General features: G+C 41.0%; 3 protein-coding genes, 1 non-coding gene and 1 pseudogene across 4 annotated transcripts; 2 read left to right on the top strand and 3 right to left on the bottom strand.

Annotated features, from left to right (window-relative positions):
• Positions 1 to 65,097: 65,097 nt before the first annotated feature.
• On the bottom strand, positions 65,098 to 66,054 carry PRPS1L1 (phosphoribosyl pyrophosphate synthetase 1 like 1). The gene has a single exon (XM_075557587.1). The coding sequence runs from the start codon at positions 66,052 to 66,054 to the stop codon at positions 65,098 to 65,100; it is 957 nt and encodes a 318-aa protein (XP_075413702.1).
• Positions 66,055 to 200,453: 134,399 nt separating this feature from the next.
• Positions 200,454 to 200,986, bottom strand: LOC142456439 (ATP synthase F(0) complex subunit C3, mitochondrial pseudogene; annotated as a pseudogene).
• A 30,281-nt stretch (positions 200,987 to 231,267) lies between these two features.
• On the top strand, positions 231,268 to 822,232 carry HDAC9 (histone deacetylase 9). The gene is made up of 12 exons (XM_075558328.1): positions 231,268 to 231,388; positions 624,475 to 624,537; positions 725,401 to 725,642; positions 731,888 to 732,038; positions 733,084 to 733,210; positions 734,282 to 734,403; positions 770,418 to 770,549; positions 776,923 to 777,038; positions 786,824 to 786,943; positions 790,284 to 790,494; positions 790,931 to 791,148; positions 819,489 to 822,232. Exons 1-12 carry the CDS (start codon positions 231,367 to 231,369, stop codon positions 819,801 to 819,803), a joined length of 1,839 nt encoding a protein of 612 aa, XP_075414443.1. The 5' UTR covers positions 231,268 to 231,366; the 3' UTR covers positions 819,804 to 822,232.
• Positions 822,233 to 901,241: 79,009 nt separating this feature from the next.
• LOC142456038 (histone deacetylase 9-like) lies at positions 901,242 to 1,152,959 on the top strand. Its single transcript, XM_075557334.1, has 13 exons — positions 901,242 to 901,254; positions 902,192 to 902,325; positions 912,745 to 912,865; positions 920,081 to 920,091; positions 921,414 to 921,449; positions 955,310 to 955,417; positions 991,002 to 991,057; positions 991,303 to 991,390; positions 997,578 to 997,697; positions 998,012 to 998,109; positions 1,049,120 to 1,049,238; positions 1,133,046 to 1,133,179; positions 1,152,828 to 1,152,959. The coding sequence occupies exons 1-13, from the start codon at positions 901,242 to 901,244 to the stop codon at positions 1,152,957 to 1,152,959; spliced, it is 1,170 nt and encodes a 389-aa protein (XP_075413449.1).
• Positions 1,012,264 to 1,012,390, bottom strand: LOC142457634 (small Cajal body-specific RNA 15). Its single transcript, XR_012786334.1, has one exon.
• Positions 1,152,960 to 1,153,433: the final 474 nt, after the last annotated feature.

Below are 1,153,433 nucleotides of genomic sequence, written 5' to 3'. Positions count from 1 at the left end.
CTACAGTGGGCTAAGATTGATAACACGCCACATAAAGATTGCTAGGAAACTGAGGCACAGAAACTTAAAGAGAGAAATACCTTTCCTCAGAGCCAACAGACAGAAGGAGTCTTATCCTGGAGCCAGGGCCCTACATTCCGATTTCCTAAAGTCACTCACTTGTGGTGTTTCCATTAATGCAACACTAGATACCAGAGGCACCAGGGACCTCCAGGGACCTCCAGTCCAAGAGAAGGAGCTCACAGGAGGTGAGCAAAGTAATTAGACATTGAAAAGCTCAAGATGAAGTACACAGAAGGCCCAAAATGTACCCCAATGTCTCATTAAAAGAAAGTAAGCAATTAATTTTAAGTTTAAAGTCCTCTCTCTCTCTTCTTTTCCCCAAAGTTCCATCACCTTCCCCAGCTCCAAACCTTGTCACTACATTATTGCCATCAAGTCGATTCCAACTCACGGTGACCCCGAGTGACAGAGTACAACTGTCCCCCTGAGTGGCCGGCTGTGGCACTCCAGATCTCCCTCCAATGGACAGCTGGGTGGGTTCCAATCATGTCTTTCAGAAAAACTGAGAGATTAACCGTTGTGTCATCCAGCCCCCAAGGATTATCACCAGTTCCTCTCCTTTCAATTGGAAAGTCCCTGAAAAGAAGAGAAACGAGTAGACAAGGTGAGGGAAAATATGGACGTCAGAGTTAGTGAGGGAAAGGAACATTTAAAATATCAGTGTGAAAATGTGATAGTGGTAAAATGATATTTTGGATTTCAAATGTTTAGTTGCATAACATTATTTAACAGACAATGGCTTGGTTTTTGATCGTAGAATAGTTATGAAAACATCAGGAAATGACAAATGAGTTAAATTGCTTGCCAAAAAATTTATTCAGCTACAATTTCAAAATCAGATTGGCAAAATTTCAAACGGCTGTGGGAAAACAAACCCTCTATATTGCCAGTACTTTTGGTTTCAAGTCTAAATACTCTGACTAAACTTAGATGCAGATTTTTTCATTTCCCCCCTATATTTTGCAGTTTAAAATTTTGCATGTAACTGATATACTTTGAGTTAATATTTAATTATTAATTGAATTAAATTAATAAATAAAATTAATATTTTATGTTGGAAAGTTTAGGGTGAGATTTCTTTTTTTGAACCTGTGTGTGTGCATTGCTCTATCAATTTTCAACAAACGTTGAAAGGCTGCTCTTCCACCATTGAATTGATTTTGTATTTTTGTCAAAACTCAGCTGAGCATATTTCTGTGGTTCTATTTCTGGGTCTCCTGTTCTGTTCCATTCACCGGACTTAATCTCTTTGACAGTATATTATGCAGTCTTGACCCTTGTAACTCTACAGTACATTTTAATGCAGGGGAGAATCATTTCTCCTACTATATTCTTTTTGCTATATTTCTTTTATGTTGTTGCTATTTTATGGCCTGTAATTTTCCACATACATGTTTAGGTAAATGTGTGTGTATGTCTACAAAAAACAAAACACTTTCTAATATTTTCATAGGACTTGCATTAAACCTATTGATGAAGTGGCGAGGGTGGGCACCTCCATTATGCTCAGTTTTCCAATCTGTGAGCACTGTTTGTCTAGGTAGGCCCTTTATAAAAAATTTATTATGTCAAAATCCATAACTTTCAGCATATGTGTCCTGTTCATAGTTAAATATTATGCTAAATTTTAAGCTGCATTTCTCACATATTAAAAATTAAATTAAATTAAAGGAATTTTACAAATTGTATTGACCAGAATATAAACAGAAACATATGAACTTAACTACCTATCAAATTGATTTTATATCGTGGATAGAAAAGAATTCAAGTAACATTGCAATATGCATCCTTTAGTCAAAGGATCCCTTGTAGCACAATGGGTTAAGTATGTTGGCTCCTAACCACAAGATCAGCAGTTCAAATGCACACACAGCTCCTTAGGAAAACAATGAGACTATCTACTCCTTTAAGATTTACAGTCTCAGCAAACTTAGAAAGCAGTTCTACTCAGTCTATAGAGTTATTATGAGTCAGAATTAACTCAAAGTCAGTTGAGGGTTTATATACAGTCTAAGTTAAGCATGAACTACAAAGAATTCTTGACTTAACAAGATTATTCTTAGTGATGGTATTGATTGGTAGGGTAACTCTTAACTGTATGTTGTGTATGTTGCATAGAAAGAAAAAAAATGAGGATACTGCTTTCTTGGGAAACAGATTTCTTTATTTTTTTGGAAACGGATTTTTAACTGTAGAAGGGAAATACAAAAAAATAAAGAAATAAGGAATATACTCATATTTTCTAGCTCTGATGATCCCTGGTGGCATAGTGGCTATTCACTCAATGTGCTGCTAACTACAAGGTCAGCTGTTCAAACCACCAGTTTCTCGTCCAGAGGAAGACAGGCTTTCTACTTCCGTGAAGAGTTAGTCTCAGAAACTCACACAGGTAGAACCACCATGTGCTACTGGGTCGCTATGAGTCAGCATCGACTAGATGGCAGTGAGTTTGGGCTTTTTTTTTTTTTTTTTTTGGTTGAGTTCACTAAACAGATTTGTAAGCAGTAACATCCCTGAAGCAGTGCCTACCCTTACCATTCAAATTGTTATTTTAAATTGCCGGTTGCCAGTAAAAAGACACAGGTCCCTTTGAAGAAATCACTAATTCCAGAGCCCAAAGCAGTGAAGAGCTGAAAAACACCTGAGTCATGTCAAAATGACACAGACGCTGTCTTCCAAAGAACTCTCATAATGGATCTGTGTGGCACTCATCTAATTGAACCAGGGCACTGTTGAGAATAAATGATGCCGCCATTAATAATTATGCCGTACTAGCTGTCTTAAACCAGAGCGTGTGAGTGATCACCCTTATGATACCCTCAGCTGAACAACAACAAATCTCTGAGAGAAAAAAAGAACATCATGGAGGTGGGGGATAGAGAAAAGAGAAGTTTCTTTTTACTGAAAAAAAAAATCAGCTAATACATGTAGAAAACAATGATAAGTTCCACAATTTCAAAGGTGTCGAATTGACGCATGCAAATGAATGTTAACATCAATGGATGGCAACTGCTGGGCGGGGACATTTACAGGTCCTCACACCTCAATTGCTTGCTAACCACAAAGGGGAAAATGTACCATTACAACCAAAAGTTGCAATGATCACCTTTACCAAGTTGGCAAACAGTATGATCAATACTGGGATGGACTAAATGAAACAACTTTAAAATATTTAACCCCCCCCAAAAAAATGTAACCTGAATTTCACCATAAGGAAACTGTCAAATCCAGAATGTTTAGTAACCTAGAAGGCAACTGGCTGGGTCTCTTCATTAGAAACAAGAGACAGTGAAGACAATTGATGTATGAATGGATTGTGATCAGAGTTGTACGAGCCCCTAATGATTTTAAAAAGAGAGAAAGTGAAGAGACTGTTCTATATCAAGAGGCTAAAGAGAAACACGGACCAAATGCGATGCGTGAATCTTGATTCCGTTCTGTAAAGACAAAGCTATAAAAATTGCTTGAGGGTCGGCCTGGACTGGCCCCCTAGCTCAATTTTCAGCCGAACCATAGACGGAGCCCAAAGGGAAATCATACCAGTGAGGAGCGTGCATCTCAGAGCAAGCAGCCATTTACGATCAAAGTCAGTATTTACCAGCGAAGACATTTCGGAAGGATTAGGAAAGAAGGAAGAAGGGAACCAGGAAACACAGGGAGTACGTGAGGCCAGTGAGAGTTCCAGTGAGGGGGCTGCGCAGAACAACACGAAGCAAGAGTCAAACGGGCTATCTGCTGGGTACGCTTCACCCAACTTCACAGTAAAAAGGAAAAGAAAAAAAAAGGAAATTTCTGAAGGATAATTGAGTAAATTTGAATCCACACTGTGAATAATGATTGTAAATTTTTGGTGTGATAATATCTATATAAAAGAAGACCTCTTTCTTAGGAGATAGTTATTGATGAACTCACAGTTGCAGTCTCACAAAACCTCACATAACTTTTAAAGGGACAACACAGAGAGAATGAGAGGGATCATGGAGGGAAGGAGATGAGAAGGGAGGAGAGGAAGAAAGAGCAGAAAAACTTGCTGACAACTGCAGAATCTCATTAAAGGGCATCCATTTAAGCGTGTTCACTGACTAAGCTAGCGATGTTTCCATGGATTTGAATATTTTATAAGTAGAAACCATCCCCAATTATGATGGTGTTCTGCTTCACTGACTCCGTGCTATCGCTTCTGATATTAGTCAAGCGCGATCTTTTAGTTTCATAGCCTGCTATATGGCAGTGTTTGGAACAGTAAACAATAACAGTAATCATGTACAAGGGAACATCAATTATACACTGCAATATTGTACATAGTACATATCACTGACGATATACTAGATAACAACAGATGATTTTAAGTGTGGTTCCTCATAACGCTAATACATCACACTTATAGGAATTTTGAGGAAAAAAGAATTGAAGAAAGAAAAATTAAACACCTCCACTTGAGTTGCTACATCCCTGTAGCTCGGTATCTCTGGGGGTTTTGCTGTACAGTATTACATTTAATTCCCCAGAACTAGAGAGACATAAACTCTTACCTTCATTTCACAGGGAAAAATGAAGGAAGTCTCTGGGAATTGAGGTGAGGGTCGCAAACAGCAGCCTCTGACTTTGGAGGCCCGTTAGCTGGAAGAATGTTTTAGTGAGGGGTTGAGTCTGTCTTCTGCAGAGTACAGAGACCTGGTCAGGAGGGTCTGGGATGAGCGCTGCAGCTACAGGAGGAGCATCTTAGAGATGTCAAGCCAGGCCTGCCTGCCCTGGACGTGCAACCCGCTCTCGCTCACAACTCTGAAACTCTGCCTTTGTTTGTCTAGCCGGTACTCCACCAAGACTGGAGCATCCAGCTTGCCCTATTGATGCCCAGGCTACCATCTACTACACTCCTCCTAACAAAGCACCCTGCCCTATGCCCTGAGAACTCATCATCAGATTGCCATCCAAATGCCTTCTTCCAATATTTATGGTTTGGGGTATGCACAGCTGTATGTACAGTTTTGTGCACAGACTCCTCAGTTTGCCTGCTCTCACTATGATTATTGCACAAATCATGACTCCTCTTAGACCCGAACCTCGACTTCTTTCAGCTTAGCTCTCTGACTACGGATGTTACTGATCTGGCTTGGATAGCATCTTAGCCAGCAGCAAAGTCACACCTCTCCATGACCCTTTTCCTACCCAGTCGTGCCTCTCTCTCTCTCTCCCATGCGCAGTCCTTGTTGTTAGACTTAGGTACTACTCATGCCTCTAAACCTTTCTCCAGTCACCAGTCTCCCCCCCCCCCACCCCATTTTGCTTGCAGGAGCCATTTAAGTGCTCGCCTGTGATGTCAGTTCTCTTTTCACTCTTGAAACATAGTGCATGAGGTTGCTCTCTCCACCTGGGAGTTCAGAGGTACTGTCTTAGGGGTGTTTCCTTGACGCTGTCTTTAAGACTATAGTTTATGGGCTAGTGATTTATTACTAGAGTGTTCTCCAAGGAGACTAGCAAGGAAGTGAGGAGAAAGGGATGGGAAAGGAGTCCCTTTCAAGTCACAGTGACCCTAGAGGACAGGGTAGAACTGCTCCATAGAGCTATATGGAACAAGAGTATAATCTCAGGAGCAAGTCACACAGAGGGCAAGCTTTAGAAAATTCTGGGATGTGAGTGAGGCCTCCCAGCAGTCCTAATCTCCGACAAGGGAGCTAAGTCTGTATCTTTGCACAGGGCAATCTTTGATAACGGCCGCTTGTGTGTCTGTGTGTGCAAACCCAGGTGTTTCTGGTTCCATGTGCAAAGGGTTCCAGGAGGCAAAGGAAGCCCACAGAATCAAGGTCACAAGTGTGGCATGAGAGCATGTTGCCTAGGGATTTGAGTCACTTAACCCAAAGACGAATGTCATTTCTTGTGAGAAATGCTTCAGCATGTTTTCTGCGGTCATGCCGACCTAGAAGTTCTCCTCCTTCAGGCACTGTAGCTAGAAGCCGGTGGAACTTTGTCAGTCTGTGTCCTAGAATTATTGGTACAGACCGCCCTCTGGTTTGTGTTGGACACTTATATTAGGTGAGAAATAAACGTAGATGTGTGAAATCTCTCTGATTTGGGGGTTGTTTGCTACTCTGTGATGTTCTACCTCCTCCTAGTGTTCATACATTTATTATTTATCCATTCTGCATGCAGAAATATTTGCTAAGGAAACAGAGGAAAGAGAGAGGAGGCAGAGGGCATTTATATAGGTCTAGATAAAGACATATACATATGCAAATATATACATGAGGATGGGGAAATAGATCTATGTGCATATATTACTAAGGTTAGTATTAAGGCAGCAGAGGGACATTGGACCTCCACTCAAGTACTCCCTCAATGCAAGAATACTTTCTTCTATTAAATTGGCATTCTATGATGCTCACCTTCCCAACACAACCACTGAAGACAAAGTGGGTGAACAACTAAATGTGGTGAAGAAAGCTGATGGTGCCCAGCTATCAAAAGAGATATCGTCTGGGGTCTTAAAGGCTTGAAGGTAAACAAGTGGCCATCTAGCTCAGAAGCAACAAAGCCCACATGGAAGAAGCACACCAGCCTGTGTGGCTAAGAGGTACTGAAGGGATCAGTTATCAGGCATCAAAGAACAAAAAATATTGTATCATTTTGTGCTCACCTCCCTGATATGATCGCTGAAGACAAATGGGTGCATAAGCAAATGTGGTGAAGATAGCTGATGGTGGCCGGCAATCAAAAGCTATAGCATCTGGGGTCTTAAAGGCTTGAAGGTAAGCAAGCAGCCATCTAGCTTAGAAGCAACAAAGCTCACATAGAAGAAGCACACCATCCTGTGCGATCACAAGGTGTCAAGGGATCAGGTATCAGACATAATCAGAACAAAAATCTTAACATAGTGAATGAGCATGGGAGTGCAGAGTGGAGACCCAAACCCCATTTTTTGACCACTGGACATCCCCTTACAGAAGGGTCTTGGGGAGGAGACAAGACAGGGTGCCACGTAGCAATGATCAAAAATACAACTTTCCTTTAGTTCCTAAATGCTTCCTCCTCCCCACCCCCTCCACTGTCATGATCAGAATCCTACCTTGCAAGCCTGACTAGACCAGAGGAGGTACACTGGTACAGATGAGAACTGGAAACACAGGGAAGCCAGGGCAGATAATCCCCTTAGGACCAGTGGAGTGAGTGGCAATACTGGGAGGACATAGGGAGGGTGGGTTGGAAAGGGAGAACCTATTTCAAAGACCTGCATTTGACTTCCTCCCTGGGGGACATACAACAGAAAAGTGGGGGAAGGGAGACGTAGGACAGACCCAGATATAACAAAATAATAATTTATAAATTATCAGGGGTTCATGGGGCAGGTGTGGAGGGAGGGGAAAAATGAGGACCCAAGTCCAGGGGCGTGGGTGGAGAGCAAAAGTTTTGAGAATGATTAGGGCAACAAATGTACAAATGTGCTTTACACAATTGATGTATGTATGGATCGAGATGGGTGGTGTATGAGTCCCTAATAAAATGACTTTTTTTAAAAAGAAGCAGTGGAAAGTGGAAAGATGCCATTATATTTTAATTCATTTTTCTACACTTTAAGAAAAATCCCCTCAGATTATACTTAAACTTAAATAATACATTGTTTAATGGTATTTTTAAATATTATATGCCATCTATGTAAAAAGAAAGAAAGAAAATGTTTTGAAACCTACTGTGGTAGCAATTGTACAATACTGTTTTATGTGATTGATGGAATGTTATGATATATGTAAGAACTCCCAATAAAATATATTTTTAAAATTTTTTAAACACTTCCTGGATGCTGGACCTTGTGCCAGAGAACATAAAGACAAGGACGATTGCTTTTCGGGGGTCCTTCATGACCCCACTGCTCCCCCGTGGTTCCTGTTTGAAGCCATGGATTTGGCTCTTACTCACAGAGACCCAACGGAGAACAGAATGACACACTGCCAAGTCCTGCACCATCTTCACAATTTCTCTTACGTTTGAGCCCACTGTCGCAGCCCCTGCGTCCGTCCATCTTGTCAAGGGCCTTCCTCTTTGTCACTGCCCCTCTGCCTTACTATGTATGACATCCTTTTAACCCTGGCACTGTCGTCTCCCGAGTAGGAGAGTAAGAGACTCATTCTGACAGCAACGAGAGAAAAGGCTCCTTGTAAGAGCTACCACATGAGTGAAGTTATAGGACATGAGTAGAAATTGGTTGGATAATAAGTGGGCCGGAGATAAAAAGGGCCTCTTGGACAGTAAGGACATGACATAGGAAGCACAGATTTATGAAGCATAAGATGCATCAATAATGCATTAAGCCCCAACAACATGCATATTAGTAGTTTGCTAATTGTAGCTGGGTCTATCAGATTGAAATGCAGACCAGGTAAATGACAGGAAGTCAATCCAAATGATGACTTAGTTCATGACCTACAGAAAATTACTGTTTTACTTCTCTGCGTCCTGTCTGCCTACTCTGCAAGATAAAGGCATGGCCTGTTTATAGGGATGCTGTTTAATTAGTAACCTGGGTTGCTTTTGAATCTTCATTCCCTTCGCAAAGGCGAAGAACGAATACAACTGCCTTGGAAGCTGGGCTGATTAAAGACTTTGGATTTTAAACCTTCAGACTGACTCAAATCCAATGAAGAAAATAATTATTGGCTCCCTTTTGTCAGTACCAGAATATTTTTTTTACTGCTGTCTCTTAAATAATTTTGGCTGAAAGAAAATGGTAAAGATATGATCATTCCATGCACAGGTCAAACCACTTCATAGAAGATGGGAAAAATGTTAATCAAAGTGACCATCACTTAAGTGGCTTCCAGATAATCTAGTCAGATGGCCTACTTCACTCTGTGACGTTTAAAAGTAAATGATGCTGATGCTGGTAGCTGAACTTAATGAACAAATAGTAGATGCTGGAACTGTTCAAAGTGTTTGTACATATATAATTAAAAATAATTCTCCAGGCCACACTATGCCCTAGATTTATTATTAGCTGTATTACAGATGAGGAAATGAAGGCACAAAGAGTCTTTAGTCATATGGCTGGGGCCACTCAGAAACACTGGGAGCTCAAAGGTCTAGCAGTATTTCCCGAAAGTGATCATCTGCCGTGGTACATCTTTTTGTGGTCCCAGTTTCCCTGTAGTTCTGGGCAGAATAGTATCCTTAAGGTATTACCACCTTAGAGAAAAAGAACCTCTTCTGCATGTATGAACTTCAAAGAGTTCACGGAGAGTTCCATTTTCCACAGATTTTTTTCTTAAATCGTTCTTTCAACAAGACCAGAACCTTTTAGTTTAAATTAGCCAATTAATCATAATTCCATGCTGCATTTGAGATTATTTTGATTAAAAATGACATGTTTCATAATTAACCAAAGTATATTTCAACTACAAGTTCATTCATCCAAGTAGTAATAAAGAATAGACCACAGTATAATAGCTCCCCTAACCTAGGAGTCAGCTTTTAATGACAAAGTTCAATGCCAGCAATGGGCGTGCAGGTAACCATCAAAAAGTTGTCCATACAAATCTCCAATTGCTTCTATATGCTGAAGTGCCCTTTGTTACGTCACAGGTATAAAAATGGGGCATTGGCATGGACTATGGTCATTATGATCCATGTTATCATCTAGTGGGCTTTCTACTTCACTGGCACCATCTTCAGCATCCAACAGCCAACTGTTTACCGAGAAGGTGCAAATCTGGAAGCCAAGAGGGCACTGTAGTTTTCCACCAGAAAGAAACCAGTTGTTTCCATAAAGTGATTTAGTAAAAGCTATAGAAGGTCAATATAATCCAGAGAAACATGAAAACAATAAGCAATTGACAATAGTGCTCTGGATATGTTTCATGACCTTTTTCCTTTTATATAGCCCTTCCCTAAAACAGTCATTTCTATCTTTATTTCTATTTTCCTAACCCAGGGGACGGGAATAACAGAGCGCCAAACATCCATGACTCACATTGGTACTACTGCATCTGGCAGGGCATCTGAAGATGTTCACTGGGAAGAGATGGTGGAAATCAAAAGCCAGCACCAAACCCCAGCTTTCCCTCTTCGATGGGGGCTCATGGCATGCCAGAAGGGACAATCTGTCCTCCAAATGCAAAGACAAATATTGATAGGAGGAGAGAGGAGCAGACAGGAGAGAGAATACTCTAACAATTAATACAACAGGTCCCAGACCCCCTTTTAAAAAAATCACTGTAATTACTCTTGGTAGGAACATTTCACATTCATCTTTTTTCTCTACTTTTTTTATTCAAATATTATCTACTCAATTTTTAAAAATGCCTTAAGTAACATAATTATCTCAGATGATACATGATTTGTCACTTAAGTTTGTTTAGCCACTAAGGTATTAATAATGGGTTAGGACCAATGTAATTTATGGTAAATCTCTATCGTTTACTGTATCTCAATATAACAGATGTTTTGCTCTTCTCATGAATATAATCTCATTGAATTACTTTTCAGTTCACCAAGGTTCATGTCTCTCACATGATCTCGGCTACCCTCAAATATATTTCTTCTTAAATTGATGGGGGCAGGGGTGGGTGCTGGTGGCTCATGGGATGAAGGAGAAGGGAAAAGTTAACTTTCATATTCTGCAAATTCAGTGGTTATCCTATTATTTGCCACCAGGGCGGGTAGGTGGGGAGTTAATTAAAACAAAACAAAAATAACCTAAGCCTAAAATTACAACATATACAGAAATTAATTTGCAAAATGAAGGAGGAAATTAGGTGTGGGGTAGGGATGGGAACAAAGGTAGTGGCACCAACTGAAGTCAAAAAGCCCACACTGGAACAAGAACATGTCACTTTGGTTCCTGAAGTTGGGTCACAAGAGGAAAGAGGCAGAAAGAAAAAATGTAAAGAAAAATGGCACATGGGATTCTTTTATTTAACGAATTTTTAAATGATCTAGTTATAAGTATAGATTATTATTCTCTCCTCTATACATGTAACAGAAGTCAAACAACTCACTACCACGAAACATTTGAAACAGACTCTTTCCTATTTGGTTTTTAAAATCATTTTATTAGGGGCTCATACAACGCTTATCACCATCCATACATACGTCAATTTTGTAAAGCACATCTGTACATTCATTGCCCTCATCATTTTCAAAACATTTGCTCTCCACTTAAGCCCCTGGCATCAGGTCCTCATTTCCCCCCCTCCCTCCCTACTCCTCCCATCCTCATGAACCCTTGATAATTTATAAATTATTATTTTGTCATATCTTGTACTGTCTGACGTCTCCCTTCACCCACTATTCTGTTGTCCGTCCCCCAGGGAGGGGGTCACATGTAGATCCTTGTAATCATTTTCTCCATACCAACCCACCCTCCCTCTACACTCCCAATATCGCCACTCACACCACTGGTCCTGAAGGGATCATCCACCCTGGATTCCCCATGTTTCCAGTTCTTATATGTACCAGTGTACATCCTCTGGTCTAGCCAGACTTGCAAGGTAGAATTCAGATCATGATAGTGGGGGTGCGGGGTGTATGGGGGAGGAAGCATTTAAGAACTAGAGGAAAGTTGTATTTTTCATCGTTGCTATATCGCACCATGACTGGCTCATCTCCTCCCAGAAACCCCTCTGCAAGGGTGTCTCCAGTGGCCGACAAATGGGCTTTGGGTTTCCACTCTGCACTCCCCCTCTCATTCACTATGGTAAGATTTATTGTTCTGATGATGCCTGATATCTCATCCCTTCGATACCTCGTGATTGCAGAGGCTGGTGTGCTACCTCCATGTGGACTTTGTTGCTTCTGAGCTAGATGGTCGCTTGTTTACCTTCAAGCCTTTAAGACCCCAGACGCTATAGCTTTTGATAGCCGGGCACCATCAGCTTTCTTCACCATATTTACTTATGCACCCATTTGTCTTCAGCAATCGTATCATGGTATCATGGTGGTGAGCACACAATGATATAATTTTGTTCTTTGATGCCTGATAACTGATCCCTTCGGCACGTCGTGATCACACTGGCCAGTGTGTTCTTCCATGTGGGCTTTGTTGCTTCTGATCTAGACGGCCACATGTTTACCTTGAAGCTTTTAAGGCCCAAGACGCTATCTCTTTTGACAGCCGGGCACCATCAGCTTTCTTCACCGCATTTGCTTATTCAGCCACTTTGTCTTCAGCAGTTGTGTCGAGAAGGTGAGCATCACAGAATGCCAATTTAATAGAAGAAAGTATTCTTGCATTGAGCGAGTATTTGAGTGGAGGCCTAATGTCCTTCTACTACCTTCATACTAAATCTATAAATATATGCACATAGATGTATTTCCCCATCCTCATTCACAAATATATTTTCATATGTACATGTCTATATCTAAACCTCTAAAAATGCCCCTTTGCCTCCCAGCTCTTGCCTCTATTTCCCTTGACTTTCCTCCTGTCCCACCAGCATGCTCAGTCCCCACCAGGGTTTCAGCAATTCCTCTCAGTTACATTACCCTTGATCATGCCCAACCAGCCCTCCCACACACTCCTCACCACCAATTTGGATCACTTGTTATTCCCTTGTCCCTGGGTTTGCTAACACCACTTCCTTTCCACCCTTCCCCTTTCTCATGTCCCCCCGAAACTGTTGGTCCCATTGCTTTCTCCTCCAATAGTTCTTCCAGCCTATCTTATTTAGACAGACCTGCAGAAATAATAACATGCACAAAAACAAGACAGAGAAAAACCAAGCAACAATATGCAACAAAACAACAACAATCCAATGACAAAAAAACAACAACACAAGGAAGAAAAGCTTGTAGTTAGTTCAAGGATTGTTTATTGGCCTTTAGGAGTATTTTCCAGTCAAATCTATTGGGCACCATGCCCTGGCCCCAAGTCCACCTTCAGCATTCCCTGGGGACATTGTCACTGTGTCCCATAAGTCTTAGTACATCATGTGCTCATTCTCGTTGGTTTCTAGAAATTTCCTAATTTCATCTTTGATCTGTGCCAGTACACACTCCTTTTGCAGTAGAGAGTTATTCATCCTCCAATTGTTTGCTCTTGTTTTCTTCATCTTCCTTTTGTTGATTTCCAGCCTTATGGCACAGTGGTCAGAGAGAGAGGTCTATATGATATAAGTGTGCTTAGATTTATGTAGATTCGCCTTATCCCCCAGCTTGTGGTCTATCTTCGAATATGTGCCATATGTGGATTGGGGAAGAATGTGATATTTTTTGTATTTAGATGAAAAACTCTGTAAATATTATAAGGTCAAATTGTGTAATAGTAGTGTTAGATCTCTAATAGAGATAATCTAGATAATAATTAGACAATCTCTAATAGTTAGATCTAATAGTTAGATCTAATAGTTAGATAGTTAGATCTAATAGTTAGATAGTTAGATAGTTAGTTAGATAGTTAGATAGATAGTTAGATAGATAGTTAATAGTTAGATAGTTAGATCTCTAATAGTAGGTTAGATCTCTAACCTCCTGTTGAGTTTCTTTCCCCGTGATCTGTCTTTCTCAGAGAGCGGTGTGTTGAAATCACCCACTGTAATTGTTGAGGCTCTGATTTCATTTTTAATCTTTCAGGAATGTTTGGTTGATGTATTCAGCAGGTCTCTCATTCGGGGAATATATGTTTACAATGCTTAGTGGTTCTTTCTCTACCATTCCCTCGAGCATTATATAGTGCCCCTCCTTATCTCTTTTTATGGTTTGCACTTTGACGTCTATTTTATCCAAGATTAGAATTGTAATCTCTGCTTTTTTAGAACTGTTGTTTACTTGGTATGCCTTTCTCCAGTCATTGACTCTCAGCCTATTTTTGCCTGTAGCCTTAAGATGTGTCTCCTGTAGGCAACAGATTGATGGGTTCTGTTTTCTAAGCCAGTCTGTAGTCTCAGTTTTTTAATGCCTGAGTTCAGCCCATTGATATTCAGGGTTCTTATCTCCACCTTCAGACTCTGTGATGTCATCTTACATCTTTTGTGTTGAGTGTTTTCCTACTTTCCTTTCTCATTAGTCTGTTGTGCATGTGTGTGTGTATCATTCTTGAGTTCTTTCCATCCTTAAGCCAATTTTATCTTGAGGTCTGCTTTCCCTTTGTTGCTCTCTGGGTGAGGTTGCTCTATGTGGTGGGCTCTTATTTATGCTTGGTGAGTGTTGTTCTTCTGCCCATACTGGGTTGGCAAGGATCTTTTGTAGGGCTGTGTTTCTTCTAACGTATTCTTTGAGTTTTTTCTTGTCTGGGAAGACTCTTATTTCTCCATCGACCTTGATCAATAATTTGACTGGGTAGAGAATTATTGGGTTTGCATTGTTTTCCTTCAATTTTTGGAATATGTTACTCCACTCTCTCCTCCTCTTCATAGTTTCTGTTGATAGGTTGAAGCATATTCTTATTTGGGAAACTTTATATGTGATTGCTTATTTTTCCCTAGCCGCTCTCATGATTTTCTCCTATTCCTCAAAGTTGGATAGTTTAACTATTATGTGCCTTGGTGATTTCTTGGGATTCAGTCTAGGCTGGTGTTCTTTCAGCCTCCTGAATGGTTGCCTGGTTTTCATTCATTAAGCTGGGGAAGTTTTCCTCCAAGAATTCTCTTACTATTGTTGCAGATGACTTCTGTGTTGTGTCTTCCTTGGGTAACCCAATAATTCTAATGTTCTGCTTCATAGCATCAGACATAGATAGCTCTTAGGTTTTCTTCAGCTTCTCTGATATTTTATTAGATTTTTGTTCATGTTTGTTAAAGTCTACTTGGCTGTCCTCCAAATCACTGATGTGGTTCTCGGCTTCCTCTAGTCGATTCTCGAGGTCCGTGTTTCTGCTACTGGTTTTTGTTATCTCCTCCCTAAGCTCCTGCATTTCCTTTTGGTGTATGGTCTTTATCTTCTCTATCATTTAATCCTTTTTTGTGTATTGCTAGTCTCTCATATGCTGTATGACTCCAAGCAGCATTCTGAAAATTTCTTTCTGTGGAAGCTCAATGTCTGCTTCTTCTATGCATGTCGTTATGTTTGGGACATCTTCTGCCATTGCCTTTTGTTCCCCCCCCCCCTTTTTTCCCCGTTGAGGTTATTGGGGATGATGGCTGTTTGTGTTGCATTGTTTTAGAGGAGACAGGTGCCATTTCCAGGGAGTCGAAGAGCACTGGCTCTTTCTGGGAGACTTGTAGGAATGCTTCTTCGAAATGCCTACAGCTAATTTCACTATGGAATTAACCTAAAACTTTATCTTCCTGTGGCTTCCCTCTCAGGGGAGTGCAACAGAAGGCTGGTGGGTTGCCTGCTTTGGTGTTGCAGAGGTTGGGCAGAGGTTCCTGCAGCAGCTTGGAATGTTGACGAGTGTTGGCCGAGCTACCTTAGGACCCCAGGCACACAGGCAGGAATTCCCCACTAAAAAGTTGAGCATAGTATCCCCTGGAGAGAAAGCAGGGCTTTCTCTACCCTTGAGCTAGCTTCACAGGGTGGAGCTCACCTAGCTCGGTGTGGTGTATGGGTAAATGCGGTAGGCTAAGGGGAGTGGTCTGGAGGTCAGCAGTGGAGTGTGTGAGAACAGGAAAGAGACAAAGAGAAGAAAAAAATTAAAAGCAAGACTGCTTAGACTGTGGGGAGGGGGGATATAGAGATGAGGGAAACAAAAGCAACAATGTAGCTGAGTCAGATCTCAGCCAGTGGAGTTTCAAGTGTTTAATCTCTGCTCGGAGGCTGTGCAGGATGGACGAGGGAAGAAAAAGCCCCTGCACAGACCTCCAGGACTGTGGGGGAAGGGAGAGCAGAGATGGAAACAAAAGCAACAATGTAGCTGAACCCCTATCCCAGCAGTGGAGCTGCAAGGGTCCAGTCCTTTCCTTGAGGCAGGTGGGTGCAAACTCAGCTGTGTTGATACCAAGCCCCCGACGGGTTCCAAATAGTCCAGGCTCTGGCAAAGACTGTGGTGGGGGCCAAGGTCAAGTCCCATCCGGCTTCCATTGAGTTAAGCCAAAAGCCCCAACCCCTTCAAAACCCTGTGGGTCTGTGCCTACTTATCTTTATGATGCTCCTCCTGTGTTCTGACAGTGTTGAATTTTCCTCTAAGCAACTCTCCTGGGATGATTCTGCGGAGTCCCTCTGATATGTTCACTCCATCGCCATCTTCCCGGAAGTACCCACTATTTGTTTAAAAAGGGAAAAATCACATACTTTTCCCTTCTTTCAGTTCACGTTCTGAAGTGAAATAGTACATGCAACAATAATGGGTCATAGCTTCTAAATAAAGTTAAACCAAATGTAGTCCCATTGCCAATATATGGTGTTATGTAATTTCTATCACACTTGCCTTGGATTTAGGCATGGGAAAAACTCCTCAAAGCACCTCACAATGCACAAGCCAGGGGAAAAGAAAGCCAGGGTGGAGAAATCAAGCCCGACTGGTAGTTGAAACACATGCTCTGAAAACTCGCATGTGTCTTTGGGAAATGTCCCAAAGGGACAATGAAAGGGCTCTGCTACAATGAAGGCAGTAAAAATAAAATAAAATGCAAACCTCAAGCATGGCAGATGGCCTGGATGGGCTGTGTGCCACAAGATGGAAGGCCAGTCATTCAGTCCACAGGTTCATTTGGACCCAAACAACCGGTTCATTTCCATGTCAGAATTCTTTTTTTGTTGTTGTTACAATTTTCTCTTAGTTGTCTTCAGGAAGTAATGTGCTTTCCCCTTCCATGTTATAGGACCATTTCTTACAAATCCTGAAAAGAGAAGAATTTTTCATGTATTAAAAGACTTATTTTAGCAATAAATCCCACATGTTAGAAGCACAACAGCCTGTGTCATCAGGAGGTGTCTAAGGGATCAGGTCTCAGGCATCAAAGAACAAAAAATCATATTGTGTGCTCACCTCCCCAGTATGATCACTAAAGGCTGATGGGCGCATGAGCAAATGTGGTGAAAAAAGCTGATGGTGCCTGGCTGTCAAAAGGTATAGCATCTGAGGTCTCAAAGGCTTGAAGGCAAATAAGTGGACATCTAGCTCAGAAGCAACAATGCCCACATGGAAGAAGCATACCAAGCTGCGTGATCACAAGGTGTAGAAGGGATCAAGGAACAGGTATCAGGTATCAAAGAACAAAAATTCATATCAATGTGAATGAGGGGGAGTGTAGATTGGGGACCAACAGCCCATCTGTAGGCAACTGGACATCATCTTACAGAAGAGTTGTGAGGAGGAGATGAGCCAGTCAGGGCCCAGTATAGCACTGATGAAACATTCAACTTTCCTCTAGCTCTTTAATGCTTCCTCCCCTCCACTATTATGATCCCAATTCTACCTTACAATTCCAGTTAGACCAGAGGATGTACACTGGTACAGACAGGAACTGGAAACACAGGGAATCCAGGACAGATGATCCCTTCAGGCCCAATGGTGAGAGTGGTGATACCAGGAGGGTGGAGGGAAGGTGGGGTAGAAGGCGGGAACTGATCACAAGGATCTACATATAACCTCCTCCCTGGGGGATGAACAACAACCTCCTCCCTGGGGGATGAAGGGAGACATCGGATGGTGTAAGACATGACAAAACAATAATAATTTATAAATTATCAAGGGTTCACGAGGCAGGAGATGGCAAGGAGGGAAGGGAAAAAGGGCTCAAGTAGAAAGCCAATCTTTGAGAATGATGATGGCAACATATTACAAATGTGCTTTATACAATGGATGGATGTATGGATTGTGATAAGAGTTGTATAAGGCCCCAATAAAATGATTTTTTTAAGGAGGTCAGATGCATTTTTCTATGTAGTTTGCCCCTTAAAATAACTATTCATGTAAATCCAGAAATGCCATTGATCATGGCAGGTAAAGAAGCAATGAAGAGTAACCATCACCACTGCTGCCACCGCCTCACAATCTTTATTCCATTTTCTAAATGAAGTCTTTAAAAAAATCATTTTATTGGGGGCTCATACAATTCTTATCAGAATCCATCCATCCATTGTGTCAAGCACATTTGTACATATGTTGCCATCATCATTCTCAAAACATCTGCTTTCGACTTGAGCCCTTGGTATTAGCCCCTCATTTCCCCTCCCTCCCTGCTCCCCCTTCCCTCATGAACCCTTGATAATTTATAAATTATTGTTATTTTGTCATGTCTTACACCATCTGATTTCTCCCTTCACCCACTTCTCTGTTGTCTGTCCCTAGGGAGGAGATTATATGTAGATCCTTGTAATCTGCTCCTCCTTTCTCCCTCACCTTTCCTCCACCCTGCTGATATCACCACTCCCACCACTGGTCCTGAAGGGATCATCTGCCCTGGATTCCCTGTGTTTCCAGTTCCTATCTGTACCAGTGTACATCCTCTGGTCTAGACAGACTTGCAAGGTAGAATTTGGACCATGATGGGGGGAGGGAGAAAGCATTTAGGAAGTAGAAGAAAGTTGTGTTTTTCATCGTTGCTACATCGCACCCTGACTGGCTCATCTCCTCCTCGAGACCCTTCTATAAGGGGATGTCCAGTGGCGTACAAATGGGCTTTGGGTCTCCACTCCACACTCCCTCTCATTCACTATGATATGATTTTTTTGTTCTGATGATGCCTGATACCTGATCCCTTCAACACCTCGTGATCACACCGGCTGGTGTGCTTTTTCCATGTGGGCTTTGTTGCTTCTGAGCTAGATGGCTGCTTGTTTACCTTCAAACTTTTAAGACTCCAGAGAAAGATGTGACTTTCTACTCCTGTAAAGAACTACAGTCTGAGAAACACATATGTGCAGTTCTCCCATGTCTTATAGGATTACTTTGGGTCAGAACTGGCAGTGAGTAAGTGAGTGAGTTCAAGTTTCCTCTCATAGAACATAGTCCAGGAACCTCATTCATAGCATAAAAAACGAATAGAGGTCAAAATGGAGAGAAATCACATCTAGTGACATGAGAACAGTATGATCGGTTAGTTCAATCTGAAGAGATACAGTTATGAAAACTGAGTTGTGGCCACTTCTCAAGTGGACATGCTATATTAGTTTTGTTTGCTCATGATGCTTTCTATTGTCAAGCAATAAACTCATCTGGATGGCAGTAAAACAAGCAATGCTAATACATGGTGGTGCTGTTAGGTTCCATTGGGTTGGCTCCTACCCAGAGCAACCCTATGCACGATAGCATGAAACTGCACAGTCAAGTGCCATCCTCAGACTTATTTCTGTGCCTGAGCCTATTGATGCAGCTACTGTGTCAATCCATCTTTTTTTGTGTGTGTGTGTGTTTGTGTGTCAGTCCATCTTGATGAGGGCTTTCCTCTTCTTCTCCGTTTCTCCACTTTACCACACATGATGTCCTTCTCCAGGGACTGGTTTCTCCTGACAATATGCCCAAAATATGTAAGACACCGCCTTGCCATCCTTGTTTCTAAAGAACACTCTAGTCTTACTTCTGCCACTGCAGAACAGTTTGTCCTTTTTTTTGTTAATTTTAACAATTTATTAGGGGCTCATACAATTCTTATCACCGTTCATACATATACATACATCAATTGTATAAAGCACATCTGTACAGTCCCTGCCCTAATCATTTTTTTCTCCTATTTTCTTTTTTTACATTTTATTAGGGACCCATACAACTCTTATCACCATCCATACATATACATACATCAATTGTATAAAGCACATCCATACATTCCCTGCCCCAATCATTCTCAAAGCATTTGCTCTCCACTTAAGCCCCTTGCATCAGGTCCTCTTTTTTTCCCCCCTCCCTCCCCTTTCCCCCCTCCCTCATGTGTCCTTGGTAATTTATACCTCGTTATTTTGTCATATCTTGCCCTATCCGGAGTCTCCCTTCCCCCCTTCCCTGCTGTCCCTCTCCCAGGGAAGAGGTCACATGTGGATCCTTGCAATCAGTTCCCCCCTTCCAACACACTCACCCTCCACTCTCCCAGCATCGTCCCTCACACCCTTGGTCCTGAAGGTATCATCCACCCTGGATTCCCTGTACCTCCAGCCCTCATATGCACCAGTGTACAGCCTCTGTCCTATCCAGGCCTGCAAGGTAGAATTCGGATCATGGTAGTTGGGGGGAGGAAGCATCCAGGATCTGGGGGAAAGCTGTGTTCCCCATCGGTACTACCTCGCACCCTAATTAACCCATCTCCTCTCCTAAACGCCTCTATGAGGGGCTCTCCATTGGCCGACACTTGGGCCTTGGGTCTCCACTCTGCACTTCCCCCTTCATTTAATATGGTATAGATATGCATATACATATACACATATATACACACACTTATATCGTTGTTGTTTTTTTGCATGATGCCTTATACCTGGTCCCTTGGCACCTCGTGATCGCACTGGCCGGTGTGCTTCTTCCATGTGGGCTTTTTTGCTTCTGAGCTAGATGGCTACTTGTTCACCTTCAAGCCTTTAAGACCCCAGACACTATCTCTTTTGATAGCCGGGCACCATCAGCTTTCTTCACCACATTTGCTTATGCACCCATTTTTCTTCAGCGATCTTATCATGGAGGTGTGCAGTCAATGATAAGATTTTTTGTTCTTTGATGCCTGGTAACTGATCCCCCTGGGACCACTCGATCACTTCCATGTGGACTTTGTTGCTTCTGAGCTAGATGGCCGCTTGTTTATCTTCAAGCCTTTAAGACCCCAGTCACTATCTCTTTTGATAGCCGGGCACCATCAGCTTTCTTCACCACATTTACTTGGTCACCCACTTTGGCTCCAGCCGTTGTGTCGGGAGAATGAGCATCATAGAGTTCCAATTTAATAAAAGAAGGTATTCATGCATTGAGGGAGTGTTTGAGTAGAGGCCCAAGGTCCTTCCACCACCTTAATACTTGACCTATAAATATAGACACATAGATCTATTTCCCCATCCTCCTATATATATTTGCATGTACATGTCTTTGTCTAGACCTCCATGAATGCCCTTTGACTCCTAGCTCTTTCCTCCATCTCCCTTGACTTTCCTCCTGCCCTACTACCATGTTTCATCGCCACCTGGGCTAGTGTATACCTCTTCTCATCAGTCCATGGTACCCTTAATATTCTTCTCCAGCACCACAATTCGAATGCATCTAACCTTCTGCAATCTTCCTGGTGAGATGTCCAACTTTCACATGCATATAATGCAATAGACAATACCACGGCTTGAGTCAGGCACACCTTACTCCTCAAAGTAACCTCTTTGTTCCTCAATACTCAAAAAAGGTCATGTGCAGCAAATTTATTTAATGTTTTTGATTTCTTCACTGTTGCTTCCATGAGCATTGATTGCGGATCCAAGCAATTCTTGACAACTTCAACCCTTTTCTCCACTTTTCATGATGTTACCTCTTGGTCCAGTTGTGAGAAGTTTGGCCTTCCCTACACTGACTTGTAGTCCACACTGAAGTCCACAATCCTTGATCTTCCTCAGCAAGGGCTTCAAGTCCTCCTCACTTTCAGCAAGCAAGGTTCTGTTATCTGCTTTCCACAGGTTGTCAACAAGCCTTCCTCGAATCCTGACGCCACAGTATTTTTTATACAATGTAGTCTCTCTGATGATTTACTCAGGATATGGATTGAGCCAGTATGGTGAGAGGACCCAATCCTGATGCACACCTTTCCTGATTTTAAGCCATGCAGTCTCCCCTTTTTCTGTTCCTACAGAAGCCTCTTGATCCATGCACAAGTGCCATGTGAGCACAGTGAAGTGTTCCAGAATTCCCTATCTTCCCAGTGTGATCCCAGTTTATTGTGGTCCACAGAGTCAAATACCTTTGCGGAGTCAATGAAACACAAGTAAACCTCTTTCTGGTGATGTCAGCAATGATATTCCTTGTTCCACGCCCTCTTCTGAATCCAACCTGATCCTCTGGTAGTTCCCTGCCAACGTATTGCTGCAACCATTTTTGGATGATCTTAAGTAAAAGCTTACTTGTGTGCGATATCAATTATATGGTTCTATAGTGTGAGCATTCTATGAGGTCGCCATTCTTATGTAATGGGCACAAATACGAATCTCTTCCCATCAGTTGACTAGGCAGCTGTCTTCCAAATTTCCAGGCATAGATGAGTGCTTCCAGTGCTTCTTCAGCTTTCTGAAATATTTCCTTGGCATTGCATCAGTTCCTGGATGCAGTTAGAACTTCTTCCTTCAGCACCATTGGTACAGAAGTCCTTGTAGTGCTAATACTGTATATACACATGTATATGCTGAATTTTCCAGCACATTTTAATGCAGCTTTTGTGGTAAAATTGGGCGCCTCGGCTCATACTCAGGTCGGCTTATTCACAAGTATATAGGTATGTCTTAAGCACTTACTGCCCAGAACTTTGCTAAGCATTTCGTTTGCATTGTCTCAGAGGAGACACCCCTAAATCTCTGACCCATGTGGTTTACATACTATATGCACTTATCAGTACACTAAGCTAGAAAGGGCTGCAAAGAATTCATGGAAAAATCCATTTCTTTCCTGTTAAAAAAATCATTTTATTGGTGGCTCTAACAACTCTTATAACATTCCATACATCAATTGTTTCAAGCATATTTGTATGTACGTTGCCATCATCATCTTTTGATTTTGTTTTTCCATGACATTTTTAACCCTTTTGTATACAGCAAAATGTGTACACGCTCAACTTTTTCATTTTGCAGACTTAGCAGCTATCTGAAAAGTCTGATTTCACGATGACTTTCAAAACTTTTCCAGTCACCTGTGAAGTTCCGTCAGTTTTCACTTATTTACTATAGGAAACTATCCACCACTCTCTGGGGCTTACTTATTACATTCAGTAAATTCTATCAGAATATCTGCTCTGTCGTTTAGTAGGATGAAGTGACCACAGTGAACAATTAGGACAGATTAGAAAAAGAAAGATTTAGTCTGAGGCTTGAGACTTTTGTCAACTTCATACAAGGCAGTTCAAAGAAAGTATTAGGTTCGGAAAGACATAGGTAAGAAAAAAAGATGTTAATGTTGGATGAGAAATATAACACCAGATAAAAAGATCCTCATTCCCATTTCACACAAGAGGAACTTGAGAGAAGTCAATCATATCGAGTTACAGGTGGTTGAGCTAGTAATCAAATCTGTTTATTTGCTTCCAAATCCTGCCTAACTACCCCAAACTCTGCCTCTGAGTTGGTTTGAACTCCTAGTGATACTGTTGGGCAGAGTAGACCTGCCCTCCAGGGTTTCCAAGGTTGTAAACCTTTAAGGAAGCAGAGTACCACTTCTTTCCCTGAGGAGCAGCAGGGACGTCAGTCTTTCAGTCAGTGGTCAAGCAAGCGTCTTAGCCACTTGCCACCAAAACTCTTTCCTTTCCACCACCTTTCAATTAACCATCAGTACTGCTTGCTTCCTCAGTGCTTTCTAAGGAAATAGTCTCAGGTGAGTTCACCTTCTAAGTCCCTTTTTCAGGCAACCAAAGTCTATGTTTTCTGAGTTCTTCTGAAATCCATGGCTGTGGAAGTAGTTTGGAAGGAAAGTTAGAGAAAAGTGCTGAGACATGGAAGCATGTGTTATCTAGTGACTACGTCTATGAACTCTGGAGCCTAACCTTTGCGGATCACACGCCAGACTTCTTACTGCCTGTGTCACATTGGCAAAGATAATTAAGCTCTTTATGCTTTTGCTTTATTATTTGCAAAATGGAGATAGTAAGAAAAACACCTAACTCACAGGGATTTCTGAAATGAGATAAATGCCGCAAGCACATATAATACTGCCTCTTATTCAGGAAGTGTGCCGTACATGCTGCAGGACAGTTCAACAGAAGTGGGGAGACACAGCATTATGATCGGACACGGTGCTGGCAGCTATGACGCCCTGAGGCCTGGCTTCCTCTGAACTAGACTCACTGCCACCCACTGTCACACTCACAGCGACCCCCTGTGGGTTTCCAAGACACTAGCTGTTTATGGGAGTAAAAAGAATAGAAAGCCCAGTCTTTCTCTCGAGGACCTGCTGGTGGTTTTGAACTGCCAACAAGGCATATCACAGTCCACCGCTTAACCACTACACCAGCCGAACTAGACAAATATGGCTTTATGAGGTGGAGAAGAAAGAGAGAAGGCACATGGCTCCTGGTAGGCTATCTGGCCAAAGGACTAATGAGAAGTCCAGCAAATGCCACTTAAAGAGGCAAACATTGCTACAAGTGAGGAGGAAGGCCCCCTTGCTTCTTTTTTGGCTGATTGTGTAAGCACTGGGGAGACAGCTGCATAGAGGCAGCCCTAAGAGAGGCAGGCATCAGGGGCATGCTTGAAGGCAAGGAGGGAACCCTACGAGACAGTACTCAGCAGGTTTGCTCACAGTTGACTGGGTACGGAAGCCACAACTAGATAATGGCAATAATGGGGAAATGAGTTTTGACAGGGAATTTTATGGAGGAAAATGTGGATAATAAATTTGTGCTGAGAATGTAGGTAGGGAGAATAAGAATGAGGAAGTACAAGGGTGGGAAAAGGAAGTAGAATATTATCAAAATCAGATAAAATCAACAACACCCTATTCTCCATGCACCAAGAGAAACCAGGATCATGGCCAAGTTTGAAAAGGGAGGGGAAGCAGGTGAAAAGCTATTCATTCAATTTGGTAGGTCAAAATGAAAAATGACTCACGTCATTGAGTTGATTCTGCCTCATAACAACCCTAGAGGACTGGGTAGAACTGCCCCTGTGGGTTTCCGAGATTGAAACTCTTCACAGTAGAAAGCCTCATCTTTATTCTCACAGAGAGGGCTGGTGGTTTCAAACTCTGGACCTTGAGGTTAGCAGCCTAACACATACTACTAAATCACCAGTGCTCCCTTGATAGGCAAAAGGTTACCAATTTCCATGGAGTAGATCTAATTCACAGGGACTTCAGTGTGTCTCAGTAAAACTGTGCTCCATAGGACTTTCACTGGGTGACTCTGGGGCAGTAAATCACCAGGGAGTTCTTCCTACACACTTCCAGTTGGACTCAAACTGCCCATTTTTTTTTCATTTTGAGTCCAGCACTTTATGGGTTGTACAATCCTGCAAATGATTTTAAGCACTAGCTTCATTTCAAGCCCTCATCTCATAGATCCACTCAGCTGGTCCCAGAAAATTTAAGCTCCTAGTATAAAGCACATACAGTGAGACAAGACTTCATCCATGTTGCACATGGACTTGTCGGGGTATCGAAATCCTTTTGAAATTTGTGGGGTGTCCCAGCTCCGTCCTATTAGGACTGCTCCAAGGATTTAACGTGTAACTCAGACACGATTCGAGAGCAGCTTAGTAAAAGGAGTAAAAATAACGGTTTTCCAGACCTTAGAACAATGAACCGTCAAGTGTAAATTTAAATCATGCAGATGATACCGGTTCTTGAGGGCAGTAAAGCCACTCCCGTGGTGTCTGTAAAGAAGGCAGGATGGTGAAGAGGCTATAAATGAAAGAATTGGGTTGACTCCATTTTGTTCTGGAAATTTTTAATGTAAGATATTTAAAATAATTTAAAAATTTTATCTTTGGAATGTGTATATATATATATTCCCAAGATAAATAAAATGGGCAATGGATAAGAATATGATCTAGATCTAGATACAGATATCAATATAATTATATCCCTGGGGCGTGGTGGTTATGAGGGGGGCAGCAGTTTGAAGCTACCAGCTGCTTCCAGGGAGAAAGACAGAGCTTTCTACTCATGTGAGGGATCACAGACTCGGAAACCCACCAGTGCAGTTCCTTCCTGTCCCACAGCATTGCTATGAGTCAGCATTCACTCCAAGCCAGTGAGTGTAATATATAAATTAGTTTTGGGGGAAAACATTGTATATATAATTTATATACTAATTTTCTTTATTTTAAAAATCATTTTATTAGGGGCTCATACAACTCTTATCACAATCCATACATACATCAATTGTGTAAAGCACATTTGTACATTCATTTCCCTCATCATTCTCAAAACCTTTGTTCTCCACTTAAGCCCCTGACATCAGCTCCTCATTTTTCCCCTCCCTCCCAGCTCCCCCTCCCTTATGAACCCTTGATAACTTATAAATTATTATTTTGTCATATCTTGCACTGTCCGACGTCTCACTTCACCCACTTTTCTGTTGTCCATCCCCCAGGGAGGAGGTTATATGTAGATTCTTGTAATCAGTTCCCCCTTTCCGCCCCACCTTCCCTCCACCCTCCTGGTATCACCACTCTTCTATCTGTACCAGTGTACACCATCTGGTCTAGCCAGATTTTATACACTATTTTTAATGCATATAATTAATGAGATTAACATATTGTACTTAAAAAAAAAAAGGTTTTTTTCCTCGTAAAAAAAGACATTCAACTTCTCACAGAAGTTGCAAGCCTACTGCTGCATGGATTTTCAGAAGGAAAGGCTTTCCATGTACGTGTTACATATGGGAGACCAGGGAATGTTTCTGGCTGCCGTGGACGCTTTTGCATTTTGAATGGAACTCAATCTCAACTCTAGGTGGCAGTTTACTCCATCGCTTCCTTGTGCTCACTTAACAAGCAGTAGATTCATTCACAGTTTTTCCCTGAATGCATAATTTTGGGTAAAAATTAGTTCCTGGCTCTCAGTAGCTGTTAAAAATAGATTTGGTTTGAGGAATAAAATCATGGTTTAGAATGTAGGATTTCCATAAGTCTTGTCATCTTTCATTTCATTGAGTTTCTGGGCATGAAGCAAAAGGGAAGAGATAAATGTGAACATTATAACCAGATTTTTGAGGAATGTCATTGAGGAAATGAGGTGGAAGCAGCTACATCTGACTTCACTCAACTAGAGAATGGAGAGAGAGATGCCAACTCTGGTCTGCTCAGAGATGATTCCTGCTTCCAACCTGCTTCATCCTGTTCTGACGCCAATGCCAACCATCCCTCCCAGGGCACCCTGCTTCCCTGCTGGGCTCGATAATTTGATCTCTCATCTCAACGACCACACAGAACTCAGACAGTACTCATGAAGACGGCTTTTCCTAGGGAGCTAACAGGTTACAAATGATTAAGGACACCGTTCTTTTGTCCATAGTGCCTCTTCTCAGCCTTGCTGGCAGGAATCTCTCTCTCTCTGGTCCTTGGAGTCTCGACCGTGTGTGATCCCTTGACCTCTGGCATGCTCCTGTAAGTGCGGCAAAATGTCCAAAGGGCAGCCCACTTCGTAGCCAGCTTCCTGCAGAAAGAAACCCGATTGGCTCATTATGCAGGCTCAGAAACCCACCACTTTGCCTCACGGTCTCAATGCTGCTCTTTTGTTCTGGCTCATGGTCTCCTCTCTCCCTGAAAGGATCTCAGATGCGCTTCACTTCTGGTTCTTTCTGCTGGCTGTGGTTTCTGTTCCTGCTTCTGAAATCACCCAATGTCTACCCAGTGGAACAGCAGTCCTGACCAATCCCCTCTATTGGTTTTGCACACCTTATTTGCATGGACCGACTCTATCATTTCATGGGCGTTTCAAAAGACTATGGGTAGAAGGGTCATACCAAGTGATATCGCTTCACCACAGTCATCTTCTGAAATCATGACAATACCTCTATGCCATGACAATACCTCTATGCCAAGATTTATACTCAGCCTAGGCTTGAGTATAAATAATTTTTTTCATAAAGACATTAATTTACAGACATATCAAGGATGTCCAAGACTGAATTTTCTGAGACTTTTTATTTTAGGCTGTCCATTTAATTTTTAAACAGTCTTATTAAAAAGGTAAATGATGCACATCTGTGTTTCTTTACACCTCATGGAAACAGCCAAGACTAGCATTTAATTAGACAGTGCAGGACAAAAATACCCACAGTACCTAATTCAAAGCAACTCTTCCTCCCACCCACTCACCCCAAACAGGTCCCTATGAGGCGCTTGTTTCCACATGTAAATTCCCCGATAAGGGGATGTGCAGAGCAATTCCCCGTCAGTTACTACACAAATAGCTGGCTACACTACATGAAGTCCACATTTTAAAAAAATCTAACTGAAAGGAAATTAATAGAGGGTTTAAACTTGGTCTTAAAATCAGGTTTTCTATAAAATGGCCAGAATAGGCCAAGCATAACACTAGCGCTTGCTTCTGAACTGTGTGAGCATGAGATGCACTTATGTCTGTGCACAATGACTGCCACCTAGCATCGCATGCAGGTAGTTGCTCTCATAAGGCTTTTTTTTTTTTTTTTCAATTGAGAGAATCGCATGTACTGGGGTCCATTTGACAAACTCGTGAAGAACTTTCATTCATGACACGCTGCGCCTTTGGGATCCCGTCCCCGCCCCAGCGCAGTCCCCTTCCCATTGTCTACATGTAAATGGAACAAATGAGGGAGCCATATGGCTTGGGTGTTAGGGATGAGGCTATTAGTCATTGAAATGTGGAAAGTGACAGTTTCTAAAATGTACCTATTTGCCTAGAAAAAATGGGTACGCAATTATATTTGACAAAAATGAATTTCTGCCTTTCACTCATGGGGGCACATGAGTGCATGTGTGTATTACCAAAATTAAAAGTATACATCACCCCAAATAATGAAAACTTAAACAATACGGATTCTCCTCTGCCCCGCACCCCACCCCCCTCCCCGCTTCTTTTCTTTCACATAAATGGGCTGCTAACCACAAGGTCAGCAGTTCAAAACCACCAGCAACTCCATGGGTGAAAAAGGAGGCTTTCTATTGCTGAGAAAACTCGGAAACCCAGGGGCCAGTTCCACGCTGACTTACAGAGCTTTCTGAGTCGGAGTCCACAGATATGGAGTCGGGAAGGAGATAGCTGACTGCTTGTAGAGGCGCTTGGCTTTCTTTAGGAGCTCTGGAAGCGCAATGGTTAGCGTTGGGCTGCTATCACCAAACACACCTGGGGAGGAAGACCAGCTTTCGACTCCCATGAAGAGTTGCAGTCTCCGAAACCCACAGCGGCGCTTCTAGCCTGTCCTACAGGGTCCACATGAGTCTGAATGGCGGCGGGGAATTCCCCCTCGCCCCCTCTGGGCTTCCTTTGGCATAAGGCTCCAACCCCATGATTCAAGACAGCTTCCATGTAACCAGCATGGAGGGAAAAGGATGAAAGGAGAGCATCCATCCCCTTTGCACACGAAGGGCCCTTTCTGAAAAGTTATGTGCACCACTTCCACTTAGAGGATTGGATTACATGTTTAAATCAAGAACCAAAGCAGCTAAAATATGCAGCCTTGCTTCCACACGGCCATAACCCACTGCCAAGAAGGTGATTCTAAGCCCCGTCCACCCAGTGCACACACCACACACACACCATACACATGCAGCGTCGCTGCTAAATTGAGTCACGTCTAACTCTTAACAGCCTGCGAGACACCAGTGCGTTTCCATAGCTGTCCATCTTTAAGGCAGCAGAGGACTCCTCGGCCGTCCTCCTGAAGCAGCCGCTGGCTGATCTTCTGACTTGATTGGCCAGCTAGTTGCTGAGTCAGAGCAGAACTGTGCACCATGTCTCTGTGGTTGTTTAGATTGAACTTTAAAAAAGAACAATTTTGAGATATAATTCACAGACCGCAAAAGCCGCCACCCACCTAAACGGAATGATCTGCGGTTCTTAATACATTCCACAAGGTTTTCAGTGGGCGATTTTCCAGTCCTTTATCGCGAGGTCTTTTCCACCTTTTGGTCAGAAGTTTGGCTCATTAACCATATAACTGGTCCAATCAGATAGCTGCCTGGAGTGGAGAAAGGGAGAGAAGTAAGGTCCTGGAGTTTTAAGTGAATTTTTACTAATGTGAAATCCTAGCATGTAATCACAAAAACTCAGGTCAGTGCATCGTTGTGTATAAAGCTGGGAAAAGAAAGCCCCAAGACACAGGTGAGACGTTAAACTCCCACACATTCACCGAGTAAATACATTCCTCTTCCACGGTTAGAATTTTCAACCTCCAAATTGTTTGACAAACTTAGGTCCCCATACAAGTATTTTGTGAGTTTCAGTGTGTGTGTGTGTGTGTGTGTGTGTGTGAGGGCCACTTACATATTTGATTGTGAGATCAATTCAAAATAATTTGGACTAATGTGAAATATTTCTTCAGACCTTTAGCACTTCTTTATACCACTCTGGCATTGTTAGTGACTGTTGAACTGAGCTCCATTCACACTGATTCCCACATGTAATAGAACAACATGTTGCCTGGACCTATGGCCCATTTTAACTGCGAAAATTCAGCACTATATTCAGCATATTATGTTGTGACCTAAGAGGGACTTAGTTGGCTAGTTTCCAGAAGTAAACCACCAGTCCTTTCTTCCTCAGTTGTCTAGACTGGAAGCTTCTCTGAAACGAGTTCCCTGCGGGTGAGACTGCTGATATTTGAATTGCCAGGGGCAATTCCACAGTGAAAATTAAACTCAGGCCACCACAATAGGGCATACTGACAATCAGGTGGTGGAAAACCACTCAACTAAAGTTCTTTTTATGTACCCAAAACAAGATACCTCAACTTAAAGAAGAATCCTGAATTTGTTGTAAGTTGCATAGTTACAACTGTTTTAAATGATCAAGACTATCTCATGAGGAAGTTATAAGAGAAACAGAAACCTCTTTCTCAAGGTACCAGCTTATTATTTTTTTAAGTCCTTGATTGTCACCAGGATACCTGTCGAGTATTGAACCTTAGGTCCATTTTGGAATCCTGCCAGAAATTTGGATCAAATTGATAAAAGGATGTGGAACAAGGGATAACATTGCTGATGCTAGATGGATCTTGGCTCAAAGCAAAGAACAGCCGAAAGATGTTTACTTGCGTTTTGTTGACTATGCCAAGGCATTCAACTGTTTGGATCATACCAAACTATGGATAGCCTTGAGAAGAAGCATGGGAATTCCAGAACACTTCATGGTGCTCATGCAGTACTCGAACATGGATCGACATACAGTTGTGTGAACAAAACAATGGACAGGGCATATTTTAAAATCAGGAAAAGTGTACATTATGGTTGTATCCTCTCACCATATTTATTCAATCTGTCTGTTGAGCAAATAATCAGGGAAATTGGATTATATGAAGAGTGGGGCATAAGGATTGGAAGAAAACTGTGTTAGTCCAGGTAGAGTAGAGAAACAAATTCATGGACACACATATGTGTACAAGAGAGAGTTTATGTAAAGGGTAACTGTACATTAAGAAAGCAACTCAACCCAGTCCAGTCCAAACCCATAAGTCCTATATGAGTCCATATGTCCAATACCAATCTACAAAGTCCTATTCAGACGCATGAAACATAAACAATGATGCTGAATGAAGGATGATCACAGGCAAGAGGATAGAAAGTCTTTGGATCCAGTGGTGTTGTAAGTAACTCAGCACTGGCAAGGGTCTCCACAAGGCTTCTCCAATTTTCAGGGATCTGGTTACATCAGGGTACGTCCATGCGGCTTCTCCAGATCCCAGGGCATAGCGCCATGTGTCTTGTCAGTAGAGCATCTCCAGGGGAGTGAGCAGAGTTAGAGTCTGTCTCCTGCCTCCAAGGAGAAAATTCCAGGAATTCCCAGATTTCTCAGGAGAAGGCCATGCTCACACAGACACTCCATTGACTATAATCCAATTGACAGACTCGATTCCACTCCTTCACTCTTAATCCTATCAAGTCCTGAATTGACACCAGATTATATAACTACCGCAGACCACCCCTTGTCAATTTGGCACTTTCACATAACTCTTTAGCCATATATAATTTTCAAATAAATAATAATAAAAATCATATCTGCACCTACCAGGATAAAACTAAAATGGATATAATTCATTGTGTGCCATCCTCATTTAAACATAACATTCTATAAGTGAACAAAACAAAAATATCCTATGCCCAACAATCACACTTAAGTAGCACCTACACCTTAAACTTATAATCCTATGATATATTCTCCCACCTATGAAAGTTTATAAGTCAACCACTTCATGCCTCTATTCTCCCAATTTTGGGTATCCAATTTCTATACTGCCCAACCCAGTTCTCTGAGAAGATAATTATATTCTTTGACATGAAGAATCTTCATTCCAGTTGGAACCTTGTGAGTTACATCCGTAAGCAAAGTCAAATCAGGACAGGCCATCCATAAAGTCTGCAGCAAGATGCACCAGTTCACAAGTTCAAAAATCTTCTGTTCATCTCGTCGGGTACTGGTCAACTCAATGTGGGTTGCCTCACTTAGCCTAACCAGGGTGCATAGTGGTTGCCTTGCCTTTAGACCAGTGATTCTCAACTTTCCTAATGTCGTGACCATTTAATACAGTTTCTCATGTAGTGTTGACCCCCAACCATAAGATTATTTTTGTTGGCACTTCATAACTGTAATTTTGCTACTGTTAGGAATTAGGCGACCCCTATGAAAGGGTAATTTGATCCAAAAAAGGGGTCATGATCCGCAGGTTGAGAACCACTGCTTTAGACCATGGTCCCATTACAAATTCTCAACAAGCCTAGCCTCCTTGTACTAGGTCATGAACTTCAGACTAGTCAACCAACTCTCATCTTCTCTAGTCTCAGTGAACCAGTTCCACAAGTGTCAGTGTTCAGATTCAACCCATCTCTTTATTGCTGAATTTATCCCATTTTCATTCAACAAGTGGATCCAGGTGGTCACCTAGAAAGCATTTCAGCCTGCTCATGGGCTTCCTTTAAAGTTCATCCCTAGAGAGGAGTTTTCTTCATGGTCCCAGATTTTTTCCAGCTTCTGAAAAAAGCTACTAGAATTCAAACTTTAAATCCAAAAACTTCCCTTTTTTTTTTTTCTTCAATCTGCCAGTCTTTCCCCCAGGGAAGTCTCTTGGAATGCAAATGTCCTGAGTACTCCAAAACACTGGGTGGGGCTTATCTTTTCAAAGCTTTCTTTGCAGGGGTGGCCTAAATTCATCTAAAGATCAAATTTATGGCTTGAGACAAGTGGGCTTACAAGCTCTCTATTTTCATACTTCCCAAAATCATTTTTATAAATCCTTATATCCATAATAATACACAGAAGAAATCAGTATAAACAAAGTAGAATCAGATACTGAACTCAGTTCTTAAAACAATCGAGTTCAATCCTTATCTAGCTTATCTAACTCCTTTTCTAATAGTCAATTGATACAAAAATATGGGATTAGGCCTCTGAGAGTAGGAGGACTTGAATCACTTGCTGATGAAGACAAAGGATTGTAGCCTTCAGCATGGATTATAACTTAATAAAAAGAAAACAGAAATTTTCACAACTGGACCCAAAGGTAACATCATGCTAAAAAGAGAAAAAATTAAAGTTGCCAAGAATCTCAGCTTGTATGCATCTACAATCATTGCTTATGGAAGCAGCAGTCAAGGATAAAATGACTCTTTGCACTGGGTGAATTTGTTGTGTATGACCTCTTTAAAGTGTTGAAAAGCAAGGATGTTACACTGAGGACTCTAAGGTGCATCTGACCCAGGCCGTGGTATTTTTCAATCACTTCATATGTATGTGACATTGAATAAGGAACACTGGTAAGAATTGATAGATCTGAATTTGGTACTGATGAAGGATATTGAAAGAATTACGGACCACCAAAAGAACAAACAATAAAATCTGTTGGGGAAGAAGTACAGCTAGAACATTTCTTAGAAGGCAGGATGGCAAAACTCTGTTTCACTTATTTTAGTCACACTGTCGGGAGTAAAACAGAGTGGTAGCAAAAAGAGAGGAAGACCTTGACAAGATGTATTGATGCAGTGACGCCAACATGGGCTTGAACATACCGATCACAAGGAAGGCTCAGGATCACACAGTGTTTCACTCTGTTTTGCAGAACCTCGCTGGAGGCAGAACCTAGGTGACAGTCCCTAACACCTGCAATCCATTAAAAGCAGACTTTGGAATATTAAGAGGATAAATATGACTTTCCTTCTTGTCCAGAGCATCTAATTAAAGCATGCCAGTCATCAGAGAGACAATAACTCCAAGCTGTACTGCAAGCAGCCCCTGAATGCACAAGATGCATGGTTTCATACAGATTTTTCGAGACGACTGGCATTTAAACAGTACAGGGGCTTCTTCTTTTCTAAATCGTTTTATTAGGGGCTCATACAACTCTTATCACAATCCATAAATCAATCAATCGTGTAAAGCACATTTGTACATTCATTGACCCCTCATAATTCTCAAAACATCCGCTCTCCACCCAAGCCCCTGGCATCAGGTCCTCAGCCTTCCTTCCTGCTCTTCCTTCCCTCATAAACCCTTGATAACTTATAAATTATTATTTTGCCATATCTTGCCCTGTCCGATGTCTCCCTTCACCCACTTTTCTGTTGTCCGTCCCCCAGGGAGGAAGTTATGTGTAATCGATTCCCCCTTTCTACCCCACCCTCCTTTCACCCTCCCAGTATCGCCACTCACACCACTGGTCCTGAAGGGATCCCTGTGTTTCCAATTCCTATCTGTACCTGTGTACATCCTCTGCTCTAGCCATATTTGTAAGGTAGAATTGGGATCATGATAGTGGGGGTGGGGTGGGGGAGGAAGCATTTAGGAACTAGAGGAAAGTTGTATGTTTCATCGTTGCTACATCGCACCCCGACTGGCTCGTCCCCTTACAGGGGGTTCTTATAGTTGAAGTTGATAGGAATTTTCCAGTTAGCAGCCAGTGTTCTAAATGGGCATTTCCCATTTTTAAAAACCAATTTAACTTACAGAATAATGAAATTTTAATGCAGGTATGTCCAATTCTGGAAAGTTTGCTTGATACCACATCACATTTCTGAAAGATGTATATCAGTGTTGTTTATGCTCATAGAAAGAAATCCTGAGAGGATTTTTACTTTTACAAAACAAGGGGGCATGGGGAGGCAAAACTATCATTTGGAGTTCATTGCGGCACAGTTCACAATTGCAAGGAGTTGGAAACAACCCAAATTTCCATCAACAGACGAATTGATTTAAAAACTGTGGTACATACATACAATGGAGTACTACCCATCCCTAAAAAGCAGTGATGTGCATGAAGCACATCACCTCATGGGAAGAACTGGAGGAAATTATGCTAAGCGAAGTAAACCAAGCACAAAAGGACAAGTACAGCATGAGTTTTCTGAGGTAATTTAAAAAAATGCAAAGGGGACATAGAGAAAAAGCAAGCTACTATATACAAACATTCCTGGGGTGAGGTCCAGGTAGTATGACAGGGGCCAGAACAAATAGAGGGATACACATGGTAGCTTACTAAGAAGGAGGGGGGAAAAAGAAAAGGCCATGGGTAGTGGGGGTGCACTAACCCACCCAAGGGAAGGTATTGTTTATATCTCTTTAGAGAAAGAGGGACCAGACTTCAACCTGGCGCTCCAAGATGTGAATGCAACATACTGACATGAAGCAGGTCTGAGGGGCCGGCCCCAATCCCAACTACATGGACAGTCCTTCCATCCCCCAGAAGAATTTACTTTAGAGGACAGCACTGAAGCTATATCTTCAGGAGAGGGACATGTCTCATCAGAGCACACAGGAGCAAATGAAGGGGGAGGAAGATATTGTGGAGCATATCCTGGCCCACCAAACCTTGAGGATGATATCTCTGCTCAGAGCAGCCAGTGCACAGAGAGTACCATATGGCCAACCCCACTATGAGACACGACATCCCTCACTGACCCATACCGTACAGGAGACAACATTGGAGACACAGTGAGGGAATTGGGCCTGATCTGATCCCACCACACCAAGGCAAAATACTAAAGGCGTGCAACAGAACAGCAAGGGGAACAGAGCAATGAAGTCCCGAGGGAATACCAAAAATAGACTTTGGGACAGGGTGTGACACCTCATCAGACTTGACCGGAAAACATTCCTAAAGGAAAACACTCAAACCGACCTTAAACTATTTACAAGCTTTTCTTCGTTTTCTCATTGCTTTGTTGTTGTTGTATCTTCTGTCTGAAATTGATCAAACATATGATCAAGATGCACTGAGAATTACTGGTGATTAGAATGCAAAAGTTGAAAACAAAGAGCAAGGAACAATAGTGGGATATATGGTCTTAGTGATCAAAACAAAGCTGGAGATGGCATGATTGAATTTTGCAAGACCAAATACCCTTCTCAATGACACAAATGGTGACTATACTGGTGTACTTTGCCAAAGGCAAACACAGAAATCAAATAGACTATATCTGTGGAAGATAAGATGAAGTTCAATATCAGCAGCTAAAACCAGACCAGGGGCCAACTATGGAACAGACTATCCATTGCTCAGGGGTCAGTTCAGGCTGAAACTACAGAAAATTAAAACAAGTCCAAGAGAGCCAAAAGACAACCTTGGGTCTATCCCACCTGAACTTCAAGAACAGATATAATATATTGAGCAGCAGTAACAGAAGGTCTGAGGAGCTGTGGTATATAACCAAGAACACAAGAACACCATATATAAAGAACGCAAAAGGTCACTAAAAAGACAGGACAGAAAGAATCATGCAAACATATATATATATGTGTATATATAGGTGTATATATATGGGTGTGTGTGTGTGTATGTATATATATGTGTGTGTGTATGTGTGTGTGTATATATATACCATAGTGAATGAAGGGGGAAATGCAGAGTGGAGACCCGAGACCCAAGTGTCGACCACTGGAGATCCCCTCTATGAGGAGAGGAGATGGGTCAGTCAGGGTGCGATGTAGTACCGATGAAGAACACAGCTTTCCCCCAGATCCTGGATGCTTCCTCCCCCCAACTACCATGATCCGAATTCTACCTTGCAGGACAGGATAGGGCAGAGGTTGTACACTGGTGCATATGGGAGCTGGAGGCACAGGGAATCCAGGGTGGACGATACCTTCAGGACCAGGGGTGTGAGGGGCGATGCTGGGAGGGTGGAGGGTGAGTGGGTTGGAAAGGGGGGAACTGATTACAGGGATCCACATGTGACCTCCTCCCTGGGAGATGGACAGCAGAGAAGGGGGGGGGGAAGGGAGACTCCAGATAGGGCAAGATATGACAAAATAACAATCTGTGGATTATCAAGGGCTCATGAGGGAGGGGGGAGCAGGGAGGGAGGGGAAAAAATAAAAGAGGACCTGATGCAGAGGGCTTAAGTGGAGAGCAAATGCATTGAGAGTGATTAGGGCAAAGAATGTACGGATGTGCTTTATACAATTGATGTATGTATATGTGTGGATTGTGATAAGAGTTGTATGAGCCCCTAATAAAATGTTTTTTTTAAAAAGAAATGATCAGAGTGAATGTGTGAAGAGATTTTAGAACTTGTACTTGATCTTAGAGAAACTAAGGCAAATGGAATTTCGGATGAAGTCAAAGGGCTGAAGAGAAAATTTCCAAGGGCATCTTGAAAAGACAAAGTTAAATAGTATAATGACATCTGCAGACAGCTAGGGTTGCTGCTGTTAGTTGGCACAAAGTCCATTTTAACACATCGAGACCCTAGGGCACTTCAGAAGGAAACACCGCCCTGTCCTGCTCCACCTTGAGCCCATGGTTGCAGCCACTGTGTCAATACATCTCCTCAGGGGCCTTCTTCTCTTTCACTGTCTCTGTACTTTACCAAGCACGATGCCCGTCGCCCTTCTCCAGGGATTGGTCTCTCCTGACAACATGTTCAAATTATGTAAGACAAAGCCTTGCCACCCTTGCCTCTAATGAATATTCTGGCAGTATTACTTCCAAAACAAATCAGTTTGTCCTTTTAGCAGTCCATGGTATATTCCCCTCCTTCAAACCATTGTATTGGGTGCTAATAGAGATATAATATCATTCCATAGTTCAATCACATCAAGCATTATTATACAATTGCTAACACAGTCAGTTTCAATATTCTTCTCCAGCACCTCAATACAGAGCCATGGATTCTTCTTTGGGCTTCCTTATTCAATGTCCAACTTTCACATGCACATGAAGCAATTGGAAATACCATGGCTTTGGTCAGGCACACCCTAGTCCTAAAAGTAACATCTTTGTTTTTCAACATTCGAAAGAGGTCTTGTGCAGCAGATTTATATAATGCAACATGTCTGTATTTTGATCTCTTGATTGATTTTTCCATGAGCTTTGGTTGTGGATCCAAGCAAAACAAAATCCTTGAAAACTTCAATCTTCTCCATTATTCATAGTCCAGTTGTGAAGATTTGGGATCTTCTTTACATCGAGTCAGAATCCACTTCAATCCTTAATCTTCATCAGAATATGCTTCAAGTTGTCCTCAATTAAAGTAAGAAAACCCAAACTAAAGAGCATGCTCAGCATATCCTAACCTCAAAGAACTGAAGAAAAACTCCAACTCTGCAATACTGAAATCATTTATGGGCAAAATATTGAGCATCAAAAGAAGATGGAAAGAATACAGAGTCACTGTACCTAAAATAACTAGCCAACATTCAGCCATTTTAAGAAGTACGTTGTGAGCAAGAACCAATGGTCCTCAATGAAAGAGTTCAAACTGCACTGAAAGCATCAACCAAAAACAAGGTTCTAGGAGTGGTTGTAATACTAATTGAAATGTTTTAACAAGCTGATGAAGCACTGGAAGCACTCACTAGTCTATGAAATTTCAAAGGCAGCTACTTGCCCTACTGACTAGAAGAGATCCATATTTGTACTCAGTCCAAAGAGAAGTGACACAACATAATGCTCAAATTATAGAACAATATCATTAACATCACATGCAAGTAAAATTTGGCTGAAGACCATCCATCAATGGTTGCAGTAGTATGTAGACAGGGAGCTGCCAGAGGGTTAGGCAGGATTCAGAAGAGGATGTGGAACAAGGGATATCAATGCTGATGTCTGATTGTTAGCTGAAAGCAGAGAATACAAGAAAGATGCTTAATTTTACTTTATTGACTTTGTCAAGATATTCAACTATGTGGATCATAACAAACTATGACTAGCCTTGAGAAGAATGGAAATTCCAGAATGCTTCATTGTGCCCTGCAGAACTTGTGTATGGATCAAGAGGCAGTTGTGTGAACAGAAAATGGTAGTAATTGCGTCGTTTGAAATCAGGAGAGGTGTGTGTCTTATTTGATCTCACCACACTAATTAAACTGTATGTTGAGCAAATCAGAGGAGCTGGATTATATGTAGAAGAATGTGGCATCAGGATTGGAGAAAGGCTTATTGAAAACTTGCAACATGCAGATGACACAACTTTGCTTGCTGAAAGTGAGGAGGACTTGAAGCATTTGCAGAAGATCAAGAATTGCAGCCTTCAATATGGATTACACTCAATGTAAAGAAGACCAGAACCTTCACATCTGGACCAATGGGTAACGTCATGATAAATGGAGAAAAGGTTGAAGTTGGCAGGGATTTCGTCCTGCTTGGATCCACAGTCAATGCTCATGGAACCAGTAATCAGAAGTCCAAAGGATGCAATGCATTGGCATTGGCTAGATCCATTGCACAAGATCTCTTTGAAGTGCAAAAGAGAAAGATGTCACATTGAGGACTAAGGGGAGCCTGACCCAGACCACGGTATTTTCAATCACCTCAGATGCATGTGAAAGTTAGACACTGAGTAAGGAAGACTGGGGAAGCATCAGTGAGTTTGAATTAGGGTGCTGACAAACAATATTAAAGTACCACGGGCTGCCAAAAGAACAAGCACATCTGTCTTGGAAGCAGTGCAGCCGGAATGCTCTTTAGAGACAAGGATGGAAAGTGTTTGTCTCACTTATTTTGGGCATGTTGTCAAGAGAGACCAGTCCCTGGAGAAGGACAGCATGCTTGCTAAAGTAGAGGAGCAGCGAAAGTGAGGAAGGCCCTTCATCAGATGAATTTGAACAGTATCTGCAACGTTAAGCTTAAGCATAAGAACAACGGTGAGGGTAGTGCAGGATTGGCCAGTGTTTTGTTCCCTTGTACATGGGATCATTGCGAGTTGGAACTGATTCAAGGACATCCAGTAACAACAAGAACATCAAAAATTTCCTTTGTAGCTCTATGTGTGCTCTGAGGCCCGCTTTAGTGGCCAGTATAGTGACTGCCCCTAACATTCTGACCTACCCCTCCTCAGGCCAAATTTCAATTTCCTCCCTACAGCCTGTCTTTAAGAATCACAAAGAAAGCAAGCTGATTAAGTTAGTTCGAATTCTGGTACCAGAGAGTAAAAGCATCTTAGTAGGAGCCCAGATGGTGTAGTGGGTTAAGCGTTGGGCTACTAACCACAAGATCAGCAGCTAGAAACTACCAGCTGCTCCTGGGGAGAAGATGAGGCTTCCTACTCCCATAAAGAGTTGTAGTCTGGAAACCCACAGTTCTTTAGGGACACTTTGATTCAGAATTGGCTTGATGGCAGTGAGTTTCGTTTTACTTTTGAGTTGTGCTGTTGGTTGTCATTGAGTAGATTCCAATTCATGGCAACCTCATGTGCGCAGAGTAGTAAGTCAAGGCACTTTCAAATGTGTGACTTTTCAGAAGCAGATTAGCAAGCCTGTCTCCTATGACATCTCTGGGTGAGGTTTGCATTACCAACATTTCTGAGCTAGTAGTTGAATGATTAACCATATGAATCACCCAGAGATGTAGCTTTCAGCAACTCTAGTTATTTATATTATTAAAGGAGAATGCTTGCTACCTAATAAGAATAGTCAGGACTAAGAAGAGAAATAAAATATTATTGTTACTGCAAAATGAGGGAGTTAAATCGGATAACCTTTAATGCCCCTTTTAGCCCTTGTGCTTTACTTTTCCAGCTCCATCAGGGTTGTGCAGAGGAAGGTATTTTTGGCCATAGACTCTCCAGGTCTGGTTCTCAGATTCCAAGCCTTCTTCCTCCCACAGCTGGGTTTCTTCCAGGCTCAGCTCAACTGTCGTCTTTAGGAACAATCTGGATTTTAGGTTGGAAACATTTAAGATGCACTGGACCAGGAGGACCCACCACATTTAAAATGTGAGGGACATAGGCTCTTATCACAATCAATGCATGCATCCATTGGGTCCAGCACATTTGTACATTTGTTGCCATCATCATCTTCAAAACATTTTCTTTCTACTTGAGCCCATGGTATCAACTCCTCATCTTTTTCCCTCCCTCCCCACTCTCCCTCCCTCATGAACCCTTGATAACTGATAAATTATTATGATGTTTTCCTGTCTTACACCGACTGATGCCTCCCTTCGCCCTTCACCTTTGTGTTGCTAGTTCCCTTAATGACCCTCTTAAGGTAGGGCCCTTTCAGCTCCTTTCTCCATGATGCTCAGCACCATTTCTGACCTCTATTTGCCTTTGTCTTGTTTCCAAGACCCACTTCTCAAACTGGACCCTCGATCCTTGTTTTAGTTTTCCTATGTGGAGTCTTAAGTTAATGTTTCATTTCCCGTAGGTCCCTTGCCCTGTTAGATTTTCTTGCCAGCGCTGGAATTCTCTCTGCATAATTTCACCCAGGAAATGCTCCAACTGCCAACAGACTTCTTCAGAAACGGTTGTCTGGCAGTCTAGGTACCCGGGCTAATTCTTTTAACCTATGACCCCAAGTAAGTTCAATAATAATAAAACACTAACAAATAAAGCCAATCCAGCCATTACCACTATCCAACTACCATCATTATACAAAGAAGACCCACCTCCATAATCCTCACACATAGAACTTTCCTCGATTCTGTCATTGTGCTTCGTTGCCCACTGGATGTTTTCTTCACACCACCTTAGGTTTCCTCTTACCAGTGGTTTGCCTCTACTCCCACCCATCGCCTCCCTCTATGCACTCCAGGTGCCGAGGGCTGAAATAGAAAGCACATTTTTAGAAAACAATAATGGTAGCATATGTACAAATACGCAGGATACAACTGACGTATGGATTGTTATAAGACCTGTAAGAGCCCCGATAAAATGATTTTTTTTAAATTTACACGGTCTTGGAAACCCAAAGGGCAGATCTATTCTCCCCTATGGAATTGCTACGGGTCAGAATTGACTCAGTGGTAGTGAATTTGAGTTACCTTTACTATGAAGAGCCCTTGTGGCACTGCCAAGGTTGAAACACACCAGCCCCCTCCTTGAGTAGAAGACAGGGCTACTTTCTCCTGTTGTCTTGGGAAAAGTACAGCCAGAATGTTCCTTAGAGGCAAGGAGAGTGAAACTTCTTCTCATGTGCTTTGGACACGTTATTAGGGGAGAGAAATCCGGGAAAAGGATATCACGGTTGGTAACGTAGAGGAGCAGTGGGGAAAGGGAAGTCCTTGACGTCGACACAGTGACTGCAACAAGGGGCTCCAACGAAAGAGCACTAGAGAGGACGGCACAAGACAGGGCAGCGTCTCATTAGGTTACACATCGGCTCGCCGTGGGTTGGAACTCGCTTGACATTAGCTAACAACAACATTTCCTCCTGTAAAGACTGACAGTCTCAGAAACCATGTATAGTGATGATGTGATGAATCAAAAACGTTTTGGCAGTGCTTTTGTGTGTGTGTGTGTGTGTGTGTGTGTGTGTGTGTTTCTGGCGTGCTTACCATCTTTTATGCTTCTCCATTTTCATTTGATTTAGGCAGCTCAGACACCACTGGGACGATCTACACTTTTTTTTTTTTTAAAGCTAGGAGCCTTTGAATTACTCTTTGCTCTTTTTATTCTCCAACTTTAATGGATTATCTCATTCTTTTTTATTTCATCAACTATTTCTCTAGGCTGTGAAATTTCTCCACTGTACTTCTCTTGCAACAATAGTACATACGTGCTTGAAATTTCTGCTTGGAAAGTAAGTGTTTAATTCACTGAGAGGAGAGAGGAGAAGGACTGGGAGGAAGAAAGGAGAGAAGCAAGCAGAAGGGAGAAAATTCTTTTGAAATGACAAGAATAAGAGATTTCTACTATCATTTCTGCACATTTGAACAATGACTACACATTTTAAACTTACTAAATTCAACTGCCAAAGTGATAAACTAGTTAATGACCCAGTGTGTCTCCCATCTTCTATGCCTGTCATCAGCAGAGATGTTCTGCTTCACACACATGAGATGAAAATCGTGCCATCCTTCTTGCCTAAGGCCAGTCAGCAGGAGGGATGCTGCACCAGCCCATGGTGATGCTCTTTTGAAGACACCATGGCTGTCAGACAAAGGCAAGGAAGAGCAGGAAGACCCACTGTGGTCGCTGTTGTTAAGCAGGAATTAAGCCCCGTTCTAAAGGAGAATCTGAAATGAAGAATTTTACTGGAAGCCTGGGGCAGGGAAATAGCCAGAGCAGGATCCCCAAGAGAAGCCTTACAAACCCATTGTGGTATGGCGACAGAGTAGGGGATCAATGCTCAGTGGCCAGAGAGAAGGCCCTTGAGTGTTGTATGCTAGTAGATTCGGAGAGAGGCACTGTACAGGAGCTAGACTGAACTCTAGAGAGTAGCAACTGGGAAGTTGACATTATGTGAACTTGGTTCTCCTATGTCAAGCTCTTTCTGGACTAGTCTTATTGACTTTTAAAGGCATACAGCACCCATCTGAACAGATCTTTGCAAGGATCTCTAACTCATGAGTTACTCCTCTGCATTCTTACCAACCAATGTCTTCCCCAACTTCTACCTTCTTCTCTGTTGCCCTTCAACCTCAAGCATACCTTCATTCTCATAACACCGTCACTTGTGTTTGATAGCTGCCCACTACTGTGGCTTCTCTACAGATCCTGTTCTTCATGGTACCTGACAAATCACCTCTCACTGGCATCGTTAAAGGTTCTTTGGCTATCTCTGCCCTGAACGCTCTGAATTGATTACCTAATTTGTTCTTTTTCTATTTTCCTGTAAAATTAGGCTGCAAAGCACAGTTATCAAATCTATCTTCCTAACTATGCATGATGGAATCATTCCAAACCCTTGTATGGATTACTCAATCTCGGTAGGCTTTTAAATATTGTATTAAAATTCTACAAAACACGTCATGTGTTGATATAAATCGCAGTAAGTTTTAGGTTAGGGTTCAAAATTTTCTCTCTAACTCAATAAAGTGCATTTTAACTACTAAGCGAATCTACAAACTTCTCAAACAACTCCACTCCTCAACCCCACCTCGCCCCCACCACCAAATCTGTCCCTTAAATGAATTCAAGTTTCAGCAACCCTTGAAGGCAGAGCAGAATGGCCCAGAGGGTGTCCAAGACCCTCATCTTTACGGAACAGACTTTTTCCCTTTCCCCCCAAGGAGCAGCTGGTGGGTTCAAATCACTGGCCTCTCGGTTGGCTGTTGTGTTTAACTGCTGCTCCATCAAAATCCTGCCATCTTTTCCTGAAGTTCCCCAGGACTCCCGCTCTTCCATCGTTTTCAGAGTCTTTGTTTCTCATACCAGTCCCGGAGTGGAGGTCCTAAGACCAGAGACTCCTTCCTCTGCCTTTTGTACCACTTCTATCCATCCCAATAGAAATATTGATTCCAACTTCCTTGACTTTTTTGGTTAAGTTCTACATGAGCATTTGTTCTCTCTCTTCTTCAGTTTTAACTTATTTTTTGACTCTTTCCTCACAGACTATAAAAATGGTCTAACTTTTCTCATGTAAAACAAACAGACTTTGCCATTCCCTGTAGCTACCTCCGTATTTTATTTTCACAGTTAAAGTCCATGAGCAAATAGGGCCCCCCATGGCAGTGGGATCTGCATTGAGCTGCTAACTGCAAGGTCAGCTTTCTACTCCCTTAAACATTTTCAGTCTTGGAAAACCCACAGGGCCAGTTCTACTCTGACCTACAAGTTGCCGTGAGTCAGGAAATCACCTGCCGTGCTTTAACTCAATGGCAGTGAGTGTCCTACTCTCAATTCTTAAGATTATGGTGCCCTTAAATCTAGAGAAGCTGTCTACCTTGCATATTCCTCCACAGCTCAGCTAATGCTAAACATACCTCCTAACTTAAAGGTAACTTATGAAAGTGTTATTAAATTAATAAATGGGTGCATGGGAAAATGGAAGAAATGATAAATTCTCCATCTTTACCAAGTTCCTGAAAATGCTATTAGGCTTATTCATCTGGAACCAAACTCATGCCTACATCTTCTGGAATAGCTTCCTTTTCTGTATATTTAAAGCATATTTATATCTGCCTACCACTCCTCTTCTTTAATACTTTCTATAGGGATAATCTTAACCCTGCCCCTAAATAGAATCTAGAATAAGGTCCATGATTTTCTGTTCACATTTAGTGACTAGCTACACCACAGCCTTGAAGGCCCACTTACTGATCAAAAGTATTCAGACAGCTAAAGTAGCTTTTCCCATAAGGAGGATTTTCTGATCTACAGCTGAATAACAAACAAACATTAATGCATGTTGTTCTATCCGGGCTTTCATGCTATATTCTTAATTGTGTGGCATCTGACTTCTTTTCACTCCTATCACTCCTTTTAATGTTAATTTCCCTGCAAGACACCATTTCCCATTTGTCTGCTTTTGCTATGTGCATCCAAGACTATCACTTAGTTCCAATCCATTTCCACTTTTAATCATGAAATAAGTAGGCTCTGCTCACCTTTAAAAGAGGTGTGATTTCCACTCATTCGGGAGCTGGAATCAGGAAAGGAAGGAATTGATTCCAGGGCGCTGGGTTACTAGGGAAGGGATCACACTTGTCCTAGCCCTATCACAAGGCAAACCACTTTAACTGCCTTCCTGCTGTCACAATGCAATTCCTCTTTCGTTTCATTATCTACTTCCGCTACACCAGAAATACCAGCCGTGATGACTTTAGCAAACGGAATCTCCCTGTGCCCCCTGCCCCCTCTTTTAGGAGCCTTAAGGCCCAAATTCATGGCGTTGTCTGTAGGGGACGACTTTCTCCTCTGCATCTTTAAGCTTTTGCTCCAGGGTAATCTCATGTGGTTTGGCAACTCTCTTTTTCCATCTCTGCTTCCTTCACGTGGTTGTTTAATTTCTTGTATAGCACAAGAGGTTGACTTAAAACACATTGACACTAATTATGTCTCATTAGCATGACAAAGACAACTGTTTCCCAGTGGGATTATAACCACCACGGGCATAGAAGTTAGGATTTATAACACATGTTTTTTGGGAGTTCACAATTCAATTTATAAAACTATTCTCCACATGTTCTTTAGGCAGGACCCAATAAGATAGTGAATCCTAAATTGTCAAGCCATATATCTTATGTCTAAGACATCTGAAGCATGAAACATAAGATTGCATTATAATGAGGTTATCTACCTCCTGGTCTCTGCCATGGGGTGTCACAAATTCAGGACCCAAATCTACAATGATCAAACTCTGAGTTTCGATATTAGAATTGTGTGCAGTTTCCCCCACCCACTGCTGGACTATCTTCTTATTCTTTGCCCAGGGGCCTCCCCCCGCCCCGCCCTGTTTCTAAATCCTTCTTGTCATTCACTTTTTGGCATGAGCAACTTGGCCTCTGTTTGTGCTTGGGTTCATTATGTGGCAGCTGTTTTCATTACCATCTTATTATTTCACTGAAGGGGCGATGTTTCCATGGTGATGCTGAACTGCATAAGGAGAGATTTTACTACATGGAACTTTTATCTACTTAGTGTACTTTGTATCATTTAGTTCTACCAATTGAGGTAGAACCTTCCCAGTAGGAAAAGGGATTACAAATCTCCAATAAATCTCTGCCTCCTATACCTGGCATTATGTTTTTTCCAGGAAAATATGTTGTTGTTATGAGTTCTTAACAACAGGTTCACTTTGATGAAGAAAAGCACTCATTTTTGTTTGTTTCTTTTCTTGTTTTAAAAATTCTAATTATAACTTGCCCTTTAATGCTCATATATCCATGAAATCTTCCAGAATAGCCTTACATAGGACATTTGACAGGCACTATTAATATTTTCCTAGACACAACAGTAAAAGATCATGTGAGGACCCTGGAAAAGTTCAGGAAAAAACTGGGTCCAATTTCTAATTGTCTAAGCTTTGACTGCTTCCAAATTCATTACCAAAGATCACAACAGCATTGAAATCACTATTTAATACTTTCCTCACATGTTAATGAGTGACACCCAATTTTCATTCATGGCTTTGAAGTTAATCCTACATTTGCAGGGAGATATTATGAATGCATTACCTCTTACAAGTCTTCCATAATTCGATATTCACTGAAAGCAAATCCATGTATAAAAGCAAATCTTTTTTATACCATTTTCTTTTGGAGTTTTACCTAAATCAAACTTCATTTGTTTAACACATAAGTTCTTCATTTAATATAACAATACTGTAGTAAAGGCATATTAAATATTTCCAAGAACATCATTGACCTTGACAGAATTATTAAGGGCCTTCTGATGGTTAAGGTTTTACATGAACTTGACTGGGTCAGGATTCTCAGTGGTTTGGCAGTTAAAGCCTAGCCATCTTCCAGGATGAAGACTAACATAATGTAATCATTTCCATGGTGAGACCTGCTAGGAGCAGCCAATCAATTATGAGGACGTTTCCTTGAGATTTTAGCCTACTTCCAATATAAGTGGACACTAGAGAAAAGCTTGGAAGACAACTACTTGGCCAATTGGTGAGAGAGATTCTTATTTGTACCCATTCTAAAGAAAAATGGCCCATTAGAATGCTCAAATGATAGAACAAAATATTATTCATATTGCATATAAGCGAATTTTGCTGAAGATCATCCAACAATGATTACTGTTGCATTGATAAGGAGTTGCTAGAGGTTCCCGACAGATTCAGAAGAGGATATAGAACAAAGAATATCATTGTTTATGTCAGCGCAACACAGATGAAAGCAAAGAATGCAAGAAAGAAGTTTACTTGTGTTTTATTGACGATGCAAGGCATTGACCTGTGTGGATCCTAACAAATGATGGATAACCTTAAGGAGAATGAGAATTCTAGAACACTTCATTGTGCCCCATGCAGAACTTGTGCCTGGATCAAGAGGCGGTTGTGTGAACAGAACATGGGAATACTGTATGATTTGAAATTGGGAATAGAGTGTGACAAGTTTGTGCCCTCTCACCATAGTTATTTGCATGCTGAGCAAATACTCAGAGAAGCGGAATTACATGAAGAAGAATGTGGGATAAGGATTGGAGGAAGGATTATTAATTACCTTCTATATGCAGAGGATACAATCTTGCTTAATGAAAGTGAGGAGGACTTAAGGCACTCGCTGATGAAGATCAAGGATTGTAGCCTTAAAGATGGACTAAACTCAATGTAAAGAAGACCAAAATTGTCACAACTGGCCCAATAGGTGGCATCATGATAAATGGAGAACAGTTTGAAGTTGTCAAGGATTTTGTCTTGCTTGAATCCACAATCAATACTCATGGAAGTAGCAGTCAAGAGATCCAAAGATGTGTTGCATTAGGTAAATTTGCTGCACAAGACATCTTCAGAGTGCCGAATACCAAGGATGTTACTTTGAGGATGAAGGTGTGCCTCACTCAAATAAATATCTAAACCATGATATTTGCAATCACTTCATATTCAAAGTTGGACATTGAATTAAGAAAACCGAAGAAGAATGGATATGTATGAATCATGGTTCTAATGAAGAATATTGAAAGTGCCATGTACTGCCAAAATAAACAAATCTGTCCTGGAGTAAGTACAGCCAGAATTCTTCTCAGAGGCAAAGATTGTGAGAATTGGTTTAACATACTTAGGATATGTTGTCAAGAAAAATGTGTCTCATTGGGCCTCTACTCCAGCACTCCCTCAACGCAAGAACACTTTGTTCGATGAAACTGGCATTTCATGATGCTCACCTTCTCAACACGATCGCTGAAGACAAAGCAGGTGCATTAGCAAATGTGGTGAAGAAAGCTGATGGTTCCTGGCTCTTAAAGGCTTGAAAGTAAACAAGCGGCCTTGTAGCTCAGAGGCCCCACATGGAAGAAGCACACCAATCTGTGTGATCACGAGGTGGTGATGGGATCAGCTATCAGACATTAAAGAACAAAAGATCATATTGTGAATGAGGGAGAAAGCAGAGTGGAGACCCAAAGCCCATCTGTAGGCAACTGGACATCCCCTTACAGAAGGATCACAGGGAGGAGACGAGCCAGTCAGGGAATGGTACAGCACTGCTGAAACATACAACTTTCCTCCAGTTCTTGAATGCTTCCTCCACCCACTATCATGATCCCAATTCTACCTTACAAATCTGGCTAGACCAGAGGATCTACACTGGTACATATAAGAACTGGAAACACAGGAAATCCAGGGCGGATGATCCCTTCAGGACCAGTGGTGTGAGTGGCGATACTGGGAGGGTGGAAAGAGGGTGGGTTGGAAAGGAGGAACCGATTACTAGGATCTACATATAACCCCCTCCCTGGGGGACGGACAACAGAAAAGAGGGTGAAGGGAGGTGTTGGACAGTGTAATACATGACAAAATAATAATAATGTATAAATTATCAAGGGTTTTTGATGGAGGGAGGGTGAGGGAAGGCGAAAAACGAGGAGCTGATACCAAGGGCTCAAGTAGAAAGAAAATGTTTTGAGAATGATAATGCCAACAAATGTAAAAATACACTTGACACAATGGATGTAGGTATGGATTGTGATAAGAGTTGTACAAGCCCCCAATACAATTATTTTTAAAAAAAGAAGAAGAAGAAAGATGCATCCCTAGAAAAAGACATCATGCTTGGTAAATTACCATGGCAATGAAATAGAGGAAAGCCCTAGATGAGATGGACAGACCCAGTGGCTGCAAAACGGGACTGACAAATAAGAACAATTACGAGGGCGGTGCAGGACTGGCAGTATTTCATCATGTTGTACGTGGGGTCGCTATGAGCCAGAATCGGCTTGCTGGCACCTCACAGCAATAGCATGGAAAAGCTTCCTTGCTATGTACTAGGTCTGGGTCCTCTGTGGGGGCTGTTGTCTGATCTCCAGATGTTTGGCCCTGAGGCAGCTGCCTGCTCTACCGTCAACACTTGGAGGAGTTAGCCGTCTACCATGTTACCTGAAGAGCTTAGGTCCATTCCCCTTTCTTACCAGTGCCTATTGTCTGACTTGCCAATCTTGGTTTCAATAGCCTGTGCAGCTTTGGGAGTTAAGATAGACCTTCAGCTCTCCAACTGTATGAGCCATTTCCTTGATATGAAGCTCATTCTATATAAACTGGGCACACCATGGCATTTTTAATCACCTTAGATGCATATGGATGTTTGACATTGAATAAGGGAGACTAAAGAAGAATTGATACATTTGAATTATCTTACTGGCAAAGAATACTGGCAGTACCACGGGTCACCAAAACTGCAAACATAGCTGTCTGAGAAGAAATAAGTACAACCAGAGTGCTCCTTATATGGGGGATAGAGAGACTCTTCTCATGTAGTTTGGACATGTTATCAGAAGAGACCAGTCCCTAGAAGAAGATATAATGGCTGGTACAGTCGAAGGGCAATGGACAAGAGGAAGACCTTGCATGAGATCGATTGACGCACTTGGTAAAACAATGGGCTCAGACATCAGAGCAATTGTGAGGACAGTGCAGGACCAGGTGGTGATTCATTCTGTTGTATGCATGTTGTATGTTGCTACAAGTGAGAACTGAAATGCCAGCACCTATACAAAGCATATAAGTTTCATTGGTTTTGCTTATATAGAGAACCCAGTGTTAAATAAATGCATCCCCTCCAAAAGTACACTGACATAATCAAGTCAATTATGACATAGAATTCAGCTTAATACACTTATATTTTGCTCCAGTCCCATCCAGTGAACCTTGAGGATCAGAAGACAGTTGTTTTCACTGAGTTATTGTGTTCGTCTGGGTATTTTAGAGAAAAAAATCCACAGAAACTCATGTATAAGAGAGAGTTTTATATAAAAGGTAAAGTGCACATCAAGAAAACATCCCAACCCAGTGCTGCCCAAGCCCACAAGTCTAACATTAGCCCATATGTCCGACACCAATCCACAAAGGCCTCCTCAATCTCACAAAACACACACAATGCTGCCAACTACAGGAGGAAAGCTGAATCAGTGAGTGTGTAAGCATCTCAGCGCTGACAGGGATCTCCACGTGGCTGTTCCAGCACCCAGGACTGCATCGGGGTAGGTCCATGTGGCTTCTCCTCAGGGATGTCTTGCAGGAAGTCCGCCTTGCAAGCTGAAGCAGGGAACTGGCTAAGGCAGCTACACCCTGGTACAACCATCACAAAGCAAAAGCCCTGAGAACTAGAAAGGTGAGGCTCATCAGGCCATTTATCTCTCTGCCCTTCAATTAACCCCACATGTTTATTGGCTAGGTTGGCACAATATACTAACTCAGTTACCATCACGATATTTCTACTGAGGTTTTCCAAACATGGCCCATTCTCACTACACAGTAAGCAATAGATTGTACATTGGGATTCAATAACAGCATTTCCTGAGTAATTTTTGTATGTCGAATTTTGTATGTATGGTGGTGTAGTGGTTACACACTGTGATGCTAATCACGAAGTCAGCAGTTCAAAAACCACCAGCTGCTCCTTTGGAGAAAGCTGGGGCTTTCCCCTCTCATAAAGAATTAGAATCTTGGAAACCCACAGGAGCATTTCTACCTACCCTACAGGGTTGCTCTGAGTCCGAATCAATAAGATGACATTGAATTTAATGAGTTTTTGTTGTGTGTAGACACTGCGATATATATTTTTTCATATGTTATAGAGCTTGTTTTTGCTGCAACTGTCAGAGGATATTGTTATTCCCATGTAAATGAGGGTGACACCAAGCTTGAAGGGTGTAGGTAACGTGTCAACATCAAGCACACAGTCTGCATTAGGACTGTGATTCGAACGCCAGGGGGCCAGCCTATTGTTTCTTCAACCCCAATGGCAGTGATTATGGAATTACAATAGTCAACATCAGTTTCTAAATTAGCTAGGAAAGGTTTTTTTTAGAGGCGCTATCTAAACAATTATATGGTGAGGACGTGATGGAGAAGCACAGATAGTTAAAATCCAGCACAAACCCCTATTTTGATAAAAATATTTTGTTTTAAAAAACAGCATTTAGCAATTTCTTGGACACTGAAACCACTTATTAAAAAGTGAGGATTAACTGAGGGGCCATTCAAGTGTTAGTGCATACTCTGTCCTTCCGATGAATCCTTTTTTCAAGTAAAAGTGCTTTAGAAATGTTCATCACGATTCATTGTATGCTGTTTCTATTTCAGACCAAAGTTACATTTTTAAGAGAGAAAAGGGTCTCTTCTCTAGTGTGAAGCGTGTTCAGCTATAACCCAGAGGATTCCATCACACGTACTTTTAAAGCAAATGTAGAGTCAAGACATGATGGTCTTGCCTTAATATCCCCTTTGGCATTCAATGTTCTATTTCATTAACCTACTGAGCTAGATTAAATTCCTTATTTGCTTATGAGAATGTTTGTATTTATTTACATCCCTTGAATCCCCCCCTCCCAACATTAAATCAAAGAAAAAATTTGAGTCAGGGGTTGGGATGAGGAAAAGACAGGCTATCCTCTGGGAACGATAGCTCTAAAATATACAAGATGCAATTAAAGGAAGCAAGTGTTCAGACAAATGTTTGTGAAATCGAGTCCTTTGAAAATTGTAATTATAGTCAAAGCAGAGCTCCATTTGACTGCTAGCCAAGTATCACCTGGTACTATTTTTGTACAGTCTATTATTATCAAGAAATGTCTTCACAGAGAGGAGAAGCATAATGACCTTTCAGCCCTCCTAATGTGGACGAGGGCTCAGTGTCAGAGTGCACTGCTGTGCTTCACCACATTGCTAGAAAGAAAATTAATCAAAATTTTATGTGTGCAGATGGAAATGCTTAAGCCAGTTTTACAAACCAATTACTGTTCAGTTCCAAAAACCTGCACCTTGTTCGAGATTTAATGTGCACTAAGCAACCTCAGAGCTCCTTGAAGAAGAATTATTCAAGCTTACTGTAGAATGTAAGTTGCCAACGACTTCTGGGTTCTTCAGTGTCTGTATATTTACACTTAAGGTAAGCTATAATTCAGGGTCATGCAGGAGGTGTGTTCTTTTATAGAAGATTTGTTCTGTGGATTGGCTTTTTTTATAAAGATTTATTCAGAAAACTTTACAGATACATCATTATAGCTGTTATGGGGCCTGATTCTGCACACCTTGTTCAGGAAAAGTGCTCTGAGATTTAGGATCAAACAGAAAGGTTTTATTTTAATATTTGTTGCGGTTGAAGCTCTAAGAGTACAGTCAATTAATCTAATTCTGCAGGAATTTGTCATTTTAATTATTTGTGTGGTGGGTGCATTTTGCTTGGTTTTGTAAAGATGTTTATAACCAGACTAAAATAGACTGTACTGTGTCATTTTAACTAATCTTTTAAAAAGTGTAAATAATATATGGTCGGGGTATGAAAATGAGCAGAAATATATAATAAAAGTAAAACCACTCATGATTCTACCACCCAGAGATATCATTGTTAATATTTTAGTGTTTAACATTACTATTATAATCTTATTAGCATATCTAAATAATAAATCGATTATAGTAGTATTATATTAATAACCAAGCATAGTATATAACCATTAGTTGCATTCAATTCTTACCAGAAGCATATGTTTTAAAGGCATACAAAAGTTTAACCCCTCCAAAAGTCTTTAGTTTGATTCTATCTCTACAATAAACACTAACATTTTCATAGGCAGACAGAAGTGACAGGCAAGTAGTGCTGAGAGCATAACACAGACAGATAGTGTTCAACCCAAACCTCTTGCTTATTCGATTCAAAACCAATCCCATGAACACAAAGTTTTAAAGAAAGTCGGCTCCCCATTGTGCTACCCTGACATGTTTGTCTGTAATGTAATGTGTAGATGCAGCTCTCGTGTCTTGTGGAAAGTTAGGCCCAAATTACTGGTTAATATTACTCTGGAAGAATCGTGTTCATTTCAGCGTGCCTTTGAACATGCTTGAATGTACTTATAGTTGTCCTTCAGTTTATGATGCTGAACATATGGCTCTCGGGTCCTGTAAGAAAATAACAAAGATGAGATTGCCTTGTAGTCTCATTTAGACAGTTAATTTTATCTTTGTTTTCTCAAGTCACATTTCATTGTGCTTCTCGGTGGTGCAAAACTAATTGGCTCTTATCACAGTTACATTACCTTCAAAGGCAGATAGAATTAATGCAAAGTAAACGATAATCACAATCAGAGATCTCTGGTTCAAAGGGAGACAGCCTTGCATAAAGTAGCTCCACAACCCACAGAGGACTCGGGCAGAATAATAAACTACCACTTCCTCCAGGTTATCATCTTGTGCTATAATTCATTATTTTGTTTCATTTGTTTTAACCTTGGATTGTCCCGACTGCATCTGCTCTGCTGTGATTAATTCTGCTGATGGAAATCCTGTCGAAGGGCACCGTCGTATTGCATGACTAATTAGCCTACCGAATTATGTCCATAAATTAACATTTTGTTTTTATTCATTTAAATAAATCAAACTTGTCCATACTTATTTTATCGAGATCACTCAAATATCAATTTATTTTTGTAACCTTTTACTTGTATCAATTTACTTACTACTTGGTCAACCAATTCTTAAATGGTTTCTTACACTAACTTTTCAAAAACTGAACCCAACCCAACCCACTGGCACTGAATTGTTTGCATTTCTTAGAGACCCCAGAGGACAGGGTACAATCACCCCTTCGGGTTTCCCAATCTGTAATCTTTATGCATCTTCCTCCCATGGAATGGATCTTCACTGCCAGTTAACAGCAACGCTTCACCCACAGCATCACAAGGGGTTCTCAAAAACTACTAGGACTTATTGTGCATTTGAGGAACAGAGAAGACCGTCTGAGGTAAGCTGCCCTCTCCACTAGGTTCCCGGTAGGTAGCTCACTTTCAGTCCCACTCCCTCCATGCTGGAATCCCGAGCTACCGCCCCTATCCTCTGCCCCGAGTGCTTCTTGACCCTTGTGAAAGACTGCACTCTTTCCTCAACAATCCGTAGACAACTCTTTCTTTTCTTCAGAAACACGCTAGTGTAGAACCTTTTTCACTGATGTTTGTATGCCTTCCCCCAGAGCAGTGGCTGGCACCAAGCAGGCTCTCAGTAAACTCTGAAAGTCCTGTCCAAATTCTCCATGAAAGCATATTATTAGCTACAAAAGTGGGATTATTACAAGAACAGAGAAGACCATGGGGCATGTTTCTATATATACTTCAACATCAGGTTGCTTGTCTCCAAAGACTATTTGCAGAATAGGACTGTCTTGTTGAAACCCTCTTTTATTGGTTATGTTTCAATAAAACCAACCTGGCTGTTCTCCATAAGGGATTCTTGGCTTGTGACCTCAGAACACTGAATATGAAAGCCGTTACCAGCCTTCACTCACTTCAGAAAGTACTTATAGTGGGGTTTTCCGTGTGTGTGTGTTTCCCCAGGCCTATATTTCCTTTTTATAAATTACCCCCTCCCCCAGAGGATTAGAACGACTCCATATGACCTCACAAACATAACAAAAGAAAACCCTATCTCCTATCAGGGTCACATTCACAGGTCCCACCCCAAATCATGGCCACGTGCTGATTCCCATCATCCCCAGCCTATGCAGAGCTTCCAAGGCCGTCCATCTTCGCAGCAGCAGTGAGCCGCATCTGTGTCTGGAGGAGCTCCTGGGTAGTTTGAGCTGACAGTCTGTCGCTTAGCAGTCCACTGCTTACCAATGAGGTCAACGGGGAGCCTTATCCACAGGGTCAGAGGTAAGGATTTCAATTTCTCTTTCTGGAGTAAGGGCGGGGGAAGAGAGGACGCAATTTAAAACACAACAGCTGGGCTAAATTGTCAGTAAAGAAGAAATGATGACATAATTAAATAATCAAGACAATTTACTGGGCCTCCACATGCTCACAGGACTCTTTTGGAAGTGAGCAGACCCTGCAAGAGCAGGGGAGGAAACAGTGGTGTTACACCGAGCACAGTGGCTGAGCATCTAACTCACAGAACAATCTCAGGAATGAGAACCTGTAATGTAAGCTTTTTTCATATTTTAGCCTGTTGATGGAGGTTTTGAAAATGTATACATGCCTAGGAAAAGAAGAAAGGGAAAAATTTAGCACAGCTAAGAGTGACAATAATGATCAGGAATTGAACTACTCTGCTTCACTTGAATTTTGAATTATCTGAGAATTACTTAGAAAATTATTTGAGGGCTTCAAAAATTATGGAGGGCTTCAAAAAGTTCATGGAATTAAAAGAATGAAATCGTTTCACGAGCTTTTTGAAGTCCTTCTGTGTGTGTGTGTGTGTGTGTGTGTGTGTGTGTGTGTGTTAGGTTACCTTCCCTGCCTCAATATGGGGTAAGCAATATTAGCTCATTACTACCTAATATCTCTTCAGTCATTGAAGGTTACACATAAATTATAGTTGTTATTCTTTGCCAAGAATTAGAAGTGTAATTTTTAGATAATTTTTTTATTAACTCCAGGATACTAGGTCAGCTGCATCTTTGCAAATCAGGTCCAAGTGAGCCTATTTACTAATCAGCTGTCTGTGAAGCTTCCATAGATCATACACAAGGCCTATGAGGGATCCAGATAGTGGAAGAGACTATGATTCTATGATTTCCTTGCATATGGAGGGCATATAACCATATATATTAAAAATGATTAATTGAAGAATTTACTTGAGTACACACCAACTGTTGAACTTTGAATAAATCATATTTTAGAGCATTTCTTAAAATGTCCATGTTCTACTGTGAAAATTCTGTTACCTAGTAGAGAAACACAGGAAAATGTCTCATAAGCAGGTCTATTAATAGAGAGGAATTTGCATTCCAAGCAAAGGAAAGAAGGAAATCTAGGCTTTATCGAGCGCACACAATGTGATCAAACTGTTCGAACTGCTCCACAACGTAGTCTCATGACAGCACGCAATCACGTGAGGCATCTTGTCTCCTGGAGAGGAAGAGTCAGAGCTTCAAAGACATATATAACCTGCTCAGTAAGATAGCTGATAAAGAACACAGGTAGCGTTACAATTAAAGTCTATCTAGCCCGGAATCTTCAATATGTTTTTTATACATAACTTTTCTTACTACTATAGTCAATCTTCCTCCTGCTCAGATATCACAGTTGTGATATCAATATAATTAGTGAGCCAATAAGGAACCATAGGAGTCAACCCCAAATACATTTTTCCTATGTAATAATTCAATATTAAAGGATCCCTGGAGGTATAGTGGCTAAAACTGCCAGCTGAAAGCTCCCTGGTTCAACCCCACCAGCTGGGCCTCAGTAAAGATATGTGGCATTCTGCTCCCGTAGAGATTTAAAGCCTGGAAACCCAACGGGGCAGTTCAACTCTGTCCTATAAGGTAACTGTGAATTGGAATCAACTCGAGGATAGGAGGGTTTTTTGTTTAATTCACTATCGCCCCAAATAAAAAACCAAAACTAACTAAACGCACTGCATCTGAGTTGGTGCTGACTCATAGAGACCAGATAGAACTGGCTTTCTAACACCCAAACAAAATTCACCTTGAAAGTCCTTCTGACCTACAGAGAGCCTCACTCCCCACCCCACCCCCCAAAACCATATAAGTTTCATATTACATGCCAGGTCTTATCAAGCGGTCATGACTACCTGGACTAAGGGAGTCTGGGGCCCATTAACAATGAACACCTCCGTGATGGGAGAGGAAAGCGCCGGCTCATATGCTACGCATCGACAGAACGCTCCCAAACAGTAGTGTGGGCTTTGGAATGCATCACTGCCAAGCTGTCTTCCTTCCCTCAAGATCCCCACCATGATTTCAGTGGTAAAGGTGAGTGCCTTCAAGTTTCTCTGATGATAAGAATCACCTAAGCTATATTTTTGTACACTGTTTTTTTAACACTACTTTTAAAAATCCTGTTTCCTGGGTATCTTTTGGGTCAAAGTTATAAGGGCAAGAAATTTATGGTCTGGAAAATCTGGGAATCTTCCAGTTGCTACTGTATTCAGAAAGTCCCTTTGTAGGACATTCTCTTACTAATCTGTAATAAGTCATGACATAATTTTCTGAGAAGATATGAACACTTATAGGATAGGGTCAAAGAAAAAATCCTATCTACTGGTGACAGATTAGTGTTCCCATAAGTTCTGAGCACGTGAATGCTACCAACCACACCACCTTATAAGATCCTGCTCAACTCCCTGACTCTCATGCTGCTAACCAGTCAGCATCAACAGTTGATTTTCAGCTCGTCATCAGGCCTTTGCATATTTGGAGTGCTTTAAAAATAATTGTATTGGGGATCGTACAATTCTTATCACAATCCATAGATATATCCATTGTGTCAAGCACATTGTGTATTTGTTGCCATCAGATAATACTTATTCTGATCTGAAATGATTGTATGGATCTGTTTACTATGCCTCTCCCCTTTTGCGAGAGCAGAGGTGCCAAGACTTTTCTGTCTTGTTCACCACTGTCTATTCATGTCTTACAGTAGCTCCTAGCACATGGTGAAAAGGAATTGGCACCAACTCATGATTGCCCCACGCGAGCCAGCAGAGAACTGTGCTCCTCAGCATGTTCAATGGTTGATTTTTGGAAAGACACCTCCAGGTCTTCTCTGAGGGGAATTGGGCCGCTAGTCTTTTGGTTGTAAGCCAAGTGTATTAACCATTTGCACCATCTAGGGACTCCTTAATAATTGTGAAATACGTTCCATTCAGAGCATAACTGAGAGGCATGTGGGTAAAGAGAGTCCAGCGAGCACAAACATAGCATCCCTGAGGTCAAGAAGAGAAGTACGGGAGAGGACGCAAGGAAGAGAGTTGGGGAAAGTTGGACAATGTAAGATATGACCAAATAGTAATAAATGATAAACTATCAAGTGTTCATGAGGGAGAGGAGGTAGGGAATCTGCTCAGTAAATTCTGACTCTGCAGTCAATTCAGCTTTCTCTGTCTCCAAAGGTCCATTAAAGAGTCTTGGCTAAGTCTCTGATAAGTATTTCTCAGTCTGATGTTTCTATTCTGGAATGGAGGATGTTCAAAAATGAACTGTGAAGCTGTGTTATGAAAACTAAAGAGTGGAGACATTACCTTAATTTGCAAGGAAAATTACTTAAGTGAGAAAATATTAGTTTCAAGTTTTCCCATTAATTTCTTTTCTTTTCTTTTTAAAATCATTACATTGGGGACTCGTACAACTCCTATCATAATCCATACACACATCCATTGTGTCAAACACATCTGTACATTTGTTGGTATCATCATTCTCAAAACATTTTCTTTCTACTTGAGCCCTTGATTATCAGCTCATTTTCTCCCCTCCCTCACAAACCCTTAATAATTTATAACTTATTTTTATTTTATCATGTCTTGCACTGACCAGTGTCTCCCTTCACCCACTTTTCTGTTGTCCATTTCCCAGGGAGGGGGTTATATGTAGATCCTGGTGATGAATTTCTTCTTTCTACCCCATCTTCCCCCTTACCCTCCTGGTATGGCTACTCTCATGATTGGTTCTGAGGGGTTTATCTGTCCTGGATTCTCTGTGTTTCCATTTCTTATCTGTACCAGTGTACATCCTCCAGTCTAGCCAGATTTGTAAGGTAGAATTGGGATTATAATAGTGGGGAAGAGGAAGCATTAAAGAACATTGGGCCTCTACTCAAGTACTCCCTCAATGAAAGAACATTTTGCTCTATTAAACTAGCATTCCATGATGCTTACCTTCCCGACACGATTGCTGAAGGTAAAACGGGTGCATAAGCAAATGTGGTGAAGAAAGCTGATGGTGTCCAGCTATCAAAAGATATAGCAGCTGGGATCTTAAAGGCTTGAAGACAAACAAGCAGCCATCTAGCTGAGAAGCAACAAAGCCCACATGGAAGAAGCACACCAGCCTATGTGATCACAAGGTATCGATGGGATCAGGTATCCTTTCTTTAGTGCTTCCTCCCCATAATTTCTTTAATTTTGTCTCTTTTTTCCCCCATTAATTTCTTTAAAGTGTTCTGCTGCCACTGCTTATCATATTGTTGTTAGACGTCATTCTATTAGCTCCTACTCATGGGGATTCTGTGTACATGTGACCATCCCCATACATTTACTTTCAATTTAACATCTAATACTTTCCAATGCTCTCTAAGTGAAATAAGATTTTTAAGAACTTTTCACAATATAATTTAAAATTTCTATCTCAATATAGTATAAAAAGAACATTCTGAAATATATCCTTGCAATATTTTAAAGCAATCATAATCATACCATTTTAATTTTAAAATTTTATGAAGTTCTTATTAAAACCACCTGAAACTCTTGCACTATTTCAATAATAATAACAACAGTTCTTAGCTGTACCCATAACTGAGAAAGTATGAAGATGCTTCCAAAGTTCATGGAAAATTCCACTATCTTTCATTTACCACAAATTTTTCCAAGTGCTCTGTGCAATAAATTCAAATTTAGTTTTCTATGAACTGTAATGGGTTCGAAATGGCTTGCCCGAGTGTACACAGACTTGCAGATTTGCAGGGTGCTCAGACTGGAAAAAAACCATTACAAATAAGTGGAGAGGTCAAGTGTGTATAGCTTCGCAACACAAATAATTTAAGAAAGAGATATAGTATCCAGATTCTATGTAATGATGCATTTTCTGTTATAGAAAATATTAATCACAACACACTTTTTTACCACTGATGATAGCTGTTTGGAAAGATAGATACAAGATTTATAAAATACTACCCGATTCTGTGGCTTTAGAGCTAGACCGTTCATCTCGTCTCCTGTATTTTATAGTAACAGGGGCTTAAGCATATAGAGAATCATTTCTCTCACGTACCAAACAATTTGGTAGTAGGAGTTGTGAGTTCAGAGGCTCACCGGTGTCTCTAGGACATAATCTTTTCCTATATTTCTATGGTATTATCTTCAGTATATTATCTTTTCATTCTTCTATTTGTGAAATTATTGTTGCAAGATGACTTCTCTGCGTTAGGCAGTACATTCACCCACAAGTTAAAAAAGAAGGAAAGAGTGACTTCATCTGAATCATTGATAGGAAAAGCAAACACCTGTCCAGAAGCCACTTGAAATATTTCCTCTTAGGAATCTTTTAACCTGGTTCATCAAGCCAACCAAGACCAATGCCTGGCAAAGTCACTGCAAATGTTATGTAATGACTGGGAATCTCATTTCTTAAATCATAGGTGGCCTCTGCTTGTTGGATAAGCAGTGACTAGCGTCTGTCTCATGGGATGAGTAGCGGGCTTTCCTTTGTCCCCCTAGCTTACTCTTGGGATTGTTCATTGAATAGCCTTACAATGCCTAGCCAAAACAAAGGAAATCAGGATGAAAAATAAAATCATGGGTTTCTTACAAAAGACACAGAAGAAAGGAAACAAAATAAAAAACAAAGAAGAGGCAGTCATTAGTTGTATAATAATTAAAAACCTGGCTAAAATGTGTTATTGAAACCCATTCAGCCACTGATTTACCTTTTCTGTTCTTGAAGGATACTCAGAAGTATAACCATCTGACTGTATCTTTGAAAGAGCATTAGAATTGGGAGGCATCTTAATAAACACTAACTGAAGCTACTCTGAAGAAAACATCATTAATCATGTCATCTGATAAGAGATACTGTCAGCGCTATGCTTGGACATTTATACTCAGACTGAATTTTAGTAGACAACCTCACTGTGCATTAGGGATTATGAACATGAGTTCTTCTTTGTTTATTATGAATCTTTAAAAAAATACTGTGTAGACCTAATTCCTCAAAATGGAACCTACCCCAACACATTTCTTCTTCTTACTTTTCTTTGTGCTGTGGGTGAAAGCTTACCTACAAACTGCTTCTCCATTCAACACTCCATACAGCTTTGGTCCTGTGACTCTGCAGTCCTTCCACTTCTTCCCACTTCCTCCACATGCTCACTCTCCCCTCTGTCCTTCTACCCTGCTCCTTCTTTCCCTCTGAGCTGTATTCCTGGGACTTTGTTCTCATACTCACATCGTTGATTCTTCTACCCCTGTCTAAGTGGGTACCTATCATCACACGGAGAGCAACACTATACAGGAGCTGATAGTCTCAACCTTTCCCACCGAGCGGCCGTGTGCGTTTGAACTGCCTACCATTTGTTTCACAGCCCAAGGCATAGCGCACTGGGTCACGAGGGCTTCTATGTTCACCTTGTGGACATTCCTATTGTTTGGTCTGAAGTTGATCCATGGAGGGAGTTCAGTTCTTGGCTTGAAGGGTGACTAAGGCCCATAGGGGCTTCTTTGAAGTCCCACCTAGACACATTTGATCTCCCAGTGGCAGACTTTTCTCAAATTAGTTTATTTTTGTGCAATGTTACAGCACGCTCACCTGAAACATCTTTCTTATATTTTATCAGCCACGTATTGAGAAAGCTACACAGACTTCTCTTTGCATTTTTAAATGAAAAATTCTTAGATTGATATTTAAGATGCCTACTTATCAAATGCTAAGTTTAGTGGCCAGTGTGATCATTAAGCAAAAGGCGCTCTGGTGGTGTAGTGGGTCACACGTTGAGCTGCAAACTGCAAGGTCAGCAGTTTGAAACCACCAGCTGCTGTCCCACGGGACAAATACATTTTGAGGTTAGGTATAATGGCTATAATAAGAGATTGCCAACTGATTCTAAAGGAGCTAACAGCACGGGAAATTCCTAGAGGTAAAAGATCCTGGAAAAAAAAAAACCAACTTCCACAAAATAAAATTAAAAAAACATACAACTTTCGATCCAGTTCTGATTCCCAAGGGCCCATTCTGTTGCCGAGCAGACCTCCTCCATGGAGGAGCCTGTAATGTTCCTGGAAGCAGATGGTGAATTCTTCCTTCTGTGGTGTCACTGTGCAGACTTAAACCTTCTCCCTTTAGATTCATAGTCAAACACAAAGTGTTTATGCCACAAAGAGACCTCAGGGGATAAAATATTGGACCCCCAAATGTGGTTAAGGAGCCTTGGTGATTTAGAGGGTTGTATGTTGGATTATTCACCAAGGTCAGCGTTTTGAAGCCACCAGCCACCCCAAGGGAGAAAGATGAGACTTTGTCCTCCCATAAAGATTTATAGGCTCAGAGACGCACAGGACCTAGTGTACTCTGTCCATGGGGCTGTTATGAGTCAGAAGTGACTCCAAGCTTTAGTTCTGAGAAATGAGGTTATGGAGAAAATTTTTAGTACAACTCCACAGAGGCATTTAGCATGGAGAAAGGGAACTGTGTATGAGAAATTATTGAATTTTAAATAAAATTCCTCAACTTTTAGGCCAGTGAGTTTCAGAATTTGCCACAAAAGAACATTTGTGAGTACAAGTCTCAGAAATCTTTGTCCCAAGGGGAATTTCAGCATTGATTTTGGGGCTTTAGAAATTGTGTATTACCCAATTAAGTTATGAAACACCCCCTAAATAGGATATCCTTACCCCCAGAAGTCAAAATATCCATATACATAGAGGAAAGACATCCTGCTCTGCTTCCTTATCTCAACTATTGTGCATTGCAGTGGCATAATTCTAGAAAGTAGAAGAGTTTATAAATTACTATCTTCACAGGGAACTGGGATATATGACTAAAATTAAAATGATGGCAAACACAACAAAAACAAGAAACTTCAATGAAAAGAAATGTCATATTGGAAAATTAAAAAGATGGTTTCTGGTCCTGGAAAGAAATTAATTGGTGTCAGTAACCTCTCTGCCAAAGTAGAAAAATATCCTTACTATATTTATGCAAATGCTTCCCTGACAACTTCCCATGTTCTGTGGACATCACGTTAATTTCCAGATTTAAAAATAATTATTTTATGTAGTAACTCCATTTTTATGTGAATGTTCCCTGAAATGTCACCAAATTTTTAACCATTATTTCTTGAACATGTATATCACTAAGTTTTACTTCATTATTTTTGCTCACTATTATTTTTTCCTTTTGTTCCTCTCTTCAAGTAACACTTTTAGAAATATTCATAGTTTCTGAATATTTTACTGTACAAAATGTCTTAATTTTGCTCTCAAATTTGAAGGAAAGTTTGAGTGAGGCCAGAAATATAGGTTCAAAATAATATTCCCTTAGAACTGCAAATATTCCACTTTGCTGATTACACAGATGTTCAAAGAGAAGTTTGATTGCAATCTGAATATTGTTTTTTTAAAGCTATCCTGTTTTTATTTTACCTTTTAGAGAATTTTGGGTGTTCTTAATATGCTTGGTTATCAGAAACTTCACATGTCTAGGTGTGGAATCCCTTCCCCCTCTGCCCTACTTTATAGATACTTTCTTAGTTTCCTCCAAAGAGATAATGACACCTTTTTAACAGAAATGCCATTTTGAAAAGCCAAAACAGATCCAAGGGAGGAAGATGACAATAAAGTTTCTAATCCAAATGAACTGCTCCCCCAAATCTGTTACTGTGGTGGTAGTAAACTAAGGAAGATGCACCCAAATAATCGAATGCAAATGTTCAATATTTAGCAGTACACAAGCGTGCTTTCTAGAAATGATTTTCAAGAGTTGATGTGGCCAGGAAACCATCAAGCTGGCTGCAGGTAATGCCAACTTCAAAAAGAACTGGTTCAAAGGAGAATTCCAAAAAAAAAAAAAAACGTCTCCAAGTAGATGACTGGTTCATCTTTCTTCTTTCTCCCAAGAAGCATTTGTTCTATTGTGCTGCCTCCTATTCTGAGCTCACCCAGCGACTGCTCGACTGCTCGGGCTGAAAGCTTGCTCCTGCCTTAGGATGAGATCATCAAGAGGACTAGGCTTGGGGTTGCCTAGGACTCTAGCTATCATTGAGCATACATCTTGGGAGACTGGCAAACCATAGGAAGAATAGGAAGTTGTGAGCTGCCTTTGCTGCTAGTTGTTCTGAACAAAGAACATTCTGAAGTTTTCATCATTTCCACCAACCGTGGTCAAGCACCTCTCCACAATACCCTCAGCAGTCTATTTTGCAGCGACAGAATGGTAGTCTCCAAGCTACCTTGTTCCCCAAATCAGCCAAGAAACCAGATTGAGCCAATGCAGGTAGCACACCCCAGTAATTACACCCAATATGCCTGTCCCCAATTAAAGATAACTCCGATATACCTGAGCCAGTTTGGGTCTTCTTGGACCGGGATTTTCATCAATTGCCAAGGAAAAACAAAGAGCAAGGTTGGTTTTATTTTTATTTTAAAATCAAATGTAACAACTCAGCAATTATTCTTCATAAAGGGACGTGGCTGAACAGGTAAGAAACCGATTCCCCATTGTGAGTTCTCCTGATGGCTTCGGCGAGGATCATGGAGATGTCGATCACCTGTATTTTGGGGCAATGCTTCATCTTCTCATCCTGAGGGATGGTGTTGGTGACGACCACTGCGTCAAAGCACGCATTGTTGATGCGGTGAATGGCGGGGCCGGAGAAGATCCCGTGAGTCAAGATTGCACACACGCTGGTGGCTCCAGCCGAGAGGAGTTTGTCGGCGGCGTGACAGATGGTACCGCTCGTGTCTGCCATGTCGTCCACGAGGATGGCCGCTCGGTCTTTCACGTCCCCCACTAGCACCATGCGGTCCACTTCATTGGCCTTCTGCCGTTCTTTGTGGATCAAGGCGAAGTCCACGTTCAATCGGTCTGCAATGGAGGTCACTCGCTTAGCTCCGCCAGCGTCGGGTGAGACGACCGTGCAGTTTCTCCACTCGGCAATATTCTCCCTGATCCACTTCAGGACAGCCGGCTCGGCGTACAGATTATCCACGGGAATGTCAAAAAAGCCCTGAATCTGGGAAGCATGCAGGTCCATGGTGATGATGTGATCCGCGCCTGCGATCGACAGCATATTTGCAACCAGCTTGGCGGAGATCGGGGCCCGGCTCTTGTCCTTCTTGTCCTGCCGGGCGTAGGGGAAGCAGGGGATCACGGCAGTGACGCGGCTGGCCGAAGCGATCTTGCACGCATTGATCATGATCAGAAGCTCCATTAGGTTGTCGTTGATTTCCCCGCAGCCGCTCTGCACGATGTAGACGTCCTCTCCACGCACGCTCTCGCCGATCTCCACGCTGGTCTCCTGGTTGCTGAATTTCTTAGTCACCACCTTGCCGAGCTCCAGGCCCAGGCGGTCGGCAATCTTCTGGGATAAGTCTTGGTGGGAGCTGCCGCTAAAGATTTTGATATTCGGCATCGTGATGAAAAGCGGAACAAGCCCTTGGCAAGGCCACCCCCGCCGATGCCGAGATTGGCACCTGAGCTAACGGCTCCCGGGCGTTGCTCCTCCGCGTCCCGCGCCGCCAGGCTCTCAACGGCCGCTGGCTGGTTTTGAAATTCCCTGCTTGGCATCCACCGGACACAGTTAAACTAGAGAATCAAGTCTTCCTTCGGTTCATGGAACGTCCCTTCGGCTTGTATTATGATCCTAGGACTGACTGCCAGAGCAGATCCGTACTTTAGGTATGCATTTGTTTTATGAAATATATGTCATTGGTATATTAACTATAAAATAAGGGGCAGCTACAAGGCAAAAAACACAAACAAACCCAAACCCCGAAGATTTAAAAGAAAGTTACAGATTAGAGAGAATGTGCTCTCTCTCTCTCTCTCTCTCTCTCTCTCTATATATATATATATATATATATATATATATATATATATATATATATATAACAAAATTCCTTCGATGGGGTGAGAAAAAGACAACCAAATAAAAAAAGTTGGAAATGATATATCATCACAGTAGGGGGAAAAAAAACAAGCAGCCCTCAAACATAATAGTAATCAAGAAAATGCTAGTTATTTTCATTTACCAAGTGGTCAAAATAATATCAGTAATAATTTAACTGGATATGCTAGAAAGTGAGGGTTGATTTTGTAAGAGAAATTTAATATGTAGCCTTTGATGTTGCCCACTTCTCAAACTCTTCAAGAAAAACATTCACAAACATTCCAAAAATTTATTGATAGGAGTGGTTGATGCTAGGGAGCTATTTATTCAATAAATACATTCTAAGTGATCATTATAGATCAACCATGGTACTGCTTTAAGAGTATGATGTGGTGAATGACAGGTAGTAACTGTTAGAGAATTGTTAGTAAACTAAAATCCAGAAATCAACAAATATTCATCAACAGATTATAAAATAATTTATTGTATTTATACATGATGCCATTAACAATACTGATTTATGTATAATCACATGGATTTTCCTTAGGTGAAGAAAGCCAGTCACAGAAATATTCATAGTATGACATTTATATATTTAGCAATACGTAAGACTCAAAGAGTCACATTATTATTGGAGTCTTATTATGACTGTCTTTGTGGGTAGGGTGTTGATAGGGAGGAAGAGGAACATTTTACATGCATCAATTTGTGAAGAAAAATTTTACTATCAATATTATTATAATTAAGAAACAGAAAAATGCACCTTCTGATTAAGTACTTATTTAGAAATTTTAAATATAAAGCTTCAACGGTGCACAGGGGATTGTTGCAGTTGGGTGGGGAATGGAAAGGACCATAAATACATACTAACTTCAGCAGAGAATTGACTGTGTCCTAAAAATTATGAGGGTAACAAAAAACAGATGATATGTTCTTACCTGATTATTGGCATGTCTGACAATTGCATACTGTGGCATTTTGACTTAGTCTAAAAAGCAAATGATCATATTTTGAAATTATAAGAATTTATTGAAAACATTTTCTCACCCACTTCTGGGCTTTCCCAATTGCATCATGGGTGGATTGACCTCATGGGAAGCAAAAACTCAGGTAGGAGGTAATGAATTAGGTAGAAAACAGAGCTGGGTAAGATTCATTAATGTTTCTGAAGCACTATTTTATGAATAGGGTTTATGTATTTTTATTTACCAGTTTTATTGACATTTAATGAACATATCATACAATGCAATTGTTTAAACACATTAAAGAGTTACGCCATCACCACAGTCAGTTTTAGAATATTTTCTTCTTTCTTGTGCTAGTTATTCTTAGCTCATTTCCCCCCATGCTACCTTTTGTGACTACAATAAACTATTAATCTGATTATTTCTTACATAGATTTACCTGTCCTGGATTTCACATTTAAAAAAAAAAGCACACGCAGAAAAACAAAATTAAAAAAAACCATCTCAACAATAACAAAATAAAACATAAAAACCATTCAATTGAAAAGATAACAGAAACGAAGAAAAGTAAAACAAATTCAAAATGGGAGAACAAATGATAAGGTGCTAAACTTTAACCTAATGACATCTGCAGTAGTCCACTCTCGAATGTGCTCGAATAGCAAGGTTATTCACTTCACTACTCAGGGTCAGAGGTGATTAATCTACATGGGGGCCCTTTTAGTGGATTATGGGCAATCATTGTTATCCACAGACCTGTGAAAACTGAGTATTTAGATTTAAGCTCTAATATCTTTTCCTCCTCTGGTCTTGGATTTTAGTATTTACAGTCCTTGGATCATTTATAGGCTGGTGTACTTCTTCTTTGTGGACTTAGCTGACACCTCACTTAGATGGCTGCTTATTTTAAGACAAACTTTTAAGGCCACAGACACTACTATATAATAAATGTACACTTGTGACTAAAAAGCCATAAAGGGAGACAAGATGGTGGTTTCACCATGAGAGGACCTGTCAGGGGATGAAAATAGATGTACCTGGAAGCAGATTTTGAAAACAGTTTCTCTTCATCACATTTTTTCCCATATCATCCGATAACACGCATCTTGATCCACCATGATGGCAGCAGCAGTGAAATGGGCACTATCAAACAGAACTGTCCCGTAATATTTATTTCCTATTCAAAATAGTTTTATACAGTGTTTGTCATAAATGTATACAGTCTCTCCCAGATGACTATAATTGCAAGGTAGAGCTTGCTTTGACATCAGATGGACATACAAAACCTATCCCTCAGCCAGATCCGATCCATAACGGTGAAGAAACACATGACCATGTGCTGAAAACTTGATGAGGAGTGAAAGCTGAGCCCCTGTAGCAAGGACCTGTGACATAACAGCTCACCAAAGTGTTCTTTACCACAAAGCACCATAGATATCTTCATGGGCAGTACCACAGACGTCCTGAGAAAGTGTATTCTCCAAAAGACAGATGACCTTGAGGTTCTCTTTAGGTTAGGCATCAGAGAGAAATGTTATATTTTGCCTCACTTGCCACTTGAAAAAAAATTGAAGTAGTCCCTACTATGGTATATAGTAATCATTTTTTAAAAAGCCATAAAACAGCTATAGCCAAACTCTCTCTGCTAGGAAAGCAATTTTGACTCAGGGACCATCCATTGGTCAAGCACATTTGTACATCTGTTGCCATCATCATTTGTAAAACATTTTCTTATTACTTGAGCCCTTGTCTCCCTTCACCCACTTTTCTGTTGTCCATCCCCCTGGGAGGGGATTATATGTAGATTATTGTGATCAATACCCCCTGTCTCCCCCCACCTTCCCCTTACCCTCCTGGTATCTCTACTTTCATTATTGGTCCTGAGGGTTTATCTGTCCTGGATTCCCTGTGTTTCCAGCTTTGATCTGTACCAGAGTATATACTCTGGTCTAGCTATATTTGTTTTTTTCATTTGTTTGTTTGCTTGTTTTTAAAAAAAAATCCTAAGATTTTTCTTTATTGTAAATACCTTTGTTTTAATTTTTCTTTTTTTAATTGTTTTATTAGGTGCTCATACAACTCTTATCACAATCCATACATACTCCATACATACATCAATTGTGTAAAGTACATTTGTATATTCATTGCCCTCATCATTCTCAAAATAATTGCTCTCCACTTAAGCCCCTGGCATCAGGTCCTCATTTTTTGCCCCTCCCTTCCTGCTCTCCCTCTCTCATGAACCCTTGACAATTTATAAATTATTATTTTGTCATATCTTGCCCCGTTTGACATCTCCCTTCACCCACTTTTCTGTTGTCTGTCCCCTGGGAGGAGGTTATGTGTAATCAGTTTCCCCTTCCTCCCCCACCCTCCCAGTATCTCCACTCACACCACTGGTCCTGAAGGGATCATCTATCCTGGATTCCCTATGTTTCCAGTTCCTATCTGTACCAGTGTACATCCTCTAGTCTAGCCAGACTTGCAAGGTAAAATTGGGATCATGATAGTGGGTGTTGGGGGGATGGAGGGAGGAAACATTTAGGAACTAGAGGAAAGTTGTATTTTTATCTTGCTACATCACACCCTGACTGGCTTGTCTCCTCCCCGAGACTCTTCTGTAAGGGGATGTCCTGTGGTCTACAAATGGGCTTTGGGTCTCCACTCCGCACTTCCCCCTCATTCACTATGGTAAGATTTTTTGTTCTGATTATGCCTGATACCTGATCCCTTCAACACCTCGTGATCGCACAGGCTGGTGTGCTTCTTCCATGTGGGCTTAGTTGCTTCTGAACTGGATGGCTGCTTGTTTACCTTCAAGCTTTTAAGACCCCAGACACTATATCTTTTGATTGCCGGGCACCATCTGCTTTCTTTGCCACATTTGCTTATGTACTTCAGCAATCTTTTCATGGAGAGGAGCACACAATGATATGATTTTTTGTTCTTTGATGCCTGATAACTGATCCCTTCAGCACCTCCTGATCATGAAGGCTGGTGTGCTTCTTCCACGTGGGCTTGGTTGCTTCTGAGCTAGATGGCCACTTGTTTACCTTCAAGCCTTTAAGACCCCAGATGGTATATCTTTTGATAGCCTGACACCATCAGCTTTCTTCACCACATTTACTTATTCATCCGCTTTGTCTTCAGCGGTTGTGTCGGGAAGGTGAGCTTCACAGAATGCCAATTTAATAGAAGAAAATATTCTTGTATTGAGGGAGTACTTGAGTGGAGGCCCAATGTCCTTCTGCTACCTTAATACTAAACCTATAAATATATGCACATAGATCTGTTTTCCCACCCTCATATATAAATATATTTACTTAGGTACATGTCTTTATCTAGACCTCTATAAATGCCCTTTGCCTCCCAGCTCTTTCCTCGATTTCCCTTGACTTTCCTCCTGTCCCACTATCATGCTCCTGTCCCTTGATCATGCCCTACCAGGCCCCCACACCCTCGCGTATTGTTCCCTTGTCCCTGGGTTGCTAACACCACTACCTTTCCCTCCACCTCCCCCTCTCCTATGTCCTTGGAACTGTTAGTCCCATTTTTAACTCCTCCAGGTTGCTCATCAAGCCTATCTTATTTAGACAGACCTGCGGAGATAATAACATGCACAATAACAAGACAGAGCAAAACCAAGCAATAATATACAACAAAACAACAACAACGACATACCAATGACAAAAAACAAAACAAAGCACAAGTAAGAAAAGCTTGTCGTTAGTTCAAGGATTGTTTGTTGGCCTTTAGGAGTGTTTTCCAGTCCAGTCTGTTGGAGCACCATGCCCTGGCCCCAAAGTCCACCTTCAGCATTCCCTGGGGACCTTGCCATTCTGTTCCCTTGCTGTTCTGTTGAATCTCCTTAGTGTTTTGTCTCCGTGTGGCAGCATCAGATTGGGTGCAATTCCCACACTCTGTCTCCAGTATTATCCACTGTAGGGCTATGGGTCAGTGAGGGGCATCATGTCTCATAATAGGGCTGGCCATGTCGTCCTCTCTGCGGACTAGCTGCTCTAATTGGGAATATCGTCCTCAAGGCCTGGTGGGCCAGGATGTGCTCCACATTCTCCTCCTCCCCCTTCATTTACTCCTGTGTGCTCCAATCAGATAGGTCCCTCTCCTAGAGCTTCAAATTCAATGCCATCCTTTGAAATAAATTCTTCTGGGGGAGTGGCAGGTGTCCACTTAGTAGTTGGGATTGGGGCCGGGCCCCCAGGCCTGTCCACTGGTTCCCTACTCCATGGCTGAGACAGTGGCTAGGGTCAAACCCCAGCCAGTCTCTACTGTGGTAAGCCCAAAGCCCCCAGCTTCTCAAAATCTAGGGGATATGAGCATCTTTATGATGCTCCTCCTGCGACCCAGCAGTGTGGAATTTCCCTCATAGTAACTCTCCTGCACTCATTTCTGTGGAGTCCCTCTGGTATGTGTTACTCAGTCGCCATCTTCCCAGAAGTGTCCCCAAAGTAAATCTTTATAAAGCACATGGTCTCATGGATCTCCACTGGAGTGACAAGTGAGTTTGAACAACTACTACCATTTTGGTCACAGCCCGCTGCTTCACCCACAGCCACATCAAAATACCCTGAAGATGATCCACAAATCTCTTCCCCTACACCAAAATGTATTCCTCTCACTTGAGACTCCTTCCTCCTTGTTTACAGAACACACTGGTTTGGTTATGTCCAGAGCCTTACATTCATGCTCTTTCCAATTGGAAAATCATTAGACTGTCCTGTACAATAAAATTCTCATCCCCAGTCAGCCTACATACAGTAAAGGAACTGACCCACCACACCACATCCAGAAGGAAGCTGAAACAAAGGAAGGAGAAAGGACGTAGTGGATTACACCTGGGCCCACCAAGCCCACAGGACAATAGCCCAGCTCGAAGGGCCCATCGTACAGAGAGGACCATACAGCTGGCCACACTGCAAGACGTGACATCTTGCACCAACCCATAGCCTTACACGGGACAGCACTTGAGACACAGTGGGGGATGTGTGACTGAGCTGACCCCATCACACTGAGGCAATCACTGAGGGCATGCAATGGAGCAGCAGGGGAAGCAGAGCAAAGAGATCCGAGGGAGTATAAAAGATGGACTTTGGGGCCAGGATGTGGCACCACACAAGTTTCATCTGGAAAACACTCCTAAAGGCCAACAAATAGACCTTGAACTACTAGCAATTTTTTTTGCTATCTTTTTGTTTTGTCTTTTTTTTTTACCTTGTAAATTTTGAATGTTAGTGGCTTTTCTGATTATCAGTGTGTTGGTGTTGCTGCTGTTGAAGCCATGTTCATATGTGCCACTTGGGCGCTGTCAAAGTCATCTGCATTTGTATGCACATGATACTGATACTATATCAGCAGGTCCACCCAGACAAGATAGGCTGGACAAACAATGAGAGAAGAAAATAACGGCACCATCAGTCCTGGAGGGACATGAGAGCGTGGGAGGTAGGGGAAGGGAGGAGGTGTCGCCCAACACAGGGACAAGGGAACAACGAGTGGTTCAAAACCAGAGGAGGGAGGGGAGGGGAGGACTGGTAGGGAGTGACCAAGGGCAAGGAAACTGAGAGGAATTACTGAAACCAGAATGAAGGCTGAACATGGTAGTGGGACGGGAGGAAAGCAAAAGGAAATAGAGGAAAGGAGTAGGAGGCAAAGTGCTTACAGAGAAGCCTAAATACAGACATCTACATATGTAAATATATTTATGATTATGGGGGAAATAGACTTATGTGCATATATTTATAGGTTCAGTAGTAGGGTAGCAGGTGGACATTGGGCCTCCTCATGCACACTTCCTCAATACAATAGCACCTTGCCCAGCTAAACGGTCATTTCATGATACCCACCTGCCCAACATGATCACTGAAGAGAGACGTGTGTATAAGTGGTGAAGAAAGCTGATGGTGCCCAGCTATCAAAAAGATATAGCGTCTGGGGTCTTAAAGGCTTGAAAGTAAACAAGCGGCCATCTAGCCCAGAAGCAACAAAGCCCACATGGAAGCAGCACACCAACATGTATGATCATGAAGGGCAGAGGGGACGAGGTCTCAAACAACAAAGACGGGGGTGGGGTGGGAAAATCACATCACCGTGAATGAGGGGGAGTGCGTGATGGGACCCAATGCCCATCTGTAGACAGCCGGATATCCCTTGCAGAGGGGTAGTGGGGAGGAGATGAATCACTCAGGGTTCAGTGTAGCAACAATGAAACTCAAAACTTGCCTCTAGTTCCTGAACGCCTCCTCCCCTCCCAATTATCATGATCCCAATTCTACCTTGCGGACCTGGTTAGGCCAGAGGATGTACAGCAGTGCAGTAGGGATCTGGAAACACAGGGAATCTAGGACGGACGAACCCCTCAGGACCAGCGGTGGGAGTGGCGACACTGAGAGGGAAGGGGGTGTCAAAAGGGAGAACCGATCTTGGAGATCTATGTGTAACCTCCTCTCTGGGAGATGGGCAATGGGAAGGTGGGTGAGGGGAGACGCTGGGCAATGTAAGATAAGATAAAATAATTATTTATAAACTATTAAGGGTTCAGGGGGAAGGGGGGAGTGGGGAGGGAGGGGAAGGGAAAAAAAGGAAAACGATCTGATTCCAGGAACCCAAGTGGAGGGCAACTTTTGAGAATGACGAGGGCAACGAATGTATAAGGGTGCTGTGCTCAACTGATGTATGTATGGATTGTGATAAGAGTTGTATGAGCCCCAATAAAAAGATTTATTAATTAAAAAAATAAAAGAAAATTCTGAGCTTAATTTAGAAATTCTTAATTACTTGCATCTTTGATTAAATTAAGGAGGCTTGGTGGCATAGTGGTTAAAGCAGTTCACTGGTAGCCAAAAAGTTCAGCACTTCGAACCCACCAGCCATTTGGTGGGAGAAAGGTGTGTGAGCCTGCTTCTGTAAAGGTTTATACCCTTGGAAATCTTTTTTCATTTTAGAACTCAGCAAAATAGTATTCCAGTTTATTGTTGGACAACATTGCATCACACATACATCAACCAGGCCAAAACAACAACAGCAACTTCATAGACAATAAAAAGGAAAAAAGAAGAAACCGTCATCTTTGGCGGATTTTACCTTCTAATAGAAACCAACTACTTATAGTAAGTACATAGAAAAAAACAGTTACTTGAAAGCCCGGAATAAGATTGTATTTTTTTGTTGTTGTTTTTGCTTTTTGTACAAGGTTTTTTTTTTCTCCTTTGAGATTATAATGCACATGGTCACACCACCAGGAAAGTCCGACGTAGGACAGAGAACGCTCCAATGGCTGCCGTGACCATCCGAGATCATTAAAAATGGCCGACCCCTAACAATAGGTACGAAAATGTAAATAAAAAATACAAACAAATTTTCCTTTTAAAAGTACATTTAAGAAAAAAAAGAGGGGCCCAGAAAGTCTGGGTTATTTTTGCTTCCCTTGTTGCAAAATCACGGTGTGGGTTTGGTGGGATGGTGGTGAGTGAGTGTCTGCAGGGGCGCAGCCCGAGGTGGGCAGGTGGGACTCTTACTGGAAGGTGACCACGTTTAGATTCAGAGACGGGAAGTGGAGGGTGAATAGGTCACGGAGGCCTTTGTGTTTCAGTTCGGTTGTTTAAGTTGAACTTTTCCTTTTGCTGTCTAGTCGTCCTCGTCAGTCTTCTGCTTCTTGCTGTCCACATCGTCATCCTCATCATCTTCAGCTGCCCGTTTGCCTGGAGCTGCCTCAGCCTCCTCATCCTCATCCTCTTCTTCACCATCACCGTCCTCCTCTTCATCCTCCTCTTCCCCACCTTCTTCCTCTACTTCGTCCACCTCATTGTCAGCCTCCTGTCCCCCATGTTCCTCATTAGCGTTCCCGTTAGCGGAGGGCTTCTCTCCCATTCTCTGCCTCCTCCACAACCTCCTTCTTCTCCTTGAAGTCTTTGCTGGTGATCTCGGCTCTGGGGTCCACGGCCGCGTCTGACGTGGTGGGGCACGCTGGTGATCCGGTCCAGCGATGACAAAGAAAGCGTGAGTTCCAGGTCTCTGGCGAGAGAGCTGCTGCAATTCGCGACAGCGGTGACTGCGGCGAGCGGAACCCAGGAACAATGCAAAGATGGTTTTTCAGAGCAGCCAGTCCACCCTTGGAAATCTTGTGGGCAGTTGTACTCTGTCCTGTAGGGTTGTTATGAATTAGAATCAACTCGATAGTCATGGGTTTATGGTTTCAATTGATTTTTCTTTTCATGTTGTCAGAGTGTCACACATTTTTCAATTTTTAAATAAAAACAAAACAGATTTTAAATAGACTTAATATTACCTAAATAGGACCGACTGCTAATGTAAACATTAAACACGCATGGTGCACTGCATTTTGTTGAGGTGCTAAATGGAAGCCATTTTTGTCTTGCTGCTATTTTTGCTCCAGGCTCTGGCTGCTGCTATACCTCATAGTTCCAGGGATTTGTCTAGAATCTTGAAACGTTAAAAATGGAAATGGCCTAGGAGATTATCTTTTTAATACACTAATTCACAGACAGGTAACTGAGGCTCAGATAAATGAAGCAAATTCATGATCTAACAGCTAATTAGAGGCAGAGTGTGCATAAGAATGTGGAATTCCTGAATTGTCCATAGATTTTCATGTTTGTATGGTGTTTTGTTTGTTTTTAAACATTTTCCTTTTACACCACTTTTAAGCCCTAGTACCATACTTGATTGTATGTTAGGCTGTCAACTGCAAGGTCTTCAGTTTGCAACCACTAGCTGTTCCTCAAGAGGAAGACCAGACTTTCTAAGCCTTCTCCCCCAGGACCCTGAACCTGCCTTTGATGTTTACTTAAATGATGGGAAAAGTAAGCAAGTAGAAGTCCTTGGGTAGTAAGAAAGGCTAAGCACTCAAGTACTAGCTGAAAGCTTGTTTGTTTGACAATGGGCCTTGGGATGTGCTTTTGAATGGTCCCAGCCCGGGAGCAGGCTATAAAGCAGTTGTACTCTACACACAAGAAGTTGCCATGAGTTGGAATCAAATTAAGAGCAGCTAATGACACCAGGGCAGAAACAATCATGCACAAAATCTTAGCTGATGCCAAGGGCTCAAAGAGAAAGTAAATGTTTAGAAAATTATGATGGCAACATTATGATGGTGCAAATATGCTTGATACAACTGATATATGGAAAGTTATAAGAGCTGTAAGAACCCCCAATACAATTATTTGAGTAAATAAAGAGCGGGGGGATGGGGGGAGGAACTTTCCCTTACCAAACAACTACAACAAAGAACAAAGCCTCAAACATGAGACTGATTGTATTTTATTCTTTTACTTTAAAACTATTTCAGAAAGTAATGAACCATTAGTAACATAAGGGATGGATGTATCTTTGTGATTTTGACATGTTTGGTGTATGTGTCCATTGCAAGTAGGAGGAGTTAGCTCCTGTTGTGCTTTGGTTTTCGTAGACCGAGAGAGACATCCCACAGGAAGCCAAAAGACATTGCTACTAGGGTGTTAATTCATACATGCATGGGTTGATTTCAAGAACATCTGTTTAAACATGTCTCTGCGATCAGTAGATGGCTGCAGACAAGTCCTCTCAACCACACACTTATCCTAGTCTTAGTGCTTTAGTGCCATTGAGTGGATTCCGGCTCAGAGCAAGCCTTAAGCATGAAGAAAGGACCAATGAAACAGTGGCCAAGGAGGGAATCTGCTGGGCCAGTTAAGGTCAGAGCACCGAGGGAAGCTTCGAAGGCCATGGCAACAGGTTCTTTTATTATTATTCTAAAGAGGCAATTTTGATAAAAATTTTCAGAGGACATAGGACAACCATGAGGGTTTATATTAGGAAGGAATTTTTTTAAATGTATAGTTGCCCCAAGGACTCCCCGCCCCACCCGGATGTTTTCATGAAGACAATGCACCTGCTCATCCTTCATGGGTCGAAAGAGCTGTCCTACAAGAATTTTATTAGGAAGTCTTACTTCATCCAGCCTATATCCTTGAACTTGCCCCTTCAAACTCATCCCTGGCCCCCTCTAAATATGGTCATTATGTAGTATGAACTTTTTTAGGGGGCAGAGTTAGATAGATGGGTTCACCACCTTTAGAAGCACATAAACCGAGATGGAGAACACTTTGAGAAACAACAGCATTAGTTTGGCATTTTTATTTAATAATGGTTTCTGTGATTTTCTAGCAATGCTTTTTTTTTTGACCCTCATATGCTTTGTCATTGTCTGCTTCTGACAAAAGCTACAGGCAGGAAAATGATGCCTATTGAAAAACTGTGTGTTTTTTGTGCTGAAGACATAATTTTACATTTGAGTTTTTTGAAGGATATAGAATTTTTTCGCTTAATGATGCAGCACACAATGCTGATGATATATATTCACAGATAACTGTTCTCTTTCATTTACATTCAAAAGATTGGCGAATCCAGAAGAATTCCTGTAATCATTCTGTGGAACATACTGTATCAGTATTTCAATAGCTGATTCTAACCCAATTCTAAGGATCTTCATTATGTTGCTTGATGAGAGAGACCCACAGGAAGACTCTGGTGCCTAAGGTCAGTCCAACTTTCAGTCCATCAGGTTTACCTTTGGTTAGCTCCTGTATGTAGACCTTTGACCTCTCTGAAAGACTGCCAAGGAGCCCAGAGCAGGGAGCCAGGTGCCTGGAAAAGGGGTGCAGTAATGCGGGCTGCGCCATCTTGCCAACCTGGTTCCCTATGACATCATTTTAAAATAAATTACTTTGGAAGCGAAAATCATGATATACGGAAAGTTTTATATCTTTTCCCTTTTCAAGGCAAGCAAATTTAAATGTCATTGCTACAGATTTGTGAGCATGGTCGTATTTTGAAGGTCTTTTGAGTCAGTACCCATAAAGTGTATTACCTTGGTTATAGTTTCTTGCTTTACCGCTTATTCTTTCACCCTTCACAATTCCAACACTAATAATTCAAAGAGTTCTGATGCAGTTTGATCAGCTAAGGAGAAAGGAAATGCAGTAAGTTCTTTGTGAAAAGTGGAGAAAATGGTTGTTGTATTTAAAGTGAAATAAATGCTTTCACTAAACATTCTTGCAGTTGACAAAATGCTGGATGTTTAGGTGGCAATTATAGTTCTTTGATAAACTGTCAAATCTTGTCACAACACATGTTACAAACAAGAACAGATTTAGATGTCCTTTATGACAGCTTTGTGTAGGTTGAGAATGTTTGGCAGTTAATTTCAGACAAGGAGCATATTTTTCTTTCCAGCAGTTATCTGCTTGTTTATTAGGCAGGGTTTCTTTGTGTCTTTAATCTTCCTCTGCTGGACTCACAGTTTCAGATCATTATTGTAACATTACCTTACCTCATTTATTTTGTTCATAATCATCAAGCACAATACATGAAGACAACAATTTCCCACAGAGCTACATATTGGTAGGAGTACTTTAAAGTTTGTTTTGTGACTGTTTACAATTAAACTTGACTACTGTGTGTCTTTAGGGAGCTTTTAGTTGGAAATCTGTCATTTTAGACAAAGGATCGATAGACAGTGACTAGGTAAATGAAGCTGTGTGAAACAAAGAGAAGTAAAGGATAATATTGTGTGATTTAGAAATGCAGTTTTAAATCTGAGTTTTTGATAGACAGGTGAGTGTACTTTTGAAACACACATTGAAGTAAAACAGAAAAGTCTGGTGACCTTAAAACCAGATTAGTAAAAAAATAATATGGAAATTAAAATGAGGTAATATATGCTGAATATTAATTATATCCTTATAATGAGAAACATGGAAGTTCCATGGATTATTATGACTAGTAAATTCAAATAAGAAAACATTGCCCTACTATTTATGTGAACTATTTCTAAGTATTTGGTCATAGGTTTTAAGAAAATCAGTAAAACGATAACTCATGTTACTTAGATTTTCATCAATTTTAAGCTATATTTTTGTAATTCAAATGTCTTTTAAAGATTTTATTTTCTCTTCTGACCATTTGGTCAATTTTCTTAGTAAACACCGAGTACTGTTTATTGATGTGAAAATTGACAGTAGTGTGTCTCCAAATGCTTCAGGACCCCAGGAGGGCTTGTTAGAGTCAATTCCTGAGTTGAGTCTGTAGACTTTCTAATCAGTTGTTAGCGGCCCTCAAATTGGCCCTTGATGCACAGTGATCCCATGATAAACTACATAAAACACTTTCTAATCCTATACCATTGTTAGGACTGCAGCTTGTTTTATTGGCTAGTTGTTTGTTTGTTTTTTACAGTCGATTGCTAGGCTATTTTGTTCTAGTCTGTCTTAGTCTGGAAGCTCCACTGACACTCAATAAAGGATAAAATCCAGGATTTTTTTTTTAACTAGACCCCAGGTGATTCTGGTGCTATTGTTGCTGGTGACTATGTTTTTGAAGGCCATTGATGTCTATCAATCTTCATTTTGTCTCCCTCTTCATATTCTTCTCCTTTTTTTAAAAAACATTTTATTAGGGACTCATACAACTCTTATCACAATCCATACATACATCAATTGTATAAAGCACATCTGTACATGCTTTGCCTAATCCTCATATTCCTCTTTTCATATTTTTTGTTTCTCCATATTATTATTCATATTCTTTTCTGCATATTAATATTGCTGTCAATGATCACATAATCCTTTAAGAATCCTACACATACAGACTTCAACTTGAAATTCTGAATGACCAGGCACGCTTTGACAAAGATGTGTAGAATGTGAACTTTTGCTATTGTAGAGTTTCTAAAAATCCATCAGACATGTGGTGAATATCTCAAAACTAGTTTCTAAATACTACCCATCTACGAGTAGTACGGGAGGTAAGAGGCCCTCCAGTATATTACTCCATTGCCCCCTCATTGAGTCTCTTAGTCATTCACTACTGAGAAAGAGTCTCCGGATGTACTCTTAAAGCCACTTGTATGTCCCTGATGACACTCAGTATTGTACAGAGTCAATATTTGTTAGTTTGATTTGCTATTGCTTTCTGGGAAGACACATTGTATTATTATTAATAAACCAGTACAGGAGGAATAAAATGAAAAAAGTGTCTATTCAAGTGATTTAGAATAAATAGAGCCATAAAGCTTGCACAAGATGCATTTTCAGGAAATCTTGGCAATTCCTGCCCCTTTGTACTTCTATGTAAAATCTTGAGTCAGTTCCAAGCTCCATGAAAATTTGTGTTGGTGCTTTGATTGGAATTAAGTCTATAAATCAATCAAGGGAAAGTGGGTATCTTTAAAATATGTAGTCTTATAATTCACAAAAAGGATATTTCTCTCAGTTGATTGCTTTTTAAAATAACCAAATGTTTTTCTGAAGAACTCTTGCATGGACTTTCTTATATTTGTTTCTAGATATTTAATTTGTATGTGGTTTGAGTGGTATCTACTGAACATAAAGTTTTCTAATTTCTATAGGACAATAGTTGATATTCTGGGAATATAGTTGATATTCTATATGCTTATTAATTCCAAAAATTTATGTTTGAATTTTTAAAGTTTATATATCTGCTATTATATCATCAGAAAATAAATTACAATTATGATCCCTCTGTTCCTGAAACTTTTCTTGCTCCTTCCTTGTAGTGCTGATTTGGGTCTTTAATTTTAGGTTCGTTAGAAATGGGGTTGGGGATAGCATTGCCTTATTTCTAATCTCAAAAGGGAAAACTTTCAGTACATCTATTTAAAAGTTTGTTAATGTTATTCAGGTGAAAGTGTACAGATCAAATCATTTTTCACTCTCCAATCATATACTTCTTGCTCGTGATATTGATCCAAGTCCATAATATGACACACTATTCCTACTTGTTTACCCTTCCCTTCAAACTTCTTTCCTATCACTTCGTGTCTTGAGAGCTTTGTTCCTGGGAAAGGGGTATTCTTTAGTTTTGATTTTGGAATGGTTCTCAATGAGCAGATGCCTCCCTGATGTTCTTGCTCACTGTTTAGGCCGGTCTATTATTGTTTTGCTTACATCTGAGCCATTTGGTTGAGTTCAGTTCTAGACTTAAAGGGTGGCTAAGGGCTATAGTCTTGAAGATGCCATGAACCTCTATAAGACCAATAAACCTGTTTGTTTGTTTAAGGATTTTGAGTTTTGCTCCTAGTCTATCCAGGATCTTCTATTGTGATCCTTTTCAGAGCAATTGGTAGAGATAGCTGGGCACTAACTAGTTCTCTTGATATTAAGCTATTTGAGGCTCAATGTCCTGTGATCTGATAGTCCTTTGGACCAATTACTTCCAAGCATCTTTGGTTTTCTTTGCTCTTCATTGTTTTGGACATGAAAAGACTAATAGTTTGTTCCTTAAATGACTGCTCACAAGCTTTTAAGATACCAATTGTAATTCACCAAAGATAGCTGTAGAACAATGTCTCTATAGACTGGTATACTGTGGTAGTTACATAATCTGAGACCGAAGAGTGAAAGAGTGGGTTTTGCCTGTCAATCAGGTCACAGCTTGATGACCTCAGTTGGAGACACTAAGGAGATAAATAGCTCGCTGGAGGCGGGACACATACTCAGTCCCTGTGAGACATTACTGATTATGAGCCTGATGGAGCTATGCTGATGCAGCCAGAGCCCTGGAGCTGGAGGAGCTACATGGAGACCCATGCCAGTGCTGAGATGCTTCTACTGCCACTGCATCCACAAGACGTTCACCCATTGGCCTGTGACCTTCCTGCATTCATCAGCATTGCATGTGTTTTGCAAGCCTGAATAAGAATTTATAGACTGGCATTGGACATATAGGCTAATATTGGACTTATGGACTCAATCAGAACAGGGCTAGGATGTTTTCTCAATATTTAATTGCTCTTGTATATAAAGCTCTTTCCTATACACATATGACTGTCTATGAATTTGTTTCTCTAGTGAACCCGGGCTAACACATATGCCAATTAACCTTGATGTTTCCCAAGATTATGATCCACAGTCCCTAGGTTCAGTTACTTGTCGGGAGCCATGAGGCCCAGCCATAACCTTGCCTGTCAGGAGCCATGAGGCCCGGCCATTGTCTTCATCTTTATTGCCTGAGCTCTGTAACTTTCCACAGGAACTGTTTTTTTCTGCGGTCGTTGTACTCAGGGAAACACCTGCGGTTTGCTTCCCCCATTTATTCTCAGGGAAACACCTGTGCTTGTTTCCCTTTCCCCGGCCTTTATAAGCTGTAGCCTTTTACTCAATAAATGAGACTTGATCAGGCTACTGTCTTGTCTCCATTTCTCATGTCTCTTGTTCCCCCCCAATTCCCACTCCCTCCTCCAGGGTCCACGTTGAAGTTCCCGTGGGTCGGGACAGTGACTTATTCAAGGTGTTTTAGTTAAGATGAAGTAGCGTTTATAACTTTGCATTCTAGATTCTCTACCATATTCATGACACATGGCCTCTTCCCCTACTCCCTGCCCACGAAACAAAAGTAAACAACTCGGCTATCATCAAGTCCAATTCATGACAGAGTAGGATGCGAGCTGGGGAAGCGAGGCCATGGTAGATGTGAGCTGTAAGCCACTACCCCACCCGAGCCACTCGTCCATCTATAGCTCCCAGAAATACATACGTAAAAATAGTCTGTCAACCTATATATATTCCTGCGCCTAGTCTGCATCCGCTTCCCACCCCTGTTCAACTTCAGTGTCTGTCTGTGTTCCCACGTTTGCATTATCGCTACTACTGTGGTAAAGGACCGTGCACTTGTCTTTAGGGCTGTGCTCTCCCAGCGTCTCCCCTCGCCTTGAGCATGTGGTGCTGCTCTCCCTCTCACCGTATGTTGCCTTTTCTTCATCCAAGTTCATATTGGCTATCTTCTAGTCCTTGACTTATCCCACACCTGGTAGCCATAAAAAATGTTTGTGTAACCCTTTTCTCGACTTTTTAAAATACTAGTCTCATAAAAATATTTGTTCACTTGTGATTGACTAATTTCATTCAGCATTATGCCTGTCATGTTATTAGGTATTTTGCTGATATACTATTATTTTTTTAACATTGTACAATATTTGTGTGTGTGTGTACCATAGATTTGTTTCTGTATTAGGGCTTTTAGTCTGAAACTTTCAATGTCTTACCGCATGTTTACTGTTTGGTGTAATTTATTAGGGAGTAATATTAAAAGAATTGCTTTCCTTTTTAAAAAAAAGATCATTTTATTAGGGGCTCTTACAGCTCTTATAACAATCAATACATCAATTGTATGAAGCTTATTTGTACATATATTGCCATCATTATTTTTTAAACATTTACCTTCTATTTGAGCCCTTGGTATCAGCTCCTCTTTTCATCCTCCCTCCTCCCTCCCCTCTCGTGACATCTTGATAAATTATAAATTCTTATTATTTTCATATGTTACACGGACCACTGTCTCCCTCCCTTCCCCCATGGTTTCTTTCCCCCACCACTCCCCACCTTCACCCTACCCTCCTGGTATCACTACTCCAATTTCTGTTCCTAAGGGATTTATCTGACCTAGATTCTGTGTGTCCTGAGCTCTTACATGTACTGTTGTACATGCTCTGGTCTAGCCTGCAGTGAAAGGCAGGACTGGGGTCATGTTAATGGGGGGTGAGGAAGCCTCAAGGAACCAGAGGAATATTGTATGTTTCATCAGTGCTATACTTCACCTTGGTTGGCTCATCCCTTTATTGTCACCCTCCTGTGAGGGGATGTTCCATTGTCTACAGGTAGGCTTTGGGTCTCTGCTCTGACCCTCCTCATTCTCAACAATATGTTTTTTGTTTGTTTCTTTGTTTGTTTTAGGTCTTCTGATGCCTGTTACCTGATCCTGTCAACACCTCATGATCACACAGGCTGGTATACATCTTCCATGTAGGCTTGTTGCCTCTCTGCTAGATGGCTGATTATTTAACTTCACGTTTTTGAGACCCCAGACACTATGTTTTGATAGCCAGGCACCATTAGCTTTCTGCACCATATTTGCTTGTGCATCCATTTTGTCTTCAGCAATTGTGCTGGGAGGTGTGAGCATCACAGAATGCCAGGTTGTTAGAAGAACGTGTTCTTGTGTTTAGGGAGGGCTTGAGCAGAGGCCCAAAGTACATCTACTACCTCAATGTATTGCCATATAAATATACGTACCTATGTGAATACCTCTATTTTTAGGAATTAGTATATTCACATAAGTGCACACTTATGTTTATACCTCTATCCATAGTCTTGCTTCCTCTGTGCCCTTTTACCCTCCTCAATCCCCACCATCACACTAAAACAGGGATGATTTTTTTTTTTTTTACATTGTTAGTTTGTTAAAAAAGGAGCTCTGATGGCATGGGGTTATCCTTTGGGCTACTAACTGCAAAATCAGTAGTTTGAAACCACCAGCCATTCTGCAGGAGAAAGACAATTCCTGTTCTAGTAAAGATTACAGCCTCAAAAAAACTCACAGGGGCTGGTTGACTCTGTTCCACATGGTCTTTATGAGTCCAGATTGACTCGTTGACAGCGAGTTTGCTAACATTTTCATTTTAAAGATAAAGGATAGGAGTTGAATGACATCAAATCAGTGTTCTTCATATATTGAGCTTATATGCTTTCTCTTTTTTTAACCCCTTAACATGAAGTAAATTGATTGATTTTCTAATATGAAATGGACTTTTGTATTCATGTGACAAATCTAATTTGATCATGGCATATAACTCTTTTTACATATAACTTAAGTATGCTCAGTTTTATTTATAATTTTGCACCTATCATTATGAAAATGTATGGACTGTAATTTTCACTTCTTGTCTTTTCTTGTCAGGTCTGGAAAGCAAGATTATATTTGCTGAATATGAGTGGAAATTGTTTCTTTTATACCATGCAAGAGTTTTTTAAGATATGATATTAGGTGAAATATTTGAGCTAGAAGAATTTTGACTATTGTTTTGACTGTGGCTTCTCTAAGGCGTGCATATTTTATTCTGGCTATAGGTTGGTAGCTATATTCAGATTTTCTGCATTTTTGTTAAGATTTATTTCGTCGATTTTATTTAGATGGAAATTCTATTTTGAAATTTCTTGGCATGATGTTTTTCAGAATATCCTATAATGTAATGTGCAGTATAATATTCAGAGATATTATGTTTAATATCCATAATATCATTCATATATTTCCCTTTTTCATTTCTGACATTGGATCCTTGTGATTGCTCTTTTAAAAAAATCCATTTTATCAGAAATTTATTAATTTTATCAGTCTTTTCTGAATAAGCTAATACTGAAATTGTTGATATACTGCTTATTCTCATAGACATTAAAGTAATTATATTATTTCTTTTTATCTCATTTTAAAATTTATTTTACTCTTCCTTTTCTAAAGTCTTCAGATGGATGCTTAGTTTATTATTTATTAGTATTATTCGCATCAGTGTTTTGGTATTTAAAGCGATATATATTTTTTCTTAATCATTTTATGAGAGCTCTTAGAGATCATAACATTCCGTACTTCAAATGTATGAAGCATAATTGTACATTGCTACTACAATCAGATTCAAACATTTTCTTTCTTTTTGCACTCTTTGATATCAGCTCTCCTTTATCCCTTCCCTTCCCCAACCTTACTCCCACCCCAAAAACCCTTATTGTTGTTGTTATATATATTATTATTACACTATTATAATTATTCTATTATTATGATCCTATGTATTATTATGATGCACTGTATCTTACCCCATCCAATATATCCATGCACCTATAATTCTTTTATTTGCGCCCCTCAAGTGGAGTTATACAGTCATCATTGCTATCAACTGCCCATTGGGAAATCATTACTCCCGTTGCTTTTGGAAAGCGTCTTCCATCCTGGCATTCCTACATGGAACGATCTTAATTATACAAATGAACACATGTAAATTTAACAATATTAATGAGGTGAAATATAGGCCTCAATAGTAAGGGGAGGAAATATTAAAGAACCAGAGGATAGTTATCAGTACTACCAGACCCTGGATTTATCACTCCTTCTGTGTGGCCCTTCTGAGAGGTTGGTTTTTTTTTTTTTAATTGATTTAGACTCCATTAACTTTTGTGCATTATGTTTTTTGATATTTAAGTGAAGCTGTTTTCCACTTCTAGTTGTGATTTCCTCTTTCCCAGGTTTTCAAGTCCTCACGATGATTAATAGCACATCAATTTTATCAGAGAGTTCTGTCTTTTGTATCTCAGTAGGTCTTGTGACTTACCAGTTATTGACAAATTTAAAATGCTACAAATTTTTGATAAATTGAGATATTATATAATAGCCTTTTTGTCTAAAAGTCTATTTTATCTAGTAATTATATGGTTATATACCTTTTTGTGTTAGTGCTTGATCTTTATTTTATCATGGATCCTATTCTGTAAAGTAAGTTCCAAGCTTATTTCATATTTATGTTTTAGATGCATTGCTTACAAATCTTATATCAGAACCAAAACCAGATCCAGGGAATTGATTCCAACTCACAGTGACCCCAAGGACAGAGTAGAACTACTTCTTTGGGCTTCCCAGGCATTAGATCATTATGGGAGCAGATAGCCTCATTTCTCTCCCCCATAGCTACTGGTGGGCTTGAACCACTGATTTTGCTTTTAGCAGCTCATTGTGTAACACACTATGAAACCAGAGCTAGTTAGGCTTTATTCTGTCTGACCTTATCAAATTCTTAAGTTAAAGACGACCTTAACTAGCCTTGACGGTGTAGTTGATTACAAGGCACTGGGCTACTAACCACAAGATCAGCAATTCAAAACCAGTAGCCACTCTGTAAGTAGAAAGATACCGCTATGAGAATTCTATAAAGACATAGGCTGGAATACTGTCAGGGACAATCCTGCTCAGTCCCACAGGTTTAATGTGAGTCACAATCGACTCTCCACGGCAGCGATTTGAGTGAACTTCCCTTGCAGCTCTGACGGTGCCATGTTCAAGTGCTTAGCTGCTAACCGAAAAGCCAGTGATTCTGACCCACCAGCTGGCAGTGTGCTTCTGTAGTATTGTAGCATAGGAAGCCATGTGGGGTAGTTCCACTCGGTCCTGTAAGGTTGTTATGACTCAGAATTGACTCACACAGGTGGGTTTTGTTTGTGTCTAGTAACCACCTTCTCAGAAAATTCAAAACTCTGGGGGACAGGTCATTTAATTTTATTTGATCCCATCTTGATCTATACATTTTAACAGCCAAGTATTATCATTTGGTTTTAATTCTTCTTTCTCTCTTTCCTTTTTCTTTTCATAAGCACATTATTACTGCTTTATAATAATCACATTACTATGACCATCTTTTCTTTCTATAATCACATTACTAATACTGCTTTATATAATCAATGTCCATTTAGAGCAGGGGTGTCAAACTGGTGGCCTACAGGCTGCATGCAGCCCTTTAGGTAATTTTTTTGTGGCCTGTGATGCTCTGAAAAACAATGAAAATAGAAAAAAATTGTTAAGAAGAAAATAGTGCTTAGGGGAGATCAAGGCAATACTGTATACACCACTCCCTCTTTACATTTTATTTCAGAACAAAAAATTACCTCAGGGCCTGCATGCAGCCCTGGGGCCACCAGTTTGACACCCCTGATTTAGATATATCAAGATAGATCTCTCTCATTTGTTTCTATTCTTCTTCTTGCCTCAGAAAGCCTCCTTTAGGGTCACGTAGCTTCTACTAGAAGCATGCCTTTTCTTAGAATTCCCAAGATATTGGTGGTGAAAACTCTGTCGCTTTTTTACTTTTGAGTCTTTTCCCATCTTCATATATCACCGTCATTCTTGAGAGACCATTTTGCTCGGTAGAGGACGCTAGGCTGTTAGTTGTTTTCCTTCAGCACACTGATAACATTGTTCTTCCCGCTCATGGGTTCATCATTGCGATGGAGAACTAAGCCATTGGTTTGTCACTCTTTTGAAGATATTAGACTGTTTATTCTGACTCCTTTTAATTTTTTTATACTTTAGAAACCCACTCTTACATATCTAGGCATGGAATTGCTTTTTGTTTTGTTTTTGTTTTGGAATTGCTTTTAAGTGATTACATACTTCATTTGGTTTCCTGCATCTGTGTAAGGGCACCAAAAAATCTTATTGTCTCTCCAAGTATTGCCTCTTTCATTTCTTTCAACTTCCCCTGAATGAAAGTGTTATGAAATAGACTCTTTATTCTACTGCCCAGGACTGCTAACGCTTTATTTCCTCCCTCCTCCACCTTGCTTCCATCTTGCTGTATGCAGTGATTATATCTTCCCATATACTTCTTTTCAGCTGGGCCTATTAAGTATTGTAGTTTTTAAAATTTGAAGACATTTTGTTTCATCCTTTTTCAGTTCAGTTCTGGAATTTTTAGATTCATTATTTCTTGCAAATATTTTCAAACTTTTCCTTGACTTTGTAAAACTTACTTGAATGCTATTTGATTATATATGTTTAGTGATCCTAATGTCTGATGATTTTGGAGTCAATATCTCCAGTTTGTTTTTTAAAAATGATTTGTTTTGTTTATTTTCTTTCAATATGTAACTATTTACCTTCACGAAGTCTGTTGGCACTGTCAGGTAAGCATTGGACTGCTAACCACAGTATAAGCGGTTCAACCCAACAGCCACTCCTAGGGAGAACAAGGAGGCTACCTATCCCTATGAAGATTTACAACCCCAGAAACCTTGTACCGGGAAATTGTGAGTCAGAATAGATTGCATAGCAGTGGGTTTGGTTTGGGTTTGATGAGCTTCATGGTAAATGAAGATTTACTGGAGGAATTCTGTAATGTCTAGGTTGGAAATGTTTTTTAGAGAGAATGTACTTCTGATTCCTGTTTGATGTTGACAGGTGCTTCAGCGTTGATTCTGACCCAGCAAGCCCAGGTGCAGCAGGAGGACTGTTCCGTCTTGTACCTTTGGCACAGTTATCACGTATTGGAACCCAGTGTTGTGCCCCTGTGACATTCCATCTTACTGAGGGTCTTCCTCTTTTTAACTGACTACTAAAGAGACAGACTGGACATCGTAACTCCATTTTGTTAACCGACTGGTAAGCAGTTCCTCCTTCCTCACGCTTCATGGAAAGACTCACTGGAGGTTGTTCCCAGAATGTGTCCCACAAATCAGGATGTTATGGTTAATCTCACTATTCTTGCTTTGTTATTCTGGATATTATAATCAATCTTGCTATTATGGTTGGTTTTTTTGTAACAATGTACAATGCTTGCTTTGTAGAACATTAATATTTATTTTGCTATCCTTGTTTCTGTCACATGCTTGCTTGTTTTGCAGGAAAATCCCTAACAATTGAGCCAAATTATTTTTTGTGGGTTTTGCCATTATAAGCTTGCTATTAATTTCACTCGGCAGCAGCTAAGGAGGATGCTTTGGTGCCCTGCAGCATGGCTTGCAGAGTAAAGACTCTTCTAAATGTTTGGACATTATAGTGGTCATAATTTATTTGAACCCACAACATTTGGGGGCTCATATGGAATGGCAAGTGTGTTCTGAAAGTCTCCTCCTGGTGATTGCTCCTGGGAGAAGGGACCTCTAGGGGATATACCCCCTGAAGATGGACCCCAGTCTCCTAACATCCCACTTGAGTGGCCACCCAGGGACGCATAAATTTCAGCCTGAGTTTTCAGGCTGAGTCTCTCATTCCTCCAGAGGTAAGTTTGGGATTGGGTTCTGTCCTCTAGTTTGGCTGGGGAGGGGATGGGACATGATCTTATCTCTCCCCAGTCCCTTCTCACTGGGATGCCGCCTGAGGAGCCTGGTAACTTGCTTACCTTGCCTGTTTGTCATTTATACCACCATCTGAGAACTTGGATTGCCCTTTCTGCTGTCAATCCTGAAGCCTAGAAAGGACAAGCCTCAGAAACCCCTCCTTCCCATTCCAGAATTCACCCGCCCCCACCCTAGAGCCACCAAATCCCAAGCCAAGTCACCCAATGTTACCACTTCCTGTCTCCTTGAGGTCCCCTGTCCTTCCCCTCATCACGCGGTGGGACTCCCTTAGGAAAACCTGTTTGATTGCCCCTATGGAAGTTCCCCCTACCAGTGGGGATCTAAATGTGTGTCCCCTTATGGTGTATGCCCCCTTTGTGACAAGTGAGTTATACAATTGGAAAAACCAACACTCTCCCCCACCGCCCCCCAGAGCCACAAGCCCAGGGATACTAGAATCTGTTTCTCAGACCCATATGCCAGCATAGGTTAATTGCCAACAAATACTGTTTGTATCATTTACTGCTGAGGAGAGGTGACACATTTGGCAGAAAGCTCAGAAAACAGTCACAGGTCCCCTACAGGAAACGGAAGAAGAAAACAGGGCCAGGATTGAGGAAGTATTTTTTTTAAGAGGCCCAATTGGGACCCTAATACTTCTGAGTGTGTACCGTCATTGAAAACTTACCAACACCATTTATTGGCTGGAATCAAGGGGCAGCCCAGAGGCCCACCAACCTCTCCAAAGTCACTACTGTCATTCAGCAAATTCCCTGATGCCTTCCTGGAAAGGCTGATCAAGGCTTACAAGACCTACCCCCCCCCCACTCCCTCCCATTGATCCTGAAGCCCCAAACTGGCATTTGTAACCCAATCAGCACCAGGCATTAAAAGGAAATTGCAAAAATTAGAGGGATTTGAGGGAAAGAATTAATCCGAATTGGTTATAATAGCCAGAAAAGTTTATAACAATAGATACGCCCTGGGAGGGGTGGGGAAGAAAGCTTTGACTCAGGCCTTTGTGGTGGCCCTCTGAGCAACTGAAAGACCCCCAAGAGGGCTAATTGATGGAGGCAAATTTAAAGCTGCTTTTAGTCCCATTAGTCCTTGTTAACCTCTCTGGCTAATAGTTCCTGCCCATAAAGAAGAGGGGTCTTTGCCAAAAGGTCTCCCTTGACTTGTTTCACGACTTTTGGGTAGCACCTTTTGGCTGTTCTGTGTCTCTGACTTCTGTACAAGGAAGGGCTTTCTGCCACTGAAAAGCACTTTCTCAGCCATCTGTGGTTTAGTGGCTCTGGTCCGGTTCCTGCTCTTTTTACCTCTGTCCCTGCTGTGCTTCTCCCACAGGCAGCAATCCCCCTTCTCTCACCCATGGAGAGCAAGAGCATTCACAAGCACAGACTCCCTGCTCTGCAGTTAAGTCCCTGCTCTTTTTAAACCTACCCTAGTGACTATGGAGCCAAGTTCTCCTCCAACTACTTCCACACTTTTTGATTGAAGTCTGTGTTTCAAACTCATCACCCCACTTGGAATGATTGCCAACCAGTACTCAGATAATTTGTTCACAGCTAAAGAAAGAAAGCAGTAAAATGTATGGGTGTGCCAGAATGTGAAACATAATAGAGCTAAACTTGAGATTATGCCATTAGTTGTAGAAAGCTTGAGGGAAAATGAACTTTGCTTGCCTTGGTTTTAAAAAAAGTCAGGTTGTTGTCTTTTGTTATTCCTGTTTAAAATGGCAAAAATGAATGTAATAAATGTAAAATTTAAGCTAAGAGGGCAAAAAGGCCCCTTGAACCTCACTTTGGCAGAAACCATTCTGCCTAATATAAATGGCTGAGAGAAGGCCTTGACCTGGCTTGACATAGTCACAGGCCGAAGGTCATATTTTGTATCAGTGGAATAGTAAAAATAAGGATTAAGATAAGTTAGATAAAGATTGAACTTGACTGTTTTAAGAATTGAGTCTAAGATCTGGCTGTACTAGGTAACAGTTTTCTTTTGCCTATTATTATTGATGCAATGATTGATAGAAATAATGATTGGGAAGTAAAATTAGAGAGTAAACCGACTTGCCTTCAGCCATCAATTTGAATCTTTATATGGATTAGCACAAACATGCAAAGAAGGTTCTAAAAAAGATAAGCCCCACCCAGTGTTTTGGAGTACACAGGGCATTTGCTTTCCAAGAGCCTTGCCTAGGGGGCTATTGTCAGAATGAAAAAATAAGAAAAGAGAGGAAAAAAGGGAACCCTTTAGTTTGATGAATTTTGAGCTAGTAGTTTGTGTCTGAAGCTGGAAAAATTTGGAGCTATGAAGGAACTGTCTTCTGTAGGACTGAAAGTTAAAGGAAGTCTACGGTCAGCCTAAAATACTTGCTAGGTGATCATCTGGATGCACTTGTTCAGTGGAAGTGGAAGAAATGCAGCAATTAAGAGACAGGTTGAATCTGGCCACTGAAACCATGGACCTGGTTCACAGAGACTAGAGAAGAAGAGAGCCGGTTGGCTGGTCTAGCCCAATGGGTTGTTAAAATTTTTGTAACAAGGCCCATGGTCAAAAGGCGAGACAACCAATGGGCACCTTGGTTAGGCCAAGTAAGGTGGCTCACATTGAGTTGACCAGAGCCCTCCAGATGAAGATAAGATTTTTGAGCCTGTGGATTGTTAGATATTTCAACTGAATTTATGGATGGCTTGTCCTAATTTGACTTTGCTTATAGATGCAGACTCACAAGGTTCTAACAGGAATGAAGTGTCTTCACATCAAAGAATTTGCTTCTCTCCTTACAGCACTAGGTTGATAAAAATTGGATACCCAAAATTAGAGGCATAAAGTGAAGCCAGGCATGAAGTGGCTGGCTTACAAACTTTAATAGGTGGGAGAACATACTCTTTGAAATATAGAATTATGGTAGGTGTTCACATAACTACAATAGTTAAATATAGAATATTTTTGTTTTGCTATAGAATATTATGTTTACACTAGGCTGGTACATTTCAAATTGTATGCGTTTTAATTTTATCCTGTTAGGTTTATTGTCCTTATTTTAATTTATATATAATATATGTAATATATATATATAATAATATATAAATTAAACACAGGACCCTTCATTGCTCCAAGGACACCCACAGGCACAAATTCATTATCATCATGGACATAAGTCCCTGCAGACTTCACAGATTGTCCAGCACCAACTTCACAAATCCTTGAAGGGAGTACCCCAGGCACCAGTAAGCTGCCTACCTGTGCACAACTCAAGGTGAGCAGAATTGTTGCCTGATCCATCAGCCCTACGGCTGGAAAGGTAGACAGAGTCACCTCGTGGGTCCACCACCCATACCTAACACCTGCACCTGCAGAGGCAAAATGGTGAGTTTCCAAAGATCTGGACCAGTCTCTCAAGTTAAGACTGTCCCTTTCTCCCAAATGACGTGTTTTATGTGTGTATATTGGGTTGTAGGCAGCTGTTGAAAGTCTCCCTGCCCCCTACCCCATTCTCCTCTCCCCCACACACCCCCACACACGTTTTTGTGGACAGTTTCTGAGGGAACAACCGGGCGAGTAGCTCCTAACTTGGAACAAACAATGTAGGCCCTTCCGTTTTCAAGTCAACCTTCATGTGCTGCTGAGCCCCTGGGTTGATAGTAGAGCCCGATGCTTTCACTCTTAATCCAGGTGACCCAGAACGTGCCTCATAAACCCCCACTCACATGGATGTGGCACATGTTTCTAGAAAGAAACCTGTAAAAAATTGAGATTTACATTTGTCCCAGGTCACACAGTCAAAGAACTTGGCGGTGCAATGACCCAAGACCTTACTATGGCCCTGAATGGGATTGTAAGCCTATTTCTACTGTATATTTAAAGCAATAAGATAAGTATCTCTAGATCCAGCATCTCTCTTCCCCTTTGTCTTGCCAAACCGGCAACTGCTTTCTCTTCACCTAAACTTGGGTGATTTGCAAGGACCAGGGGATTGCTTTATTTCACCTCACTATAACCTATCTCATTCCAGGTTTTCTGTATATTTTAATCAGTACTGTTACAATGTGTTACAATGGGTCACAAGTGTATTTTTTGACCCCTCCAGAAATGTGGTTTTCTTGTTCTTTTGGTTTTACCACCTGCTTTTCTACTTATGTGTATATTTCAAAATCCCCAGATCTTTGTACCTTAGTGTATATTTTGCCTTGTATTGATATATATGAATACCAATATCAAGGACCAAGTCTTAGCCCTGATAACCACTCCTGAATACCCTATGGGCCCTTATATTAATCCCCTTTTTAATAGAATTAGGTATTGCAGGTTGTACTGCTGTAGATATTTCTGCATTTGCCACCCAGGGTCATGGCCTAAATGACCTCTCCAACCTTCTTAGTACAGACATTAGCAGACTAGAAGCCACCACTTCAGACTTATCAGAACAAATTCAGTCCTTAGCCAAAGTAGCCTTGCAGAATAGATGAGTTCTTGATTTATTATTCCTCAACCAAAGTGGATTATGCACTGCCCTTGGAAAAGAGTGTTGTTTTTATGCAAGCAAAACTGGTGCTGTGTGAGAAACTCTCGGCTTGGTCCACAGAGTGTGGAGAAAAGTGGTAGAAAATGGAATTTACAGGCAACGGTTTCCCTGGGTCATGACCTTAACTACTGGTCTTGCCAGTACCCTAGTATTATTAATACTGGGACTCATAATTGAACCATGCATCATTAATGCTTTAGTAAAGTTCATTCAAAACTGCATAGGGGCTGTCAAGTTTATGGTATTAAGAACTCAATATGCAGCCTTAAATCCAGAGGAAGTTGTGGATGAATTAACAACTTCATTCCCAAAGAAGAATTGGAGGGAATGAGACAGACTGGCCATAGCAACTCCACTTTGGTAACAGACCAGTAACCTGCCCCTCCTCCCTCTTCTTTCTTGGAAGCCCCATTGGCGGTTTTTCCTGGGATGTGCCTACCAATCAGGATGTTAGGATTAATCTCACTATTCTTGCTTTTTAAAAGCAGGATGTCATAATCAATCTTGCTATTAGGGCTTTTTTTTTTTTTGGTAACAAATGTACCTCGTAAAGATTGCTGCTTTGTAGAATGTTAACATTAATTTTGCTATTCTTGCTTCTGTTACATGCTTGCTTGCTTTGTAGGAAAATCCCTAACAAATGAGCCAAATGCTTTTTTGTGGGGTTTGCCTTTGTAAGCTTGCTAGTAATTTCGTTTAGGGGTGCAGCTAAGGAAGATGCTTAAGTTCTATTCAAATGACTATTCAAAATTAAGTTCTATTCAAATGACTGACTTTTGTTATTGCACAGGTTCTAGCTGATCACAATTATGCATTCTGGAATTACCAAGCTTTGGAATGACATCCCTATTTGTTATGATCTGCACAGTTGAATCTCTTTGTCTAGTCAATAGAACACAAGTAAATGTATTTCCTGTATTCTCTTTTTAGCCAAGATCCATCTGACATCAACAATGATATTCCTCATTCCACCTACTCTTTGAAATATGGCTTGGATTTCTGGCAGCATTTTGTTTTCTTTTTAAAAAAATAATTTTATTGGGGGCTCATACAATTCTTACCACAATCCATACATACATCCATTGTGTCAAGTACATATGTACATTTGTTGCCATCATCATTCTCAAAACATTTGCCTTCTACTTGAGCCCTTAATATATGCTGCTCATTTTCCCCCTCCCTCCCCACTCCCCCCACCTCATGAACCCTTCATAATTCATAAATTATTATTATTTTGTCATATGTTACACTGTCTGACATCTCCTCTCATCCTCTTCTCTGCTGTCCATGCCCCAGGGAGGAGGCTATATGTAGATTCTTGTAATTAGTTCCCCCTTTCTACCCCACATTCCCTCCACCCTCCAGGCATTGCCACTCTCATCACTGGTTCTGAAGGAGTCATCTGTCCTGGATTCCCTGTGTTTCCAGTTGCTATCTGTATCTATGTACATCCTCTGGTCTAGCCAGATTTGTAAGGTAGAATTGGGATCATGATAGTGGGGGGGGAGGGGGAGGAGAGGAAGCATTTAAGAACTAGAGGAAAGTTATGTTTCATCGTTGCTACCCTGCACCCTGACTGACTCATCTTCTCCACACAGCCCTTCAGTAAGGGTGTCCAGTTGCCTACCAATGGGCTTTGAGTCTCTACTCTGCACTCACCACATTTACAATGATATGATTTTTTTTTCTTTGATGCTTGATACCTGATCCCTTCAACAGTTCATGGTCACACAGGCTGGTGTGCCTCTTCCTTGTGGGCTTTGTTGCTTCTGAACTAGATGGCTACTTGTTTATCTTCAAGCCTTTAAGACCCCAGATACTATACCTTTTGATAGTCGGGTACCATCAGCTTTCTTCACCACATTTGCTTATGCACACGGTTTTCTTCATTGATCGTATCAGGAAGGTGGGAACCCACTGATATTATTTTTAGTTCTTTGATGTCTGATAATTGGTCCCTTCTATACCTCGTGGTCAGACAAGCATTTTCTTGATGTATTGTTGAAACAATTTATTAATTATCTTCAGTTATACTTCACTTGAATGTGATTAATGATATTGTTAGATAACTTCAAAATTCTGTTGAGTCACTTTACTTTGGAATTGGCATATATGTATATTTTTTTCCTGTTGGTTGGCCAGGTAGTTTCTTGGCATAGATGAGTGAGTGCTTCCTGTGCTTCATCAGTTTTTTGAAGATATTAATTGGTATTTCATTTATTCCAGGAGCCCCCCCCCCCACTTTGACTGCAGTCCAACTTAGACTTCTTCCTTCAATTGGTTCTTGATCATATGCTACTGGTTCTTGGTTCTTGATCATATGCTAACTCTTGAAATGGTTGAATATCAACCAATTCTTTTTGGTACAGTGACTCTGTTCCTTCCATTTTATTTGATGATTCCTGATTCCTGCTTTGTTCAATTTTTTTCCATGTAATCTTTTTTTTCCATATAATCTTTTAATAGTGCAACTAATAGCTTGAATTTTTCTTCAATTATTCCAATTTGAGATGTTGAGCATTTTTTTCTTTTCTATTTTCTAACTCAAGGTCTTTGCATATTTCATTATAATACTTTGCATTGCCTTCCGGAGCTTCCCTTTGAGATTTTATGCTCCTCTCCTTACTTCATCAGTTCTACCATTTACTTCAGCTGCTCCACACTCCAGGTACATTTTAGACTCTTCTCACATCCATTTCACCTTTTCTTATTTTCTTTAATTACTGTTTGCTTTCTTCAAGTTTGATGTTCTAGATGTCATCCCACAACTCCTCTGGTCTTTAATCATCAGTGTTCAATGTGTTATTGTCTGTTTGTGTTATTGTTTAAATAGTGTTCAGCACATTAAAATGTTCTTAATTAAATTCAATTGAGGTATACTCAAAGATACTCTGTTCCGTGTGGAATTGTTTTGATTTTCCTCAGCTTCAACTTCAGCAGCATATAAGCAATTGATGGTCTATCCCACTTTGTCAGTCCTTGGCCTTGGTTTTAACTGATAATACTGAGCATCTCTATCATTTTCCCGCACAGCTATAGATATGTATTTTTTTCTGTTGCCAATTATGTTGTTGAAAAAGGTATTTGCAATGAACAAGTGATTGGTTTTGCAAAATTCTACCATGTCATCTCCAGATTCACTTCTATCATCAAGCCATATATTTCTCTACTATAAATCTTTCCTCTTTGTTTTAAACTTCCATGTTTCAATAATCTGTAATTATCAATGCATCTTGATTACATGTTTGATCAATTTTAGACAGGAAAAGTTGGCAGACTTCTACAATTTCCTCATCATGGGCTTTGGTGATTGTTGCATAAATTTGAATAATGATCATATTAACTCATCTTCCTTTTGACATGTGGTTATTATTCTATCACAGACAACACTATACTTCAGGAGAGATCTCGAATTGTTCTTTTTGATGATGAATGTGACATATTCCCCTTGGGTTTGTCTCTCCATGCACAATAAACTATTTGTCAGATTCAAAAAGGACAGTTCATTTCAGCACAGTAATATCTATGATATCAACCTTTTTTCATTCCATTACGTTTTTTTTCTTTTCTTTAATGTCTTCTGGTTAGCTTATTACTAGCCTGGAACTCCTTCAAATACAGAGCTAGAATTTTCCCACATCTTCTCTGGGATGCATCTATGGGATATTCAGACTGCAAAATATGCAAATATGACATGCGGGCAGATCTTCTCTTGGATTTCTCTCTCCTCCCATCACTCTTGCAACCCTGTCCTGTATTGTGCTTACCTCCCTCTCTGCGATGGTAGATGGTTTACTTCTGATTCACTATTACACTGAGGATAGAGGTAGTTGTGGTTCCTATTTAAGGAGTTGGAAGATTGAGTTGTTAAGGGTTTCATCTAGTTTGGACTCACAATTGATTCTCAGAAAGAAGTAGCCAAGAGATCCAAGGACATGGGGAGAGTCTGCTGTGCAAGCCCTCTCTAAAGTGTCGAAAAGCAAAGAGGTTCCTTTGAGGACTAGGTGAGGTTCCTTTGAGGACTAAGGTGCACCTGACACAATCCATGCTATTTTCAATTGTTTCATGTGCATGCGGAAGTTGGACATTGTATAAGGAAGCCTGAAGAAGAAGGGATGCATTTGAATTATGGTGCTGGTGAAGAATACCGAGAGTACCATGGACCACAGAAAGAACAAGCAAATCTGTCTTGGAAGAAGCACACCAGAATGCTCGTTAGAAGCAAGGATGATGAGACTTCATCTCGTACATTGGACTCTTTGTCAGGAGAGACCAGTGCTTGGAGAAGGACATCATGCTTCGTCAGTAAAAAAGATGAAGTAAAGGGGCAGTAAAAAAGATGAAGGCACCTGACCAACTGGATTGACACAGTGGCTGTAACAATGGGTTCAAGCATGAAACAATTGTCAGGATGGCACAAGACTAGGCAGTGTATTGTACACGGAGTTGCCGTGTGTCGGACCTGTCCAGGGACCTAACATCTCCCTTGAACCTTAATTCCCACTTCACTTGATCCATGGCATTTACAAAACTAAAATCTGGCATCACTGTCGCTAGTCTCAGCACTGTTATGGACAGTTCTGAATGGGATTGTGTTCATTTCCTTTCCCAGCGGCAGAATGATGGTGAGAGAGAATGACGAGTGCCACTGGCGAGGACAGGCCTGCGGGGGGGGGGGGGGGGGGGGGGAGGGGGAAGTCACCGCAGAGACAGCAGGGGCAGCAAAGGCTGTGTTGTGGTGCCATGCTGGGGAGGCTGGAGTGGGACCATGGGCGGTCTGTATGTCTGTAACAGAAACGAATGGTCTGAGAGCATCTCAGAAATAGCTCGTGTTTTTCAATTTGCTGATCTGGATTGTGCCATTGTACTTGTATTTTATAGTTCCTACCTGTTATCTCTCTGTCTCGTAGCACCTTGGGAATCTGTCTCCGGGATAACAGAGACTAAATGCACATAATGAATATAGATTCTCCATACCACCTTCTAGTAATTTGTCATTTAACATGTTACTTGTGATTGTTGTTGACTTTAGCAGTTTACTTCGCCAACAGTCACTCTTTGTGTAAATACATTCTGCTTCATATCCTTATATGTTAATTTACTTTGTATCAATTCAATTCGTGAGCTCCTGTTTCAAATAAACTACGATGAAAACAAGAAGCAGCTTATTAGTGTCAATCTGCTTTCTTCCTCTCCAAACATGCAGAAAAGGGGGTTTGCCTGTGATTAATGACTCTTTGGCCATCGCTAGTATTTTATTTCTTGAAAAAGCAATGTTTTCTGCTCATTAAATTTACTTTCATTGTTTAGATAACTTCCGGGGGTCTGCGGTCAATAAAAATGGTAATGAATGGACTTTTTAAGTAAGTGAGAAAAATGGGACTTACTTTTTAAGTAAGTGAGAAAAAAGTTGACCTTTAATTCCTGCAAGTTTATTTCAACTGCAGAAGGGCAGTTTTGTTTTAAGAATATGCACTCAGACTTAGGTGTTAGAGTGCATGGGATGAACTCTGCCTTGGGAGCTTAATATCTGAGTTACTTTGGACAGTTTACTTATGTATCTTAAGCTATGTTTCCTCATCTGTAAAATGAATGCTGATCATAGTATCGGCCTCATAGGGTTGTGAGATTGAAATGAGTGAAACAAATACAATCATTAGGGAAAGCACCACATATACTTGAGTATAAGCTGAGTTTTTTTCCATATATATATATAAATCATTTTATTGGGGGCTCATACAGCTCTTATCACAATCCATCTATCCATCCATTGTGTCAAGCACATTTGTACATTTGTTGCCATCATCATTCTCAAAACATTTGCTTTCTACTTGAGCCCTAGATATCAGCTCCTCATTTTAGCATATTTTTATTCTGAAAAAGCCCCCAAGTTTTTTGTGGTAAAATTAGGTGCCTCAGCTTATACTCCAGGATAGATGGTACTTCCTGGATTTTGCATATGTGCCCAAGTGTATCATATGTGCCTAGGTGTATCATATGTGCCCAGGTGTATCATATGTGCCCAGGTGTATCATATGTGCCCAGGTGTATCATATGTGCCCAGGTGTATCATATGTGCCTTCTCTATGGTAGCTGTCTGGGGTATGGGATGCAGATAGGTGCTGTATCCTAGGTGCAACGTGCTAGCAGAGGGTTTATCTGTGTGGGCTAGTGGTAACTACTCCAGGTTCTTTTTTACTGTATCTTGCACTTGGAGGGGAAGTAACAGTGTAGTAAAACCCAAACCAAAGCCACTGCTGTCGATTGATTCGACCTCATCATGGCCCTGTGTAGGCTTCCCAGAGCTGGACATCTTCTGAGGCGAATGACCTTCTCTTTAGGTCACGCTGCTCATGCTGGGGAAAGAGGGTGAACTTTGGAATTCAAAGCAGGCATTGTGTGACCTGAAGCATGGAATTCAGATGTCCTGGCTAGTGTGTGTGCTAGATTGAGAGGACACTCTGGAGATTTCCAGCTGGGGGTAGCCCTGAGGCCTACAGGTGGAGCAGGATTTTACTGAGGTACCTATATGTGTATTTAGATAACTCAACGTTTCATGCTGATTGCAGATGCTCTCCACACATATCAAGAGAGTAAGGTCACTAACAAAATAAAAAGTTTAGTCATAAGGTCCATGTGAAAATTTCTAAGTTAGCTCAAAGAAGATGGTTTCTTATTTTCCTCATCTTACATTAGAGGGATTTAAGTGTATGCTTTTCCACTCATTATAAAGTCCTCTGCATATTTTAATATTTACGTCTTATAACCATATATTACATTTTGATTTTTAGGATATCTTATAGCAGTGACTGGGTGGTTGGGAAACCTGATCTTTCTATTCTAAGGTTCTGTGATAGTGGACTATTCCTCCCAGCAAGACATCGCTGAAACACATTGAACAAGGAAACATATGCCTTATTTACAAATATCTCCGGGGAAGGAAATTCCACAGACCCTTTTGACGATTTGTTCTTTTTAAAAATATAACTCATTTGGGGAATTCTCTTACATCCCACATAAGTCTACTTTCCTAAAGGCTAAGCTTATTTTTCTCTCAATAAAGATGATATCATCTTCTTCAATAATAACCCTCCTCAGACCTGAACATCATTACTGAAAAAATACCTTTGCCAAATCATCTCATTTTGTCCATGGCCTCATTACTGGTCCTATTTTTAAACCCTTTTATCATTTTTACTGCTCACCTCATATCTCTTGAATCTCTGAATCTAAACAATTGTGTTCATGGGGATCTGTTTGTTTATTATTATACTGGACTTGTTACCTCACATGCCTACATGCACAACTACTATTTATACATACCAGTATCACACTTGCTGTCTTAAGGACAGTAAAGGCATTTCAGTGGAGCTGCTACATTATCTCTTAGCATCTATGTGTCACTGATAAATTAGGGCCATTTGATAATAAACACCTCCCTCCACACTCAAAAAATAAAAAGGAATGCATCCCCATTGCAAAAAGTTTCTAATGTAAAAGCTTTTTGACAATTAAAAAATAGCACTATTTTGGAGGGATGAATTACAATTTACTACATATTAACAAAAAAACACAGGATTTAAAAAGCTAAAGAATGAATATTTTAGAGTAAATGGACTTAGATTTCTTTAACAAGCCAGTTTGTTCAATATAAACAAATAGATGTCTGACCAAATTGAAAAAATTCACCCATTTTTTTTGTCCTGCTGGCGTGGAAGTGACTCTTTGAGAGAGTGCTTATGTTTGAAGTTTGCATATGTCATCAGTACAGCCAAATAAAACGGAAATCATTACGTTATGAATCTGTTATGAAACCCAAGATAGGCAGTGACATAATGAAATTGGAAATTCCCTTGATTATTTTATTAGCCTATTAGGGTATTTGTTGGACTTGTGACTGGACCAATCCACAAGTGGACATGGCACAGCTTTCTTTCCTTTTTAACTTTGTTTTCTTAAAGAACAACAGGTTAATGCGGTTGCGTTGTTTGGCGCTAGTGTTTCAGTTTCTTCTTTCACTGTGGCTGTATGATCTGACTCGATGGCAGTGAGTTTGATTTTTTTGGATTGGTGTGTCTTTAAAGAGTCTCAACCACTTTTATAAAAAAGACGGCAATCAGAGAAGATTTCCATTAACCCGTATATTTACATTCTAGTTTTCTGGGTGAATTCTTTGGAGAAATATACTTTTCTTCGAAAGGTTTAGATTATAGCCACACATGCACCTTATATTTATAATTCAGAACAAGATAAAAAGAGTGAAACTTAGCACTTGAAAGGATCCATATGTTTGCATGTGCTTAGGTGATTATTTCCCCCTATTACTAAGTTTCAAGCGACTGAAATGTAACTTATGTGCGCAAGCACTGCATGAGAATTCATGAATATTCAGCGCTTTGTTTCCATTTCTAAGTCTGTGAAGTTTCATAAATCAGCACTCTTTTTGCTTGGTTGCTACATAACTGCCATTTTTTTGGTGCTGGCTCTTCTGTATTGTAAAGGCTGACTTTCATACAATTTTCATACAAAAATAATTCCTTGTAAGTGAAAGGCAAATTATGTTTGCTCAATGTTGGAGATGATGATTTCAGTAAAATTGCATGGAGCATACAAATTCACAGTCCTCCTTTCATCTCAACGCGTACACATTGTAGGCCGGTGAGTAGGAAACTGTTTCCAATTTCCTGATCCGGAATCCAAAGAGATTACAATTATTTGCTGATTGCTCCATTGGCAAATTTGTCACCTAGCATAACTATCAAACGTGAGCTTTTGGCTATATTATTCATTTGTTATTGCCTGTTCTACTTAACAAGTGATTCCCAAAACGGCCAATCACTGGTATCATGTGGGTCATTTTTGAAAACACAGATACCCAGACTCAGCTTCAGAAAATTCTGTGTACTCGATTGCGTTGTTAGGGGTTGTCAAGTCAATTTCCATCCTATAACAACCTCACGTAACGAGAGCAGAACTTCCTCCAAGGGGTTTCTGTGTTGTAATCTCTTTGAGAGCAGATCACTAGGGAAGTTGTGTGAGCTCGAAGCACCAAATCTTTGGTTGGTCACTGAGTACTTACCATTGTGCCATTAGGGATTCTTACCCCAAAATATTCCACCAGTGATCCTCAACTTCAGTTGCATATTGAAGTCACTCTGGGACGCTTTATTGTCTCATTCCCACTCCCCAATCAAAGGAAAGATGGGTGGTTTGACCCCATCAGCCTCTCTACTTGGGAAAAATTAGGCAGTTTCTCCCATCAATATTTGCAGCCTTGAAAAGCCTCTGGGCAGTTGTACCTCTGATCACCATTGTCTCAAGGGGGCAGAATCAACCCAATTGGTTGTAGGCTGTGCCTTCCTGAAGACAGCGTCTGCTAGAATAAGGCTTCTGTGTTTACATGCTGCTGTTTGCTGTTGGACTCATGTTCTGTGGAAAGTACAGCCACAGAAGACTTAGAGTAAAAGGACAGGGAAACATGACGAGGCAGGGAAGCAAATGGTGCCAGTATTTAACTTTTGTAGGAGTGTGTTGTTCAGATCCTTTCATAATAGTAGTTTTTAAGGAAATGGGGAACAGGAGAGCCTGGTGGGAATAAGTGACTCGGATGGGGAGAGAGGCTCCTACCAAAGGGACCCTGCCTGCCTCCTATTGGAGCACCAGAGAATTACCCGCGACTTTAGTGTCAGAATTATTGTCCAAGGGATAAATAATAAAATTAGTTGTTGATGAAGGAAATGCATTCATGATTGTTGCATTGCTCAGGTATGTGAGGCACGGCCAGCGGGACAGCCCAGGTTTTATTTATGAAGCTTGTCTTTCACACACATTTCTCTGTACTTTTTTCTCCAAGTCGCAATTATCCTTTCTAGCACTTTCTGCATTATCTTTCCCCTAGGTTAGCTATTACAGTGCAATACTACTTTTTATTAGGTCATGGTATAAACCAGCGCATCTCTTTTTGATTAGGGCCCAGGAGAGGCACTTCTCTTCTGGAAATGTTTGAGTGTTAGCAACATTGTATGTGTTTTCCTGAGCTACTTTATTTTTTTCCCCCTTACTTCTGTCACTCATTAGCTGGAAGTCTTGGATTATTTATTAAACCTTTATGTGCCTCACTTACTCATTTGAAAGGTGATGCAGTATTTATCTACCGCATCAGACTGTTCTGTAGATTATGCGAGTTAATCATACCTGGCGACCGAGCACTGTCGCGGAGATGCTGTCATCGACTGTAGCAGGTGCTCAGTGGGAAGAAGACCGGCTAACCAAAGGTCACTGGCCAGCCCCACCAGTTGTTCCACAGAGCAATGATCTGGTGGTCTGCTTCCCTAAGGATCACACCCAGGAAACCTTATGGCAGCAATTCTCAACCTGTGGGTCGTGGCCCCTTTGAGTATCAAATAACTAACCCTTTCACAGGGATCACCTGATTCATAACAGCAGCAAAATTACAGTTATGAAGTAGCAACAAAAATAATTTTATAGGTGGAGGCCACCACAGCATGAGGAACAGTTTTAAAGGGTCGCGGCATTAGGAAGGTTGCGATCCACTGCCCTGTGGGGTAGTTCTTCTCTAGTCTATAGGGTTGCTATGTATCGGAACTGGCGTGATGGCAACCATGTCCTCAACAGGTGTCGCTTGGTAGTGCAAATGTCTAAAGCAATCAATGCTAAGGGTGGATTTTGTGTCTACCCAGAGGCAACGCAGAAGAATGGTCTGGTTATCCAGGGCAAAAGAAACCCCTCAGAGTTTAGCGGGAAACTCTCAATCAGTTTTTACTAAGATCACCTAAGAGAACTAACCTTTCCACACCTATATATCAAGCCCAATCCTAGGACGGTTTTTATGCCGTGTTCTCTGCCTAAGTCCCTGGGTGTCACTCCTGGATCATTCTGCATGCTTAACATTATTCACTTCCCCAATGTCTCTGAAATGAACATGGCTTTTCATTCCTTTGTGCTTTGCACATGTTGACCCCCCTCTACTGTACAGGACTTATCTTCAATTTCTGGGGCCAATTCTTAGACCCTCTGTGGCAATGGTTCTCAACCTATGGGTTGTAACCCCTTTGGGAGTCAAATGACCCTTTGACAGGGGTCGCCCGATTCATAACAGTAGCAAAATTACAGTTGTGAAGTAGCAACGAAAATAATTTTATGGTTGAGGGTCCCCACCACACGAGGAACTGTATTAAGAGCTGCGGTGTGAGGAAGGTTGAGAACCGCTGCTCTTTGGGGGAATTTTATGCTACTGACTGCCCTAGGCAGAATCAGGTCAGCTCACGTTTCTGAGTCCGCCAGACCCCACCCACATCGTGTGGTAACACACTGTGAACGCTGTCCCTTGTTGTGATGCTCAGGCAGTGTGCGATGATGGCAAAGGACCTCATTTTGCCATCAGTCAAACCTGGGGTCCACTCTTTAGGTGTTGTGCCTTAGCCTTACGTACTAAGTCTCCCTGAGAGCTGGGTTACCTGGTTTGAAATGAGGGCAGTAAGAATTATCTAAAGGGATTTGTTGTGAATTTAAATTATGTAAATGTGTAAAGATGGCGTAGGCGTTTGGTACTCAGTCATGAAGAAATAGTATGGGTACACATTAACTCCAATCTATTTAGAATTATTGGGAGGTTCTTACCAAAATGAAGATCAAGTAATTAGGTCTGAAAAGATGTTAAGGAAACAATATGAGTGTTCATTCGCGGCAGCTGACAGGATTAGAATTGTCTTAGGGTGATACGTGCAACACAAGGAGCGAAAAGGGTGTCTTTTAACTTCCTTTCAAGCAGCACACAGGCCTCGTGTGCTAATAGACACTTACTAATGAATTTGCTTAGTGACCAACCAGTTATTTACTTCCCTTCTCCGCCTCTCCTTGAGACGGTGTTACAGAGTCAAATTTCAGAATGATTTGCATGATATTAGAGCAGCCGTGCTCCACAGCCTTACCATAAGCACTGGCTTCCAGATGAGACTATTCTCGAAAGACTTAATTTAAGCTTTTCCACTTAGCATTTAATGTGACTTATTTTGTACAATGACAAAGCTGCAGGTGTTAACAAAATCTAAGAGTTTAAAAATGAGCCTGTGGTATATTTAAAGTGACCAAAATAACTTTTTTTTTAAGATTCAAAAATAAACTGTTGACATAAATCACAGAAATACCACTGCTTGGGGAAAAGATGTGTTGCATATCATCATTTTAGCTCAGCAGAAAAGCCCTCAGTGATCCAATTCCAGTGTACCTTCCAGGCACATCCAGAGCCTACCACCTCTCTCAAGACCCTACACTCTGGGCAGTCGCATCGTGGGATTTTTTGGCCTGCTTTTGATTTCTTCATCTCAGACTGCCGTTGAGTCAATTCTGACTCACGGGGCCTCTCCATAGGGTTTCTGAGGCTGTAAGTCTTTTCATGGACAGGATAGCTTTATCTTCCTTCAGCCGAGCAGCTACTGGGGTTGCGCCAGTGATCTTGTGGTGAGCAGTCCACCATTTACCAGCTCAGGCACCTGGGAGTTCTCCTTCACCTGTGGCAGATTGTCCAGCAGGAACATGATTTTTCCACCTTTTCATTCTAACTGAACGTGCACTTAGGACCTCAGAACTCATCTATTTAGTGAAGGATGACTCAAAGAGAGGCCTATGCTGGTTGATAGGCTGGAAACAGAAGCATTTACTCCTTTCTGCAAGAGGTGAATGGAGGGCCCCATAGGCAGGGAATGACTAGAGCTTTTATAGTAGATGGCTGGTCTTCCTAAGTTGTAAAATAATAAAACTATGCCCCAACTTATGTAGTTCACACACTTGGCCTAAAGAAAATGGATGGAGATAACACCATATAACATTTAAGCTGTTCCTTAAGCCTAGTTCCTCTCTTTCCAAGTCCTCTTCCTAGGAATTGTAGCAGGGCATTAGGAAAAGGAATCTTACTCTTAAAATTGAGGAAATTAGAAGTTCCATGGGAGCTACCAGGTTGGTATTGGACAATTGATTCCTTTAGTAAGTGCAGACCAGACAACTCTTGCAGCCTTTAGTAAGAGATGACTCTTCTTGGGGGCGTCCCAGTTGCATAGTTGAATGGTCAGTGCTGGTAGCAGCATAATACTAGTGATCTAAAATTGATGGGGAGGAGGGTGTAGGAGGCCTGGTAGAAATTGATCAAGTAACTGAGGAATTACTGTAACCCAAATGAAGGCTGAAGATGACAGTGGGACAAGAGAAAAGTGAAAGAAAATAGAGGAAAGGGCTAGAAGGCAAAGGGCATTTATAGGGTTCTAAATATAGGCATGTACATATGTAAATATATATGATGGGAAAATAGATCTATGTATATATATTTATAGGTTTAGTACTAAGGTAGCAGATGTACATTGGGCCTCCACTCAAGTACTCCCTCAATGCAAGAACACTTTGTTCTATTAAACTGGCATTCTATGATGCTCACTTTCCTGACAATCGCTAAAGACAAAATGGGTGCATAAGCAAATGGGGTGAAGAAAGCTGATGGTGCCTGGCTATAAAAAATATGGCATCTAGGGTCTTAAAGACTTGAAGATAAACAAGCAGCCATCTAGCTGAGAAGCAAAAAAGTCCACATGGGAGAAGCACACCAGCCTGTGTGATCCTGAGGTGTTGATAGGATCAGGTATCAGGCATTAAAGACCCAGAACAAAAAATCCTATCACTGTGAATGGGGGTGAGTGCACAGTGGAGACCCAAAGCCCATCTGTAGGCAACTTTGCATCCTCTTACTGAGGGGCACAAGGAAGAGATGAGCCTGTCAGGGGGCAGTATTGACGATACCTGCAACTTTCCTCTAGTTTTTTAATGCTTCCTCCCTCTCACTATTAGGATCCCAATTCTTCCTTACAAATCTGGCTAGTACAGAGCATATACATGGGTCCAGATAAGATCTAGAAACACAGGGAATCCAGGACAGATAACACCCTCAGGATCAATATTGATAGTAGTCATACCAGGAGGGAAAGGGGAAGGTAGGGGGAGATAGGGGAACCAATTACAATGATCTACCTATAATCCCTCCCAGGGGGATAGAAAACAGAAAAGTGGGTGAAGAGAGACATTGGTCAGTGTAAGACATGAAGAAAAACCAATACTTTATAAATTATCAAGGGTTCATAAGGGAGGGAGGGTGGGGAAGGGAGGGGTAAAATGAGAAGCTGATACCAAAGGTTCAAGTAGAAAGAAAATATTTTGAAAATGCACAAACGTGCTTGACACAATGGATGCATGTATGAATTGTGATAAGAGTTGTATGAGCCCCCAATAAAATGATTTAAAAAATCGAAAACCTCAAATAATTTATCAATTTTCCCTACCACCTAATTTCTCATGCTTCCAAACCACTAAACCTAAAGGCATTTCTAGAACTTGACAATTTCGTAGGGAAACAGAAATCAAAGTGCCAGAATTTAAACTCCTTATAAGATATTAGCTCTTGGAGGGCCCCTCACATGGTAGAAAACAAATGCAACGTTTTATAAATATCAGAGATTTACTGCCTGCGAGGGCCTGGGAGGCACCCTGCTTACTATTTTTGTTAGTGATGTTCTCCGTCTGTACTAAGGCTCTATTACGCGGATTCAGTGGGGTAAGAGTTGGGCTGATAACCAAAAAGTTGGTGGTTGGAATCCACCAGCTGTTTTGTGGGAGAAACATGAGGCACTTTGTTTCTGCAAATAGCTACAGCCTCCCAAACCCACGGAGCAGTTTCACTCTGTCCTATGTGATTGCTGGGAGTCAGGATCGGCTTGATGGCACTGGGTGGTTAGTTAGTGGGCAGTGCTTTATTACGCTGTGCACAGGTTTGCCATGAGTTTAGCTGACTTAATGGCCAAACAAGCACCAGTCCTTGAGAAAGAGACTCCCCCCAAAATCTTCATAGGAGCAGACTGCCTCATATTTCTCCTGAGAGATGTGTGGTGGGTTTGAATTACTTTCGTAGCCCACAGGGTCATCAGATTCCTTGGCTAAATTCACCAAGTCCACTATTTATAAGGAATGGCATGCTCTCATTCTAGCTTGGTGAGTATATGGAAAATAAACATGTTAAGGAGCGGTTTTTGTTTACTTTGTCTCCTACCTGCATAACTTAATTTCCCTTCACCAAAAAGATACTGGGGAATAAATTAGTAATCGTTTAAGAGATTGAAAATCCAAAAATTAATTTGTTTGAGGTTACACCATACAGCACTCTCACCACCAACTCCATGTAGAATCGAGCTCATAGAAATATTGTGCCCATGTTAAAGCAGGCCGTTTTTGTTAGGGGCCATTGACCCAGTTCTGGTGCACAGTCAATGCATCTAGAACAGAAGGAAACAATGGCCAGTCTCACCCCATCCTCATAATCCTTCCTACATCACAGCAGAGTGCCAATTCATCTCACTGAGAGACTTCCTCTTGTTGGCTTTCTCACTTTTACTTTATGAAGCATGGCGCCCTTCTCCAGAGATTTACCACACCTGATTAACACATAGGATACAAGGTATTTCCATCTTTCTTGTAAGGAACATTTTGCCTGTACTTTTTCCAAGATAGACTTGTGAGTCCTTCTGGAAATCCATACTTAATATTCTTTGCCAGCACTATAATTAAAATGCTTCAAGTCTTCTTTGGTCTTTAAAAATTCATTTTCCAGCTTTCTCATGTACATGAGGCCATTGGAAATACCATGGTGTTGGTGTATGTGTATTTTTTAAAACTTAGATAAGGAAAATAGCTTACACAAGTATACAATAGAGGCAGTCCATGTGCAGGCAGGTTCCAGGTCTGTGTGTCAGATGTTAAATGGGAAGCTTCTCCTGGCTGCTCTAGTTTGATTAACCCAGGACCACTAAGAACATGACAGGCCGATGGCCACTGAGCTGCATGAGTCCAAGGCCAACATTCCAGACTTGTGACTAGAGACGTGAAAGAGTCCAAGATTTGTAGGTCAGATGGCAGATCAACTAGAAGGCCACCGATAGATCCCAGGATCGGCAGGCAATATGGAGAGAGGTTGACTAAGGACCAAAGAACTGGAGGTCAAGGGTCCACGTGCAGAACCCAGACCCAGCAAAAAGCAAAGGAAATTTTCTACATCATTCACTTATATAGGAAGCAGGACATGCCCCCGACGAAACTTCCTTCCAATTGCATCAGGGTTGTGACCTGCGTATAGGGATGGAATCCCACCCCAATCTTCTTAAAACTGATTGTTCATAATCTATCCTGTTATGGTGTTTTGATTACTTTGTGTTCTGTTAGGTCATGGGGGATTGCTTGGTGTTAATTGCTAAGCCACGGAGACTTCTGGCTCAGCGAAGTTGACAGAAAACCGAACGACTATAGCCCTCAAAATGACATCTTTGTTTTTAACACGTTAATGAGGACTTTTGAAGTAGATTTTCCCAGTGCAATATGTAATTTGTTTCCTCGACTGCAAGTTCAATGGGTGTTGATTCTTGTCCGAAATCCATGACAACTTCACAATATTTTCTCCATTTATCATAATGTTGCTTATTGGTCCAGTTGTGAGAATTTTTATTTTATTTGTGAAGCATAAAGAAACTATTTTATTGGCATATCTAGGTGCAGATGCTCACTTGCAATCTAAATCTGAAAGCCCCATGGTTGCTGAGTTGATTCTAACTCATGGGGACCCCATATGTTACAGAGTGGAAAGAGTCCATAGAATTTTCTTGTAATTGTTACAGAGAGCAGATATCCAGGCTTTTCTTGTATCGTGCTGCTGGATGGATTCAAACTGCCAACCTTTAGGGTAATAGTGAACACAATCTCTGCTAGAAGTAAATGATGACTACATGAAATACTTTCCCTAATCATAGTCAAACACCATCTACTTCGTAAAATTCACTTTTATTCTTGCATCTGTGTCTCCTCTCTACGTATTGTCTCCAGTTACAGCAGCATCTTCTTGTTAAATCTCTTAATTTAAAGCATCATTCTTTAGCTATTCATGTGACAATGCTTTAAGGACACATTATACAACTAGTTAGTCTTTCCTCAGAGACTTGGTCTGCTAACCACTGTTTTATTCATATTTGATTTGGTCAATGTGTTAGTTAGAGTTGACTAGAGAAACAAATCCATATGTGTTTAAGAGAGAACTTTATATCAAAGGGTAATTGTATATTAATAAAACATCCCAGCCCAATACAAATCACGTCCATAAGTCCAATATTAGCCCATGTGTCTGATAGCAGTCTATAAATTCCTCTTCGGTCTCATGCAGCCATGCAATGATGCCGAAAGCAGGAAGATCACAGGCCAGTGGGTGGAAAGTTTTGTGGATGCGTTGATGGTGGAAGCCTCTCAGTGCTGGCGTGGATCTCTACATGGCTCCTCCAACTCCAGTGTTCTGGTTCCATCAGCACAGCTCCGTGTGGCTTGTCAGCAGGAAGACAAGCAGAATGTCCGTGTGTCTCTTGCTTTCAGTCAGCTATTTATCTCCTTCACGCCTCCAAATGAGGTCATGAAGCTGCAACCTGATTGGCAGGCTAGACTCCACCCTTTCACAAATGAGAGGAGATTATGTCACCGCCACCGACAATGATGACAGGGTAGTCCCAGCATCTGGGAATTGGAGAGCTGTACTCAAAGCAAAGGGATTTGGGTGTAGAAATATTTAAGTGCTAGTTTGAACATCAAAAAGTTGGTGGTTCAAACCCATGGGTCTGCTGCTTCTGTAAAGATTGCAGTCCTGGGAAGCCTACAGGTCAGTGCTGCTTGGGCCTGTTGGGGTGTTATGGGCAGAATCAGCAGGGTTAGTTCAAGCAAGAGTCTTGAGATTATTTTCAAAAATGAATAAATGAATGCTTGGTAGAGAGTACCTGTCACAAACATCATTTGACACATTAACACTGAATTGCATAGTTGTATAAAATACACAGCCATGCAGGTGCCAGTGGGTATTTTTCAACAGTGAACATTAATTCCTAATACTTTGATATGGGGCCCCATATTTTCTGCAAAGCTTTGTGTTTATTTGTTTCTTATTATTAAAGTAATAAAACATTCATTGTTGAAATTTTGAGAGTATGAAAAAGTATAAATAAATAGAAAAAGTCACTCAAAGTTCCATTACTCCATTTTGCATATTTTCTGCATATTTTTACATATTTGAAACTTTATCATAGATGTCATTTCATATCCTGCTATTTGCATTTGATATTACAGTAGAAAGATTTCCCCCAGTCATTTAAAACACCTACCAAGCATAATTTTAACAGAAAATTGGTATTTCTTTGTTCCCTAATCTCATTATATGAATAATTCATGCTAGCTATAAAAATTTCAAATAATACATAAGTGTGTGTAGCAAAAGTAATCCCATGGCACAGAAACAACTGCAGTGAAATTTAGTGTATATTCTTCCAGTGTTTTGCCCATGTGTTTAAACACATATTTGTATACATATGTGCAAATGTAAGTATATATTTAGGTAAATAAACAACATTGGAATCTTACTTTGTATATAGTTGAGCCACCTAAATTTATCACTTGATATATTTTGGATGACTTATCCTTTAGCACATACTTATCTATTTATTCTTTACCCTTTTAAGCTGATGCATACTATTGTATCATTAAAAGAATTTTAATGATTGCATTGAATTACATTGAGTGGATTTACTACAATGTGTTTAATCATTGATGGATAGTTGGTTTATTTCTTAAAATTTAGAATTAAGAATAATTCTAGTTAAAATAATTCTGTGATCGATAAGCATCCTTACTCCAAACTAACTGTCTATATACCAAAGTATCTTCTTCATGTAAATCAAAGCAAGCCACTGCCCTCCAGTCAATTCGGACTCGTAGCCAGCCTGTGTAGGATTCCCAAGGCGGTGAATCTAGATAGGAGCAGATAAGTCATCTTTCTCTTGTGGAGTGGCTGGAGGGTTTGAACTGGTGACCTTGCAGTCAGCAGTACAACAATTTCATAACAGCATCATCCAGGGCTCCTTTTCCTTAGTATATAATATCCCACATCAACTCAATGGCAGTGAGTTTGAAGGTTTTTTTATTGTTGTTGCTGTTTGCAATTATTGATTCAAATGCACAAAAGCCCAAAGTTCTTGATGAAATATTATAAATTTCTTTGGGTTTAATGGAAAAATGTATTAGCTATATCTTAGTTTATGTAAAATTCTTATATCTACATACCTTTACCTTGTAATACATGATATCTTAAAAACCATTTAAATGTAAACTTGCAAGATCTGTCATTATAAGCAAAGTTATTAGGCATGCTTTTAAGAAATTTATTTTGAATTTAAGGAAGACAACTGGGTAGATGGCTGTGTGTGCGAAGTGTGCTTGCAGATCTATGTGATCATAGTGACCAGCCCTATCTACCTGGTCTGTCGTCAACCCCACTGAGAAACTGTATGATTTACATGCACGGTAGTGGACCAAGAAACATGAAATTGGCTCTCATAAACGGCATTATTTGCTTTTATTCTGGATATTTCCAAATGTAAGGTAAGGTTGTACTCAGGAAAGCGTTCAAGCCTGAACTTCCTTGCAACTTACTGGGAAATATATGCAGTTAGAGTGAAAATTTCCCGAGCACTTTGCTCAAAGAATTACTTTTCACATCAGTTCAATATTCATTTACTTTACTTGTAAGCAAACAGAATGTAGCAATACTATTTCTATCCTGAGAACATATGCATGTTGTTCCATTAGTAGTAATATTTTCATCAGAACATTGTTGAACAGTAGCAAGTGATAACATTTGTAGGCAGTGATCAGAGCCGTGACAGCTTTCTTCACCACTAACATTCTTCCTTCTAGGAGGTGAGAGATGTAAACTGAATAGAACACTTCAGGAAATGATTATTAGCTGATGTTTACTCAGATACCAAGTGGAAGCTGAGGTATGTGTTTAAAAAGACACAATGACCTGATGTTGTGGTAATCCTAAGCTCCACCTTACGGGTGGCAGTCAAAATACAGAGGAGAATGAAAGAGAACCCCGTAAAATTTCTTCTCTCACACAGAGAAAATAACAGTTCGCATCCCTGAATTTCTTCAGATCCTCTTAGCAGCCTGAAACTTGCCAGCATCCATGGCATATCTTCGTCCTTCAATCGGGTACGAAGGCTTTGACTGTCCGTCTAAGTAGTTTGTAGTTTTAACACAGTTGGTTTTAGTTACCTTAAATATAAAATTAAAGTGGATGGTCATTGATTTAAATCTAAGGCATTCTCCCCCTCCTCTCTCCCCTCTTTCGGCCACTTACTTCTCCTGACTGCCATGTTGTGGTTGTTGGGAGCTATGGGGTCAGTTCTGTGCTATGATGTACAACAGTTCCCGGGCTATCCTCAGAATGTGCTCTTGTGTTTGAGTCCAAGGTTGCAGCCACTGTGTCAGTCCTTACTAACAGAGCATTAGGCATATTTCTATTTGACTTCAAATAGTCACGACGATAGCTCTAACCTTTGTGTAAATATCAAAAAGGCATTTCTCTGCATTTAATATGAAAAGGCTTCAGCTACATTAGAGAAGTCCGTGTAAGGCATTTAAGCAATCCTGGTGACTTACTCCACTGATCATTGGACTGCTAACAGGGTTGGTGGTTAAAACCCCCGGGCTGCTCCACAGGACAAAGACTGGGCTGTCTGCTCTCAGAAAGATGTGCAGCTTCAGAAACTCTACGGAACAGTTGGACACTGCCCTCTAGGCTAGCTACGGGGTGGAATGGACTTGATAACAGTGACTGTAAGCTATTTGTTCTTTTTTTTTTTTTTAACCTCTTTTTAAAAAGGTACTGCAGCCGGCGCTGAGAGGCCCCTCCGCTGACGTGACCCTTGCTGCCTGGGTCTGCGTCAGTATATCGACATGATTTCAGCAGACAGTAACAATGAGCCACGAGGAGACAAGTCTTCATACACACTTCGAGGTGCTTGAAAATAGTGCCCTGAAATAGTGTAAACGGTTTTTTGTGAAATTGTATAAAAACGCTCATTTACGTAAGAAAGCCATGCTGTAGAGGTCGTCTGGCCTTCTCCTGAGCAGTTACCAATTCAGCCGTCATGGCGGGTGAATTAAAAGAGGTATGGTTGGCTTTCCAGTGCTGCTCAATTCAATGGGAAACATTAGGGAGAGTGTTTCATTCCTTTGAAACGCCGCCTGGTGTCTGGGAGCGGCCACGGCGGGCACTCACTGAGTGAGCACACAGATGAATCCCACAGGTGTGTTTCCTGGTGCCCACAGTCCCCTTTGGCTGATAAAATCACAGAAAATGGAAGCCACTTTCACAAAAGAAGAGAAAAAAACTCAAAGATTTGGTTTGGAGCATCTTAGATCTCACCCCCACCCCCCTCCCGGTTGTTTCAGAATTTCCATTTTTAGATGGATTTGTCACTGGTGTGAATTTATGAAAGGCAAATTAGTCTTCTGGTTACAACTTCCAATGTTTTCTTGTCAAGCTCCCCGCTTGGTTTTCCATTCCACCTTCTCCCAGTGATTCCATCCTGTTAGCAATGTTGCGTGCCACTCGCTGTTTACACAGAGACGGAAAGAGAGGGGTTGGGACTTGGAGCTCAGACCCCAAGCGTTCCTTCTGCTGCCCCTGAGCATGTCCACACAGTGAAATGACGCTCAGCAGGTAGGTCGCCTTAACAGCACACCGGAGTGGTGGGCCTTAAAGGAAAAATACTGGGCAGCGAATTTGTCAAGTGAAATCCTTCCATTTGCAATTCCTGCACGCCTTCAATGTTATGTAGAAATGATACATCATAAAAAGGAGTGACGAGGAAAGCTTTAACCTTCTCAGGGGCCCAGGGTGTAAATTAGTTGATTAAACTCATTTACATTATCCATTTCTGTCCCTTGCCTACTATGTGCTGACTGAATAAAATCTCTGACCCCATGGAGGTGACAGCAGGGAAGACAAAAGGCCCAAATAAGCGAGGAAGACATACAGAACTCACCAGGCGTGCTGTACAAGTTTGTGGAAAACCTCTGTTCTCTAGTTCCGTTTCCCGTGAAATTCCCTCACATCGTAAACGGAGATATGTGCCATTGGAAAACTGAAACGAGAAAAGTGTACCAAGTGGTAGCATGTAAGGAAGTGGGAATCACACTTTTAAACCGGCGACTTAGGAGTTCATACTAAAGTATCAGCGGGGATGTGTCATGCCTGCCTTTGGAGAAAGAGCATTCCTGCTGAGGAAACAGCAAGTGCACATTGTCTGGGGGTAGTAGTGAGTCTGTAACACACCCTCTCTTCAAACTCAACACTAAGGGATGGTTCTGATTCATTGTGACTCTGTAGGACAGTGAACCTATAGGACCTGGTAGATCTGATCTGAGACTTTAAATCAGTGGTTCTCAATCTTCCTAATGCCATGACCCTGTAATACAGTTCATCATGCTGTGGTGAACCCCAACCATAAAATTATTTTTGTTGCTACTTCATAACTGTCATTTTGCTACTGCTATGAATCGTAATGTAAAGATCTGATATGCAGGATGTATTTTCATTGTTAGAAATTGAACATAATGTAAACAGTGATTAATCACAAAAACAATATGCCATCATCTAGCGTGGAATATTTATTTCTAATGACAAATAAATGAAATTTTGTCTTGAAGCCTGGCATAGTATGGGAAACAGTCTTTATGCTGGGTACTCATATGTGGGTGTATCGGCATGTGGGCGGACCCGCCTGGAGACGGATAGAGGAGCCGTGTCTCAGTTCCTAAAACCATCGGAAATATGTGTTTTCCGATGATCTTGACTTAGGCGGCCCCTGTGAAAGGGTCGTTCAAACCTCAAAGGGGTCGTGACCCACAGGTTGAGAACCGGTGCTTTGAGTGTTAGTGGGAGTAGTAAGGCTCATCCTTCTCTCTCAGAGAGGCTGGTGCTTTTGAACTGTTGATCTTGCAGTTAGAAGCCTAACACATAACCCAGTATGCCACCAGGGTCCCCACATCCTCTCTAGAGTTCTTGAAATTGGGGGTGTTTTAGCCTTTGCCTTCTTTTCTCATCACAGACTCCTGTCTGTCATCACTCATGTTGCGGCAAGCTGAGATAGTTCGTTCATTGTACCAACCTGGCTGATAAACACAAGTGGGATTAATTGAAGGGCTGAGAGATAAATGGCTCGGTCAGCCTCGCCTTTCTTGTCTCTCGCTCTTTGATTATCATACCAGTATTCCGGCTGCCTTGCTTGTTCTGTGCCTCAATTTACAGGCTACACTACCTGTGGGATGCCTAGCTGGTGGACTGTGTCACTGAAAGTTGAGGTCCTTTTAAGCCCACATGATTGGAATGTACATCTCTGGAGCTGGGGACCGACAGTTGGTGACAGTTGGTGACCTGCCTTGCTGTTTGCTGCCTGGGTATATATAGCCCAGCTCTCTCTACAGAGGAGGAACTGATGGCTCTCAAGACTTAAGGAGAGGAGATGGGTCAGTCAGGGTGCGATGAAGAACACAGCTTTCCCCCAGATCCTGGATGCTCCCTCCCCCCAACTGACGTGATCCGAATTCTACCTTGCAGGACTGGATAGGGCAGAGGTTGTACACTGGTGCATATGGGAGCTGGAGGCACAGGGAATCCAGGGTGGACTATACCTTCAGGACCAGGGGTGTGAGGGGCAATACTAGGAGACTAGAGGGTGAGTGGGTTGGAAAGGGGGAACTGATTACAAGGATTCACATGTGACCTCCTCCCTGGGAGATGGACGGCAGAGAAGGGGGGGAAGGGAGACTCCGGATAGGGCAAGATATGACAAAAATAACAATTTATAAATTATCAAGGGCTCATGAGGGAGGGGGCATCGGGGAGGGAGGGGAAAAACGATAAAAAAGAGGACCTGATGCAAAGGGCTTAAGTGGAGAGCAAATGCTTTGAAAATGACTAAGGAAAGGAATGTACGGATGTGCTTTATACAATTGATGTATGTATATGTATGGATTGTGATAAGAGTTGTATGGGCCCCTAATAAAATGTAAAATAAATAAATAAAAACCTAAAAATTAAAAAAAAAAGACTTAAAGGACTGCGAGTGTCTCAAAACTCACGGGAGTGAGTTACACTGAATCACTTGTACTGCTTTATAATTTAACTGTTCATTTCTTGTATTATGGATCTATCTGTATATAATTTAACAGTTCATTTCTTTTATTATCTATCTTTATAAATATATATAGAAAATTATTAGCAATCTGGTTTTGTCTTTTTAGAGAACTCTGTCTAACACACGGGCCATTCTGTGAAGCCTGCTCTCTCCCTTCTGGGGAGGACACTAGTGGGATAGACACCATTCCCTTAAATGGTCTTTGTTTTCCACATCACCACCAGGACACATCAAACGTACAGAAGCATTGCAGGCAGCAGTAAAACCTGGGGAAGGCAGAACCTGGGGAAGGTGGAAACTGGTTGAAGAAAAAGAATTTTTTTCCCACCGTGTCCAAGACAGAAAATTTGCAAGGCCCAGAACAACAAGGCAGTGCTGTCGAGTTCCAGCTCTTCTGACTCCCCTCAAAGGGTGAAGGAAGGAGTGAAAGAAAAGTCAAACTCATCATTGGGGTGCCCTCATGAACCCCCATCAGGCCTTTATTACATTCTTTATTTTCAAAATCTCAACCTCCCCTCCCCCCCCGCCCCCTCGCCCCCCCCCCCCCCCCCCCCCGGGCACTGCTTTCTTGTAACATCCGGAATGCATTCCTGTCTTCCTTGTTTGGGGAATTCCACCCTCAGTCCATTTCTAGGGGCCGTTTTGGGGCACCAGACTCCTGTTCTTAGAGCCCTGGCATCCACTGCACAGTACCACACGGTGCTCCAGGCGATCCTCCTGTTGGGTCTAGTTATCAATGCCAGGTGCGGGTCTGTCGCCTCAGTTTCCCTTGTCATCCAGTAAGTGAAGATGGGTCCATGAAAACCATCAGGGCAAGGATGCAGTCCCCCACTCTACACCGTCAGCACCATAGCCATTAGGTGCTTGCAGCTCGTGAGAATCTGAACGGCTGTGCATGGTGGCCCTGGGATACTTCAATTCTTGTCCCCCCTCCAGCTCCGTTTTTAGAGCTGTTTGTTACTTCCAATTCTTGAGCTAGTTGCGAGAGGACTTATTTTGGGGTTTAGCTTTTTCTTGGCTGCTAAATCACTTACCATTCATTCACTTGTTTTCCAGACTCTACAATTTGATGCTGTCATCTTCGTTCCCATTCTTCTCATCTTTACAGATTTACGGTGGTAAGAAAAGCTCTTTATCGTTACTTTAATGAGATGTGAGAAGAAGTCAGAGTGAACACATACTCCATTCATTATATTCAACACAAGGTTCCAAAAAGATTATTCTGAGTTAAACTTCTGATTCACAGGCCCTAGATCTGGAGCAAAATGGATAAAAGAACCATTGCTATGAGACATAGGATTAAGACTTTAATATAGTATCTGTTGTACCGCAAATATTCTTGATTAATAATATTGAAATAGAAGGAAAGAGGATTTTATAAAATTTCATAGGCAATAGATGAAAATACCATTTCAATACAAGTCTTGGGGAATGCAGCCCATTCCTTGTCCTAAAATGACTTACTCCATTCTGAGCAGATAGCAGCCTCAACCTTTTAAACATTCGGAGGGAGAAAGCAACAAATGGGACAAGATAATTGGTTCCCAGAGAGTTGTTTTCTTAACATTAATTTATGTCTCCAGTGCCATATTATTACTTCAGTTACAGACTGGGAAACTCACAGAGGCAGGTCTACCCTGTCCTACAGAGTCGCTGTGAGTCCGTATTGAGTCATGGCAGTGAGTCTGGTCTTTTGGATTTGTCGTTAGAAAAAGTAACATATTTTTAAATTCATGGAGGGGCTTCATATTTAAATATTACAAAATAGACATTAGTTATCAGTACAATAGAAAAAGAAAACTTTGTTCAGGAGTAATCAATGGGCAGGATTCCACAATGCATGGGTCAGTGGTGAGAGGAGGGTAGATACTTCAAGGGTTTTCTGATAGTAGAAAACGTCTGAGAACAAAAGATCAAAGTCTCTTTCCAAGAGTAGGAAGGTGTTGATGGTGGTAAGGGTCTATGAAGTTCATTCGGAGAAAGTCAGTTTCTTTCAGATATGAAGATGAAAGCATCCAAAAGAGGTACAATGCTGGCATTCTCTTTAAAAAACTGGGGGTGTCGTCACGAGCAAATTTAGTCCCCAAATCCATGGAATAGCTTTAAACTTTTTTTTGTTGATTCTCTTTGAAATAACTAAAGCCTATTCTTATTCATTTATTCATTAGTTTTTCCAACTAATTTCCTTGTTTTAAACCAGCAGTTTGGACTTGAGCTACCATGATGCAACGCTGGATTCAAACACAGCAACCGTATGAGGTGGTTCAGCAGCAGGCCTTGCTTCCTTCTCTTGTTCATAGAACAAACACGCAAACACATACACTCACTGCCATTGAGTCAATACAGATTATAGCTATCCTATAGGACAGCGTGACACTTTCTTTGTGGATTTCTGAGATGGTAACTGCTTACAGAGGTAGGATGTTCCAGCCTACTCCTCCCTTGGAGAAGGAGGTGGTTTCAAACGTCCAGCCTTCCAGATCACAGCCCAAAGAGTAACCACTATGCCACCAGGTCTCCCGATTGTCCGTGGCATCATTCTAAGTCCAAACTGACTCGATGGTCTCAAACAACAATACCCAAAGGGGAATATTGCTTGTGGTGCGAAACTCTGGGTTTTCAGGCCTGAGATACACATTTCACTCAGCTAAATTTCTTTTAGTCAAAGCTTGATCTTTCGATCTTTTTCAATAAATATAACCTTTCTTATATCATCCTATTGATCTTAAAAATGTCTTTTTCTGAGCTGTTTTGACTATTTCAAGAAACGTATGAAATTTTTGCAAGTAATCCAATAAACGGTTACAGAATATATACTTTACCTGGATTTGGTGACTTGGCGCTAAAATGTTAGGCGGTTTATTTGTTTCTCTCACAACTCTCAGTCTTGCTTCCTTTGTTTTCTCCATTCAATTCTCAGAAAACTGCGGTGTAGAACTTGGTGTTGCTGGTTAGGATATGAGCCTGGAGTCAGATGGCTTGTGTCTGAATTCAGGCTCCATAATTCATTAGCTCCCGAACTGTAAAAGTCATTCAGTTTGCTCTGTCTGAATGTTCTTTTATTCAGAATGGTCATAATGAATAGTACCCAAATTATGGGGTTGCTGTAAAAATTAAGTAAGGTAATCTACATACTGGCACTTCGACTAGCACCTGATGTGTAAGCAATCATTAATATAGATTATGGTAACATTATGGTCAGCACCGCTTGAACTTCCTCCCATGAGACTTGGCTAAAGGACTCCCTTTAGCCAAGGAAACACAGGGGTGGGTGTGGGGGAGCGGCGATCTCTGCAACTTTGAAGCAGAAACCGAGAGCCAGGGCGTCATAACTTGGCTCCTTTGGCTGTGAGAACACCAAGGGGTTTCAAAAAGTTCATGGAAAAATTCCATTATCTTTTCATTTCTTTTTTGTCTGTGAAGTTTCGAAGTGCACGTTTCTAGATAGCTGATGCTATAGAATGGAGGCATAACTTTTAGGTAGATGTACTGATCCCAGATTGACGACTTCATAGAAGAGACTGGTGGCTGATCTGCCAGGACAAGTTTCATGGCTATGAAATAAACTGTTGTAGTTTTAAGATATCGAGGATTCGGGGGTGGCAGGTACAAACAGTTACGCACTCTACTACTAACCGAAAGATGAGAAGTTCAAATTTACTCAGAGGGACCTTAGAAGAAAGGTGTGATCATCTATTTCCAAAAGATCACAGCCGTTGAAAAAATCTACAAAGCACCCATGAACTTTGCTATGCAAGGGGCGGCCCTTACTTGGACTTGGTGGAAACTGTTTTAGTTTTTTGGTTTTTTTTGGAGGGGGGCTTGTTACTGTATATAACTCACGCCATCGGAATTCAGACTGTTTTCTGCGGTGGTAGTTGCATAATCTCGTGTCAGTTTGAGGCTATTAATAGTGGAGTCTAGTCTGTCAATCAGGTCACAGCCTGATGATGCCTCCTGGTGGGTGTGGCCTTCTCTTGAGGATTCTGGGAACTTCCCCTCTTTCTCCCCGGAGTTGTGCGACTGCGACACACTCTCTCTGCTTCACATTCCTGTTGAAGAGGCACCCTCAGAGAGCTGGAGGACCCAGGAGCTAAGTGGGGACCCACACCAGTGGTGAGAGGCTCCCACTGCTACTAGATCCACGAAACTTTGCACCCACTGGCGGGTGATTTTTCCTGCATTTTGCATCATTGCATCATTGCATGTGCTGTGTGAGTCTGAAGAGAGATTTATGGACTAGTATTGGACTTATGGGCTAAGATCAGACTTATGGACTTGATCTGGACTGGATTAGGATGTTTTCTTAATATACAATTACTCTTTGATATGAAGTTCTTTCTTATACAAGTGTCTATGCATTTGTTTCTCCAGTCAACTGGGACTAACACATCTGCTAACTGACTTTACATCTGTGTGCTTTTGTTAAAATGTTTACTTTTTATAGAATTCAAGATATATTCTATTCTTCACCAAACCCCCAAATACTCATTGCCACTGAGTTGATTCCAACTTAAAGCCACCCTATGGGACAGAGTATTACTACCCCTTTGGGTTTCTGAGATTTTAATCTTCCCAGGAGTATATCTCCGTGTCTTCCTCCCCTAGATTTGGATAGTGGATTCGAACCTCTGACTTTGTGGTTAGTCTCTTAATGCATATTCTGCTAGACCACCAGAGCTCCTCTATGCCTCATAGAAAACTTAAGCAATTGGGTAGTGACCTCTGAAGAGTGCCACTGTTAAAAGAAGCTCATGCTACCCTCTTTGGGATTTCCACTATTGTCATGTGTATTGAATCCAACAAGAGTAATTTATGAAAGTTTGGTTATATAATCTTGATAATTAAATAATTTTCTCTTGATGATTCTCAATTTAAAAGCTGTTTATTGCTATTCTTCTGTTTGCAAGAAATGAACATATACTTCAAACAGAAATCACATTACCATGAATTATTAAAATAAAAACCCAGACAATATCATAGTGGTAATTAATTTTCTTAATGTCTTCATGGACTTTACAGAAGGTTCCCATATTCCCAATTATGCTTAAGAGTACATTATGTATTTTGTTGATAAAAACTTGTATAAAACAAATAATCACTTCTCAAACTGATTTATGTTCTAAATTTGTATTTTCTTGGGTCGATTCAGAGATGTTGCCTGTCTTCTTAGGCAGATACAAAGAAAAACAGAGGAGTGTCCATTCTTTTATAAGTAAATATAATTCTCTATAGAGGGTACAGTACATTCTAATGATATTTGCTTGACGTCCAGAAATAACCATTTCAAAGTGAACGAAGATTTAGAGCAAGTGCGGCAGAAGCCCTCCCGTGCCCCGCCACCGAGTCAGTTCTGACTCCTGATACCCTGGAGGGTTTCTGAGGTGGTGCATCTTACAGGAGCAGACAGCCTCGGCGTTCTCCCACCAGTGGTTGGCGGGTTCAAACCGCTGATCTTCTGGTTAATAGTCCAACACTGAGCTTGCAGTGCTACGGCGGCTCCTAGAACAGAACAGGAAGGTTATAATGTGAGGGATCATTCAATTCTGGTCAACACACCAAATATGTTGGAAAGTGTTTACCAGCTATTTGGAGTTGGAGCTTGATGAAGGGAGTACATTCAAGAAGGATGAGACATATAAGCTTCTTTCCGTAAACTTTATTTGTTAATTTCTTAAAGAGAAAAGGCAGAAAGGGCAAGGGTACTCTGGGCAGAGGAGGCTGACATAGAGGGCTGTGTTAGTTCAGAAGGGGCTGTGGCACCTGGAACAACTAACACTTGACTATTTAGTCATGTGCAAGTCACTAAAACTTTGGAGTCTTAGCACCCTCATCTCTAAAGTTGAGTTGGATTCATTACAATCAGATAATGAACTTTAAAATTCTATGGAATTCTCTAATAAAGGACCAAGTACATTCTTTATAATAAGTTGAACGATAAACTATTTCTAGTAGAGTCCATGCATGAAGTTTTGCAATTTAGGGAATTTAAATTTTGCAGATGTTATTAGTTGGTTTACTTACTCATTTCAATCTCATTTCCTTGCTTTTGAATAGCACAGGGGTGGCATGTAACAGAGCTTTGGCCAGAAAGATCCATATAGAACTATGTTTAGTACTTCTGGGAAAGTCTTTCCTTTCTAGATGCATTTGTTCCTCTTTTAGCTTGTCTCCTCTTGCCTTTTTCAATTATCTAGATTTTTTCTAGAAAGTAGATTGGATGGCTGGAACTCAACAGCCACTTTGTGATCATGAAGGAAGGCTATAAAAAAGTGTGTGTGTGTCTAATTCCACTCTCCTTCCCTTTCCATACCTGTTGAGCATGTTTGTCTATGTAAACACCTACTTACAGATGCCGGTTAGTGCAGGACAGTGTGTGTAGCAGTGCCTGCCTGTTACCTTTAACTACTGCACGTCTCCCAATGTCCTTCCCTGCGTCCATCATTGAGTGATAACCTCCTTCTTGTTGTACCCTGCCTTCTCTTGCACCCCAGTTAAAATTTGTCTGCCCCTATTCAGTGATTTCCCCTCCTTTCTTGTTAACCTTTAAAGAAAGCTTTTTTAGTGTATGCAAAAACTGTGCTTGACTTTTTACAATGTTAATCTCATACAATATTTGTCTTTTTGTGACATATTTACCTAATTTCACTCAGCATAATACACTTCAGGTTCATCCACGTTATGAGATGTTTCACAGACTCATTGTTATGCTTTAACCTTGTGTAAATATTCCACCGTGTGTGGGTTCCAAAGTTTGTTTATACGTTCTTCCACCAATGAACATTTAAAGTGTTTTCCTCTTTTTGCTAGTGTACATAGTGTTGGGATGGACAGGAATGTACATATATCTATTCATATCACAGCTCTTATTTCTCCACAATCCATAACAAGCAGAGAGGTTGCTACATCATGTGGTATTTCTATGCCCAACTTTTATACTTATTTGAAGAAGGGGCATAGCATTTTCCACAGTGTTTGCCCTGTTTCACAATACCATAAGTAATGTATGAGGGTTCCCGTCTCCAAACTTTCACCATCATTTGCTGTTTTCAGCTTTTTTTTTTTTTTAGCTTTGCTGTGAATGCTGGGTTGAGGTGATATCTTGTTGTTCTGATTTATATCTCTCTAAGCCATTGTTTATTTAAATTTCCTCATTTGAAAACAAGCTGTAATTATAATAAGGACTGAAAAATACATTCCTTTAAAAAGGCACCCTACAGTTTGTGCATGTTTATTGATCTAGCAAATAGCATCATGGAGCTGGTTGAACACCCCAAGTTCACGAGGCAACATTAAATTCATACTTAGAATCAAAAGGTAATATTATCCAAGAACTGAAATATCTTAATGAGTTGTTCAAACATGTAGAAAAGCAACTCACAAATGCCATTTATTTATTGATGTTTTTCTCTAATGTAATTGCATAATCACAATGTTTTCTGATAAGAACTTAATATTACCTACAGAGATGATATAAAAAGACATATATTTGTATATGTACAAATCTTTATGTATTTAAATCTTTCCTTTCAATGTAAGCTGATTAGCTGCATATTTCAGTTAGTTATATGGATCACCTTACAATGAAATATCTATAAAAATGGATAAGAAAGCTGTTCTTTAGCAGAGAAACTCACCCTGAAAGCATGTTTGTACATGCAAAGGCTTTCCTTTGATTGATAATTCAAAAACATAGATGATAACAGCAGTTACCATGTATATGTGGCTATTTGCAGTGCAGAGTATTTTATAGGTGAGCTATGGGTTGTGATTAAACCTTACTATGACACATAAGAAAGAAATTATTAAAAAGATAGGCAGCCTATTCATCCAGTCTCCATTCAAAGTTTAGAGAGGGAAAGAAATCCTTAATGGGTCACATTACAACCTCTATTATTGCCCAAAGCGCTTCCTTCCATGGGAAATTCCAGAACAGATGATGAGTAGTACAATACCCATTGTTGCAGACCTAGAAAAGAACTTGATTAATTGGGAAAAGCGATCACTTAAATTCCTAAACCAAGTATAATCAGCCACCATGAGAAAAAATTATTTTGCAAGGGGAATAATTTGAGGAAAAGTGATGTCAGCAAAAACTGGACCTTTTATGAACAGTACTAATCACCTTCCCCAAATGAAAGTTCCACGATGTCAAAGTGCAGGAGTGGGCCGTTGAACACTGGCCTTCATGGTGGGTCATGCCTGGGTTCAGGGAGCTCTACCAAGACTAGATACACCCTCTTCCTGGTGATCTGCTGTGATAGAATGGCACTTTATTTCTGTGGTCCTCCTCCCCCAATCTAATCATGAGGGAAAGATCAAATTCTAAGAGATAAATATCCTACAAAATAGCTGACCAGTACCCCTCAAAATAGTCATGGTCATTCAAACACTAGGAAAGTCTGAGAAACTGTCCTAGTTAAGAGGAGCCTAGGGAGACACGGCCACTAAGTGTAATGTGATGTAGCTGGAGGACTCCTTGGATGGCAGGGGATATTAGGTAAAAATGAAGGATCTCCAAATAAACTACGGATTTAAATAATGAGTAAGTTCTAGTCCTTAGTTATTAGCAAAGCATTGGTATTGGTCTATTAATTGTAACAAATGTGCCATGCTAATGTAAGATGTTAAGGAACCCTGGTGATTCAGTGGTTAAAATGCTTGGCTGCTGAGCAAAAGGTCAGCACTTCAAGCCTACCAGAAGAATGTGACAATCGGCTTCCTTCACGCCTTTCAGCCTGGAGTCTCTAATGGAGCCGCTCTACTCTGTCTGACATGGTGGCTGTGAGTCAGATGGAACTCGATGACAATGGGTTTGCTTTCGCGAATGCAAGATGTTAATGTTAGGGGAAGCTGGTGCAACACATGTGGAAATCCTGTCCCTGCTCAAGTCTCTGTAGACCCAAAACTGTTCTTAAAGGTCTATTAATAAAAAGAAGAAGAAAATCCTTACAAGTACGAGTGAAAGCATTATCTACATCTTCCTTTAACTTAGTTGAGGAGAGAATAAAGTCATACAAATGATAATACAGCGGCACAAACGCTGTCATCCGAGTTGGAAGAGGGAGTCCTGAGAGGCACATTCAAACGTGCTTCCAACTTTTCATTGCGAATCTGGTGAAAGTCTACAGAGCTGATCATTGGTTTGACATTCAACAAGTCATCCTCGCTTTGCTTCAGCTCACCGACTGCAGGCCCACATGCTATCATGCAGTCCGCCTTCTCCCAGCGTTTCCTCTTTCCTTTCCTCCTTTTCCATAACCCTCTGGACTTTAATGTTGAGTATATGATACCCTTTTGATATTAAATGGTTGATTTTTTTTAAAAACATAGGGTGGGTTCAATTTCAGACCTGAAGGGTAAGTATGGGCCACGGTCTCTTTTGATCAGCAAGTCCTGTCTTTTATGATTTTGAGCTCTGGTCTTCATTTCTCCCACGCTGTCTGGGACCTTCTAATATGATCTTTTGCAGAGAAATTGGCAGTGGTAACTGGGCACTACCTAGCTCTCTGGAGTCCTGGGTAGCACAGTATTGGTTACCCATTGGGCTGCTAACCATAAGGTCAGCAGTTTGAAACCACCAGTTGCTATGTGGGAGAAAGAGAGGCTTTTTGCTCCTATAAACAGTCTCAAAAACCCAGAGGGCAAGCCTACCCTGTCCTATAGGGTCACTATGAGTCTCACTCAACTCAATGGCAGTGAGGTAATTTTTCACAGTCTAGGTTTTCTATTGCTAAGCTTGTTAAGACTGATGTTTGTGTGGCCCATTAGTTCAGTGGGCTATTGTTTACATATATCTTCTGATTTTCATTACAGAGAGACTGATGGTTTCAGCCCAGCCCACAAGCTTTTAAGACCCCAGTCATTGCTCATCCAAGAAGGATGTAGACCATTGTCCTTGTGGGTTATGTTATGTTAATTAATCCTGATGTCCCCTGAGACTGATCCTGATCCTGATCCCCTCGGCCCAGTGACTCTCAAGGAGTTTGGCTTTGCCTATAAAGTATTCATAGTTATGTGTTTGATGAAAACTTTTAAGAGAAACCGTTTTTTTCCCTATGAACATACTTGACTCTCCAGTAGCAACCAGCAAGGACCTTTCTCAAAGTAGATGTTTAAATATCAAGGAGAATGATGAGGAATAAAAATCCTTACTATAAAATGCCTCAGATATGGTGCTGTTGATGATGTCAAGGGCCACAGAGTTGGTTCCAAGCTATCGGGACCCCGTATACAACCAAAACACTGCCTGGATCTGTGCCATCCTCACAATGGTTCCTGGGCTTGAGTCCATTATTCAAGTCACTGTGCCAATTTCGTTGAGGGCCATCTTCTTTTCTCCACTGACTCTACCAAACACAGTGTCTTTCTCTAGGGATGGGGTTCTCCTGAGAACATGTCCAACTTATGTAAGACGAGTCTCACCATCCTTGCCTCTTAGCAACATGTTTAGCTGACCTTCTTCCAAGCATGTTTCTCCCTGGTATTTCCAATATTCTCCAGCACCAATATTCATCAAACATAGGGATTCTTTTTCAGTCGTCCTTGTTTAATATTCAACCTTCATAAACATATAAGGTGATTGAAAGTAGGCATGGCAGTTGTAAGTTGAAATGTGAGCGATAAGAGGTTAGCTACTCCCTGTATCACTTTTCTAAAAGGCAAAAAGCAAGCTTCTAGTGAAATTTTGTGACACACACTTTTACTACACAAGCATCTGTTTTGGGGTGATGACTAGGGAATTCCCAGGAATTCTAGGTACTTAAACTGCACTTCAAATGAAGGTTTTCTTGATAGAGGGATATTTATTTATCTTAGAGACTATGTTAGTCCAGGTTGACTAGAGAAACAAATTCAGAGACACTCATAAATGTGTAAGAGAGAACTTTATATCATAGAGTAATTATATATGGGCTAACATATCAAGTCCATACGTCTGATATTAGCCCATATGTCCGATACCAGTCTACAATTTCCTCTTCAGACTCATAAACACACACAATGACGCTGAATCCAGGAAGATGGCAGGCCAGTGGCGGTGGAAGCCTATCAGCACTGCTGTGGGTCTCAACGTGACACCTCCAGCTCCAGGACTTTGGGTCCATCAGTGTAGCTCCATGTGGCTTGTCAGTAGGAAGACAAAGCAGAGCCTGTATCTGGCCTCCAGTGAGCTATTTATCTCCAAAGCACCTCAAAATGAGGTCATCAAGCTGAGACTTGATTGACAGGCTAGACTCCACCGCTTCACAAGTTGACAGGACATTATATAACTGTCACAGAGACTGAGGTGGACAAAACCACATCCTTGCTCAGTCCCCCTATCCGCCCCCACCCTACACATAGTGGCTGGATATAATTTTCATAAGATTCAATTCTGAAAACCAAAAGGTGAAAATCTCACTAGATGCTTGTACCTACTTATACCAAGTTCTTAGGTAAATGAGTAATATCACTAAAATATTTTAGTTTTACCTGATTTCACCAGTGAGAGGCTATTCATTAAGATAGCCAAAGCGTAGGACCAAAAGCCTCTTGAGTGACTCCTTTCTAATTTGAAGGTAGGTGACCACTTTGGAAGGATCCCTGCTAGTACAGTGGGTTTAACATTGGACTGCTAACTGAAAGGTCAGCAGTTGGAACCCACCAGTTTCCCTGCAGGACAAAAATGAGGCTGTTTGCTTCTGTAGAGATTTATAGTCTTGGCAACCATAAGAAGCAGTGTCGCTCGGTCCTATAAGATCACTGAGACTGATAGACTGGATGGGATGGCAGTGAGTTTTGATGACTACCCCAGAAGTGGGAATTCCTAATTAAGGCAAAACAAAAATAACAACAATCCCTGCTAGACAGTCAATTCCAACTCATTGCCGTCCTTTATAAGGTTTTCAAGACTGTAAATCTGAGTGGCACCAGTCAGCTTCAATTTACTCCTTTGAAGAGGCTAGTGGGTTTGAACTACAGACCTTGCAGTTAACAGCCAGATGCCTAACCCCACAGTGCCACAAAGGCTCCTTAGTAAAGTAGTTCAATCCAGCCATCACATAGGTCCCTGCCACGTTTACAATTTAATTACAGACACCACCGCACTCCTGTCCTCCAAGTCATCTGGTATCCTGATACTGCTTTTCATTTAAACTCGGTGGGGACTGTGAGACCCTGGGCAAGTCCCTTTGTCCCCTCTATGTCCTGGTTCCCTCCAGGGATAAAGAAGACACTAGGTAAGGCTTCTCTTGCTCTTTCCAGTCTTTCAGCCAGCAGTGTTTGGGTTGACCCGGAGAAAGTGATTGACATGCTTAACAATGACCAAACACAACCCACTCACCTGCCCATTCCCTCACAGACACCTTATTAACAGACAGAGCAGAGCTAACCCCCACGGCTTCCTAAGGTCGTACATTTTTACAGAAGCAGACGGTCACATCCCTACACGCTCTCCAAGAGGCTTCTGGGCGTGAACCTCTGACTTTCGGTTCGCAGCCCAGCGTTTTGGCGATGCCATCCCCCCTCCCCCCTTTTTTTAGTGCTGTACACTTTCTAAAAGGAATCTAGGGAGATTAATAATATTGGTAGAGACTTAAGTTATGGTGGTTAAATAAAGTACCTACAATTTAAGATCACCTCCTAAATTCTCAGATCAGACCCCCGTCCTTTAGATCACTGTTGGTTTTGGAGCGGTGGGCGCTTCTCGCGTTAAACCGCCACACACCTCATCCAACCTTCCAATGCAGTCACCATATTGATCCCATTGGGTTTCCTATTCGGTTCTTCAAAAACACCGAACGCAGCATTTCCCTTAGCGTTCCTCGGAAGGACTCTTTAAGCTCAGCAGTAGTGGGCACCAAGCTCCCCGCGGGTCCCTGGGCAGTAGCGACGCGAGCAGGGGCCGGGCGGGCTGGGGGTGGCGCGCACCTGAGCGGCCAAGGCGGTGGCCGGCGCCTTGCGCCCACCCTGCTTCGAGGGCGTTTAGGGCCCGGCGGGGGTCGGCGCGCTGGGGGAGCGACCGCCCCGCACCTGGCCTTGGAGTGTGTCCCTTTAGAAATCCCGAGTCTCGTCGGGCTCTCGGGGCCCTCCGCGGGGGAGAACCGCCGCGCGTCCCGGCCGGAGCTCCGGCTTCCCAGCCACCTCACGCGGCTGGCCCTGCCCTTCCCCGCGCTTCGGCCCCGTGCCCAGGTGTCCCCGCACCCTGGGGCCCTCGGCCCGCGCCCCCCGGCCCTCGGGGTCCCCAGCGCCGGGGTCCCCGCTCCCGCCGCGAGCCCGGCTTCCCTTCCCACCTCGGCCCCGCCCAGGCTCCGCGGCGCCCGAGCTCCCAGCCCGGCCTCGGCGTCTTCCTCCCACCTCCGCCCCCCACCCCCTCCCCAGGGTTGCTATTTTTAGCAAATCCTCCGCGCGCCGCCACCGGCTCGGCTTTGCAGCGCACTGCGCCCGCTGCCGCCCTCCCAGGCCCGCCCCCCCGCACCGGCACGGCGGCGGCGGCGGCGGCGGGGGCGCGTCCCGCACAGCGCGCCGCGCGCACGAGTCAGCTCCGCCGCGCCCGCCGCCGTCTCCACCTCCCGCGTCCGCCGCGGCCGGTAAGTCCCCGGCGGAGGAGCCGCGGCAATCCCCGAGTCAACTTTCCATCCTCTCCCGCCCCCCGTTGCTTCCTGCTTCCCCATTCTCTTCCCTGGAAGATGGCTGTTGGTAGCTGGGGGAGAAGTTAAGGGGTCGCCGGCGCGGGGCTTCGGGGGGCGCGATAGTCGCAGCAGGAGCCCGAGGAGGTGAGTGTCACCGTCATCCGGCCCCCGGCTGGTGATGGGGAAAGCCGTGGGAATCGGGGACCCTGGGTCCCCCGGATGCGCCGCTGTATTCCCTGCCCGGGTCCTTGGTGTTATCACCGTCTCGGTCCGGACCAGACAACGGCTGGCCAGGCGTCTTGCAGCTCAGAGGTTGGTGGGTTGAAAGAGACGCTTGTCAGAAGTTTGGTACCAGGGGATCTTCTGGGTGCAAACCCTGATCTTCGGCTGGGCGAACCCGCGGGGGGCATCACCTTCCCTTGCTCCCCACCCCCACCCGGTTCCTGTTGGAGTCGAGCTATGAATGAAAAGTTTGTTCAGCCAACGTGTTGCTTCAGGGGAGCAGTACTTCGTGGGGGTACTTTTGATATTTCGTGGGGGACTTCATTTCCAAGCGTGTGAATCAGAATATTGGGGTTTCAGAAAAGTTCAGGAGCCCCGGAGATGGGAAATATAGCAGTTCCCTGGCTAGTCCAAGGTGAGGGATGAATCGTAGCTTATTAAGGTAAACCGGTTAAAGGACACCCAAGGGTGTCACGGTGGGACTCAGGGAGCAGAGGACGGGGCCTTTCCTGAGTGCTTAATGGGCAGCGTTGTTTGGCTTTAAACCCGTCGCCCACTTGTCCACAGCTAGAGGTGCTGTTGTCAAAAGCCTGTGCGTCCCTGGTGTGCTGGAGCAGGACCAAGCTGCTCCCCAGATCCACCCAGAGGAGTGGTTGTCAGGAGAGGAGGCCTGCAGTTGGAACTGAGGATTTAGTTCCAGAGATGTGGGCTTGGAAATTCTCTCTTGAGTCTGTGCACTCATTTTCAGGAGGATCTGCCCGGTTTGTTTTCCCTCCCAGGGATGTGTTTGTAATCTCCAAGATTATGTTAACTATGCGATTTTGAAATCTGTGAGAAATGGGATCTCTCTCTCTCTCTCTCTCTCTCTCTCTCTCTCTCTCTCTCTCTCTCTCTCTCTCTCTCTCTCTCTCTCTCTCTCTCTCATCCCATTAAACTTGTCCTTGCGGATGTGTAAAATCCAAGGGTGGGGTAAGAAGAACTTTGAAAGTTTAATTTTTACCAGGAAAGAAAACGAACTGTTAATTTCTTCCTGCTGGAAAACCATGAGCGCTCCTAAAACTGAGGATATATTGGAAAAAGGATGTAATTTCAGTAATGCTCATAGATTGTTGACGTTCTCATAAAGGGGTAAGATTCAGGAATTACAGAGACCAGGCGCACAGTCATGCTTCCAAATCTTGCAGACACTGAAATCTAGGACAGGGGAGTAAGCACGCAGCTATTTCAAATGCGCAGAATTTAAAGTTCCATGCAAAGAAAACCTTTTGACATTTGTAAAGGTCTGGATGTTATTTTCTGATGCTTTAGCAATCTTTTTAATCCCATAATTAATAACAGTGCAAAGTAAGTAGCGTTTAATAAATGAAGACAATTAAAATCATGTCGAGGAAGACATCATTTGAGCTTTTTTGTTTTTAAAGTCGTTTGTGTATTTATCATAGAGAATCTGATGACTGAATAGTACACTCACCTTTACCATAGATAGAACTAGAAAACTAGTTCTCCTCCTCCTTTTAAACCATTATTGCAGCTTGGATCAATTTAAATGCCTTCCTCTTTACATTTTAATGAACCCAGTACCAAGTGGCTTGCCTTCTGGAAACCATTCATATTTAAAATGTTTAATAAGACAACTATATTTTCTGAAAGCACAAATGACCAAATCAGTTGTAAACTTTGCTTTAAAATTTTTCTTGTCCATTTTATTTGAATGGGGCAGATCTCAAGTAAAGTAGCCTCTTCTGGGAATATATATCATGTATGTTAGAGCGAGGGAAAAGGCTAGTGTGTCCATATGTATTTTAATTACAGAACAGGTGCATGTGAAGTGGGAATCCTGAGTCTGACCTTTGCTTTCAGGCTTCCCAGCCAGAGGGAGGGAGATGCCCCCCACCCCATTCCTACCCCAAATTCTTCTGAATTGATATTTCACCTTTGATCAATATGAGCTTGTTCAGGGTAAGTTAAGGGTTTTATTATTAAATCAAGTGTCAGTTTATGGAGAGAGGAGTCATATGCTGCAGATACTAACCGGCTAGTTGGAGGTTAAGTCCACCATAGGTCATTCAGAATAAAGGCCTGGCCACCTGCTACTGAAAGACCACGGACATGAAAACTCTCTGGATCCCTGAACTACTTTGCAGCACATGTGGTTTGGCTAGAGAGTGGTTGGCATTCTAACCTATTCAAAGGTGAGGCATTAGAAAGCTATCTTTTTGTACTTCTAGATTTTTGTGATTCTTTTATTAAAGATGCCTAGTATTATAAATTAACCATGCACATTATTGTAGTAGGCAGAGTTTCTTTATGACATTATCTTTGCAATACAAACAATGACATTTTAGACATGTTGGAGAGATAGACTAACTCCTGTTTGATAATTTAAAGAGCTTCATATTTTAAAGCCATTTGACTAGATAAGCACCTGTTTAGTTTCATTTTAAAAATGGTCCACACAATTCATATTTTTGCTCATCCCTGCATGTAAGGATATTTTCAGGTTATATATTTCTAAGAACTATATTATTAGTTATACATACTTAGTTAATAAATATATATTATTTTATTAGAATAGCTTCTCTCTTGAATTTATATAACTGTTGTAGCATATTATAGTATAATTTATAACCACTCAGTGGGGAAGGTGTAGGTTATTCTTGAGCAGAAAGATGGAGAATTAGCTAACAAGGAGAGTCGTTTGAGAAACATATGGACATAAAATCCGTTTGCATGTAGCATCTGTACCTTCTCATTAGTGAAATATTATAGTCATGGACATTTTTTGTTATTGTATCCAAATGTGGTTTTAAAAATGTTTGCTTAAATGCATTCTGTTTTGTTTTAAAATGCACTTTATGTTAATGGTTCATTTGATGGGGGCTTCTTATTGCTTAAAGATCTTTCCATTTAATAAAGATATCATACTTAATTGCTAGTGCACATACACATGGAGAGGAGCCCTGCTGGTTTAGTGGGTTACTGTTTGTTAACCACAAGGTCATCAGTTTAAAAACACCAGCTTCTCCACGAGAGAAAGATGAGGCTTTCTACAACCATAAAGATTACTCATTTAAGCACCTGCACTGTCCTGTGGGGTCGTTTTGAGTCAGAATTGACTTGATGGCAGTGAGTTTGTTTATTTTGGTTTTTATGCACATATATGTCCAATTATTCTCTAGTTTTTTTAACTTGTAATTTTTTTGGTGGTCCTCAAATATTTGGGAGGCAGGATGCCCCATCCTTCCTCTTTTGAGAAGGACGCCACAGGTGATGGACCCAAGTTCACATCTCAGTAAGTCAGTGTGAAACAGAGGATACTATTTTTAATTCCCCTATCGTAATCACAAGTGCAAGTTGATTCTCTTGCTTGTCCTTAACATGACCATTTCATAAATGTTCCTAGTACTAGATTGTTAGTGTTCCTGTGTGTAGTACAGGTTCGGATTTGAAGTCATTCAGTGTAATCATTAAGGGAATGAGTCCTTACTGTACTCTGTAGATGGCCGAGGACTATGGCTCCAATACCAGGACCACTGCTGGTCACCACTGACTTGACTTTGACTCCTGGTGACCCCGTATAGGTCAGAGGGGAATTGTTCTCCACAGGACAGTCAGTAACTGGTTTTTCAGATACATCATGAGACCTTTCTGCTAAAATACCACTGGTGGGCTGGGACCTCTAATCTTCTGGTTAGCAACTGAGTGCATTCGCCATTTGCACTACCTAAAGGCTCAGCTAAAGGGGAAAAAAGGAACCCCCCAACTCCCAAACCAAGGGAAAAACACACCAAAAAGAGCTCAGCTTCCTGCTGCTGACTCCTGGAGACCCCGTGTGCTGTAGGGCGGCGCAGTCCTCGGTGGCGCCTTTAAGGCTATGCCCTCTCAGAAGCGATGGCCAGGCCTATCTTGAACCTGCAGCCTTGTGTTCAGTAAGTGAGATTTTAATGGTTTGCAATACTCAGTGACTCTTAGAGATTCCAATCCAAACCAAACCTACTGCCATCCAACCAATCCTGACTCATATTGACCCTGTGCATAGGTTCCCTAACTTACTTGGCCAACCACCTCATTGTGTGTGTGTGTGTGTGTGTGTGTGTGTGAGTGAGAGAGAGAGAAAGAGAGAGAGAGAGAGAGAGAGAGAGAGAGAGAGAGAGAGAGAGAGAGAGAGAGAGAGAGAGAGAGAGATTGATTGATTCAGTGGCTCTCCTGGCAATGATAACTTTTGTGCTATCATCGCCACAACCACGGCAAAATGTAGGTATCTAGTTATCTGCTGCAACAGGACCCTGAATGATGCTAGTGCTTCCCAGGCGGCAGTATCGCTGACTTTTGGAAACACTGTTAGGGTTTGTGAGGCTTCATAAATCTTGAAACGAGCAACTCAGCTTTTTCCTTTGGAGTGGGTCGTGGATTTGAACTGCTAACCTTGTAGATAGCAGTGCAACACTTATCTGAGAGCACCACCAGGTTTCTTTAGGACTAAGACAAACACACAAACAAAACTAGAGCATATCTGCTTTTGTAGTTTTCCTAAACTGTAACTCGACACCAGTAGAAACCCTCATCTTTCTGTGTTTGGTTGCCAACCGCTGACCTTGTGCTGAGCAGCCCAATGCATTACCCAGAATGCCACTAGGGGTCCTCTAGGACTCTAGTAGTTAGTGCCATCTCTCTCTCTCTCTCTCTCTCTCTCTCTCTCTCTCTCTCTCTCTCTCTCTCTCTCTCTCTCTCTCTCTCTCACACACACACACACACACACCTTTTATTAGTTCCAGTTGCCTTAGAAACATATTAGTGTATTGTTGAGCTTGAGGATCTTCCGAATCACAGTGAGAGAAGACCACATCTGAGTTTTAGGAAGAGAATTAAAAAAAAAAGAAGAGAGAAGTTTGACAGAGGACAGTAAAGGAGTGTCCATTCTACTGTCTGCAAATATCGGCTTGGGAGAATGCAGCTCTCGGCGTCAGGACACTTTTTTCTTATTATTTCTCCATTTTGAACTGAATTTTTAGATGTCTAAGGGTCTTCTATAAATGATCTTGTCATTTCTGCCATGTAGACTTCCTAAATCAGGCTTAAGAGAAAGAAAATGAACAGCAAGTTGCTCTGGAGAGAAGACACCCTGATGACTTTTTGTTTACCCCCACAATCCCAGCCCACCGAAGTTTTCAGAAGACCGTATCTACTCGTGTATAAGCCGAACTGGGGTTTGTCTTATCCATGGGTCAGTGGCATGAATGGATGTCATCTGGTCAAGCCCGACTAACACAAGGAGGAAATCTCATGAAGCCTGACATAGAGTTAATAGCAAAGTGGGTTCGAGATGCATGGGAAGACATTCCAGAAGACATGGTGCGACATGCCTTCCAGAAATGTAGTATTAGTCATGCTATGGATGGCAGTGAAGACTGCGCTTTGTATGAAAATGACAGCAGAGATGGTGATGACGGTGATCTCAGTGAGGACAGCGTCTATGATGACCTCACACCAGCTGAAGCTCTGCATTGGGATGGGGATGAGGAGGAGGAATCCAGTTTTGAAGGACTTTAACTCTTTACATTTTAGCTTGGTTGCTGATTGAGCTCAGGGAATAGTACTCTTAAGGTTTCATTGTTGATACCTTATTGTTTTGTTGAATCTATGTTCGACTTACTGTGCTGGTTTACTAATGTTAAATGACTTGTTGTCCTTTTATTTATGTTTTTATTTAAAATAAATATTTAAATGCATGATTCCACTGATGCCTCAATTTTTAGTAATTTTATTTTCATTTGTTTTGATTATTGAAACTCACCAATAGCTTCTGCATTTTCCATCCTAGGCTTATACTCGAGCCAATCAGTTTTTCTGGTTTCCCAGGTAATAATTAGGTACCTTGGCTTCTACTCGGATCGGCTTATATTCGAGTATATACGGTAATTACCTGTGTGATTTGTGAAAGTTGAGGTGATAGACTTCTGATGTTGTATTGTCAGATTGAAAATTGGGATGGATATTATTTAGGGTGCAGCTCCTAGTGTTGTAAACCCATAGAAAATGGTAATATGTAGGTTAAGTAAGCTCACACCTAAATGGAATACTTTTAGCAATTTTGAAAGATCAACTGGTATTAGGAGCCTATTCCAGTAAGCTCATATATATTTTTACAGTCATATTCTTGAAAGGTATAGTTGATAGGCGCTCACCCAATCATTTTAAATGTGAAATGCTAAAAATGAAATGCGACTGGGGAGATTCAGACTAGAGTCTTAAAAGAGAGCAAAACTCCCATTCAATATCTCCTTTCCTGCACCACACAGAGAATATAGCAAGTTGGAAGCCGCTAGGCAAATGAAGGAGAGTTAATGCAGCTGGGAATGGTGCCATGTTTTTTTTGGAGTGGTTGTCAGAAGGGAATGGTTGTGGTCCATTCTGGTTTGAGTGGCAGAATGATATGAGTGCGATTTGAAATGGCTACTGAAAGAAGGATAAGATTTGGGCCCATAGTGTATGTGTTGGTCTCAGTTGACTAGAGACATAAGTCCAGAGACAGTTATATGTGTATAAGAAAGAGCTTTACAGAAAGAGTGATTGTATATTAAGAAAACATTCCAGCCCAGTCCAGATCAAGTCCATAAGTCCGATATTAGTCCATATGTCCAGTACCAGTCTATAAATTCCTCTTATGCCTCATGCAACACATGCAACGACACCAAGTGCAGGAAGATCACAGGCCAGTGGGTGGGAAGTCTTGTGGACCCAGTGGAAGTACTGGCGTGGGTCTCCATGTGGCTTCTTCAGCTCCAAGGCTCTGGCTGCCATCAGCATACCTCCATGTGGTTTGTCAACAGGAATGTCTCGCAGGGAGTGTGTCTGCCTGTAGCAAGCTATTTATCTCTGTAGCATCTCTGGTTGAAGTCATCAAACTGCTACCTGATTGACAGGCTAACCTCCACCCTTTCACTTGAAAGTCTCAAGTTGACAACAGATTCTGTAGCTGGCACAGTGTACAACTACTCAGGATATTTAGTTGCAAGTCATGGGGACGAATTAATTCTAGTTAATTTAATCTTCACATTATTAGAGAATATTTACTCTATGCATTTTCAATTTTCACTAATTTAGAGTGTTGACACAATGAATATTTATCTCACAGTTTCAATTGGATCCTAGTTTACGCATGGCTCCACTGGTCATTGTTCTTGCCAGACAACAGTGTGGACCTACATTGTGGTGTTACCAGAGGCTAAGCTGGGGAATGATCTGTTCGCAAGCCTTCTTAACTGTTTGGCAGAATTCATTTCCTTCTGTTTGTAGGACCAAGGTCTCCTTTTTTATTTTTGGTGTCTGTTGGCTGAGATTTCCCTTGGTGCTTAAGGCTACCTAACTTGTGCTTTGCGGCTCTCTTCCAAGCCCTCTTATAATGTGGCAACTTGTACCATCAAAGCCAATAAGGGATGCTTTCATTCATTTCAGTCTGATAACTCCCTCCAAGTAAACCCAACTGAAATCTAGTGCTGCTGAGTCCCATCCACCCCATGATCACCCTGTAGCATCCAGGAAAACTGTCTCCGCAAGGCTCCCGGGGCTGTACATCTGCGTGGAAGCAGACTGCCATGCCTTTCTCATGTAGATCTGCTGGTGGGTTTGAACCACCGCTTAGCGTCTGAGCACCAACACGACTGTGCCACCAGACTCCTCAGTCTGATAGGACCGCCTCATATGTAACTTCACGAGGGACTGACAACCCATCCTCTCTGCCATGTGGCATAACCAAATCAAGGGAGTGACAGCTGTCGCTTTTCTCATTTTCTAATGGTGAGAAATAAGTCACAGCTTTCACTTGAAAAAAATCTTCTCTTAAGGGAACAAGCCACTCACTGTCATCTACTCCATTCCAGCGCAGAGTGACTCTAGATAAGGTGTCCGTGGCTGTAAATCTTTATGGGACCAGATAGACTCCTCTTTCTCCGATGGTGGGCTTCAATTGCTAACCCTTTGGGTTGTCAGTCTCACACGTTGCTGTCTGTGCCAACAGGGCACAGTTCTGTCTCCTTTTGGGGTTCACAAAGTGCACTCAGATATGCATCTGTTTTACAAATATTTTATTGTGTTTAAGGTGCAAGTTTGCCCCGAAAGCCAGGTTCTCATTCAACATTGTCTACACCAATCGTTCAGTGATATTGGTTACATTTTCCACCACGTGCCGGCATTCCCTAACTCTCTTCTGGGTGTGCGTCTCCCGGACTCCAGTTTCCTGCTCCTTCCCTTCTCACTATCTTTCCTGGAGGGTCCTTTGTGACTATTTGGTTCCATGGAGGTGACTTTAAAAAGGAAATCAATTCTGCCAACACATGGGCGATATTCGCTATGTTCTCAGATCATCTGTGTAGCTAAAAGATGACTTCAAGGGATACTTTTGGCTTGTGTTTTAAAGAGTACTTCAAGGAGATGTTGTTGTTAGGTGCCGTTAAGTGGATTTCTTCTGATACCGACCCTACGTATGTGCAACAGCACAAAGCTCTGCTGGCTCCTGTGCCATCCTCACAAGGGTTTCTATGTTTGGGCCCTCAGTGCAGCCGCTGGCAGTCACTTGTCAAAGGGCTCCTCTCTTTCACTGCCCCTCTACTATACCAAGCATGATACCCTTCTCCGGGGAATGGTCTTTCCTGACAACATGTACAAAGCCTGTGAGACTTTGTCTCACCATTCTTGCCTCAAAGTAGCACTCTGGCTATAATTTTACAAGACAGATTTGTTTGTTCTTTTGGCAGTCTGTGGTAATTTAAATATTATTCACCAGCACCATAATTCAAATGCATTGACTCTTCTTCTGTCTTTCTTATGAGTGTCTAGCTTTCACAAGCATAGGAGGTGATTGGAAATAGCATCGTTTGGTCCGGGTGCACCTTAGTCCTCAAAATAATTTCCTGGTGTTTCAACACTCTAAAGTGGTCAGGTGCAGCAGAGTAACCCAATGCAATTTCAGGGAGAGTTTCAGGCAGTTATTTAGTCTAACTGGTCCAGTAAATCTGGAGTTTTCAAGAAATTAAATTCTGTTCTGCAGTCTACCTCCCCCACCTCATTCTATCAGGTTCTATCTATTATAATCCTGATCAGATGCTTGGTAATGGGAGCCAGGCACCATCTAGTTTTTCTGGTCTTAGAAGAGATGAGGCCATGGTTCTTATAGAGTCTGTAACATAGACAATAAGTCTGTAGATTACCTTCCTCTCAAGTGTAGCTTGAGATGAGACCAATAGTTGTATCTTAGATGAACACTTGCAAGACATTAATACCCTAGATACTGTTCTTGATAATGGGATATAAAACCCAACTTTACAAAGAATATTATGCCAGTTAATTGAGTTGTTACATGAGACTTGAGTCCTGAGACTTCACATGCATAAAATTAATATAGTGATTTATTAGTAATTTATAGTGATTTACAGTGAGTTATTAGCTTATTTCTAAGTATCCATAACTGTGTCTTCTATGTGGTTTGCTATTATGTCTCATCTGTACATTGGCCTACAGATAGATCCATAAGTGCACACATGTATATCTACACATTCATACCTGTACACGTGACTATATACACATATTTGTGTAATCACAGGCATGTTTTTGGTTGTTGCTGCAAAGTTATATTTGTTATATCTTTTACCAAAAATGTCCTTTTCTCCTGTGCACTTTTCGTTCTTGTTCGGGGCCTTTGCATGGACTCTTAGTGACCTCCTGGACAACAGAATGAAATACAACTTGTTCCTACTGTATCCTCTGGATGATGTTTGAGCCCCTGTTTGCACCCACTGGGCCCATTCATCTCGACGGTCTTCTCTTCCCTGACCCTCTACTGTACCAAGCATGCTGGCTTTCTCCAGGGTTAATGTGTATGTCCAGCGTTACCATTCTCACTTCTAAGAAGCATTCTGGCTAGACTTCTTTCAGAATATGTTTTCAAAATATGCTTGCTCTGGCAGTCCATTGTACTTTTAATATTGTTCACCAGCATCATAATTTAAAGCTTCACTTTCCCCTTATTCTTCCTTGTTCATTATCTGACTTTCACATGTTTATAATGCACTTGAAAATATGGCTTGGATCAGGATTACCTCAGTCCTTAAAGTGACACCTTTACTCCTTAACCCTCTAATGAGATCTTGTTCAGCAGATTTACCCAATACAACACGTTATTTAATTTCTTGACTGCTGCTTCATTGAGCATTGATTGTGGATCCAAGCAAAACGAAATCCTTAACAACTTCAATCTTTCTCCCCTCCCACTATCATGATCCCAATTCTACCTTACAAAACTGGCTAGACCAGAGGATGTACACTGGTACAGATAAGAACTGGAAACACAGGGAATCCAGGACTGATAAATCACTCGGGACCAATATTGAGCATAACCATACCAGGAGGGTAAGAGTAAGGTGGGAAAGAAAGGGGTAACTAATCACCAGGATCTACATATAACCCCCTCCCTGGGGGGTAGACAATAGAAAAGTGGGTGAAGGGAGACATCAGACAGTGTAAGCTATGATAAATTAATAAAACTTAATTTATTACCAAGGACTTGTGAGGGAGGGGCTCTGGGAAGGGAGGGGAAAAATGAGGAGCTGATACCAAGGGCTCAAGTAGAAAGCAAATCTTTTGAGCATGATGATGGCAACACATGTACAAATGTGCCTGACACAATGGATGGACGTATGGATTGTGATAAGAGTTGTATAAGCCCCCAATAGAATGACTTAAAAACAAAAAAAAACAAGTTCAATCTTTATGTACCATGATATTGCTTATTGGTTCAGAGGTGAGGGTTTTGGTTTTCTTTGCATTGAGTTGTAAGTAACATTGTAAACTGCGCTCTTTGATCTTTGTCATTAAATGCTTCAAGCCCCCCTCAATTTCAGCAAGCAAGGTTATATCATCTGCATATCACAGGTTGTTAATGAGCCTTCTTCCAATACCGATGACTCGTCTTTGTCATATAGTTCAATTTCTTAGATTATTTGTTAGCATACATGTAAATAAATATAATGAAAGGGTACAGCCATGATGCACTTGATTCCTGGTTTCAAATCACCCAGTCTCCCCTTATTCTGTTTGCCTGCTGGTCCAGGTGCAGCTTCCATATGAGCAAAATCAAATCTCTGGCGTTCCCATTCTTTGCAGTGTGCTCCACAGTCGCACACCTTTGCATCGTCAATAAAACAAAACAAGCATCTTTCTGGCAGTCTCTGCGTGCAGTCAGGGTTCGTCTGGTGCAGTAGTGTGTCCCTCATTCCATGTCCTCCTCTGAATAGGGTGTGAATTTCTGGCAGCTCCCTGTTTATATAGATTCTGCTATAATGGTTTTTAAATTATCTTCACCAAAATTTTACTTACCTGTGATGCTAACATTCCATAATTTTGTTGGCTCACCTTTCTTAGTGGTCAAAAATATGGGTCCAGTTATAAGAAACACTGACATCGGCACTCTGCCAATTTCTGTAGCCTGTTTTCACTTATGCCTTCAATGCGGCTGGTGCTTTTCTTCATCACTGCCATCGGTTTTGGACCATGTTAACTCCTGAAACGGCTCAATGTCAACGGATTCTTTTTGGAACAGTGACTATGTATTTCTTCCATCTTGTTCTGATGCTTCCCACACCATTCAATAATTGGCCCGTAGACTGCTCTACTGTTGTTGCTTGAGGCCTGGAGGTTTTCGTCAGTTCTGCCAACCTGAAATGTGCTGTGTGTGCTCTTCTCTGTGGATTTTCTAATTCCAGGCTTCTGCATACTGCCTTTCCAAAATTTCTGTTCAGCTCTTTGACTTCATCCTTTCTTCCCTTTGCTTTAGCTACTCTACATTTAAGCGCAAGTTTCAGAATCTCTTATGGCACCCACTTTGGTCTTTCTTTTCACTCTTTAACCTCTTGCTTGCTTTCTGTATGGTGTTATTGATGTCATCATATATTTTGTCTGGGCTTTAGACATTCATGGGAGTGTGTGTCAAATCACTTCTTGGTTTAGTCTCTAAATTCAGGAGGGATATACTCAAAGCCATATTTTGAATCTCATTGACTTATTTTAATGTTCATCAGTTTCAACCTAACTCGAATATGACCAATTGATGATCTGTTACGTAGACAGCCACTGCGCTTGTTCTGACTGATGATATTGAGCTTCCCCATCATCTCCTCCCAAAGATATAATTAATTTAATTCCTCAGGTGAGATCGCCTGTTGTGCTGCAGAATAAAAGTATTTGTAATTAAGAAGTTGTTGGTCTTGAAAATGTCTGTCATGAGATCACCACCTTCATTTTTGTCACCAAGACTAGATTTCCCAACAACCCTTCCTTCCTCTTTGTTTCTAATTTTCATATTCCAATCTCCAGTAATTATCAACACATTTTTGATAGCATATTTGATCTGTCTCAGACCAAAACATTTGTACTCTTTGGTGACATCATGGATCTTGGCTAAGCTCTGTGCAACTCACCCACATTTGCTACTCTACATGAATTTAAGGTATAATGACTATACAGGGACATGAGACTAGAGGTCATTGTAGGTTGTGTCTACCATATTGACTATGCCACAGAATGTTTGGCATAATGAGTGCAGCTAGTGTAGAAACAACACACAAACTCACCCGTCAGAACCAGGCCTGGGAGAGTTCAATGCTTTCACTGTGGGCAGAGTGTCTGTAGTGGAAGGTGGGCTCTATATAAACTGAATTCTCTATATACACGGAGACTTCAAAAAGTTAGTGGAAAAATGGAACTGAGAGATAATGAAATCTTTCCTTGAACTTTTGAAGCCTCGTAATATAATAATGAGGTTAAGTTGCTCATAACCAAAAAGAATAACAAGCGTCCGCTGCTGATGGAAAGAAGAGAAAAATCATGTCATCGTATGACTGAGTAAGGAAATCTTTAGTTTCTTGATTAGGATAGCCAAGATAACTCTTGGGAATTGGAATTGAATTGGAATGTGCCCAGAATCACAACATTAGAAGAAAGCTCCTCCAGGATTTAGAATGATGTAGTGAGGCCCCAGTTGGAAAGGGTGGTGGTAGGAGATGCCTTTGAAAAGACTAATCACTACCACATGTACTTGTCTATGAATTGACTTATTTCTGATATATTCTTCATTGAAACTCAAGCAGTGGCTACCAACATAATAATGGAGAACCATCAATATTATTTGAATTGGCTGAACCATTGGGAATGAAGCTATGTCAGCGATTCAAGCCTACCATCCCCTCTGTGCAGGGCGGGGAAAGGATCTGTCTGCTCCTGCATAGATTTATAATAAATCTTGGAAAGTCTAAGGAGAAGGAAGCTGAGCAGCATGCCCTCTCGTTTGTTTGGAGGGAAGAGACTCCTGGCCAATCGCAGAACCATGTGGTACAGGGATTGCGTGGCATTGGGTAGGGGACTAGGGATCTGTTAAGCCCACTGCTATGCCAGACACAGCTCACATACTTTGCAGAAATGATTTTGTCTGATCGATAACTTAACTCTGGCCACTTAGTCTTTCTCCAGGGTTCCTCTTGCCCCCCAACACACTCATGTTCACAGAGACGTATGTTACTCTGCCAGGGGCCATGCAGCAAGTAGTGGCACCAGAAGCGGATTCCAGCACCACTTCAAAAACTCATGTTCTCACATTACACACACCAGCTCCACCGGCAGGGAGGCATTGCCAGGGGACAAGTCTGTGATTATGACCGTGCTACAAAGTCTCTTATGTCTCATCATTGTCTGGAGACAACTGGATATTGGAAGATGAGGGTTAAGTAGAGGAGTGAGAAGGAAAAGTGTCCTGTTTCTTATTTTATTATTTTTAAGCAGGCCATACAGATGACAGGTGTCTGCTTGATCTCAAGGTACGAATGTGGAATTGGAGGCTTTGTATTTTATTTCGTTACCATATCTTAGAATTTTGGCAGAAATCAAAGCTTTGTAAACCCTTTCTCTCTTGTATGTAGATTTCTACTATTGAATTCTCTCAGGAAACAGTTTGAATTCTCCTTGTCTCTTTGGCCACGGGGTTCTTTCTACAGGTTTTTCAGTAGTTGCCATTGTTTTGATCTTCTTGAAAAGTCTATTGAGACATTCTTCCTTTGTTCTTCTATTACATGATTACCATTGCTTCTACTATCCTTTTTACTCTGTGGTGTCTCCAAATGCTATTCATAGTTACCTGACTTTTCCCCCTTCTGTTTTATGTACTTAAATCTCTTTTTTGAATGGACCTAGTCCATTGATCCGAATCCCTTGCCCAGATCCTCTTGATGCTCCACAGTAAAATACAAGCTCAGTGTGGGGCCCCTGTGGGCTTGCCTGTTTTCTGCTAATCGTCCTGAGTTGTATCTTATATCTCATCATGGCATGAGGAAGCCATTTCTTTGAGTACTTGAGTGTCAAAATGTAGACATTTTAAACGGAATATCCCAAGAAAATTAGATTACCTTTTGTTAGGATGTTTGATCTTTGCACCCTTCAACTCTGTTCAGGTGGCACGGTACCTGTGTTACTTAACTCATCTTCTGTTGTAGGTCTGTTCACACAGAAGAAATGGTGAGCTCCCTTAGGCCAGTGGTTCTCATCTTGTGGGCCGCGACCCCTTTGGGGGTCAAACGACCCTTTCACAAGGGTTGCCCAGTTCATAACAGCATCAAAATTACAGTTATGAAGTAGCAACAAAATATTTTTATGTATTAAAGGCTCACGGCTTTAGGAAGGTCGAGAACCACTGCCTTAGACTGTAGTAAGTTCTACAAAAATAACTTCCCGAGCAAGGTATAGCTGAGGACATCTTCAAATAAATATATGTTTCCATGTTGTTGTTAGGTACCATTGAGGTGGTTACACTGCCCAGTCCCGTGTCAGCCTCACAATTGCTGCTGCATTTGAGCCCAATGTTGTAGTCACTGTGCTAATCCATCTTCTTGACAGTGGCTCTGTTTTTGGCAAATCCACCACTTTGCTAAGTATGATGCCCTTTTCTAGAGACCTGTCTCACCCAATAACATGTCTAAAGTATGAGACATGAAGTCTCACCATTCTCACTTTCATGGAACATTCTGAGTGTGCTTCTTTCAAGATTGATTTGTTTGTCTTCTGTGAGTCCACGGTAATTTCAATATTCTTCCCGAGACATTAATTCAACTGCATTAGCGTTTCTTTAATCTTCCTTATTAATTGTGCAACTTTCACATTTATATGAGGCAATTGAAAATACCTTGGCTTGGGCCAGGTGTCCCTAACTCTTCAAAGTGCCTTCCTTTGAAAAGCTCTTCAACACTTGATCTTGTGTAGGAGATTTGTACAATATAATAGTTCATTTGAGTTCTTGACTACTACTTCTGTGATCATTGATTGTGGATCCAAGCAAAATGAAACCCTTGATAACTTCAACATGTTCTTCATTTATCATGATTTTGTTTATTGATTCAGTTGTGGGGATCTCAGTTCTATTTACATTGAGTTGTAATCTGTACTAAAGCCCTTGATCTTTATCAGTGAGTGCTTCAGATGGTCTGTTCTTTCAATAAGCAAGGTTGTGACTTTGGCAGATTTCAAGTTGTTAACCACCTTCATCCAAGCCTGATGCCATGTTCTTCAAATAGTCCAGTTTCTCTGATGATTTTCTCACGGTATAGAGTGGATAAGTGTGGTGAAAGGATACCACCGTAATGCATACCTTTCCTGATTTTAAACCATGCAATATTCCATTGTTCTGTTCACATGACTGCTTCTTTTCCAGGTATCGGTTCCCCAGGAGCACAATGAAGTGTTCTGGAACACCCGTTCTTCTCAATGTCAGCCACAGGATATTACGATCCGCACAGTTAAATGTGTTTGCTGAGTCAGTAAAACACAAGCAGTCACTTTTGTGGTATTCTTTGCTTTATCCAAGATCCATCTGTTGTCAACAATGAACCTTCATTTTGTGCCATGTCCTCTGAATCCAGTTTGAATTTTTGGAAGCTCCCTGTTTAAACTGCTGTAACTGTTGTTAAATTATCTTCTGCAAATTTTGTGTGTGATATTAAGGATATTTTTCTTTTATTTCCCCATTATGTTAGGTTACCATTCTTTAGAATGGGTATAAATAAAGTTCTCTTCCAGTCTGTTGGCTAGATCTTCTCAGAATAGACGATTGTTTCCAGTGCTTCATCAGCTGTCGCAACATTTCAATTCCTGGAGCCTTTTGTGTGTGTGTGTGTGCGCCCTTCTTTTCTCAGGCCAACTTCCTCCTCGTGAGGCTTCCTCTGATCGCTGCCATACTCCAGGGTCTGTCTCCTTCCTGAAAAGCTACAATAGCTGCAGACTCTGGCAATGGTTCCTATAGCACATACAGTTGATTTTAGCATTGATGATTAAGAAAATCCATAATAAGGTAGACTGATACAGAAATGTGTGTGTGGACTCTTTGTAATTCCTCTGTAGCCCATTAGAGACCCATGCCTAAAGCAAAAGGAGGCTGGAGATGTCACAGCTTCCAAATGGACACTCTGTCCAAATGCAATCCCAGAGGAAGACTCATTTGGTATTGTTTAACATTGCTGTTCTGTAGAGTGCAAACTAGCATGATTTCTATACATCCTTGTATTTAAAGATGTAGGAGTGTAACAAAATTTCAGTGCCTTTACTTCTTGATTTTGTAAATATAAAACTGAAAGCAATTTATTAAATGCTGACAACAGAACCAACGCAATTAGAGTGGACAGCATTGAATTATACGACAAATGATGTCTTGCTGAGATTACATTGCCAGCATTGGGCATAAGAGTATGGAGATGTAGCCTCAGGTCTTGTCCTCAGTGAATCTGTTTCTATGTTTTATATTAATATGAATGCAGAGATGTCCTTTCAAAGAATAGATGAAATAAAAAACATTAATTCAGAAGCTGTATTTGCTACATAAGATAATCAGACTTTATACATGACCAAAACTCTACCAGTAAATAAACTTCAAATGTCAATTTTAATGAGACATCACCTGAGAAATCCATAAAGACTTTTTGCTCCCTGGAAGATGTGATTAGCATTCAGAGCTATTTAAATGTAAATAAAATATGTAAGTCCTATCCAAGGATTGTTGGGATGGAGAACAAAGATAGGAGGCGTGTATCACCTCCGCTGTCAATATGATAGTTTTAACCACTATCGTGAAGGCACCCTTGGATGCCTATAATACCATGTGTTCTTTAATGACTCAATTCATCTTCACCTTTTCTCTAATAAGACTGTGTTTATTCAGCAATCTGTTATTTGGCCTTCACCTAGTACATTTATAGTAGAGACTATCAACTGCAAACATTGAAATAAAAAAATTGTTGACAGTATTTCATTTCAGAATACTTAATAAGAAATTAAGTAGAAAAGAAGAGAAATTAAGTAGAATATATTTATATTTACTTATTAGATAACATCTACATGCAAACCCAAGATGGAAAAAATTCCAAATCGAACTCATGGACCCCCGCAGTACCTTGTTTACATATTAATTTGGTATTGAAATAATTTTGCCTCTTACTATGCCATTGTCTGTCCTGGTGGTGTAGTGGATTAGCCATTGGGCAGTTAGCCACAGGCCAGCATTTCAAAACCCCCAGTTGCTCCGTGAGAGACATTTTAGGCCCTCTGCTCCGTAAGAGTTACAGTTAGGAATCCCACGGAGGCTGCTCTCTTCTGCCCTATAGGGTCGCTGTGAGTTGGCATCAACCCAATGGCACCGAGTGCACACATTGTCAGTATCTAGATTATACGCTCTTTGAAGGGTAGTAATTGTGTGTGGATTCACCAACTGTAACAAAGGTTGGGAAGAGCCTGATCTGATCTTTTCTGGCTTCCCTGTTGCCATGAGACACAGGTGTGAGGACTCTCCATTTTTCTTTACCATATTCTGACAGTGATTCTTTCTCTCACAGCAGTCTACTTCTATCTGGGGTTTGATATTTTGGTCCAATGGCCACACAGAACCCACAGACAATAGTCACAATTAAGTGGGCTTATTAGAGGAGATAACACAAGCCAGGGTCAGAAAACATTAATGATGTTGTCATTGGTCCCCAAGGATTCCTCGGGTAGCAGTCAAGTTTCCTCCCAGTCTTCAGCCTCTCAGCCACATGGAGCTTTGGTTTCTGCCTCCCTGGGCCAGAAAGCCAGCCCTCTGCTCTGCACACCATCTCCTAGTCTTGGTGTTGCTCATGTGTCTCGTGGTCTCTTTTACCTTGGCCTCTGATGCCTGTGGTCTCAGCCTCCATCACTTCAGACGAGTGTCTCTTATGTTGATGGTCCTGGGTTTTCTGTATCTTTCTCCGACAAAAGTGGCTCATCATTATTGCCAGGGAGATAGTAACTAAAACTTATCAGTTCCTTCTAGTAGTGTTAGACGCATGCACTCTGATTCCACAGTCCCACCCAACCCTTGGGTGAAACTTACATGCCTAGAAAGGCCATATTAAGACACTTCACTTTACCACATCAACTATTTATTTGTCGTTAACCTGGTAACACAGTGCCTAAGCCATCATCTGAGATCCAAAGGTTAGGGGTTAGAGCCTACTATCCATTCCAGGGGCGGACGATGTGGCTATCTACTTCCATAAAACGGATCGCCTTGGAAGCCTGATGGGACAGTTCTAGTCTGTTCTATAGAGTTGCTATGTGTTGAATCAACTCATCCACAACAGGTTATTTTCTACTGTGCTATGACATCTCGAGGAGAGAAGCTAGTTTCTTTTTTAATATGTAGACTGTGAATGCCTAGCACAGCACCTCTTGCATGAGTAATGCTCAATAAATATTTCGAATGAAAGGATAGATGACCATCGAAAAAGGATGGATGACCTTGTTTGTTTTCTTTTATATCTCATGTATCATCTAAAGGTCATAGTTTGTCTAGATAAGTGTTTTCCAATACAGTTTTCTGCTTTGATGGAAATAGTCTATCTGCGCTCTGATTTGATAGCTACTAGGCACATGTGACCTTTGAACACTTGACATGTAGCTAGTATAGCTGAGGAACTGAATTCAATTATTTCTGGAAATTTTATTCATCTTGTTGATATTGATATATGCAGAAAAACACCCACCAATTCAACTGTTTCTGCAGGGACAGCGTGGTGACATTGATTATATTTTTAATTGAGCAACCACTTTTGCTCTCCTTTTCTGAATACTTCCTCCTTCATTAACAAAAAGGCGCTGCCCCTATGGCTCCTGGCTAATCTCTTGAGTTACTGTTTTCAATTTGACCCCGTACAGATAGCTCTTAAAAGATTATAGTGTTCAAGGAAGGCCTTTTTTCCCCTTCATAATTAGTTAAGCAAAACTATTGTTTGGTTTTCAAGAAAACTCAAGGGAATAGCATTTTCAAGAGTTCATCCACCCACCATAATGTCAGAAAGTCTTGAGTCCATAAGATTTTGAAATTCTTTTTTGCATTTCCCCCTTTTGATCAGGATTATTCTATGGAATCTTTGACCAAAATGCCCAGCAATGGTCTCTCTGTACCATCCAGTTCTTCGAGTGTCCAGGGCAAAGAAGGCAGTTAATCCTGGAGGCAATTGGCCATATATTCTATATCCTCCTCTCAGCCCCCCCCCTCATTTTTCTGCTATTGTTTGCAGTAAATGAATAGAGACCATTTGTTGCACCTTGAATGGCATGTTGTGTTTGTAAATTTTTAAGACTCCAGGGACAAAGTAGGAGATAGAATAGAGACACTAAACTTGTTATTAGATCAATTGACTGCGATATACCTTGAAAGCATGACTCTAAACTTCCAAACCGAGGCACCATATTCCATTAGAATTTGAAGAACATCCTTATTAGTTAGGGTATGTGTGTGATTTTTGTAAATATGTTCATCACACAACTTTTTCCCATTCTACTTTTTATAAGTATACAACATATTGACATCAATAACAGTAATTGGGCATCTTTACCCTTAATCAGTACCTTTTCATCACTATTAAACACTCTTTCCCCTCTTATTCACCCTCAGTAGCCATACTAAACTTTGTTCTCTAGACATTTGCCTTTTTATTTTTTCCTAGGTGAAGTCATAAAAAAGCCATTCTTTTATGATTGGCTTCAAGTTTCATCCATATGGTAGTATTCATTGAGATTTTATTTGACTGAATAATATCATATATCTATTGACTCAGTAATATTCTATCATATGTTTGTGTGTATATACTGCATCTGTTGATGAGAGTTTAGTTTCCCCCCCACTTTTGGCTACTCTGACTAGTGCTGCAATGAACATTCATGTACAAGTAAGTTTCTCTTTCAACTCAAATCTCAAGGCTTTCAGTTACGTATGTCAGAATGGAATTGTGGGTAATATGGTCACTGGACAATGTCTGAGGAACCACCATGGTTGCTTCCCAGAGCCCTGCTTCATTTTGTACGCACATCAACAAGGGATAAACAACCACAGCATCACCCTATCCTGACCGACATTTGTTATTTTCTATTTTTAAAGAAAATCTCAACCAACACACTGGGAGTGTGTTATCTTCCTGTAGTTTTGGTTTGAGTCTGTCTGACGGGCAGTGATGTTGAGCATCTTTTCATGAGCTTGATGGCCACTTCAATGCCTCTTTGGATGTCTACTTCAGTCCTGCGGATGTCTAATCGAATGCCCATTTTATGACTGGGTTGTCTTTTTTGGTTAAGTTGTCAAGGGTTTATATATATAGTTTAGATTCTTGTAGGATATATGGTTTCTGAAGATATTCTTCAGATGGTGACTTGTCTTTTCACATTTTTATAGTCTTTTGATGCATAGGTGTTTTTAGCTTTTATAAAGTCTCAGTTATTTATTTTGTCTTTGGCTGTTTGTACTTTTGTTATTATACTAGGTAATCCATTGTTGAAAGCTAGGCATGGCAGCACTGGCCCCGCTTGTTCCTCAATGAAGGTTGTGGTGTTCGTTTGCGCATTTAGGCCCTTAACCAGTTTTGAATAGATTTTTGTGTATGATGTGAGAACTGAACATAGACTATCCTTCCATTTATTTAAGTCTTCGTTAGTCTCTTTCAACAATATTTTACAATTTTCAATGTATAATTTCATTGTACAACTTCCAATTTCCAAGAACCATTTATTGAAGAGGCACATTTTCCTCATAGAACTGACTCAGTGGGAGAAAGATGAGGCTCTCTGCTCCAGTAAAGATGTATAGTCTCTTAAACTATAAGGGACAATTGCACTTTGTCCTGTAGGATCAGTATACATTGGAATTGGTTCAATGTCAGTATGTTTCTGATATGGGTTGGGTGTTTAGAAATTCAGCTGATATTTGCTTGTTAACTTTATATCCTCTCGAGAAACGTGGGGTTTTCAGACTCTCATAAACAGTTACAGTCTTGGAAACCCACAGGAGCAATCCTACATTGTGCTGTAGGGTCCCTATGAGTCACCATCAACGCAATGGCAGTGGGTTTTGACCTTGTACCATGCAACCTTTCTCTGTTCCTCATCTTATTCTGATGAGTCGCTGGCAACTTTGAACTGCTGACCTCGTGGTTAGCTGTCCAATCCTTACCTCTTGGCATCACCAGGGCTCATTTCCCACACATCAACAATGAGAAAGAAACCTTAAGAGGAAATTAGGAAATAATTCTATGAAAATAGCATATAAAAATATGAAATACTTAGGAATAAATCTAGCTTAAGGATGGGAAATAATTATGCAGTGAAAATTATAAAACGTTGAAAGAGATTAAAGAGGACTTAAATAAGTGGAAAGATGTTCTATGCTCACAGAATGAAATACTTAATATTGTTAAGATGTCACACCTACCCAAAGCAGTTCAACATAATTCCAGTCAACATTCCAAAAGCCTTCTTTGCAGAAAGACAAGGAAAACCATTCTTCAACTCAATGTGGAAAGGCAAGAGGCCCTGAGTGCCTAAAACAATACTGCAAGCAAAGAACAAAGTAGTACCCACACTTCCTGATTTTAAAACATATCATACAGCTCCAGCAATCAACACAACTTTAGAGTGAAATCGCAATGGACACATCTAGCAATGTAGCAGAATTGAGAGTCCAGAAATAAACACACGCGTCTATGGCCAACTGACTTTTGAGAAGGGCACTTATTCCATTCTCTGGGGGAAAGAAGTGTATCTTCAGGACATGGTGCTGGGCACACTGAGGCGGGCACATCTGAGATCTGTAGCGAAGACGGCCGACTAGGAGCTCGGGCAGTGTTTGTTGGAGTAGTCTCGAGGCAGGATTTCTTTTTCTCCATCTCTGGGAAATGTTGGTGTTTGCGCTTAAGGCCTTTACTGCTTGGGTGAAGCCAACTCACACTCTAAAGGGTAATCTCTCACTTGAAGGCACCTGATTGAGTTTGTTAATTGGGTTGGGCCCATCTACATGCCTGAGGAGAATCTCTCTTTGTTTTCTTAAACTGAGTGAAGATGCTTATGCCATCTACCATCAAGATCATTACTCAGATGTCCCCTGTTGTTGTGAGGTGCCTGGAATTGGCTCTGAGCCAAAGCAGTCCTCTGTCCAACACAACACAACAAGACACCGCCCGGCCCTAGGCCATTGTTACAATACTTCCTAAACTGAGCCCAGTGTTGTAGCCACGAGATTCCAACTCATCTCATGGACAGCCTTTCTCACGGAAACTGCCCCTCCACTCTTCAAGGCTCCACGTCCTCCTGACAATATGTCCAGAGCACGCTCGCCATCCTTGCCTCCTAGGAGCACTCTGGCAGGATTCCTTCCATCGCAGATCCGTTTGTCCTGTTGGCAGTCCATGAAACTTTCAATAGTCTTTCCCTCAATTCAAATGCATCAATCCTTTGCTCTTCCTTATTCACTGTCCGACTTTCACAGGCAAAGGAAGCAATTGGAAATACCGTGACTTGGGTCAGGCACACTTTAGTCCTCAAAGTAAAATCCTTTTCCATACACTAAAAAGGTCTTGGGAAGTAAAATTACTAATTCAACACGCCCCCGCCGCACCCTGCTTTTTTTCCCAATCAATCACTGAAAGTGGAGATAATTTTATTTTAAAAAATCATAAATGCAAAAATACATCCACTTATCATGCAAGGCTTGGAGGCATAACTTATTTAAATTCAAATGAACATAAGATTATGTTTGTGGTGGATTGATGATCAACATTTTTTTCTTCAAGTTATTGTGTTCTTACTTTTAATAAATCATTTTATTGGGGGAGCTTACAGCCATCCATACATTAATTGTATCAAGTACATTTGTACATATGTTGCAATCATCATTTTCAAAATATTTTCTTTCTACTTGAGCCCTTGGTATCAACTCCTCCCTCACTTACTCTCCCACCCTCATGAACCTTTGATAATTTATAAGTTAATTTTATTTTCATATTTTACACTGTCCACGGTCTCCCGTCACCCATGTTTCTGTTGTTTGTCCCCCTGGGAAGTGGGTTGTATGTCGGTCATTACGATCAGTTGTCCCTTTCTCCCCCTTCTCCCCCCCCCCACCTTTCCCCTACCCTCAAGGTGTCGTTACTCTCGTTAGTGCAACCCTTCCTTTGATCCCTTGACTCCTGCTTCCAGGGGCCTTGAGACTGTGGATCCAAGCAAGACAACAATTCTTGACCACTTGAACCTCTTCTCCATTTGTCCGGATGTCACCTATCGGTCAGGCTGTGAGGATTTGGGTCTTCTTTACATTGAGTCATAATCTATACGTACTAGAGGCTGCTCATGTAACGAAGGTTGCAACTCTTGATTTCATCAGCAAGTGCTCCAAGGCCTCACTTTGAACAGGCAAGGCTGTGTCATCTGCATATCACGGGTTGTTAATAAGCTTCCTCCACTCCTGATGCTGCATCCACATTCTCCATGTGAACCAGCTTCTCTGATGATCTGTGTGGCATAAAGACTGAACAGGGATGGTGCGAGGATATAACTCTGACACGCACCTTTCCTGATTTCAAACCATGCAGTAGTTCTTTGTTCTGGTCACACAACTGCCTCTTGATCCATGTATAAATTCCCCACGAGCACTCTGAAGTGTTCTGGAACTCCTCTTCTTCTCAAGGTTATCCACAGTTTATTATGGCCCACACAGCCGAGTGCCTTTGTATAGTCAATAAAACACAAGTATACATCTTTCTGGTATTCTCTGCTTTGGGCCAAAATTAGCACCCCCTGGCCAATAAAACCCTTTCTTCTAGCCACAAATCCAGGATGAAGTGAAGGTCCCTTTTGCAGCTCTCCTGGATTGTGACAGTGCTCCATAAGGGGCGGTGTCATCCACTTGGGGAAACACTGACCTACATTAATGCGTGATTAAACAACTGGGCATCATAACCAGCCTGTGGGGAAAGATGAGGCTTTTTACTCTTGTAGATATTTAGGGTCTCAGAAACCCATAGGGGCAGTTCTGCTTTGTCCTATAGGGTCACTATGAGTCAGAATCAATAGCAGTGAATTTGGATTTTAAGATAACCCAGCTAAGTTGCTATATAAGACTAGTTATGACTAATAGTTATTTTTGTTTTTAATTCTCACTAGTATTTAAATGGGGTGGTTCAGTGGTGCAATTTTAGCCTTCTACGTGGGAGACCCAGGTGTACTTGTTGGCCAGTGCACCTCAGGCAGCCCTCACTTGTCTGTCAGGGTGACTTGCGTGTGGCTGTGATCCAAGTCAGTGTTCATTGGAGCTTCTAGATTGAGACAGACTTGGAAGCCAGCCTTGGTGAACGACTCAGGAAAACCAACCAAGAGAAAACCACGTGGGTCATGACGGTCCTGTCGTGCTGTGCGTAGGGCCACCATGATTTGGAGGCCAATTTAATGGTGGCTAAAGTATTATTTTTTAAATAAAAATTAAATGATAAACCAGGGCTGTGGATAGTGTGAAACCAGTGTTGAAATGCAGGAGCACACATTGGTATAGTGCATACGTCGTGTTGCTTCAAGAGTTGTCTGGCAGCCAGGCCGCGATTGACTGTTATAATTTAAAAGAATACTTGAGGTGGTACAGTTCCATATGCTGTAGGAATATGTCAATGATTTTTTTTGTAATTTGAGTTTTTAATGTAGTCTTTTGAAAGCTAGTTGTTAAGCATGGAAGAAGACCAGAATTGCTTTAAAATTCTTTAGGAAAATAATTTTGTAAGAACAAATTAAAATTAACTTTAACTTTCTTCTTCAGCACTGTCATAAATACCAGCACCATGAAGCCAAAATTGTGGTGATGACACATTGCTGTGTTTCCAATATTTAAGCGTAATGGTTAGGCCAGATTTGAAGCTGAACAAAAATAACTTCTTTGTAGACTCTGAAGAATACAATCTTTCAAATCGATTACCATGCTGTAGGTGGAGACTGCTGGTTATTGCTTCCCTCTGTCCCCATTTATCCTTGGGCAGAGGGCCGTGGACTTTCTGCCTGAGATCGGTGTTCCCCTTGGAGAAAGAGGTAATTTCTCAGCATCCTTTGCAGCTAGGAATTAGGTCATGCGCACAGATCTGACCACAGGCTGTAGGAAGTGATTTTGACAACTTCCAGATGGATCCTTAAAGGACAGGGGCATGCTTTTGCCGTTCTCTTCTTAATTGCTGGGATGTGGATTTGATATGCACTCTCTTAGAACTTGCTCAGAAGATAGCATTTTTAGGATATGGCAGATCAACAAAATTAAAACCCAAAAGGAAAAACCCATCTGGTTCATCAAAGTATGAGTGAATAGATCAAACACTATATACCACCCCCCCCCACACACACACACAATGGAATGATTCAATCATAAAAAGGAATTAAATGCATGGTATGGTATGGCTGAACTTTGGAATCATGTTAAGTGGAGGAATCCAGGCATAAAAAAGTGTATATTATATGATTTATTTATATAGAGACAAAGTGGATTCGAAGTTTCTCTGGGCTGTGAGGAGGTAGGGGATGGGAGATTTTGCCAGGTGAATACAGCGTTCCTGTTTGAGGGAACGAGAGAGCTAAAGGAAATACATAGCAGTGACTATTGCATGATACTGTGAATACACCTCGTCCTCCTTATTGATGATCTCATTGTCTGACATTCTGAATTTACAACAATAGTCAAAAGTCCACCTTCCGCCAACTTTATTCGCTTTGAGGATGCGTTCCTGCCAGTAACTTACACCGAAGTGGGAGGCGAAGTAACAGTAGCAACACTGGTTCGGGTATGTGTCAGCTTGCCTAGACCAGATTCTCAGTGTGTTAACAGCTATATAAGGATGTACTGTGGGAGTCATATAATGATGTAGCTTTGTCGTTAATAATGTTGTCATTTGGCAGTTATATATCGACAGAGCCATCTTCTAGTTAGTGAACGGATGTGGCCATCCATCATGTTTGCATACTGACCTGGCCTTGGGGTGATCTGCAAAACAAGCAGTTGGAAGCCATCATCCACTCCGTGGGAGAAAGACAAGGCGTTCTACACCTGCGAAGACTTGCAGTCTGGGAAACTCATAGGGCCACTTCTACCCTGTCCTACAGGGGCACGATGAATTGGCATCAATGTGAAGGTAATGAATTGGAGCTTTTGGAGAAACTGGATCATTGGAACCTAGCTACTAAGTGGGTGCATACTTAATGACTGACTTGTAAACTTAAAAGTAGTCACACAGTTTAGTTGTATTTATTTACCACAGTAAAATTGGAAACCAACAACCAAGAGGCAGGAATAAGGGCGGAGTGGCAGTGGGGCAACAGGAAGGTAAAAGGAAACAGAGGAAGGACCAAGGAAGCAAAGCAATGGATAGAGGCATAAACATAGCAGTGTACATATGTAAATACATTACTCCACAAAAATAGAGGCATTGGCCCTTGTACATATATTTATAGGGCAATACACTGAGGTAAGAGGATGGACTTTGGGCCTGTGCTCATGCCCTCCCTCAATACAAGAACCCTTTGTTCTAGCCAGGCGGCAGTCTGAGATGTTCACCTTCCCCACACAATCGCTGAAGGGAAAGCAGGTACATAGGCAGATGTGTTGAAGAAGGCGGATGGTGCCTAGCTATTGAAAGATATAGCATCTAGGGTATTGAAAATCTGAAGTTACACAAACCGCCACTCAGTATTGAAACAAATCCACATGGAGGAAGCGCACTGTCGCTGTGATCACGAGGAGTCATAGGGACCAGATAATAGGCATCAGCAGACACATAACAAACAAAAACATACTGTTGAGAACGAGGGGAGCTGGAGGGGAGATCCAAAGCCCATCTGTAGACAGTGGAACAATCTCCCCACAGGGAGGGGATGAGTTACCAGGGTGCATTAAAGGATCGATGAAACACACTATATTCTTCTGGTTCCTTGAGGCTTCCTCACCCCCCCCCAGCCCCCCACTACCATGACCCCAGTGCTGCATCTCCATTCGGACTGGACCAGGACATGTACACAGGTATAGAAAGGCATGGGAGCTCATGACACAGAATCCAGGAGTGGGAATGGTGATGCTAGAAAAGTAGGGGTTAGAGGGGGAGAGGAAGGGAGAAAGGGGGAATCAGTCACAATGATTGACTCATAACCATACACTCCTCTACAGGGGGAAGAACAACAGAAAACATGGGGGATGGGAGACAGCGGTCGGGGTAAAGGTGAAAATAACAACAATGTATAATCTATCAGGGGATTATGAGGATGGGGTGGGGAAGAGCTAGTCCTGAGGACTCAATAGAAAGCAAATGTCTACAAGAGAATGAAGACAACATGTGTACAAACATGCCTGATTCAGTTGATGTATGGATTGTGATAAGAGTTGTACGAGCCCCCAATAAAAGGATTTTTTTTAAAAGGCAGACTCTAATAAATTGAAAAAACAAAACAAACAACAAGATCAACAAACAAAAACCCTGGGCTAATGATGATAACGCCTTGATGCTGTGACAACTGAGAGTCTTATGTGAGCAAGGAATAAACTTGTATTTTGCTGAAGCCACTGTTATTTTAGGTCTCTGCTGCACACAGCCAGCTCCATCTATATATACTGCTCCCACAATTTCTTATTTATGGTATAGTTGCTTTTTAATACTGTAAGCTGAAAAGACCAGGTGGTCATGCATCGTAGAGACCGAAACTTCATAAGTACTAAATAAAAAAACCAAAATTGAACTGGCTCACTGTCAACTGAGGAGGACAATACAGTCAGACCCATCTGACCTTCACTGAGAAATGTCAATAAAGGTTTTCCTGGGGAGTGGGGTGGGCATAAAACAATATTCATTCTCCAGCTGACTCTTGAAGATGGTAAGATGTAGAAAGGAAGAGAAAACACGTATTCCACATTCTACTATGCTCACAGCCACCAAATATTTTTCCATTTTCTTGTGTCTTGTATTTTATAGTTGTCAACCTCAAAATCGGCATTTCCCTCACCAGTCTGGCATGGCTCCCTGTGGCAATCTATACAGCTAAGTGCTTACTCTTCCAGAAGCGATCGTTCCTGAGCCTTCGGCACGTCCCCCTGCAGGCCCCTCCTCTTGTCTCTGGACTTTCTTTAGTTTCCTTCATTGGATTGTCTTTGACGCTGGGCTTACTCGGATCCGTTCAGTCTAGGAAGAGGCCGTCATAACCTGGCAGCTCAAAGATATTCTTTGCTCCCTTCACTCAAAATGCGAAGAAATGAGTAATTGTTTGGCATCATCGATGTATCAGAATGGTTGACATCAAATCCAGATTTGGGCTCTTACTGAGCAAGCCAAAGACCTGACAACATTGCAACATGGCGTTAGATGCCCACAGCTGAGTTACTGCTGCTCCCCTTACGAGATCGGCTCTTTTTTGGTTGCAGTCCCCACCACTCCCAATTGCTCACATCTTGTGTGTTTTATCTATTTTCATTACTTACTTGTGTATTTTGTTTATTTTCATTACTTACTGATCTTTTAGGCATTTAAGTTTTTGATTCTCATCTTCCTGGGTGATTTAAGTTTTAAATGAAGCCTTTCTAAAAGCTATTTCCTTTCCTGCCCTTTCGTTTTCAAAGCCAATTCCTCCTCTCCATCCCTACGGCTAATATCCTAATTAGGCAATCATGTTGTCTTAACTGGTTTACTTGCTGTAGAATCTTAATGGATTTTTATGCCTCTTATCACATATCCTCTAATTATCCTTTATACAGCTTAATTTCTAAAATTAAAATCTTAATATGTCTCTATCCAGCCTCAAGACTTTTAGTTGCTCACCTGTCTCTGAAATGACTTTAAGCTCCCAAGCATTGGTGGGAATGTAAACTGGTGTAGCCACTTTGGAAAGCAGCCTAATAGTTCATTAAAAAGTGAAAACATAGATTCACCATGTGATGTGGCAATTCCAATCCTAGGTTGATAGCCAAGAGGATGGAAGACATTATTTTTAGACAATATTGCGTATTTGAATGATCCTAGCAGCTTAATAACCTCAAAGTGGAAACAACCCACATGGCCATCCATTCATAAATGGGTGAGCAAAATGCTGTGTACCCACACCATGGAATGCTTTTGGGGCCACAATAAAGCAAAGAAGTGTACTGATCCCCGTGACAGCATGGGTGGACTTTTGAAAATATCGCTCTAAGTGAAAATCCAGACACAGAAAGTCATGCCTTGTAGGAGTCTATTTATACGAAATTCCCAGAGACCAAAAGTAGTTAAGTGACTGCCAGGGGGTGGGGTGAGATGGGAGAAGGTGACTGCTAAAGGATATGGGTTTCTTTTTGGGCAGCTAATACTGTTCTGGAATTAAATGGTCTGATGTCTGTGTGACTGTGAACGCATGTTTTTAAAACATCACTGCCTTGTGCACTTCGAAGGGGTGAATTCAATGGAATGCGGACTTGATCATATAGAGAAAGGTAGAGCAGGAGTCTCTGTGGCCTAGTGCTCACCCGCTGGGCTGCTAACCGTAAGGTCAGCAGTTTGCAACCAGCCGCTTTCCTCGGGAGACAGACGCGGCCTTCTGCTCCCTTGAGGAGAGGCAGTTTTGGAAACCCCCGAGGGCCGTTCGCCGCTGCCCTGTAGGCTGCCTCTGAATTGGAATCAACTACATGACCGTGACTCTGGGGTTCCCTTCTGGTATAGCAGTGCTGGCTTACTTGCGAGTCACGCGAGAACACCGTCCTGAATAAAAAGATAACTTTGATTGAGTTTACCCAACAATTGCAATCAGGAACTCCTGAGGAAAGCTGATTTTGTTTTTTTAATCATTGTATTGGGGACTCATACAGTTCTTATCACAATCCATCCATCCATCCATTGTGTCAAGCACATTTGTACATTTGTTGCCATCATCGTTCTCAAGACATTTTCTTTCTACTTGAGCCCTTAATATCAGCTCCTCATTTTCCCCCTCCCTCCCCACTCCCCCTCCCTCCTGAACCCTTCCTAATTCATAACTTATTATTTTGTCATATCTTACACTGTCCAACGTCTTCCTTCCCCCACTTTTCTATTGTCCATCCCCCAGGGAGAAGGTTACTTTGTGTGCATCTACATATTGTGCTCCATAGTGTGCGTGTGTGTTTTTGATTGAAAAAAAATTGATAAAATAGTATAGGTTGCGTGTAGGCATCCATGCAAACGTATAACAAACATCACACCAGTCTTAATCTACCTCTCTCTCTGAAGCCCTCTCTGGGTTAGCAGCATCTTCTCTGTGTCCCCACCACACTCTGGGCACCCCCTTTTCCAGTCTGACTCACCCCAGTGCTGCTTTTCAATCTTTCCGCCAAACCTGCGATCTGGCGCACAGGTCTCGCGTCTCCCGCTTTTTCTATCTGTGCAACTTAATTTCAGCAAATTTCCATAGAACAAATGAGTGGACCTCCTCCGTGACCAGACAATGTAGGAATACGATGGAACTGACCTAGATTTTCTCCTCTGAAGATCGATGAAGAAACGCCATGGAATCAGACGATTTTGTTGGAACACATTCTGATCTCTCTTTTTTTCCCTCTATTTTTCAAACACACACCCTTTAGAAAGCTATTTCAGAAAGGGTAGAATAAAAAGAAAGTGAGAATTTTCACTTTTTTCCACCTATGCACCTGAGGAAGGTGTTAAATAGTAAGGCCTGAAATGTGTATTAAAACTGCATGTTCCCCAATATTTTTAAAAAGTGTTTTCTGTGCTTTTAAAACAGTCTTTTGTGTGTATCAGAAAACTCTTAAGCTAAAGTTCACACACTAACATTAACTCCCATGTTGGATCTGTTCCCTGTGCAGTGGAGAATAGTGGCTGGTTAGTGTTTCTCTTTGCAAAATGCATTCTTCTCTGTTTGTTACATATAGACTGCACACTCACCTTTCACTTATAAAACAGAACGTTCTTTTCTATCCTCTCTTGTCTCATCTGGGCTCCCAGATTCAGGCGCCTTTGCAACAGTTCGCGTTCAGCTACTTTACTTAGACGGTGAAGTAAACATGGAGTAGGGGAGATAGCACGGTAAACCAAGCTATGGTGTGATCAGCTGAACTGGGGAAGCTGTATAATTCGTACCTTCAAGTTCTTGACCCACGACCCAAGGGAGTTTGGGTATTTTCCCACAGCAGGCAGTCAACCATTAGTTGAGGGCTGTTTCCAGGAGGTGTCACTCGCCACAGCATCCAGGCGCAGAGAAAACTCCTGGACAAAGAGGAACAGTGTTGCCGTGGGAAGCCTGTGGGCATGCAGTATACTCAAGTCAGGAGGGCTCAGGAGTGTGGGTGGACATTGGCAGTCTCTGCTATAGGTAGAGATGGCTTTGGCGCTGTAGTAGGAGCAGTGCTAATGTGTGACAAGGAGCAGAATTTAAGTCGCCCGTCAAGTAAGTACCTACTATGTACTACGCACTGTGCTCGGTGCTATACTAATTGGCTTGGAGAGACAACTGGTGTTTTAAACTCAGATTCTTCACTTATAAAGATAACTTTCAAGGCTTAGAACCAAGTGAGAACAAATTTTAGCAATTTCTTTGAACTGTTTGCATTAGGTTGGATTCTCTAGAGAAGCAAAAGCAGTGACATTTGCATGTGCTGCATGAGAAAGAGATTTCGCTCAAGAAATGGCTTATACACTGTTGCAGAAATAGGTAAGTGCAGCCCAGTTCAAGTCATTCTTCTCCGGACTCATGGAAGCTGAAAGACAGGAAGCAGAATGACAAGGCGGAGGCAGTAAGGGGCGCAGGCTGGTGGATGCCGAGCTAATGTGAATCTGAAGTCTGTGGAGTGCATCCACTGTCAGTAGACTGCTGACAGCTCCTGGGCTGGGCAGGCCACACAAGACTGAGATACCAGGCAAGCTCCAGCTCCAATAGAAGGTGAAGGGCCACAGAGAGACTGCTTGGTCTCTGTCTTATACCAAAGCCACACCCAAGGAGGTGTCATTAGGCTGTGACTGATTGATAGGTAGGGTTCTGCCTCCACCCTTACCCAGGAGTATCTAGTTGTTATAATCCCTAACCGTAGCACCGTTTTAGCATGGTCTCAAGTTCATTATTAAGCTACCCTAACTTTAGTAAATTACCTAAATTTATTGTTCAGAATGCAAGGAAAACCAAAAAAGTTAGGCCGTATACTCATTCTTAGCCGGGGAATATGTGCACCTGTCCAACACTGTGTTTCTTTAGCTGTGTGTACCCAGCCTCTTGTGTGCACCTTCGAACGGTAGTGAATTATAAACTCCATACAAGAGATAGGGTGTAGGGTTAGTTGTCTTTCTACCAGGGAGGCAGAAAGTGGACCTTAAAGGCCAGTGTCAGAACGAGCCGAGTGAAGCAGGCTATTTTGAAGGAACGCGCAGGAGAGTTTGAGCGAAGTTCTTAGGCTGTGTGGGCGAGAGCCCACTCAATGTAGAGTTTTAGCAGTTGGGCCCTTGGCCAGAACAAGGAGGCTAATTTGTCTCTTGAACATTAACTAGCTTCTGACCTCTGAGTGGTTATTTATCCTTTCGTCCTTAAGTCTTAACAAAACTCGCTGCCATCTAGTTGATTCCAACTTACAGTGATCATATATGGGATTTTCAAGACTGGAAAATTTCATGGGGAGCAGGCAAACTCATTGTTCTCTCTTGCAGTGGTTGGTGGGTTGCTGTTTGTATCCCAGCGGTTATCTCACAACTGGAGATAATTAAGATTGTACGTGACCACACTGATATCATGCTAGCATTAAAGAGATACGTGGTGAGAAGCAGTCTGAGCAAAATAAATTCTCATTAGCCTCAATTGTGACTTTTGCAATCAGTGTAGCTTTCCATTGTAAGCCATGCTATATGTAAATACACCCAGTTCCAAGTGACTCAAGGTTTCTCAAAGCTCATGGAATGTGAACCTCACGACGTCTTCAGAAAGCAGGTATTCTGAGAAACCTCGCGTACCAGTGAAGAACCTCCTGTAGACTCGCATGAAAGCTCTGATGCCGCTCACACTTCTATGAGTAAATAAATGTTTCAGACTTTGTCTAATGCTGCGTGTCAACGCTCTTTAATCATTTGTCTCTTTCTTTTTCTCTGTATACGATGCCTGATCACACTGGACACTTTGGGAAATGCTATTTAAATAACTTCATGTGGTGGGCTTGGAAGTTGCTTAAACATTGACATTAATTTTGTAGATAAAAAATAATCATACTCAGCAACTGCAAGTGCCTTTAAATCATAAGATTTTGCTTCAAGTGTTTTTTGAGATTCTCCCTTTAGTCTTGCCCTCTATGCTAGTTATTTGTTAACCCGCCACTGGTCATGTTTACATGACTTTTTACACATTTCAGCCCTCGTTTTTTACAATTAATTGTATCATGAGCCCGATTATTTCTCTAAGACCTATGATCTGTTCAGAAATATGTTCTTCTGGCCTCACCTGGGATAATTTACAGATTATTTCCAAGACACTTCTGGATAACTTACAAAAATACTGAGAGTTATGTACCATTGTTAGACTAAGCAAACAGCATTCCAGGTGAGTGGTTTTAAAGGAGATGTGTATGTTTTACGTTGACTAAATGGTTTACCATTATACTGTCACAGAAGGAACCCTGATTTCCTACTGTGTGATTTGCCCTGTGAGGGGGACAGTCTTTTTTAGATAGAAGTTAATAGTCTAGTGGGGAGAAATAAAGGTTCAAAAATAACTGTTATCATTTTGAGTTCTCTTCCCCATTTTTCTACCATTTTACCCAGGAACTTCTAATGTGATTTTCAGAGCAGTTGGTGATAGCTGGGCACAATCTAATTCTTGCTGTTTCCAAACTAAAGAAACTGATGTTTGCATTGTCACTAATCCAATGGACTAACTATTTCCACCGGTATTTGATATTCCTTGCTTTTCTTTCCTCTGGACAGGGAGAGACCAATAGTTGCATTTAGGAACTTTTATGGCTCCAGTCACTACAGAGCATAGTAGGGTGTGGAACAGACCAGGCTTACTAAATGAACATAACAGAATCTATGGCCTTTAGTCATTCTTCAAATCTGGAAATGAACTCTGCCACATCCTATAGGTTAGTTTTCACCCAAACAGTGTTGGTAGGTGCCAAAAAGCCAGTTCTGCAAAAATCATATCTTTGTGAATGAGGGGCGGTGCGGAGTGGAGGCCCAAAGCCCATCTGTAGGCAACTGGACATATCCTTACGGAAGGGTCGTGGAGAGGAGACGAGCCAGTCAGGGTGCAGTGCAGCAATGATGAAATATACAACTTTCCTCTAGTTTTTTAATGCTTCCTCCATGCCCCCCACCATCATCATGGTCCCAATTCTACCTTACAAATCCAGCTAGACCAGAGCATGTACACTGGTACAGATCGGAGCTGGAAACATAGGGAATCCAGGACAGATAAACCACTCAAGACCAATAATGAGAGTAGCAATTCCAGGAGGGTAAGGTGATGATGGGGTAGAAAAGGGGGAACCAATCACAATGATCTACATATAACTGTCTCCCAAGGGGACAAACAACAGAAAAGAGGGTGAAGGGAGACATCAGACAGGATAGGACATGAAAAAAAAGTATTAATTATCAAGGGTTCATAAGGGAAGGAGGGGAAGATGCGCCGATACCAAGGGCTCAAGCAGAAAGCAAATGTCTTGAGCATGATGATGGCAACAAGTGTACAAATGCACTGACACAATGGATGGACGTGTGGATTGTGATAAGAGTTGTAAGAAACCCCAATAAAATAATTAAAACAAGATAAAGCAAAAACGGTTCTGACTCACTGAGACCCAGCGTTCAACAGATGGAAACACTGCCTGGTCCTGCACCAGCCCCACAGTTGCTATGTTTGGGCCCAGTGGTGTGGCCACTGTGTCAATCATCAAGCCAAACAACAGGTATGTTTTTAATGGGAACAATAACACTCATGAGGTATCAGTACCGTAGAATAATAAAAATTTTAGCTCAAAGGGGCAGCATTTACCTAAAGATACAGTTCAGAAGGGCTAGGGAAGGAAGAGGCAAGGAAACAAGATAAACAGGGAGAAAGTGGGAGAAGTGGTGTTACATTGTGGGGATGGCATTGCAGTGCATGAGATGAAGCAAAATGTTGGGTTGTTAAATTAAAAACTCGTCTTCCCTATAATTTTCAACCATCTCTTCTCTCTCTCTCTCTCTCTCTCTCTCTCTCTCTCTCTCTCTCTCACACACACACACACACACACACACACACACACACACACACACACTTACATAGAGTCTTAAAAAGTGATTGTAGGAGATAGGATAAAGATGGTCATAGAGGTATCAGGAGAGAGCCTAACTCTGTAATCGCAAGGGTATTTATGAAGCAAAGGCTATTCCAGGCAGAGAGAAGTACCTGTGCAGGAACGGGGGGCGTAAAAGGGGATGTGGCACTATGACCACCTAAGTACGGCCAGAACACGCACCCTTCCTTCTTGGGAAAGCGGATGGGGAGGAGGGCGAGGAGCCAGGTGGCATCCTGATCACAAAGGATTTTATAAGGGCTGGGCTAAAGAGCTGAATCTATCAAGTAGGCAGGAGAGGACTACTGATAGGCCGTTAAACACAGATAGATATAAAGCTATGAAATTTTAAAAGTATTGCGTTGGGGCCCTTATGTAGTCAGATTAGGATGAGAGTGAGAGGAGGCAAAGAGCTTGGACATGAAGCTACTGTTGTCCAATCAAGAGTGAGCTGAAATGAAGGTATTTGTGTCCATCGTGGGTAAGAGAAAGGGAGTTTGCAAGGTGTATAGATGCTCTGGTGGGTAGTCATAAGTGACTGGTTAGGACTAAGAAGAAGGGCGAAGTCACAGATGAGGCTTGGTGGTGGATGCTGGTACCAGGATATATGATTAAGGTTCAAAAGAGAAACACATTTTAGGGAAAGTTAATGAGTACTGAATTTGTTGATTTTGAAATGTTTATTGGTTATTTATTTGTACCTTCCCCAATTCTTAGAGTAACTACTTTACACTAGATAATGGACTAGATTTTGAGGATTTGGCAAGAAAAGAGTCAGAATGTTATATGTGAAACTTCCAGCCTAATGGGAGAGACAGACATGAAAAAGCAATTACCCAATTTATATAATTGACCAGTATACAAGATTCCAGAAGGCAGTCTGAATTCCGTTCTAGTTCTTTGCAGTAGTCTGGCCTACTGATTGTGATTTTGGAGTCATTAGTAAATGGTTGGTAACTGGGGGTGTTAGTGCGATTGCACAAGCTGGGTGTACCAAATGAGAAGCGAGGTTAGAATAGCATCAATACTTAAGGAGAACAGTGGAGGAACAGGGTCCTAACATGAAGCTGGAAACAAATGGCAAAGTAGTTGGAAGGCCTATGAACGGGGCTGGGATTGTTGCAGAGAGATTCAACAAGGTATGCAAAAGTTCCATTAATCTGGAAATGGAAGTCCACGTGTGCTCTGAGTGAGGGGAATGGAATGGTAAGGATACAAGCCACAGGCAGTGATGTGCTGGAGTTGGCTGCCATAGATTTGTGAGAACTGAATGTTAAATTTTCAGGAATTTTGAAAACATTGTTAAACACAGCTATTATTGCAAATTAAATGACATATAATGAAAATAAATGTAATAAATATTAAATGTATCCTCCCTAATGTATCCCTTATATGAATCCTTGCCTAGTGCTTTGCTCTTGAGGTTGTATATGTATCTAGATGTGTTTTTTCTGAGTGGCAGAGTACTGTGTAATGGCACGCTACTGGACTTCTACTCAACTCTACATGCGGTGACTTCCTGTTGGGAGCTTGAAGTCAGCCATGGGCCGTGAAGTGGGCAATGCTGCAAGTCAGAGCTTTTGTTGCCTGGAAGTAACAGCGAACTGGAAACAATGTGACTGCAGATGAAACATAGAAATGCATGGGCTCTGTTACAGTTACATTATGAGTGGAAAAAAGGGAGAGGACAATCTTACAATATTTGGAAACTATTATCTAATCTAGCAGAGATCTTGCTTCCATTATTACTACAAAGAAGTTCTGACATATTCTTGTACATTTTTACTGTCACCTTACTTATTATGCAAAAGAAAATATCAAACAATATCCATGTCAGAGCTAAACCTCTTTGTCAGCGACACACATACACACGCACATGCACACCTTTTACCCTTTTATCTAGAGCTGGTTGGTAAATAGTTACCAGCATATCATAACTGAATCTATAGGCTGTATGTAAATGGTTAGGAGTTACTGTTTTGGGCAGTGATGATAGAAGGTCTCTAAGTACTTGAGGTTTGGGGGCACTTCCCCCCCCCACTCCTATTTATATTTCTATTGAGAAACACACTAATGGGCTTCTTTACCCAATAAACCTATTGCCATCAAATACATCCCAACTCACAGCAACCTTCCGTAGGCTTTCCAAGACTGTGAATCTCCATGGGAGCAGACAGCTTCATCAGACAGACGGTGAGTTTGAACTGCCAACCTTACAGTTAGCATCCCAATGCCCAAGTAATGGATTTATAACCTGGGGAGAGAGCCAGGAGAGATACGGAGAACTTCGATGGAACAGGGAAAGTTAGGGATAAATGTTGTTAAAAAGATGCAAAAGGAAAAACCAAGAAAAGAGATGCAGAACATGGTAACACAATTAACCGTGAGACAGAGAGGGCCCTTCGTTTTTAAAGATGACGAATGAGAAACTAAAATGTGATACATTCGACGACATGCACATCATTATCAATTTAAATGAGTGAATTGCAATTTAAAAAGTGGGCAGGGTGAACTCAAGAAAAAAAGATCCCAGTTTTTTATGAATAAATTCTAGAGGGAGAGGTGAGTACTGTGATTGACCAGGGCAAGCTTTCTCAGTGATCGAATCTCTGAAATATTATGCTATATTTATAGCCTGTTTTCCTGAGCTGAGATATTTAAGTCAAAACGAGAGGCAATTTAAAAGCGCCTCTTGCATCTAAATGCCAAGTATCGCTTCCTTTCCTTAGCACTACACCGCAATGCTGTGCGTCCCTGGACCCGGGCCACGCTCCCACCAGAGAATATCATAGGCTGGGCATCGTTTGAGGGTGGCTGTCAGGCGTTCATTGCAGGATGGATAGTTTGAACACAAGGTAAAATGTTATCCAGACTGCTGAAGAAAACAAGTCTTATTTTGGAACATGACTTTCTTCAGCATTATAATTCATGACTTTTTCTCTGGGCTTCTTGCTTTTAACAGACTCATATTTATATATCTACTTCAATCAAAGAAATGCATAGCATTTTGTGTGCACTGTCTCAGTTCTATTAGTTTTCCACTATTAAAATTTATAGTCCTAACTTTTCTTTCCTTTGAAATATGGTAGGGTAGTTGTTTGGTACTGTCACATTCCACATTTTCTCAAATGTGTATTAAGTAATTACCGAAATCAACATTCAGAGCTGCTGGTACCAAGGCTGCCAAAGACAGACCTGGCGCTGCAGTGGTCACGCACCGCTGAAGCCACGCTTGGCCCCTAACCCAACCATCGAGGGTTCCATTGAGCAAGATGCGGGGCGTCTGCTCTGTAACGACTCCGGCCTCGGGAACCTCATGGAGCCATTCTGTGTCCTGTCAGCTGCTGTGAGTCGACATTGACTCAATGACAACAGCAAATGAAATGGAATATGACGCTTACAACACGGCAGCAGCTCGTTTTTGAGTGGATGACTACCGCTCAGCTGTCTAACAGCACCTCCAACATCTGTGGAAGGATCTTCTGCTTGATTTTCAGAAGCATAATCCTTGACTCTGCATTCCCGTCATTAGAGTCCTGCTGTGGCCGTGCCCAGGCAGCAGATTCTCGTGGTTGTCCCTGCCCAACGCAAGTTGCATACAATGGACTAGTTGGAAGTAGGAAAAGACAGAGTTGCACTGGGGAAGACAGGGTAACAGTAGCCACTTGATCCCACAGCAAGCTTCAGAGAAACCTCCTCAGCTTTGTTGTCCTGGGGCATCCAAGCTACAAGGGCATTTGGAAAAGGGAACAATCATCTTTCTAAGGTTGCTAGCAGCAGCAGCGGCAGCAGCAGCAAAGTATAACCCACTGTCCTCAAGTTCACTTCTCACTCATCGCGCCCTCTAGGACAGAGTGCAATGGCTCTAAAGTTGTATGGCAGTAGGTGGCCTCATCGTCCTTCTTAGAAAGCTGGTGCATTTGAACTGCTGACCTTGTGATTAGCAGTTTCAGGCTTGGATGACAGCATTATCAGGATTCCTTGCAGCAAGAGAAGGTGGTAGGGAGTGGCTTTTGAGTCACCAGTTAGCAATGTTTATCAAAGCAGAAACAAATCAGTCTTTGAACAAGCGAGAATGCTCCTTGGAGACAAAGATGGTGAGAGTCCATCTCATGTTGTCAAAAGACACCAGTGTGGTTGAAGTAGAAGACCAGGGCAAAGAGGAAGACTTTGACAAGCTGGTTACGGTGGCCGATTGATGGGCCGAAAGAGAAGATGGACCAGGACCAGGCAGAGTTTCAGTCTGTTGCACACAGGAGTGTTATGAGTCGGAACCAACTGGATGCATCTGACAACAACAATAGCAACAAAAGGGGCAGTACAAGTCCCGTCTGCTGCCAACCCTTGTTTTCCTGTAACACACAAACCTCAGGCAGTCTTGACCAGACAGCAGTCTTTTAACATCCTCGTGTGTAGTCCAAGAAAAATCGTACTAGTTTCCATGTGAACTTTACGTTTAATTAGTAAGAATAGTCAAATGGTGTTGGCTTGAAAGAGATCTTTCTGAGTAGAGCATCCTCTCCTCGGTGTCAGTGCGGGAAGAATGACACAACCTGGACGTGAAACGGCCCAGTGTCAGCAGCCAGCAGGGTTTAGCTCCGCTGCAGAGTGGATCCTGTTAGAAAGGTCAGCCAAGAGGAAGGCAGTCTGTAAATGGGACGGATAACAGGTTGGGCATCTAAGCGGCTTACGCATGCACAGCTGCGTGCCTTACAGGCTGGTATAGGGACTGTGCATTAAGAGAGCTTGTTTGAATGATGCCACTTGCTTTCTCAGATGCTAAAAATAATAGAGGAGTGTGACATTTATGGAAACTGTTTGCTTACCCTGTGGGATCACTGAGAATGAGAATTAATGAATACAGTTCTAAAATCTTTTGTTTTGATGAAAACACGATATTCCTGACCCTCTAGGCACAGAATACTTATCTGACTTACTTTTAGGAAGGTAATTTGTGAGATAAAAAAAAGATTTGTAGTGCAAATATTAACTGATTTCCCAAATTAAATTCTACTTGGAAGATATAATGGGATTGTTTTCTGAGACTTTTCATGCATTTTCAGTGTTGGGCTGAGTGATTGATTCATAGGTGGTATATTACTTTATGTTCACGAGGCCCCACTTTTATTGCCCCTGAATTGATTATGACTCACAGTGACCCTATAGATTAGAGAAACACTACTCCAGAGGCCTTCTGCCTGGCCGGTGGGTTTAAATCACTGACCATGAGATTCGCAACATATTGCTTACCTCACTCCACAACTACAAACAAACAAACAAACAAACAAACACCAACAGAAACCCTCCACCTGGAGTCAATTCTGACACATAGCAATCCTACAGGACAGAGTGGGACTGCCTCTGTGGGTTTCCAAGAGTGTAAATTTGTATGGACGTAGAAAGCCTCTTCTTTTTCTTAAAGTGGTTTCAAACTAATGACTGTGGTTAGCAACCCAACGGGTAACCATTATGCCACGAGGGCTACCCACTACACTACTAGGACTCCTTAATCTTGAGGTAAAAATACTGGACTCGGAGAGTTTAAGACTGAGATAGTTAAAGTTTATTGTGCCAACCTGGCTCATAAACACATGTAGCATTAATTGAAGGGCGGAGGGATAAATAGCTCGGTGAGCCTCACCTTTCTAGTTCTCGGGTCTCTTGCATTCTATTCTGATGGTCGCACCAGGGTGCAGCTGCCTTAGCCAGTTCCCTGCTTTAGCTTGTAAGGCTCCCTGCACGACATCCCCAAGAAGAAGCCACATGGACCTACTCCGATGCAGCCCTGGGTGCTGGAGCAGCCGTGTGGAGACCCCTGCCAGCGCTGAGATGCTTACACGCTCACTGATTCGGCTTTCCTCCTGCAGTCGGTCAGCATCATTGCGTCTGTTTTGTGAGCTGGAGGAGGGTTTTGTGGATTAGTGTTGGACATAAGGGCTAATTTTGGACTGCTGGCTTGGGCAGCACTGGGTTGGGATGTTTTCTTGATGCGTAGTTAACCTTTATATAAAACTCTCTCTTATACATGCGTTTCTGTGGATTTGTTTCTCTAAAGTACCCAGACTAGCACAAAGACCTTAAACACACTTCTATCCAGTCGAATAAAATTCATAAGTTTTGGTGGTACTGTGAATTAGGTGTTGGGAGGCCACTCCCCAGGTCAGCAGTTCAAACCCATCGGCCACTCTGAGGGAGAAGGATGAGGCTGTGTGCTCCCAGAAAGAGTTCTGGTCTCAGAAAGTCGGTGGAGCAGTTCTGTTCTGTCCCATAGCATCGCCATGAGTTGAATAAGCTCAATGGCAATGAGCTTGGAACCGCATGATGACACGCAAATATAAGGTAGACGAGGCACTTAGCCCAGTGCCAGAAATGTTCCAAGAGTCTCAGAAAACTCTATGAAAGTCATGATTGATTCTTTAGGTAGCTACTATGATTTCACCATCCACCCCTTTAAAACAAATCACTCTTTTGAGGAATCTGATGCTCAGAGGCATTAAGTAGTTTGCCAAGGCTTCCATGCACAAATTTCATAGTAGCTGTGATTTGAAACCAGGCAGTTTGCCATACCTGCCAGGTGTGGACCTGTGGTCTAATAATACTAATAATTAGGCCCTGTGCCAGAGATTTTAGAGTCATTTAGTTTAATATTCATTAAAATCCAAGGTGCTGGCACCGTGGCTCTCAGCTCTGTTCTACAGCTGAGACCACTGAGAATTAGAAATTCAGTAGCTTTGTCAATTTCTCAGTTTCCAGGCCAAGCTTTGCTTCCGACACAGGCAGCCTTGCCTTCTAAGGAGATCCCAACTGTTCCATGGACTGCTTGCTTGCAGTTAGTCACATGCTTGACTTGCGCCTCTGTGGTATTCTATAAAATGTTTATTTCTGAAGAAAACATTTATTCACTGTATAGAATTACCGGAAAGTCCTCTCCCACCAGTTCTCAATGGGTACATACTGTGAGGCCATTTTCCCAAGCTAGATCCAGTATGTCAGCGATTTTTCTGGTGCACGCGGACAAAGGTTCTATTTGGATTGCTTTGGTTCCTGCACATATTATAACCAGAAGCTGAAATAGTGCATTGTTTTCGTTGATTGTGCAAATTGTTCCTTATTTAACTAAATTTATGTTAGAAAACTTGGTTGAGCTATCCTGACACCATTCCAGCTTTGATAGAAAAATCAGAAAACAAACCCAACAAGCAGAAAGCACCCAGTGCTAGTGAAGGTGTGCGGAGAGACTGCCGCTCTTCTCATCCACTGCTGGAGGGACTGTAAAACGAGAGAACCATTGCAGAGTGTGGGACAGGCTTCCGAACCAATTGGGGAATGTAAATAGCAGATGGCCCTGCAAGCTCCCTATTTGGTATAAACCAACAAGAAATAAGAGTTGAAGCACTGATGAGAGATGCAAGCACACGTTCATCACAGCACGAGTCACAACAGCAAGAAGAGGGAGACGACCTAGCTGCCCATAGTTGGAAGAATGGATTAATACACTGGTCCGTACACACTGTGGTATAACACACAACATTAAAGATGAATGATGAATCTGTGAAACACCTCACCTGAAGGACATAATCCCGAGTGAAAGTAGCCCAACAAAGAAGGACAAGTGTGGTATGAGACCACTGTTATAAAAACAAAACAAAACAAGAAAACGTTTCCAAACTCAAAGAAACAGACCTTCAAGGATGGTTCTCAGGGAAGGAGGGCAAAGGAGGGAAGGGTAGACAGGATGTAACTTGGAAGAAGGGGAAGACACTGTCCAACAAGAGGGAGATGGGCAAAATACGATGGAAACTGGGGAAGGCGTGGGGAGGTTTGATAGGTTGTTGAATTTAAAATGGAAGATCTGCGATGTCAACCTTGACCTAATTCATGATAGACAAAAAAAATCTATCAGCAACAAAGAAGAAAGGCTAGAAAACTTTCCTACTGATATTTTCTGATTGGGGTACGGTGATCAGATTTGTTCTTCAACTATTACTTTGTCTTAAAGACTATTGATATGAACCCCTGAGAGTGTCTGTGAGTTATGAATGGAAAGAAAATGTGATTGTCATTTCAGTCTCACAAAACAATTTCCTCATTACAGAAATATTTATATAAGACTCTAGTTCATTTTAGTGAATATTTAGAACATCATAATAATTTGGTGCTCTGATTCAAATATATAAAATATAATAAAAAATTTCTATACCGCCCCCCCCCCCACCCTGCCCCAAATCAGTTTTCATTCAAGGCACATTTCATCGCCACCCCCACCCCCCTCACTACTCCTTTTACCCTACCTTGAGTGGTTAATTTTATAGTGATTGACACTCTGGAGAAAATCTGTGACTTCTATCCTGTTACCTAACCTTGGAGAAAATTGGCTTAAATATATGAAAGGATATTTCAGGCGTTTACTTGGACTAAATAAATGTGCTAAATTTGATACCGCGAGTGGGAAATTTTTCTCAGAACATGCAACTGCTAATGAGCTGGGATGTAAACATGGTTAAGTAGCATAGTTGCTTTTTTGCTTCAATAATGTAGATTGGTCCAATAGCCTGGATCTCATTTCATTGAACTCCACATTTGTAGCTTTCGGACTGGCTAGAAAACAAAACAAAAACAGACTAGACCGTCTGGTGGTGATGTGACTGAGAATGGAGAGATGGTGAGGAGAGTTTGCATGAGTGCTAATGCTCTGGGGATTGCATTCTTTCCTAGTTCCTTCGGAACTTCCTACCCCCATGTCACTACCATAAACATTACTATAAAGAGAACTGGGGTTTGTTTCCTCCTCTGTTACTTACTTACCTTTGCAAGATTACTCAATTTCCCTGGGTCTCCTGTGCCACGCTGTTGAAGTGAGGATCTCAGACCTTTCGGAGTAGTCGTAATGAGCATCATTGCGAAGCCTTTCCCCATGCCAGGTCCCAAACGGAGTGCTTAGTGTGCAGGAAGTCCCATGATCCCCGTATGTCTCTACTCTGCACCTGAACCAACTCTTGACATTTTTTTGGTGCCTTCTCATGTTTTCTTTATTTGACTTTCTAGAGATTTGAATATGGGAGACAGGGTAGAAAAATTGTAGTTCCCAAGTAGAAAATGTTTTGGAAATATGATAGCAATATATGTACAAGTGTGCTGAATATAATTGAAGGGTGGATTTTCATAAGAATTTTAAGGGCCCCCAATAAAATGATAAAAAGAAAGAAGGAAAAATTGAAGTCCCTCTGAACCGGTTGGAGGAAAAGGCAACATCGAGACGCCCGAGTTCAGCAGGCTACAGGGGGTGGGGGGGCAAGGTGTGGCCATTGGAAAGGGATGTTATGACCTTGTGATGCATTCACTTTGGCCATGCCATGGGTTGGTCATGGCAGAACAATGACTCATACAATGGAACCTGTGGTAACGGAGTGCCATGCGACTGCCCGGCTTTTCCGGGCATGAGAAGTTTCCACCACTGACCGTACCATTTTTCTACCTTACCCTTTAAGTAGAAAATAGTTTAGTTTTCCTTCTCTGACAGGTTTCAACTTACGTGGGCTCTAGCTTTCAATAGTTTTATTCTACTTTCTTCTTTTTAACAATTAAATATTTAATAAAGGTTTCTTATTTCATAGCTTACTTGATAATGTCATTATTGAAGCTGTTTCAAGTTAGGATGTATTGCGGGTGGGGTGGGCTGTTAGTGATGTTGTTACATGGTAGGTGCCTTGAAGTCACTTCCTAGCGCCCCTTGAACAGCAGAATCACCTGCTTCCTGGGCCCGTGACATTCCTCACACTAGTTGTCATGTTGGAACCCATCAGCACAGCCATTGTATCAATTCATCTCTTTGTTGGCTGAGCTCTTTTCTGCTGACCCATCCATATTTACCCACTATAATGTCCCTCTCCCGGAACTAGTCTCTCTGGGGAGCATGCCCAAAGTATGTGAGAGAAGTCTTGCCATCCTTGCTGCTAAGGAGCTTCCTAATTGTATTTCTTCGCAGGTGGATTTGTTTGTTCTTCTGGTAGTCCATGATACTCTCAGTATTCTTTGCCAACACTATATTTCAAATGCATCAGTTCTCCTGTGGGTTCACGATTCTTTGTTCAGCTCTCACATGGATACAAAGCAATTAAAAACCCCATAGATTGCTTGGGTCCGGTGCCCATTAGTCCTCAGAGCAACATTGTTGGTCTTTAGCAATATAAAGAGGCCTTGGGCAGCATATTTTCTCAGTGCACTATCAGTTCGTTTTCTGCTGCCTGTTTCATGAACACTCCGTGTGGATCTATGTAAAATGAATTCCTTGACAGCTTCAGTCTTACCGTCCATTTGTGAGGGTTTTGGTTATCTTCACATTTAGATGCAAAGCATAACAAGCAAGCTTGAGTAATCTGCATGTCACATATTGTTAATAAACCGTCCTCCAAGCCGGAGATCGTATTCTTCTTTGTATAGTCCAGCTTCTTGAACGATTTGCTCAACATTCACCTTGAATAAGGATGCACCTGGAACAACTTTCCTGATTTTAATGCATACGTTTCCTACTGGCCTGCTCACACAACTACCTTTTGGTTGTGTATGAGCCCAGTGAAGTGTCCTGGAATTCCTGTTCTCTGAAGCGCTGTCTGCAGTTTATGATTCACACAGTGTAAGACCTTTGCATCGTCCATAAACCACAAGTAAACCTCTTTCTGGTTTCCTCTACTTTGAGCCAGAATCCATCAGCAATGAAATCCCGTATTTCACGCCCTCTGAATCTAGCTTTAATTTTTGGCCACTCCTGTTTATATACTACTTACTTCCTGCAGCACTGCATTATCGTCAGTAAAACTTTACTCGCATGTGACATTAATGATTTTTTTTGATAACTTACAAAGTTAGGGTTCTCCAGGCATCACGCTGAGTGCAGCATATGATAGACCAGGGCCATCTTATTGCCTGTGCTTAAGTGTGACCGATCAAAACTACTAGTGTTCAGATCCTTGCCTAGTCTGCCTCGAGAACCTATTTTTGCAGTCTTTCTATGGGATGTCGTTAGCATGACAACATAGACTAATTTGCCAAATTAACGATCAATTTGGAAACTAGATGTGTATCCTGGCCCACTAAACGGGTACTGAGCACCAGAGGTAAGTGTGCAAATTCAAGAAACCTCTGAAAAGAGTGTATTGAAAGGAGGTTGCCTCTGTATGGATATGGGACACAGTAAGGAGACCACAAGACATCGGCCTGGAGATTGCGAATTCTTTCACAATATTCTCTCGATAGTTGTTTTAGAATTGGGGTGAGGCCAGTATTGGATATTTCCTCCTTAACTTTTAAGCTGCTTGTAGTCGGGCATTTAAGAATTAGGCCATGAGTTTTACACTCCATCTCTAAATCAGCCCTTTTAGAAAGCGGGTTATAACTCAGTAACAGAAAAGAGAGAATCTCCGAAGCCAGACGCACGGGAATTCACTCCATGCTGTTTGCTTGGGAGCCACACAGGTCATGTCAAATGCCGTTAATTCTAAACGTTCTTGGAAAATACAGCAAGAAGTAGTGCTTGAGAAGGTCTTAGAGGCAAAATGGATCGGACTAAGGATTATACGTTGGCTAAATGAAACATGAAAGACAGTCTGGTCTGTCTCCGCGAGGCTGTTTGCCACAGAAAATGTTTGCTGTGGCAGAGCGAAGGGACGGAACCTACTATTTTTCTTGCTTTCCAAACTTGCCACGGTTAAATTTGTTTTCTGTCAACTAGACCCCAGAGAACTGTCAGACTTGTGAAGAACAGGGCAGTCCAGGGAAGGGAACAGGAAGAGAGTTTGCGGTGCTCAGCCAATTTACCAGAAGGATGTAATGGGGCAATGCACTTGGACAGCGAATAGACACTGGAAAGTCTGAGAGTCTCATTTGGATTTTCCCTATATATCTGTCATGGTGAAGTGAAATATCGGTTGGACTGGGAGTGTGTCAGTATTTTGGGCACAGCTCTGCTACAAATTAACTTTATAACTGGAAAAGTCATGCTTTGTGGGCATAACATTTTTCATGTGTCAAAGAGGTGGGTTTTTAACATTCTCTCTAACTTCTTCTTTGCCTATAAGACCATAGGTGTCATATTGATAAAGGGTTTTATCAAGTGTTGAGAAAGCTGGAGGACACTTGTCACCAAATTTGAAATATATATATATATCTCAGAGGTGAAACGTAGGAAGGTGGAAATGACAATTATACGAGAATTTTTGTATGGCAATCAGGGTCTAAGTATGATGATGATGCTCACTCTCATTGAGCTGCAGCCGACTTATAGTGACCCTATCCGACAGGGTAGCACTGCCCTTGGAGGCTTCTGAGACTGTCGCTCTTCATGGGAGTAGAAAGCCTGGCCTTTTTCCTGCCATGCAGCTGGTGGTGTAGAACTGCTGACCTTGTGGATCATAGCCCAACCTGTAATCAGGACTCCACCAGGGCTCCAGTATAATGACAACAGCGTCTAACGTTTTAAAGACCTTACGATGTGTCATCTCCTTTACTAGATACTTTGTATCAGTTGTCAACAGGGGAAGATACTGTTTTCTCTGTTCCCACAACCTGGGGCGGGGAATCTGATAATTCTGTAGAACCTTCTTTTTTTTTTTAATCACAAGAGTGAATGTGCCAGTGACCCAGAGCGGTAGAGGCTGGGCATGCCCTGAGACAGCCTACAGTGCGCAGGGCCACCCTGTCACACAATGCCCTAGGTCCAGGTTGAGAAACGTTACACCCAATCTTGCTTGCTTAATGTACATGCTGAGCACAGTAGATTTAACTCTCTGATGGCTGACGTTCACAAAGGTTAAGTAGAATTGTAAATGTAGCCCAGGTTGTTAGGGAAGGCCAGAATTTTAATCTACTCTCTAAAGATGCTCTTGCTCATCTGAGAAATGACAAGCAAAGCAAACCTTTTCTGCTGTCCCCCCTTCGGAAGTCTCCTTTGTCTCATTGTTCGCCTTTGAGGTGATTTGCTCTTTTACCTAAAAGTTAGTGGACGCATATTTTGGCGCAGATAGGCAATGGGGAAGGAAGATAAGGAAGTTACAGATTTTGAAAGTAGAGGCAGCATACTTAAATGTAATATTTTTGGCAAAAATTTGTAGTCATAAGCAGTGTGGGTGAAATACAAATGTATATTTAGAGTTTAGTGTGGCTCATGCATATGCATTGTTTTTTATTAAGAATGAGAGCTTTTAGTTTTTGCTTCTCTTTGAACCTTTTCAAAAGCAATTTGATTTGCTCTTCTTTTGGGCATGGTGGTGATTAGTCGAGTTTGCCTGTTTGTCTAAGTAGCTGCTTGTTGATGAATCAGAGATCTTCGCAGGTTTCCAAGGATGAGTGTCTACTTCCTTCCATGCTGGCAGTAAGATTTTGATGGTTTTGGACTGAGAACATAGTAGAATATATTCAGAGACGTGAGAACGGCCACATCTCACACTGGGGAGAGGACTGTGAGGAGCCCCTGGGCTAACTGTATTTTATTTGCTTTTCTGGCCACCGATCCATCTCTTTTTAAGATAAAGTCTGGCAAATAAATAGTATAAGTGTAAGAAAAGGGGACATTTCATTTAAATGATTTTATTACAAAATATATTCTTTTATGAATGGAAATAATGGCTTAAGGAAATGGACAAGGCTCTCTCCTTTACATTAATGTTTTGGAAATAGCTGCCTTTTGAATGGCATATTTTGGATTCATACAGGGAGGATGATAGAAAGCTGTTCTGTGCAGGGCTAGAATCGCCACGGTAATTTCACGCGTGCACAGTCAGCTGATCGTCTGGAGGCCTGTGGACGCACTTTTAGTGGCTCTGCCCAGTAGCAAGCACACAGAGCTAAGGGACCTCCTCTTAGGATTTGCCCGGGCTCAGTCTCATGTGTTAGGCTTAATAAACAGAGAAGGCACAGGGCACGCAGCCAATGCTGCCAAAGTAAGGCAAGCACCGAAGACCCCACCAATGAAACGTCAACCTGATCTCTAGAGGAATTGCAAACTGCCGTTGCTGAGCAGGAGTTCAAAGCGGAACATTTGTGGGGAGCAGTACACCGGGAGATGCGGAGTGTGGCGGTCAAGTTAACCAGAAGAGTAAGTGCAAACCTCTAGTTTCAAAACGGCACGGAACCACAATCACCGTCACTTTCACAGACACTCACTGACTGTGGCCATTGCAGTTTACTTTTAAGTGAAAAGTTGTCATATGATTGAGAGTAGTCATTTTTGAACACTCTGAAACTCAACAGTTGCTAAGAAAATGACACACGGAGGTGTCTTTGAGAAAAAGAGGAAATGTTTTCAGACCTTGCTTTGAATTGCCATCGCTGATTTTATGCTTCCTTTTCACCCTTTCCGAAACAAAGCATCGTTTTGTTTCTTCAATGCAACAATTTCCCAGAAACCAACATGAAGATCCCTACTTTTAGCAGAAATTAAATATAAATTGGAGTAATTACCGTATGGAAAAGCCCTTTGAGCATTCAGTCATGATACTTTATTTAAGGCAGGGATGAGATAAGTTGATTCATTTTCAGAAGCAGTTGAAAGCATATTTCAGAATTCATTTTCTTTATAGGACATATGCATTTGATATCAGTAGAGTGGACGCCGGTTGTCAGTTGTGTGCATAGACTGGTGAGCATTCGGCTCTGCTCTACAGCCCCAGACACTGAAGAGAGTTGGAGAGTGATGGGACCAGTGTGGACTTGAGTACTTTCTGGGGTCCAGACACTGTGTTGAGATGAGTATGTGTCATGAAAATGTCATATTTCTGGGGACCAACATGGCATTACCTTCATTTTATAGTTGAGGAAATATATACAAGAGCCACAATCATTAGGAAGTATTTTAATATATCCCGATTCATAGCCAGCATTTACATCAAGAGATTACTTTAGGGGAGTGGGGGAGTGGGCAGACCATTTTATAGTTGCCTTGAGCACAAAATTCTGAGAATGATCCTTAAGTATCACAAAAGTTGTTTGATTTTTTCCCTTTTATTTTGAGGAAATATATTTATATTTCATTGAAATGATTGCTTGAAGTGTTTCCCAATGGCTTTTAGGAGACACTGAGTATAATGACAGATTTTTGGCAAATTGGGCATCCATTTCCTAATAAACACGCCCCTTCTACTTTATTTGTGGGGCAGTCCATTTTGTCACAGAAAATGACATAAATAGGAGTCAGCAGGTGCTTTTCTCTTTGACTTTGCATTGTGATTTGAGAGATGCCACGGTGCCCTTTATTTTAGGGCTGTTTTATTCAAAATGGCAAAAAATAGTTATCAATTTAAAGTCAGAAGTCTACATGCGATTTTTGCAGCGGTTAACTCAGTTTCGTCCCTGTGTATTTTGATTATAAATAAATATGTAACCTTCCCATTTAAAACAGGTTGCATTCAAAAGTGCATTTGGAAGAGAGTTGCTTGGAATTCGCAGCATTTTTCCATAGAAACAACATGAGGTTTCCAGGCCAACCCACACAAGCCGACTTAAACCGGATTGAACAGTTTCTCTGCTCTAAAATCATTATGGTGCCCACACAACGTATACAATAATGTTTCTAAGTGGAAATCCATTGGAAATTTATCTTGGAATTGCCTAGAGCTTCGATGGGGTTGCTATGAACTGTGGTCAAGTTGGCTCCAATCTGACTCTTGGTGACTTTGGGAAGCAGAACAAATGTTGCTGACCTTTGGGCCACAACAAGGCGCTCACACTTGGGGCAGGAATGGGCGTCGAGTCTTCCTGCCATCTTGGCAATCAGAATCAGCCGTGTTCTTCAATTGCTGTTTCTGGTCCAACAGTCTTTTAAGGGTTCAGTCACTCTCAGCATGCTTTCTGGTGTTCTCTGCTTCCTGGAAGACCCACCTGTCTCAGCGGTGCTAGCCCTCGCGCCAAGTTCCCTTTTGAATCTGGCTTGTGCGGCTGCACTGGATTTTGAATTTTTATGTTCAACAACACTTCACTTGCATATGATTTTTAATGATGCTCTTCACTAATTTTCACATACTGCTGAATGTGAATGTCCTTTCCTTTGGAATGCCCACAAATAGGGATCTCTCTGGTCAGTTGGAGAAGTAGTTATCTTCCAAGTTTCTTGGCAGGGACAAGGGAAAGCCTGCAGCTCTGCGTCTGCGTGCTGAAGCATCCAGTTGGCATCCTGTCAGGTCCTAGAGCCAATGCCTGCAGTGAAGCTTGCACTCTTTCCTTCAGTGCCATTGGTTTTTGATCATCATGCACTACCTCCTGAAGTAGTTGACTGTTGATCGGTTCTGTTTTCTTTGTCAGTGAGTCTGTGTGTTCTTTCCATCATCCGGGGAAGATTCCTGTTCCATTCAGTTTCGCCCATAGAATCCTTCAACCGTGCAACCCCCAGGGCTCACAGTTGACCTCTAGTTCTTCCAGCTTGGGGTATGCTACGTTTGCTCCTCCCTTTCGCCTTTCTCACAGGTCTTTTCACATTTCATTATAATATTTTACTTGTCCTCTCATGTTGTTCTTGGAAATTTAGCTCTTTTACTTCATCTTTTCTTTCTTTTGCTTTAGAAATTCAGTGTTCAAGAATCAGTTTCAAAGTCTCTTCTCACATCAAGCTTTGTATTTTTCTTCTTTAATTTTTAATGACCTTTTGATTTCTTTATGTATGATGAAGAAATACATGAAGATCACTGATGTCATCTTCTGTCATTAGAGTTCAATTTGTCAAGTCTATTTTTGAGATGGTCTTAACATTCAAGTGGGATATAATTAAGATAGCACCTTAGCCCTCATGGCTTGATTTAATTTTTTTGCTGAATAAGAAGAATCGGATAGCTATATATTATTGTTTGTGAGCCATATCCTTTACTGCAAATCAAGTGTTTATTCCATTCCGAACTTAATTAGCAGCTGAGAGCTTTGTGCTTTGTATTTTAAGGAAGCATGTGATTCGTTCATTAGTTCAAAAGCAGATTAATTATTATATCTTTAGTCACCATCTGTAAACACATCTATATTAGTGAGCTCTCTCCTGCTGAGTTACCTTGAAATGCTCCGTGGTGTTTTATTAGCTTCCAATTCTGTGTTTATTACAGTTGGCTGAAGAATTTTCAATTTAGTTTATTGGCCACAGAAAACCCAGTCCTTCTGTGGAAACTACCCGTTTCTGATGGTGAGAGCTATATTAATACTAGCTATTTAGTTTGTTATAAACATCATCCCCAAGTCAGACTGTGTTTTCTGTTTAGATTAACGATATTAGTAGTTAGATTATAAGCCAAGATTTTAAGTACCCTACGTCTGGGTTCTAGAAGGAATAATTGTGAATAAAATTAGTAACTGCAGAAAATATGTTTTCCTAGTCTGAGTCACTCCTAGACAAAAATACGAAGACCATAAGGGTAAGGGATAAATTTGTAGTTATTGATGTGTAATAATTTTCTTATTTTGGCATGGTATCAACCCGGTCAGAGTCCAAGTAGCTGTCAGAGAATTGAAAGAACTTGGGGAAGGTCAGCCGTGGACTTGAACCAGAGTTAGTGCTTTTCTTCTTCAAGTCAGTATGGCTCTAGCTTGTGTTGCCAGAGTCTAGGTTGCTGCATAAAACACAGCTTCCCAGTAGCCCTTGTACCTTACATGATTGACAAATAAATTTATTGTAAACCAATCAACCAACCGAAACCATCGCACTGGAAACGTCTGTGGTTGATGTTTCGCTGCTGGTGACCCTTCATGTTCTGAGAAGAACTTCTCTGTGGGCTTCTGCGCTTCATCTCCACAAGAGTGGATCGGCAGGTCTTCTCTGAAGGTACTGCTGGGGGGCTTCAAAATGCCTTTCCTGGGAAACAGAGATAGACTTAAGCTCACACATTAGCATTTTAAGAGGAAAAATACAAGTAGTCAAGCGCAGACCATTGGTACCACGCTAGGGATATCTGGCTTTTAGTTTAAGTGTGTGCCAAGTGTTGCATGCGACATATAATACAGACCTATTTCTTGTTTATCTGAATTATTGTGATTAGCAAGATCTGGCAGAACTACTGTGTCCTGTTTCCTCTCTAGTCTCAGACTTTGGCTTATTTACCACTCTTTATTGACTTAGATTGAAGCTTACCTGCTCTGGACTTTAAACAAAGGACCTCATTCCCTCTGTTTTTCAAAGTGTCAGATGACTAATCTGTGGGGGACCGGGGTCCCCACAGCCATAGGAGTCCAAGGGGAGGTGGTGTAATTGAGGGGTAAATCAGAGAAGGTAAAGCATCCAATGACTCACCTCTCAGTCATGACTTCAGGAGCCAAGTCCAAGCAGAGAGAGGCATAATGTAATCTCACAAGTTTACATAACGTTGGGCACACAGGCCACAGTAAGCACATACGTAACAGGAAGGGGCTCTACAACAGGCGTACACTCACCAGGAGAGGGATGAAGCTCGGGGTGTACATGCCATAGGAAGGGGAGGCACTAGAGGCACACATGTGACAGGAAGGCATCCACATCACAAGAAGAGTGGACATTAGAGTCAAGATGGCAGCCGAGCCTTGGTTTGACCTGAGGTGTCTTTGGGCTCTCCTTCATGGGAGCAAACCATTATCCCTATCAGAAGGGAGTGGACCCTACTTCGAGTGGGACAGACAATAGGGTCTGGTGGCCTTAGATGGCTGTCAACCTTCAGGCAGATAACCTTCAAGCCGTTGACCTCCAAGTGTATAGTCGGTGACCATGTGTTTGCAAACAGCACCTTAGATTTAGCATTATGAGGGGACATCATGGAGAATAACTTTTCCATAGGAGAATGTGAGAGGGGCGCATCTCTAACCCATGAACTTGAAGGTTTCCTCCAGGGACCCTTGGCCTCCAAGACTCCTTAACATATGCATGTTGAGAGTTTGTGTGCTCTCTCTCTCTCTCTTCCCAGTTCAGTTTCCCACACTAGTCTGATAACGCAGCGCCTCTGATGCCTTTCTCTGCCTCTTACGGCTTCGTGAGCTTCCCCTTCCAGATCGTGTATTTCTTGACCATGACTGGCTGCAGCTGCTGCAGAGTAACTGCTAAGCGAGACCGGTAGATGCTGTGCCCAAACTGGGGGAAGAGTTTTGAAACCCATTTTCTTAATTATTCTGGTAGTGTAGTTTCCCTGTTAGTACCTCAATTGGTGTCTTCAAGTATATTTTTATTTCATCTGAAATTTAATTACTATAGCTAATGCTGTTCTTTCTTTTGATTCTTGTGTATTTTACACATTGTAAAAAATAATTTTAGTCCCTCTTTTTTTCGTTTTCAAAACCAAATGTTGTAAATACATTTTTAAAACAGTTCAATGGATAGTTGAAATCACTAGCAATCCTGAAACTGCACTTTCTCTTTTACTGAAATGTAAGATTTAGTAAAAGGTAAATTTAGTAAAATTTACAATAAATTTCATTTCTTAAGGAATCACGTGGGAAATGTTAGAGTTTTCAGCATCCAACCCCACCTCCCTTAGCCATCTGCCAAGGTGGTAACAGACTGGCCTTCTCAGAACATCCAGTCCAAGCCAGCACTTTTTATACTCTGCCAAAACTCTAGGAAAGTTGTGTCTTTACCAAAAAACTCTCCATGGCTGGGCTGGAAAACCACTGGGTTGTTGAGGGGGGTAGTTTTATTTAGTTACCATGACAAATTTAATTGGGGGCCTCTGCTTTCCCTGGATAAATAAGTGGAGGTGGACTGTTTTGATAGTGGTACTATGTATGGGCTCAGTTCATCTTTCTGGGTCTGTAACATAAGGTTGAGCGGGAGCCGGAGCTGGTGGATCGCTGAGGTCATTATTACTGATTCCAGTGTCGTTATAAAGCCTGGAACCCAATCAGGGTTCTCCAGAGGCATCTGTGGATGCTTTAGGATAACTTGAGTGATTGCATGAGTCACCCCAACTTGGAATATTGCTTGGAGTAGAAACAGTGGAACTGGAAAGGTTGTTTCTGTTTGCCAAAGACTGGAATGGACTTAGATTTGACTCTAGATGGATCCAAACCCCAAACAAAACACTGCCACTGCATTGATTTTGACTTAGCGTGACCTTAGAGGACAGCGTAGAATTATTCTCTAGGGTTTCTGAGACTGTAAATGTTTTTTTTAATCATTTTATTGGGGGCTTGTACAGCTGTTATCACAATACATACACACATCCATTGTGTCGAGCACATTTGTACATATGTATCCATCATCATTTTCAAAACTTTTTCATAGACTGTAAATCTCACAAGAGCAGAAAACCTTATCTTTCTCCCTGAGAGTACCCAACAGGTTTGATCTGCTTACCTTGACCTTGTGGTCAGCAATCCAGTGCATAGCTCCATGGATAACCCACCATGCCACCAGGACTCCAGAGACCACAGACTTTGAAAGAGTTTTAACACGGTTCAACGACATGCTTTCATTAAAGGGTGGGTTCATTGTCCCACGTGCCTTTGTGGGATGACAGTTAACCCTTGTAAGTGATGCATCCGAATCGTCTGTCTTTTCTTTTTCCCTTCTATTCCTTCTTCTGTCTTTCTTTTCTTGGTTCCCTTCGTTATTTCCTATCCTAATAGGAAATAATATCCTAATATTTCCTATCCTAATAGGAAAGAAAATCCTAATATTTCCTATCCTAATAGGAAATAATATCCTAATATTTCCTAGCCTAATAGGATATAAACAGCACGTTTAGTTCTTGACTATGTACTAACAAAACAAAATAAGCACGCAGACAAAATTAATTATGAAGAGTGGACTATTAGTTCAATATAACTCACCCCTACTCACCCCCACCTCACTGCCATCAAATTGAGTCCCACCCATACCCATTAGAGAGGGAGAGCAGCATGGGGGCAGAAAGCCTCATCTTTCTCCTGAGAATCAGTTGGTGGGTTTGAATCACTGACTGTGTAGTTAGATGCCCAGCATTTCATCTACTGCACCAGGGGTACATCGACGTTGGGAAGTGCATATCAAAGTTCGGAAGAGAAAAGGGTAAGGAGGGCTCAAAGAATTGGGAGGGAAAAATGGGATCAATGGTATAAAGAGAGGTGATGATCTGTAGAGAGCCAGCTCTCCAAATATTTTGGTCTCTTACTAAATTTCTTCCTTCCAGTTGCTTCTCTTGGTGTTGGATTGCCCAGCAGCCTCATATGCCTCCTTTTGCTTTGTGTTTTTATAACCGGTCTAATGAGGTAGAATTTACACAGCACACAATTAACCCATTTGGAGTGTACCAGTCCCCGGCCTTTAGCATTCTTGCAGAGTTGTTCCTCAAGCATCACAACCATTGTTAGAACCTTGTCTTTACTCCAAAAAGAAACGGTACCTTCTAGCCATTACCCCTTAACCCCGTGAGCCTCGTTCCCCCGACCTAAGTAACCACTAATCTCAATCTATAGATCTGCTTTTTCTATGCATTTTACATTAATTGCATCATATGATATGTGTACTTTTGAGTCTGACTTTTAAGAAATGTTCATTTCTTGTGTGTTCATTTCCTCCCCTCCTCAGCTCCTAACTTCCTAAGAGTCTCAGTAAGGGTCTACAGTGTGCCAGTTTAACTAGTAGGTTTTCTTGTCCTGAAAATTAGCGACTTATAAATTGAAAAGAGTTCCTAGATTATGAAATAAAATGATAAAATTCTCACAGATGGAAGAATTTTTTTTTCTTGTTACTCATTATTTAGGAATAGATAGATCACTAATTGGTTTTATTTTATCTTACTATCCAAATCTGATTTCTTTAGCCGAAAAAGGTTCTGAATCAGACGTGAAACATTCACTGTCATGGACACGCTGCGCAGAGCTTCTCTGATAAGAGGCAAACGTGGGCAGGGAGCCTTATGATGATTTGTATGGTATGTGGCAGGTACAGACACTTAACCCAAACCAGTGACTTAAAGGTAAACTAGATCAGTGATAATAGGCCACCCAATCATATTTGTCAATGTAACTTAATACATATTGATTGATAAGCAACGGCACTACTTTGTGGCTAGTTAGAGCGTCGTCACAATCTGTTGCAATTCAGAACCGTGTGGTTGGAAACCTAGCTCGGTGCTCGCAGTGAGAATTCCTCACATGCTGGGGTGTTCGAACGTTGCTCCTTTTCGAGCTAAGAGGAGCTGTGAGGAGGAATGGATCTTTCTTTCCTTTTGACGAGACCCTTTGCAAAGTGAAGGTGGGGATAAAGCGGAGACTGTTCAATGCAAGTGGTGTGGCAAGCCTCTTGTGAAGCAAAAGAAGAGTCAATATCCCTCCTGGGCCAAAGCCTTGGACACTGTTATCACCACCCTACGAAAAATGCGATAAGAGGAATTTATGTGCAAAGAGGGAGGGTGAATACAAACGCTGCCATTGTACAGAACTTAGTGATTTAATCCTAGAAAAAGACTTTAGAACTATTCTTTAGAGAAAGTAGGTCAGGGAAACCTAACATGCTCACTCATCTGAGAAATAAGAAGTGAAAAAAACTGTTTGCATTGATAGGTCTTGGGAGTCCAAAGTAAAGGGTAACCTCCCCTCCCACCCCTCCTTACAGTCTTGCTTTGGGCAAAGAAGAGCCTGGTGTCAAGTATGTCAGAGCTCTCTTAGCTGAACAGCAATGAAGAGACTATAGAGAATCACTGCTTGTTCTTTGGGCCAGGTCAGAATGACAGACTCCGAGAAATGAGAATCTCTCTCTCTCTCTCTCTGAAACATTCTCTGCTTTGTGTTCACTGGCTTCCTTCTCTTTGCTCCCTAGTCACCGCAGGTAGGGGCGTTTTCTTGCCTCCAATGTGCCAACGTGTCCCAGTGATGTTGTTTGTCTTTTCTTCAGACAATTAGTAACTTCCAAAACCCACGACAGTCTTCAAATTGCTAACTGCAGAAGTACAATCTAACTACCTGCAAGGTGTTTGGAAACGCTCGTGAGATGGTAGTAATAGAAGCGCCAGTAGGCAGAATATTTTCCCATGATTGAGTATAGTCACAGTGGGGATTGAAGCTTTAAGGGTATTCTTTATAAGGTCTGAAACTTACGATTGCTTTCTGAATTAAGTGGAAGAAATGAATCATCCACTAGAAGACAGCATATTCCTACAAGAAGGTATTTTCCGAGAACGACACAGAATTACTAAAGGACCTTGACTTAGGCCCTGCACCTGCGAGGCCTTAGCGTTCTCTGTGCAATCAAGTTTGGTCTACATGGTCTTCAGTGAGGTGGGCCTGACAATGGGGAGAAGCTTTCTCAATTGTTGCCAGCTGTATGAGCCTCCCAACGCGCCCTGCCTTTCCTCCCCAGCCCCCAAGTCCAGGGACTTTATTTTCATAGTGTCCTTGGTGTCACCGAAGGGTACTGTGTGGGCTAGTGCGTTCATTGTTGGGATACAAACTGTTTGATGGCCAGTGGGTTCAAACTCATTGGCTTCACCTTGGGAGAAAGATGAAGCTGTCTTCATCTTTAACGATTTACAGCCCCAGAGACCCTAAGGAGTGATTCTCTTCTGTTGTAGCGTGTTGCTATGAGATGGAATCAATGCCACGAACGGGTTTGGGCTGAATTTTGTTCCAGTGGCACAGTGGTTTCAGCACTTGGCTTCTAGCCCCAAATTCTTGGCTTGAACCCACTAGACACTCCTTGGGAGAAAGCTGTGGTCGTGTATGTCTGTAACGATTTCCAACCTTGAGAGCTATGAAGCTGTTCTCTTTTATACAATTGGGTTGCTATGAGTTGAAATCAACTTATTGGCTTGAGCAAAAAAAAGCTTAATGACTCTTTTGAAATAACTCAGAATTACATCCACTGGCTATCAACTTTGCACCATGGCCCAACCGAGTCTTTAGGCCTCCATCGAAGATGGAAGGGATCACCATGGAAACAAGTGACATGGTATGTTTGTCAAGGAAACCCAATCTTATTGGAAATTAATAACACAGAAACACAGAGATATGAACTCTGGTTCAAATCAGAACAAATTCCACCCAAATTACCCATGACATGTCACTTAAAAACAACAACAACAACACAAAACCCAGGATTAATCAAGGAAAATAATTATAATCTTTGAGCATATCACAACCTCATCATATATTTAGAATTTTTCTCACCCTCTCAAGGAAAAGAAAAATCCAGTGGGCTTTTAGTTAGACAGTGGGAAATTTGAGATGACATATGAGAAGACTTGTCAAATACCCATGACTTGAAACTGGAAACAGCCTGACTTCTTGTCACTTTAGGGAAACTTAGGAGACAAGTCTGGTAGCCTTGGCATCGGCTTATTTTTAGCAGAGGTGTGAGGTCTATTTTTTCCTGGTTGTTATCACTGGGCTCAATCTTGCAGCCAAAGGATACACATGCCAGTCAGCAGATATGAACATTTCCACTTTGAAAACTCTTCCTCTGTGAATACGTTTTTAATGAAAGAATGGACTCAAATTTTGTTGGTTAGATGTTTAGAATGGTAATTGAGGAAGGTATTCAAAGGCATCAAGTAGAAAAAAAAGAGATGATTCTAGAAAAAGCGAGGAAATGGCATGGGTCTGTAAAAGCTTTTGCGTAGCTTGCTCAGAGAGAAACATTTGACTATTGAGAGTTGCTATGGAAAAGCATGCAACATTTCTGGGGTTTTTTGGTGGCATTTCATAAACACAAATGCATTGTGCTCTTATTTTTTCTTGTTTGCTTGCTTGATTTTATCCTTAAAACGCACACAGAGACATCAATTGTTGCTGTTTTTGCAAAGTTAATTGCAGCTCATAGCAATGCCATGCAAGCTGCATAGAATGGAATGCTCTGTAGGGTTTCAGAGTTGCGACGTTTCAGAAGGAGCATTCCAGTCATGTTTCCTGAGGCACCTCTGGGGGTGGGTTCAGTCATCCTTTAGGTTAGCAGTTGAATGCTTAAACCCTGGTGCCTCCCAGGGAGTCCATATAGATGTGTATGCACACCTTCATAGAAGACAGAAATGTGTGTGTGTGTGTGTGATCTAAAATTGCTTTTGTGGAATGCCCATGGGCCCTTCCTCAGTCAGGGTCAAAGGCATGAAACTTAGCTGTGATTATGCTTACCCTCTTGGAATTGCTCTGCTCTAATTACTGCGTGAATGACCTTGTGGAGGTTTGTGCGGGCTCCTTGGCACTATGGTATGCTCTGTGTGCATGCAGTAGGACGGCTTTAAAATTCAAGTCTCCTTAGAGGCTGTCTATCATATCTCTGAGACTAGGTTGTCTTATGACTGAGTATACAACTTAGACCTTCTGTATTCCTAATTCTTCTTGGAAAATAACATACCATTTTTCACTCAATTCCAAATCATAGCGACCCTAAGGGTCACAGTAGACTTCTCCAGAGAGCTTTCAGGGATGTACATTTCTCAGAAAGGAGCTGCCATGTCTTTCTCCTGTGGAGGGCTTGGGATTGGTGGGTTTAAACCATGGACCTATTGGTTAGCGATTGATCGCTTTACCATGGCACCATCAGAGTTCTTTACTAGTGTCCTAATTAAATCAAACTTGTTTCTGTGAAGTCCATTTCAACTCACAGACACTTTATAGTGCCAGGTAGAACTCCCTATAGTTTTTCCCAGGTTATAATCTTTATAGAATCAGATTACCACATCTTTCTCTCTTAGAGTGTCTGTTGGATTCAAACCAACAACCTTTAGGTTAACAACTGAGTGCCTAATGATTCTACTACCAGTGTTCCTTTTATTAATCTTATACCCTCTCCCTGTACCCTACCCATGCCCTTACCCCAAATCAAACTCACTACTGTCGAGTTAATTCTGACTCATAGCAATACTGCTTAGGGTTTCTGAGACTGAACTTGTTGACAGGAGCAGACAACCTCATTTTCCCCCCTCAGAGGTCTGGTGGGTTTTTACTGCCAATCTTGTAGTTTGAAATCCCATTCTTCTTTCACAGCATCACCAGGACTAGTGTGTCTTACTGAAAGAACTGCTAGGGAAAGAACAGAGCTATAGAAATGCCTTTGTCGCTAAGATGGAATGGATTTATATCAAGACCAGTGGAACTAGCGGTTGATTTCCACCATTAACTGTACTCATGCCTGTCTTTATCAAAGCTCATGGGCTGAATATAGCTCGGAGATTCTCATGCATGACTCTTTTTTGAAGCAGTAAATATTGCTGATGAATCATTAAAGGCAAAATTTAGTCACAGGGACTGCATAGAATGAAAGGCGCTCAATTGTAAGTGAGTACCATTAGTGAGTAAAATGATTGCTTATTCTTAAGCACGATGAGTGTGATTCTGGATCAGATTTCTCTTTCACCTTCTAACTCTCATCTCCATGCTTATCCATCTGTACTCTCAAGAACATCAAACTGATACTATGAATATCCCTCTCTCTTGACTCGTCACACTAGAGATTTCAGAGAGAATTAAGTTCACCCAGAGGAAAAATATTAGGCCAGCTTTGAGAAACTAAAAATACAGATAAGCAAAATTGTTTTCAGAATGGAATTCGCTGGCATTTATTTTTTATGCATGACAAGCCTTGAGAATAGAGTGCTCACCTCAATGATTTTTATAGCCCAATTAAAAATGTTGACTGTGGGTTTTCCTATATGGATGTGACTTCTAAGGAGCGTTGTTGATGTAATGAGTTATGCATTGAGCTACTAACCAGAAGTTTGGTGATTAATATCTAAAGAGTTCTGATATAAATCTCTGAAGCAGTTGTGATAACAGTGATATTTATTTAGCTCATTGTATGTGCCACACATTGTGGTTAATTATTTTTTCTTTTAATTCTCAGGATTCCTTTTCGAAATGGGAAGTAGTAACCACATTTGAATTGTTACAAGTTGGAGAACAGGTCTTGTGTCCGTTTAACAGGAAACCAACCTTTTATTAGGAAGTGAAATATGTTTTACTACAAAGGTTTCTTGAGGCGGGTTGTGGGAGACCACGAGTCTCGTGCCTCTCTGTATCTCTATCCATATCATTTGTTTCTCCTTCCTTTTCATTTGATTTTTAATCCCTCTGATTGTTAGTGAAGGTGTGTGTCAACTTGTCTGGGCCACGGTTCTTAGTGGTTTGGCAGCTATGATGTGCTCATCGTCCATGATGGGATATGGTATGAGAACTCAATCAATTGAAAGGGGGTTTCCTCAGGGCGGTGGCTTGCAGCCACTATATGAGGATGCTCTGGCAAAGCTCACTTGCTTCTTGCTGGATCTGGATCCTGCATTTGGTTTGTCATCTGACCTTTGGTTCTTTGGAATTGAGCCAGTGGGCAACCATTTTGCCTACTGATGTGTATCTACTGCCCTCCAGTTTATTCACCTCTTAATCGAGCAGCCTGCGGTCTGACCTGATGAGCTTAGGCTCATCATTACTGACAGCATGTCAGTCAGATGCAGTTTCCTGCCTGTTATCTGATCCTTGGAATGGGGCAGCCTCTACCACTCTGAGAACCATCCATCACCTTACAATAAATCTCTCTGCATACACACACACACACACACACGCACACACACGTTTCATTGGCTTTGCTTCTCTAGAGTACCTAGCCTAGGACATCTCCTGTATATTTACTATAATTTGTGGTAATAATTTCTTTTATAAGAAATAACACCACACTAGTGGAAAAGACTTGGAGATTAATGATGTCCCAATTGTGCAAGTCTTCTAAGATGTGGGTTCTCTCCATTTCCCCAACGCATCCCACAGAAATTCACTAAGCTTTGAGGAAGTGTCTCATGTGATGGTGGGTGCAGCTCAGCCCAAAATCTGAAGTTCAGGCAGGGGTGAGCCAAATATAGGTTCCAGAGCAAGAAGCCACAAATCTCCAAAAATCACAGCAGGTCTTCTGGATTCTACGAAAGTTCAGCCAGGAAACAGAGGTGTGGCTTTCCAGGTGAGCTCATGTGTATGGTGAATGTCATGGAGAAGGAAAGTGACAAGTTGTATTAAGATGGTTTGCAAAATATTGGACTGTATCAGAAGGTACTTGTTGGTACAATGTTTAGGCACTTGTGTACTAACCCAAACATTAGCGATTCAAACTCATTCAGCAAATCTGTGGGAGAAAAACAAACAAAAATTTTAAAATCTAGGAACCCTATAAGAAAACCAAACTTACCGCCATCAAGTCAGTGTTGACACATAGCTCACAGTTTCTGAGACTAACTCTTTAAGGGAGTAGAAAGCCCTATAAGGCAGCTCTATTCTATCGAATAAGGTTGCTATGAGTTGGAACTGACTCAGTAGCACACAACAAGGAGACACCTGTGAATGGTGTCCTGTCACACGGTGTTAGTTGCCACTGGGTTGGCTTTGGCTCATGGTGATCTTATGTATAACCATGAAACACTGACTAGTTCCATGTCATGCTGATGTGATCAAATTAAGGATGCCGATTACACTGAGGTGTGATTGAAATGAGGGGAGTGCATTCTGGATAATTCAGGTAGAAAGGAATTGAGGGTGTGTGTCAAGGAGTAGAGAAACAAATTCATAGACACGCATATGTGTATAGGAAAGAGCTTTATAGACAAGAGCAATTGAATATTGAGAAAACATCCCAGCCCAGTCCAGATCAAGTCCATACTTCCAATATTCGCTTATATGTCCGATACCAATCTATAAAGTCCTCTTCCGACTCATGAAACACATGAAATGACACCAAATGTAGGAAGAGCACAGGCCAGTGGGTGGGGAGTCTTGTGGATCCAGTGGCAGCATAAGCATCTCAGCACTGGCAGGGCTCTCCACGTGGCTTCTCTGGCTCCAGAGGTCTGGCTTCATCAGCCTCTCCCCATGTGTCTTCTCCACAGGGATGTTTCCCAGGGAATGAGCCTGTGTCCCACCTCTAGCAAGCTATTTATCTTCTTAGCGCCTCCAGATGAGGTCACCAAGCTGCGACCTGATTGAAAGGCTAAACTCCACCCCTTAGCCCTTAATCCTCCAATTGACACCAGATTGTGCAACTACCACAGGGGGAGTTGACACACTCAGAAGAGGAGACGATGTAACCTCAGAGGCAGAGATTGGAAAGATGCAGCCATAAACCAAGATATGATGGTAGCTTCCAGAAGCAGAAAGGTCCAAGGAACAGGTGCTGTCCACAAGCTCTATACCCTGTTGATATCTTATGTTCAACCCATTGAAACTGATTTCAGACTTCTACGCTGAAGGCCTGTGAGAGAACAAATTTCTGGTATTTCAAGTTGCCAGATTGGTAGTAATTGTTCACAGCAGCTGCAGGAAACCAATATGCTACCATAGAGAATCCATGTTTTGACGAGTCTTAGTCTGTGAAAATAGCAACAGCAACACATCAGCTTCTTTCCCGAAGTCACAGCAATAATCGTCCAGATAAAATCCACATCTTGCTAAAGCACGGTCACAAACACCTGGGGCCGTGCCATCTGAGGAAGGGCCTTGGGCGGCATGCCAGCGGTGGTGGGACCATTCCCAACGGGGGATTGTGGGCAGCTTGCTATTGCTTTGGTTCCCTCAGTAAAAGACAGAGTTGTTGTAAGGAAGAGCTCAAACATAAGGAATCTTGTTATTTTATTAAAATGAAAATACTAGTATACAAGACATTTTACAGGTTTCTCTTTGAACTCATCAAAAAAATTATTAAAATATGGCATCTTTCCAGGAACTGAAGTAATTATACACCACATCTTGAATAACTCCAGATTTCCTCTCATCTCTTATTGTTTATTTTCATTTAAATAAACACAATTAGGAAACTCCATCAATACTTTGCATTATGTAGGAAAAATAATTCATAATTATGTTTAGGCAATTGATTATTCAACATTTTTATGTGGTTGAGAAAATAACCATGAACATCTAGTTATAATAATTTAGACTTTCTTTTTGAGCTCTTGTTTGATGTGTAATACTTTGGAAAAATACTTTTTTCCCCCTTGTCAATACCAATGAGTTTAACTCAGATACCAGTGCCATGCATCTTGTTATTTAAATTCTTAGTAATAAAATATGAAATTAAAAACAAAGAACATTGAGCAGTTATGCTATATAGTTCCTTTCATTTGGAGGTGATTCAAATTTTGAATGGGAAAACAATTTTAATTAAAAAAAAATTCTACTGGCCACCATGGAAGTTGGCTTCCTGTCCTCTCATAAAGCTGAAATTCTCAATGAGCAGCAATTTTCTTCAGAATAAGCCAGCCAGGATGAAAACAAGCTTCTTCAGCTGGTGAGAAGTTGTATGCCCTGATTAGCAAGCAAAGCGTACTGGGCTTCAAGCATTTTAAAATTGAACTGAGGGCCCCGCCGAAGCACAGCTTCTATTGTTCGGTAATGAGTATTTTGCAGAGGTCTTTCAAAAGTAAACTGTATTGTTCCCTTGCTAGTTTCAGTACATCTGAGTTAGGTGATTATGGTTTCTTAAAAAGCACTTTCAGAACTGCAAGAGCATTATCTGTTTGAAAGAGCTCCAGCCCCCCACCACCCTTCTCCATGTGTGGTGATAAATTTAAAAACCTTGAACATTTCATGAACACCCTACCAAGTGGGGAGGGGGTTAAATTATCTGAAAATCCTGCCTTTGATCCCAGGTGTAATGGAGTCTAACAACCCATCGGAGCCTATCGGCGGGACTCCACTTCCTGAGGTGCTGGTTGGACAGGAAATTTTGCATAGCAAATGCTTTAAAACTTTGCTATTCTGAAGAGTATTAAGGTCAGGAGAAGGACTAGCATCTTTGGAGAAGTATAGCAGATTTTCATAACTCCAGGGTTCTTGTGGTATAGATATTGAGACATCCTAGTCCATCGTATACAATTTAAATCCGTTCTGCTATTTGGCGCTTCTCTGAATTTTCTGATGGTGTGACTCTAGGGCTATCAGAATTAGAGCTCATGGTCCTCCGGGACAGTACGTATTGAAATATGTGCGGCATCGACTGTGCTTGGAGCACAGAGGGTGAGCACTAAGTAGGGCGTAGAAGACCCTCTCGGCTCATGGAGATAAGGCTTCTCCTCACACATCATTGGGTTCTTAATTTACTGAATTGGCCCTAAGCCTATATTGTTTTAGAATTCCAGCTGAGTAAAAAGTCTTATTGGAAGGACTTTAGGGTTCTTTTTGTCTCAGTCTATGCAGCTGAGTTATTCCTGCAACGTTCAGGAACGTGAGGCCAAGTAAGCTGCAATGTGTATCCCTATAAGGATCGTTAGTCTAAGGTAAGCACATTTTAGGAATATTATCACTGAGTCAAACCTACCGTCATCCAATTGGGTTCCACTCATGGTGACCTGATGGGGCAAAGTAGAACGACCCCTTGCTTTTCTAGGTGCCAGGTCTTTTCTACTATGTAGCCCTGGCATGTTTGAACCATGGACCTTCCAGTAAGCAGTGACATATTTAACCATATTCTCTGAGCATTAATTAAAAACTATACATTGCACTATTGTGAGCCTGAAAAGGACAGGTAGGTCAGTACCCAGGTGCGACACCCCCGCCTCCTATCATGTAAGGGAAAATGCTCAAAACATATCAGCAAAACTAGGCACATGAGGTTAGAAGGGAGAGACAGAGAAATAGATTTATAAGCAGCAGAGCACGACAACAGGTTATCGCTCTCCCAGCGTGAGGTGAACAACACTCGCTTCTCCCAGCACTGGGGCTACTGGGTTTCTTGGGCCAGCAGTCGTGCCAGCAGCGTCCCCTCACTGGAGGAAGTGCTGCTAAACATAGCTCTCAGAAGCAGTGACCTTCGAGACATTAGCTCGATATCTGCCCTGAACTGGTAACATGGACTCTTTGACTTAATATTTTATTGCCTAGGGGATTGGAAACTGTAACTCCTTTGGGAGTTCAGTGGAGCCCGTGCTACACGAGCGGTCTCCACTAGTAGCCTGCCTGGAGAGGGCTTGAAGGGTTTGTATCTTAATCTTAATCCCTGTATGCATGTGTAACTATTGATCACAGTGAATACAATCTAAGCATTACAAAACAAATCAGTGTCTTTGTATATATTTTTTAATTTAATCATTTTATCGGGGGCTCATGCAATTTTTTTTAAAGTTCTCATCTTTAATGAAATGACTTTGGGAAGAACATACATCTCTATGACACCAACACTACAGTTCTCGGTCAGTTAGATAGACAGAATTATATCCATTCCGTAATTAACATGAATGCCAACATCTTTAGCCATTCATTTTTGTTACATGGCAAACAAAATCAAGAAAGCAACCATCAAACAGAAGAGACCCATAGCTTCAGACAAGGCAAATCCCAGGATAGTGTATGAGAACAGCTGCTGCTTCAGCGAAGGGTTTCTGGCATAACCAATGATGAGGCTGCCAAAGACGGTTCCAATACCAGCACCAGAACCAGCCACTCCTACTGTTGCAGCACCTGCACCAATAAATTTGGCAGCAGTATCAATGTCTCTGCTGATTGCACTGGTCTGAAACTCCCTTCAGATTAGTGAAGACACACCAGCCTGGGCCCCATTAAACACTGCTGAGCCCTCTCCAGTTCTTGCCTCTGGTCGATATAATACTGATGCAGAAATTGGTCTGTATGCTACTCTGGATCCAGCTCGGATCAGAGCGGGGGTGCAGGCGAGCTTGGTGCAGGCGAACATCTTCGAGTCTTTAGGGAGGCGCCGCTGGAGGACTCGGCTGACAGGCGGTGTGGGCTCCTCTCCCGCTTTCTTGCTTTCCCGGCGGAGGCACCAGTGGCAGAGGTCAAAAGAGTGGGCGGCTCATACAATTCTTATCACAATCTATACATCCATCCATTGTGTCAAGAACATATGTACATTGGTTGCCGTCATCATTCTCAAAACATTTACCTTCTACTTGAGCCCTAATATCTGCTGCTCATTTCCCCCTCCCTCCCCACTACCCCCATCTCATGAACCCTTCATAATTGATAAATTATTATTATTTTATCATATATTACACTGTTTGATGTCTCCCCCTGCCTTCTTCTCTGTTGTCCCTCCCCCAGGGAGGAGGCTGTACATAGATTTTTGTAATCAGTTCCCCCTTTCCACCCCCCATTCTCTCCACCCTCCAGACATCACCACTCTCACCACTGGTCCTGAAGGAGTCATCTGTCCTGGATTCCCTGTGTTTTCAGTTGCTATCTGTGCCAATGTATATCCTCTGATCTAGCCAGATTTGTAAGGTAGAATTGGGATCATGGTAGTAGGGGGAAAGAAACATTTAAGAACTAGAGGAAAGACTGACTCAGACTGATCCTGTGACACTGAGGCAAACCACTAAAAGCCTGCGGCAGAGCAACTGTGGGAGCAGAGCAGGGAGCCCCTGAGGGAGTACAAAGGACAGACTCTGGGGCCAAAGCGTGGTACCCCATTGGACCTGACAGAAGGATACGCCTAGAGATAAAAAAATCAGACCTTGCTCTATTTACAGGTTTTTCTTTCTTTTAATTAAATTATTCTTCTATGGGTAATTGGTTTCCTTTTTTTGTTGTCATAGCTGTGTTCTCACTCATCGCCTGTCTTGCTATGACTTGATTTTTGGTGCATATTATTATCTCTACAAATCTATCTAGATAAGAAAGACTGGATGAATAGTGTGGAAGAGAAAACAATGGGACCAATGGTTCCGGGGGACACAGGAGAGGGGGATGAGGGGTCAAGAAGGTGGCACTGACCAACCCAGGGACAGGGGAGCCGCCATAAGTGATCCAAAATCAGTAGCAAGGAGGGTGTGAGAGGCCTGGTAGGGATTCAGCAAGGTCAAGGGAACTGAGAGAAATCACTGAAACACAAATGAAGGCTGAGCATGATAGTGGTACAAGAGGAAAGTAAAAGGAAATAGAGGAAAGAACTAGGTGACAAAGGGTATTTATAGAGGTCCAAAGACTGGAATGTACATATGTAAATATATTTATATGAGTGTGGGGAAACAGATCTATGTGCATTTATTTATAGGTTAATTACTAAGGCAGCAGATGGTCATTGGGCCTCCACTCAAGCTCTTACTCAATGCAAGAAAACTTTGTTCTATTAAATTGGCATTCCAGGATGCACACCTTCCTGACACGATTGCTGAAGAAAAACGTGTGCATAAGCAAATGTGGTGAAGAAAGCTAATGGTGCCCGGCTATCAAAAGATATAGCATCTGGGGTCTTAAAGGCTTGAAGATAAACAAGCGGCCATCTAGCTGAGAAGCATCAAAGCCTACATGAAAGAAGCACACCAGCCTGTCTGACCACAAGTTGCAGAAGGGACCAGTTATCAGACATGAAAGAACTAAAAATCATATCAATGGGTGCCCACCTCCCTGATATGATCAATGAGGACAAACGTGTATATAAGCAAATGTGGTGAAGAAAACTGATGGTGCCCAGCGATCAAACGATATAGTGTCTGGGGTCTTAAAGGCTCGAAGATAAACAAATGGCCATCTAGCTCAGAAGCAACAAAGCCCACATGGAAGAAACACACCAGCCTGTGTTACCACGAGCTGTTGATGGATCAGGTATCAAGCATCAAGGAACAAAAAAATCATATCATTGAAAATATGGGTGAGTGCAGAGTGGAGACTCAAAGCCCATTGGTAGGCAACCAGACACCCCTTACTGAAGAGTTGTGGGGAGGAGATGAGCCAGTCAGGGTGCAGGGAAGAAACGATGAAACATATAACTTTCGTCTTTGAGTATTTTATAGGATTTGCTTAAAACATCATTGTACTTCCAGAGACTTTTATAATGGGATTAGAATGATCTTAATTTGACCCAAATAGACCCTACCCTTAAAATACAAAATTCTTCCAAATAATCAATTAGAACAGGGTAAGCCCTTAAAGTTTTGCTGCAGACCATCTAACAATGGCTACAGCAGTGAATTGACAAGGACATGCCCGAGGTTGAGACCAGATTCAGAAGAGGGCATGGAACAAGGGATGTCACTGCTGATGTCAGATGGCTCTTGGATGAAAGCAGAGAACATCACAAAGATGCAAAGCTAGTCGACTATGTGGATCATAGCAAACTATGGATAGCCATGAGGAGAAAAGGAATTCTAGAACACCTGATCGTCTCATGTAGAACCTGCACAGGATCAGAACAAGGGACGACTGCAGGGTTTAAAACCAGGAAAGGTGTTCACCCTCTCGGGGTTGTATCCTCTCAGCATACCTATTCAATTTGAATTTGAAACACAATTAGAGAAGTTGGATTATATGAAACACGAATGTGGCACCAGATTTGGAGGAAGGCTTATTAATAATCTGCGATATGCCGATGACCCTACTTTGCTTACAAAGTAACCTTGTGTTTCTGGTTCTTATCTGTATCAGGGGACATCCTCTGGTCTAGCTGGATTTGTAAAGTAGAATTGGGATCACGATAGTGGGTGTGAGGGAGGGAAGCACTTAAGAACTAGAGGAAAGCTGTATGATTCATTATTGCTATACTGCCCCCTGACTGGCTTGTCTCCTCCCCGTGACGTAAGGGAATGTTCAGTTACCTACAGATGGGCCTTAGGTCCCCAATCTGCCCTCCCCTTCATTACAATGATATGGTTGTTTGTTGTTTGTTCTTTGATGCCAGATACCTGACCTCTTCAACACCTCGTGGTCACACAGGTTGATGTGCTTCTTCCATGTGGGCTTTGTTGCTTCTCAGCTAGATGGCTGCTTGTTTACTTCAAGTTTTTAAAACCCCAGACTCTATATCTTTTGATAGCTGGGCACCATCAGCTTTCTTCACCACATTTGCTTATGCACACATTTGTCTTCAGCGATCAGGTCGGGAAGGTGTGCATCATAGAATGCCAATTTAATAGAACAAAGTGTTCTTGCATTGAGGAAGTACTTGAGTGGAGGCCTAATGTCCATCTGCTGCCTTAATACTAATCCTCTAAATATATGCACGTAGATTGAGAGATCTCATTCTTATCCCTGCAATTCTTTTCCTGGTTGGAAACATAGGAACATCTGGTTTGAAGATGGCATTTGCTAACATCTTATGCATGGCCAGATTTATTATGGAGACCTCTTTTTTTGTTTTTGGGATGAGGTCAACATCACCACATAGAACTTTGTTATCTTTCTTTTTTTTTAAGAGTACTAGTCAAAGTTCTGTTAATTCCCTAGAGGTTTCTTGCTTTTGAGCAGAAAGGGCACCTGGCCAAGTTATTCACTCTCACTGGCATTGAATTGATTGTGGACCCATAAGAACCTTATAAGACAGGAGAACTGTCCCTTTGGGCTCAGGAACTTTTAAATCTGTGCAAGAGTAAACAGCCTCATCTCTCTTCTTAGGAGCAGCGGGTAGGTTTGGACTGTTGGTCTCCGATGCATAACCCACTATAGAAGCAGAGCATTGCCATTTGGGGAGCAGTTCTTCTCAGGCAATTAGGTAGCTTCTTGGTGTATCCTCTCCCAGGCCCTTATCCTCTGGTGACCCACAGGGCTGCAAACGTTTACTTCCATTGAAATGAAACACAGCCCTCTTCAGTGTGTGTGGGGGCGGGGTTGGCAGGTCAAGAATGTGCTTATCCATAACTATCAAGTTGATTCTGACTTTACTACATAGGATTTCTGAGGCTATAAAGCTTTACCAGAGCAGATAGCTTCATCCCATGCCTGTGGGGCAGCTGGTGGTGGGTTTGAACTTATGATTTTGGGTTTAGCAGTCCAACGCTTTCCTTACAACCTCATGTTGATGATAGCCTATGACTTCGCTTCTGGACCCTGCAACTCTGTAGCGAACCCACAGCAGTAACCATTGCACTAAGCAGAGGGCACCTTTCTCCTTACAATCTTCCATTATAGAATGCCATCCATGGAAGGATTAGACTTAGTTGTTAAGTACATTTGGTCCAAGTGAAGTTCTTTGGTTCCACTACATTAGGCTTTCATAACCTAGTTGAGCTACTTCTAAAATACCCTCTTCTTCTGTCCCTCACCCAAATGTAAGTTTCTTAAGGGCATATTTTTAACAGATTTCCTCATTTAAAGGAATGCCGTGGCTCCGTGGCTTACGTGTTGGGCTGCAGCCAGAAGGACAGCAGCTCGATCCCCCACCAGCTGCTCCGCTGGAGAGAGATGAGGCTCCCTGTGTCTGTAGATTTACAGCCTCGTCCACCCAAAGTAGCAACTCTGCTCTGCTGTGTACGGTCACTAGGAGTTGCAATTGATTTGATGAAGTGAGGTGCTTTTTGTTGTTGTTGTTTTGGTTTGGTTTTAGTTTTTTAAAGTGGTGCATACCACACACCTCCGCCTATTGTCAAGTGCCTTGACAAGCTCTGTGATGACATAATTTCAATATGGAACAAATACTAGCAATACTTCTCACCTGCACTTGGAAAAACAAGACAAAGCAAGCAAACAAGCTATATGCCATAGTAAACTGTGAGGAGCACAGCAGCCTGTGTGATTGTGAGTAATAAAATCCAAACCTGAAGGAGGGAATGGTATCAGAACATACATTTTGAACACCCCGTTTTGCAGAAGGCTGTGGGTGACAGTGGAAACCCAGAATCCATGTGCAGGGCCCCCGCCTGGATTGAACCTCTAGGAAATGCCCTGACCATGGTCCAGGCACATGAACAGACTTGCAGCCAGACAGAGAGCCTTGTCAGTAGATGATAGCAGGCGTGTGGAGGGTACATTGTGACATTTAATCATCAGATCTCCTCTCTTTGGAGCCATCTTAAAGTTGTTTCAGTTTTTCATCTGTTTTCTTCTATATTGAACCTTTTCTCTGTTTTGTCATTGTTGTTGGATTTTGTTTCTTTGCGTCCTGTGTTTTTTACGGTTTTCTACATATGGAAATCATGAGAGGTAGGTCTACAGAGACGGCAACTGACAAAAGTTACCTAGGCGTATGGCAAGGGAAGTTAGGGAGAAAGGGGAGCTAATACCAAGGAGCATAAGAAGAAAATGTTCTGAAATTGATGGGGTGATGATGGCATAACTTTTCTTAATGTGACTGAACAATTACATTGTGTGATATGTGACTGATAAGCCAGTAAACATTTAAAACACAAAACATGCCACAAAGAAGTAACAGCGACAGCTCCTGAAGCTGTTAACCCGTCCTAAACCACTGACTAATTTGAGGCCATTTTGATGAAACTCCTTGGGTTTCGCCCTTGAAGTCAGTCTGTTTAAGAAGGAGACAAGTTGTGTTTACTGAAAGGGCAATGGCACATCTGTCTGAATGACTACGTCTAGATACTAAACCTGTAAATAAGAGGCATTGCTGCTTTAAAGAAGTGAAGATCCAAAGCAACTTCATAAATTAAAGGGAGGGAGGGAGGATCCCCTTTATTGCGCTCGTTAATTTGGGATGGCTGCGCGTGACACAGCCTTATAGGACCAGTACACACATGCTCCGTGGCATGTGGCAAATAATCTCCTTAGAAGAAGAAAATGCCCAAGTTGACGTGCGTCACCTGGGAGTGTGACAGTCTTCAGTTGCTGGCTATATTTATATAAAGAAAAGAAACCTCCAAATCTATCACTATGCCACAACTGATTTTGATTTTAATGTTTTTTAAACTTTTCACTCTAATGAACCCAATTTTATTCAAATTTTTGAAAATAAAAATGTTTTCTGACTATGAATAATACACACCTATCTTGGAAATTTTGAAAAATACTAAAAAGTAAGATAAAGAGTAATATGCACTATACTTACTCCTCACGTATCAACTCTCTGATTGTTTTAGCATTGGGCATTCATGACAATGAATACAGAACTGTGCAGCGATACTTTCCATAAACAATGTATGTCTGGCAGTAACAAATGCAGAACTGCCAAAGCAAACCTAATTCTAGCTGGGATGGTTGACTGGACAGTGATGCTCAGTGATTTGGCAGTAATGTAAAGATAGATGCAGTCTTCCTCCATTTCACGAGTGGTGTAGTTTGTTCTCCATATTAATATAACATGGCTTTTCCCATAATAACCTGATTCTTGCACCGTGGAGGAGAGGGTATGCATATGAAGCTGCAATAGGTAATCTGTGGGTGTTACCATTCTCAGAAGTTCATTTGCAGATGTTCAAAGATAAATTTATAAATATAATGATAATATAAGGCAATAATGATGGGGAAAATGCGCTTAGCTTTTTCAGAACCAATTTGTGACTGAAAGATCGAAATGCAATCCCACTGTATGATGGGGGCCAGTTGTATTTTCTCTCCTCAACCCATAACAGCTGTAGACTGCTGAGCTATATTTGTCTCATTTGAATTCTTAAGTTCCTGTGACTGGTTCCCCCTGGTGGTTCCCCCACTGAGAAGTCTAGGGGTCATCCTTGACTCTCCTTTTTCTACCCTGGTCATCATGTGACCCTACAGTCCCTCCATCCTCCAGGATGCTTGCGTTTTAGCCCAGCTGGTCCAGCCTCACTTTATTGTTCTTGTTCAGTCTCCCTTCAGACCCTCTTCTGCTTGAGGCACTTCTACACGACCAGCATGTTTTCCCTCTAAATGCAAACTGGACTGGGCCGTGTGCTCCTTGGCATGCTCAACCTCACTCCTTGCCTTTCTCTTACTGACAGCCCCCTCAGCTATCACCCAGTCACCTAGACCATCTTTTTTTCTCCATGATGCTCACACATGCTTTGCCTTGTACCTGTAACCCAGTTTTTCTAACCCTCGGTGGTCTTAAACTGTCCCCAGGTCTAGAAATGAAGCCTATGGCACTGGACATTCAGTATAAGTAAGCATTTTGAATGTTTCTCCTCTAGAACTCAACTTGCCGTCATCAATTTGGGAGCACTTCTTATCCAAAGACTAAATTTAACTTGTGTCCGCTCTTGATGTCTAGTGTTTATGCATGGCAGGATTAGATCAGTCATGATCCTGTATATTTACCTGGGATTAACATTCCTGGGGAGCAATATTTTAGATAGATTTTATTCAAACAGCAATATAAATTGTTATATGCCAGGCCCTTGTCTCTGATTCCTGTGAATTAGACAGACATCTTTGCTTTCATGGAGTTGGTAGTTAGTAGGAGATACACATTCAATAAGAATTCATTTTACATGGAGATAGAAAACTTGATGCGATGAGATTGGGAAGGTGTTGGGAAGAATCAAGGGTCTCCTTGGAGAAGGATTCTTTCTGTTGATTTGGGAATATTGAATTCAGTAATGCTTTACATAAATGCATGGTATCAATTAAAGCAGTGGTTCTCAACCTTCCTAATGCTGTGACCCTTTAATACAGCTCCTCGTGTTGTGGTGACCCCCAACCATCAAATGATTTTCATTGCTACTTCATCACTGTAATTTTGCTACTGTTAGGAATCGGGCGACCCCCGTGAAAGGGTCATTCGACCCCCAAAGGGGACGCAACCCACAGGTTGAGAACCGCTGAATTAAAGGGATAAACATGGCTGTGATATTCATAAAGACACTATTTCTTAGGTAAAAGTTCTTGTTCATTAGTACCCTGAACCTTATTCTGTCAATTAAAAGCATCCAGAATAGAATGTTTATCTTTTTTTTTTTGTTTTTGCTTAGTAGTGGGACAAGTCTTTTTAATCGTCAGAGTTGTAGATGGAGCCATGGATTTATTTGGACTCAGGCTTGGCTTGGTCAGGAAAAAAAGCAAAGTAGTGTGTTTTTCTTCAGATCTGCTATAATTGCCTTTCATGTTGTGGTTGGCGTTTGGCAGGCACAGGTATTAAATTGTATGCCACCCAGAACTAAATATAATTAACTTAGTTTTCTTAGGCTTTAAAGAAAGAGACCTTGGCTTCTTAAGCAATTTCGCAAGCTTTATTTGAATAACAATGGACTGCAATACAATGCTTTTACTTTGTTTTACTTTGATCCGTGTCTAGTGGTTAACTTACATTTCTTAGGTTAGTCTTATGTTCATTTTTCCTTCTAGCAAAGACGATTTAGTGCCAGTGTTTTAAGTTATAGATGTTTCCTAGGAAAAGATGCAACATTTTCCAATTGAGGAGACAAACCATCAAAATGGAAAACCTCTCATGTTTCATAGTTCCCCCAAAGCAGAACAGTCATTTCCTAATCTCCTATTGCTTTGGGGGGCACTAAACAGACATTAAAAAGTAGACATAAAACATTACTTGAAAAAGAGAAAATAGAAATGGCAACATATTTGATAGAAGTATTAGTAATAAAGAAAATATATTAAACCATAAAAGGTAAATTTACATTTTTATATTAATAGCTAATAGGTTTATAAGTTTTCACTAATGGGTTTGCTATGTAGACTGCTATGTAGACTGCTAGTCTGGCTTGCAACTTATTTCTGTGGCTAAATGAACAGTGTGCCCCTGAATAAGCGGAAGCCTGAGTGGCAGAGTGGGCTATGCATTGGACTGCTAACTGCACACGTCTCCCACTAACTGCTAACCCACTAGCTGCTTCTTAGGGAAGAGATGAGGCTTTCTGTTCCTGTAAAGATTGATAGCCCCAGTTTTCCCCTGTCCATAGGGTCCTTGTATATGGCAGTGCGTATGTTTGCTTTTGGCTTAGATCTTACTGCCCACTCAACACATAGACCTCCCTAACATGGGTGTGTCTCTTTGAAGACCCGCAAAAGAAATCATCTCAACGTGAAATACTTCTTGACTTTTCAAGCTCGAGATGTAACAACTCTTTAAAATAAAAAAGAAACATTAAAAAATTATTTATTTCAGTGTACCTTTGGAAGGTTAACAAAAATTGGGTTAAATATTGATATTTGCTCTTTGGTATTTTTGTCTTTTACTTGGCAAGTTAATGGGAATACTTCCTTTGGCAAGTTTATTATCTGTGAACTTGAGAATAATAGTCCTTTTTGCCTGTGAACCCGGGGAAAATGTCATTTGAGCATATGTTGTTTACCTTTTTATCATGAAATATTTCAGTAACATAAAAATAATACCCTTAATCAATATCGTGTATCAACCATTCAGCTTAGTCAAAGTTGTACATTTTGTCATACTACTTCAGGACTTTTGTTTTTCTTTTAAAAACTGAAGCATCTCCGCTATGCAATTCACTTCCCATTCTGAGAATGTTCTCTATTGTCTCCACCCATGTCTTCTTTAACTGCACATATTTTCATTTATATATGTTACATAATCTCACTTGTATGTTTTTTAAAGATTTACATAAATGCTTTATATATTATGCTAACTGTTTCTGGCTTGTGTTTTCATTGCTATTGTTACTGTCAGTCAGCCTCTGCCCTGACAATCCCATGCACAAGGGTAGGAAATACTGCCCAGTGCTCTGGGCCACCCCTATGGGTTGATTTTCAGAAACAGATCGTCAGGCTTTTATTATCTAGGCCATCTTCGTCTGGAGGTTTGGCTGAAACCTATTCAGAATCAATGTCACACTCAATTTTCCACTGACACATGGGTAACGGCTGCACATGATTGTCATCCATGGTCAGGATAACTCCCGGATCTTCTGCATGGAAGGGGAGACTTTAGCACATTAGCACTGAATCACCGCTGCCTCCCTCATTTCATTAATTTACCATTATTATTATTTTTTTTAATCCATCCATGTTGACATCGATATAGCTCTTAGATCTTTTACTGTAATTGCTGTTTGGCATTGCGTTATATACATTTCTACAATGATCAGAATCCATTCTCCTCTTGTTGGGCATTTAGATTGTTTATGAAATTTCTGTTCTAAACAGTCTTGCTGTAAACATTTTCATGATTGCCTCCAAAAGGCCATATGGGGAAATTCCCCAGGATTATAATATTGGGTCTTATACTTGTTTCCTGTGCCAGTGAAACAAATTACCCCAAACTGGGTGGCTTGAAATAAGAAAAACAATATGTTTTAGCTCTGTAGGTTAGAAATCTGACATGAGTCTCACTGGACTGAAAGCAAGGGGTTGGAAGAAGCATATTCCCTCTGGAAGATCTAGGGGAAAATCCATTTACTTGCCTTTCCCAGTTTCTAGGAGTCATCTGCATTCCTTGGATGATGGCCCATTCTTCCACCTTCAAAGAGAGTAACCTTGCTTTCATTTGACTGCTATTTCACAATTTCCTTTCACTCTGACTTTCTCTTCTGCCTGCCTCTTTCATGCTATAAGGATTCTGTGTGGCACAGTTTGTGCTAACTACTAACCTAAAGGTACTCAGTGGTGTAAAGGATACAGCCAAGAAAACCATGTGGAGCTGTTCTATTCTATAACACACGGATTCACAAGCTTGGGTCTATCTACATCTATCTATATCATTCTGCCTATTATCTATCTATCTATCTATCTATCTATCTATCTATCTATCTATCTATCTATCTATCTATCTATCCATCTATCCATCTATCATCTATCATCTCTTATGGTTACATTGGGTCCACTTGACAGATCCAGAATAATCTCCCTATTTTAAACCCATTTTGTTAACAGCCTAATTCCACCTTCAACCTTAGTTCTTTTTCCTCATGGATGATAACATGCTCCTATTACTGGAGATTGGATCTGGGAATCTTGCCACCACAAGCCATAGAGGATTAGTTATCTTGCACTATTTCATGTAGTACATGCATCTATACCTTCATTGAAAGTGGAGGATGACAGTTCCACATCCTTGCCAACATTACACAAAGACTTTCAACTATTATCTAATCTGATAGGTGGGATTTTTCTATCTCACTGTTACTTAAATTACTGTCTCGATTCTCTTTGTATGGTCTGTTGATTGCAGAAGTTTTCTTTTGGGTTTATTGCTTGTTTTTTTTTCTTGCTTTATTTCTAAATTATTCTTTTCTGTTTTATTTTCTTAGTGATTTATTTAGTTACTCTCTTTACCAATAGTTGGTTGATTATTTGTATTGCAACATTTTCTTTTTTAATTCAGTGTGATTTAGACACACACACACTGACATATAATGTATAGAGAAAGAGAATGTGCATATTTGTTATACAGTGACTTTAATTTCAAAATCAACAAATTGTGTTTTCTTAGAAGCCATTCCCTTCTTGATATCATGAAGATATCCCTAATTATATTTATTCTTCAAAGAACACATTACACATTTTAATAGTTTTCTTGGTCTCATCCATTCCCTACTTGATGTCATAGAGATTTTCTAATTATATTTATTCTTCAAGTATATCTCCAACAGAGCAAATTATATATTTTAATAGTTTTCTGTATCTCGAGGTATGTATGTTTATATTTCTTTTTGTGAGATGTAACAGCCAAAACTAACATGATTTATTGGTTTGGCTTAGTTTTATTTAGGCAGAAACTGAAAACTAACTGGTTTAAAGATTGATGGTTTTCTGAAATGTTATATCTGGGAAGCGCTTTAGAGTTGGGCTGGTCCAAAGCTGAGGTTCGGAGAGGCCGAGAGTAGTACTTCTAAAACTATCTATTGACAATGCATTGCAGAGATCTTGCATTATGTTATCTTCATTGACTACGCACGCTGCTTCGCCTTGAAGGGAAATTTTATAGTACCAGTAGAGAAAATAACTCTTGGGTTAAGGAAAACAACGGATGCTGGTTTACATCCAAGAAGGTAAACAATGTTTACATTCAGGAATTTTCCTCAGACGAGCAAATCACTTTATATTTTTGCTATCTAGGGAAAATAAAAAGCAGTATTGAGAACAAAGAGGAGTTGATTGCTGCGATGGTAGCTCCTTTTCCTCCTCAGTGATGAGACTGTGACTATAAACATCATAACTAGACATCCGTCGTGCCGAGAATCATCAGATTATGTTCTGCCGTTTGTCGCGCCTCAGTCCCAGTCGTGCCTCTGCTGCGTGCTCCTGCGAGACAGGGCCCCAAAGGACAGCTGACTTTACTTAGGGACGTCCTGCCACTTTGCGATTGGTACACCACCCAGGACGCACTGCCTGCCCTCCGACTCCTTCAACCTGCTTTGTTTTCTCAGCGTCACTCAATATCAGACTCTTTAAGCTCAAGGATAAAATTAAGTGCATTTCTTTTGCCCAAAATAAGCATCTCCAGATTTTTCCTTAAAGGCGTGTTGCACAGGAGCTTAAGAGTGAGTGACACTTGACAGAGATGTGGTTGCCCAGCAACTGGCAATTTAAATAAATCAGGAGTTGAAATGATTAACCAACTTGATAAACAGCAAGGACTTCAGTACAACTTTAAGGACTGCTACAGATGTTGCATTGAACTATTGAGATGCGTTGACCTGTTTTCTTCCAGTGTGTGTGCGCGTGTGCATGGTTTTCAAAAAGTTTGTCGAAAAAGAGAATTAGAAGATAATGAATTTTTTCCCACAGACGTTTTTTTCTCCCCACAGATATTTTGAAGCCCCCTTCGTGAGTGTGTAGACATATATGTTCATACATATACATACATGCATTTATATACATATATCAAAAACCCTCTCAAACTCACCGTCATTGAGTTGGTGCTGACTCATAGCAACCCTTTAGGACTGGGAAGAACTGCCCCTGTGAGTTTTCAATACTCTAACTTGTACAGGAGTAGAAAGTCATTTCTCCTGAGCACCTGTAGTTTCGAACTCTTGACCTTGCTGATTGCAGCCCAACATGTAACAACTATGTCACTTTATATGAATTTATGTGTAAATTGGCAATGTATATGTTAGATATATATTTGTCAAACAGGACTATAATGCCAAAGGCCTTATCTATTTTGGGAACAATGAGTTAGCATATCACACCCATTAGGTTCGATACTATTTTGAAGTAGTAGGTGGTATAAAGTTGGCAAATCTCTGGAGCAACTAGGGTTTTCCAACACTTTCCTAGAGGTTCTCTGCACTAAAATGATTAGCTTGACTCCTCCTTGTCTGTCTACCAAGTCTACTCTCAAAGGGCATGCATCCTCTGGATTGAGTGCTGGTTTGATTTTGAATTCTGAGAGTATATTTTTATACTTAGTAATTGAAAATACCTTCTTTTTGCAGTTTTATAATTGGAAATTCCTCTCCATTCTTAGAAATGGAGCAGTACCTTAGTCTTCATAAGGATATTGATGTTCAATAGGATTCACTTGTAATTAGTTTGCTTAATTCCTCAGTTTGTTTTGTCAATAAGGTTCATCAGGATTCTGGAACCTAACCCGAGCCAGCTAAGCCTCCTAGCACAGATGCATCTCTTTCTCTGCTAAGCGCTGTTCTGGCTCCTGTCAGTGCACAGGACGATCAGTGAAGCTTGCATGTTTACCTGGTGCAGAACAGGTTTGACCAGAACTACACTAAGACAGACTAGACAGAAACTCCCCACCTTTCACTTTTGAAAATCAGCCAAGGAAACACTGTGGGTCAGAATGATCTGCTGTGCAGCCATTCGTGGGGGCAGACACCGAACCAGGTAGCATTTTCATCCTATCCACAGAGGCTCACCATGAGTGGGGGGTGATGTCTCCGGCAGGCAACAACAACAATGTACTTGACAATCACTTTGTGTAAAATCCTTCCATCTCACTAAGATTGTGCTTATACAACAAACTGGCAACTTCCTGCTACTAGCATGGTACTTGAGATAATATGAGGATACTTTTTAACATGAGAATGCAGAAGTATCTGTATTGTTTAATCACATAATTGATGGAGTAAACACAGCAAGGCAATTCTTAAATTGGTACTTGTTGTTTCTAGAAGTTACTTAACAGTTCACTGAGGTTTGGACTTTGGGGAATTCTGGGATAGGGATTTTTGAGAGCTAGGCATCTTTGAATAAAATTTAGTATCTTAAGAGCTTTCCTTCTGTCTCTCATCAGGGAGAAAATTCCCTTGCCCGAGCCACTGTAGAACATGTGCTGTCCCGTGCCTTTGGCCTTCTAGTCTCTGCCACGGTGGCACCGTTGGACAACGCCTGGGAGGTTTTGCAGCCTCCTTACAGCGCAGTAGCCCTTACCAGCCTATTGGAGTCTTGTGTTTATTGAGGGCTGTGAGTCAGAATCAACTCAATGGTGGTGAGCTGCCGAGTCTTTGAAGTATATTGTCACCAATCCCCCGTGACCTTGCAAGTAGATATTATAGCTGACTATCAGGAGACTGTCAGCGAACCAAAGCGGAACCATACAAACAAGGCGGCAAAGTAATTTGCCTGTGAAAACTGGAAAAGTGAGCTTTACCGTAAGATTCCTTGGGCTGCAAAGCCATTGTGTGCTTCACGGTGTCACTTTCTATACTCTGCCTTTGTTATTTTTCTTAACTGCTCATATGCCTGTGTTGTTTTCCCCATGAGTAGCCTGCCTTAGCTTGGTTAAAAATCACTTTGGAGGCTTGTTTAAAATGATGCTTCTGGGCCCTTCAGAAATTCTGATCCAGGAGGTCGCAGATAAGTCCCAAGTATTTGAATTTGAAAAGCCCCCCCCTTGACCCATACTTTGTGAATCAATCATTCATGTGGAATCTGTGAGGCACTGCCTTACGGTCCTCACAGCTCTGCACGGAATATCCCTAGCTGTCACTAAGGCGATTCCAACTCAGAGCGACCCATGCGCAGCAGGAGGAAAGACTGCCTGGCCTGCCCCATCTTCACAACAGTCGGTCCCGTGTGCCCCCGGTTACAGTCATTGTGTTGGTGATCTTGTTGGGGGTGGTCTTCTCTTTGCTCCTCCTCTTCTTCACCAAGCATGGCCTCCTTCTTCAGGGACTACTCTCTTCCCATAACACATCCAAAGTCGGTGAGACAAAGTGGCGCCATCCGTACGTCAAAGAAGTATTCTGGCTGAACTTTTTCTAAGACAAATTTGGTCATTCTTCTGGAAGGCTGTGCTGCTTTTTTGATATTATTCGCCTACCCTATAATGCAAAGGCATCCATTCTTTTCTTAAGTCATTGTATTGGGGGCTCGTACAGCTCCTATCACCATCCATCCATCCATCCATCCATCATCCATCCATCCATCCATCCATCCATCCATCCATCCATCCATCCATCCATCCATCCATCGTGTCAAGGACAGTTTTACGTTTGTTGCCATCATCATTTTCAAAACATTTGCTTTCTACTTGAGCCCTTGACATCAGCTTCTCATACCCCCTCCTTTCCCCACCCTCTCTCCCTCTTGAACCCTTGATAATTTATAAATTATTATTATTATTTTTGCATGTCTTACACTGAGGAATGTCTGCCTTCACCTACTTTTCTGTTGTCCATCCCCCTGGGAAGGGGTTATAAATAGTATAAATAGATCATTGTGATCAGTTTCTCCTTTCTCCTCTCACCTTCCCCGTCCCCTCCTGGTAAGGCTACTCTCATTTTTGGTCCTGAGGGGTTTATCTGTCCTGGATTTCCTGTGTTTCCAGCTCTTATCTGTACCTGTGTACATGCTCTGGTCGAGCCGGATTTGTAAGGTAGAATTGGGGTTATGATAGTGGTGGCAGGGGGAGGAAGGAAGCATTAAAGAACTAGAGGAAAGTTGTATGTTTCCTCGGTGCTATATTGCACCACGACTTGCTTGTTTCTTCCTTGTGACCTTTTGGTAAGAGGATGTCCAATTGTCTACAGATGGGCTTTGGGTCTCCACTCCTCATTCCCTTTCATTCACAATGATATGATTTTTTGTTCTGGGTCTTTAATGCCTTTAATGCCTGATACCTGATCCCATTGACACCTCCTGATCACACAGGCTGGTGTACTTCTTCCATGTGGATTTTGTTACTTCTCAGCTAGATAGCCACTTGTTTATCTTTAAGCCTTTAAGATCCCAGATGCTATACTATATCTTTTGGAAAATGGGCACCATCAGCTTTCTTCACCACATTTGCTTATGCACACATTTGCTTATGCACCCATCATGTCATGAAGCTAAGCATCACGAAATGCCAGGTTATTAGAACAAAGTGCTCTTGCATTGAGGGAGTACTTGAGTGGAGGCTCAATGTCCATCTGCTACCTTAATACTTTCCCCTGCCCCTGTGTCTTGCCCCAACCATCAGTCCTATTGTTTTCTCCTCTGGATTGTTTATCCCGCCTATCTTATCTAGATAGACATGCAGAGGCAATGATAAGTACAAAAACAAGACAGGTCAAAGCCAAACGAAAGAAAACAAAAAACCAAAACAATAACAAAACCCAATGACAACCCCCCCCCAAAAACCTATAAATAGTTCCAGATCTTTTTGTTGGCTTTTAGGATGTTTTCCAGTACATTAGTTGGGGTGCCACACTCTGACCCAAAAGTCTATTTTGGGCATTTACCTGGGACTTCATTGGGTGTTTCCCTTGCTTGCTCAGTTGCATGCCCTTAACATTTCGTCCCGGTGTGGTATCAATCCCTTTTTCCCCAGCTCTTAATGCATATGAAATGATTGAACTTGCCATTATGCTTTAAAATAACATATTTGCTATTTAACAATTTAAAGAGGTCTTGTGCAGCCAATTTACCCAGTGCGATATACATGGTTTGCCTTTTGACTCTTACTCCCATGCAAGTTGATTGTGAAGCCAAATAAAATTAAACCCTTAACAGCTTCCGTCTTTTCTGCAGCTATCGTGAGGCTGCTTATTAATCTATCTTTATTTTCCACGTGTTGCAGTGTATGTTATGCTGGGTTCTCCAGAAAAGCAAAGCAAAACTATATCTATATATTCTCAACATGGTGGCTTACACCATTGTAGTTGTAAGTTCAGTCTGGTTTAACAACTTGGGTCAAATGGTAAGCTGGAGGCTTTTCTTGATTCATGTATCTGCTGGGTGTGATGAACCAGGAAGCAGAAGGGCCACAGGGTCTTGGAGGTAGAGGTAGATAAATTTAAGGTCAGCAGGTCAAGCTGGTGGCTGCAGAGTTAAATGAATCCAAGGTCAACAAGTGATATGTCAGGTCTTTGATAGCTCCCAAGTTTGGCAGGCAGTATGGGAAGCTGCTGGCTGAAATCTGGATAACTGGGGCTTGGTGTGATAGATTCAGGATCCCATTGGCAAGAAGACAGACAAGCTTTCCTATAGAATTTGCTTAAATAGGAGTAGCCCCAACACCAGGGAAGCTTCTTTGTCATTGCAGCAGGGTCATCCCCTGAGAAGAAGATGCACTCCTCCCTAATCCTTTCACAGTCACTTTGCTGCTAGTAACAGATTCCCTCATGGAGTTATTTGCATTATATTACGTCACGGGGCAGGCCTTGCCTGCAAAATACGGAGAGTTCTGCCCAGCCAAGTTGACACAAAGTCTGTCACAGAGTATAATCCATACTGAGTTTGGACTCCGTGATTTTCATTAATTGCATTATATTTTCTTCACTTTGCGCAGGCAAGCCTGTGTGATCTGCATATTGTGGCTAGTTAAAGAGTCTTCATCCATCCTGACGACGCACCAGTCTTCTCCCCTAAGTCCACCTTCTTCATTATTGGCTCAGTGCACAGTTTGATAAACACAGTGAACAGATCCAGCCCCGGCACACATCTTTCTGCATTTAAACATCGTGTCATCCCCTAGTTTAAAGGCTCATGGGAAAATGGGGCCAAGAGGGTGATGAAAGTAAAAGTCATCTTTATTCTGTGACAATATGGCTCTTGTTTGGGACAAGGTATCGTGGACCTCACATCTTTGACCATGGTTCTTCCTGGTCTTCTGTCCACTCCCTTGTACAGGTGCCTGTTCTGCTCTGACTGTTGTTCCAATGAAGGAACACATTTCCATGCCAGCAGATCTGCCTCAGCTGGGCCACCAGCAATAGAAAGGGCAGGTAGTCGACAATTGCTCTCTATCGATATTCCCAAAGGCACCTCTCAACCTTATAACTATTGTGTCTGAATCACGGAGTACCCATGTGTGTGTTAGTACAGAGTTGGGTCCCAGAAGCGTTTCAATGGCTAACTTCGTAGAAGGCATTTGCCAGGCCTTGCTTCTGAAGTCTCTCTGGGTCGATTAAAAAGTCTAGCCTTTCAATTAGTAGCTAAGTACCTTAACGGAGTCTCCATTAAGTATATAGAAAAGTTCTTTGTGGACGGCTCTGTAGTAGTAATAGGACAAGGGAATGATCTATTTCCGGTCTCTTTTTATGCTAGCACAAAATGATAGTTGCTACTCCTATTTTTGTTTTGTTTATATCTATCTCTACCATCTATATATATCTATATAGCATCTATATCTATATCATCTATAGCCCTATGTTTTTCTTTCCAGGACTACCTAAGTGATTTTTATTATGTTCGTCGCAGCAGTAAAACAGTAGAGCAAACGTGGCACGTCACAGGTAAAGCGCAGCACAGTCTAGTCCCTTACAGGACACATGTGCCTTCTAATGGAAAAGAAAGGGAAAGAAAAGTGCTCTCGTGATTGGATCCCTAGCGGAGGGAGAATGATGACTAGCTAGCTGCGCTGCAGGCCCCGTGCTCTGGTGAGAGGTACCCTGCATAGCTGCTTTCTCCAGAGATGAACTTGATCCGGAGTAAAACCCGATGTCTCTAATAATAACGCTCCTCATAACTAACATTCGAGAGTACTTTCTCCTCACCGATTGCTTCATATTTATATCCTCCAAGCCCTATAATAACCTAATCAGTTAAATAATTTATGTTTCAGGTCACTGAGACTCCAGAGAGGTTAATTGACTTCCAGAGAACGCAGCCAGTGAGGTGTTTTCCATGGCATTTCGCTGCACGTAGGAATGAGCAGAACTTGAAGAGGCCAGTAGTGCATTAAAGAAATCACAGGGTTGGTTTTTTTTTTTTTTATGTAGACCATACGGAGGTTGAAAAAGGAACAAGGTGCCAATTTAAATCGCACTGCTAGAAAAAGGTCTTTTGTGTTTGGCTAGTTAACCATAGCCTGTGTCTTCGCTGGGGAAGTCGGTGGACCTGGGGCCAGCTTCTTTTAAGCATGTTGGCTCAGGCAGCTTTCCGCAGGGAAGGTCACAGGGCACCATTTATAAAGCCCCCCTACGACACAGCTATCACAGGTCGTCTGCGGCAAGTTCCTTCACTTCAGCTTTTGCTTCCTTTTCACAATTCTATTTTGGACTTCTGCCCTTGTGTATTCACAGATAGACAAAGCTCTTTTTTTTTTCTTTTTTAAACGACCCCCGTGTCGTGACTGTGACAAGGAGCCTTGTGCATCCTGGAGTGGCTGGGCATTGTGAACTTGGCTTTCAGCTCACATTGATGATCGTGGTGCCTGTGACTTCTTGTTAGCTATCCAAGGAGAGAAGCTCCAGGGAGAGACCTTCAAAGTTTATCCCAGTAAAAATCAGTGTGCTGAGACTTCCTGATAAAATGATCTTTTGAAGTCTGGAGTCTGTTGGAGATCTGCCTTCGCTACTGGATCCCCTGGGGCTATGTCCAAGTAGTTTAAAAACCAAGACTAACTTCTCCCCGCTGAGGCCGAGTGGAGTCCGACTCTCCGGGACCCCAGAGGGCAGAGTAGGGTTGCCCAGGCAGCAAGGCTTCCAGGAAGCAGAGTTCCTCATCTCTCAAGGCGGGTGGGTTTGAACGGGCAACTTTTCAGTCACCAGTCCAATGCTTAACCCACTGCACAAGCACTCTGATACGGGGTCCTTTTGTTAGGGCAGGTACGGTCATTGGCAGGGTTGTGTCTTAGGAAATGGAATATCCATCAGGCCATTCCTGATTAGGTTCTATATTTTTAGATGTTACATGAAGTTGTATTTATAGTCTTGCCTCCCAAATCCAATCTTAAATATGCAAAATATATGCATAAGTAACCTCCCGAGCTGCGTCGCCGGCTCTGGATTACACCCCACAGTGCGGCCTGTGCCTACATGTGCCTTCAACATGCCTGAGAATTAAGCTTGGTGCGTGGCTTGTCACGTGTGCTCAAGAGAGCGCCTGCGAGGGGTGTGTGGCCCTCTCGGTGTCACTTGCAGCTCCATTCGTGGCACTCCGACAGTGAAGCCGGCAAGCCCCTGGCAGGACGGGCACCGAGTGAAATCAATAGCCTTGCCTGGAAACCCCCCCGGGAGCCAGAGGGCGTGGGAAGGAACTGATCCACACGGGTCTCTGCCTGTGTTCTCGGGGCTGTCACTTTGCACAAGAGTCTCTGGCTGTGGCCTGGTCTGTTCCGCTCCTGCTGACCCCTGAGTAGAACTGCCGCTAGGGTTTGATGGCTGTGATCCGCCCAGAAGCAGATCGCCAAGTGGTCCTCCTGTGGAGCCCCTGGGTGAGTTTGAGTGACAAGCGTAGGTTAGCTGAGCTCCTCCTTCACTCTCCGCGGCACCGTAATGTCCCTGGTTGTATGTGGTCTTACACCACGAAGAGCCTCCGGTCCATTGCTGCACAGCTAATTCCCACTGGCGGTGAGCGCTCTAAGACAGAGTGGAGCTGCCCCGGTGGGTCCCCAAGGCTGTGGACCTTAGCAGTAGCAGCCTGTCACATCGTTCTTCCCGGGCCGGGGGGGGGGGGGGGGGGGAGGGGGGGTGTGTGCTGGAGGGGTTCAAACCCCACTGATCTTTATGTGTCATAGTTGAATGTTTGATCAATACGCTACCAGGACTCCTGTGCATGTGTGTGCGGCACACACACACACACACACACACACACACACACACACACACACACAGTCATTGAGTCACTTCCGATTCTTAGTGACCCTCTACAGGGCTGCGAGCCTGTAAGTCTTTAAGGGTGCAAACAGCCTCATTGTCCAGGCGTGGCTGCTGGCTTTGGCTCCCCAGTCTTGTTGTTAGCCGTCCAGCAGCAGCACCACCGGGGGTCCGAGATGGCTCCGGTTAACCCTAAAAGGCCAAACTTACTGCCAGGGAGTCAATCCTGCAACCGTCCGGGGCAGGGTAGGGCTGCTGCTGTGGGCTCGCAAGACTGCAACGCTTTATAGGAGTGGAAGCCTCAGCTTTCTCCCCAAGAGCGGCTGGTGTTTTCAAACTGCTCACCTTGCAGTAAGTTCAACACTTCACCCACGACGCCCCCCCCCCCTCCGGGAAGACTTCTATTGGGGAGGATCATTGGATCATTGGTATGGCTGTCACCAAACCTGCCGGTTTCCCAGTCTCCACAGCCCCAAGAATCCTATTGTTTAATGCAATGTAAGTATTGTCAGGAACGTGTGAGCACAATCCTGTTTCAGCTACGAAGGTTGAAGGGAAACAGGGATTCCTAGACATCTGCATTCCATTCGCCTGTGTCGCATGAATAGAGGTTTGTTATTTTGACGTGGATGTTAATTTGAGGAGCTCTTCTATTCGTGGGCTGGGAGAACTGCAATTGTTAAGGGGGCAGAATGCTCATCTTTTCTATAGTTCTGGGAATTCACTTCAATTTAAAGGGCTAGGATTTGACTTTTGGACAACACAATTCATGGGTGAATTTTGGTTGGGGTGTCTGGTGTTTCCCCTCCACCCAGGTCTGCTCTTACTGGATGGTAGTACGGACTTCGAGAAACTTCTCTTCCTTCCGGTCCAAACCAGGAATTATATTGGAGTCTTTCAGAGCCCTGTATGAGGAAATTAAACGAATGATTCTGCCCCGAGTCAGGAAACCACACATTTATTGGTTTAATCCTTTCCCTCATTCATTCCTTCAGCAAGAATTTCTTGAGCACCTGCTGTGTACCAGGCGTGGTCAGTGCAGGAGTGACCGAGATGGATACGGTCTTTGAACCAAGGAACTGCAGGGGATGATGTAGGTAAAGCACCGCACCAAGGGGTTATTATCTGGCAGCTGCCGTTCTAGGGATGGTTCAGAAATGAACCTTTTTTGCTTTGTGTTGGGAATTAGGAACTCTCGTTTCAATATGTTCTTCAAGAATTTGAGTTGGCAGAGAAGGAATAGAAATAGTATCCTTCACAGCGAGAGGCACAAAAACATGTGAATGTGATGGCGCCACCCATGAATAATCAGGCGAACGAATCAGTTGGCATTACCTCGTACAGCCACCATGCTGCTCACACGAGAAGTGCTCACGGTGGTTAGCTGGTGCCGAAACCTCGATGCTGTCATTGCGTTAGGTTGCTGGAGTGGATTGTACCTCGGTTCTTTGCTGTGCATGCTGATAGAATACATGCGGACCATGTTTTGTAATCCAAGTGAGCTTTTATAGAGGACTGGCAAAGTTTCATATTGTACAGTCTCAAGCGGGTATGCTGTTTCTGGAAAGCATGCCAAGCTGCGTGGAAGCCGTGCTTGGTTTCACCGCTGGGCATGAACAACCACATGGAAAAGAGCCCCCACATGTATGGAAGTGGGGAATCCTGGGGACCTGAGAGGTCAGGAGAGCAAGTGAGCAAGGGGCAAGAGGGCAAGAGAGCGTGCGGCTGCGTGCTCCCTGCTTTTATTCTAGCCCACACCCTGGCTGGGAGGCGTGCTGGACAGTATTGGTTGACCTCCTTGGCTGAGTTAGGCCCACTTGGGTGATATCAAGAGTGTATCCCAGGTGTATCCCACCTGGCTTGGGGGCTTATGTAGGAGCATGCTCAGCTCTGGGTATCTCCCATTGGTGTGTACTGGGTGCTGACTGCTTTCCAACTTCCCCTGTGAGGGCCTTTGCAGGCATGGGAGGGATAGCCCCCATCTCCAAATCAAGCTACCTAACATTTGTTCTTAGATGTGGCTGAATTGGTGCTGACTCATAGCAACTCAGTGTGAAACAGAACGAAACACTGCTAGATCCTGAGCCATCTCACCTTGGTTTTAGGTTTGAGGCCATCAGTGCAGCCATTGGGCCTATCCATCTTGTCGAAGGTCTTCCTCTTTTGCGCCCGTATCTGAAGAGGAGGTAATTTGTGGAAGGTCACCCTAGGAATCATGCCAGACTCCCTGGAATGTAGGGATTGTTCATGGAAGAGTACGTGGAGTGGGAGGAAATGGGTTACAGAGGAACTTGACCGTCAGGTAAGGAAGTTGCAGGTCATCGGATTTCGCTCACCCTGCCATGCGTTCCCTTGCTCCCTAAGTGAGGGGTCCCAGGCAGAAGACCGCGTCAAGACTCCGAAGCAGCAATTATTTGAACGAGTGCAGAAATGGGAAGGAGGAATCAGCTGTGAAAAGCAATTTCAAGAAGACAGGGTTCTGGCTATGGGGACTGTCTGTGTGGAATGTAAGACACAGGGACATGAGATAGAATTTGTGTTTTCCGTAATGGGGAATGGAGTGTCTTTTATGTACTTAAAAAGGTCTCTTGAATGGCACTGAATGTTGAGGGCAATTTTCCGAAGCTTTTATCTAAATGTGAAATGACGGCAGGATCTCGTATCTTCGGCGTGACCGTGGGTCTGATGAAGCTCTGTGTGCTCCCTGCCCTGCCATCAGTGGACTTCTTCCACGGTGAGCAGGATGAACCGAGTCAGTCCATGAGGGCATCTACGTTTAGGAACTAGGGGCTAACGGTTGCATCTGAAAGGAGAAGGACCTGCAGGTGAAAGTGAAGGGTTACGTAGACTGAGCTATTGATTACAATTTGCCTAAATCTGGAAGCGATATATTAAAGATAAGGGGTTTTGTGTGTTTGTTTTCTTTTAGCTAGCTGCATGGGCTCTGAAAGTTCCTGCTGTCCTAGTAAAACAGTATAAAAATAATGCTAATTGGCCAAAAAGAAAACTGTAATAAGCAGCCCAGAATATGGTTTAAAAAGCAAGAGAAGAATTGTGGTATCCAGGGAACCTGAAGTTTAAATCCAATTTTAAAGCTTAATGCTGTGAGACTTCATGTAGCTGTTTCTTCCAACTTTTTGATTAATTTCTTCATCCTTTGTGATAGAATTCAGTTTCTTCGATGGCTACCTAGAGTCTTCAGTTAATGAGTCATTATGGAAATTGTGATTACTAGGTAGAAGGGTCTTGATCGTCAAGCAACTCAGCTCGAATGGCCTCCAATTCAACTGATGGCATGGAAAGAACACTGAGCTAAGAATGAACAGACCAGGCCTCCTATTTTACCGGTCACCTGTCTGTGAACAAACCCCGTACATTCTCTAAGCCTCACAGGGGAATGATATCGGTTACTCAGCACCGTATCAGCAAGGACTCAGCCAATTTGCCATGCTGTTGGATGGGTGTAAATGGATGACTAAAGAGCCTCTGGAACCACCCCCTCAAAGACGGTAACGAGGGTAATGATTCCAGGAGGGTCAGTGGCTCCAGAGGCGATGCAGTGACTGTGTCTGCTCTTGCCCTTATTCGGGTACAAGCTAGAAATTGCCAGAGGACCCCTTCTTGGGCTGCTGCCTTGGCATTACCCATGTACACATTATAGCTGTAATTTATTCACAGGCAGCTGACTAATTTATAGACAGAGATGATCTTTTTGAAGCAAAGGTCCTTTGTTGCTTATTGAGGCTCCAAGTAGTTCGAGGAGAACAATCCAGGGGCAAAGCCACCCTCCCTGGACCCCAGCAGCGGAAGGATCTGCAGCAGCAGTTTGATCTTGCTGTCCGCATGCTTACTTCCTAACCGCGCAGCTGCATGTCCTAACGCCTGGACAGACTAATGTGCACATTTTAAAAATTATTAATTGAAAGCAGATGTATTTCTCGTGTGCTTTGAAATTCCACTCAAGGAAGCAAGGTGCATTATTTTTCTTTCCGCTCCTGTCTGTTTTACCTACCCACTGGAAGGCCAGCTTCCTATTTTGTCGACTTCAGGCTTATCAGAAAAATGGCTAATATTCTACACAGTTTTTTCCTTGCAGCCTATGTGGGGAGAGAAGTGTGGGAGGATTTGAGCATAAATTGTCCATTCTCGTTGACAGATGTTCTCCACCCGCACCCCACCCCCCTTCTTTCTCCCCATGCAGCTAAAAATGGTCATCATTTGTTTAAAATTCGTTATCAACTTTTTCCCTAAAAGGTGTGAAGAAGACTGCTGCCAGTCTGTTGATTTTGTTGTGTGTAGCCTGTGATGAACGCAAGCGAGATGTGTGTGTAAGAGCAGAACTGAAGAGGATCGATACCCTTGCTTGAAGCATTTCGAAGAGCTCATTTAGTGAAAATATCCTAGTTGGGCAGATGTAATTAGAGTGAAAACTTTGATTTTATGTGGCTGATTGGAAATGAGTGTTCGGTCCATAAGCACAATAAATAGAAACAAGCATGAATGCCTATTCATTTTCTCTATAAAAGTGTTTAGGTAACAAAAGTTTCCAAAGAATATGTCATGATTGGAAGTCATTAAAAAGGATGGATAGGAAAAAATGGTTTAAGTGTAAAAAAGATACTCCATATTTGTATTTTGGAAACAAAATTCATGTTTCCATTCTGGTTCACCTTCAGACACAAGTTGTGTGCTGTCACGTTGATTCCCACGCTGCATGAGAGAGCAAATTTTCCCCTGGGTTTCCCAGGCTGGGATCTTTATGGGAGCTATTGGTGGGCTTGAACCACTGCCTTTTCGTTAGCATTGAGCACTTAATCATTGTACTCTCACAGCTCCCGGCAGTGATCTAACAGCCACACATCTCTGTGGCTCGTCCTCACGGCTAGTCATGGACCTTTCTCACAGCAGTCCAGTGGTAACCTACTCTACCACCATGCGTGCTCTTGTGTGTATTGTTTGTGGAATTAACCTGCAGGAATGCGTGGAAAGAGAGAGACCTCATAAATTTAAATTTTGGTATAAGAGGTGAAATTTAGTCATTATTTCCACTGTTAAGCTTAAAAATCTTAATTTCCTCACATGCCATGAAGAGGAGTTACAAGCTACCTATTAACAGGATTGTTGTGAGAATGGTATACATCCTATACATCCAGCTAAGATCATTTCTTCACTTGTAAAGAGCTATGCAAATGTATTACTGTTGAGTCAACACAACGTTGAGATTTTAAAATTTAGAAGCTGTCTTAGTTACCTAGTTCTGCTACAACAGGAATACCCTATGTGGAGGACGTTAAGAAACACAAATGTATTCTCCTAGTGTTGTTGTAAGGTACCATCAAGTAGTTCTGACCCGTAGCCACCTGATGATGCCCCACAGAGTGAAACACTGCCTGGTCCTGCTCCATCCTCACCATTGTTCTTATGCTTGAGCGCCCCCCCCCTTTCAAAAATTAAATCATTTTATTGGGGGATCGCACATATATTATGGCAAGCCATATATTCATTATATCAACCGGACATGTACAAATGTTGACATCGACAATTTTAAGACATTATCTTTCTTCTTGAGTCTTTGATATCAGCTCCTCTTTTTCTCTCCCACCCCAACCCTGCAAACTGTATATATTATGTATTGTTATTAGTTATACACGTCTTACACTGCCCATTCTATCCCTACACCTACTATCCTAGTGTTTGTTCCCCTGGGGGTGGCAGTTATTCTGCCATCATTGGTATCTGTTCCCCTGACCCCCGTTCCTCCCTCTTCACTTCCCCTACCCTTTTAGAATCGTTACTCCCATTATTGTTTCTAAGGGGCTTTGTCTATCCTGAATTCCCTATATTGAAAACTCTTTTCTGTACTAGTGTATGTACACCGGTCTAGCAGGATTTGCAAGGTAGGACTGAGACCATTACAGCGGGGGGAGGAAGGATTAAAGAAGTAGAGGAATGTTCTGTGTTTAGTCAGTGCTAAACTGCCCCCTGGATATATGTTCTCTTCCGTGCAGGCACTCTGCACGGGAATATCCAGTTATCCCCCTGTGGGCCCTGGGTCTCTATCGTTACCCCTCTCCTTCACCTCGATGAGATTATTTTTGAACTCATGATGCCTGGTCCCATCAACACCTCATTATCATGCAGCCTGGTGTACTTCTTCCATGGGGGCTTTGTTGATTCCCTGCTAGATGACCGCTTGTTTGGCGTCAAGCTTTTAAGCCCCCCAGTGCTGTATCTTCAATAGCCACGAGCCCTCTCTTTTGTTGCTGTTGAACACGACCAAGCATGATGCCCTTCTCTAGCCTCTGCCCTCTCCTGCCACTTGTCTAAAGTACGTGAGACCAAGTCTCGTCATCCTTGCCAATAAGGGGCACTCTGGCCAGACTTCTTCCAAGACCAGATTGTTTATCCTTTTAGCAGACCGTGATTCTTTCAGTATTCTTCGCCAGCACCAATTCTTCTTCAAACTTCCTGTACAGTGTCCTCCTGTCACACGCACATGTGGCAGTGTCAGTACCACGACTTGGGCCAGGAGCGCCTACTCCTCAAAGTAAGATCCTTGGTTTTCACAACTGCAAAGAGGGATTGTGTAGCAGATTTACCCAATGCACTTTGTCTTTTGATCTCTTGACTGCTCTTCGATAAGCATTGATTATGGATCCAAGCAAGACAAAATCCTTGACAAAATCAACTCTTCTCCATTTTTTATGATGCTACTTATTATTCCAGTTGTGAGGATGTTGGTCTTCTTTAGAGTGAGTTATAATCCATCCTGAAGGCTACTGTCCTTGATCTTCTTCAGCAAGTGCTTCAAGTCCTCCTCACTTTCAGCCAGCAAGGTAGCCTCATCTGCCCATCACAGGTTGTTAATAAGCCTTCTTCCAATCCCGATGCAGAATTCTTTGTCACATAATCCCCTTTCTCTTATTATTTTGTCAGTATACAGATTGAATAAGGATGGTGAGGTGATACAACTTTACACACACCTTTCCCAATTCAAAACCATACAGTTTAGGGAGACTAAAATTCCAATGCTGGATCCAGGAGCAGGCTTTATCTTACTGTCCCCTCTGGGAAAAGGTTCTTATCTCCTCTCAGCATGCCTCACAGAACTCAATCTCTGCGTGCATGGGCACCAATCTTCCTGGACCTAGGAACTTCATGATACAGTGACCCCTGGGCCCAAGGACCCACTCTGCTCCTTACTCTTCTCTCTCTTGGTGGTGGTAGTAGTTCTCTTGATCTTTGGTCGTTTCTTTCTGCCTTTATCTCTTGTCATGTAGCAAACTCTGTTTGCATAATGGGTTATGGATTGGACTGCTAACCATAAAGGTCAGCAGTTGGAACTCACTGGCCGCTCTGGAGGAGAGAGATGAGATTTTTTGGCCACCCAAAGACGTACAGCCTCAGAAACCCAAAGGGGCATTCCGACTCTGTCTCGAGGTCACAGTGAGTCAGAATGGCCTGGATGGCAGTGAGTGTGGTTTGGTTTGGCTTTTGGAAGATAAAAGGTATTATGAGTCGCAATACCAGGGGAAGGCTCCTCCAAGGGATTAGTTTTATGATAGTTTTAAAGGTGTTGCAGGCCACCCTTAATCCTCTCATTAGTTTATGGCATCATGAGAAATCATCACATCCCTGCCAAATTACTACCAGACCCCAGAGAATCATGGCCTAGCCAGGTAGGCACAACGTTTGTCTCCCACGACATAATTTGTCCATGATAAAAACCAACATAGGACTGTTCATTTCCTGATGCAAAAATTAGAAGAAAGAGTTTTCTACTGCCCATTCTTCATTTTCTTTAAATAGAAATACTGCTTTCCTATTTCCACAAAAATTATAATTCTGGAGATATTGCTAAAAATAAATACATCGATAGAATTATGAAGGAAATTGATGAAACTGTACTTTTAATTTTGTTAATCAAGTCTTAATCCACATTGAGTACTAAAGATGCAGCTGAGAATTTAGCCAACTTAAAACTGAAGTTTCTATTCGACCATTTTTAATAACAGTGTAACTTATTTCTGGTGGCATCATGGTTTACGAGTTTGGGTTCTAGCCACATAGTCAGCAGTTCAAATATACCAGCCACTCTAAAAGAGAAAGATGAGGCTTTCTACTCTCATAAAGATTTACAATCTAGGAAACCCACAGGGGAAGTTCTACCCTGCCCCATAAGGTTGATGAGAGTCAGAATTAACTCGGCAGTGAATTGAGTTTGAAGATATTTCTACCTAAAGACCATTACACATGCTTTTATTCATGTTATGGAACCCTTCGGGGCACATGTGTATTTATGCCATGCTTTCCATATTTGAGCAAAAAAATATCACTTTTAAAACACCAACTGGAAAGCAAGTCACAATGAATATGATGGAGTCTCAAGATAAAGAGATGTACAATTTTCAGAGTTGCAGTATTCTGTCTATAAATAGTGCAATTGGGATACACTATCTTAGTGAGAAACTCATTAATTATAACTTTAAATGCTGCGGCTTTTTAAAAAAACTTTGACATTCCAGTAAATTGTTAGAAAAATATCCTTTCAATTACTTCTCGTCTGCCCCAGTATCTGGCAGTCAGAGTGCATTGAAAGGAAAAGCAGAAAGTCCCTTAAATTCCTCTCAGGAAGCTCATCCTGTTACCACCGCTCCTAGGCACAGTCATCACGGCGGCTGCTCTGGCTTTTGGCAGGAGCAAGGCTTCAAGAAAGAAAATGCAAAATTTAGTGGGACTTTTCTGTCATGCTTATAGTTTATGACTTATTTATTCCTTTTTTTAGTCTATGAAAATATTTTATTGTTATTTTCCCAAGAATTTCTGTCTGTAGAAGGATATCTTTCACCATGATAGTGGAAAATACCATGTGATGAGTTACTTACATAAAAAAGGCTTTAAGATAAATAAAATAATGACAGTAGCAAACAAATTATATTGAATAAGAAAATAATAATTATAAAGAATAAATTACTTTCCCAATTGTAGATTCCTTCCACACCTATTATTTATATCACAATTTTCCTGTGGTATAAACAAGACTGGTAAATATCCTGACCCATAGACGAATCCTCAGAGACCTGGGACATTCTTGTGAGTGCTTCAGAGACCCATCCTCCAATGCTGGCTGAGGCGAGACCGCTCAGGGCCAGCTCCCTGCGCTTCATTTCTGGTTTGACATGACGTGTGTCGTCTTGTTAGCCGCATGGAGTCAGCAGCCTCACTCATGACAACACCAGGCATGCTCAAGCAAAATGCTACCTGGTTCTACGCGGTCCCTGCCATCCGTTGTAGAGCAGATCTAGGGGGTCCATGAATATTTTATTGCCTACTTTTCAGGAGCAGGCTTCTCTGGTTTTCAGAACTTTTGCCATGCCTTCCTTCCTGATCCATCTTAATCTGAAAGCCCCACTGAATTGTCTCAGCTTCTCAGCAGCACCCAAGCTTCCACTGACAGGCAGTTGGTGGTGGCACCTGGAGTACACTGATGAGGAATCGAAGGCACTTCTCCCTCGGAAAGCCCCCACTGAATCATCAGCGTCTCCAGCTTCTGTCTGACACATTGCACTGTGCTTATGTTCCAGGTCTCTCCCTTGACAACGCCGTGTGGACCAGCATCACCAGCTGAGGAAAGGCTGTGAATCTTCATCGTCAGCCCGGGGTAGCCTGCTGATTCCCGTGATGAGCTCACCAGTGCAGCCTGGTCAGTCGGTTTACTTTTTCAACTGTTGATGGAGGTTTTTGCGCAGTGTGTTGGTTTGTGTTACTTCACAGCAAGCAGTAGAGTTATGAAAGGAATTTTTTCCCCTTGACCAAGATTGTTTTGATATAGTAATGAATTCAAAGTTTTGTATTTTGTGTCTAATCCTCTACGGCTTGACCCCTTTTACTTTCTGAGGAACTCGTTTCACTTGTGGGGTTGCCTGAGGAATGAACTTTAATGCTTCTTCTTCTCATGTAGTATTAAGGTGTAATTTCGTGAAGTTATGAATATTTACTGAATGTGAAGAACGCATCTAATTCGCATCCACCGTCTTTCTGGCCTAATGGGCATCTGCATGCTTTTTCGCCGCACCCGTCAGCCAGTGGAAGGGCTCTGGCCGCTCTCTCTGGCATCCAGGAGGGAGGCTTCACCTCCCCACAGTTCTGTGCGCCACTGCGGTTTCCGCTAAGAGTATTGACTGGTGCTCTCTGCACCTGCTGCCTTCAAATACAGAGTGGTGTGGGTGGCTTGTGGAGTGGAATGATCAACACAGCCAACGCCCTTCCCTCTAGGAACAAGAATCTTTTTGTTCTTTGAATAAAACAATTATTGACGTGTCTTACAATTCCGCAGTTCAATCATATTGCGAAGGACAGTTCAATCATTGCCGGCGTCAACTTTGGGGCATTTTCTACTTCTTTTACACATTGATATTAACTCTTCCTCCCTCCGCCCCTGGCTGTGCCCCCAGGTAATCACCAATTCCTTTACTGTCTTTGCGGTACCACCCACTGTACTCTCCCTGTACCGACAAACTTTCTAGAGTACAGCAGAAAACAAACCAGGAACCATGGGCAATAGCCATATAAAACTGACAGAGATCTCATTTAAGAGAATGCAGAGGCTATTAAAAATTTAGAATAAATTCACATTGGGTCCATAAGGGGATCCAATTACAAGATGTTACATTCTAGTCGAGGTACAGTCGCTAAAATCCACTTTCCATTGCTCTTTGAGATTTGGGCTGTTGGTGGCCCTAGCCTGCGTGCATTGGGGATTTCACTGGCCAGTACCGACCCTCCAAATGGATTTGGGCCCGACTGTAGTCTATAGCTTTCCTCAATCCAGGGATTTAGACACTGGTACCATTCCCGTTTCCAGATTTGGATCTCATCATTAGCTACCTTTGGATCACACAGACTGGTGTGCTTCCTCCATGTGGATTTAGTGACTCCTCATTTAGATGGCTGCTTGTTTTCAGACGGGAGCACTGATTATGTAGTAGGTACACATTGGGCTGATAATTGCAAGGTTGGAAATTCAAAACCACCAGCTGTCCCTCAGGGGAAAGATGAGGCTTTCTACTCCCATAGAGTTACAGTCTCAGAAAATCGCAGGGGCATTTCTACCCTGTCATACAGGGTCGCGAAGAGATGGAATCAGCTCGATGGCATTGAGTTTGGAAGTTTTGGTTTGTTTTGCGACAAATCTTTTAGACTCTTATTCATGATAGCATGACACCATCTGGTTTCTTCGCCACCCGTTGCTATGGCGCTCCAGTGATCTCTTCATGAGGGCAAGCATCAGGCGAGACCATGCTGTAAGAACACATTATTTGTAGATTACAGTGACAATCAAGTGAGAGCTAAAAATCCATTCTTGTAACTATTGTTTTGTGAGGTCCTGGTTCCATATAAAGATATCACTGTCATGTTATTGCGTGTGTACATGTGTGTGTTCGGTGGCATCCAGGTGGTTCCAAACCATAATGACCCTGAGCACAACAGAGCAATGCACTGCCCGCTCCTGGACCATCCTCACAATTGTTGGAATCCATTTTTTAGCCACAGCATCAATCTATCTCGTTATGGGTATTCCTCTGTTTTGCTGCCTCTCTGTTTCACCAAGCATGATCCTTCTCTAGGGAATGATCTCTCCGGATAACATGTTCAAAGTGTGCGAGACACAATCTCACCATCCTTGCCTCTAAGGAGCATTCTGGCTGTACGTTTTCCAAGTTTGTTCTTTTGGTACTCCATGATACTTTTCATATTCTTTCTCCAGCACCTTGATTATAATGCATCCATTCTTCTTCCATCTTCCTTGTCCAGTGTCCAGCTTTCACTTGCATATGAGGCATTTGTTGTACATCATCAGTCATCCCATGAGTTTCATAGCAACTCTCTTGAGAGTAACATTATTTTAGTCAGTGGTATAGCATTGTTGAACAAAGAATTTTATACACAGGTAGGATTTGTCAGGCTCCATCACATGAACAGTTAACTGGTATATCTCTAAGGTATGGGGGACTATATACTACACTCACAATTGTGAGGGTTTGCCTGTTAGTCACCCTCATCTGTGAGACCATAGGCCTGTCTGGTAGACTTATCATTTGTCACATAAATCAGAGAGACTGTAAAAATAGCAAATATATGGTGGTTCTAAGTTGCTATTAGTTGGTCCACTTCAGAGCAATAGGTCCCGCCGACCATACCCACAGTCCAATGAGTCTCATTCCTTAACCTTGGATAGTGAGCGTCTGCTTGCTCTTCCAGGCTTTTCCGTTCTTGTGGAACACACTTTGGGAACCACGGGTTTGGCTTCTTATATATTTTTCTCCCACCCCTTTCTAGAAAGTATTACTGGTAACTGTATTTCTCATCACAATTATAATATAGCATTATCATCCTTTCTGTTGAGATAAAATTAAAGTCATGTTTGCATTTTGTATATATACTTAAATGTTCCAATCAAATCCTTTACAAGAATGACCAGGTCATTTTCTACCCCTCCCCCCTCCCGGGTAGAATAAACAGAAATAAATGATCAACAGTAACAAAAACCACACTAAAATCAATAGGAACAAATGGGTTGGTAAGTACAGAAGTGGCAGCAAATTCCCTGTACTTCTAAAATTTTTTGTGTATAATTTACATAGAAGTTTTTTTTTTAATTTTCAAGACCAGAAACTTTGCTTTTTATATCTTTTAAAAATAATGGTCCATGTATCTTTATTCTGTCCTTTTCTCCTTACCTCCTTTTAAGTAAGCATGGTTTGTTTACTTTCCATTTTAACTTCACAGGAGTGCTGGGGCAGCTTGATTAATGGAGAAGATAAAATTTATGGCAAAGGCAGCAACTACATCCAAATGAAACACTTGATAAGGCCATGTAATCATGGAATGGAAATAAAATACAAATGCCTTGCTATGTAATCAGAGTGGAAATGAAATGCAGACCCCACCCAAGCCAATGAAGGATGAAGCCACGCGGGAACTACTTAAATCCAAGTTATAACATTTAAATGGTGCAAGTCTAGAAATTTGTCTATCTGGTCTTTATTTAGCATCTTTCTAATCTATCTAGACTTGTACCATCTTGGTTTTCTAATATTTCTTAACTTTATGTGAATTGGGAGAAGGCTTACTGAGCCGATCATCAGTTTTATATTCAACAATTCATACATATTTCATTCATGACAATCCCCTCAGTGTACCATCATTTAACAGTATTATTAATCCCTTTATTTATGTGTCTATTGTGTCCGACAATTGAGTCAAAGGAAGGAGTTTTGTTCCATTCCTGAAGGGTAAAAAGGAGCTAGTTTGATGGGTGCTCCAGCAGTCGCTACTGACCAGTAAGCATGATCTCTTTTATGATTTGGGGCTTTTCTGTATTTTCTTCCACTAGATCCAGGACTTTCTAATGTGATCCTCTTCAGAACAGGGGACCACCTTGTTTGTGATGAGAGGTATACAATCCCATTAGAACACTCTTGTAAGTGGTTAGATTCTCAGGTAGTCCTTCAAATTATATTTAAAGGGTGGCTAACTGCAAGCTTGGAAGTTCAAACCTCTCAGCCGCACTATGGTAGAAAGATGAGGTTATCTATTCCCATAATGGTAGACAGCCTCAGAAAACTGTACACAGTGTTGCTTTGGGTTGAAATGCAACCGAAGCAGTGGGTTTTGGTTTTTGGGTAGTTAAAAAATATTAAATACATCTAATAAAATTGGTACAGACATATTTTGATAACCTTGTAATCAAAAAAAGCAATACAGTGTAATAAGAAACATTATAAAATGTTGCATACTTAAGGAAATGTAGACCAAATGGGGGAATATAAATAATGAGAAATATTATAGTGATACTAAGCGTGAAATGTGGGCACCTTCATGAGGTCTGAGGTTGGTCTGCATTACTGGTGTTTCCGTTTTCATTTTAGAGTATTTTTTAGGTAGTTGAAATGGGGGATGAGCTCTTATTTTTATCATCTTATAAATATAACACAAGGATGGACTGCTTTAGGTTAAAGCCATTTGAGCAAAACCAAACCAAAAAGAACATTGAGTGCATAGGTAAAGAGCAGATAAGCAGAGGCACAATTTACTGAACTTTGGTGGATAAAAAGAAGAAAAGCTGTGTTCATATAACCAGTTCTTCCTGAGGGGAAAGAAGGGAAGGTTATGATAGAAAACTTAGGGCTAAATGGGAGTCATATTGCCCATCCACAATAGGGCGTTGACGGAATGTAGACATGGATGCATGTTGGCTGAATGTAGACACTGAACACCTGTTTCAATCTACATACACAGAAGGACAGAATAGTGTGTTTAGTTCACCTTTTTCTATCCAAGATGACAGCAGTTTATAGTATTTTTAAAGTTAGAAATCCTAAATATATTTTAATACATATGTTAAGTAAATGACATTATCATCTTAGAAAAATAAACCGGAACCACGCCAGCTCCTTTGGTTAATTTCACATAGACCTACTACTGGGTCATAACTGGTAATCTTTGGCAATTAAAATATGCACACACACCTCATGCATGGATTACAATTTCTTTGCACCAACATAAACTTGTATTAACTTTTTAAAACATGTATGGACAGGATCTAGTTTGAGGCACGGAGAAGGAAAAGACATCAGTTTGCAAAGAGCCCCTATTAAAACTACATGAATTCTATTATAATTAAATTAAAAGCAAACATTGAATTTATAGTGAAGCTTGAGTGGAAGGATGGTGAAATAATTTGTGCTGCATGAAAAGTTTATGGGGACAATGCCCCAAATAAATCAACAGTTGGCAAGTGGATAACTCATTTTAGGGATGGGGAATCTGATGTTGAAGACGAAGTCTGCAGTTGAAGACCATTCACAGCAATCTTATCTGTGTTTGAGTTGAAGAGGACCTATGATTAACAACAAAACAATATCCCACATCAATAGATATCTTAGTTGAATCAGCTTACATAATCCTGACTGAAAAATTAAAGATAAAAAAATTTCTGCACAATGGGTGGCAAAGCTGTTACTCCCAGGCAAGCTGTACACAAGGGCAGAGCTTTCCATGGAGATTTTAAACAAGTGGGATAAAAATCTTGAAGCCTTGTTCAAAAAGTATTAACAGGACATGAAATATAGCTGCAGCAGTATGATTCTGTAAACAAAGCACAATCAAGCAATAGCTACCACAAAAATTGCTGTAGTCAAAGTAAAATTGGAGCAGTCAAGAGCAGAAATCATGGGACTCGTTTTTTTGTTTTGTTTTTTTCTTGTTGGGTGATGATGCTGAAGAAATTTTCCTTGGTGCCTTTCTGGAAGACCATAAATATTATCTTCTGCTTATTATGATGGCTTATTAAGTTAGCCAGAGCTATAGGAGAAAAGCACCCCGGAAAGCTTCGGCGGAGAATCATTCTCCACCACAGCAAAGCTTCATCACAACAATGACTTTCCTCCATCAAGGGAAACGTTGCCAGAGTTTTAATGGGGAGCCATTAGACATTCACTATAGTCTTTTTGTCTCCTAATCTTACTAATTATTTAATGGATACCTATTTGTCTTCGTGACAGAAAGATGAGACTTTCTACTTCAATAAAGAGTTACAGTCTCAAACACCACAGGGGCTGTTCTACCCTGTCCTGTAGAGTCGTGCCACGAGTAATAATGGAATCCTGAACTGGATGGAGTTTCTATGGAGAATTAAGGGGAGTCCTGGAGTGCTAGTGGTTACGTGTCGGGGTGGCATACTGTTCGGAACCACCATCACTGAGAAGGAGAAAGGCAGGGATTTCAATTTCCTTAAACAGTATCAGAAACTCACAAGGACTCAAACTGTCCTTTGGGTCACTGTGAGTGGACAACGACGAGATGGCAGTGAATAATATTGAGAATTGAATTGTACATATTTTATTTTTACCTTTTCATTTTACCATGAGTTTTTTTTGAAGTCCCCTTGTACAATATTAAGATATCTGTTGGACCTGTTATTTTGTGAAGTACTTTCCAAGCCATAATTGCTTGGTAAATGAAAAACAAAATAAACTTACCAACAAATCAAGTTAATTCATTGCTGTGGTGACCTTATAGGGACCCTATAGGGCAGACTAGAACTGCCCTGGTGGGGTTCTGAGACTATAAATCTTTATGGAAGTAGACAGCCTCATCTATCTCCAGGAGAACAGCTGGTGGTATTGAACTGCTGACTTTGTAGCTAGCAATCTGGTGCAAAATCTACTATACCACCAAAGATCCTCAGAATTGCTTGATTAGGGGCAGGGAGAGAGTACAGGGTAAAGATGAGGAACACAGAACAAAGCTTCTTTGACATTCCCTCTTTCCCTGCTGCCCAGTCAATTGCAACACATAATGACCCTATAGGACTGCGTAAGACTGACCCTTTCCATTCCCAAGACTACATTCTTATGGAAGTAGATAGCCTCATTTTCCTCCAACTGAATCATTGACCTTTGGGTGAGCAGCTCAGTGTGGAGGCTACGCTGCCACCAGGGCTTCCTGTCTGGATTCATTAAATTTTCTTTGGGTTATTTCATTTTCTATAAATAATGCAGCTGTTGACAACAACATTTTATGGAGGTCTTAGTTGACTTTGAGAAGTTTTATGAATGACATAGAAATTGAAGACAGGCAGAAAATGAGATAGGTTGGTGGGAGGCTCTTTATTTATTGCAAGTAGCAAACTATGAACAGAGAGCTGAAATGAACTTTACCAGGAACATAAAATCAGTCTGTTGCTGCATTAACACTATCTATATTCTATTCACTTAGAAAAAATGCTTCTAATAAAACCTGTATTTTTTATTAATCTATCTGAAAAGAGAACTACATTGGTCTCATACAATCACTATCCATTTATCTTCCTGTTTTTAAAAAAGGATGCTAAATATGATACTATTTACGTTCTCACAAAAGGATACAGTAGAAAGAAATAGACTCACTCTAGCCATTCCAGAAATTCTTTAATAGTGTCTCAGGGAGCATTGATGTTTATCATGGAAACTGGCTCTAGGATAGTATGGATTCCCCCCCCCTTTTAAGCCATTAGCATATTTATTTGTATAAAGAGTAAACAAGTGCATATAGAATGGCCACAGGTTTGACATGAACAGAGACCTTGGTGATGTCGGATCATCAAACAAACTTAAGGGGCAAGTTTCCTGTTGCTGTTGAATTAATTCTGAAGAAAGCATGGATTCTTGTTTACTCAATGTATTGGCATCATTTTCAGGAAGGTTTACCATACATATTCAGCTGCACTTGATGCCAAGTGCAAATTATAACCGTCTTCGTCACGTAAACTGTGGAAAAGTTGTTAGGTTGATAGGTTGGATGTGATCCCTATCTTCCTATAGGTTGGCACAAAATCTAACTACAACAGTTGCCCTTGAGTCAGTTCTGACTTATGGCCACACCCCCTTGTGCAGAGGAGAGCCCCTCCAAATGGTGTTTGAGACTCTGACCTTTCAGAAGTCGATAGCCAGGCTGGTCTTCATAGTCTGGTTGGGTAGGTTTTGCCTCGTGGCTGATTGCTACACCTTTGCAGCTCTAATCTTATATGCAGGAGCCATTGGCCTTTGCTTCATCCTTTCAGTAATGTTCTCAGGTAGAACTGAGGGGTCTCAATGGCGGGAAGACTCTCGGTATAGTGGACAACCAGCTGCCGCAGCTTAGACGTCCTTTCCTCTGTTCATTCATGTGGTCAACACATGTTAAGCTTTTATTTTGGGCCAGGCCTTCTTTTCTCCAGCAGGGACCCAAAGAGGACTGAAACCTCGTGGTCGATAGCCATTAGTGGGAGAGACAGAAATGCAAATCGTTTTAGTCCATGCAGTGTGTTCAATGTTTTTAATTTCTTTTGTATAGTAAATAATATGAATGCTGTTTCGAGTACCTTAATTTTTATTAAGACTGACACATCTCAGAAGGAAAGATTTTAGGACTTGTCTAATATAGCATTTTTCCAAACATAAAAAAGCACCAGGGATGCTGGTTGAAGATACGGATCCCCGGTACCCCCTCTTGCAGAGTCTTGTGACACAGTTCTGGAAGAGGGTACTAGATAACATGATGTTCGTTCACTGTCACCTGGCAAAATGCAGAAATGTTCTTTGAATCCCTCTCCAGTACCTGTTTTGAGGCTCTGTTGCTGTTGTGTGTTTTGTTCACTTGAGACTCTGAAAAATTAAAATAGGTGACTAAATCCTATTTCTTTGTGGGTGTTTCTCCTATGAGCTGGTGCTGTTGAAACCTAGAGGAGTTCATCATTTGTGGTGAAAAGTCTCTGGCTTACATGTATCCTCTTCCTAGCCCATCCTGTGGCAGTAAAGCAAAGTGATTTCTTACAAGTAGAGTACATTTTCCCTCCTCCAAAGCAGCTGAAACTACTTTATCCCAGACTAGGTTTTTTAGTATAGTCTCAAGATGATAGGAAGTACGATTTGAGTCTGAACACATTTAAGAGGAACTGTAGGGGGCTGCCTTGATCTTAAAATCATCCCAGGGTGATGTTTGTCAGTTATTAGACAACGATGTCCTCCTCGGTTAGGTGGTGAGAGACAGCCGACGAAAACAGAGAGAGACTGAGCCAGACGCAACAATGGACTCAAAGATGCCAGGCACCGTGACGATGGCACTGGCCCCGGCCACGTTTCCTTCTGTTGGATGCAAGAGCATCATGAAGCTGAGCTGATGGGATAGCAACTGACTAACCCACCACCATCAACCACCTCACATTTCAGGTTGCGATTTTGATGAGAATGCTCCCAGAGGACTTCTCCAGGCATGGACCACCGTGGACATGAGTGAGGTCCCCTGGCCCCGTGCAGCGCTCTGGTCTTCACCGACTTCTCGCGGTTTCAGAAGGCAGAGTGGCCCCAATCCTTTTGCAGAGTCCTGTGCCGTCAGTTTGCAAAGGCACCGGTGTAAATGTCGGTGATTTCTTCTTGTCTTCCCCGTTGTGGGACCGCTTACTGCAACTGCTCCACCCATATGGAAGGAGAGGGCAGGCTATTTGTACAAAGTAAAGGTTTGTGGCAAGACTTGTATTCTAATGCATTTTCTTCTCTCGCTGGCCAATCCTAGTCAGGTCAGAGCTTTTCTCCTCATCCCCATGCTTTGCCAAACAGCTGAATTCCCTGATAGAAATGTAGAATAGGTTTAACTAATGATCACAAACTTCTCTGAAATATAAATGGTTATGGAAATGCGAAGTAGTGTAAACAATCTGAGGGCAGGCATTAATAAAACCTTCACTGCAAGCATTTTTACGGAGGACTAATAAAACTTCACAGCTCAATTAATACCGTGCAACATTGAGTTTTCCAGGAGCACATGGCACCCAGAAGGCCTGCCCCTGTTTTTAAAATTTATGAACTCTTTAATGATCCACCACTTCTATTCCAGTGCATGACCCACTGTGGTGCCGTTTAGTCATGAAGGAGAAAACTAAAATCAGGACAAAGCCACAAACGAATATCATCGTGTCCAAGTGGGTATTTTTCTTTAGTTGGTTCGCAATATGTTACCATTAAAAATGAGTGCGAAATTAAATGGAGTCATAGGACAAATCAAGTAGGTTATGGCTTTCCCAAACGAGTCTGATCCGTTGACTTTTTAATGAAATACGGGTCAAATCCCATTGCAATAAGCTCCATGCCCCTAAAATATGTCCAAGCTTGCAGCCAGCCATCTATTTCAAATAGTATTAACTGTATTCTACCAAAAGGTCAACAGTCACAAGCAAAGATAAGGAGGCAGGGAAAGTAGAGTAATGGAAAAGGAACACACTGAACATAATAAAGAAGATGTTGGCACCTTCTGACAAATGTAAATGAGACAGCTGGACAGTGTGTGTGGACATTGTCACAAAAAGAAACCCAGCGTGCTATGCAAACAGTCACAGAAAACTCAACAACATATTAAACAAAAAGGAATTTGTTTCCAATCAGATAAATTAGTCCCTAAACTCCTTTGACGTTTGTTGTAACAAAATGTAATCATACGATGGGTTGTTAATGGATCCAATACAAACTACATGCTGTATTTTTATGCCTAGTTTTTGTTACCTCTTTCTTCCCTACTTTGCCTCTCCAGGTAAGTGATCCATTCTTTACTATTTTTAGGTTTAAACTTCTCAAGTCATATTCACGTTTGAAACATAACCTGAGAGAACGTTTATTCATTGTCCAGTTCACGAGGACCGCTCTGCTCCCAGCACGTTGAGGTCGAGTCCTTTTGTCCCATATTTATCCTTACGTTTGCTCCCCCAGTTAATTTTGGTGGTCGATCCATTTGCATATTTCTTCTTGTGTTCCTTCTGGCAACAGCACAAACAAGTCCCCTCAGGCAGTTCAAACAAGCGCATCTCTTGTTCACATAAAGGCTAGGCATCTCTTCCACAGTGGTGGATTGTTCTTTTATATCGACTCACAGTGACCCTCTAGGACAGAGGACTGCCTTCCTGGTTTTCCAGAACTGTAAACCTTTATGGGAATAGAACGTGTCATCTTTTCCCCACCAAAGGGCTGATGGTTTTGAACTGCTGACCTGTGGTGAGCAGCCCGGCACTTCACCCACTGTGCCGCAGACGGAGGGACTCAACGGCAGTGAGTCTGTCTGAGTGACTGGGGACCCCTGACAGGGTTCAGTGTGGGGCTCTCCTTCACCAACCTCTGACCTGAGGAGGCGCATCTCCTTATCCGCAGCAAGGCAACCGAGGGCAAGGAAGAAGTGAACTGTGTGCGGACAGTTGCTACACTGAACTGGTTAGCATTTAGTCATCTGGCCACGAAGCTGGGGATACATGTAGTCTTATAGCAATCGAGGAAGGGGAGGAAACTGGTGTGGTATCTAAAACTGGCCAGTCTCTATGACCTTGTCTTCAACGTTTATGTCTCGCAGTACAAATAGGATATAACTGTCCACAAGAGGCCAAGTATTTTAGAATTAATCCTGACAAAACAGGAGTCTTTTCATATTTTCCCTTTACGGTGTAAAGTTTTATCCTTAGAGGTGCCAACACAGTCATATTCTCTCTCTCTCCACATTTAACTATTTAACTTGTAGGGCAGATAGAAATTTATAGAGTTCTGCAACCTGTACAAAGAATCCAAAAATATTTTGTTTTATATGATTGTCTATATATTTAGTCATTTCTATCTGTTATATTTTATAAGATTGTCTGTATATTTCGTCATTTCTATCTGTTATCTTTGAGAAGGTCACTGTATAACACCATATACCAACCTTCTCTTATCATTATTGCCTTTCATGTGTTATGGGGTTAGAAAACTAATAGCTATGTTAAGTAAAGTTATAAGATACATTTTGAGAAAATGTCCACATGTCTCTTTTCTGAGCAAAGTCCATGTGTTTATTCTTTATTTTATATTGTAATTAGATTTCAGCTAGCTTCCTATCCTTTCTTATTTTGCTGGTTCTTTCTGCCTTAGCTGCATAGATTTCAAAATTTCTGGGTTGCCAACAAGTAAGATAGTGCTGTGATTTCCACAGTGCACATTTATGTGCTGACGTGTTGCTTTGGAGTTACACGGACATTCAAAGTAAAGTATATCTAAGCTATCACAAGGCTTTCTTGAAAACATTTGAATCCATTTACCAGAAACAGGGAATATGAGTGGTCCGTGAACCTAGTTCTCTTTTTTTAAGACCATTTTCTAGCATTTGATTATGTCATCTTCTTTCCTTTTAACATTAGATGGCTACTCCTCAGATAACTTTTAACCTGTTGCCTCAGACTCTTGCAACTCCCAAGAAGACATCCTCTTGATATTCCTATTGCCCTCCCGCCGGCAGCGTGGTGAGCCGAGCAGTCAACGGAGGACTGGGGGCTCCTCGTTCTCGCTCTTCTCGTTGGCTTTCCCTGAGTCCCGAGAGAGAGCAGAATGATGTGGAGGATCACCTCTTACCTTTCACTCTCCGAGGATGTTATTCTTCTGCGGGACAGATGGACTTGATGTAGGGACAAAGTATTAGTAAGCAACACTAGTGATGCTATTTGCACACTAGGGGAATGTGAGCGTGTTTTGTAGGAACGAGGGTGTCTTTGGGGTTGTCTCCGACTGAAAAACGACTTCAGTTCCTCACCTGTATTTTTTTGTTTCCATCTCAAGATTCCCAGTGCATTTTAGAGATACAAGACTGCTACATGAACTCACAAAGACACAACTTTATCCTGAAATGTCTGTAAGTTCTCTACTTGGCAGAACTGTGTCACTGTCCCTGGGAGGCTTCATGACTGCCCTGTGTGCTCATGGGCGTGGGCCTTAGGGAGAGAGTTTCCTGTCTGTCACGGTATACTGCTGTTGAAAAAAATCAACAACCTTCTCTGATTATATATTGCCTTAAAATGAGTATGATTATATATATATATATATAAATGACTTTAATAAGAAAAATGCATCTTAGCTTACTGTAATTGCTATAAAACTTCATTTAGGTAATTTTTGTATGATTGTTCCATCTACCTATACTGGTATGTGTATTATAGTGCTTCATTTTTTTAATGAAGGAAGACTAAATATAACCGTACTTTAGCTTCATGTCTAAAGCAAAAAAATAAATTGAAAAACAGATTTTAAAGATATCCGTGCATCAATAACAGGACAGATTAATAGAGAAAAAAATCAGAAAGCCAATTATAGGAATGGGAAAAGTAATGTATACCATAACTTTTACTAGGTAATGTGTGATATTGAATCTCCGAATTTCAATAAAGCATGTCAAAGTAGGTTCACTCTCCCTGCTGTTGGCAGAACGGATAATCTGTCAATCCATCTGCCTTCCTACCTCTCTTAGCTGCCTTTCTGGACTTTTCTTTTTTCCTGTACAATTAAAAAATGATTTGAAATATATATATATATATATATATATATATATATATACTATAATAAAATAAAGTAAATTATGTGGAAGAAGTGAAAATGAAGGAAGGAAAATTGAGCACAGTAAATAGCCCTTAGTACATACACTTAAGCTCTGTAAAGTTTCTAGAACAGGCAGATTTAAGCGGATGCTTCCTTATTCCAAATGCACTTTCTACTGCAGGATTAACCTGCATTCAGAAGAAACCTGGTAAAGAAATCGGATATCCCTCTCCTCTACCTCAGGTACACAGAGACTCTGGAACCGGCTCAGGTTCTGTCCTGCTCAGTTAAATCTCTCTGGTCACCATGTGCTGCTGTGTGTACGCCTCAGGATCTGCTTTTCCCAACTCCACTTTTAGAAAGACATCTCTTGACCTTCCTCTGCGAAGTCTTCTTGTGAACATTGGCCTCCTCCAACAGTCACTGCCTCTGCCGCCTCGGCATCGGCGTACCGCCCAGTAGGGAAAGGGCATCTCGATAAGGTTTCCTTGCGAAGCTGAGTAAACGAAGACAGAAGGGAGCGTGGTGCGCCGTCTGGTGCTCATGATGGCAACATCTGAACACCCTGCTCTGCTCAGTGTCTGGGGAACCTTGTCCTCATCGGTTGGCTTTCTAGTCTTTCCAGCTCTTCAGAATGACCGGCCACCGGGAGGCTTCTTCGTGCGTTTGTTTTTCTGTCTCTCTTTAGTGTAACCTACGGAATCATTTTTGTCTTTTTAAAGGTGACTTATTTGTGTCCTGCATGAACAATGTCATCGTTGTTGTTGGATGGAGAACCTGAATACAACAGAAGAAAATTCTGCTTGGTTCTGTGTTCACATTGTGATCATTGGTACGCTTCAGTCTGTCAGGATCCCTGGTGGCATAGTGGTTACTTGTTGGGTGGCTAATTGAAAAGAAACTGGTTTGAATCCACCAGCTGCTACTTGGGCGAAAGATGAGATTAGCTACCCCGTATGCAATTGCAGTAGAGTTGCAATGAGTTGGCAGTGAGGCGCCGTGTGTGTGTGTGTGTGTGTGTGTGTGTGTGTGTGTATGCTCCTAAGAGAGGCATCTCATCTTCTAGCACTGCATTGAACAATATTTTGTTGTATCTAGATGGTTTTCATTGCCTAATTTCCAGAAGCAGATTGCCAGAACTTTCTTCTATTGTGGTCTGGAAGCTTTATTAGAATCCATCCACCATGGAGGCCTTGCCGGTATTTGAAATACTGGTAGTATAGCTTCCAGATCCTACCCACACGCAGGCCATCACAATGCACAAGCTGAGACATGCATGGATGTCTTAGGTATTTAGTGAAGCTTTATAATTTAACAGAAATAACTTTGACACTTTGGGACAAGTAATTGTTAACTTCAGCATCTTTAGGCTTGATATCCCTTGGAGATATCCATATGTTTTCACATGTCTCTCTTTGAGTCTGGGTGGTTCACAGTGTAGGGAACCTGGGTCTAAATGACATGCTCTGCTCTCAACTCTTCTTTCTTGGAGGTGTTGAAGTCCTGCTGATCTCTACTCCCTTCTCGATCTTCTTCTCAGTTGTATGATAAAAGGTGAAGCAGGCCACAACACAGGGACACTGTCTTTAGTATCTGATCAGCTGTGACCTGATGAAGAATATCGCTTTTCATCCTAGTCTTGTGTGGGATCGTGCAGCTCATGCAGATCACATCATGGGGGATGACCATATCATTTCATAACTGCCACGGTAAATTATGACCTAACTACCAAACCATGGAAAATCGTCTACCAAATCGACACACATAGTTTTAGGTGTTACAGTTCAATCCATGACAATGGCATATTTGAACAATAGACAATGACAATCATTGCGTAGTGCCTTAAATGTGGAGAAACCGCAAGTTTGCAGCCACTTTTGCTAGAACAGTACTAGCCTGTCCCTCCTTTGTATTTAGTAAGTTGGACTTCTCCCTGTTTCACCCACTATAAGCTACCCTCCTCCCCATAAAAAAAAATACATCCTAGTCTTAAGAATACTAGAAACAGTAAAATGATCCGGGATTAAGGTTAAGCAGAGAACAAATGGTTTTAAGTTAGTCTAGAATTCAGATATAGCATCCTTTAAAATCAAGCTTTGAAAATCAATGCATTTTGTATGTTGTATTATTTCCAGAATTATTTTAAATATATCATGTTTCTGATGACCATATGCAAATATAGATATAGAATGGGGAAAAGGTGATTTGAAATTTTATGATTTCTCACTCTATATTTTCAAATTTTTTTAATTCAAAATGATTAACTTACAGATCATAAATACTATCGTAGTACTTGAAACCTTTATGAAGATGAAATCAGGGCTGTAAAATTCCATGTCTCCATTACAGATTGCTTGGGGCGTCATTATTTGGCAGAATGGCATTTGTTTGAATGGGGAACGTGATTGCGTACTTTGTGACTGCCTGCTTAAAAGGGCTTTCTTTCCTCTCAGTCCAGGAAGTTCATTTTTAAAAACGATCATGGAAAGAACAGCTGTGGAACAGGCGAGCACTGCATGTCTTTCACTCAGAGCTCTCTGGGGCATCCCTGTAAGTAGGCTTTTGTTTGTAACGCACATAATGAGTAGATGTCCCTGCCCTGGATGATGCAACGGGCCAGCCTCCTGTGGGGTCACATCCACTAACAATGATGCCTTAACCCATTAGTTGATTGCAAGCTCCCTGAATCCTCAGGGACTAGTCCGTCTAAATGAGTGACTAATTCTTGAACTACAAGGTAAATGCTGACATGTACCGTGGGGATTAGAGACATGTTAAGGCTAGATTGTTTGCTTTGCTTGTTATAAAGTGTAGGATGATTAAGGAAATGCTTACATCCTGCTGCAGTTATATATTCTTAACCAATATAAGCGGTGGAGGGGGATTGATCGTCTTTTTTTCTTTTGCTTCTGTTTCCCGTATGTCCCTTCCCATTCTCCATCCCTAGGAAATAAATGCTCACATTCATTGGGCCTACGTTAAACCCACACCGCTTGAGTTGAAAATTTTATTACCTTATCTATGTATTTGGAATTGAGAAATTATACAAATGCATATTTCCAGTTATTACTAAAATCCTAATTAAACACATCCACGTACCTGCCCTCTCTTTGTTTCTCATCAAATCTCCCTCACCCAGTTTTTTCATGTGGGGAATAGGAAATTGTGACATCAATTATGGCAGTGAAAAATTTAAGATAGGTAGCTTTTTGCCTCTTCTTCCTCACTTTGACCTTTAATGGCCCCGTAGCAAATTCTACTCGGAAGGCTGATGTCCTTGGCTCTCTCACATTGGCGTGGGCAATGCCCGGTGCCCTCATGCTCAGTGTCTCTCACAATGTCCAGTTCTCTCTCATTACTTCCTTTTGAGCCCCTGAAGCTCTTCCATCTTCTTCTGCATTGCATGCCAGCCCCCCACTCCCCCCAGGTCCACCAGTGGCTGACTTTGTAGTGCTACTTCACCTTTGGGGAGTGTTACACCATGTCTCATGCCCGTATGTATTTTTAAAGTGCCTCCCATCATTTGCCTTGTGGGCATTTGCTATTGTGGATCTATTAAATAGGACTTAATGAAAACAGTTTCCCTGGGTATCTTTCTGTGCCTTTTTCCTAGCAACTTGGTCTTGCTTTTCTTGTCATATGACCATAGCTTACAGAAATGTCACTGATAAAATGGATAGATATGAGCGACTTGTCATTTTTCATGCTTTCAACCCCATCGTATTAGAAGAGGTTCCATTTAGTGCCAGATATGAAAGACTCACAGAGGTCTGTGGGCTCCGTAACAAAAAAAACCAAACTCAACTGCTATCAAGTCGATTCTGACTGTGGCGACGCTCCACGGCGGGGTCGAACTGCCCCTAGACTTTCCCAAGACGGTGACTCTGAGGAGTAGAAAGGCCCGGTCTTTTTCCTGTGGTGTGGCTGGGGCTTCTGAACTGCTGACTTTCCAGATTACAGCCCAATGTCTAAGTACCACCTCCCCAGGGCTCTGAACACATCACACGGAGCTCACGAAAAGGGCAGGCATCAGGGCATCTGTACTGGCAACCCAACTTTGACCTGACTGATGTTGGGTACTCGGACAAGTTAGTTTACCTCGGTGGACATCATTTTCTTGTATCCGTGTCCGGTGGCTGCTGAAACAAATTACCACACGCTTTTTTTTTTTTTTGCCATAGAAGTTTATTCTCTCGTAGTCTGATTCCAAGAGCCTAAAATCCGCTCCTTTGGGCCAAAGTCAATGTGTTGGCAAAGTTTAGTTCTCCCAAGGTTTTAGGGGGTGTTTTGTTCCGATCCTCTTCCAGGCTCTGCTGGCACCCTTGACATGAGGCTGCATGACTCCAATCTCTGCTACATTGTCTTCTCCTCTGTGTGCCCCAGACCTCCTCCTGCCTTCCTTTATGAGGATAAAACAAACAGAAAACCAAACCCACTGCCGCTGAGTCGCTTTAGCCTCATAATTTTTTCTCACTGTTGTCAAGTAAACTCAAACTCACAGTTACCCAGTAGGACTTCCCCTGTAGGTTTCTAAAATGGTAACTCTTTTTTCATTACAAAATCATTTATTGGGGGCTCTGCTTTCTAATGTAACTCTTACAGGAATAGAAAGTCCCCTCTTTCTCCAGCGGAGCAACTGGTGATTTTGTACTGCCACCCAGTGAGCAAGCTACTGTACCAAATGGGTTGTTAATGATCTTTTATGGGTTTTTCAGCTGTAAATATTTATGGGAACAGACAGCCTCATCTTTCTCCTGTAGAGCATCTGGTGAATTAGAGGTTCAGTGTCTAACCCCCAGTGCCATTAGGTCCTCTGTGATTATATGTAGGACCCATCTGGATCATCCAGAACAATCTGCATCTCTGAGATCTTTAACTTAATCACATATAGGTGGGGAAAACCTTTTTTATGCCATGTAAATAACATTCACAGGTTCTAGATATTAGGGCATGAATATCTTTTGAGAAAGCTACCATGCATCCATAATAATTTTTGAAGTCCATTTAGCTTGTAGTTTATGTTTGTATTTTTTCTTGTTCATTCATTCATTCATTTGTCCCTCCATTCATTCACTTACCCACCAAACTTTTATTGAATGCTCACCATGTGCCAGACACTGTGTTATTAGGTGTTAGGAATGACACACTGACCATGCCTTTAGTAAGGGATTATGTTATCAGTGAGTTGAACTACACAGGATAAATCCTGGGGGGTGGACTGGGTAAGAAAGACAATCTAATTAAAACCCTGAAATCTTTGTGGCCTTTTACAGAGGTGCCCGGTAAATACCTATGCTAGGTATTGGGCTACAAGATTAGGCGCTTAAAGCAACCAGCCATTCCTTGGGAGAAATATGAGGCTGTCTGACTCTTTAATTAAGAAAATCAAAGATTCGTGTTCTTATATAGGGCAGCTATGAATAGGGAGCCCCGGTGGCATAGTGGGTTGCACATTGGGCCATTCATCATGAGGTCATCAGTTCAAAACTATAGGCTGCTCTCAGGGAGAGAGAGATGAGATTTTCTACTCCCTCAGAGGCAGTTCTACTCCTATGGGGCTGTTGTGTATCAGCATTGCCTCAATTGCAGTGGGTTGAGTGGGGTGATGAGTGGAATTGGCTCAATGACAGTGGGCTTAGGCTTTCTGTTTGTTTGCCATGGAATCTCCTTTTGCATAATCTTAAATACAAGCCACCATCAGTACGGTCACATCATTACAGTGATCACAGGGATTACATGCAGCCTGTTGGTCAGAAAATGTTTTGTGGGTGTGTGTGTGGGAGGGGGGAGTATCATCTTATGTTCATTTCAAAATGCATATTGAGTATGCTTATAAAAATAAGCCTAGACTTTGTTCTTTAAGGGAATTGCAATCGTTCACAATTCTTCCCAGCCCTGGGGACACATTGGCATCAAACACAGAACTTTACAAAATACTGATGCTAGTTCTCTCACCCTAAATTCTGCATGGTTTTCTGGTGGAGCCCAGAGGCCTTTTTTATTTTTTAACTCATCAGTACATTATTCCATGCTGCGAGCGTTGCACACAGAGAACTCTGATCCAGTAGAAGCCGAGGAAAGCAAATGCGCCGGTCCTGATAAAAATGCAAGCCAAGTTCCGTTAAGCTATACAAAACGTTGTACTTTGGGTACGCAGGGCATGACGAGATCATTATTGGCACCGGGGCATGTGGAGGAGGAAGCAGTGAGGTGTCCTTGATGGATGGTAAGATTTCAACAGGCTTGAGCTAGAGGAAGATGATGGGCGGAGTATTTGAAGGGGCTGCAGCTACGACTGGAGGTTTGGGCCTGGGGTCAAATTCTTAGTGTCAGTTCTCCTGCTGAGATTTTCTGGCCTAGAATCCTCAAGAATATGAACATTCTAAATTTATACTCGGCCTTCACGATTATGAAGGTTTATATTTTTTCCCCAGGTTGTGCAGATGCATATTTTCCAAAGTAGCTATTGTTAGCTGTTGTTGAGCTGATCTCTGACTCCTGGTATCCCAGTGCACAATGAGAATAGACCATTGTGACTATGGGGATTTATGGTTGATTTTCATCAAAGAGCTAGACCTTTCTTCTATGACAATCTTAATCTAGAAGCTCCATTTGAAGCTTGTTTAGCACCATCGTCTCACATTAGCCCCCATAGGTGATAAATCTTTAAGGTGTTGTCACCGGGATTCCAGCCCGGTGTCTCCCGTGGAAGATAAGACTTCTAGCCATGAACCACAGCTGCTATGATAGTGAGACCTCTGTACTTCTAGTCTAGGAAAGGTGAATATGAAGGGCACACTTCAGTAATTGAAGTAAAAATGGAGAGAAAGCTTATGGGAACTGACTGGAAGGCATAAAACCAAAGCTGAGTAACAAAGGTAATTTTGAAGTTTCAAGAATGATGGTAGATCTAGTAACACTGAGGAATATTGATTAAAGCAAATGGCAGTAACCATCTACTGTTCTTGTACAAGTCAGAGGCTTTGTTACTACATTTCCTTTATTTCCTTGAATTTGCTTTACAACCTTTGAGTTAAGTACAATTATTTTTTAATCATTTTATTAGGGGCTCCTACAACTCTTATCATGATCCATACATACATCAGTTGTGTAAAGCACATTTGTGCATTAATTGCCCTCATCATTCTCAAAACATTTGCTCTCCACTTAAGCCCCTGGCATCAGCTCCTCATTTTCCCCCTCCATCTTTACTCCCCCCTCCCTTATGAACCCTTGATAATTTATAAATTATTATTTTGTCATATCTTGACCTGTCCGACATCTCCCTTCACCCACTTTTCTGTTGTCTGTCCCCCAGGAAGGAGGTCACATGTAGATCCTTATACTCGGTTCCCCCTTTCCAATCCACCTTCCCTCTTCGCTCCCAGTATCACCACTTACACCACTGGTCCTGAGGGATCATCCGCCCTGGATTCCCTGTGTTTGTGGTTCCTATCTTTACCAGTGTACATCCTCTGGTCTAGCCCGACTTGCAAGTTAAAATTGAGACCATGATAGGGGGGCGGGGGGAGGAAGCATTTAGGAAGCAGAGGAAAGTTGTGTTTTTCATCATTGCTACATCCCACCCAGTCTGGCTCATCTCCTCCCCGAAACCCCTCTATAAGGGGATGTCCAGTGGCCTACAAATGGGCTTTGGGTCTCCACTCCATACTCCCCCCTCATTCACTATGGTAAGATTTTTTGTTCTGATGATGCCTGATAACTGATCCCTTCGGCACCTTGTGATCACACAGGCTGGTGAGCTTCTTCCTTGTGGGCTTTGTTGCTTCTGAGATAGCTGGCTGCTTGTTTACCTTCAGGCCTTTAAAATCCCAGACACTATATCTTTTGATAGCCGGGCACCATCAACTTTCTTTACTACATTTGCTTTTCACCCACTTTGTCTTTAGTGGATGTGTCGGGAAGGTAAGCATCATAGAATGCCAATTTAATAAAAGAAAGTATTCTTGTATTGAGGGAGTACTTGAGTGGAGGCCCAATGTCCTTATGCTACCTCAATACTAAACCTATAAATATAGGCACATAGATCTATTTCCCCATCCTCATATATAAATATACTTGCATATATACATGTCTTTATCTAGACCTCTATAAATGTCCTTTGCCTCCAAGCTCTTTCCTCTTTTTCCCTTGACTTTCCTCCTGTCCCACTATCATGCTCAGTCCCCACCAGGGTTTCAGCCATACCTCTTTGTTACATAACCCTTGATCATGCCATATCAGGTCCCCCACACCCTCTTCACCACCAATTTAGATCACTTGTTGTTCCCTTGTCCCTGGGTTTGTTAACACCGCTACCTTTCCCCCACCTCTCCCTCTCCCATGTCCCCCGGAAGTGTTGGTCCCGTTGTTTTCTCCTCCAATTGTTCATCCAGCCTATCTTATTTAGGCAGACCTGTGGAGATAATAACATGCACAAAAACAAGACAGAGTAAAACCAAGCAACAATATACAACAAAACAACAACAAGAAACTAATGACAAACAAAACAAAACACAACAAGAAAGAAAAGCTTGTAGTTAGTTCAAGGATCATTTGTTGGCCTTTAGGAGTGTTTTCCAGTCCAGTCTGTTGGGGCACCACACTCTGCCCCCAAAGTCTACCTTCAGCATTCCCTGGGGACCTCACTGCTCTATTCCCTTGCTGCTCCATTGCACCCCCTTAGTGTTTTGCCTCGCTGTAGTAGAATCAGATTGGGTGCAATTCCCACACTGTGTCTCTGGTATTGTCCTCTGTAGAGCTATGAGTCAGTGAGGGGCGTCATGGCTCATAGTGGGGCTGGCCATGTGGTCCTCTCTGTGGACTGGCTGCTCTAATTGGGGTCATTGTCCTCAAGGCCTGGTGGGCCAGGATGTACTCCACTCTCTCCTCCTCCACCTTCATCAGCACTCAAAAGTGCTCCGATTAGATATATCCCTCTTCCAGAGCTGCAGATTCAATGCCTTCTTTTGAAATAAATTCTTCTCAGGGGAGGGGCAGGTGTCCACTTTGTAGTTGGGATTGGGGCTGGTGCCCCAGACTCTCCACTGGTTCCCTACTCCTCGCCGGCATGTTGCATTCATATCTTGGAGCACCGGGTTGAAATCTGGTCCCTCTTTCCCCGTGGAGATATAAACAACACCTTCCCCTTCTGTGGGTCAGTGTCCTGTGCCCCCACTACCCATTTCTGTTTTATTGTTTATTTTTCCTTTCCCCACCTCCTTTTTATTTGTCTACCATGTGTATCCCTGTATTTGATCCAGGCCCTACCTGGTACTCACCCCAGGAATGTTTATATATAGTAGCTTTTTTCCCTATGCCCATTTTGCATTTTTTAAAAAGCTTACCTCAGCAGGCTCATGTTGCGAGATAAGTACTATTATTATCACTAAGTTATAGATAAGAAAATTGAGACTTGAGAGATTAAGTATCTACCAGTGCTCCCAGTAAATTGAATGGAAGAGTTACCCTCGTTCTAGAGTTTGTATTGTTGTCCACACTTTCTTTGTTGTCAGAAAGCTAGCTTGGGGGTAAAGATGATGATGAGTAGGGCGTAAAGATAAAGGTTTCAGGATTAACTGAAGGGAGGTCCTAGTGGCAACATGGGACCTGTCAATTTAGCAGGCATCACCATAGCATCCATTAAAAGCTAGAAGAAAGACCAAATCTACAAGGACAAGGACTACATTTTTTGAAAATTTCATAGATAGGGTCTTAACTCTCTCAATGGATCCCGATCACTACCGAATAATTCATTAAAATTTTTTTTCTTGAGTATTTAATGCAAAAATGAATCACTACATCAATTCTTTTCTCAAATTCTGATGCTAGTGTTTTTAAACTTGGTTCAGATCTTTCACCAGCCTTTCGACTTCTCCCTATGGAAAGGTCACACTAGTGAGAGAACATTGGAAGAGCAACTCAGTGTTTTCAGCATTTAAAAGTGCGTGTAACCTAAGCTACTGGAGAGAAAGCAATACATGAATGGGCACGTTATATTCTCTTTCTAGTCCACTGAGAGCTTTGAACTTCATTTCATTTAAAAATTCTCACAATGAGTATGCACAAAATGGAATCTTGAAATAACCCAGAAAAATGAAATTATTCCTTTTGAAATGTTCACATTATATTCTTTTATCTACTTGCCAGTAAAGCCAGATCGCTTTTCCGATGCGTAACTTGTTCTCTTAACCTTCATTGTTCTACAATAAGATAAGCACATTCATGTGAAGAGTTCCAGGCAATAAAGAAAAAAGGATTTCACAATTGCTGTAGAGAATATTCCAACCCTATGCTGCTTTATTTTTTTTTTGTGCTGGATTTTTTTGGAACCAATTTTTTATTTGTCACTGAGAATTCATAACTTCAACTTTTCCAAATTAGGGTCTGACCAAAGAAGACATGTTCAGGTGGCCAACAAGTGCTTGCAGAGATGCTTATGATCATCCACCAGGCTCCCCGCCATCAAGTCAACTCTAACTCCTAGTGAACTTACAGGACACACCCTGCAGGGCAGACTAGCATTGCTCCTCTGGGTTTCTGAGACTGTAACTCTTTATGCGAATAGAAAGCCTATCTTTCTTTCAGGAAGTGGCTGGTGGTTTTGAACTGCTGACCTTGAGGTGAGCAGCCCAGTGAGTTAACCAACTACGGTACCAGAGCCCCTCTCATTAGCTGCTGGAGAAATGCAAATCAAAACAACAGTGAAATGTTTTCTCACCTTGGTAATAATAGCAGTGATTAAACAATAGAAAACAACAAATGTTGGTGAGGAACTGGGGTGATCAGAACTCTTGTACATTTACTGCTGGTGGTGATATGAAATGCTTCAACCTCTGTGGAAAATGGTTCAGTGCTTCCTTAAAAAGTTAGAAGTAGAAATGCTATATGATCCAGCTATCTCATGGCTAGCTCTATATACTACAGAAATAAGAACTGTGGCATGAATATACCCAGCCATGTTCATTTCAGCATTATTAACAGTAGCAAAAAGATGGATATAATCTAAGTGTCTATCCATGGATGGATGGATAACAAACTGGTCCGTGTACACAGTGGGGTACAATGCAATGCTAAAGAGCAATGCTGACGCCACACAATATCTCACATGACAGATGCACCTGAAGGACACTTAGCTGAGTGAAATGAATCCGTCACAATAGGTCAACTATTGTGTGCTAGCACTCTTAGATACATACTCAAGAAAAGGTTTATGCACAGAATGAAGCATGATGTGATGGTGACCAGGGACGGGAGGGTGAGGGAGTACAGGGAAGTGAAATGACACGGTACGGCTCTCCTATTCACGGTCCTTATAAAAGAAGCAACAAAGGACCGTGCGGAAGCTTACAAGTAAGGCGTGGGGAACACTAATGAGGGAATTGGAAAGTGTTGCCATTCTGCTGGGTATAAAAGGAGCCATCATAGAAGCAGAAGGCGAGAATCTCACCGGCATCAGCAGGAAGAATCCTGAGAGTGCTGGAAGATGGGCCCGTAGGATGAGACAGAGCTTCCTATCGCAGGAAATGAGTACAGCTGCATGCCTTTGGAAAGAGGCTGGCCTGCAGAACGAAGTGCCCTTTGAGTATTTATCAATAATCAAGGATCGTTGATCAAAGAACTTTGTAACACTTCCCCAGGCAGGTCAGAGGCCTAGGGACCATTTGTCTGAGGGCTTGGTGGACAACACAGTGGCATCCTTCATGTTTCATGCTCCGGACTTGTTACAAGCTGTGAATTTCAATAAAAATTTGCCAAAACAATATTTTCTGAGTTCTCTGTAGCCATTATAAGGGATTCTTGAATCCAGCCGAGAAGTGGGGTACCCTGGGAAAGTAGCAGAGTCCTATCAAGAAGGTTAGAGTGTAGGGACATGCTGACCTCTGCCTCAGACAATAGCCTAGCGCTGATGTGCAGCTGGATTCTCCTTCCCCCGACCGCTTCTAAAGAAAATGATATGAGGAACTCCGTGCTTTTCGACAGAGAAGGAAAGTCACTATGTTGTTGGTAGGTGTATCAATTTGTTCCAACTCATGTACAACAGAACAAAACACTCTGGTCCTGCGCCATCTTCATAGTGCTTGCAATGCATGAGCCACTGTGCCAGTCCATCTGATGGGGGCCCTTCCTTTTTTTTTTTTTTTTTAGCGGACAGACATTCAACCAAGGATGATGTCTTTCTCTGAGAATGGACTCTCTTGATAGCATGTTTTAAGTATGTTAGATCAAGTCTTGCCATCTTAGTGTGTAAGAGCATTCTAGGTGTACTTCTGGGATAAATTTATTTGTTCTTCTGGCAGTCCATGAGTTAATAATCTTTGCCAAATTCATCTTAGGTTTTTCTTATTCATTGATCAGCTGTCACATTCTTATGACTGAAAATACAATGACTTGGGTTAGGTGCACCTTAGTCCTCAAAGTGACACCTTTATAGCACTCTAACGTGATCTCGGGCAGCGATGTGTCATTTGATGTATTGACTGCTGCTTCCGTGAGCAATGATTGTGGCTCACAGTAAAAAGATGTCCTTGGCAAAGTTAATGTTTTTTCTGTTTATCCTGATGTCTAGTTGTGAGAGTTTGAGGTGTGTGTTTCTTTCTATTGAGTTACAGTTCATACCTGAAGTCTGCCACCTTTCATCTTCATCAACAAGTGCCTCAAACCTTCCTCACTTTCAGCCAGCAAAGTAGTGTCACCTGCATACCACAGGTTGTGAAATGAGCCTTTATCTAGTTCCAATGTTGCGTTCTTCTTCATATAGTAAGTTTCTTAGATTGTTTTCTCAGCATATAGATCGAATATATGATGAAGGGATACAACTTTGACATATACCTTTCCTGATTTTCAACCATGCAGTGTTCTCTTGATCTGTTCAAGCTTCACGTGTGGGCTCTACATGAGCATAGTTAAGTGGTCTATAAGTCCCATTCTTTTCAAAGCTCTTTATAGTTTGTTATGATCCACACAGTCTGATGCCTTTGCTTAGTCAATAAAACACAAATCAACATCTTTCTGGCATTCTCTGTTTTCAACCCCAATCTACTTGACGTGTGCAATGATAGATATCCCATGTTCCATATCATCCTTTGAATCTGGCTTGAATTTCTGGCAGATCCCTTAAGAAAAATTTTATTTGCATGTGATATTAATGATATTGTTCTAAAAGTTTTATATTCTGTTGTGTCACTTTTCTTTGGAATGGGCACAAATATGGATTCCTTCCAATTAGTTAGCTAGGTAGCTGTCTTCCAAATTTCTTGATATAGACAATAGTGCTTAAAGCCCTGTAAAAATATTTTAATCAGTTTTCTGTTAATTCCTGGAGCCTTGCTTTTTGTTGATGCCTTCAGGATAGCTTCAGTCCCACTGGTTCTTGATCAAATGGTACCTCTGGGAATGGTTGAATGTTGACCAATTCTTTTTGGTGTTGTGTGTCTTTGGACTATGTGTGTTCCTTCTGTTTTGGATGCTTTCGGCATCATTCAATATTTTGATCATAGAATTCATCAATATTAAGAAATTCTTGGTTTTTCTTTAGTTCTTTCAGAGTGGGAAATGCTGAGCCTGTTCTTCCTTTTGGGTTTTCGAACTAGATTCTTGCACGTTTCACTACAATATTTTAGTTTGTTTTCTCAAGTTACCCTTTGAAGTTTTCTGTTCAGCTGTGTACTTTATCATTTCTTCCATTTGCTTTATCTAATCTTTGTTTATGAGTTAGTTTCAGATTCTCTTCTGATATCCACTTTGGTCTTTTTTTAAAAAACATTTTATTAGGGGCTCATACAACTCTTATCACAGTCCATACATATACATACATCAATTGTATAAAGCACATCTGTACATTCTTTGCCCTAATCATTTTCTTTTCTTTCTTTCTTTTTTTTCCCTTTTCTTTTTTTATATTTTATTAGGGACTCATACAACTCTTACCACAATCCATACATATACATACATCAATTGTATAAAGCACATCCATACATTCCCTGCTCCAATCATTCTCTAAGCATTTGCACTCCACTTAAGCCCTTTGCATCAGGTCCTCTTTTTTTTTCCCCTCCCTCCCCGCTCCCCCACCCTCATATGCCCTTTGTAATTTATACATCGTTATTTTGTCATATCTTGCTCTATCTGGAGTCTCCCTTCCCCCCCTTCTCTGCCGTCCCTCTCCCAGGGAGGAGGTCACATGTGGATCCCTGTAATCAGTTCCCCCCTTCCAACCCACTCACCCTCCACTCTCCCAGCATCACCCCTCACACCCTTGGTCCTGAAGGTATCATCCACCCTGGATTCCCTGTGCCTCCAACCCTCATATGTACCAGTGTACAACCTCTGCCCTATCCAGCCCTGCAAGGTAGAATTCGGATCATGGTAGTTGGGGGGAGGAAGCATCCAGGATCTGGGGGAAAGCTGTGCTCTTCGTCGGTACTACCTTGCACCCTCACTGACCCATCTCCTCTCCTAAACCCCTCTATGAGGGGATCTCCAGTGGCCGACACTTGGGCCTTGGGTCTCCACTCTGCACTTCCCCCTTCATTCAATGTGGTATATATATATATATATATATATATATATATATATATATATATATATATATACACACACACACACACACACACACACTCACACACACACACACACACACACACATATTCTCTCTTTTTTTTTTTTTTTTGCACTGGCTGGTGTGCTTCTTCCATGTGGGCTTTTTTGCTTCTGAGCTAGATGGCCGCTTGTTTATCTTCAAGCCTTTAAGACCCCAGAACTATCTCTTTTGATAGCCGGCCACCATCAGCTTTCTTCGCCACATTTGCTTATGCACCTATTTTTCTTCAGCGATCCTATCATGGAGGTGTGCAGCCAATGATATGATGATTTTTTGTTCTTTGATGCCTGATAACTGATCCCTTTGGGATCACTCGCTCTCTCAGGCTGGTGTGTTCTTCCATGTGGGCTTTGTTGCTTCTGAGCTAGATGGCCGCTTATTTATCTTCAAGCCTTTAAGACCCCAGGCACTATCTCTTTTGATAGCCGGGCACCATCAGCTTTCTTCAGCACATTTACTTGCTTACCCACTTTGGCTTCAGCAGTCCACTTTGGTCTTTTTAAATGATTTTTATATAGTCATCTTCATATGTGATGCTTACATTGTCATTTTACAACTCATCAAGATTTCTGTCTTCGGTGTTTGATAGGTCAAATCTGTACTTGAGATGTTGTCTGCATTCAGGTGGAATAAACACATGACCATATTCTAGATTTCTCCTGCTTCAACCTGAAGTTACAGAGAGAAACTGATGGTCTATTTCACAGACAGCCCATACCCTTGATTTGGCTGATGCCTTTGGGTTTTCCTATAGTCTCCTCCCACAGATGTGGTCAATTTGATTACAGTTTATTTAATCTGGTAAGGTGCATGGGTATAGTCTGTGTGCTTTTGAAAGAATATGTTTTAATGAAGAAATCCTTGGTCTTGAAAAGTTCTACCATTTGTTTCCATCACCAAAGCCATATTTTCCAACTACTAATATTTCTTCTTTATTTTCTATTTTTATATTTCAATCACCAGTAATTAAAAATTCATCATTACTGCATGCTTGATCAAATTTAGACTGACAAGTTGATAAAAATCTTCATTTTCTTTAACAATGGGTTCTGTGGTTAGGGAATAAATTTGAAAAGTAATTATATTACCTGGACTTTCTTATATATGTGTAGATAGTATTCCATCACAGAAAGCATTGCACTGAATGATAGATCATGAACTGTTCTTTTTGATGATGAATACAACACTGTTTCTCTTTCCAGACAGTCATTCATACGATTGTCCAACTTAAAACAGCCAGTACCAGTACAGTTTAATAATGCCCAGAAAGTGATCTTTATGCATCACTTTGCACAAAATGCATCATTTTTGATGACTGCTAATTTTCCTAGGTTCATAGGATGTCTGTATAACTTTGATGAAGGTAAAGGTAATATACAACAAGGAGAGGAGGTCAGCACACATGACCAAAGCAGAAGATTTCACTGGGAGGCACTTAAGAGTAAAAGGCAGCAATGGTGAATACTGTTACATGTGCAACACTGAAATAAAAGTAATAACAATAATTTATGAGTGTTTGCATAAGTAGCTATGTCAGCTGAATGGTGTATGAGAGTACAGACAGGAGCATATATAGGTCTGAAAGACAATATTTTAAAATTTGTCTTTGTATGTGCTGCAAATATATCCAGGCATATAATAGATCATGTAGGAGGCAACGTTATGCAAAAACTAGTTAGGCATAACCAAATATCTTGAGTGACTAAGTTAAGGGATTTGAGGGTGTGGCAGTTACCTAATCTCCTGTCAACTCAGGAAGGAGAGGAGTCTAGCCTGTCAGTGAGGTCACAGCTTGATGGCCGTATTTGGAGGCGCTAAGAAGATAAATAGCTCACTGGAGGCCAGATACACACAGTCTCCCTGCAAGACATTCTTGTTGACAAGCTGCATGGAGCTACGCTGTTAGAGCCAGAGCCCCGGAGCTGGAGTAGCCACGTGAAGACTCAGGCCATCACTGAAAGGCTTCCAGTGCCATTGGCTCTATAAATTTTCCACCCACTGGCCTGGGATCTTCCTGCATTCAGCATCATTGCATGGCTGCATGAATTTAAAGAGGAATTTATGGAGTAATATCAGGCTTATGGACTTGATCTTGACTGGGCTGAAATTGCTCTTTGATATAGTTCTCTCTTACACACATATGAGTGTCTGTGGATTTCTTTCTCTAGTCTACCCAGACTAACACAGAGGGCATAGAAACATAGTCTCTGGGACATCAATATCCATTAACATGAAGGCAATATTCTTTATCCTGATTTGGGAAAGTAATGACTGGGGTTTCAAAAGGACAAGTATTGGCTGAACTTATTACTGTAAATAGTCAAGACAAGGATATCACATTAAAAGAAACATTCTTTGATGGTTACCAAGGTTCAGAGGGGAAAAGGGATAGAAAGTCAATAGCCAGAGAGTATCAAGCAAGTATTAGCTCGGGTGAAGAGGAAAGAAATATAAAATAAAGAGTTCAATTAAAAGACTAATAGAGGCAGAGGAAGGCATTGGGAGGTTTCCTGGCGTAATGGTTATCTACACTCAAAGATGCGTGTATAGGCATGTAAGCCGAACAGTTCTGGGAATGAGAGTGGCAGTACACACACACACACACACACACACACACACACACACACACCTCACAGAGGATATTTGTTGATCTGTATTTACCATTGCTGTAAACATATCCGTGAATGTGGTAGAATATATAATTATGGAAAATTTTCAATCCTAACCAAACACCTTGAGAAAATGGGGAATTGAGCCTGGAGGTTCAGGACCCAAGTATTGTGGAACACCTGCCATACGCAGATGACACAACCTTGGTTGCTGAACACGGGGAGGACATGAAGCACTTGCTGACACAGATCAAGGATCACAAAGATCAGTATGGATTCAACTCAATGTAAAGAAGGCCCAAGTCCTCACAACTGCACCAACAGGTGACATCGCAATAAATGGAGAAACAGAGTTGGCCAGGGTTTTGCATTGCTTGGATCTGCAATCAAGGTTTATGGCAGCAGCAGTCAAGAGGTCAAACAATGCATTGCATTGGGTAAATCTGCATCACAAGATTTCTTAAAATATTGAAAAGGAAGTTACTTTGAGGACTGTCTTGTGCTTGATCTAAGTCTTGGTAGGTTTAGTTGCCTCATATGCTTGTGAAAGTTGGGTATTGAATAAGGAAGATCAAAGAAGAACTCATGCATTTGAAATGTGGTGCTAGCAAAGAGTATTGAAAGTACCATGGACTGCCAAAAGAACAAACTAATCTGTCTTGGAAGATGTACAGCCAGCGTGCCCTTAGAGGAAACGATACCAAAGACTTAGTTTCACATGCTTTGGACATGTAGTCAGGAGACCAGTCCCTGGAGGACATCGTGCTTGTTGGTTAAGTAGAGAGGCAGCGAAAAAAGAAGGCTCTGGACCAGATGGATTGACACAGTGGCTGCAACAGTGGGCTCAAACATAAGAACAATTGTGAGGATGGCACAGGGCCAGGCAATGTTTTGTTCTGTTGGCTTGGAACCAACTCAATGGCAACTACCAAAAACAACAACCTAGTTCACAAAGTTGATGCTCTGCATTCAAGCTTGAAGCGGACTGACTGGGGTCTTGGAAGTTCATGAGCAGCCAGCTAAGGCGCAACAATCACTTTCTCCCTAGCTAGAGGAAAGACATGTCAGGAAAATCAAAAGACCTACAGGAATAGTTAGTCCAACAGACTAATAGATCATGAAAACATCAGACTCCGCACTCCTGAAAGCTGAAGAACTAGATGGTGTTTGGCACCACTACCAACTTCTCTGAAAAAAGATCCTATTAGGAAGTCTTGGATAGTGTTCTGGGGAACAGAACTTAAAATGGTAACTCTAAATAAAACAATGTTTTTTTCCAAACATAACAAAACACTTCATAAAACGAGTTATGTTTTCTAGCCAGAATATGCATTCAAGACAAACAAAATAAAACAAGGCAAAATAAAAAATACAACGAACAAAAAAACTTTTACTCTACATGAATATTTAAATTAGAATGTCCTCACCAAAATATTTGGACTAACTCTTACTTCCCCCAAGTGTTCAAAACCCTTAGGCATTTAAGCAATCTCCAAGTACACCAATTACTGCCTAATAGGCAAGTCCCATGATCATTATTCAGTCTTCAATAGACTTGTACTGGTAATAATACTTCATCTAACAATTACATGGATGCTCCCAAAAAAGTTTGTGGAAGAATTCCATGACATTTTAGTTCCATGTTTTCATGAAACTAAAGGGCTTTTTGAAAACCCTTCATATATACTGAGTCTTTCTGTGTGTCTGGAACCGTTGTAGTCTTTGAAAAGAAAAATCAGTGCAAGTAAAATCAGACAAAATGAGACTGTGTGTTCCTTAAGTGGTACTTACAGTCAAATTTAATGTTAATAGAAATCCTTCAAAAAAGCTTATCATAGTATTACTTTGTGAAAGAGTTTCAGGCATGTGCAGCACCTTATAGCAAGGATAGAGAATCGGGATTACAGTTTGACTTTACTCACACTTTACACTTGCTAGAATAGACACTATTACCACAGAAAGTGTACGTCTCGGGGAATTGGAGCACTGCTGTATTACGAGAATGCAAACTGGCGTATAGTTGTGACAAAATGCTAGAATTACTGCATTACTCAGCCATCAAGCCATAGGTACGTGCTCAAAGGAACTGAAACTAGACCACTCAGGCTGATACTTGTCCACCAGTGTTCATTGCTGCGGTATAGCCAAACAACTCAAGCGTCCATAGAGGACTGGCTAAACAAAATGTGGCACATACACCAAATGGAGTATCTTAAATAGAAATAGAATCTAATGCTTCCTTAAAGACGATGAGCCCTGGAGACATTTTCTGTGAAGTAAGCCACACACAAAGGTCAAATATTGTAGGATTATGCTTATAAGAGATGTCTAGACTAGGTTAAATCAGGGAGACAGAAAACAGACCAGGGGCTCAAAGAGGCTTGGGAAAGAGAGGAATAGGCATTTCAGGCATTCCCCACCTAAGAATTAGATCTATTCCCAACTGCGTCACTAAGAATTTGTTGGCAAATTGGGACAGGTTCATATAGTGCAAAAGGCGGTGCATGTTTGTTTATGATCTTGCTAAACAGACCTGGAGCCTTTTCAGGGGGTTAAAGACCGAGTGCAGCACCGAAGGTGATTGTGGGGAGGGATTTGCTGTCAGCAGGAAAGTTTCGATCATTCTGAGGGGAAGGGCACTTTCCTTAACAGTAAAGGACAAGCAAGAGTTGTACAATAATCGGGAAAAGGATGTCAATAATGGTGTACAACACCAAGAGTATAATCAATGCCACTGAATTAGACATATAGACATTGTTGAATTGGAGAATGTTTTGTTGGGTGTATTTTTGCCATTATTAAAAAAATACACAAGTAACAGTGAGTACAAGGAAGAAGAAAATGTTCTAAAATTGATTATGGTCAAGATTGAACCGTTTTTCTTGATAGGATTGTATAAGAAGTGGATGAAGTGCCAATAAAACTGTAAAAGAAACAAAAGGAGTTGTCCATGCGTGTGACTTTTATTACCCAGGAACTGCCCGTGTTGCCTAACAGCTGTGAATGCAGTTTCTAGTTGGAGTGATGATGACATTTTAGCAATGAAAAGTGATGGTCACACACATTGTGAATATAATTATGACTGAATTGCACACTGAAAATAGTTCTAAGGGCCAATTTGACCACAATCAAATCAACAGGTCCGACCTTCTTTTCTCACAATCAGTATTCCTCTTGAGTGTTTATTCATTTACACATACTGGTATATCACTGAATTTAAATTCAACTCTCTCTTTTTATGATCATTGCAGTTATCTTCTGAGTTACTCACATATGAAACCATCGTGCCATTTTCCCCTCCACTTCTCTCCAAAAGGAGTCTGTTTGATTCTTGATTGGCTGTAGCCTTCGTTACTTGCTGATACTGATAATTCTGCTGCTTTCCATGTGGATAGCATTAGCCCGAGCCCCCTCCAGCAGTAGATTATCAAGCCCTTCCTAGTCTGTCTTAATCTGGAAGCTCTGCGGAAACTTGTCCCACATGCATGACCTGCTGGTATGTGAAATGTGTGTGGCATAGCTTCCAGTGCTACAGCAACACGTAAACAAGCACAATGTTGCAAACTGTCACACGGGTGATGAATTTGTTAAGACTTTAAATTTACTAGCACCCACATCAGTGCCATCAGGAATCTAGCAGGATACTGCACAGCTCAGCTGCAAATGATATCTTTTAAGTTTTTATAAAGCAAGGCATCACTTTGGGATTTAAGGTGCCTTAAACCATGCCGGGGTATTCTCAATCACTTCACGTATATGTGAAAACTCATTCACTGCCCTTGAGTCAATGGTGACTCACAGCGACCCCGTGTGGGTTTCTGAGACTGTAACTGTTTATGAAAGGGAAAGCCCAGTCTTTCTCCTGAGTGGCTGTGGCTGGTTTCGAACTGTGGACTATCACAGCTCAACTTTGAAATATGTGTTGGCAAAGAATATTGAGTATACCATGGACTTCCCGTGGGATAAAGATGAGTGGTTTTTTTTTTTTTAACTCCTGTGGAGAGTAACCATCTCAGAAACGCCTAGGGGTAATTCTACCCTGCCCTCTAGGGCCACGGTGAGTTGGCATCTCCTCGGTGGCAGTGAGTTTTATGGCCTTCCAGAAGAACTAATAAATCTGTCTCGGAAGAAGTACAGCCAGAATGACCTTCAAAGCGAGAACCGTTTCATTGTATTTACCTATTTTGTTTATCCGTTTATCTGTTGGTGGGCATTTGGTTGTTTCCATTTTGGGGGTACTGTGAATGGAATTACAGTGAACATTAATGAGTAAGTCTCTTTTTGAGTTATGATAAGATTTTAACTAAGTTTTCTGCTAGGCTCTCTGGCTTTCAGTTCAACCTGTATAGTGTGCTTACTGAATAGTCGTAAAGCAAAAATAATTTCTTTCTTCAAAATAGTTATGACTGGTGTGGCCTACAAAAAATGTCCAATGCTCACGAAGTATTCCTCATGTTCAGAGTACAGTGAAAATTGTACTTTCCGCCTTCTCCTTCAATGTGTTCCTTCCCATAAATGTTATCATTGGTTTTAGGACTTGCTTGATAGCAATCACTTGGGGCTCATTAGTACCCAAAGGATCAGGTCTCGCGTGCATCCTCAGGGATTTCCTTCAAGGTCTTGCGGGCACAGACAGGCCTGTCCTCCACAAAGGGGCCCCGACAAGGCCTGGTGTAGACTGGGCTCTGTGTTAGCCCTGTCCTGACATCTCGTGCTACTGAGAGGTGCCCAGATCAGCCGGTGGTGCCTAACATGATGACATTCGTCATACCGAAGTTCTCCTGTATGACTTTCTTGCACATCATTGAGGTGCAAACCAAGTGCCAGGAAAAACAAACAAACAACTCTGAAGACATATCAATTAAAGCGAATCCTCCAAGAGGTGGTATTTTTCTCACATTTGTATGAACATGAGATACTTTTTCATGTGAACACAATATGAAACACATAAAGGAATTTAATTTGTAATAAATGTTTAGCTAATATGAATTTTCTGTTTCAAGAATTTACATATGAGGGGGTAACCCCCAAACCCAGAAATTTTTTGTTTTCAAAGCTAGCATTTAATTTTGTTTTTTATAAAACAACCTTATCACCTTCAAAGTACTCTCCAGTACACACAATACATTTGTCAAATCTATGATTCCATTCTTGGATGCATTTTTCAAATTTATCTAGTTTTTTCTTCTCCTCTGCTCCATCATCACCTTCATTCACAGAAACAAAACAAGTCACACAGCGTGAGGTCAGGTGAGTAAGGTGTGTGGGGCAAGAGAGGCATGCTGTTTTTTTGCCAAAAATTGGCGCACTGAGATGGCTGCACGAGCAGGTACACTGTGGCAAATCCAGTCTCCTATCTGCCACAAATCAGGCCTTTTTGCAATCTTTTCAGAACTTCTAAATAAAAGGTTGATTAGCAGTTTGACCTGGTGGAACAAACTCCAAATGCACTATCCCCCTTCACAAAAAGAACAAAGAAAAAAAAAAGAGCATTGTCTTGATCTTTGATTTCACTTGACAAGCTTTTTGTGGGCAAAGTGACAATGGCATCTTCCACTGGCTTGATTGCTTTTGCCTTTGGAGTAGGAATAGAGCCGTGTCTCCTCACCAGTAATGACCTTGACAAAAAAGACTAGGTGGCTTCAGAGCTGTTCTTTCAAAGCACGGCATGTTTTCACTCAACACACTTCCCCCAGTCAGTTTGACGCGTGGGACACATTTCGCAGAGACCCTTCTCCTTCCAAAATCTGCGGTTAAAATTTGCTCAACTGAATGAACTCCAAGATCATCCAGATAATGTCCCTGTGTCTTCATTGGTCCGTCATTATCGGTCTTAGCGCACAAGTGCATGGGTTTTGTCAACATTTTCATCCTTTTGGGAAGCTGACGGACGTCCAGAACAAGGTTTGTCATCATTGACATTTCACCATTTTTTGAATGAAAAAACTCGTAAATTTGAGTTTTCCCCCCAAAAAGAAGCATTTGAGCAAAATTGCTTTTACAAAAATATTCACTGTGACCAGAGAGAACCTTCCCAGGTGATGCCATGGGGCGCACTAACTCAGAGCGAGTAGCTAGATGCTCGCCTAGTGGGAACAATGAGGTAAGCTCTGCCCAGGTGAGCTTTTTCCATTCTGGGGGGTTACCCCCTCTTATATACATGTAACATGTGTATGTACACATGAACAGGTAGGTATATACACTTCCAAACAAAATGTAGCATATGATTAAGTACAGGTATTCATGTTGAAAAACAACATGTGTGTGGGGGGGGGTCGGTTTGGGTTGGGGGTGTGCCACATCTAATCTCTTCTGGCTTCCCTCTTGTCATGAAGCAGAGGGCACGCCTGCCTCCACGCTCCATCCTTCTTTGTCCTATTCTGACACCACACATTTCTCTTGGGACATTCTGCTTTCTGCTAGTTTGATAATTGGTTGTGATGGCCACACAGAACTGACAGCCAAAAATCAAAATTATGGCAGTTTAATAGAGGACTTAGTTGCTCACCACAAGCCAGGATCAGTGAACAGTAATGATACAGTTATTGGTTCACAGAAATGTTTCTTGTCAGCCAGGAGTCAAGTCCTTTTCTGGTTCCTAGTCTCTCAGCCTCTCGGCCAAGTAGTCCCTTAGCAAGGAAGCCAATCTGCTGTTCTTCCTCACAGCCTCACATTGTCAACGCTGCTCCTCTGTTGTATCTTTTGGTTTCCCCACTGCAGCCTCTGGTCTCAGCCTGGCTCCTTTGCTCCACCCCCGTGTCTACATACTGTAGCCTCTGATGCTTTGGGCGTTGGCCTCTGCCATGAGGATAGAGAGCTTGCATGTGGGCCTCTGGTGGCTTTTCTTCTGATGCCCCAGAGAATTATCACTCTGTGTTCCTGCTTCTGAGATGACTCATTCACGATTTTTGTCTTTCTGTAGACCATTCTCCCAGTGCAACAAAACGTGGTGACTTGAGTTACAGCCTCTATTAAATTGGAGACTCAGAATATATCCCGTCTTAATCCTGTAACAGAGAGCTCCCTGCAAAGTGGGATTACAACCACAGGCAAAATCCTCAAAACTCATAGCCATTAATTTGATTCCAACTCATAGCAATCATCTAGAACAAGATAGAACTGCCCCTGTAGGTTTCCAAGATTAAATCTTTACCAAAGTAGAAAACCTCCTCTTTCCCACAAAGAGAGATGGTGGTTTTGAACTGCTGACCTTGTGGTTAGAAGCTAAACATGTAACCCACTACGTAACCAGGGCTTCTTAGCCACAGACATAGGCACTAGAGTTGACAATACATTACAAAAGGGAGAATGGCTAGAAAGGTCAAATGAATAGACTACATCTCACATGTGAAGCTCATATATGTAAGAAGGCCACCAATAATTGGAACTTAGTTGCCAATTATTGACAACAACCATACAGCACATATGCATGTGTGCATTTGTATGTATGTATGTGTGTGTGTGTGTGTGTATATGCCTTGATTTTCTCTTCAAAAGAGAAAAATTGGAATAAAAATTGCCCAATCTGACTGGTAAAAGACATTAAGAGGAAATAACATCAGAAAGTCAGAGATAATAGATGAATTTTTCTGTAAGTTTTTCTACATTATCATTTGAATTGGGTGGCAAATGATATGTTAAAATAAACATAATTATCGTTACCTTCTTCCTAAATTGGACCATAGATAAGTTAAAATTAACTAGTTTCCATAATCTCTTGGCTTTATTACACTATAAACTTAAGTTTTTGGATTCTCAGTCATTTCCATTTCCCTGAAATTACTTTTTAATATTGCATCTTTCTAAACCTAACACTTTAAAAATTACCCCAAAAGGGGGGGGGGTGTCACATGTTGTTTTGTTTCTGAAAGCAGGAAATACTTTCTGCTGTTGGTTCTGTCTTTTGCTTATGAGGCAAAAGAAGTATAGAAATGTTTAATAGGAAGGTGAAGGAATCATATTAAAATTATTAAGAAAAATAAGATATTGAATGATACATTTTGAATGTGAGTAAGCAATGTGAATACTAATCCCATCTTTCCTCTCTGTCTGCATACGTGTCCACGTCTATCTGTCCACATACATTTGCTAAGGATCTACTGCACACGTTGTGCCGGTGGTCTGGGATGATTCTGTTGTATGTGGGGTTGCTATGAGTCAGAATCACGCAAATGGCACCTAACAACACCAACATAGACACTAGGGTTCCCTGGTGGCACGGTGGGTAATCACTAGTTTGCTAACCCAAGGCTTGGTGGCTCCACAGGAGACAAAGCCTAGAAATTTGCTCCTGTAAAGATTCAGCCCAGGAAGTGGTATGGGCCAGCTCTGCTCTGTCCTCCAGGGTTCCTATGAGTCAGAATTCACTTGGTGGCACACAACAACGTTTACAGTTCCAGAACAGGCGTATATGCTAAAACAAAACAAAATGAAACAAGACACTACACCTGAAGTCTTACTCTTCACTAACATTGACCCTCTCAGATCTAAGCAAAGATAGATGTGTGTCCACAGCAAGAGGTTGGGACATTGAGCCAATGTTGCCACCAGAGCTCCTTCTGTTAATAGGGCAGAGCATAAAGGGGACAATATTAGGAAAACTCCATTGACATAGCCAAACACCACAAGGGAAGGACTCTCTGGCCCACGGGTTCAGGATCGCAGTGTTGGAGGTTCACGAGGGCACGTGGAGTAACATGGTTCATGGACAGTGTTCTACAGCAGGTTCACGAGGTCACATGGAGTAACATGGTTCATGGACACTGTTCTACAGCAGGTTCACGAGGGCACGTGGAGTAACATGGTTCATGGACAGGGTTCTACAGCAGGTTCACGAGGGCACGTGGAGTAACATGGTTCATGGACAGGGTTCTACAGCAGGTTCACGAGGGCACGTGGAGTAACATGGTTCATGGACAGTGTTCTATAGCAGGTTCACGAGGGCATGTGGAGTAACATGGTTCATGGACAGTGTTCTACAGCAGGTTCACCAGGGCATGTGGAATAACATGGTTCATGGACACTGTTCTACAGCAGGTTCACGAGGGCATGTGGAGTAACATGGTTCATGGACAGTGTTCTATAGCAGGTTCACGAGGGCATGTGGAGTAACATGGTTCATGGACAGTGTTCTACAGCAGGTTCACCAGGGCATGTGGAATAACATGGTTCATGGACACTGTTCTACAGCAGGTTCAAGAGGGCACGTGGAGTAACATGGTTCATGGACAGGGTTCTACAGCAGGTTCACGAGGGCACGTGGAGTAACATGGTTCATGGACAGTGTTCTACAGCAGGTTCACGAGGGCACGTGGAGTAACATGGTTCATGGACACTGTTCTACAGCAGGTTCATGAGGGCACGTGGAGTAACATGGTTCATGGACACTGTTCTACAGCAGGTTCACGAGGGCACGTGGAGTAACATGGTCATGGACAGGGTTCTATAGCAGGTTCATGAGGGCATGTGGAGTAACATGGTCATGGACAGGGTTCTTTAGCAGGTTCATGAGGGCACATGGATAACATGGTTCATGGACAGAGTTCTTCCTTTTACTTTAATAACTACTTGGACCTTAAAAGCTTATGATTGGCTTTCTAAGGTACAACTATTGATCTCTCTATGTTTGGAACAAAGAAGTATGAAGAAAATTAAAGATCAATGAAAATAATTAATCCCAAAACTAACGGATCACTGAAACCTAGCCTCCATAGCCCTGAAACCAGAAGTAGGTGGTATGCAGCTACTACTGTGGACTACTCTGTAAAAGGCTGCAATCGAAGATTCTAGAGAGGGGGAGTGAAATGTGGAACAGGACTCTAAATCCTAAGGAAGATCCATCAGTGTCCATGTGATAGGCTGGTGGAATCTGGGAGAGCAGACCACTTCCATCCTGGAAGTGAACTCGTCCCTGGAGCTGAGGTATCAGCCCAACAGTAAACAGGCCTCTAAGGCCAACCATAACACCTGGGAGCTACAAACTCCTTTTGAGAACCAACCAGATGACACTGTAAGGTCCATATTTGCCCAGGGGGCAAAGTTCTGCGAAAGCAGGCATGGGTAGGAAGGACTAACTGAGGATACACAAAGGGAGGAAGTGGGAAAAGGCAGCTATATTGTGGGGGTGCCAATCAGTGTCACAAATCATTATTATTTAATGAAAAACCAATGTGTTCTGTAAAGTGTCACTCAAGCAGAATAAAAGAAACAATACTGTCTTGTTATGTAAAGAATGCATGCACTGTACGTTTATATTTTTGTTTAACAACTACAACCTCCCCGCAAGGCACTTATTTTTTAACCACACCCTCTTTCATGTGCAGAATACCTTGGTGGGAAGATGTGGTTGGTAAAAAATAATAATGTGTAAGTGATGTGTTGTTTACATTGAAAATGATATGTTTTAGCAAAGAAAACCCTTGAGACAGTTATCTCAACTGGGTTCCTAGGAGTTAAAAATCAGCTCAATAGTATCTAATAACAACCACCTGCATTTTTACTCTCCTGTGACTCAGCATTTTGAAGTGTTTTTGACAATTATAGTTTTATAAAAGTTTTGACAATGAGATCAGTGTTTCTGTGCACTATGCAATAGAATGCCTTTTTCAAGATGAGGCAGGGTAGTTAGAATATGTACTCTTAATTAGGTCCCTAAATTAAAAAAACACATACTTCTATTGTTGAAAAAATACAAAGAACATAGCACTCTTAATTAGGTCCCTAAATTAAAAAAATACATACTTCTATTGTTGAAAAAATACAAAGAACATGGCACCCAACAATTCAGCCTACTTTATGTGTATGAGGCAGTAAAACCAATTACATTAACCATGTTGTGCTACGTTCTATTCACGTCTTAGACAAAAGGAAGCTTGTGTGCCTACTGTGCTTGCAACTGCTCTTGGGATTGCTGCCTCTCTTGGGGGAGAGGGCTAGGTCTTGCGCAAACCTGAAGGGCAGTGGAGCAGGCTGGTGCTGACCTTGCCACTACCGTCCTATTCTCATGGAAAGAGACTGGCGCTTGAAGTGAGATATACCCCTACTTCACTGCACTCTCTCTTTCTCCTCGTTTTTGCATCTTGGACAGATGATCATTTCCGAGTCTGTCTCCACATTTGTAAAACACAGAGAGGATCATCAATATTTTGGATTTTATCCACTTTCATCTTGATTCCCATCTGCTATTAATAAATATTTGTCAAATACAACTAAATACTATTTTTTAGAATTAAAAATTTCATGTATCAAATGAATTGTGTTTTTCTAATTGGGCTTCTTGACTACCTCCTTAGAGCTATCATTTGCATACTTACTCAGAATTCCCAATATTTAACATGTTTTTATTGGTTGTCATCAAGTGGACCACAGCTCTTGGTGATCAGATACCCAATGGAATAAAAGGTGTGTTACTCTGGGTTGACTAGAGAAACAAATCCATGGACACTCGTGTGTGTGTAAGAAAGAGCTATATATACAAGAGCAACTGAATATGGAGAAACCATCCCAGTCCAGTCCAGATCAAGTCCATAAGTCCATTATTAGCCCATATGTCCGATACCAGTCTATAAAGTCCTTTCAGACTCACAAAACACGTGCAATTACGCTGAATGCTGGAAAATCACAGGCCAGTGGGTGGAAGGTCTTTGGATCCAGTGGTGTTGGAAGCATCTCAGTGCTAGCAGGAGTCTCCACGTGGCTCCTCTAGCTCCAGAGCTCTGGCTCCATCCGCTTTTCTCCATGTGTCTTCTCCACAGTGACGTCTTGTAGGACTGAGCCTGTGTCCTGCCTCCAGCAATCTCCTTATCTTTTCCGTGCCTCCAAATGAGGTCATCAAGCTGCGACCTGATTGACAGACTTAACTCCACTCCATTCACTCTTAATCCTCTCAAATTGACAAGAGATTATATAACTACCACAAAAGGCTACCTTATACTGTACCCACCACATGATAGGCTGCAGAGCAGACCACTGTTGGCTGACATTCAGTAGGTCCACAGGCCCCTTTCCTCTCAATCTGCCATATTCTAGAAGCTCCATTGACACCCGTTTAACGTCATCGTTGTTGTTGCTGTTAGGAGTCATCGAGTCAGATCTGACCCATAGTTACCCTGTGCACACAGAATGAAACACTGCCTAGTCCTGCTCCAGCCTCACTTTTTTCCAATGCTTGAGCCCATTGTTGTATCCACTGTCAATCTATCGTGTTGAGAGCCTTCCTCTCTTTTGCTGCCCCACTACTTAACCAAGCATGATGTCTTTCTCCAGGGACTGGTCTCTCCTGACAACTTGTCTCGAATCTGTGAGACAGAGTCTTGCCACCCTTGCCATCAAGGCACACTCGGAACATACTTCTTTCAAGGCAGGTTTGCCCGATTATTGGTCCACGGCCCATTCCATATTCTTCCTCATCACCATGGTTCAAATGCATCAATTTTTCTTAGGCCTTCCTTAGTCAGTGTCCAACTTTCACTGCATTTGAGGCCATTGATAATAATTATGGCTTGGGTTAGGTGCAACGTAGTCCTTAAAGTAACATCCTTCACTCTCTAACGAGGTCTTGTGCAGCAGATTGACCTAATGCATTGTGCCTTTTGATCACGTAACTGTTGCTTCCATGAGGTTGATTGTAGATTCAAGAGAAAACTTTTGACAGCCAACGTTTTCTCCATTATTCTTCATGTCATGCAGCTTCTCTGGTGATTTGCTCTGCATAAAGACCGGATATGCACGGTGGGAGGACACACCCTGACACACACCTTTCTTGATTTTAAGCCATGCAGTATGCCCTTATTCTATTTGCTCTTCTGCCTCTGCTCCATGTAAAGGCTCCTCATGAGTACAAGGAAATGTTGTGGAATTTTCATGCTTTTCAAGGCCGTCCACAGTTTGTTGCAATCCACACAGCCGAATGCCTTTGCACAGTCAGTAAGACACAGGAAACATCTTTCTGGCAGTCTCCTCTTTCAGTCAAGATCCATTTGACATCAGCAATGATATTCCTTTTTTTTTTTTTTTCCTTCTTCTGAATTCAGCCTCAACCTCCGGCAGTTCCCTGTGGATGTACTGCTGCAACTGATGTTGAATGATCCTCAACAAATTTTACTTGATGTGATATCAATGATGTTGTTCTATAAGTTGAGCATTCTGCTTGGGCACAAATATAGAATGAATACAAATATGGATCTCTTCCAGTCAGTTGACCAAGTAGCTGACTTCAAAATTTCTTGGCAAAGATGAGTGAATGCTTCCAGTGCTTCATCAGCTTGTTGAAATATTTCTATTGGTATTCCAATTCCTGGAGCTTTGTTTCTTACCAATGCTTTCAGTGCAGCCTGAACTTCTTCCTTTAGGACTATGGGTTTTTGTTCATACACTACTTCCTGAAATGACTTTTTTTTGGTACACTGATTTTGTGTATTCTTTCCATCTTCTTTTCATGCATCATTCAATATTTTGCCTACAGAATATTTCAATATTATAACCCTAGGCTTGAGTTTTTTTCTTTGATTTTTTTTTCATTTGAAGATATGCTCTGTGCGTTCTTCCTTTTTGGCTTTTTAATCATAGGGAGAAAAAAATTCTACCACGATGTGTGTGTCTTAATGGTTTTAATTCCAGTTCTGCTGTTTATTAACTATGTGCCTCAGAGAAAGTTATTTAATCAAGCTAAGTTTATAATTTTCTTTGAAAATTGATCTAACCATTAGATGAAATCATTTGATCTTAAAAAATAAGGGTTTTCTGTAGTTATAGCACACTTACCATCATCTTAACCATGTTGCCACTATTTCTCAATTCCCGAAGGGTGATTTTAGTTTGACTCGGAGAACTCCCATTGTGAATCTCGTTCTTTGCTTGTGGTAAGATGTGATAAACACCTGTGGCCTAGTCAGCTACTGACTGAGGAGGAAGTGAACAGTGCTTGCTTTTCCTTCAAATAGAGTAGTTCACCAATAAAAAGGCAAAATATGCCTTTCCATGTATGGAAAATACATGGAACGGCTTGGTTCAAGGATTACAATGGATTTTGTTTTTTGGCCTTGCATATCTTTGATATTTTGAATTGAAGTGCTTTCTACATTTGAAATGTTCAGAGGTTAAATTTTATCAACTATGTTGATTGATATGTCTAAATAATTTCATATATTTGTAAAATCTCTCCCTTTTTGACTTCACTGCTTCAAAAACCAAGAGAAAGTTTAGAGTGAAGTCCTCTCAGATGGTTGACCAGCACAAGTGGCTTTGTTAGGGATCTACGGCAAGTGTTCCTTTTGAAGAAACAGTGTGTCAGGCGCTTTCAACGCTCTAACAATAAGGCTCTGTACTTTCTCCCCCGCTGTGGACTGAAAGTAAACCGATTTTGCCTGTGAAGGATTGCTTGACACAAAAGAAGGTCCTTTCCCATCAGAGCATCAGAAGTGCCCGCTGGTTCAAAAGGGAAAGGCTTTACTCAAGATGGCAGAGAGGTGAGACGGGTGGGAGGGTGTGCCCGGGAAGGCGGTGGATTAAGAAAATCCAATCCAGGAACAATAGGCACTGTTCTGGAAAGTAGAACATTTTTATGTCATAAAACAAATTTTGTAGTTTAGAATCAAGGGAGCAACTTTTTTGAAATGTCTTTAATTAAATGCAAGGAGTATCATTTTGCATGAACATCATTTTGACTTTTGCTTAACTTTCACCTTGTGGCTTATGAATTCTCTAAGATGCTTAATTACATAATGGGCTGGGCGGGGTGGTGATGGTGGTGGCATTTCTTCAGACAGGTTTAATTTGTAATGGCAAAATCTGTAGTGCTTACTTCTGTGAGCTTGGGCAGTAGCCAGGCACAGTGAAGATTGTTTTGCAGCCTGTTGAGTGGGAAGGATCATGGGTATTTACCGTCCGAAATCGAGAAGGCAAAGATGTTTGAGGAATTATGTCATTTCACCCAGGGCTTAGCCTGGGATGGTTATTGAAGAACTAGAACTTGGAAGTGGCAGATCGTTTTAGATGACTTTTAAGTAAAACCATGGTTTTCACTTTATGAGCTGGAAAGAAACATCTCGACCTGTGTTTTCACGCTCATGTCATGAATTTAATTTAGTAGGTCGCATTATAAACCACAACAGAATAAAATAGACTATAATGTAATGTATCAGAGTGCACTCATCAGATTAATCTGTGATACTTTCCTTTAATTTTGGCATCAGCACATGCGTTTCTATATGGGCACATAGGCAGCATTTCATATCCAATGCCTGTCTCAGTATAAATCGTAGTCCCCAAAGTTTAAAAGCCCCTGATGTAGACCCTGAATCTTTGGCCGGACGAGGCTCCGAGTTCATTTGTGTAGATTTCCTGGCGGCCTTCACACCACCAAGATCCTCTCATTAGAATTTTTTGTTTTGATCACATATGTATCTTACTGTCTTTCATCCGTGCTTTAAAACTTTTAGATTTTCATGACCAGGAATTGGGGCACGCATGTTGATTCAGGCTCTGAGCCAATGTGGTGGTGCCTTTGGTTTGCAGCAGAGCACCGTAACCGCCACTTTAGCCAGAGCTCCACCAGCTGCTCGCATCCTCATTTACCCGAATGAATTCGGAGATAATGAAAGTGTCCTTTGCCCGCGCCTTCCATAGGTGTGGACCATCCTGGCACTCGGTGTTTTGAGGATGTTCATTTGCCAGAGAGAAAAGAGACTATTTAGCTCCTTGGGTTATACCACAGTATGTCACTTCCAAATTCTGTTAGCGCCCTCCAGAAATGTCCCTGACATTTAGAACTTCTTTACCTCGTCAGGAGGTGCTGCAGCGATCAAGTTCACATGGGATGTTTTTACCTGGTCTTTGCTTTCGAAATGCATTGATTTTATTGAATGCTCTCCCTGTTGCTATTTGCACAGGGTCAATTCCACACTAAGAGCTGATGAGTGTTTGTTTTGTTTTTCTCAGACAACCGGAGAGGCAGGACAGCAGGACCAAAGGGAATTATTGTCTGGGGGCCCCTACAGGGATCGGTGGGGCGTGGGGGGTACTTTTTGGTTCCACATTATTAGCGCTTCCTGGTGGCTTTCTCTGTGACAGCTCCTTCAGGAGGCCATCTGTTTTCTGTCTCTCCTTTTTTGCTTTTAAAGTGCGGTATATCACCTATGGCTCTGTTTGTCATGGGGTCATTGTTGAGCATTGGCTCAGTCAGTCATCACTGGACGGATCCGTGAACAGAGCAGATGGCACCATGGGCCTGCTTTTCCTTCACAGTGTCAGGACAGAGAGCAATACCCAAGCTAAAGGAGGGGGACTTGGCGGGGGGTGTCGGGGGTGGGGGTGCTGTATATACAGAGCCCGATTTTGTCACAATAAAGGTCAGCCTCGTGGATGGTCCCCTAGTTATTTTTCTGAATCCAAACTTGTCATGATCATTGTTACCTATGAGATGCATTCAGACCTTCGATAAACCAGTGAGCAGCCGTTCTCCTCGGGCCCATCTTGCCAGGCATGCAGTTTTGTTGACTCATCACCGTTCCTCTGCTTTTTATTAAATCAACTGGCGTTTGAAGCCTACCTCGCTTGCCGGGGTGGTCTTGCCCGCTGTGCAAGGAAATTAGTTTTCTATTTGAATACACAATTCCAGGAAACGATCTATTAAGGTTATAGGCAGCAAAGAAAACATAATGCCTTTTTTAAAAAACTTTTTTGGGGTGGTGGTGTCAGTCTCAGCATTAAGAGGGAGGAGGCAGTGTGCGTGTCACTCAAAAGTCATCCTCTGTTTTAACAACATACCTCTCACGGACTCTGGGGACTTTTTTTTTTTAACCAGTAGAAACATTTTTGTATCTAACTGAATCTCTGGACTCACCAATCTATGGCCTATAGAATTTTATCTAAATTCTTTAGGACCAGGTGTGTTTTGAACTGAAGCATTTACCCAATTTTATGAACATAGAATTAAGGATACACCATGTATGATCATTTAGAATCTTTAGTGGGTTTGGGGATAGCTCCTCAGGATTAACCCAGTGAATATTTCTGCAGAGACACTTGTAGAAATTAATACTAAGTTAGATCAGTAAAGATCATCATTTGCTTCATGTCCATTGAAGCCATTTCTTAAAAATCCACACCGGGACTTACGGGTTTAAAAGGCCAAATAAGTTGTGAAATCTTTTATTCTTTAATTGTGGATAATGGCTTATAGACCAAAACTTTAATGAAAAATTTCCCCTCTACTTTAGACTTCTCTACGGCCCTCAGCAAGAAGCAGATTGGCTCCATTGTGAAGCCTTCCATCCAACGTTCAGCTACTTGCCCGCAAGCCCTTTCAAACCTGCACTGAGAGCTCTCCGTGTCTGTGTTTTTCCGGCTCTGTGCCTGCTACTCAGTGATTCAGCAGATTCATTGAATCTCTGTTTCATTTGCTCTGCATCTGAGTTTGATCCTTTATACCCAGTTTGTTTGTCATTGTTTGTGCTCTAGATAATAACATCTGTTTTGACAATTATTTTTGTTTGTATTCAGACAGACGAGACAATTATGTGTCATAGTTTAAGGTCTTTGACATATTTATTTTCCCTAACCCATTTATCCCTGAATTCTTACCTGAGGGCAGATGTACTTTTTGTAAAAATTAAACTAGTCCACTTTTTAGAATTATGGTTTTGTCCTAAGTGGCAGACATTAATACCGACCAAGCCTCCTCTTTTATCCGAAGGATTGTGCTAACTTGGGAGTGCTCATTGGGACTTCGTTCCAACGCTCCAGAGCTCTGGATATTGCATTTCTTGTTTTATCTTGTGATGATGACACCTCTTAAATGAAAGCTGAAACAGGAATTTGGATTTTTCTGCTCCAATCTTGACTTTGCCCTTCAGAACATTTATAGACTCAAATTTGATAGTTTCTAGGCCTTTGCCTTTCTTTTCCAAAAATGAGAAGGTTGAATTAGAGAACTTTTAGAATTTCTTTCAGCTTAGAAACTCCGGGCAGTGGGTGTCTATCTGCCAGGAGATAGAAAATAGATTAGTAGTTGTCGTGTGTTTAGAGGAGACGAAAATTAGGACTGATTGCTGATGGCTATTGTGAGATCTTTTTAAGTCAGAGAAACATCTGGGTTAGAGGTGATCACTTCACAACCTAGTGATTAAGGTAAATTCTTATGAATTTTACAACTGAAAATGATAAAACTATATTATGTGAATTATTTCTCAATGAAACAAAATATTTTGCATGCACAATGCTTCTTTCTATTTATTCACATTAGGTTGTAAAAAAATCTGTATCCCCCCCCCCAACTTTTTCTAAGTAGTGGATAAGAAGCAAAAATGGCCTCAGTTAAATCCAGAAATACAAATCAAATTTTACAGCAAATATTTATCCTCATCTCTTTTCCTGAAGCTTTTGTTAATTTATATTATAACCAAGTGAGTTGAAGAGGCTACTGTGCCAGAATGCTCATATTATCTTGCCCAGAAAGCAGCATTGTGCCCAAACTTTCCCCCCAAAATATTAGAAACAATTTTCTCTTAGAGGGTCTGTATCATTATAAATCCATCTATTGCTGTTAGAAAAACCAAGGGTAGAAGAAGCATTTTCTTTAATTCTCAAAAAACACTTTTTTTTTCAGATTATGAACTTTAAAAAAAAACATTTTATTAAAGATCTTTGGGTCACTCAGCTTGAAATTCCTTTGCTCTCATGTGTTTCTTCATCTGTGACAACATGGCATAAAGTCGCCATTCCCACTTTTCACGCACTTTTCCGGAACAATTTCTGTTTTCCTGAGCAGCACTTTCCTATATGGTTAGAGCAGTGCACACCTCTGCAATATCACTTTGTGTTACAGATGAGTGTATGATGTCTAAATGATCACCTTTACCTTTAAACATGTTTTCCCGTGGCTCATCCTGCGATTTCCATTTTGGTACATTTCCAAAAATAGGCTGAAAAAAATACGACCTCCATTTTCAAAATATATAGTATATTTGGTGATATTTAACATTAAAAACCAGATGCACAAACTTTAATGGGCAGGTATTAAAGTGTTAATGTTGAAACGTATCATGCTTTAACTTAAATGGTGTCCCAGAATATGAATTGTGTATTAGATACATATTGTCATTCTAATTGCCGTCTTTGTCCATTTTGTTTGCAAGAAGGCCATTCCGGCTCAGAGATCACTTCCATCTACAAATAGTCTTCTGCCTTGAACCAACAATGTACTGATGTTGCTCTCTGGTAGCCTTTCCTTCCTATTGTATTTACTTGGAGATGTCCTCACTGTGGATAATTACATCTCTGGATTTCTGGGAAGGCAGTCATCTGTCCCTGAGTTCGCCAGGCCTGTACATTGTTCAGCATGTATCTTAATTCTCAGTTGTGTTGTGTATCCATTGAGGCTCTGCCTTTACTGTTTGTTTTATTTTGGAAAAAAATAGATCAGAGACAGAAAGCAATGCAATCTATATATTCAGGAACATACCAAAGGATTAGTAAAACTTTTGTGATAACTTGGCTCCCTTTATAAGTCACACTAATGACTGCTTTGCCTCTCAGTAATTTTCCATTTGTAACACTTTATACCTGAATACACAGATGTAATGCAATTGAACAAGAAAACAATTATCTGTCTGGTGGAAATAATGTACTTATCTCATTGAAACAATTGACTTGTTTAAAAATATGCACAAGTCTCAGTTCTGCTCAGACTGTAGTTACCTGTAATTTGTAAAGAATTTCCAGGAAGGATGAAAATCCTCTCAGGTAATTGGGTCAATGATTGGCTCCGTTGATTCTGAATGATACATTTGCATGAGTTATTCTTTCCTGCAAACCTTCAGTTGGAGCCATTTTCGATTTGAGTGCTGGCCTTTAATAATCTATGTGTCTTGGCGAGGCTTCTGGAAAATTGCCGTGTCTTCCAGGGAAACTTCATGTTGACCTGTGTGTGGTTTCTGTGTTAGCAGAATGGTTCAGCCCTTTACTGGCCTGGCTCACATGTTTCTTGGCATTTCCTGGGGAGTCTGTTCTAACCACCTATGGCAGTGGTTTTCAACCCTCCTAAGGCCGCCACCCTTTAACACAGTTCATGTTTTGGTGACAACCCCCCTCCCCCCAACCATAAAATTATCTTCGTTGCTACTTCATAACTGTAATTTTGCTGATGTTATGAATCAGGCGACCCTTATGAAAGGGTCATTCAACCCCCAAAGGGGTTGCTACCTGCAGGTTGAGAATCGCTGACCCATAAGATCACATTAGATTCCAGATAAATGCCCAAAGCTGTCATTCATCTGCAAGCTAAAATGGGATTTTATTGGGTTTGGGTAGTGGGCTAACACCACTACACCATTTGGGTTCGATTTAAAAATAAAAATGTTTCCAAGGACATACTTGCTTAAAAAATAATACAGTCTGTTTTTTCTTCAGCCCTGCTCTTATCCTGCATCTAACCTTTGTGCAGAAGTCCCTGTCCTATCTTACTTCTTTACGATCATTGTTTCCTCCTTAAGCTGCTGCTAAAGCTCCTGAAGATGATCCACGGCTTTTCCTTTGGTCGTAAAGAGCGCTGGCTCTGGGCCTTGCCTGGCATTGTTTTCTGAGGTGGGGCTGCTGTAGAATTTCATTTTCACCTCAAAGGTGTTGGCAACATCAGTTATTTTTAGTGATAATGTCATAACAGAATAGACTGTTGGTGCCCATGGGTACCCAGAGGTCTCTGTGCCCAACCTCGCCTTTCACACAGGATGCTCCAGGCCCAGCTCCCCAGCTCCTACAGGAAATGCTGGGCCTTCATTAGCCTGGGACTTGGGTTCATCTCACCTAAAAGCAGGTCTAGAGAAGCGCTTTAAAGGCTGACTGACCTCTGTCACAGAGATTGTACGTTTGTGTAGTTGTCTTCTTTTTCCCTAAGGATTTTTAAAAAGTTAACTCTCCAAAGTGTGTATTAATTTGGAAAGCGCTGCACGAGGTTCCAGCCTGTGACCCATATCCTTTTTTGATTTATTTGGAACCAACTAGGATATAAATATGGGGAGGGGAAGGGAGTGAACCATCACAGTTTTCTTACAAATAATGCTGGATTTGATAGCACATGACGGACCCAAGGCTGAAGGAGGCTTCTTATGTTTGTCCCCAAACCTGAATGAACGTAGTCACCCAGTCACAGATCCAGAGGTATGAACCTACTGCAGTTCTTAGTCATCCCCCCCCTGTAGAGTTGGTCCCAGCCTGCCTGAGTGTCCCTAGACCCTTGGTTCCCTGTTGGTGGCCTTTTCCCAATGTAGACCGACAACGTATCCCTTTCCCCTTGCAGAGGGGGTAGCGCATCTTCGCAGCTGCTGGGTTCCCTCCGAGGTGTTCATCTTCCACTCTTTCTCTCTTATTTCCATGCTCTATCAGCACCACAACACCAATGTCATTTACTTTGATTTCCCTGCAAGATAAATTATCTCCTCACTATTATTTTGACCAGGGTTGAAAAGGCAAACATAATGAAATCAGGCTAGGCAGCTGATTATTTACGATTGAAGAAAATAAATGGGAATTATGTGCCTGATAGTGAGAGGTGGCACTCTGCTCGGTGTTCACAATGCCTCACAGTAATGGGAAACTGAGAACGCTTCACTCTCTCAGCCAGATTGTTTGTCAGACATTTTTTAAGAAGAGAAAGCTGGGGAGGACTTTTATCTCCCTATTTACCAGCTTTTTGTGAGCCCCAGACTCCTCCCAGCATCAGCTATTCCATTAATAAGAATTTCCGCATCCAGTTATAAAGCAGAACCTAAAGTACTGTTTTGTCTTGTTTTCCTCTGGGTGTGCGTTAACTGAATTCTGTGCATTCCAAGAACCCTCTTGGAGTTTCTCACTGACCTGGACTGGTTGGTTTCTACCAGGTGTGCCTCCTTCATTTTATTTTGGGTCAGATATTTTTAACTGATTATTTCGTTTCCTTTTATGTCATCAGTCTATGAGACATTTACTGTAGCAGAACAGAGGATATTTAATTTTCCTTCCTATTAAGGGGGTTTCCCCTAGAATTTCCTGCCTTATGAAACATGCTGCACCTGGGTGCAGACACGTGTACTTAATTCGTAGATAAATTAATAAGTAATTTAAAATTATAATGTCCTAGATACTCGCAGCCCCTTCTCTGCTGTTGTGCTGTTGCTGGCTAGACTTTGCTTCCTCTTTTCAGTTTCAAGGCCGTTTAGAACAAACAATACTGGCACGCAGATTCATAGATTTAAGACGATGCAAACTACTTGTAATGAAATCTCTCATCTCTAAGAAGAACTGTTCTTCAAGAGTGTGTCATGTGACTTCTCGGAATTAGTCTTCGTAGTGAGGTTCAGTGGGCTCAACAAGTGTCGTGCTGTGGGGAATAGGGAGGTAGAGGGCACGTAGGAGCTAGCGCAGATCTAGTCACCGTGAACAGCAGATGGCCCGCGGGCAGCAGAGAGGATGGTGTGTGTGTAGGGGGGACGGTCATGAAAAATTAATCTTTCTCTTTCGGGTTGGTTGTCTGCACAGTGGAAACAGTAACTGATGCCGTCAAAGGGTTTTTGTGAGAATACATGAACAATCCACGAATTAGTGCCCATTTGAATTGAGTTAATGGATCATGACTTGACTAGGTTTTTGGTTTGCTTTTTTTGTTTGTTTTTAAGTATTTCTCTGAGTATACGGTAACTTAGGAAAACTAGACTGGAAAATGGCAGTGCACAACAGGAAGATGCCTGGCTTGTAATTATAAGGGTCAACGGTGCATCAAGGAGCTGTGAGCCTTCTTTGTTCCACTAGGTGAAACATGCTGTTGAAGGTGTGGAGAGATTAGAACCCTCAGACTTTGCCTCTGACTGTGTCCACTGATGTAACCACCGTGGAAAGTAGTGCGGTGCTTCCTTCACAAAGCTGGACATAGAGTCACCTCTGACCCAACAATCGCACTACTAGGTATAGATCCTGATGAAATAGGAGCCAAGACATGGACTAATCACTTGACACTCACATTCCTGGCAGCGTTATTTACAATAGCAAAGTGATGGAGGAAATGTAACACCCATCAATGGATGAATGAAAACCAATTGCGACACATACACGGAATGGAATACCATGCGGTGTTCAGGAGTCACAAAGGATCCTCCGAATACCTTATAACATGGGTAAGCCTGGAGGACAGTGCGCTGAGTGAAATAAGTCAATCACGAAAGGACAAATACCGTATGAGTTAAGTATTATAAAAGGTCAGGGATAGGTTTACACACAGGAAAACCACCACCACCACCACCAACAACAAACTTTGATGGGAGGAGAGGAAAGAGGAGGTAAAATGAGATATGAGATAGTGCCCAAAACCACTCACCTGCTACCAGCCCAATCCAACCCATGGCAACCCTTTAGCAGCGGTTCTCAACTTGGGGTCGCGGCCCCTTTGGGGGCGGGGTGGGGTCAAACGATCCTTTCACAGGGGTCGCCCAATTCATAACAGGAGCAAAATGACAGTTATGAAGTAGTAATGAAAATGATTTTATAAAAAATAATTTTATGTTTGGGTCACTATAACATGAGGAACCGTATTTCAGGGGACACGGAATTATGAAGGTTGAGAACCACTGCTTTATAGGGTTTCTGAAATGGTAAATCTTTATGGGAGCAGAAAGTCTCATCCTTGTACTGATTCACATATTAATTTGGGTAACAGGAAGGTCGATATATATTAAAGGAAGTAATCACAAAAGAAAATGAAGACACAAGAAGTGTACAAGCATTGTAGACAGTAAAGGCAAATACGATGGCACACACAATCCTGCATTATCAGAAGAAACAAACATCAATGTCCAAGTGCATGTCTGGGCAGGCAGGCAAAACGAGTAGATATGAATAAGTGAAGGGACTATAGCAGTGTTTTCCAAAGTGAGTGTTTAGCACCCCCCTCCCCACGGGGTGCTGGAATGATCCAGGGGATCTGCAAAAGCAGATACCTATACCTTATCTTGGATGATGGGCTATAGTACCAATGTTTTCCATTGCTGGGGGTTGGGGGGCAGGGGAGCATTGAGTTTTTCTTGGTTCAAAAGGGGATGGACAGTATGCCAAATAAGTTTGGGAACCTATGGAATACTTGCTGGTCATATAGGTGTGCCAGACAGCATTTCCACATACACATTTGAATGAACAGCACATACAGAGGCAAAGGTTTGCAAATTTCTTAGCATAACCAAATCCCTTGAGAGAACTGGTCACCGGATCTGGAGTTAGGACCATGGCTGCAGGGAACAGGAAGGCCAGTTGTCAGAGCATTGTCCACAAAGTGAGTGTGCCGAATCCTACTCTGGTGAGCAGCTTCTGGGTTTGTAAAAGCTTGAGAATGACTATCAACGTCGCACATGCTGAGCTCTCCTTAGCTGGACCCAAGAAGAGGGAAGGAGGTCAAACTTGAGTGGAAAATTGTTCCCAGGGAATAAGGGGACCCCATGACTCCAACCACCCCAACTGTGAGACCAGAAGACTAAATGGTGCCTAGTTAGCATTGTTGACAGCTCTGAAAGGGCTCACATTAGGTCTTGTGTGGAACAGGAGAATATTGTGGAACAAGGTCCTGACGAAGACTAGACTTTCTGGTCTGATAGAGAGGCCTGGAAATGAACTCCCCTGTGCTTCAATTTCCAGCTGAACAAGTATCGTGGTTAGGTGCCGTTGCGTCAGTTTCCGTCTAAAGCAAGCCTGCGCACAGCAGAAGGGTGTGCGTCACCCTCACAATCCTTCCCAGGCCTGAGCCCATTGTTGCAGCCTCGGAGTCAGTTTGTCTCATTGGGAGCTTCTTCGTTTTCGCTGCTGCACCATGGGCAAGCGGAGTCACACATCCTTAACAATAGAAGAGCAACCGCACAATTCAAGTGGGCAGCATTTGCCCCAGGACAGAGCTCAGAAGGCAGGAAGGGATAGCAAGGTAGGCCGCCTGGAAGTAGGAAACCCCCAAAGTAGAGGGAGGGACACTGTTCCATTGTGGAGACTGCGATGAGTGCAGCACGAAAGACAATGTGCTTGAGCTATTGAATGGAAGACCAAGGGGCTTTGCAAACCTGCGATCCAGTCACAACACAAAAGTAAGCCAAATAACTACAATTTCCAAGTAAACTGGGCTCTTTGGTAGACTCTGGGAACTATTGTTGATGGCAGCCCACGCATCCCCATGGCCAACATGTAGACCGGTTTTGCATGGTTGGCATTGGTGCGGCACCAAAACGATCCGCGTTCACCTTTCTCGGACGTGACGGCACATGGTGAACGGATGAACCCTCGAAGCCGGAGACAGAGGCCATCAAGGCGAGTCTGAGTCCTGAGAGCTGTGCTGCTGCCAGGTGCGACCATCTACCGTGGGCCTTTCGGATCAGGTCACCCGGCCTTTCTTCTGCGGCACCTCTCCGTGGTCAGAAGTGCACCCCTCGAGCAGCCAGGCCCTTATCTGCATCATCCAAGCAGTCTGACGAGAAGCGCACCATCTCTTTGTTGACCCAAAAGCAACAGAAATAACACTACTAGGCATTTCTGAGGACTGAGGGTAATCTCATAGCCGGTGCCATCGCTCCTCAGGAAAATTCCACAGTGTGACGTGTGTGTGTGCGTGTGTGTGCACGTGTGTGTGTGTCTATGTGTGTGTGTCTGGGGCCATGTCAGTTTTCTCATGTAAAGACAATTGAAGGACAGGTTTTGAGGGAATCTGAAAATTTTACTTCGATTTGTGTAATTAACTCGGCTACATAAATATCAAGAGGAATCATTAGAATAACAGATTATGTTGAATGCCTAAGGAAATCTGTTTGACAACTTTTCGTTTTCTTTCCTCCCACACACCACTTCCTCGTTTGTTTCGGGCGTCGCAGATGCGTCTGCATGGAGTGGCTGTGCGGGCAGAGTTGTGGGAACACCTGTGCGCGTGGCATAACGCGCTTTCTCATTTGGGTTTCAGTTAAGGAAGCCCAAAGTCGAAGGAGCTCTCAATTTTACAGAGGATGCTGAAAGGATACTAGTAGTGACTCTAAATCTCCGTGTCAGGGGTCTCTTTGAAGTTAATATTGAAGTGCGTGTCCCCAGGGTGAGTGTTCCGGACTGAAAGCGGAGTTGGAGCCCTGCCTTGTACGGCCACACACCCGCGCACTGCCGTGGGGCGAAGTGATGTAGGGGCCACTGGTAGACAGAGCAAGACAAAAGTGGTGCCTGGGAATACAATTACAAAAATTTATCTTCTTCTACTCCCTGGCTTCTCTAAATGTGTAAATCAGTTTGTTCTTGATCAGCTGGACACCCACCTTGGTTCTTGGTGATGATGGAGAAAATTGACCTTTTTTGGGGGGAGTGAGGGTCAGGCATTTATGAAAGGGCTTCACAAATTTGTGGAAAAATAGAGTGCAAAGGCCAAGGACTTCATAGAATTTCCCCACAACGTGTTTGAAGTCCCTTCGTGTTTTCTCTTTCCTGCACTTACTCACTATTCCCAACCTGTTCTTTTCCTGTTTTGCACCCAGGCGTATGCCACGCCTCAAACGTGAATTTCTCTCATGGAACTCAGTTTTGTTTTCAGGCTTGGCTGTGTTGTTGTTGGGTAAACAATGCTGGACTGCTAGCCACAAGGTCAGTGGTTCAAACCCACCAACCACTCCTAGGAAGACTGATGAGGCTATTTGCTCCGGTTGTCAAGATTTACAGCCGCGGACACCTTATGTGCGTGCTCTGTGAGTCAGAATGAATTCCGTGGCCAGGGAGTATTTTTACCACTGGTGATTTAGATAATAATTTAAAAATTTTCCCTCTTCACTATTAATTACCGAACAATGTTCCAATAAAAATGAGATATGCCTCAACATAACAACAAATTACCTGCTTCCTTTTCTTTTCAAGTCATATTCACTTTCATTTTATATTGCAGTCGTACACTTGTTTCATCGGTAATTTACTTAGCCGTTCTTCCCACATGGACGATTTAGATTTGTAATGGTTGTTGTTATAAATTCAGTCACTGTAAACATCTACTTGCATACACCTGTTTCCTTTCTTTTTTTGAAAAATTATTTATTTGATAAACATTCTGGTCTGAAATTATTAGGTTGAAGAATTTGGATCCATTTTAAGGGTAAAAGTGTATGATTTTTCTAAAATGGCTTTCAAAAGAAGTCTTATATTAACATATTTGTTTTCATTTTAAAAGTGGGGAGAAAAAATAGTATGTATTAACATCTTGATGTACTTTTAAAATCGTGTAACACTGAACTACACATTTGTATCAAAATATGTTTGTCCTGGAGTCAGACACTGTTTGGGGCTACACGCAATGCTCAGTTTGCACAGGAATGTGGGGCTACCGTGACTTTTGAAAGTGCTTGATATCTTTCTCATGTAAATTGCCAACCATCCTGAAGGTGTTTTACTGATTTTGCCTTTGCCAGACTCTACAAAGTGGTGGATGTAGTTGAAGTCATGTTTCTGTACTTATTCAAAAAATATAAAGTGGTAAATAAATGCAGTGCTGTTTTAAAACATATATTTCTTAGGTAAATAAAACCTTTAAATTTTTTTCTGGATGCATGCTTGTTAATTTTATTTCATTTTTGTGTGGCCATTTTCCTGACCAACTAATTTTTCCTGCATTTCACGTTTTTCTGTCAGATTGTTTATTTTCTCTATATAAAATGAGAATCAACTTTTTTTGCCTTGTATTCAATAAACATATTCCTGCAATATGTTGTTTTTATTTTTACCACAACTAATCTGCAATATGTTATCTTTTCTTTTTTCCAGGATTATTAATTCTTTAGTATTAAAGATTAAACTGCTATACACCATTTACACATTTTTGTCTTATATGGATTTAAGGTTTAAGAAGTTACTCCTTAAAAAGATACTCATTTCTATTGTATTCTAATTTATATTAATGGAGAATTTTCAGTGATTAAGCCTCAGCTGCTAACTGTAAGCTCAGTGGTTCAAATCTGCCATCCTCTCCTCAGGAAAAAGACGTGGCATCTGCTTCTGTAAAGATTAAAAAGAACACAAAACTGTTGCCATCACATTGATCCTGGTGTATAGAAACTTGTGGGTTTCCAAGACTGTATAAGTCTCTATGGGAGTAGAAAGTCTCATCGGTAGTTTCAAACTGCTGACTGTGCAGTTACCAGCCCAGTGCAAAACCACTATGCCACCAGGACCATGGGAACCCTCTGGACAGTCCTACCCTTAGCCTAAAGAGTCACAATCAACCTGAATTTACTTGCCAGCGGTGGTTTGTCTATTTCTATCTCTATAAAGAGACAGAGACGAAGAGACAAGTGTATTCATAGTGTATGGTGTACATCTTGGTCTGTTTTTCTCTATTGATCTACTTAAATTACTACTAAGCAGTTACCGCAAAATGATTTATTAAATAGCATTCCAAAATTGTTTTAAATATTCATTGTGTTATTATATTCATATATATAGCTAGATATTTTGCCAAACTTTACATTCTTATTTATTGATATATTCCAAATTAGATATAAAAGTCAACCCTGATTTAAATAATTACTAGATTATTTACATTATCATTGCTTTAATATATGACATATAATTCACATGTCATACACTTTAATGCTTTGAACATGTTAAGAACATTTGTGCAATAATCACCACAGTCAGTTTTAGAACATTTTCTGGTCCTCATTAACATTAGCTTCCTATTTCCTCCCAACTTCCCTTGCCTTAACCCTAAATAAGTATGATAGATTTACTTACACTGGTTTTAATATAAAGAAAAGAGTACAAAACAATAACCATATTATCATTAAAGTTTATTAACAGCCAATTTTGACACCAGCAATAGGTCAGTGAAAACTTACTGTCACAAGAAAGTCATGTTCTTATGAATACCTAGCTAGAAGTGTGGAACACAGACCATGCTTTATAATAGTGGATCCCTGTGGCCGATCAATTTAAGCCTGCGAATTGCAGTTTCTATCATCGCAGGTGTTAATTGGCAGCAAGGAGGGGTTAATCATGTATAAAGCTGTTTTGAAAAATAAAATGTAAACACACCTCAAACAGTAACCAGGTCTGGAATTCTGGTGACGTGAGAAGTGTAAACCTCACTTTTAAAGTCCAGAATGAAAAATTATTTTGGTGCTGTAGTTCTTTAAACTTTGCTTCATTTCCAACTATTTTTGTATTTGCAAATTAGGTCAGGGGTAAGCAGAACCTTAGTGACGTCAATAAAACAAATCCCAATGGATGATTGTCTTTCTACTTTCTCTTTGTGTAGTTCTTTTTATATACAAGAACACTTTTCTTGGCCAGGATCCCATTATTGAAAAACAAAACCACCACCCTCCCCCCCCCCCACACACACCAGCCCACAAGATAGGGGGGTGGGGGTGTGTGAGAAGATAAGTATCCCCAGGGAAGCTCTTGAATTTCAGACTCTCCGTGGCTTGATTATTCCTGAGGCTGCAGAGATGAAAGTCACTGGTTTCCTATGCGAATTGCAAGAGATGGTAAGGAGATACACAAGGCTGTTGACTTGAATAAATGGATGGTCTGCTTCCTATTTTTTGCCTGGGGCAGATGATCTTTTTGGACAACACTGAAATAAATCCAGTGCTCATGTTCCATGTCTTCATAGAAAAAGTTCAAGTGCAGCATGGAGCATCACCGACACCTGAACAATTTTTAGTCTTTGTCTTATTTATGCTGTGCTTCCTGAAAAAAATGATTGAGACATCATTTAAGAACAAATTCAATTTAATAATGAGGGTAGGTATATACAACAAAAGATTCCTCCTCAGGAAAAAATATAAATAAGGTACAAGCCTTAGCTAGAAAAAAAATAAAATTAATATTTTACGGCCTAGATTGTTGTTTTGATTGTTTGTTTATTTTGACTCCAAACTTCCTATTATTCCAAGCACAAGAGTATACACATACATTTATGTCACCATTAATATATTTATTTCACCCTACACACATGCACATGGATTTACACATATTATTACTGGTTAATGATAATTATTTGCTTTACTTTTTATTAAACATTTCTATTGCTTGAAAAATTGATTTACAGTCATATTTCTTTTAAAAAGCTGCAGGAATTTCTACATCCTAAGTGAAAATTTGCAAATAGGCCTTTATAGAACATGTACCAAGTGATATGCTTATGGTACTATTAAATGGCTATTTTTAAAGAATTGGAATGCCTGCTTGGAACTTTCGATTAACCAATTCAATATTTAATGTAAGAATGGGGAAATTAAAAAAATGCCTGGGAGAGAGGAACATAGTAATCTGATATAGGAAAGTGATTGGATTTTCTTTTTCTTGTCTTGTGACACAACTTTACAAGTTAATAGGTTTATAAGTTAGGGGTGAGCGCCCTGCTTGTCACTGGGTTTGATTCCTAGACAGCTCCCTTGAAAGTACAGAGCCTTGGGAGAGCAAAGGGGTCATTCTGCGCTGTTCTAAAGTGTTGGCGTGACTAAGTATTGGCTCAGTGGCAGTGGGTTTTCCAGCAGTTGTTGGATCATCATCTTTCAAAATAGCGTCCACCCTGGCACCACCTGCAGCAAACAAATGAACACACACACTTCTCTCCATCTGAAAATCTTTTTAAGGTGTGGATGGTCAAGATCATTTGCACTCAATCCAAGACTTTCTGCTACTCTAAAATTGTAAACAGCATCATCATTGTCAAGATAGAGGATAGGAGGAAAGCATATTTGTTTTAGGTATCAATAAGAAAGGACCAAGACACTGAATAATAAACTAGATTGGCACAGGCAAATGAAAAAGAATGAGAGACTGAAGATTCCATATAAATTATGTGACTTGTAGGTCATGAATTAGTGTCTTGAAATATATCAATCCAGAAAAGGACTCCTGCCTTACTCAGGCATGCGTTTTTCTTTTGTTTTTATTGAATTAAACATAATTGCCCTTGGTTAAGTCCAACTCATTAAGTAAAGCAAAATTAAGCATGTCATTATTTTTAATCTTTCTCAAGTCCTTTTAGTTATTATTCACACACACATTGTAGGCATGGACATTTTTGATGGAAAGAGCTAATGGCATTTTTGGTTGATTGATCTTTTACATGCTCATTTAAGAACACACGCCCCAAACCCCATCATTGATCATCTACTTATATACCTGACATTATAATAAGAGCTTTCCATATCTGATCATACATTATTTCCCATAATAATTCTATGAGATGAATCCTTTATTGTCCTCATTAGATATATGAGAATACTAAACTTCGTGAGACTAGGATATTACTAACCTAAGGTCCCATTACTAGTAAGTATTGAAATTTGGCTCAAATTCAAAGTTTTGACCTCAAAGTCCCTTTTCTTTCCACAGCCATGCCTCTTGCTAAGCTCTTCTGACATTTACTTAAGACATACTCTGCTCTCTGTTTGTGAATTACTCTGTTGTGAGAAGTACAATTTTCTATTAAGGAAGCTGACTGTAAGGCTACTATTGTGATCTGGGCCAAATTGCGGGATTACAGCACTGAGAAGTCCCAGTTGCTGTTGACCGCTCAAGTGTTGTGAGGGAATGTAAAATAACACTTACCTTGGTGGAATAAATTCAGTGCCATTAAATTGACTCCCACTTCTATCAATCCTTGTGTGGACAGAGTAGAACTGCCCTTTGAGTTATGCCTTTATGGGAGCAGAGAACATCTTCCTTTTCCAGAGCAGCTGGTGGATTAGAACCTCTGACCTTTCCTTTAGCAGTTTAATGTGCCTGTTAAACCATCAGGGTTCCTTTGAAGGAATATTTAAAATTGTTTGACACTGATATAGGTGTTCTTTTCAACTAGCAAGGACAGCATTAAGCAAGGCAAACAATACATTTTCTGGAGTAGTAAGGAAATTGAAGGGCACAGTAGGAGTTCTATAAAACTCAGTATGTTTGCCATACCTTTATCGAGCATTTAATATAACCAAGACATTTGCTACATTGGGTGCTACAGCTAAATAAGACATAGCTCTGGCTTTCAAGAAACTTAGAGTCTAGTAGAGGAATTTTGGCTTCGTGATGAGATTGCTAATTTGTAATTCAAATACAAATTCAATAAATTGCTTTCTAGGATCATTAATTTTGAACCTTTATCACTAACCTAATGGAGAACATATGTCCCAGTTAAGGTTTCCTGTTTCAGGCAGCGTAGGGCAAACTCAATTGTATCATCATTTGAAACCTTTTTCAAGTGCAACTTACATTTTACCTTTAGAACCAAGAGATGCTGAGAAGAGTCCCTGACAATGTAATTGAGTCGCTTACCAGGCCTATTTTAAGCCAGTCGTTCCCTCTTCTTTCTTTGTGCCTGTGACGCATGCATTTCCAGAATGGGGGAGCAGTGTTTTTGTTTTCAGGGAGCTGCTATGTTATGTGGAACCCAAACGAATGGGGTTTTTTTCAGCCCAAGGTATTAAATGAAATTGAAATTGCCTCCTCTCTCCTTTTGCATTTGCACAAGAAGTATTTTCTCATGTTATAAGCGGACCATTTTAATTTACTTAGAATGAAACGGTCACTGTTATCTGCACCCAAGTCCACCCTTTAAATGCGTAATCCTCCATGGCAGTCTGGAGGAGAGGAAACTGGCAACTATTTATTAGGCCCTGTTTTTACCATCGGAGGGTATTTATTTGTAGAGAGAGCGTGCAGTGATGTCAGGGATCAGAATGAGGCACCTGCTGACATTTTTTTTGTATTGGGTTGCCTTTCCTTGGGAGCCATGTTGTTAAATATGACTATAATTATACTTAAAATGGGTGATGGGTGTGAGAAGTTACCAGTCAAAATGTGCCATGCCTTGAGGAAGCCCTAACACATGTAATTATAGCTATGGAAATCTAATAATAAGAGGGCAAAATTGGCATTCTTGGGTGAGAGATTCGGGAATCTCATCAGGAAGTATCTACTAAAGTACATCTCATCTGCTTCAAATCAGCGCGACAGAGCTCTTGTTGAGTCATGCTTGATCAACGGGGTGTTTGTGTGATTGTTCAGACCGGTTTTGGGTTTGTATGGATAGCCACTCATTTGTAATCCTGAAATTAGACAGGTAAGAGCGTTAAAAGGTGATGTTGTCAGGCCCCGATGCTATGGGTGGATGGAGTATAGCACAAACGAGGTGCCTCTGTGGTGGTGTCCATGTGGGCCCTGAGAGACCTGTGAGTAAAGGTTAATCTGAATGACATCTGAAACGATTGGATTCTTTGCCCTTTCATGTATGAAATTGCTGATACCTTCATAATTTCCTTCCAAAATAATCTTAACATTTTATAGTTATTTGAATTGATCTTGTGCTAGAATCATCAATGAATTTGTGGATATTGATCCCTTCTGGTAAAGATTACAGCCTAGAAAACCCTACAGCGAAGTTCTGCTCTGTCCCATTGGGTCTCTGTGACCTCAAATCAACTCGACAGCACCTAATAGCAACAACTTAATTGATGATGAATAAGAATAAAGCTCTAATCTGGAGAGACCCAGGGACATTGGATATTCAAAGTTTATACCTGGAATGAATGGCTCTGTGGTCCTGTATTCAGTGATCATTCCTGCCTCCTGGTCCTTGTGCTAAGCAGAAATGTACATGGAAGTCCTGAACTCCAACATAGTCTAGCTAGAAAACATAGATAGGTAATGTCTAAAGTCTATCTAGCATTGGTCAGTTAGTGTTCAGAATGCCAGGTGTGATTATGTCCGTCATGGTGAGCATTTGGAGAGTGTATAAGGAGAAGTGCTGAGTAAAGCCTTGTTGGAGGAGAGGATGTCTCGCTGAGGAGGGTTTGGAAGAGTGTTGGAATCGTCTAAGCGGTCGGAAACGTGAGGAGAATTTGAGGGACAAAAGGCTACTGTGAGTGAGCCAAGGCCAAGGCAAAGGTGACCTGAGATAAAGATTAAGGTTCAAGAATTCTGTTGGGAGGCAGTCTTGGGTTAGCAAAAGATTGAATTGTGTGTTCAGCTCAGTGTTTCATAGTCGGGCTTCCTTGGGCAGAAGCACATATAAACTAGAATTAACATCAGGGCATTGCTGGAGGCGAGCATCCAGCAACTCACTCTGAGTTAGTGCACCCAGTGGCATCACCTGGAAAGGTTCTCTCTGGTCACAGTGCATTTTTTCATAACGACAGTTTTGCTCAATCCTCTTTTGTGTGATGACCGATTTAAGAGAACAGTGTGCAGCGGTGAAATTTTGTTTCCTGCTCAGAAAAATGCTGCACAAACTGTTGTGATGTTGACCACAGCTTACAAGGACAGTGTTATGGGAAAAAAAACTTGTGTATGAGTGGTTTTCTCATTTAAAAAAATGGGAAATGTCGGTTGATGACAAACCTCATTCTGGACATCCATCAACTTCCCAAGTGGATGAAAATGTTGACAAAATTTGTGCACTTGTGTTTGAAGACTGACAATGGACCACTGAAGAGATGGTGAAGTTATCTGGACTCTCTTGGAACTCTGGTCAGTGAATTTTAGCATAAGACTTGGGAATGAGAAGGGTCTCTGTGGAATTTGTTCCTTAGGCTCTGACTGGCCAAGAAAAATAGTATCAACTAGAAACATGCCGTGCTTTGAAAGAACAGCCCTGAAGTAACCCAGATTTTTTCCCCAAGGTCACTAGTGGTGAGGAGACATGGTGCTCTTCTTACGCCCCAGAAAACACACATCAATCAAGCCAGTGGAAGAAGCCAATGTCACCTTGCACCACAAAGAACTTGTCTGATGAAATGAAAGATCAAGATGATGCTCATTTGTTTTTTTGATATGCCTTTGAAGTTTGTTACACTAGGTCAGACTGTTAATCAAGGTTTCTATTTAGAGTTTCTGAAAAGATTGCATAACCGTATGTGACAAGAAAGGCCTGATTTGTGGCAAATAGACTGGTTTTGCCACCATGACGATGCACCTGCTCCCACAGCCATCTCAGTGCGCCATTTTTTGGCCCCAAACATCATGCATTTCTTGCCCCAGACACCTCACCTCACTCACCTGACCTCACTCTATGCGACTTCTTTTTGTTTCTGGTAATGAAGAAAGACATGAAAGGACAGCAATTTGATGACATAGAAAAGGTGAAGGAAAAAGCGAGGGAGGTGCTGTCATCTATTCAAACCGATGAGTTTGAAAGGTGTTTCCAAGAATGGCATCGCAGATTTGACAAATGGGTTAAGTGTAGCGGAGAGTACTTTGAAGGTGATAAGGTTGCTTTCTAAAATAGATAAATAAATAGTAGATTTGAAAAAAAGGATGCTTTTTATGGTACCCCTTGTGTGTGTGTGTGTGTGTGTGTGTGTATGAGCAGTATGTTTTCTACTCTGAGGGTTTTCCGCATGTTTCTACATAGTATCCTTGATCTGATTCCGCCCTACTTTGGCAGTGAGCAACACCACTATGCAGAATTAAATTTGAAGGGAACGTTTCCTTGTTTATTATCCATCATCTTTATTTAATTGCAAAATGCATTTCTACAGTGTTCTAATATATTTTTCCCTCACAATTTTTGATGATCTCTTTATTATACAGTGTTACGAAGTGTTATTACGAGACCATGCGTCATTAGCATGGATTCATATCCCCGTCATCATGAGACAGGTGGTGAAGCCCTTCGGTAGGGGCGCCGGTTACTGGCCATTTTCCATCGAGTGTTTGCTTGAGCTTCCCTTGTCCTTTGCTTCCTCACCTGTGGAGCGGGCTAATCAGGGGCCAGCCTCCGGGGCTGGACATGAGACACTTGTCAGCTTTCGTCACATGACTTGCCCTCGGTTCTTTCTGGCGGCAGAGGACAAGCCCTCCCTGCATCTCCTCCTTGTAACGTGGAGACGGGAGGAGCCAGGTACCAAGAGACTGGGCTGCCCACTGCTGCCGTCAGCTCGCAGACCACAGCTCCCGAACCCAAGGTGTTTGTTCACTTGCTAATGTAACCGCCCTGTGCCTTGCGTGGATGAACCCTAAAAATAAACTTAGGGGGATAAAAATAGATCACTGGGAGTTCTGAGATGCTGCTTAATCAGAACCAGCTGCAAGCTGTCTAGAAAATGCACGTTACAGGAGGCAGATGGCTTTTGCCCTTTTTGCTTTAGACAGCATGCAATTTGGATAACGGCACCCACAGGAACGTGCTTTGCCAGTCACACTGTTTGATAAACATATTTGTTGAGAGCAGCCACTTCCAATTAGAGATCCAGTAAAATGTTAATTTATTTTGGTATTTTTTCCCACTTGGGTAAGACAAAGAATACTTTTTAGCTGAAATATTTGTTCAGAGGAGAGAGTACTGTGCCCCACATGCACGGCAGTGGTTCCCTTCTAGATGTGGCATTTAAATGGGCATCCACGCGTCCTGGCCTTCATTTCCTCCGTGTGGTTTATGTTATAAGTGAGGGTGAGGACTTCCTCCATCTTGTGATTATATTTTCCTGTTAAAAGATGATCGACTCAATTTTCAGCGTTCGCCCACGTATGTTAACTACTCTAAACCTCGGACAGTAGTTGTTGGCCTACTCTTGATGTACAGATTGTCATTAATGTGGTGTTTCTGGGGTGTTTACGCTTATGGCCAGGTTATTTGAGAACAAATTTTCTCTTTAGAGTGCTGTGACTGAATTTGGTTGACCTAAGGCAATGCCAAACTCAGGCCCTGAGATGGGCTGGGCTCTACTCTCAGCCAGATCATAATCCGATCAGCTGGGACCTGTGTTTGCTGCCATTGAGTGGGACTTACGGGACCAGTTGCAAAGCCTAACGAAATGCCACCACTCCTGGACCCCCTTCACAATACTGTCATTGACTGATACTGAGACTGGATCTCCAGGGCTTTCTTCCTCATCCTTCTTTGTCTGTAAACTACTGAAACCAGGTCAGCATCGTAGCAACACACAAACAACCACTGGGAGGTGGGTGGCAATTGTGGACGTGGGGCATTGGCTAGAAATGGTTCATCGATCTCTCACAAGGAGCAGGGGAATTGTGCGTCGGATCTGCCCTGCACCCAGAGACGATCTTAGCGAAGCACAATGTGTGGGCCATTCACAGCTCTAAGGCCGAAACTTGGTGGTGGCTAATTTTTGAAGAGATGAAATGCTGGCAATTATACTTTCCCTGGTGGCACCACTTCTTAGAAAAGCTTTTTTAAGTCATGGCCTCCCGTGTCATGTGAGGAAGTATTCTGTATTTTGTTTCTTGAGACATCTGCCCGGAAGTAAATAACACATTGGTCAGCACCTCTGAAGGATCCTCTCGTATCGTAGTTCCCCCGTGAGTCCAAGCTTTCCACACGCAGCCTTGTAAATGCAGTGGCCTTCTACCTTGTGTTCCCTCTCTTTAGCCAGCTGAAAGAAACGCGTACATTCCATCTGCAGGAGTAATGATTTTACAACATACCCTTGGTTATCTTCGTGGCCACAGGTTGTTGGCCGCTTCGTCTCGCACCAGGAACTGTTCTCACCACTCTCCGTATAAGACTGAGCCTCACAGCAGCCGGGCACAGTGTGGTTCCATCCGTCTGAACAGATGCAGAAGCAGGGGCTTTGAACACAATTGCTGCGTGACGTATTCAACACCACAGTGTCAGAACCAGAATTGGAAGCTGCTCTTGTTTCAATGGTCTAGCTGACTCATGGCCTTTAATTCCACTGATTAAGCTGTGGAAATTGGCATTTGACTTAGCCAGAGCTGTGTTTTCAGAGGTAAATGCATGCCTCTGTCCATCTCAGAATCACAGTGACGCTTCTTGGGAATTTATTTTAAGCTCATATTAATATGTGAAAAGGCCTGGCCTCTCTCACCCCAGCTTGTTAGATTCATTTTAATTGATGTATTTCAGAAGTAGTTTATATCCACAGGGGACATGTCTCACTTTAGTGCCTTTTCAACACAGAGTTAAGAGTGATTGCCAATGGGGGAGGGTGGGGAGGGGCTGCTTGGAGAAGCTAGTAAGCATATGAGTGGTACGAAATGGCACGGGAGGTGTGTATTCGACAAAGAGTACCGAAGCGACAGCCCATTATGACACCCTCATCAAGCACACCACATAATGAGTACAAGTACCCTGTAATGAATGCAGGCTGTTCAATGACATACACTATGTCACGGCCGCAGCGATTACAGCACCAATTCATGAAAAATCACTCGTTAGTTATGACCTGTCCGCCGGAGCAAACGAAAGGGTCACCCACGGGGGTTTCGTGCTTCAGGCTATCTTGGAAGGTTATACTATTGGCATTATTCTCATCTAGAACCATACCATGCTTCTTTCTGGAATGATAAAGTAAATCCATAAAAATATTCTGATTTGGGTCCCCAGTCTTCACTCCCGCTCATTCACAATGATATGATTTTCATAGGCAACTGGACATACCCTTACAGAAGGGTCCCAGGGAGGAGACGAGCCAGTCAGGGTGCACTGTAGCAACGATGAAACATACAGCTTTCCTCTAGTTCTTATATGCTTCCTCCCCTCCATCCCCCACTATCATAATCCCAATTCTCCCTTACAAATCTGGCTGGACCAGAGGATGTACACTGGCACAGATAGGAACTGGAAACACAGGGAATCCAGGACAGATGATCCCTTCAGGACCAGTGGTGAGAGTGGTGATACTGGGAGGGTGAAGGGAGGGTGGGATAGAAAGGGGGAACCGAGTACAAGGATCTACATATAACCTCCTCCCTGGGGGATGGACAACAGAAAAGTGGGTGGAGACATTGTAAGATATGACAAAATAATAATTTATAAATTATCAAGGTTTCATAAGGGAGGGCAGAGCAGGGAGGGGGTGAAATGAGCTGATACTAAGGGCTCAAGTAGAAAGTAAATGTTTTGAGAATGATGATGGCAACAAATGGACAAATGTGCTTGACACAATGGAAGGATGGATGAATGGATGGTTGTGATAAGTGTTGTACAAACTCCCAATAAAGTGATTAAAAATAACGAAATAAAGTAAAGCATTACAAAATCTGATATATAGTATTATGGTTTAGTACAAGGCAGGTGATGAGCTGGTGTTATTTGCTTTCTGAACATTCCAAGGGCAGAAGCCATTACTACCTAAGAAATTGAATATTTTTATTCTGTTATAAAAAGTTGTATTGAAATTTCCTAACCCCCTGTATAAATATTTTACCTAATCTCACTTGATTATGATACAGATTCGAATAGGAAACCTGATATACTCTTGAGCCCATAGGAAAAACATCACATCATTAACAGAAAACAAAAATGAAAAATTCTTTACCATCTAGTCAGTTCTGATTTCTGAAAGCTCTATGCATTACTGAGTAGGACACCCTTAGACTTGTCTTGCTGGTGACCTTTCCAGTAGCTGATTGTCAGCCCTTTCTTCCATGTTACTGCTGAGTTGGTTCAAATGACCAACAACTGAGTAGTCAAATGGAAACTAGAAAAAATTCACATCTTCCGCAGCTCGTCTCTGTCTTTATATGAAGAGATTTGACATGGAAGTCACCGACAAGGAAGGGTTTATTTAGCCAATATTAGCTTTCAGTTAATGTGCAAGATCCTGCGTGGGGTGCTGTGGAAAGAAAAGGGGTGTGTGGATGTATTGTTCCCATTCCACCACTGACCATCTAAAGCAGTGGTTCTCAGCCTTCCTAATGCGGGGACCATTTCATACAGTTCCTCATTCTGTGGTGACCCCCCTCCCCCAACAATAAAATTATTTTTGTTGCTACTTCATCACTGTAATTTTGCTACTGTTATGAATCGGGTGACCCCAAAGACGTCTTGACCCACTGGTTGAAAACCGCTGATCTAAAGGTTTAGGAGCTAAATAAATAAGCTGTTTTGTTTGAGTTTTTCACTAAAGAAACGCTGAGCATGTAAGGAAGTTACAATGTCTTGGTCTTCCAGGAACTCTTGTGGTGTCCTCAGAAGGGGATATTGTTCTTATGCGCCTTTAAAGGTGGCCCCGGAAGAGTGTGGCTTTGGAGGTCAGCGATCATGAAGAAATCCAAGTCGAGAAGGGGAAACTTTCCTTCTATTCAGTTCCTCGCATTCGGGTGCCTTGCTATTCCTGACGAGCATCTGCAACGTACGGATGCTACATACCCTTGGGCTCCACTGGCATATTGCAAGCTGTATTGTCAGTCATAAAAATACATATTTAGACAATTTATGAGACAGTTTTCTTTCCCTGAAAAGAGAGCAGTCACTCATCATCAGATTAATATGTAAGATGACTTTGTAGAGAGGTGTCATTTCTCCACTACGGCTGCTTTTTGTCCTGTACCTCTTCTAATTTTTGTTGTTTTGGTAGCAGGTAACCCTCGTTTAATTCTTCCTAGCAGTGTGATGTGTGTGTATGTGTGTGTGTGCACGCCTGCACACGCACACATGCACACACACACACACATGTGAGAGACTTGTGAGGAATTGATGGAGAGACATTGAGTGATTCTTTGATTTGGGAATATGAATGGCCTTTTCTCCCCAATGATTCCTACTGTTCTTGCAGTGTATTTGGAATCCTGGAGCCGTGGTGGGATACATTTGTTAAGATGACCGCAGTGTGTGTGTGTGTGTGTGTGTGTGTGTGTGTGTCTATACGTGCGCATGCGTGGGTGTGTTGTTCTGTTTAAGCTGCTTTAGTGGTTACCCATTGGGCTGCTAAGCACAAGACCAGCTATTTGAAACCAGCAACTTCTCTGTGGGTGAAAGACAGGCTTTCTGCTCTCAGAGTCTTGGAAACTCACAGGGATGGTTCTACCCTGTCCTGGAGGGTCACTATGAGTCCACGTGGACTCGATGGCTTGGGCATTGGGAAGCTTATAAAAGTTTCATTACTCCACATGGATTTTGAATGACATCTCTTGTGTACTTTTAGAGATAATGGTCCACATTATACACTGATGTTTCAATATTTGTCAACCTTTTCTGTTTTATCAAAAAGGACAGACCACCATTTCATGCTACTAATAGTGATTACTGTCGGTCTGTAATATTTTCAAAAACAAATTGTTTAATGTTTCATAGGGTGTTGACTCTAGGTTAAAGATAAGGAGTCTTTAGGATATTATTGAACTATTGCACAAGTTCTACATTAATATACTCTGGACATTTATTAAAATGACTGCAGAGATCACGTGGTCTCGATAGGATCAGGTATCAGGCATCAAAGAACAAAAAAAAATCATATCATTGTGAATGAGGGGGAGTGCAGAGTGGAGACCCCCAAGTCCATCTGTAGACAACTGGACATCTCCATACAGAAGCGTCACGGGGAGGAGACGAGCCAGTCAGGGTGCAGTGTAGCAACAATGGAACATACAACTTTCCTCTAGCTCCTAAATGCTTCCTCTCCTCCCACTATTATGATCCCAGTTCTACCTTACAGTCCAAAGGATGTACACTGGTACAGATGAGAGTTGGAAACACAGGGAATCCAGGACAGATAAACCCCTCAAAACCAACAATGAGAGTTGCCATACCAAGAGAGTAAGGGGCAGGTAGGGGAGAACTGATCACAAAGGTGGGGTAGAAAGGGGGAACCAACTACAGGGATTTACATATAACCCCTCCCTGGGAGATTTACAACAGAAAAGTGGGTGAAGGGAGACATCAGACAGTGTAAGACATGAAAAGGTAATAATAATTTATAAATTATCAAGGGTTCGCGAGGGAGGGAGTGTGGGGGAGGGAGGGGAAAATGAGGAGCTGGTACCAAGGGCTCAGGTAGAAAGGAAGTGTTTTCAGAATGATGATGGCAAAAAATGTACAAGTGTGCTTGATACAATGGATGGATGGATTGTGATAAGAGTTGTGTGAGCCCCCAATAAAATGATTTTAAAAATCTGTAAAATGACTTTAGAGTGTGTTTGTGTGTGTGTTGTTCTCTTTTAGTTGTTTCTTATATATTGATGTCATCAAGCTATAGTTTCCAATATCAAACCTACTAGGATTCCTGAAATAAATCCAATAAGCACATTTTATTATTATTTAATACAATTAATTTTAATAATGGGGTTGATGTAGATTTCATTTAGCATTTTTGCTTCTATAGTCATAAGTGATAGAGATGCATAGTTTTCCGTTTGTTGACTCTTTTTCAGGTTTTAGTGTGAGGGTTTGTAGGTTCTTCATTTGTGATTGTGGACATTGAAGATTTCCTCCTATAGTTTTGTGGACATGTATAGTTATTATGACAGTCTTACTGAGGAGGGCAGTAATGTAGCTTGAGGAAGGGACCTTTTTCTGACATACAGACTTGGAATATTATCTAAAAGAAATGTGAGTGTTACTTCATATTCTAAAAGTGAGTTTAAAAAAATCTTTATAAAGGTCTGGCAAATTTATTTACTTTATTTTTATTCTTGATCTATTGATCTGCTTAGGTATATGTTCTATGCTTCTATCCTTGAGTTTATTTAGATTTCCTTAGAGGATATTTTAGTTTCATTTAAATTCTAAAATTCCTTAGCACCAGACTGTACACTGTACTCTATAAACCAGGATTAGTGATTTTTTTATCCCATTTTTGTCTTTTCAATTTTTTATCATTTCATGGTATCTTTTTCTTACTAAATACTTTTGTTATGTATATATAGATTGTGTTCTGTTGGTGACACTTACCAAACTTGACATTGTGTGGGAAGTTTCTGCACAAAGATGTGAACGCTAGTTTGGGGGATCATGGAATTATCTTGAAGGTTAGCCAGGACCTAGCCTCCTGTATGTGAAGATTGCTCCAAGTTGATTATAGAGTACTGTCCATCTTCCGATGCAGACATGGCCTTGAACGTTCCAAAAAGCAAATTCGTTTATGTCTCTATATATTTGTTATCTATATGTATATATAGATATTTACACACATATGCATATATGTAGATATATAGCCTGGTAGTGTAATAGTTATAGTTATGCACCGGGCTGCTAACTGCAATCGGCAGAACAAACTACTAGCCTCTGTGAAGGAGAAAGCTGAGACTTTCTGCTCCCACCAAAAGGTATCGGCTTGGAAACCCACAGGGGCAGTTCTACACTGACTTGGATTCAACTCAGTGGCAAGGAATTTATTTATTTATAGATTACTCCACCTTTTATTTTGCACTGCCTAGCAGTTCATACATCTTTTTGATGTTATAAAATAATTTCCTAAAATATTACTTTTTAAAGTTACATGTGAATTAGGTAGAGGTTTACAGGGCAGATAATCAGTTTTACATTTAACATGACATGCACATTTTGTTTCAATTTATTCTTAAATGTTGGATTGTATTTATTATTTCTGTGAGCCAAAGTTTGTTTATCCATTCCTCCACTGATGGGCGTTTAGGTTGTTTACATTCTTTGACTGTTGTGAATAGTGCTTTCCTGACCGTCAGTGTACATATGTCTAATTTGCTCACGTGTTAGCTCTTCTTTCGTAGGGGTTTGTTCACTTGGGGTTTCTAGTACCCACTTTTTGAGGAGTACCATACCGCTTTCCCAGGGCCCCCCACCATTTTGCCCCTGAAGTTGTGTGTTTGTTGTTGTTGTTTGTAACTGGGCTATTTATGCTGGAGCGCATTGGTATCACATTGTTTTGATTTTCAATTTGCGTCTCTTCAATGCCTGATGACTGAGTGCTTCTTCATGTTTTGTTTTGTTTTTTTGTCACCTGAAGGTCATCTTTGGTAAAATGCATGTTCATGTCTTGTGTGCTTTTAAAATTAGATGATTTGTCTTTGCCTTGTTAAAGTGTTAGCATTTTCTATAATTTCCTAAGATACTGTTTTAAGATATCTGGCCAGTATTCCATTGTGTGGCCATATATAATTTATATTGCCTATCTCCTAATGCTCTTTCAAGGCACTCTGGTACTCCGCTGGCATGATGGATAGTTAAGCTGTGGACTGCTCACCTTGAGGTTGGCATTCCAAGGCACCTGGCTGCTCTCCGGGAGCACGTTGAGACTGTGCTCATGGGAAGGTTTGCGGTCCTGGAAGCTCAATGGAGTAGTTTACTCTGCCCTCTAGGCTTGCAATGAGTTGCAATTTATTCAGCGGCAGTGAGTTTTTAATGTGAATTTAAAACTCAGCTGTTTTGAGTGTTTTACCATTATACATTTTCAAGAAAAAATTCTTCTCCTAGCATTTACTTAAAATTCACTCCTAGAAATGTAATTGCTGTGTTAAGGAATACAAAGGTTTTAAGACTACATGCATGTTATCAAAATAATATCTAGAAATGGCTATCACAGTTCACTCTTACTGGCATAGTAGGATCATCGAAGCATCCCTGCTGTCTTATGCCATCAGCAGTGTGGAGCCCTGTATCTCCATGGTCAGATAGTGCCACACTGTTAACGTTTTCATTTTGGGTTTACTAACGGAGTGCAGGAATTATCCTTGAAGCCTGATAACTGAATCTTTATACGTTTTCCTTAGTGTGTTCACTCAAAGCATACCTTCCTCATCGGACTTTTAAACGTCTAAAAGTTATCTTCTGAAAAATGGTGTTTGTTTTCTTGGAAAATATATTTCATTGGACTTTTCCACTTTGGTTACAGCATAGAACTTTTCTGTCATCGACTTGGCAATGTTGGGAAATGATTGAATACTTTAAACCTTTCCAAAATACTCATCAATTAGTTTAACATAGTGTACTAATTTTTTTATTATTTGCATCTCTGTTAGAATTCCCAAAACCCAAACTCGCTGCCATCCAGGCGATCCCGACGCATAGTGACTGCACAGGGCAGGGGAAAACGGCTTATGGGTTTCTGAGACTGGCTGTTCACAGAAGTAGAAAACCACCTCTTTCTCCTGTGGAATGACTTATGGATTTGAACTGCCCACCTTGTGGTTAGCAGCCCAACATATAATTCACTACACCACCAGGGCTCCTAATAGCTAGAATAATGGGTTAAAAGGATGAGAAGATGTTTTAGCTTTTTTTTCTTTGCTCTCAGCCATCTGCCAAAATATGGTGAGTGTTGAAGAACATTTCTCAAGTGCTAAAGGCATAATTGAGAGAAGTTTCCCAGTTTTAAAAAAATAAAAAGAAGAAGTAAAAAGCCTTCTCAGTGTTCTCATACTGATAGGGACCATTATTCCTTGAACATTTTTCTTCCCCAGCACTAGCTCACTGCTATCTAATGTGCAGTAGAGGTTTCCCAGTTGGAAAACATAAATTTTGATATTTGCAAAATAATTATTTTAAATTGGAAATATAATTACATTTCAGAGATATTTAGCAGAGGTAGAATATGAACATGCACATTGTCTAGGAAGGCAGGAACCAAGAACAATGGACAAACGTTAGCATCTAACATCTTTATATATTCTCTGTCACTTACTTGCTTAGTGAGTTTGACATTTTTTCGGCCTTAACATATTCACCTAATAGGACTGCAAATGCCTCCTCGGCCATATTGTTTAGAAAATTTAGTGTTGTATGTAGACATAGTGCCAAACACACAGATACATGCATGGAGCACAGGGATGACTATGGAGAAGTGCATTCTTTGCACAAATGATTGCAAGGTCTTTATAGGACTTCAACAAATGAAATTTCAGTTATTTTTCATAATTTAATCAGTAATGCTGACCAAGAGTTTGTGTGATGGAGGAAACACTTTTTGTACCAGTGAAGCATTTCACTGTTATTATACTTGTATGAAAGCATTCTAAACCCAGACCTATATTACATGGTGCTTTGATGGACCGAAGCTAGAATAAAGAATCTGTGTTTGGGATTCAAGTTGAATTGGTATGGTGTGATTAAAATATGGAGCACAGCCACTCTCAGGCAGAACAGAATGGCCACACAGTAGAGCATCACTTGAAGCTTCGGGAACAGGAGAAAGCGAGGGCTCTAGTGATGGAGGGGATTAATCCAGGAGAAGTGATCTCTGCCACCATCGAATGCGAAGATGCGCTTTGAAAGCCGGCTCTGCAGCTCAGGAATGAGAGCCCGCCATTCCAGACACAAAGCAAACAGGCTCTAGGATGCTAGGTTGCTCACTATTTAATATAAAAGGCAAAACAACGACAACAACAAAAACCATGAAAAATTAAAACATGAGAGTTAGTAATCACTGGTTTTTAGTTGATTTCACTTTAAAAACTAGCATGTTAATTTTTCAAATCAAGGAAACACATATATGAAAATTATAGAATTATAGTTGTGTAGTCAAAAATATTGTATAACACTTCACTATTTTATTCCTTTTTTCATGTATTCATAATGAATTATCCTGGCTACGGACAACACTGGAAAGCATGAGCATTTATTGAGCCCCTGTGTTGTATTAGAAGGAGTCCACAAGCACTGTTGTGTAAGCATTGGACTGATAACTACCAGGTCCAGAGTTCAAAGCTACCAGCTGTTCCATGAGACGAAGATGAGGCTATCATCTCCTATAAAGATTTATAAAACTATGAGCTAGAGTTGGCTCCATGGCAGTAGATTTGGACTATATTAGATTGAGGTCCCTGGGAGAGAAACATGACTTTTTTTATTACTAATCTAAAGGCAAATGATTTTTTTTTTCACCTAGCAGTGCATCAAAAGAAATCTCTGGCCAGCTGGTCCCATAAAGATTGCAGCTAAAGATTACATATAGAGCAATTCTACTGTCACATCTGGCATGGTGATGACTTGAAATTGACTTGATGGCCATTAAAATAAATACATTGTAGTAGAAGTTCCCTGCATAGAGAATATGGTTTTATTCTCAGCTATTAGTAGAAAGGTTGGTGGTTCCAATCCCTCAGCAGCATCACAGAAGAAAGGCCTGATGCTCTCCTTCCCTAGCATCAGTGCTTAAAGGAAGCCACAGCCAAGAAATCAAATGATGTACGGCATTGGTGAATCTTCTGTGCAAGATCTTTTAAACACATTGAATAGCCACGTTGTCATTTTGAAAATTAAGATGCGCCTGACCCATGGTATTTCCAGTCGCCTCATATGCATGTGACAGTTGTACAGTAAGTAGGGCAGATGGGAGAATAATTGATCCATTTGAATTATGTTACTGGTGAAGAATATTTAAAGTATCAGGAATTTTAGAAGAACAAACAAGTCTATTTTCAAAGAAAATACAGCAAGAATGCTCCTTAGGAGCATGGATGGCGAGACGTCTAACATTCTTAGGGCATCTTTTCAGGGGAGACCAGTTGCTGGAAAAAGAACCCCATGCTTGGTACAGTCGCTGCCCAGTGTAAAAGAGAAGACCATCAAGGAGACAGATTGGCACAGTGGCTGCAGCCAGAGGCGGAACCACAAGATTGTGAGGCTGGCACAGGACCAAGCAGTGTTTAGTTCTGTTGTGCATAGGGTTGCTATGAGTCAGAACCAATTTGATGGCACCTAAAAACAACAGCAACAACAACAACAGCGTTACCTGATGCCATTTGGGTTGACTTTGAAGGCAGATGGCCAGGCCTTGCTTTTGCGGCACTGCTCGATGGGTAAATCTCCCATCACACTTCATAGCTACTGAAAACCTTTGGTGTGGGACTCCACTCTGAAATAAATGGGGTTGCCGTTATTCAAAAACAACTCCACGCCAACAGATTTATGGAATTTGAGTTTTATATGGGCATGTTAGCCTCAGAATCCCATCTAAATTTCACAACATTGTTATAAAGCAGGTGGAGTAACGCCATTTAATGGCTGTGGACACTACAGCTCACTCAGCGTTAGGCATCTCTGTAACGTGACGCTTCTTGAGAGGTCCTGGATACCCCACAACTTCTGGAGGAGAATGAGGAGGAAACTCAGAACGCTGTGTTCATTCCTTTGCCGGAGTCCTCTCCCAGAGGCTTCCAACTTGGTTATTTCCGAGGCACGTACCAGCTAGTCAGAGCTGGTCTGTGTTTCCAAAGGAAATAGAATTCTTCCCCTGCGGTAAGTTAGGGGGTAGCTTTCTGTGTGTAAATAAAGTCAGAGCTTGCTTGAGTTGACATACTAAAAGCCATGACATATGCAAAATGTTTACTCTCAAAAAGATTCTGCTGGCCTTCTGGAGATCTCATTTTATTTCTGCTTTAATAATCATGACTGTCCCACATCACCACATCTTTCCAAAAGGAAAGAATTCGGTTCCCTTTAAAGGTAAGTGGTGACATTTTCTCTTCTGAACACTGAGGAAAAGACGGAGGGTCCCTAGGATGCAAGGAACTTTCCAGTTTTCAAAGTCTAAAAAACGTGCTGGAAGTCAAATTAAATGGAACCCATTCCTGTTATTAAGATTTCTTTAGAGGCGCTGCCTGATAAGATTTATAATTCTTGGTTTCAAGTACTAATGGAGATGTTACTTACAAGCTAAACCCTGAACTGAAAAAACATGCTTGTGAATTCCTTCATCAGTGACTCTTTTAATTGTAGTTCCTTTAGAAAGGAAGCCAGCACTTAAGTATGTATTAATCCTTGACAAGGACCTTATTAAACCCAAGCAAAACGTGTTTTCAAAAGGCAGGTAGCTGTTAGCATCATGCGAGAATCTGAAACATGGAGAGTAATTAGTATGAGTGCCTTGATCACTTTTCCCCCCAAATGGCAATGTCTTTATTTTTTCTTCTTATTAAAGTAATTGTTGAGTGTTAAAAGTGTTCAAACAATACCAAATGGTATAAATTAAAGAGTGAAAGTTTCCTGTGATCTGACTCCACACGGAGGACTGCCAGTTACAGTTTCACATATGCTCTTTCAAAACCTTTATTTGCAAATGTAAACCTCTACTGCGATCTAGATACATTTAAAATTGGGTTTATTAGTCTCTGTCTGTTAATCTGAACTTACTTTCAATTGAACACTATCGATGAGTTATTTGTGCTTCAGAAATCACAGCCCTAACTGCTGGGCTGTTGGTTTATTTGTTTTGCTATTTTAACACATATTGGAGAGTGACCTCTTTTGTATACTTTTTAGAAATAACTTCTGTTCCCCGTAGGCTAAGTCTGTAAAAATAGAACTCTTAAAGGAAAGATACTTACTACACATTGATAATGTCTGTACAGCTTCCCAAAAGCAAACCTTTACTCTCACGTTGAACCTGGTTTGTGGCCAGCCGTGTGCTACTGCGTCGACCGGCTCCAGAGGGGATTTTTGGTTGTCATCTTTATAGCCAGACCTTTCTTCCTGACCACTACTTAATTGGTGGGTTTCAACCTCCAATCTTTATGTTGGTAGCCAGTGGCAAGCCATTAACGCCACTGATATGACTCCTCTCTTCATTTCGTCTCACTCTCTTACAATTCTGTGAAAAGTCATTTTTTTGCTCATCTGATAAGGAAACAAAATCACCTAATAAGAAAAACTACATTTAAATATTGGCATGTGGGAACGTGTGTGTCTCAACGGCCTCTTCATGCCAGTTACTCATGGTTGTGAGGGGCGCTTGCTTTTCACTTTGATGCAGCAAGCTTCTGTCACCTCCTTATTGTGTTGTGTGTACATGTGATGTAAACAGCTGTGTTCATTTCTCTTTTATCTTCATTGTGGTAATTTTACAAAATTTGGCTGCATTCGAGTATGATGTTCTTTTTTCATATGAGTCCTGGCTTTTGTCTCCCTGCTGAGAAAGTTATCTGCTGCTGATGCGTGTTGGACATCCTAGTTATGGATGTGCAGGCTCGTGGGCGCATCTGGGGGTCCTCTCCCCGCTTAACGCCCTAAACTTCATTGTAAGGAGGACAGGCAAGTAACTTATCCAAAGTGATGCCAGCTGTCCTAAATGATAGGGTCATGTTCATGTACAAGCAGTCCGATTCCTATCCTGCCTGCAGATGACTAATACAGGCAAATAGCACTTTCTTTACTTTTGGACTTTTGACGTTTCTTTGAATAGACATTTATGCCTATTGAGAATTCATCTAGAGTAGTGGTTTGAGGTAAGGATCTAAATCTTCAAATTCACTTTTATCACATAGAGAATTATTTTTATATACACTCTTTTCCAATCTGATTGTCAATACTCTCATCAATAATAATAATCACACTATTTGCCAGTAACATATTTTAAAGGTTATTCTACTTTTTTTGCATCTAAAGGAAAATCTCCTTCATTAGTATTTTGTTGAAACTCCTCTTGACTATTCCTACACGTTTTTCTTCCAGAATCAATGCTGAATTCAATGGATAAAATTTCCTTTCAAAATGTATTCTACTTACATTCTTTTATAGGTGAATTTGAAGAATTCCCCACCTTGTAGTATGGCTCCGGGACGCCTGGTGGCGCTGTAACTGGGGCATTGGACTGTAATCCGCCAGGCTGTCCTGGAGAGAGATGAGGCTGGGGTAAAGGCTTACAATCCTGGAGATCCTAAGGAGCAGTGTCACGCTGTCCCAAAGGGTTCTTTATTGGCATGAAGTTAATTGGAATGGGTTATAATATTGACCTCTCTCCTCAAGAAAATGATCTGCCATTCTGTTAATATTCTTTAATTAAGTTGTTCATTTTACTTTTTATCTTTTGGGCATGAGGTTTTAAATATAATAACGAGCGACCTCTTGATTAGGCTGATTGACTCATGCGCTCTTTGTATTCCACGGAGGGACAAGCGCGGGAATAGTTTCAGTGCCGTGATGGCCAAACACACTCGGCCTGCGATTAGTTTCTGAAAGCTCACGTACTTACTGCGTTGTCTGGAACACCTTTGTCTTAAGTTGCTCGTGGAGGTTCTAATATTCGTTGCAATGGCTACATAGAACTCACGCAGAGAGTAGTAATGATTATAGAGTTTATTAAAGAAGGTAACCGGTTATAATGCACGTGAGAAATGCTGAGGATACAGTTGTTCATCGAGACAGGTCACACAGTTCTCTCAGTTCTTCTAATAAAGACCCAGTGAGTGTACAACTCTGCTGCCTCAACCCACTTTGTGGGTCAACAAACCCAACTCTCAGAATTACCGGTAAGTGCTCAGAAGCACCCCATTTCAGTAAGCTGTACCTCCATGGGTCAGCAAGTCCAGCTCCCCCGATTAAGTACCCAGGGGCTCCCTATTCGACAAGCCAGCCTCCAGCTTCAAAGCACTCTTGGGTTGAGAAGTCCACCACTCTGCCTCCTGCTTCTGCGGTTGCTTCTCTGATGTCACGGCTGTCTTCTGGGTCCAGGAGGTTCTCTGGCAGTGAGGTTTCTTCTGCTTCTCAGAGGGCTCGCTTTATACACAGCAGGACCGCATTCTAGGGAATCCTGTTCACAATGACTTATAGGTGAATGCTATCAGAATCGTCCCCACCTTCTATCGCATCTGTACAGGAAATGGTCTTTGGTGAGTGTTTGAGTCTTTCACTAGAAGAGCCATATTTAATAATTCACTGACCTTGCACTCACCCTTACTGGGTGAATTGAATTCTGTGTCTCCATTAAGCAACATACTTGAAGGGCACATGAATGAAGCCAACCTCACTTTGATCGACTAGATTTTTGCTTCTAGGCCCCTAAAGGACATAGTAGAATTGTCACCATAAAATGTCAAAGACTGTACTTAAAAAAAAAAAAAAAACATTTTACTGAGGACTCTTACAGCTTTTTTAGCAATCCATCCATCAATTTTATCAAACACATTTGTAGACCTGTTGCCATATTTTCTAGACATTTACTTTCTATTGAGCCCTTGGTATCAGCTTCTCTTCCCCCCGCCCCACCACACCTCGTGGCCCCTTGATGAGTTAAAAATTATTATTATTTCCATATCTTACATGACTGCTGTCTCTCTTCCCCATTGGTTTCTGTTGTTCATCCCCCTGGGCAGGGGTGGTGGTGGTGTAGTTATGTGTCGATCATCATGATCGGTTCCCCCTTCCTCCCCGCCTCTCCCCACCTTCCTCTTGCCCTCCTGGTATAGTCAATCCCATTCCTGTTCCTGGATTCCATGTGTCATGAGTTCTTATGTCTTATCCGTACCTTTGCACATGCTTCAGTCTAGCCTGCTATGAAAGGCAGGACTGAGGTCATGACAGTGGAGGGTGAGGAAACCTCAAGGAACCAGAGGAAGATTGTTTCACTGTTGCTTTACTGCAGCCTGATTGACTCATCCCTTTTCTGTGACCCCTTTGAGGGGATGTCCCATCATCTACAGATGTACTTTGGGTTTCTGCTCTGTCCTGGCTTGTTCTCAACAATATGGTTTGTTTGTTTGTTTGTCTGGGGGAAGACTACATTTTTATAGATGCCGACTGCCATGTTTTTCTCATGTAATGGCTGGATGCTGGCTTCAAATCATTGATATTTTCATTGGCAACTGATTACTTAACCACTTGCCACTAGAGATTCTCTGAAAGTCACATGGGAACAAAAAGCAAAATTAAAACAAAACCAACTGCTATTGAGAACCCTGTAGAACAGAGTGAAATGACACCTCAGTACGGAAGCTGACTGCTTCTCTCCTACACAAAGTGCGGGGGGCTCGAGCCATTGCCCTTTCAGTGAGCAGTCCAGTGCTTAACCACCACCACCTCCAGAATTCCTCCAGCAGCTCACAGCCCTATAGAAATGGGCAGATGTTAAACTAAAATGTTAGCTTTAATGGTTCTATAGGAACAAGTTTGATGCCCCCATTTGAGGATGCTTCTGTTACTCGGGTTGGCCCTGGGAAGCGCTTGGCACCCCTTTGAGATTGAAGGGCACGGTGACAACACACTGTAACCTTATGTGGAGGCTCTGGGCATTTGCGCTTTTGCTTTATGTGTTACATAACCAGCAGAAGGAGGCCTTGGTTTACATTTTCTTTCCAGAGTATGACCAAGTACTTAGATGTCATTTAGGGTGTTACTATAAATTCATTCCCGGCATTCCTGGGCAATGTAATATCATTCTAAGAGAATACAATGTAATATCATTCTAAGATACCATAAGCCAAGTCCAAAGCTGGAAACGGATCACAGTAGTCCCACAGACGTGCAGAACCCTCAAGAAGAAGAAAGGAAAATGAGGAAGGGAGGGTGGTAATGAAAAGGTGAAGCACATTGAGGTTAAGGGGCTGGGGGGGGTGCTAAGAAGAAAGAAAAGATATTAAAACAAACCCAAACCCCAAACCTTGAGATGAAGTTGGAGAATATTGGAAATAGAGGACTGGTGTGGTGGTTGTGGCTGTTGTTAGGCGCCATAGAGTCAGTTCTGGCTCACACCGACTCTGTGTACAAGAGAGGAAACTGCCATATCTCGTGCCAGCTTCACAATCGTTTTTGTGCTTGAGACTGTTGTTCCAGCCGCCGTGTCGACCCATCTCCTTGTGGGCCTTCCTCTTTTGCTCTGCCCTTGGACTTCAGGGCACGCAGGGTGTTCCGTCCTCACCACATGAGGCCAAGTATAGTATATTAAAAAGTATTTTAAAATACCGTGAAGTAAAAATGATGAAAATTTAGTAAGACAGAGTAATATTTGTAGATAGGTTGGCTAAAAAGCAAAGCCCCAAACCATTCATCACGTTAAACGTCTTAGCTGTTTTAAAGTTGCTGCTTTCTTTTTGGTGAGTCATTTCAGTCGTGCAATCTGAAGATTTCTTCATGGAACATTAGGATATTTTACTACCTGACCGAGAGTGAATAAACAGAACCGGAGGATTTCTGCTTTGCACATTTCTGAAGCTTGATTATATCCTTATATAGGTAAAGAGAGAAGTCACACTCTGCGCGTGCCAAATGACCACATGCTTCACACTTGCACTACCTCTTTTTATGAAGCTAAATTTGGAGTTTTCAAAACCTCCTGTTTAAAAATATATCCCCAAAGACTTCTGCTTATTGCACATTTTGTTCCTGCCCCGTACTACTTAGATCTTCAATTTTCACAATAAGTCCTTTTGGAATTTTTTCCCCATTTATAATAACATAAAGGAAAGATATTGGCATATCCTCCTTCACTATCTGAATGCAGTAGCATCATAATTCCAAAATTGTGACAAAATAGTTTATTTTTCTTTCAAGTAAAGAGCAAAATTTAAAAAGAATGTTTAATTATGCATATGCATAAATCTTACATATTATTGAAAGAACACAAATTAAGGTTAGTTTATGCAGACTTTCTTCATTTAAAATAACCTGTGCTGCCCAGGTAAAACAAAAAACCATTTCTTGATAGGTATTTTTGTTATATGATTTAAATTTAACTACTAGATTTCATGATACAATTGTAGTTTTGTTCTACGACAGAAAATTCTTGTCACTTTGTTCTATATAAGTTGTATCTATATAAGCTTATATATTGAAATGTAGAAAGTAATGTTAGAAAAATAATTAGTAAACCTATCTTGAATATTGCTAGCCAGTTTTCATTATGTTCAATAAAACCCCCAACAACAAAAGCGTTAAGGTGGCCTTGAATCTGACTTATGGCGACCCGTCGTAGAATGGGACTGAATGCCGTAGGATTTTCAAAGCTCAGCTGGTTTAGAAGTCTGTGGACAGACATTCTTGCACGGCACTTCTGCGTGGGACCCCACAGCTAACCTGTCGGCCATAAGTCAAGCCCTTACTGCTGGGGTTGCACAGAGACTCTGTAGATTCTGGAAGACAGTTCCATCAACGATGGAGCTATCAGGCATTCAAACTACAGTAAGCACTCTCTTTCTCCAAACTTTACTAATAAGATAGTTTATTAACCGATCGGTCCACTCTCTCAAGTGCTCACTTGACTTTTTCGGCTATATTCAACTAGACTAAATCCACACATGTTTTTAACGTTTTGCTTATCCTTGGAAAAATTAGTTTTGAGCATGTGAGGTTTAGGGATGACATTTGCGAACTTGCTGTTGAACTTTTAAAAAGATGTATTATTTTCCTACCGTGAACTCATAGAGGACAGTGATCTGAAAACTAGGTTAGGGTTTAATTAACGTAGTTATGGCACCATTAATAGTATTTAAAATTATATTTTAAGTGTAAAATTGAAGCACAATTTAAAATTTTTAAAGTATATCAGATTTATATCAAGAAAATGTGAGATGGAGTTTGAAAATAAAAAAGTATATTATGGGTGATTACCCAACTAAATTGGAACCATAAGCACTGGCAGAATATTGGGTAGTAGGGAAGCATAGGATATAATTACTTAGGCACTCATTCAACAGCAATATAATTACTATCTTGCAAAATGCTTGCAGGGTTACAGTGGTATATGACAATGACATACATTTCTCTACCATTTGAACTTACAGATATTATCAAAGACAACACATAGTTATCTATAATTTGGGGCTTTAAGGGATCCCAGTAAAAATCACCCCTTATTCTTTAATGATTTTAGAGCAATATGAGCAAAGAGAGAATGGAGATTAAGCAAGTGAAACAAAACTCTCAGCGTCATACTGATATAGTTTTTATTGGACAGGTGGGCGGGTTGATGCAGAACCCCGGGATGAGAGGGATGTACGCACTCAGCCCTGAGAAGGGTGGGCAAGGGCAGCTTCATGACAAGGAGAACAGCTGTGCCCGTGAGACACGCAGCATTGAGGAGAAGAGCACAGACTCTGTGCGTCAGCTGAGCCCCAGGGAAAGAGAAGCAGGTGGCAGTGTGTGTGGACAGGGTTAGCTACACCTTATTCTTTCAAAAAACAGCTGGGTAAACCACTCCGCCTTTGCGGAAGAGTACGCGTGTTGCACTAGTCATGTTCCTTCCATGTGTAAGACACTTCAGAAGTGGAGCAGAAGCACGCCCCTTACGAGTAATAGTAGGCACCAAATTCGGGTGTATGCAGCTCGCGCACTCACTGCCATCAAGGTGACTCTAATCACACCAACCCTATAGGATAAGGCAGATCTGCTCTGTGGATTTACAAGGCTTCCTGAGAGTGGAAAGCCTCATCTTTTTCGCACAGAGTGGTCCGTGGTTTCAATCTGCTAACCTTAGGTTAGGAGCCCAGTGATTAACTGACCACCAGGAAATTCAGGTTTATGAAGCAGGAAACATGACATACCAGCTTGGTGTGGTGGTTACAGTTTGGGCCGTGATCTGTATGGTCAGCAGTTCAAAACTACCAGTAGCTCTGCAGGAGAAAGACTAGGCTTTCTACTCCCGTGAAGAGTTATAGTCTCAAAAACCGCCCTGTGGCCTCTATAAATAAGAATTAACTCAATGTCAGTAAGGTGTTTTTTTTTTTTTTTAAGAAAATACCACCTAGTATAGGGGTCATGTTATGTAAGCTGAAGTCATAGAGGATTATGTTGGGGAAAAGGTGTTTCAGACTATCTAAGAGTTCATGTCATGTCTTGACCAACTCAAATCCGCTGCCATGAAGTCAATTCTTACTCATAGTGACCATTCAGGGCAGGGTAGAACTTCCGTTATTCAAGACTGTTATTCTTTTTTTTTAATTAAGAGATCATTTTATTGGGTGCTCTTACAACTCATTACAATCCATACACCAATTGTATCAGACATATTTGTACATATGTTGCCATCATTCTTTTCTAGAAATTTACTTTTTATTGACCCCTTTATATCAGTTCCTCTCCCCCTCACCACCAACCCTCGTGACCCCTTGATAGATTATAAGTTATTATTATGTCAAGACCATAATTATTTACAGAAGCCGAAAGCCTCTTCCTTCTCCCCACAGATCTGGCTGGTGGTTTTGTTCACAGCAACTCCATCTGGTTGATCACAGCCTCACCTGAGACAGACAGAGGGCACAGGGATGACTCAACCAGGGGCATTGACTGAACCTTGGTGTGTATTATGCACCAAGTCCAGGTGAATGAAGGGGAGTGGGAAAGAGTGGATGACTTCCAAGCAGAGGGAATCATAATCTAATGTGTGTGGGCTTGGTGGAGATTGGAGATACAGGCTGAGGGGAGGGAGACCTGTTTGTGGAAAGGAAGGAACCAGGGTCAGGGGAGAGGATTATAGACTTTCCCAAACTGACTTGGCCTACTGCTTCCTTTTTAGGAAAAAAAAAAATCATCAGCACCCCCTGGCAATTAAAAGCATTTGCACAATAGGCTACATCCAGGAAAAGTGTAGGCACCTGCTTTTGTAGCCTCCCTGGATTATGCTAGCACCTTTTGGGGACACACTGGTATAGTTCATGTACTTTGGCCTTGAAAGTCAAGGCATTTAAGTAAAACCATCTAGAAGATTAATTGGTTCACGCACATGAACATTTTATGAATATTTGGAATAGAGTCCATTAAATTTGTGATGCCAATCCACTGCCATTGAGACAATTCCAGCTCACAGTGATCCATGTATATGGTTTCTGAGACTTTGGAAACTTTTACAGGAGCAGAAAACCCCATCTTTCTCCCTGAAGCCGCTGGTGGGTTTACCTGCCCACTTGGCAGTGAACAGTCTGGTGCTTCCAGGACGCTGCCACCAGAACTCCTGATGTGAATAAGCCAAGGCAGATGTAAATTTGGACTCTTCACCCAATGAGAAAAACCTTCTAATGTTTTTTTTTTTTTAGTATTTTCCTTAGCTTTCTAATGAATCCAATTATTTGAATAAAATTAAGTAAACTATTTCAGAAAGAAGATGTAACATTTTCTTCCACTGGCATCATTTAAAGAGCTGGGTTAATATGGGAGGGGAAAATAGAGAGGCTAGCATTCTTTCTTTGGGAAGACGCATTTTCATTGAAATTGAACTTCCTAAAATTACAAAGCCATGTCAACATGCTGTTAGACCAGGTTGACCAGAAAAGCAAATTCATTGACACTCATATATGTGTAAGAAAGAGCTTTATATCAAAGAGTAATTGTATCTTAAGAACACATCCCAGCTCAGTCCAGATAAAGTCTGTATGTCTGAAATTAGCCCATATGTCTTGTACTAGTCTATAAATTCCTTTTCAAAGTCACACAGCACATACAATGATGGTGAATGCAGGAAGATCACAGGCCAGTGGGTGAAAAGTCTTGTGGATCCAGTGGTGGTAGGAGCATCTCAGGGCTCTGGCTGAGAGAGAGAGAGAAGGAGAGACAGAGAGACCTGCCTCCAGGGTAAAAGACAGGAAGTTCCCAGAATCCTCGTGCAAAGGCCATGCCCAGAGAGGCATCCTCAGACTGTGACCTGATTGACAGGCTAGACTCCACCCCCTCCACACTCAAATTGACAGGAGATTATATTAAAGGCTGCATTATTTTAAAAGACTGTAATTTGTTGTCAACCGTCTCTCTAGGTATAAATGAAGAGCTATATATGATCACACGCTTCCAAGTGTACTGAGAACTTTCTTGGCAAAAATAATCATCCCTTACCTACGCCCCTGAAACATCACTGTTTAATGCACTCTTTTGCCTGCTATCATTATTTTATCTATTAGAATTATTACAGCACTATTTGTTCAGCTTTTGTGAAATTTTATAATAGCTTCCAAAGAATTTCTCCTAATATTTTGGAACTCTGTGTTTGCACTCCTGATTGAAAACAGTGTGCCCTTTTAGCGTTCATGGAACCGCTTCTATCCTTTGACTGTCTCTTTTCTAGGCCCCTGTGCTAATACAGTTTTCATTCACCTTCGTAAGCCACTGGCCTAACGCAGTTATTTATTTATTTTTCTACGCCATTGCACCAATACGTTTTTTTATTCATTTTAACTTTTGTTATAATAATGATATTTATGTCTCCTGGCAATCTCCTTAGTTTATATGTACTCAAAAGATTTATTTGCATTTCTCTCCTGAATAAATCAAAATAATTTTGCTGGAAATGGCCTCACTGCTATTTTGTCAACATCTGCTTTTTTTATGATAAGTGATCTCCTTGCAGTAGATAACTTCCTTGTTAATGAAGCAGGTGATTTTATTGAAAACGAAGGCTAAAATTCTGTGACTGTGGTAAGTAACGTTTCTGTGATTCAGCATGATTTCAAGCTCCATCTCCCCTGAAACACAATTTCCCTCATCCAAAAGCTCTGAAGTTGTCTGTCACCATTGTAAAGGAAATCTGTGATATTAGAGGGTGATATTTCTAGAGGAAAATAAAAAAAGATAAGTACTGTTTCCTCCTCCCCCAAGGAGGCTGTCTAGAAAGTTCTCCCGGCTGTGCGCTGGCACAAAGAGAAGTGAGAAGTTGTAGAAAGGGGAGTAAGTGGTCTAATGACGACGTCCTTTAGCATGCAATGTTCTCTGCGCTCTCTGGTTCTCGTACCCACCTGACAGTCCACGCATCTCTTTGCTTTTGCCTTTATGCTCGCAACAGGTGAAGCCTGCACTGAGTAGGACGACTCTGAGCTCAGTAGTCTAAAAAGAAATGTGCAGCCTTTGAAACGAGTTCTTTACCCGTTACCCACCCATGTGGTAGTCAAATGAAACTAACATTCTCTGAAAGCAGAGTTGTCTGAGCCCACCGATCTGAAGGGCTTCTCTCTGGTGAGCAGTCAAGTATTGGGATGGTAATCTGGGCATGGGTGGATACAAGTTTTGTGGTCTGTGAGATGTGCAAAATTTAGGGAGACACTTTTTAAGAAAAGGGATATAAAGTTATGAATATGAAAGTAGTTGAGAGGGCTCATTCATGTACAGGACTCCACACTTATACTTTATTAATTTACAGTAAATCTCCCGGTAGTCTCATCTATAAACCTACATCTATTAGACCAAATTCTGAATTGACAACAAGGCTAAATATTTTTTAATCCATTTGAAGGTTATTTTCTTGAGGGGAACTTCCAATTCTTTCCTTTAGAATCTCACCATGTCACTTATGAGGAGGCAATTGTTTCCTCACTTCTTGGTATTGTAAATCGGAGTTTCGCGATGCTTCACTGGCCGAGTCCTCCCCTTACATGAGGGAGACCCAGGCTCAATTCTTAACCATTGCAAATCAGCCATGACCAGTGGAGGCTCAGCTGTTGCTATGATGCTGAACATGTTTTTCTCACACAGACTATCAGGGAAGTTCAGGAGATCGCCTTCTAAAAGTCAGCTGGTGAAGACCCACAAATCACAACCCTCCAGTGAGATCCTGATATGCACGATTGGCTTGTATTGGGGATTAACTTGAGAGCAGCGAACCACAACTCACAAACACACAAACCTCACTGCTATCAACTCGATCCCAACTCACAGCAGCTCTGTCGGGCATGGTAGAACTGCCCCTTGGGGTTCCAAGGCTAGAGCTTTTTCCAGAGTAAAAAGCTTCTTCTTTCACCAGCAGTGGTTTCCGGCTGCTAAATGCGCTGCCTGTAGTTGTCCAGCAAGTGACCCCCTATCGCCCCAGGGCTTCGTAACAACAGCAGCAGCAGCAACAACAACAACAACAACAGCATTATTGTCCACTCGATTCAAAGCTGCAGGCAAACTGAGAGTCTTTCCCAGTGATGTATTTCCGGTGTCTAGCACTGTGCCTGGAAAACTTTTTAGCCACAAAAAAAAATTGTCTTTAGCAAATAGACTGACAAAACAATTTGCTTTCCCCATTTCAGTATATTTTATTTGTTGTTAAAGCTAGAATGGAGGGATGGCCAGGGTAATGGCTTTCCCCACCACATTTCAACAGCTGCCCTGGCCCTGCACTTGCAGGGCTAATGGAAGCCTTTGGAGCGATTACAGGCAGCGCTCTCATCAATCATGTGGACGGCGGCTGCCAAGGTTTATTGTGCTGAGTGTGCTGTGCATGGGACAGAGGTCTGTCAACTACGCACAGCCATTTAGAGCAGGCTAGGAGTCCATCCGTGGTAGGAGGGGTTGATACAACAGACCTGAAGGTGGACTAGCAGTAAAAAACAACTCACTGAAGATATTTTACTTCTCTTTGAACACATTTGGGTGTTTAGTTCCGAGGGAAACAGGTTCATTGAAAGCATAATTCTTCAGTATGATGAAGTTACACTTCACCTAGCTGGGTAATGTACTTTAAACCAGAAGTCTAGTTGCACAATTTAGAGCTAAGATGTTTGACCACATACACACACACACACACACACACACACACACACATATTTAAAAGCTTTCCTGTGTCATTTCTGGTGAAAGGCGCCTTAAGCTTAAATATGTGAAGGATAGCAGTGCTGGCTTTCCCGCCGAATAGGAGAATTCAATTATTGCTTGAAGTTCAATGTTTAGAAGATTTAAGACTGGTAAAAATAGAGGCATACATATCTATGGTGGATCATTTTTTAAACTCAGCAAAATGCAGTGTAAATTCTGCAAATATATTTCCAGTTCCCCAAACAAAAATATCCTATAACAAGAAATTCAGGGACTGCTATTAAAAATTGACTGCCTGAAAGATGTCATGGCTACATACATGAGTTTTGGTGTCCAATGCAAAATAAAAATAAGACTCCTTTTAAAAAATATATGATATTCAGCAGAAGTTAGTAATGAGACACTTGTACATATGCACAGGTCCCATGCACGTCAAGCTTGAGGAAGCAAAGATACCATTGTGGTGTTTATGAATCTTACCTTGAAAGTCCTTATGTACAACATTGTCTGGTCAATGATAACGATTCATGTCACAAAGTTCTCTCTGATCTCAAACCAGAATAATATCCACCAGCACAATTGCCAGATTAGAAGGCTGTGATGGGGTGGCTTGCGCTATTACCAGAGTTGTGTGTTGAGTTAGTCTGGGTGCTTTAGAGAAACAAATCCACAGAAAGTCATGTATGAGAGAGTTTTATATAAAGGGTAAGTGCACATCAAGAAAACATCCCAACCCAGTGCTACCTAAGACCCCAGTATAACATCGATCCATATTTCTAACACCAATCCACAAAGTCCTCCCCCATCTCACAAAACGCACTCAATGACACCGACTGCAGGAGGAAAGCCAAGTCAGTGAACATGTAAGCATCTCAGCACTGGCAGGGGTCTCCACATGGCTGCTCCAGCACCCAGGGCTGTAGGGGGATAGGTCCATGTGGCTTCTCCTTGGGCATGTCTTGCAGGAAGTCAGCCTTGCTAGCTGAAGCAGGGAACTGGCTAAGGCAGCTGCACCTTGGTGCAACCATCAGAAAGCAAGAGACCCGAGAACTCGAAAGGTGAGGCTCACGGAGCCATTTATCCCTCCGCCCTTCAACTAACCCCACACGTGTGTATTGGACAGGTGGGCACAGTAAACTTTCTAACTCATGTGTGCTCACACGGGGTCACTCTCCTCAGCATGGGGCTCGGGTATCATTTCCTCTGAATCTTTATTTGACTTTGGTTTGTATGCAGCACTAATGGGTTTTGGCCCTTTGTGTGTTAGGTCACCTCAAATCTTTTCTTGGAAGTATATAAAGAGCATAGATCCACAAAACCCATAAACGTGGTTTTAGAGCTTGATTTTTCAAAGTCCTATTATCGTCCACATTATTTTCTGGCTTCAGTAATAGCTCTATTATTGAAATTGATGAATTCCAACAGCATAATTACTACCGACCTTATAACCACAGAGGGAAAGAATCTGGGAAGAGGAGGAATGCATTCCTGAGGAGCAAGAGACGCTTTAAGCATTCTACCCATATTTAGCCCGAAGCAAAGGGTTAATCTTAAGTCTGAGTGAAAGAGCTGAAGGGTAAAGCTTAGTTCCTGCGTGGGAAAGGACAATCCCCTGGGGGTAATTTTAGAGGGAAGAGCTCTGCTGGCAGATAGCCCTTTTCTAGGGTGATGTAGGCTCACTTCAGAAGATGTGACATATGCGCTCTGGGTCCTGAGAGTTTCCAGCAGCCTGAGCCAGCATCCTGGTTGAGCAATGAGCCAGTCTGATTTAAGGAGTCTGCCTCCCGAGTCATGCTCCAAGACTTAAACTGAATTGCTTGTCAAGAGGACTGCCACGGTCTTAGGCCAGGTACACATTCAGTGGGCAATGGGCAAAGGCCTTACATCCCTCCCTACTTTTGATACTCAAGCTGAATCCACCCAGAATGCACCCCATATGTGTTCATGTTTTCCCACAATCCAAAAGTTCAGGAGTTGCGAAGGTGGAAAAATAACCTTCCTTGAACTATTGCTGTCGGTTGGCCTCACATCAATGTGAGCACATGTCAGCCCTACCACGTATGCAGAGTAGAACGGTTTTATAGGTTTGTAAGGTTGTAACCTTTCAGAAGTAGATTATCTGGCCTGGAAAACGGGGCCACCTCTGGGTGGGTTGAAACGACCATCCTTTGATTAGTAGTCCAACACTTAACTGTGTGTGTTATCAGACCCCACCACCACCAAAAACACCTGATGTTGTCAGCTCGATTCTGCTTCCTAGTGACCCCAGAAGACAGTAGAACTGTTCCCGCAGAGCAGGGGCGCTCAAACTATGGCCCACGAGCCACATCCTGCCCGCCGAGGACATTTAGGTGGCCCGCCGGGTGCTTTTGCCATCACTGCCTGACCTGCTTAGCAGCCGACTCGTCCAGTGTGCATAGGAATCTGTTCATAGTTTGTTTGTTTGTTTGGTCTGAGGGACAGTGAACTGGCCCCCTGTTTAAAAAGTTTGAGGACCCCTGCAAGAAGTTTCTAGGCTGTAATCTTTCCAGAAGCGTTGTAATACGTAATCTGACTAGTGCATTTTTCTCCATCCAAACTGCTGAGGTGTTTCTGTTGGCTGCCAAGTGCTTACCTACTTGACTACCATTCTCACTGCCACTGAATCGATTTGGACCCATAGCGACCCTAAAGGGCAGGGTACAATTGGCCCTGTGGCTTTCTGAGACTATATCTTCCAACAATATTAGGATGTATAAATACTGGTTAAATTGGAATGGTCAAGATTAGTGATTCGTGATACCAAGGGCTCAAGTAGAAAGTATTTTGAAAATGACGCTGGCAACATATGTACAAAAGTGCTTGACACTATGTATGTGCGGATTGTGATAAGAGCTGTCAGTGCCCCAAATAAAACGATTTAAAACAACAACAAAAGAGTAGTGATTCTTCACTTTTTGGCAGGATGATGGGATGGGAGGAGACAGAGCTCTCTCAGTTGAGACAGGGTTGGGGGTGGCAGAATGGATGCAGAAGGAAATGTATGTAGTGGTCTTTTCTTTTACTATATTGATTTTGAATTTAGGTACTTTCTCAACAAGTTATTGTATTAAAGTACTCTGATTTGAGTGTATGAGTATAGACTCCTAAGTTTTTCTAACCACTTAATTATCAAAAAATTTTATGTATAGTCCATTGTTAACACTAATTAGGAAAAAAATCATGCACGGACAAATGGAAAGATACAGCTGATAAATTAGATAGCATTTAAAATGCAAAGAAAGAACAAGTTAATTTCCACCGAAGGTAAAATAATGAGCACATTGTCTGCTTGCTCATCATAATTATGAGATATGGCATTTACACCCATAGAAAATGAGACTTAGCCTGCACTTCAGCTGTGAAACACTAATAAACTACATAAAATCTTACAAATCGTTGGGATTTTCTTTCTCTTTGATGACACTGGGCAAATTTTATCTTCTCCCAGAACACTGCCGGTGTGAATGCCTTCTTCCACAATGTGTTGAGTCTAGCCAAGCAAGTTCCTAGAGGGCACAAAACCCACAGCTCCCAGGGATGCAATGTAACCAGTGCTTCTCTTCGTATTTTGGGTCTCTGAACACTTCTGCAGGTGGAGCTTTGCACCACTGTCCCAAGCTTTTATACTTCAGGAAAACGATAGACTCCACATTGTTGTGAGCTTTTCTGTGAAGCCTTCGCCGATCTTCAGTTAGAGTTAATCACCTTTCCCTTGTGTTTCCAGAGAACTTTATATTTTACTCTGCTATTATAGTTCCATCTAAACATATCTATTCCCCATTAGACTTCAAGTTCCCCGAAAAAAATTGATTCTAATTAGTCCTTGTTTTTCTGTGAGTATTCTTTACGATATTAGCAAAATACCTTATAGTTAGTGCTCAAAAAAAGTTACTGAATTAAATCAGATGAATTAAAGTATTAGTTTATATATTAAGAATATAGACCCAAGTTATTGCTATTAGAGGGTTGAGTTATTGTTAGCATTCTTTTGTTTCTGCTTATGGCAGAATAGAAAAATTTCCATGTTTTTCCCTACCACTGAGAAATCAGTAAGTTTCATCATTTTCTATTGCTCTTTCTGATGTGGTTTGCAAATACACGTAATTTCCAATTATATGCAAAATATAATATTTACTATATATAATATATGTTACACTTCGATAGCTGTGCTCAAAATAAGAAGCCCTGGAGGCACAGTGGTTCAGTCCTTGGCTCCTAGCCAAAAGGTTCATGGTTCAGATCCACCAGCTCCTCTGCAGAAGAAAACACCTAATGCTCTGCCCCTGTAAGTAAACATTCCAGCTGAGGGAACGCTATGGAGCAGTTCGACTGTGTCCTGTCGAGTTGCTGTGAGTTGCAATCAACTGGACAGCACACACCACCACATGTTCAGAATGTTGCCTTAAAATCAAAACCCACTGCTATTGCGTCAATCCTACGCACCGGGACTTCAGAGTAACCTTTAATTCCAAGAGCGGCATGTCTAGTAGCTTCTCACCAAGCCCCAGCATGCACATGAGAAATGTACGAACGTTTCTAATAGCAGAGTCATGCATCAGAGGTTCACCACAGTTAATAGGCGTCTTAATAATTTGCGATGAAATTCCAGTTATTTTACTGGAATGATTCTGCTTCTTGGTGGATCAGGCAATTTATTTTACACCTTTACTCATTGTTTTTCACTTTTGAAAACTTAAATAGAAGAGACAGGACGACATGGGAGTCCTGTTTCATCTCTTGGACCATTAATTATGCCGTGACGGTTTCAGTATTGATGAAACCCCAAGAGAAATGAATCTTGTCAGGTCTGACTCAATTTAAAGAATTTCATTCTTTACACGTCAAACAAGTTTTCTGAGAAAACCATTAATCACGAAACTATGGATTAAATAGTGACAATAATGGAAATATAACCAACAACAAATTGTTCATGGTTGGCTTCTCCAAGGATTTGACAGCTAATTTATAAAACAAGTTATTTTTATACAGAAGGACTTTTGTGACTAAAGTAATATTGCTTTGACAAAATGCTCGGCATTTTCTTGTAGTCTGTGGAGGGACAAGGAGCACACAGACAATTATTCTTCTTTCTTGACCCTTTACCTGAACACTGTTCACAAAGACTTCAATTTGTACCCCGGCCCTAACTCATTGCTAGCAGTCACCCTTGAAACAATTAGTGTAAAAGGCAGTAGAATCCACTTTATCTTGTCAAAGCGTGCACGTTGAAGTGCGGTTTCCCAACTCAAGTGATATTGTATGGAACTTGGCAAATGGGTAGCACACAATCTACTTCCCCCTCTTACGGTTAGTAAAAAATGAAATCCTTTCATAGTGATCTGAATCAGTTACGTACCTAATTGTCATACTTCAAAAGATCCACAACATAAAGCTCACAAAGGACACAGGATTGCTTTATCAATTTGGGAGTTTTCGACCTTTACTATCTTTGAAGCTTTCCAGTACAGTGGCTGGGTTTTATTTGATGAGCAAATGCGGAAGAGGACCTTTCCCCATCCCGATGTCCGTCAGCAGGGCAGCCGTAGGTGTGGGCTGCTTCCACACAGGCTCTGGCCCCGGTGGTGCAAACGTTAACGTGCTCGACTGCTAGTCAAAGGTTTGGAAGTTGGAATCTACTCACAGGCCTCTCCAAAGGAAACAATGCAAAAGGCCTAGAGATACACTTTTGAAAAATAGCCATCGAAGTCTGCCCAGAGCACTGTTCTCTGACGGACATGGGTTAGCCAGGAGCTTGAGTTGAGTTGACTTAACTGCGATTGGTTTACTGCACATACTAAGCCTAAGTTGGGCACAGTGGGACTAAATATATAACCTCATTGCTTCCACTGGAGGGCAGAGGGATAGCTGGAGGTCTTCAGCTAGTACGTTTAAAGTGGTAAATCATAGTTAAAAAGTACGCCCTCTTGCCACTGAGTCAATTTCGACTCGGGCAGTCCCATGACCATCAGAGTAGAACTGTGCTCCATAGAGCGTTCTCAGTGGTTGGTTTTCCTAGAACTCCAGCTCTGAGCCTTTTTCTAAGGCACGTCTCAACCCTCCAACGTTTCTATTCGCAGCGGAGTGTTAATCATTTGCACCCCTAGGTAACTCTAAAATAGCATGATGGATAACAATAAAATATCGGTTAAAGTGACTAAATCTTATGGGATCAGGTAGGCCAGATTGGCTCAGCAAGTTTTGTTTTTGTTATTTGTTTGTGAGCTGGACCCTGCCTCATGGAGATGTCTATAAACTAGGGGATCAGACTGTTGTGACCCACAGCCCTTTCAAAGTGGCTGACTTTTAGAAATGCATGACGGCCAGGCATGACTTTCTAAGTGGTCTTAGCCTGTAACTCTTTTGAAACCTGTTCAGCATCATGTCAATGTGTAGACTGTCCCTTGCTGATAAGGGCTGCCTGTGCTTGAGGTAACTTGGCTTGTAATTAATCTCATTCATCCATTCATTCACTTAATAACTTTATTAATAACTTGCTTATTTAGTTGTTTGGGGGCACCGAGAATTCTGTGTATCCACTCACTATGTCTGCTGTTATTTTGCAGGTTAGGAAACTGTAGCTTAGTCTTTGAGTGTAAGACCAGTGAGCTTAGGTGATGCAGTGTCGAGGGCTCACCAGCAGCTCCGTGGGAGGAAGAGGTCGCAGCCTGCTCTGTAAACATGGTAGCCTTGAAAGGGGCAGCGCTACTGTGTCCTCTAGGGATGCCAGGTGTTGGAATTGACCCAATGGCAATGGATTTTAGACCAACCTGTTATTCAATGGAAGTGTCAGAGATGTCCAGCCAGGCCTCTTGAGCAGCCCGTCTTACCTCTACCATTTGCTGACCACCTGCCTGTCAGGTTCTCAGAGAAGGCAAGGGACAGAGAGATGAGTGACAGCAAGTTTCTGCCTTTCAGAAACTGGACCCTCTGAGAAACAACTAGAATAGGGCTGCAGAGGAAGGAACAGACCAAGTCGCTTGTGGCAGGAGAGTTGGGGCTAGCTTCGCCTTCCAGACATCCATCGGGAAGCAGCTGGAGCTGAGGAGAGGGTAGTTTGCAACGAGGTGCGAGAGGGAAAGCAGGCTGCAGGTTTGTGTTTTTTCCCACTGCGCCCCATGCTATGGGAGCATGACCTGTTTGGGGCCATCCACCTCCCAAGTTGGTGAGGTATGTCTCTTCTTCTTCCCAGGCCTCTCCATTCAGAGCCCTGGGGGTAAGACCTTTCATCTTCAGTCTAAACAAGTTCTCCGGGTGCTTCTGCTCCCACTTTCCATCCCAGTCCCATGGGGGAGGGAGAGTATATGGAACAGCATCATATTAATGTGCATTTTCTTATGTGGTTTTAAAAATAACCATTTTATGCACTAGGAAAAAGAGAAGGCAAATATATGTACTTACCATCGTATCAGAAATACTGGAAATAGGCTTTTGAGAGGTTCAGTGTATCCTATAAACCCTGGTATGCTGGTAAGTGTTTTAATAACCCATTATCAGAAAAATGAATAAATACATAAAATAAAAACCAGCCTTATTTGTAGCATTTGCTGATTACTATGAAGTACCTGTTCTCCTCATGGCCAATTTCAAGCTGCCAACTTGGCATCACTAAACAAGGGGTTGAGAAGAGCTGTATGGAATCGGTTCCAGTTCATTACTGCCTGTCGGTTTCATCCATGACTGACAGCACCGGGAAAAGTTGAAAACTTTTTTCTAACTGTTGTTTTGTAAAAAGAACTACTTAGCCTGAGAGAAAGTTCTGTGTAGCACCACAAGTATTTTGGTTTGCATATAACTATTACATCTTTTCAGAGCCTGTTCCACACTGCCTTTGGGCTCCCCAGCCACTCAATGTGCTATAAGATTGCCAGGGCAAGAACCATAACACCCGTCCCTCTTTGCGGATGAGAAGACCGGCAGGTGGTTAATTTGAAATTTGTATTGAAAGTCACATGGCTATGTAGTGGCAATGCTTGGCTTATCGGTGTCTAGAACGGCGGTCTCGTCGTTTCGGTGCGCACTGGATCGTTACTGCTGAATGAGATATAAGCGTGCTGGGGATACTCTGTGGACAGCGAGGAAGCAATGGCACTCTGAATGTTGCAAAATGACGACTCTAAAGCACAACCCAAGCTCCTCCGACTACTCCACAATTTCCCGTGTTGAACCCCTGAGTGATCTTCAGATCTAAGTAGGAAGGCCTGCAGCTTCATTGGCAAATCTTTGCTTGCCGTGTGGAAAAAGGTCAAGCACAAGGGGATTTAGACCAGAGGAGACTGATGGGGAGCTAATGTGCCCTCAGAAGAGTCCCAAGCCTAGGCAGCCCCTGTAGCGGTAGCTTCGGCATTATTTGGGAGCATATACGTAGGTTATGCAAATTACTGGGCCCGCCCTGCACCTGCTGAGTCAGAAATTGTGGATAGTCTGATCATGGCTTTGTGACAACCTCCCAGGTGATGGTGATGTCTGGGGATGTTTGAGGACCAATGCCCTTTGACCTTTTCCTCAAAGGCATAAATCCTAGAGAAGAGTAAAGCATCCCAGAGAGAAAAGATCTTGATCTTATGCCAAGTTGACAGAGTACAAATCAGAGAAATCACTTACTTCAAGTGACTCACTTATGGTTTTGGCTGTTAGCTGGAATTAGGATTTGAGGTATAAATTCAGTTCAGCTAACGGGAAAGTAAGAGAAACTCCATACAGGCCTGAGTTTGTGACTAATGAGATAGTCTTTGGTGTGTGCACTTTGGCTCAACTTGGAACAGCAGACTTGGGTGCTTCTTGCAGTAGCAGATGGCTCTTCATAAAGTCGACTGAAGTAAGAGTCATATGTACAGTCACTGGGTCTGCACAGGATGAAGACAAGGCACTGGACATCACAGACTGTGCCAAATTAAGACTTTTCTTGGGCTCTTGGTACTGTCCCTGACCAGATTGTACTTCATGCTCTTCCTTCAGCTCAACGAATATGACCAGGGCTTTAATTAGTTGGACCAATTTGCCTGACGTTTTTCCAGGAATTCAAAGGAATGCTTCTCTTAGTCCCAGGCTGAAAACAGGCGCTAGTTGGTTACTGGTTGTCACTGAGCTGATTCTGACTCAAGAGGACACCACTTGTGTCAGGATAGACTCGCGCTTGAGGCTTTTCAGCACTGAGGCTTTGAAAGAAGATACCACTGTTATGGTCTGAAGTAGCTTAGGGTAGACTCAAACCGTCAACCGTTTGGTTGAGCAGCCAAATATCCTACCGTTTGTATGACCCAGGGACTTCTGATCATTTCACGAAATTGACTTAACAGCATGACTGGGCATTCTAGTTTGCTTTTTCCCCAGTCTAGGCTGACTCATCATTCCTGGTTGGCTGAATGCCACACTCTCTGTTACTCTTGTGGGTCTCTAAAGCAGCTGACTACTGAGGAATTACTGTGAAATAACCACTTTTACTTCTTGTACACATAACTAACACTTGTGGAAGGCATGATTGGATTTTTGCATCTTGTTCAGTGAGTTTTCTGATTTGGAATTATCCAGGGACATCTTACTGTTACAGCCAGAATACTAATCACAATTTATTACAGGTTGGAAACATTTTGCTGTTGAGTGAGTTCAATTAAGCAAAATCACTCAAGATGGGATTTTAAGACATGGCATGACACTGGGGTAGTGACTGTGATGAGTGAGATCTGAAATGGGTTTTACGTAAAATTAATTCTGTCACCTGTGGGATATGAGGCTATTCTGCCCTCTGTGGAATATCAGCCACCTGCTCCCCGAGACAAAGATGAACTTGTACGTTCCCATGGAGATTTAGAGTCCAGGAAACTGCATACAACGTCACTGTGAGTCAGTATCAACTTGATGGCAGTGGGATTGGTTTTGGGGGGAGTTTTCATCAATGATGTCCTATTCACTCCTCCATGCCGGCTAGTACTCCACCAATAACTCCTGTAAAATGTCTTCCAGTAATTCCAACTCTTGTAGAAGATAGGGAGTCTGAGGCTCTTGCTGGCTCATGAGGAAGCGCACTGTCTAGACTCAGTAGATGATAAAGCTGTTCTAAACAGTTAATACAGGCGCCTCATTGATGTAATAGGTTTAACATTGGGCTGCTAACCACAACTTCAGTGGTTCATAACCACTAGGCACTCTGCAAGAGAAAAATAAGACTTTCTACTCCTATAAAGATTTACAGCCTCAGAAACCTAGAGAGAGCAGTTCTATGTTCTTCGACAGGGTGGTTATGAGTCGTCATTGACTTGATGGCTGCAAATGAATGTGAGTGCGACCATTAATGTTTGGAATACAAGAGTTAATGCTTGTAATTATTGGAAGACATTTTACAGAAGTAATTGGTGGAGTACTAGTATGGGTGGAGGAGCAAAGGGACACCATTGATGAAAACTCACCTCATACCAATCCCACTGCCATCAAGTTGATACTAACTCACAGTGACCTTGTATACACTTTCCTAGACTCTAAATCTCCACGGGAATGTACAGGTTCATCTTTCTCCCAGGCAGTGGCTGGTGGGTTTGAACAACCTACCTTGTGGTTAGCTGCCCAACACCTAACTTAAAATGTAACAGCCAGGTCTACATTTAGACAATTGAGATGAAATCAATTTTAATGTCAGATGAAAACCTGGAATGACCAAGATTCTAGAAAGTTGGGAGTTGGAATTAAGGCATGGGAAAGAGACATAGGCAGCATATGCCTGCTCAGGTCTTCTTACCAGAAGGGATGCTGGAACCCTCACAGGTGCAGGAGCATCCTTGCGCATAGGAGCCGGTCCTAAGTCATGCCAATGGCCGCAATGCTCTACTTCCTCCTCTATAGACTCTGATGCTATGTCATAACTTCCGTTCAGAGTTTTATGAAGATTCCTCCCATATTATTTAAACACTAGAGATTTCAGTGAACCAATTAGAACAGTGAACTGGATTGTACATGCTAATGAATGCCATCTTAATATACACTTTAATAAAAAATGTCATAAGGCACTCAAGAACTTGTTTATTTTTGTGATGAAAGAAGAAACCGGGGTTTGAGAGTACTAGCAATGAATTTCTATAGAATTTTGAGAATTTTCAAAGCATGTCTCCATGTCTTCCTTCCTTTACTGCTCACCAAACCCCTTTGAGGGAGGTAGGATAACCCCCGATTTATTGATGATGGAACTGAGCCTCAGACTGATGGCCCTGCTGCTCCAAAGGCAAAGAAAAAAGACAGCCGAGTTGGGTCTACTAGTCTTTTGACTGCTGTCGCAGTTTGCACAGCTTCCATGGTCACGGACAGTCACTGCAGGGTAACTCCAGTGTTTCGTGGCTGCCCCAGTGTGTCGCCAAGACTTCAGAAACTTGCGAAGGCATGTCTTCATTACTCCCAGGAAGCCACCGTCCCTAAATGCAGACGCTTCCATTGATCAGTCTATCTGCCACCGCTTGAAGACTGCGCCACCACAACTTTCAGATGCAGTCAGCCTCACCCGAACTCAAGGGCACCATCAGCTTGATGGAGGGCAGAAGAAGGCTGAGCCAATTAACGGAAAACCCCGGGAAGCCAGGCTTAAGTAGCACAAGACGCAGATGAGTGAGCTGATGAGATTGCACCCCTAGCTGCAAAGCAGCACACTTGCAGTAAAACCATAGAGCGTTCGGCTAGCTTTTAGCCGTGGGAGTTAGGTAATCTAATAATTAATTGTCTGTAGCCTCCAGGCCCATTAGGGAGGTATGGAACACACAGACACCAGAGGCAGAACTCAGCTTCTGGAGCGGTCAGGAACATTGCCTTAAGCACTCAGCTTCTTCATGGTCAGGCTGACGTGCTGTTTCCCAGTACCTTTAAACCCTGGGCACAATCCTTTTCCCGTTAATGGGCATCTTAAAGATTTGTCCTGGGCCTTGCACCCAACAGTTGGAAATTGCCTAGTTTGCCCCAGTAAGTGTCAAAGTGTTAAAACTGGCACTTGGTGGGTGGGGAGGGTTGTCCCCACCCCCTGACAGTGGTTCTCAACCTTCCTAACGTGGCAACCTTTTCGTACAGTTCCTCATGTTGTGGTGACCCCCCTCCCAACCATAAAATTATTTTCGTTGCTACTTCATAACTGTAACTTTGCTACTGTTATGAATCAGGCGAGCCCTGTGACAGGGTCGTTTGACCCCGCCCCCCTCCCCAGGGGTCACAACCCACAGGTTGAGAACCGCTGCCCTGAGAGATAATGCCCCAAATATAAAGTGAAATTATATCCACAGCTCACAGGAGAAGAACTAAGACTGTGTGCCAAGAGAAGGGCATATCCTTATAAAAATAGTCTAAGTGGTCGTTAGAAATAGAGGAACCCCGTTTTATCTGAGCTCCTTTGAAAACTTGCCTCTCTCCCACGGAGGAGAAACAGGACCGGCCATCGCGGTCTTTGACAGGCTCATGCAGAGGAAGAGCTCAGACACTGGGGGAGAGGGGCCGTGAGCGGACAATGGCTCTCACTCATTAGGGACCCTCATTTTGATGTCCATGAAAGCTGACCAAGGACTTTGCGAAGACTTTGAGCTGTCGTGCTGACCACCTCGGTTTCTTTCCTTCACCAAGAGATCAGCATCTCTGAGAACCAGTTCTTTTCATGTGGCAAAGGAAGTTAAAAATAACGTTCTATTTTCGATGTACCTTTGATTTACTTCAAACACTCTTCAGATGATAGGAAAGGAAAACACAGTGATAAATTTTAGCTGAGATTTGGCAGGGTCATCGTATGGTTTAGTAAAAACGGGCTCAGCCTCAAATATCTTAAGTTGCCATAGGAGAATGAGACGTTAATGTTTGTGAAACGGTTAACAAGTTCCTGGAATTTTAATTAACTTTCATCTTCTTTTATCATAATATGGGCTAAAAGTTTCAAGGTAAGTAGAGAAAGAATGAATTTTAAAAGAGCAGAAGTCTAGAGCATTTAAAAAGATGTAAGCCTCATACCTCTCCTAGTACGTGTAACGCACAGTCTGGACTTGATCCACAATGGCTCATCTTAGGCGTTCAGGCTCTCCTGTGTCTCTGAAAGTCACTCACTTCTTATCACTGTCAGAAGGGGTTAAGTTGAAACGTTGACGGAAAGTATCATATGAGATGTAGATGCCTTTAGAATAGAATCTTTGGAAAAATATACTTCTTAGATTTATAACTACAAATGCTATACAATTATAAATGCGTGGCATTTTCCGTGATTTTTCCTAATTGGGACTTGATCAAGGCCTTACTCAAAAGTGGTTGGGTTAAGATCACGGACTTCGGCTGTGATCTGAAATGCTTACATTTGTCATGCTGTATCTGCCTCTCCTTTATTGAGCCTTATTAAAGCATTGCAGTTATTGGTAATTAGTACTGCTCTAGCTATTCTGGTTTCTATTTTTAATGTACAAATACAAAGGACATCTTATTCTTTTCTTTGCATAACTCTTAGGGAAATTTTCTCTGAGAATAATACCTGCCTGGGTACCGAGAGAAACCTCCTAGACTATTTGTTCTCTCTTGCCCCCATATAGTTAGTACTTTGTACAGTAGCTCCAGTGTGCCTATGCAAGTCAGACCATTCTACTCCAACCATCCAGGGGCTTCGCATCTTATCCAAACAAGATGTAGATTCCTTCTTTCTTCAGAGGTGCAGTAAGTAATGGGCACCTTTGTATCCAGGTTTGTTCTAGCTCCAGACCCTCCTCCGTCTCATTCTACTGGCCACTGGCCCCTCTGGCACACAGGAAACTCGGGCCTGCTTCAGGGTCTTGGCATTGCGCTCTGTGTGTCTCCCTCTGCCCCTAAGTGTTTGCATGGCGCGCTATTCCTCTTTTCCTGTGGACTTCAGCTCAGAGGGCTCCTTTTCCCTGAGGACTTCTTGGACCACTGGAAATGGAATGGCACTGCTACCAGTTCACACTGCTATAGTTAAACGGTACAGGGTCTCATGCAGAACTTTGGTGCCATGAGTTAAAAGAAATCTTTGGGATGTATAGAGCTTCCCAGGGCCTTGAGGAGGCGGTCTTATTTAACTCGCTAGGGCCAGTAAAGTTCTGGCTAGCAGAAGGATAATCTTATGTCACAGATACTTTCTCTCCCAGCTCCACACTGTGTTGTGATGTGGTTTGGCAATTTAGGTGGTTTTCTACTTTACAAAACTAAGTACATAATAAAAATTCAGAGATCACATGACCTCAAATATGAATATGCATGGAAAAGTTGGACAATAAAGGAAGACCATGGAAAAATTGATGCATTTGAATGATGATCCTGAAAAAGAATATTGAAAGGACTGGAGACTTCCAGAGAAACAAATACCATATATACTGGAGGATAAGCCAAGCTCAAAATCAGCCAAGGCACCTAATTTTACCACAAAAACTGCATTAAAAATGTGCTGAAAAACTTGGCTTATACACGAGTATAAACATTAAATCTGTCTTTGCCAAAGCACAACCAAGATTCTGCTTAGAACAAGGATCTACATATCACCTCCTCCCTGGGGGATGGACAACAGAAAAGTGGGTGAAGGGAGATGCTGGACAGTGTAAGATATGACAAAATAATAATAATTTATAAATTATCAAGGGTTCATGAGGGAGGGGGAGAGCGGGCAAAAATGAGGAGCTGTTATCAAGAGCTCAAGCAGAAAGCAAATGTTTTGAGAATCATGATGGCAACCAATGTACGAATGTGCTTGACACAATGCATGGATGTGTGGATTGTGATAAGAGTTGTACGAGCCCCCAATAAAATGTTTAAAAAAAAAAAAGAAGTGAGCAGGGCAAAACTTGATCTTGCATACTTGGATCATATTATCAGAAAAGACCAGTCACTGGAAAAGGACGTCATGGTTGGTAACACGGGCTCAGTGAGATGAATGGACACAGTGCGCACACATAACAATAGTGGGGATGGTGCAGCAGAGCCTCTGTCTTGTTCTGTTGGGTCACCGGGTCACTGTAGGTCAGCCCTGACCCAATGGCACCTAACAAAAAGATGTTCCTTTTTTGGGAACTCCTTCTTGGGAATGGCTTCTTATTGGCATATTTGGGTTTATAGACTTCCCTGGTGTGAAAACAGAAGAACTCATCTTCTCTCACCCCTCAGGGGCTCTTCTCTGTATTGTTTCTCTCCTCCTCAACCTTTGCCTTTTTCAAATGTTGGGCATGATGGGCTCTCTGAGGTAAAGGGTGGCCTCTTCACCTAGCAACTGCATTGTGGTTTCCATGGTGACAAGAGATGAGATAAGACAAGACTCTAGATGACAGGGCAGTTAAATAGCTGCCATTAATCATTTAGAAGACAGGGCCATCATTCAATTAAAAGTCCAAGTCAACTATATGTTAATCATATTTACCTAAAATTTTTTGGTCACTTGTCACACCCATGGCTATATGCCAAATTTCATCATTTCCTGACAGAGAAACCATGGGAATATCATCCTGCTTGTATACACAGCAATACACCATGCTGTTTGCAGTAGTATTGACATGCCTGTAATTAAGAGAATAGGGGAAATCGAGTAATACTTGAGTTACAGAATGAAATGCTTTCAGGTTTATAGCATAAAGTTGTGTGCAATTATATGGAGGATGAAAGTAAAACAGCATGGCTTTGTATAGAGAATGGATTTCCCCCCTCATATCATTACGCTAACCCCATTGTAGTATTTTAGCAAACCTTGGGGATGCCAGAGCTTGAGTTTCAGGTTCCGGCCTTTGATGAGCTGGCAGATCCTCCAGGCTCTTCGGTCTTTTCCAAGTTTCTTGTAAGTAGGATATCATTGGTTTGTCTGCTTTTTTCTTCTTAATTACATTATTCTCTGCCACATGCTCTAATTTAGATGGTGTCTGATCACCAATTTCTCCCATGAGCTTGATATTTTTGAGGAGCTTTCTGAGAATATACTCCGGTCTAAAGGCATTTCATACATTTTTATGCAGAATCAGAATTGAGGGGCTGGTACTTATTATTGTCTTGTCATTAATCCCTGTACTATTTTGTACATGTGAAAGAATTATCAGGTGTTATAAATACTATATCACTATAGAGCAGGAATCCCGTTGATTTATTCTGAGAGAAGTAGAGAGGAAAACTAAGGATAAGGATTTCAATTAATATCCTTGACATCATCCCTTGAAAATATTTTTCCAGTCGACTTTTCTGGTACTCTTTATTTTCTTCTATCAAGGAGCATTTATAACATCTAAAGAAAACTCTCTGCCATCATGTGGTATCCAACTCATAGAGACCCCAAAGGACAGAGAAGAGGTGCCCCTGTGCATTTCCAAACTGTGACTCTTTATGGGGGCAGAAAGCATCTTCACATCTTCTTTCTCACAAAGCAACGGTTGGTAATCCATAGGAATGAGGAGCTACACGAATATATGTTATGAATTGTAACGATGAACTATATGAATATCATTTATAACATATTCATAATATTATATATTCATAATCCCTCATTATAATAGATTATGTCCTCTACCACCCGCCCCCCAAATTACCCAAACGCTGGAAACTTGATTGTGACTCATAGCAACACTATAGAACTGAGTCGAACTGCCCCCCAAGGCTTCAAAGGTTGCAAATCTTTCCGGAAGCAGGCCAACCCCCATCTCTCCCAGACTGCACCTGCTGGGCCTGGACCTTGAACCCTGGCTCTGTAACCCAATTCCTGACCCAGCATACCCCGGGCTCCCCTGCTATGGATTAAGGCCACCATGAATGATTGTGTCTCCACAACTTGCTTCAGAGTGCCATGGGCGGGAAATTATGCTTAACTTGGGTCATACTGTTTTTATATTTTTGCTTTCCTGGCTTCTATTTTTTTCCTAGTATTTCTACTTTATACTTTTTTCCCCCATATTGACTCCTAGTTTCTGCACTTGAGTTTCTATAAATCTCTTAGACTATTATGTACCTTTAGAATGGAAGGTCCTTGTTAGAAAAAGTAAATTTATCCAGGTCACTGTTGACTGACAAGACCTTTATGGTATAGTCTTTAAGTAGCAAATCATAGTAGATGGTGGGTACTTCAATTAATATACATATATAATTTTTGTCTTCATATTTTCTAATTTTTATATGATTAATATGAAAGACAAGTCCTCTATGGGAACACATAGATAAAGACAAGCTCTGTGTACATAAACAAATGTGCTGCCTCAAAAACGGTCTCACAGCTGGTACCGTAACACTTTCTGCATTTCATTTGACTGACATGTGCATACTTAAGCCAACACATGCACTTCACTAGAGCATTGGCGACCATGTCTCCTGTCATCCACTCAAGACAGGATTGTCCACTGTGACAGAATGAACACAGAAGGAACCCCCTTTGGGATCTCCAAGGAGATCCCTTGGAGCTTTATCTGGCCACAAAGAAGGCCCATTTCAACAGTGACAACTTCTAGCTGTTCGTAATTTAAGTGAAATGGTGATGCTTCTTCACAACACCTAACTCGGTTGGGACACTTGCATTGCTGACCCTGAAATGCCCCCTGTAGAGTAACATAGCAACTCTATTCTGAATAACACTGCCAAGGTCAGAATATAAAACTGGGGACAAAACTATGCACCTAGTGTAGAGCTGTTCCCCCCACCTCCCAACCCCGCCATGCAAGCCTTGTTTTGTGTCCTTGGATGAAATACGGAGCTATTTTAAATTCCTGTGTAAAACGATGATATCAATAAAGTGCAGTCTAGTTAAAGTGTTTTTTTTAAAATTTTTTCCATTTGTGGTTACATTAAGCTTCCGTGAAAATGGAACACCCCAGTTTCACAGCAGGAGAGAATGGATATAGCAAGATTAGAGAGGCAAGATGTTCCGGATTAGAAGGATCTGTATGGCTGAAAGTGAGGTAATGATAATGATATGCGATAATAGTACTGTTGTGCTGTTTTATGAGGCAGTAATCCAGCTCCCAAAGCAGACAAACCATGGGGTGAAGGCTGAGTTTATCCCACGGAGGGGATAGGTTGTTGCTGAATAGCCCAGCGGGACAGTAGGGTCTTTTCTTTTTTTGAGGCAAGGCCCCAAAAGTAAAATTTTAACATGAAATAAGCTAACTCCCAAATATGAGCAATCGAACAGCCAAACAAGAGGCCAAGGAAAGTGAGTTTTGTGGCAAGCTAGGGTTGGGAGGGGGGTATGGATGGGATTCCTTAGTTTTAACAAAAATTGCAGTCTTCGTGGTAGGAGAAAAAACCCAAAACAAACAACATCTTCATTTTCAAAAGCAAAACATAAAACCCCAGCAGCATGTATATTGGCAACGTAGATAAAGTATTTTTCAAGAAAAAGCATGAAAGTTTTACCGCAAACTACAAACAGATTTGCATTCATCTCGTTTTAAATCACTGTTCATTCATTTCTTGATGAGTTGCTCCATGGAAAGGATTGCATTCATTACAAGGGAGGTGACAGACAAATGATACGTTTCCCTTGTTTTTTTATGAACTGACAGACCAGTATGGCTCAATAAAATGTTGGAAAAGCTAAATCTTTGGTTTTCCTTTGGTGGCTCAGATTGTGTAGAAAGCAAATGCCCTTTCTTGAATATAGCCATGAGAACTCCAAAATGTGTTCGGTTCTAGAAAACAGGCAAGTGGTGGGGCTTGTCCTATCCATACTGGTCGCTCCTGTGTTTCATGTGGAGTTCATTCAATTTGGGTTCCCCAGTGGCAGCTGTTTTCTCTCTGAGGCAGCTGGGAAATTTCTGCTTTCGTTCCCAAAGCGCCAGTGTAAAAGCCAAGGAGGCCTAGTGCCGTGGAGTTGATTGCAATACACATTGACGCAGGAGGACTGAAAACACTCCACAGGGTTTCCAGCACTCTCAATCTTGATGGAGGCAAAGTGCCTCCTCTTCCTCCAGGAACAGCAGGTAGACTCAAACTGCCAACCTTAGGTTAGAGGCCAATGCAAAAGCCACTGTGCCAGGAGGGCTGCTTAAAGCTATTGTGTTCAGTACTAATTCTTTATCACTCAAAGGCTTCCAGCAACTATAGCATCGTGGAACTGTCACCTCAGAAGCTACATGTTCCAGTGGGTGCGTAGGCTTGGCAGTGCGTAGAGTTGTAATTCCTAGCTCCTGTAAGTATCGTGAACCCATCAGTCTCATGGCAAGAACTGTTTCCAACACTGAGACCTCTAATACTCTGTCTTCAAACAAGAACTTGAGCTCTGTAACTCCTGGGTTTTGGCCTTTCCATGCAGAGGCCCATTTAGGATTCTCTTTGAGGCGAATGTCCGGCCCAGAACTTATGTTCATCCTAATTACTCAGAAAGGTCAATTTCAAGGACACTAAATTCTTGACACCTCCTGGGCGGGGGTGGGGTGGGGTATTGTGATGGGGGGGAAGTAGCTTTTCCTTCTCTCTGGTGAGGCTAAATTTGAGGAAAAGAAGACAAACTTAAACTATCAGGACTTTATTTTATATAAGGTCTCTATTATATTTCAGAAGCAGATTTTGTGTGTGCCTGCTTGTTAATCATCACATCCTTAACATCTAGAAAACCTCCTGACCCATAAACAAGACGAAACAAAACAATACAAAACTCATTGCCATTTAGCCCAGATGCTGACCCCTGGCAACCCCTAGGACAGGGCAGAACTGCCCCCTGTGAGTTTCCAAGACTCGATCTTTGTAGGAGTAGAAAGCCTCATTTTACTCCCTAGCAGCCACTGGTGTTTCAAACTGCTGACCTTGCATTTTGCAGCCTAATGATTAACCAATAAACCACCAGGACTCATAGTAATCCTGTTATATATATATTTTTTATTAAATAGTGAATGAATCAAGCTAGTAAATGGTGTTCAGAAGTTAGTTACCATGGATGGATCCATTGTCCATTTCTGGGAGAACTTTAAGAATGCATATTTGTAAATATTTGCAGACTACCCAAACACTAGGTATTTGATCTGAGCCCTTGGATCCATTACTGAGCGTAATAGACAAAGACTCATGCCCTCTTGGAGATGGCTTTCCATTTTCACAAGGAGACGATAGCAATCACTATATTGAATAAGTAGATTGTTTGAGTATTAGAAAGTAAGTGTGGGGAAAATAAACTGTTGGGAAGGTGAAGGCTGATAGCAGAGTAAATAACAGGCTGCAGGATTAAAAAGGTTGAGAGAAAAGGGAGTAAAAGTTCACCCCAATAATGCAAACCTGAGAAATTTGAAGCATGAAGTTGACACCAGCTAAGACAGGGAAGCTGGGTCTGGAGCAGCAGATTTAGAGGAAATATTAGGAGTACAAATTTGGGTACATAAAGTCTGAGAAGCCTTTCAAGATTTCAGGTAGATGAGATGAATGCATGTGTCTGGATTTCCACAAGGAGGTCTTGGGTAAAGGTAAAAATGGTTTTTTAGTCAAAGCAATAGACAAGTTCATCCGAGGAATGAGTGTGAATAGAGAGAATAGAGATCTAGTACTGAACATGACGCCTGGTACTAGGGGGATCTGGAGGAGAAAGACAAGGGAAACCAGGTAGGAGGAATCACGTCTGTGTGTCTTTTGCTTTGGAAGGCATGCAAAGAGAAGAGGGGGAGAGAGTGGTTAGCTGAGTGAGATGTTGCTGACCTGATGCATGGATGTACCCATTGGTAGGGCATTTTCAGTGGTATGGATAGGTTGAAAGTAAGGTGGGGTTTATGGAAAAGAGGAGTTGGACAGAGTGAACGCAAGTTGTTTTAGGTTATTTTTCCTGAGAAGGGCAGAAAGAAAAGGAGGCTGTATCCCTTTCTCATCTCTTCTGTTTCACTAGAAATCTCATTATCTCTGAATTTTTACGCTAGATTGTGTTAGTCCAAGTAGACTAGAGAAACACATCCAGAGACATTTATATGTGTTTAAGCAAAAGCTTTATATTAAAGAGCAATTGTATATTGAGAAACCTCCCAGTCTAGTCCAGATCAAGTCAGATCTCAGTCAGTATGTCTGACACTACTCCATAAGTTCCTTTCAGACTCACACTGCACATGTGATGATGCTGAATGCAGGAAGATAACAGGCTGGTGGGTGAAAAGCCTTGTGGATCCAATGCTGGTGCAAGCATCTCGGTGCAAGAATGGGGTTCTATGTGGCTCTTCCAGGAAGGTGAAGCAGAGAGAGTTTGTCCGGCCTCCAGGGAGAAAGAGAAGGAGCTACCAGAAGCCCCATGAGAAGGTCATGCCCTCCAGGAGGCATCAGTAGGCCGTGGCCTGATTGACAGACTAAACTCCACCCCTTCACTCTCTTTATCAAGTTGATATGAAATTACGTAACTATCACACAGATAATCAAATAGGTAATTCTTGTAAATAGCACTTTTATTTGAAAATTTTTGGGAAAAAGTTTCTTTTTTTTCTTCTCCACAAATTTATAGGACAATTCCTATTATTTAAAAAGAAAGATTAAATAAAAGGAAGAAGAAGGAAGCTCAAAAGACCAGATAGGACATTAGGGGGAATCCGCAACTGATCTGGGAATTGATTCACTTGCTTAGTAACAAGCATAATATTTCATAAACTAAAAACCTTCAAAAACTATTTCTGTAAAAGCTTTATTTACTCCTTTAGCATTGTTGTTACGCATTGGGTTACAAACCCCAAGGTCAGCAGTTCAAAACCTCCAACTGCTCTGTGGGAGAAAGATGAGGCTTTCTACTTCCATAAAGAGTTACAGTCTCTGAAACCCGTAGGGGAAGTTCTACCCTGCCTTACAGAGTTGGTTTGAGTCAGAATTGACTTGAAGTAAGCTTTATTATTTTTATTACTTAGTTTTGGTAGCCAACCTGTAACTGTTTCATAAAAACTAAGACATATTGGAACATTTAAATTTGGGTAAATTTTGAAACCAGGAAGCAGATCTTCGACTCTACCTAACTCCTAAAAAGAAACGCCAAGAAAATGATAAAGTAGTAAATTGTATACTATGATTATTTGTATATAATTTGCTTGATATAAATGTTTTACTTGGATACATAAAAATGTATTCTATACACCTTAGCTAATAAAGTTATGACTGAGAATATTAAATTGTGTAAATAGGAGAGATTAATAAAGCAGTTACAAATTTAATAATTGAATTTGTTTTTTGATGCTTTTAATTTCTTACTCACAAATGAGGTTCAAAAGGTTCTGATCTTTATGGACTTGAACATTTCTTATATGTTCCAGTATTTAAAATATAATCACCTAACAGTCATCATCATTAGTATTACAAGGAAATTCTATTTTAACTAGTTTGTGCTATGACATTAAATGTTTTGGGGTTTTCTGACAAGCAGCTATAAGTAAAGGGCAGGGTAGCCTAGCAGTTATTGGATGTGATATCTTTGGCATAATACTTGGTCAGATTTGCATTTTTGAGTGTCCACAATATCGTCCGGTGCATTGTTTCAGACTTATCTTCCAAAACTCATTGTCATTGAGTTGGTTCGTACTCATAACCACCCTATAACTATGTAGAACTGCCCCTCTGGGTTTCTCAGGCTGTAAATCTTTTGGTCCAGCAAGCTCCATCTTGATCAGGAAGAGCAAGAAGTAGGTGTGAATTTCTGACCTTGAGGTTAGCAGCCCAAGGGGGAAACTACCCGGGATCCTGGCCCTCTATCTCCAAATAAGTTCCAAATTAATCTTCATCAAAGTAATGGGAATCTGCTGAGTTCCCTAAAAGCTGAGGATTACTGGATTGAGGTATGAGATCTAGGCTTTCAATTGACCTTGATGTTACTGTTGAGTGTCTTGAGTTTGGGCAAGGCTGTGTTAAGAAGTTAGGAAACAGCTTTTTTTTTTTCTATTGTGATGTTTCTCTGTTTTTGTCTAGTCATCATTGTTGTTTGTTTGCTTCCTGTTTGTGTTTGGTATGATTTTCTGTATATGTAACCCAGGTGGTAAATCTACAGAGACAGGTATTGGACTAATTACCTATGAGACTATCGGGGAGGGTGGAGGGAAAGGGGAGCACACATGGGAACAAAAAGAAGATGTTCTGAATTTGACTCCTGTGATGATTATACAACCCTTCTGACTATGGCTGAACGGTTAAATTGTATGACATGTGAAGTATAGGCTAATAAAACTTTATTGAAATATTTTAACATGGAGATTGGCTTCTTTCATACATTACGTACCATGGAGGAGAGTGAGATCTGCGATGCAAAAGAAGTCTTAGAAAAGAAGTTCTCCAAAAGACCTCTCATCATGCTGTGGGAGGGAGCATCCATCCATCAAGCATTTATTGAGTCCTGCCAAGCCTTGTGCTAAAGGTTCTTGTAGAGAAGAATGAACAATTACTCCTGGCCTCAAAGCACTTACTGTCATTGTGGTCTTAGATGAGAAGTAGATTAATTCACTCGATAATTATTAACTCTAATAATTTGACCTACATTGATATAGAATGATTTGGATTATTCAAGTAAGCAGCTAAAAAGTTATTTGTAGTAATTGAAAATAGACTATAAGATTTATTTTGGCTTTGTAGTTACACTGCTTCAGTGACTTTGCTGCTTGCTAGTTCTTACATTTCTTGTTTTGAATTTTACTATTTGAACTCTTTACAGTGGGAATCTTAGGAATACAATTTTGGAAAAAGCCATTATATCTATTTATTTCCAAGTTCATAAGAAAACATTAATTTGAAATATTCTATATTAAATATATTATTTCACATTTGATTTCTTAGATTTCCTTCTCCTGGAATTTTTTTAATTGGGCGAAATTTGTGATAAAGTATCAAGTAGTAGGTAGTAAGAATATTCTCATAAAATCCTTGAAAAGTATCTGCTTTTCAAGTGCCTAGTTATTAAGTGAGAGGTTATTTCACCAAGTTCCTTCAAGTGGGCAGATTTACCACCAAATTAACTCTTCCTTATCAATGAATGATCTTTTTATATTTCTCAGGGAAAATACCAATTAGGTAATTAGGTACTTAACACCTTTAAATTTTCTACTACCTGCTAATCTTCCATTTAATGAGTAGCTTACCTCTATTTCAGGTAGAAAAGTAAGAGCAATAGTGAATATTTTTTTAAATAGGGATTTAATTCTGTTAAAAGGTGCTGCTAATTTTAGGCCAGGTTCTGTCCTGGCAAGTCGAGGAATGAAAACAGAACTAAGATGTTTTTCCTTCTCTGAGGAATAATAGAGAGAGTCCCAGTCATTGAGGTCAAATTTCATGAAGAAGAAGAAAAAAGGCAAAACAAAGAAAACAAAAAACAACTCTGCCAGTTAACTGAGTGATGGGGGTTGTCAAGGGCTATCAAAATAGCAAGGAACTTCATACCGAGGCTTGATTGTAATACTTGTGTTTAGATTGAATACATTATTTTCTGTTGTTTCTCTGGGTTGCACTGTTATTCAAACTGGGATGGACTTGTGTAAAAAGAATCAAAAGAGCCAGCAGTGTGGGGTCCGAGGAGACATCTGTAGGGAAGTGATTATTTTGGCTCACATAGAAAGTAGTACTGTTTCATTAAAGGAGAGCACATTCCATGAGTTTTCAAACACATACTTCTAGTAGAGAATTAATCTTCACCTTTAAAAGAGCAAGAGAAGAAAGGTTCTCACAGAGAAATCCTCCAGTATTTATGTCCCCAATGTCTTCATTACATATTGTTGATTGCTAAATACTGCTTTTCCATCATTTCACTTCTCCTACACAAAATTATGGACTTAATGCAAATTTTCCTTGAAAATATAGCAGCGACAAGAGACTACACCATATACTCTATTATTAGAACACCTGTTGTATACGAGGTGGTACCCCCAAAACAAATAAACAAACAACAACAAAAACACAGCCTTGTGCTGGGCAGAGTGGAGTTTTCGTGGTATGCATTTTTCCTGTTAGGCAAGCATTGAGCAACTCGCTGTGAGTTAGTGCACCCAGTGGAGTCGCCAAGGAAGGTTCTCTCTGGTCGCAGTGAATTCCTTTGCAGCTGTGGAATTTTGTTTCCTGCTCAGAGAAAACGGCCCAGACATTGTTGTGATGTTGCGCACAGCTTGCACAGACCGCCCTCTGGGAAAAACTCAAGTCTTCTGAGTGGTTTCCTCATTCACAAAAGGTGAAATGTTGACTGATGACAAACATCGTTCTACATGTCCATCAACTTCCCGAATAGACAAAAATGCTAACTCGTAGTGCATCTGGAGTTCGTTCCAATAGGCCAGAATGTTAATCGGGCTTGAGGTTCTGAAAAGAAAGCATACACTGTACAATAAAAAAAGCTTGATCTGTGGCAGACAGGGGATTGATTTTGCCACCATGACAATGCACCTGCTCATGCAGCCATCTCGGTGTGCCAGTTTTTGTCAAAAACCAGCATGCCTCTCTTGCCCAATGCACCTTATTCACCTGACCTTGCTCTGTGCGATTTCTTTTTGTTTCCATGGATGACGAGGGACAGACAGGATAGCAATTTGACTACATAGAAGAAGTAAAAAAACAAACAAACGAGGGAGGTGATGTCAGCCATCCAAACAAATGAGCATGAAATATATTTCCAAGAATGGAATTGTAGATTTGATAAATATATTAAGTGTAATGGAGAATACTTTGAAGATGATAAGGTTGTTTTGTAAAAGAAAAATTTAAATGCCTAGCTAGGGGGAGAGGGGATCCTGTTTGGGGAGGGTGTACCCCCTCATTTATTAGCACCTAGCTGAGGGCCTATGCTACAGTCAGCGCTCATAAATATGAAGTGGGTGACTTCTTATAAAAATATCAAAGCCTTTATTGTATTAAAGTCTTGGTTGGACATTGGCTATGTCAGTTTCTGACCCAAAACCCAAAGTTATTGTGATTGCATTGGTTATGGCCCATAGTGACCCCATAGGACAGAGCAGAACCGCTCCAGAGGGTTGTGAAACTGTGAATCTTTATGAGAGCCACAGCCTCATCTTTCTGCTGCTGAGTGTCTGGTGGGCTTTGATTTCTGACCTTATAATGAGCAGTCCAATACTTAATCCACGGTGTTGCCAGGGCTCCTGCATAGTCAGTTACCGTGATTCTGAAATTCTGGGGTAAGAGCAGAATTAGTGCAGCTAACTGATAATGGAACTGATCTGAAGAATATCGACCGGGTTGCCAAAAACTGGGGAGCATTTCGCCCACCTCCTCTGTTATTGTGCGTTATTAAAGTGGTACACATTGTGCCTATAAATCTTAGACTCTTCATATTCATGTAACAATCAAAGATTAATTTAATTACAGATGCTGTGTATCCAAAAGTGCATGGCACATGGTCAAGATTGACACCAGAAATGAGAGTTAAAAATAATGTTGCCATGTTTTGAAAATAAAGGGCTTTAGAATTGTATACAATCCACTAGCTAACACTTTAAATTTATCTCTTTGTCTAAGACAACTTAACACAATAGCACGTTCATAAAAGCATTTAGCTAGTTAGAAATATAACATAGGGGAATTTGTACCTGAATTCACATACCTTTATTTATAAATTGCTAAAAGAGAAATGAAAAATTGCTCACTAATGTTTATATTTGGTCAAGAAAATGTAACTAATAAGGCTCAATTATCTATAAGTTAATACAATAAAAAATTGCATCCAAAGGTGCATTCTTCCCATTTGAGTTAGTGTTGCTGGTACCGGGGTAAGTCTCAGAAGCCTTTTCTCCACCAACCCATCCGACTTCTTCTGAATGGTTCCACTCTCCCAGAGACCTTTGTTGGTCCTTGCCTGCCACCAGGGAAGGAGAGTCTATGGGAAATTTAAGAAGATGATGCTTCATAGCCTGGACCTGGAGGGCGAGGCATCACTTCTGATCACTTTCCAATGACCATGGCCTAATCTCACAGTTCCACTTCATATAAGGACTCCTAGCAAATGTAATCAGACCTTTTGCCCTGGAGGAGAAGGATGGAGAACTTGGAAACCAGCTTCACTGTCTCACCACAGAGTTTAAACGTGGTATATTGATTTAACATCTCCCGAGAGTTTCAATATACGTAAAACATGTACAACCCAATGTAAAATTCATGGATCAAAGGAACAAGAAATGTTCTAGAAAAGTAACAATAAGACACGTCGGAATAGTCAACCAGTTTGGAAGCAGGTATATTTCAAGGAATGGTTCTGCAAAGACAAGTCAAACTGAAATGGAAGATGACTAACACATTCAGTGCCTCAAACCTTAGATTCAGTGGCACCGGGACAAGAGTCTGGTCTTGGGCAGCACAATTACTGGCTGAGTGTGTTTGAGCCGGTCATTTGCTTCATTAGGAAATGGAGCTAACAATGATAACTCTTTTCCTTCTTGCTGTGAACGAAGCTAACTAACCTTGCACGTGGTGGAGCTTGGGGGCAGGCCTGCGGTGGTTTGTAACTATAAATTGTGAAACACGTTTTATACTGGGCTAGTTGCATTAAGAAATAATTACCCCCAGAACTTACCTGCTAACTCACCCAGCACTCGGGAATTTTCAGTTGGCATGAGAGGAGCAGAGGAAAATCTTTCAAATGTTGTAAAATTAAGGTTTATCTGAGGTAACCTTTGCTGCTTGTTGGAATATGTGGCTGAGTAATGGTTTTAAAAATAGCAAGTTATTTTGAGGAAGAACATATGTTCTTTAACAAATAAAATAAGTGTTCTAAAAAGATATTTTATAGCATTTTTAATCATACACTTCAGATAATTTTAATCCTATAATTTTGAGCACTCTGCATTTTGATATGAATCTTTCCAGTGTTTTATTAGTGCAGTATTACCAAGGCCAGTGCAATTATGTGGAGTTGTATTTTATGAGTATCTCTTAACAACTTCTGTAAGCGAAAGGCATTCTGTGAATGATCAAAATTAGAATGCACAGACTAAACATTTTAGATATTTAATGTGGCTTTAGAAAAACCATATATATCTTTGTTGGATGATAAATGTAGATGTATGCACCCACATAGACAGGGATATCCTTTTGGGTGACCTTGGCCACCCATGTACCTGTGATCTGGGGCACCCGAGTGTCTGAGAGCCAGTACGTCAGACACTTCTCTGAAGGATGGAACCCAATTCTGCCTGACTGCTGCCTGTTTCCCAGAAGCCACCTAATTGGTTGTGGTGGGCGTATAGGCCCCACTACGAACGGGGTTCCCTTGGCTCCCACAGCTTGAAAGGTCTGGTCCAGCAGGTAGCCTATTGTGGTTCTGAGCACCAATGGAAAAGCTATGCGTTCCAGCCATCCCAGCCCTGGTACTGTTGACCCCCTCTTGACCTGCACCCCGCCTCCCCCGCCCCAGGCAGCTTCTCATGACTGAGCTGGCCTTCTGTACAGTGATAGCCACATGTGACCTGGATGAGCCCTCACGGGAAGGGTCTGCAGGAGGAGGGACCAGACTGAGGACACACAGCCTCTGCCCCCACCCCCCGCACCCCTGCCTCACCCAAGGAGAGTGTTCATAGGAGCTCCATGCCTCTCACACAGGTGCTAACAAAATGCACATATCACTTAAGGTCCCAGTTCACAGATTATATTGTGGATGCTAAGCAATTAATTCCGATATATGACAGGGCTTCAAATTTGATGGGGGGGGGGAATTCCATTATCTTTTGAGAAAAGATGGGAGCCACATGGGGCTCCTCTAGTTACACCAACTCAAGTCTATTTACCACAAGACAGAGGCCAAACCTGCCTCTACCCTCCATCCCTCTCTAGCCCACCCCAAACGAACCATTCCTCTGAGGGCTTCCTATCCCTCTGCTGCGTTCAACAAGTAAATTCAATGACCACACACAACTCACAGACAACAAGACAACACTCAACATTAGGGAGGTCGATTAGGGAATTGAACAGGTTACAACATGACAAGATCAGAAAACATTAAGTCATTTGATTATAGCTACATTTCTCCTCAGCCAGCAACCAAGTCTCCCTCTCCAGTCTGCAGTGTCTCAGCCATGTGATGCCTTGGTTTCTGCTTCTGTGACCCATGAAGCCCTCCTGCTGCTTTGCCTCTCAACCTGAGCACTCGTCCTCTGCTCTGACTCAAGGTCTTCTTGCTTCAGCCTCTAATCACAGTGTGGCATGAGCTGTCACCTACCCCGCTTTAAGCAGGGAGAGATCGCAAATGCACACGACTGGTAACTCTTCTTCCTTGATCATCCCAGGAAATTTCCCTCCTTTCCTGCTTCTGAGATGGCTCTATTATAGACAGGGAATGGCAAACAAAATGGACGAATCCCCTGTACTGTTTCTTCCCACACCCTGTTTGCATGGTCCCACCTCATCATTTGATGGGGGGGTCACAGATACATTGAAGAGCCATGCTAAGAAATTTCACTTCCCCACATCTTTCAATTCCATTTTCTATGAATTTTAAAGTGCCACACACACAGGCACATACACGCACACTCGAGTACATGCCATCATATGAGTACAAGCGGACACACATGTTATGTGGGAGCTGCCACTCCACAGGAGAGCCTTCCTTCCCTGCTCTCACAAGGTGACCGTGTGCAGTCTTACCGCTTCTCGGTCAGTTCACTAGTTGTCATCCTCTGACCAGTTGCTGCCTCACGCAAGTCTGTCTATCACCAATTTTACTGTATTTATTGTCCGTCTGGCGGAGACATGTTTCACAAACCTCCCGACCAAACAGCCTTCTCTTTGCTTTGGGCATGTGTGCTATCTACTCGGGTATAGCTCCACTAGGAGGTTGTGCGTGGGGTCACTCAACAGACATTTGGAGCCTGGGTGGTTATAGAGATTGTTGTTGTTAGGGGCCATCAAGTCGATTCCAACCTGCAGTGACCTGATGCACGACAGATGAGACACTGCCTGGCCTTGAGCCCGTTGTTACATTCACTGTGTCATTGCCTCTTCCTGCAAGCCTTCCTGTTTTTCACTGCTTCCCGCCTCACCAAACATGTTGTCCTTCTCCAGGGGCTGGTCGCTCAGGACAACATGTCCAAGGGATCTACGATGAAGGAATAGTCTGGCTGTATTTCTTACAAGACAGATCGGTTTGTCCTTTGAACAGTTCATTGTACTGTCGATATTCTTCTTGAGGACCAGAATTCAATACATCAATTCTATTTTGATCTTCCTTATTCAGTATCCAGCTTTCACATGCGGATGAAGCCATTGAAAAGGCTTGGGTCAGGCGCACCTTAGTCCTTAAAGTAACACCCTTGAGTTTTAATACTCTATAAAGAAGTCACGTGCAGCAAATTACCGTCGGTGTTTTCAGAATATAAACAAAAACTAGATCGGGCTTCTTTTGGGAACTTAACTTGTTAGCAGAAATAATCAAAAATCCAAAGTCACTACCATTAGTTTGATGGGACCCACAGCCACCCTAGAAGCCAGGGCAGCACTGTCCCTGGTAATTGCCATGGCTGTGGCTGTTGACAGGAGTAGAGAGCTCATTCTTCTTCCCTCGGAAGGTCTGGCGATTTCAAACTGCAAACCTTGCACAATGAATAACCACTGTGCTCCCGGATAGAGCTCCTTTCAGGGGCTTAGCAGAAAAAGGCAAGACGAAAGAAAGCCATTAAAGGCAGTCCTTAGTACAGGGATCAGAAATAGGGGCATTTTATGACCATGACAGAGTGAGGTTCTTCCCAGATTGGGGACAGAGAAAGATAATGTCATGGTTGGGGAACATTTTCCATCGATCCTTAAAGGATGATATTTAGCTATGTGACAGGAATCTGAGTGCACCAAGTACACATAGTGTAAGCACTGGACGGAGATCTCGAGCTATTGAAGAAAAGTAAAATGTCTTATTTGTCTAGAGCAGCGGTTCTCAACCTGTGGGTCACGACCCCTTTGGGGATTGAATGACCCTTTCACAGTAGCAAAATTACAGTGATGAAGTAGCAATGAAAATAATTTCATGTTTGGGGGGCTCACCACAACATGAGGGACTGTATGAAATGGTCACAGCATTAGTAAGGTTGAGAAACACTGGTCGAGAGAATAAGACCCCTAAGTGAATAATGGAAAAGTACATGGTTTGGAAACGTGGGCTGTGGCCAGATGGCTTCATGGAGCGCTTGGACATGCCGCTAACAGGTTGAGACAGGAGAATGACAGCAGTGAGGTTTGAAAGCATCTTGAAAAACTCAAATTGGTTCGGATTACAGTTGAGGGTTTATGAACTTTGCCATCCTAGCAAATACATAAATATTCATTTCTGAAAGATTTACAGGGATAATTATCTTTGCCGAGATTTTGCAATTTTAAATTTTTATCCAAGAGTATGATGAAATAGCTCTGATTTTCCATTGTCTAAAGTGAAATCATTAAAATCCTCTAGCAAGCAAGCAGTCATACTTGATTCTGACTGAATGGCAAGAAGTAAGTGAGGGCTAAGTGAACAAAGAACACACACTACCAAAGCACGACATCGCAATGATGCAAAAGACTGAGGGCACTTCCAGTTGCCTTTCGCTCGTTCTCCCTTGTGGTGATCGCGTACGCACCCAGCAGAACTTTTCTCCCCGAGGGTCTTACTCATTGGGGTTTGGAAGTGGATCTGCAGTTCTTTCTTCTGAGTTGTCCCGGTGTGGATTTGGACCTGCAACTATCTGGTTAGAAATGGAGCATGTTAACTTTTGCACTACCTAGGGATTCTAGATAGCATTGAGAGGGAGAAAATTAGTATAGAACAGAAGTTATCAAAAAATAGAGGTTCCCTAGAAATCCAGAGCTGGGGTTGGATTTTAGAGAAGGTTAGATTGATGTTCAAACTTCCTGAAGCCTCCAGTCAGTCAGTCAATAGGAAGCATTTCTTACATCTCCTACCAGTATGCATGTGCCCTTGCTGTAAGATTATTCATATATTATCTATTCCCAATATTGGGAATGATGTTAATTCTGAAATCGGTTTTCTTAAAAAATAGTTGCATGTCAATTGGTAAGGATTTTAGTTAGGTGCTTTGTAGTTTAATAATGTCATCATCACGGAAGAACCCCGGTGGTACAACGGTTATACCTTTAGCTGCTAACACAAGGTTGTTGGTTCAAATTCGCCAGTGGCTCTGTGGAAGAACAGACCAGGTTATCCACTCTCGTCCAGCCCAGGAGAGCCTGCAGGGACGTTCTGTTCTGTCCCAGGGGATGCCGTGACTCTGAATTCACTTGGTGGAACGTGACGACAACAAATGGTGAAATGTTTAAGAACAGTGACAGATGTTTTCTAAAAATATCCTCTTTTTCCTTTCTTACCTCTCATGTTTTGAACAAGATCTTATATCTGCTTAAATATATAAAAATAATATTATTCTAAACTGTAGGAAAATATGGGCCAGGGAAAAAAATAAAGAAAAATTTAGATGAATTATTTAAGGTGAGGTTGCACATACAAACCAGGTGTTAAGATCCTGCCATTTTCTTTTGACAACTGACACACCTGTCCGGGTGGTGGTACTTTGTACATGTTGTCAGGAGAGACCCGTCTCTGGAGAAGGACATTATTCTTGGTTAAGAGAAAAAGAAGACCGAATGAGATGGATTGATGCTGTGGCAGCCACCATGGGGTCAAACAAGAGAGACGATGGCACAGGGCTAGTCGGTGTTTCCTTCTGTTGTACATAGGGCCGATACAGGGAGCGAATCAACTCCAGAGCACCTGACAACAACAACAACAACACAATCTGTCTCTGAAAATCTGGAGAAGCATTCCGTTTTACAACAAACATTTTGAAGCTCCCACACACAATTAAAACAGCTGCTTCGAGGGAGGACAACTTGACCTATTACCAAGTCCAGCAAGAAATCTCTCTGGTTCTTTCTCAAGAAGCCCCAGAGAATGGGATGAATAATGAATGGTCTCAAAAACATCCTTGCACGTAAATAGAACAAAACTTTCTTAATAGGACAATGCTTGTTGTACAACTTTTTACTAGTGCACTTTTCAAATGTTTTTGACTAGTTGTGTAATATGCAAAAAACCATGCTTCTGGAACAGATTCTCAGGGAATGATTTAGTGCTGCATCACTCATGAGATTGTAGACCCTATCTCAGATTTATTGATTTCAAATCTTTAGGGGATTGTTGAGGAATGCACCTGTCGAGGATCTAAGATGGCATCGGGCCATGATGCGTCTGAATGAACTCAACAGCGAAGAGAGAAGATGGCACCAAGAGTACCGGTGACACGGGGCTTAAAGCACTGACTGCCAACCACAACGCTGGCAGTCCAGACACACCAAGGCACTCCTCGATAGCAAGCGCTGGTGATCGGTGTCTGTGAACGTGTCAGCCTGGGCAACCCTAGGGGCCACGGTACGCATATAGGGTTCTTGTGAGTTAGAGTTGACTCCATGACAGCTGGGTTAACCAATTAAGAGGAGAGAAAGCGTTTTAAATCATGGTTGCAGCTATTTCTTTTAACTGAATGTTGGATCAACATTGTTTAGTAGTGAATGTGAAAGTTGTCTCCATGACAAAGTACCTGGCATTTAAAATTATATTTATAATAGTAGGCTTGAAGCTTTTGCCATTACCCAAGCCAAGGTAAGGGAAGCGGTAGGCGTGTGTTGTTTGACTAGGTGCTGACTCAGAGCCTCCCTCTGTAGCGAGTCAGTTCAGACTCATGGAGGCCCCGAAGGACAGGCCGAACTGCCCCGTGGTGCCTGAGGCTGCAGCTCTGTAAAGAGTAGAAAGCTATCTTTCTCCCACAGAGCAGCCAGGGCTGAAGGTGCTGTCAGTGGCCAACCAAGGTGCCTGTCAGTTACTGACTGCTCCTTTAATATGCAGAAATAGTGTAGTCCTTCGGCCCCACCCAGAGGTGCCTCAGGAAAATGGTCGAATAACATGTTTCTTCTTGTCCGTGAGGTCCCTTGGCGCACTGGCACCCTACTGCACCCGGTCACCAGGAATTGGAAACGATGCCCCCTTTTCCGGGAGCAAAGTCCATGCAGGGGAGCTGCAAAAGTCTGTGGAAAGTTCCCATGATCTCGCCATTCCTTTTCCCCTGAACTCTTGAATCCCCCTCACATGAGGTGCTCGGAGGATCAAGGAGGAACCAAACATCTAGTGGAGCCGACGAGTTAATAATAAAGTCAGGACTACAAGGTCCACACAGGGGCTCCGACAGTTACTCCTATTTTACAGCTGAGGAAACCAGTTTGGAGAAACAAGTTGTCCGAGCTTGCACAATTTATATGAATCTGTTACAAATTTATGGTCTAAACTCATGGCTTGTGTGATTCCTTTCTTAGAAAGCAAGAGTGGGTGAAAGAAAATCATGTAAAATAGGAGAGAAAAATGTCTTATAAGCAATTGGCGTCGACATCCAACTATATTATTTCAGACAATGCTATCCTTTTGTCTCAGATCTTCTAGAGCAAATGCTATTTGGGGTAAATATAAATTGAGGTGAAGCCTGTGGTTTTCCTCAGGAGGTAATTAAGTAGGGATTAACATTTTGCCAAACTAGAGAGCCTCGTGATTGCAGTTTTGTTTTATTTTAAGATAAACTGATATGAAATCATATTTTAAAAAAATTCTTGAGGATGGTGTAGAGTTCAGTGGTATGCATATTTAGTGCATACTAGGTGTGCATATCATTTGCTAAAATATTTTAATGTTTACCCTTAGAGATTATCTTTGGAGCCGGAGTTTACAGAGCAATGAATGGAGGGAATCCAAAGAAGGCATTCAGAATGAAAAAAAAATTCTCATTTGCTTTAGAAATATTTTAGAGTGCGTGAATCCTCCATGACAGATGGAACCTTCCGCACTGGCCTCTTGTCTCCACGGCATGTGGCTGGGTGCATGTGTTTTCTCCCGTAGCAGTGGGGGCTTGAAGGTGGAATCTTCTCATTTCCCTTTTCTGCATAGAACCTACTCAGGTATGTATACTCAGGCAATGCATAGTAAATATTGATAGCAGAATTAATAATAATCTTTAAAACATTCTAAGTCAAAAGTCATCTAGCAACCTATGCCTTTAATGGGTGCTTAATGACTGCATTTTAATCTTCTAGTACCCTTGCTAGTCAAAGAAGTTCCTCCACACTGCATCTCAAGCTTTCTAGTAATGCTAATGTGAATGCCAGCATTCCCTTAGTGCTTCTGCTGACTAGGGAACCCTAGTGGTCCAGCATGTTAAGTTCTGGGCTGCTAACTGTGGAAGATTGGCAGTTCAAACCTAGCAGCCACTCTGCTGGAGAAAGATGAGGTGGTCTGCCCCTGAAAGGTTTACAGTCTTAAGCCAGTGCACAGAGAGGACCATAGGACACGACAAGACCTCCCCACCCTCCACACACACACACACAAGACACGACATCCATTACTGACCCAAAGTGCTACAGGGGACAACATGGAAGACACAGTACAGAAATTGTGACTCCACCACACCAGGGCGAAACACTAATGGTGTGAAACAGAGCAGCAGGGGCAGCAAAGCAATGAAATCCTCAAGAAATACCAAAAATAGACTTTGGGGCCAGAGCATGACACCCCATCTGATTCGATCAGAAAACATTCTTAAAGGTCAACAAAGAGACCCAGAACTAGTAATAGGCTTTTCTCTTTTGGTCGCTGTTGTTTTGTTTTCTTTTGCTCTGTCTTGTTTTTGTGCTTATTTTTGTTGTTACATGTTTATCTAGATAAGATAAGCAGGATAAACAATCCAGAGAGGAAAACAACGGAACTGATGGTTCTGTGGGGGCATGAGAGATGGGGAGGCAGGGGAAAGGAAGGAGGTGTGAATCAACCCCGGGACAAGGGAACACCGAGTGATCTAAAATGAATGGCAAGGAGGGTATAGGATGTCTGGTGGGGCTTGATCAAGGGCAATGTAGCCGAGAGGAATTACTGAAACCCCGAATGAAAGCCAAACATGATAGTGGGACAAGAGAAAAGTAAAAGGGAGTAGTGGAAAGAACTAGGAGGTAAAGGACATTTATAGAAGTCTAACTACAGGCATGTACATATGTAAATATATTTATATATAACAATATGGAAATATATCTATGTACATATAGTTATATGTTAAATATTAAGGTAGCAGATGGACATTGTGTCTCTACTCAAGTACTCCCTCAACACAAGAACACTTTGTTCTAATAACCTGGCATTCTGTGATGCTCTCCTTCCAAACAAAATTGCTGAATACAAAATGGGCGCATAAGAAAATGTGGTAAAGAAAGCTGATGGTGCCTGGCTATCAAAAGATATAGGGTCTGTAAGGCTTGAAGATAAACAAGTGGATATCTAGCTGGGAAGCAACAAAGTCCATAGGGAACAAGCACTCGGGCCTGTGCGACCACGAGGTGTCGATGGGATTAGGTATCAGGCATCAAAGACCCAGAACAAAAAAATCATATCAATGTGAATGAGAGGAAGTGTAGAATGCAGACTCAAAGCCCATCTATAGACAATTGGCCATCCTCTTACAGAAGGGTCATAAAGATGAGCTGAGCCAGTCCGGGTGCAGTAGAGCACCTAGTTCTTTAATGCTTCCTCCCCACCCCTTGCCCCCACTATAATAATCCCAATTCTATTTTACAAATCTGGCTAGACCAGAGCATGTACAGTGGTACAGATAAGAACTGGAAACACAGGGAATCTAGGACAGAGAAACCCCTCAGGACCAATAATGAGAGTAGTGACACTAGGAGGGTTAGGGTAAGGTGGGTGGAGAAAGGGGGAACCGACCACAATGATCTACATATAACCCTCTCCCAAGGGGATGGACAACAGAAAAGTTGGTGAAGGGAGACATCGGTCAGTCATTGTAAGACATGGAAAAATATTTATAAATTATCAAGGGTTCATGAGGAATGTAGGGAAGAGGAAGGGGAAAATGCGCTGATACCAAGGGCTGAAGTAGAAAGCAAATGTTTTGAGAATGATGATGGCAACAAATGTACAAATGTGCTTGACACAAGGGATGTATGTATGGATTGCAATAAGAGCTGTATGAGCCCCCAATAAAATGATTTTAAAAAAAGATTTGCAATCTTAGAAACTGAAGACAGTATAACTCTGCCCTCTAGGGCCACTGTGAATTGAAATTAACTTGATGGCAGTGGACTTGCTGCTGCTGCTTTTGTGTGTATGCCTTGGTGGCAGTCCACTGTTAGCCAACAGAACACACCAGCCATGCCACCGGAGAAAGATGTGGAAGTGTGCATCCATGTAGATTACTATCCTAGAAGCCTTGTGGGGCAGGTCTGCCCTAGACTATCGAGTGACTGTGAGTCGGAATGAAATTAATGGCCATGGGTTTGTGACGAGTCAGTATTGGTCCCTGTTTATAGAACTTTAAAAACATTACTTCATTTAGACAACACAGCAGTTGTAGGAGGAGCTTTTATTGTCTCCACTTAAGAGATGCCAACACTGAGGTTTATAGGGACTGAATTTGAACAAATTGAGGAGCTAGGGTAGTGGTGAAATGGGGATTTAGATTTGTTTACTTGGTACAGGGTTGGAATAAAAGCCTGGGAGGTAATAATGAATAACCAGGCCACCGGTTCTGAAACAGCATGAATATACAAAATGAGCAGATTTAGGGCATTATAGTTAGTTTTCCCCACCAAGTGACTCTGGTGCCATGGCTGGGCTCGTGCATGCATAGGATGTAATCAAGAGCTAGAGCTACAGTTGTGTATAGACTTGTATCTGGTCAGTCAACTAGACCTGCCTCCGGATGGGTACTTTATGGCTCTAAAGCATAAATGCACATGGTGGATTACTTCATAAGGTTTTCTGATATAACAAAAATGTACCTAGAGTGATGGATACCAAGCTTTCCTGAAGTCAGTACTACCCCTCTCTCCAACTCATTTAAGATGAGATCTTATGACTATCAAAGCAGGTCGTAGCACCTTCCCCTGTCCCTGAGGTCAGAATGTCATGGAGCAATCACACGGAAACTACCAGGCTATAACTCCAGGGTAAGAATGGAAGGGTCCTATCTTCATTAGCAATCCAAAATAAGGATTACTCTCTGGATCTAAGCTTTAATAGAGAGCAGCGACACAAATGTTGGTGGCTTGCATGAAAAATGTAAGCATGGGAGAAATAGGTAAGGCCTGAGAAGTTTCACTGACACCACGCAGAGAGATTTTGTTTGCTTTGTGCTGATGCTTAGAAAATTTTCAGAGTAGAATTTGTGTCGTTGAAGGCATGCTCCCTTAGTTTCTGATGTTTTGACAGTTTTATTGGCACTTTACCACTTACACAATTTAATAGTTCAGTCACATCAAGAAGAGTTGCACACTCCTCACCACAATGAATTTTAGAACACTTTTCCCTCCTGTACTCATTGTTATTCATGCAATTCTAAGTAAAAAAATCATTTTATTGGGGGCTCATACAACACTTTAAAAATCATTTTATTGGGGGCTCATACAATTCTTATCACAATCCATATAGCTATCCATTGTGTTACATTTGTTGCCATCATCATTCTCAAAACATTTGCTTTCTACTTGAGCCCTTGGTATCAGCTTCTCTTTTTCCCCCTCCCTCCCCCCACCCCCTCCCTCATGAACGCTTGATAATTTATAAATTATTATTATTTTTTCATATCTCACACTGTCTGACATCTCCCTTCACCCACTTTTCTGTTGTCCATCCCCCCCAGGGAGGAGTTTATATGTAGATTAGTGTAATTGGTTCCCCCTTTCTACCTAACCTTCCCTCTACCCTCCAGGTATTACTGCTATTACTACTGGGCCTGAAGGGATCATCCGCCCTGGATTCCCTGTGTTTCCAGTTCCTATCTGTACTAATGTACATCCTCTGGTCTAGCCAGATTTGAAGGTAGAATTGGGATCATGATAGTGGGATGAGGAAGCATTTAAGAACTAGAGGAAAGTTGTATGTTTCGTCATTGCTACCTTGCACCCTGACTAGCTCATCTCCTCCCTGTGACCCTTCTGTAAGGAGATGTCCAGTTGCCTACAGATGGGATTTGGGTCTCTACTCTGCACTCCCCCTCATTTACAATGATTTGATTTTTGTTCTTTGATACCTGATCCCTTTGATACCTTGTGGTCACACAGGTTGGTGTGCTTCTTCCATGTGGGCTTTGTTGCTTCTGAGCTAGATGGCAGCTTATTTATCTCCAAGTCTCCAAATGTGTGCATAAGCAAATGTGGTGAAGAAAGCTGATGGTGCCCAGCTATCAAAAGATATAGAAATTTTTATTTTTTAATCATGGCCAAAATATACAAACAAAACATTATCCAATTTAACAACTTCTACGTATACAATTCAGTGCCATTGATGCTACTATTTGTGTTGTACAGCCATTATTGATATCCCTCTCCAAACTGTTCCACTACCACTAAATTAAACTCAATTATTCTTAGTACTGAAGCAAACGAGTGAAAATACGAATGGTTTTCCGGGTACATTGTGGCTTTGTTGTTATTGCTAAGAGTTGTTGAGCTGATTTCAACTCCTGCAATACCATAGAACCATAGAACCTCTTCACAGAGTTTTCTAGGGGCTTTGTGTTGTGAAGACAATGGTTGCATTTGAATCTCTGAACTTTAGCTAGCAGCTGAGCCCTTAACTTTGTACCTCTGGGGCTCCTTGTGCATCCAGGGAACGGAAAAATAAAATCAATACAACTAAATGATTTTTTCCTTTGAATTCCATTAGTACCATGATTTATAAGTTATTAATGCAGTTTCACTACAGGAAATTATCTCTAGCCAATCAGCTTGGCTTTAGCCATAATACTGACACTTCTTCCAAAGTCTTTAGCTTACTAAGGTTTTCTTTTAAAAAAAACCAAGAAGGACCATTTATTTAAAAGGAATAGCACGAAATACTGTCAATTGCTTATTCTGTTATTTAACACAACAAAACAAGGCAATTAACTGCAAAGGGCAATAATAACCCAACTTGAAGTTTTCATAATTAAATATAGGTAGTCAAGAATTTCAGAAGTTAAATTCTCATAGAAACATTAATTCCTCTGTTTCACCTATCCTTTATTAGACTGTACATTTAATTGCCTAATTAAGTACATATTAAGTTTAATATAACATTAACTTTTGCCTTTTGGGGGTCCATTAAATTTACATTTATACTTGAGTAAGTGATCTTTTCACATTTAGAATACCCTTTTCACAGAGTTGAAATAGGACCTAATAATAATGCCTTCTTATCGTAAATCCATATCATTTGACACAAGCTATCTTACTTATTTTAGAAATTAAACTTTTTGCCAGATTTAATAAATCTTTTTAAAAGATCTGTTTTATCCAATTTTGACCATTAGTCCACAAGTTCTAAAGATTTTATTAACTAACAGTTTACCTACAGTAAGTTATCAACTAACAGTTATCTACACATTAATTTTTAATTAGGCTAAATATAATGCAATGACTCTCTTTAAATTGTGGCCTGTTTTGATGGGTACACTGATTTTATCATGGTAAGGTCCAAGAATAATTTTTATTTGGTAAGCTTCTTCTTATTTGGATATATCAGGGAGTTAAGTGCAAAGATGACTGATCCCAGAAATGACTAATACAAAGTCCATCAGGCCTTTGAGTGATGTAATGCACCAACAAGATGTTCTCTGGAAGTATCTTCACAAGATATTACATTGAGAAGGTTTTCAGTGAAGTGAAAGTTTTTAGATATGACTCCCCCGCCCCCCCCACCCCGGCCCATTGCCTTGGTTGTTGCTGAGCTCTCTGTTGCAGCCACTGTCTGAGTCCATCTCCTTTAGGATCTTCCTCTCTTTCCAAGAATTATGTCCTTCTCCCAGGCCTGTCTCTCCTGATGGCCTGTCCAAAGTATACGATACGAGTCACACCATCCTTGCCCCTGGGGAACATTCTGTTCAGACTTCTAAGAAAGATTCCTTTGTTCTTTGGGCAGTCAGTCCATGGTACCTTCAGTATATTTTACTTGCACCATAGTTTTAACACATAAATTCTCTAGTCTTCCTTATTCCACACCCAGCTTTCACATGTGTACAAACAATTGAAAATTCTTGGTGAACATTGCTTGGTCAGTTGCATTTTTATCCTTAAAATAACATCCTTGCTTTTGGACATTTTTAAAAAGGTCTGGTGCAGGAGATTTACCCAATGCAACGCATCGTTTGATCTGTTTACCACTGCTTCTATGAGTACTTATTGTGGCTGTAAGCAAGAAAAAAATCCTTGACAGCATCAATCTTTTCTCCATTTGTCATGTTACCTATTAGTCCAGGTGTAAGGATTTGGGTCTTCTTTACAGTGAGTTGTAATCCATACTGAAGTCTACAATCCTTGATCTTCATCAGCAGGTGCTTCAAGTTCTCTTTACTTTTAGCAAGCAAGGTTATGTCACCTGCTTTCAGCAGGTGGTAAATAAGCCTTCCTCCAATCCTGATGCTGTGTCATCATTCATAGTGAAGAGCTTTTCTGGGTAAGTGTGGTGAGAGGATACAGCCCTGCTGCACACCTTTCCTGATTTTGAGCCATGCAGTATCCCTGATTCTATTTACGCAACTGCCTCTTGATTCACGTACTGCAGTGGTTCTCACCCTTCCTAATGCCGTGACCCTTTAATACAGTTCCTCATGTGGTGGTGACCCCCCAACAGTAAAATTATCTTCATTGCTACTTCATAACTAATTTTGCTACTGTGTTAGTCTGGGTACATTAGAGAAACAAATCCAAAGAAACTCATAAGTATAAGTGAGAATTTTATATAAAGGTTAACTGCACATCAAGAAAACATCCCAACCCAGTGCTGCCCAAGCCCACAAGTCCAACATTAACCCATTAACCCATATGTCCAACACCAATCCACAAAGTCCTCCTCCATCTCACAAACCAGACACAATGATGCTGACTGCAGGAGGAAATTCAAGTCAGTGAATGTGTAAGCATCTCAGCGCTGGCAGAGGTCGCCACCGGGCTGCTCCATCACCCAGGGCTGCATCGGAGTAGCTCCATGTGGTTTCTCTCAGGGATGTCTTACAGGAAGTGAGCCTTGCCAGCTGAAGCAGGGAACTGACTAAGGCAGCTGCACCCTGGTCCGACCATCACAAAGCAAGAGACCAGAGACCTAGAAAGGTGAAGCTCACCGAGCCATTTATCCATCCACCCTTCAATTAACCCCACTGTCTTTATGGGCCAGGTTGCCACAATAAACTAGCTAACTCAGCTGCTGTTGGGAATGGGCAACCCCTGTAAAAGGGTTGTTCAATCCCCAAGGGGGTCAGAACCCACAGGTTGAAAACTCCTGATGTACAGGCGCCACATAAGCACAATGAAGTATTTTGAAATTCCCATTGTTCTCAAAGCTATCTGTAGTTATGATCCACACAGTGGAATGTTTGTATATTCAATAAAACACAAACATATTTCTGGTATTGTCTGCTTTTTGCCTAGATGCATCTGACATCAGCAACCTTATTTCTTTTTCCAACTACTGATCCTTCCTCTTTGTTTCCAATATTTCAGTCACTAATAGCTATCAATACATCTCAGTGCATATTTCATCTGTTTCCAACTAGAGTCATTGGTAGAATTCTTCAATTTATTCCTCACAAGCTTTTGTGGTTGGTGCATAAGTTTGAATAATAGTTGTTTGATAGGATTTACTTGAAGGTAGATAGAGCCCTATCACAGACAGTGTTGTACTTCTACATAGATCTTGAAATATTCTTTGACAATGAATGTGACTCTGCCATGCCTCTTGGTTGTGTCATTCTTGATTTCAGTCTAGGAACTAGGAATCCTCCTTAGGCAGATGTGGAATTAGGTCTAGTCAGAAGGGGTGAGACATGGCCCCTGAAATATTTCTTGGAGTTTTAATTATAATTTCATTGGAAAACCTGGACTAAGCTTCTGAAATCACTCTTTGGTTATGAAAGCTTGTCTGTACATGACCTGTTAGTGCTGAGCAAGTCTAGAAACCAAGAAACACCTGACTGGGGAGTGGGGTGCTGGAAGAGATGCTGATCTTGGGAGTTTTATACAACTGGTTTGAATTTTAATTTGAGGAGAGAAGCACTTTGGTATTTCTGAACACTATCATCTTTATAATTTTATTGAAATATGCAACCTTTGTAACAATTAGACTTTTAATGCTTGGATCAGCTTTTGTGTTTTTAACTCATCTGTAATATATGCAGAGATAACATTGTTTTGATGAGCACAGGACCATGATTCACCTCAGAGCCAAGCAGAGACATAATGATTAATGGAAAGGGACATCACCACAATCAATTTGTGTCATTTGATAAGAAATCCTGTTTACAAAACTTGAGTGTTTTCCTTTGTATAAAAATTGAGGGTTTTTTCCCCTGAGTTTATTTTAGGGAAGAGATACGGGGATTTGAAAATACCCACAAAAGATCAGAAAGGGCTCTCATGGTTCCCCTCTGGCTGCCTGTGGCGCTGCACATGTAGAACCACATAGACGTCTTTCCCACAGACCTCCTCAGTAAAGGCTGGAAGACTTACTGACTTAGGGGTTTAAGTAAATCACGTCTGATCATTAGCTGACCTCGAAGCTAATCACGTAGAAATATGAGTAGACACACATGACAGAAGTGATGTTTTTGTTGTTGTTAGGTGCCATCAGGTCAGTTTCAACTCATTGAGCCCCAGTGCACACAGGACGTAACATTGCCCCATCCCGCGCCACGCTCAAGATCGTTGGGTTTGAGTGCACAGTTGCAGCCACTGTGCTAATCCACCTTGTCAACACCCTGCCTCTTCTTCACTGCCCTTATGCTTTTCCGAGCCTGGGGTTTATTTCCCGGGACTGGTCTCTCCTGTTAACTTGGCCATCCTAGTTTCTAAGGAACGTTCCCTTTGTAGTTCCTCTAAGAGAGAGTGGCTTGTTCTCTGGCAGTCTCTCATGCTCTTTGCATTCTTCAAGGGGTGGAGAAGGTAGCCCACACAGACATGCACGGCAAGACAGCTGGAGTGGCTACACTACCCCGCAAACACAATAACCATCGAGACAATTATTTTACTAGAAACCAAAAAGGAGCATTTTAAATGATAAAAGGGAAAATTAAATTAGAAAACATGATTTTTAGAAACATATATGCACCGTTCAACAGCAGAACTTACAAAAAAGAAGGCAAAGACTGACAGACTTCAAGAGAGAAATATGCCATTCAAGAATAATTGTTCGAGATGTCGAAGCTACACTTGTATTAATAGGCAGAATAACCAGGCAGAAGACCAACACTGAAAGAGAAGACTCGAATAGCACGACAAAACACCTAAAGCTAACAGACAGCTGTTAAACACACCACCCAGCAGGCTAATACACGCACATTTTTTTTCAAATGCAAATGGTATATGGTCCATGATACATCATAAATTAGGCCATAACATATCAATAAATGTAAAAGGATTAAAATCACACAAAGTATGATCTCTAAACTCAGTGGATGAAAATTTGCGATAAATACGGGAGAAAATTCTAAAATCTGTGGACATGAATTAAGCACTACACTTCTAAATAACCAAGGGGTCGAAGAAGAACAAAGCAAGCTAAACATCCATCTGCAAATATTGTGTAATGAAGTAAGGAAATTGTAAACAAATACAACTTTTAAACTATATATTTCACTTTTATATAAACAAAGAATTTAGTAAAAGTAGGTACTCAGAGATTTTGGGTTGCTTGTTGCAGGGAGAACAAGTTGTTTAACTTGCCTAGGCATTAAGTGAAGACTTCATCCTGTAGTACGGATTGAAGCTCCACGTTAAGAAAAGCAATGTTCTCACAACTGGACTAATAGACAATATCATGATAAACTGAGAAACAGTTGAAGTTGTCAAGGATTTCCTTTTGCTTGGCTTCATAATCAGTGCACATAGAAGCCACAGTTAAATCAAACAATGCCGTATTACTCTGGGTAAATTTGCTCCATCAGACCTGTTTAAAGTGTCGCAGAACAAGGATGTCATTGCAAAGACTAATCACTTCAAGGACGAAGGTGTGCTTGAGCCAGATCATACCATTTCCATTTGCTTTATTTGCCGGCTAAAGCTGGAAAGCGACTAAGGAACACCACAGAACTGATGCACCTGAATTACAGTGCTGGTGAAGACAAACACATCTGTCCTGGAAGAAGTACAGCCAGAAGGTTTCTTACGAGGATGGCAGGCCTTCTTCTCACTTTTTGGGGGGATGTTATCAAAAGAGATCAGCCCCTAGAAAACAGCATCAATCTTAGTAGGGGTCAGCACAAACGAGGCGCATCCTTGAAGAGACGGATTGGCACGAGGACTGCAGCCTTGGGTTCAGCCATGCCAGTTGTCAGGAGGATGCAGGGCCAGGGAATGCTTCCATCTATTGCACACAGGGCCACCAGGAGCTGGAGCTGATGTGCCTGCACTACCAGCAGCAGCAATAACAATGGTCATGTATATGAGGAGGCTTCAAAAAATTTATGGAAAAATTACATTTGCGGGGAACAAACTTTCTTTACTTCCCCCTCATAAACTCTTTCTGCTAGAGGGACACTAATTCTGAAGCCAGTGATTCACTGTGAAGGATAAAAATGTTCCTATTTGAAAACTCCAAACTCTCTGGAATTGAGCGGTTTCCAGTGCATGCTGACTGTACAGGACCGGGTAGAACTGCCTCTGTAGGTTTCCAAGACTGCAGCTATTTACAGAAGTAGAAAGCCTCACCTTTCTCCCATGGAGCAGTGAGTGGTTTCCAACTACTGACCTTGTGTTTACTAGCCCAACGTGTAACCTACCACATCATGTGGGCTCCTTGACCACATCTAAAATGGTATTAAATAGGGCACATCTTTTTGTGTTGATTTTTTATATCCATATTAATACCACCATGCAAAACTATTTATGAGTGGCTGTAGAGATGTCCAAGCATTCTTCCCAGAAAGTTTTAATATGCTCATCATAATACATTGTTAAATTTATAGCATCTGTGCTTAGGAATCTTGATACTGGTTGAACAAGCAGCAAGGGGTTTTATTACTAATATAGTATTTCATTTCATTTTAGTATGTGAGGTGGTGAGGAAATACACCCGCGATTCTTCAACAATTGTTTATCATTAGAGCAAGGATATGTCAGTATTGGGTACTTCAGACAATTGGATGGATGTACTTTCAATTTCAGACTATCTCTTATTGTTGAAGTCCAGACCAAAGTAAAAAGCAGGATATTTGCAAAAATGTTACTAGAAATAATATAGGTTATAACTGTCATCTGTTCAAGCTATTATTTTCATAGAAATTAAATGTTGACTTTCAGACATTTATTTTTAAGAATAACAAAATACCCTCCCCAACCAACTCAGCAAAAAATAAATATAATATCAGATCACAAATAGTTTTGTTTTTTAACAAAACATCTGACTGTCAAGCAGCCAGAAATTAAGAGTAGGGGGTCAGAAAGAGTCTACATACATTCCTTTAGTCTGGGAGCTGGTTTTTCCTATGATATCCAGTATAGTCTAGTAAGTGGCTCTTTTATTGTATGTTTCGTACACAGACACACAGACCCAGGGAAACACAAGCAAAGATGGTTGTGCCCAGGGCTCTGGTTCGTATACACCCAAGTTTATCCCAAACAATATGTGTTCAAACCTTCCTCTGCGGTTATTGGATGGCACCGACCCATTCTATCAGTAATACCCTTGTCTTAATTTCACGGGCCGTCTTTTTTGGAAAGTGCAATCCAAATAGTAGCTTCTGAGGAATTCTGCTGGGGCAGTTAAAGCTAAAGTCTAGAAGTTAGCTCAGAAAATATAGCGGTTGCTTTTGGAATTCCAACGGGCTAATCCTCATATTTCCCCCTTGCCCCCAAAGAACTCCAGGCCATGAGAGAACTTCATCATGAAGAGCTAGAGATGGGAAGTCTGCGCTCAGAAGTGTGTGGACCCAGGTGTAGAGCATGTTGAGAAGCAGGAGCTTCCCGTCTTGATGCTTTTCCTTTAATAAAGATTTCTTTGATTTTATAGCAACATTTTATTACTTACTCTTGTATGTACGCACACATGGTATTAATTTTTAAATATGTGTGTTTCTTGCTTGTCTCTTACGTAACTATGCACACGGTCGGCAATACATAGCAGGTGGACACAAATGTATGTGGAGCAGTTCTGACAGTATCATGTTGCTAGTTTTACTCTCTCGGAATAGAGGGGATAGGAGGCTGAGCACCAGATGAAAAAAGCAACCATTTCCGGTTCCATCAATCCTGCTGACAACTATTTTGGAATAATTCAAAAGGGGCACCTCTAGATTAGTTAATAATCATTGGATAGCTGAGTGACTAATAACATATAATACACCAGTTACACTTCAGAAATCAAAGAGAAAAGAAGAAACTTTACAAGACTTTGAAAGTATTTGTCTTATTTATGTCACAATAATTTTCAAAGATTTGTCAATTTTAATGTTTCAACAAAGCCCATAATTGATGTATAATGAATAACTTGAGCTTATATCTCTTTGATGATGAGATCTCATATGTGCCCACAGCATTTAGCACCAAGAAAATGCTCTCCCCAGTTTGTTGCTTATGTTGAATCTTATGCCACACTTTGTGGAAGTTTGTGTTATAAGCATGGCATTTCCAGCTGAGTAGTTGAAGAATTTTCAAACGTCTGAGAGGTTGCCAGAACTGAAGTTTAAACTTTGGGTTTTTTGGTATTGTTGTTGCTGAAAATCCTTTCATAGATTTTATTGTTTTCAAATATTGCTTGATGTTAATTAAAGTTGAAAGAGGAATGAAGCCATTGGAAAGATATTGGAACTAAATAATTCACTTCTGGTGAGTAGGGAGTTTGCTGTTTGAGTCAATGGTGTTCGTTACACTGATTAAAAGCAGTGAGCCGTTTTGCTTCTTTTATTCTCCAAACCAGTGTTTTCAGTAATGGTGAATGGGTGGTATTTGATGTTTTGTGTGATGAGATATTTACTAATACGGGTTGCTTTGACTCTCCTACTTAAAGTGATAACCACTTGAAACAAATTAATCAAACAGAAGAACAGAGTCTATGTTTTCAAGCTGCACCATTTCTTCCAAGTTCAGACAGTGAGAAAGCCATTGCGTAACTGTTATTACCACCAGCTGGGCTATGGTTATTTGAACAAATGGGAGATTAAAGGAATTGTACAATCTCATTATATACAGCATGAAACAAAATCAGAATCGTTTTGCCAGATATATATTGCAATTGTTGCTAGGTTGTTAAGTGCTGTCCAGTTGGTCCTGCCTCAGAGGGACCTTATGTCCAACAGAACACTGCCCTGCCTGTGCCATCCTTGCAAGCATTACTGTGTTTGAGGTCATCGTCCCAGCCCACGGTGTCATTCTCTCACTGGGGGCTTCCTCTCTTGGATGGATGCGCTACTCTGCTGAGCATGATGCTCTTCCCCAGGGACCAAGCCCTTCAGATATCAAGGCCAAAGTATAGGGAGGTATCAAGCGTTTCATGGAAATATTACATCATTTTCTGTGAACTTTATGAAGTAGCCTTATGTGTGAAATGGAGTCTTACTATCTTCACTTCTGAAGATTTAAGCTTTACTTCTTGCTCACTCTTCTTGTACATGGTGTAGTTAACTGTTCGTCCTCAAAGCCGTCGTTTCAATGCAGCAGTGCTTCTTCGGTCAATCTTACTCACTGTTCAGCTTTCACATGCATATGAAGGAACTGAAAGCACCATGGCTGAGTTCACGTACACGTACTTTATACTGATCGCTTAGTGCCCTGTTGCAACGTTAAGTTTGTTGCCTTTTGAAAGTCTATCCAAAGTGACTGTTCACATAAAAAAATGTTAAGTGACTGCTCTAGAATTTGGAGAAGGTGCTGCTTTGGGTTTGCTACTAATGCAGTTATTTTTCTTGCGTATATGTATGTGTATTTTCCAAAGTAAACAGCTTGGAAAATAAGCAAAGGGTCTAGACTTTGAAGAATTACATTTTCTCACAGAGGAATTGTAGTGATTAATATCACTTGAGTACTCTAGGGCTCTGGGAAAAATGAGAAGTGGGTGTTTAAATGTTTTAAGAGGTAATTTTCCACGCAATTGAGCAGGTAGTTAAAAATACCTTATTTTCATTTCCTTGCCTGAGAAAGTTCTAAAGTCTAAGGTTGTAGCAGAGAGTAGAAGAAACCACGTTGAATATGGCCTAAGTGCATGAATCAGCTGTAACATTTCCATACTCCCCAGACTTTAGACTTTATCGATCCACTGTGTGGAGATGGCATGTTTGAATGTGAGTATGAAAACAGAGACTATCTTCTGGTTGGGCTATTTCTGTTGCCCTAGATACGCAGCTTTCTGGTGAATGCTGGTTTACTTGTTAATTTTTATAACTGATTGCATGTTATCACCAAAGAAAGGGACCACTTGAGGATTCGTCAACCTCCCAGCTACTGGCGTGTTGGGTTGAATCATTGTTTGTTGTGAGACCTGTTAAAATGGTTAATATCAAGCCTGGTGTTTACCCATGAGATACCAGCAGCATGCTTTCAAAAATGTCTCCTGGAATAGCCAGATGTCTCCCGGGGACAATTTATCCCTGTATCCTCAGTGCTTATCCAAGAGCCTGCTATATGGTAATACCTCATGAATGTTTGCAGAAATGAAAAAAATTAAAAGATAATATAGGGAAAAGAGAATTGATTTCTTTACTACTTTCTCTGCCTTTGTCTTCCTATAGTATTAATAGAATGGGTATAGGATGATACTGTTCAGTGCTCCATTATTTATACAGAGTAAGCTATTAAAATGTGGATGTGTAATAATAGAGAAGATGGCTAGATTAATATGAAACTTTTTGGACATATTATATACCCATACAATAGGATGTCTACCACACTTTTAAACAGTGGGGCTTTGGGTATAAAAATAGACGATAAATTAACACATATCTGATTTTGAAAATATCTTTTACACACCTATGTGTATTCCCAGCGTGATGAGGTCTTGATGCATCCTTTGAATCATTATTGTGGAAGATGCTTTCTAATTTACCCAGGAGGCTTTTATAAAAGCTAAATTAAATAAATACAAAAACAGCTCAAACTGTGTGGATTTTACACATTTTTCTGAAATTGTATTTTGTTTGTTTTTAATGAAAAGAGAAAAATAAATTACAGGCTGTAGTTACTATTTTTGAAATTAAGTTACCAAAGGTTTTCTCTAATTATATTATTCAATTTCTAGTGCAACAATATTATTTGGCAGGAACACATGTAGCATTAAAATTGATTCAGTATACTAAATATACCCTAGAAAGAACATCAGTGTATTTAATTACTATTATGTGGAGGTTTCTTAAAGTGCAGGAGATAAAATTTCTACAAAGTTTATCTATAGTAAAAACAGTTCAGAGTAATATTGAGAAATTCTCACTGTTTTGCCTTTCCATTATTTTATGGTGAAATTTTCTTATGTACATGATAAATTGGAGATGGAATGTTGTTGCAAGTGCACAATGGGTGATTTTAAAAGAATCACACCTTCGCGATCATTAGATTGATTTTAATATGCCTGTGTGCATACTTTGAAGGACTTTGTGCAGACACATTTGTAAATTAATCCCCAGACTCTTGCCTTAAAAGAATGCTCGCTATATGCATGCTTTCTTAAGCATTGTGAGCTCTGGTTTTTCTGCTTCCCATCACGTTAACTCTGAAAGTCAATGTAAGTTATATATATTCAAGCTTCCATACAAGCGACTTCATAACATTTGCTGAAAAATTGAATTGAAAGTTAATGAAATTTCTTATTGAGTTTTTTGAAACTCTCTTGCCTAGCAGTTATGAGTTGGGCTGCAGTCCGAAAGGTCAGCAGTTCGAAACCATGAGCTGCTCCATGGAAGAAAGACAGGGCATTCCACTCCCATCAAAATGTACCGTCTCAGAAACTCACAGACCCAGTTCTACGCTATCATACAGGGTCACTGTGAGTTGAGATTGACCCAGTGAATTTGGCTTGGTTTTTGTACGGTAGGCTGAATACATGTCTTTCAGACCTTACATCATGGGAAGGAGCTAGGTTTACGAAAAGGATCTCTCCTTGATCTAACTGGATACAGTTACTCTGTTGATACTGCTGTTGGGAGCTATCAGGTTGATTCTGACCCAGCAGTAACCCCATGAGAGAGAAGAACTGCCCTTGGCACAGTCTTGATGGGAACAGAGTGCCAGCTCTTTCCTCCGCAGAGGGGATGAGTGAGGTCGAACCTCCACTGTTTCAGCTGAGCACTTACCATAACCATCGTAGCTCTTGGGCCCCATAGAGGAACTTAGAAGGTAGAAATGTCTCACGCTTGCATTTTGTGCTCCCCAGAGGCGCGCTCCTCTTTCTGACACTATTTTTTATTATTTAAAATTTTTCTTGTATTAATTTACAGAGCACTTCCTTTGAATGGAGAATACATTATGCTTTCTCTGTTAGGTCTCCTGTTTTGCTCATAGAACCCTACGCCTTCCTTGCCATATACATAATGCAATATGATGCAAACACACCTAAGTCCCCCCCCCCAAACTGTCCCCATAGACATCAAATTCCAATGCACAGTGGCCCCAAAGGACAGAGCAGACCTACCCCAAAGGGTACCCAGAGTTGTAAACCTTTACAGGGGCAGACTAGGCACCTTTCTTTGCAGAGTGGCGGGTAGGGACAAACTATTGACCTTTGGGTTCGCAGTCCAGTCCTAACCCAGTAAGCTTCCTTGAGGGCAGGTATCAAGCATGTTCCATTGGTGCACTGACTTACAAATTGAGCTTCTAACAACAAGGCCCGCAGTTTAACCTAACAGTTGCTCTGAGGGAGAAAGAGGATGGCTTCTACTCCCACAGAGATTGACAGCCTCGGAAGCCCTGAGCGACAGCTTCACCTTGTCCTTTAGAGCTGGAATTGACTGGATGACAGTGAGCTTGGCTTTTTGACTTTTGCTCCAGTAAACTGCCTAGAGGACAGAAATCAGGCATATTTCATTTGTTATTATCTAACAATGTATTAGGCACATAAACAATATTCAGTGAGTGGTAAACGAATTAATGTTGGTCTGAAGGAAGTAGGAATTATAATTCCAAGCTCCCTGGGGAGACAAAAAAAGGAGAATCAGGAACAATGATCGGATAATTTAGAGTAGTGTAAGACTTGCTGAACAATGTCAGAATATTAAAAGTTAATTTTTTTTGCTCATGATTATTATCCTTAGAAAACTACACATTAACACAACAATGAGATATCATCAGCCCCAATATTAATAGCAAAACAAAAACAAAGAAAAGGAAAAAACAGGACACAACAAATGCTGGTGAGGATGTGCGGAAAGACTGGAAACCTTATACACACTTCTTGGGCTGTGAAATGGTCCAGCTACTGTGGAAAATGACACTACCCTAGAAAACTGAAAGTAGAAATACAATGTGATTCCGTAATCCCAGTACAGGTCTGTACCCTAGAGAAGTATGAGCCATGACTTGTACACTTATTTCATTGCAGCATCATTCAAAATAATACAAGGATGAAAAAAAACCCTAATTGCTCATCAATGGATGAATGGACAAACATGCATAATGGAATAACAACCAATTTACAAAACCACTAGTAAACTTGACTGAACTTTGGGGTCGTTATGTTAAGTGATATCAGTCCATCACAGAAGGACAAATTTTGTATGGGTCCAATACTGTAAAGAGTCAAGAAAAGGTTTATACTCAGAGAAAAACATCCTTTGAAGGTAAGGAAGATAATTTACTAGGTAGGAAGTGTGTATATTTTAACTTGTGTGAAGGGAAAAGCAATATGAAATAATGGGAAGATCAGCACAAAATTATCAAGGCAAAAGGAGGCTTTGGATCAAGCAAAGAGTTTAGGGCAGCAGAGGTAACTGTAGTGACAGGCACATTCCTGCAATGACAGTAATGACAAGGATCTCCATGGAGACACTTCGGCAGCACTCCAGGGAGGCAAATGGACCACATCCACAATTGTAGGTAGGTTTGAAAGAGGATCTCTCTAAATGTGCATGGATTTATGTGTTCTGTAAATACATTTATGACTATGGTATGGCAGCATAATTATTATGTGGGCAGCAAAATTATTAAAACTTTTCTATAATTAAGCACCTTGAAGGAATAAGTCACTGGGCCTGGAGGTTCAGGATCATGGGTCATCAGTCAATTGGCACAACATCATTTGCAAAAACTGACTAGAGACTGAGGCCGTAAGAGCTCGTGAGTAGCTATGGAAGGCCAATTACTGGTCTATCCCCATTTGAAGAACAGGATATAAAGTAAAGAAAATTAAAGATGCAAGGAAATAGTTCAAAGGGCTAATGTCACATGTGAACCCCAACCTCCCTGATCTTGAGAGCAGAACCACTGTTGACCGCCCTGAGAGAGCTCGTCCTGGGAGGTTGTGAAGAGAAAGGGAGAAAACTGTAGAACCGTGAAAAAGTCTCAGCTTAACGGTCTGAACGAGCATACTTGCAGCATTCCCGAGGGTGTGTCTTTAGACGCCCTTCCAGCCTGTCACTTTGCTCACTCGCGTATCTCAACTTGCAGAGTAATGGTCTAGAGTCGTGTATTGTAGTCTAAAGAGCTGGCCTGTAGATGTATAGGTATGTCTGTAGCCTTTCCTTTCCACAACAGTCATTTACACTCTATACAAGTGGCTAAATCAATGTATCATCAATGCTATTATGCCATGAGGATGATTTTAATGTTCCCCAATAAAATGATAATACTGTCTCCAAAGTGAACCAAGGACATACATAGGAACCCAGATAAATGAATGGGGTTTTAGCTCACACTTTATCAAAACCATAATCTAAGAATAGTTAGTTCTAACTTGGCCCTAATCAACATTTGTCCTCTTGAAGAGATCGTCGGAAGATGTGGGTGCTACAGCAAGTGTGGGGAAGACATCAAATCGTGCTTGCATGTCCGAAAGGACAGGATCTGATGTCGTAGCCGCTTGTCTTAAAGCAAGCAGTCATCTAGTGAGGTGTCAGCTAAGTATACACAGAAGAAGCACCCCAGCCTGTGTGACCCAAGGATTGTGAATAATAAAATTTAAGGCTGAAGGAGGGAAGAGTATTAGAGATTAAATGCTTAGCACTCGTTTTTCAGAAAAGTATAAATGACAGTGAAAGTCCCAAATCCATTGGCATGACCCCAAAGTGGATTAAGCCTCTGATGAACCCCCTCTGATGTCCGACCAGGGATGTGATTAGGTTTGTTATGTAAAGTGGATTGTTGCACACGTCATCCATTTGTTCTCCTCTTTCACCATTTAAATTTTATTCTATTTTTAATATCTTATGCGTTCTTTTGCTTTGAGATGTTTCTATGTTCTATTTTTTAATTGTTTTGGGGTTTCTTTATATGTTTTTCTGTACATGAAATCCGGGATGGGTCAACCAATAGAAACAGTAATCAGATTGATGACTTCCTAGGGGTGTGGCAGAGGAAGTTGGGAGGAAGTGTGGATCTAATAACAATGAGTACAAGAAAGAAGATAATGTTTTAAAATTGATTGCACACGATTTAGATTATGATTGAGCTATTGAGTTATGTGACATGCAAATTATATATGAATAAATCTGTTAAAAAATTAAAAATCTAGTTTCAAGAATAATTTAGGGTATATATGTCATGCATATGTAACATGAAAAATTTTAGCTTTGCTTTGAATCTACTTTATTTATTTTTTTCATATATATTTTTCCGTTATTCCTGGGTTTTACCTTTCTTCCCTCGCTATTACCTGGATGACTGTTTCTTGCATTATTTTTCCTTTTTTTAAGGCATTTCTCTTTAAATGGGCCTCTAAAATTTTGGATAATTCTTAACAACATACATGATCACTACTTTATTTAAATAAAATATTATCCCAAATTACATTTATAATTAAATACCCTTACAACATTTAATTTCTATTACAATTCATAGTATTTTGTTAATAAGAGGATTAGCTACCTGGTCACTCATTTATTTATAATCAATATACATACAAGGAGCACAAAACATGCGATAAGATGTGGATAGAGGAGCAAGAAGATATATTAGCACTATTAGGAAACAAAATTTAAACTATCTGTGTCACCAACAAAAAAATGAAAAGTTACCTGAGAATACATTTATATATTTATATAAAATACAAATGTTTTTCCATCCAATTTTTTTTTTTTACTCAGTTATTGGAGAAGGTTGAAACAACTGGAGGGAGGCGTCATGGCCGTACAGGGAGCCCTCAATGTTATACAGCTGTTAATTATCCCCAAATTGTGCTATGGATTCAGTGAAATTTTTATAAAGATTCTAATGGAAATTTTTAGAGTATGGCAAGCTAATTCTCACATTTATACAGAAGATAGAGTTTTGAAGGCAAGCAAACAAAATGAGAGGAATAACATTATGACATCTATAACCAAGTAGCATTTGTCACCATATTAACTCCATTTCAGGGCACCTCCATGTATGTCAGAGGTGGGACCATGTCTGTTTTTAAAGAACTGATTGATGAAAGGGGTGGGTTACTTAACAAATGGTGCTGGGCAAAGAGCTACTGTTATATCCCTGCGTCACGGTATCCTCAACCCAATTCACTGCCATCAAGTCAGTTCTGACTCATAGCGAACTGCCCCTTTGGGGTTTCTGAAAGGGACTCTTTCTGGGAGTGGGAAGCCTCTTTTTCTCTTGATGAGACTGCAGTTAGCAGCTCAGCAGGTCTAACCACTGTGCAACTAGGCCTCCTACTTCATATTAACACAGAAGCAGTTCCAGTTGATTAAAGCACTCAAATTTCAACTGGAAATAGAGAAAATCTTTATGATATAGGAGAAGGAAGAATTTTCTTAAAAAGCACACACATAAGGCATCAGTAATGTTGTTTGAAAACCATGATCATGTTGAACAATCAGTAGTGTATTAGCTTCCTAACTGCTGTAACAAAAGTACCACACATCGAGTGGCCTGTAAGAACAGACGTGTACAAAAGTCTCACACATCAGTGGCTTATAAGAACAGACATGTATTGTCTCACAGTTCTGGGTGCTGGAAGTCCAGATCTGGGTACGAATGAAATGTTAATTTCATCGGAGGGTTCTGGGAAAAAGAGCACATGCCTCTTTCTAACCTAGCCTCCAGTAACTTCAGACATTCCGTTCCTCTGTTTCTTATCCCTGCATCTTACCCACTTTATCAGGACAGTATGCATATAAGATTAGGAACTGCTAACATCTTAAAATACCCTATTTCCAAACAAGGTCATATTCTTTGGTGGCAGGAGTTAAGAATTCAGCATATTTTCAAGGATTGGAGTCAGTTCATGACAGTTTTGTAAAATTGAAATTGGGCAACAAAATATAAAGAGCAAAGATTGGAGTAAGAAACATATGGCAAATATGACAGAGTTAGCGCTCCCAATATAAAAAGAAAGACAATAACTCTGCAAACTGAAAGAAGGGGATGAGGAAGAGGAAGGAAGAAGGGGGAGGGGCGAGAAGGAGGAGACATCTAAATACCCAGGACGCAACCAAAATAGTGATGAGGTGGAGGCAAAGTAAAACTACAATCACATGTAGTTTTCACCCCTATCAGATTGACAGTAGACAAATTATAGTAAGGAATACTACCAAGTGTTGAGGATATGTAGCAGTAGGAAATATTACGATACCCAGGAGTATCAATTGGTGCCACTTAGGAGAACAATTTATCCGTACATATGTATTCAAGTTGTGCATCTTATCTGGCCCAGCAATTCCACTGGGAGGTCTACTCCCTAGAGGCACCTTTTCACATGCACACATAAATACATGTACAGTAATGTTTATTTTAGCATTTTTAATACTGAAAAATTAGAATAAAATTAAGGAAAATAGATAAATTGAGGACAATCAGAAAGGAAATCATCATAAGGAAAATAGATAATAAATAACTTGAGGAGGTTTGCCCATGGAAATACTTTGTAGCTTTGATAATAAACCAGAGGTACATGTATTATGAATATATTATTAAAATGTGATTAGAAAAGAGTTCATCACAGATCATTATGCATATATTCATGTTTATATAAAATTAAAACACATGTAAACACTACTTTGTATTGTTTAGGGTTACGTAAAAAGGGGTGCCCCCCCCAAAATAGGAATTTTTTCGAAGCTATGTATTTAAAATTTTTTACAAAACAGACTTATTACCTTTAAAGTCCTCTCCGTTCCACTTAATACATTTGTCAAATCTGTGATGCTATTCTTGGAAACATTTTTCAAAGTCCTCTGTTTGGATGGCTGACAGCACCTCCCTCATTTTTTCCTCCATCTCCTCTGTTACTTCTTATAATCACTGTCCTTTCATGTCCCTCTGCATTTGTGGAAACCAAAAGAAGTTGCAGGGAGCAAGGTCGGGTGGGGCAAAAGAGGCATACTGTTTTTTGCCAAAAAATTGGCACACTGAGATGGCTGTGCATTGTGGTGGTGGCCAAACCAGTCCCCTGTCTGTCACAAATCAGGTCTTTTTTGCCACACCCTGTTACACAATCTTTTCAGAACCTCTAAATAGAAACCAGATTAACAGTCTGACCTGGTGGAATGAACTCCAAATACATATCCCCCTCACACCCGAAAAAAACAAATGAGCATCGTCTTGCTCTTTGATTTCACTTGAAGAACTTTTTTGGTCCTTCCACTGGACTGATTCATGTTTGCTTTGCGGTTCTTAAGAATAGCACCATGTCTCGTCACCAGTAATAACATTGGGAAAAAAATCTGGGTCACTTTGGAGCTGTTCTTTCAAAGCACGGAACGTTTTCAATCAATCTTCTCCTTCCTGGTCAGTTAGAACCCAAAACACAAATTTTGCAGCGACCTTCTCATTCCCAAATCTGTTAACATTTGCTGAACCGAGCTCCAAGATAGGCCAGATAACCTCCCCTTCTTTTACAATAGTCCGTCATCAGTCCCAAGCACAAGTGCATGACTTTTGTCAAAATTTTCGTCCATTCAGGAAGTTGATAGATGTCCCGAATGAGGTTTGTCATAAATCGACATTTCGCCTTTTTTGAAATGAGAAAAACACTCTTCAGTTTTCCCATAGTGCTGTCCTTGTGAGCTGTGTGCAAGCAATATCACAACAGTTTCGGTGACGTTTCTCCCAAGCAGGAAACAACATTTCACAGACGCAAGTCGTGCTCTTAAATCGATCATCACGAAAACCGAGGTTCCAATGGAGCAGCTTTTACAAGAAACTCCCTGTGACCAGAGAGACCTTCCCAGGAGACATCACGGGGTGCACTGACTCAGAGGGAGTTGTTGGATGTTTGCCTAGGTGGGGGGGGGGGATGCCTACTACAAAAGCTTCACCCAGTGGAGAGTGTTTCCTTTTTTGGGAGTGGGGGGTTACCCCCACATACATATGTACTAAATATCCATGACACACATATGTAGTTAACTTTGAGGATAGGATGCATGGACACATCTGGTGTATTTGTAAATATTTTTTTAAAGGTGGTAGATTTGAATGGCATTCGTGTGACAACATTAGTATATATGCTAGAAAGACATCTTTAGTGAATTTAGGCATGCATATCCAAATGTTTTGATAGCATTTTGAAAAGTAATATGACCAGATGACCAGACTAAACTAGTGCTTCGCAAAAACGACTCCTCTTAGTCTTGTCCATCTCAGATAATAACAATTTTAATCTTATATTTTCTGAGATCAGAAACTGCAGTCCTTCTTCAATTCGTTCTTTTCTCAAACCACCTAAATTAAATGCCGTCTATATCTTTGCTTGCAATTCTGAATTAGCCTGGTAGTTCACCTCTGCTTTCGGCATAGTAGCTCCACTCTCCAGTGTCAACTCAGCGACAGAGTGGTCTGGTTAGCTATGTCATATCACGTTACAACTCTGTGTAAAACCCACCGGTGACTCCCCATTTCTCTCAGTTATATTGCTGTCCCCAGGGAACTGTGGGATACAGAGCGTACCTCTCTGTCTTCGGGCCCTCTGCTTTTTCCCTCATTCATATTACTCTGGGTTTACGGACCTCTCTGCTGGGCATGGAACATGTCTGCAGTCTCCCTCTAGGTGCATTGCTGTGTCTGAGCTGCTCCTGCCAATTGCATGGTTACATCCTTTCAGTGTGTGTTTAACTGTTCCCTAGATTCCTCATGGATTTTCCTGAAGGTGGCTTTTTGGTTGATGCTACATCGACCACTCTTCTTCACAATTGCAGCACACTCACGCCTTATTTCCCCTCCATAGTTTTGCGTGTTTATATTGCTCTTATTATCTTCAACCATACTTTATCAACCACCTATGTGTTCTCTGTACTTTTTCTTGTCTGCCTCTTGATCCTAGAATAAACAAACTCCTTAAGAGCAGGGGTCTTTGACGGTCTGTTTATAATAATTACCAGGAATGTCAAGAGTGCCAGGTATAGCAGCTTCACAGATATATGCCGAATTAATTAATTAATTAATTAATTAATGAGAAGACAGTTCTACTCATCACAAAATGTTATTCTATCCATAGCATAGTAATCTAAAGAAATATGTCAATGGGAAAGTAATCATAGCCCTGTGGTACATGCAGAAAATCATTACAAAATACAATAGGCATAATAGGTTAAGCATTGGACTACTAAGTGCAAGGTTAAAAGTTTGAAACCACCAGCTGCTCCATAGAAGAAAGATGAGGCTTTCTACTCTTAAACAGTTAAACTGCAGGGGCCCTCTGAGTTGGGCTTGACTCAATGGCAGTGATTTTGGTTTTGCATTTTTATTTCTTTAGTATACATTAACTCTACCTTTAACCTTTGTGAAACTAGAAATGGAATTAATAATAGAGCAAGCATACGTTAATGAATGGATAACTCACTTCCACTTGTCAAATGGAGTCTGCCTCATGCTGACCCCTTTGTGTCAGAGGAGAACTGTGTTTCACTGGGTTTTCAATGCCTGAATTTTTTCATATTGAAGTTCATTATCAAACCTTTCTTCTGACGTACCTCTTTATGGGCTTGAACTTCCCACCTTTTGGTTAACAGCAAAAAATAAACACAAACAAATAAACCCTTTGTACCATTCAGGGACTCATTTATCGTTTGCTTATAGCAGAAGGGGATTATGCCAAAGAACCAAAGACAAGCTTCCCCAAGAACAAGTGTAGAACTTGAATAGTGTTTTCTTAAAAAAAAAAAAAAAAACCAACAAAAAACATTTTAGGCTCTTATCTGGGACTTCAGTAAAATAAAAATCCTCTCATGCTTTACCAATCCTGTTTTGAATTTCCTGGCTAATGCAGTCTGCTTTTATCAGCTTCTTGATATTATTTTAACACATTTTCCTGTAATTGTTTTTAAAGTGTGGCACTTGAGTTTTCAGGAAAGTCTGCGTTGTGATTGATCAGTGTGCATGCATTTTGAATAGGGACATCTGTCTCTGGAGCACATTATGTCTCCTGACATGCCATTTCTCAGCATGACAGTGCAGCTCTAGAGGGCATGGGTTCTCATATGAGAGAATACATGTCTCTCTGTCTGTCTGTTTCTCCTGCAGAAGTGGATGCTGTTAAATTTTCTAATGTAATAACGAAGAGTTGGGATGGCAGTTATCCTCATTTGCTTTTCTTTGTGGGTCGTCAAATGAAACATTAAAAATCATGCCTATGCATTTTAGTCTTTGTGATAGTCTCTTTGAAATTTGCAGTAGGATATACACTAAGTTAATTTTAGTCGTAGTAAGCAGAGACAACAGTGGCTGATCCCTTGTTTTTCCACCTCCATTTTTGTTCTTGCCTTCTTGTCATTTTTATTTTATTTATTTATCTAATCATTTTATTAGGGGCTCATACAACTCTTATAAAAATCCACACATACATCAATTGTGTAAAGCACATCTGTACATTCATTGTCCTCATCATTCTCAAAACATTTGCTCGCCACTTAAGCCCCTGGCATTAGGTTCTCATTTTCCCCTCCCTCCTGCTCCCCACTCCCTCATGAGCCCTCAATACTTTATAAATTATTATTTTGTCATATCTTGCCCTGTCCAATGTCTCCCTTCACCCACTTTTCTGTTGCCTGTCCCCCAAGGAGGAGGTCACATGTAGATCTTTGTAATTGGTTCCCTCGTTCCAACCCACTCTCCTTCTACCCTCCCAATATCACCACTCACACCACTGGTCCTGAAGAGATCCCTGGAATCCCTGTGTTTCCAGTTCCTATCTGTACCAGTGTCCATCCTCTGGTCTAGCCAGACTTGAAAGGTAGAATTGGGATCATGACAGTGGGGTGGGGGTGGGGTGGGGGTGGGGGGAAGCATTTAGGAACCAGAGGAAAGTTGTATTTTTCATTGTTGCTACATCACACCTTGACTGGCTCATCTCCTCACCTAGACCCCTCAGCAAGGGGATCTCCAGTGGCCGATAAATGGACTTTGGGTCTCCACTCTGCACTCCCCCCTCATTCCCTATGGTAAGATTTTTTTGTTCTAATGATGCCTGATACCTGATCCTTTCGACACCTCGTGATCACACCGGCTGGTGTATTTCTTCCATGTGGGCTTTGTTGCTTCTGAGATAGATGGCTGCTTGTTTACCTTCAAGCTTTTAAAACCCCAGATGCTGTTCCTTTTGATAGCTGGGCACCATCAGCATTCTTCGCCACATTTGCTTATGCACCCATTTGTCTTCAGCAATCTTACCATGGAGGTGAGCACACAATGATATGATTTTTTTGTTCTTTGATGCCTGGTAACTTATCCCTTTGGCACCACGTGATCACACAGGCTGGTGTGTTCTTCCATGTGGGCTTTGTTGCTTCTGAGCTAGATGACCACTTGTTTACCCTCAAGCTTTTAAGACCCCAGATGCTATATCATTTGATAGCCAGGCACCATCAGCTTTCTTCACCACATTTGCTTATTCACCTGCTTTGTATTCAGCGGTTGTGTCGAGAAGGTGAGTAACATAGAATGCCAATTTAATAGAAGAAAGTATTCTTGTATTGAGGGGGTACTTGAGTGGAGGCCCAATATCCTTCTGCTACCTTAATACTAAACCTATACTTATAGGCACATAGATCTATTTCCCCATCCTCATATATAAATATATTTGCATATGTACATATCTTGATCTAGACCTTTACAAATGCCCTTTGCCTCCTAAAGGCCAACAAACAGGCCTTGAACTAACTACAAGCTTTTCTTTCTCGTTGTGTTTTGTTTTGTTCGTCACTGGTTTGTTGTTTTGTTGTATATTGTTGCTTGGTTTTACTGTCTTGTTTCTGTGCATGTTATTATCTCTGCAGGTCTGTCTAAATAAGATAGGCTGGATGAACAATCTGGAGGAGAAAACAACGGGACCAACAGTTCCGGGGCGTGGGGGGTGGGGGGACATGGGATAGGGGAAGGTGGGGGGAAAGAAGTGGTGTTAAGAAACCCAGGGACAAGGGAACAACAAGTGATCCAAATTGGTGGTGAGATGGGTGTGGGAGGCCTGGTAGGGCATGATCAAGGGTAATGTAACCAAGAGGAATTGTTGAAACCCAGGTGAGGACTGAGCATGTTAGTGGGACAGGAGGAAAGTCAAGGGAAATAGAGGAAAGGGCTGTGGGGCAAAGGGCATTTATAGAGGTCTTGTCAGTTTTAATATGCTAAGTGTTTCTTGCATACTATCGTATGAACTGACTTACTTTGATTTTGACACAAGTTATGGTTTTCTTTTGCAAATTTTAAATGTACTTGATAACATTTTAGACCAGTCACTCAGTAAGCAAAGCACACTACTAGTAAAAATGTAGGTGCAAAGATGATATACGAGCTTTATGCTGACTGTGCCCTTGAGGAGGCCCCAGCGATATGTGAAAAGCAGATGAAAGCACCTTGGCTGTGACAAGATGTGAGCATTCAGGCAGATGCAGGAGCAGCAGAAACCGTGACAAGCTCTGCTTGGGTGGAGACACTGGGCAAGCTGACAGAGACATTTGACCCAAGTCTAAAGAGCAAGTGTCAGTTTGCCATCAAAGGAGGTGGGGAGAAGAGCAGGTAGGTGGAATTGCCAAGGTAAACGGGCAGAGGAGTGAAAGGTCCCTGCCTGCTGCTAGAAAGGTGGGCAGTTCCCCTCCCTTCAGCAGTTCAGGTGTGGGGAAATCAATGAATCTGGAAATGTCAGCTTTTCATTTCTACAAAGCATATAAAGTCGTTTCTCCCATGTTGGTGGTTTCTGCCAGGCGATCCCATCTTGTGCACTCCTTACATCTGACAGCTATTTGAGAAGACCCACTTGGAGTTATTTTTTTCTAACTCATTTCCTCAGTTCCTCACAAACTTCTTTAAATTGTCTTGATTAATTCCCAAATATGGGAATTGATTTCAGCTACCATAATCCAAGGATCTTATTAGAAATCTTACCTTTGATTCAACTAACTGGTTAGCAACTTTCTTTTTTAATCGAGAGGAGATACTTGATAATCATAGTTAACCTCCTAACAACCTAAGTTTTTGCTTGCTTCATTGTTTAAGGCAGTGGTGCTCAACCTTCCTAACGCCAGGACCCTTTCATACAGTTCCTCATGCGGTGGTGACCCCAACCATAACATTATTTCTGTTGCTACTCCATCACTGTCATTTGCTACTGTTATGAATTGGGAGACCCCTGTGAAAGGGTTGTTCATCCCCCAATGGGGTTGGAGCCCACAGGTTGAGAACCGCTGGTTTGAGGGTTGGAAGTAGTAAGTCTAGCTTTCTGTGTAGCTTTCCCATTGTGCAGTGTTTATGATGTCTGTCTCTTCATGTGGCTAGCTAGAGTCACTCTGTCTCTCCATTTGCATAACTGAGCTTTTCTCTTCGTGTAATGACATCAATACCTTCACCCATAGGCAACACCCTAGGAACAGCATGGAGCACCATCTGCTAGAAACTCATGCCCTTTGAAGTCTAGTAACAATTACTTAACTAGCTGATTCCCAGTTTGAAATAGTTTCCTCAGATTTCTGAGCACTTAAAATCCTGAGTGTGACTCCTTTCAGCTACAGGGCCTTAAAGTGAAAGTTAATAAAACACTTGAAGGTGTTACCTTCCTGTCCAGAGTCACTCTTTATCTTTCTAAGATAGGTTTTGTTTGACCGCCTTCAACTATTTTTTAAAAAAATTGAGTGCACTGCTTTATAAAAATAATAGAAGAGCTTGGTAGAGGAAGAACTCCCAAGGAAGAGGTTAAATAATAAAAATAGCTCTGCTGAGAGTGCAACAAAGTTCTCTATTGTGCTGTTGCCCCAGCAGCGCCAATAATTCAAAACAAGGAAACGGAGTCTCATGTTTAATATAATACAGACTTTTCCCTAGAACTTCTGTGGTCTAGGGTTTTTCAGGGATCGGCATGTTTATCTACACATGTCTAAATTTAGCCATGGCTTTTATGTAACACGGTAAAAGAGAAGTACTTGAAATTCTATAAGATGCAGCTATTTCTTAAGCATATTTTTGTTCCAAATTGACTTTCAAACATCAGGAATTTTCCATGCTGAAATAATGCCCCAGGACATTGTGAATATGTGCAGATGAAGAGAGACATAATCTTTTTTGCATTTCATTTCCAATTTTGAAAGGTCACTTTGCAAAGTATGAAGAGATGTTTGGTAATTCAAGAAATAAAAACGTTTTCTTTAAATTTTCTTTTTTGCTATTCAGCTGTCACTGCTTTGGAAGTAGGGACTCTATTCTCAAGTCAGATTTCGAACTCAAAAAAACTTGGGTCTGGAACTTTTGTGGATGAGTTTAAAGTAAACGCTATGTCATTTTAGAAATAAAATGGAAAGGTACTGGACTCCAGTGTGAGGCAGGCATAAAACGTCAATTTGCAATTCAATACAGCACAACCCCACCTCCACACAAAGAATCTCCCAAGACACAAGGGACATTTATTTATAGAGCAGTGTTTGTTGGTAGCAAACCTTGTTTGTTTGTTTATTGAATGCACCTGCCACCACACAGCTCTCCTTTAAGATTTCTTCTGTTCCAATGTTAGCTACTTCATCTCACTGCTGGCCTGGATTTCATGTTACTGATTTTCAATTTCTTCCTAATTAAAAAAAAAGTGAATCAATCAGAAATCATCATCACTGTGTTCTCACTGCCGTTGAGTCCCTGCTGCGGGTGGTCCAGACCCTAAGGGTTTGTGAGAGCAGAGAGCCCGGTCTTTCTCCTGGGGAATGGCTGGTGGGTTTGAACTGCAGGTCATGGGGCTCGCAGCACAGCGCAGAACCACTACACTGACATATTCATGTTCAGAGCTTTTCTACTCATTTTCTTTATGCTGAGAATGATCGTAAAATATGAATAAAATATAGTTGTGTCCCATGAATATCCACATGTAAATGTGGGGGGTGGTCCCCCAAATAGGAATTTTTTCAAAGTTATGTATTAAAAAATTTTTTTTTTACAAACAACCTTATCACCTTCAAAGTATTTTCCATTACACTTAATACGTTTGCCAAATCTGGGATTCTATTCTTGGAAACCTTTTTCAAACTCATCTGTTTGGATGGCTTACAGGACCTCCCTCGCTTTTCCTTCACCTCTTCTACTTCTTATAATCACTATCCTTTCATGTCTCTCTGCATTAGTGGAAACAAAAACGGCGTCCTATGGAGCAAAGTCAGTTGAAGAAGGGGAGTAATGTGTGTGGGGTAAGAGAGGCATACTGTTGTTGTTTTTTTGGGGGGTTTTTTTGGCCAAAAACTGGCACACTGAGATGGCTGCGTGAGCTGGTGCATTGTGTGGTGACAAACCAGTCCCCTATTGGCCACAAATCAGGCCTTTTTCACTTTACACTGTTACGTATTCTTTTCAGAATCTCTAAATAAAAGCTTGATTAACAGTCTGACCTAGTGGAACAAACTCCATTTTCATCTGTTTGGGAAGTTACAAATACTAGGAAACATTTTTTGGTAAATGCTTCAGTTATGTATTCTGCGCAAATTGACTAAAAGCTATTTCTTCCATGAGAGTTCTATAAAGGGATTCTGACATTTTTCAGATATCTCTTCTTGCCTGAATTCAATGTTGGGAGAGGGATTCTCAGATGTTCAGGAAAATATTTATGAATGACTATGAACAGTGATGAAAAAGTCTACATGTAACTGAAAATGTACTCATTCATTCAGCACTGGCTAAGGACCTTCTCTCTGTTATATTGCCAGTCATTGTACATGACGTTTTGAAAAAGTCAAGATAAACTCTTGGATCTTCTTTGCAATCAATACATGAAGAGAAGATTAAGGTGAAAAGATAACCTACTGAGATTTAAAATATATATTATTTTAATTTCTCCTCTCATCCACTTACTCATTCAGGATATATATATATATATATACACACATGATCATATAAAACTAAAGTCCTCCTAACTGGACCAAGAGACAACATCTTGATACATAAACACGATACTGAATTTTGTCAGGCATTTCATTTTACCTGATCTAAACCAATGCCGATGGAAGCAGCCAATAAGAAATCAAAGGGCATGCTGCATTGGGCATCTCTGCTGCTCAAGACCTCTTTAAAGTGTTGAAGAGCAAGGATGCCACTTTTAGGGTGAAGGGCCACCTAACTCAAGCCATGGTATTTCCATGGCCTCTAAGTGCATGTGAAGCTGAGCAATGAGGACAGAAGACTGCAGAAGAGCTGACGCATTTGAAATAGGGTGTTGGCAAGGCTAGTGAAAGGGGCATGGGCTGCCAGCAGACAGACAACTCTGTCTTGGAAGACCCTTAGATGCCGGGATAGTGAGGCTTTGTCTCATGTTCTTGGGAGAGGAGATCTGCTTAGTGAAAGCTCAGGGGAGAGGGAGCGCCGTGGCAGGATGCAGTGACACAGGGGCTGCCACCATGGTGTCAAACGCAGTAAGTGTGAGGCTGGCACGGGACCAGGCCGTGTTTGCTTTTGTTGGTTTTCTATGATTTTGGAAGCAACTCCAGGGCACCTAACAACATGTCAACCATTTAATTATGTCCCATAGAGCCTTTTGTTATTATCTTTTTTTTTTACAGTGAAAGGTTCCATACCTGTTCCAATTTCTCCCTAAAGTGTACAATTTTAAATTAAGTGTACTTCATGTGTGACCTGAAACCATAATCTGGATTATTTATTATTCTTTTGTTATCTCTGCCTTCTGTCGTCATCTCTACTCTCTTGAAACTTGACTCCTGTGAAAATATAACTGAAAGCAAGAATAAGATATCAAGTTTAACATAGCTCAGTCTACGATATGAATGCAAGATCAAAATGTGAAATCTGTTTCCTGGAGGGGGGAAAACGCCTTCTACAAGGTTTCCCTGTTATTGTGTGTGTGATGTTAGAGAGCAGGATAATTAATAATCCACTACTATTCACAGATTTTCAAGAGAGCTACAGGAATAAGCTGTGGGCTTTGTGGTCATTCTTCCTGTTCAGACTTCCCATGCTTTGTGGAGCGTGCTTTTATACACATTATCTTTAATAGACAGAGAGAAGCTACCAGGACTTCCAGTCTTTCAAAGATCAAAATTGAGTACCTGGCAAAGACTGTCAGGAAACCACGTAATCGACTCTCCTTTCAAGTAAAACGTATTTCAAAGAAATGTAACCTAAGATTTGACTCCACAATCTTCAGTGGATATGAGACGTTCTTCTGGCTGAACTATACAGTGAATGCTCAATTACCGTAGCTTCTACTGAACCATATTCTAAACACCTTCCTTTGTAACCATCACCTTGTGCAGAAGTCTATATTTTTAGCTTTTAAGCAGAGCTCAAGCACTGCATTTAGACATCTGACTTGAAGACTAAAATTTGCTCAGTGAGCAGAACAAATGTTCAGAAAATAACATTTCAAGGTTAGAGTCAGTGTCCTGAATAAAATTCATTTTCTTCTTTTTCCTCCCTATTGAATATAACATAAATAATGTACCTGACTAGCTTTCAAGATTCAAAATCAGAGAATAACTGTGAACTTGGAGAAGAAAGGGGGAATAATTAAAAATTGAAAGGGTTTCTGTGGAACAATTGTTTGCTTGAAACTAAGTACATGTTTTAGTCCCAAATCAGTAGGATTATGGGTCGTCAAAGGATTTAAAATAATATATAGTAAAGCTTTTAGAAAAAAAGGGCCAAAGTGAACTTACAAGTACCCTTAACAATACTGAAAGAAGCACACAGACATACTGCCACACACACAGTAATTATAATGTCCCTTTTCCAATAGAGAGGAAAAATTATTTAAATATTGTTTATTACTAATTGCCATAATTACAGCTAGTAGTTTTGACCATGTGGAATATGCTAGTCACAGTGTTACGAGACCTTGTGGCATAATGGGGTAAGGGCTGGCATACTAACCACAAGGTCTCCAGTTCAAAACCACCAGCTGCTCCAAGGAACAAAGATGAGGCTGTTTGCTTTCATAGTAATGGTGTCCAGTACAGTGTCTGAAACCAAATGAAGCACCTCTACTCTGTCCTACGGCGTCCCAGGGCCAAAGTTAGATTCAGTGGCAGTAAGTTTGTTTTTGTGGTTATAGTCATTGTGCTAAAAAGGACCTTATTTATTTTGAAAGCATTCATATGAAATAAATATTGTTTTTCTTTCTTTGTATAAGAGAAATAAAGATCAAGGCATTCAATAACTTTACAAAAGTGATACAGGTGCCGAGTGGTCCCATGTGTTGTTGTTATGTACCACAAGCTATGTCAAGGTCTCGGGACTTTCCTGAATGAGAAGTTGCATATTTGCAGTGCGGGAGAGGAAGTAATGTTCTATGTCTGTTTGTCTGTCTGCCTGCCTGTCTGCCTGCCTGCCTGCCTATCTATCTATCTATCTATCTATCTATCTATCTATCTATCTATCTATCTATCTATCTATCTATCTATCTATCTATTATCTCACCTCCTCAAAACTTCTTTAAGGGCTTAAATTAAAGCATTGTGCGTGGATTGGTAAGAATTCATTCCTTTGTAATTTTCGACAGGTTAAAATGCTTGGCTGATAACCAAAAAGTCAGTAATTCAGACCAGTCTGCTTCCATGACAGTTTACAACCTTGACAACCTTATAGGGCAGTTCTGCTGTCACAGATGATTGCTGTGAGCTGCAGGCAACTCCATGGCAGTGGATCTCTCAGGGAAAAGAATGCTTGGTTGCATTTTAGTGTGGATCTATAACTTGCTCCCTGAAAAAAATGAATAAATGCGCCTGGCACATTATCCTTTCAACACTGGTAAAAAGCATGTCGTCAGTCAGTATAGCCCGGTCTCTATGTGAACAGAACCTATAAGAACTCAGGGTGGGTTCAATGATCAACAGTTCCCTTTCTTGGAAACAGAGTTGTATGAAATCTTGGAAATGGTGGATATTTTTTAGGCACTGCTTTTAGAAGACAATAAAATGCATGTGAAGTTAAACTGGCTCTGTCTCACCCACAAATCACACCTTTCTACAGTAGAGTACTGGAATAAAGAAAAGGGAGCAGAGATCAAAGGCGACTCAGAGATTTGTTTAGTTTTCATAGTCTTATATGTAACCAAAATGCAGTTTTAACTGTGGTTCCGTGTATAATTCGGTGACATTATGTACACTTACCATTCACGTCAATTGCGCCACCACTAGCTATGTACAAATGTTTCTGAAGATCCCACACAACAGCTCAATCTTCCTTAAGCTCTAAATTCCCGTATCTTTCTCCTTTATGCCCCCTAGCAAATCACTAGTAGACTTAGAGGTGTATGCAGGTGCCTAGTTTAGAAGCTTACTATTAAGGGTCGTCTAGTGTTGTTCTTGTGAATCAAATTTGCTTTACATGTTGTTAGGTGCCACTGAGTTCTGAGGATTTTTAATTTCTGTACATTGTGTTGTAATCCATACTGGAGACCAAAATGTTTGATCTTCACCAGCAAGTGCTTCAAGTCCTCCTCACTGTTACCCAGCAAGGTTGTGTCATCCGCACATGAAGGCTGTTAAAAAGGCTTCCTCTGATGCAGATGCTGCATTCTTCTTCATATAATTCAGCTTCTCCAATTATGTGCTCAGTATACAGATAGATTATGTATGGTGACTTAAAAACATGCAGTATTCCCTTACTGTGTTAGCACAGCTGCATCTTGATCCTGGCTCAGGCTCTGCATGAGCACGCTAAAGTGTTCTGAATCTCTCATTCTTCTCAAGGCTATACGGAGCTTGTCTTGGTCCACGCAATCAAATGCTTTTGGATAGTCAATAAACACAGGTGAACATCTTTCTGGTATTCTCTACTTTCAGCACCAGCCCATCCGACATTAGCAAGGATATCCTTAGCTTCATTTCGTCTTCTGAATTCAGCCGGAACCTCAGGCAACTCCTTGGGAGTCTACTGCTGCAACCATTGTTGGATGATCTTCAGCAAAATTTTACTTCCATGTGATATTTAGGATATTGTTCTATAATTTTTGCATTGTGGGTCACCTCTTTTTGGAATGCATACCAATATGGGTCACTTCCAGTCCATTGGCTTAGTCAGTTTACTTAGCACAGTGTTTTAAAATATATACTCATTGCATGCATCAAAACGTGTTTCTCCATATGTTCTTTCAATATTCCATTGTGTGGGTTTACTAGATTTAGTTTATTGTGAATAATGCTGTTATAAAAAATCACCATACAAATTAGGTGCATGAGTCTCGGCTTTATATCTTTGGCTACTTAGTTGTTGGATTCTATGATAATTGTATTTTACACTCGAGGAACTGCTAAAGCCTTTTGCACCGTGATGGCACCATTTTACATTTGCACCGGCAATCCCTGAGCGCTCCAATATTTCTGTGATCTTCCTGTTTTCAGTTTTTCTGGAAATATATAAAGTGGTATATAAAAAGTGTTTTCTGACTCTGATTTTGGTTTTCATTTCCATATAGACCAGTGGTTCTGAACCTTCCTAATGCCGTGACCCTTTAATACAGTTCTTCATGTTGTGGTGACCCCCCAACCATAACATTATTTTTGTTGCTACTTTGAAACTCTAATTTTGCTACTGTTAGGAATAATAATGTAAATATCTGATATGCAGAATATATTTTCATTGTTACAAATCAAGCATAATTAAAATAGTGATTAATCACAAAAAATGTGTAATTATATTATGAAATATTTATTTCTTATGACAAACAAGTGAAATTTTGTCTGGAAGCATGGTGTAGCATGGGTAACAGTCTTCATACGGGGTACTTGTATGTGGGTGTATCTGCATGTGGGTGGACCTGCCTGGAGACGGTTAGAGCAGCGGTATCTTGGTTCCTAAGGCCATGGGAAATAGGTGTTTTCCGATGGTCTTAAGCGACCACTGTGAAAGGGTCATTCGACCCCCAAAGGGGTCACAACCCACAGATTGAGAACCGCTGATATAGACTAATAGACTCTGATGGTACAGTGGTTAAATGATCTTCTTGTACCTGAAAGGTTGGTGGTTCAAACTCATGAGCTGTTTGCTGGGATAAAGGTGTAAGTATGCAATACTGAAGATGACAGCATGAGAAGCCTACAGGGTTGGTCCCACTCTGGCCAATAGGAGTCATTGTGAGTTGGTAGCAATAGGTTTAAGGAGGGAGTAATGATGAGCATCTTTTGTGTGTTTATTGAGATGAAAATATCTGAATATCTTCATTATAGAAAGGGTTATTCAAATATTTTGCTAATTTAAAAATTGTTTTCTCTCTTTTTGTTATTTCACTGCATAATTCTTCATATACTTATAGTCTCTATACTGAATCCTCATCAGACCTGTGATTCCTTCAAATTGTGTACCCATTCTGTAGACTGTCTCTTCACTTTCTTGATAAACCTTTGAAGCTTAAACTTTTTCAATTTTGATTAAGTCCAGTTTATATTTATATATTGTTCTTATTTTGTTGCTTATGTACTTGGTGTCATATCTATAAATCTATAAATTGGCCAAAACACATCCCCGGAAATTTACTTCTATGTTTTTATCTAAAAATTATAGGGCTTTCACCCTTATGCTTACTTCATGGATCCCTTTTGAGTTCATCTTTGTAAATGGTGCGATTTTGTGTACAGCTTTACTCCTTTGGGTGAGATTGTGTTGCCCCAGAATCATGTGTGGAAGGGAGTTTTCTTTCATCGTTGGAAGGGCTAAGCACTTTAAGGAGAATCAATTGACCATATATAGGGGTTTTTTAATTACAGGAACTTTCTGTTATTTTTATTCAATTTTAATCATATTTTTGAAATCTGCTTGCATGCTTAAGGATATTTAAGAATTCTGGTTTACTTCATATGAATTTGGCTACCCTTGTGTCCGCACCCACATGGTTTTCAGGACTGGCTTTTGCTACATTTTGAAATCTAGGAATGTGACTCCTTCTACATTGTTTTTCCTCGGGATCATTTCAGTTACTGGAGCCCCGGCAGTTCAACGTGAATTTGAGAATTGACTTTTCAATTCGTGCAGACCCTTGATAAGAATTGTGTTGATTATCTGACTGTTTGGAACATGGCATGCCTTTCCATTTATTTTAGGCTTGTTTAATTTCATGCTGTGAAGTTTTAAAATTTTATTGTACAAGTCTATCACCGTCCAGGCTGATTTTATTTCTAAGTGTTTTTTTTCATTTTTAGGTTCATTGGATATTGTTTATTAGTAGTTTTTCTGGTTCTTTGTTGCTGCTCTGTAGATGCACGTCTGAGTTTTGTGGGTTGACCCTATATGCTGTACCTTGGCCAGGTTCACTTACTACCTGTGTTAATGTCCCGGGAGATACTTGGGGTTCTCGACAGTTAGGCTATGCTATCTGTGACTAGAGATAGTTTCACTTTCTTCTGTTTTGATTTTGATACCATTTAATTCTTGTTCCTGCCTAATTGCTTTGTCAAGAAGCTCCAGAACACTTACCTTTTCTTTGTTGGTAAGTGCCATCCAATTCACACTGAAGGATAATGGAAAGAAACATCGCCAGGTCTGTGCCCTCCGCGTAGTGGTTATGGTCCAGCCCTTTTCTGCAGCCGTTGTGCCAATTCATCTTGTTGAAAGTCTTCCTCTTTTTTGCTGCCTCTGAATGTCAAGGACAGCTTGACTACTAGTGGCAGTAAAAGGAAAATGAGGAGCGATTCCAGGAACCCCCCAAGCGGAAAGCGAATTTTGAGAATGATGAGGGCAACGGATGTATAACTGTGCTTAACACACTTGATGTATGTGTGGATTGTGATAAGAGTTCTATGAGCCCCAATAAAATGATAAAAAAAAGAAAGCATCCTTGCTTTGTTTCCAATCCCAGGGGTAACTGTTTCTGTCCTTCATGATTGAGTATTGATTTTAGCGTAGTGTTTTTTTTACAAATACCCCCTTTTCTTCTTGCGGGAAAGAGATTTACTTTGAGCCTTAGTGGATTGGCAGATTTATGAAACAGAATGTATAATAGCAAATGACTGTTATTTGATGAACTAATTATTATCCCTCTTTGCTTGATTGTTGTCAGTACACATAGCCAAAAATGGTATCTTAATTCCTCATTTAAAATTCTAAATATTTGCAATTTATTTTTCAGTGTAAGACATTGTGTTGCTCTAAAAAAAGATTTTTAAAGGAAATAAAGTATGCTTTCAATTATTTTTCATTAATTTTTTTCCAGAACTATTGCACATCATCACAATTATTTATCTGTTTATTGATAATTAATTCTGGGAACTGAAATGAGTTATTTAAGGGGACAATTTCAAATGACCTAATCACCTATCCAATTTCTTGTGTTTTGGAAAAAATACTAAAAATAAATTCAAACAACAAACCCCTCAGCTTTTGTATTTGTAGAATATTATTCCCTTCTCTCCATCCCTGCATACCAAACAATGGAATATAAAGAGTATTATGTAGTTAAGCTTTGCTTCATGTCACTAGGAGTGTAACATGGGCAATATACCCAACTTTAATTTTCTTAAATACTACTATAGTTTTATATATGTGTATAGAAATCATAAGAGAGGTCATTACAATTTTAACAATGGTGATTTTTGTAGTAGGGGATCCAGATGCATTTTTTACTCATGCATTTTGTTTTCCTTTATTTTAATGATCATATACCACTTATGTAAAATTAGGAGTTGTAAATTCCTCTTTCAGGTTGATACAATTCAGAATTGTTTGACAATAATAAGCATGATAGTGATCTAAAAACCTCTTTCTAGCACACATATACCTATGTGCCTATACATCCATGTGGCACACACATACCTATGTGCCTATACATCCATGTGGCACACACATACCTATGTGCCTATACATCCATGTGGCACACACATACCTATGTGCCTATACATCCATGTGGCACACATATACCTATATGTCTGTACATTCATGTGTGTGATCATGTATTTGGTATGTATGTTTATGTATATACACAGACATGAGTATGTATATCTATATATGTAGGGTTACAACTCCATGCATATCAATCTGTGGGTATATATATATGATATATGAGATAAATAGAGAGAGATTATACATAGACTATACTTGTATATACATGGAGAGAGATTTGTTTTTTGTATGTCTGTGATTTTATTTTTCTGCACACCCCCTGACCCCCCATAGTCTATAGATATCAAAGCCTATATTATGGCTACATGAAACTGTGGAGCCACTTTTTCCCCAAATATTTTGATCGTGTGTGTTGACATTGGATTTGGAAAGATGATCACAGCTACACCTTCTGCTGTTTTGTTTGATCAATTCTGTGTTAGTTTTTATTTAGTCATCTACATTATTAGCTACAGAGAAGGAAACTATGCTTCATTCTTAATCCTATTTATTTCCTACTCTTCAAGATTTTCTTTGTTAAGTTGTGTTAGTTTTACAACTATCACAGATGAACTGTGGATTCCACAAGAGACACCTGTGCATATTGCTAAATGATGGGTTTTAAGGTTAGCATCATCTGAAACAATGCCATTAATATCACATAGCTACAAAAATGGCTATTTTTGTAAAAGTTTGCTGAAGATCAGTCAACAATTGCCAAGTGAAATGTTGCTGAAGATTAGCCAACAACCATCACAGGAGTACATTGACAGGGAGTTGCCAGAGAGTCTGGTTGGCCTCAGAAGAGGGCGTGGAACTGGGGTTATCATTGTGGAGATCAGATGGATTTTAGCTGAGAGCAGAGAACACCAGGAAGATGTCTGTCTGTGTTTTATTGACTTTGCAAAGTTACTCATTACTGTGTGGACTGTAACAAACTATGGACAACATTGAGCAGAAATGGGTTTCATAACACTTCATTATACTCAGGTGGAATTTTTACGTGGATCGAGAAAGTTTTGCAAATAGAACTAAAATACTGTTTGTTTTAAAGTCAGGAATGTGTGTGTCAGGGTGGTATCCTCTCAGCATACTTATCCAGTCTGTATAACGAGAGAATTATCTGATCAGTTATATGAAGAGGCGTGTGGCATCAGGATCGGAGGAAGGCTTACTAACAACCTGTGACATGTAGATGAAGACACAACTTTGCTGGCTGGAAGGGACAAGGACTTATAGCACTTGCTGAGGAGATCAAGAATTGCAGTGTTCAGTATGGATCACAATTCAATGAAAATTAAACAAAAGTCTTCACAAATGGGCCAATAGGTAGCCATATGATTAACCGAGAGATGAAGTTGGCAAAGATTTCCTCTTTCTTGGGTGCACAATCAACACTTACGGAAGCAGCATTCAAGAGATCAAACAATGCATTCCATTGGGTAATTCTGCTGCATAAGACCTCTTTAAAACATTGAAAAGCAAGGTTGCTTCTTTGAGGATTAAAGTATGCCCGAGCCATCATGGCATTTTCAGTTCCTCACATGCATCTGAAAGTTGGACATTGAATAAGGAAGGATGGAAGTGAATTGATGCATTTGGATTGCCGTGCTGCGGAGGAACATTGAAGGTACCACAGACTTCCAAAAGAAGAAACATCTATCTTGGAAGAAGTATGCCAGAATAGTATTAGAGACACAAGCATGGTGAGACTTTATCTCACATATTTGGACATGTTATCAGGAAAGACCAGTCCCTGGAGCAGGCCATCATGCTTAGTAAAGTAGATTGCAGCAAAGAAACAGAGGTCGGACGTGGGCACGATGGGCTGATGCAGTGGCTGCAACCCTGACTCAAGCATCGGAAGAGAGTCAGGGCGGCATGGGACCGGGCATGTGCCCTTCTGTTGCACACACGACTGCTAGGAGCTGGCACCGACTCTCTGGCACCTAGCAACAGCATCTGTAACTAATTCTAGTTCACCTCACTTCACCGGCCCCCTCTCTTGAGTACATTCGTCTTCCCTCTCGGTAAAATAAGTGTCACAATACATAACCCTCAGAATTGTTGTGACAGAAAAATGAGTTAAAATTTGTTGAGTGTCAGGAATTGTTGAGACCAGTTAAAAGAACACTTTTTCTTCCTTTATTTAGTTACAATCCAATATTCATTGTGTTACTTTCCGTCCAGCTAGAAATGTGCATCTTAATTGTGCAATGAATTGGATCCGACTCTTAGCAATTGGTTTTTCAACGTAGTTGAGTATTTTGCAAGTAAAAAGATGGCTGAAGGGTAATCCTGTTCCTATTAACCTGTGGTTGATTTCATCCTAAATCTTCTGGGTAACCAGGCAAGCTTTATTACAGGAAAAAAAAAAGCAGAAAGCACAAAACGTCGAATTTAAAGGGCCTAGTAAATGATACTATGACAACAGGAAAAAATCCCACCACTCCTGTAGAAGTGATTCAAATCTTTTTAGTGTCTTTGGAGGTTGGTGCCTTTATGGTTCTGAGAAGCTTTGTGGTGCCGTAGTAGTTGTGTTGGGCTTCGATCCACGTGGTAGGCGGTTCCCAGCCACCAGCAGCTCTGGGAGAGAGAGACTGGGCTTTCCACTCCCGTGAAACAGTTACAGTCTCCAGACCCACAGGAGTTCCCTGTGAGTCAATATTGACTGCATGGTGGAGACTTTGGTTTTGCTATATTTAAGAAGGACTTTTTTTTCCTTCTGATTTTCAGTATAGAGAACTTGGCATAAAGAAAAGTTCGAGAGACAAGTATTAAAATCATCTGTAATTATACCACAGAGAACATCCCTCTTAGCTTTCTGGATTTTGCCCGGGCATCCTATTTTATCTTGCATCTGTGGGTGAGTTGTGAGAGTGATGGGTAAGGTGTGACTCATGGTTATTTCCTCTCTGTGTTTGCGTCCCAAGATGTTGATCATATGCATACATATTCTTGACTCTTCTTTCATGCTAAAGGATAAATCACCGATTAGAGTCATTATAAATTATTTTATCATTTCCCTTGTACTGGCCACTTAGTTTAGTTGAAGTTGCCCAGTGGCCTTTAAAATAATAATTGTGATGGATGTTCGTTACATAAATCACTATTCACACACTTGGTGTTTTTATCCTTAGAAATGATTCCTAAAATAAGAATCATTCGCAGAAGTGTAAGCTTTTTTTTAGGCGTGTGAAATCTCGCGACCATCTTCCGTCCAGGAAAGCGGTACCGATGTCCATTCAATCTGCAGACTAGAGAGGGAGGCTTTCACGCCGTGCGTGCTCCATCATGCACGAGCATCAGTGAGTAGGCAGACCATCCCCCTTTAATGAATGTGTTCATTTTATCACCAGTGAAGTCTTAGCCACTCAACCATAGTATTCAACCTCATTCATAATTAAACAAATGCAACTTATTAAGAAGTTAGATTTTTTAAACCTACCAATTAATGGCAATCCTCCTGAGTTATACATAAAACCATTCCTCTGATTTATACTCCATTTAATATATATATGACTATGTAGTCATGTTTTTTTTTAATTTTCAGCAAGTAATTAGATGTCACATTCCAATGGCAGATTTCTAAAACTTTTGAGTATATGTCAATAAGCAACACCTGGTCTGAAAATCATCATCTTGCAGAAAGCTCAGTCAAATGCCTAGAGCATTTTAAAGAGATGACATTTTGGGATGCATTTCTCAGATTGATATACTGCATGATATCATGCTGAAAACTTTTCAATCTCCTTGTAGGCTGGGCAATGGGTAATGCTGTGTGCTTCCCCTGGGCTCACCAATGATATGGAACTAGCAAATTTCAAACCAGCAAGCATCTGCTTTAGTCATCAAAGTAGAGAGCTACAGCTGAAAGGCATGGTGTAGTTCACAAACTGTCTTATCCTATTCCACAGATTTGAAATGAATGAGCCTTACAACATGGGGAAGGCTTTAAGCTCTTGGCAGCACATCGGTGGTGGCAGTAGAGCGGGTGGGCTTTACTTTCAGGTTGGTACTTCCATGACTGTGCTCACCCCACGTGGACCATGACTTCCACACCAATCACACATGGTTCCACAGGATCCCTTCCATGTGGTCTGATGGCCATGTTTTATAAATTTCCCACACCCCCCCCGACAAAAAATTAGTGAATGCAAAATTTGTGATGTTTATAGCTTTTGTGTTTTAAGAGGTGTGAGTATTTCAAGCTGTTGCTGTGTTTTAGGATGTTTTCGGTAACTATGACATTTCTTATTAAATATTTCTAATTTGGGGGGAAATTATTTTTTATACGAGTTAAATGTGATCCAAGTCTTCTGCAGGTTGGAGGGTTTATAAGAGAGTCTTTTATGAAGTATTTTTTAAGCCATAGAGGAAGTTAATAAAGCAGTTTTATTGGATTCAAACATGACTAATCGTCTAAAATTAAATGTATAAATAGAAAAGGTAATTAAATTATGAAAACACCTTCATTTGAAAGGTTAACTTTAGTTTGATGATGATTAATTTTTTAGCACAAAGGTAAATTTATTTTCTTTTACCTCTTTTTAAACCCAGGCCTTTAAAAAAAATCTGTGTACAATTATTTGGGTGTTCTCTTATGTCACGCTTTTAGTAGATGAAGATCCTGCCACTGTGGACTCCCTGACTGTCTCCTAGAGGGGAGCAATAATAAATACCTGTGACTTATCGCTGTGCTTACCCCTTGCACACAGCACTCTCCCGCTCTGTGTTCACGTTTAACGTCACAGCTTGTGTTTAACCAGTGCTTGCAGTGAAGCAGAACGCGGCGTGCTCTCTAAAGGCTGTAATTTACTTGGCCGCTTTAATTGTGGTCGTTTCTAGATGTGTCCACAGACCTTTGCGTAGGTATCCTCCTCGCTACGCTTTATCACAGTGAAGTTGTCTCTCTTACCTTTTGCTTAAGTCAAACCTTACGTGTTTATCTGTGGATAAAAAGGAAATGAAGAAAAGTACATAGAATGATGAAAAAAAAGAAATCGCCATTGAAATCCTGTTTATTGTACATGATGAATACATACTGCTTTGCAGAATGAGATGAAAGCACCTGGTCACTTGTATGTTGCCCGAAGACCGTATGGTAAACATAGGATATTTCTTTTCCAAATAATTTTAAACATTGCCTGATTTCCACATACAGGTTCAACCTTTAAAATATTAACCATCTGTTGTCTAGAACAGAAATCATGCCAACTGGCCAATGTATTCTGTTTAGCCCGTCTTTTAAAACCATACTGCAGATACAATTCTGCATGTCTCCTTGATATTGGTAGATGAACACGGTGGCCACAGTCAGAGTCAGAATCCTGCTTGACCCCGGTTGTCTGGAGTTGTGTGGCAGCTGCCAGCTTCAGTTGAAGTAGGTGTTGGGGCAAGTTCTCAGCCAGCCTCCCTCCCTCCTCAGTGTTTGCTACCTGACTCCTGAATCCATCTGAGTGCGTGACCCATCTCGAAGGTAGTGGTCTTCAGTGAGGTAGTACTGGCCTCTTGGGGCGGATTGGAAATGGGTGAGAATAGTTTTTGTATGCCATTTAATGAACAAGCTTATAGGGGTCCTAAAAAAAACCCAACTACACCAAACCTAAGCAAAATTCACTGCCCAAACTCACCTCCGTGGAGTGAGTTCTGGTTCATTGTGACCCCACAGGACAGGTCAAACTGCCCTGGTGTTTTCCTGAGACTCACTCCTATTTAAAGGAGTAGAAAGCTTTATCTTTCTCCTGTGGCATGGCTGGTGGTTTCAAACTGCCGATCTCGTGTTTTAGGGTAACCACTATGCCGCCATGGCCTCTGTCAGGGGTCCTAATGGTGCGGGACAGCTCTGTCTCTGGAAGATTTTTGTTGTGTCTTCCATTCTCAAGTATCAGCATCTGAGCATAGAATCTAATTCCATCAGATAGAAATTAAATATCTTTTTATACTATGTTCACGCACATTGAATATGCTAGGACTACACTACCATTTAGTTTGAGGTGAAACAGCCTGGATGTTGTTTGAGCAAAGCTTTACTACGGATTGTTTCCCACTTGGAAATCCATGTGACTGACAACAGTATGGCTCATGATATTTGAACACGTCCAACACCACCATTTTATCTGTGTACGAGTTCCTTCATTCAGTGTAGAAGAATGGAGACTTCAGACGCCTTTCAAAGGTTTTCCTGTGAGAAAAAGGTTAGTTACTCTCCCTCCCTGTTCGCTTTGCTTCCCAAGTTGACAGTAAGTGACAATTAATCATGGCTATGCCCCTGCTCGTTCTTCAAGCGTAGCAAGGATTGCCCTACAAGACTTTTGTTGGGAACCCTTACTTAATCTCCCCTACTACCCTAATCTTGCCCCTTCAGACTTCATTTTGTTCCCCAAATCCAAAGGACATTTCAAAGAGAAGACAGTTTAAGCTCTTGTGACTATTAAATCTGCAGTGTTGACCTTGGTGTAACATGACAAGTGCAGAGCATGTTCGAGAAGGTTCCCTCGCTGACTTGGAGTGGATTCTGACTCACAGTGGGCCGAGAGCTCTAGAGGGCAGAGTAGGGCGCTGACCCCATGGCTTTCTGAGTCTCCTACTCTTTGTGGAGCGAAAGCCTCTACCTGGCTGTGGGTCTCCAGTGCTCCCCCCGCTGCACCACCTGGATTCCACGTTTGAGGAAGGAAGGAAGGGCAGAAACACTGTCTTTGGAATGTATAGATGTAAAGGAGGACAGGCCCAGAAATAAGCATTTTGCATTTCAATGTTTTTGCCTATTATCGGTTTCTGTGATTCTGCAGCAACACTTTTCAGTTAGCCCTCGCACCATACAGACTCCAGTGAACACTCTTTTTCTTTTATTATATTCCGAAAACTCGATTCTAGTGCATAGCTATGCATCTGGTTTCCTAGTTGAATGCTAGGTTTCAGCGTCTCGCTGACCCAGACTTTCAGTTCTTCGTTTTGCATTTTTTCTTTCAAAGGACTGAGTTTTGATTTCTTCTCTCTAATCCATACATACTGGTTGGTTGTATTGAAAGCATCAGAGGGCTTCTTTAAATTGTAACACTCATGCCTGGAGGACTTAATTGATTTCTTAAATACTGTATAGAATCTGTTATATTTCCCATACCTTTCATTTTAGGTTAGTCTTAAAGAAATATCAGAAAATGTGTATTTAAAAGAGGGGAATTTTGCATATGATTAGCTTAATCCTCTTGGTGAATACAAAAATCCTCAAGAAGTGTACAGGTTTTTAGAAAGACATTAAGTAGAATTGTGGGAGTGTAGGCAAGGGGGATGAAACCCCACCCACCCGGGATTTCTGGGCGGAGCAAATTGGTGCATTTGCATGAGGGAGGAGGGCATCTGAAGGAAGCAGGGGCAGTCACTGCATCTGGGAAGAAGGAGAGGCCAGGAAGGCTGTGCAGAAAAGACAAGGAAGGGACAGTTTTCTCTTTCATGGTTTCCAACCCGCCTCTCTTTTCTAGCAGTCTGCTTTACTCTTCCTCTCCTGAAGATCGAACTGCCACATGTTGAAATGAAAGGGATGAAGGCAATTTGGTCCTGGCTGTGAAGGGTTGACTATTGCTATTTGTCACCACTTTCAACTGGGAACAACATAAGGAGTTACCGTCCAGGCTTAGAACTGTGCAATTAGTTGTTCTAGAAATTAAGAGGTGAGATCCAAGAGCAAGGCACCAGAGGGTTTTCATGTCAATAGAACAGGTTTTCTTACAGTGAGTCTAATTAGGGAACATATACATAGAACTGAGAAACAACTGCAATAACTCTTTAAAGCTTTATTTTATTGGATGGGTGCTATTGAGTGGCATGACCATTGGGAGGGGAGAGAATGGTGAAGTACTAGTTTTCTAACTTGGCTTATGTTTCCAACTCTGGTTCTTTAAATGCCATAACCACATGTTAACGTATGATAAGCCATCAGGGCTGCTCTCAAATGGCATTTTCAATGATGTGGTCATTAGGTGTTTTCTGAGAATGCCCTAAGCCTTAGAGGTGTTGCCATCTTTCCAATAGATCAGAAAATTGCACAACACAGCCTCCTGGTTTGCCACAGTTTATGTCTTGCATACTTTTTGAGTGGACAGAAATATTAAAAGCACTTAATTTCATTACGTCACAGGCTCTTTAATTTCTTCTCTTTCATTATGTGTTTATACCTAGGAAAGAGTTTATTGCCTTCTGAGAATGGTGACTGTCTATCTCCCCCACCCAGAGGCACCCCCACCTACATTGCCCTGTTTTAATTGCTAAATTCCAAAGGCAGAGTGTCTTTCAAGCCAGGGCCCCATGTTATGGAAGTTTCTATATCTGGCACTCTGGCTTTGTTCCAGGGCAGAATAATTTATCAACAAATGAAACACCAGCCACTTCCCACACGTCCTCTGAATTCATTAAAAAAAAACCCTCCCCTTCCCACCCAACTCCCTGCGTTTGCTCGAGTTTGGAGCTGACAGGCAGTCCCTTCCTCCTCCTCATTTTGTTGAATTGCTGGCTCCTGCACTCTATCAGGCTTTTCATTAATAGGAATAAAATGTTCATTCATTAACTGTCCCATATCTACGAATCAGCCGTAGCCACTCTCATTGCCGCCCCCCTACCCCCCACCCCACCCCCAAGCTGTGCTCTCACCATCCAGCAGTGCTGTCGCAGGGAAGTGAGCTGGGAAACTGATTTTGCGTCTGTAGCATCAGGTACTATTTAACCAGTGGGAGGGACTGATAAAATTAGCAAGTTGACTAACCACTTCCCTTCCTTGTGGCTCTTTAATATTATAACGGATACAGAAAAGTTCAGAAGGACTGGGCTGCTTTTCGAAACCACAGCACACTTGTCTAAGCGGAATGCACAGCAGAGCGGGTAAGTTTCTTTCTCAATATGTTAAGAAAACTATGAAAAGGACACGGGGTAGAGCTGGGGGAGTTGTTAAGCCGGACTATGCAAATAGTCTTCAGTAGGCTGTGGAAAGGGAAACCTGCCCAGACCAGGGAGGCAGGAGGGTTTCCAATCAGCAGCAGCAGCAGCAGCAGCAGCAGAAATCAGAGTGGGAGAAGAACATCTTTCTTACTCTCAGTAAACAATGCTCCTGTCTTTTTCTTTGGTGAATACTCTTGAATTCGCATTCATCTTCATAAATGAGATCGGGTCCTCGATATTCATGAAGTCCGGACATTGGAATTGTTGTTAAAGGCCTCTGTTCTTGAACCTCAGTGGATCTCTGGATCCTGAAAAGGTTTCCGAATAAGATCTTCAGTTGTGTGCTGTGTAGTTGAAATCGTTCTGGGATGTTTCAACCCCTCCCAGAAGTAGGAGGATGTGAGGACTCCCCATGCCGGTCATATAGTTCAACAGCTGTGAACTCACAGTGGTTGCTGAACGCTCCCCTGCCGCACTCATACTAGAGCTCAATGGTGCTGTTTTGCAATGTGCCTGTTTTGACCACTCGATGAAAGAGACGGAGAATCTCCTAGGGCAGTGGTCCTCAACCTGTGTGTCGTGACACCTTTAGGGGTTGAACGACCCTTTCTCAGGGGTCACCTGATTCATAACAGTAACAAAATTGCAGTTATGAAATAGCAACAAAAATAATGTTAGGGTTGGGGGCAATATGAGGAACTGCATTAAAGGGTTGTTGCATTAGGAAGCTTGAGAGCCACTGTCCTAAGGACTCCTCGCTGCTCAGTAATGTAAGCTGTAGAGAAATACCACTATAGTGAATGAAATGATGAGTCATAGAAAGAAGGACCAAGTTTCCAGTGATTGTTTTACCAGGGGGAGTCCAGAGACCTTGCACTGTGAAGCCAGATTGCTTGCGGCTTCATTTTTATTCCCTTGTGTTTAGTCTCTTGGAGGGGCTCTCTTAACCTGCCTGTGCTTCAGTCTCCTCACCTGCAAGGTGAAGATACTGATACACCTGCCCCTCGCTTTCCGACTCTCTTGTCGTTCGAAATTTTGTACGTATGGATAGCCAGGAGGGGCTTTCTGTTGTACACATTGATGGCACCTATCTGGAAATAATGAATGCCGAGGCCCCTTCTGTGATCCCAGTCCGGTGGACCTCATGCACACAAAGAAAGGAATCTCATTGCATAGCCTTTCACCCCTGAGTGGAGAGGAGGATGCTGGGTAGAGAGGGGGAATGGCTGGAATGGGTCAGGTGGGGATGGGATTCTGCCCAGCAGGTCCCGGGCATCCTCAGAGGACTGAGACTGGGGCATCAGCCGTCTGTGTTCTGAAGGTGAGTCGTCGCCCTCGGTGTCAGGGAGGAAGCAGAACCCCAGGATCTGGACCCATCTTTCAGCTCTGAAGGAAGGCAGCCCTGGCTGGGCTCTGGTCAGAGGAGCCCTGAAACCAGCGACTTGGATTCCTAAAGCCTGGGGGACCCCATGTCAGCTGATTGGTAGCTTTGAAGGTCCTTGAGCTTTTTCACTGTCTACCAGCCCCCAGGAGTGCAGAGGTGAGGCCAGGACAGGCAACCTAGATGGGGATCAGCGGGAGAGTGGTCAGCAGCAACTGCTGTTGAAAGGTGAGGGCAGAGTGGGGCCTGGGCTTCACTGCCTGGGAGGAAGCACTGGATCTTTTATTTCCATGAGGGTATGGGGACTACAGAGAGGAGGGGTGCTTATGTCAAGTGTCAGCAAGGGGACCCAGTGAGCAGGGTGTCTCCTTCCCTGGCTGCACCAGGCCCTCTTGCCCTGCACAGAGAACCCCTTCCCCTTGATGAAGCCACCAAGCATGCGTTTGGGTCATGAAGGAAATTATCTGGAGACATCTCTGAAAATACAGTGAAGGAAGGCAGGGCAAGGAAAAACCCTGGCGAGGAGGGCAGGGCTGCTGGTTGGGTCACCCTGGCTCTAGAAGACTGGGGAACCCTCGCCTGCCGACAGCAGGGGGAATCAGCAGTGACCAGGGTCAGTGAAGTGAGGGGAGCAGTGTTGGCAGCTACATCAGGGTCGCTGACAGAGAGAGGCGGTGAGGTGATGTGGTCGTCCTCCATGGTTCTATATTGCCAATGTGGAAATAGGGGCCTAAACGTGCTAGTCAGTGGAAGGCTCACGGAGGACCAATCTTCTGGAGAAAGAAGAACTTGAGGCCACACCCATCAAGAATGCCACCTATACTCCAAGAACCTAGAAGGGAGTGTGCCATAGTTGTTGGCCAACCTTATTAGAGCCATGTTAGGGATGAGGTTGCTACACCTGGTATCTAAGTGGGATGGTTGTCTTCTGACCACTGCTTTCCTCCTGATTATTTGGTCTCTTTTTAGACCTCTTGTTTAATCCCAGGCCCCCCAAAACTACCTTTGTCCTTTCTCACCAGCTCTGAATTGATTCTCAGAAAAATAAACAGGGCTAGAACTCTCTTGTCTGTTCTTTCACCTTGAAGATGAGAGAACAGAGCAGGGTCTAAGCTCACAAAGGAGGAGTGGCGGCTGGACTGTGTGGGGATGTGCCCACCCGGAGACTTGATCATAGCCTAGTTCTCCTCTTGCCCTCACAGAGACGGGAGTCTTCATCACCCTCCTCCTTCCATGACTTCAGGCTACCCAGGTACTTTCTCTCCTTAGCATTGAGTATGAAATTCTGAGATGTTCAGCCAACGGGAGGTGAGAACTTCTTTCCCCTTTGCCTTATGAATCATCACAGAAATGAGCCCATGTGTGGAGTGTTTACTATGTGGTAATTAGCAAGTGAGTGGTGGCTTTCTCACCTTCCACGTGAGAGACCCGTGTTCGGTCCCTTGCCCCTTCTCAAACACAGTCCGGAGACACAGCACAGTCACTTTTGTGTGCATCCTGCTGTGCTGTTGATCAGATTTCAGGGAGCTTTCAGAATCAGATTAGCCAGGAAGAACTTCTTGGTGAGCGACCTCTAGCAATGAGCCCTGAAATCCCTTTGAGTCACATAATGGAATCCCGCTGCGTGTGGACTGCATGGATTGGGACAGATCTCAACCAGAGCTCCTAACAACATGTGTGTGGCTCTGGGCTGCATGGCGTCCTCATGTTATCCTCCCCAGAGCTCAGTGGTTCTCCACTGTCCTCAGGCCGCGGCCCTTTCATACAGTTCCTTACATGTGGTGGTCCCCAATCATCAAAGTACTTTTGTTGCTACTTCTTCACTGTAATTTTGCTTCTGTTATGAGTCATAATGTAAATATCTGATGTGCAGGATGTATTTTGCTTGTTACAAATGGAACATCATGAAAGCAGAGTGATCAATCACAAAAACGATATGTAATTATGGATTGTGAAATATTTCTTTCTAATGACAAAGAAATGAAATTTTGTCTTGAAGCATGGTGTAGCCTGGGTAACAGTCTTCACACCGGGTACTCGTCTGTGGGTGCATCTGCATGTGGGCGGACCCACCTGGAGACAGACAGAGGAGCAGTGTCTCGGTTCCTAAGACCATGGGAAATAGGTGTTTACCGATGGTCTTAGGCAACCCCTGTGAAAGGGTTGTTCGACCCCCTGAGGGGTCACGACCCACAGATTGAGAACCGCTGCTCTTTGGGATATGTACTGTGCATAGCTTCATCTGATTGATAAGGAAGTTGCAGCACAGAGAGGGTAAGCGACTTAACTTTAATTACCCAGCTAGTAGGATTTATTTGTATATTTAATATTTGGCATGTCTTAACCCACTTTTAGGCGCATTGGTCTGTAAGGAATTGCTTTATTCAGACGTTTGCAAGAAAAAGAAATGATGCATCCAGCATTTTGATTCTTGCCTATTGGAAAGTAAAAGTCATCAGTATTTCTTTGCAGCACGCTGAATGGAGGAAAAAAGGTTTATCTCACAAGATATTTCCCATAGTGAATTTTTTTATAATGTCTAATTATAAATTGGAAATTTGTCACCCATTCCGAACACATCCAGGGGCTGGTGCGGAATGGGGAGGGGTGTGTGCAGTTCGCACTGTAATGAAGTAAATATTGAACTGAGCGAGTGAAAGAGGAATGCTCTTTGACTAAATTAACCATGTCTCCGCAGTGGATTTTGTTTTTCAGGCCATTTGTCTCTCTTGAGCTTTTCGCAGACAGTGGGAGAAATTCATCTCAGTCAATTTTCAGGAACATGCAGTGCTGTTGTAAAACAAATGATAAACACGATGTGCCGCAGGAGACAGGCACGGAGCAAGGAGCTGGGTCTTCTGGGAGGGGCCGCCGAGAACTAGGACATGCACAGTCAGACATTTTAGAAACCTGGAGTTGGCGTTCACTACATTTGTACTTGAGATTACTGGTACCATTGCAAAAATAGAACTGAATGTGTGAATGAAGAGAGGTTAATTTCACAACTTTGGGGGATTTTTTCCCCCACTCTTCCAATGGAGTAACAGTGCTTAGGGAAAATAAAAAAAAGAGAGAACCCGTCATTGAAAGGGACACTGTCTGGAATTTAGAGGTGAAAATAAGAACATCAGATATGAAATGATTGCCTTCACCCTCTGATATAATCGATAATCACTCATCTTTCCTTTATCTGTCCTTCATGGACTTTACAGTGTTTTTGTCATTTTGATTGTGTCTGCACACTTTACCTAAATAAACATGGAAAGCGATCTGACATAAGTTCTCTCATCTCTCTCTCTCTGTTTGCAGAGAGGGGGGAGAGATCAAGGGAGCAGGAGCTGCTGTTGGGCAAGGGAGGGAGGTGGGCCGAGACTCTTACAAAGCACCTCCGCATGTTGAAAGCGCAGCAAGGCTCTTGAGGATGGGCAACTGCGAACCATTTCCTGGATTTTTTTCATCACTTCTGTTTTCTTTTTTCCTCTAATGTCTTTATCTCACAAAAACACATCATTCACACCTCATGAAGCAGGATCCAGGGCTGGAATTTTCTGTCCCACCATCTGTGGTTAAAGACGGACAGTGAAGTGCCCTTCTGTCGGTCAAGGTCATCTTCTTTTGTGTCTCCCAGCACTGCCACAGTGGCTTCAACCCCTGCAGCCTTCCAAGCGTGCTTTTCTGTCCCAATCTTTACCTTTCATCAATCATTCTAGGACATTGCTGCTTAGAAATAATATGCTTTACTGAACGTCTTGAAAAAAACTACAGCATTGTTCTTCCTAGGGACGGATTTTCTCTTTGTTTATTCTGTCATTCAGCCACATTTTCACAGTATCTTTAGGACTAGAGATTCTAATCTCTGGATGGCACACATTGTGAGGCCTTGACTCTTACTGATCAAGAGATTTGTGGTTTGAACCCACCCAATAGGCACCTACTAGGAAACACCTGGTGATCTGCTTCCAAAAGGCCACGGCCTTGAAAACCCTACAGGATGCCCTTGGCACTGCCACCCATGGGGTCTCCATGAGTCTGGGCCAACTCAGGGGCACTGGTATGGCTTTGTGGGTGGAGCCTGAACATTCAGAGAGAAGAAAGTTCACAGCGTGGTAGGCGATACCATGTATGGAATGAGTGAAGCTGTTGTTCATGGAGCACGTTCTGCACACCTTCCAGTGGGGGATGCGGGGTGGGTGTGCACAGGGAAGAGTCCAGATTCTGGGATTATACAGCTGAGGTTCACCTTGGGTCATTGTGGTTCTGACTATCTGAACCAACTGTCCTAAACCTTTGTTTCTTCACGTGAAACACGAGACCGAGCCCTTAGGGTCTCAGAGGATGCTCACTGCAGTACCCAGGCTGATCCTGTTATTGCGAGCCTTCCAGTTGATTGCCGTTCACAGGGACTCCACGGCACAGAGCAGAATGGCCTCTGCAGGGATTCCAAGGTTGTCAGTGTTTATGGAAGCAGACGCCACATCCTCCTCCCACGGAGAGGCTGGTGGGCTCCATCCAACGGCTGTCCTTTCACTTAGCAGTCATGCGCTTTAACCACTGTGCCAGTGTGGCGCCTTATTATATCAGATGCCAAAACCCACTGCTGGAAAGTCATTTCTGACATAAAATAACCCGGTAGGACAGTGTTCTGTAGGTTTTCTGGGACTATAAATCTTTACAGGGGCAGACTGCCTCATCTTTCTCCCACAGAGTGGCTCATGTTATACATATACACATGCACACATATACATATATACATATGTGTTACATATCTACTTAGATATAATACCTATTATACCTAATATGTTATATTCAAATTAGGTATATTATATATTTATATATTATAATATTTATATAATACTTACTTTGAGGATTGGAATATATCAAAGAAAATTTTACTTTAAACAAACTAAATGATAGTGAGAGATTCTTTGAATCATAGGAAACAACAAGCGCCTTTGTGTTAGACCGGGTTGACTAGAGAAACAAATCTAGGATGCTCACATCTGTGTAAGAGACAGCTTTATGTAAGAAGTAACTTATACCTCCCAGCACAGTCCAGATCAAGTCCATATCTCCAATATGAGCCCATAAGTCCCTCTTCAGACTCATGAAGCCACATGCAATGATGCAACATGCAGGAAGATCACAGGGCAGTGGGTGAAAATTCTTGTGGATCCAATGGCAGCAGAAGCATCACAGGGCTGGCGCAGGTCTCGATGTAGCTTATAGGCATAAAGGTGAAGGTGAAGGCAGAGAGAGGGGGTGAAGGTACCCACGACCCTCCTTATGAGAAAGCCATACCCGTAAGGAGGTACCATCAGGCTGTCATCTGATTGACAGCCCTACACTTTTATATCTTCAAGTGGACACGAAATGATGTAACTACCATAACATCTTTGGGAAAGCAACTAGAGGCCACAATATGTGGCTGGCATATGTGTAAAAAGGGAAGAACATTGCGTGGAGACATTTCCAGACTCCAGAGCAAGCAGGCTGCATATTCTTGTGATAGGCAACCAGAAGCGATTTCAAGGTTCACTTGGAAGTGAATTGCAAAGGCGGGAATGGATGTGTGAGAAGCAGGGTAGTCACATGGGAGCATGCCTAGAAACGATGGACCCTGACCTAGGCCCTGGCAATGGCCATGAAGGCAGTGAGCAGAGTTCCAAATGTGAGGGCTTAACCTGCAGGATCACTAACGAATTGGATGTGTGGGGGAGTGTGAGGCTAGGTACCAACATGATGTTCTGCTGTGAGCAGCAGAATCTAGGGAGATGGTTTCTATGAAGATGGGCAAGCTGGGAGAGGCCAGACTTGAATACACTTGAACTCTACTGAGATGTTTTTTAAATGCTCACGGAAGGAGTCATGTTGGTAGTTGATGGCATGTCAAGCCGTAGAAATGGAAGTGATCATCTTGGAAGAGGGTATATATATAGAAAAGCTGGAGCCCAATATATAACAACCTTGCCAAAGCTTTGTAGGTGGAGAGAGAGGAATTGGTCAGTAAAGGAAGTGGGAAAATAGAAAAGGGAAAACCTGAATGTTGGCATCTTTGAGGAAGACATGAGAAGCTTGCCTATTCAGGAGAAAAGAGAAGTTAACCATGTCCGATGCTAATTTAAGCTAACCAGTGCTCATAAAGCCAGCATGGGATTGGGTGATATGGAGCTCATTGACACAACATACACAGGTGCACATCTTAATTTCTTTAAAGTATTATTGCATTTTGACATACTGATTCATCAGTTTTATTCTGGGCTAATTGTATAAATATATGACAGCTACGTAAAAACTGTGTTATTTTCTCAGATGGCATTGTATTTATACATTTTCTTATTTTATTTACGAGTAACCAGGTAGTTTCCAAAGAGAAAATGATAGACCTGAATCTATTTCTCCTAAAACCGAATCATTTCATCTCTGCATTCCATATTTATATTCTCACTATCAAAGATGCTGGACTTTGTCCAGGGGGTCAATTCTGAGAGGGACCATTCATAGATCATTGGCTCTCAAATGAAACAGGTTTATCCCCCAAGGGACATTTGGCAGGGCCTGCACACGTGTTTGAACTGCTGTCGGTAGCCGTAGGTGCAGTTTCCTGTCCTACAATAATCAGCGGAGCCCCACACAAATATTCATCCTAAGTACCATCAGTGTTGTGCCTGCGAAACTGACAGAGACTGCCATTTGGACTTGCTCAGTGTCCACCACAGCTGGGAATCAAGGATCTTCACTCCAGCTTTTGCCTCAGGAAATAGAGAATCTCTCAGTGTGGTTTTCTTAAGTGCTAAGGCTTTGTGGCATAGGTGAGTTTTGAATTTAGTTTTCAGATTCAGCTTTACTGGCAGAACGAAGTAAAAGAAAAGCAACAATGCTTTTAGATGCAACAGTTGATCCGACTCAGAGTGACACTAAGGGACACTCTGGAAGGGCCCCACAGGGGTTTCTAGCCTCTAATCTTTGCGGGAGCATATTGCCAGGTCTTCTCACCCACCTGAGTCTGACCCTCTCCTACTGAGTTCAAACCATTGTCATGCTTTACCTCCAAAGAATTGCTAGCAGGCTACTTGTGCACTGAGAAACAATGCAGCGCTTCCCTCTGAGCACATCGGACTGCGTACATCAGAGCCGGAACATTCATGTAGAATTTGTTTGTTCCTAGGCTAAAGCACATATTAGGGAGCGTTTATTATTTACTTATTTTAACTTGGTTATGTATTGGGCTGCGAGCCTCGAGGTCAGAAGTTCCCAACCACCAGCAGCTCCCCGGGAGAAAGAGTTGGCTTTCTACTGCCATGAAGAGTTACCATCTTTAAACTCAAGGGGCAGTTCTACCATATTCTATAGAGTCACGATGAGTTGGCCTAGACACAGTGGCAGCTCATAGATACCTGTCACTTCTCTCCTCCTGTGAACAATGAAAGCATCAATTCCAGCTCACGGTGACCCCAAGTTCTTCACAGTACAACTGTGATTTTTATGCTTGCAGCCTTTGCCAAATAAGACCCTGGTGGCCACCCTTGCGTGGATTTGAACCACCAACCTTTTGATTAGTGGTTACATATTCTATAATATTCAAGACAGTCCAACAGCAGATGTTTACCTGACTTCAGGTAACATCAGTACTGAGAGCTGGTCTCCCATGGGGACTCACTCCGTGCTCAGCATGAGGCCGTGGCCATCGTGGCTCGTCACTGAAGTTTTTCTGTAGGAAAATGAGGGATATCTTAGTGTGGTTTGCGCGATCTACATTGAAACACTGTTTGTGCCATGCAACAGCCTCAATGAAAGGTGCGACCCATAAAAAAAAACAAAAAACCCAAACCACCTCACTGTCATACAGTTGATGCTGACAGCTCATACATCTAAAGTAATACATATGGATGTGTGGTGGCATAGTGGATTACATGCTAACTGCTAACCTTAAGGTCAGCAGTTGAAAATCACCAGCTCCGAGGGAGAAAAATAAGGCTTTCTACTCCCACAAAGAGTGTATAGTGTGTCAGACACGCACAGGGGCAGTTGTGCTCTGCAATACAGGGTAGCGTGGGTGGACTCTCCTCGATGACATAGCTACATGGCCCTGTTTCTCTCGCTGTGCAGGCATGTGTCACGGCACGTTCCCTTGGGCAGTGGTCATCCCAGATACACCTATGATCCTATGAGCTTCTGTTCTTCTCTCTTTTTCAAAGAGAATGCAGCTCTCCTTTTGTTTATGATAGCTCCCCCCTCCGCCCCCACTCCGAGAGCCCTGGGCTGTAGTGGTTGTGCATTGGGCTTCTAACTGCAAAGTCACTGGTTCGAAACCACCAACCGCTCCGTAGAAGGACTAGGCTTTCTACTGCCACAGAACTATAGTCTCGGAAACTCGCAGGGGCAGTTCCGCCCTGTCCTGAGTCAGCGTGGACTCCATGGCGGCGAGTGTGGTTTCTAGGAAATGAAAGTAAAGCTCCCAAACGCAGACTCTCGCAGCACTGTGCCACTGGAGGGGCGCGGGCAGGGGAGGCTGAGGGCCTGGGCCTTAGCCTTTGCCTCAGAGACAGGGAGGCGGTGGCGGTGGGGACCTGCCTGAGTGAGCTACTTTTGTAGAACTTCAGGTGGGACTAGGCATCATTGCTCCCTCGCCGGGCTTCATCTCCCTCCGGCTCCTGCTGTACCACAGTTGCTGCTGCCCATTACCCCTGCCTCTGCCAACCGTACTGGCAGCGGCCTTAGTGGAGACCAGGACACCCAGAAGTGGCCTCCCACTAGCATTTACTATGGTTTCCACCATTTTCAAATCACACAATACCCTAGTACACTCGAACCCCAGTACTCGACCACATCAGTCCTCGACATAATTGGATTGCAATGCAAAACGTCGAGAAAATGTTGCATCGGAACTCAACAACATCAGAATCTGACACATGTGATTTTTATAAACAGAAGCAGTTCATGTTTCCATCACTCAGTGTTAGTTGGCGTTGTTAGTGTGCGTTGTTTAAATCTTTGTAGCTGTGTTCCAAGCGTTTTGCTATAATTTTCTTAGTTTTGTGGCTTTTTATACAGTTGTTAGAAAAAAAAAAACATGGGTTCTAAGAAAGAGGTTTTTTTGAAAAGAATCATCATGATAAAGAATTGGTTCACTGTGTTACCGATGTTGTTGATAATTTAGAAAACTATTTTATAAAAGTTAAGGAAACGCCAACAACAGACCACAGTAGACAGATTTTTTTTGTTTCAGAGAAAAGCAACCAGGTCCTAGTGATAAAAAAGGTAAAAAAGGGGGAAACTCCTGAAAAGCCAGTGGATTTGATGGAAGGGGATCCCCTTCCGAACAGTGCCTCTCTCTCCACACCTCCTCTCCACATCCGTGTCCGCAGAGCCAGAGCCTCATCAGCTTCTAGGTATGGGCCACGTACTAGTGAAAACCTTTGTTAATGTTGTGTCTCTTATTTAAATTATATTATTTAACTCTAAGCTTATTTACTTTGACATTTCCGTGTCATGTTTTGTATAAAAAGGCAAGGTTAGGGTCAAAACCTGGTGGTTGAGAATGGATTAACCTGTTTTCAATTATTTCTTGTGGGAAAAATGGATTCAGAGCTCGACCGCATCGCATCTCGACGCTCCTTCTAGAAGGGATCAGCATGGAGGTCCGGGGTTCTAGAACACAGCATGGACATTAAGAAGTGTGTATGCGGTGGGGCGGGGGGAATCATAGCACAGTGAGTTAGACTGCAATCCGAAAGGTCAGCAGCTTGAAGCCACCAGCAGCTCCACGGCAGAGACAGGGCTTTCTGTTCCCAGCAGCAGTTATGGGCTCGGAAACTCCTGGGGCAGTTCTTCCATGGCCCGCAGGGTCACTGTGACTCAGCATGGCCTGGGTGGCAGTGAATTTGAGTGAGGTACTCCTAAGGAGTAAGGATTTTGAATTTAATCGTCATCATTGGAACCCTGATGTGAGTCTCCCCACCCAGCACTGAGGGCAAACACAATTCTGAGATGTGTGTTGACTGCTTTCTTACTTTCTGTTAACTCCTTCCTCAAACCTCGTGCCTTCGAGTCGGTTCTGACCCAGAGCAACCCTGCACGTCACTACGAACGCACATCCCTAAATCAGGTGTGCATTTTCAAACGTGTCCACGTGGTGGCCTGGCAAGCGGAGGTGTGGGGAGGTGGGGAAATGAAACAGGGCTGATGGCTCTGAGACATGGTAAGCATGTGGCTGAGTGGCCTCCCGCCCAGAGACAAGCAGCAGGGGGCCCGGGCGCATGCCATTTTGAGGAAGGATCAGCCATTTGTTGTGTGCTCTGCCCATGGGTGAAGAGGTTCCTGAGAGTAAGGTGAGAGTGTTTCAGGCACAGGGGCCAGGGGGAGGGTGCATTAGCAGACCCACAGGAGGAGGACCTTCTGCCCTCTCAGGAATGTACAATCAGGGTGGTGTTTCCTGCCCTGGGGCATCATCTAGGATAAGGGTGCTTGGGAAGTAATAGACATTTGAGAGGCTACAGTGTGGGGGTGAGTTAAAGCCAAATTGAAGAGCAAAAGGCACGGCAAAAGGATATGAAGTTTGGGGAATGCCCACAGGCAATGAGGAATCAAACAAAAGAAACAAATTGTGAGTTTTTCTTATTGCTTTTTGCTTCTTTTTGAAATCCTCTTGTCTTTCCAGTGCATCCTCTCTGCAGGGATTCACATTCAAAAGTGGGTTGAGAACTTGTGGCAGTGCCCATGCTGTGGTTTGGTTGGAGTTGTATAAGAACATGAACAACTTTTTTTTACCCCTGATGCCAAGGAGTTTAATTATCCGAAGAATTGCAAGTGGTCTCTGAGCGAGAAAAAAATTGTGACATCAGCACAGTGTTTCTAGGGCTTCCGTTTCCCTTCTTGTTGGTTTCTTTGCTTCTGAGTTTCCTCATAGTCAAAACAAGTTGTTCTAAAGAAAGCGTAAAATCACCTTCAAGTTAAAAAAAAAAAAAGAAGCTTTTCTAATGTTTTTGAGCCTCTCCCCCCTCACCCGCCTCCTTCTCACCTGTGAAGAGGCCATGCCTGAGCGATTTCACTCCACTCTCTTCTCTCACACCAGAGTATTTATAAGTTACGGTTCAAGTTCCCTTTTCTTGCGGCCTTGCTAGTTCCTACTGCTACTGTGCCAAGTCTGGATTACTCACAGAAACCCACAATCAGTTATTACTGGCCCGATGGATGCAGTTGCATATGGCATCTTCACTGGGGCTCCATGGCCGGAACCTAAAGCAGTCTTAGTGGTGGGCTATACAGGTACCACCACAGCTGTGGTGGGCTATATTCTTGTTAGTTATTTTCACAGATGATTAGATGGAGACCCTATTTAACTAACCCTTCCTTATAACCATAATATTAGAAACTGAAGACCCAATCTTTTTTTTTTTTACATTTCTTTCTTCTTTGAAATTATCTTCATGAATCCTTTTACTGTGGAATCGTTCAACTTCCTTTTAGTCAAGTTGGACTTGAATTTCTGTTGGCTGACTATGTTCTCTGGTCAAATTTTTTGGATACTCTTAGACATACGATACAACTGTTAACTGTTTTAAATATTCCCCATGTGAAAAGGTTATTTTTAAGCTGTAAAAATGTTAAGTACAAGTAATAAACCTGCTAATGTAGATTTACCTATTAAAAATGGAAATTGTACTTAATTGCAAAGCCAGAATGTGGTGGTTATGCACCAAGTCTTTCAATGGAAACTTAGTGTGTACCAGCAGTTTATATGTACAGGTAGACTTGCATCTGTTTGATTTAAAACGTTGTGTTGGATTTTAAATTTGTGGGTAATCAGATTTTTCTAGTACTTCCTAATGAATAAAGATATTTATGTAATTCAATTCAATTTATTATTAAAAACTGAATGAAGATGACAGTGAAAAAACAGCCTCAGGTGTATGACTTTGTATTTTGAAGTGCTATATTTAATGTTTATTCAAGAATAAGACTTTTGAAATATAAAATTTTAAAAAGTGATTAGCACATTGGCTGTACAGTTCCTAAGTTTTCTTTTTTGTAACACTGCATACAATTTGGAGCCTTTTTGCTTCAAAATTTGACCTACTTAGAAAAGTTCTGATAATTCCAATGTAATATATTCCTCCGGTTTTGTAAGCGCCTTTGGAGAAACAAGTAATCTCATCAAGGAATGTAATGGACCCTATCACATTTCAAGATATATTTTTTCCCCTACTACTTCTGCTTCAAATCTAGTTCTGTGTTTAATGATACTACACTCTACTGGCGAGGGTACTTTTCCAGTAGTTTAACTCTCTTTGCATACAAATGGTGTTTGGGGTCTGGCTGCCACTGCAGATCTCTTCCTTGAATTGAGGTGACATCCTTGGATTTCTTTACAGTCAGAAAATAAAGTTCCTGTTCACTTTGAGAAGTTAGAGAAAGCAGGGTTGTCACTGAGTGAAACACGTGACTTGCCACCATCACAAAAATGGGTTATTATCAGGTTGAGATGGCAGAGGGAGCTCTTGTTGGCTGACAAGTTTGGCCGCCTGAGACTAAAGGAGGCAACTGAGTCACCGAGGGCTCTGCAGTGGAGACGCAACACTGCACCAAAGAAGGGCCCTGTTCGCCAGCACCGGAGCAAGCAACTTCTTTGCTTCTTGGTTCCAATAATTTGCATAATTTAAAGTCTAACATGGGTGTTAGGTTTTGAGGGCTCCTGAAGAGGGATTCTTGACAAGTAAAATTCTTGATAATTATCGTGATTTTTAATCATGAGACATTTGACGCCCCAAGAGACAGTCAGTCAATTTTTCAGGAACTCAGCCATCACCACAAGGTCCTCCTTGTCGCTGAGCTGCCTTTTTGGGTAGAATAACTTTTCCTCGATCTGATTTCGGTTTATTCCACTATTTGTGGAAGGCTTGCTCAATTGTAAAATACCAAGTTTTCTTTGACTTGCTAATACCTAATAAATAATGAATTAAGAGACATCTAAAAAGTTATTATATACATACACTTAAAATTGATAAAATATTCTTTCTATATAAAGACATAGGATAATTATATTTGTAAGGTATATAAAAATTGATTATTTGCTAATGTCTTAGTTTATATCTTAAGTAAATATCCTGATAAAAGTAAAGTTTATATTTTTTAAATATAAATGTACAGATTATTAGAATGTTGCATAAATATAAATTTATACAATCTAAATATATTTTATAACATGATTCTGTTTCAGTTGTATTGAGTCTTATCTTATCTATACTTCCTAGAGAAGAAATTCCAAATTGTATTTTGAAAGATAAAATGATTTCACATAAATAATTGACCAAATTACTTTTGTGGGAACCACAATCATTTTCTTAATGGTTATGGAATAGCAATTGAAAGCTTTGAAATCTTGAATGCTAGCTAATATAATAAATAAGAACACAAGCTATTGTTTATGAGGCATGTTGAGAAAATACTGTCAAATAAAGAACTAAGTAGGGTAAGAAAAATTAATCTGTTTCATTGAAAGTAAAGTTATGAAATGCAAACATTTTTGTTCTCAAGGTGAAGACTTATTCCTGTCATAAACTTAAAAAAATTAAATCTTTATTGTTTATAGGTTGTATTAGTGTGGGTACTTTAGAGAAACAAATCCAACGAAACTTATATGTAAGAGAGAGTTTTATATAAAGTTTAGGTGCAGATCAAGAAAACATCCCAACCCAGTGCTGCCCATGCCCACAAGTCCATTACCCATATGTCCAACACCAATCCATAAAGTCCTCCTCCATAGCACAAAACAGACGCAATGATGCCGACTGCAGGAGGAAAGCCGAGTCAATGAATGTGTAAGCGTTTCAGCGCTGGCAGGGCTCTCCACACGGCTGCTCCAGCACCCAGGGCTGCAACTCGGTAGGTCCCTGCAGCTTCTCCTCAGGGATGTCTTGCAGGACGTGAACCTTGCCAGCTGAAGCAGAGAACTGGCTAAGGCAGCTGCACCCTGGTCCGACCATCAGAAAGCAAGAGACCTGAGAACTCAAAAGCCAAGGCTCATGGAGCCATTTATCCCTCCGCCCTTCAATTAACCCCACATATATTTATCGGCCCAGGTTGGCAACATAAACTAACTAGCTCATATGTCTTGATGGGCCAGGCCATTTTCACTTTGTATGGCATTTCTTAAAGTTTAAACCATAAATGGATATTTCCTTAAGGCTTAACTCTTAGTCTGTGCTTTCTCCCACCTCAACACAGCCGGTAAACAACTGCAATCTGGTTAAGTTCAATTCACAGCTTCCCTATGTCATGTAGAACCGTGGTCTGTTGGATTTCCAATGGCTGGTCTTTCCAGGCTGATATTCTGAGCTTACCTCTGAGGCTCCCCTGGGTAGACTTGAAAGTCCAGCCTCTTCAGCTAGTGGCTGAGCACGCTAGCTGTGAACACCACCTAGGACTTTCATGTGACAAACATCAGAATTATATTTTATCATCATCATATCCATGGGCTATTGTCTACGTGATATGAAAATGTAATGTCTGTATTCTCAGATGCAGCAAATTAATGTCGGTGTGGCAGTTGAAGTTTCATTTTCTGATCAATCATGAAGTTGTTATCGTCTTTAACCTTACACTGACTATAATTATAGCAAAAAAAATCTAGACACATGAAAGATCCTTTGCATAAGTAATTTAATCCTCTATTTTATTACAGAGATTTATTTAGCTTTCATCTAATATCCCACTGGGATAGTAAATAGCCTAATACTTTCTTTACTATTACTATCCAAGCATTTAAATGTAGGAATTGAGACAAAATCTTTGATGCCTACTACATTTGAACAGATTAATTTACATAGTTAAAGATATCTAGTCATAAACATGTTTACAAAACATATCGTTATAATATCGTTATTCCTAACTCATACTGAAGAGGTCTAGAGTTAAAATAGATAACCTCAAATCAGGAATGGTAGCTTGTCCATCAGACTGAAAATCCAAACTTACTGCCATCGAGTCACTGCTAAGTTATAGCGACCCTATAGAACAGGATAGAACTGCCCCTGTGAGTTTCAGGGACTGGACCTCTTTACAGGAGTAGAAAGCCCCTACTTTCTCCCTCCCCATGAGATACTCAGGTTTAATGACGAGAGTGAATGAATTATCTAATGCAAGAGACAGGTTTTGTTAATTTGATGTTGCCCTATGATAAAGCATGCCCCTCCATTCGTGTCAGTTCTGAATCTCACAGAATTCAATAATTATGAAGACGGGTACTGTGCAAGTATCACATAACCATCTTCGTCAGCTGTACCAAGGGGTTTCCAAAAGTTCATGGAAACGTCCCATTCTCTCTTCATTCCATTTTGAGGCTCCCCTCTAGCTCACAGAGTAACTAGCTCAGTGGTTAGTGATTCTACTGCTTTTGAAGTCTTATGCATAGTTAACTGAAATGCAAAGTACATCGTTGTGAAGAACAAAATCCCATCCTCAGCTGATTTCCTAAGGTAAGTTAAGAGCCCAGCTTATATGACAATGACGTTGAAAATGGTCCTGTGGTGAGTAATAGGCCCCAGTGTGCGTGCTCGTTTGCACTCTTGGGTCAGTGCTGCTGATTTTGTGCACTTACTTGCCACTCGTGCCCTACACCTATGTGCACAGTCCTGCAATCATGGCGCCTATGGTGACTCAGTTGGCCTGTGCAGGTTCTGTGCGTCCGTGTGGTCAGAGAACGCGCGGAGGCTTTCTGGCTACGCAGTGAAGGGTGCAGTGTCCTTGGCTTTGGGGAAGGCATCGTTACTTAGTACGGGAGTGGAGTTGGAGCTGGGGAAATGTGCATCATAGAAAGCTGTCGGAGCCAAGCAAATCTGGGTTCGAATGCACCTCTATGATTGACTTGCTGAATGACGTTTGCAAAGTGACTGTACTTTTCTGAGCTCCATTTGCAGGGAAGGCAAATGAAGCCATTTCTGTAAAGCTAGAAACTAACCTCTGGAAAGCATAGAGAGTGTCCAGTCTCTAGTTCATGGTTAAAGGTACAGACTTTTTTTTTTAATGAATTAAGACCTTGGATTAGTACAGGGGCTTAACAGGTGTGAGTTGTATGTTCCCCTTTCCTGGGCTCTACAGCCGACCGTTACTAGCAGTTAGGACTTCAGCTCAGAAGCTCATTCTTTTAGGTCCTCATTCCCCACATGGGCACTCTCAAGCATGTGTGTCCCTTCGTCTTCCTCGTGATAGCATAAAGCAACTGTTAAGAGACATGTAACTTCTCTTCGAACGGGTAGAACACAAATTATTGTAATTACTAAGAATGTGGTGAATTCTTGCATTTATCTACTCTCCTGTGGCATGGTCAAGCCATCAGTGTAATATGCTGTCAAGTTTTCAGAGGTTGCAAAAAGGTAGCGATGGAATGAGACCTTGCTTTCTTTATGTTGACAAGCGTCGTGCGGGATCTATGACAGATACTGTTAGCTGTCTACCCAACGTCCCACACTCTTTGGAACCAGATACTTCTCTGTCTTAGAACCAGTAAGGAACCGGCAGGATGTCTCTTAGAAGCAAGTGTGGTGAGACTTTGTCTCACTTACTTTGGACGTGTTATCAGTCAACACCTGTCCCCAAAAAAGAACATCATTCTCAGAATAGTAGAAAGTCGTTGAAAAAGAGGAAGGCCACCAGGGAGATGGATTGGCAGGGTGCTTAAAACAATGAGCTCTGACATAAAAACGATTGTGAGGCTGGTGCAGGCTCAGTGTTTGTAGCTGAGCACACAGGCCACTAGTCAGGCCCCAGGTGTAGCCCGATGAGTAAGTGCTTCTGGATCTGGCCTGTGAATAACGTTTGTTTATTGTTCAAGCCGACTCATGTTCCTGGTGGATCAAACATAGATGATTTTGATACAGCATCGACCACGTGGGGCCTAAAGCGCTGTTGGTGTTATCGGGGCCACACAGGGGAAAACGAACCTTGGTGGATGAAGGCCCCACCAATTTGAAATGTTACACAAGAGAGAAGTAATAAACTTATCTGTTTTTAACCCACTCTCTCAGTGGAAACTCTGGCTAAAAGAGAATCCCACTGAGTTTGGTTTGAGCTCTGCTCATCGTGAGCCATGGGATCTGAGTCGCCAAGCCTCAGTTCACTGGGGTGTGTGTGAAATGGTTAACACTGTGACATTATTTAAGAGTTAAAGTCAGCATGTATAATATGCCAGGCACGGGGCAAAGTACCTTACACATGCTGTCAACATAAATAACTGAAAAAATGAGATTGTATTCATTTTCTAGGTAGGAAATTGGAGGAATGACGATTGCAAATGACTTTTTCGAGGGTCTAGAACTAGTGGAAAGGAGCCTTTCTGGGTCGTAAGCACACCTTGCTAACTGAGACGGTTCCATTCCACAGGAAAGCATTTTTGGTGAGTTCCTCTTGTAGAGAACTTAGCCTTGGAAACCCCGTGGGGCTGAGCCAGAGTCAATGTGACACCGCACAACAAACAACAAGAGTTCGAAATGGCCGAACCAGGTCTCACGTTTTGGTCACAGCAGAGCGCATGTTCTCAAGCCAAGAGGAAATAGCTTCACTATGTCAAAAACAACAGCAAAAACTAGACAGTGGGTCCCTGACTTGGAGAACCAGGGCATCTTCCAGGAGGAGCTCATGGGCTGTGTCGCATCTGTTTATAGTCAATTACCTTAATATTTAGTCCTTGAGGTGCATAGAGGTGACATAAGAAAAGAGTTTTACTTACGTTATAGTGACTATGTTTTGAGGTTTCTCCAAAATAATTTTTCAAGCAGAACAAATGGATGTACTACTCCGACTACAAGATGTATCAGAATGCGCTTCTGGAAATTAATATATGCCCAGACTCCCTTCTCCTCACTCTTGAAGGTCTACAGGTCTGAATAATTCTTGTTATGATAAGAAAACAAATATCAGTGTTTTACATGTTTATCCTTCAGGGCGAGTCTTCCATGACCAGTTTCACACATGTAGCTCTCTTCCCTCCTGGTTCTCTGTTCCCTGTCTTTTTGATAGTAACCTCACTCTTCTGGTTTCAAATTGTGTGATAGATCCGTGTGTGTGTATGTGTGTGTGTGTGTGTTTCACTTCTGAATCGTCTCTCTCCTCCCACACTCACTTTGGCTCTAAGTGCCAGGAATGCTGCAGCCATCTTTATCCCAAGAGATCTAGAACCCAAAACAAAGAAGCTCACTGCCATCGAGTCATCGCTGACTCCCAGTGGCCCCTGGTGAGTTTTCCAGACTGGCTCTTTACGGGACTAGAAAGCCCAGTCTTTCTCCTTCAGCCCTGCTGGTGGTTTCGAACAGGTGCTCAATAAGCAGTTGTTGAATAAGGAACTAAAGGATGATGTTGGGTTCAGTGTGACTCACACTTGATTCCTATGTGGGTTCTTAGGAATTGACTAGTAGATTCTGAAGCCTCCATGCATACATAGGTGCTCCTCCCCCCGCCGCCCGGCTTACGTTACTCTTCCACACTCAAACAAGTGATTGCAGACCACTGCCCTGCTCACGGTTCTTGGATGGATACACGTGCTGGGACATTCATCCTTGACGTTCACAAACGCAAGAACTGTTTTTCAAGCTTCATCCGTGTTTCTGATTCTAAGTTCTTCAGTCAGACTTGCTTGCTTCTCTGGCTTCTTTTTAGCTGTGTTCTTGCGGACACATGAACTCCCACCTCCCCCTCCCCCCCCCCCCCACACACACATCCCGCTTACTCAGATTGCTCCCATTCTCCATGTTTGCTCCTGGTCTCCCTCGTTGTCTTCACGGCACACTTCATAGCGCGATATCGAAATGAAATGAAAACCCAACCAAACCCGGCTGCTCTCAAGTGGATGGTGACTTGGCGTGGCTCTTGCAGACAGGGTAGAATGTGGCCCTGGAAGTTTCTGAGACTGTAAGTCTCTACAGGAGGAGAAAGCCCCCCCTGTCCCCCCCCCGTCTGCTGAGCAGCCAGTGATTTCGAACTGTTGACCTTAATAGCCCAACAATGTGGCTTCTCTTTATTAGCTTGAATTGTTTCTCTTTTGCTATTTAGCTCATCATGTGTTTATGTCTTGGCTTCATAGTTAGTTTGTGTATTCGCCAAGAGGACAGTTCTAGCGACAACCTTGCTGAGTCCAGGAGGACTAATATTAACCTTAGTTCCATTTATGAACTGTGTGGCCTTGGAAAGTTCTGCAGGGGCTTTTATGCAAAAGGATTGCACCTCAATGAAAGTGCTGCTTAATATCTGCTGGAAAATAGAGACCCAAACCTGAGAATCATCTTGAATTTTCACATTAAGGAGAATAACGATAATTGTTGGCATTAAAAAAAAAAGTTCCACTTCTTCCAAGGCTGGTCTTCTTACCTTGCTATGTTTTAAAATTAAGCGGATATCTTTAGATTCTCAAGTAGTTTGCAGCACGTAAAACTATAATGATCCAAAGCCTAGTGACACTTAAAATAGCTATCACACATCTATAGGCAACATACATTATCGAATAGCAACAAAAATGAATGTGGGAAAAGGGAGTTATGTGCATCTACGATTCTCCATCTGGCCAGATGTACTTTCTAGGTAACAACAACAACAGAAAACCCCCCAAATCTGAAACCAAGGTAAAAATAGAAGAGAAAATTTTCTGAGACCTACAGGTACTAAGGTGGCTTTAAAAAGCTCATGGAAAATGGAATGAAAAGGTAATGGAATCTTTTAATGAACTTTTGAAGCCTCTTTGTGTGTGTGTCTGTGAGTGCGTGTGTGTGTGAAAGGACCATTGGGATTCATACACAATTACAGATTTATAGAGGGGTTTTCAGAACGTTTTTGCAGAGACTCCATTATTGTTTAATTATATTTCCCATCAACTTTTTGAAGCCTCTTCAAGGACTGAAGGCAGGTTTCCATCACTCAGCCATAACTCATGACCATGCCATCCTGAGTCACAGTACCAGGACCCCAACTTTTAGAGAGCCTGCAGCTGTCTTTGGTAAATCAGAAGGAAACACACAGGGGAGTTCCCAGATTCTCTGTTCAAACCTGAGCATCCAACGACCCCTCCCTGGCCTCTCCCTCAAGTACTTTCAAGCACATTCTGTCTGGGGCACCGCTGTCACTGGCCTGCTCAGGGTCAGAAAGAACTGGAATAAAGCCAAATGGAGCTAGGACTCACTTTGTAAAGCACCATCCTTAACCTTTAGGATTTAAGCACTGATAGAATAACTCAAACAAACAAAGGAAAACAACCCTCCAACTCACTACCATCAAATCAATTCCTATCTAGGGTGACCCTGTAGGTTAGGGGAGAACTGCCACTGTGGGTTTCCAAGTAAGCAGCCTCCTCTTTTGCGCTCAGAGTGGCTGGTGGTTCAAGCTGCTGACCTTGCAGTAAACACTGTTACCCAGGCTCCTTCTAATACAGTACAAAATATTTAAATATTAAAAAGATTTTAAAATGTCAGTCAGTAGATTAACTGCATTTCTTTAATAGTCACGTGGGTTTGCTTGTCTCTACTTAGTAAAGGACAAACACATCAAAAAAACAAAACAAAACTTCTCCCGATTGGAATAGTTGCATTCTGACCTGCAGTTAGCTTTTGAAGCACTTCAACTTCTTCTGATGCAATGCATCGAATTTCCTCCTGAAGTGATAGTTGGCTGAACTTAGCACTTGACAATGGATTTGACTTTTTTTTTAAGACTTGCAAAAAATTTGATATTGTCCATAGATAATTCGAGATGCACTATGCTGGGGGAAAATTCTAGCTACATATGTCTGACCTGAAACGAATGTTTTTAAAACATTTTTCTTGTTCCAGATTTATAGCAAAAAGGAATGAAGAAAACATAAAGCCAGGATAAGCATTATATTGTTGGTGTATTACAAATATGAAAGGTTGCTAGACGTTGTTTTGTATCTGCTTCTTGACTTGTTTTAATTAAAACCAAAAGTCCAGGAGTTAATATGAGTGCTTATGAAAACACATGCAGGTGGGAAAATAAAGTCCGTAGTGCCAACAGCTAATTAAGTACTCGATGAGGTAGAAAGATGGGTAATTCGAACCACCACCTATCAGAGCTGTGTTGGTGCTCGGGTTGGGCTCGAATCACCAACCACAGACACAGGGCCAGGGCTTAAAACCACCAGCTGGTGCTCCAGGGAAAGATGTCTTCTCCAACATGAACTGGCCGGCCGTTGTACTCCTGTAGGGATTTACACTCTTGGAAGCCCCCTGTGAGGTTGCTATGAGACTTGATGGGCAATGGGTTTTCCTTTTAGAGGTCTGATGGTACGTTTCTGAAAGACCACAGCCTTGAACTCTGGAGGAAGTGTTCTTCTCTGAGCCTTGTTGGTGCCATGAGTCAACTCCAGCTAGTAATCTCAATGCCTCTTAGTACCTGTAGGTCCTGTAGATTTCAAACAGGCTTGATGTGGAGATACTGAGGCCCAGGAATACTGGGAAACCGCTCACGGGGAAGAGAAGTTAGCATCAATTTCTGCCTAATTGGAAACCCACATTCCTGCCTGTACTTGTTAAGGTCTGTGTATCAGTTTACATGGTTCATATTTCCCAGCAGGATTATAATTTTCCCAAGGCTTTGACCAGCATTATTTGTAAAGCCGGGCTTGGCTTGTGCTGTCATGGGAGAATTGAGGCATGCCACCCCAAGGACAACGACACAAGTACTCAGCCCTTTAGGCACTATTCATGCCCCTATGGCCATTGACAATTCACCTTTGTTTCAACGCCCATTTTCTTCAAGGTCTCTCTAATGGGATTTAGGCAATCTCACCCTTGACTAGGTTGTATCCTTGACAGCTTGCTCACCTTCCTTACATAGTTCGAGGAACTGCTTGTTTAAATTTAGATACTGTCTCTGATGAAATGTTTTGACAACGTAATACCAGCTTGATACTATTTAAAATATTTTGACAGATGGGAAAATTGTTTCAGTCTGAGTTGAGCAATACTTTCCTGCAGTGTTTTGTGAGGTACGGAAAAAAGGTAAAGGTAGCCCGACGGTTTCCGAAAATAACATCCTTTCCTTCTTCCGGAGTAGAGACAGGCGTCCTCGTGCTGCCGTAGATTACAATATGTGCGCTGCGTATGTTAGGGACGCATGCCGTTTAAATAAGAGGGATCATTTGGAGAGTATTTCCAAACAGGGAACATTTATTGTTCTGTAAGCAAACAGAACCTCGGGAACTCTAAGAAATATTTGCTTCTGTAGCACTCTAATAGAATCTTCCTCTTCCCCTATGAAGTTGCTCTCACACAATGAAACTAAATCAGTATGATTTAAAAACTGCTTGGTAAAAAGAAAAAAATTCTTCAGACCTGATTTCTTAATATCCAATTAGTTATTAGGTGCCTTACAAATTAATTAATAAGGAATACAATACAGGGGGCACTGTTTTAGTGATACTAAACGAGGGCATTGAAGAGATACCACAGGGCATTGAGTTTCAAAAATGTTCCTGAACCACCAGAAAAGGCGTCACCTGGGAATTTACGAGAAATGCTAATGATCAGATTTCGCCTCCCGGGCCTAGACACCTGGCTTTTCATATGCCCTGCTCATCCTTCCGGTGACTGCTGTTGCTTGAGCAGTGATGCACTTAATGTGGTTCTTCAGGTCAACGTCCCACCACTCCTCCCTTCTCTTGCATGGGCCTGGGCAGGAAGGCGAGGAAAGGCACCGATAGGATTTGCCTGTGAGCCCTTGTGAACAGGATGAGGTGGATTGCCCTGCTGCTGGGTTAAAAACGAGTCTTCTCTGAAGCAGGAGTGGGCATTTCACCGCTAGCAAGAGCCGAGTGGAGAATGACCTCTGGTCCCCAAGATCCATGTACAGTGGCCCTCCTGGTTCCAGACGACAGTTGTGATAGCAGAGGAGCAGCAGGACCAGGAGGCAGAGTAGGAGACAGAATGGTGCCCTTCCCTGCCCACAGATCAAACGGAGTACTTTGGGGGCAGGAAGCTGGCTTATGGAATGGGTGCCTCTGGGCACTTAATTTGGGCATCTGACCACAGAGCTTGAGCTGAATGCCTACTGGCCGAGGCTTACAGCAGAGTGGTATGCCATTTGGGCATTTATCAGCAACCCTGAAAGAACTTTGTAGCAAGTCCTGAGTGAACAGCATTTCTCACGGCATTGTAGCCTACTAACTTCCTTAATAAACTCTTTAATCATGAATGTTGCCTGTGAGCTCTGGGGAGCCATGGCAATGGCTTCTCGGACGGAGCAGATGAAAAGGGAGAGTGTTGTGGAGACAGAGCTCAGCAATAGTCTGACACCTGCTGAGCCAGAGAGACTGCATGGAGCTCCTTCCTGGTCTGCCAAGTGGAAGGAGGGACATGAGAGGGATGTGGTCAGCAAAGTGGCATCGCCTTTGTTTCAACTAGTTGTGCATCACGTTCTATGACTACATGGAATGCAGGACACTGCCCATCGGGTAAGGTCTTTATCTGGGAAAGAACATTGGTGGCTTTTTGAAGACTTGACAAAGCGAAAGCATCTCTTACTCTGTCCACATTTTTAGCCATGTGAGTCCTGAAACGGTTTGGTTGGTCAAGCAAAAGTGGGTCTGTGTCTCTGCGGCAGCCTCGTCATGCTCAGACTCCCAAGGAAAACCTGCGCAGAGCACAGAGCCAAGGCAAAGAGCACTGCTGCCAAGTCAGTTCCAGCTCATGGCGACCTGAGGTAGGGTTCCAAGGCAGCCAATCGTTACAGGAGTAGAAAAGCTCACGTTCCTCCCCCGAGAAGGTGGTGCACTTGAACCACGATCTGTAGTTAGCAGTTCAGTGCTTGACAGCACGCTCACGTGTTCGTATTGTTAATTACAATAAGAGGCATAACCATAACCATTACATAGATACTCATGTTTAACTCTTCCTGTTTCTTCTTCCTGTGCCCGGGTTTAAACTTGTGAGCAGGCTATCTTTGTCCAGGCATTGGATTGACAATTATTCAAACCCTTACTTTTCTCCTATTGCTGCACATAGAATGTGGGATTACTATGGTACCATTGCAAAAGGAGCCCTGGTGGCAGAATGGGGTCTGAGCTGGGCTGTGAGCTACAAGGTCAGCAGTTTGAAACCACCAGTCATACCTCAGGAGAAAGACAAGACCTTCTACTCCTGTAAAGAGTTGCAGTCTGCTGGGTCAGTTCTACCCTGTCCTACAGGGGCACTATGAGGTACAGCTGACTCAGCGGCAGTAAGAGGATGACCTGTCATTTGATGGAAGTGAGAAAGATTATGACTAGAGGAGCCATGTCATGTAATTCACTGCAGCAGCAGCAGAACAAACACACGCACATGCACACACACGCGCGCACACACACACAAGTTCATCACTTACGATACTGCACTGAGCTGCTAAATTCTATCTCTGACCTAAACTATACTACCTAAGCATGCTATAATATTGCTTTCACTTTGGTTAAAAAAAGATGTTACCACTGACAATTATTTTCTTAAATATATTAGGGTCATTAATCACTTTACCATTGATTATATATTGTTTTTATTTATCTGTGAGATCTGCAGATGACAGCAATTATAATTTTTAAAATGATGATGAAAAACCATGATTCTAATAAAGATCATAGCAACTGAACTGTGAATGCTTATTAAGAGTAGGTAGTATTCTTAGTATTTTGTCTTCATTAATTCCTTTAATCTTACTAGTCAACCTATAAAAGAAACATTTAGGCATTTGAACATGACCCACAATGAGAAATTAAGATTTAGTACCCTATACTTTATGTATGCATATATTGTATTTGAATTAAAAAATGTCCTGCATCGACTTACTTTTATATTATTACTTATGTTTTCTATTCCATTCCATTTTACTACCGAATTCCATTTTTAATAAATGGTAGTTGACACATGGTCAATTGATCCCATTACTCATGGTAATAGGTTACAACCTGCAGAATAAAACCAGGCTTGCTATCGTATAGGTCATGCTATTATCGATAATTCTGCAGAGGAGGCATAAGGACAGACAGGTTAGATAGAAGTTGTCAAACTTTATGTAATAAGTGGCAAAGCCAGCGTGCAAACTTGTCAGTCTGTCCCCCAAATTCGTATTTGTTAGACTGTTTTTTATCTAGCCTGTGCAGTGCCTTCAGTTTGTACCAGCTTCAAGAAGGGGCATGCTCAATAGGGGCTGGGGCGCCCTGGTGACAGTAGCTTAGGACATAGGCTGCTGACATCGAGGGCACTCCAAGGGAGGAGAAAGGCTTTCTCTTCCTGCAAAGGGTTAAGTCCTGAAAATGCCCGAGGTCCTTCTCTTGCCCTTGTAAGGTTGCTTTCAGTCTTGTCCAATCAAGGAGAGTGAGCTTGGCTTGGCTTTGGGGACATGGTAGTGGTGGCCTCAGAATTAAATAGAATGGTTAGTGACAAAGGTGGCACTGGAACTGGCACCGGAGCTGTCCTTCCATGATGTCTACCAGTTTTAGTGCAGAATAGGTGTTGGTTTTGAGTGAATTTGTAAAGCCGCTGATGGAGATTTTGCCATCAAACACTGTCATGGTTTGACTCTGGGAATTGGCTTTAAATAGTCCAAGAGCAGTAGTATGTGGAAAAGACTCCCCCAAATTTGGAACATAGTCCTTTGGAGCTTCTGGGTGAGATGTTATGAAGACATGGTAGTAGTTTGAACATAGTCTTGTTTTTAGCCCCCCATTCCTTCGGGGACCTACATTTGGATGTGAAGGGCTGCTAACTTGAATGCACATTCGGGGACACAGGCAATATTCTTTCCCTTATGCTATATAATTAAATATTAAATAAGACTTAAAAATAAGATTTAAATATTAAACAAGATATAAAATATGCATTCGATGCACAAGACAGAGAATTTAAAAACAGGAAAGTCATAGAATGGACTGTCTTTCGCTCTCTCTTGCTCTGCATCTTGCTTACCTGTTTCCTGGGTAGTGTCTAGAAATGCTGTGCTGTGTGTAGCGAATATGAACATGATAGAACACATTTCGTGTGGCTCGGTTTTCTGTTTGTTTCCCTGGCAATACTCCCCAGAGCTTGTTGCATATGAGCTGGAATGGACGTGATGGCAGTGAGTGAGTTTGATCCAATGTTTCGGATTGATTTTCTAAAATTTGGGTTAATAGCCTTTTATTAAGACACATTATTGCTGTAAGGTTCCATCAAGACGTTCACAACTCAAATCAACGTTGTGTACAGTAGAATGAAACACTGACGGGTCTTAGGTAATTTCAAATAACTTACATCCCTGATTCTTTAGAAAGACCAGTTGCCTTGGGGCTTCTGCATCCTCGGGGTGCTCTCATATTCTTAGCAGTATCTTCGCAATTCTCTGGGTCTTCTGAAGATCAGATTCTTGAATTAGGTCACGTTTGTGTCAGGAAGTTGCTTGATCTCACTTTTCTCATCTGACTATTTTTAGCTTCCCAGCAGTAATCGTGGAAAGAAATCTTTGGGTCTTGCCCTCGACCATCTTGTCTTGGAAGATTAAAGTGGGCCCCTTCAAGAGTTCAAGAAATGTAATTTGCTAACAGTTAAGTGGTTTGGTAGAGAGTTTGAGCATTTATTTTAGGAGGAGGAAATCTTTGTGTTTTGAAATTTTTATCTGCTTTATCCTCAGTCATTCAAGCATTCCAAGATTTATTGTCTTGTGATTCACAGCAAATTGTAAAATTATGCATGAGAAAATAAATTTCATGATTTATTGTCTTGGAATTCATGGATATTTGGAAAATTATACATAGGCCTACATGTTTCTTTGAAGACAGTTCTTTTGGTTCACTTTTACAAAGAAAACATGTGCTCACCCCCTGGATTTTCTGTCATCCATGAATTGTAGGAATGCTTTAGTAATTTCCGGGCGGGAAGTATTCAAAATTAGTAAGTGATACTTGTTTGAGAAATGGTGTCAGCAAACAATCAACTGGAAAGTTGTGGAGATGTGCGGCTCAGTTATCTGGTCCATTCTATGTTTTTCTGACTCAATTATTTTCAGACCAACTCAGAGATAACGAAATTGGTGCTGTGCAACAAATAACCTGAAGAAAATAATGCCGTGGATTCCTTAAGAAGTGATTTCAGAGTTTAATATTCTCCTGTCAGGAGATTTATGACCTGACATCGAGAATTATCAGGACTCAGATCCAAATACTTAGTTCATTTGCTCTTGCTCAGCATCTAGTCAAGATGTGGAATCCACTAACCAGATAATGGTTAGCCACGCTTTAGATTCAAGAATTGATATCCTTGTCACCACATGTGAACTTTGGAATATTTGGATTTTAATATATGCAAATACTCTTATAATGTGTGAAGCACTAGGTGACAAATTATTATACATGCCAACAATTTAATTTAAAATGCTACTGCTGAATATTTTATGATCCACTGAAATAATAACAGATCCTTAATGAACATCAGAAAGTTTCTGCATTCCTTATTTGTGAAATTGTGTGGCCTCATTATGTTTAATACACTACCTCTGTGCCCCATTTTGTGTTGGAGATTTTCCTGTTAAAATAGAGAAGAATCAACAAAGCAAATTGGACTGCAATCACATTCACTTGGGGAATTTCATTTGAAGGCATTCGGTGCAATTTCGGGGGCAATTTTAGGGATACGCATTGGTTAATTTGAATCTATAATTTGGTTATTATAAAGTTAATCTAAGTGGACAGAATCAGTACCCTTCAGGATTTAATTAGGTGGCCAACATCCAAGCCAGCCAGAGATTAGTCTTTTCACTACCCTCCCATCCTTTTTTAATTATGCTTTACAGGGTGAAATAATTCTATTGCCAAAAGTCTGTTGGACCGTTCCTTGGTGACAGGTTCTATAGAAACTCCAAGCTATATTGTTAGCAATCGGAGACCGCAGGAGGGGAGCAGTGGGCCAGAGACCATTGTACTCTGGAGAAGGTCATGTCCACGCTCTACTCCACACCACAGTACAGTCACGGAGACAGTGTCGCGGTCACAAGGGAACCAGCAGAGACTGTTTCTAAGCCAGAGTTGTAACACAGTGTGTATTTCCTTTCAGGCCAAAGGATTCCAGAACAGAAGAGCAGGAAAAGTGAGAAAATAAATGATAAATTAGACTGTGTTTGCAGTTTGAGCATCCCAGTGTTTAATGATAGAGTTGATAAGGGTGTCTGGAAACGTGGCGGTAAAATGAAGATCTTATTGCAGGCAGCATCTTTGCTGGAGCATCTGTAAGGTACTTCTGGGGCTTTAGAAAGCCTGGAGGATAGAACGTTCATCTGTCTTCATGTCTGAAGCCAGAAACAGGATTCTATGTTATCGAGGAATAAGTTGTTTACAATATTTTAAGAATGTGATTTGACTTCAGCCCCATAAGCAACTGAGCTGATTTTTACAGTACATTTTACAAAATTACTTGACTAGGTAAATGCCTTTTTAGCAGTGAATCCACAATAGGTTCAGTAGCATGCAAGATGCATGAAGATATGTCCAATGTTGTGAGTTTGCTTTTGTAAGTAAATACATTCTAAATTTGTTTTTAACGATTCTGCCCTTTATTGCTTATGTTGAATCATCATCAATACATGTATGCTCAACTAAGCACAGTGGAATGTGCGAAGAAATAATCTGGATCTCAACAATCTAGATAAAAAAATGACAAAAACAAAAAACAACCAGGACAAATATACGTGAAATCAGAAGTAATGAAGATAGGATCTTAGTATAGGTGTGACACAAAGGGTCACAATGTAACACACTGTATAAAACCCAACCTACACCAGTTTCCTTTTGTTTCCAAAGGCTCTGATCTCTTGGAAGTACAGCCTCAAGCGCTGGCCCAGAGAGCCTGCACCGCGTGTCAAAAGCTGTGTGCACTTGTGCCTCCTCAGCTCACTCAGACCTTCTTCCTGGGAAGATCTTTTTTTTTAAAACAGTTTTATTGGCACTTCATCCACATATCATACAACCCAATAGTTCAATCATATCAAGAAGAGTTGTATAATCATCACCACAATCAAGTTTAGAATATTTTCTTCTTCCTGGTACTCAATGTTACTCATGTAACTATTTTTCCCAAATTGTGGCACAAATGCACACAACAAAACAGTTTCCAATTCATCAACTTCTAAATGTGCCATTCAGTGCCACAGATTATATATACTCTTTGTGTTGGATGACCTTTATTGATCCCCCTTTTCAAATTATTCTACCGCCATTAACATAAACTCAACGCCCCCTAAGCAACAACACTTCCTCCTTCACCTATGGTAATCTTGGTCAAGTTTGGTTTCTTTCCTTTTTTTAAAAAAGTAGTTTCCTTCACACAATATTCACACATCATAACGACCATAGTTAAATCAATTTACAAATAGTTCTGTATTCTTCATCACAATCAATTCTGGCGCTCCCTCCCCTCTCTGGCATTCACTGTTTTCTCCCACCTCCCTTTCTCTACAAACCATTCTTTGGTTGCTGTTTCTCTGCATGAGCTCCTTCTGTGCCTCTAAACTGGGAAACTTAACAGGAACAATGAAGGCAAACCCAAAATGAAACAAGGAAGAAAATAATGATATAAAGATAAAAATAAAGACTACAAAAGATAGGATCACCAACAGTAGTTAAAAAGTCAGAGAACTTTTTGCCGTGGAATAAGTGAGAAATCTGTCAGCCAAGAGAAAAGTTAGGTTGGGTCTAGAAGGAGGGCTACTGAATGGGTATCATATTATACTATGATTCAATACACCATAATCAAGTTTACAGTCATCTCTGTAGGACTGTAGAGCTGTTCAAGTCCCCCCTCCTTTGGCCAGAGGGGATCCACCAGAGGCTTAATCTAACTACATACCCTACAGATGGATTTTGGGCTCCCAGTGCCCTCCATAGCCTTCTACAAGTTGGATGTCCGCAATTTAAGCTCTGATACTTGTCCCTTGATCATATTTGGATTTTGTTATCACCATCTTTGGATCACACCTGCTGATGTGTTTCTTCAATGGGGACTTACTTGACACCTCACTTAGATGGCTGCTTGTAATGAATACAATCCTTTAAGACCCCAGTCACTATTCCAGTTGATAGCTGGGCACCATCACCTTTCTTCACCACACTTTGCTGTAGCACCCTTATCTTCAGTGATCTCTTCTTGAAGGTGAGTACCGGGCAGAGACATGTTTTAAGAGCTAAGTATTCTTGGATGGAGACTAGAGTTAATTGGGAGCCTCGAATCCATCTGCTTGTCCATGGGACATGGTTTATGCTGCCAGTCATATTATGACAAAAAGAAAGCCCTACAAACACAACAACAAAAACCAAAACCAGGAAATGAAACAGCAAAATATTATCAATCATCCAATAGGGGTATACGATGATTACACTGATAACATCGATAATTTATCCAACGCCATAGAATTTAAGGTGCTGCTGATGTGAAGAGTTTATTTGAGCATAGCCCATCTGTTAGCTGCAATCCATGAGTTGTTGCTTTGTATAGCTTGAGTTCTTAATTGATTGAGCCCTGTTTATGTTGCGCATGGAAGTTGGTGCTAGGAGCAAACGCCCTGTACCATTTCTTAAAAGGGCAGATCCTTGTTTATCGGATTAATACCTGTCATATTAATGCAAGGGGAGCATTGAGGTAGTAAATATATGGTGGTTCTGGGTCTAATTGCATTGGACACCCACCGACCCAGAGGTCCCACCTGAGGTCCAATGACCACCATGTTCCTATTGGGGTGGCCATCCTTTGCTTTCTCTCTCAAGTCCAAGAGTACAGGTGGTTTTTAGGTAGGGCCCAGGTCATTCAGTTGGGCTTCTAAGTCAAGTCCTCCTGCTGTGTCCTTTGGGCGATGCCATGTTCCCTGTAAAACCAGCATCTAAGGTCATCACAGTGCTTAGCCCATGGTGTGGTTCACTGAGGGTTGGGTAGAAACATTCAAAATGCCTACCCAGGAACATGGCGTATTCTCTCCTTCAGTTCCCTACAATTACTGGTTAGCATCCCTTTGCGGGGAAGATATTTTGCTGAGATGTGCCACAGATCACATGAGACTCAAACATAACCTCTTGGATCCATGCCTTTTGCAAAATACATGAGAAACTCTGAAGCAGTATAACTCTGGCCAAGGAATTAATCGAAAGATTACATTTTGTGTGCGTTGTAATCTAATAGAAACAAAAACACTGTGACTAAGTGCTTAGCTGCTAATAGAAATTTGGCAATGTGATCCTACTCAGATCTCCTCAGGAGACAATGCTGGTTGATCTGCTCCTGTATAGATTACAGACTAGGCCGTCATACGGGCAGTTCTGCTTTGTCACACAGGCTGGTTCTCAGTTGAAATCTACTTAGAAAAAACAATACTAGTCTTTGATCTTCAGCAGTAAGTGTCTCAAGTCCTCTTCTCTTTCAGCAAGCAACCAGTTTAAAAAGCCAAATGCAAACATTGGTTGTTGGTTATATATTGTTGAATGTTGTTGGTTATATGTTGATCCTGTCGCTTACTAGTTATAAATCTGTCTATTCTTCATTTGTCTCATTTGGTAGACGAGGCTAATGCTGCCTGTATTATAGGGTGACTTAGAAGGTTAACTCTGAGAGCAAACAGATTGGTCGTAGACGTACAGTCAGAATGCTCGTTAGAAGTGAGCATGGTGAGACTTCCTCTCATGTCCTGTGGGCATGTTTTTTAGGAAGGGCTTATATGTGGACTAGAACATTATACTCGGTAAAGTAGAAACCAATAATCCCATTACCGTTAAGTTGATCCATACTCATAGGAACCCAATACAGAGTTTCAGAGATTAAATCTTTATGGAAACAGCCAGCCTCATATTTCTCCCATGGAGCGACTGGTGGGTTTAAACTACCTGCCTTGCAGTGAGCAGCCCACACTAACCCACAGCACTTGTAGGGATTCTTGGTAAAGTGGTATGATCAATGAAAGAGAGGAAGATGCTTAATGAGCTAGATAAACAAAGTGCTATATGAGTGGGCTCAAACACAGCAATAACTATGGGGATGCGTAGGCCTGGGAAGCGCTGCGGTATGCATTAGGGTCTCATTGACAGTCAACTTGCTGGTATTAACAGTAGCAACAGTGACATGGTGAATTGGAACCGATGCATTGTGGATCAGCAGGTTGTTAGGTAGCATTGATTACTGATGACAGGAGATAGGCTATGAATTATCTTGAACAAGGTGTAGAGCTTGGTTTCAAAGATACCTGGGGTTATACATTGATCCTGTCATTTACTAGTTATAAATCTATCTATTCCTCGTTTGTCTTATCTGGTAGGTGAGGATAATGCTGCCTGTATTATAGGGTGACATGGAAGGTTAACTCTAATAGCACATGCCTGGTAGAGTAAGGCTCAGTACTTTAGAGACCTGGATACTCAGAGCCTCGTCTGCTGAGCAGCGACACCAACGTCATCCCAGGGAGATGGTGGAAATGTAAATCACCCAAACAAAGCAAGAAACCCAAACTCACTTCAAATAAGTCCGTTCTGACTCCTATCAACCCTATGGCGATAGGGAGTACTCTTGTCCCCGTGGGTTTCCAAGGCTGTGAATCTTTGTGGGAGTAGAAGGCCTTCTTTCTCTTCCTCAGAATGGCTGGTGGTTTGAAGAGTTGGCCTTTCTGTCAGCAGCCTGCCAGGTACCCACCCCACCGTGCCTCCAGGGCTCCATGAAAAAAATCACAGTGCACATGAATCCCACGGTGCATTCTCACAAGATTCCCAGGCTATTCTTATGTAAATTAAAATGGGATAAGCACCCGCGTGCACAGACATTAAACGTTTTTTCGGGGTGTGAGTCTTGTTCTTGGGTGTATTTCAGTTTCAGCTGATAGATCTAGAAGCACGTGATGGCTGAAACACAAGTGTTTTGTAACATTTACTTTTGCGATATTTTTTTTTATTGTTCATTGCTAACAAGTATTTTATATTTCTGGTGAAGATTACTGTTGGCTCAGTAAGGCATTCAAGATTACCTTTCAAATTTTGAAAATAGCATTTCAAAATCTCCTTGAGTTTATGTATTTAAGCATAAACTCCAATGTCAAAGATGCAGTTTAAAAGTAGTCACACTGTATTTAGAAATAAAAGTTCATCTACCAACCAGTGAAAGAGAAACTTGTGAATGTTTTAAGCACGTTGCCCGCCAGATTAAAAATAAAATCACATCAATTAAAATATTTGGAAACTCTGCTATTTGTTGGCGTCCATAAATTTGAGAATAAGTCAAACAAGCCTGCTATTCTTGCGGAGCCTCAATCTTATGTGCTCCTCATCATATTGGAGTGAGAAATCAATATTGTAAACATGTTGCTAAATTTACTTTATTTTATGTCACCAATATAATGCTTGTAAGCTAATGGTGGCCAAAGAAAAAAAAGTCTGAATTCAAGAGGCAATTCTGTGCAGTACCTCCAAAGAACTGTTAGCCACGCAGCTTGGTGAGGAAGACAGTGAGGAATAGCGTAGCTAGAATCTCGTTGAAGTCATTATTGGACTTTCTGAGTGGGCAGGAACTCAACGGCAGTGAGTTCAGTTTGGTGTTTCACATAGATGCACTTTGTCATTTAAACTAAGAGCATTCGTGATGAATGGTAGAACCGACAAGTACGCCCACAATTCTTATTTACTTTTTCTTCTTGGAGTATGAACTGAGAAAGAAAAACCAGTTTCCTTTTCGTGTATCCTGCCTGTCTCAGCTACTGTAACTGTATTGTTTGTTGATGGCATTGTTGGTTGATTTTCAGTCCCAAATCTTATAACCCTGACAACCTCACGAGGGTGGAAACAAAAGCTTTCCACTCGCCCTCTACAGCTCCAGTTATCTCGGCACCTGCTGCTCGCTGTAGGGAGCACAGCATTTTAACAGGCCCATCAATAAATCCGTGGGAGAAAAGTCTGGAGGACATTCAGCCACATGGAGGTGGCCAGCAATTCCCAAGGAGGCACAGCGTAACAGCCCATTAAGTTCACTTAACAAGTTGGAGGCTATTAAGAGATCTGTAAAGATCTTTCAAATCAGGCTTGGCCATTGCTTTTATTCAAATGGCCCATGTTATCTGCCTATGTGAGTAATTGCAGTGATCAGATAGTTAGCTATTCTTTGTCTTCTCTCCTCCCTGTGCTCCCACTAAACCCCCTGGTGACTCTTTCACGGGCTCAGAGCGCTTGACCATCCAGAGAGAGGAGAAGAGATGCTGTGAGAATGGTCTGCGCTTTCCTCTCAGGACCTAGTACAGTGTGAAACCCTGTACTTTGGCTCTTGGCTGCCCAGCCCTTCAAGAGGTCTTTCCGCAGGACCCTGCTGACTCACTAAAGTATCCCTGATTGTCTATTGCATCCACTAATCACCAGCAGAGGACTTTGAATGGGGTGAATTTGGGATTTATTTTCCTAAAGGCCACTGGCTCGGGGGAACTGTCATTCTTTCTGCTGACTCATGAGTTAGTCCTTCCATGTTCTTCATGTGAAAGAAAGCTCTATCTGAGATTCTGAATGTGCAGACAAGTCTTGGTTTCTCGCATTTCCCCTCCCCTCTCACACTCACCATCTCCATCGTGCTGTAGACCCAGCCATCTTCCGGGGAGCAAACCTGGAGCCTTGGCCCCAAGTAGCCCCTTAGGCTCTCTGGTGGTGAGGGGACAGTTTGACTCCATGGACATTTCTCATAGTCCATCACATGTATTTATTTTCACAGAGACCGTAGACAGGAGAGATAATTAGGGTGCTGATTGGATGTAGATCCAATAACATCGACTATAAAAATATCCTAGTTAAGACCATATGCAGTTGCCCTTTTGGGTAGGTCTGCAATTTCCTATGGTTTAATCGAATGGTTTCTCTATTCACACCTCAAGCCCTTGGGGTTCTAAGAATATATAAAGCAAGTTCTAGAGAAGACTTTCCTCTTGTCAAAGATCTGGCTTGAGTCCAAATAGCGGAGCACATGCAAATTGTTGCTAGTTTCCATCATATTTTTTCCCTTATCCTTCTCTCCTTTTATAGTATGCTTTCCTCACTAGTTACTGCCAGTCCTTCAGGACATTCACCCTTTCCCCATTCCATTCATCATCCGCCCACCTGCCACCTTTATCAATCTCCCCAGGAGCACTGTCAGCACGTACCATGTGCCATGCAGTGTGTGAGATGAAGGAAGCTATGGCCTGGGAAGTGAAGCTCAAAAGAACTCAAAACAACCAACCCACCAACCAGCAACCACCTCAAACACACAAACAAACCAGACAAGAGCAGACAGCAATCACCAAAACATCCCAGTTACTACTGAGTCACTTCGGGTGCAGCCGACCTCTGGCGTGTCAGGGTAAAACTGCCTCACAAGGCTTTCATTCATGGCTGTCATTTTGCACAATAGATTGCCAGACTTTTCTTTGGACCTCTGGGTGGAATTGAACTGCTCCTGTTTATGTTTCAGGGAGTAGCCGAGTGCTTACTCATTAGCTCCACCCAGGAGTTCCAAACCCAATAGCAAGTCATTAAAAATAGGTAATGTGCCTTAATGTTACTGAAGTGATTTCACTTAACCACAATATCATTTTTTTAAATTAAAAATTTTTTTTCACAATATCATTTTGTATGTAAGCTTTTAAAAATGTGTTTGTGTATGTGTGTGTGGAATTGTGGAATTCTGGAGTTTTCAGTATAATCAGAAAAGTAGTTGGGAAAGTAGTTGTTTGACTTGAGTTGGAGAACCCTTTTTCAACTGAAAGCACATATTGGTGAGCTGCGGAAAGAATAACCCCGTGGAGAGTAACCTTGCATATTGTTCTCCTTGGAAGGCTCACGCTCCTGTCTGCTTTTAGGTAGCACTTGAAGAAGTGCCTTATAAACCTTTCTTAACTGAGCCAAGTTCCCATCAGACCGCACAGGGAGCCCCAGATGAGATGCGCCTTGATGCACAATAGGATCGTATAAATGCTGGTGCCCATTTCTTTTAAACGGTGACCTACACCTTTTCTGTAGCCTCGAATATTTCATTTAGAATTTATTTTAAAAGTGGAGCAGAAACTGAAACATTTCTGCCTTCCATTATGTATTACCCTCCTTATCAAGGAAGTATTTAACATTTCCAACTATTTAAACTTATTTTACTTTTTGTATACTGTGAGTTCCTTTAGATATTACCCTGGGGGGGGGTGTATAACGACTTTATCTCTAAGTCTACTGTGGTCTTTTTCTTTTTACTTGAAAGTCATCTGTCAATGACATGTAGGAAAAATATATAAAATATTTATATGTAGGAGAATTTGGTATTAGACTCATCTCCTTCTTTTTAGCCTTAGCATCACTAAACCCAGTTCCTGAGTACAACTGTGGCATCATCCAAAATAGATTTCTTTCTATTCTAGTACCTCAGGATCGGATTGTGGTCACTACAATTTGGATTACTCAGCCCATCTATTTTTCATAGTCACAGACTTCGGGGTGTCAGAGAAAAATCATTTGGTTTTGTGTATATTAGTGAAACGATATTGGTGTAACTTCCATGATGATAAGCTAGCACATAGCCGCCAATTTTTAGGGATTATCACATCAGGTATAGCAAAGCGAATTCCTTTTCAGGATCTGAGTCAGATCTAGTTGTTTTCAGTTAAAATAATTTTCAGGATTTACTTGGAGGGAGTGTTTCAAGTTTGATACTCGGCAGCTCCCGTCAACTCCTCACCAAAGCCTTATGGTTTCATATGAGACAGGGTTGTTGCTTTCTCTCCCAGCTTGACCACGGACTGCGTGAACCGACTAATGAAGCCATGGGAATGCAAGAGGGTTTCTTAGTTAGGGCATGGCAGACGAAGACAGACAAAAGGGAAGGGTAGGTATGAACTTGAGAACAGGATTGAGGAAAATTCATGGATGTGAGAAAAAGGCAGCAAATCGCAGGCAAGAGGAAAAAGCAAGAATATAGTGTCTTTTGGAGCATGAAAGATCGCTCAGGTCTGGGCGAAACTGAGAAAGGGAAGCAGGAGACGGAAGAATGAGACAGTGGGCCTAGGAAAGAAGAGGGGCCTGGTGTAAGGAATGGTATCAGAAAAGGGGGATTATAACAGGGAAATAGCATTCTGACTACTAAAGGCCACCTTTTTCAGAGATTGTCAGCACCCGCTCTGTAATGAATAACATCGTGCTTATAGTGTCCTTTTCTCGAAGTTTTCCTTGCGCTAGTAAGTAGCAACCCCAGTCTTCCAGTTACTCAGATGAACAACTTTAGAATCGTCTATGATCATTAAATATAATTCCATGAGCTAGACCCCACAACCAGTCCTCTTCAAATCCTGTTGGCTCTGCCATAGCTTCACCCATGATTATTGCTCGCCACTCATAGCTACTTTCCCCCCACCCCCATCCTATCAAGATCACCATTCTTTCTTATTCAAAGTATGATTCCTTCCCATTCTTAGTTGAAAGACCAGATCTGGGTTTTGGCATCTGGCCCTATATAGACCCTTCTTTGCACATGAAACAGGGAGATCCTGGCAGAACTCTCCAAAGGATGCCCACCTCACTGAGAGTGAAAATCCAAGGCCCCTACTACATAGACTATGAGGTTGGTTCGATGGTAGGTCCTATCACCTGCCAAACTTTGAATCCTTGGGAATCAGGTATGGGCAGTGTATCTTTTACAAAAGGTACTCATGTTCTCAGTTGGGGGTTTCAACACTGAGTAAGTCTTAGTTCTAGCCATCAAGTTTTCAACAGCTGCCAAGGAAAACCAGGAGACACAAAAAACTGCAATGTCTCCTGACAAGTACTATTCCAGCAGAATAAACAAATTGCTGGGGAACCACTGGGGAAGCCGGGCAATTTCCCAAGGTAAGGAGAAGTCAAAGAGATGGCATCCTGCTGGTTCTTAAAGGATGAAATTTGTTTTGTTTTTGAGAGAAAAGGGGAGAAAATGCATGCACACCTACCTCACTTATTTAAGTTTTGCGCTGCTATGAAGAAGCTGGTGTGATTAATAGTTGAGGTGTTTGAGTCAGGCAAACCTGGCTCCAAACCTTGGGCAAATTACTTGATCTCGTCATTTCTCAGTGTTCGTTCTATGAAATGGCGATAATCATAGTATCTAGGGTGTTGGAATTGTTAAGTATTTAGCACATTGTAAGTGCTCAATAATGTTAGCTTTCTATAAAAGCCAACTAGGCATTTCTCTCCAAGAGAACTGAGATTATCGGCCGTCAGTGGTTCCCTAGATGCTCCGGGCTTGTGTGGGGTGCTCGCCATGTGGTTCTCCGGTTAGCGGCATCAGCACTCATCTTGCGGATGGTCAGAATTGTCCAGCCACAGAGCCCCTCCCTGAAGTGCTACATAGAATATGTGTTCTAAAAAGATCTCCAGGCAATTTGTGTGCATATTAAATTGGAGGAGTCATGCTGAATAGCATTAAAAAGAGAGAGAGATGAATAGCAAATAGCTCTTGCCCTTGTGGAGCGTAGAGTTCCATAAAACAAGTGTAGCATTTGCAGAAATAATTAGAATGCGGTATAATGTGGGAAATGACAGGCGGCATCTACACCGAATGCTAAAACATACTGCAGATTCTTTCCAGATCACATGAAAGTAGTTGGAACGCTGAAAGTCCTTAAAGTTACAGTCAGCTCTTCCTTTTCTGCCACCCTGCAAGCGCTGTCCACCGCAGAGCTCGTGCTGCAGTCCGTCGAGAGCAGCATTTCGTCCTGCAGAGTAGGGACAGCTAACCTATGGGACAAGCTGAATCCATTGCCTGAAATAAAACAGTTACCAGAAGGCAATGAAAATGACCCCGTAATGTTCAGTCTTTGATATAAACTAGAGAAAGAAGTAAAGGACAAGACAAAACATGCGCAAGGACAATTAGCTACAATTATGTGCAATACTTTATTTTGCACATTACTGTTCATTTAACAAAACTGATACCTGACTGTCTATAGTCACCAGGATACTCATAGATTAAGCAATACTGTGAAAGAACATGACTGCCAGTAAACTCCATAATCTCAGTCGGTTATTCCAACTCGTGACCAATCCCTGAATAGCAGTGGGGCTGTTGCCCAGAGCCATGCCATCTTCCCGATTGGCGCTGTGCTTTCATCTAGTGGTGCGGCTGCTCTGTGTGGTTCCTGCTTCTCATCTAGTGGTCATATCTTCCAGCATCGTACCAGAAAATACGTTTTAATGACCCATAGGGATTTCATTGGCTAATGCTCAGAAGTAAATTGCTAGATACATCTTAGTCTGTCTTCTTGACACTCTGCTGAAGCCTATCCATTGTCGGTGAGTCTGCTGCTTGACACCTGCAATTATGAGATGACTACCAGCCTCTTAACGAAGCCCACGTCACGGCAGATGACAAAAGTGACAGACAAGTGTTGGGTACCATCTCTGCAGTGGACTCACTACTGTCAAAAGTCGCTTCAAAATAAAAGCATTAAGACAGTGTAGATGGAGGCCGACACGGGTTTGAATATCTGAAGCAGAGATGCGGTGGGTGTCTCTGGTTTTCTAACGTTGCCTCCCTTCCAAAAACTCTTCCAAAGGAGATACAGACAAAACCTTAAATCATTTCAATGGAATGCATGTAAAATTCAGCTCCTTCACAGTTATATAGAGACATCTAGCTTTTAATTTGGTGGATATTTCAGTAAGATTAAAAAGCATTATTACATTTTATTTGAATTTAGAAGTTATTTTTGGATGAGCATGTAAAAGTTTTTAAAATCATTGCCTGATTCCATTTTTAGGAAATATTCAGAATAGGTAAATCCATAGAAATATCCAGTGGATTAAGGTTTCCTAGGACTGGTGTCAATAGAATGGGGAATGTGGAGTGACTAGTCGCTAATGGATTCAAAGAGCTCTCTGCCACTGTGAGACAGTCATTGGGCTGCTAACTGCAAAGACCGTGGTTCAAAACCAATACCATTCTGTGGGAGAAAGATGGGACTCTCTGTTCCCACAAACATTTGCAGTCTCGGGGACCCTGTATGGGCTCATTGTGAGTGGGAATCAGCTCTGCGACCATACGTTCTGTTTGGAGGTTGCTCTTGGGTGCAAGCTTTGTTTTTGGAGTACAAAAAGGTTTTAATTTGTGGCGATGATTGCCTAATTCTGTGAATATATGGAACACATTGATTATATATTATAAAGGAGTGGATTCTATGATGCATGAATTAAAACTCAATAAAGCTGGTAAAATTACAACTGCTATTAGTAAGTAGAATAAACAACCACAACAAGAACTTACTGCCATCGATTGAATTAGGGCTCATAGCAACTTTATAAGACAGAACCCCCGGTGGATTTCTGAAACTGTAGATTTTAAAGGGGGAAGAGAGCCTCATCTTCCACAGAGAGGCTGGTGGTTTTGAACTGCTGACCTTGCAGTTAGCAACCCAACTCATAACCCACTACACCACCAGGGCTCCTACTCATGGCCAACATTCAGTTGTGAGTCTTCTTCCCAGCATATAGAAATGCCTGGTATCAGTTGGAGCATTCCCATAGCTGCTAATAGTGCTGCAATAGAACCAAGAACTTTCCGCTGAGACTGAGAAACAAGCTGAGCTGGCTGGGAAATTGCTCCCCCTCACAGACAGGAGTTTTTCATTCAGCCCTATCTCATAAGGCTTTTGGATAGAACCACATGACCAACGATAATATACCCAACAAGGATATTTTTAAATTTTCTGATAACACACATGCAAATAGTGACTTTTTTTTTCAGATGGCAAGTTACACCATTGCCATTCTGAGATAATGGAAGTGGAATTGTTCATGGTTTATCTTATTTCGTCTTGTTTTTGTTATTCACGAACATAAAGGTCTCTTACTGTCTTATTTCAAATTGCAAGTTTTGTCTGAAAATAGTGTTGGTTTTTATTTCAGAACATAGATTTCAGTAGAAATTCCTACCTAAAGTTTTCACATGATATAAAACTCAAACAAACAAACAAAAGAACCTCCTAAAAGAAGATACTGTTGGGGGAGGGAAAAAGGAAAATGAGCTGGTTCCAGGAACCCAAGCGGAAGGCGAAGTGTGAGAATGATGAGGGCAACGAATGTATAAGGGAGTCTTACTCAATTCATGTATGAATGGATGGTGGTAAGAGTTGTATGAGCCCCAATAAAATGATTTTTTAAAAAAGAACATACTGTATAGACTCAAGTATAAGCCGGCCCGAATATAAGACGAGGCATGTAATTTTGTCACCAAAACTGCTTTAAAGATGTACTATTCCGATTATTATTATTATTATCATCGTTTTGTTTTTGGAGGAGAAGAAAGGCTTGAAGGGAGTCCGAGCTGGATAACAGGTATTGTTACTTTCTGTTGTTGTTTTTTTGTGTACTTGCAAATGTCGTGGAGACTCTGTTTTCTCCTCAGCAGCGATCAGGCCTGAAATTCCTCTTCACCATCTCTATGTTTTGATTTTTGTTCCAAATAACAAGACATGCTGCCATGTTTTTTGTGCCTGGAACAAAGACTTTAATTAGGGGGGAAAGCATATTAAAGATGTGTATGACCTATAATAAATATATATGAATATATACTTTGGCTTACTTACCACTCTCAAATTTCATTTTTCTGTATGGCCCCTCAAATAGAAGGGCCAGTTATGGTGTATACCATGTGTGCTGTGGGTCTTGATGCAAATTCACCTTGCAAAGCTGTTCCTGCTACTGCTCTTCTCTTCAGGAAAGGGGAGAGACTTAGCAGAGCGCTGGGGTCTTCCTAGTAGGAACCCAGGAACAGCGAGTGCCAGGGAGTTAATTTACTGGTGAAGTCACTAAGGTTATTCATGTTAGATAATGCCCTAATTCCCATTATTTACTCCCGCCCCCACCACCACCACTATTTCCTTGTTTGCTTCTGCGTTGCGATGCCTCAGGCTTCTAACAGTGATTAAGGATTGAGGAACAGCTTCCTATGAGAAGATTCTGCAGTTATAGAGAGATATCTATAAATAAATAAATTCTTATGTTGATTTTTTACACTTAATTTAATATGTACGGTGGGATTAAATTCATTTAACAACTGGCTTCCTACCCTAATCGCTGTTTTAATTATATATATATATATATATATATAAAGATATACTTAAAGGCAGTTTATTATTTTATACAGTTAGCACTTAAATAGGAACAATAAAAGGCCCACAAATCTACATTGGTTTATGAGAAACAGTTTCAAAATATTAAGTAAAACCTGACAAAATAAAAACTCTTCTTTAAGATATTTTTATATTGCTTCTTCATTGACATCTTCATGGGCAATATTCTGTGCTTTTATGTGAGCCTCATCGGCTGTGTGATTTGTCTGTAACTAGCTTTTCATTGTAGCTGTGGGATCCCATGCCTTCAGAGGCAGGCCAGTTAGACCAGAGCCATTGTGTTTGACAGATCAGAAACATGACTTCTGTTCTCTGAACATCACCTTTGAAAAACCCCTTCCCGCTTCTGCTGAGCTTACAGAAATTGCTCTGGCACTATTTTTAGCTCTTTGAACACTTCCATGAATTGCACGATTCATTCCTAATATCTCGTGGGAATTTGGGTCCTAACACAAAGCTGACACGGATGACAGTGTGTCACCCTCTGGTAGTTGGGCACGTTTTCTCTTTGTGTAATATGTTCACTGAAGTAAAGAAAGCAAGGAAACGAAAATGTGGGTTTTCATCAAAAGCATAACAAGTTTTAGGAAATGAATAAATACGTATTATAAGCATAATTCCATTTAACTTTTATCCCTATTGACGGAATGAACATTACTGTGAGTGCCGAGAGGGTGCCGTTGAGTAGACGCACGTTACAAAAGCGTAGGGGATGTATGTCTGGATGTCCACATGGAGCAGATGCACTCCTGAGAGAGCACTCTGCTGACAAGTGCCGTTCCCACTACTGGATCATCAAACTCAACAGGAAATTAGGCATCGCTTCTGCTGACCCAGTGCAACTTGACTGAATCCCATCGCTGGAAATGTCTCTGTGTAATATGTCATTAATATACAGAGAACCTGCGTGAGCACAAATGGTTATTTTAAGGGAAATAAATATTTTTCTTATGATAAGTTACCAGTTGTATTTAATCTAATAACAAAATGTTATTTTTAGTTTGCATATCAGAACCTAGCTATGATTCCAAAACAAAACATAAAGACACATTGCTCTCGAGTCAATTCTGACTCATCACCTCACTGCCTTCGAGTCAATTCTGACGCATAGTGACCGATATAGGGTTTCCTTCTCCCTCAGAGAGCCCCCTGGGTTTACACTGCTGACCTTGAAGTTAGCAGATCAACACATACCCCCTAGCACCACCAGGATTCCTGTAGATATCATCAACTAGACCATATCATGCAAAGGAGCCTTGGTGGTGTAGTGGTTATGTGTTGGGTTGCGATCCGCATGGTCGGCAATTCAAAACTACCAGCAGCTAGCTCCACAGTAGAAAGACTGGGCTTTCTACTCCCATACACAGTTTCAGTCTTGGAAACCCACAGGGATCTCTCTGAGTCAGCATTGACTTGATGGCAGTGAGTTTTCAGTTTATAACAAAACTAATTGGCAGTACCACTAAAACTATTTTCAGTAAATATTAATTAGAGCCCCATGAAGAGCTGGTATTGGACTGTATTTGACTTTGAGCTGTGGCAGCCGTGTATGGTGCATCGTTCCCCTAGGAATCAAAGTGGGAACGGCACACGAAGTAAAACAGTAAAGACCCAAACATGGCATGAGCAGCATCTGACTCTGAGGATGCACATTTTCGTGGTTAAAAAAAAAAAGAGCAAAATAATTATTTCTAAAGAATTTTCTGTATTTATAACATTACACACATGTGAAAAAGCTAATTAAAACTATTAATAACTAGCAAACTAAAATAACTAGAAAAAGTATATCTGATATATAAAAAAGCTCGAAGTTAGTGAGTGTCCTATTTCCCAATAAAAACATCTCGTTATTTTAATCTATGGTGGTATTTCTTTTTTCTTTGTTGCTCTAACATTAGGTGGAATATTAACCCCTGGTCATTCCTTTGAGAAAGAACTTGGATTAGATGTGTTCTCTGAGCCTTTTACAGAGTCCTTGGGACACGGTTGGCAAGTGTTAGACTGCTAACACAAGATCGAATCCATCAGCTGCTGCTTGGGAGAAAGGGGAGGCTGTTTGCCCCCATACAGGTTTACAACCTAGGGTCATTATGAGAGCAGTCACATGTTGGGCTGCTAACTGCAAGGTTAGCAGTTTGAAACCACCAGCCGCTCTGTGGGAGAAATGAGACTAGCTAATCGTCTCTGAAACCCACATGCACAGCTCTGCCCTGTCCTGTAGGGGCGCTGTGAGTCAGAATTGACTCTATGGCAGAGAGTTTGTGTTGGGTTTTTTGAGATGAGTCAGAATTAGACTTCATAGTAGTGGGCATTACTGCCTTTTGGCAGTAATCTAATATGCAAATATGAAAACTCTCATTGATTTAAGGGATAGTTATTTAAACTGTAGTTATGATTTAACAAAAACAAAATAGAAACCAATGTCAATTCCATCAAGTTGATGCCGACATAGAATGAGTGACCTTGTAGGCCCAGGTAGAACGGCATCTGTGGTTTCCTGAGACTGTCACTCTTGACAGGAGCAGAAAGCCGCATCTTTCTCCTGAGGAACTTCTGGTGGGTTTGCAGTCAGAAGCCCACCAAGTAACCACTGTGCCCCCTGGGCTCCTCCCAGTAGTTCTGATGAGAACGCGAGGAAGAGGAGGCCCTCACTCCCATAAGGAGTCATGCTCTGGGAAACCCTTTGGGGCGATTGTCACAGTCCTACAGGGTTGCCGTGAGTCGACTCAGTGAATTTTGAGTTTGATTTATGACTCAAAAACATCAAGATGGAAATGAGATGTGGTTCAGAAGTGCCTCGTTGTTTTTGCAGATTTCTTTTTAGCTTCTTAAAATACAGTGACTATGTTTGACCTTTCGTGTCTGCTGAAATGGGCAAGCCAACGACGCAGCAATGTATAACTGTTGACAGGACAGGGATGGCTGTGCCCCAGGAGCTTTCTCCCTGGCTGTTGCTCATGTAGCTAGTGAGTGCTTGTTCTCTTTCGGGAGCCCTGCTAGCTTGGTGACCTGCTCACCATAGCGTCAGTGGTTTGAAACCACCAGTTGTTCCTGGGGGGAAAGATGCAGCTTTGGGCTTCCATAAAAATCTACAAATTTGGAAAGCCAAAGGGGCAGTTCTCCACTGCCTCTGTGGGCACACTCTGAGTGGGGTTCTACTCGATGGCAGTGGGATTAGTTGGGGTTTGTCATGTGTCACGACTGAACTCACAGGGTGCGGGGTGTGGACAGCAGACACTTGCTCACACAGGGTCAGGCATGCATTTCCCAAGCTCGTGAGATGTTATGTACATACCCGGATGCAAACATATTCTTTTCCAACCAGAGTTCTTCATCCTAAATCATTTTGAATGCGCCTGTTAGCCTCCCCAGCACTATTTACTGAAAGTTATTCTACAGGGAAAATAAAACAATAATTTGAAAGAAACTGTGGGAGTATGGATTTAAGAGTGGATCCCTGAGCTGTATGATTCAGTGCTTGATGCTCTTGGTCTCTGAGATGCTGATGTACCTGTTTCTACAGTAGCGGTGCACCTGCTGGAGGAAGCTCATGGTTGAAGTGTACGGGACAGGACATGCCATCTTCACAAGTACTGGGATGCATAGTAATTTTTGAAAGCTCACTCTCTCCTCCTCCATTTCACATTCTGTGTACCTGCTGCCTGGTTTCTTTATAGAAGGTGACAGACCTAAAGCTTTAGCTTAATGCTGACCCGAAAAAGATCCAGAAATGCTTAACCAACCAAGACGATCATGGGTTTAGCTACATGGTTGTTATTTTCACTTCAGAAATGATAAATATTTAACTTCTAAGATAGTTTGGGTATATCTTCCTGTTTCATTCTGTCATGTGATGCATTCGTGTGTGTGTGTGTGTGTGTGGGTGTGTGTGTGTGTGTGTAATGGTAAGGATATTGTCTTATTCCCTGCCTTTTGGGGAAGTAACATTTTACTTGTAATACTATTTCGCCAACGTTCTAGGTAGATTTACCAATTTGTTTGTTTGTTTCTAAGTATGCATTTAGATTGTGAAATAGTTTTCCAGAGCCCAAAGTAAATGAAGCTCAAAGCATATCTAGTTCCTCACAGTTGACTGAATCTGCTTACGGTGGTGCTAGTGGTGGAATGTGTGAGAGTTAGACAGGGAGAGAGGGAATGACAGACAGAAAGACAGACAGAGAGAGCAAGAGCGAGTCTGAGGCTTGTTTTATAGGGACTTGGTCAACTCTGGATGCTTAGTCACTTGCCAGCAGTCTAAAACTTGTTGGTTCTAGTCTATTCATCGCTGAATGGATGATTTTTTCTTGTAAATTTGCTATTCCATTATGAAAATTAATAAACAAATGAATGCCTATCTGCTATTTGGGATGACAATTTTAATATTTATGCTACATTCATAAAGGCATAAGACTAGAATGTATACTAGTAGACTGAAAGAGACATTAACTTTAGAAAAACAAATTAATCTTTCAGAATGTTTCTGAAACCACCAACTTCTGCTTTTTATTTTTTATTTCTATACCTCAAAAAATTTCCCCTTCTACTCCTGCCCCCTTTTCTAAAAATAATTCACTCTGGTTTTTTACCCTGTAACAAGTGCCAAAATTCAACGCAGAGTGAATTTTTTAGCCAACTTAGAACCCCCAAAATAGAAACTGCTGACAGTTCCTTAAATACAGCAACACTGGCAGGTGCCTGGGTAATAAATTCACAGGCTAAGAATCCACAAAACAATAAAGTTATGCAAATTGGAGCATGTAGGAAGCATAATCTGAAACAAATGGCAGAGCAGTAAGTTTACTGCTGGGCCTCCCGGCTTTACTAATGAGGCAAATTACCCTGCGGAGACTCACAGGGAAACTTCAGATCAGGGTGGGAAACACACACCTACTCGATAAATGAACACGCTTTGTGCTGACCAACCTGTTCCCTTTCATCACAACCATAACCGGGGACGAGAAACTGGTCGTCATGTTCTGCATCTCTCAGGATAAATCACAGACATTAATGGCGGGGGGGGGGGGTGGTGGTGGGAGGAAGCACCTGGACCCGATGGACGCCGTCAGAGTTGCTTGTGTATTAGTTGATCCTTCAGCATCGTGTCCATCAGTCATACTTACACTAGTTGTTTAATTGTAATCAATCAAGCATGGACTACATTTCTGAATTCCGTTCATTTTAAGGGCCCCTTATTTCATTGTCTTTTAATTTTGTTAATAACCTTTGGTATGACTGGCATAGTAGAAAACTTGTGAAGTTTTTTTCAGTGGTGTTTATCTCTAATGGATAATGCAATAATTCTTGATATTAAGCATCCCAAGTTGACATGAATGATTTTTTAAGATATTGCTTACTTGAATTAGCTATTACCTATTTTGATTTATGCCTCTAAATTCAGAGAAAGAATTGTTTTTATGAATTATATATGTAGATATACATTAAGTGTATATATGTGGGGGGGATTTTGTTGTTTCAGATTTAGATGAAAGATTATCTGAGGTTCCAAAATAATAATTGGAATATTTTCTATTCATTTATATCATTCATTCAAGAATTTTATCTTTTGAAATTTGAAAAGCTTACTGATTGTCTCTTTGAGGAGGGATAATTAAATAACTCTCTCAATTTCTTTTCTGGTTACACATTATACCTTTACTCAGATATTGTCATTCTCTACCTAAAAATTATTAGAAAAAAACCGACCTTTTCTAACATCAAGTGTCACAGAGTAACAGTATATATATTTTGATTCATTTTTTATTTCAACTTCTGTATTTATGGCTAATTTTGCTTTATGTTTTTTTCTTAATTATATTTTGAAACAACAGATAATCCTAAATCTAAACTTAAAAGAATACAATCACATTAAAATTGTAGGCCAATCTCTTCTATGAATATCTAGGCAAAAAAAGAGGTAGTAGCAAATTCAATTTAGCACAATTTTAAAAGGATAATTCACACAAGCCAAGGATATTTAATATCAAGAATCCTTTAATTATTAATTATAAAAAAATCTCATGACAACATCACTAGAGATGGATAAAAAACATGAAGAAATATTGCCTGGTGTATGTATACCATAGTTTGTTCGCCCATTAGTTCATTAATGGATTTTTCCCTCCTCCCTATTATCTTTTCTTAATACCAGCCTCTTTATCATTGAAGTTCCTAAACTCCAATCTTACCAAGATCTAATGGCTTCTTCCCTGGCGGTGTAGTGAATGGTCAACAGTTCAAAACCACCAACAGAAACACCTCGGGATAAATACTGGGCTTTCTACTGCTGTAAATAATTACGGTCTCAGAAACCCACAGGGCATCACTACACGTCAGCAATGACTTGATGGCCTTGCATTTAGAATGGTTTCTTTAGCTAGTAACGCTGACACTAACATCTCATCGCCTAGTTGTGCTACACGACCAGATTCACGATGTTTTCATGTAAATGGCCACAGTGCTAAAAATAGTATGTAACTGGTCATATCGCCTGCTTGCTTTTCATTACTCAGTCACTATGCCCTCCTTAAAGGGTTGAAAGGAAAAGGTGTTACTTTGAGAATTAAGGTGAGTGAGGCCCAAACTATGATGGTTTCAGTCACTCAGATGCACATGAAAGTAAAACAATGAACAAGGAAGAACGAAGGAGACTTTATGCATTTAAATTATGGAGTTGGTGAAGGATATTGAAAGTACCATGGGGGAGCAAACAAATCTGCCTTGAAAGAAACACAGCACACATAACCCTTAGCAGCCACGATGGACAGACAGGGAACGTTATCATCAGGAGAGACTGGTCCATGGACATTGGGAACGTTATCATCAGGAGAGACTGGTCCATGGACATTGGGAACGTTATCATCAGGAGAGGCTGGTCCATGGACATTGGGAATGTTATCAAGAGAGACTGGTCCATGGAAAAGGACATCATATGTGGTAAAGTAGAAGGTCAGTGAAAAAGAAGATCATCGTGGAGAGCGATTGACTGACTCGTGCTTTCAACAATGGGCCAACATGTAACAAAGATCTGAAGGGTAGCCCAGGGCTGGGCTGAGTAGTATTTTGTTTTGTTCTATATAGGGTAGCTGTGATTTGGAACCAACTCAGTAACAACTAACAACAGTCACTAAAATTCTACTGGAACCCGGAGAAGAGTGTGAATGGAGCGTCTTAATATACATATAGGGAGAACACTACAGATTTGATTAATGGGTTAAGTAGACTCCTTCTCATGTAAGGGTTGGGAGGAAATGCCAAGCTACTCGTTGTTTCTAAGAATTCCTAAAGGGTCCTTCTCCCTAAAGCAAACAACAGAGACAAAAACAAGACGACTATTCCATATTCAGGATTGCTCCAAATCGGCAGGTTCGTATCTATAAGCGATGGGCGGGGAATGAGTGAGGAAGCAGGTGCATGAAGCGGGGAGACAGTTTAATGCTTGGGAGGTTAATCTAGACATAGGGCACAAGCATATGTAATCTATGAATTCATGTCACTCAGAAAAGAATGCTTCAGACACACAAATGTTTTGTACTTTGTAATTGTTCCCTTGTTTAGTATTCATGATGTCCTATCGATGATATATTAGCCTGGGTAGGCTAGAGAAACCTATTCATAGACACTCACATATGTATAAGAAAGAGCTTTAAAAAAAAAGAAAGAGCTTTATATACAAGAGCAATTGAATACTGAGAAAACAACTCAGCCCAGTCCAGATCAGGCCCATAAGTCTGATATTAGCCCACATGTCTGATACCAGTCTATAAAGTCCTCTTCAGACTCACGAAACACATGCAATGATGCTAAATGCAGGAAGATCACAGGCCAGTGGGTGGGAAGTCTTGTGGATCCAGTGGCCTGAGCATATAAGTGCTGGCAGAGGTCTCCAAGTTGGTCCTCCAGTTCCCAGGGCACAGGTTCTATCTGCTTAGTGCCATATGTCTGTCAGTAGAGCATCTCTCAGGGAGTGAGCTGTCTCTGGCCTCCAAGGAGGAAACACAGGAGTTCCCAGAATCCTCAGGAGAAGGCCACGCCCACATAGAAGCCTCACTGGCGGTATCCTGGTTGACTGGCTGCTTTCCACCCCTTCCCTCACAACAGATTCTATAACTATCACAGATGACATAAACCATATACTAGAAATTTAAGATAGGTTATTTTAAAATATTTAGTTCCAAATAATAATCTTCAATCTTTCCACAAGAAAATTAAGGATCTGCCTTCTTTAGTCAGAATGCCTGGGGTTGAATTTCTACCCCATTGTTTACTAGCTAGGGCCAAACATCCTAATGTTCCTGCTTTAGTTTCCCCGTTGTAAAATGGATATGATAGGCACACCTATCTCAAAGTTCCATGAGCATCAATAGCTATTATGATTATTATTGCCATTATTAGAAGTGTTTAGTGAGGCTAGCCACTCTCAAAAAGATTCACAGTCCTGGAAAGACACAAGGGCAGTTGTCCCCTTTCCTATAGGGACGCTGTGAGTCAGGATTGACTTAATGGCAGCGAGTTTCATTTCCACTCACTCATGTGACATTCCACAGTTCTGATTACCTGTTTTTTAGGTCCAACATGCTGGGTGGTGCTGACAGTAATGACCTTGGCTCCTCACCAAAAGGTTGGTTGGTTGAAACCAAACCCTCACTGCCATTTAGTCAGTTCTGACTTATGGTGACCCTGTAAAGACAGAGAGGAATTGTCCCTGTGAGTTTTTGTCCTTGTCTTTGTCCTTTGGGTCTGGCTGGTGGTTTCAAACTGCTGACCTAGCAGTTAGCTGCACAATGCATAGCCACTACATCCGTGGTTCTCAGCCTTCCTAATGCCGTGGCCCTTTAATACAGTCCCTCATGTTGTGGTGACCCCCCCCCAACATAAAATTATTTTTGTTGCTACTTCATAACTGTAATTTTGCCACTATTATGAATCGGGTGACCCCTGTGAAAGGGCCATTCGACCTCCAAAGGGGCCGTCACCCACAGGTTGAGCACCGCTGCACTACATCATCTGATGGGTCAAGATCTAGTCACTGTGAGGTCAAACAGCAAGCACGGCTCTTGTTTTCATATTCAAGCACTGACCCAAATGCAGTCCGAATATGATCACCAGCCAGGCACTGTGCAATGAACTCCAGGAACAGAGAGCTGTCACTACATTGTCATGTGCTGTGAGGAAGAAGCCCTGATGACTGGTTTGGGGGGGAAGTCTGTGGGCACTAACAGACAGGCTGGTGGTTGGAGCTCACCTGCCAGTTCACAGGGTAGCACCGTGGCAGCCTGCTTCTCTAAAACCACTGCCTTGGAAATGCTATGGCAGCAGTTCTGCTGTGTCCTATATGGGTGCAGTGATTCAGGATCGACCAGATGGCAATATCGTTGTCGTTAGATACCAATATGTCGGTTCCACCTCACAGCGATTCCTATGCACAACTGAGCAAAAACAGTTTCGGGGCGTGTAGCAGCCTTACAGTTAATCCTTTGCTTGAGCCCATTGCTTTAGCCACTGTGTCAATCCATCTCATTGAGACCCCCCCCTCTTTGTCTCTGCCTCTCTGCTTTCACCAAGCGTGATGTTCTTCTCCAGGGACTGGTCTTTCCTGACCACATGTCCAAAGTCTGCAAGATGAATCTTGCCTCTGACAAGGACTCTGGCCTTACTTCTTGCAAGACAGATTTGTTGGTCCTTCTGGAAGTCCATGGTACTTTCAATGTTCTTCATCAAAAACACAATTCAGACAACACTGGGTTTGTAATTTTTGGATATAGTGTGAAGAAAAAAAATCTCTATTTTAATCTAAAGGGCATATTTTACTATGAAGATATGTAAAAGCGAGCTGTGTTTTAGCAAATAAACTGGTAGAATATTAGCTGCAACCCTGGCCATTTAAGTGAGATTTGATTCTAGCAATAAGAATTTATTGCTAGTTTAATTTTATATCAACCATCCCGAGAGTCGCTGTCCAAAAGCCATATGTGTCGCCATAGGGCTGGTGAGTTAAATATTGAATTTTATTTTGTTAATTTTATCTTGCAGCAAACGATAGCCACTATGCACAATTTCCTTACGAAGAAGTCAACTCTACAATGAGTTCTTGCCGATGCGTGTCTTTTAAAAAGTGGTGGAGTCATACCACATTCTGTCATCCTTTACGAACTCCGACATCCTGACAGTGTGCCAGGAAAAAAAGAGGTGGCTGAGTGAAATTTGCATGCCTTAGTTTGTAACTCAAACTAATTTTGTCAGGGAATATTTTTTAATTACCAAATTAAAGAACTGTATAATTAACATAACATGAGATCTGCAGGTGCCTAGAAACCCACTCTCACTGTTTCTTTCTTTCTTTTTCAGTGACATGATTTTGTAACACACATAATTGATTATAAAAAGTAGTGACAGAGGAGAGTTATTTTCTAAAGATTGCAGTCATTTGGAGAAATCCATGAATGATTTTCACATTCAAGTTAGAGACTTATTTTTTAAGAGGAACAGCAAATCAACCAACTTTCAAATGCCTCCCTTCTCGTACTTCTCCTTTTTATTTATAGCAGAGGAAAACCTTTCTCCTTCCTTCCTGTCAGCTGTGCAGAGGCATTTCTGCTGCAATTGAGTAAAAGAATCTCCAAAATACTTCTTAGAACTCTGAGCAAGTGTCTATTAAGTAACTCCATTAAGATAGTTGCTTTTGCCTTGCTTAAGTTGACCGCAGAGATCTACGATATAAGGCTAAACAGCAGTGTATTTCTTAAAACTCAAAGATAAAGTTTTGTTTTGTTTTTAATTGAATGTCCCTTAGTGTTTTTGAATTTGTTTTTACAATATAAGCTGTGGATATGTACTGGGTGTCATTTATATTTTGGGTTCTCGTGTTATAAGACTAGGAATCATTATTCACACGAGCGTTTGCCTGCCCCTTTGCTGGCTGGTCCAGGAGTCTGAGTTACGATTCAGGATGCTAACGATTCAGGATGCAACACTTTGAAACCACAGGCTCCTCCACTGGATAAAGATGAGGCTTTCTACTCCCAAATCAATTGATCACCTAGGAAACCGGCAGGAGCAGCTTTGTTCCGTTGGATAGGGTCACTGTGCGGGGACACTGACTCCATAACTGCGAGTGTCCTTTCGCTTTCTTGTTAGGTGGCTGGTCTGATCATTTTGTCTTCAAGTTCATTTGTCTTTTCTTTTTTCTCTCTGTTAACTGCCTACTAGGGTTTTTGAAACATCTTGCCCTTCAGTTCCAGTTGGGCATAACTAGAGCAGTGCTTACCTAGAGCGTATTGTCCTTGTTTCATACTGAGAGCAGACTTCAATTTGTTGCACCCGGTGCCCATTGACCTGGGAGGGATTTCTGATCGATGGAAACATGCCTTATTCCCCTGGCTAGTGGTGGTTTAGAGGCAACCTTTCCAGGGCCTTTCCCGTGGCAGAATGTTCCCTTAGGTACCCGTGCTAATCGCTGCCCCGCTGAGTGCTTGTTGAACTCTGCTCCCAGATAGGAATTCGCTCTCTCTTTTGGAGCTGCGTGGTTCTCTCATGGGAGCCCGGGTGGCATCATGGTTATGTGTTGGCAGCTTACCACAAGGGGGGCAGTTTGAAACCACCGGCCAGGTGAGGGAGAAGGATGAAGCTTTCTACTCCCTCAGAGTTACAGCCTTGGATACTCACAGGGCAAATCTCCCCTGCCCTGTAGGGTCACTATGAGTCGGCATCGACTCGATGGCAGTGAGATTGTGGTTGTTGTTCTCTCTGGCACTCTGTCCTAGCAACACCGAGGTGTCCCTGGACTTTGAGTTCTGTCTTTTCACCTTCAAGGATCTGCTGAGTTCTCCCTGGGTTTCTGCCCACTGCACTGGCACGGGCCCCAACATGTAAAGGCATCATCCTGAGTACCACTGGGCTCAATAATGATTTCATCTCACTCCCTAGCCTTTGCTGCCTAGTTTCCTCTGTCCAAAAACCATTGCTTCAGAGATTTTGTGCATTTCCTAGTTGCATCAGAGAGAGGGTCTTTCTAAACCATTACTCTGCCTCCATGAGAAGTGGGCATCTTTGATTCTTTGTCATTTTTATAGCTGAAACATCATTTCTTCAAGGTACCTTGTCTTCCCCCATGATGGGTAGTCCCTCAATTTTCTCTCTATGGAGCTTAGAAAATCATTATTATTCTTGTGCCCCTTTCTAGAGTTGGGAGATTTCATCGGTGTAATCTTATAGGCACGTAATAAGCCCATCCCAAGACCTCCGTGAATTAGTTGTTACTATCATGAGGGTACACACCAGTCACTCACCTTTAAATGCACGCTCACATAAGAAGACATGAGCATGCACATTCCCTTTCTGCTGTGTCGAAGAACTGAAAACGTATGTTGCATGTGAGCAAAAAGCCCCAGTGGCTTTATTGAATATGATGAGCAGAATCATGCACCTCGGAATACAGACGGAAGGTGACAGGTAACGTTTTTTTGGAGAAATTTGGCTGTGGACCCCTGAGACGGTGCTCAGAAGCGGCTACTGTGAGGGCAAGTGAGATATTCACTCGCTTCCTAGAAACCATTTTATGCAGCCCATTGTGACTCCGCTAATCCCTGCACGCTACTGGCACAAAAGCACAGGCTCTACAGGAAGAGTCATGCGTAAACCCCTCCTTCACTACAAAATCCCGGCGGTGCCATCCAACTCGCTCAGCAGCACCGGGGTTTCACCCCATCCCTATGGTATCTGACTCTTCAGCTCTTTGGTGCTCAGGTCATGAAAGTCACCCTGAGGGAAGCATATCAATGTCCCCTAAGGTGAAATCAAGAAGCTATCTAACAGTAAATATTTAACGTCATATGAACTTTGGCCAGGGGGGCAATGAATCACTTGCTATTTAAAACCTCTAAGGGACTCTGTGTTGCATAAATTCTTAATGCACCATTGTAAGAGACCATACATGAGATGGGATTTCAAGGTAATAATATTAGGTGCATTTGAAATCATTATGACACTCTGATGACCTACAAAGCTTGCCAGTGGAACTGTCATGGTGCAGCTTTGAAGTGACCTTTTGCAAAATATTAACATTGAACAAAGGAGCTATTCCTTCATCAAATAAGAACGAACACCCTCAGCCATGTTTTCATTTTTAAATGCTTGAAACGTATTTCTTTAATAAAAACATATTTTATTGTGCTGTAGAAGAAAAGTTTACGTGGTAAATTAGGATTCCAATAAAAAAAAACAGCAAAATACAAAACATAAGGAATACATTTTCACCTTAGCCCTAGCTAGGAGACTAATCTTTCTCTAGTTCTTTGAGATTCTGTATGATACCCATTTTAGCCTAGATTTTTTATGTACTACCCACCATTCCTTAATGTTGAAATTCCATTTTAGTAAGTGGATTTTAGTAAATTCCCTTCAGTGATTCCCATTTTAGTAAGCTTATATATACATATGTATACGTGCATCGATCCATTTATGGTCTCCATAAACAGTTCAGGTAAGGTTAGTATTAAAATAGCCTATCAAATTCATCTAGCATATAACAGTCTTAAAGGCATTTTTATTTTCATCCAAAGTTACCATTGTAAAGAGTTTTCAGGGAAGATAGACTCCACTTATTTTGAGCCTTTGTCTTGGCAGAAAAAAACAGGAGTTATAAATTTGCAATTTGCTCCAAGTGCAAATATGCTGTGGCATCCTGGCTTCGCTCCAAGGGCACAGATTTAACTTGGAATTTTGGTGGCTGTTACCAGGAATGTACTGTTTATCAAATTCAGTGTTAACTGCACAGTTGAAGATTTTCTAGCAAAACTCTTTCTCTTTTAACACTTAAAAAGAATTCTTTTGCTAAACTTCAGGCGGTTGATAAGTGAAATTCATAAGGAGACCAAGCTTCTGATGAATGCAGTCTTCTCCTGAAAGGCAGTTAATGAGATCATTCTGTGGAGTTACGGAACCAGAATTCACATGGTCTGGACTCTTTTCTGAAATCTCATGGCCTCGTATCAGAAGGAGAAAAGGACAAGATAGAGTTGTAATCATTCACAGGCTCACATTAAAAATGAGCAAACACCTGTCAGATGGTAGCAGGTGCTATTGGGAAGTTTGACAGGTAGTCTGAACCAATGCTGGTATTGGCAATCCTGTCATCGGAAAGGTTCAATGTCTTTTCAAATGCCGAATGCCTTCCCTGGCCTGCCTCCCCCCAGATAGTACTTTTCCCTGTGTAGAAAATGTTTTCAAATGAGACATTATGAACATGGACTGTATTTGAGCTTATCGTTGAAAACTCCTGCTGGCTAATACTTTTTCAGTGGTTCTAAAAATCACCCCTTATCTGTGCTTCCTTGCTTGTTAATTCTTGCAGATCATGTGAAGCATCATTTCCTTCCATGGAGTAGAACGAGGATCTGATTAAGAGATAATGACAACAGGAATCCTGATTCTCCTAACAGGCCACAATGGTGCAATTCATGAAACTATTCACTTAATGTATTGTTTAATAATAAAAGTACATGGCTAAATTCTTGCCAGGCAACTTGTTCTCTTTATGAGTCCGCACAATTTAAGAGAAAGGAGATGATAATTTTCAGCATTGGCTTGTTGGCAATGATTTTTTTTTCTTTTTGAGTGGACTAATGAAGACTTCCCCTCTGAATCCTGGCTAATCAACAGGTAAGGAAGAGGTGTTTTTTATACAAGATAGATGCCATATCATTGAAATTAATTCTCATGTGTTTATTCAGGACTATAAAGAATCTGATTATCAGCCTGGGTGTGATTGGGTGCTTAATCTTGGCCTGAAACAGCAACCAACCCGTTCTTTCCAGGCTGATTAAGGCTGTACCTCCATTGAGTATTTTTCATTTGTTCCCTATATTTCTGTGATATTACTCCCTCTGCTGGCCATGATGTGAATTAGAGTCGAATTATTTCCAAGGACTTTATATGTTTGTTCATCTGTTTCTCTTCAAAAATTCACAAGCCTGGTATTATTTATATTCCAAACCCAGCAGAAACCACCTAAGTTTCAAGGTAGATACGTATCAATATTTAAACTGTTTTTTCGTTTTTTCCCCCCAGATAGACTAGAAAACTGTGATGTTAATTGAGAGAAAATAGAGAAGACTTTCTGAATGCTAAATGGTAAACATTGGTTTGAATAAAAATTACTTGCTAAAGAAAATCCCTGGTATAGTTCTCAATGAAAGCATAGTTTTTCCTCTTAAAAGAGGGCAGTAATTATGTTAGAAAAATACAATCTTCATATTGGAGAATAATTCATAAAACCTTCTAACCTGGCAGCTTGATGTTGAAAATAAATTGAGCTAAGTAATTTCAGAGTACACTAACTTCGACAATGTCACGAAGCCTTTGTAACTGCATCTTGACGGGCGAATTCGGACAATTTGCATCTCCAAAAACGCCACTGCATCACACAACTTCCTTTCCCTCCTTGTATGTATTTTGGTTGGATTAAAAGACAGATTTGTGCATTTCTTGAAATCCATTCACTCTAGGCTGAAGGTTGTGGTTTCACACTTTGGTTGTTACTAAAAGGGGAAGCGAGATCACCTGACCAGGAAATATTGTTTCTTACTAACCATACTCTTTAGATATGCTTCCCAGCTGAACATCATGAGGACATGACTGCCTTTTGGTAAGTTAATGGCCAATTGAATTGAAAGATGACTTTTTTTTTCTTGCCCATTTGGATTAGACGTTGGTATGTTTGATTGGTGGCCCTCATCAGTTACTATTCGTGTGAGTCTCCAGCAGGAGAAAGCAGGTGCTCCCCATGGTTTGCCTGGGCATCAGAGCTCATTGGGTTGGTCTTAGGAGAGAAGAATGGCCCATCTCCCACTTCCCTTTGTTTTCTAAATCAAAATATTCTCTGCATCGTCCTTGATGTAGAGATCTTCATAAAAGGGGTTGGTGTTTCAAAGATGCTGTGTTGTCCGCCATGCAATTACCCATCCTTCCAAGGGAAGGGTGCTCTAGACGTTTGACTCGTCCACGTCTGTAGGCGCCGTGGTGGCACAGCGGTTATGCAGTGCTGTTCAACGCCACCACGTGCCCCAGGGAAGAAAGATGAGGCTGCCCCCCTGCCCTATAGGGGCGCTGTGACTCAGAATCAACGTGATGACAGAGCTTGGTTTTCTGTTCTCTACACCATGTTGAATTAGTACTTAATAGGACACTCTAGAACACGCCATTGTCCAAATACAACAATTCACCATGTATATGGTAAGCATTCAGTTCTAGTTATCCATACTGCCATTCTGGCACTTGCCTGAAAAGACAGCAGTGCGTGTTTTTAAGACCTATTAAGATGATTCCAAATGAAGACTTTTCCCATAATTATCAGACAGTTAAGGAAAATGAGTGCTTCACCGGCAATGACCTTGTTAGCAGGGATGTGGGGGGGGGTTGGGGGAGGGTGAAAAGAAGTTTCTATAGATTGTGAAACTGAATTCCTGGAAGAACTTGGGAGGGTGTGTGTGTGTGTGTGTGTGTGTGTGTGTGTGTGTGTGTGTGTGTGTGTGTGTTGGTTTCCACAGTCAAGTCCATTAGAAAAAAAATCAATTAGTAGGAAATTCTTCTTTAGTGATAGGCTTGGGTTTAGAGCCCGTCTTGGGAAAATAAAACTGAAAGCAACCACTCCCATCTAGATTCTGTTTCTCTCCGTTCAGTTTAAACGTGAGTGGGATTGTAGACAAAGTCGATGCACCACAGCTCTTTAGTGAAGTATGTATTCCAGGGCCCTCTCTCCTTGCAAAGAGGGAAGGTGAACATTGCATTTTGAACATGGTAGAGGGACAAATAGCCATCCCTCTCTCGTCTTTGTTTTTAAAGTGGGACCAGCTTAGTAGAACACTAGAACTGAAAGGTGTATTGTGCATTTGCAGTGGAAGAATCCCCTGGATTACTTGTTAAAAATATCCATTTCCGGTCTGCTCCCCAGGTTACGCACCTGGATGATTTTCAGTTTCAGGAGAATTTGAGAAGCATTTATTTGTGGGTTCAGTAAAATGTAGAAAAAGTATTAGTAATTTAGCAATGGGATTTGGAGAGAAAAATCATGCTGATTTAAGAAACATTTATTGAGTCCTTAATATGGGCCCAGACTTGAGCCCATTTACTATTTGGCAAGTGTAGCGCGGCCGACTGCAAGGCTGACTGTGCAGAACCCACTAGCTAGCTACTCGCGCACAGATGGACCACCTTGAATCCCCAGGAAGGGATGCTATGACTCTCAGAATTGACTCAAAGGCAGTGGGTTTGGGATTTTTATCTTCTCTTGACCTCAGTTTCCTCATTTTTCAAAAAGCGTTTGATTCCTCGCTGGTAAGATATTGGGAAGATTTGGTCATGGGTCTGCCCTGAGCACATGCCAGTGTTCGTACGTGCTGACGACCCTGTAGGGGCAATGATTTAATGCATTCAGTCGGGTATTTGAATGGCGTGTCACCCTCTCATTATAAAATGGTATGTCTCCGTTCATGATCAATGATTTTTTAGCCTCTTCTAGAGATTTGGTTAGTGATCAGGGGACCCTTAATATCTTCCTGGATTCACATTCTTTTGGAACACGTACTTTGTCTTTGGCCCTTTGTCCACTTGTGTGTGTCCTGCCTAAGCTCACGCCATGCATTTCCCAGCTGCCGATAGGACTTACAATATCTCACTCACTGTCACCAAGTCGATCCGACTCCTAGTGACACTACTGGACGGGGTAGAACTGCCTCTCTGGGTTCCCAAAGCAAACTCTTTACGGAGTAAAAATCCCCTCACGCTTCCCTGGAGCGGCTGGCGTTTTTGAACTGCTGGCCTTGCAGTTAGCAGCCCAGTGCATAGGCTTCATGCGGTCAGGGCAGCAACTATTAAGCACTTGCTGTAATCTTTGAAGCCCTAGAAGTGTAGTGGTTAAAACAATTCCCGTTTAACCACAAGGTGAGTGGTTTGAACTCTCCAGCCACTGCATCAGAGGACTGTGCCACAGGCTGCTTTCCTGAGGCGGTCCAGCCCCGGAGATCCGATGGAGCCGTGCTGCTAAGTCACTCTTGTAGAATCTCTGGGCATCACAATTGGTTTGATGGCAGTGGACTTTGGTTTGGCTTTTTGTTTTTCCTGTAAAATTTAGATGCTGCTTTTATCTTTTAATGCTCAAGTAGTTCTGCAATGTGGCGCCCTCTACAGCAGTGGTGCCCCACCTTCCTCACGCCGTGGCCCTGTCATAGAGTTCCTCCTGTGGTGGTGACCCCCAACTGTGAAATTATTTTCATTGCAGTTACTTCATAACTGTCATTTTGCTACTGTGATGAATCCGGAGACCCCTGGGAAAGGGTCATTCGAGCCCCAAGTTGAGAACCGCCGCTCCAAAGGGAAGCGGAATGGTGGAGTCATTAAGTCAGCGCCTCAGAGCTGTGAGCTGGAAAACAAGAAAAAAGATTTAATCCAGATATGTCTGCTTAAACACACATGTTAGCCACTATGCCCTGGATATTATTCCAAGAACATGAGTGTAATCATTTTACCTCCAGATATAAATGCATCTCCAAAAGCGATGTCCCGGGGCCTTTTCTTCTCCTGCAGTGACAATTCAGAGCCCTGACCAATACCTATAAAACAGAGCAAGGCACATTATCGCAAATGTTCATACTTGCTGCTCCCTTGGCCTAGACCTGTTTGCCTCAAGACCTGCCCCTCAGCCCCCCCCCCCCAATCAGAAACAAAGTCCCACTAATATCACACATATTGCCACACCAGGCCTCAGAAGCAGTGGCTTTATGTACAGGACAATTTTCCTAGTGCTGGGATCGTACGTGGGATTCGACCCTTACATGACTGTTGCACTTGGTGATATGTTTGATACTATCAGTATGCTTACTGCTAACGTTTCGTGAGGATGTCTTGGGGGGATTACTGTAGTATCCTCTGCGTTTATCGTCTTACTCATAACAAAGTTCCTCAGGCACCCCAGCCCCCCCAAACCCATAAACATATTGTTGGACTGTGTATTTGGTACCCATAGGAATGTCACTCTACTTAAAATAAAATTCTACTCACTAAGAAGGGCACTCAGAATGAAAAAAGAACCCCTTAGTCAAGTAACCGAATAACTCTAATGAACTATTGAATGCATCTGCTTGTTCTTTCCCGGCGGAGGCAGAGTGTTAGCATGTATGTGAGGTTTAGATGTTGCTTCCGTATCAGAGGAGACTGTTTACTGACGGAATACTTCCCAAGTACCAGTTCAGGACATGCCTTCTTACTATTCTCCAGGTGCTGTAATCTGCATCCACGAGGTGCCTCCTCTCTTCCTGTTATCATTTATGTTTTACTCTTCAGTTTCAACTTACGGCACTCTGGATATATGGGTATCCAGAAGTATTGTGCATATGTGTAACTCAGGAATAAAAGACTGCCAAAAGAACAGACAAATCTGTCTCGGAAGAAGTAGAGACAGAATACTCCTTAGACAGGAAGATGGGGAGATGTCATCTCCTGTAATTTGGACAGGTTATCAGGAGAGACCAATCTCTGTAGAAGGACAGCCTGCTTGGTGAAGTAGAAGGGTATGTACTCCGATCTATATGTGAAGAATTAAGGTTGCAGATGGACATTGAACCTCAACTCAAGTACTCCCTCAACACAAGAACACTTTGTTCTAATAATCTGGCATTCTGTGATACCCACCTTCCCGACACATGATCACTGAAGACAAAGCGGGTGTATAAGCAAATGTGAAGAAAGCTGATGGTGCCCGGCTATCAAAAGATACAGTGTCTGGGGTCTTAAAGGATTGAAGATAAAAGCGGCCATCAAGCTGAGAAGCAACAAAGTCCACATGAAAGAAGCACACCAGCCTGTGCGATCATGAGGTGTCCATGGATCAGATATCAAGCATCAAAGACCCAGAACAAAACCATACCCAATGTGAATGAGGGGAGAATGAAGTGTAGACACAAAGTCCATCAGTAGACAATTGGACATCCCTCACCAAAGTGGTCGCAGGAAAGAGGTGAGCCAGTCAGGGTGCAGTATAGCACCAAGGAAACACACAACTTTCCTCTAGCTCTTTGGTGCTTCCTTCACCCCATTCTCATGACCTCAATTCTACCTTACAAGTCAGATTAGACCAGAGCATACATACTGCTACATATACAAGCCCGCAACATAGGGAATCCAAGATAGATAAACCCCTCAGGGCCAACAAAGAGAGTAGACATACCTGGAGGATTAGGGGTAGCGTACAGGGAGAAAGGGGAAATTAATCACAAGGATCAATCTAGAACCTCCTTCCAGGGAATTGAGTAATGGAAAAGTGGGTGAGGGGCAACAGAGGACAATGTAAGATGTGGAAAAAATAATCTATAATTTATCAAGGGTTTGTGAGGGAGTGTGGGCAGGGGAGGGAGAGGGAAGAAATGGGGAGCTGATATCAGGGGCTCAAGTGGGAAGAGAATGCTTTGAAAATGATGATGGCGGCATATGTACAAATGTGCTTGACACATTGGAGGAATGTATGGATTGTGATAAGAGATGTAAGAGCCCCCAATAAAAGTATTTAAAAAATGATAATAATTTTTTTAAAAAAGAAATAGAAGGGCAGTGTAGAAGCGGCAGACCTTTGGTGAGATGGACGGACACAGTGGCTTCCACAGTGCACTCCAGCATGACTGTGACTGAGGATGGAGCAGGACCGGCAGTGCTTTGTGCACCTAAGAACAACATCTGCTTCGACTTTTTGTTTCAAAATATCCAGAGAGTTTCACTGATGTAATTCATATCTCAAATGGTTTTAATACTTACTTTTATATTTTTAAAAATGTAGCTTTGGAAACATTAGACTGGGACATTTTGATTTCATAGAATTATTTTTAAAAGTCAGGGGCTAATTGTGCACAAGCTCTGCAGCGTTTGCCCATAGCAGTGTCTAGCAGCTGGTCTTTCCCCTTTTCACTCGCTGGTCAGTCTCGCCTCTTGGCCCAAGCTCGTGTGCTAGTTCCCTCTTTGAGGGGCAGTTTTTCGACACTTCCTTCAAACACTGCTTTCTCTACTCATTTTAAGTGACTTTATAAACAATAATGATTTAGTGGCGTTCAGGTTGCAAATGGGTTTGGGAGCGAGTAGGTGGGTATTTATGTGAGCGCTCTGGGACCAGGGGTTTCGAAGTGGGTTCCGATGGGATGGAGATGACTCAGGCATTCCATAGCTATATGGGAAAACGGCAAGTTTCCCAGAAATGGAGGTCAGGCGACAGGGAGGAATTTTTTTAAATTATTTGCTTTCCAAACAGAAGGGATATGATTGATGTAGGATATAAGCTGATGTCATAGCCTTGCAGGTGCTGCCGTGAAGCTGTGACCCCGTCTAATCCCCATAACGACACCGGGCACTGACCGCATCTGCTTTGTTGTTGCCGAGCAGCTTTCTCAGGGGCCTTTTATTTGCCAAGTCCAGCTGCTGGGGGGCCAGCGGCCACGTTTGGCGCAAGCACATTGTTTTCTAAGTGCACCGAAAGTACATTTATAATCCCTTTCTGGGTTAAATGGCTATTGCGACTGGAGCTTTAAAAATTCTCCTTTTTCTGGGTAAATTTAGTAGGCCGTACAGAATCCCTTTTTTTTTTTTTTTGCTTTTGGAAAAATAATTTCTTCATTTTAAAAGCTATCAGCAGTTGCTTGGTAATTTGCAGATACATAGTCTGGTTTGCATGGTGACTTTCAGAAATCAACAGCTGATAAGCCAATCTAATCTCTAGCTAACGTTAGAAGACCTTTCCCCTCCTACAGTGTTGTTCAGTATGTTTGCAAGCTTGATTCTCCCAAAGAATATTATTAAGAATTTTTGTGAAAATTACTTAGTATTTGAAAGTCATCAGGAAGGATTGATGTACATTTTAATCCTGCAGTTTAGTATTTCCATCAACCAGGATTTCCATAGTTTGTTTAACTTTCTATATGCCATGAATTAGAGGGAAATGTAGGGTATTCATATTGTTTTCAATATTACTTAATACTGTTTTTAATGATGTAGGGAGATTCTGTATATTTAAGATGCCTTTTACGTTAACTGCTACAGCTGAAGCATGGGACTCCAGATACAAGCTGCTTGAGTTGAATGCCTGCTCCATCTTGGCCTGGCTCTGTGGCCGTGGGCCGGGCGTGGCCCCTTTCCAGCTGTGAGAGCACCGGGGCCAGGCGTCATCAGCGGAAGAAGACTCCTGGTAACCCCATGTCTATAGAGAGCGGGGGGCATGGGGAGTCCATGGCTGAGCTTTTGGACAGCCCAGATTGCCCTTCGTCAGCAGCCACGAGCATGAGTTAACCTTTTCCACCTGTTAAAGGTGGCTGATAACAATAGTCTCTATCTCGGGGGGATAATGACAATGAATTGATTAATATCTGCCAGGACCTACACACATACTTTAAAGCTACTTTAAAATATGACTAACAATACCTAAAAAATATTGTTCACCATGAGTTGGAATCAACTGGACTGAAATTTGTGTGTGTGTGTGTGTGTGCTTTGAAACTATTGATAGGTAAAGTTTAACTTTCTCAACTGCATGTCTTGATGGCTGACATTTTTTATTAGTGTATTTTGAATCATTCCCAAGGCTGCTATAATTTTATCAAGAAATCATTAGCTTTGTCTTCAGTCTTGAGGAACTTAAACCGACAGGAAGTTAAAGTGTGTGCCACTGTCCTTCTTGATGTGCGGGACAGAGCAGAAGAAAAGGACGTAACTTGGGAGCAAAACTCGGGAATAAGAAAGGCCCGAATAAATTCATACTTTTCTCACATTTGCTGTGGGTGCTCATCAAGTTGCCATTAAGCGATGATAAATTATTCGAATGTATAATATTCAGCTTCTTAATTGCTCTCAAGCCATTTCTGAGAAATCTCAGATTTATTAAGGTTTCCTTAGGCTACCTACTTCATTCACTTCTCTGAAAAATTTACATGAATACATAAGCTCTTCTAATACAAAATTAATATGTAACATTAAATAAATTAAGCTGTAGCAAAACCTGGTTTGGAATAGAACCAAAGGAAGCGAGATAAGATGGGTAAGGCAAAAGTAAAAAAGTCGTATTTTACTGGTAAGAAAACACTAGCTTATCACACAGAGCTCTTTAGGCCTGCTGGTTGAGAACTCTTTTGGGGTGGAAGGACAGCAGACTGAAATTGCGGTGTGCTTTATGGTCTCCCAGGCCGGTCCCTCCGATCATGAGCGATGTCAGTCCAGTGTTTGCAGGGGAGAGGCCTCTGGAGGGCAGTGCGGTCTTAGATTTCTGGCTGGAGCCGCAGGCCCCTTTCCACTGAAGCAGCTCCTGGAGTTGCCTCCTCTGTCAGATGCAAGCAGTTCTGGGGTTTTTTGTTTGTTTGTTTCTTCTTTGTTTTGTTCCCTTTTTTGTTGGGCTGTTGAATGGTGCTAAGCTAGAAAGAACAGGTGTTTTCTATTTGGACCGTTTTTTAAGCGCACCGTTCAGTGATGTGACTTCTATCCATAAGGCTGTGTGCAACCATGGCTATTTGCTCCCGTGAGCGTATCAGCACCCCAAGGTGAAATCCAGCACCCACGAGGAAATGGCTCCCATCATCCCCCCTCCCCCTGTTCTACATAGTTGATATGAAGTGAGAGCCTACGCGCGTGCCCTTGACATCGGGTGTTTGAAGCTCAGCCTATTGTCAGGCTCATCTGTGTGAAAACTTCACTTTTCCTTCTGGCTGTCCATTGCATGTAGATAGCACTGTTTGTTTACCTCCTCGACTGCTGATAAGCATTGCCCACCTTGTGCTTTAGAGAGTCAAAGGAGCTATAAAGGTAAATAGAAAGTAAGTTAACTGGTCCTTTGGAGGCGTCTTACTTAACGACACGGAGCTGTTGAGGCTGGGGTGCACATAGCAGGAGCCAATCGATATCTGTCTTTCTCCCTTTCGTTCAAGCACTCATTTCCTCAGCTTGATTTGCCCTGGGCTGGCCTTTGTTATCTTGCAATGCAAGCCAGTTATCTTCTATGAAAATCTAATATGCAAACCAGTTATCTCCTATGAAAATCTAATATGCAAACCAGTTATCGTCTGTGAAAGTCTCTTGACGGTCTTAAGATGTAGTGTCTTTGGAGAAGGTTGGCCCTGCAGCCGGCAAAATATCTTCCAGTGCCTTCACAAATCAGCAAACTAGTTTAAGAAATGCTTTCCTTTTCTGAAGAAAATAGCCTGCTAGCTATTGGATTTGTCACAGCATCTAAGGTTTCTCTCATAACCATACTGACCTTCACGTGCTATTATATTACAAAACCAACTCTTTATGTAATCAAACCGAAGCAAGGATGCTTAATTAGCCCCACAGGACGCTATGATAAAATGTAGGATACACAAGTTGTTTTCCTCAGCACCATCAGACCGTGGTATGCAGAAACTTCTTTGTGCAATGACACCTGGCCTATTTGAAGTCACAGGAATGAAGTCCTATCGGAGACTTTTCCCCTCTGAACGCAGTGTGAGGACTCTGAGCAGGGGGAATTCCACCTGAAAAGGCTGCTTAAGATTTCAGAACTCCAAGTGTTACAAAAATGGGTAGGTTATGAAAGGCTTTCCTCGTGAGCAAAACAACTGTGTTTCCAACTCTGATTCATGACAAAGTCTGTTACACCGCAAAGAATGAAAGAGTAGCAAGTCATAGACGTTTGTCCTCCCTCGGAGCCTCTGCGGGTCATGACGGAGGCCCATTTTTGGCTGCTGCGTGATCCTGAAAGCTACTGTCACAACCTCTTATTCCCCCGGCCGGGGCAAATGAATTTCGATGAGGAAATTGATGACATTGTCTGTTGCATCTTGGGTGTCAACATCGTCGAAATGAAAACCACCACAGAGTGACCGGCCCGGGTGACCAAACTGACCAACACATTTGGGTTAAAATGATCCCAAGCTCTTTTCTACATAAGCAGGCTTAGTCCTTTTGTGTGTTACAGTGAAACGGCACGTACGCACCTTCTTAAAACTGTTTCCAGTATTAGATTCCTGCTGCCAGATGTAAGGGGCAAGTTACATACACACGCACACACACGCACACACACGCACGCACACACGCACACACACGCACGCACACACACACGTCTGGGGCTTACTCCCTTCAGTTTGTTCTTCGTCAGGAGTTGTAAGGTCGTATTCTCAACCTGAAAAGTTCCTTGCTCCAAATTTAAAAAAAAATCAGGTAAACCTCACCACTTGGAGCCTTAGAAAGAGCTGGGGTCTGTGTGTTGCTATTAGGTGCCCTGGAGTTTACTTTCAACGCATACTTCCTGTGAGACTGAGGTCGACAGACGTGCCCCACCGACATTTCCAGGAGGTCACTGGCATAAGAGCAGATTGCCAGATCTTGCTCAAGAGCTGTTGGGTGGGTTTGAACTGCCAACCTTTAGAGAGAAGCCTGGGGCTTAACCAGCAGGAGTCCTTTGTGTGTGTACCCAGCCTCTAAGCAACGAGACAAAACAAAAACCCACAACAGTGCCAGGGAGTTTATTCTGACTCAGCATGACCCGATACCGGAAAGGCAAGACTGTAAGCCTTTACAGGAACAGCCAGCCTGCCTCATCTGCCATGGGTGTAGACTGCTGACCTGTGGTTGGCTGGCCAGGGCCTGCCCAACCCACATCATAGCAGGCGTCTTTTGTGTGAATAAGGGGGGAGCAAATGAGGGCTAAGAAAAAGGTACTCAAGGCATTTTATTACGATATAGATTATCAGTGAATGTTTCAAATAGGAAACCTTTGAAATCACATCCTTACAGAGTGCGCTCTACTTCCAAGGAATTCACTTACCCAGCTAGGGAAAAGGGCATCTTAAATATGGTCTCTAGTTACTTTCCATTGCATTTATTACATTTGCCACCTCGTCGTGACCTTAGTATGACCTTGAAGTTTATGGGCTAAAGGTAACCATTATGCCATAATGAAAATATGTGGAGCGAGCTTTATCACCCCGACAGAATTGGTTTCTTATATTTTGTTTAACTTAACACATTTTGCTGTTTATAAAACTGCTTGAACGAGGAGAGAAGCATTAATCGCGATTAATGTGCAGATTTGGGTTTTAGAAACTGTGTTTAGGGCAGGTGAGTCAGCAGGCCTTGTTCCATTAATTATAGTGGTTTGAGTCGCCATTGGTTTTGATTCACAAAGATTCTTGCTCTTCCTAAATGAATACGGCTTTAAAGCATTAGTTGCTTGGAGGGGGGCGGCGATAACTTCAAAGATCATACCATTAGTACCTATCCTTCTTGTTCGATTTGTTTTCTTTATCCAGTCACTCAGTCCTAAGCTTATTCTGCTTCATTTCTGTCAAAGTCCAACATGTAGGCAGCCCCTCATTTGGAAATGGTATGAGAAGTGGAGATGCTCAAAGGGGGACCTGAAACAGGCCATCCCAAGTTCTGGACAAGGAGGACCTCAGTGATGTGGAGGGACGTGGTTGCAACAACACAGGCCTCACACGGAACAATTCCTGAAGGGATGGTGCAGGGCATGGCCATGCTGCCTCCTGTCACACACAGGGTCACGAAGAGTTGCAACGGCCCTGAGGACACCTGACTGCGCCACCGCAAGATCGCGGCACATCCTCTCTGCTGTGTGCCTTCTTATCCTCCCTGAGACCCACCTTTGAACTCTTCCTGTTTTGTCCCTTAAACTCGGAAATCAATGGGAACAAGAGCAGTCCTGGAAGATCCATGAAGTGTATGTCATTGTAACTCATCAATAGAAATCTTTAGCCAGCCTGCACTGACTCAGTTTTCTACTGCCAATCAGAAGCCCACGTTTGTTTTCACACTGAAATCTAAATGGCTATTAGTTCCTTGGTAAAATCTGATCTGGATACTCCTGATGGCTGTAGGCGATGTGCCAAGCATCCTGCTAAGCACGCCTCATTCTAAGCATTGTCATTGCCTCTGGTGTATGGCTGGCGAACTGAGGTGCTGAGAAATGCAGAGCACAGTCAAGTCCATGACAGGGTCCCACTCCAGCTGAGTGCCTGAGCCCCTCCCCTTACTTAACCTCTGGGGACCTGGGTTCTTGAGGAGATCTCCATACTCAGCATGTGGTTTTTATCAGGCCAGTTGTATGAAAGTGCTCTTGATAGATTCAGAATAGAGATTTTTGGAAAGCTAATTAGCAAAGAAGAGAATATTTTAGGACTTGTAAAATATATTGAGTTAAAAATAGGTTGCTATTAGCCATCAGAGAAATACAAATGAAAACCACAGTGAGGCGCCATTTCATTTTCACAGGATGGTGTGAAAAAGAAATGGTGTTGGGGTGGCATCGAGCCCCAGCTACAGAAGGGAGGGAATGAGACCCCACCATCATCATCACTTGAGGCGTACTCCTATGAGGCTGAGGTCAGACGTGGTCCATTCTACCGACCCGGACACCCACTTTCCTTCTGTCCTTTTCAGCTCAGTTCAGCAATCCATGGCAGTGGCCACACAGAACTGCCTGGAAATCCTCAGGCTTATGCTGTGTATTAAGGGAGTGGGCAGGTTATAGATGCCCGTGGATGCAATGATTCAGACAAGATCGCCTCTTCTCACTGTGCCTACAGGCAGACTTCTCTGTGCCTCTCAGCCACAAGGCCTTTGGCCTCAGCCTAGCTCATGCTTCACTGCAAAGCTCTTTAGTGCTCCCAATAAATGCCCAAAGGGCATACCATTCCACCATAAGCCTCAGTCCAAAGGCTCTCAAATTTAGCTCCCCAGTTCAGCCAGCCTAGCTCTACCAATTAAGTGCCTAAAGGCTCTCTACTCCACAAGCCAGCTTCCTGTGTCATAACGCTCAGCTGTACTTCTAAGTGGGCTGCTCTGATTCTGACTGCTGCTGGGGTCCCTCTGTGGCTTCTCCCATGTCTAAGTTTCTCCTGGATCAAGTAGGCTCAATATTCAGGGATCTCAAGTCCAAAGGACACACTCCACTCCTGGCTCTTTTCTCTTGCTGGAAGTAAAATCCTTTTTCCTACTTCTGAGAGGGCTCATTTTATAACCAGCAAGGATGGCAATCACAATGAACTCTGTCAACAACCACCCACAACTGAGTCCTATCAGTGTCTTCCTCTTCTCTCTATCAGTAAGAGGTGGTTTCGTGAGTGTGACAGAGAGGAATCATATTTAATAAGGTACTGCCCTGCAGATGGTTAATTTAAACAATGTGGGAAACAGTCTGGCAACTCCTCATAAAATGAGGTAAAACTACTATATGACCCAGCAATTTCACTCTCAGATATATAGCCTTGAGATCTCAGAGAAGTGACATGAGCTGACATATGCACACCTGTGCTAAGTGCAACACTATTTGCAGTAACCAAAAAAAACGAACACAACCTAAACACCCATCACCTGATGAATGGGCAAGTGAAATACAGTGCATGCGTACCATGCAGTACTATTCAGAGATGGAGAGCAATGCATTGTGAAATCCAGAAACATTGTGGCACTGGCCATGGATGAGGTTTACACAGCATGACTGATGTAACTGACCTTCAGAAGCCATGCTGCGGAGGAAAATGGAATGAATGGGTAAAGGATTCAACAATCCCATTTTGTGGCAATGAGCCAGGTCGACATTTTGAAGGAGAAGCAAAACTACGCCTAGGTGGCTATGTGATGGATCATTACTATTTTATACATAGTCATATTTCAAAAAAAGACACGAGGTGAATTTATAGACAGAGTGACTACTGATCTCACAGAGGGGAATGGTCAGGCATGATCTTATCGGTGAAATGTTTTAGAACTGGATGAGGGTGACAGTTACACTACATTGTAAATTTACCACAAACAAACAAACATTGCATTGTATTCTTTAAGTAAGCGACTTCTATCACATGTGAAGTGTACTGACATAAAATTGTTTTAGAATGCACGTCAAAAACCAAGAAGATCCAGAAATAGTGCTTTTAGAGAGGATTGTACTGCAAGTGTTTGTATCAAATTCAGAATTCCCTATGGTATTATTTCTCAAATGTAAAGCCTGGTGTGCCAGGTAATAAGTAGGAAAATAAAAACACAGTAAAGATGAACATTAGCTCCTCCGCTCACTCTCTTTCCCTTAGCCATTTTATATTTTCGGCTTGATTCATTTTTCCTTACAGCCTCTAGAGGGAACTAGATGTGTTTTCTTTGAAAGATGATGTCTTTTCCGAAGTCTTGCCTTCTCAAAACAAGCTGCAGTAACTGAAAACATGAGGCCTGCCAGATTGCTTCAGATGAGCCTTCCGATTTCAGCGGTTCATCAGGAGGACCTCGACAATCTTGAGCAGAATGAGCCTTCCCGTCCTCCGTGTCAGCTGCTCCCTGCTACCTCTGAGACTTATGCCCTTGAAGCATCTTTTCCTTCGGTCTAATGTCCAGGAGTATTTCAATTGAAACACTCAGCCTTTTTCCTGTAGAAAGTCTTGGTTTTCAATAAGAACAGTACTCAGTTGAACTGATTATTGGTGAAGGAATAAAAATTCAGAGAGTAAATTAATTACAACAAAGGCTTAACTTGAAGATCATTTAAGAAAGGAGCTTTCCCCAAATTTATGGTATTTTTCTCAGTAGTTACTGTATTTACTTACACCATTCTGGGATTTTATCTATATAGAGACTTTATGATAGTTGACAAAAACAGTGTTATTTAAATAGCCTTTTCTTGTTTGTTTTTATAAAATATTTCAAAATGAGTAGGGATCAGAAACATCTTTAGGCATCTCTAATTGTGTTTTACCTTTACTGAAATTCTTCTCATATCCAGTCCAGTGACAGAAAGCAGACGCACCCCCACCCCAAAGAAAAGTGAAAAATAACTTAGAAATTCCTCAGAATCCAATGCTTACCAACTCAATTTGGGGAAACCTAGATGTTATATTAATTTGTGTAATACTTCCATCTCTCCTTTTTCCTTTCCCTCCTCTGTTTTCTTTCTTTGTTTCAGTCTTTCAATAAACAGACATTGGCTGCATGCGAATTTTGTCCTAGGGTCTGCCATGGAGTCAGTGCCGACTCACAGCGATTGCCACGGGTTCCCAGGACTGCAACTGTTTATGGGAGTAGAAAGTCCCGTCTTTCTCCTGTGGAGCTGCAGGTGGTTTTGAACTGCTGACCATTCGGATTGAATTTCCTTGCTATTGAATTTCACTTGCGCTTGGGGGATAGGAAATATTGAGTCTCATTGTCACATAAACACTGTCATGGGAGTAGAATAAGACTTTTTTTCCCCCTCTTCCAGCTTCTTATGTGTGACTGCATTGAAACAGTGTTTAATGACTCGTGTGATATTGAAAAGCACACCCACAGCATTCATACCTTTCATTCCTTATTTTACGCCCTCTGACACTGTAAAAGGCAAAGGTGATTGAAACATCTTCACTTGGTTGCCCCTCACCTGGAGAGCTGGAATTTAGGAAGATCACTGGTGAAAAATCAGGATAGATGGGAACAGTAAGAGCTTAACACCCATGTTTACGTGTGTTTTATTATCATTTTGTTTTGGACTTTTCTTTCCGTTAAATACACGAATAAAATGCTGACACTTTTAAAATATCAAACAAGCGAATGATGTGAAAACACCCAGGAAGAACTTTTACGTGTGCAGTTAAAAATAACATCTATACGTACATTCAGACATACCTAAAATCTTTGTTAACACCTTAAAATAACATGAATTTACAGTTCTGTGTCTGCAGAATCGTTGCACAACAACATGGATTATTTTATGTTTAACACACGAGACTCCTCCTGTTGGAGGTGGTGACTCATATGACGTGGGAGGGGAAAAACAAAAGTGTCCCCATTGTAGCCTCTCTGAGGGACCAGAGAGCCACCGAACCAAACCTACCATCAAGTCGATTCTGACTATGAGAGTCTGAGATGAGGATTCTGAGACCTCTCTTGGAGCACACAGCCTCATGGCTTTCCTTTGGAGCATCTGGTGGCTTTGAACAGCCATTCTGGTGGCTCGGGGAGATGAATTTCAAAGCATCCACCCAGACTTCAAATGCAGGGATAAGGCCTCACAGAAGTGAATGGCTGGCCCATTCCAGTGGTGTGTGGTGAGCGTACCACTTCTCATTTCATATCTCTTTTGAAAAAAACAAAAAGCAATAAAGATCTGCAAACACGGACATGCCTTTCCACATGGCAGCCAGCATCACACTGGCTGGGACAACTCTGTGGCACCTCAAATTCATATATTATCTCACTGGGTCTACTGCTTGACCTCCACTCTGACACAGCTGTGGGTTTGATGCATGCTAAGTGAAAGAAGTGCACACACAGATTTCGAAAGGACTCAAGTCTTGAAGCTGGTACTTCTGCTCTAGAACTCCACACGGGATATGGCATTGCACCTTCTGCCTTCAATCATTCCCTTTCTAAATAATTTACTAGCTAAGAACACAAGTTGTGGATCAAGTGCTAGGCACACCAACTGTCACAGGACCTCCTCATGTGGAATGCAAAGACATAGAACACCATGTTATAAGATAGTAGTAAAGAGTAAACAAAATAATGCATCTATAGTATTATTCATGTTATAAGATAGTAGTAAAGAGTAAACAAAATAATGCATCTATAGTATTATTCATTCAATAAATCCCAGATTGAGTGAGTTTTCCAGGAACTCCATCGAATACATGGCAGATATAAAAAAAATGACAAACAAGAACTCACAAGATCTGCTACCATGGTTCCTTCCTCCTTAACGGAGGTGCTTGTGGAAGAACAGATGGGTACCTGCTGCTGTTTCCAGACGATTACATCTGCCTCTCTCTATCCTTCACCTTTCAGTCTTCAACTCTCACTAGTCCTAAAATCTAAGAAGAAACATGTCAAAGTACCACAACGGCAGAGAGAATTGTACATGCAATTGCTTTCTTTGTCTCCCCTCCAGTGAACTGCCAGAGAGTAGGCTGGTGATTTCTGAAACAAGCCCGAGAATGATCCTCACGCTCAGCTCCGACTCCAAGAGAGACCGCCGCTGACCGCCATCACTTCCTCTTGGGACTTCTCTCCCTGTTGTCCTGACTGCACTACTCTGTCCCTTTCTTCATGCCTTTAGAGCCTCCTCTTCTTGCAACTACGGATTCTTGGTTCTCTGCCCTTCTCTTTATTGTTTTAAGAAAGTTCTTATATTTCTTTGGACTCCACCATAATTCCAGTTTAGATGGTGTCTAGTCTGTGCTCCAACTGTGACACTCCTCTACCCTCCCCCAGATCCTAACTAGGTTTATTTCTACATTTGGAATTATTTTAAAATCTTTCTGACAAACGCATCATCTTTCTCACCGAGTGGGGTTCCTAGCTGTCATCATTTTCCTCATCTTGCTCAAGAGAGGCTAATACATCTTGCGCATATTCCAAAGGACTACTTTCATCTCATCTCTTTCTGATGAAGTCTGTGTTCTTCTCTCCAACAATAATTTCTTCCCTTTCTTTAGTTACTATGACATTCTTGGAACTATTCATTTCAAAACTGTTAAATACTACACTGCTGACATTTAATTTAATTTGTCTTGCTGTAACAAACAAGCCCTTTCTAAGGGCTAGGATAAATTATTATACTTTCTTGGTTACTCCCACAGCATCTAAGACATTTTGTGATACATGCTTTTTGATTGATGGATTGAGTCTGTACTTGAAAGGTGGCAGAAGAATCAGCCTTGGCTGATATTGGCTGTATCACAAGCTTCAGTCACAGGCAGGGTTTCAACTCATGCAGCTTCTTTTAGAGTAACCCATGTCCTAGAAGTAGAAGGTTATGTCTTCATGAATTGTAGTAAAGTGTTTTCACGAGTAACTCCCCGCCCCGTGCCATAGTGGGTATGCACTGGGCTGCTAACCCAGTCAGCACCTCAAAACCACCGGCTGTTCTGCTGCAGAAAGATGAGGTTTTCTACTACCGTAAGCAGTTACAGTCTCGGAAACCAAGAGGGACAGTTCTAGCCTGCCCTATGGGGTCACCAGGAGTCAGAATAGATGACCTGGCAGTGAGTCTGCTTGTTGGCCTAATACTAAAAGCTAGTGGCATTTATGTTGTCCTTGGTGTAATCTAGCAAGGAGAAAAACTATGTTTTTCTTTTGCTTTTATTTCCTCCTAAAATCCCAAGATTGTAGCTTCTCATTTAAGAACTCGGAGTAGGCAGGTAAATGAAAGTAAATAAAGACCTGTCCCTTCCACTCTGCCGCACCTCTTTCCTGAAGTTATCCAGAATAGTGCTTTCCATCCCATCAGACCAGCTAATCTAGTGCATGATGATTTCTGAACGGGGTAGTGTTTTTTCCTCCCGTGAAGGAACTTAGTCCATCGAATTAAATTTCAATTTATATATTCTCATTCTGCATATTCGGTAAATAATTATTTTCAGCTATGTCACACCACGGAAAGGGAAAGAAGCATGGCCTTCTCTTCATTTGGAAACACTTTGACTCAATCAGCATAGCATTTGAGTGAAGGTTAGGTTTCTGTGAGCATGCAGCTAAATACCACTTCTGTTTGAAGAAACGACCTTGACTGTAATGCCTAGAACGATGTTGTTGCAAATAGGTCATTTTCCTAATTGCCCAAAGTCCACAAAAGACTTTAATATACTGGTTCCTATATTGCAGAGAGGGAGGGGAAATAAAAACACCCAACGTTTTGTCAGAAAGCCAATTTATTACTGATCCACTCGGGAGACTCACCGTCAGTACATGATATGCTGCTCTTGTCCAAGTCCGCCTGCTTGCTTCCTTTCTCTCCTTGCCAGCTCCCCGCCCTTCTGGAATGTTTTGGTTCAAGGACAAGTGCTGAGTCAGCACGGGCCACTTCAGCTAACTGTGTGCTTTCCCTGCTCCGGAGGAGTCGCCTCGGGGGACAAGGGGAGCCCCAGCCCATTCTCCAGTTCTCAGTGGAGCCATAGCTCTCCTCGCTGACTATGAATTGTTTCTGCAAGAGCAGAATGAGCTGTTAGACTGCAAATGATCTACCTTTCATACTTGACCATGTGGACTTGGAGCATTTATGAGGCTCCAGCTGCGTGCATTCCCAAGGTTCGCTGCGGAACTACAGAAGTTGAAGGAATTCTTGTCACTGAATTTGAATCTGTGACAGCTAGGCACCGCAACCCTCATTTCTTCCCATCGTTGTGTGAGAGGAAAGGGATAGATCTTAATAATATGCATGCAAGAGAAATGTGATTTTTGATAAAAATATGAATCAAGGAAGCTGACTCTGGCCCGCGCATCAGAGTAATGATTTTGATTCTAGAGATTGAGGAGTTTGGAGATTTAAGATTCAGAAAGGAAAGAGAATGCGATAAAGCTATAGATGGTGTACCGATATAAATACCTTGGGATTATTACTAGCATCGATGTTAAGGGAGAAAGCAGGGCTTTCTCTTCAGAAAAATGAGCTCAGTATGACCTAGGAGCAGTGAAATTTTTGTAACCCTTACTCACATCATACATCAACTTATCAGAGTGGGGCTGTTAAATATTCATATACCCGCTCTAATGCTGCATTTATCTCTTAGCAAGAATTATTCATGAGGCTCACTTTTGAAGACAGAGCATTCCTGAAGAGTGAGTTCTCGCTTATGTTTTAAAGGTCAGAAAATGTGCATTGTTATGTTTAGTTTGTATTTTTCACCTAGAAAAAGCCATGCCTGACAATTACCACGCGTGTTGAATTTATGGGGGAAAAAGAAGGAAAAAAGAGACCGGAGGGGGGTAGATTTACCCAGTTTGATTCAAGTACTTAGAGGTGCCTATTTAGACATGGGTTGATAAATGAGAAAACTCACTAATAAGCGTTTTTGAATTTTGGATTGATTAAAGAATGTTTATGTTAAGAAAAGCACATCATGAACGTAATTACAGCCATTAGTTATAACTAATACGATTCCTTTTCTTTGAAGAGGAGTAGAAGTTAATAAGGTGGTTTTCCAGAGAACCTCTCATCCACGGCTTTTATTTCAGCCATAGCGGGGTTTCGTATACTTTCCTTCTTTCCTGGTTCTTGATGTCCAATGAGTTCTATATCTTTCGTAACGTCCTGGTGTCTGACATACAATATTTCTAGCGATAATTGTGAGGATTAATGAGCTAGCCTTGTTTCTTGTAAGTCCGTGTCTTGGAGGAAACACTAATTCTAATGAGAGAACTGGCATCTTTTTGCCTGTTTTGCAGAAGTTGGCATTGATTCGGATTACAAACAAATGAATAGTTTTTGGAACCTTCTGGTAGTTCATTTTCCAAAGAAGTAAATAGTTTTTAGCTTTAAAAAAGCTGCACTTGGTACTGTATTATGTAGATAAACTGGTGAAATCTAAGTTAGGCATGATCTTGTAGTTCTGTTACTGATTCACTTAGTACCACTAAGTCACTGCATCTGCTTTCTATTTACAAAATGGAGATGTTTTCTGCTTCTAATTTGCCCTTCAAAAGTCTAGTGTTATAAGGATTAATTAGAGAAGGCCAATAGACTGAGCTTGGAGGAAAACAAAGAGACAGTAGACAACATTACCAGGTGTCTCCTCGCTTTATATACGGCTCCTCTGGATTCCAGGAATCCTACTTTTTGCATATTTTTAGACGAGCATAAATAGTGTCACATTGTGTCGGTGTCTTCAAGGCCTTGCTTTGTAGGGATCTGGAGGCCCCAGAGTTTATTGTCCTAGCCAAGGAAAGAAAGAAAAACCCTTCATGCGAAGATGATTGCACAGTCCCGATTGCCTTAAAGGTTCGTTGCTGTTGTTGTTGTGCTGAGAGCAGCGGGGGAGAGTGTGTTTGGAAGGATAACGGAGGAGCGAAGGATTCTAGAAGAGTGTCACATGCCCGCTCGCTGCTCCAGGTGTAGTTAGTTCACGGACCTGCAGCATCTGCCTTGCCTGGAAGCTTGCTGCAAAGGCAGCGTCTCAGGCCCTAGCAAAGCCACCGCACAGCAGTCTGCAATTTAACCAATTCCTGGGAGGATCCTGCAGAGTAGAGAACTGGGGTCAAGACTACACAAGCCACTGACCTTACTGGAGAAGAAGGGGCAAAAGTAAGCGGCCAGAGAGAAGGGAGAAGCCAGTGTGGATCATTCCTACAAGAACCTCAAAGAGAAAACCACACTGGGAAAGAAGCGTTAAATGAGAGCTTTTAAATTGTAGCAGGCTTGAGGAGAAATGTATTTATTTTTGTGCACAGGGAAACTGAACTCACACATGTGTTTGCTATTGCAATTGCTAGGTGCCATCTAGTCCATTCCGCTCAGAATGGCCTTGAAGGCCCGAAGGAAACGCCGCTAGCTCCAACAGCGCAACTGGTATTTCGCTTTAGCGCAGGGATGGGAGCCTCCAGTCCGGGCGCTGTGTGAGGCCCATGCAGTCAGTGCCAGGTGACATTGCGCACCTCACCACAGAGAAGCAGTGTCGGCCATCACGGTAGGGTGAGTTAATCACATGTTTCATTAGCACGGTCCACAAATGGCGTCGTAAATATCCAAGTGGCCCTTGACAGAAAAAAAAAAGTTCCCCGGCCCATTGTTGTATCCCGTGTGCATTCATCTCTTTGGTACCACCTTCTTTTTCTCTGTCCCTCTGCTTTCCCAAGCGTGCGTTCCTCCTCAGGGACCAGTCTCTCCATAGCAGGTCAAGGAGCGAAAGCCTAACCATGTTCCCTCCTGAGGGGCGCCTCGGTAGTCCTCCCTCTGAGGCTGATTTCTTGATCTTCTTGGAGTCCATGTACTGGAAGTCTTCTTTGCTGATAGCAGAATTCAGAGACATCGGCTCGTAGGTCTTCCTTATTTATTGCCCAGCGTTCACAGGCATATATGGCGTGGGTACTCCGTGGCTTGTGTCAGCCTCACTTCAGTGAGCGCGTTGCCCTTGAACGCTTTAAAGAGGTTGCGCGGCAGATTTTCCCGGGGCCACATTCCCTATAGTCACAAAGGGTTCCACTGCCATTCGTGAGGGTTTTAGGGGCACCCCCTCAGACGTGGATCACCTAGTTCTTCCCCTCTTAGTCTCTTCCTAATCTGGAAGCTGCCCCGAATGGTCCCCGTGAGGTGCGTGCTGGCGTTCGAAATACCGGTGACATCGCTTCCAGCCCCACAGCAACACGGGGCCACCCCAATACACAAAGGAATGGGGCAGTGGTGGGCGCGCGCCGCGGGGGCCTGAAGCAAAAGGGACGAGTCAGTGAACACGGGTGCATAAAGCAGGCGCCGAGCACCATTTTTCCGCCAAGGACCATTTGGCCTTTTATAACATCATTCGAGGGCCATACTGGTCAAACGTTTAATTCACGCACCCCTAAGGTGCTGGCGGGAACTTCTCGTGGGGGAGGACTCTGACGTTAGCCGGTGCTGATGATTTCACAGCCTATGTGGGTCACGGGCTGCATGTCCCCCACCCCTGCAAGGGGGAGATCAAAGGAAAACCGTAGAGATCTGAGAACAATACCTCTTTGAAACGAGCATAAAAATCATAAGAAAGTCTAGGCTTGTATAGTTATCTGTAAAGGGAACCAGGGATTGAAGGAAATGCAAGACAGTAACAGGGTTGATGAGAACCTGGGGCTTGGAGGGAGAGAGTGGGAGATGGAGAATCAACTTCAGTGGCTCAAAGACGACGGGGACAAAGGCTCCAAAGTTTCTGCGATGACCACTGCCCAGCCCCTTTCGGCTCCGATTGAACCGTTGCGTTGCGCATGCTAACTAGAACTCCATCAGGAAAGCAAAAGTAGTGTGAGCCGAGCGTGTTGTTCTTAGATGTCTTCTAGGAGGCAGGGTTATGGTGGGGCAAAGCAGAGCGGGACATGATGGGTGGCTTCTGTATCGAGAGGGTCGAAACCACTGTGGTGAGTGATATAGGACTACAGGGACAAATTTTAGGTTCGGTTCCAACTGGATTGATTGGGAGTGACTACAGAGAATATGTGATGAGAGAAAGGAATCTGAAGCAAAGACTGTGGAAGGAGGGAGAAGAGCCTTGTTGGCGAGCAAGTCACCCCTGCCAAGGACACTCGTGCACAGCTAGTCCTAGATGCCACACATTTGCCACCATTGAGTCAAGGAGGAAACGATTGAGTGAAACGTTAGACGTAGCTTTAATACGGACTTGTAATGAATTCTTTTGTAGCATTTCCCCCCTTTCTTCAGAAACATTGAACAGGCTAGGAGTACAAATGCAGTCAGAGGAATAGAAACAGTTGTGTTTATTCTTGAAATGTCTGGCATGAGGCCCGTTTTATCGACTGAGGGGAGAAAAACATGACTTTTCAAAATTGCATCCTCTCGGAGGTGTGGCCTAATGCAAAAACCCACCCTATAGAGCTGTTGCATTGGGTAAATTATAACTGACATTTCCCATAATAAAAAACCTCAGTTTTCTGATTTTTAATATAGAAATAATGATCATCTTCAAATAGAGCTGAGAGAAAATGAGATGAATTTACCATACCTGATGTTGTTTTTTTTCTCCCCTTTTGTTGTTTCTAATTGCTCCCCCCCCCCCGCTCAATTTTGATATCATTTCTAATAATTTTCTGTGAGCATGTAATATGCAACGAAGAACAATGGATTGAGCTTTAAAAATCCCATAGCTTTCCTCATTTTCATTTCCTACAGCTGTAACTTAATTTATAATTTTGGCTTCCTGGATTATCATTGCTGTGTGTTAGGAAAAAAGCTGGAGGAATATTGATCATATGCGATATTATTTGTCAAAGTAGTTGTGACCAAGGCTGCTTCTGAAACGGGCACATTCTTCACCAAGTAATTCGTAGAAGAATTCAAAGAAGTTGTTTGTTGTAAAGCAGGGTCAGTGATTGAGCTTCCAGAATTATACTTAGTACTTGAGAATAAAATAATGAGTTATGTAACCTAGGACTTTTGGAGTAAAGGTTTCCAAATCATGACAACTAGCCTGAAATTTAAGATCTAGACTTTTCCCCATGGAAGTTGTCTATCTGAGCATAGCTTGGTATGGAATGTTATCAAGGCATATTGTCGGCTCTTCCATGGACTTGGCTATTTAGACACACTTGGCCAAGAACCTTTTTGGCTGATGAACTTTCTCAAGGACGCACTCCAAAGGAACATGGCTGAGAGCCCAAGAGTGTGATGCCTAAATTCCATAACCACCTTTTCCTTTTTATTCTTTAAGAAAATGTAAGAGCTTACGAAGCTGACAGATGATGACATTTTTTTGGCAAGGCTAGTAAGCCCATGCTGCAAGGTAGCTTTCCATCTTTTTAGTTGTAAAGTTTTAGCTTGGTTCCCCTACCCACAAATGCTTATATTTATTCACCTAACTCATATTCCATATTCAGCTTGAAATTCCAATATATTGGCTCCTATTTTTATATAAAAATGAGGCTTTTAGTTAATTGGTCCCATCTTCCAGTAGTACTGACTTCATCTAGTTAGTAAGGAAAAATGAAATAATAGCAAAAATAAATAGCTATATAAAAATTTTTGGATGGGATATTTTAATTAAAATGCTATAAATTTGGCTTGTTGTATTAGTGTGCAATTACTACATGTAGCATTCAATACTTTTTTGGGGGAACATGTTTCTTATTCTCTTTTCATATGTTTAATAATTCTTACCTTCCTCATGAAAGTTATATTCATTGCAGAGTAGTAAAAAGCATAGATAAGCCAAAAGGAAAAATAATATTATATTTAATTCCACTGCCCAGTGAGAGCCGCTGTTAGTTCTATTGTTATTCCTCTGTTAATTCCAAGGAGTTCCAAACCCGTGCTTAGAGCAGCCAAGATGAGAGCCTCAAGGAAGACATTGAGCTGGATGGGGGCCTGGAGGCGAGACGGCAGAGATGACTGGGTGGCAGTAAGTTTTGCACCATGAAACAATGTGGTCCCAGAATAATTAGTCCTTCTTGTTTTCTTAAGAGAAGAAGGTACCAGATTTTTATATAACATAATTTATATTGGAATCTAACATTACAAACTGCAGTGGAATATAGTTTCCAAAAATGTACAGAACATACATTTTGTATCTTATAATGTCATAAAATCTTATGAGCCCTCCCCGAACTCAAAAACGTTAACCAATACCTACGGCACTCTGTTTCACACCAGTTCAATTCCATCATCATTGTTAAACCCAAGTTTGTATTTTTCATTCTTGTTTTTCTAATACATGTACTAAATCCCTATCCCAAAACAATATTTGCTTTTGTTTTTGTTTATTTTGAAGTTTTGTACACATGGCATGATACTGTATATGGTCTTCTCCAATTTTTTCATCATGTTTCTCAAGGTATTATGTATATCTGTAAGTTATTAATTTATTACACTTTTAATTTTTCATTACTTGAACAAACCACATCTACTTCTTCCCTTTCCTCTTGATTGGCATTCACATTGTTTTAAGTCTTCGGTATCATAATAAATGCTTTTCTGAGTCTGCTCGTGCATGCTTCCTAGTAGGCATAGACGTATCTCCATCGAGGACATCTGGAAGTGGAATTTCTGGGTCAGAGGGCAGTTGCATTGTTAATTTTCTACAATAATGCCAAGTCCCTTTTGGAACTGGTTGATATCACTCTCTGCTCCCATAAGAGTTCCTATTGTTCTAGAGCTGTCTCCCCACTCGTGTGTGTACACTGCCTTCTTATGTTTATCATCTTGAGGACATCTGCTGATTTGACCTTCAGTTGTACTTCCTGTCATTAGCATAAGGCTGAGCACTATCGATATGTGCATTCACCATAGAGTTTCTTTTTATGTCAAATGCTTCTTTAGCTTCCTATCTTTTGGATTGTTTGTAGCTCACATTGGTTTATGGAAGTTGTTCTAATAATCTGATATTAATCTAGTGTTAGTTTTATTTTACTAATATCTCTTCCCGGATTGCAAGCTGTCTTTTCACTTCCTTTATAGTGACCTACATTTAGATTCTCTGTGTCATGTTTCCTTGTAAAGTAAAAGTTTCCCATCATGTTTTACCTTTGAATCTACCTAGAATATTTTTATCTTTGTGGCGTGAGGTAAGGCTGCAGTTCGACTGGTGGTTTCCATATTTTCACCCGGTGTCGGGTTAGCTGGTGCTCTGCGGCGCTGTCATTGAAATTTGCGGCGTCAGACACACACAGGATTATTTCTCCCCTCTATTTGGTTCCATTGTTGACAGGTTTGCCTATTTCACACACATACTTTTGTTTATAAAATGAAGCTTTAAAAATAAAATGGGCTGTATTTTTTTAATGTTTTAGGTTGATTTTACGGAGGGGAATGATTTTTTTTCTCTCTTCCATGCTCTTTATCATGGCTGAAAGGACTCCAAACTTTCCTTACTCCAAACTTTTTGATGACCGACTTGTTTGAGAAGAAAAACTACCTGTAGGTTTCAGAAACATACAGTGGCAAAGCCAAATGCAGAAATTCTCATAGGATTGCTGGCCAAGCCAAGAGGACAGGCATCTCCCTGATGCCCCAGGGCAAGGATGGGACTGTAAACGATGAACTATGTAGTGCGAGTACTTCCCTGATAGCCATCTTTATAAATACCTAAACAAAATGAGTACAAATTAGCCTTCCTCCCATCTGCATTAGTTTAAGATCTACCAAACCCATTTTTCACCTCTGAAAAATCTGCCCCCTGGCTAAGTGTTTATACACTACTTATACCTGGGCATTTAGAATGACTACTGGCCCCCTCCACCTCTCTTTCTTATTTCAATATCCCTTTTGTGTTTAAAATAAAAAGCACACTTCCCTTGTCCATATTTCTAACTACCAGGGGGAAATGACTAGATCATACTATGCCTCCTTCTCATTTTTTTTTATTAGAAATGGAATGGAACCCTGGGTTGTTAAACTATTTTAAGTCTCTCTTGTCTCATAAAGTAGAATATATTGAAATGCTGGTGCATGCTACTTCATCATGTTTAAAACATCTTATTTGGTGAACTTAAACTTAGGACCCACATAAACACACACAGTGTTAATTTTCTGTGTTATTATTTAGACTATAATAATAACACACCAACTGTGGCATCTGCAGATGCTCCAAGAGGGATCTCTGAAGATGACCTGCTGTATTTCCCCTTTCTTTTCTTTTCCAAACCCTCTCCCCCCAACTTCTCTTTTCTTTTCCACCCCTCCCCAAGTTCTTTTTTCGTTTAACTATCTGGGAACTGTATGGATATCTTGAGAATGCTTTATCTTGGCCTTCATATAGTGTCTTTATTGCTTTAATGATTTTTTTAGTGGAATTTCTCATTACCGGTAAGTGTTGAATAAATCTTCCCCACATGCTGTAGGGTTCGGAGCCAAGGAGACTGGTCCAGAGGCAGGTTGACTGTGGCGCGCACATTGTTGTTCTACAGATCTTTGTAAGACGGTGCAGAGCAAGCCACGGAAAGTGTTTCATGGTAGATCAAGGAGAGCCTCCGAGGGCTGGCTGAGAAAATGTGCCGCTCACCGAGTCCGTCCTTGCCGTCATCCCCGAAGGGGACTGTTTGCAGACTGTTAGTGCTGCTCTGAGGGGGAAAGGTTTAGAGCGAATCTTTAAATCATTCTAGGTTAGGAATGAATTATAAGGTCAACTTTCCCACCACCTGCCACGGCAATAATTTTTTTGGTAGGTTCAAAGCATATTAAGAAGTTTTTTTGTTTTTAAGTTCTTTAAGACTAACTTTTTCATTTCCTTTTTTGGAGCAACTATAAATGTAACTTGTCAATAGAGATAATGATAAGAGTGAAAAGAAGTATGAGTTTAATAGAGTAGAGCGCAGGTTATTACAAAGGTAATTTATTCCTGCGAGCCATTCTCCGTGCAGCCCGATAGGTTTTTCAAGCCCAAGCGAGTTACCTTTTTCCTGTGCTCACTATCAAGCCGGTCGGTGTGGTTCTGGTTAGAATCCCATAAATCTACAATATAATTAATTGCATATCCTTTCAAGCTAGCAGTGAAAAGGGTAACATTGGGCAGGAATTTGATGTTTTGCCATACTCTAAAATCAACATGATGCTCTATGACACTGCTGAAAACATTAATTTAGAGGGTGGCTGGAAATTGTTGAAAATATTGAACTCCAGCTAGTGAACCCCAAACATTCTCCTTTTTCCCACTCCTAGATCAGAGAAATCCATGTAGTTAAAACTTCACTCCTAATCTCTTTTTATATTTCAAGTATGTATTCATATGACTGTTTATGTATGTGTGCGTGTGCTGATCAGCAAGCTACACACTGCTTCCTATACATTTTAAATCAGCAGTATGAGGGAATTGGGTCATTGCGTTTTATAAGGAGGATATTCCACAATAGCTAGTTTGTTTTATTTGACTTTTATCTAGCCCTTGCTGGCAATCTGCTGGATTTTGTCTGATGCATTTTGCATAAGGGGTCTATTTGGCCCGTAATGCTTGGTGTAACGAACTATTTGTCCTCTTTCAAATGACATCCAGTTGCTTAAAACCTGTAATGAGATGTCTGGTGAACTGCACTGATTGGCATTGATGGATGGTTTTGTTGAACTATTGCAGAATTTCCTGTAGGGCGTGGAGGAAAGTGGCCGGTTAGAGCTTTGGGTCTCCTGAGCATGGAAACCGTAATCACATAAACAGAACCACTTCTGCAGGTCTGAGGTGTCATCGTGAATTTTCTGCTAATCCGTCCATTCATCTCAATGGTCCAGAACTTGCGCTGCCTGTCACTCTCTGCCTTTGTTCTGCACTTTGATCTTTCAAAATGTCCGTCAGAAGAAAAGTGTTTCTATTGAATTATGTGTGGAAAAGGGCAGGGTGCATACTTCTGAAGAGTCACATGAAATTTGCTAAGCAAACCTTGCCAGTTGCTCAGCAGCAATAATCGATGTACGGATTTCAGTTTAACAATATGTAGGTGTGCATTCTTTCTCCGGCACAAAACAACATTCCTGTCTAGGTGTGGGGATTTTCTTTTATGCTTATTGTAGAATGCACCTAACACACTAAAAAATTGTTAACTGTTAATATTAGAGTTAAGATGAAAAACGAATAAAGACATTTTTCTGTAGCAATTTCACTTATAAAATTCTAAGTAAAGGAGTTAACTAGATGAGTGAACATTACTTGGGATTAGTATCATTTTTTGTAAATATTTTATCTCATTCACTCTAGTATTAGACTTTTAGATAGTCTATTTTAGTATCTATTCCGTCTTTTGTAATATGTGTGCTAGAACTTACTTGGGATTTCACAATGAGCCTAGAGCAAACAAAATCGGAACTACTTATACTGAAGGAATACAGAACCCAAAGCAAGAGAAACGACGGGTGAATTATTAATTGCCGCATGGTGTCTGTCACAGCTATCCTTTCTCTCTTTCTCATATTTTTAAAATAAGGATCGAATCAAGATTTATTTTTTATTCAGTTGTTTAACCACACTCAATCCACTTTCATTGATGTGACAGTATGGACAGGAGAATGCAAACTGGTGTCATTTCCCAGGTTAACTTGCTTTGTGATGGACCAAACCAGAATTCAGAGAGCTGGTGATATTGGCTGCATGTCTTTGTTCCTCCGGACACATGCAATATTAGGGTGCTCTGCTTCTGCACCCCGAATCGCTTAAGATAATGCCAGGTCTTGTGTCTACTCTGGAGATTCTGAGAAAGGAAACTACATTCTAATTTCTACTGATCCTATTGATCTCTTGGAATCTAGTTTTCATACTGAAAAAAAAATCACAAAATCTGAATGAACTCGAACTCAGCCAGCCCAATAAGATAACTTATATCCAACAAATCTCGGTTTGGTTTTGGATGAGGCCCAGGCAACAGTACTTCGGAACGTTCCTCAGGTAATGCCACTCTTGGTCAAAGTTGGGAACCACTGGACGGGAGAATGTAAGCATGGCACTTACAAATCTGCGAATGTCAGCTTGCGCAGGCAAGATAAATCACGCGGACACTATTGAGCCACCTGGAGTGGTAGCTTGTCCCTCTGGTTGTCCAGGGCTTCCCAACCCTGAACGCCGGCCAGGAATGATGTGTGATAGCTAAATTATGCAACAGAGAGCTTGTGAGGCGAGACGGGTCTACGTGTGCTGCGCCTGGATTTCCTGTTAGCTCAGAAGCACCTTAGGTGTTAAACGTTTCGATCGTTTGAAGGACCCTGTAAAGGGTGCAGCCACGTCTTCCCCATCTCTAGGATCATCCTTTGATAGGGTAAGAGGGACAGAGCTATACATGATTGCTTACAAAATTTCAATCATGAGAACAACGTGGGCCCAGGCCATACCTAACTTAGTCAGCCATCTACTAGCATGACAAGAAAGAAAAGAGTTTCCGGGACTAGATGATCAGCGTCGGGCAGGCTTATCGTGTTGGATGGCACCGGAGAGCTTGGCTGCAAGAGTGGGTTGCTATTCCAGACGACAATAAGGACCAAGTGAGCTCTACAAGCAAGCCGGCAAACGAACCAACCTTTTGCCGGATTTCTCGATCTAGATGGCAGTGGATTTTAATCAGCTGTCAATTGTATGTTTACGTAGCGACTTGCCTAATGAAATCCAAAACATAAATGGTTTGGAATCAAAGACTTGAGGTTGGTTTTGCAGTTCCAGTAGTTTCTGGTGGCGAGGAAAGGAGGAAATTGCTTTTTGTAGTGTAGTGAATAGAGGGGTGTCGATATATATCTTTGTATTTGTTTGCATGCTTTTCATTTACTATTTATGTAAAGTCGTTCTTACTTCAAAAGGATTCCTAATGGCACAGTTGTTTGCTTGTAGTGGAAAGCTGGGCATTACCACCCCCATAGTGCGTTGGAAAAAGGACAGCCACTCTACGTCCACAAGGTCTCCATCACTGCAAAGCCATGCGGCACAGAGCTGTTGAGACACATGAGGTCACTGTGAATTAGCATTCAACTCAGTGGCAACTCAGCTTATTCATGTGTTCACTGATTTTTTGTATCATATTCATTTCATCTAGCATAAGAAAGGTTCACTGTGCCTCAGTTTTCTCATCATTAACATGGGGTGGGTCACAACAGTGAATCCCGCAGGGGTTATTATGCGACTGAAATATGTATGCTTGATGGGCCTTAACAATGACATTAACGGTGGTTCCGTTGATTACCGTGTCTATGCAGTTCATAAATTGGGGTGAACTTTCTTTTATTTGAGTAAGGGAAACATTTTGTTAATTTCATAGCCCCTTAGAAACTCCATGCCAGGAAATGATGTGTAAATGCCGCATTTGCAATGCTACGTCCCTTCAAATCCAGGTGAATTTAAAGGAGTTTTGAAAGGATTTCACCAAATCCTGAACTCTTGAGGGAACCTGTCTTTATTAGTCACTGGTATTTTTTTAGCTTTGCCTTGAAATTTTGTTTGTTTTGGAGGAAAAAATAAAATAAAATTCCCCTTGGCATTTAAAGTCATACTAGCTTTGAAGAGCAAAGTACACTTATGACCCTTTGAAACCTTCTATGGTTGACACATGATATTTCAGAAATATAATAACACACTTTATCATTAGACATTTAAACTTGGTGTTTCCAAAATAACCAGATATAATAATTTATTAAGGTTGTGAAATTTTATAGGAGAGTGGATATAAAATTAATTATTAGAATTACAAAAAGAGCTAAACTAGGCCTAGTTTTTAAAATCGGGTGTATTTCTTTTGCTTTGAAGTAGTGTTTATTTTTTAAACCATAAATATACATGAGGAGCCCTGATGGCATGGCAAGTTACGCATTTGCCTGCTAACCTCAAGGTCAGCAGTTCGGACCAACCAATTGCTCTGAGGGAGAAAGGTGAGGCTTTCTGCTTCCATATTATTTATAGCACTGGAAAGCCCAGGGGAATTCTGCCCGGTCCTGTAGGGTTTTGTGAGTCAGAATCTACTTGATGGCAGTTCTCTGGTTTGACTTGGCAGGTTGCTCGAGAGGATACATGATATAATGTTCATGAGATGTCCGATCTTTTTAGTTGCTGTCAAGTTGAGTATAATTCATAGTAAAACTGCCCATAGCAGGATTGCCCACAGGGTTTCCAAGACTACATAATATTTTAGAAATACAAATAAGGGTGTAAATATTTTGGAAACAGACGGCCACATCTTTCTCCCACAGAGTTGACTGTTGGGTTTGAACTGCTGACCTTTTGGTTAGCAGGTGGACATGGTACCACTGGGGCTCCCACTCTGGTATAGAGCAGAAATTCCATACGTTATGCTCTGCCTCCCCTCGGAAATGCGGGTTGTGGAGACGGTACTGCACGGCAGTCACCTGGCTCGGAGCAGAGTGGGTGTTAAAATTCTGCTTGCCGTGGCTTTCTTTAATCAACCTCAAGCCTGGGTGTGAGCTGTGTTCACATAAACTAGGAGCAGCCCTCCCACCTTAGAGCCCAGAGATAAGAATGGGAAATGAACTGGATGGCCCTACTGGAGGATGAGAAGCTCTCTGGAGATGAATTGAGTTGTTATCTATGAAATTAATTCTAAAATGAATGGATAATTATGGAAATTCCTTTGTAATTTTTTTTAAAGAGAGAAATAAGGTCATAGAAATGTGTTTGAACATTGGCATTGAGGTTCATCGTTTAGTAGGTTGGTGGTTTTAGAGGAGAAGAGATCAAGAGATCTTTGGGATTCTTTGGGGCCACTGCTATCAGGTGTGAAGATCATGAAAGAGAACAGGTAAGCCCAAAGGAAAGTAATGTGACAGCACAATCGAAGAGGGGTGCAGGGCCACGAGCTGCCTGAATGGCAAAGACTAAAGCTGATGTCACCTTGCTTGGGCAGGACATACCTTGAAGAACAAGCAAGAGCTCTGTTTAACTGGAAAATCCACAAAATGGTTTCAGTCCTGTTGAAGCAGAATTATAGTTCCCCTTCTTATTATGATTTGAAATATGTATATTTCTAACAGTTCTTTATCTTTAAATATTATTTTAAGAGCCAATACTTCAATAAATGTCCACTTGCCTCATGCTTTGTATATAAAAAGTGTTGATTCATCCTCTTTGAAATAGTAGCCATTCTGGCTCCTTGCACGGATGCATATTTCCATTTATGCTGTTCAATTATTGAACTCTTTATTCTATATTTCAATTGCCATGGGAGCCTTGGCATTCGTTAAATGATTCTGGCACGATACTGACACTCTCTTCCATCTAACTGGTTGACCAATGTGAGGTTCCGTAACCCTTTGCTGGAATTGAGAACTAAGAGAGATGCTGAGGTTAAGGTCAAGTCAATAGTTTAGAAGCATATTTTAAGCCAATATTTTGTTCATCTGCGGTCTAGAATTTCTGCTTTACAGATATACTAAGTCATCAATAATTATGTTCTTTTACCATAAAAACTCATTGGTGACTTATTTTCCTGGATCCATCATTTGCAACAAATTTTTTTATGTGAAAAAATGGTTTAGATTTTTTTCAGTCAATATTTTTTATTAGAGGCCCTTGGTGTGAAATGGTTAGAATGCGAGGCTACTACCCAAAATGTTGAAGGGTCATGTCTGCTAACCTAAGGATTGGAGGTGCAAATCTACTCAAAGGTACCTTCGAAGAAAGACCTGGCAATGTGCTTCTGAAGCTTTTATGATGTATTGAAATGTTATGATGTATAATTGTGCTCTGATACACAAGGTGGCCGGGGTGTCCATGAATCAATGGAGCAGGCAGTGACTGCTGGGTTAGTGTGTGTTGGCTATGTTAAGTACTTGTTTTCTTAGGAAAAGTTCTTCTAAATACACATATGCATGTGTGTGTACGAAAATATGGTCTACCTCTACATATTTGAATGACACCTGTATTGGTTACTGCTTAAGTAAAGATAGATTCAAAGTCAGTTATGAATCCTGTTATCAGAGTTAATGTGGCAATTAATTAATTGCATTTGGTATGTTTTGAAATTGAAATGTCAGTGTCCAGAGTTCAGGCACACATAGTTTTTCAATAAATCAGACAGACTATAGAGAGCTAGCAGAAAGCTACTGTGATTAAACTGCCATATTCTGTAAATAATAAGAATGTACTTATGATTCATTGTGAAGGATATGGTTACATAAAATTATTTTTAAAATCTCTAGGTTTTACTTGTAAATGAAAGGATTTTAAAAGCTTCTTTACTTTTTCTTCACTATATTTAATAGACAAGGGCTCGTAGATGGAAGGGGTTTATTTTACCTTGAAAAATACTTAACTTTTATTCCAGAACACCTAAAGGAGGTATCAGATTCCTGAGTAGGTGGAACAAAACTAGTCAATCTCAGACACTCAAAAATGGATGGGGTTTTAAGTGACTGGTCAGCAAAATGAAGGGTTTGAAGGATTTTGAGGCAGTAAAAGGCAGAGACATAGTAGCTAAATTGAGAACTCCTCTTTGTCTAGTGGGAAAGTGGCCCATATTGATAGCTCCCAGAGCCTTACTAATATTACTGGATAATTTAGCCCAGATTTAGGAAGACATAAAAGAGATTAAAGTAATTGGCAGATGTCTAGTCAACGGAGTTTCAAATAGATGAACGTCAAAGCCAATATAAATTCTCCTTTTATATCAGTGAATAGCACAGCTAAGTTTAGGAGCCACTAACACATTCGTGAGAGACTATAGAGATGTGTGTGTGTGTGTATTTTATATATTTTCAGTATGCACCTTATATATTTATAATGCATATTTTCACATCTTATGTGTATACTTAGAAAATGTATTTGCTTTGTTCTGCATCGTTGCTGATTGTATTAGGGTACGGGGTTTTTATGGAGGAGCAAAATGAGGCTTTGCACTCCTATAAAAAGTTGTAGTCTGGACCTTGCGGCAACGCCCCGCCCCCTTTCTCTGCAGAATCGACACTGGCGGGGTCTGAAAGGCCCTCTTCGCTGCTAAGGACTGTGGGGCTCAGATCTGTGTGCTGTCCGCACCACCCCACTTCCACTTAGGCCAAACCAACTGCACCCCCAAATTTCTCTGCACATACCTGCAGGCAAGCTCCCCAGCGTGGAGGGTGAGGGTGGGTCCTGTGTGTTTGAGAGCAATGCCACCGCCTCCCTTGTGAGCAATGAGGAACTACGGGCAAGAGCCCCAGAGACGGCAGCCCAGGGGGTGCAGTGGGTGAGCTTCTCAGGCAGCGAGCTAGTGCCTGCGGCCAGCACCCGGGGGTGTCCCAGCCGGGCATGGCATCGGGCAGCACCACCAGCGGGCTTTCCGACTGCTCCCTGGAAAAGCAGGGCTTTCCTGATGGGTGACCAAGCGACCCTGGCTGCAGACATCGCAGTCCTTCGCACCCTCTGGTGGCTCCAGTACCTTCTTTCGGTCAGGCGTCCCCAAAACCAACCGCGCTTCCTCACTGGCCTGCACCTGCCCCAGGGTCCAGCCTTCTTGGGAACAATGGTGCCCTGTGACACTAAAAGGGGCTGAGAGCCAGCCTTGAAGGACACCCCTAACAAAGGGCCGGCGCCCTGGGAGGAGACGAGGGCCGAGGCTCCTGCCCCCATGGACGAATGCCCGGAGCCCCGGGCCCAGGACCTCTTTGCTTACCTGCCCCAGGGCCCCCAGCGGGGACCAGGCTCTCTGTGGCGCAGCCTTTAACAAGGAAGGCTGGCCCCTATGGTATGCCAGGGACCCCTTCCTGAGGAGCTGAGCTGGGGGTTACCGTGATGGAACAGGCCAAGGAAAATGCCTTCCCCAGCGAGCTCCTCTCCGGGGCCTGGGGGGCAGAGACCAGAGCTTGCCTTTCCGCTGAGTCCAGACGGGCAGGTGGATGCTCAGTCGAGTTGTGCCAGAAACTGGATCCTGGCGGTGAGCAGACATGCTGGTCCTCCAGTACTTGGGGTGGGGGGTGGGGGTCGACGGACTTCCAGCACAAGGCAAACCTTCAACTTGGGTAAGAACTTCCACAGAACGGCCTGCACCTGCCCTGTGTGTGTGTGTGGGGGGGGGGGGGCTCATTAAAGGAAGCTGTTCAGTGATTAAAACAAAAAAGTTGTAGTCTCAGAAACCCACAGGGACAGTTCTGCTCAGTCTCATAGGGTCATGAATTGCAGTCAGCTCCACTGCAATGAGTTTGGTGCTTTATTAGGATAGTATTTTCATTAACAATGTCAGATAAAAATCAGACTCCATTAAATTCACAATAAGAATAATTAGTGATGGGGGGATACACACACACACACACACACACACACACAATGTTAGAAAAGTAAAATTTTAGTAACCTAATTTTTCCCCTGTGGATGTTTATCAGAATTAAGTGACTTTCATATAGGTCTACATCTAGCTGTAGATATATTTATCTATGCACATATGTTTATATGCATATAAATAAATATGTTTGTGTATATGCATAATTTCTGTTTGGGAATAAACATATGAAATTTATAAAAGCATAGTCCATACCAAAACAGAGCAAAATGCTTTCACTTAAATATGCCTGAGCTTTTGAAGCGATAAAGCAGATAGCAAGGGGAGCTTGTTTGTATTAAATGACATCTGCATTGTTTTTAGCAGAACTAAATATGGAAAGCCTTCTCCTAATTCAATTTTATCTTAAGCTGTAATTGGTTATTTGATCTATGGACATCAGTTCTATTCAAATTTCAAAAATTAAATCAAAGCTTGTTTTTGAATGATTTCTATCTAAAAATTATTTTTGTACCTCACCAAGGGGTTTATGTTTTTAGTCAAGGTGCAATCATTGCAATTTATAACTTCATCACTCATAAGTGACTTCTTTCATCAATCTTTTGCAATTCTTCCACTGAAAAACTTGATTATGTGACTAATACAAGCTGATCTTAAGAGGCTAACTAGAAGAGCGACATTGTTTTCAGTACATCATCGATCAGTATGTGTTGGTTGTGGGATAAGTACAGACTAAAACTATAATCACATATTCTTACTCAAATGTCTAAATTGTTCTGTCAGAAGAGCAATCTATTAGGTTTGCCAACTTAGCAAATCACCCAAATTCATATATAACATAAATAAATCTTTAGTCTTGCAAAGAGAAAGCTGTTTATATTGTGAATATCTTCTTATGAAAATCAATACTAATTGTTCACGGATCCTTGAACATGCTGTACTTTACTCCATGGCTCTAGATGGCCTCCTATCAGAAATTGAATTGGTTTTGGTGATAAACTGTGTTTTATTTAACTGACCTCTATCTTTAAAAAAAAATCCAACTTTGCAAGCAGTTTTTAAAATTTAAGAACTAATCTAAAGTATGCAACTATAGAAAGGGCATTGTGGGAAATGTCTGCCCTCCTCTGACTGCACAAGAGAGGAGGAGAGTCAAATTCCACATCGGCTCAAAGCCGATTTCTATGAGGCAAGAGTCAGGATTGTCTCCACCCTTCCATCCTCTTATTCATTCTGCCATCAGCCCCCTGAACCTTCATCCTTCCCTGGTCACTCTCTATGTTACTCTATAGCAGTGGCTTTCAACCTTCCTAATGTCGTGGCCCTTTAATACAATTCCTCATGTGGTGGTGACCCCCACCCCCAACCATAAAATTATTTTCATTACTACTTCGTAGCTGTCATTTCACTACTGTTATGAATTGGGCGACCCCTGTGAAAGGGCCGTTCGACCCCCAAAGGAGTCGCAACCCAAAGGTTGAGAACTGCTGCTCTATAGCTTTCTGAGTTCAATATTACGTTTCAACAGCTATATAGAACTACAGACCATTCGCACAACTCTGGGGTCGGTTAGCGGAGTTAGCAAGTTACAGGTCATGCTCATGAATGCTCAGAATACAATTCTTCCTCTCAGGGGTGTGCCTCTTCTCAATTGTGCCTACACACAGACCTCATTCTGAAGCTTGCTTGGCCTCTCAGCCCCCAAGCCCCTTAGACCCTGCCTTGTTTGAACAACATTACAAAGCCCATTTATTGCTGCTGAGAACTTCCCTGCGGGCACTGCATTCCACCTAAAGCCTCATTCCAAACTTGCTCCACCCCAGTACCCCACGCCTCCGCAAGCCAGAAGGGCCTCCACAAGCCAGAAGGGCCTCCACTGCACTTGTTCGGTGAGCCGGCAAGCCCATCGCTGTTTTGTGCAGCTGCTTCTGTTGCGCCCCTCTGTCGCTCCTCTTATACGACAGCTCCACCTCCTGCATCCAAGAGGCCCAGTGTGCAGGGATCCTGGTGTTCAAAGTGCATGTTTCCCGCTTGGCTCTCCTCTCTTGATGTTAGTCACATCTCTCTCTCTGAAGTGGTTCATTTTATACCCAGCAAGATGTCCAATTGCCACTTTAAAGTTCCAAATGTTGACAATCACAACACAGTTCTATAGTCCTATCAGCCTCTCAGCCCCACCTTATCTTGCCAGCCCCATCAGGAAAAGAGAAAACACAGTCAGCCCTCATGACTTCCACCCAACCCCCTGCCATCGACTGAGAGACCGTGTGTTGTTGTCTTTGGTAGGTGCCCTAAAGGCAGTTCCAACCCAGAGTGATTTTATGCACAAGAGACGAAACACTGCCAGGTCCAGTGGCATCCTCAGAATTGTTCCCATGCTTGAGCCCGTTGTTGCAGCAAGGTGTCCATCCATCTCCTTGAGGGCCTTCCTTGAGGTAGCACCTCCTCAAAGGACAACTGCCCCTTTAGGTTTCTGAGAGCATGACTGTTTAAGTGGACAATTAGCCTCCTCTTTCTCTTTCAGAGTGGGTGGTGGATTTGAACAGCCAACCTTGTGGTAAGCAACCCAATTTGTAATGCACTACACCACCAGGACTTATAAAGAGTCATTGCAAGCAAATCACTTCACCACAACCACTTTGTGTGAATTGTAGACCTTATTATAGGGACACGGGTCTTTTTCTCAAAGGAAAGGGGCTGTTTGTAATTCGGTTTGACCAGGAGGAGAGCGATCTTCTGTAGCTGCTTTCTAGGGCATATAGCATATGCTTGGAAAATGATTACCATGTTTCTGTTTCCTGACTTTCAGTTCTGGGTTCTGCACAAATCTAAGAGCTCTCAGGTTTTAAAAGACCCCGCAGAGTCCCTAACTGGATGGGTCTACATTCTCAGAACAACCTTGGGTTTAGGTCTTGCAGCTGATTCTTATCCAGAAAAAAGCACCAGCAGGTGGGAGTGAAAGCCCGCAGGCTTCTCCCACCTGGACCAGAAGGAGTGGAGCGGTTTGGGTTTCATCGAGCAACACAGCAAAGCCAACTGATCCTAAGTTGAACAGCACAGCCAGAGCCTCTGATCCTAAAGTGAAAGAAGACATTGAATTATGCCAATGAATTTGATTGTCTCAACTTCTACTTTGAAAGGCAAAGACTTACTCAGCTTAGGTTTTAAAATAGGCTCCTTTCAAAAGGTCAAAAATAACATGACATACACGGATTGTTAAAAAATGTATTCAAACCTATCAGTTAAACTCAAACAAGGAAATTCCTATCATAACTAATAGAGACTCTAAGAATAAAAAAGCCATAACATGAGAAAATGGTCTTATTTTATGTTATTTAAGTAAACCCCCACAGTGCAATACCTAATATGTCAACAGGAAAAGGGATATCCCGATTGCCTGCCCAGAACACCAAAGTGGGGCAGCAGAAAGTGGTTAGAAACAACAAGAGGCAATAGGAAGTTAGAAGGATATACAATGCATATAAAATAATAGTTTGTAAACATACATTTAGGAAATGGGATGAACCAATGCTTCCAATGGCAACAGCAATGAAAATATATAAGATATATAGGAAGACACTTAAAAAAGTAAGGCTTGCCATATAATGGAAAAAATAACCATGTGGACATATATTTATGTGTGTATAAATGCACGAGGACATTTATTTAATTAAGGGTTTAAAAGAAGGCATGGCTAAAATGGCATGATTACATTTCTGGAAGACTCATTGTTGAAAAGATGTCGATTGTCCTCAAAGGTGTGTTATACATTGAGTATGACTGTACCCCTAACAAGATTCTTTGGAAACTAGTAAAGAGAATATAGCACTCATGAGGAATAATAAACATTAAAGGAGAGCCATAAATCACTTGCTCTAGAAAGGAAATCAAGGGAATTATGAGCTAAATGTTCTTAAAATATGTCATAAATCTTCAATGGAATTGGGGTGGATACCCCAGAAACCAACTAACTAGTGTACGCATGACGTGTTTGTGACCTGGTTGCTCTCCTCCCCACCTTCTTTGACTGAGACGGTGCTCAGTCACCTCTGTCCCCTCCCATCTGCATCCTGGGCATGGTTGCAGAGTTCTCCAGCCAGCCACGATTCCACCCTCAAAGGTGACATGTGCTTTAACACCAGCTTGGGCGCCCTGTTCAGGTATATGATGAAATAACATTTAAATTAGTAAGAAAAAGAAAGATTGCTTCAATAGTGATTCTGGGAAAGCTGGCTAACCCTCTGGAAAAAAAAAACCAGAGTTAGTCCTTTGATGCACATTACATACTCAACGTCCAGATGGATCGAGTTGAATGTGAAAAATAGAAGTCAGGGAAGGACTGGAAAATAATAGCTATGTTTGACTAGTATCAATTAGAGAAGGCTTTTCTAATCTTGGAAACAGAGAAATCAATAAAAGAAAGCATTTATGAATTAAATTACTCCAAACTATACATTTTCTAAGTTTCAAAGCACTCTTGGAGAACATACTAAATAGAATTTTTCAAAAATTATTATTGAAAAATCTCTATATCTACTAAAGAGATTAAATGGAAACCTATCAAAGTGTTTTTTAGTTGTTGATCTAAGATTTGGAAATTATAACTAATTAATTTTAAAAAATCATCACCAACTGTTATTTTATATAAGAATTGTATAAATATAGAAACCTACATTTTTAACTATATAAGACACATTATTTTTCCATACCTTATTTCTGAATCCCCTAAAGACTACCTTGAGGTATTTAATTATAATCCATTTTCAAAAGCATTTCATGATATTCAGAGCCAGAGTTTGAGGTCCAGTGAACTTGAATGAATCACCTGAGGATACTTGGGTAGGAAATGGCACGTTGTGATGAGAAGTTGTGGGATTTCACGGACCCTCACCTGGGGTCAGCCATGAAGATCTTCTGGTCGATTGCACAGTTAGAAAGCAGGACGGAGAGAAAAACGTTAAGTTCAAGCCTGATAGTTCTTCAGCAGCCAACCCACCGCCACAGAGGCAGTTCCAAGTCCCTAGGAGCCCGCGTGCTACAGCATGGAGCTCCTCTGCAGGGTTTCTCGGCTGCAATATGGGTGGAAGCAGTTTTCTTTCATGCCTCAACTGAGTGGGGTCCAATCATGACCTCTCAAGTGAGTTGTAGGCTCAAACTCTTTCGTAAGCTAGTGCTTCCAATGACTAGGAAACTTCATCGTCAAAAGAGGGTTGTTTTTGGTTTGCTGTTATTGTTTGTAATTTTGTATCTCCCATCAGGTCTTCTAGAGGGTGATGGGCACATTAGGTACATTTCTCTTCTAAAGCATGCTAGGCTCTTGGAGACTGGCGTAGCAGAATTTGGGGGAAATGTGCGCAATGTGAGCACATTCTGCTATTTACCTCTTGCAAAACAGTCTCTGCCGGGAGAGCATTCCCCAATCTTTCTTTTTTCCAGCCCAGCAACTTGTGAATCTTGTATTATATTACTCTTTGTTGTCAACAGTGTTATTGTTTTTTGTGCTTTTCTTCAAAATGTCTTATTTTTTATTATAGATCCTCTGGACCCTTTAAACCTCTGTAGTATGGGCATCCTGTTTAGATAGGGGGGAGTGGTGGGATCGCGTGCGTGCGGTACCCCTCTAGGAAGAGATAGGCACGTCTCCGATGGAGAACCCTTGTGAAACTGCCAGTTACCATGCCAGGGAACCATCCAGGGGGATTTTCTTCATTCTGCACGTGCCCTTTTTTGAAATCTCATTATTTACTTTTGGATGAAAACGCCAGAATAAATGAGTACATTTGTGTTCCTATGCTAGTGATTGGAGCAAGTTTTCACTTTTGTTCTGGTGCATGTTGGTCTATCAAAATAAATCTATGATGATCTGGAAATTGATGAATTTTCTCATGAGTGGTCTTCTTCATTCTTTCTGGCCAGAGTTTGAGGCCTTTCTCTCATTCTGGTGACAAGGGAATGTTATTTGTAAACAGTTCACTGTGTAGCAGACTCAGATACACTCAAATAAGGGTCATAGTTGGTTTTTTTAAAGATATTGTTCCCATAGTGTCATTTACTGATGGCATTTTTCTTTTTGGAGTTGGGTTTAGACTACTTCTACACAGCATGATTGTGACCACTTTGACAGCCTTCCAAACTGTGAAGATTCAGTGCAGTCTGTTCTTGGAACAGTGAATTGAGGTTTTGTTCTAGGTAAATTGTAGCATTTAATTTCACTTTATATTCCCCTGAGCCGCTATGTTTTCATTTTCTTGAATTATCTTTCTCTGTCTCTCAATCGTGCACTTGTGAAATATTCTCACTGACTGCCGTCGAGTCAGTGTTGACTCACAGCGACCCTACACGACAGGATAGACCTACTCCGGTGGTGTTTCAAAACCCTTAAATCTTCACAGAAGTACAAAGTCTTCTGTTTTGCCTGTGGAGTCCCTGGTAGGTTCGAACTGCTCACCTTGTGATTAACAGCAACATACACAACCAGTAGGCCATCAGGATTCCCTGTCCACCTCATATAGACCCTTTTAAGTGTTCTCCTGGTAGCCAGGCTAAGCCTGTGACAGCCCCAGATTATGCACTTGGTCACCTTCATCAGGCACTTGAAGCTCTATAAACCCAAACCAAACTCGCTGCAGGAGTCCTTTTGGACTCAGAGTGACCCTCCAGGGCACAGCACAATATTCTGCAGGGTTCCTGAGGCGGGGCGTCTTGCTCGAAGCAGGCTGTCTCATGTTTTCCCCAGCGTAGCAGCTGGTGGGTTTAAACCTTGGCCCGTGGGGCTAGCAACCTAGCACATGTCCCCTGGGCCCCTAGGGGCCCTATACATTCTGTGGTACCCTGCTATTGAATATATCCCTTGCTTTCCCACTTAGTTCCTTGGATATTTCCTCCCTCCTCATTTCCCTTGGTTTATATTTTCCATTCACTCCACTTTGCCCTCTGATTTTGATGGACCCTATTGACAACCACAAGTCTAAAGTTTTATCTAGAACTAGCCCTTTTCCGACAACTCTTTAGGATAAGTGTGTCACCTAATACAGTTTGAAGTAAGAAGTACCTTGTGATGAAACTGCACTCTGAGACCCAGAATCCTCTCATCGTGTGTGCCTCCTGCCGGCTTCTCCCTCAGCCCTGCCTCCCGGAAGCCTGGAGAGAGGCCCATGCAGGGTTGCCCCGCATGAGGGGTTCTCCCGTCCTGTTAGAGGAGCCTTGTTTGACTAAGGGTTATGCATTGGGCAGCTAATGGCAAGACCAGCAGTTTGAACCCACCAGCAGCTCTGTGGGAGAAAGGGGTTTCTACTCCTGTCAATGTTAATAATCTCTAAATTTACAGGGGTGATTCGACCCTGCCCTATAGGATCGCTTTGAGCGGACACAGATAGCAGACTCAAGGAGCCAGTCTGGAATTTTCCCAAGTCCGAGGAAATTGATTCCAAAAAAGAAACTGAATACCATACTCCTTTGAAGGTCTGCGTTAACTCTAAGCCATGCATATTATTCAAATTGAGGATCCTGGTAGTGCTGAATTTGGAGTTTGGGTATTAGCCAAAACAAAACAAAAAAAATTAAGCTATGGCCATTAATCCCATCATGATTCATAACCACCCTACATATGGTTTCAAACACTGAAAATCTTTACCAGAGTACATAATCTCATCTTTCTCCCATGGAGCAGTTGGTGGGTTTGAACTGCCAACGCAGTGAGCCAACCATCCTCTAACCCGCAGCGCTACCAGGAGCCTCGATTTGAATAATATGCATGGCTTAGCGTTAACTCAGACCTCCAAAGGAGCATGGTATTCAGGTTCTTTGTTGGAAGCAATTTCCTCGGACTTGGGAAAATTCTAGACTGGCTTCTTGAGTCTCCTTAGAATTCTCACTGAGCTCCTCTCATGGAATTTCGTGCTAGCCTCTTGGGGCACAAGTTCATTCCCCATTCTTGGCAGACACTTCCCTCATGGGTCCTCTCCCTTGGTGTCCCGCTCCCCATTTTCTTTCCTTCCTGTGATTAATCAGCTGCCCAGTTATTCTATGATTTGGACTCCACTTGTGTATGCCCTTTTATGGAGCTAATCTTGGAGCTGTCTAGTGCTGCTAGAGGAAGAGGGCTGGACTTTAGGTTCTGAAGAGAGAGGGAGTTTTGAAGCCTGATATCCCCATTTTTGTCTGGTAGATCCATACCCCATTGTGTTCTTGGAGGTGGTTCTCCTGTGGCGTCTGATCACCAGGCCCTTTCCCCCAGATGCCTCTGGAGGGGTTCTGAGCATCAACCATTCCATGAATGGCCACGTGCCTAACTGTTTCTGCCACCCTGGGACTCTCTGTACTGTAGCTCGCGGGCTTGCTCATCAGTTTTCAGGGTGCAGATGAAACTGCTGTTGCTATACCTCCGTCACCCTACTCTGTTTCAGCATGGGATGGGTCGAGGTGGCAAATCTGCCCTGCCGTAGCTTTTCTGATCATAACGCCTTTTGCTCTATTCAGGTTTATATGGCCAGTTAAAAATTCAGTGCAGACTCCTGCACATGGAAAGTACTCTATTAAAAACTGGATTCATAATCCTCTCCTTTTTTAAACATTCTCACATCTTATTCTTTTCTACTAGTGTAAAATCTGAGCACAATTAAAGCGTCCAAACTGCCTGTGTTGTATAGCTCCGTCAGATGCTTGCAGAGAACATTTGAAACGGTTGTCGTGTGGGCTTTTCCTGAAATGCCATGTCGCTCCAAAAGTGCTACTCTGCTACGGAGACTCCTCATAGAAAATGAGGAAGGAAGTAGGCTGAACAGAGAGAACTTCCAACGGAAGTAGTATTCCTAGCCAGGCTGGCCATAGAGGAACATTGCTTATCTCCAGAATTGTGGAAATAATTGTGGCATTGTTAGTTTCGTAAATCTCTTTTATCGGTGGCAAAATGTGTATGACTAAACAATAACAGTAACTGACTTGCTGTTTTTTGGTGACACGGAGCCCGTTCTGTCTCATAGTGACCCTATGTACAAGAGAACAAAGCAAATAGAGGAAAGAGCTAGGAGGCAAAGGGCATTATAGAGGTCTAGACAAAGACATGTACATATGCAAATATATATATGAGGATGGGGAAATAGGTCTATGTGCCTATATTTATAGGTTTAGTATTAAGATGGCGGAAGGACCTTGGCCTCTATTCAAGGACTCCCTCAATGCATGAATACTTTCTTCTATTAAATTGGCATTCTGTGATGCTCACCCTCCCAACACAACCTCTGAAGCCAAAGCGGGTGAACAAGCAAATGTGGTGAAGAAAGCTGATGGTAACCGGCTATCAAAAGAGATAGCATCTGGGGTCTTAAAGGCTTGAAGATAAACAAGCGGCCATCTAGCTCACACCAGCCTGTGCGATCACAAGGTGTCGAAGGGATCAGGTATAAGGCATTATCAGGAAAAAAAAAAGTCTTACCATAGTGAATGAGGGGGAAAGTGCAGAGTCTAGGGGAGGAGATGAGTCAGTCAGGGTGCGAGGTAGCAACAATGAAAAATACAGCTTTCCTCCAGTTCCTAAATGCTTCCTCCCCACCCAAACTACCATGATCCGAATTCTACCTTGCAAGCCTGGATAGAGCAGAGGATGTACACTGGTGCAGATAGGAGCTGGAGGCACAGGGAATCCAGGGTGGATGATACCATCAGGACCAGGGGTGTGAGGGACAATACTGGGAGGGTAGAGGGTGAATGGGTTGGAAAGAGGGAACCAATTACAAGGATCTACATGTGACTTCCTCCTTCGGGGACTGACAACAGAAAAGGGGGTGAAGGGAGATGTCGGACAGGGCAAGATATGACAAAATAATAATTTATAAATTATCGAGGGCTCATGAGGGATGAGAGAGCGGGGAGGGATGGGAAAAAAAGAGGACCTGATGCAAAGGACTTAAGTGGAGAGCAAATGCTTTGAAAATGATGAGGAAAAAGAATGCACAGATGTGCTTTATACAATTGATGTATGTATGGATTGTGATAAGAGTTGTATGAGTCCCTAATAAAATGTTTTTTAACAAAAGAGCAAAGCACTGCATAGTCCTGTACTATCCTGACAATGTCAATGTCAAGTGCGTCAAGTGCTGCTGCTTCCATCCATCGTAGGAAGGACCCTTCCTGCCCATGGAACTGTGTCCTGATAACACGTCCCAGGGAGGGGAGATGAACTTCTTGCCATCCTCACGGCTAAGGATTCTGGCTGAACTTCTGTAGCAGATCGGTTTGGTTTCTGGCAGGCTGCGGCGTTTTCAGCATTCTTTACCAGCATCCTAATCCAATGCAGCATTTCCTGCTTCACTGTCAAACTTTCACATGCACATAGGTGGTTGGGAATACAACGGGGCGGGTCAGGTGCACCTTAGACCTCAAGGTGACGTCGTTGCCTTTAACACTGTAAAGAGATCTTCCACAGCAGCTTTTCCCATCCTTGGATTTCTTGACTGCTGCTTCCAGGAGATCCGAGTAAAGCAGACTCCTGGACAACTTCAGTCGCTTCTCTCCTTCTCATGATGCTGTCGATTGGTCCAGTTGTGAGGACTTTAGTTCTGGCTGCATTGTCTTGCAGTTCATACTGAAGGCACCAGTCTTTGAATTTCAGCAGTCAGTAACTAACTTGGGAGGTCATTACTCAAGGAAGCATGCCATTGACACTGATCTCCGCCTTGCCACGTGGCGCTCTGCCTTTTAGGAAATGCATATGAAAGTAAACCAACCAATTGCATCGCCTCATTCCTTGAAAGACACTTGGAATTTAACTCTTTTTTCCTTTGAATGTGGGAGCTTGCAAAAAGTTGTGGAAACACGAAATAGAAAAATAAGATAATTTTACCATGAACATTTTGAAGCCCCCTGACAGGTCTTAAATTAGAAGGAGACAAACTAATCAGAGGAGGAGCCGAATGGGAAAGCTTTCCATTCACACCACAACGTGCAGTCACCAGGGATTTTCTTCACTTTACAGTGTTCCTGAAACTTTACTTTTAGATTCTAGAAAGGATAATTTCAATGATACAGAGAAGATATGTGGGTTCATCTTGTCCAGGAGAGAAAATCTGCTTTACTTAATCATATAGGCTAGATTTACAAAAAGAAGATATGCTGATGAAAAATGCCTTTAGTTCTCCTGAACAAACACATATTTGTACTTATGCTAACTAAACAGACTCATGATGAGAGAAAATTAACTGAACAAAATTTGAACGTGTCGCAACTGAGTCGATTCTGATATAGAAATCCTAAAGGACAGGGTAGCAGGGCCCCCCTCGAATGTCCAATGGTGCCATCTCCATGGGGACAGATCTCAGGGATCTTCTCCTGCAGAGGGTCTGATGGGTTAAGGGGGCCTAAGCACAACTACTTCGCCATGCAGCCACCCGGCTCCTTGCAGGATATCGTTCCAAAAATGGTCTGCTGAGCATGGTGTCGTCGTCAAGGCCCTGCCCAGCACTCGGGGATGTCCTCCTTTGTCGTGGAGCCTCCCTGGACACATCGAGGTGGACAGTGGGAAGGTGACCATCTGGGAGGCCACATAGCTGTCACAACCCATGTCTAGGCAGTGGAGGCTTGGAGCCAAATATCATTTGCATGCAGCTCGCGAGGACAGAAGGGAGTTGAAGGGAGAATTGATATTTTTTTGACAGCTGACTTCCGAGAACCATATGAAAATGCCAATCCATTGTTCCTTTGACTATAGGTTCCTAGTTTCTTCAACAGTACAATTATATCTGACGTTTCGTATGAGTGGATATCCAAGAACCACACCCAACATTTTTCTACACATATTTTTAACTCGGCCTTTTCTTTATTTTTTCCTTCCATCTTTCACGCTTCTTTCTAATTCAGTGTTGCTTCTTGAATCCATCTGAAACAGCAAGTGGTGGGGCGGCAGCAGGTCTGAGGTCATTTTGTCACTGGTTAAATATCTTTGTTAAACTGAAAAATGTTGACGGGCCATTGTCCAAAGCCTTTTGCTGCTTGATTATTAGAAGCAGTCAGAATTTGAACCCTACAAAGTGTCAGCATTTCTGCCCCCCGCAAAGGCTATTGCTGTTGCGTTCCATTGCCTACGGGGTTTCTAAGTCTGTAAACTTTATGGGAACAGATTTTCACACCTTTCTCCTGTGGAGAGGCTGGTGAGTTGAAACCACTGACCTTTCGGTTAGCAGCCAACCTTGTAACCACTGTGCTGCCCAGAGCTCCTTTGGTCTCACCCGACTCTCTTTTTATTATTTCTGTCTACCAACTACTTCTTTTTCAGTGAGCTCATTTCTTTGTTTACATACCCTGCTATAAGCAGCAAGGAACAAAAATGATAAACTCAAATTATGACCTTTTACAATCTCTTCTCCTACAACTTTGAACTCCCATTCACGGAACCAACTTGGCCTTGATTTCAGTGTTACTGTGTTTCTTTCAAATGCCTGGTCAGCCAGCTTTCCATTTTGTTGTATCTGTTTTATGGACACCGGATTCTGACCCTCAGGTAGCAGTAAGATTGAAGTCATTTCTGGGCATCCGCTGCTTCAAGTTGCTAATTCCATTCTCTGCTAAACCAGGAAGAACGTGGTAACAGAGAGACCACAGAATGACAATGGACTATCCCAATACAATTTCCCATCTTGTTTATGAAATACTCTGGGATTTATAAGAATTCAGGTCAGCATGACAGCTCTCCTCCGCTCTCTCCATCAGGGACCCACAGTGATGGCAGTTTGGCCACCTTTCACACATGGCTTCACGTGGTACCAAGGGTGCCAAGGGAAATGAGGCAGCTGCTGGAGGGATACTCATGGTGGCTCTATCCAGACTAGGTCTAGAAGGACACACGCCACCCTGGCTCCCACGCCTTTGGAGAGAATGTTGCCACCGTAGCTAGCTTCAGCCTGTATGAGAGACCGACAGACACTGAAAGGTGTGTGAGAGCAGGAGAGATCTTAATAAGGAATTACATGCTTGCTAAACACAGGGTCTGCAGAAGACAAAATGGTGCTTTCTGCTTGCTTAAAGGTTAAGTCTTAAAAGCCTACTGTGGCACATCTACGCTGTCCAATAGGAGTCAGAATTGATGAGAACAGTGGGAGTGCATTCTTTTGTTTATGGTCTTTGTAAAAAATGGTGGGTAGACTTTTGTGTATATCAAGGATAGGCATTAAAAAGAAAGAAAATGCCAACTGTCCTCGAGGATTAGATAAAAAGGGACCAAAAGATGGGACAGAAATTGCGAAATCATCATCGCTACCCCGTGACATTCTGAACACTACTGCTCCTCTGGTTGGCCGACTGCCATCGTTTGCAAAGGAGCAATGGAAAGATGGGGAGTGTAGCTTACGTGGACGTCCAGGGTTCTAGGCTTTAAAGACTACGTGACTTCTGAGGAGACAGTCCTTGACTTATTTATTTATTTTGGCATACCGTGAACATGACTAATATGTTCTGTGTGCACATCAGCTAGTGTCAATATTTTGAAAAAAATCGTTATTTTTAGAACCCAGTTGTGCTTGTCCCCAGAGAAAGGAAGAGCAAGCGCACACGTGGCCACGCAGACACTGATACAGCGCCATCCAGCAGGGCGGCAGTGGGGGATCAGACCAATGCTGAGAACCAGAAGTTTGCTTAAATGTTGACCATGACTTCCCTGGCCTGTGTTAGGAAAAATATAGCTACATTTAAGTGTGATTCTCAAATCATCCGAGACGCAATTGGACTGTGTTTATGTGACTCAGCAGCTGATGTTGTCCTGGAATCAGAACTGGAGAGAGGCGTTTAGGGCCAGGTTTAAACTTCGCCAGAATCGTAGGGAAGAACCTGGTAGGTCAGCATGTTGTCTCACTCAGGAAAGCGTTGTTGCTGTTTTCATAGCAACCCTCAGTGCTTCCTTCTTTTCTCGAGGGTTGGATAGCCTTCTTCCTTCATGACTTTTCCTCTGCTCCCTCCCGGGCAGGGCTACTCTGCATGTCCTGGAGGAGCTCATGCGGGTTTCCGATGGGTGCTGATGCCCGCTCCCTTCAATGCAGTCTGCATAGTACTGCTGGTTCCTCCTCATCGGGACTTAAATTCCTGGATATTTTCACTTGCTAGCTTTTGAGACCTTTCTGTGTGTTAAACAGGTCTGGGTCAAGAGCCAGAGATGTTCAGCGTGGCTCCAGATTTGTCATTAACTAGCTGCGTGAACAAGGCGAAGTGACTCAAGGGAGAATACCTTTAAGCAATTGCTGGATGGAACAAAAACGCTTCCTTGGATCTAACTATTGTTTTCCTGCTTTTGTTGTATAATTAAAATATTCCTGAGTTTAAGGTTAGTTTCCTTCAACAGTGAGTAAAGTGAGGTGGGAAGAAAGGAAGGCGTCTAGGTCTGTTCCGGTGAGAAGTGCCAGAGAAGAGCCCTCTCAGCGGGAAGGCTCTGCATGGGAGGATGATGTGAGCCTCCCACATCCCAGACTTGCTACTTGGGCCGAGCTGCTTTTCATGCCCTAGACGGTTAAAGACTAGGAAGTGTGTGTGTGTGTGTGTGTGTGTGTGTGTGTGTGTGTGTGTGTGTGTGTGTGTGGGTGTAAGTGAAATCGTTTGGCCTTCCTTTTCTCGGTTATGGGAAATTGTAGCAGTGAAAATTTCCTACAGACTGCTTCAAAGCAAAGCCTGGAACAGTGGACCTTGTGGCAAGTGAAATGCGTGTGGGGGAGTACTTAGAGTTCAATGTGAGCTATTTTTATTTCCATTCAGAGACATGTCTCAGTGAAGTTCAAAGTATCCCTTGGACAGTAGAGAGCTGTCTGTTAACTTAAAAAGTAGACTTTTTGGGGGGTTCCAGGAAGCCAAAATTAGGATAGATTTCAAAAGCTAAAATAAACAACAATCAACCTCCCCATTAAAAAATGAATGTGTCAGGTTTCTGTGTACTTAAACCTTTAAATAATCTCCACTTACCATTTCTGCAAGAGGCGCTCATGTTTAGGAAGACACTGTCCTTCCCTCTGTCGGTGACAGGACACTCGGCAGTGGTGGCCAGCTTAATCGTGTTACTAACGCGCTGTGTCTTGTTGGCTTTAACACAGGGGAGGCGGGGAACATTTTGCCTCCAGGGCATCGTGTTTTTAAATGTTCAGAAACAGCAAAGGTTATAGTCCTTATAGACATTTTTTTAATTGTGTAAAAACTATCAGAGGAGAAGGATATTAAATTTTTTAGCCAAGTTTCTGAATTTTGTTGTTAATCAGAATCCCCTTCAGAGAGTTACAAAAGTACACCTATTGGGGAATTCTGATTCAGTAGTTCAAGGGGCCCAGGCGTGTGTGTGTGTGTGTGTGTGTGTGTGTGGCATGTGGGTGTGTAAAGTTGTGCAAGTTATACTGATGTACATCCAGTGACTTGAGGGACATTATGCTATGCTGAATATTTTCCTTGTGGAGACTCATTGTTTAAGAATTATAGCCTAGAGATTCAAGCATTTCAAGCTTTAACAAGGCTGCCAGCTACTTACCAGATTGAAGGTAGAAGTTTAATAAAACTGTTGTATGCGTATGTGTGCCATTTCTTTATCAAAGAACACCTTACAAAGCGACATTTTACTAATTAAATATGCATGTGATTTCAGTTTTTAAAATTTTGATTTGCCACAATTCAACAAAATAAAACAAAACCTCCACTAAAGTAAGAACAGAGATGTTAAAGGAACCGAACATGGTTCTGGTTTCAGCAATGGTGGATATGATTTGCAGAGGAGACGCATCATCAGAATGATAGTACAGTAACTATGTAATGTGGGTTTACATTCAGAATTCACTCTGTTTAATGTCCTAACTGAGAGGGGAGATTTTTGTCTAAGGGCCTGTGATTGATGGAAACAGTATAATACATGGGACAGAGCATGGTAATTGAAGTGAATTCAGGTTTTAGATCATGGCTCTGCCACTAGCTGTGTGACCCTTCAGGTAATTTAACCATAAAATGGCCATATTTGTTATTATTGAGTCAATTCCAACTTCTAGGGACATCATGTATTCACCACAGAGTAGAAATGCTCTTTGACAATCATCACTACGGAAGCAGGTTACCAGGCCCTATTCCTGTGGCACCCCTGGGTGTGGATTTGAACTACCAACCGTTCGTAGTACAGGAGGAGAAGCCCTTTGCACCATTCAGGGACCTCACTTCAAACTCAGGCTAATCTTAGCCAGGGTCAAAGCTTATCTTAAGGATCAAATGATATGATGTGTGAAAATGCAATATTAATTGAAAAGCTGTATCATTAATATGTCGGATTGGGACTCACTTTTGCTCTATTGGAAAGTGACACACACTAGTGTGTATGGGATTATCATGGGGTAATGTTGTGTGTGTCGCTGGTGAGATTGCTGAAGACATACGTTATGCCAGACATTTTCACATTTATATTTCAAGCAACTTAAGTCTTCCCAAAAGAACTAACTATAAATATCACTGCACTCTTTTTCTAAAGTTAGAATGTTCTCAGGTATGATTATTCTCCCCAGAGAATGTTTCCTAGGAATTATATATGATTACATAAAAGATATATTCTATGTGTTAGGAATTTAACATTGCCAACACAAATTAGACTTTTTCATGTGAAACTTTCAAATACTCTTCCCCCAAGGCCATTTTACTTATAGGAAGTTATTTCAAAGTAAAAGCTTAAAGCTTTTAATTTTCCCTTAAAATTCTAAAACGGTTGGGTTTCATGTTGATACCATAACATTGAGTGCATTTTTTATGTTTGAGAAAAACTCAAGAGGTGCCTCCTTTTAAAGATTTATGCTTAGCCCTGTAATTGATTCTAAGATCATGTTTTCCCCATTAAATTCCAGTGTATTAAAATGATTTCTACTCTATTAGGAAGGATGTGGTGACAAGACTGTCATTTTATTTGATCCCCAGTTAAGTGGATTGTCCCAGCAGTACTCTCAAATGGCTTGCCATTTCATAGTTCCTCCTGCTCTTTGACTTCTCTCCCACCCTCTTTGCTCCGTCCCTTTCTCCCTCTCAGGTTTACTGAGGGATGTTGTGATGTTTTGCCATAGGACTTTGCGAGGCAGTTGGAGTATCTGAGTAATACAGTCCCTACTCACAGGTCATTTCTACTCCATTTAGGGATACAAGCAATAAACAGATTGAAAGTAGACAAGTGGATTGCAGACTGTGATGAGGATTATGCCCACATAATCCTCATCACAGTCTGGTAGCAGAGAGGACTCGGGGATGTAGCAGGAATCGTCTCCTTGAAGGGGACATAAAATGTATAATGAGGTTAATGACACCACAGGTGCTTCGCAACAAAGACGAATTGAGATTCCACTCTTTCCCTTTGCAACTTTTGTTTTTCTTTGAATCTCTGAGGTGGTTCTTGACTTTTGTTTGAATCCAATTCTATCCTTGCATATTGTTTTAAACAATCGAAGTCGGATATTAATTTTACATCTGACTGGAATTCTCAAGAGATGACGACTCTGAGTTCCATGTGCCTTTCCTGGGGCCAGGTTTAGAAATTACAGGTGTCTGATTGAGCTTGAGTGTATCCAGCCAGTATCTTTTGAAGTCTGATAGATTCGTGAGTTAACCTGTTCTCCCTGTATGCATATTTTTGTTGACTTTGGATAGACATGTGCCGAAGGTTATCATCTTGTTCTAAAATCGATTCTTGGTTTTTGTTTTGGTCTTTTGCCTTCTGATATATCATTGGCCCCCTCTTCCAGATTCAGTTACCTAAGTGTGAATAGTCAATCCTCTATTGAAAAAACACAAAACAACGAATTCTGTTTCCCTTCTTAGGGTAGAGCAAGAGGGACTATTGAGAATAGTTTTAGGCTGCATGAAAGTAGTTCATTAAGACTGATAATGAATCTATATGAATGGAAAGATAATGCATGCAAGTACAAATAAGTGAACGCGTGTGAAAGAATGGTTGACCAAGAGTAGAAGGGTGTGGTCATTGTAAATGAATGGCCATTTAGTTTTTTTTCTGAGAAAGGAAGAAGGAAGGAAACGTATATTGCTACCTCTCACCCCGTTGTCCCATAGCGTCATTTCTAACTCCTGGCCACCGCATGGGGGGCTGACTCGAATTGCACTAAACGGGGTTTTTGTGGCTGAGATCACCCAGAAAAGCATCACCAAGGCTCTATTCCAAGCCTCCTCTGGATGGCTGTACCCCAATAACCTTTGAGTTAAGAGCCACATGCTTCACTGTGCTACCCAAGGACCACCGATGTTGTCCTTGTTAGGCAACCTTAGAGTTTGTTCTGCTCATAGCAACTCCGGGTTCAACAGAATGGAACACTGTTGGGTCTTGGGCCATCCTCCCATACATTGCAGTGTTGGAGCCAGTGGTTGCAGCTACAATATCAGTTAAGGCGTTTGTTGGTAAAAACAACAACAAGAAAAACCGCAGTATAATTTCAATGCTGAATGCACTGAGAGGCAAGCAAATATGTATTTACAGCAGAAAGAAAAACACGTCAAAGGATCTAGAAATAGCAGCCTGACATCAATACGCCCCTTTATCAAACACAATCAATATAGGGGTTCTTCCTTCGGTGCATTTTTGGCAGGTAGACCAGTCGTTGTATTCATTGTTGATGATAAATGTAAACGCCGCATCCTCCAGAGAAAGTGTCCTCTGCTCCTTTACTAATGAGTGACACCGAGAAAGCAAAGCTCTGTTCACATTAACCTAAAGGAGACATCATTAAGAGGTGCAATCTGGTTTTGAAAAACATGTCATCTGTGGGGAAAAAATGAAAGCATAAAAATTAGTCAAATCTATTTAGTGCAAATGTTTTAAAAAGTGATTTTTAAAATTTTTCTGTATGGATTATATTCTCTATAATATTTCCTCTCCAATATATAACTAGAAGCTACTTGTGGCGAAGATTGAGAAGGCAAAAAAATTCCATGTATCCAATTATTATTAATGTTGTAGTACCATAAGTTTGGGGCTTATAAACCTGATTTATAAACAGCTGGTACTTGCCCCGTGGTGTTACTGCAAACTTGCCTTTCCCGTAAAACGGCTAACCCATGCAGACATTACAGCCGCAACCTCCGACATCTTCACCTGAAGGGAGGCCATTCACCGCATTCACTGGTATTGGCAAATTTAAATGCCGCTTCCTTCAGAGAAAACGTCCCACTCTTCCTTTATTCGTGATATTGAGAACGCCAAATTCTTTTTAACATGAACTTAAGTCGGACACCATGAAGGGATGCTTCTTTTAAATAATCGATAAAGGCGTGGATCCTTTTTTGCACTGAAATCCAAACGCCTTTGCATCGAGTCGATTCTGACTCGCCAGCAGCCCTGTGTAGGGTCCCTAAAGCTATGGATCTTTGGAGGACCAGACAGGAGCATCTTTCTCCTAAGGAACAACTGGTCGATTTGAATCATTGACCTTTCAGTTAGCAGTCAACCCTTACTGGAAAGTTAAATAAGAACTGCAAGCACCTGCTCCAGTTGCCTACATCTTAGACGTAAAGATACACTGGGGACGGATCTTGTTCTGAACCGTGAGGTTGCCTGACTTGAGGACACCAGAGCGCTGTTGTGGAAGCTTCTTGTGGTCTAATCCTAGCACGTGCATAAAGCTACAGGCTCTTAGACCCAAGTGCCCTCACAGATCCTATCTGCATGTTTCATCCTAGCATGTGGAACTGGAATGGATCCTGGCGATTCCAAATCCAACCCCATCCATTTTACAGGTGAGGAATCTGAAACACATAGCAGTCATGGGATTTGTCGTGGTTGCGATAAAGAAACTGAACTTCCAAGTTCATTCCAAAGCCAATTTGAGTTGGAGGGTTGGCATAATTTATCTCACAACCCTGATGGCAGAAGGTATCCTTTGTGATTTCAGTGCACGACTGTTTTTCCAACGGCTTCAAAGGACTGCTTTGTCTCACAAACGCTAGATTAAAATAAGCAAAAGCAATTCAGCACACGGATCAAAAAGCTTTTCTCCTATTTTTGTTGGTGGCACTTGTCAGTGCGTGGGTGCCAGCTCATGGCGACTCTGTGCACAGAGTCCACTGCTCCAGGGGGGTTGTAGGAGGTGCTTTCTCAGTAACAGGGTGTGTGGCCCATGGCCTGACACATCTCTGGGTAGTTCGATCTCCAACCACAGGCTCAGCAGTGAGGTGCTCCCCGTTGCTACCACCCGAGCAATGGTTTACAGACCCACAGCACAGGAAGGAACTCTGTCCATTTGTGAAAATTGCTTTCAAGACTGGACTTTCCAGAACTTCTCTTATCCGTGGGGAAAAGAAGTCAATGTCAACATTGTTGCGGGACAATGTGTGCTCTTAGAACATTCTGTTACTTTAAACCTCAGCAGTAAATAACAAGTCTCAGAGTTGTTTTCTTTTTTCTTCTTCTTTCCTTGTTTCTGATTCTTTGCCTAGAAATACGGCGGTGTCCCAAACAGATCCGTAGATCCAACCAGGAGGAAGACAGAGGAATGTGCTTGCGATCCTTTGCTCAGCTCTCTGACGGAGCTGTGCCTCCCAAAGGTCCTCATGCTGTAGCTCAGTCATCCTTTGTCCCTTACAGGTGGCTAAACTAAGTGTGGCCAATTGGGGTGCTTTTTAAGAAAAGAGAAATGCTGCTGAGGTGAGGCTATATGCCATATTTCAGCCACAAGCAGATTTTTTTAATGACAAAGTAATAAAGCCCTGGAAACAGGTTTGTAATGGAAAACCCAACCTGACTTTAACTACAGCAGCCTAAATGCACCTCACAATGGTACGCTTTCTGAAACATACAAAATCCTTTTCTCCCAAGGGTGGTGTCCCAGAAGGAAGGTGTACAATAATAGATGTATTTACCATCGGTGCCTCACATTTTATGATGATTTGATTGTATTAAAAAAATCTCACCTTATAGATTTTAATAAAACGGCCTCTGGGCGACGTGATTGCGGTTGGATTTCTTTTCCTTTGCCCACTGGTCTTAGTGGGAAGAAGCAAGCCACCTTTATAAAAAGACTTCAGTTTTTAGTACCTGGTTAATAAAAAATAATTTCCTCTCCTTTGGACTTTTTCATGAAGCTGAAAAATAACTCTGTGGGTCAGCGTTGTGTGGCAAAGCTCATGCTGTAAGCTTTTTATCAGGTGGTACTGAGCACAACAATGTGCGGATACGGAGAGGCCCACCCTCCTGGCCCAAGGTTCCAAGACTGGGAATTAGGGCCAGTGTCAAAGAAAGGCAACGGTAGAAAGAAAGACACTTGATTTCTTCTAAATTTCCATTGCACCCCATTTCTGCGAGCTACAAAAGAAGCCGAAGGGAAAACCAAACACATGGAAAATTTCAGCTAAACATAGATTTTAAAATCCCACACAAATGGCACTCATTGTGGAAAACCCACCGGAACTCAACTCTCCTGTGTGGTTTTGTTGATGGCCACCTCGGGGTGGTGGTGGTGAGCCCCTGCTCATCATAATAGCTCAGAGATGGAGAGGGCTTGTCCTCCAGGTGAGCGCTCTCTGCCGCCAGGCTCCTGTCCCCAAGAGAAGCACTGGACGCCCTCTTGAAGACACAAGGGCTCCTTCGCTGGAGGCTCAGCAGAGTGCTTGCTGGGGGTCTTGCAGAGCATGGCAGGGAAGCATCCCGCCTTCCTGATGCTCAGAGGCCACCGTCCAGGAGAGGAGCTGGAGGCAGAGCTGGGTCCACCCCCCACCTTGGACCCTTCGCAGGCACCTTTCCCCTTTCCAGTTCTCCAGGCCTGGGAAGAGCAACAACACATGCCTGGGGGATAATGGACCCCTTCTTTGCCGTTATTGTTTAAGGGTGCCCCGGTCTCCTCACACTGGCCTGTGCCCCTCAAAACCCAAAGGAAGGGTCAGAAGCCACAGAAAGTGAGGAGGTGCTTGGTGCACCTTTCCTCGGTGGTTTTTATCTCGGCGGCTAATGTGGAGACGTAAAAAGAAGGACACCATACGGGGGAAATCCCAGGCCATTTTGAGGTTATTACTTAGACATGGTCCATGGAGCCATAGGACTTATATATTCCCCACCCCCCTTTCAATTTAGTTTAACAACAAATCATAAAATCGTGGTAACGGGTAGATACAGATACAGATACATCAAAGAGCCAAGCCAATGCTGTGCAGAAATAGTGGAATTGGTGGTGGGAGCAGCTGCCCCGGAGAGAGGAGATAGCTAGGACCCCCAGCGTGGAAGACACGTTTTAAGGATGTGTAGGCCAGGCGGTGACAGTGCACCCTCTCCCGTTAGCCAGCCTCTGATGAAATTTCTCCATGAAGCGGGGCATGTGGGCATGGAAAGGTTGGGAGAGAACTGTAAGCAGGTGAAGCAAATGGATGAGGGGTGAGATTTGGGGCATGGCAGGGATGCTGGCAAGGGCAGTGGAGGAGCAGTTGGGCATGGGATGATGTGGGGCTGAGAGGAAACTGGGGCTCTGCGGGAAGGGTGAGGCAGAGGAACAAGGAGTTGGCAGTCCCAGAGAAGGAGCAGTAGTCTTTGGGGAGCCAGCATGTCCTTCCGGAGTCGGCAGAGGGTGCCAGGTAAATCAAGTCTTTGGAAAATGAACCTGCCTCTGCAGTATGGCTTCCCTCATGGTGTGGCCCAGGAGTGTTTGGAGGTGCCAGGGTGGCACAGTGGGTGAGCTCTGGGCTCCTACCTGAAAGGCTGGCTCTTGGAGCCCAGCCGCCCCTCTGTGATAGAGCAACCCAGGGGCTGCTCCTGTGAGCCTTGCCGGCTAGAAACCTGAGAGAGCCGCTCCTCTCTGGGCTACAGGGTGTTGATGCAGCGACATTTGTGTGACCTGCGTTCGGAAAACATCGTGGGGGTATGAAACGGGTGGGCACCTCATTTCCCGGGGGTAGTCGACCACACAATCGTTGTGATGTCATCGTGGCCCTTGTGGGGAAAATCCCTCCTGCTGCACGTAGTCGGCTCACTTTCTTCTGGACCTTCTTGTTGTGGCATGGCAAACTGAAGGCCGCTCCTGTCCTGTTGCCATTTGTGTCAGCTATGATCCTGGCCTTCACTGGGTGGCGGTGTGTTTTCTGGGGTTTTCGTGCATTTACAAGATGAGTCCTGGTGGTAAAGTGGGTTACGGGTCGGGCTGCTACCCTTGAGGGTAGCAGTTTGTACCCCCCAGTTTTTCTCGGGGGGGGGGGGTTAGGAGGTGAAGCTTTCTGATCCCACAAAGAGTTACAGTCTCGGAAACCCACAGACCTCATTCTGCCTTGTCCTACAAGGACAAGGATGCCATGATTGCCTGTGAGTTTGGGCTTTGTTTTTTTGGTTGTATTTAATAGAGCTTACAAAGTGTACGTGTGACACAGACTAATAGAGATAAAAATCGACCGAGAGCTCCTCTGGGCCCCATGGAAGGGACCTACATGCAGGGAAATGACAGCTCATCTCCAATGTTTCCATGTTTGCTCAGCATTTCCTCTCACCTTTGGGGCTGTGCTTCGTGGGGTGCTAGGGCGGTCCCCTCGTGGGGCTGTGGCTGGGGAGAGAGGCAGGAACAGCAGTGCTGGGGGCGGTGGTTGTGTTTCCCTGCAAAAGACTCAGCTCTTGTAGATGGTTCAGAATCCGGATCCTTGTCCTATAATACTCAGTGTTGCCACATTTAACGTGATCGACCTGGGCTCCACGTGGCTGGTGGCGTGGTGTTGGTGATGTTACCTTAGCCGTAATAAATAGGCAATACTGTCATGTTCTTTCTTCCTCACCAGACTAAAAAAACATCCAGTGTGTGTTTTCCCCCTTTCTTCTACCCTATCGATGAAACTCCTTAAATCTAAGGCCCGTAGTGTACCCCAAACTCTAGTCCTTGCCTCCTTTGCCTTTTCATTCCATTTTATTCTGTTACATCTATTTCTAATGGCCAGAGTTACTTCTTATTTTGACTCTTTTTTAAATAGACCTGCTTCTGGAGAGGAGGGAGATCTGGGCTAAGGAAAGTGCATGAGGCCACTTGGCGAGGAAGACAACGGTGAGCTTTTCACCATCAGCGAGCAGAAAATGCCTGGATGTGGCCGAGGGGTGAGCTGTAGTGGAAAGCAAAGGCTAGTTGATGATGGTGGGTTTTGTTGGCCAAACCAAAGAGCTCGACTTTATCCTGAAAGTGCTGGGGAACCACGGGAAGGTGTCAGACATGGGAGAGGCACTGATGGCTGTGTAGGTCTAGAGAGCTTGCACTGTTGTGATGTGGATAAAGCTGCTTCTTCTGTCAGACAGAACTGGGGGTGCTTGACGTTTAGCGTGCATTTTGTATGTGTGTGACAACACCTGAAACAGTTGCAGGCAAAGTAATTTCCATGCCTTCCCTCAAGAAGAAACTCAATGGGATACCGTATACAGTTCAAAACCTTCGTAAAGAATAGGTAGACTGGGATAAATAGTCTAAGAAAATCCACCAGAAATCTGATGTTCTCAACAGCATCATTATAGAAAATGCTAGCTTGCGGCTGCAGCAGAAGGCAATCAGGGAATTGCACGGTTGTGAGTCAGAGCCGACTTGGTCCTTGAAGTCCCTTACTGAAAAGTCAATTAGTGGCTGAGGAAAATATGCTTACATTTTATCTTATTGTACATCTGATTGCATGTTTGGAAGACTGAAGATAAAAAAATCTTTATTTACAAAATTGGAGCAGGAAATTATATTGACTGTGTGTATATCCAGACTAAAGTTTCTCAGTTAAGTGTGTAAATATAGTGAGATACATACTGACATTGCTGATCTTATATTTTATTTCCTGTGGAAACATAGCTAAGACATAATAATAAAATGTAATGGCTCTTTTGATAAAATCTCGATTACTATATAGTAGCATATTTGATCTTATGGTTGGATCAATAGTTTATCGGTGATGGAGGAATAAAATTAATTATTTTAACTTAATTATTCATTCCCATGTGCCCCATGTTTTTTATTGTAAAATTGAACCACCTTGCCACATTCATTATTTTCTTAGAGACGTATATGATTCTTTGAAGGCCAGCCTCGGGCACCCACAGTGAATGTAGTTGATGTTAGTACTGGCTGCCCCAATGGATACGTGAGTAATACAATGTAAATGAGTACATAGAGAGACTCAAGCACCAGAAGGGTAGGAGCCCTGTAAACAGAACAACCATTTTGAATGATTTTCTGCCCACACTGAGCTCTCCTTCGACGTCAGCTCTGAAACGCCCTAGCCATCCGCTGTGTCCATCCCACTCAGAAGTGGAATGGAAGCTGCGGCAAGATAAAGAAAAGAACATTCAAAATGCAGGACAATTTTTTGAGTAGTAAAAAATGGGCTCAGGGACAAAATAAATAGAATTGACCAGGACAGAACAGTTTCACTTGAACAGCTCCTTTCTAATACTTGGAACTGTGGCGGGCATCGAACGGCCTCTTCGACAGTACACTACGAGCCCTACAACATAAAAAGAGTCATCGGACAATGAGGTCGGTTTGGCTCAACTGTGTGTGGGCATATTTTTTCCCCTTGGTTTCTAGTTTGGTCAACTGTGGCTGCCTTGAAATGCCTCCAGTTGTTTGGACCTTCCCTCCATATCTATCTCCCCCCTCACCCATATCCAGACTTCATTAGTCTTGTCTTTCAAAGGAGCTACGTCCATCAGCATCATTGATGTTACGAACCTGCCTTTAAAATATCAACACAGTACACTTCTACTGTCCTTGGTGGGTGCAAATAGTTCACACATTTGCGTAATGGCAGAATGGTGGTTCAAGTTCGCCTAGAGATGCCTTGGAGGAAAGGCATGGTGATATATTTCTGAAACCCCACTCATTGAGAATTCTGTGCAGCACACTTCTACATGGGATCCACTCAGTGGTAAATATTTATTTATTTATTGAATATGTAGACAGTGCAGTTATATTACTTGAAGTTGTTAAGACAGAAAGAACATATTTTAAATATATTCATGAGTTCGCTACCATCATGACCAAGAGTAGTTTCATCCTGCTTTATAATCATTCTTTGGCTTTATAATCATATGCCTTTCCCATAATTGCAAATACAGTGAAATGTCCTATCCATTCAGTCCAACATTTTTTATAGGGAAAGTATAGCTACTTTCCATTTCCTCATTATATCATTCTTCAAAAGTCCACATTTACAACACGAGTCCACAATGTATGATTCAACTATTCTTCAGATGAGTGATGTATGTCTGGGAGTAACGGGAACCACCGTGTGAGACAAAAGCAACGCTAGCTGTGCTGGTTAAAGTTATGTGTCAACTTGGCTTAGTGGGCCTGAATCCTCAATGATTTGGCAGTTATGTGACAATGAAATTTGGCAGGTATGTAATGATTTAATTTGGCAGGTGTGTAATGATGTGGTCATTTCCATGATATATTTCCAATAATGTGGTCATCATCTATTCGCATATAAGGCAGACTTTCAGGTGATTTGATTTTTGGAACCTAACCATGTCCATAAGTGAAGAGTGGGTATGCATTCTTTTTTTTTTTTTTTGCTAAAACACCACCATGTGTACTTTTATTCATGCCTAATATTTTGATCAGGAGCTCTGGTGGCACAGTGGGCTATCTGTTACCCTGATAACTACAAGGTCAGTAGTTCAAGCCCACCATCCACTCCAAGGGAGAAAGGTCAAGCTCACTGATCCAGTAACGATTTAGAGCCTTATAAATCCAAAGGGGGCAATTCTGCTGTGTCCACTAGGCCCTCTGGGAGTCAGAATCAACTCAATTGAGATGGGGTAATTTTAAAACCTAATATCTTAATGTAGGTCCCATTTCTTGTATGGTTACAATTTTAAGTTCTTTTTATATTTCTCTGCTTTCTCTTTCTCCATTGCTCACTCCTCCATATTAAAAATAACACAGCAGTGAATGACAAGCTCCATATACATAAATATATATTGCTTAAAATTATTCCCTTGGGATAGTTTCCCAGAAACAATCAGATAAATCTTCTTAGATGAAACAAAAGAAACAGCTTGGGTACCTACCTTGAAAATAGTCATCTAGCTACAGAAACTCTGTATCTGTTAGCAATTAAAGGAACATCCAGTAAATATAGAACCCAGCTTAAGCAGTCTCTATTACCGATATCTCCTAATATCATTGCATATATTTCTTTCTAAGCCTACCAAAGCCCACGGTCTGATCTTTTCTCTTTTTTTGGAGATCTTACTTTCCTCTCACATCTGTCAGAGAGAACTCAGCTCTGCCAAGTCTTCAGGTTTTATTGACCTATTTATTGAGTTCTTTGTTCTGTTTCTAGGAAAACCTCTGAGTTCTATTTAACCATGTCTGTTTGTGAGCCAAGAATCGTTTAGTTTTTGCCACAGGCAAATATTCAGTGCACCTTCCCAGCACTTGGCCCCCATGTTCCCGGGGACAGGATTGTCGTACATCCATACAGATCCAGTTGCTTCGCTGTGGACCCTACTCTGAATTCTCTCAATCCTGGAACAAATCTAAGAGTAAAGTAGAACATATTTAGGCAAAAAAGAGTTGAAAAATGTGTGACCAGCCCACAGTAACAGGAGATGCAAAGATGGTGTCCAGCCTTCTCTAATTTGTTGATTACAGACCAAAATCTCTGAGAGAAAACAGTCTTATCTTTGCAGCTTCCAAGTGCCTTATTACTGCGTGTTTAAGCACTTAGTGAATTATGTGCTGCTCAGTTTCTCTGAAGCCTGCAAAGGGCCTGTGTTTTGAGTTACTGTGCCAGGTGTACTTCAGTTCCAGAAAATAAAATAGTAACACTAGCTCGCCATAGTGGGAGCCCTGTTGGCACGGTGGGTTAGGCAGTAGGCTGTGAGCAGCAAGGTCAGCAGTTCAAAACCACAAGGCATTCCATAGGAGAATGATAAGGCTTGCTACTCTCTTAAATGATTGCCATCACAGAAATCTACAGAGCCAGTTCTACGCTGTCCTGTAAGGTTGCCATGAGTCGGAATCTACTCGATGGCAGTAAATGAGATCTTTCAGTTGCCCGTGAAGACTGGAGTCTGGGGAGCTTTAAAAAAATGGATGCTGCTGTGTGGGGTTATTAAAGGAAATCTGCATGTGTAATTTTGTCTTAATTAAGTTCTGCAGAAAATTCCTTTGTCCAAGTGGATATTGGTAACCTAAGATGGAACCTGAAAATATTTCTTAGATAGTAGTAAAGTGATACAAACAAATACTTTGGATTCTGACACAATTTGGTTTGAGTTTTGGCTGTAGCCAGGTGTGTACATGTATGTAGGAAAGTCACTTCATCTTTTACTTACATAATACTCGCATGATGGAATTTTTGGAAGTTAAAAGATATGATGTACATATATTAGTTAACATCATGACTTGATATTTGATACAGAATTAGTGTTCATTGCAGACTAGCTACTGTTATTTTTATTACTAGTTTGTAAATTTGGCACTAAAAAAAGAGCAGATTCTCTTAAAGTCAGCAATATTTAAAGAACCAGGCTAATGATTTGTCCTTGATGTATTTCAGGCATATCCAGTGGATCATTAGATACAGGAGAGAAGAGATAGTGGTTTGTTCTTTAATAACTATAGCTAGTGTATCCTGTTCCTGAGCTGTGTACACGTAATAAAATAAGAACAAACATGAGTGAGTGACTAAGTCACTTTCTAATTTAAGTTCCGAAGATCTGTTGACCTTTAGGTATGCAGATAAACCAACTTCTCCCTTATCTACCTGCTGACAGAAGGCATGGGCAACTTGAGGTTGAAGGTGGCCAAGGGGAGGCTGAATGAAGGTCCCTAAGTCTTAGGGAGGTCACTGGGTATGGAGGGCAGAAAAGGGAGGCAAGATTAGGCGTCATAGCCTGCAGAGAGAGGATAGATGGGAGATGGGGTGAGGGTGAGGTAAGGGGTGGGGGTCGCTGTTCTGGATAGATGGCTAGAGGTGACAGGCAAAGAAGGAGTGGGGTGACAAGTAACACCTCTCCACCATCACCTCCTCAACCCCCACAGCCTCACTGTGGTGGAGAAAGCATGATGGGGAAGGAGGCCTTCCGTACCACGTGCATGCCAAGAGACTGTGCATCTGACAGGCGGTAAGCAACCGTGCAGAGGGGGCCACTTGTGTCGAAGACAAGACAGTGGCCCTGACCCTTGCCTAACCCTCATTTTACATAACACCCCTGTCTTTAGAACCTAGCTTTGTTGGTATGTGAGGTGTGGGTGTATTCTCCAAACTATAAGAAAATCGGATATCTTATAAAACTTACATGAGATTTCTGTCATGAGTCTTCTAGCTTCTCTCCTAGGAGGCTTGTTCACATAAATAAAACACCAGAGAAGAAAATAGCTCTGCCTGGTATTGTAAGTTCAGAAAAATAACCAGTATCTTAATATGGTAGTAATTCCGAGTATGAATCTCTGGGCTGGGACTACAACCAAGGGCCTTGACACTAATGGGCCATTTATGAACGTTCCATAGCCTGAAGTCATCTTATCGGAATGTAGTTAGCAGCCTGCACAATTGTGAGAGAGCAGGATCAAGTGGGCTTCTCTTTGTCCTTTTGATACAACTTTTCCCGATTTCTGTATTTTGTGAGTCACATTTGAGACCATGGTTTGGATATTTACATAAGAGCCAAGCAACCTAATAAATATATAATAATTTTAAGGTTTCTTTTTGGAAACCAAAGCAAATTGCCCACCTTTATAACACTATCAGGGGAGATACCCATTAAACTTGAAGCAAACATGATCCATTCCAACAAAAAGCCTTCAGGTAGCAGATATTTGGAGATAATCAAATATATTTTTGGATTTTTACATTTTCACTAACTTTATGCCCTCCATAAAGGCATTGCTTTTTTATTTGCATTGGTGTGTATATTTATTTCTCAGTGACCTTGACAGGGAATCTTGCCTGGACTATCGTTGCCTGGCCTAAAAAAAAACTCACAGGAATGTTTTCTAGCTTTTGCTGACTCTGCCCTGGAAGTAAGCGGATTCTGGGTTAGGGCTGGAACATTACCTACTTGTTAATTGGCAGGTTAAATTTTTACGAGTTTCTGGTACCTTGGCGATACATGACTATTAAAATTTGCAGGTGGTTCAAGGGGAGAGAGATGTAAGTTCCTGTGCTAGTAATATATCATAAAAGCGTGTATTTCATGTGCCTGTTGTGAATGTGGAGACTTTAATACGCTTTCATAATATAAGCTGATTAAGGGATCTTTATGGGTCTCATTAACTGCGGGTCGTTTTTTTCATAGAAAAGTGAAAAGTGTAGTGCTTAGAGACAGAGTGAAGAAGAAAATAATTAGCCACAGTGGAACCTCTTTGAAACTAACTAAAAGCTAGTGCCCCCTCTGCCTTCACCTCTCACCCCTCGGAAACTGCCCATGTTTCAAAAGTGGCTTCTCCCACGTAAAATGCTGAAAACCTAAGCCGTTTTCCCCTCAGAAGACACTGTTTACCTAATTATTCTGCTGTTACAGGTAATGCTAGCTTATTGTCGTCAGAAAGTGTTAAGACAGAGTCTATGTCCTGTGAGGCGATTCCACACAAATTAAATATATTTTGTAAAAAGTGATCTTACTATAATTCTTAAGAAGCTGTGTACACATTTATATGCTTTACTTGTGGTTTTAAGAGGGAAAAGAAGACATCATTCAAATACTTGCTAAATTGAGCATTTCATCTGAAATTTCAGAAGTAAATATTTCTAGTTAGGATCATAGGTTGCTTTTACATAGAGAAATTATAAGATTACTTAGTTTTAATTTTTAAAAATAGGAAAAATGAACATGGGAACTGTTCATTTATGCTTAATTTATAATTCAGATTTTCTACCATTTTCCTCCTTTTTTGTGGACGAGGGCAGGTTTCTGTTTGATTGTTTATTTTTCGAAGTGTTAAATCATAACCTAAAAATAGTTCTTTTGGATTACTTGCTTTGGATTCCGTTTCTTTCCTTTATTTGTCAATAATTGACATGCATTCGATTTGTACTGTTTTTGTGAGAAGGAAAGCCAGACTTTTCTTCAAATCCATTGTTTGAAGGAACAAACATTTTTTTCTAATTTGGTTTACCTATGTTTGTTTAGGGATGCAAGGATGGTGGGCTCACATACAGGGTGGAGATGTTGGAGAACAAGTTATAGGACTCCTGGGGCAGACTAGTCAGTGTTAACAATGAAGAGAGGAAGTTAGGCTAGATTGTGGCCTTCAGTTTTGACAGCAGTTGTTAAGAATCTGGTTCCCAAAAGTCTACATTGCCACAAACCTACCTTAGATTTTGGTGAAGACTGGTTTTTGAGCATGATAGTCTTTCTCACACACACACACACACACACACACACACAAATTAACATAATGTGTTTTCATTAGGACTCAAAATACCATTTTATGGTTTTCTATATTAAACTAGTTTAGCTCCTAAAATCTCATGTTTTCAGTGAAGGGAAAATATAAAAACTTGATGGAAATATAGTCCTTTGAAATATTCATTCCTCTTTCTCTTTGTCCCTTAAGCATCTTTTGGTGATGCTTTAAGAGTGAAAATAATGATAAATTATTTTTCTCTCAGCAGAACAAGGGGGATGGAAATAGGGGCATTTAAAATTTCTTTCTCAATTAAAAAATAGCACCTCAAATAAAAGTCTTATGAGGCAAATAGTTTAGAAAAATGTGGTAAACATAAACTTTATAAAACTTTTACTATTTTGGTGAGTACGGGAGACAAACTCCAATTTGTAAGACAGCTGCTTTTAAAGGCAGTTTTCGGGAATGCTCGTGCACTCAGTGAAGTATTTGGGTCTTGTTGCTCAGCTTTGGGAATCCAGTTCCTACCAAGTGCAAAGGTGCTAAGCTGCTCAGCAGGCAACAGCTGTGGATTCGGTCTGACTCTCAGTGATTAGGAGGTGATAATAAGCGAATAAGCCAAGAGCACCAGCTCCGGGTACTGGGTGAATCCACACAGGGTTAACAGTAGGCACCTCCCTTCAAGAAAGTTGGGGGAAAAGTACCCTAACCATTTACTAGACAGATAGGGCCTTTCACTAAATACCTGTCTACAGAGAGACGATCTATTTCATGGTAGGTCATGGGACATGTCTTCTCTCGTGTGTTCTTTAGACCTAGCCAGACACAGCTGTAGCATGCTAAATGGAAATGACTTTTTCTAGCTACACAAGGCGGAAAGAAAGTCAAATTCAACATCAGCTCCAGGATCTCTGTGAGGCAGACATCAGACATGCCTCCACCCTCCAACCTTCTTTCCCAATTCTGTCACCCTCTTTCCCACAGCGTTCTCCACTGGCTTCAGGTTTCACTGCAGTGGCCACATTGTGAACAGAGAAATGAACGGGTCACAGTTTAGGATCAGAAATTCTTAGGATTGTCCCTCTTCTCAGCTATGCCCATCGGCCTCACAGCTAAAGGCTACCTTGGCCTCGGCCCTGCCTGGCAGTGTTACACAGCTGCTTTGGCACTGCTAGTAAATGCCCACAGGGCATCCAACTCAGCCATAAGTGGTGGCCCAAAGGCGCACTGCCTTTTGTTGTTGTTGATTTTGTTTTGGTTTTTCACTCCACGAGTCAGGAAGTCCACTGCCCCTGCTCTCTCTCCCTCTCTCTCCCCTCTTCATATTCTAGCTCTTACTTTTACGGCTTCTCTATCATTCCTCTAGTGCCACCATTTTCAGTCTTTTGGATGGAGGAAGTTCAGTGTGTGTATCTCAGGGTCCAAAGGATATCCTCTACTCCTGGCTCTTCCTTCTGGGTGATTATGAATCTCCTGTTCTTGCTTCTGAGATGGCTAGTTGTAAAACCAGTAGGATGACAAACTGACCAATTCCCTCACTAAATTCCTATACTTCTATTTGTATGGTTCCCTCCAGTCCTTTGATGGGAATGATAAAGACGATAGCCAGAAAACCTATATTAAGCAACTCAATGCAACGCATTAAGAAACAGGCATAAGCATACAAATCTGCAATACAAGTGGAGTACTGCAGTCGGAGGCACCTGCAGAGGTATCGGATTCAGAAAAAGGAAACTTGCAAAGTACTGCAGTGGAGTGTAATTGAGTTACTACTCAATGGTTCACTTTGTGCTATATGTGCCTCACAATGATTTATGTCATAGGAACCTGATGTTATATGTATAATTGTCGTTATTGTTCATGGAGATCCTGAAGTACACATGAGTGAAGTAACTCACTGGATGTCTGAGGTAGTTACATAATCTGTTGTCAATTTGAGAGTTTTAAGGGTGAAGGGGTAGAGTTTAGCCTGTCATTGAGGTTGCAGCTTCATGACTTTATTTGGAGGCACTAAGGAGATAAATAGCTTGCTGGAGGCAGAACACACACTTACTCTCTATGAGACAGTTCTGTTAACAAGACACATGGACCTATGCTAGAACTCTGGAACCAGAGGAGTCACGTGGAGACCCCTGCCAGTGCTGAGATGCTTACAACGCTACTGGATTCACAAGACCTTCCACCCACTGGCCTGTGATCTTCCGGAATTTGGCATCATTGCATGTGTTTCATGAGTCTGAAGAGAACTTTATAGATTGGTATCAGACATGTGGGCTAATATCGGACTTATGGACTTGATCTGAACTGGGCTGGGATGTTTTCTCAGTGTCAATTGCTCTTGTATAAAAATTTATTTCTTATACACATATGAGTATCTCCATGAATTTCTATCTCTAGTCTACGCAGAGTAACACAATATCATATTACCACATATACTCAAGTATAAGCTGACCTGAATATCAGCCAAGGCGCCTAATTTTACCACAAAAACTGCATTAAAATATGCTGAAGAACTCGGCTTCTACAGGAGTATATACGGTACTGAAGAACTCCTAGCCATGCTTTGCTTATTTTATACGCTGAGATATTTATTACTAGAGTGAAAATAAATGGGATGGTATTCAAAACAAAAAATACACGAGCACCTCGCTAGATACATTTAAGTGTTCTCAGTGCTCAGTTGTGAAATAAAGCTCATGTGTGTGTTGGGCCTGTTGACTAGAGAAACACATCCAGTGACACTCAAATATGTAGCAGAAAGAGCTTTATATCAAGAAGTCACTGTGCATCAATAAGACAGCCCAGCCCAGTCCAGCTCACATCCACATGTCTGAAACTAGTCCGTAAGTCCCTCTTCAGACCCACAAAACCATATGCAATGATGCAGGATTCAAGAGTATCACCAGCCGGTGGGTGCAAAGTCTTGTGGATCCAATAGCGGTGGACGCATCTCTAGGGCTCACACAGGTCTCAGCATGGCTGGTCCACAGGTAGGCCAAGGCAGAGAGAGGGGGAGGTTCCCAGGACCCTCCTTATGGGAAGGCCATGCCCACCAGGTGGCACCATCAGGCTGCGACCTGAAGGACAGGTTAGGCTCCACCCCTACACTGTTACATCTTCAAGTTGAAGCCAAATTATGTTAACTACCATGATGTATGAGTTAAAAGTGACCATCTAATCAATAACTAATTTAATAAAAAACATGAAAAATACTTCAAATAGTATACAACAAATAATTCCCCCTATTGTCTTTAAAATATTAGTTAAAATATTAAAAACCAATGTAAAGTGAAACAATTTAAACCATATTAATAGCATGAAATGGCACACCAAGTTTTAAAACAAATACATCTTCAGAGTAATTAAAAAGTAAGTTGTATAATAACTAAATTTAAAATTTTTGAGCCACTAATATATATTTATTACTATTCCCTTAAGAGCACTTTTTTTTTTGGTTTATGATTCACTCACTCCCATCAAGTCAATGCTAACTTATAGAGACCCCGTGGGACAGGGTAGAAATGCCCCTGCGAGTTTCCAAGACTATAACTCTTTAGGGGACTGGGAAGTCTCATCTTTCTCCCTTAAAGTGCTGGTGGGTTTGACCTGTTGACCTTCTGTTAGCGGGCCAGATGCATGACCACTCTGCCACCAGGGCTCCTTTAATGATGCTCCAATAGAAGTACCACAAGTGAGTGACTGTTAAATAGCCGTTTATTTTCTCAAAGTTTAGGAGGGTGAAACTCCAGTTTTGGGATTCCAGCTAGAGGTGAGGGAATGCTGCCTCTCAGCTCTGGGGAAAATCACTGTCTTATGATCGCCATGTGGCCTCAGGCTGTTCCCATTATTTGTTTCCATCTCTGTGCCAATCTGCGTTTTTTATATCTCAAGTGTGATTGGTTTAAGACATGCGCTATTCTGATCTTGTTAGTATAACGAAGAGAGTCCTCGTCTCAAATGAGACGGCGTGCATAGGCTTTAGAGGTGCAAGTTTACAGAACACATTTGGGGGGCACCATTCCATTTATAATAATAGGGATAATACCATAATTTGGTAGGGCAACATAAATCATAGTATGGTTTGCCTATAAATAGTTCAACTGTAAGTTGCTGTTCTACAACCAAAGAAAGAGAGGTTGAGGAGGTGGAGAAATATTAAACATAATTTGCATAAATGTTATGTGATAATTTTAATATATATACTACTTGTTTTTTATGTTCAATACAATAAAGTACTTTTAAAAAATGAATAAACAAAGACAACCATAATTTTTAGAACTAACAGTTTGCATCTGGATTCTACTTTTGGAACCTTAGGGATCCTCTTAAAAATTTGAGCTTTGGGTACAGACCCATAAGAGAAGACTAAATTGTAAAGGTCATTAAATATGATGTCCCCCAATCCACATTCATTTCACGAGGAAGTATAACTTTCATACTCAAAGTAGACAAAAACATCACTAAAAAGTAAATTATAGAGTAATATTTCTTATGAACAAAGGCAAACACTCTCACAACAACCCACCCAACATAGAAAAAAATAGGTATATCATGACCAAGTTAGAGACATATTGAGTATGCCTGCAGGGTGCAACATTAGAAAAACAATCACCTAATCCACAACATAAATGAGCAAAGGAGAAGAATCACGTATCATATCAATGGATGCATAAGAGACATTTGGCAAGAGCCAACACCCATTCCTGATAAAATTACTCAACAAAACAGAAATTACTTAGCACCATAAAGGGCCTATATGGACAGTCAATGGCCAATATCTCACTCAATGGAGAAAGCCTGGAGGCAGTCTCCTTGCGAGCAAGAACCAGAGGAGGGCGCCAGCCCTTTCTCATCGCTGCTCTTCAATCTTGTGCTGAAAGTCTTAGCACTATAAAGCGAGAAAGGGAAATTAAAGTCATCAAAATTAGCAAGGAAGCAGCAAAATTATCTGTATGTGCAGTTGATACATAGAAAATACCAAAAACTTCACAAGAAAATGTACGGAAGTGAGTTGAAAGACTCATTCAATTGGCAGTGTGCGTGATCGATATATGATCAGTCGGATTTCTCGACACGAATAAGGAGAACTCTGACAAGGAAATCAGGAAAGTCACGCTGTTTTCAATAGTCACCCAAAGATTGAAACACTAGTGCACGAAACCAAGAGAGACCTTGTAATGGAAGGATATGCTATACTCGTGGAAAAGAACATGTAACATTGTGAAAATGTCAATATGACCCAAAGCTATGAGCAGATATCTTATAATTCCTATTCAGATTCACACATTTTTTAGAAGAGATGGAAAAACTAATCACCAACTTTATATGGAAAAGACGATATCCCCAATAAGTAAAACACTATAAAAATAAGAGGCCTCAGTACTCAAAACAGCCTGGAACAGGTACAGTGACACAGACATATAACCAAGGGATCAGAATGGAGAATCCCAAAGTAAATCCATTCACCGAAGGGCAGCTGATCTCTGATGAAGGGCCCAAACTCACTTAGCGGGGAAGGGACAGTCTTGTCTAACAAGTGGTCCTGGCAAAACTCCACTCCAGGCAGCAAAAGAGCAGAGTTTGAATAAAGTAAAGTCAAAATCAATGTGAAAGTAAAGGAAGAGTGTGTTCATTGAGAAGAAAGAGCATGAAGAAATAGTGTGTTGGGGATATAATTTGAAAAATAAAAAATAATGAATAAATGAAAACAGTCCACCATAAATACAAATAAAAAGAAGTCTGAAAAGATAAGACAAACACACAGACATACACCTTCTACTGGAGAAGGACCCTCGTCTGAGGAGAGAAATGGGTCAGTTAGGGCCGGACTAGGATGGAGCTGAAACCTTCTTGAGGACCATGAGCATTTCCTGCAGCTTCGCATTCCCGAGAACTCACGCCCAGGCCACCCGTTGCCAGCCATGCGGAGGTACGTGGCAAAAAAGGAAGAGCAAGCCCTAATGTGTTTATTTGGGGGCCCATTTAAAAGTACATTGAACTCCCAAATGTTCAATTGCCAACGGATGGGCTCAAAATAAGATTTAGAAGCAAAATGCAGTAAATGATGTGAGCCTTGCCGCCTGTCATCCTGGTCTAGGACCACGGGCCCAAGAGCAAGAACACGGCGGGACATCGGTGTGCTGCTGCCTCTTACCAGACCCCAATGGCACACAAGCAAACAAACCATTCTTTTCAATTATATTTCACTGATTTCTACTCCAAGATAGATAATTTCCCTTCATGACTTGAGCATTTATTTTCTTTGCTTTTTCTAATTTCTTAAGAGAGTCTAGTCATTAATTTGAAAACATGTTTTTGCCAAATATTATTATTTAACATTATAAAACTTACCCTAAATATTGTTTTAGGTGTATCCCACAAATTTTGGTGTGCTGTATTTTTATTTTCACGTTTGTTTTAAAAAATGCACACTTCTCTTTGATTTAATTTTAAACAGTGACAAACCAAACTAACTGCCTCAAGTAGGTTTCAAGTCTTATGTCCTGGTAATTATTTTCTTACAAGCCAGGCATCATGTATTTTAAGTTTTGGGGGTGCTGGATGAGTACTGGGTGTTCATGTATTCTTAAAAACAACTCTGAGCTTCGTTTGCTTAAAAGGTTATTTGTAAACCATTTCATTCTCTCATGACTTCTTTTGAGCTTGTTCAGCAGGACTAGATCAGTGTTTTTGATTAGGTACCCCTCAGGGACAACCGCCCCCCCCACACACACACCCCTCAGAGACAATATACTTCTGGGCCCTCTGTTCAGGGTTCTGTGTGTTATGAGCCACTATCTATTCTGGTCTGTTTGAGGGCTGGTCAATGTTAATCTATATTTTTCAGTTCAGCCCCCTCCCCACCCAGTACCTCAAATAGTTCCTCACACATATGCATTGCCTGTTACTCTGCCACATGCGCTTTTGTTTTTCTGTGAAGTTTCGGTCACTCTGACAGAATGTCTTGACACTTCTAGTTGCTTTATTTTACCTGGACACTCAGTTTGGTGTCCTCAAGCCTGGAAGTCCCCCAGGCTCCTCTCCGTTTCCCATTCTCATCTAGCACTATAGTGTTAGATGACCATAAGCTACTTCATCTCTTCTTCTGTACCAAGGATTACAGTGCGTTCTTGCTGCACGTCTCGTTGCTAGGTTTCGTCCAGTTGCCTCTGACACAAAGTGACTCTGTGTGCTGCAGAACCAAACATCACCTGGGCCTGTGTCATCAGCACGGGTCTGTCTGAGCCCATTGTGGCCACTGTGTCCATTCATCACGTCTAGGGCCTTCCTCCCTCTCCCCGCTCCTCCACTTTACCAAACGTGAAGTCAGGTCCAGGGACTCCTCTCTCCTGACACATCAAAAGTACGTGAGACGCAGTCTTGCCATACTTGCTTCTAAAGAGCATTCTGGCCGTATTCTTCTAAGACTCCTCGGTTCTTTCGGCAGTCTTTGGTACTTTCGATATTCTTTGCCAGCGCAGTAATTCAAAGTCAAGGGTCTTTGAAACTGTTAATTCTATTCTTTTTCTCTTTGCTGGTTTGTTTTATTTGCTTGGTGTTTAAGAAAGAAGAGTGAATTCACTTCTTGAGAGTCCATCTGAGTGGAAAGCAGAAGTCTTTTCATACTGGCTACAGAGTTAAAGTGGGAAGATTTTATGTAAGATATTGAAGTTTTAGCCTCAACAAATGAAACACAGGAAAAGGAAGACTTTTTTTAAAAGCTTAGATTAATCTTTACACATTTTTCCAGAACAGAATATATTACTCATTTATTCAATGTAAAAAAAATGTAAACAATATTAAAGCCTACAGGAAAGCCAAACAAGCATTTTAAATTATCTTTATTAAATTAATAAAATGATTGTGGGTAATCTAATAGATTGCATAGAGTTCCAAAGTTATCTTTGGATGGCACTTTTCATCAAGGATGTTTTCCACCAGACCAGAGAAAAGTATGAAGTATTGAGGAAGATTTTTGTAAAACTAAACTTATTGCATTTAAAATATTTTATGTTGGGATGTTGCCTTCTTACGTTTTTAATGATAAAATATCTTTGTATTGCATTTATTATGATAGATGATATATGGTAAAGTAGGATTTTTAATCTTTATTTGGCAAATAGTCTAAACCATCCCTATTTTGTTGAAACTCCTTAAAATATTTTTGTTCCCTGCTCTGTGTACTCTAATAGTCTGACAAGAACCGTTTTAAAATGTATTGACATTTTAAATGTATGCCTTGACTGACAGCCATAAGCCTTTGTTTGGGAAAGGAGTAATATTGTGTTGTTTGTTTACTTCATTTGTTGCTTTGTTTGGTTCTTCCTTGACTGGCCTCACCTTGGAGCACTGGAGGCAGAGAGTTTTCGCGTTGAGCTGCTAACACCAAGGTCCGTGTGTCAAAACCAGCAGCCCCTCTGTGGAAGGATGGGCTTCCTGCTCCAGGAAAGGGCTATAGTCCAGGATGGCAGTTGCAGGTCTCCCCTGGCCTGCCGGGTGGATAGGAGTGCACACCTGGGCCTCCTGGGGGTGAGGATTGCATTGGGGGGAGGAGGGGGCATGATAGCGTTTTCTGCCCTGTATCAACTCAAAGACTCTTTCTGGACAATATGTTGGCCAACTTAGATCGTGCTTGTATTTTTCTTGCTGTTTTTACACCAAAATTGCTGATGCTCAGACTATTCCTCTGTCCTTATTAGCAGTATTTCACAAGCAATGCTTAATTTTGATGGTTTCTTTCTTTAAAAAAGGGTTTTATTGGTACTTCATCCACATAGCATACAATTCAATAGTTCAAAAAGAGTTGTACAGTCATAACTACAATCAATTTTAGAACGTTTTCTTCTTGTACTCCTTGTTATTCATGTAATTTTTTAAAATTGTGGCAAAAATACACACAACAAAGCTTTCTCCAATTCAACACCTTCTTCGTGTGTCATGTTGTTTCTCTACATTGAATGACAGGAAAACAAACATTAATGTGGACTCTGCCTTTTTGTTATGCGACCAGTGAGAAAATGCCTCTTCAATGATCATATTACGATAATAAACACAAGAGGAAATTACTGATGTCTGAAGAGACATTACCTCATCCACTACCCACCCAACTCTGTGAGGAGGCCACCCTGTGATGTTCATTTTACACTTGGCACAGCCACATCTTAAAGAAGTTAGCTTCTTGAAGAAGATAGCGAGCTAACGGTCAAGCCGTAGACTTGACCTCAGGTCTGTGTGGTCACTGCCTCCCTGGGAGAAGGTAGGTGGGTAGTGGTATTTCCCAAGGTAGGTTATAGTGTTTCCCAAATTTTGACAGTGTTCCTCTCCAGACACCCTTCCCTATCTCTGTAGAGCATCTGATGGCTCTGCTCTGTGCACCATAAAGGCTCCACCCTTTAACCAGCACGCGTTCCTCTAAGCAGCAGAGTGCTCCTGTTGAAATGAGCCTTTTAGCCCTTTCAGGAGGGTTGGAAACGTAAGGGAACAGACATTCACTGCAGAGGAAGCATGGCCCGTTTTTGTGTGGGTTTTTTTTTCTCAAAGGAGTCAATTCTTTTGCTAAAACCTCCTAAATATTTCCATTTTTATAAACGTGTTCTGGTTTCGTTGTGAAAATAGCTGCAAGGATATGTCAGTGGGCAGGTTCATTAAAAATTACAAGCATGCACCATTACGCACCATTCTCCTGCAGCCTGTTTCCTGCACTTGGGGAAGGGCGGTGTTTTCCAGCGATGGCTTCCTATGAATCTTGGCGGCTGCACCTGCAGATCCCAGCCTCAGGCACAGGCAGGGTGAGAACGGCCCCATGTTGCCAAAAATGAGCGAGAAAGAAAAGCTTCGCCATTTGGGGTCAGAGACGTGGGCCTCGATGAGATAAACAAAAGCCATACACCACTGAGATTAGATAAATTGCTAGACTTATTTGGAAGGCCAGGCAGGAACAAACATTCTCTTCTTAAATGCAGTTTTCCTGTACTCGGGACAAGCACACTATCTGATTACCCAGGATGATTTATTTATCTTTCTAGACTGTTGACATGAAGTCTGAATTTCAGGCCCAGGAATAGGTGTGCTTCCTGGAGTTGCTTTACTTGCAGAGATCACTAACTTCTCTCCTGGTGCTTTCTGTGATTACTGGCGCTAACGGTACCAAAGGTTAGTGCCCTCGCCTCATCTGGAAGGGTAATATCTTAGGAAAGCATCTGGGTTTGAAGTCCAGGTCCCAGCTTGCAAATCTAACAATAAATAAAGTCCCTGCTTGTTATATGGCTTATGTTATAGCTTGGTATCTGTGATACTTCACTTTCTTCTTGATGTAGCCGTTTCACAGTAATCACTCATATAATCCAGGCTGCAGGGTAAATACACTTTCCTGAAAGAACCTACCCATTTGTTTGTTTCTTTCTTCATTGGCTCTGCATAGTCTTATTAAATATCAAATCTGTGGCCGCATTCGTATGCATCTTGGAGACTCAGCGGTTAACAAGAAAGATAAGCTCTTATTTAAAAACAACAGCAGAATACGGTTGGTGTGAAGGCCACTGTGCCTCGGGGCAGCCCCGTGCGTCACAGAATGGTGTGCCAGGCAGTGTTCGCAGAGCAGGACTCTGAAGTAGCAGCTTGCCAGGCCTTCTTTCAAGGACCCTGTTGGTGGGTTCTAACCACCTCCGATCTCTTGGTTAGTGGTTCAAAGCTTAACTGCTTGCATCACTCGGGGATTTCCTTGTGCTTAAAGTGCAGGGTGGGGATGTCCGACCTGCAGGCCATTATATACAGGCTCACGAAATCACCGACAGCAGCTAACGTCTCGTGCCTCGCCACAGAGAAGCAGTTCTCGCCAGCCCTTTAGGGGTGCGTTCGTTAGAGCCGTTTGACCGCATGACAGCGGGCCAGTGTTTAAGCTGACCGCCTTGTATGGCCCGCAGATGTGTTATGAATATGCAAATGGCCCTTGGCAGAAACATGTGCTCCACCCCTGTTTTAGATCTTACTCTAGTTGGGTTGGGGGCGGGGAGAGAGACTACAACAAAAGCTATCAGTGATATATTTAATAAAAAAGTAAAACAAGCTGAAGTGGTGGAGTATGTCTGGAGGCGTGCTTTAGCACGAGTGAGCTTTTTGCTGCCAGGGGGTGGGAGAATGTTCCAGGTGTAGAGTCATCAGCCTGGGCACAGATTCAGCTGTAAGGGGGCCGTCAACAGCACAGCGTCTTACCTTGACTTGTGGACATGAGTTGCTTTCATTTAATTATTCAAAAACATCCTCCTACGTCTCACCCTTCAAACTTGTGCATACTTAATGAGAGCTATACTGCTTAGGGATTAGACAAGTATTATTACTTTTAATTCATCCATCTTCTAGCATTTATAGGGTTGCCATGAGGCAGCATCGATTCAATGGCCATAAGTGTGGGGCTCTTCTTTGGTTTTCCTAGTCTTCTTAGTGAAGTGTTTCAATACTTTTATAAGGCTATATTTAGTTTTAAATTGTTCACTTCAAAAGGTAAATTTTAAATACTTTTATCTAAAACTTGATAGAAGATTTTAGATAAAAATATCTTATATTTAAACGAGCAAATGTAGCACCTCTTACAAACGCAGACACCCAGAGAAAGAGCACGGAGCTTTTTATGCCTGCAAAGAGACAGGAACTTTTTCCCCAAAGAGCTAACTTTGAAGCTGGGAGTCAGAGTCACACGTTCATAAAGTGCACTTCCAGGGCATAATTTCCTAAATTATTTCGTTCACTGCCCTCTTGGTAGCCTAGTGTCACGGATGAGTGAGTTTAGCTCACAAGTCATCAGTTAGCTCCCCAAGAACAGACTCAACCTTGCTCGCCACGTGATTTAGACTCAGGGTAAAAGTACAAGATTAATGAGGCCCCTGAGTGAAAACAGTCTCTTGTAAGGAAGGCACTAAATCTTGAAAGCCTGCTTGTTATTGTTTGTGGAGGCTGAGCGCGGGCACAGCCCCAGAAGGGATCGTGGCGGTGGTGGCTCCAGGTTTGGGAGCATCTTTAATATCTGGACCCTGTTGCTTTGTGACTCACATGCTGTTGGAATCTCGGCTGAGGAGTCACTGCGTCCCCTTGCTGTTTGCTCGCTGTGTCTGAATGTAGCTGTTGACATTCTACTTTGGTTCCACTTATTTTCCCAGAGGACAGAGAGGACACATTCTCACATCTGGAAATGCATTGTCTACGTTATTCTTCCGCCGAGTGCGCTAAAGTTTTTTGGTTTTTTCTTTTGCCAGTGCTGGTCACTTAGTGGACAGGAAAGTGGTGAGAAAACAGTCTGCTCACTCGCCCATTAACTTCCATTTTCTTCTACCCCGTGTGCTCTTTTTGAGTTGTCGAACGTCTTCATACTGCCAAGATGAGACAACCATAGTTGGGAAGGAAAAACTAGAAAGGAGAAATGATTCGTAATTAACAATTAGCATTAGAGACAAGAGATTTCCTACTGGCAGATAAGATGGCTTAGTTGGAGAATGTGTGTGTAAATTATATAGAGATTCTTAGCAAATACTCATCTATTTCAGGGAAATCTGAATTGACTCCATTCTGCCCAGTTTACTTGCAGTGGTGGTCTCTAAAGGGCATTCTCTACGAGACCAAAAAGAGGCATTGATTTTATAGAACACAAGCTTCAAAGGAGGGGACCGCAGGCCTGTGGGGAAAGAAAGCAGAAGTCTGGCAATAGGTCATGGGAAAGGAAGGCGTCACCGTGGGGTTTGGACTTGGAGAGAGAGGAGGAGCAGCAGGCCACAGTCCAACCTGCGACTAGCTTTAAAAACGCCACTGACCTCAGGATGGACCGAGTTGAAGATTGTTTACCTTCTGCTCTCTAGACTCCTTTCCTATCTTCGGTTCATGTTAATAATTCCGCGGCTTCTTATGGGAAGAGATCTTACATTAAAACTTCCAATGTAACAGTCTGCCTATGCCCCCAGCATGTAAGATGAAAACTGTCTATTGAGTTAATAGCTACAAATAAATCGTGTTATTGTTGTTGCTGTTTTTAAATAAAAACCCCTTAATAGCAACAGAGTAACAGAGGTACACTCCTCTAAAATTATAAAACAGGTTTAAATTGGCAAGCTTTTATTAATACTTGTTTTTGTTTTTACAATCCAGTTACCTGAAACAGTATACTTTATTCAGGACAGGCATCTTTTGTTTTGTTTTTAATTTCAGAAGTAGGTTGATTATTTGTATAAAGGCTTAAAATGAACAGTTTCGTAGGCTTTTGGTGAGTGATCATTTCAACAACTAATTCTTGACTGTTCGTCTTGTTACTGTGCTTCATCTTTGCCATAGAAGTTGCTTTTTCTGTGTGGAGATTTTTCTGTTTCTGAATCCACTGAAAACGAGTTGACTGTGACTCACGTGAGCCTGGAGGACAAGGAGGAACGGCTGCACGGGTTCTGAGACTGTCCCTAGTGGTGGAAGCTGGCTGCCTGTCTTTCTACTGAGGAGCGCCTGGTGGAGTTGAGCCTTAGGCCTTTAGGGTCCCGTGCTTAATCTAGTACGCCACCAGGGGTCCTTTTCCATCTGTGCTTACATATTTATGTTTACTGTTTGTTAGTTGCCATTGAATTGAGTCCAACTCTGCGCGTGCATGAGAGAGCTTCAAACGGCTGATGGAGAAATGAATGAAAGAACAGCGGAATGTCCCGCTTGCCTTTTGAAATATGCAGATGTCTGCATGGGAACGAGAGAGCTTTTCAGGAAATCAGTGCTCTCAATTCATGCTTTCCTTGCACTGCTGAGAAAACACAATCTCCCGCTGCTCTATGTCCCATTTGCCTCGTGCTTTATAAAATAGTCTAAGGTGCTTGAAGCTGTGGCATAAAGAACACATTTAACTATCCATCATCTTCATTTCTTAGCGCTGGGTAAAAACAGATCACTCCAATGTATAGTGGCTTCCAACATGACCAGTCATCTACTTACTCGTGCTACTATTGACCCTCGGAACAGTATTTGGCAGGCATCGCTTGTTGCTGTTCTCTGGCGTTTGCACCGGAGTTTGGCTGGAGCCAGAGCTGAAAAGTTCAAGCTGAATTCTTCTTCTCCAGGGCCTCTTTCCATGTGGCGTCCGATCACTCTTAGTTCCAAGCTTCTAACAGGAAGGCTGGATTTCAAGTGTGTGAGAGAGTGGCCTCATTAAAGGCTGGGTCCAAAAGTGAAACAGCGTCACTTGGACCACATTCTCTGGGTCCAAGGAGAGTCACAAGGCCAGCCCGTTGCCTTCACCTCTTAGAGGACAGAATGATGTGCTGGTACTCGAGGGAATGAGTTGCTGGGATGGGAGATGGCCTATCACAACATTGTAAAAATACATCTTTGAGTAAGAGTAATTGCTACAGGTCCGATTGATGCATACATTCCGACAGAGGCTTTGATTTTGCATTCATTCTTCGTTTTACAATGTGAGCTCACAGTTCATTGATCTAAGACTGTGATAGTCCACGTCGTTGATCTTTTCTCTGACAATAAGGGGCTGAACTGATCACCCAAATCAGCCACTTTGCGAACGTTCACTGCTATTCGCTTGGCAACCGGGTGAGCTAGCTTGAAAGAGCATGACCTTCAGCATAGTGAAAAGAATTTGGAGGTAGCTGGATCTGGGTTGAAACACCAGTCTGGCCTCTTCGGAACTATGTGCACTTTGGGGACAAACTCTTTAGTTTCCTCAAGTCTCATTTGCCTCATGTGTATCACAGAATTATTATATCTACTTAATCAGGTTGGGATGAAGATTAAATAAAATTCTTATATAAATCACAAGGTAGTCAATAGGAAGCTATACTTGGATAGAGTGGATTTGCCTTTCTCTGTTTTCTTCATTGTAGTGATACAATTTTGTGTGTAAACTTATCTTTGGATATATTAGGGAAAATGTAGGCTACCTCAGGTTTGAATTTGTTTATTCTACTCATACCTTATTTGAACAATAATATGCTTCCCTTGTCAAAATGTTGAGAGGAATGCATAAGTAGAAAAACGGTTTTAAATTTTATAGAGAGTTTTTCTTTACTGCAAGATGGACAGTTCAAAACCACCAGCCGCTCCAGGGGAGGAAGATTAGGCTTTGTTCCAGGAAAGATTTAGTCTCAGAAACCCACAGGGGCATTTCCACTCTGACCGACAAGGTCGCTCTGAGCTGGAATAAACTCGGAGGCAGTGAGCGTGGGTTCTGGCTTGACGGCACATCATGTTGATGTGCCGGGTTGTCCTTTTCAAAGCTATTTTTCTCATCCCTTATAATGACATATTCCTTGGAACTGGAAGGCCCGTGTTATTATTTTTTTTAAATAATTATAAATATTAAGGTTGTGATGACATTTATAAGAAGGCCATTACAAACCTAATGAGGGATTTTACTCCAATTAATCATTGATAAATGAATTATAAATTAGGTAATAACAATGATAATATGTTTTGTGATCATCTAATTCACAGTGTTCTATTATTGTGCATTTAAAGTACATGCTCCCTGTGTAGTGTGGTAAATATGTTTGTAGGTTACCTGGGAAAGATTTATGATCAGTTTTTGTTCTGAGTTTCATTCTCAGGATGTAGTTGATGAATTTTCTCCTTGTCATAAAATAGCCTTCCGAAGGTTAAACCTTGGCTTTGACTAATATTAATTGGACAGGAAATTACAGACATCTGATAGATTTGTGTCCAAACACATTAAAGTATTCAGAAAAAAATGCATAATTATCATTAGCAAAATTATTGTTGCAGAAAAATATGCCTCAGTAAATAGAGAAACAGTTGTAGACTGACAGGTTGTGGCGGGGATGTATCCCGTGGACTCTATTTTGAAGGCGGATAAAGCTGGGATGATTCAGCAGGTACTCACCTGGCCATGGAAGAGGAAAGTCCAGAGCTGAAGGGGGTGTGGCACAGTCCCCCATTCACAGCTGAGTGGGCAGGTGACACATGTTGGGGAGAGAGCTGCTTTCCTGGTCCTCTCTGAGGAAGCTTGTCAACCCTGTTCAATTTGGGGCTTTCAGAGGCCCCACCTGAGTGACCTCTTCAGCATTTGCTCACATTTAAGTAAGTCTTACGCACGGCTTCAGAGAAGGGTCTCTTTTTCCAGTTAATACCAAAGTCTCAGGGCTTTGTCAGGAAGCGGCGGTGCCCTCTGGGTTGTGGTTGTGGGCAGTTGGCATTTCAGTTCTTACTCAGTGTGCATTCATTCTATTTATAGAAAACACGGAGGGGGAATTTTCTCAACAGATAGCGTCTTTCTAGAATAACCTGCAAGTCCTTTGAAGACCACGCGTGGCGTCTGCACCTTTAGGTGAAGCCACCATGTCGGTTATGCATCCATTTTGTATTTCAGTAATTATAGTCACTTGAAGGAAGTTTAATTTAACCGGCCTTCTACAACAACAAAATAAATCAATTAAAAACAATTTACTGCTGCTGAATAGATTCTGACTCCTGCAGACACCATGTGTGATAGAAATAGAGTCCTTCCGCAGGGTTTTCTTGGCATCCATCTTTATAGGAGAAGATCACAATCCTTTCTTTGGTGGGCCACGGGGCTAATGAAACTGCCAGCCTGTAAGTGAGCCATTGAACACGATCTGCTTGCGCCCCCTGGGGCTTAGCTTTCTATCAAACTAGTATATCATTTTGAGAGGAGTCAGCGGTGAGATCGCTCTTTAGTAATGTCTCAGAAACGGTTGTCTCCCTTGAGGATTTGACTCCACGCGTTGTCGTCATTGTTAGTTGTCCTGCAGTCAGTCGGTTCTGGCTCAGCAGCCCCAGATACTCCAGAAGAAAGTACTGTCTGACCCTCTGCCAGCCCCACAACTCGTTCTGTTTGACCTGATGGTTGCAGCCTCCATCTTCTCGAGAGATTTCTTTTTCTTACATATTCTACTTTGCTATGCCTGAAAAACTTTTTCCCCCAAATTGGGTCCCTCCTGATACCATATCTAAAGTACTTGAGATGAATTCTAGCCATCCGTGCTTTTTAGGAGCCGTCTGACTATACTTCCTCCATGACAATTGGTTTGTTCTTCTGGCAGTCCACAGAACCTGTAATCTTCTTTGCCAACATGGTGATCCAAAGACATCAGCTCTTCTGCCATCTCCTTTGTTCGTGTTGGCTTTATTGACACAGTTGTATACAACACTGAAGGCTGCAGTCCTGGGTCTTCTTAAGCAAGGGCCTCAGGCCCTCCTCGCTTTCACACCAATAGATGGCTGCACGTCTGCAGAAATGTAGATTCATTTTGGTCCTTGGTTCTCAATACTGGCACATTGATCATGTTTTTTCTGAATGAATCAGGCATAATTATTAGTCACAGGTGACTAGAGCATGGAGAGTGATTCCAGGAAATGGATTGGCATATGTCAAGATCTGTAGAAGAAAAATGTCACTGTTCTTTATTTTTTGTTCAGTGGAACTTCTCATGGTAGCTGCTGTCTATAGGCATTTGGCATTCTTCCTCTCTTGCTGAGTGCCAGTGTGGCAACTGAGATTTTTATTTCAGTGGCAATATTTCTACAGACTAACACCAGTTTTTGTTTTGATCTGAGGAGAATGGTATCTACATATTTTACTAAAGTACAAATGATAGTGGTGTTTGATATCAAACAGCAATTTGAGTCTGAGGATATATATATATATATATATAATTTATTATTTAATTTGACACAAATTATTCACACCCATTATGAGCACCGGGTGACCAGACTTAGGCCATAATTTATCTGAAATATGAGCAAGCTGAAGGGAAATGTGAAATTTCATTCAGCATCTTCAAAGAGTAGAGAGTGACTAACTACTTCAGACAAAGTTTAGTCATATATATACATGCACACACACAATCTGGAGATTGCTTTTATTTACCAGCCTCATCCGTATTCAAGTCTAGTTGTATACTTTATGAATCCACAAGTGATTGCCTTTATTGAAAGATTTGTGTTATTCAAGATGACTTGTAAAGTTTACTTAATCTTCTCTAGCAAGGGAAACAGGAAATTCCAGAGAGCACTAGACTCAGCAAACCTATAAAATCGGAGAAAGCAGACCATTATTTCTGGCGACTTTTCACATAGCACTTTGGGAAGCAATGACTAATTAGTTTTTAGTCCTAACAATAGCACTTTCAGGGAGCTTTTTTCTTTCTCTTTCTCTTTTATTGCTTTCATATTAGAGAAAGAAGAAGGCAGCTTTGAATGATGAAATATTGGCAATGTGTGCACTTGCTTCGCTGTAGGGGCTCGCTGCTTTGATCCCTCACACAATTACCTTCCCTGCCTGGCTGGTAGTAACTGGCTGGAGAACAGCAATCAAGTGCTGCAGCACAGGCAGTATGCTAATACGCGTTGCCTCTGCTAACTAGCTGATTATTTCAAAGTGAAGTCCATGTTTGCTCTGTTCCTAAATTCCTGGTTGTTGGGCATTAAGCCTGTAAATAAGTATAAGAACTTGTTGAAACAGAGCCCTTCCCTGGCGGCACCTTGCCTCGCGAGTCCCCCCTGACTGCCAAGGGATAGTTGACTACCAGCAGACATAAGGTGTAGTTTGCAATTTTGTGCCCAGGGAGTGCAAATGTTTAATAAGCTTGGGTAGCCTGAGTCTACCCAGAGGTGCCGTGAAAGAAAGGTCTGGTCTACTTCCAAAAATCACTCATTGGAATCCCTCTGGTATATAATTCTGCGCTGGCACACAAGGGGCTCATAAGAGTCAGAATCAACTTGATGAGGACTGGCTTATTTATAAGTCATTAATAATTTCTTTCTATATGTCTATCTTAACTCAGGCAGTCTGTTGACTCTTATTTCTTTCCCCATTGCACATCCAGTATATTATTCCATCCTCTCAGACGCAACTCTCTCCGTCTCTGCTCTATATTTTTATTCATCTTGGCTTCTGACTTTGTTCTTGGATTGTATCCACAACCTCCTAAATGATCTTATTTCTGTTCTAAACAATCACCACCCCACCCCCTGCTGCATGCTCCCCGATTATTTGAGTGCAGCAGCCTGAGTGGGGTCTTAAGAAGTGATCCCAGGTTTCTCCGGGGTTCAGAATCCTCCAGTAGCATCCGCCCCCTCCTCACACAGAAAGACAATGTTTCCCAGAAAGAAAGCCCCACCCTAATCTGTGATTGCTCCCAACTCCAGCTCCTTCCACACTGGCCTGCTGGGATGTCACCAGCATGGCAAGCAAGCCCCCCAGGCAGGACCTTCAACCTTCTGTGCTTTCTGAGGAGAAAGCCATCCATGGGCATCTGTGTGGCTCACTGCCTCGTGTCTACACGTCTGTACTTAACTGCCACCTACCGCAGCCCTTTCCTGGCCTGCCTGCAGGAAATAGCAGTGCTTCCTCCCTCGCACCTAAACCTCTCTTTCTTCTCCCCCATCCTGTTTTCTCCAGAACACGTATCCCCAGTACCAAGCTACCGTATATATGGTATATGATTATCTGTTGGCTCATGGAATTGTCTGTCTTGAGGAGAATGTACACTTCATGAAAGTGGGGCTCCATCCGTCTCCCTGGTGCCTAGAGCAACGTCAGCCATGAAAAGGGGACCAAATGTGCTTGCTGAGTGAAAAATAATGGGAAGTTCATGGGCGCCGCCCTCTGGGTGCTCTCTGGTGTCCCTTGTGCCGCCCACCCCTTTCTTCATTTGGCCCAGTTCTCATGGCTCAAGGATGTAGTATTTTGTTGCTTTTTAGTCAGAAATGTGTTACCTATCCAGCCATTTTTTTCTGGAAAAGTCACTTTTGATCGGATGCTAGTGGTTCTTTCAGTGCTTCTAATGGCAAATGAGCCACAAAAATGCAATTGTGTGTGTGTGCGCGCGCGCATGTGTGTGCGCATGCGTGTGTGTGTGCACGCATGTTAAACTTGCCTGGTATAGTTGCAACAAAATGGGGACTGTAGATCAAATACCTCTGCTATAACTTTGTCGTGGTGCTGTCATTTAAGTCAGAATGCAAGGATTAAATGTACATTTTTGACAGCAGATTTCAAAATGTCTTTGAACCAAATCAAGGTTTTCCTAAGCGATTTAGATAACTTTTTAATCTAAAAGCTGACATTAAAACTTTTTTCAGTATTTGTTTAAAGTGTTAAAACATTAATTTCAGTTATCTTTTATTAACACGTACTATGGCATTCTAACAGAAATTAAAACTAGAGGGGCGAGGGCTCTTTATTCTGCACATAAATTACTTTGTTTGAATGTGAATTTTTAGAACGGTCAGTAAAGGAGAGAGCATCATCGTGACCGGACAGGAGGCATTCGGAGCTTTGGAGAGGAGAGTTTGCCAGAAGCTACAGAGGCAGCAATGCCTACGTGAGAAAGTGGACAGACTGCTGGGGAAAGCCTCAGTGTGCTCTGCTAGAGCAGTGTCTCTCAAACTTGTTGGCCACCCTTAGGGGGATAGTTTTACATCAGGATTATTTGCACACGTGCATATAATTGAAACAACTACTTCACATGCCCCTCTGTGTCCATATAAGGTGCACTGACTTAGCTGAGTCCACTGGACTGGACTCTATTCTACTCTCTGCCTCAAGCAACGACATCTCCTTGTGGTAGTCATACTACTCTGATAGAGTTGCTCTGTGTGCACCGTCCAATGGACAGAAATGGAACAGACTCAGACGTTAGAGAACCTACAAAAGGCTGGAATAAGTATAACAGTCATGCAAAATAGCCTATTGAAGGCCAAAGGTGTTTATTGGTTGGAGTGGGGGTGAGGTCACTTCTGTTATGGCAGGAAAGAGGTAGCCATTTCCTGGATGTCTCCTCTCGGAGACACTTTAGGGCCCAAGCACGGTGCAGCCATGGGAAGTGGTGAAATGGTTCCCATAATAAGGCCCGATGGTGCCTGTGAAATTTTGCCATATTTATATTTAGCTAATCTCTCACCCTGATTTTGGTCTCCAACCAAAGACAGTGGTCAAGAAATTGAAAGACCCATAGCATTGGGTACATCTGCTACACGCCACTTCTTTAAAGCGTTAAAAAGGCAATGCTGCTACTTTGACCCAAGCCATCGTCTTTTCAATTGCATGTGAAAGTTGGATATTGAAAAAGGAAGACCAGAGAAGAATCGGTGCATTTGAATTGTGGTACTGGAGGACTATGGAACGTACCATGGACTGCACAAGCAACTCTGTTTTGAAAGACTTACCACTAGAATGCTTCTCAGAATCAAGGATGGTCAGGCTTTGTCTCATGAACTTGGGGCATGCTGTCTGGAGAGACCAGCCCCTGGAGAAGACCACCATGCTTGTTAAAGTAGGACAATGAAAAAGTGGAAGGCCCTCACCAAGGTGGATTTGGACACAGCGGCTCCCCAATGGGCCCATTGTGAGGATAGGGCAGGACCAGGCGGCCTTTCACTCTGTTGTTGGTAGGATCACTGTGAGTCTGAACCTGCGGCGCCTAATCACAGCCACGCCCACCAATGGTTGTGTTGCTCTCGTTCTAAGTGTGTGTTGAATGCATGGATTATATCCCCCATAACACCATATTCCCCAGTTCAAGAAAGGGACAAGTGATACTGTAGCTATGGATAGTTTTTTAAAATAGAAACTAAGTGAATAGAATGCATCATTACCAGTAACATCATTATTATGTCCATAATGCCTTAATGTAAACATTCAACAAATGCTAAATCTACTGCATACCAAGGGTCTTTCTTTGCTTATACAGGTCATGTCATACTAGAGTTCAGTAGTAGCAATGGATAAAGTTTTACTGACTGTTTCTGCATATTTTCTTCGAAAAGGAGAACATGTTATAAAGTTCTTACTGCTCATCTCCTAAGTGGTGGTGGGCAATCACAATTTGAATGAGATGCTAATTTTGAAATTTCTGCTCTAAAGTACTGCAACAGATTAGTCTTTTGTCTCTCATCTCAAAATTTAGCCAGTAATCTGAATATGGGGGAAACTACAGTTATTGAAAATTGCTGTAATTCTGTAAAGAACTCTGATAAATTATTATAAGCTAGGTGTGTAAAGTTTCCTCAATTTTATTAATTTTTTTGTTTTCTAAAAAAATCTATATACATTATATTGTTGCATAGAGTTAAAGAGTAGACAGGCCTTTAGAAATTCCATCTGTCATAATGATTTCAACTTTTGGAATTACCAGGAGGAACTGTTTTGTATTTCATGTACACAATAAAAATTTCATTTATGTTCTTTGCAAGGGGAAGGGTGCAAAAAGGGTACAAAACCTTTATCATCTGCTAAGAATGGTTATACCTTATAAATTGGACACTCAGTAAATTGGTTTCCTAAAATTGTTGCCTTTTCCAAATTGAGATCCATTTTAATACACAATTTATGGTTAAGCCACTTATGTGTTGGCATTAGTACATAATGAACGCCAATGAAGACTTAGCCCTGTTTCTTGATACAAGAAGCAGATAAATCAGGAATAGCAGGCTGCTGGCCCAGAAGTTCAATGCTTGTGATGGATCATTCAAGGAGCCCTGTGGCACAGCGTGTAAAGTGCTCACGTGTGAATGAGAAAAGCCAGATCAGGGTGCTTTGAATGCCCCCGTTGCTGCATGGAAGAAAGATATGGCAGGCTGCCTCAATAAAGATGCGCTGTCTTGCAGACCATGTGGAATAGAGCCCTGCTCTGTCTTCTGAGTCACTGTGAGCTGGACGTGACTCCATGGCAGTGAGTTGGGTTTCAGTCCGGCATGTGTCATTCCCTGATGAATTCCTCGAACTACATGAGTACATGTCACACCGAAGCACATATTATTAACTAATGATTCTCCGTAGGACAAAGCTACTGGGAACCGAGGTGGGTTGCTAAGGATTTGTCCAAAAGGACTGGAGTTTTATGTAGTAGTTAAAACTTGCAAGTCTCCTTGTAAGCTTAGCAGTCCAGCACCAGGTTTTCTGAGCTGATTTTAATTAAAGTTGATTTTAAGCTCAATTTCACTGCATCTGAAGCTAAAAGAGTCTGGGGGAAGTAGTCTTTTATAAATGAGCATAGAAAGAGAAATGTTTAAAGCGCGTGTATGTGTGCGTGTGTGTATTTGCATATGGAATGTGTGTTATGTTTATGCATGTACAATATATCCAAGAAAACTAAGATAAGGCCTGCCAAAAATATCATATATCTATTTTGTTACATTAACTTGTTTGAGCTATAGCCAGAGTAACTTCAGCCAACTAAAGTCGGGACTTCTTAATTATTGGTGTAGGCCTCTTTATTGTGTGATTATGGGCAAGTCATTTAACTATTCTCCGTCTCTGTGTGTTCATCTGTATGATATATTTTTTAAAATTCTCACTAGAAAATGTCATACTTCATAAAACATAAAGGACGTAATTGAAATTTGACATGTTGCATAAAGATAATATATGTGATATATATTCTTTATTGAGTGTTGAGTTAGTATGTAAGGAGTTCTTACAAAACAGCTATAAGACAAACTTAGTATATATTCAAAGGGGCTTCAAAAATTCTCAGAAAAATTCCATTCCCTCTGAATTCCACTTTTTTCATGAGTTGTTGATGCCCTCTGAGACAAGCTGTACACAAACACCATTCACAGGAGAAGAAAATCAAACGACCAATAAACATATGACATATGTTTAAGTTTATAAGTTATCAAGAAAACTAAAATTATTATCATACCTTTCTTCATACTGAGAAGTAGTAAAATCATTTTAAATGATTGATAATGCCCCTGTTGGTGATGGTATGGTGAATGTATATTCCAATAAACTATTGGGGAAATTTGGGGGACTGATTTAGCAGTTAAGATTTCTAAGTATGTGCTTTATCAGCTATTTGACATTTTTGAGTCAACTTAACATATGGAAATATTTATACATATGTGCAAACTCATGCATATAGGTTTTTTATTTGCTGTTATGGAAAAAAACTGGAGAAGAGTCGAGTAGACTATATTTATTTTGTACATTTGAATGGAATGGTACCATATGTCTAGAATGGGAAATGTCTAGGACATATGGTTAAATGAAAAGACAAATTATATGTATGTGGTGTGTGTATGTGTGTGTGGCATGCGGAAATGCTAGGAAAGGGAGCTGGAAGTATATAAGGCCAAATGTTAATAATTATTCCTCTTGTGCAGAAGTAGACAGATGTTCCTTGATGTTTCTTTCTGTACTCCAAACTCAATTTTAAATATTTTAAAAGCTAATAATAGTTCTAAGGTATCCCATCTAACATCACAATGATGCTCAACTCCAGGGCAATGTGAAAATGTTAAACTCTACACGAATCCAAATATGATTCTACAACATTTCACAGTATCCAAATCACATAGGTGTGCTTGTGTGATGCTGTGGCTTTATCCTTAGTAGCAGGACTTAAGTATTATAATTAACTTTACTTTTGCATCCTAGTTAGCTCTGGATGAGTTTGAATGGCCCCGCTTGACAGGTGGTTAGTTGATTCAGCATAGCTTCTGATGTATTGGATCTCATTGTTTTGAATGATGGGAAGTTTCTGTTGGTGATTCCTGAGCCTTGAATGGCCACATACAGTTTTCGATCACTTTCCTCTTCATCAGTATCGTTCTTTCTCTGTATCATTCCATAAAGGTTTTGTTTCTCTATTTGAGGATGTGGAAAAAAAGTTCATGGAAAAATGGAGTGAAAGGAAATGGACTTTTCCTGTGAACATTTTTTTCATATGTTTGAAATGAACTTTTATGTCATTATAGACTTCAAGTCCACTTCAGTCGTATTTTCCCCTGTGAACATCTTGATGCACATATAAACACGTGTATATTCTATATTCATCTTATTTGCAAGACATCTTACTTCATATAACCTGAAAATTTGCATTAAAGCCTGGAGATAAGTAACTTGAGATAACAGAGTGAGTATATGCCCCAGCCCCCCAAACCCCACCCCTTCCAATACCAAAATGAAACAACAACAACAAGAACTTGCATAACCAGATGCTTACCTTGGAATGCCAATGAACCTCTAGAGCCAACATTATCTGAAATATTTATGATAGTTATCAGAATCTTCTAATTTGAACCTTTCCTGTCATAGGTTTCATCCTCTGAGTGGAATGGGTTTATACCATCTTACTAATTTGGAACAAAACTCACTGCCATCAAATCAATTCTGACTCATATTAACTGTAACTGTTATGGGACTAGAAAGCTTCATCTCTCTGCCAAGGATTAGGTGGTGGTTTTGAACTCTTGACCTTGGGGCGACAGCCCTACTAACCAGTATGTCACCATGGTTCCTCTAATTTTTAATATCTATTTATAACCCTTTATGCTGCCGTATCATGGCAAAGGTCGTTTCTTCTTCTCTCTGGGGTTTCCAGTGGTCGTAAAGATAGCGGTGGACTAATTATCAGCTGATCTGTGCACATCCCAAGAGACTCATTCAGTCATAGCCCAGACATCAATGCATAGCTAGCTTTCAAGAAAAAAAAAGCGTTAACTTTGATGTGAGGTTGATATAATTAGCTTGTGAAGCAGCTTGTGGATTCAGTTGTAGTGAAAACCCCAGCCACCCATGTCAATAACCCTTTGATTGCTAATATATGAATTACTATCATGAACCAAATAGAGTTCTTCATTTTCTAGGGTGCCACAGATGAAAGGAGAATGAATCCACACAGTTCTTGCTTTTCACAAACCCACTTCCCTGGGCGTAGAGCCAACCAGCCAGGATGGGTCTGCTTCTCTTGATGGGGTGGATTGACCTGAGGGGTTTTGTTTTGTTTTTCCCGAAGAAAACTCCTTGCATTGATTTTGCTTATAAACTTAACTCACTGTCACTGAGCCAATGCCATCTCATAGGGACTGGCCCTCTGAGTTTCTGAGCCTAGAGCTCGTTATGAGAGTAAGAGTCCCTTCTTTCTCCCAAGAAGCGCTGCTGATCGCTGTCTAGCACGTACCAGCTCCCCCCCCTCCCCACCAGGCTGTCTGTCCATGCACGTCTATGTACTGCGGTGAGGGGCCCTTGAGTCGGCTGCAACCCACAGTGGCCCTACACACAGCAGAGTGAAACCCAGCCCGGCCCTGTGCCTTCCTCACAATTGTTCCTGGCCCTAAATTCCCTGATGGATGCCAGTCCAGCCCACCACCCTTCCACTTACCCAAACACGATGCCTTTTTCTAGGGACTGGGCTTTCTTGACAGGATGTCCAAAGAATGTGACATGAAGTCTTGCTAAGGAGCTCTCTAGTCTGACTTCTTCCCACACAGAAGGACTGGTCCTTTTTCCAGTCCCTGGGGCTTTCAACGATCATCTCCAGCACCACCGTTCAAATGCATGTAGTCATCTACAGTTTTCCTTATTCAGTGTCCAACTTTCCCATGCATATCATGCGAGGGACAATATCACGGTTTGGGTCAAAGGCAACTTAGTTCTCAGAGTAATATCCTTGCTCTTCGCTACTCTAAAGAGGTCTTGTCCAGCAGACTTACCTGATGCAACACATCTTCTGATCTCTGGACTGCTGCTTCCGTGAGCGTGTATTGTGGTTTCACGCAAGACAAAATCCTTGACAACCTCAACCTTTTCTCCATTGATCATGATGGCACTTATTGGTCAAGATGTGAGGCTTTGGGTCTTCCTTACATTGAGTTCTAATTCACACCGAAGGCTATAATCCTTCATCTTCATCAGCAAGTGCTTCAATTCCTCCTCACTTTCAGCGAGCAAGAGGTGTCATCTGCATATCACAGGTTAATCAGCCTTTCTCCAATCCTGATGCCACATTCTTCTTCATATAATCCAGATTCCTTGATGATTTTCCCAGCATATGGATTAAACACTTGTAGTGAGCGACGATACATCCCTAATGCATATCTTTCCTGATTTTAAACCACACATATGAGATAATGGGAAATATCATGGCTTGGGTCAGGCGCACCTTAGTCCTCAAAGAAACATCCTTGCTTTTCAATACTCTACGAGTATGATATCCATGAGGATGTTACAATTTAGCATGTATTGGTGTCTACTGATAAAAGGCTAAGTGGAAATTATTGACTTATTTAAAGTAACTTTATTTTTTCTGAAGAAAAAAGGTATTGCCCTTGTAGGAAAAACCAGGTTATAAATGGGTTATTTGACAGGATACAAACACATATACCTTAATTGAGAATGGATTCTTAAAATTAATTACTTTTCAGGTTTTAGTTATGCTACATTCTAAAAAAACATTTAATATCTTCATAATCACAACCATAAAGGCAAATATTCATGAAAGTTTTAAGAAAGCTTATCTACACATATATGACAAACTTGAAAAAAATTAATGGACAATTTTCACTCTTGCTCAATTCCATTTTTCCATAAATATTTTGAAGTGTCCTCATATATTTAAAACCAAAAATTCGACTCTGTATTACCTAATAGATTGCCACCTAGATTTATCAAATAGCATTCAAGAGCTATAAAATACTTTGAATGAGCGTGGAACCCACTTTGAAGTTGTATATACTATATATAAAATCATATATATGCCTGCATATGGTATGGCTGATTTTGTGTGTGTCTACATTTATGTTAGGAAAACATCATCATATATTCATAGTGGACATAAGAATTACTAATAAATATGATAATTTGCTATAAACAGCAGTAAAATCAGTCTCTGAATAGATATTTTGATGTATTCTTTTTTATACACACTGAGTGGTCTATTCTGTAAAAGAGAAGAAGGCCAGATTACTGTGCCACCTTTCAAACACCATGTCCCCTACATGGCATTGAGATTGCCACATCGAATCATATGCATTATTTTTTAAGCAGATATGATATGGCGATGGTATATAGGAATCTGGTTGGTATTACCAAAACTTATTTGCCCTTCTTAACTTAACGGTTTATTTTCCCTCATATTATGCCATACCCAAAGGGTGTGCTCAATAAATTAATAAAACAATACCAACTGTGATGATTAGATATGTGTTTTGAACCAAATTAGAAATCATGTGCCTTAGGTGGCTGGTGGTACTGGCCTGTGACTTTTGCACAGAAGGGGTTGGCTCGCCACTGTTTGCTCATCACCAGCCAGTACTATGTATGTGCTTTGGTGATCGTATGATCTCCCACAATTTAGTGTGAGAGAATATACCAAGGATGCAAAGGATTGTCTTGTGCCTCTTTAATTCCATGATCAAATCTCGAGGAGAATATGATTGATGTAAAATGTAGGGCTCAGAAATAAACGAATGACTCTGAGCCACAGCTTTTTCATTTTATTTGTGGCAGAACCTGGTCATTCTATAACCTGGGCAGGCCCTGCTCGGTTGCCACTTAACGACATCGTAGCAGTGCCAGCAGTGGCGTGCACCATTTCAGCGCCGCAGGACTTCACAGCTGCATACAAATGAATTATTCAGTTTCTCAAGACAATAATCATATCACAGCAACAGATTACGCACTTAATCAACTGTAATCAGCTTTCACTAATCATGGAAGGTAAAATTAGTTCTATTAGCGTAGTCACAACTTTCTTTAAGTAGTAAACTACATCCAATTACATTGAGATACTTTAACTTTTTTGGTGAATACTTCATTGTCTTCCACAGGAGGCTATTTTTGAATGAATTGTGGAAACAATTTACATTATTTTCTATCTGGAAGTGTAAATGGAATTTACATATTGGAAGGCTGTTAATTTTCTGCTTAAACGTAATTTCTCCTGTTGTCATGCTGCACACCATTGATAATAGAATATTTAAGAGAGAATGGGCTTGATACTTGTGTGTTAGCTTCCAACTACCACTATGGAGACAACTAAGTACCTGTGACAGGGTATGTTGATTTGCAGAGAGCTTTCTGATGAATTTTTAATGACGATCTAAACCCAAGAATTGCATTTTCCCCTTAGTTTGTCATAACCATGCCCATCTGTTCCCAAATCAGTGACCTTACTAGAGTTCATGTCACTCTGTGCTATAACTCAAGATGTCACCCACCCCCAAGGGACTCCTTAGATCAGAGCACACAGAATTCTTAGTACTGTGTATTATCAATTTGAATTATAGAGTCGCATGTAGTAAATATCATTGCACATTGCTTAAATGTAGTATTTCTTAGCTTACAGGGATACTAATCACACAAGTATTCTGTAAAATCTACGTCGAATTACAACCATGATAGTTTCAGTGATTTTAGTCACTGAGTTGAAATCTTAAACAATTTCTCCTTTTTCTTTAATTACTACGTCATTCTAAATAAATTCACTGATGCAGATTCCTAAATGACCACAATATTGCAGCCAAAGCTGAAGAAAATCCAGACACAAACTGTGACAAAAACATTAGCGGCAGCAAAAGCAACAACACATGCTCCTAGCTCATGCAGATGAGCCCGTGCGATTCAAAGCGTCATTGTGATTGGTTAATACTGACAGCTCTGAATGGAAGGCACTAGGAACCAAAATCAAACGTACTGCCATTGAGTCAATTCTGACGCATAGCGATCCAGTAGGACCGAGTAGAACTGCCTCTGTAGTTTTCTGTAACTGTAACTCTTTACAGGAGTAGAAAGCACCATTTTTCTCCAGCACTCCAGCTTGTGCATTAAACTGCCAACCCCCAATTACTAGCCCAACGCTTAAATTAATATGTCACCAAGGCTCTGCATTAAATGATTCAAAAAGTAGATCATCATAGAGGTTTTACCTGGTAGCTATATTGATACATGTAAGTTAGGCTTATGAAAAAAATTGTTATTTCTAGCTACAGGGATATTTTGATAAAACACAGTTAATTTCTGATGAAATATGGCTCAGAAATGTCACAGTCATTTGGGGTCACCCCTCCTGAGAGTGTTTCTTAGCGTCGTTTGCCACCTCAGACCCGGTAGTGGCTGCACTGTTGCACACACCTTTATAGATGCTTAGCAATGAGGACCTTGTTTTGAAACTCAGCTTGCCAGAATCAAATATCCTCTTTTATGCATGGTTAGCTAAATTGGTCAAAAACATGGCTGACAGCGGTAGTTGGAAATCTTGAAAATGGCTTGACCTTTCGATTAGATCCTTGAAATAAAATCAGAGAATCAAAAGGAGACTTTTGTTTAACCTTTTGAACAGAAACCTGCTTGCAAGTCAAATTCATCTTGAGTGTGTACGTGACCTGCCGAAGGCATGAGGACCCATTTGCTCTTTAAAGAACACAATTTGAGCAGAAGGAAAGAAAACTTTTCTCTGGAACAAGTAAAAGCTATTTAAAATTAAAAACAAAAAAAAATGTGTAGGGCTCTATTTAAAGAGTGTAGGGTTGGCAAGGGCCTCTGTTATCTGGCCAGCCAAGAGGATAATGTGCGGAGACATTTAAATTCAGTGGGACAACACTACCCTTTGTTGGCTCCCTCGCTCTCAGACACAAACACACAGCTTCGACTAAAGTTAGAAGACTGTATCTAATTTGGAATTCAGAAGATAACCCAAAATAAATAAAGTTCATTGTCATTTTCAGATGATGTTTATGGTCTGTAGGTTGGCGTGTGTGACATCACTGTTCTAGAGGAAGCCCTTCATCAGCATTGGTCCCCAGTCTCTAACATGCCAAGTTGGTGGTGGGGGTGAGGATCTTAGAAAATGAAGAAAACAATGAGGCTCACATGTTTGGGCAAGCTTTGGAAAAGAAAACAGCCAGGGATACATTGGATACATTTTAGCATCAAATCGCCTGTACCTTAACCTTACTCTCTTTGTGCAATCTATTCTTCCTCTTTTAAAAAATTATAAGTACATGTTTATTATTTAAAATATTAAATGAGGAGTGAATAAGGTAATACAACAAATCTTTCTGCCCCTCCTTCCCTTTCTTTGGACAATGTGCTGGCATTGAGTCACTTCCCTCTCGGAGAGACCTTACAGGAGAGTAGATGCACTGCCTAGGTTGGGTTGCAGACACTGCACACCTCCACAGAAGCAGGCTGCCTTCTCTCTCTGCCAGGGAGACCGGTGATTCGAACCACTGATCTTTTTAAATTAGCAGCCTACCGCTTGCTGCACCACCACAATGCCACCTCCTTGCACAGTTTATTGTTAATAATCGGATCCTTCCAAACTGTGCAATGAATCTCTCTTCTTCTATCTACCTACCTATTGAACATGCATGCGTGTTTTGTCGCAAAGTTACTATCTAACTCAGCAAAATATTAAGGGGGCCTTCTATGTTGAGAGCTATGCTCATCACCATGGTATCTAGTCCTGCTTCTGGTGACCGCACAGGATCGGGTGCCCTGCCCCTCAGTGTGTCCAAGGCTGGATTCTCTATGGAAATGGATGGCCACAAGTTCCTCCCATAGAAGCTTGTCAGTTTCAACTCACAGTGACTACATGGTTTCTGAGACTGCACATATTCTTTTTTTTAATTTAATAAATCTTTTTATTGGGACTCATATAACTCATCACAATCCACACATACATCAATTGAGTAAAGCACCCTTATACATTCGTTGCCCTCGTCATTCTCAAAAGTTGCCCTCCACTTGGGTTCCTGGAATCAGCTTATTTTCCTTTTTTCCCCTCCCCCCCTCCCTGCTTCCCCCTTCCCCCTGAACCCTTAATAGTTTATAAATAATTATTTTATCTTATCTTACACTGCCTGGCGTCTCCCCTCACCCACCTTCCCATTGCCCATCTCCCAGAGAGGAGGTTACACATAGATCTCCAAGATCGCTTCTCCCTTTCAACACCCCCTTCCCTCCTGGTGTTGCCACTCCCACCGCTGGTCCTGAGGGGTTCGTCTGTCCTAGATTCCCTGTGTTTCCAGATCCCTACGGCACTGCTGTACATCCTCTGGTCTAACCAGGTCCGCAAGGTAGAATTGGGATCATGATAATTGGGAGGGGAGGAAGCGTTCAAGAACTAGAGGCAGGTTTTGAGTTTCATTGTTGCTACACTGAACCCTGAGTGACTCATCTCCTCCCCATTACCCCTCTGCAAGGGATATCCAGCTGTCTACAGATGGGTATTGGGTTCCATCACGCACTCCCCCTCATTCACGGTGATGTGATTCCCCCCCCCCACCCCCGTCCCCGGTCCCCTCTGCCCTTCATGATCACACATGTTGGTGTGCTGCTTCTGTGTGGGCTTTGTTGCTTCTGGGCTAGATGGCCGCTTGTTTATTTTCAAGCTTTAAGTCACCGGACGCTATATTTCTCAGTAGCTGGACACCATCAGCCTTCTTCACCACACTTGCTTATGCACACATTTGTCTTCAGCATTTATGTGAGGAAGGTGATCCCACTATGATGGTTTCTGTTCCTTGGTGTCTGCTACCTGGTCTGTTCAACACCTTGTATTCGCTTATGCCATGTGCTTCTTCTCTGTGGGCTTTGTTGCTTCTGAGCTAGATGGCTGCTTGTTTGCCTTCAAGCCTTTAAGACCCCAGACACTATATCTTTTTGATAGCAGGACACCATCAGCTTTCTTCACCACTTATATACACGTCTCTCTTCAGTGATCATGTTGGGCAGGTGGGTATCATGGAATGACCGTTTAGCTGGGCAAGGTGCTATTGTATTGAGGAAGTGTGCATGAGGAGGCCCAATGTCCACCTGCTATCCTAATACTGAACCTATAAATATATGCACATAGGTCTATTTCCCCCATAATCATAAATATATTTACATATGTACATGTCTGTATTTAGGCTTCTATGTATGCCCTTTGCCTCCTACTCCTTTCCTCCACTTCCTTACGCTTTCCTCCTGTCTTACCACTATGTTCAGCCTTCATTCGGGTTTCAGTAATTCCTCTCAGTTACCTTGCCCTTGGTCACTCCCTACCAGTCCTCCCCTCCCCTCCCTCCACTGGTTTTGAACCACTCGCTGTTCCCTTGTCCCTGTATTGTCCAACACCTCCTCCCTTCCCCTACCTCCCACGCTCTCATGTCCCTCCGGGACCGTTGGTCCTGTTATTTTCTTCTGTCATTGTTTGTCCAGCCTAACTTACCTAGGTGGACCTGCTGATATAGTAATATGTGCATACAAATGCAGATGACTTTGACAGCACCCAAGTGGCACATAAGAACATGGCTTCGACAGCAGCAACACCGACATGCTGATAGGCAAAAAAGCCACTTACATACAAAATTTACAAGGTAAAAAAAAAAAAAGACAAAACAAAACAAAAAGATAGCAAAAAAAGAGAAAAAGAAAAAAAATTATTAGTAGTTCAAGGTCTGTTTGTTGGCCTTTAGGAGTGTTTTCCGGATGAGTCTTGTGGGATGCCACGTCCTGGCCCCAAAGTCCATCCTTTATACTCCCTCGGGTTCTCTTTGCTCTGCTTCCCCCACTGCTCCATTGCACGCCCCCAGTGTTTGCCTCAGTGTGATGGGGTCAGCGACTGCACATATTCTTATGGGAACAGACAACCCTATCTTTCTCCTGAGTGGATTCTGCTGGGTTTGTGTGATAGACTTTGCAGTTAACGATTTAAAAGCTTATTTATTTTAACATTGCATGTTATCCACATTGTAGTCCTAGCATGTTAAGCTTTCTTTTGTATTACAGGCATTTTTGTTTGTTTCCAATTATTCTCTATTAAAATTTCTTTAAGGTTAATCAGTATTTTTTTAATCAGTGAGCCCTTTTGACTGTGAATCTGAAAATGAACCTTATTTATTTTTGGTTATTTTCTGAATTCAAATTAGATACAGCCCTCTAACTTTAGTGGAAACTGTGGATGTGTCTGGGAGTTAGGGAGCCAACTTTTAAATATTTTACTTATTATTGAATTCCAGTTAAATTGAAGCATTGAGGTATTGTTCTTTAAGCTCTAAAAATATTACAGGATTACTGATATATTTAAAATATAGTGAGGCTTATTGACACTAGTCTTCCTATCGCACTGCTGACCTTTCCAGAAATTTGAAATCTAGATATGAGTCAGTTGCACGAAAATAAAAATAGAAAACAATTTTAAATGACTTATGATGAAATATATTGTCATCCCAAAACAAACCCTATGTGAAGCAATATGCTAGCTATTTACTTTAATATGATTTCTATATTTGACAAATATTTCTATATCATTTCCCCAATTCTTGTCTATGATATTATCCTCTTGGGGGGCTGTTTTTCTTAAGGTTAAGACAAATATGGGGTGATCGTGCTGTTGTCCTTGCTCCCTGCTGTTGAGGAGCTTCTGACTCATAGCAGTTCTGTGTACCACTGGATGAAACCCACTGCCGAGCCAGCCTCACAATCATCGCTGTTTGATCCCACAGTCCAGCCTTTGTGTCAGTGCATCTCGTTGAAGGTCAAGGAAAGGACATTTTGCCTCGGTTGGCTACACAAAAGAGGAGATGCCAACTCGGAACATGCTCTAAACCGGTTCTGAAGAGGCCTGTGCCCTCCCACAGCCTTGTCTGTTGTGAGCTATCCCCACTGCTATGGTGCCTAGCCTGCTTCTGGTGGCCCGCGGGATGGGGGCACTGCCTCTGAGTGTGTCCCAGGCTGCATTCTTTATGGAATGGATGGCACCAGGGTTGGCGTGCCTGGAGATCCCTGCCTGAGGGGGCACAGGCATGGAGACTGTGACATTGGACAGAGTCGCAGCGCACTGCCACTGTGAGGAAGAGCAGTGGGTTTCCTGGGCCACCCGCAGAATGAGGCCGAGGCCAAAGGACAAGGGACTGAGCATCAGAGGGCTGGCCGGAGGCATGCTTGCCACTGAGAAGAGGCAATACAAACTGTCTCCTTAACATGTTGTAAACTATTAGCTTCCCCAATTAAACCACCGAGACTGGGGGTATTTTCTGTGAGTCCTGTGAGACCTTCGCAACACGTTCTCCATGTGAGCAGCGTGGTAAAGAGCCTTGGGAGGGACGGTTGGTGTCAGAACAGTACAAAGAAGGCTGGAGGGTGGAGGCATGTCTGGCCTCTGTACTGTGGGCATCATACCTGACGCAGATGTGGAGCTGGGTTCTCCTCCCCACGAAGGAAGCCAGAGGTAGTCAGATGTGGCTCCACACCCTTTCTTTTTACTTATTCTGTGGTAGGCATTTTTCATCACATTCAATATTTTCATTAGAAATATTTCACTGATTGCAGATACCAAAAGGTATATACCACCTCCCTGATGCTATTTTCAGGGGCCCTCCTGATGTCATGGGTAGGCACTGGGCTGTGATGCCCAAGGTCAACAATTCCAAACCACCAGTGACTCTGAGGGAGATAGAACTTTCTAGCCCCCTAAAGTTGCAGTCTCAGAAACTCACAGGGGACAGTTCTGCCCAGTCCTGTTGAGTCGATATGAGTCAACCTTGGTTTGATGGCAATGAGTGTGGTTTGGTTTTGTTTAATGCTATTTTCAGTTGAGAAAAATAGTTTCTAACAAAGATGTTAATAAATGAAACAGATGTCTCTAAAGAGCATGCTCCCTATTCTGGGACATAGTCAAGCTGGTACACAATTATCCTTTACTACTTAGACAATTCAGTGACACTGAGTCAATTCCAGCCCATAGCAGCCCTGTAGGGCAGCATGGGACTGTTCCTCTGGGTTTCCAAGACTCTTCACTCATGATTCTTAATGGGGAAAGAAAGCTTCGTCTTTCTCCCATGGAGTCGCTGGTGGTTTCAAACTGCTGGCCCTGCAGCGACTGGAGCGCGATGCCAGCACCAGGCAATCAAAAGGCTATTCTCAAATCGCAAATCGTCAGTGAAGGCGTTAGTGCTTTTGGATGTCTTTTCAATGCTCACTGCACAAAACTGACCAAAATGTTGTGAACTACTCACTGAATGAGATTAGTTAGTATACTATAGTGTCTGACTCTAATGGGGACATCCACATTTCTGATTGAACCCTTGTGATTTGATACTTCTTCATCAATTGTGCCATGTTTTAAAGACTGAAGATCAACCCTATTGAATGTTATGAGACTCTTTGCTTCGGCAAATGGTGGACAAGAGTCTGCCCGACGGCTTTATTCCACTGGTTGTGGAATGTTTACCAGCGTGCACACTCCCTCTCATTCTCTGCCGTCCCGTCACAGGGTGGGCTAGGGGAGGCACTGTGTTTGACCCAAATATTTTGTAAGAGTAAGCTGTGATTTCAACGTTATTGGTACCACTGCTCACATAGCTCCGTGTAGCAGATTTGATCACTATTAGGGAGAAAATGACTGATGATTTCAGGCAAATGAACATTTCTCCTTTGTGGTGTTAGTTAACAAGGAAGCCTGACAGGCACATTGTACTTTCATTGAGTTTGTTCTCTTTGCATGTTTACAGTATCACTAATATAATTATTTATATTAATTACTTTATTGTGTGGTTCTTTTCCTGATACTGTTGGGAAGAGATTAGGTCCCACAGTTTATATAAGGACCGGTTAGTTCTCCAATCAGGAAGGCAAGAAACGTTAGGTGTCCCTTCTATATCTTTTGAGCAAAGTGTAGCAAGGCATGCAAAATGGAGAGTGACAACTGGGGCGAAAGGAGAAGCGGTTAAATATAGCATGCATTTCGGAGTGGATTTATGTTCACATGGAGATTTTGTGTAGATATCTCTTTACACATTTGACTATCACTACGTATGCCCCATGGCTCTGGAGTTGTGGCCAACAAAGTAGTTTGGGCCGCACCTGTCAAAGGAACAGCGGGGTTTCTGTGCATGGAGCCTGGGGCTTCCATCTGGCAAGAAACCATGCGAGTATTCCAGTGAGCTGCCTCAGTATTGATTGATCGATAGGTTGCTATTGGATAAATATATTGAAACTTGGACACGCTTCAGAGAAAGCCAACAAAGCCAATATCAGTGAAATATTATCCTTATAGCCATAGCAAGATCTATGAGTTTACTTTTGTTCCATTACTTTAACACTTTTCATAATTTAAATGATAAAGCACTCATTGAAGGACATTATGTCTTATAATAAAAAAATTTTCCTTAAGAATGTCTCTCCTCAATAAGACCAGCATAAAGAAAAAGACCTGTGATGTATCTGAATTTTCAAAGACTGGAATTTTCAGTGTATCCTTTAAAGTATGTAATGTAAATCATCAAGCGCTTCCCATACTTTTGTCATATTGAATTATCCCCTCCAGATTATCCCACTTCTTTGTGAAATGATTGGTGGAAGATTTGTGGGAAGGATGTAGTAATGCTCACTAGGTGTCGGGGAGGTTGTAGTGACACGGTGCCCTACAGTTCTCTTTCCTCACTTAAAGTTTTGGGGAACAAGTGAGACATGTCCCAAGTGAGAAATGTGTTCTTTTGTTTCAATTCCATTGTAGAAATATTTATTTAGCAAATGCCAAGATATTAGATTAAGCACCGAGGGCCTCAAAATCTAGTATGAAAACAGACATAACTTTCAGAAACTATAATGGCCTAAATTAATAATTATAGAATTACAAAATGTTCCTAAAGTGATAATTATGGGATTATTAAGATCTTTTAGACATATCAACACAATCTAGGATTTTCCTGATGCATTTATCAATCTTAGACGAAACTGGGGACTTGATGAGCTCTGAGATCTTTGGGCTGAGCTAGAAATTCCTTTGAATTGGTGCTTTGGTGCATTGTATTTCTTCTTGGGCAATGCAATCAGCCTGATGTGAGGCAGGTCACCCCAATCTTCAGATTATAGCTTCAGAAAATTTCATCCTAGCAGTGTTTCATTCCTGAATAATGCTTCACACCTTTGCAGCGTTTTGTTTCTAGGTATTTTCTGTGGTAATACCAACAAGCCAAGAGTTACCTCCATCTGTTGTCCTGAGAAGGCTGCTGTGTGGTTCAGCAAATTTAAGTTAGTTGCTTAAGCTGGGAAGGCCCGTGGAGTTGGAAGTCAAACATAAGTATTTGGATTTTCCCTCCAAATTAGTTTTAATGCTGCTGTAAGTCCAACATTATACGTTCTTGTGCTTAATCATGTAAACCATTAGAAGGTAAAATAAGATCTTATTCATGTAGATTTTCTATAACCTCATTAAATCGAGAACTTGTGGATGGCAGGAATGATGACTTCCTAATTAAACAAATGAAATTATTTCTAAACTTATTATGCAGCGCCTGCTTTCAGAATTCATCCTGGAAAAGGTGCCTTTTGATAATTTCCAAATAATGCAAATTGCATGGAACAGTTCTACTGATATCACTCTGGGGCTGCACCTCATGCCCTCTCTGCAGCTGTTTAACTAGAGCTTCACCAGGTGTCACCATGGATCTTCTTGCTGCTGCCCTAATGTTTTCAGCGCAGGCTTTCTTCCACCCAAACGTGGAGGAAGGTGGCCTGAGAACTCGCTTGTCTGTGAGCACACAAGTCAAGCATGTCATGAATTTCTCTCTCTCTCTCTCTCTTTCTTTTAAACTGGAATGTATTCATTTTATTCAAAGCCCAATATGTGGTTAATAAAACAGAGGTGGAGGCATTTAGTAATCGTAGAGCTCCTCCTGTTTGCTGTAAGAATCTTGGTCATCTGTAGCTCAAGTGATGTGAGACAATATACCACATATACTCGAATATAAGCCGCCCCGAATATCAGCTGAGGCACCTAATTTTACACACAAAAACTGCATTAAAAATGTGCTGAAAAACTCAGCTTATCTTTTGAGTATATACAGAAAAAAATTACGTGAGTCCAGCTCTTTAACTTTAAATTCAAGATAATATTGAAAATATACTTTTCATGTTTTAAACCTAATGCCGAGGATCCCATAAAAGTTGACCTTGAAATATGGCTGGGGTATCCTTGGTCCCTTAGCATCTGTAAGGTGAATTTGTATACCATATATTGATTTGATGACACAATATTTTTTTAATCCCAGGCAATTAAACTTACATGTAAGTGAATTGAAAATAAGAGGAATTGGTATTGGTGTTCGTCTCATATCATCCATAGGCTTTTTCAGAGGGAAACATTCTTGCCAGTGAGGATCTGTCCACCAGCTCTGTGCTTCTGTAATAATCACAATGTAAATAAGTGTCTTTATTTAGACATCTTCCCGAGGATGTATGTGAGCACAGGCTCTCTTGCCCAGGCAGAAGAGAGGGGAAGGAACCCGGCAAGTTGGGGACGTAGCCAGTCATCGAATCACACAAATAGGTTCACAGCACAGTTGGGTCACAAATCATGTTTCTAAACTTAGGAGATGAGTCTCCACCATAAATTATTGAAAAGCACTCTGCGGCGCTCCACTCTCCATTTCCCACAAATTAGATTATGGAGAGCTAGAAAGCATCTTTAGAAAGTGTTTTCTTTGCTGTTTTAAAATTTTCCTTATCATCAATTAGTGCCAACTTTGAAAGCATCAGCTATAACCACAAAACATTAAATCAAAGATGAAAATATAAAAGAAAGGGCATTCTCTCTAAGAGAAGCAGCTTATTTTTGGTTTATTTGTTTGTGTTGTTGTATTACCTGCTCCAAAAAAAAACCCTAAAACAAAACACAACAAAAAACACTCACTGCCACAGAGTTGAGTCTGACTCTTATTGACCGTCCGTGTGGGATTCTGAGACTCAGTGTTCAGGAAGTGCCAGAAGCCTCCTCGTTCTGTGTTGGAGCAGTTGGTGGTTCCAACTGCTGACTTCTCAGCCAGCAGTCCATCATATGTGTTAGCCTGGGTGGACTGGGGAAACATTCATAGACACTCAAGTATATAAGATAGAGCTTTACAAACAAGAGCAATTGAATATTGAGAAAACATCCCAGCCCGATCCAGATCAAGTCCTTACGTCCAATATTAGCCCATATGTCTGATACATACAATGATGCCAAATGCAGTATCACAGGCTAATGAGTTGGAAGTCTTCTGGATCCAGTGGCGTTGTAAGCTTCTCAGTGCTGGCAGGGGTCTCTACGTGGCTTCTCTGGCTCCAGAGTTCTGGGTGCATCAGGGTAGGTCCATGTGGCTTCTCCAGCTCCCAGGGCACAGGATCTATCAGCATAGCGCTATGAGTTTTGTCAGTAGAGCATCTCCAAGGGAGTGAGCAGAGAGAGTGAAGTGTCTCTTGCCTCCAAGGAGAAAAATGCAGTAGTTTCCAGAATCCTTGGGAAGGTCATGCCCACACAGAGCCCTCATTGACTGTATCTTGATCGGCAGGCCAGACTCCACCCCTTCATTCTTAATCCTCTCCAGTCCCAAATTGACACCAGACTATGTAACAACCACACTGTATAACCCACTCCATTACCAGGGCTCATACATTTCTCCTGCAAGGTAGATTTTATTTATTCATGAAATATTTGGAAGGTTCCATATCTCATATTTCTATGGGACAAAGGTACAATAAAGCACCACATGGACACCAATTTCATGTTTCATTTCTAATTTGTATTTATTGCCAGTGAACTAATCAGGGCTGGACTAGAATAAGATTTATGAAAATAATTTTAGCTTCCTCCAAATCATCTTCCTTATTAGTCCACACTTGTAAATTTACACCTACTCACCATTTTCACTCATAAGACACAAGCATTTGAAAAGAAATTCATAGGAGATGTAAAAAAGTAAGTTTTTGAAGGATCCAGCACCAACCCCCAGTTCTGACTCACAGTGGCCCTGTGGGACCGAGGAGAACCACTTCCTAGTGTTCCACATCACGATGGAACCTGACTGACGTACCTTTCCCAGGAACGGCTGTGAGTCCTCATCGCTGAGCCTTTGGTTCACCTCAGAGGGCTGTACTCGCTGCACCCCAGCACTCACTCATGAATAACAGAACCCTAAAGTTAAGACAATCTGCCCGCTCTACTGAGCTCATTTTTCTGTGCCTTCTCTGTGTTTCTAAGATAACAGCAATAAGCCCTTATTGTATACCTATTTAAATAGTGTGATCAGTAAGCTTAGCTTTATTTGTTCCAAAAATTATTTTTCAGACTCTAAATTGAATATAGAAAACTGAGTCATTTGGGTAAGAATCAACTTGATGGTAAGAAGTTGGTGGAGAGTTAGAAACTCTCCAACTGAAATCAGCTAAAATTAAAAGGGCGTATTTTTGGGCTTGTGTAACCGAAAGTCCTGGAGTTAAACTAGCCTCAGCTAGAGCTGTATTCAGGAGTCACAAAATGGTTTTATCATCCTTCACTCAGCCACCTACTGTGCTGATTTCCAACTGGGTTTTATTTTATTCCAAGGTAGAGCTTCAGCACCAATGTTTACAATGCTGAGAACTCAGCCTCATGAAAAACTAGGATACCTGGGATTCCTTTCTGCCCTCAGTTCTGAGAAGGTCAGCTCTAAACTTAACCCTTTTTCTTCTAATGGTTCAAAACTCTCCCTGTAATTGAGTGGAGCCTACCCACCGTGATCCTGTAGGCAAGGGAGACTGCCCCTGTGAGTTTTCGAGGCTGTAACTCTTTACAGGAGTGGAAAGTCCCTTCTGGCTCCCAGGAAGCAGCTGGTGGTTTCAAACTGCTGACCTTGAAGTTAGCAACCCAATGCATAACCGCTATGCCACCAGGACTCCTTTCCTAGTGAGGAAGGGGAACAACGAAACAAAACAAAACATTTTTCTTTCAAAACCTAGATGGGTATGCAGCTCTGATTCTATTTCCCATCATACTTTGAGTGAACGTCTATGAGGCCACCCATGTATGACAACTGCCTTACTTTCTTAGTTGAGGAGAAAATAGGAGGGGTTGTGGTTTATGGAAGGGGAAATTTAGTGAGGATATTTGTTAAGAAATAAAATATATGAGACATTTATGAAAATAGCTGTTTTTGAAATGTTAATTTAATGTTTAAAAATAATCATCTTTGAGAATAATGTCATTGTTCTTAGACTTTGAATTGCTTCTTTCTGATTACTATGTGCTTTGATGTGAGGGACCCAGCATATTTACAGAGTGGTTGATTTCTACATTTGAACCATAAACGTCTGATGACTAGATGGTGTGAAAATCCATTCGAATCGATTTCTCTTGCCACCTGAATTTGACAACATTGTTGGGGTATTCGTAAGTTTCAGGAACGTTGAATTGACACAGAACTCCATTTTGTTGATTGGTCAAAATATGAATCACACTGACTCAGAAGTCACAGACTTTCAAGTGGTAAGCAGTTTTAAATATGTTTTGATTTGCCCTGGGCAAGTCTCATTCTTCTTGGTAGGAGCTAAATCTCAGCTCCCCGACAGGGTTTAGCATATTTAGTGTCATAAATGTACCATGTGGTTTCTATCCCTGACCTTGAGGTTGCACATGGGCATGCAGGCTTCCATTGGAGTTGTCTTTTACAGGTAGGACTCAATCACATTGGTCTTGTTGTAGCCAGTGTTGCCTCACCATCAAAGAATAGATGCAGTTTTTCTCATAGCTCATTGGCATTTTGCCTCCAGGGAAGCGTTGCCTTATCCAAAGGGGTAGCTACCCAGTCAGTAGCAGGGTGCTGGTAATTATTTTGTGATTATGTGACCATGATTTTGCAGGGGAAAATGATAAAAAGAGTATAGTAAAATGAATCTATTACTTAGGCAGAGTCTCTGCGAATGAGCAGGAGGAGTGCCCCCGAAGACTCGATGACTTGGATGAGCATAGGTGAAGTACAGCTGATATTTCTGAAAGAGGATGCTTACGAGGATGCTATGAAATCCCCTAATATGTGATCTTCAGATTGCATAAAACTAAAGATAGAGCTAAGATAACTCTGTTATAACATCAGTATTAATTAACCCACTAATATTCCCAATATCCTCATGGTTTCTTTCAAAGGCAGTTAAGGACTATTGCCCATTTAAACAGTAGATACAATTTTACCAAGATTAGATTTATTTAAAAGTCTATAGACAGTTATAATGGGATTTAGTCATTGAATTTTGGGTCCCTGTTGGTGCTAAAAGTTGTTAAAGAATATCTAGAAAACAAAAGAAGCCAAAAAGGGTTAATTTTACCTACCTAAAAGCTCAAATTTTTTTTTAAAGTCAATCTCTGACCTCTACCTAAAGAAGTGACAGCAAAGTGAAGGTGTTCATTCTTGCTCAATATTCCCATGGAAGGTCCTTCAGCCTAATCCAAACTTTGCTATTTCAACAGAATCTTTAATAATCATCTGATATTAAGTATAATTAATCATAAATTCTTTGGATCATAGGAAGCAAAGAAAAAACCCTGGGATAGATGCAAGGCAGAGTCATTGTTACTTACAGATGCAATAGAAAGAACAGTGCCATGCAGGGCCACACAGGGAGCTTCCTACTGCAGTAACAAGGTGGAGCTGTCTGAGATGGCATATGTATGACAAATAGAGTAGGGTTGACTGTGTTTTACACTTTTTTGGGTGCCAGACATTTTAAGTAATTCCACAAGTTGGGGAAATAGATGTGATCCATCATTGTTTGGCCCAGGTGTTGTTAAGGCAGATGGACAGTGACTGTTGTGATGGTTGTTACTGCATTCCTCTCTTTCTTGAAAGGTCAGCACTTTAGAGTGAAGACCTGGCAACTCTACTTCTTTAAAAAAACAAACACACACACACACACACACACAAAACCAGCCACTGAAAGCTCAATGGAACACAATTCTACTTTGATACACATGGGATTGCAATTAATTGGAATCAACCCCTTGGAAACTGGTTATAGTGACTCTAGGGTGTAAGACCTGGAAAATGGGAAATGGAAAGGTTGAGGTCTGCACTTAATCAGCTAATCAAGAAGGAGAATTGACCAGCTCTAGCTAGAACCGCAAAACAGGGTCTATCAAGTATTTAATGAAAAACTATATGATACACCTCAAGTGGATCTTCCAACTGTGTCTGCTGAAATTTCTGTTGTCTGCTTCCACATTTCACCCTTTCCTTTTAATTTTTTGGAATTGTCCTGCTTTGGTAAAAGGTGTAGTCAAAACCATCTCTGACTGAAACCCTCCAGAGCAAGTACTGCCCTGATGACTTCTGCTACGCTGCTGGGAGTTAGCATGCATCAGAGATGGCGGCTCTCCCGCTGCGGAACCCTCCCGTCAATTAGATCTATTTTTGAGATCTTTTCACTTCTTTCTAGTTCTCTCTTTCTCTAACTTCAGATTCCTAACCCCTCCCTCTCTTTATCCCCAAGTTGCTAAAATCTCTAACTTCATAATCAATGAAGGAACTTCGCTAAGTTTTAAATTTCAGATAAAGGTTAAAACGAGAAGAATTAATTCCTCAAAGTTGGGGTGGGGAGCTGTCAACCAACCAAGGACAAGTGAACAAGTGAACTAAAATCAATGGAGAGAAGAAGGGTATAGGAGGTCTAGTGGGGATTAATCAAGGGCAATGCAATAGTGAAGAATTACTGAACCCGAATGAAGGTCGATCATGATAGTGGGACAAGAGGAAAGCAAAAGGAAATAGGGGAAAGAACTAGGAGGCAATGGACATTTATAGAGGTCTAAATACAGGCATGTACATATGTAAATATATTTATATATAATATTAGGGAAATAGATCTATGTACTTATATTCATATGTTAAGTATTAAGGTAGCAGATGGACATGGGACCTCGACACAAGTACTCCTTTAACACAAGAACACTTTGTTTTAATAATCCAGAATTCTGTGATGCTCACCTTTCTGACACGATCGCTGAAGGCAAATGTGTTGAAGAAAGCTGATGGTGCCCGGCTATCAAAATATATAGTGTCTGGGTTCTTAAAGACTTGCAGATAAACAAATGGCCATCTAGCTGAGAAGCAACAAAATTCACATAGAAGAAACACACCAGCCTGTGTGATCATGAGGTGTTGATGGGATCAGATATCAGGCATCTAAGACTCAGAACAAAATCATACCAATGTGAATGATGGGAGGCGGGCGGGGAGTGGAGACCCAAAGCCCATCTGTAGACAATTGGACATCTCCTTACAGAAGAGTCACAAGGAAGAGACAATGCCAGTCAGGGTGCTGTATAGCACTGATGAAACATACAACTTTCCTCTAGTTCTTTAATGCTGCCCCCTCCCCCACTATCATGACCTCAATTCTACTTTACAAATCTGACTAGACCAGAAAATGTAGACTGCTACAGATAAGAGCCCGCTACACAGGGAATCCAGGACAGATAAACCCCTCAGGACCAATAATGAGAATTGAGATACCAGGAGGATAAGGCGAAGGTGGGGGGAGAAAGGGAGAATCTACCACAAGAATTGGCATAGAATCCTCTCCCATCAGAATGAACAAAAGAAAAGTGGGTGAAGGGTAACAGAGGATGATATAAGATATGAAAATGATAATCTATAATTTATCAAGGGTTCATGATGGAGGGAGGGGAAAATGAGCTGATATCAAGGGTTCAAGTAGAAAATGATGATGGCAACATATGTACAAATGTGCTTGACACAATGGATGAATGTATGGATTGCGAGAAGAGCTCTAAGAGCCCCCAATAAAAGTATTTAATAATAAAAAAAAGAAATTAATTCCTCCTACTGGGGAAAATATATTGTAATGGATATAATAGTGGGGTAAGAATCAGAATTATATTTAAATAGCAATATTGAAGTAAAATTGCTTAAGAGTAATGAGCAAACAGAACAATCTGTTGGTAGAATGTGGTTTTGTAAGAGTTCCTGCGAAGTCTTAACATACCCTCAGCATACTCGGACTAACAGGTGAGATGGTTGAGTTTGTCCAGAGTGGCCTTGGAAGAAAGGCCTCTTGATTTACCTGCAAAAAATTAGCCATCAGGGGGAAAAAAAACAAAAACCCTCTATGGAAGGAGCGGATTTTTACTTTGACACACGTAAGGCCATGAGTTGCAGTTATTTCCAGTGTCAACTGATTTGGTGTATTTTGGTAGTGCCATGTTAAAATCGTCCATTTTCCACCTTTTTGAAGGAGGCTCTTTCTAGGAAGGCAATTTGTTCAACTGGTAAAGTATGCTTCACTTCATTGACAGTAATTGACTAATGGCAACCATAGAAAATGACCCCTAGCCTCTAAGTTTTGCTCCCTTGCCATTGAATCTGCTTGCGCTGGGTGATGATTTAATTCCCATGGTGTTCCATGGTGTTCAAGTTACAAATGAATGTTTGCAAGAGTAGATTTGCGGGACTCGCTCAAACCTAGTGGAGTTCTCCAAGGATGGTGTGCCCCCTTGGGCTACATTCTGTAACTTCCTTATTAAAATAAAAGGAAATTGCCTTTTGGTTTACTTATATTTACTTATCTGGTAGTCCTCATTTTAAGAAAGACGTGAATCTTACCTTTAGAGTACTTAAACTTCATAACTTTCTATATAAAAATATTTAAGATTTTCAGTGTGAGTAATCTGCTTATTAATTAAATTAAAGAGCTGAAATGTGGGGACTGTTAGTTTGCCTTTCATAATCACTGTTGAATATCACAATGTTTGTTCTAGCCTAATTGTCATATCGATGATAGTTCATAGTATTGCTTGTACTTATGTTTATAGTTTAACATTTATGTAATGATAAGAGGCAAGCACAACTTTGACACTGACCAAGCTTGACTTAAGGAATAACCAATTAGTGTTTAATCATATTATAAGTGATTTCAGAGGAATAAAATTAATAAATGTCTATATTTTATGGTTCTCCACCTTATGCTGTGCTATCAAGGTTGGTCTTTCCTGAACTTGAATACAAAATGTTTAAAGAAAAGACTACTTTTTTTTCCTAAAAGATAGAGAAGATATACTAGTTAAAAAAACTAATTCTCTACTGTGACTAACATTTGTAACTCAACCTCTTTTATAGACTGTAGGAAATAAACAATAGTTCCTAGAGATGAGTGGAAAAGCCATAAAGAGAAAATCAATTTAACAGCATGCTTTCGGCGTGGAACAATGTTAACTGTGAAAAGAATAACAACATTAGATGAAGTTCAACAACAAGTCGTGTGTGTGTACAGATGTGCATACCCTTCACTCATATCTGTGCTTTTCAAAAAAATTGGAGCTCTAAGTTTTTGAGTAAATGCTGGAAATTGATATCAAATTGATTATTAAGATGTAACATTAACTTTATGAAATACATTTAGATTGATCATAGAAAATTTATACAATGGAGGATGACTACATATTCCAAATCACTAAGAATCACAGCTAACCCCAGATCAATGAGAACCGTTCACCATCACACGTGGGCTTTGGAATTTTAGGGGTGCAGGGTTACTGTGACTTGGTATCAACTCAATGACAGTGAGTGAACATGTAGTAGTATGCTTTTGTTTTTAATTAGAATGTCCCTGAAAATAAGTATAATTATTAAGAAATAAATTAAACCCGCCCTGTGTTAGTCTGGGTAGACTAGAGAAACAAATTCATAGACATGCATATGTTTGTAAGAAAGAGCTTTATATACAAGAGCAATTGAATATTGAGAAAACATCCCAGCCCAATCCAGATCAAGTTCCTAAGTCCGATATTAGCCCATATGTCTGATACCAATCTATAAAGTCCTCTTCAGACTCACGAAATACATGCAGTGACACCAAATGGAGGAAGAATACAGGCCAGTGAATGGGTAGTCTTGCAGATCCAATATTGTTGTCAGCATTTCAGCTCTGACAGAGGTCTCCACATAGCTCCTTCATTTCCTGGAGTGTAGCTCCATGTGTTTTGTCTGCAGGAATTTCTCACTGGGGGTGAGCAGAGAGAGAGAATGTCTCCTTCCCCCAAGGAGGAAATACAGGAGTTTCCAGAATCCTCAGGAGAAGGACATGCCTACACAAAGGCCTCATCGACAGTATCCTGATTGACAGGCTAGACTCCACCCCTACACTCTCAATCCTCAAATTGACACCAAGATTATATAACTGCCACATACCCTTTTTTTGTTTCTGAAATTGATTTATCTGTCTAGCTAACCATCTATGACTTTTGTTTCTAAGATGGTGAGTGGTACTTGGTTATCATTTTCTCAACTTTCCTATATTGGTCCTTCTGTTTTATATTTCTGAAATATGGCTATTATGTATTCCTTCAATGTTTGGTACAATTTAACAATTTTGACGTGAGATCATCTAGGTCTAGATTTTCTTTGAAAGAAGTTTTTTATTTATGAGTTGAATTTTTAAAAGAGGATTTACACTTTTTCACTTCTCCACGTGTCATTGCTGTATATTTTGCTTTGTAAGCAATTTGCCTATCTTATTTAAAATTTCAAAATTTTAATATAGGAAATTCTCCCCTGATATGTTAAAGAATCAGTCATGTCCCCGGTAGAGAAGTGAAATTGCTTTGTATGACTCTCCTCTCCCTGCTTTTTTTAACTCCCACGTGCACACCCTACACTTGGTAGGCCCTCCGTTTACAGCATGCACCTGAGCAAGACCAGAATAATAAAAAGACTGGCCTTCCCATAGTTGGGGTACTTAACACCTCTTGCTGTGGAGGGTTGGTTGATGATATTGGTTGACCCCATTGACTAAGCTTAGGCTCACCTGTGTGATGTACCTAAGGTGGGTGTTCCCAAGGTATTGGTTTTACCTGGGCCTTGGGGGCTTTTGTCTGAACATGCTCAGTTCAGGATTTTCCCATTAGTGTCTAATTAGTGCCCGATTTCTTTCCAACCCCTCTATGTGGGCCTTTGAAGGCACTGGGGGGACAACGTCCCTTAGTTCCTATTCGAGCTACCTTTCAATATGACCTCTCAACTCTACTTCCATGACCACTGATTGTGGATCCGAGCAACATGAAATCCTTGACTGCAAGTCTTTCCTGAGTTTCTCACTATGATGCTTATTAGTCCAGCTGTGAAGGCTTTCATTTTTGGTTTTGCTCTTTTCTTTGATTTTACGTTGCGTTGTAATCCAAACTGAGGGCTGCAATTCTTGACCTTCATCCACAAGTCTTTCATGTCCTCCTCACTTTCAGCAAGCAAGGTTGTATCACTGACATCGCACATGTGGTTAATAAGCATTCCTCCAACCCTGATGTCTACTTCCATAATCCACCATGTGGGTAAGTCTCGGAAGCCCACAGGGGTCACTATGAGTCAGCACTGATTCCATGACAGTGAGTGTGGTTTCATTTGGAATGCTGATGACACCTTCCTCTTCATATAACCCAGATTTTTCTGATTATTTTCTCAACATAAACTCTGAATAAGTATGATGAGAGGAGATGTTAGATCTCTCATGGGAGAAATACCTCAGTCCTTAGCTCCGCGCGAGAATTTGTTCCAAAGCCTGGATTGTGATCCAAGTGAGTTTTATAAAAGATTGAAGTTTCAGGTTTACACAGGCACCTCGGGGCCTTTAACCCCCCCCCCCCCCCCATACGTGGCCTGCTGAGGCCAGAGGAGATCAATGCAAGGCCTCTGCAGAGCAGCTTGAGAAGCAGAAGGGGCCCCAAGGCTCTGGATTCTGGCTTTTCAGGTCTTCCTTTGGGAGCCATGGTCCATGATCCTGGTCGACCCCGTTATCTGAATTGAATTCACCTCATCCCCTTTGCGGGTCAAATGACCCTTTCACAAGCATTGCCCAATTCATAACAGTAGCAAAATCACAGTTATGAAATAGCAACAGAAATAATTTTATAGTTGGGGTCACCACAGCCTGAGGAAGTGTATGAAAGGGTCTTGGCTTTAGGCAGGTTGAGAACCACTGCTCTGACTCAAAGGCACAGGGGGTTTGTGAGAGAAAGAAGGAGGGACATTGGAAGTGAAACTTTTCTTTGATGGTTTCTTTGGTTGTTCTTATCCGTAATGCCTGAAAGGAGACATTAACCTAAAGTTCAAGGAGAAAAGCCGCTCCCCGGGAGTGGTCTGGTACACAACCAAGCTAGGAAAACAAAATGGTTGATAAAAAGCTATAATCTACCAGATACCTCAGTCCAGAGTCACAAGACCTCATGCATATGAATGGGATAATAGCCTGGAAAAGAGAAAGCTGAATTCTGGTATTTTAAAAAGGATTAGGAATATAGGCTTATGCATTTTACAGGCTGTATTTGGTTTTTGGTAGCTCCTACCTGCTCTTGTGAAATATGCATGTATGATAGAAATAAGTATTAGGGATTATAATGACAGTTTGTCAGCCTACTTTCAACCTATACTTGGTTGAATTACTAAACAGGGAGTTACAAATTGTCTAGAAGAAACAGGCTTTTGTTTTGAGTTACATAAGAGTACTGGAATCATCAGCCCAACTCAGAATCAGGACATTTGCATTTAAAAAGTTATGTAGACCCACCCAGAACTGTTGCAAGAATAGATTTATATTTAAAAGAAAGACTTTCTGGGAAGGAGAATAAACAAAACAGAACAAAAGACTTCAGTCTTTTAAATTTTCAGCAAACAGTTGCCTTTGGATGCACCAAACCTAGAAACCTCTGTGCCCAGCAGAGGGAACCCCTATTATGTGTGAAAGTTAAGCGGATCCACCTGGGGTGCTCACCTAATGGCTGCCTGGGTCTGCCTGCTGAGTAGACGTGAGGGAGACACAGCCAAGAGATGTAGTGCTGTTTTTGAAATGATCCTCTTGGACCGATGGGCCTCTTTCACAGAGTCTGTGGATGAGAGAGGAGAAGAGGGTTAGCTGGTCTGAAGCTTAAGGAGTTGTTGCAGATACTAAACCTATGGGCCTGACCTGGCCTGCAAGGGGGAGGCTGATAGAAGAAAGGGTTAGACCTTCTGAGTGTGAGGAATGGATTCTCAAGCTTGCTGCTGGCCTCCATTTGACCGCTCTTGGATGACTGAGGCTAAGTTGAAGAGCCCCAATCAGATAAAGAGAAAGATGTTTTACTGTGAGCTGGTAAACATTTCTGCATGCTGATGATTTTCCCAGGATGTTACTTGCCCTCTGCCTGATGCTTAAGGTTCAATCTAGAAGGAAGATCAAAGAGCAAGCTTGTCTCTGCAGAATACTGGGTTGATGGGACGGGCACTTGAGAAACTGGATATCCAAAATGGGGACTAATAAAGGCATGAAGTGGCCGTCTTACAGGCTTGCATTGGTGTGTTTAGTCTCAAACGACAGGAGCAAGGGGAGAGCCCACTAAATAGTTTGCTCTCTTCCTGCGGGGCCTGGATTACAAAGAGGGAAGGGAGATGTTGATGGGGTGGAGTGATTCCTAAAATAGGGTTAATTGCGGTTGTATAAACTATCATCAAAGATGTCACTGAAAAGAATGAAAGGGACAATGGCTGGGAGACCCATGGCCTGTGGGGAAATGTGCCTCCACCCATACTCTTTGTTCTCTCACCCAAGGAGTAGGTGGGTGCATACAAATAAAGGGTAGGCGAATTTAACTCAGATTGGTCATAGTTGCCATTTCCTCACCTCCTTTTATATTTTTGTATTAACTTTTCCCAGTTATTTATCAGTTTTATTAAGGAGCCCTGGTAACAGAGTTGGTTACGGTTTGGGTTTGGACTGCTCCCTGCGAGGTCAGCGGTTTGAAACCACAGGCATCTCTGGGAGAAGATGCCACTTTCTCTTCCCTCTACGAGTTGCCGTCTTGGAAGCCCTCAGGGGCAGTTCTGCTTTGTTCTCCAGGGTCGCTATGAACTGGAATTGACTTGAGGGCAGTGAGTTTTTCAGATTGTCATTTCTATTTTTTCAGTGTCTTTGTTGATCTACTCTATTGTACATATTTTCTATGTTCAAATTCTTTGGTAATTATTTGTAGTTTCTTTGGAGCTATTGTTTGGGGGTAATTTTTAGTTCTTTTTCAATTTTAAAAAGTGATTGTTCATTTTTAGCCTTGCTGTCTTCCCTGCACACCATGACCGCCACGAGTCAGCATCGACTCCTTGGCAGTGAGTTTGGTTGGTTTTCTACCTGTACCTAGGTATCCTAACTAATGCCATAGTTTTAATTACTATCCACAAACTCAGTAAACCAAAACGTACTGCCCCATAATCCCAGTAACCTATGCAGCTGTGGTAGTTACATAATCTGGTGTCAACTTGTGAAGGGGTAGAGTCTAGCCTGTCAAGCAGGTTGCAGCTTGATGATCTCATTTGGAGGCACCACAGAGATAAACAGCTCACTGGAGGTCAGATACAAACAGGCTCTCTGCCTCATCTTTCTGCTGACAAGACACCTGCAGTTACTGTAGAGCCCTGGTGCTGGAGGAGCCACGTGGAGACCCATGCTGACACTGAGATGCTTCCACTGCCTCTGTATCCCCAAGACTTTCCAGCCAGCGACCTGTGATCTTCCGGTATTCGATGTCATTGCATGTGTTGTGTGAGTCTGAAGAAGTGTTTATACAGTGATATCAGACACAAGGGCTAATATTGGATTTATGGACTTAATCTGGACTGGACTGGGATGTTTTGTCAAAATCCAATTACTCTTTAATATGAAGTTTTCTATTACACCATTATGAGTGTCTGAATTTGTTTCTCTAGTAAGCCCAGCCTAACACAGAAGCCGTCTCTGATATTTTCTTCTCCTTCCTGTGGTACCTCCCTGAATTGCTGATCTTCTGCTCATTCATATTAAGTACCCTTTGTCAAGTGCCTCTCTTTACTCTGTCTCTCTGTCGTGCTGGCTGCTATTCTACTCCAGGTCTCTGCTGTTTTTCCTGCCTTCGACAACTGCATTGCTGTTCTGCCTGCCTTTTTGGCCTAATTATGGTATATTACTCATCCTGTAGATATCATACTGTCACCTTCTCAGACAAGCATCTCATGACATAATATCCCATTGTTCTGTTACTCGCTGCACAACTATCCTTTTTAATTTACAGAATAATATTTTAGGAAATGTCGATTTACGGAATATTGCAAAGATACTGCAGAGGTCCCTTATGTCAGTCTGTCCTATTGTCCAACAAATCGTTACCATCTTATAGGACTTTGTGACATTTGTCACAACCAAGGAAACCCTGTGGGGACATTGTTATCAATTAAAACTCACAGCTTATTTGGAGTTCAGTTTTGCCCGCTTACCCTTTTTCTTTTTCCAGTTTTCACTTTCATCCAGGATCCCAGATTGCATTCAGTCCTCACATCTCGTTAGCTCCCTCCAGCCCGGGATAGTTTCTCGGCTTGCCTGATTGTTAATGACCGTGGCAGTTTTGAGTATTCCTGGTCAGGTAGTTTGTAGATTGCCCGTTCATGTGAGTTTGTTTGAGATTTTTCTCAAAAGAAACTGAGGTTACAGGTTTTTAAAGGAGAACCATAGAATTGAAATACCTTTCTCATCACACGATACGTGAGATCAGGCAGGGGAGATTTTTCTCCTCTCTCCCATTGATTTCTGCTTAACTACTCATATCAGTATATAGTCATAGATATGTGATTTCTATTTTGAGTTATCATCCAGTACTACATTATTTTGTTGCTTACATTGTTCCACCTTTAGCCACTGGGAAGTATCATTATTTTTAAGAACACTTATCCTGGTCAACTGTAAATTCCATGAGGTTAGCTAGCATGTCTGTTTTATCCCCATGCTTAGTAAAGAACCTAGCACCTGGTAAATACCCCAAAATAAACTCAGGAATTGTGAACGGAACCTGTAAGGACAAAATTATACTATTCTCTTTATTTAGTGTTGAATGATTCCTGAATTTGTTTGTTTTTCTGATCTGTTCAGTATTTTTCATTTTCTCTGAGTGCTGAGTCTATTGGTAGGTGCAAATCAAATGATTCAAAAATACATGAAAACTAAACAAATCTCTCTATTGTCAACCTTATGTTTAGAAGGCTGAGGTCATTGTTACTGCGGGTACCTGTCTAATTCTGGACTTGTATTTGTGCTGCTAAGTCATCTTTCCATTTCTTCACATCTTATAATCACCTACTCTATATTGATCCAAACCCAAGCCCAATTGTGATGGCCTCTGTATTTTTCCATAAATGGGCAGCAGGTATTTATAACTCCGAGTTTTACTTCATTGGCCAAAGTAACTAAATCAAAACTTATGAGAATGAGCTGAGACAATATTTTTATTTGTGGGGCTATGTATTCATATTCATATCCATCTTTGGCTACGTGTTGAAATGAATTTAAGGGTTAACGTGTTTATAATATTCTGTTACTTTCACTTTAAGGCACAGCAGTGCATTTTCATGTTCAAAGTTGAGAATTTCTCACAATTACTCACCATTAAGTACTGATCTTATAAATCAAAGAGGAGCTTTAAATGTCATATTTGTATATGCTATTTCTGGGAAACACCAGATCTAGTTTTATTTTAGGCAACTGTGGGTTGACCTTGGAAAACTCACATTAACGAGAAACAAGAAAAGCGTAAACCCCACACGTTTTGTACAGTGGCACAGCTACCGGAGGACTTGAGAGAGCAAGAACACGTGTGTAGGTGTTCCATAGTAACAATCTAATGGTGCCACATTCTTTTTTCATGAATGGGAGCGATTCACAAAGTTTCCTCAAATAGAGCCGTGTGCAAGAACGTATCTGGTAGCTGCTGTCTTTTATCCTTCATTTTATCAACCTTTTCCCCGTTGCTACCGAGCATCAGGCAGGATCCTGGTTACTATGGAGATTAAAAGGAGTGAGTTTCTCTCTTCCTATGTATAGCTCAGTCTAGTGTGGTACCTCAGGAATTAGAGGTGAATCTCCTACATTATTTATTACATATTTAATAAGTTGAAGGTGAGGTCAACGTTGAAGATAAAATCCTATCTCTGATATATCTTGAATTAAAACCAACCCTGAAAGTCACCTTTTAGCTAAGTAGCAAATGGACACCCGAAATATTACTGTGTTCCTTTAAAAATGAATTATCTGAGGCCAAAAGTCAACTATGATTTTTGATACAAAGGTGAGATAGTACAGGGGCAGGAAAACTAGATTCATGAAAATGGAACAGCAGCAGGGAAAGAGTGAGAATGTTCATGCCTTACGAAGCGTTACGCAATGTCATTGATCCGCTTACGTAGAAGTTGTTGAAAGGGACTGGCATTGCTGTGTAAATCTTCTGTTCTGCAGTAAAATACCTTAAAAATTCCCCGTACCAAGGATACGAACTCTAAATAAGCCTATAATAAAGAGGACTCTCAGGAGATAAAGGAGCGTCTGGTGGCTTACAAGTTGGGCTACTGTCTTCCAGGTCCCCCCCCCCCCCCAAGTACTGACACTGTCTGCGCCATAAAGGGTTACAGCCTTTCTCACTCCATGGGGGGGTTCTGCCCTGGGCGTTGGGCTTGGCTCCCTAGTAGTGATTGATAAGGAGATTTGTCAGAAACTTCATGGAGGTGATATCTCTGTGTGTCTTAACTGCTAGTGATTTTATAGATGTTCTATACATCATGTTATATGAACATGTAGTTCTTCACATTTGCAGGGTAAAAAATCATTAACTTTAATCTTCTGTAACTTGCAAGGCTCTTCTTGATATTTCTTGGCATTTTCCCTCAGTGTTTGGTCATTTGTGTATATTTTCCAGTATTATTACATTTAAATAAATCTTTGACAGTTGAAGCAACATTCACGACAGCCACTAGGCAACGTGCATGAGAACCCCTTAATGCCGAGTTTGGCAAACGTTTTCTGTAAAGGCCAAGATAATAAATATTTCAGACTTTGCAGGCCATGTGGTCTCTGTCACAAAGATTCCACATAGCTTTGTCAGAAGAAGGTAGCTATCGACACTACATGAAACAGTAGATGTGACCAAGTTTCAGGAGTGTTTTAGAAAAAGAGATGGAGGACCAGATTAGTCATAGTGTGTTTCTGCCTCATTTAGGATATTTATTTAAGAATGCAAATACTTAGTTCTTACAGCTTATTACTTGAACCAGATTCCAGGGAGACAAGCTCATCGAAATCATATGTTTAATCAGTTGCTTATTAATATTACTTGCACTAATATTGGAGAACTACTCCATTGCATATCATTTACCTACTTGGCAGGAATTTAGTTCTGTACTACCCTGAGGGATTTTCACTTAGCTTGAAGAAAACTTGGTAGCGTCTATTCCTAGTAGTGGAATCTCTATTTGAAGTGATGACCAGAGAACGTATGAAGAGGATGTTTCTGTTGTGGTGCAGTCTGGGCAGGGATTTTTAAGAGTGCAAAGGCCTGTGTGTGCAGCTGTTCCTCTAGCAGGCGCACGGGGCCTGGCATAGAGTAGGTGCTTTGGTAAGTGTTTGTGGAAGGGACTCACACACTGCTTCTCTCTCTCCGTCCTGAATTTAATATCCACGAGGCTTGATTGTCCCCATTTTTGTCACTCAGGCTTTGCAGACAAGTCATAGCCTCAGCCTTTTCCCTTTTTGCATTGATTATTTTAGTTTATAGCCAAACTTCTATCTTATGTTCATTTGAGGTTAGCCACCCATCCCTCAAGTTCACCATTGCTCTCTCCACCCTCGTGACTCTGAAGCAGAATGGCATTTATAAGGACTGATGCTTAGATTCACTATGATCTTCTGACAGTAACCAAGAGAAAGTAGTGTGGCCCTAGAAAGCCATCAAGCCAATTCTAATGCACAGCGCCCCTATAGGACAGAGTAGAACTGCTTCTGTGGGTTTCTGAGCGTGTGACTATGAGACCAGCGGGTCTCCTCTTTTGCCTGTGGAGAGGCTGGGGGTTTCAAACTTGCTGTCCTTGCTGTTAGCTGCCCAATGGATGGGTAGCCCACTAAGCCACCAGGGCACCTATCAATGTGTCGAACTTATACAAAAATATTTATTTAGGAGAGGGGTTGTCGTGAGATCTGAGTAGATAATCTTTGGGATTTCAGGAATGCCAGCAAGATATCCTAGCACCCAACTTTTCTCTCCCTTCTCGGCCTTTCATGTACTCCATTCAATGCTAGTTTTAAATTACTGGAGAGAGCTTGGGGTTGGCCCAGCTAAGTCCCGTTGCCCGCTACTTACCGCTAATTTAATTACTTGACTAGTGGGGCAAAGGTATTATTATGTTTCTACCCTTTATGGAGAAAATCAGAGACCATGAGAAATATATGGAAATGGGAAAAGATGAGAAGACTTCGCTAGTTTACACACGAGGATATGGGGCATGCTCGCCCCACCCATTTTAAGCTTGTAAATGACGATTTGCACTCTGGTTTTCAAATGCCAGGCCCCTTGTTTTAAATTCTGCTGCTAACTCAAACCAGACCATAACCGGTCTCTGCCAGTCCTTGCGTGCTGGCCACCCGGCTGTGCCCGGGGCCGGTGCTGGTCTGTAATGGCGATGGGCTTCCTCTAAGCCTGGAGGTTTGCCTTAGAGCCCTGGTGGAGCTATCGTTCACTGGAAGATTTGATTCCAAGACGTGCTTTTGCTTTTAGACTTTGATGATTCATCATATCTGCCCCTATCTACTTCCAAGAAAAGGTTGTTACTGGCAGTTTTCTAATCAAATTCTACTGTGAGGAATGTCACAGGAAATATTTGCACTGCTCTCTCTGATCACATCTAGCTCTGCCACCCGTTCGCTGCCCGCAGACACTCCTGGGCAGTGAGAGTGGAGCCCCGGACCCTGTCTGCGATCTTTACATGCATATGTGTCGGTTTCACGGGATTTGCAGTGACTGATTTTTCCAGAGGAGATTGCCAGGCCAGTCTTTAGAGGTGCTTCTGGGTGGACCCGAACCATACGGGAACCCACTACATGTTCACCAGGCTCTTAAAAAAAAAGACTGTATATAGTTGCAACTTATACAACTATAATATTTGGCTTGCAAAATATTTTTGCAAATATTATTGCAAAATATTTTTGCAAAATATTTTTGTAATAAAGATTTCTGGGTAACAATGAAAAAAAAAGAAGGGAAGAAAGACTGATGTCCTTTCCTGCTTATGAGTTCATGTTCCACATCCCAAATCCCCTTCAGGTCCCTCCGTGTTGAGTATGGCGGTCTGAGCACTCTGACAGATCTAACTGCTGTCTTCTAACATCTGAGCCCTCGTCCCCAAGGCTCCCTGGGCTGCCTGCAGCCCCACCAACCCACCCTCTGCCGACACAGATGTTTGCGCTCCCTGCCCGGGGTGTGCATGCCGCACATCTCTCCCAGACCAGCTCCTGCTTGCTTCTCAAGCCTCCGTTCCAGTATCGCCTCCACAGGGAGATGCCTTTTTCAAAAACGATCCATACCTTCTAAAGCACCCCCTATGCCATTATCCTGTTTCATTTCAGCATTACAAAGATCACACTCTAAATAACGTCGCGCTTTTTTGGGGGGCGAGCACGCTTCAAGAGAGCAGGGGTTTTTGTCTGTGGTTTGGCCCCTGGCATTGAAAGCAATACCTAGGGTAATAGGTGCTCAGCTGCGCAAATGAATCGCTTAAGCTCTTTTTGCCATTTCCCGATTGTCTTTGATACACAACAGCGTGTATGCAGAGCAATCCAGATACGGTAACTTGTCTTGAGTGGTTCAAAGTCAAAGAGAACCAAGCCCAGCCAGTAACACAAGTCAGACTATGGGGAATAGAGATCACTGGGCTTGCTGAATCTCTGGTCCCAGAAACAAATGCAGACAGGGATCACCAGTGATACTTAACACTCATGCAAACAAAGGTGCTGGGGATTTGCAGCCGCTTTTATACCCATGCTCTTGGGTCTCCCTGGTCAGTGTCTGTGCCAGTGTGTTTGTAGAGCTCAGCAGAGAATTTTGCCAGACGGGGAAGAAGCACCATGTGGCACTTGCGATGGAACCTTAACTGCAGGCATGCCTCTACCATGAACTCAGAGGGCTTATTTTTGGTTCATCCTTTTATAAAAACACTGTCATTTCTATTTTCCGCTAAATCCACAGTACCAATAAACACATCAACCTCACAAATCTCTAAGGGACAGTATGTCTTTCCCCCTCAGATGGACACCCCGAGCCTCAATGCACATGCACATGTACAAATGGACTAGCCATTGCATATCTGAGAAGTGTTGGCATGAACCAGGCCATAGTCTAAGTGCCTGAAATGACCTCTGATTATAAAAGCAGAAATTAATCTGGGAGACTCCGAGGTAAAATATAAAGGCAAATGATAAGTCCAGTTGTCTTTGAAAATCTTCAAATCCACACCAAGCTCTTTCTGGGGGTAGCATGCTTAATTACTCACAGTCGTGGTGATACATGAGGAGCTCTGATGGCGCTGTGGGTCAGGCAGAGTGCCTGCCGCTCCATGCAGCTAAGGGGTTCAAAATATCAGCTGCTTGGCCGGAGAAACATGCAGCTTCTGTTTCCATAAAAGCCAGAACCAACTTGAAGGCAGTGGGTTTGTTGTTGCTGTTGTTTTTCGAATATCTGTAGCAATATGTGGAATACCTGGGTAGTGTAAATAGGTAGCATTTGACGACTCATCGAAAGGTTAGTAGAGTTTAACCAGAGGCTCTTCAGAAGATAATCTTGATGATGTACTTCCACATCATCAGCTGGAAAACTCTGTGGAGGCTAGTCTTACACGTGGGTTGCCACACTTTAGAATTGACTCATCGACAGCTGGTTTTTATGCTTACGTAAATGTGGTTCCACTTGCCGACTCTTTCATTGCCTTTGAGTCCATTCAGATTCACAGTGACCCCAGAGGACAGGATAAAACCACCCAGGGGGTGGGGGTGGGGTTTCCAAGACTCTTTGTGGGAGTAGAAAGCTTCATCTTTATTCCCTGGAGCAGCTGGTAGCTTGGAACTGCTGACCTTGCAGTTAGCAGCCCAACATGTAATCACTATACCACAAGGGTTTCCTGGTTGCTGACGAGAGCCTTGTTTTAATGATTTTTTTAGTGCCTCATGCTGATGAATAACCCTGTTGGTGAACTTATAAAACTAGGCTCTTAAAATATTTCAGGAATCAAACCATTTGACCTCTTTCTGTAGAAACTAAGAGCAACCGTGCGCTGCATCCACTGTAGAGTAAACGATGCTGGGAGAGGCTCCTGGATGAGTTGAGTGTGTTGGCCACGTATCCCTTTATGGAGGTGCAGGTATGGCATTAGTGGCTGTGACCTATTGCCTCTCCAGTTCCTCTCTGTGTTTGGGGAGATCTTTTAAAAAGGAGTGGAGGAACGGAATCGCCTCCCGTACGTCTGTGAAGAAGGCTAGTCCTATATTTTGGCCTACCACTGATGTTGAGCTTTGGAAATACCTCACAGTGTGTGTGTGTGTGTATTTTATGGAAGCTAAACTGAGATAGATCAAGATAATGGCAGTATAAAGTTACACAAGGTTAAGCCTCGGTGAATCTGGGTGGAGGGTGCATGGGGCTTTGTGCACAGTGGTGGTACCTTTTCTGTAAAGTCTTCTTCTGTTTAGCACACTCTCAGTAACATCCTGTATAAAGGCAGTTGTGCTGTCCCTCCTCCAGGAGCCAGCCTCGCGACTCCTGCAGTGTCTGTCTGTTTCCCCTACAAGACTCCGCACCAGTCATCCCTAGGGTAGCCTTGGCTAAGCAGTGAAACCAGAGACCTAACGAGAGGAAAATTGAAGGAATTGAGTTTATAACTCATGTTTAGAATATACCTAAATGATGCTGCAGAAGCAGCATTTTAAAACAATGGAATATTAATATATTCCTCTCTGTGTAGAGATTTTTATCATCTTGGAATGCAACTTCTTTCCTTTTTGGGGAGGAAGGCAGATCCATTACCTAAGCGTAATAAACCTGACCGTTTTCAGTAAGTTAAAAAGCAGGGTTTTAATAATGATTATTTAGCATGTTGAAGATATCTTGAAATCCATATTCTCTTATGTTGGGATCATAGAGAACGACTTCTTATTGGAAACATGAGAAGCCGGAAATCCAGAGACAAGAAAATGGTTTGGTTTCTCCCCCTCCCTCCTATACTCCTTCCCCTTTAAAGAGAGCAGCCAGTCCTCCCCTTTCCCATGCCGGAGTAAGAAACCACACTGCCTCTTGGATCTTCATTAGAAGCAAGGGCCTCACATAATCTTATTGGTCTTCTCCCCATAAAAAAACGTGTCATTGCGTGGATGGCCTCCATTTTGAATGGCTAATAAACATGCCCCTTTCTCTACAAACACTCCATTGGATTGAAAACCATCTAGAGCAAAAAATTGGAGTATTCAGATCGGGAAAAGTAGTGGGTGGGTGCACCTGGGAGGGAGGGAAGAGGAGTCAGGGGTGGGGGTGTTGAGGAGAAGGAAAGATGGAAGGAAGGAAGGAAGGGAGGAAGGAAGGAAGGAAGAAAGGAAGAAAAAAGGAAAGGACGGAAGGAGGAAGGGAGAAATTCTAAGACACATGGTACCCTGTGGCTGTCTTCACTAAGTGAGAAGGATACACATAATTGAAGGCAATTGAATACGTGTTAATAGAATTTTAAAATACTATTCAGCATATGGTGTGAATTTGTCCTGGGGGTTTTGTGGAAACACAGACTGCAAGGAAGCTGGTGCGGTGACAGGGTCAGGTAGAGAATTTTGCTCACTAAAACTCAGAAAGATCCGGTGGTGATGAATGGCCAGGTCTTGATCTTCCTACCCAAGGAAGTTGCCACCTTCCCAAATCTCAGAAGATGGAAGAGGAGCCAATTCCTCTTTGACTGTTTGGACAGCCTTGTCACCAAAGGCTGTTGGTGGACAAATGCAGGATTGTTGTGTCTGTAGCAGGAGGCAGTTATTTAAATTCTCCGAAATGTATGTTGATGTAAGAGTTCATTTTATAGCAGTAAGCCTCTGCATAAATATTTTGAGTTGCTGTCCCCTCTCTCCCTAGAGAGATCCTGTTAGCATTAGTAGATGTTTTCACTGTTGCTGTTGTGGTCTGAGGAGGTTGGCTTTGTAGCCCCACAAAAGACAAACGTGACAATTGGACATTAAATCAATGCTATAGCTGTCAGCATGGAGACGCTTTTTTTTTTCTTCTTCTAATTTTACTAACACGTTAGCCAGTCACCATGCCTCCCCAGTCCATGCAGCTGCATAATTATACATCAGATCTCCAAAATGAATTAGTTTATTTTTAAAACAGCTAATTGCCTTAGCAGAGTCATGTTTTACCAGAAGCACAAAAGAGCTTTGTTCAGTGCAGGGAGATTTTCTTCTGGAATGGCTATTAAGCTCTAGTTTCTGTGAATGTCAGTCAAAAACAAGAAAATATCAGCAAAATTCCACTCAAATCACCAATCCTCCAGGGTCTCCAGTGTAATTTCAGCATGGTTTACTCCACATTGTCTGATCTTAGCATGAAAAGGGTATGTTTCGGAATGTTTTATACTACACTGGCACGGTCATGTCTTTTGATACGTGTATACACTACAGCACAAGTTAGATGGTAGGTCTCAGAACCTAATGATGTATTTATGAGCAAATCCTTTCATTGCATGGATGACCTCTGTTCTGAGTGACAAGCCGAAACAAACAAACAAGTAAACAAACAAACACACAAACAAACAAAACCAAACTAACTGCCCTTGAGTTCATTCCAGCTCATAGCGACCTACAGGAGTAGAAAACCTCACTTTTCTTCCACCAGTTCTTTGAAATCAGAGTTTTCCCTCCATTGCAGTCTTACACATGATCTTCTTTATCTTGTTTCTATTTTGTATTGTGTTGTCTTTAAGAAGAAGATGCCTTGGGATTTATAGTGCATCATTGAGCAGAGGTATAATGCTGTCGGAAAACATGAGTTAAGGAACTTTGGCATCGTTGGCCCTCTCAAGTACAAGTACGTGTTATCACACCTCTGCAGGATGGCATGACCTTGGCAAGTTCACATCAGCAATGCCCACAAAGACTAATGGATTTAACCAAAATGTCAATTGAATATGCACAATGAAACATATTACTCACAGGGTCAGTATGCTCATGACCTCTGCCCAGCAAATTCTGGGAAACAAGAGTATAATTAGAAAGATGATGGAAGGATTTTGACTCCAACCCGTACTTGTTGGTTATACAGTTTAAATGTTTAATAGCATGAGGTTAAGCAGACTGGACACATGTACCACTGCAGGCTCCACATGTGGTACCACCACAGAGAATCTTGATCTGGTAAAAAATCCCAAATGAAGCAAATTCTTGGCTTTGTTGCTTTTCCCAGAGGCAAATGCAGCTTCTTAAACTTTTAAGGTAAAAGCATTGATGAATATTGTAGATTATTGAGGACTCTTTGTAGAGTGTGACATTAAGATCAAATGAATTCCACACTTAACTAATAAGATGTCATTTTTAATTCCCCACTAAATTTCTTGGTTCTTAACATTTTGCTGGCAGCCCAGAACTCATCTCTCTTTTTTTGTGTGTGTCCTCTGTTCATGCAGCACCTCCAATCTACCGCTGTTTTCTTGAGCAATTCAATTCTGGATCCAGTGTCCCTTCAGGAGTGCATAGCCAGGGGTTAGCTAATGCCTTTCTATTGTCCCACATTTACTACTTGTTGATCTTACCAATATTTGCCTTTGATGCTGAATCTGTTATGAAACTCTTGTCTTAATTCTTAGGAAAGCCTTTTGCTGCTGATTCAGAATCAGATTGGCAGCTGTTGGTTAAGGAAACAGCCTGAGGACCACACCAAACAGCTTCTATCTCCCAAGACTGAATTCCACCAGGCAGCAGTCAGCGCGCCTTCACACCCCATCCCGCTCTATTCTATTCTGACACTCCCTCTCTCCCCCACAGCTCTCTCTACTTCTTGTCTGGGGTCTATAATGCATCATGAGGTCCACACGGAGCTCACAGACAATGCTCATGATTATAGCATTTTTTAGGGAAGTTAATGTGCAATCAAAGCTCAGGATACATCTTTTATGAGTCAGACTGAAGAGCCTCTTCTGAGTTGTGCTCAAGGGCAAGCCTCTTTGTTCACTTGGCTCAGCTTCTGTCCTGCTGGGGCATGGCTACGAAGCGCTTTCCAGGCTGTAGATGAATGTTCATAGTACATTCCTGCAAACTGCAAAGAGAAGGCCCTCAGCTCCAGGTCCATGAACTAGCTAATCCAGCTCCCCAGTGAAGTGTGCAGACCTTATTCCACAAGCCAGCGTCCTGGTCCAAAGCACAAAGTTCACCATGCTGGCTCCTGGTTCTGCGGCTGCCCCTTTGGTAGCAAAAATATCTCCTGGATTAAGGAGATCCTATGTTCAGTTATCTCAGGGTCCAAAGGACATGCTCCATGCCTAGTTCATGTCTTTTCATAGTTGTGCAACAGCCCCCTCCCCCCACACTTTCTGATGAGATGGCTGATTTTATACCCAGCAAGATGGTGATTACAATGATTGCTGTTAACCATCATTCACAGCTGAGTCATATAATCCAATCAGTAGTGTCCTCATTTATTTAGTCCGCTCCATCAAGTAAATGAAGGTTGCTCGGTGAGTCACAAAGCCCATGAAGAGCTAGAAGACTTGGTTAAATAGTGCACTGCCTTGCACTGACCACCATCTCCCCAGAACAGAGCTAAGATGAGCACTGATGTGCGCCCCTGTGAACCATTGCTTTGCAGATTCTTCTCAGGCTGTTTAGCCTGTCTTCAGATGTTAAATTGCAGTCAATTATGACCATCTCAGATAGATTATAATTTTATGGGGGCATGTAAAAAATTATGATGGAAATATCTTAAGAACTTTTATAAAACAAAAATATCAAAATGGGAAAGCTATTGTTTCCTTTAAAAATTTCAACAGTTTTATTTAATTATGCATATATAATTCACCTATCATATAGTTCCATAGTTTGATTACATCAAGAAGAGTTATACAGTCATTAACACAATCAGTTTATTTTCTTCATTTTTTGAAAAATATTTTATTGGGGGCTCTTACATCTCTTATCACAAGCCATACATCCCTCCAGTGTGTCAAGTACATTTGCACATATGCCACCATTTTCATTTTCAAAACATTCTCTTCCCACTTGAGTCCCTGATATCAGCTCCCCATTTCTCCCCCCTCCCATATCTGCCCTCCCTCCCTCATGAACTCTTAATAAGTTATAGATTATTTTTACCATCTTTTACATTGTCCTCTGTCGCCCCTCACCCACTTTTCCATTGTTCCTCTCCCCTGGGAGGAGGTTTTAGATTGATCCTTGTGATCAATTCCTGATTTCAACCCCCACCCTCCCCTAATCCTTCTGGTATCTCTACTCTCATTGTTGATCCTGTGGGGGCCATTATCTATCCTGGATTCCTTATGTTGCAGGCTCTTATCTGTGGCAGTGTGCATGCTCTAGTCTAATCCTATTTGTAAGGTAGAATTGAGGTCATGATAGTGGGGTGGAGGGCATTGGGTCTCCACCCCCAACCCCTTCCCCCATTCACCTTGGGCATGGTTTTATTCTGGGTCTTAGATGCCTGATACCTGAAGCTGTTTTTCTTGACACATTCTGAATCCAGGCTTATACACTAATGATGGCAATGTTACCATATGTTTAACCCTTCCCCAATTATCCCCTGTTCTTCAATTTATACCATGCCAAAATAGCAGTTTTATATCCCGGATGTCCTCAAATCCTACTCCTTTTCACGTTCTTCTACTGGAGGGACAAAAAGAAATCTGAAGGGGTAATATCAGGACTATAGAATGAACTCAGTATGGTTGTTCAACAGAATTATCATACAACAAGCCTTGCTCCTTTTAAAGAATGCAACTGGAAAAATGATCTGAGAACAACCAAGTCAAAGGTGAATTGTGACGGGGAAAAGAAATTCATCGGTGCAACTTTCCTGAGCTTTTAAAACCCCATAACAAGGCGGTTTTTTATTTTCCTAAAATTCCTTTATAAGTAACCTGATGATAGTTTTGTGTTCTTCAAAACACACAATTCTGTCAACATCGATGTTCTCGTCAGGTGTCGTCGAGTCGTTTCCAGTTCATAGCACCTGGTGCACAATAGAGAGAAACACTGTGTGGTCCTGTGCTCTCTGCATGACTGTGGTCATGGGTGAGCCCGCTGTTGTAGCCACTGTGTCAGTCCATTTTGTAGAAGGTCTTCCTCTTTTTTGATAACTTTCTGTTTCACCAAGGATGATCTGTTTTTCCAAGAACTGTTCTGTTCTGATAGCATGTCCAGATTGTGAGACACAGTCTTGCCAGTGCTTCGAAGGAGCATGGTGGCTGCACTTCTTCCAGGATGGCGTCCTTGGCTGTGGCAGTGCACTTTACTTTCAGCGTTCTTCGCCATACCATCATCGAAATGCACCGGTAGCTCTCTGATCTCCTTTATTCGTTATCCAACTTTCACACACGTATGAGGCAACTGAAAATGCTATGGTTTAGGTCAGGAACACCTTGGTCTTCACATCAATGTCCTTGGTTTTCAGCATTTTAAAGAGGTCTTTGCAGCAGATTTGGCCAATGCAAGATGTGATCTGCTTTGGTGACTGCTGCTTCTGTGAGCATTGATTGTAGATTCAAGCAAAATTAAATCTGTGACAACTTCAGTCTTTTCTGCTTTAATTGTGCTGTTATATATTGGTTCAGTTTGGGGAACTTTTAATTTCTATCAAGATGGATTTAAAAAAATGTTTTTTAAGGCCTCTGAGCTGAGCTCTGTTTCTTGACCTGGCCACACTGCTTCCCCAAGTAGCCACTGTTCCATGTGGTGAAGGCACCCTCAAAGGACTTAGACAAATTGATCTCAGAGAGCTCTTGTCTGCATACCTCCACTTGATAGCAGAGCCATATTTAAGCAAGTTTTGTTTGCAATAAACCCAAGTGTGTATGAACTGGACACCTAGTGGCAGTACTTTTGACTGCCCCTCCTATGCTGAAATTAGCCCTCAGAGGTTATTATTATTTTGCTTTTATTCAAATGCTTCGGAAAAGCCTCCATGTGACTCTACATAACTGACAATTTGATCATTAAAAATACTCATAGTTGTGTAAAAGCTGTCAAGGGTAGCCCAATAGCCGTCAGATGGGAACATCTGAACCCAGACTTAGAGAGGAAGTACTTAGTTTTACAAATAAACATCAACACTGTTTATTTTAGCAATAAGAAAAATGTACTTATAAAATGTAATTGTATTAGAGTGTTTAGTGAATTAAAGTCAAAATCTAGTAATATAGATGATATGATTAAGGTTCTTGAGAGTACCTGAAGAAAATTAACTACTGTCCATATCCCCTAGTATTCATGAATCATTGAAACTTAAATAAATATATTACCTACTGGATTATAAAATTCAGATATCTAGAATATAATGTTGATTCTTAAAATCCACCGTTTTTCTTAATTTATATATTTCTTAAACTATATCATTCATATAATCTGAGCGATCAAGAGAAATTTAGAATAATTATACTTTTATCAATTAATAAAATTTCACAGAATCTATTCCACTCTTTGCTAGTGCAAAAAGATAATTTTAAGATTTTTAACATGTTTTAAATAGCTTCCAGTGTTGTTTTTAAAATCTGTTACATGAGAATGTATGTGTCTCTCATAACTCTATCTGTATTTCACGATTCTCGATTTTCACAGTAGGGAACAATGATCAGCCAATACTTTAATTGCCTGAAGGCTATAAGCAGACACGAAGCTTTCCTTAAAGCAGTAATCCTCTTTGGGAAAGAAACCGCACTTTTAAGTGCAATCTAAGCTTATACTAATTCTTTGTGGCACTCTTGAGATGATGGCTCACACATTAGTTCTTTCCTTTTATGTTACATTACTTAATTAGGAAATCAACTTTTATTTCAGGTGCCATAGTAATTTCTCATTGTTGATAGCAGCATTACAATGAGAATCCTTTGAAAAGAATAAATTTAGTTTAAAGTAAGCCCCCAAAATAGGAAAAGATGATGTTAGCTAAGATTCAATTTAGGATTTTACTCAGAATTTTTTGCTGCCTTAAAAAATACAGTTTGCTAGTTCAAAAAGATTTTTTTAAAAAAGAAGCCTAGCCTATATTAAAGGAAACATTTGTAACAAAATAAGCATTCACTATCAGTGTGTAAGAATTCTATTACTCAGTATTGTCATTAATACTTGGTATTGTACAATCTTTGCCCATCAACTGGGTTTCAAATGGTATCTCATTGAGGGTTTTTATTGTTGTTGTTCTTTTATTTAATTACTAGAGTGATTGAACATATTTTGCTACGTAGAATTAGAATTTCCTCTTCAGTGTGTTGCCTGCTCATACATTCTGGTCTCTTTATTATTCAGTTTTGTCTTTTCTGTTAGATTTTTAAATGACAGCAATCTATTCTGAATATTAATAATTGGGTGATTAAATGAATGATAAGTAATTCCCTGATCTGTGGGTCTCTACTTCATCCCCCCACCCCCACCCCATTCACCTTGGGTATGGTTTTGTTCTGGGTCTTAGATGCCTGATAACTGATACCATCGACACCGCGTAATCACACAGGCTGGTGTGCTTCCTCCATGTGGGCTTTGTTGCTTCTGAGCTAGATGGCCACTTGTTTATCTTCAAGCCTCTAAGACCCCAGACACTATCTCTTTTGATAGGTCCATGTGGCTTCTACTTAGGGATATCTTTCAGGAAGTGAGCCTTGCCAGTTGAAGCAGGGGACTGGCTAAGGCAGCTGCACCCTGGTACGGCCATTAGAAATCAAGGGACTCAAGAACTTAAAAGGTGTGGTTCACCTAGCCATTTATCTCTGCGCCTTTCAATTAATCCCACATGTGTTTATCAGCCAGGTTAGCACAATAAACCTTAACTATCTCAATGGGTTTTGTTAGCTATGTTTTGGCAATAGATTGAATTGTCCCACAAGACTATGTCCCTGAACTTCCAAACTCAGAAAGTTGGAAAGTTTTTGCATGTGTTTGAAGAGTATCTATATTTGTGCTTTCAGTAATTATTTGTGCCTGCAGCCACGTATTTACATTTACACTGACCTATAGTGAGGTAGTGGTTACACATTTGGCTGTAGGTTCGGCAGTTAGAAACAACCAACCACTCCTTGGGAGAAAGACTAGCTAGACTTCCTACTTCTGTAAAAAGTTAGTCTCAGAAAGCAACAGAAGCAGTTCTACCCTGTCCTATAAGATCACAATAAGTCAGATCAACTCAATGGTGGCAAGTTTGGTTTTTAGTGTGGACACACCTGGAACTACGCATATACCAGATTGACGGTACTCATCCATCCGCGTGTGCTAAAGATTCATTTTTTACTTTGCTTGTTCTGTGCTTACTACATGCACATTCTCTGCCAGGGTTCCAATAAACCAAAGAGCCATTCCCTAAGGTATGAAGCACATTTTTGGCAGCCCCCTTCCCACGCAGGCAACCACCAATGAACACTGGACCCTTTATAGTTATTTGTTGTTATCATATTTAAAAAGAGGGAGGATACAATATTTCCCTATATTCTTGACTTATATCACAGTGTTATGCATTCCATCCATGTTATATTATGTTTTGTGACTTAATTATTGTTCTTAATGGATGCCTAGTATTCCATTGTATGTATGTGCTATAATTTTTTATCCATTTATTCCTTGATAGGCACTTTGTTTTTTCCATGTATTCTCTATTGTGAATAAAACAGCAATTGAGCACAGGTGTGCATGTGCATATTTTTCTCATCATGTTTAGGTCTCTAAGATATATAATGAAGAGTCCTAGTGTCATTTTGGATTAAACTTGGGTTTTTCACTTCAAGGTTGACAGTTCAAACCCACCAGCCACTTCACAAGAGAACTATGAGGCTCCCTGATCCCATAAAAATCTTAGAAACTTATAAAGGGTTTCTATGAATAATGATGAGTTCATTGGCAGTAGATTTCATTTTGAGTATATACATAAGAGTTTGACTGCTTGATAGATCTTTTAAGAGGGCTTCAATAAGTTCCAGATTTCATAATCTTTTTTTAAACATTTTATTAGGGACTCATACAACTCTTATCACAATCCATACATATACATACATCAATTGTATAAAGCACATCTGTACATTCTTTGCCCTAATCATTTTCTTTTTTTTCCTTTCTTTTCTTTTTTTACATTTTATTAGGGGCTCATACACCTCTTACCACAATCCGTACCTATACATACATCAATTGTATAAAGCACATCCGCATGATTTCATAATCTTTAATTCTATTTTCAATAAACTTTTTGAATCTCTCTCATCTGGTTGTTTTATTTCTAGTGTTTTGAGAAAGCACAAGACCATTTTTCATTTTATTAACACTTGTCTCTTCCTGTAGTAAGTAACAAGATGTTTAATTGAAGTTTGAATAGTAATATAAAATTCTAAAGCCTGAGTAGGAATCAGTTTTATTCCCTTTGCTGTATGCCATGGATCTCCTGTTTTGCCAGACAGCTTCTGTGATGATTAAGAAATGAAAGACACCTTTTCAAAAATGCTGGTGTTGGGCTAAGAAAAACCATATGTGTCAGAGGGGAGAACTGGGAAGAGAAGGCAAATAACGAGAATCTGAAGGTATTGAGTCTGTTTGGCTACAACAGACATTCCTGTCAAAAATTAAATTAAATTTGATTGGTAAATAGGGTTGATAATAGTATAAACTAGATGTTGGTTTATATGTGTCTTTCTTTTCCCTTCGCATGGGGAACTAGATGTACAGCAACAAAATAATAACTTTGCCTTTTAATTGAAACCAGCCATCAGTGCGTTGGCTGTAATGGAAATAGGAGTCATTTTGACTATATTAAGGATAATTAAAAACTAGTGTTTGTTTCTAAAGAGTCTCTCACCACAGGAGCACATCGGCAGTGTGGTGCAGCCATCGGCCCTGTGATGAGGTCTTGCTCCGATGTTCACCTTACATACAGCCACTCGGGCCTCCGAGCCCCGCGTCTCTCTTCATTGTCTCTTCCCTCTAACTCTCTGTGATCTGAGATATTTGCCCACCCATGTGCTAGACTCTAAGATATTTTCCTTGTTTTGGTGAAAATAACTTATTTCTCCAATTAGCAATTAAAATATTAACAGCATCACACTATTATTACTGTATTTATGAGGCTAGCTTTTTCCTTATGGCTCCAAACCGACATAAGCTTTGAATACTTTGCTATTCCCATTCTCATAGTCCTAAACTAGTGCTTTGTGGTTGTTGTTAGGCGCCATCCAGTTAGCTTCCTCTCTTAGTGACCCCAGGAGAAAACGCTGCTAGATTCTCACAACCATCACATTGAAGCCCACGGGTGCAGCCACGGTGCCGTTCGATCTCCTTGGCACTTCTTCCTCTTTTTCAGGGAGCTAATCTAGCAAGCATGATATTCTTTCCTATGGACCAATGTCGCTTGACAGCGTGTGCGAAGTCTGTGAGACAAAGTCGCTCCATTTTCACTCCAGAGAGTCTACCTGAACTCCTTTCAAGACAGATTTGTGTGTTTTTCCTTCTGGAAGTTCATAGTACTTTCGTTATTTTTTTGCCAGCAACATAATTCAAATGCATCAATTGTCTTTAATTTTTCCTATTCATTGTCCAACTTTTGTATGTGTATGAGGTAGTTAAAAATACCATGGACTGAATGAGGTGCACATTAGTCTTCAAAGTGATATCCTTCCTCTTCCATGCTTTAAGGAGGCTTTTTGTAACAGATTTGTACAAGACCATCAGTCATTTGATTTATTGACTGCTATTCTATAATCATTAATGGTGGAAAATCAAATCCTTGACAACTTCGGTCTTTTCTCTATGATGATGATGTCACTTATTGTGTTACTCAGTTGTGAGGATTTGGGCTTTCTTTACGTTGAGTTGTGATACATACTGAAGACTGCAATCCTTGATCTTCAGCAAGTGCTTCAAGTCTTCTTTCTCAGGAAGCAAGGTTGTGTCATCTGCATATCTCAGGTTGTTAATTAACCTTACTCAAATCTAGGTTCCCAGGAAAATCTCATTCTTCTCAGTGTTGCCCATAGTTTGTTATGATATGATATGATGATGATAGTTTGTCTAGTCAACTAAACACTTTCCTCGTATTCTCCACTTTCAGTCAAGACACACTTGACATCATCACTGATATCCCTTGTGTCACGTCCTCTTCTGAATCGAGTTCGTATTCCTGGATGCTCACTGTTAATGGACTGCTATAATGCTTGTTGAATTATCTTCAGCAACATTTTGCTAGCAGGTGATATTAATGATATTGTTCTGCAGTCTCTGCATTCTGTTGGGTCACTTCCCTTTGGAATGAGCACACATATGATGTGCTTTTAGGCAGTTGGCAGCATATCTGCCCTTCACGTTTCTCACATAGAGGAGTGAGTGCTCACAGAGCTTTTGCAGTGTGCCGAAACATTTCAGTGGCATTTTGTCAATTCCTGGAACCTTGTCTTCATGAATGCCATCAGTAGAGCTTGGACTACTTCTTCTATGACTGGATCTGGATCATGTGCTACCTCTTCTAATGGTTTTATGTTGACCATTTCTTTTTGGTATGGTGACTCTATTTCTTTGATGCTTCTGGTGGGACTTACCCAAGGTCATATTTTGGCTATCATGGACTTGATGTGCTTTGATTCGATGTCAACATAAATATAAATGGGAGAAATTGACGATGTGTTCTACAGTCAGACCCTGGCTCATTTTGTTTGCTAATACAGAGCTTCTCCATGTCTCTTCCCACAGAGTAGTCAATTTGAGTCTAGGGCGTGCTACGTGGTAAGGCCTGTGCCTGCAGGAGGGCTTTGCGGCACATTGCAGGGAAGAAGCCGTGCACCTTGCATGTGCTCCCCAGCTGTGTGTCTGTGCTATGGCCATGTTGACCAACTACCGCTGTTTCCTCCGTGTTTCCAATTTTTCCATTCCAGTAGCCTATAATTATCAGTGAATCTTGATTACATGTTTGCTTAATTTCAGATGAAAGAGTTTGTAGAACATTTCAATTTCTTCATCCTTAACTTTAGTGGTTCGTGTGTAAATTTGAATAATATTTTTATTAACAAAACTACTTGTAAGCGTAGAGTAATTATCCTATCGCAGACAGAATTGTACTTCCAGAGGGATCTTGATATGTTCTTTTTGATAATGAATAGCATGCATTTAAACAAATATCTGGTTCCAAATGGCCAATAGCAAGATGTCAGCTCCTTGAAGCATAGCATATTGTTATTTATGTGTTCCATGTCATTTTTGGTAGCTCCCAATTTTTCTAGATCCATACATCATACAATGTTCCAATTAGGAATGGGCACTTGCAGCCGCTGCTTCTCATGTTGAGCCACGTCTCATCAACAAATAAAAGTTTTGACAACTTTACTGCATCCATACCATTATGACCGACACTGCTTTCAGAGGACAACTTTTCCCCGGTCTTGTTTTGAGTGCCTTCCGACATGACGGACTCATTTTTTTGTCACTGTACCGGACAATGTTCTGCTTACATTCAGGAGGTTTTCAGTAGTTATACCTTAAAGAGCAGACACCTTATTTCTTCTTTGTAGTCTCTTCGTAATCTGGAAGCTCCAGTGTAACTTGGTCCCTTGGATGCCCCTGCTGGCCTCTGAAATACTAGTGACACAACTTCCAGCAGCACAGCAACAAGTGAGCCACGTGCACAGCAACATGACAGAAAAGTGGTGGCACGTGGTCTCATATTTAATAGAACATGAGTTTTCTTTGGGATGCAGCTATTGTGTTAAGACTGTTAAGTATTTCTTGCTAGGGGCCTGTTTCCTTGATGGCATTTGAAAAATAGAAGCATGGGACTTGTAGATTGAAATACCTTTTGGGTCATGCAATTAATTTTCTTTAATTATGACACCACTGTAAGTTAATGAACATGAGGGGACCATGTTTTACGAAGTTTAGAGTGGGGACTGGGGACTGACTGAACCCCAACGCTTTCAGCTCCAGGAGTGCGCTCCTGTTGGCGCAGCCTCAGTACCATACCTAGAAAATGTAGTTTGAAATCAGGGCTTTATAAACAGCAGAAGACAATTTAGTGTGAGCTGGTAAATGTCTTTCTTTCTGCCTTATTTTACCACGTAAAGTAAATAATACAACCATGCGCAGCAAAGGTGAGTTCCAGGATTAATTTTCAGTTATTTCCTTATTGTGGAAATATGCACCTTTCTTAGGAGTTAGTCTTGTCTTGGATTCTGGTTTCATGTTTTCTGAACGCGAGTTTCTGTTCTGCGTGGCCTACCTGCTTCTTGTCCTCTGATGATTTTTATCCAGTTGTTTCTTCCTCACGTCAAGAGCCTTGTAATTACTTGCAGAAAATGATTAGTCCACGAGTCACTGGAAGGGCCCAAGTCACTGCCATTAGCTTTATAAAGGGTTTTGTTTCTCGGCTGTGCCCTCATAAAATGCCTGCTGCAGATTTCCAAGTTCTTGGGCCATGAGCGCAGGTGCCTGGGTGGCTAACTTGCCCTGCGTTCCTGCAGTGTTGGTGCAATGGAGAAAAATCAGGTTCTGCTCTGAGCAGAAGAGCCACCGTTCTTACAGGGTGGTTCTTTTACTAGACCGACCTGCGGACCCCAGCGTGGCTCATCATTGGCGAAGCATCTTCACTGGCTGCTGCATTTGGGGCCTTCTTTTGAACAGACCCCCCAACCTGTGAACATTGTTACCTTGGCTCTCTCTCAGCACTGAGCACTTGAACTGCCCTTGTACTAATCAAAGGTGAGAAAGGAATAAAGCAGAAAGGTAAACATAGAATTGGTAGGCTAAGAACATGAATTATGAAGGAAAAGTAATCAAGCAAAGCCATCTATCTATCTATCCATCCATCATCTATCTATATATCTAGATATCTATCTATCTAGATATCTATGTATTCACTCTGAAATATTAGGCTACCTTATAAAAAAGTTATGAGCTTCAAAATATATGATTTCTATATGTAGGCTTAAAGGTAAATGTTTTATAGAGAAAATGCTAAGACTCACACCTGCCCTGCTCTGCAATGCATGGATTTGTGCTTATGTTTTATCCCCTCTTCTTCTTGACCCTTTGTCCTGTTTACTTTGCTTGAACACATAAGACTAATTTCCCAGAAATATTTAAAGCAACCAACATTTACCAAGTGACACAGATGTTGTATGAATATGGGAAACCTTAAATATTAAAAATAGAACAAAGTTTCATGTGTCACACTACAAGTATATTTTGAACAAATTATTTTTTACTGTATTTGTTGAAAGTGTTACTTGGACTTTGCTGGTTGTTTTGTTTTTTGTTTTTGTAAGAGAAAGCTGAAGGGAAAAGACAATTCATCTGCTGTGGAGAAAATGAAAGAAGGATAAGAAAATATGGAAACAAGGGATGAGAAATATGTGCTTAGATTGTAGGGCAAGACCCGTAAGTTGTATGTGAGAAAATAAAGGCATCACAGCTTAGTGTGGGAAGGAAAGTCTCCCCAAACAGGGCTGGACTGCTGAAAGGAGGGTGACAGTGTTTGAAACAACTGAAAAATAACATTTTTTAGTGTTGACCTAGACTGGGACACAATGATTGTGAAGAAATTCATGACACATGAGTACATGGTAAATAAACAAAACAGAGTAAAGAAAAATAGATCCTCCAAAAGGAGACCTGGAGGTTTATTTATTTGGTTATTTGTAGTGGTGTCCATGATTCCAGACAGGAACCCTGGTGACTCAGGGGTGCTGCTCTGTGCAGTCCCACCCACCGGAACAGCTCTGCCCTGTCCTGTAGGCTGCTGTGAGTTGGAATGGACTCCATGATGGTGAGTTTGCTGTTGGTTTGCTTTGTTTCGAAGTCTGATAACTGCAATGTTAACAGCAGAAGGATGAGGCAGCCAGTCCCAGTAAAGACGTGCACTCGCTCAAAATCTAGGGAGTAACTGGCCTTGTTCCAAAGGGTCATTTAGAGTCAGACATGAACTGGATTGAAGTGGGTCTGGGCTTGGCTATCATTCCACTAGTACTCTATTTGGTAGTGGATACATTTTGATGATGATTTATAGATTGTGCTAGCACATATCATGGCTTAGTCCATCTCAAATTCCTTGAAATCCTAAAGCTGAATCACGACCATGATACATAGGAGCTTCTGTGGAGGAAATTATTTCCAAAAATATAGTATTATAAAATGGTTGCAAAAATAATTTTCTTTCTTTTGCTCTCTATTTTTGAGATTAGTATTTCATTGTATATTTGGTCAGAGTTCTAAGTTAATCATTTTTATTTCAAAATAGCTAGTAAGGTAGCAAAACTTCTTGTACATCAAACTTATCAGTAAGGATTCAATTTTTTAGTATCGTTCTAAGCAGCTCTTCTTATCAGTTCCTTTGGGTCCTATAGATTTTTCTACTCAAAAGTCTTGGTATTTGACTATGATTCAAAGATTCTCGAAGAGTTATAATTGATGATTCCTTCCTAATGAAGGAGCGCTTCAGTTTTCATGTAATCACTGTTGTGTGAGGTGCCATCAAACTCAGTTTCGATCCACAGTAATCCCATCCACACAGTGTGAGACACTGCTCAATCCTACCCCATCCTTACAATTGTTCCTATGCTTCCGCCATCATTACTAGTTGCTAAAAATATTGGTATGAGTAATAGAAAATATGGATTCCATATGGATTAAAACATAATGTAGAGAAAGTAAAATCCTCACAACTGGACCAATAGGCAACATCAGGATAAATGGGAAAAGATTGAAATCATCTTGAGTTCCATCTTTCTTAGATCCACAGTAAATGCTCATGGAATCAGCAGTCAAGAGATCATGCAACACATTGCATTGGGTAAATCTGCTGCACAAAACCCCTTAAAGGTGTTAAAAAGCAAAGATATCACTTTATGGACTAAGGTGTGCCTGACCCAAGCCATGGCATTTTCATTTACCTCATATGCATGTAAAAGTGGACATTGAATAAGGAAGACAAAATAAGAATAGGTGCATTTGAATTATGGTGCTGGCAAAGAATATTGACAGCACTACCGAATAAACAAATCTGTCTTTAACAAAGGAGAGCCAGAAGGCTCCTTGGAGGCAAGGATGGTGAGACTTCATCTCTCTTACTCTGGACATGTTTTCCGGAGCGATCAGTCCCTGGGAAAAGACATCAGATTTAGTAAGGTCGGAGAGCAAGGAAAAAGAGGAATACCCTCAAACAAGATGGACTAACACGGTGGCTGTAACTCTGGGTCCAAGAATCAGAACAATTACATTACAGGGCTGGGCAGAGTTTCATCTGTTGTACAAGGATCGCTATGAGTCAGAGCCCGTTCGACAGCATCTAACAATATATACAAGTTGCTGTATGATTGTAGTGGTTGGAGGAATATATTGCTTATTTCTTATCCTTTATTGACTTAGGAAGCCCTGGTGATACATTGGCTTAAAGGTCTGGCTGTCAACTGAAAAGTCTGTGGTTCAAACTCACCAGCTGCTCCATGGGAGAAAGATGAGGCTGTATACATCATTAAAGATTTATAGTTAGGGAAACTCTAAGGAGCAGTTCTACTCTGTCCTCTAGGGTCACGGGTGTTTGGAACTGACCAAACAGCAGTGAGGTTTTTGTTTGTTTGTTTTTAATTATCTTCTCTTTTTTATGTAATTGTATATATATATATGGTTTATCCTATCTCCCATGACATACCCATTAAAAATGAAGTCAGAAGCTTGAAATTCTTTAATGTTAGTGTCTTTTAATTTTTTTCTCCCTGCTTCTAAAGGGGTAGCATTGACCTATGCTCGCGTTTCAGTCCTCAAAACACGGCTGCTTTGGGAATTTAATGTCCGTTAGCTAGGGTTTGGGTCAGTCAATTCAATGTATAATGAAAATGTGGTCAATATAAATCCAACTAAGTTTTTGAAATCAAAATAACTGATCTTGGTTTCCAAATAGTCTCTTCTGCTTTAAGCCAGTCTGATTGAGAATTTCCCTTTAGATGCAACCAAAATCAGATGGCTACAGCCCCCCTCCCCCCCTCAGTACCAATCAGGTGGTTATGGCTTCAGGTGAAGTGACTGATGTTAGCTGATTGACTTTTTTTTAGATAGACTGTCCCTGTCCTCTGGAAAGAAGCCATTATTAGTAGGGGAAATGCATATGTATTAAATATAGTCTTAGTTTTCGATAAAATAACATAAGTGTAATTAGATGAGCCAGGGAGGAGTCAGTCTTTCAAGCGGCTGTCATCATCATCTCTGTGTAATGCGTTAAAATGTCAAAGTTAGCCTTCCAGGGCACAGGGAAAATAACCTGGCAATACCATTCTCCCTTTCGTTTGCTATGTTCATTTCTAAGTTTGAAGTTAGGAAGCAGTGATTTGGCAATTTGAATACACATAGCCTGTAAAATCAACCCGGAGGGTGATATTCATATGATGAGAATTTATTTCCCTCTTAATTTCTCTTATCGAACTTTCACACACCCTGGTCATATAATGGTTCTCAAGGTCAGTGGTTTGAAACTGCCAGTTGCTCCTCATGTGAAAGAGGGGACTTTCTACTCCAGCAAAGAGTTGCAGTCTTGGGAACTCACAGGGGCACGTCTACCTTGCCCTATCGGGTCGCTATGAGTTGGCATCAGTTAGGAGCATTGGCAGTATAGTGTATTAAATTTTGGACTGCTAATCCCAAGGCTGGGAGTTCAAATCTACCACCAGCTCCAGGGAAAAAAGAGAGGGTGCTGTCTTAAAGCTGCTGTCCCATAACGACTTCAAATCTGAGAACCACATGAAGCTGTTCCACTCTGTCCTATAGGATTGACACGGGTCAGAAGAGTGGTAGTGGGTTGATTGGTTGTTGGTTTTGTAACTTTCATAAAGTCATCGTTTTCTCTTTAGGAAGCAGGAAACATAGGGTCTTAAAAGTATTTTACAATGTATATACTTTGGGCCACTAACTGCCAGGTCTGCAGTTTGAAACCACTGCCAACTCTGCTGGAGAAAGACTGGGAAACGCACAAGGCCAGTTTTACCTTGTCCTATAGCGTCCCTAGGAGTTGGCCTCTATTTCATGGCAGTGAGTGAGTTTTTAGCTGATTTGGGGGAAAAGAGTTTAATTTAGAATACAGGGCTCCTCAACTATTTAGTTCTTAATTTCTGAATTAATACTGTGCTCTAATAATAATAGTATCTGTGCATTGAGTATCATGTTCCTGTCATTACGCTAATGAATCTTGGTAGTGCAATGAATTAAGCACTGGACTGCAAACCACAAGGCTGATAGTTCAAACCCACCAGGTGCTCTGCAGGAGAAAGGAAAGGCAGTCTACTCTCATGAGGATTTATAGCTTCAGAAATTCTAATGGACAGTAATACTCTTGTCCTGTAGAGTTGCTGTTAATCAGAATCAACTCAGGGAGAGTGGGCAGGTCATTGTGCTTTGAGTTTTATAGTCACTATTTTTAAGTATTAAGGTAAAATTGGAAGACAGGTGTTAATATTCCCGTGTTTTAAGATGAGTGATTGTGAGTCAGATAGAGTAAGAAATTTATACAGATTTAAACAGCTGTCCTAGCTAATCACTGGAAGAAATAGAATGGAAACAAAATTCTGTCTTTAGAGCCTTTTCTCAGTGCATTAAGCTACATTATTTAGTGTACTATGTAGGTGGCCTTCATCTGCCATGGCTCTTGTGAAGATAATCTAAATTAGAATCTGAAGCATCCACATTTTCAAGAATAGATCATTTCAATTTGGAAAATATATGAGCACTGTTTGTTCAAAGAGTTGAGTCCATAAAGGATCTCTTAAAACAGCCAAGGACTCAGGCAAGTCCATGAGAATGTAAGGCAGGACTTGTTTTCAAATGAGTTTTGATGGTGTCCGAAGAGGACTGTCAAAGCGTCGTCCTGCAGAGTGCCCAGGACAGGAGCCAGACTGGCCATTGGACAGAACCAGAGAGAGCCTCTAGAGTATAGGGAAAATGGTAAAAAATCTATTGCAATTCATTCTTAGTAAAAAACTTGCTGTCTAGAAATGGAAACATTTTAAGTAAATTCTCTGGGTTCATGAAATTCTAATTTCTTATATTCAATTCTATGAAATGAAAACATAATAGAATTTTTAATCTCCAGGCTTCCTATTGATGATGGGAAGCTCATCCATGGCAACAGTCTCCTCCTAAAAGAATTATATGGTACAATTGGTAAAAGCTGGAACCCCTGTTAGGTGGAAACCTGTCAGAGAAGGAAAACTCAAAAGAGAGATGGACAAGTAGTAAGACCGTGCTCTGTCAAAGGCAGAAACACCCGTGAGACCTGAGAAAACAAGGTCCAGTTCTCACAGACCTCACTGTGCACGTCATATGAGGGGATTTCAACATGTATGGGAAAGAGTGAATTATAGGGTAGTTGAATTTTTCCCTGAACTTATTGAATCTCCCTCCTACTATCTTTATATCTATCCGACCAAGTGAGTTTTGGGGCTGGGTGAGTTCTCTTAACTGAGGAAAGCGAGTCTGGGGGGTTGTATGTGAAGAAAGGTGGCAGATGGGGATGAGGAAGGATTTTGTCGAAAGTGGCAGACATTTGTTTCCTGACGTTTGTCTGTGGAAACACATCATTGGATGAGGCATACACGTGAAATGCTTGAAGGTTTATGTAGTGTCACGTGTGTCCACTCAAGCACTTTCTTTCGGGTGCTTGTTATTTGCAAGGCAGCACGGAGTAGGCACAAGGATGAACAACGGTTCTTGGTTTTTGATTTGCTGCGGTTTTGTATGGGGAGACACACCAATTTGCAATGAGGTTCTTTAAGTGCCCAGTAATTTATGTAATGGTGGAAGCAGGAGCAATGGTTGGTCCCATCATTCATGGGTCTACAGGCCAAGTTTGCACTGAGACTTGACAATTGAAAATGACTTATTGCTTTTGGTTCCTGAGGAGTTGATGAACCAAGAAGGGCTGCTATCACTCTCACAAACTTAGCAAATACAAAGGACTTTAATGTTGTACAAGAGGAAAATCATTCCAAAATACACTGTCTCTGAAAGCTTCACACACACTTCCATCTAGTCATTTCTGACAGTCAGGAAAAAACCGATGGATGCAAATATAAAAATAAAAGAGTAGGAAAATATTCAAAAACAAAATACGTCATATGGGACAAAGAAGGGCATTGCAAACTGATGAATGAAAAAATAATCTCCAATTTGGAAAAACAATTGAAAAACACACTGGGGTTATTAGAACAGAATGTGCAAAAGGCACAGAAGAACAAAGGATGTGAGTGAGAAATAGCCAAGACCATGTTCATGTGTGGTGCGTGAAGCACAAAAAGAAGAGAAAAGAGTGGACTGGGCTCCTAAACTGGCCATTGGTCAGAACACGAATGGCCTTAGATGATGTGTGTCTCTGTTCTTGGCACTGAAAAAAAAAGAGCCCATACTCATGAGATGTCGAAGAAGCTCAGTGATATGCCGACAGCAAATGTTTGTACTCTCATTATACATCATTGTCACAAATATTTTTATTGGTCAGAAAAGAAGTAAAGTTGTATTTTTTTGTTGCTTGCTGTTTCTTGAACTTGGTGGTTGGCACCCAACTAGATGGATTGTGAAGACAGAGTTTAATTGCAACTTTAAAAAATGTTGCTATTTTCAGAGGCAGGCATTCTAACATTCTCTTGATTTAACTTGGCGATAGGTCCTGGTTTGGAATGATGAATATCAACTTGATCTTTGTAGCAAGAAATGATGTTAAAAGCTCGGGGTTGATTTTTTTATGTCTGCTATCCTTAGAGCAAGATGTGGAAAAGTGTTCCCATCCCAACTCTCAAATGCAGTATTAATCCAGACGCTACACATGACCGCATTATTTTGTTTCCCCTTTTGTCATCAGAATCCCATTTGTTCCCAAGTTGATAAATTCTAACATGGAAGTTATATCAGATAGTTATAAGAATACTGATTCTACTTGACTTCTCCCCAAAGTTTTCAAAGCCCCCGTAAATAGCAAGAGTGGTTTGTTTTTAAAAATGGCATTTCTATTGAGGGATGCTGGTCTCATGGACCCTTCTACAGTCAGCTTCTTAAATATAGGACCAGTTCATCAGGATTGACTTGTATTTCAGACAGATGCTGTTGAGAGAGAGCCGTGAAATGCCATTGCGAGGGGGAGAGGATGCCTGGCTGGTGTGGACTGGTACTTACATTCTGGCATATGCTATGGACATAGACTAATGCAATACGCTGCAATATGCTGCTTAGCATTCTTACATGAAATATTACGTTTTAAATTCACATAAATACTGTATATATCAAGTGTCAAAGATACAGTCTCAATTGTTTTTCACGTGAGTTGCCTTTGAAGGGAGGGAAGGTACAAATTTTAGCCAACGTCGTTCATCAATTTAAATACAATATAGGGATACTACCTATGATGAAGGGACATTTCTTGATACGTATTTTCTATTCATGTGTCTGGAGCCCTGGGTGGGGTTGTAGGCTAACTGTGTAGCTGCTCACACCAAGGTCAGTAGTTGAAGATCGCCAGTCATTGGATGGAAGGAAGATGAGGTTATCTACTTCCATAAAGATTTGAAGTCTTGGGAACCCAAGGCAGAAGTTCTACTATCCCTTATAGAGCCATGTGTGTCGCAGTTGAATCGGTGACAGTAATCTCTGTAATTCCCATCAAATGATTTGGAGGGGCTATGCAAATGGAGTATGTGAATCACTAATTGAAAGGATCGGGAAATGCTGTCTGCCATTCCTCTAGCCATAGGAGAGAGAGATCTCATGAGCAAAAACAGAGAACATTCCCAGAACTATCAAAGAAGAAGAGCCACCTTCAGGGCCTGTTAGAAATCATTACCTGAAGAGGTAGAGGCCAAGACCAGAGGCACCAGAGGCACCAGAGGCACCAGAGGCACCAGAGGCCAAGGCATGGAGTTCATGGGACAGAACAAAGGAGCCATGCCAAGACAAAGCAGAAGGACTGTTCTGCTGACACTTGGACCATGAGACAGTGAGACAAAGCATCTGGAAGCCTTCCTGGATAGAGGCAGCAGCCAAGGGACCACAGGACAGAGAAGCTGAAGACCTGAGTAGAGGCTCTACTATGGAACCATACTGTAGCCATACTACTTACTGATCCTGACATGTAACAAGTTGTTAGAGTCCTTAGGAAACTCATAATTGTGAGATTTGCCTGTGCATTCACTGTGGCCATTGCAGCAAACTATTCGACACAAGAGAAAAGTAGAGTGTTGTGATAAGAATGATTGATGTCAGAAAAGGGAAAGAAAGGCAGAGGGTGGAGGCATGCCTGACCTCTGCCTAGTGGCAGTTGGACTTGGGTGGATTTTTCTTCTCCTTGTGTAGCCAAGGGCATTCAGATGTGGTCCTCAAGCTGTTTTCACAGTAACCAGTATAACTTATCACTAAACTTTCCCAGAGACTTTGCTATCCATGTAGAATTCTAGGTTCCATTATTGTAAAGTGGAAATACACACGAGGGTTTTTTTTAATTTTAAACATTTTATTAGGGGCTCATACAACTCTTATCACAATCCATGCATATACATCAATTGTATAAAGCACATCTGTACATTCTTTGCCCTAATCATTTTCTTTTTTTTACATTTCACACGAGGGTTTAAAAAAATAAAATTTCTTAATACCAATATTTTGAAGATGTGTCAGAACAAATATATCCTCCTATTTCATCCATTCAAATTATGCCAGGTGATGCTGATCACATACATTAAGGAACTCGTGTAAGAGCGCTGCCTTCTGCCCCACAGTGAAATGCTGACCATTCTCACTAGGGCTCTGCTTTGGGAGACAGCCACAAGACAAGTGCAGTCAAACTTTACTTAATGCCAACAGATCCTTGTTTCTAACACACAGTGTTTGTTTGTTTGTTCTTGTGATCCACTATTGGTTTGAAAGTAATTTTTGACATTTTTACCCTAAGAAGCTGATGAAATGAGTAACAGGGAAATAGTAGATGTTGGATATTAGTGACTCACTTAAAGGATCTTTTGAAGAAGGAATGATTTATTCACCTCACGAATATTTACTGACTGTAATACTACATGTCACACTAAACTTCATGATAAAGGAGAAGTAAAACTAGACTGTCTTTTCAAAAGGCTTGTAAAGCTTCTAAACTCCAAGTTTAACCTCTCACATAATTTCCTTTAGAGTGTATAGAGTTGTTTGCCTAATTGGACAAAAGGGTTTACTCTCCATGGGTTAAATTCCCTTAAGAAGATATTATTATTATAAGTGTGGCAATAACAATGCAGGGGTAGAATTCCATGAGAGAGACTTGGGTTTGATTCTTTGCCAGGGCACATCAAGTGTAATACCACCTGTATGCCCGCGATGGCTTGTGCGTTATGATGCTGACCACGTTTCTGTAAAGCTTCCAGACTCCGCTTTCCGTCATATTCAAGAAGGCTTGAAGACACCCCTCTGTGGATCACAGTAGCCACATATGGTTGGGTGAGGCTTTGTCGTTAGTTGCTGGCAGACTGAAAACATCGTGATACTAGTCACGATGGCATACATTTATTTAATACCTAATTGCTGGTTGAAGACCCTGGCTAGTGGAGCGGTTACACATCCAGTTTCTAGCCAAAATGTTGGAGGCTGGAATCCACGGAGAGGGAGCTCAGAATAAAGAATTGGCGATCTAGTTTAGAAAAGAAAGCCGACCACTGACTCAGTTGTGTTGCACGTTCTACTCTGGCGCACAGGGTACCCTCATGCTGCGAAATTGACTTGATGGACACTGGTTTCTGGTTAATCGTTCACCCTCGGACAGGATGTCACTTTCTTTAATCTTTGTCAGAGCCCACCAGGTTCATTATTTTGAATTCATGGCTATAAATTGAAAATCGAGAAAGACTGAAATAAGAACTTAGACTGTGAGAGTTTCTAAGCACCCTATTTACCAATGGCTTACACCTTGACAGAACCTCCCCCCAGGCTAAACGTGCCGGGTCAGCAGAGCCTGTGCCGCTCTGATTGAGTGCACGCATCTCTGTGGGGCTTGAACTGTGTCGTGAACTTGCAAATATTCAATATCCGAATGACTGGCTTTCATGAAAAATTAAACTTTCCTAGATTATGTTAAGAGACTATTAAGGTTCGCTTGTCTCTCTCCTCCTATTACGCTGGCTGATCTAAGCTCTGCATGTAGGGACTGAAGGTGCAATTGGCAAAGCATCAAGCAACTAGCATCTACAACAGAGTGGCTTATCCAGGAAAAGCAGCACAAACAGCCTAGCAGGTTACATGCACAACATTGGTCTTCTATGTAAACGTCCGGATAGTCTTCCTCAGTCTGTTCATACCGTGAATATTAGTGACCTCATTCTTCAGGCTCTTACCTACTTTAAATATTTTAATTTATTTTCCCCCCTTGAACAATATGGGTAATTTAAAAATGTACCAAAAAAGATCCTTTATCCGATTTTATTTTTGCCTGTCTAATTATTGCTTTGAAAAGGATGATCTAATCTAGGGATTCTCTTTCTTGTGCATCAGATTTACTTGGACAGAGTGGGGATATACGGATTCTCCTTAGAGATTCTGATTTCATACTCCTGTGATGGACCATTTCTAACAGGTGCCTTGTTGGTGTAGTTGTTAGATGCCATCCAGGCTATTCTGACCCGTAGTGACCTTAAGCACAACAGAACGAAACACTTCATGGTCCTGCACCATCCTTACAATTGGTCCTATGCCGGGGACCATTGATGAAAGCACTGTGTCAATCCATCTAGTTGATGTCCTTCCGCATTTTCACTGTTGCTCTACTTTACCAAACATGATGTCTTTCTGCAGGGACTGTTCTTGCCTGACAATATGTTCAAAATATGTAAGATGAAGTCTTGCCATTCTTGCCTCCAAGGAGCTTTCTGGCCCTACTTCTTCCAAGACAGATTGATTTTTCCTTTTAGCAATGCATGGTACTTCAATATTCTTCTCTAGCACCACATTTCAAATGCATCGATTGGTTGATCCACCTTTCACAACACATGAGGCAAGGAAAGTACCATGGCTTGGGTCAGGCGCGCGCGCTCGAGTCCTCAAAGTAACATCCTTCCTTTTCAAAACTAAAGAGGTCTTCTGCAGCAGACTTACCAAATGCAACCTCTTCTGACCTCTTGACTGCTGCTTCTATGAGCCTTGATTGTGGAGACAAGCAAGACAAAATCCTTGACAACTTCAACCTGTCTCCACTTATACAATGCTACTAACTGGTCCAGTTCCAGGTTCCTAGGTGCCCCGAATTCTCTGTGCTCCCCAGAGAATAGAATACAGATCAACAATTCTGCAAATGATTTTGGTTAAAGTAAACCTGGCAATTCAGTCTTTTGTTGTTTTATTTTAGGTTTTTTTTTTTTTTTTGCCTTTTCGTGAAGTGCATACAATCTCCCTAGAATTTTACTGCCGATATCTTTCGTCCAACCTTTTACCTCATCTGATATCTGCCAACCATTTGGACTGGCCTAGTGAGGAGGAATCATGCACAGATCGAGAGTCTGGTTTTCAATATGAATTCGTGGTTTTCCTCTAAGGACATACAGAAAAAATAAGCTACCTAATAATAATAAATAGCACAGTGTACTTCCTCCATCCTGTTTCAGAGACTTCTAAGAGGAGCAAGTTAATTGGATGCAGACCAGTAACAGTTGGAGGCATGTGGGAATGTTCCAGAGGCATTGCAAGTGTCGGTTATTGGCCAGTGATGGGAAGCCTTTTGGTAAAGCATCATGCAGTCTTGGGGCAAACAAGTTTTGAATCTTACGTATTCCCATTTCCAGGATGACAGGATTTGCTACTGCAGCGAAAGTATTTGGTTGATTACAGATGGACAGAAGATTTACTATTGTCATAGAATAAATCAAGTTACACTGTCTCCCTTGTTTCAGCAATGAAGAAAATTTGAGACAAGGTCACTGTAAGCCTGACAACATTGAGGTTCTCAGACTACATCTAGTCTGTTGCCATATAGATAGTTTATGCATTTTTCACATTGCCCGAGTACCTATCAGGAAACCTGGAAGTATCAAAATAACTTCTGGATAACACTTTGCTTCAGGATTTGTTTCCCACTCCATTTCCTACTAAATTGGGACCTGTTTGTTGTCGTCATTACTGTTTTCTGTATTCTTTCATCAACTTTTCATTGAGCTGCATGGGTGTAAAATAGAATATTTAGATAATTTCAGAAAATGCTTATTAAATCAAAGTGTATTTATTGAGATCTCTGAAACTGCTGCTTGACATTGGCAGAAGTGTGTTGTTATTCTTTTAATAAAAATCCCTTTCGTGTTGCTTTTGAAATAAGTAACACTGGCTTTCACAAAGTCCCCAAAGAAACCTAGTATAGTTTTTTAAAGCCAAGTTACTGCACTGATGTGAGAATATCAAAATATTAACTTTATTATCCAACTCTGACAATGGGTGCACAGAAGTCTTTTTTTTCCTGTGATGATTATTCTACCCCCCCAGCCCCCTCACAGAAACAAGTAAAATATATTCTGCGTTGTGCCCAGTATCTCTTTTGTAGTGAACAACAAGACTACTAATTTTGGAGAGTTTAGTGAACAACAAGACTACTAAGGGGAAACATGCTAAAGTAATATTGGTTTGAAGTATAAATAAACTTCATTTTTTAATGGTCAAAATGAAGATGAGACAATATTAATACCCTGTTAATGTAAAAGACCTTTTCCTGGAACCTCTGAGTAATAGGCTAATTACTAATGCACTCAAGATTATTTTCCCCTTTTCTTTATGTTTGCAGACCTTTTTTGTAAATGGTCACTTAAAGGTATAATTTAAACTTAACAGGGAAAAAAAGGTATATGGGTAAAATACGTTGATACGGAGACTTTGTTGTTACATGTTTGCTTTAGTTCTCTAGTGCCACCGTGATAAGAATACTACAAGTGTGAGGCTTTAAAGAACAGAAATCTGTTTGTTTATGGTTTAGGGGGCTAGAAATCTGAATTCAGGACATAAGCTATAGCACAAACCATTCTCTGCCAGGGGAAGATCCTGGCCTCAGTTTCGGTAGCCCTGCTATTCCTTGGTTCCTTAAGCAAACACTAATGGCAGCTGCCTCACTCCTACCCCACTTCATTTGTGGGTACCCCTGTGTACCCACATGCCGCTCTTTTCATAATCTAGAACTGATGAGATATAGGAATAACCTATATTGATACATCCTCACCAAAACAACAAAGACCCGATTCCCCATAGGCTTATATCTTATAGGTCTAGGGCTTATGGCTCTAACACATATTTGGTGGGGGACAAAAATCAATCTATAAAAATATCAACCACTATTTTTGTATGTTCTCTCAAAAATAACTGAAATAATTAGGTCATGGTTTCATTTTGCATCACTCCATGCAAAGTATGTTAAACATCATTGCGACTGTCTGGGACAATGAGTTATTTGCATGATTGTAAGGGACAAAGAACACTGATGGCATGGTGGGCTTGGCATTGGGCAGTTCACCAAATGTAAACAGATGGAAACGGAGCTGCCGGTCAGCAGGAGAGCTCCTTTGAGGTAACACGCCGGTACTCTTGCTGTCCGAAGAACGCAGTCCCAACGTCATTGCTAACCATCTCTAAATTTCCAACAAAGTCTAAAACACTAGGGTTAACTATGGAAAATGCTATATCCCTGACTTAAAAAAAAGCAGAAATAGAAATACCATACTGTGTTAGTCTGGGTTTACTTGAGAAACAAATCCAGAGATACTCATATTCATATATAATGATAGAGCTTTATATAAAGAATAATTGTATATTAAGAAATTGTGCCATCCCAGATCAGGTCCATAAATTCGAGATTAACCCATAAGTCCAATATTAGCCCATGGATTCCTCTTCAGACTCATGCAGCACATGCACTGATGCCTAGAGCACAGGAAGGTCTCTGGCCGGTGGCTGAAAGGTTTTGTGAATCCAGTGGCTGTGAATGCATTCAACACTGGTGCAGATTTCTACATGGCTCCTCAAGCTCTCCTTGTGTCTCACCAGCAGGAAGGAGAAGCAGAGAGTGGGTCTGGCCTCCAGTGAGGAAGAGGGGGTATCAGAAGGCCACGCCCAAAGGAGGAATCAGGCTGTGACCTGTTTGGCAGGCTAGTCTCTACCCCTTATTCTTAATTTTCAAGTGGACAGGAAATTGTGTAATAACTACCCCACATACAATCAAACAATACCCACTCTTGACTCAAAAACTCACTGCCATCAAGTTGATTCTGACCAAACCAGACTCACTGCCATTGAGTCAATTCTGGTTCATAACGGCTGGATAGGACTGGGGAAAACTGCCCGTGTGGGTTGCCCAGACTGTAGCTTTTTATGGGAATAGAAAGCCTCATCCCCTCCCTTGGAACACCTGGAAGTTTTGAACTGCTGAGCCGGCAGCCCCACGCATAACTCACTATGTCATCAGTAGTAAGAGCTGAGACATAAACAGACATAGCACACCATGCCCATGTGTCGTTATTCAAAATACCAACCAAGCAGAAACGATGTTCGTTGCCATTGATGGATGGATGAGGGAACTGTGGTAGGTACATATCATGTATCGCTGACCCTTGATAAAGAATAATGTTGAACCTGTGAAACATCTCACAATATGGAGGAATATAGAGGGGATTATACCGAGTGGATTCTTTTACACACAGACAGGAACTTTGTGGATGTTCACCAGGGAGGAAAGGGAGGATCTCCAGCCATTTAATAGATGGAGAGCAAACGCTGGTGAAGGACAAAACACCTCACCACCCGAGGGAAGGGAGTAAATGTGACTAAGAGAGGCACACAACAAGGGGCAACTGCAGTAGATGTACAAGACACACAATTATACAACAGCAGTAATAACAGCACACATAATATAACAACTGGATATATAATGCTCTCCATCCTAGCCTGATGAGTAATGTCTCAGCTCTTAAAAGCTTGTGATTGGTCATCTAGCTATAAATATTGGTCTCTTCCTTCCTGGAGCAAATGAGAATTGTGGAAAGCTAAGCTTCAAGGAAATAATGAATCCAGAGAAATAATGACTCACATGAACCCTAGTCTCTTTTAAATTGAGATTAGAAGGACGAGATGACACCTTGCTACCACTACCAACTCCTCTGATCATGACCACCAGAGAAGGTTAGAATGGGTAAAAAAAAAAATGTAGAGCAAAATTCAAATGAGAGAGAGAGAGAGAGAGAGAGAGAGACCCCAAGCCTATAGTCCTGAGGCAGTCTTCTAACTTGAAACTGAAGATACTCCTGAGGGCCATATGACCAAATACTGGAGAACAAATGCTAATGCCCATGAAAAATGCTTTTCTTAGCGTTGAACAAATGCTAATGCCCATGAAAAATGCTTTTCTTAGCGTTGTCAACTGTATAACACCAAAAGACCAGCAGGGCGACATTTGTCCCAAAGCAATGGTGAGGGGACAGGGAGGAATGAGGAACCAGAGGGAAAGAAGCAGAACCCAGGGGGAAATTGGAGTGTCCCCACATCATAGAGATCGAAGCCACCAAGGTCAGGGAATAATTTGTGCATGAACTACCTATTGGGAAGCTAATTTACTATGTCAACTTTCACCTAAAACACAATTAAACGTTTAAATCATATCAGACCGAATGTTATGGCTGTACGTCATCGTTGAGGGAAATGCCAGAGCCACAATGGTCAGACCTTTGCATTTTGCACACACATTTCTTAGCTGGTTGAAAATTTACTTATAACATTAGATGGGCGAAGGGAGATGCTGGGCAGTGTAAGATAAGATAAAAATAATAATTTATAAATTATTAAGGATTCAGGAGGGAGGGGGGAGCAGGGAGGGGGGAGAGAAAAAAAAGAAAAATGAGCTAATTCCAGGACCCAATCGAAGGTGAATTTTGAGAGTGATGAGGGCAACGAACGTATAAGTATACTTTACACAATTGATGTATGTATGGATTGTGATGAGAGTATGTGCCCCAATACAATGATCTAAAAATGTACATAAAAGTGTTTACATAATGACATCTATTTATTAAAATGCTTTTCCAGCAAAAAAAAAAAAACCATCAGATGGATCCTTTTTTACCCCCCACTGACAGGAACATGAAAATTTTAGCTTAGTGGAAGGTCATTTCGGTTTGTTATAACTTCCATTTGGGACTTGTAACTTCTCTATCCAAATATGATCTTGCAAGGACTCAAGCATTCAGTAGGAGCTGTTCTATTAAAGAATGGGAATTCAGTGGGCTTTCTTCTAGGTAATTCATTAGTTTGGACTATCCATCTAATGATTGAACATGCCCCCTTCCTCTTCCACTTGCCCGACGCATGGTTGACCAGGACTCCCCCTCCTTCCGATTATGCTGAGAACATTGCAAAGATCTCTTTCCGCCCTTGTGTTCCGTGCTGCACCTGACAATTGTGGGAGGAACTTTCCCTTGCTGCTGCCATTCAGACAACCAGACTGAACTGCTGTGAGCAGTGGTTCCTCACTTTTGAGTTTGAGTTTGGGGCTGGTTGGATGCAGGCATCCTCATTTCAAATGCAGAATATGTTTCTCACGCAGAAATTACTTTATAAATGTGTCCCAGAGACAAGAGAACCTTTAATATTACATACTATGCAGTTCATTTCCGTTGTAGATGAGTGCACTAATGTCCAAGGATCCACTGTGATAAATGCTATTTTGGTAGAAAAACGAGATCTGGACACCCGTGGAGAGATGAGCAGAGAACATTCGTAGTTGGGCATGGATGGCGTTTAGCAATCCACAGGTGTGCATATTCAGTCATTCCACATGTAGCTACAAGAAAACACTGACTCCCCCCCCGCCACCCCCCTTTTACAGGCAAGCTGAAGTTAGCTAAAGAGGTTTTCAGGTTAAAATTCTCTCTCTCTGTTTCTCTATTTTTACTTAGGTATTGTCGGAGTTGATTATGTTAGAATTTGATCAGTGATGCAGATTGTGGAGTGGACAATTGCCTTATATAAATAGCAAGCTAGTGATAAAAGAGTAAGCCAATCCTTCATAAACATTTTTTCTAGGGTGTGCTTGTTTTTCTGAAACTACCTCCACTACATCTCCTGTCAGTCCAGAAACTAGAAGGCAGAAAAGCTTCTAGTGCTGCAGCCAAGTGCAGTGTAGCCAGAGAAACGGCAACAGAAATAGAACACCGGGATCGCTGTGCGTGGGTGAGGCAGAGACCACATTATGAGCAAAAGCTTCCAGTATTATTTTAGAACCAATACAGAGCTTTGCGCTGCTCTCTCTCTCTCTCTCTCTCTCTCTCTCTCTCTCTCTCTCTCTCTCTCTCCTAAAAACACATACTACAAAAATAAAATTATGTGCATTTGCCCTCTTTGAATTATGATTCTTAATTTTTTTTCTCTCCCTTGCCTTCCTTTCTTTGGAAGCTGAGCGCCTGCACAGAAACACAGCAATCGTGGAGGGAGGAAAGAGTTAATTGCTTTTAAAGCCCAGCAATAGAGAATGATGCTTTGAAAGATAGAGGCTGGACAGCTGGGTTTGCTGGGTATTTTTAAATGCATTAATGCAGGCTCCCATCACTAGGCCATGCTTGACCTATTTTTGGCTCAAGCCGACCATTGTTCTATTTCTGTGCCTGTGGGCCATGCTGTTGTTGATTCATATGCAAATGGATTATCGCTCGCTTTAGCCAACTTGAGCTGAGAGACGAGGAAGGGGAAAGAGAGAGGCACACACATAAACAGATAGGAGGAGGGCACGCGCCGGAGCCTCTGACCGGGCTAAAGGTTCTTGCAACAAAACCCTAGCAGCTGGAAGAAATAGAAGCCAGGTTTAATTGGGTTCTTTTTCTCCTGGGTAGAGTTAATATTTTTCTACTTATTCTGACAAAGAAATAACCCCGAAGCACATTCCTGTTTCCCACCTGCTTTTCGTTTCCGGGATACTCTAAACTCCAGAGAGCTATAGCATCCACGCTGCCCTTTGGGCTTTGCACGCAGGTTGGTACCGTGGTAAGTGGTCAGGTCTTTTAAGAAGTGCACGGTCATCTTCCTAGAAGGGAACTCCTGGTTGAAGTGGATTCTCTGCAGCAGGCGGCTTCTCCTGGGGAGGAGGGAGGACCAGGCGGGGAGCTCGCGGCCGGTGCACTTGACGGTGATGAATCTTTTATGTGGCTGAAGGAAGAGTCAGTGGAACATGCTGCAGACAATTCACGAGAGTGACTCGTGTTTTTCCTCAGATGGGGTGGCTGGACGAGAGCAGCTCTTGGCTCAGCAAAGAATGCACAGTATGATCAGCTCAGGTAAGACCCTTCTCCACAACTCGAACCTTGTATGTTTGGAAGGCAGCTAAGAGAAGCACTTTTCTTCAGGACTGGCTGCTTGGGGGCTGGTGTTGCTGTGTGCTTGGTGCCTCTGCAGGGTTTAACTTAGACTCCTTCCATTACTGCTGCCCTGCATATTCAGTCTGTTCAGGGACGGCTGCCGCGGAATGAAATCGCAAACTATTGCTTCTGATGAAAAATGAGCCTGGGCTCCGTAAAGTGCAGTCGGGGGTTTCGCTTTACTGTGCTGCCAGAAAGCCTAGCTGTGCTGGTGGCTAGCAATTCAAATGGGGACTTTTAAAAATCAGGTAAGTTTGCCTGGGGGCTGCAAACGCCGGTCTGCTGATTTCTATTGACCATGCGCTTGGGCAGAGCACCTATTTATAGGCTTACCTTCTCAAAGGAGTTCCCTGCAGAGTGGTGAAGGGGGCTTTCCTCTTCCTGAACCTGGCTGCCCTCCCGCCCTGCCCCCCAGCAGCGCCACATGAAACGGGGATGAGATTCCATTATGACTCGCAGATGGTGATTGTGTGTTTCGTCAACACGTGAGGAGCCCAGCATCCGCGGGCAGACGCGATGGCACCGCGCAGGTAGAGAGAGATGCGTGGAAAGCAGGTGCAGCGATTACAGACGCGCAGCCGGTGCCCGTGTCGACTTTCTGGGTGTGCTCGCTTGCGCTCACAAGCTTGTCAGTTTTGTCGATTTGTAGTCAGCAAAAGAGCATACCTGCAATCGCTTAGAGTCACTGCTTTTTCATATTTATGTCCCTTCCCTGGTTCCTTAAGCTGTGGGGACTTTGTGCTTCTGCCTCTTCCTATTGTTTTGCCCGGCATTATCTTCAAGTCCCCCATCAGCGGAGGTGACGGTTTAAATTCTCACGTGGACTCATTCCTAATTACAAATACAGGAGATCTCCTCAGAGCTCCTGCTATAAGAAAGCCCTGCACTGCCACCTGTGCTTTGTAGAAGTGGAGCAGAAAGACAGAGTCCACAGGTGGGCCTGCTGTCGGTTTGGGCCTCGTTGTACCTTCCCATCTGTTGCTTTGTTGGAAGTGAGTTTTCAAGACCTGTGTCAGTTATGATTGTAGAGAGACTGGCGGATTGACTCTTTCAGGGGGTCAGAATGAACTCCCAGCGCTGTGTGGCGGGAATGGTGCTCGTTTGTAGTGTCGGTTTAGCAAAAGCAAATGTGTCAGTGGGACTAGGCATCTTCAGGGCTACAGAGCTGACAGGAGGCTCGGGCTGGAATCAGCAGGTGTTTTTATCTTAGAACCGATCACCGAACACTGCATGTCAGCTTTTGCATGTGAATAAACCCTTAAAGTGACTATGATAGACTAGTTTTCAGAACTAGGCTTTATCCTTTTAGCCCTCACCTTTGAGCTCCAGGATCACGCCTTCTTTCTTGTGCTTTGCTGACAACTGAGACTAACTCCAGGTGTTGACAAGGTGCTTGTTTCTGTGTCTTTGGTAGTCACATAGAACTTAACTCGGGTCCCAGTTGAGACTTTCTCCTGACCTGTACTGATCTGTATACAATGCAACAATACTTTCACAGGGGGAAATGTTTCAGTCTATGCTGTTGTCAGTTTTACAGGAGCCCTAGTGGTGTAATGTGGTACGTACAAGGTCAGTGGTTCAAACCCATCAGTCACTCGGAGGGGAAAAAATGGGGCTTTCTGCTCCCTTAAAGATTTACAGCCTCGGAAATTACAGAGAGCAGTTCTCCTTCCTCCCATACAGTGGCCATGAATCTGAGTTGATGCAGGGCTGTGAGGTTGGTTTATTGTCGAAGTTATTGAAGGTGGACATCAATTTCCTATCCTCGGTGGTATACATAAATGATAGGCTCTATTTATTTTTAAACTTTGAAACATAGAAATTTAATCACATCCTTTGTATATTATGGGCCGCATTTAATTCTGCTTATTGAAATATGCCCTTCCATTAAATTCATCAAGTGTTTATTGTGTATCTCCTTTGGGGCACGGGTTCTCACACTTGGAGTAACCAAGAAAACACACACACACACAAACGGTGCCTAAATTCTCATACCATTGATATGGGACTCCCTGGATACTGGATCTCTTAAATACCCCAGTAATTCCAAGATGCAACCAATTTGGGAACCACTCCTACAATGGAGACACAAGTCACATCTTATCCATGGGTTGTCTTTTAATAACAGCTAAATGAGGGATGGTTTCCTCATTATTTTAAGGGAGAAGTATGAGGTTTTCTACTTCTGTAAGAGTTAGAGACTTTAAACCCTTGAGGACAGTTCTACCCTGTCCATACAGAGTCACTAGGAGTCAGCATTGCCTGGAGGGCAGCGAGCTGTCTTTATTGGGAAACCCTAGTGGCGCAACGGCAAGTGCTCAGCCGCTATCCGAGAAGCGGGCAGTCTGATGCTCCCTTCCTCACGTTGGGAGAATGATGAGACATGCTCCTTTCTCAAAGCTCCGCAGCCTTGGGAACCTCATGGGGAAGCACGGCGGTATCCACAAGGGTTGCTACGAGTCAGAATCGACTTGTTGGAAATGGTTTTTTGGTCTTAATTTAGCTGCATATATTTTTCTGCTCCCATTTAGAACAGTAGCACCAATGAGATTGATAGATGTGAAAGTAGCTAGTCTTTGGATCTGCAAGGAAGAGCAAAGCGGTGCCAGCATTTCAATGTGGTGGAGAAGAGCACTATTTGGGGAGTCAAGAGCCCTGTTTACGAGCTTGGTTTCTGCTGCTGGTCAATTGTGTAACCCATTACTCATATGCAAAAGAATAGCGATGCCCTCTTCTCTACCCCTGACTTTTTGTGAGGTTCAGATGTGTCAAAGTGTCCTTCAAGTATACACCCACTCTTAGCATTGCCGCTCCTGTAGATGGAAATGTTTGCCACACTCTATCTTGCTAGACAAGCCAGCTGAGTTAGATATTGTTTCACAAAGGGAAATGATGTTTTGAACATTAGCTCCTTTAAATTATCTTATAAATATGCTCTGTCTTTGGTTATATCGATCGAACCATAATCAACCTAATTCAACATGGCTTAAGATTTTTTTTTCAAATTGTGATGGCAAATCAGGATAGTGTACATGTGTGTATTCTGTGAAATGTCTTGGTACCTAATAATCAAAAGCATAGGATAATGGTAGAATATTTTATTGTTTCGTTAAATGTCCAATGGCAGTGTTCTTGAGCTAATTTTTTTCTTATTTATTTTCGTTTTGAAAAGCCTGTGTCATTTTTTACTTTAGTACTACCCCCCCAATATTATGGTAATTACATTGGATAATATGCATCAACATAGAATATTTTAATTCAGATATTTTTATATACTATTGGACTATAGGTAGGTTTTATGATTCCTTTTTAAACCCCTAGTATTTATGTTCTTTGCTAAACACATTATGTCAAACTCAGTCCTACAGTGTACTTTGCTGATGTCTTAGTTTAAAAGTTCTATATTATGAAATCTAGCAATTCAGTCTGAATGACACATTTTGTCAAGTCGATCTCTGCTTTTGTGGCTTGTCTGAACCCGTGTAAGTGGTGACTGTGGCAGACACTGCAGCAGGTGCAAATATTCACGCAGGTCCCTCAGTGGTGTCTGGCAGTGTCAGAGGCATGTTCCCTTTGCCGGGCATATTGCTCAACACGTTGGACAGTGGAGCTCTCGAGACAGTATTGGGGCTGTTATTTGAAGGAATTTCCTAGAATTTGTATAGTATTAATGTAACACATGCTTGCAATAAGGACTGTTCATGTTCACAGTACATTATGACCCCAGGACAAAAAGAAAATTCTATCTACATCCTTAACTTCTTCTACTTTAAATATATCTCGACACTTTCTGAACCCCTTTTTTTTTCATGGGGTGTGGTGGCAAGAGGAAGGAAGCATTTTAGATTCAGAGGGCATTCATGCCTACTTGCAAAGCAGAATCAAATTATGAAAATGGAAGTCTATGAACTGCCTCTGTCATCATATCAAGAATCATTGCTAATATTCCCCATAATTATGGTTTTGCCATTCTCTGACTCTGGTTATCTTTACTTACAAAGCTGTGATCAATTGTGATATTTGATAGGCAACAGTCAGAAAGCTGTTTCACAGTAGGACCATTGAAAAGAGGGACAGAGTGAGTATTTCATTGCTCTGTAGATGACACTGGTGACATTGTCATTGTGATGTCCCCGAAGAAAATAAAATATCATGAAAACCCTATGAAGACTAAAATAAAACACCATTTTTAATCAAAAAAGGAAAACCGTTTTGATTTTGGCAATGAGGGATTTGAAAATCTACCATATACTTTCTCAACACTAATAGATGATGAAAATAGTCAAAAATAGTGTAAGGCAGCAAAAAACCCTACACCTCCCAAGTGGCTATCCAGGAACATCCAAGCAAAGTAAATGGTATATAACTCAAATAAATACTCCTCGGCATCGAGCAGCCAGAGAAACAAATGGAGATGAGCGTCTTTGATTAGAACGTAGCTGGGCTTGTCTGCTGGCCCCCCTGAGCAATTTATTGGCAAGCTAGTTACTTCCTGAGGCTTATCACTACCATTCCCCAATCTGAGCAAACTGAGTAGTTATTTATCTTTCGTTCTCACTCTCTGTCTCTGTGTGTGTGACTGTCTCTCTCACTTCTGTCTTGTGACTGTAGTTTAAAATTCTGGAAGAACAACGGTGGGAGGTAAGCCAACCACACTGCCTTTGGAGCAATGAAGGCGTCATGGCGTCGTTGTAAACCAGGGTAATGACTCAGAGTGTCTTCTGGGGCTAACCATCCTCAACTAAGGTCCAGATCCTTGAGTGAAATCTTGGGATACAGGGCAGTGATCATTTAAAACAATTGGTATTGCCTATTATTGTTTTTAACCTCAAATACACATCTCTGCCTTCCAAGAGTTTCTGTATAAATTTTGCTGGATATACACAGTACAAATTCACATGTGCAAATTTCCAGGCAATAGTTTGAAAGCATAGGGAGGAAGGTGAACTTTTGGGTGTTGCTATTGTTCACACCAATTCCCTTTTTGGTCACTGGCTGTCCTGTTTCCCTTTCCCCCATTCCTCAGTAAACAGAAACAAGGACAGACTACAATTTACCCAACTCTCCAGTTCAGAGAGACAGAGCCCATGTGAGGGGTCCTGTGCAGTGGGGAGTAGTCCAAGTTACATGCGCTCACTACACTGTTGCACAGAAAAATCTGCCAACCCTCACTCAAAGGAAATGGAAGGACTTAGATATGCAACTGTACTATAAGAACGTGAATACATGTAAAAGAAAAATACAACCATTTCAAGCAAAGACATATTCCAGTAAGAATACATCAACTCTTTGAATATGTGGAATCACCTAATACTTGCTTCCCACAAGTAGAGTCCCTTAATAAGAACATGAATTCCATAACAAGAGCTCAAAGACCCATTAGAAAACAATAGAATAAGGTCAGAAAGAACATGCTTTTGGATCTAAAGAAGCAGATTGAGAATGAATAAGTATTGAACTAAAATATTTATTAGAAATTTCCAGGGACAGAGTAGATATTGGTGAATGTCTTACACATCTACAGAGTAAAGGTGTGTTACAGAGTAAATGATAAAGAAAAAATGTTGGAAGCAATCTCAAGTCTATAGACATGAAAGATAATCTAGTAGATATCACTTGTATCCCTAACATTGATAAACCAAAACAATTAAATGGAAGATGGTTTTGCGCTAATGGAGGATAATTTCACTCAAAATGGAAAACCAAAAAGAAAGCTGCAGTTGAAAGAGTACTCTGTGTTTTGGGGGTTCCCCCCCCCAGGATTAGAGTAAGATTTATTTCAATATGAGCTACTTCCTATCTTTTTTAGAAATATCATTTTATTGGAGGTTCGTACAACTTTTATCACCATCGATAGATCCATCGATTGTGTCGAGCACATTTGTACAGGTGTTGCCACCATCATTTGCATGACATTTTCTCTCTACTTGAGCCCTTGGTAGCAGCTTCTTACGTTTTATCTTTTTTAATTTGACACAAATGCTCAACACAGTGTCTTCCCCTAATTTGGGTTCCAAATGAGAAACCATTTTTAGAATTGCAGGCAGGAGGTAGAACAAAACATTTACGGTATAAGAAACTGGGAAAGAAGGGGACATATGAGAGTCAGTGAAGGGCCCAGACTTTCCCTAAGACCTAACGCCAGAAGCTATTTTAGAAGAATCTCCAAAGTTCTAGTGAATGTATAACTCAGGGATATTTTACTCAGCCAAAATCTTACTTAAACTATCATAAGCTGACAAGGTAAAATTCTCATGCATGAAAGAAGTCCATGGGTGCAACTTCTATGAGCCTTTCTTGGAAATGCAATTTGATAATGTAACTCAGACAATAAAAATATGAATTTTAAACAAAACCAATGAACTGACTTTAAAAGTAAAGAAAAAGAAACTTAAACTATGGGATTGTGAATAGTATAAAGTCAGGTAACATAATTATATTAATTCCATTTATCATTAATTGGCATGGATTTAATTGACCCCGAATCCCCTGTGTTCAGAGTAGCACTGCTTCAGAGACTTTTCCCAGCAATGACCTGTCAGAAGCAGACAGTGAGACCTGTTTCCTGAGACCCCTCTGAGAAGGTTCCAACCTCCGATCTTTCAGCTGGTAACAAGGGGCTCTTACTCTTAATAAGGCTAACCAAGATGGCTATGGGGCATGGGGCGAAGTGAACTGAGAACCCTTGGGACAGTTCTGATAGGCTCTATTGCTTCTGGCCTTCTGGCAAGATCAAGTGTGCTTCTAAGAGCCTCCCCTTTCGGAGCAGGGACTGCCTCCCTACTGCTTAGCATAGAAACAGTCAGCTTTGTTTCTTGTTATTTCTTTTTATACCATTGTTGAACACAAACAACTAAAGGCAGGTGCTGTTGTCTTGTTTGGCTTTGTTTTTGATTCAGTTCTTTGTTTAACCTTAGAGAGAGGTGTTGGGGAAGAAGAAGCATTATTTTGTTTTATAATCCCTTCAATTGCCATCTTATTTCTATTAAATTCCTTTACATTCAAATGTAGTGTTTTAAAAAGTACATGAGTGTCACTGACACGAACACATTTGTGTAATAGAGTTTTTGTCTCTCCGCCCATAAGGCAGACAGAGATCGGGAGAGGTCTCCGGTTTTTCTTTTCATCCTCATGCGCACCGGGCTTTGTATTGATTTCTTATACTACGCGCACATCTTTTTAAAAGTGTGCCTTACACCCCCTGCCCCCCCCCCCCGCACAAAGTGAATGTGCCACAGTACTGATGGCAGTTCATTCTGGGGAGTTATGCTGTTTTTCACAGGCAGGAAATGGAAAATCTCGCGCAAAGTGGCGTCCACTCAGGGTCTCCTTAAGGACTCGAACCTCGTGTGGTGTCCCTGTCCTGCAGTAGCGTGCGGGTCCCTCCTGACGGCCCGCTGGTGCCATGTAAGGCTAGTCTCCCAGTGGTCCAAAGTCGCAGCAGTGCCAGGCATTTTCCCTTTATACACAGTTCCCCAAACAAGGGACATTGCTTTTTGTGTCTTTTTGAGGATGAACAACTTACCCACACTGATTGAGCAGAGTAGCAGAACCTGCGCAGGCTTTACCCAGTCACTGAGAAACAGAGAGACTGCAGTGATGGGGCCATAGCCATTGGCGGAGCCCAGCAGGTGGACGCCTGTCCTAAACATTTCTGTCGGTAAGAAGAAGGAGCTAGAGGAATAAAGATGTTAGTTAAGAAATAGCAGTGTCTGCTACAGTGTGTAGTGGAATTTTCTTAATTTTTAGTTAAATATATATCAAGAAAAATGGCTTTTAATGAATTTAATTCAATATGCTAATTAACACATAACTCAAAAGGGAATTATTTAGAAAAAGCATTTAATTTATAAGTCCATTTGTATGAATAACTATACAAATGGATAATTTAAAAAATTTCCCTTTCAGTGGAATTTTGGGTTTTACTTCACTTTCATTAAGGTAATAAATCCATTTAATCGCTGTTATAATTTTTTACTGTACTGAAGAGATAGCTTTTCTGGGTGTGCCCTCTGTTATCAGAAAGTGCCCTAATAAGGAGAAGGGAATGCAGGTAACCCTCCCCAGGTGATAAATGTCCAACTTAGTGTACAGCCTATAGTCATGAACCAACCCAGACAAAGCTTATTATCTCAAACATTCAAGGTATAGACAGCCCCCAATTGCCCACACTTGGTTTGCAGACTTATAAACAACCTGTAGTTACAAACCTCCCCCCTACCCCATAGCCTCTTCTAATAAAAATTTAAGGTACATACGTACACTGTTAGTTAATAACAAAGGAGGGCTACTAAGCCACACTATCAACACATGATTTTTACTGTAGTATGCTAACGTAGGTTGCATTTAGTTGATGGTGTTTCTGCCTAGAGAGGTCCACTATATATCACATCCTAAGACAAACATGTGGCTCATTGATGTTAGCAAAGGAACCGCATCTAACTGCTCCAACATATCTATCAATTCAGTTTAAAGACAAGTTCACGGATACAATTTATTCATAATCTGGCTGCTTCTGATAATTGGGGGAAACTTCTTTAAACTATGAATCAGTTTTTAGCAAGCAGGCAAGTCACCATTGCAAACTGGTGACATGTAGGCATTTGTGATAAATTTGAGCGGACCATGGGCACCTTTTATGTAGACAGTGCTGGATACAGGTGTCCTGCTCTTGGCAGTTTCCTCACCTCTAACCCACGGCAAGTGCCATCAGGAGGGAGAAGGCAGAGAGTGTGTTTTGTGTCGATTAGTGTAAATCTTCTTCCAGTAAACAAACGTAATTTAAATGAGATTTACAACACTAAGCAACCTATATGCTTAAGTAGTTTACACACACACACACACACACACATTTAGCGTCGTTCTAAGTGCTTCGATTCATGAATACAAGACAGCATACATTTTATTTTTCATACGAATGTCAGGTCTATTCTTCATTCTACTGTTAACTTTGCCATCGAAAAATAAGTGATGGGCTGTTTACGCATAGTGCTTTTTAAAGGTACCCAATAATTAAATCCAATGAAAACCACTTTTAAGGAAGGGAAAAAAATGTAACCAGCCACAGAATGTAGCCAGTCATTTACTTATGATTAAACTCTGTGCATGCTGATAAGGTTGGAAATACCCAGAACTTTATTTCCCGGCTCAGTCAAGCCCGCATGCTGCAGCACTTGTGTAGAAATGTTTTAATTAGTAACATAAAGTCAGCAGTGACCCAATTGTAGACATGTGGATGTCATTTTTCAAATGTTTGGTGTATATTTTAGTGGGTGTCTAAGACCAGGCATTTTCAAACGGAATTCACATATGAGAAAGTCATAAGGTCATTTCAAATTTTTCAAGTTTGAAATTAAGAAAAAAAAAACAGAAACCAACATGCATATATTTTACCATATTTCCACGAAATCACATTGTGTGCTGAGAGTTCTTGCATTAGTAAGGACACGTGCATTCAGAAAGTTTTCAGGGAATTCCATGTCGACTAAACTCAAGAAGTTCTTAGTGTGCCTACTCACAATTTTGCCTTCATTCCTGATGGTGATTGTAAAATCAGCTTATAAGAATAATGATGAAAACATTATACCCCCCACACGTGAATGGATTGGGGGAAAATTAATGCTGAGTGAACTTCGTCAATCACAGAAGGACAAATATTGTATCTAACAACTGTCTGAGGTCACTGTGTGTGTGTGTGTGTGTGTATATATATATATATATATATATAACATTTTCACACCCCAAGAGGTAGACTTTGATGATTACCAGGAGGGAGAGGAGAAGGGCGCCAAAGAAGAGCACTAAGCTAGAGGGTAGGCAGGTGTCACGTTGGGTGAGGGGAGAGATAATATCTCACAAGAGGGAGATGGGCACAAAAAGCGGGGAGGACTGTGTCAGGACATGTGGAGTGTTTTGAGCCCACGATCTCTCATCATGGAACGGCTGTATTAAGTCAGGACAGTTTAGCAGCATCACGGACGCTTTTGAAGCTTTTCTCTGTGTGATGTCACACTCTGATAATTTGGCAGTTTGCTCTTCGTTTAGGGGTAGTCATGGTTGAATCTATGTTTTGTTTTTATAATAACTGTTTTATAATGACTATCATGCTTCTTACTGGACTTATGCTAATAGTTGATATTTTGGTGGGGAGGGGGGCGGTATCTCCGTCCTGGACACTCTTTTATAATGTAATCCGTGCTGCCTTTTGGTAGATTTTGCAGTAGTTGCCCAGGAGGCATGCATTCTTTACGTTAGAGGAAACTGGTCCAAAGAGACAAAGAACATACTGAAAGTCAACACTGCTAGGCAGAGAGACGGGGCCAGAATTTGAGCTCCCTGTTACCACAGCTTGCCACTTTCTTTCAAAGAAACAAGTATTTAGCTTAGGAGATTGATGATAGATACATAGATAGATAGATAGATAGATAGATAGATAGATAGATAGATAGATAGATAGATAGATTTTATATGTGCTTGTTGGACTATTGTAGAGTCAGCTACTCTTGAACACAAATACCAGCAAATATCGTTGTGCTGGGGGGTGGTAGGCACAAGTGGGCAGCTATGTTAAGGATGGATGGAAGATTCTTGATTCACACCCCCAGTGCTTGCCACATACACTGGAGGAACTTCCATAGTATGTTGGGGTCCAGATGAGAATCAAACAACCTCCCAATCTTGGTGAGATCAATTATATGCAGCGTCATCAGCAGTGGTCTTCCTCAGGGGGCATACACAGGCCAGAACCAGCATTCCCCGTGCGTTGGATATGCATTTGCCAATGTTCATAATCCTTCTCGATGAGTGTAATGCTCTCAGATCACTTATCATTGCATCAAAAATGTGTTTCATTTTTAATGTAATTTAACAGAAGGAAGTTGTTTCCATTTGTTTTTTTCTTTCTCTTGTGTTAGCACTTCGGTGTTCATTTTCCCTTGACCACATTATGAATTATTATTCAATAATTATTGAATCATGTTAATTTATTCTAAAATACCCACTTTGGTTTGTATATAAAACTGGGAACGTTTATGCCTACTGAAATTCTGATTAATGTACAACTTGAAATTCTTAGGCCAAAGGAAATACCTAACCAATGAAAGTAAGGTACTGCATATTTTGAATATAAACCAGTTCAGTATTTGACCCATTTGAACAATGTTGGCACAACCTAGTTGGTAATGTCTGTGTGTACTGTCATGCAGCTACATTCTCTGTATCTTGAGTTAAACTTTTATTTCACTTGAAAAGCATTGTACGTTCTGTGGATGAATCATGCAAACATTCACCAATCAGAGGCTAATCCAATTGTACAAGAGCCAACTCTGGCTTCCATCAACTCATTTTAAAACTCTTACTTGCTGTGAGAATCTTGAGCCATCTGTATGAATCAATATATCATGAAAGCATTATTGATTATCATGTTAATGTTCACCATAATTTGTTGCCTTCTTGGGAGAAAGAAGCTTTCAGAAGATCATTAAGTGCATTAAAATCAGCAGATGCCCACATGTCTGTGGCTCTCTTTAGCAGGCTGACTCCTTTGGGTCAGTTATTCTTAGCTTTGTATTTCTATCTTATGGCATTGCAGGTCTAAGATTAGCTTGCTAGGCGTTATCATTATCATGCCATCTGAGTTACCTCCTAATATAACTCTACACTGGAATGACTATTTATAGAAAGAGCATTCTGTCATTTTTGGGTTATTTCTAGTAGTTTAAATAAAGAAGAACAACATTCAAGTGAAACCACAGATTCCTTCCTGCTGCCAAAACAGCACGATAACTGTCTGCTTTAGGGGCAATAATGTTGCTTAAATGTGTGCTGAGGGTAGTTTCAGAGTTCTTTTTATCTCTGCCACCGTGAGACACAGGGGAAGTCTTTGAGTAGCTATGTGTGATGCTTGTGGAAAGGAAAGAAGTGGCCTTAATGTTTCTGTCACCAAGCTCGCCATACTGTGGTGGATGATGACAACAAGGAACATACAGGGGTTATTTTTAGAAACAGACATCGCTAAGCTCTCTGTTTGGTGTTAATATGTCTCGTGCACTGGGCTCCTTGGCTGTTGACCCTTCTAGAGAAAAAAGCCTTTTTACACACACACACACACACACACACACCATTTTGCAAGATTACTCTAACAAATGACTAGAATAGTGTTTATTTAGTTAAAGTAAATTCATTTCTTGCAATATATTACATAGACAAAATTTTCTATAAAGCCCACTTGGGTTAGATTTAAAGGATGAATTCCCAAAAGGAAATAAATGCTATATTGTAAGCACCCTGACTATATAGGTTGGTAAGAGGTATAAGAAGAACAGGCAAATAAGCAACATTAATGACTTATTAGTAATATAATACTTGTAAACTCATTTGATCTATATTTCTAGATTTTTCAGAGTTAGAGCACACAAAAGAAAATTATAAACGAGAAGAACTTCTCAGCATATGAAAAAAATAAGTGACGGCCTATGCTTACTTTTGAGGTATAAGAACTGAACTCTGAAAATTGCTTATACCATGCAATTTTGTTTTACATTTGAGAAGTTTGTCTTTAGTTTATTTACATTGTGCATTCAATCCAGAATCTAGTAATTCATACTTTCCATTAAAATTAGAACTATAATTTTATTGTAATGTATATTGAGTAATTTGCATTTATATGCCTTATTAGCTCATCATTGCTTGGTGATAGAAATGTTCAAATTGTTTGCTGAAACATTTCATATTAAACATTTGCTGAAATACTTTAGAATACATAATGAATAGTGATCTCTAGGGTTATTAATAATTTTATCATTAATATTCATATTAAACCATAATGGAACCCAGTGATCATGTGAATTTGAAAATTAGCAGAGAAGGAAAGCATAGCAAATAAAATGTATCTTGAGAGGCCAGGTCTTAAATATATATATATATATATAGAGAGAGAGAGAGAGCGTATAGTAACTTTAGAAACATCATAAGAAATTGCATGCCTACTTTTCATTTTAATTACAGGTCAAAGGTTTTCAACCTTCATTGGGTGGTGATGAAATGTTTTACACTATTAGGAGCTGAGATGAAGTAATCAATCATACATTTATATATATTTTGAACTCAAATGTGTTTGAGAGGTAACCTTATGTTATGGGGCTGATCTGGACTTTGAGGATGTGGTATAAATGTCAAACAAGGCAAGTGCACGTATTGTTGAGTGATTAAGGCTATTTAGATAGTAGTTCAAACTAGGAAAAGGACAGTGGATTACCATGACCAATGATGGCAGGGGAGAAAGGCGGAGCTTTCCACTCAGTAAGGCGGTGCAGCGTCAGCAACTCCCATAGGCCGTTTGGCCCTTCCTTACGGGGTCGCTGTGGGGTGGCATCTCCGTGATGGCCTTGAGTGCTGGTAGCAGGGCTTGGTAACTGGAGCGGAGTGAGTTTGCCAGGGTAGTGAAGTTTGCAGAGGCTTATATCATTGCTGTGAGTCAGGATTGACTCAAGGCAAATAAACCTACTGTTTTTGGAAGGCTTGAAGGAGAGCTCCAAAGGAGAGTAGGCTTTCCCTCTGCGTTCCAATCTGCCTACGTCAAATGGAATGAAAGTACAGCTGGGAAAACGCAGACAAAGTTCTGGGGCGACTTGAGGCTGCACGTCTGCTCTGAAGTGAGTTGAAGGGATTGTAAGGACTTTAGTAGGGGTAGGCTGGGGAGCCAGAAGAGGCTGACAGCTACAATTTTCCACAGAGACTCTGGAATCAGCTGACAGCCTCGCCCTTCTCCCCACCTCTTGATTGGATGCAAGGCCTTTTCAGAGCCCCTTGCCCATCAGTGTTCCCCTGAAAGTATCCCTTCGGCCCTCAGTTAAACTGTGTTGCGCACTGTGATGAGCCTTCTACACCAAGCCGTGTGCACCGGGACTAGTGACCTGGGGAGGAAATGAGCCCTCGTCACTGGAATCGAAAAGGAGGAACACTGTATCTTCACGGACTGAGAGTAAGTCTGAGCGAGAAACTTTTTCACAAACGCCTTACCCATTAAACACAAACTTATTGAGCACCTATAATGTACCAGGGATTTAGTTCATGGAAACTATGGACCAAATTATGAACCAATGATATAAGACCCCTTTGCTATAGCTCTGGAGCGCTCTTAACTCCCAGACAAAATATTGAGAGTGCATTGTCTTCGTGTGCTGGTGAGTGAGTGGATGCGTGACAAGTTATAATCGTTGAGAGAGGAAGTATTTCATGGAGGTGACAGATCTATTTTTAAAAAAGGAGACATAACACTGTGGGCAAAGAACTGTTTTCCCAATAGACCGTGCTTTCTTATGCATGGGGAACAATGATGGATACACACATACCAACATTTTTTGAGGGACAGACACATTATCTCACATGCTTGATGCCTCATGGGGTTTTCCCTCCACATTCCAATTGGTCTAAACCAAATGGAATGAAAGCCCAGTTAGACTCCAGCAGGAAGTGTCCTAAGGCTATTTTAATCTCTGCTTACTTTGGCCTTCGGGCAGGGGTGGGGAAGCCTTTAGCAGGGAGTAGGTGAGGGAGCCAGGCAGAGGCAGGCTGTCAGCTACAATTTTCTCCTGTCTCCTGACTGACATGCTCCCTAGATTCCAAGTAGAGCTTCATGAAAATAGTTAATAATAGCATCTTCATTTTATGTCCACTGATTGTCTCATCGAATCAATATTTACTGAGTAGTTGAGAACTGTATTTTTAAGTTAGGTTTCTTATCTCTTGACAGTTGTGGATGTTGGTGGTGTTGACTTAGAAAAGAGCTAAAAATCAGCTATTTTTTTTTCTCTAAAATGCCCTTTCCTGGGGCCATCCTAATTCTAAGAAAGCGCACCTCAGATGCCTACACACCCTCCCGGAGCCCACCCTAATTTTCTACACCCCCTCTCTAGCTGTGTGTGTTCTTTTCCCCCTTGGCCCTTTCTGACTCTCTTTTGACATGTCCGCTTTCTGCCGCTCACCGTGGTTATTTATGGATCCTGTCCTATCCCCCGATTAGTTACATAGTCACTGCAAGAGGAAAAGGGTCAGGTTTTACTTCTATTTTTATTTCTTACAGTGCCTACCACATAATTGATCCCTGAGCCTATTTTTAGATGAATGATTGAGTGATTAAAGTATAGCATTATTACATAAATCTGTGCTTGTACCTTTTTAATCTTTTCTTTTACAAAGAAAATAAGACCCCATTTCTTTTTTATTTTGGAAAATCTAGACACCTGGGAGACGGTAGGGCCTTTGGTTGAAAAGTTAAAATGTAAGTGGAAAATAGCAGCTAGTGCTTTCAAAATACACATCCAACCACGGAACATCTCAGTTATTCTTACAAAGGGAATTGTAGAATAGTCGTATGCTATCTGATTTTTCAATGAACAATACCAGCAGAATTCCATGAGTTATATGTCTGCATAAAGAATTCTAAGTGTGAAATAGCTAATTTAAGACTGCCTGGATTATAAATGCATACTTTTTTTAAACTAAAGAGAAGAATAAATTTGATTGTGAAAATGATTATAGGTGTACTTTTTGTTATTCAAATATCACTGCATTTATTCCTACCTTTTCTTCCTTGATATTTTGATGTAGAAAACAGTTTTCTTAGATAAAGGGCAACCATGGTTCGGATGTTCTGTTAACAATAGTATCTAATTGAAACAGTTCTGCCCCTTAGACTGCTATTTTGAGCTCATCTATGTTAATTCAGGCATCATTGAGTTGGACATACACTTTTAAAGGAGGCAATAAAAAAGACAGATTTTCAAAATAAAACAATCATTTTTTGAATGCCAAGTATATCAGCAATCTTAAAAATGTATCTCAAGTAAAATGTCAGAACATGGGATTCATGTACTGAGATATTACAGAAAGGCAGATGGAAAGAAAGGGTGAATCAATCCTTTACACAGCTATTCCAGGAAAATAATGCAGCAAACATACTTGCCTCTAAGTGGGAGCGGGATGGTGAATAGTAGATGTAATACAAATAAGGGAAGGAAAAGCGTCTTTTCCAGATAGTTCTTGCTTCGCTTTAGCCATCAGCCTCGGCATTCAGTTGGGATGCAGAGGGTGCAGTCAGGCTCAGAAAAGTGAGCGAGCGGATAATAATATAAGCAGGAGTCAAGAGAGGTTTTCGGTAAGAACACCTGATATTGTGGTCTAATTGTTCAACTCAGTGTGTTTTAGCCATTTCACAAATGAAAATTGTATTCTCCCATGATTGTGGGACACAGCAGTTGTAGCTGATATAATATTCTTAGTGACAACCGTCTGAGCTTGGGCGTAGAAGTTCCTATTGAATTCCTATTGTATGCACTAATTGGACATGAGAATTAATTTGAGCACATTTTCAGAAGCTTGGATTTTTGGACCTATACACTCATTTAATTAGAATCACTTATTTGCTTTCATTTATCCAAGATATATTTTTAAATATTTGAAAAGTTACCTGGATATCAAGTTAATCTACCTTTTAAATTGTTGAGTAGGGGACTTATCTAAGCAGTCTCAAGCATCTAATAAAATAATGAAGCAATGCCTCCAGTCTAAAATAATTTCCTTGAGATTTTCATTGAGCCAACTTTCACTATCCATGAGCTCAATAATTATATGAAAATTCTCCCATAACAGTGACCTGAAAACAGCATGATTCTTCTTTTAACTTTTTGTTTATCCCAGTAGATAATCCCAATCTTGAATATAGATATAACTACAAAACTATACATAAGGGTCCTTTTTAGGTGACTAGAAATCATGTTACATTTCTTTATAATCATGGAAGAGAACATCATTTTGGACACTGAGCAAATTTGCAGTAGAGATTATGTTTATGCTTCACCAATAATATATGTGAGAACCATGTCTCCTGCATCCTTGCCAATAGTGGATTTTGTCAGACATTAGATATTTTTGCCAAAATTAAAAATGGTATAATGTTACTTTTTTGCTTGAATTTTCCTGATAACTCGTGGGGTTGAGTAGTGAATACATTTTACTTGCTACTTAGGTTTTTTTTTTGTGGGGAAATAACTCCAGGAATGCAAGAATGATTGATTCCAAGGGAAAGACCTACCAGTAGAATCATTTCATTGACAGATTAATGGAGAAAAGAAAATTAAGATCCTCTGATTAGATACAGAAAAATGTGTCATAAATTCTAGTGTTGTTCAATGATTAACAACTCTTATTAAACTTGGAATAGAAGCAGCAGCGTTGTTACTCTAATAACTGATAAAATCAGCACTCTGTGAAACGTTGTACTTAGAAGGAATATTAAAAGACGTTCTCTTCTTTTGTATGTGTGCTGTTTGCATTATGTTGTCTTGAATATTTTATTGTCATGAAATTCACACAATGCGTTTTAGTTGTTTGGTCATTTTAAGAAGAGTTCTGCGATCACCATCACCAGACATTTTTAAACATTTTCTCTTTCTCATATTCATTATTGTTAGCTCCCCATCTCCGCCCAGCCTCCCTGCCAATTACTGTCTATGTAGAGGTAGCTCTTGGATTTCATATTCAGAAAGTCACACAAAACAAACCAAAAAAACAGAAATAACAGCAATGAAAAAATCAACAATGACAAAAAACCAACAAACAAAACAGGCAAAATTTCAATCAAAAGGAAAATAGAAAATATTAAGAATGGAAGCAACTTTAAAATGCATCAAAAGGGAAAGCAGGGGATAATATGTTATGTTTTAACCTAACTACATCTACCATAATCAATTCATACTGCTCTCGATTAGCATGCAAGGCTATTGCCGTCCCTGTACTATGACCTCCAGAGGGACTTTACCAGCGTTCTAATCCACGGGGGGCTCAGCACATGGAATTTGACCTTCCACTGTTACCATAGCCTTCCACAACCCTGGTGTTCACAGTGTAATCATGCCCGCCTTCGAATGTTATTACTTAAAACACTTGGATCACACAGGTTGGTATGCTGCTTCACTTAGTTGATGCCTCACTTGGATGACTGCTTGTTTTAAGACAAGCCTGTAAGACCCCACACTCTATTCTTTCTGATTCTTGTGCACCATCTTGTTTCTTTACTACACTTTGCTGAAACACCCTGTTCATGAGGGTGAGTATTGAGTAAGGCTACATCATAAAACAGATTGTGCTTAGATTTGGGCTAAAATTACATGTGAGCCCCCAATATATCCATGATTTATCTCTACCTATGGTTCACTTTTGAGACATTACTATCATTTATAATACAGGACATTATCAATCATCACCATTGGGCTTAAGGTAATTCTATTGATAGTGTCATTAATTTAGCCAGTTGTATAGAATATCAAACAATATTGAGAAAGGTATACATGTATAAGCCAGCTTTTTAGGTCACACTACATGATTTTTTTACTTGTTCAAATTAAAAGTTTAATTGACTGGAGACTATTTATATGAGCATTGAGGGTTGGAGATAGGGCCAAACTTTAAATAACACTCACTCACAAAGGCAGAACCATGCCTACCAGACTAACATGTCCTTAAAAAGAGAGAGAAAGCATAAAAATAGTAAATATTTGATAACTGGGGCCACCATCCACTGAGTGCCCCCAAAGCAAGTGATCTAAACTAGATCAACAACCACCAGTTCCCTAACCTTGGGATAGCAGTCATCTGCTTCTTTTCACACCTAGGCGTTTCAGCCTCAAGTTCAAGGGAGCGTATCAGTTCCTAAAATCGGCTAGAGGTGAGTTTAAGGTAAAGTCCAAATAGCTTTCTGGGAATTCCAGATTGGATCTTTTTGGAAAAAAAAACACATTTTTTTCAAAGTGAGGAACTTCACCTTAGAGGTCTTAATTAGTGTTTCAAGATTTAAACGGTGACTAAACACACTGCCTTCAAGTTGATCTCCACTTGGTTACTCTGTAAGAAAAAGTAGCACATCTCTGTACTATCACTGGGGCTGTAAAGCTTTCTACAGGTGGACTGCCTCATCTTTCCCCCACAGAGTGGTGGGTGGGCTCTGAACACTGTCCTTTTGGTTAGCACACCCACACAAAACCCACTGTTCCGCCAGGGCTCCAATAGCACTGAAGAAAGGGTATGAAAATATAAAGAGAAATGACTTGAAGTACCAAAGAGTTTAGTTAGACCAATGAGTACAAGATCAGTACAATGTAAAAATGTCCAAAAATTGCTTTGACCATGTAGTCAAAGTGTTATAAAAAAATGATCCCATTCACAGGGACAGCCAAAAAGTTTTCAGGGATATAGATCAAATTATTGAAGGGACAGAAAAGAAAAGCTGAACAGATTTGAGAGATGTCACATGAATACTCCAATAATAATAATTATAATTAATAATAAAGACAAACTGTAAGTCTCTCTGCCTTTCAGAGATAACTTTCTTTAAGAAATATAAAATGCATGCATAATACAACAATCAAAATGTACTAAGTGACTTATCTTTAAAAAGTAAATCTCATATCTAGCTCATCTCCAATACCGCCAATTTCTTGCCTCATAGATAGCCTGATATTAATGTGTATTACAAATATGTGCAAGGGGACCACAACACACTTCATTATTTCATAATTCTTTCTTGAACTTTTAAAGCCCCCTTGTATACTATTTGTCAAGAGAGTTTCAGTGAAAATCCTAAAAATCTTTCAGGGCATATCACATATTGATTCTGAAGTTCAGCTATAAGTTAAGTTCAAATATAAATACAAACTGCACTTTTATAAAGCAATACGTGGAGTAAAAAACATAGGTACAAAGTCATACAATGCTCTAGTAAGAGTTAGTTAGGCAAAGACGCAGATAAAATAGATTAAAAGTTAAAGGAGAAAGACTTTAAGTAGAAATCACTGTTTCACAATAAAAATAAAAGTTAAAAAAAGTAAACAAATAACTTCTTTTTAAAAGTGTGATCATTTCATCACATACAGAAACACATTTGGTAAAATTCAATATTGTTTCATGATCAAACTCTTACTAAAACAAGACTAGAGGAGGGAGATTTATTTTAATAAAGCTTAAAAATTAAAACCTCAAAAACTGTTTCCTTGGAAGAAAAGTTACAACATATTCTTTTATCTAGGACATAAAGTCCTCAATTTCTTTGTGTCTTTGAAAATAGATATTTTAAAATGTAAAAATACAGAGTTATTTTTAATGTTTTCACATGACAAATCTTGCATCACATAAATGGAAGAGGACAAACTATTAATTAAATGCTTTGGAAAGAGCTAATAGATGCAATTGGGAATTCATAGTCAAATACTGTTGTACCTGAATGTCTCTTTCTGTGCATAAAAATGGTATCCAATCGGGTGGTTGCAGTGTAGCCTTCTGCTGAGATGTATATGGGATCCTTATAGGTTCTTGTGTGTATGCACATTTATATGCACAGGTGTACATTTATATGTGTAAGGTTTAGATTCTTACACATGAGAATCTAATAGAGCAAAGAGGAGAGTTTTGATGAAGCTGGAGGAAGGAGTATTAGTCAGGATGAACTGAATGAGGTACGAGAAGAACTCGGTACTTATAACCCACTCATTTTACAAGTGATTTGAGACTAATTTAAATAAAAGGTTGAAAGTTAAGAGTCACATGGAATAATAACGAAACACGAAACCCCCTTTTCCGTTGAAGGGATTCCGTTCTTAGGGCTGTTGGACAGAGCGGAACTGCTCTGGAGGGTCTCCAAGACTAAAGTTCTGGATGGAATCAGGCAGTGTCTCTTTCCCCAGGAGCAGCTGGGGGGCTTCGTCCTCTACCTTACGGTTGGCAGCCCACTGCTTGTCCTACATAACTGCCACGACTCCTTCTAGATTGAATAAATTATAAAGAAACGGTCTAGATAGGACCTCTCTAATTGTCACCTCAAAAGCCAAGGAAGCTGCGATGTTTAAGCGGAGGCATGAGTGATGAGACTGGCCCAGCTGGACAAAGAGCGAATAGAAGGCCTTCCAGGCAGGCAACATAGTCCGTGCAGAGGCCCCTAAATCCAAAATATGCAGTGTGGCTGTTCTCGGAGTATTGGCCAGAGCAGCTATCTTATTTTCTTCGCAAATAGAGGAGAGATAGGTTGTACAGGCATCACTTGTGTATTCCACCAAACTACCTTCTGCAGCAAAATTGTGGTAAATGTTTTCATGAATTGGAATTTCACAATTTCTTCAGCGTCATGTGGCAAACTCTATACTTGCTTGTTGTTGGAAAGATGATGTGGCACAGTAGAGCTGCCCCAAAGGGGTTTTTGGGTGTGTTCTTTATAGGAGCAGGGCATCCGTTTTGGTTTTTCCCATGGAGTTCCCATGGCGTCCGCACTGCTCACCTTTAGGTTAGCAGATGAATGCATGCCTGTCCCACTACCAGGCCTCGTTTATGTGGCGTGCCTGTGACTGACCGTAGGAAAGGTGGAACTGCTTCAGGGGGTGACCAAGGCGACACTTCACAAAAGCAAATAGCCCCACCTGTCAGCTGTAGGTTAACGACGGCCTTTCGGCTTTCAGTGGCTTACCCTAAACTAAAATCCAACTCCCTGCCAGCGAGTCTATGCTGATCCATAGTGACTCTCTAGGGCAGCGTAGAAATGCTCCCATGGGTTTCTAAGACTGCACTGTCTATGGGAGTAGAAAGCCCTGTCTTCCTCGGGAAGAGAAAGAAGGTGGTGGTGGCGAACTGCTGGTTAGCAGCCCAGTGGTGACGGCCCCACATGTTTCCAAAATTGCAATTCTTTAAGGAGGCAGACTATAAGATCTATAGTGCACAGCTCAGCTGGTGGATTTGAACTGCCGGCCTTTGGGGTAGAAGCTGAGCTCTTCACCACTGTACCACCAGTCCCCTGCTAATTGACTACAAACAAACAAACAAAAGTTGAGTCTATTATGAACCTACAGGACGGAGGAGAACTCCTCCACCGGATTTGCATGCTTGCAATCCTTGCAAAACCAAACTACCCATTCTTTGTCCAGCAGGGTCTGGTGGAGACACCACCCATCTTTCGGTTATGAGCCAAGTATTGAACTGTTGCCCACCAGGTTTCCAGGTGCTATGCTCTCGTTTACAGATTATGCTCACTTGGTTCTGATCCTTTAGAGAACCTGTCTATAATGGGAAATTATCTTGTGCTAAATATTTTCATTACGTTATGGTGTTATCTGTACTGAAGGCTGTAGACTTCCATCTTCATCAAAAAGAGCTTTGGTCCTCTGGGCTTTCACTCTATAAGGTTGCGGTGTCATCTACGGATTACAGGTTACTGAGTCTGCCCCCACTCAGATGCCACATTGCAGTCGTCTCCCCATATTGCAGCTTCATGGGTTCAGCAGACAAACCCAATCAATATGGTGAAAGGATAAGACCCATACACTTTTCCAACGTTTGAATCAGACGCTATGCCCTGATTCTTCTTTGAGGATGACTTCTTGTTCTCTGTATAGGTTCTATATAAGCACAATTAAATGTCTTGGATTCTCATTCTTTGCTATGTTATCCACAGTTGTATGACCCACCCAACCGAATGTTTATTTAAAAATCCAGGTAAATATCTTTCTGACAGCATCTGCTCTCAGCAGAGATGCAGATGTCAGCAATGCAGTTCTTTGGTGGTGTACCTCTTTCTAAATTCCTTTCAGCCAACTTTTGCTTTAATGTGATATTAACAACATTGGTTGAACATTTTCACATTTCTTAGAATGACCATAAATAGGAATCTCTTCAAGTTAGGCAGCCAGATAACTGCCCTCCAAATTCCTTGGCATAAACCAGGGAGCACGTGCAGTGCTGCATGTATGTGTGGAAACACTTCAGTTGGTATTTTGTAAATTCTCCAACACTTGTTTTTGCCGTTGCCTTCAGTTCCGATTGGACTTCTTCATTAAGTACCATCAAGTCTTGATTCTATGCTACCACCTGAGTTTGTTGAGTATCAGCCGTTTTTTGTTTTTGGTGGTTTGTTTTGTTTTTACAATAACTGTGTGTCTTCCTGATATCTTCTTTTGATGATTTCTGTATTGGTAAATATTTTGCCCGTAGAATCCTACAATATTACAAGCCAAGATTTGAAAGTTTCCCTCTGTTCTTTGAGCATTGGACATGCTGCACGTTTGGTTTTTTAACTCCCAAGTACCTACACAGTTCATTATTAATCTTTGTTTCTTAAAATCTTCTCTTCTTTCACATCATTATTCCTTTTGATTTAGTTACTCTACATTCAAGACTATACTTCAGAGTCCTTCCTGACATCTCTTTGGTGTTTTCTTTATTTCCTGTCTTTTTAATGACTTTGCTTTTTCTCCATATATTACTGTGTATGTTTGTGTATAACCCTTTTCTTCCAGCACATTTTTAATGCAGTTTTTGTGGTAAAATTAGGTACCTTGGCTGATATTCAGGTCGGCTTATACTTGAGTATATATGATATGTCATTTATCATCCCCCTGGTCTTCAGTCATTAATGTTCATTGTGTCTTGCTTTGCTCTCTAACTTCAGGTGGGATGTATTCAATGTTATGTTTAGCTTTCCTGAACTTTACATTTTTTCTTCAACTTACATGGGAAAAAACACTAACTTCTGGTCTGTTCTAATGGTTGATAGTCTCTTTGAATCCTGTACATTCCACCTGTACAGGTCCATGTGTATAGTAATCATTGATGTTGTTGAAAAAGATATTTGCAATGAATGAATTATTGATTTTGTCAAATTTACTAGGATATAGTTGATATGAATTTCTTCTATGCAATAGTGGATTTGAAATCAGGAAATCTGGTTGTATGTTTATTTGTTCATTGAGTTTTTGATGCTTGTCATGGTACTGCATGCATTAAGGAATAATAACTGATGAAGAGGTGTTTGCACTTGTTCTCTGGGAGCATATATATATAATTTTTTCTCTCATTTAAAAAATTGTTTTATTGGGGGCTCATAAAACTCTTACCACAATTCATACATCCATCCATTGTGTCAAGCACTTTTGTACATTTGTTGCCATCATCATTCTCAAATATTTGCTTTCTGCTTTGAGCCTTAGAGAGCTTTTATTCCATTGTTTGCCACGCTCTGTGGGCAAGTAGATAAGTTGCTCATTTTCCCTGGGCCTTTAAAAAAACAAGAAAGATGTGTTGCCTAGATTACTATTAGGGTTACCACCTGCTTTTTTCCCCCCTAAACCAGCTCATGTGTCACCAGTAGTTCAATTTTACTTTGTCCCTGTGTAACCACTCAGACCAATGTTTAGATCTGAAGGGTAAGGAATTTGGAGGGCATTTAAAGTTGTGACCCTTCTCTCTATTTTGATATTAACTTTTTTTAATTTGGCAATTTTATCTGTGCACTATCACACACACACACACACACACACACACACACACACACACACACACAGACCAGCTAGGATTCCACCCACCACTACCTGCTGTGCTATGTCTATGATTCGTTCCTCCTTTCTCTCTGGATACACTCTCCCTGCTTTCCTGTCCTCTCTCTCCGCTCCTGTCTCCCTCATCCCATTGGCTTCATCATAGCCTTCAAAGTCTTTTCTTTTTGGCTTGAAAGCCACTTTGAATGTGTGTGTGTGTGTGTGTGTGTGTTCCTTTATAATAATGAAGTCATGAAACATTCATCTTTATGGGATTGACTCACTCCGCTAAACATAATGTCTTTAATTTTTTTCTGTGTCATGAGTTGTTTGACAGACTCATCATTGTCTGTACCTTATTAATCCATTCCTCCACAAGTGACGTTTTTGATTTTCTGCCACCTTTATAAATGTCAAAGATTCTGTTTGCTATTTATCTGAAACAAATGGTGGTCACAGAATATCTCTTTAATATGGACCCAAAGTCATTTTGATTCACTGAGATCACTATCATTGTAAGGTACTTTCGCATGCTGTCATCTACATAGTTTAGGCTGGGGATTTCTCCAAGGCTAGTTAATTTGAACTTTACTGCTTTTTCTGAGACTTGTACTGTGTCAGACTTGGGACTCAAATGTTCTTCCATTTCACAAGTATGTTGTGGTTTGACCTGTTTACAAAGAATATTTCAGTTATTGCTATGAACTCTGTAGCTTAACTAAGTATTGAATACAATCTTTCTGCTACACCTTTTAAGTCTCTGTATACATGTAAACACTGACACCCTTGCCATCCAGGTTCTTCTGATTTATAGACTCCGGGACCGAGTAGAACAGTTCCAGGGGATTTTCAAGGCTATAAATCATCATGGACACATGAAAATATAACACATTGCTACATCTTTCTCACATGGGGTGGTTGGTGAGTTTGAATTGCTGACTTTTTAATTAGCAGCCAAACATTGTCACTACTGTATTATGTACCTATACACACACACACACATAGACATATATGTGTGTACAGATATGCACTGTAGATGTTACTGTACACTCCTAACAATGATTTCTAGATCTGAGCCTGTTGTTGCAGCCACTGGGTCAATGTATCTCATTGATGGTCTTCCTCTTTTTTGCTGATACTCTCCTAAGCATGGTAGGCACTGCCTGTCTTGATAATATGGCCAAAGTATTAGAGATGGAGCCTATAGCCACCCAGGAGGGGGTTTCAAGCATTTCATAAAACAATGGAACTAAGTGATAATGGCATTATTCTAGGAACTTTTTGAAGCCCTTTCAATTAATTATATAACATATGTTTAAATAAATGCTTGAATTGAAATGATAATTTAATTATCCTTGTGTCTCAAGCTTCATGGCTTTGTTTTGATAAGAACAGAATGAAATAAAGAAAAATATGATTACAAACTAAAATTATTATAGCAAAAATGAGTTGTTTATTTTAGTTTTAGAAATAGAGTACATCTTCTTGTTTTTTATCACTTATACCATATCCACAGTTTTTTACATTTTTTTCATGGAAGTGTGCCTTTTCCCCCATCACTTTACTCAGTGAATATTCTATTTTATAGATATAATTTCACTTGATACAGTTGTGTTTTATCTGGGTCTAATAAAAAATTCTGTCTAAATGTCACTGGAATAGAAATTGTAAAAGTAAAAAATTTAGGAACATATATAGGTGAATATTTCCACTTACTACTTAGTAGGTGAGCTGCTAAGTAGATAGAATCATTTCTGTTTGTGTTTCTACCTATTTCATTTCAACAACAACAAAGTATTCTCTGTGAAGGCAATATTGTGGAAGGACAGTGCAGAACCCTTAACTTCCGCCCTCAGCCACGGCTCAGAGCCGTAGGGCAATAACTTACCTGTAGAGAAAGATTATGTTGGCTATTTGTTTCAGAGCCCTAATTTATTATGTTTTATACCAGCCATGTCTGATATTTCAGTGGTGCCAAGACTACATGTTGCACTCAAGATAACAAAAGTATCTTGCCTTCTTTTCTGTTCCAGTCTTCAGAAATGAAATGCATGGAAATGTTTCTTTCATATGGTAAGTGCATATCATTGCTGAATATAGTGTGCCACGCTGAATATATTTACTTTGCCAAAAACACATCAGTCATTCACAAATATTCTGTTCTCTGAGAATGAAATTTTTTTTAGCTTCTTGGGTAGTTAGTGAAAGCCAGATTGCAAGAATTTCTATCTCCTACAGTTTTAGATATATTAATGTGGAATCATCAGCTTAATATTAGCACTCCTTGTAAGAGGCTGTGTTCTGGATATATAAGGCTCTACAGGATACAATATGTTTCAGTTTCGTAAAGCGGTGTCTAGCTAATAAAATGACATCACTCAGTCTTCTGTTTTGATATAAAAATCATTATCTATCACTTTGGAAAACATAATGTTTTCCAATCTTGAATAAATTAATGGACATTGAAAGAAAATAAGCATTCAATTATATCAAGGAGAGTTGTACAATCATTACCACAATCAATGGTAGGACATTTTCCTTTTCCTTGTACTCATTATAATTCATGTCCTTATTATTTTTTAATTGTGGCAAAAATATACGCAACCAAACATTGTCCAATTCAACAACTTCTACATGCCAGGCTTTATATATGGATCATTCCGTGACACTTAAGAGTTGTTGGGGGTAATCGACTCCAGGCCCCTCCCGACAGCACAAAAAAAGGGCATTTTCAGCTGTGTTTCTAAACGTCATTCTGTCGAGAGGCCTCGTCCTACAAGGCCGCATTCTGTCCCTCTAATGTACTATGCTGCCTTCCATCCATCACCGTGCTGCACTGCGGTGGCTGCATATGGCTATGCCACTGGTGTCTCAAGTGACAGTCGGCTCACATATTGTATGTGGGTGTCAGTGGAGCTCTAGACTGAAGACAGACAAGGAAAAAAGGCCCAGAGATATGCTTCTGAAAGTTAGCCACTGGGAACCTTATAGGTCACCAGAGATAGTGTCTTATATAGCAATGGAGGATGTGCTTCCTAGCTTGTAAGCGCGCAGGGGCCACAGTAATGAACTCCAGCACAGCAAGATCAACATTGTTTACAAGGGGTCAGCCGAGGTGCAACCAACCTGATCACAGGTACTGACAGCAACAGAAATGCACTCTACGTAAGACAGACCAGAATTTTGGCATATAAAATGTGAATTAAAAGGCTTTTTACAAAAATGTTGTAGGGTTTCTCTCTAGTAAAGTATGTTCACGGCACGATGGTTGTTAGGGGCCGTGGAGTTGGTTCCGGCCCATCGCCACCTTTTGCACAACAGAACACCCCGCCCATCTTGTGCCCTCCTCATAGTTGGTCCGAGACTTGAGCCACAGTGTCAGTGCATCTCCTTGATGGTCCTCCTCTTCTTCGCGCCACCCCCCCCCCCACTTTACTAAGCATGATGTCCTTCTCCAGGGTCTGGTCTCTCCTGACCATACGTACAAAGTGTGTAAGACACAGTCTCACTGTCCTTGCCTCTAAGGAGCTCTCTGCTCATACATCTTCCAAGACAGGTTGATTTGTCTTTTAGTGGCTCCTGGTACGTTCAAAGGCATTGGTTCTTTGATCTCTATTCACTGTCCCGCTTCCACTTGCATACAAGGAAATGGACAATACCATGGCTCGGCTCAGATTCACCTTAGTCCTCAAAGTGCTGGTCAGTACTCTAAAGAGGCCTGTGCAGCAGATTTACCTAATGCAACTCTTCTTTTGATCTCTTACTGCTACTTCCAGGAGCATTAGTTGTGGATGTAAGCAAGGCAAGATCGTTGACACCTTCATCCTATCTCCATTTATCATGATGTTACCTCTTGGTCCAGTCATGAGGATTCGGGTCTTCTTGACATGGACTTTCTTGACATTGGTCTTCTGACAGTCACCTGTATTGCATTCGATCTGGATAGCTGAGGCTTTTAGTCACTGCCGTCAAACACAACGTTAGACTATAGCCCTGCTCAATGTTGCATGTACCTGAAAATACTTACACGGGAGGCTCATTTTAATATACACATGTGGAATTCAAATCCGAGGATAATGGCTCTGGAAAGCATGGGGCTTGTGTATGATCCTCTGACTTCACCGGGAGTTCCTTGTCAGCACCAGCTGTTGACTAAGAGTCCGAGGAGACAGAGGTCAGATAGGCATCTCCCCTTCGACTTTCTTTACATATTCTGACACCAATCATCCCTCCCAGAGTGCTCTCTGCTTTTTTGCTACGCTCAATAATTTGTTGCTACGGCCACACAAAACTCACAGGCAATACTTATAATTAAGGGTTTTATTAAGGAAGTTAACAGGTTACAATTCAGGATCAAAATGCTTAGCATACAGTTTTTTTTTCTAGTCAAGAGTCCCTCTCCTTGGCCAAACCTGTAGACTCACCCCTCTGGTTCTTGGCCTCACAGCCCATGTAACTCCTTGGTTTCTCCCCTCCGAGGGAGTGTTTTACAAAGCTTCTTCCATGCTGCCATAAACGCCCTAAGGACACACTGCTCTGCCTAAAGCCTCAGGCTAAAGTTGCTTCGCTTTAGCCCTTTGGACCAGCCAACCCTAGCCTGCCCAATTAAGTGCCTGGAGACACCTCTCTATATCAATGAGCTTCCAGACAGAAGGCGGTCAGCTCCTAGCACATGGGCTGAGTTCATGCTCTGCTCAGCCTCGTGCTCTTGGTTCTTCTGTCTCTTTGCCACCACTACTGCCCTGCTGCTTTTCCAGCCCCACAGGTCTCTGACTCCCAGATCAGCAAGGTTCAGGGTTGAACCTCTCAAGATCCAAAGAATGTACTGTGCTCCGAGGTCTTCGTCCTTGATGTCATGAGCTTGCCTCGTTCCTGCTTTCTGAGATGACTCCTTTTGAACCTAGCAAAATGACAACATTGATCCATCTCCACATTAGAGTGGATACACGCAATTCGCAAGGTTCCACCCAGTCACTTGTGCAGTTACAAAGACCGTGGCTCAATGTTCACTGCACCAGACGGACATTGCGCGTCTGACTTGATCTAGCTTTAAAAAGTCAAACATCTGACACAGTAGTAAAAAATTTATAAAGACGAACATTTAATTTTAGGCAACGTCCCTACCCCTCTCCCCCACCCAAGACAAAACAATTAAAGTAATAAAACAAAAGCTACCATTGCCTATAATTATGATTTCCCTCTAAATAAACTTGAATATTTAGTACAAATGCCTAATTTATTGGCTCATAACATACAATTTTCTTTCTTTCTTTTTTTTCAATAGCCTGGGAACATTTTACCCTCTGTAAATTATAGACTACTCTATTTTGTAATGGAGTGGTTAAAATGATATTTATTATTTATTATGATTTCACGTAATCTCAAATTTGTAAGTTACTATCCTTTACCCTGGTGGTGCTGCCAGGTAAGTATTTGGCTGCTTACCTCAAGGTCAGCAGTTCAAATCCAAGAGCTGTTCTGAGGCAGAAAGATGAGGCTATCTGATTACGTATATATTTAACAAAGCCTAAGAACCTTTGTATAGGGTTGCAATGAGTCAAAATCATACTCCATAACAGTGAGTTTTGGTTTGCTTGGCTTGGGATCTTTAGTTAAGGAAGTATTGACTACCTTATGTTGATGTTTCATGTATTGTGGCTTATCGTGTGTGTGTGTATTTAAAGAGTTTTAAGCAAACCAAAACGGAACCTGGGATGTGTCACCCCCTGGTATCTATGAATGGAGGGCAAACTATTACAAAATATTCTGCATATTGCTGTATTTGCACAGATTTGTATCATCCCCCCCTCACAAGGAGGTTGTCCATTCCATATGTAATGATCAAAGACATGTATGACCCCAGTAGAGACAAATGTTCATTTAAAAAAGAAATTAATAATGAAACTATGGTAACTTGGCTTCTCGAAGTTCTAAAGACTAGAAGACAAAGAGTAAAAGTAGGGGAGAGTATTAAACCGTTGTCATTGAATCAACAGCCATGGTGAACTCACATGTGTCAATGGCTGATTTTTCAGGAAGTAGATTGCTAGGCCTATCGAAGCCTCTAAAAATATTGGGAAGGCAGAGATCGATCTTAAGCAGCAGCTGCCTGCTCTTGTAAGCACCAGCTGTTGTGCGTAACTGATCCTAAGGGAACCACAACATCCCTGTAACAGATGGGCCCGGTTATGATGTTGGTCCTCCATGTTCTGGACGTTGTAAAAGGAGGGTCCTGTCTCTTGGTAAGAGGAGTTGATACTTAAATAGACCGTCTTCAGACATCTGAAATATTTCTCTTGTCCAGTCTTTAATTCCACTGTGAAACGTGCATGAGGGTGTGTGTAGAGTGCGTGTCACCTGCTGAACTCGCTTGGAAAATGAATCCTCATCTACTTTCAGAAACAAAGTACCTATAGTAATATTTACGTACAAGTTCCATTGAATGATTGTTAAACAGACAGTGTAGACTAAAGCTGAGGTTTGATGTCAAGTTCCTGCTTCATAGACCAGTTGAAAATGATGTTAAAAGAAACTATATTTTGCTAATCATGCCTTATACAAATTAATATTTACGTTGTTGAGCTTTAGAGAGGTCATCTCAGCTCACTTAAGGAAAGATCTCAGTCAGTGTAATCCTATAACCCAAACCTAACTTACTGAGATCAGTTTGAATCCAGTTCATAGTAACCCTTGAGGACAGAGTGCACTAACTTGCAGGGTTTGCCAAAACAGGCTGCAGCCTTTTGTCCCTTACAGTGCTGGTGGGTGCAAACTGCTGGCTTTTCTGCTGGGAGATAAGTGCTACAACCGCTGAATTACCAGCTGCCCCTTCACCCTATCTAGAAAGAGTGAAAAAAATTTTTTAAAGGTTGATTTAGCATTCTAAATCAGAAACTCATTAAAGGACAAATGATGACACTAAAAATGAGACAAATGGGAAATGGTTTGGCCACTGAGGAGGTTAACATTTGTAACATGCAAATGCAACTGTAAATCAAGAAGGAAAAGCCCAGTGATCAGATGGAATAATAGCCTCATCTGTGAGTGATGCTTGCATTAAAAGAAAGAGAGAAAGAAAAGTTGCTAATAAATAGGAGGAGACAAATCATCTCAATCACTATTAAACTATCAGGGAGGTGTCTTCCCCCCACCCCTGTGTATCAGTAAATAATAAAATGACTCCGAATGTTCATTTTTAAACAGGGTTTATGAAATAGAGCTCTCATGTATTAGGAAGAGTATATATTGATAAAAGGTCAGAGGAGCCTAATTTGGCAGGATTACCAAAGTTTAAAATGTACTTACCCTGAAACCCAGTAATGGAACTGCATTTCTGTTCAGAAAGGATACTCGTTTACAAGGTCATTTATAGTAAACATGGAAGACAACTGAAATATTGGTCTACACAGAAATAAATGTACAGAATCTATACTGTGTACATATAATCTTCTAATTATATATATATATATATATATGAAAATAATAACATTGCCATGGAGGCTAATCTACAAATGGACTTCAAAATATTTTATGGAAAATTCTTATTATCTTTTAATTCCACTTTTACCTGAAAAAACAAAACAAGATGTGAAGTTACATGTATTCTGGCATGCAGAGAAGAACCCACACGTGTAGAGCCATATCCACGGAGCATGGGAAACGCAACCAGGAGAACAATCGCGTGCGCTGTTTTCAGTGTTTTATTGTTGAAGTAACAGGAAATGCTGGAATCACCATTTGCTAAAGCCGTGGCTGTATCAGTTTTCAACAGGAGCATGTTTTTATGCCAGTATGTCCAAATTAAAATGAAAGGCATTAACAAAGTCACTTCAGTCATGAGAGCACTGTGAGTTGGATTCGACGCAAAAGCAATGAGTTTTGGTTTGTTTGGTTGTTTTAAGTCTTATTTATGAGATTCTGAAGGGTATAGCTCAAAATGCTCCATCAGTTCTGTAATATGTTTCCTCTCCATTGTGAAAATCACCTCTTGCTGATGCCCTTCTTGCCTTGCCCCTGAGGCTCTATTGTTCCCCTTTCTTCGCTTTGGCGGTCTCTCACAATTATAGAGGGGGTTACCTGTTAGCTTGCAGAAATGCTGCTCACTATTAATATCGCTGTGCAGCCTAGAAGACTTTTCAGCATAATTAGTGGCAACAGGCCTGCTTAAGTAGAGTTGGTTAATTAAGTTATAAAAATCTAGGGGAGTATTATGAACTGCTAAGTAGACATATGTAGCTAGAGCTTTCTGTTCTGCTTTTTAATCAAATGTTTCTAGCACCTGGTTTTTCTCAACTGCCCTTCTGTTGAATATGGTTTTCAAATTGATGTTAGCAAGAGTCGTACATTCTGGGCAAGCACGGTCTTCATTTATAGAGCAATGATATGTCAACACACGGTTTCCAAAATAACAGTCCTACTACCCTCAATCTCTTGGAAAGAGTTACCTGATCCCCAGAGGTGGAGTACAAGGAGCCTTCAGCCTTGGTCGGACACTAAGCAAGAGGGTTTATGAAAGAAGATAGCCCAGAGGGCAGGAGCCCTGCCATGCTGTGTCGACATGTCTAGAGCTCAGAATAAAATTGAGTTTCCTGCTTTAGCCATAGCTGGATCTTAAAATAACCTGAAGAAATTATAGTTCTGATTACATAGAAAGTGAGGGACTTAGAACATTCTCCTAATAAAGCCATGCGAATGACACAAAGCTGAGTCACCGGCAGCCCTTCTTTAACAGGCATTTTAGAGAGAAAAATAGAGCTTTGAAATTGGATAATTTGATTTGAAATTTTGCCTAATTATTTTAAGAATGCAGAAAACCTTTCTTTTTGGCAAAAAAGATATAATGATCTGGAATCTAATTATGAAAGAACAAGCATTTAACATGTTTGATTAACTACAGTAATGGAGAGAATCGTGTCTTTAAAATTACTTTCTGCTGGAAATCTCATTCTTGGATGTCTTGAGTTTTACATTTTGAGAGGACGAATTTAAAGTAATTTCCTTTTGGAAACATGGCATTGGAAAAGTTAGATGGGATTTTTATTTATATGTTGGATCATATCTACCACAGTACAGATTTTGGGAGCCAACCCATTTTTTGTTTCATTTTAATTTCCCAACTGAGGTCTCTGACTTAAGCAGATGCCTTGAGAATTGTCACAACAGAGATTGTTTATGTGGCAGCAGGCCGAGGCATCCATCTATTTCACTGCCGTGCAATGAGTGAAATCAGCCACGTGGATCAAGGCTCTAATAACCTCAGTATTTCAGAATGCATTCATCCCTATTACTTTTTACAGCTAATGTGCCGGCCCAAGTGGCCTTTATCACCATATTATTTCACCATATTTCTTCACACCTTGCTGCTTTTTCATCATATTTTGGATTCTTCTTGTGTGTCAGGTATAGTCATATAAATAATATGACTGATCATAACAAAGTCTATTCGTTCCCTTCATTAAAACAAAAACAAATTAGCCTAACCCAACTCACTGCCGTCAAGTTGATCCCAACTCTTAGCAACCTCATGGACTGTGTTCCAGACACCTCCATCTTTCTAAAATAAGAAAATAGAACCTGGATTAAGCTATTGACATTTTATTTTTAAATTAAAAAGAATAATTTCATTAGTAAGACATTTGTTTTAACATCCTGAAATGGTTCCAGTTATTTTTATAACAAAGTTATCCATCCCTCCACAGAGTTTTCTGTTTTGCACAAGATTTAGATTTAACGAAGCCTTAGCACAGTGTCTTCAAAGAGGAGGTTGAATAAACAAATACACATGAGCTGAAAGGAAAAATCAGGTATTGAGAGACTGCATCTTGTGTATCATTCTGTAGAAATGGTGGTGTGACAGCTTAGTAGAAGTGACTAACAGCTACGAACAAACAGAAGACAGGAGGCCAGTCTCCCAGGTAATCAAGCCCATCAGGAGCCTGTAAGACCAAGAGGAACACTGCGAAGAATGTGTTATGCATATATTACAGCCCACGTGTGGAAATCTGTTCATTTACAGAGAGATTGCCTCTCAGTGAATGGTTAAGTCGGCTCCATGAAGAACTGAAGAACCATGCAGGGCCATTCAGAAGTAATCACTTACTCACACTGTCAGTGAAAAGCTTCACCTGTTTTGTAAATGAGTTTTTAGATGTAAGGACAGAAGTTTACAGCAGAACAGGTGGAATAAGGTTCAAATCTGAAGAACTATGAGATACCCAAATCTTAACCACAAAATCATTAAAACTCATGCCAGCCCCCGTCCATGCTCTCATTTCTGTCTTGATTAAAAGGATTCATGATCTTTTCTCTCTTCTTTTTCCTGACCAGACTTCTTTCCAAGACAGTGACTAGAGAGATGCTACATAAAACAAATCTACTACTGAGTGGAGAAACTGGTTAAAAACAAAATACAAGAAAACAACAACAAAATACATCTATTATTCCTTTAACCCCAAACCAATCTAATTGCCATCAAGTTGATTCCAACTCATGGCACCCAAATGAGTGCCAGAGAACTGTGATCACAGAGTTGTCAATGGCTGTGAGCTTTCAGAACAATATCACCAGCCTTTTTCTGTGTGTGTCTGGGTGAATTTGAACCATCTACCTTTTGGTAGGGGCTTAACTGTTTGCATCAGTCAGGGACTCTGTCACCTATCTCCCATTTCTATACTATAGCCAAAATGCAGCTCGAAAGAGAAGCTGTCAAGACTTTGTCTCGGGAACTTTGGACGTGCTATCGGGAGAGCCCAGTAAAGTAGAGGGGAAATGAAAAAGAGAAGGCCCTTAATGATATGGATTGACACGGTGACTAACAGTGGGCTCAAACATAGCAGGAATTATGAAGATGGTACAAGATTGGGCAGAGTGTTATTCATAGGGTCACTGAGCGACAACAACGCATCAGCCCATAAAAACAAATATTATTTTGATTTAGATGGTCCTAAATTTGACAGTTGAAACACTGATACCAGGGGTGTGTCTTAAGAAGGAATACTAGCATCCTTGAGCCCCTATTAAATGATACGAGGTTTCCTCCTATGATGTTTCATGTTATTTTCAAAGATTCTTTTTGTTGATAATAGCATCACTTAAAAGATGAAGAATGTGAGTTGAAAGAGGCTGAACAATTTCAATTAACAGCATGTAAGTGGGTCCACTATATTGTAGGCCAGAAGGAGTAATAATAGTGTCTTGCTTCCAGAAGCACAGTCTAGAGAGGAAGAAAACTAAGCCAAAGGTGATCGGTGTCCAGGACAATATGCAAGGCTGGACAAGCCTGGCAGGCCTTTCAAAGGAGGTGATTGAGGGTATGTTCTGTTTGCTTGAGTCTCGTCTATACTATTGCCATGGGAGGAGATGAAGCTGTGAATCAGGCAGGAGACAGATGTGTAAGGGTCATTATTCCATGCAAAAATAGTGAGGAAATACTTATGAAATATTTTAAGCAGCAAAGTTACAAGATCAGAAATACTTCTTAGTAATGTAACTATGGATGCTCCCTGAAGGATGAAATACAAAAGGACTTTAAAAGGTATGTATGAATATTTGCCCAGTATAAGTGCTAGGTAGCAACAGAGGATCACGAGAATAACTTGAGGACAAGAAGTAAAGGAATCCTTATTTAAAGAAAAAGGTAAAGTAATAAATCCAGAAAGATGCTGAATTTTTTAGCCTGACTTGGTAGATGTGATAGCATTATTCATTTATCCAACAGATAACTTTTTGGCCGGACATCCTAAGTCCCAGACATTGTCTGGGTGCTTGAGATAGAACAGGGAACAGAGTAGACCAATATTGCACCGCCCCAATTCTCAGGAGGTATTCATGCTCACGTGGTACTTGACCTCCACTATATCATGTAAGTATTCTTAGCCCCAACAGCCCATCCACCTTTCACTCGTCTACCTTTTCATTATTCAAGAGTATTTTTCACTTTCTGATGGACTCTGTATTTGAATGATTGATTATGGACATCATTCATCATCTGCCCCCCTCCACAAGCACGCAGTCCTGTGATGAGACCTACTCTCCTGGATGAAGGGGAAGATGCTCATAATTACTAATTTGAAATTTCTCCAAGTAGAGGCAAACCCACAACATGTAAAGAGATTTGGTTGATGCTAGCAGCATAACATGTGGTATCCTTCAAGATATTTAGACTTAACGGAATAAAGATTTAATAACATTTGAAAAATTATTGCAAGTGAAAATGAAGTTCAACCTTGGAAGGAGGAGGATAGTTAAGAGCAGGGTTACTCAAACTTTTTAAAGAGGGGACTAATTCACTGTCCTTCAGACCCATTGGAGGGCCGGACTATAGTTTAAAAAAAACTATAAACAAATCCCCAGGGACACTGCACATATCTTATTTTGAAGTAAAACAGCAAATGGGGCAAAACCACCCGGAGGGCCAGATAAATGTCCTCCGCGGACCACATGTGGCCCAAGGGCCATAGTTTGAGGACGCCTGGTTAAGAGGGTAGGAACACCTTTTAACAGAGATACACAGAAAGAGAAACATTGAAACAAGACTGAGAGTGAACTATATTGTGTGTATATATGTATAACAGTGTACTATAGTACTTTCACCCCAAAATTTGGCTCAAAGTATACATGAAGGTTTTATGTAAAATGTTGGGCAGGAGTATTTGGTAACAGTTAGTTATTCCTATGAATATGACTTGAAGGTAGAAAATTATGTATGCAGACAGATAAGTGATATTCTAAATGTAACAAAAGACTTATTCATACTTTGGACAAGGAATCTTAGGAGAATCATAATTGTATTAGAACTTGCCAGTAGTATTGTGCTTAAATTCTTAAGATAATTCATTATAAGCTAGAAAATCTTGATAAATCAATATGAGCCAGTAAGGCCTCATGGGTTAACGTAGATGTCTGTGCTTATAGGGAAAAATTACTAATTATGTTAAAATTAGTCGTAAATATGTTGACCTGAGTTAAACATATAATGATATGAACAGAGATCAATTGGAATACTTTAACAAGTAAATTGGAGACTTAAAAAAATATGAAAAACTCTCATAGGTTTGAATTTTTTAAGTGGCTGAAATAGCAAAAGGACTGATTTGTGCGGTACCTTTTGTACTTTAAGAGCCCCTGCTGTGGGCCTGTGTTGGGCCTCTAACTTCTAGGTCAGTGGTTCAAAACCATCAGCAACTCCAAGGAGAACGACTGGGCTTTCTACTCCCGTAAACAGTTGCAATCTTGGAAACCCACAGGGGATCAGCAAGAGTCAGTACTGACTTGATGGCAATGAGTGCTTTAGCCACTGCGTGGGAGAAAAATCAGGCTGTCGACTCCCTGAAAGATGTAGAGTCTCCGAAACCCTAAGGAGCAGTTCTACTCTGTCCCGTAGGATCAAAGTGTGAGTCTGAATTGACTCTATGAAGTGAGTGTTTCCATCTGAATTTCAAACCTCTATTAACCACGTTTGTAATCATACAAGAAAATCTTTAAAATTACTATGAAGCATTCAGAAAAAAAATATACTTGCAATAGTTCTCCGATTCATGTATGCTCTAATAAAACAATGCACACAGGGATTAAATAACATTATTTGCAAAGAGTTTGCTAAACTCATTCCTATGAACACAGACTTGTCTTTTTCTATATAACTTTTATACACCTACCTATTTGTACACCTACCTATTTGTGTATAAAGTAAGATGCCATTTAAAATGAAAAAATGATACTGAAGTGTATGGGGGTAACCCCCCAAATAAACCCATCATTTTTTTCTCCAAAGTTACGAATTTAAATTCTTTTTATAAAACAACCTTAGCACCTTCAAAATACTCTCCATTAGACTTGATACATCTGTCAAATCTGTGATTCCATTCTTGGAAACATTTTTTCGAACTCATCTGTTTGGATGTCTGACAACACATCCCTCATTTTTTCTCTTCACCTCCTTTAAGTTCTCCATACGTGGAAACGAAAGAAGTAGCTTGGAGTGAGGTTAGGTGATTCAGAAGTGTGGGTCAAGAGAGGAATGCTGTTTTTTTGCCAAAAACTGATGCACTGAGATGGCTGCGTGAGCAGGTGCATTGTCATGGTGGCAAAACCAGTGTACCACAAATTGGGCCGTTTATGTTGCACACTGTTATTCAGTCTTTTCAGAACTTCTAAATAGAAATCTTCATGAACAATCAGACCTGGTGGAATGAACTCCAAATGCACTATCCCCCTCACATCAGAAAAACAAATACGCATCATTTTGATCTTTGATTTCACTTGATGAGCTTTTGTGGGGCAAGGTGACGATGGCATCTTCCACTGGCTTGATTGATGTTTACTTCCGGGGTCATAAGAATAGCTCCAGGTTTCGTCACCAGTAACGACCTGATGAAAACAGTCTGCTTCGGAGAGGTTCTTTCAAAGCACAGCATGCTGCATGTTAGCTCACACTACAATTATGACGACTCTGAAGCTTCGGATGCTGCTGTTTGTAATACCATTAAGTGTAAACGTTTTTTAAAAAAATATTGTCAAAATCTTGCCAAACACATCATCCACGTTAGTCTCCTCAGTTTGTCAGAGGAAATGAAAGTTGCCTTAGGCTCCTTGTTATAGGAGCTTTCAAAGCCCCACAGCGCTGACTGACTACATGTAGCAGCAGGAAGCGTCCCATTGACTCCAGCACTTCTATTTGCAGTGCAGAGGGCTGTGGCTTAGGAGAGCCTGCCCAACTTAAAAAAGAAAAGGAACGGGGAAAACAAGCCAAAACAACAACAACCAGACCTTAGCAGGATCCTGAGATAGTTTGGAATAAAATGACACACGGAGTCTGTTAGGTGCAAGGAAGATGGTAACTAATAGAAAGTGGACGTTTCTTAGCTTGGACTTTCACAAATATTTTATCTAGTGCAGAAGTTAGTGAAAGAAAGTAAGCCCTAATGTAGACTGACACTAGATTCTAGAGTTGGAAGCAATACATTGACCATAGAAGATGAGTTTGTAGAGAAGAAGATGACGTTTTAGAATAAAATGGGCTGAAAGCTTTCTTGGTGTTACGAATTGAAATTAATATGAATGATTATTTCCATTGGGTAGACAGGGGCCTTTTTCTAAGGCTAAAGCTAAGGGGAAAGGGTGTGCAGTAAGAGGAAGGTTTAGGGAGGGCAGTGAATCTTATACTCTTTTACCTTTGAAAGTGTAAGTAATACTAATTGGGGGAAATACGTTGGCGAGTAAAGCTTGCATGTCTTTTGCATAATTTTTGCTAAACTAGAATGATCCGAATGCTGTCATCTTTGTTCTTGTCTCTTTGTTTGTTCCTTGGCTCCTCTTTCCCTCTTCTTTGTGGATGCTGTGTACTGCAGCAGATTAAAGTTGTTGAAGATTTTTGAGAAAGTTACTGGTGCTCCCTGGGTAATATAACAGAATTAAGGTTTGAGCATCACTGGACGAAGTATTGTGGCTCAATGAGCAAGTTGTTAGGTCTGTGATAATTCTGAAAAACAGCCTTATTTTAGTTTTTTCACTAAAATTGGCACTAACAATAGAAAAGTAATCATGAGAATTTTGATTAGAATAAAAGGCGAGCATTTTGCATTGGCTTTGATAGTGATTTTTGATCATTTTTAATAGGAAATATTGTGTTCAAAGAAAAATATTACAGTGAGACAGTCTGGGAGTTCCTATATTACTATACTCACATAGGGTTTAAATGATAAATCAGTCTAGAAAGAATTTGTTTTTCGAGTAAGTTTTATTCTACTTCTTAACTTACTGGCATGCTTACCCTATACGGGCCTTCCATATAGATTATAGTTTCCACTAGGTCTCTTTAGAATCACTCTGAAGTCACAACCATTCACTTATTCTTTAGAAAATCCGTATTTGAGTTGATTATTAGATATGATAATGCTAATGTAGGATATTAGAAGTACCTACTCTTCTAGCTGGAAACAAATATTATTAAATTGTGCTAATAGTCATAAACCCAAAGAAGGAAAGGGATATATATATATAAATTTCAGATTAAATGGAATTTCTGGTCTTTCACTAACAATTCTGAAGTATCACCTATAACATTATTGTTTATTTTTACTTTCCCTTCCTTTTATTTTTAAAGGTGTTTAACAGCATCAGCAGTGACTTTGTCTCTACCGTGAACCAAGGTCATTTAGATATATGAATGGATTTGAGTTCTCACTGCACTGTAGTACCAATGCGAGAACAATTCATTCTTGTGGCATGGCCCTACTCAGTACCTACCCTCCTGAGAGATCCCTGAAGATAGAGGTGCTATGTGTCAAAGGAACCAGATGGTGCCCAGATAACAGGGTGGGGGTAGATAGGAATGGAGGGGGACTGCAGAGAGTGTCTTGGGTCTTAAAGGTTAAAAGCTTGTCTCAAAACAAACAACTTTCTAAGTAAGGAATCAGCTCAGTCCACATAGAAGAAGCACACCAGCCTGTATCATCCAAGGATTGCAAATATGATAAAATCCAAACCTGGAGGAGGGAACTGTACCAGAGTCTGCATTCTAAATACCCAGGTTGCATAAGGTTATGTATGGGTAGTAGTGGAAGCCAAAAATCCATTTGCAGCATTGAGTCTGGTGAATCCCCACTGACCATAGTCTAGAAATGTGTATAGCCTTACTGTCCAAGAGAGAGCATTTTGAAATAGATTTGAACAGGTGTAGTTTGACTTGGATGTAAGACCTGGAATGTCACTAGATCTCCATTTTGACCCATTTAGTCTGTTTTAAAATATTTTCTGCTTTAAAATTTTTGTTTTTTTCCCCTGTTTTATGTGGTCATTATTTCTGCATTTTTGGGGTGTGCTTTTCTGTACAATGTAGTAATGGGTGCATCTATGAAGACTGCACCTTTGATACTCATTACTTGGGGGGCAGGAGGGAAGGTTGGGAGGAAATGGGAAGTTAACAGCAATAGGCAAGACAGGGAAGAAAGTGTTCTGAAGTAGATTGTGGTGATGATTGGCTAACCATTCTTATTATGATTAAATTATTGAATTCTATGATATTTTAATTAGACCTAAAATAAACTCTTAAAATTATTTTTTAAAAACTCAAGATTTCATACTGAGAACTTTTTCTAATACACATTTTATTCTAACAAATGACTTCTAAAAGTGATATAATTCTAATCAATTTTTAAATATGTTTGGCTTTTTAAAATACTAGGAATAGCAAAGAATGATGGGGTAGTGATCAATGTGCAAAATGGAAAAGATCAAGAAGAATAAAGTTTTTATGGATTCTAGTTTCTTTCTTTTAAGATTTCAGTTACTACGTAGCCAAACTCACTACCAACGAGTGGATTCTAACTCATAGCAACCCTATAGGACAAAGTAGTGAAATTCCAAGACTATAACTCTTACAGTACTAACAGAGAAGTATTATTAGGAAGTAATACTTGTTTTCTTGAATTTTGTCTCTTTTCCCCCCCTGTTTGGGAATCTATTGATTCTTTAACATATATCTGGATCTTTTTTCCTATTATGAATATACATTGGAGGTCTTCAAACACAATGCCAATTAGTAGAAAGTTTCTGTAGTCAAGACGAAAAGTGAAAATTAGAGATAAGCAAAGACTAGAGAGGAAAATCCCAAGGTCTGAGTAATGATGGAATGTTTCCAAGGTAACTCTTCAGGAAGAAACAAGTCTCATCTCCTCCCTTTCTTTTCCTTTTCCATCTTCCTCCTAAGTCTGTCAGTTAGTGTAGAATATGGGGAAAATGGCAAGAAATCAGCCAATTAAAAATGGAGAAATGGCCCAGGTCAGAGTGATGACATACATATTATTTTAACCATACCAACTTGAGTTTTCTCCAGTTAATATTTTTGAGAAATTGGTAGTGAGCGCGTGACTATCCCTATATTCAAAGTCGATGTCAGAACTGAATGAGGAAGTTCATAGGGGTGGCCCCTAAGCTTTGTTAGAGGAATTGCAGAAGATTCTTATCTCTGATGGTGCATTTAGTGTGTTTATGCTTACACTAATTATGTACTGTATTTTATGAATTGATTTATTTTCTCTCTCTCTGCCATAACTTTACGTTAGGTTGTTTATATATAATTGATATTCTACTCATCTAAAATATACATTTTGATCTTCCAAAACAGTACAATTATCATGCATTTACTATTTGAAAATATGGCCGTCCTTTCTTAAAGTACCCTGTGGAAGCTACTCTGAGAATTGGGGAGGACTCCCAGGTGGAAGTCGGCTAAATTGCTGACCAGTATAGAAAATAGTGTTTTACGTAGAGACCTCTCATTAGTTCTGCAAATCCGAGACGCGTCTGCGGAAGATTTTGACACCAGGGGAAGCACAGAAACAAAAAGATCATTTTGCTAAAAACGGTTTCATTTTGCTAAAAACCATGTGACTTCAGTCAATGGTTTATTGTAGAAACATCTAGAAAGAATAATAATAGACACTCCTCTTGAGAACTCCCTGAAAGACTGTGAAGTTTCTGATTTTCTGGTCATAAAATTTTTCTTAAAATCTTTTTTATAAAAAGTTCAGAAACAGATCTTTGGTCATGCATCGTGAACTCACTATCTGGGTGCACCGAGCTTCCTGAGGTATTTCCCCTGGTGCCGAAGTCTTCAGTAGACAGGTCTCAGATTCGCAGAACTAATGAGAGTTTAAATAACTTTAGTTCATGACATATTGTAATGTCTACAAGCATGCACACCTTAGATTTGTGTTTTACACACTTGCATATATATCATTGCACATAGATGTATCTAATACTTGTAAAGCTGTTGAAAGGTTAATATGTATATTTATACTTAAAAACAATCAAACCACATAGAAAGGCTGACAATGCAAAGAAATAGTCCTCTTTTTTAAAGTTTTTTCTTTATTTTAATGAATCATTTTATTGGGGGCTTGTACAGCTCTTATAACAATCCATACATCCATGTATCAATCATATTTGTACATATGTTACCATCATCATTTTCAAAATATTTGCTTTCTGTTTGATCCCTTGGTATCAGCTCCTCATTTTTGTCCCTCCTTCCCTACCCTCCCACCCTCATGGACCCCAATCCATTATACATTATTATTATTTTCATATCTCACACCACCCGCTGCCCCCCTTCACCTCCGTTACTGTTGTTCTTTCTTCTGGGGACTGGGGGTGTCTTATACCTTGACTGTGGTAGTCGGTTCCCTGTTTTTCACACTTTCCCCCTACCGTCCACCTACCCTAGTAGTTTGGCTCCTCCCATTACTGTTGCTGAGGGGTTTCTGTCCTGGACTCCATGTGTGGAGAGCACTTGTCTGTACCCCTGTCCATGCTCCGGCCCAGCTGGATTTGTAAGGAAGAACTGGGGTCCTGAGAGTCAGGGAGGGGACAGTAAAGAACTAGAGGAGTGATGTGTGTTCCCCAGGTGCTGTGCTGCACCCCGGCCGACTCAGTCTTTCCTGTGACCCTCCTCTGACAGAATGTCCAATTGTCTACAAATGGGCTTGGGTCTCCACTCTGACTACCCATCATTTGCATTGATATATTTGTTGGTTTGGGGTCTTCTGATGTCTGCCTGATACCTTATTCCATCGACACCCCGTGATCGCTCAGGCTGGCACGCTTCTTCCGTGTGGCCTTTGTGGCTTTCCTGCTAGATGGCCGCTTGTTTACCTTCAAGCCTTTAAGACCCCAGACGATATAGCCCTCTTTCTGACTTCTATTTAGCCCCCAGTCTCACTTTCCATATTAAACCAATTTTCATAATTCTGCTTTTACTCTTCTAGTGACAGTCTGTATATATTTAAACAGCCCATATGATTTTTCCACATTTAACATGGAAACTAGGAATAATTCCCTCATTGATCTCTTCCCTCCCTACTTCATACTATAAATGCATCACTATCCTTAGTTCTACCACTTATTATATTATTTTCTAAACATCTTTCTTAGTACTCAGTAAACTGAGGCATTAAAGAATTCTTTACTGCTTTTCAGCTCGTTGAAGTATATGCAGATTCAAATCATTTAGAATGTTAGTAAATAGACTAGCAACTATAAACACCATATAAATATGCCTTATTAAGAATTGTGGTTGCACTCAAATTACTATTTTGGTTAAGAAGATAAGAATTTTAAAGCACTTGACATAAATTAGAGGAAATTGTTGAATGATTTATCTTAATTGAATTTCTTAGACTCCTTTCCTCTGATGTGCTAATATGTGTGCAATTACCAACCAAATAAGAGATGGATTCTAAACTTTTTTAAAAAATCACTGTTTGTGATTAAAGGGAAATATCAAAGCAACTTTAAAGGGTAATGTATAACGTATATGTTGCCCTTTAGCAGTCTCTAATAAGCAAAGTGATGGATTCTTGCAAATTGAAGAGAAAAGGAAAATCTCTATTCCCTTCAAGCTTTTCTCCCGGATTCATCAGTCATCCAAGTGTAACTGCGTGTTGTCCTCGTTAAGCAAAACGCAACACCATCCCCCTCTTACCACGATATGTCTGCTGGCTGAGCTATGCTACATCAGGTTGAGTACAAATATTCCAAGAAATGTTCAAAAAGCTGATGCCGATGAAAATGAGTTCTCCTTGTATGTTCATGTATGTCATCATAGTTCAGCTCTCTTATCCAGGAACACATTCACCTACAGTGTTGTCACTCGTTCTGTTTTTATTGATAGATTTATTTCCCAATTCATTTTATTCAGACATAATTGAGACATCATATTATTTAATAGTTCAGTCATATCAAGCAACGTTGTACCGTGACAACCACAATCATTTTCAAAACATGTTGTTCTTTCTTCTACTCCGTGACATCAGCTCCTCATTCCCCCGCTCCCCACTGCCCCCCTCCGCAGGATCCCTCATTCTAGATCTCATCTCATAGATTCACCCCACTCAAGCTTCACTTACCAAAAAGCAAAGAGAGATACACCACAGAAATTCAAGAGCACTACCATCAATAACAAAATACAATAATCCCTAATCTGGAAAGAGAAAAGAAAATATTAAAAACTAGATCAAGCTCAGAGTGTATCAAAAGGGAGATTATATAATAAGGTTTAAAGCATTCAAGTCAGATTGATCATTTTAATCAACGTCTGTGTGATAACCACCTCTCCAGTACCCCTGTTTAATAACCAGGCTAGTGCCAGCCTCTCCTTTGGTCACAGAGGGATCACGGAGGTTTATTCCCTGTGTAGATCCTGTGAACGTAATTTGGGCGCCCACTGTCACCCAGAGCCTGCCGCAAACCATAACTTCACAATTTAAATTCTGATAGCATTTCTTTCTTCGGATTGAGAGTATATATTTTTCCATTCTTTGGATCACAGATGTTGGTGTGTTTCTTCCTTGAGAGCTTAGTTGACATCTTGCTCTGAGATCCCAGTTACTCTTATTTCTGCCTCTAAGTCTAGCTTTTACGATGTGATTTTCTTAGTACATGGGATAGAACGAAAAGTATCCCTAATAGTTTATTCAATATGTATGAATTTAACCATTAATTTGCATTTTGCTACTGAATAATAGTATTTCAGAAGATACCTAAATGTCCCTTTTATTCACCTTCTGTCAGCTGAATTTTGACTATGATGCAACCCATTCAGACTTCACATACTGATTTGAAGATTGGGTTTCTGTGAAATTATCAAGTAAAATTACTAATATGTGATCATGTTACTCTTCATTTTAAATGGAAGTAAGGCACACATTGAGTTTAGAGATTTAAAATTCTTTACAATGAAAATAGCAGTCTTCTGACCTCTCTCTCACCAAGTCTGTCTCCTGCAATAATGCTCTTTCCTCATTTATTCCCCCAACAATTTTATTGGAATATAAATCATACATACATTTCAACAGTTTAATCACATCAACCATCACCACAATCAGTTTTAGAGCATGTTCTTCAACCATGTGCTCATCGTTATGAGCTCCTTGTTCCCTGCCAACTTCCCCTGCATACCCGCAAGAAATCTTGAATCCAGCTACTATCTCCATAGACTTACCTGTCCTCAACTTCACATACAGGAAAACATTGAAAAACAAGCAACAGCAACTAAAAGTAAGAAGAATAACAAAATAAAACACAAAAACCTCAATAGAAAAGAGAGCAGGACCATTAAAAAGAAGAACAAATTTAAATGGAACACAAGGCAGATCAAGTTAGAGTGCTACATTGTAGCCCAGCGGCACCTGCGGCCATCCACTCTCCAATGCGTTCCTTATGTCAGCAAGGCCGCTCCTCTGTGGTCAGAGCGGATTCCCCACGGGCTGAATCCAAGTGTATTTCCCCTTCACTTTTTGTGTTAAGCAGAAACAGCTTTAAAATAGGTCTAAAGAGAGATCAAATGACAAGACATTATATTTTGACCTAACTATGCTGCCATGCTCGACTTTACAATGTTCTCTGTCTGATAACAGGGCTGTTGACATCCCTCAGCTATGATCAGAAGGGATATGCCTGAGTCTAGGTTCATGTGTGAACCCTGAGCATGGATTTTTTCAGCTTCCACGGTCATCCGTAGCCTTTTGCATGCCAGGTGTTCACAAAATGAGCTCTGATGCTATCCCCTTCTTTGGATTTGAATTATATACAATCCTTGGATCACACAGACTGGTGTGCTTCTTCCATATGGACTTAATTGATGCCTGACTTAGATGGCTGCTTGTTTGAAAATAAGCCTTTGAGATTCCAGACCCTATTCTTTCTGGTAGCTGGGCACTATCTAGTTCCTTCACCACACTTTGTTGTAGCTCCCATATCTTCAGTGATCTCTTTATGGGGTCAAAATCAAGCAGGAACATCAAGCAGGATTGAGTCACAAGAATTCATTTTAAGTGCAAGCCCCAAGTCTATTCATGTATCTACAGTTTATATATGTCTCTGGTTCACCTTAGGAACATCGTTGTCATTTTATGTTAGACAACATTTATCAATAATGCTCCTGGGCATCACATCACTTCAGGACCCTCTCAGGTAGAGTGGAACTTCCGCTGTCAATCTCCGAGCCTGCAAATCATCACCAGAGTAGAAAGCCTCATCCCTCCCCTGACTGTGTTTTCAAACTGCTACCTTTGTAGTTAGCAGTCAATGCATACCCACTATTTGTTGATAGTGTTATTATTTTAGACAATGGCATAGAATTTAAAACTTCTTTGAGAAAAGGAAAGTATGGGAGTATAGGCCAGTTATGACCCACAATACATGGGTTGTTAACTTTTACTTTTTAATAAGATCAAATTTTGTGATGTTCAATTGTAAGCCCTGTTAATGATCAAGTCATACCTACATCGCTTTCTTTCTTTCTTTTTCTTTCCTTTTTTTTTTTTACAGTGATAGCTGATCCATCCAGAACACGGCTCCCAGCCATCTCATTTTCTTGGTAATAGATACCAGAACCAAGAAAGTGTCTGGAAAGGATTTGAAAAAGCACAAATCATTCATTAATTTATAAACGCTTCTCTGGAGATAGCTTCCAAGGGCCTTAGGTAAACACACAAACACACAAAACAAGCAAATAAAAAATAATAAATGTTTACTCCTATCCCATAACCAAGTTCAAAGAATTTGAAATTTGGATTCCAAATATATCAGTTAGTTGAAGCCTATTCCACATTCATAGCTCCAGTGTGTGACTGGTCAAGCGCATCAGAGAATGAATGCCACTGGGATGCACCCTTAACCAACGAGTGACAGGCGTCTGCATGTCACTATCCCAGCTTCCTTGGGGCAAGGGGCTAGTATATGCTGAGACTGACATTCCAGGGCTGAAGCTCCCCTTGTCCACAGCCGTAGCTTGTTTGCTTTCCTGGCTGCCTTTCTTTCCTGTCTCACTTCCCACTCAGGAGATATATTTGGAAGAACTGAGGAAGAAATATTAAGATGTGGGACTATATGTTCTTCAAAAGGATGTTGTCATAGGTACAATAAATTAAATATTCAACTTCAGGGTGACTCAGTCAATAAAAACATATTCAATATATTACTTTCTAGAATGTGAGAATTATGTGTATATTTAAGGAAAATTTCCATTTAAATAGCTAATGTAGTTTCAGTGCTAACATTTTCACATTCTCCTACCCTCCTATATTTATCTCAAACATGGGACAAGCATACATTCACTCTAATACAGAAATTTAAGAGGAACAATTATGTAGAAAACATTTCAATCATAACTTGATTAAAGTGCTTGCTCTTTCAACTTATTCATTCTCTATCTAAAGTTATGGTAGAAGAGACAAAATGGAATTGTGTGTTTTAAATTTTTATCATGAATTCAGTGGTTTACAGAGCAAATCATCAGTTTTATAGTCAATAATTCATGCACAATTGTCTTTGTTTTATTCCATATTTTTTCCCCACTCTATCCACAATCTCAATATGTCATCCTTGTCAGAGCAGCTTGTAGAGGTATGAGAGAAGCATCTAGTTTTCTGTACTCAAGGTAATAGAGATCAATGTTTGTGTTGTCTTTTAGTACATTGAACAAATTATTTCCGCATATATATTTAAGTTGCCATTCCTCTTTTTTATGGTAGATGAAGAGAGACCAGCGATTGAACCTCATATGGCATGTTCATGGGCATGTCAGATTCTAGTTCCTAATCAACCACGTAGGATACAGAACTTTGCCTGATGAGCTATGTTATACCACTCAGTCTTGGTCTGGTCATAGTTGGCATGTGTGTTCTTCACCACATTAATTGCTATATTTGCAGCAAAGATAAATACACATATACAACTCTCCAAGTCAGATGCATTTTGAGACTGGTTTAGAAAAGCTGAATTTATTTTCCAGGAGAGGGAATATTTATTGTTGTTCCTAGATAAGCGGAACTGCATAACAAGAATAGGACCGAGGAGAACGGTATAGGGCACTAACAATGGAAAGATGCCGATGGAATTAATATATATGTATTGTTGGAGAAATGGCATGGGCGGGCTCATTTTGCTTTCTTCCGATTCAGAAAAGAGAATATCACTTTTCACCTGCGGTAAAGGCCAGGCATGCCCCCTTTCCTCTTTCTTTACCCTGTTAGGACCCCAACTGTCTCCCGCAGCATTCTGCTTTGCGACTAGATGCACTGATTCATGACAGTGGCCACACAATGCACAGACAATCCTCACAGTTCTAGAGTAAATGCGGAACGTTAACGGGTTACAGTTTGGGTTAAGGCATCAGGAAGGAATCAGTCCTTTGTCAGCAGTACCTCTTCTCAGGCATGCTAGCGTGCATGCCTCTTTCTGGTTTTCAACCGCCCAGCCCCCTTCACCTCTGCCTTCTTGGGGCAAGTTTTACAAAAACCCTTTGGTGCTGACAAATATACATAGGGCCAGAGGACACTCAGCTTCACCCTCTGTGAGCTGGGAAGCCAAGGTCCTTCTCTGTATCACCAAGTGTATGCTGTAGTCTCTGGGGCCTCTGCTGCTGACACCAGTTCTACACACAAGCATGTCCCACCTGCTGCATTTGTGGCTCTTCTTCATGCTGGCCGCGGACACTCTGTTTCTGTTTCCGAGCTAGCTTACTTTATCCCCAGGGAGACGCCCAAACTGTGCAATCCCGGGGTGGTGTCCTCTACACCTTATTTACATGCTTCCTTCCTGTCACTGGAGAGAAGAATCCTACAAAGTAAATTGCACTCATTCTCATACTTTATGTAGTTTATGCTTACCTCTTCAATTCTACAATCAAATAAAATACTCATAAAATGACCAAACATCTGTGAGTTTATTTTTATAGGGACGAAAAGGAAAAAGTATATTTTATTTATGTCAACTAGACCAACGCCCAGGCATAGATAAAGGTGAAAAATTCAAATTCTAAATCATTAATTTAATGGTGAGGGGAGGTAACTTGTAAGACTCGCAGGGTTCCCTTAAACATGGAGAGAGGCAGGTTGAAATCTGCATTTGTAAGTAAATATGAGTGTAAACCAACGTCACCTAAAGTTACCCGGGAAGAATTAAGTACCAGGGACACTTATGGCTGATCTGTAAGATCTCGATATCTTTTGGTTGTTGTTTTTATCATTCAGTGCCCATAGACATTACACCTGCTAAAAATGCCCAAATTCCAATTTTGTATCCCTCCGTTTCAGCCACAGGGTGAAGAAGTGAGCGAACAACCCAGAGGTCTAAGTTGACTGGCTATGCACCACGTTCTTCCAGAAAGTAGTGTTGTTTTCTGTGTCAGGTGACCGCCTCCTGTTTTATGCTTTACACACTAGCAGAGCCTGGTTTGGTAATAGGCCACTCTTTCTCCTGTAACCTTGCTGGAACATACATTGTTGATCCTGACAGTTGTCTGCCATTATTTTCTGTATTCTTCATTGGCATTCATCCTTTATATTTCTTTCCAGGTCAAATAGTTATTGACTTTCCTTTTCCTATGGGTTCTAGTCCTCCTCTTTTCAGCCTTGGTGATGTGGCCTTGTTCTGTCTCTGATAACCACTAATGAATGACCAGTCCTTGCTGCCATGCAGTCAGCCACAGGTTTGCAAAATAAGTCTGGCTTATATTGCAAATAAATGATATGATTCAAGTATATTGGTATGGTAAGGAGCAGAGGTAAAATAAGTGATTTGTGTACTTGAGACCGTGATGGAAATTCACTGCTTTGGTTTTGTTTTGACTTTTATTTTTAATTAAATAAAATATCAGTCTGATAAGATGGAAAGACACATTTAGGAATCAAATATTCATGGAATTGTCTCTCATGTACTCACTGTATATCTAGCTTTTTCCAGCTATGCACTATTGCTCCACTGGCCTCAGTTCCCTTGTAAAGTAGGATAATAGTAAGGTCCCCTGTGTGCTTTGAGGATTAGTGCAAAACACCTTTTATGGGCTGAGTTTCATACACTAGAGAGTGAATACATTATACTTGTGGCAGTGCAATAATACTATTTCTTAAAAGCTGATACACATTCAGTAACTAGAAAGGGGAAAGTGATACGACATTGAAGAAATCTGACAGAAACTTCTTGAATGAAGTGATTAGGCTTAATGTCACTAGTGATGCAACATGGGCGGTGATGTATTCATGGAATGCAGTCTGGTGGGAAGAGCTAGTCACCTCTTTAGTATTCTCTCCCAAAGTTCCTAGCCTCAGTCTAAGCACAAGAAAACATCCGACAAGTTCTGATGTCCAAAATACCTGATGGGCACTCTTCAAAAGCCATGGAGGTCACGTAACTGACCACAGAGGGGAAGGGGCTCGGGTGTACTTGAATTGCGGTACTGGCGAAGAATATTGGAGGTACCATGGACTGCCAAAAGAACAAACGAATCTGTCTTGAATGCAAAACAGCCAGACAGCTTCTTTAAAACAAGGATGGCAAAACTTAGCCTCACGTACTTGGAATAAGTTTTCAGGAGAGGTCAGTCCTGGTAAAGGACAACATACTTGGTAAGGTGGAGGATCAGCCAAAGAGACCCTCATTGAGATGGCCTGGCACAGTGGCTGCAGCGAGGGGCTCAAGCGGGACAATAATGATGGGGATGCCACAAAACTTCGCAGCGTTTCCATCTGAGTTTGGCAGGGTCGCTGAATCTGTCTTGGAAGAAGTACAGTCAGAATGAGTCCAAGAGGCAAGGATACTGAGACGTTGTCTCACATACTTTGAACATGCTGTCAGGACAGAAGGACATCCTGCTTGGTAAAGTAGCGGGGCAGCCAAAGAGAGGAAAACCTTCAACAAGATGGGTTGATACCGTGGCTGCCATAAGGCCTCAAACAGAACCATCGTGAGGCTGGAGCAAGACTGGTCAGTGTTTCACTCTATTGCACAGACGTGTTCTAGAGTCAGTGTGGACTGCATGACACTCAACAGCAGCAACGTGAACATGAAGGTACCGCCAGTCACTGCAATTGTGAGCCAGTGAAAGGAGCCTATTGGAAAAGTGTATGAAAATCCAGATAATGTATGTAGTTTAGTTACTAGTGCAATGGTTTTATATATCTCTACATGAGTTTAAACTCATAAAACTACTCACTTAAAATAAAGAAGAAAATGAAGAAGGGTGAATTTTGAAGTTATATAATGAAAATACAAGTCAAAAACAAGTTTATAGACAGGCTTTAAAGTTAGAGCATTTTAAAAATTGTACTACTGTCATTGTTACTCAACACAGATTTATTGAATGTATTTTTTATCTGACAAATATCTGTTGAATATCAGTGTGTTAGACACTGCTAGATGCCTGGAGCTAGACAGAATTTGGCATGTTCCAGTTGTAAAAGAAGCCCTCATTCCAAACAGGCGGACACACAGGCTATAAGCGAGGTGCGGGGAGTGAGAGCACAGCTGTATGGTGAGTCACAGCAGCAAGAGACTCAATAGTTCAAAGCACTATGTGTCTGGCAGTAAGCCAATTGCATTATGATGACATAAATTTCGAGGACACATAATCTGGCCTTATATTAATAGGGTATGTTCATCAAGCAAATACACAGCATTTGAGAAATTATTCCTGGTCTGTAACTTAAAAATATTAAGTTTTAGGAAAGTATTATTGACATTTAAGCAACGCTATATTTTTGTTGCTAGATTATATAAGGGAGTCTTAACCTTTATAAAACACGATTGTAAGGGTAATCGGTGGCCAATTCTCACATTTGGTGTTATGGTCAAGCCTCGGGTTGAGGCCCCTGTGCCCGTCATCTCATTGAGGCTCTTCTTTTTGCCGATCCTCCACCTTAGCCAGCTTGACGCCCTCAAGCAAGGACTGATCTCTCCTGAAAGCACGGTCAAAGCATGTGTGGCTAAGTTTTGCCAACCTTACTTGAAAGGAGCATGCTAGCTATACTTCTTTCAAGACACGTTTGTGTGTTCCTCTGTCTATCCGTGGATAGAGGCCTGGGGTTAATTTCTGATGAGTTTAGCCATCGCAGTCACCTCTCATCTGTCGCCGGAGGCTTGTACATTGCTGTAACGACAAGAAAGTCTCAGGAGAGCATCCCAGCTATGTCAGACTAGGAAGAAGGGACTCCATGGACCTAGTTCTGAACATCATTCGGGGAAAACCCTCTGGGTCCAATTAGTCGTCGCTTGTCCATGGGGCCCTCATGAGTCGGAAGCAGCTAGTTACTGCAGTACTAAAGGCTTTATGGGAATTAATGTACATGATACCTGTTAGAACCCCAAAAGATAGATACTATTATTTCTTCCACGATAGAGATCAAGGAACTGAGGTACCAGGCAGTTACGTGCTGTGCCTAGGATGATCCCATTACAAGGGGCAGAGCCAGGATTTGAATCCAGTGGTCTGGTTCCAAAGCACACTCTGCAAACCACCAAAATGCACTTGTCTGCAGCGAGGGTGCTTTAATTTTCCCAGTTTGAATCAAGAGTAAACTCTTTCAAATTCCTGAGAACCCTGACTTTTCTGTAGGAAAAAAAAATGCTTTAATACACAACTGGTTTTAACTTAACATTTTAATGGGAAACAAATAGTCTGCGCCATGACCTCCAGTTGGCATCCGTTCACTCGCTAATGTGCAGAAACGGGTGCCTCACTCTGCTGCTTGCCAGAAGACGTGACCTTGGCAGCCTGGCATACGCAACAAGACTCCAAAATAGCAAAAGCAGGTAGCACTTAAGTTCCTGAAGAAACTCTTTGAACTACCAACCATGTCAATAGATGTGGCAATGGCCATTTCACAGGGCGGCTGGTACACCATATTTGTAAGTGGAACTTAATTCTTCCCTCCTTAATTTGCTTACAGTTCTGTTGTGATTCTAATTCTTGGAGTTGAGTATAATCTTTCAGTACATGTGTACTTTCCTCTAGTTGGTATTGCCAAACCTGTTTAGATATTCTCTGGGGATTCTCAGCAATGACCCTGTTGGCTTGCAAGCAGTTTGGTGACAAACCTAATAATTAATTATCCGGGATTTTGTTTTGTGATATTTTTGTTGGAACAAAGACCAGGATGCTGACTTCTCTGTATAATTATAGAAAAAAACAAGAGTGCTCGTTAAGTGAATTATATGTGGCTACATGCTCAGATTTTATGGTCTATTTAATTCTGAAAAGCGTAATAATACATTCGATATCAAGCTGCTAGTGAGCGGAGTTGTAGATAACAGCATATGTTCACAGTGATGGATGAAAATGTAATTCTTTAGAGTGCCACTCTTATGTTGTTTATACCAAAGCTTTCTTTCTGGCCTAGACTGCTTTTAGGAGTGCCAGAACTCGATACAGATATGACCATTTGGAGAAGAATTTCAGCACTGTGCACACTGGGGGGCTGGACAAGTCCTTGTGGAGTAGGCCTGTCCTGCGCATTGTCCGGCGCCTAGCAGCATCCTGGGCATCTGCCCCCCACATGCTAGTCGACCCTCTCAGTTGTAACAGCCAGACATTGCCAAGTGTCGCTGTAGAAGCAAAAGTACCCCGGGTTAGACCCGCTAATTGGATGTCCTGCGCGCATAGGAGGAGGGTGTGGTGGTCTACTGAGAGACTCCTCACCTTCCATGCGAACAACCTGGGTGGGGTCACCATCCGACGCACCTCATGCACAGCATCCGCCTGTCCCTTCTTGGAGACCTGCATGTTGCTATGGTGAGGAAGAGGTTTCCACAAGAAAACGTCTAGCGACCTACTCCCCCCACCCCCAAATAAAACAACAAACAAACACCAACCCTGGGAAAGCCCTGTGGACCACAGAGGTCCCGCTTGCAGTAATGATGAAGACGCTAGACAGCAAGGAGCCCAGCTCTCCAGGAGGCGTCTCTAAGGGAAGGGGGAATGCCAGGTCCACCCTCTACAACAGCAGCAGGCCCAGCCATTCCGCATGCACCCCAGGAAGCTTGTCTTCCTCTCCCGTGTTCTCCCGAGGACACGTGGCGAACAGGCCCGAGGCAAAGCTTACCTGTCTCCCTTTAGCAGCTGTGTCAGTTCATGAAGTTACTGACTTCTCTACAGCCCACCCTCACCTGGGTAAAATGAAAGTGTCACTAAAACCCCCTGCACAGGCCCGTCACGCGGATTCCGGGAACTCACATGCAATAAAACATTTAGATTCCGGGAACTCACATGTAATAAAACATTTAGAATGATTCTTGGCACATCATGTGACAAGTGGCTGCTCTCAAGACACCGAGAAAGCCTATCAGGGGGTCCCCCTCTGTCCCCCGAGTGAGTCTGAGTCAAAACGGAGGCAACTGCATGCAATAGCAAAACAGTCAGCAGCAACCACTGTTCACTATTAATAAAGTGATACTAGTCAGTGCTAGTTATGCTCATAAATCTAGGGAACTTAACAGCATTTTTCTCGCTGAAGAACATCCGCAGAATATTTACAAAGAGAAATGCAAAGGGCAGTAAATACATGAAACAGGGCTCAACATAGTACAATAGTAAAATAGCATCTGGCTGTACTGTTTGGGAAAATTACAACAATACTCAGTATTGTTAAAGATGTGCCAAGAGGCATTCTGTATGGTTGGAAGATTGTTTGGCAGTATTCCTTTCTGGAGGAAAACCGGGCAATAGGCAAACGATGTTGACAGCACTGGCAGCTAGCGTGGAGAAAGGAGAAGCCTAAAGCATAAGGACCAATTGGATGAATTATGAGAGAATTTTCTGATATTGTACCAGGTGAGGAGAAAGTTAAGGAATGAAAGAATTTATTAGATCTTGATTGTGTAGGTGGGAATATACCAAGCAGACAGCCAAATGGAGATATTGAAGAGGGGGCGGGGGGGTGGGGCGGACCTTCAAGGGAAAGTACTGAGAAAGAGATAGACATCTGAGTACTGACATGACCTGCACTGACACCAGCGCAGCTGAACACATCCACCGGGCTGTGAGCATAGAACGTCAAGGGGATGGCTTGGTGCTCCGGATCACTCCTTAAGAACGGGGACTCGGCACCGCCGCCACGGCCACCACCGCTGCCACAGCCACCACCACCATCACCATCACCACCACCGCCGCCACCACCACCACCATCACCGCCACCACCACCACCGCCACCACCACCGCCACCACCACCACCACCATCACCACCACCATCACCACCACCATCACCGCCTCCCCCACCATCACCACCACCATCACCACCCCCCCACCAAACACCCACATAAAAGATACGGTGTGGTTAGTGAATGGGAGAAAAGTAGGAGAGTGTGGCATATTAGGAACCACGGGAAAATATCTTAATGAGGGAGTTGTTAGCAGAGTAGATGCATCGAGAATTTACCATTGGGTCTGTGTTGTGGAGGCCATTACCATACGGATGCTGCCATTGTAGCAAGGATGCTTCTCTTCCTTGGCCAAAGTTGATTGACAGCTTGATTACTTCCATTAAACACATGATGGACTCCAGGACAATTTTATCCTCCAAGAGACGTGTGGTAACATTTGAAGATCCTTTTTATTCTCACAATTAGGAAAAAGGTCTATCACCATCTTGTAGCGGGGAGACCTGGAAAGTTGCTAAACAAATGACAAAGCGCCTGCAGCAGCAACAAGAATTACCCTGCGCCAAATATTGACAATGTTGAGAAACCCTGCACTACATGACGCCAACACATAGCGACGCTATTCGACAGTACAGGATTGCCTCTATGAATTTCCGAGTTGTAACTCTTTATGGAAGTTTTTCTCCCAAAGAGTGCCTCGTGTTTTGAACTGCTGACCTTGCGGATCTGGGTCAAACGTGTAACCACTGCACCACCACAGCGCTTAGGAGATCTCTACATAACCATCTATTTATAGGGGCCAAAATAAGAGCAAGGGACAGAGAAAGAAATAAGATGTGGCTGTCTTTCAGCTGGACGTGTGAATCCTAAAAAAACGTTTCCTTTTAGTGTGGGATTTAGGCGTTTACTCCCTCAGTCAGATTGGATACTTTCTTACAAATATCTGTTCTCTTTCATATCATGCACGGGATAAAACTGTGATCTTACTCTGCTGGATCACGTGAGAGGAAGCCATCAGGAGGTCTCCTAAGACCCTGCTTGTTGTTCTTAGCTCTCTTGCCAAGCAGTACATGCGCTTGCCTAATAAGGTTACATAGATGCCGGAAAGAAGCCTTCTCAGATGTAGGAATTGTTTTGTTTTATGTAAAATAATCATCAGTAGAAGCATATAATCCATGAGCACACATTTTCTTTGAGAACCATTGTCAAGGCATTTGGGAAAAGGGGGCACAATCCTGCACTGAATCCTTCTGTAGGACCACCTTGAGCAAGATATAAGAGCTTTTAATAACCAGTTTTTAAATCTGTAATGTTAGAATAAAAAATCTGCACACTAAAAGGCTTCCACGAGGGGGCAGATGACAAGTACCTGGACAGGTGCCTGGCACGCGTGTAGGTGTTTGATGAACTCTCTTTTATTTCAAACCTCTTCCCTGTGCTCTGAGTGTTTTACTGTATTGTTGTTTGTCTTTGTTTATACTTTAACACCTAGCATGGACTTGGTAGAATATCCTGCCTTTTAAAAATCAGACACATCTTTTAGTTTTGTGAGTCTGTGGCATATTCTTTTAGAGATGTTTTCCTTATTAATTGAAGAACAGCAGGGCAATACAGAAGATGTAAACATATTCACAGAATGTGCTCCTGGGAGCTGGGCGAAGAATGACTGCCTCCCCAGGGACGCATGCACTCCTGTCTCCCCACCTGAGAGTGTTCACAGTACAGCCTGCCATTGCTGACCTTCCTGGGTTGTAATCCATAGTCCTCCCGCATTCGAAGTCATAGACTTTGTGAACAAAAATATTCCCGAGGTAGTCAGTTAAGTAAATGCTGACTTATAGGTGTCACGGTAGAACTGCGCCCCACAGGACTTCCGTGACCGGGTTTTAGGATATACATTACCAGGCCTTTCTTCACCAACCTAACCATAAGGTCAGCAGTTTGAAACCAGCAGAAATACAGTCGCGGAAACTCACAGGGGCAGTTCTACTCTGTCCTATGGGGTCACTATGAGTCGGCATCGACTTGATGGCAGTGAGTTTAGTTTTGGAGAAAGCCCATTGGACTATATTGGAAATTAACCCAGTGCCCCACATTCTACCGAGTGGCAAAAGGGCAAAGCAAGTTTTGATTGCTCTTGAGGCTTTCATTCATTAATATGGAAGATGAGAACACTGTCTATGTGTTTGTTGTGTATGTGTGAGGGGGGATGTGGAGAGGGGTGGACGTACAATACATGACTTTGTGGATCTACAGAATATGTGTATATGAATGACTATAGGATGCACGTTTGCATGCATAGGTTTTTTCCTTTAAAATTATTCTGATAAACCAGAGATAGTTTAAAGAAATAGAATGCTGATATACTGATAATAGAAATGCCCCCAAAGAGGACAATTTAAGACTCAATTGTTTTAGTATGGCTGTATTTTTCTTCAATGAGCTCTTGGATTTGTTGCTTTAATAAGTTTATTTAATATAATTTGGTTACTGTGTACAAAATTATTTATTGTAAACCAATAAAATAAACACTCATAGCTAGAATAAATAACTCAAAATGTAACAGTAAATAAAACAAACTGATTTAAGAACAAGCTTTGAAAATGACAAATACATGTAAAAAAATCTTTATTAGCCATTAGGAAAGTGGAAATTGAGATTATAATGAGATATCACAGAATACCAGCATGAATGGCTTAAATGAAAAATAATGGCAATTCCAAAGGCTGATGAGGATATGTGAAATTGGCTTAACTTAAGCATTGCTGGTGAAAATGTAAAATGGTGTAGACAATGAAAACCAGTTTGGCAGCTTCTTTAACGGTGGAGACATACAGTTACATTGTCCAGCAATTGCAATCCTAGGCATTTATTCCTGGAAAAAAACCCAAAACTTATGGCTACACCCCAAAAAAACCATACAAGGCTGCTCATGATTTTCCATAGTGCCAAAGTGGACACCACCAGAATGGCCCTCAACAGGTTTGTGGTTAAACAAACTCTCTGGTACAATGACCGTATAGTACTTTGCACACACCAAAAAATTAAAACAAACAAGCAAAATCTATTGATTGAAACAGTTTCCATAGATATTAAGATTATGCTGAATTAAAAAAGTAGCCATTCTCAAAAGGTTAGATGGAATTCTCAATTAAAAAGTGGAAAGAGAAATATTTCCCTGATTCCCAGGCTTTGCAATGATGATGTTGGGTAGGGGTAGGGGCATATAAATATCATGAAGTAGATCCAATAGCTATGCCTCCTGATGATACATAGAGGTGGATACTCAGCTTTGCACAGGTAATACAGTGACAAGATTGGTACACACATTCATTGTGCCAATGTCCAAGCCCCGGATTTGATGTTGCGTTGTAATTATATAAGACGTAATCATTAGTGTAATCTGGTGTAAAGGTGCCTGGATCCTTTTTGTTCTACCTTTACAGCTTCTTGTGACGTTTGTTGTGTGGGGGGACTTCGAGTTGGTTCCCACTCGTAGTAGCCCTGTGTAGACGAGAGTGAACACGGCCACACCATCATTCCTATATTGGAGCTCCTTGGGCACCACTGTGTCGATCCGCATTGGTGAAAGATTTCCCCCTTTTTCCTGACTCTCCAGATTAGTAAGCATGATGTCTTTCTCCAGGACCTGATTCCTCATGGTGATATATATAAAAAGATGTAAGACAAAGTCTCCCCATCCTTGCTTCCAAGGAGCATTCTGGAGAGACGTCCCCCTGGACAGGGTTGTTCATTTCTCTGCAGTCATGGGGTTGGCGAAATGAACGCCCTTTCTATGGCCTGAGTCTCTGTAAGCCCTACCAAATGCTTGGTGGCGGTGGTGGTTGGGGTCCATCAAGTTGGCTCTGACCCAAGCAATCAATGGAATGAAACACTGCCCAGTCCTGCACCATCCTCCCCATACTGGAGTCCGCTGTTGCCACCCCTCGGTCCATACCATCTCATTGAGGCCCCCTTTCCAATGCCCTCTCCTTTCCCAAGCATGAGGACCTCCCAGGGCCCGGCGTCTCCTGACAACATGTCCAAAGCATGTAAGACAAAGTCTTCCCATCATTGCCTCTGAGGAGACTCTGGCCATACTTCTTCCAAACTAGACTTGGTTGTCCTGTTGACAGTCCATTATACTACCAATGTTTTCACCAGCGCCACGATTCAAACACATCAACTCTTCGTTGGTCTTCTTTATTCAGTGTCCAGTGCTCATGTCACGTGGCAAGAGATGATTGAAAATATGACAGATTGGGTCAGGCCTCCCATAGTCCTTAAAGTAACTTGCTTTTCAAGACTTGAAAGAGGTTTCGGAGGCAGATTTACTCAGTGCAGCATGTCTGGTTCCCTCTGGGTTGATGGGTCCATGAGCATTGATTGTGGGTCTGAGTAAGATGAAATCCTGGCCCACAGCCATCTTTCCCCCATTTATCATGGTGTTTCCTATTGGTCCAGCTGTGAGGATTTGTTCCTCTCCTTTACCTTGACTTATAATCCATCCTGAAGCCTGCAAGCATCTCAACACTGCCTCAGCATGTGGTTCAAGTCCTCCGCCCTATCGCAAGCAAGCTAGGGTAGACTGTGCACACAAGGAGCTGTGAGGGGATTGGTCGGTTTCTCTTAGCCACCTTTGAACAGGGAGGAATCTCAGGACTTTGGAAAAGTTTGGCCAGCCAAGATTTCCTTCTGAAGTGGCAGAGGCCTCTGAGACCAGATTCTTCAGAGACTGGCATGGAGACTCGGGCAGCCCCGAGACTGTAGAGTTTTGTTTTCTCATCTGGAGACTATGTGACAGTATCATCAGTATTCTTTGTGAACAGGAAAATCAAACGTACCAATTCTTCTCTGGTCTTCTTTATTCATTGTCCAGCTTAGCCACACATATGAGGTAATTGAAAATGCCATGGCTTGTGTCAAGAACACCTTAGTTCTCAAAGGGACCATTTGGCTCTTTACTACTTTCAGAGGTCTTTTTGCATTTGATGCCTTCATTGCATAATTATTTTTTAAAAGAAAGTTGTTTTTTAATTAATAGCTTATTTTGCTGATATTCTCATAAAATTGCTAATTCTGAAGTATGTTAAGGGTACAATCACTTCACTTACTTTGCCGTATTTTCTTCTGTCTAGTGTGTTTCTTTTGATAAAGAGAGCTCTGTTACCATTATGGATTCAATTTCAGTTAAATAATTTATTCATTATAATTTATATATATAGTTCCTCTGAGACATTAGGGTCATTTTATATTATTTCATTGTGTTGTTGTTTAATAATATATTTCCAATTCAGCTTTGCTACTCAGTTTGATTTTTGTGGATTAGTGGTCACCAGGAGAACCATCAGGGAACCACAAAACTAGGAGTGAAAAATGCAGAGCACAGCCAGCAACCACGCAAACCTGTTTGCTCTCGGCTGCTTGGCTTATGCTACTCTGCTCTTTCATTCTACCTCATCACAGTCCTACCTGTTCGAGTCTACTTTACTCTAAGTACTTAGAGACGGTCTACTGCGTGACAACTATTTTTCTAGGTAGGTTGTTATGTATCCGTGATAAGACAAATGGAAATTGCCTCTCTCCAGAAATGTAAATCCCCTAGAAGAGGGAGCTAGACAGAGACATAGTGCATAACTTGGTATGGGGCTGTCTGGGAAAGTGGAATAGAGAAAGTAGGGTAAGTCACACACTTTAAATAGGGTCAGGTGTGAGTAACTCTCCGCGGAGGTCTGAGGCCCTAGCCCTGACTTGAACCCAGGGAAGGGCTTGAGATGTACTGGGAATAGGGGCTCAAAGACCCGGTGATGGAGGCCAGTGCCCGGGAGCGGAGGGAGCAGATAATCACTGGGGCTGAGACGAGGGAAGAAGGAGAATTGTGATCGCTGGGCCCTGTGGGGTTTTGTCTGTTACTCTAAGTAAAATAGAGGGGGGGGGGGTTACAGGATTGTCAGCAGATCTGCGTTACCGTTTAGGATGCCTACAGATCGATGCAGAAAGAGAGTTGCTTGCACCACGGTTGTATCGATGGAGTAAGAGAGACGTGGTCACATCCTCGACTAAATATTTAAAAAATTAACAAGTCCGAAGGGTTTCTAGATGAAGAAATGCACTAGAGATTGTAAAAAATGACTCCGGGGTTTTGAGGTAGAGCAACCGAAGCCTAATATTGGCTGATACTGGTAGGGTGCAAAAGGTTTAAGGGGGAAACCAGTGGTTTTAGATTCATGAGTTAAAGATATTTTTTAGACAAATGGGATTGGTTTCTGGGCTCTTTGTCTGGAGTTCAGGAGAGAAATCTAGGGCAGAGATACATATCTGAGACTCATCAGCTCCTACTAGTAAACTCATGAGATTAGATGCATTTGACAAGGAAGTGGGTGCGGATGGAGAAGAGGACCCAGGGCTTAGCCCAGTAACTCTGCAGAATTAAAGAGATCCAAGAGCTAGCAACACAGGTTCAAGATGAAGCCGCCAGTGACATTGGCTGGAAATGTAAGAATATGGCTCCAGAGGCCAAATCAAGACAGGGAATCCAAAGCGATCCAGTTACTAAGACATATCCATTACTGTCAGTCCAGGCAAGTGTGACATGATTCAGTATCTTGTTGTACCTCTAGTTTCTATTTCACTCTATTTTTATACTTGGAAACAATCATTTTTTGTTGTTGTTCAGAACTTTGTCTGCTAATAAAAGTTGTCTTTTTTTTGCCATTGTTGCTCAACAGAGAATCAGCATATTTTAAGGACCAGGTGGGGCGTTAATAGTTTTTCTATGGTGGAGCTAATAGTTTTGCTATATTTATTTAACCCATAACTTGAAACTAATGATGATGTGATACCTTAAGATGTCCATTAGAATCCTGCTAGGAGAATAAATTAAAATAATTTTGTTACCCCAAAAAAGGAATTGAGCCACTCCTCTTTGTTATTTCTATACAACATTTTTTGGGGGGGGGGCATGCTTTCTCTTCTGCCTACACATGTTAAAAATTAAATGTTTGCCATGGGATTATAAAATAACCTTTTCTAATGCCTGTAATTTAAAAAATTATGCAAGTGCTTATTTTAAGCTGTGATTAACAGAGAGGTTTACATTTTTCATAATGAATTGGTCCATATGTCCATATCATTTTATTCAAGTTTATCAAGTTTTCACATGCCAAGTGACTGTGATTATAAGTGAAAAGTATAAATTTTTAGTAAAGCAGTTTTGCTACCAAGGCAAAGGGGCTAGATGTTCGGGTTTTTCTTTGTTTTCATATTTAGAGCTTTCAGACTGTTTGGACATTAACACGTCTGGATTTTGTGTGAGTGGATGTGGTCCTTCGCTTGCATTCTGTCGTGCGGACATCTGATCAGTCCTTGCGAAGTGCACTGTGGAGCATCCACAGGTCCTGTGACACAGTGTGGAGGAAGAGAAAGCCAGCACACGGATGAATGAGCCAGGCTGCTGAGCAGAAGGGAGTTGGGAAAATCAGCTCCCCCGTCTGCAGACTCTTCCAAATGAGGCGGACGCCCCTCGTTTGAGAGAAGGGCAGTAAGAACCCGCGCGCTTTCTCGCCTCTCAGGAGCAAGTGAACCGCTACGCGCATGCTCCATGTTCTCGCACTCTTTTCCTTTCGCAAGTGTGGAAGTATTTACCACAATGTAGACTGGGAGCAGTTTTCACAAACACAAGTAGTTACTTTCTCCTCAAGGTCTTGCCTATGAGATTAGACATTACTCAGAGAGACATTCCACACGGAAACTAGAAGTACAGCCTATTCCAGGCTTTAAACGGAGAAAGAGAGGAAGAGATAGAGAGACAGCGACTATACAATTATCAAGGATTATAAAATTATCAATTAGGAGAAGATTGTTCTACCAGCTGGCACGACCCAAACAGAAATGGCTCATATGCACATGCTGGAAAACCATTTCTAATCCAAATGTCCTGGCCAAGTGTTATGTTTTCTTTCTCCTAAAATGGTTAAATTAACTCTTCAAACCCTTTCTTCCTTTCTCTTCCACCCTTAAATGGGACTCCGTGAAAGATGATAGCTCTCTCACGTAAGTTAGCCTTCGCCTCTTGTGCTGGTGCACGATGGTGTGTGTTTGTGTTTTGTGCAAACCACTGTATGTTTTGGCACGGCCCACGTGGGCAGGAAGGCTCCAGGCTTCAGTCTGCTTTCATCCTGTGCTGCACCCTGGCACCCTTCCTGTTGTACGATCATTCTGAAACCGAACACTCCTGCCACTTTCGACTCCGAACTGTGTTTGTGTGCCTGCGGCCTGTTTTATTGTAAAATAAAAAGCTAAAGAACCCTGCGCTTTGGGGGTGCTTTCCCCCCAAGAACCGTGTGGTTCTCTGCAAGGCCAAATGGCTGCATTTTAATGATGTGTAAAGATTCAGTGAAAAATATGCCCGGGATATTTTGTTTCAAGAAGAAACTTTTCAAGGTAATAATGCTGCAGACTGGAAAAAGTCCAAGAAATGAGAACAACGAAGCTGAAACCAAAAAATCAATAGTAAACAACAATCAGTTAAGAACTATACTCTCATTACTGAGCAAACTTATCATTGTAATCTTCACTTTCTATAAGGCGTCCAATTTAAACTTCAAAGAGTGTGCTTCAGTTCCAGGTACCCTCTGGCAGGAGATTGGCACCACCGTTACATGAAAGTGCATTTTCTTGGAATCTGAATGCCTCTAGGAATATTTTCCCAGCTCTGGGGTCCCTTGAGGGGCATAACATGCCCTCAACTACTAACCTAAGATAGGAAGTTCAAAGTCAGCCCAGAGTGCTGAGAATACAAGGCCAGATGACCAGCTTTCATCCAGAGGGCAGCCAAGAAAGCCCAGCTCTTTACAGCAGGGCCGTTGCCGCCTCATTGACAATGGGTTTTAATTCCTTTGGGTTTTGAGGCAATTGAAAGAGGGGACTAAAGTTCATTGATTTTCGTGACAATATAATCAATTAAATCAGTGGACACCATCACTTTTATGCCATGGGTTGACAGCTGATAGCTTCCTCATTTTCTGGTAATATCCATCCTGGTGACATATATTATGTAGTCAACTGAGTACATAAGAAAATCACTTTGAATGGTTTATTGAGTTTTGTTTTATTCTTTCAAGAGCTTATTCTCGATCCAGCCTACATGTATTCTAGATATGATGAACATAACATGTATAACAAGCCATTCTTGTCCCCAGCAACTTGCCGTCTGACTCGGTGCTTCTTAAGGAGGCTGAGGGGAGAGGACTGTGGGAGTCATAGACAGGGCAATCCTTCGTGGTGTTGGGAGTGTGGCCCACATCGAGAGAAGTTACGTTTCCTCAGCAAAGGCCCACTGGTTGTCAACCCCCCTTAACTACTGTGATGATGACCATAGCTTCGCATAGCTGGGCTTCAACGTATTTACGGAAAAGGTCCATGATCTTTCACTCCATGCACTGACACTCACATTTCTCGACGTTCCCTATAGAAGCCATGTCCTTCCGTCGTAAGAACAATTGCAGGCGGGGCTGGTGTAGTTGACATGGATAGGACGTAGCCATAGAACTATCCTATTGGAACCACGTGACAGCATCTAGATGGACCATAACGTTGAGGGAAAGTTGTGAAAGTTATTCTTATGTACATCAAGGTGTATTAAAGGTCAATCTGGAGGTACATCCTGAACCTTCCCCTGGGATTTTCCTCTTTTGTAACCCACCTTTCTATCCTTGCAAATTCCTACTGATTCAAGTTACTTCCATGAATCTGTCATTAGTTTTCAATTAGGATGGGATATATAATTCCACTTGGTTCCTATAAATCCGTAGGTAAGTGTCTGTCATTCCTTGACAGCATTCTATTGCCAACTTCTCTTATGGGTCCTTGAAAGCCACCCAAAAGACTTAGTGCTTACAGCAGGAACAAACTAATCCACATATCTTTTCTACCTACTTAAATGTTAGGTGTTTAGCACATGTTCAGTAAACTGGCCTGAACTTGACAGATAAATGATAGAAAATTATAATGTTGTGGTGTTTTATTGTTTCTTGGCATCACATTTAAATTGTGTTCAAAATTCTTGCTTAGTATTTAAATATGTTCTTTCTAAGGGCATTCACATGCCCTGCTGTGGGAAATGTCATTTGGTACAATGCTTTTGGAAAGTAAATTGGCAGTGGGCATCAAGAGCTTTACAAGTTCAAGGCATTTGATTCATTAATTCCATTTCTGGGAAACCTCTCCTAAGGAAACAATTCTAATTATAGAAAAAGCCTTATGCGCAAAAGTCTCCATTTCAGCACAGTTTTTAACAGCAAGAGAGAGAGAGAGAAGTCTTCAGCAAATCCAAGTCATAAATATGAGCCTTTTGCAAATTTTTGAAACACCAATTTTAATGGACAAATTAGGTATAAAGTTGATGAATTATGTGTGATTTCTGTCATCTAGCTATTAGGTAAAATGAAATTACTTTGAAATAGCAAAGAGAAGATTGTCCATATAGAAATTAATATAGTTTTAAAATAATATATCATCTCACTTTAGTTAACACACACAGATATGTTTACATAAAAGAGTCAACGGGATACATTAAAATCCTAACAGTGATTTCTGGGTGGTAAGAACTGATGTTTATATTATCTGATTTTATTTGCATTTCCTAATTTTCTACAATGCCACTTCTACCGTTGTTGTACTAAAAAGGATTCCGGGGCCAGTGGAAATGGAAATACGTTTGGCTCTTAACCAAAGGATCAAGGTTGGAGTTCACGCAGGAGCACCCGTGGAAGGAAGGCCTACTTTAGAAAAGTCAGCCACCGAAAATATTTTGCTCGGATTTACATGGGTCGCCATGCATTGCAGTTGGCTCAACAGCAATTGCTACTACTGCCGATCATATTTAAATGTGTTTAAAAATTAGGTGAAAACATTAGAAATAATTTAAATGTCCAGCAGTAACAGTGACTGAAGTAGTTCTTGGAGGTCCACGTTTTACATTCTTTCATAGCTTTTGCACGGTCTTTATGAATAAGTTGAACAGCATGGCACAATGTCTCCAGTACACTGGTCAGTGAAAAGTGCCAGGTGCAAAGCTTAATATGCAGGTCTGTCTCATTTGTATGAGTGGGCTTTAAAAGTTCGTGGGAAATGGTTTATTAAATGCTAATCGGATTTTTCTGTGAAATTTTAAGCCCTTCCTAAATAAAACCCAAAGTAACTGTGATTGTTTCTAAATTGAAAAATTCTGGTCTTTTCTTGTACAATTCATTCTGCATTGTAACGTCGCGGGGCAGCAAAAGAGAGGAGGGCCTTCAATACGATGGGTTGACACATGGCTGAGATGTAGGCACGATGGTGAGGCTGGAGCAGGAGCGGGCAGTGTTTGGCTCTGGGATTCCTAGGTTTCCTAGGAGTGGGAACTGGCTTGATAGCACCTAACAGCAACAACAACAACATAACAAACACATTATAGCGTTTTAATTGGAGAAAACATATATCATAAATTCTATTCAAAGAGCTTTAGCATGTGTTTCTGAAGTGTTAGGCCGTTCAAAAAACTTAATAGTTGCATATCATGGCTATATTTAAATAATAGAGTACCTCTCTTCATGATGGAAATATGTGTTTCAAGGGGATTATATTATGATTTATATAAGGACAAGATACTATATATACTTGTGTAAAAGCTGAGTTTTTCAGCACATTTTTAATGCAGTTTTTGTGGTAAAATTAGGAGTCTCGGCTGATATTCAGGTCAGCTTATACTCGAGAATATATGGTAAAAACATATAACTCTCAGGTAAATCTTACACAAGATTTGTATAAAATCAGCATTAAGCTTGGTTTTCCAATATTTCTCACTCATTAATTTATTCACCATTAATTTATTGCATCTTAGTCTGTGTACTGAGGATTCTGAAATTAGAAATAGTAGAGAAGATGACCTAAATTGACATTTTTTTCCCTTTTGGAGAAAAGAAATTAGAAAAAAATCCAAAATATCTTTACTACCTACATATATTTCCTAAATTTCCAGGTGTTCTCAGATCTTTAAGTAGGTTCACTGACTTTTGTCACATTCTAAGTGCCACATATTTAAAATTTTAAAAAAATGTTCCCTCTGGAACTAAATTGAATATTTTAAAATTTCTGTCATTCGTCTTAATATTTAACTCAATGAAACTTCTGTTTCTCAGTGTTTCCCCACACATTTTCATGTGCATGCTAAATTGTTGGTAATACTTCATAATTCATTAGAAATCGAAAGGAAGTAATTCTGCCTCTTGTGATAAATTAGTCTTTGGAGTACTGAAATACATCTAGCTCGGTTGCTACTCTGAGAGGTGAGTGGCTCAGGCTTGCTCGATGGCTCCACGGGAGGAAGCTCAGGAAATCTCCCACTAAAAAGATGACCGCCACGGAATTCCTGTGGGAAAGCTGGACTGTGTCACGTGGGGTAGCTACAGACAGAAAATGGACTCAACAGCACTTCCCAACTGAGCAATAGCAAAAAGAAGTACTCTTCTGTCTCTTACTGGTTTAGTCAATCTTTGTTCCTTTCATCTTTCGTATTATAATCATGAAGAAAGTTTCTGATTCTCTTTCTAATCTGGGGTGTCTATGTGTCAGAATCCACTTGATGTAACACAGCATATAAATGAATGAATGAATGAATCTGTCTGTCAGTCTATTTGGAAAGAGGCAGAGAAAGCCTGGTGGCTCAGTCAGGGATATATGGCACAAGGGTCATTGATGGCTTAGTGGATTTCACTTTGGCTTTTGAAGTACAAGGTCAGCAGTTGAAACCCTCTAGCAAACCTGAGAGAGAGAGAGAGAGAAAGACAGGCTTTTTGCTTCTATAAATATTTACCATTTCAGTAATCCAAAGGGACAGTTCTCTCTTGACCTATGAGGCCACTGTGAGTTTAAATCTATATAGTAGAAACAAGTGAGTTCAGTTTTAGTGGCATAAACAGTTCAACACTGGACTTTGACTAAGAACTAGAAGGTTGGTGGTTCTAAACTACCCAGTCACCTTAGAAGGAAGGCCTAATAAGCTACTTCTGAAAACTCACAGCCTTGATACAATGATACAATGCACACATGGGGTTTCCATGAGTTGAAAACCACTCAAACTGAAACAGCAACATGCGTGTGTGTGTGTGTGTGTGTGTGTGTGTGTGAGAGAGAGAGAGAGAGAGAGAGAGGGGGTGGGCGCATTTGGCATTTCAGTAGTTGAAGATGTGTAACTCAGTGATATGAATTACATTCATCGTGTTATGCAAGCGTCACCAGGATCCATTCCTGTGTTTCTCCATCGCTCTTCCCAGAAGCTCAATGCAAATATGTCTTAGTGAGAAAAGCTATCTCATGTTAGTAGAAAATTAGGGAATACAATAGAATCAAGATCTCATTAACATTTTAGATGTTGTATTTATAGAGAAGGCTCGTTGCTCAAGCTTCCAGTTACTTGAGGAATAATATGATTGTAGCTATTTTTAAAGCCAGAGTGAGTGATGTTAGAGTCCTGTTAGTATGATATTCTAGCTCAATTCACCATTGGACTTAAAATTGAAAAATCAGATGTAGGATAAAAGAGATTCTGCAAACACGTTCACTGTTCTGTCTTGGGGGTTTGACAACTTTAAAGCAACGGCGAGCCCAGATAGCTAATATAAACTGTGCTAAAGCCATCTCCCCAAAACCTTTGTTGATAAAATGTAAATAAAATAAGTTTATGCTTGTTTCTCATTTCTGTTAGAGTTCTTTTTATGCATATTACAAAGACATTAGAATATAATATTTCATGAGAGATGGACATTATTACATGTACATAGGAGGCAATTATAGAGAACAGCAGTGAGGGGGAGGGAGGAAAAGAGAGGGCTCTTCCTTTCCCGTTTATATCTTGGATTGTTGAAATGTTTTGCCATGAACATAATATTACTTTTATAAATTGAAACCAAAATACAAAATTTTATGTACACACAGATTATAAGTTTACAGTCAGCATTTGACTTGTTAGAAGCTTAATAAATATTTAATAGAATCTCAACATTTACTTACTTTTAATTTTGTATTTACAAGTGAACCTACCAACTGCCAAACTTGAAAGAATCTGGCATTTTTAAGTTTTTAACAATGTATTTGGGAGACCTAGAAAAACAAGCACAAAAGCTTTTAACATTTTTAAAAGCTGTTTAAAGAATATTTTTGTACTTGCATTTGTTAGAGGTTGGCCCAGAAAGCATTTCTTTGCATCAACAATAACCTGGAAACAAGATAGAGCTAATAAACCAAAATTCTTGAGTACATGTTTCCCTATGCAGGGCTTCAGATCATCAGGCATGCTCTCTGACCGTAGTTATCAGTGGTTATTCTTAGGTCTTACCTATTTCACTTTCCACATCCTCAGAGAGCCCCTTCATTTTCCATATTATTAAAATCCATAGAAGTATTTATTCTTAAGCGTAGTCTATTAGCAGTTAACATGCCCTCCACCCCACCCTCCCACCCCCTCCAGGCTGTGATAAGTGAAGAACCTGAAGGGAAACAGGCAGAGAAGGGACAGAGACAGGCAGGACAATGTCCTTAGGTCCTTGTTCTGTCAGTATCTTTAGAAAGAGCTCCGTCCAAATGCTATCCAGCGAGCCAGTTTCCACTCATAGCGACCTTCATCCAGATCGTGTCTCTATTTATCTTAGTAATTGTTGTTCATCATTAATAGTGATTGTGCTCACTAAGGAAACAGATAAACATCATGCTTTGAAAGCTGACAGCTGCACGAGGATATGCCTGACAAAGAGGCCTTGCTCTTCTGTTCCAGTGTCCCAGTCATTCCGTTTCCTTTCCAAGCGGCAAACATTTTATGAGCCATTTTAAAAACGCTTTTGTTAAACATCGCTAGAATTCGGAAAAGTTCAGATAAACAGTTTATCAAAAGCATTTCCTAATTGAACGCAGACCCGTGGACTTACCTCCCCGTACACTCACGAATCTGCAGTGAGCAGAGACGTGGGCATCGACCAAACTGCACGCCACATGCCAGACCCTCTTCAGAGCGGTGAGAATGCACTAGTGCCAAGACCTCGCCGACGGGCATCGTTGCTGGTGCAGAACATTCACTCTGCATTCCTTGCAGTTCGAAAGCCCCACGGGTTTTCTCTCTTGCTAGGACATGCCTCTCTATCTTCTCATTTCCACACCTGCCTTCCTGTCACCAAGCCTTTTTTGTGTGCCTTTCTTCTGACTGTGGGCCATTTCCTGCCTGTTGAAAATGCCCAATCTGTCACTGCGGAGTCATTTGCAGCCTCGGCCACACACCTGTCAGAGCAGAACTGAGCTCCACAGGACGTTCAATGATGTTTTTAAAGAGTTGTCCTGTACTTCCTTTGAAGACACTTCTGGGCGGACTCCCTCCTATATCCTTCAGAATAGCAGTCAAGCATACTGACTTTTGCATCGTTGGGCACTTTGTTGTCACCATTAAATGCAGCCGCGTCTGCTCCAACTCATAGGGACCTTATCTTCTACTCCAAGCCTTTGTCCCTTGTGTGTGGCACACACTTTGGACACAGCACTTCCGCACTAGCGTGCCATTGACTGTGTATTTGCCCCCCAATTCCGTGCCTTGCTCAGCGTTCTATCAACTAGTACCATAAATGGCACACCCTTTTTGGAGGAAAGGGAAAAATTGATAGAGGGGACATGGAGAAAGGGAACATAAACTGATGCACTGGAACTTGGTGCACGCAGAGTTGGGAAGAGAGCACCATGTTGGTCCAGAGAAAGGCAGGGTGAAGGATGAGGTAGGAGGCAGCAAAGAACATGGAAATCAAAGTACATGCTGAGTTTTTGTTAGGCTCTCATCTTGCTCAGTCCTCTCCATCAGGCATTCGAAAGTGATCAAGAATCAATGGCCCTTAAAGGAGCCCACCCCTGTGCGACACTACCAGTACCATGACGTCTGAAGTATCCCGGGAAGAAGGGACAAGAAAAGTGAATCATTTTTTGTCTTTGCTCACTTGGAGAAGAATCTATTGTCTTGGTTAAAAGGACAGAATTAGTTATTTGTGGTAAGATGCTTTCCTATTGATGTATTCAAAGCGAGCTGATAAAGAGTGACATTTGAAAGCAGCCGTAACAGCTGGGGCGACAACACTCATAAGAGACTAGAAATCCTGGTGGCGTAGCGGGTACATTTTGGACTGTGATCTGCAAGAGCAACAATTTGAAATGCCCACTCTGAGGTCGAAAGGCAGGGTTCTCTGTCCCTGCCAGGGGTTCCTGTCCAGGAAACTCACCCGGTCTTCATGAGCTGCCGTCATCTCGATGGCAACGAGGCAGGCGACATTCACATTGTTTCGTTTTAGTTTAGTTTGGTTTTCAAACAGCTCGCAAGTGGCTGGTTATATTTCAGAAATGAAGGAATATTTTGTTATATATGTGTGCATGTGTACAGATTAGCATTTTGTTATTTCAAGAGCTCAGGACATTTAAATAATTTAATAAGTTATTTTACCAGCTTTATTGTTATATAATCAGGGTAGCATAAAATTCACCCATTTCAATTACATAGTTTGAAGAGTTTTGGTTTACTCAGAGGGCTCTCCAACTATCACAAACATCTAATTTCAGAACATTTTGCCACCCCCCCGCCCCACCCTCCCACTCAAGAAACCTTTTATCATTAGCAATCAATTCCCAATCTGTCTCGCTCTCTTCGAAGCCACAGATAATAACCAGTATACTTGTAGATTGTCTTTATAAATTCACTTGCTCTGAACATATGACTTTTTTTTTTTTTGCAATCTAATAATTCTGGCTAAAATGTCCACCTGAACCTTCAATACGAAGAATCATAGTCAAGAACATTCGGGTCTGGTTCCCAATCTCAGAGGGGATGATCAGTCCCGTCCTGTGCCCCCACCCCCACCCCCTGTCAATTGAGAGATGTTGGCCATTGGTCTTTCATATATGGATTTTATTTGTGTTGAGAAATTTTCCTTCGACTCCTATTTTACTGAGTGTGTGTGTGTTGTTGTTGTTTTAATCAGGAATGAGTACTGGGTATTATCAAATGTCTTTTCTATGTAAATTGATATTATCATGTTTTTGTTTTGTTTGTTGCTATGATGTATTATATTGACTGTTTTACTAGTGTTGATGCTTCCTTGAATACTTGGTATGAATCTCACTTGATCATGGTGTATTGTTTATGTATTTTTTCAATTGTAGGGATCTCTTGGTCAACACTTTGTTGAGACTTTTTGCATTTATGTTCGTAGCGAATGTTGGTCTATAGTTTTCTGTATTGGTAGTGTCTTTGTCTGATTTTGGTATCAGGATGATGCTCCATAAAATGAGTTGGGAGGCTGGATGTCCTACTGAATATTCAAGATGTTCCAGTACAGTTTGTTTGTACCTGTTGTCAGCCCTTTGCCGATCACTTGGTATATTTTCCTTGTAGAGTCTTCTGGTCCTGAACTTCTAGTGGTTGGAAATTTTTGATGACCTCAGCTCTTTCTTCTTTTGTTATGGGTCTGTTGAAGTTTTCTATCGCAGTCTGGGTTAGTTTAGATAGACAGTGTGTGTCTAGAAATTTATCCTTTTTATCTTGGTTTTCAAAACTTTTGGATTACGGTCTTTTGTAGGGATGTGATACTATTAATATTTATTTCCTATTTTTTCTGTTGTGATGCCACCTTATTCATCTCTAATTCTTGATGTTTGTACCTTCTCTTTGACGTTGTTAAATTTGCCAGTGGTTTGTCCTCATTTTTAATCTTAAGAAGCAGCTTTTTATGTGATTGGGTTTTTTTTCTATTGTTTTTCTGTTTTCCAATTCACTAATTTCTGCTCAAATCTTTATTTATTTCCTCCTGGTGGTTCAGGTTGATTTTGTTGTTCTTTTTCTAGTTATTGAACATACAGGGTTAAGTTTGAATTTGGTTTTGGGTTGGCTCGTGTGTGATTAGATTACCATACATTGTCCTCTGATAATTGCTTCTGTGATGTTCCAGTGGTTTTGGTATGCTGTGTTTTTATTCTCATTTGTTTCAATGATTTTAAAATTTCATTCCTCACTTCATTTACTACCCTATCATTTTCAGTGGTATTTTATTCCATCTCCATGCATTTTACCCTCCCCCTCACTCTCTGCTACTCTCTGTCTCTTGACATTTAATACATTAGTGTATTTGATACATTGACATTTAATGTCATTAATGATATGGGCAGGTTTGTCATTTTGCTTTGTGTGTGCGTGTAATTTTACAGGTTTCTTTGTTCTTACTGTATTTCTGTGTTCTTTTGTGTAATGTTTTCAATGTGTTGATTTCTTGGTTTTGTCTTCTATGTTGCTCTCTGGTCTATCTGTTATTATTGATCTTGTTTCTTACAAATTTATTTAATTTGTCCTTGTCTGGGAACATCTTTATTATTCTCTCATATTTTTTTACAGGTAGTTTTGCTGGATATAAGGTACTTGGTTAGCTGGGTTTTTTTGGTGTTGTTTGTTTTCTTTTAGGGTTTTATATCTGTCACTCCCTTGTCTTCCTGCCTACATGGTTTCTGCTAAGAAATGCTAGATTATTTTTACTGGTTTTCCTTTGTATGTGATTTTTCTTTTTTCCCTACCTGCTATCTCCTTTCTCTTCCCTTTGCAGAGTTTGACTAAAATATGTTGTAATGTTTGTTGTTTCTTGAGTAGTTACTTTCTTCTCTTCTATGGTGTTACAGAAGTTTTCTTCCATATTTTCTTGTACTTTCTTCTTTGTAGAATGTATTTGTTTCTTTCTTCCTGATCTGCAATCCCACTTAGTTTTAGGTTGATATTGCGCCACATAATTGTTAGTCTCTCTTTGAATTATTTTGCCCTTTTGGTTGATTGTTTTTCTAATCAATTTTAGTCAAGGGATTTGTCTTATTTGGCTTTTCATTTGTTCTATTCTATTCTTCTGCTCTTTTACTGTGCTGACTAATTCTGATATCTTAATTATTATCTGGAATCTTATTTGTGTGAATTCTTTCTTTTGTTCTCTTGAATATTTTCTCCATTCATTGAAAGTACCTGACCATTCTTCTGAAATATATTTCTGGTAGTTCTTGTGACTTTTTTGTTCAGAATATTCCTTTACATAAGGTTGTTGTTCAGTTATTTGTGCCTGTTTTTCTGTTGGTTTTTTTTTAAAATTTTTGTTGTGTGTGTGTGTGCATGTATTTGTACGACAGTTCACATTTGCTTCCATGATATGTGCTGCAGTTGCGTTGGGAAGGCTGCTGGTTTGTGTGGGAATAGTTGGCTTTATCTTGCCAGGGTATGAGGACAGCCAGGGATTTCCTTCCTGGGTTTCAGGGATCAGAAGGGCATTCCTTTCAGGTCCCGGTGTTGCCTGGATGGACCTTCTTTGCCATGTAGCAGTGGCTCAAGGGACTTTCCTTGCTGGGGTGTGGGGACAAACAGGGGCTTACTTTCTGGGCTGCTTGGCTTCTCAGGGCCTCTTTGCCAGGCCTAGATTTTGCCTAAATTTGGAAATCAGGAAATGTAAATCTTCCAAATTGGTCCTCTTTTTCAAAATTGTTTTGAAAATCCGTTCAATTTCCATATGAATTTTAAGATGAACTTGTGAATTTCTGCCCCCTCCCCCCAAAAAGCTGAGATTTTAATTTTGATTGTTTTGGAGGTGTAGATCAATTTAGTGAGTGTTGTTATGTTAAATAATATTAAATCTTCTAATCTATGAACATGGGATGCATTTTTATTTATTTAGATATCTAACTTTTTCATGAAGTTTTGTTTGTTCACACATCTTGGTCTTTTTAAAATGTGAGCATACTTGTTATTCTTTCTTATGTTATGTTTTAATGACCTTTTTCTTTATTAGATAGTATTTACTGATCAAAATTTCTAAAAATATTCTAAATATATCCAACTGTGGTTTGGTATGTGTAAAGAAAAGTTTATGATAACTAATAAAATAGTTTAGTACAATTTATGTGCTTTTATATAGTTTTATATAATTCCTTTTATCGCTCAAATTGATTTTCTTTTTAAAGAAAATAAGTTTATTCGCACATATATACTTATATGATTTTATAATTAATTAATTTGTCATATTGCTATACCATTGCTTCTTAACACAATCTAAAAAATAACTGATTTTCAAAATAGTGTTTCTATTTATTTCACCTTCTTAGTCTTCAAACCATCCTGATTTGATACCGACAATTCAGTTGTTATATTCTTGTTAGCTTTATGCTTTTCTTTCCCCATTATCTAATATATATTATTTATGTGCGCAAAATATTTTCTCATGTTTACAGATATAATTTTCCCTATTTTCAGTTTTTTCCTATGGTACTTAACATGCTTTACTTAGTCTCAAATATAAGACCTATCACTGTCCCCAATGATCAATTCAAATAATTAGCATATTCTTTTTTTGTTGCTTGTTTTTGTTTTTTAACCTGCTTGTGAGTAGTACTTTATTTACATTTTTTAGGGGTCTCAAGCCACTTGAAAGTAAAAGTGAATAAATAAAAACAAAGCAGGAGGGCCTTTTATGGCTCATACTCAATAGACAAGAATGAGCAATGATAGTCTTTCTGGTTGACCATGAACCTCTACTACTCAGCTCTCCATTCTACCTGTTATTTGTTTTTTACATTTTATTAGGGGCTCATACAGCTCTTATCACAATCCATACATATACATACATCAATTGTATAAAGCACATCCGTACATTCTTTGCCCTAATCACTCTCAAAGCATTTGCCCTCCACTTAAGCCCTCTGCATCAGGTCCTCTTTTTTTGCCCCCTCTCTCCCCTCTCCCCCCTCCCTCATGAGACCTTGATAATCCACAGATTGTTATTTTGTCATATCTTGCCCTATCCGGAGTCTCCCTTCCCCCCCTTCTCTGCCGTCCATCTCCCAGGGTGGAGGTCACATGTGGAGCCTTGTAATCAGTTCCCCCTTTCCAACCCACTCACCCTCCACTCTCCCAGTATAGCCCCTCACACCCCTGGTCCTGAAGGTATCGTCCACCCTGGATTCCCTGTGCTTCCAGCTCCCATATGCACCAGTGTATAACCTCTGCCCTATCCAGTCCTGCAAGGTAGAATTCGGATCATGGTAGTTGGGGGGAGGAAGCATCCAGGATCTGGGGGAAAGCTGTGTTCTTCATCGGTACTACATTGCATTCTGACTGACCCATCTCCTCTCCTAAACCCCTCTATGAGGGGATCTCCAGTGGTCAACACTTGGGCCTCGGGTCTCCACTCTGCACTTCCCCACTATGGTATACACACACACACACACACACACACACACATATATTCTTTTTTTTTTTTTTGCATGATGCCTTATACCCGGTCCCTTTGGCACCTCGTGATCGCACCAGCTGGTGTGCTTCTTCCATGTGGGCTTTATTGTTTCTGAGCTAGATGGCTGCTTGTTCACCTTCAAGCCTTTAAGACCCCAGGCGTTATCTCTTTCGCCTTTATCATATTCTATGTAAGTTTTCCCTCATCTTCTGATTAGACATTCACCCTGCCTATATTCTACATTTTTGGAGCATAGTGACTTGTCTTTTCCTAAGCATAGTGCCTCTGTAGAGTACAGTGAGGAAAACTGACTATAGATCTTAGAGTAAACTAAAAGAAAAAAATCTTCGATTCGTGAGAAACCAAGAAAGTTGCATTGAATGATTTTATTTTGTTTCCATCATGACAATACACCTGCTCGTCCTTCAAAGGTATTAAAGTTATCCTTTTAGAATTTCTTTGGGAAACCTTGCCTTATTTAACCTACAACTCATATGTTGTCCCTACATTTTTCTTTTCGTTTCCCAAACACAGTGAACTTTTAAACGGAATATAATGTGAGCGCATTGCGGATGCCCAAAATGCTATTTTGATGTGGCAGAGATTGAAAAGCTTAAAATTATTTGGGGAATAATTAGAGAAACACTATATTCAGAATGGAATAAACCCAGAAGGTAGCTATGACAAGAATCTACAGTTTCATATTTTGATTCATTTTTTAAAATGAAAGCTTCAATGATATTTTACCATTCGTTAAGCTTGGGCACACCAAGAATAGGAATTGATTCATCAGTCACTGTTTTGTTTTTGTTTTTCCCCTTATTAAGCTTTATGAAACATATTATGAAAAAAATTATTCTTGGCTTTAAAAAACAATTTGGCATTAGTTATTCTATTTAAGTACTGAGTAGACCATTAGCAATTTATGTGGAAAATACATATTAAGCCCTAATCTATAAAACCAGAATCTCAGATGTCAATATTAAAAAATAAAAATGTTAAATACAAAGAATAATTCCATGTACTATAATTTTATGTCCATTCCAATTATTCTGTACTACGGCGTTAATCAGGTCTTACTGCTCTTTTCCTTGGTTAATTTTGTTGAAATATTTGCATACTATTATAATTTGTTAATATTCATCTCAATATATTCGTTATTTCCATTGTTTTACCTTTCCTGTAAGATATCAAGCATTATTATTTTTAATGTTTAAACTCAGCTTTGGACTTCCATTTTACCGTCTATTTCTACTTTTCATTTTAACAGTAAACCTCATCAATGTAAGGATCTTGTCTTAGTTTTAAGTTTTTATATGCAAATGTTTAAGCCAAGACTGAATGAATGTATTTTTTTTAATTATCCTCTGGTTGGCTTATTTAATGTAAATGAAGAATCCAATATTTTTCAAAGGAAAGACAAGTTCTGAGTGTGCATGTGAATTGAACTTCCCTGGCTGACAATATGACTCAGTTGGCTCTATATCAGAGGCAGCTGGCTGTGTTTACCATTGCTGGTTGGGCTAGCGTGTGTCCAAAACAGTTGGGATGAGACAAACAGCACCGACTCTAAACCAAATTAGAGAAGAAGGAATTTGTTGGTTTTGTTGTTGTTGTTTTTGCTGTTGTACAGGACCCCATGCTGTGGATAGTACGGGATGTTTTCCTCTGTAAAAAAGATGAAATCAGGGAGAAAAAGAGTGTGTTTTGTAATAGCTAAATGCACTCATGCTAAAAACTAATTGGTGATGTGGCTTTAATTTATTTATAAAAGACTTTGCAAGTGGTGTAATCTCTTTATGTTAACTAAAGAAGGAAATTTTAAAATATTTATAATTACGGCTTTCTTTTTGAAATTGTACACTTAAAACTTTTTTCCCCTAATTACTGACAATTTTCTGTTACTTTATTAAGCCGTGTGGGTACAACATCCTTAAATATTCACCACATTTCCCAGGAAAAGGATCATATTTCTGCTATTTCTCAAACTAATTATTGCATTGCTCTGTAGTAGGAATTTTAGGTAGAGAAAAGTGTGAATTTTTATTTTCATGAGCCACAAATTGAAAATTATGGTTATTTTTTTCAGTTAATCCCATTGAGAAGCAGCTCTTGCCGAAAAAGTTATATTTTCATTGAAACATAAAATGAAGCGTCATGTTTTGCTATTTGTAATGGAAGCCTTGAGAAGAGATTTTCAAACATTACAACCAAATAGTTAAATAATTTGGGCTGTAATTCACTTTTATCTCTCAGGTAATATCTTGTTCTAGGATAATTTTTAATTAGACCAGGCTTCCTTCTAATAACCCTTGCTTTTAATTCTGTCATTTCCCCTTTTGATGGAAGTCCTGCTCTTTCCTCTTTCCTCCCTTTTTATATGATCAAACTTGCTGTTTTTTTCTCCCAAGTATTCAATGGTGATGAGTAGTAATTACCCCTTTCATGAGCTACTCTTAGCTAGCTAGCAAGCCAGATTTCATGTAAAACTTATGGAGAGTCGGGGCATATCCTTGGCACTAGAAAGACACGTGGGAATCATTACTTCAGCCTCTTATTTCAGAAAAAAAGGGACAGTAGTAATTTGGTAGTAGAATATTTACCTTTCATTTGGGAGATTTGGATTTGTTCCCTGGCCAATGTATTTTAGTGGAAATTTGCACATTGCTATTTTGTAGGTTTCTGCAGCATCAAGTCTAAGACAGACTAAGAAAATGGCCTGTTTATATACTTCTACAAAAAGCATCCAGTTAAAACTCGATAGAACACACTAGGCCCATCTTTTTGTGCATCAGTCTCGAATCTGCTCAGCAGTAGCAAATAGCAAACATACATAAGGAAGTAAGGTCCATAGAAATGGAGTAACCAAGATTAAAATGGGGTACACTATGATTTCTGCTGCATTCTACATCTGGCCCCTGGCAAGATATTGGACCTTAGTGAGAGATTAGATGGCTATGTGAATTTATTCTCTTTTTCTTCCTCCCTAAAAACCTATGTTCCATTTGTCAGAGAAACAATTAAGATCAAGGGTGTTACTGGTGAGTTTGGTGAGATCATTTTCAATGGGCACCCGGTCGTATGGACTCGAGTGTCATACTGGGTACACAGTGGGCTGCAATCCAGAAGGTCAACTCCTTGTGAGAAAGATGGGGCTTTTTTTGTAAATGAGCATAGGCTGGGAAACTCGCGGGGGCAGTTCTAACTTGTCCTATAGGGTTTGAGTTGGCATCTCAACTAGATGACAGTGACAAATCATAAGATGGAGAGCAGATGTTTGTTTGACCTCTCCCTCATGGTAGTTTCTCTCGTCGAGCCAGAGGTCAAATAAAGCCACATTATTTACTTGGTTCTGTTCTGGGGAAAACATGGGAAGAAGGAAAATAGAAAGTTTGTAAGCCAACCTCTTCATGCCTTTATCTCCCCCAATTTTGGGTATCCAATTTATATACTTCCCACTTAAACCAACCCAATTCTCTGAGAAGACAATCATGGTTCCAGATATTTTACCAGCTTCTGACAAAGACTACTGGTTCCTGAGTACTTCCAAATCACTGTGTAGGGCATATCTTTCTTTGCAGACGTGGCCTGTACCCATCTAAAGATCAAATTTTAATGGCTGAAATCAAGTGGGCTTACAAACTTTCTAATTTCCTACTTCCCATATTTTCCCCAGAACAGAACCGAGTAAATAATGTGGTTTTATCTGACTTCTGGCTCGACAAGAGAAACTGCCAGAGGAAGGGGTAAAACAAACATCTACTCTCCATCGTATGATTTGTTTCTCTAGTACCCCACTCCCAAGGTACCATCATGTATTAGTTTGTGTACTTTAGAGAAACAAATCCACAGAAACTTGTGTATAAGAGAGTTTTATATAAAGATTATGTGTGCATGAAGAAAATATCCAAACCTACTGCTGCCCAAGCCCACAAGTCCAACAGTAACGCATATGTCCAACCCCAATCCAAAAGTCCTCCTCCATCTCCCAAAACAGACGCCATGGTGCTGACTGCAAGAGGAAAGCTGAGTCAGTGAACGTGTAAGCATCTCAGCGCTGGCAGGGGTCTCCACACGGCTGCTGCAGCACCCAGGGCTGCATCGGGGTAGGTCCATGTGGCTTAGGTTCATGTGGCTTCTCCTTGGGGATGTCTTGCCAGAGGTCAGCCTTGGAAGCTGATGCAGGGAATTGCTAAGGCAGCTGCACCTTGGTGGGACCATCACCAAGCAAGAGACCCGAGAACTCAAAAGGCTAGGCTCACCAAGCCATTTATCCCTCCGCCCTTCAATTAATCCCACATGTGTTTATCGGCCAGGTTGGCACAATAAACGAACAACCTCATTGTCCTATATGGCCGCTATGAATTAGCATGGACTCAATAGCAGTGAGTTTGATACAAGGTGGAAACAAGGGTTTCCCCTCAGGCATGGAATAAAGAGATGGAATTGGAAGTGGCAAGAGGGGGTGATGCACCTTGTATTCAGAACCAAACCATCTTTCAAGTCCTGAGGGCTTGGTTATCAGGTGAAGAGTTTCAGGGTAGCTTCCTCTTTAGTGAAAATGTTCTTCTTAGGAGTTGTTCTAGTCATTTATGCAAATTGACATCTGTGACAGCCCCACCTGCTCTGCAGACATGCCCCCAACCCTGACTTTGACTGTATCTTGCCAACTTTGCAATTGGATGCATACAATTAACTGAAGAGCCTTACATATTTCTTAAAAGAGACAGTACTAACCATTATTTAGGAAGATGGAATTTCCTTCCTGAACTGAAGGATCATAATGGGTAACATCTACAAATGTTTCCTTCTGCCCAGCAGAGAGAGACTACATGAAGAAACCCTTACACAAGGGTATTTCCTTTAAGGCAAAGAAAAATTGCACTTATTTTCTGTTCTCTATTATTTCTTTGGCTTAACCTGGTCATTAATAATTACAGGCAGTGGTAACGGTGGCATAGTGGGTTAGATTTTGGGCAAGATCAGCAGTCTGAACTCACCACGTCCTCTGGGAGAAAAGGAGAGGCAATCTGCTTCCAAAGATTTATGTGTAGCCTTGGAAACCCTGTGTAGAGCCCCTGTGAGTCACAGTTGGCTTAACGGCGGTGAGTTTTGTTTGTTTTGTTCTGTTTTTTTAGCCGTCTCTCGGTTTTGAATGAGATATGTTCTTAAAAATGTCTTTTAAGTCTTAGTGTAACTTTAATTTGAATTTGTAAGTAACTCAGAACAGTAATAGTTTTTTAGCCTCAGATAGATAGATAGATAGATAGATAGATAGATAGATAGATAGATAGATAGATAGATAGATAGATAGATAGATAAAAAGACCTCTTGCCTTCCAACATTTAAAAACCGCAAGTACTGCAAGTGAGGTGATTGGGATAAAGGTTATGGTCAGCAGAGGTTGGTTCTTGACCCAGTGTGAGGGCAGTTACATATCATTAAAGGCAAATCTGAGATGCTGTTAAGGAGCTTTGGTGACATTGTTGGGTGAGCATTAGAATGCCCCTGGATATATTGGAAGTTCAAACCTACCAAGCATGGGAAGAGACGAGGGCTATTTGCTCTTATAAAGACTTACAAAACTGTCAGCACTCACTTGGGTGATGGGCCAGGAGTTTTCTGTCAGTTGGACATTCCTAGCTGGCTGTTTTGCTGCTGTGAGGTGCCATCTGGTCGCTCCAATCCTTACTGATGCGCACTCCTGGATGCAACAGGAGGAAAAGCTGCAAGGCCCTGCGCCATCCTCCCCATTGTGCCTCTGGCCCAGTCCACTGCCGCAGCCACAGCGTCACCCACCTTGACACTGCACTGTGTTTTAATTTGAAAAACGACAGATTCTAAGCTAGTGATTTAAGCTTCATTAAATTTTTTTTTTAATGAGAGCATATGCGGAGTGGAGCAAGTCAGTTACAAAAGGACGAATATTGTATGACTTCACTGGTAAGAAAGAACTAGAGTGGACGAAAGTATAGAGATCAGCGTTTAAGAGTGACTCCCAGGGGCCGCAGGAGGGAGTCAACGTTTAGGAAATACTGAGTTGACATTTCCGGTGAAGGGAGACTTGGCAGTGACTACTGATTGATGTGACTGGAGCCGGGGAATGGTACAAGGAAAAAATGTTGAATTGGAAAAGTGTTTTCTTTCTTTTTATGTCCGTATAAAATATTAAAAATTTTTTCTTTAGCATGTGAATTTTTGAGCTCCTGAATTCTCTACTGGCCTGCTCTAAGTTCCTTTATAATTTTATAGAGAACAAAAGCCTGTGAATTCAAAATGGTTTTGCTATCAACTCCATAATTAATTGTATATATTTTTAAGAACTGGGGTTACTCTGATTCAAAATTACATTAATATTTGAAGGAGCATTTGGATTACTTCCCTCCTCCCCAAATTTATTTTCTCTCTTTCACAATACCTAGCTACCGGCACTATTTTGTTTGAGGCAAAAAAATGGTTTTAGTGGTTTGGCTACAGATCTATCATATGAGTATAATGGCCAACTTTCAGTATTATTTAGAGCTGCTTAGAGGTACATAATGATGTTTCTTTAAAACCACACAGTTTAGAAATGTTCAGCATAAACTAAATCAACCCACACATTATTAACAAAGATTTAAATGTCAAATAAATACAATCTCTATAATTTTCAACCATTCCTTTGCTAAAATAATCCAAATGCTATTTCTATCAAGTAAACTGGCCTTTTAACTTTTCTTTACATAGTTTAACATTGATCATGTTTTTAAGGACCCGCCACCCACTGCTAAGAGGAGCCATTTTAGCGGTTACGTGTTGGGTTGTTAACACAAGGACAGCAGTTTGAAACCATCAGCCACTCCTTGGGAGAAAGATGAGGTTTTCTATGCTCCTAAGGAGTTATGGTGCAGGAATTCCCCAGATGAGTTCTACTCTGTCCTGTATTGATTTGGAATGTAATCATTAGCAGTGAGTGAGTTTACTCACTGCCAATGAGTTCATACTGAATCAGTGATTCTATAGGACAACAGAATATAGACCTGCGGCTTCCTAGGGTTTCCACAGCTGCAACCTTGAAGGGAGCAGGCAGACTCAAATCTAACTGTTGGAAAATATAGTTTCTGTACTTGACCTTGCAGTGTACTCAATTACCCTCATCTATAGAATGGGAATAACATTAAGGCTGCGATGGTTATTGAATTAGGACATCCTTATAAAAATCTTAGTTAATGTCCAGAACATACCGGTCACTTAAAAAAACTCTTCTGCTTCCTTAATTTTTTTTGTTGTTTTCCAGTTAATGATTTAATATTAACAATGAGAAACACAGTCTAAAACTAATAAGTAAATCCAATAAAAATAATTAAAGCTTCTTCTCATGGCATTTTCCTTGTCGTCATATCCTGTTTCCTAATTATGTTTTAATTTAGATTAAATAAACTATTGTCATTGTAAACATTTCACTTTAATCCAATAGTCTAGAACTGTGGTTCTCAACCTGAGGGTCGTGACCCCTTTGGGGGTTAAATGACCCTTTCACAGGGGTTGCCTGATTCATAACAGTAGCAAAATGACAGTTATGAAATAGCAACGAAAATAATGTTATGGTTGGGGGGGTCACCACCACATGAGGAGCTGTATGAAAGGGTTGCGGCCTGAGGAAGGTTGAGAGCCACTGGTCTAGAGAGGAGGGCTGGGAATTTGATCAGCATAGTGAGTTAGTTCCATGTGTGAGAACAAGAAATGGCATAGATTCTTCACAGCAGGGATTACTGACCAACTTTTCCCTATTAAATCAGCATCAGGCCATCGTATCTCTTACTAGAAGATTCAGGTGGGTTCTTTTATGTCTTTTCCGTAAAGGGCCAGGAAATAGCATAGATTTTACTGGCCAGCCTGTGTCAGCTGCAGCTGCCCCGTCCTGACTTCACAGTGTGGTAGCGGTCACAGATGGTATGAAACCCAGTGAGAGTGACTGAGGACCAATAACACATCCGTTGTGAACAGTAAGATTTGCTATGTCAGAGTTTTCACTTATTGCAAAATCCTTTTCTTAAAATAATTTCCCCACAATCAATTGGTAAGCAGGAGTTAGCCCCAGGGCTTTAATTTATTGGTCCAACCTAATAGAGCCCTGTTCAGTTAGAAGAGTTTCAATTATTACTTTATCTTCCTTTGTACAAATTGCACCATTTCAAATTTTAGACAGATCACCTTAAAGCTGTTCTTAAAAAATATTAAAAAGCATCGTGTAATGTGGCCCATTCTCTGAATATAGGCTATTGCTGTAAACAGATACTATGAGTTCTACCAGAAATAGAAAGTATGATGGAACTCTAATTAAAGAAGAAATCACATAGAAGAATTACTGCTTTTTCACATATCATACTCTGAGTGTTCCCAATTATTGCCTAGACATAGAAGCATTGATCTCTATTTATTTACATATGGACAAAATAGAATTTTCCAATAGCTTTGGGCTCTTCTTTCAGATAGACTGTTCCATTTTACCAATAAAGTATATGTTACTGGCTAGTGATTCTCTCCTAATATGTAGGGAATCGTGTACTAACAAGAAATGCACTGAATGAGAAAAATAAACCACCACAGTCTATCCTGTCAAATCTTTTCTCACACTGTCAAAGAGCAGCTGCTTCTAATTTTTTGTTACTACTTTCTTCAATTATATATATATATATGTCTAATGAGTCTATGAACAATACACTCAAATCTCATTAATGCTATTTATAGTTAATCATTATTTATCTTTGATAGCATGCGGTGGATTTAGTTAGTGAAATATCAAAGGAAATTTCATTATTTCATTATTAAGCAGCCTAGACCTGTGAGTCAGGAGATTAACAGGTTGTGGAGTAGGAGAAACAGGGGAGAGGAAGATGAGGAAAAAGGGATTACCTAGACTTACAGAAATTTCTGTCATTAAAAGAAAAGCATAAAGTAATGAATTTGGAACTCCCAAAGACAGAGTTACACCTTAAAATACATTAAGAAAGATGCTTTGAACTCGCCTGAAAACACACACATGTGTTAAAGACACAGAATTGTACTCCATTACACATCTCTAAGGAGTGTATTGGCATTACAAATAAACACATTTCTTCACCTCTAAAATCAAAATCATGCAATGTTATTTTGACAAAAACGTCTTAGTTTAATTTATATCAAGTCATACTTCATAGTGAACTATGCGTGTGTGGGGGGGGGCTGTTTGGAGGAGGGGGAGAAGTCAATTCCTATTGAGTAGAATCAGAGTGCCACAGGGAGGTTGGTGAACTCTGGAACGGAACAGGATTGGTTTTGCCGGTGCGGTACTTCAGTTAGCTGTATGGCATAGGCTAAGTTATTCTGTGTCCTCCATATTCCTCATCTGAAAAATGAAAATCATACTCTGTCTTCTTGTAAACCACATGGGCTTACAAAGTCCAAATGAAGTAACATTAATTTTTTAAGACTTTCCAACTGGGCTTGTCAAATGTAAGTGCTATATTAATCTTTGTTCCATGATGTATATTAAAGAAAACAACAAAACAAACCTCTCCAGACCCTTCAAACTTCTGCTATCTCGCTCTCAACAGAGGTTGTTCTTACCTGCTTTTTGAATGACAATGCCAAGCTTGGAAACACTACAGACGTGCCACATTCTACTGGCATGTGTACGCTCTGAACACGCTCCACAATTCTAAGCATACCTAATCATTCTACCTCTCAAATCCAAAGCAATTCCTGACAAAAAAAATTGTAGTTTTACTTATGAGCAAAAGTGGTGCCACCATGTGGCTACAAGAGACTTACAGCTGGCAATCTGTTTGGCTGCGTGGTTCTCCATGATGCAAGTAGAGATGAATTTTTATGTTGTAACATTTACTACTTTCCCCCAAATTATATGTACAAAGTGTAAGTTTACAAATAGCTTCGATTCAGAATTTTCAAATTCCCATAATTTCAATTCTCATAAAATAGGAATGCACTCTTCTTCCAAAAGGCAGTAATGTAATTTGCCTCTGATGTGAATCTCACAAAACAAACAAAGAAATAATGGCATCGGAACTCAGATTTTCAAATTGTGTTCCAAGGAATATGAAGGATTCCCAAGAGAAAGGGCAGGAAAGGAAGTGGATGATTTGACTTGGGTCGCGCTCATCTACTTGCCCTCTCGCTCATTGGTTTGGCTGTGTCTGCTTACAAGAGAGTATTGGAAAGAAATGTAGAGCTACTTTAGGGGGCGCAGCGGCGCCATGGGTAATGGTTGGGCAGCTGACTGCAAGGTTGGTAGTTCGGACCCTTTAGCCACCTGAAAAGGAAAGATGAGGCTGCCTGTTTTCTTAACATCTTAGTCTCAGAAACTTTTCTCTAGGGTGATCAGGAGTCTGAATCAACTCAGCGGGAATGGACAGGTTTCTTTTGCTCCAGGTACTTGAAGTATTGCTTTGATTTTTGAAAAGTAGCCCAATCCTATACTAAGACGTTAGTGTATGTGTATGACTTATTTAGGGGTGGTGGTTGGTGGGGGGTGTAGTAAATCTATTTTTAGACTGTAGATAACAACTGATACCAGAAGTTAAAGCCCCAGTCCCATTTTGTCAACTGAAGATGAAAAATCAGGGAAGGAAAAGACAAGATGTAAATCAAAAAGTTTAAAGAGAAGGAAGTACCAGTCATGACATTTTTGTTTACTCTCCTCCTAGTTTCCTACACCTTTTAATGTAGGATGTCATATTGAATACATTAAGCATTGGAGCATTCAGAAAAGACTGGGATTCTGCACTGTTGAGAAGGTTGTGATTTGTTGTTTTGGAAAGACCCAAGGCCGATCACAGATCGTAGCAGCAGAGGCGTGTGCTTTTGCTAGGAGAATGGTTGATGAAAGGAGAGGGACATGTTCTTTGGAAGGTGCCCTTCCTGCGAACAGGCTGCTCTATTCAAAAAGAGCCTTGTTAAGAAGGAGTATCTGCTCAGAGAGTCATTGATTCAACCAATTATCTCTTTCAGGCCAAATGACCTATCGGGCTGGGAAGTTATAAGGGACTCTGCCCCAGATATTATGTTCTTACGACCAAAAGAAAGTTTGGTTATGCCTTTGCAAATAACAACCTGTTAGTACCTCTTTGTAGCTTAGAAGAAAATGCAAGCTGAGGCAAAAGAATCGTTTGTTCCACCTTTGTAATTCCTTTAGAAGCCACTTTTCTCAAGACCCCAGGTGCTGTGTCACATGTGACAAAATGACCCATATCACTATAGCTTTCCTAGTTCCACATTCAAATCCCTCACCTACTGCTGGTTTTATATCCAATTAAATTTTAATATGAGTTAGATGCTTCACTCCTACTACCTTGACATCACATAAATGGGCTTGGTGAGTTCCCATACTGCTTCAAGCTCGTGCAGATCTCGCTGGCTCTCCAGAGTAAAGAACTAGCAAACACTGCACCACGTGGGAACTAAGTGGGTTTACAGATTAGCTGGCAGTCGTGTTTGTGGTATGGTTTGTCACGACTGCTTAATTCAAAAGCATATTTGCAGAGAAGGAGTTTGAATTGAGTAAATCAAAATCGTAAAGGCTTTGATTAAAAAGTTAGAGCTTGCTTTAAGTGAACTTAAATGCTGATATTTCAAGGCCTACCGATACTTTAGTCATTTGTGGTTATTTTTGTTTCCTGTTCAGACCCCAGGGAAATCAGAGTCTCGTAAATCAAAGCCCACATTGCTGTTTGCATTTATTTTCTTGTCATTTACGCCCTGAATTTATGCACTTTAATGAATCTGAAGACATGTATTACTTGAACGGAATCACTTTGGGGGGATTGTATTTCTGGAATAAACCATATAAATAATTCTTGTTATTAAAACTGATTTATTTCACATTTGACAATTTAGTGGTTCTTTTGTATTTCATGCTGATGCTACCACAGAGACTGGTAGTGAAAAGCCAACTGCGAGTAGTTATAATACGAAAGTAGAATTGAGTAGAGTTGCCAAACAGAGGTGGTTACTAGTAAGTTTTCCCAATTTGCATTTTCAAATATATTCATATTTTTTCATATGAAATTTGTTGAGACATATTATAATAATACACATATTAATGAATAGCCTTAATAGAAAGCACTTCAGCATTTAAAAAAATATCAGCTATTGTTTTTGAGAAAATTCAAGGAATACTGATTAAAGAACTTCACAAGGGCTTATTTTCTATATTGATGTTAATTATTAATTTGACTCTTCAACTTTTAAATTGGAGAATTGAAAATGTTATTCGAATACAGTTACCAGTTACTGGCCTAATTTTCTAATAATGTACCCCTGAGTGATCTTTAATGAATAACATACATTGCTTAGATAATTTGGAATCGGTGGTTGTGCAGGGAATGGCCTTGGCTGCTAACAGAAAAGTTGGAAATTTAAGTCCAAAGAAGTCCTTCGCATAAAGACCTAGCAGTCTACAGCCCCAAATGCAGTGATTGAAAATCCTCAGGGGAACCAGAGGCTCTGACCCCGAGAGTGCCACCATGACCAAGCATCGAGGAGAGGCAACTTGGTTAGCTTGGGGGTTGTGTTTTGTTTTTTGCTTACTCGTTTAGAAAACTCAAGATTATGGTTTGTACTTGTTCTCCCATCTCATATGGTTGTCACCTGAAGAAATAAAGTATGATCTCAATAATGTATGTAATCACATTTTTACATCTTGCAGTGGAAACTTTTTGAGATTGTTTCATATACTTATTCACTGTTGTAAGAAGTGCATTCATTTATCAGTAACTAGGGAAGTAATATTGCTCTGAAATTCAAACTCCCCAAATTACCTACTAAGTTAGAATGTGGTAAGATTTTAATTGATGTAAATATATTTACTAATTTTATTCCTATAAAATATTGGGCTGTAATTCATTAATTCACTTATTGCAGGTACCTATTTTGGTGTCCTGTATGCCTTTTTGCTGGCACTGGACTCTGAAGACATGGGTTCGGATCTCTCACAGAAGTTAGAAGCGGAGAAGGTAGATAACTGAGCAAGGAATAGGATAGGGCGTACAAGATTTAATACAGACTTCCAACACCCACCAAGTCCCGTTTGGGCTAAGGGATGAAGGATGTTTAATCTCAATGTAAAAATGATGTGGGGAGATTTTAGGCAGTGAGACCATGTCTGTAGGATCACTGACACTTAAGGAAACAGCACGTGACTTCAAGGGGCTGACAGGAATTGACTGAGGCTGGAAACACAGGCAGGAACCACATTCCGGAGCAAGAGAGTGGCTGTGTGAAGCAATGAGGCCCAAGTTAAGGGTTTAACACACAAGCATGACAGAGACCTCAGTGGTGGTGGAGAGATATTGGTAGATTCATAAAATAATCAAAAGTAGACAAGATCATTCTTGGTGACGGGATATGGATCATAATAGGGAGGTTAGAGTCAAATAACTCGTCCATGTTTCTCTCCCCACTTCAATGATTGGACCCAAGGACACGGCACGTGCGAGACAGCATTGCGGAGCAGCCGAGTAGAGGTCACAGAGCAGTGGTACAAAAACACTTGCCATTTGGAAGAGATGTTTCGGCTGGAACTGGGCACATCACCACATCAGAAGCAAACAAAGCCCTCGGAGTAGCAGAGAGATCACTCCAGGATGTCCTGGAAAGAAGAGGGAAGAGGGCGCAGGCTCCAGAGGGAGTCTGGAAGAACAACGGATGATTGTGTGTCCGTTGCCTACACTTAAGGACTCCAACTCCAAAATCAGACTTCCTGCCATTGAATCAAGTCTGGCTCAGAGAAACTCTAGAGCAGCGGTTCTCAACCTATGTGTCGTGACCCCTGTAGGTGTCAAATGACCCTTTCATAGGGGTCACCCAATTCATAATTCATAACAGTAGCATGATGACAGTGATGAAGTAGCAACGACAATAATGTTATGGCTGGGGCAGTCACCACCACATGAGGCGCTGTATGAAGTGGTCACGGCCATCGGAAGGTTGAGAAGCACTGCTTTAGAGCATAAACGAGAACGAGCCTTGTGGGTGTCTGAAGCTGAAGCTCCTCTTTCTCCTGTAGAGACACTAGTGGTTTCCACCTACGGCCCCATGTGCCACCCACTGCGTGACCTGGGGTCCTCCTTAAGGACAGGGATGGTGTTACCTGTCTGGTTGACTAAATGCAGTTTGATACATAAGGCTTTACACATCTCTACTGAAGCAATGAGTGAATTAAAAATAGCACATACACTTGTGATAATGCTTACAAACAAGTGCAGTGTGATGTTAGCCAGAGAAAACCTGCGCGGTCTTTGGTGTTGTCTTTATTTAATACAGAAGAGTCCAGGTGGCGTCGTCGTTGTGTGTTGGGCTCTTGACGGTGAGGTCAGCCACCATCCTCACCGGGAGAAAGAAGTGGCTTCCTCCTCCCCTAAAGAGGGACCGGTTCAGAAACCCACAGACCAGTTCCACCCTGTCCTATGAGTCAGTAGCAACTCAATGGCAGCGAATTTGATTTTTACGTAGTATAATTCTTAAGAACTGACACTATGTTGAGTTTATTGATTCGAAGGTTTAGACCAGAGAAATCATATACAAGAAAAAGTCTCTGCTCCCAGTCAAATACAAATGAAATGGAATATAATGAATAATAGTAATACAATGATAAGCTGTGTTATTTTTAGTTCCGAATTATTGTTCAAAGAGCAGATGGTGGGAAGCAGACCATCAGAGAGTGGGCTCTCAAGATAGTGTAAAATCATTTCAATCAAATCCCTATGGTTCAGCTCTAGAGAAAGAAAGAGGTAAGTTCTACTTATTTCCCAAAGTGTTTACCTGGGGAAAACAACAAAAAATCCCCTCGCCATTCCCTCACCTTTAATGCTTTAACCTATTAGTTTGAGAGCGACCTCGAAAGAGAAACAGGGATAGCGAGAGACAGGAACAGACTCCTTCTCTTTATTCTCTCCTTCTGCCCTGTCCATCACCAGACAATTATACGTCTTACCTTCCTGTTTCTCCCTTGCTTTAAAACACCAGAGGTCAGTCAGTGCTTCACAGAGTAAGATAAAGGGGGCTTAATTGAAACCCCTTTGCTCCTCACAGACAGGTAGTCTGACTTTGCAAATGATCCTACTCAGATAAAAAGGAAGCATGGAGTAGTTTGCTTCCCTGTGGATTGATCCTGATGGCCATGGCCTCTACCCCCTTGTCTGTGTTATGAAACAATGGTTTCTGGCTGTTTTCTGACCTTTTTTTATAGCACTGGTGCCTCCTGGGAGCCAGTCGGACCAAACTATCCCACTTTCTTTTCCTGCTCCCTTGCGCATGCTCACTCTTCCTTCGACTCCCAGCCAATGTTTCCTATGTGGAATCTGGAGATCAGTGGCTTTTCCTTTCAATCATTTTCTCATTCAGAAGGCTTCTTTTGCAGTATGTGAATGGGGCATGCTTTCTTCCTACTCACAGAGCCTCTGTCCCCGGTCCCCCATGCACAGATGATGTGTACTGCATTGGGAGCTTAAGCCAGCCGAGGCCCCATACTCAGGTTCATGTGCATTCTATTTAACAGAGGAAAGCCCACCGTGGGTGCTCAGAGCATGTTTGTTCAATGACACTGAAAGGAAGAAAGGTAGATGATGAGAAAATATTGTGTAGACATGACAAAGGTATGATGGTGGGGGTGGGGGGTTGGGATATGCTACAAATGGTGATTTAGCTTCCCAAAGTGATAGCGGGAGATAAACTTAGGTTAGCCAAAAGCCGAAGGTGATCATGTTGATGTGGGTAAAGCAGGTTTTAGGAAGCCCAATCTAGTTGTGAACCAGAACAGGGCTCTAAGTAAGGCAGGATAAGCCACTCATTGCAGCACCCTTTGGTGGAGCTCACTGCAGGCCTCAGTGGGGTTTGTGGAGCCCTGGGTCCTAGTGGCTGAAATCTACTCTTGCCATTTGCGCATGCTATGAAGGAGTGTCGCTGGGAGCTGGGGGTGGGTTGGCTGGAGTCGAAACTAGCTGGTGACTTCCACAGTCCACTCAGTGATAGGAGTCCCCTCTGGACAGTGGCACTACCCAAATTTGGGTGTTTTCATTGTTGCTGCCAAAGCCAGAAACAAGTGGCCACTTTACTCATTGTGGTCTTGTGGGAACAGATCCACAGGGAAGCAATGCTCATTCAGCTTCATTTTGTTAAAGCCTGAGCCACGTAACACTCAGAGCCCCCTGCCATTTTGTTAATGAACGTCCCACGTCCCTCACCTTAGCTCGTGGAAAACTCCTTGAGACTGTCGTGATCCGCCAACAGAGGGAGGAGCAGGACCCCAGCCGCCTGCTCATTTCTCGGGCTCACTTGTTTATTTAGGTAAGGAAGAGTCATGGACTTTCATCTGAAGAATTAACAGTGAAGCCAACGTCCCTGAAAACCATCCTCCCTGATGGCTGTGCTAGAGAGGAACAGGAAGATGACTCAGGATGAAGTTGGCATCCACGCAAAAGACTGCAAATCCCTCATCGCGGTCTTCCTGGACCAGGCCACAAAGACATCGCATACTTTTCAAAAAGATTCCAAATGAACATAGCTAATGAGATGATTAATATAAATACTCTTGTGTCAGGCAGGGTTGACTAGAGAAACAAATCCAGTGACACTGATGTACGTGTAAAAGAGAGCTTTATATAAAGACGTAATTATATATCAAACAAACATCCTGGCCGAGTCCAAATAAAGCCCATAACTCTTCAGACTCACACAGCCACATGCAGTGGTGCAGAATGCAGGAAGATCGCAAGCGGGTGGGTGCAGAGCCTTGTGGATCCAAATCTGGTGGCTGCGAAGGTCTCGGCTGGCTTGCAGGCATGAAGGTGAAGGCCAAGAGAGAGGGGAGAGGTGCCCAGGACCCTCCTTATGAGGTCACACCCACAAGGGGTTGCCATCGGCTGTGATCCGACTGACAGGCTAATCTCCACCCTTACACGTTTATATCTTCAATTTGGCATGAAATTATAGAACTACTACACATATATAAATATCAAATACTTTTATTCAGAGTAACTTTAAACCTGATAACTTCATGAGAGCTATTGGGTAGGTAGCATTTTTTTAGCTTACTGATTTTAGTTTGCTGTTAAAAAGTACAGCCAAAGACACCAGTGTAAGGACATGTATTGGCAGAGACGATCATAATCTCTCTGGTCTTTCCACCCATGTGCTAGTGAGTGCACATGTTAGTCCTGAGCAGTGTCTGAGATTCCATGGCTAGATTTCATTTCAAACCAGCTTGTCATGGCAAGACCCAAAGGTTGCAACTACAACTAATGGAGATTTGTGACAAGACACCTCGTCCTGCTGATGTTTGGCATAGGGGTTTCCTGGAGAATCTACCATCGATTCAAACTGATGCCAATGCCATAGGTTGCACTGTGTGGAACCTTAATTCCATGTATTTGACATAGTTATAACACCGTCTTTTCTGGACCCAGAGCTCCCACGAATCCATTGCTGCCCAGTGTATGCCTAGTGATCCTGAAAGATAGGAGAGAACTACGTCCTAGAGCTTCGGACGCGACCCATCTCTGTTAAAACCGACTACTCCATCTTCCTCCCTTACGTTAGCTGGTGGGCCGCATCTGCTATCAAGTCAATTCCCGCTCAGAGAGACCCAAGGAGACAGAGTAGAACTGCTCCGGTAGGTTTCTGAGGCTGCACATCTTTACAAGAGCGGGAAGTCTCGGTTTTCTCCTGCAGAGCAGCTGGAGGTTTCAAACTGCCTGCCTTGTGGTTAGCAGGCCAATGAGTAACCCACTACACCACAAGGACTCCATAGAGCCCCCAAGAGGGCTACATAATTCTTGGACATTTTCAAAGCAAATGCAGCACAGCAGGCAGCTGCTTTCAGTGACTAGTAGCAGACCCAACCCCGCCTCCTCCCACCCAGGCCAGGTTTCTGTGCAGGAAGCGGAGCAGAGACATGTTCATTGACACACCTTTCCCTCCCCACATTCAAAATCTTTAGTTTATGTATTCACTTGTCGATACTTGTGGAACAACCATTTTGATTAGTATACTATAAAATATGTCGTTTAACTGTAAACAGGCCCTGGGTAACTTTGGTGACACCATAGCCTGAGTGTATCTGTGTAATTATGAATATTTACAGAGATACTGAAGCATGGCTCAAGAGTCTATTGCCGTTTTTTTTTCAGGTGTCATAAGTAAATTGTTGGTGCACACAGACTGTGGAAGAAATGTGTGTGCCATTTATGTGTTACATCTACAGCTTTAATCTTCCACCTGAGGGATCTCCTTTCAGGAGAATGACAGCAGTTAAGATGGATGTAAATGTTCAGAGTGGTGCATTCGTACAGTTTCCATTCTTAGGGAGAGCAAGTAGGGTGTGCACCTAAAACAGTCTCCAAATGGCTCGCTGTTTATTTGCAAGCTATCTGTTAGGATCGAAAACAAAATGGGCCAGATTTTGAATGTATGACAGCTGTACCCTGCTTACCTGTGCTATAAATAACAGCATCGCAAAGTCAGTAATCTTTCATGTCTGTTAGCTTATTTTCAAGGCTGGGGATTGGTTCCACGATGGTCTTGATCCTCATTAAAAGGTCTTTGTCATATGCATGCAGTTAACATCTGACAACCAAATGTGTGAATGTTGCTTAAATAAAATGTAATCACTCCCAACATTTAAATGATCGGGGAATTTTCTTTTAATTTTGAATTGAGAGTTTGTTTTCTAAGTTTGTTTTAAAATAAAAACTTTCTAAGGCCGCATTACACGTGTAGCTGAGCATTTAACTGCGGCTGAAGCCACTGTCAAAGCACCAGTAAGAGAGTTATTACAAAGTAAGAAAGAACAGGATTTTAGAAACTGACCATTGAGAACACTTAATATATATTACATTTTCAGTAGTGCAAATATATTTGATCATTAAAGCTGTGTAGCCTTCAATTCTATTTAAGCCACTTTCTATTAAGATCATTGTTTTCTATTAAGTTATAATGTGAGCATAGCGTACATGTGTATACTTGTATTTGCTATCTTTGGGAAACAAAGTGGCACTCAATAAAATTATAGAAGGTCATGTTCCTCCCTTATATTTACCATAAAATCCTACGGCTTATTGAAAGCATGATTCATTTATAATCAATTGCTAATATTTGTTGTCATATATTTCCTCTTAGCTGATGTATCCCTGCCCACCGGTTCTAAGTAATTTGTGAGGAATTTGCATGTTTTTAGACAAGAAATGGTATGAACAGGGATGCTTCCATTTCCTCACTTCAAAAACCAGTAGTTATTCTTGTTTCCTTGTAGGTTAACTTATTTCTAATTATAATAATATGGCAGCTGTGGACATTGGCCTCTCTTTCCCATTCTGTGATAAAGTAGTGACTGGGACCAGTTGACGCTCAGCCCCTAGTATTGTGTTGCTCTTATTGCTCCTGGGGAGGCCTATTAGCCTGTCACAGAAGATGTAAGAAAAAACATCATTCCATTTGGAACATGATGAGCCTTTGTCACCCACAATGCAATTAATGTTAAAAATAGAAAGAATGGCTATGATATGATTATGATTAGCCAGAGATGAGCTATTGTCCAAGTAACAGGAACAAATTCCACAGTCTAAAGATGACCTACACAAAACCGTCAGTTTGCTGATTGCCATTTCTCTCTGAGTTTGATGAAATATTCATGCCTTTGCTCTCCTCTCTGCAAGCACTATTGATTTCTTGTATAAACGCTGCTATATTTAGTCTAGACAAATGGAATGTGCATTGCTGCTGAATAAATTGGATGAAAGACTGGGATCTTGCCTGCCGCTTTCACTCAGTCTGGGGCAATTATTTATAATCAAGAGCAGTTTTTGTAAGTTGAGGGTGATTTTTCACAATTTAGTGATTAGTCTCTGAACAAAGGCAAGCAGTTACACACAATCATTTCTGTTGGGATAGCAGGTTAAGAAGTCAAATTACCCTTTGAGGTATACAATAACTGTTTCAGAGAGGTATGGAGTTCCCCCCACCCCTTATCTTTTTTTTCTTTAATTTTTCCTTAAGGGTTTGATATTTGCCCTTTATGAATAATAATAATACCAGCAAGATGAGACAAGAGAGTCTTTGAAATTTTATATGTTGTCTCTGTAGGGTTAAGTGCTGACCTTCGCTCATTGGGATTTCCACGTAAATTTTGGAGGCTGGCATTTAACCTTTTATTGTAATGTGTGTGTGTGTGTGTGTGTGTGTGTGTGTGTGTGTATCATGAACAGTCATTTCCTGTAAGTTGAAATTATGACCTCTCTGTAAGGTAAAACCCCCACTCTTATGCCAACCCTGAACCTGGATTCAAGGCTCCAAGTTGAACACTCCATCATTCTAAACGTACCACCATTCACCTTGCCCTTTCTACAGATACTGTTTTAGGAGGAACTGTATGCACAACTATATTTCAACATTTATTAAATAGAACAATATAGAATTATTACTATCACAGTGGAAAAAGTAGGGCTCCAAAATTGATACATAGACCCATTCAAATGTTCCAGCAAGAACATTTCATTTTTTATTACAGTATATACAGGCCTAACATCTATAGATAAGATTTAGTTAGACGTCATTGAATTGCTAAAGATAGCTCTTAAACCCACATGGAATACTAAATATATAGTTCCCAAACTGGAATCTAAGTTATATTTATATAAACACTTACAGTGATAGAATATTAAAAGAAAGTTGGAAAAATAAATAAAATTAGAATGAAAAAGAGGTGAAGAGACATCATTCTACCGAGAACACAATGATCATTGGTATCTCACCAATTTTTGCGACTAGAATTCAGGTTGTAGTAGAATTAAAACTGCCACTATCATACTGCTGCGTGCTCTACGAGGGCTGCAATTCCTGTCTATTTTGTTTTTGTTTTTTTTACTGAGTCCCCAACTGGAACCATGACTAGCACTTAAGGTGGTCAATAAACATATATTGACCTAAGTTATTGTTATTTTATAATATAAAGAGTAAACGGTATATCTCATTCTCAATGCTGTTTTTATTATAATAGCATATTTCATGATCCATAAATATTTTTTCTAATATTTGCTTAATTTTCCACCAATTACATGTTTACTGGTATTTGAAGATTTAGTTAATAATACAACAAACAATATGACATTGAGCCATTCCCACCCCTAGGAATTGTTGTTGTACCCTTAAGACATATTCCTACAGTGATTCCTGAATCACAGGTACAAAAATGAACACCTTTCAATTCATATCACCAAATGGTTTTCAGAACTTTCATATAAATCCCAGGCTTTTCTCCCCAGCCGCTTAGTCCCGATGCCTCATTGTACTACCAGAACTTTTCATTTCGTGAAATCAGAACAGTGGCAACAGCATAGGTTCATTCTGAGTGTAAGTGCTCTGAATGGCACAGCTTCTTAATCCTGTCAGCAGCTCTACCGTTACTCTGACAACAGACGAGGCAACTAAGACCGAGAACTGTAAAGCACAGGGCAGAATAACACATGGAGAAAAAAGAACAGACATCTCCATTGTAGAGCAGAGTTCAAAACTGGTAGCCTACACGCCACAGTTGACTTACAGAAACACTTTCGTTCCCTGCATATTTAAATTTTTTGTATTTATTTTGATTAAAAATTGAAATTGGGCTAGACCAGAGGATGTACACTGGTACATATAGGAACTAGAAACACAGGGAATCCAGGATCGATGATCCCTTCAGGACCAGTGGTGAGAGTAGCGATATTGGGAGGCTGGGGTAGAAAGGGGGAACCGATTACAAGGATCTACATATAACCTCCTCCTTGGGTGATGGACAACAGAAAAGTGGGTGAAGGGAAATGTCAGACAGTGTAAGACATGACAAAATAATAATAATCTATGAATTATCAAGGGTTCGTGAAGAAGGGGGGCTGTGGGGAGGGAGGGGGAAATGAGGAGCTGATACCAAGGGCTCAAGTAGAAAGCAAATGTTTTGAGAATGATGATGGCAACAAATGTACAAATGTGCTTGACACGATGGATGTATGGATTATGATAAGAGTTGTATAAGCCCCCAATAAAATGATTTTTAAAAATTAAGTGACTTTTGACCACATGAGGACCTGTATTTCTTTTGTTAATGATTTGCTGGTTTAAAATAGTGGTTAACCCTCGTGGAAACTCCCTGCCACTGAGTCAATGCTGACTCATACTGACCCCCTGGTGGGGTTCTGAGACTGTAATTGTCTACCTGTGTAGAAAGCCCAGTCTTTCTGGGCTTTGGTGGTTTTGAACCACCCACCATGTGGATCGCAGCCCAATAAACCACCACACGTTTTCCGACCCCCTTGGAAAAAGTCAGGTGTGATTTGACTTCCCACACTTTCTCTTCTAAAATGTCTAATTGCCTGACATCCACTTGTTGAACTCAATTACATAACTTTTCTTCTTCCTATGGGTAAGAGTTACAGTAAACCTATTTGGTAACTGACTGTTTAGAGGGAACACCAACCTTGACTATTTGCTTTTGCCTGCCACGTGATTAGTACAAAGTAAAATGTTCGGGAGTACCACACATTTAGTTGACAGAGTTTCTCAAGAGAACACCTTTCTTCTAGCCTTGGGAGGAGCCCCGGTGGGGTGGTCGTTTTGCGTTTGAGCTGCTAACTGCAAGGCCAGCTGTTTGAAAGCCCAGACACGCTTCCAGAGAGAGAGAAGCCTGTCAACTCCAATAAGGGATTCCAGCCTCAGGACCCACACGGGCACTTCGACCCTGTCTACAGGGGCTCTCTGAGTTGGAATTGGCTGGGTGGCAGTGGTTTTTCTTCCTCCTCCTCCTCCTCCTCCTCCTCCTCCTCCTCCTCCTCCTCCTCCTCCTTCTTCTTCTCTCAGTCACGTTGGAATTTCTATCTGAAGTTTATATGATTTTTGTATGCAGTCTGAAGGATTATGAGCAACTTGGTTAACAGGGAATAATTGTGATCGTCTCTTTGAGAAAGAGTAAGATAGAAGCTGGATTGCAGATTTTTGACTGAAAATTAGCCCGTGTTCGATTTACCAAAACTGATCCAAAAAATCCCATTATCATCATTTTAAAGACATGACTAGAAAACTTTGCTTAAAATGTATTGATCAGGGTACGGTATGTGTATATGTTTTGTTCCCGCAACAGTGTGCTCGTTTCTTATGCCTCCTCTCCGCGTTTCTTTTTCCTGCCTCCCCAGTGGACGTGAAGTCGGAGGTCCCCGTGGCCTTGGAGCCCATCTCGCCCTTAGACCTCCGGACAGACCTCAGGCTGATGATGCCTGCCGTGGACCCTGTGGTCCGGGAAAAGCAACTGCAGCAGGAGCTGCTTCTCATTCAGCAGCAGCAGCAGATTCAGAAGCAGCTCCTGATCGCCGAGTTTCAGAAACAGCACGAGAACTTGACACGCCAGCACCAGGCGCAGCTCCAAGAGCACATCAAGGTAGCAAATGTTCCTTTGTCTCTGACGCTACCCAGGTGGTCGACGCTGCGACATGGGCATAAGAAGGAACACTGGGGCGGGGGGGCACTTTGGCTGTGATGAAGGTGTGGATGTAGGGGGTTAGAGAGATGGTGATTGTACTAATAAAAACCACGGCTACATTGTGAGACTGCGACTCAAGCTCATACTTGGCTTCCGGAAGGCTCGGCATCACGCTCGCGTCTTTAGATCTATAGCATCCCCAGCAACTTGTCCCCTCCTACAGAGGAGTGTGGGACCCATGCTGCTGCCCCGGTGCGTTCATTCCCGCATTCCCTAGTCCCTCAACAACAAGCCTGTTCCCGGAAAGATTCTGTTTATATTGCTAAGAAATATGCATGTGCTCGTTATCCAAAAGAAAAAAATTAGTCACCTTATATTTTTGGAAAAAATGCACCTCTGAGTGTAATTGGGTTTCTAGCTAGTTAGAGTTGGTGGAGCCTTGGTCAATGAAAATAAGGGCAGTGTATGCCTCTCCTGGAGACGCATTCTCTTGGCCCTGGGATCTTGACCAGAGTAGGAAGCGAGCAGCCTCCGTCTTTGACTGCCATCTTTGAGGACACCACTGCCTGTTTTCTGTGTGGGTCAAACTCACTGAGGCAAGGGATATTGGATACTATGCAAGGTGTACCCTTTCCTTGTTTCCCTTAGCCCTGGTGGAACTGTTTTGAACCAGTCCAAAGCTCAAGTCTATAATTGGGTGTTTTCACTATATTTTACTTTTTGTTGTAGAAAAAGACCTCAAAATGTATTCACAATATAATTGAACAATAAAAATTTAAAAGAAGCTATGCATGAACAAAATGATATAAATATTTTCAATGTTGTTTACATGAGTGTAGTAGACTATAGATACAACTTAGTGAAATAACTTAGGGAGTGGTTAACAATTTGAGATCCAAGTGGTTTAAATTATTTAGGGAAAAGTATGTCCTCCTTTTGGTAAAATGGATTATTTAGCAATCAGATTAGTTTGGCTCTATCCATGTATATTTCTTATCTTGTATATTCAGAAATAGGTATTGCTATATTTTTATTTGTTAGATGTTTTTCAAATTCTAGATTTTAAAAAATCACAAGTGTATTCTGGTCACACTAAGTAGATATTTAATTTATATTTATTTCTTGTGGCAGTAGGACCAAATAAGCACCAAATATTTATAATATAAAGCCTCATTTTATAGACACTGGATCTAGATGTCAGTTAATATAAGTCAGTAAGGTATATAAGTTGTATTGTATACTACATTACTAAAAATTCTATCTTCTTTTCTACATTTCTTGTTTTACAAGATCTATCCTTAGCCTGAAAGGTCTATTTTATCATGTTTTCCTAAAAAATCTCTTCACTATTTGTCATGAGTTGATAGCATTTTGTTTTTTATCAGATACCTTTATCAGCAAGCATGGGATCAATAGTCCATAACTATATTTTACAATTTGTGTTATCTCAATTTATTTTATAGACTCATTTTTAAACAAATCCTGAAGCATTATTTCAGTTTGCCCTTTCTGTTATTTGAAACTAACAGAAACAATGCCCAGCTTTTTCTTTTTTTATTTCTTGTAGTCCTGGTAGATTGTCAGTGACGAAGCAACAAATGTATGTCTTTCACCAGACTTTAATATTTAAGAAACTAATTTGGAGCTATGTTGAATCATATTTTCCTGGATAAAGAAAAATGCTAAAATGTTATTGCATTTGATGCTTCTTTTCATTTATGTTAGATGCCTTTTATAAATGTGTGCATCAATAAATCTTTTAGAAATGGGCTTAGTGGCTGTTTGATTCTGATGAAAAAGTAATAGCTGCATATAGGTAATTAATTGTTTCTTTAGCATGAACTAAATGAAATAATATATTTATTGATATCCAGAAAATATTGGAGGAAGTCACCTAAAGAAAGAAGGGATATGAGGTAGCTGAAAGGAAATTTTAGCCATTGAAATTATTTTGTCTAAGTGCTAAATTGTTTTCTAAGAAACTAAAGACATGCTGAAAAGTGTTCTTTTAAGAGTAGGTGGTTTTGTGGGTTGAATTGTTTCAGGTGTGCTACGGGCAGTTGATTCCATGTGTTGTCGTGGCTGCCGGATGCTGCTGAGTTGGTTCCAACTCACGGTGACTGCACACACCAGAAGGACACACTGCCCGTTCCTACGCCACACTCACACTATTGTAGTGCCATGTTGATCCCACCACTGGACCGTCTTCCTATTGGAAGATGCATTTGGGAGTTTGTTATTTAGGAGGAAACACCGCATGATTACCTTATAATAGGCTCTGGAACCTCTGACTTCTGTAATCAGCCTCTGTTGAGTCAGCTGCTATCATTTCACTTGTCAGATAGTGAGCCCAGACAGGGAGAGCAAGTTGATAGGACAGATTATTTAGAAATCGATACATAGATGTAAAATAATCGAGGACACATAGCCAGTAATTGATGATGCCAGGATTTATAGTCTTGCCTTGTCTGCCTCCCAAGCTACTAGTCAGCCTCCGTTTCTCCTGAGATAGACTATCTGGACATGTTGTGGTTCAGTGCCATCAAATCAGTTCAGACTCATTGCAACCACATGAACAAGGGAGTGACACTGCCATTTCCTGTGCTCTTCTCTCCGTCCCTCTTATGTTTGAGTCCATGGTTTCAGCCTCTGTGTCCGTCCATCTCATCCATGCTCTTTTTTGCCACTCCTCTACTTTAGCAAGCATGATGTCTTTCTCCAGGGACTGGTCTCTGGACAACATGTCCAAAGTATGTGAGACATAGTCTCGCCATCTTTGCCTCTAAGGAGCGTTCTGGTTGTACTTTGTCCAAAGCTCGGGTATTTGTTTTGTTTGCCGTCTAGGGGACGGTCAGTGATTTCTGGCAGCCCCATAATTCAAACGCATTGAGTTTTCTTCAGTCTCAATTTCTCAATGACCAACTTTCAGATACGTAGGAGGCATTGAAAATACCGTGGCTTTGGTGAGGTTCACCTTTGGTCACTCAGCAGAGTACCTCCTTGGTTTTCAACATTTTAAAGAGATCTTGTGCAGAGAATTTACCCCATGCAGTTTGCCTAGAGTGTTGCTTCCCTGAGCATTGATTGAGGATCCACTTATCATGATGTTACCTATTGATCCATTTGTGAAGACTTGTTTTCTTTAGATTGAATTGTGATCCATACAGAAGGCTGCAATCCTTGATCTGGAAATAGCGGAGTGAGTTCTGTTTGCTTTTATTTATTTCTTTTTTTAAAAATTAATAGATCATTTTATTGGGGGCTTGTACAACTCATCACAATTAATACATCTATCCATTGTGTCAAGCACATTTGTACATTTGTTGGCATCATCATTTTCAAAACATTTTCTTTCTACTTGAGCCCCTGGTATCAGCTCCTCATTTCCCCCTCCCTCATGAACCCTTGAAAATTTATAAAGTATTATTAGTTTTTCATGTCTTACACTGACAGATGTCTCCTTTTACCCACTTTTCTGTTGTCCAATCCCCTGGGAGGGGGTTATAGGTAAATCATTTGATCAGTTCCCCTTTTCTCCTCCCACCTTCCCCTTACCTTCCTGGTATGGCTACTCTCAATATTGGTCCTGAGGGGTTTATCTGTCCTGGATTCTCTGTGTTTCCAGCTCTTATCTGTACCCATGTAAATGCTCTGGTCTAGTCAGGTTTGTAAGGTAGAATAGGGATCATGATAGTGGAGGAGGAAGAATTAAAGAACTAGAGGAAAGTTGTATGTTTCATCAGTGCTATAGTGCACCTGACTGGCTTGTCCCCGCCCTGTGACCCTTCTGTAAGGGGGTCTGCAATTGCCTACAGATAGGCCTTGGATCTCCACTCTGCACTCCCCCTCGTTCACAACAATATGATTTTTTTCTGGGCCTTTGATGCCTGATATTTGATCCCATCAGCACCTCATGATCACACAGGCTGGTGTGTTGTTGCTTCTCATGCAGCTAGATGGCTGCTTGTTTATCTTCAAGACTTTAAGAAACCAGACGCTATATCTTTTGGTGACGGGGCACCATCAACTTTCTTCACATTTGCTTATGCACCCATTTTGTCTTCCACGATCGTGTCAAGGAAGGTGAGCATCACAGAATGCTGGAGTATTAAAGTGTTCTTGCATTGAGGGAGTACTTGAGTAGTGGCCCAATGTCCTTCTGCTACCTTAATACTAAACCTATAAATATATGTACATAGATCTATTTTTCCATCGTCATATAAGTATATTTTCTTTTTAATCACATTCGAACAATGGATAGCAACTGTGTCTCCAGCAGAGATTAAAGTTCAGTACATTAGAGCTTTAAGTTTATGACTGAATTAATATAGCCAGGCCTCATTTCTGTACAGAAATAATATTTAAGCAGAGATGTGAGGTATTCTATTATAATAAAGTATCTAAAACTATCCAGTAAGGGTGTGGTTTGAAAGTCAAAGTATAAGAAAGATTTTCAATATGAAGTATAGCCAGAAATTCTAAGCGTATCTCCTTCTGGGTTGATTGTTGGGAATTGTCATGGTCGACTTACGAAGTCGGCTCCTTACTGTTGCCGAGTGACTCTGATGCCGTCCCACATATTGTGTGAGTACTGGACGTAAGGTTGACACCACCCTCCCCCCCCCCCGATGCTCCTTGGAATACAAGCTTGACCGTCAGCTTTGTGAAGGGCCTTGACAACCCTGAGACGTACAGTGCTACTCTGCCCATGAGGCGTTGTCCTGAGCTGGAGTTGACTTGCCAACAGCAGTAAATAATGACAATTAATTTTCCACGTAAAATTCAGAATTTAAGGTTGTATAGGAGGTTTAACATCAGGCTATCAACTATACGGTTGTCAATTCAAAAGTACCAGCCTCTCTGACCCATACAGTCAGAATCAGCTTCATGGCAGTGAGTTTGAGATTTGGGGTTTTTAGTCTCTCTGAGATAGAAAGATGGGTCTGTTTGCTCCCCTAAAGATTTATGGTCTTGGAAACCCCGAGAAAAAGTTCTGCTCTGTCTCATAGGTTGCTATGACTCAGAATTAATTCCGTGACAATGGGTTGATCTAATATGAACAGAAAGTTCTATTAACTTCATTAATATCATCTCACATATGAGAAAATTAAGAGTCTATGTAGATGTGGAAATCATTCTGATCTCATAATTTATGATGTCAGAGCCTAGCCTAGAATGCACTGTGCAGTGAGCACATTCCCGTTCTTAAGGAAGGCCATGTCTTAATCTGAGGGCAAACTGACATACGAAGATGCCCATGAAGAGTCCTTTACATGCTTATTGCTCATGGCTTTGAAATGGACTTCCGGGTTGTCATTGGTAGTGAATCAAGTGGAGTTTCTTTGGAAGTTATTTCTTCTTGACCAATGTCCTTAATCAAAAAGTGGGCTAGACTATTGCTGTTCAATAGAAGAACATGTCTATCTATGTATAGATAAATCGATATCATGCTAATCTCAAGGTTGGCAAACGTTTGAGATGGAAGAACTAATCCTGTCCCTCAGAACAATTGAGCTTAAATATATTATTAGAAACGATGAAATCACCATTGTCTGAATAATACCCTTTAATTTGGGGGGGGGCAATTTTACTTCAGAACCACATGTAGCTCAGGAGCTGCACTTTCCCCCTCTTGAGCTACCTACTGAGAACTTTCTCTATAAGGTTGCAACATGGCCACCATGCATGCTAGTTTAGATCGGCTTCCTGAAAGCTAGCTCATGTCTTACGATTTTAGTCCCTCTGGTTTTTCTTTGGGTACAAATTGAAGATGTTAACTGTTTGTTCATAATGTGAGAGACTTTGAGAAACAGAGGCTGGGGAAATCTCCGCTGGGGCTTTCGTATATATCCGATACACAAAAATAGTTACCAAGGGAATTAAAGAGTTAACCAACACAAAGCCAAAGACCCAAGTGAACAGGTATTGATTCTTGATCAGGTCGATCCAGCAATACCAAAAAATAAAATAACCCAAGCTCAATGCCATGGAGCCAATGCACAACATGGTTTAAAATTCCTAAACACTAGCCTGTTGACATTAGGGCCCCCCCAGGCACTGGGAGCTTGTCTTCAAACCTCATTTGTCTGTCAGTAGGTAAATCTACAAGCAAGATCCCTAAGCGCTCACGTGTCCATTACGGTCCGCGATGACTAGGATGCAAAAAGAAATTGCGCACTCTCATGTCTTTCTCTTCTCGCAAGTTGCAACAGGAACTTCTAGCCATAAAACAGCAGCAAGAACTCCTAGAAAAGCAGCAGAAACTGGAGCAGCAGAGGCAGGAGCAGGAGGTAGAGAGGCACCGCAGAGAACAGCAGCTTCCTCCTCTCAGAGGCAAAGACAGAGGACGAGAAAGTAAGAGGCCCCTTCCCGCATCCTTAGCTGGTCGTCTTTCACAAAGAAGCCTGATCGAGAGTGGAATTAAACCTGTCAAAAGGGTCTGTGTTTAACTGACAGAACCAAGAGCACGTTCACAACCTAATGGTAACATTTGGACATTTACCTGTCAGCATTCTTTATTCAGTCCGCAGGGCATCGCACATCAAACATTTGTTTTGCGAAGATGCCAATTTCTCTTGTCTCAAGCCTTAAACATAATTTTGTATTGCAGCCATTCGGTACAAGCCATTCTGTTTAACAGTAAAGTTATTTCCACAGTTTCTCCGTAATTCCACAGTCTGGCTCAACTAACAAGTGCTCTGGAAGTCAAACCTTGCCACCACCTAAATGTCCAAGTAGAGAGGCTTTGGGAAGATTTAGGCAGAGCACTTGCAAGAGAACTATCCACAAGAGGGAGACAGAGCCAAATAATTCCCCTCTGTGAGCTCGGTTCAACATCAGGTCGTGGCAAGGTTGAAAATGTGATGCCTTGAACTGGAATTGTCAGCAATATTTATTTGTTTAATGCTCAAAGGGGTTTATAAATGTACGGCTTTCAAACTAGCAATTCAGAAAAGGCCATTTAATGTACTTAAGGGACTTATATAGTCTTGATTTTTTTTTTTGTTAACGAAAGCTGTGTTTTGTTTTGTCTTGTTTTTCCTCAGCAAAATTTTTAAAGCTTAGAAAATAATTAGTATTAATTCTGGGAATCCCCCTTCGTGAAGAAGCAATTAAATAAATCACTGGCTTGAAATGTGGCAATTTAGACAATAGTTTCCAAAAACTGTCCATGCCATTTTCTATGGCTTCTTTACAGCTGGTTTCTTCAGCCTGCTGTGTTCTTTTAATAGGTAAACTCCATAGGCCACAACCAGTGATGTTACTTCCTAGCCTTTGCTAAATATTCTGGAATCAAAAACCCACAGTCAACATATGTTTTTTTTTTCTCTCTCTCTCCCCCAACCGTGTGTGTGTGTGTGTGTGTGTGTGTGTGTGTGTGTGTGTGTGTGTGTTTTAGGGGCAGTCGCAAGTACAGAAGTAAAGCAAAAGCTTCAAGAATTCCTATTGAGTAAATCAGCGACAAAAGACACTCCAACGAATGGAAAAAATCATTCCGTGAGCCGCCATCCCAAGCTCTGGTACACGTACGTTCAGTGTCTGCCCTTTTCCTTCCCACGAAGAGTCGTCAGCTGGCCCAGGCGCAAACCTCGAACCTCCTGGTGCTCAGCTGGGTGGCCTTGAGCAAATGCCCAGACCTCTCAAGGGCTCTGTCTCTTTTTCTGTGAAAGGATGGCAAGAGCACCTGCCCCCAGAAAGCCGCCGAGTCTTGTGTTTACCAGGCTTGATATGAGATGGCCGAGAGTCAGTGCTGTTTTCTTGACTCCGCTGAAAAATAAAAACCTATAAGGAATGAAAGAACAGGAGAGAGGGAGTGAGAAAGTAGGTAACAAAACGATCTCCAGTGTCCAGTTTCTCCCTGCCCAAGTCACTTCGTTCGTCCCTGTCATGAGAGAGTCAGCCCACGTGCTTATCCTGCTGTGCCACCAGGGGTGTCTGATAGCGTAAGACCTGGTGAAAGAATTTTTGTTCAGCTCTTTTTTCCTCAAGCTTAGTCTGGGCGCATCATTCAGTACACAATTCCACAATAGGAATTTCTTTCTTTGTATTCCGCCAGGAAAGAAACTAAATTCTTACAAACCAATTGCATAAGAAAGTGTGTGATTACCATTCCTTACTCTTGAACTTGCGGTCTCACCTGGGAGGCGTGAGGCTGTGGCACAGTCATCTCCGATTAAAAAGGCACCCTCGGGCCCCTTGTACTTTTTAACTTTCGAAAATGAAATCTTTGCTTCTGCGTTGGATAAGACGCATCTGTGACCAAAAGCAAAAAAAATTCAGAGGATGATTTTCTTCACTAGTGTGTTTCTTAAAAAAAAAATACACAACCTCAGCAAAACCTTATGCTCTTCCTAAGTTCTCTAGTGAAGCTGTTTCTATGTGAATAAACACACAGCAGGCATTCTCAGGCATCCTGCATCATTCCGCAACATACTGCTAACGTGAACTTGGTTACATGAGGCCGTGGTTTGTACACACTCAGAAAAAGGAGCATAAACACAGCTGAGACACGTGTACAGCATATGATACTGATTATTGCTGACCAAGCTGCAGTAAAGTCTCCAGTGTAAATGGTGAGCCCTCTTTGTCTTTTCTAGGGCTGCCCACCACACATCACTGGATCAAAGCTCTCCACCCTTGAGTGGAACATCTCCGTCCTACAAATATACTTTACCAGGAGCCCAGGATGCAAAGGATGATTTCCCACTTCGAAAAACTGGTAAGTTTGTTTCACAAGAACGCTTCCCTAGCTCTTCCAAATATATGCTTGTCATTTATTTTCATGGGGCCTCTAGAGGAAATCTAAAACATATTAGACCCATCTCATCTTCCCCCAGTATAAGCATACATGCACACACCCACCCGCACACAGAGACACACACGCAATTTTTATATCACTTGGTTCAGTATATAATCAATGTACCACTTAAATTTAAACGTTTATTCTATGTAGATTTTAGGGAAGCTATTACTTTGCTAACTACGAAGCATAGACTAAAGGGAAATACCAGTACCATTTCCTGGAAGAGTCAAACCTTCTCCCTGGAGTTTCTTCTCTTCTTCAGATTTCCTGCTGAGCTTCAGCCATGCTTTAATGAAAGACTGATCATAAATTTATTTTTGTTGTAATTGTTTTACAGAACCTTAAATTTTAATTGGTTAAGTAGTAAAACCAGATAAGGCACAGGGCTCTGTGCAAGCATTTTTAAGGATGTGTCTTCCCAAAGGTCCCCAAGATAACAGGAGAAGTCAGAGTGATTTGCTTTTGGAAATTGGGACAAGAAAGTTTATATCTGGAAGTTACCAAGTAGCTCTATGAATCCCAGGCCTGTCCTTATTTCCTCAACTTGATCTTCCTCAACATGTATATATGTGCACAAATAATATACTCCTACCAAACAAATGTGAACATTGGCAAAAGACAACACACATGACGTGTGTGTGTCCAGTCTGTTTGAAACCTAGTACTAACTGAATACAGTCTGTTAAAGAATTTTATAGAATTAAATGTTTTTATATCCACAATCTGATCTGAAAAAAAGTATTCAGACAAGATAGTTTGGTCCATTATATTGTATTTGGATTATTGGAGGAAGTACAGATCTACATAATTTGTATATGAAATCTACAGAGTGAAAAGCTTTCAAATAATTATATAACTTTCCCAAGCAATCTGGAGTGATTAAAATGGATATAGATTGTAAAAACACATACTGAAGCTATTTTCTGTCATATAATTTACCTGTAGCATAATGAAGCTTTAAAAATAAAATCAATCCGGAGTAAGAATTTATTGCTAATCATCTAGCCGGCATTGTGCCTGCATTAGGAAGGACGGCTGTGTATCGCAAAGCCGCCCCCCTCCCCCCCCCCTGTCCTATCTTAATAGACTAGCAAAGGCTGCAACAATGGCTTTAAGCCTAGGAACAGTTTTGACGCTCGCTCAGGACCAAGCAGTGTTTCATTCCGGTGTGGTACCGAGGAGGGTCGCTATGGAGAGGAACTGACTCAGTGGCACCTAACAACAAGAAGGATGTTTCACATGATGGCAGAGATAGAGACTTCAGGAGAAGACTGTTTGTAACGAGAAAATGATTGAGTCTTTTGTACCTTCCCAGTATTTCATACTCCTATCTACAAGCCAGGGTGCTTTCTTAATAAAGAAACTTTGATTTAAAAACAAAGTGAAAGTGGGTGTCTATATATTTCTAACACATGGACTATAGCTTAGGAAAGTTAGTCTAAGAAGGAGGTGAGTTTTAGCGAGCGGGGACTGTGATCTACAGCTGGGCATTAGTTGTACCTGTAGCACGTGTAGAACCTATTGACAGAGAGGGTGTGGGTATTGTTCCGGCCTCAGGGCAGTGACTGGCAGTCCAGAGCCTGAAGAGTCACTAAAGGAAAGAAAACAGGCACCACCACCCCCCCTATGGTGGGAAGTTGCTGATGAGTGATAAGGAGAAAAGATTTCTACCCTGCTGTGCGCACAGTGTTACATATATTCCTTCCTCTGGGAGAGTGAAAACTGACTGCAAACTAATAATGGACCCTGAAAAGAAATGCATTTGGAACCAGAATGGATCCAGGAAGAAAAGAATGTTTGTTTGTTTGTTTGTTTGTGTTTGTTTGTTTTCTAAGGCCCTCACCTTGTGACCTACTGATTTCATGAGGGCAGCTTAGGCTGTGTTTGTTGTGAAGAATGAAAAGCGAACTCATAGGAATGCTCAATCTTCCACAAAATCCGAAGACAAATCCCACTCGAGATAGATGTTCCAGTCCCTTATTCAGATTTATACTCATTTGTAAGACATTTTCTGGGCTTGCCTATGAGACATATAATAAGAATGAAAAGGTGTAATCCTCGAGTTTTCTGGTAGAATATTTTTGTATGTATTGAATATTTCATTTTTCTTCATTTAATATGGAAAAGCTGATATTGATGGCGTTCAGGCTGTTGGTCTGTAAGCATTGTCAGCCATAAAGTTCTTGAACAGATCTTAATATTTTTATATCTCTATAGGGGTTTCAAAATCTCCCTTCCTTCAATTCCCATGGTCTCTGTAGAAAAGTATGATATAATTGAATACAGATGTTTTCTACCCACTACCTAAAATACTTAAGAGATCCCCTTCATTAATTACAAGTAAGTGGAACTCTTCCAATTCTTATAAATAGAATCCTTTCAAAATATGTCCACTTCTATTGTGTGGAACTTTAGTAATATGTTTCCATTAAACAGATAAACACTGAAATATTGTCAAGTATTTTGACTTCAGCATTTGCTGTAAGTTTGTAATCCAACTGTCGCTATTCACCCTCTCACAATTTAACCACAATAAAATATATGTGATGTTGGGGAGAAACGTTTGCCCTAATTCTTGCATATGGCTACGTCATATGAAATGGAACTTTGAGTAGTGACAGTGATCAGACAATGGAAATATCCGGATAGCCATAATAGATTTAGGTTTTTCTACTGGGGTTAAATTGATCAAACTCTGTAGTTTCCTTGGTTCCTGTTGAAATCCATCTTAGGTTTTTAAAGAGTGTCCCATGAATGAATTTTATTATTGGACCTGCATCTAATACAAAATACCTTGAATTCTTCTTGAACCCCCCATCAGCTCTCAATTGCCAATACGTATCAGGATAATTTTAGAGAGTAGAGCTGAAACCAGACCAAGAAAGTCCTAATGACCCCGAATTGATTAAAGCGGCCCCAGGGGTGTCCCTGAAACACTGAGCACAATTTGCAGCCTCTTTTGACCTTTCAGGGCTCAGTGGACAGTGACATCCAGAAACAGCCCTCTGTGGAAGTCCCATTGCCTGCAGAACTCTGACCTTTGTCATGTAAAGTGGACCTTACTTCCTTCCCCTTAGGAGGATCAGAGTTCTCCTAGAATCTGGGCTTGTTTGAAGCAACTGAGTAGTACAAATAGTTGGCTCTAATCAGACCCTTTCCTAATTCATATTTCTCTTAACTGCAGGTATTGAAAAATGCGCTTACGCCTTTCACTAGAAATAACTAACACCCACAGCCATATTACATTATTGGTCACGAAGCTGAAGATAAATAACTTCTTAATTTTGATTGTCCACCTTTAAAGTAAAAGTTCCTTCTAGACATGTCCTCTGTGCATCCTTGTGTTTCTAAAGTGGAGAAGGTGGTACTAAATTTTGAAATATTTTTCTCAATGCTACACTTTTGGCTTAACAAAAAAGAGCATGATGTCATAGTAAACCAGAAAACCAAACTCACTGGCGTCAAGTTGATGCTAACCATAGCAGCGACCCTGCCATTGAACAGGGTAGGACGGTACCTGTGGACGTCTGAGACTAACTGTACAGGAGTAGACAGCCTCGTCTTTCTCCCGCAGAGCAGCTGGGGGATTTGAACTGCTGACCTGGGTACCATCTGTTTCTTTAGAAAGTGCACGCGGGACTGATAATGAGCTGTAAAATAGGGAAAGGGGCTTCAGGACCAGGCACGTTGAAATCGTACATATTTCTCACAGAGATGCTGCGTATGTGGTGACTGTGAACTGACCTTCAAACCCATTTAAACTGGATTCCGTTCCAGTGAGAGTGTGCATATGTTTCATAAAATATTATGGTCAGAAACTCTGGGGGTTTTGTGCTCCATTATATTATTGAGGTCTTACCCCGTGAACTTGGCCCTTTTTTTAATACTGCGATCTTTCCATTTAATACCTCCGAACAAAGTGAACCGCTGGCTAGATTAACCTCTTAAAGTACGCAAGTCATATAAAGCTTGGCATCAGAAAATAGGTCTATTTCAACCCCACTTGAAATATTCATTTTAATGGTGAGCAGCACTGCACTAAGACTCAGAGATGGAAAGGGTCCAAACATCAGGGTTATGGAAGGCCAATGTCATTTTCCACATTGAGTAAAATGTAAAGAAGGCAGAGAGGAGGTAGGTAGCTTTATAAATCCCCCATTTGCTGAGGCAGTCTGCAGGTATGATGTGGTATGCAGGTGACCCATTGTCGTTATCATACTCCAGAATTACCAGAAGGTTTTTAAAAATGTTTTAAATTTTCTTACTTTTCCCAATTCTGTCATTCTCATACATTTTGTGTGTAAACACATACGTTTGCCTTCCTTTGTTTATGCACAGAGAGCACAAAGAAGACACTTTGCCTGTAAGAATGCCTGCCCAAAGTCTAATTCAGAATGACAAGACTTGAAGCATCTTAGTGTATCTCAGTACTCGGTCAAAGTCCTCTTGTTGTGACTAAATCTTGTTTAAAATGGTCCAACTGTCCTCCTCTTCATAAAATGTAATCCAGTCTTCTCAAAATGGCTTTATCACAGGAGAAGCAGGTCTTGAATTCCTCAGGTGCTTGTTTGAATCATCTTGGGCAGCTCACTGAATCTGCACAGGCCTCACTTCCGCGTCTGTCAGTGAGGATAGTGATTCCATCTGAGAGTTATCTTGGAGAGGCAATTAAACAGCACACATAAAGCTCATGACACCGTACCTAGGGCTCGGGCTCGGGCTTAGCGCATCTTGACTTAGTTTCTAGGTGATGAGGAAGCAAGTTCTATGCATTTACACCAGATCAAATGAAAACGTTTGGATATGAAAAATTGATCTTTTTTTCTGCCACCTTCACCAGTAAAACAAACACGAGACATAGAAATTTCCTCCTTAATATGGCACATGATTTCTGCAATTGAGATCATTTTAATTGACAAAGCCTGATTCTTCAGAGCAGTTTTGGTTTATATATAATTATATCAAATACTACAGGGAGTTCCCATCTCTGCCTTACCCACTTCCATTTCCCCTCTTTTTAACCTGATAATCTTGTATGAATGTAGTTCATTAGTTAAAATTAATGAGTCGATTATGACGTGAACTAAGTAAGACGCACGCGTGGTTTAGATTAAGACCCACGCTGTGTTATGCAGTTATGTGGGTTTGAACAATACCCAGACATGTGTGTGTGTTCCATAATAGTATCACATGAAACAGTTTTGCCATCCTAAAAATTCTTTGGGTATCTCCTATTCATCCTTTTTTGTTCTTCCTCAAACTGGTCACCAATGATTATTTTAAACATTTTAATTCTTTAACAGTTTTATGAACACATAATTCACATATTATCCAATTCAATATTTCAATCACATCAAGAAGAGTTGTGTAGTCATCAGCACAATCAGTCTTAGAACATTTTCTTCTTTCTTTTTATTTGTTCTTCCAACAGTTTTATTGGCAAGTAACTTACATGTCATCTTATTCAATAGTTCGGTCATTCAGTCATATCATGGAGAATTGTACAATCAGCCCCACATCAATTTTAGAGCATCCCCCTCCCCCCATAGTTAAATTGCCTTTCAGATGATTTAGGCAATCACAATCCATTCTAGTGCTCCCTTCCCCCTCCTGTTTTCATTATTTACTCCTGAAATCTCCTTTCTCTTCCTATCTCCCCACTCGACACACCCCTGGGTTCCCTATGCCCCCCTGTATTCCGTATTATCATTATGCATCCTCTCCTGGGCTTCACACCTGGGAGACCCAACAGAAAACAAAAAAAAAGCAAACACACACTAAGATTTTAAGGGTAAAAACATAAACATATACAGACGAAAATGCTAATAATGTTTAGGAAGGAAAAGACCACCAACAATAATTAAAAAAAAGCCAGCAAAGAAATTTCTGTCATGGAACCAGTAAGAAATACTCACCCCCAGAATAAATTCAAGTACCGCCTACAGGGTGGATAGGGTGGTCAACTGGCCGAGTTTGACCCAACAGCATCAGAATTGCAGTGAGTGGTCTCTGCCTGGTTGTAAGGCTGATAGAGGCTGTTGCCGGTGGCTGGAGCGTACCTGCCAATGGCTGAGTCTGACCAGACACTCTGCAGTGGGGTGTTGGCCTCTCACTGCCCCCCACAGCCTTCCATAAATAGGGTGCTCATAATTTTTGCTCTGATGCATTTTTCATCACCGTATTGAAGATTTGCAATTGTCACCTTTGGATCACGAGATGGCTGCTTGTTTGAATATAAGCTGTTAAGATCCCTGATTGATAGCTGGGCACCATCTGCCTGCTTCACCACACTTTGCTGTAGCACCCTGATCTCAGTGATCATTTCATGAGGGTGAGTAGGTAGCAGGGCCATGATGTAGGAATTGATTGTTCTTACATTGGGGCTTTGATACATTGCGAGCCCCAATCCATCCCTGGATCTATGCCTTTATTCTATTTATTTATTTAACAAGTTAATTTGCTATAATTTGGGAGCCAATACATATGTCATACTCCGTAGTTCAATAATGTTGAACCAATTTGTACAATTTCTTGCATACTTCTACATGTTTTCCAAAGCATCTGTTTCCTGCATGGACTTGTTGACATCATCTTCCTCTTGTCTCCCCTGCCCTGCACTGACACCACCCCCTTCCCCAAAATCCCTTATTAAGTTTTCTTTCCCAGTAGGCTCAATATCCCTGAGATTCATTTTCTGAAAAATAATATGACAAATAACATATCTTCAAGAGGGCGAGCCCCAGTGGCGACTCACCTCTGAGATACACTCTAATGTAAATGAGCCGGATGGCCGTCGCAGGGCTGCGGGGATAGTACATGTTTTGATACAGCATACCAGCTGTGCTTGTCCCAAGACCCTGTATGTTCGCCAGCCAGCAGTACACTGATGTTGGCACAGCTGCTTGCTTCTAACTCAGACACCTTCAGTTTTCCGGCTTAAATCCTCAGGCTAAAAGTGTGTCTGGGGTAGATCCAGTTCCCCCACTGGAGTGTTCATTTGGGGTCTCACGGTGTTCTGCAGCCCCAGTGTTCTGCAGCCCCCAGACTGGGTTCCTGCGCTGCCCCAAGTTACCTTGGGTCATTCTGCACCAATGACCTTTTTAATGTCTCTCTAGTTGTGCCTTCCCCAGTAAGTCACATAGTCAGAATCATAAAGTATTAGCCTTTTCAAACTGCTTTTCAATACATTTAAGGTCCCTTCAAGCATTTTTGTCGTTGGATAATTCACTTCTTATTGCTGAAAATTATTTGTGTTTGTGAAGTACATTTTTATTGAAGGACACCTTTATGGTTTCTAATTTGGTACAAGCATGAGTAAAAGCACTGTAAGCATCTGTGTACAGATTTTGGTGGGGGTGTAAGTTTAGTTCTTTTATACGTGGGGTTGCTATGAGTCGGAACCGACTCGAGGGCCCCTAACAATAACACGTTTTCAAGTCAGTTGGGATTACAATAGCTCCTTTGTATAAGACTGTGTTTCGCTTTCAAAGAAACTGCCCAACTCTCGTCTAAATTTTCTTCAAATTTGCCTGCCGTGGATGCGATCTGCTGATCTTTATCCTCTCCGGTATTTTATGCCGTTTGTTTGGATGTAGCCAGTCTAAGAGGTCAGGAGCTTCAGTGATGCCGGTGGCTAAGTATGGCAGCGCCACCCCTGAGTGGGTAGCCTGGACTGAGCATCCACTCCTTGAGAGCTGGATGAGACTGCTGCTCTACGGATTCCTAATCTGGGAGACCCTGGAGCGGGTCCAACTTCACTTGATGGCAGGGGTTGATAGGCATGGAGGGGTTCTCTTTTTATTTTGGTTTGTCATTCTCTAATGACACTTTTTGTTGAGCATCTTTTCATATGCTCGCTGTCACCCATCTATCCTCACACAATACGAATAAGCAACACGTTTCCCGCCGTTGCGTGTTGGAGACTCACCAGGCCAGTATCCTTATGGAAACTACTGTTCTCCATTTTACTGCCTCTGATGACCTGCTGAATGATCACTGGACTTGATGTATGATTCTGTTTCTGAGCTGCATTTTTAGCTACTTGTCGACTCTTCACTGCTACCACACTGCCTTGATTACTTTTGTCAAACTAATCTTTATCCTTCCTTCTCAAGTTTTCTAAGGTGGAAGCTTAAATTATTTAATTTAGAACTTTTTCCCAAATATATGCGTTCAATGCTATACATTTCTTCCTAGGCGCTGTGTTTTTGCATACTATAATTTTTAGACTGTATTTTCTTGTTTGTGTAGTTCCAAGTATTTTTAAATATCTCTTTCTGCAGCTCTTTGAGCAATGTGTTATTTAGAATTGTGCTCTTTAATCTCCAAATCACTCAGAATTTCCCAGCTGTCATTCTTTTATTGCTGGCGTAATTTGCCATGATTTGAGAACATACTTTGTATGATTTCTGTTCTTTAAAATGTACTAAAGTGTGTGATAGGGCCAAGGTTGTAGTCTGTCTATATGAGTGTTTCCAGTCAGCTTGAGACGAATGTCCATTGTGATGATTGGGGATGAAGTGTTTTATAAATGTTAACTCACCCCATTTGGTTGATACACCGCTATCACTACTGATTTTCTACTTTACAGATGTGTCCATTCCTGATCGAACAATGTTGTTGTCTCAAACTCTAATAGCGAATTTGTTTATTCCCCTTGCAGTTTTCTCTCTTTCTGCAGAATGTATTTTAGTACCGCATCTTCAGATGCCTACACATCGGACTGTTAGATCTTGGATAATTGATTCCTTTGTTACTAGGTAGTGCCTCTTTTTGTTGCTAATAATTCTTGCTCTGAAGCCCACTTTTTCTCAAGTGATTATTTCTACTCTCGTTTTCTTGGCGTTGTGTTGTCACAGAGTGCCTATCTCCAGCCCTTGACTTCGGATGTGTTTGTATGTTGGCAGGGAGTTGTTCCGCAGGAAACCTTTTCTTGCACACATCTATGCCACAGGCAATGCTGTGTACCCGCTGTTCCTTTACTGGGCCTTGTGATTTTATGCATGCTGGCAGTCTCTTTTGGTTCTTCCCTTTAGACCTTTTGTACTAAATGTGGTTCTTAATACAGTTTCCCCTGGAGATTCGTATTTATCATGTTTGAAACTTTCTGTACTTTTTCTTTCTTTTTCATATTCTTAGTAGTTTTGTTCTCTCTTTTTTGTTTTGTGTTTAAGATATCCCCTTTCTGATTTCTCTAGTTTTAATCAAGTTGTTAACATCATTCCATGATTTCTCTGATCAATTATGTTCTTTAAATTATTTTAAGTATATTTCTTAGAGTCTGAATTGCATATTTGCAGTGCATCTAAGTTTACTTTCAAATAATACAGGGTGGTACACCCCCCACACACAAATGGAATTTTTTCAAAGCTATGTATTTACATTTTTTACCAAAAAAAATCTTCACAGTACTTCACATTCCATTTAATACATTTATCAAATCTGCAATTCCATCCTTGGAAACATTTTTCAAATTCATCTATTTGGATGGCTGACAGCACCTCCCTTGTTTTTTCTTCACCTCTTCTAATCGCTTTCATGACCCTCTTCAACTCAAAAACAAAAGAAGCCACACAGATTGCACAGAGCGAGGTCAGGTGAGGAAGGTGTGTGGGGCAAGAGAGGCATGCTGGTTTGGGACCAAAAATGGCACATTGACATGGCTGTGTGAGCAGGTGCATTGACATGGGGGTAAAACCAGTTCCCTGTCTGCCAAAAATCAGGCCTTTTTTTGGTTGCACACTGTTATGCAATCTTTGCAGAACCTCTAAATAGAAAGATTGATTGACTGTCTGACCTGTTGGAACGAACTCCAAATGCACTACACGTGGATATTTTCATCCATTTGGGAAGTTGATGACTGTCCAGAACAAGGTTTGTCATCAAGTGACATTTTACCTTTTTTGAAATAAGAATACCACTTGTACAATTGAGTTTTTCCCCAAGTGCTGTTCTTATAAGCCGTGTTCAACATCACAACAGTTTCTGTGGCATTTTTCCCATGGAGGAAACAAAATTTCACAGTCGTTCTCTTAAATCTGCACGCTTTTCTCTTAAATTGGCCATCACAAAAAAAAAAATGAGGCTCACGTGAAACACCTTTCATGAAAAATTTCACTGACTAGAGAGAAGTTTCCCAGGTGATGCCACTGGGTGCACCAACTCAGAGCGAGTTGCCTGATGCCTGCGAACAGGAAAAAAGGCCCACTATGAAACCTCCGCCCCGCAGAATTCTGTTTTGGGAGGGTACCTCCTCGTCTATCACTTAGAGAGAAGTGCATACCAAATTGCAATATTTGCAACTCTTCTTTCCAGCTGTTTAAAATATCGCTCTAAATAATTTTCCTTAATAATATGCTATGATCTGTGCATACAGAGTTGATGTTAATACTGTGAAGAGTTATTCATTAGAACAATTAAGTACAAGAAATCTAAAAGCTTTTACTGCGCTTTCAGTTCTTTCTCAAATGCTCCTTTTTCCCTAGGTAGATCTCAGTTTCTGACCATTATTTTTCCTTTCCTTTGAAAATGTAGTTTTCACATTTCGTGTGAGGTGGGGCTGCTACAACAAATTTTGTCCGCGTTCCTTTCTCTGGGAAGTCACACTTCCTCTTCCTTGAGGGTGGATAACTTCACTTAGACGAAAATTCAGGTCACCAGCTTATTTTTATCAACACTTTAAAAATGTTATCCATTTTTAATGGAAACATGTTTATTACAAGTAAATACATGTAATTTTTATCTTCATCTTTTAGTAAGCTACCTCCACCTACCTCCCATAGTTTATTTCATGATGCTCTTTTTGTCTTTGCTTGATGGCAGTTTCATTATGATATGTAGTCAGTGTAGATTATTTTTAATATTAATCCTGCTTTATATTTACCTCGCTTCCTGGATGAACGATTTGATTTCTGTCAATTTTTTAAAATCCCCAACCACTGTTACTTGAAATAATTCTCCTCTTTCTTTACCCCACTCTTCCCCTTTGGTTATTCCTCATACTTACATTTATAGCTTTATAGTCGTGTCCATTTTCCTAAATTCTTTTTCACTTTTTTTCATTTCAGTTTCAGAAGCTTCTGTTGACTTATTTTCAAGGTGCCACAATTACAAGCTGTAGCATGCCATGATTTATTTTAAAGTCTTCTGTATAATGATTCCGTTTTAAAGTGTATGTGCTCTTCTATGACCACCTTATTCCCATTTTTTGTGGAAATAAAAACTCCTTTGATTCTTGTTGCTTTGAGAATAAGTTTGATGAAATATTAGATTGGAAGAGAGTTTACACTATTCTGTATACTCCAAAGCTTGGATATTTTCAGGCCTGTGCTTTTCCCTCTGAGATTTCTTCACTTCTCTCACGATCAAAGATTGGAGATTTGAGATAATAAGAAAGCCAATCCAATGTTCGCTCTCCCCAAAGTGGAGACTTCAGCTCCCTTTCAAAATAGGACAGTATAGTTCCTGGATAGCTTTCCTTTTGAAAGAATGACGTTACCATGTAAGTTATGAAAAGTTAGCAATTTTAAAATACCATGGTTCACTGATTTTGGGATACTCATTTTGAAAATAGACATACTCTAGGTCTAAATGTGGCACATTGAGAGCATTTCATGTTTAACCAACACTTTTTCCTTTGCTTTGATTTTCTAAAATCATGTGTATGATAATATACTGCATCCTTCACCAACTCAATCCCCTTACCACCCAAGTGACTTTGCGTCATAGCGTCTGAGACCGAAAACTTGCAGTTACAACCAAGCAATTAACGGTGGTGTCAGCAGGGCTCTTCAGTGTGTCAGACAGTGTCTGATCAGTTTCTGCATCTACTCAAGAGAACCGTAGTTCAGAAATGGGAGACTCTTGTGATTCCGAAAGGATGCATATTGAAATAGTGAGGTTTCTTAAAATGAAAGGCATAACAGAAATTAGTGTGCTAAAGAATTTTGTATTCACAATTAAATAGTATTAAGTTCTAATCAAGAACAAAATGCTTTTCATTTCACAAACCAATGAAGGAGAAGCTGGTTTCACTTCCTATATATGCAATTTGCATGATAACCAGCCAGAGGTGGATGCAAGTTTCAGTTGAGAATTGTGTGATGATCAACCGCTTATGAATTTTGGTAATGTAACTTTAGTGATTTATATGTAAAAGAAAATAATATGTGAAGGAAACAATTTAGTCTAGAAAGACAACACATTTGTAGTTAATGATATCTGACTGAGAATTGCAGTTTGGTCCTATTACTTTGAGCTATGTGGCCTTGGATATGCTAAACAACTTATGCATCTGAACCTTGATTTTTTTAGGCATCAATTATTATCAGTATACACCTTTCAGGGACATTGTTAGCATAGCAGATATTATATGAAAGACCACAGCTTTGTACCTGTCATATGTCAGAGAATCAGTGTATGCTGCCAGTGTGACTCGGTAAGAATAATGGTGTATAATGTCAGTGGTGGGAATTATTAACAGAAGCCATCTGGTAGCATTGCATAAGAATTAGAATGGCATCAGGTGATTGTTAACCCAAATGCTAATATGTCGCAAAAAGCTTAGGAGTGGCTTACAAGAGGGTCTGCTGAGCCAGTTGACTCGATAGGGCAAAGGGGTCTGCTCAGAAAAGTATGGTGGTGATGTGGAGGGATTCCAAAAAGTTAATCTTGAGTTCTTTTCTCGAGGACTAAGGATAATCACGGAAGCTAATTATGAAGTTTTAAGACAATGGGAAACGGCACTGGTGAGAAAACGGTCAGGAAAGTTGCACTGAGAAATGTCTTCCATCCTGACTGTGAACCTGGTTATTCTTTGAGAGAGTTAGCATGGACTGTCCTACTGGAATTCCATTGGAAAACCTTACCACACCTCCCTATTGCTGATTTTATCCTTTCAGACTTCTTTTTGTTCCCCAAATTCAAAGAACATTTAAAGGAGATCTGATTTGTCTCCCTTGAAGGCACCAAACCCTGTCATTTCACCCGGTATAAATGGAGGAGCAGAAAAGCTTCCAGGCAAGGCTTGTGGAGATGGAAACCTCACCATCAAAAGTATATAGACCTGTGGTGAAAAAAGCAGATAGTGTCCAGCTATTAAAAGATATAACGCCTGGAGTCTTAAAGGCTTGAAGTTAAACAAAGGGCCATCCAGCAGAAAAGAAACAAGCCCACATGGAAGAAGCACACCAGCTGGTGCGATTATAAGGTGTCATTGGACCAGGTAATGGACATGAAAGGCCCTAACAAACAAAGAGACATATCATTGAGAACGGGGTGTGGGGTAAAGTAGAGGCCCAAAGCCCCTCTGGAGACAATGGAATATCCCTCCACAGAGGGGTCACAGGGAAGGGATGAGATGAGTCACCAGGACTCAGGAAAGCACCAATGAAACACACAATATTCCTCTGTTTCCATGAGGCCTCCTCACCCCCCCACTCTCCTGACCCCAGTGCTGCTGCTCACTTTGGACTAGACCGGAGCATGTACATAGGTGTAGATAAGAGATAAGAGCTCATGATATACGGAATCCAGGCACAGGAATACCAAAAGGGTAGGAGGAAGGGGGAACCGATCACAATGATCTACATATAACCACACTCCCCCTCCAGGGGGAAGAAAAACAGAAGCCATGGGGGAAGGGAGACAACAGTCAGTGTGTGATATGAAAATAATAATCTATCAAGGGGTCACAAAGGATGAGAGGGGAAAGAGAAGCTGATTCCAAGAGCTTAATAAAAAGTAAATGTCTAGAAAAGAATGATGGCAACATATGTACAAATATGTCTGCTGCAATTGATGGATTGTTACAAACTGTATAAGAGCTCCCAATAATATGATCTTTTAATAATTTTTAAAGTATATATACCTAGATGGAGACTATGTCTAGAAACTGTAGCTCCACGTTGTGATATTTTTGTGTTTCTCTGATATAATGGTTTCTCTGATTTTGTAGGATGCTTTGTGGCTTACCCTAGAACATGAGTAGTAAGTGACCTTGCTTTTGCAGAATTGAATTTCTAATTTATTATAATTACAAACTGTAGCAAAGTTTACTAACATATTTTTCAGTCTCCATAAAATACTCAATTAGAAGCGGGCAATGCATTTTGGATAAGCTGGAACTGAGGAATTGGCAAAAATAATAATTAAGACTTTCAAAGCATCTAGCCATCTGTTGTAAATTAATGATGATGATGATTTTAAAATTCATCCTAAATTATAATATTCACAATTAAAGAACTTGAAGCATTGGCAAAATATGTCATGTAAATATATGTACTTACATCTCTCTAAATATATCTAATGAGATCAATTAAAAGCACAAAATAATGAACCATTTGAAATTAAAATTTTTATTGAATTTCCAGCACCCAGTCAAGTACCTTGAAATGAAGACAACTTTATGTCCCAGGACTCTGCAGTGTACGTGTGTGTGTGTATACACAGGGGGTTTCATACAATAGGATTATCCCCTCTTCATTCGCTGAATTTAAGAAATAATGTTAATAAACATTTTCATAATGTTTTCTATGTGATTTTTGATGGTGAGAGAATCTACCAAAGAAGCCTGGGCTGTCCCGGGGCATAAATGCATGAGGGACGTGGAGTCCGACTGTGGAAGGGCCAAAGCATCACGGGGTTTGCTTTTTTGTCAAATGGCAATGTTTGCGGACAGTCACCTGAGGTGTTAAGACAACAGCACTTGACAGAGTACAAGGAGGGTTTTGTGTTGTTTTGTATTCTAAAACAGCCCAAAAAGTAACGTGCTGTGCTTGTTAGCTGTTCCGTTGCTGATGAAATCTCCATCTGCTTGTTCAAACACCTTGCCAGTGTTTCTGACGGACCGCCGTGACCCTTGGTCCTGGCATGCGACGTCTTTCTTCCACGGACCTTAGTTTACCTAACCAAGATTACTTTTCTTTATATCTCAATAACTCCTTCTTTTACACAATTGTTTGCTTTTTAGCCTCTGACAATGTTAATAGAATTTTTTCGCATCCTTTTTGACTTATCCATTCTCATTGTAAATTCAAGAAGCCTAGTGTCAAACCATAACAAGCCCCGCTGCAGTGTCATTTCTCTCATCTAAATTTCAATGCTTTACCGGAACTTTGTGCTATCAAAGCTACAATAGTGTGTCAGCTACCATATTTCATATTCTTTTTTTATCTGGTTCTCGTCCTTGAAGAAGATGTGTGTAGCAGCTTTGTTCCTTATGTGACACCCCCCACCTTTTGGACAGACTATGTGCTGGGCCTGGTAATGGACACTGCCATTGTGGATTTCTATCTTAATGAAGCTCATATAGTAGGTTTAATAAATGATAGTATGAGACCATTTTGTTCAAATATTTTTATTAACACCTGAGTCTCTATGTTGACCTCTTATGTATATGTAGTATTGACTTCTTCAAAGGATGACATAACCCATCAGAGCAGGTTCAGGCTTACTTCTTAGTGAACAACTTTACAAGCAGAGAAGAACCAACCAACCAACCAAACCAACAAATGAGCACTTACTCTCCAACACTCAGTTGCTATGGAGTTGCTTCTGTCAACACAGAACTAGTTACTAAACACCTTGCCCGAAGTTTCAAAGTGAACCATCCAAATCCATGTCCATTTTCATATATTTGATTCTGAATCATAGTGACCACGTAGTCTAAGACAGACCTGTCACAGAGGGATTTCCAAGATTGTAAATCTTCATGGAAGCAAACTGCCATATCTTTCTCCCAGGAAGAAGTTGGGAGGTTCTATGTGGTCACCCCCTCGGTTACCATCAAGTACTTAATGACCACTCCAGCACCCGCAGGACTTAAAAGGAACCCACTTGGCAGTGACTGGTGAGGCATTACCAGTACCTCCCATAGAACCAGTACTCTCTGTCCCCGGTGTGTTGCCTGTGCCATCAAGGGATTCTCAGTCATGACGAGCCTGAGGACACAGGGCCTGCCCCACAGGGGTTCCCAGGGCGCTCTCTAGAAGCATGCCACGGCAGCTCTCTGCTGGGAGTAGCTGGAACCGACTTCCTGGCCACGGGTTCTTGGTTTCGCTTACTCAAGTGTAGACATTTCCCTCCAGTGATGACGTTTGCCCATTGGCAGATTTCCAGTGTATCGATGTATTCGCCACAAATAGAATCACAATCTCGTAATGCGGTATGTTAATGTACGGGTTCCCCCGTGGTTGTCCACGATGACAGCACAGGGCATACCCACAGAGCATCTGGGAAACATTTAAAAAGGAAAGAAATTTACAGTGCACTTATGTGTGACATTTTCCACTTACTTCTTTTTAAAAAGCTGGTCAAACAAGCAAACAAACAAACTCTCCATCGTTTGGTTGATGTTGGTGCCGACGCCCAGAGTAGGGCTGCCTCTGTGAAATTCTGACAGCTCTGCAGGAGTGGCCGGTGCCATAAACTCCGTCACATTCTAAGTTTGTGACGCATACTCCTTTTGATACAGTGATATCGCTGTGCTTTCATTCTCGGCAATAAAGAATAGCATATTAAGATGAGTATGATGATTAATGGCGTAGTAAAGCTGTTTTAGAACAGTGACTTTACGCTGGTGTGATAGGTGATTAGTAAATTGTCATCATATTAAGTTCATTCTTCAAATATTTTTGGCCACAATACTAGAACTAATTTGTTGATCAATGACAGAATTTTGAGAAATTGTGAATGCGAAATTACTTCCAAATATGTCATTTTCCAGTTTTTACAGAAGGAAATGGTATATCCCAGATCTTCTAGATTTTATTTGGGAGATAGATAAGCTTGTGTGCATGAAATAAATGGTATACGTAGTTTAAAAATAGGTATTTGGTGATTTCATATAGAAACTATTCAATATTGTAAATTTATTGTGTTGTCCATGTATTGTATAGTTACAATAACATGTGAAACTCTTTCTCAAGCTTTACTGACATTGTTCTCAGTGACACATCTATTCTATTTTCCATTATTATGTATGTGAAAATTGCTTTCCCTTTGGTTTCAGTACTTGGATGATGTTTGTGTTTTGTGTATGAATTGTAACGACACAGGCCATTGCATAATCCAGTTTCCTTGGACTGCTAGGAATGACCACAGTCCACTTGCTCGATGTCAGTAGCTGGTCTCCATCTAGGAGCACTGGCACATCATTGTGCACATTTGTGTCTTCCAAAGGGTTGCTCCCAGCCAGTGCCTCTCAAGCAGAGCCATCATGGCTAGTGGTGGCTTGTGTGTTGCTGTGTCGCTGAGCAGGTTTTAGTAATGTTTTGAGACTGAGACAAAGTAGGAAGAAAGGACTGATGATCCACTTTTAAAAATCACCTAAGTGTAAACGCTGTGATTCACAGCAGTGGGATCCTGTTGTGTATGCGGCTGCCAGGAGCCATGGTGTTGTCATAAGTCAGGGGCCCAGCCCATGGCAGTTAATAGCAAAGACAACATCCTTCATCTCAGACATCTTAATTGTACACTTGGCTTATTATAATATAGGTTGTACTGCATTGTACTGAAAAGAAGTGTTTCTACTAACTGTACAAAACCTACGTAGTAAATAAGAACATTGAAATACTTGTCATTTCTGTTTTGCCATGCATAAAGAATTTACTTATTGATGTCTTTAAAATCAGTCATCAATTCCTAGTGCACTTTTAATGTAGAAATAATAAGGTGCTCGCTATATAGTCATCCTCTAATTCACTTACAGCTTTACATATAATTAGAAAAGAGATAAAATGCAAGTAACCATTGAGTAGTAGCTCAGAGTTTGAGAATCAGGACTGATGGGACATTGTCCTCAGGTCTTCAGCGGCGTCTCTTGTGGAGGCTTCAGAGGCAGAAGATTAACAGGGGCTCTTCAACTTGAAAAGGCTGACTCTTAAATTGCATTTTTTCCATTTCATTGGTAGTCTTATAATTTAATACCTTTCTTTTTATTACTTTTTTAACCTTTAATTCTTTCATTTAGAGTCTAAATCTTCATTTCTAAGCCTCAACCCTTTAGCAGGTTCTAGACTGACATTTAAAAATATCATGAAGTTTAGTTAAACTGTCAGGTTTAAATTCAGTCCCTCTCATTTTCCACTTCAAGACTTGCTCCTCCTGGTTTCAGTAACTCTACCAATACTTCATTCCCAATCACCTATGCTTGATTGTGAAATGCACTTATCAAGCTCAATAATCTCTCTCTTTTCTTTATGGTCCATCACCAGCCTAACACCTAATCAATCTCTCTTCTCTCTCTCTCTCTCTCTCTCTCTCTCTCTCTCTCTCTCTCTCTATATATATATATATATATATATATATATATATATATATATATATATATAACAGGCATCATGTTTTAGATGTTTTCTTTCCCGCAGGCCCCGTTGATAACCTTGTGTTGAACAAGTAGCCAGTGTCTGTTGAAGGGAACGTCTCATTTTCTCACCCTCTTGCCTAGTGAGTACTGTCCAGGAACAGTGAGTCTGAATCAGTGCTGTTCGGTGCCGTGGGCTCCGTTGGAACGCACACTACAGACGCAGCAACAACCGAGCACAGCTGGGCGCTGCATTGTCCTCATAAGCATGCCCGTGCCGGAGCCCGCTGTCGGCAGCCATCGTGACAATTCATCTCACCGAGGTTCTTCCTCGTCCTGCTGGCCACGGTGCCCTTCTGCAGGTCTAGGCCCTCCTGATCACACGCCCAGAGCATGGTAGGCAGAGTCTCACCCTCTTCGCTTGTAGGGGCCTCCTGCAGCTACTTCTTCCAGTACAGATCTGTTCAATCTCCTGGCAGCCTGTGGTATAATTCCGTATTCTGCAGCAATACCGTAATTCAAAGGTAATTTTTCTTCATTATTCCTTAATTGCTGTCCAGTGACCACATATATGTATGAGGGAGTTACAAGGCCTCTGGCTTCAGTCAGGTGCTCCTTTTTTCAAGGTTTCAAGGTGAAATGTTTTCTTCTCAGCACGTGCAGACGCCTTGTGCAGCAGATTCACCCAATGCAATGCATCATTTGATTTCTTGTTTGCTGCTTCCATTGGCATTGATTTTGGAGCCAAGTAAAACGAAATCTTCATTATAATTAAATCTAATTGAAGCCAATAAAATAAGAATTAGAGCAGCATTCAATGTTCACCCCCACCACTTGTTCAAGTACAGCCTTTAACCCACCTGAAATAGAGTAAACAGGTTAGCAAAACAAAGTGCTTCTTTGAGTCCCTTTAATACATAAATTCAGTGAAAATCTGCTCAAGCCACAACTGTAATTAAAGGTTTTAGCTGCCAAATACTATGTTCTGGTTAAAGGCAAGCTAGTATTACGGAGTGCTTCATGAAAAACGACACGAGCTGTGTACTCGGCTGTTGCTTTTCTCATGGGAAACGCATGTAAAGGAGAGTGATACCTCCCTGTTGAATTTAACTTTCAGAAATGCAAAACATGCTGAAATTGTACATAATTCTCTTCTGAAGAAAAGGAAATAGCATTTCAATGGTTTTCCTCAGTGTCTTATTGAGTTATGGTAGGGCACAATTATGGCTGTTAAATTGAGTTACCAGATGGAAGGTAACGTTTAATATTTAGCTGATTGAGTTGTAAGAGACTGGAATTATATCTCCTACCATAAATACCATATATAAAAGCAAAATTATATTAATTAACTCCATCTTGAAAGTGTCTAATTAGAAGTTTAAGTCATTTTCCCCCCTTAAGTTTAGCTAAAAAAGTAAATTGCTCTTAGAAGTGGACCTTTATAGAGTTGTTGCTTGGTCGATGTAGTTTAGAACGTCAAATGGAACCTCTGAAAAATGTAATATATTAGCACTCATGTTTTGGAAATATTATGGTTATTTTATAACTACAAAGTAGGCTTGAAATTTTAGGGTTAAGCTAAAATGATTCTTAACTGGCGGCCTTAGAGAACTTTTACGGGAAATCTTAAAGGAAACCTGCCTTTATGTTCTACTTTCTTCCACCCCTTTTTATCGTTTTTGCTAATCAACAAATCAATAAACATATTCACCTTTTATGTGAACTTAAAGTGTTGATTTTAATTTTAGGAAAATATATTACTCTGTTAATTGATGGGTATGGTCCTAGTCATTAATATTTCTCTGTAAAATTCTGCTTCAGTACTATAATAATACAGTAGATGTGCAGCCCCGTAAGGTCAGATCAAGTTCAGACCAGTAGTTTACAGTATCCAGACAGGTAAAGGAGTGGCGACTTTGGAATTAATTAGAGTCTTATATTTGCTTCCTATTGTTTCTTTGACATTACCAAACACTTAGTTGCCTTAAAACACAGCCATGCATTGTTTTATGATTCTTGGGGGGTGAAGTCTGAAGGGAGTCCCGCTGGGCTAACGTCAGGGTGGCAGCCGTGCTGCGTGCTTTAGGAGGCTCTGAGGGGACAATCCATGTCCTTGTCTTTTCTAGCTCCTGGAGGCTTCTCCTATGCCCTGACTCAAGGCTCCATTCAATCTTCAAAGCCAAGAATGGGCAGTTAAGTCATTTATACACAATATCCCCCTCACATTCACTTTGATGTCAATCCCATTTGGATAAAACCTGTGATCAAATTGAACATGCTTATAAAACGTGAGTTCCACCCACAATCTTATTACCCGCTTTGCCTTGTATTCAGAGGTTCTATAAGTGGCACGTGGACAGCTCTGCTGACAGTTGTCAATGGGTTGATAATGGTATTTTAGCATCATTTGACAAACTGATTTCTTTGTTACTTTATTTGAAGTTTTGTGAAGTTCCTTTATTCAGGAAACCTTTGAGATCGATGTTGATTGAATGCGAGGTGTCTGACTAAAGGCAAAAAGAAGTGTTCTGGGAAGACAGGATAATTTTATACTTGAAATGGTTCCTTTTTGTATTAAACTGAAGTAGGTAAGAGGGGTTATAAATATTTAAGGTACGTAAATATTTTAATGAAGATATACTTTAGCAAAACTGACTGTAACTTCCTGTAATGTCAAGTGTCTTCAAAACCAAATGGTTTGGAAGCAGCAAACGGAGAATAGAAAGCCAGGTGGCGTTGGTACAAGGGGAGGCAACATTCCTGTTGCTTAGAAGCCAATGTAGACTGCTCATTGTGAGTGCCCTTGACCCATCCAGGTAGAGGGCTTAGAGGGGAGTTTAAGGTCGTTGAAATCCCACATAGACTGGGGTTAGGTCTAAATACTGAAAATCTATGGAGGAAGAGAAAGAGTTCTAAGGGATGGTTCAGCAGTGCATAGACACAGAATAGACTTATTGATATATAGCTGGTGGCACTGGAGGCTAGGCATCAGCCTGGGAGCAGCACGGTCAGCAGTTCAAACATGCTGGTAGCCATGAGGGAGCGAGATGAGACCATTTGCTCCCACAAGGATTGTCAGCCAAGGAAACCTTAAGGAGAGTTCTACCTGTCACATGGGATTACTTTTAAATGGAATTTATCTGATGATATAAAATGGCAGTAGCAATATATGGTAACTATTTTGGTATTTAGAGCAATTTCTTTACCAAAGAATTTATTAATTTAATTTACAGTAAATTTTGGAGGACAAGGATTGAGTGACTAATTTTCAGTGGCTTTCAGCTGAACTACTGAGAAGGTAGCAAAATTTTCTTAATATCAAGGTGGTGTTAGAATCTTCCTCCTATTTTTCTAGTTTCACTTTAATACCTACAACATGAAATACCATGCTATAGAATGTTTTTACTGTTTTATTTGAAGGAGCTAAATTTTGTTTTATAAAAAATATTAGAGCAAATTCTAGATGTAATATATTTTAGGAGAGAAAGTTTTATTGAAGGTAAAAGTAGATAGTGTTTACTGTATATCACTCTATTCAATACTTGTGAACACTTTAAGGTGAGAAGAAATATTGCTGTTCACATATTCAAGCAACAGACTGAGACACAGAGGCATTAACTTCGTTACACCAAGTATGTAATTGGTGGTAGAGTCAAAATGGAAAGCAAATCCAAACACCTGTGAGTGTAACAAAGTGAGATTCCTGCCAAGAGCACACAGCAATACATAAAGTTTTAGACTCATGGCTCCACCTGGTGATTTGAGGGAATGAGTACTAACACTTCTGGGCTAGACAATTCTTTCTGGAAAGTGGTTTCCTGGGAGGAATTCTTTTTTTTTAAATCACTTTATTAGGGGCTCATACAACTCTTATCACAATCCATACATACATCTATTGTGTAACACTTGTACATTCATTGCCCTCATCATTCTCAAAATATTTGCTCTTCGCCTAAGCGCCTGGCATCAGCTTCTCATATTTTCACCTCCCTCCCGCTATCCCCTCGCTCATGAACCCTTGATAATTTATAAATTATTATTTTGTCATATCTTGCCTTGTCTGACGTCTCCCTTCACCCCTGTTTCTCTTATCCGTCCCCCAGAGAGGAGGTTATATGTAGATCCTTGTAATCGGTTCCCCCCTTTCCAAGTCACCCTCCCTCTACTCTCCCAGTGTCGCCACTCACACCACAGGTCCTGAAGGAATCAACCGCCCCAGATTCCCTATGTTTCCAGTGTACATCCTCTGGTTTAGCCATATTTGTAAGGTAGAATTGGGATCAAGATAATGAGGGAGGAGGGAGCATTTAGGAACTAGAGGAAAGTTGTATGTTTCATCGTTGCAACATTGCACCCTGACTGGCTCGATGTCCAGTGGCCTACAGATGGGCTTTGGGTTACCATTCCGCACTCCCCACTTCATTCATAATGATATGATTTTTTGTTCTGATGATGACTGATACCTGATCCCTTCAACACCTCGTGATCTCACAGGCTGGTGTGCTGCTTCCATGTGGGCTTTGTTGCTTCTGAACTAGATGGCTGTTTGTTTACCTTCAAACTTTTAAGACCCCAGACGCTATATCTTTTGATAGCTGGGCACCATCAACTTTCTTCACCACATTTGCTTATTCACCTGCTTTGTCTTCAGCAGTTGTGTCAGGAAGTTGAGCATTATAGAATACCAATTTAATAGAAGAAAGTATTCTTGCATTGAGGGAGTGCTTGAGTGGAGGCCCTATGTCCTTCTGCTACCTTAATACTAAATATATAAATATGTGCACATATATTTACTTCCCCATCCTCATATATAAATATATTTTCATATGTATATGCCTTTATTTAGACCTCTGTAAATGCCCTTTGCCTCCTAGCTCTTTCCTCTATTTCCTCTTGTCCCACTACCATGCTCAGTCTTCATTTGGGTTTCAGTAATTCCCCTTGATTACATTACCCTTGATCATGCCCTACCAGGCCTCCTACACCCTCCTAACCACCGAATTGGATCACTTGTTGTTCCCTTGTCCCTGGGTTTGTTAACACCACTACCTTTCCTCCCACCTCCCCCTCTCCCATGTCCCCCCGGAACTGTCAGTCTCATTGTTTTCTCTTCCAGATTGTTCATTCAACCTATCTTATTTAGACAGACCTGCAGAGATAATAACATTCATAAAAACAAGACAGAACAAAACCAAGCAACAATATACAACACAACAACAACAAACCAATGACTGAAAAAAAAAACACAACAAGAAAGAAAAGCTTGTAGCCAGTTCAAGAACTGTTTGCTGACCTTTAGGAGCATTTTCCAGTCCAGTCCATTGGGGCACCACGCCCTCGCCCCAAAGTCTTCTTTCTGTTTTGTTTCACCCCTTTAGTGTTTTCCCTCGGTATGGCGGGATCGATTGGGCACAATTCTCACACCGTGTCTCCAGTGTTGTCCCCCGTAGGGCTATGGGTCAGTGAGGGACGTCATGTTTCACAGTGGGACCGGCCATGTGTTCCTCTCTGTGGATTGCCTGCTTTAATCAGGAACATAGTCCTTGAGACCTGGTGAGCTAGGATGTGCTCCACTCTCTCCTCCTCCCCCTTCCTCTGCTCCCATGTGCTCTGATCAGATACGGCCCTCTCCTGGAGCTGCAGATTCAATGCTGTCCTTTGAAATAAACTCTTCTGTGGGGAAGGGCAGGTGTCCATGTAGTAGTTTGGATTGGGGCCAGCTCCTCAGACCTCTCCACTGGTTCCCTACTCCATGCCGGTATGTTGCATTCACATCTTGGAGCACTGGGTTGAAGTCTGGTCCCTCTTTCCCTGTGGAGATATAAACAATACCCTCCCCTTGGGTGGGTTAGTACACTGTTCCCCTGCTACCCATTTCTTTTTATTATTATTTTTTTCCTTTCCCCAGCTCCTTTTTAGTTGTGTACCATATGTATCCCTTTGTTTGGATACAGTAGCTTTTTCTCCTGGGAGGAATTCTGTGGCTATTCTAGCATGGGGCTCTGTCAAACAGCTGGCTGCCCCAATTCACATCCAACTCCTAAAATGCTTCACACCTGCAGGTTAAATGGGTTCATCATAGCTACATTGACACCTGTAGCTCTTAGGCAGTATCATAGATAAAAAGGACATGAGCTAATATTCTCATAGAAAATAGAACTTCTCCTTAAATTGCTCTTTAAAGAGTGCACACAAGGTATAGCTAATAGATAGAGGAGATCAACAAAAGCATAAAATGTGTGATTTAATTTTTCTACTTTGGCAGGAATCAATTTATAATTGAAAGAATTATTGAAGAACTGAATAACTCTCAATTTTTATTTATAATTATAGAATTTTAGGACTAAAAAGGGCCTTAGCACTCAGACAAAAAAAAATGTAAATTTGAGCCTAAATTCAGGCTTCTCCCCAAGGAGCACTTACGGAGGGCATGAAATATTAATTAAAAGTGATATTTCATTATCAACCTTCTTTAGACCTCAGGTGGAAACAAAATCATTTTAGGAAGTGTGTGGATGATTGAAACATGTTCATAATGTACTGCGTAAATTAACTCTCCAAAGGTAAAATACAAATCTTCACAACTTCTCCTTACTTAGGAAAATAAAATTTTAATTTGAAAAATAGAAACATATAAAGGACTTCACATAAGAAGGCTCTCTAGGCTGTGTGATATAGATGTTGTTGACTCCAAAATATGGCATGTGTGATGTTTGCCAGAAAAATGAAATTCCTTCTGCATTCCACATGTGATCTTGCCATAACTTTCAGCAGAAATACATTCTTAGAAATCAGAGAAGTTAAAGTTCAGCTAGGTCTCTTCTCAACCTCATTTGTAAACCAGTTTTTTTAAATGTAAGCCTCCTTTTGTATTTGCTTATATACACACATTTGGTCATCTAATACATATATTCATTTATTAGAAAACTTTTTATTGAGATATTCAGTGTGTTGAGAGTGCTTGGTGCCAAGAAGAGACACAGAACCAATGATCCCTTTTACCAGCGCATGCTCTCTGGGGTGGAGTGCTCTTAGTGACCCCGCGAGGGCAAGAACCACGTGGCAGTGGCTTGAGGTTCGGAAGTGGCGGCATGGCAAGTGTAAGAGGACTCTTTCCGCCAAGGCGAAGGGTGCCACTTGAAGGGGAAGGACTGGAGCATGTCTATGTGGTGAGATCCAAAGTTCATTCCCATTGAATGTTCTTGGCCTTAATCTTTCCTGAAGCAGATCGCTTGGCCGTTCTCCCACACAGTCCCTGGCTGAGTTCCAATGATTAACCGTGGAGTCAAGTCCCTCACAGTTAGAATCCCTCGGTCATACCTGATAACACCACAAAGAGAGAGAGAGCGGGGGGGGGGGGGGGTTGAATTGAAGACCTTCTGTTCATATTTCATGATTTACCATTTTTCTTTGATACTTATCTTTGAAGCCTTAGCTACCACATATCATTTCTAATTTCTATTCCTTAGACTTTCCAGCACCCTCCTCTGCCTGGAATTACACTTCCCTCCCACCTCCACCAGTCAGAATCTCACTCACACACCAAAGACATGCGTGCAAGGTGAACAAAACGCCTTTGTCTCGGTCAACTCCGCTCCGTTTATGCCGGCCGGGGTGTCTATTAATTATTCTCCCTAGACCATGGTTCTCTAGGAGACAGTGGCTCACTAACATGTCTTTGCCGCAGAGGCCTCAGCACTTGACATACCCTTTTCCTGTTGTCACTCATTAATCCATTCAAGAAATACAAGATAAGTTTATTCTGTGCCGTAGGCACTGTGGGATCCCTGGGTGGCCCAAACAGGTAGCACTCAACCACTACCTAAAAGGTTGCTGTTTGCCTTCCAAAAAGTCAGTCTTGAGAACCCACTGAAGTGACCTCTCCTCTGTATGGATGGACTCATCGTGAGTCAGACTGGATTTTATGGCAGTTTAGAGCAGCAATAGGTGCTATCTATCTATCTATCTATCTATCTATCTATCTATCTATCTATCTATCTATCTACACACACAATGGAAATATAACTAGAAATGCTTTCCCTAAACCAAACCACACTCACTACTGGCGGGTTGCTTCCTTCTCATCATGACCTGCAGGACATAATAGAAGTGGCCATAGAATTTGCAAGGCTGTACATTTTTGCAGAGCGAACTCTGGGCCCTTTCCCACATAGTGGCTGATGGCTTTGAGCCAACAGTCTTTTGGTTAGGGGCCAAACACTTTCACGGAAATGCTCTCAGTCCTCAGGAAATTCACTTTGGTTCTCAATATTGTTATTAATTAGCTTATAATTGAACTTAATTAAACAATAAACTGCCACTTGCCTTTGAATGAATTCTGGCTCTGGTAACTCCATCTATATCAGCTTAGAAGTACATCTAGAAGGTTCCCTGTGGCTGGTTTATCAGTCTATTTTCAAGTGTGTCTTGTGAGGTGACCCTGGGTAGACCACTCGACCCACCATCCCCATCTTAAAGTCTAACATAGCAGCCACGTGCTTGCAGTACTCAAGGACTGCCCGTTGAACAACGAGACCAACTAATTGCAGCTTGAATGCTAACTATAAAGAGTGACTAATATTTCATAACGTCATTTAGGTCTACCCAAATTGTACATTTTTTTGACATCAACTAAAACATCATTTAAAAATCCTAATTTATAATAAAAATAGGTGCAGAATAAAAGTCATTTTCTCCACTGTTTCTGCTAGTATTTAAAAACAAAACCTTCACTAACAATTTGCCCTTTCACTGAGTAAGTTCGAATGATTGCCAACTCTGCCCAAGGAGCACCAGACATTCTCGTAAGTCTTTACAAAGCACCAAGGAGGAGAGGAGCGGAAATTTCCTCCCTGGGACCATCCTTAGACTGAGCAGCAGCAGTATCTGCCCAGCATGTGAGCCGTAGAGAGCCCCACTCTGGCCGCAAAGGGAAGAGTCCACTGGCACTAACGAAAGGTCTTCACCCACACTAGCAGCGCTCCCATTGAAGACCACGCTTTGGTCGTAGTCATACCCCACAAAAACAAACCCCTTGGCTTTGAATGGACTCCCACTCACCGGGAGTGTGTAGGGCAGAGTCATCCCTTAGGGTTTCAAAGCTGTGGTCTCTGCCGAAGCACACTGCCACGTGTTCCTCTTCGGGGTTCAAACCGGAGGGTTCAACCACTGACCTATAGCAATGTGTGTTGAGCCACCCAGGACTCCAGAATTGTTGGCTAAAGCTACTTTGAGCCACTTCCAAAGACTCACTTTTACTCTGTGAAATGCCCAGGGGTGTTTTTTTTTCTTTCCTACGCACGAAGAAATAGTCATTCACAGAGATTCACAGACCCACGTGACATGTTGCTATATTTAAAAACAAAACCTTGTAGACCACCTAAGTGTTCAGCATTATCAGAGGCTTAAATAAGATGTCATTTTCACATATGAATGAGGATAAATGGTATATGACACATTCACAGATTTCATTTTTAACAGGACATAGAATGCCTAGAAAATGACTCATTATGTTGGGGAAAAAAGTAAAATGCTTTTAAAGAATGGATAATAGTCTAGAAAAATATCATAATATTTAGTGAACAAATAGGATACATCCAATATAATATTGTTCTAATTTTCAAATGCTTTTATATACAAAACAAAATGAAAACATTTTAGTACGGTGTACCCAATCCTGTCCCCAATTTTTGTCTTCAATATGTAACTTGCATAAACAGAAGCAATAAATTTAATCAAAAATAAACGCTTTACTGAAGAAAGCACTGAAAATTCAGTAACATGAGTAGCATTTGTAAATATGCTTTCTGGAACCATATCTTGACAGTGGCATAATTGGTCCATTTTAAAATATGAAAATGAATACCTATTTGCAATAGTATTATCAGCTCTCTAAGAAATTGCATTCATAGATGAGGAGGTTTCAAAAAGTTTGTGGAAAAATTCTATTTTCTCTTTCATTTTACCATGAACTTTTAAACCCCCTGTGTATGTGATACTTTAAATGTCTCTAATTACCAGAAGAAAAATTTTCAGGGAAATAGATACATTTTAACTTTCTGTATGTGAAAAGGCTGATGCCAACTTTTCAATCCAAACTAAGAGTGGCCCATTATAACACAGTCGAACGTCCTGTCCCTGTCGACTTTCCAAGACAGTACCTCTCATGGAAGCAGTCAACACCTCTTTCTTCTGCATAACCGCTCAGCGGCTTCAAAATGCCTGCCACTTGCTGAGCAGGCAGATCCTCCACCACCAAACCAATAGGGTTCCCATTTCTAAATTACATAATGGTACACGGGTATATATAAAAGAAGTCGATTAGAAATTTTCTTCTTCAATTTCAGAGTTCAATAAAACCGAACTCGTATAGTTCAAGCTGAAAAAAGCCATCATTTTGTTTTAGGTTAATTGTGTTTGATGAATACTGATTTTGAAAATACATAACTTCTGTCTAATTATGAAACTTTTAATTAGAGGAACCTCTGCCTCCTAATCAACTCGATTAGAGAGTGTACTGCATCCCCAAAGTGTGTTTTCATAATTGTAATAGTCAGTCAGTTGAACAGTTCCCATATGGCATAGATTTCTGCGTTGCTACCCGAGGTGAGAGAAGTGACCAGAACAGCATGACTCCAGGAAGTGAAGTCTTCATGAAGGACATTCACAGTAGAGTGGGTGATGGGCTAAGTATGTTTGGATCGAGGGACGAGTGCTGGAGCCCGGCAGCACCCAAGGCAGTGTCACTGTGAAGGGGACAGGGCCTCAGAAAGAGAGAGGCTGGCAGATCAACAGGCAAACACAGGACTATGACAGCAAAAGGACTTGACATTGACGGTGGTTTTAGAGCAAAGGTGCAGGCATAGTAGGCTGTCGGTTCTCCTACATGTCCTTTAGGGTAAACATCTGTCCATCTAGTACTAAGGTTGCTCGAGAATTCAATAGTAATGGTAGCCATTCTTCAATTACTCTTTATGTTTATTCCCACGAGAATAAAGGACATCTATACACCATGATGCATGGCACTGAACTTTTTGCCTAAAGAATTGCTCAGAAAATGATTCATGGTCAAGGGTTAAAAGTGAACAGAAATCTACCTTAAATATACTGAACAGGAAAGCAGATACAAACCATTGTTATTTTTTGTTATTGTTGTAGTTACACTATGTTAGGAGCAGAGGTAGACACTCTTTAATCTCTGTCCTGTGACTGAGCTTTTTTTCTTTAAATTCAATTTGTTTATATTATTTTAACATAACGACATGGGCCTTATTTAACACTGCATTGCTCAACATGTATGGCATCTACTAAATACCATTTTTTTCTCTAACAGCCAACTAACTGAGCTAGAACTTTACCCCGCCCCTTTGCTCTTCAACCATGATCTGTGGTACCACACTGATTCAGCTCTTTTATGGAGAATAAAAAGAATTGCCCAGGGTTAGTATGGGAAAGAGTATTGGGAACGGAGTCTGGACTAGTTTTTTTTTTTTCCCAAAAAATAAGATGCGTGTCTTTGTATGGAGTGCATGTGTAAAATGACACAACACCAGATTTACACACACACACACACACACACACACACACACACACACACTCCCCTATCATTACTCATTGAAATGGCGAGCCTGGGAATTAGCAACCGTCTACTCATGGAATTCTAATAGTTGAGTCTGTGCTTCTGCTACTTAACTTTATTCATTCCACTCCAAATTCATCTTATACCAGGGAGATTAAGAAAACAGATTTGAAATATCTGTAACTTTTAAGGCATTTTCCCCCAAATGTCTTGAATATAATTTCTTTCACTTGTCATTTGTAAAGTGAATCAGAGAAAAAGTTTCTAGATGTGTCCTATTCATTTTAATATCGATTGTCCTCATGTAGATAATGATGATCAATTTTGTATGCTAGGTTATCTTCTCAGCAGGCAAATGCATTCAGATGGGCAGACACCCTATCATAGCTTGCCTTCCGTTTCTTTGATTAATTGAGTTGTGGAGAGTGATGGGTATGGGGTGAAAAATAGAAAGGCAATTAGTGCAACCGAGCATGAAATACATTCAAAAACAAGCAGAACTTCTCCCCAGCTGGTGATCTCTTTGGGGGCTCTAAGGATTTACATTCCATTAGTAAGTTACTGGCATGGAAATCTTCAGCCTTTGGGGAGACCAACACATTAAAAATGGAATTAACTCTAATGCAAACTGAGTCAGCATAGGAGGTGATTAATTCTACCGCTTGAGTACATGTCATGCTGCGCTGTGGTGTGTGGGCTTTTTGAAATGTCAGGCGTGAGTTTATCGAGCATGGCAAGGACTAAATGATGGCTATCTATCATCATCGCTCTCACCCGAACCACTGCGATACTGGTAACCCTAGTGACTCACGTCCAGCATTGAAACACTGGCACAACTTTTAGCTAGAACCAATGGATATGGGGCCTTGATTAGAGAAGTTGTGTATTGTATACTTTTTGGAAACAAAATTATATTACACCTTAGTAGTATATCACAGATTCCTTTAAAAAGAAAACAAACCATGTCTCCAGTTAATGGGACTTGCTGGGGTTTTCAGGTAAGTGTTGGGTTACTAATCTCAAGGTCAGTGTTTCAAGACCACCAGCTGCTCTGTGGGAGAAAGATGAGGGTATCTGCTTCCATAATGATTTAGATCCTGAGAAGCTCTAAATATGTCCTCTGAGTACGATTCAACTAGATGGTAGATAGTGTCAGGCTATCAGAAAGAGTAGCATCTAGAGTCTTAAAGACATGTCTTCAAATAAGAAGCCATCTAAGTGAGGCTTCAACTAGTTGCACATTCCACATTGCAGAAGCACACTGACCTGTGTGATCCAAGGATTGTAAGTAATGTCATCCAAATCCACAGGAGGGATGGTATCAGACTTAAATTCTGAGCACTCAATTTGCAGAAAGCTATAGATGACCGTGGAAACCCCAAATCCATTTGCAGTGTTCCCACATGGACTCAATCTACAGTGACTCCCATAAAGAGCAGAGTCCAGAAATGTGAGGATCTTTGCAATCAGTCAGAAACCATGGTAAAGCCAATCATTGCAGATCTAGTGAGGTTACAAAGATAAAGCCTTATAATTTGATCTTCCTTTTGGCCCATTTTAAAGCCGTTTCAGTTTTCAATACTGCATGCTTCCCCTTCCACTGAGTTTTTCTCCCTGTTTTTTTCATTGTTCTTGATTTTGTTTGTTTATTTGCTTCCAGTTATATTTTATATGGTTTTCGGTATAGGACATTCAGGCTAGGTAAAACCACTGTGTCAGTAACTGGCTTGATAATTACCTGGGGGGATGTGGAACTAACAGCAATGAGTTTAAGAAAGAAGAAAATTGATGGTGATAATGATTGCCCAAGTTTTCCAAAACATCGAGTGATAAAACTCTACGAGATGTGAATTATGTACTGATGAAACTAATCTGGTAGAAGTTCATCAGAAAAGTACAGTATCTCTCAATTTAATCTTTCCACGAACTTTTGAAGCACCCTAGGACAGTTTAACTCACCTAAAGCCAAACATCTAATGCATCCAACAGGCAGGAAACGCACATTTATTTGACTTTGTCACGTCGCTGTTGTTACTTGTCATCGCATGGATTCCCACTCGCAGGGACCTTATGGACGAAAGATTGAAATGTCACCCAGTCGTGGACCTTCCTCACAATCGTTAGGGTTGAGCTCTTTGTTGCAGCCACTGTGTCAATCCATCTCCTTCAGGGTCTTCCTCTGCTTTACTGAGCATGATGTCCTCTTCCCGAGACTGGTCCCTCCTAATAGCACGACCGGAGCACATGAGATGAAATCTGCCCATCCCCAATTCGATGGAGCATTCTGGCTGTACTTCTGGCAAGACATACTTGTTTGTCCTTCTGGAAGTCCATAATACTTTCCATACTCTCCTCCAGCACCTGGACTTCACCAGGCACTACCAAAATACCAATCTGCTTGATCTGACTGGAGAAGCTGATATCCAGGAGACTATGAATCATTCACGATGGTGGAAGTTTATAGGCAGACTCCAGATCGGATGTGTTCCCTCTTCTGTGCCACTTGCTGTTTTACATTGATTATTGACCTATAACTCCAGCTCATTCTCAAATCAGGCATAGGAATGAACGCTATCTGCCCAGCTTGCGCATTTATTTATCTATCTATCTTTCTATTTATTTATTTAAATGCTTGTGTTATACTAGGTTTCCAAAACATCATCACATTTTGTCTTGGCAACAGACACTCAATCCCAGCTTGTGAGATGCATTGGGGAAGGAGGAGGCCATAGCTGAGATTCAGGAGATTTGGGCCCAGTCCCGGTTCTGCCATCACTCTTTGTAACCTTTGACAATAGTATTGATCATTTAAGTTCCATAAATATATTTTCTCTTTCACATTTGCCCAAGTCTTCATGGTTATTCTCTGGTATCTAACATGGTGGTCATAAATCTGTGAATTCATGGAGACCGTAGACTCCATTTGTTACAAATGAAGCAGGACTGGTAAAGGCTCAGAGTGAACTAGGATGCTCTCGCTCAGAAGTGGGGCAGGTGGGACTCGGGTTCAGATCTGTTCACTGAAAATGCAGTGCTTTTTCAGCTCCACCAACGGACTTTTAAAGCAATCGTGTATCTGATGTATACTGCCTCTGGGAAACCTAGGGTTTATCCCACGAGGTCAGTGGTTTGGACCCACCAGCTGCTCCACAGAGGAAGTGTGCTCTGGTTGCCTGCTTCATAAAAGACCACAGCCTTGCAAACCCAGAGGACGTTCTGCTCTGTCTTCTCAGGTCATTTATGACTGGGAATTGACTTGAAAAAAAATGGGTCTTTTGGTTTTGTTTCCAAATGTAAGATTACTATATCTAGAGGAATTTTTAAATATTTTGTAATATAATGTCATTTAAAGTAAATCATTACAACTCTATTTTCACACTTTAATCAAGTCTGAATTCTATGCTAATACATGAGACTAGACATCTTCCCTGATCCAGCCTCAAAACCGTTTCCCCCACTTCGCCCTGGAAGGGGAAGCCGGGGACTCTACATTTCCTCTCTCTCGCCCTCAGAGCGTCCTATTCTGGACTCTGATGTCTGAACTTCCTATTTTTAAAACCTTATTAGAAATAAAAACAATCAAAAAACCCAAAATTTTCTAAGTTCTCTAACTGAACTTAATCTTTCTTTCATGTTCCTATTTCATTTAATGTAGAAAAATCTAATTAAATCCATGAAAACCCAAAGTGCAAGGCTTTATAGTCTACATTTCAAGTTGTAGGGGGGCAGGGTGGGGGGAAAGGGAGAGAGAGAAGAAGTAAAGAATTTTTATTTACTTGACACAAATAATTGACATACAATTCCTTAGAAGAAAGTAATTTCACTAACAGAAAAATAAACCAGCAAATGTAGTGAAGAAAGCTATTGGTTCCCAGCTATCAAAAGATATAGCATCTGGGGTCTTAAAGGCTTGAAGATAAAGAAATGGCCATCAGCTGAGAAGCAACAAAGCCCACATGGAAGAAGCACACCAGCCTGTGTGACCACAAGGTGTCGAAGGGATCAAGTCTCAGGCATCAAAGAACAAAAGATCATATCATTGTGAATGAGGGGGAGTGCAGAGTGGAGACCCAAAGCCCATCTGTAGGCAACTCGACAGCCCCTTACAGAAGGGTCATGGGGAGGAGACAAGCCAGTCAGGGTGCAGTATAGCACTGATGAAACATACAACTTTCCTCTAGTTCTTTAATGCTTCCTCCTCCCCACGATCATGATCCCAATTCTATCTTACAAATCTGATTAGACCAGAGGATGTACACTGGTGCAGATAGGAACTGGAAACACAGTGAATCCAGGACAGATAAACCCCTCGGGACCAATGATGAGAATAGTGATTTCAGGAGTGGAGGGGAAGGTAGGGTAGAAAGGGCGGACTGATCGCAAAGATCTACATATAGCCCCCTCCCTGGGGGACAGACAACAGAAAAGTGGGTGAAGGGAGATGTCGGACAGTGTAAGACATGACAAAATAATAATAATTTATAACTTCAAGGGTTTGGTGAGGGAGGAGAGTGGGGAGGGAGGGGGAAAAAGGAGGAGCTGACACCAAGAGCTCAAGCAGAAAGCAAATGATTAGGGAATGATGAGGGTAACACATGTACAAACATGTTTGACACAATGGATGGATGTATGGATTGTGATAGAGTTGGACGAGCCCCCAATAAAATGTTTTTTTTAAGAAAGAAATAGAAACCAGCTACACTGTAACATTGTATCTGATGCCGATGATTAGCGATAGTTTAGAAAATCTCTCACCATTGTTATGGGGCGTCTACAGAGACAACCTGGAGAAGTCGTGTTTTCAGCCCTTCAGAGAAGGACTTGAGCCCACTGCAGGTTCAGATCTTGAGTTTACTCTTCCACCTTTGAAACTGTGGGCAGCCCACGTCTCTGTGTTTTGGTTTCCTCCTTGATGTAATCGAAGTATAAGTATTGTCTCTCACAGTGATTCTTTTATGGTTGAACAAGGCAGCACTAATAACAGTTAGAATAATACTAGAATATTGAATGAAGACATTGAGTGAGTCTGTGTTATCACACATACTGTTCATAATCATTATCATTAATACGGCCTTCAACTCCACCGCTATTACCAGCATTATCCTATTTCTACTACTCAGATACAAATTCATTGTTTCCCTTCTCCTAATGCAGTAATAAAGATGGGCTTCAAAAGAGTTCACGAAAAAAAATCATTATGTTTTAATTACATTTTCCACAAACTTTTGAAGGCCATATGGCTTCAAAACTAATAAAATGATTAATTATACAACCAAAGAAATAGCAGCACAAGAGACCCTTGAGTTATATCCATAAATGAAGTATAGTTTCTCTAAAAGTTCACTGTTCTTTAAAAATGCATCTGAAAATAAACAGGTTGAGATCATGTATATTTGTACTTTGAAACCGGTACCCTGCATTAGACGTCCACCTTGGAGTTTGCAGTTCTTTCTTTCATTTAATTGCGCACTGAATATACAGAGGAGCGTATTCAGCGATGGCTCCGCAGGGTTTCATACTCTTACATTGAGTAGGTTTTCCCAGGGTTTCAGGTTAGAAGTTGCTGACAAAGAAATATTCTGGAAGTCAGAATAGAACATAAATTATATGGTAGAGACAATCAAAAGCTGCCACAGAGGTGTCTTCTTATTACCAGAAGTCAGGTCAGAGTCTCCAAAATCACATTAAGTTACTGCTTTTGAGGTTATTGAGTTTCACCCTGGAGAGAATTAAGGGGACTGGGGATGGAGTATAATAAATCTTACTGTGACCCAAACACAATTAGTGATTCAACTTCCCGTTAACAAGCTCGGTTCTGTTAGAGAAAATAAGTAGAAAGCCTATAGTTTTGTTCTCATTTCGTTTTAAGTTGGAAAACATTTCACCTATTCCATAAAAATCATTCCTATATTTGTCTGCCTCATTCCTTTAGAGCCAATGCCTATTTACATGCCTGGGGGTTTAATTTAAAGATGAGCAGGAACCAAGAGAAAGGAGCCATCGGCTCTCTCTTTTTTAATTTTCATCTATTCTCTTTGTCTCCACGCCCAGCCTCTGAGCCCAACTTGAAGGTGCGGTCCAGGTTAAAACAGAGAGTCGCAGAGAAGAGAAGCAGCCCCTTACTCAGGCGGAAGGACGGGCATGTTGTCACTTCATTCAAGAAGCGAATGTTTGAGGTGACAGGTAATTGAGGACTGGGCAGCGTCGCACTGACGAACGGTGGTAGTGGAGATGAAGCAAAGTAGTTTGGAGTAAATGTGCCTGCTGCGTAGTAAACGTTACTTTGAGGAGACATATTTTTGAAAGGAAATTATATTGAAAACTCACAAGTAGTTCAGCGAACCTTGCGATGTATTTGCCAACTGTGTTCAACAGGAAATGAATGGAGCATAGAGCGGCGTGTCAATCAAGGCGTAACCGGGGAATGCCAAAACTCACCTCAATCCTTTTCAGAAGCAGGCAGTCCATTCTGGGAATGCCAACCAGGAGAATATAACTTTTAATGAAATTTGATCAGAAATGAGCAGAGGGAGGTCCAAGAAGAACATTTCCCCTATACTCAGACATGCATGTCCAAAATACATCTGGGAAAATTAAACTTCGTGGAACAGCAAAACCTTGACTTTTCAACAAATTTACAGAACTCATAAATGACTTTACGTGTTTACTAGTGAGTTGGGACTTCTGGCAGGAGGGGGCTATATTGCCTTTTATGAAGGGAAAGAAACTGTCATTTTCACTAGTCTCAAATGGAAGAGTTCTTATTTTTTTAGCTGCCTGGTTAGTGGTGGGGTGAACAGGTTAGGAAATTCAACCTGATGTCTTACAAACTCCCGGAGTCCCAGTTGTAGCTTGTCTGAAATTAGAGCAGACCAAAGGACACAAGAACCAAAAAGACCAGCCAAGATATTAATCCTGACTACTGTGTATTGAGGTATGTACTTAGAGCCAGACACTGTATCTGGCCTTTGGCTGTTGTTGCATCAATAGAGACACGTTATAATCTGCAACTGTTTTACTCCAATCCAGACAGCCAGTGGACATTCCTTCTTCAAGGTCTGATCTTAACCCTCGCAGGGTTTGTGAATTTTGGCGTGTTGTTGTTGTTTCATAATCCCCTTTAGCCGTGACAGTCTCTAGTTTGGAAGGCAGTATGGAGAGAATTGTTGGACAGTGATGCCTGAAGTGCAGTATTTATGTAAAGAACACGGATGGGAATTGAAAGTGTGAGTCTATTTCGTAGAAAATATTTCTAGTCTGTAGCTCATATCAGACATATTAATATGCTTATCTAAAGGGAAGAATTAATGACCACAGCAAGATCTATTTGACTTTGAGGGACAATAAATATTAAAGAAATAAACTCAGTAGAATTATTGTATTCATTTACACTTGTTTCCTATTATTAAATGTATTCACTAATCTAGATGAATTAGTCAACTATCTTCAACAAATAAATCTTTTAACTTTTTTCTTTCTTTCTCTTTTTCAGTGTGTCTGAGGTGAAAGTTTACCGAGCAAATTCGTTTCCATTTAATAATTTAGGCATATTTTGTTTGGTGACATTAGTTGTAATCTTCCATTGTAAGAGTCCTCTTCCCACTTCACTGAATGTCCTGTTTAAATCCATCCCTCTGTCCTGCCCCTTCCTGCCTTTTGACCATTGTTTGTGGCCTTGTGTGGTTGGTTATTCTGAGAAATATATTCTTAGAGGATGTTATTTTTCACTGTGTAGGAGCCCTGGTTGTGTAGTGGTTACATGTTGGGCTGCCATGTGCATGGTCAGCAGTTCGAAACCACCAGCGGCTCCACGGGAGAAAGACAGGGCTTTCTACTCCAGTAAACAGTGACCGTCTCAGAAAGCCCCAGGGGTCACTGGCTCGATGGCAGTGCACTTGCATTTTGGTTATTGTTCACTTTGTTGGCCTTTCTATTGTTTGGCTGAGAAGTAAGGCTGGAAATGAGTTCAGACGGTTCCAGTTTTGAAGGGCGTCTAAGGGCCATGGTGTCAGGAAGTCCACCAGTCTCTACCAGACCTGAAAGTATGATTTTTGTCATTGTGGTTCTACATTTTTCTTCTCTGTGCATGAGCTTCTGGTGATCCTGCTCGGAGCATTGGGCCGTGGTAGGTGGCCATCATTTAGTTCTAGTCTCAGAATTTTGGAGGTGGTGCTTCAGATGATTCGGTCAGCCTTTCCAATAGATGTTTTCTTGAGTCTTTGATTTGCTTCACTCATCTGCACTCTGGACAGGGCTGGACCATTAGTGACGTCTTGGGTTGCCATTTGAAAGTTTCTAGAACTCCAGTCACTACTCAGGAAGGTAGGTGTAGAACGTTGTCTTTGTGGGTTCTGTTACAGCAATTGATGGAGGCAACCTCCGAGGCCATGGCCTACGTCCCTAAACTCGGTGACTCATTCCCTCAGTGTGCTCAGTCATACACACAACTAAAAGTATGTTCTCCAAATACAAATGTAGACATGTCCTTTGCCAACACATCTTTTGCCAAAACTGTATACGCTCACGGATGTAATCCTGTTCACCTTCTCATGCCTGTAAGCTATTTCATAAATACCATTTATTGGTCTATTTTAAAGAAATGCTCTGTTGTTGTGTACCATCAGGTCAAAAGGCTAACTGCCTCCTCGGTTGTTTCCTGGCTGTCATTTTTACCCCAGGGGATCACCAAGTCTTTCTCCCAGAGCTTCTGGGTTCGTAGCCAAGTCAACCTTGCATCACCGATGCTCTTGATATTGTATTTCAGAAAATCTCAAGTTTCATAAAAGAGGCACATGGTGAACATGGGAGTTTTGAAGTGATCCTGTGTGTAGTTATTATAAAAGCATAGTGCAGGTTACCAGTGGTCTTGAGGTGAATAGGTTTAGGAAGTTGTTTTTTGTTTTGTTGTGTTTTCTGTTGGAAAGGGGTATGTGGATTTCCTCGTGAGAAAAAACATTGAAGAGTATATAAAACCATGCATATTGCTATTGTTTCACTGCCTTCCCCCCCCCTTTAGAATCTTATTATCTAAGGTTATGTTTCTGTGTCCCAATGTCTTTTCTATTCTCTTATCCATTTTTTGATTGATAATTAATGTTTGCTCCACAATGACCAGTTAGTTACCTTTTCTTATTTCTCACATTGCCATTGAAATTACCTTCTTGGCTATCTAAATTATAGTTACTTCTGATTGTAAAATTTGTGAATTATCGGAGTTTTGCTAGAGTTAAATAAAAGCATTTTCGTAATTTTATGAAAGAGTAACTCATCTAAGGGGAAGGTAACCAATTCAAGAGAGACTGTGCATTTGTGAGGGGCATGTCGCTGGCCAATGAGTTGGGACTCAGGGAAACTTGCAGGTAATGTTAGTGGATGTGGTACAGTTAGTCCCACTGTCTCTGAAGAGCTCTGGACTTCCAGACACACGATGGTCTTCATATGAGCACATGTCCCTTTGTTTTCTGACTTGCATGTGATAGAAAGGAACTCATTTTGAATTTCAACACTTTGCAACAACTTGGCAGTGACCACCATAGCAGTTCAATAGTTACTGTGATCCCTTTCTCAGCCCACCTTGAAGGCTTCAAAATTGATAGGCCTTGGAACACCCTGGGTTAGCCACAGCTCCCCTACTGGATTCTCTACTCTGTTGTTTCGTGACATTTTTTCCTTCATGCTCCAAGTCCCTCAGTACCACTTCTTTACGTTTTTCCCATGGAAATTATTGATAATTTCCGCCAGATTAAATCTGGTGCGATGGCATGGAAGAGTGTGTCCCTGAATTCTGATTGGTTATCACAGTGACTGCTACATTAAAAAATATCTAAATTGTTCATAAAATAATCGAATCACATATTCTACGAAGGAGCGCTGGTGATACAGTAGCTAAACTGTCGGATGCGAACCTAAAAGGTCATTGGTTTGAACCCACCAGCTGTTCCATGGAGAAAGGGAGGGGTACCCATGTTCTTCGGAAAAGGGGACAGTCTTGGAAACTCCAAGGGGTGCTTTTAGTCTGCTCTCAGAGTTGAATTGAGAGTGGATGAGAGAAATTTCTAAGAAAAATTGTTTTTAAAACAGATGAGCTATGGATATGAGACATTATATTCTGAAAAAAATCAGAACTGTATCAAATAGAAAAAACAAGATAGAGTCAGGGAGAAAAAAAAGATCTTCTAAGGGGTTTTTGTTGTTTAAGTGCATTTTATGAGTTAAAAGAAAAAGTAAAGTAAAAAGAGGCAATGATTGCTTTTTACAAAGAAGATTAATAAAAATAGCAGCAAGATACCCAGAGAGGAAGGCAGTGAACCAGATGTGCTTTAGCATTCTCTGATCTCAATAACTTGTTCAAGCCCCAGAGTCTGTGGACCCCACAGTCCATGGAAAAAGCAGGATGTGGATAGGATGATCCATCTGAACTTCTTTCCATGGAAGTTCGCTTGAGTAGAAAAAATATTTCAGTAAAATATAGGGGCTCCAAGAGAGACACTAAACCATCACATGAAAACTGGGATTTCTGATTCCCTGACAAAAAACATAGCCGATGAATCAGAATCAGACTGTAAACTTTAAATCTGGGATTGAACTTCTTGTTGAGGTACTTGACGTGAAGGGAAGGAGGTAAAACCACATGAAGTGGGCACATGTCTGCCACTCACTTCAGAGTGGTGATTTGATTGGACAGAGCATGGAACGCAGGCAGGAGTGACGACGTGGCATGCCCTTGAGTGATGCCAGTTCACAGCTACAACAGTGGCGATGGTGCTGAGCTCTGCTCTGAAGCACAGCAACGGGGGAACTGCCTCCGTGTGAGCCATCCGGGATGTGTTGGTAGCAACTCAGAAATGCGAGGAGGCTTTTGCTACAGTCCATACGGAAATAATGGAGCGTTCAGTTGAGATGATTGCACTTGAAAACGGATGAGAGAAAAGCAAATAAGAAATTCTAAGAATCTATTCACTTCTTTCTTCAGGAGGAAGAAGAAAGAGAACGAGTCTTCTGGCAGGTGATAAGACGAACAGGCGTACTACACAGGGTACACTTGGTATTGGGTGCGTTGGAGATCACATACATGCAACACTGACCACATTTTTCAACACCAGAGGAGTTCGGGATTAGGATTAAAAGGGAGGAATATTCATTCCCCAAGAATTATCTGCCTGGAAATGACCGTTGCTATCACAATATTGAGTCACTTTTACCAGAGAAAATTAGCCATGACCACAAAGCCTGGTGGATTTAAGAAATGATCGAAGTCAGATAAGAAGACAGGCTAAAGAGGTGTAGAATGTTGCTGTGGAAAAGGCCTTCCAATCTGGTGGGTTTTGGGAGAACTGTTAGCTGCTTGTGGGGAAGCCAAATACTTAGGGCTGAAGGACACAGTGAGAGGATGCCACTGCGCAGGGATTATAAGCATGCATCTCTATGGAGAGGAGCAGGGCGATTCAAGACAATCCATGCAGGAAGATCCAGAGGCAAGTGTGAGAGCGTGAGCAAGTCCGCTAGGGGAAGTGTGCTGGCCCCGGAGAAGAGTGAGCCTCTGAAGAGCAGGAAGAGTGTGAACAATCCTGAGGCGTAAAGGAAAAGTCACGGAGGGAAATCGTGAAACGTCCTAGATCACTGAGAAATATGAGGAAAGATCATTTGTAACAGGATAGGTTAACAAGATTAAGAAGGAAACAAGTCGATCATAATAAGAGGCATGTGATAGGGACATTATTAGAGATGAATCAATAATTGGCCAACGCTTGATAAGATGACTTGTATTTTGATGAATTAATTGCTTTAGTAAACACATTGGCCCTTTCAGAAGTTGAAGTATAAGACGTGAACTCTGGATAATCTGTTTTACCGTTAACAAAATTTGACTAAATGAAGTTTACTCTTGTCATATTGGTGTTTGGCACTTTGCATATTAAATCTGGACACCTTCACATCTTCTGGAAATGAAATTGAGCAGGCTACGTCCGTTGGTGCACAAGGCCACGAGTAGGCGTTCGTATTCTACCATATTTGTGTCGACAATCTCTGACTACGATGAGCTAGCATGAGTAATAGCCTTAGCATTTTCACTTAAGCACAGTTAATAGCACATTTAAGCATTTTGGGGAATCTCACCAGGACCACATTAGGGCCTTGGGTGGTAAGGGTATATTTTTCTGACTTTGACTGAGTACGTCATTTCTATGGGGTTTTTGGTGGTGGTGGGGGGGGGGTGGCATTTACAGCATAGCAGTAAGTAAGAGAAGTCTCTTTCCCTACTCTTGTTCCCCTCCTTAGACATTGACACCACACTTCAACTCTGTAGCTGCTCGTCCATGGACACTAGTGACTACTGCGTTGTTGTTTCTGTTGAGTAGTGCAAGCAGGGGAAGTGCTATGAAAATGCAGAGATGCTGTAGTGATTTTCGTACTTGGTGGTATTTAGTGAATAATGCTTGTCATTTACCTATGGAAAAAGATTAAAATGTCTGATACGTTTATATTATTAACTTGAACTGAAGTTCATCGTGGTATGCGGGTCATAAATAAATTTGTACTCCATGGTGTTTTTCAGAATCCTCAGTTAGTAGCAGTTCTCCAGGGTCTGGTCCCAGTTCACCAAACAATGGGCCAACCGGGAATGTTACTGAAAATGAGACCACAGCTCTACCACCTACTCCTCATGCTGAGGTAAGACCTTTATTCTTTTTACCCTTTTAAAAAGTAGCTTATTTGTTAACCACCTCATGAAGAGTTATATTTTTAATTGAAGATTTGAGCCATCTAATCTCATTATTTTATGATAGGTTTTCAATATTTAGAATTAAGCCTAATCTTATTTATAAACTTGAGATGACCATCATAATACGAAAAAGATCAAAGTAAAGTCACCAACGAAAGCATTCTCCGTGACCCTGCATATAAACTGCCCAGTAGATTTGAGTTTGGGGTTTGGTTTTGTTTTTTAATTTAAAAGAGCTCTTACAGCTCTTATCACAATCACTACATATATCCTTTTTGTCAAACACATCTTTACAAATGTTGTCATCATCTTTTTCAAAACATTGTCTTTCTACATCAGTCCCTGGCATCAGCTCCTGACATTTTTCCCCCACCTTCCCAGCCCCGCTCACCCATGCCTCCTTGATAATTTATAAATTATTCTTTTTTAAAAAATAGAATAGCGTCTACTCAGTAGGCAATCAATAAGTAATACCAAGTACATGCAGACCTCCCAGGATAATCTAGACAATGTCTTCTTATTAATTTCATCCGAAGAGTGTTGCAATGTGTGGATATAGCTGAGGAACAAAAGCCAAACAAACAATCCAAGCTCATGGCCATCAAATCAATTCTCACTCCTGATCCTGTATAGAAGGTTGGAGGCGGAGACGCTTCATGGTAGCGGATGGCTTTCCTCTTCTTGCTTAGAGTGGCTGATTGCTTTGAGGCAGGAACCGTGGCCTCAGCAGTCTGAAGCCTGTCCGATAGTTCCACCATGGCTCCTTAGCACTCTGATGAATGTTTATTGAACACCTACTGTGGGCCACTTGTTTTGCCTGGCAATGGTAATTAAAGATGAGCTCTGTCCTTGAAGAATGATCTGCGTCTAAAGTAGAAAATGACTTATACCAACCAATGAGGAGTCTGCAAACATTTGGCTATGTAGTTTCTGCATCGGGCTCAGCAGACACCACTGCCTGAGACAGCCCTCTGCAGGAATCCGATGTGTTGAAGTCAGTCATTGTTGCTGCCTCCACCAGGCTCCTGCACAGAAGAGCTGGCATAAGAATGTCTCACTGCGACATTCTTCTTCATCTCCTTTTCTTTTCTTTCTTTTTTTCCTTGTTATAAAGCCTCGAGAATAAATGGAACTGGTTTCTGCTTCTTAGATTACAGCCAGAGCTTCCAAAACATGTGAATATTCAACTTTTACTCCTATGTGACCTTCCTCAAACACTTCCACTTGTTTCTTGAGACAGCCAATTGCATTTTGGACAGCTAGTCCTGCTGAGTTTTCACAAAGCCGTCCTTACATTTGGCATAACTCTATTCCTTTGTAATCTTATTTACACACAAGGAAGTTTTTTTACATTAGAAAATTATAAGGCCAAATACAAATGAATGGAGATGTGAAAGAGATAAAAACTGAAGACATTGGGTAAATATGTATATGTGATAAACCGTATATGATGTAATATATAAACAATATAGATCTGTGTGTGTATATTTTCTGGTGAAGTCTACATTCTAAAGTTTTGAGCTTTGATTTGTGTGACATCACAAACTCAGGAGGTACCAAACGAAGCCCTGTACTGACCGAGGATGGTAATCTAATAGGAAACTCTCCAGACACTAGGTGGGGATACCAAAGGTGCAGAGGCTCGCCACCTGAATGGCTTCTCTCCTCCCTCCCTGTCCCTTCACCACACAGAGCGATCTTGGTGCTCGGCATGGTAAGCAGCAAAATCTGTGAAGTTGGTTAAAGTGGCCTCAGCTTTGTTGTATCTCCAGGTGTTTGGGAAGCACAAATGTAAATCCTCTCTAGAGGAAGATGCCCTCCCTCTAATTTTAAAATTTGTGCCTCAAATGATTTGTTAAGAAGAGTAAGTGGAACATCTATTTCGGACGTTTTATTAGGAGAAGGCAGTCCTTGTGAAGAACGCTGTGCTTGGTAATGGAGAAGGGAATGAAAAAGCGAAAGAGCCCCAGGGAACGGGACTGGCAGTGCCAGCCAGAGCGGGCTCCAACCGCAGTGATGGCGAGGCCGGCCGGCAGGGTTTCCTCGACTGGACAGAGGGCCATGAAGAGTTGGAACTGATTTCAGGGCCTCTCACAACATCAAGGTCAACATCAACTCGTAGCTCCTGACCATCTTTCAACTATTGGAAGAACAGCAGATACAGCCTGTCCATCTCTTCTACTTCTTGTTTCTTCCCATCCTCTTGTCCATCATTCTCTCTGTCCATTTTGTTTCTAAAGTAGGATACCAGATTAACCAAGTACTTCACGTACATTCACAGCTAAAATTGTAAATAGGATTATTAGACCCTTGCTTGGACTTTTATTAAGGGCCATTGCCTCTCTTATTTTTCATCAGCTTTAGCTATCTCTCTAATTAGATTCCAGGAAATAACAACTTGGCACAAATAGTTCCCAAACTCTTTGGACTTCCATTATATCTCCTTTTAAAGAAGGGATCCGCACTTATTGTGGAGAGTCTAAAACATCGGGGTTGGAAAGAGAAAATGGCACACACGTACGTGGTGATCAACACACAGTTTAGCATTGGGGTTACCTTCCGTCTTAAGGAAGGGTTACTATGGTTACCACAGATAAGGACAGATAGATAGATATCAGTTCATTATAAATACATGTACTAGTTCTTTTAGGACTTAGTGTAATGTGTAAGAACAACCAAGATAGAGATATCTGTGGTTAAAAATAAATGAAAAAACCAAGAATTTCATTGACTTACATTGACTGAAATGACATTATGTGTCCTAGATCGTGAAATTTATCTTTACATTTCAAAAAAATATATGTATAGGAAAATGTAAGTTTTAAAAGTCCATTAGTATAGTTTTAATCTATATTCCTAAAGTCTTTACTGACACAAGTATCTCTTTAGATGCCCAGTTCTCCATCAAATTGTTAAACATATTTCACTGCAAGCCTTCCTGCCCCCCTCCCCTCACCACGAAAAAAAAAATACAGAAGGAAATGTGATTTAATGGAGTTTGAAAGAAGTATTTCTTCAGGTCAGTGACTGGACATTCACCTCTGAAGCAGGAAAGACTAGTTCAAAAGCAAGCAGTGACTTACCTCATAATGAATTAATTGTGTGCCTGAACTGTGAACCAAAGGGCCAGGTGGACAGACCTTTATGCACTGATGGGTAGCCTCTCCGTGGCCCAGAACAAAAAAATCAGCGCTGATGTCTAACATGTGGTTTTCTACTGCATGGTATTTACAGAGACCTCTAATGTCGTTTGTAGTTCATATTGGATAGGTGGGGAGACAGCAGAATTCAGAACAAGACTGTCAGCAAATTAATATGCAAGCTTTGTCACACTAAATGCTTCTACCAAAACCAGAGTAAAGAGACCAAACATACTTTTCAGCCCGTTATTGATGACCAACCCTTTAGAATTGAATATGTCTATCCTTTCACATGAACAGAAATAAATTTAGCAGACAGATTATTTGCATCAATTATCCATGTTAGTTATATACTTCATCGTTTCCAAAAGAGACCCATTTGATTATTTGTTTCAGTAGTAGAGCAATGTATATTCTAAAGAATGCTTTAATCCATGACCTGTAAATAGAAACAAATCCCTTTAGGGATTATGTAAATAAATAGGATTCTGTTTATTTTGTTGTTTTGGGGAAAGGAAGATAGGTTACATTCAAAGTTCCTGAGGCCGTGTGTGCGTGCGCGCGTGCGTGCACTTATATATAAAATATATATCATAGCTTAAAGACTGAGACAAAAGTAGAAAGAACATTTATTCACTGGGTCCGATCTCAGGAAAGAAAAGAAGGCGGTTCAAATGTCGACCAGCTTTTGCTTCAGAAGGCACACAGTAACTCCGCCAGCACTGCCAGCCCTGTCAGCAGGCATCAGAAGCACCAAGTCCCCGCACTTCAGATTCCTTACCTCGTGCACGGTAGGACTACCTAGTGCAACAGATTGGTTGGCAGAAAACAGAGATGTGAAGGTGGGTGGTAAATGGTGAGGTGTGGAACCAGTTCAGTTTCTGTTGTTGTTATCAGGGCTGACCCTGGGAGGGAAAACTCATTAGCATGTTTGTGTTCAAGCCAGCAGCTCTCCTGTGAGAGAGTGTCTCCCTCTGCTCTGGCCACGTCTGCTCCATTGCGTCTACTTCTTACGTCTGCTCTGTCCCTGGACTCAGACGGTTGGGGCTCCTTGCTTGACTTATTTGTAAACCTGGTTGGGGTGCTGAAGCCCTCCGGTCAGAGATGTCTTTACCTGACTGCTTACTTTATTATTCATCATCTGGGTTTATGGTTGCCAATATGTTTCCATGGATATCAACACCGTGACATTAGCTTCGGTAGATTTATTTGATAGCTGTTTTAACAGTAGCCAAGCCAGCTGGTTTATTTCTACTTGAACATTAGTGCCTGGCTCTGCTATGCTGAAACTATACTTAAATAATTTTTTCTCATCATCAGATACAAATGGTTTTAAAGAAGGTTTCTAATAATAAGGTTAAGTGCTTTAAAATCAACTGAAATGTCACTTGTTTTTACCCCCATCTCCTATGACTCATCTGCCTATTGTTTCATAATAGTTGTTGTGTCATTTGCTGTAAATGTTATGCTTCATTCTGAGTGGGTGTAGAGCGATGGTTTTAGATGCCAGCAAATAAAACATAGTCCCCCCCCCCTTCAGGGAAAGGGGGTTGCTATGACAAAATAACCATTTACTAGGAAGAATATGAGTCAGTATTGTAAAGCAACATTTTTAACAATACATCAATGCCTTTTAAACACAAAGCAAGCCATAATGATTTCATTTTGGTCTCCCATCCATATCATAGTAATATATCATCTGAAGTCCCTTGAAAATGAAAGCTCAGAGGCTTTTTACTGCCGAAACAACCTAGATTTGGGGATTTAGGCCAAAGTGGTTGATGGGACGAAGCTGTTTGGAAGTCATTCCAGGAGGCATGGCTGTTGTCTGATAGAGCTAGGCAGAGATATAAACACTGACTCATGCTACCTTAGTTCAGGGTAGGGAGATAGCTGGCCAGAGTCACGAGACAGTAAGTAGTAAAATGCAATGGCACACACTTTTGACTAGTTTAGACTGTTTCTCATCAAAACTTTGTGTGTTTTTTTCACTCTTGGGTACATTGTAGGGTTCTGAATTGTCTGTTCCACTTTTCCTATGTGCTTCTTCAATAGTCATCATTGCTTTCCTACTTAATGTTTTATTATCAGTTGACTTCTCTTCCTGCTGGGTGAGAAAGCCATCCATTTCTTTATATTATTTTCTCTCCTCCCTTGTCCTTGTTCCTTTGTCTCCTCCCACTTTCACTGTCTTGCCCTGAGAGATCGTCATTCCCTCTTGCACAATGTATATTTTTGTTTAAATGGGTTCTTAGGTCATACGTGTTTATTTGTTTTGCTTTGTAGCGGTGTGCTTCATGACATACATATCTCAACGTGCTTCTTCATTTTTTCCCTAAGGCTTTGCTCTTCGGTGCAGTCTTTGTGTTAGGGACGCAGCTCTCTAAGGGCTTGTTTTCAATCGCGCAGTTCACTGTGGTAAATCTCTGCTTTTCCTGCCTCTCGTTTTCCAAGCTTATGCCCAGCTTTCGCCAATTCCTGCGTGCTCTCAAAAGCAAACAAACCAAGAAACCACTTCAATGTATTCCATTTAGACATCCCTTTATAGCTCGTGAGAGAACTTCTTGAAGATAAAATTCTTAGCCAAAGGCTTTCTGGACCGCGGCGGCATAGGACAATGATGTTCCTCAGTTCTGTTGCATAATCTCATTCCAGAATTTCTAGTCTGAAGCCCTTCTCAATAGCTGCCGGTTACTAGCAATGCCCATTTTCCTATTTTTTTCTATTACACATTATTTTAAAAGAGAGTTTTGGGTCTTTTAATGAAAACTAGCTTTTTTATTTTAGTGCCTAGATAGGTAGGCCTGGTGACACAGTGATGACAGGCTTGAGTGTCAGCTAAGTGAATGGTCCCTGGTGGAACCCCCAGCAGCCGCTCTTCAGGAGAGAGATGAGGCTGAAAAGGTCTCCAGCCCTGGAAATCCTCTGAGGCAGTTCCAGGCTGTCCGACAGGGCCACAGGGAGTCACAATGCACTGGACTCTAATCCATTTCACAAAGAATGTTTCCATGTATGTATGTGTGCTCATCTGAATTGGGCATATTCCCCATCAGTTGATGAAGGAAAGAAATCGAATAATGTTTTGAAGACCCTGATTAATACATGAGTGGACCTGCCCTTCTCCAACACTTGACTTAATCGATACACTATACCGCTTTCCAACATCATGCTTTTCAGGTGAAATTCTTGGTACCCCTCAAGCGTGCTTTAAAATGGACACCCTTCACCATGGCATTGAAGTGCCTTGACTGTACTTTAGTTCTCACTAGCCATTAGAGTGAGCTTGCTGCTTTTCTGTGCACCTCCTAGGAGGTGAACTTGCTTGGGATAAGACACCTTGGGCACCCAGCTCCCAGCACCATTAATGTAACACAGAGGAGTTCCTCGTTAATGCTTTGTGAAGTAATCATCATTTATACCTTAATGTCACATCTATCTAATAAAAACTTTCTGATTCTGAAAACGTTTCAGTTTGAAATCATCTTTGCCATGCTGTAAACGGAACTCTTGGCATCTTGACTCAGCTCTGATTTAACGGTTGGATAAGTTTCAAAAACTGCTTTCTGGATAAGTCCTGCGTTGGGCTGAACAGGCTTGTGAACTCACAGTGCTGAGTTGCGCGACTTTCGGCCTGCTCGGGGTTCGTCATTAACTGGAATGAGTCCGGCACTATTTGTCTGTTGGGCTTTCTGTACATACTGTGTTACGGTGCAGAATTCAGCTCCACAGTCTCACTAAGAGCCATTCACCTGGACTCGGGTTGATGGCTCCTCCCAAAAGCCCCATTGAGGGAAACTGATGTTGAAGAATATTAGCTGAGGATGGATCCCCAGTTGTGTAAGGTTATTTACCGTTGCAGACTTTGAAAATCAACAGACTTCTTTCTTATCTGTAATGGAGAGATTTAAGATAAGTGACCTCTTAAGTGCCTGAAGGGCTATGATGTGATACTGTACCAATCAAACGATTGGAACAACCCACTCCAGCCACAGGGCGTGTGGGGCACAGGGCTTAACTGTGCTTCCCCGGGAAATTCGAGAATGGTCTTCAGGACGTGTCGAGCCTGACACCTGCAGTCCCCAGGCCTGTCAGTGGGCTCCCCGTGCACACTTCCACTCCTCTAAAGCCCAGGGGTCTGAGTTTGTCTCCTCCTCTTCTCCAGCGCTCCCCGCTTTCTCCACACCTATCAGGATTTCTCTCCCCTCCACCCAGGACTCAGGATGGTGTGTAGTTTGCAACAACCCTTGAAGACAAGTCACACTTGTAAGCTTTATGGTTGATCCCATTGGGGAATATGACCGCTGAAATTACTGTGTCCTCATCTGTAAGATGAACCTAACCGTCGCTAGGGTGTATCTATGAAGAATCGGCAAACCTTTGAAAAACCACCAGGGCGTGCTACACAGTACAAAAACCCTCTGTTGTCATCGAGTGGGTGGCGGTACATGATGCCTCCCCCCCCCCCCAGTGCTGCAGAGGACCACCGCTCCAGAGGGTTTTTAAAGCGGTGACCTTTCAGAAGTAGATCACCAGGCCTTTCTTCCAAGTGACCTCGGGTGGGTTTCCACCCATAGTCAAGTGCTTACCAGGTTACAGCTACCAGGAACCGAGGCAGAGTCCAAATTCAGACTGTTTTCTTATTGTTGAAAATGAAACTACGGGAATCTGCAACTCTTTAGTGAGCATGGTCCCAGCTCCATTTAGTCACACCCACGGGAGCAGCCAGCGTGCTGCTGTCCGTAGGACATCTGCAAAGACATTCTGTTTCCTGCTCCCCGTGATGAGGTGGGAGGACACTGCAGAACCTCTGCCCGGGACACCAAGACAAGCTCCATTGTGAGGTCCATGGACCCCCGGGAATATTTCCAGTCTGTGTCATTCCCTAGTTCTGGGAGAAGCGAATACATCCTTGAATGGAGATTACAACTGGCTTTAAGTATCTATTTTTAGATTTGTTTTCTATAAATGCAAAAAAGTGAATGGGATTTTTTAAAAATTGCTGTTTGCTGCCAATAAGCTACAGTATTTTTACTTTCTTCCATGTTCTATTTGTTCTTAGTAAAGAGGTAGATAGTCTGCATTTTAAATGTTATGTTCAAGGCATACTTTTGCAAGTGAAACAGAGGCTTATCTGTTTCTGTACAGAATATAGGAAACTATTGTCAGCAACTTCTAAAACACAATTTTAACTTTATACTTAGGTACGATAACATCTTTTCAAATTATCTTCATGCCTGGGAATTTTAATTATGTGAACAGTTGCACAGCGAGTTAATGTAATGTCAACGACTTCAGCATACCTCATTTTCATGCACAAATATCGGACTCAGTGTCTCCCAAGGAGGGGTGGGGGGATAGAGTTGCTTGGAATTCCAAGTTTGGATGAGAAAACTCCACATTTAACCTCCTGCTCTCATTATGTTAAAGCTTGGACTCATCTCCAAACAAACGTCTGGTGGAGGTGATGTTTTGGAATAACATCCTGTGTTTGCTGGAGCATCACTCTTCGGTGACATTCTGAGGTCGCATTGTATTAGCACATGATATTTCCCCCAGTTAATTGATATCCCAGGTTTGTGCAGGGGAAAATCTACAGCTCCCCCAAACATGCTTGACAAGTTATTATATTTACTTTAGTCAAAGCCCGTGTGTGCAATATCCCTCTTGGAGGTGGTCTCTTATTGGAGTCCCATATGCTTTTTGTTTGGGAAGAAAGCAGTCACTGTGTCATACTGTTACATGGAGTATTCTTTTTCAGGGACGTTGTTCCCTTGGGGACCATATCAGGCCAGAGTTCCTTAGTCTAATAAGACCTTTGTAACTCTTATTGTATAAAAGTTCTGGGAGGGAAGCAAGAGTTAAACAGAAGATGTAATTCAAGCAGCCATATTAGGCCACATGTGGGAAAACATGACTCTTACTATTGGAGTTAAAACCAGCATTTGTTGTAAAAAGCACACTGATGCCTTAATATTCGGGGCATTTCCATGTAAATGAAGGCGATTGTGGAGTAGGGAGCTCCGAATGTTCTATCAGAGTGTTTACTTTTCTTTCTGAATAGGAATGTTTGTTTGTTTTTAAGCATCACAGAGTTGTCGATTCATGAAGATGTATATTGACAAGGGAAATAATAATGATTATAGAAGTCTTATACCAGGAGATTCAGTCTCAGATTTTCCTTGTGTAAAAGTCTTATGTCTCAGTAAAATCTGATAAAATCCACACGAAAATAATGGCCATGGCCGCATCACATGCATAGTTTATCTCTCATTACTACAATCACATGGTTTTCTGGTTTTGTTTTTTGGCAACAGATGACAGGTAGCCAAGCATCACGATTTGCCTTTTTTTAAACAACAGTTCTTACACAATGAGCATTGAACCTCTTTCTTCCATTTTACATAATGATGAAGACAATTTTCATACTTTATTTTTTACATACAATTCTTGGATTCAGAAATCATAACATAAATGCTTGACTACTTAGGTAGTTGAATATGCCCATCATTAGGCTAACCTGGAGCCAATTTTCAGACATCTGAAAATCCTACAATAAAAGCAGTGACTCTCCTTCTATGCTTTCCTTCCAGCAGATGGTTTCTCAGCAGCGCATTCTTATTCACGAAGATTCCATGAACCTGCTAAGTCTTTATACCTCTCCCTCCTTGCCGAACATCACCTTGGGACTTCCAGCGGTGTCATCCCAGCTCACTGTAAGTCCTTCCCCTGTATCCGCTGCGTCAGGCCCACGCCCCTGACACAGCCACGGTGATCTTTAATTTCTTACATACTTAAACCAGAGGAGGGCTCGGTTGAGTCAACGTCCCCTTCATTTGGCCAAGTCGTCGGAGTGCGTTCAGTATGAATTCATTGTGAAGAATGATGCAGATTAGCATAGCAGAAAAATAGGAACCAGCCTTTATGTGGTGCGTTGCTGGCGTTGAGTTCTCTCAAACCAGTTCCAACTCAGTGCTCCCGTGGTGACCGAGCTGGACCACCCCTGCCCTCCGAGCCTCTTCTTGGCCATCATCGGTCTAAAGGAAATCGCCACGTCTTTGACCTGTAGAGTTATCGAGCCCTGAATGGGTTCCGAATTGCCAGCCCGACTGCCAGCCTTCCCGTGGGCTGCTAAGTGGGTAACAACAGTGCTCCTTGAAAATGCTTTAGGCCTAAAAAAGAAGAGGAAAGAAAGAGAAGACCCTTCAGTCAGATGATCTGAGTACCTCCATGCGGCGCTCCTGAGAGCCCAGGACGATCACGCTGAGCCTTTCCAGCAGCTGAGCCCCCTCAAGTGGGAGGAGCAAATTCAGAGAGCCAGCAAGTAGCAGTCCTGGAATTCAACCCAGACCAGTGATGAGAGGCATAGCTTCTAATGCACAGCTGCAAAAGTTTATAGAATTTACTTTATGAATGACCTTGTTTGGGGTATTTAAGTTACTGATTTTATGGTACTAAAGAATGCCTATCTGGAGAAATTCGCTAAGAACACAATTAAATATTCCCAGGAGATTTTAAGTCAATCAATTAGCTTAAAAGTCCTGACACACCACAATAGGATCTTTTGGAGTTCTGTTTCTACTAGCCAAAGATACTTTTAATTAGTATATTTATTTTATGCATATTCCCTAAAATACTCTGTTTTTGTCTATACAAAGGATTATGAGCCTTATGTAGAATAATTCCTCTGTGAAACATTACTAAATTAAATTACAGTTATGTAGCGTTCTGGTGGCGCTATCAGGTAATCTGAAATATTGGTGGTTCAAATCTATCAACTCCTCCATGGGAGAAAGATGAAGCCATCTGTTCCCATAAATACTTAAAGCCCTGGAAGCGTTATCTGTGGTCACTGGGAGTCAGAATTGGCTCGATGGTAATAGGTCTGGGATTTTGATATATACAGTTCATCCGAGACATTTAAAGAGAACTTTATTTCAAGTCCTGTTGTCAGTTTTCCCAGTTCTTAGAAGCAATTATTCCACTGAGTCCAGCATGTCAGTCTTGCATCTTTTGCAATGTTTCCTGCATTCAGAAATTATAAAAATTTGAGTTACTTTTATTTTCAGAGCCTCGGGTGTATGTGTGGCACATTTATTTATGCACAAACACACCCGTGATGAGATTTTGAAATCATAAATGTGATTATTGTGTCTTTACATATTATAAAGTTGTTGTTCCAGTTCGTTTTAAAGACATGGTGTTGGTTTAATATAAGCATTTCATAGTTTGTATAAGCATTTCTCATTTGTTACTTAAGTTAAAGAGGCACTTTATTGCATCTGATGTGTTTAAGGGTGTAGTGTTATCTAATGTGACACAATGATACAGTGGGGAGGAGGCAAAATTTGCATGTTGCTTCATATCTGAGAATTAAAGAAGAAAAGTTTGAAGGTTTTTTTTGTAACTCTAACCTTGGAATTTCACATTAAGCATGTAAACAATTCTTTATAATTAAAAGCAAAGCAAATTTAGGGCTGACACTAACCATAAGAAATCACGGGTAATGATTAGATGTCTTCACTCATTAAAAATTATTTTTCTTTGATTTCTACTTTTCTTGTCCCTTCCAATGATAACTGAATACTAGCACAGAACCTTTTGATGATCCAGGAATAGATTTGTGATTTATATTACTTTGTGTGTTCTAAAGTACTCCTCCCACTAAGCATACATACACCACTTTTAATGTGGTCAGGGAAAATTGTTTCCCAACGGACCAAGTATTAAACCCAGAGCATTTAATGTTTCAATGATAATATGATTTGGTACTGTTGGCTAAATATATTAATGTGGTTTGGATTGAAGTCCCATTTTTCTTTGCTTCCATTTTGGTGTGGATGGGGCCATCAGGATTAATTTTTCAAGTGTAACACTGCTTTGCCAAAGGAATCTTAATATTCCATCCCCCCACTGACGAGCGGGGTATTTTAAGGGAAAGAGGCCAGGACAAGGAATCACGTCTACATTGAACATTGCATTGACTTGCTCTGTGACTCAGACAAACCGTTTTCCTCTTTGTCCTGCAATTTCTCCATCACTGATAATTGCTTTGCTTCCCTGGTGCATGGCAATTTTGAAAGATGAAACGTAAGTTTTGAAAAGAAACATGCCACATAATTTTGAGGTATTAAACTTCTGCTTTTGCAATATCAAAATGACCACCATTCATTAAATGACTTCCAGAGGATAACTCATTATTACTACTGATGATATAATTGTTATAGCCTTATCATACATTTCAAGTTCTTAATAGCATTTTTATTAGCTATCTGATTTCACTTTAGTTTACTTTATAAAGCAAAGTATCTGCAGTGTCATTTTCAATATTTAAGGATTGGAGGATCTGTTATGAATTAACGCAAAATACGTGTTTAAATCAGAGTCCCACATATTCTTACATCTTTCTGTTAGCCATTTAAATAATTATATTTAAAAAATTAAATACTGGAAACTCTCCACTCCGGAACCTTTTTTCCGAGGAAATGCAGAGAGAAGGAGAATTGTTCCTTTTGTTTGGAACTTCCCTATTTCAGATGAGCAAATCCATGGTCTAGAAATCCCACTTGAGGTGTCTCTCCAGTACGTGGATCACTATGAGCTGAAATGGACTCAGACTCACCTAATAGCAACAACACATTTCTCCCTGTGGTGTGTTCTGTAGGCTAGTTTTAAAATAAATCTTGCTTCCAATCTACCTTTTCCTTCAGCAGTAGATTTTAATATATATTTTACCCATCACAGTTGCACCTCTTAATCCAAAAGTTAGCAGGCTTTTGCTGTTTTAAAAAAGATAACTTCTTCCTTTAAATTCCACACATTCATATCTAATGCCAGATTTTCCCCAGTGCTCCATTTTGTTTATCTGAGTATTTTTCCTACATCAGTGAAGTGAGCTTCAAAGACACGCTGTCACCCCTTTTCTGTACTCTACCATTGGGCACGGTGGAGCTTTAGTTTTTGGGAATTGTGGCATAAGAAACTCACCTAATGAGGTAAGACCTCATAGTTCACACAGACGAGGAGGGTGAACGTCTTTGTGTTCTCTTGGTACAGGCTTCGAACCCACTCAAAGAAAAACAGAAGTGTGAGACGCAGAGCCTCAGGCAAAGCGTTCCTTTGCCCGGGCAGTATGGGGGCAGCCTCCCGGCAGCCTCAGGCCACCCCCACATTGCATTAGAGGGCAAGTCCAGCAGCAGCCACCAAGCCCTCCTGCAGCACTTACTGCTGAAAGAGCAGATGAGGCAGCAGAAGCTTCTTGTCGCAGGTAATGAGCGATGCTCTCATTTTTCGGGGCATTTTAGGGCTTTTATTTTCTCACGGGTAAATTCACCCTGTCAATTAAGACCATAGGAAAGATTTACAAAGTGGTAAACGGGTCTCCCCACAGCTTGCACTAGTGGGAAAGGCTTTTATCCTTCGCTCTTCCCCTGGAGTCAAACACACACACACACACACACACACACGAACATACACACCCTCACTTACCATCATGCACACCGGGGTTGAACTGGTGAACCCCATAGCTGGGCGCACATTTATCTTCTGTTTTGACACTTTGACCTTCTCCCCACCCAGCATGCCCTTCCCCTGCTTGCCTGGCAGTAGTGCTAGTTTTCATAAAGTTTATCTGTCATCTATATTTTATCTGCACCTTCTTTTAGTATCTTCAATACCTCTCTATGTGTACTTTAATTTTTCAGGTGGAGTTCCTTTACATCCACAGTCTCCCTTGGCAACCAAGGAGAGAATTTCCCCTGGCATTCGAGGTACTCACAAATTGCCCCGGCACAGACCCCTGAATCGAACCCAGTCTGCACCTTTGCCGCAGAGTACCTTGGCTCAGCTGGTCATTCAGCAGCAGCACCAACAGTTCTTGGAGAAACAGAAGCAGTACCAGCAGCAGATCCACATGAACAAAGTAAGTCCCCCCAAGTCAAGCAAATTGTCCTCCTCTGGAAACCATCCTTCCATCGACAAGACGATATAGCAAGATTACGATGATTTCAAAAGCTTGATGTCATGAGATCCTTTTTGATTGGATGCCTATTTTAATGCATGAAAGAACAGAAGCACAGGCATGTGGAGCCTCCCTCTCTAATACTGTAGGAAAGGGGCAAGGCAGAACCGAATGTGGCATGTGGACGTGCCGCTAAGTTGATGCAGGTACTGGCAGAGATGGCAAGGTTAGCTAATACGGCAGGTTTGTTTGTTTTTTTTTGATGAGTTGTATGCAACCATGTTATATTTATTTTTTTCAAGTATTCCTCGCTTCATTCCCCAAAAATGCTCAAAGCAGTTTATGGGAAACTTGGATAATTTCTTTCTGGGCAGCCTTAGTCTGGCTCAAATGCTCAGAGAATATCAATCAGTAGCACACATCCGTGGCAATCCTGCTGAGGAGGCCGCAGAGAGCAGCCTTACCATATAATGATAACAGACAAGTCAAGGAGGTCTTTTCAATGCCCGCCTAAGTGAAATGATATTCAGAAACTTGGTATGTACCATTTGATCTCCATTCTCAGCATCGATAGGCTTCCAACAGCAGGCCCTTGTCATCCGGGGTCGATTTTTAAAGCCCCGAAGGTGTAGATTCTATTTCTTCTCTGTACCGCGTCTCTCGGTTGTCTTGGAGGCATATGAAGCATCATCTTATGCAAAGAGGCCCTCGAAGCACCCCAGTCTTGCAGCACCTCACTTGGATTGTCTGAGTCCCCTGTTACAGCCACTCGATCGATCCATCTTGAAATCTTTAGTAATCATCCATTATGATCCCGATTAAAGATTAAAAATTAGATTCAAAGTTATAAAAAAGAGAGAGTGAGAAAGAAATGATGTCCTATTTACTAGTGACTTAATTGTTGCTTAAACAATTAAATGCTTTATTGTATTATAATTTAAAAAAACAGAATGCCAAATGGATGTATTACTTAAGTGTCCTAGGGTTATTTTTGCTCTCTCTCTATGTTTTTGCTAGACTAGGAGAAGGGATGCCCTAATCAATTCACTTTATTTTAGGTGGGACTGGGATTTTCTGTTCTGTCTGGTCTGTAAGGAAACAAAGGCAGGACCGCCAAGAGAACATGAACTTAAGATTGCCACTGACCAACTAGAACCAACCTCACTGCTAGCAAGTCAATGCTGACTCATAGCAACCATTGGTGGGGTTTCTGAGGCCTCCAGTCTCTAGGGGAGCAGAGCGCCTCATCCCTCTCCCACAGAATGGCGGGAGGTTCCCAACTGCCCGCCTTTGGGTTAGCAGTTCCGTGTGGACCAACAGCATCATGGTGGCTCCTTCACTGGTCAGAAACTCGTCCAGCCCCGTCCCCTGCGACACACCAAGGTGTCTGTGAAGGAGTTGGGGGTGGGGAGACCATCAATAGTAATCACTCTCTGTCGGTACCCCTGTCACCATACTTTGAGGCTACTTTCAGTGTCATCAGGTGGACGTCTGTTTTATTTCTTCACCTTTTCAAATTTACCAAATTCTTTAAAAATTAACCAGATATCGTGGTACAGTTAGGCTCACGTTTGCTGTTTATTAGCTCACCTTTAACCTACCAGGTGTTTGAAAAATACCCTGAGTCCACGGAGAGGTATGTCTACCAAAGAAAAGACTGGGAATTCACCTCATGATTTTAGCGTTCTGGAATTAGATTCATTTATGAAATTCCTGTTAGATTATAGATATGCTTTCTGTCCATGTTGCTTCTGTGCGTGTTCTATTATCCATGGGAAAATGGCTTCCTTGGACATCTACAGATGACTCCTAGGAGAGTTTCAGGACTATTGAAACATAGAGTTTAAGACCTAGAGTTGTCACTGTTTCAGATTGAGCTGGTGTGCTTATATCAGGATTTTTTTTAAATCTCATATTTTGACAAGTGGATGCTAACCCCGGTCACATGGAAGAACTAGGATAAAAAGCAGGAATTTGCATTTTTAGTCATAAGAAAAGCAAATCTTATCGGAGACCTTCTGTCATGTGGAGCTGATTCTTTGGAATCTGTTAAGAATTCTTCCTAAAATTAGAAACAAACCTATGCTTTTAGGTACATGTTTGTACAGTGGTTTGATTATTAAATCTTGTCTTAATTAGACAAAATGAAGACCAGAAAACTTCAAAGTGGGGAGCTGATCTTTATATGTTAACCCCTCTCAGCTTGGGTGTTTAGATTACTCAAGTAGGTCTCCAGTTGGCTTTGCTCCAAGTATGGGTTCCATATGGTTAATCAAGATGGCAGATGCACAGCGGGTATTCTCCAGGGTTTGAAAACATCTTACCTGCCCTCAGTTGTCTCCAGAGAAGAGTGAAGACTATGATAAAAGAAAATATTGAATCTCTGTTATTTTCTGTGATCTTCACAGTGGACACATTAAAAAGTCAAGTGCTACCGTCCGGCCTTCTTCTCCGCAGGGTGATGAAGACATTTCTTTAATCTTTGGGGTCATGGTTATGATTTCAGTGCCCAAAGCAGGCGGTTTCTGTGTAATACCCTGGACCCTGTAAAAGAGGAGACTATCTGGACTGCCTTGTTTTTCTTAGTCTGGCAAGTGTTTCCACTGTTGACAATATGCTCTCTTCCCACTATTCGTTCACCTGCCTTTGTGGAAAATATTTGAAGTTCCCTTCTGTGATAAGTTCCCACCTTCCACTTGTCCCAGCTTTCATTTGTATGAAAATACCTGATAAGTGAAAAATAACCCAAGATACTTTCATTTTGATCAATCCCCCCTCCCCCAACACCTACAGATAAAACAATTGAACCTATTCAATCTGGAGCCAAGTAGGTGCATCGTAAAAACACAATCCTTATTCTTGAGCTATTTTTTACAAACATTGACAGACACAAAGAGGTAGGTATACCAATGACTTTTAAAATACTTTTTTCCTCTCATCTTGCAACTTTTTTATGCAACTTTTTTCAAATTGGAGGACTTAGGGAGGCCGCAGCAGGAGTGGGAAGAGCTCATCTGAGCGATCAGCCCTCCTGGCATGGGATTAGTTGTGGTAGGTTTGGCTTCTCTCATAATCTGAATTTTTAGGAGCACAGTTTATCCAATAATTAACTTATTAAAATTTGAGAACTTCCTCATACCGTGCTATTATTTCACACATTTATGAAAGCAGTCATTCAGGCCTGTTCTAACCGCACACTGTAAGTGCTATTTCTCATCTTGTATAATTTACCTACCTGCTGCCTGACACTTGAGTGACAGTTATATGGGAAGTTTGTATATATTAAGAATGATTTGCCTCATATAGTTAAAGTATAGGCTCTCAAGAGCTTAGCAGAAATAGGCATTGCCCAGAATGCGTTTATATAGTATTTGTGTTGTCCTACCTCCTGGTAAATAAGAGGGAAAAGTAGACTGTGCAGGGCTGAGCTGAAAGGAAGGTTTGTCAGAGTGGCTCATCTCTGCCCAGCAGTTGGGATATTCTGTTTCCCAAAGTGTTCTGAGCAGTTGAAGCATGAGAAAATCATGGCTGAAAACATTCATCTTTGTGTTGTTTTTTTTGGTGACATTTTAATATTTGGAAATCTATTACCTAATTTCTATAGCTAATGTGGGGTACTCCCTGTATTGATAACATAGTTTTGTAAGCCTTCGCACCCCCCCAAAAAAAAAAACCCAATGTTTTCTTTCACTGACATCACAAGCAGACTATAACTTTTGCCGGTATATTCTGGGTTTCTTATGAGGAGAAGACAGGATTTCTAAAGTGCAAGTTCCCCAATACTTAAAAAGAGATCAATAAACATAAGGTGTTGGTAATGGTCATTTTCTTTGGAACCCATGACGAGTTTAACTATTGCTACATATGTGTGCATGTGTATGTAAAATGAACCATAATTGATGAAAACAAAACACACCCAGTTTCTTGGACATGTCCAAGATCTCAGAGGAACCTTTTGGCCACTGTCTACATATGTTTATAAGAAGGCAAAATTCTAGTCAGAGCACTAACGGAAGGATATGCCGGCATTTTCCAAAGACTCTCCAGTCTTTTTGTTCTACCACATTGTGACATAGATCCCCCTACCTGGAATGGCGGTATTCTTTCAATGATTCGTCTATCATTGTATTCACACCCCAAAACCAAAACAAACTCAGTGCCATTGAGGAGATGCCAACTCCTAGCAACCCTTCGGACAGGGTAGAACTGTGTCTCTGAGTTTCTAAGACTAACTGTTTACAGGAACAGAAAGCCTCATCTTTCTCCCAAGGAGCAACTGGTGATTTTGAACTTCTGATCTTGCAGTTTGCAGCCCTACACCATAGCATAAATTCAGAGCCAACAGTTCCTAGCTTAACTAGAATTTGAGCATCTAATCTAATACCCATGTTTATCGTATTTATCCTATCAAGTCCATGTGAACACGTGTTAAAGAAAAAATTCTCTTCCTTCAGTGCCTTTTAAAAACTAAAATACTAATATATCGCTGTACCCATTCAACAAATAATTATTGAACTGATTGTGCCAGGTGCTGCTTTGGGCACCAGGAAAATGCCACTCGGTGTATCCATGGGCTGACGCACTGAAGGTGAGAAGGGAAGCGTTCACGGCAACAGTCATACGGAGTGCCATGCACCAGTCTCGGGAGGGAGGAAGCTCACTGACTTCGTGCGGAGATCACACGCCCTCTCTGCTTCACTCTCCTGTTTATATTTGTTTCTCCTCTGCTGCTTGGCCTCTGCCTGCCTTCTTTTCCTTTTTGGACTATGTGGTGTGATGAATTCCTTATGCATTCCTGTGACTGGATATCAGCCAACATGTTAAAAAAATATCTACATAAATCGCAAGATGATATCTTATATATGTCAAGGTACAGTCTAGATATCCATATTTATTAGATATTTATTACTACGATACTTAGGCATTTTGACATGTGGGCTATTTTATCATAATAAAAATATATCTAAGACAAGACCAGTAAAGGGAGGCTCAGCAGATGTCCTCTGTTGCCCTTAGTAAAACAGGTAGACACGTCGTGTTCTGACAGCCTAGGCAGGGCTATAACTTTGCTACAAATGTTGCATCAGAGAAAGTGGGGAACTTTCAGAAGTTGTTGGAGAGAAAGTTGACCCTTTATTTGAGTAATATCTGTTGAATTGTTTCTTGGCATCATTTTCTTACATAAAGGCTACATGTTCTCCATACCATGATTCATACCATTCCCTGCCTCCTACCATTTATCCACAGCAACACAGAGAGGCATTCTTTCATGCCTGAGGTCACCTCCTGACAGAGCATGCAGATCCACATGAGTGTGTGTGTGTGTGTGTGTGTGTGTGTGTGTGTGTGTGTGTGTGAATGTACGTTTCACCTTATAACATATAGCTGAAGTCAGTTCTGATACAGGATCCCAAAACTATTTTTTGGTACTGTTGATCAAAGTGTATCTTTTCCTAAGGAGCTTAATTTGAAGAACAATTATGTATACACATATATTCAAAAAGGGCTACAGGTCTTTTCTTTCTTTTAAAATAATATCCTGCTCAGATTTTTGTGCGTGTGAAAGTGTACATAGCAAGTTAGGTTTCCACTTAACAATTTAGACACAGGTTTGCCAATGGCATTAGTTAGATTTATGATAGCATGTTGCCTTTCTCTTTGTGCTGTTTGTCCCCTTTCCGGTACTCTAGCCTCCCTCCCACTTTATCTTTATAACTTTTGCCTGGTGGCATAGGACTTACTCCGGACCATGATCTGTGAGTTTTGTAGTTTGAAACCACCAGCTGCTCCAAGGGAGAGAGACAGTGCTTTCTACTCCTGTCAACGTTACAGTCTCAGAAACTCACAGGGGCAGCTCTGCCCGCCCTGCAGGACTGCTGCGAGTCAGCATCGACTCTATACCAGTGTGCTGTCTGTCTGTTTGTTTGGGCCCTCATACTGATTTTTTTTAAGGTAAGGCACTGATCCTTACTGATGGATGCTATTCTTTATATGGGGTGTCGCTCTGTTATTTCCCTAAAAGGCGACCCCAGGGGATAGGCTCCGGTCTCAGTTCATAGAGTCTTCCAGGGCAGGAGTCGTGCACGTCCTTTGTTCTCCGCTGGTCCACTGTCTGCTGGTTTGTTAAGTCGGCTGGTTTTTAATGAGAACTTGAGTTATTCTCCTTACTCTTGTTCCCATTTTATCCTGGAACAATGGACATGTTTTCATGTCACACTGAGATGATCTACCTTAATTTTAGTCCTTGTAAGGCTCTCCATGGCTGACTCGTTGGCAGACTGAAATGTTTGGTAGAACTGACGGAGGACTATGTACACCATTAGTTGCTCTTTGTCTTGCCTCTATTTACCCCACTGCTTCTCTGTCTTCCCTAGTTGGCTTCCTCTATGATCCTTTAAAGAACAGAAGTCCCTTAGCCATAGAGGTCTACCAAGAGAGCAGCGGGTACCGTACCTCTATTCCTCAACATTTAAAAACAAACAACCCAGATATCTAAAAAGTTCATTTTGAAGTGCTTAGCTATATGGATCCAGGTGACAGCCATTGGCAGGGCTGGGCTTCAGCCTGCATCACACGGCCCAGGGCCTGCCCGTAACTACTCATGCTTCTTGCGGTGTTATTTTTAACAAAAGCTGAAAGGTCTCTCTATTTTTACTTTTACCGAGGAGTAGAAAATACACAACTGAAATCCTAGGAAAGAAGCAAATAAAGATGAGGAAGAGGCTCATAGTGGCTTGGGTTTAGCATACTGGAAGTGGGGCCTTTCCCCAGCTCGACTTCCCAACTTCTCACGCTTGCTCTTCATTCATTTACTCACTCTGTGCATGGACCTGATAGCGGGGCATTCAGTTATCTTGTTGGATTACAAGCTTCCCAAAGTAGTACAGAGTCCATTACAACCAGGCCCCTTTCTCTCGTGTTGACATATTGCCGTTTTTAGATCGAAAAAGCATCTTCTCACTGGAATTCTTCGCGAGCGTGAAGCTGGAAGCCTCCTGACTTCAAGTTCAGCTGAATTGCAAATGTTGGCATCTCCTCTATGGGTGGCTGGAAAGTGCCTTGTTTTAAGTTTTGAAAAATGAATGAGTAGAAACCTGAACTGGCCTTTCATTTAGGAAAGTAGGCATTACTGTTGTCAGGTTTAATTTCTTTCCATCCCTCTGACAGCTTGTTTCCAGGCAGAGTCTTTTAATCACCAATTTAGAATTGCATTTTGCCCATTAGATGGATACTATGTCAAAATTTTTAGCAAGCATTGGAAGGCAGTCTTAATTGTGTAACAGTAAAAGGTTTCCTAGATTATTTATCTATCTATAAAGGTTTATAAAAGAAACTTTAACTTTACCCTTAAATAGATGCTATTTCGACATGATTAGCCCAATGTAAACAGATTCTTGTAGGTATGTAGTGGGCTTCAAAAAAACCCACTTATGCTATGATACCAGTTTATAATCACAAAGAATCCATATAGAATCATTTCACCATATAATTACAAGTTGATGGCTTATAATATACAGAAAGTGACTTGATGCTTTATTATTAGATGTGATGAAATGCTGTGTTTGGGAAAGAAAGTAAATGACCATTTCAGTGTATTAATATGCAACATCCACAAACATTCCGGGTTCTGCTTTCATAACTGGAAGACCAAGGGCAAGGAGCCCGCCTTTTCCTTTTCACTCTGCACTCGTCAGCGACGCCATTCTTGAATGAGAAAAACAATAGCTGGACATGACTGTGAACAAAACAATAGGAGACAGGAAACTCTCTGGGGAGTTACACCATGTGAGTAGTTTAAATGATACTGCTTCCAGGCCATTCAAAGGGAGAGAGAAGCAAAATAATTTGGTTGTTTCCCAACCTTGACAAATACTTTCAGTTGACAGAATGAAATAATTAAGCCTTGCTAAGGAATTTTTAATATAGCGAAGTGATTTGTAGACGTGAAAACCGCCAGCGTGTAACAGACTCTCTGTTACAGATCTGGGGGGCTTGTTAAGTTCCTCACGTTCTTGCTCTTTTCCCTGTGTCTTTCTGCTCTTTCTCTAAACACTCATGCAATTGGAGGGATTACAGTGACCTTGAAATGTCATCTGATCTAGAATACTCTGCTTCCTTTAGGCAGAATTGCATCCAGGGCTCTAGCCCCATGGCCTAAATATACTGCCACCCTCTTGTTATTCACATAATTATATCAACTAGCAATAAAAACTCACTTGAAAAACAACAAAGGTTTCCAGGGATGGAGTCATGGTGACGGCGCCCCAAGATGCATTCAGGAACCACCGCTATGTTGCGCATTGGAGACGAGAAAATGAAAGCAGGGTCTCCTCCTCGATTGCTCAGAGCCACCAACAGCTCACGATAAGCAGATGATCCTGTAGCCTATCCAAATAGCAAACTGTGGGCGGGTTGATGGCCTTCACAGCGGCAGCTGGTGTGGCCCTACAAAAGTCTTTCTTTGTCTTTGTGTGCAACTCGGTCCAAGTGTTCAACTGTCTAACAATTCTGTGGATCATAGAATCCTATGTTGCTGTTATTTCCCATTGAGTCTATTGCAATTTATGGCAACTGACGGTATGCAGAGTAAAACTGTACCGTGGAGTGTTCGAGGCTGTGATATTTTAGAAGGTTACCAGACCTGCCCACTAAAGATATTCAAATTGCCAAACTTTGGGCTGGTGGGAGAGCGCTTGACTGTGCGCACCACTCTCCACTCACTGCTGTGACCCGACTCTGACTCGTAGCTCTCCTATAGGACAGAGTAGACCCCGAGACAAGCAAACCTTCCCGGAACAGAAAGCCTCCTCGGGCCCCCTCGGCACAGCTGGTAGTTCAAACACTGACTTAGAGTTAACAGCCCATTGGGTCACCTACCTATGTCAACAGGGTTGCTTAGGGACTCCCAGAAGGCCCCTTTTGTGTGTGTGTGTGTGTGTGTGTGTGTGTGTGTGTGTGAACAAGTCCACTACTATCAAGTGGATTCTGATTCTTAGCAATCCTACAGGACAGAGTGGAATTGCTTCTTTGGGTTTCTGAGAGTTTATTCCAGGAGTTTATTCCAGAAGCATATTACACCCCCCCCACCCCCGTCCTCCTGCTGCCACGTCCATTTTAACATACAGAGACCTTATTGGGGTGGGGGGTGTCTCGGGCTGTAAATCTTGACAGGGGCAGTCTCCTTTCTCTGGTGGAGTGGCTGGTGGGTTCAAGCCACTGAATTGGCAGTTAAACAGCCCAATGCTTACCAGCTGGTGCCGCCAGAACCCTATTCCTAGAAGCATTAGAATAATTATAATTAAAATGGACCCCACTGCCATCAACAGGACTCTGACTCAGAGCAGTCCTATGGAACATAACAGGACTGCCCACGGGGGTGCCTGAGACGGTCAAGCCTTACGAGAGCAGAAGCCTTCTATTTCTCCCACACGGCAACTGGTGGGTTCAAACTACTGAATTTGAGGGGAGCAGACAAAGGAGGAAGCCAATACGCAACCAGGATAATTTGAATGATAGTGCTTTATAAACGTGGCAAGCACTACTGAACCCTAATTCAATATTGATATTCTTCTATAGCCTTGTGCTTTTATTCTTACGCTATTAATAAAAATAGTTGTCTGGAAGTACTACAATATTTCCAGAACATATATACCCCCGCTTGTGTAAATACTGCATTAATTGCTTTATTGTAAACCTAACCACTGAACATACTAATGCTTCCATGTGTCTTTGTAGATTAGCATGAAGATCTTATCATCCGTTTAGAAGCATGTTAGTGATTTAGTTTTTCATTAATGTATAATGCATATGTGTTACGTATTTCCCCTTTTCTCTGTAGTCAACTAGTTTTTGGAAAATGCATGTCGCTGTTTTCTTTCTTTCTTTTTGTAACCACAGTCCAGATCTAGAACAGTCCCGTCCCTCGCCCAGAATCCCGGTGCTACCTCATTAGAGTACATTTTCACTCCTACTCCCACTCCTGGCAGAGTGCTTACACTTTTGACCAAGTAGGAAACATAAAACAAATCACAAGCTTTGGAGATGGTGTGCTTCACGAGCACCCGGTCATCAGCCCCAAATGACCCGAAAAATAGAATGCTCAAACAAGAAGGAATCTACAGGGTAGAGGTCACAAGGTCACAGTGTGTAGGTTGGATCCGTCCAATAAGACTTAGTGTCTTCAGCAGCATCTGAATAAATGATACTTCAAAAAATAGTATATTGCTAATAAAAAAATGTGGGTTTCTAGCATTCTCTGAAAGATTGAAAAGCCTGGCCCCCATACACCTAGTTTCAACATGACAGTGAGCATCTTAGATGGACTCAGGTCCCCTGTTTACATGGAGTGTGCTCTGCTCACCAGTGAGGAAAATGATGAACGGATCAACAAGGAAAACACAGCAAGAGCAGAATGATTGACCATCACTCACTTTGAGCTATTATCTACTTTGAAACCCATTCCCAAGCTAAGCGTGGTTGGCCTTAGAAATAAGGATGCCCTTCCCCACAGTGTTGCTATTCTCCTAAGGAAAGTCTTGGGAAGAACGTGTCCTGTCAACTGAAGATGTGAAAGACACTCTTCGGAAAAATGCCGCTGTCTGGTGGAAAGGGAGGGAAAATACCCGGTGTTGTCCCAGAAGGACAAGTGGCTTCCGGAAAAGCCCCGAGAGTTTCCGTTACACTTTTGTTGCTGAGCAATTTATGTTCTACAATGTCAGTCTTTCTGCTTCCACTTTTTTCCCACCTAAAATTCAGTTTTTTCTATCAGTTAGAGCCACCATTTAAAAATAAAAATAAACGATGTCTTCGTCATGTTACCGTGTTGCTAGTTGCCTCCCAGTCCTCTTAGACTCCTGTAGCTCTGGGTCTAGCAGCAGGAAGTAAGCATGGCCCGGTCCTGTGCCATCTCCCTGATTTTTTGATAAGTTTGGTCCCATTATCAAGGTTCTTATTCATTTCATAGTCTTGCTAAAAACTCCCCAATCACACCTTCTTCCCTCCCCCCCAGGACAGAATCCAAACACCTCTATGTGGCCCCCTAGGCCATCACGATTGGGCTCTTTCCTCCTCACCAACTCCATCTCAGTCTCCCTTCTTTCATTTCTGAGCTCTGGCCACTTTGGCCCCCTTACCATTCTTGGAGTGTCTCCTTCTACCCCTTACCAGTCTTGGAATAATCTCCTTCTACCCTTACCAGTCTTGGAGTAATCTCCTTCTACCCTTACCAGTCTTGGAGTAGTCTCCTTCTACTGCCAGGCATTGGCCACCCTCAATTCTGCATGAAATACACAGCTCCCAGATCTTCTCCTGACTCCTTCCGGAATGGGGTCCTCTCCAGTTTAGACCTCACTTCATCAGCGCGGCTTCCCTGCCCAACCAAACTAGAGTAGGTGCAAACACCCACTTCTGTTGCCTGTGCACTGTTGTGCAGGTGTTAGATGTCCGTCTCCCCCAAAGAGAGCTGGGGGCTTGCCCACCGGACCTTTCTCTACCCAGGGACGGGGTGTCAGTGAGTGCAGTAAGAAAGAAGGTCTTTCAAGTTTTGCCTTTTGGCTTATCTGAAAAATGATCCAATACTTATGAAATCTTTCTTCTCTTAGTTCATTTTGCTTCTCCCGACTCTCTGCCAGTCATCCCAGAAAGGAAAAGGCAGGCGATGTTTTCACCCGAGGCTGCTCTCCTCTAAGCGGCCTGAACACCCTCCAAACACCGCACATGGTTGTTGGGAACAGCTGGTACTTGCCTTAATCTACTTTTGAACTGAGACAAAATTGTATCATTCTCGGGACGTGAAAGGGTGGCTTTATACTTTTTAAAAACAGGATTTTTTTCACTTATATGAAAGAAATATTATGCGTTTCATGTTGTATTTTTGTTAGCAATTGTTCAAGTAAAATCAGTCTTAAAACTTGAGGCAAATTAAGAAAATGATGAGTTGAAATAAAGTTTACATAGTATAATATCACATGCTAACACCTTTACTTACTGGTTTGTTAACAGTGCCACAAACAGAGCTGTTTATAAGAAATTCAGACAATCCTTAGATATTAACAAGGGCCTATTTGTCATCAATCTTCCAGATCTGAGCACGAAGAATTTCCATAAGGCAAACTGAAACTCTAGAATGTAAAGATACTGTACCGAACATTGCTCATTCATTCCTTTATGAACCTGGATCACACCTAGCAGCGCTGACCTTTCAGTACAATGTGATGAATGTTCCCTGTTTTACTAACAGTCTATCCAATGCTCCACCTGGAATGAAAAACACCACCCTCGCGAACTTCCTTTCGTTTTAGCTGAGGCAGAGAACGATGGGAATCAAATGCTTCAGTTGGAGTAGTTAAAGGTTAGAAGTTTGGACAAATGAGCAGGCTCTCTTGCTCACAACTTAGCTGCACTGGTGTGTTTCTAGGCTACATGACAAATGCAGGCGGCTGTAACCTGCGTACGGCCTTCTTCAAGTTCAGCACAATCCCTGTACAGTAGCATAAAAAACAAAGGGACACACTGACAGATGAATCCGAACGTAGATAAAAGGAGAGAAAGCTGTGCCGTCTTTCGCATCTCAGCTGGGTCCCCCTGCCGAGTAACTCACCTGGTGTCAGACAAATGGCACCTGGTGAGTTCTGCAGATGGGGCTTCAGCAGCGATTCACACGGGCTCGCACGTTTTATCTGTCACACAGATGTTCCATCTTGTGTTTTTGAGCCAGCAAGGCAACAGCTCGACTTTGCTGGAGGATCACCTCCAGATGTCCAGGCAAAGAGAGACCGTGCTACCCCACTGAGAGTGAGCAGCCATCCTCCCCACATCTGGGGCCTCTCGGGGACAGCACACATTAGAGAAGGGTATTATCCGATACCATCTTTTTAGGGTCGTGTTTGTAGTCCTACAACCCAGAGAGAACAACCTGGCCAGGACAGCATTCCTCTCTGAGTCAGCAGCCAGAAATTTACAGATAGCACCAAATCGCGTTTTTGCTTCTTTTTTTTTAATGTCATATATTTTAAACAAGTCCAACCTGACAGTCAGGATTTCTCTATAGATTTCGTTTCTTTGTAGATTTTCCTCTCACTGGTGTTAATTGATCATTTTTCCTCTCTGGCAAATTTGGCTGTTTAAAATTAAATAGCATCAGTCAGTATCCATATTAAGAAGTGCACTTTAAATCTCTCTATGCATTGATAGTCTGCTATACCAGCCCCAGGGGGACCTATTCATCTCTTTGATATTTTGTGAAACAGCATAGAGTTCATTTTATTTCAGAGAGGGTAAAATGTGGATACTAATATTTGCTTCATCATCCTGGAGGAAAATGTGTCAAAAAATTGCTAAACTGTTACCCTGGAGTCAGTCAGTTCTGACTCATGATGACAGAAATGGGTTCCGTCTGGAACTGTATCCCATAGGGGGATTTTCCACAAGTAGATCGTCAGGTTTCTCTTCGGAGGCACTGCTCTATAAATTCTAAAGTCCAACATAGTGGCCAGCAGCCTAGATAATGGACTGCTGCCATCAGGTGATGCTGAATCAGTTCGGTCTCATAGCCAGCCTGTGTTCAACAGAAGGAAATTATTCCTGGACTGAAACCATTCTTACAATTGTTATTTGAACCCAGGGGTCAGCCCCTATGTCAATCCACGTCATTGGGGGCAGTGCTCTGTTCCACTGACCCCCTACTTTACGGCCGCCATGTGTTTGTCGAGATGCTGAGCTGTGGAGGCATGCTTCTTGCGGTGATGCTGGAAGCGCTGTCAGACACCAGCAGGCTCACCCGAGATGAAAAGTTTTCAGTGGAGCTTCCAAACTAAGAACTGACTTGGGAGGAGTAGTGACCAGGATGACCTGGAACATTGGTTCTCAATCTGTGGGTCGCGACCCCTTTGGGGGTTGAAGGACCCTTTCACAGGGATCGCTCTATTCATAATAGTAGCAAAATGACAGTGATGAAGTAGCAACAAAAATATGTTTATAGTTGGAGGGGGGCACCACAACATGAGGAACTTCATGAACAGGTCGCAGCATCAGGAAGGTTGAGAACCACTGACCTGGAGGAAATAAAGTTTGGGGACTTTTATTTGCTGATGAGGCTCAATTCAAAATAAGAAGAAATACTGCAAACGTCTGTTAATAATAGGAACATTGAAGGAGATGGAGTATGAAACTAAAAATCAAGCTCACTGCCATTGGGTTGATGCCAATTCATGGTGACCATTTAGGACAGGGGACAATTGATGTTGTCAGTTTCTCTTTATGTGGGTAAAAAGCCTTGGCTTTCTCCCATAATTGGTTGATAATTTCTAACTGCTGACCTTGCACTTAGCAGCTCAGTCCACATGAGTCTAGAAAAATTGGGACTCATCAAAAAATGAAATACATGAAGATCAAGATCCAAGGCAGTAATAAACTGAACATAACCATTCCAAAGAAAGGTGACCCAACCGCAGGTGCAGACTATAGAACAACATAATCAAATACCACATGCAAGTAAAAGTTTGCTGAAGATGATTCAACAATAGTTGCAGCAATACTTCAACAGAGAGCTGCCAAATATTCTTGTCAGATTCTGAGTAGGACTTGGAATAATAGATATCATTGCTGAAGTCAGATGGATCCTGGCTGAAAGCCGAGAATAACAGAAAAAAAGTTACTTGTGTTTTATTGCCTATGCAAAGGCATTTGACTGTGTGAATCATCATAAACTATGGATCAGGGCGAGAAACCTTGGAATGCCGGAAGACTTCATTGTGTTCATGGGAAATTGGTACATGAGCCAGGAGGCAGTGACACGATCCCAACAAGGGAATGCTAACTGCATGGATTAAATTAAGAAAGGTGTGCATTAGCTTGTATCCTCTCAGCCTACTGACTCCATCTGGAGACTGAACAAAGAGTAAAGAGAAGCTAGGTTCTATGAGGAAGAACAGGGCCCTGGAGTGCAGGAAGGCTGATTAACAACCCAAGATATGCAAACGGCACAGCCTTGCTCACTGAAAGAGAAGAGATCTTGAAGCCCTTGCTGGAGAAGAGCAAGGAACGGCAGTTTTCAGTCAGCACGGATGGCCACTCAATTTAAGGAAAACTAAAGTCCTCACAACTGGGCCAATCAATAGCCTCATGTCTACTGAGAAGATACTCAACTCCGGAACTGTATCGGGTTTGAATCCACCCGCAACACTCATGGAAGCATCAGTTAAGAAATCAAAAGACACATTGCATTGTGTAAATCTTTAAAGGGTTGAAAAGCAAGGATTTCACTTTGAGGTCTAAGGTGCACTGACCAAAGCCTTGGTATATTCGATTGCCTCAGATGCACGTGAACATAGGACATTGAAGAAAAAAACGACCAAAGAAGAATTAATGCATTTGAATTATAGTGCTCGTGAAGAACATTAAAAGTACTGCATGTTGACATTAAAGGAAAACAAAACAAACCCCCCAAAGAATCTCTCTTAAAGGAAGCAGAGCCAGTATGCACCTTAGAAGCAAGGAAGGCAAGACTCATGCCTGGGAAAGGCACCGTGCTTGGTGACATGGAGGGTCTGTGTAAAAGAGGACGACCGTCCAAGAGATGCACTGACACAGTCGCTCAGCAATGGGCCCAACAATGTCAGTTGTTAGGATGGCCCAGCCCCGGGCTGTGCTTCATTCTGTTGTGCCTTTGTCTCATTTCTTTCATTCTGTCGTCAGGAGTCAGAACTCACAACTCTCAAGTGAACCCTCACTACAGCTTCCACTTTGACGACCATGCTGTCTCTCTGGAGTCGTTTCCTCCTGATAACGCGCCCGCTTCACCATCCTCAGGGCTAGGGAGCTTGCTGGCAGTACATCTTCCAACACAGACTGTCCCTTCTTCTGGCCGTCCAGGATCCAGCTAATATTCTGTGTCAGCACCAAGATTCAAAGGCATCACTTCTTGTTCAGTCTTCCTTATGCAGTGACCAGCCTTTGCACGCACGTGCCATGACTTAAAGTACCATGGGTGGCGGCAGGCATACCTGATTCTGAAAAATTAAGCATCTGTTTCTTAATATTTTAAATAGATCTACTGCCGCACGTTCGCCCAATGCAGTACATCACTTGACACATTGATGACTTCTTCTATGGATGTTGATTGTGAAGACGAGTAACATAAAATTCATGATAATTCTAATATGCACTTTCTTTAATGTGATCCTGCTTAGTAGTACGATTGTGAGTCCTTTCACTGCCCCCACCCCCAGGTGGATGAACAACAGACACATGGGTGAAGGGAGATAGTGGGGGGCGTAAAATATAAATATAATTTATAAATTATCAAGGGTTCATGAGGGTGGGAGAATGGGGAAGGGAGGGGAAAAAACAGGCTGATACCAAGGGCTCAAATAGAAAAAAACATGTTCAAGGGAAGTCCCTCTGGGACATGGGGGTACCGTGAATAGTGTGACCCTTTGCTGGGCATGCCTACACAGTAGGGGAGGCTGGGCCACTCTAAGGTTTCCCCCATGGGCTCCAATAAATTTATCCCTTTTGCTTTTAAAAAAAGGGAAAATTTTTTTGGAAATGATAATGGCAACATATGTACAAATGTGTTTGATACAATTGATGTATGGATTGTTATATGAGTTGTAAGAGTCCCCAATAAAATTATTTATTAAAATATAAAAATAAAATAAAATAAACAGAAAGGCAATTCAAGATAAAATCAATCTAATAAGCCACAAAATTAATGTAAAAGTTCAAAAAAATTCTGAGTACATTTATTTCTTTATGTTAAGGTATAATCCATATTGAAAGCTGTTGTATTTGATTTTCAATTGTGTTTCAAATCTTCTTCACCTTCATCCTTCAATATTGTGTCAACTGCATATTGCAGGGGTTTTAATATGTTTTCTCCAATCCTTATCGCCTGTTTATCATGTAGTCCAGCTCCTCAGATTATATGCTCAGCATACAGACTACATATGTACAGTGGAAGGATACAACCTTGACACCACTTTTCCTGATTTTGAACCCTTGTTCTGTTCAAATAACTGACTGTGGGTCTATGTCCAGTTTCTGCATGAGCACAAGGAAGTATTCTGAAATTCTTAGTTTTAGCAATGTGATACATAATTTCTTATGATCTACAAAGTTAGATAGCTCCATATAGTCCATAAAGCACATGTAAACATCTTTCTGCTACTGCCTGCTTTCAGGCAAGAGCCATCTGATGTCACAAATGATTACCCTCATTCTGTGTCTTCTTCTGAATCTGCCTTGAACTTCTGGCAGTTTCCTTTCCATGAATTGCTGCAGCCAATTAAAAATTATCTTTAATCATCATTTTAAAGGATGATACTATGCATTAAGTTTCTGTATGATTTGGTACAGCAATGTGTTACTTAAAGATGTTGGTAAGGGAAACAAGCAATAATAGCAAGCCCATGCCCTCTTGAAATGCATATAATAGAAAGAGAAACCATTATTATTGGAAACAAATAAAGCAACAGAATGTCACAGAGTGATCAGAACTCTAAAGAAGATGTGTGAGGGGGTAACCCCCAAGTGGACTTTTTTCAAAGCGATGTCTTTAATTTTTTTTTACAAAACAAGCTTATCGCCTTCAAAGTATTCTCCATTACACTGAATACATTTGTCAAATCTGTGATCCCATTCTTGGAAACATTATTCAAACTCATGCGTTTGGATGGCCGACAGCACCTCCCTCGTTTTTTTTTTCTTTACATCTTCTATATTGTCAAATGGCTGTACTTTTGTGTCCCTCTTCATTTGAGGAGACAAAAAGAAGTCACATGGATGAAGGTCAGGCACACTGAGATGGCTGTGTGAGCAGGTGCATTCTGGTGGTGGCAAAACTGGTCCCCCGTCTACCACAAATCAGGCCTTTTTGGTTGCACATTGTTATGTAATCTTTTCAGAACCTCTACATAGAAAGCTTGATTAACAGGCTGACCTGGTGGAATGAACTACAAATGCACTACGAGTTAGCATTTTTGTGCGTCTGGGAAGTTTACAGATGTCTAGAATGTGGTTTATCATCAAGCAACATTTCGCCTATCTTATATACTCGTGTGTAAGCTGAGTTTTTCAGCACATTTTTAATGCAGCTTTTGTGGTAAAATTAGGTGCCTCAGCTGATATTCGGGTCAGCTTATACTTGAGTATGTATAGTATTTTGAAATGAGAAAACCATTCATACACTTGAGTTTTCCCATAGTACTGTCCTTGTAAGCTGTGTTCAACATCACAACAGTCTCTGTGGACTTTTCCTGAGCAGGAAACAAAACTTCATAGCCACAAGCTGATCTCTTAAATCGGCCATCACACACACACACACACAAAATGTTTGAGCGAAACTGCTTTTATGAAAAAAATTCACTGTGACCAGAGAGAACCTTCCCAGGCAACACCACTGGGTGCACTAACTCAGAGTGAGTTGCTGTGTGCTCACCTAGCGGGGAAAATGAACAGTACAAAAACTCTGCTCAGCCCACTGCAATTCTGGATGGTTTGAGTTTTGTCTTTGGTTTAGGATGGTGGTGGTGTATCTCATATTAAACGGACAAGGGAAATCAGACTGATATGGAGACAATCAGTCATGAAAAGATTTGAAGGAGTAAAGAGAACACAGTGATGAGAACAAGCTTGGCTTGTTATTGTGGCAGCTGGGACTGGAGTGTATGAGAGAGAGAGAGAGAGAGAGAGAGAGAGAGAGAGAGAGAGAGAGAGAGAGAGAGAGAGAGAGAGAGAGAGAGAGAGAGAGATCAGAGAAGCAGATGGAGTCAGTTCATAGAAATCCTGCAGAAGCTTGTGAAGGATTTGGTCCTCATGTTTAGCATAATGAAAAAGGCATTGGACAATTGAAAGAAAAAATGGATGTTAAGTTTCTAGCTAGAGTTTTATGTAGCTACAAAACTATGTAAAGCAAACACTTGATTTCTGCAATTGGATAATGCTGTTCACTAAGATGAAAATCACTAGGTGAGCTATATAGTAGGAGGGAGGGTAATAAAGGTTATATTTGAGCTGCTTACCATTTCAAAATGCCTATGACAAATTCCATATCCAAACAGAGAAGTTAAGTCAGCCAAAGATGTAATTCTGAAGCTCAGTGGAAACATAGGAATTGTTTATGATGATTCAATTGTCATCAGAATCTAGATGCGTTGAGAGGAGAATGTAGATCAGAATAAAGGTCTCTAGGGTCCTGCTCTTTTAAAAAAAATAAAAACCTAATATTCTGATTGTAAAGACTTGATTCCCTTGGTGACTTGACCCTATCTTTTTAAAATAAGCGTTTAAAGGACATTAGTAGAAATGTGAAGACTACACAATTTTATGTCTATATGATTTTTAACACATAAATTGCTCTTTGGCATTGAGAAAGTTTACTTTTACTCACCTTTATGGAATTTTGTTGTTGGGCTTAGATGATTTTTACCATTTGGCCTTGTTTTGTCAGTGATCAAAGCAGTATTCTTTCTGATCGTTTCCCCAAAGACATTATTTGGAACCAATGGGACTGGTTTTGTCTTGTACGCTGAAAAGTGTTACATATAAGTTCATCTGTGTGTCTGTCAGTGAACTTGTAACTGATGATCAAATTTGATCTACATACTAGATAATGTGATCTGGGCCACTTCAATGACCTCAGAAATGCAAGACAGGTCAGAGTTCCTAAGATGTTCTGTGAAAAGTAGCATATAGTGCATTCAGTGAACACTTGGGGTTTTTGTCAATATTGTAGATTTTCTTTGACTTACTTTCAATCTATAGGACAATTCATTCCATTATATGAAGACCCCAACATCCCCTTGGCCTTTAGGCTGCATCACCTGAGTGCTATCAATCTCTTCATTCCAAAGTTGCTGTGCTTTGGGCTTTGCTGTTTCCCTTTCGGAAATCCTTCTCCCCTGCAAAGATGTCATTATTAGTGACCTTCAGGAGAGAAGTTGGTCCAGTAGTGGAGAGCAAAGATCTCCATTCTAAAGGGAACCGAAAAGAGGAAGTGAGGATAAAGCAGAACTTACTGTGAATGGAAGCAGTGTGAGATGGGTGTGGGAGGTCAAGGGAGGTTTTATTAGTGAATGATAGAGTTGAAAGGGTGCTAATGACTCCTCTGGCAGAGAGGGGGTGAGCATACAGGTAAAACTGCAAAGAGGACTTGGCAAAGGAATCCACAGAATCCAGGAACACAGCCCTTTCTTCATTGTAACAGGAGAGAGAGACTGCGCAGTACATTTGGTGGGGATGGGAGGTTGGATCCTGATGGTTTCTGGTTTTTCTGAGTGACGCCGAAGGAAAATCTTGGTAGAAGGTGAAAAGGAAGCAGAGCTATTGCAAGTTTGAAGGAGGAGGTGGTGGTGTGACATATTAGGGGGCTTTAAAAAAGATGTGGGCAATCTCATTATCTTTCCATTGAATGTTTCCATGAATTTTTTGAAGCCCGCTCATACTCAATGCGAGAGTGAAAGTGAAGTAGCTGGAAGATGGGGGATTCTAGGCCGTAGTGATGGGTATCTTAAGGGACATCAGCAGGAATTTAAAGAGAAATCCTCAATGAATGGGATTGTTGATGGTTCCTATATTCACCAAGAGTAGAAGTTTTCCCTGGCTACAAACAGCAGGGAGGTTGAAAGTGTACATTGGTGATTGTGTAAGAACCACACACATAGCCTAGACCTGCAAGGGGGGGGGAGGTAGTGAAACCGAGGGGCAGCAGGCAGTGAGACTATGGTAGACTGAATGGACCAGCGAGCCCACGAGAATGGAGGAACACTTGAGGTCAGAATACTTTGAGGAACGAGCAACAAGAACGGAATGGCATCCGAAACTGGGATTTGGGGAGTGCAGAGTGTTGATAAAGTCTGTGTCTCAAGTTTGTTCATAGTGGTGGGGCTGAGGGAGAGTGAAGAGGAGATCTTGGGGTGTTGGAAGCCAACGCACTGAGGATAGAGAAGGCTGAGCACAAGGAAGAGAGAGCTCGGACTGAAAAGTCTTTTTACTTAGCAGGTAGTGTCTGGGGTGGTTGCTTGGTTACTGGATATTCCCTGCAGTGCCTGCTCCCCAGAAGCTGCTGATGGTGCAGGGTCACCGTCCAGCAAGCAGGGACTCCGGATTGAATTTCCTGGACTCTGGCCATGTGCCCTCTGGCTGACCTGCCATGAAGGGCCCTTAGCTCCTGTCCTCTAGCCATACATCCCATGAAGTTTTAAAAATTATTTTCATTTTATTTTTTCTGTTGTCCCCACAGAGGCTGTATGAGCAGGGGGGTTTTTTTGGATTTTTTTCTTTGAGTTTTTGTTTTGTTTCTTTAATACCTGTCTATGGTGTTTGCTTGACTTACAAGTATCCTTGTTCCACCGGCTCTGATGAATAAGACTCGGTGACATTTTTTCCAAGCTAAATTCTAGTAGTGTGAAGAAAGTTTCCACAGCTAGGGGAGCATCCATTCAGAAGACAAATGGTCAGCCATTGTCCTCCAGATAGTGTCTCTGGGGGGCCTTTGCAGCCTCTCTCCCCTGGCTAATCCATCCTCTCAAATAAATCTCTTTCCCACAAGATCTTCTTGCCTGCTCTTTTACTTAATCGGAAAGTGAGTGATAGCGGTAGGGGTGGCAGGACTGACAGACTAATAGCTTCTCTTTCTCTCTCTCCTCCTCTCCCTCTCAGTCCCTCCCCCTCTCTCCCCGCCCCTCCGTTCCCCCTCTCTTTTCCTTTGCTCCCTCTCTCCCCTGCTCTCTGTAGGATGTGCAGCTGGTTGTCACCTAATGGCCCTGTCCCTGGGGTTCAGCCAACAGATGACATTTCAGTTAAAACCCGGTGTGTTTTCTCTGATGTCGGTGCCTTCAGAATATATTCTCTCAGAGCCAATTAAAATGGACAATACAATTATATTAATAAGCAGTCGGGACTGACTCCTTTCTCTAGAATCTCAGCTATGTGCGAAGCATTACCCATCCACTGCAGAAGGGTCTGCTTGGCATTCAGAATTGGAAGGAAAATACCTGCATTTTAATTTTCTAAAAATTCTTTAAAGGCATGTCAACCTGATGAGACGACCGCTCTCCTGCTGCCTACCCAGAAAAATAGAAGTTAGATCGTAGGCACAATGAAATCAATTTTTAAACTTCTTTCTCCATTTTGATTCGTACATATTCTCTTCTTGCTGGGTGTCTTACAATTGTTGTATTCTAGTCCCTGGTGACAGACAATGTGTCAATCCATCGGCTGGAGGGTTTCTTCTTTGTCGCTTCTCCTCGACTTTATCCACCCTGATATCCTTCTCCAGGACCTAGTCCCTCCTGACCACTTACCCAGGTATGTGGGATGAGGTCTCGCTGTCTTCTCTTCGAATTAGCATTCTGGCTGTACGCCCTCTCTTAGTCAAGGTTCACTATAACTCCACTGTATCTGCCTCAGGTTTGACGATATTTAAATCGTGCTATGTGTCTTATTTCTCTAGATTCTTACCCTCCGCTCAATGTATGACAAACCACAACTCCCTGTCCACCATCATCCTCCAGAATTCTCTCCCTGGCTCCCTGTGCTCAAATTCCAGCAGCCTCCATGCAGTGCCTCAGAGGCACAGAGGCTCTGGCCATACCCAGGGCATCCACTCACTGCGCCCTTGAACCCCAAGTGCGCTCTGCCTTTGTTGCCGACCCCGCGCCACTCTTCACATACGTGGGTTGTGGCGCCTTCTCAGAAGTGCCCTTGGAGTCTGTAAAGGCGGACACCTCCATTGTACCTTCCCTCTGTTGTAGCCACGCTCAGAGCAGTGTTTAGATCAGAAGGGCAAGGAATCTGGAGCCCCCCCCCAATGAGGCTATTTTAATTTATTTTTTCTATGAAACCCTCCATGTTTGCCTCCTCCCCCCACAGCGGTCGGGTCCCTGGCCCTGGCCCCTTCGTCGTCGTGGTGTGCTCGCTCGCATGCTCTGCATCCAGGGCAGACCCTGGGCGGAGACGGTCGCTGCAGAGCGCAGAGTGGCGCCCCTGCGTCTCTGCCTCCGGGCACTGCACCACAAGAAGCCTTCCTAGCCATCCTAGCGCGGCACGTGCTCCTAAGCCACCTGCATTTTCAAACACTGGTCACACGTCTTAGTCACGTAGCGCCGCCACAATAGAAACACTGCAAGTGGACACTTGAACAAGCCGCTGACTTTGATTTCTTACCGTTTAGGAGGCTCGGGGTCCGCTGCAGGGGCTGACTTCAAGGGAAGCCTGTCTTTCTCCGTCGGTCCTGGCAGAGGGTCCTTGACGCCTCAGCTTCCACCCTGGTTGAAGTTCCCGTGGCTTGTCATTGGGTTAGGTTTCTGGAGTGGTCAGAGCTCGGTTCTTGGCTTCCCACGATGAAAGAATTCATGCCGAAGCCCGTTTTGTGATCCACGTGGGTTTTATAAAGGACACGACAAGTGTCAGGTTTTACAGACAGCCTCAAGTGGGTTCGTCACTGGGCCCAACAACCACGTGCAGACCTTTGGGTGGGGGGATCTGGGAGGCCAGAAGCCCAAGAACCCTAGAGGCTGAGAGCATGTGGGCCCAGAGCAGCCATATGTGCCCCAGTGGGGGAGGGAGACCCTCCCCATCTACCTGCCTCTGACCAGGAGCAGGGTAGGAGAGCGTCCCAGAGTGTGCTCCCTGCCCTAGTCTAGCCTCCCACTGGCCGGGGAAGGCGTGGTTGATGGTATTGGTTGACCCCATTGGCTGAGTTAGGCCCATCTGGGTGATGTCATGAGCCTAGGCCTAGTTTGGCCTGCCAAGGTGTGCCTTCTGCATGGCTGGGGGCTGGAGTATGCGCATGCTCAGTTTGGGATCTTCATAGGTGTCTGGGGTTCTAATGGTTGCCCGCTTTCTTTCCAACCTCCTCTATCGTGGCTTTTACAGACATGGAAGAGACAATCCCCTGTCCCTAAGCTAGCTACCTAACAATTTCTCTTCTCCCAGCTCTGCTTACTAGCTTGCATGTAATATCTTTATCTCATAGTGGAGATTGACCACGGTATGCCCTTTGCTAATCCCACGCAATTCACAGAACACAGGAGATTGAAACCACAGGCGTAGTGGTTAGGTTTTATAGCACCTATTTTTGGTGACATCATTCAATCCATTAAAATCTGCCCATTTGTCCTCCAAAACCCATGCGCTTGCTCGCCCATAATACCATCTAAAAGTTGTAAATAGGCTCCCAAGTCCAAAATCTTATCTCCGAATCACCAATGACAAATAATGGGTGAGCGGCTGGGCATATTTTGTTTCATGGCAAGTTCCTTTTCATTTGCAAACCTTTGAGTTAAAAGTGAGCAAGATATCTGATTCCAAAGTACAGTAATCGAACAGGCACATGATAGATATTCCCACTACAAATGGGTCAGGTTGGAGGGAGAGAAAGGATAATGGACAAGTCCCAAACCCAGCAGAACAATGTGCATGAACTCTCTACGTTTGCCAATGATGCTCTGTTCTTGAAGACCATCTGGATCATGACCTTGCCCTCTAGAGTGCGAGTGTGGACCTTATGCCCTTCTGGATTCTGGGAGGCAGCCTCTTGGCTCTGGGCTTACTCAAGCTCCGCTTTCCAGGCCTTCTGGGATGCCAACCCTGCTCTCTAGAGTTTAGGCTGGCCCATTCATTCTCTTAGTGACCCCTCCCCTTAGTCCTGCCAGACCTTGTTCTTTTTCCCCAGGGACATGGCATCTTCATCCCCTCAACCAGCTTTGGGCAGTGACCCCATCCCTCTGGCAGCCCTTACCAGCACCCCCACAGTCAGCAATCCAGTTGGTGAAGATACAGCTCTTTGAAACCTAGGAGGTTCTGGCCTCCCCTGGGCGATGGAGACGGCCTGCGTTTCTTACTCGGTCCACCAGGGCCATGGATCTCCAAGCCGCCTAGGGAAGATGCCCCTGTTCTTCTCCTTCCTCTCCTGTCCTTTCCTCTTGGGGAGGCAAGGGCCCTAACTCCTTTGGCCTCTTTCTGGCCTGTGCAATTCCAAGAGGCAAGCAGAGTTTCTTCTTTCTGTTCTCTTCCCGCCCCTGTCACCTACACCGATGGGTGTTATGGTTTGATTGTCGGTCAGAAAAGACTGTGTCATCACATCCTTGGTGAGCCTGTAGGATATGCGTCTTAGTTTGCGCAGCAGGTTTTTTGTTTTGTTTTGTTGGTTTGGGATCTTTTAAGTTCTAGTTTCATTTTACAAAGTTCATTGTAAGTCCAGTTTTACTTTCCTGTCACATTTTACCACGAGAAGCAAGGAAAGGCCGTTAAGAAACCTCATCGTGACATATCCAGGTTCATCACTTAATAGGGCTGCCTTCCACCAAGCATTCAACCATCGTTCAGCCAAGTGGCTGCCACAGTGTAGAAAGCTCCAGTCATCCCCCACTGTCTCATTTCATGTTCGTCGCTTTCTTTCCAAGCCTGACAGAAAGCACAGAGAGTATGCGCATTTCTAGGGAGGCTCTGTTGCCGGATTTCATGGGTTCTCAGAGATTATAGAGACTCTATAGTGCACCTCAACCTCCTCCTGAGCCCTCACTGAAATTGTCTTTGATGGCCACAATTCGGCTGAAAGATTTTTCCAGGCAATCTAGGCTTTTACTTTTAGGCACTTTAAAAGTCTTCCTGCCTACGTTCAATTACCCAATTTCAAAACCACTTCCACATTTTAGGTTAGACCAGCACCCCGTTCCTCTAATGAATTCTGTCTTGATTATCCATTGCCGCTCTGATGGAAATACCCCAAACTAGGGCCTCTAACACAGAGAAACCGTGTCAGAGCAGCTGCCAAGGCTGGATTCAGCGGCAGCTCCAGGGGAAGGCTCTCTCTCCAAGAAGGGCCTTGTCTCTGCACTTCCTGCTTCTCCCCAGTCTTTACCGGCTGGCCTGATATCTCTTCCTCCTCTTTGCTGACGCAGCGCCTTTCATCTCTTATAGCTCAAAAACACCCCCTCATTCTATTTCACGAACATGACAAAGACAACCCATTCCCAAATGAGAGTCTGTCCCAAGGCCGGGGGTGGTGGGGTTTAGCGTGGACGCACTTCAATCTGTATCCCAGAATAATAAGTGCTTTTGCATGTTTAATGATGTTCTTGAAGACTGGGCTGTAATCGCTACTGGGCAGAGCTATGCTATTTCTCCAAATGTGTATCCTCTGTCTTGAGCAAAGTTGCCCTCAACAAGTAGCTGTTGCTAAAAGGAGTGGAGACTGCTAGTAATTCCACCTGCGGTGGACGTGAAGAATTTCAGTAACTTGGCCAGCATAGGCATTTGATTTTGTTTCAAGTGGATCATCCATGAACCTTAAGAGGGTAAGGTGCCCACCTTCACGGTTTGCCTGCCAAGCTGTCAAACCTGTAAGCGTGGCTTCACGTTTAAAAGTCTAGTTAGGGGTGCGTGGGAGGCAAATTTGAAGTTTACATTTAAAAACCTGTATTCGTTTTAGTGGTGGTGTTCTAAGCGGATGGGGCTTGTTAGGATAATTGGCATGCTGCTGACATGGGCACTGACTCAGCAGAAACCTCGTAGCTGCTCTGGAAAGCACAGTCCAAGGACTGCAGACGATGATCAGTCAATAGGATCATTGTCAAGTTAAACAAAGAGCCAATGTGAGTTGAAACCATCCCAGGACTCTCTCCCATGGTGTTTTGCCGCTTTTTACTTTAAATTATATATATTATAAATTATCTTTTAAACACATGTAAGAGCTGATTTATATATTTCTGATGATTTAGTTTAATTTCATTTATAAAATAAATTTTTTAATAATTTTCAAGATATAGTGCCTTGTTTCCTTATTGCTGAATTTCCACGTGTGTGTATCCATAAAACATTGTGCTGTTCGCTGTCACTGAGTCAGCACTGACACAGTGATCTCATGTACACTAGTTCCTATTCTGTGTCCTAGCCCTTTGTACAGTTCAGCACTTCAACACCATAATTCTTGTTTTTTTACAAATATGTGTAAAAAATGTTTTATCATTCAACTATATAGGTTCAAGGAATCCTATAGACAAACACTGCTTGTTTGAGGATAAGTCCCCACAAATTACTATCAGAGTTTTAGTTCATACACACAGGGGGTTATTTTTTGTTATTTAAGTGTTTAAGCATGTCTCTGTGTTCATTGGAAGGCTGCAGACAAATTCTCTCAATGATGCACTTGTCTTCGTCTCCTTTGGGTGTCTTCAAAAAAAAAAAAAGATCCAATCAAAACCGTGATTTGCCAAGGATCTAAGCTAGTTAGAGTCAAGGCAGAAAGCAAAGAAGTCAACTCAGAAAGTTATGGTGATTGTATTTTGAGATTCCAAAGGATAATCTTGATAGATTTTTCTCCAAGGACCCAGGATGCTCACAGGGCCTATTATGAGAAGTTTTAAGAAAATTGAAAACTGTGTGGGTGAGATAGAGGGCCAGGAATGTTGACCATGGATTTATTTCCCATCTTGACAATGCACCTGCTCATTCCTCTAGGGCATAACAGATTATTCTAGGAGAATTTCAATGGACAAATTTACTCCATAGACCCCAAAACCCTGATTGTGCCTGATAACATTCTTTTTGTTCCCCCAAAATCATAGAACATTTAAAGAGACACAAGTGACCTCCTTTAAGGATGCCAAACCTTCCATTTTTATATGTAATCCAGAGAGCAGAGTCCATTGAGAGTCACAGTGAAGAAAACACTGCCTTCAGAAATGTGTGGAGCTAGATAGAGGCTATATCCAGAATTTATAGCTACACATCTTTATCGTTTTGTTTAACAAACATTTCTGTAGTTTTATAGAAATACTTTTTGACTTACCCTCAAGTAAGTGTGTCTGATTTTTTGTTTTCTTTCTTTCTTTTTTAAAATATTGTTTAACATTTATTGAAAAATGGGATTGAGGAAGTTTTTCATTATCCTTTTTCCTCTTTAGAGAAAAGTTATATTCCCAGGCTAATTTGGATTAAATCAACTCAGTAAGACCAGCTCTTGTAAAAGTGTCATGGTTTCTCTGAGGGAAGGTGGGGGGTGGGAGGGAGACACCGTTATTTATTGTTTCCCATTTTCTTAGTGTGTTCAGAAATAATCCGTTTAAAGTCAGACCATCTTAAAAAGCTCTACCTTTGCCAGCATAACGGACATCATGAGATTGCTTTATGTACTTAGCAAGACTGAGGAAGTTTGTTGCTCTCAATATCGTTCCGCAATTGAAGATCACAGTTTAGAATTCAGTAAACACTGAAGTAGAGTCACTAGACGTCAAACTGTTTTGCTTCTCTGTTATCACCAAGGGCAACTGAATTTTGAACCCCACAAAACTCTCTTCTAGCTGCTTTCGAAATCTATTGAACAACTGAAGCAACCAGGCAGTCACCTGGAGGAAGCAGAGGAAGAGCTTCAAGGGGACCAGGCGATGCAGGAAGACAGAGCGCCCTCTAGTGGCAACGGCGCTAGGAGCGACAGCATTGCTTGTGTGGATGACACACTGGGACAAGTTGGGGCTGTGAAGGTCAAGGAGGAGCCAGTGGACAGTGACGAAGATGCTCAGATCCAGGAAATGGAATCTGGGGAGCAGGCTGCTTTTATGCAACAGGTAATAGGCAAAGATTTGGCTCCAGGATTTGTAATTAAAGTCATTATCTGAACATGAAGTGAATCGTAAGTTTTAGTAAGTGGATACTATGTCCTATCCGTTTATAGCTCTGGATGATTTGTTTTTAGTGTTTAAGGATTCTAAGACAGATATGTGACAAATATGTCTCTCAATATGAAGATCTCTATACAGACATCAAAGTTGCATTGAACCTCTGTTGTTGGATAGCAACAAGTCAATTTGGACGCAGCACGACCCTATGTGACAGACGAGACCTGCTCACAGGGTTTCCTCGGCTGTAATCTTTATGGGAGCAGGTCACTAAGTCTTTTCTCCCGCAGAGCTCTGAGTGCGTTTGAACTGCAGACCTTTCGGTTGGCAGTCGAGCGCTTAGCCATTGCGCCACCAGGGCTTCGTAAGGAGACCACTGGTAAGGAAATACCTGCTACACTAGGTGTGCTACGTAAGTGTCCAAGTCATTCGTAGGCTTTATCTTCGTCCCGAAGCCTGCCACACCGATTACTTCTGAGGAGAACAAACTCAAAGGTTGTTTTCATTTATCTGTTGAGATCATTGACTGGTGGATAGAATTTCCCAGTCTGATCAATGAAGCATTCTATTAGTTTTGATTTTGGGGGGACAGGTCAAATGCAGTTTTCATAGCCCTGTACATAATGTATCATACTACAGTCTTGAACACTGTTGAAGCTAGTCTGCCCTCCCTTCCTCTCTCTCGTTTTGTTAAGTAGACATGTGCTGGTGGCCTTGCCAGTAGTCAGGTCTAGGTTTGTGTGTAGCTTGCAACTGAGACTCTTAGGAATAGAGGCGGTTTAAAAATACAGAGACTCAAATTGCAGCACTGTTTTAAAGATTACATTAAGTTTCACTTTGCTCTGCTCATTTTGTTTTATCGTTGTGTTTTTGGATGACATTGTCGATCGATAAAGATCAAATGGAGCAGATGCAAATATTGGCGAGGTGTAATACGCAGCACTGTGGTCCAATCAGATACTATATTTTATCTGCAAGTGCGGAAAACACAGCAACAATATGGTTATTATCTGAGATGATTTTTTTTAAAAAAAGCACTTTTAAAAGAAGGTGTATCACATTTTATGAGTCCTATCGCTAGTACAATTTCACAACACAGCATGTAACCGACTATTTTGGCAGATTAAAAAAAATGGGGAGTTAGGTTTAATAAAAGAATCTCCTTGTACATAACGCACCTTCATAAGGACTATGTCTTTTGATGCCGTTAAATCCAAACCACTTTAAAGGCAACAGAAGACGATGTTTGTTTAAGTCAGTTCTTTGTCAGGTTCCTGCTGCTCTCCTACAGAAAAGTGATTCTGTGAGGCTGAACAGGAAATGCCTTGTGGAAACAGGAAGTCCAAGTGATTCATGTACTGAGGAATGTAGGGGAAAAAACTCTGAGCATAGTGTTTTACTCTTTCTGTTTTTAAAGGGCACTCTATGAATTGATTTATTGTCTAAGAAAATAACAGCACAAGTAGGGAAATTGTTAAGGAAGCTTTTCACTGGAACATTTCCTTCATTTTCCTTTTGATATGTTTACCTTGGTTTATAGGTTTACTTTTGTTAAGCTAGTTAAAGATTCATTGTATTCAGCCCCCTTTAATAGAGATAAGCCAAATTGACCTAGAACCTTTGTGAGTTTTTTTCTATTAAGATATATATATATATTTCTAAATCTGAGGTATTTTAAGGTGTAGTATCCTGTTTGAGAGGAGATATAGTGGTTTTTGCCAAATGTAGTCATGATTCAACTGTCTGTTACTGGCAAATGTTGTTTACATTTTTCTGTGACATTTTAAAATATTTCTTAAAAATGTGACTGCTAAAGATACATTATCCTTTTTTAAATAGTCTCCATGCAAATTAAAGTAACATAACTAGAAGTTATAAATTTTAAAACTTTTCCATATAATGAAAGTCCTTCTGATAAATTGACAAATAGATCTAATAAGCAACACACTCTATCACCAATATATTTTGGTTAGTATATACCTTCTTATTAAAATGACACTTTTGTCTGTTGTTTTGCATTAAAAACATGGCATACCTAAGATAAAATTGTATATTTTTCCATTTCCCAAATACTCATTTTCCTTCAAAATCTTATTTCAATTTCATAAAAAAAGGGATAGTGCATCTTTTAAAATACATTTTATTTGGGGAGGAACATGTGGCTGAGCAGACTTTTGTATAATATCTCTTCCAAGATATGTAATCACAAACAGAAAAAAACTATTTTTTATAATATCATTTGAAAGAGCTTCATCAGTACAGTTGGTGGACTTGAATTGTTTGATTTGATAAGTTTTTGAATTTAATCAAGAAACTACCTGGAACCAGTGCAAAGGAAAGCTGGGCTCAGATAATCTTAGATCTAAATGATAAGTGTCTCTGACTTTTAAAAAAAATCTACTGTATTTATTATGATTTACACCCTTGAAGGCGAGCTCTTGTTTCGTGTTGTAAATATATTGTCTGTATGTTTCTCTTTTTGCCTTCTGTTATAAGTCTCTTCCTTTCTCAAATAAAGTTTTTTTTAAAAGATCCCTTTTCAGACATTTGGCTTTGTGTAAACTTGATATATTTAACTGAAGTTGAAACTTGTCCATTAGGTCTCATACACCAAAATATATTGCCATTCTTTGTTGAAACAAAATAAAAATAAAGATATTTTGAGCAGTTCCTTTTAATACCACTAATAATAAATTTATCAATAGTTATTTTAAACTGTTCACACCAGACACCATTAAATCTCAAACACATGTAAAATTTGCTGCATTTTCATTTTCCCAGAGTGGCCTTTTTTAGGAAATGCTATCATTTTTGGTATTTAAATTAAAATATCAGTTTCTCAACATACAATTTTATATAAACATATGTCAGTTATGAACTCTCTCTTTTTAAATTACTTTTTTAAAAGCTTATCGTAATCCCTTGACTATAAAAAGCACTCGATAAATATTAAAATGAATAATTTTCCATGTATCCACGTTAGTTATGTCTTTTACAATGAGATCCTGGCTTACAAGTATAAAGGGAAAGGAAATAAATTTAAAGAGAAAAGAATAGTGAAATCATCTCCCCTTATGTGGTGATGACTACTTCATACTGATGACAAAATCAGGACCACAACTCAGGGAGCAGCGGACTGTCCCAGGTACGTCGCACATCACCGCACTTCCTGCTCCTCTTTTCACCTGTTACTAGTAGAGTTGATCACTGTATCCTTCGTAATGGTTTAATTTCTGTTCAAGAGGGTTCGAGTAATTGTTTTATATTTGTTGATGAGCCTGATCTACATGTTCCTTGTGCCATATATGTTAAGCCAATTTAAATTCACACCACTCTTACATTCGAACAATAGTAGTTTTGCAGATGTCATACGTATTGATTGGTATAAAATAAATAATTCCATAAATGCCAAAATGTGAACATTTGGGTAGAATTGGGGAAATATTATTAATGCCACTCAACATTTCCTGAAATTCATTCTTTGGCAATAAAACTACAAGGGTAACTTTTAAAATAGCTAGGGAAAACAATCAGATAATTGTTTTATACCATGTACCTGATTTCCAGTTGGACTGTTTTGATAAGAAAGTATCAATTACTATAAACTTTTTTCCCTCAAAAAATAGTCTTGCTAGGGTTTGTAATAAATAATGAACTTTTCTTCTGGCGAAACAAACTCACTTTTTATAAAAGAAGAGGGTTGTAAAAGTGCAGGTTTTTACTTTTCCAAGGTGCGAGATAACTCAAAAAACAAACATACAAACCAAAAAATCACCCATACTCATTAGACGGACTGGGCCATCAAGTCTATTCCAATTCACAGCAACCCAATGGGACAGGTTAGCTCTGCCCCCGTGCGTGACTCTTTATAAGAGTAGAAAGCCTTGTCATTCTCCCTTGGGGGGGGCTAGTGGTTTTGAACTGCTGACCTTTCAACTCGCAGCTCAAGGCATAACCACTATACTGCCAGGGCTCCTTGGTCTGAAATAGGCCCAACCTACTCCCCACCCCACAAAGAATGCTGAAAAAATATTCACACATGATTTTCTCTTTTTCCTAAAATTGGCATGTCTGTGATTTAAAAAAATGAATTTTAACATATATTTGTGGTGACTGTAGTAGGCATATAATATGACTGTGCAGTGATGGGCTTATATTGAAAACAATTAAGGTTTAAAATATGAAGAAACTAATAAGAAACTTGGCGATGATAGAGAAGGGAACATTTAAGAGGTATATTGACATTTCTTTCATTATTCCTCTTCTCTGTTTTAAAGAGAGTACAGAGGCCACGCCCGGGTCTTAGGTGAATAAAGTAGATACTGGGAAGAAGCAGCAACTTATTTAGATAACGCATGATTTTTATTCTCCAGTTATATCTCATTTTATTAAAACTGCTTTGAGGCCTGTGCACAGTTGGGTTTAGACAATGAAGCTTTATCCATCCTGACTTACAAAAAGACTTCTGCTTTTAATGGTGGCTATGAAGCAATGAACTGGACATTGTTGAAAGCACGTTGATCTATGAACTTGGTTAGGCCTCACGGCAACCTCAGGTGGGTATTCATTTTTTTCTATTGTAGAGACAAGAGAACAGGGACCCGGAAAAATTCAGCAAGGCCAAGGTCACTCAGATCGTAGCCATCCAGCTCTGATTCATCCCCAGACCGTGACCTTTCCCGCAGCCGTCAGCGCTGGGCGGAGACAAAAAGAATTACGCATCCCTTCTCTTTCAAAGCTTACTAGCATGAGGGCTCCCCAGGTCTGTGCAAGTTTTAATGCTTGAGTTGCTTTTCTTCCCACCAGTTTTAACCAAACTGTTCTCATAAAGTCTCTTTCTTAAACTTCGCTGTACGTTATGAGAATCAGATGATTTCTAGTTGACAGACGAGGGGTCAAATCCTTGCATGCACAATCTTCCAGTAGTTTCCCGAGACCGGGTGCGCTCCTGTTGGATGAGGCCAGTGTCGGAGGAGCAGGAAACAGGGGACTGACTGCCTTCAGGATCAACCTGTTCATGTTAATGTTAGTGTGGCAAGATAGATTTGCCAGTTTATCCATGTGTAAGCTTGCATTTCAAGCACTGCATCTGTCACAGTGGTTAGACGCTCCACTGCTAACCTTAAGGTCGGTAGTTCCACTCCAGTCCTCACACCACGAGTGAAAGAAGTAGCTGTCTGCTTCAGCGACTGCTGTTGTTGCTGCTGCTGTTGTTGTGTGTTGGGTGCTGTCCAGTTCTCTGTGGCTCATGGCAATCCTATGTACATCAGAAAGCAATGTTACTTGGTCTTGCGTCAGCCTCCCAAGTGTTGCCAAGTTTCAGCCCATAGTAGCCACTGTGTCAATCCATGAGGTTGAGTGTCTGTCTCCCTTTTTCTGTTGACCTTGACCAAATGTGCTGTCTTTCTCCAGAAACTGGTCTCTCCTGATAACATGTCTAAAATATGAAAGACAAAGTTGTGTCCATCCCAAGTGCAATTTGGGTAACCTTCTTAGACAGCCTTATAAATCCTAGGGGCAGTTCCACTTTCTTGTGTAGGGTCACTATGAATTGAATGAACTTGTAGCAATGGGCTAAGCGTGCTCTCCAGTGGCATCAATTACGTTCACATCATGCAACCTATCAGGGTTATTTATTCCCCAAACTTATTCGTCACCCCACATGGCCACTGTATGCTCATTCAGCTATATCTCGTCCTTCGCCTCTTCCTCCAGCATTCGGTAACCATTGGTAAAATTGTGTTGCTCTGCATTTGCCCCTTCTGGATATTTCACATAAGTGGAATCATATCTGTCGCTTTATGCCTTGCCTATTTCACTTGGCATAATATTTTCCTTTTTTTAGTTTGTACACATTTTTAATATTTTAAAAATCATTTTATTAGGGGCTCATACAACTCTTACCACAATCCATACATACATCAATTGTGTCCAGCACTTTTGTACATATGTTGCCATCATCGTTCTCAAAACACCTGCTTTGTACTTGAGCCCTTGACATCTGCTCCTCATTTCCACCCCTCCCTCCCCGTTGGCATAATATTTTCAAGCTTCATCTAATTTAAGTATGCCTTAGAGCTGTGGTTCTCAACCTTTCTAGTGCCGCGACCCTTTAATGCAGCACCTCATGTCGTGACTCCCCAACCAAAAAAATTATTTCCGTTGCTACTTCTTAACTGTAATTTTGCTACTCTTATGAATCTGGCATCCCCTGTGAAAGGGCCATTCGACCCCCAAAGGGATCACAACCCACAGGTGGAGAACCACTGCTTTAAATCATCATTCCTTCTTAAGAGTGAATAATAGCCTGTTGAGTTTCTATACTATATTCATCCATGCGTCTATTGATGGACTCTTTGTTTCCATGTTTTAGATATTCTGAATAATCTTGCTATTTAAAAATATGTGAACATTGACAAACAAGTATTTGAGATGCTGCAAGTAAATCCTTTGAGTCTATAAGTATAGACTTTATATGGTACTTCAAAGGAGCCCTCGCGGGGTGATGGTGAAGCATTCTGCTACTAACCAAAAGTTGAACCCACCAGCCGCTCTGCGGAGCAAGAGATGTGACAGTTCACTTCCATAAAGAGGACAGTTTTTGAAAACCTATGACTAGATCTACTAATTCTGTCCTATAATGTCACTAGGATTCAACATTGACTCAACAGCAATGGCTTTCGTTTGGGGGCTTTAAGGTTGTTCAACATGTAAGGAACCATCAAATTTTCCCCAGGGATGCACCATCGGACATTCCGTCAGCAGTGCATCCTGGCCCCGCCCGAGCAACCCGTGATTCTGTCCACCACCCACCCCTACTTTAACTGTAGCAATTCCAGTGACTGTGAAGTAGTATTTCATTATACTTTCAGTTTTCATTTCGTTGATGACTATTTAGGTTAAGAATCTTTCCTTGGGCTAGTTCAATTTGCATATATTTGGGTAAATGTCTATCTTTTGCCAATGTTTTTCAATCTTGTTTGTCTTTTTGTTGTTGAGTTGTACACATTTATAATATAGTCTAGATACATTACCTTATTGAGATATGTAATTTACTTTTGGGGGACATTCTTTCTATTGCCTTTCACTTTCCTGATTATATCCTATGATGCACAAAACTTTTTAAATTGAAAAATACCAACCTGTTTTATTGCTCATGCTTTGCAAAACTAAAAAATGATTGTCAGATCCAAGGTTATGAAATGTATTCTAATGTGTCATTTTTTTATCCCCGGAAAGTGTAATAACTTTAGCTCTTATATTTAGGAAATTGATCCATTTGATTTTTTTTATGTGTGAAGGTTTGTCGTGCTTCTAACTTCATTTGCTCACGCGTACAAATCCAGTTGGTTATTTAGCTATGTATTTTTTTATTAGCCCATATGACCCACACCTCTTCAGACTCACAAAACACATGCAATGAAGCCAAATGCAGGACGATCACAAGCCAGTGGGTAGAAAGTCTTTGGGTCCAATGGTGTTGTGAGCAACTCCACGTTGGCAGGGGTCTCTCCGTGGCTTCTCCAGCTTCGGAGATCTGGTTGGATCCATGTGTCTTGTCCAGCTCAGGGCACTAGGGTAGTTCCATGTGTCTTGTCAGCTGCAATGTCTTCCAGGGCGTGGCAGAGAGAGAGGAGTGTTCCCCCCCCCGCCCCCCCCCCCCCGCCACCACCTTTAGCTATGTTCTTTAAGGAAACATCTATTCAAGTATTTTATACACTTTTATAATTAGGAGGTCTTTTTGTTCAGATTTTCCAAGCTGTTTTTTAACATATCCCGGATACTAGACAGTTATTAGATACCCGATTTGCCAATATGTTTTTTACTATTTTGTACATTGCCACTTGATAGTGTTATTTTGTAGGCAAAAGTGTCTCATTTTAAAGAAGTATATATTTTCCTTTGTGATTTTAGTGTCATATGTAAGAATCCATTATCTAATTAAACAGTATAAAGATTTGTACCTAAGTTTTCTTCTAGTAGCATATATTAACTATGACTTTGAAGGTGTTGATTCATTTTGAGTTATATTTACTGGTTTTTAATAATATTCTTCAACACATTTGAGTAATATTTAATGAACTAGTAATTGGACTCCATTTTCCAGTGGGTTGTCTTAGTTTTCCTTTAGATTTCTCATCTTTAGATTGTCTTCTTGTTGCTTCCTAGCTTGTGAAGCTCTATCTTTTACCCCAAAGAATAATATAAACACTATGATGTTGATGTATTATTTTATCTAATATAAACTGTGTAAACTTTAGGGTTTTTCTTTTCTTTAAGGAATGCCCTTTTTCTGACAGTCTTTAAATTTTTTAATAAAAATGATTTCTGTGTTCATAGAGTACACGACTTCAGAGTTCTGCTTGCCTTACGCATTTTTGCCTGGAATTTCTTGCATTGAAATTTTAAGTGGAATGTTCCCCTCTGCTTCGGCCCTTGTGCCTCTGTTGACAAAGCCCTTTCAAGGTGTGTGCTGCCTAAAGCACGGGCCACTGGCCACATGGAGTTCTGGGATATTTTAAAAATATAACTGCCGTGCATTGAGATGAGTGGTAAATGTAAGATGTACATTAAGTTTCAAAGGCATAATATTCAACCCATATAAATATAACAGTTATATGCATCTTGTCTATCTGACCATTGTAAGTTCATGATGAGCCAGTTCTTCTAAGCCCCACGTTAGCAAAGCAAATCCTAGCTCTGTTCCATTTTCTGCAAACGTCTGACCTTCCCAGGAGTCCAAACCTAAGCCAACCAATCCACACCTGACACTTCAGCTGTAGTCTGATCTAGCTGCAAAAGCTCTCTCTGCACCGTAGAAGGGAGGGACATGAACAACTGACTTTCTTCCCGGGGTTACACTTCCTTATTCTTATGCCAATTTGTCTTCATGACACTTTCTTTTCTAAGTTTCTTCTCTGCTTGTCCTTCAGAGATCTTGTCCATAGATCACCTAATTCATGAAGATAAAGCTTATGAGTTTTTAGATTAATTTAATGTAGTGAAAGTTTTATTTTTAACAATAAAGACTACTTGTTTAAATGGGTTTTTTAATACATTGGGTTTCATTAAAAGTAAGACACTTTTAATTTTATTTTTATTATGGCTATTAGGGAATTCAGAGTTGTGTGATTTCCTCTTCTAGTTTCCATTATATTTCTTCTGTACAGAGAGGCTTCAATAGTCAGCTTCTTGTTTACATTTTGCTATTCAATAGATTTTCATACATAATTTTAAAGGGGTAGGTTATAAACCTGATCAAAAGAATTTTTACTCTTGTCAGTAGTTTTACATTGCTGTTAATTAATGTAGCACAGGCGTACACTATTTGTTTGGAAGAAACCAAGGCATCTTTTGTTATTATCAGAATTGCTTGCAAGGGTCAGCTCTTCTGCTCTTATCTGAGAGTTAGCAAATTAATCTTTTGCTATGTGCTATTTTTTTCCCTGTTGTCCCATTTCAGCCAATGAAATCACTTGGATTGGAACACAACATTTTGAAATGTGGGGTGATGTTGCTATTTTTACCTGCCATCCAGTGGGCTTCCATTCGTGTACGGCAGCCCAGCTCCGTCCTACACCAAGCTCACATCCGCTACTGTGCTTGAACCCGCAGCTGCAGCCCCTGTGTCAAGCCCTTTCATTGAAGCTCTTCGTCTTTTTGTCGACCCTGTACTTTAACAAGTTTCATGTCTGGTATCTTCAGCTAACATGCCCAGAGATGAAGGCTTGCTATATTGGCTTCTAAGGGGCATTCTGACAAGATTAGATAGAGTTGTTCATTATTCTGGAAAACCAAATCCATCACTCTCATGTCGATTCTGAATCATAGTGACTCTCTCTAATCTTTACATAACTATATACCCTCATCTTCCTTCCTTGGAGCTTCAGGTAGGTTTGAACTGCAGACCTTGAGCCATTAGCAGCCCAACCCCTAACTTCTGGGGCCATCGGGTTCTTCTGTTCTTTACCAACACCATAAGTCAAGGACATTGATTCTTTTTGTTTTTTTAAATCATTTTATTGGGGCTCGTACAATTCTTATCACAATCCATACATCCATCCATTGTGTCAAGCGCATATGTACATTTGTTGCTATCATCATTCTCAAAATATTTGTCTTCTACTTCAGCCTTTAACATCGGCTGTTCATTTCCCCCCCCCCCTCCCTCTCCACTCCCCCCTACCCCATGAACCCTTCATAATTCATAAATTATTATTATTTTGTCATATGTTATACTGTCTGACATCCCCCACACCCTCTTCTCTGCTGTCCATCCCCAGGGATGAGGCTATATGTAGATTCTTGTAGTTGGTTCCTCCTTTCTAGCCCACATTCCCTCCACCCTCCAGGCATCGCCACTCTCACCACAGGTCCTGAAGGAGTCATCTGTCCTGGATTCCCTGGATTTCCAGTTGCTATCTGTACCTATGTACATCCTCTGGTCTAGCCAGATTTGTAAGGTAGAATTGAGATCATGATAGTGGGGGAGGAAGCATTTTAAAACTAGAGGAAAGTTATATGTTTCATCGTTGCTACCCTGCACCCTCACTGGCTCATCTCCTCCCCACACCCTTAAGTAAGAGGGTGGCCGGTTGGCTACCGATGGGCTTTGAGTCTCCACTCTGCACTCACCCACATTTATAACAATATGATATTTTGTTCCTTGATGCTTGATATCTGATCCCTTCAACAGCTCATAGTCACACAAGCTGGTGTGTTTCTTCCATGTGGACTTTGTTGCTTCTGAACTAGATGGCCACTTGTTTATCTTCGAGCCTCTAAGACACCAGATACTATATCTTTTTGATAGCTGGCCACCATCAGCTTTCTTCACCACATTTGCTTATGCACACGTTTGTCTTCATTGATTGCATCAGGAAGGTGGGCACCCACTCATATGATTTTTAGTTCTTTGATGTCTGATATCTGGTCCCTTCTACACCTCGTGGTCAGACAGGCTGGTGTGTCTCTTCCATGTGGGCTTTGATGTTTCTCAGCTAGATGGCCGCTTGTTTATCATCAAGCCTTTAAGAAGGACATTGGTTTTTCTTCGGTCTTCCTTCGTCGTTGTCCAGCTTTTTCGTGCCTTGGGCTCTTCCTGATACAATGGCTTCGGCCAGGCATATTTTTTCCGCAATGTGACCTCTTTGTACTTTAACACTCCAACAGGTCTATTGCCGCAGATTTACCAGGTGCAATACATTCTTTAACTTTTGGCATTGATGTAGATGGCATGATGGCCTTTAACATGGGCACTGACTGCAGATGACAAGAAAAAGAAGTCCTTAACGTAATCAGTGGTTTCTCTGCTTATCCTCATGTTGTTTATTGATCCAATCAAGAGGACTTTGGTTTACTTTTACACTTCTTCATTTTAGGTGTGATTCACCTTGAAGCTGTAGTCTTTGAACTCTCCCTATATGTGCTTTAAGTCTTTCTTTTCAGCAAGAAACGTTTCTGTCTGTGTATATCACAGGTAGGTAGTGAGTGTTTCTCCTGTCTGCATGCTGTTCTTCTAATGGGTGTTCAGCTTCTTGTGCAACATACACATTGAATAACTATGGTGACAGGATACCATCCCAAAGCACACCTTCTCTGCTTTCAAACCGAGCAATAGCCCCTTGTTCTGTTCAAATGACTGACTGCCTCGTGGCCTATGTAGAGGTTTGAGAAGCCCTATAAGGGTTGTGAAATTCCCATTCTTCACACTATTAACCCTTATTTGTTAGAATTCGCACATTCACTGCTTTTACCTAGTCAATCAAACAAAAGTAAGCATTTTTTCTGATATTCTCTGTTTTCAGCCAAAATCTATCCCTTGTCCTCTTTCCACATCCCCTCTGCATCTGATTTGAATTTCTGATAATTCCTTGCCCCTGTACTGCTGCAAGCATTTTGAGTTGTCTTCAACAATATCTTACTTGTGTTTTCTATAAGTGGTCTCATTCCATAACTTCCACACGTCTAGAATATACAAATAAGTTCTTGCCGCATGGCATCCACCTGCTGAAACAGGTCAGTTGGCCTTCTGTTCCGTGCTAGAGTCTGAGGTTTTGCTACCTCTTTCAGTGAAGCTCCAATTCTTCCTTCAGCACCGTGGGTTTTGCATCAAATGGTAAGTCCTACAGCCGTTGGAAGTTGGAGGTAGACCGATTCTTGGCACAATAACTGTGCGTGCCGTCTACAGTCTCTTGATGCTTCCTTTGTTGTTCAACATTTTCATTCCACGTTGCAACGTTAGGCTTGAATTTTTTGCTCATTTTAAGCTCGAGAAATGCCAATCGTGTTCTTTCCTTTGGGTTTCATAATTCTAGCTCTTTGCACATTTTATTACAAAATTCACTTGGCCTTTTCAAGCTGCCCTCCCAAATAGTATGTTCTCACCCAATCAGTTCTTTCTGTGCTGTACACCGGGAGCACATTTGAGAATCTGTTCTGACGCACAGTTTGGGCGCGTCGGCGTACAGTTTTCACATCACAGGTCTGATTATCAGTGGATGTTCGCAGTTGTTTCTTCTCATTTTGAGCTATGCTTCATCAGCAAGTGAAGGCCCCAAAGCTTCACCCCGTTCTCATCGCTAAGACCAACTTGCTTTGAGGAGGCAGATCATTCTATTTGAGTTTGCAGTGCCTTCCAATCAGAGGGCTCATCTTCCTGCACTGTAGCATACAGTATTTTTCTGCTTTTAATAAGGCTTTTGGCCTGTTTTTTCCTCCTAGTCTGTCTTTCTCTGGAAGCTCCAAAGAAGCCTGCATTTCCAATACTAGGTGTGTAATTCCCAGCATCGCAACAACACACAAGGTCCCACAGTGTGTGACAACTAACAGCTGAGTGCCACGAACAAGCTTACACTTCTCTACCTCCTTCCCCCTCTCTCCTATGCAGCTGGTTCTCCTGTTTTGTGTCTTCAAAGGATCACATTCCTTAACGTTCCCTTTGGCTTATAATCAAATCAATCCATATTTTGTCACTGCAACTACCTTTGGCCACATCAGTGACCGTGATTTGAATTTGATTAATGTGTTAAAATTCCAATACTGTTTCCCATTCTCTGTGGCATAACCAACAATGACTTCCTCTTAATTGCTTCATCACAAAGTGACAGTCCTCATAGTTCAACCTTTACACCCTCACTGGGCCCCTCACTTGTCATATCCTAATAATCATATCTTGGCTCTCCATTTCTATGAGATGCATGTCGTTTTCTCTTTTCTTTTCTCTATCCTTTTCCAAGCCGTAATCCACCCTCTACCCTCAGCCTCCTTTGACTTCCCAATTCCACTCTAGATATGAATGATCAAGATGATTATCATCCTACAGAATCTACTGAGGAGATATTCTGATCTGCGATGTCTTCTGATAAGCTTTATCTATAATCTTCTCTGACTTTAATTCCCAGCCCACTGTCAGCACTGTAGCACCAACCAAGAAGTGAAACTCAGAAGTTGGCATTGCCTGGTGGCCTACAGGGTGCTCTTTCCTCACTGAATAGGCTTCTGCTTTTCTTTGGCGCTAGCAAGAAATAAACAATAATACGAAATGAATACTTGTTGTGGCTTTTCAGCAAAGGCTCTGGGAATAGTTTCATGTGCTTTTATCAGTTTGATGACCGAGAAAGTGAAATGCTGCGATGGTCTCTTCACAAATAAATAGACTCCAGATCTTGAATAGCTCTTTGCCCTTTCTCTGTTCACATTATTTAATGTGATAAGAAAGAGCCTATTTTACATTGTATTTTTAGCATCTTAGATGTTTTTCTCAGGAAGCTGGTACTGACAAATCTCTCATACCTCATGAACTATAGTAAATTTTACATTAAATTTTTAAGTGGTTTCATTTTTGCCTTATTGAATTATGACATGTGTGTGAAATATCCAGCTTGTTTCTTTTATTTATAATGTTCTTTACTTAATAAAAATTGTAAGCTCCTATGCATAGTTTCCGCCCTTCCCCAACAGTATAGTGGTTAATTGTGTTTCTGTGTGACTATTGTTTAGATAGAGAAGCTGATCATAAGTTTACTTTTTCCAGAAAGAAGCTCTACCATGAATTTTTAAAAAACACCCCCAAACACCAAAAAACAAATAAAAAACCCTAGGATTTCTAATATGTGGTTGTGCTTCTTTGTGATCATGTGAATTGTTGTTGTTAGGTGACACGGAGTCCTTTCTGACCCAAAGCAACCCTGTGCACAACAGAACAAAATCCCGCATGGTTCTGTGTCACCTTCACAATTGTTCCTTGGCCCACTTTTGCAGCCACGGCGTCGATCTATCTCCCAGAGGGTCTTCGCCTTCTTTGCTGCTCCTCCACTTCGCCAGGCATGAGGTCCCTCTCCGGGGACTGGTCTCTCCGATAGAACGTCTGTAAGATGAAGTCTGCCTTCCTTGCCTGTAAGGAGCACTCTGGCCTCACTTCTTCTGATACAGATAGGCTTGTCCGTGTAGCAGTCCATGTCACTTTCGATAGTCTTCTCCAGCCCCACAGGTCAAATGCATCAGTTTTTATCCAGTCTTTCATATTCAGTGTCCAGTTTTCACATGCGTATGAGGCAGTGGAGAACACCATGGCTTGAGTTGGGCACCCTGTAGCCCTCAAAGTGACATCCTTCCTTGTCACGATTCTAAAGAGGTCTTGTGCAGCAGATTTACCTGATGTAATACCTCTTTTGATCTCTTGACTCTTGCTTTCATGGACATAGATTGTGGATCCAGGCAAGACAAATCTTGAGAATTTCAACCTCCATGGATCATGATGTTTGTTACCTATTGGTCCAGTTTTGAGGATTTTGTTCTACTTTACATTTGAGCTACTCTAATCCACACTGAAAGCTACAATTTTTTATCTTCATCAACAAATGCTTCAATTCTTCCCCACTTTTGGAGTTTTAATATGTAATTTGTGCTTTTAGTGGCTTCCCGTCTTCCCTAAAGTTAGTCATTTTAAAATCTATTGAAGTGTAATTTCAAATAAAATGCATTTACAAAATGAATATATATATACATCTATATCACAATAAAAACAGGTTTCTACATCACTCCTGTGGTGTCTCTTTCAACTGGAACTTGACCCAGCCTCCATTTCCAGCCTCAGGAAAAAGCCAGTGAACTCTATTTTGTCACTTTGATTGGTTGATTTTTTGTAATTTCATATAAAGTCCCATATTTTTGCATTTGTATTTATTTTCTTTTAAAAATGTTTCTGAGATCCATCCATGTATGTATCGGTAACATATTTGCTTTTTTATTGAAGACTGGTGTCTTCAATTTATTTACTGTTCATCTGAGGATTCATATTTTTGGTAATTTTCAGCTTTAGGTTATTATAAATAAAGCTACACTGAATATTGTATACAAATCTTTGTAGCTTCTTTTTTTCCTCCACCTTTAGGTAAATACCAGAAGTTGGATTGTTATTCTATATAAATTTCTAATAAATATACACTTATACATTACTTTATAAGTGAATATTTATAATAATGTACAATCATCATCCAACTACCTTAAATGGATTTTCCTTTTTTACATTCTCATCAACTTAAAATACTAATTCCAATTGCTCTTTAATGTTTCCCAAAGTGGTCAGAATGATCCAGGGAGTTTTAAAAGCAGATACCTGTACTTATAAGCCATTGTACAAAAGTTTTAATTGCTCCCTGAGTAGTTTGTTTTGTTTTGTTCTATAAAAGGGACTGTAGACCAAATAAGTGTTGGATCCTGTGCACTACATCAATGCTAACATTTCTTTTCTTCTTCTTCTTCTTCTTTATATTAGCCACTCTAATGCATGAGTACTAAAGTTGCATTGTGCTTTTAATTTGCATTTCTGTTCATGTCCAATTATGTTTAGAATGTTTTCATGTACTTACTAGATATTTATATATCATCTTTCTTTAAATTGGTTATAGCTTATTAATTATAAGAGTTATGTATATTTTCTGGATACAAATCCTTTTCTAGAATTATATGCTGCCAATAATTTTATCTGGTCTGTAATTTGTCTTTCATTTGGAATGCAGAATATTTTCATTTTTACGTGTCCAGTTCTTCAGTTTTTTTCTTCTGTGGTTAGTGCTTTCCTGCTATTTGGGTAATCTACTACTGCTTTTAGCAAATATCACAAGTCAGTGGCTTTAATAAACAATTATTTTCTCACACTTTATAAAGCTCAAAATTTAATTTCAAAGGATCGATTCTAGAAAAGTTTTCTCTTTGTGTCAACTCTAGAGGAAAGATTTTGTTTCTAAAATTTCTGCATTCTGGTCTCTTAGGAGCTTGGCATATATCATCCTACTCCGTTTCTGCTTCATTCTCTTACTTGTCTAATCCTTTTTATATTTCAGAAGAGACCGACTAGAGACAAACTCAACACTAATTGAGTCTCAAAAGCATAACAAAGACAATCCATTCCTACAGGAGATGATCATTCTAGGCATAGCTCACGCGAATCCTTGCCATCAATTCCAGTCCAACTGTAAAGACTCTAAGACTCTAAAGTTTCTGAGACTGCGATCTATAGAGGAGCACACGGTCTCACAGGGCTCCCGAGGAGTAGCTGGCAGCTTTGATCTGTGGACCTTGCGGTCAGACTCTCTACCTTTAACTCCAAATGCACCCCTCCCATTCCCCATCTTCTTAACCAGAGGCATAGAGGTTGCGATTACAATGCGTGTTTTTGTAGGACACAATTCAACCCATTACAGTGCCCTGTCTAAGAAAGATGGACTTCTTTGTTTTCTTTTAGTTGAGGTCTTACATTTAAGGCCAAGAGCCATCTTGAGCTAAGTTTGGATACGACTGAAGAAAACTTGAGGTTCGTTATCTTGTATCAACATTTCACTTTTTTCAGCCAATTTTATTGGGGGGAATATATCCTTTCTCTTTAGAATTATGATTTGCCTTTGTTAAAAATCAGTTGACCATATGGTAAATTTATGGCCCCTTTCTTCAATTTCATTCATCTACGCCTAATTGTATACCAATGACACCATGTCTTCAATCCTGTTGCTCTGTATTCTGTCTGAAATCAGTGTGTCTTTTTCCTCTAGCTGTTTTTCAGGTTTTCTTATCCGGGTTCAGAAACTTGATTATGATGTATTTCAGGGATTAACTGTTGGGCTGTTAATCAAAAGGTCTGCAGTTCAAATCCATCAGCCATTCCGCAGGCAAGATGAGGTCGTCTGTTTCCTTAAAGACTGACAGTCTCTAAAGCCCCATGGGGCAGTTCTCTGCAGGAAGATAAGCACCCTACGGATGGGAACTGACCACAGCAGTGGACAGCTTGCACTATTTGCCTCATGTAACTTCTTGTTTCTATAGACTAATCTATTTTCTGAAATGATAGCAAGTGTTAGACCTTATTTCTTCCAGTGTTTTTTCTACCTCCTCTCCTTTCTCCATTTTTCGGGTGGTGGGGGACACCAGTCGTCCATGGGGTCTGAACTCCATGCTATGGACCCCATTCTCATTTATAAGAACCCTGTGGGACCAGGTGGGATTTCCCTGTGCGTTTCCAAGATGGTAACTCTTTCCAGGGACCAAAGGCCTCGTCTTTCTCCCGTGGAGTGACTGGCAGTTTCCAACCGTTGACCTCATGCCACTTCACCAACACCGCTTGCTTTGTTTCACAGGCCAAGTTTTGGTAAATTATTTCTCTCTTTGTTTCAGTTTGTATACAGTCTGTTGCTACACTCATCTTATCCTCTTAATAGATTGATGTTGTCAAGTATATCCAGTAAATATATAAATTAAGATATTGGGGGGGCAGTGATTCATATATAATTGAAGATATTGTGGGATTTTTTTCCTGGAAGTTTTAAAATAAATTTTTCTATTTCTTTCTTTGTCCTCGCCATTTTCTTTAAATCCAGGAACGTATTTGTAATGTCTACTTTAAAGTCCCCCCACCTTTTTAAAAGCTAATTCTTTCATCTCTGCTACTACCAGCACGCTAACTTTCCTTAGATTCTGGACAAACGTAAATTTGTTTTATTTCTTTAAAGAATGTTGATACTTCTTTTGGTCGTCACTTAAATTAATTGCAGATCATTTAATTCTTTTTTAAAATTAATAAATCTTTTTATTGGGGCCCATACAACTCTTATCACAATCCTTACATACATCAGTTGAGCAAAGCACCCTTACACATTCGTTGCACTCATCATTCTCAAAATTCGCCTTCCACTCGGGTTCCTGGAATCAGCTCGGTTTCCTTTTTTTTTAAATCACTACTCTCATTCTGGTTCCACTGTCTTACCAAGTTCGCTGGGATGCTACTGACTACTGTGAACGTTCAGAGGATGGATAGCCCCAGGAAGTAAGCAATCAGAGCCTCAGGCCCTCTGACAAATGGGAGGACAGCTGAGCAAGGTGCAGGACTCAGGGATTCAGGGGAGGGTGATGGTGCTGATGCAGCTATCCCGAGGAGCACAAGCTGCTTTGCTTTAGTTGTAGACCAAGCTTCCCTTTGGAAACTGATCAAATACTGAGTTCTGTTCTTCAGTGTGTCTGTGCCATTTTCTTCTAGGCCTTGCCTGCTTTTAGAGCTTTAGTTAATTTTGCATTCAAATAATACTTTAGAAAATGAGATGAGAGTGTGCATTAATGATTGTTCTTAAGTGTCCGACATACATACAAACACAGTCTGAATTGTTATTATTGCATGAAGGTGACTTCAGTTACCCAGGTGTATTAGATGCCTTTTGGGGGGAAAAACTAACTAAATGAATAATAAAGATTGCTTTTTTTCAAATTTTTTTAAATCTCACTTTGAAAAGTTAGACTTTCCTTCCTGCCTCTCTCCCCTTCCCACCTCTCCTTCCTTTCTTTGTACATTGAATCACCATGAATTGGGCATGATTTTGTATTTAAAGGTAAAATTCTAATTATTTTATATTAAGGTTAATTAAGTCAACACTTTCACATAATAGCAAATAACAAATCTAATTTTTTTATTGGTTACAACATTGGTAATTCCAAGTACCCCAAGCATGGACAATGGAATATTTATAACATAGTTTTAATAACACACATGTATATGTTATTTATAAATAGATATATCTTTATACATATATAATGTAAATAGGATTTTTGGAAAAAATATGTCATTTACATTTTCATATATATTTCTGTTTTTCTGGGTACAAAGATACATTGTGGTCTACATCTTTCTAAATTTTAAGCTAAAGGACCCTTTGATTCAAGGTCATTTTGACATAGTTTCCTTGTCCTTATCCACCCCTTGTCCACCCCCTCCCCACACACACACACATTTGGTGACTTTACCCAGTTCCTTGATAATTTATAGTAGTTGTGACTTAAGAAGGGGACACATTTAACATTAACGTAGGTGCCAGTGCAAACATTGATAGCAATCCGTGGCGGCACTTAGCAACACATGAAAATTTTAGAAACTCCAATATGGATGTGCTTAAATACATTCTTGAAAAAAAGCCTAGAACTGCCATGGGAAAATTTGAGAAAATGATATTATTAGGTGAGAAACTATGGGGTGCCCAGGAGATTAGGAGTTTCCTCTAAAGATTCACAAGGCCACGGGGTGGGGCGGGGGAGAGCTTTTTTCAATTTATCTCTTAATCTTGAGTTGGGAAATAAGCAGGGAGGATGTAAAGTAGGGGGAAGGGGGCATTGACTTTGATTTCAGCACTGTTTCAGGAATACCAGGCTTCCTGATTTTATTCGGTGGAGAAATGTGTCCTTAAATCAGTCAGAATATTGGCTCCCAGTAAAGTGTTGGGGAGCCTTTCAGGGATTCTCCTTTTCATCCTCTTTAATTACCATACATTTTTAGATGGCCCCTAAAGTAAACTAGGAAGTTCCTAGGTATTTAGTATTACTGGCCAGACCCAGGGAGTTTATGTGGATATACTACTTTTGATGCTTGGATGGTATGTTCATACTGTATATTTTTTAAGTGTTACACTTTTCCTTGGTGAGTATAAAAGATTTACTGTTACAGTTTGTGTGTGGCCAGGCCGTGGCATATGGAAAAGCTGTTTCCTGCTATTTAATTTAATTACCCAATCACGTGCCAGCCTTCAGGCATGTCACTCTGGACCTCTGAGGCTCTTTGTCTGTCAAAGAGATGGACAATATCTTGGCTTTGTTTGGTTGCTTGGCATACTGCAGATAAACCCACTGAAACACTGACTGTTTGTTTAACCAACATTTTGCATTTTTACCATTTGGCTTTGATTTGGTTTCATAGAGAAAGGATGACATTTGGCCTCGAAAGGTGACCAGGAAGCATTGAGAAGACGAACAATAGCTCTTGCTCATTGAGGTTTGCTGTAGAGCTGAAAACATCATCATTTTAGGATCAGAAATAGACGTTGTTATGAAAGACTCCAGGCAGTCAATCATTAAATCACTGATCACCACTTAGTCATTTTGGCCCTTGATTTACTTATAAACTGATAGTTTAATATAAACTGTCATATATATATATCAGTGTGGTTTTCTTTGTCTTGCAAAACCTCTAAATTAATTGAACAGTAAATTCATAAGTGCATCAGAAAATATATTTTTGGATATCTGTTGGATGAGAATATTCCGGACTTTTGTTTATCTTTTGCAGAAAAGATAAAGATGAACTTATTTAGTCACTTCAAATGTTAGCTTATATGTTAGCCTGCCATTTAAGGGCAAAATGGATTTTTTAAAATGTATTTCTTTTAGAACTGATATATTCGAAAGTTAAAAATTCTCTTTAATCATGGTTCAGATTTTTTATATTACCAGTAATTTTCAAGCTGTGAAATTCGTCAACAACATTTTAGAAGAAACAGGTTTTTGAAAGCAATGTGGTGCAACTTAGCACCATGCCTTTCAGTGAGACCGTTTGCCTACATTTGCGGTTGAATGAGCAGTCACTTCAATGAGTCAGAGTGACTTGTGTAATATGATGAAATGATTGGAGCATCCAGCTCTTTTGCTTAGGTGTACCAGATTTTGTGTCTTTTGGTCTAGCTATGTACACAGTATAAACTTCTAAGAAGATTGCAAGTGGACTTCATTGTGCCCCGAGGAAGTTAATTCGCTCGCCCCGAGCACCACTGGAGGGCCTGCCACTGTGCAGCCCCAGGACGTAACCCACCCTCTCTGAAATGGCTTGGCCTTTGCTCAGCCTTTAGGACCTGTACAGAATAAGGACCCTCCTTCTAAAATTAAATGTTTGTGTTCTAAAGCTCAAAGATTTCTTCCATTTCAATGGCTTCAGGATGCTGGAGCGAACTACTGACAGAAGTCACTCTGATGAAATTTACAAGTAAGATTCGTTCCTCTGATTTTAAAAGCAAAAGTTTAAGTAGGAAAAGAGAGGAAAATTCATACTCAAATAAGTAAATCCTCTTACACAACACAATTTTTGTAATATAATTTATATTCAGATTACAGGAATTTTTTATAAACACATAACAGGGTCCCCACCACCACCACCAAGTCTGAGTGTTGGGATGCACTTGCATGGATCTTGCATTTTGTCTTAGGGAAAGTCAGCAATCAGCAACAAAGTGAAAATTGTGCTTTTATTTTCTGGTGGTTTCTATTTTATTATTTAGTGCAAATTAGTTAAATCTTCAATTTGGTGTCAGTTTTCTGATTCATTACATTGCGTAGGTTTTTGTACTATGATTTTTGTTCATTTTTCGTTTTCTTTGTTATGAGGGCAATTTCTCAGATGTTAAGCATATTTAGCATACAATTCTATATCCATATACATCTACATATGCACATATACCAGCACATGTTGACTTTTGAATACAGTATACATTTAAGAAAATTCATTTTACTGGTAAATTGATTAACTATTGAAATATTTTTAATATAAGTAGTGACCAACTTACCAAAATTTTGTTCCAAAAACATATTATAGTTCTGTTTGATATAAGTCAAAGATCTAATTTTTTTTAGATTTCACAATAATTGCCTGTTATTACCATTATTTTTACAAAGCAAACTTAATTTTTCTATGGTGATTGGAAACATTAAATACAAACTTACCAATATATTTTCATTCACATGTACTTAATACTAGTGGTAAGATTTGCAAACAACTAAAACCACTTTTTACTAAATGGGTGATTGGCGCTTAAGTTTGGTTCCTCAGAATTCTCCTATGCTGCAAACTGGGGGCTTCCTTGATAGAAAAATACTCTCACCAGCTAAAGAAAAGCTTGTGGCCAGATACACAGTAGCATTTCCTGAAGCCCTGTTTTTCAGGGGTGATATTGATTGAACATGGTATGAAGTACAGAATGGCCAGTGTTTACGCTGAACAAGGAAGTGATTGTCAACACAGAATGATAAGCATAAGTTTGTTAGAAACAACACACGGATGAGTTAATTTAAAAGACGAGCCTTTAAGCTTTGTAGTAGGTTTTTAAAAAAAATAATTAAATTAACACCCTGGTAAATATGGAATTTCAAGTAAAAACCGGACCAGTTCCATTGAGTTCCTTCATATTGCTGCCGAGCCCCAGTGTGACAGCAGAGAGCCGTGCTCCGCAGGGTTGTGAGTGTCTGACTTTCCGTGGGAGGTCCCCGTGCCAAGACTGTGAGTCCAGATTTCCGTTAGCAGCTCAGCACATAGTGACTGTGCCATGCACAGACAGATACATATTTACAAATGTCTGCTTGTGGCAAATGGGTCCTTATTCTTAGCCTTAGTAATGAATAGAAGTTGTAACGAACAGAAATCCAAATTTGTTTTACATATTGTGTAAAATGTTGTTTCATTTCATGTACGCTTATTATTGTCATTGCTGCCATTTCAACTCTCGGCATCTCTCTAGAAAAGAAAATTTCCAATTACGTAACTTCACAGAGGAGCTCTGGTGGCCTAATTCTGAACCCATTTCAGTGCTAACCTCAAAGCTGGAAGCTTGAAATCACTAGCTGTTCCATGGGGGAGGCAGGCCTTTCTACTCCCTTGAAGGAGTTCAAGAAGGAAGAGAATTTTTTGAAACAATACTTCTTGATGTGATTGAACTATGGAACTTTATGATATCTTCATTAGCTCCCAATAGAGTGGTTTTGGGAAAAATTAACAGTTACAGTCTCAGAAACTCACAGGGTCGCTGTGTGTCAGAATTGACACTACGGCAGGAGGTAGGTTTTGCTTGCTTTTCATCTTCACGGAAGTAGGCTCTTGTATCTCTCCCACCCAATGAACAGCTGATGGGTTTGAACTGCTGATCTTTGGGCTAGTGGCTGCATGCTGATCACTGTGCCATCAGGAAAAAATAGACAGGAAAACACGACAAAAATACTGTGTTATTTGTGCCACCCATTGTAGAAATAAGCCACAAAAGCGTTGAGCAAAATTGTTTAGCTTCTAAGCTGCTAAAAGCTGATCAAAATATGTGCCTGGTTCTCTGCTCTTTTCAATAAGCATTGCTACCTCTGAATAGACCCCAGGGTCCAGCCTTCTCTGGATCTTATTGAGATGAACTTATTGAGGACTGAACATAGGAAGGGCCCTTTGGTCCCCATGACACAGTTACATGTTAACTGTTGTACACTTAGCAATGTCTCATTAAACAGTACACATGTTTTTGTTGTTATTTTATGACCATGAGAAAAATTTAGTAAACAGACCATCAGTCATTTTTAAGAACACTGGGGGGTGTTTTGTTGGTTTTTCTCATTCATTAAAATAGAAATGTTATTGCAAGCATAAACCACATTTTAAATTCTTTTATTTCAACTCTACCATTTGTGAAAAAAAAAAAACCAAACCAAACTCATTGCCATTGAGTTGGTTCTGATTCATTACTAGCCAATATTAGCAGTGTAGAACTGCCCCAGTGAGTTTCCAAGACAGTAACCCTTTTCAGGAGTAGAAAGCTCTTTCTTCCATGAGCAGCTGGTGGTTTCAAACTGTAGACCTTTGGGTTAGCAACCCAGTGTGTGACCACCATGCCACCAGAGATCCTCTATTGTAAGAAGGTGACATTAAAATTTTAGTCAAAATATTGGAAATTACACCTTTTTAACTAAAGTTTCTGCTTCCATTTATTAAAATTTTGTTATTTATGTTTCATTTACTCTAAGGAGCAACAACTAATTACACAAAGTTCAGAAAATACATTTTGATTTAATTTTATTAGAAACGAATTTTTTATCATAGCTGTCATAAGTTATGGAAATGGCCTGGTTAACACAACAATTGCTATCTTTCAGATTATTTAAAGGCATATTTGGTGTTTGCCCTAATAATTTTTCTTTTCCCTTAAGCAGATCCAAATTTTAAGTGATGGATTTTGTAATTTCAATGTAAGGTTAAGATGTCCTAAAAGCTGAGATAGGTATTATTTTTCATGGGATAAGGAGTCGTATTTCCTGTCCTGAATACAGCTGGCTTATGAACTGACTTGAGACTTGATATGAACGCACGTGAGCACATTCATGCACACACACGTACATATGATTGATTACTAAATAGGAGTGATTTGCATCCTTTATACATTTTCCCTCATACTTTCATGGAAAATTCTCCCCACCAAAGCTATGTGCTATAACCCACTCCACTGGCTGTTTATTTTCATTTTATTTTATTTTTCCCCTCTGGCTGTTTAATCATTTCTCTCCCGTTCAAACATTTTCAATTTGAATGAAAATGGTTTCTTCTGAACATCCTCCCCTCTCGTCAGCTTTATGTGGTTTTCTTTCCCTCGTTGCTTTTCCTCCTCGAATTCTACCATATTTTGGTTGTTTAATAAAATATGATTGAATCTCTTTGAAGATAATTTATGGAGGGGGGACTGTCCTCCACCCTTTCTGTGGCTGACCGCAACTTCTCAAAAGGTTAGCAGGAGTACACGAAACAGAAACGGTGCTGGCAAACTGCAAGTCCCCAGCTACCAAACACACTTGGGAAAGGCCTCTGGTGAGAGTTCAGATGCGCCGCCCCAGTCCCGGCAACTTGGTGTTGTCGCTACATCAGTCCTTTAACCATTGCCTGAGAAAAGTAGTTCCCCATCAGGCTGGCTGGTGGGATGGAGAATCCAGAACCCAAAGAGCAAGTCCTTTGTTGTTCTTGTTGTTTTGGTCCACTTATCTGCACATCTAGCCTGCTGTGTGCTTCCGTTTTCTCATTTACGAATTGAAAATTTTAATTTCGATCTCCTTTGAAAGGGCGTGCTTTGCTTAACCCCACCGGACAAAGAAAGATGACCTCTATTTACACCAGTAGACACAGTGATCTATCAGGGGACTAGTGCTTGGGTCGTGAAAAGGTTAAGTGATCTGCTACTTATTGAGAGATGGGCACCCCCAACCCACCCATAGGTGCCTCGTGGGAATGTCTGCTCCAATAATGAGCTGTTAAAAATGCTGTGTGGGGCATTTCCACTGTGACACACAAATGGCTCCCATGAGTTGAATTGACGGCAACCTGGTTCTTTACTTGTATTTGAATTATGTTTAAATAAGGGAGGTTGATTGATGGTGAATGCCCATCCTCTTTTTAAAATATATTTACTTGTTAATATTTATATAATTGTCTTCAAAATTCTACATGGTAAAAATCAAGAGGTTTGTAGAATATCGAAACGATGGCAAATGGATGCTGGTTTCCTATTTTTGAATTTCATTGGCAAATGCATTTTCCCCACAGGGAGGAAAATGGGAGAAACACAATCTCTGCTGTTTTTGATCCTTACACGTAAACATAAAATATATGCAGGGCATATGCAAAATAGTCAGTGTGTGGCAGTATTTAAGTCTGAAAGGAAACTATTAAAATTAAGACAGAAAGACTAAAGTTTATCTTTGGCAAGGACAGAATAGAACGCTAATAATAACTGCAATAAAAGCTAGTGTGTATTGAGAACAAATTAAATGTCAAGCACTGTGCCAAATAATTTCTATATATTATTTATGAGGCTTCAAAGAAGTTAAGCAGTTGCCTGAAGTCAGACGCTGAGAAGTGGATAGAACAGCATTTCAAAGCTTTGTCTAAATCACAGAGCAATCGAGAGAATGACTTTGAGTCCCTCAGCCAATCAGCGAAAATAGTCCAAGTTCTGACAACAGATCCCTAAATACATTGAAAACCTACTTCTTCCCATTTCAAACCAGAAAATCCTCTATTACTGTACTGCAATGTCGAGTCCCCTTCATTCCCCAAGTATTTTGATGACACTATACAAGCACCTGTAGAAAGCCAAATTAAGAGTAAATTATTAAAATTCATAAAAGGAAGTTCATGTATAATTATTTCATTCTTGCGGCTCTGCTCTCTTCTTATGAAATCTGCTCTCTAGCTTCCTTGATTCTCCTATTTAACAAAAATAAACCGAGAAGCAGAGTCAAACTGCCACTGTGCTTTCCCAAGACTGTAGGTCTTTGAGAATAGAAGACCTCCTCTTTCTCTCATGGGGTAAGCTGCTGGTTTCAAACTGCTGACCTTGTGGTTAGCAGCCTAACTCCCAAACCTCTGTGTGATTAGGGATCCTTATTTAATACTAGCTTACAAAACAGATGCATGGTGACGGCTTAGAAGACATTGCTGATGGGATGTTCATGTGTAGTTACTGCTCCCACTTGGGGGGTAACTTATTTTCCTCATTGAATTTGTTTTAAATCACAATCTATCTCCACGTTTGCAGCTTTGTATAAACAGTAAATCCATTCCATGTGTAAATTCTTCACAATGACTCAAATCTTCTTTAGCTGCGTTAAAAACTGTATCTGACCACACATCACCATTTATATAAAATCGCGTCTCTTGTCCTATTGATACTCATAGGAAGACTTGGTGGCACAGTAGTGAGGTGCTTGCCCATGAAAACTCCGTGGTCTGCTCTGGGAAAGGCTACCGTCTAGGAACCCAAAGGACACTGACGTGTGTCACATGGGGCTGCTATGAGCTGAAAACAGACTAGACGGCACTGACGGGCGCAATTTGTAGTTCTGGTGAAAGACGCGTTTGGAAGGAAAGGGCTGAAATCTGCCCCCTTTATACTTAAGGATCCTCATAAAATAAAAATTTCAGCCAAGAATATAAATTTCACTTGACTGTTTATTGCACATTGCAGATCCTGACTGGCTTTAAGAAATTCATAATCTATTAAGAGGGAATTACATCACATAGTAAATTGAATAAATACATAGTGAATTGAACAAATAAAGTAGCAACTTTGGAGTTTGTATCTTTGTATATATTAAAAATATGAATTTTCAAAAATTCTCTTATTTAATATAGCTAAAAATATTTGATGGCCATTTAAACATTCCAGTTCATTAGAATTCTTAACTTAGTGGTGTTAATGCTATTCCAAGATCTATGCACTTTTGGAAATAAGCACCTTCCCCCCCCTCCCCCCGCCAGCACAGGCAGTAAATTGTTCAATATATTGGATCCCAATAGCTTATATATTGATTTTAATGTGTACCATTTAATGACCCTTTCCTCAATTACTGGTCATATGGGTTCCCTTTATACATACTTTCAAAAGCACAGACTCATGTAAGATTCTACAAACAACAGCCTTCCACAGTTGGCTTAGTGATGACAGCATTTGAAAGACATACTTGGTTCATACATGAGCTCTCCACCAATGAGAAGGAGACCTATAATGCCTGCCTGTGTTCAGTGCACTTCTTAATCATTCATTATTTCAAGTCCAAGCATTTTTAGGGTACATCACAGCTTTTTTTTCAGGAGGCGGGGTAACGTCAACTGCATTCAGATATCATTAATATTCACTGAGGAATACATCTTTTTGGTGGGCAGAGAACAACAATAGTGATCTCAAGGACTTGGAAGTTAATGAATGGCCCAGGATCGCTGACTCAAAATGACTAGGAATTCAGAAAAGGGAGGGGAGCAGGGTATTTATTTCAGAGTTTCACAGTCACTAAATGGATGTATTTAATTTTTTTTCACACAAAGAAATGCTTTTCTCCATAGGATGCTGAGCCATGGTCTCTTGTCAGATTGTTTTAGGGTGTACCTCATCCTTGCGCCCTTTTACCTGCAATGAATAGGTTTCGCCTATGAATAGGTCTGGCTTGGTATCCTTTTTTAGTTCATAAAATGTTTTCTGCAGTGCAATGTGGGAAGGAATAAGATGACTATCAGATTTCCCTTAATAAGCTGGCTGAAAATAGGGAAATCTTACAAACAGCTCGTACACCTTGAAAATTGAATAAAAATGGCAATATCTCTATTGGCTTCTGCACATGTACACACGTATACATCTCACAACGTTGTGTCCATTCGTATGCTGCATGCTGTTTATAATGATTCTGCACAAAATCATCTTAAGAGTACTCCATTCTTAAATTCCCTAGTATGTTATCAGTAAGCAAATAGGGTCTCAAAAGCTTCTCCAGACAAAGCCCGGAGAGCGGATGGAGCGGAAAAGCAATTGTGTAAAGTCCAAGCATGTTTTGCCCAGTTTCAACTCGGCACTGACGCTAATGCTTTCCTATAAATTGCTAAGCAGCCAATACTCCTTTTCTAGTCTGTTTATAACCAGATTTTATGAGTAGCTTGCAATTTCTGGGTTTGCACTAATCTGCTTAACAATTCCAGTCTAGCTTTTAAAATCATTTGTTTTAGCAACAGTTCCATGTATTGCTGATGAAACCGACTCACAGAAGTCTTCTTGTTGATTATCACTATTAATTTCATTTTCCTTCTTTTCATATTAAATTATGGGCTTACTTCTTATAGTTAACACATCATTTTTTCCTGCTTACTTCTCTGTAAATCTCCTTCTCCCCAAGCCCAATTACCTCTCTCTGTCAAACTAGGTCCTTTGCTTCCACTGGGGAGAAAGAAAGAAGAAAGACACTGAGGGAATGTCGTTTCGTTTATCTTTAAATTGGGGTAGGGCAGAGGTCAGTAGCTGAAGGGAAGTCAAAATGGCAGGGATGCTAACGGTTGCACGAAGGGGAAGACAAGTAAACCTCTTTCCACGAGACGCTGGGCTCCTGGTAGCTACTCGGCTCACAGCGTGCTCCAGTGAACTAAATCACAGCCTCCCTGACTTAGAAGACACAAGGGAAAGAGAGTATCACGGAATGCAAGTCTCAGTTAGAGTCTACCTTCAAAGCAATTGAATTTTATTGCTTTGGAGCCTGCATTCTTTCACATAAATTAAAACTAATAGGTGGGAGCAGCTAAATTAAAATGTCATGCACAAAATACATTGCAAATAAGTGATCACTAGCATAAACATCATAAATAGGTGGATTTTGGGAACTGGATCTCAGGTGTTTTGAGCATGTTTTTATAAACATTATAGCAAATTCCTAATCACTACGTTTGTCCCTATGTGATAAATAATACATTTATATGAGTACTAATGATGCTAACGGTTGCACGAAGGGGAAGACAAGTAAACCTCTTTCCACGAGACGCTGGGCTCCTGGTAGCTACTCGGCTCACAGCGTGCTCCAGTGAACTAAATCACAGCCTCCCTGACTTAGAAGACACAAGGGAAAGAGAGTATCACGGAATGCAAGTCTCAGTTAGAGTCTACCTTCAAAGCAATTGAATTTTATTGCTTTGGAGCCTGCATTCTTTCACATAAATTAAAACTAATAGGTGGGAGCAGCTAAATTAAAATGTCATGCACAAAATACATTGCAAATAAGTGATCACTAGCATAAACATCATAAATAGGTGGATTTTGGGAACTGGATCTCAGGTGTTTTGAGCATGTTTTTATAAACATTATAGCAAATTCCTAATCACTACGTTTGTCCCTATGTGATAAATAATACATTTATATGAGTACTAATGACATAATAGTCTACACACTGAACTGCTAACCACGAGGTCATGGGTTCCAACCTACCAGTTGCTCCGTGGGAGAAAGATGAGGCTTTCTGTTCTACGAAAGCCTAAAAGTCATGGAAACCCAAAATGCAATTGTCCTCTTTCCTAGTGCCTCTCTCTGTGGGTCAGGATTGGTTGGCTGGCAATAGATTGGGGGAGTTTATAAAGACTACACCATGGGGATGAGCAGAGAAACGTCAGGAAGAGTCGTCTGTTAGCTTTACTGGCAAGATGTGGCCAAGACCCAGTGCCACAGACGTCAGTCGAAAATGCTGCACAGGATCTCACTGATGAGACTGGAATGATTCCAAAGGCAGAAAGAAAGAAGATTAATTATGGCCAGGGTATTTTCAAAAGCTCTGGAGAAGCTCTCTTAACCAAAGCATAGTGCCCGAGATGGTCGGGGAATTTTCCACACTAAGAAAAAACCCTTTTGTCTGTTTATGATTTTAGAGCAACGTCGCTTCTAGTCAGTTTTGTGTACAGCCATGGTAGCAACAAGACTAGTCCTCCGCATGACGGATTCATGGTGCATACTGCGCTAATGGCCATTAGCATCATGAGAGGTCTGGCTCGCCTTTGGTTCGCACAGGAGATTGTTGGTTTGGTTCGTGGTATATTTTCTTAAGGTTGCGGTTGCTTGAAACTAAGCACCTTTTGATGTACAGGCCAACTCTAATGATTCAGGGAGAAAGGCTGATCCAAGTTGTCCAAATTTTAGTACGTAACCACATTCTTACACAGGCGATATGAAGAACGACACAGATTCCACTGTGATGTGTATAAAAGAGTCTTCCATGAGTACTTTTATCACCTTCAATCAAGATTTACTGACATTTGCTCACGTGGGCGAGCTTCCTCAGAAAGGCCTGGAGACAGTGACTATGCCATGAGCCACCCCTCTTGGCATGCTGGACTGCATGTTCCGTGCCAGAGGCACATAGCTGCCTGTGTCTCAGCTTTTCCTGTAAGAGCTCACTTCTCTGATGATGACTGAGGGGGTTCTTAATCATATTTCCAAATGTTAGAAGTGAACTGAAGCAGTTTCGCTTGTGAGGATACATCGAAATATGCTACTGGCAATGATATGCCAAGATGCAATTGGCATATATGAAGCTCAAGCATTCCCAATCGTACCCTATGACTGTTCACTGATTGTACGATAGGAGTACAGGGTCGGTTTATTTTTGTTTCGACCTGAAGCTAGTATCTTTAACCTTTGATTCACCTTGGCACTTGGAAAATACCAGCTTGACTGTGAGCATGCCGATGGAGCCAATTGCTTTCTTTGGGGCCAGTAGAGCATGTTCCTTTTCCTCGTGTAGATTTCTTCTCATATTATCCCCACTATTCTGTAAATAAGACTCAACCACCCTCCTATTCCTACCAGTATTAAACTGTTTAAAAGTACTGCCCGTTCCCAAAGAGTTTTAATATATATTGTATACCTAATTCCTTCTAAGGAAGAGAAATACGTAATTGTCAGTGGAGAAACTCCTCATTCATATAGAGGTAAAGCATTTTTCAAACCATAAATAGAGAACATAACTACCATAATTTAGCAGTGTGAGTGTGTGTGAGTGTGAGTGTGTGTGAGTGTGTGTGTGTGTTGTAGTAGATAACAGGTTCATTTTCTTTAGGACATTTGCATCCCCTCACTCAGATGAGAATATCATGTCTGGGTGTGATCTGGTACCTTGTCAGTATAGTCTTCTACTAAGGGACAATATAGAAATGAAGCAAAATAAACAACCAGACCAAATCATGAAAAATACAGATGTGTTGATGTTCTCAGACTTGTATTTGTTTAATGCATATTTATGCCTGAATGACTCCTCTGGAGATATTTATATCTATAACCAATGCTAATCCATCTGATTAGAAACACTGACACATATGCATGCATTTCAGAACATCCTTCCTTCCCTATGATAGATATTACTAATGGTGGGGTGGGGAAAAGTGTCTGAAGACAGGTAATTTCAGAAGGACTGGAGACAGCAAACTACTGAGATCCATTTGTGTACTCAAATTCATGTTCTGCATGAGGGGACTGCCTTTTGTTTCCTGGGAGAAATTGCCTACAGTCCAATTCCTGAAACTATCTCAATTAACGCTAGCAGAAGATAATCCAGAAATGTGAGACAAAACTGTGTTTTTTTCACAAACCTTGTCTGATGCGTTTGTAGGCTACCTTGTACTGCTCTTATATTCGGTTCAGGACCAGCGAGTGGAGGGACTGAAGTCAGCAGGGTAAAACAAGATTATATGTTGGTTTTTCCATGGGCTATTAATATCTTGGTACTGTGAGATGGAACAAGTTGCGTGGTGGTTTCTGGCTTGGTGGTATTTGGCTTGTAGGTAAAGGGAAGGCAAACAGACCACCTCTAACGTGAATGTTGACCTCCAACTGCTCTGGAATAGAAATGACTTTGGGTTATTTTCAAATGTATCTTAGATTAGCATTTTAACATTCATTCATTCTCCATCCTATTCAATATGTTGTAAGTGCCAGTCCTTTAGACTAGCTGGGGTTCTAAATAAAAATTAAATGTGCTAATTGTTCCATGCTAGATATTGAATTGAATTCAAGCCAGTGTATTCTGCTGGGGGAGAAGATCAGACCATCAGGATTGCCGTGATGGGGTAGATGATGTTGATTCACAATTACATTGGTTATATTACATCACTGACATACCGAGAAGCCACTGAAGAGGACACTTGTATAACACAACATAAGGGGAAAATGGGTGGGATTTGCAATGGTCATTTCTTGTTTGATTCCTAGCTCAGCCACTAACTCCCTCTGATTGCTAAGGTGCTAGTTTTACTACCTTCCTATTGACAAGGGGTTAATATTACTTATCTCCCAGAGTTGATGGTGAGCTGGACGGGAGGCCGCATATTTCAGATCCAGTTCCGAGCTGTTGCACAATGCGATAACTCCGGTTGGGAAGGAGAGACGTGTCCATTTCCTTAAGACGGCACAGAAGTAGAAAGGCTGGGCACTTAAAAGAGAAATTTCCAAAATGTCTTTTTGAAATGGCAGTCTAAGATTTATGCGGGAGGACTTTTGGCTACACTGCATTTCAGGTAAGGTGTGTTGTTGTCACTTAGAAACACCCAATTCAGGTTGTAAAGGAACAACTCAGAGAAGAGCTACCACAAATTAAAATATCTAACTTAGTGTAAACTGGCTTTAAAAACAGCATATGTTGATCACGACATCTTTAAAAATGTGGAAATCTGTATCATAGGAAACATTTTAGACTGACTGCCATTGGTCATAATTCTTTACCTGGTAAACATCCTAGTCTTTAGGTAACAGACAGCCAGCCATGCGTTGTTGCCCGGTGTCAGTGAGCCAATTCCAACTCATGGCAGCGCTGTCGCCCCAAAGTCGAACTTCCCAGAGAGATCGTCTGGCCTGCCTTCCACGGACTCCTGGACCAGTTGGAACCACAAAGTTGTCAGCTCATAGTCCTGCGTCCCCCAGGACCACTGAAATTAAGTGTAACCAATGGCAAATCCTCTCTATTAATTTGCTTTTGGCACCTGGGGAAGCATAACTACTATTATTTTTGTTTAATTCCATTTTTGATAAGTTAGCATCAAGTTTATTCAAACTCCTGTTGACCCGTGCGTGTGAGGCTAGAGTGGTCCTCCCTAGAGTTAACCCGACCCCCGCCATCAAGTGGATTCCGTTAGTGTGAATTGTTCCGAAGTAGAAAAGCCTGGGTTTTTTTACTTCAAAGGTGACTTTAGCTAGACTTGAACCAACAGCCTTTGGGTAGCCACTGAATGCATTAACTGTTTGTACACCCATTTCATTAACTGTTTGTATGCCCAGTTATCTTGGCATTTCTAATTTATGTCTTAAAGGAAAACTTAGGCCTACAGAAAACTAGTGGAGCGCTAATATATCTATCCACTAGCTCTGGAAATGTGCATAGTACTTTCTCAGCATGGTGTGGCTGAGTCTATTTGTTTGATGGTTTTGTAAGTAAACTGGGCACCTAAAGCTTCCAGAGCTGACAACCTGGCATCTTTTCCAAGCAATCTCTAAAGGTGTCTATTTATACTTTAATTTTAAAATGGAGTACATATTTTTTAATTAAAATTTTCAATGGAGTAAATCTTTTGAGCACTGGCCAGTTATGAGAATTATTTCTTTGTCTTCCACTTTCTTTTGGGAAAAGGTAGGGGGGTGAGGGACTAAGAGTGAGCATTATATTTAGACAATTTCTCTGAAACAATATAGTGGGTGGTAAATAGGTTTTCAGAGTAGTGTTTGTAGACAGAATTATTTTAAAATAACTGAGTAGGAAAACTAGATTCACTTAGGTACTACTGAAAGCCCTGTGAAACACAAGGAAGAATGAATTAATATAAATTCATATCTTCCACTTATTTGTGAAAAAGTAAAACAAACCAAAGTATTTATTTTTCTTAATTCTGTATTTAGACGATCACAACATTTTTAAAGTTCTTAGAATCAGCAGTCACGTAAATCAAACCTGAAGACATTTTTATTGGTATGTAGGAAAGGCAACCGTCAGTCAGGGAACAAGTTTTATCAAAGACTTTTAATTGATTCACTGAGTAAAGTTAATATGATCCATTTCAAGAAAGCCAGGCTATCACTGTAGGATGTAGACGGTAGGTCTGTTTCGAGGAAACACAATATTGGAAAATGAAGTGACATCACTTACTTTAAAGTGAAATTCTAACATCCTCCTCACAGCAGGGAGGAGGAATAGATGCTTGGAATCAAGCAGGTTGAGCAATTGTCCAGTAGGGGCTGCTCACAGAGCAGGGCGGCTGGTCCTCTGACTGCATATTTCATGACTTTATGGAGACGAGGATTTCAAGGCCATTCAAGTACCTATAGTGGAACTAACCCGTTAATGCACTCCCGGAGTGACCGAGCCTCTGCTGCATCATCACAGCGGATGCACAGTGAGCAAATCCCCAAACCAGGCATTTCCATACTGTCCTGACATTCTAGAGGCAGCCCTTAAAACGTTTCTGTGCATTCGTGAGGGGAGCTCAATTGTTTTTCCAAACAAAATATAAGTGTTGCTAAATTGTTTTTAAACACAGATTTAGCGAATGAAATGGAGGGTAGTAAAGGAGTAGCCAACGAAAGCAAAACAGGCTGGAATGCTGGTAACCGATTGCACACACAGGATCCAAGCAAAACATCTTGAATTGCTAGTACTGTAATAAATTATAGTTTTCACATTGGTATTTTGCAAGTGAAAACAGCACTAAGTCAAGCTTGGGAAAGAAAGGCTCCGACGATGACAATCTTAACTCACCCCCACACACCTGGGATGCCTTAGCAGCCATGGTGCTTCTTGCAGCACCTCGCGGACCTGCGGCTGCATCAAGAGCCGGCACAGCCCGTGCTACCTGCCAGGCCAGGTGGGAAAAATGCAATTGTAGATGGGAGGGAGTGGGCGAGATAGTCAAAGGGTCAACTGTCACCTAGGATCCAATGAATGCGCAGCTTTCTCCTTCTTCTGTTTGACCCGCCCCTTCTCAGGAGGGCCCACACCTCGATCACTGAACACCCAAGGGAACTTATCTCATTTTCTCCAGAGTTAATTTTCTTTCTTTACCATAATGAGATAAAAGGCTCAACGGGGTTGCTGTCCCAGGAGTGTTCCCAGGGCAAGAAATGGTCAAGAGCTGGTTTATCTCCAAACTTCATTAGCCTATTAGATAACCGATAGGGGCACCTCAATTAACTTAAAGGATGAGCCACTTCTGAGGGAGGAGAGGCCGTGCTTACCATCATGGAACTTGGCCTCATGCTTCAGCGGAGCCCCGCAAACCCCCCTGCTGAGTGGGCTCTGCTGGGTGAGAGGATGGGCTGATTTATTTCTCTGGGTGTCCTGGAGTGTATCTGCCCTGATTGACTCTCCTGATCTTGACATGACTCACTGTGGAGTCAAGATAATGAAACGGCATTAAAGAGGCCCCTCCAGTTTATGCAAATACAACTTTATCTTCAAAGAGGCCATATCCTTAGGAGAGAGGTTTTCTGGTTTGGGTTTTGGTTTTTAACTACCTAAATGTACAAATAAAAGAAACTGTTTTGGATTTTCCTTCACAGTCCCTTTCATTTTTTATTGTAAATGGGGTGATTTTAAAGAAAATTAAAACTAAGCCTGTCTGATCTTTTGTGTAGGGAAAGCCGGTTTATTTAGTCTCAAGCTTGCTGCATGGAATCAGCAGGGGTCTAAGGAGGCCTAAACCTTACTGTAAACAAACAGTGTAGCTCATCTTGGGCTCTGAAGGCTGGAGCCCCAGGACTGGAAGGGACTCAGACTTGCTACTGACAACAGGTGTTCCTTAGGGCGCGAATGCAAAAACAATTTCCCCATTGGGAACTACATCTGTGTGTAGCCTTCTTGAGTCCGGGTTGGGCCATGGTTGGGATCTTGGCTGCCAACCAAAAGGCTTGAACCCATCGGTATCCCATAGGAGCGAAGACTTGGCCATCTGCTCCCATGAAGACGACAGCCCTTGGGTCATTGTATTCCGTCGCACAGGGTTGCCATGGCTTTGAATGGATGCATGCAACACCACCACCAGCATGGACTTCAGAGGTTGCCAGTCAAGTCAGAAAAGAGCCATGTGTTGTCTGTATGTGGACTCTGGAGGCAGGGTATGCAGTATCACACACAGTATCAAGCCCTGGATTCGTGAGGGAGTTCTCTGTGAGTTCTTCCTGCCATGCTCTTTTTTTTTTTTTAACAAATAAAAACTGCATCAAAATTACAGCAAAGGATGAAGACTGAATTTACATGGCAGGGACCATGTAACTCAACACGTTAGGAGATTGCTTCTGAAACAGCGAAGGCAAGCTTCCCTCCAGAAGGAGCCTGCACACAGCATTGGGACACCTCCGCTGACCAGAAAGGGCCTTCCAACACAATGGTGGAAGAGTAGACAGTTTATTTGATTATCTTTCTGGTGTTTTCAGAACATTGCCAAAGTTAGATATACAGGATTTATTTTGACTTTGATGTCAGGATTGGGTTCCTTGGTATTCTGAATTTAGAATGAATGGGTAGTTAATATCTGTCCAACAGGAGTTTATCCTCACCTGAACTTTCTTTAACAACCAAAAAAAAAAAAAAAAAGAAGAAGAAGAAGAAGAAAAAGTCAGAAAGAAAAGAAAAGGGGAGTTTTATTTTTTCCTTGAGAAAATCTATGCCTAAGCATAGTATTGCAATTTTCTCTCACAGTTTGACTGACTTTCTTCCTGGTGTTGTAAATACAATTGGCCTAAAGGGCAAACTAGCTTGAGTGTTACACATCTAACTATCCTGTTGAGTGTACTCACACTCCTTTCATCTGACACTTAAACGGTGAGATGCCTTCTGTTACGGCACCGTGCTATCTTTATGCAATACAAATTTAAGATGTAATAAGTTATCTTTGCTCTTAATATAATTTTTTTTCTTTTTCTCAGTATTTTCAAATCAAGTAATAATTCTGTTGGGTAGATTAACACATAAAATGAAAATAACTTTAGATTAAGCAGATCTTTTACTGGAAACACTCACTGAAATGGGTTGGCTCTGAAATGATAATTAAATTATGTTAAACTTCATCATATAATGTAGAACTCTATATTGTACTTATAAAATCATATAAGTATAGTTGTTACATGTAATTATAGCATTACTACACAGTATAGCATTATTACATATTGTATAATTTTGATAATTATGTTATATTTTAGTTGTAGCATCACTAATTAACCGGTGATTACTATTATTGTTACTTGAAAGACAAATTTGATGGATGCCCAATTACATAAAACATTCACAATAAACAACAGCCGCTTGGCAGCACAGTGATCGGTAATGGCACACCCACTGGACGTGGTCAGCCGCCTAGGGGACAGAGAAGGTGAGACGGAGGTAGCTGTTGGCATTAGCATTCTACCAAAAACAAAAACACGAGTTTTGAGCTGAAATGGATTGATGTCACCGGGAAAATTGCTTTGCAAAATACCGTCAGTTGCTAACGTTAGACGCAGACGAGAGGAGGACTGCCTTGTGTCCCAGATTCTCCATGTGCAAAGGAGCCCTGGAGGCACACGGGCCACACGGGGCCTGTCAGCTGGAGAAACTCTGTGACAGTGAAGATTTACAGACTTGAAAAGCCAAGCGGGCTGTCCTACTCGGTTCCATAGCATCACTGTGAGTCAAAATTGACTCAATGGCATGAGTTGTTCATTAGTAGTAGTAGTAGTAATAAGGACAATTTAAGACTCCCTGGGTGGCAAATTAAGTAAGGCCTCAACTAAGATCTCCAAAGTCCCCCAGTGGCACCTTGGAAGAAAGGCTTGGTATTCTGTTCCCAATACGTCACAGCCTTGAAACCCCATGGGGCGGTAGTGCTTTGCACACATGGAGTCATCTTGAGTCAGAATCAACCCAGTGATGTCTCTTTAATGTAAGAGAATGTTTTTGAGGACAATTAAGAGCATTTCTGAGATCATACCAAGACGGATGGTCACCATGGCATGACCCAGCTTATTCAGGATTTCATCATTGCTTTGTCTTTTTAACAAACAAACACGAGGGCCCATGTGCTTCTCTGCTCATTCATATGAGATCCTCCTCTTTTATTTTTAAATCAGAAATAATGCACAGTGTTTTCAAAACATTTCACAAAAACAAGAGCAATAAGTAGGTGATGAATCATTACCAGACCTAGCACCTAAAGGCAAGCACCGTAACAGTTGGCAGACTTTCTAGCAATCTCCTTTCACCCCTCGGTGTGTGCGTGCACACCTTCCTGCTTTTCAAAGAATATAAATACTGTTTTCCTTTGAGTAACTTCTAAAATATTCCGTAGACAATGTTGACTCTCCCCAGGTATCTTTCATCTGCCACTTACGCTCAAGCTATTTAAACTACTGGATCTTTTGGACGCAGGTATTCCTTCAGTGTCCCGATGGTCATTGTGCCCTGCACCAGTGCATTTTGCTGTGTTCATAGGACGGCTAGAACATTCCTCTTGTCGATCTTCGTGTAAGCCAAGAGTCCCTAATGGAAGTAAACTGGTTTCCGCGGTTCTCTGTTTCAACATGGAAATAAATAGATTTATTATTGTGATTTCATTGCCACACTTTCTCTTGATGAATGTGATCAACCTGTGGAGCATGAAACAAAAGAATTCTGGTGGACTCCTGAAGCACGTGGTACTCCCCAAGCCACGGAAACCAATGGTGTCAAAGAATGGTAAAGGGAGAACAGCGAGCGGACCATGCACAAACTAAAATGAGCACCGGTGGAAGATTAAACTGCTGTCATAAACGCAAGTGTCAACCCTGGGAACATTTCACAAAATAGGTAAAAAGCATTTTTGACCTGAATTTAATATAGACCCCAGTTGATGATGGGTAAGCCTGAAGCTACCTCCCTCTGCCCCCGCCCCCACACCTCCACCAAATGATTAAATAAATTTTATTTCTCAAGTTGAAAGGACCTTTTCTGAAATTCCTCATTCTTAATGCTTTAAAACGCTCGAGTAAAGAAAATTAAATTATGCCATTTTTATCTGTTTGAGATCAGCTCTGTTTCCTCCTTTGCTTTGTGTTTACTTTCCTGCAGTAGCTGACATCAAAATGTTTTCTGGAATGCTGGGGCTAAATAAGTTATGCTTAACTCAATATCTAATACAAATAGCCGGGGGGAGCTTCAGCGACACAATCATAGAAGCTATAGTTTCTTTTAATAGCTTGCCACACTTTGCTGATATAGTATTTCTCTAATCACCAATCTTTACGTGCCTTCCTGACCTGGGAGCTCTCAGCCCAAATGGCCTTGTGGTATCAAAGGCCTATGTCATTGGAAGAGTGAATGGCTTTCATTTTTCCCCTTGAAACTTCCGGTTCCTGGCATCTGTAAAGAATTACTGGGAGCGGTGTTTTGCTGCCTCGCGGCCACTGCCCCATCCAATGGAAGTGACTTTTCCCAGAAAGGTCACAGTGGTCAGGAATACTTGGATATTGCAGTCAAGGAGGTAAATCTGAAGTCTCCACTTTTCTGTTACAATATTAATTACTTAGTTTTTCATCATATTCATTTGTTAAAAATCCCAAATAACATTTTGCTTGCAACCCAATTTCAGCGAGATATTATAGACTTGGTCATATAGCAAGGCTGAAAAGGTTAGAAACACACTTTGCAAAATCATCCTATTTGTTGCATCCAAGTAAATTATCCGTCTACACCTTGGGAGATCACGCTTGTCGCAAATGTGCACGGGACACTCACTGCGGAGGCCCAGGTCTGCTTTCCCCGGTAACTGTGTCAAGGGACAGTGCAGTCTGTGGGGCTGTCTGTACTTTCTGGACTCAGGCTCGAAAGCCCGACCCTGGCTGTTATTTAAAATGGACTTTCCCAGCATAAACATGCTTTCCTTTCTGCATAGTCAATAGCGAGGAACTGCATGGCACGGATACATTTTTAGTATATTGGCTTTCCCTGGAAGGGGCACTATGGACCTAGGGTTTGCCTAAGACTTTAAAAGTGTAGCGGCTCCAAATGGCCAGCAGCTCTGCAGGCGAACAACAAAGCTGTCGTCCCTGTTAGAGATGTGTAGTCTTGGGCGCCCTAGAGGGGGTCAAGGGAGTGGGTTTTGACTGGGTGGCAATGTTCGATTTTGTTTCGCTTGTTAGTGGGCATAGACTGGCAGCATAGGTAATGAAGAATGTTTTCAAATGTTCCAATACTGCTTTTAAATATTTTCTGATCTTCTCTGTTCTTGGAGGGAGTCTTAACAGAGAAAGATGTAAAAGTGAGAGAGAGGAAGGTGTATACTACTATCAAGTCTTATGAGGCAATCTTATATATGTCCAAACAAGAGTCTTGATGCAAGTAAGAAGTGTGTTACTAAAAAAAAAAAATAATGCATAAGAAACTGACCTACAAATTTATAGGCACTTGGATAACATGCATTTTTAGCAATTTCATCTCTCTATCTCTCTCTCTCTATCTATCATCTCTCTCCCTCTCTCTATCTATACAAATTCCTTACATGCTTTTACTACAGTGAATGCCTGATGTCTTTAATTTTAGGATTGCCTACTATTATTTGATGTTATTTAAAAATATTTTTCCTAAATGGTTATTAGAACATTATAATTAAATTAGTCCTAACCAATTAAACATTTACATTAATTGGTTTTTAAAATAATGTATTAATTATACATTTTAATACTAATGAATATTTAAAGTAGGGGAAAACTCTATAATTCCATAATTATAATTGGGTACATTAGCTTTAAAGTTTTTTAGTATGATATATATCATACAAAATATACAGAATTTCCATTGAATTATGTACAATCTTCTAAAGTGATTTTACTTCTATCTCCATTTAACATTTTCCCATTTACAGAATCTTTTTGAAACTATGTTTTCATGCTAACATAATGAACTAATAGAAAAAATAAATAAACTAATACATGCATGAACCATCATTTGGTTTCTCAATTCTCCTACTTTAATTTTTAAAAGATTTTTGTTGCTATCCTAAAAATGCTTAGACAAACGTTGCTGTGCATTGTTCTCTCTTTAAGACACGGTCTTGATGTGAAGCCAGTGAATTGTTTAGTCATTGCTTTAAGGCCCTTTACCCAGGTGGCCACATCACTTTCTAGATATTGTAACAATTTACATTCTCACTAGTGATCACGAACCACTGTTTTCATGGTTCCATTTCTAACACGCTGCTTATTAATTTTTCTGATCCTATTCAATTGGATATCCCATTATGTTTCTCAAGTGTAAAATTATAGCAGTACCAGATTACTAATGATTGCTTATTACTAAAAAATAAAGTTCTAGAGATTTGAAGTATAATGCTTTCTAAAATTACTAATACATAAGTTCATCACCATTATTTTGCATAATTCTTTATGTACAGTAATATGCAAGCATAATTCCACTAAAATAGATTATTTGAAAAGGTAAATCCAAATATAATAAGCCTTGCCATAAATTATGGCTGTAAACATGAGAACAACTCCATCTAAATCCCCATACATGTGTGTGTGTCTTCAGATCATGCATCGATATGAAGATAAAATAGACTCCCTGAAACAGAATTAAATAGAAATGACACAGAGCTAAAAATAAGTTAGAAATATGAGGTTAATGATTATTAGATGTAAGACTAATGATTATTCATTATTGTCCATAAGATGAGCCTATTGGGAAAGATTATTCCTATTGACGGTGAAAGAGTGAAGCCAAAGAACCCACATGATAGGCTCAAGCAGAAAGCAAATGTTTGAGAATTATGTGGCAACAAATGTACAAATGTGCTTGACACGATGGATGGATGGATGGATGGATAGTGATAAGAGTTGTATGAACCCCCAATAAAATGATTTTTAAAAACCCTACACGATGGTATTATCTGTTAAAAAAATCAATATTGCTATTTTTCTATATTTTTCCACCTGCGTGTTCAGATGTCTGTGTGAATCTGCTTTGCACTTTACAATGCTCATAGATAAGTGCTTATTTCAATTACAGTAGCTTAAATTGAAAAGAGAGAGGTGATGGAGTCACTCACACGTTAGCATGATCAAATATTGCCCCAGGAGCCCCAGTGAAGAGTCCTTTTCATGGCAACTTAAATATTTGCTAACACCGAGAAATTAAATCTGCCCCAGTTCATATACAACTAAAACCACATCACTCTTTTAAGATGTAAACAATTGATTTTATTCCCTCCCTCGACATATAAACAACTGAATGACTGCTTTAAAAAAATACCAAAATTGTCACTTTGCAATTCCCTGATTGTTGAAAGTAAGTTGTCCTTGCTTTATTGTAAAGACAAGAATTCTGGGTTCGTGATAGCTTACGCACCAGGTAGACTGAAATGGGTCACCTATTCTGTGGATTGAAGTTAGAGTTTCCCTATCTGATTACAGGTAGGATAAAATACAAAAGATGTGACAGATTTTTTTTTGTTTCTATGTTTTTTTTTCTTTCTTTTTTATTTCTCCTCTGGGACTTTTCCAGTTCCTCTTTGATTAAAGGAACTGTTTCCAACTCCAGTTCATCTCCTCTTAATAGCGTTTCCAAGAAGCTCACCAGAAGGGATCTCCATATTAATTTTTAAATTGAAGAAAAGTCTATTATTGTAGGGATGCTACACTATCTTACATGAAATATCTGAACACATAAGCCTCAATACAGCCAAGCTCGTCCTAACCCTGGAAACCTTTAAGAAAGGGGAAAGAGCAAATCTTTCCTCATAGCGAGGTAGTCGTTCATAAGTTGTCAGGTCTTTGTACATTCAGGGAAATTAGTTGGTTTTGAATAATCTGTGTGTGTGTGTGTGTGTGTGTGTGTGTGTGTGTGAGAGAGAGAGAGAGAGAGAGAGAGAGAGAGAGAGATATGGGGGAGGAGAGGCATAGAGAAGTAAAACAGGGAGGACAGGGGAGGCGATTCAAAGCTGTAACATTCTGTGATGCCTAGAGGGGTGCTGTGAATCTGCTTGGCTTCTCCAGACTGCCAATCCCTGACATCCATCTTTATACAACCCCTGGGAGTGGAACTGCCTTTCTAGAAATCAGATAGCTCAAAGGCACAAAGGTAGCTGAAATGTTCTTACCAATGAGATTAGGAGTGAGGTTATCTCTCACAAAATGTCCATGGCTCCTTCATCACCCCATTGTTCAATTAGCTTTACAAGTATATGTTTTTGGAGAGTCAGTACTGCATTGGGCCACTTTTACTCTGTAACAAACCTAAAGCCTAATGGCTTAAGACCATATGTGCATTCTTTTTTATGAAGCTGTTGATCAGCTTTATGGTTCTTCTGTTTTAAGTCAGCTGGGCTGAGACAAGTTCTTAAAGCTCTCCTCACATGTCTGGGGTAGTTGGGATGACTGGGGACGGTGAGACGTCTGTCTGTACTTTGTTGCATCCTTTAAGATGCTAGTACTGTCTTGTTCTTATGCACGATACTGTGTGAGGGCTCACCCCAGTCAGAAAAAGCAGCCCTCGTGGGCAGGCAGTGTCCCCCCCACCCCCCGGCCCCAGTGCCTCTTTGTGTCAGGTGTGCTATTGTTCCATTGGCCAAATAACAGCATGGCCACACCATCACCATTTAGTATGACATTATATCACTACTAGCTCTCTAATATCTCTGAATTAGACAAATGGAGAATTCAATTGCAGTTCTTTAATAATTGTCCCGCGTGTGTTTCTTCAAATTCCCTGTGTGGGTCACTTAACATAGAAACGTTTCTTTGCAGACAGCCATGGCATACTGTTCACTTCTCTCTTCAAGTGGGGTGGAAAGGCCCTCGGAGATAATGAAAAGTCTCCCCATCTTGGCGCACCATTCAGTCATTTGGGACACTTAGGAGAATCATGAATCTGTGTGTTTTACACAGCTGTGACTTGGCATGCCAGACAGACAATTTTTCTTCTATGATTTATCTCAGAATTGTATCCTGTTATGCCATCTGATTTTTAAAAAGTACTGTACACTAGTATATGAAACCCAACTGAATAATGTTTACATGTTTTCAGACAAAAGCCATTTCTTAAGGCTTAACATTTTATAAAATAATCTTAGATATAAAATATCAAATGATATATTGTTAAGTTTAAGATACATTTCATGTGGGGTTTTTTTCTTCAAAATAAAGTAAGTTTGCTTTAAAATGTATTTCTTATCAAAATCAATTACAAGTATTTTTCTCACCATAGAAAGAGAAGATATTGGATACTTCTTGTGGATAAAGCCATCTTTATATATGGTATAGTTGAGGAACATCCTTTAGATAGCCAAAGACATTCTAAATGCCTAAGGGTTTGTAGAAATGTTTTCCCATAGATCCATGCAGGGAGGATGGAGCCTGGCTCTTGGAAAAGATTAATCGATTTTGTTTGTTGGTGAGCTTGTTTCCATAGTTGTGACATGGAGTCAAGTAAGGCCGCGGCACCATGATGTCATAGAAAGCGTCACTGATGCTCGTTGCTCCTCTCTTTCTCACGCGTGTCTTACTGTCGGCCTCAACTAGTGAAAGGGATGGAACCTGTCTGCCAGTTGCCCCTTAGATATGCTTTGGGAGCAGTCGCAGAGCCTAGGGGGCCTTGGGTGAGCTGAACGGTGCTGGCTCTGGTGGCAGGGCGATAGAGCTGCATCAGCCCGAGACATGTCTTCCCATGGCTGTTCTCTTCCCTCTCTGCGTGTCTTTATTTTTCCCATGCAGGTACCCTGGGTGGTAGAAAAGGTTGTGTGAGTCTGGGCAGACTAGAGAAACAAATTCACAAACACGCATGTGTATGTAAGGGAGAGGTTTATATACAAGAGGAATTGAACATGGAGCAAACATCCCAACCCAGTCCAGTCCAAGGCCATAAATCCGATATTAGCCCACTTTTCCGATACCACTCTATAAAGTCCTCTTCAGACTCACAAAACGCATGCAAGGTAGCCAAATGCAGGACGGTCACAAGTCAGTGGGTAGAAAGTCTGAATCCAGTGTCATTGGAAGCTTCTCATCACCGGCAGGGGTCTCTCTGTGGCTTCTCCAGCTTCGGAGGTCTGGGTGTGTCCACGTGGCTTGTCTTCTGCAATGTCTCCCAGGAAGTAGCAGAGAGAGGTATCTTCCGCGTCCAAGGAGGAAGTACCAGATTTCTCAGAATTCTCAGGAGAAGGCCATGCCCACAGAAGCCTGACTGGCTATCTCCAGATTGACAGCCTAGACTCCACACCTACACTCTTAAGCCTTAAATTGACACCAGATTAGGCGACTTCCACAAAGGTTAACATAGGAGGCAGTTAACTGAACCATCTGAGGTTCTGTCGGCCCAGAGATGCCACGGAAGAATGGCCTGGTTATCTCCATCCCCAAGCACAGTGGTTGAAAGCTCTAGGGAGCCGGTTCTCCTCTACAGTGTGTCGCCAGGAGTAAAAACCAACCAGCACAGCAGCTGGGGTTCGGTTTGTTCTGTACCCATAAGCCTACCACTCTCCTGCTCGTGCTTAGTCCGGTTTCAGGAAGAGGCTCCTGGGGGCTGCTGTGGCAACGTAAAAGCAAAAGTCCACAGCGAGTTCGTGGCTATCCTGGTCTCCGTGGACCTCCAGAGTCGGGACAGGTGAGGAGGTGGAGCCTGTGCATGCTCAGAGCGCTGGCTGCGGTCCGTTCCTTGAAGCGTCGCCATTCCTTGACCTACATTTCTGGTTTTGCTAAACGTTGCATGGCTTAATATGTCAGTGGGTCAGAATCAAAAACACCTTAGGACAACCATAATGCTATCCTGAGAGAACCCAGGGACAAGCTAATTAGGAATAAAGAGGTGAGACGGAGCAAACAGGGCATCTGGGTAACTTCAGTGGGTGGAAATGGTGCTCAGGAGGGGCAGCGGGAAATCTGCAGAGTACCAAACCTATCACACTTCTAGGACTGCCGGACTCGCAATTAGAATTAGCACTGCACGCGGACTGCGATCCTGAAGCTCGGTCCACCTTTGAGTGCCTTTCACACTCCGGTGTGCCTCGGCATGTAGTAAGCCAGCAGCTGACTTTAAACAGCCCTTTGGGAGTGAGGTAGGCATTCCCACGTATTAGGGTAAGGGAAGTTACATCTTTTGAAAACCTCGCATCGCAAGTGGAACCGAAATGTATTCCATGTGAACAGCGAGCACACATGTTGAAACCAGCCCATATGACATGAATCCTAAACTTGCTCCCTTCCAGTGACAAATGCTGTAAGAATTCAAGAAGATATTAAAGGTTTTATAGTAGATAACATCTGTTTCAATGACCTCTCTTCTTCAAAACCTGTTTCATTTTGATTTTCCCAAAACCTTGCTAAATCAAAGAAAACTGCATTCTCTGAGAATAACTTATTTATTTTCCTTAAAAAAAGAAATACATTTACAAGTTGATAGTGTTCATTCTCTAGGAAATACCACTTGAACTTTGTTTTATTTCTGAACAGACATTCAAAGGAATAAGGTTGGGTTTTTTTGCAAGCTGCCTTGTAATTAAACCTGACATCCAGCTTCCATCAAAGTATTCTGAATTTCATAGAGCAGAAAGCACAGCTTTCCTAAAATAATGAATGATTAGTGTAAAATAAAATGCATTAAAATTAGCAATAAGGGTGCAGGCCCACAGTGTTAGATGCTGGACTGCATGAATTAGCCACAGACCATTTGCAAGGTGGAGATTTTAGATGAAGTCTGTGTATGCTCCTCTCTGCTTAGCCCTGAGAACTCAGACGGAGGTTTTCTCTATTTCAGCCTTTTAAATATTTTTCGATTTATGTAAATGCAGCGGCCCAATGCATGGAATGCCAGATACTATTTACTATGGTTTCAAATTAGGAGCACTGGCAAGCAAACAAAGGGGAGAGACCGGAAGACGGGTCTGAAAATACAAATGAATAAAATGGAATTTTCTTGAGTATCTGGCCACCATCCCTTCCTTCTCCCCCCTCCAACAGAACACAGCGTGGTCTGCGCTCCTCTGCCTCCCCCTCTCCACCACCCTGAAGGCCATCCAGCCCATTGTTTCTTGAGCCTGTCCTTTTGAGGAGTCCCACTAGCAGCCCCTACAACCCGCCTCTGAACTGACGTGGCATCTTTGCTGCTGCGTGGTCTGGGAGGACGGCTAGGAGAAAAGGCTCTTGTCAAGCAGGAGCACATCCTACTGCCCCATGAGTGCCTTCCGTAGGACCTTCCTGATTGCTCCCAGGGGACTCTGTCCCATCTACTTGTTTCACCTGGCCTGCTTGTAAACAGACGGAAGACTTGGCAAGAGTTAAGGGGCCATCCACAGACAGGAAGTGTCAGCAGGAAGGCATACTCAGAATTGCCCCTACATTTCCTAATAAACCTCTTCCTTTTTGACCTCCTTTACTTTGGAGGTTGTTGGATTCTCCTGAGTTATAAATACTACAAATATGGTGGATTGTTTCCTATCTGTTTTTTCTTCGGAATTCTGCATTCTTTTCTTTTTTTATTTTTAAATCATTTTATTGGGGGCACATACAGCTCTTATCACAATCCATACACCCATCTTTTGTGTCAAGCATATTTGTACATTTGTTGCCATCATCATTCTCAAAACATTTTCTTTCTACTTGAGCCCTTGGTATTAGATCCTCATTTTTCTCCCCCCACCCCGTACTCCCCCCCAACCCATGATAATTTATAAATTTTTTTTTCATGTCTTACACTGACTGATGTCTCCCTTCACCCACTTTTCTGTTGTCTTTCCCCCAGGGAGAGGGTTATATGTAAATCATTGTGATCGGTTCGCCCTTTCTCCCTACATCTCCTCTTCCCCTCCTGGTATAGCTACTTTCATTATTGGTCCTGAGGGGTTATCTGTCCTGGATTCCCTGTGTTTCCAGCTTTTAACTATACCAGTGTACATGCTCTGGTCTGTTGGATTTGTAAGATAGAATTGAGATAATGATAAGTGGGGGTGGCAGGAAGCGCATTAAAGAACTAGAGGAAAGTTGTATGTTTCATCGGTGCTATACTGCACCCTGGCTGGCTCATCTCTTCCTTGTGACCCTTCTGTGAGGGGATGTCCAATCATCTACAGATGGGCTTTGGGTCTCCACTCTGCACCCCCCCCCTACCCACCCACATTGTCCTGGATTGTCCTTGAGTAACTGATTCAGTCTCATGGACAGACTCATCTATTTTGACTGTGTGGGTGAGACTCATCTGTTTTGACCACAAAAGTGGAATTTGGAGCAAGAATGCAATTAACAATTTGCTCAAATGCTAAATACTCCACTCATATCAATATTTGATGGAAAATTCTGACTTTAAAACTAAAGAACAGGAGAGGTATTCTCTTGCATGTACACAGGTTAAATAATAAACTAAAAAAGAAAGGGGGATAAAAACCCCCACTTACCTTACCAATGATAAGATGAATACTAAAAAATAGTATAAGAAATGAAGATCGAGGAGAGAAAAATACTGTGCAAATTGCCACTGGTTAAAAGAGAATCTCACCTCTTTTATAGGCAGTAGAATATTGTCTTGTTTCATTGTCATGAAGTAGAGATAGAGTAGGTTAGGGCTATCTAAAATAAAGGTAATAGAAACAAATAAAAAGTATATGTGTGATTTTAAAGTTCCAGGTAGCTATATTAAATCATAAAAGGAAACAGGTGAACGTGTTTTTATTTACTTATTTATCTGACTGTATAGATCTAAAATGTTTTGTTCAATCTGTCTGATTTCAGTATCAGGGTTGATGATCAAATACATCCTGAGACCCTGTTTTTAAAGACCGTAAACTGGATTTTACTTTATTCTTTTTCTTTTCCTGCAGGACATCTGGAGCATTTAATGCATTGATTTGTGTGTGGATCTTACAAGCCTAGGATGGCAGTTTCAACCTGGGCATTATTAATATTTCCAAATGTCATCTCAATAATTTGGCCTCTACTTTCTCGATGTCAATAATATCCCTCAACCAGTAGGGCATGCAAAAGCGTCTCAAAAAACCACTGGCCAACAAAGTCAACTCCTGCTCATTGTGAGATGGTCCATGCTGATTTTTTAAGAAGTAGAACACCAGACCTTCCTCGTGAGGCTTTTCTGGGTAGTCTCAGACCTCTGACTGCTTGACTGGCAGGTTTGTTAAGTGCTTGTACCATTGAGTGACTCGCCAGATGACCTAGGGATGCACAATTGTTCTGTTGGGAAGCACTGTGCCAGAAGGTGAAGCCTGAGTGCCCCCACCCCCCCCCCCAATTTTTTGCATCTGCTTATCTAAAGGTTGTGGCCCTTACATGCCCTTGAGTCCATTCCAGCTCATAGTGACCCAATGCACAACACAATGAACCACCACCCCGCCAGGTGGCATGCTCACAATCATTTTGTCTATACCCAATGTTGCCGCCACTGTGTCAAGTCATCTCACCAAGGGTCCTCCATGATTTTGCTGCCTTTCCACTTTACCACCCATGATGTCTTTCTTCCAGGGACTGGTCTCTCCTGATAAATGTACAAGAAGCAAGTCTCACTCTCTGCACCTGTAAGGAGCATTTTGGCTCTACTTTGTTCAAGATAGAGCTATTCTTTTGGCCGTCCATGGTACTTTTAATATTCTTTTCCAGCATCGTATTTCAAATTTTGTGGGTCAGACTTTTAAAAGTTTTTGTGATTAACTGGACATATTTGCACATACTTATTAAATTATTTGAATAAATCTTAAAAGTGGTAGACATTGGGCAATATAAAGCATTTCATTAGCACAAAAACTCAGCATATACTCTGCTCCCAATTGGAGCTTACAGTTAAAGAGTCTCGTGGATGTCTGGGCCAACTGGTGTGCTTTGAAGACTTTGGTATTTATCATCTGTGTGAAGACTCTCCTAAGTCATTCCCACATGCCTGAAATCACCCCGCCCTCTTGTCTCTGTGCCAACGGAGTCTACTTCTTACATGTGGTAAAAGGTCGATTTCCTCAGAAAGTTTCCCTTCTTAGTACTTTCCTCCCCCTGAGCAGCCATAAAATCATCCAATGGCCAGGGCGAAGCTCCACTTTTCATTTGTAGTATGGCGTTTCCTTTGCACGTTGATTACAAGTCTCAGCCCTTTCTGTCCCGAAAAATATTAAGCTCTTTGACATTATAGACGAGGCTGATGCTTCAGCCCTACCATGCATCCCAGGAACTACTTGGTAATAAAATGTTTGCCTAATGATTGACAACAAAATGTGAATGCTTCCATAAAACAATAATACATTTCCATTTTCTTTATTTTTCCCATATGTGTTTTGGCCGCTTTAACAGGATGTGTCGTTTTCAGAAGGCCAGAGATGCCGCAGGCTGCGCCTGGGCTGCAGGCAGGAGAAGGCCCTACTTTGCAAAGCTCACCCTATCCCTGTTGCTCCTCCTCCTCCTCCTCTTTTTCTTCGAGGCCCCTTCGGCGATGTCCACCCATATGTTTTCATATTTCCACTCTAGTGTCCGCGTGGTAGGGGGGAGGGGGGCTCGTCTAGCATCTAGTGCTTTAACGTTGCGCCATGCTGACAGCTGTCCCCCGTGCACATGACCCAACTCTCAAGAAATGTGTGCTGGAGAAACTCTGAAGAGAAAGAGACACGTCAGTCAACACTCAACATGGAAATGCTGTCTGTCCCGATAGAAAGGCAAGAGGTGCGTGTGGGCCTGTGGATAGCGGACAGTCATTCGGAGACTAGCCTAGGAGGGAACACTCTCCAGAGGAGATTGTCCACGTGGCGGGCGCGGCTTGGGACCCCGGCAGCACAGGAGAGAAGGGTGAGGCATGGTTGTGCCTCAGAGGAAGAGCGGATCTGAGGCAGGAGAACCAGGCGGGCCGCTCCAGGGAAGCCAGCTGTCCAAGGCAAGCAGATAAGGGCCCAGTGGGGAAAGGGGGGCGGAGGGGGGGAGGCGAGAAGGGCAGAAAGCAGGAAGATAAATTCATGGGAGCCAGAGGGGAAAATTTTTCAAACCAGAGAGAATCACACACCCTCTCAAGCAATTCAGACACACTGAGTGAGATAAACGCATAAAATTATCTTTTGCATTACTACAAAGCTTCCTGGCAAGTATAATGAAAGAAATGTCCAGCCTTGGCAATAGAAGATAAATCGTTTGACACGGAAAATGTAAACAGGAGGAAAGAGAAAGTACGGATCTGCCCTCAGGAAGCCCGATTATGATAACATAGGAGAAAGGCTGACACCCGGCTAACGGTCTAACCAAGAAGGTGTTTCAAAGTTGCAAAAGGGATGCGATCACACACAAGCACTAACAGGCACGTTTGTGTCCTTGGATAGGCTTTGGAAATCTGACCAGAGTAAGTGGGGCAAACAAAAAGGATGCAGACCGTTAACCTAGCTGTCCTCAAATCATCTCCAGTCCATGGTGGCTGTGTCTGCCACAGCTCAGCTGTGCTCCCTTGAGCTTCCAATGGTTCCGTTTCAGAAGTTGCCTCTGGGTGGACTTGAACCTCCAACCTCTCATTAATAATTAAGCATAGCCACAATTTGCATCACCACAGGGACTCCTTACACAGTTTGAGACCATATATATATATACATATATATGCATATATATGTTGTATGTATGTGTGTGTATATATAGTATATGTATGTGTGTATGTATAGATATAAAATCTCCACCGAGGGAAGCAAAACTGAAAACCAGAAATCAGCTCTGGGTAGTGGTTATTGTGACCAGTTTTTAAAAACCTTTATTATCCAAATATTTTAAATTAAGGGTGTACCACTTTTCAAGCCAGAAGAGAACTTTTGTTTTGTTTTGGTCTGTTTCGAGGAGCTTGACTGAGAAAGAAAAGAGAAAGTTTTGGCAGTAACTTGAAGGGAACATGGGGGAGGGGAAAGTGTGTGTGTGTGTGTGTGTGTGTGTGTGTGTGTGTGTGTGTGTGCGCGCGCGCGCGTGCACGTGTGCGTGCCTTTGTGTATGCGTGCTTGTGTCGGTATTTAAGTTGGAAGTGATGAGAGCATTTCTGTGTGTTTTGGGGAGAGAGCCCATGCACCAGGCAGGATTGAAGATACAGGAGCCTGGATGATTGATGGAGCACATCCCCAAGAGAGCGGGAGGGGATGGAATCCAGAGCACAGGTGGTGAGATTAGCCTTGGCTAAGAGGAGAGACATCGCTTTAACTGAAAAATGAGGGAAAGAGGTAAGGATGGATGTGGGTGCTGATAAGAGTGTAGAGAAGGGGGCAGGAAGTTGAGGGAGTTGCTTTCTCTTGGCTTCTATTTCCTTTGTGAAGTAGAAGGTGAGGTCATTTGCTGAGTGGGGTCAAGGGTTTAAGGAGAATGATGGGGCTTTGGATGGCTGCTGAGGAGAAAGAGGAGGAAAGGGACTAGGGACCGAGAGACAGATTGCCCTGCAGTCTTGAGAGGCCAGCGGAAACTGGAGGCTGCATTCGTAATGAAAGGTGCCTCCTTGAGTCTGTATGACTTTCTCCAGTGGCACTCATTCAAAAACAACGAAAGCAAATCATGAAACTGCCCTGAAGTTTACCGATTTTGTTAGAACTAGTAATTACACATTGAGCTGCTATCTACAAGGTCCAAAGTTCAAAACCAGCAGCCACTCAGTGGGAGAAGGACAGGGCTTTCTATGCCCGTAAACAGTTACAGTCTCAGAAGCACCCAGGGGCAGCTCGCCCCTGTCCTGCACAGAGGTTGTGAGTTGGCACCGTCTTGATGGCCGTGGTCTTGTTGTGGTTGTTGTTTTGTGTTATAATTATTTTGAATGTCTGACGTCATAGAGCTTTTGCTCGAGAACAGCAGAAATGGACTCAGAAATGGACTCCGAAAGGAGGGGAAATCAGAAGGAAGGTCCAGCATTAAGGGAAAAAGCAAGTGAGGAACTTAACTGACCCGGTCTCTGGGATAAGACGAGGCGGTGGAAACAGCGATTGTAGGGACGGAGAAGTGGCAGGTGGAGGTGAGAGGTGTACACCAGACAGCCAGTGTCTTTGTGGACTGTCGTGGAGAGTGTGGCCAGGGGATCAGGAGAAACTTACCTCTTGATAATATATGGAGCACAGAGACACTCACTACAGCAAACACACTGTGGAGATTACTTGTCCCCTGCTCTATAAAAACACACACACACATATGCACATTCCTCATATACTCTAAACCCACTGCCATCAGGTTGACGCACAGCGACCCTATAGAGTAGAATACAAGCGCTTCCTAACACATCTGAGGCTGTAGTTTTAGGAAGCACCTGCCTTATCAGTCTCCTGGGAGCATCAGGGGGCGTCAAACCACCTACCTTTTGCTTAGCAGCCCAACGCACAAGCAATTGCTCTACCGGGGCTCCTTCACACCCCTCTCCCTCCAGATAACCAAACCCAGTGCTGTGGAGCAGGTTCCAGCTCATTGCAATCTACTAAAGAGTCTCCAAGACCATCTAGTTTTCATGGGAGCACAGTCTCAGCTTCCTTCGGTGGGGCTGTTGGAGAGATTGAACTGCCGACCTTGTAGTTAGCTGCCTAATGCCTAACCCACAGTGCTACCAGGACTCCTTGAACGCATGTACTCACCCTTACAGATTTGAAATATGAATTACACTGGAATTTTAAAGTTTAGATTGTTATTTTGAGCACAGGTATTAAAGAGACACCCAACCAAGTAAAATGAACCTTCTTTGTTCAAGTCACATTCCCATGAGAAAACATAGCTTCTTTGTTGGTCACATGGACTAAATTACAGCTATTTAACAAGTGTTTTAAGATGTACATGAAAACTTTAAAGTGCATTTCAGGTGTTGGAGACCACAAATAAAAAAACTCAGTACACTCCAGCAAATATTCATTGACCACTTCCACTTGCTTGTGAAAAAGAACAAGAGGTAATCTTAGAGACTCTGGAATTTGCTCTTATTGAGTACCTAAATAAATGTGAGAAATGATCAAATAAGATAGCTGAACACAAGATCTCAGAATAGAAGACAAGTACAGGGATTTCTGTGAAATGTGCCAAGACTTGGAGTGAGAAAACCTGAAGGGAAACCATCCTTGGCATTGCTCATGCTGAAAAGCCGAAGAAAAACTTCCCATGACAACTTGCAATATTTAAAGACTATATGTGCCCCCCAAAAGCCAAACTATTGTCATTGAGTCCATGCAGATTCCTAGTGACTGTTTTATTTATTTGTTTGTTTGTTGTTTTTTCCTAGTGACTGTTTTAAAGAGAATTTTTAAGAAAAGTAAAAACTTAATTGTTGAGAAAATCAGGAGACTGTGCCGAGGAATTCTTTTCCACATCACAGCACAGCCACTGTTTCTTCAGTAGTAACAAGGCTGCCCTGGGAGTGTTCCCTTGGGAAACCATACCCCGGCCACTCTCCAGCCCTTTTGCCATCCCTTCGGACTGCTTTTCTCGTCCCTAAACTCAGAGAACATTGACAAGGGACGCGGCCTGAGTCCCGAAGGATTCCCAAGCTACTGCCTTGATGTTTGTTTGTTTTCAATCATTTTACTGGGGGCTCATACAATTCTTATCACAATCCATCCATCCATCCATTGTGTCAAGAGCATATGTACATTTGTTGTCATCATCATTCTCAAAACATCCACCTTCCACTTGAGCCCTTAATGTCTGCTGTACCTTGATGTTATGGAGCTTGAAGAGCACACAATTCTTTGGAGGAAGGCTTAGCAAGATGGAAAGGCTGCCTTTGTAAATGTATAGACATAGAGGATATGCTGAGAAACAGTGGCTTCACATTTTAATATTTTCAGTCAAGGCTCCTATGACTTTGTAAAAAGTTTTTATTTGCCCTAGTATATAAGAAAAACAAGCATGTCCATGCTTTTGAGCAAGACACTGAAAAGCACCACATTTGATGGTTACTGAAGTTGCCTGTGAAGGTCGGTCAAGATTAAGCTACCTGCCCTGCTGAAAGTACGGTTCATTGTTCAGGTGGAATGTTCGTGTTAAGGACAAATAGGCTCTGCTCAACCCCCCAAAAGTGTCCAGACCCACTCCCAAGAAGCTGTGAGTGAAACGATCCATTCGCTTGCCATAGCTTTTAAGATTCTGCTTCAATATCTTTCTGTAGGATGCACATGGTCCCGGGGCTTAGGCTACTTACCCGCTGTGAACCAGCAGCCCTCTCACATCCTGGAGCACCATGCTCATCTGTTCTATGCTGCTTACCAGGCACCCAGCCACCAGAGTAACTTCGCACATGCTATTCTCTCTCCGTAAAACGTTCTTCTTCGTCTTTGCTAACTGAAATATAACTTTCTCAGAGAAAACTTTCCTGAATGCTCTTAAATTTGCACCCCGATACCACCTCTTCCTTGATGGCTTTTTAAAGTGTGATTTACTTCAAAGCCATGACTGTGGATATTTTGTTCACCACTGCATTCTACTTTCTGAAGCAATGTTTGTTATCGAAAGCAAGCTCACTGCAAATGAGCTGCTTGCAACTCGGGTGATTTCACAAAGGATTTCAGAGGCTGTCAATCTTTCTAAGAGCAGCGAGTCTCATCTGCCTCCTCTGGAGCACTGGTGGGTTTGGACCGCCAGCCTCATGATTAGCAAACCACTGCTTACCTCAAAAAGCAACCAGGGCCCCTGCTTATATTCTAGGTGGTTCTTAATATAATTAAATGAATTAATAGATAAACTCCAAAAAGGTCCAGACAGAATTATTGCATAGTTTTACATTTCAAATTGCCTGTCTATTATCTTCATTTTTAAGTTTGAAGGAAAACATGAATAATAAATTCATTTCTTAAAACAATACAACATTATTTTTGTGTATCTGATAACCTTAATCTAGGCAAATACACCATAGATTTTGGTTAAAGGTCTGGTTGTTGAGGATTCCGTAATTTACAATTCTGACTCACAGCCAAGTGCATGTTTAAGATGTTGTCTAACATGCTCTGGGTTGAACTCTGTGTTTCTTTAAACCCTTATCTCTGTCAAGAGGAGAATGTTCTGTTTTAAGAGGATCCCATAGTTAAATGCCAAAACATAGCTTGAGTAATATTTTTTTGTTTTGGTAGTCAAGCAAGTTAGAGACTTATCGAAAACGGTTTCTACTTTAGTCACGAGAGAGACACAGGACAACTTGTATTTGACTCACATATACTTTGATGGGAAAGGTAAAATGGAGATGAAGTCACACATTTCTTAGACGTTGAAATATTTGATAATTTGTACAGAACCATTAAGATCTGAAGGCTGGTTGTGAAATATCATGGTCTACTCTCCTATTGCTGAGTTTAGTAAGAACCTTTGTCAGGCTGAATGGAGAGGGTATGATAATTAATGCTGAATTCTGCAAGCGTCTTAGTCCTACTAACTTGAGAACAGCTTTTCAAAATATAAGCATTTCAGTTATGTGTCTTCATTAGCAATGATTTGTATTCCTTATCATTCCTCCCAAAGTATGGCTTGTTTTGTATCTAGTCTCTACTCCTCCGGAGGGGAGGAATAAAGGAAATGGTAAAGAAATGCATCCTATTCATAGGGACCTCTTTTCCCAGCTATTCCTTAGGCGATTGTCTTTAGACCAGAGCTCCGTATTGCTCACTGCAATCAGACGGAGCACGCTAGCCTCGGCCATTGCACAATATCATCTTCCTTTGGGCTATTATGTAATTAGAATGCTTTAAATCTCCTTTCTTGAACATTTTTTTTCTGCAAGCAATTGTAAAACTCTAGAAGCTGAAAAACAAATAAAAGAACACAAATATAACTTGTTTTCTTTCCTTTTTTTTCATTGTGAAAGAAGTTACCCAATATGGGCTATTTACTGAATTTCAGAATTCAAATGTGGTTTCTTTTATATTCTGTACTTGAGAGTAAAATTTCCATTCGTTTAAAAAAGTCCATTTTCAGGAGCGCTCCATGGTGGCTGGATATTAAATGTCTCTAAAGCAAGCAACCTTTCACATTTGTAAACACACAGTGCAACTAAATCAGTCATTTGTTCCTTGGTTCTGTTAGTTTTCGACGACTGCCATGACACAATATCAGATCCCCAGTGGATTCAGCAGCAAAATAGTATTGTCTCACAGCTCAGGATGCTGAGAGTCTAATGTTAGCATGTTGGCATGTTGATCTGTTTCATGCCTCTCTCTCGCATTCTGGTAGGTGTGGGTATTCCTTAATTTGTAGCTCTAGAATCACCTGGTGCCCTTCCTCTGTCTCCCTGTCCCTGTGTATTGTCTCCTCTGGGAAGATAAACGTTACATAAGATTAGGGATAGCCTGATTCCTGTGTGATTCCTGTATGGCGTGTCATAATAGACATTTATAGAGACTCTACTTCCAAACAAGACCACCTCATTCACAGGCTCGGTGCTAAGGATTTCAATGTATCTTTTGGGGAGAATGAGTTGATAACATCTTTAAATCCCATAACAAAACCCATTGTCATTGAGTCAATTCTGACTTTTAGGGACCCTTTATAGGGTTTCCAAGACCATAAATCTTTATGGACAGCCTCACCTTGCTCCTGTGGTACATTTGGTGGGTTTGAAGTAAGAATCTTGTGGTTATCAGCCCAATACCTAACTCACATCACCACCAGGGGTCCTTCATCCTTATATTTGAAAATATCAATAAATTCCCCAGAAGCTATTTAAATATCCTGTGTGTAGGTAGTTCACTTTTACCAATGTCTTACCAAGCTGAGGAACAATGAATGCTGATAGATAGCTTTAACTTTCCAGAAGGTCAATGGCAGAATTAGCATAAACCACCAAGCCTCAATCCATGATTATGGGTTAACTGAGCACCACGCACATTCTCAACTGTGCATGTACATAAACACCAATTACACTTGAAATCACTACCCTCAGCCTCTGCCCATGAAGCTTTCACCCAAAGCTTTTTAGTTTTCAGACTCATAATCCTGCCCTGTGAGTCATGGAATGTGGCATTTATGGTGTCTCATGATTTAGAAATAAGGACATTATTCTACCTAAAAAAATTCACCCCGCCTTTGTGGTTCTTGAGAATGTATTGGTTTGCTGACAGTTGTGAGCATGACAGATAAAGACTCATGTTTGAAGTGATGAAAATCAAGAACACAGGAGTGGGCCTGACCAAACCTCGCTGTAAGCATCCAGTAAGGCTCTGGGTACATCATCTGTTTGCACCTGACCTCTAACCTAAGGATGATCACTTGGCGCTGGAAGGAGGGCGGGGGAGGGAGGGGTGGAGTGAATGCCTTCACTTTGCTGGTGAGCACTCGGGTGTTCGTTGAGTTTCTCTGTGGCTGTGCACAGCATTGCGCACTGGGATCCAGAAGTTCTACCATTCGTGAGGGATAAGCCTGAGGCGTCTGCTCCAGTCACGACGCGCAGCCTCAGAAGAGCAGTGGGCAGTTCTACTTGGACATGTAGCGTCACTAGGGGTTGGAATCGAGCCCTTGGCAGCGAGTTTGACTTTGTGTTGACCTACCCTCTTACCATTAGGACACCTTCTGCCCAATCAGTATTTTCCTTGAGGAAAAAGGATTCCTCCGCCAGCCAATGCATGAATGACTTTCCAATATTTTGTCACAAGCAGTGCAATACTTTAGTAGGTGTGATACATTAATTATAGAATTTTATAAAGAAATACATAAATATGCTTACAAACTGCCACGGCATCAATGACTGTGTACATTGCAAAACATATGCAAAGAAAGAAACTGGAAGCATCAAAAGAAAAATGAAGTATATAAAATTTTGTAAATGTATTTCATTTTGTCTTAATATGATAGAATTGCAAATACGTTGTTCACAGATTTCTTGTGATATAATTAAATTACTATCCAGTTGCTTAGTTAAATATGCAATCCAATTGCTTGTAGCATGTTAGCAGAGTTGTGCAATGATCCTGGGTCAGGTTCACTGTCTCCCTAAGAACCCCTCTGTCTACGGGCACCTAGGTTTCTGGTGGCCCCAGTAGTCTGAACTTTACAATGAAGCCCTCAGCAACACGGTGAAGGAAACGTCTTGGGATTTGCTGCCGTGAAGTCCTTTAAAGTCAGACACCCCGTGGTCAGGTCTAATATGCAAGACGCAGGGTCACCGTGATTGGGCTTGAAAATCAACTTGGCAGCCAGGGGCTGGCTTTCTTATTTTCTTCTTCAGTTTTTCATGCTTATTCTCGTTTCCCCCAAATTCTGACTCCGGATAATTGCTACTCTGCCCGGTATCGCTACAATGTTGCCTATCCTGGATTTTGATATAATATTGGTGTTCTGTTACGAGCTTCTCTCACACAGCATGTCTTCAACCCATGTGGTAGCCTTAGCAGAACTTCCTTTCTTCCACGACTCCCTGGTTTGGGGCTGTATTTACGCGTCCATTTGTCGGCGACAGGCGCTTGTCCTGTCCTACATTCTAACTATAATGAAAACGTTGCCCTGTGCATTCCTGGACCACTTTCACGTAATGTATATTTTAATTTCTTCTAGGAGTCGACCCAATAGTGGAGTTGTTGTATCAAATGAAAACTACATGTTTACTTAAAAAAAAAGTTTAGTGTTGTTGTTGAGAACACACATCAGAAAACATACTACTCAACCGTTTTTACGTGTACAATTAAAGGAAAATATCTTCCTTGAGTTGTACAGTCGTGAGCACCCACCTTTTCTGTGTTGCTCTTCACCCAATATCACAAAGTCTTTGCACTTGAAGTGCTTAGCTCATCATCTTCATCCCATATAGATAGTTCTTAAAAGACCAGGGTGTTCAAGACAGACCTTTTTCACTAATCCAGACATTTAAACTGTTGTTTGGCTTTAAGGAGATCACAGAGGTTGTGTGTGGTTTAAGGTTTAAATATGGTAACGAGACTGGGGTGGCCGTTGTCCTTCCAGCCTCCATGGAATCCATGACCATCTGAAGTTCTCTTCTGTGCTTTCCCCAGTTGAGACGATCCTCTAGGGCAGTGGGTCTCCACCTTCCTCACGCTGCAACCCTTTCATACAGTCCTCCTGTGGTGCTGACCCCCGGCCATAACATTATTTTTCTTTCTACTTCATATCTGTCATTTTGCTACCGCTATAAATCATCATGTAAATATTTGATGTGCAGCATGTATTTTCAGTGTTACAAATCAAACATAATTAAAGCATAGTGGTTAATCACAAAACAAGATGTAATTATATATTGTGAAATATTTATTTCTAATGACAAATGAATGAACTTTTGTCTTGAAGCATGGTGTAGCATTGGTAACAGTCTTCACACCGATTACTCGTATGTGGTCGTATCTGCATGTGGACACACCTGGAGACGGATAGAGGAGCCGTGTCTCAGTTCCTAAAACCATCAGAACTATGTGTTTTCCGATGGTCTTAGGGACCCTGTGAGTCGTTAGAGCTCCAAACAGGTCGTGACCCACAGGTTGAGAACCGCTGCTCTATGGAATCTTTCCTCCTAGTGTCCAGGAATAGCAAGTAGTTGGATACCTTATGGTTCTAGTCTCATGGCAAAGGAGACATTTGTAAAATTTTTATTTTAGCAAAGTGCCAAACTGATTTCTAAAGTGGTTACACCATTTCATAGTTTCACATTCTAGTATGAGTTTCTGATCTAATATCTAAATATTTCTCCCAAACTGTGGGTTGTCCTTTCACTTTCGATAGTATCCTTTGGAGCACACCTTTTAATTTGTCTGAAGTTCAACTTTTGTTTTGTGTTGTTTTGGTGGTGCTTGTGTTATAGTGGCATATCTAAAATTTGCATCTTCATTTTCAGCTAAGAGTTTTACAGTTACGGTTCTTATGTTTAATTCTATGGTCCACTTGGGGATAATTTTTGTATATTGTGTGAAGATGGATTCATATGTTGCATGTTTCTAGAGCATTTCCCAACGGAATTTATTCAAATGACCATTCTTTCCCCATTTTGGGGAAACCACAAAAATATCTCTGCTTTAATGTTCAGTTTAACCTGATAATGTCCATCTTTAATGAGTAGATTGGCCACATTGGTATTAACTGAGTTTAATGACATACAGGAATTGATTTCTGGCAATTTCAACTTGTGATTTACATTTATTCAGGCTCTTCAATGTTGCGTTTTCCTCATTTAAAACATTTTCTCAAAAAAAAAAACCCGAAACAAAATATTTTCTCCTCTTTTTCTTTCTGTTTTAATTTATTTTTGCCTACTGCAAGTTCTGCACATTATTTCTATTTATTTAAAAGCTACCCTTAAATTAACAACATGGATATTTCATTTAACAAACTCTGAAATTAACCAATATTCCTAAATATACCCTGGAGAATACAAAGACTTGAGAACATGCAAATTCCTACTGGCCCCTGGCATCTTGTAAGAGAATCTCCAGGGATAACTTCAGTTCTAACTCTCCATTAAATGAAGACTTCAGAAATTCAAATAAAAATAAAAGCTAGAATCCAATTCATAACACCAAATAAGGAAAAACATATTCTTTAAATAAATAGGTTTAGAAATATAATTTTAGTAGCTATGTATGCACACGTATATTTCCTAATTACTTTTCAGTATGATCTCTTCTTTATCATTTTAGATTTTGTTTCTTTTAAACTAATTCTAAAAAAAATTAGTTCAATGATTAAACCCATAACGTATCACTTCTGTTGTTATTTCCCTGACAGAAATTATATGGTGATACTGAGTATAACATACCACATTATACGTACAAAAACCAACATACAACAATGATAATCAAGGAGCCAGTGGATTGGTTCCAGAGTAGAAGCAACAAGAAAGCAAAACACAAATACTAAAAGTAAAACAAAATAAAGTTCCACCCGCCACCCCCTACCTAATCACTGAGTGACCGAAAAAGTAGCACCTTGCAGTCTCCTTAACCTAGTGGCTTCCTTCATAATCCTAATAAGCAAGTCCTACCTCAATACATATTTTACTCCAAACAAGAGCAATATGCTCTCCATACACAGAGCTTGAGGATGAATCTTTCTGCACTTGAAAACCACATGGTTATGCCTACCATTCCAGAACTCTGAGATGCCGGGGGCCACGATCGCATTAGTCCCTTACCAGGCAAAGTTAGGAATTTGTATAATAGATGCACACCAACTCTTCTATGGCAATAGCTTGGCAGGAGATGAACGATTCGCAGGCCCAGTGTCCTGAGACAGCTTACACAAAGAAAAGTCTTCCAAATCTCAGTCATCTCAAAAAAATGGTCTGCATTACATTCCTGAAAAATAGCCAATCAACCAAAGACTGATTAAATCCCCCAATGAAAAGAGAGACTAATTTATGCATAAGAAAACAGACTTAATATAGTATATTTAAATATATTTCAATAAAAATATTTGGGGTTGGGTTATTACTTATTCAAGGGACATGTCTCCTTCTCCAAGGGAGTCCAATAAATACAATACTAATTTGGGTATCTAATATTTATTAGCAATCAGTTCAGAACTGTTCAACCTTTTAATTTTCCATGTTAGAGATAAACATGGATTTTCATATATAGAAGTATGAAAAAGAACCACGGCCAACTTACATCTCATTAAATATGCTAACAAGGAACCCTGAGAGCAAGCTGAAATGCTCGGTTGCTGTGGGAAAGATTAACAGTTCAAACCCATCCAAGGGGTAGAGAAAGACCTGGAAATGGCAGAAAACTCCATGATGCATTTCGGCTCTGATACGTGCTAACAAGGGAGGTGCTAACAGAAAACAGTGCTTGCTGAATTGCTGAGCTCACGTCCAGCTCCCGCTCCAACACCAAGCACACTGCCATCGAGTCAATTCCGACTCACAGCTCCCTTAAGGAAGGAAAAACTGTCGAGTGAGTTTCTGAGACTGTAACTCTTTATGGAAGTAGAAAGCCAATCCCAGGTTTCAACTTCTCAGGACGTGTGGCATTTATTGATGAGGAAAGATACTCTCTAAAATAAAAATGGCTTAACCTTATGTGATAAAGTGATGACTAATAAACCATTGCCCAGGGAGTTGATCCGGACTTTGCGAACACTAGTGGACAGAATAGAATTGCTCCCCAGGGTGCCCAGACTGTAAATCTTTATGGGCATGGACAGCCTCATCTTCCTCCCAAGAAAGAGCTAGTGGATTTGAATCACTAACATTGCAATGGACAGCCCAACAATTCACCCACTGCATTGCCAGGACTCCTGCGATGGCGGATACACTCAATGCTATGTGCTTTCCTCCTGAACAGCCAGTTTGCCCTCTCGATTAAAAACACATAGTATCGCAGTTCTTTTAGAAAAAGAGTTTGCTTACCCAGACAGGGTTTAAAATATTTGTATCTCCTCGACTGTCCAATTTTGTAGACAGTCTAAAAAACTGTGGCCGGTAACTGCCCTAAGCTTAGTGATTATTAATCTGTCTTAATGAGGCCCACGAAAGGGTCAGCTATTTATTTTAAAGAGCATTTACCATTTTTCTTAATTAAGGTTTTAATGTAGCTGATATGAAGAAAACTTGGAAGCCATATAAAAACACCGAAGAAAAATAATCCACTTATCACTGAGGTTCTTCTATCATTGTCTCTCTGCTGTAATACTAACTAATTTCCTTTCATAATTAATGTTACATATAATGTCCTTTGATAGTTGCTTTGTTTGGTTTTTATTTTCTCTCAGTCACTCCTGGATTCTCTTGTCATGGTGGCTTATTTGTTTTACTTATCCTCAGGGTGAAATTCTAAAGATCACTGCATGTCCTGCTTTTTGTTCCAAGCTGGTGAGGGGGTTCAGACTCACAGTAACCTATGCATACCAGAACAAACCACTGCCCAGCCCCGCCCAGTGGGGGAGGGGCGGGCATCATCATCATCATCATCATCACAATTGCTAGTCTGCTGAAGCCCATTGTTGCAATCATTGTGTCAGGTCCTGCCTAGGGCCTTCCTCTTTTCCGCTGGCCTTCTTCTTTACTAAGCAAGATGTTCTTCTCAGGGACTGATCTTAAGTTACTCCAAAAACTTACTTCTAGGGAGCTTCTGGCTGTGTGTCTTGCTTTAAGGAGGATTCTGACTGTACTTCTTGCAGACAGATTTGTTTTTCTGACCTCCTGAAGTTCTCTCACTATCCTTCCCCAGCACCATCATTCAAATGCACCAGTTCTTTTTTGGTTGTCCTTAGTCATTGTCCAATGTTCACATGCGCATGAGGCAGTTGAAAATGCCTGATCTGAGTCGGGCTCACACCCATCTTCAAAGTGTCATCCTGTTCTTCAAGACGTTAGAGGAGTCCTGTGTGGCACATTTACCCCATGTATTTGTTGTTTGATTGCCTGACTATTGCACCCATACACAAGGATTATGGATTCAAGCAAGATGTAATTTATGACGACTTCACACTCTTATCCTTGATCTCCATCTGTCCAGCTGTGAAGACTCTGGTTTTCTTTACGTTAAGTTGCAAATAATTCATTCTGAAGGTAGCAGTCTTGATCTTCATCAGCAAGTGCTTCTGTAAATTCATTATTTCACAGGTTCTGAGAAACTCAAAGCAATACATATGCACTAATAAAAATAATGAGATGGTGTTGTGAATTGTGTGGGATTCTTGCAGAATTGAGCTATTCATTAAGAGATTAAAAGATTTAGTAAATTCAGTCATCTAAAATATATTGATAGGTATTCTAAAAACTAGATTTGATATCGGTATTGATATCCTTAGGGTCAGTGTGCAAATAATTAGTTATATTCCACAAAGTATAAGAAAAAATATAAAACGAGAGAAGTAGACAGATGAGTTAAACCTATGCTGGTTCCAAAAATATACAAGGAAGGATAATTTAACACACACACACAATGTACGTACACACACATTCACACATAGTGTAAACATGGCTTTCCCTCAATCTTAATTTGCCTTCACATCTTAAATTAAATGTCAATTTCTAAGGGGAGAATTCTCTTACTACCTACATCAGGATTTTCTTTGAAGTTTTTCATAACAGAATTCAATTTTCCTATGCAAAACTCACTGTTATAGTTTTTATATAGTATCATTAAAATCTGTGAAATAGGATGGTATATAATTTGAATACTGTGTAAAAGCCATATTATATACGGTTTACCCCAGATTATAAATGAATTCTGTTCTTAAATCTGCCTTTAAGTGGAATTTGTGTGTAAATCTAAGCAGTTAGGTACGGTTCCTAATGAATGTGAGTTAGTCCAATGTTTGCCTTAGTATAGAGTATACATTTCTATGTGTAAAAAATTATGAAGATATAGTATAGCATCATTAGCATAATAATCTAGTAATTAGAATAATAGTGTTGTGGTATACATGGCAAACTAGTGCCATTTGTTATTACAAACCATTATAATTATCTTCAAAATTTTAATACAATTGACTTTCTAGGTGTTGGCAACACTGACATATACATAGTTGAACTTTGTGCAGATATTATGCAACACATAACTGTACTTAGAGATATTTTAGTATCCATTTCCCCACAAGAAAAAATGCATAGAAAAGATTCAACACACTAGCAAAGTGTCCAGTACAGAGCATAAACTCAATAGACAATTATTGCAAGCAATATCTCTAGGATATGAAAAAAAACATGGCAGAGCAAATAGAGCATCCTCAGAGTGGAGCTAAAGGGAAAGCACTTTTAATGGAAGTACAGAAAGGGCGTTATGTAGAAACTGGGATGGGCTTTCGAAGATGTGGGTGAGTGACACACGTGGAGCTTCAACAGGTGTCTTTAAGCGATGACACAGACAATATATATTGAAGAAATCAGTAATGGCCATGATACTGTCTTCAGGAGGCCCAGTAGACACAGGGCCCTGGACTTGAGGCAATTCTATGGGCCTGCAAAACATCATGTCTTGGGTTGCTAACTGTAAGCTCAGCAGTTCAAACCACGAGTGAAAAATGGGATTTTCTGTTTATGTAGAAATTTAGTCTTGGAAACGCCCAGGGACAGTTGGACTCCCGACATAGGGCTGTTATGAGTCAACATAGACAGAGTTGTTTTGTTTGTTTGTTTGTATTGTTTTTGGATATACATAGAGCTAGCTAGCTAAGTACGGATAGTTATTTTTAATGGAGAAACGAGCCCACCAAAGTAGAAGCACTAAGGGCTCGTAGATATTTAAGGATCCCTGGTAATCTAGTGAGCTACATTTTGGAATGCTAACCACGAGGTCAGCAGTTTGAAATCACCAGCTGCTCTACAGGGGGAATGTGTGTGTGTGTGTGTGTGTGTGTGTGTGTGTGTGTGTGTGTGTGAGAGAGAGAGAGAGAGAGAGAGAGAGAGAGAGAGAGAGAGAGAGATGAGGCGTTCTGCTCCCATAAAGATTTATAGGCTCTATAACCCGCAGGGGCAGTTCTACCTGCTCCTTGATGGTTGCTATGAGTCAGAATTTGCTTGATGGCTGTGGGTTTGGATTGGGGGTGATAGTCCTTAAACAGTCACTAAGAGTTTGGAAAACAATAGCCGGTCCATACTGGCAGTACTTGATGGCTTTTGCATTAGCTTAGAAGAGAGTTCCAGAAAAGATTGGAAGAGAGAAGGGTGGAATGTTATCAATATGAAGAATATATTTAGATGTGCTTTTTTTTAAAAAAAAATCTTTTCTGCATAGAAAACCTCCACCGGAGTCATTTTGTGTTTGAACCCCACTGTGTTAAGTTCTGCTGGAGGAGGGAGAGAGTCAATCTTCCTGTAGCCTCGGGGCATTGAACATGGGAAATGTCCAACAAGAGAATTAGTCCCTTGTGTAAACTGTTAAAACTACTATAACTATACCTAGATCTTTGACCTAAGCCATCCTAATCACCAAAGCAAATGCCCAAATTCTGACTGTGTGACAAATGGTGTTCTGATTGATTGGTGGCTTAATTGTATTTCAGAGCAAACTGAAAGTAATGACATGTACATTAATTACAATTCCTTTAAAAGCTAGTTTTAATGTTTTTCTTACTCTTCTTCTATTCTGAAAAATATTTACTATTATCTTTAACAGCACATATTGCCAATCATGACCTTTATTCATAGACAGTATAACCGATATTCAGAGAAAACTCAATTGCGTAGAAGCCTATGATCATAGTATACACTGAATACCCGTGTTGTTTTCTCTTTGTTGAGTGAATTTTGCTTATAATTTGTACATGTCTTGTGCTAGGGATTCGGAATGGATATGAGATTTTAATGGAATGTGTTGATTGTTAGGGCAATACCTAAGTAGGGAGACGAAAAAGAAGGTAGTCCTAAAGAGGGATGGTGTTTTAGCCACGTTTCGAAAGAGGAAAGGCTCTCTGGTAGATCAAAGCAGACAGAATGCACATCTTAAAAATTCTAGGAATTTGATTTGTATTTCAGGATACAGTTAACCTTTCGGAGTGTCAGTTTCCATATGCATGAAGTGCAAAGATCGTGCATTCCTACCACTGTTCAACTATTTTCCATGTTCACAACGCAGAATGGGAAAAAAGCATAAAAAAGTAAAGCAAGGGCTATAAATCCCTTGCTGTTGCAGAAGGAGGACTATTCTCTGAGAAGCAGGGGCGCCTAGATGGGCGGTCCTTCTGTGTGTTAGTGATGGTGTGTCTTAAGAGGTGGCGGAATAGACCCATCTTCAGAAGCATTCAGACTCAGCTTCTTTGTTTTCTTACAAGCTGAGAAGTATGAAAAATGATAACATTATTAAATAACTGATGATATATTTAACACTCCATGAAAAATGAATTTTTAATAACATCCAGACTACCCCTCTCTCACTCCGACACACACACACACACACACACACACACACACTCATTCTCTACCATCCTATGAAGATGGAAAGGCCTCAACATGTGCGCATGGAACCGGTAAGGTTTAGATTCTTCATACATTCCATGAACAATGTTACTGAAAGAAACTCAAGGTCAAACTTTCAGCATGGATCCTCAGTTGCCATTTTAAACACAAAGTAATTGTTCTGCTTGGTGTTGCAACAATTCTGGGGCTATATTCAACACGTTGGGAACAAGATGGGAAAAGAGGCTTCGTGGGTTGATGTGACTCAGGAGGTTAAAGGTCTGTTTCTTTCAATCAGTTCAAACTGACAGGCCTCCTGCCATCACCTCCTCCGTAGCCAGACAGACAGGCCTGGCCTTCAGTGTGAAAACATCTGTTGAATGGATTTATTGACTAGGTCTTGTTTTTTCTCTCCCTTTCTCTATTTTTTTTCTCCTTTTTCCTTCACACCGTTTATTATGTCTCTGACCTGATGAACTTAATTTGTTGACATGTCTCTCTCAATGTCTCCCTCAACCCTTGTCTCACGTTTCTTTCTACTGTGCTGTTTTCTTGGCCACAGCCCCTCCTGGAGCCCCCGCATGCACATGCGCTCTCTGTGCGCCAAGCTCAGCTGGCTGTGGTGGGCATGGATGGATTAGACAAACACCGCCTTGTCTCCAGGACCCACTCCTCCCCTGCTGCCTCCACTTTGCCTGGTTCTGCAACTGGTAGGAATCCCTAAGGACTTCTCCCTAATAGGCAGGCTAAATGCACTGTTCTCCTAGGATTAGCCGATTTAAATGCTCTGAATAACTCCAATAACAGAACGCTCTCTTTTACCCCCGTGCAACCCACTTTTTATGAGGTTATATTGGCCAAAAGACAAACGACACATCTGATAAATCTTGAGTTTGGTATTAATAGCCTCATAAATTGTTATCATTCAAGGGCCTGGAAAATGCATCAACAGGTGTCTGCACCCTTTTTGGAAACAGCAACCAAAAGGCGAAATCCCTTCTGGAAGCTTGAGCGCTAGGACATGTGTGAAGCCGAGCTTCCTCCTTGAGTGTTCCCCACCTGTGTGCGCAGCACGAAGGCAGACCAGGGCTGAGGATATTAGATTCGTGTCATATCCTCTTTGTATGGCACACAGGATGGGCTTCTGCCCACCGTCCTTTGCCGACAGCATTCCCAGTCTCTCATAACTTGCTCACAGAGGGAAACAAACCCAATCATTCCAACACCAGAGGAAGGTCAAATCTGAATATTTGAAAAAAAGGGGTCCCATGCCCTTTGCAAAGGAACGGGGCTGTAAATGTAGAACCCCAAATAAATGTACTGACTCATACAGATCCTTTATAAGCTTTCCAACAGGACCAGGCAGGGGTTCAAAGCACTGACCTTCCAGTTAGCAGGCCCACACATAACCCACCAAGCCACCAGCTATCCTTGTAAATATATGTATGGATAAATATTCCTTAGGAGGGGTTACACCTCCTTCTTGTCCCATGCACTCAACTTGTGGCTGCTCAAATGAAAATCCTGTATTCCTAAAGGGCTTCAAACTTTGGGTGCAACAAAGGGAGAATCCCATGAACCTTTCCTCCCAAAGATCTCCCAGGTTATCTGATTTATTTTATACATCTATTTTTAGGATTCAGAGCTTATTTTTGTGACTTCTGTGACTTCGGGCAACCCTTTGTGCTTAGAAAAGTTAAAACACCCATTTCCCCTAAAATCACTTTCCTAAGTCTTGATATTATTTTTCTTTTTTTACAATCAGTGAACAAAATGACCGAGCTATTTAGCTTTAATATGCATCTTTAATAAGTATGCATAGCATCTTCTTTTAATAATATGGTTTCACAAAGTAACATTTCATATGGGCTGTGTATACCCTATACCCATATTTCTGTCACCACATTGGCTATTTCTTCTGCTCTGTTAGCTCCTTATATCATGAGGAGCCTGTCCCTACAGCCCCAATGACTCAGGGCTGCCCGTCAGTGTCCGGGAAGCTGATGGATCAGGCATACTTGGTTTTACACCTGTGTTTTCAGAGAGGTTTTGCTCAAAGCCAAATACTTGATGATTGAGACATACATTTTGTTGATGATAAGAGCAGTATCTTTAAAAGTTATTTACATTTTAATTATTTTCCCTGAAAATGTCTGTAGCCATAATCTTTCAGAGAACATTGAGTGACAGTCACTCTGTAATAACGCCAGTCCCTTTTGCTCCAAGTAATTTCTTTAAATAATAATTTTTAAAAACCTCATTGCCATTCAGTTGTTTCCAACTCATAGTAGCCCGATGGGGGCAGGGTGGAACGCTGTAGATTTCTACAGGAGTAGACTCTAACTCCCTCGTCTGTGGAGTGGCTGGGGTTTGGAACTGTTGAACTTGTGGTTAGCGGCCCAAGCCATATATCAAAAGTGAGCTTCATTTAAAAATGTTGATGTTCCTGTTCACATGTTTGCTGCTATTTATTGTTGTAAAGGAGCCCTGGGTTGCTAACTGAAAATTTGCTTGTTCAAATCCACCAGCAACCCCTTGGGAGAAGGATGAGGCTGTGGACATGCTCCTGTCAAGATTTACAGTCCCAGAAATTCTACGGCAGTTCACTCTGAGTCTGAATGGGCTCGATGGCCTTGGGTCTTGTATTATTGTAATCAGGAGTCCTGGTAGTATGATAGTTCAGCATCCAGCTGTTAACTCAATGTTTGGCAGATCGAGCCCAGCAGACACATTCCATGGAAGCACTACATAGCCCTCTGCTCCCAGAAAGAGAATAGCTTCATTCTCAACTGTCCTCATGCTGAGACCCTATCATACAGTTCCTCATATTGTGGTGACCCCCCCCCCCCAACCATAACATTATTTTCATTGCTACTGCACCACTCTAATTTTGCTAGTTATAAATCAGGCAACCCCTCTGAAAGGGTTGTTTGACCCCCCCAAAAGGGTTGTGACCCACAGGTTGAGAACTGCTGGCTTATCTGACTTAATATGCAGTCTTAGAAAACCTGGTGGAGCATCCACACTATGTCCCCCGGCTCACCATGAGTCCAAAGTTACCAGAAGACGTTAACAACAACACTGTTGTAATCCTACTGATAAGAGTCCTCCTCCCTTGTGGCTGGCCTTTCTTTACTTTTCATGTGTTGTTTAGATATTAATGAAACAAAATTGCTAAATACTGGAGAAACCCTAAAGCTCAGAGAAAACTGCATTACCAAAATGACTGGTTTTGCAGAATTTAGTAAATAAATGGGATCAATAGGTAGATTGCACATCTAATTATATCAACATAACTAATCACCCTAACTGCAGACTTGAATCATTTCTAAAAATTTTGTTTCTTTCTCATAATGTATTCATTATTGTATTTATGTATCAGAGTACATATTTCAGATATAAACAGGTAAGTAAATTGGGAATATGTATATGATTTGGTGAGGGCAAATATTTTAACATATATGATTATACAAGTTTAATTTTTAAGTATAGGGTTTTGTACCTAATAGATATTCAATAAATATTAATTGAGCGAATATATATTAATTATGTATTAAACTCTTAGAAAATTCATTTAAATTTGTGTTTACTGAAAGTATACATCACTTTATAATGGTTTATTATAAGTAAAATATTTATTTTTGATTTATAATTATTAATTTATTTGATTATTTCTATTATATTTATTTATTAGTTCCTGGTGATTTCAGAGTTATATGCTTGAATAGAGGAAAACTTGTTTATTGTTTATTTGAATGTAAATGTGTTACCTATAAGACCTAATTCAGATAAAATTTGTTAATAATTATTATTTTATATCTTGCAAAATATGTACTTTGTAAATGTCTTTTAACCACAAGTCTACTGACTTTGGGATCAAAAATTAAATAGTAGCAAATTTTTATTTAGTGCTATTCTGAATCCAAAGTAAATTTAATGCTCTGCCTTCGCTCTGCTGTTCCGCACGTGGAAAATACCCTCACTGCCATTCAGTCAGTTATAACTCATTGTGACCCCAGAGGACAGGGTAGAACTGTCGCTGTGGCTTCCTGAAACTGCAACTCCATGGGAGTGGAAAAGCCTCATCTGCACCCCCCGCTCCTCACAAGCACACCCCGGTGGTTTTCAACTACTGACCTCTAGGTTAGCAGCCCAGTGAAAAACCACTCTGCCACCCAAGCTCCCTCCGCACATAGCTCTGGCTTCATTCTGAACTCAAGCCCCATGGCTTTCCTTGCTGTTACCCACAGGATTTCAGACTTCTCTTTAGATAGTGTCTCCAATGATCTCAATGGATTTTCAGACTTTTATGTTTAGCATGTTATATATATGAAGATGGAAATTGAATTAATTCATTTTGATGTTTTAATATTTATCATTGAAAATAAGATTTAGAAATATCAAGGAAGTATGTTTCTCTGGGAATATTTTGCTGTTTTCTTGAATGAAAGTCATAATTCTCACACATTCTGCATTTTGCCTGCTAAAAATTAGGGGCCAAAAAGATGATGTTCTAAAGACAGCAATTTGTGCAATCCATTTTACAAGAGTTATACTTTTTGGCTCATCTAAAAAGTCATTGAACACTAAGCTCACATAATTTTGCAAGCATCCCATGCAAAGGTTCTTGGTCCTGGTGAATCCTGAGCAGCTAACTAGAGCAGCAGCACGCCCACCACCTCTTTCTTTGCAAAGTATCAGAAGTGGTCCCAGAGGGCAAACCTTGCCGGATTTGAGTCACTTGAAAGATGCCCTCATTCTCTTTCCTGTGAGGACTTGAAGGGACCTGGACACAGAAACTGAGATGTAGTCACCACCTGATTGCCCCACAATGGAATTTTATAAAGCTATCTATCATCTATCTATCTATCTATCTATCTATCTATCTATCTATCTATCTATCATCATCATCTATCTATCTATTTTGCAAAACATCCTTATCACCGTCAATGTACTCTCCATTACACTTTATACATTTGTCAAATCTGTGATCCATTCTTGGAAACATTTTTCAAATATTTCTCTTTGGATGGCTGACAGGACCTCCCTCGTTTTTTTCTTCACCTCTTCTACATCATAAAATCTCTGTCTTCTCATGTCCTTCTGCAATCACTGAAACAAAAGAAGTTGCACAAAGTGAGGTCAGGTGAGTAAGCTGTGTTGGGCAAGAGAGTCATGCTGTTTTTTTGCAGAATACTGGCTCACCAAGATGGCTGCATGAGCAGGTGTATTGTGGTGGTGGCAAAACCAGTCACATCTGCCACAAATCAGGCCTTTTTTGTTCAACACTGCTCTGCAATATTTACAGAACCTCTAAATAGAAAGCTTGATTAAGTGCCTGGCCTGATGGAACAAACTACAAATGCACTAAAATTCAACATTTTCGTCCATTTGGAAAATTGACGGACATCCAGAACAAGGTTTGCCATCAATCGACAGTTTACCTTTGTTGAAATGAGAAAACCACTTGTACACTTGAATGTTTCCCACAGTGCTGTCCTTGTAAGCTATGGTTAACATCACAACAGTTTCTGAGGCACTTTTCCTGAGTAGGAAACATTTCACAGCCATACACTTTGTTCTTAAATTGGCCATCACACCAAAAAAAATGAGATTTGAGAGAAACTGCTTTTACTAAAAAGTTCACTATGATCAGAGAGAACCTTCCCAGGTGATGCCACTGGGTGCACTAACTCAGAGCAAGTTGCTCAATGCTTGAATGGGGGAGGGGGTGGGTGGGAGAATGTACTCTATGAAAGTTCCACCCAGTGGATGTTTCCTCCAGTTTTATTTTTGGGTACCCCCTCACATGCACTTTGCAAGCTGCTTTCAAGTTCAGACGTGGTGTTTACATGAAGTTTTGATGACCAAGGGTAGGATAGTGTGTGTATTTTCTCTGTTATTCTTGTTGCTTCTACTGAAGAGATGGAACTTGCCCACAGCTCACAGGAGATGAAAGTGTGGCAGCTTATAACAAATGATGTTCGTTGCAGCAAAATTGTTTTACAAGCAATACGTCTGACTGACTTTAATCTTCCCCACCACCCAATGCAAGTTTTGGTCCTCTTTTCCCCAACACTATGCTGTTCTGCTTAGTTTACCTGTTTATATGATCATTTTGGTCAGAGGCTAATAGAAATTAGACTTGTGATACTCAGGTCAAAACAAAATTTGTGTAAAATGTATTTAATAAGCGATTTACTCAAATGAATGTTTAAAACCTGGTGTTCACTGAGTGGCATACTGTGGTGGAAAGTGAAATGCATTTGAGTATTTCAGACCGAGAAGAGTAATTCTGTCCTTTTGTCCTTCTGTTTTATGGATAAAACATGTTTTACCAAGTCAAGGAAGGCTCGAAGGAGCCCTTCAAGTTGCGGTTCACATGTTCTTCCTTCAAGAAGCCTCCTTTGTTTGACTAAATTCAAAACAAATCTCTCTGTTTGGGTCCTTTACAACACACTGAATTATTCGCTCCAAAAAATACAACTATTTGTTCAATAATGAACTGCCCTGGAGGAAAGAGTCTATATATTTCTCTTTTTTTTTTTACCCAAATTCTTAGCTATTTGACCAGTGGTTGGAAGGTGCTTAAAATCTTTGTACACTGAGCAAATGAATTGATAAATAAATGAGAATGTGGATGAAATAAGATTAAATATCCATGGATTACAAAAAATTATATTGGTACCATCAGTGAAAATCTGGAGGAACATATCTATTTTGGCTTAGTACAATATAGATCATTGTGCACCAAAGATGATTTGGTAAATCTGGAAAACTATGAAAGAAAACCAACCATTATTCTATCTCTCAGAAGAAGCCACAATTAAAATCTATCTTTAAATTATTTTTAGCATTACTTACATTTCCTATGGGCTTAATCACACTTATTAAATTAATCTGTAATAATCATAGGTAAGATATAACATTATATATTATACTTGCTTTATCAGTTAAGGCTATGTAATCAATATTTACTATGACAAAGAATAGTTAGTACTAACATATTTAAAATTGTAAAGGTATTATACATATATAATTTTAGCCTCTGATAAATAAAATTAAATTGTGTGCTGGTATTTTAAAACCTACCAAGTAACTTTTGTTACTAACTTTGTCAGAATAGAGACCTAAATTTCCTTTGGGTAAAATAATCAACCTTAAATTTTTTTGGTCAAATAACTGAGCTTTAAGTTTCTTCTGAAATACTCCTCCACAATTAACTTATCTCATTCTCACGCAAAATGACAAGAATAATACTTTCAGTTACTTAGAAGAATAACACAAATTGATAACATGAAAATGCTTTCTGAACATATTTTGACTCCATCAGTGTAGCCCAAACATGTTAGAATTCTGTCTCAATACTAAAAAAAAGAAGAAAAACAGATAAAATTAAAATCTCTTTACAAGATATTTATGCAATAATTCTTAAAGGCCAAATCTCATTCTTTTGACAGTTTGAATAAAATTTAAAGAGGATGTAGATTCTGCATTTTTAATCTATATATTCTTGTGCTTTTTCTTCTAAAATTTTTTAATATCATAGATTAAAAATAAAACAATAGTCACTATATTTTCTATTTAATATAATACAATTTAATTTTTATAATAAAATATCAAGCATACCTATATCTACCATTCTGATATATTTATGATTTTATTTGTTGGCTCATATACTTCTAGATGTTTTTTTATAATTATTTTTCCCTAACTAAACTCCAAATGAGATCTGTATGATGGGACTGGCTGTGCCATCTCCTTGTCTGTGTACATCTAGAGGGGTTCTTCCTTCTTTCTTCTCCTTAACCCCACCCATGTACCACTGACTTGCTGGAAGAACTGTCTTTTTCTATGGAATCTGTCCATCCTGGAGTAATAGCCTTCCTAGTGGCACTCTATGACTTGTTCCTCTAGCCTTTTCATCTCCTAAAAGTTGGCTTTGAAGACTTCATTCGACTTGTATTCCATTTTGGCGCTCCTCTGATAGCATCTCACCTGACATTACAGCATTGCATAGCCCTCCTTTTAGTCATGATGAAATTGATCTGTGGGTCCAGAGGGTGATAATTTGATCCTCCCACTTACAACAACTCACCAACAGATCACCAGCTGATATGACTCATTGATAATATTCACTTCTATCAATTATTTCATTAAAGGTTACACATGGATGAATTTCTATTTTAAATTTTTTATCTTCCATCTTTAAATTCCTGGTTATAATACTGTATAAACACATTATGCAATGAAAGAAAAAATAAAAATATAAAGCCTTCATAATTAAAAAAATTATTTTATTGGGGGCTCTTACAACATTCCATACATCAATTTTATCAAAAATATTTGTACATATGTTGCCATCATCATTTCCAAAACATTTTCTACTTGTACCCTTGGTATAAGCTTCTCTTTTTCCCCTCTCCCCCACCCTCCTACCCTGGTGAATCTTTGATCAGTTATATATTGTTATTATTACTTTGTATGTTACACTGTTGTCTCCCTTCACTAACATTTCTATTTGTCCCCTTCAGGGTAGGGTGGGGGAGCTATGTATCCAACCTTGTGATGGGTTCCCCTTTCTCTCCCTTCCCCCTTATGATATCACAATTCTGACTACTGTTCTTGAGGGGGTTATCTGTCGTGAATCCCAGTCGTGCTATACTGCACCTTGATTGAATCGTCCCTTCCTTATAGCCCTTCTGTGGGGGGATGTCCAATTGTCTACAGATGAGCCACCATGAGTCATGAGTCATGAGATGCATATAACAACACACACACACTTAGGCACTTTCAGAAATTTGTTAAGTCCTATTCTGTTATCTATTACCATGCTTTATGCTTTTAAGTGTTTTAATGCCAATTAATTAGTTTTATCTCTTTAGATAAAATAATTAAGAACAAATTTCCCTGTTAATTTGTAAAATAAATATACTAATAAAACTTAACAGCAATGCTTAACTTTAAATATTTTGAAACCGCTTGTTATTGTGTTTTCCAGGGAAGGAAACCATCATTTTCTTGCACAAACCTAATGATTCCAGTTTCACTGAAGTGGGATGGGCCGATGGAAATAAAACACTTTTACAACTTCCCCATTCTTGTTATCAGCAAACTATGAATGACAACCTTGTCTCTCCTATACTCCTGAGTTCTTTAATGGACTGCCCATCGAGTGCACCAAGGGACATGTAATGTAATCCCGGGAGGGCTCAGGAATTGGATCATCATGGTTTCAAACTGCTGACTTTGATGTCACCAGCCCAGTGCGCAGCCAACTACACCAACGAGGCCCCATGCATTTCTATAGGGTCTTCTTATAGGCCTTGTCTGATCCTGCTTACTCATTCTTGAAGATAAAGAAATCTTTCCATATGTGTTGCCAGCAAATACATAATAAATTGTTTTGATCTTCTCTTTCTGACAATTTCAGTTCTGATTGAAACTCCTTCTTGACTCTGCAGTCGGGTAACTCCAATTCCTGAGCCCCGTCAGGATTGCATTGAATGTTAGTTGGAAGGCTTAGGGTGGAATTTCGTCTACTCATTTCCTTTCTAGTTGTCTGATTGATACTCTGATAAGATTATTCACAGGAAAATAATAACTATAATTACTGGTATGCCCCAAATTTATCCTGGGTTTGAGCTATGTATTAATGGATAGTCCATTCAAAGAAGATCAGAGTGTACCACAGACAAGATTGTCATTCGTAGTCTGCTGATACCGGTCTCAGATAGTCACTGGCAGGTGTTCACTTTTATGATTTACTCTTGAAGACTCTGCTATGTTTTGAAATGAAAACTTATAAAGCTTGAAGTATTTGGCTGATGCCAGAACTGATTTACAGCAGCCATGGGAACAGAACGCCACAGTAAATTGGAGATTTTTTTATTATAGAGTACTTCCAATCCAGGGAGCGAAATCATTTGGGGTTATTGCAACACTTGCTGAATAGAAAACATGAAGTTTCACACATATCTAAAAAAGAGTACAATTGGACCTTTGATTTAACTGTTCCTGTTAAAAGATATAAAAAGATTGCTAGTAATAGAATGCAAATATGGTACTCAACGTTGCGGTGCAAGGGCTAGGTTAGAGGTGTGGAACACGAGGCTGGTGAGCTAACCGAGTGACCAGAGCTGTCTAGTTATGATGTGAAGACCATTTGAAATGACCCTTGTTTCAGAGTAGCCCCTCTGGGTTAGTAATTCTGCAGCTTTTAGGAGAAGGTGCTGGGCCCTCCCATATTTGAATCCTTCTTGGTAGTCCCTTAGTTTTGCGAAGTGTTCAATAAATGTTGTTAAATAAATACCTAAGAAGGCTTGAAACCTCCAGCAGTTACCAGATATTCAATAAAATGGAATGTTAGGAATTGGCAATCAGGATTAAAAGTTTCAGGTCTGAAAATAGTATACTTAACTCCAATTATAGACCAGGATGGGCTCAGTCTAAACATGTCTTATAAGACTTAGTGCAAACCTAGAGACATGAATTGATTCTGTCACTAATGATGACTTAGCGTATTTACTGATTAATAAAGGAGTCCCTTGGTGGTACAAGCAGTTAAGTTACTGGATGATTAGCACTTTAAACCCACCTGCAGACCCCTTGGAAAACAAGCGTGGAGATCTGCTTCTGGAAGGTTCTATCTTTGTAAACTGCACGAATCAGTTCTATTCTGCACACTGGGTTTCCATGACTTCAAATGGATTCAATGACAACAATACAGCAAACAGTAAGAGAAATGTCAAGCAATACACAAGTTGAGCCGTACACATTGTCATTTAATAACAATGAAAACAGAAAACAACTAGAAGCACAAAGACTAAGATTGTCTAAGAACAACATATTTAAAAAGTTAGACCTTTTAAAAACCAACACCACAGCTATCAGGATCGTAATTCAGGAAAAATTAGAGAAAACGAACAGATCAATGGTTTATATTGGAAGCGGTAGCCAGTGGATCAGACAAAAGGATAATTTGACATGAAATTCAGAGAGAAAGGCAGGCTTATTTCTCACCTTAGAACTTTTGTTCAGAGAACAAACACCTTAGAACTTTTGTTCAGAAAACAAAAATGCTTTTGTTCAGAGAACGTAAAGAAACAGAAAAGAAGGATGAGGTTAAAATACTACCTCATTTTGTACCTGGTATCACTTTAATGATATGCCATTTAAATGAGTCAGTGGAGGTTTAGAGTTCTAGACTTTGTTTCAAGAATTCCTGGATTTTACATTATAATATTTACTTTACAAATACTATATTTTCTATAATTCTATCATTTCTAGCTATTACAGTCTGTTTCATGTTTTAGTAAAGTGCTTTATAAAGATGTTGTTGTTAAAGGGGAAAGTTACTATGGAAGTCATGTTTCATATGTCAAGAAATGAAATAGAAAGCTTAATAAATACACTCTACTCTTTGAGAATACACCTTTGAAATGAGGCAGATGTTATACTATTTGTTTCTGTATTCATTTATTGTTAATAGTAAGGTATCTTTCATGTTACAGAAGATAAAACTGTGATATAAATGTGCTAACTAATCCCCATTAAAATAACAGCAATTCATAACTCCTTGATAAATTGGAATTTTATCAAGGATAAAATTTATTTTTATCCTTCAAAGACTTTCCTCATGTTTTCCTGCCATTTGAACTAAAGATATTTTAATGCTTAAATATATTTATTTATCTCCTCTTTGTCTGAAATTCCACATGAAAATACAACTGTGAGTATATCAATGCCTATATTAGAGGCTTTTTGAATACTGGGATGAAAAATGACATGGAAAATAACAGGTAGTATGTTAAGGAAGTAAGGCTACAAAAATCAGAAGTCCATGGCACTTTTCCTAATCAGGCTCATCAAGAAAGCTTTATAATGGAAATACTTCAGTTTGTCTGTCAAATGACTAATCCAAGAAACTGGATTATATGAAGAAAGACTTGGGAGAAATAATTGTAAGAAGGATCCTTAATCTGCTTTATGCAGGGGCCTGGTGGGGCTGCTGGGTAATCCCTGGATGACTAACGATGAGGTCAACCGTTCAAATCGACCAGCTATTCCCATGCAGAAAGATGGGGCTGTCTGGTCCTGAAGTATTTTCCAAGCCCTGAAAGCCATATGTAAGAGAGGTTCAGAAATGTATTTGATCGTTTTAAGGAAAAAAATAATGTTCAGTGCATTTTGCCATTAAAAGCTTTCATACTATAGCCCATAATCGAGGATAGAGTATAGGTACCTGGGTAGACTTGTTCCGGCATCCCCGGTGGGGGTGCGCTGTAATTGAGGGCTGCTGAGGGTTGGCACTGCCTCCGTGGCATTGGTAGGTGTATGCAGACGACTCAACTGCTTTGGCTGAAAGTCAAGAGGACTTGACATACTTATCTGATGAAGATGAAAGACGATAGCCATTAATATGGATTACAAATAAATGTAAGAAAGCAAAAATGATCACAACTGGACCAATAGACACCATGACAAATGGAAAAAGATTGAATTTGTCAAGATTTCGTTTTCATTGGATCTACAAAACTCGTGGAAGCAAGTCAAGAAATCAAATGAGGAATTGTATTGCCACGGTCAGATCTGCTGCACAAGACCTCTTTACAGTGTTACAGAGCAAAGCTGAAACTGCGCGCTGAGCGGTGCCTGACCCAGTCATGGTCTTTTCAACCATCTGATCTGCAGGCAGGACTGGACAGCGAAGAAGGAAGACAGCACAGGGATTTACGCCTTCTCATGGAGGAAGTAAGGCCAGAAGGCTCCTTTGCAAAAGAGGACAGCACTCGATGAGCTTAATTGGCATCGCGGCAATCAGCGGCATCAAGAAGAGCAACAGGGAGAGGATGCCGCGGGGACCTGGCAGTGTTCTCTTTTGTTGTCGATGGGCTCTACATGGGCAAGTCGAGGACACCAATAGCAACAATAACGTGAACGAGTAGCAGGCGATCTAATTTAGAGGTCTTAAGACATGTTCTTGCTGAGGAAATAACGTGGGAACTGAGCCTGAGAGAATACGTAAGGATCATTCCGTGAGGATTAGCATCCTGGGCAACGGGAAAGAAGGGTCTCTGCGTCTCATGGGGCAGCAGAGGAGTAATGGTGGCACAGTGGTTACGCTTTGGGCTGCTACCCTTAAGATCAGAAGTTCAAAACCACCGGAGTAGGCTGTCCACTGTAAAGAGTTACATTTTCAGGAGCCCACGGGGGAAGTCCTATCCTACTCGCTCAGGTTGCTATGGGTGACCCCCCCCCCGCCCCTTTTTAAAAATGAATGAAACAGTTTGTATGAATATTCCAAGGCCAGAAAGTTCTTAATCATCATGACCTTTCACAAGTATGGAAATTGATGGTGATTTATTAGAGATGATTTGATTAACTAATAATTTTTATGCTAGCCATGTTTTATTTTCCCAAGGAGGTTGTTTTTTTTTTTTTTGATGACGTTAACCTTTGTAGAAATGACTAGGGCTACAACTGTACTCTACAGTTTTGTTTAAAAGTTTTTAAAATTTTATTTTACACACCACTGATGCTTCATTTCATCAGATTTTAATAAAATCTCTCTCATGTCAAAGTCTAATGGGGAAAAAAACATACCAATTTAAGATAATTCAAGAGAAACTTGTATTGAGTTTTTATGTAATATGTATATTATTTCCATAGTACTATAAGATGTCAATGTCCATATTAATGACATATTTGTATACATTATAAGAAAGGCACGCATGAACAAAGAAGAAGCTATTCACACACAACTTCGGAGGAATTGAAAATCAGAATAGATAAATAATTGGAAAGCCTGCAGGTCACACCAAAGATGTGACCCAGGTTGAAAATGAGACTGAAATTATTTAACAGGTTAATTCAAGTTTTGAAGTCAGTTCATTTTGTGGCTTCAAAGATAAAATTTAAACCTCTATTGAATTGAAAAAAATCTGTGTAAAATACTCCATAATAATTTTAAATTCTATTAAGATTAGAGTTATTTTTCTGTGTGAATTTCCATAAGTTGTCAGCATCTTTGTTACTTACCAGATTTACTAAGCTAGGTTCTGATACTGTGCTACCGTCTTTTTGTTTTGTCGGTTTTCCCTATGCATATTCAGATACATAGAACTACAAAGCTCATGTGGCTCTTGAGAAATTGGTGATATGTTTTATTCCTCTGTTCCTAAAGCTTATTTTTTAAAGGGTGCCATTTTATTCAAGTAGTCATATTATGTTCAGATATGTACTTCCTCCCACCTTATATTACCACTCACTCTTGTTTTTCCTTTGTTCTGAAGGAATTGCCTATGACCCTCTGATGCTGAAACACCAGTGCATTTGTGGCAATTCCACCACCCACCCTGAGCACGCTGGACGGATACAGAGCATCTGGTCACGGCTGCAGGAGACTGGGTTGCTAAATAAATGTGAGGTAATCCTGAATTGGCCACACTCTTCTTCTTTCTTAAATAAATCATGCATAGAGGCCAAGATTCATTTGGGTTGTAGCACAAAAATGTTAACCACGTAGTACAAACAGCATGATTGATGAACTGTCATGGAAACTAGCGACACAGAATTTACCACCGGACTCTGCGTAGGGCATCCAGTAGGTGCTCAATGATAGTGGAAAGATCAGTTGCCTGATGTGTGCCTCTTGCGAGTCCACATGTGTTTTCGACACATAATAGCATTTGTTTCCCTCAAATAGGTATCATTAATTATGTTAATCTTGTGGGAAAAAAACTCTTTGCAAATGAATGCAAATGCACTTGCCCATGGGTGGTTTTCGGCAACACTTAGAAGTTGCTAGACATCAGTTTTGTTCCTCAGAAATGGGTAGATTGGAAGCACCAGCCATTGTTAAACCCCCAAAGTCCACCTTCTTTTTCCTGATCCGGCTGATATTTTTAGGAATTGGGATCAAATTTGAAGGCTTTCATTAAATGTTCCTTTGATTTCTGTAGATTCTTGGTAAAGGCCATTTTTTCATTTAAGGAAAATGTTTCTTTAGGCATTCATAAGTTAAAAGCAAACAGGATGCTAACTCAGGAGGATGCCCATCCTAAAAAAATTGAATATGTATTATTTGATCATTGTTTGAATATTTGAACTATGACAACCAACAGCCACTGGTCCGCGTCCTGGTGGTTCAGTTCCTCATGGCACTGTAACCAGGAGGCCAGAGTTGAAACCCAGCAGTCTTCCATGGGGAAGAGAGGAGGCTTTCAGCCGTGGGAACCGCAGAGATGGTGGGACCCTGTTCTACAAGGGCAGGATGAGTCGGAATTGACTCTGTGACACTGAGGTTGATTTGAGCAGCTGTTTGGTTCAGTTGCTATCGATGCCTATCATTGCTTATCATTTAGTTACACTCTTCTTGGTTCTAAAACCTTTCAAAAGAAATAAAACACATTGTCTCACAGTAATTTAACATCTATTGATTAAATATATACATTTCCCTAGTTCAATAACATTTGTCAGACACAGTCCACATACTGGGATTAAGGAGTTTCATCGATTCTGCCCCTGACCAAACACACTGGCAATTTAATGCGTTGCTATTTATTTCCATTATTATTATTATTTGCATATATATAAGGGAAATCTAACATTTCTTATCTGTTCAGTAGCAAAACTAAATCAGTAATATTTTGACTCTGGTTACTTGATGAGGCAAGAATGCATTAAGAACATATTAAATTCAATATCTGTTCATAAAAACAATGAGCAAATTTTGCATCAACAAAGTCAGATACTCCAGATAGTGTATATAAATGGCTATATCATTGTTAGCAAATCTTTGAAAACCATCAATAGTACACTGATGTTTCAGCAACTAAAATTAGTTTTGAAAGCCTCCAATCAAAGTTAAGTTAATTTGAGGTGACGTGGTAAAAAAAAGATATAGTTGCAATGGAAAACTGGAAGAGATGCCGGTGGAATGCTGCTCAGGTTCACGGGCACTCTCATGAGCGACATCGATTTGTTTCTGCATCTCTGGCAGGTGGTGACATAGCCGGTGTGTTCTTTTCTAGGAGAAATTATTTTCTTTATGGATTTTCTCTTTAAAAAGAAGATAATACAGTCCTTCTTACAGGGGCACTCATTTGATTGTTTTTCTTCAAATCGAAACAACGATAATGTCTTCTAAGGTACTGTGTATAGATTTAGTCTCACAAGCTTTATTATATATTTACAATGAAATTATCAAGAGGATTTCACATCTATAGTTCTGTTTTTCTGGTACTTGTGTATTTTTTACCTAGAAAAATCCCAAAGTGAAAGACTTTGAGATAGAGTTGTCTCTCTTAAGTGAGACAAATTCTTTCTTAAGTGAAAGCCTCTTGTTTATCTTTTGCCAATGACATGGGAGAACACTTTTATGCTTGGGTTAATTGTAGCATTATCTTTAAGGATTTTTTTTTGTTGCTAATACAGCCTGGAGATGAAACCCTCCATTTTATACACAATTCCACAAAGAATACCTAAATTAGACCAAGAAGGGAGCCTATTTCTGGTAGACCGGACAGAATACATTTATTCATGGGAATAATCTTGTCCCACCTTTATAGCTGTACTTTTGCCATCCAAACATTGCTACTTAGGTTCCCCCAGGTGGGGGCCTCTTCCTCTCAGGAGCGACTGTTCTGGTCCCAGCCGTCCACCTGGGGACGGCTGATCACAGTCTTTAAAGTCATTGCGATGCAGTGACACGTGGCCCTCCAGTCTGTTGATTTAAGGGGGGGGGCATGTTTGTGCAGTGGAACCTGGTTAGCACAGTGAGTTATACCCTGGGCTGCTGGCCTCAAGGTCTGCAGTTCAAACCTAAATGAAACCCCACAAAAGGTGAATGTTCTCAGAAACCCTGTGGAGCATTTTATACTAAAAATTTAAATCAACTACCCAGCAGTGGGTTGGGTTTATGAACAGAGCAAAGTGGAAGGATAAATAGCACATATTTATGTTTGCACAGCTTGCATCATTTTAGAAGTCTATTATCATCTCATTCTGGTCCATCTTCTTTTTTTAATGCCTCATACATACATTCCATGGCTTTCAGTCTTGACTCATTGGAAACCTCACGGTGCAGTGTATGCAGCCTGATTGGCGGGGTGAAATGAGAAAGGACTGTGGGACTGGTGAGAACGAGTGAGCGTACCCTGAGTCCACTGTTGTGATTTACCAGTGTCCACCCTGATGCATAGGAACCCCCTGGGTACAGAGGGAGACTGCTCCACTGAGTTGTCACGTCTGTGACCTCTGGTAAGCAGATCATCAGAGGTACTTTTGAGTGAAATCAAACCATCAACCTTTGGCTAGTTAGACTGGGTATTTGCCAGGATGTTTTCCAGCTGTAAGGGTGTATGAAGTTAGAATAAGCTACAAAGTTTATTTGGAACAGAAAGGGCTCTTTGGTTAAGAACAAAGAACATTTTAAATATATTTTAGCCAACTCGCTTCTCTTAGGTAGTAGGCTGTAATATAAATTGGCCCTGGTTACTAGTCCTGATTGGCGGTCAGCAAAAAACATTGGTCCTCATTATATTAGATTAAAGTGGTTACATGGATTAACTTCTTTTGACGTGGTGTGGCACTGTTTAAAAAAAAATTAGCAAGACAGTTTGTAGTCTTCATGCCAATACCATTTTCCCCCTGTATTGAATCATTCATACACAGTTTAGTGAATCTGTTTGGGAGAAAAAAACAAAACCAGCAGTTTTATTGTTGCCACGAGAAATTCATCTGAAAGGGTCATTTGGTGCCCTCTTCGGAAATGAGCTCTCTGACTAGGTAGCCAGGTTTCTAAAGCGTGTTCTGTGTATTCCTGAGCGAAAGAATGTACTCTTCTTGGTTTAAAAAAAAACAACACCCAAAACCGAGAGGGCCCCATCATCTGTTAGAAATGTCTTTGCAGTTGTTTTTCCAAAGGGCTCATGACTCCCAGCCCCACCAAACCACCCACAGACATTTGCTCGCTCTCACATTTGTTTTGAGAATAATAACATTTTATAATGCTTTTGTTGGATTACACATTATGTGGAATTTGCATTGCCTCTTTGTGACTAATACTGAATAGCTGTTTCGCTTAATTCATAAGTCTGAAAGTTAAGCAACATACTGTGCTGAAATGTTTAACTCTTTTCTTTTAAATGCCAACACCAAGTAATTACAAAACAATTCTGGGACCCAAAGCCCAGCTACTGTTGCCCATGCTGGGACTTCTCCTCATTTCCAATGAGAAGAGTGGTGAAGAGGTTTAGGATCAAATTATAAGACCCTAGGGGAAGTCTTCAGCAGCCTGCCCTGCAAGCCCCTGTGCTTTTGTAGAACCTCTCGCAGTTCTAAATAGAGATGCATCACTCTGTGGAGAGACACTTATGTAAATGTACACGTATGTAGCCTTCTGACACTGAGGCTACAGAGCACTGAATACCTCAAGTTAATGGGAATTCAATTAAACATTTGTTTTATAGCATAATCTGACTAGATGGCAGCATATAACAGCTTACTGTTTTGTTTAGCTTGCAAAAAGAAAGAACGAAATTGTGAGTGCGTGTGTTAGAATCTAACCACAAACCAATAAGAAGCTCAAGCAGGGAAGCCTGTGAATGTGCTACAAGGAAGGGGATGGCAGTGTTGGGAAGCAGAACAAGCAACTGAGATGTGATGAAGAAGTCAAATGGTGTGATCTCACTGTGCTGAGAGATATTTGAATAACACTGCAGAATGGTCCCAGGCCAAAAAATGCATTAAATAAAGGTGCTGCTATAAGCAGAAATAGGGTGATTTGGATTTTTCCAAATGCTGATAAAAAGGACCAATTTGTGTAAAGAAATGCCTGATAAAAAAAGAGTGGCCAGAAGTGGCCATTCTGAGGACATTTGGAAGATGATACAAGAAAGTGGTAATCAGAGGCATTAAAGTTTATTCATAAAAATGAACAGCTATATGTTTTCCAGTCATCTAAAAACTATGGTGCTCAATTAATGACAATTTATATTGAGAGTTTTTTTCATGCAGAAAATTAATGCTTTGAGTTTAACATTTACAGTTTTATAATTATAATATGGAGGACTCAATCACTAAACAGTTATAAAAATATATTAGTTAAACTAAGTGATTTCATTTTTTCTTGCTTTCTGATGAGCATAACCACTTGAAGGAAATAAGTTAATTTGAAATAAAACTTACAGATCTGTATCATAGATATGCTAGTTAACCACTTCAGAACTTTGACAATGTACACGATCTGCTGTTTTTCTGAAGTGTTTTTCAATTTATTCTATGTCTGGAAATATTTCAAAGTAAATTTTAGTACAAGTTGAAGGCATTAGTCATTTAAAGACAAAGTAGATTGTTTTTACACCATTATCTCTCTTCTATCACCAATTAATTACTCCACATTCCCAAATGTGGGTCTTGAATTTACTTCTGAACAGAAAGAATGGGAAAGTTCTTTGAGGTTCTCAACGTTGGTTGCCAATGAGGATCCACTGGAAAGCTATGAAATGTCGATATAGCCAGGTTTTTCCAGAGTTAAAGTTCATTGGAAGCTTGGAGGCAGGGCCCAGGCCATTGACATATATTAACTTTCCCAAATGACATCAGTGTGTAGTCCATGTTAAGAACCACTGACATAAACTCAACTTCTCAGCGTAAGCTTAATAAGTCTGTTGATGGAAATAAATATTTGGAAATGGAAGAGTAAGAGAAGTAAATATTTAGCTCAGAAACAAAGGTGACATAGATTCAGAAGAGACATTTTTTCAAGAAGAAAAATTCATGATCCTGAAGTTGTCATAGGAAAGAATATGAACCACTCAAATGTAACTGAATGCCATCTAATGAACTCTAACCCATAGCAACCCTTTGGAGGACCACCAAGCCTAACCCTCTCAGGAAGTAGACAGCTTCAGAATGGTGCTTCCGAGTCCAACACGAACCCCCAGCATGACTTGGGCTCCTTTCTTGAGTCAAGGAAAGTAGAATTATTGAGTTTTGGATATAAAGTTATTTGAATGAGAATCCCATCATTTCAGAGCTAAAAGGAAGGGTTTAAATAATCTGGACAAGCTGCTTTTTTAGATAAAGAAGTAAAGTCCCGAGAGATACCTCATAACAGGTTCGTGAAGGTCTCTTACTTGGAAGGACTTTCTTTCCGTGTGACCAGTGGCAGGGACAGAAGCCTGCCAGGCTGCCTGCCTGCCTCCTTCCTTCTTTCCTTTCTCCACAAGCAACATGCGAGTGGGACCAGTTGTTGGACAAGGAGCGTGGCAGGCAAGGACAGAAGACACTGGGACCTGATACAGTTATTGGATCAGGTTCTTCTAAAACATATTTTTTTAAAAGCACTTGGCTCTATCCTTTGAAAATTCCAGTAGATGTGCTTGGGCATGAACTATCAGACTAGACCTCTGTGGGGTCTTGTTGTTGTTTTTAGAGGAAAATACATTCTAAGAATAATCAACAGGCTGTGAATGGACTCATTTACTCTTAAAAATGAGATTGGTGGCACAGGGCAGCTTTGAAACTAATCAGTCATTTGCTCCCCCCCCAAATTTTGTAAGTCTGCTGCCCAGTTGATTCTTTTTTTTTAAAACCTGAATCCCTGTATTTAGGGACAATGGATGAACTATTTTCCCAAAATGAGATACTTCAGTGGAAATCCTTGCCGAATATGTCACCACTTTGAAAATGATTAAAGAACGTGGAGTCTCCCCCAGCGGAGGCAGGTACTTTGACTTGTCAAATTTAAGTTGGACATTTTCTCTTATTTTGGAACTGCCACAAAATGAGCCCTTTCATGTCCTCAATAATACCAAACCAATGCAATCCATCTGTTCTGCTAAATTATTTCTAGTTCCCTAACCAAAGGCACTGCTTTTTCATGCATTTTATCATGATTTTATGCCCTTTATTATATTTTACAAAAGGTTCTGATTCCTCCAGGGCCAATGAGAACTGATTAGGACACTGGCCTCGATCCAGGCTTTGAACACAGGAGGGGAAGGAACAGACTGTTTCCTTTTTTCCCTGCTCCTTGGCAGAAAAAAAATATGAATCTATACCGTGTGTGTGCTCTGTGTGTGGGTGGGTGTGGGTAGGCTGCTTTTTATCCTGTCACAGTATGACTTTGTAGGGCATGTTCCCAGCATTCCTTCTATAATCAGGTTGCATTAAGGGGTTTTATTTTAGAAAGACTATTTCTTTAGGAAAGGACCACGGTGTGCTGTGAGACTCAATGATATGGTCATTTTAAACAATTCCAACCTGAACATAGACCATTTTGGGTCTTCAGTGGGTCTGATTGAAGGAAGACAGCATTCTTGGGGTGCTTAGCACCGTTGGGGCACCATTGTTCTTTCCCTCCCTCAGGAAAGAGATTCATTGAGTGCGTCACCGACAATGGTCATGTACCGAGGGACCATATCTGAGGCTACGGTTCCTATGAACGTGAGAAAAGAACTCTACCTAGGCCTTCCTGAGCCTATACTGGCAATGCATTTACCTCTATGGTTTACCTTAAATGACCATTTCCTGCGCAAGCTTCATCCCTAAGGACACCGAGTCTCCTGGAGCACCCAGAAGTTCCCAAAGTCCTTTTGATCAGAATATTCTAAGTGTTTAGGGAAGACATTATGCAGTCCAGGTATCTCTGAGAACAGAAATCGGTTTATTTTGGGGTAAGATTGCGAAAGGATGCTGTCCTAATTTATGACTCACTGTGCTACCGGCCTATGACTCAAGAAAGTATCATGAGAGAGAAATTAAGGGATAAAGGGCATGCAGGAAATAGAAAATATGGACGGGTTCAAGTGAGAATATCTATCTTTAAGCACAAACAAGTAGCACAGTCAGTGATGGGTAGTAGTCCTATGAAATGGAACTATTTGATTACTTGACCACAGTGGAGTACTTAGTTTGGGGCATATAATAAAAGTGAGGTGGAACCATTCCAAGAGATTTTATGCATTAAGAAATAGAAAGCCTTTGCTGTTTTGGAACTTTTCATTTTAGTTTGCCCACTAAGTCCCCACAGCAGTGGTCTTGTAAGGCACAAATCGTAGCATATGTTCTCTGCAGCTCCTTTCTCCAGGCATAAACGTTCTTAGTGACTTGGTTTTCCCCTCTCAGTCTGTGGAAACCTGTGCACCGTGTTGCTGGGGCTGGTTCTGTAGCAGCTACGGAAGTAGAAGGCCATTGTACAAGAAATATCTGCTCTAACAATAAAACCAAAAAAGCACGTGAATATAAAACACTCCTGGAAATGAAGTAAGGGAGGACAAAAAAAGCAGTCAGTGTGAAAACTTGTGCATGGTGGTGCTTTAACTAGTGAGAGAGGGGACTAGCGGGTAAACCAGACAGATGTGCTCTGAGAATAAGTACATTCTAGTAAGTTGAGTCAGATGCTTTATTCTCACTCTTCATTGCCTGATATTATACACGAGGATGACTGATAGTCAGCAGGTGGCCTTTTATGATTTATCATCACTTGAGCTACTGTCAGCAATTAAATCGTGTGTGATTGAGCATGTAGACTGAGTGAGGGTCAGAAAGTGGGGGATGAAGATGGGCTTAGGACAAGTGTGGGACATCGTGTGGCTTCCTTATGAAAACAAAGGGGATTTATTACACATGGTGCCTAGTGAATCAACATTCACCTTGGAGTTGAAGTATTCAAAGGGAGAAAGGAAAAGAATCGATTAGCACAAATGTTTATAGTCAAGACTTGGCTCTAGTTACGAGTTGTAAAATGCACTTCCAGAGACAAGTATCTGTCTCCATATCTGTCTGCTAGTGGCTGAATTTGCCCCACTGCCCTTCAACAAAGAAACAGAAAACAAACAAACAAATGAAGAAAACCCAACAACATTGCCACTGAGTTGATTCTGACTCATAACAACCCAGCAGGAGAAGAATGGCCTGGTAGCGTTTCCCGGGTTGTACACCTTTATGGACACAGACGGCCACCTCTTTCGCTCACTGAGTGGCTGGTGGATTCAGTGGCCAGCCCTTTGGAGAGAAGCCCAGCTCTTTTACCACCAATGATATTGTTGTTCTTTTTTTGTCCTCTGCCACCCCAAACCAGGACGGGCTGCTGTAGTCTGCTTTCAAATTTTTCATAACTCAAGCCATATAGCAACCATTCTGTATCTGAGAGGAGTTTCTCCCAGCTAAAATGTACAATGAAAGTGCTCTTCTGTATATTGACTTTGTACTTTCCTGAATTCATTTTATCTTCTAACTTGTCATTTTATTTTTTGGACTGTTCTGGTTTGTTGTTAGTTTGGTCAAACTAAATGTTTACTTGCAGTGCACTGAGTCCATTAACGTGTTTATTGAATGCATGATGGTGGATCCGATGGCCATCAATAAATGGCCAGAGGCTTCAAAGTTATTGTTCTTATTTGCTCTACCTGAGGATAGTATCTTGGATATATATATAATTTTTTAGCGAGATGTAGAGTAGGTAACCCAATGATAATGTCAAAACCAGAAAACTTTTAGATTATTGCAAAGACAATTGTAGAAGTTTCCGTTTGTTTATTCAGTGCCCAGTGGCACCATGTCAAGGTGGCTCTGCTTTACATCACACCCTGATGGTAACCCTCATGTCTCCCACCATTCCTCTTCTAATCCGACCTGATCATTTATCTTTAACGACAAGCACAGCTCTGGCATCTACCCAGAAAAAGTCTTAGAAATGTCAGTATATCAAAGTTACCCTGTCCTACCCCCACGGTGAACCACATACCATCAACACAGATGAGTATGTCCCCAGCAGCTGAGATGGTTGAAGCGAGATTTGCCTTTCAGGAGAGAGGTATTGTGCCTGCTGAGAGAGGTATTGTGACCTGGGCATTCCATGTAAACTGGTAGTTTGTGATTAGGAGCAACAGGGGAAGACAGATCCCTTGAGTGGGTTTCTCTGGAAACAAAGGGACATGATGGCCACACCGGCACACTCCTGGAGCGACCGACCTTCGGAGAAGGGCCTGACAGGCCCAGGAAGGCTTCATTGTCTCATCAGGAGTCAGAGCAGAAGGAGGGCAATGAACACCAACGACAGAAGTTTTGTTACCTTGATGCACCAGCCTGATGCTTCTCTGATGCAGCTCTTTTTCAGACAAGAAGAGAGAGAGAGAGAGAGAGAGAGAGAGAGAGAGAGAGAGAGAGAGAGAGAGAGAGAGAGAGAGAGAGAGAGAGAGAGAGAGAGAGAGAGAGAAGCAAAACTCCCAGTGCCTCTATGGAAATTAAACAGCTTTTGTACTGTAGCCCAGGCCCCAGAATAAAGTGTAGGCATCTGTGTTTGCAGCTTCCTTAGATCCCCCCAGTCCCTCCGGGGGGCAGTATGGCACACTCTAGGAAACACTGCCCTGGGGTAACACACATGAAGACGAGCATGCTTATCAACATTTCTTTAAAAATTAAAATATTTGTACTTAGCACGAGAAAGACAAAGACTTTTGAACAATTCTTAAGTTGAGTGCAAAATTAGAGTTTAATGAATTTACTACTTTGCTAAATAGGTTATGCATCTGTGTGTAACCCATCCGTTTTTTTAGCTGATACTTTAAAAAAAGGAGTTAATGTTTTTTCTTTTTATGCCAAAAGAAGAATATGTTAAATGTCAATTGCTCACTTAGGAATAAGCAATCCATTGCATCTGAGCCACGGATACACTGGCTTTTCAAATATTATTATGATGCGTTCATAAGCAAATCAGTGTCACATTCCTGTGTGCTCAAGCGCACTCCACTATTAATCACCTTAAATATGATCTGCGGTCTGTTTTCTTCCAAATGTTGTCAGTGAAGTATTGTAGACTTCTGCTGTTTTCTTTCAGAGAATTCAAGGTCGAAAAGCCAGCCTGGAGGAAATACAGCTTGTTCATTCTGAGCATCATTCACTCTTGTATGGCACCAACCCCCTGGATGGACAGAAGCTGGACCCCGGGGCACTCACAGGTCTGTACGGGGCCTCTGTTCTACAGAGAATAGCGCATTCCAGCACTCTCATTAGTCAGTGCTGGTGTCAGTTTAAAACACTTGGCAAGCACTGTGGCAAAAATAAAAATCCGTCTTTCCAGCCACATGCTTTGTGGAATGAATACATTAAAGGAGAGGCCAATGTGGATTAAGATAATCCTGCATCAGAAAACAACAATGCCAGTTCCAGGGTATCTTACTTTCGAAACCACCTTTGTTTGACTCACATTGAGACAATGTGTTTTAGCATATGGAGTAAATGCATTAGAGGGTTTATTTGCATATCTTTTAAAGGTAAAGGAACAAAGGCTGCAAAGGTCCTCTGTGATCTGTGTCTTTTGGTTCTATTGTTCTTCATTTGTTGTCCTTAGTAGACACAGGGCGCAGCACAATTACTTTGTAAAAGGAAACTCCTTTTTACCGTGTCTGGCACACTTCATTGATAGGAAGATTGGCTGCAAAACGTAAGGTAATATGGTTAATGAATGTCTTCCTTTCTTACAAAATTAAGTAGTTAACTAAGTGAAAGAAGGGGAAGACCAATAAACATAACATTAGCTATCATATATTTAAACAGGTATCATCTAATTTATAGTAAAATGCATGTTGCATAACTCTATATTATGAAGTTATAACAGTGATAGGAACAAATGATTTGGGGGCAAAGTGGCATGCTCCTACCTGAGACAATTGCATGGAATACTAATACATTTCTATGATTTGATACAACATGTCAATGTATGCTAAAGGATCATATTTTATGTATTTTGACTAAAACATCATTGGCTAAGTGGATTTTAGGATCTTTTCTTTTAAAATGAACCGCATTAAAATACAGTATATGAAGAAACTTCAAAATGTTTGTGAAAAAATAGAATGAAAAGATATGGGAATTTGCAATGAATTTTTGAAGCTTCCCTTGCTGTGCCATGGAAGTGGTAGGTGGCAGAGAAGTGGGTAGAAAGATGAATACTTCAATACATTGTTTAAAGTCGATAATTAAAAATACTTAATATTGCTAAATCAAAGTTGCATATAAATATGAAGGCAATTCAATATAAATATATATACTGTGTATGCTTTGAAATTTTTATTTCTGTTAAAGGAACCTACCTCACTATATTGAGATACTTTATATAAAATACTTCCTTTTGCTGTGAATACAACATGATAAATGCTCTTATTTTTGTATGAATTAGTAATCCCAATCTGCTAAACACAAAGATAAAGTAAACCAGATATTGACTTTCATGGTTTTATGAAGATAAGAAAGTATTAAGATATGAAAATAATACTAATTTATAATTTATCAAGGGTCTAAAAGGGTGGGAGGATGGGGAAGGGAAGGGATAAAGAGGAGCTCAACTAGAAAGAAAATGCTTAGAAAATGATGATGGCAACATACGCGCAAATATGACCGATTCAATTGGTGTATGGATTGTTATAAGATCTGAAATAGCCCCGAATAAAATGATTTTTTAAATTTTCCATAATTAAAGAATTCAAATTAGGGGAAACTAGTAGAAAGCCCTTCCCCATTTTGTTTTCTTATTGTGGTCTTAAACTATAAATCAATCCAGGACTAGGCACCTTTAGAATGGACTGGACTAAATCGGATTTTAAATATCAACAGGTATAAATAAACACGAGAAAGGTTTCTAAACAACCAATACTCTACATTTTAAAAGAAATGATACATTTGAAAAATAATTGGAATTTAACCTTTAGCCACTTATAAAATATGATAATATGACTGGTCTATATTTTAGGAAGTTTAGCACTTTTGTATAAAATCAATATTTTCAAAATATTCAATATGTGCATCATTTTGTGTGATTATTTAAAAGAGAATTTAATGTACAATTTGGAACTATAAAATAATTCCAATATGTATGTGGGCATGCATAAATTATAAAAGCGCCATAAATATTAGAATGAAAGGTTCAAAGACCTAGCGTTAGAAAACCAAAAAGGAAGAACACACATCACCAAATCGTAAACTGAAAAAATTCAAGAAAAAATACAAGTCTCAATATGGAACGACTCCATGGGCAAAACAGTAAAGATGGAAAGAGTACTCAGCGTGACCGTGCCAAAAAGAACTGGTCGACATGCCACCATTTCAAGAGACCGCATAGGATCAAGAACCAGTGGTACCGAAGGAAGAGGTTTAGGCGGCACTGAAAGCATTAGCCATAGACAAATGTACAAGAATGAATGCAATAGCAGTTGAAACATCACGACAAGCTGATAAAGCACTGGAAGCACTCACTGGTCCATGCCAAGACATTTGGAAGACAGCTACCTGACCAACTGATTGGAAGAGATCCATATTTGTACGCATTCCAAAGAAAGATGACCCATAAAAACTAATAATAAAAAATAAGAAAGGTGACCCAACAGAATGCTCAAGTTATAGAACAGTATCATTAGGATCACATACAAGCAACATGTTGGTGAAATTTTTGTCTTGGAAAAGGCACAACCAGAATGATCAGGGACAATGCTCAGGGAAAGATTTTGTCACATGTACGTTGGACATGTTGTCAGGAGAGACCAGTTCTTGGAGAAGATCTCTTTCAACAGTGGTTGAAAGTGAACTGCTAGAGGTTGACACTGGATTCAGAAGAGGACATGGAACAAAGTATATCATGGCTGATGTCAGATGGATCTTGGCTGAAAGCAGAGAATACCAGAAAAATGTTTACTTGTCTTTTACTGACTATGCTAAGGGATCCAACTGTGTATTAGTCTGGGTAGACAAGAGAAACAAATTCACAGACACTCATATGTGTACAAGAAAGAGCTTTATATACAAAAGCAATGGGATGTCTGGAAAAACATCCCAGACTAGTCCAGATCAAGTCCATAAGTCCAATATTAGCTCATATGTCCGATACCAATCCGTAAATTCCTCTTCAGACTCACGCAATGACTCTGAGAGCAGGAAGATCACAGGCCAGTGGGTGGAAAGTCTTATGGATCCAGTGGCCTCGTCAGCATCTCAGTGCTGGCAGGGGTCTCTACGTGGCTCCTTCAGCTCCAGAGCTCTAGCGTAGCTCCTTGTGTCTCGTCTGTAGGAATGTCTCCCCGGGAGTGAGCGTGTGTCCCACCTCCAAGGAGCTATTCATGTCCTTAGTGCCTCCAAATGAGGTCATCCAGCTGTGACCCGGCTCAATTCCACCACTGCACTATTAAGTCTTAGGTAACTACCACAAACTGTGTGAACTATAAAACACTATGGATAGCCTTGAGAAGAATGGATGTCCCATCATATGACATTGTGCTTATGCGGAGCTTGTAGATCGATCAACCGGCAGTTATGTGAACAACAACAACAACAACAAAGGCAAAACCGTAAGGTTTAAAATCAGGAAAGGAATGTGTCAGGATTGTATCCTCTCGCCATACTTATTTAATCTGTATGCTGAGCAAATGATTAAAGAAAGTGGATTATATTATGAAAATGCTTCATCAGGATTGGAGGCAGGCTTATTAACAACCTGTGACATGCAGGTGGACACCGCCTTGCTTCCTCAACACGAAGCACTTGCTGATGAAGACCAAAGATGGCAGCGTTCAGTGTAAAGAAAACCCAAATCCTCACAATTGGACCAATAGGTAGCATCATGATAAATGAAGAAAAGATTGAAGTTGTTATGAATTTTGTCTTGCTTGGATCTACAATGAATGCTCCCGGAAGCGGCAGTCAAGAGATCAAACAACGAATTACATTGAGTAAATCAGCATCAGCCCTCCTTTGAGTGTTGAAAGCAGCAAAGGTATTTTGAGTACTAAGGTGCATCTAATCCAAGCCATGCTATTTTCACTTGCCTTGTGTGCACATGAACCTGGGCATTGTATAAGGAAGACTGAAGAAGAATAAATGCAACTGAATTATGGTGCTGGCAAAATATATGTGGAAAGTGCTATGGCCTGCCTAAAGAATGAACAAATCCCTTGGAACCCATACAACCAGAATGTCAGGGACAATGACAGCAAGATTTTGTCACATGTACTTTGGGCACGTTGTCAGGAGAGACGGTCCGTGGAGATGAGCATCACGCTCGGTGAAGTAGCAGGGCAGGGAAAGGAGGAAGGCGCTTAACAGATGGATTGACACGGTGGCTCTGCTTAAGGGCTTAACCATGAGGACAGCGTAAGCCAGGCGCAGGACTGGGCAGTGTTTCCTCACGTTGTGAAGAGGGTTGTTGGAGCCTGTGGCACTCGATGGGATGTCACAGAAACACCAAGTACAAATGACTCCATTAGGAGTATTAGTAGATTGGTCATTGATTTCACTGGTTTTCATTGTTTAATGTGAAACAATAGTCATAAACTTAAGAGTGCAATGAACTCTGGATACACACGTGGCATTCCTTAGACTTCAACCTGTGATTAGGCAAGCAAGTTCAAGAACGGGCTGCAACACAAATAAATGTGGGACGCGACAGGTGTCTAGACCCCATGGCCAAGCCCTGGCAGGCTCTTCACAAACCACTTCAGTTTTGCTTGAAAACCTTGCAATGCAACTGATTTTTGTCTCAATCTGTTTTCAATGAAGCATCCTATTAAAAATAAAAGTTAACTTCATAAACAATAAATGGACTCTTCTTTCCTTTTAAAGTTCTTTTTAAAAAATATCTACACGGTTAGGTTGAAGCAGTCATGTACAAATGTATAGAAAATCGCAGGTGTCTGATCGTTTCTCTTGAGCTTCCCCCCCCCCCCCTAACTTCCATATGTCTGTCTTCCTTCCCCGCCCCTTCCAACACAGCCAAGCCCAAACCAAACCCTGTTCAGGGGGTGGGGGTGTCCCACTCACTCGTAGGAACATTCTGTTGGGTTCCCAAGGCTATCAATCTTAACGCGAGCAGAAACCCTCATGTTTCTGCCATGCAGTGACTCTTGTGTTTGTTCTTCAGACCTTGCAGTTAGCACAAGAAATGTGGTTTTTTGCATGACCGCGATACCATACCCACTGCTTATCCAAAGGGCTAGGTTCCAAAGACTTGATTATGATGCAAAAAATCAGTGTTTTGAGAAAACAGGTGATGGCCCTATCAGATCACAACTGGAGGATGAATACAGCATGACATCATTACACGAATTCCAGATGATATCATGACATAACTGCCAAGCCACTAAGGATCATGGCCCTGCCAAGTTAACACGTACCGTGAACCGTCACTACCAGTGTCACTGTCGTCTCCCACTGCAGTATGCGTTACTGACAAATGTATGCATAACTGACAAATGTATGCATTAATGTGCAAAATAGTTGGGCAGTAGGCTTTATTTACTTGGTCATAAGTATGAAATGACAGACAATGAGATCGTGAGTGAGGAAGCAGGTGTCTTACTTTTGACAGTTGCTGTGGGAAGTTAAGATTGAAATAAAAATTCAGTGGCCAGGCTTAGTAATCTGGTTTCTTGAAAGACATCTCCCAGTATATAGGTCTGAAAAGGGTTACCTTTATCTCTTTGAACTCTCTAAGCATTGCAAAGTGACATTTTGAAATCATTTGCTCTAATAATTTCTGATGCAAGTTTTTTCTCCAGCATTAATATCCCGGTTGTTTTACTGCCATCTTTCATTACCCTGGGGTTGGTCAAACCTATGCATTAAGAAGGCAAGATGATAGTATTAAAAAAATAAGTTAATTCGGTGAATTAAGTATTGCTTGACAATACATTAAATACATTAAAATACTTAATTATTTGCTCGTTTCACATTATATAATCATGACCAAATAAAATTCTCCTTCATCAGCATGCTGTTTATTTTTCTTATTCTCTTTAGGGCTTTTTACTTTTAAAACATTTCTTCTTGAAGTTATTTTCTTGCACTACAGTATCATTTTTCTCACCTTTCACTGACTACAGAATGAAGATCCAAGCGTTTTTATGTGCAGCACATTTATAATATACATTGGCAAATGCATTTAACAAAAGATTTATCATTGTAACCATTTTAACTGAATAGTTCTGTAATATTAATTATATTCACCGTCTTGCACGACCATTGTCACTATTCATTTTCAAGTATTTTTCTTTGCCTGATTAGGAGATTCACTAACACTTAAATGTAACTTCTCACTCCCTTTCCCCCTAACCATGGGTAGCCCCTGATACACTTTTTTCTTTAGGCATTTGCAATTCCTAGGTATTTCACAAAATATAAATGTACATTTTAATTTTACAGGTAACTATTGGAAATATCATTGCAAACGCTTCAGGATGGAGAAATACCCTTGCTCAGAGTGAAATACTTATAAAAGTCTTCTTCCCATGCGATCCAAAAATGGTCTGGTGTGTCTTTTCCTGGTGCCAGTATTCCAGTTTTAATATTGTTCTATGAGTTATGTTTTCTGTTGACATCTCAACTTCTTTTTCCCACGATGATCCCTATATTTAACTAAATAACTTATTTTTCATTTGCACTTGCATTTTTGTTTATTATTTTCCATCTGTTAGCAATTGCATTTGGAAAAGCAACTCAGAATTTATTGTTTGCAAAATAGACTCTCTTCTGTGACAGCAAAATCTATTTAGACTTTTACTGACATGGCGTGTGAATTCCACCACAAATCTGTTTTCAATTTTATTTATTTCATTGATCACCAATAGGCCAAATGATTTGGGATGGCTGAATTGGAAGCTTATATGTTGTGTTACCACGGGCCCGCAGAGGGGGTCCATCGGAGGTGCTTCAGAACCATTTGAATATGGGATGAAAATAGCCATGGTCTTTCCCTTTAATTACTTCCCACAGCAGATGTTTGCCGTGGAGCAAGCAGTTCCTTTGATTTTTAAGGATCCCTGGTAGCTCAGCGGGTAAGTGCTCAGATGCTGAGTGAAAGGTTCACCGTCGAACCCACTAGTCACTGTGGGAGAGAGATGTGCTTCTGTAAAAACCACAGCCTGCGAAGCACCTGGGCAGCCCGATCTGTCCTATATGGTCACTGTGACTTAGACTCAACTCAATAACAATGGATTTGGTTTGGGGTAATGTTGTGTTCTCTGTTCATGTAGTGACTAGCCCTGGTGGTGTAGTGGGCTATGTGTTGACTTAGTGACCAAAAGGTCAGCAGTTTGAAACCACTAGCAGCTCCACAGGAGAAAGATGAGGCTCTCTACTCCCGTAAGAGCTGCAATCTTGAAAGCTCACAGGCGCAGCTTTGTGGTCTGTAGGGTCACTAAGAGTCACGATTGACTCAATGGCAGAGTTGATATCATGTCGTAGTTAATGTAGAAAATAAAAGTGCAGGTAAGCAAGATCATTACTTATGTCTTTATTATAAGAAAACCACATGAAACAATCGAGTCCATCTGATGGAACACTAAAGTGTTGACATCCACTTTAAAATAAGATGTATATTTTATGCTTGTGTTGTTTATATGAGATTAAATCAACACATATCGAAACCTTACCAAAAAAATCATAGACACTGTCATGAAAAGGTTTATGGATCTCTGAAGCCCGAGTTCACATCTCTGTAACGTCCCCCAAAGAGCACTGTGCTCATCTGCATTCACGCCACGTCAACATGGCAGTGTGGGCATGCTCCAGGGACTCGGTCCTGTGCCATTTACATGTTTTTTGAGTGTGGGCAACAAAACGATTTTGGACGAAGGGCACTTAGCAATTAGGGAGGCCAGGGCAAGTGTTCCCCAGGATCTCATAGGACAGTCCCTGCCGCCCGCCAAGTGTGCCGTGTGTGGCTATGATGGAGGGTGGGGATGCCTGGGTGCTACTTGCCAGGCCCATTTCTAATGAGAGCAGTTTTCAATTTTCTTGAAACTTATTCATAAATCCCACCATTATCTTGTGCCCTTGAGAAAACTCGATCAAGGTTACCCCTCTGGAATTCCCTCAATCAATCCCCAGAGCCTTCTGAGCTCATCACTGTGCCTGGCGGAGTTCCTCGGAATGTCCCTTGCTGTCTGGTTCATACGTAAATCAAGACTCTTGCTCGCTTATAATCCATTCTGTGTTCCTCACCAGCTATGATCTTGCTCAAAAGACCAATGGAAAGAATGGATCATTTCTCTGGTCCCCCTCAAGATGTGTCAAGATTAAGACATTTAGAAACTGACGCCATGTGGTGCCATTAGACTACAGGCTCAAAACCTCACAATGGGGAGACATATTCAGTGAATGCAACTTATTCTCAGCAAGTGACAAACTTAAAGACCACGTGCTACGCATTCTGGTTGTAGAAAGTTTTAAAACTCTTGTCACCCAAATTGTGTGGGTACATGTCTGTATTGTGGGCATAGAGACTCTACGTGTAATGATGTTTGCATTCACTTTCTTCGAGTCCTGGTGTGCCTTTGCATGTGCCTTAAGTTATTCTGAAAATTAACCGTTGATTAGCCAATCTAACAATCGATCTGATATTTTTTCAGTGCTATGTATATAGTATTGTGAGTCAATGAACTCATAATAATTATTAGTTCTCTTTATGTCAAATATATAGATATATATTTTCTTGTCTCTTTATCTTTAGGTGACACCTCTCAGAAGTTTTTTTCCTCTTTACCTTGTGGTGGACTTGGGGTGAGTATGAGTTCATTTATTACTATTAAGGAATACGTCTTCCAAAAAGTCTTCTTTGTTTTATCTAGGTTCTTACTATTTCTCACTCAAGATTTTTATTAGACTTCAGGACAAGCTCTATAGTTTGCAGGACCCCACGCTAAATGAAAATGATTTCAAAAGACTGTATAGTTGTTTTTTTTTTTCAAAATTTCTTGTTGACAAAGCATTAATAATTTCAAGATGATGAGAATCAATCATTAGACCAGCGTGCAGCCTGTGTAAGGGTAGAGTCCTTTGGCCCGCACAGAGCACATGCCCATGAAGCTAACTCTCCAATACTTTCATGTCCCTGAAAGTGGGCTGAACAAAGTTTGGCTGCGAAATCACTGTTTCAGTCGGGTTGCACTCAGTTTGCCTGCATACAAGTATCACATTTCTCTTGCAAATGTGGCAGTCACTTCACAAGGTGCTTTGCATTGTGGGCAATTTTTTGGAGAACCTCCTGGGGCCATTTTTATCTTCCATAATCAACAAGGCCTTTTGACCCAAGATATTTATACCACATTTCAAGGACAAATTTGCTTGAATTTGGCGACATAGGAAGAAAAATGTGTACGTTTTTGTGGATGATTAGAACATACCCTCTAACCTGCAATTTATTTTAAGTTAACCCTTACCAGTGCCAAACCCTCCTCTGTGGAAGTTAGTGCAAAGCCATGTGAGCACAGCATCGTTCTTGATCGGGTTTCTCAGGAAGAAGGAATTTCAGTCAATTTGCCTGGTCGGCTCTTGCAGAGGACGAACCAAAGGAACTCTGTGTTTAGGAAGTTTTCATGTGGCTGGAGCTGCATGTGACACAGTGAAATCTCACACATCTTTAGAACCTTCTATCAGTTTAATGATGTTATTGGAGCATCTAGTATCCTCTCTATTTCTTCACTTGCGATTTAGTTCCATGTGAAAATAATGACAAACGGCAACCACTATCTGTTTGGACTTTACAGTTTCCCAGCATCTATTTGAGTTCCTAGGGCAATTCTGTGAATTAAAAGACTCTGCTGCTTCCCCATGAGAAGCGGCAGCTTCTGAGAAGCGGCGTTGGTCCGGTTGATGTGCAGAGCTGGGCGGCCTCTAGAGACCACCGTGCAGCAGTGTGGCTAATGGGGTGTGGCCCTCACCGGTGGATGGGCTTTGCTTAGTTGACTTCCGGCACAGGGTGATCAGCACCACACAATCTTCCTTGCTTATTCTTAGCAAAACTCCTATGAAATTGGGAGCTGGCAAAGGCATTGTAGAAAGCAGAGGATAAACTGCCTTTTAAAATGTGTTTCATTGGCTTTTGTTCTCCACCGCCCAGATCCCCCCAACCCCCACCGCAGCATCCCAAGTGGCCATTTTAAGAGATTGGCTGAGTACTTGCAAATGAGTCAAGGAAAGGAAAAAAAAAAACTAATCACCAGTTACTGCTTACACTGAGGGAAAGGAAACTAGAGTTGTTAAAAGAGCAGTGGTCCTCAAACCTCCACTCCTTTACAAATTGATTTAATTCATATGCCAGAACTGAGCTGAGGACCAGCCCCTAGCACACACTTTGAGTCTGACCTGGGTTGTGCTCTAACTCACCATCTTTTGAATGCACTGTGCCTCTTCTCAACTGCTCCAAGCATATCTGGAGGTAACTTCTTATCCTTAGGCAGAGCTGCCTGACTCAGTGCTTAGAAATGCCCAACCATCGGGCCCTGCTACTGCTGATCTGTTGTTTAAAACTCAAAGGGCAATTGATCTCAGAGACTGTGTTCCCAGCTCCCATGGGAGTTCATTCTGACTCATGCTGACCATCAGGACACCAGAACTAAATGTTGCCCGGTCCTGCATCATCCTCACAATTGCCAGCATATTTGAATCCGTGTTTTGAGTCCACGTGACTCCATCACTCCATGGATCTCTCTTGGCCCTCTACTTCACCATACATGTTGTCCTCCTCTGGCAAGTTATCTCTGTAAGGACATCTCCAAAGCAGTGGAAATAGCCAAGGTTCTATTCTGATCCAAATGCATTGACAAAGGTTCAGAAGTAGCTCACCAAGTCTTTCTTCCTAGTCTGTCTTAGTCTGGAAGCTCTGCTGAAGCCTGCTCATGAATGAGTGGCCTATTGGTATTAGAAATAGTGGCAATGTAGCTTCCAGCATCTTGGCAACACTCAAGCCGCCCCAGTGTAGCAAACTGGCAGATGAGTGTCATAGGATGTCTGAAATAATGCCCACAGATGCTCCATGGTGGCAGTAGTGATGGCAAGCACATGTAAAAGTTGATCATGAAAACAAGAGAGTGGGAGGAAGGCTAGATTGATTCTTTCCATCCGTTTTGGATAAGGTTGGAGACAGGGACCTCTGTGTTTGGCAAGAGGTCCATAAAGCTTTCCGGGGTGTTTATTTAGGTCCAAGTGAATGTGAATGTGTGTGTGCAGGAGTTCACACCGGGTGACGCGCTAGTGAACTAGTTTAGTCATTCCCTGGGTGTGTTCTGTTCTGTTTTGTTTTTAGGAGCCCAATTATGTTCTCATGGCACTCAGGAGCCAATTTACCCCCCTAAGATCTTTAATCTTGACACAAGTCATAAGAGATATGTTGGTCCTTCTGGCTTTGACCCAGTGTACATGTTCACCTGCAGGACAGTCCTCGACAGATTGAGCACACAGAGCATGTTCAGTATGTACTCAGAGGGTCTAAAATGATAACATGGGAAGCACTCCAGAAAGCTTAAAACCCTCTGATACTGCCTTGTTCTTAAAGCACTCTTCTGGTTCAGATTATCTAAGATGGACCCCTTGGTTTGAATTCCAAAATATTCCATGCTCTCCAATTTTTCAAAGTAAACTCTGGTTACCTAGAATCTATATCTTCCATCTGAGGTGAGTTTAAACTATACCTACTGAGCGCTGATGGAGTGGTTGGCTTTGGGGAACACTATTTGGGTCATTGTGAAATCAGGAAATCCCTACTTCTTATTAAAATTTCCCTTAAAATTTCATAAAATTGATAGCTTGGGCCAACCAGCTTTCCGTGATCCACTGGCGAATGGTAATTAAGGGCTTGTAAGTGTGTTCTCCAGAATTGCCTTTGAGCCATCCTGGCAGGTTTCCAGATTCCTTTGTGTTTGGTTTCTTTAGTTGCTACTGCGTGACTCACCTCCAGTCCTGTGGAGCCGCTGCAAGCAAAGTGTGCCCATGGCAGCGAGGCCATTTGACCACCCCCCAGAAGGTGGGCCTTGCCGAGGCGATCGCAGATCACTAAGGGGCTCCAGGAGCAAAAGCCAGTGCAGGACCACGTTGGTTCTCCCTCCTGCGTGCCCATCACTCCAAAGAGGGATCATTTTCCTGTCCGTCTGACCTGCTGCTATGGGAAGCAATCTTGAAGTCATTTCTCAGCCTGGGTCCCTCCTCACTTGCTGGGCTATGAAAAGGAAAAAAGAGAGAAAGAAAAGAAAACCCACAAAGGCAGGGACGAGCAGGCTTTTATGATAATGTCGTCATCAGCTCCCAGCTTCAAACGCTTCTGCGGCTTTTGAGTTGTCATTTATAACTTGGAACTGAATCGACCCATAATTCCCCTGATACACTTAGAGAAATTGATAACAGACTGCGCTTCTTTTATGGCTCGGCAGAGGCAGCTCCAATCACATCACTATTGGCAGGCAATATTATTTTTTGACATGGTTGTAAAAGTATAAAGGGGCTTATGGCATTTGTTTAGATGAGGAATGGGCGCTCAAGCTGTGCCGGGGTTTACGAGACCAGATTAGGGAGAAGCAAAGGGAATATGATGTTTGCAAACAGGATATGATTTTATATAAGTTTGGGTTTCAAGCTCTGTTCCCTGGGGAAAGCCTTGCAGACAGCAGAGAATTCCACTTTTAGTCTACAACAGACACGCTTCCAGTGCCAAAGGCAGGAAGATAAACGTGGTCAACGGGCAGCGTCGGGCCCTTGATTGGAAGAGGAGGAGCTGAGGACCGGGCAGGGTAATTCCTGGGAGGAATGAGCAATCGCAGCTTGCGGGCAGAATCTTGGCCTGCTGCAGGGCCCAAAGCCGTGCCAAGGACGGGGCTCTGGGAGGTGCAAGCGGATCACCCTGGCCAGCAGCAACTCAATGAATCTGTGAGCACGGAGCCAGCTTTTGATGACCAAAGTTGACTCTCTGCCTACTCTATTTGATGGCATCTAGAGCTGACACCGGGGGCTGAAGGGTGGGGGCAGGGGGAGGCGGTGGGTAGAGATGCCTTTTCTGTGAGTTTGAGAAGGGGTGCGGGAAGAAGGATTGAGTTTGTGGGGACGAACTTTAAGGCTCATTTCAATTGTGCTAAGATTCCACGTAGACATGTCAGTTATTTAGTAAAACTGCTATATCAAGCTGCTATGTTTAGGTAAAATGTCTTACTTTTTTTTCGTTATTTTTTTTATTCTGTCAGAATGAAAATAGAACCTCTCCCTTGTGAAATAGAAAATAAATATATTTATTCTGATGAGAGATAGCTGTAGATGACAAACTGGTTTAAATGATTATAACTAGATGATGGCTAGCTAGCTAGCTAGATTATAGGAGCTAGAGGCAGTAAGTAAGCCTGGTGACTGGATAGTTGAGCACTTGGCTGCTAGTGGGCACATCAGTGGTTAGAGCTCATTTCATCCATCAGTGCACAGTAGAAGAGACTCGGCAATCTGCCCCATCAAGAGTCAGCCTCACAAACTGTCTGCAGCGCTTCTGTTTTGTCATCCAGGATTACCATGAATCAGAATTGACACAACAGCACACAACAGCAACATATTAACAATACATGTGTATAAAATACTTAATGGAGTGAAAAGAGAGTGGAATGTTCCCATAAAGATTTGGAGCCCTTCTCATTCACACACACACACACACACACACACACACATTTATCATATACATATATATTAAAGAGAGAAGAAAAGTCTGTGTTATTTTACATAACATTTATATTTGCATTTTGGTTGTTGTCCTGCTCCCCCCTTTATTGTACCATGTTGGTCCTCCATTACTTATTCTTTTAAAGGAATTGCAAGACAAAGTTCCTATCAACTTAATTCCTTGACATTTTTTATTAGATTAAGATGCACACAAATAATTCCATTAGATGATCCAATCTATGGACATATAGTTAAATGTATGTTGACATCAACTACTATCCCCACCATGACAAAACAAACAGTGACCACCAAGCTGGTTCTAGCTCATAGGCACCCATGTGTGTCAGTGTTGGATTGTGCTGCACAGATTTCCAGTGACAGGTTATTGAGAAGTAGATTGCCAGGCCTTTCTTCCAAGCCTCCTCTGAGTGGACATGAATCTTCAAACTTTTGGACCCCTCCAAGGACGGCTAACCACTCACACCACTCCACTCAGGTATCAATGGAATAGGAGTCTTTGATTCAGATATTTTACTGTTGCTATTTAGGATAACCTTCTAAATAGGAGGCTTAGTAAAAAAAATATTGCCCCAAATCATAGCAACTCTTGTTAGTCAATAATATCAAACTGTGAAGCCAGTGTTTGTCATCCTTGATCTTGCTCTAGCCACATATAAAGTTGTTTTTTTCATCTCTTCAGCCCTTCCCCAAAGACTGCTGGACTCCTTGATGTAGAACGCAGCAAAAGGACTGTGGGCATCCTCAAAGGATACAGATTGTGTTCCTTTTGAATGTTGTTTGAGTTTGGGGAACAAAATGAAGTCTGAAGAGCAAAGATTAGGGTTATAGGGTAGATGGGGTAAGGTTTCCTAATATAATTGTCATAGACTAGTCTTTTCTACACTCAATAAATGAGCAGATACATTGTCCGGATGGAAAAACATTCTTTGGCACAAATTTCCTGGCCTTTTCCTCACTGATGTAAGTTTGCATTTTCTTAAAATTTCTTAATATGCCACTTTGATCGTCCTGTACAAGTAAATCTATCAACGTGATCCAAAACAGTCACCATAACCTTCTACACGGGTCTCCTTACCCTGCATTTAACCGGCCCAGCAGCTGTCTTCAAGTCAGTGTTTCAAGAGCACTGTTTTATTTTTACTTTCGAAGGTACTCTAATAAGATGAAGACCTGTGTATCACTGAGAGCACTTGGCTGCAGCCACTCATTTATGACAGAAGCACGTTAAAACATGTTTTATTTGGAATAAATATATGCATGCATGAACTGAAACCCTGAAGTCCTAGTTTTACACTTCCACTCATAGACTAAAACCAGTTTTTCAGAAGATGTACCGGTGCCACGGGATGAGAAGTGGGGGGCCTTGTGACTAGGCCAGCTGCGGGGATGCAAACACTGATTGGACAAGACCCTCTGTTCTCGTTTGCGCATGTGTGCCCCATCCGTTACGCTAATGGGCTGAGTGTTCCATTGGAGCACAGAAGGGGGACATGCAAAACCTGAAAGGAAAGGCATGTGGGAGGGTTCTTGAAGCAGTCATAAGTGAAATCTTCAAGAATAATTAGTGAGGAGTAGAAGTGCTTAAGGGAGTGTGTGTGTGTGTGTGTGTGTGTGTGTGTGTGTGTGTAAGGGTGGGTTGGTGGTGTTGGGGATTGGCCAAAAATTTAGGCTGTACTGACACATCATATTTTTGACAATCGCACCAAGCTGTTGCCAATTAGTGGAGTTTCTTTTTCTCTTTTTGAAAAAAAGCCTCTTTTGGACATTATTTATGCCACAATTCTGGCTGTCCCGGAGGCTGCAATATTGACTCACGACCCCTTCCTTTTATCCTGAGTATGTAAATGCATCATGACATTCCTGAGGCTCACTTATCCCCAGCAAGCACAATGCCTTTTGTTACCTCCTTGGAAAGAGGAGGGGTGGCATCTGTTTCTCACATACTGTAATCAGGATAATGTTCATTTCCCTTACATTAATGTTCACCCCAACCTGGCTTGCAATCAGTGCTTCATTTCCTCTTGCTGCTATCAAAGATGTCTCCGTTCCCCTTTCCCCGCCACCATAAGAGTATCCGCACTGATTGGGAATCTCCCTTTCCCAGGCTCGTTTCCTACAGCACAGCCGAAGCCCTGAGAGAGGGACTAGACTGGACAGCCTTCATTCCCAGCTCTCCTTCGTTTTCAATGTGGACTGGGCACCACTTCCCCACTTTTCTCTCTCTCTCTCTACCAGTGAGGGAAATGGGAATTTTCCTTCACTAGCCATTTTCTTCCTCCTGCAGGGTCTCAGGCTCATGAGTTTTACTGTTTGTGGATTTTCAATAGTCTTAAGCTTGAAAATGATACCAGCAGGAATATCCCATGGCACCTGGAAATAGTAAATAAAATTGATAGGCTACCTTAATGAAATTGTTAGAGAACTTTATTTCATGCTCTGGATTTTGTGTAGATTATGTTGCTCCACACTTGGAACTTTTAGTACAGAATGTTATGCAAGCCAGGGAATTCCTTCTAAATAACAAAGAAGTGTTTATTATTGTGTAGAGTGTGTTACTGGGTATTCAATGACAGTTGTGAGGATGTATACAAACTTGCCAAAAATATATATACCTATATAAACTCTATCTATATGACTGAATGTGAAATTTATAGAATCATTAAGTGTCTGATGTCCATGGCAGGAGAGAGGAAAATTAGAAATGAAAACCTTCACTTCCTCCTTAATTCACTTAGTTGTAGCATCCTGATTACAATTAAGTTCTTTTGATTGCTTTGACATTATGGCTGGGTAAATCAGGATGCATTTTGAAATAAGAATACTTCTATTTTTTTAAATTTGAAGTAAAAATAAATATAACAAAATTGGCAAGATGGGAGACAACAAAATGTGCTGTTGCCTTCTGTTGTCAAAGTGAAATCATTAAAAACACCATCTTCAAAGTTTTTCATGTGTTTTTTTTTCATAACTGAGGCTGCAAAACATATGAAACACAAATATAGCTATGTTAACCCAAGGAATTTCAATAGCAGGAAAGAAACCATATCCATTCCTATAATTTCTTGTTCATTCACTTTTCTGTGTTTTATAATTATTTTGTTTATTTTATTCTGTGCCTTGGTTTTAAACATTCTGTGCCTTGGGGGAAGAAAGAAGCCAGTCTCGAGAGTTGCTAGAGGTAGAAGAACTCAGGAACTGTCATTTTCCAACTAGCTCAGGTATTTTCCAATTCTATGACCTAAAACTGCTGTGGAGGATATATGATACTTGGATACATTTGAATATATGGTCATCACCTCATTTCCAATGCTGAACATGAAGAAAATTATAAGACTTTAAGAGTAAACAGAGTATTAAGAGAAAGTAGATTTTCTGAAAACTTCCATATTGTGCAGTCAAAAAATACACGCATACCTAGATCCAACTCATCTTTTCATGTAGACTTTTAAAAAAGCAATTTTCTTTTTATTAATTTGTTATCTTTCTACTGCAAATAATTCCAAATCCAGAATATTCACTGTTACAATAAAATATCTATTACCTAAAATGGATATACCATTACTCAATCTGTCTTTGTGAAATATTTTGGCAGAAAAGTAAACTATAATGTCTGCATTCTCAAACAACACATTGTTTTTCTTTCAACAGCCAGCTAATGAATTGGACTGTATGCGTGCAGTCCACAGAAGATTCCTAGCACTTAAACCTTCAGATCCCTTGAAAATCTCAAATGCCCGACTAGTAGACTAGAAGCATCCTTACTGTGGTAAAAGGTCACATTTTGAAATATGTAATTGTCAGAAAATAAAGCAAAAGATAAATTATGATGAATTTATTATGCATAAAACATATATAGATTTGTTTTATGAAGAAAAATGCTAGTATATTTAAGCATTATGCTCAATAATTTAATTATACTTTTAATCTTAAATAGTACCTTAGTTTTAATAATTTAATAGAGTAATATAATTTTAAATAATTTAAATTTTTATTCTGTTTCTTAAAATATCACCTATTCTAAATAGTATGAAGTATAATATATTTTCTCAAATTTATTTGCCCTACAGTCTCCTTTTCAGAAAAAAATGAATTTACTCAGAGCCCCCCAGCAATTGCAAACATTTGGACTATTGCCTACAATCCAGGATAAATCCAGATAATATTTAGTTTTCTGCTCTTGAAGTTCCTCTCCCCCAATCTTATGACCTATTTTGAGAAATATCTATCTATCTATCTATTACTTTATATGTCTATATACACCCATACAGGAGACCTAGACTGTTGGACTAGTAAAGATCTATGTTGCTCTCAAACACAAGGCTCGAATGGACACCTGTCAGCTAAAGGCATCTCTATAAAATCAATGACCGCTATGGGATCCAGAGGCAGCTGTGCGAACAGAACAAGGGACGACTGCACGGTTCACAATCAAGAAAGTTGGGTGTCAGGGTTGTATCCTTTCACTGTACTTATTCAGTCCTTATGCTGAGCAGATCCTCAGAAAGTCTGGATTACATGTAGACCAAAGAGGCATTCGGATTTTGAGGAAGACTTATTTGTCAACATGCGATAAGCAGACGGCACGACTTTCCATGCTGAAAGTGGGGAAGACTTAAAGCACTTACTGGGGAAGATCAAGGATTTCAGCCTTCAATATGGATTGCAACTCAACACAAAGAACAAAATGCCCCCCATTGACGTCATGGGGAGCATCATGGTACATGGAGAAAAATCATGAAGTTGCCCAGGATTTTGTCTTGCTTAGATCCACAATCAATGCTCACGGAAGCAGCAGTCAAGAGCTCACAATACTCATGCATTCGGTAACTCTGCTCTGCAAGACCTCTAGAGTTTTGAGAAACAAGGAGGTTGCTTTGAAGACGAAGGTGACCTGACCATACCATGGTGTTTCGCATTGCCTCATGTGCACATGAAAGCAGGACATTGAATAAGGAAGACCCAAAGAGTAATTGATATATTTGAAATATGGTGCTAAAAATAATATTAAAAGTGCCATGGACTGCCAGAAGAACAGAGGCTTCTGTCCTAGAAGAAATACAGCTAGAATACTGCTTAGAAGCAAATGATGAGCTTCCAACTCACATATTTCGGACATGTTCTCAGGAGAGACCGTCCGCTGGAGAAGGATGTGCTGCCTGGTAAACTGGAAGGGGAGACCCTGAACAAGATGAATCGACACATGAACTGAACCAGACGAACTGCAGTCATGGCCTCGGCTATCCTAACAACAGTGGGGATGGCACAGGAATGGGCCGTGTTTTGTGCCGACTGCTGTGAGTTGGAAGAGACTCCCTGCACTGAACAGCAACCACAATGACAATGACCAACATTACCCTCAGCAGAGATCAACTGAGAACATTTCATTTGCAAATGAAAAGTAGACGAGAATGGCGTTTATCGTGACTACTATTCAATATCGTGCTGAAGAGAGGAAGGAACAATTCTCCAGCTGTAGATGTGAAAGAAAGTGAAGTACTACTAACGTAGAACAGAGTCGGCGGCATCATCCTTTGCGATCTCAAAACCAACTATACAACCCTGGTAGCCCAAACCGTGTAATACAAGTACAATATTGGATGCACGGAGCAAGGGAACAGAACTCAGAATCCAGAAGGAAGTCCGTCCACCCATGCACAGCTGGTTTTTGACAATAGGCTACAAGTCAGTTGGGTGTGGAAGAAATAATCTTTGTAATTGGTGTTGCTAGTAAACTTGATATCCCTTTCAAGGAATCTGAAACAGGCCCTCTTGCACACACCATGTAGCAAAATGATCAAGATGAATCAGAACTGGAGTGTAAAGCGGATAGTGATAAAGATCATCACTAAGGAAATGGGGACACTCCTGGGCCCTAACATGCGGCATAAATACACGAACAAACATAACTGAAACCACACAAATAGGAGATGACAACTAAATGACTGAGGCTTCCTACCAATTAGATATTCATGTGCATCAAAAGATTTCCCCAAAGAGTAGAAAGAGAACCCACAGACTTCTGAAAAGACTTGGCGATGCACTAGCAAAAGGAGAAATTATTCTTTTATATCTATAGGAAATCTTAACACCTTGATAAGGAAAAGACAATCCAATAGAATTGGGCAGAAGGCATGAGAGCACACCTCATCAATGAAGACATTTAGTCAACAAACAACTGTATGAAGAAATGCTCTCTGTCATTAGCCATTGAAGAAATGCAAATCAAAACAACAGTGAAATATCTCATTCCAGCAATAATAGAAAATTAAAAACAAAAACATTAGCAAAACAATAGGTGTGGTGAAGGTGTGAAGAGAGCATAGCTCATGGTGAGAGAACTGAAAAATGATGCAGTCGCTATGGAGCTTATTAAAAAGTAAAAGAATAGAAATATCACATGGTCCATTGAGCTATCTCCTAGAGAGATAAGAGCCAGAATACGAATAGATATGTGTATATCTACAGGTTGAAAAACAAGGATGCTACTTTGAGGACTAACCCATGTCTGATCTGACCCAAGCCATGGTAGTTTCAATGGCTTCATATACATGTGGCAGTTGGGTATTGGATAAGGAAGACCAAAAAGCAATTGATGTGTTTACATTATGGTTCTGGCAAAGAGTACTAAAAGTACCATGGACTGACAATAAAGACAAGTCTGTCGACAGGGAAATAACTGGGAAGTGGAACCAGCATCTAGGAGAGGGTAGAGATCTTGTAGTATTAGAGAAACACCAAGCTAGTGGAGAGGAAGGACTAAGAGGAGGAAGAAGGGGGATAGTGATGGCGAGGCAGGTGGAGGCAAAAGGAAACAGAGGCAAGCTCTAGGAAGCAAAGGCACAGATAGGGAGATTAACAGAGGTGTCCACTTATGTAAATACATCAATCCATAGCAATAGTGGTATTGACCTATTCACATATATTTTTAAGGCAATACACTGAAGCTGCAGACAGGCCTTGAGCCTCAGCTCATACCTCCCCTCAATACAAGAACACATTGTTCTAACAAATTGGCATTCTGTGATGCTCACCCCCTGCCCTCCCCTGCACAATCGCTGAAGACAAAATGGGTGCATAAGCAGATGTGGTGAAGAGAGAAGATGGTGCTTGGCTATTAAAGGATATAGTGTCTGGGGTCTTAAAGGCTTGATGTTAAACCAGCTGCCATCCAACAGTGAAGCAACAAGCCCACATGGTAGAAGCACACTAGCCGGTGTGATCATGAAGTGTTGAGACTGGGCAACAGGCACCAGAAGATTAAAAACAAACAGTAAACAAACAAACAAAAATGTATTGGTGAGAATGGATGGGGGTTGGAGCAGAGACCCAAAGCCAATCTATGGACAATGGAGCATTCCCCCACAAAGGGGTCACAGGGAGCAGGTGAGTCAATCAGGGTGCAGTAGAGCACTAATGGGTCATGAAATACACCTCTGTTTCCTGGAGGCCTCCTCACCCCTCGATGTCATGAGCCCAGTGCTGCTTCACATTCTAGACTTACAGGAGCATGTGTTTCCACAATCAGCACCTAACCTACTGTAACTAAGCTGATTCATAATAAATCTGTATAGGTTTTCCCATACTTTAAGAGAGCATCGGAGTCTCATCTTTCTCTTGTAGATCACCTTGTGAATTTGAACCACTTACCTTGCAGCCCCAAACCTAACCCCCAGGGCCACTCAAGGCTCCTATAGAACAGGTACACGTGAACACAAAAGCACACACAGATTTTTGGAGACTATCCTCTAGCCTGAGCTTGCTAGACACCCAGGTTTTGATGGTGCAATTCTAGGGCAGAGTTCATTCACTTACCTATTCATTTATTTGAACTTCTCTATGACTATAGGTAAATAAATACTGGTGCTTCTTGTGTACCAGGAACTGCAGAATCAGCACTGACTGAATATACAAATTAGGCTGCACCATAATTTATATTCTCATAGGGAACATAGATAAGCAAACGCACATACGTTTAAATGTTTCTGTTTGTGTGATAAATGTTATGGAGAAAGAAAACAATGGAGGGGATGTGGAGTCTTAGTCCAGGCTATAACTTACGGTTAAAAAGTGCTACCTTCTGGGAACAATAATTGATGGTTAAGGATAATATGGGTGACCTGGGTTATTGAAGGACTAACTTCAAGGAGGGGAGGCACAGGGGATTGTAAAATACATAAATAGGACCCAAAGCAGAGTGGTGGAGAAGCACTAACAGTTTGGAAACTGAGAATTTGCCGAAACTGCTCAGAGTTTGAGGGCCTCGGCTTCCTTGCCACTCAGGAATAGAACAACTTGTGGGAGATTTGCAGCAGCCAGACTACACGAAGGTCCAGGCCTCCTTTGGGCTCCTAGATTGAGGCGCGCTCATGCAAGTCTGAAGAGCTGATGGCGGGAGACTGACTTATCTGGACGGTCAGATATCTGAGACTCAATAGCAGGTCCTGAAACATCTGGGTGACTAGATCTTCGCAACAGTCACGTGCTTTGGTCTTACCCGTACCTAGGACATAATTTCCTCTTTAAGCTGTGCAGCTGCAAATTAGATACAGTACTCCAAAGCTGCCTGTTTTTAAATACAATGAAAATGTCTTGACATTCGCATGACATTTCCCAGTGCCTTTTCATGTGCCTTTTAGCAGCTTCTTGAATGACACAGTTTCACTGTGGCCTCGCTTGACTCTTGTGTACTTCCTGCTGATTTATATCTGAGCTGTGAGATACAGAGTAACTGATCTGTGCATCCCATTAGCATAGTATAGAGACCAAAGGACAGGAACTTCTCAATTTCTACACAGCTAAGGAGGTGTGCATGTATATAGTACAAGAAACCCTGGGTCTGGAGTCTGAGGTCTGGGGCTACTTTTCACAATCATCGACTTGGTACTCTCAGTCTCCTCTATATTACATAGAACGAATCAAGATAAACAATCAGCTAAATTACATAGAGCTGTGTTGAAACCATCTAACTAAAATACTAATACTACTACTAGTGGCTACCAGATATTTGACTTTAATTATGGCATTTTCACTTAGGGAGAGGAATGAAGGAGATGCTACGGAGTCGATAGAGACATGTTATTGCTCTTGCTGTGGAGTCGGTGCCAACTCACGGGAATTCCATCTGTGTAGAGTAGAGTGGATCCCCTGGGTTTTCAAGGTTTGACCTTTGGGAAGCTGATCATGAGGTCTATCTTCTGGGCAGGGGCTGGGGCAGAGAGAGGGTGGTAGGGGAGTGGTCATCACCAAACTGGGCTGATTCATAACCTCACAGCAGAGAGTAGTAATTCTTCCCATGCCACTTCTCTACACATCACCTACCTCATATCTTTAAATCCTGATGGTGAGCCAATCCTCTGACTCTTAGTACAAAAGATGTAATGGAGGCTCCCAGGAAAGAGAGGCCTGGAGATGTGCTGATGCCACACAGTTAGCAGGTGGTGTAGAGCTGAGCCTGGCTCCCAATGACATTGGTGTGTAGAAATGAGTCTTTATTTTAACCTCATATCATTGACAAATCCCTTTCTCAAATGAGAATAGCCCTAGCCATAAGAAAACATACTCATGTCTTCTAATCAGGGAACTTTTTTTGCAAATGAAATTCCAACAGAATATTAACACACATCACTAATTTCAGGTAAAGGAAATTATGTCACTATACACAGAATTTCAACTCTAATTAGAACTTTGAAAAGTTTCCACCATAGTATGAGTGCCATTTATCATGCACTATATAATTTAGGAAACTATTGGTATACTGTAGACTCCCCTTTACACAGTATGTGCATCAAATTCAATTAAGAAGCAGTAGGAAAACACTGAAATACTTTGTAGTGGGCTCCAATTCTGACTTAATCTTGGTTAGACTGACCAGCAGGTCATTGGAACTGCAAATCACAATAATAAGTATTCTCAAATTCCTTGACTAACTACCTAGACCGACTACCTTGGTCTAGACTACCTAGACCAACTACCTAGTTTTCTTGGCAAACTAATATCTTAAGTAAAGATTCACACCGTCTCAAAATCTCACTCTTTTGCCAAAATAGAGATGTTGCTCTGCTTGTTCTTGTTACTGGCAAGTAAACAGCAGAGGGTTATTTTCCGCAAGGTGAAAAGTGACTAGAAATCGCACATGCAAGTCAACAGAGCTGCCAGAAAGCAGTCCTTTGCACTGGACAGACTTTGCGGTAGAGCATGAATGCACACGACATGCCCCTTGTCTCTTTCCAGCTGCTGCATTAATGGTTCACGCCTTCTTTCCATATGGAATATTGGTCACAGTATTCATCCATCATATCCATGGTTTTACTTAGAATCTGAAAGTCCTCCTTGTAGCTGCTCGGGTTCTTTTTCATCTCACCATGACTAAAGAAGCTAAGGTGTGCGCATTATAACCTACAAGTGATCCCAAGAGAATGCGCTGTCATTCACATCTTCCTCCCAATGCTGAACAAAAGGAGGCAGGCATGCGGGTTCTCCCACCCATTGTCATTATAAATCCATCCTAGCCCGATTTCAAAGGACTCAGGACTTTAGCAGAACATCTCCCATGAAATAAATATGTACACTTAAATAGTTGGCATGTACCACATGAGAGAATAGAAAACACCCACTGTTAGCAGCCGCTGAGACGACTGAAGACTGCAGGGACGATCACTCTTGGTCCCGCCTCGGAAACATGGCTCTTACCATTATCCTACAGAAAGCAGAAAAGGGGCAGTCAACTTTAAAACTCAGAGTTTTAAAGAACCCTCAAGAGGTTTTGAAATCCTGCTGCTCAAACGACTGTAGAACCTCCCTCAGAGTGTTTTTATTTTATTTTATCTCTCAGAAGCTGCATCCCTAGAGTCCAACACACAAGGGAGCAATGTCTCTGTTAGTTATTGTTTTGCTTATTAATCCAAGTCTCGGTTTCCTTGTCAATGAAATATGATTAATCAAGCCTTCCTCAGTGAATTACTCTGAAGAACAAATGTGAAGATGAAGGTTAGCAATGAGCTCTGTGTCTAGACTGGGTCCTTAGAAAGTGCCCCATTATGCCGGATTGCCCAGACTTGGTCCCTTTCTGCAGAGAGTCCATAGGCTCATGCCCCATCGGTCTGAGGAAAGGTTCTATAAGCCCTGTGGGCTGAGCTCTCACTGGACTCCAGATCTAATCAATCGTATGCCATTGGCACCAGTCTTTGGGGAGGGTAACAGAGAAGGCATATTTGTTTTCACAAGTTCCTAGCCTGATGGACATGGAAGAGCAGCTTTGATTTAAGAATTTGGCATCTGGATGATTCAGCTCCTCTACACTGCCATTTCTTTGAAACTGTTTCAATTCCAGCACACAAGTTCAGACTCTCTAGACCTGGATGGTGCCTGAGACTCAGCAGCATAGCCCCTACAGTGCTGCTGATCTCTTGACCCACCCATGGAGTGGCAAGATCCAATACAACTGCAGTGGGAACTTCATTTAGCATTTTTTGGCCTTAGTTCTTTCACCTGTGAAGTGGAAGTGATAAATGAAGCATAATTTATTATCCTCTCTAAGATTCAAATATGACATTATTTCAAAACCAAAACCAACACCGACTACCATTAAGTCGAATCCGCCACATAGCGACCCTCTGAGATAATGACATTTTGAAGTGGTAATATTATATCCAAAATTAAAAGAGCTACACTTTGAATTCATTTTTCTTGTGACCAGCTAAGTTCTCATGAGCTTATCAGTGGGGACCTGCTTGCCTACGTCTTCTGTAGTCTAAAAGTCGGGCAACCATTTGTAGGACAAGAGTTTCTGGAGGTACTGGGAGTAACCCTGGACAAGTTCAGTGTGATGGGGCTACCACAGACGGTTGCCAGGCCTGGGGTAATAGTGCTGGCAAGGGAGAGATGGAAGACCAGGCACGGTGCTAACTAAAGAAGAATGGCTTATCACGAGCTCATATCTATATTTTGGGACTCGTATAGAGAAGAGATATAGCATGCTGTCTGTTTTTAACTTCTGTAAAACTTTTCCAAGAAATGTATCACTGTAATATTAATTTGTCCTCCTTAATTATTTCATTCACTTGACTGAAATGTATTAAGCCCTCTGTGGTGTCAGGCCCTGATGAAGGCAGATGCCCAGACGTCTGCCTTCATTGTGCTCACATGAGACTTGGCATAGTGTGTCATAAGGAACAGATCCGAGTAACAAATGATAGAGAAACTCTTTTAAGTGAAGGTCCATGTCAGATTGACATTGGTTGAAACCCAGCTCTGCTCCTAATCAACTATGTTAACTTCAGTCAAGCTTCTTAACTTCGCTAAAGCTCAGTGTCTTTGCTGATAAATACATTTATTCGGTTATCATGAAAAGAAAGGGAGGCAGGGTTTGTGAAGTGCTTAACTCAGTGTTTAAGTGCTTAACTCAGAACTTAGACGCTCCTGCCGTCCAGTCCTCACCTCGTTCTCCAATGCTGACAATGCTGTTTGCTGCTTGCTTTCTTTGGACAGTAAGCTTGATATGACTGCCTCTTCCAATGAATCTTTTCTTTTTCTGAGGCTTTCCAACTCCCGCCTCCTCGAACACCTTTCCCAAGACTGAAATATGTCCTAGTATCTTTAGACGTAGGAGTGAAGAGTTGATTATTCGATTTCTCAAAACAAGCGAATAGTAAATTGAGTTCCAGAAGCCAATATGTGCAGTAGACAAAGTTCAATTCAAAATTTGTCAGAAAAATTAAAACTAAAAATGTGTTCATAATTAAATCACATTAACATTATTATAGTGAACTGTAAAACTCTTCTAATTTTGACGCAATTAAATCAAGAAGTCTTAGACTATTTGATTCACAAAAGATGACCATTTTCAAAAATGAACCCTTATCTGATACAATGCACACATTAAAAGAATATTTAATTTTTTTACAGTTCAGCTTTTGCCCAACATGCCTACAATGGCCTAGACTCAGTACTACATTGGGAAACCTGTGGGTCTTTGCTGAGTCTGTGTCTGTCAGTAGGTTTCTAGGGGCATCTGATCATTATTTAAACTTAAATTCAATTATTTAGAAATGCCCTGTGGCTACAGAAGCAGCACCACAAAGCAGCAAGAACTTACCAGGCTTCTCAGTATTGGGTGAAGAGTTTTCTTTCGTAACAGTCAGAACAAAATAGTTAAGGGATCAGAGGAAGAATCATGTACCATATTAACTATGTAGAACGCATAGTTATATTAATGGCCTCCATGCTATTATATGTAACTCTGTAATATTTCTAAAAGAAATCCGTGATCTACATTTCAATTATATGTGGAAGATTATGCCTAAATTCCTTTTCTTCTAAGTCATTCCCTTTCCCTTTTAAATACCATCACATCCACTTTCAGGCAGGTAGCATAATTTCTATCACGTGCGGCTCTTCAGAGAGCTAGCTGTGTTTTGCGTGCCAATGAGGGAGCTATACTGATGTGCTCGGAGAAGTCTGCAAAGGCCCACATTCATTCAGGAAACTCTTCTTGAACTAGATCCATATGTTGCTTAAAAAAGAAAAAAAAAGGAGTGTTCTGATTGGAGGGAGTTTCTGGCTTCCAGCATTCTCCCAGATGATTTTTGTTCTTTGATGTGCTGCAGAATAGAAAGTAATGTTAGAAACAAAAGTCTGGTGGTGTTGTTGTTTTTCTTATTTAATCAAAGTTTCCTAATTTAAGCTTAGTTAACATTTACTGAGAGCTTACTACTGCTAGTACTAGGTTGTACTATGTTAATAACTAACTTACATACATTGATTGTTTTAATGTTAGCAGTAATCATATGAGGAATATGGCATTATCTGTCATTTTCACAGAGTCGAAGCAGTTAGCAAACATGCCCAAGTTTAAACAGTTCGTATGTTGAGGTTCAGGTTTTTTAAGGTCTCTAAAACCACCACTTCTCTGTCAGTTTGTTATCATGTGGCTGTTTGTGTGCCGCTGTGAGGCCAGAAGCTGGCGCTGGTCTTTCGAGTACCAGGTGGTTCACCCTACGTCGTTAGCCTTTTCCGCAGAGCTCCCCGATGAGCTGACGATGAAGAAGAAAATGGCTGTCCACTTCTGAGGAATCAGCTAACGAAAATTTTAGGGCAGAATTGAAACATTGTCAGATACTGAAAAACATCCTGCATAGTCACATAGTGTTGAGAGAGAGAGGGGTGTGGGGAGAGAGAGAGCGAGTCAGTCAGAACATAGTTGCTCAGATTGAAAGGCACTCAAAATGCAACTGAAGAAGAGCAGTCTTCTCCAATTCGAGTCAACCATGTGAGCTGAATGGAGTAAAGCCTGGGCGAGTAAAGCCTTGGGGACTTTCATTCGCTGATGGGGCACATCTCAAAACAAGAAGAAACAGCTGCAAACATTAATTAATAACCGGTATGTAGAATGTATGAAGTATGACTGTAAGAAAGTTGGAATTTATCAAAAATAAAACACAAAAATATCAATATAATTAGTGAACTAAAGTGGACGGGTATTGACCAATTTGAATCAGAAAATCACATGGTTGACTACGCAAGGGAATAACAAAGAAGACTAGTGTCACATTCCTCATCAAAAGGTAATTTCAAGAGCTATCTGTCTGTGATAGGATAATATCTATCCACATACATGGTAATCTAGTCAATATCACTATTATTCAAATTTATGCACCAGCCACAAAACCATTCTACAAATGTCTTCAGTCTGAAATTGATCACATATGAAATCAAAGTCTATTGATGATTCCTGTTGATTGGAATGAAAAAGTTGGTAACACCAAGGCCAGTGCTGTCCTCTAGGGAGGGGGTGCCACGTCCCAGTATCGACATGTCCTCTGTGAACGCAGGAATGGCACCTGCACAGCACTTTTTTAAAGTTTTCAAGGCGAGGATGCTAGTTACTTCCAGGACTGAGGTCTGACTGATCCAAGAAGCCATGGTATTTCCACTTGCCTCACATATGCATGTGAAACATGGACATTGAATAAGGAAGCACATAGAAGAAGCAATACCTTTGAACTGCGGCACTGGCAAATAATATTATAAGTACCGCGGGCTACCAAAAGGATAAACAAAAACATCTTGGAAGAAGTACAATTGCAGTGTATGCCCTGTGGAGGCAAGAACGGGGAGGCTTCGTCCGACATACCTTCAACATGTTGTCAGGAGAGAGCAGTCCCTGCAGAAGAGCTCCTGCTTGGTAAAGAAGAGGGGCAGCAACCCAGAGGAAGCCTTTCAACAGGATTGGTTGGCACCGTGGCTGCAGCCCTGGGCAGGAACAATTGTGAGATGGTGCAGGGCGGGCGGCATTTTGTGCTGTCGCACATAGATCCCTCTGGGTCGGCGCCATTTGATGGCCCCCTAACAACAAGAAGGGCCAAGTGGAAAGGGTTGCTAGTAGGATTTTAGTTTATATAGGAATGCATTTACGTATAACAATGCACAGAATCATGGCTCTGTGATCAACGGATGGCTGCAGACAAGTTCTTTGGTAATAAACTATTCCCACTAAGTTGTCTGCAAAAAACAATGAAAGAGGTCCATTCAGAAGAGTGGTCTCCCGGGGACTCTGCTGCGCCAGCCCAATTCAGGACAGATCCATCAGCTCTGAAGGTTGCAGGGATTGTCCTGTGAGACTTAAAAGAGGTGATCTTGATGGATTTACTCAAAGGGCACTGGACAGTGTTAACAAGATTGAAAACTACATTGACCAGGGCAGCTGTCGCAAGGCCATGTTTCCCTGACTCGCTCATTCTTTGAGCATAGAAAGGCCTCTCCTGGAAGGCGTTTACAGAGCCCCACTGTCTCCACCCCGCAGCCCCATGTTGCCCTTCTGATTTCTTTCTGTCCCCCAAACTTAAAGAACATAGAAATGGAACGCAAGGCCAGCCCTCAGGGACACCAAATTTCCACAGCACCATGGTGCAAATAAGAGAGCAAAATTCTTTGGTGGGGGTAAGAGAAATGGGAACTTCATGTATTGACCTGTATGGGGAAAATGTTGAGGGACCAGAGCTTTATATTTTGATATTTTTGTTTAGTAAAGGTTTCCATGATTCTCAACAATACTTTGGACTTATTTTCACACAGACATCACTGACAAGCTTGTATGCAGAAATATCCACATGCCGATGTATGGAGTCCCGGTGCTGTGGCAGGGTGGGGCAGGGTGGCAGGCGGGGGTTCTGCATGGAGCTTCTCCCTTCAGCTTGGCAGTTCACACCGGGGAGTCCTGTCGTAAGAGACAGCTGTGTCTGCATCTCCTGGAGAGATTTTTTATTGAGTTGTAGTAACCTTGACTACTGGTGCTTTATATGGTCGCATTTAGACCCGTCCTCTCACTAGATTTTCTCTGTCCCAAATGGTTTCTGTTTTTTTCCTTAAAAGTCTTCCTGTATTTAAAATATTTCATTCAACTGCCACTCCATCGTAGTGCTCTTGGCATGGTATTCATCTTTAATTAATAACAGCCTGCTTTTAACGACACTTCAGGAACAGCATAAGTCTAAAGCAGTATGCCCAGAGTTTCTCCTGTTCACTGTGTGATTATTGTCATGTATATTTAAAATCTCACAATAAATAGTTTGTTTTTATCTGAGATAGCCCATTATCTTTTTAAGGGATTAAAATTTTTAAAGTGTATTTTCTTAAATTTTCACTGTTGGTAGTTCTCTTCATCTATTTATGTAGCTCTGAGTCCCCACCCAGAATCATACTGCTTTTGCTTAATAAGTTGTTATGCCAAGAATATATTTCAAATCTTTGGTCTGATGACGATGCTATATTTTAACTTTTACTTGTCTGCATGAAAAATATATTTTATCCTTACTAAAATATATTTTTTGCTGTTATAAAATTGTCATCATTTTTTTTCCTTTTCTTTCAGAATTCTGAAGTCCTTCCCTTATCTTTTAGCATGAATAGTTCCTCCTGAGATATTTTACATACTTCTAATCTGTGTTCCTTTCTATGCATGGGTTTCTTATCTCTGGATGCCTTGATCGCAATCTCTTGGGTTTTTTAGTCATGTGTCTACATATGCTTTTGTTTGCTTGATTGATGGCTATGATGTGTCTATGGGAGGTTTGTTCTTGCTTATGTAATTACTTTTTTAATGGATGCTTTGAGTTTGTTTGCTTTTTTATCTTTGGCCAAATTATGTTTTAAATTCTCTCGTAGTACCTTCTCAATACTTCTTCTACCTTATTATATTGTTATCTTTCTTCCTTCTAAGACTACTTTCCTCTGTGAGACCGTTTGATAGCAACCAATATTCACATGTTCTGTTCAGTTACTATAAAGCTTTTCTCTTTGCTTTTGTTACTTGGTTTTTATTGGTTTTCCCTCGTCTGTGTTGATTCTGCGGTTGAACTTATTTTAGGGAAATCTCCACTTCTGGTGGGTGATGGTTTGTATCATTTCATCTCGACTCTTCTTTAAACCGTCACACCGGCCAGTGCTGGAACGTGTGTGAAGTGGGAACGCGTCACTAATAGAGAGCAAAAGGATAGTGGTACGACCGCGTCTGTGAAAGAGGGAACACTAGCCAGCTCCTGACAGCCAAGACAGGTTCACTGTATTGTTCACTTTTCGAGTGGAATTCCTTCATCTGTTTATGTTGTTCACCTCTCTTGTTAGTGTCTTTACTGTGTTAATCACAGGCAATTTCAAGTCATTCTACTACGGCCCGTGGATAATATCTGCCTTGTAGTGTTGCTTGCTTGATCTCTTTTTGGTTTGAGTTTTTTACTGCTTTTTAGTAGCTCTCCCTTGAATGCTAGAGAGTTTCTACTGAATTGTAAAGACCGAGATGAATCACACTACTGTTGGAAATGAGCACACCCTTCTCCCGAAACGTGAGAGCATTCAGCCAACCTACTCCGGAGCTGCACTGGGTTGTCCTTGTAGCCGTTCACACCGTTGAGGCATTGGCTATTGTTTTTAGCTATCATCCCGTTGATTTTGACTCATAGCAACAGCTGCCTTTACATTCCTCTAGCTTTACCTTGCTGGTGGTATCTAGGAGTTAGGGCACTTGAGCTATTTTCTCCATTTTTCTGCTCCTCTGAACAATTAGCAACTCCTGCTTGCCTGTGCTGCAGAAGCTGTCTCTTTCATGTACTGCCCTGGTGTCATCCATGTGCTGCATCACTCTTTCCATTAGATGGATTAATGTTGCTTAGCATTTAACGCCAGACACTTGGGAAGAAAAGGAGCTATTCCTTATTGTCATAGACAAGTCTCAATCTTAGGCAGAACTTGTGCCTCCCTGTGACAGTCGAACTCAGCCTTGCGTCTACATTTGGTCTTAGATTGGATCCCCCAATGTTAGCGGGGGTCGAGTTGATATCAGTTTAGGATACTGGACCCCAGTGACTCTCTTTCACCTTCTGTGGGTAGAGACTTCTTTCACCAACTCTCTGCATCGGTGGATCTTTATCAATGAGAAAGAGCCCCCGGGCTTCCCCACTCTCTTCAAAATGGCAGAAAGGTTTCCAAAGAAACCGACATTTTGCCTGAGACCGGGGAGGTAATAGAGTTTGTAGCTTCTCCTCTAGGAACTGAAATTAGTTGCTTTTTAGGAGAGAAGGGGCTGAAAAAGCCAGAAGGGCGCTCTGCCCATGACCTAGCAGTCCGTAGTACTAGCCCTGCCTCCAGTTTTTCTCATGAACACCCGGGGAAGATCTGTGGGAAACCACTCAGAAATGACTGTGAATTCCCCTAAGTCTAGATCTTCTAGCTATTTTAAACTGAAGAGTTAACGCATACTTGGCCTTCAACAATTTGCTAACGTTTTAGCGAATTTCTTCTAACTAGCTATATGGAGTCCACCCCACTCTCCATGCTGCGGTGAAGGTAGTTTGTGTGGGCCAGCACATGGAAGGGCATCTTTTTTTCTGATTCAAATTACTTGGTTTCCCGTGATTTCAGCTTTGTAACATGTTATAAAAATTAATTTAGGAGTGTCATGATTTGTATTCCATACACAAAAGAACAAGTTTAGAGCAATTAAACTTAATTAATATAGAGCCACGGATGTTTGGGAGTCCTTGAATTTACTAATTATAAGATATCCATGAATTAAAAATTTTCATCAGCTGCTGTCCATAGACAGCATAATTACCATGTGCTGCAAACATGCGGACTGCATCCTCAAATGCCTGTAGGTGTGGCGGCAGGCAGTATGCCGCAAATTCATTTAATACCTCAAGTTCATTTAATACCTCAAATTCGCTTAATACCTCAAATTCATGTTAAGTTGCTGCATTGCTGAAACTTTTCATCATTATATATTTTCTTGTGTAAGAAACTTTTGTAAGGTAATAAAACTCTGTGGGTTTTGGATATTTTTAACATTTACTAGAAATATCATACTTCTAAACCTGAGCAATTGTACTCTCTGTAGTCTTATACTCAGTAGGAGACTGGACTCTTTTATAAACACACCCCTTAAAATTCAAATAGTTGCACTCTCCAAGTGATTACCCTTCAGTTAAACTGTGAAGAGACCACCCCGTAAATCCGCCCAGCTCACTTCTCTGACACTCTCTTGTAAAGTTTAGGTAAAGTAGACATTCTAAACTACAGAGATCGGATATTGTCAGGCCACAGATCATATTCAGCATGCAGATAGGTTTGTTTTAGCCTAGCTATGGATTTTTTTTAAAAAAATCAGCATTTTAGATCGAATATTACACTTAAAATACAGATTTATGGTTTATTGATGAAACCTTATGCCATCATTTCCTTGTGACAAGGATGAAACCCAGGACTGATGAACCTATAGGGACAACAAGTAGAATAAGGGGTTTGGGGGAAGAGATGGTACAGTTGTGGGGGGTCAGATAAAAGGGAGATGATGTCAAAGAATCCATATAGAAAAAGGATGTTTGAAAACTGATTGTGTTGGCAATTTTACAATTCTACCTGATGTGATTGAACTATGGAATGATGGGATATGTATTAAATCCCATTTAATAATAGATTTTTAAAAAGAGAGAGAGCTCAAAAGACACATTGCGTTGGGTAAATTAGTTGCCCAAGACCTCGTTAGAGTGTTGAAAAGCCAGGATTATACTTTAAGGACTAAATTGTGCCCGGCCCAAGCCATGGTATTTCCAATGACCTCATATCCATGTAAAAGCTGGACACTGAATAAGGAAGCAAAAAGAAGAATCAGTGCATCTCAATGAGAGTGTTGGCCAAGGATATTGACACTATCACGGGCTGCCAAAAGAGCAAACAGATCTGTCTCAGAAGAATTCCAGCCAGAGCCCACCTTAGTGACAAAGAGGGAGCAACGCCATCTCACTTGCTTTGGCCGTGTTTGCAGTTACGCTCTCCAAGCGCTCGCCTCAAGATCCCCTTCAGTGAAACTGTGATGAGACCACCCCATAAATCCACCCAGCTAGTTTCTCAGAGACTTTTTTTGTGCCCTTGTTAAGAGAGACCAGCCCCTGGAGAAGGACTTCATGCTTGGTCAAGTAATAGGGCAGCGACAAAGAGGACCACCTTCAACAAGATGGATCGACAGTGGCTGCATGGATGAGCAAAAGCAACTGTGAGGATGGCACAGGACTGGGCAGTGGTTTCTTCTGTTGTACAGAGGGTCACGGTGCGTGGGGACTGGCTGGATGGCACCCAACAACAGCAACAACGGCCTAATTCTCTGCGAAATAAAAGAACTGTGAAAGCAATGATTTGCACAATGTTATTCTGTCCTTTGACTGCTTAGGACAGAGATGTGGGCATTTAGAAGGTGGGGGAGGGGGGAGTGGGGGCACACATACGTCTAGTGTGTATACATTTCTAATTAGAAAAATGAATGATGACCATCCAAAGACAGCAGGCTCCAGACAAACTTCCAGCTTGCCACCTGTGCGGGGACAAAGCCCACATTTATGAATGACCATGTCTCCAGGACCTAACCTTTAAGAGGTAGAAATTCCCTGGTGTCGTTGTGTGGGTATGTGGATGTTCATAATCATATGATGTCTCTTGACCTTTAAATTTTGCCACTAGCATTCTACAGTGATTTCGTTTTTGGAATAATGAAGAAAAAACTCCTTTTTCTGTGATGTATGAAGGAAAGATAAGTTTAGAATGGGGAAAAAAAAAAGAACTCTGAAAAGTTTTTCCTGGCTCTGTCACTAACATTTGTGAAACTTAAAAAAAACTTAAAAGGACAGAACAATGCTTAATAATAACTTTATAACAGAGTTGGCTCTGCTTAGTTCTCATAATTACTGGGGAAATTCAGGGAAGAAGCAATGTTGGTAAAAAATATTCTTTGTTGTATTCCAAAGATTAAAAATTAAAAGACAAGGCTCAACTTAAAAAACAAAACAAAAGCATAAAAGTGCATGTCACATTTCCCTCCCTCGTCTGCTTCCAAACTCTCCCTTCTCCGTACAGTGTCTTTGTCCTTATCCTTGCTTTTATGCCTCCCCCACCTATAGCTGTATCTTCTAAAGTCTCTAAAGCAACTTTCAATAACAAACAAGCTTTTTCAAAACCTAGAATCCTTCAAAGTGAGAGTTCAATGAGACCAGAAATGAGAGGAGCAGAGAACGTGTGCACTGGAGCAACTGTTGCTGTATTAAAGGGAGACTGTGACTTTGCCTTTAGGATGCGTAGCTCCCAATATGAAGAAAGGAAAATGGTGATTTATATAGTTCTCATTCATGTCAGAGCCGAATTTCTCGTGTCAGCTTTACTGGCGTTGGGGGCTTAAGTCTTGGAGGATTTTAGAATGCTGCGTGGGATCCTTAGCTTCTATCGACTGGAAATCAGTAGCACCTTTGCCTGATTTCTAGACACCTAACACGTTTCTAGACATTGTTAGATGTTTCCGAGGGGAACACCAACTCCATTGAGAACCATTGATCAAGAGTAATGACAAACATGTTACAACATTTAGAGAAAGCTCAGTGATTCCAGGTACCAACTATCTTTAACATTTAACTCAAAATTGATCATATTAGGAAGTTCTGTACCGTAAAGATAACATATTTATATAGGCGTTAGAATTCACCCAGCTCTTTAATTAGGAAAATCTCTGATTCTACAAATATGCTTTTTTTTCTCTCTTTCATGCAGTCAATGCTGACTCATAGCAATGTCCTGTGGCTTTCTGAGACTGTAACCTTTTACAGGAGTAGAAAGCCCAGTCTTTCTCCCTCTGAGCCGCTTGTGGTTTTGAACTGCTGACCAGGGAGATTTCAGCCCAACAATTAACCACTACACCACCAGGGCTCCTCAAAAACATGATTCAAATTTAAATTATTTCACACTTATAATTCATATTTAATTATTTGGATTGCTGTAGATTTTTTTCTGAGCATAAAAATCACCCTTTCCCTCCTCAGATTTCATCCAACCTCCACTAATTACTAGTTAAATAACATCTTTTAATATCTTATATAAAACTGTTTAATAAAGCATCTGTGGCAATGGGTGTCATAAAAAGAATGAGGAGCTGATACCTAGGTCTCAAGTAGAAAGCAAATGTTATTAAAATGATGATGGCAACAAATGTACAAATGTGCTTTACACAATGGATGTATATATGGATTGTGATAAGAGTTGTATGAGCCCCCAATAAAAATGATTAAAAAACAGACAAGCATATATGTGTTGATATACCCCAAGCTGTGCACTATGCCTGGATTTTAATAAAAAACAAAACAAACTCACTGCCATCTAGCAGATTCCAGGTCATCCTGTGGGTTTCCAAACCCGTAACTCTTTCTGGGAGTTAAGAGCCTCGTCTTTCTTCCATGGAGCAGCTGGTGGTTTCAAACTGCTGACCTGGGGTTAGCAGCATAACACATAACCACTGTGCCACCAGAGATTTTATTAATAATACTAAACAGTTGTTTGATGCTAGCTATTACAAACATTGCTTTCCTTATTATTTATAAATAATAAAGAAGCAGAAATAATAAAATTCAGAAAATTATAAACTGAAAACCAAGAGCTGTCAACAGACAGTAACTTTCTGATATATATATATATGACTATATATATGAGAGAGACTGTATATATATACATATATATATACATATATATATATATGAGAGAGACTATATATTCTGGATTACATTGTGTCATGACTTCATGTGAATGAGACTGTATTCCTACTGCTTATGTTCCCATAAGTAATCTTTGACAATACTTAGTCTCTTTCACTACCAGTAAGAGAGACTACAGCATGTTTTGCTCCTTTAAATATGGATAGTATTATCTAGTGGCTACGTTGTTATAAATAGATGAGTAACCAGCACTGTTGGCCCTGTCTCCCTCCTAGTCTAGTTTGTCCCTGTCCCTGGTGCATGCCTCTTCCGAGCTCTTTCAGGAGCCTTCAGATGATGACTGATACCAACAATCGCCATAGGCAGCTGAGCTGTCCGATTTATTCTGCTCACATCTCTCTCCAGCTCTCTTCTCTCTCTATCCTGTTGTCCCTTTTTTCTGGCTCCTCTTCTTTCCTGTCACTGGTTTCTGCTTAACATCTGCTACTGATGTTCTAGGGTTTCAGTTTTTCCCATTGTCTGTTTGTGCTGGATTTTTTGAAGTTCATAGAAATGTGAGGATTCTGCCTTTTAGGTTGATCCTACAGTACTCCCGCTTCCTTTGAATTATTTTTTTAAATGTGAAATGCACTGTGCATTTATTTCTCTGTCACTTTCTATCATGCTTGGCAAACTTGACTTTGCAAAGGATCTCAGTGATCAACACTCTACTGCCTTCAATGCGGTGCCTTCTCTGAGCATCCAACCTTCCTATGGGCCACATGTCCACGAGTCTCCACTGTAAAGCATATCTTGCTTTATATCATCCCAGCTTTGCCCAGTTCCTCGCATGAACACACTTCCTCTGGGCCAGCCTAACATGCACCACTATTTCTGAATGTGTTAGCTCCAGAATCACCATGTCTTTGTAAAGTAAGTTGAATTTTTGCAGGACTACTTCAAGACTGATAGATTTTCATCCTGGCAATAGAACAAGGCGTCTGTGGATCCTTACTCAGCACATAGCTAAAGATGACTTTGTTTTGCACACTAGTTTCATTATCAGAACCATTTGAAATAGAAAGCATATTGCTTTAGAAATGTTATATAGGCAGAAGTTTGTTAAAGATTCCAGGTGAATTCTGGAGAATTGAGTAAGTGGGTTTGACAGCACCAATACCAAATTTTAATACATCCCACTTGTCAGATATAAAGCATATCTTTGGGGATTTCCGCCCAAATCTTGACTAAAATTTCCCCCTGTACCAGAAGACGGGTGCTATAGCAAATTGTGATGAATGAATCTGATGGTGCCCAAGTATGAGAAAAATCTGGACCTGGGGTCTTAAAGGCTTTTTTAAAACAAGCAGCCATCTAAGTGAGGTATTAGCTAAGTACACATTGAAGAAGCACACCTACCTCTGTGATCCAAGATCGCAAGTAATAAAGTCCCAAGATGGAGGAGGGAACAGTATTCGAGCTTAACTTCTGAACTCCAGTTTTCCCGAGACCCAGAATGACAGTGATTGCTCAACATCCATCGGCAGAGTTTCCATGTGGATGAAGGCTCCAGTGGATTCCCTCGGACCATTGACCAGGGATGTGAATGGCCTTACTATCAGAGAGAGGCATTGGAAAATGGATTAATGCAGATGTAGTTATGTTAAAATTTATCATTTTATCATTTGTTGTGCCTTTTCTCTCAATCTAAATTTGTTCTATTTTTTCAATTGAGGTTTCTGTTTATTTTTGTTATTGTTGTTAGGGTTTTTTGGTGCTTTTGGTGGAGGAGTGTGGGGGAAAGCTGTTTGTTTCTGCTTTTGCTTCTCTAGATGAAATGCAGGATCGGTAAATCTATGAAGACAATAAGTGAATTAATAATTCCTTGAGGTTATGTTAGGGGAGGCTGTGGGGAAATGAGAAGCTAGTACTAATGAATAGAAGAAAAGAAAATGTTATAAAAATAATTGTAGTGATGATTGCATGCACAACTCATTAATATGTTTAAACTCTGAGTTATATGGTATGTGAATTATATGTCAAGCTAACACACTTTTTAAAGGGGGGAACACAAAATTACTCACACTCACTCATTTGTGGGATGAGTACATTCTTTTTCTCTCTTCTTTTACAGTTAGCTGCTTCATGATGAGCATTGTCTTCTCCTTTAGCATCTCCCTCACAGTATAACATTTCTTCCAAAAATTAGCTTATTCTGGTCCTCAGTCTTACACTCTTGTATTCAGTCTGCTGAATCTCAGTGCCCATTCCCAATGCTTCCCTTTCTCTAAGAGGGCCTTTGGGTGCCTGCAGAGCCTTAAAAAGAGTGTTCTGGATCGTGAATGAAGCACTGGGCTGCTAGTTACCAGGGTGGCCCTTCTGAGCAGTGAGCTGTGCCATGGGAGATGCGAGGCTGTCTGTCTCGATCAAGGTTGTGCATCTGATGAACCCTACAGAGCCTTGTGAGTCTACCATTTGCCTTAGTTTGGGTTTTCTGGACACTCCAGTTTTCATGACAACTTTCTGAGTCCACCTGGCTGTTTGTGAATTTCCAACAATTTAAACAGGGTTTGCCCCTGACGACCTCCAACGTGCCGCTCTCACTGCAGGCTGGAGGTGAGCAGAGCTCTTGAACATTGACACCCTCTCTGTGCCTCTCCCTCAGGGTCTCCCTGAGCTTAGGCCAGGGACTCCCTTAGATTTACCCTATGAGACCATTTCATAGACTCTCCCAAGAACTCATCCCTTTGAAAGTTGAGAAAACTTAAGTTCTTGAGGTTTCCAGACCACAGAGAAAACAGGAAGGTCTAAGGCAAACTGCCTTTTGGCCTTGTATTTGTCTTCCACAGGTTCCGTGGACTGCGAACCACAACACAGTGAAACCCCGAGCACGAGTCAGAACAAAAGACCTCTTGTAGGTTTCTCAGTCCCCCTAACAGATCTCCCTTTGCTTACCTGCGACTCCTTATTGTCCCTCTTTCGGCCAGATAAGCGAGCTTCTGGCCTTTCTGTGCACTGGATCCTCTGCAGCCTAGGTCCGGAATGACACGCCTGACTTTCACAGACAGAAAACGCCTCTCTTCTCTGTCATTCAGAGAAGCGGTGATTGCATTCTCATGATGATGTCATTAATATAGGACACTGATCTGCGACCACCAGTTTTATCCTTGATACATTAAAGAATTTGGAATAAAAGTCACTTTCATCTATGACTATTTAGGTGTATTGGTGTAAAATCCTCTTTTTAATGTCAACAACATAATCTCTACATTGCTTCCATAACTGTCTTAATATTCCTGTTGCCTTACGGACTGCAATGTGCAGTCACACACCCACAAGGATGAATTAGACAGATCAAGGAGAAGTTCAGATGTGTGGAAAGAAAAATGATGGAAACGCATTCATAGTTTTGTGTATGTCTACACGACATATTGACACAGCAGGTAAAGGGGTTTTGAATTCTGTGTGGGTTTGAGCCCCTCTCCAGGCAGTCCTGAGGCATTATTGGTTTACGCTGTTTGTTGGTCTTCTCAAAATGCCCAATCTCTTTAGTACAAGTGAGTGACCTATTCTAATGCTCCCTTAGATCTGTAATGACATGACTTCGGTTGCCATTGAGTCAAATCAAATCATCAGGGCTCTACAGGAGCTTCCCTATCATGTTTCAAAGTTTGTAAATCTTTATTGAAGCACGCTGGGCCTCCTTTCTCCCGCAGAACAGCGAGTGGGTTAGAACCACTGGCCTTAACAGTGAGCAGATTAATGCTTAATGCACAAGAACCGATTAAAAATGATAGCCCATAATGGACGTGCCTTTAAATTTCAAATCGCTCCTACCTTAGATCGACTCAAGAAAAGATGAAACTTTTCATTTTTAGCACGAATTGCTAGATCCCAGTGTGTCTGTAATGCTTCACACCTTGGCTGGCAATGCTAACTGTGATGGCGACCATCACCTCACTCAGCTGCTGCCGGCAAGTAGCCCTGTGAACTGTCTCGGCAGCTCCGTAGGAAAAAGACCTGGAAATTGGTTCCTTTGAAGATTCTAACTTCGAGATCTACAGGACAGACCTACTCTGCCGTAGAGATCTTGTGAGGTAATGGTTGACTTAACGGTGCCAAACAATGAGACACTAGCTGGAAATAAAATATTCAAGAGTTGGACAGAAAGACACATGTGGTTGGTGGCAGAAGCGCTGCGTCATGTTCCTTGGATCGTTGGACAACCTTGCTAACCTGCCCTGTCTCGATTCAATGAACACCATATACTCACTGCCATGGACTCAATAGAGACTCCTAGGGACCCTACAGGACAGGTAGAAGGGTGCTTGTGAGTTTCTGAGACTGTAATGCTTTATGGAAATAAAAAGCCTTGTCTTTCTCTTTCAGAGCAAACGGTGGTTTTCAACTGCTGACATTGGGGATCCCCGCCCAATGTGTAACCCTGATGTGCTTAATAAACACTCATGAGGCCTCCTACGATGTGCTAAACATTATAAAATGGGTAGAAGTCAAAATGATCATAGCTCAACCTTGCTTGTCAATTACTCATTTAAATTCCCACCACAATCCTAAGCAAGTGGTAATTTTTTCAAATAATCATTTCGCAGATACGGGAATTCTGAAATAGAGAAGTCAACTAAGTTGCCAAAGTCATTTGGGCATTCGTGGTAAAACCACAGCTAGAGCCTAACCAACAGTTTGATTCCAGAACCTTCTTTCTTTGCCACTATGCTATTGTTGAGAAATTTTCATTTTAGGTTTATTTCTGTATTTGTGTCTCAGCTTTTAAGGATCTCATGAATAATGTGCAATGCTTACAACATTATCTAGATATAGATATGTTATTGTTATTTACTGTGTTTGTTACTGCCTCTTGCATTAAATTTGAATTTATAAAATATATATTTTTGTATTGGATCTAAGGTAGACAGTCATGTTATTTGTAATCTCAAAATTATCACTACATTTCTTAGTGCTCCAAGAAATAAATAACTATGTGCCCTAAAATTAGAGACTTCTAACATCTGATATTTTTGGATAACATGACAACTGTCATAAAAACCTGCATAGGATACTTATAAATCACTGCCCTTACACATTTCATGGCCTTACTATAGCTGTGTGTTTATTGCATGCACGAAAAATAATAAACGATTTTATTAAAGCACTTAGGAAGGAATATTGGGACATCCATTGTTTGGGTAAGAATGTTCTCTGGTTTAGAATCAGTCATATAGTGTACCGGCCATTCCAAGTTGAGCCATGCCAGTTTGCCCTGTGCCCAGCTGCCAACCAACACTCAAAGTTCGAAATTTTAAGCTTCCACTTTGAAAACCAAATTGCTCTTTGCAATATAACATTGTTAATGTTTTAAGCGAGGACCACACACTGTGGATTTAGTTGGAGAACTTGAACTGTGGCTGCTACTTCCTACTCACTGACTGCTACTGCTACCTGTTGAATAATTGTCTTTGGCTCCCTGTAAACCTACAGCCAGAAAGGTATTTGAATTTTCCCCCTCTAGCACTTGCAAATCCGATTTTTATGTATAGCTAAGTGCTCTTAGCTTTTGCTTTATCTACTACTTGTGCCTGGTTTCTAGCAGGCCTGTAAGTAAGCCAGATCCGGCCTATGTAATGCTGTTTGTAATGAGAAATCTAAACAGGGAATGGCAGTGAGGCATGGCAGGAATGTGTTTCCATTGGAGAAGTCAGTGTAGAGAAAAAGTATAAGCAAAGCCATGTCCAGAAGGCCTTTTCAGCCGGCCAAGACGGAAGACTAATGTTATTGTACATAGGCTGTTACCCTGCCAGCCCTCCCTCACAGCTTTGCTTTCTCTCTCCCTTCCTCCCCTCACCCGCCCTCCTCCCTTCACCTCTTCCCTCTCTCCCTCTGCTCCCTCTCTGTCTTCGGGCTCTGGGACTGTTTGCTCAGGTGGACAGTGACACCATTTGGAATGAGCTGCACTCGTCCGGAGCTGCACGCATGGCTGTGGGCTGTGTCATCGAGCTGGCTTCCAAAGTGGCCTCAGGAGAGCTGAAGGTGAGGTCTGGGTTGCATTAAGTGTGGGAAGTCTAGGGAAGAAGCCGAAACAGAGATGTTGTTGTTTGGGTATAGTGGGGAGTGCGGTGTGGTAGTAAAAGGAAAGGGGAGGAGGGAAAGGGGTCAGGGAGATGGCCAGGAAGGTGTGATAATAACTTGTCTGTCTGTAGATAGTAGCTGATCCTGCTCGCTCGTTGGGCCTTCCTCTCCCCAGGAAACCCTGCTGTGGACAGGGCCTTACGGTGTGTATTTAAGAGCGTAGAGTTGCTGAGCACCGCTGTGACCCAGGTTAAAAATACCCTTAGTGTATACATGTCTGTCATGCTGTCCCGGGATTCTCTTTTGAAACAATTTTTAAAATATGATTACTGAGTAGTATGTATAGGCTCAAAATACCACCCAGAGAGAGGGGGTGGGGGGAGAAAGGTAAATACCAGACGGGAAGAATTGGGAGGAAGAAGGAAATTGTTGATTAGGAGGGTAATGATCCAAAGTATGTTTTTCCATGAAAGAACTTCAAAACTGAACTATGCTTTATTGTTCTTTTCTTTTTATGGTCTCTTCTTTTCTACCTCATCTGAAAAGAACAATGTGCAAACCCCAACATTCCCCAGTCTAAACAATTTACGAAAGGCAGAGACCTGACAGACGTTGACGTTTTATTTGGTATTTTAACAGTGCTATTTAAAGGGATGCCATGTGTGCCTTGAATACTGTTACCCCAATAAACGTTGTTGGTGCTAACATGACTTTTTAATACACTGCTTCACACACTTCATAATGCGATCTGAGTGGTGATTGATTTGGTATTTTTAGCAATTGTGAGGCTTAAGGGAAATATATCATGACCAACAGCATATGCACTGTGAGTTTTGTTAATCTAAAATGAAATCTAATTAGGAGTATTTTTCTTTGAGTCTAATGAATTTTTATTCAATTACACCTGACTGTTGCACTTTTGATTAAATATCCATGGTAGGAATTGTGCACGTTGTCTCTCCCAGAGGACTTGGCTCTAACTCGTAAAAATCACTGTCTTTTAAAAAATTAATTAACTTCTAAGACCATTTTGTTGGGAACTAATACAGATATCATCATTCCACTATTCAATCGCATCAAGCAATATTGTACAATTGCTGCCATAGTCGATTTCAATACATGCGCTTCCTTCTTGAATACCTTGACATCTGCTCCCCTTGACCACCAATACCCCCTTTGTGCTATTGATATCATTTGATTCAAGAAATTGTTTGTTCATCTCATACGACTAAAGGGGTTTTTAGTGTGGTGCTTACTATTCATTTGTTATCTTTGATAGCAAACTATAGAGAAGAGTAAGTCTTATGGAAAGGTTTAGGCTGGTTGAGTGATGTCATTTTTAGTAATAGAGTCAATTGATAATTTGAAAGACGTATAGTTGAGAGTTTTTATTTCAAATATGTATTTTTTAAAAACCTAAGCTAACCGGGCCACAGTATTATAATTTTTAAAAGAATATCCTGGCACAATTTCATTTGACTATAGTTTCAATTTGCTGGTTCATACACTTCAAGATATAATCTAAGTGGTGACAATGTAACCAAAACTATTATGTTATCTCAGACAATTTGTGGTACTTATAAATATGAAGAAATGTAAGTAATAGTTTAGATTCTTTCTCGAGTGAAATGCTCACATATTTTGTACACTTAGCAAAATCATCACTCTTCTTACACAATGTGTACACTTGCCAAATGCATGTACGAAGAGGGGGCAACCAAAAACTGATGATATTTGTAGGAGTTAGTTATTTAAAATCCCCAATTACAAAAGAAAAATAAGCAACATATAGTATGGATGAGTTGACCACCAGCTGTGCTAACATTGGCTGTTTATATAAAGGACAAAAATTTGGACAAATCTGGCCCCCAATGGCTTAGTAATTAGCAGGTATGTGTAAATACAGAAATAGTAAAGGGGAAAACAGCCTACAAATCAAGAACTGTGGCTTCAGCTTCTTCCACTTGAATACTGTGTCATTTGTGGTGAATATTAATATCCCGGGGTGTCAGTTTTTTGTTCAGCAAAATCAGTAAGACGCAATTCATGATGCTGAAAGTTCCCTCACCATTGGCATTTTGAGCTATTGTGCAAGTGGAAGGTGGACCTTATGGACACTATGCAATTCACATTAGTAGACCCTGCGGAGCTACTTGCAACTTTTAGGGGGGCAAACATTACAGATTTTCAATCTCTTTATCTTTCTGATTGTCAAGTCTAATATAAATGGCCAAGGCAAGCAGAAACATCAGAGACACCACTGTCGGCATGACAAGTCTAAAGATTGAAGTCCTTAGGTTATAATAATTGGAGCAGGTCTCCGTGAATGCCATATGGGAAGGCCAGCACTCAGAAATAGCCCAGAGCCACAGCAAGAACCCAACGTACAGAGTTGCACTTAGAGAACCTTCAAAATGTAGCCTCCTTGTCACAGAGTCCATTCCACCTCAGAGACACTATAAGGCAGGGTGCACCTGCCCCTGCTGGGTTCCAGACTAAATCTTTGCACAAGCCGAAGCCTCAGCCTTCGCCCTGAGGGGAGCTGGTGCTGGGGACTGACCATGTGGTTGATGGTCCAACGCCCCCAGGACAGCTCTGAGAGGACCTTCGCCAACCAAAATTTGGTCACTCAGAATCTCCTTGTCCCAGAGGCAGAGATGCTGGGGATTGGTGCTGGCTGGGAACATTATTACATATGACTTGGGAAGTCATTTCATTCAATTCTCCACACAGAAAACCCGGAAACTTAATCTAGGACCTTGGTAAGTGTCTTACCCCAAAGTGTTGTATTGAAGTTGTAAACTTATATCTGCAAATGGGACTCTATTTGGAAGTATTAATTTCTGTTTTGTTTTGTTAACAAAGTCATATTGGAGTACAGTGAGTTTTGAGGGGTATCATGAAAACGGGAAACAGAGTCTCTCTCTCTCTCACACACACACACACACACACACACACACACACACACACACACACTGAGGGGACATGGGTGCCACCCGAGGCCCCATCTACACGCAAAGCATCATCAAGGATTGCAGGCAGACACCAGAAACAGAGCTTCACAAAGGAAACCTGCAGACCTGAAAACGGGAATTGGATTTCAACCTCCAAAAGTGTAAGAACATAAATTTCTATTCTCTAAAGTCACCTACTTGTGGTTTGTTTATTTTAATGGTAATACCAGGCAACTAAAACAGTACTCGAGGAGAGGCGTGAAAGAACAATACTTAACCATGTTGTTTATTCCATTTTTCCCCATTGACACTTAGCCCTCCAATGCTCTTCTCTTTTCTTTCTGTAACTCGGTCACTAAAGTGGCATATTAAAGGATCCTTGTTTAAGAGAACGCATGCCATTTCTTTGGGAAATAGAGCCTAGTTAAGAGTGTTCTTTCCAACAGCGTAGAACTGGATGGAGTTATAAACTCAGAGATGAGAGAAAGGTGGAGAGGGGCCGCTGAACTCAAACAGGATGTAGGACTTGAGCGATCCACACTAAAAGGGGAACTGCCAATAACAAAATTTGGTTCTTTGGAAGTCTTCCTTGTTTGTAACTTTCCATAACAACTCACCTAATGCTTGACAGGCCCTATCCCTTCCTCATCTGGAAGTACTGCTGACGTTATGGAACTAAACGAATAAACAAGGCACGCGGAATGGCATGTTGACGCCTAAATAGGTATATGTAGCCAGAGAAAGAATCCATTCATCTATTGTGTGCACGCTCAGTAGAATCCACTGGAAGTTAGGGGGGCTCCCAAGATTGCCAAGCTTTTAACAGCACATAACATTGCCAATTGATGTGAAATCCGAAAATCTAGTCACTCAAACTGGCTCTTTCCCAAATAGGAAATGAAGGCCAAACCAGCTATCAGCTGCCAGGATAATTATTGTCCGTGTGCAATAACCCATACAAAGTATTTCTTGACAAAATCTGGGGGATTTATCAGTGTCAGGAATTTAAGGAAATCTCAATCAAATCATTAGCTGCATAAGAGCCCAGAGGCATAATAGGTTACACGATGGATTGCTTACTGCAAGGTCAGGGGTTTGAATATCCAGTTGGTCCTCAGGAAAAAAGATGAGGCTTTCTTCTCCCATAAAGGTTTATGTCCGTGGAAACCTAAAGTGGCAGTGTACCCTCTCCTATAGACTCGCTATGAGTCTAAACTTGATGCACTGAGTTTGGTTTTGCTTATTTTAAGCATACCGAAAGCAAAGATGTCAAGCCATCTTATGATCAATCTGTACAAGAATTGATGCCTATGAATTATAGTGTTGACACAATATGTTACATATATCAAGGATTGCCAGAAGAACAAACAAATCTGGAAGTACCGCTTCTTAGATGGAAGCACCTGAGAGTTGGTCACCTACTCACTCGTGCTTCGGATATGTCATCAGCATGGGCCAGTCCCCGGCAAAGGACATCATTCTGGGTAAGGGAGGATGCAAATGAAGAGAGCAGATGTTCAAAAATGGCTGTTCGGTGGGCAGGAGGTGAGGACGGTCCTTGGGGTCATGTGGAGTACGGATTTTCTATATGGCATCTCAGCACAGCACCCAGCCAATAGCACACAAGGATTATTACAGTAACTTCCTACTAGCTCTTGGTTGCTCGATATGGTAGCTTCTTCCGCTCTTATATTCTTCAGCAGAGCTTGATGTTGTCTTTTCCACTGAAGTTTATAGGTGATGCTCAACTTGTCATTTTGCGTGAAACATCCTGTAAGATTTTGGTTGATGTTTCATAAAATCTATAAATATGTTTGAAAGGATAACCTCTTTAGAGTACTGTCTCTATTTTTATTGACTATTTTAAAATTTATTTATATGCTTAGTAACGTTTCTGGATCGAGATTTTACACTTCTTCAAAGGTAAATAAGTTTTACATGTAGGTAATTTTTACAAAGTAAAATGTTATCTTTTAAAAGATATGTTTGTTCTGATGTATAATACAAATTTTGTTTTAAATTAATTAATCACGTGACCCACATTATTGCCAAGCTATTTATTACCTTTAATAATTATTTTGAGATTTCTTTAAATATATAATCTGCAAATAATGACAAGTTTGATGTCTAATTTTTCATTAATGATGCCATTTAAAAATTTTAATTTTCTTATTACATGAGCCAAAACCTGTAGTGTTAAAGATCAAGCTAAAGACAATGTTAGTTCATATTTATGTATTTGTAGATTATTTTTTCAAGAATATTATGTTTATTAATTCATTTTTATAGTTTTGAAATATTAATAAATTATAATATAGTTTATACTGTAAAAGAAATCACCTTCCATTTCCAGTTTTGTAAGAATTAATTCAGAGAATGAATCAATATTACATTACAAAAAGTAATTTAATCTACAGTTGTTGACATTATTACATGATTTTCAGTTAACTTAGTTACATAATATGTTTTTTTTCAATATTAGAGCAATGGAATTCTTCTGTTAAACTCACTTTATAGTTTACTATAATTTTTAATTCATTTCCACATTTGATTGTGTAATATTTTGTTTTGGACTTTCAGTATGTGTGTGTATTCTTTAATACTTCTGGTGTGTAATTCTTATACACACATCATGTGTTTGGCATCAAAATCTCACAAAATGAATTCAGGTTTTTCTCTCTTTTTGGAAACTTTAGGAAAATTGGAGATATTTGTTATTTTAAATCTGGTAGAATTTAATTTAAACCATAAAGTTTTGATGTGCAGAAAGTATTATAATCATAGATTCAGTTGCTTTCATGATTAAGGCAATATTTGGAATTCTAATTTATTCTTTAATCAACTTTTTAAAAATTTCATCAATTCTAGATATTTATCTAAGACCTAAGTTTCAAAATACTCTTTTGTTCATAGTTTAATTTAAAATTTTAAAAAATGTTTTCAGGAAAGAGTGTATAAGCACCCTTTTTGTTCTCATATTGTTCACTTGTTATTTATTTATTTATTAATAATAAAACCAGCTGTAGACTTTTTAATAGTTCAATCATATTGAGAAGAATTTCACAATCATTCCCATACCCGATTTTAAGATATGTTCTTCTTTCTCATACTTATTACCATTAGCTTTCATTTCCTCTCATCCCCCTATACCACTCAAAAAACACAACACAAATAAAAAATCCACTGCCATCTAATAGATGCCAACTTATAGAAACTCTATAGGACAGGGTAGAATTGCCCTGTGAGTTTTCCAGACTCTTTGCCGGAGTAGAAAGCCCTGTCTTTCTTCTGAGAAGTGGCTGGAAGTTTCAAACTGCTGACCTTGCTGATCACAGACCAAAGCCTAGTAACTAAACCACCAGGGCTCCATTGCCAAGCCCCTGAAGTAATGATTAATCTAGTTATGATCTCTATAGATTTATCTGTCCTGGATTCCAATGTAGAAAACCATGCAAAACAAAACCTACAAAGAAAGAAACAGCAACAATGACTAAGCAGAGAAAAAACACAACCAAGAAGAAAGCAGAAAGCATGAATAACCGACACTACTCTAAAATGGGTCAAAAGGAGCTCACAGTTGTTCGTAGGTTTGAGCCCTTTGCTGCACGCACGGCGTCAGTCCATCTTGTCAAGGGCCTTCCTCTATTTGATGATCCTCCACTTGACCAAGCATTGCTGTCCTTCTCCAGTGACCGGTCTCTCACGACCACACGCCCAAAGTGCGTGAGCCAAAGTCTCACCGTCTTACCTCTCCTGGTGACTAATAATGAACAGTACGCGTGTGGTACAATCTGAGGTGAAAGTGCATGCTTTGCATAAAAGGTAGCTTTGCAGGTAGAAGGAGACGGGAGTTGAAGAACATCTTCACTCTGTTACCTTTGGCTTCAGTGGGCAAGGAAGGTCTTACCAGTGGGAAGATACTAGAGCAGGATGAAAGCAGGCAGGGAGTCCTAGAAAGATGCACACGAAAAAGAAAATGCTCAATCTCCAGGTACAGAGGGGAATCAGGCCTGGCCTGTGTAAGAAATTACAAAGAGGTCTGTGTGGCTGGATCTGCATGATCTGGAAACAGGCAGCATGGGATGAAGCTAAAAAGGTAATGAAGAGCTAGACAACGTGGGAGAAACACACATACACACACACATGAACACACACATCGGGACTAAACACTGCTTACTCCTGATGATGTAGATTGCATTAAAATAACTATGGATCTGCGTCTAATATTCTTGGGATTAAAGAAACAATTTTTTAACTACTGTGCAAAAGATAAACCTCTCAGTTCCCATAACGATTTATAGTCTCAAAAAATTTTTAAGGCAACCTTTTCAACAAATTTGGGGCTATTAAATTCCACATCCAAAAAAAATTCAAAATGGATCACAGATTTGAATGTCACTCTGAAACTATAAAAACTTCCTGAAGAAAAAAAAAGAAGAAGAAGCTTTACAGCCTTATCGGCAGTTCTTCCCTGTCCTACAGCGTCTCCGGAGCTGGAATTGAGTCCTTAGCAGTGAGCTCCATTCAGGTCTGGATGGTGAGAAGGAGACCTGAACTGACCTTTGGAATTCATTTGGTCATCATCTGTCTTTTTAAAAGCAGCACTCTGTCCACCCACACTGGGGTACCACAAAAGGTTTACAATAAAATATTTTTTCTTTCTAACTTTGACCAAGGTCCCAGGATGAGGACCATAGTCATTGATGATCTTTACTATACATTTCTTTAACTAATTCATTAAGAGATGAGCAAGTCGGCCTTCACTTCTCAAATTATTTTAGCTAATCAAAATCACGTAACAGAAGGCTGTGTCATAGAGATGCGGCGATTAAATTACTTCACAGAGATTTAAAGTGTGGGAACTATTTTGCTCTCCTACCTTTCTGTGCTTCCCTCCTCTGAAGGAGTCCCAGAAAAATCACTCCGAGCCGAAAGCAGAAGATGTAGTTTTAAGTCATTATCTTGAGGCACGTTACAATACAGGCGTTTCTAGGATCACTTTATATTACTACCAGGGTGAGGCATGAACGTGCGTGGTTGAGGGCCTGGAAATTGATCAAGACTGGAGAGCTTGAGTAAGGGAGAAGCATGCCCTGGTTAGCCAGCTGGACAAGTGAGAGGAGGACGCTGGCGGGGGCTGCTCGTGGAGCAAGTAGAAGAGCGGAGGGTAAGCTGGTGGGCCAGCTGCAGCAACACTGTTGATGGAGCAAAGACTGTGTCTCTCTGCTGTGTGCCAAGTGCACACTTTGGATGAAACCCAGCTTGAATCATTTTTAAAGCACCTCCCGAAAGAGAACTGTCGACCTGGACAAGAAAACCCCACGGAAAGAAGCGTATGAAAGAACTAGAGAGGACGTTCAATGTCTGCCAATGAGGGTATTGCCTACATCAGGGACTTCTGAATTGTGGAAATCACTGATGATATGGCTGATGATCCCATGGAAACCACAAGGAATTAATGAAACAGGGACAGCATTTGAAGGCCTGCCATGACAGAGCATTTAAAGAACCAGGAGAGCTCTCAGAACGACATGGCTTATGAATCGTGGTCTTTCTTCTTCCCATTCTAGAACCGAAGGACCTATAAATGATCTATCAAGGAAGAGGAGCCATGGAAGTTAGAGGCTAATCATAGGTAGCCTCTTTCCCTCAACACATAGAGCTATACACCCCACAACAAATAGAGACATACACCCCACAGGTATTTATCTCATACACACACATAGAGACATACACCCCACAGTTATTTATATCAAACACACAACACATAGAGACATACACCCCACAGTTATTTATCTCACACACACAACACATAGAGACATACACCACACAGGTATTTATCTCACACACACAACACATAGAGACATACACCACACAGGTATTTATCTCACACACACAACACATAGAGACATACACCACACAGTTATTTATCTTACACACACACACATAGAGATATACACCCCAGTTATTTCTCTCTCTCACACACACAATACATAGAGTCATACACCCTGCAATTATTTCTCTCTCACACACGCAACACAGAGATATACACACCACAGTTATTTCTCTCACACACATAAACAGTGATTTTTAAGTCGACAGAATGGAACTTTTTACATGTTTTTGCACATGTTTGGTAACTGAAAATTCCCTTAAAAATTATGAACTATATCAGAAAATATTGAGGAAATGTTAATGTTGGGAGAAATTACGCTATTTCCTCTTTATATCATCCTTAATCAAACTCACTGAATGTCCCAGTGGGTTTTTTATTCCATTCTACTGCTGTTGTAACAAGCCATCAGGAAGTTAGTCATTTGAAAGAACACACGTGGATTTTACACCTGCAGAGCAGAAGACCCTTGGTGATGGAGTGGGTTATGGAGTGGGCTCGTTATTGCGAGCTCAGCCGTTGAATCCCAGCAGTCGCTCTGTGATTTCTGCTCCGGTCCAGGTTTACAGCCTTGTAAGTAAGCCACAGGGCGGTGTGCAGCGCTGCTATGAGTTTGCATCAACTACATACGTTGTCGGTTTGGGTAAGTTAAAAGTACTGCTCAGGTCCCCCAAACAAGCCAAAATACTGCCAGCAAGTTAATTCCAACTCACAGGGACTCTGTATAGGGCTTCCGGGGCCACAAATCTTCAAAGGAACAGAGTCCATTTTCCCCATGGAGTGTTCGGTGGCTTTGGACCACTGACCTGGCGCCTCCCAATCCAATGCTTCCTGCCAGTGCCCCCAGTGCTCCTTGCATGGTCTCGTGGAGGAGATACAATTAGGTTGTCGGCAGGACCTCATTTCTGTCTTTAACTCTAGGGGAGAATCCGTTTCCTTACTGGTTCCAGTGTTGCCAGCAGAATGTATTTACATGTGACCTTTAGGTCTCTGCGCATTATTTTCTGACTGTCTCAACTGGGGAGCGCCGTGACTCTCAGAGGTCTCGCTTGCTCCTTACACACAGCTATGCGAAGCCGGCAAGCGGGCACTGGATCCTTCTTCCTTGCTCATCTGGCCCCCTCTGGCTAGCTTACCTCTCCGGTCAAAGTAGAGGAAGGTTCTCTGCTGTACCAAGGGCATATGAGGGAGGGGGGAAAGGGGAGGGAGGGGGGGGAAAAAAAGAGGACCTGATGCAAGGGGCTTAAGTGGAGAGCAAATGCCTTGAGAATGATTGGGGCAGGGAATGTATGGATGTGCTTTATACAATTGATGTATGTATATGTATGGATTGTGGTAAGAGTTGTTGGAGTCCCTAATAAAATGTAAAAAAAGAAAAGAGGAGAAAAAAATGATTAGGGCAAAGACTGTACAGATGTGTTTTATACAATTGATGTATGTATATGTATGAACTGTGATAAGAATTGTATGAGCCCCAATAAATTGTTTAAAAAAAAAAAAAGAATGCATATGATCTAGGTGAGCCCACCAACTAGATTATTAGACAATGATCTTATCTCAAGGGTTTTAATCGCTTAGTCCTTTTGCCACGTAAGAATCTGAAGATTACAATGTTGGCCCTGTTTAAATGCACCGCCACCTAGCTGATTTCAACTCCCCAACTTGGGAGGCACAGTCGACCTCTCCTGGACATCCTTAGGGGAGCTTTTTCCTGCTTACCACAGCCAGTTACCCCCAAATTAATTCCGTCTTGAACACTCACTGTATATATGCCACTAGCCAATTTATTAATCAGATGAGAATTTTCAGAAATGAAAAAATGATTTATATTTATTTAAAGTACATTTTACCTTGAGTACCAAGTCTTTTGAAACATGTCTATAACTGGGTCACCTCCACTCAAAAGATGTTATACAGTTTAGAAGCCATCCCCGTGAGTCCCCTCTGCCCCTTGGCCAGCAAATCCCCAACACCAAGCTCTGACCTGATTTCTTTAAGTGATTGAATTTAATTGTTCACCTTATAGAACCTAATATGTAAAGTAATATGCAGACTGTATGGAGACTTCCGGGACTGCTTACCTTCCTTTGACAGCGAGCGACTGAAATATACTTTTCCATATTTGGGCACTGTGCTTCTGTCTACCGCACGGTCTTATCCTATTGTGAGCCTATTGCTCCTTTTGTTTCTTCATTCCAGTTTTGCACTATTATGAATAAAGCTGCCATGAGCATTGGTTGCCAAGTCTATTTTTGGATTCACATTTTTATTCCACACAAGTGAACAAAGGCTTAGTATAAGAATAATGATGCTAAAGGAGGAAAAGTGTATGTGTCTCTCTAAGACAGAACGCCAAACTGTTTTTCACAGTAATTGCCATTTTATCTGCAGAATCCGTGGCACTGTTAGATTCCTGCTGATTAGTGCCTCCTCGCCCTCTTCCTTACCACTGGACAGTGGTCTATTGATGTTGGGGCTTTTAAAAAACCAATCTTTGTTTTCATTCATGTTCTTCACTCCCCCCCCCATTTATTTCCACTTTGGCTTTTATTATTTTCATTGGGCTTCATTTAATTTCATTTTAGTTTTTTAAGTTAGAAACCGAAGAAATACATTTAAGGCTACTCTCTTAATGTAGTCATTTAGTGCTATGAATTTTCTTCTAAATATTGCTTTCGATGCTTCCCATATATTTTTATATGCTGTGCTTTTACTGTCATCATGCTCTTGCTACTTTATACTATTGCTGTCTTCTTTGACAAGTCAGTTATTATAAGGCAATTATTTAGTTTCCCTTTATTTGCAAATGTACCAGACATTAATTATTTCTCTAACTGATGTGTGATTTAATCCCATTAGAGTAAGAAAATTTTACTTGCATGACTCAAATCCTTTGACATTTATTGAAAATTCTAATATATAATGTATTTTACACCTATGGTTTTTTGGGGGTTGCTTTGTGCTTTATTATTATTTTTTAATCATTTATTGGGGCCTCTTACAGCTCTTATCACAATACATGCATACATCCATTGTGTCAAGCACATTTGTACATATGTTGCCATCATCATTTTCAAAACATTCTCTTTCTACTTGAGCCCTTGATAACAATCTTCTCATTCCCCCCTCCCCCCTCTCCCTCATAAACCCTTGATAATTTATAAATTTCCCCCCCAACTTTTCTGTTGTCCATCCCCCCCCTAGAAAGGAGTTCTATGTAGATCATTGTGATCAGTTACCCTCTCTCCCCCAACCTTCCCCTTACCTCCTGGTGTCTCTATTCTCATGATTGGTCCTGAGGGAATTATCTGTCCTGGATTCCCTGTGTTGGGGGCTCTTATCTGTAGCAGTGTACATGCTCTGGTCTAGTTATATATGTAAGGTAGAATTAAGGTCATGATAGTGGGAAGAGGAAGCATTAAAGAACTAGAGGAAAGCTGTATGTTTCATCAGTGCTATTCTGCACCCTGACTGGTTTGTTTCTTCCTTGTGACCCTTCTGTAAAGGGATGTCCAATTGTCTACAGATGGGTTCTGGGTCTCCACTCCATGCCCTACCTCATTCACATTGATTTGACTTTTTATTCTTGGTCTTTGATGTCTGGCACCTGATCCCATCAGCACCTCATGATCACACAGGCTGGTGTGCTTCTTCCATGTGGGCTTTGTTGCTTCTCAGATGGATAGCGGCTTTTTATCTTTAAACTTTTAAGACCCCAGAGGCTGTATCTTTTGATAGCCGGACCATCAGCTTTCTTCACCACATTCGCTTAGGCACCTATTTTGTCGTCAGTGATCATGTCAGGAAGGTGAGCATCACAGAATTGCAGGTTATGAGAACAACGTGTTCTTGTGTTGAGGCATTCATTGTTGATGGAAATTTGGGCTGTTTCTAACTCCCTGCCATTGTAAACTGCGCCACAATGAACATTGGAGCACCGATGTCTGGCCATGGTTTGTTTCTTGCCTCTTCTGGGTTTATGCCCAGTAGGGGGATTTCTGGGTCATATGCTACCTCAATTTCCATCTGTTTTAGATATCACTAAATCGATTTCCATAGTGGCTCTACATACGTACAGGTTCACCAGCAGTGGATGAGAGTTCCTGTCTCCCCACCACCCCTCCAACAGCTTTTTGATTTTTTTGAATTGGGCTATCTCTGAAGGAGTTACATGGTATCTCATAATTATTTTTATTTGCATTTTTCATATGGCTAATTTTCAGGAACATTTTCTCATGTGTTTATTGGCCATTCGGATTTCTGCCCCTGTAAAACTTCTGTTCAGGTCCTTTCCCCACCTCCTCAGTGGGAATTAGCTTTTTTCTTATTGTAAGCTAGCAGAGTATTATAGATTTTAGTAATAACGTCTTTTTCTGATATGTCCTTGCAAAAGATGTTTTCCCAGTCAGTGGGCTCTCCTATTACTCTCTTAGTGAATTATTTCGATGTACACAGGTGTTTTATCTTTAGCAATCCCCCTTGTCTATTTGTGCCTCCTCTGTGTGTGTGTCCTTCCTTCTTTCTGATAGCCTTTTTATTTCCATTGCTGAAGTTCTAAGGTTTGTCCCAATTCCCTCATTGATAGCCCCAATAGTCTGGGGGTTTACCTCAAGGTCTGTGATCCACCTTGAGTTTATTCTTGTGCATTAAGTGAGGTAAGGGTCATGCTCCATATTTCTGTAGGTAGCTATGCATTTTTCCAGCACCACTTATTAAAGAGGGCATCCACCTCCCATTTGATATTTTGGGGCCCTTATCAAAGATCAGTTGTCTGTATTGGGTTTTCAGTTCTCTTCCATTAGTCTAAGTATCTGTCATTATCCCAGTATCACACTGTTTTGACCACTGTAGCTGTATAATAGGTGCAAAGTCAGGTAAAGCAAGCCCTCTCACTTTATCCTTTTTCTTGAGGAGTTCTCTGCTAATTTTAGGCTTCTTCTCTCTCCATATGAAGTTGGTAATCAGGTTTTCCAATTCTTTGAAGAAATATGATGGTATTTGTATGGGGATAGCATTAAACTTACATAGTGCCTTGGAAAGAACTGACATCTCTACTATATTGAATCTTCTGATCCACGAGCATGGGATATTCTTCCATTTGTTGAGGTCACTCTTGGTTTCTTGCAATAGTGTTCTGTAGTTTTCCTCATACAGATATTTTGATTTTTTAGTCCGGTATATCCCTAGATATGTCAATTTGTGCTTGGCTATTGTGAAGGATACTTCCTTTTTGATCACCTCTTCTATGATCTTGTCTGATGTGTACTGCAGTCTGATAGACTTCTCTTTGTTGTTCTTGAATCCTGCCACTGCCATATTCCTCTACCGCTTCCAACCCTCCGCTTGTGGAGTTTTGGGGATTTTAAATATATAAAATCATATCACCTGCAAATAACAATAGTTTCATCTCTTACTTCCCTAGATGAATTTCCTTCTGATGTATTTTCTTTGCCTTACATTGTTAGCTAGGAACACCAGTGTTGTGTTAAATAGGAGGGGGACAGTAGGCATCCTTGTCAGTTCCCCTTTTTCAGAGGGATTGTTTTCTTCATCTTTCCTCCACCAACTTCCATGTTGGGTGTTGGTCTTTCATATGTAGCTTGTCTAATACTGAGGAATTTTCCTTCCCTTTCTTTCTTCTTGAGTGTCTTAACCAGGAATTGATGTTGGATGTTGTCAAATTATTTTCCCGCATCTATCCATATTATCACGTGGTTCTTATAATTTTTCATGTCAATGTGGCAAATAATACTACTGGTCTTTCTTATGTTGAACCATTTCTGGATCTCTGGTATGGCTCCCACTTGGTCATGGTGAATGATTTGTTTCACATGCTTTTGTATTCTGTTGGTCAGTGTTTGGTTAAGGGGTTTTGTATTGATGTTCATTAAGGATATTGGTCTGTAGTTCTCAAGTCTGGTGGGATCCTTGCCTGCTTTAGGTATCAGAGTTATACTAGCTTCATAGAAAGAATCTGGGAGTTGTCTGTCTTTCTCTAAGTTTTGGAAGAGTTTGTGTAGGATTGGTGTCAGTTGTTCTCTGAATGCTTGGTGGAATTCTACTGTGAAACCGTCTGACCCAGGACACCTATGATTTTTTAGTGTGTCACCCCTTTTACTTTTATGCATATTATAGAATCAACAAGAAATTATCTATTTTTACTTGAAGGAGTTTAAATTTCTCCTCCTCCTCCTCCCCTCTCCCACTATCATGATCCCAAATCTACCTTACAAATCTAGCTAGACCAGAGGATGTACACTAGTACAGATAGGAACTGGAAATGCAGGGAATCCAGGACAGATGATCCCTTCAGGACCAGTAGTGAGAGTGGTGATACCAGGAGAGTGGAGGGAAGGTGGAGTAGAAAGGGGGAACCCATTACAAGGATCTACATATAACCTCTTCCCTGGGGGATGGACAACAGAAAAGTGGCTGAAGGGAGGCATCGGAAAGTATAAGATATGACAAAATAATAATAATTTATAAATTATCAAGGGTTAATGAGTGAGGGGGTGGCGGGGAGGGAGGGAGGAAAATGAGGAGCTGATACGAAGGACTCAAGTAGAAAGAAAATGTTTTGAGAAAGATGAGGGAAACAAATGTACAAATGTGCTTGACACAATGGATGCATGTATGGATTGTGATAAGAGTTGTCCGAGCCCCCAATAAAATGATTTAAAAACAAACAAAACAAAAAAGAGTTGAAAGTTTTTAAACAAGTTTACAGTGTGTTTGTGTGTGTGTGTGTGTGTGTGTTTGTAACAGCAAGAAAATGAGAAGGGCAAAGAGAGTAGAGAGAAAATGCAATTGTATGCAATAATATATAAGTTCTTTGTTAACTGAATCTAATACTTGCTCATGCATTTACTGTATTTGGTGTTCTGTTTGACCAGTGAGTGGATGGGGCTCCCATCTGGTATTGTTTCCTGTCAGCTTGAAGAATTTCCTGCAACATTCCTTGTATTGCCTGTCTACTAGCAATGCATTCTTTCAACTTTGATTCATTAGATATCATATTTTCTTTTCTTTCATAGCTGAATGATATTATCTGTAGTATGAAATTGTGTGTCAATAGTTATCCAAACTTTAAATGGTGGTTTTCCAGGAGTGTGATGTTTCCCTGTGCCTTTCTCTGTGTTTATTCCATTTGGAATTTATTGAACTCTCTGGGTTGATGGACTGTTCATTTTGATAACAATTGCAGAATTTTTAGCTAGAATTTCATCAAAATATTTCCCCCAATTCACTTTATCCTCTATTTCTCAGAGAAGGAGTGTGTGTTTACCTCACTACCTCAAGATGGTGATCCTCTACGCATTTCCTTCCATTGCATTTTCTTTTCTATAGATGTTACTATCATTTCATTTCATCTGTCTACCAGCTCATTGTTCTTGTTTTCGGTTGTATCCAATCTGCTAATGACTTGTAAATGATTTTTAATTTCACACATTGCTCTCCTTATCTTAAACTGCTTTTTCCATGGATTCTTTAATATGTCTGTCACAATCAAAGCCTCTCCGTGGCAATGTTACTGTCCTGATCACTCTTGTTTCTTTCACCCCATTTTTCACTTGATCGTGAGTCTTGTTCTCTGCTTCTTGGCATACCTTGTAACCTTTCATTGTCTGCTAGGCACTGGATTTAACAAGCAGTAGAGGTTAGAAACGGCTTGTTTTTCTGTGTGTTTTCAGTGTGTGTATGTGTGCTTTTCATGGCTCTTAAATTATTTAAAGAAAAATATGCCTGATGTTTGTTAGTTTATCAGAGATATAGTGTTGTTTTGGCAGGACTGAGGGTTTTTCTCACACGTCTTCATCCTCACTGGATAGGAATTTCCAAATTAAACTTATTTTTAGAGCATTTCAAAATCTTTCCTGTTTCCCCTGCCAGATTTTACCTATCACACATATAAGGAACAAATTCCAAGGGGGTGAAACCTGGGCCAAATTGACTTATGTTTATTAAATTCACTAACTTAAATCAAGAAAATGATAAATGTGTTACCAATGGACTCTTTGCATATCCACTGCTGAACGACTAGCAAAGTATCAGGTAAAGAGAGAAAACTTGACGGTGTCAGTTTATGGTTGTCGCAGATGTCCTTGTTCTTGGCCTGCTCACCTCTGTAATGAAAGGTGCTCTATCTCTCTCAAAAAGGTCATACACTGATTTCCATCTCTGAGAAAAGCACCGACATGAAGGCAAGGTGAATCTAACTTTGGCTCAGATTCTCAAGAACCAAGTCTTGTTGCCCAGTGTGCTTGCTGGCGATGTCTTCGCTGAAGTTGGGTCACTTCCAACAGGCTTTTCGGATGGCGACCCTTTCAATCCGTACTTCGTCGTGTCAGCTGTCTGCTCCACGTTTGTGGATCTATCCATTTCCAGCCTTTCTTTCTCCCTGGCTCTTGGCCTTGGACTGTAGAAAAAAACCTCTTTTTACTTTGGACACTATGTATTAACATCTTACACCCCTTCTACACTGCGCTGATACTTTCATTTTATGACACCTATTTTTACTTGATGGCATTTTAAAATAATTCACATAGGAAAGACTGTTTCCTGAAATAAATTTGCTTTGGATTTAGCATTTATCTCCAAGGTTTTCTATTGATATATTTTTCACATCAAGAACAAACTCACAGATAAGATGATGGTGGAGAATCATCTAAGGAATATATTTTTTACTGTTTTCTTTGATAGTATTACATTTGACCATTGCTGGTTCATGGATAATACACATATTTCTTTGCTTTTGACTTTCAAACTCTGCAAAAGGAATTATTTTGCTGTTCGATAGAAATGTCAAAATTATACATGTAATACACAATTAGAAAGGGTAAGAATTTTTTGCCATTATAAGTTTATACAACCATAAAATGCATATAAACATATATGAACATCCATGCCCATCCATGCTGGGTGTAAAAGGAAAAGGACAATCAATTGCTTTGATTTATTTTAACATGATACTTTCATGTACAAATGGTTCACAATTTTTGGTTAACAGTTTTACTTAATAGGCTAATTTTTACTGACATGGTCCAGTGAGTTTGCTGGTAGCTAAAGGCTTGCTTTGCACTGAGATTGACTTGATGGCAGTGGGTTGGTGTGGTTTATGGTCATGAAGAATTTTAATTTTTAATACAAGAATAAATTTTCCAATTTAAAAGAAAGAATAATATGGTCTAAGTTAAAATTATTTACCCAGCGACCCTGGATATTTTCATACATTGGGAAATGTTCATTGCTGAATTATTCTGGATATTTCTGTGTCTCTAATTAAATATGTATTGCTGTAGCTATTACCACAGAATGGTACTATATAAGGTCTGATCATATTACCATTTTTTTCCCACCAAAATCATCTCAGGTCTTGGTCATTACTATTATTTCATATTATTAATTTCATATAAGTGTACTTCCATCTACCTTTAAAAATTGCCTTTTGGTTCTTAGAAAATAAACAAACATCTCTTTTCACTTTAAATATGTTCTCTCTTTAATGCTGAGGATCTTTTCACATGATAGAAAATACCTGATATTTTGTACAAATTCTACTGTTTCAAAAAGATCTGCCATTTGAGTTGCTGGGACTCATGCCAAGTGAAACACTGATTGATAAACTGAACACATCGCTTCAGTGGGTTATTATTATTGCCCACCAATACTCACATCCCGAGGACTTCCCCTTTCACAAGGAGAATTTCTTCACAGTAGATCCATTGTTATTGTTTGCATACCGGCCACAACCGAATGCATGTTTACTGCAAGCGGCATGAGCTGTCCTCTGTTTTCTGCCATCAGCCTGGGTTGTCATGAATGTATTCAGTCTTGCAGCCTCAGTCCTGCCAGGCTCGCGATGGTAGGCGGGATGGCCACCTCAGAGTGCTAACTGCTGGTTTCCAGTGATGTCATCAGGCTTCCTATGGCTGCTTTAGGAAGCGCGGCTGCTGTCTGCGCAAGGACAGCAGGGTCCGCCCGTCAGTTACATCTCTAAGGCCAGGGTGACGCGCTCCCTTGAACTCCTTCAGAGAAGAAAATGGTATTCCCATGTGTCCCTCAGTGCTTTCTCCACAAATGTCCCTACCATTTTGATCTCCCAGACTGTTGTATGAGAGAAGCAAACTTTCTTTGCGAAATTTTCTTTCCTTAGATACTGCTGCTTCGTAGCATTGCCTCTAAAGCAAACTGACTTTTTATCATGGCTTCTCTAAACCCGAATTGAACTATTTTTTTAGAAATCTGTTAATACATTCCAAAATGTCACATGTACTGGTGAACTGTGGTAAAGGCAACACACACACACAAAAGATGGCCTCGAGTTACTAACAGGAATGTCAAATTTTAGAAAGAGTTGCAATGTTTCCTGGTGGGCTTACTGGGTGCCCTCTAATCCATACTAACTCCCAGTGCCCTGATACGTACAGCCCAAGCCCTCCTCACAGCTGCCAGGATGCTGTGCCCTTCGTGGCTGCCACTGCTTCAGTCGATCTCGTTGAGCGTCTGTGGTATGGCAATCCGTGGGCTATCACTCTTCTCCACCAACATCATGATTCAACTGCATCCATTCTTCCTGGCTCTCCTTACTCCTTTCACATGCATGTGAAATGATCGAAAATACTGTGACTCGAGTCAGATGTACCTGTGTCCTTAAAGTGGCGTCTTTGTGTGTTAAACACTCCGAAGAAGTCTTTTGTAGCTGATTTGTTGAATGCACTGCACTGCTCTAGTTCTTGACTTCCATGCGCATCGATTGTGGGAACAAGTAAAAGGAACTGTGAAATTTGTTATTAATTGGGAGTCAATGGATATATCATTCCATAGTTTAATTATATCAAGCAGTATTGTACAATTACTACCACAATCATTTTCTCCCTTCCTGGACTCCTTGACATGGTCTCCATTTTACCACCCCACCCCTACTGGACCACCCTCCCCCTCCACCCCCCCACCCCCACCCCACACATCAAACCCTTTTTCTACTTGCTATCCCTATAGGTTCAGCAATCCTGTGTTTCATCTCCTGAAAAACAGAAACATGTCACACAGACTTAAAGAGGGTGACACCCAATGACTTAATACCCTGAGACAAAGCATGATATGAGCACATAAAACAATATGCACGAAAAATAGAGAAAATGTTGAAAACTGGATCAGGTCCAGTGTGCATTGGGGCAGAGGGTGGGGGGTGATCAACTGACAAAGTTTTAACCCTTCAAGTCAGGTCTATCCTTTGATCTTCTATCCTCATCTTTCCAGTGCACTCTGTTTGGTCACCACTTTCCTCCCATCCCTCAATGATGGAGAGAGGATCACCAGAGGCCTATTTCCTCTGTCGTTCCCACTAATGGATCTTGAGATCCCACTGTCATCCATATAGTGCTTCTGAAAACCAGATTCTCACAATTTAGCCTCTGATCCTGATCCTCCTTCGACTTCGGATTATCTGATTTACAATCCTTTGGTGACAGATGATGGTGTGCTTCTTCCATGTGGACTTAGTGGTTATCTCACTTGGATGGCTGCTTGTTGGGAGACAAGCCTTTAAGACCTTTTAGCTGATAGCGAGGCACCATCGAATTTCTTGGCCACATTTTGCTGAAGCACCCACATCGTCTGTGTTCCTTTCTGAGGGTCAGTATTTAGCAGGGGCATGGATGTAAGAACTAATTGTTATTAAGATGGACTAAAGATTTAGTGTGATCCCAAAATTTAAAAAAATGTACAACTTCAGTCCTTTATCATAATATTGCTTATTGGTCCATTTGTGAGAATTTTGTCTTTTTGTTGAGATGTAATTCATACTGAAGACTGTAGTCTCTAACCACCATTCATCTCTTAGTTTGATGTACTATAGTGGCTTGTGTGGCTAGAAGCTCTGCCACTGGTATTACAAATACTACCAGAGTCACCAATGACGAACAGGTTTCAGCAGCTCTTCTTCCATACTAAAACAGATTAGAGAGAAGTCCTGGGTGTCTAATTCTGGGAAAAAGTTGACCAGTGAAAACCTTATAAATGGCAATGGAACATTGCTAGATACAATGTTAGGTGATGAACTCCTTAAGGTGGATCACATTAAAAATATGACTGGGCACAAAAAGCAGCCTCCCCAAAGTAGTTACTGGTTCATAAGTGCCATTGAATCAGTTCTACTCAGCAAGCTAGGCCTCTGTGGAGACAATGAAGATGCTCCCAAGTCCTCTCCAATCTTCATAATTAAAATAGATATATTAGAGCCCATTATTGCAGCAGTTATGTCATTCATTTTCATACAGGATCTTTCTCTTTGTCTCTGACCCCGTAGTCCCACTCTAGTGCCTGGTCTCTCCTGATAATATGTAAAGAGTGAAACAACGTGTTCCCATTCTTCCTTCTAAAGAGCATTTGCCTGTACTTTTTTGGGTTTATTTCTCCAGTAGCCTGTATGTGTTAGGCAGGGTTCTCTAGAGAAACACAACCAAGATATTTATGATTATATAACAGCTAATTGCCCCTTTGCCTCTCTGCCTGCTGGGAACCTGTCTCCTGCCACGAGTGGATCCATGTGGACCACATGACTTTGAGAGCTCTTGGCATTGTACTATGATTCCAGGAACCTTGGATTTATGCAAATCTGCACCCACTATCTCGTGATCTTCCTGTTTGACCCTTATGTTGCAGCAGCGTAAAGCTGTGTGATTCCGAAGAGGGATTTATGGACTAGCTCTTTCTTATACATGTATGAGTGTCACTGGCTTTGTTTCTCTAGACAACCCAGCCTAACATATAGACTATCAACTACTCATACCAACTTCAAGTTGAAGAAGAAAATGTAAACAGATGCACGATACCAAAGTATGACCTTAAGTATACCACCTTGAATTTAGAAACTATATATTCGACTCATTGAACACTGAAGTCCAGACTTCTGACATGACATCAAGAACATCCTACATAAAAAACTAAAAAGACATTAAAATACAAGAAAGACAAAGATAGATATAATTAGAGGAGACTTTGAAGCTTGTTCTTTTACATAAAACAACTGAACAGGAGATTTCAGAAGGCAGCGTGAGAAGACAACACAAACTCTTACAGTGACATGTGTAAAACACAGAATTAGAAAACCAAAAGGGACAGACACACTTGGCATTTCTCAAAGTGTAAGAACTGAAAGGAAAAGTCAAGCCCCAACTGGTCATATTGAAGGATTCTGTGGGCAAACATTGAAAGACACAGAAAAGATCAAGAAAATACAGAAGAAGCACACAATCATTGTACCAAAAAGAATTGGTCATTACTCAACGATTTCAGGAGGTTGGTATGATCAAGGACTGGGGGTATTGAAGCAATGAATTCAATATTCACTGAAGGTAATACTGAAAGGCAAGTCTCACGGAATTGGTGGAATCTGAACTGAAAAGCTACAACAAACTGAAACAATACTGGATTATGCAAAGAACACGGCATCAGAACTGGAGGAAAAAGTCTTTAACAGCTGGGATGAGCAGATGACCCAATATTCATTAGCAGATGCCTTTTCTGGCTGCTTAATGTTCGAGTGGAGCCCTGGTAGCATAGTAGTTAGGTCTGATGTTGCTATCACCAGGTTAGCAGTTCTAAACCACCAGCCACTCCAGGGGAGAAAGATGAGACCTTTTACCCCTGTAAAGAGTTACAGTGTTGCAAACTCACGGCGGCAGTTCTACTCTGCCCCATAAGGTCACTAAGAGTCTGTATTGACTCAATAGCAGTTAGAGGTTTTGTTTGTTTGTTTTGTTCTGTTTTGTTTTGTCGTGTACAAGTACTTTGCCATCTAATCCAGCTCCCTCTCATTGACAATGGCTAGCCTGAAATTGTAGGTTGTTAAACAGTTTCAAACAACAGTGATGAACTTTAGCCCTTCTTGGACAGTGCAATTGAGTCAGTTGCCGCACAAATGCCTATAAACAGAAATGAAAGGAGACATGGTAGGAGGAGAAAATATCTGGACTTTTGTCTTCTGTTCCTGATTGCTAATTCCTCAAACCCATTACCAAAGAGTCATATAAACCAATTTCCTTATATGATGTTACCTGGAAATTTTAACATACATGGATATCAGCAATGACATAGTGAACAATGTCCACTGAATTTTTTTCGGACCCTAAGAATAATTGTATTGTGCTAAGATTCACTAACACCATTTAGAGTGTGGAAGCAGAATTAAGTCAAGTGCAGCTGATCTCTGAAAACTGTTCTACAAGCCTCTAGAGATTTAGTGTCAAGAAACATTGCCATCCTCTCTCCAATGAAATCTTTGGGAAGCATTATATCTTTACTGTATTTATGGCTTCTTGGCACATGTGCAATTTAATATACATATCATAAGATAATTTTTGTACATCACTCTTTAAAAATGTGTTAAACAAGTTACAGAATGGTTTGCTTTTTACAAACCATGTGATCGTCCTTTAGTGGAAACACTGGTCAATGTAGCACTGGGTTTGTAGACATACTACAAAGCATACTTCATATGACCAAGACCAGATTGTTGGAGAGAAAACTGTGTTATTCTAGCACATTCATGTGAGTTGCAGCTTCCGGTTGCTATCAACTCTTCTTTCTGCCAGATCAAAATAGACCATGGAAAAATATTTTTGATAAATATGCTTAGCATTGAATAATAAAATAGATTAAAAGTTACCCAATCGTTATTCCTTAAAAATAATCAAGCTCCATGTAGGTAAAGGGATGCTTCTTAAAGTCATATTTGGCACTGATGCTGTATGAGTATGAATCTATTGAAGTGGCTGTAACTTTCTTAAGTTTCTAAATAAATATTTCAAGCACATAAAACATTGCATATGAATTTTCAATTCATTAGCTGTATTGAAAGTTATCATTCAACCATCACATCTCAATTTGAAAAGACATACCGCAGAGCTGTTCCGTGCTGTGCCTGATTTTGATACACATATGTCAATGGGGCCTGATCCTTTAGTATATTTAGAAATACTTTCGTAGCAATGCTCAAGCATCAGGAGTAATTACTGTGCTCTAAAGTTGCAATACACTCAAGAGGTATTTTAGAAACAAAATCCCAATCAACCGTTTTGACATGCTCAATCAGTATTTGGATAGTACGTAGTCAGATTATGCACAGAACATTTTCTCAGAAGAAATCATTCTTTGGTATTTTTCTTGTAGCTTCCCAAACTAGAGTTACATCTTAAAACTAAGTAAAAATCTCAACTACTTCTAACATTGAAATAGAAATATCTCATGTCTTGCTGTCAGTTTATAAATGTAAATTCAATTTTCTATAATTCACACTCCAATTTTACTTTCATTCAGAACAAAGAGATCCCAATAAGGAAGTGAGAAATGAGACTGCTGGCCACTAAGGTAGCTTCAGTTTACTCTAGTTCACTGCTTAACATTGTTGAAAGTGTATAAATTAATTTTACTTTTCTGTTTGGGTTTCTTTATCTGATTCATCCTGCTATCTAATTTCTTTGGACACTATACATTACTCTCATTAATTATGAATAAAACAAAACAAAACATGACAACCCTATGTAGGATAGAGTATAATAATTCCTTAAAAGGTCTGAGTCCATACATCTTTACAAAAGCAAGCCACCTCATCTTCCAGGGTGGCTGGAAGGTTTGAACTCTTGGCTGGTGCACAGCCAATGATTGACCCACTTTCCATAATTTCCTAAACCAGTCATGGTTTCCCTGGAGAAATGATACTGATACTGACACTGTAATATGAAAATGAAGAGGCGATGGTATTCAGGCAAAGGGAGGAAGGTGGGCAAATGGAAAATATTCCCTGAAGAAGTAGTGGCACTTACCAAGGCCGCTGGCTGGAGTCCACAAGGTACCAGCGGAATTAAAACGAGGTCAGTGTGGCGGGAGTGCGGAAAGCCGCGTGGTAGGCGGTACCAGATAAAACCGCAGGCTGAGGTAAGTATTTCAGAAGAGGTATTTTTAAATACTCCTTCTTAGTTGCTAGGCTGCCTGATATGGGATCCCAGCCTTGCCACTTAACTTGTATGGAACGAAGTAAATTCTGGAATCCTTTCTTCTCCTAATTTTGGAAATGGGGACAATCATACCTGCCTGATGGATGTTAGTATTATGACTTTTAGATTTTCTTATTTGTCATCTTCACTCATGTCATACTTTCCTATGACACATAACATGGATTCTATATGATGTTGTTAGTATGTATTTTAAATTATACTATTTTCTGAGTGAAATAAGAAGCAGAGACACAAGTGTGAACCAGGGCTCTGGGTGATTTATTGAGGAAGAAGACAGAAAGATTTGTCTGAACAAATTGGAAAGTGAGTTGACCAAAAATTGTAGTAAAATTGCTGGGCATCACCAAGAAACCATTTGAGATTTGTAGAAAGTGTGGACAATGTGACATTTATATATATTTGGATGCAGGATTAATTTTTTGGTGTGATTTGTTAGTTCGTTTTTTTATGTCCACGTTATGATTTTTATTTACTCAGGGAGTGTATTGGAGGGGAAAAGGGCAAGATGACTGAAAGTCTATGCGAGGAAGGAGCTAAGATAATGGACCCTAGATTCTAAACCAGATAGAGAGGGAAGCGAGACTGTAGTGCTGGGGGTGAGAGGCAGAAAGAAAAATTAGATAAGTCAATGTACTAGAAACTTGAGGACAATTGAGGAGTTAGCTGAAAAGACAGGCTGATAGAATATTGGGTTTGGCATTGAGATTATAGAAAGGCTGTTATTAATTGGTGAGGATCTCTGGTGGCAAAATGCGCTACCCGTTGAGTTGGCAGTGGTTAATCCCACCAGCTGTGCCCCTTGAAGGAAGATAAGACTGTCTGCTTCTGTAAACATGTGCAGCTTTGGAAGTCCAAGAAAGGCAGTTCTACTATGCCCTATTGGCACTGTTAATTGGATCAACTTGTTAGCTGTGAGTTTTACTACAGCTGATAATGGAAAGATTAGAGGTAGACCCTAAACAGAAGATGGGCATATTGATTATGAGGAATCAAAAGCAAAAACAAAATAAAAAAACTGTCATATCGGGCTATTCCACAGATTGAATAATATCTATGGATATTAGAATCACCATGAGTCAGAATCAACCAGTTAGTATAATACATTTGGCAGTGAATTTTTTACTTTGGCATGAGTTTTTGACTTTTAAAAATAATTGCAAGAGTACAGATAGAAATACTGAAAGTCAAAAGCCAACATTGTTTTAATGTGAACATAAACATAATACATATATTTGTACACTATGAGGGTAAATAAAATATGTTGCTAAGAAATCATAGAAAGTTATACTTAGTGAAAATAACAAAATAGGATGCTATTGTTTATCAACATATCCTCCATCTAGATCTGCACACTTCTGAAGACAATGTGTCTATCTCTTTAGCCCTTCCCTCAAAGAATTCTGCTCTCTTTGATGTACAGTATGTCGAAATGGCAGTTTGACATCCTCAAAGGATTCAAATAGTGTTCCTTTTCAATGTTCCTTGAAATGAGGAGAAAATGAAAGTTTAAGGGAGCAAGATGGGGGCAGAGAGAGTGGATGAGCTAAGGATCGATAACAAAATCGTCAGAGGACAGCCCGAGGTAGCCACAAAGAGTGAACATCATGCAGGTCTACTTTCATGATGTTGTTCGGTCGGTGCCACTGACTCACTCCCGAATCCCATTCACCAGAGAACGGAACAATGCCCACTCCTGCACCTTCTCACGAGTGAGCCTTTGCTTAAGCCCGTGGTTGCAGCCACGGAGTCAAAATCCATTTTCTCAAGGACCTTCCTCTTTTTCGAAGCTCCTCTTCTTCACCAAGCATAAGATCCTTTCCGTGGACTGGTTTCTCCTGACAGTAGGTCCAGAGTATGTAAGACGAAGTCTGGTCATCATTGCTGCTTAGCAGCATTCTGACCGTACTTCTTCCAAGACAGACTTGTTTGTCCCTTTAGCAGTCCCTGACACTTTCAATAGTCTTCTCCAGCATCACAATTCAAATGCATTGAGTCTTCTTTAGTCTTCCTTATTCAAGGTCCACCTTTCACATGCATGTGACGTGATTGACAATACCATGGCTTGAGTCAGGTGTATCTTAGTCTTCCTTATTCAAGGTCCACCTTTCACATGCATGTGATGTGATTGACAATACCATGGCTTGGGTCAGGTGTATCTTAGTCTTCAAAGTAGTAGCCATGCTTTTCAATACTTGAAAAAAGGTGTTATGTAAAAATAAATAAATAAAAGGTGCTGTGCAGCAGATTTACCTAATGCAATGTTTATTTTAAACTCTTGCCTGCTGCTTCCATGGGCATTGATTGGGGATCCAAGCAAGACAAAGTCCTTGGCAACGTCAAAGTCTTCTCCATCTTTCATCATGTTGCCAGTGGTGAGGATTTGGTCTTCTGTACATGGAGTTGTAGTCCATACTGAAGGTTGCTATCTTTGATCTTCCTCAGCAAGTGCTTCAGGTCCTCCTCACTTTCAGCAGTCAATATTGTGTCATCTGCATCTCAAGTTGTCAGTAAGCTTTCCTTCAGTCCTGATGCCATATTCTTGTTCATATAATCCAGGTCCTCTGATGATGTGCTCAGCATACACAGAATACGGGTGAGAAGAAGATACAGCCCTGTTGCACACCTTTCCTTATTTTATAGCATTCAGCATGTCCTTGTTCAGTTCACACAACTACCTCTTAGACATGTGTGAGAGTTCCTCATGCTGGAATTCTATTCCTTTCAAGGCTATCCATAGTTTGTTGTGATCCACACAGGCGAAGCCTTGGCATAGTCAATAAAACACAAGTAAACATCTTTCTGGCATTCTGTTTTCAGCCAAAATCCATCCGACATCAACTATAAGGTCTCAAGTTGGAAATCCTCTTCAGAATCCAGCCTGAACCTTTGGCAGCACCCTGTCAATGTATTGCTGCAACTGTTGTTGGATGATCTTCAGCAAAATTTTACTTGTACATGATATCTGTGCTATCTCTGTAGTTTGAACATTCAAACTTGCTTTGGAATGGGCACAAATACGGATCTCTTCCAATCAGTTGGCCAGGACACTGTCTTCCAAATTTCTTGGCCTAGACAAACAGTGCTTCTAGTGCATCGGCCATTTGAAACACTTCAGTTGGTATTCCGCCAATGTCTGGAGTCTTGTTTTTGAATAATGCCTTCAGTGCAGCTTGAACTGCCTCCCTGAGTACCATTGGTGCTTGCTCATGGAAGACCCCTTGCAATGGTGGGATGTTGACTGGGTCTTTCTGGCACAGTGACTTTGTGTGTTCTTTACATCTCCTTTTGATGTATCCTTCATCATTCAATATTTTGCTCATAGAATCTTTTAGTATTGTAATGTGAGGCTTGAGTATTTTCTTTAGTTCTTTCAGTTTAAGGCATGGTAAGCATGTTTTTTTTTCTTTTAATAACATAGAAAACAAAATTGTGGTGAAATTTTCCTGCTTTATTATCATCAGTGCAGTTTTTGAATTTTTAAAACTTTTTCATAGGCCCTTGTAATTGTCTAGAGTCATTATGACCACCTTCAGAGTTAGACAAACAAACAACAAGAGAAACCAACCCTGTGTCTGCAGCCTTCTGAGCACATCTCTCTGCCTTGAATTTAAGTGGCCCAATACCGTAATTATTTAAGGCACTCTGAGACAAAAGTATTTCTGAGAGAACTTGTCAGCATCTATCCACTGATTGCTCAAGCATATGCCCAGGGATATTTCCAAACAAAACACACTTTGTTTAGAATAAAACTGTGTTTGTATGAAGTGGAACCCTGGTATCGATTCTATAACTTACGCTTATATTTAAAAACAGAATTAACTGGAATTGGTCATTATTTACAATGGAAATCAGACGGAGGCACTAAGAATGACTCTTTGGTCCTTGACTCTAGATACTGAATAAGTCATGTTAACCTTGCCAAATAAAGTAGATTGAGAAAAAATCAGGAGTTTGAGTCTAGATTTAGTGAATTGAAAGTGACATTGAGAAATTCAGTTGAAGAAACTGAGTAGGTGGGTTGGTATTTTTGTCTGTTTCTCAGAGGAGTGTTTGTCTTGGAAATAAGTTGTGAATTATCTAATAATGAGTGGTAATAAGATAGATGAGTGCACAACATTACCTTGGCAATATGTGGGGGATGGGGAGAAGATGGACCTTAGGAAACTTCAGAATTGGATAATCAGGCTGAGGTGTATGAGTCTTCCAACCAGACTGAGTAGAAAGTGGGAAATGGATTGTTAAGAAAACCAAGAGAGTGTGAGAGCTCAGAAACCAAAGGAAATCTTTTAAAAAGGAAGAGATGGTCAATAGAATCATAGGCTAACAGGGGCCAAGTAGGGTGATAACATACAAATGCCACTGGATACAGTGGCATGGAGATCTTGATGATCTGAGCAGAAGCATCTTCAGAGATTAAGGGAGGTAGAGATAAATTACAGAAAACTGATGATAAAGAAAAGGGGAAGAAAAGTAGGAAGAAAATTTGACCAATATTTCAAGAATGTTGGCTTTTCAGATGTCAGGAGAGTATGTGGAAACTGGAAAATTGTAGGGATAGCAAGTAGTATTTAAAAATATATATAAATGTGCATATCCATATATATTTGTTGCTGACCTCAAGTGCCACTAAGTTGACGTCAAGTCACACAACCGTTGGTGTGACAGGAGAAATATTGCTGGGTTACAACCATCCTCCCAATCATTGCTGTGTCTGAACGCTGTCGAAGCCACTTTGTGGACGGCTCTTTGTGGATGGCTCTCTCATTTATCAGGCATAATATGTTTCTACAGGGATTGGTTCTGACAAACAATGTGTCAGAGTAAGCAAGATGGATTTTCATTATCCTTGCTACCAAGGAGAACTCTTTCCCCTCCCCCTCCCCCTTTGGTACATTCACACAGTGGATTCTTTTTAAAAAAAATCATTTTATTGCAGGCTTTTATGGTTTTTATGACAATATTTTATCCATTATATCAAGCACATTTGTACATATGTTGCCACCATGCTTTTCAAAATATTTTCTTTCTACTTGAGACGTTGGTATCAGTTCCTTTGTTTCCCCTCCCTCTCCTGCCTTCCCAACCTCACGAACCCTTGATAAATGATAAATTATTATTATTTTCATATCTTCCAACATCTGCTGTCTCTCTTCACCCATGTTTGCTGCTATTCACCCTGGAAGACAGAGTAAGTCATAGATTTATCATTGCAATCGGTTCCCTCCACTTTGCCCTACCCTCATGGTATCGCTACTCCAATTACCATTCCTGAGAGATTTATCTGTCCTGGATTCTGTATGTCAAGAGCTCTAATCCATAACAGTATACATGCTCTGGTCTAGCCGATTTGTAAGATAGAACTGGGGTCATGATAATGGGGGGAGAAAACATTAAAGAACTAGAAGGATGTTGTATGTTTCCTTGGTGCTCTGCTGCCTGCACCCTGGCTGGCTCGTCCCTTCCTTGTGACCCTTTTGTGAGGGGATGTCCAATAATCTACAAATCGGTTTGGGGTCTCCACTCTGGGCCCGCTCATTTGCATCAATATGATTGTTTGTTTGGGGTCTTCTGATGCCTGATACTTGATCCTATGGAAACCTCATGATCACACAGGCTGGTGTACTTCTTCCATGTGGACTTTGTTGCTTCCCAGGCAGATGCCTACTTGTTCATTTTCAAGCCTTTAAGACCCCAGATGCTATATTTTTGATAGCCTGGCACAATCCGCTTTCTTCACCACCTTTGCTTATGCACCTATTTTATCTTGAACAATCGTGTCAGGGAAGGTGAGCATCACAGAATGCCAGGTTATTAGAACAAAATGTTCTTGCATTGAGAGAGTACTTGCGTAGAGGCCCAATGTCCATCTTCTACCTTAATTTTTAACACATACATATATGTACATAGATCTATATCATGATCATTATTTATAAATATATTTACATGTACATGTGCCTGCATTTATACCTCTATAAATGTCTTTTGCCTCCTAGTTATTTCCTCTATTTCCCAACGAGCACTCTTCCTTTAATTCCTCCAAGAGAAATTTGTGGGTTCTTCGGGCAATCATGGTATTGTCAGTATTCTGCACAAACACCATAATTCCCCTCTGTAAGCTCTTCTTCAAGGAGTCCTGCAGGTGTCGTGGTTAACTGTTGGTCTGCTAGCCTCCAGGTGAGCGATTCAAAACCATCAGAAAGCTCCAAGGGAGAAAGATACATTTTTTACTTGATGGAGTCTGGCAGTGAGTTGAGTTGAGCTCATTTCCTCTCTTTCTTCTTGATTCTTCAGCTTGTACATAAATATAAGGTCATTGAAATTACTTACCATGGCTTGGGCCAAGCCACCTTAGTCAACAACGTGATATCTTTCCTTTGTAAGATGGTTTTTGAAGAGCTCTTTAGACGCACATGTTCCAAGGGCAGTACATCCTTTGATTTCCTGACTGAAACTTCCATGATCATTGAATGTTTAGTCCAGTAAAATGAAACATCCAACAGTTTCAATGTCTTCTCCACTTATGGTGTTGCTTAGTGGCACAACGGTGATGGTTTCAGTTGTTTTAAAATTGAGGTGTCATCTATCTACGTAGCTATACCTAGTCGGCGATTTGAGTCTCATCTCGGGTAAATTCAAGGAGGAGGGAAATTTTGATCTATTATGTTTTAATGTGTTAGGAGGAACAGGTAAGTGACCGTGGAAGACTGGAAGGAGTGGGATCCAAGCTGCAGGTGAGGGAGATTTTAGGAGTACTGATGTGGGAGTGGTTCCTTGTAGGGAACTGCATGTCCCTCAGCCCTGGATCAAAAGCCATACACAACCTTCATGTATTTACTCTCGGTTTTCTGTCATATAAATTGTGCCTAGTGGTCTTCCTGCCCTTGTTTCCCCAGCAGTCATTAGTTACTTGACCTTTGCTAGGATTGGTGCTCAATTGCTAGCAGCCGCTATGCTCATTGGACAACACACACCTGGTGGCACTTCTGCCTAGGTGCCCGGTATGCCTCATTAGCATGTGAACCTGTTTGAGCACAATCTCCCGCCATTTGGTAGGTGCCTGACTATCGGCTACCCCAGCTATACCTTATTTCCATATGACGTAATGGTGCCCGCCCTTCACTGGCTATTTAAGCCTCTGCACTCAGCTCAATAAACGAGACTTGATCAGACTCCTGTCTAGTCTCCATTCTCCGCGTCTCTTGCCCATCTTCATTCCCAGTCCCTCTTTCAGGTACCCACGCTGTTGATGACCCGCGGGACGGGTCAGTTCCTCATTGTGCTGCTGTCTGTGCGCCCACCAGTTTGAAGCCATTAGCCACCCTGCAGGAGAAAGAGGGGCTTTCTACTTCCATAAAGAGTTACAGTCTCAAAGCCACAGGGGCAGTTTAGCCGGTCCGACAGGGACGCTAGGAGTCAGCGTCGAGTCCTTGGCAGTGAGTTTGTTTGTGTCTACACCTTTGTCTCACCTATTTTGGACACATTATCAGAAGAGACCAATGTTTGGAAAAGGACATCATGTCTGGTAGAAGGCCACCAAAAGTCGGAAAACCCTACAGATTGACCCATGGACTGCAACGACAGGCTCAAACCTAACGACATTCCCGAGGCTAGTGCAAGACCCAGTAGCGTTTCCATAGGTGGCATTCTTGTCACTATGACTTAGAGCCAACTCAAAGACACCGAACACCATCAGACACACCTCCTTTCCTGAAACAGGTTGGTTGTAAAGTTGGATTGACTTTCTCGGGACAGGAGTGGATCTCTGTCAGGTTTGGTTTGATTTGGTTTGGTTTGGTTTGGTTTGGTTTGATTTGGTTAGGTTTGGTTTGGTTTGGTTGGTCTGGTTTTCTGTCTTCTCCCTTTCTAGCTGAGCTCCTCTTTTTTACAAGAGTGCTTTGGATCCAGGTTGGGGGGGGGGGGTTGTGCTCTCTCAAAGCAGTGGTGAGAAACAAGGAGCACATCAACTCCATTTTCTGTTCCTGGCAGGTTTGTGAGGTGTGAGTGAGGAAACAGCTACCACATGAGTAGAGTCTGGAAGAAGCAGGCTTTCCAGGTTTGAGTTAAGGAAAGGGGGCGGGGGGCAGGGGAATGGGAAGTAGAGGAGAGTTTGAGGTCATGGAGTGCACAGTGGGAGATGTGGGTGGATTGTGATGTCTGAGGGAAAAAAAATGTATTGATATAATCAAGAAGATCATGTTTAACTGTAGATCATGCATCTTCATAGTTTATTTAGCTGAAAGGTGAAGGTGACCAGTTTCTTTCAGATTATGGTAAAAGGAAGATCCTTTGGTCAAGGAATTTGGTTACAAACAGAAAGAAGATTGAATCAAATTCCACTTAGCTTTTTACCTATCTGAAATTATTTTCATGTTATTCCTTAACATAAATTCAAGTCGGATTAACATAAATTCAATTCGGATTGACTTCTGTACAAAATCTATTTTAAAATCCCCCTTTCTTAGCTATTGTCCATGTTATTTCTCCAGCCCTATTTCTACTTATATAAGTACAATTCTTCATCTAAGTAAGACCCAGTTAAATTTACCTCTCAGATTTCTCTTTCCTTTATAGTAATTTTCTGACTTTATAATAATTCATATTGCTTATAAAGCAATTTAGAAAATTTTTTTATAAATTCCAAATAAAATATCCCAAGATATCATCATAGAGGATATCTCATACTGTATGTATTATCTTAACATGAATACATTTAAAATTCATATTATAAATTATTTCCACCTCGCTGAGTGTTTACAAGACGAAATTGAATTAATGAATAGTACTGCATGGTATAGGGGTGACACAATTTCCTTTGCCCATTCTCCAAATAGTAGCTAATTTAAGCAGCTCTCATTTTTTCTGTTAAAAAACAGATTATCTTTTACATGAGTTCTGGTATACAAAGTAAATAACTTCTTTGGGCCAAAACTCCTTTAAGTTGAATTATGAATTCAAAGGGTATGGATGTTAAAATCTCTTGCTATTATAGTGGAAGATTAATTTCCAGAAAGACCATAGCAAATGATCCCCTATAAGTTGCATTTTAGAGTATGTAAGGCATAACCTTATCACCAATGTAGAGTAATTTTTAAATTCTAATTTTCCTGAAAAATGACTCCTTATTGGGGTTTTTAACTGCATGTATTTGATTAGTAAGTAAGGTGGGATTTTTTTGGGTTTTTTTTGTAATCCACTGTCATCCCTACATCTCCCCTTTGATTTGTTCAGCCATGACTTTTCCCATAAAATTATTTTGTATTTAAAATACAAAATTCAGTTTTTAAATTTAAAAATAGAGTTATTTTCATGTTAATTATTTTCACTCCATAGTTTTCTCAATGATATATTTTGCATCTAGAATTATTTTTACAGATCTCTCTATTCTCAGAAGTATTGTAACAGTTACGTAGGCCTACCCCACAATTATATTATTCCAGCCTTGTGTTGTTCCTTAATAGGTTTCTTTTTTCTTACATGAATCTTTTATCACCAGAAATTGTATCTGTGAATAGGAGCAAGAGAATATGTCTACCATTCTTCATAGATTCGCAATTAATAGGGCATTAGCTGGATTCTAATTTGCTTTTGAGATGCTCTCTATGCATATGCCCCCAAAATACATAGCAAATTAACTCATGATAATTACCATGATGTCGTAGAAAAATATGTGTGTTTCCATCTTTAGGAAATAGATTTAATAAAAAAATAAATATCATCATTATACTTCCAGTGAAATGTTTGGAGGGAAATCTCTCGAGCATACTAAAATGATTTCATAGGTTTTAAGGTTGTGCATTAGAGAAACATTCTCTTTTGAGCCTGTTACTTGAATCAGAGTTAAGTGTAAAGTGGTGTAAACCAGCTGATAAATGATTAATTTCATGTCACGCAATCCTACTTTTCTGAGCACGATGTCTTTGGGAGGATTTATAGTTCCCCGCCTTCATACTGCAGTTACTTCAGCTTTCTGTTGCGCATTCCAACTAATCTGGAGGTTAAGACTTTCCTTGATCACGGATAGATCTGATTGCTACTCAGCCCTGGAATTCTTTATAAAATTCCAGAACATGGGCTAGAAATTGACTTAGGGAATCCAATAAACTTGCGAGTCTTGGCAGCCATCCAAGTTAAATTTATAGACTGGAAAAAAAATAATATATGGGCTTTCCATTGTTCTATTTTTCACCTTTCTGGGGTTTCTTTTGTGTGTTTTTGAGTGTGTGAGTGCAAATTTATCATTTTGCTGACATTGAAGTGTAAATAACCAATGAGGGAATCCAGCTCAAGAGTTTTCATTTTGGATCTTCCCTAGTCTTTCGGAACTTTGACCCAAACCTGCACCAAGAGTGAATTTCTTCTCCCTCTGTCGGATGTTTATGTCATAAAGTTAGTTCTGCCTTGAAAATGAATCATATTAGTACAACAGCTGATGTGCACGTTTGCCGGCTAGGTACAACTCCCAAAGCCCTGTTCTTCCTCCGGCTCTGTGGGAGCATTCTTTCCGAGACAAGATCTGAGAAAATATGTAATATCTAGTGTCTCTCTACATTCAATGAAACAAGTTCAGCAGTCTCCTCATGGGTTTCGGTGTACTTTTTTGTACCTGCTCTATACATGGAGTTCCAAGCACTCCCTCCCCTCTCCTCCGGTCTGATCACTGAAAACCTATCTTCTTCTTACAGAATGGGTTTGCTGTTGTGAGGCCCCCAGGCCATCACGCTGAAGAATCTACGGCCATGTAAGTACCAGGGACTGTTGCCCATCTCCCAGCGCCACGGTTCCTGGCGGTCACCTGCCCCGTGAATGTCTCTGAAGCCTCTAATTGTTAGCAGATGGACTGAAAAATCTTGCGAGGTACTCCCAGAAGCAGATTTATGGCTTCAGAGATCATATAGCATTGAAAAAAAATGCTCTGAACATTATTTATAATGGTTTTCCTGGCTGATTTGCTTTCTTATTTCTCTGTTCTTCTCTATTCCGCAGGGGTTTCTGCTTTTTTAATTCAGTTGCAATTACCGCCAAATACTTGAGAGACCAACTAAATATAAGCAAGATATTGATTGTAGATCTGGTATGTATTCCTGGCCAGAGCTGCATTTTCGGTGACTCTAGATAAAAGGAGTGAATTTGTGTTTCTCTGTCAGGCTGTCCTGCTTTTTAGCACTTGCAAACAACTGAAGGGTGCGTTTCCTTTGAATGTGGAAACTCATTAAAATCAGGATTGCAGTTCTGAAACCATAAACATGCACGTTTCACTTTCATGGTGTTAACTGCAATTTAATGAGAAGAAGGCGCAGATCAGGGCAACTTTTATGATCCTTAAATGAATTGATACTTCCACAGTTAAAATAAGCCAACAGAACCTGAATTTACTTTTCCCAACAGAATATGAACTTGAACTAGTCAGATGTGCTGGAAAGAATGCTGTTGCTTCGGTTACCAAATTGGCCACCTCCCCTGGTTAGCAATCATGTTGCTTGTTGTGCAACAGTGGTATTATTAAAACAAGTCAGCATGTCATTCTTTTCTGAAAAGATCTCAGATCTTGGATGCCAGTTTGAGACGACTCCCTGCAGGATCCCGGGGTGATTAAAAGTCAGAGGCTTTAGATGGGTCTTGCATTTTAACATGCTGCATTCTTAGAAAATAGAGTTATAATTTGTTTAACAAATGGTTTGTTTAAATGCGGATGACACTTGGCATGTTGTCTATAGTATATTCATGAATAATGCGCTGGAGAACTGCCCCATACAGAATGGACCAACTCAGGGAAGGGGTGAAGGAGGGCTGAATGGTGATTTATGAGCCCCGTTTTCGGTTTGCCTCCAGTTCAGGAGGAGGTGTAATAGGTTGTCTGACAAAGCAGAGACAGGAAATGAACCCTGGCATCCACACCGAACTTGCTCCATCTGCACTTAATTAATTTTTGCAGGTGATAAAAGATTTAAAGGCAAAATATGTTAAAGGGTTTTTTTTGAAGTGCAAGGCTTAATAGCCTAAATCTTGTTCATATCTGCACTCATAATTAAATCTTATTGGGAAGTCATGGCCTCATGAGTCAGCCCCCCCACTCCCCCCAGTTCCCTGATGCAGGCCCACTGCAGGATGCACGCACAAACCAAGCCATCGGAAGAAATGCTTGGCTAAATTAAAAGGAAGATGAGATAACCGTTTCTAGAGCTTGTAATGGGTGCTATTGGGACCCTGTGGTGGAACTTGCCGGTGGGCAGTTTGGTGTGGATAATATTGAAGTCCTTTTTTTTCCCCCGCCACCCTCCCACCCCCAACGCATGCCTGTTTTCCAAACAAGCTTAAGTTTCATGTGCAGGTCATAGTTCACTTTTGAAGAAAAGTGTTGAAGTCCTAGATGTACGACAGGAGCAAGGTCTTAAAATTTTATAAAAATGAGGTTATCAGTACCTATTTTCCCATGAACGTACAAAATAGCATTGCAAATGGCTCATAATTACTGTTTTGGATGATTGATATGATATTGGATTATGTTAAAATATCATGTGACTTTCTGACTGTGTTCCCAATGCCGTAAATTTTATGCTTGAAAGATCAAACCAACACTTGAAAAAGGGATAGCAGACCAAGATAAGGATGATAGGAAAAAAGTGTTTTGTTCTCTAAATGTATAATTTCGCAAAGATTATGTGGGAAGGGGACTGGATCACAGCCTGTGTTCATCCTTTAGAATCCTTTCTATTTCCTCTCCAAGGCATCCTTTTACCTGCCACTTTATGGCTCTCTGAAGATAATCAATAACAGTACAGAGCCCTCTTTGAAAGCCCATTTGCAATATCCAAACACAAAAGGCATAAATTGTACAAAGCTAACATGCCTCACTTGTGGTATGCAGCGTTTTGTAACTGAGAGGCTTTTGTGTAAAGCGTTGCTTTTGTGCACTCATATAAGGAATAGTAGACTGCCGGAGAGAATATGATGTGACATGTAAAGTAAGCTAGCTGATAGCTCGGAGGAGGTACCTGCAAGCTTACTGGCCTTTGATTATGAATTTATTCCATGATCCAATCATAAAAGATATTTATTTCCCAGCAGACTGTAGCAGACGATAAGTTTTTGTTTCACATTCTCTAAATATATGAAGTTCTATCCAAAGGGTTGCCTCTGAGACCACCTCCAGCTCACATACTTACTTACAAGTCTTCCAAATTCTGCAGCTGCAGCGCTACTTTGAGGAAATGCCCCTGTTTCATCCAGCGGCCGAGAAGGAAGTTTTCAAGTGCCACGTGGCGCTGAGACATCCGTTCTCCCGGCTGACAGGTCTAGTCAACTAGCACAGGAGAAGAGGGGACGGTTCTTCAGTCGCTCAGGAAATCCCTTCCTGCATGTCTGGTAGTGAGGGCGAACTAGCTCCATGGATTCTTGGACTGACAGAATGTGAATCTCTCCCATTGGCCAGCAGCTAATTTCAGGGCTTCCCTGTGCCCAGGGAAGATACCTGGGTGACACAAACCGTTTGCACTGGCCTGTTCACTGAAGCGTGGGACAGTTCAAGGCCACCAAGCAGTGCCGCTGATGAACAGCCTAGTGATTGTCTTCTGTACAGATTGCTTCCAAGAAAACCCCAGAGAACTAATTCAGTTCCACCTCTTGGGACATGAGGTCACCCTAAGAATTGGCTCCACAGCAGCAGGCTTTCCATTAGTTAGTACACAGGGCCCTGGAGTTCTAATTCACCCTTCTATTTGGGACTGTGACCAAAGAATAAGAGTTGAATATATGTTTTATTTGGGGCAGAAATGATTCCTTTTGTTCTATGAAGCTCATTCATTTCAATTTCCCTTCTGGGGGGATTCCAGAGGCACTCAGATGATGAGGAGGCAGAGCTGGTACAACGTGCCTCTCCAGTGGCAGGAGACTGATCTTAGGAGTGTTCATGGCGTAAACTTTGCCCTAAATGCAGTACTCACTGCGTGACTCAGGCCACTCGGAAAGAATGTGATGTTTGCATGTTTGGAAAGAATATCTTTCAGGCTTTACATAGACTGGGAACGTTGCTTCCTTAGATATTTCAGCAGAGTCATCTTGTTCAGGTTCTTTTTGAACTTTGCCACAAATTCCTTTACCAAATATTTATGAGTGATGACTTTAACCAGTAGAGTGTGTGACTTATTCAAAGCTATGTAATATAATTGGTTCTAGGTTATTACATTAAACCTATTTTTGTAACATTATTTTAATCAATAGAACATGAAAATCATTCTCCAGTGCTTCCCAGCCTATCTTAGATTAAGGGTATTTGGAGGCTTTTAATGATTCCGTTTGCTTGGTTTCCATATTTGTTTCTCAGAAATGTTCACTTATGTTAGTCTAATATAACTTCTCCTGAAGTTATTACTATGGAGAAATAATACTCAGAAGATTCCTGAGCAGAAACTACTTAGTAAGAATATTTTATAGTAAAGAAAGCTGAAGCAAAATTTCTAAGGGTGTTGCCTAAAACAAAAAGCGTAGTCAGACTTATGTTCATTTCTAAGTCTTTCATGAGCATATCAAGATCAAAGATTGTCACTACATGAGGATGCACTTGTGCATTTAATGGATAATGTTGCTTAGAAATTATGTTATATTATCAACAAGAGGGCATTGGTTATTCACAAGTTTCTGAACTAATGATTATATAGAAACTTCAAGTTAGCGATTTTATTTAACATTCTCAAATATTTTAAATTAGATCGCTAGAGAAACAAATGTAATCCGGTCACTGTTGTTCTACTCCACACTGTGTGGATCCAGTCATGCCATTTCTCTTACTGTCCTTCCTGTGACAAGCACACGCTTGATGTGAGGGCAGACAAGCAAACATCTCTTCTTTGTTGCTTTTTCAAGTTTTTTATTTATTGATTTGCACATCCTCCAGGTATCCAGTGGCAATGTCAAAAGACATTGTGACTTAAATTCTTTCCATTTTATTCAGACAAAGGAAAATTGATGTGCTATATCTTCCTCTTTTTTTAAACAGTCAGAGATCAAGGAATTGGTTTTTTTCCTTTATCTATATTTTCTAATGAATATGCATTTAGCTGTAGCAGATTCGCGAAAGCATGCCTATGTAACCAGCATTTTAGGGTTTCCACATGCATTTCAGATAACGGGCACTGTGCAAAAGAGGAAGGAACCCTGGTGGTGTAGCGGTTACATGTCAAAACCACCACCAACTCTACTGGAGAAACTCCCTTAAACAGTGATAGTCCCGAAACCCACAGGAGGTCGCCACGAGTCAGCATTGACTCAGTAGAAGTGAGTTTTGACTTTATGCACAAAAGTGAGGGAATTCTTCTAGGTCCACATGGTGGACAGCAGACTCTGGTTTTCAAACACCACCAAGAAGAGGAGGTTGGAAGCATGATGTATAAACCTCTACACACAACATTAATGACTGACACTTTCACCTCAGAGAGTTGCTAAGAGAGTGACAGAGAAAACAGCTTTAAGTGCAAGTCAGCAGTGTGATATTTCAGAGTTTGGCATTTGGAGTAAGAAGTAGATTCAATGTACGTGTTACATATAATCTTGCCGAATTGCCTAAACTCTCTGAATCTCAGTTTACTGATCTTTTAAGTTAGGGATAATGCGGCATTCCCAATATAAATCAGACCATGCGATATATGTAATGTAGTACCAGATTTACACACAATTGGAATTATTGATGAAATTTTTGTGGTTCTTATTAATATTAAATAAGGAAGATACTACCTAAGCATAGAGTTATGTTTCCAAAGATTTAATCAGATTCTAACAGGCCAGAACTACATATAGGCGGACGCTATAGCGGAAGTATTCTATTTACACTTGATTGTAACTACAGCACGGTCCATTTTGTTTTTGTCCAAGCGCTGTTCTTACTGCTGTCACGACGATCCCCACATGTGTGGCCCTGTGGGACAGAACAGCATCGCCCCTTGCGGCTTCCAATGCTGGACTCTTTCCAGAAGCAGATTGCTACATCTTTCTGCTACGGAGTGGCTGTAGGTCTCAACCACTGACTTCTTGGTCAGTCCCTGAGCCCTTAGCCACTGCACTGCCAGGGCTCTTTCAGGAGGGACCAGGGAGAGTATTGACTTAAGTTCTTAACATTTGAAGTCTTTTCGAGAAGATTTTCAAACATACTATTTGTTTTATTTCTTCAGAGCTTACCTAGAGGTCCCCCCATTTCTCTCATCCACTCCTATATACTATGTCTATTTCATATCACAATAAAAATGGACTGTGGTGTTTTGACTCATCCTTCATCCTCCTATAGAAATGTCCCCTCTTTCTTCTTCTCCGCCTTTGCCATGCTCTGTTTTCATGGCACAGGCTTTTCTTCTTTTCGGTGAGTGGGTGGGAGGAGTGGTGTGAGAAGGGAAGGCAGGAAGAGGCTGGGAAGAGGGCCAGGCAATGGTATGAAAATCAGGCAGACTGGGCACGGTTACATGAAGCCCCAGGCCATCCTTCTCTGGCCCAGAGGATTTAATAGCTAACGGGCGCATGCTCCCGTGTCTTCCACTCTTGCCATCACGACTTTACCAAAGTGAAGGTTGAAGTCCTGTGTGCATCTGGCGTCTCTTTTGAAGGGAGCCTAACTGCTGAGGGCGTGCTAACTGGCCTCAAGGCCTCGAGAAAGCCAATTTACTCAGCTGGTTTCAAAGCCGTTGACCTCCATGGTGGGACTTGGCAAATCAATGCTTACACGTATGCTTAGTGTTCTGTCTAGAATTGTGAAAATGCTCTCTAAGCCATGGGCCCTTCTGCAAAATACTAGTTTGTCGTTTCAACATTAGTCTTTCTTCAGAGGCCAATGAGGCTAGTTAATTAAGCCTGAGGGGTTATGAACTGTTGGCAGTTAATAAGTCATAAAATTCCTCCATAAAACAGGATGCGAGATTCCACCACTGAAGCAAGGAGTACAAAGAGCCGGTGTATAAATATCTAATTGTACCAAAGGACTGGGCTTTCTCAATGACTGCTCATCTGGAGTCTCCAGGGCATGCTCGCTGTGGTTTCCTGATTTTTTAGAAGCCAGTTTAAAAAATGAGTGCATTAAAGGGTAATTTGCCTGAAAGTTCAGGAAGTAAAGGGGGAGGTGTGGACGCCAGCAGAAACGGAGAAAGGGAAGAGGGGCAGAGTGAGAAGATAAAATGAGAACGAGGGAGGAGTAAAAAGACAGGGAATGAGAAATCAGAAAGGTTGTCTCCACATGGACTTAGACCTGACTGTATCTGTCATCTGTTTTCTTCTCCCTGTAGGATGTTCACCATGGAAACGGTACACAGCAGGCCTTTTATGCTGACCCCAGCATCCTGTATATTTCACTCCATCGCTATGATGAAGGGACCTTTTTCCCCGGCAGTGGAGCCCCAAATGAGGTTCGGTTTATTTCTTTAGAGCCCCACTTTTATTTGTATCTTTCAGGTAATTGCATTGCATGATTACCCCTAATTTTCTTGTCCTTTGCTGGTGTTTTAAATTACACGAGATTACTGAACTGTCTCCCGGGACCAAGAACCAGTGCAGAACAAGTGCATAACCCAGAGTGCTGGTTGTCAAGCAAGGTTGGGCTGATTTGACATGTTGTTTGATGTTTATTTCAAGAGTTTCACATGTGCTTGTTTTCCTCTTTTCTTGTTTTCGTCCCTTGGCCTGCTTCTCTACCCATGATGGTGTGCTGTCCTCTCTCTAGGTTGGAACTGGCCGTGGAGAAGGCTACAACATAAACATTGCCTGGACAGGTGGTCTTGATCCCCCCATGGGAGATACTGAGTACCTCGAAGCCTTCAGGTGGGTACATATTTCTCTCTAAAAGTGGAAAATAGGAAAACATGGGCAGTGAAGCCCATGGCAATCGGGATGGCACTGAAAAGATCCCAAACAAAAGAGAATGGGAAGTTTCTAACGAAGGTCAAGTGACAAAGAACTGGCATGTCAAAGTTTCAGGCAATGGTTGCTTTTAATGAGTATTGTTGCATAGACACATACGATACTGATATAAGAAAAAAAATCTGCCATGATCTAGGTTTAGCAACACAGGGATGCAGGGGCTCTTTAAACATTCATGGGGAAAAAATGGGATGAAAAGATAGTGAAATTTCTCCAAGAACTTTTAGAAACCCTCCTACTGGGCCCAATGACACACATATGCTCGATTCCTTCTCCCTGGAAAGGTTTTATGATTAAATAGCTTAGGAAATTCTGTCTGTCCCGTGTACTCCATGATGTACAGTAGATATACTGGCATAGTGTGTGTTCCCAGAAGTCCCGTGCTACCGATTTAACTCTCTTGAATATGCATTTTACGAACATTATTGTAACACAGACTGCTTTTTTACACGAAATGCTCTTTAGCATTCTGGCCTCTGAGGAGGCAGGTCACTTTAGGGAACATTGGTTCAGGTAATCTCAGTTTATGAGACAGTACATGATTTCTGTATATGTTTCTTCTCTCACAAAAACACTAACTGAATCATTGGTTTTATTTTTTCAGCTCCACTACAAATGGTAGACCATAGAGTCAGTGTATGTTTTTATAGGCACACACTGTGTTCTGCGTTGTTTTCCTAAACAAAGAGCAATCAGAATTCATTTAAGCAAGAACTACAACATAGCCAAAGCTTTCATTTTAGAACTGGATATTTTAAAGACATTCCTCCTCTGGAACTTAAAAAAATGCATCCTTGGAATGACTTCTCTTTTAAAGAGAAATATGAGATTGTGTCAGTGTGTGCCTGACTTGCAGGATTCTTGAAGTACATCACAGCCTACTGGAAATGCATAATTTTGAATATTTTGGTAATAGGGGAAAAGAAGATGACTATTTAGTAAGAAAGGTTAGAAGTATTCATAGTTTTACTTTTATTATTTGTAAATTATCAAGACCAGTATCCTTTTGTGAATGTGTTATACATAGTTTTCTCATTCGAGTATCATTTTTATTTCTTACTTGATACCAGGCCCTGGACAACTGATAAAATACAGTTTTGTTTTCAAAAATTTTATATTGAGAAGAAATACATTCATTTGGCTTTGAATGATTAGATATAAGGGTAAGTCAAAAGTATTTCTAGAAAGTGTTGTCTTAAAACAAGTAATCATCTTAGTGAGGTGTCAGCTAAATCTACACTGAGGAAGCACACCAACCTGTGTGATCCAAGGATTCTAAATAATAAAATCTAAATTCAGAGGAGGGAATGATGTCAGGGCTTAAATTCTGAACGTCATTTTACAGATGGTTAGGGATGACAGTGAACACACAAATACCATTTGCTGAGTCCCTTTATGGACTAAGTCACTGGAGAATCTCCTCTGACCAGAATCCAGGGATCTGAACAGACTAAAAGCATTGTAAAGCCAATTGTGGTATAGGTAGTTAGGTTGAAATGTAACAACTTATCATTTGATATACCATTTGACTCTATTTAAAGTTGTTTCCGTTTTTAATATTTTCTGCTTTCTTTTCAATGAAGATTTTCTCAGCTTTGTTTTGTATCTCTCTCTCTTTGCGTTAACTGATTTTGTATTGTATGATTTTGGATATGTGAAATCCAGGATGGGGACATGACAGGGAAGGTTGAGGGGAAATGGAAGCTGGCAACAACAACATGAGAAAGAAGGAAATGTTCTGAAACTGAATGTGGTGATGACTGGACAACACTTCTTAACATGATTGAGCTTATTGAACTGTGTGGTTTGTGAATTATATGCCAATAGAACTGTTTTCAAAGTATTTCTATGAAATGATAGATTATTTTCCTAAGCAAAAGATTATCAAACTGTGAAGCTATTGTTTCACATGATGTCCCCCATCTAAGTCTATACAATTCTGAAGGCAGTATTCCCATTTAGCTGACCCTTTCTCAAAGAATCCTGAGACATTTGACATCTACACTGTCAAAACGCCATTTTGAGTTAAGCAGGGGCCTCAGATCGTGATCTTTCTAAAAGTCACTTGAATTTGGGGAACAAAAAGACATCTGAAGGGGTGGGTGTAAGGCTGGGGCCCATGGAGTAAGGATCCCAGGGAAGTTTTCCTAGGCCAGCCCTCGCTGCCCTGGAGGAGGGAGCAGGTGTATGGTACTGATGGGGAAAATATTTGGCAGACTTGTCTGTTGGGGTTTTTTCTCACCAGTGCAGTTTTCAAATATCTTAAAACATCCTCATAATAAGCTCCCATTTTCCAGTGTTTGTCATGAAAATAAGAAATCTCTCATGATTTTGGAATCTTTTGGAATAGTTGCTATAACCTTCTGAGGTGACTTCATTGCCTTGAATTTAACTGGCTCAGCAGATCCCCTCAGAAACAACCATTTTGATTCAGCGTCTCTGATGAAGATACGTGCATCTATCCACTGTTATAGAGACATGTTTAGACATATTGGTGTGTGTGTGGGAGGGTGGTAAATCCATGTGTGCATGATCTGAAACCCTAGTAACAATACTTCTTGACTTGATGTAATACAAAGACAATTCTTATAGACACATGTGTCTATAAGAGGTATAGAATAATAGCTGGCATAGTGTATTTAGTAAAGTTTGGGTCATCTATGAAGATATTTAACAGTAAAAAAACCGCTAAAATGCATATTAAACAGTAAAAGTATCAAATTTATGGATTATAAAAGCAAAACGCCCAACTTACTGCCATCGAATCAATACTGCCTCATAGTGAACCACTGGGGATTGCTGAGGCTGTAACTGTTTATGGGATTAGAAAGTCAAGTCTTTCTCCCAGGAACTGCTGGCGGTTTTGAACTGCCGACCATGCAGATCACAGCCCAACTCATAAGCCCTAGACCACCAGGGCTCCCTTTTATGAATTATATTTGCCTATCATTTGAAATTAACAGACATTCTTTCCTTAAAGACATTCTAGTATAATGATAGAATACAGCATTTTATCAGCTATTTTGGGGTTTTTTTTCCTGCTTTCTCTAAGAGCCTGCTAACTCGCATATCACACACACAACAATCTCCTGAACCTACTGTAACAAAATGTTCTATCCACCCATCTCCAATGCAGAATAATTGGATTTTTTTATGCTTGGAAGAGGTGATACCACTATATGTAGTACTCTAGTTCTCTATAAAAATAGATTGCCGTGGCCCAGCAGGGAAGCACAAATTGCTGTAAAAAGCAACCCTTATTTGAAAAGAAGCCCGTTTCTCTAAACCATTTTTCATTAAATAATGTAAAAACCTATTGAGTGCACCTCCACGACATTATTTTGTGTTTGAAATGGTCACATGTTTGTGAAAGCAGCTGGCTATCCTCAGCATTTGCAATTTCCCATGGCTTTGCATTGGAGGACTTTACATCAGCAACCTTTTCTCAATTTCCTGGTGTACTCGCCCTGCCATATCTATCATGCCGATACGAGAAGACATATTATTTAGTTAAGAAGCATAAATGTAAATTGTGACTTTTAGTGTTCACATTTTATAAAAACCCTACTCAAAGAATAATGAATGCATTTATTTTTAACTATGCCATGTTTACTATTCACCATGTATGGCTAGAAGTACTTGTGAATTCGTTCATTCATTCAAAATATATTTATGAAGTACATATTATATGCCAGCTACCATGGTAAGCATATAGAATTCTCAACTGTCTTTGATCTCAGGTCATAAATGTGATTATCAGGTGTATTCAAGCTGATTCCAATTCATAGGGATCTTATGTACTAAAGGGGGAAACAAAGCTGCCTTGTCCCACCCCACCCTCAACATTACTGCAGTGTTTGATCCCCTTGTTGCAGCCACTATGTAGTCAGTCTAGTGGAGGGTGTTCTTTTTTCAATTTTTAACAGATCATGCATGGCATTCTTTCTCAAGAATTGGTCTCACTGGATATTATGTTCAAAGTAGAAGAAACAAAATCTTGCCATCTTCACTTCCAGGGAACATTCTAGTTGTACTTCAAAACAAATGTGTGTGTTCTTCTGCCAGTCCATGATACTTTTAATATTCTTCACCAACAGCATAATTTAAATGCATCAGTTCTTCTTTGTTTTTCCTTACATTGTCTAACTGTCACATGCATAGGAGATGACTGAAAATACCATAGATTGGGTCAGGTACATCTTAGTCCCCAAAGAGACACGACACTTTAAAGAGGGCTTGTGCAGCGGATTTGCCCAAAGCAGAACATCATTTGATCTCTTCACTGCTACTCCCATGAGGATTAATTGTAAATCCAACCAAAATGATATCCTTGACAACTTCAATCTTTTCTGTTTCTCAATGGTCCAGTTGTAAAGATTATTGTCTCTTTATGTTGCGTTGAAGTCCTTGGTCGTTCTAGTGTTCAGTGAGCAAGGTGTGTTATTTGCATATCACAGGTCATGAATCTTCCAGAGAAGAAAAGTGCTTTGCGATAGAGTAAACTGATGATGTCTTCCTGGAGAGATTAGGAAAGGCTTCACCCAGTGCTGTCACACCTGTTCTTTCAAGGAGGGGCAAGGCTCTCCAGGGGAAAGAATGGAGAGCACCGCCCATGAAGAGCAGCGAGCTCTAGTCTGATCTTGCTCTGCGGCTGCAAAGGCACTGGGACAAGGGACAGGGACAGTGGATTGTACTTCCCAAGCTTTTCTGTAGCGGTTAATGTTCTGTAAAAATATAGAAATGCCTCGTAGAAATGCAGGGTCTTTAATGAAATCGACTTCCAAATAATTGTATACTGGAATATTTCATAAGCAGCTCTTTATTAATATTCCAGTGTCGACATGAATAGATATTTTTGTATCTAGAGCTCAATTTAGAATGTGGAAATTGGGTAGTGGGGGGAAAGGTGTCTTCTTTTTTCTTGGAAAACCTCTCTCTGTCTCTGTCTCTCTGTCTCTCTCGATCCATTCATAGTGGCATATATGCATGGCTGCTATTTTCCCAGTTAAAATTTGTCCTAAATACTGCCCTTCTGGTTTGCATTAGGTGCTTTTTATTTTTCCTATGGTAAAAAGAAAACCATAGGCAATCGAAACATTTTTTATGTTTGTTATAAGAGTTAAATATAACTTTGAAAAAAGAATAGAATATCAAATTGATTTAGATGACTGGTTATTTTTCCACACAATTACCATTATCCCTGAGATAATTGTAGGATATATTTCAGAGTTTTTACCAGAGGTTTTTTCTATATTCTGTAATATCACATATTTTAATGTTTACCTAAAATGTATTTCCAAGGTTACTATTTTACAAAATTATTATAGTTAGTTTTATTAAGCTTGGTGTACCAGGTCCTAGGTTAGGAATTTTGTAGACATTATGCTAATTCTTAAGTAGTTCCTATAAGTCACAGTGAAGGATTGTGATTTGAACTCAGTTCCTGGATGCAAAGTCTGTATGATTCTATCACATCACACTGATACCCTGTTCTGTTGTGCATCACTGACAGACTAAGATGTGATAGGGCACAGTGAACCATCAATGGAATGTACCACCCTCTGACCTAGCATTCCAATGATTAGTGCACAACATGGCCAAAGAACTACTCAGTGATATTTGCTGAATCAGTAAAACGATGGGTGCCTCTCTGAATGGAAGAGAGGTGAAATTCTGTTTATTGGTTTAGGAAGTTTGGAATTGCTTGTAGTAAGTGAGCCTAGAAAAATTCGGTTGGAGTTACATGAAGCCTATCATATTTCCCCTCAGGAGCATACTTTGTAAAGAATTCTGGACACTCATTCATTTGTTAATAAGAGTGTCAGGTCACTCATTCATTTGTTAATAAGAGTGTCGGGTACCTCTTCTTTATTCAACAAATATTTTTACAAAATGTGTCCATTCATTTCAAAAGATTGCTAAAGTACAGTAGAACCCCAGTACTCGACTGCATCAGCACTCAATATAATCGGATTTCAACTCAAAATGTCGAGAAGTTGCATCGTAGCTTGAACAAAAGGTCGGAATCCAACCTGACGTGGAGATTTGTGTAAACAAAAGCGGTTCCTGTTTCAGTCACTGGCTGTTAGTCGGAGTTGTTAGTGCGCGTATTTAAACCTTTTGCAGCTGTGTTCCAAGCGTTTTTGCTATAATTTTCTTAGTTTTTGCGTTTCTTTTCACTCTTTGTAGATAAAAAAAATGGGTCCTCAGAGTTTTTTGAAAAGAATCATCATGATAAGGAACTGATTAACTGTATTATCGATATTATTGATGATAATTTAGTACACCCTTTTAGAAAACAGTTAAGGAAATGCCAACAGCAGATCACAGTAGATGGATTTTTTAAAATTTTTTTTTAGAGAAAGCCAGCCAGGTCCTAGTGTAAAAAGACAAAGAAGGGGAAAAGCTCCTGAAAAGCAGCTCCCAGTTGATTGACGGAAGGGGATGCCCCTTCCAAACAATGATTCTCTCTCCATCCCTCCTCTCCACATTCGCGTCCACAGATCCAGATCCTCATCAGTCTCGAAGTATGGGCCATACTGTAGTTGTTAAAAACTTTTATAATGTTTTATTTCTTATTTAAATTATATTATTTACCTATGAACTGACTTTGAAATTTCTGTGTCATGTTTTGTACAAAAAAGGCAAGGTTAGAGTAAAAGCTTGGTGGTCGAGAATGGATTCGTCCATTTTCAGTGATTTCCTATGTTAAAAATGGATTCGGAACTCGACTGCATCACATCTCAATGCTCCTTCTAGAATGGATTCGTTTCCAGGTCCGGGGTTCTTCTGTAGTTAAGGACAGAAGAAGGGGGAAAAGTCTGTACCTTTCTCCTGTCTTGTGTTTTGTGTTCTGTCTCATACTAATCCGACTATTTCAGAACTTTACTTTTCCCAAAGGATAAATAATTCATTGCAATGACCATGCAGAACTCACAGATCATTCTCATGGCCACAGGGTTTTTTAAGGAACTTAACCAGTTACAGCACAGGTAAGAGATTCTCGGGACACAGTTATTCAGGACTGATAATAAATGCTCAAAGGATATAGCACTTCTCTGGAAGCTTTAACCTCAAGGCATTCAGCTCAAGCTCCATGGGTCAGCAAACCCCCCTCCCCCAATTCAGTGCCCAGAGGCACCCCACTCCACAACTTACCCTCTAGGCCCAAAGACTCAGTGTTACTTGCTCTGTGGGCAGGGAAGTCCACCACTCTGTTTCATGCTCTCTGACTGCTGGTTTTCTTCTTGATTCCGCCCCTTTGCCTCTTTTCTGATGCCAACCCTATCTTCTGGATCAAGAGCGTCACAGCGCAGGCATCTTGGGATCCAGATGACACACTCCTGGACCTTGCTGGAAGTGTGATCCCTGCACAGCTTCTCAGAGGGCACATTTCAAACCCAGCTGAATGGCACCTATAATGAATCCTGTTAACAGTTACTCTCCCCCAACCTTCCCACCTCCTTCTTATCCTGACCCAGGCAGGAAAGATTTTTTGAGTTACAGAGACTGGCTAGAGGAGCCATACCAAACAATTCACTGCCCCTGCAAGTTCATATCTGCTTCATTTGATGGTATAAGAAAATTTAGATTCCATTAATGACAGGAACCTGACCAAATATATTTAGCCACCGCTCCTAAGTCAAAGAGCTGATGAAGGGTCTTTAAAATAGGAATTATAGATTTATGTAGCTCCACATTGCTATGTCCAAAATAGAAATCTGTACTTAGATCTATGGGAAGGTTAAACAAAAATTATTGTCATATTTATTAAACAAACTTTTTTTCAGACAAATAAAAATGTGAGCCTGTTAGGAATTGACTTGATGACATTGAGTTCGGTGTCTTGAGGGTTGTCTTAGCATGGCTGAGTTTACTATGGAATGAGAATAGAATGATTTGATGAATGTGCTAGGCTGAGTTTTCTAGAGAAAGAAATCACTGACAATCATAATGTATAAGAAAGGACTGTAAATATATAAAAATAATTTTATATCAAGACAAAACCCTGTGAAATCCAACTAAAACCCACGGTTCTGATACTAGCCAAAGCCCTTTGAGACTCATTCAGTTTCTGGCTGATGAAGCAGGAAGACAAGCTGGAACCTGAAGCTCATCGGCAGATAGGTGCGGGGTCATGTGGATCCAGGTCCACAGGAACACGGTCTGGTATATCCCCAAGGAGGCACCACCAAGCTAGGACCTGTTTGAGATGGTGGACCCTACTTCTAAATCTGCACAGGCACCATGAAGTTGACATAAATTTAACCCTCGCATCAGGAAGCACAAGAATAAGTGCAACCATCTTACTGTTGTTCCTTTATCAAGTGTGCCATTCTTATTTTAGTGTTAGCAATGATCTTCCAGCTGCTCTTGTTATACAAATAGACCGAAAAATAAGTCACTAATTTCTATTTCCTAATTTGGACTAACAGTGTACATTTACGTTATCTAACTTCATTGGTATTCCAAACTCACTTCCATAGATAAGTAAATAATATTATCATTATTATTTTAATTGTATGTTAATACAATATCATGCTAAGATAATATAAAATAATACCTCTGTAAAAAACACCTCTAAAATATAATGATCATGATTATATAAGTCAACTAGGACACTCACTAGACACTTAAATTTGTGAGTTGCTCATTTCTTTTTATCTTTTCAAGTTGTTGACTAAGTGCACCATTTTTGCAGATGAGGGCACTGAGGCTTTTGCGTTTCTGCAGGTTAACTGATGACACAGAACTGGTGAATAGCGAGCAAGGGGTCTGTGACAACACATACAAACAGAGCTCCTTTTGTCCCAAAGTATCAACATGAGTTCCTTTGTCAAGAGTTGTTGTTCTTGTTGTTGTTAGGTGCCCTTGAGTCAGTTCTGACTCATAGTGACCCCGTGGACAGCAGAAGCACGGACTGCCTGCTTCTGCACCATCCCCTCAGTTGCTATGTTTGAGCCCATTGCTGCAGACTCTGCGTCGGTCTCCCCAAGGGGCTTCCTCTCAGTTGCTTCCCCTCCTCTCTCCCAAGCATGATGTTCTTCCACGGGCACGGGTCTCTCCTAATCACACATCCCAAACACATGAGACACATCCTCGCCATCCTTGCCTCTAAGGCACATCCTGAGTGGACTCCTTCCAAGACAGGTTTATTTGTTCGGCTAGTCCATGGTACCTTCAGTGTTCTTCTCCACACCAAAAACCAATGCGCCGATTCTTCTGGTTTTCCTTATCCAATATCCGACTTTCACACATAGATGACATGATCGGAAGCACCCTGGCTTGGGTCAGGCTCAACTTAGTCCCCAGCTTGCTTTCCAGCACCCTGAAGACGCCGGCACCGCAGATGGACTCACCGCAATGTGTTGCTTGCCAAGAGTAGGGGTGCCAACAAATAACCCATTGAGAACTTTTAAAGAAAATTTTGGACTATTCAAAATTTATTTGAGATATCTACATTTGTAAGCCATTTTTGAATTTGAGAATGACCTCATCGCTTTCCACCATGCTTTTCTAATGCGACACTGGGGGCTTTGGAGCGGTGCAAGCAGCTTAAAATGACTGGTAACAAGAGAGTTGCAGCCTTGGAAGAAAAAGCTGTCAATTTGACCCCCAAAAGTGGCAACCAGGAAAACTCTATGAAAGCCAGTTCCACTCTGCAAACTAGGGGGTCACCACAAGCCAGACCTGATTTGCAGGCAACTGGCTTGGTCTTACTACCATCTAATATCTCTGCACTGCTGCTTCTGGGTTTTCCCGTCACCTGACACACTGGGAGAGCCGATTCATTTAAGCCCTTAGAGATTTTTTACCTGTTTGTGATACAGATTCTTTATAATTAGATATATATTATTTTTCTTCTTTGTAAAAATATCTCCTTTTATGCATATCTATGGATCTTCTAAGAAGCTGAATTTGAGAAATCCCAAATTAAATTTTAATAGGGCATGCAGTGATGAATGAATGCTTAGATTCCATTTTGAAATAAATAATGATTTGTTGTCATCTAAGAATCAGACCTAATTCTCTAGAATGATTTGGGGTATTACTCTGTCGATACAGGCTGCGCTTGATGCTTCCCAGTCTTGCAGTGGTTTCTCAATTGTTAGTGACAGCCAAATATATTACGGTCATGATATTATGTATTTTCCCAAAGATGTCCAAGACATTTTTGGGAAAGAGGGTGGAATTTCTTGAAACAATTTGCCAATATGAAATACTGTACATATCAAATTGGCTCTACTACCATCTTTCCCAGACCATTTATCATAACTCAGAAATCAAGCCCATATTTTCTCCTTTTGAAAGAGTTGGCTAATAAAGAAGAGGTGGGCTTCAAATATGAAATTGTCAATCAATTTTGGGAACAAAGCAGTAATTATTCTCATCTATTAATTTATTTCTATAAAGAACACTGCTCGGGTATGATCTATAGTTTTATTCGTTGTTCAGATTTCGTTCTCTTATGTACATACGCGTGTGAAGATGTTTCAAGGAGTTCTATGAGAACAGGTTCCCCTCTACCCCCCAAAAATTGATTCATAAGAATAAATTTTGCAAAGCTGTCGACCCTATCTGCTCTATAGTTTGTGGAATAAGCAGAGCTTAAGAACGTCTTTCCCTTTTCTCATCTGTGCAACACATTGTACCAATTTTCATCCAAAAAAATTACAATTTCTATAGGTGTGTGTCTCTAGATACCCTTAGAATTTCTGCTCTTTGACCCTGGAAGTAAATTGATCTTATGCACACCTGTCTTCCTTGGAAAGCTCGCAAACTTGATTTTGGAGCTGAGCATCAAAAAGATATGATGTTATTAGACAGTATAAAGCTCAGGTAAAAAGTCCAGGATATATTTTACAGTGCTTGAAGTTTGAAAAGTGAATGGCATTATCTGCAATGAAAGGCAATCAGCTTTTTAAAATAGTTCAAAATTCTACAACATACTCTTATTATTATAAAAGTTCATATCAAGTATTAAAAAAAATTAAGGCAACACTTTTTTATTCTGCCTTAGAACAGTCCTGAAGCCAAGCATGTCCAGGACTTTATGTGGTAGTTACCCAGTTCTCCAAGTACTAAGAGTGTCTATGTTCGACTAATTCTTTTCGCTATCATTTCTCTACAAAAAGAAGTTAGTCGCGTGCCTACAAATGATCGTCTTTGTGCTCTAAATGAAATCCTTTCCTTAAACAAAATAGTTCAAATATATGAATAATACTCAGAAATAATTAGGAAATGTAACCTTCCAAAGAACATTATTGTAAAGCTTTCTAAGTCACTGATAGCAATTTTTTGGACTGCCAAGTAGCTCAGATCAATTCAATAACTTAAGTCATCTCATCAAATAGTAGTGAAGTTGTTGCAAAGTTAACTATAGATGTGTAGTCAGAGGAGCAGGTAACTCTAATGGGAAAACGTACTGGCAGGGTTTTATATTATGCTAAATACACTGATGAAAATAAATTTCTGATCAAAATAAAATCCCCTTCTCTAATTCATTAAACCCTCTCAGTTATTTATTATCCAAATATCAATGATTTTGCATATTAGCATGGCTACAATGTTTCCTTTTGTTTTGAAAACAAAATAAGTCCTTTCCTTTTCCAGAGTGTGAGATAAATATAACGCCCCTTTCCATGATTTTTATGCCCATGTTTAAAAAACAGATTTATAGGGGTGACAAAATGAAGAAGAATGTGTTCATTTATCATGAATATAAGCATTACAGTTCCTGTTTTCAAAAGCAGATAAGAAAAATGGTTTAAGTATGAGTTTAAGTAAGTGAATAGGCATTTAGTAAATTGGTAAAGTAAATGGGAATTTAGTTGTTGACTTTCCCAGGTGGAAGAAGCTTCCTTTTGGAAATTTCGTTCACCAGAAACAAAGTCAAGCTATTGCTTCTGAGGTAGAGGACCGGACTTCACACCATTTTCCTGTAGACAGGACTTTCAGACAGAAGTTCAAGTCTTTGCATGACATTAAACATCTGGATGATAGACTCAGTTTTCCATTTTTCATCCAAATGTTTTGATGTCATGATGAATCTTGCAAATGAACATCTGTTCTCACTTATGGAGACATTGAATCTCCCCTGGCACTCTTCACGAAGGGCGAGACTTGCCCTCCTCTCTGGTACAAATCTGCCCATCTTCCCTATGGCACCATGTTACGGGATACCAGTCGTCTAAAAGGCTTTCGATTCCAAAGGGTGGTGTTGCTATTGGATCACCTTATGGAGGGCAGTGGTCCTGGGAACCACCTACAGCTACTTCTTAAGGAAAAAGCCTAGCACGGTATCCTTCTTGTCATTCTAGTTCATGTTTTGCAATTGAATAAGTGTGGGGGAGAAGAGGAGGAAGAGATGATTCAGTCAACTTTCAAGTTCTGCAGAATTGCAAGTCCACCTTCATCTCTGTAATTCTAAAACAACCACAGAGAAGGCCATCAAGAAAGCGGCACTCAGGTAGCAGCATCCTTGTCGCTACATAGAGAGGCACACTATTGCCCTTGAGAGCAAAAGGCTGGGCTAGCTAGAGTGTACACTTGAGTTGGTTTATAGCTCCTTGGAGTTGAAAGAGCGTGGCAATTGCTGAGACACCCACGTGAGCATTTTCACTGCATTTTCACTACCACAGTCGTCAAAAGGCAAGGAACTAAAGGGGAGTTTATTTGAAATTCAAGACAAGAACAGGGCAGGTTTGCACTTCCAAATGTGTGCAGTTAGGGTCTGGCCTTTCGCCGTCTCCTGTCCTTGCTTTTCAGAAAAGGTCGTTCTCTGAAGAGCTCTCACGCTAGGCGTCGGCCCTCCGGTTAGGCACCCACGTCCTCTACCTCGCCGCTGACAGTAGAAATTCCCTATTTCATTTTCCACTGTTTCCACACTGAAAACACCATTGCAAAAGTTATCCCATGAGACCTTATTCTCAGTACACCGAATCCCACTATTCACCGCACCCATGAAAAGGGCAGGGGAGACATAAGAAAACGTAGCCCGTGGCCTCTCTGACTAATTCCGTCTGTACAATCTGTTTAAAGTTTACAATATTCTGAAAGCAGAAAACAGCAAAAATTTGTGTTCATGTTTTAAGAATATGACATTCGATTTTTTTTAAAAAATAAAATGATTACATGTAGAATCCAATAGAAAAATACTTGGCTCATAAAGGAAAGATCATTCACCTGCTAATTTATTAGTGGTTTTTTTTCTAAGTTACTGAATCAACATTTTGCCTTGCTGTCTTCTAAGATGGTAGTGGTCTAAATACTCTGTTTGGCATAATACCCTAAGCATGGCCTTTGAAGAAATGATTATGTAAAGAAATCATCCTTTTGCATGAGGACTAAACATAAAATCCTGCCGCAAGTCTGAAGGACTTACATGGGCCAATTTAAAATTTTGTTGTTTCATAATAAGTTCGGAGACGTGTTTTGTTCCCTGTAAAATACACACATGTTCGCCCTTGGAAAGGCTCCAGCCTGTAACTGAACCACGAGGTTGCCCCCTGGTGCTTTATGTATTGTTTAATTGTTTGCCTTTGGTGGATGTTTTTATTAAAAGCCTATTATTTCAGATATGACCAAAGTGTCATTTTAAGAACAACAGAAGCAGGGCTGGGAGTTCCACAGCTCTTTTTCATAGGTGTGCTAGCGAACACTGGATGCAGCTAATGAGACTGCAGACATTTGTCCTTGTAATACTTCAAAAAGAACAACAACGAAACAAACCCCGGTTTTTATTTTCCTCCAATAAAACATAACTGGATTGGATTGAAGTGTCCTGTGAGGCTGTGCTCATGAGCCCAGAGCCTGTGGGGGAGAGGTAGCTGCAAGTGCCTATCTATCTGCTCTGCTTGTGTTTGGGTCCAGCAAGTTTGTGCGGAGTTACAAGTCCGCGCAGTGCCTTCAAGGTGGAAGCTCAGGAGGCAGGGCTGTCGCTGCGTTAGAAGGATCGTGGCGGACTTTCTTAGCAATGAAGCCACTATTTAGTATTTAACAGGCTGTAAGGAAGGGTCTTCATTCCCCTACCCCAACCCCCACCCCCTTTTTTTTTGCTGTTGGCAGATATGTACGTCTTGAATTTATTTCGCTCACAAGCCCTGTTCTATCTACCTTTTCATTTAGGAGACTAGAAGCAGAGCCAGCTTGACCTCCAGGACTCTCTTTTCTTAGTCTCCAGACCCCATCCCCTTTCACAGCCCAGTTGCAAGAGAATTGTCACGGTAAACTCGTATCAGCAGAATATGTTGGGTTTTAGGGCAATGATTTGCGTTCTACCATTTTTCCTCCTTCCTCGTTGCCTCCCCACAATTTTCAGCACTAGCATTTAGCCATACCCTCCCTGCACCCTCAGAGTGGGCTCTGGAAGGGGTTCACCCTCAGAAGTGGGCTCTGGAAGGGGTTCACAGAGTTCACGAGCAGGTCCTTACCATCTAGAGCCCCCGCAGGCTGGACTGGTCTTCTTCCCAAACTAGCCTTTGCGACTGTGACCTGCATTTGTGGGGTGGGGGTTGGTGGTGGCACCAAATGTAAAGGCACTCTACCTTGATGCAATTTCTAGGACTAAAATGATCTCATTAACCCGCCCACTCTAGATATCATGTTGACATTTGAGGAAATATGATTATTGACAAAATGTAAGCCTGTTATACACTATATCACTTCAAAAGGAGAAAGGCCATTAGAACATAATTACATCAGAAACAGTATACACATTTGGCTGGTTTATAAACTGTCACTTTCAGAAGTATGAAGACGTATAAAAGTTTCCAAAGGTTCCATTATGACCCTATTTCCAACAGTATTCTCTGACAAACTAAATAAATTACTGCATGTATTGGACCTTTGAGGCTTGGGGCAAAGAATGGAAAAATTATTTACAAAAGCTTGAAAATATTTAATCACTAGAGGCAGGGGGGCAACAGTGTTTTAATTAGCAGGTCCTCGGGCCATTGGCTGACTGGAGGCTTTCTCAAACAACCACACAAATGCACTGAATAGCTGTTTGCCAGCCCTAGGGTCAGGCCTGAGATGAAACAGATAAGATAATTGGCTGTAATGAAATCCAGAAGGCCTTGGCTTTCTTGTTTGAGCTTGGATTTGAAAAGTGCGTGTGGAAGTGAGGCTTAATTCAAACCAGAAGTGAGCTCGGGCCCATTTCTCAGTGACTTTGATATTGTTTGAAGTTCCAAAAGTGTTCGCCACACCACTAGCCTGCTGGGCTGGGCCTCCCTGGTACCCTTAATTACTAAGCTTTATTGCTGACTTTACTACACAGGAAAGGGGCCATTATATGTTCCATCAACATCAGCTCTTCGCAGATTGGAGGAAAGGGCAGGGTTAAAGGGCACTGTAGGGAGGCAAAAACTTCACTTTGAGGTAGTCAGATCATTTACCAGTGTTGAATTTCACCCTTATGCACATACATTCCTTACAACACAGAAGCCCGATTTCCATTTTTTAAACAAGTGATTACTTTTCAAAACATTTTTGTTTGTTCCTTTAAAAAAAAAAACCACGGCATTTACTTTTAGTGTCTGCAGTGATTGCATGTGATCTATTGGGACGGACACACACACACACACACACACACACACACACACCCCAAAACCCCACCTCCTCCCAATTAATCATCACACCAGAAAGATCTGGCTGGATTCTGTAATAAGGAGGATTCTTATGAGTGGCCCTTTGAAGTGGAAATCAATGAGGAACCCTCCTGTGGTGGGAGAGTTGTCCTGACACCCTGAGGAATAAGGACCCCTCTAGCGATGCAACGAAATTAAACCTCGGCTTCTAGAGTCTCTCACAAAGAGGTTACACAAAAGAGTGTCCAGTCCTGTCTGAAGCCAAGAAGCAAAGGAAGCCTCACTCTTGGGGGTTGGTTGTGGTGTCACCAAATAGTCCATCCGCTCCAGGCTGGCGATAGCTCCTTCCTTGGTCCAATTGGTCAAAATGCATTGTGCTTCTGAGTGAATTAACCATTAATCAACTGATAGCCTTTCTCAGACAAGGAGATCTAGTCTTGCTATGAAAGCTATGGGACATGAAGCCCAGGCTTATTTCCTGCGTATTAATCACCTTTTGGGTAGAAAGTCATGAGTTATACTTTGAGACTTGGTTTTTTATGGAGGAAAATTTAATTACTTTCATATTATTTAAGTGAAATTGACAAAAATGTGTTTAACTTTCATGCATGATCCTGACGACCTCTCATTTAGAATCCTTTTTTTTTTTTTTTTGAGGATTCTGGTGTACAGGTTTGACTGGGTACTAGCATTCCACTAGATTGATTTATATTGGGCCTAAGAAACCATACTGGAAGATAGAGAATTTAGTATCCAGAAGACAAAACTGTATGTCCATCCCATTGCCTTCCCCAAGTGAAAGAAGGAGACCCTATTTTTGGGGATATGTTGGATTTCTGGGTGCTCAGCTACTAACTGGGGAGTTAACAGTTCAAATCCACCCAAGGAAGACCTACTGATCCACTTCTAAGAACCATCGCCTCCCAAACCCCTGTGCAGCTTTCCACTCAGAAACATAAACTCCACTCAACAGTAACTGGGCTTTCTGCGTGTGTTTTCTGGGCAATTTTTTTCAGTGAAATATAACCTCAGATCAGCTTAAAGTAAAGCCATAAAATACTCTAGTCACCCAGAAAATATTTATATTCTTTAAGCACATAAAAGTCTTGAAAACAAAACAAACAAATAATAGTTCTAAATTTGAGCTAACAAGAAATAACACTTGATACAGGGGATATTAATAACTATTCTGAATAAGAAAAAGAAAAAAACCTGTGGTGAAAATCTCTTCATGAAATATTATTTGAAAAAGTTATCAAGGATTTTAAGGAAATCAATAGTAAGAAAATCTATTTTATATTATTTTATTCATTTCTGAAAGCTACTTGAACATGGAACGCTCTTCATTGGGCTGGTTTTTCTCCCAAAATAGGTATTGGTGCACTGGGGAACGAGCCTTTCAGAGAGCAGAATTCAGAAAATCCTGGTGTACAGATAGAAAACTTGGTGGGCATTTTAGACTAGTCACCACAATTGCAAGAAAAAAAAATCATTGAATGTCTGTTTGATGGGGATAATATAACAGTAAATAAAAGATTCTCACTGTCAAGCTATTAAAAGCCTGAAATAAGTGCATTATTTCAATCATAGTATATTATCATATAAACGGAGCACTTGAATGAGCTCTGTGTTGCCGATTCTCTCCATTCTTCACTGATCTGGGTTGGTTTTAGATAACACACTGTCATAAAGACAAAGAAAGAAAAGAGGAAAAACCGAATCTACAAGAGAGAAGGGAAAGGGAAAAAGGGTCAGTTTCCTTTGATATCACTATTAAATAACCAAGCGCATTTTCTTAGTGTAAAGTTACTGCCATTCAAAATTATAGCAAATTAGTGATATTTTACGGTTACTGCATGTATTTTGTTTCAGCTTAAATATGTGCACACATCTCTCAAACTTATTTTAGATCAGATATGACACATTAAAAACACGGATTCTTTTTTTAAAAAACTTACAATTAGCAACTAATTGCAGGGTGAACATATAATTGGTTTTATGAGTAAATCCATTTGTGGATTTATGAACTTTAAGAGCTCATTTGTTATTCACAACCATGTTTTGTTGAGGGGAAATTGAGGGAGATGTATTTAGTTTGCGTGTCTTTATGTCCACAAGGGGAGAGTTTCGGTTAAGTGAAACCCTTTGGGATGAGAAAGCTTACCCTACAGTAAGACAGTATGTGCAAAAACATATTACTTTTGGTGGTTTGCAAGAAAAATAAAAAAGTGCCTTTGGCAGTATGCTCCACGGGCATCATGGGATAGTGATATCATTTTCCTTCCCAAGCTGGTGGTTCTAGGTGTACAGATGTTCTAAACTGTACAGAACTCCAGCCTGTTGTTATCATTATACTTAGTCAAAAGATATTACAGCTACCAAAGTAGTAAGTTAGCATATGTCCTCATTTGCCTAAAATATTCTTTATTTTTACTGCATGTATATCAGTTGGTACTCAACCAACCCATGGGGTCGCTGTGAGTTGGGATCTACTAGATGACTACTGGTTTGATTTGGTTGTGAACTCAACCAATGTCTTTAGGGTGTCCATTTAGGTTGAATTATAATATGGGCTAGGGAACGCTGAAATAGAAGCATACAAATAAGCCAGCAAATAAACATTATTATCACATGCATCCACCCCATCAGCAGTCTTAACATTAGGATGTGTGGGCCGTTAAGAACGACCGTTGCTTCAAACAACACATTTCTTAAATAACACAAAAGAACGCAGCCTCATGTGGGTTGACGCTGACTCTTTCCAGTACACTAAGTAAGCAGTTGCTTAGAAAATCCTAGAGTAGACCATGTCCCAGCTTGTACTCCTTGTTCTCAGAGAGGCGGAGATGGGATGACCGCCTTGCCCCAAAATGAGAGTTGAGGAATGGAACAAATTCCTTCTTGGAATGTACCTATGTTCCATGGATCTCACCAGTCAGGATTTTCCTTGGCCTAACACAATCCCCCAAGCTCTGCACCCATTACAGTGTTTTATTTCTCCTCCGGCATCTTTATGTACTGGACACGGGATTTACCAAGACCTCCAATGAAATCTGTGGCAGTGATAAAGGAAAACTTAGGATTATCTCCCTCACGACTTGATGCAAAATCCAAACTGGGTGCATTCCTAAGACAAACAATGAAGGGACTTAGATACCAAGCAGGTCTTCTTGGATGCTTGCAGGATGCACAGTTGCCCAGCACCAGAGCCCTCTCCTTCCGAGGTTCCCACCAGCACCATCTGAGCAACAGGGTTTGCTTGTCCTCCGGTGCTTTGCATTTTTTCTTCTTTCTTAATAATTATCATTCGCTTGTTTTCCCATGGAACTGCATGTGAACTTTTTAAAGGGTACATGCGAAAGGTTAAGATCTGGACTTATGTGATGTAATTTTTCTGAAATGTTAGTTGGTGTATTGATTCATATTACATCATCCAATCAACTTTTAAAAATTCCATTTACTTCAAATGCCAGTAATTAAGTCTTTGATGAAAGGAAACCATTCTCCATTTTCCTTCTTTTATGGAAACATCAGCTCAAAATTGGCTTCCTGAATGCTTAGCTACGTTAAACTTTTCTTAACCCATTTGAATACCGAACCCGTCCCTCAGCTATGTCTGCTTCCCTTTGGCAGGCTGCAGGGATATATCCTACAAGATGGAGTTGACTGGAAATGTCTCCTTCAGAAGGTACTTTTTGGACCTGCTTGATGAGGGATGCAAAATTGGCATGGCCCAATTCTGACTGTCTGGTCAGGGTCTCCCTGGAGACTTTGGTGCTTTGAGGTATCTTTACTTCAAGAGAATGGGAATACATAAGGCTGCCTTACAAATGCCTACTATGTGTTCCAGGAGCCCTGGTAGTGTAGTGGTTATGTGTGGGTCAAGACAAGCAGTGTTTGAAACCACAAGCGGTGTGGAGGGGGAGGGTTGGTTGGGTCTTCTTACTCCCTTAAAGAGTTACCGTCTTGGGAACTCAGAGGTGCGTGCATGTTCCATCCTGTCCTGTAAGGTCCCTATGAGTCAGCACAGATGCAACGGTTGGTTTCCCTGGATTTTACTCTATGTTCAACTACTTGCTACATAGAAGTATGAGGAGTATAGACAGTCATCCTTCTAGATAAATTTACAGGACTGATTCTGATTGAAAACAACTCTGACATAATTGGAGAGTGGGAAAAAATATCAAACAAACAAAACAAAACCCGATCCTCTTGAGTAAATTCTAACTCATAGTGACTCGTAGAACAAAGTTGACCTGGCCCAATAGGACTTCCGAGGTCGTCATTTTTATGAAAGTAGACTGTAGACTGCTACTTCCTTCTCTAGGTGGGTTTGAACCATCAGTCTTTCGGTATCAGTAGAGGATTTTAATCATTCTGCCACAGCAAAGCAAAAACCCCGGAAGACTGTAGATAAAGACAGGGATTCACATCCCACTTTATGGTAGCCTGAGAAGGAACAGTCTGGAAAAAATGAGTTCACACAGTCTAGGCATGCTGTCTTTGCTGATCAAGGACGCACCTTGGTTTGTGGAGCCCACCCTTGTAAAATTAAGGGGGTTGTCTTTAAGAGAAATATTGCAAAGTGAATTTCCAACACAGGAGGAAGAAAAACAGGAAAAAACCTTTAAGAGTGAGAGTCCTATAAATTAACTTTCATGAGCAGATAGTAAATGTATCTGGGTTCATATCGGCTTCCATGGAGCCCTAGTGACATAGTGGTTCCTCGTTGGGCTGCTAACCATAAGGTCAGCAGTTTGAAATCACCAGCTGTGCCTCAAGAGAAAGACGAGGCTTTGTACTCCCACAATCTTAAACAGCCCCAGGGGCAGGTCTGCCTTGGGTCTCTATATGCTTCCTGCCTTACATTGCCATCCATTGATAGGATATATATTATAGGGCACACGCTGCAGGGAGCCTGAGGTAAACTTAACAACTCTCCCTGTTCAGGGACAGAAAGCAAAGAACTCCTGCAAGAGTGGAGGTTTCTGAGGGGGAGAAATGCACTGACAGGGGATGGATTTGACATATAACTTCAACTGGAATACATTTTATATTGCAGAGCACATGCCGACGAGATCAAAGTAAAGGTTTTTTTTTTTTCCTGTCTCTCTTTCTAGTGTATGTTGAAGTAGATTTTTTTTAAGACAAACATATGCGTCATCAAGGAAAAATGCTGATGGCAACTCAAAACCAAAGTAGAGGTGGGAGAAGAAACGGGTTCTTAGGTGGGAAACTCGCGCGTTTCTGTTGGTTGTGCAGTGACAAGGCCGCACCTGTTTGTGACCATGTTCACAGTCTGGACTGAGGCAAATCCTGGAGCTGGCCTGCCTGCGACTTTCCTCCTGAGGGTAGAGTTGCTTTAATGCGGTTCACGTGTAGGGTGTTTCATCTTAACCAGAGTGATTTATGTTAATGAAATGAAACAGGGAAAATACCCTTGACATCCTAGTCTCCTTTAAAAATATTAAATAAATATGTCCAGGACTTTTGCATGATTTTATTTATTAAAACAAATGGAAGACTTCAATACAGACCAGAATAAATTTGTGGGTGACCCTGGGTAGGGTTAAGTCTATTTAAGGGGAGAAAGGGGGTAAAAAAAATGAGCGCTGAGGTTTGTTACCAGTCCTCAAAGTTCTAAACAGTTATGAAGATCAGTAATAAAAATTCAGATGTTGAGTGTAAATTCTAAGGTCATGTATATTTTTAGGTAGAATTCACTTTATGCCAGGCTTCTGAAATTTGATTTCTAAATCATGACTTACAAAGAAGATTAAATGTCTTTTATATATGGAGCATTAGGTTAATTTACTACCTTAAGCACGAGTCATGTTTTCCTTGGAGGATTTCACTTTGAAAGCATTGTGGTTTCGATTCTAATTATTAATTGTCATCACCATCTTATTAATAGAAACCCAGTCATTGCAATAGACATTACAAGCAGCATAAACCTTGTTAAATACCTAGATTTCTTTTATCAACCCCCAACACACCATTGTCTAATTAAGTTCCATGGAAATTAAATTAGTCAAGTGAATAGATTAAAATATTAATTAATTAATTGGCATTTCCCTTATATATTATGATTCACATACCTAGTTATTTTAACTTTTGATTAAATGGTAATTTATCTGGCTGATTTGGGGACATTTAGAAAAACCACTGTTTGCCAAGGGAAAAGTAATTTGCTTGCTAGGAATATATTGGCATAGTCTTAATTTTTTCAGGCTGAATAAATAGTAATCTATTTTTGGAAGACTTTTAAAGTCAAGATTAAGAACTAAAACTGAATAAACAATGTGTTTTAAAATATTTTTGTCAATTGCTATGTCTATTCAGATTTGATGTATACCAGAAATTTGCCTAATGTAATGTAACTATGGTTATTAGTCAAACATGTCAGTTGGCAACTACCTGCTAAGATGTAGAAGCAGCAACTAAATTGAAAAAGAAATTAGTTCCAAATTATTTCTGAGAAATGTTTAGTTTTATCTGCTTGTTAACATACCATTATGCTGTCATGTATTATCAACTGGGATATTACATTTTTGATTTTAATATTTTGAATAGAGATCGTTAAGTAACAACCTCGAATGTCATTGTCTTCATAGGAGTGATACTTATTTCAATGATGTTGAATAATGATGTAATGAGTACCAAGTCTGTCTATTACATACGTGTATTATACGTACATATATTAAAGCTTAGAATATAAGCCTGGGACCCTTCAAGAGCATTGAGAACTAGTCAGGAGAGTGGAGCAAAAGCAGACTCGGGACGAGGGGGACTGAATATACAATGGCCATAGAATGTAAGGCACGAAACTATGAAGGGGAGGCCAAATGGAAACTTGTGGATGGAACACGAATGAGAAATCTGGAGAAAAATATAAATTAAAAAAACTTAATAAAGGGAAAGATAATGAAATCAGGGATAAATATTGTAAAGGGTGGGCATACGGACCCAGCCACTGAAGCACGAAAAAAGGCACAAATAGGCATTGGCATTATTTTCAGTCACTCTTATGATTTATAAAAATGGGATTTGATCATTGACATTCTAGCTCTTTTGATAGATTATTTTGTCAATTTACTCAAACCTCCAAGAAAGTCAATTCCATCAACATCTGCGCAGGCTTGTCGAACCTTGTGTTTTGATCGACACACATTTGAACGTGTTTGTGTAACAATGGGAAAACTAATGCAATTGATTGCTAAATGATTGGCTTCAGACTTCAGAGGGAGGAATACTTTTATCCTACCCATGCTACTCTACAAAGGCGAAATCGGAATACAGAGAAGTAGAGACCTGATTCCATCACCCGGCCAGTCAGTGCCACAACCTGGCTGCAAATTCAGATTGCTGGGCTTCAAGCCTGACCCTTCTACTTTCGACTGTGTGCAGCATACTTTTCTGAATCTACAGCCCCAAAGATGTTTTCTCAGTAAAATTTGACTAATTGATTAATGGCCTTTGCCTATGAACCAGACATAATGCACAGCAAAAATTGTTGCAATTTTTTTTAACCTGACCTATTTTCCATAACTCTCTTGTTCCCTCCTGTCCCCCAACTGCGGTGCTGCCAACCAAAAGTGATGGTGATGGCAGAGTTCCCCGGGCGCGCTCCTCTCTGCACACACGATCCACGGTTCTCCACTCCACTGTGTTCAGCCATGGTGGCCACGCGGAACGCCACACTCTTTTTCAGCTGCCTGTGGCTTCGCCACTTTTTAATAGGTTAAAACTTAAGTAGGCTGTGGTTGCTAGCCCCTTACTCTTTTGCTTGCCATTCAGTCAGTTAATGTGCCCCTTCCTTGGGTCAGAAGGGACAGAGATGAGAAGGGGGAAGGGAGTCTTAGCCGAATCCAGGTCAAGCTGTCTAACAAAACGGTAGCTGAGTCTCCTACTGACAAGCTCTGCTTTCCAGCCTCTATGGTACCGAGAGACCGCTGCAGTGATGGAAACATTCCTCCTTGTACTCCCCTCGCCGTCTTCCCTGACTCCATGCAGAGAAACACAAGGGGCAAAATAATTGTAAGCATTACAGCCTTTCACTCTAATGACCTCGACTCTGCACTGGGAGAAATGTCTAATTACGAAGAATTCAGCACAGACCACATTAGCCGGGCTGATGTTTGCTTTGCGCCCAGACCGAACATCTGTTGTATCTTTGGAGCCGGGCTTTTGGTTACAGACCCTGAATCCTGCTGTTCTCTTAAAATGAATGTTTTCAAAGGAAGATGCTTTGTAATATTTGGTCCTGAGAGATACTGCTTCATAGGCAGAAGCTCAGAGCCCCAAGCAACTGAGGAAATGGTTACATTGTGAATAGGAGGTCCACCCCCCTCTCCAAATCAGAACATAGCTTGTTATTTTGAGCCCTTAATATGAACAGAGTTGTCATCTACCCAAGGACCCATTATTCCCAAAGGGTATCCCCAAAGGGTATCCCTAAACAGAGTGGCCATATGCCTAACTACTCATTTTTCGCAAAGGATATTCCCAAAGTGTATCAATATTAAAAGATTTTAGAACAAATTCTGTTTGTAGTTCATCAAATTTCCTTTGGAAATATCGAAGCAATGTAGTCAGTTGTTTCCTCTTGGTGTGTTTCTAGATAGTGCTAAACTAAGGCAGGTATAACGTCAATTCAGGTGCAGTCTATTTCTGTTTGGTGCACCAATTACCTAGTTTATCACGGTGCTATAAAACAAGTTGCCTAATTACCTAAATTGTCAAGCACACTGGAACCTGGTTTCAAACCTCAACTCCTGCCCTGTGGGATTTCATTTGTAAATGAGTAGATAAATAATCAAGTTGATCATGTATAATTCATTTCGTTTACTCCAAATTGTCATAGCAAGACATGCAGGTAAGGCCACAGAACACTCAGGACCTGGGGATCAGGACAAGAGAAGGTAGGTCTAAGAGAAAGAGTACAAATCTTTAGACCTTAGGCATTGGTAGTTTTCTATGACTTCACATGACTTAGTAGCTTATAGTTTGATAGCTTAGAGTTTTATAGCGCATCATCTAATGTGTGACCTTGGGTAAGTCACTTAACCCAGCTCTGCCACAATTTTCTTCATGTGCAAAACGTGAAAAGCTAACAGGCAGCAGTTTCCATGAGTCACTGTGAAATAGATGATTTTGTTTAAGTAAAAACTTAGAATTGGCCATAACATATGGTAGTTCCATATGCTATTCTTGTTGCTGTTTTAAAACAGGCTTATATAAAATGGGAAAGTCACTTTGATTAAAATATGTATCAAGAACAAAATTCCATTCAGTCCACATGGTATTTACTACTTAAATCTTTTCTAATACTTATTAATTAATATTGATGTATATTTAATTGTTTTATGGACAACATGTTCACCTCATGTGAGAGTTGAGGATTCTGCTATCTACAACATGAGCAGAGTACACATTTTCTCCTGTCTTCTACAATTCCTCTAGATACTATACATCTATGCATACGATACCTTCAAATCCAGAAAGCTACTAAAAATATGTTTCCCCCATGATGTAATATGCTAACTAACTTAAGGACTTGATTTTAATTGCAGAAGTAATGCTTCTTTTACATAGAAAATGTGGAAAATAAGAAAGTGCAAATAATATTTTAAAGTGTAGTCCCAGTCTAAGAATAATCTTCACTCATTTTACTTTTATTTCTCGCTTTCAAATGTAGTTAATACCTGCATTTCCCCTCAACATTATGAGCATTTGCTCAAGCCCTGAATTATTTTTAAAATATAAATAAGCTCAAATAATTAATCTTACTTTTTTTAGGTTGAGTGGAACTAACATGTCTATTAGCCACATATTGTATTTAGTCTGACCCCTATTGGTTGACAGTTGGGCTTTTCAGATTCACACTGCATATTGAGCATCCTAAAGTTCTTTCACTTTTAAATATGAATGTGTAAGGTCATCATTTTTGAAGTTCCATTTTCCACAAGTGTGACTTTTTTGTTCCTGGAGATAAATTGCTATTATAATTCCACTATAAGCATACTTGAGCACCAAATTTCATTTACCTGTACCAAGACAGAATATTAATGCATATTACTTTTTTGATGATTTATAAGCGGAAAATGATATCTTTTCATTGGAGGATACCACTTAACTCATTACAGGCCTCTTTAAGGTATAGACGTAAAGCATTTTTGAATTTTTAAGTAGTGTTCCCTTGAGTACATTTATGTAAGCTTATTTATAGATCTAATTCCCGCAGACCCTGCAAGTGGCCTAAGTACACTGCTGTAGTTAGGTGCCATCACGCTCCTTGCAGCCCACCGCGGCCAGCACAGCCGAACAGACAGCATCGTCCTGTGCCCTCCTCACACTGCTCTATGCTTAAGTCTGCTGTCGCGACCACTGGGTCAGTCCAGCCCCTGGAGGGCTTTCTTCTTTTTTGCTGACCCTCTGCTTTACCCAGCATGATGTCTTTTTTCCAGGGATTGGGCTCTCTTCACAATATGTCCAAAGTAGGTAAGACTAAGTCTCCCCATCCTTACCTCTAAAGGACACACTGACCTTACTTCTTCCAACACCGATTGGCTTGTATTCTTCGTTGCCCATGGTACTTCCAATATTCTTCTCTAGCACCACAATTCAAATTCACCTATGCCTCTATGGTCTTCTTTAGTCAATTTCTACCTTTCACAAGCATACAAATGTAATGCCATTGAAAATACAATGGCATGAGTCAGGCGCATGTTAGTCCTCAAAGAAACGCTCTGTCTCTTCAATACTATAAAGAGGTCTTGTGCAATAGATTAATCTAATACAGCTGCTCTTTTGATGTCTTAACTGCTGCATCCAAGAGCATTGATCTTGGATCCAAGCAAGATGAAGTCATTAACAATCTCAGCCTTTTCTCCACATATCATGATGTTACCTATTGGTCCAGTTTGATAGGAACTTGCTATAATATGATATTAAACACTTGGCAAATGCATTGGGATTTGGTATAGATACTCGAATTCTGAGTGAGTAAATGCATTCATAAGCAATAACTATGAATTAGACAGCTTTGTCAAAATTAGGGCTTCAGTTACGTTTCAGTCATTTACTGTTCAGTCAAATGAGAATGTGCTATATGCAAATGAATATAAGAATATCTATCAAACATTTCCTATTTGAAATAGTCTTACAATAAATACCTTTAATTGTAATATGAGAATATAGTAGTTCTGTATGATGATGTATAGGTTTTTATAGTGGGTGATGAAGCAAATATGCATGCAAAAAATAAAATTAAGCTTCAAACTTTTTATCCATTGCAATTTGGGTTTTTGTCGTACCACATGCAACCACATTATTCACTTTGAATATCCAGGCCATCAAAATATCCAATTTTAAAAAATGAAAATATTTACTTAGCAAGCCAGTTATTTATGTATGTGGAGTTAGGTATGTGGATATTTCTAAAAATGCATAAATGAAATTACCTTTTCACTTCTTACCTAGCTATTGCGATATTATATAGAAAATGTATTCCAGCCAACCAAACTGACATATCATAGTCTTAAAAATCTGATGGCAACACATACTTTTATCATCAATTAAAAACTGTGTCAATTATGGAATCAAGTCCATATGGAATGATTATGTTTATTGTAAAATTAACATTGTACTTGGAATCATGCCTGGAAGAATTACTATGTAATGAATATTCACAGATATTGTGAATAATTTTTATACCATGTGTTATGAAGTTGGAGGTAACATACCTGTCCCCTCCCTAATTTGTTGAAACAGGTCCGCAAGGTAGAATTGTGATCATGATAATTGGGAGGGGAGGAAGCGTTCAAGAACTAGAGGAAGGTTTTGAGTTTCATTGTTGCTACACTGAACCCTGAGTGACTCATCTTCTCCCCACTATCCCTGTGCAAGGGATGTCCAGCTGTCTACAGATGGGCATTGGGTCCCCATTACGCACTCCCCCTCATTCACGGCGATGTGATTCCCACCCCCTGCCTCATACTTATTCAAACTATATGCTATTCAACTATACACTATTGAAACTATAAGCAAATAATCTGAGAAGAAAGGGTATCAGGAATGAAGGAAGATTTATTACCAACCTTTGATATGCAATGATACAACCTTTCTTACTGAAAGTAAGGAGGACTTGACACACTTGCTGATGAAGATCAATGATGGCAGCCTTCAGTATGGAACTTTAACTCAAGAAATCCTCACAATTAGACCAGTATTAATACCACAATAAGCAGAAAACAGATTGAAGTTGTTGAAGATTTCATCTTGCTTGGCTCCACAATCAAGGCTTATAAAAGTAGCAATCAAGAAATCTTGCAGTGGGTCAATCAGCTGCACAAGACCACTTCAAAATGTTGAAAAGCAAGAATGTAACTTTGTGGTCTAAGGTGTACTAACCCAAACCATGCTTTTTCAATTGCCTCATAAGTATGTAAAAGTTTAACATTAAATGATGAAGACCACAAAAGAAGCAATGCATTAAAATTCTGGTCTCAGAAAACTATTGAAGTACCAAGGATGAACAAAAGAACAAACAAGTCTGTCTTGGGAAAAATATATCCAGAATGCTCCTTAGAAGTAGTGAGACTTGATTTCACGTACTTCGAACATGTCATCAGGAGACACCATTGCTTGGAAAAGGACATAATGCACAGTAAAGTAGAAGGGTGATAGTTTGAAGAAAAGAGTTGACTTGTCCAAAGGAAATAGAGGAAAGAGCTACGAGGCAAAGGACATTTATAGAGGTCTAAATAAAGGCATATACGTATGTAAATATATGAGGATGGGGAAATCTATGTGCGTATATTTATAGGTTTAGTATTAAGGCAGCAGAAGGACATTGGGTCTCTACTCAAGTACTCCCTCAATGCAAGAATACTTTGTTCTATTAAACTTGCATTCCATGATATGCTCACCTTCCCGACACAATTGATGAAGACAAAGCAGGTGAATAAGCAATTGTGGTGAAGAAAGCTGATGGTGCCCGGCTATCAAAAGATATAGCGTCTGGAGTCTTAAAGACTTGAAGGAAAACAAGTGGCCATCTATCTCAGAAGCAACAAAGCCCACATGGAAGAAGCACACCAGCCTGTGCAATCACTAGGTGTCGAAGAGACCAGGCATCAGGCATCGTCAGAACAAAAAATTCATATTGTTGTGAATGAGGGGGAGAGTGTGGAGTGGAGACCCAAAACCCATTTATAAGCCACTGGACATCCCTTACAGAAGGGACTCAGGGAGGAGATGAGCCAGTCAGGGTACTATATAGCAACGGTGAAACATACAACTTTCCACTAGTTCCTAAATACTCCCCCACCCCACCCCCCATTATCATGATCCCAATTCTACCTTACAAATATGGCTAGACCAGTCTATGTACCCTGGTACAGATAGGAACTGAAAACAAAGGGAATCCAGGACGGATGATCCCTTCAGGACCAGTGGTGTGAGTGGCGATACTTGGAAGGTAGAGGGAGCGTGGGTTGGAAAGGGGGAACCGATTACAAGGATCTACATGTGACCTCCTCCCTGGGAGACGGACAACAGAAAACTGGGTAAAGGGAGATGTCAGACAGGGCAACATATGACAGAATAATAATTTATAAATTATCAGGGGTTCATGAGGGAGGCTGGATCAGGGAGGGAGGGGAAAAATAGGAGCTGATGCCAGGGGCTTAAGTGGAGAGCAAATGTTTTGAGAATTATGAGGGCAATGAATGTACAAATGTGCTTTAAAAAAAGCCACAGTGACAGAACAGAGTTTTTTTAAAAGAAGCATCGTTGTGGAGAGCAAATGTTTTGAGAATTATGAGGGCAATGAATGTACTAATGTGCTTTACACAATTGATGTATGTATGGATTGTGATAAGAGTTGTATGAGTCCCCAATAAAATGATTTAACAAAAAGAAAATGATGTTGGCAACAAATGTACAAATGTGCTTGACTCCACAGATGCATGTGTGGATCGTGATAGTTGTATGAGCCCGCAATAAAAAAATTTATTAAATAAAAAGAGTTGACTTCTCCCCAACATAAATGAACATTTTTTTAAAATATGTGGTAAATTATGTTTTCTTGTAATTTTAATTTATTTTGAGCTCTTTAAATTTTTATTTATTTTAACCAATCAATTGGAAGCCAATCAATTAATTTATTGAGTTATTTATTTAACATTAATTTAAACTCACTACCACCTAAGGTTTTTCCTAATCTTTTCAGTTGCTGTTCTCATTTTATCCCTATGTTGTTATTGATCTGTGTGATCATGTTGACTTTTCAAGAACAAGGGAATGAAACATTGTCTTGCACAACTATCACCTTTGTTGTATTTGAGAACATCCTTGTAGCTATTATGTTAATCCATCTTGTCCAGGGTCTACCTCTTTTTTGATGACCTACTTTATCAAAACAAATCCTTTCCAAAGGCTGGTCTTTCCTAATAACATGACCAAAGTACATGAGAGGATAACTCACCATATTCACATCTAGGGACCATTCTGGCTTCTTCCAAGATTTGTTTGTGCTTCTGGATGTCCATTGTACTTTCAATATTCTCGCTAGACTCATACTTCAAATACTCCAGTCTTCCTTATTAATTTTCCAGATTTCACATGTGTATAAGGTAATAGAAAATAGCATTGCTTATGCCAGGGGCATTTTACGTATCCTTGCTCTCTAACACTTGGGTAGCTGCAATACTTCCCAGTGCTGTAAATGCTTTGATTTCTTTACTCTTGCTTCCATGAGTGTTGATTGTGGATCTAAGGAAAATGAAATTGTTGACAATTTTGATCTTTTCTCTGTTTATTAACATATTGTCTATTGGTCCAATTGGGAAGATTTTAGATTTCTCTATGTTGAGTTATAATCCATACTGATCTTTGATCTTCATCAGTAAGTACTTCAGCTTCTCTTGGCTTTAAGTGAGTAAGGTTGTGTCATCTGCATATCACAGGTTGTTAAGAAGCCTTCCTTAAATTCTTACCCTGTGCTCTTCTTCATAGAGGTTATTTCCTCAGCAAACAGATTGAATAAATATGGTGAAAGGATGCAACTTGGCGCACAATTCATTATCCCCTTCTTCTGTTTGATAGACTGGCTGTTGGTCTATATACAAGTCATGAGTACTTGAGTTCCATGAAATGTTCTGGAATTCCCATTCTTTCCAATCTTATCCATTGTTGGTTATCAACCATGCAATTGAGTACCTTTTGATAATCAATAAAACACAAGTAATATTTCTAGTATTCTTGCTTTCAGTGAAGATGCATCTGATGTAATGATACCCTTCATTCTACGTATTCTGAATTTCAGTCTGTATTAATCCTGAAATAATTTTTAATTATCTTACGCAAAATTTTACTTTCATGTCATCTTAGTGATGTTGGTTGATAATTTCCACATGCTATTTTGTAACCTTTCTTTAGAATGAGCACAAAGACTGATATCTTCCAGTTGATTAGCGAGATAGCTGTCTTCCAAATTTTTTGGCATAGACAAATGCGTGCTTCCAGGGCTGTATCCATTTGTTAAAACATGTCAACAGGGATTGAATCAATTCCTGAGTCTTGTTGTTCGTTATACCTTCAGTGCAGCTTAGATTTCTACAATAAACACTCTTGGTCTTTATCATATGCTACTTCTTGACATGGTTGAACTTTGACCCATTCTTTAGAGCACAGTAACTTTCTGTATTCTTACTTCTGATACTGCCCGCACCATTCAGTATTTTGCTCCTAGAATCCAATCTTACAACTCAAGCTTGTCCCGCCCCTTCAGTAATTTCATCTTGGTATTTGCTCAGTAGGTCTATCCCTCTTTGTGCACTTCATTATAAGCTTTGCTTGATCTTATTGAACCGACTTTGGGATTGTCTGTTCAGTTGTTTGACTTAACCATGACTTTAGATCAGCAGTTCTCAACCTGTGGGTTGCAACCCCTTTGGGGGTCGAATAACCCTTTCACAGGATTCGTCTAATCCATAACAGTAGCAAAATGACAGTGATGAAGTAGCCACGAAAGTAATTTTATGGTTGGGAGGTCACCACAACATGAGGAACTGTATTATAGGATCATAGCTTTAGGAAGGTTGAGAACCACTGCTCTAGATCCTCTATTCATGGACAAGCTTCCGAATTTCTTTTAACCTGCACTTTGTCTTCATTATTTCCTTTCTTTTAATGAACGATTGCTTTTGTCATGAATGATGTGACCCCCCATGCTCATCTGGTCTTTGGTTATTTGTGTTTAAATATGTTCTTGAAATAGTCAGGTGGGAGGGATAGATTCAAGATCATATTTGGACTCTTGTGGACTTATTTTCATTTGTTTCAGCTTCAAACTAAAGTTGATTATCAGCAATTGACGGACTGCTCCACGGTTTATCTGGACACTTAACCTGACTGGTGATACCGTTTATTCACTGTCTCTGCCACAGATGTAGTCAATTTGATTCCTTTTTATTCTGCTTGCTGAGGTTCATGTGGACAGCCATCATTTATGTTGTTGGGGAAAACATGGTATTTGCAATGAAGAAGTCATTGGTGTTGAAAAATTCTATTATGCTTCATTTATCTCCAGCTTTTTTTTTTAATCTCCAGCTTTATTTCTATCACTAAGTCTACATTTTCCAGCTACTTCCTCTTTGTTTCCAACTTTCACATTCCAATTGCCAGTAATTATCAATGTGTTTCGATTGTTATTTTTGATCAATTTTAGACTGAAAACATTTGTTGAAGCATTTTTTTCTCATCACTGGCTTTATTGGTTGATGCATAAATTGATTAGTAGTTATATTAACTGGTCTTCTTGATAAATATATGTATATATCTGTATCTCCCAGAACAGACACACAGTACCATACGATAGATTTTTAAATGTTTCATTTTGTTCTTTTGAGGATGAAGATAACATCATTCTTCTGGAAGGTGTCATTCCTGGAATAGTAAATCATATGATTGTCCTATTCAAAATAGCCAATATCACCCATTTCAACACATTAATACATGGCCTATCGATCTTTATGCTTTCCATTTCATTTTCGATGACTAAATTACCCTAGATTCATGCGTGGCATTATTTATTCTACATTCAGACTATTAAAGGATGTTTTCAGCTATATCTTCTCCTTTTGAGCTTGCACAGTCAGCCAATGATAGTCCTGAAGACATTTCTCTGTCATTCCGCCTGCCTCTACTTTCAGACAGCAACTATCCCCCAGCTGTATCTTGAGTGTCTTTCAAACTGAGGGGCTCATCTTTGGGGATCGTTCCGCGTTTCCTTGTTATTCATAGTGTTTTCAATGGCTAAGCCATCATCATTTGTCAGCCCTTTCCTTCGTCCTAGCTCTGCTAAAACCTGTAGCCCGTTGAAGACTATGTTGGTATTTGCAATACCAGTCACATCACTTTCAGAATGACAGCAACATGAAAGCAAGCACAAGGATGACAAACTCACAGACACATCTCTTTACGCAACAACAACCATACTTTGTTGCTATCAAGAACTATCTATGTAGGAATTAAATGCCACTATCTTGATCGGATCTTTTAAAACAGGCATCCTAATGAGACTAAGACAACTCTATTACTGAGAGAATTTGCCTGCAAACATTTGCTGGCGGAACAGGCGTGTTGAATCAAGTTTTATTTGGAGTAAGCCCACACATGTATAAACTAGAACCCTAGTTGCGCTACTTGTTTGACTGAACCTTGTACACCTATCACAGCTTTTGTCAGTTCAACTTTTGGCAGGTGTACAACTTATTGACAACAGTTAATATAGTTGGCTGTTCATTCCTTCCCTTAATCAAGGCGAGCCTTGCATCACTGTCAACTCCTCTTTCTCCCTCTAGTAACCACTAGTAAACCTTAGTCTCTCCACATTTGTCTTTTCTTCTGTTCTATGTAAGTAAAGTGAGGCAATGGTATGGGGCCAAGTCTGGTTTCCTCTGACTACCCAAAGGAGAGGGAGAATCCAACTCAACACCAGCCCAAGGCAGAGGTTAAACAGGTCTTTAGACTTTTCTGACACCAACTATCGTTTCAAGGGCTATACATGCGTGTTTGTTAAAGAGAATGCTAGCTTTTATATTTATCCGTGTGCCTCTTCTCAGTTATACTGAAAGGAATCTCTCTGATCCTCATCTGTCATGCGTGGTCTCTGGACCTTTGCCTAATTCCCTGGGCCTTGCAGCTTTCTGTGCTCTGCCTCGTGGTCTTCGTGCTGCTGCTCGTTTCTGTCTCGTGGCTCCAGCTCTGGCTCCAGACTGAGGCCTCTAGAGCCCCTCTTGCCTCTACAACTTCAAGTAGGGATATAACATTTGCTCCTCTGGCTCTTATGTCTTGATGGCCCTGGGATTCTCTGTCTATCTGCTTCTGAGATGGCTCACTTATTCATAGAGCAGTAGTTCACAACCTTCCTCAGGCCATGACCCTTTCATACAGTTCCTCATGTTGTGGTGACCCCCCACCATAAAATCATTGCATTGCTATGTCAAAACTGTAATTTTGCTACTGTTATAAATTGGGTGATCCCTGTGAAAGGGTCGTTTGACCCCCAACGGAGTCACAGCCCACATATTGAGAATCACCGACTTAGAGTAATGGAAAAATTGATAAATCCCCTGTATCAGTGTTTCACACACACCCTATTTGCATGGTCTCACCTGGTTGTTTGGTCGAAGTTAAAAAGAGGGATAGAAGTGGCATATTTAACCAATTTCCCTTGACCACAGGCAGTCACACAATATTTTGTGATTGCCTCACTTAATTTAGCATCATGTCTTCAAGCCCCATGTATGCCATAGCATGTACCATGGCGTCTTTATCTGGCTCCATTGTATTGTATTATATGCACATGCCACATTTTGCTTATCCAGCATCTGTCAATTTTTAAATATGAATAAAATTAATGTTTCTTGCTCTTGAGCTGTCTCCTGGTGTAGGAGATATTTGACTGGTCTTTCAGCGCTCCATTGCAGTCCACAAGTCCTTTCTTAATTTCTTTCTAGCTATGCCTCAGGCAACAAGAGGGGCTGAAGTTACTAAATGAGCTTGCTTTTTGCATTGTCCATCCCACATTGCTAAGCGATTCAATGAGGGATGCCCTTGATGATGCCGAGTCCCTCAGAAAGGCCACATCAAAAGGTAGCATTCACCAACAATAATACACACTTTTTCCAAAGACACAAACAGTTCCTTGAAAAGGATGTCATGCTATAATTTGTTTTGTGAATTCTATAAACCACAGAACATTGACTTACAGTCAAGTTTGACCTTTCTTTTTCCTTCATTTTGTGCCTACAAAGCCCCATCGTCTCTTCTTTTGACTACAGATATAAAAACTAACATTCTCTTTAAGGAATATATATGCATATATGTGAGTGTGTGTGTGCATATAGAGAGAAATAAATTCTAGAGTGGGCTTTATTAGAATACTGAATTTTATTTCTAGCCAGGGTCCTTTGACTTTATGCAATAATGTTTTATGAAATGCAAATATTTATGTTAAGACCAAAGAGAGGCTTATTTGAAACTTTACAAAAAGAATATTCTTTGCTTCTCAATGAATAATGTGAAATGCAATATGTGGACTGAGCGCTACATTATGCTCACTTAAAAGAGAAATTCTTATGACTGATTTGATGGAAATTTTTATATGTAAATATAGTAATAACAACAAATAACCATATAATTAACTTGACAATTTGCAAGTGTGATAAGCATCTTGTAATAAGCATCTTATTATCCCTCTGGAGGGAAATTTATGATGAGCTGAGTTAGACATTTTTTAGTACTATGAGTTCCATTTTTAAATATCAGTCTTTCTGAATTTTCTGAGCTATTCTTCACTGTTTATAACATTTTCCTGTCATTTATGTTCCTTTTTCCACTTGTTAAGGCCTTTGTATACAACCACCAGAGTCCTATAGAAATGGGAAGTAAATGGGGGTTTAGAAAATACTTGTTGCAAGGTCTTATTTTACCTCTTTGTGAATCTTGTGGACAATGTTCTTCCTTGAATAATTTTTTTGTTAAGTAATTGGTCTTCTTCAGGAAATTGAAAAATCTGTAGTCTGCTTTGTGTGAATTTTTCCGTAGGTTTTCTTTGTGATTTTCATGTCCTTTCAGAATATTTTGGTCTACAAAAAACAGAGTGAAAAATTAAAGAGAAATGAGAGAGGAAAGGAAAATAAAAGGAAGGAGAAATGAAAGGTACAGGCATAAAGGTCTCTTCGACACAGCATCCTTGTGGATTGTGAAAGTAGTCTTTAGCCTTTCTCCCATGGGAACCTTAAAGGAAACTGTATCTCCTCAAGTAGCAATAGACATTCTGAAGATGTTAGAAACAATGAAAGGAACTGCGTTCCTTTGGAGAAGATCCCTGTGGGCCCTGTGGCTCAGCCTTGATTCAGTAGGGCTTGGTCGCTTATTCACTGGATTGGAGCAGGGATGGAGGGCTGTTCATTTCCAGGCTGAACTTTTACACATTTGGGAGCACTGGTTTAGTGATGCTTATGAAACTAAAGACTTGAGACCATCTGTAAGGCACTGGCGCCACATTTTGAATCATAATAAAATATTTCTTGAAAACCACTGTTGCAAAATTATTGCCACATTTTTGGCATATTAAAACGCATGATCTTTATATACTCTCATACAATAATGACTGTAAGGGGACACATATAAACACATATACATTTCATCCTATATTTCTTAGCAAAGGAATGTTCATTTCAATAAAATTTTTAAATTAACTATAAGATGACTCCTCAAAACTACCAACTAAGCGAAGTTCAGAATTTCATAGTCTGGTTTGTTCATTTTTTTTAGACCAAATTTCAGTACAGAGTTCAGCAGTAGGAACTCTATTTGTTCTAAAACTTCCTGTTTATATATAGTAATTAGATAAGGGTCATTTTTACTCATTTTGATAGATTTTATGGTTTTACACAAATTGTTATGTGTGAGTTAGGAGAAGCCAGAATCATACCACGTCAGAAAAACACCAAATATAATAATCTGTTACTCACTGACAAAATTCCTAAGGCAAGAAGAGATTCCGTTAAGAATGATTTGTCTTCCAATTCCCAGCTTAATTCAAAACCACATTGGGTAATATCTCTGGACTAGTCAAAACTATTATGGGCTGTATGCACAGTCAGTCAAGGAAAGCCCTAGTCCCTTTAAAAATATCATTCTTTATAAAAATCACAGAATACTGAATTAGTGTTGGTATTTTATTGTACTAAAAAAATACAAACAGAAACAAGTGTCACACTTAGATTCTAATTAAAATAATTGATTTCTGGGCTAGAAATACATATTACCAATATAAATGTATGTTATACCTATTATAGATGCACATACATATCTGTGGTCTTGTGAAGGATATGCACATATATATGTTAATATGCCTTGACCAAAAAGTTTATATTTTAAATTCTGGACATATATGTATACTCATTCGCTGCCATCTAGACAATGCTGATGCATAGTGACCCCTGTGGAGATCCCAGACTGTGACTATTAATTTATGGGGAAGAAAGCACAGTCTCTCTCCAGTGAAGCAGCTGGTGATTTTGAACTACCAACCATGTCCCATGGGGATCACCGCTCACTGCCCAGAACAAGGTTCTTTTATTGTGCTCACAGGTAAAATGGGCTGTTTTGCATAGGTTCTAGTTTCCAGTTGATGTTGAAGGACTTCGGACTCATGGGGACCCACGTACGGCAGAGCTGAGCGGCGCCTCCTGGAGTTTTCTTGGCTGGTTTTTCAGAAGCTGGATAACAATGCCTGTTTGAAAAGAGTGGGGTCCATTTGTCTTCAGCATTTCACTTAGCAGGAGAGCATAGGAACTGTTTGCAGTATCAGCATCGGAGCAGAGCACGTGCGAAACTTACTGAGACCAATATTTACAGCCTATGTCTTTCTAGAAGCAGTGATCCCGCTCCAGGAATAAAGATAATAAACACTTTGGTCCTGGAATGAAGTTGTTTTCTTCAGATGCTAGTATCTGGAGTTGTGGATGAGCAGATACACATCAGAACTAACCTGAAAAGATAAGGGTAAACAGTGTGTTCTAAAATATAGATGATTTTCATTAGAAAGTATGCTAATATGTAGAATTTTACCCAAAGTATGCTAATATTTAGAATTTCCCCCCTTATCAATTGTAAGATAAAAAGAGGGAATAAGAAGGGGGAAGTGGGCCTCTTTGATTTGGTAAATATTGGGTAGCACAGGCATAGTATGTGCGAGTGGTGTATGACTTTAGAGAGCATGTAGGTGCACTTTGCACCTCTCCCCCAGTTGAGAGTTGGAAAATGGAGCTAACTTTCTAATATCACACCAGTATGGGCGTTTTCACCACAGAAGGAGGCGTCCTGAGTGTCCAGGGTTCTTTCCATTCTCTTACAGCTCTTCACCGAGGGATTGATTTTAGTTAGCAACGAGTGGGGAAGGAGTAGAACTTGACCTCCTTTGTGGGAGGGTTTTTGGAGGACCCCAACCGTGTCCCCTCTTGCCCTATCTTTAGTCAACGCCTGACGCGCCTGACAGCATGATGCTTTCACAAAAGAACACTTCTGTGAAGGAAGATGTAATCATTAATTCGTAAAAATCAATGGAGAAATCTGCCTAAATCAAGTCAGAATTTTACCAAAATCAATTAAAATAGAGCAAATAAGAGGACATTTGTATTGAGAGAATTACAGAGATAGAAAAATAAAAACTATGTAGGCACCAGACTCAAACCAAACCTATTGATGTCGAGTTCATCTCAGCTCATGGTGACCCTGACAGGGCAGACTGGGCCTGCCCCGTAGCCTTCAAGGCTGTGATCTTTATGTGAGCAGCCTGTCCCATCTTCCTGCCGGAGAGTGGCTGGTGGGGTTGCATGATCCACAGAGTGATGAGCAGAACTGGGCAAGGAGGAGAGTGAGAAAACCTGATCATTGCACTCTATGCAAACTCCTACACACCGAGAACAATGACCATGGAACAGCCTTTCTGAAAAAGACACTTCAGCTTTGTTTGCAAAATGTGCTAATGCTGAGAGGGTCTCACTCTGAGAAAAAGTGAGGAATCAAAATAATGAGTTGAAAGCACAAAAAAGAGAGGCAAGTCGTCATTCGGTCACTCCAATCCAAGATGATTTATTGAGCATTCAACATAGTTCAACTATTATTTTCTATTGTGATAATATATCTGTGAACACATAGGTAAACTTTTTCCTTAGGGAGTCTTCATGAATCTAGTGGAAAGAGCCAAATAGTTAACACTGGGCATTAGAAATAAGTGAATTGTGTGTAATTTTAGCGATGACAAGTACAATAGAGGGGAAAGAAGCAGAAACAGTCAGAGGTGAGGGAGGTAGGGGTAGATGGAAGAAATGTTATCAAGGGAGGGCCTTATCTGTGATATAAAATAGGAGAAGGGAATTTTGAAAGAGGTAAGAGACCTTGGAGAAAAGCATATTCTACCAGATAAAGTAGCCAATGCAAAATCCTTCTGATCAGTGTGTCTGGGATATTTGAGACATTGTCCATGCAATCCTTAGAGAAGATACCAAGAGATGAAATATGAGTGATGGACAACTACAATTTGCAGAGAATTGTGAGGCATTAAAAAACCACCTTTATTTTTAATACCAGAAGCATAGGGTTAACTAAAGATCAGTCTGATTACTTTGTTATGAATAGAGTGTAGAGAGAGAAAATTAAGGCTACTAGGTGAGATATAATGGTGACAGGTGGGGGTGGGGGTGTTCACATGGAATTGTTGACACATGGTAAACTTCTGAGTACATTTTTAAAATGGAAGCAATTGCATTTCCTGATGGATTAGACATGGGATGTAAGAGAACTCAAGGGGTCTCAGATGGAAATGAAAAGCAATGAAGAAAGGACAAGAGAAAGGCTTGGAAGGGTGTGTGTGTGTGTGTGTGTGTGTGTGTGTGTGTGTGTGTGTGTGAAGATAATGGGTGAAAAACAAGGGAAGCAGAGCTGAGCTCTCCAGGGTGGGGTCTCGGATTGGGAGAACACCAGTTGTTACTGGTGTGAGTAGAACACGTGGCATGCAGACTATTCCACAACTGTGTGCAACGTCCCTTCCGTACCTCACTGGTCCAACGGTGAGAGAGGGGCTAGAGGAGGTGCTTAAACACCAGCAGCTAAAACAGCTGCCTGGAATCTGCTTAGCAGTCACTCTTCAGCGTCCATGTGCAGCCTTCAACAAGCATGAATTGTCCAAGCATGAATTGTCTTGAAGAGTTCTCCATGGACACATCTTCTCTTGTACTTTATGCACAGGCATATGCAGATGGATGAAAGAATGTGCAGATTGCAGTGGGCACTTTTGTTTTTGTAAGAAAAACCTAAAATAACAGAAGTCATTGTAACATTTGAAAGTGTATAATTTTATAATCTGGTGCTTTTATGTGATGACCTACAATTAAACTATAAAGAAAAACATAGGCTTGGATTTTCACCTATAATTCATATTCACATGATTATAATATACCAACTTAAATTATACAGAAAATCAGAATCTGCTGTCTCAGAGGTTAAAAAGACCTCCTAATTTTTTGACTTTTTAACATTTTATTTTAATTTTTTAAACGGTGTTGAGATATAATTAACATATCATAGAATTCAATAGTCCAATCATATTAAGAAAAGTCATGTAATCATCACTACAATCAACTTTAGAACATTTTCTTCCTTCTTGTACATTGCTGTTGACTCCCATGTTTCCCCACCTTCCCCTTAATTCCCCCAAGCAATTAATCCAGTAACTATTCCCATAGATCCCCTCATCCTAAATGTCCTATGCAGAAAGGATATACAAAAGAAAGAAAGAAAAAAGGTCCCAGGAACAATGATGAAATATAACCGTGAAAAATCTCAATTGAAGAGAAAGCAGAGAATATTAAAAACCTGAATAAAATCAAAATGGGTCAAAAAGGAGATCAAATGACAAGGTGTTACATTGCAGACTCATAACAACTTCTGAAACCCACTTTACAAGGCTTTCCGTGTGATGTTAAGCCTAGTCACGTCTCTGGACTGTGGTCAGAGGAAATTCATCAGAGACTCAATCGATGTGGTGACTCTGGAAATGTATTTTGGGCCTTCCACTATCATCCATAACCTCTGAAAAGTGTGTGTTTCTCATTTAAGCTCTGATCCCATTCCCTCCTCCAGGCTTGGATGTTATTGTTTACAAGCTGTGGATCACACATGCTGATCCAAAGTCTTTCTTCCATGTGGACTGACTCATTCCTCAATTAGATGACTGCTTGTTCTGAGACGGGCCTCCAAGACCTCAGACACGATGCTTTCTGATATTGGGTGCCATCGGATTTCTTCACCACACTTTGCTGTAGACCCACATCTTCAGTGTTCTCCTCATGAAGACTTCATAATTTTCAAAAAACTTTTTAAATGTTTGTCTCCATTGATACAGGTGAATGTGAAATAGATCATGCAGCAGCCCTGCTCAGAGATGTCTGTGTCCTTCTCGTTCAGTATGAAATTCACACTTCTTCCAATAGCCCACGGGTCTTATATAAATTGTTTCTCAGCCTCCTCTGATCTCATTTCCAATCTCCATTCATCTCACTTATTTCCCAGCAGCCATAATGACCTTTCTGAGATGTCTTGAATATCATAAGACCCCTTCCATGACAAGCATCTTCTTTTGCTATTCCCTAGGCCAAGTGCTCCCCCTTCATACTTCCACTCAATCTCCTTCCTCACTTTACTTTACTTACTCTATCTTTACTTACTCTGTCTTATCTATCACCATAGTTTTTGCTGCATGATTGCCTGTTTATTCATATACTGCCTTTTTCTCATATTAGAATATCAACTCCATGAAGGCAAGACTTGGTCCCTCATGAATGATTTTGTATGTTTGGCAGTGTTGGTCAAGTTAATTAATTGATGTTGTGATGCAGTGACAATAGAAGTTATCCTCCTGTTAGAAACACTCAAGCCCTTGGCTTCCTCAACGTGCTCCTCTGGTTCTGTCCCAGACGTTTCAGCTACGGGATTGGCATACTTCTGAAATAGCTACTTGATATGCGCCATATGATCCAGTCGTATCAAAATCATTGCCGCCATCCTCCCTGCCTTTGTTCTTCTAGTCTATCTTCCTGCAATGTCATCTTTGCTTGGCCTACTTGGGATCCTCCTACATTCATGCCCAATCTCACTTTTCCAGTCTCCATTTTCTTCAAACTGAGTTCATCCTTGTTGACTGATACCTCCACTCTCTGTTGGTGCACTACTTATAACATGCCATACATATTTCCATCTGCCTTTCCTTAAAAACGATTGCGTTCCTGAGGACAGATGTATAGCTTATTTGCTTTTAACAATACTAATCCTATCCTATTGATTGGCATACAGTAGAGGTTTAATAAAAGATGCCAAATTCATTCCAAAATATTGTTGAATAACTCTATGGGTACAAACATTGTGAGATGTTAAAGTTTTAGTTGAAAGCTAAAGAATCGAGCTTTAGGCATTCCTTAAGGCCAGACAGCGTTCCTGTTATACTCCTTGCCTGCGGCTGAGCTTTCCAGTGAGGGGTGGCACTGTATATTGCTCACTCAGCACATGCCTGGGCACGTCATAGGAAATCGTGATGTGGTTCAGCTTAAGCATAGCACAGGGCTCGATGCCAGTGCAATCCACTGGTGGGCCATTGACGAGAGATGAAGTTGATGTCTAACAGGCAGGTTCTAAATTTGAAGCCATCACTCCACGAGTCATGAAACAGGATTCAGAGTGGAATTCCTGTGTTGGGATAGCTTAGTGTTTGGTCACATGATCTGTTGTTGTTGTGTGCTTTCAAGTCAATTCCTACTCCCTATCACGTTACGGGACAGAGGAGAACTGTCCCGCGGGCTTGCCTTCGCTATGATCATCGTAGGAGACCAATGTCTTTTGTTTTGTTTGTGATTTCTTTTTCCCACAAGCATCGGGTGATAAGTTTAAACCACTGACCTTTCAGTTTAGCAACCAAACCTTTAACTGATGTGCCACTTTGATCACATGTGATATGCTTCTATGTATTTTTATGAGCCCAATGCACTCGCCTTGGGACACATTTCAACTGGGGGAAGAGTGTGCCAGGAGAAGTGGGAGGCCGTTGCTTCTTCAAGAAGAGCATAGACGTGGAAGAGTTAGAAAGCAAATTCCCCGTTTATATCGATCCTACAAATTAAAGGCATTCTGTTGGTGCAATGTTTAAGTACAAAGTTGTTAACGTAAAGGATCAAATCCACAAAACCACTCCGTGATAAAAAGAGCTGGTAATCTGTCTCCATAAGTATTGCAGCTAAGAAAACCCTATGTGGGATTTACATTCTGTCATGTGGTCACCAGTTCAAAATAAATTTGATAACACCCATCAGCAAGTATTTGGTTTTAGTAAAGAAATACATATAGAAACCCATCTGCTATCATAGGCTCCAATCACCTCACTCTGAGTTTATTGTGACTTTATTTCTTGGGTTACAATATTCACTAGGAGTTGCCAGAAATCCAAACTGGACTCAGAAGAGGATGTGGGACCAAGAATATCATTTGTTATATCAAATGGATCTTGGCTGAAAACTGAGAATATCAGAAAGATATTTGCTTGTGTTTTATTGACTATACAAAGGCCTTCCTGGGTGGAGCATAACAAGCTATGTATAATGTTGAGAAGAATGAGAATTTGAGAACACTTCATCGTGCTAATGTAGAATTTTACATGAAATGAGAGGCAATTCTGTAATCAGAAGAATAGAATGTCACATAGTTTAACATCAGGAAATGTGTGTTATTCTTTCATTATATCCGCATTTGTGAATGCTGTCACTCAGCCCATATGCTGAGCAAATACCCTGAGATCTGGGCTGGAGGAAGAAAGATTGGCACCTGTGTGGGAGGGAAGCTTATTCCTGGCCTGTGATATGTATATGGCACAGCCTTGCTGGCTGAAAGTGAGGAGGACTTGAAGTCCTTGATGAAAAAGATCAAAGATGTCAACCTTCAGTATAGGATACAATTCAATGTAAAGAAAACCAAGAGTCTCACAACTGTACAAATAGATCTCGTGATAAATGGTGACAAGATTCAAGATGTCAAGGATGTCAATGTGTTTGGATCCAAATCAGAATTCATGAAACAGCAATCAAGAGAATAAATTATTTATTGCATGGGGCAAACTGTTGGACAAGATCTCTTTAAAGTGTTGAAGCACTCGCTTGTCACATTGAAGACTTGCCTAATGGAAGCCATGGTATTTTCAACCACCTGTTGTGTGTATAAAATAGTTGAACAATGAATAATTAAGGCTGAGGAGTAATTTATGCATTTGAATTATGTTGTTGGTGAGTTATTTTATGGTGCCAACCTGGCCGGTAAACACATGTTGGGTTCATTGAAGGGTGGAGGGATAAATGGCTCAGTAAGCCTCACCTTTTGAGTTCTCGGGTCTCTTGTTTTGTGATGGTCGAACCAGGGTGAAGCTGCGTTAGCCAGTTCCCTGCTTCAGCTGGTGAGGCTCACCTCCTGCTAGACACCCCTGAAGAGAAACCACATGGACCTACCCTGATGCAGCCCTGGGTGCTGGAGCATCCATGTGGAGACCCCTGCCAACACTGAGATGCTTACACATTCACTGACTCAGCTTTCCTCCTGAAGTCAGTGTCATTGTGTGTGTTTTCTGAGATGGAGGAGGACTTTGTGGATTGACGTTGGACATATGGGTTAATGGGTGAATGTTGGACTTGTGGGCTTGGGAAGCACTGGGTTGGGATATTTTCTTGATGTGCACTTAGCCTTTATATAAAACTCTCTCTTATACATGAGTTGCTGTGGATTTGGTTCTCTAAAGTACCCAGAGTAAAACAGTTGGTAAACAGTATTGAAGCAGTGTCATGGACTGCCAGAAGAACAAACAAATCTACCTTGGAATGCACCTTGGAAGTGAGGATGGCGAGATTTCGGGTCATGTACTTTGGACATGTTATCTGGAAAAAGGTGTCATGGTTGGTAAAGTAGAAGATCAGTGAAAAAGATGAAGCCCATCATGAAGGATCCACATGGCTGCTAAACAATGAGGTCAAACATAACAATGAGTGTCAGGCTGGCACAGGACTGGGCAGTGCGTCCGTCTGTTGTGCCTAGGGTTGGGACTGACTGCTTCCAACATTTGTTGGTCTAGATGTTGGACTACGAACTGAAAGGTCAGCAGTTAAGACCCCCAGCTGCACTGCAGCATAAAGATGATGCATCCTACTTCCATAAGAGTTACCATCTCTGAAATCAGAGGGCTGGTTCTATTCTGTCCTATTGGGTCACTATGAGTTGAATTCAATGGCAACAAGTTTTGTATTTGGCTCCTTCCAAATCCTCTGCTCTACTTTCTCCTTACAGAAGTACTTTCTGAAGGAAATTATTCAAATAGTGTACATCAGAAAAAAATGTGTCATTTTCATACTTTAAAATATCTTTGTTTTTAGTCACACACTTTATCATTAGTTTGGCTGACAATAGAATTAAAAGTTAATTCTTTTCCCTCTGAGTTTAGGGACATTAAGTGTTGCTGATTGATGCCAACCTAATTTTCTGTTTCTTTAAAAAATGATATCTTTTTAAATTCTTTCAAGGATCTCTGGGAATTTGGGATTTCCTGGAATTAAGTCTCAGTACATTTTTAAAAGTTTAAACAGTTTTATTGAGATATAAGTAACATAACATACAACTTAACAGTTCAATCATTCTAAGAAGGATCAACGCAATTAACTTGGGAGCATTTTCTTCCTTCTTGTACCTATTTTTGTGAACTTCTCATCCCCCCTCCCCATTTCTCCTTCTGTGCCTCTAAATAATTATTAATCCTGTTGTTATCTTCATAGTCACCCATCCTGACGTCCCTGTACAGAAAAAGCATACAAAACAAAGACAAAAAAAACCAGAAAAGGGCCCAGCAATAATTGCCAAATTAAACAGAGGAAAACCTCAACTGAAGGAACACAGAAAATCAATAAACAGAATTAATTCAAAATCAGTCAAAAAGAAGAACTAATGACAAGGTGTTATATTCCAGCCTAACTATGGCTGCTGAAATCTACTTGACAATGACATTTATCTTATATGAAAATTATTTGCACTCCTAGATTATGATCAGTGGGGAGTCAACATAGACTATATCCAAGTGGAGACCCTACGAATGGATTTTTTCTCTTCCACTATCATGTGTAATTTTCTCCAAATTTGGTGTCTAGAATTTAGGCTTTGGTGCTATTCCCTCCTCTAGGTTTGAATTTTATTCTTTATAGTCTTTGGATCATGCAGACGGCTACACTTCTCCCACGAGACTGGTGTACAAGCAGTCCTGGCTGCTGGTTTTGACAGTAGCCTTTAAGACTTCAGACACTATCTTTCTAATATCCAGGCACCATCTGAATTCTTCACTACAACTTCCTGTAGCACCCATTTTTTTCAATGATCACCTGGTGAGGGTGAGTACCAAGCAGGACCAGGTCACAAGAACTAATTGTTCTTATATTCGGGTTATGGTCAAGTGGGGGCTCAAAACCCATTCATATATCAATGGGTTATATATGTCCTTCATTCACTTTAATGATACCCTTGCCAATTTATTGCAGTGCATCATAAATCATCCCCTTGGGGCTCAGGCTAGTTCTATTGATTGCACCATTTTAGTCAATGGTACAGAATTCAAAACATAGTGCATTTGTTTTCTGCATTATGCTTTGCAGTGGGCTGCATTTGCCACATCTGTGACTTGAGTCATTCTTCCTTTCCTAAATAATATCTTCTTGCATTACTTAAGCATTCCCTCTCTTTCTTAGCTCTCTCTGCAATTTTTATTATTTAAATACAGGACTATTGCATGCTTCAGATTGCCACGCTTATTTTATATTTTTATCTTATTACATTTTAAAAATAAATTTTGTCTTCAACTTTATTTTTTAAACTTTTTGTTGATTTATAAAATCGCAGCTTTATCACTAAGTTCTTTCCATCGTCACTATTTTTCATAATTATGTCTTTGTTGTAAAGATCAACTGTTTTCTTGACTTTCCTTCTATTACTCTTTCTTTCCCTGCGCTACTCTTATTTGTACCAGTGTCATATATTATTTTAGGTTTATTTTGAATTTATAAACTCTGGGTGGGCCTGCCTGCGAATATACTAGTAAAGATATGTTTTCTATTAATATTGAAGAAATTGGTAACTGTATGAGTTTTCCTTGTGTAAATTGATCAAGGAGCTACACCCAAGGGCTGTCATAATGGGTTCAAGTGTAACAACGATTGTGAGGATGGCCCAGGGCCAGGCAGTGCTTTGTTCTCTTGTACCGAGCGTCTCTCTCAGTTGGAACTGACCGTGAAGGCACCTAACAACAGTAAAACCGGGTTAGCCATGTTTGGATTAATAGAACAAATCTACCTGCTGATGCACTGTGGTTTTCACATTTTCCATTTTCTCACTATTTTTTTTAGTAAATAAATTTCTGTAGCATTTGTCTTACAAGGTGGAGCATTATGAACTTCTGTGAGAAATTGTAAAATTCCTGTTTAGAAATTCGCTCATGACCTATGTGTATAGAGTTACTTGCCTCAGTGAGAAACCAGAAGATGGTGCATCTTGTGAAATCCACGGCTTAGGGAGATGCATTTCCCAAGCAAGCAGTTCAGATATGCTAGATATTCTATCTTTCTTATATCATAAAAAATATATTAGATATTTGCAATGGACTAAAGTATACTGTCTTCCATACCAATTATTTTAGTTACAGAACAAATATTTCTTCTGTTTTATTCTAAAATTAGATGAAAAATAAATTTGTTTTGTAGAGAATGTTTTCTTTTTGCCTTTATCTTTCTTGGTTTACTCTTTGATTTTAATGAAGTATATCATCCACTAACTTTCTTCAAAAATATTGAGAATGGATATTATGGTTTTAGAAAGATGTTTTATCTAAAACTCCAATTTTCTACTCTTAACATTTGATTGTTAGTTTGAATGGATATGGAGTTCTATTGTTTTAAAAAAAGAAATTCCTTTCAAGCTTTCCTCACATGTTGCTTTTCCTAAGTATATCCTCTAAATTTATCATCTGTTCTTGCCAATTTTCCATGTCTGTTTTTTGTTCTACTTTCTGAGAGAAATCATTAACTTTGTCTTCAAAACAGCCCATCAAACACATGTTCTATTCTTTTAATTCCTTTGGAATCTATACCTCTTCTTATTTTATAAATTGCTATCTCCTATCTTTAAGAATATTGAAACGTTAAACGTTCTGGTCTCTTTTCTGGGATTTTGCACTCGTCTTCATTTCCTTGCGTGTAGCGTGTTCTGTCTTTCGCACGTCCGATTGCTTCCTCAGACAGACAGGGCCTGTCCACCCCTCTTGGAGAAAGGGGCCTGAGAAGCTCTCTGTGCCTCAGCTGAACTTTTGGAGTAACGCCTGCACCTGGTCAAAGTAAGATAGGGAGGAGAGCTGCCTGGTTTCCCAGAGTGGGGTTCCACTGCAGTCTTGGTACTTTCTTTCCACTCAGTGTATCCATGAGAACAGACATCAGCTGCTTTTTAAGACATGTTTTCTGTAAACACTTATGTTTCAGCCTCTCCCTCTGTGTGCATGCACAGTCTAAAATCGGCTCCTCGCTCTAATATGTACTTAGCACCCTGTAGCGAGAGGCGCTTTTATGGAAGAGATAGTAACCAAACGGTACCTGGAAGGAGGAGTAAAGATTGGACAAATGTAAAACTGAGGGGAAAGCATGTGATCTCCCTCAATTTCACAAGTGAGAACGCGGGGCAAAACCAACAGACCAGAACTAGGGGAAATCGGATATCTCCGATGTTCAACGTTTTACCAAATCTGGCCCAGCCATCCCTGCGAAGACAGCCTGCTGCATTCAATAATCCGCTGCACTGGCCACGTAGAGCTCGCGGATCACACTCACTGTTTCAGTGTTTGCTGTGCAGAAGCTCGTTAGAATGCATTGATTGAACATACAGGGTTTTTGTCAGGGAAACTTCTTCTTAGCCATACCCATAGATGAGTCTTCTCGGACCTTTGATCCTCAGCTCCTCTGACTGTCCTCTGCTCAGCTCAAGCAGCGATTACAAAGATCTCTATCTCTGAAAATGAGTGCCAGAGCCGGGCAGCCCATTCCCTCAGTAAGCCCTGCCTAGCAGGCACTCAGCAACCATTCTGTCAGCAAAGCCACTGGGCCTCCTCTTGCCTCTGCTGCTTGCACTGTTTTCAATGTTGCAACGCCTTGGTCTGGGAGGTTCTTAGCACAGGGCCCTGGAATCCACAGGGTTTATTCTGTTGCTGTCTCTTCTCTATGTTTCTTTCAGTCGCTGGGATGGCTCTTTGTAAGCTTGATGAGATAGCAAACTTATCAATCCCCACCTTAAGGTTCAATATACCTTATTCACGTGGTTTCATACCCAGAAGGGTGTCAGTCTTCTTAGTTAACCTTATTAGCTTGCAATTCAACCCCCTTGGTGGACCTCAAGCACCTTGTTTGCATAGTCCCACCCAACCATTTTTCGAGGTTACAAAAACACACAAGAAAGGTCATATAAAAAGGAATCCATCACATCACAAGGCAATGGATGGGGGAGATCTTCCAGACAGAGGGAAAGATGGGAAATTAGTTGCTATGATACAGGTCTGATAGGGTGGGAAACCTTGTTTCCTTGTCTACCTATTCATTTTGACACGTGCTTGTTCTTCAAGCGTCTTCATGGGATTAAGCAAATTAAATAGGCAAGATAAAAGAGACACTTGTTTAAGGGAACTTATTTTAATATATTATATTCCAGAAACATATGTCACATTGTTATTTCACTTAGAAGAAAAAGAGAGAATTGATTATATGCACTTTAGCAAATAAAATTAAGTTTTTAGTTTTACTCATGGGATTATTTCAAGAGAGTTCTCTTTCCAATTATTAGAAGGAATACAGTGGAACTGTTTTGCATGCACTTTTATGCATTTGAATGATTGATTTTTAATGATGATAGGAAACATAAATACTCTTTGATACAATCTTGCTTATATCTAGGTAAGTTTCAAGTACATCATTAACTGGGCCTCAAATGTCCATATATGATAGTTCATGGTCAATATCAAATATTAGGATGACAACAAAATAATAGCAAAAACAACTTTCTTAACCCTGCTACCTCAGCCTGTACATATAAATTAATAATGTTTATGTTGTTGGAAATTTGTCAATGTATATACGACGTATGTCCCACTGGAAAATGTGTTTATATCTCTTTAACCATGAAAAATCATAATAAAAGTACATATTAAAAGAGGATGATTGTAACATCCGATTTCGGTGTTTCTAGGGGAGATCAGACTAGTTTTTAATTCCACTCGAGAGTGGAATCTCTTCCACTCTAGTGTGGAATCTGGTGTGAGATCTCTTCATTTCATTAAAAAGTCTTTTAAACATGGAATCTTGATGATGGAGTCGTAAAGTCTCCATCTAAAATAGCAATCGTGGTAAAGCGCAGCCTCAACCATGGTGGCTTAGTTGCGGAGGAGAAAAGGGCTGAGGAGGTGCAGGTGAGAGGGGTGAGTGGTGAAGTGTCTGAGCAGGGCCAGCAGGGGTTGCTGTCAAGGGATGAGGCTGCCACATTCCTATGGCGCCTGACCTTGGACTCACTGAACAGTAGAGTCTGGATTCTATTAAGGGAATTTCGTGTTTTCCCTTTGCAAGACTCACCCCCTACCACGACAAATATTTTAAAATGTTTTTTTTTTAAGTTTGGAAAGCAAACTTTTTCCCCAAAGAAATTTATAGTTCATATTTATACCAAGTTCTCACTAACTGGGGCAAGCCAGGTTTTCACTAAATCTTTGACTTTCCTCTGTAAAACATTAGTCACTCCCTTGGAAGAAACAGGTCTTTAAAAAAGAGAGAGAGAGACAGAGAGCGAGCACGGGATAAAATAACCACAGATGTGTGGGTTACAGGATGGACTTGAGAATGTACCTGCAAAGCATTTTTTTTTTTACAGTAAGAGCAAAAGGATGAAAGAAAAGAAGACGGAATTCGGATGCAATATATGCGATGATTTAGTATAAGGGAAATGCTATGCTTTTGATCCATTCAATTTGCTTTCTCTCCCCCTTTTTCTTTATCCGTGAGAAGTTCTTGAGGTTGTGCCAAGTCGCTCGCACTGAGAAGTTTTGAAAGTCTTCCCCATTCCCATGGGTAACTGGTTCCCTTCTTACTGTGCAGGACTGTAGTGAAGCCTGTGGCCAAAGAGTTCGAACCAGACATGGTCCTAGTTTCCGCTGGATTCGATGCCTTAGAAGGCCATGCCCCTCCTCTGGGGGGATACAAAGTGACTGCAAAATGTAAGTACATCACTTCAGACTTTATGAAATGCTGTGCTGCCATACATCTCTTAGATCCTTACTGAAAGACCTTTATGTACTTTAAAGATATAATTCACCTCTTAGATGTATCTCATTCACTTTGTTGAGATGCTTCAAAATGTTTCAGATGGTGTTTATTGCTCACTCCGATTTATGTCTGTATAGCAAATGGCCTTTTAAAAAAGCAAAGTTAAATTGTTTGCTTTATGGACTTGAGGTGACATTCTGTAACTTTTACCCTCTTCTGAAGTCCCATTTCCCCCATGAAGGCAGAAATAAGGGGGCTTCTGCTTAAAAGATGCTGAATGACTTGAAAGGTAACAAATCTAGAAACGCTACTGGACATTTTGCAGAGAGAATGGAAGTCACTGCTTTATTTCACTCTGTGTTGTCATAAACCCAGCCGCATTCAGTTGATTCCAAGTCATGGAAACTCCGCGTGTGCCACAGGAGAGCTGCGCTTCAAAGCGTTTTCCATGAGTTCTTGGAAGCAGATTTCCAGGCCTTTCTTCCAGGGCTCCTGAGGATGGACTCAAACCGTCTACCTTTCAGTTGTCACCTGAGAACACTGACAGACATCCCCCAGGATCTGCATGGTTTCTCTTGTGTTGCAAATTTTAACTTGTTGGCTGTGTTCCTTAGCAACCAGACATCAACTGCAGGAATGAGTTTTGTGTTGTATAGCATCTGACTAACATGACCTAGTGGAATCTGGCTGGAAAGAGGATTTCTTGAAGCATAGCCGCCTTGGTCTGTGACTGTGACAACAGCCATGGTGTAGTCCTCACAGACACCGCAATGCTGGACAGCCATAAAATGAGTTTAAAAAAAGAAAGTGAGGTTCCACAAAGAATTGCATCCTCTATTGTGTGTTTTGGGATGGGTTGAAAAAACAAACAAAGCAAAAACAACCAAACAGTTTTAATTGCAAAAGATGAGTTTGGGGCAAGAGTGTTTTATTAATTTGAAAAGAACCAAAGAGACAGCGTCATGCCAACCTTTGTTTTTTGTTGGCTTCTCATGTGAGACAATTTTCTGCACTCTAATTGTTCCAGCAACATGGTTAGGTAGTAGCTATTTTTAACATCTATTATTTACACAGTGTTCTTGGTGCTGTGTTGTCAATTGAAAACACATTAAAACAGGCAACTCCACAGAGACAAACAAAGCATAATTATTCAAAATTTTGGTGAAATTGAGTACAGAGGTGTATTTTCATATCAAATGCCTTTGACTTCTTGTTTTGCCTCATGGAACATTGCTTAAATGGAAGGCAGTCTTTCCACTCACAGTAGACTTCATTTGGGTCTAGATTGGTAAATAATTTACATAAAGGGGGAAATGCACCTCAAGTAAAGATGACCTTAAACAATATAAGACAAATGGAGAGAAAAGAAAAAAATCTCAAAAAGGTGCTCTGTGCCATTCAATCCTGCCAACCTCTCAGGTGTCTTTCTTTGAGTCTGTCCCCTTGGCAAGTGGTCAGGCTGTAACCTGTCCATTCCTCAGAAATAGCTGGAAGGGATTCATTATTTTGTTTGCTCGTTTGTTTATTTCTTGCCAAATCAAATTCAAATCTCAAATTTTACCTTAAATGATAGAGCAGAAAATGCAAGGAATATGGATAGTCTCTCTCAGTCAGACACCTGTCTTTTATGTTTTATTAGCTAGCTGTAGAATAATGCATCAAGGGACCTTCAGAGAGAGAGAGAGAGAGAGAGAGAGAGAGAGAGAGAGAGAGAGAGAGAGAGAGAGAGTATGTAACCATTTGGGGAGTGTTGGACTGCTCTTCAAAAGGTCAGCTATACAAACCCACCTACTGATGCGCTGGAGAAAGATGAGGCCACAGGCTTCTATAAAGATGGACAACCTTGGAAACTCTAACAGGAGAACTATACATAGTAATGAACTCCATGTCAGTGGGTTTAGATTTTTCGATATTTTGGAGGGGCACGGGGAGGTGTTCATTGCTGTCTACCACAAGATATATTTCTCTACAATCTCTTCAAACCACCTTCTTCTCCATCTCCTTCTTTTTAAATTATAGGTTAAGTGAAAGTTTACAGAGCAAAGCTGTTTACTATACACAGTTTGTTTTGTAACACTGGCAATTCCTTCGATGTAACAGCCACACTCCTGCCACTTCTTAGCCACTTCCTCGCTTCATTTGCCCTTCTATCCTGCTCCTTATGACCTTGAGTTTCATTTCTAGGCATATGCTGACCGACCTCTTGGTAATTTCTCTGAGAAGCCTATTCCTCACATTATTCACTTTATAGGTCTGTCTGTTATTTGTCGGCAGGGGAATCCCGGAGGATGGGTGTAGTTCGCATTTGAAGAGTTATATGTGTGAGACTGGGTTGACTAGAGAAACAAATCCAGAGACACTCCTATGTGTGTAAGGAAGAGTAATTGTCTGTTAAGAAAACATCTTAACCCAGTCCAGATCAAGTCCATACGTCCAATATTAGCCCACATGTCCAATACTAGGTTATAAATTCATCTTCAGACTCAAATGGGTACTCACCATGTTGTTCAAATGCAGGAAGATCACAGGCCGGTGGGTGAAAACTCTTGTGGATCCAGTGGTGGTGGAAGTATCTCAGTGCTGGCAGGGGTCTCCATCTGGCTCCTCCAGATACAGGGTTCCTGAGTGTGTTTCCTCAACAGGAAGGAAAGGGAAGCAGAAAGCGAGAGAGGAAGTTTCCAGAATCCTCACGAGAAGGTCATGCCCACAAGGTGGCATCATCAGGCTGTGACCTGATTGACAGGCTAGACTCCACCCCTTCCCTCTTGATACCCTCAAGTTGATGCCAGAGTCCTTAACTACCACAGTTTCGAAGGGCCTTTGCTTCACAGTTCCACCAGTCTCTATCAGACGAGCAAGACTGTTTTTCTTTTAGTTTTCTGAATCTGAATTTTATTCTACATTTCTCCCACTTTGTCCAGGACCTTTTGATCTGTTCCTCTTCACTGATGTGTTTCTTCCTCTAGAAATCATAATAAAATTCATAATGATAATAATAAAACAAGACATATGGGGGTGGGGGTTAAAAACTTCTGGGAAAATTCCATGAGCTTTTCCATAAACTGTTTGCAGCATCCTTACATGTTAACGTGATTTAATAATGGATGTTTTCTTGATTATTTGGGATTTGATAAAGGAAATATACACAATGGAGTGATAGGACCTCCGACCGTGAAAGTGATCATAGTAAAAGGTATTTGTCTTATAGATGAGGACAAAATAAAGATTTTATTTTGCTATCTGAAATAACTAAATTAAAACTTCAACTGCATTCTGAATTTACAGTCAAATAAAATTGCATGAGACTTTTACGGGATTTTTGTCCACTAAGGGGAAACCGTTTTTATGAAAGCATGAAAATAGAAAACTCACATTCATATTTGAGAAGCTATATCGGTGCCCAAGACCTTTATTTCCATAAACACAATCTGTGATGGATATTGAATAGTCCCATGACCCCTACGGGCAAAACAACAGAACATCACAGCAAGTCAACTGTCTGGGTGTATTTGTACCTAAACATGTCCATAAATATCTGCCAGCTACAGTTTTTAGGGGTGATGCTACAGTTGGATAGAAACTATAGCTCCCCAAATATCTCACTATTAGATTCCCTTTGTTTGCTTTTTAACAACCTGGCAGATGCATTGACATTGCTTTGATATGAAAGTTCTGGCTAAACAACATTGGGCCCTCACTGTCCTTGGTCAGAATTTATCTTCCATCTGGGGTGGTATGTGCTAGGATGAAGTCCCAGGGTGACCCTAGAAACAGGCTAACCCCTAAAGTTACAAGTTTGCAGGGAATACAGAATTAAATATCTCTTCCAAGGTTTCTTAATTTTGGCAAAACACATCTCAGTCCAAGTCACATCTTTGAGAACTGCTGAGAGGTCTTAAGGATACCAGTTTATTGGAAATGCCTTTTTCTCTAAACACGCTGAATCAAATAATAATTTTTAACAACTTTGCTTGAGATCTCTGGAATCAGATATGAAGCCCAAACAACTAGTGTTTCTGTGTGTTTTAAAGTATTAAATCAGCTATTTGATTTTTTAAAAATCGATTGGTGTTTTAACAAAAGGCTTAGCCCAAATACAGAGGCAATTTAAAATTAAAGGGTAATTCTTGGTTAGTGTTTTTGTTTTGTGTCCCCCCCCCTTCCTTTATGTATTAGTGTTCTGTGATGTAGAACTGTAGCAATAGTATTCAGATTGGTCTGTCTGAACTTAGAAAAATGATTAACCGGACCGGTTGTTTAAAGTCGATGCTGTTCTTCGATTAAACACTAAGCACACAAAGCAAGTTAAAAGGAACGAGTGGCTATGTGCATTGCCCTACAGCTTCCACCAACCTTTACCTTGAAGTCGTCATTTTCCCTAAAAGGTCCAGATTCTAACATAATCGCTTCAGGTTGTAGTTCAAGAAGGTTGTCATAACAACCAAGTGGCAAGGTCCATTGATAAAATTGATAATGCCACACTCAGTGATTTTGCCATTTTGTCAACACTATAAAGAAATAAATTGGGTTTTAAATACAAATTCTGTCCCCAAGAAATGTTCTTCTCTTCTTCTTGTCAGCAAGCCCATGTTAGCTACGTCCAGTCATTTCTGGCAGTGATTCTATCACCTGGCTCGAAATGTTCTTTTTGTTAGAACAGGGGAAAAGTCCTTGTGAGATGACCTCCAACTTGGATCATAAATAATCCCCTCTCATAAAGGGAGAGCACTTGTGCAATCATTGAGGTAGAAGTTATTTCTTTCAGCAAGTTCACACCTGTCTTTGTGGTAAGTTAATAGTGGAGAGAAATTATATGAGGTGGCCTAAGGTCTCAACTTCACATTTTCTTTTAACCAGAATGTTCTAGTGCTTTTCCCTGACTCTCTCATTTCTCCTTCTGGAGGCTAGCTGGTGGGGGTGAGTATCTATAAAGGAATCACATTTAACTATGAGCTATGCTTGTGAAAGTATAGCTTAATCAATTTCCAGGATAAATCTTCACAACATTGAGCGCAAGCCACTCAACCAAAAAGCCTCAAGAAACAAATTCCATAAAACATCACCAGCGCCATTAAGTCAATTTGAATTCAGAGCAACACTACACAAAAACATAGAACTACTTACTCCCTAAGGTTTCTGAGGCTGTAAATCTTTTTTGGCAAAAGAAAACTTCATCTTTCTCCAGCAGAGCGGCTGGTGGATTTGAACCACTGAGCTTTCAGTTAGTGGTCCGATGTATACGCTACCCTGCTCTGCCACCAAAGCTCCTCCGTAAAATAGTAGCAGCATATCTGTGTTTTGCCCTCGTGCATATACAGCACCATGATCCTGATAGCGCCCAGACTACCTATTTTATTGGTGCATATAGAATAGAAGATAAGATGTCCAAGAAATTGAGAATATTTCAGTAAAGTTGACTTTCTCCTCACTGGTGATACTGCACCAATCTTAAAATATCCCTAATTTTTAAATGTCCAATTTTCTCTAATTTTTTTAATTCTATAAAGAACCTGATTTTGAAACTTGTATAGAGTATTTGAGAAAAAAAGGTATATAACGCTAACTCAGGAAATGGTTTGAAGCTATTTTGGACTCTTCTTTGGACAATAATGGAAAGAAGTTTGCCAGGAACCCTGGGAGGGTGTGCAGGGCTCTAGGGAGATGGTAGGTGTGTGTTTGTTTGATTTCAACTCATTCTTGTATCTCACATCGTCATGCCTGTGTTTGCCTGCTCTTTGTACTACAGTATAAAGTAGGAGCAGATGGAGGAAATGACTACACTCTAAAAAGAAACAAAGCATTATTATTTTGTGACTAGTTCGCAGTCCTTACCTGCCTAATGGCTGTATATTTTTTTCTTGCTGTATTGAGTTGTGCGTGCCTCTGTCATTAACACACTGAGGAAAAATAAATTGCCCAGAACTATCTGAAACACAGGAATTAGAAAATGCACCAAAGAAACTTTGGAACGAAAAATGGTCACAGAGTGTCTTTTTATAAGTTTAGAGATCTGTTGTCTTACTCTCACTGAGACTGTTTAATTCTTTCCATGTACAATGCTCTTGTCGATTGCCCAGCTAATATTCCCGTCTGTAGCAGACCTAAGCAGCGATTTGGAAGTAAAAATACAGGAATGAGTATGGGATATACTTCTTTCTCAGTAATTTTTGACTCAGGTTCACAGATGTCCCAGGGATTTACAGATAGAATCCATAAAACATGTCAATGTGGGTGATGAAAAATTATATTTACTAGTCTCACGCCTTATGATAGATAACTGGATAGATACATAGGATTTCTGATGGTACCAATGATAGATAGATAGATAGATAGATAGATAGATAGATAGATAGATAGATAGAAACAATATATAACAATCTGATTTTAGAGAGAGTCATGGAAATATTCAGTAACTTGCCCAAAGTCTTAGAGCTAAATAGTTGCAGCCCAATATTCTTTTTGCCATGTTCATTGGTTATTAAAATTCCCCACATAATGAGAGCTTTCTTATTAATCTAAAAACCGTATTATGAAAAAACATAAAATAAAACAACATTTTCCCACAATGTGTTTATTATTTAAACAAAAGTATCCAAGTTAAAAGTAATCCCAGCTTTCCCTAAACTGTGGGATCTAACCAGTCTGTACAGTGCACCCCCTATTTTTCCTGCACAGCACCAGTCCGCGAGCCCCCCCATCTCAGAATCACAGCTGCACGCCATGTCTCGTTCTGTGTCTTGGTAAGCAAGGACAGCGGCCTGAGAAGAGGGTAGTGAGTTTGCAGGATATTTATGAATCTGTGTCACATTTTAATTGTACCTACCTGACAGCTAACATAAAGAAGCAGCACAATCGCTTTTAAAAAGGGTAAACATCAGTAGATGAAAAAAAATCACAACTCTGAGCTTTATAAATGATTTTATTTTCATGAGAACCAAAAGACGCATTCAGGGGAATGCATGCTCCTTGTTTTCCTGTTACCCTGCCTCCATTTTCTCTCAATTGCCCATTTCCTCACGTCACATGACAACTCAGAGACCAAATTGTAGAAGAATATTTTCCATCTGCACTGCTTAGTTACCGGTGTCATGAAGCAATCCTGAAGGCTAGGAGAACGATTGCTTTACTTTGAAGGCCAAAATTACTCTAACTGTACCCTAACGATGGCCAGATCAGCACAGCCTACGAAGGAAAATACATGCGCAGAGTTTGCCCCGCGGGGGCGGGTGTGTGTGTGTGTGCCAGCTGTCACGGAACAGCAAACTGCTGCTGCGTTTCACTGAGGCTAACGGTGTTCTGAATGCTTTGACATGCTGAAAATCGGTATGCCTCCTACAGGTGATGGAATTTCGTTGCCAAATGGAAGCTCTTTTGCCTTTTGGAACTATGTGAAACCGTGGTGCATCTCACCATTTATACTATCTCAGGTTCAATGAAATACGGAATTTTACTCCTTGAGATCTTGCTTTTCAAAGCCCAGCCAAAGCGCCTGCTAAAATTAGAGCTCAGATTTTTATTTGATCTCGGTTCTGGGTTTCTGATAATTAAATATGAAACTGATTTGTTGGTTATTTTAAAGACAAAATTAAGAGCATACAAACAAACAAAAATCCAAAGATTCTCCTATCAGGGAGAAATTTTACGTTGTGGGCTGTCTTCATGTGGATTTTTTTATTAGCTACAGACAGAGATTATTTTTCCTTGGCTTAAAGTTTCTGTTACCACAGTTCTGACTTTTGAAATGATTATCCGAGTCAGTAAAATAATTGGTTTTCAATTCACTTTTAAAAACAAATCAATACCAAAAATATCACACAACTTATTAAGCCGATGCCATGGACAATGGTAGTGGAGGCAGTTTTGACAGTGTTAGCCTGTGCGTGCGGATATGTGGCACATAACCACCGTTATGTGACTGTATTTGCTTAAGTAATCAAGGGAATTGGGGTGCATATGCACTGTCCACCTGTAGGAAATTCTCATATTGCCTCCCCTAGGATATAGAATCACGATGGTTTAATACCATATGGGTACTGACAAGAGTCAACTCATTTTCAAGTGCCTTACATTCCTTGTCCCTCAAATAGAAATAACAAATTAAAAAAGTAAGAAATAATTTAAGTCGATTATTATCTTGAAGAAAACAAAACTCATTTAAAATATCCTAAACTTTTCTAAGATCATTGTTTTTCTTCCATCAGTATGAGCAATTTGGTGCGTGGGTCTTTATTTGAGATGTGTTTATATTATATATATGAAAGGACTTCAAAAATTTCATGGGACAATGGAATTTTAAAGATACTGGAATCCCCCCCCCCCGCCATCTTTCTTGAAGCCCATTGACATTTTGTTCCAGGTGTAATGGTACGAAGGGAAAAAACGAAAAGGGAAAAGAAACAATAACCAGCCTTCCAGGTACTATTACACCCTGGATTCGTAAAGCAGCTTCCAGAGAGTGACCTCCCAGGACCGTCACTTGACTTTCCCCTTGTGCCCCTTGGTCTCCATCATCTGTGAGTGGAACGGTGTGCTCGGTAGTGATGGGAAGATGAGCTTATTGTGAGGCCATCTAATCAGTTCTGACTCAGTGACCCGAGGCAGGACCGAGGGAAACACAACAAGGTTCTGCCCCGGCTCACAACTCTTCCCTTGCCTGAGCTCCGGGGAGGCCTTCCTCTTGTATCTGACCATCCCCATCACCAAACATGATGTCCTTCTCCACAGATTGGTCTCTCCCGACAATATGTCTGAAGAATGTAAGTCGACGTCTTGCCATCCTTGCCTGTAAGGTGCTTCTGGCCATATTTCTTCCAAGACAGAATATTAAGATAACCTGTGTCAAGCTAGTCACCTGGGAAATGTCAGTATGGGTCTTAAAAACATTCATGTGCACTGATCTTCCCACAAAATGTATGCAAGCAGGGTACCTTATTCTTACACAGGGGAGCTGAGACATTCTGCTTTTGTATCTTAAAAGCAAAGAGTTATCTGGCCATTAAAAGCTGAAGTATAGTGTAATTGTGAGCAACTCTTGATGCATGATGTCAGCTACTCAGGAAATCACTTTTGATAGGACAGAACATAGACCATTACATACGGGGCCATCTGTCTAGTTAGCCAAGTTCATGTTGGTGGTACAGACTAGTGATATTTGGGACATACAGCAAATATCTTCAACTAATAAACATCCATAAACATCTCAAAGATTTTCCATATACAGAAGAAGGAAAAAACCAACCAAACAAACTTCAATTCACTCAAGAAAAAAGGAGGAATAAAACTGAGGGAGCATTTCCATTTTCGTTTGGGATTATACCACCATCATTTCAGTTGCTTACTTTTTCAAAGGTAGATTTTTTTTCCATCGTGAAGTTAAGAAATTATTATACTATAGCATAAGGAATATTAATTTTAATGGTAATATAAAATATTTTATTAGTAATGTCCTTGGTAGTACCATGATATAATTTATTCAATAGTGTCTACACAAATTGCTTCAGAGATACATAAGGATTCTGTCCTTCACAAGGAAACATTCTTAACATTTCCATTCTGGTTACCATTGACTTAGCTTATCTGCCTGATCACACTGTCACTGTTGCTTTAAAGTCATTGTTGAAATGGCTTGGTCACATCGAGAGTTTCTGGGACAGTACAGGAGAGTAATTCCATACTTAAAAATGATATTCAGTATGTTTTCTCTTTTTACATTTTATTAGGGGCTCATACAACTCTCATCACAATCCATACATATACATATATCAATTGCATAAAGCACATCTGTACATTCTTTGCCCTCATCATTTTCAAAGCATTTGCTCTCCACTTAAGCTCTTTGCATCAGGTCCTCTTTTTTTTTCCTCCCCAGCTGCTCCCCGCTCCCTCATGAGCCCTTGATAATTTATAGATTGTTATTTTGTCATATCTTGCCCTATCCGGAGTCTCCCTTACCCCCCTTTCTCTGCTGTCCATCTCCCAGGGAGAAGGTTACATGTGGATCCTTGTAATGGGTCCCCCCTTTCCAGCCCACTCACCCTCTACTCTCCCAGTATCACCCCTCACACCCATCGTCCTGAAGGTATCATGCACCCTCGATTCCCTGTGCCTCCAGCAACCATATGCACCAGTGTACATCCTCTGCCCTATCCGGTCCTGCAAGGTAGAATTCGGATCATGGTAGTTGGGGAGAGGAAGCATCCAGGATCTGGGGGAAAACTGTGTTCTTCATCAGTACTACATCGCACCCTGACTGACCCATCTCCTCTCCTAAACCCCTCTGTGAGGGGATCTCCAATGGCTGACAAATGGGCTTTGGGTCTCTACTCTGCACTTCCCCCTTCATTCACTATGGTATATATATTTGCATGATGCCTTATTGTAAGCCAATCTGTTACTGAGCTGCAAGGTGATCTCGGTGATTTCATTTGGTTTCATGTCTGAAGACTGTCTCAGGGCAATAGAATTCAACCAATAGTTGTCTCGTAGATGGCCGTGATGTAACTGTAAGTTAGTATATTAGATAAAGGAGAGAGAGAAGAATAGGCATAACTATTTATGAAAAGCCAAAGGGAAGCCCAGTGAGACCAGAAAGTTGGGCCAAGGTAAGTGTACTCAGGATTTCATTGACTTGGCTGACCTTCACTCCACTCTTCAGCTTTAACAGAGGAGGCTGGCTATTTTGGCAAGTATATCGGATCTGGGTTTTATAGCATTTGCTGGTGCTATATAAAAACCCAGTCTTCTCATTTAGAATCACTTATCTCAAATCCAAAATTAATTGCCAACTCTGTTCATTTATGTGAAGTTGTCAGGATCTACTAGTATAAACAGTTTTTCTCAGATGTAGTAATCTCTGGTCAAATATTTCTCCCCATAGCTTAGCGCTCATGTGCAAGATGTTGCTCCTGTTTGCAGGTAATCATCTAACTTGGGCGCACAGTGGGTCTCTAAAATCACCTTATTGCCCAAGTAGCTGGAGAGGGTCATTTATTAAATGTAGCTAATGTCAGTAACTGACAGGCACTTTAAATGCCTAAAGGCAACAGAGGAGTGTCAGGCTGCTTGGGATAGTTCCAGGCAGGTCGTCTACTTTTAAGAGCTGCATTTTATTAAGAATTGTGATGGTTATTGGAACTTTTCCTGTTGTTTTACTCAGTAATCTCCAGGGGACTATTTGGCACCAGGGTTCAAAATGAGATCAGCAATTAGGGAAAAGACACTCCTGCAGGCACTTTAAGAGTAGACCATTGAGTAGCAGACGTCATAGCTAGTAACGGCCAGGCCAGAGGGCAAGCCCAAGGTTGTCCAGGACTCCAGCTACTCATTGCTTCCAGTGTCTGCTGCCATCCCCTCGGTGTGACTGCTTGCACAGGTGGGGTCAGGTATTTGCAAATGGAAAAGCAATTGCAATTGGCCCTAAATCCCAATGAAAGCTTGGAAGCGTTGTCATCTCGAAGCTAAATGTGCCTACTCATCACATAAGTCTAGACGCCCTAGTGTCACAGTGGATGGCGTGTTGGGCTCTGTCCCCAAGGTCAGTGCTTTGAAACCAGCAGCTGCTCTGTGGGAGAAAGACTAGGCTTTTCTAGCTTGTAGAGAGTTACCATCTCAAAAAACCTCCCCTTCTCCCTTGTCTTAAACACTCACTACGAATCAGAATGGACTGGATGGTAGTGGATTTGCTCTGGTTAGGGGCCGCATGTATTTATCTTGGGACAGCCTTTGGACCACCTGCCACACAGGACAGAAACCTTGGCTGGATAAAGAGTTTAGGAAGACTCTGTCTGAAGGGGTCTGGTCCCCCTGGGAGAGGGGCAGACTTGGCAGCCGCTCCATCCCATGGCCTCTGGGTAAGATCTCGGCGAGCACAGAGTTAGATAGACTTGGACCTATGGCCAGAGTTTCACATCTCCCGTTCTGTTTGTTGTGTCTACACCCGTTAACCCCATAGAGCAAGTGAGAATAGAATCTGAAAGCTCGAGGGGGAGGAAACAGTGAGCATTAGAGTTTACAGTGCGTATCGCTACTCATTTCTTCCAAACCTCTTCTGGGAGGTTTCAACTGCAAACCTTTTGGTTAGTAGTGAAACAATGAACAGATTGAGCCACCCAGGTAGGCTTAGTGGGAAGATTTGTACTCTGGTCCTCATTCAGACTCTAAGTATCGATTTAAAATATCCACATCTTCATTCCTCAGCTGTGAGGTCTATGAACCAACTAAGGGGATGGATGATTGACAACTCTTTAAGTTAGAGTAGCAGGAACTGCAAGCATTTTCCAAGTGCTTGTGGTTGTTATCGTTGGGTACCATCCATTCAACTCTGACCCATCGTGACCCTGTGCACGACCGAATGAAACACTGCACAGTCCTGCGCCACCCCACGGCTATTCCTGTGGCGAAGTCCAGTGATGCAGCCACTGGTAACCCATCTCCTTGAGGATCTTCCCCTCCTTCGCTGCCCCTCCCCTTTACCAAACACGATGTCCTTCTCCAGCGACTGCTCTCTCCTGACAGTATGTCCAAAGTATGTAGGACAAAGTCTTGCCACCCTTGCCTCTAAGGAGAACTTCTTCCAACTGCTTAGACCAGAGGTCCTCAAACTTTTTAAACAGGGGGCCAGTTCACTGTCCCTCAGACCCGTTGGAGGGCCGGACTATAGTTTTAAAAAACACTATGAACAAATTCCTATGCACACTGCACATATCTTATTTTGAGGTAAAAAAACAAAACGGGGCAAAAACACCTGGTGGGCCAGATAAATGTCCTCGGCAGGCCACATGTGGTCCGCCGGCAGGAGTTTGAGGATGCCTGGTAGAGTATACTAAACACATTGATGTACTAATTCATCTAAAGTTTCTAACAACATTCTTCAATGGGTAATATATAAGGAAACCAAAGCATAAAACATATTAATAGGACAAAGTTTGTTAAACAAACAAACAAACAAACTAGAATTGGGATTCACCAGTGATTTGGCTCCTGAGCAGGTGGATTGTGGTTTGTGCCCACGTTCATCTCAGAAACTGCCCTTGGAAAACAGGAGCTGCAGGTCCAGGCCACACATAGACTTGTATCCTCATTGGGACCCACCCTTACCATTCATCTCACTTCTTCGGATGAAATAGCTTTTTGTCTCGTTTGCACCTTCTCTGCAATTCCCCCCTGGCCCCCTTCTCTCCTGGAAAGTCATAGTGAATACTGAGGCCTTAAAACTCTCCATCGTGAAAGGCTTGGGTACTGCTCGGTGTGCAGGGAATGGGCGAAAGGAGCTCTCAGAGCAGCAAAGAGGTCTCAGAAAGGAGCATTGGGTTTTGTGCCAGGCTTAACCAAGAGGTTTAAATCTTAGCAATCTCAAATTAATGGAGATCCCTTCATAGTAGAGAGATGAGATTTATATTGTGCAGATTAAAAAAATATTTTTAAGTGGAAGATAAGGAATTGCTAGGTCACAGAAACAATTAAGCACATCACTACGGATTACAAAGTTAGCAATTTAGCCCCATCTAGAAGGACCTCGAAAGACATGCCTGGTGATCTGCTTTATCAAATGTCACAGCCTTGAAAAACTATGGAGCCCCTGATGTCACTATGAATTAGAAATGACTCTATGCTGCCCGCAGAAGCCACACCAGAAAGTTCTGTTTGCTAGAAAGAGAGAGATAAAGATGCAAGAGGTAGAGATGGATATACACATATATGTATATGTGTATGTATATATATATATATATGTACACACACAACACATACATAGACACACACATATACCCACTTTCACTCTCAGGCAAATCTAAGGCCATATTCTGCTCATGTAGCTACTGGTACTTATTGCTTCGTGCATTCAAGCTTGCTTCAGAAGCTGAGTCTTGATAGTGGTGTCACAAAGGGAAAAGAGAGAAAGCTGCAGCTACTAAACAACTGGGCACCTGCCAAACCAAGTCACCCACTCAGGCTCAACGAACCAGGCTGCACAGCTTGTTCTCTGCACAAGGGCTGCAGGGAGAATGAAAGTGGAAATCCATCCTGCCCTCTCTGAACCACACACAGTGCGGTGTTCAGCCAGGAATATGAAACCAAAATGAAAAACTCAACTCCTTTATCCCACACATGTACACAGGGCACCTACTCTATGCCTGATGATGTGATGGGTGCTAAGGTTATGTCTGTCTGGAAAGGTGTAAATGTCCTCCTCTCATGCAGCTAGGATACTCACGGGACACGCGTGGCTATTTAATGATAAATTATTACAGATGAAGTAAGCATGTTAAATTTACTTCCTCAGCCGAAGCCACAGCATCACCACGGCTCCTGCCCGCACTCACGCTAGCCGCACTTCAGGTGCTCGATCGTCAGGAGTTGCTAGTGGCTCCCACATTGGGCAGTACCTGTAGAGAACATTTCCATAATTACAAAGAGTTTCGTGGATAATGCTACCCAGTGCTGAAGGGTGAAACGGCATAAATAAGTAGGTTATATGGCTCAGTTGCATTTAATAGGCTAGGAAGAAGGCTCATGCAGGGGAAGGGTTCTTATAATGACAAACGTGAAACTTGAAACTTTTAAAAGGGTGAGAGAGATGACCTCTCTCATAAAACAACATTTAAGGAAAGGCCTGAAGATGATGAAGATGCAAGCCATTAGATATTTATAGGGAAGAATGTTCTAGGCAAGGGAAACAGCGAGAACTTTGACCCTAAGCTTGTACTTAAGAAACAAGGAGGGGACTTTAGTGAGGGTAAGGGAGGTAGATAGGTAGTGGAGGTAAGGGAGGTGGAAGGATTGAGATGGTGATAGTCTACATTTATTTATTTACTTTTTTTAGCTCTACATTTCTATTGAATGCAAGTGAACTGGACTGACTGGCAGATTGGTCTGGAATGAGCAAACAGGAGTGGGGTCTAAAAGATGACTCCAATGTTTTGGGTCGGAGTACCAGGGGAAGGAGAGACATGGACGAAAGCACATTAGGGCTGGCGATCGGGTGCATGGTTTTGTAATTTCTAGATTTGGAGTTTTTCTTGGAAGTTCAAGTATAAGTGCTATGAAGGCAGTGGCTGTAGGAGCTTTGAGTCATAAGTGGAAGTCTGAGCTAGAGATATAAATCTGTTATCAGCATTTGGAAGCTATTCTATATATATATATATACACTCTGATATTAAGACATCAGAAGAGGAACCAGAGGAGGGGTGGCTGGTTTTAACCGTCAGAGTTTGGTACCTTGAAGCAAGTGATACAGGTTGAAGACATGGTCAGCATAGCAAATGATGGGTTATATACAGAAATTAATAATTCTTATTAAATTTAATAATTCAGCTATGATGTGTCTGCTTGCAGGGAAAGGGGATTTAGTGAGTTGAAAGTCCAATCTCAGGAGAAACCTGAAGGGTAGAAAATGAAGCCTATGTCTGCATGTAGATTGCTTTCAGTTGGAGGGATTCTGGTCTAAAGGGGAGCAGGGAGTTGGAGAGCCAGGTGCATGAAGACAGGTGAAATGAGCATGTAAAAGTAATGTGAGAATAATTAGAGCACGTTTGTGTGAAGTTTGAAATGTTCTAGGAGGAATCATGACCCTGTGAGATTGCTGGGGGAAAATGTCTTTGCATTTGTGCAACGAATGCGATACAATGTATAGGTTTAACCATAGATACTTGGACAATTAATCCATAGGAACAGTAGGACTATCAAAGTGAGTGGGTCCAGGTGCTGGCACTGTGTGGATGGCATAGCAGGGCTTTATGAATTTTACTTCTGATTAACCTTGTGCTCAGTGAACTAGGGACCAAGTTCATCACTGAGAATGAATGGAAGGGCTTGAGAATAGAAAAAGTTAATGCATACTTAGCTTGAATGGAGAAAAATGGAATTGAATTTAATAGGAAATGCTTGGAAGAATTCTAAAGGCTGATGTAGGTTTCATGGACATGATTTTAAAATAAGACCTAATTGTGTCCATTTCACCAGCCCATGGTCACCTGCAGGGTTCAGCTTCCCCTCCGTGGACAGTTGAGTTCAAGCAGGGCTGAGTTCGAGTGAAGGAAGTGCCGATATGATTATCTGATTGATGATGGATTCCAAACAGGGTAGGTTGGAAAGTGACAACTGGAGGATATTAAGAGAATAAAATGTTGGTAGGCTCAATGGGTTGCAGATCTCAGAATCATTGAGAGAATAAACTGAAAAGCTAGGAGCTGCTGCTAAGAGAAGAGGTGCTTGGGATGGGTCCTATGGGCAGCTCCAGTTATTGCTAATAACCTGAGCAGGGAATAACCGTAGGTGATCAGTGAATTTTATGGGTCCTCTCTGAAGTGGGAATCACTTATATTTTTTAATATGTCCACGTATCCCTTATGTGAATGAAAGTGTCATCTCCTTATGAAATAAAATATATTTCATGGCATACATTAGTTGGTGCTTAAATTTAAAAATAAAAATAGAATAAATCAGTTGATAATTAAAAAACAAAACATAGACATAGTAGTATTTTCCCCTCAGAGAACACTCTCATCTCTCTGACCTTCTATTTGCTAGGAAAGTTAGTGAGGAGGACAATGTTGGGATTTGTCTTCCATCTAAAGCTTGAGTTTCTTGTTCTACCCAATGTCTAAGATTTTTCTTTTCAGGAATTTCAAATACAAGCCTGGAAACAACAAGACATTATTTAAGTTTGCTTTGAATTCCCAAAAGGAAGGGGCAGTGGGGTTCTAAGAGGGCATTTTGTACTCTTAGACTAAAAATGCATAAAAAGATCGCCCGCTATTTAGTTCCGTTGTAAGTAGGGTCACAGCGAGCGTGAACTAGCTCCATAGCACCGGAAAACCAGAAGCTGGGGGAGGTGTCATTAAAGCAAAAGATAAAAAAATTGATAAGATTATTTTTATAGGGTTATGGGGGACATTAAGTGTGATTTCTTTGATTACATAATTAAACGTTTGATAAAGATCAATTACTTGATGCTTCAGTTTAAAACTAAAGCTTTATTTGTAATTGGTGTCTTATTTATGTTTCAAAAATAAACCAGCCTGTGTATATACATTTATCCTTGAAACATAAATACGACAATATTTCTGCTTACAGATGTGAAGATTTATTGACATCCAATAATAAAAGATCGAAAATGAGCCAATGGTTGTGTTCTGTCGTTGTTGTTTAAAGACAAACAGAAGATAGGTAAATTTTTCTAGCTTTATAATGACCTTGAAGAACTTACAAGTTGGTCAGGCAGGCCTCAGTCACCATTACCTTTAAACTCATACGTTATAAACTTATCTTCATTAAGTGCCACTGAATGTCTGGCACCACATCACTAAACAGAGAATTCAGTAGCTTGGGGTCCTTAGGACGCCTCAAGTTCAAAGGGAATAGAGACATCCTGTTTGGCGTTGTATTTCACTCGTGCCGTTAAAACTGCCCAGACCCCTGTAAGTGTTTTCTTTGTCATTCTGGAGCACGCTCTTCTTTGTCCCTGACTAACACAAAGCACAGGGAGACTCGATGTCAGACCAGACACTTCTCAAAATGTGTCACACGATTTTATTTTTGTACATACACAAAGACCATTCTCTTTGTGACAATGCCGTCCGGTCACCAAGCTAGAAAGCAGGTCACGTGCCACTTCTGCGGACCTGAGGGATGTTAGAGATGCGAGGGCGTTGACCAGAGTTGCCAATTCCTGTCTCAAGCCTTCCAAGGGTAAATGCTCCTATGGAAACCGTATACGATCATTTTGTGCAGAGAAGTCATGAAAGACAGGTCAATGAAGATCTAAGTGGTCGAATCAGGGGGATTCATTTTCGATCCCAGAGGCCCTGAACGCGGGGAGAGAGACACTGCCTCTGCCTGAGTGGCACCTTCCCAGGGTTAGCACGATGCCACCAGCGGCTCCAGCAAAGGCAGATGTCCCTTTGTTTGCTCCGAGCGTAAGATCACTGCTTGTCGAGAACTTTCTTAGATTTCCCAGCGCTTGAATTCCCTAATAGATCTTCGTTTTAAAGTCGAAATACTGAGGAAAATCTAGTCTGAAATTTTAGAAGTGACTTCTAGCGATATTTTTCTATATGTTCATTTCTAGCAGCGAGGGATAAATACATATGAAAAATAAGTCCTGTACATTGGGTGACAAAAGGAATTCGATCGTATCCCAGATGATCACATATTGAATAATTGTTTGAAAATCCAGTGACTTGTTGGAGATTCAAGACTGTACATAATTTTCCCTTATAGTCTTACAGTTCATCTATAAGAATATAGATAAATATCACATGGTTCTTAAAATTTGGTGCTACAATTTACCACAAGGTGTTTCTAAAATATTTTGTTCTGGTTCTAGTTGTTTGCCAGACTACTGAATTTTTCAAAACTTTGTTTTGTGAATTAGGTTGGAGTTTATATATCAGATTATTTTTTAGTCAAAAACAGAAACAACTTTTTAAACCTCCCAAAGTCTTCCAAACAGTGACTTTAATCAGCAGAATATTAGAATGATCAAATACGTAGGTCACCTTCAATTTGACCGTGTCCTGCTCAAGTCGATCTAGTTAGGTGTCTGACGTGGTGCCCTGAAATGTGAACCACTGGCAATAGTTATTCATGTGAATCTGTTTCAGAAACAGTCAACAGGTTTAACTTTTATGCTGAATTTTTTTTACCGAAATTAAATGGGCTTAAATAAAATTTAAAATGGTTATAAAACAAATGTTCATTTTTACCTGTCCACATCCACTTTTATACTTTGTTTGAAACATTATCTCCTCACAACAGCAAAAGGTACCTTGTCACCCGGAAGCGGTGGCCTGCTTCTAATGTTTCCCACAGACTGTGTCCCCCTGGGTGGTCTCTCCCAGGCTACTCCCTGCTATTCTCAGCCTGAAAGCACCCTCGATTCCATCTCCGCAGCAACAAGAGATAAGAATAAGATAGAAACTTGTACATTTACAGAAATTAATAAAATATATTTAACATATTTAAAGAAACTACTTCTCAATCATGAATTTTTACATGGATACTGTGTTTATAAAGTATTAATTAGATGTTTTATAATGGAGCTAGTGATGAATGTTTGAACCATTTGAGAAAATCTGCTGCTTTTAAGTCCTCTTTAAAATCTTAAAAAGTCAAAATAGCACTTTGATAATAAAGGTTATGACGTTTTTCAGTCACTTCATATGCTTTTGAAATCTGGACAATGGAAAAAGAAGACTGGAGGGGAATTATGCGTTTCAATTACAGTGTTGGCAAAGAATCTGGAATATACCATGGACTGCCAGAGAACACACAAGCCTGTCTTGGACAGAAGTAAAGCAAGAATACTTAGAAGTGACCCTGGCAAGATTCCTTCTTGCTTCCTTTGTACATGGTCTCCTTCTGCCAAGAGTTCCAGAGTCAGAAACTCCCACGGGGCAGCTCTACCCTAACCTGTAGGGTTATTCTATGTGGGCAACCAGAGTACTCTGGACAAGCTAGCAGGAGGAAGGAAAGCAGGCTTGGTATAGTAGCAGATCAGCAAGCAAGAGGAAGACCCAGTGGCTGCACCCTGGGCGCAAACATGCCTACCAGTGTGGGGCTGATGTAAGCGCACACAACCATCTCATCCTGTTACACATGGGGCCCCTGTCAGGTGCAGGTCACTCAAGGCAAATGACAACAACATTGAGGGGATCCCTTGGTAGTTCAGGCACTTAAAGGGACAGCTATGAATGGAAGGACTGGCAGTTCTAATCCAGGCAGAGGCTCCTCAGAAGAAAACATGTGGTCACAATGATTCAGAATTGTTTTGATGACAACTTGTTTGGTTTCATTTATTTTTAATGGAGTCTTTATTTCTAGTAATCATGCATGGTCTACTAAGAGACACATTTAGACAGCCATTACTGTATAGATGTAAAGTCTGCAATAAGCTCTGGGGACACAGAAAGGGAAGAAGATCCATTTACTGGCTGAAAAGGTGACATACTTACGGCCTGAAAATATGAGTTGGACTTTGCAAACTACAGCAAACAGCTAAGGAAATTCACCCCTCTCCCACATATGGATCTTTTTTTGTTTCTTTTCGTAAGTTCTAAATTCACAAGGAACTTTCAGAACAATCATGCTGGAGCTTGTGTAGCTCGTGTTTACGGTACATGAGGGAAGGAGCAGTGATTAAGAGAATGTAGATCCTCGGAGGGCATCGCCGGCCACCCTTGAACCAAGTGCTTCTAGGGATATGGAAGGAAGTCAGGCTTCACTTGGTCTGACAGACAGTCTCAGAATCTGCGTGCCTCTATTGACCTTTCTCTCTGCCTGTCTGCCTAACGGTCTCATTCACCTTAAATCATTATCCATCTGTCCATCTATCCGTCTACCACACTCACAACATTCGAATGGGGAAAAGGAGATGTGACTGGTTTTACCCACTGGCCAAAGGAGTAGGTCTGGTTTAGTAGATTGGTATGAAAATGATGGCAAGTATGAACAGTTTGATTTTATATAATACATTCTCCATATATTGAATAAGTTGAACCTAGAGTATTTAATCCAAATGTTTTCAGTGAATATGATTAAAAGTATACTCTTTTAAAATATGAGCTTGTAAGAAACTAGTCACCTATTTAAAATATGAAAAGTGTTTGAATAGAATGGTAGCAGAACAAACAGGGTGAAAGCTGCTTGGGAGGCTCCTACGTAGAAGAGTTTTCAAACTATAGACTTACATTTTGGGATTTCCCTTAAGCAAGCTGTACTAGTGAGAAAATATCATTTACTCTTAGGATATACTTGTCCTCGTTTCACTGATTGAAGACATAACTTTTGAGGGAGATATAGACTGCTATCTTCTGGAATCAAAATGGTAATTTGATATTCCATCAGATTTAAGTAAACTCCCTGCTATCGAGTCTTTTCAGGTACATAGTGACTCTTAGGACAGAGTAGAACTGCCCCTATGGGTTCCAAGACTGACAATCTTTACAGAAGTAGAAAGCCTCATCTTTTTCCTGCAGAGTGGCTGATGGTTTTGAACTGCTGACTCTGTAGCTAGAGGCCACTTTTTTTTAAAGTTCTTATTTGTGAATATAGTGATCATAAGGTAAATTGCATTGATTTAACTCACTGCTTGCTGTTAATATTGGCATTATTTTTTCTTGAAGTCATTCATTCTTCCTATAGCTGATCATAAGTTTGAATTCTTCTTTCTCAATATCTTTAATGAGGTTCATGAAGGACTTGATACACTGGGCTGCACTGTACCAAAGGAGGGACATAATGCAACAACGACTAAGGAAATTTCATACAAATTTTATTTTTAACTTCTAAAATCACAAGGTATTTTCTGGAAAGTACTGATTGCTGTTGTGTATATAGTGTTTATTGTACATGAGGGAAAGTGGAGTGATTAAGATAATGTAGAACCTCTGAGGGAATCTCTGGGACCTTAAAAGCTGTCCATCACCAGAAGCAAATTTCAACTAACTACATAAAGCTGACTGAACTCCAATAGACTCCAGGGATAAAAAAATTAAATTATTTAGTTATACTCTTTATTTCTTTAATTATTCATCTAGAAGATGTGGTGACTAACTTCATAAAACAATTAGTGTAAATGTAACGGGTTAATCATATTGTAATTAGATGTATATTGTTTTATACAATCTGTCCACAGTTCTGTAGTGAGCAGTCCTGGTCGCACAGTGGTTAAGGGCTTGGCTACTAGACAAAATGTCCAAGTAGCAAACTCACTGGCCACTTAGAGGCAGAAACGTGTCAGTCTGTTTCCAGGAAAGTTTACCATCTTGGAAACCTACGGCAGTTCTACTTCATTCCATGAAGTAGCGATGCATTTGAATGGACGATAGTGAGAGGCCCAAATTAGTATGGATAAAGACAGTTATCAGGATTAACCATGCACAACTTTTAATAAACTTCACATTACCCGCTACCTAGCATCTGAAGCAATTTTATCTTAAGTGCGCAAATAATATTATTACAGAGCTCCTCGATGTTCTCTTTCTTATTTCCAGATCTTGAAATTTGAGAATGCTTGGTGTTTTCCGACACAAATCCCTTTGAAAGAATAGCGCACACGTACAAAGTATCCTTCAAAGGAGTTGATAGTGCCGTCTCAACCATTTTAAAAGATGACCCTTCATATATTCCTTATTCATATATTTCTATGGATCTCAAAAAGAGAGTTTTTCTCACTTTTTAGAAAACTGGTCACCAACACGCAAAGTAACACTAAGAATTCCAGCAATACACAAGGTTGTCGTTTCTCTTGCCCAAAGCATGCATGAGTTTTATGATCACATTCTTGAGCTTTAGTTTATTGTGATAGTTTTCCTTTGAGAATATAAAGAACCATCCAAATTCCCCAACACACACACACACACACACACACACACACACACACTGCATACATGTACATGGACTAGCAGTAAGTTAGAGATCAAAGATAAATACGTTTAAAATATGTATCACTGAATTTGGGAAAGTGAGACAGGACCGACACCAGTGGGCATGAAGCGTACTTGATCCCAGGACGGTGTGAAAACGATGCGTCAGAGACTGAAGAACAGATGGCCCCTAATCACCCCATGTGGCTAGACACACAAATGCCAACCTCAGAGCCGCCTTGCCGTTGCCCTGTCTGCCTCGCTAGGCTAGTTCTGTTATATTAAAGGTTATTGCCTTGGGGCCCTCCCTGCAATCAGCTTTTGAAGTCCATGGCCAAGTAGGTAGTGTGAGAACACCATTATGAGGAAGGTGTTTGCTTAAAGACATATTCTGGACAAGAACTGACGGACTCCTTGATAGACTAGCAGGGAACCACAAACTCAGGCCAATATCTTCTAATCCCTGGGGATTCAGAACTGCCCACCATAAATACATAATGGGCTGTTTATCTGAGCAGAGGGGAGATAACATCTGAAAGTTACAATCTGGGTCACAAACGGTGACAAGAAGCAGGAAGAAATGCAAATACCTCCCCTTCCTGGGAAGAAACACCACATGTGAGCAGGGCAGTATGTAGATACCACTGGGTGCTCCTTTCTCAACCTAATGAGAGGCACAATTTTCCCAACGTTCTTCTGTGAAGTAAATGAAATCTACTTGGTGAGACAAAGATAGACCCACCCCTTACTCCAGTTGCATGCCTTGCTCAGTTTTTGAAGTTTGGGAATATGTTAGGGAAATTCCCACTGGCACAATCAAGTGAATTTTTGAGGCACATTCTGACTTCTTTTCAAAGAATGCTAAAATTCAATGGCATTAATCATGATCATCTAGTAAAGTACAGAGATTCCCAACAAGATGCTGTATTCCCAGGGTGCCCATCCCACAACAGATCAGATGATCACACACACACACACACACACAAATATATATGTATATGTTTGTATTCTCAATACTATACTTTTGTTTATGATCCCTCAACATTCTTATAGGACATAACTAAAGAATCCCAAAATGGAAAAAACAAAATAAAATACTTTCATTCTCCAGAGATCTATTTATTTGTTTGAATTACAGTCATTAGGGAAAAGAAAAGCTAAGCTTGTTATTTCATCAGTCTATTGAACATTTAATATAGTGGAGATTTTACAACTGTTTGTTTCTAGTGAGTCTGTCTGTTATTATTAATCAAGTGCAAGAATCCCATGCTTGTAGAGTTCTTCCCTCCCACTCCAAATAAATAACTTTCTATCATTGTGGATAGTGAACAGGTTAGCCACATAATCTCTTCGTGGGATATTAAGCATATATAAACAGGACAGTGAACCAGTTATGCTTCAACTTAGTTGGTTCATTTTAACCATTTCTTAAACATTTGATAGGACTTTTTTATACCCAATCATATTTAGTCACAAAAATGTGGTTGTTAGCCATTGACTCTATTCCCACTTCCAGAACTTCCCCATTGGGCTTACAAGGCTCATATCTCTCTGGAAGCAGACTGCCCCATCTTCTTCCCACCAAGAGGCCATGGGTTCAAACTGTAGCTCCGCCATCGACAACCAAGTACTCCATCGCTGAACCACCAGGGATCCTTCGATTACCAGTATAATCGAAGGCCATGTATTAGTTTTGATCTAATCATTTTTTCCTCTGAAATCTGCAAACATATAAATTTCTCATGTATGGTGTTTAACAAGTAATTTTCTTTTTCATTCCTCTCGGGGATGAAGCCTATTTAGCATCACGCTCAACTTGATCTGAAGCTTTGCCTGGTCTTCCCTATTTCATTTTCTTCGACTCTTCATTACCCTGTAAAATGGCAAAAGAACAGATTCACTGCGCTGACACAGAGAAGCAGTCTCTGTCACAACTGCACACAGCAGCCTTTAGGGGCGATGGCTACCAGAGTCTGAGGCCTCCAGAGCTCTTCTCAGGCCGCACCCACCCCATTCCCAAAGGTCAACTGAGAGTGAAATGTCTGCCCTCTCTGGAATTGGGCCTAACCCTGCCTTCTCTGACAACTCGAAAAAAAAAATTTTTATTAGCATCAAGAATTTGCATAATCAGATCTAAGTGAGAGTCTTTCTTCACTCCCGGGACTGTTTAGTGAAATATGGATTAGGGCAAAGCTTTCCAGTGTGTCTTTAGGATAGTTATCGTGGTGAGACCCATGAGGGGGTGGGGGATGAACCATCTCCAGAGACCACCGTTAGCCAAAACTGAGGGGAAACATGAGGTTTGGGCAGGAAAAACTCCCTGAGTGGAAAACAAAGCTATGAAAGGGAAGTATGTCAGTAAAAAGATTTCCCCATAGGTTCATTTGGAATTGAATTTTCAATATAATGAAGATAAAGCACTTTTTGAGAACCCCCTCTAACAATATTTCATTTCTAATTGAATTGCCTGTAAGCAATGGATAGAACTGACAAGGGCAGGGCAAAGACCTGATAGCGTAGACTGTAACCCTGGAATAACTGAAGATATGCTTACCACAGTTAACCACCTTGTTGGACTGTCTAGAACATAATTAGTTTCCTAAATAACCAACTTAACCCTGAAACAAAAGGAGATAAAACTTGTTTCAGTGCCCGAGGACTAAGAAATGTTGGAGAAAAGAATTTAGACAGTATTTATAAGTGAAATCTCTCTCTTTTCTAAAGGGGTGAGATTTCTGGACCCAGAATTGTCACCGATTTAATTCCATTGAGTGTTTTCACACGTGGCATGGAGCTAAGGGTTGAACAGAACTAACTGTGAAGCACGATGGTGTTAGAAAACAGGGTACAAAGTTTTTAGTGGTAAATAAGGAAATGCATGCAGATATTTAACTGCAGGTGTTATCTACAAACAATTCACATATTTGATGTCACTGAGTACTGTTGAATGGATTTAAAGTCATAGCAATGCGTGTAACAAAGTGGAACTGTATCCTGGGATGTTCCTGGTGATAATTTCTATGGAAGATAATTGCTAGATCATTCTCTAGCCAAGTGACCGGGCAGTTCAAAGGCCTAACCTCCAGGCTAGCAGTCAAATGGTTAACTCTTGTGCCACTGAGGATCACATTTTTTCCTTTTTTCCCCATAGTTTGGCCAGAGAATAAGTAGACAAATGGCTCAATGTGGAAGATAAGGGAGACTTTGAGAATCGACAGAGACTCAGCAGGGTAGTTAAGAGTGGAGATTTCAAAGCAAGCAAATTTGGACATGGGTCCATGTTGGATTCTTACCACCTATGTAAGTCGAGATGACTGGTTAATCTAGTTAAATCACAGTCACCTATTTGAAAACAGAGACAAGTATACTGTGTGCATGTTGCTGTTATTGTTGTTGTTATTTGTGTTGAGTCACCTCTGACCCATTGTGACCCTGTGTGCAATGGAAGCAAACACCGCCCCACCCTGCACCATCCCCACACTTATCCTGGAACCTGTTGTTGCAGCCACGGTGTCAATCCATCTCTTTGAGGGCTGGGATGATCAAATGCATGTCGATTTGATGAGCCTGTGTGGCCCAATGGATGGATGTCCCCTTGGACATGTGCCCCTTGGATAAGAGAACTGGGGTGGGGGGGTGATGGACACCTCTCGCTTTCACCCCTGCTTGCTTGGATTCTGTATCTGGCCTTGCTGTGGCAGCCCAGATCACCTGCTGACCCTACAGGCCATCTGCCCCCTCCCAAGTTCCTGCCAACCTTGGATCCAGATGACTCTACAGCCACTGGTGGTCTCCTTGCTTCCCACTTTACCTTCCTGCTTCACTGCTTCATCAGTTGGCAACTCTGTGAGTATGGAGGGGGCTCCAGCTAGCACCTGACCCATGGAGTTGAGCTGGACTGGGCTGGACTGCTTCTTTGTTATACATTTATTTCTTGTGTATTTCTTTCATACATATAGATAAAAATTTAAATGCCTATATATCCTGATTTTGTTTCTCTAGAACACTCAGCATACCTTGCCCCTCCCCTCTACTGTACCAAACAGGAACATGGTGCCTTCCTTGATGGAGTGGCCTTTGTGTAAAAGACGCTAGAGAGAGCACCTCTCTTTCCTGCCCCTCGCTGCCTTCCTGCTTTCTTAGCTTATGCTCTGGTTCTAGGGAGGCAGCCTATGTGGGACTAGTCTCCCCTGAAAACATCTCCCAAGTACAAGAGACTAAGTGTTCACCCTCCTCTGAGGAGCATTCTGGTTGTGTTTCTTCTGAGACATTTGTTTGTTCAAAAGCAAAACAGTCTATAGGATTGAATATTCCTCTCCAGCAACATAATTCCAGTGCACCAATTCTTCTCTGGTCTTCTTGATTCGTTGTCCATCGTTCACATGTGCGAGAAGAGATTGGCAACACCACAGCTAGAGTCAGAAGCACCTGTGCCCTCCAAGTGATCCCCTGGGTCATCAGCACTTTAAAGATGTCATGTGCAGCAGAAGTTACCTTGTGCAGTGTGTCGTTAGTGTAAACTAATTGCATCTCATCTAAACAATGTTTAAGTGCTAAATTTGAAATTACTTACCATGTATACTCGAGTACAAGCCTACCTAAATATCAGCCAAGACACCTAGTTTTAACCACAAAAACTGCATTAAAATGTGCTAGAAAATGTGGTAAAGAAAGCTGATGGTGTCCAGCTATCAAAAGATATAGTGTCTGGGGTCTTAAAGGCTTGAAGGCAAACAAGCAGCATCTAGCTCAGAGGCAACAAAGCCCACATGGAAGAAGCACACCAGCCTTTGTGATTATGAGGTGTCGAAGGGATCAGGTATCAGGCATCAAGGAACAAAATATCATATCATTATGAATGAGGGGGAGTGCAGAGTGGGGGCAACTGCACACCCCCTTACAGAAGAGTTGTGAGGAGATGAGCCAGTCAGGGTACAGGGTAGCAATGATAAAGCATACAACTTTCCTGTAGTTCTTAAATGCTCCTCCCCCCACTATCGTGATCCCAACTCTATCTTACAAATTCAGCTAGACCAGAGGATGTACACTGGTACAGATAAGAACTGGGAACACAGGCATCCAGGACAGGTGATCCCTTCAGGACCAGTGGTGAGAGTGGCAATGCGGGGAGGGTGGAGGGAAGGTGGGGTAGATAGGGGAAACCAATTACAGGCATCTACATGTAACCTCCTCTCTGGGAGATGGACAACAGAAAAAGTGGGTAAAGGGAGATGTAGGACAGTGTAAGATGTGACAACATAATAAGTTATAAATTATCAATGGTTCATGAGGGAGGGAAAGTGGGGAGGGAGTGGAAAAAATGAGGAGCTGATGCCAGGGGCTTAAGTAGAAAGCAAATGTTTTGAGAATAATGATGGCAACAAATGTACAAAGGTGCTTGACACAATGGATGGATGGATGGATGGATGGATGGATGGATGGATAGATGGATGGAAGAATGGATGGATGTGGATGGATGGATGGATGGATAGATGGATGGATGGATGGATGGATTGTGATAAGAGTTGTACGAGCCCCCAATAAAATGATTTTTTAAATATGCTGGAAAAAAACGGTCTCTACTCAAGCACATAGGGTACTACTATATACGGCAAAGATTCCAATCCTTTGACGTTTTCATCCAGGTTTGCCTTTCTTGACTTTGTTGTGACATTTGCTTCATTTCATCGCGCCTCCAGATAGGACTCCAGCTGGACATGCTTTCTTCGCTTTCAGAGGACACCCAAAGTCTTCTCTTTGGAGCTTCCCTAATTTTCTCCTTTACCATACACTCACTGGCTGCGGGGGTTTGACCAGGAATCTGATGGGTTTGTACGTCTTTGCAGAAAACAGTGAGATTTTCTTATCCTTCTTGTTATCTACCTTCCGCTATCATTTTACCAAAAGCTCTCATAATCGCTACCTACAGCTTAAATTAAGTCCTGGGAAGATGGAACATCTGGTCTCTTATCAAGGTGTCTTCGCTTTTCTGTTGTCAGTGACAATGTACTATTCGAGAATGTACTATCTGGCTCACTTTGTCTCATGGTATTTGTAGTCTAGTATTCTCTCTATTTTATCAATCTGGAGTTACTTTAATGTTCTAAATGGAATTAGAGCCAAACCTTTATACAACTGCCAAGGGATCTAGGATCTGAATAATGCTGGCCAAAACTGGAACAATGATTCTGCTGAAAGCATGAAGCTGCAGTGCTCATAACTACAATAAGAAGTATTCTTATCTTAAAAACAAAAACAAAGTTAAAAACAAGTACAAGCTTTAAAATACTTTGTATTAAAAAGATGCATTTCTCTATTTGTTTTAAATAGATAAGGGTTGTTTTGTGTTTTACCGAAAAATAGAAAAGTACTAAACTAGTGAGGTTTGTTTTCTACTTTACACGTCTCTGTAACGGCAGCAGAAGGTAATTGTGAAGGACGTACTCTTTCCCACAGTCAAGGCCTACATGGGGAGAAAGAGGCACAATGTTACAGGAGAGTTAGCAGTGTACCTAAGGCGAGCAGCGTACTGTTACTATCACAATGCAGAGAATGCACGGAACATAAAAGGTAGACTTGGCCCTTAGGCACATGAAAATCTACATGGACATATAAGAAATCTGTGGTGAGGAGGACCTCACTCTAAAAGCCCTGGATACAGCAACTATTGTCCCAGTTCATTTCTTTCTAAATCCAATTTGGCCCAAGCTTCCCATTTGTAGATAGTCAAGATCCTTCACTGGGGAAAATTCTCTCCACCCACAAAGCCACACCCTAGACCTCCCGTGGAGAACACATGAGATTTACATCATTCATAAAACTTCAGATGGCAAGTCGTTTTCAGACCAACATGATCTCTATTGTCCACTGTCTGATCTCATTAGCAAGTAGTTTCAGTCTGTGTCAAGCAAGGGGGAAAATGGATGTTTTTCTTTTGTCGTTGTTGATTTTATTTCTTATTTCGCTATCAGTTCCATGGATTTTGCTGTTCTGTGGTGTCAGAAGGTATTTGTTCCCATTCCCCATCAACATTCCTGCCACTTCCTGGCAGTTTGTTAAGGGAAGATTCAAACCAAAGAAACAAACGGGTAGTTCGGTTGATTCTGACTCAGGGTAGCCCCAAGTGTGTCAGAGGACCACTATGCTTCTTAGGTTTTTAGTGGCTGACTTTTCTATGTAGATTGCTAGGCCACTGGGAAGACTCAAACTTATTTTATTTTATTAAGGAATCTTGGATGAGTGTGTTCATTGTTCTCCATTTATTCCTACAAATCCACAGGCCAGCATGTTCTTTTCCCCTGAGGGCTACATCTAAAGACTGCTTCTCAAGACTGGTGACTCATTGGTGTGGCCACTGGGGAATGGGTGTGGCAGAGCTCAGAGGGGAGAAGGAGAAAAAGACTGGAATGTTTATTCCCTAACACTTGCATCTATGACCTTGGCCTTGGACAGTGACTACATTCTTCTACATATGGTCATACCTCCTATCACCTGGACTTTAAGGCTACTATGCTTCCCACCCTTGCAAGTATCTGTGCCTGGCTCCCATGTCAATAAAAAGGTGCTTAATAAACCCTCTCTCCTATATCCTTTAATATTTCATTTTATCCCTGTTAGTACCCAGTTTGATGTTACTGGAGAGGCAGTTGTGAATTGGATCAGTTTGTTGGCTCATGGAACTTACTTTTTTAAAAAACAGTTTTATTGGCACTTAGCAACACATAGCAGACAACTCCTTTGTTCAATAATATCAAGAAAGAGTTGTATAATCATTTACCCCAATTAATTTTTCATTTTCTTTGTACTCATTGTTATCCGGGTAATTTTTTAAATTGTGGCAAAAATATACAACAAAACGTTCTTCAACAACTTCTCCATGTCTTCAGGTTGTGCAACCATTATTGATAGCCTTTAGCCAATGGTTCCACCACCATTCACATCAACTCAAAGCCCCCTAAGCAACCACTCTTGCTCCTTCACCCGTGGTCACCACTGTCAACTTCGACTCCTTTCTTTTTCTTTTTTTGGTAATGTCCTTGGTATAAAATTCATGTATCATACACTTCCATTGCTAAGTCGCTTTTTAAAAGAGCTGTATATACATCTTTACAATCAGTTCTGGTGCTTCCTTCCCCCTCCCCCTCACTGTTTGCTTCTGAATTTCCCTCATTCTCCCCATTCTTGATAAACCAACGCATCAGTTATTATCTCTACACATCCACTCTTTCTGTGCTTCATAAATTGGGAAACCTAACATAAACAATAAAAAATGAAACAATAATATAATTTTAAGAAAAAAATAAAGAGTAAAAAAGAATAGACCACCAAGAATATTTTAAAAGCCAGAGAAGAAATGTCTGTGATTGAACAAGCAAGAAAGATTTAAGCTTGGAGCAAATTCAGGTTGGCTCAAGAGGGAAGACAACTGGCCAATTATCATATATTTTTAAGTTTTATTGGCATATAAATTTGCATAGCATATACTTCAATAATTTGAGTATTCAATCATATCGAGGAGAATTATATGGTCATTACCATAACAGTTTTAGAACATCCCCCCCTTCATCCTTATCATCCTCTCCCACACTTGCATCCCCTATCAACCCCTGTATCCATTATTACCACTATGCATTCACTTCTCCTGTGAGTCACAAGCTAGGAAACCCAACAGAAACAATAAACAACAAATTTGAAATAAGGTGGTAAGGATCAAATAATAATTACATAAAGATCAAAATACAAATAATGAGTAAGAAATAAAACACCCTAATCAACATTCCAAAGGCCGGGGAAGAAATTTCTGTCATAAAACAAGTAAGAGATACACAGAACCAACTCAAGTCTGGACTATAGGGAGATCATCTGGCCAGGTACCGAGTTTGATTCAGCATATTCAGGGTGACAATGATCTGCCCCTGACAGTAAGGCTACCTGGGACTCTTGCCTGTGGCTAGTCTCACCAGATACTCTGCAGATTGTGGGCTCCCTCTGTCCTCTGTAGCCTTCTACAAATTGGTGTTCATAATTTTAGCTCTATTTTTTCCCTTCACCCAATTCAAAATTTTTCATTGCCATCTTTGGATCAAACAAATTGGTGTGCTCCTTCTGTGTGAGCTTATTTGTCAAGTATCATATTATACCATGACTCCGTCCACTCTAATCAAGTTTACAATACTCTCTGTCTGATGGTAAAGCTATTTGAATCCTTCACTTGTGACCAGAGGGGATCTGCCAGAGGCTTAATCCTCCTCAGCCTTCTACCAATTGGGTGTTCATAATTTATGCTCAGATACTGTCCCCCTTCATCACATTAGAATTTTGTGATTGTCATCTATGGATCACACAGGGTGGTGTGCTTCTTCTATGTGGACACTTCACTTAGATGGCTGCTTGTTTGAATACAAGCCTGTAAGACCCCAAGCACTAGTCCACTTGATAGCTGGGCACGATCTGCTTTCTGCACAACAGTTTGCTGTAGCATCCTTATCTTCAGTGATCTCTTCATGAAGACTAGCATCTAGGAGGGCCATGTTGTAAGAACTAACTGTTGTTGGATTGGGGCTAGAATTAAGTGGGAACCCAGACTCCATCTGCTTGTCCATGAGCTTGAACGTCTCTGATTTACTATTTATGCTGAGAACCTCGTGTTCGGGAAGTGTGGGATAGTACTCTTCACAGGCCCTCTGTTCTGGTCACTCTGGAACTTTCTTTCTTTTTTTTTCTTTAAATCATTTTATTGGGGGCTCGTACAATTCTTAGCACAATCCATACATACATCCATTGTGTCTAGCACATATGTCCATTTGTTGCCATCATCATTCTCAAAACATTTGCCTTCATACTTGAGCCCTTAATATTGGCTCCTCATTTTTCCCCATCCCTCCCCATTCCCTCCTCCCTCATGAACCCTTCATAATTCATAAATTATTATTATTTTGTCATATGTTACCCTGTCCAATGTCTCCCCCAGGCCTCTTCTCTGCTGTCTATCCCCCAGGTAGGAGGCTATATGTAGATTCTTATAATCGGTTCCCCATTTCCACCCCAGATTCCCTCCACCCTCCAGGTTTCGACACTCTCACCACTGGTCCTGAAGGGGTCATCGGTCCTGAATTTCCCATGTTTCTAGTTGCTATCTGTACCAATGTACATCCTCTGGTCTAGCCAGATTTGTAGGGTAGAATTTGGATCATGATAGTGGGGGGAAGGAAATATTTAAGAACTAGAGCAAAGTTATATGTTTCATCGTTGCTACCCTGCACCCTGACTGGCTCATCTCCTCCCCACAACCCTTCAGTAAGGGGTTGTCCAGTTCCCTATTGATGGACTTTGAATCTCCACTCTGCACTCACCCTCATTTGCAATGATATGATTTTTTTGTTCTTTGATGTTTGATACATGATCCATTCAACAGCTCGTGGTCACTCACAGGCTGGTGTGCTTCTTCCATTTGGGCTTTGTTGCCTCTGAGCTAGATGGCCATTTGTTTATCTTCAAGCCTTTAAGACCCCAGACACTATATATTTTGACAGCCGGGCACCATCAGCTTTCTTCACCACATTTGCTTCTGCACACTTTTGTCTTCAGTGCTCATATCGGGAAGGTGGGCACCCACTGATATGATTTTTTGTTCTTTGATGTCTAATACCTGGTCCCTTCTAAACCTCGTGGTCAGACAGGCTGGTGTGTTTTTCCATGTGAGCTTTGAGGCTTCTCAGCTAGATGACCACTTGTTTACCTTCAAGCCTTTAATATCCCAGACACTATAGCTTTTGATAGCCGGGCACCATCAGCTTTCTTCACCACATTTGCTTATGCACACAATTTTCTTCAGCATTTGTGCTGGGAAGGTGTGCATCATGGAATGCCAGTTTCATAGAACAATGTGTTCTTGCATTGATTAAGTACTTGAGTGGAGGCCCAATGTCCATCTGCTGATACTAAACCTATAAATATATGCACATAGATCTATTTCCCCACCCTCCTATATAAATATATTTACATATGTACATGCCAGTATTTAGACCTCTATAAATACCTTTGTCACCTAGTTCCTTCCTCTACTTCTGTTTACTTTCCTATTGTCCCACTATCATGCATAGCCTTCATTTGGGTTTCAATAATTTCTCTCGGTTGCATTGCCCTAGCGGAATCCCTACCAGGCCTCCCAAACCCTCCTTGACACTAATTTTGGATCACTTATTGCTCCCCTGTCCCTGGGTTGGTCAGCACCACCTCCTTACCCCCAACTCCTCCTCCCCCATATCCCCTGGAACCATTGGTCCTGTTGTTTTCTCCTCCAGAGTATTCATCCAGCCTATCTTATCTAGATAGATCTGTAGAGATAATAATATGCACTGAAAATCAAGCCATAGGCGATGGATGAGAACACAGTGATGACAACAAAAAAGGAAACCAATGACCCATAAAAGAATAAAATTAAAAGAAAAAAATGTGTAAAGAAAGAAAAACCTGTAAATAGATCAAGGTCTGATTTTTGATGTCTAGGCATGGCCTTCAGTCAGGTCTGATGTTTATCCACGCTCTGGCCCCAGAGTCTGTCATTTGTACTCCCTCCGGGGCTCCCTGCTCTGCTCCCACGGTTGCTCTGCCACAAGCCTTTAGTGGTTTGCCTTGGTGTTTCAGGGTTATTCTGGGCCAGTCCCGACACTGTCGCCAGTGTTGTTCCCCTTAGGGCCCTGGGCCAGCAAAGGATGGCGTGTCTCATAGAGGGTTCAGCCATATGGTCCACTTTGTGCATTGGCTGTTCAGAGTGGGGATATAGTCCTCTAGGCCTGGTGGGCCAGGATATGCTCCACCCTCTCTTCCTCCCCCTTCTTTTGCTCCCATGTGCTCTGATCTGACACGCCCCTCTCCCTTGGCTTTAGCTTCAGTGCTTTCCTCGCAAGTAAATTCTTCTGGGGGAGGGGCAGTTGTCCACGTAGCTGGTATGGGAGCCGAGCCCTCCGGCCCCTCCACTGGCTCCCCTTTCCGGCATGCTGCATTCATCTGGCACTGGATTTAAGTCTGGTCCCTCTTTCGCTGTGCAGACACAAACAATACCCTCCCCTTGAGTGGGCCAGTTCCCTGTTTCCCCCCTACACTTCTTTTTTTCCCCTTTCCTCCCTCCCCCCATCCCCTTTGTAGTTGTCTACCATATGTACCCCTGGATTTGGTCTGGCCCCTGCCATGCTGCCTGAATCTCACCACTGGAGTATTTGTATACAGTAGCTTTTTCCCTGTGCCCCTTTTGCATTTACTTTTCTGATATATATACACATATATATGTAAACTTATATATATGTAAACTTACATAAACTGACATCTTTACTATATTGAGTTTGCCAATCTATGAGCATGGTATATTTTTTCTGTTTATTGAAGTCACTCTTGATTTCTTGTAATAGTGTTTTATAATTTTCCTCATACAAATCTTTCATTTTTTTAGTCAGGTATATCACTAGGTATTTCAATTTGTGCTTGGTTTTTGTAAAGGATACTACCTTTTCATTTGTCTCTTCTGTGATCTTGTCTGATGTGTAGAGCAGTCCAATACACTACTGTTTGTTGATATTGTATCCTGCCACTCTGCCATATTCCTCTATTGCTTCCAACACTCCCCTTGTGGAATTTAAGGGATCTTCTATATATATAATCATATCTTCTGCGAGTAATGATAATTTTGCCTCTTCCTTGCCCAGATGAATACCTTTAATAACTTTCCTTTGACTTATGTTGTTAGCTAGGACCTCCAGTACGATGTTAAATAGGAGTGGGGACAAGGGGAATCCTTGTCTGGCCCCCTTTTTCAGTCGAATTGTTTTTGTCATTTCTCTGTTAACTATAATGTTGGCTGTTGATTTTTCATATATGGCTTGTATAATATTGAGGAATTTTCCTTTGATACCTGTCTTCCTGAGTGTCTGAAACAGGAAAGCATGTTGGATGTTGCCGAATGCTTTTTCCACATCTGTTGATATTATCATGTGGTTCTTATCATTTTTCCTGCCAATGTGGTGAATAATGCTGATGATCTTTCATATGTTGAACCATCCCTAAATCCCTAGTAGGAATCCCACTTGGTCACAGCAAATTATTTTTTTAATATGCTTTTGTATTCTATTGGCCAATATTTTGTTAAGGATTTTTGTATCAATATTCATTAGGGATATTGGTCTGTAGTTCTTGATTCTTGGGTATCTTTGCCCGCTTTAGGTATCAGATTTATACTAGCTTCATGGAAAGAGTTTGGGAGTTTTCCATCTTTTTATGTGTTCTGGAAGAGTTTGTGTATGACTGGTGTCAGTTCTTCCCTGAAGGCCTGGTAGAATTCTCCTGTGAAGCCATGTGGCCTGGGTGATTTTTTGTTGTTGTTGGTAATTCCTTGATTAGCATGTCTATTTCTTCCATTGCTATAGGTTTGTTGAGGTTCTTGACATCCATCTGGGATAGTCTAGGGAGGGATTAAGTTTCCAGATATTTGTCCATGTCTTCCAGATTGTTGAATTCATTAGAATATAGACCTTCATAGTACTGTATAATTATCCTTTTGATTTCATTAGGGTCCATAGTAATGTTCCCTGTTTCATCCCCCATCCATGCAATTGTCATTTGTTTCTTCCTTTCTTTTGTTAGGTTTGCCAGCGGTCTATCAATTCCGTTAATCTTTTCAAAGAACCAACTTTTAGCAGCATTAATATTTTCAATAGTTTTCTTGTTTTCCCGCTCCTATATCTCGGCTCTGATTTTTATTATATCTATCCTCTTGTAATTATTAGGGTTGTTCTGTTGACTCTGCTATAATTGTTGTAAGTTTTGTGTCAGCATGTCATCCACGAGTCTCTCTTCTTTTTTAATGTGTGCATTTATTGCTATCAGCCTTGGTCTGATAAATGCCTTTGCTGTATCCCACATGTTTTGGTATGTCGTATTTTAGTTTTCATTGGTTTCTAGAAATTTCCTGATTTTATCTCTGATCTGGTTCAATACCCACTCCTTTAGCAATAGAGAAATGTTCATCCTCCAATTGTTTTCCCTTGTTTTCCTCACTGTCCTTCTGTTAATTTCCAGCCTTATGACACAGTGATCTGAGAGAAATGTCTCTATAACCTCTATGTGCTTGAATTTACTCAAGTTGGACTTGTGTCCAAGCATGTGGTCTATTTTCGAATATGTGCCATGTGGACTTGAAAATAATGTGAGCTTTTTTTTTCTTTGCATGTCAGTGGAAAACTCTGAAAATATCTATCAAGTCAAGTCGTCTAATTGTACTATTTCCATCTGTGGCCTCCTTGTTGAGTTTCATTCCCAATGATCTGACGTTTTCTGATAGTGATGTATGAAAGTCACCAACTATAATTGTTGAGCCTGTGATCTCTTCTTTCATCTTTTGGAATGCTTGATTTACAAATTTAACAGGTCTCTCAGTAGGCACATATATGCTTATTATGCTAATTGATTCTTAGTCTACTGTTCCCTTGAGCATTATATAGTGCCCCTCCTGGTATCTTGTTAGGTCCTGTATCTTGAGGTCAATTTGGTCAGATATTAAGATCACTACCCCTGCTTATTTTTCATTGCCATTTGTTTGGTATGTTTTTCTACAGACTTTAATTTTCAACCTGTTTTTGTCTGCAAGCATGAGATGAGTCTCCTGGAAGCAGCAGATCGTATTGGATATTTTCCTATTTATCTATCTTATCTGCTTGCGTTGTGTGTGCGGGTATGTTTGCATTCTTTCTACTATTGAGCTGATACAATCCTGGGGCCTGTTTCATTTTTATTGCCCTATGGGTGTTGTTCTATGTTATGGTCTCTTACTTGCCCTCAGTGATGTTGATCTTCTTCCCATACTGGATCAGTGAGTTTGTTGGCTTATTGTGCCAACCTGGCTGATAAACACATGTGCAATTAATTGAAGGGCAGAGGGATAAATGGCTCGATGAGCCTCACCTTTCTAGTTCTCAGGTCTCTTGCCTTGTGATGGTCACACCAGGGTGCAGCTGCCTTAGCAGTTCCCTGCTTCAGCTTGCAAGGATGACTTCTTGCAAGACATCCCTAAGGGAAAGTCACCTGTACCTACCCTGATGCAGCCCTGGGTGCTGGAGCAGCCGTGTGGAGAACCCTGCCAGCTCTGAGATGCTTACACATTCACTGACAGCTTTCCTCCTGCAGTCGACATCATTGCCTCTGTTTTGTGAGATGGAGGAGAACTTTGTGGTTAATGGGTGAATGTTGGACTGTGGGCATCAGCAACATTGGGTTGGGATGTTTTCTTGATGTACACTCAATCTTTACATAAAACTCTATCCTACACATGAGCTGCTGTGGATTTGTTTCTCTTAAGTACCTAGACTAATACAATGGGCAAGGATCTTTTGGAGGGCTGGGCTTCTTTTTATGTATTCTTTGAGGTTGTCCTTGTCTGGGAAGGCTCTTACTTATCCATCTATCTTAATAGATATTTTGGCTGGGTAAAATATTCTTGGATTTGCATTGTTTTCCTTCAAGTTTTGGAATATGTTATTCTATTCACTCCTCTTCTTCATCTTTTCCACTGATAGGTCTGAGCATACTCTTATTGGGGTACCTTTATCCATGACTGTTTGCTTTTCCATAGCTGCTTTTATGATCTTCTCCTTTTCCTCATAGTTGGGTAATTTGACATTTATGTGTCTTTGCAACTTCTTCTTGGGAGGAATTCAGTCTCGTTGGTGTTCTTTCAGCCTCGTGAATGGTTGCCTGATTTTCATTTATTGAGCTGGGGAAATTTTCCTCTAAGAATTCCCTCAGTATTTTCGCTGTTGAAATCTTTGTTTTTCCACCCCCCCGGTAGTCCAGTTATTCTAATATTGTTTCTTTTCATAGCATCTGACAGGACTCTCAAGTTTTCGTCAGCTTTTTCGTCAGCTTTTTCGTTTGTCTTATTTGACTGCTTTTCCTGTTTGCTGAGGTCTGCTTGGTTATCCGCTAGGTCACTGGTGCGATTTTCTGCCTCCTCAAGTCTGTTGGCAAGGTCTGTCAATTTGTCACTGCATTTTGTTATTTCATCCCTTAACCCTTGTATTTCCCTTTGGTGTGTTGCCTTTATCTCCTCTATCATTTTATCTTTTTCCTGCATTGCTTCCCTCATATTCTTTATGACTCCAAGCAGCATACTGAAAATTTATTTTTGTGGCAGGTCAATATCTGCTTCTTCTATGCCCATCGTTAGGTTCATGACTTCTTCCATTATTGCCTTCTGCTTTTTCGTCGAAGCTTTTAGAAGTGGTTACTGTTTATGTGTTGTTTTAGAGGAGCCTGGAGGCATCTTCCTGAGTCGAAAAGTATGGGCTCTCTCTTGGGGGATTCATATGAGTGCTTCAACAAAATACCTGCTGGTAGCTGTACTGAGAGGGCAGGCTATTGGTATATCTTCCTGTGGTTTCACTCTTACCCTAGCCATCCAGTATTCTGTTATTTGGAATGTGAATTGTGACAATGGTCAGTTGTTGTGGGCCCACAAGGGCATCACTTCCCTGGCCGATCTCTAAGTAGACTTCACAGTTCTTGAAGCACCTCGGTTGGCCTGTGCTCTTTTACTCTGCAACTGGAGTGCTGAGGAAGGCATATGGGTATCCCTCCTTGGCAAAAAGCTCTGAAGCTGGTCGGGGAATTAACTTAGGCACAGAGATTGCTTTGGAGATTTGGTGGTTGTTCTTGCAGTCTCATGGAGCCCCACCAGTGGTGGTCAGGTATTTCCCCCAGTCAGTTATAGGGCCTTGAGTATTAGGCTGGAGATGCCCCACTGTTTGCAGGGGAGGATGCCCTGCTGCTTGGTGTATGGAAGAGTACCAGTGTGATTCCCTCAGCTGTTTTCAAAGCCAATAAATGCGGGTGGGAGGTTCTCCAGTTGGGCCTTCAGAGTTGCCCTAGGTGGAGGGTAGTGGCCTGGAGGCTACTAGTGGCTTGTGGTAGGAATGAGAGTGAAAGGAGAGGAAAAAGAAGAAGAGGAAGGCACAGCCTGGAGCAACAATGCCAAGCAAACTAACACCCACACAACTAAAATGCACAGAGTAAGCAAAAGTGAAAACAGTAAAAAGAAAGAATAGAAAACAAAAAAGGAGAACTGAATCTGCTGAGGCTGTTGTAGGAAAGAGAGAAGAGCCAGGAGAAGAGGAGAAAAGAAGAAAAAGTGGAAGAACACAAAGTGTGAAAGACAAGGAATAAAAAAGAATGCAAAGGAGAGAGAATTAAAAAAAATAAAGAGATTGCTAACCCCGTAGTGTGCTATGTGTAGCACTGACTCGCGTCACATGCAGCACTCTATTAGGGGGTAGGCTGCCCACTAGTTGGGCAGAGTTGGCCAAGGCAGAGGGTAAGAGTCTGGGAACCAGCAATGGCATGTGAAAGGAAAGAGAGGGAGAAGAGAGAATCATGCAAGCAGAGACAGAAGCGATGAGAACAAAGAAAGAGATCAGAAAGAAAAGACAATTAAGAAAGAAAAAGAAGGGGGGAAAATTTAACTGTGTTCACTAATATTGGTTGTGATGGTAAAGAGTAAGAAGGAGGAGAGAGAGAAGGAGGAAATAAAGAATAAAGATAGAGCTGATCCACGATTGCTTGAATGTGGGGCCGGAGAGGTTTAGAACCTGCCCCACAATGGCAGGTTGGTGTGCCCTTTTAATGCCGGGACCCAGGGGTGCTGGCAGAATTTCCTTAGTTGATGAGATTGCCTTAGATGTCTGATGGCAGTTTCCTCAGCAGTGCAGAGTGGTGTAGATAGCTGTGACAGCTGCCTTGTGTGATTTAGAGCACTCCCACAGAGGGCGGGCTGGAGTTCCTCCTTCTATTTTAGTTGATTTGCCCTAGGTAGAGGAGTGACCTGGATGCCAGTAGTGGCATATGAAAAGAAAGAGTGAGAGAGAAGAGGAGAAAGAGTGAAAGAGAGAAAAAAATAAAAAGAAAAGGGGACAAAAAGAAAGAGAAAAAACCCCAACACAAATCTGAGTTCATTGAGACTAATTGAGGTGGGAGAGATAGAAGGGCGAGTGAATAAAGTAGAAGAAATAGAGTGGTAAGGAAGGACATCACCTGAGACTTGATCACCTGTCCGTGAGGCTGGAGGAGTTCCAGCTCTTACTCAAGGTAACGGGGTGGTGGACCCATTTGATGTAGGGTTCCACAGATGCAGTGTGGGATTGCTCTCAAAGGCAAGATCACACAAGCATTCTGAGTGCTGGAGCTCACTGGTCAGAACTTACTTTCTAGAGAAATGTGGGGATGGATATGGGAGAATCACACAACTAGTCAAATTCAATTAAACAAATATGTTGAATATTGCTATTAGCAGATATTCTTTTATATTTGTTTGTGGAGATCTGTTATAGGCTTTAATTTTCTGAAAGTTTATAATCTCAAGAAAGTCTGACTTGCAGACTGTGGAGGTAGAAAGAAGACTCCCCCTTTTTTTTCTCTTCACACCAGGAGCTTATTGTGTGTCCCAAGGACTCAAAATTACAAGGAGGTACTAGCAGAGACAGGCTCCCATGATGAACATGAAAACAGAGGGCAAGGAGTCCCCTTTGCGTGGCATTTTCTCTTCTGACAGCACAGAAATGCATATTTAAAAAGATAATTTGCTTTGATTACAAAAAAAACCAACAACTAATGATCTTGAGGACAAGGTAGAGGATGCAGAGGAAATTTCTCGATACATAGACTAGAATGTTAAGATTTTGGAAATGTACTGTAGGTACTATTCAAATGATAACCTAATTTGCTTTGTAAGCTGTCAATGAAAATACAGTAGAATGCTACGGTATTTTTAAAAATGACAGCATAAGAAATCAAAAATATCCTCTAGGAAAAATAAAACCGCTCACAGAGTGACTACCTATTAAAAATCTAATAGATAACTCAGATGAGAATTTAAATTACTTAATTCTTAAGTCATGGAATTTTATTTTGAAAATAAAAAGTTAAAGAGGACCATGCTATAAGATATAAAATGTATATCAAGTTCATCACCCAGCTCTCTTCCCAGTGTGTAGTCATTCCCCATACATCTTGTGTTATCAGATTTTTATGTACAATATGAAAGAAATTTTTGAAAACTCACAGTATTAAAGATGCTAAGTAGAAACTTGTGATAATGGTGTGTGTCTTCTCCTTATGGAAAGCACCACTGGTGTTTGGAGTCACTCCTAACTAATTCCATGGGGGAAAGGTGGAGAAATTATCCCCAATATCATGCAACCCCAAAGAAAAGGCACAGGGACCACAAGGGAGAAGGAGAGTCCATCTCCACACCAGCCAAAGCTTGATTGTCATAGGCAGGAGTCAGACATGCCTCCACTCTCCATTCTCCGTTACCATATTCTGGTATCACCTGTTTCTTCCATACACTCTCTTTTTCTTAGAGGTTCAATAATCTGTCGCAATGGCTACACAGAACTCACCAACAATACTCATAGTTATGGAGGTTAATTAGGGAAGTTTAACAATTTATCACACATAGGATCAGAAAACATTAAGGATACAGTGCTTGGTACACAGTAGTGCCTCTCCTCACCCAGGAGACAAGTCTTTCTCCCCGGTGAGTAGCCTCTCAACTAAGTGATCCCTTTACCTCTGGTCTCCATGGACCAGGAAGCCGGCTGCTGCTCTGCCGCATTGTCTTCGGGCTCTCCTCTGCTGTCTCATGGTTCCCTCACCTCCGCCTGTGGTCATGGTGTGGCACGGCCTCTTTCAGGCAGCGAGGGATGTTAAATGTGCAACACTAGTGGCTCTTTTTCTTTGATGGTCCTGTGAATTCTCCCTGTTCCTGCTTCTGAGAATAATTCTCTTAGAGCTAAAAGAATGGCCACTAACCTAACTAGCCCCTCTATAACTATTGCACACACCTAATTTACACAATCTCTTCCAATGATTGGTGGGAATTACAGAAATATGGCTAGAAGACCCATATTAAAAATTTTCATTTCATCACAGAACCAATGATGTGAAATCAGATAATCCTATAAAGGAAACAAAATTGACCAAAGGACAACAAGCAAACTCTCTGGGGAATTCAGCTTTATTATTGATAAGGAAGTAGCATATTGGTAGGATAGAGACGTCTAGAGAGTAAGTATATGTCAGAGTAAGAATGTCAGGTCCCCTCCCAGGGGGATAGACACCAGAGAGAGGGGGTGAGGTAAAACATCAGATAGTGCAAGACATGAAAAATAATGATTAGTAAATTATCAAGGGTTCATGAGGGAGGGGGGGAAGGGGAATAATGAGGAGCTGATACCAAGGGCTCGAGTGGAGAGAAAATACTTTGAAAACAATGATGGCAATTTATGTACAAGTGTACCTGAGACAATGTATGTATATATGTAAGGATGTATGGATTAGGATAAGAGTTGTATGAGCCCCTAATAAAATGATTCTTAAAAAATGTCAGGTCATTTTAAGCACCATTCAGGTACAGAAAACTTGAAAGTAAGGGCTAATGATAACTGCTTTATGATCAATCCACATCCAATTTATAACCCTAATAAAAGTCATAAGGAGCCCCGATGGTATAGAGGTCATGCTATGGGCTGCTAACCATAAGGTCAGCAGTTTGACACCCCCAGTTCACTCCTAGGGGAAAGACATGCTTTCGACTCCTTTAAAGAAGCGCAGTCTTGGAAAGTCACAGGGACAGTTTTACCCTGCCCTGTAGGCTTATTATAAGTTAGTGTCACTAGCTGGCCGTGAGTTTGAGCAATATGAGTCATAATGCTCCTTTCACAATACTTGTCCCATGATAAGGCATTTTATTCTAAAGAACAGCACTGCACTGCTTCTTGACATGGAAGGAACTCGAGTGAGACTGTTGGGTAAATGTTAGACTGCTACCCACAAGGTTGAGGGCCTAAGGTCATCAGCTATTCCCATTGGGAGAGTGATCAGACATTCTGCTCTGGAGACACGTAAACCCCCAGACAGCCCTATGAGTCATAACCAACTTCGTGGCAGTGGGTGGGGTTTTAACATATAATAGAAAAAATGTTTTAATTGTTCTTAACTGTTGTTTGGAAAAGCGGCAGCTCACACTGTGCATGCCTCAAGACAGCAGTGGGTTGCTGCAGACGCCGTTAGGTGAAATTTAGCAGCCTGCTATTTGACCTCCTTTATGATCCATTTAAATTTGTTCGCAAACCAAAAATTCACTGCCATCGAGTCAATGCTTACTCATAGAATCCCCGCCCCACCCCACCCGTGGGTTTCTGAGATTGCTTGCCAGAGGAGACAGCCCAGCCTTTCTCTCGTGGGGATGCTGGCAGTTTCAAACTGCCTACCATGCAGACCACAGCTCAGTGCTAAACCACTACACCCATCCAGGCACCATAAATTTGTTTTACTTCCTAATGTTTTCTGCTTTCTTTTCTATGGACTTTTAAATCTATTTTACTTTTGTTATTCTTCTTAGTTGTTTATCGGTTGGCTGGTTGGGTTTTAAATGTTTGTCGGTATATGAAATCTAGGACAGGTGAATCTACAGAAAGAGTTCCTTGGGAGGTTGGGAGGAGATGGGGAGCTAATAGCAACGAGTCCAAGAATGAAGAAAAGGTCCAAAAACTTGGAATAAGAGAAATGCATGAGCAACCTAGATTCAGGCATTAAAGTTTCATCCAGGACATATTCCTTTTAGATCAGAGCTATTTCTCATTCAGACATTACAAGGAATACTAATCTTAAAAACTTAAAAAATATCTGAAGAGGGGTTTCCTCTTTTTAAAAATTCCTTTTACTGTCAGCACATAGTGGTGTATATTGTCTCAGCATGAAATGGTTCCCTTTCTCTCTTTCTTGAGTTCCCGGTACGTGGATTCTGGCATTTTTGAGGACTAGCATATAAATGAGAACCCTGACAGGGTAGTGGTTACTTGTTGGGCTACTATCCACATGGCTGGCAGTTCAAAACCATGAGCAACTCCACGGGAGAAAGACTGGGATTTCTACTCCCATACAGCCTCAGAAACCCACAGGGGGTTGCTATGAGTCAGCACTGACACAATAGCAGTGAGTTTTGAGTATATAAATATTGCGGTCTTTTCAACACATGGCTAATGGTCATGGTCAAACTCTCTCCAGTTCTTATCCAAATCTCTTCCACATCCCTTCTGGAGAAAGAAATCTTAATTTTCAATTTCTGAAATCTGTTTGTATTCAGGCCAGTCACTCATATCAGAATAATAGAATTTAAACTACTTGACATCGAAATGTTTTTCATTTGTACAGGAGGCTGTTGTCAGAGTAGGATGGGAGGAAGTTTGGCAATCCATCTGATGATTATTTAATACTTAAGGGATTAGGATACTTGACATACTGGGTACCTCCCTTCTAGACACTTATAGTCCAAGATTTTAAGGTAATGACCCAGCAATACATACTTTACTTCCCCCTCCTTTAAAAAGATATGTGTATGAATTTTCTTTCTGTTGCACTTGGACCACATGTGCCTGATCCTATGGCAGAAAATAGGAGGGATCTTTACCAACCTCCCTAATTACAACTGACACCATGGAGTATGTAAGTTTTCATTAAAGCTTTGAGAGGGGGCTCAGTAGATGTGAAAGTACAATTTTGTTCTAGCCAGAAGAGAAGTTAATAAACCTGGAGGCTGGGAATGTGAAGGAAAGTGTAAGGAATTTCAGGCTGTGGGCAAGTAGAAATGGTCCCATAAATTCTAATTCTCCCCCTGAGCATTCCCAAAAAAGAAAGGCTGACAAAGGGAAATTCCAGTTTTCAGTTCTGACTTGAAATGTTCAAGAAAAAAAATAGATAAAAGAATCACTGTAAGTGAGCTGTTTTTAATAATTAAGGTATAATTTAATTAGTGGAGTGGTGGTAAATGTTTGCAAGTAGGCTCTCAAAAACAATAATGAAAGAAAGATAGAGACAAATGGAAAGACCAAAAAAATTCCATATTCCTGCTGACCAATGTCCAGTTACTGAACAAGATTTCAGAAGAGGTGTGAAGTAGCAAATCATTATTTAGTTTATCCACCATATAGATAGCAATTTTTATGAATAGCATTAAGAGCATAGATAACAGAAGAGGGTAGAATGATTAAGAATGATAAGTTTTGAGTGCTTATAATCTTGTGTTTGGGCTAGCACGTTTCCTTTGTGTCTGTAATTTAAGTTGTAATAAAAGGGGTGCTCATGTTTCTGAAGTTTAACAATTAGCTCTCACAAGCCGGGATGATCTGGCCCTGGCCCAACATCTCACTGCAGCTCCTTCTTTCTGCTTCCCGCTTCACTTGGCCTGCCGAGTGCTGGAATTGGACATAAGATAACCACTAAAGGTGTAGTGAAGTTCAAAAGCATGATTTTTAAAAATGCTGACCATTAAGAACATAGCAGAAGAGAAATCTTGAGTAGGGAGTTCACTTATAAAACTGGAGTGAAGTGGAATAAAGCAAAAGCATATTTGGGAAATGTATAAATACTGGAATATTTGGTATAAACATCTCCAATAAAAGAAATCATAAGAACAGTACCAAATGAGGAAGACAAATTAAGAATTATTTTTCCTGTTCATGTTTCCATTTAGATTTCATAGGTGCTACCCATATCTAAACCCCTATTAATATGTTCACATGCACAAAGTATGACTACTGACTGATAATACAGACTCAAATTATGTGGGTTCCTGAATGTATATCAGAATATGTGTTAAAATGTGGCACCAGCCACATCATATTGAAAATGCAGACTTTTAAAAATTAAGTTTCCTTTAATTTTTTTTCTAAATACGCACTTCCATGGAGTGATTGGAATTGCTTCCAACTCGTAGTGACTCTGGAAAACAGACTAAAACTTCCCCTTAAGGGTTTGGACGCTCTAGATCTTGATGGAGACAGACGGGCTCATCTCTCTCCCAAGCTGGGGCCACTGGGCTCCCACCACTGGCCTTTGGTTAGCAACACAAAGCTTCGCCCACTGTGTCACAAGAACATCTTTTTGGTACAGCATGAAAACCAAGTAGACTTTTCCTTTGGATTACCTGAAAATGTTGTCCTTATACCAAAAGAATTGGGTACTTTCAGCAGCGAAATTTTACATCACTCTGGCTTTATCCAACAAGTTTCATTTCGTCTGTATGTCTAGATTTTCCAGTCTCCTTTTTGTCTTCAGGAAACCACAATAAACTCTCTCTTCCTCCACCCCCATGAGCTCAAATAAAAGGAGAACCCCTCGTTTCGGAAGGGAAAAGAGGATAGCAGAAAATCAAACTTTAAGGGAAAAATTACAAAAAGGTAGGCGCCTCAAGGAAGCTTTGAAAATGAAGCCTCACAAAAAAGCCAGAATGATCATTTGTAAATCAGGAGCCCAGAAGTTCTGTTTTATGATTATGTTGCAGTTTAATTTCTTTATATCTTTCTGCCATTGTTAAAAAAGCAGCCCGAACTTCAAAGGGAGTCTGCATGTGTTCCAAATCAGGGCTTCAGAGCTGATGTCTGACAGCCCAGGAATTAAAACGAAATAAATGTGCTGTTTAAAATCCAACCCCCACTTTTTTTTTTCCCAACAACAACAACAGAATCACCCTTTATGTCGTTTTTATTTTTTCCTTTGTTCATTTAAAAATTTGTTTCCCTTCGATTCTTTCTCATTTACCAATTATGGACCTGGGCCTGGGGAATGGAGGGTCCTCACGGACTTCGGAGGGAGTTTTGACAACTAGAGGGGGGAATCAAGACTGAGCAGTCAGCTTTTGTGACATTCCTGTACATTAAAACAGATCTCCCCTCCCACCCCGCAAGAAAGACAAAGAACCTTTCGTTGTTAGGCCATGCCCAAACACCTGCGTTTAACTGTTCTCGCATTTTCTTGGGATGACGGAAACAGACATCTCCGCAGAGCAAAGAAAGGCTCTGGGATGGGTTGTGTTTGAAAGCGCGCCAGCGTGGCTATGGAACGTCAGTCACTGGCCTGAAACTTGGCAGCCATTTCTTGGAGCACTGAAGAGGGTAACTTGCACATGTGGAAATCAGGCTACTGAAGCTCAGAGTGGTACCGCGATCTGCACAAGATGAAATAGCTAGTACAGTGTCGTGCAGCTTTGGGGTTTTGAGTTTCTGCTTAATGAGATGGATGTTGAAGTTATTGGGGTTCAAAGAAAACAGACAGAAACCCTTTGTGTTTAGGGGCCACTTGCTACCTGCCTATCAGGGCCATTGCTTGCAAACCTCCCCCTGCCTTGATATCAACAAACAACTAGGAAGGATGGGAAACAGCAGCCAGGAAGAAAGGGCTTCCCCACCATGTCTGTGCAAAGAAGCTGAGAGCAGCATTCCACTGTGGGAATACTGCAGAATTAACAGAATTGGGTTCTCTTTCTCCTCTCCCACAATGCCATCCCACAGTCTCCACATCTGGCCTGCAGAACATCCTGGAATGCTTATTTCCGGACCCTTAGAGACTTGCTTGCGCAGTGCTGGGTTGAGTCCACATTTGTGTTGATGTCAAGCTACATTCTGAAAGTACATGGGGCCCAAATGGAGGAGATGGCACACCTCGGTTTTCCCAGACTCTTGGATGTTCCTGGAGCAAGTGTGGAGGAGAAATACGTACAGGCGTTCTCCCAGTGACAAGAGAGAGCAGTTCCTACGTGTGTCTAAGTTGAATTTATAGATAAGTCAGAACAGGTGCATACAATTCTTATTTTGCCTAGGAGAGCCCTGGGGATGTTAGAGGTTATTCGTTTAGCTGTGATATGCAAGATCTGCAGTTCGGAATCACTAGCCACTGTGAGCGAGGGAGAAGGGGCTTTCTACTACCGTTCACAGTTACAGTCTCAGAAACTCACCGGAGCAGTTCTACCCTGTATTCTAGGGTCACGATGAGTTGGGCATCACTAAATGGTAGTGTGAGTTTTGGTTTCAGCACAAGAAAAGGATCAGAGCTGCTTCAGAGATTTAAAAGCTGTACATTTATAAAGCACGTGCTGGTGATATTGAAGGAAAATTTGTTACAAGGGTCAAAAATATCAAATGACATTTTAGGAAAATCTACTGCAAACAAAACAAAAACCTCTTCATGGTGTTAAATAAAACAAAGATATCATTGTAAGGACTGTGTTGGGCTAGATATTCTAAAGCAAAACCAGCGACATTCATCTGTATGTATGCAAAGGAACTTTATATCAAGAAATAAATTTCTGTCAAGGAAGCAGCCCAGGCCAGTCCAATTCAAGTCTCTGGGTGAGATGCCAGCTGGAGGACCTCCAGCCTCATGCGGCTGCTGGCCGGTGAGGTAGGAAGGCAGATATGGGAACTTGGAGAGCACAGGCCAGTGCGTGCAGGGTCACATGAATCCAAGCAGGAATGTGGCAGGGTCTGATGGTTCAAGGCAAATACAGCATCAAAGTAAGCCAGTCAAGAGAGAGAGGCCAGTTCTCTGTAATGTTACTTACAAATAGGTCATACCCCCAAGGGGATATCAATGGTCTGTTCTAATAGAAAGGTTAGGATCCACCCATATCTTCCCACAGGTACAGCAAGTTGACACAAAATCTAACTATCATAGTCCACCCCTTGTAAAGTTGGCATATGTACACAGTGCTATAACCATACATAATCTCCAAATAAGAACGATAAATAAAATACGTGCACCTACCATGATATAACTAACACACGTACAAACAAAAATACACTAACCCATTTATATCGTATATTTGAGAAGTGAACAAAGGAAACATATTTGATATCTAACCAATGCAGTTCTGTTAACAATCACTTACAGCTGAATCCTATAATTCTACCAACATCATCCCTTACCCTTTCTTCTCCAGACTCACTAAGAAAAGAGAAAAATATTCTGTGTGATCCTCCCCTTTCCACTTATTTAAGAGGAATGACCCCCTGAACATTTATCACATCACATACAGCCAACCACATCATCGCTTTATCTCCTCTCCCCTCGCCCCCACCTTCTTTGGGCATCCAATTTCTAAATTGCCCATTACTCTGAGGAGACAGCCAAGTTCTTATTTGTTTGTTGGTTGGTTTAAAATGGTATTAGTGGCACATAATTCACATATCGTACAATTTATTAGCTCAATCATATCAAGAAATCAGTATCTTTAACATGAAGACACTTCATTCCAATTGGAATTTTGAGTATTTGTATGCAAGTAAAGTATAGAGCAGTCCCATCCATCAAAACTGCAGCAGTACACACTGGAGCACAGCTAACAATTTCCTCCTCTTCTATCACGTTCTTGTCAACTCAGTCCTAGCCATTCCAAGGGAGGTCAATGGGTACCAGCAGCAAGCTCAGGAGTTTATACACACCTCCTTGCCCTTTAGACCATCTGGCCCTTTCACATATTTTCCTCAGCAATAGCCCCTTTGGCCTAGGGCATGCTCAGGTTCCAAACAACCCTTTAAACTCCAAATCTGCCAGCCATTCCTGTTCCCTCATCTCTAGTTCTTGTGAACCAGGGCAATGGGTACCAGTAGCCAAACTCAACCAATCTCTTCATTGTTGCATTTCCTCTACTTCCACCCAACACATTCATCCAAATTGTCCTCTCGTGAGCATATTACACTGCCCAGTGGCTCCCTTTACCTTTCCATCTCAGAAGGCTATCTTCTTTGAAGTGCACAGACTTTTCCAGCCTAGGTGCATCTATATGCAGTGTGACAAGTAGTTTTACTATGCCAATCTGGCCAAAAAGAACATGTGGGATTAATAATGTCGCAGTTTGATTGGAGGGCAGAGAGATAAATAGCTCGGCGAGCCTCCTCTCTCTCTCTCTCTCTCTCTCTCTCTCTCTCTCTCTCTGGTGATTGGACCAGTGTGCAGCTGCCTTACCTAGTTCTTTGCCTCTACTTGCGAGCTACACTACCTGTGGGATACCCAACCCATGGACCGTGTCACTAGAGGTTCGTTTGAGGCTTGAGGTTCCTTTGAGATTTGCTTTATCACACTGCTGGTGCATATATTGTGTGAGCTGGGGACTGTCAGATCCTATCATCTGGCTGACTGTTGGTGACCCGCCCTGTTGTTTTCTGCCTGTGGCTGGACAGCCTGCATTGCTCTCCAAAAGACTCAGCAATCTGCTTCCTTGACCTTGGACACAGTAGCCCTTGTGATTTGAAGGACTTCCAGTATATTAACTGTTCCACGGAAGTGATTGATTTGAACTGAGCCCTCTGTATTGCTGTGTTGACTAATTAACTGTTATATTCCTTCATGCTACACACACATATAAACTAAGTGTCCTGGTTTTGTTTCTCTAGAGGACGCTGTCTAACACATGCAGCTTTTTGCATTTCAGTTTGAAAAGTTCAGTCACTCTTTTTTAGACCCTCCTTCAACAGTCTGGGTAGGCCTGCAAATATCCTGATTCGCGAGGCATCTTGTTTAAATGGCTCAGCTGTTGCCACACAAGAGGAAGACTAGACTTTCTACTCCTGTAAACTGTTGCAGTTTCAGAAACCCACAGGTCACTATGAATCAGCATTGACTCAGGGGCAATGAGTTTGGTTTTGGTGTTCCCACAAAACCAAAACAAACCCCTCCCTGACATGAAGTCAATGCCGACTCACAGTGACCCTATAAGATAGTGTAGAATTGTCCCTGTGAGTTTCCGAGGCTGTCACAGTTAATGGGAGTAGAGCACCCCATTTTTCTCCCAAGGATCAGCTGGTGGCTTCCAACTGCTGGCCTTGTGAATAGCAGCCCTGGCGTGTCACCACTACTCCACCAGGTTGTCACGATGGCTTTGAAAGTTGCTACTTCCCCTTGGGGCTGTAGTTTAAATTATCTGAAAAGGAAAGCTTCCATGAACTTGGTGCTAAGCAAGGGAACCTTTTGTCAACATACTGCTCCCAACTGCTGTAGAATAATCATGCAGAGAACTTTCCTTGCATGTGATAGCAATGGTATTGTTTGATAATTTCTGCATTCTGTTGGCTAACTTTTCTTTGGAATGGGCAAATGTCATTATCCCTAACTTACAAAAGAAGGAATGGAGATTCGTGGATGCCCTAGACTGTGTCTAAAAGTGCATAGATGTTAATGAGAGACAGATAATTGAACTAAAAAACCTGTGCTCTACTCAGTGGTCTCTCCAGAAGAAAAGCCTGGAGCTTGCTGAGCAAATACAGTTTGGCAATGATGACATTGAGACAGGCATGCATTGCACAGGACCTTGACTATCAAGCTGTGAATTTTGGACAGTATAGTGAACACGAAGTGAGTTTTCACATCTACATGGTCTATTGGCAGAAAGAGCGAAACATCAGGACATGAAGTTGAGGAAGATGGCTCATGGATATTTAGTGGTGGTCGTGGTGGGAGTGGTGGTGGTGGTGGTGGTGTTGCTGCCATTGAGTAGTCCTGTGACAAGTGGAGACCCCATACACAACAGAAAAAATGCTGCCAGACTCTGCACCACTCAGGAGGGCTTCAGAGTTTCCATTAGTGTACACTTCTTCCACCTCTGCCTTAGTTTATAAGTTCTACTGAAACCGTTCAGCACCAGAGCAGCACACAGGTCTCCAGTGACAGACTGGAAGTAGCTGTGCATGAGAGGTCCCAGCCAACTACTGAACCTGAATTTCCAAATAAAATGAGAGCGTTCTACCACTGAGCCCCAGATAATATTTAGACAGGTAACACAAGAGTTTGGTGTCTTTGGGCCTCCACTCACGCGCTTACTCAATGCAAGAACACGTCGTTCTATTAAATTGGCATTCCAGGAGGCACACCTTCCCGACACGATTGCTGAAGACAAATTTGTACATAAGCAAATGTGGTGAAGACAGCTGAGAGTGCCCGGCAATCAAAAGCTATAGCATCTGGGGTCTTAAAGGCTTGAAGATAAACAAGTGGCCATCTAGCTGAGAAGCATCAAAGCCCACATGGAAGAAGCACACCAGCCTGTCTGACCACGACGTGTAGAAGGGGCCAGTCATCTGACACCAAAAAACTAAACATCATATCAGTGGGTGCCCAAAGCCCACATGGAAGAAACTAACCAGCCTGTGTGACTACGAGCTGTCAAAGGAATCAGGTATCAAGCATCAAGGAACAAAAATGTCATATTGTAAAGGTGGGTGAGTTCAGAATGGAGACTTTAAAAGCCCATTGGTAGCCAACCGGACTCTCCCTTACTGAAGGGTTATGGGAGGAGATGAGCCAGGCAGGGTGCAGGGAAGCAGTGATGAAACATACAACTTTCCTCTAGTTCTTAAATGCTTCCTCTCTCCACTATCATGATCCCAATTCTATCTTAAAAATCTGGCTAGACCAGAGGCTGTACATAGGTACAGATAGCAACTGGAAGCACAGGAAATCCAGGACAGATGACTCCTTCAGGACCAGTGGTGAGAGTGGCAATGCTTGGAGGGTGGAGAGCGTGTGGGCTAGAAAGGGGGAACTGATTACAAGAATCTACATACAGACTCCTCCCTGGGGGATGAACAGCAGAGAAGAAGGCGACGGGGGTGGGTGGGGAGGGAGACGTCGGACAGTGTAACATATGACAGAATAATAATAAGTTATGAATGATGAAGGGTTCATGAAGTAGGAGGGAGTGAGGAGGGAAGGGGAAAATGAGCAGCACATAGTAAGGGCTCAAGTAGAAGGCAAATGTTTTGAGAATGATGATGGCAACAAATGTACAAATGTTCTTGACACAATGGATGGATGGATGGATTATGATAAGAATTGTATGAGCCCCCAATAAAATGATTTTTTTAAAAAGAGTTTGTTGTCTAAAGAAAGGCACTATTGGCAATTTGTGGTTGGAAATTCCAAAAGCCAAGCTCCCTTCCTTCGAGCCAGTGCCGACTCATAACTACCCCCTGTGCATTTCTGAGACTGTCACTATTTGGAGGGAGTAGAAAGCCCCATCTTTATCCCACAGAGGAACTGATGGTGGTTTCTAACTGCCAACCATGCAAGTGGTAGCTTAAAATGTAACCACTACACCACCAGGTCTCCTTGGTTGAAGATTGGAAAGTAAGTAGAGAAAAATAGAGCTGTTAGTCTTTGTCAGTGATGATGAATATAAACTGTGATGAAAAAAATATTCACTGATGGAGAGTATTTGCAGGTGAGTGCTAAGGATGCAGTTTGGAGAATATTGGCATTTCTCATCTGGAAGATGGAGGAGCTGGCAGCATGACCCACCAGAGAAGGAGAGGAAGGGGAAAACAGAGTGCAAATTCATATGGCCATTTGAAATGAATGTTTCATAAAGTAGTGGATATTAAAAACAATAATGATACAGAATGTCGGAGTGTCAGCTAAGAATTGATATATAAAAAAACCTCACTGCCATCAAATAAATCCCCACTGGTCATGACCTTTTAGGGCCAAGTAGGACTGCTCCAGTCTGTTTCTGAGCTCTAACTCTTGCTGGGAGTAGAATGTCTCATCTTCCTCCCACAGAGTAGCAGGTGGTTTCAAACTGCTGACCTTGGGTATAGCAGAACAGCCCAATATGTTGCCTACATTCCACCAGGGTTCCAGGAATTAATATATTTTTAATTTAGTTAGAGGAACTACCAAAAGAAACTATATTTACCAGTTTTTCTACTAATTAATGCTAAGGTGTTTTCTTTAAATTAATGTAAGTCATCAAAAGAAGCAGAGCCTATATCCTACTTTGCCTGTTTATTGTCTGCTTTCTTCCACTAAAAGGTTACCATATTTGTAGATAATGCATTCACATCCGATCAATTTGCCCACATCATTTTGCAATGTCCACCTCTTAGTTTCAGAGGGAAATAAAACTTCAGTATAGCCAATTCTTTATTTCAACCAGAAAATTGGAGTGATAATGTCTCTGAAGAAACCGACCTGCCTCTCTCTGCTTGTTCAGCAGTGACCGTGGAGATTTACTTCAGGTTTCCCATTAACAAACTCTCTTTTAGTCACAGGGACCTGAAACTTGTGTTCCGTTGAGAACAATGGTCTCTCAAATTTAGCTTTCTGGTTGGGCATACGCATCTCAAGTTCCTTCTTTGTTCTTTAAAAAAATAATATAACCTTTATCAAATCTTGTCTTTAAATTAAACATTGTTCTTTGCACTATTGGGCAATAAATAGACAACTAAAATATGGGAAACTTTTCCAAAAGTTTTCTTGTGTTAATAAATACCAGTCCATGATTAGTTTAAAGGTCTCATTCTAATGTCACTACATTTAGGGAGAAAAAATGGTATATACATGAAGTGAGAAGGACCCTGAGCCAATTTTATAAGCTTTTAAAATCTAGACTAGTGTGCATAAGCAAACATGATGAAGAAAACTGATGGTGCCAGCTATCAAAAGATACAGTGTCTGGGGTCTTGAAGATTTGAAGGCAAACAAGCGGCCAGGTAGCTTGGAAGCAACAAAGCCCACAGGGAAGAAGTACACAAGCCTGTGTGAACACGAGGTGTTGAAGGAATCAGGTAGCAGACACCAAAGAACAAAAACCATCATTGTGTGATAACCTTCCCCACACAAATGCTGAAGACAAATGTGTGCATAAGTATGTCCTGAAGAAGGCTGATGGTGCCTGGCTATTGAGAGATATAGCATCTGAGGTCTTAAAGGCTTGAAAGTAAACAAGCAGCCATCTAGCCCAGAAGCAACAAAGCCTAGGGGACCAGGTATAAGCACCAAGGGGAGCGGGAATCAGATCATCATGAATGAGGAGAATGCATGATGGGGACCCAATGCCCATCTGTAGACAACTGGACATCCCTTGCAGAGGGGTAGTGGGGAGGAGATGTGTCACTTAGGGTGCAGTGTAGCATCGATGAAACTCACAACCTTCTTCTAGTTCTTAAACGCTTCCTCTCCCCTACTATCATGATCCCAATTCTACCTTGCAAATCTGGTTAGAGCTGAGGATGCACAGCGATGCAGATGGGAACTGGAAACAAAGAGAATCCAGGACAGATGAACCCCTCAGGACCAGTGGTGAGAGTGGCGATACCAGGAGGGAAGAGGGAAGGTGGGGTAGAGAGAGGGAACTGATTACAAGGATCTACATACAACCTCCGCCATGGGTGATGATGGGCATCAGAAAAGTGGGTTAAGGGAGACGCATGGCAGTGTAAGACATGATAAAATAATAATTTATAAATTATCAAGGGTTCATGAGGGAGTGGGGAAGGTGGGGGAAGAAAAATGAGGAGCTGATTCCAAGATCCCAAGCAGAGAGAGTTTTGAGAATTACGAGGGCAACGAATGTATAAGTGTGCTTTACACAATTGATGTATGTGTGGATTGCAATGCGTTGTATGAGGCCCAATAAAATGATTTTAAAAAAAAGACTTCCACCAAAAAAGAAATCTAGACTAATTTACATATTCCAACTGTGGGTCTCTTTCCTGCCTCCATAGTCCTGTCTACAGCTTCAACCTGCTTTTGTGACTGTTTCCGTCCACTCTGTGTTCTACTTAAGGAGCTGAGCTTCAGCTATGGCCTATGCCAATGGTCTCCTTCCTCCCAGTCAGTTGTCTTTGTCCTGTTTCAATCCTGACAAGAGGAGAGGGAGCAGCACTTGAGAGGCAGGTTGAGAAGCAACCTAGGGCAGAGAAAAGGAGAAAGAACAAGTTGAAAATGTAACTTCCAACCCATTTTCATAGAAGTTCAATTTTGGAATAACTTATTTTATACTGTTTTAGGAGGAAAAGTACCCCAAATTTAAATATAGTTTATAGAGCTCCTTTATTAAGTCTTCTGGGAGAAAGGTGAGAGTTTCCACTTTTTCTTTTTGGGGGGGATCATTTCTTTGGGGGTTCTTACACTTCTTCTCACAATCCAACCACCCATCCATTGTGTCAAGTACATTCGTACATTTGTTGCCATCAACCTTTTTAAAACAATTTTTTCCACTTGAGCCCTTGGTATCAGCTCCTCATTTTTTCCTCCCTTACCCATCCTCGCACCCCCATGAACCTTTGATAAATTATAAATTATTATTGTTTTCATATCTTACCCTATCTGTTCCCTTTTCTACCCCCCCCCCCCACCTTCCCTTTACCCTCTTGGTATTGCTACTCCTATTATGGTTCCTGAGGGGTTTATCTGTCCTGGATTCCATGTGTTGAGAGCTCTTATCTGTACCAGTGTACATTCTCTGGTCTAGCTGGCTTTGTAAGGTAGAATTGGGGTCATAATAGTGTGGGGGGAGGGGGAAGCATTAAAAACTATAGGAAAGTTGTATGTTTTGTGGGTGCAATGCTGTACTTTGGCTGATTAGTCCCTTTCTTGTGACCCTATTGTTAGGGATGTCCAATTGTCTTGGACTTATTTTAAATGTCCAATTGTCCACAGATGAGCTGTGGGTCACCAATTCACCCCCCCCCACCCCACCCCCATTCACATCCATATGACTGTTTGTTTTGGTTCTTCTGATGCCTGATACCTGATCCTATAGACACCTCATGATCACCCAGGCTGGTGTGCTTCTTCCATGTGGGCTTTGTTGCTTCCCAGCTAGATGGCAGCTTGTTAAACTTCAAGCCTTTGAGAACCCAGATGCTATATCTTTCAATAGCCGGACACCATCAGCTTTTTTCAATACATTTGCCTATTCACGCATTTTTGGCTTCAGCAATTGTGTCAGGGAAGGCGAGTATCACAGAACACCAGGTTATTAGAACAAAGTGTTCTTGCTTTGAGAGAATACTTGAGTAGAGGCCTAATATCCTTCTTCGATCTTAACACTTAATGTATAATGTATGTACACATATCTATGTCCCTATTGTTATATAAAATATTTTTACATATGTACGTGTCTGTGTTTATATCTCTATAAATGTTCTTTGCCTCCTAGTTCTTTCCTCTATTTCCTCTGTCCTCTATTTCTTTTTACTCTTGTCCCACTATCATATTTGACCTTCATTCGGCTTTTGTAGTAATTCCTCTTGGCTACATTGCACTTGATCAAGACAAACTTTCTGCTTCTGTAAGGATTTATAGTCTCCAGAAACCACAGGGGCAGTTTGTTTTCCCTTCTCCAGCAGGGTGACTAAGAGTTGGAATGAACTTGTTGGCAATGAGCTAGGTTTGGGTTTCATTAAGTCTTAAATAGAACAAAGACGAGATGGAGAAAATCATCTGGATGAGGCACATCATCAACACGAGACGATAATGGTGTCCAAAGAATTTATAGGCACATTGCCAGTTTTACAAAAAAAAAAACCACACTCATTTCCATGGAGTAAATTTGACTCAGACTGACCCACAGGACAGGGTAGAAATGCCTCTATGGGTTTCTCAGAGTAAATAAGTTTTTATGGGAATAGAAAACCTTATTTCTCACCTGAAGCTGGTTTCAAACTGTTGACCATGAGGTTGGTATCCAAAGGCATAGTCCACTACAGGATGGGGAGGGGGGCTCCTTTTACTGATTATAGAAAATAGAAATAAAATAAACTTATCACAAAATTATGATTGGCAGCAGATTAAATCATCCTTTTCCCAGGCTAAACTATGTAAGCAGTAAAGAGATCATGAATGGCATATATACACTACTGCAAATTAGAAAAGTTCTGGGACCTTCTGACCACCTTGGTTTGAGAATGACTAGTGCCCTGCAGTCCTGGTACCTCACTTTTCATCAGCACAGCACACTTGGAATCCCCTCTGACCACTGACCGGGCATGTGAATAGACACTACAAGACAAGGTGCATGGGGAAGTAGATGAATGCAGGTGTAGTGAGGATCGCATGTGACATCTTACCATTTGTTCTCTCTTTGACTGATTTTAAATTTGTCCTAGTTTTCTAATATTTTCCATTTTTTGGACTGAGGGTCTTCTGTGTTTTGGTTGTTTGTTTTTATTGTGTTTGGGGGTTTGGTTTGGTTTGGGTTTTATATGATTTTCTTTAAATGAAATGCAGGATAGCTAAATCTATAGAGACAGTAACTATATTAATAGTTTCTTAGGGTTATAGCAAATGGGGGTGGGAGGAATGGGGAGCTAATAATAATGAGCACAAGAATGAAGAACATATTTAAAATTTGATTATGGTGATTATATAACTCTTTTTAAATATGTTTAAACCATTGAATTGTATGGTATGTGAATTAAATGTCAATACAAATGTTAAGAATTTCAAAAATACATGTTTGAAATATGCCATAATATATTCTATGCCTTTAAAAATTAAGAAAACAGAAACAAACAAAACACCTTGACAAATCCCTGAGGGCAAGACTACACCTCCCAGGATATCTAGAATTGTAACTCACTGTCATTGAGTCAGTTTTTCTGTGTCAGGTCAATGACCAAAAATAACACAGTGGTGGTTAAATTTATGTCAAGACTCAAAATGAATTTAGGACTCCAACTATAGTCTTGTCCAAACTAAGTGCCTACAATTTAAGCTCTGGTGTAGTATTTACTATTTTTATTTTAATGCTTTTTTACCTTGTAGATAAATAAAACTGAATCAGGGTTTTGTTTTGCATGTTTGCTTTTGTTTGGATAGATTTAAATGGTTGATGATTACAAAGTAACAGGAAATATCCAAAGATCACCACACAGGGCTGAAAGGACTCAACCACATCAAGGCTATTGTGACTCAGAGTAATCCTACTGAACAGAGAAAAATGCTCCTGAGGGGTGTCTGGGTCTGAAAATCTTTACCGAAACCTGCAGTCAATTCTTTCTCCCATGGAGGAATTTATGGGCTTGACCCACCAAACTGGCAATGCCACTAGAACTCCTTGGGACCTTCAAACACTTGTAATTAAATGGCTTTCAAACCTCAGTCAACCTAAGACTCTGTTAAAGGACTCATTTAAAATGGAGAATGTGGGTCAATGCATTCTGATTTAAATTCAGGTGGAAAGGAGGCTAAGGAATCTACATTTCAACAAACACCAAAGTGATTTTAATTAGTCTGAAGTGAATGACAAGGACAACGAATGTATAAGGGTGCATTACTCAATTGATGTATGTATGGATTGTGATAAGTTGTATGAGCCCCAATAAAAAGATTTATTAAATTTTTTAAAAAGGTAAAGGAAGCCAGTCACACACAAAAAAAAGAAAAACAAAAGCATAGAGATGGAAATTGGCTCTATCTTGGGTTTCGCCTCCTGATCTAGCTGACCAGTAAGCATTGCACAGCTAACTGATGAGTCAACTCCATTAGCCATGAGGGAAGAATGCAGTCGGTTTGGATTTGGTAGGTTACAGAACATGAGCTAGAACTGTCATGGAGTGGATTACAATTCAGAACCACCCCAAATAGAGTTTTCAAGTTGGCAAATATTTATGGAAACCTACAACATCTCTTTTTTTAAATTCTTCAGTCTTCTTTATTGAATGTATGACTTTCTTTCTTTTTAAAAAATCATTTTATTGGGGGCTTATACAACTCTTATCACAATCCATACATGCATCCATTGTGTCAAGCACATTTTTACATTTGTTGCCATCATCATTTTCAAAACATTTTCTTTCTACTCGAGCCCTTGGTATCAGCTGCTCATTTTTCCCCTCCCTCCCTCCCAAACCCTTGATAACTTATAAATTATTATTTTGTCATATCTTACAATGAACAGTGCCTCCCTTTACCCACTTTTCTATTGTCCATCCCCTAGGGAGAGGTTATATGTAGATCATTGTGATCAGTTCCCCTTTTCTCCACCCCCCCACCCCCCCCCCCCCCCCGTCTTTCCCTTATTGTCCTGGTAATGCTACTCTCATTATTGGATCTGAGGGGTTTATCTGTCCTGAATTCCCTGTGTTTCCAGCTCTTATCTGTTCCAATGTGCATGCTCTGGTCTAGCCAGATTTGTAAGGTAGAATTGGGATCATGATAGGAGGGGGGACGAAGCATTAAAGAATGAGAGGAAAGTTGTATGTTTCATTGGTGCTACACTGCACCCTGATTGGCTTGTCTCTTACCCACAATTGTCCAATTGCCTACAGATGGGCTTTGGATCTCCACTAGGCACCCACCTCATTCACAATGACATGATTTTTTTGTTCTTTGATGCCTGATACCTGAGCCTATCGACATCTTGTGGTCACACAGGCTGGTGTGCTTCTTCCATATGGGCTTTGTTGCTTATAAGCTAGATGGCCACTTGTTTATCTTTAAACCTTTAAGACCTCTATTTCATTTTACTTTCCTCTTGTCTCACTATCATGTTCAGCTTTTAGTAATCCCTCTCAGTTACATTGCCCTTAATCAAGCCCTACCAGGTCTCCTACACCCTCGTCATCATCTGTTTTAGATCACTTGTTGTTCCCTTGTCCCTGGGTTTGTTAACACCCACTTCCTTTCCCCTATATCCCCTCTCTCATATTCTCCTGGAAACATCAGTGCCCTTGTTTTCTCCTCCAGATTGTTTATCCCACCTATCTTATCTAGATAGACCTGACGAGATAATAATATGCACGCAAAACAAGACAGAGCAAAACAAAGCAACAAAAGAAAACAAAGCAATGGCAACAACAAAAAAAAAGCCTATAAATTGTTCAAGGTTTGTTTGTGATCTTTAGGAGTGTTTTCTGGTCAAATCTGATGGGGTGTCATGCCCTGGCCCCAAAGTCTATTTTTGGTATTCCCTGAGGATTTCATTGCTCTGCTCCCCTTGCTGTTCTGTTGCACACCGTTCGTGTTTTGCCTCAGTGTGCTGGGGTCAGCTCAGGCACAATTCCCACACTGTCTCCAATGCTCAGACAACTTCATCTTTCTCCCTCAGAGAGTTCCACGTGTTTGAACCACCGACATTTCTCTGGGTTAGCTGCCCAATGCCTAACCCCCAAAGCCACAAGGACTAGAACACAGCTGATCACTTCCATCATAATTATTTATTGATATGATTCAAATTCACAATCAGAAGTAGCACCCTAGTTCTGTCACTGATGCTTCACACTACCTTTCTGAAGGCAATAAGAGTCATCAGAAGCTTTGGGAGACCTTAAGAAGCTGGCAGAGCACATCTGGGTGTTTCTTAGAAGTAATTTCTAACAAAACAAAACAAAAAAGTCTTATTGATGTGAATGAAGGGGAAGGCAGTGTGGAGCCCCAAAGCCTTTCTGTAGCCAGAGGGTCGCAAGGAAGAGATGAGCCAGGCAGGGTGCAGTATAGCACCGATGAAACACACAACTTTCCTCTCATTCTTTAATGCTTCCTCCCCTCACCCCCACCCCCACTATCACGACCCTAATTGTACTTTACAAATCTGGCTAGACGAGAGCATGTTCACTGGTAGAGATAAGAGCTCTCAACACAAGGAATCCAGGACAGGTAAAGGCTTCAGAGCCATTAATGAGAGTAGTGATTCTAGGAGGCTAAGGGAAGGTGGTGGGGGAATAAGGGGGAACTGATCACAATGATCTACATGTAATCCCCTCCCAAGGGGATGGACAACAGAAAAGTGCCTGAAGGGAGACAGCGGTCAGTGTAAGACATGAAAAACATAGTTTATAAATTATCAAGGGTTAATGAGGGAGCGCGGGTGGGGAAAATGAGTTGCTGATACCAAGGGCTCAAATAAAAAGAAAATGTCTTAAAGAGAATGATGACAAGAAATGAATAAATGTGATTAACACATGGATATATGTATGGATTGTGATAAGAACTGTAAGAAGCCCCAATAAAATGATAATAAAAAAGAAATTAATTTATCTTTAATGAATTTGTCTGAGGTTGAAAGAATTACGGTGTTAAACAACTCTTGAGATTTAATGGTTATGATAAAAACTATATTCTTTTACTAGTCAGTTCAAATTTCTTTTGTCTTCTAGTATTAGGTAATTTTAGACTCCCCGTTGCTATTGTTTATAAAGCTATCCTACTTGTCATTGGCATAGAAAATTTCTAAGGGTCACACTTAAATAAAATCCCCTCAGTTTTCAATCATAAATCTCTCCCTTAATATCCTGACCTTGAAATCTTAAAATGTTTTTGGTAATTCTGATCCCATCCCAAGTGTATTCCAGCTTGATTCCCTGCCTAGTACCTCTGGGAATATCTTCAATCTGAAAATTGGTTTCCTAATCTCATTATAGACTCTTTGAAAGAGGTTTATGACCTCTGAGTTTGAATGATTCTAGAATTACCGGCAGATTGCCCTCCTTAACTTATTCTGGTATATACCCAGTTTGCCCGGAGACTTCCGTCAACAGCTCTTTGTCTTTGAACCACCCATCCTGATTTTGGCCTCTACTTTTTTCGCTCAGCATTCACTGCATCAGACTTGTCATCTTCTTTCAGATTCTTGAAAGTGTCTTGAAGTGTGTGCTCTGAGTTACTGCACACTCTCTGAAACACTCCTGTTTTGTTTTTTCATTGTTTCTCATGAAATATTTAGAGCAGGTTGCCATAATATGGGGATTAAGACTCATTTACAATGAAAACAGCAAAATCTTACAATGCATCACCTCTTGTTTTATCAAAAAGGGAAGGTGGGTTTCCAGGTCCTACACGCTCCGATCGATCAGAGAAGCCCGGGTTGGACTATGATGGAACGCATGTTTGCTAACACAAATAATGGTGATTTGAACCACACAATGTCTTTACAAGAGGAAGACTGCTTCTGCTTCCACAGAGATGATAATTAAGATATAATTAAGTTATGCAGTTAGGATATCACAAGGGGTTTATAGAATAGGGATAGGCTGGACAGCCCCCCCAACACACAAACACACACACACACACACACACACACACACACACACACACACACACACACACACTACCTCTGACTCCCAGTCTGTGAAATGGGGATAAAATGAGGTGAAAATCATGAGGCAATGCATTCTGGAGTATTCAGCTTTCTTTCCCAGAGTTTAATAATCACATTGAGGTTTCTGAGGGATGTGAGAGGAGGGTTCCTATTTTCAGCAACATTTATTTTAATTCAGACATTTAAAAAAATGTTAGAGGAGAATAGCCTATAACAGACCAAAATTATTTAGATAATAACTATTTGAAATGAAAACCTTTTCTTTTTTCTGGTCTACATTGGCAAGTTTCACCCTGGCATTTGTAAAGATTGTGTAGGAACCAGGCCATGTTTGCATTGTGAATTTTCTGCCATGGTTGGAGAATGGGCTGCCTCCCTGCCCCTCTTCCCCACAAATCGCCCGATTTGGGCTGATGAGAAGCCCAAGCATTAGGGTCTCATAGGTTTTGCTAAATGTTAAGTTTTCCTTTAAAAATGTTCTTTAAGTATTTCAATTAAATGGCAATGTCTTTTTGAAAATCAATAATAACAAATGTGTAATAGAAGCCCATGTATTATAGAATTCTTAATCTCTAACAAATACATTTGGAGACTATTCATATTTATTTAACATACAACTGCAGTCTAATTTAATCTAAATTAAATGGTTCTTTGAAACCTATAATTTGGAGGGCTCCTAAACTTCCTTTCATGGTGGAATAATATGAATTTTATTAGCTTTTTTTTCCTTCTGGAGTATAGATCTTATCTTTTAAAACCAGGTATTTTGGTCTTGAAATAAAAAGCCTATGGAAAATGCAATTGCTAGAAATGTTTTATTGGCAATGAGACATATGTCCTCATTTCCTTAGATGAGAATAATTTGTTTTTCTGACATTCAACAAACATTCAGAATTTAGCAGGCCCTATCCTGCATTTTAGGAGGAATTGCCATCTGTCTTGTTTACAGGAAAGTGTATTTGTGAAATGTATTCCATGATGATTCAACAATGAGAATTTTATTTAGGTTGATGTTATTGTAAAAACAACGACAGGTAATTTTCGGTATGATATGTCAGGCACTATACTAATTATAAATATCAATTTTTAAAAAAGCAATTAGTCACAAAGTCATTATGGCCAGTGAATAAGCTATCATCAATACAAATGTTGCCATGGTCACCTTTGAGATGAATTTGGGTTCTGATGTCAGACTTTCATGGTAGTCTGAAATTGAACATGTTTAAAATCCTAAGAGTGAAGTTGAGAATGTGTTTATGGGGTTTTTGTCATTGAGGAAATGGAGGAATAATACATTTTATAATAAGAAATCAGAAAAATCAATATGAATATTGCTTGTTCTGAAAATAATATTCATGAATTTAAATTAAAACTGGAATAAGAAGAATTGGTTATAGTCATTTACATTTTAAAAGGCTTTATTTTCAGAAGGCTCTTTGGATGGCACAAATGGGTTAGCTTTCATTTGAGAAGGATATTAGTTCCAATCCTCTAGGTACCTCACATAAAAGGCCTTGCAATCTACTTCCAAAAGAGTAGTTATTGAAAACTCTATGAAGCACATTGCTTTTCTGAAACAAATAGGTTGTTTTGAATCAAAACCAACTCAACAGGACCTGGTTTGATTTTTTTAAATTATTACAATTCAGGATAGATTGCAGCTGTGTGGAACTAATACATTAAATTCATGCTTTGGTATCATTTGGATTTAACTGCAGCAACTTGGTTTTGAGGACTGAGCCTGAAGTCAACCCACTCAGATTCTTATCGTAGCTTCCCATTGACTGGGCTTGTGGTTTGGGCAAGTTGACTCCATTATAGTTCATTCTCCTGCTTTGGGTGTTGTGTCATGATGAAATCATATGGTGCCTCACACACTTTTCATGGTGCCTGCTTATATTAGGCTGTCACAAAGGCTATTTATAAATGGTGTAAGGGTAGAGATCAACTTTGTTTACCTCCTAGCTATATCCTCCATGGGCAGCCCTGTTCCTATCAGATAGTGGAATGAAGCAGCCACAACTGCTTTATTACGTTGTCTTGAAGATACGGTGTTTCAGTATTAAGTCTGTTTAAAACTAGATCAATTAAAATTATTTTTCAGCATCGTTGACCTTGTATCAGAAACAGTAAGTAGAATGGATTTCACTTTCCTTTTCGAGGTACCATTCTTTTTATTTTGGGACTTGTTCCTGTTCTTCAAACACCTATCCCATCCTACTTCTACTGGCAGTAGACCAAAACCAAGCCCACTCCCACCGAGTTGGTTTTCAAGAAGCAGCAACCCTCTCAGGGCTTTTTAAGACCGTACGTCTTTATGACAGCGGACAGCTTCATCTTACTCCTTTGGATCTGCTGGTGGGTTTGAACCATCGACTTTTCAGTTAGCCATCCAACACTAGCCATGGTATCTTAGGGGATAAAAAGTAAATACCAGACTGTAGATTCTCTGATGCAGGTATGTGTTCTAAAAGCATAACATTTTCAATTTTGACCTTGTTTACTTCTTCTGTGAAAATTATACTCCACCAACACGAAGGGAACAAACAAAAAAAGCTTGATCTTTTGGTTAAGATCATAGACTTCAAATTCAGAACAATTTATTTAACATCTCTATTTTTTCATCTCTAAAATGAGAATTGTGCTAGTATCTCTTGTTTGTATACATATTACTAATATTATATAAGTTAAAGTACAAACTTCTGAGTTTGTCATATGGTGAGCACCATATAAATGGTGTTATCGTACATTGATCCAGGTCCATAATGTTGGCTTCAAATCCACTATTTATTCATCAGTCATGAAAATAGTATTTTTTAACATTTTATTAGAGACTCATACAACTCTTATCACAATCCATACATATACACACATCAATTGCATAAAGCACATCTGTACATTCCCTGCCCTAATCATTTTCGAAGCATTTGCTCTCCACTTAAGCCCTTTGCATCAGGTCCTCTTTTTCCCCCTCTCTCCCCGCTCCCCCCTCCCTCATGAGCCCTTGATAATTTATAAATTATTATTTTGTCATATCTTTCCCTATCCGGTGTCTCCCTTCACCCCCTATTCTGTTGTCCATCCCTGAGGGAGGGGGTCACATGTAGATCCTTGTAATCGGTTCCCCCTTTCCAACCCACTCACCCTCTACTCTCCCAGTATCGCCCCTCACACCCTGATCCTGAAGGTATCATCCACCTCATTTTATTGGGAGCACTTACAGATATTGTAACAATTCATACTTCCTTTTTTAGCAATTCATACTTCAATTAGATCAAACATAATAATATAATTGCTGCTACCATCAGTTTCTTTTAATTTTTTATTAAATACTTTTATTGGGTGCTCTTACATCTCTTATCACAATCCATACATTCATCCATTGTGTCAAGCACATTTGTACATATGCTGCCATCATCATTTCAAAGCATTTTCTTTCTACTTGAGCCCTTGATATCACCTCCTCATTTTCTCATTCCCTCCCCATCCTCCCTCCCTCATGAACCCTTGATAAGTTATATTATTTTCATATCTTACATCGTTCAATTACTTTTCTGTTTTCTGCTTTTTGTCCCTCTGAGAGGGAGTTATATATATTGATCCTTGTGATTGATTCTCCCTCTCTCCCCCGCACCTTCCCCTAATCCTCCTGGTATCTCTATTCTCATTTTTGGCCTTTAGGAGTTTATCTATCCTGGATTCCCTGTGTTGGGGGCTCTTATCTGTAGCAGTGTGCATATTCTGGTCTAATCCAATTTGTAAAGTAGAATTGAGGTCATGGTAGTAAGGGGGAAGGAAACATTAAAAAACTAGAGGAAAGTTGTGTGTTTCATCAGTGCTCTACTGGCTCATCCCTTCTTTGTGACCCTTCTGTGAAGGGATTTCTAATTGTCTACATATGGGCTTTGAATCTCCACTCCATGACCCCCCATTCACATTGGGTATGATTTTCTTCTGGGTCTTAGATGCCTGATACCTGATCTCATTTCCACCTTATGATTACACAGTCTGGTGTGCTTCTTCCATGTGGGCTTTGTTGCTTCTCAGCTAGATGGCCACTTGTTTATTTTCAAGCTTTTAAGACCCCAGAGGCTATATCTTTTGATGGTCAGGCACCATCAGCTTTCTTCGCCGCATTTGCTTATGCATCCATTTGGTCTTCAGCAATTGTGTCAGGAAGGTGAGAATCACAGAATGCTGGGTTGAGAGAGTACTTGAGTGGAGGCCCAATGTCCATCTGAAACCTTAATTCTTAACATATAGATATGAGTACATAGATCTAGTCCCCTCTTATTATATATAAATATATTTGCATATGTATATGCCTGTATTTAGACCTCTATAAATGTCCTTTACCTCCCAGTTCTTTCCTCTATTTCCTTTTACTTTCTTCTTGTCCGACCATCATGTTTGGCCTTCATTCGGGTTTAGTAATTCCTCACTGTTACATTTCCCTTGAACAAATTCCACTAAGCAGCCTTCGCCCTTCTCTCCATTGATTTTAGTTCACTTGTTGCTCCCTTGTCCCTGGGTTGTTTCCCCGCCCCTTTCTTCCACCTCCCCTTCTCCAATATAACCCTGGAATCATTGGTCCCATTCTTTTCCTCTCCAAATTATTTATCCCACTTATCTTATTTGGATAGACATGAAGATACATGAGTAAGCTAAAAAAGAACAAAACAACAAACAAACAGGCAAATCAAACCAAAACAACAAAGGAAGTCAAAACAATAACAACTAAAAAAATAATAACAAGAAAATGAAAGCCACTGACAAAAATGGAAACGCCTATAAATAGTTCAAGGTCTGTTTATTGGCCTTTATGAGTGTTTTCCAGTTGAGTCTGATGGGGTGCCACACTCTGTCTTGAAAGTCTATTTTTGATATCCCTGGGAATTTCATCACTTTGCTCCCTTTACTGCTCTGTTGCATGCCCTTCGTGTTCCACTCCAGTGTGATGGGGTCAGATTAGGCACAATTCCTGCACTGTGTTTCCAATGTTGTTCCCTGTAGTGCTATGGTTCAGTGAGGGATGTCGTGTGTTGGATGGGGCCGGCCCTATGGTTCTCTCTGTGCATTGTCTGCTCTGAGCAGGAATATCATACTCAGGGCTTGGTGGGCCAGGATGTATTCCTGCAACCATCAGTTTCATACCATTTTTTCCCTTCTTGAACTCCTTGATAACAGCTCCTCTTTATCACCTCCCTACCCACCAGGAACCCTAATTATTATTTAAATTTTTTATTTATTTATGCTAAATAATTTTATTGGGGTTTCATATAATTCTTATCATAATCCATACATGCATCTATTGTGTCAGCACATTTGTACATTTGTTGCCATCGTCATTCCCAAAACATTTGCTTTCTACTTGAATGCTTGATATCAGCTCCTCATTTTCCTCCTCCCTCCTTGTTCCCCCTCCCTCATGAACCCTTGATAATTTATAAACTATTATTTTTGTCATATCTTACACTGTCTGATGGCTCCCTTCACCCACTTTTCTCTTGTCCATTCCCCAGGGAGGAGGTTATGGATCTTTGTAATCAGTTCCCCCTTTGTACCCCACCTTCCCTCCACCCTCCAGGTATCACCACTCTCACCACTGGTCCTGAAGGGTTCATCTGTCCTGGATTCCCTGTGTCTCTAATTCCTATCTATACCAATGTACATCCTCTGGTCTAGTCATATTTGTAAAGTAGAATTGGGATCATGATAGTGGGGGAAGGAAGCATTTAAGAACTAGAAGAAAGTTATATGCTTCATCATTGCTACCCTGCACTGTGACTGGCTCATCTCCTCTCCATGACCCTTCTATAAGGGGGTGTCCAGTTGCCTACCAATGGACTTTGTGTCTCCACCCTGCATTCACCCTAATTTACAGTGATATGATTTTTTTGTTCTTTGATGCCTGATACCTGATCCCTTCGACACCTCATGGTCACACAAGCTGGTATATTTCTTCCATGTGGTCTTTGTTGCTTCTCAGCTAGATGGCCACTTGTTTATCTTCAAGCTTTTAAGACTCCAGATGCTATATCTTTTGATAGCCGGAAACCATCAACTTTCTTCACCACATCTGCTTATGCACACATTTGTCTTCAGCGATCATGTCGGGAAGGTGTGCATCATAGAATGACAATTTAATAGAACAAAGTGCTCTTGAATTGAGTAAGTACTTGTGTGGAGGTCCAATGTCCATCTGCTGCCTTAATAATAAACCTATAAATATATGCACATAGATCTATTTCCCCACCATCCTATATAAATATATTTACATATGTACATACCTGTATTTAGACCTCTATAAATACGCTTTGCCTCCTAGTTCTTTCCTCTATTTCCTTTTACTTTCCTCTTGTCCCACTATCATACTCAGCCTCCATTTGGGTTTCAGTAATTTCTCTGTTACATTGCCCTTGCTGATTCCCTACCAGGCCTTGCACACCCTCCTGCCATTAATTTTGGATCCTTATCCCTGGGTTGGTCAATACCACCTCCTTTCCCCTGCAGCCCCCTCTCCAATGTCCCCCCAGAACCATAAGTCCCATTGTTTTCTCCTCCACATTGTTCATCCAGCCTATCTTATCTAAGTAGATCTGCAGAGATAATAATATGCACCAAGAAACAAGGTATAGCAAGACAAAGCGACAAAAGAGAATGCAATGATGACAACAAAAAAGAAAACCAATGATCAGAGGAGAATAAATTAATTAATAAAAATATAAAAAGAAAAAAATTTAAAAAGAAAGAAAAACCTGTAAATAGATCAAGGCCTGAATTTTTACCTCTAGGCATGTCCTCCAGTCAAGTCTGATGGGGTGCCACGCTCTGGCCCCAAAGAGTATCCTTTGCACTCCCTCGGGAGCTCCCTGCTCTGCTCCCCACGTTGCTCTGCCATATGCCTTTAGTGCTTGCCTTGGTGTCGTGGGGTCAGACCAGGCCAACCCTGACACTGCATCTCCAGTGTTGTTCCCTGTAGGGTCATGGATCAGTGAGGGCTGTCTTGTCTCATACTGGGATCAGCCATATGTCCAGTCTGGGCATTGGCTGTTCAGAGCAGGGATATCGTCCTTTGAGCCTGGTGGGCCAGGATGTGCTCCATTCTCTCTTCCTCCCCATTCATTTGCTCCTGTGTGCTCTGATCAGACATGTCAGATCTCTCCCCTAGCTGCAGCTTCAGTGCCGTCTCTAAAGTAAATTCTTCTGTGGGGAGGGGCATTTGCAGGAACCCTAATTATAATATGAGATATTATTTTATTATTTTTTTGCAATACCTCACATCCTCTAATGTATCCTTTCCCCTGCATTTCCATTGTTCATCCCCCTCACATGTGGTTATAAAGTGCTCCTTGCTATTAGTTACCCCTTCCCCGGCCCCCTCCCCTCTTCAAGTACCCTCAGGGAATTATTGCTTCTGTTACTCTATCTGAAGGGGTATCTATCTTGGCTTTCATGTATCAAACAATCTTAATTATACAAATGGACTTATGCAGGTCTGACAAGAATAATGAAGTAAAACAAAGCCCATCATACCAAGAGGGAGGAAATAGCACAGATCTAGAGAATAGTTCTGTACTCCATCAGGGTTGTACGGCATCCCTTCCCTGTGGCCCTCTATGAGGGACTGTCCAATTATTTTACCAGCAGGTTTTGGATCTCCTCTTTGTCCACACTTCTTCATGTCAATTGTATTGCTTGCTCTTGAGTTTCTGATACCTATTCCCTTCGACACCTCATGATCACACAGGCTGGTATGCTTCCTCCATGTGGGCTTTGTTGCTAGATGGCTGCTTCTCTAATTTCAAGCCTGTAAGACCCCAGATGCTATACCTTTCAATAGCTGGGCACCATCAGCTTTCTTGACCACATTTGCTTATGCGCGCATTTTGTCCTCAGCGATTGTGTTGGTAAAATGAGTATCATACCTTATTAGAACAAACAATTCTTGTACTCAGGTGAGATTTAAGTTGAGGCCCAAAGTCATCTATTTCCTTATTATATTTATATATTATAGACAGATATACCTCTAATTATATATTTACTTATACACTTATCTATATTTTACCTATATATATAATTTTTACTTTGTTATTCTTTCCTTTTTTCTTTCCTCCTGCCCCACTATCATGTCTACCCATCTTTCACCTCTTAGTAATTCTTCTCAGACATGTTTCAACACAACCAGGAATGCTACGCCCTCCTCACTGTTGATTTTGGAACCCTTGCTCTTCCCCTGTTCCTGTTGGTATTGGCTCAACGATACCCCCCTACCCCTCTCCTCCCCTCACATGCCCCCTCCACCACCAACCCTGGGCTTGCTTATCCTGTCTATCTTATATAGATAGACACCAAAAAGAAAAAGAAGAAAAAAAGAGGAAAACAAACAAAACCAAAAAAGATAGAAAAAAAATAGAACCTTCCCCATAGTTTCTAGTCTAACCTTTATCTTGTCCCAGAGTAGATGATATCTCTTTGTTAAATAGAGAGGACACGGTATAAACTGTCAGTCCAGTCTCCATTTCTCTCGGGGTTCCATATTCTGGGACCTGCTTACCCAACAGCACTTGTACCCTTCTAGTTCTCAGCATTCGTGACCCAAAGGCATGCTTCTTTCCAGTCCCCATTGCTTTTCCTGCAGTCAGGGATGAAACTGAACAGTGTGCTCACCCATTTACACCTTTAGATTCTCAGTGTGGTCCCCTTGTGTGTAATCCCCAATCAGTTCAGATGCAATGCCAAGAGCTACTCCTTGAGTCAGAAGTCTACAATCAGAATTCCTCAAGGACTTTGTGGCTTTGCTCCCATTGCTAGTTGGTTTCACTCCCCTATGGCTTGTCCTCATGTGGGCAAGTCAGACCAGCCTCACTCCCAGAACTGTAGCCTCTGTTGCTAGTGCTGTCATCTAGGGAGGGCGTCATGTCTTGAGCTGGGGCCAGCCATGCAGTCCTCCCTGTGAACACGCTCCTCCGAGCAGGGACATTGCCCTCAAGGCTTGGCGCACTGGAAAGTCTACTCTAGGTCTCCTTTTCCTGTGGAGACATAAACAATACCCTCCCCTTGGGTAGATGAATGTCATGGTCCCCCAATGCCATCTGTCATCTGATCCCACCCCTCTGTGGGCTTTAAAGGCATATAAGATTAGGGAGGTCATGAACATTATTAAGGCTTTGGCTATAGAAAGTCAAGCAAGGTATGGCCCAAGTTACAGTTTAGAGCTTAGTAAGATGACTGACAAATTAAGGCTACCAAGAGAACACACTATGTACACAGCACAGGTCATCCTTGTTTCTGCTGAGGGTAAATTTAAAGGCTGAGAAGGAGTTAGCTTCATATAGAAAGGATATTCCTTTTATATATAGAAAGAGATAATTGTATTGGGTTCTTACAGCTCTTGTGATAATCCATACATCAATTGTATAAAGCACATATATACATATGTTGCCATCATCAATTTCAAAAAATTTTCCCTCTGTTTAAGCCCTTGGCATCAGCTCTCCTTTTTCCCCCCTCCCTGCCCCACCCTCTGACCCTCATGGACCCCTGATAAATTATAAATTACTATTATTTTCATATCTTACACCACCCACTGTCACCTTTCATCCACATTACTGCTGTTCGTGCCTCTGGGGAGGGGTGTGTGGTTATATGTTACTGTAGTCAGTTCCCCAACCCTCCCCTTTCTCTCCCCACCTTCCCCTACCCTCATGGTATTGCCATTCCCGCTGCTGTTCCAAAGGGGGTTATCTGTCCTGGATTCCATGTGTCGAGAGAGCTCATATCTGTACCAATATACATACTCCAGTGTAGATGGATTTGTAAGGTAGAACTGGGCTGACCATAGTGGGGGGGGGGAAGCATTAAAGAACTAGAGCAGTGGTTCTCAACCTTCCTAATGCCATGACCCTTTCATACAGTTCCTCATGTTGTGGTGACCCCCCCCCAACCATAAAATTATTTTCATTGCTACTTCATGACTTTAATTTTGCTACTGTTATGAATTGGATCAAAGGGTCATTCAACTCCCAAAGGGTTGTGATCCAAAAGTTGAGATCCACTGAACTAAAGAAATGTTTGTGTTCTTTTGGTGCTGTGGAAAGCTGATTATTGCAGACGCAGCTAGTGCTAGGTAAATATTTAACACCCTATCATTTAATCTCCCTTCTGACCCACTATCAATTTGTCCAATTTTCAATGTTTTCTACTTTCTTTTTTTATTTAGCTTTTTGTGTTTTACTTTGTTATTGCTACCTTTGTAGATTTTATTTTTATATTTTCTCTATGTGAAATCTAGACTAGGCAAATCTATAGAGACAGTAACTAAATTAAAGGTTTCTCGGGGGTATGTCAGGGGAGGTTTGGGAAGATGGGAACTAATAACAATGAGTACAAGATTGAGCTATTGGATTGTATGATTTGTGGATTGTGTGCCAATAAAATTGTAAAAATCACACACCAAAGTAAAACTCATTTATTATCCCCCTAGTTCTGCTAGTCAGGAGTGTGAGAAAACACAGCTGGGTGTCTGTTTATGGACTCACATAGATGAATCCATATGCCGTGCTGAACTCTTTGCTAGAGGGTCTGGGGAAGGATCAGTGTCCAACTCCATTCACGTTGTTATCCAAATGTCAGTCTCTTGGAGTTGTCGGAGTGAGGATCCAATTTCTTGATGGCTAGGAGCCACCAACATCCCTTTTTACATGGTTCCTTTCATTTTCCAGCCAGAAATGGTGCATTAAGTGCTTCTTACAGCTCCAGTCTCTCTAATGTCTTCTTCTGGAAACAGCTGGAGAAAATGCTGTTATTTTAAAGAGCCACGTGACTAAATTACTCCTCCAGGAAAAAAGCACCTTTTGGACCAACTCAGAGTCAACTGAAAATTCCTTTTGCTTTATTACAGAAGTAGCAACGCATCACATTCACCCACAATCAAAGGGAATGTAATTATAGCAGGACAAGGATCATTGGGAGTTACTCTTAGATATTTTCCTATCAGAATGTCAGGTTGATATGAAATCAAATAAACTCTAGTAGAATATATTTGTTCTTCAGTCATTCTCTCTCTCAATAAACATGTAGTGAGCCTGAATTGTACCAAAATCTCTGCTTAATTGACAAATATGAGTCAGTGTTTGGGGATTTATCATTTTGAAATGAATTTAAAGAGCAGGGTTATCTGGAACTGTGAGGTCCTACCCACTGAGGTCATTTCTCCATTCTCACTCTGTGCTCACTTGGAATTAACATGATCGCAATGCAACAAATTGCATAAACCAAAAGCTCAGTGTGCTACTAATGAAAACGAAAGAAGTGAAAGGAGTTCTATAAAAACGAAATGAATGAACGGGAATGTAGATGATATTGCCTATTTAATCGAGCATTAACATTTATGTTAATGTGTGTGGATGGTTAGAGGATCCATAAGACCCTCCCCCAATGAAATGATTTAAGAAATCATGGCCTTAGAAGCAAAAATTATTGATACTCACCATTAGCCTTGTGCTGGGGCAATGTATTTCACATGTATTGCTTTATTTAAACTTATCATTACTATTCTTGTGTCCTAAGTAGGAAGCTGAGGCAAAAGACCTCAAAAATCTTATACAAACCACAATTGTGTAAGTGTAGCTCCTCTTTGATCTTCCTCTGAGATTCCTCCAAGCATCTATGGTACCATTCTTCTATTCTATTCTATTCTATTCTATTAAAAAAGCATTCCTATTTTATCTTTACCCTTCATGTTGACTTACATTTATCTGTGTGTATGCGACTTTTTATTTTAGCCCCATGGAAGGAGTAGGTATGTCTTATTCATCCTCGAATTTTTTAGCTATGCAGTAAATACTGGTTAAACCTGAGCAGGGAAAACTACTGGAATGCGATCATCATTGCTTGGCATGAGTCTGCCCTGTGCTTGTCCCGTCCCACAAGGCCAATTGTGCATGAGCACCCATGAGAGAATAGATCCCATGTGTTTGATGCATTATTGAAAACAGCAGTAAAAGCTAGTGATTGGCAAATCATGTTGCAGTGGGGGTTTGGCACAAAACAATGTTCTCGAGTGTGGGAAGTAATGGTGGTCTGATGTCCAAAAGCATTTTCTAGGGACTTTTTCATTGTTAGAGACTTTGAATCATTCTGTATTTTCAGAGAAATTTAATTCATATAGTTCCGGCTTGTTTAAACTTAATATTCCAAAGCTATGGTTTATAAAGTCATTTGGTGCCTAGAAACTCTTTCCAGAGTAGTTTCGTTTGAACTTAAATCATGGCTAAAAATTATTGTTATCACAGTTCCATAGTTGGCAGCAAAAAATGGTGGGAGATTTACTCACTTAGAGATCTGATTACTGTCCCCTGTTCTGCTGTTTGTTGTTTTCTTTGATAATTCAACTTTGGGGATCTTAAGTTTCTTTGCCCCTTAAAATAAGAAGATTGGGGTATCTTATCTTATAATTCATTTCTATGTATGAAATCCTATGATTAAATTATTTCATATAAGAATAAATACTTAGAGCCCGCGTCATGCCAAAATCTGCTGGAGACACTGTGCTTATAAGTTTGTGGAGATGTCTCCTGATGCTAGCTCTAGGAGCCATGGTGGTGGCATAGTGGTTATGCATTGAGATGCTGACTGAACCACTAGTCACTCCACGGAAGAAACACGAGACGTTCTGCTCTGGCGAAGAAGAGGTATCATCTTTGAAACCCACGGAGGCAGTTCTATCCCGTACTGTAGGGTCACTATTAATTGGAATCCTGGGATTGCCATGGGAACCTCAATGGCAGTTATATCGATTCTATTCTTTATCAATTGACTGAAAGCAGAGAATACCAGGAAAAAATGTTTACTTGTGTTTTATCGATTATATGAACACATTCAACTGTGCGTGTCATAACAAACTATGGGTAAGTAGCCTTAAAAAGATTGAGAATTCCAGAACACTTATTGAGCTCATACGGAATTTTGTACATGGTTCAAGAGTCAGTTGTGGGACCAGAGCAAAGGAAAATGCATGGTTGAAAATTAGGAAAGGTGTATGTCAGGGTTGTATCACATCACCATGACTTGTTCCATCTGTATACTGGGCAAATAATTAGAGAAGCAAATAATTGGATTACATAAAGAAGAATGCAGCATCAGGATTAAAAAAAAAAGGCTTATTAACAATTAGGGATAGGCAGGTGACACACCTGAAAATGAGGACGACTTGAAGCATTTGTTGATGAAGATCAAGGTTTGCAGCCTTTGATATGGCTTACAACTCAATGTAAACAAGACCCAAATCCTCACAACCAGATGGTTGGTAGCATCATGATAAATGGAGAAAAGGTTGAAGTTGGTAAGGATTTTGTGTTCATTGGATCCACAATCAATGTTCATGGAAGCAGCCGGCAAGAAATCAACAGATGCACTGCATTGGAAAAATCTAATGCACAAGACCTCTTCAAAGTGTTAAAAAAAACAACAACAACAAGGAGGTTAATTTAAGGACTAAGATATGCCTGAACCGAGCCAATTTCAATTGTTTCATATGCATGCAAAAGTTGGACATTGAATAAGGAAGCCAAGGGAAGTTTTGATGCATTTCAATATGGTGCTGGAGAAGAATATTGAAAGTATCATGGACTGCCAAAAGGACAAACAAATGTTGCTTGGAAAACATACATCCAGAATGTTCTTTAGAGGCAAGAGTGGCAAGACTTTGTTTGACACACCTTGGACATAGTATTGGGAGAAAGAGACATCTCCCTTGGTAAAGGAGGAACAGCAAGAAGAGGAAAGCCCTCAACTGGAAGGCTAGACACAGTGGATCCAATAATGCTCTCAAACGTAAAAATAATTGTGAAGATGCCACCGGACCAGACCGTGTTTAGTTCTGCTGTACACAGGTCAGTTTGAGTTGGAATTGACTGGACGGCTCCTCACAGTAACATCAGTCCTGTGCGGTACACTACACAGTCTGGAGCTGTATCCACAGGTGCAGCTCCCAAGGTTCAAATGTGGGTCTCTGATATGTTAAAGTATCGCAACAGTTACCCATAATTAATTTACATTTACAACTGGCACATAGCAGGCATTGAACAAATAATTATTGTGTTGTAGATGAATCACAAATGGGTGGGTAGTCAAAATATCAATCTTACTTGTCAACTTTATTCTCAGGAATATTTTTCAGTTTCACCTTTCAAAAATAATGACATTGGAAAATTCTATTGCTCAGACTTTGTCTACGATATAAATCACATATTTGTGTGTGTTTTTTTTTTTTCAAAAGTTGCTGAGAATATAAACTTATGTCCTGGAGCACCAATGACTAGAGCAGTTAAAAGATTTTTACTCTGGTTGAAAGTGCCTTCTCTAAAGCATATGCAATATTTATAGAGCTGCTGATATAAGCCAACTGAAGATTTAATGATAATAATCTCCATATTTCTTCTAAAATTGATTTCCGGTTTCAGTGAACTTGGAAAGAGTCCTGGGACATCAAATAAGTAAAGATCTTAGCATGAAATGAATCTTCTGAAAATGTTCTTAAATTTACATTTTAAACATGACTAGAAAATATGTATCTTTGTATTTGTTAAGGTGATACTTTAATGAAAATTTTTCATTTGCATGAAATAAACCTTTTTGGCTTCAGATGAAAGGATTTTATGGTAGCGACAATGGTTTGAGAGTTAAATGATCCCAACATCATCAGGAACCAATCAGAAGTGCCTAGCATATGAATTACAGCACCATGAGTCTTTAAAGGTATTTCTGTGGAAAGCATTCCTCCCATCTGCAACAATCAGATTCGGCTTTGAAGTCCTGCTGGATAGCTTCACAACGCATGAGACTGCCATGTGCTACCCAACCTTCTCTCTCCACTTGAGTTTTGACTGCATTCCATAAAGAACGACGTGGAAACTCAATGTTGATGGCTTCAAAGGGTACCATGGCTGCAGTTTTTGTAATTATACTCCATTTGCCATGCATTCTACCCTTTCGGGACAAAAGAATAGGGAATACCTCCATGGTTGTGCACAATTAAATCCTGGGCTTAAATGAGGCAAAAGTCTGTAAGCGCTTTGACCCTGACTCTATCAGAGATAGACAAGGGAATCCTAACAAATGTGGCCGGCCCAAAAGAAATACGCTTCAAAAAAGGTGAGCAATGAGTAAGTATATTTTTCAGCCACATCTGATAAAGTTATGAAGCTAATTATGTTATAGATAGATCTCAAGTGTCAAGGCTTCAGAAGAAACCGTCGCTCCTGCCGACTTTCATTGAACGGGCAAGCCTTTTCTGTATGATACTTGACTTCTCTCCACGTAGAGTGAGCATAATAGTGGAGAGACACGTTTAGTTAACCAAACAGTGACCTCAGCCAAGCAGAGGGAGAATGATTTATAAGCAGAGGCAAAATGGTTTATGCCTCTACTTCTCATTAACCATCTGCATCACGACAGAGACACCATTTTGTGATTGCTGGCTGCTGGTTTTTCTGTCTGAGTGACAGGGTGGGCAATAACAAATCTATATTGTAGATCTCAATTCAATGGGCTGAAGAAAATCTCCTTTTTAACAAATGGCTGAATTTCTCCATTTGGGCTTCTCTTGAGAGTCCCGCTATACTGCTTGCTGTTACCTAGTAAGAACAAACATTTGGAGAGCATCCTGGAGATGACCCCTTGTTTCTTTAAGCTTCTCTGAGAGCGGTTCATTTATCCACAGCGTGTGTTACCCCACAGCTTGCATACAGAACCAAAGCACGGAAAGGCATATAAAGTGTATAAAGAATCTAGGGACTTGAGGACACTTTGTTTCCATTTTTCCTTGAAGAAGTTTTCAATTTACTCTGGTAAAAAAAGTGTGAAAACAATAATAGTAGAAACGAAGAATAACCTAGTTCCATCCTAAAATGATGCTTAATAACTTTGACATCAAGTAACTGCTCATACATGCACCAGTCCCTTTGGTAAACACAGTAGATTATTTGCACTTTTGTATCTAAAACTAAAATCCTACTAACGACTGGAATGTCTAAAAACAGGGAATTACATACTACATGAATATATCAAAAATGATATTGTAAAGGACATGAAGATATTTATACTGTATTGATAGTTGTAAATCAAATATCCAATATCTTAATGTGAATGTGATTTTTTTACAAGATATATACAAAAATCATGGGATACACGACAATGAACATGGCTATTTCTGAGTAATGGAACTATGGGTTGAAACACATATTTGTATTTTATGTGTGGATGGATTTATTTATTATATAATGGACAATTTATTTGATATATTTTTATGTATTATGACGGTATTGTCATATTAGTTGGTTGTTGTTGTTAGATGCCCTGCAGTCAGTTCTGACTCACAGTGACGCTGTGTACAATGGAAGGAAACACTGCTCAGACCTGGGTAATCCTCACAATTGTTGGGGGTTTTGAGCCACTGTGCCCATCTTGTCAAGAGTCTTAATTTTTTTTGCTGACAATCAACATTTCCGAGTTTTATTATTTTGTTAATCATTTATTATTACCTGTCACTGTGGCATAAGAATTGGGCTGCTAACGACCAGGTTGATGGTTCAAATGCACCAGCTGCTCGGTGGAAAAAAAGATGAGGCTCTCTGCTCCCATCAAGATTTACAGTCTCATATTTACAGGAGCTATGAGTCAGAATTGACTTCATTTTAAATATGTATTTATATTTATTTAAATATATTTATAATTTATATGATTTTTATATATCATGTTATTTTTGTAGTATATGATTTCCTCCTGCCTTTTCCAATTATTATTTTTCCCTACTTTCTACAGAGAACACATATTAATTTCACATTTATTTTAACCTGCAGATGAACATAAATCTCCTTAGACTTACTTTTTTCACTATGAATTTTCTTTGGAAATTATGTGGGAAAGGGTATAGTGATGCTTTTGAGATATGCCACTTTAAAAAGATGGATTATTTTGTACTACATGGTTTTGCCATTAAATACACACCTAAGGTTTAGTCCTTGAACCTTCTTACAGAAACTTCATTCCAAACAACTTCTCTGTACTCATGCAAACATTAGCACACGATAACTTCTTAGGCAGAAGCAAATCCCTACAGAATATCAGGAAATTAAATAGAAACTGATCATTTTAAAACAACTACCAAAGTTAGCAGCTTATTTAATACACCTTTAAAAAGAACCAAATTAAATCTACTTCCAGTCAATCAAGGGCATCAAGAGATTTCTAACTAAAAATACCCTTCCAGTTCTCTTCTTCAGTGACGTCTAAGTGGACAGGCCCCCATCAGCTCTATTTGATTATCAAAAGAAATGATTTGTTATGATGTAGCTTCCTTCTCTTATTTATAACATAATGCTGGCTAGGGTCACTGAGTTAGATTCAACTTGGTGGCAATGAATTAGTTTAATTAGTGAGAATCCTTTTTTAAACAAGTAGGCAACATCCAGGATTCTTCAGTAGCACTGTTATGATTTTATTAATGCTACATCCTAAGAGATTAATTTAGAAAGACTTGCAGTACCAAATCACAGTTTGAAACAAAAAAAAATCTTTCTTAGAGATACTTTATGGTCAATGCAGGTAGACGGAGCTGTGGCCAAGACAGAATTTCAGTAGTATGCACCAGTCTGACCCTTAAGAAGAAAAACAAAATTGTGTGTGGAGTGGACAAGATGCATAGTGGCCCCTGTATGTCAGGAGGATCTGTGCGCCATATGCTTTTAGGAGTTGAGTTTGGGTGAGTGCATTTTTAGGCCTTTCTTCTGAGAAGTTTCTGAGCAGACTCAAACATCTAACCTTTTGGTTATCAGCCAAGCAAACGGACTATTGAGCCATGAAGGATCTGCTTTGTATGGCCACACACATTACTAAAAGCCAAAATACTTTTATCCTGACAGTTAAGTAGTCATGACTTTGAACCGATCAACCCCTCTTCCACCTCGCTACTCTAAGTATCCTGGTTCCTCTCTCAGTACCCATCACAGACTGGCCGGAGTTTGGAATAAAGATGTGGTCAGGGAGAACCCACCTGTAGCCCTATAGCTGGTGATTTTTTGAGCCCACGATACTATGCTGTACAGATATTTTTCTCAGTGATTGCTCTTCTATTAGCCCTCACGCTTAGGGCATCCCAATCCTCTTTCAGAAAACACTGCCAGCTAAGATGTCTGATTGGAGTTTTCAACATTGCAGGCTATCTTAGGTGTGTTGGGTAAAGTAGGATGGCTATCTTTCATTCATGTATAAGTACAAACTATTATATGAAACTGGCAACCGCACCTATCCAAAACATGTTACCTGACCTAGAATAAAGTCACACACATATGCACACATACCAAGGAAACTCTTGTGTTACGTGCCCTAGAAAATATCTGTCAGTGGTGACCAGACTGGGCTCTTCATGTCTTTCCAAAATGCACAGCAGTAATGGATTCAGAGGAATGCAGAGTAATAAGACTAAAAAAATCCTCTTGGACTGTACTTTCATTGGAAGAGAAAGCATGTGTCTTATAGAGATTCCATTTCTTTACTAAAATGTTTTGTGCATTCATGATTCATAGTTCAGCTGCCTCGATCCCTGACTCCAGAGATCACATGGGTAACATGTGAATGGAAATAAACCCTGTAGGTGAAAGAGAGGACTTTGGACAGAGATCAAAGATTAGCTTCATTCCATTCTTTCCTTCCACTTTTTACTATCCCATTTAAATTTCGTATTTTATGAGATTTTTTTTCAGTCCTAGAGGAAATGGTGAACTTAAATCAGATTTGGTGTTTTCTCTCAATTCTTTTTAAAAAATCCATGTGATTTGATCTGCTCAGTAATGGCTTTAGATTGCATTCTCAATTGCTAGGAAACTTCAGGAATAAATGTCGAGTGTACTGGCTGGATATTATATATTTTAAAATTATCACTGAAATTTTAATTTAGAATATAGGAACATCTTTCTAGAAAACAATATAATTAGCAATAATATATACTTGCATCTATACATTTACTGAAGTGAAGTTGATTATTCAATGCAATTAATCGTTACTTAAGCAAATAAGGTTTTTTAATTGTTAGGAATAAAAACTGTACCCTTTACATTTTCTGGATTAATAATCAGCTGAAATGGTAGATTTCAGTAGAGTCAGCTCCATTCCTAGTCAGTCTATCGAAAGGCTTCTTATTAATGCCATTACAAAATTGACCTGCTTTAAAATGCTCTTTTTTTTAGCCAATTACCCCCCAACATGAGATCATTGTAAAATGACTTTTGATTTCCACTAAACTAGTAACTAAGTGAATCGAAGTACTTCACCGGAGTAGCAAAATTAACCCACCGTGTTTATTGTTAACCTCAAGCACTACACTATGATTAATAACATGGGGATTCTGGTTTATTGGGTGAATATTTCATCATATCTCAAGGTTAAGGTGATAAAATTTCATTGTTCCAGAATTGAAGCAACCTCATTTGATGTTTCATTATCATTGTTTGGCGAGATGATAGACGTTCCTTTAGCTATAATAGTAGCCTTGTGTGGATTTTTTTAAAGCTATTGTTAATTTATTTCTAATGTTACTTGACTTAAGTTAGAAGATGAGTGAGCATTTTATTTTACAGCATACTCAGCTGTTTATGTATGAAATATATGTGAGGGGTCTCCAAAAATTTTGTGGAAAAGGAATTAAAAATATGCAATTTTAAACAAATATTTGGAGCCCCTTAGTATTTTTTGCACTTTCCAACTGCCATGTCCACTCCTAGGTATATGCCTGAAACAATTAAAAGTGGGAATGCACATATTTATAGACCAATGCGAATTGTAACACATTCCAAAATAGCCCCCACATCAAAACAGCCTAAATGTTCATCAATAGAAGTATGGATGACTAAAATGTGATACTGCATACAATGAAATATTACACAGCCTTAGCGGAAAATAAACTCTTCATGCATGCTACCGTATGGATAAACATTGAAAACTGTATGATCATTGAAGTAAGTCGACCACAAAAATACTACACTGTCCCATTTATATGATATCTAAAATAAGCAAATGTATCAAAACAAAAATTTATTAGTGGTTAGAGGTGGCAGACAAAAGGGGAAATTATTCAATGCTTAGTGGATACTGAGTGGGTAAAGGAATAATTGAACAATATTATGAACGTAATTTATGTCACTGAACTGTACTGGTGAAGTAGTTGAAATGTCAAACATTTTTTAACATATATCTATTTACCAAAAGTCTAAAAAACTAGTACTAAATCTAATGTAATGGTTGATTAGTTATATGGTACATATAGAAGATATTCTATGATAAAATCAAGGCAGATGTTGGGGAGAGGAAATAAATGACAGGCAAATGGCACCGTTCTCCTTCTTAACATTGGCTGAATGATACCTGTGTTGTTCATCTGGATGTATAGGGTCTGTGCTAGGAAAGGCAATACTGTGTACTCATAAAAAGCCAAACACTGCTGCGAATTCTTAACTGTTGGATCTTCAGCTTTAGTTTTCTAATCTGTAAAATTTAATTATAATATGAACTGACCCGTAGAGTTGTTATTTTAAATAATTTAGCACATGGGAAGTGCTGAGAAAAGACAAAGGCTAAAGGCTAGATTCGTTCTGGTAGTCACTGTCTCGTGAATTAACACTTGGAAATGTTCTTCTATTTCTGGTAGGCTTTGGTCACTTGATGAAGCAATTGATGGCACTGGCTAATGGACATGTGGTGTTGGCTTTAGAAGGAGGACATGATCTCACAGCCATCTGTGATGCGTCAGAAGCCTGTGTCAATGCCCTTCTAGGAAATGAGGTAAGCAAAGTAAAAGTGCAAAAAGATAGGAATGAGGAACTTGGGGTGCATATTTGAATATTATTTTTCTTTTTTAAACCTGTATATTCAGAAAGCACAAGGGTCACTTAGCATTGAAGATAATACAAGCTATAGCTATGAGAAGGCCACAGGTTCCAATTTTGTACGTTATGACTTTTGTCCAGTGATAGAATCCGTACAACACTGCCCACAGTCAGATTATTGAGAGCTCAGCAATGAACAAAATTAACTAATGAGGAAAGAGGAATGCTCTGTTTACTGAGTAATGAGACACTAAGTTTAAAAAAAAGAGGCATTTGTCTTGAGATTTTCTGTAGGATGGTGATAGGTCAGGGGGCAGGGGAAATATAACAAAAAAAACAGTATTTGTAAAGTTATTTTCTGTTACCATTTAAAGATTCTTAAGACCAAGAGATAGGTACTGTATATCCTCGAGTATAAGCCTACCGGAATTTCAGCCGAGGCACCTAATCTTACCACAAAAACTGCATTAAAAATGTTTGAAAAACTCGGCTTATCCACGAGTACATATCGAATTTTTCCATCTTCCATTGGAAGTCTGAAAGAGGTTGAGAAATGCATCCAAAGTCACAGAGGCAGTGTGCATTGGATCTAAGATTTTAACTTGAATCTAAATAGACAGAGGTCATTCTCTCTTGTTCCCTCTTTTTTCCACGTCACACAACGAAATTGCAATAACATTTTCTTGACCATTTTGAACCTTCAGATAAAATTTCCATGAAGTCCACTTCCAGAGCACTGTATAATTTGGGATCATTTAAATGTTTGTACATATGTGTTCACATTGCCAATTCACTTAATTTTCTAATGTCTGCATAATAATGACTGTTGCCTATATTTTTATTTTCTTCCATGAACTTGAAATATGACTTTGTTTATGCAATAAACACACACAAATCATTTTAAAGATCGATCATTCATATTGTTGTTAACAGTAACTCACGTCATTCTACGTATGAAAACGTACCTTTTCTGCAAATTGAGTGCAGCGCTATTACTGTCATAGTTGCCTTATCCATTCGAGAAGTTTCAAAATTAATATTTTGCCATATTTTTAAAATAATATGTATATTTTAATTGGAAGAAATGTTAATGAGAAAATGCAAAATTTGCTTAAGTAACCCAAGGATGTAATTTTCTAAGGATTACTCTCCACAACCAGTCTCTGTTTTAGCTCATACCAAATTCAAAGTGGTTGAAATTTTCAAAGGTCTTTTTTAGATCTCGAGAAGAATAAAGTCAAACAGAATGTTGGTTTGTTTGTGGCCGTGAAGGAGTGCAGACTAAATAAATGCCACTTACCTCAATCCAGCCGCTTAGTGTTGGGCTGTCCATTTGAATATCATGTGATTTTCTAATGTGGGTGTATATTCAGTGTTTTCCAATTACTTACTTGATTTTAAATATAGAAACATTTTAAGAAGACAATGGTTAAAACACTTGGCTGCTAAACAAAAGGGTGACAGTTCAAAACCACCCAGCAGCTCGAAGGGAGAAAGCGTTGGCAATCTGCTTCTGTCTAAGGTTTGAGCCAAGAAAGCCTGATTGGGCAGTCCCCTCTGTCACGGAGGCAGCCAGGAGTCGGAATCAGCTCCCTGGCTCCCAGGAACAACAACAAATAGAAACATTTTAAGGAAGCGAGGCTGGTTGTAATAGTTGCATTATAAGGGCTTATGCCAGATGTGCAGAAAATCACAGTGGATTGTAGATTGCGGCTCCCCGGATGACTGACTTGCCCAGAAAGAAATGTCACCCGGCTGCAAACTTTTCAACTTTTCAACTCTGGGCAAGGAGATCACGACTGCACTACTGTGTGAGCACACCATTCAAATGAGAGCCCGCCCCGTGCTCTCCTCTGTGGGTTCCGTCCAACTCGGTTCTTTCGAGGGAGGGTTTCCAACGAGGATAAAGTCATTGCACTTGTGAACGCTTTTTAAATGGTGACTGGGTTTCGGGAGAAATGAAACTCATTTGTAGGGAGTTATGGGCCTTTTTCGTAATGTACCTGAGTATTGGACAAGCAAAAGGGATGCATTTGTGCTTCACTGTATGACCTTACCCTGGGCTAGCTGTTGTCATGTAATTGCACATGCTACTCCTAGAAATAAACGAGTCTGCGCTCATAGAACAATTAGGAACAATCGAAGGCCGTCCATTGGATTACGGTTTGAGAGTCTGTCCCTTTTCTCTCCCGTTTTAGAAAGACCAGGCCTGAAAGGACAGAGAAGAAGGGATGAAAGTATTAGTGGCCAGTCATCAGCATGCCCATGTGCGTGTGTAGAATGCTAAAGAAAACTCTAAAAGCGAAAACTGAAATTATTGCCTTAGAGTAATTTTAGCTCAGTTAATCAAATACCCTAATATTTATTGGCTCTTTTAATCAGATGCCCTCCAACACATTGACTGTTTTCAATGGCATCAGTACAACTTAAAGGTGTTCATCGGGGACTAAAGAACTTACTGTCATCAGGGCGCTTCTGACTCAGAGCCGTTCTTGATAGGACGGCCAAGCCTCTAAGCTTCACGGCGCAGAGCACCTGGGCTTTCTCCCACAGAGCAGCTGGCGGCTTCCACTCACTGGCCTTGCAGGGAACAGGCCAACGAGCTTAAATAATCTATGTATTTTGTATATTTTCCCCTTGAATGTCCGTCTAAGCGACAATATGGAGTTCCCACAAAATACTTCTTAAAGGTGGTCAGTTGATTTTGTACTCTGAACTTTAGAAGGCAAATTTTAGTGTGTCAGCCTGTCAGTACACTGAAGAACAACGGTAAGAGAAAGGAACACTTTTTGATGTAAAACTGAGGAAAAATACAAATGTGTTGTGCATTATAATTCATTTTTGTCTTAAGAAAATGAAAATGTAATACTTGACAAAACTCAAGAAACATTTCTCCTCACTTTCATGTTAAATGCAATTTATAATCAAGGCCTGATTTTGTGAGTGTGTGTGTTTACCAAGGTCAAAGGTCATCATGACTAACAGCCTAATGATATTGAAGGTTTTAATTTAATTCTTCTATAAAAAAATAATATTGCTGTACCTCCTCCCGCACCCAAAAACTCACACACACAATTACATACATATCATTTTTTTCAGGAGTTTTGTATGGTAAGTTCTAAGTAAGAAATAAAAAAGGACGTCTTTCAAATACCAATTATTGCTATTTCAAATCCCAACTTCCCTCCAAGCCCCCTTTGCAAGTGATTAATAGTGCTATTATAACTTATTATCTAGGATTTCACTTTTACAAATAAAAAAAAATGTCGTAAAGCGTGAGCTTAAAATATTGGCCAGGTCTCCTTTGGCTTCTCCGTGTTGAACACGCAATTGAACTCAAATTAGGAAGGTCAAGAAGGGCCTTTGTGAGGGTCTCTGCACCTTGTCAGATGTATTTATTCATGTGCAGAGGATTAGAATTCATCAACATTTTGCCGATTTTTTGAAAGCGATTTCTTTCTCGTGTTGTTCTTGGCCAGGCCCTGTCAGTTCTATAAAATGCTGCTTCATATGGCTTATTATCAGCAAAATAACATGTATTACATAACCAAAAGGAATTGTAAAATCAGCAGGGACTCTTGGCTCCATATTGCAGTGTAGTGTGCATGCAAAGATGGGTATGCACCAAAGATGGGTACCCCCCCAAAAAAAGACATTAATTTTTTCCATATAAAAAGTAAGTTAGCTGAGTGCTGGACCATAGATAGGCACTTTCTTCTATTTAAATCTTTTTTATCATGAATGTAATCTAGTTAGCAAAACATTTCTTAACTATTCTTTTAAGAAATATGCACAGGGTCACTCCACATAATATTCTATTGGATTAAAGCTAATTTGAGCATGGTACAGGAAATTCCTAGAGGCAACTGATTTTGAAGACATACCACAAGTCCACTTTTTTCCTTATTCTTGGCAAAGTTCAAGCTTAGATTTATCAGTACAATCAGTTTGTGATGGATATTCTTATACTTCTTCGCTGAAACTCTGGGCACACCAGTTTGGAATTTGCAAGAAATTTAAGTGGCTATCCAAATGGGAAGAATTGTTTGGTTGCAAGGATTGACACCAGGGTTGCTGATGTGAATAACCAATCGTTTTTCAATTAGTCATTGAAGCATCTGCTAGATTCACTAAGAAACGGAATTTGGTTGTCTGTATGTGTGTTGGTTGGCAAACAATGTCATAGTTGTTTTAAGGATAAATTTGCCTACTGTTAATGCTAAGCCAATTAGAAACACCCGGGGTTCCTTCCCCTGAAAGAAATTGCCTCAAGAGGTGAGAAAAGCTTTAGTACTTGGCATTCCTATGAAATCTAAAATGAAAACATTGGAAACCTCCTGGCAGGTAAGAGCAAGGCAAGGCCATGTAGTAGTAGGGGTCTTGGTAGTCAGTTAAGAACATGGCCATTAAAAGACCACCTGTCAAAACAGAATAGACAGTTTTAAGCTTGTTAGAGGGAGGGAGGAGTGGGGGTGGGGACAAGAATGAGTTGGCATAGACCTGGACACTGTGAGATGATGCTACAGCCTCTGGCACCTATAGCTCAGTACTTCCACAGGAAGGGAACAGCTTGCCTTTCGATTGGTTTCCCATAAATTCTTTTCCAGTCTAGCTTCTTCTCTTTCTCCTTTTGTTCCCTTTCATCCCTCCTTGCCTCGCTCCCTCACTTCCTGTTTTCTTTCCTTCCTGCCTTCCTTCTTCTCCCCCACCCTTCCTTAGCCTCTTTCCCTAAACCCCAGTCCCTTTCTTCTCATCTTTTCTTTGTAATAACTCTGTTACCACATGTTGAGTAGAATCAGCTGCTTTCATTTGACTTGTATTTCAGGAGCAGTGGCTAAACTCAGCGATTATGTTTGCTGATAATCTTTCTAAACAGACTTTTTGCTCTAAAACTGCTGAAAGAAGTTTCTTGAATTGCTTTGAGAAGTGTTGACAGCCACCCCTGAGGTGAAGTCTTGAGATGGTGTTGTCCAATTTGCTCATCAGGGGGTTGTTTGTATTCTATTTTGAATGGGGAAATCATTTTGCCATCTTTTCTAGCCTTCAGATCGTATACAGCTGAGGTTTACTCCACTTGGGATTTGATGTGAAACTGGGATCGCTTACAAGCTCCCAAATAGTTACAATTCACGAATAGAGAAAAGAGAACCGAATACAGGAGAAACATATGATATGTCAAAATAATATTTTTCCATGGTCTTCTTTAGACTTTAAAAACTCTCCATATTCTGAAAGAGAATGTATGGATAATCTAAAGAGACCACAAGTATTTTGGAAAAATATTATTTGAAGATACTTTGCTGTGTCAATGTGGACAATGATGTTCCAGTTTTCTACTTGACAGGGCTTATGAAAAACAGGTACTCCAAGAACCAATCTGATTTTGGATGTGTTTTGTTTTGTTTTATCTACTTCAGCAAGTGCCAAAGGAAGTAGAAGTTATTTGAGTAATTTAAAACTCCACTAGGCAGATCTTTCTGCATCATTTGTCTTTAGTTATTTCAGAGGATATTTTAAGTAAGATAGGCCAAGGAACTGAACAATTAGTAGGTCAGCTTACTAATAATGAAGCAAATATGGTATTCCATTAATTTATTCATAAAATCATTCAGTGGTCATTTACTGAGCATCTATTTTGTACTGTGAAGTTGTAATAGGTAAATTGAATAAAAACAGTATTTTGGATTTACTGTGTCCTAGTAAGTAGAATTGTCATAAAAAAATACAAAAATCTATATTCTCACAATTAAGGGGCTAGAAGTCCAAATACAAGAGGAGCTGTAGAGGGAGGTATATTTCCTTGTCTATTTGAGCCTCCAGTAGCTCCTCGCAATTCTTAGTGTTCTTGGCCTTGTAGGTCAATCTACCTCCATCATCTGTCTTCAACTCCCTCTGTATGTTCGCTGTGCTAGGGCCCTTATTAACATGCCAAAAAAATTCCTACTTCCAAAACAAACAAACAAACCACATCTACAAGTACAGGAGCTAGCGCTTCAATACACAGTTTGTAAGCGAGGGTGGGGGTGAGAGGGGTACAACAGCATATAATGTGGAATAATATATGGATGAAGACATTAAAACCTCTTGGGCCCTGGGCAGCTTTGTTTTGCGTGTTTTCTTGTGTTTGTGTTTCACAGAGGTAAGCTATGATGAGTGGATAAAACATAGAAAATTGGGCTCATCAGTAGAATGGAAACATCATAAAGGTTTAGAATGCCTGTGAGAAATATAGAAACTTTAAACAAATGATTCCCTTTTGGGGGGTGAAACAGTAGCAGCTACAACAACACAGTGTATGACTGGGAGAAGGTAGAAGCCATCATACAAACAAAACAAAAACAGGAACTTATCAAAGATATAAAAATTAGGAACTACTTTCCCAGAATATGGGGAAACAAAATGATGCTTTACCACTGATAGACTAGAACTAGCTCTCACTGACTTGCAAGTTCCAATTGTGAACATCTCTTCTCAAATTTGAGTTTAGTGATATCACATTAGTAGTTGGAAATAAGTCAGGATGGTGTATTTACACCATGAAAATTGGCAAATGCTTAAATCTGGACTTTCTGTGAAAATTTTACCAGAACATCACTGTTACTTGATATGAAAAAGGTCTTCCTAGTAGGGGGAAAAATTAACATTTTTGAAAAGAATATAACACAAAATATTTTCATTAAAAGTTTAAAAATTAATAAACAAATCTTTTAAATTTGTCAAAATTAGCAGATTGAAGGAAAAGTAAAAGGCAGAATTGAGAATGGAATACCAAGGGTCAAAAATTTAAATATGAAGGCTTAAAAGGTAGAACACTGAAATTTAAACATATATGCTGAAAATATATAAGTAAATAATACAACTTTTGGTATACAATGTAAACTAAGTCATCTTTCTAGAATAATTTATGCTTACATTATAAAGAGCTTAGGTATAGGAACCAACAGATAAAGAGATGATTGCATGTATATAATTTTATTTCAAGGACAAAGCAAAAGTATTGAGAATTTCTAGCACCTTAATTTCATGCATGTTTCCTTTTGATTGAACTCCTGTGCCTTATTTTATCTTTTTAACTTTTAAATTTATTCTGAATCATTTAGCTGATTATTGCTATATATGCTTAGCTATGTCAGTAAACCTACTTTTTTTATAATTTAGTGCCATGGATGCTATCTGGGTTAGAGAGGGATTAAAAGCATTTGCTTGTCATCTTTTACCTTTTATTAATTAGCTAATATACTGTGTAATATGCATTTTCTTACACCATGACAACGTCCCTCTACTTGCCTCTCAGTTTGTCAACCTGTGGTGACTTGTGTGTTACTGTGATGCTGGAAGCGACGTCACTGACATTTCAAAGCCAGGAGGCTCTCCCAAAGTGAACAAGTTTCAGTGGAGATTCCAGAATAAGAACAGACAATGAGGAAAGACTCTGCTGCCAACTTTGTAGGAATAAGCCAATGAAAACAGTATGTGTAGCTTCGAAGCATCCAGATACTAAAAGTCTAAACAAAGGAAAAAGAACATTGTTGGAGATACTGCCAACAAAGGGGTACCTCAGGTATGAGGCTCTCAAAGTGGGACTGAAGAGGAGGTGACTCTTGAAGAGAATTCAACCATGGTGACCAGACTTTGGAAAAGCCTTTGGAAGAGAAGTCTCAGGATCCCCATTCTTGACTCAAGGTAAGGAGAAACAGCTACAAACGTCTTCTAACTTGGATTGTAGGGAGTAAAAATTCAGGAAAATTGAAAGTGGTCAAAAATGAAATGGAACATGGAAAGATCAATATCCTAGGGATCAGTGAGCTGAAATGGACTGGTATTGGCCATTTGAAATCAGAAAATCATCTGATTTACTATGCTGGGGATAGCATAATCAAGAGGAGCGGCATGGCAGTCATGTCCGAGAGGATCTTGCTAAATCCATCTTGAAGTACAGTGTGGTCTTGATTGGATTGTATCTATCTGCCTTCAAAGAAGCACCAACCACAAAAGCTAGTGATGAAGAAATTAGAGAATTCTACCAATGACTTCTAACAGAAATTGGTCAAGCATTCAATCAAGGTGCATTGATAGTTATTGATGATTGGAATCCAAACGTTCGAAACAAAGGGGAAGGAACAATAGTTGGAAAATATGGACTTAGGGATAGAAATGAAACTGGAGATCACATGATAGAATTTTGCAAAGCCAATGATGTGTTCATAGCAAACACATTTTTCCCAGCAAAGCAAAAAGCTATTATATATATGGACTCCCATATGAAATAAGCAGAAATCAAATTGATTACATCTGTGGGAAGAGATCCCAGAGAAGCTCAATATTAGTAGCTAAAAGCAGACCAGAGGCTGGTATATAGAACACACCATGAATTGCTCATATGTAGGTTCAAGATAAAGCTGGAAAAAAAATGAAAACAAATCCAAGAGAGCCAAAATATGACCAGAGTCTATCCCATCTTAATGTCCAGACTACCTCAAGAACAGATGTGGTGCATTGAACACTAATGATAGGAGACCCGAAGAGCTGTGGGAAGACATCAGGATCATCATTCATGAAGAAAGCAAAGGGTCATTTAAAAGACAGAAAAGATCATAGTGGGTGTCAGAACAGACCATGAAATTGCTCTTAATCATAGAAAAGCTAAATCAAATGTAAGAATGAAGAACGCAAAGAACTAAATAAAATATTTCAAAAAGCATCTTGAGAAGACAAAGCCAAATATTAAAATGAAATTTATAATTAGGAAACTTATAGGAAATTAACAATTAGGAAAAAGGGAAGAACACACTCGGCATATATGAAACTGAAAGAACTCAAGAAAAAAGTGAAACTCGAGTTGCAATCTTAGAAGGTTCTATAGGCAAAATATTGAATGACACACAAAGTATCAAGAGAAGCAGGAAAGAACACACAGTCACATACCAGAAAGAACGAGTCAACATTCCACAATTTCTGGAGGTAGGATATTAGCAAGAACCAATGGTGCTGAAGGAAAAGTTTAAATTGCACTGAAGGCATTCGCCAAAAAGAAGGCTCCAGAAGTTGAGGGAATGCCAATTGAAATGTTTTAGCAAGCTGAAAAAGCACTGTAAACACTTTCAAATAGGAAATTTAGAAGAAAGAAATGTCAACGAGGAAATTTAGAAGAAAGCTATTTGGCCAACTGACTGGAAGATATCCATATTCTTGCCCATTCCAAAGAAAGGTGACCCAACAGACTACTCAGAGTGTAGAGCAATAACATTGGTATCCCATGCAAGGAAAATTTTGATGAAGACCATCCAACAACAGTTGCAGCAAAACAGGGAACCCCCAGAGAGGCGCAGGCTGGTTCAGAAGAAGAAGTGGAACAAGGGGTATCATTGCCTATCGATGGATGGATCATGGCTAAAAGTAGAGAACACCAGAGAGATGCTTACTTGTATTTCATTGACTGGGCAAATACATTTGACGGCGTGAACCATAATCAACTGTGGATAACCTTGAGAAGAAAGGGAATTCCAGAAGACTTCATTGTGCTCATGAGAAACGTGCACATAGATCAAGAGGCTGTTGTGCAGACACAGCAAGGAAACACGGTGTAAATTAAAAGCAGGACAGTTGTGCATCAGGGTTGCGTCCTCTCACTATACTGTTCAATCGGCACGCTGAGCAAATCCCCAGAGAAACTGGTTTATATGAAAAAGCATGTGGCTTCAGGACCAAAAAAAAGGCTTTTGAGAAACCTGTATGTAGATGACAAAACTTGCTTGCTGAAAGTGAGGAAGAATTAAAACACTTGCTGATGAAGATCAAGGCTTTTAGCTTTTGGTATAGATCACACCTTAACATAAAGTAGACCAAGATCCTCACAGCTGGGTGAATAGGTAGCATCATGATTTTTGGAGAAAAGTTTGAAGTTCGGAAGGATTTTATCTTGCTTGGATCCACGATCAATGCTCATGGAAGCAGCAGTCAAGAGATTAAAAAATGCATTGTATTATGTAATTCTGCTGCACAATACCTCTGTAGACTATTGAAAGACAAGGATATTACTTTTGGGGCTAAGGTGCACCTGACGCAAGTCATGCATTATAATGAAATGTATTCTCCATTGCCTCACATGTGTGTGAAAGTTGCTAATTGATAAGGCTAACTGAAGGAGAGTTGATACATTTGAATTATGGGGCTGGAGAAAAATATCGAAAGCACCATGAAATCCTAAAAGGACAAGTGGATCTGTGTTGGAAGAAGTACGACCAGAGTGCTCTTTAGACGCAAGCGTGACGAGACTTCGTCTTACATACTTTGAACATATTATGGAGAGAGAACAGTCCTGGGAAAAGGACTCCATCCTTAGTAAAGTGGAGGGCAGCAAAGGAGGGGAATTCCCCCGGCGAGATGGATTGACACAGTGGCTGCGTCAATAGGCTCAGGCATAGGAACAATGGTGAGGATGGCACAGGACTGTGCGGTGTTTCATTCTGTTGCGCACAGGGTCACTCTGGTCCGAGAAGACTCGATGGCACCTACCAACAACCACAAAGATAACTCTGGATAAAACTCAGCTAGTATTAAAAAAAAGTCCGTGTAATGTTCCACTTCAGCTTAAATATTTTTTCCCTATCCACTTGGTCAAAATAGATAGAAAATATTTTGCTTGACAGACATTATTTGTGAAACTTCAAACAAAAAATGGGAGTTGTTTTGAGACTGACTCATGTAATCACAATATGGATAAAATTACATCCAGATTTAGTTAAGCAACCAAATTAAACATATACAACTAATTAAAGACATCTCTGATATAATTATTTAAATGACAGTTAAGTTTTAGCCACAAATCTCTCCTCACTAGGGAACTGATGAGAGTTTATCAGCATGAAGAGTCAGATATGCATCTCAATCTGCTTCCCTTAACCATTTGATCTTGATCATCTTCTTCTATAGCTCCACAAAATCTTTGAGCCTGACAACTTAACTCTTCTTGCATCTGATTTGTTATGAATATAATAGAGGGACTTCGCTCCCTTTGTAATCAAATTTATAGCCAGTATGAACAAAATAAGTTGTTTTTCTTGTTAGAAAACACCATCTGATGTTTTTCAAAAAATACTCTAATCGATGTCGTTGAGATAATTCCGACTTACAGTGACCCTGTGTAAGATTCCCATAGCTGAACATCTTTAAAGGAACAGATAGCCTCATTTTTCTCCCAAAGAGCATCTGTGGAGTTTGAACTGTCTGCCTTGAGGTTAGCAGTCCAACAGTTACAGCGTTTTCCTCAGAGTCATGCTGAACTAATGGAAAGAGCCAAGAGCTGTTTCTCTATTATTGTTATGTTTTAATAACAGAGATCATTCCATTTTAAAGTTGTTTTGAATTGTAAAATATAATGCTTAAACAAAATATTTGACACAATGCATAAATGTTTAGGCCAATGAAATACCACAAAGAGAGTGCACATACAACTATCACCTACCTACATGAACAAGTAGAGGCTGGCACAGCCCAAACTCCCATATGCCCCTTGCCATTATTCTTCCCATTTCTCTTTTCTGGAAACAATCACTTTTCAGGCCTAATTGACATAATTTTGGAATATATATATATATATATATATATATATATATTATCATCCATTCTTGTTTTCAAGAAGCATGAAGTTTCATGTCTATAGCCACTACTAGGCACTGACTGAAAAAAAGATGAAGAAAGAATGGTTCCCCCTTTAAGGGGCTCAGTAGGGTAGTTAGCATATTGGAAAGTTTACAAAACATGAGCAAATCCTAGGGATGCCATGATTTCTTTATTTAACTTTAGCATGGTTCTCACAGCTTTGCTTTGAGCTTTCCTGCTGATGCCATTCACTTGCTTTGAATCGTGGTTATGATATTTTATGCAAATAAACCACAGAAAGCACAATGATGGCTGTTTTAACACACGCACTCTATGTTGCCTGAGCAAGAGCAGCACTGCAGTGTCGCCCTGTGCGTCTGAAGTGAGACTTGACATGTGACTCACTTGGCCAATTCCAAGTCCACTTTCTGGCTAACTAACAAGCAAAGTTGCTGAGCATATTTTTCTTTTATTCGAACTTTGCTATTTGAGTCGTGGAAAGTTCGATGCTGGAGCTGTTTGACAACTGAGGCATCACTGTATGTTCATTTGTCTTGTATGCATGTGAACATTGGACATTGAACAAGGAAGACTGGAGGAGAATTGATGTATTTGAATTACGGTGCTAGCAAAGAATATGGAAAGTGCCATGGGTCCCTAAAGTAAAACCCAAGTCTGTCTTGGAAGAAATCCCAAAGCACACGCACTGCCATGGAGTCAGTGCTACTTCTGCAGCTGTAGAAGCCACTTCTGGATATACGTCTCGTTCTAGATGCACACCCAGACGAATGCCACTGCCTTTGCGTCTTTAAAGAACCTCATCTGACTCAACCGGCAAGGAGAAGGACTGACACAGTGTGTCTACAGCAATGGGCCAAACATAAGCCCAGTTGAGGGTGCTGCGGGGCCAGGCAGGTTTCCTTCTGTTCTCCACGGGGCCATGATGAGTTGGAACTGACTTGGAAGACCCTAACAAGAACAAATGATGTTTGTTGAAAAACAAAAATGTGAGGTTTTGATATGGTATAAGATATCGATCTTTCCCTTTATATTCTTTTTCATATTCTCTTTGAATAATCTTTGCACATCCTTCCATTTATAAAAATAGTCTTCGACCCCTGGTCCCTTGATAGTTTATAAATAATTATTATATCTTATCTTACACTCCCCGGTGTCTCCCCTCACCCGCCTCCCCCTTGCCAATCTCCCAGAGAGGAGGTTACACATAGATCTCCGAGATCGGTTCTCCCTTTCTACATGCCCTTCCCTCCTGGTGTCGCCACTCCCACCGCTGGTGTTGAGGGGTTCGTCTGTCCTAGATTCCCTGTGCCTCCAGATCCCCACTGCACCGCTGTACATCCTCTGGTATAACCAGGTCCGCAAGGCAAGGTAGGATTGGGGTCATGATGATTGGGAGGGGAGGGTGGGATCGGGGAGGGAGGGGGATAGGGGGAAAAAAAGGGAAACCGAGCTGATTCCAGGAACCCAAGTGGAAGGTGAATTATGAGAGTGATGAGTGCAACGAATGTATAAGGGTGCTTTGCTCAATTGATGTATGTACAGATTGTGATAAGAGCCTTATGAGCCCCAATAAAAAGATTTAAAAAAATAGTCTTCGATTCTTCTTGAAAAACATTATTTTTTATATTTTGGTCATATAGATCATGGCCCTTCAGGGGGTGAATCTGCACATCACATGAGATAGAAGTGAATTTGTTGTTTTGTGTTTGATGTATGTTTACAGTTGGCTCGGTGCCATTTATGTAGAAGAGCATCCTTCCCCACAGCTGGGCAATGCCAACTTGGAATATGTATATGAAAATGGTTCTTTGCCAGCACTATTATTCAAAGGCATCAATTCTTCCATGGTCTTCCTTACTGTCCATCTTTCACATGCAGATGCAACCATAGAAAGTACCATGGCTTGGGTTAAGTTCAGATTTGCCCAAAATGATGGCATCCTTTGATATCTTGACTGTTGCTTCCATGAGCAAGATTATGAATACAAATAAAGTGATTGACCTGACAGCTTCAGCGTTTTCTCCATTAATTGTGATCTTGCTTGTTGGTCCAGTTGTGAGAATTTTTGTTTGATGTTTAGGTGTTATGCATACTGAAGGTTGTAGTCTTTGATTTTCTTCAATAGGTACTTTAATTTCTCTTAGTTTTTAGCTAACATAAGTGTATCTTTTCCAAAGGACAGATTATTAATGAGCCAAAATTTATATATATAATGCCCCTGAAGTGAAAAGGCTAAATTCAATGAGAAAATACGAATGACCATATACTTTACTGGGGAACGAAATCTTTAATACCTAGTTAACTAAGAGAAAGCACCAGATAGATATGGCTTCACCAGTGAATCCTACTAATCATTTAAGGAAGAAATAATATCAATATTACATAATCTCATTCTGAATGAATGGTCAGGGAGAAAATCACCTCTCAACTAAGCATTTGATGTCAGAACAACATTGACAACAAGAATCCAGTAGAACACGGTAAGAAAGGGATATTAAAAGGCACAGTTGCTCATGAGCAAAGAGATTAAAACTGTAGACAAAATATTACCAATTCATCAATATCAAGAGATCTCCACTACAAAAATGAATTCATCCCTGAAAGTAACATTCCACTAACTTTCCAAAATTAGTCACTGTAAATCAACCTATCGAAAAAGAAGGATAATGACATAGTCATTTCAATTAACATCTAAAAGCATTTGATAAGCACAATTATATATATAAGTTGATGGATGCAAAGTCAATTAAAAAATCAATTGCATATATATCCATTATATAATGTAGCAAGTAAAAATTTAAAAATATAATGTGCTCATCTAATATGTGAACATCAGGAAATTTGGTGGTGGGGACATGAGAACTCTGTAGTACCTTTCAAATCTTTTAAAAATCTAAAACTTTTTCAAAATTAAAAAAATGATATGTATGTTTTGTTTTAGAGATACATGTATTTTCATATGTGTGTGAGTAATTTCATTTAAAAAGCATCAAATATACTAAATATCTATGAGTAAATCTATCAAAATATGATCCTTTGATGTAAGATATGAAAATAATAATTATAATTTATCAAGGGTTCATGGGGGAGGGAGGGCAGAGAAGGGAAGGGGAAAAATGAGGAGTTGATACCAAGGGCTCAAGTTGAAAGAAAATGCTTTGAAAATCATGGTGGCAACATATATACTAATGTGCTTGACACAATGGATGTATGTATGGATTGTATTAAGAAATCTAAGAGCCCCCAATTTAAAAAAAAAAGTTTTTAAAATAGACAAAACTGCATACATAAATATCCTGATGGAAAAAATAAGGATAGCTGATGGTGCAGTGAATTAAGTGCTGGAGTGCTAACTGATAGGTCAGCAGTTCAAACCCACCAGCTGCTTTAAAAGAGCACAGTCTGCTCCAGTAAAGATTTACAGCTCTGGAAATCCTAGGAAGAATTGCACGTTGTCCTGTAGGGTCTTGGCGAGTTGGAATCATTGCCAATGTATTTTAGTTTTATAGAAAAAATTTTTAAAGTATTGTTAGAGAAGTTAACAAAGACATAAATAAAGGAGAGAACAGACCATGTCTGTGGATTCAAAGTCTTTCTATTGGGAAGATGTGATTTCTCCAACAATTGAATGAGAAGTTAAATTCAGTGACTTTCAAATTTTGATATTTTTTCTTTTTCTCCCCCCCCATAGTTTATCATACAGATAGCATAACATTTCATAGGTCAGTCACATCAAGTACCATTGCTACCACAGTCAGATTCAAAACATTTTCTTCTTGAACTCCTTGATGTAAGTTTCCTTTTATCCCTCCCTCCCAAACCCTTCATTTTTTTGTTGTTGTTTTGTTTGATCTTGCTTTCTCCCAGCCTTCTTTTGTCCTGAGGGTGGGTGTGCTGTTTCCTCCTGAATCACTGGCACTGCCATGCTGCCTTTGCTGGTTCTGGGACTTCATTTTCTTTTCTTCTTCCTGTGTCCATGGAAATGCCTGCCCATCTTTGAGGAAACCCTACCAATAAATAAAATGATTTCTTGACACTTCTATATGGGCAATTCATCTTAGAAAATGAAGCAAAGCATACTATTGTTTTTTCTGGTCCTTGACCATAAAACTATACCTTGATTCCAATAGGCAACCAGGAAGTAGTAGAACCTACTCCATTTAGGTTTGTTAGCTGCAGAAAACAAACAAACAAAAAAACACCTCTCTGTGTTTCCTGGCAATCAATATTTCTCCATTCATTCGACATTATTTTGTTATGCCTACCTTATTCCAAACTATCTTTGCCTTTAAATGGTTCATAGCATAGTAGAAGATGGTATGAATTGTGCAGTACACTGTAGTGGGATTAATAGTGTAAGTATGGGCATTTGTGAAAAAGGAGACAGGTGGAAGTAATTTGTCCTGTCAGAGAATTCTAAGAAATGGTTAAATCTTAGACATTAGTGGAACTAGTTTTTAAATGATCGTTAAGTTTTCAAGAATTCAAAGAAGCGCAGAGAAAATAGGAACTAGAGGAAATAGAGCAATATGTAGAATGGTCCAAGTGTTAGTCTGGGTAGACTAGAGAAACAAATCCATAGTGTATAAGGGAGAGCTTTTTGTACAAGAGCAATTGATTATTGAGAAAACATCCCAGCCCAATCCAGATCAAGTCCATAATTTCAATATGAGTTATCCCATATGTCTGATACAAATCTATAAATTCCTCTTCAGACTCATGAAACACATGCAATGACACTGAGTGCAGGAAGATCACAGGCCAGTGGGTGGGAAGTCTTGTGGATCCAATAGTGTTGTAAGCATCTCAGTGCTGGCAGAGGTTTCCACATGGCTTTTCAGGCTCCTGAGGTCTGTCTCCATCATCCTCTCTCCTTGTATCTTCTCCGAAGGAATGTCTCTCAGGGAGTGAGCTGAGAGAGAGAGAGAGAGAGAGAGAGAGAGAGAGAGAGAGAGAGAGAGAGAGAGAGAGAGAGAGTCCCCCGCCTCCAAGGAGGAATACAGGAGTTCCCAGAGTCCTCAGGAGAAGACATGCTCACAGAGGCCTCATTGGCTATGACCTGATTGACTGGCTAGCCTCCACCCTTTCACTCTTAATCCTCTCAAACTGACAAATGAGTATTTAACTACCACAGCATATTTGGGAGATATCAAACAGTAACATGAATTTTTAATAGACACTTTGCTTGGTTGATGGGTACATCCACCCTTTCAAAACCCCAGCAAACTCACTGCCATCAAAGTGTCTATTATATTTAGAAGCACTCTGTTTACTTTCTGTTGTGTTACAAATCCTGGCAATAATTGTGAGCTGATTTCCACGTTTCATTATTATAAAGCAAGGTTTTAAAACTTGTTTAAGACATTCTCCAGGATATCCCATGCCTATGTCTATAGACGGCTCTTAGCCAACTGAAATGGTTTTCATCCAACAGAATGCCCCAAATTCTGGATTTGACGGGCAGTTGACTTATGTTGGTGTTGCTGTTAGTTTCTGTCAAGGTCATTTGACTCACAGTGAACCTACGTAGCACTGCTCGGTGGAGTTTCAAGGCTGCGACCTTTCCCAAGCAGATTGCCGGGTCTGCTCCTGAAGTGTCTCTCAGTGAATCTCAGCCACCAACCTTTAGGCTCATGGTTAGATGATGAGCCATTATGACATCCAGAGACTCCTGAAATGATTTAAATAATCTGATTTCAAAAACACTCAAAATAATTCTTAACCACACGATAATAATGTGCACAGTCACGCTCTCGTTGTTATTGGGCCGTTCAAGTCTCTTGACGCACGGAGATCCGAGATACGCATATCCCAGGCTGTCATCCTTACTGAACCAGATTCCCGGGTTTTCTCACCCTGGAGAGGACCGATGGGCTCAAAACAACGAACTTGTTGTTTGCAGCTAAGCACTTAACTGTTCCCACCAGAGTTACTAAAAGAAATGGCTATAGTGCTTAGGGAGCGCATTGTATGATATGCAACCTGAAACGTCTGAATTTAGGAAAGATAGTATCGCCACTTCTTGTAAAAGACATAAGAAGATCAATCTCCCTGTTTCTGAGCCTAAAAAATCTGCATCAAGGGTTGCCGTGATTGTTGAGGTCAGCTTTAGGAACAACAAGGCTGAGCGAGAGCTTCATATGTCCAGAGGGTGTGCTAAAATTATGTGTTTCTTTCTTGTAACTCCGTGATCATTATCATCACTGGGCAGAATTCCCAACGGAGTGGGCATGAGGGGTATGTCTCATTTCCTGCATCTGCATCTGCTGTCTCTTATGGTGGAGTTTGAATGCAAGAGTTCTCTCAGTTTGCATACATTACTTCCTTCTTTATCGTTTAATGATTCTTAGATTAATTAGTCTCAAAAGCCAATCATTCTGCTACTTGTTTTCAGCTAAACTAAATACATAGCACAACTTGAGTTTATTCCGTGTTCTACGAGTTCGTAGTTTAAATATATAAAAAGGCCAATATTATTGCATTATAGGTGGTTATTAGATTACAAATAATGACCGATATTCATAAATATGTATTAAGTAGATGCTTCAATCAGACGTTTGGGGGCTTATAATTGTGATTGGTTAAATCAACAAACTCTCTAGAAAAGACAACTCCATTTTGTGGTCCCTCCGTACAAGTTTTTAATTTTATGAAAACAGACTCTAAATGCTATTTGCCTTCTTGCCAACCGAGAGCGCACTGCCCTGGCCTTTTCTGCAGGCTACCAGAGGGAGAATAAAGAACCTACATTGAGAACTTTCTGAATTCAGCTCTGTCTGTGTGTCTACAGTCAAAATGAAACAAATTGGGGCAATTTACCGAAGGTTAAATCTTCTAAATGACGTTCACCTAAAAACACACAGGGGAAATGGCTCGGGAGGTTTAAATGATCATGTAATTGCCTTAATTCTCCGGGTGGCTTTGATGCACGGACACAGCTTTATGGGATCTAAGTGAAGATTCCAAATTGGCGAGTTGGGGTGTGTTTGTGTTTTCACTCTCAACCCTCTGAATCACGTATGCTTTCTACCAAACCCAGGTCTTAAAAATCCCCCACAGACCTCAATGAAGAAAGTTCCAGAAAGTTGCATTTGGCATTAGTGATCTGCCTGGAGTTTTCCTCCACGATCCACCACCTTTCACTTCATTGTCAGCGTTTCTCTTCAGAAGCTACAGGGAGGCGTTTTCAAGGACCTAACATGTTGACACCCATGTCTGCTTGTGCTCTTGAAGATCTGCACATAGGGGGATCTTTTGAAATATTTTATTAGTAAAGTCAGGCTGATTTCCACCTGTGTTTTTTTTCTCTAGCTCCTGAGACAGAAGTGAAAGGAAAGGTTATTTAGAGCAAGGTGGCTCAACCCTGCCTAATTCTTGAGTAAGAGTTTTTCCAAGTAACCTTCAGTTTATGATTCAGTAGTTCCCTGAGTTACGTGGGTGTTACTAGGATAACATGCCCTTCGAAGATACTATCTGAAACACCAGCTTTTTAAAAATACATTTCCACAAATTTTAAGAGTTTAAGATTGCAGGACTTTCGCTGACGCTGCGCCGGCCCCGGGCCCCCACCTCGACAAACGGTATTGCAAATAAGTCTTTTGATGTTTTAAAGGTTTTTCTTTGGCAGCTAAGAAAAACACGCTGGAAAGTTATATTTGGTGGATTTACCCATGGATAAACATCCCTGAGCTAGGCCGTTATCCGGTGGCATCTGGAAGAAAGGTGCGATTGTTTAAAGTAGGGAATCTTCCAGTCGGAGCAGCCCTGGGCGAAGATTCGCTCACGTGGGCTTCTGGGCCCGGTCTTCTGATAAGGACATGTCGATTGGATCCTGTTCTGGAATGGTATTCTGTGCGATGACATTGGTCCCCGTTCATGTCACAGCCACAGAATGGTAGAACCATCTGTTTGTCTCTTTCGGGATTAACTTTACATTTTCTAGGAAAACGGCTTTTTGTGTGTGTTCGTTAATCCTTTTGTAGCTATCACGGGCCGTGCTTCCTGGGGAATGTTTGTTGTGTCGACAGCCGCGCATGCCCACCCTTCGGGCGGCACAGCCCCGCGCTGCGTCCCAGGCCGTCGTCCTGCGAGATGCCCCGCACACTCGTGTCTGATGAAAACCCCACAAATGATTTTAAAACTCCTCCTCGCTCACCATTTCCGTGACAAATCTGTGTCATTCCGGGAGAACATGACACAGGTGCAAGGAGGGCTTGGCCCGTGCTGGCACAGGGACCCCAGGCGGAGCTGAGGATAACGTGGAGGTGAAATGGAGATGTCCAGTTGCTTCCACCTTGGGTCTACTTGACACGGCTCTACTGTGCCAGTTAATAGCCATTGAGTTAGAGTAGCTGTGTCTCGGGACCTTTCACCGGGAAGTGGTCAAACGTGTAAAGTGGTTAGATGTACAAACACTGCTAAGCTGTGGGTAAGAGGCTGCCTGCTCCCTGTCGCCCGAAGCTTCCCTGAGGTTTGGTTTGTAGCGCCCAGCTGCATCTACAGACACGATGGAATTCGGTTTGTGAGAGACCTACGAAAACTACCCAAAGAATTCAGATTTGTAATGAATAATACACAACATGCACCTG

The sequence above is a fragment of the Tenrec ecaudatus genome, chromosome 9 (genome assembly GCF_050624435.1).
Source record: "Tenrec ecaudatus isolate mTenEca1 chromosome 9, mTenEca1.hap1, whole genome shotgun sequence".
Lineage (NCBI taxonomy): Eukaryota > Metazoa > Chordata > Mammalia > Afrosoricida > Tenrecidae > Tenrec > Tenrec ecaudatus.
The sequence above is the reverse complement of the archived record's forward strand: the minus strand, read 5'-3'. Positions and strand labels throughout refer to the sequence as shown.

Coding starts and splice junctions, on each gene's coding strand:
- PRPS1L1 (XM_075557587.1), bottom strand. CDS start 66,054: ATGCCGAATATCAAAATCTTTAGCGGCAGCTCCCACCAAGACTTATCC.
- HDAC9 (XM_075558328.1), top strand. CDS start 231,367: ATGAGCTCACCAGTGCAGCCTG. Junction 786,944..790,283: donor CGGTGTCATCCCAGCTCACT/GTAAGTCCTTCC, acceptor CTCTTGGTACAG/GCTTCGAACCCACTCAAAGA. Junction 791,149..819,488: donor AGCAGATCCACATGAACAAA/GTAAGTCCCCCC, acceptor ACTCTCTTCTAG/CTGCTTTCGAAATCTATTGA.
- LOC142456038 (XM_075557334.1), top strand. Junction 921,450..955,309: donor TACCTTGTGGTGGACTTGGG/GTGAGTATGAGT, acceptor CTGTTTGCTCAG/GTGGACAGTGACACCATTTG. Junction 997,698..998,011: donor GCAGTGGAGCCCCAAATGAG/GTTCGGTTTATT, acceptor TCCTCTCTCTAG/GTTGGAACTGGCCGTGGAGA.